The sequence below is a fragment of the Delphinus delphis genome, chromosome 16 (genome assembly GCF_949987515.2).
Source record: "Delphinus delphis chromosome 16, mDelDel1.2, whole genome shotgun sequence".
Taxonomy (NCBI): domain Eukaryota; kingdom Metazoa; phylum Chordata; class Mammalia; order Artiodactyla; family Delphinidae; genus Delphinus; species Delphinus delphis.
In genome coordinates, this window is record NC_082698.1 from 21,406,031 (window position 1) to 22,412,882 (window position 1,006,852).

The following is a 1,006,852-nucleotide window of genomic DNA, read 5'->3' on the forward strand; positions in this document are numbered from 1 at the left end:
TGTCAATAGAAATATCCAAAACTGAAATGCAAACAGATAAAAGAATGACAAAGATGGAACAGAATATATAAGAACTCTGGGATAATTACAGTAGGTGTAGTATATGTGCAGTGGTAATACCAGAAGGAGAAGAAACAGAAAGAACAGAGGAAGAAGGAGCAAGGCAGCTAATACAGCAGTGTATAGAGCATGCTAGAGATAAGTCCTAACTCTGAAGCCAGAGAGACGTGGGTTCACATCTCAGTACTGCTGCTTCTCTCTTGATCTTTATTTCTCTCTATATAAAATTGGGGAAAATAATACTATCTTATAGACTTGTATTGAGGAATAAAGGAGGTACTGCATATGAAAAATTTGGCATAATATTTGAAGTATAGAACTTGTTTAATAGAGTTTAGCTAATATCCATGTTTTGAGGGCATATTCTGTCATAGATACTAGACTAGGCCTGTTCATACGTTAATATATTTGGTCCAGATATCATAATTTTCTTACGCCCATATTACAGACAAGAACACTGAATAAACAGAGAATTAAACAACTTGGTCAGGTCATGTACTGAATAAAGAGCAGAACTTGGATTAAATTTTAGATCTGTCTTATTTCAGCATGCATTCATTCTCTCCCCCACTCCACCAATTTGTGTCATTCTGCATGCAATTTAAAATACATACATCTACGTTATACAATAGTTACTCAAATTTGCCTGCTTCCAAATTAAAAGTGAATAAAAACAGGAAGAACGAGGCAGGGTTGTTAGGACTGGATTATTTAAATATGACCATCTTCAAATGCCATATATAGAATACTAAATTCAGGGTATGTAAACTCTTTAAAAGATTTGATTGGTAAAATGTGCCGTGTTCCACTCTTTAGCAATCAGAGAGATCCTGAGGATTCTCTGCTTAGTTTTTTACCTTTGGACAAATGCCCATCTAAATCATTTGGAACAGTTGCCCTGTCCTTTCCTTAGGACTGTATTTGTCCAGATCTGGACCTTTTGTCTTTTAATGCAAGTATTAGAGCCTGGACTGTACTTTTCCATCTTTGAGTTTCATAATTTAGCACAGTTTCTAGCATATAGAAGATTCCATTATGAATTTGCTGAATGTGTGCTAGAAAAAAGCTATATGTGGGTCTGAACATTTCTGCAGTCCCAGAAGATTTTTTCTGTCATTTTTATAATCAGGATGATTCTCTCCCTCCTTCTCTCTCTCTTTCTGTCTCCCTCCCTCCATCCCTTCCTCCCTCTCTTTCTGGCTTTTCCTCCTTTAATTTCTAAAAGGCCACTCATATGTTGGCTGATGTTAAAGATGGCTCACTACTTCATTCCTAGTGCTTCTTTTCTCTGATGTTAACTTCTTATAACTAGCTTGGCGGCTTTATGAAACCTCCTTGGAAAATCATTTCAGTATTTGTTTATTCTATATGTTGCTCTTTCTCATCTCTGTTTCACAACTCTGCTGCATTGTTTTGGTTCTAGGTAGTTTTCTTTTAATTCATGTATGTTTTATAATATTTTGTTTTATTGCAAAATTTATTTTCTTCCCTTCTACTTCTTTCCCAAGTTTGGAGGTTAATGCAGTCTCTTCCTTCCCAAGGCTTCTGTTATGTAGGTCTGCACCATCATGGGAACATTCTTAAAAAGTTAGGGAGGGAAAACTATGTTGGCCTCAAAACAACAAGTTGAAATATACAAAAGTGGTTGATTATCTTGGCTTTTGCCACACTTGTGGAATATTTTACTTACACATAAAAGATTCTCTCTCTCTTTAATACCTAAGATATGCTATGCTCCCTATTTTGTAGAAAATATCACATGAAGAACTTATATCTGAGAATAGAAAAAAATAGATCAAATTATCTTGGCCAAAATTCCCATTCTTTTTTTTTTTTGGTAGTAATATCATTTTAATTCAGAAATTTAAATATACACATTCATAGCCAACTATTTTGTTTTAAAGTGGCATTTCCAAAAAAGGAGGTAGCCAAAAGCAATAGCAAAATTACATGATTACAGTAGGCTGAATCTGCACATAGTATCCCTTAAACATCAGAAAGTAAAATAATTACACACACACACGTCGTCAATTTATTTCAAAAAATCTAATATTGGTACTCTAATGAACAAAAGTATAATCATCTCTTTGTGAACAACTGCTCAGAAAAGCATAAACACTGCTTTCATTTCCTCAGCATCCTTTCCCCGGCACTGTTCTTTAGCTCTTACAGCAATTACTTTGTTGGGTCACTTTAAGAAAAGTCTAAAAAGTAAGGCTTTATATGACTGGCCACTGGTTATTGATATAAGCTCTTTGTTGTACTAGATAAGCTTTTCTAATATTCAATGAAGTGAGGTTTTTAAAAAAAAATGTATCATGTAATTCTTCCTCCTGTTTTCATTCATTTCTGTCATTCATCGTGTTCCTTATAGGAAATTTCTGTATGTGAACATGGGTTGCCCCTTTTCTCCAAATTGCCCAGAGGTAGACATGAATGAAAATATTGACAACAATATGGAAGTGACTTTGAAAAGCTGTTTTGACATTCGGAATACACAAGAGTTCATGTGAATTATAAAGATTTGCTAAAGTTCATGTATTTCTGCAATGGTTTCTGCCCATTTTTTAAAAATCAGAATATTTTAAGCTGGATAGAATGATATAAGGATCTTGAAAGGCCATGAAGATGAACCGCCTTTAAGGGAAATGAACAAATTCCTTTTGAGTTAATATTCAAAGACAAGTACATTAATAATATGTAAAGGTAACCCTTAATTTCACTCAAAGCTAGACTTTCGATGGTGGATTGTTAAAAAAATACAGGTCTTAATTTATAATGAAAACTACCATTAAAAGATTAGAGTTAGCAGATTGATATTGATCCATTTAATGGGTAGTAACAGACTTATTTATTTTCATCAGGTTTGCATTTGCACATTTATCTGTTTCAGAGGCCAATCCAATAAAGCCTCTTATTTGACATTACTTTCCTGTATCCTGAAGTATTTGCTTTAGTTGAATTAAACCCTGATTGTTGCTACAGTTTCCTGAGGGCATATACTTGCCATTGCAGAATGATTTCTTTCACAAGACCTTTTTCTTTGTCCCTTGAGGCTGGTATCCTTTCCACTGTGAAATGACCTGGGTTTGCAAGCAGGGAGATAACCATGGTATCTGACTGTACCACCACCCGATAACACCTGCTATGCTTAAATAACTTTCCAATTATGTGACCCTATTCAATATTATGATGAGAGACCTGAATGACATTTTCTCAGTTATTTTATCCACTTCTAAGTAGAAGTTCTAATTTTGAATGAATAGCAAAATGAATCTTTTGCTAACACAAACACTGAAGCCCCAAATTTTGAAAAGGATGATACTGAGCTTTGGAAAGGACAAAGACTCCCAACTTCCAATTATAGGTGATAAATCGTTAAAAATGAAACCATTATGTATAGGCCTGTGCATTTATAATTGCCTAGGCTTTAGTGAATTTGCAACCATAAATTTGCCTGTTTTCTAAAATAAACGTTTGGAAATCTTTTGCATAAGCAGAATGAAATAGAACAATGAAACAGCTTAATGCGTCCATGTCTTGACTTTCCTTTGCTCCATTCTGCCTGGTCAGCTTCGACACTGTTGGACCTATAGTACACATTTGAGAGGCAGCATAGCATGGAAGTTCATAATATAGACCATTGACGCAGATAATCTGTATTCAGATCCCAAATCTGCCTCTAAGTACTCTCTGTGTCACACTGACCTTAAATGTAAAATATGCATAAAGGCAGTACTTGCTTATAAGATTATTGTTAGGGTTAAATGAAATAAAAATATGTGAAAGGCTTACTCAAACATGTGTCAGTTATTATTAATATCCTGCCATTACCATATTTGGTAGCCATCGGATGTTTTGCCCACAAACATCCCGCCTCCCTTCTTGGTGATAATTCTTTTAATTTCCTTGGGAAACTCCTCCTTAATGCGATTTTGTGAAATCTGTGCTCAAGGTACTCTGTCTTACCCAAGCCAAAGGATGAGCATGAGACCCTCCTAGGCCAATCAAATCTTCATTCCAAATAATTTAAAAGCAAACAGAGAAACATGTTCATTGATGACTTATTCATATGCAATAGAGGACACAAATATTAAGAGTCCAGACAGGTGAGCTTTCACACTCTTATAAACCCATGAAACCACACAAAGATAAAGATAAAAAATATTTCCTATTCCACAGGAGCCTGCTTCATGCCCATTCCTAGTGACTGGTGATAAGGTCATCAGTATTCTGACTTCTATTAGCATAGGGTTTTGTATATTTTTGAAGTACTTTGAGTGTGATCATAAAATATGTGCTCTTTATGTTGTTTTGTTGTTGTTGGTTTTTTTTGGCAGCCATGTGTCTGAGGGACAACCATATTGTATGTAGTATTATTTTTCATTGCTGTGTACTACCTGATTTTAGGAATATACCATACTTTATCCATCCTGCTATTGGTGAACATTCAGATTTGCTAATTTTAAATAAAGCTGTATGAGTGCTGTGGTACATATCTTTTGATGAGACAATGTATTCATCCCCACTAGTGTATAAGTAGGAGTTGAAGCACTAGATCGTAGACCATTGTGTGTAGAAAATTATCTTTAATAAATACTTCCAAAGAGTTTTCCAATTAAAATTGTTCCGTATCCCTGCCAATACTTGGTATCGTTAGTCTTTTTAATTGTTGCGTATGAGTGCAAATTAGTGATAGCTTATGATTTTACTTTGTTATTTTCCTGAAGACTTCTTATGTTGAGTTACTTTTCATAATATTATTTTTTTGCCATTTGGATATCTTCCTTTATGAAGTATCTGTTCAAGTATTTTCTGCAGTTTTTATTGCATTGTCAACCATTGTCAGTAATTTCTCGGAATTCTTTATATAGTCCAGAAGTGAATCCATTGCTGAAGCATTCATTGCAATTATTCTTCCCAAATTGTGGTTGCATTTTCACTCTTTCATTGATGTCTTTTGAAGAACAGAAGTTCTCAATTTTAATAACATCCATTTTATCTTTTTTCACTAATATTTTGTGTTCTGTATAAGAAATTCCCAAAGTCATGAAAGTAATTTATTATGCTGACTTCTAGAAGATTTATTGTTTTACTCTCACATTTATATCTATGATCAATCTCAAATTATATTTTTTGTATACTGTGTAACCCAGTATCTTTTATTAAAAAGATACCTTTTCCCTATTAAATTACAGTGGCACCTCTGTCACAAATCAAGTGATCTCATATATTGATTCTGTTTATCGACTTGCAAAATCAAGTGATCTCATATATTGATTCTGTTTATCAACTTGCAAAAATTATATTAAATTGGGCTACTCTTCTATCCTTAGTCCAACATTTACACCAACTTAATTATTGTAACTTTATAATTTATCTTATTATTCAATAGTTTAAAACCCATAATATTGATTTCTTTTTAAGAATGTCTTGGCTCTTCTAGTTTGTTTGTATTTTCATAGAGAATTTAATATCAATCTCTCAATTTCCATAAAAATAAAATGCTGGGACTTTGGAACATTTTTTAGAAAACTCTACAGACTAATAGAGAGGAATTGACGTAACAAAATATTGAGTCTTGCACACTGTAAACATGGTATATCCCTCTTCTTAGTTACCTCTTCTTTATTTTCTCTCTGTATTTTGTAGTTTTCAGTAAAGCAGTCTTGCATATATTTTTCTGGATTTATTAATAGTTATATGGTAGTATTTTAAATGGTAGTTTATCTTTAATTTTCTATGGTTTATTGCTGCTATATAAAATACTACTGATCTTTGTATAATGAGTTTATAGAGCAAATAAATCTTTTAGATTTTCTATGTGTATATTTTTTAAAATTTACAATATTCATACCATTCCCCCTTATATCACATTATAGTGGCTGGCATATTTAAGAAAATATCAATTAAAACAGGTGTGAGTAAATATACTTGCTGTGTTACTAACCTCAAGAAGAAAGTAAAAATTTCTTTTTACTTCTAATTTGCTGAAAAGTTTCATCACGTAGAGTATTAACTGTTAGTAAACGTTTTTTGGCAACTATTCAGATTGTCATATGTTTTTTCTTCTTCATTTCTTTAATGTGTTTTTCAATTAATTTACCTGGTTCACCTAAATTATCAAAATGATTAGAATAAAATTATTAATCATACATCTTCCTTGTATATTTTGATGTCTATAGATTTGAGACATATCTTCTTTTCTATTCCTGATATTAATAATTTGTATTTTTCCTCTTTTTTAAATTATTCCAACTGAGGGTTTAATAAGTAGAAGAACAAGAACAAATTTTGTCTGTGTTGATTTTCCTTATTTCATGTTTGTTTTCTCTTTCAATAATATTTTTAATCCTTTTATTATTATTTAATCCCTCTATTCCCTTGAGTTTAATTTATTGTTCTTTTTATATCTTCTTGAGATGGAATCTTAGATACTTAATTTTCAGGCTAATATAATTCTAAACATGTCCCTCTAAACACACCTTTAGCTATATCCAGTGGATTTTGATGGCATACTTTTATTTTTATTTTGTTAAGAATACTTTCTAATTTTCATTGTTTTGTCCTCTTTGACCCATGCATTATTTAGAAGCATGTTTCTTAATTTGCAAGCAGTGATTTGAGGAATTTTCATCTTGAAAAGAATACCACAGGAAAATGGTCAAAAGTGATCAGACTAAGTATTGTGGCCTGATGAGGCTGTTTTTGAGTCTCTGCCACCAATATCTTCACAGCTGCCTGACCCTGTTCATTTCTCCCTTGATTTAATGAATTACTCCTTATCCATCCAATCAATTTTTTTTTTTGCTTGTTACCCAGAGTTGCTTTCTATTTCTTTTAATTAAGAACTTGACTGACACTCTGTTTACAAAATACTCAGTTCTGCAATTCTTTGTTACCCTTCTGTTCAAATTTTGCCCAATAGCCAAGGTCCAATTTAAGTTATACTTCATTTGAGAAAAGTATACAACCTCTATACTTTTGCAAACTAATAACACTGTTTTTTTCCAAATTTATTCATTATCAGCCAAAATTGAATTCAGAACAAAACATATCACCAGGGATTGAGGGGGGGTGTATCAAAAAAATAATAAAATGTTGAAGTCAACAAGAGGATATAGCAATCCTAAATGGGTATGCACCTAACACCAAAGCTTCAAAATGTATAAAGCAAAAGTAGATAAAATGGAAAGGAAAAAGAGGCAGATACAAAATTATAGTTGGAATCTTTTACACCCTTCAGCCCTACATATTCAGTAATTAATAGAACCAGTAAATAGAAAATTAGTAGAATATAGAAGACTTAAATGTCACCATCAGTGCATGTGAACTAATTGATATTTATAAAACACTTCATCCAATAACAGAAAACTACCCATTTTTTTTTCAAGTGCACATGGAACATTCACCAAGATGCACCATATTCTGAGCCAGCAGTCAGCAACCTTTTCCTATAAAGAGCAAAATAATAAATATTTTAGGCTTTGTGAGCCATATAATCTCTCTCACCACAACTCATCTTTGCTGTTGTCATGTGAAAGCACCTCTAAACAATACAGAAAGAGCTTGATAATTTTTTATGAAGTCAAACATACACTTACTATTCATCGCAGTAATCTCGCTCCTCTCTAGATATTTACCCATGTGAAATAAAAATGTATGTTCATACACAAATCTGTACTCAGTTGTTTTACTGGCTTTATTTATAATCACCAAAACCTGGAAACAATCCAAATGTCCCACAACTAGAGAACAGGTTAACAAACTGTGGTACATCGCACAATGGAAGAGTACTCAGCTCCACAAAGGAACGAATGGCTGTTATGTGCAACTGCATGGATGCATCTCAAATGCTGTATGCTAAAATGAAGGATGCCAGTTTAAAAAATTCTATATACTGTATGATTCCATTTATATAACATCTTGAAAAGACAACACTCTAGGGACTGTTGGCATATCAATGATTGCCAAGGGCTGGGTTTTGGGGAAAGGTTAACTACAAAGTACTAAGGAGAACATTTGGGCAGTAGTGGAACTGTTCCATATCTTTATTGTGACAGTGATTATGTTGATTAATGGTTTTTTACAACTCATAAAAACTATTTATCAGTAAACTCTACTATCTGTCAATGCTATGTTGTATTCTAGAGAGTCCCTGAAAAGGACATAAGGGCTGACACTGTGAGTGAGGAAATTGTGAAGGGTCCCGCCATTCACCTTAAATACATCTTAATTCAACTTCAATTTCAAAGAGAAACTCCCTTTGCATCTGTTTTATGAATTAGAGTTCTTAAAAAATAGTTAACTTGAATGACAGAGTATACTCTGTTATGTACTAGATTCTTTTTTATAAGAAAGAAAACAGCTTACCATATAGTTCCTGGATCTTACTACCCTTAAAGGTTCAGAGAGTTTTCAGATAATTTTCCCTAAGAAGCTGTTCCTGCTGGATCTTTGTCACTTCTTGGATGGACTATTACATGACCTCTTCCTTCCTTGCATCTCTCAATGCTAGCTCCTTTAAATCTATCCCACGTAAATGATAGTATAATATTTAAAATATTTAAAACAGTAAAATATTTAAAGCCTGGTCGTGTCATTGAAAGCACCTCACTAGCTCCCTGTATTCCAAAGTATGCATTTTGAGGATTTTCTCAAGGTGTCTTAGGGGCTGCCACTTGGAGTGAGCATAAGGGGAATAGTGGTCCCTCCCTTTTTCCAAATGCACTAATTTCAACAGAGAAACTCCTTTTATATTTGCTTTGTGAATTAAAATTCTTCCTCAGGTTATACAAATAAAATAGTCTACCTTTAGAAATAGTTTAAAACCACAAACTCTCCTGATAAAGGATGTTTTCTTAACATGACAAATACCTCTGCGGTGGTTTATTCTTTCCTCTCCAGCACATTTACCACTCCTGCTGTACTCTTCCTGTATCACCACTGAGTTTGCTCATTGTACTTCTGTCATCTGGGAATGACCTTCATCCTTTCCTTTCCTTGGTTAACTTTTAGGAATATATTTAGACTCACTTAAAGAGATATCTGTATGGAACTTCCTTGATACCTCAAACCGGGTTAGTTATTCCTTTTCATAATTCCATTTTATATATTGCTTTGAGCACATTTTCACATTTTATTGATTGCTTCTTAAGTGAGTCAGGTCTAAGCCTTTGGGTCTCTTTTGGTCTGTTCTCTTTCTATCTACACCCACTCCCTTGGTGATATCATTCACTTCCATGCCTTTTTATATCATCTATATGCTGATGATTCACCAAATTATCTCCAGTTTTGACATCTCCACTGAAATAAAGACTTGTATAATGAATTTCTTACTTAAAATTTCCAGTTGTATGCATAATAGGTATTTCAATCTTGTTCAAACTGAACTCTTTACACCCGCACTATAAATCTTTTCTCTACAAAATATTTCATTTTTAATCTAATAGCAATAGCGTTAGCCCAGTTGTCAGGCCAAAATGCACACATTCATCTCTGACCCCTTTCTCTTTAACAATCAATATCTGGTATATAATATAATCCCTTTACCTTTATTATCAAAATATACTAATACAGTTCCAGTTCTAATATTTCAGTGTAATCCCCTTAAAGACAAGCCCTCCAGCTAGTTACAAGTATAACTCTGGACAAAATTCAAAAGAAAAAGTAACTACCTGAAAACTAAGTACAGCAAACAAAACTAGGCAGATTGTTAGAGGGAATTTAAAATGTGGAGAAGTAATCAGCATGGTGTCAAATCGAGTTTATTACTTTCCCCTACTTGTAACTTCATTACAAGGGTATTCCCCAATAATGGAGCAGAGCAGTATGGCTAAAACTCCATTAGCAACCAAGCCATCTTTATGGCTAAAACAAGCATACAAAGAAGATGATGTAAGCCACAGGGTGAGGAGAAACTGCAGGTGGGGGGAGCCAGAGAAGATGACACCTAATTCTATGTGTGGATCTATACAATTTCAGTCTAATCACTGAAACTTGCAAATAAAGGTAGCCTCAAATAAGTGCGTCAAAGGCTTTGAAAACTGAAGTGAGATTTATACCACTCTGCCCTGTCTGAACCTAACTAATTTGATTGTCTTCTAAGACAAAAACATCAACATCCTCTAGAGGGTTATAATAAAATCCAGAGTTTGTACAATATATCGTTTACAACGTCTGACTTATTTCACTTAGGTTAATGCCCTAAAGGTACATCCATGTTGTGGCAGATGACCCAATTTCCTTTTTTATGGCTGAATTTTATGTATATCTGTATATATATATATATCCCGTCGTATCTATCCACTCATCTATTGATGGACACTTAGGTTGTTTCCATGTCTTATCTATTATAAATAATGCTGCAATAAACATGAGAGTACAGATATTTCTTCGAGATAGTGATTTCATCTTTGGATATACATCCAGAAGTGGAGTTGCTGGATTATCTGATAGTTCTTTTTTTAATTTTTTTGGAGACATTCCAAACTACTTCCCATAGTTCTTGTACCAATTTACATTCCCACCAAAGTGCACAAGGATTCCCTTTTCTCCATATCCTAACCAACATTTGTTATTGCTTGTATTTTTGTTGATAACCTTTCTAAGAGCTGTAAGGTGATATTTCATTGTGGTTTTGATCTGCATTTCCCTAATAATTAGTGATGTTGAGTACAGTTTCATGTACCCATCTGATATTGATTTCACTTTTGTTGTTCATTTTATTCCTGATATTGTTGATTTTGTCTTCTCTCATTCTCTTTCCTTTGTTAAGTCTTCCTAGAAGTGTGTCACTTTTTTGAATTTTCCAAAAGAAGCTTATTGTTTCATGTCCATTTATTTGTTGATGGACACTTAGGTTCTTCCATATCTTGGCTGTTATGAGTAGTGCTGCTATGAACATTGGTGTGCATGTACCTTTTCATATTAGAGTTTTCATCTTTTCTGGGTATATGCCCAGGAGTGGGATTGCTGGATCATATGGTAACTCTATTTTTAGTGTTTTTTTTTTTTTTGCGGTATGCGGGCCTTTCACTGCTGTGGCCTCTCCTGTTGCGGAGCACAGGCTCTGGACGCGGAGGCTCAGTGACCATGGCTCACGGGCCCAGCCGCTCTGCGGCATGTGGGATCCTCCTGGACCGGGGCACGAACCCATGTCCCCAGCACCGGCAGGCAGACCCCCAACCACTGCGCCACCAGGGAAGCCCTATTATTAGTTTTTTAAGGAAGCTCCTTATACTGTTTCCTATAGTATCTGCACCAATTTACATTACCACCAACACCGTGCAGGAGGATTCTCAACAGGTGATTCTTATATTAACTGAATGTACTTAAAGAAAAATTATTAACGTGTACTCTTTCATACATTTTACTTTGAAATTATCTCATAGGTTCTTGGTCATCATTTAGCACTTTATTCTCTCTGTGACTTAGTTTGGACATTTTCTCTTTCTGTGTCTTTAAGTTCACTAATCTGTTCTTACAGAAGTGCTGAATTTGCTTTAAAGCCCATCCTGTGTATGTTGGTATTTTTCAGCCTTCAAAATTTCATTTGTATATCTACCATGTCTTTCTTTATTTAATCATGTTTTCCTTTAATTTCTTGCACATATTAATAATGCCTCCTTTAAAGTTCTTTCTTTGCTAGCGCCATTATTTCTGTTCTTTGTGATTCCTTTAAAACTTTTTTTCTACTAGTCATAGGGTTTTTTTTATTGCATGCTGGATATTGTGACTACTGTTTTTAAATGGATTTTATTGTCTTTCTTTAAAGAGTGTTAGTTCTTTTGGCTAGCAGTTAAATTTCATGCTAATCAGTGTGATTTTTAAAAGCTCTTAAAAGCTTTTTGTCTGGACTAACCTTTACTCTAAGGTTAATTTATCTACGCTAAAAATGTTCGAAACTTCTGGAGTCTCTTCTGAAACTCAAGGGAGTTTTATGGGTTGTTTCCGACCTGGCAGGTAGGACCTTGAAGTTCTCCCAGATCCTTGTTATATCTTCTTAAGTGCACAGGTCCCTTGTTGTTCTTTTTCCAGAAATTGTCCTGTATGCAGTCAGAAAAGTAACTTCTAGAAAAACGTTAGGGATAATTGCAGGATTCAGCTCATTTGCCCCTCATTTATTACCCTCAGGGGATCGTTCCTGAGGTTCCTGTTGTGTGATAGCTATATGAGTTGTTTTGCATATTTTGTCCTGTTTTATTTATAACAAGAAAGCAAGTTCAGATTCAGTTATTTTGACATCTCTGGAAATGGATTTTTCCTGTATCTGCACTTCAATATACTATGTATTTTTCTTATTTTATTTATTCGCTTTTCCTATGACAATTTGAGCTCTATGAGGACAGGTATATTTTTGTTTTGTTTTCTCTTCTGCTAGAAAAGTTCTTAGCACAGAGGAGTCATACAATAAAATATTTGTTGTTGACTAAGCTGCTTACTCTTGGAGGGGACAGCACTGTCAGCTGTTTACCTAAAAATTCCCTATGATTACACTCAAACCTTATGGGCTAGTATCCTTTTTGAGTGAGTGGTGTCCAAACCCTTCGGCTGTTAAATACTTTAACTCTTATTCCTGATTATTTTCTCTGGAATGGGAAAAATAAAATTTTCAACATTCTGAAGATAAATCACAAATACTAATTACCATTTGGTACATTTTTCTTACATTTTAAACTCATTAAAAAAAAAAATCCTGCTGCTACCTCATCATCAGAATGACTCATTTTCCTGGGCCATGCTTAAATATAACTGAAACCCTCATCACTTGGTAAAGTCATCTGCAGCCTTTCAACTTCTAACAGCTATTTTCAGTTATACCTAACTGCCACCTTCATCCTCAACACACACACAAAATTCTCTGCTAAAACACTTCATCTGTCACTCTTGGTTATGAAGCAGCAGCTTCTACCAGCCTATATCCCTAAGCTTATTCCTTCCACAGATACAATAACAAAGGGAAATTAATGAATGTGTTTCTATATTTATCATTATTCTTTTCTTGATTGCCCTGGGAACAAAAGCAGAGAATACCAAGACTTATTTTGATTTGGGAACTTTTGTTGAAGAGAGAAGGAGGAGACAATGAAGCAGGCCTGGGCTGAACCAGGGAGTGGGTGTGTGGGAGGTGCGGGGGGCGGGAGGAGCTTCATTTTTACTAACTGTGCTTCAGATTAGAACCGCATAGCACAAGTCACCCATGATTACTTTTTTCAGGCTGTAAGTCTATCAGAATTTGTGACTGGGTGGCCATCAATTCATTCAGTAGCCTCATTCATTTAGCTATAATTTATGCACCTCTAGGCAAAGTAGAACTGAAATATATGGATCAGTAATTTGTGATATCACATTCTTTATGTGTCTGTTCAGCTATGTTTTATGGAGAGAGATGGAGTGCTGTGTGGGCAAGCATGTAGAATGAGGATGTAACCTAGGGATCAGCCACCCCTCTCCATTATTCTGAACAGTTCAGCTCTGTCCCAAATGTGCATTACCTTCTCAGTAAGAGAAAAAACAAACAAACAAAGAAACAACCACAACAGCAGTCCTGCAGACATACCCTCTGTAGATGGCAGTTGAGTGGCTCTCTGTTGTTAACATGAATAGGCTTCCTGGGAATCTCAGGCCTCACCTGAAAATTCAATAAACTTAAAAAAGGTCTCTACATATATTTTTTAAACTATTCCCAGTCCTCTCCTTGAGCTAAATAAATAAGTAAATAAATAAAATAAAATCAGTTTTATTTACTTTGTTGCCTTTTAATGATATTTTTAACACCCAGGTAATATAAAGGTCCTTACATACAAATACTTCGGAAAACTGCCTGGCTTTGTTTTCATGACTGACTTCAACCTCAAGGTATCTATATTGATGACAAATCACATTTATTGAATTATTATTTTTTGTTCTTTTCTTTGATTTCAAGAGATTCTTCTGTTCTTTCAGATACGCAGTTTTTAGCCTGAATGCCATAAACATTACTGAGTTGGTGATTTTTACCCAAATAGCTGTTAGCAAATGGAAACAATTACTCTAGTTTCTGTGGCTGAATCTCATTGTAGGGATGTGTACACATCTGATATACATTTAACATTTAATCTCTCATTCATCCATTAATACCTAATGTAGAATTCTAACTTTGCACTAATTACTATGGTTGGTATGGGGATACTAAGAAAGATGGCAGGATCTTTGCTGTCAAAGAGCTTACTGTCTAGTAACAAAGATGTATATTTGTATGTTCCCAGTACGGCAAACTTCGAAGACAAAAAATATCATATTAATATTTTATCTTGAAATTTCAGTGATGGCCAGCCCCCACCAACTTTCTAGTCATACTACAGGCTCTCTTGCTTAAAAATCACCTTCATTAATTTTAGAAACCCTTGTCGGTGTTCATCACATGTGCCATTAAAATATTTCTATATACACTTTCCACTACATCGTAGCACAATTCAAACACTTTAAAGGATGTATTCAGAGATTTTAAGTTCAGAATTTCAAAATGAAACTTGTAAATGGTGATTTCTTCTCATGGTGGATGTTGTCTACATTGGTTGTACGAGAAGATCAGTGATTCCTGATGCCTCTACACAGATTTCTCTCATCCCCTTTTTTCCTCCCTTCCTCTGTGTCCTCTTCCACACAGTGGAGGCCAAAGATCTCTCAGCTTATCTGGTGGTGTTCACTGGGGTTGTGAGAAAGTGGGAGTTTAAAATCAGCTGAAGTTTATGGAAACAATTGAACTAAGTTATTCTGTTCTGGAAGTAGTGCCAGCAAGTACTAAATGAGGTAAGGAAATATTCACAGAAGGTGCCGTGACCATGACTGGCATTTAAAAAGTCTTGCTAGAAGACATTATGTCAAGCTCTGATATTTTTCCATAGTACTTTCTGGGTTTTTATTTTCCCAATGATTTAATTTCCAAGGCAGAGTAATTATGACTAACTTATGGCAGTGAATCTAAGTCACAATATGTGGAAGCCACAGTGGAGAACTTGATAGCAATTCCATTTCCTTCTCAAAGAGAAGTGGTCTTTTCCACAGGTAAGCCTCATGGACAGGTACACATCACTTGGCATCACTTTAATGTCAAGGACCTTTCACATAGACCATACAAGCCACTTCTCAGGTTCCTCAGGTTTCCCCTTATTGTCTCACCTCCACTTTTAAATGCCTGTTCCACTGGACAGCACTAAGATGGAATAACAAAAGCATTTGTGCTACCTCAGGTATTGCCATACTATAGCTAGGACCTGCGCACCATTTTTCCTTCATTCTTAGTTTCCTAAAATACTGCTTTCCTTTCACTTTTTAGTGAGAGAGAAAGGTTTGGTACAGTAGTCATTATTACAGTAGTTCCCCCTTACCCATGGTTTTGCTTTCCACAGTTCGTTACCCACAGTCAACTGTGGTCCAAAAATATTAAATACAAAATTACAGAAACAAGCAAATAATACATTTTAAGCTGCCTGCTCTTCTGAGTATCATGACGAACTCTCTCACTGAACTTCTCCCTTCTGCCTTGGACAGCAGTGAAGGTGGTGGTTATTTGATCTACTGTCATGGTGTCACAGTCCTTGTGCTCAACTAACACTTGTTTTACTTAATAAAGTACAAGAGTAGTAACACTGGCAATTCGGATATGCCAAAGAGAAGTCATAAAGTGCTTCCTTTAAGTGAAGAGGTGAAAGTTCTCCACTTAATAAGAGAAAAAAAATCACATGCTGAGGTTGCTAAGATCTACAGTTTAGAACAAATCTTTTATCCGTGAAATTGTGAAGAAGGAAAAATAAATCTGTGCTAGTTTTGCTATCACCCCTCAAACTGCAAAATTATGGCCACACTGTGGTAAGTGCTTAGTTAAGATGGAAAAGGCATTAAATTTGTACAATAAGATAATTTAATAGAGAGAGAAAGCACATTCACATAAATTTTATTACAGTATACTGTTATAAGTTTTCTATTTTATTTTGAGTTGTTTTTATCTCTTACTGTGCTGATTTATAAATTAAACTTTATCGTAGAGGTATACGTCTGTATATTAATAAAAACAGTATATATAAGGTTCAGTACTATCTATAGCTTCAGGCATCCACTGGGTGTCTTGGAACGTATCCCCCCATGAATTAAGGGGTAGGGGTGGGAGGCTATGGTACTATTAGGAAACAGATTTTCAAGTTAAAAATAATAAGGCCGTGAGATCTGGGAGTCTTACCAGTCGGGGCAATGTCTTACAGATATTACTGAAGAGAACAGTTCCACATTACGTCAAGGGCTGAATCAATCCTTTTTCCCCTGTGCTCACTCCTGAGATCCTATTATGACGGAAATGGGATGCGAATGAATTCCAGTTGCATTCAAACTTCAAAAGCTATTTCACAACTTCTTTTAATCTGACTATTTAAAAGTATTATAACCTCCAGATAAGATTCTCAATCTATCTTCCTTTTAGAAATAGAAATTATTAATAAGAAAAAGGCATTATTCCCACATTCCCCTTATCATATGGATTTATGAAATTATGCTTCTTTTGGGTGTTTAAGGTAGAGGGTGCATGTCACCATAATTAAAAACACACCCCTACCTCTCTTATTCATGCTGAAAAAATCAATCCAGAAGTTGCTTATTGATGGCTTACAATTAAATGTGCAAATAATATGCTTAGAGAACATTAAAACAGGTCTAATAGGGTGCTAATCATTTATTTTTCAATATATATGAAAAGAAACCTTAATAGTGGCTGCCTTTAATGTATTCACCAAAGAATGAAAGTCCACACTAATGTAATTTTAAAATCTAGTGTTGCCTGCAGATTTCAGAGGAAGGATTAAAAAGAGCAAAGGCTTGTGTACCAGAGACCCAGGGCAGTGCTTTTCCCAAATACACAGACTAGATTATCAGCTCCTGCTATACATTTTTTTTTCTCTTGCCGGTGATGCATGCTTCTTCTCCTTTGTTGAATCCAATATAAAATATTGCTGTAAAACCAGTAAGGTTTGTGTTTGTTCTTGTGTGCTAGTTGTCAACCAGCTGAGACCATTGATGGGTTTGTGGGACCCAATTTTGAAGACAGCCTTCGCTCTGCCTCTGTGGGTGACTGTTTCAAAGCTCCAGTGATGTAGTGATGTGTTAGGCTAAGTATTGGATTATCTGAGGTCCTCAAGGCAATAGACCTAGCTTTTTCTCTTTCTCACCTGAACTTGGTCTTGCAGAGTCTGCAACATCCAAATTGCCCCTAGTACTAAGCAACACAGAGTTCTCTCTCTTTGGAAGGAAATTAAGGGTTAATATTTTATAGCACAGTGAGGACAGGGAAAATTGGCAAAGAACCATTTATTGGGTAACAACAAAAAAGTAAATCTTGAAGAGGTCTACTCTTTAAAATGTAGCTTGAATACCTCCACCGGCTTTTTTTTTTTTTTTTTTTTTTTTTTGGTCAAGTCTTGTTGCATTGCGGAATATTATTGCTATAATGGAAAAAATAAATTTTTTTATTTAAAAAATATTTCCCAGTTTTTAATATTTATTAATTTATTTTTAAAATTTGTAAATAAAAATAGTGTATATGGAGGTGTACAATATGGTGTTTTGATATACATACACGTGAAATGATTACTACAGTCAAGCTAATTAACATATACATCTCATCACGTACTTTTTTTGTGGGATAATGAGCTTTTTTTTTTTTTTTTTTTTTTTTTTTTTTTTTTGCGGTACACGGGCCTCTCACTGTTGTGGCCTGTCCCGTTGCGGAGCACAGGCTCCGGACGCGCAGGCTCAGCGGCCACGGCTCACGGGCCCAGCCGCTCCGCAGCATGTGGGATCTTCCCAGACCGGGGCACGAACCCGCGTCCCCTGCATCGGCAGGCGGACTCACAACCACTGCGCCACCAGGGAAGCCCATAATGAGCTTTTAAAATGAAAAATGCTAAATTAGGAAATCATCCTACCTTTCATTAAAAAATCATCAATGCTCAGGCTTCTGCCATGGTAATTAAAGACTAATACGGAATATTCATGATAGTTATAATTCCTTCATTACCTTTGCCAATGAGTCTGTGAGTGGCTATTGATATCCAAGGATTGGCTTCCACTTAATTATTATCATCTTCCCATTAATACATTTTTTTATCCCCAAAGCCTGCACAATATAACTATTCATGAGTCATTTCCCCTCTATTTGAGATGTAGCCCAAGATGAATGACTTTCAGTTTCATTTTATCAAGGGCTTAATTTTAATGATCACCTGCTGTACAAATAAATAATGAAGCTCTCATTATTCATAAAAGTCACATGTGTTTTTGATACAAGTTATATTTAGCTACTCTCCTTGAAATTTTCTGTACATTTTGGATGAGCTAGCTAGCATGGGGTAGGACAAAATCACAAAGACTACGTAAGATGTAATTAAGAGCACACTGATATATTTGAATTGTAGTGTCTTGTTTTAAATTGTTTACAGTGGTTTTATTATTGCCCTTCTGTTATTTAATATTCATGTGCCTAGTTGTATAACTAGTTAGTAGTATTCTTGAAGGCATTTTGTAGGATGTCTCAGTGTCCAAAACCTAGTATGAACTCAAAACCAACTCGTTCCTAACATAAAGTTTAGGGAATGGGCCAATAAAATGGGTTAAGACAGGTAGGCTGAGACAAAATGTTTTTCAAAAAAAGAGAATGTTCAGGAGTGTTTAAAGAATTAGACAGGAATTAAACATGAGGACCTACCAGAACATCCGACCTTAAACATTTTGGATTTCTGGTTAAACATAAAGGAGCATAAAGGGCCACTTACTTTGTAGCCCTGAGTAAATAATTTATTTCAAAGTTAAGTATGCATGTAGTGTTTACCTCACTTATTTCAACTGACTGCCTCATGTTCCAAAATCTATAGTAGTACTGGTAAGCATAATAAACGATGCTTAATGGATAAATGTCAGATGTTAGTTGGTAGCAAAGGGGAGATTTTCCATTGCATGCAAAATAATATTGCTTTAAATAAAAACAGAGGAAACAGTGAGTCTTACAGGATGATATACAATTATTCTAGCAATATTAAAAGCAAAATTCTTTTGGGACCAATGCATGGTGGATGAAGGTGACGGTTTAAAGATTTGATTCTTCGTCATTTCTTGTTTCACAAATATTTTATGACACCTGAATTTCATGGCAGCAAGAATTAAGCCTCTTGTTGGACTTCCCAGAATTGGTGACCTGGGAATGCATGTCTGTCACCCTGTAAGATAAGAATAAAATTAATGAAAATAAGACATAGACTTTCAGATTCTGTAAGACTGTACTGTCACCTGAAGTTTCTTGCTAAGGATGGAATTGAATTTCCCTGATGATGCACAGGATGATAAGAGGAGAGAGTTCTGCTGACTTTGTGGTTCTTTCTAATTGTCTATGATAACCCTGAGATTAACCCTGAGGTTTCCAATTAGTATAGAGAAATTGGAGAACATGAAGTGCCCCATTAATTACTAATAAAATATGGAGATATAGTTCTAGGACACAGAATGGGTGGGGCACCTTTTGCCATCCTTCTTACTTGAACACATCATTGTAGGACTTTACCGCTGAGGCACCCTGAGACTTGTTATCTGGATTTCAATCTTTGTAAATAGCTAAGGAAAAGGGTGTGGTAAAAGGAGGAATGCTGTTGTAGTTGTAGCTCAAGAAAAGAAAACATCTCCATCTTTGCCATCATCATCTCTCAAATAAGACTGAGCCAAAACTCCCAAAGTAGTAGAAGCTAGATTCTGGTGGCTATATGCTTGGCTATAATTACAGTTTCTGACATCTGTTGTTTTGACCACTCTCCAAAAATTAATGAGACCTGATTTTGTGCCAGGAGTTGTGCTATGTCTTGGGATTATAGGAGAAAACAAATCAATCTAGTGTTTAAGAGCTCTGGAAACAGGCAAACCTTTTAAAACACCTAAGTCACTAAGAAGAGTAGTGAATATGAACAAATTATTGTATTTTCTGTATCTCATTTTTCTTACTTAAAAACGTGAGTAAGAATAGTATGTTAGCAGAATGCAGTGAGTATAAATAATGAACATAAAGCACTTAGAAAAGTATGATTAATGTTCATATGTTGTCCAATGTCATTATATTGATATTATTGTTTCAACAAGTGTTAACTCTGTGTCAGGCACTATACTAAGTGCTGGATTATAAAGTACATGCATCTGGTCTTTGTTTGTTATATGGGACAGAATCCAGGATCAAAAATGCTACTCTGTAGAATGAGCTCCTCCTTGCTAGGTCCCACCTGTAGGACCTTCCTCTGGTGACAAGCATCTGAGTCCTAAAGGGTCTCACTGGTAAGACCAACACTGGGTATCTTGGGCCGAGAGATCCTCCTAGCTATCTAGGCACTTTCAGAATGCCTGCCTTCATGGAGAGCTTTGTCTGCTAAGTAAATGAAGGATTCTGCCACTTACTCAACAACTCTATTGGCCAGACAATCAGGAGAGTCCTATATCCATTGTGAGATTCCTTCCCTCTAAGATGTGGTATCTGATTTCAAGATGCTTCAAGTGGGTCAGGTAGACTCATAAATTAAAAGAACGCAATGAAGAAAGAGGGAAAAGCTAGATGAGGATAAATGTGTAGTATGAAATTATTTACCCTCCTCATGACTCAACTGTGAATTAGTGTTAAGGGATGGGGTTTAAAAATCCATCTGTTTTCTTAGATCCCTGCTCTGCCATTTATAAGCTGTTTGGTGTAGGTAATTTACTGCTCTTAACCTAGGTTTCCTCATCAGTGCAATGAAGATGATCATAGCACCTCCACCTAAGGTTATTATGAGGTGATGTACCACATCTAGTATCTAGCACAGTGCTGACAAATAATAGGCTCTCATAAATGAAAGCAATTAGAACACAAACTGAATAGGTTAGGGACTTTTAAGGGTGTTTTTCCCCCTTCCCAAAGGGGATGTTAAAATCATACAGCACAGTGTCCAGGTACTTGTAGGATGAGTCTCATTAAGTGTCCAGATTGTTGGTGGTTCCCTATTTAACAAATTTCATGAAGCAACTACCTCTATTAAGGATCACTGGCTTTTACAGCTCAAATCTGTTTTCTTTCTTTCCTTTCCTTTCATTTTGATTCTTTAATTGAAACAAATTCTAAAGATAAGGACTTTTTGTTTTTTCAATGATTCAATTTTTGTCATATAATAAATAATAAATATATAGATAAATACATATATAGATGATAGATAGATGTGACTTTATCATGGGAAGAGATTAAATTCTCCAATGCTTTATGCCATCTTTATCTTGTGATAAAACAGTGAGAGCACAAAATGGAATTAGTAGTAAGAGCAAAACTGTACCAAAATTGTTTTAAGCTCAGGATGGCATATAGTGCACTTATTCAAAAGTTTATATTGTTTATAAAAGTAGAGACAATTAAATGAAAAAAATTGTTTGTTTCTCCACAGAAAGTCTCTTATGGTTGTTGAAATGTTAAATTCTCTCAAGCCTTATGAAGTGACTATTCTATGATAAAGAAGCCAGGATTACAGGAGACTAATTACATTGTTGGTTTCCGTCCAACAATGACTTATTTGTGCAAGTTACTAGTGTGTTTAAGGCTTGCTAAGTCAAGAATTTATTAAAATAATCTGTGTTTTCCTTAGTTTTGCCAAAGCATCAGTGTTATAAAGGAAACTACATAAGGGTATAAAATGTTAAATAGAAGATCATAAGCTTGTGTTTCTAGCTGAAGTCAAACTAATTTCATTTAATACTAGAAGTGCTTTAGCTTCACACTTGGCATTCTTAGCAAAATCATGCACTTTATGCCGGAAGTTCACACTTCGATAAGAAATTTTGTCTTGAACTGGGGTGAAAAGACAGGGAATTTAGGGAAATCATCTACTGCCAACATGGAATAGAAAGTGGTGAGTTTCTTTTATATACCCCTGGCTTCTAAATGGCAGGTAATGTTTGCATCATTTGCCTGGGAACCATTCTCTTAATTCTCATGGGATTCCCATTTAAAGCTGCTTTTCACATTAGATGAAATTTATCACTGGTGATGAGAACCCACCAGTAGAATCAGGATCAGTGAAAATTATTTGTAATATGGAACTGTCATTTCCTCCCTTGGAACAACCACCTCTCCCTCTAAGCAATTTCTGTTAGTATTTTAAGAGTCAGCTCTATTGCTTACCCTTGTGAATTTTTCCCATGGCTATTCTCATTCCCAGTGAATTTCTATGGTAAACTCTGTTCTAACAAATTAAGTCTTTGGTTTTGTGTTAACCACAGTTCTTGCTTGAAATCTCATGGTAACAAACTGAAAACTTTACTTTACAAAAGTAAACTGAAAACTGCTCAGCAGCAGAGTAAGCCATGTCACATGATGAGTAAACCTGGCCTCAATTGAAGATCAGGAATCATTGGAAGGTTTGAAGAACACTCTATTTTCTATAAATGGTATCTGAATAAGAAATGTGACCCAGTCTGTGGGCCATGGTCAGACCAGGCAGCTGAACTGAAGATGTTTGCTTCATTGGTGCCCCACATAGTAACCAAGTTAACTAGCCTTAGGTTTAAAATAACAAAGTTAGGGTTTACATAGGAAACAATGATAAGGGAAATGTAGCACTTGGTGAGTAGGTAGTAGGGAAGCAGGTGTGCTGGAAGATGGTGGGCGGTGGCGTGGGTGAGAGATTGGAGGGAAGAGCAAGTGAGAATTACCTCTGGGTTAGAGTCATATGTGCCTCCCAACCTATGGCAGGGACTGCCAACATCTGTTACCATGAAGGCTTCAGAGGTTCCTTGGAGAGATCTGCAGGAAAGGGGGGATAATTCTATGTAGAGTACGGTGCCCATCACTTGGCTGTGTTCCTGGTCTACCCCCCACACAGCTTATCTCTAAATTGAATGTGAAACAAAGGTTTTCAAGTTAAAAACAACAATAGCAAAAACAAAATAAAACAAAGCAGAAGGCATTATTGTACTGAAATCTCTGAAACACTTTGGGGCATAAGCAGCATTTCCTGAGAGCCCGTCTCACAAAATATGGCCCAAGAGGAGAGAGGAAATATTTCCCTTCTCAGGGTAATACGCCCTACAGTTTCAGCTGTGCAAGAGACAGATTTGGGTCTTCTTAGGGGAAACAGCAGCACCTGGTGGGCAAGTGCTAACTCACCAGGGTCCTATAGGCACTTAGGAATTCCATGGAGCAGTAGCAGTGGGAGCCAGCAGAAAATGGCTTGTTTGTGAATACAAGTTTTTCATCTCCTTGGAGATACCAGATATGTTTGTCTGGGGAGGGGAAAGGACTTTCTGGAGGATTAGAAATCAGTCAATGAAAGTTGCTTTATTATTATTACTGTAATTCCACAGGTACCACAGTCTATTAAAGCATGAATAATTTTCAATTTCGGGCAAATCTTTCAAACTTTAGAAAAAGAATCAGAGTAAATGATATAAAACTCTTCTCTGAAGTATAGTTATTTATAACTTTTGAGTATGAAGTCAGTAAGAACTTGATTAACTCAGGCTCTTATTATAGAAATTAACAATCTTCCAGATATGCCAGCAGTCATTAAAATGACATAATAATTCTTAGACATTTTATTTCATTTTTAATTTTTATTGGAGTATAGTTGATTTACAATGTTGTGTTAGCTTCTGCTGTACAAAAAAATGAATCAGTTATACATATATCCACTCTTTTTTAGATTCTTTTCCCATATAGGTCATTACAGAGTATTGAGAAGAGTTCCCTGTGCTATACAGTAAGTCCTTATTAGTTATCTATTTTATATATATTAGTGTGTATATGTCAATCCTGATTATTTTAAACATTTATAGTACTCAGACAATCAGTTTGGGGTGTGTGATAAATATAGTGGGACTTTTTTTTTACATTTAGTAAGGCAAACATCTTTTGGACAAAGAAGGAGAGTGAAACTAAAGAATGTAAGTACTTATGGAAAATACTCTTGCTTTTTAAGTGTGAAATTTTAGACCAGATACAGAATTTTGGTAAATTTCCCATTATACTCGGAGATTAAACTCTAAGATTTTTAGGAGGAACAGAATTTATTTTGAGCAGACACTGCAAAGAAACGAACAGAGATATGAATGAACTCTTATAGATGCTCCTAGGAAGCCTGCATGATCATGACTTCTTAAAGGCAACCATCTCTTTCCATAATACCTCTGGGCAGAAAATGCCGACTGAGAGATCTAGAAGCCTGGCTTCTATTTAGCCAACCATAATCATAACCATAATCACAAAATATGGCCCAAGAGGAGAGAGGAAATATTTCCCTTCTCAGGGTAATACGCCCTACAGTTTCAGCTGTGCAAGAGACAGATGTTTGGCAAGGAAGTGCATGAAAAGGTACTCAACAGCGTTTTCATGATCATTAGTGTCATGAACATTTAATTGAGTACTTAGCATGTGCCAGGCACTATAATAACTGATCTATTTATTCATTTATTTGAGTCTCTAAACAACCCAGTGAATAAAGTATTTTTAATCCCACTTTTCAGATGAGAAAATTGCAAATAAGTAACATGTACAAGTTCACAGATATGATAAGTGGCAGAGCAAGGATCTGATCTCAGGTAGTCTGACCACAGAAACTACCTTATTAATGGTGGAATTCAGCCTTCTTGTTCTATATTTGCCTAAATAAGGGATTCTGCTGTCTCTCAAAGAGAGTTGTAGCCGAGCTGTTCGTGGACTTGCTTCAAGTGAGAAAAAACAGTGATCAGTCAAAAACAGTTTGTCTCAATTTGCAAAATGATCAAACACATACTTCCGTATAACTGCAAAACTAGGATGCTTTCTGTTTGGGGCAGGATATCAACTCCTTTCATCTTCAGAATGAAGATCAGTATCCCGGTTTTTAAAAATGGTCTTTCCCATCCTGTTATTATTCACCAATTTGAAGGAAAATCTCTTACTTCCTCAATGACCATCATAATCTTCTCCCACCCTCACATTACCAGCCATCATTATTTTTGAGAATCTAGCAGCCATATTAGTTTGGTGAACTAAACTACAATTCTACCTTAGGAACAACTTACTTAAGTTTTTTCATCACAATCTCAAATGCAGACTCACCCATATGCAACTTTCTTCCCTTTCTGCCTCATTCCCTCTCCACATACTTCCTTTCATCCTTTCTTACTCCCTTCCTTCTGAAAGGAAAATATGTGCCAGAAACTGGGATTTTCATAAAAAGAAATACATATTTTGCATCTGACAACATAATAGGAAAAGATCAATGTGGAGATCCATTATTAGAGTAAAGCATAGAAACTGTGCAACGGAAGCTCAGAAAAGGTAGAAGCAGTGGAATCTTGGTGAACCAGATCTCAGAGGAAAAAAAAGAAAAACAATATGTGATGTTTACCAATTTCCAGGTTGTGAACACCCCCACTCTGGAAGACAGCAGGCTCCCAAAATCACATCACTGAATGTGAAGTTGGAAAGAGATATATATCTTTTGCTCTCATAAGTGGGTATAAGCCACCTACAGCACTGTATTCGCTATAAGTGATTAACCATGCACAGATTTGGAGGAAGTCATCACGTTGGAATTGACATTTGATTTGTTTCTCGTGTCTTCTGAACTCTTAACTCCTTGATATGTGTCTTTACATCCTTTTATCCCCACCCCACTCATGTTTATTATAAACATATGATAAGTTCATTAGTTCAGTACAGACGGATAGATAATTACATATCACTAGGCTAAACTAGAAAACATACATAAATGTGGAAGGATAGAGAGATAGATATAGGGATTTGGATATAGATATGGATATTAATACAAATATATATTCCCAAGGGGCAAAATAACTAAAAGCATACCTAAACTACTATCTTGCTAATGAAATCATAAAACTTTTTGATACCTACTTGTGAGTTCTTATTAATTCACTTTATTTGGCCTCTCATTGCTGCTCTGCCATCCTTTTGTTCATCCCTTCTTAACCTTCCATTTCTTTATAATTGCTATTACAAATGTTTCCCACTATTCTGCAGTCATCAGTTCCACTTTTGAGCCCTTTATTCGCACAAAATAACCCCAATTCCTTCTCTTCTGGGATCAAGTTCAAACGACATGAAGCTCTTCTTCCTTTTCTTGTGCTGCTTCTGCGTCATTAACTACCTGCTAAACTTTCTCATATATGATCCTAGTCTTGTTTATTTCTGACTTCTTTGAAACCTTTTTCCAGCATTTGTCAATATCATGTCCTATATCTTCATAGCTCCATTTTATTAGCTATTTCCCCACACCTAGAAACAAATTTGTCTTTTTTTCTCCTATAAGAGATTTTCTTCAATTTCATATAATTTCAAGCTGTACTTTTAGCTTTCTTCTTTCCTGCAATGTATATTTTTCAGGAGAATTTCTAAGCTATTTTCCTCTCATTGTCCTTTTAACATTAACATTAATCTCTTAGTTACTTTCACTTTAGCTTTTCTCCCCACTCCTCTGTGATAATTCATATCTTGAAGGTCACACTATGTGCCTAACGAGAAACTTCCAAGACTTTTTTTTTATCAGGGTACATATTGATTGGTCTCTTTGCCCCTGGTTTTCTTGAGATTTGCTCTATGCTACCATTTTGCTCTGTGCTTCTCCTTCTCTGACCACTTTTCTGTCTCATTGTTGTGGCTTCCTTCCCAATGCCAACTCCATAAGCCTTTTCTCCTTTGGCTCCTTTTTGTATCTACTCGATAATTCCAGCTAAGATAGCTAGATAATTTACATCCTTTTGAATACTTGGTATTAGACATTTAACTGTAATCATTCTAGTGTGTGTGCAGCAGAATCACGTTGTGTTTCCACTGATGACTAATGATGTTGAGTACCTTTTCATGCACTTCCTTGCCAATTTTATGTAGGAATATATAAATATTCCTCTTTAAATTGTCTTTTCGCGTTTTCTTCCATCTTTAATTCTGTGGTTTGTTTTTCTTTATTGATGTATAGAAGTGCTTTACATATGTCCTGGATGACAGCTTTTTGACAGATGTATATCTTCCTTTCTAGTGCCTTGCCTATTCATATTTAATAGTGTTATTTGAAAAGCTGATGTTTTAATTTTGAAGTCCAATTTTATTTAAATTTATGATGGTTCTGACAGTGTCTTATTAAATAAACATATCCCATCTCAGTGTTGTAAAATTAGCTTCCTATATTATTTTCTGGATGTTTGAAAACGTTAGTATTTATATTTACGTCTATTATGCACCACATGTTTTTTAAAAATACATGCCAATGTTGTTTTTTTGTTTGTTTTTATTTTTGGCTGCGTTGGGTCTTCGTTGCTGCGTGTGGACATCCTCTAGTTACAGCAAGTGGGGGGCTACTCGTTGCGGTGCGTGGGCTTCTCATTGCAGTGGCTTCTCTTTGTTGCAGAGCATGGGCTCTAGGGCACGCAGGCTTCAGTAGTGGCGGCACGTGGGCTTCAGTAGTGGTGGCACGCAGGCTTCAGTAGTTGTGGCTCGTGGGCTCTAGAGCGCAGGCTCAGTGGTTGTGGTGCACGGGCTTAGCTGCTCTGTGGCATGTGGGATCTTCCCGGACCAGGGCTTGAACCCGTGTCCCCTGCATTGGCAGGTGGATTCTTAACCACTGCGTCACCAGGGAAGTCCAGTGATGCACCACATGTTAATTTTGTATGAAATGTGAGGTAGTGGTTGAGGTTTACTCAATTATTCTGGAACCACATGTTAAAAATACTTTCCTCTGAATTGTTGTTGGAAGAGATCGAAGTGACCACCGGTTGACCCAAGAGCTTGACCCAGGCAACTGGAGGCCCCTCACGCCCTCCCCTGTCCTTGTAATGTACATTCTGACTACTCTTCTCACAATGGGAGCCATTTTTAAGGACTTAGCCTTGAGAGAGTAAGGTGTTGTTGCAACCCTCTGAATACTTGACTGAACCCAGGTGAGGCCTCTGTAGCATCCTTGGATTCAACAAACTGCTGGTTGTAAACACTTTTTTTAAAATTCCAGAAAGTTTCAGAAAGCAAAACTTCAGTTGCTGCGTGTTGATAACCATTTACACAGTATTTACATTGTATTTACAACTATTTACATAGTATTTACATTATATTACATGTTATAGGCAATGTAGAGATGATTCAAAGTATACAGAAGGTTATGCATAGGTTATGTGACAATACTGTGCCATTTTACGTAAGGGACTTAAGCATCCTCGGATTTTGGTGTCTGCAAGAGGTCCTGGAACCAATCGCCTGTGGATACCGAGGGACAAATGTATAAACTTTTAAGATTCTTGTGGGCAGGGGCAGAGATCTTCTCTTGCGACCACCCAAGACAAACCTTGCAAGTTAAGTTCCCTTGCTTATAAATCTGCCACCTATCAATCTGGAGTAGCCTGTCTCTTTCTGTGGTCTACCCTTGCCCTTGGTGTATGGGAGCCAGTTTGCCAACCGACAATTGTTTGGCATCTTTTTAAAAATCAAATGACAGTGGGTTTATTCCCAGTGTTCCACTGATCGATTTTTGCAATACTTGCAAAAATACTTGCAATACTAACAAATTATTTTGATTACTGTAGCATTACAGGAATCTTAGATACTGTAACTTCTCCAACTTTGTGCTTCTTTTTCAAGGTTAATTTGGGAGTTCTAGGTCCTTTATATTTCTCTCTCTCTCTCTCTCTCTCCCTCTCTCTCTCTCTCTCTCTCTCTCTCTCTCTCTCTCTCTCTCTCTCTCTATATATATATATATATATATATATATATTAGAACAAACTTGTCAGTTTCTGACAAAAAAATGCCTGCTGGGGTCAAGATGGCAGAGTAGGAAGATTCTGAGCTCACATCCTCCCACAGACACACCAAAACCACAACTACATATAGAACAACTATCTCTGAGAACAAACTTGAAGACTAGTAAAACAGATTTTCGACAACTAAGGATATAAAGAAAAGGTCACATTGAGAGGGAATATAGGCAGAGATGCAGTCCAGTCAGACCCACACCCCCGAGTGGATGACCTAGAATGGAAGAGATACCACAACCACAGAGGAACCCCTCTGAGGAGCAAGGGGTCTGAACATTGGGATCCCCTGCCCAGGATACCTGCAGCAGGAAGATGAGTCCCCATAATGTGTGGCTTTGAAAACCATCAAGGCTTATATCTGGAGGACCATAGGAAGCAGAGACTCCACTCTTGAAAGACACACACACAAACTCACTTAATTCCAGTCCCAGCACAGAGATAGCAGCTTGAAAACAACTGGGTCATAGGAGGAAATTTACTGACATTTATTAGGGTGTGTTCTAGAGGAGCAGTGATCTGGTGAAACTTTCTTCAGGGACGAAAGCACTGGTGGGTGCCATTTGTTTTTTACTCTCCATCCACCCAGCTAGACTGGCAGTCATGGGCACCATTTCTTTCACTCTTAATCAACCTAGGTAACACTGTGCACCCCTCTAAGTGGTCCCCACCCCACCCGACAGGAAGCCACAGCTGGTACCAGTGCCCTTTCAAAGTGGCTCTTGCTTCAAGGGGTCAGTCCTGTACACCATCATTCCCATAATAGTCATGGCCATATCTCACAGCCAGATGCACCAGGGGCCAGCCCTGTACATCAGGGCACCCACAGCAGTTACAGCCAGGTCTTATAAACAGCCAGGCCAGGGACCAGCCCTACCCATCAGGATATCTGAAGCGATCGAGACCAAACTACAACAGGAAAGTGCTCACACAGGGGATACCCCTAGAGCACCTGGCTTTGGTAACCAGGGGAGATTGTGCCACTGGACCCCACAGGACACCTTCTACATAAGGCCACTCTTCTAGGACCAGGATATATAGCTGAATACCTAATACATAGAAACAAACACAGAGAGTTATGCAAAATGAGAAGAGAAAGAATACCTTCCATGAAAGGAACAAGAGAAAACCTCAGAAAAAGAACTGAAAAATTGGAGATAAGAAATTTACTAGAAAAAGAGTTCAAAGTAATAGTCATAAATATGGTCACCAAACTCAGGAGAAGTATGAATGAACACAGTGAGAACTTCAATGAAAAGATAAAAAAGATGTTTAAAAAATATATCTGAAGAATAAAAAACTGAAATGAATCAACAGCAGATTAGAGGATACAAAATAATGGATCAGTGATTTGGAAGACACTGAGAAGTGGAAATAGAAGAGCAAAAAGAAAACAAATTAATTTTAAATTGAAGGTAGTTTAAGGGACCTCTGGTACAAAATCAAGCATACTAATATTCACATTATAGGGGTCCCAGAAGGAGAAGAGAAAGAGAAAGGGAGAGAAAATGAATTTGAAGAAATAATGGCTGAAAACTTCCCTAACCTGGTGAAGGAAACAGCATCAAATCCAGGAATCACAGTATCTCAAACAAGATGAACGCAATGAGACCCACACCAAGAGACATTATAATTAAAATGTCAGAAGTTAGGGCTTCCCTGATGGCGCAGTGGTTGAGAGTCCGCCTTCCGATGCAGGGGACAAGGGTTTGTGCCCCGGTCCAGGAAGATCCCACATGCCGCGGAGCGGCTAGGCGCATGAGCCATGGCCGCTGAGCCTGCGCGTCCGGAGCCTGTGCTCCGCAATGGGAGAGGCCACAACAGTGAGAGGCCCGTGTACCGCAAAAAAAAAAAAAAAAAAAAAAAAAGTCAAAAGTTAAAGAGAGAATTTTAAAAGTGTCAAGAGACAAACAACTAGTTACATATAAGGGAGCCCCCATAAGACTATCATCTAATTTTCAACAGAAACTTTACAGGCTGGAAGGGACTGGCACCAAATATTCAAAGTGCTGAAAGGGGAAAAACAACAACAACAACAAGAAACAAACAAACCCAAACAACCTTACCACGAAGAATACACTGCCTAGTAAAGTTATCATTCATAATTGAAGGAGAGATAGACTAGCCGTAAAAGAAATGTTAAGGGAAAGAATTGATGTCTTAACAAATAGAATCTTCCATTGCATTAATATGGATTATCTTTCCTTTTATTCTGTCTACTTTAGTTTTGTTCATCAGTGTTTTCTTTTTTCTCCAGTGCATAATACCTGCACATTTTTACTACAATTATCCCTAAGTACTTAATTTTTTCTAAATGATGGCAAATCATGTATTTTGATTTAATATCCCAATTATTTACTAGTCTACTAATCTATAAAGATAAATTTATATTGATTAATGATTTTGTTTCTTGTTCCTTTACTAAATTCACTTATTAAGTTGAGGATTTTTTTGTACTTTCCATAAGATTTTACACATACATAACTGTATTTGAAAAAAATACATTTTACTTGTGTTTTTGCAATCTGTATGCTTTATATTTACTTATCTTGTTATAGATAAACCTTTTGTACAGCGTTCAAAGACACGATGAAAGTGAACATGCTTGCTGGGTCCCCAATCATTTTTTTTTTACCATTAAGCATGATGGTGGCTTTAGGTCTTGCATATGTGTGCTTTATTATATGGAGGAAGTTTCTTTTTATTCCAGTTTGCAGATTTTTTTAAAATTAAAATACTATGTGTTGTTGAGAATGTAGAGAAACTGGAATCCTCAAGACAAAAAATAATATGTGTTGGTGAGGATGTAGAGAAATTGGAATCCTCAAAAAATGATCCAATTGCTTTGGAAAACAATCTAGCAGTTCTTCAAAAGATTAAACATAGGTGTTACCATATAAACCAGCAATTCCACTCCTAAATATATATCCAAGAGAAATGAAAACCTACATCCACACAAAACTTACAGACAAATGTTCATAGCAGCATTATTTGTAATAGCCCAAAGGGGAAATAACCCAAATTTATTTATTCATTCATCAGTCCATCAAATGATGAATGGGTAAATAAAGTGTTGTCTAGTCCATACAACAGAATATTATTTGTCAATAAGAAGGAAGGATGTACTGATACATACTTCAGTCTGAATGACCTTTGAAAACATGCTAAATGAAAGAAGCCAGTCACAAAAGACCACATATTATGAGATTCCATTTATATGAAATGTCTGAAATAGACAAATCTGTAGAGATAGGAAGTAGGTTAGTGGTTGCCCAGGGCTGGTGGGAGGGATTGAGGGAAATGGGAAGTGACTGCTAATCTGTACACTGTTTCTTCTGGGGGCAGGGGTGATGAAAATGTTCTAAAATTGATTGTGGTAATGGCGTGCACAATTCAATGAATATATTAAAAACCACTGAGTTGGATACTTTAAATGGGTGAATTTTGTGTTATATGAGTTATATTTCAATAAAGCGGTTATGTTTAAAAAAATAAATGAAATAAAATTATAAATGTGTGTTGACATTGTCAAGTCTTTTTCTGCTTCTACTGAGCTGGTTATATTTTTATGTAGCCTTTATTCTATTAATATGGTAAACTATATTTATCTAATTATAAATATTAACTCAACTTTGCATTCCTGGTTTGAACTTTCCCTGGTTTTTTTTTTCATTTTTATATAATGTTAATTTGATTTGTTACTATTTTGTTAAGTATTCTTCATTTAAATTCACAATGAATATTGGTTTGTAATTTTATTTTTTGTAATGTTCTTGGTTCTGATTGTGGTATCAGAATTATTTGATTATTCTGGCCTCATAAAATAAGTTAGAAATGCTGCCTCTATCTTCTGAAATAGTTTATGTTTAACTGGTATTATTTCTTCTTTAAAAGTTTAATACAAAATTCTGGTGATGCCATCCAAGCAGGAAATTATAATTGTGGGAAGCTTTTGAATACAAACTCGATTTCTTTAATAAGTATTAAGCTATTCGGATTGTGTTTTTGTCAGTTTTGAAATTAAGGCATAGAGAGTATAACTGAGTTTTTCAAAACTTTACAATTAACAAAAAAAAACCCTCAATTTTGAGATGAACAAAATTTGTACATTTTGCAAATGAAGACAATTTTGAGATGTATTTAGAGATTCTTTATTGTGCCAGATAGAGGTGAACACAGATAATGCCAAATTTCCCGAGGGTAGAGAAGTATATATAAAATGTAAAACTCCCCAGGGTTCCCAGAGGTAATCAGTCATTGACAGGCTGCCGACTTTGGACCAACCTCGATATGATTGTCAAGAAGCATCCAAGTTGTCTGTTGAGGCTTTAGCTGAGGCTGACAAACGCACATCCATATGGTTGAGACCCAGTCAAGTATCAGCATAGTTAAACAACAGAGAATGGAAAGGAAAATATGATGCACCTACTGCTTCTTTCAAAACCCAAATCACTGTACCAAATCATTGTAGCCTACTTGTGACTATTCACCTCAACATGAAGTCACTCTCCAACCACTAAGATCATCTGACAGCAGCACCTAAATATTTTTTTAACATCTTTATTGGAGTATAATTGCTTTAACCTAAATATTTTTTAAGTTTATTTACACACTTAAAAAAATTCAACTTTAATGCATACATGATTATTGGAAATAATTTGGAAGATGCAAAAAAGGAAAACAAAAACACCTCAGGAGCCTACTTTCAGAGTTAACCCCAGAATATTTACTTAATAAAAGTATGTTTTTATAATTCATAATTAGTATCATACTATATATTTATCATATAAAATATATATTTATATAAATCATATACAATGTAGTATTTATCAAATATAAATGTTATTTATTTGTATTAGTATGTTATCATGTTCCCATTCAAGTTATACTTTTAAAAATTTTTTTATAGTAAAGCCATCCTGTAGCTTCACTTGAATTTGTTTAGCCATTACTTGTTTTGATTTGCATAAAACCTATTTATTTCTTTGGTAGATTTTCTCATTGTTTGGGTACATTCTATAAGATGAAATAATGAGTCAAATGGTAGAGACTTTCATAAGGCTATTGATATTATATTCCTAATTTGTTTCTTATAGACCAATAGGAATATTTAAATTCACAGGATGGATGAATGAAAATGTCATTTGCTTGCATACTTGCAAACACCGGGTTTTTAAAAAATCTTTGAACATTTGCTAGATAAGTATTTTATTGTTTTGTTAATTTTAATTTCTTTAAAAATTCATAAAATTAAACATTTTAAATAAATTTTATTTGTAAATACCTTTTTCTATAAATCACATTATTCCCTTTTCCTACTTACCTTTTGGGATTTTAGTATAATTCCTGTTAACATGTAAGCTCTTCAGAGAATAATATTAATTTTTTTCTGTAATATTTCACAGATATTCTCCTTGGCTTTGTTTGCCTTTTAATTTGGTTTACATGTTTTGATATATAAAGAACTTGATTTGCATTTAAGTTTTTCAATTCCTTTCTGGTTTATTTAATTGCATGTATTTTTAGAAAATCTCTTTTCACATTTATGAAAACTATTCACTATATGTTTGTGAGTGTCTTACAGTTTTTTATGCTCAAAATTTAATCCATCTCAAATTTATTTTGGTGTCCTAAGCCTTACTGTGAAGGAATCTACCTTTTCATTCTCGTTATTAAGTTTAAACCTTGCTAGATAATGAAGCAGAACTTAATAGGTAATGAAGTTGGCCAGTGTATCTTATGTTCATACTTTCATTACTCCAAAAATATCATTTGTATTTTCCTGTATGTTAGAAAGGCACACATCTCCAGGCCTTCAACAGTGCATGGCAATTAGTGGCTATGCATATTTCTGTTGTACAAGATAAAGAAGACATGTTTCCACAGGGTGAGCTGAAGAATAATCATAGAAGAGGGAGAGAAAGAACAGTATTTGAGCTAATGAGGGAATAGTAGAAAGTTTATTTTCAGAAGTGGCCTTTGAACTGCTTTTCTAGAATGTTTAGAGCATTCCCCCAAACACATATAATGTGTGATTATCTGAATCTCAAAATTATGAAATTGTCAGCAAATCAAGTATGTGGAATAATTTTTAGGAGAACTGACCTGGAGTCACAAAGGATTCAATATTTTGAGAAATATAGGTTGGTGGAGGATCTAGTTTAAATTGTGAAGACTAAAAGGACATAACAGCCAAAATAATTGCATGAATTTTTACTAGATCCTGCCTTTAAAAGGAAATCATAAGTATGCTTTTCAGACAACTGGAGATTGAAAATGGAAGGAATATTGTAGGATAGAGTTGAATTAATGTTGTATGATAGTAGTGTTGTGGTTGTGTAGGGGAACGTCTTTGACACTGAGAAATGGATTCTTCACTGTTCTTGTTCTTGAGATACACATGTGGAAGTATTGCTACGGATGCACCCTATCTTCAAATGGTTTGGCATCCTGAGCCTGTGTGTGGGGAGAGAATGAAGCAGTTAGTGAAGGTGGGAGTGTTTACTGTAATTATTTTCTAACTTTTTTTTTTAATTGGTCTGAAAAATTTCTGAATATATGCTTGCAAACATGCATATGACCATAAGGATAATAGTAGTTTCTACATCATAGGCTTTTTATTAGCACTAAATGTGCTAGTCAATGTAAAGGAGTTATTACTCTGTTTGATAAATTATTACTATTTAATCCATGTTAGTTAATATTAAGTCACAGAGAACTTTGGTACAAGAATACTGAGAATACACTTTCTAATGAATCATCATAATGATGGTATGATGATATTAATAATAATTTAGCCCAATCCTCCATGCAATGCCTATCTCTTTCTAAAGTAACCTTGTCACATGGTTTCTCCATTCATGCTTGAATACCTCAAATAAAAGTACCTTACTATTTAAAAAATTTTATTCTTGCACAAACCCATTCTTCATGTCATTTTAAATACCTTTTCTTTCATGTTTATCAAGAGCATTCTTTTCAGTTGTGATTATCTTTTTTTTTCTTAATTACAAATTAACTTATTGTTTATATTACTGCTCTGGGCATTTAGATGTGCACCTCTTGTTTTCCCTGCCTCTGACTACTCTAAAATACTTCACAGAATTCAGTATAGTACCAATTTGTAGTATGAATCCAAATACAGTTTTAGAGCATAAAAAATATAGTTTAAGATAAAAGGAATAATTTATCCTATGGCAGGAGTTGGTGTTTAAGATTATGCCCAATTGTAGAAGTAGTTTTCCTAAAAAGTCTGAAATTTAAAGTGAGAAAAATCGTATTTCTTTAAAGATTCCCATGATTGCATTATACAAGCTGCAGTACAAAGAAGGACTAGATTATTCTATGGACTCGGAATTCTAGCATTCCCTTTTTATTTCCTAAATGCACAGATATTATCTGTAATAAAAATTGGCCCCCGAATAGGATTAATTTAGATGAGACTCCCTCAAGCACCATACCAACAGTGATCCCTTCAATTTCACTTTGTACTTCCATGGGCTTTGCAAGGAAAGAAATTTAATTATTCCTGAAGACAAATGTATTAATATTTAATAAAAACAAAGTCAGATGACAGTGTTAGCAAAAAATAAGAAATGCACATAAAGCTTTTCTATATCTGAATAAGATGACTGAATTAAGCAGCATTAACCCCTAGACATGAAATAAGATGTGAGTGAGAAGAAAAATTTCAGGCAGAAAGAAGTGTTTGGTTATCAAGCTAAAATGTTGAACAGATTATATATGGAAATAGACCACACAGCTTTATTCTCAGAAAGATTGTCCTTTCAGATACTGGTAGATATGGATGTGATTACTAATGGTCTAGTTAATTAGCAACTATGTTTATTATGAGTTACCTACCATAAGACAAAGACTGTAGAATACATAGTGGACATAGTTTTTTTCCCATCTCTGTTCCTTTGCATGACCATTTGGATTATTCTGAACTCTTGCATAGTACTTATTTCAGAGATTAGCATGTAAGACAATTTAGTCCACCAAGATTTATCTCTGAGACTTGCATAAATCAGGTATTGTATTAATCAGGATAGGTTAGGGTATGCTGCAGTAACAAATTAACCCTGGCATTTCAGCAACTTAACAAAATAAAAATCTATTTATAGGTCAAGGAAAATCCAGTTTGGTTTGGGCCATACTCTTGCTTGTGACTTCACCATATGAAACATGTGGCTGTCAAGGTCACTGCACCAGAGAAATGAGGCTGGACGACACAGAAAAAATATGTCTAAGAGCCAAACCTGAAAGGACTTAGACCTTTTCCTCCTACAACTCACTGGCAAGAGCTCAGTCACATGGCTCCAGCAATGTGGAGATGAGGCTAGACAGTGGGTCCTCCTGTGTGCCTAGGAGGAAGAATTGGCATGGTAACTTGGTATCCATCTCAGTGCTCTTTTTGTAGAGGCTAATGAGTCCATAACATACAAGCCCTGAGTAATGGTGTCCACTTTTTTACCCAATATGGAAAAAACGTCTTCATAAGAATGAAAGTAGACAGGCGTTGTCCTGATTACATCTTTTGAGCGTTTGCATGTGACTTCATAAGTGTTCCCCTCCTTTTTTCTAAGTATACTTTAAGCTGGACTTCTCCTTCTTACAATCAATAGTCATCACTAATTAAAAGCTTTTAGACTGTCTAGCCCAATGCTTCCTAAAATTGGCCTCATTAATCAATTACTCAGTCAATCAAAATCCACAGTAAATAATTTATTGATTAAAAATTGTATCCTTAACACTATAGTGCACCTGGCAAACTTCTACTCATCTATCAAACTTTGTTCTAGTGTCACCTGCTCAATGAAGTGTCTTCATCACATTCTGTACACAGCTCCATCAATTCACATAATTCTCATTGGCAGCATAACATGGAAGATAAAAGCACAGGCACTGAAGTTAGACTCCCTAACTTAGATGTAAATGCTGGCCCTTCCAGTTATCAGCTTTGCAGCATTGGGCACTGTGTTTCATCTCTTTGTGCCTCAGCTTCCACAACTGTAAAATGGGTTGATATAAAGTTATTTTAAAAAACAAAGGAATTAATATATAAAGATATCATACAACAGTGGCACACTTCAGGCAAAGTTCAATAGATGTTAGTTATTTTATTACTATAATTATTATTTTATTTTTAATAGACTGTGAACTCTTCAAGAACAAAGGCAGTGCTTATTAACTGAATTTTTCTACAGTGCTCAAGAACATGCTTAGTACCTAGTGAGTACTCATTAAATTCTAGTTGAAAGGATTACATTAGTAGAAATATACTAGTAGTAGTAATTATAATGACAACTAGCATTATTAAGCATTTATTATGTGCCAAGCATGGTTCTAAGTGTTGAGCATGTATTAACTTGTATAATGAATAAATAGAGAAAGCAGTATATCACTCAGGGTAATTAACTTGCTATTGTAATAAAAAAACCAGTTATTTTAAAATGTGAGTTTATTTTTTTTTTTAACATCTTTTTTGGAGTATAATTGCTTTACAACGTTGTGTTAGTTTCTGCTTTATAACAAAGTGAATCAGTTACACATATACATATGTTCCCATATCTCTTCCCTCTTGCGTCTCCTTCCCTCTCACCCTCCCTATCCCACCCCTCTAGGTGGTCACAAACCACTGAGCTGATCTCCCTGTGCTATGCGGCTGCTTCCCACTAGCTGTCTATTTTACGTTTGGTAGTGTATATATGTCCATGCCACTACACAGACCTACTAGAGAATGGACTTGAGGATATGGGGAGGGGAAGGGTAAGCTGTGACAAAGTGAGAGAGTTTATTTTTCATTGACACAAAATTTAACTTTGATGTTGCTGGTTGGAGAGGTCTCCTAGGCAGCACTTCTAAAAGTACTGATGAGGGCTCCAGTCTTTGAACTTGGTACTACATATTCTTTACAAGGGCTTCCAATGTCACCGTGGAATGGAATAGATAAAAGAATCATAAATAGGATTTTGTTTTATCTTTTAATTAGGAACATGTCTAGAAATGTGCCTATTACTTTCATGCCCATTCTGTCATTCTGTTGGCCAAACTTACAACATGATTATACTGTAATGAAAAAAAAAACACAAAACTCCAGCTTCCTTTGTGATCATTAGTGTAATTAAAACACAAACAGGAAATTTTAAAAATCTGTTTGGGGGGAGGCAAGATTAACTCTCAAACACTTGACAAATAAAGATGCTTACCATTGGAGGAAACTCCACTAAAGAAGAACTTGAATGTGCCCTGAAGGATGAGAAAAAGTTGGATGGTTGGAAAAAAGGTTAAGTTATTCCAGGTGAGGTGACTAACACACCCAAAGGTGTGGAGGAAGACTCAACAGGAACAGTTACTATTAGAGAGCTGTCAGGTGCGAAAGCCCCAGACTCAATGCAAATAAATCCAGCAACAGACACAGCACATGGTCACTACAATCATGTAGCAATTAATGCAGGCATCCTTCTTTCTAGAGAACCTTTTTGACATAGAACTAAGCATATTGCTGATTGCAGATTGAGATTGACTTTACTGAACCTGGTTGTCAGATAAATAGATTCTTTATATGTGAATTCACTCTTTTTTTTTCAAACTACTATATTCCACATAAGATGATCTTAAGATGATGGCAGTGTTTTCTGACAATTTCAACCTATTGCACCAGTTCTGACTCCCATTTGTTTTCATCCAGTATAGTCTTGCCTCCTCAACCTGACTATACTCCACTTGAAAATAGAGTATTCCGTGTTCTAAGCACAGTGCAGAAAGCACAATAGTTGTTGTAAAAACACTTCTTTATCTCTCCTTCACTAGATATTTTTGTAGATATCTGGCACAACAATTCTTTTTTACTGTCTGTACACAGGCAACAACATAATCCCCAAATCCTATCTATCTATCTATCTATCTAGTTTTTCTTTTTTTTTTCTTTTTCTCTACTGGACAGTGAACGAACAAAAAGCTAAGTTGTGACATTTTGAGTCGTGGGCCCGTCTTGGTTCCTGCAATCCATCTTGTGAGATATGGGTCACAGCTGGCCATTAGTAAATGATGGATACTTCCTACCTTGCCTTGTTTACGCAACCACCAGTAACCCATATTCTGTTGAATACGGTGTTCTCTGATATATTATTCTTTCACTCTTCTGCCATATTTGAAGGTTGGGTACCATGTCAGCTTGTGTGGGTATCCAAGCTTGGCTTAAAACTCTAGTGCCTTCTCTCTTTCAAGTTCTAAGGCATTTGGGGGAAGTGTAAGTGCTTCCTGGGAATGCCTCTGCCAAGTGAGGAGATTAAATAAGCAAAGAAATAGAAATGACATATCGTGTAAAGCCCAATTCAGGTCCAACTGGGGTGTCTCCAAGAAGCAACCTTTAAAAATAAGTTTCTAATACATATTAAATTTGTATTTTAAAGTAAATGGTTATGGAGATAAATGGTTCTCTGTATGTGAGAAAATAATTTACATAAACTAACTGTTAATCTGAAACATGTTTTCTCTAAAGTTCAAAATACTTTGGTTCACAGTGTTCTACCCTTCAAAGAATTGCATATTTAGGCTTCTGGATAAAATATATATATATATATATATGTAAAATATGTATGTTCTATGTTGAGTCAGTGAGGTCTGGCTCAAGATACCTGAATTGAATTTTGAGGCCAGGGGTTAAAAATTTGTGTTGTAACAGAGGCTGTGTTTTGTCTTCACTAATGCAGGAAATAAACTGTCCCAAGGAGGAGATAACAAATTGGCAAAATGAGACAGCTTTGTTGTTCCAAGAAATAAGATTTGACTACCACCCTAAGTAGGTGGGACTGAGAAGCCTAATAATGCAGGGCTTCTTGTAGGAGCCAGGAGATATGATTGTATTAATTGTCTTTATTACATCAGGGTTCAAAGATCTATGAGTTCAAAGATTCTAATCCTAACAAGAGCAGGATTAGAATAAAGTCTTGTTAAGGAAAAAGGGAAATGAAGTAAGGGGTTACTGAAGCTGGGCTTCTCTTTCTCTCTCTCTCTCTTTCTCTCTTTCTCTCACTGTGTGTATGTGTGTATATCTATTTACAGTATTTATGGTTTCTTTCAACCTTCAACTCAACCTAGTCCAGCTATTTGTGAATAGAGCAGGAGGGTTAGTTTCATTCACTCAGTACATGCAGAAATAATAAGTCTCAACCACCTAGTCAGGAATAAACATGTCAAGGATGCTTTTCTCATACAACAAGTCCTCCACTTTTGTATATAAACTGTATAAAACTCAGAACTGAAGACTGAGGATCAATGATGAGGGTGCTGACCAATCAGTCGATAGATAGATAATACTGCTGTGATGACTGTGATGGTAATCAGCATGATAATGGTAATGGGAGTGATCATTAATATTCAGATTTTATTTTCTCTCTCTCAGACTCTGTTTTAAGTAAATGGCATATAACTCATTTAATCGTCACAGTAACACTTTGAAATAAATACTGTTATTATCCCATATTTTACAGAAATAACAAGAAGCCAAATAAATGTTAAATATTTTTTCTTAATTCACAGAGCTGATAGATATCAAGGAAGACTTAGTAGTGATGAAACCAAAACACAGCTCTAAATTGAAATAGCTGAGATTCTGTGGAAGAAAATAGCACCAACAAGCCTTGTGCATTTCTGTAGGGTTTTTTCCCCCCGGAGTAGCACAGATCTTCCCAGTGAATCTCTTTTAGAAGACATCCCTAACAAAGGGATGGAGTTTTCTGGAATCCCAGTATCTAAGATTATAATGCTAGAACCTGACTAATTCTGATTTTTCTTCTTGGTATCCTTTACCATTCAGTACAGAATGTAATTCTCACTAATTACAAAAGGATGTTGGTGGTTAAAGGATTCTGTTCTCTTTCAACTAGATTAGATATGTATCTAAATCCCAGTAATCAAGGTTGGATGGCTTAGACACTCTGCTGAACTACCTCGTTCCATTTTTTCACTCTCTCATTTGATAATCCTGCAGTAAAGACTGAGTGCAGGCACTGAGAGAAGTTATAAGTTTTACACCTTATTTGTGGTCGCTGTTCCTTCAAGACCACAGGGGATAAACTGCCAAGAAGCAGCACTCCTCAGGTTACTGATTCCTGCAAAGTGGGATTCCAAAATAATATGTAAATTACTGTTTTCAACATCTATCCTTTCCTGCTATTTTCTTGCTCCTGTAGATTGGCATGTTAGAGGTTAGGATTTATCTCAACTCTAAATATAACATCCTGACATTAATATAAATTATATGTCACTATGAAATCTGGCAAGAATGGTGCAATCCAATAAATCTGATGAGAAGAGTTAAATTTCTTTCCATGTAACAACATTGGCAATTAGGTTTGATTGAAAAATAAGTTGTTCTCACTTGCACTAGTAGCAGCAGATCTCAAGTATTCATACATTAATAAATAGCTAATAACAGGCATATATTAGCTATTATATTAGCTATTATATAAATAGCTAATAACAGGCAATATATGATATTGCATATATCATTAAATTACCATAACAATTATTCTTCTTCAGTAGGACTGGAGTACCTTGTGTACTGCAGCTGAGTAAATCATTGCATTTGATGGTTTCCTATTTCACTCTAAAAAACAAAGACTGTAAATAATGTAAGCTGTTAGCTGTCACACAACTCATATCATTAGTAGAAGGAATATTTATAGAATGCTAAGCAAACCTAATATGACAGAAAAAGGAAGAAAGGAAGAGAGCAAAGGCACGGATAGAAATATTAGTAGAAGTAGCAAGTAATACAGTAGATGAAATATAATAATATTCAAACTGATTTTGCAAAAGCATTCTTCCAATCAACTAATGTGTTGATGCCTGGAAGTTCATTTATACTTGGTCAGATGTTTTGGTGGAAAAACATGTCCTGAGTTTCAGTATTATCGGTTGTTGGCTGATGTACAAAAGTCTCTTTATATCAGAATAAGAATAACATGTTTAATTAAGTATTAATAGTTCTTTGAAATTGTATTCAGATATAACTTTCACTCAACTGTTCATAGCAGTGTATGGAAATAATAGTAACCTTAAGAGTATGGAAGAGAAGAGCCAGAAACATAGACTCACATTCATTGGAAATCCAGTCTTCTTATGATTTTCTTTCCTTCAATTCATATCACATATCATCTATCTTTAAGGTGCCTTATGTTTCAAAATGATTTCTTGAACTGTGGAAATCTTGCCTGTGTACTAGGCAGCATAAAGGAGTAGGGCAAAGGGGATGACTCATTATGTTTTGGGGGAACACTGTTCAACCTACTGCAATCATCAACCAGATTCAGGGAAAAACCTCACTTATATGTTGCTTACAGTAGATTCATCTTAAGTGTAAAGTTGACAGAAAAGGAATTTAAAATAATAATATCATACAAACACTAAGCAAAAAAAAGCTATAGCAAATTTATATCAGAGAATTCAGATTTTAAGATAAGAATTATTATTAAAGATAAACAGTGGTAATTTCAAAATGATCAAAGAGTTCATTCACCAGGAAAATATAATAATTCTAAATACAAATGTATCTAATGATACTGTATAAAAATTTACAAAGCAAAAGTATACAGAAATGAATAGCAAAATAGATATCTCGATGATTCCGTTAGAAAACTTTAACATAGCTTTCTCTTTAAGTGATAGAACAGTCCAGTAAATTTAGTGAAATATGGAAAATGTGAAAAATGAATGAGTCTACTTGATATACCTGGACAAACTTGATGATACTGAACCCAAGAATTTAAAAACACATACTGTTTTCAAATGCACATAGTATTTTTAACAAAATGGACTGCGTTAAGCTATTGTTCAATTCTTAACAAATGTCAGATAGTTGAGATACAAAAGAGTAAGTTCTAGGACTATTTTAGAATTAAGCTAGAAGGCAATAACATGTAATTGCCAAAAATTTAGAAATTAAGCAATATGTGTCTAAATAACTCTTAGGTCAAACAAGATATCACAATCAAATTAAAAGTTACTTTTAATTGAAGACAATGAATATTATCATTAGAACCGAAAACACATTCAGTAATTAAGGAATGCAGGTAATGCTGTGAATAGAGGAAGTTTATAGTCTTAAACACCTACATTAGAAAGTAAATAAGCCTGAGAATAAATTAAGTATTCATTCTAAAAATTTTAGAAAGTGACATGAAATAAATGCTCCCGAAAGAGGAAGGAAATAATAATAATAGAAGCAGAAATTGACAAATGAAAGAATCAATAATTATCAAAAATCCCAAAGTTTGTTTCTTAACAAGGCTAATAATATGATGAATCCAAGGTAAAACTGAAAAGGAGACAGAGAGAGAGGTTATGAGAGGAGCCTCTTGGGTGCCAGGTGATGGGCAAGCAGGTAGGGATTAGCTCTGAGGTGTCCATTTCTGGACTCTTCCTTCCACTCCAGGCTGATTGCTTATATCCATAGATAGTTGTCGTTTTCTTGCTGTTGATATGCCTCTAAGAGTCAGACTGGTTTCATAATGTTGGCCCAAGCTGTTAATTTTTAATATTGAGATAAAAAAGCAAAAGTATCCAAAGCAAAAATAATCTAAGTGAAAATGATACTTCTTTTAGATTTCTCAGATCTGAATAAGTTTCAGTAGCAGAATCTGTGTTTCTGCTGCAGATACTTGGGACAATTATAGTTAGGAGGGGAAAATAAGGTTTATTAGAGATTTTTAGGACTGAATAGTCTAAATACAGGGGCAGAGGGAAAAAATGGGCTGAAAGAAACTGTTGGTATAGTGGATGTTGGGAATCCTGCAGGTCACATCTCCAGGTCAAATCTGTTAAACTGCGTTTATCCAGAGCTTACATTCTTTCTCTCTCAACAATTTCCTGAGTTTTAATGGCCAAAGCAATCCTAACTAGATCATGAGGACCACGTGGAATATGGGATAAAATATTGGTTTCATTCTAAATGTCAGGGAAAGTCATTGGAAGGGATTTTTTGTAAAAGATCACTTTGGCTGTTGTGTGGAGAATGGATTTCATTAACATGAATGGAAGCACAGAGACTAGTCATGTAGCTGTAGCTACATGCACCCAGCCAACAACTGGGAGATAATTGTGGTTGGAACTAGTGGGTCTAAATGACTCTGATCCATGGGTATGTCAGATATGGGGTTACTTCCTCAAGCTGTGTTAATTAACCATCCTCTTGCCTAATTAAGTTGGGGCAATCATTTTTCCTTTAGCAGGGAGGAAGCTGAAAATCAAAAGTCTTCTGTTTATGGCCAAAAGTAATGTGAGAGACACTAGAAATCTTTCAGCTATAAAAATAATTACCCCAAATCAAAGACATGAAAGTGCCATCTGGCTTTTATAACTATGTTTTAGGTCATGTAAGTCATGTTAAAAGTTGCAATTTGGGCTTCCCTGGTGGCGCAGTGGTTGAGAGTCCGTCTGCCGATGCAGGGGACACGGGTTCGTGCCCCGGTCTGGGAAGATCCCACGTGCCGCGGAGCGGCTGGGCCCGTGAGCCATGGCCGCTGAGCTTGCGCGTCCGGAGCCTGTGCTGCGCAATGGGAGAGGCCACAACAGTGAGACGCCTGCATACCGGAAAAAAAAAAAAAAAGTTACAATTAGAGATGGATTTTTCCCCCCATTTCACACAATTTTCAGCTGCAGAAATGTCCTTTCTCTTTTGAGGTCTAGGCACCCATCCTTGCAAACTGTAATTTGTTCTCCTGTACTACATGTGAGAATTGTTGACAAGGTCAATGTCTTAGAGATATAAAATGTAGGAAGAATCACCTCTTGTGCCTGATATGTATTTTTCTGTTAGGAATATTAGGCTGAAATAGTTGAACAGCAGATATTATGGAACTGATTCTGTATCTCCTTTCTGATTTCTAGAAAGTTGGTAACTCTCATCCATCAAAAATTATTTTCTAACAATTTTTTCTCCAATTCTGCTGTAGGGCTTTTAAGATTTTTTTAAGAAGCATCTTTCCTTCTACATTCATTATAGGATGTGAAAGAACAACCTACATTTTTTTGTCTGGAGTTCGTGGTCATTCTTTATTGTAAGCTTTTGGGTTATATTTTATTTGTGAAGTAAACTCTAAAGCAACTTTCAACAACCTCTAAGAAACATTCAGTTTTAGGACCTAGAAAGACCTTTTCCATATTCTTATTTTACAGACTTCTGATTTATCCATTATCAGTGCAATATTTTGTGAGCATGACTTTCATCCAGTCATTAATAAACACTGAACAACATTTATGCAGCAGGCACTGTGTTAAGTTCTAGGCATGCAATAGCCCACAAAACTGATGGGATTCTTGCTCCCAAGGAGCCTTCAGTCTAGTATGAACAAAAGTCCATTCATCCAAGTTCCCTCGCTCTGCTGAGCCTCCAGTAAGATGTAGAGAAAACACCAGGTTCTGCACTTAAGAGTTTCTACTTTATTTTGAAGATGAAAGTCTGATATTTTCCTCTGTGGCTTTAGACTTGCATGTGCATTGCTGGGTGTCAAGGTTGTGTCTATGAGACATTGGCATCTAAATGGTTTTAAAAGATTTTTAAAAGTAAGACCCACAGATTTTGACTTTCAGTTCCTGTTTTGCCAGTGTCAGGCATTTTAGCGTGTGTGTACCGATGCACATGTGTGTGTATATTTGATTACACCCTTTGTGCCTGTTCAGTGACCCCAAAAAGCAGATCAGCATGATCCGTTTACAAATGTGGGAGGTATTTTGAGTATACAAGACGTAACCTCAGAATGAATTTATTCTTTCTTAAAGCAGAACTCTCTGCTCATTTCCCTTCTCTGGGGACACCGTGAATAATGTGTGAAAGTGAAGGAGTAATTAGAATAATGGCAGTGTCAACCTTAGGACAAGTGGTAAATCTTAGTGTGTTTATGACTTAGAAACTTTATTAATGTTTAGTCAAAAGGCTACTTCTGAGTTGTAGCTAAAATATGCTAGAGTGATTCTTTAACTTCAGAAATGGAGAAAGACTTTCAAAATATGCTCAAAAATTTCCTCCCAGGAAGCATGAAGTAAACTTTGATATTCCACAAATTATTTTAGAGCATGTGCAATTTCTAGGCTTTTCTACAATATTTCACTTACATTTAAATATGCATATGTCCTGGGGGCCTACTGTCTGCACTGAAGTTGCAGTTCTTACTCTAGGTATCCATGGGGAGCTGGGGCAAAGACACTAAAACATAAATAATTACAAAAATGTGATCAGTACAAAAATAATAATGTTCTATACAAAGTGCTGTGGAGTTACAAAAGTTGTGATGCCAAATTGGTCCTTCCAAGAAAGGAAATGCGGTGCCCTCAGCCCTAGAGCATTTAATTTAACTGTCCTGTTGTGAGGCCCAGCTTAGGTATTTGTTTTGAAGTTTCAATGATTCTATGTGCAGCCAAGATTGGGAACCACCACCCAACAGGATATGTCTTGCTGAGCTTCCTTGCTCTTGGCAGTAGGAGCTTTAAGATCTCTCCCAGAGAAAAGGCAATGGAAAAAAAAAATTTTTTTTAACATCTTTATTGGAGTATAATTGCTTTACAATGGTGTGTTAGTTTCTGCTGTGTAACAAAGTGAATCAGCTATACATATACATAGATCCCCATATCCCCTCCCTCTTAACGTCTCCCTCCCACCCTCCCTATCCCACCCCTCTAGGTGGTCACAAAGCACCGAGCTGATCTCCCTGTGCTATGCGGCTGCTTCCCACTAGCTATCTATTTTACATTTGGTAGTGTATATATATTCTTTTTTATATTCAAACTTTGGGATTCATCATGATAGAACACTAGGTTCAGTACCCCCTTGTTCCTTGCATCTGCACAAAGCTACCCATTTGGCAGAAGGAGGGAAGGGGGCTAAAACTGGCCAAATATATTTAGAAACCAGGACTTTATCTTTCTGAATCTCAGTTCCTCACTCTAAGTTGAGAGAATTGAGCACTGCTTACCTATAAAATTAACAAGTACAGACAATGCTGGAGAGAAGAAGGCTGGACAATGGTTTTAAACTTAGATGGGTATAAGAATCATCTGGAGGGCTTGTTATAATGCGTAGTCCTGGGCACCTTCCCCAAGGACCTTGATCAGTATGTCTACAATGGGGCATAGAAATGTATATTTTTAATAAGCTATTTCTGTGATTTTTCTGTAGGGGATCTAAGAACATACTTTGAAAAAAAAATCTCAAATAGTGCCAATTAAAGAGTTTCCTGGATTTTAGATATTTCTAAGAAGATAAAGAGGAGATGAACAGAAGAGGAGAAGTCTTTAGGAGTAATAGAAGAGAGATTTTGTACATGTGCTAAAGCACATCTTGGTTTCAAAACAGTGCTTTAGTGTTGGAAAAAGGATTCCAAGGTGATTTGGTCCAATTAAATGTATTGATATCACTTATGATATCACAAGTGAATGGCCCTGTAACCTTGGCTGAAATTCTCTCTGGGAGTTTCTTATATCTCTGTCCATTTGAGGATAACACCAGCTGTTCACTTAAGCTGACTATATGTACCAGTATATACCTTCTGCCCTTTTGCTTTTAGCAATAGCAAACAAGCCAGCTTCTTTGTCCCTATGGCACCCTATATATATTTAATTACTGTCTTGTTAATGTCCTGTCATCCCTCTCTTGTCCCTGAAGAGCCCTCTTCCTCCAATACTCTTCTTTCAGCAGTTTCCAGACCACTCACGATCTTGGTCACAGTATTTTGAAATCTGTAAGCCTGAGGAAGTGTCTTCTTAAACGCTCCCAGGAGAGCAGGATTACTGATATTTTATGCCCACATCTGCTGCCCCCTTCCGTGAGTACACTTCCTGAGAGCACTTCCTATTACTTACTTTAGTGTATTTACAGAATACTAGCAAATGAACCTGAATTAGAACCATGCTTTTTTCAGTTTCAGTTTGAGTGTTTTGGGATTTTTTTTGTTGATAATCCACTTAACTTCTCTCCACTTCAAAGATTTTCATATATATGGTACCCTGACTTAAACACTTTTCTCTACCCTATATGGCATGTGGATAACTCCTATTTATTTTTTAGTTTTAAATGTAAATGTCACCTTCTTGGAAGAGCCTTTCATGAGTCTCCATTCTAAGGTTAATATTTCTCTCTCATACATATTACACTCCCCTTTACTCCTCTATTGCACTATCAAGAAAGGGTTTCTTTTTTAAAAAAGTAAATTCCCAATATAAACAAAAGAGGAAATACTGTAGTATAATATACCCCCATATACTCATCATCCAGATTCAAAAATTGCCAACTCATGGCCAATTTTGTTTCATCTATACCTATATCCCCCCTCCCTCACCTCACTTTGATTATTTTGAAATAAATTCTACAAACATTGCAATATGTATCTTTAAAAGATCCTTACCTTATGCCATTGATCACATATAAAAATCTACAGTATTTTCCAGTATTTTCATAGCATTATGAAATACCTAGTCATTATTTCTATGTCTCTGGCCTCTCTCTCTCACTTATACCAGTTTGTTTATTTGAATCAGAATTCAAATCATGAACCAGAGAACAAGAACACATTACAAGAACAAGAACAATTACAACGGATTGGTGTCTCTCTTAAGTATGTATTTTTTTTTGCGGTACGCGGGCCTCTCACTGTTGTGGCCTCTCCCGTTGCGCAGCACAGGCTCCGGACGCGCAGGCTCAGCAGCCATGGCTCACGGGCCCATCCGCTCCGCGGCATGTGGGATCTTCCCGGACCGGGGCACGAACCCGTGTCCCTGCATCGGCAGGCGGACCCTCAACCACTGCGTCACCAGGGAAGCCCTTAAATATGTTTTTATACATGATTCTTTTATTTTGTTATTTGTTTTGCCGTTTATTTTTTGAAAAGTCATGAGTTATTTGCCCTGTTAATTGCTCTGTGGATTTTTTTTTTTTATTGTACCCTTATGATGACACTTAACATATTTCTCTCTCTTTGTTTTTGATATTTTGGGAAAACTGTGGCCTAGGTGGTCTCATGTGCCTTCATCAGGAGGTACATTATTTTGTTTTACCTTTTTTGTGAGCTCAATTTTCATTGATTTCTGCAACCGTTACCCTAGGCTATTTTTCCATGTATTGTATATTCCACAGGGGCAGAAAATATTCTCATCCTGTGCCTGGTAGAATACCTGTCATTAATAATGTGTTCAGTGTATCCTTAATTGACTGAGTGAATGAGAATATATAGCCTGCTCTTTTAATTTATTGCGTTATCATGTAGTGTTTGCCTCCATATGGATTTTGGGTTGCTACAGTGACAGACCCTTTTAGGTTACTTCCTGGGCTGGACTGAAATTTTTGTCACATTATACATCAGTGAACAATTGAACAGATGCTTTCAGTCAATCATACAATTTCAGATTCTATAGAGAACTGTCAGCTGATGAAGGATCTCAAAGCATATAAACCTCCACAATTTGATCACTGTAAATCTGAGAATGTTGGTCAAGAAAGTGACTGACTCCATACATTTTTCAGCTGTAGCATTTTTCATCCAAACTGCTCCTAGTTAAACCATGCTGCCGTTGTGGCCTCTGAATCTAAACTGACCGGAACCACTTGGAACTAAGTTTATGACGTGAGATGTCACTTTGTCAACCCTAGTGGTGCTTTTTTCTTTCTTCAGTAGACATAAAGAACTTCCATGATTGAAGATAAAGGTAAACTTTGTGTGTCTTTATTGCTTCTGTTGTCTGATCCATATGCTGCCAACTGAACACAAACATAATACTTTTTCAACCTCTTCTTAGGTATGTCTTATTTTCTACCTTTCTCCTCTTTGTCTACAAAGACAGGACCAAGTGCAAAAGAAGCCTACTACTCTGCTGTTTTAGTCCCATTTCACATTAAGTTGATAAATCATGTGAGCAGAATTCATTTGTCAAAAATACATTTATTGGAACCAGAATTACTTTATGTGCAGAGACTGCTGGATCATTTTGCCAAGTCTTACTAAATAATTCATCAAATCTTGATTTGCTAGAAATATAATGCAAAGGGAATACATTATAAAATTAAACAAAGTTCTTCTATCTTCATAGTACTTTGAAGGATATGTAATTACACCACATTGCCATACCAGAAATACCATTATGTTGAATTCAGTAGTCAAATATGCACAGACATATTTCAAAATAGACGTAATAATCAGTGGTTATATATATATTTTTAATTTTTTTTGATGTGGACCATTTTTAAAGGCTTTATTGAATTTGTTACAATATTGTTTTGGTTTTTTGGCCACGAGGCATGTGGGATCTTAGCTCCCTGACCAGGGATCAAACCTACACCCCCTGCATTGGAAGGCGAAGTCTTAACCGCTGGACCCCCAGGGAAGTCCCAATCAGTAGTTATATTTTATGACTACTCTTTATTTCAAAATAGTGAGTGTTTTCAATCAAACCCATAACCCCTTCCCGTGTCTCTCTCCTTCTGATGAAGACAAAATAATAAAAATAATCCTCTTTGATAAAGACAGAACCTTTGTTTGTCTCCTAATTGAACTCCAGGTATTGAGGAACCATGTTTTGCTTACCTCTGAAATGCTGCATTAAGCAATATTTTATTCTGTGTTTCTGTAAAAAACCACTGGGATCTCCTTCTAACCCAACCCTTGAAATTAAAATTCATTAGTCTCCGTGAAAATTAAAGAAGAAAAAGTAAAGCGCTTTAAAAAATTATTATAATTCCTGCCACTGAGGAACATAATAACAAACCTTTCTGTTAATAAATTTGTTACATTAATTTAAGAAATAGTGATGAGCACATCCACTTTGTAAAAACTCATTGGGGAATTTTCTTGCAGCTTCCCTTATGAGACCTACTTCTAAATCTCTTAAATGTTGTTCAACTTGTGAATTCTATAATTCACAAGCTAATCATATTTTCTCTTTTCTTTGGTTATTAGGCAAATTTAAAGTCAAGTTGTAGCCCATCTAGTATTTGAGCATGATTTTTCACCTATCTTTTGAATATTTACCACCACCCTTAACTTGGACTTGGATTTAGTTTCCTATATTTATGTTTGTTTGTTTTAAACATCTAATATCCTTTAGTGTTACTTACGAAAATTAGAAATGTAAATCCCAAGATGTCTTATCTTATTGTACATAGTCACTGTCTTTGAACTAGTTATGAGTATTATATTTTTATTCTATGTTCCATTTCAATATATTCTATCAAGTCTCTTTTTTTAGAAATTTATTTTTCTATTTATCGAGTTTGATATTTCAGTTTTGCGATTTGTATTTTCCTTATTGCTTGGTAATTCTTAGTGCTTTTTGTTCGTTTGTTCATTTGTTTTGTTTTTAAAATCACTTCCAGAGTAGTCTCTTGCATAATTTCTTTAGTTGTTTTTCTGTAGATCTCATTTCTTATGCTGTCTTACTTTCAGAATTGCCTTAATTTTTTTACGCTTTTGGCAGCCATGATTTTCATTGTTTGTCTTGCATGTTTTCTATAATTGCATAAATTAATGTAATTTCATGGATGAGAAGGACATATCAGCTCAGTTTTCCATCTTAATTCAGTTTCTCTCAATCATCACTTTTTATTCTGTTGGAGGAGGGGGTTTTTCATTTGAGGATGTGTATGGATCTATCTCTAGACTATCTATTCTCTTCCATTAGTCTTTGTGTTTATTCTTTCACTAATACCACACTCTATGATTGCTTTAGGTTTATAGTAAATCTTGAAATTGAGTAATGTCTGTCCTTCAACATTGTTATTCTTCTTCCAGGTATTTTGTTTGTTAGTTTACTTTGTTTTTTTTCCTTTCCATACAAATTTTAGTAACAGTTTCTTGACATCTACAAAAGACCTTGATGGGATGTTCATTGTGATTGAATTGAAGCCATAGATCAAGGTGGGAATAATTGAAATCTTGACAACACTGAGTGTTACAATCAATGAATATGGAATATCTCTCCATTTATTTAGCTCTTCTTTGATTTCTTCACCAGAGTTTTATGGTTTCCTACATACTGATCCTAAACATAGGTGTGTTAAATTTATACCTAAATATTTCATTTTGGATACTAATGTAAATGATATTATGTGTTTTAATTTCAAGTTCCAATTAGTGTTTGCTGATAAAAAGCAATAGACTTTTTGATAGTAATTGTGTGTCCTCTAGCCTTGCTATAAACTTTTATTAATTTCAGGAATTATTCCTTGATTCTCTGGGATTTTCAACATAGACAATCATGCCATCTGCAAACAAAAAACAGTTGAATTTGTTCATTTGCAATTTGTATATTGTTTATTTCCTTTTCTTTTCTTAGTGAAATAGCTAGGACTTCCACCTACAATGTTCGTCACAAGTCATAAAAGAGTACATTCTTACCTTGTCCCTGGTCTTAGGGAGAAAGCATTCAGTTTATCACCATTAAGCATAATATTAGCTGAATGTTTCTATAGATGTTACTTAGAAATTGAGGAGATTCCCCTCTATTGCTACTTTGTTGAGAGTTTTTATCATGAATGGCTGTTGGACTTTGTCAAACTATTTTCCTGCATCACATAACATCAGTACCATTTTTTCTTCTTCAGCCTGTTGAAGTGTTGGATTTTGAACCAGTCTTGTATACCTGGAATAAATCACACTTGATCATAATGTGTAATTATTATAATACATTATTAGATGCAATTTAACAATATTTTGTTGAGATTTTGGCATCTATGTTTAAGAGATATTGGTATATAATTTTTTATTCTTATAATGCCTTTATCAGTTTTGGTATTAGAATAATGCTGGCATCATAGAATGAGTTAGGAAATATTCCTTTCTGCTTATATTTTTTGGAAGAAACTGTAGAGAATTTCTTTCTTTTTTTTTTTTTCACACACACACTGTATTTTATTTTTACAAGAGATAGACTGATATCAAGCATTGTAAATGGATGACCACAACAAAAGCAACAATGATTGCAATTAAACACGAAACACACTCATACTATGTCATAATATTGACATTCAGTCCAGTAATCCTCCACTATAAAAGCTCCTTTACTTTGCAGTGAAAATTGATTTGTATATTTTTTGCCTCTGAGTCCTTGTGGGTTTTTTGTTTTTATACAAACAGAAAGTCACAAAAAATTATAATCATCCTCATCAGTTCACTCAGTCCCATGTAATTAATTTTTTTTTCATCTTGATCTTTTACTAGCACTTTTATGAGTTCATCAGTTTTCCATTAGAGTTCTGAAAAGGCTTATTCATTCAGTTCAGCAGTATAGTCAGTTACCAGAAACCTGTACTTGTCAGAGTCTTTTCCAAGAATTCCTTGAAGATGAAACCCTTTTATAGGAACATATTTTCAGAAGCATCAGAGTACACCCGGAACTGTCTGTAAATGACAAAAGACTTTAAAATGACCACGGCTAAAGGTTTCATGAAAGTTCATAATAATGCAGTTGACAAGGGAAATTTAATTATTTCTGAGATATACATTTTAAATTAATAACTAGAATTATGATTTATAACATAATACCACAACATATAAGATTTTTACAAATTTCATGTAATGTCTGAAACATTTATATTAACATATTTCCATACAAATAACCCAAAGAAAGTTTAGTATTAATTGTTTCATTTGTTTGTTTATATTGCAGGTTCTTAGTACTCATCAATTTTATACACATCAGTGTATACATGTCAATCCCAATCGCCCAATTCAGCACACCACCATCCCCACCCCACCGCGGTTTTCCCCCTTGGTGTCCATATGTCTAATCTCTACATCTGTGTCTTAAGTTCTGCCTTGCAAACCAGCTCATCTGTACCATTCTTCTAGGTTCCACATACATGCGTTAATATACGATATTTGTTTTTCTCTTTCCGACTTACTTCACTCTGTATGACAGTCTCTAGATCTGTCCACGTCTCAACAAATGACTCAATTTCGTTCCCTTTTATGGCTGAGTAATATTCCACTGTATATATGTACCACATCTTCTTTATCCATTCATCTGTCGATGGGCATTTAGGTTGCTTCCATGACCTGGCTATTGTAAATAGTGCTGCAATGAACATTGCGGGGGCATGTGTCTTTTTGAATTATGGTTTTCTCTGGGTATATTCCCAGTAGTGGGTGCTGGATCATATGGTAATTCGATTTTTAGATTTTAAGGAACCTCCATACTGTTCTCCATAGTGGCTGTATCAATTTACATTCCCACCAACAGTGCAAGAGGGTTCCCTTTTCTCTGCACCCTGTCCAGCATTTGTTGTTTGTAGATTTTCTGATGATGCCCGTTCTAACTGGTGTGAGGTGATACATCATTGTAGTTTTGATTTGCATTTCTCTAATAATTAGTGATGTTGAGCAGCTTTTCATGTGCTTCTTGGCCATCTGTATATCTTCTTTGGAGAAATGTCTATTTAGGTCTTCTGCCCATTTTTGGATTGGGTTGTTTGTTTCTTTAATATTGAGCTGCATGAGGTGCTTATATATTTTGCAGATTAATCCTTTGTCCATTGATTCGTTTGCAAGTATTTTCGCCCATTGTGAGGGTTGTCTTTTCGTCTTGTTTATGGTTTCCTTTGCTGTGCAAAAGCTTTGAACTTTCATTATGTCCCATTTGTTTATTTTTATTTTTATTTCCATTACTCTAGAAGGTGGATCAAAAAAGATCTTGGGGGCTTCCCTGGTGGCGCAAGTGGTTGGGGGTCCGCCTGCCGATGCAGGGGACACGGGTTCGTGCCCCGGTCTGGGAGGATCCCACGTGCCGCGGAGCGGCTGGGCCCGTGAGCCATGGCTGCTGGGCCTGCGCGTCCGGAGCTTGTGCTCCGCAACGGGAGAGGCCACAACAGTGAGAGGCCCGCATACCCCAAAAAAAAAAAAAAAGATCTTGCTGTGATTTATGTCAAAGAGTGTTCTTCCTATGTTTTCCTCTAAGAGTTTTATAGTGTCCAGTCTTACATTTAGGTCTCGAATCCATTTTCAGTTTATTTTTGTGTATGGTGTTAGGGAGTGTTCTAATTTCATTCTTTTATATGCAGCTGTACAGTTTTCCCAGCACTACTTTTCTTTTTTAACATCTTTATTGGAGTATAATTGCTTTACAATGGTGTGTTAGTTTCTGCTGTATAACAAAGTGAATCAGTTATACATATACATATGTTCCCACATCTCTTCCCTCTTGCGTCTCCCTCTCTCCCACCCTCCCTATCCCACCTCTCTAGGTGGTCATAAACCACCAAGCTGATCTCCCTGTGCTATGCAGCTACTTCCCACTAGCTATCTATTTTACGTTTGGTAGTGTATATATGTCCATGCCACTCTCTCACTTTGTCAGAGCTTACCCTTCCCCCTCCCCATATCCGCAAGTCCATGCTCTAGTAGGTCTGTGTCTTTATTCCTGTCTTACCCGTAGGTTCTTCATGACCTTTTTTTTTCCCCCTTAGATTCCATATATATGTGTTAGCATATGGTATTTGATTTTCTCTTTCTGACTTACTTCACTCTGTATGACAGACTCTAGGTCCATCAACCTCACTACAAATAACTCAATTTCGTTTCTTTTTATGGCTGAGTATATTCCATTGTATATATTCCATATGTATATATGTATATATATATATGTATATATATGGCTGAGTATATTCCATTGTATATATATGTATATTCCATTGTATATTCCAATATACTCAGCCATATATGTATATGGCTGAGTATATTCCATTGTATATATGAGTATATATATATATTCCATATATATATTCCATTGTATATATTTCTTTTTATGGCTGAGTATATTCCATTGTATATATGTGCAACATCTTCTTTATCCATTCATCTGTTGATGGATACTTAGGTTGGTTCCGTGTCCTGGCTATTGTAAATAGAGCTGCAGTGAACATTGTGGTACATGACTCTTTTTGAATTTCGGTTTTCTCAGGGTATATGCCCAGTAGTGGGATTGCTGGGTCATATGGTAGTTCTATTTGTAGTTTTTTAAGGAACCTCCATACTGTTCTCCATAGTGGCTGAACCAATTCACATTCCCACCAGCAGTGCAAGAGGGTTCCCTTTTCTCCACACCCTCTCCAGCATTTATTGTTTCTAGATTCTTTGATGATGGTCATTCTGACCAGTGTGAGATGATATCTCATTGTAGTTTAGATTTGCATTTCTCTAATGATTAATGATGTTGAGTATTCTTCCATGTGTTTGTTGGCAATCTGTATATCTTCTTTGGAGAAATGTCTATTTAGGTCTTCTGCCCATTTTTGGATTGGGTTGTTTGTTTTTTGGTTACTGAGCTGCATGAGCTGCTTGTAAATTTTGGAGATAAATCCTTTGTCCGTCGCTTCATTTGCAAATATTTTCTCCCATTGTGAGGGTTGTCTTTTGGTCTTGTTTATGGTTTCCTTTGCTGTGCAAAAGCTTTTAAGTTTCATTAGGTCCCATTTGTTTATTTATTTTTTATTTCCATATCTCTAGGAGGTGGGTCAAAAAGGATCATGCTGTGATTTATGTCATAGAGTGTTCTGCCTGTGTTTTCCTCTAAGAGTTTGATAGTGTCTGGCCTTACATTTAGGTTTTTAATCCATTTTGAGATTATTATTGTGTATGGTGTTAGGGAGTGTTCTAATTTCATTCTTTTACATGTAGCTGTCCAGTTTTCCCAGAACCACTTATTGAAGAGGCTGTCTTTTCTCCACTGTATATTCTTGCCTACTTTATCAAAGATAAGGTGACCATATGTGCGTGGGTTTATCTTTGGGCTTTCTATCGTGTTCCATTGATCTGTATTTCTGTTTTTGTGCCAGTATCATACTGTCTTGATTACTGTACCTATGTAGTATAGTCTGAAGTCAGGGAGTCTGATTCCTCCAGCTCCATTTTTCGTTCTCAAGATTGCTTTGGCTATTCGGGGTCTTTTGTGTTTCCATACAAACTGTGAAATTTTTTGTTCTAGTTCTGTGAAAAATGCCAATGGTAGTTTGATAGGGATTGCATTGAATCTGTAGATTGCTTTGGGTAGTATAGTCATTTTCACAGTGTTGATTCTTCCAATCCAAGAACATGGTATATCTCTCCATTGATTTGTATCATCTTTAATTTCTTTCATCAGTGTCTTATAATTTTCTGCATACAGGTCTTTTGTCTCCTTAGGTAGGTTTATTCCTAGATATTTTATTCTTTTTGTTGCAATGGTTTTTTTTTTTTTTTTTTTTTATTAACATCTTTATTGGGGTATAATTACTTTACAATGGTGTGTTAGTTTCTGCTTTATAACAAAGTGAATCAGTTATACATATACATATGTTCCCATATCTCTTCCCTCTTGCGTCTCCCTCCCTCCCACCCTCCCTATCCCACCCCTCCAGGCTGTCACAGAGCACCGAGCCAATATCCCCGTGCCATGCGGCTGCTTCCCTCTAGCTATCTACCTTACTATGTTTGTTAGTGTGTATATGTCCATGACTCTCTCTCGCCCCGTCACAGCTCACCCTTCCCCCTCCCCATAACCTCAAGTCCGTTCTCTAGGAGGTCTGCGTCTTTATTCCTGCCTTACCCCTAGGTTCTTCATGACATTTTTTTTTTTTCTTAAATTCCATATATATGTGTTAGCATACTGTATTTGTCTTTTTCGTTCTGACTTACTTCACTGTGTATGACAGACTCTAGGTCTATCCACCTCATTACAAATAGCTCAATTTCGTTTCTTTTTATGGCTGAGTAATATTCCATTGTATATATGTGCCACATCTTCTTTATCCATTCATCCGATGATGGGCACTTAGGTTGTTTCCATCTCCGGGCTATTGTAAATAGAGCTGCGATGAACATTTTGGTACATGACTCTTTTTGAATTTCGGTTTTCTCAGGGTATATGCCCAGTAGTGGGATTGCTGGGTCATATGGTAGTTCTATTTGTAGTTTTTTAAGGAACCTCCATACTGTTCTCCATAGTGGCTGAACCAATTCACATTCCCACCAGCAGTGCAAGAGGGTTCCCTTTTCTCCACACCCTCTCCAGCATTTATTGTTTCTAGATTTATTGATGATGGCCATTCTGACTGGTGTGAGATGATATCTCATTGTAGTTTTGATTTGCATTTCTCTAATGATTAATGATGTTGAGCATTCTTTCATGTGTTTGTTGGCAGTCTGTATATCTTCTTTGGAGAAATGTCTATTTAGGTCTTCTGCCCATTTTTGGATTGGGTTGTTTGTTTTTTTGTTGTTGAGCTGCATGAGCTGCTTGTAAATTTTGGAGATTAATCGTTTGTCAGTTGCTTCATTTGCAAATATTTTCTCCCATTCTGAGGGTTGTCTTTTGGTCTTGTTTATGGTTTCCTTTGCTGTGCAAAAGCTTTGAAGTTTCATTAGGTCCCATTTGTTTATTTTTGTTTTTATTTCCATTACTCTAGGGGGTGGGTCAGAAAGAATCTTGCTGTGATTTATGTCATAGAGTGTTCTGCCTATGTTTTCCTCTAATAGTTTGATAGTTTCTGGCCTTATATTTAGGTCTTTAATCCATTTTGAGCTTATTTTTGTGTATGGTGTTAGGGAGTGTTCTAATTTCATTCTTTTACATGTACCTGTCCAGTTTTCCCAGCACCATTTATTGAAGAGGCTGTCCTTTTTCCACTGTACATTCCTGCCACCTTTATCAAAGATAAGGTGTCCATATGTGCATGGGTTTATCTCTGGGCTTTCTATCCTGTTCCATTGATCTATCTTTCTGTTTTTGTGCCAGTACCATACTGTCTTGATAACTGTAGCTTTGTAGTATAGTCTGAAGTCAGGGAGCCTGATTCCTCCAGTTCCTTTTTTTGTTCTCAAGATTGCTTTGGCTATTCGGGGTCTTTTGTGTTTCCATACAAATTGCGAAATTTTTTGTTCTAGTTCTGTGAAAAATGCCAGTGGTAGTTTGATAGGGATTGCATTGAATCTATAGATTGCTTTGGGTAGTAGAGTCATTTTCACAATGTTGATTCTTCCAATCCAAGAACATGGTATATGTCTCCATCTATTTGTATCATCTTTAATTTCTTTCATCAGTGTCTTATAGTTTTCTGCATACAGGTCTTTTGTCTCCTTAGGTAGGTTTATTCCTAGATATTTTATTCTTTTTGTTGCAATGGTAAATGGGAGTGTTTTCTTAATTTCACTTTCAGAGTTTTCATCACTAGTGTATATGAATGCCAGAGATTTCTGTGCATTAATTTTGTATCTTGCTACTTTAACAAATTCATTGATTAGCTCTAGTAGTTTTCTGGTAGCATCTTTAGGATTCTCTATGTATAGTATCATGTCATCTGCAAACAGTGACAGCTTTACTTCTTCTTTTCCAATTTGGGTTCCTTTTATTTCTTTTTCTTCTCTGATTGCTGTGGCTAAAACTTCCAAAACTATGTTGAATAATAGTGCTGAGAGTGGACAACCTTGTCTTGTTCCTGATCAGCACCACTTATTGAAGAGGCTGTCTTTTCTCCATTGTATGTCCTTGCCTCCTTTCTCATAGATTAGTTGACCATAGGTGCGTGGGTTTACCTCTGGGCTTTCAATGTTGTTCCATTGATCTATGTTTCTGTTTTTGTGCCAGTACCATATTGTCTTGATTACTGTAGCTTTGTAGTATAGTCTGAAGTCAGGGAGTCTGATTCCTCCAGCTCTGTTTTTTTCCCTCAAGAGTGCTTTGGCTATTCGGGGTCTTTTGTGTCTCCATACAGATTTTAAGACGATTTGTTCTAGTTCTGTAAAAACTGCCATTGGTAATTTGATATGGATTGCATTGAATCTGTAGATTGCTTTGGGTAGTATAGTCATTTTCACAGTATTGATTCTTCCAATCCAATAACATGGTATATCTCTCCATTTGTTGGCATCATCTTTAATTTCTTTCATCTGTGTCTTGTAGTTTTCTGCATACAGGTCTTTTGTCTCCTTAGGTAGGTTTATTCCTAGATATTTTATTCTTTTTGTTGCAGTGGTAAATGGGAGTGTTTCCTTAATTTCTCTTTCAGATTTTTCATCATTAGGGTATAGGAATGCAAGAGATTTCTGTGCATTAATTTTGTATCCTGCAACTTTTCCAAATTCATTGATTAGCTCTAGTAGTTTTCTGGTGGCATTTTTAGGATTCTCTATGTATAGTATCATGTCATCTGCAAACAGTGACAGTTTTACTTCTTCTTTTCCAATGTGTATTCCTTTTATTTCTTTTTCTTCTCTGATTGCCATGGATGGGACTTCCAAAACTATGTTGAATCATAGTGGTGAGAGTGGACATCCCTGTCTCGTTCCTGATCTTAGAGCAAATGCTTTCAGTTTTTCACCATTAAAAATGATGTTTGCTGTGGGTGTGTCGTATATGGCCTTTATTATGTTGAGGTAGGTTCCCCCTATGCCCACTTTCTGGGGAGTTTTTATTATAAATGGGTGTTGAATTTTGTCCTAAGCTTTTTCTTCATCTATTGAGATGATCATATGGTTTTTATTCTTCAATTTGTTAATATGGTATATCACATTGATAGATTTGCAAATATTGAAGAATCCTCACATCCCTGGGATATATCCCACTTGATCGTGGTATATGATCCTTTTAATGTGTTGTTGGATTGTTTGCTAGTATTTTGTTGAGGATTTTTGCATGTATATTTATCAGTGATATTGGTGTATAATTTTCTTTTTTTGTAGTATCTTTGTCTGGTTTTGGTATCTGGGTGATGGTGGCCTCATATATGAGTTTGGGAGTGTTCCTCCCTCTGCAATATTTTGGAAGAGTTTGAGAAGGATGGGTGTTAGCTCTTCTCTAAATGTTTGATAGAATTCACCTGTGAAGCCATCTGGTCCTGGACTTTTGTTTGTTGGAAGATTTTTAATCACAGTTTCAATTTCATTACTTGCGATTGGTCTGTTCATATTTTCTGTTTCTTCCTGGTTCAGTCTTGGAAGGTTATACCTTTCTAAGAATTTTTCCATTTCTTCCAGGTTGTCCATTTTATTGCCATAGAGTTGCTTGTAGTAGTCTCTTACAATGCTTTGTATTTCTTTGGTGTCTGTTGTAACTTGGCCTTTTTCATTTCTAATTTTATTTATTTGATCCTCTCCCTCTTTTTCTTGATGAGTCTGGCTAATGGTTTATCAATTTTGTTTATCTTCTCAAAAACCAGCCTTTAGTTTTATTGATCTTTGCTATTGTTTTCTTTGTTTCTATTTCATTTATTTCTACTCTGATCTTTCTGATTTCTTTCCTTCTGCTAATTTTGGGTTTTCTTTGTTGTTCTTTCTGTAGTTCCTTTAGGTGTAAGTTTAGATTGTTTACTTGCGATTTTTCCTGTTTCTGGATCGTCGTGTTTTCCTTGTCATTTGTCTAGGTATTTTTTGATTTCCTCTTTGATTTCTTCAGTGATCTCTTGGTTATTTAGTAACGTATTGTTTAGCTTCCATGTGTTTGTGTTTTTTATGTTTTTTTTCCCTGTAATTCATTTCTAATCTCATAGCGTTGTGGTCAGAAAAGATGCTTGGTATGATTTCAATTTTGTTAAATTTACTGAGGCTTGATTTGTGACCCAACATGTGATCTATCCGGGAGAATGTTCCGTATGCACTTGAGAAGAAAGTGTAATCTTCTGTTTTTGGATGGAATGTCCTATAAATATCAATTAAATCTATCTGGTCTGTTGTGTCATTTAAAGCTTCTCTTTCCTTATTTATTTTCATTTTGGATGATCTGTCCATTGGTATAAGTGAGGTGTTAAAGTCCCCCACTATTATTGTGTTATTGTCGATTTCCTCTTTGATAGCTGTTAGCAGTTGCCTTATGTGTTGAGGTGCTCCTATATTGGGTGCATATATATTTATAATTGTTATATCTTCTTCTTGGATTGATCCCTTGATCATTATGTAGTGTCCTTCCTTGTCTCTTGCAACATTCTTTATTTTAAAGTCTATTTTATCTGATATGAGTATAGCTACTCCAGCTTTCTTTTGATTTCCATTTGCATGGAATATCTTTTTCCATCCCCTCACTTTCAGTCTGTATGTGTCCCTAGGTCTGAAGTGAGTCTCTTGTAGACAGCATATATATGGGTCTTGTTTTTGTATCCATTTAGCAAGCCTGTCTTTTGGTTGGAACATTTAATCCATTCACGTTTAAGGTAATTATTGATATGTATGTCCCTATGGCCATTTTCTGAATTGTTTTGGGTTTGTTTTTGTAGGTCCTTTTCTTCTCTTGTGTTTCCCACTTAGAGAAGATCCTTTAGCATTTGTTGTAGAGCTGGTTTGGTGGTGCTGAATTCTCATAGCTTTTTCCTGTCTGTAAAGCTTTTGATTTCTCTGTCGAATCTGAATGAGATCCTAGCCAGGTAGAGTAATCTTTGTTGTAGGTTCTTCCCTTTCATCACTTTAAGTATATCATGCCACTCCCTTCTGGCTTGTAGAGTTTCTGCTGAGAAATCAGCTGTTAACCTTATGGGAGTTCCCTTGTATGTTATTTGTCTTTTTTCCCTTGCTGCTTTCAATAATTTTTCTTTGTCTTTAATTTTTGCCAATTTGATTACTATGTGTCTCGGCGTGTTTCTCCTTGGATTTATCCTGTATGGGACTTGCTGCATTTCCTGGACTTGGGTGGCTATTTCCTTTCCCATGTTAGGGAAGTTTTTGACTATAATCTCTTCAAATATTTTCTGTGGTCCTTTCTCTCTCTCTTCTCCTTCTGGGACCCCTATAATGAAAATATTGTTGCATTTAATATTGTCCCAGAGGACTCTTAGGCTGTCTTCATTTCTTTTCATTCTTTTTTCTTTAGTCTGTTCCTCAGCAGTGAATTCTACCATTCTGTCTTCCAGGTCACTTATCCGTTCTTCTGCCTCAGTTATTCTGCTATTGATTCCTTCTACTGTAGTTTTCATTTCAGTTATTTTATTGTTCATCTCTGATTGTTTGTTCTTTAATTCGTCTAAGTCTTTTTTAAACATTTCTTGCATCTTCTCGATCTTTGCCTCCGTTCATTTTCCGAGGACCTGGATCATCTTCACTATCATTATTCTGAATTCTTTTTCTGGAAGGTTGCCTATCTCCACTTCATTTAGTTGTTTTTCTGGGGTTTTATCTTGTTCCTCCATCTGGTACATAGCCCTTTGCCTTTTCATCTTGTCTGTGTTTCTGTGAATGTGGCTGTTGTTCCACAGGCTGCAGGACTGTAGTTCTTCTTGCTTCTGCTGTCTGCCCTCTGGTGGATGAGGCTATCTATGAGGCTTGATGGGAGGGACTGGTGGTGGGTAGAGCTGACTGTTGCTGTGGTGGGCAGAGCTCAGTAAAACTTTAATCCACTTGACTGTTGATGGTTGGGGCTGGGTTCCCTCCCTGTTGGTTGTTTGGCCTGAGGCTGCGTTCCCTCCCTGTTGGTTGTTTGGCCTGAGGCAACCCAACACTGGAGCCTACCTGGGCTCTTTGGTGGGGCCAGTGACAGACTCTGGGAGGGCTCATGCCAAGAAGCACCTCCTAGAACCTCCTCCGCCAGCATCCCTGTCCCCACGGTGAAACAGAGCCACCTCCTGCCTCTGCAGGAGACCCTCCAACACCAGCCGGTAGGTCTGGTTCAGTCTCCCCTGGGCTCACTGCTCTTTCCCCTGGGTTCCGATTCGCACACTACTTTGTGTGTGCCCTCCAAGGGTGGAGTCTCTGTTTCCCCCAGTCCTGTCGAAGTCCTGCAGTCAATTCCCACTAGGCTTCAAAGTCTGATTCTCTAGGAATTCCTCCTCCCATTGCCGGACCCCCAGATTCGGAAGCCTGATGTGGGGCTCAGAACTTTCACTCCAGTGGGTAGACTTCTGTGATATAAGTGTTCGCCAGTCTGTGAGTCACCCACCCACCAGTTAGGGGATTTGATTTTACTGTGATTGTGCCCCCCTACTGTCTCGTTGTGGATTCTCCTTTGTCTTTGGATGTGGGGTATCTTTTTTGGTGAGTTCCAGTGTCTTCCTGTCGATGATTGTCCAGCAGCTAGTTGTGATTCTGGTGTTCTTGCAAGAGGGAGTGAGAGCACGTCCTTCTACTCCGCCATCTTGGTTCCTCCAATATTAGAATTTCTTAAATGTTTCTTATTTAACGTTTGGTAGAATTCACCAGTGAAATCATTTGTGCCTGGTACTTTCTTTTATGAGAGATTATTATTTATCAATTAAGTTTATTTAATAGTTGGAGACTTATTCAGATTATCAGTTTTTCCTTTTGTTGAGTTTTATTTTTTTTCTTTCAAGGAACAAATTTATTTCATCTGTTATCAAATTTGTGGGCATTGAGTTGTTCGTATTCTTTTCATGGCCATGGGGTACATATTTTTATTTGGCATTCGATTATAAAGACACACTGTCCTTTCTCCATTATTTATTTTTTGTTTGTTTATTCTTGAAAATTCTTTTTCCCACTTGTGATCTTTCAACAACCAGTTTTTTTCCCAGAGGCAACCACTTTTATCGGTTTCTTTTGTATCTTTTCAGAAACATTTTGTAAATAAACCAAAACTAGACATATATTATTTTCTCTCTTTTGCACAAGTAAACATTGCTTTGCACTTCTTTTTCATTTAACAGTAAATCTTGGAGATTATTCCATATCAGTTCATGGAGTGATTACCCATTCTTCTTACGCCTTTTCTATTTTTAAATTTAACATCATTTGTTTAATCAGTCCACTATGGATTGACATTTGATTTTAGTCAAGCTTTTTTACAAATGGCAATACAGTAAATAGTCTTCCGCTGATATCATTTAGAAGGAGTCTCTAGGCTAAACTCACAGAAGTGAATTTGCTACCTAAAATAGTATGAGCATTTTAATTTTGTTGCATGTTTGGTTGTATAACATACTGTATAGAATTATACAGATATATACTTCTACCAGCAATGTAAAAGATTATCCATTTCACCTGAGCCTTGACAATACAGCATGACTTTTTTTTAAGTTTGACAATCTTATATGTGAACAATAGTTATAGTATAATTTTATTTTGCATGTATTTTATATTGTGTGAAATTAAGTATTTTTCACATGTTTAGTCTTTCCAATTCCTATTCTGATGAACTTTAATTATAATATTTAATTGAAATATTTTAAATATATTTTTTATTATTAATAAAATGTTTGGTATTTTTCTTATAAAGGTTCTTTCCATGTTGGGGAAATTGGCTGTTTGCTTGATATATGAGTTTTAATTTTGTTTCCAATTTGTCATTCATCCTTTTCTTTGTCTATGGTAGTTTCTGACATTCAAACTTATTATTATTTTTATGTTAGAATTAAACAGACTTTTCTAAATGTGACAGAAAATTCAGAAGTCCAAAATTTTTTTATAAATCTGAGATTAAAAAATAATTTTAATTATCCTCTCATCTTTTTTTTTTACTAGTAATAACTAGGCTTCATTGTTTATTTAAACCTTGGATCATTTGAAGATTCATTCTGGTATGACACATAAATCCAGATTTATTTGATTTTAAATAGGCATCCAGTTACTCCAACCCCAGTTCACTATTAAAAAAAAAAATCCTCCCTACGCTACAGCTCACTCTTTACTTAAATATTATGATTGATTTGGATCTGTATAGAATTCTTCTTTCTGAAATTCTGGCCACTATACTTTCCTAATTTATAATTCTACCTAGAATCGGAGGGAATCTAGAACAAACTGGATATATTTAGAAGCCTTCTGAACTCTTGCTTCTTGGGCTTGTCATGTTGATTTTAATCCATCATTTAGTAAAATTTAGTATTTATTGGACACTGGAACATATTGAATGTTATTGTACTTCAATGATTTCCGTATTCATTAAACTCTGTTTGGAATGCAGCTATTTATTCCTACTTTTAAATTCAGTCAATTCTACAAGAATATCTATATCTACTATGAGCAAGGCACTCTGCTTGACATTGTATGACATACAAAAATATTTAACACCAACCGCAGCCTTCAAGGAACTTAGAGACAAGCATAGAGATAAAATAGTATGTCAATACTTATAATAAAATCAAGAGAAAATATTTTTCTTAGTAATACACAGAGTGCTAATGTTATGGGAGTACAAAAGAAGGAATGATCTCATATGTTTGTGAGAGAGGCAGGAAAGGATTCATGAAAAGAGGAATATTTGAGGTGGTTCCTAGTAGGTTGGGAGGTCCTATATAAAGGTCATTCTAGGATACAAAAATCTGGGGAAAAATAATTAAAAGGTGGAGTCGTCAGAAAACTGTTCCCACACAGGGTGAAGTCTAGTTTAACTGGGAGCAAGGGGAAGTGAATTTGGAAAGGTACATTGGCATCAAATTAACAATGGCATTTCCTCAGAATTTCCAGGTAGTAGGGAACCATTAAAAGTTTGAAGAGGTAGAAGGTAACATAATCTCTGCTTCAGAAAAATTAACCAAGTAGCCAGATAAGGGTATTAACACAGTTTTAGTTTATTCATGAAGCATTTAAGAAGCAGTCATTATTCCTGCTGTAGGAAATCAATTCCCTTGCCCTTAGGAGCTTCTAACCTTGAATTTTATCAGCGTGTGGTGAATGGAGGTGGGTTATGACGCTGAATATGGGGATCCCTCCTAAAACCTGGGAGATACTCGGAGTAAAATAATCAATAAATGGTAGCTTTGGCGTTTCCTCTTTGATTTCATACCTCACATAACAAGAAAAGACTTTGAAGTTTCTGTTACTCTATGGGGCAGTTTAGGCAAGTGAAGGTGCTTGAGGTGAAAGTCTTCATCTGTGTTGAATGTGCTTTAGGGACTGGCAGAAAATCATATAATGTCTTCAGGTGAAAACAGGAAGAGTATGCTGGGATACTTTGTATGTTTGCCTAGCTTTTTTCTGAAACTTCCTGGAAGATTTCTAGCCACTAATGCATTAAAAAAAATCTGTCATGTAAATTTAATTTGCTAAAAAGCTTATGAATAAATAACCAAACCACATTCTAATCAGTATTTTAAACTGGCATGATTATGTGATGCTAGCTTGAAGAGGAAGGTGGAGAGTTGGACCTGAATGTCTTTGACATCCTGCCCTGCACCCGTCCACACACCTTCCTCCATTCCGTGAGGCTTCAATTTATAAAAATGTTTTCTTTACCTGTGAGGGCTGAAAGACCTTTGAAGGCTCTGACCTCCAAAGGTCAGGGTTGACATTTTAATTTAGCACCTGCATGTCCATATTCATTTCTTTTCATTTGATATCACCAGAATAGCTTTCCTGGGGAAGCAGGATTTCTAATAGCTAAGCCCTTTGAGTAACAGATGGTATCTAGGGTTCTTTTAGAGTGACGTAGCTGGGGCTTCTATTTCTACCCCAGTCCATGAGGGAGAAAGCCATATTTCATATTTCACCCTGCTGGAGATTACAATAGACAAGTGAAAGAGAGAGAGAGAGAAGTAAGAGAGATCACTGAATAATGATAGATATGAAGGAAAGGGAGTTTGAAAGCAAATGCAGGAGTTGTAAAAAGAAGAGACACCAGGAATATAAGAAGTCAGATTGACAAGGAAATGGGGGAGGGTGCCCAAGATAGCAGCCCTTATCATATCTCAAACTGCAGAATTTCTTCTGCCATTGATTTGGTAACTGCCTTCAGTCAAAGACCAAAGACATTTCCTTGTTCCCTCAGCAGTAACAGGTAGCTGTTCAACAAGAACATACATATCCACTGCCATTGTTTACTAAGTACATGGTAAGTGCCAGGATCTCAGGATTTCTATAAATTACTTTATAAGCACATGATTTAACCCTCACTATGATCCTATATATTGATAGGATCATGAACCTGTGATCCTATCATGATTACCATGGTACTATTATCAGTCTAGTTGAAAGAAAGGAAACTGAGCCTTAGAATTTAACCACAAATGTCTATTAGTGGCAGTGTTTGAATCCAGATCTATATTAACAGAACTGTCTTACTCCTTATTTTTATCGGAGTATAGTTGCTTTACAATGTCATGTTAGTTTCTGCTGTACAACAAAGTGAATAAGCTATACATATACATATATACCCTCTTTTTTGGATATCTTTCCCATTTAGGTCACCACAGAACATTGAGTAGAGTTCCCTGTGCTATACAGTAGGTTCTCATTAGTTACCTGTTTTATACATAGTAGTGTATATATGTCAATCCCAATCTCCCAGTTCATCCCACCCCCCTTCCCACCCTTGGTATCCAAACATTTGTTCTCTACATCTGTATCTCTACTTCTTGGGCTGTATAAATAAGATCTTGTTATTATTGGGCTACTTTTGAGACAATTGGAACCAAAGAAGTACTTTCTTATAATTAGAGTGAGTGCCTTCTGTGGAAGAGAGAGGGGGTAAGCATTCCAGGGTTATATTTTATCCTGTCAAGGAGAGCCTTTGGCTTCCCATCAAGTGTAAGTACCCTACAATTAACTGAGCATTATTGAAGTCAACTCTGGCTTGGAAACTCAGAAATATGCTTTTGAAAGTAGTTGTAGGAAAGAAAGTTTAAAAAAAGTCAGCATTTTTGAAGCAGAAATAAAAAGGTTTATAAAGAAAACTCTATTCAAGTCATCAACTTTCCCTTGCTTAAGGTCAAAAATGTACTGTATGCTGGAATACTATAATATATCAGATGAGTTCCAACAATCATCTATTTTCTTGATCTTGTCAGATCTCTGCCTGGGGTCTTTCTATTTGATCACTGTTGTGTTAATAACTGTGAACCAATGAATAAGCTATGATACATACAAATAGTGAGGAGGGAGAGGAAATATGTGGTTGGATACTGTTTTACATCATGGAAATCAATCTGATATAGAAACTATTGATCTATAGTTGAAGGCAAAGAAACTTGTCAGGAAAGTAAACACAAGCACATTAACCCTTCTTGAAGGGCAAAAGACTCAAAGAAATGAGCATGTGGGACAAGCCCCTCTCCAGTATGTGTTTGGCCACATCACTGAGATCAGAGTTCTGTTTCCAGAAGATTATTCTTCAAGACAAATTAGCCTCTGTCATTTCCATTAATGCATCAAGGTCGGAAAATAACTTTTTAAACCACTTAGTGAAACAAACACATGGCTAGAATTTGAATCTCATCAAAAATAGAGACTTCAGCCAGAATATGGGTGCTTAATTCAAGACAGGTATGTATGGCATATTTTTGAACTTCCCTAGGGTGAGTACACACAGAGCAAGCATTTAATAACTGTATAAATACATGAAAGAATAGAAAGAAAAGAAGGGAAGGTGGTGGGAAATGAACAGTCAAGTGTCAGGATTTATAAGCATGTTCTATAACTCTAGAGCAATCATCATGTATCAGAATTTTGATCTGTGAAATGATAATAGCTTGGGGTGGCATCATCCTTGGGTCTGTGGGGTTAGTTCTATACAGGATTTCAGTAATCACCTACTCTGATATTTACAGTAAGAAATCTGAGGATCAGAGAAATGTAATAATTAACTAAAGTTTTAACTCTGGTCAATGCCCAAGCTAAAATTAAAATACAGATTTCCTGATATTCTCTTTGGTGAACATTTGGACTGTCTATTATTTTGAACCCAGGGTCAAGGTCAATAAAGTTTTCATTTTATTTACATTTTCTCCTGTTCTACTTGCATTATGTATTATCTGTTAGTGTTCACTTTTGTCATATATATATTGAGTACCTTTTGAATGCCAAGTACTCTGCTCCGGACTAGGATTCAGCAATGAATAAAGCAAGTGTAGTCTCTGATCTCATTGAGTGTCCAGTCTAATGGAAGCCAGATGTTAAACAAGTATTTATAAGTGTAAATGGTGTTGGAAACATGGAGCCTAGTAGGATCCTTGTCAGAGCAGTCTTCATTATTTCTACTTTGCAAATGGGGAAATAAAACTCTCCAGACTCTAATACACAGCTCAACCCAAAAGAAGACAAGATGGGGCTGAGGACAGTGAACTTTCGTGCATACTTGAGTCCACTTAAGGACATTAGTCCTTTCAATCACCTTCAGGAGAATTCCTCTGCTTCCTACTTTGTACTACCAGGCAGAGCTGATTGTTCTCCCATAGCAACCCCAGGCCTCCAATTAGGCTTTGACAGCAGTGAGATGGGAGAGCTCAAGACTAAAATGTCATTATGATGATGGACTGTTCCCCATGCCCAGCCCTCCTTGTGGAAAGGAGATGATCCACTGTCACCTAGTTCTCAGAGCTCAATGGTCACCTGACTACAGCCTCAAAACACTCCCCCTTCATTATGTTCTAACAAGATGTATATCCTCTGATACAGAATAATCAGGACAGTGTTGGGTAGCACTTTCAATGTGTTCTATTCAGGTGCAGTAAAGTGAGACAGTTCCATAGAAACGTCTTCCATTTGCTTGGGTGAGTCTACCCAAAACCCTGGGCGATAACTCTTTATCTATTTCCAGGTATTGTTCCAATTCTTTTAAAGTATTTTGCCAATCAATTTTAGTCACTTATTTAACAAGTTCCCCAAATGTGATTTGGAGCCCAATACATGACTTAAGGGCTTTATTTTTCCAGATACCCAAAATTTATTCAGTCCCTAAAAGAGGCAGTATAATAAATACATTTTTTTAGATCTTTACATTTAATATTCCCAGAAACTCTATGATGGAAGTACTGTTATTATCCCTATTTTAAAGAAGAAGAAGTCATGGCTCAGAAAATGTAAATGCTCATCCCAAAGTCACACAGCGAATCATTGGGAGCAGTGGGATTCAGCCGTGGGCAGCATCCTTCCAGAGCCCAAGTTCTTATCCACTGATTCTTTGATGCCTCTATGAAAGTTCTAAGCATTTAGGGGCTTATATTAGTGTTTTTAAATTGCTGCTGTAAAAAATTACTAAAAACATAGTGGCTTTTAAAAACACAAATTTATTAGCTTGCAATTTTAAAGGTCAGAATCCAAAATTGGTCTTACTGGGCTAAAGTCAAGGTGTTGGCAGGACTGTGTTCCCTGTGGAGGCTTTGGTGGAGAGTTCATTTCTCTAAGTTTTCCAGTTTCTAGAGGCTGCTTACATTCCCTGGCTTGTGGCCCCTTTGATTTTCAAAGCCAGCAGTGGGCAGCCCATTCTTTGTCACATCACATCTTTCTGACACTTTTGCCTCCCTTTCCCACATTTTTTTCAACCTGTCAACCCATACAGTTATTGCTGTGCATGAGCATGTGAGTGGTGAGAATATTTAAGGAATCACCTGGGATGCTTATTTTTAAAAGAAGTTTCTGAGGCTCTAACTCAGACTGATCTTGAGCAGGAGAAGAAGAACAGGAATTAACCTTGAAAAAAATTCTCCAAGTGATTTTTATGCAGATGAGCCACAGGACTCACTTTGAGAAACATAGAGAGACACTCTCAACCTTCTCCACATTTAAGGACCCATGTGATTATGTTCAGTCCACATGGATACTCTGAGATAATGTCCCCATCTGACATTCAGCTAATTAGTGACCTTAATCCATTTGCAACCTTAATTTCTCTTTGCCAGAGAATTTAACACGTTCACAGGTTGAAGGGACTATGACACGAACACCTTAGGCACGTTGTTATTCTGTCCACTTGTAGGCTCAAGACCTAGAGATACTGTAGTGATCAGTTCTGACCTCGTGGGAAACCCCTGGTTCTGAAGACACAGAACATAGAAAAGCTTTTCCTGGGGCAAGTGTTGGTGCCCTTTGAATTATTTAAAGTAACTGGCCCCTAAAATACAATGAGGTAGCACTCCTTTTTCCGTAAAGTGAAAATAGTTCAGGGAGAAACAAGTACAATGTAAGAATAAATAAAGAAAAATAAAGTGGAAGGTGGCAGAGGGGATTTATCCCTCTCCTCTTCATTCCTGAGGTTTGGATCATCTGAACTGAGAATTGAATACAAGAAGGCATGATGTATAGACATGTGTTACAACACAAGTGCCCTTCTCACAGCAGATGTCCTGCCCTAGGCACTGTTTGCTGCATATTCGTGGATGCAAATCAAGTCCCAGGGCTACAAGTTTTCTGCAAATTCTACGGATTATATTTACCTGGAGGAGGATGGCAAACAAACAGTGAGCCCTGGGGAAACCAATCTTCCTTCCTTTTAGAGAGATGGATATTTCTGTGTAGTACTTCCCACACTTAGACCTTTTTGACATGAGGCAGTATAAAGCTTGAAAAGTGCAAAAGCATCCTGCACCACAAACTCCTACAGAGTTGCTATCTCCACTAGACAATAAGAGCTGTGAGGATCAGAATGCCCATTTCGCTCTAAGATCGGCATAATGCCATCTTAGGGATGCCCTGTCCACTTAGCCCTGTTCATCACAGGAAGCATGCCAGTGCTTTTCATGACTTCCTCTAATCTTGAGAATTTACCATTTTGTATCTATATCTATGTCTATATCTATATCTATATCTATATATATATGACTAGAGAGAGAGAGAGAAACAAAGAGACACAGAGACAGAAAGTATCTTAAGATATGTCAGACTCTGTGCTACAGTCTTTTTCTAGGGAGTCTCACTTAATATTCATAATAATTCTATGAGGTGTGTTGTACTAGTATCCCCATTTTAAAGATATGGAAACTGAGGCTCCAGAAATACAGATAACTTGGCCAGTGTCACAGAGTTATGATGCATACAGCTGTGTCCATACATTTGCTTTTTTGTTCCTGCTGCCTAATTTGGGCAAAATACTTCAATACAGAAAGTGACTTAATGGTAGAGCTACCATAATTTATTACATTTGAAAGTTAAGTAGGTGACTTTTATTAATTATGCTTGGACAAGAGGAATAAACTGGAACTGTCCCAGGCAAAAGAGGACATGTTGTCATTGTACTTAGAGGTCACTCTTTTAACCATACTCTGCATTAATGTCAGGCTTTATGAGCTGTAAAACTTTTCTCATGTAGTCTCTCTTTTCACCTTCCCACCAACCTTCTGAGGAAGAAGCAGCACTAGGCTCAAAATGCTCAAGAGACGTTCAGGCTGTTGCAGGCCCAGACAAGGACTGAGTCCCTTACTCTGAGTGGAATGCTCTGCCAGCTGCATCAGACTACCTCTCTGAAGCAACATGCTTGGAGGGACATTTCCCCCATCAGTAACCAAAGGTGGAAAATCAGACCTTGAAGTAGCTTTGTATAGGAGACACTGGGGGCAGGGGAACATCTTTGGTACTCCTTCAGTGGCAGCACCAAGGCTACCTGCCTCCTTCTAGCTAAAGGGAGACCTCTCTTTAATCTAAGTCATAGTGAATGAACTGGAGTCATGTCAGAATGGGATTGGGTCTGCAGCATTGCAGGACCCTGGAGATTTGGGGAATAGGAGCTCATCTTACTGTGATGAAGAAGTATTTATTTGAAATTTAAAATTTCCTTCAATTTCACAATAGTTTCTTTTTATCTGATAAGTAAAGCTTTATATACATACGTTATGTATATAAATATATATGCGTGTATATATAAATACGTCTTTGTGTATCGTTAATTATATATAATTAAAAATAACTGTGCTATGTGATCCTACTGTCATAAAATTATTCACTCTATGTACACATCCATTCATTCATCTATCCATTTATTCATTCTGAGCAAAGTGATGGCTAGAATAATTTTCATCAAACTAAAATACTAATATTTTCCCCCTGGTTGGGAAAACCTATTTTGAGTACATTTTTCTGTTTATTTTTTTACTTTTCTACGTAGCTTAAAAGTTCCTAATGAGCATATGAACTTTTGTTTCTTTTGGCCATGCTGTGTGGCTTGTGGGATCTTAGTCTCCCCAACCAGGGATTGAACCCCAGCCTTTGGCAGTGAAAGCACGGAGTCCTAAGCACTGGACTGCCAGGGAGTTCCCTTAACATTTTTAAAGATGTAAAATTTTTAAAAGACAAGACTTAAGGTTGTTTTCAAAGGCAAAAGGTTAATTAATGAAGGGTCCATACCCTGCTCCCTCTGTGGGTTTCCAGTATGAAACCTTAACCAAATTCATTCCCCGCTTCAGCCATGGTAAGTTGGGGTTACCATAAGTTTCTCTTTGCCAAGAGCAGTATTAGTTTGTCTGTTGTCACAGCAAAATTATTAACAGCATGCTTCCCCTCTAAAGTGTCCTTGTTTGGAAAATAAATATGTGGTTGCTGTAGTGGGTTGGGTTCTTCTGGAGATGAACTCTGATAAAAGGTTTAGTGTACGAGGTATTTATATGGAAGTGCCCTTGAAATCACCACCTGTGGAAAAAGAGAGGAAGGAAGCAGGACTAGGCAGAAACTGAGCTGGGATAGACTTGGCTGGTCCCACGGAGAGCTCTGGAGTTAGAATGACCTTTGGAGTCGTCCAAGGGGCTGAGATGCACTGACCAGTCCTCAGATATGAACCATCTTGAAAGGGGCGTGACTTGAGTGGGGCAGCTATCTCCTGCTGAAGGAATTACTGAAGGGTCCCTCTGCTGACAGCGCTCATAGCAGTTGAGCAACACAATCTTAATTAAAGGGAGATCTGGGTGGCATCTTAGAGTTTTTCTACCCTCACTGAAATGTAGTTTTATGAGGTCCAAGCATCTCTCTGGGGACCAAACTAGTTGTCACCTTTCACTTCAATGGAGAGAAGAGCTGCTTCTAAAAGTAGCTACCTAATGAGAAGGGATCCCAGCAGACCAAGGTTGGAGTAAGATACTTTTCCTAATGGTTCTCAAGATATGCGTTCTCATAGTGGTTAATAAAGGTCACTTAAGTTGCATTAGGCTCCTTTGTTGTAAATTCCTCAGTAATTATGCCTTGCATAATTAATCTGCAAGTTACTTAATTAATATGCAGGTTACTTAACATATTAAGTAACCTGCCCAAAGGTTATGCACCCTGAGATGAAGCTGTGTTCAAACCAGGGCTTTCTGGCTCCCGGGCTCATTGCCTTCACCATTAAGATACATTCTGTTCTGTGATGAAAGAGTCACAATTTTTTTTTTTTTACCATCTTTATTGGAGTATAATTGCTTTACAATGGTGTGTTACTTTCTGCTGTATAACACAGTGAATCAGCTATACATATACATATATCCCCATATCTCCTCCCTCTTGCATCTGCCTTCCACCCTCTGTATCCCACCCCTCTAGGTGGTCACAAAGCACCAAGCTGATCTCCCTATGCTATGCAACTGCTTCCCAGTAGCTATCTGTTTTGCATTTGGTAGTGTATATATGTCAATGCCACTCTCTCACTTCATCCCAGCTTACCTTCCCCCTCCCCAAGTCACAATTTTAAAAATGGGCAACCTCGCAGAGTAGAAGCTCTCCCTCCTTATCTTGCTTCGTTGACACTTGGAAAATAGCTGATTCAGCTTGTAAAGAGTGATTGAAACGTGAATACTTTAGAGGAGGCTTTTGAAGGATCCAGGTTCATTCTGGGTAGTGGCAATGTGTGGGTCATCCAACTGAAAATAATTGATCGTCGTGGTAATAATCAGTTCTTTTCAGGGTGGATTGTGCAGTGGTTAAAATAGGGTTCAGGGAAATATGTGTTATTTAGCAAAAGATCATTAGAGCTTTAGAGAAAAATGAACCATCATTTGTCTTTAATTTCAGTTTTTTTCCTCTGGCTCCTAATTTGGACACAGGGTTTCCTCATTAATGGTACAAATGGGATTAATGACTTCATACCAGCAGAGAACATAAGGTACTTAAGAACTCCAGCCACATGACACATTATTGTAGTAGCAAATGGTGAGGTATTTAGCATTTATTTAGTACTTTATTTGCAGTGTGCCTATTCTGATCGCATATTCACACACATTATAACCCTAATGATCACTTTGTGCTTTTCTATTTGTTATACTTGTATGTATTTGCAGCCATTTAAAATGTGTAATATTAAGCAAAATTAATGCTCATGAAAGCCTGCAGCTGCCTGCCCTGTGTGGCCTGATGATTCATTTATCATAGAGCCTTTGCCTCCCCTGCTGAGGATTTTAACCCAAGTCTCCCAACTGGCTGGGTGGGCAGTTTGGGATTAGGGACTCTATATCAGTCATATTCTGTTGATGGAGACTTGAATGATGCCCTAGGGTTATTTGGTTCACTGAGGGGTCTCTATGTTTGGCAGCAAATTCCATAGCCTGCAATCTCTTTAAATAGACTTTTCTTGGGTGCCCAAGTTCTAATTGACCAACTCCCAGATGACAGCTATCTAGGAAAATGCTTTATGGTGCTTTTTCACACCTTTCCATTGAAGACCATTCAGGGCTCTTCCAGTTTCTGCGTTTAAGTGGTGATGATGATGATATAATAATAATATTAACAGCAGTAATAGCAATAGAATAATAAATATGACTCAGGCAGCTGGGTGCGTACTCTAGATATACTGTCTTATTAACTCCTCAGAAAGCCTTTTGGGTTCATTACTAATATTATTTCAGTGTTAGCGAGGAGGAAGCAGAAACTTGGAGAGTTCAGTTGACTTGCCTGTGGTTCCATGTCTAGGAAGTCCTATTCTAGTATTCAGACCCAGGCAAAATGGACTCCAAAACAGCTAACTATGGACCTTTAATTCCACCTCAAATCACTTGAATCTCAATCAAGAAGAGGCTTTCATCGCCGGTCATTGAAAACAGGCAGTACCATCTCTGATGCACTTTGTGCACTCAAATTGTTCTGACGCTTACAGTAAAAAGTCAAGAAATTACACTTAGGGATACATTTCTCTCTGTCTCTGCATTTCTTCCCCCACCCCTCATTTTTTTCCTTTTAAGAGTGATTACCACTTTCTCATCATTGTGCTTTTCCTGCTCAGTTTAGAATTTAGAATTTAGAATTCATCTCTTTCTACCCCATATTTTAATAGGATTTGTGTCTTGGGAGTGTTGCCGTGTAATGACATATTTGCGATAACGTACTATCTGACAAGCGCCCTCATATTTTTCTATAAAGAATGTGAATTGACATTTGGGAAATCGCCACCTCTTGTTTGTCTTTCCTCTACCCTCTTACCTCTGGCTATTCTAGCTCTCCTAAGAAACTCTTCTGTTGTCGGAAGGTGATCTGGGGTATAGATTCATACCTGGTGTGGTAACTTAGAGGGGTAACTCTGTCAGGGGAATTGGCACTGATATGACTGCATGTAGGTGGAGGGAGGATGGTGCTTGAATTAAAGACATGTTTCTCTAGCGGTAGAGTTTTAAGTAAAAGTAGTAATATCTTTTTTTTTTTTAATGTGCTTACTCGTTTTCAGACAAGATAATAAACTCTCTCCACAGTATCTCAAACTCTGATCTGTTTGCTTCTACCTACTGCACCTAGGACCTAACCAGCGAAATCTACCTGTGTAGAAAGCCACGTTGACAGGAATGGCTCCCATGCCATGGTCAGCCAGAGGTACCACACCCTCTGCCTGCAGGCAAAGGTGACTCAGGGAGAATTGACCCCTCACTCTCAGGGTAACGTTTCCTCCCATTGAGGTGAGAATTTACCTGGCTTCTAGAGATGAGGTGGCAGAAGGGGAGGGAGATTCCTAAACCCTAGCTATTGCTGAGGGAGCAGTTTTCTGTCACAGACTCAGGGAATATGCTGGTGCAGCTTCTCTTTGGGCAGAAGTAACTTTTTCCTTCTTCATTTCTAATAGAAGACCAGTGTGTCCTTTGTGAGGAAGGAGGGAAGACCCCTTTGTGAGCACTTACTGTGTACTAGGCACTTTTAGACCTATGAAAAACCCATTACTTTTTTCTTGCGTAGTGGGTGCTGAAACACTGCTTTATGAGGCAGACAGATGAAAAGAAACCCTAGAGAACTGACTTTGCAGAAACATTGCCATTCTTGGCTTTCTCATGGCTTTCATTGCCCAAGGGCAGGTTTTAGATGGAAGCCTCCTGAACCTCTTCACTCTAGAATACTTCCACACACACAGCTGGGGGTTGCCAACTCTAGAATAAAGATGTTGCCCTGGCTTTTTCTCCCAAATGATATTTCTAAATTCTCACCATGGACTTGGAGCTCTCATTTTATTAATTACTGTCCCTTTTGACCTGGAGGTGAGAGGATCTCATGGCTCTGAATTCTTTTTACTATCACCCCCAGCCCATGAAAAAATCAAAAGGGAACACAGTGTGGCTGAGCAATGTCCTCAGTGTCTGTGGTTTGTGTCATGCGCCTGTTTTATAGTGTTGACCCCTGTAAATGCCATATGGAAAAGTCTGTGTCACTTTTAGAGCTGCTGCAACTCAGTCTCAGACAGCTACCATTTGTAGCATCAAATCAGAGTGAATAAGTTCCTCAGATTTAAAGTCTGTTGAGACCCAGAGAAAGATCATCCAAAGGGCCTGAAGATTAACCAACCTTCCTGTCTCAGTAGGAAATGAGTAAAAATGTCAGTGAGTGAAAGTTGTCAGCATGTTGAATTTCATAAATCTGTCAGCAACCTTAACTCTGCATGAACATAACAGAAAACAAACTGTTTTTTCCTCTGATTTTAATTTGAAGTATATACTCTGCACTATAGATAAACTACTTCCCAGCTGGTAGCCACACTGATAGAAGACATGGATGTGTTTTATTTTAATTTTAACCTGCTTCTGATTTAGTGGTTCAGGTGACAAGTGGCCAAGCATCAGGTTAGGAAAATAACCTGTAATAGGTGAGTGCAAACCACTTTTGATTATGCCCAATGAGACATAATTGGTGATATTGACACCTTGAATTGCACTGATTTTCCAATCCAGCTGAAAACCTTGATGACACTTTTATTTTCACCTGTGCTATTCCTCTTTTTTTTATGAAACAATTTGTACAGTGAAAAAAACACTAGTTACATACAAGTTCCACACATGTATCCATGCTGTTTTCCTGAAGGAAATACACTTGGATATATGCCATCTGCAAAGGCATCAGAATAGTGGTCAGCTAACGATTACTGGCTACACAGGGCCTCCATATACTGTTGTGCAGCTTGTGCATCACACAAGTGCACCCAGTCAAGGAGAAAAATAACATCTGGAATCCTGCCCATACTCTGTTCGCCAACTTGGCCACCCAAAGGAAGGGGCTTCTTTTTCTAGTTTACACAAAAATACCACTGTGTGAGCAAACAAAAGTCAGCTACCATGTGCCAGGAAGAGACTAGATGCTCCATAGACTGGCTGTATTATGTTTAATGTGTGCAAAGCTCATACAAGATAGTTACTCATTTACTCGTACCAGCGATATGGGAAGTGAAGCTCAGAGAAGTGGAACAGCTACCTGGAGCCACATGGCTAGTAGGTGGACGTGTTGGACTTCACTTCCTGGTCTATTGCACTGCAGAGCTCTGGACTTATGCCAGTGGGTTCTGAGGCCTCCACTGACCTCAGAAATGGTTTCCTAGGGAAAGATGCTGTGTCATGCCTGAGATGAAGTGGATAAAAGGTAGTTTCTCTGTGACTGCCCCAGCCAGTTATAGATTTTTTTTTCTTATTTCTCCATATCACTCTCATAGCATCAACCACTGTGCATTGGCTCTTCAAATTAAAAAAAAAAAAAAAAAGTTTACTGCTCAAACTCTGCTTTCAGAATGAACAAAGGGCTACTCTTCTAGTCAGGAATCATTTTGTGCCAAGAAAGACAAAGAAATTCAGATGCAGAGAAGGGACCACAATGATGTCTCAAGGGAACACAAGGAAAGCTGAATATCAAGCCTCAGGAAGATTAAGACTTGAATTTCTTTTCTTCTTATGACTTCTATGGATGTCTTCCCTCACATGTTCCATTCTGTTTTCCTCATCTGCTTCCTCTTGTCTCTAGTCCTTCATAAATATATGTGCACTTGTTCTGATACTGGGAGCCCGGTCTTGACTTTGCAGCCACCCTGCCATCCACCGTTTGAAACTTGAGTGCCCTGATTCAAATTCCCAACCTTGGGGATCCCCTTGACTTACTTTTCTTTCTATCTTTCCAACCTTCTAACGTGTCTTCTCCTATTATATTTGGATGGACCTGGTGTCTGTAGAGATATGGTTGGGGACGGGATTTAGGATTGGGGTTCATGATAAAACACACACTTCAAGGTGTCAAGAGTTGGGAGCCCACATTAGTGGGCATAGACTGGCAGTTTCCTAAAATAAACTTAATGTACTTTCCAGATTCTCAAGCTGATATTACTCTTAGGAAGGGTCATTAACAGATCCAATCCATGGCAAAGGCTACAACAGCTAAAGTCGTATTCCAGTGATAATGTTTGACAAGGTAAAAGAATAAATAAGTCTTAGGGTACAGAGGAAGAGAATGGAGAGGCTGTTAGATGTGGGGGGAGAATTTGGCCGTCTGTCTTTGTTTTTGGTGCCCATACTAATACCACCCTTTTAAATACGATCAGTGGCTGGGGACCAATAGTGCCTTCAGTCACCTGCATATCAGATCTTATATGATGCTAAACTCTGGTTCCAACCCTCTGCTTAAAACCTCCCTTGATATCTGGTTCCCTTAGTTACAGATGTCTCCAGCTTCACTGGAGTAACCCATTTAAATTTTACTTCTTGATTGGACATCAATTTTCAGATGATCTTCTTGGCACACCCTTAAGATGCAGCTTCTCATTTGGATCCTTGAGCTCCATCTAGTCATACCCAGGCTTACCATTTTACCTTTCTTTATCTAACATGTTATCCCACATTTACTTAATTCAGCCACTGTCTAGTTCTTCTCTTGCACTAGCTCATTTTATCTTTAAAAAGACCCCCTGTGGTGGCTAATATCATTATCCCTATTTTACAGAGAGTAAAATAAAGTTTTGGAGAGCTATAATATTCAAGATAACCCAGAAACTGGAAGGCTTACATGAGATTTAAATCCAAACTCTGGAACCTATACTCTGATGCACCACACTACCTTGGTCAGTGGCAAAATACCAGATGAGGGCCCCTAACACTGAATCTCCTGTATGTGAGGAACACACTTGTTCCTCCAGTTGTTACATGTCTAAGAGTTGTCTACCTTCTTAGACTTATTCCTTGTGAGCTTAGGCTATTTGGAGACACAAATCAAGTTTTCAAATTCTTGTCTGATGGGAGATGTCAGCTTTCATCACCATCAAAGGAAAGCTGTTACTGTAATGAGTGTGTGTGTGTGTGTGTGTGTGTGTGGTATATGTATATGTTCGTATATGTGTTTTCTACTTAGCTTCAAGTCTCTTTTCCTAGGAGAAGGAGACTTGGAGTTGTTTCTCTGTGCTTTAGACTAACTGTAAATGATTGGACTCCCCCAAAGCCTAGCTTTTATTCTGAAGCAATTAGCACTTTTACAAGTTAAGTGTGATTGATTTCTTCTGATGATTTATCTAATGAAGGCATTTGATGCTGATGATCACGATAATGACAATTTGGTGTTGATAATACTACATTATTTTTATTATTTGACCCTGACAAAAATCTCTAAATTCCTGCTCCCATATAAATGGAGCTCTGTGTAGTGAAAAACCTGGCATCTGTCACTTGCATCATAAAAACTGATCATTTTAAGCCATTTAATTCAAAAGCAGATGTTAATAACATGTTTTTTTTTTTTGTCACTGATGGGTGATTTAAAACAAAAACAAAAAAGGAAGGCAAACTTCTTTGCTGCTGCCTAACCCCCTGAAAACTACTCAGGCCATTCTGGACTATATTGGCCAAGATGCATGAGAAGAGGAAACCAAGGAACGCTCTGTGCCACATTCTAAAAACAAAATGATGGCATATCCCCAGCTCCTTTAAGCCAGTTTCTGTGACTGAGATGAAAGCATCAGGATTACCTGTACCTCTGTATCCCAACACTCACACACGTGCACATGCACGCATACACACACACACACGTTCCAGGTATCTATTGCTGCTACTCAGAAATTGAGTAGCTTGAAATGACAACCACATAATTATAGGTCACACTTTTGTAGACCATGAAATCAGGCAGCACTTGGCTAGGTGATTCTTCTGTACCATCAGTGGAAATCACTTCTGGTATATAGCTGGCAGACAGTCTGGTCTAGTGAGTTCATAATGGTTTAACTCACATGTCTGGCACCTTAGAAAGGTGGCTGGAATGTTGAGCTTGGTGGAACTGCAGCCTGGAGAGCCCACATGTGGTCTTTCCAGATGGTGATGTCAGGGTAGTCAGATTTATGTATCTCAGGGTATCTCAGGGCTCTGAGAGGGATTTTGTCAATGAACAAGAAAGACATTGTACAGTCTTGTGTGACCTAGACATGGAAGTCATATAATGTCACTTCTGCCCACTCAATTGGTTGAAGCAGTTACAAGTCTATCCATATTTCAGGACATAGACCTCACCTCCTAATGGGAGGAATATCAAAGAATGTGTGGCTGTGTTTTGAAATTATCACAATTATATAGACACATTCTTTTATTTCCCCAATCCCAAGATCTAGATATAAACAGGAAAAGTGTCCCAGGCATAAAGGCATCAAAGTTCACATCTTTCTCCAATTTCTTGCTTTCAGAGTTGACTTCTATCTGCTACAAGTTAAAAAAAAAAACATTTATAGGTAAATATCCAGTCTGGACCTGGCTCTGCTAGTTTTGGATTATGCAACAAAATATGAGACATTTACTGTGCTCATAGAAAGGAAAGGAAAATACCCACCCTTCTTGTCTCACATGTTTTTCTAGGAACAGAATGGGATTACATATGTCAAAATGCTCAGCTCAGCAGCTACACAGATACTACTGTGTTTACTGTTGTTGTATTTATTAGTTATAAATTATATGAATAGTATGCATGGACTTTAAAAGCAATTTAAGGTGGAAGAGAGGTGGCTTTCACTTTAATCAACTAAGACAAATCTTGACTTTCTGGAAACTGAAGAAGTAACAAACCTGCCCTTTCCACATTTGCATTTCACTTAATGCTATGAGTTATGCACTTTCCCTTCCTCAGTGCTGTTTTGCCTATTTCAGACTTGTTAGGTAGTACGTGATATCAGGGAACAGTCCAAAGAAGCAGTTCACCTCTGTTGATGGTTAAATGAGTCATCTCTCTCTTTTTCTCACTATTTCTTCATGCCCATACTCATCACAGGTTGAATTTGAACACGGTCTTCCATGGCAACTCAAAGGGATCTTGGGCCTATAGAAAACATGTAGGATAGATTTAAGACCAAGGGAAATGTTGATATTTCTCCAAATCTTATTAGTAACTAGCTGCTGATTATTTTGTGTATGGGACAGGGTCCCAAACAGCAAAGAGACTGGTTTATCTGGAAATGGTTCAACTATATTCCATTAATGTGGGTTAGTAGATCAGGGAACTAGCAGGCTTTCACACAATGTTAAGATCATGGACTTTCGAATAAGAAAAACCTGGGCTTAAATTCGGGTCCCACCAATTACTAGTCATATTGCCCTGCATGGTCACTAATTTTCTAAGTTTCAATTTCTTTATCCAAACAAATGATAGTGGAATAATATCCTTCTCACAAGACAGTTGTAGGATTAAGTGAAATCACTTAGTGCAGTGCCTGGCACTAAGGACTTACCCTCCAAATCACAGCTAATACAATAATATTACTCTCCTCAGAAGATAGAATTAGTAATATTGTTTACATTATAATAGTTAAAGATCTTTCTCTGTCCAAAACACCCAACTAACTCCCATCTTTCATTTAGCTCCATATGAGCTTTGTCTTATTTAGTTTCTGTCACCCAGTTTCCCCAGGGACTTCCTGAAGGTCATGACTGGACTTGTAGGGAGCTGTCCTCCTCAGTGAGTCAGGCTGAGCTGGGGATATTGTGATTGCATTAGATCGGTGCCTGGATCAGCAAAGTCAAATCTGATCATCGGCTAACTCAGAAAGTCTATTCCTTCAGAGCCATAACCTGGCTGATCTCTGCCACCACAGGACCCATCTTGTTTTTTCCAAACAACAGCTTATTCATAATTGATAAGATACAAGGACATCTCCATCATCTACCACCCTAATTTAACGAAATATATTGTTACCTAAAACAATAGTGCTTGAAATGGCTATTGATTCCAACTTTCATCTGGGGACAAACTAATTTCCTTTGAATGGGGATTTTACTGACAAAATGAGATGAACATCCAACTATCTGTCTTCCTGGTTCATCTGAAGCATGATGTCACAATTGCTTAAAGCAACCAGACATTGATAACTTAAGCACTAGCCAATCAAGAAAATATTCCTTATGAGACTTCTTTCTGCAAAGGGGAAAATGGGCAGATACTCAGTCCTGTGGTTCCTAGTTGGAACCAACATCCTCCTACCATTGTCAGACTTAATGTGTTGCTGAGGAAGAAAGGAGAGGGACTGAGTTTATCTAATTGCTTCTCAAGTATCATTAGAAAAAACATTTTTTTGGTAGACCTGGGGAGAAGCAAAATGTAACTTCAGTGGGCACTTAGCCAAGAAACCAGTGTGTTAATCTGTTGCTGTGTAACAAATTACCATAAATTTAGCAACTTAAAATAAGATTCATTTATTAGCTCACAGTTCTGAAGGTCAGACATTCAGACACAGTGTAACTAGTTTCTCTGTTCAGGCTGAAATCAAGGTGTCAGGCTGCGTTCTGATCTGGAGGCACTTCCCATTCACACAGGTTGTTGGCAGAATTCAGTTCTCTGCAGCTGTAAGACTGAGGTGCTGGTTTCCTTGTTGGCTGTCAGCAGGGATCCACTCTTAGCTCCTAGAGGTCACCCATATTCCTTGACACATAGCACTCTCCATCTTCAAAATCAGCAGAAGAATTTCTCATGTGTTAAAATCCCTCTTTACTTCTAATTTCTGACTTCTTTTGTCTCTGACTTCCAGACTTAGATTTAAGGGGCTCATGTGATTTTGTCAGGCTCACCTAGATAATTTTCCTATCTTGAAGTCAACTGATTGAGGGCCATAATTACATCTATCAAATCTCTTTATGTCATTCCCTATATTAGTGTTTGGCTGGATATCTGGGAAAAGATGTGTACACCAGGTATTGGGAATCTTAGAATCCTGCCTGCCACACCAGGACTAAGGGTTACATGAATGCCAGGGTTAGAAGGCCTCTTATGTCATCTGAGCTAGGGAAAAGAACTTTTGAAGAAGGTTAGCAGACATTTGGTCTTGTTCAAAATGTCCATAAGACATTTGGTTCATGAGACATAAGATATTTAATCCATCCCAAAATGTCCTGGATATTTGAACCTGTCCAAAAGCATTTGTCATGGACCAAATATGCTTGTGGATGTTTTAGACAGGACTGGATTTCATGAACATTTTGGTGTTTATTATGGATGTTTCCGACAGGACCAAATACCCTGTGAAGCTTGCAGAAGTATCAGCTGCAGACTTTTGGCAAATGTTTCCAGTAACCACTACTTCAGAAGTTAAATGAATGCTTTTTAGTTCATTTGAATGGTCACGAAACACTCTGTATATTGAATATATGACTTAGACATTTTTGAACCAAAGGAAGGCAAGAGAATTTCCTTCAAAAGCATAATTACTTTGTGAGCTAGAATGTAAGCAGTATCACAATTCAATGAACTAATAACAACAGTAGCTATAATAAATAACTATGTAATTATATATTTCATTTTCCATTACCTTATTAGGTCTTCCTTCAAAAAAAGATATCTGAAATCAGCAACATGAGGTGGTTTATGGTCTCTAAAAATGTGGTCCAAAAGCCAATAATAATAGATGACTCAAGGTTAGTGAGGGAGGTGAATGTTAAAAATATAAATTCATGAGCTATATCCCAGAATCTACTGAATGAGAATCTCTGTGGGTTTGGCTTACAAACCCTTTTAAACAAGCTTCAAAAGTGATTTTTTTGCGTTGAGGATGGCTGATATTTCTTTCCCTATGATAAGAACTCAGTGTAATTTTTGAACTCTATTTCCCTGCCCATTTACTCCCTCTATCACAAGGCATATATAATAATATGTCTTTCGGGTAAGTTGTAAAGTTACAGAGAATAAACTAGGCAGGCTTAGCTTACCTCATTTTCTTCTTTTTGGGAGAACCTGCCTGTAGGGAGGAGGTGTCTTCTGCTGTTCTGGTGCAGGCTCTTTCTCCATGCCCCATATAAACATTGAGGCCACCCTGTTCCAAAGTGACTGGATTATAAGTCTCCCTAATTCTTTTATTTATGTGGTTATTTGTCCTAATCGTTAGGTTCCTATATCAAGCTATATCCTCTTATTTAGCCTGTTTTATAATGAAGATAATATTTTGAGCTCTTATCTTCCTTGCTATTTTCCTTCATTGCTCAATTCTTTCAGAACCCAGGTAGGGCAGAAGGCCGTTTTTTATTGAACCTCCCGAAATCCCTAACACCTTTTATTGGCCCTTCCTACCATCACCAAGTTCACTCATCATAAAAAAGCATTCCTCAAAAACATGTTTTATTTGATGTATTTACCTCCACCCATTCACTCTGCTTGGAAAAAAACCCTACTTTATTAGATACTGATAACTTTCTTTTTCCCCCAGAGAAAGAGTAAACTGGCATATTTTCCTATAACTCATAAACTCTCTTTCCTCTGCCGAATCTCCCTTCCCAGCCTAGACCCCTCAAAATTCTTCTTTTTTTTGGATTCTAGTATAGAATGCGTTCTTCAAGCAAAAGATGATTTTTCTTCTCCTTCAGTCTTATTTTAAATCAGGAATGCCTTCATTTATTTATGTCAAAGTAGAAGACATAAACTTTCATAAAGTTTGTACACTATTCAAAGATCAGCTCCCCAGCTGACCCTACCATAGGGGACGTGGCAGCCAGGAGTTCATCCTTTAAGGCTCTGAACACATAGAATTTCTTCCATGGAGTATTACTGTTTCTTTGACCAGTCAACAGCTTCCACTCACCTCCCAGAACATGCTACATGAAAATTTTTTTGAAAATTAAGATTTTGTTTTTAATCATCAAATTGTGAATTCCTTAAAGGCAAGAAACATGTTTTTCCCTTTAATCTTTTGAGAATCTAGCAGAATGCCAGGGAAAGAGTAGTTGTGTAATAAATGTATATTTACCATGAAATCACTTGGGATCTCTTACTATTATTTGCAATAATTCAAACAATACATACGAGTGTAGAAAATATCGAAATATGAAAATAAAAATAATATACCATATTTGCTGTTGTATTTTAACACATTTAAAAATAAGTTAGATAACACTACTATATATAAAATAGATAACCAACAAGGACCTACTGTATAGCACAGAGAACTATACTCAATATTTTATAATAACCTATAAGGTAAAAGAATCTGAAAAAGAAAAAATTATATATATATATATATATATATATATATATATACACACACACACACACACACACATATATATATATAGAAACTGAATCACTTTGCTGTACACATGAAAGTAACAACATTGTAAATCAGTTATACTTCAATTTTTTAAGTTATATAAGTACAATTTTATAGTTAAATAAAACATAATTTGAACATTTCTTAATGTTATTAAAAACAAAAAGTAAAAATGTTAATATTTGAATTACATTCCAGTAGATTTACTAATAAATATTTTATCACTTCCAATCTAACTATAGACTGCCCTGAACATCTTTATGTATAATAGCTTTTTGAAGTTTACAGAAAACATTTCCGTAGGATTTACTCCCATACCAGAGTTACTGGTTTAACATTACTACTAACCTTATAATTATTTTTTATAAGCTTTTACCACAATGTTTGCGGCCACTTCCTTTCCTTGCTCTTTGATGAGGGTTTCATCACATTTGAGCATGGATATCTATCAGTAATCTTTGTAAGTGTATAGATTATATAAATCTTCGCAAATTTGTAGGACAGCTTTTATAAAGCTTTTCTTTGAGATCAGTGCTATTCTGCACAGTTTCATAAAGTTTGTACACTATTCAAAGGCTCCTGGGTGAGGGAGTAAGTAGGGTTTACCGTCTAGTGTTGCACTCACCAAGCTCTTCACTCTGGGCTGTTTCTGCTCAGTGGTGTTCCTTTTTCTAATTTGTACAGGGGCATCCCATCCTCGCCAAGCCATTTGCCCATCTGCAGATGGTAGTTTTTCTAATTAGCACCACACTTCTTGTAGGGCAGAGGGACCCTGACCTAGATTTTTAAGGCTAGTGGGTCCAATTTTGTACATTGGGTTTTGCTGGTAATGTTACTTTCTGAAAGAAAGGGTGATCAACCTGTGGAGTTTAGCCTTGGGCAGGGTGCCAGGTATACACTGTGAAGAGCTTGGATTACAAGAATATCTAAGTTTTGTCATTTTGTTTTTCAGCATGGCAGTTGAAGTATTCCACCGGAGATCTGTCCAGCTTTTTGTTTCATTCTGATACATAGGGGAATGTCACTCACACTAAATCATGTTGCTACTGTCTTTATGCTGATTTTTCTCACTCTGCTGTCCTCATTTCCTTCCCTTTGTTTATATAAGTCTGTCTCATCTTTTAAGACTCAGTTGACTCTATACCTGGCTTATTAGGAGGCAGTTCTCTGAAGGTCTCTTGTGTTTCTGCTTGCCTTGTGAGCAGAGTTATTGATTGCCTTTTTTTCCTGGACTATATTTTCAAAGATTCTTTATAATGAACAGTTTTGGAAAATACAAATAGCAGAGAAAGGTTTACTTACAGCTTTGGAAGACAAAGATACTATCTCCCACTGAAGCAAAAGGGCTGGTTTGCTTACTACCCATTATAAAAGATTTGCATTCCCCACACTTAAGGTTCCCCTTCTGTACTGTGCTTCTGTATGCCTATAAATATTGGGGATTGAAGAACCAATGTAAATGCTGATTGCTGCAATGAACTGTCCATTGTCTCTGACCCAGAAGTTTCATATCCTCTACCAGTGCCCATTAACTCTGGCTGGACACCTCATTAGCCTCCAAGTAGGGTAAAATCTCAGATCCTTTACGTTTTTTAACATTTCTGTTAAACTTTTTTAGTCACTACAATTCTTAAAGATCAGTGACCTTTTCCTCCTTTGAATCCAAAACATCTATGTTTTTGACAATTATATTATGTAGCAGTTAGTGTGCAGGCTCTGGAAGCAGATTACCTTATTTAGAAAACAGGCTCCATTGCTTATACTCTGAGAGGCCTTGGGGAAATTTCTTAAATTCTTCATACCTCAGTTTCATTATCTATAAAATGGTAATGACAATAGTACCTATTGCCTGGGTTTACAGTGAGGAGAAACACATTCATATGATTACCACCGCTGAGTGATTGGCAAGTAATTTTGCTGTTTTGTGTGTATAAACCTTGTTTTGTCCAACGAACTCTAAGTTATCAGGGGCAGAATTTTCTTTACCTCTCTTTCTCTCTTTCTCTCTCTCCCTCTCATGCACATGCACATGTGTGTTTTAACACTCTCTTTTAATTCTTATAGATCTCTGCACAGGCCAGACACTGTTTAAAAAAAATTTTTTTTAATACAAATGGACAAGAAGTGATTTGACAGAACTACAGGTTATATTCTGTTTCTTTCTTCCTCCCTCCCTCCCTCTCTCCTTCCTTCCCTTCCATTCTTCCTTCCTTCAATGAATTAAAGTTTATTGAACACCCAGTGTATTATTCCAACATCTGGGGATATAAGAGAATTATGATACAAACCACAGAAGCCCACATGACCAGACCCATGAGCAGATGATTGGGATGTGGTGAGAACAGTGATATAAAGCTATACACAGAAGGATTTTTAGTGCATAGAAGGGAGACAACTGACCTGGATGAAACCAGGAGAGGTTTACACATAGCTAGAACCATGGGGCCAGTTGTATGTGATTCTTGACTGTAGAGTGACATTTACACTGTTAAGGAATAGATGATAGATGAAACTGAATAACTTGGAAGCAACCTCTTGGAGAGAGGTTGTCAGCATTGACAATGTTTCTTCCGTGAAAGAGGGCCCAGCCCAGGTTGACCAACTTGTTCTAATAATGCTTTCTCCAGGCAGATGCATATCCTAAAAGAAAAAAAAAAAAAAGGTAATTCTTTTGCAAATAATTAATATTCCCACCAGTTTCCACCCTAATGAAAGAAAAAGTTTGGAGATATATTCACAAACATTTTAGCTGAGTCAAATACTTTTGTTTGGTTCCTTTTCAGACAAGAACCAGGCAGCAAGCTACTTGTGGCTTAATTACTAGATCATATGAAAACAAGGAGATTTAATTGCAATTAGTGTTAGAATAATTTATTTATAAAATGCCAGTATATGTATTTATTTCCTATAGTCCATTACTTTCAACGTGCTACTATGTGTACTCCATTAGATTATCAAGTACAAGGTCATTAACCTACAATTCTGCTTGCCATGATGTTTTTAGATTGCATTCCGTTTTCTCTTTGGTTGGGATTAAATTGTTAACCCTCCTAGGTTATTTATCTTTAGCTATTTAATTACTCTATGATCATCTAAAGGCTCTGATTATTGCTAATTAAACAATTAGCAATAGAAGGTGCGGCCTTCTCAGAAAACAGTTGGCTTTCCTGGAACACCTGGTAGGGATCCAAAATCTAGTCAGCTCTCTTCAGCTTCCATTGTTCCTCATAATTTACTCCCATCGTTAGTGATTCTAAAATTGTAATACATGTCTGCATGTTCTAGATTAGTAAAGTTTTGGTGGCCTTAATGAAGATCATGTGGCACATGGAGAAGTGTACACATGTAGGCTCTTTTTTTTTTTTTTTTTTTCTGAGTCCAAGCTAGGACTTACCTTTGTTTGGTCAGGGGTGATCAGCTGAGCAGCCAGATGGTGAATCTGGAGTTGTGGAGGGAGGGTTCCCAGGCAAATAGTTTCACACAGAGAAAACAACAAACAAACAAACAAACTTATTTCACCAGCACAGGATGCTTGCACCCCTAGTCAAAACGAGTCTTCTACGTTCTTTCTGAGTATACTTGTTTGACAGGGAGTAGATAGTTCAATCCAAACCCACTCACGCTATTGGCAGATTGACTGCTTGTTGGTAGGAGCAGGGGGAGAAATCCAATTTATTAAGTCCCTCCTGCCGAAGTAGCAGGGAATGTGGAGATAGAGATTTTTCAGATCCACGGCCCCAGGCAAATTTTCTAACTCTCTAAGAGAAGTACTACTGCAAACACCATCTGGTATAGAGGGAGAAACTGATACCTAGAGATACGGTTACTTGCCCAATATATCTGGCATGGAATTCAAACCTAGGTTTCCAAGATTCCGAGGCTCAATATATAATAACATACCACATTCTATTTTTTCTTTAGCATTACCGTGTATAGAACAATCAGTATTTCAGGAACTAGTTAAACTGTTTAAGAATTAACCACATTTTGGATTTTTTTTTTTTTCTTTCTATTCCACATTCTTGCTGCCCTCTGCTAAGCATGAGATTTCCGGAGAAGTAGGGAAGAAAAATGTAAGGTGGTCTATTTTGCATACTGCTGGGGTGTCACTGAGGTCACCCCTTCAGGCCAAGGATATTCACTTTCCCAGCTTCAGGGAATGTTGCTGCTGATGTACCTCAGCCGAGTTTATCCCCAGAAAATGCTCTTGGCAAAAGGAAGCTGCTTCACCCAGGTTTAAACCCCCTTTCTACAGCACCCCTCATCTAAAAGCAGATTGATGTAGAGAAATAAAGGACTGGCCCTTGCCTCAATTAAGGATATCTCTAGCTATTCTAAATACAGAGCTTCCTGTGTAATTAGCTGAGGCTTCTATTGCAACTGAATCACAATTCAACTTCTTCCTTTGTCTCTGCATGCATCCCTCACTCCCATATAGGTGTTCTTGTTAAAATGCAATCCCAAATAAAACATCAGCATGCCAGTCTACATCTCAAACCCTATTTTCTTTTCTTTTTTTTTTTTTCAATCCACAAGCATTTATTTACAATTCTGAAAACTTCCACATAATTACAAATGGGACAATAGTAGTAAATTACTATTTGGATAAAGAAAAGATACAAGTTAGCACAACATAGTTTACAAACTTACAATTAGGCACATTCAATTTGGTGCTAAGTCATAAAATATTCTTTTGCAGTTTATGAAAAATATCCAATAGGCATGTAATGGCCAAAATGTACACAGGATACAAATATCTATAGACATGACAATGTACAAATTGTGACATAAATCTATCAGAAACTAGAAAATCTATGTTGGTCTTATAGTTCCAGCTTGCTAAAAGATACAGGCTTTGGGTGGGAACACAAAAAAATCCAGACCTGGCCATAACAGGGTTTCTAGAAAGTATGGGAACTAGCAAAGAGTAGGCCTCTGGACGAGAGTGGGTCCAACGTGAGATGAAACAATGCCTTAATGGGTATGTAGTATGCTGGGATGGAAAATATAGGAGCAAGGGATATTTGGAGAATCAGACAGCTAAGTATTTGACACTAACAAAATCTACCAGTATCCCATAGGGCCTCAGGTACCATGCAAGGGTTTGAGGGATTCCAGTTCAAACCCTATTTTCTGACTTTGATACTTGAAGTAAAAGGAGTCAGAAGTGATCCTAGGGAACATTCTAAAATGGTGTTTTGGGGGACTTCCCTGGTGGTCCAGTGGTTAAGACTTCACCTTCCAATGAAGGGGGTGCGGGTTTGATCCCTGGTCAGGGAGCTAGGATCCCACATACCTCAGGGCCAAAAAACCAAAACTTAAAACAGAAGCAACGTTGTAACAAATTCAATAAAGAGTTTAAAAATGGTCCACATAAAAAAAAAATCTTAAAATAAATAAAATGGTGTTTTGGAACAGGTATACCACCAGCAGGCAGTGAGAACTCCATCACTGGTGGAAGGTGGAATGTTGATAGTCTCTTTGCTGCCTTTGCAGTGCATGTATTTAACATTCACCAGTGGTGAAATGGGATGGGGTAATTGTGACAGGGAATGCACTGGCAGGTTAAATACCTTTGGTGTTTGAGAAATACAAAGTAGTTACTGTAGGAACAATGAGACAGGATGGTTATGGCTAGGGCTGATCAATGTATTGTAGAAAGACAGTGAAATGAAATGCCATGGGCAATTAATCACCGGTTTGAAGATAAGGATGATTGGTTTTTCAATTAGAGGACGGAAAAAAACTAAGGATCAAGTCTGCTACTCAATTATAAGGGAAACAGAAGTTTCCAGAGAAGGTTGAATTCTCAAAAATATCAAGTCTGCTACGCTGGGGCAAAGCCCTGACTACAAAAGATTGGTGAGACTCTGAGTCTTAGGTTTGGGTTATCTGGATACGTAAACTCACAAACCTGGATCCACACAAGTACCTAAACTACAGAAGTAGAACACCTTTCTCTGGTAAAAGCCAGTGCACCCCATCATTTAAAAGCAAAGATGAGTCCTCTGCCTTAGAAGACAATATAAATACCCTCTGAGAACTGAACTTCACCACCCTTAATGGCCACAGGACCAATGTGTAGTGTTAATCACAACACACACTAGTCAGGGAAGTCTGAGCTAAAAGTAGGAAAAGTACTTTACCCCATTGAGCTTCAGGAGTTGCACAACCAAGTCAGCTCAAACTGGCAGTAGCCAGGAAATTATATGAGGGACTAGAACCTGAGGATTCTTCATCTAGGGACAGAAACACATAGTTGGACAGGAATGTTTTACTGAACAATGAGCACCATCCCAGATACAGGATTTAACACCCTAACAAGGACTCTGGGAGACAGTGCTCATGTGCTGCTAGGATGGCTCTTGAAAGTTTTAAGAATGTAATAACTCATAATAATGGAAGTAGAAATGTCAGGGCTGCTGAGGTAGATGTTGGAAAAGAAGATTAAAAGGTTCAGAGATGTGGAAATACTAGAGTGTATATACTGTGAAAGGCCACCATAAAAAAAAAAAAAAAGCAGCTGGCTTTGTTCTGTCAGAGGGCTAGAGGATGTTGTGTTCCAAAGAGATAAGGAAGGTGCTGGTGAAAGGAGCCCTGGCATCACTGAAAAGTTCATACCAGCTGTCATCTGTTGGTTGAAGCTACGATAGGAGACACTATTATAGAACTGACCTGCCTAATAGCAATGGAATTATAGTATATCAAAATCACAAGGGTCAGGTTGATGCAGTGCTGAAACATTAGAAAGGTAGATACAATGATCATAATGAGTTATAAGGTCTGAATGACAGCCAGCGCAGCCTAACTCATAGAGAGGTATGGAAGAAGTTAATAAAAAACAGTATTTTGGGGGTGAGAGGATTAGGCAGGATAAAAGAGTAATGCCCAACCTATACAATCGAGAGAGATCAAAGACAATCAAGGGGCTAAGGGAAGACACCCTAATAATAAAACCTCAATTATTTGCCCAGTTTATGAAACTGAGTCATTTTCAGTTATATTACACATTGGTGAAGAGGTTGAGTCCTCAGGAAGAAGGATCATGTAACATCACAAATATATACAGTAATGGGAGTCCCTTGTTCTCAAAGAGACTTAAGATCATAAATTTGGAAAACTTTTCATATGGAAATGGGAATTCTAAGGCTTTTTGAGGAGTGTTAGATGCAGGATCTGCTTTGACATTAAAGCCCAAGGATCAAAAATGTCATTATGGTACCCCTGGTAGAGTAGGGTATGACCCATTCCCACTGACCATTCCCCAATCCTCAAATATATGGATGGAATGAACAATGTGGTTGTTGGCAGGACCTTCTATTGGTTTATTAGCCTGTGGCGTAAGGCCAAGTAGACCAAGATTTTAAATTAAAAATAATATTGTGTTCCAAGTTGGGCCAGGACTAGGGTGAAGCAAATAAAGCACTTAGGGAACAAAATTTAAGAAAACACTCACTTTCAAGATTGTGCACCCTAGCCCTGACCATGATCCTGAGTAGCAAAGATTAGTGGCATAATTAAAGAACGAAAGAATGCAGGGGAGATGGTCCCAATGTTATCCATATTTAATGACCCCATCAAAAATCAGGTGGATAAGAAAAGATGGCAGTGAGTTATTCCAACTCCACAAAGTAATAGGTCCAATTGCAGATGCTATGCCAGAATAGGTACCTTTGCTGAAGCAGGTTGACAAAGTCTCAGATACATAGTATGAGGTCATTGATCTGGAAAATGCACTCTTCCCCATCCCTGCCAAGAAGCAGTGTCAGAAACATTTTGCATTCATGCAGGGTAAATAACAGTATACATTTACCTTTATCCCTTAGGGCTACATTCATTCTCTTGTCCTTTGGTATAAACGATCTTCACTGTCTGGATATTCTACAGAACATCATGTTGTTCTACTATATTAATAACATTATGCTAACCATATCAGATGAACAAGAGGTAGCAAAAATGTTGGAAACTTTGGTAGACACATGCACTCCAAACTAGGTAAGGTTTATAAGAGTTTACGGACCATGACACAAAATTAGAGTTTTTAGGGGTTTAGTGTTCTGGACATGACAGGATATCTGCTCCAAAATAAAGTACAAAAAATTGCTTCTTGCACCTCCCACCACTAAGAAAGACTCACAACCTGATAATACTCTTCAGGTACTGCAGGAAGCATATTTCACACTTAAAATTATTTCAGTGCATTTACCAAGTGACATAAAACTACAGTGGGTCCTAGAGTGTACAAAGGCTCTGAATAAAATTCAGGATGTGGTGTAAGTTCTACCATATGACCTATCCTATCTTTTGGTATTACATTTATCTGCGATAGGAAAAGATGCCGTGTGGATTTTATAGTCAGATTCAGTAAAAGAACCAGAATGTAGATCCCCTATGTTTCTTGAGTCCTCAGGCCATGACATTACATGACCATGTGGTCATAACTACTGGTCATTAGCTGATTTCCCTCCCATCCAGCAATTCACAAGCCTGGGCATCATTAGATAGAAGTGGTATATCCAAGATCAGGCAGGAGTAAGGCACAAGTAAGCAGATCAATCAGGTTTCCCAGACACCCATGTTATCTACCACTTTTGCTGTAGTATCTCACTCTCTGCTAATACCTATGGTGACCAGCCAACAAATAAAGTACTGAGCTTTATCCACAGTGAATTAACTCAGTATATTGAGGCATACTGAAATGCTTGGTAAATACATTACAGATTAACAACAGTGAACTTGAAAGACATAAGTGAGGGGGAATTATTCCTGCGGGCAAAGTTTCAAGAGGTATACCTTAGAATCCAGTTTTTTAAATTAAAACTTCATATTTTTTGGAGTAGTTTTAGGTTCCAGCAAAATCGAGAGGAAGGCACAGAGATTTTCCATATAGCCCTGCCCCCCACATACACAGCCTCCCTATCACAACATCCCCACCAGAGTAGTGTGTTTCTTAAAGTTGATGAACCCGCAGTGACACATTATAATCACCTGAAGTCTATAGTTTACATTATGGTTTACTCTTAGTGTTATACATTCTAAGAGTTTGTTCAAATGTATAATGACATTTATCCATTATTATGGTATCATATAGAGTATTTTCACTGCCCTAAAAATCCTCTGTGTTCTACCTATTTATCCCTCCCCATGCCCCCAACACCTAGCAACCACTGATCATTTTACTTTATCATTTGTCCATAGTTTTGCCTTGTCCAAAATGTCATTTAGTTGGAATTATGTAGTATGTAGCCATTTTGGATTGGCTCCTTTCACTTAGTAATAATGCGTTTAAAGGTTCATCCATGTCTTTTCATGGCTTGATAGTTCGTTTCTTTTTATCATGAATAACATTTCATTGTCTGGATGTACCAGTTATCCATTCACCTACTAAAGAACATCTTGGCTGTTTGCAAGTTTTGGAAATTATGAATAAAGTTACTATAAACATCCATGTGCAGGTTTTTGTGTGCACATATGTTTTTAACTCCTTTGGGTAAATTCCAAAGACCACAATTGCTAGATCATTTGGTAAGCGTATATTTTGTTCTGTAAGAAACCACCAAACTGTCTCTCAAAGTGGCTGCACCATTTTGAATTTCCACCAGCAATGAGGGAGTTTCCTGTTACTCCACATCTTTGCCAGCATTTGGTGTTAGCATTCCAGATTTTGGCCATTGTAATAGGTGTGTAGTGTCATAATACACCTTTGGTGAAAAGATGTGGCCTGAGATGTGGTTGTATGAACTCATGGACCAAATGGTTGGTCAGGGACCTAGAAGGAGAAAGAGTGGAGAATTAGAGAGAAAGAAATCTGGGGAAGAGGTCTGTGGATAGACCTTGTAAGATGGTAAATAAATGTGCATCTGTTGCAATGCACCCATCATAGAAAACTCACTAAACAATCAAGTGGACAAAATAACTCAGCTGGTTGATCACACTGTTGCGGGCATAAAGGCTACATGAGTTGAGTGGTTATAATGACAGAAATGAAGACTACACAGGCCCAACTGCATGGGCTTGTACTCACCAAATCCCATCTAGCTATTGCCACTGCAACAGATGTCCAGCTTGCAACAGAAACAAATGCCTAGCTCCAATATCATACCATCCCTCAAGGGTATAAGTCATTCAGTTGGTGGCAATTTGAATACATTGAGTTCCTTCCATCTTGGAGAGTGCATCAGTTCATTGTGATGAATTGAATACACAGTCTGGGTATGGTTTGTCGCTCCTTGCCTACAGAACCTTAGCAAGCACAGCTATCCAAAAGTCTTACAGAGCAATGACCATCATATGGTGCGATGTCTCCTAAATGCTGAACATAAAAATCTAGGAATCAAGGGGGATGTAAGAGTGGCCTTGTGATACATGAGTCCCAGTGGCCCACTTGGGGAATTTGCACTTCCCATCTCTGTAACACTATGTCTGTAGATCTAGATGTCCCTAATAATCCCACTAACCTTACATTGTTGCTGTGAGCACACAAATGACTGAGATAATTTCTAAAAAGTGATTTTCACGGTGTTCAAAATATAGTGAACACTTCATGCAATGTTATTTATCATTTAGACATTTGACTAAGCAGAAATAAAATTTCTATTTGTCACGGTCTTAGGTTAAGCAGAGATAAAATCTTTTTCACAGCTAAATGCAAATTATCATTTAAAAGGCAAAACTTCATTCACTTAAATTTGTATTTAAGAAAAACATTTATATTTAAGTACTTAAATTTATTTGAATAAAATTCACACTAAGATGAAGATGACTAAAAGCTGCATTTGATGACATCCTCATACTTCGTTAATGATCCAATGTAAAAGAAGAAAACTAGTATATGGGCTGAATTGTGCCCCCCTAAAAAGTTATGTTGAAGTCCTAACTCCCAGTAACTCACAATGTGACTTTATTTGGAGATGGGGTGTTTATAGAGGTTATTAGATTAAAGTGAGGTCATCAGGATGGCCCCTAATTCAAAATGATTTTTGTCCTTACAAGAAGAGAAAATTTGGGCACAGACATACACAGAGGGAAGATGATGTGAAGGCACAGGGAAAAGACACTTGTCTACATGCCAAGGAGAGAAGCCTGGAACAGGTCCTTCCTTCCCTCATGGCCTCAGAAAGAACCATCTTGATCATGGACTTTTAACCTCCGGAACCCTTAGGCAAATTTCTGTCTTTTAAGTCACCCAGTCTGGGATACTTTGTTATAGCAGCCCTAGCCAACTTAGACAATTAGGGAGGCATTTCATCTATTGGGCTTGCTCTTTCCTGCTTTTCTGATAAGAACCATTTTTCATTTTGCCTTGTGAAGGGAACTAGGGTCATTGGATTCCTATTAGCTGTACTTTAAGGAATTAAAGTCAGGACTCATAAGGATCACACTTTTGGAGGCACAACAAAGATCTCTCCTGGGATGGTCAGAATTAAGTATTGGACCAAGCAGGAAAATAAGGAAGAAAAAATGTTTCCTCAGCAGAGAAAGGCACTATCTTTCATCAAGTGACAGATCCATTGATCTTTATTTATTTATTTGTTGTTGTTGTTTTGTTTTTGCGGTACGCGGGCCTCTCACTGTTGTGGCCTGTCCCATTGCGGAGCACAGGCTCCGGACGCGCAGGCTCAGCGGCCATGGCTCACGAGCCCAGCCGCTCCGCGGCATGTGGGATCTTCCCGGACCAGGGCACGAACCCGTGTCCCCTGCATCGGCAGGCGGACTCTCAACCACTGCGCCACCAGAGAAGCCCGATCCATTGATCTTTTGATATATTTATGTTTCTGTTGATGTTTACACAATATTAAAGTGGTCTATTTTCAGTGTAAAATTTTGGTTTAAAAAATGTTTTCACTTGCTATTACTTATTTACCATAATCTTAGGTACTTTGGTGATATTTCAATTAAGCAACATAATCACAGAATGTAAAGGAACCAATCTGTTGTTTCGTTTTGCTTTGCTTTCTTCCAAATTGGCTTTGCTGTCTTTTGACTTAGGATATGAGTAGGAAAACAAAAGATTTATCTGCCCCATGTGTCGAACTAGTCTGCTCACTTCACTTATAATTTAGACAAATGAAGCAGGTGTCATTATAACCATTTTAAAAATGAGAAAATAAAAGTTCAGAGATATTTGAAAGTTTCCAATGGCCTGTAGGTAGTAAATGATAGAGACCACTGGATTCCAAGTTGTGGTTTCCCTCCTGTCTGCTCTCAGTGTAAACTAGATGCTGTTGCTCCCGTTATAACAGCAGGAGGGCTTCAAGCTCCTACACTACCCAAACTTATTTCATTTATTTAGGCAAATAAGCAAATAAATTACTTGTTGCATTGGGAGGAAGCCATTTTTCTGCAAGTTTTTGCTTTTTTCTCAAGCAAGGGGAAAAAAAGTATCAATATTTTATATTTCTGCACAGGATCTTTTTCTTCTCATCATCAATAAGCAGACATAGTTTTTCTCATACATGCGAGTAATCCAGTTTTGTGTTTTGCTTTTTCCCATTAATATTGCATTATCAGTGTTTATTCTTTCTTTCACCTGCTCATCCCTTTTGAGAACTTACTATAGGCCAGCTCTCTGCTAGTTCTTCGAGATGTAGAGGAAGATTAAACATACTCTTTGCCCTTGCAAATCTCACATTCTATATATAGGGTAAAGAGATATGGAGACCAAAAATGACAATATGGGGAGACAAATGTTACAAGTGATACCTCTGTCAGCTTAAGTCAAGGAGAATTAGGATACAATGAAGGAATGTCTCCTTCGCAAAAGTGGGAAGGAGTATGGGACAGCAATTCTAAGTGGCTGGAATATAATGTGGGGGAGGGATGCCAGGTGGCACAATTCGAGAGGAAAACAAGGATTAGATCATTAAGTTGAACATCAAGGAATTTGAATTTAAACAGTAAGCAAGAATTCTTGCTTAATATCTCCATAATTGGCAGTCAGTGAAAGTAGCCATCTTTCCACATTGCCCTGTTCTGACATGGGGAGGAAAGTCATACCACCACAGGGGGCAATAGAATGATTTACCAGATGTGTAGGAATTTGATGATCTGTTTTCAGAACAATTCTGGATTAATGTTTGACCACAAGCCAGCATATTTTAAATTAAAATAATTAGAGGAAATCTAGGATAATTTACTACCTCTTAATGTTTTCTAGGGAGAGTGAATTGGATTATTCTTTCCTTGTCTTTCTGTCCAGCAGATTCTGTTCCATTCAAGTAATTTGAATCTGCATTTATTTGGCCCTAAAGTCTGAGTGCTTCATAATATTGCTGCAATTCTGACATGGTTTCTAGGTCTAATATTATATGGTTCTGTAGGGTTATTCTTTCCTGGCCTCTCCATTCACAAAGTATGCGTTTTCATCACCACAGTGCTTGACAAATGACCTCCCTGGGGCTTGTCTACAATTTTGGCTGGACATCAGAATCACCTGGCAGTGCTTAAAAGCCCTGACACTCAAGCCAAAACCCATGACAAATTAAATCAGAATATCTGATATCTGGAGCTGTGATCAAGGTGTGTGTGTGTGTGTGTGTGTGTGTGTGTGTGTGTGTGTGTAATTTTTCAGGTTATTCTAATGGATAGTTAAGGTTAAGAATGACTTCTGTGTGGTCATCAGCATGAATCATTTATATTGCTTTAAATTTACATGCTAGATATTCACTGTGTACCTGCTAGCAGAGTGTTAAGCAATGATTGGAACAACAAAAGGGATAATACAGGGTCTTTGTTCTCTAGGAGGTGACATTTTAGATTGAGGCCCAAGTCATGCATATGTGAAATGGTTAATCAAAAATCAAGAGATCATAGAAATAAGTTGGCACACATATATGTCCGTATATATGTGCTCTTTTCTATGGAAAGTGGTGACCATACATTTAAGTTTGTCCAGAGACAATAATGGTTTACCCTTGTTTCCATGGAGTAATTATTAATAACACCTCATGCACTGTCAAGCTTCCTAGTTTAGCTAATGAATTATATGATTACCCTAAATGTTAAATAATGAAGCTTTGGGAAATCATGGGATGGACCCATGGAAGAGGCAAACGTGATGGACAGATGTAGAGGAATTGGCCAGGAGAGAAAGAGAAAAAGATAGAGGGACTCACATGAGCAAGAAAATACTCAGATTAGAATCACTTTTTATATTCACAGCAATAAAAATTCATTTTGCACAAATGCAATGGCAGCTTTGGCCTCTGCTTTGATTTTTTTTCCTCTTCCTGCAATAACTGTCTTGTGATGAGACTGTCACTTCCCTCAGTGCCCACAGCCTACTCTGAATTTGTTTTGGTTTGCTCAGCATTGATTGGCCCACCAAGGCTTTTAGAGGATTTTTCTGTAATATGATTGTCAACCCCCAAATAATGTGATTTGTTGAGAGATTTTTCAGCTCTTACCACTGACGATAAAATGGCCACATTTGTAATATGGTGACATCAAGCAGTATTGTGGATAACGTTGGTAGAGAGGAACAAAGTATCTACACATAACAATTTTTTCAGGGTCAGTACCTCTCCCTTATAGAGTCAAAGCCACCACAGGAAGTTAATACAACCTATAATTATTAAATACCAATAGAGTGCTCAGCTATGTGCTCAATCCTAAGCACCCAGCATGGACCCCTAATTCCTGTTGAACTTCGTGGTCTATCAGCCTCATAATCTGCACAGAGGCCTACATGGAGTTGTTAAATAAATTATGAAACTAAGATAAGTATTTCCTACTCCGTACCATAGCATACTGTCTTCACTGGCCCCAGGATCAGCACTCCATCTGATACGAAGCAGCTAAGAGATGCTACACCCATAGCGCTGGAGCTATATTCTATTTATAAACAGAAATCCATTCCTCCGTGACTTTTGCAGCCCATGAAAATGTGGAGCTCTGTGTTCAAGGACTAGCTCTATGTTAACATGTCCAAGGAAGCTTACTGAAATCATTGACTTCAATCTGAAATTTCCCTAGGAGTTTGAGAAGCTAGCTGGCTGAAAGACTCTGTAACTAGGTAAAAGAAAAATACTGGTTGTCTTACTTGTCACAGAACCTCTTACTTGTCACAGAACCTCTTCCTCAGGAAAGGATTGTCCCTGGGGTGGGCTAGGTGGGTGTCTTAGAAGATAATTTAGCTGAATTCCTCCAAGCCAGTGAGTAATTTATCACAAACATGTGTGTGCTCCAGTGTTACATTTAGATGGCAGAGTCAGCTCAATCTTTTAGCTTCTTTTTGAATTATTTTTCCTTCCTTCCTTCCTCCCTTCCTTTCTTTCTTTCTCTTTCTCCTTGTAAGCCTCTCGTCATCTCTCTAACTTTACTTTTGTTTGCATTTTTAACCAAACTATCAGCTGAACATATAATTGGTGGGCAAGCGATTATTGTGCATTGACGGTATAGATTCACTTGAAACCCAAGGCAGAGAAAAGCAGAAATAATATTAGGCAGAGCATGAAGTCGTTTACTTCTTGGATATTCTTCCCTACCACTAACTTTTTTTAAACCTTTTTGGTGTGGAGTGGGGCTTAATGGCCAGGCTTACACTCTACCTAACAATCACATCAATAGCAATTTCTTTTCTGTTAACACCTATTGAAATGAATAGCAGTATGGGATAGAGCGTGCGAAGAACCCCAGTCGATTAGAAATTACAGGAGCAATAAAGCAGTAAAAGCATAATTTATTCATATGCGTTGTGCCTTCTGTATTTTGGGCAGCTACCTAGACTGGGGGATACAAGGATGTGTGACACAGCATCCTGTGTACTCCAGGAGCTCACAGACCTCTGGTTTGTGTTCACCTCACAGACCAGAGGTGAGCACAAACACACCATTACAAAAGACATAAGTGGGAATGTGACCTCACCTAAGGAAATTAGAGAAGATTTCTAGGAAGAGGAGACCTTGGAGCTCAGATTGGAAGGAAGTATGATGAAGACTGAGAGGCACCAAGGGGTGAGTAAGAGAAAGTGTTCTTGGTAGAAGTGTAAAACACAATGGGAAGCTTTAAGTAGCTCAGTGTGGCAGGAGCATAGAGTTTAAGAGGGACAAGGGAGAGACATAGCTAGAGATGTCTGCAAGGCCAGATGATACAGACCACAAGAGGGGCCTCTCTACGCTTACTTATGGAGAGCCACAACACCTTCAGAGGCTCATGGCAGTCAATACGGACTTTCCCACAGAGAGAATTATCAGCATATATATTATAAACAGCAATACCCATTGTCCACTTTTCTCAGCCAGCAAGTATGCAGAAAAGGAGGTGAGGGTTGCAAAGGTCAAGGCTGAAGCAAGGGTGTCTTTTAGCCAAAGCTGTGCAGTTTCAGAGCATGTAAATAAACAAAAACTAAGCAGAGAGTGGATCAAGTCTGGCAAGAGAGGAGAGTCTGTATGAGTCATCAAAGTCAGATGGAAGTTAGAAGTACATATCATAAAATGAAATTCCTAAGCAGGGAATCATATAGAAAGAAGTAGTAGACAGAATCAATAGTTTAGGGGACACATCTGGGCAATTCCTGACTCATGGGTTAATGCCTGTGGTTGATAGCCATGTGCCTTCTGCTTTGGAATGCTTGCTAATGTCAAAAGTTCAAGAGTGGAGGTGACAATTGAACCCCTTGATATTACTTAGTTACATTCTAGGCCAGATTCTTCAATACTGTTTCACTTTGGACCCAGCCTGCTTTATGACTTGCAGAATTCCAGGAGCTCCAGGATTGCAGCATATCACATATCAGCTGCAGAGGCTGGCAGGAGAGGCCATGTGGTCTATGCCTTGAGCTACCAGGGGGACAGAATTATATTCTTTAAAGGTTCTGGAAGCTGTAGACCCAGTGCACAATATTGTCCTTGTGAGGAGAAGAGGTGTTTAGGTACTCAAGCACCTTCCTAGGTAGTAAAGAACGAAATGAAAGACCTGTTGTGGCAGAATTTGTTCAAGGGCCTGTGAGGCCCCTGCTGGGAATTTCAAGATACAAATGAATGAAACTTGGAGAGGAACTGACATTTTTGTCTATGTCAATGAGTGGGGACGAGAGCCAATGAAATCCTACTGATTGCTGTGTTTATCTTATTTTTAACCCCATCCTTGTATGATCTGGAGAAACAGAGTTTGGATCAAAACTACTGAATCCCTAAAATAATCACAGACATTAAAAAAAAAGAAAGAATCTCATACAAGATCTTCAGATAGAATTTAAATTAGAAAAATGGTTCTGTTTCTCTATATCTATTTTGAAAGGATAAACTTGCTTCTCCAAGTCACATTTTTCTAAGGCCCATATGTAAACATATTCATTCATAAAAACACAAAAAGTGAGTTATATATGAAAAGTTTTCTTAGGTGTGGGGTATGGTTTTGGCGTTAGTACCCCACTAACCCCTTGGCTTGGGGATCCCTTAATTTGTGAAAGAATCAAATGTTCCTCCCTAAATATCTAGCACCTCAAGCTGTGGTAAACTGTTCATTCAAAATCACAAATAATATCAAAGCCATCTTCAAATTCTAGAAAGACAAATATATTCTTAATGATTGAGAAGTATCTGCTATGACACCATCAGGCTTAAAAATGCTTCTCCTTTTGTTCTTCTTCCTCAAATTCCTCCTATATCATACATTTGATGGTGCCCCCAGAACTACTGTCTCTCGAAGGTTTCTTTATGGCTCCCTCTTGAATGTCAAGAGATCTCTATCATGTATTGCATTTTATGATGCATTCAGAATTGATTTATGGGTTTAAATTTCTGATAAGTCTGTCTGTGTCTAGGGACATGAAAGTGGGTAATACTATGAAATTATGAAGTTTGTTTATTCCTTTATTAAGAAAGTACTATTGAGGGCTAAGTAGGGCCCACGTACTATGGTAGATACAAGGGATACGTAGGAGAATAAGCATGGTTTACATTCTTAATATCCTAAAATATAGGAGGATAAAGAGAGTTGTTACAATGGTGGTGGGGCATTGACCAAACTGTTATAATGTAGATTTAGTGACTTGATGGATTATAAATACAGCCAATTGTTTAGTGAACATAGTAATGCACTAAGTAGGGGAAATATCACAGTTTAGTGTAAAGAAAACCATTTGGGATACTGGATTTTTCCTATGCTTGGAGAATCTCATAGTATGTTAGGATTCAAAGGCATATAAAATGTTATCCAGCTTTACTCTATCTTGTCATTTGTTCTGGGACATGTTTAACAGTATTTTTTAATTTTTTTAGCTGTTATAGTTTCTGCTTGGGGAAGATTTCCATTTTTTTTTGTTTCTTTAGATTAAGATTAATTTTTATCTGAGAAATAGAGTCCTATGATATTAGTTAAATAGATTCAGGCATGCCTGACAAATCTACTTTCTGTCTAAGCATTGTAGATGAAAATTTGATCTGAAACAGAATGTCCTCATAGAATCAAAAATATCTTCCCACAAATTGTTTATTTTAAATAAAATGCAGGAAAATAAGACCTTTCAAATGGGAAAAAAAGTTGTGAAAACCATCTGAACCAATGTAATATCACCAAAAATCGTATCAGATACCTCCTGATATGGTGCACTGAAAAGGACAATCATTACCAACATGTTTTTTTTGTCAAAAATGCATAATAGGGATCTATTTGAGTGGAACATCAAACTCAAGTTAACAGATATTCTACAAAATAACTACACTATTCTCTTCAAATAAAAGTCAAGTTTGGGACTTCCCTGGTGGCACAGTGGTTAAGAATCCGCCTGCCAATACAGGGGACACGGGTTTAAGCCCGGTCCAGAAAGATCCCACATGCCACGGAGCAACTAAGCCCACGTGTGCCACACTACTGAGCCTGCATGCCACAACTACTGAAGCCCCTGCGCCTAGAGGCCATGCTCCGCAGCCAAGAGTAGCCCCTGCTGCCGCAACTAGAGAAAGCCTGTGCGCAGCAACAAAGACCCAACACAGCCCCCCCCCAAAAATAAGTCAAGTTTATGAAAGACAAGAGTAGAGCGAAGAATTTTGCAGAATGATGGAGACTGAAGAGCCATGTCAACTAAATGCTGTTTGTGATCATGGCTTATATGCTGGACCAGGAAACAAGCATATAGACAAAGTTACAAAGAAAATATTGTAAAAGTTGAAGATATTTGAATATGGGCTGAATTTGCATAATATAATATTATATAATAATACATTTCATTATTGTGCTAATTGTGCTTTGGTTATGTGATAGAATGTCCCTCTTTTAAGAAATTGATATATTCTGATGCATTTAAAGGTAAAAGGAAATATCTCTGAATTCCTGTAAAGTACTTCAGAAAAAAAATTGTGCCTGTATGTGCATATGTGAGAGAGGGAAAGAGAGATTGAGAAAGACTGACAGACATTGCTCTCCTCTGATTTCTATGCCTTTGTTACGTTTATGATCCAAAAATAAGACTTGATAGTATGAAGAAACCCATATTTTGATGAGGATATGAAATTATAACTAAGCCACTGAAGGTCACGCCACTAGTAAGTATCAAAGTCAGGCTACAAATCCAGGTTATGTTATTCCCAAATCCACTCTCTTAATCACTAAACTATTTGATATTAAGATGTAGACCTTGATATTTTAACCTTAAAGACAGCTCCCAGCTTCTTTGGCCTGACAACGATGCCACATGGCAAACAGGGAAAAAGCACCAGTCTTTTGCATTGATTTTGGATATGAAATGATCCCACTGCCCTACTCTTCCATGTTGGTAGTATCAAGGGCTTTGAACCTCACAAGATGTTGGCCATAGACTCACACCATTTCACCATACACAGAGATGACTGGCCGTCCTGAATGCCCAAGTCCTCAGGTCCCTCCGAGTTGTAAGAACTGGAAGGTAACTTGATGCATCTCCCCTCCCAGGTCACCTGCCATGCACTTGAGTTAACAGGGAGGACACCTGCAATGTTATGGTCAGCTTTATTCTATGTCTTTTCCTAGGGATATGGTCTTTGTGTAAGTGGTTTCCTTTTCTAAACTCAAGAAATCTATTCTCATCTCTCTACCTTCTTGGTCTCACTTTTCATCAACTATTTAACTGACTATGTAGATCAGCTTCCTTCTTATGGTTGTTTGTGTTCGTGTTTTGTGACTAGAAGTGTTAGCTGCTGGCAAAATATGGTAAAGGGAAGCCAGGACACAGTAGAAGTGAGGTGAAACCCTGGTGAGGACCTCCAGAACCTGATTGGTCCTGACTCTGGCACCGATAATCCAGGCATCCCCAGGCCTCAGACTGCACATTAGTAATAAAGCAGGAGACCATACTCCTTGTTGGCTCAGGACAGTCCTTTTTATGCCTGTTTTCCCAGAATAGTTATTCATAGTGCTCAGTTTCACTCTCAAAAACTGTCCCCATTTGACTGACAAATTATACACTCAACCAAATATTAGAGAGAAAAAATGTGTTGATATGAGGCTCAAATGGAATAATGCAACATGGGGTGGAGATTACCAGCACAGACCCTGAACCCAGATTGTTGAGGTTTGAATACAGACTTGGCCACTTATTAGCTATGTGACCATGGACAAGTAACATGGTAAGTTTGGCCTCCCCATCCAGGAACTTCATGTGTATCATGAAGTGATACACATATATAAAGCAATGTACTTTCTGAGATGGTCCTTTTAATGAACATTCCTCTTGAACCTGTAGGAGTCAGGTATTAGGTTATCTTGACACTCATTAATACATAAACTCTTGGGATTAATACAACTAAACCAATTCCTGGTGTTGACTGAAAAAAAAAAAAAGTACAACGTGAGAGTTGCAAGTTAAGTTTTATTTAGCGCAAAATGAGGACTATAGCCAGGGAGACAGAACTTCGGATACCTCTGTGTAACTGCTCTGAAGAGGTAGGGGGAAAGGTCAGTATATATGTGATTTTGGTGAAGGGAGGTATGTGCAATTAAACACACATTTTGCAAAAGGTTACTGCTGGTCATGAGAAGAAGATGACTCCTTCTTCTAAGAATTGATTGTAGTGCTTTTCTAGATATGAGGAGATGCAAGAATCGGGCACATAAAATCTTCTCCTGAAAATATCTAGCTATCTGAAGACTTGTTCTGCCAGTTTTTCCCAGAGTACAGAGCACCTCATTCTTGATATCCACCCTGAATTCCTTTCAGGGTGTGTTGAAGGTCAGTAGCTGCAGTGGCTTAATCCTTGTAGAAGCAGATACAAGTGTCAATTTTTAGTTGGCATTGGAAAAGTTCATGTAACCACCATTTCTACTTTCAGGGCAGTACATATCAATACATACATAGTCTTGACGAGCTCTGGGGAAAACGCCTACCGACGTTTTGTTTATTAAAAAGAGGATGCCGGGCTTCCCTGGTGGCGCAGTGGTTGAGAGTCCGCCTGCCGCTGCAGGGGCCACGGGTTCGTGCCCCTGTCCGGGAGGTTCCCACATGCCGCGGAGCGGCCGGGCCCGTGAGCCATAGCTGCTGAGCCTGCGCATCTGGAACCTGTGCTCCGCAATGGGAGAGGCCACAACAGTGAGAGGCCTGCGTACCGTAAAAAAAAAAAAAAAAGAGGATGACAAGGTCCCACTGGCAGTAGAACTTTCCTTTGAAGATTTCCCCTAATAGTATGGATGGGATTTCTCTGAATAATCTGTACTGTCTAGACTATGTTTCTCTGTCAGAGAGCTGAGTAGGACACTAACTGTACAGACTGTGTTTATTCCCAAAACTGATCCCATTGCCCCAAGACTGACCCTGTTGATACCTCTTGTGGTCCTGAGAGATGTGGCATGTCCCCCTCTCTTGGAAACTGTGTGCAACAAACTTTCTTTCTTTCTTTTTTTTTCCGGTATGCGGGCCTCTCACTACTGTGGCCCCTCCCATTGCGGAGCACAGGCTCCGGACGCGCAGGCTCAGCAGCCATGGCTCACTGGCCTAGCTGCTCCGCAGCATGTGGGATATTCCCAGACCGGGGCACGAACCAGTGTCCCCTGCATTGGCAGGCGGACTCTCAACCACTGTGCCACCAGGGAAGCCCTAGGTTACTTTCTTAATCATTCATTTCCATTTGTGTTTTCTCTTTAATTCCTTGAGTATATTATAATAGATAGGGCAAATCCTTCTTTACATGTCCCATTCATATATCTCATTCTCAGTTGATTTCTAATGATTGGTTTTTCTCCTTGTTATGAGTAACATTTTTTATTTCTTCTCATGTCTAGTCATTTTTAAATTAATTTCTTATTGAAGTATTGTTGATTTACAATATCATGTTAGTTTCAGGTATACAGCACTGCCCAACAATTCAATTATATATCTATAACTTCTTCAGATTCTTTTCCCCTATATGTTATTACAAAATAATGAGTATAGTTCCCTGTGCTATACAGTCAGTCCTTGTTGGTTATCTATTTTGTATATAGTAGTATATATATGTTAATAGAACATTGGGATGTCTAGTCATTTTTGATTAGTTGTTGTGTAGCATGAGTTTTCTGAAATTTTGTGTTTGATTTTATTTTCTATCAATGTTTACATGTTTTTGGACTTTGACCTAGAAGCCAATTAAACTACTTGTGGTACAACAATATATTCAAGATTAATTTTTAAGTTTTATTAAGATAAGTTTAGGGTAACCTGTATTTTCGTGCTAGTTTGACACTTAATACGCTTCTTGGGTTTCTATTATAATGTGCTAGATATTTAACAATGACTTCTCTCTCTGGCTGATTAGAACTGGAAAGCATCCAGCCCTGTGTGCAAGCTAGGAATTGTTCAGGCTGTGGCTGTTTAATAGTTCTTTGCCCAGTATTATGGAGTTTCACATATGTTTCTTAGCATTTAATCCAAAGCTCAAAGGGACTTGAATGTAGATTTCTGATATTATTTGTCTAGAAAGAAATCTCTCAAGCATTCAACTCCTCAAATTCTATTTGCCTCAACTACCCTGAATTCTAAACTCTATCTCACAGTTCAACACTGCAACGCTGCCATGTATCATGCTCAAACGGTGATCCACAGAATATTTCTGGCCAGGACAATTGTAGAACTGACATTGTTATTTTCCCTTCTATCAGAGATCATAGTTTTGCACTGCCTGTTGGTCAATATCTGAAAACAGTTATTTCACAGGTTTTGTTCTGCTTTTTCATTAGTAAAAGTAAGAGTGTAAGTGCAGTTCCAGCTACAGAATCAAGGTTGGAATCAGAAGGTCCCATCCCTCCTAGCTGATTTTTAATTCCTTGGTATTTTTTTCCAAAAATACTTCATGTAATTAGCAATTTTAAAATACACTGAAAGATTTATTAACAGCAATAATAGCAAAAGCATCAGTATCTTGCTTAATCCTCCCCCCTCTCCTATCAAGCCTACCAAAAACAATTACTTTTCTCTCTTTTATCTGTTTCTTAAAACAGATTAGCTATCAGTTCCCTGGACTTTCCTTCCAGTGTAGACACTGATTTGTTACTTTCGGTTAAGAAAATTTCTTCTGTGCATTAATAAGCAAATCTTACTGTCTATACATTAATGCTATTATATTCAAGGAAAAAACATGAAGCTAATTAATCACTTTAGCATGTATGACGGAAGCCCTCTGCATCAAAGATTTCAGAAATTCTTTCAGATAAGCAGTGGCATAGAATAATGGTTAAAGATCCAGGCTCTAGATTTAGAAAGACAGCTCCATCTCTGGCATTTGCCAACATTTTAGCCTTCTGCAAGTTGCAGAGCTCTGTAATTTTCATTTGTATAATGGCTATAGTAGGCTGTAGTAATGCTTACTTCATTGTAATTTTTCTGAGACGTAAATGAGATAATATCAGTAAAGTGCTTAGCCTAGTATATGCTGTATCTAGTATATGGTGCACACTTACATTTTATCACTGTTAGAGAAGTAGAAGGAGGAGATGGGGGAAAGAGGAGTAGGAAGAGAAAGAATAGCAAGGAAAAGAAGGGGAAGGGAAGAAGACATGAAGTACTAAAAACTATCAAGAAGTATTATATGAAGCCTTAAGTGGGATCTTGAAAACTTAATTTTTAAAAAAAATTTATTTATTTTTGGCTGCGTTGGGTCTTCACCGCTGCCCGCGGGCTTTCTCTAGTTACAGCGAGTGGGAGCTACTCTTCGCTGCGGTGCATGGGCTTCTCATTGCGGTGGCTTCTCCCATTGCGGAGCACGGGATCTAGGCGCACGGGCTTCAGTAGTTGTGGCTCGCGGGCTCTAGATCGCAGGCTCAGCAGCTGTGGCACACAGGCCCAGCCACTCCGTGGCATGTGGGATCTTCCCAGACCAGGGCTCAAACTCGTGTCCCCTGAATTGGTAGCCAGATTCCTAACCACTGCACCACCAAGAAAATACCCTTAATTTTTAATAAGAGAGTTACCCTCTGCCATTGCAATGGACATTTATTCAGCCCAATGCTATTGAGCTGTATAACTTCACTTCTCCACCAGAGGAAAAATTTAATCTGTTAATTACATTAGTTAAATACCTTGAAAGGTGGTACGAGTAACTCACTGGGGGTAGTATCAACCACACTATTCTGACATATTTGTGTGGTTAGAGTTAATAATAGCTTCCTTAAAAATTTAGTCACATGTAAATATATACTGTGGCCTCTGGGACTCCAACCAAAATTAAACCACAGGAAAATGACAGTACAAAAAATAAAGGAGATGAATGCTTTCAGTAGCTCCTTTAAAAGTAATCTTCCGGGAGTACAATCAGAAAGTTTTCCAAACCAGACTGATTATGAGGGTAGATACATATCATTAACTTTAGATGCACTAGTGATTTTCTTCCTCTATCTTCAGGCCCCTCTTCTTTCCTTAAGGGTGTTGTTACAGGCATAATGTATGACACAGAGTCACCTGCTCCCAGAGCTCAGATATTCTGTGGCCATGGTATGTGTACCCCACAACCCAGCTCACAGGTAAATTATAGCCAAAGATAGTTACGCAGCTACACTATTTCTGGGGCTCCCAGAAAATTTCCAGATAATTCTTCAAACTTCTCCTGACAAAGAGTCAGATACAGAACCTCTCCTGTTCCCAAAGACACCTTGGCCCCTGAGTATATGCTGTATTTAGTATACAATATACATACCGAGTAATAGAATCAAGGCATCAAACTGGAGGACAACTATAAAATAACTATAAGCATAGCAATTGCTGGCAACTCCGAGAAGCGTTTCAGCTCTTAACACACAGTAGATATTCAACATATGAATGTTGAACTGAACTAAATAATCTGTAAAAAAATATAATGACCAGGCTTATTCCACCAACACCCAACATAGTCCTGGTCAAACACCATAGCACAATTTGATGTCCTAGAAATAGTGGTTCCTTTCACAATAGCTGGGATAAAATTTACTTAGGAAAACAACCTGCTATAAATAAAAATATAAAGCCATGTAGCGATGATATTATAATTTATCTATTTCTTTGTATTTCCTTCTGAGCAAAATTGGGCTGCTGCATTACACCTGTCCAATTTAGAGTTAATTACTTACACAAAATCAGCATGATACCTTTGGGACCATTATCATAACCAAATAATTTACTTTGGTTTTGAAATCACACACATTTATATGCATATATGTGTGCATGTATATATACGACTATATGTATGTGTATATGTGTTTATGTATATATTGTATATATGTGTATATAAATATATAATATTTAAATACACATATATATGTATACACACTTAGGCACAGTAAAATACAGCATAAACAAAACACTAGACAGAAGCCCAATTTTATTTGGAACAAGTGTGTTATTAACCACATGTGTATAACTTCTACATGATATTCAGATAATAAGGCAATGCTTACTCCAGACAGGACATCTTTTTTTTAAAAAATAGATCTTTATTGGAGTATAATTGCTTCACAATACTGTGATAGTTTCTGTTGTACACCAAAGTGAATCAGCCATATGCATACATATGTCCCTGTATCCCCTCCCTCATAAGCCTCACTCCCGTCCTTCCTATCCCACCCCTCTAAGTGGTCACAAAGCACCAAGCTGATCTCCCCGTGTGATGCAGCTGCTTCCCACTAGCTAGCTATTTTACATTCAGTGGTGTATATATGTCGATGCTACTCTCACTTCGCCCCAGCCTCCCCCTCCTACCCCGTGTCCTCAAGTCTGTTCTCTAGGTCTACATCTTTATTCTGGCCCTACAACTAGGTTCATTAGTACCGTTTTTTTTTTTTTTTTTTAGATTCCATATATATGTATTAGCATACGGTATTTGTTTTTCTCTTTCTGACTTACTTCACTCTGTTTGACAGACTCTAGGTCCATCCACCTCACTACAAATAACTCAATTTCATTTCCTTTTATGACTGAGTAATAGTCCATTGTATATATGTGCCACATCTTTATCCATTCATATGTCGATGGACATTTAGTTTGGTTCCATGTCCTGGCTATTGTAAATAGTGCTGCGATGAACATTGGGGTGCATGTGTCTTTTGGAATTACGGTTTTCTCTAGGTATATGCCCAGTAGTGGGATTGCTGGGTCATATGGTAGCTCTATTTTTAGATTTTTAAGGAACCTCTATACTCTTCTCCATAATGCTGTATCAATTTACATTCCCACCAACAGTGCAGGAGGGTTCCCTTTTCACCATGCTCTTTCCAGCATTTATAGTTTCTAGATATTTTGATAATGGCCATTCTGACTGGCGTGAGGTGATACCTCATTGTAGTTTTGATTTGCATTTCTCTAATAATTAGTAATGTTGAGTATCTTTTCATGTGCCTCTTGGCCATCTCTATGTCTTTCTTAGTAAAATGCCTATTTGGGTCTTCTGCCCATTTTTTAATTGGATTGTTTGTTTTTTTGATACTGAGCACCATGAGCTGTTGGTATATTTTGGAGATTAATCCTTTGTCTGTTGTTTCATTTGAAAATATTTTCTCGCATTCTGAGGGCTGTCTTTTTGTCTTGCTTATGGTTTCCTTTGCTGTGCAAAACCTTTTAAGTTTAATTAAGTCCCATTTGTTTATTTTTGTTTTTATTTCTGTTACTCTAGGAGGTGAGTCAAAAAAGATCTTGCTGTGGTTTATGTCAAAGAGTGTTTTTCCTATGTTCTCCTCTAAGAGTTTTATAGTGTCTGGTCTTACATTTAGATCTTTAATCCATTTTGAGTTTATTATTGTGTATGGTGTTAGGGAGTGTTCTAATTTCATTCTTTTACATGTAGCTGTCCAGTTTTCCCAGCACCACTTATTGAAGAGGCTGTCTTTTCTCCATTGTATGTTCTTGCCTCCTTTGTCATATATTAGGTGACCATGTATGCGTGGGTTTATCTCTGGGCATTCTATCCTGTACCATTGATCTATATTTCTGTTTTTGTGCCAGTACCATACTGTCTTGATACTGTAGCTTTGTGGTATAGTTTGAAGTCAGGGAGCCTCATTCCTCCAACTCTGTTTTTCTTAAGGTTGCTTTGGCTATTTGAGGTCTTTTGTGTTTCCATAAGGATTGTAATTTTTTTTGTTCTAATTCTGTGAAGAATGCCACTGGTAGTTTGATAAGGATTGCATTGAATCTGTAGATTGCTTTGGGTAGTATAGTCATTTTCACAATATTGGTTCTTCCAATCCAGGAACATGGTATATTTCTCCATCTCTTTATGTCATCTTTGATTTCTTTCATCAGTATCTTATAGTTTTCTGCATACAGGTCTTTTGCCTCCTTAGGTAGGTTTATTTCTTGGTATTTTATTCTTTTTTGTTGCAATGGTAAATGGGATTGTTTCCTTAATTTCTCTTTCTGATTTTTCATAGTTGGTGCATAGGAATGCCAGAGATTTCTGTGCATTAATTTTGAATCCTGCAACCTTAACAAATTCATTGATTAGTTCTAGTAGTTTTCTGGTGGCATCTTTAGGATTTTTTTTTTTTTTTTTGTGGTACACGGGCCTCTCACTCTTTTGGCCTCTCCTATTGAGGAGCAACAGGCTCCGGACGCGCAGGCTCAGCAGCCATAGCTCACGGGCCCAGCCGCTCCGCGGCATGTGGAATCCTCCTGGACAAGGGCATGAACCCGTGTCCCCTGCATTGGCAGGCGGACTCCCAACCACTGCGCCACCAGGGAAGCCCTAGGATTTTTTATGTATAGTATCATGTCATCTGCAAACAGTGATAGCTTTACTTCTTCTTTTCCAGTTTGTGTTCCTTTTATTTCTTTTTCTTCTCTGATTGCTGTGGCTAGGACTTCCAAAACTATGTTGAATAATAGTGGCAGGAGTGGACATCCTTGTCTTGTTCCTCATCTAGTGGAAATGCTTTCAGTTTTTCACCATTGAGTATGATGCTTGCTGTGGGTTTGTTATATATGGCCTTTATTATGTTGAGGTATGTTCGCTCTATGCTCATTTTCTTGAGAGTTTTTATCATAAATGGGTGTTGAATTTTGTCAAAAGCTTTTTCTACATCTATTGAGATGATCATATGGTTTTTATTCCTTAACTTGTTAATGTGGTGTATCACATTGATTGATTTACATATGTTGAAGAATTCTTGAATCCCTGGGATAAATCCCAGTTGATTATGTTGTATGATCCTTTTAACGTGTTGTTGAATTCTGTTTGCTAGTATTTTGTTCAGGATTTTTGCATCTATGTTCCTCAGTGTTATAATTTTCTTTTTTTGTAGTATCTTTGTCTGGTTTTGGTATCAGGGTGATGGTGGCTTCACAGTATGAGTTTGGGAGTGTTTCTCCCTCTGCAACTGTTTTGAAGAGTTTGAGAAGGATCAGTGTTAACTCTTCTCTAAATGTTTCATAGAATTTGCTTGTGAAGCCATCTGGTCCTGGACTTTTGTTTGTTGGAAGATTTTTAATTACAGTTTCAATTTCATTACTTCTGATAGGTCTGTTTATATTTTCTAATTCTTCCTTGTTCAGTATTGGAAAATTGTACCTTTCCAAGAATTTGTCCATTTCTTCATGGTTGTCCATTTCATTGGCATATAGTTGTTTGTAGTAGACTCTTATAATATTTTGTATTTCTGTGGTGTCTGTTGTGATTTCTCCTTTTTCATTTCTATTTTTATTGATTTGCATCCTCTCCCTTTTTTTCTTGATAAGTCTGGCTAAGGGTTTATCAATTTTGTTTTTTTTCCTAAAGAACTATCTTTTAGTTTTATTGATCTTCGCTATTGTTTTCTTCATTTCTATTTCATTTATTTCTGCTCTGATGTTTATGATTTCTTTCTTTCTACTGACTTTGGGTTTTCTTTGTTCTTTCTCTAGTTGTTTTAAGTGTAGGGTTAGATTGTTTATTTGCTATTTTTCTTGTTTCTTGAGGTGAGATTGAATTGCTATAAAATTCTGCTTAGAACTGCTTTTTGCTGCGTCCCGTAGGTTTTGGGTCATCATGTTTTCATTGTCATTTGTTTCTATGTATTTTTTTTTATTTCTTCTTTGATTTCTTTGGTGATCTCTTGGTTATTTAGTAGTGCACTGTTTAGCTTCCGTGTATTTGTGCTTTTTACTGTTGTTTTCCTGTAATGTATTTCTAGTCTCATAACGTTGTGGTCAGAAAAGATGCTTGATACGATATCAATTTTTAAAAATTTTCCGAGGCTTGATTTGTGACTGAAGATGTGATCTCTCCTGGAGAATGTTCTGTGTGCACTTGAGAAGAAAGTGTATTCTGCCACGTTTGGGTGGAATGTTCTATAAATATCGATTAAATCTGTCTGGTCTATTGTGTCATTTAAAGCTTGTTTCCATATTTATTTTCTGTTTGGATTATCTGTCCATTGGTGTATGTGCGGTGTTAAAGTCCCCTACTATTATTGTGTTACTGTTGATTTTTCCTTTCATGGTTGTTAGCACTTGCCTTATGTGTTGAGGTGCTCCTATGTTGGGTGCATAAACATTTATAATTGTTATATCTTCTTCATGGATTGATCCTTTGATCATTATGTAGTCTCCCTCCTTATCTCTTGTAACATTCTTTATCTTAAAGTCTATTTTATTTGATATGAGTATTGCTACTCCAGCTTTCTTTTTATTTCCATTTGCATGGAATATCTTTTTCCATCCCCTCACTTTCAGTCTGTATGTGTCCCTGGGTCTGAAGTGGGTCTCATTTAGACAGCATATATATGGGTCTTGTTATTGTATCCATTCAGCCAGTCTTTGTCTTTTGGTTGGGGCATTTAATCCATTTAAATTCAAGGTTATTATTGATATGTATGTTCCTATTGCCATTTTATTAATTGTTTTGGGTTTGCTTTTTGTGGGTGTTTTTCTTCTCTTGTTTCCTGCCTAGAGAAGTTTCTTTAGCATCTGTGGTAAAGCTGGTTTGGTGGTGCTGAATTCTCTCAGTTTTTGCTTGTCTGAAAAGCTTTTGATTTCTCCATCAAATCTGTATGAGGGCTTCCCTGGTGGCACAGTGGTTGAGAATACGCCTGCCGATACAGGGGACACGGGTTTGTGCCCCGGTCCGGGAAGATCCCACATGCCGCGGAGCGGCTAGGCCCGTGAGCCATGGCCGCTGAGCCTGCGCGTCCGGAGCCTGCGCTCTGCAACGGGAGAGGCCACAACAGTGAGAGGCCTGTGTACCACAAAATAAATAAATAAATAAAAATTAACCGTATGAGATGCTTGCTGCGTAGAGTAATCTTGGTTGTAGGTTTTTCCTCTTTCATCACTTTAAGTATATCCTGCCACTCCCTTCTGGCCTGCAGAGTTTCTGCTGAAAATCATCTGATAACATTATGGGGATTCCTTTGTATATTATTTTTTGTTCTTCCCCTACTGCTTTTAATATTTTTTCTTTGAATTTAATTTTTGTTAGTTTGATTAATATGTGTCTTGGTGTGCTTTTCCTAGGGCTTATCCTGTATGGGACTGTCTGTGCTTCCTGGACTTGGGTGGCTATTTCCTTTCCCATGTTAGGGCAGTTTTCAACTATAATCTCTTCAAATATTTTCTCAGACCTTTCTTTTTCTCTTCTTCTTCTGGGACGCCTGTAATTTGAATGTTGGTATGTTTAGTGTTGTCCTATAAGTTTCTGAGTTTGTCTTCAATTCTTTTCATTCTTTTTTCTTTATTCTGCTCTTTGGCAGTTATTTCCACCATTTTGTCTTTGAGCTCATTTGTTCTTCTGCCTCAGTTATTGTTATTGATTCCTTCTAGTGCATTTTTAATTTCAGTCATTGTGTTGTTCATCTTTGTTTGTTCTTTAGTTCTTCTAGATATTTGTTAAACATTTCTTTTATTTTTCAATCCATGCCTCCAGTCTATTTCCAAGATTCTGGATAACCTTTACTATCATTACTCTGAATTGTTTTTCAGGTAGATTGCCTATTTTCTCTTCATTTATTTGGTTTTGTAAGTTTTTACCTTGCTTCTTCATCTGTGACATAATTTTTGCCATCTCATTTTTTTTTTTTTTTTTTTTTTTTTTATGAGTGGGGATTGTGTTCCTGTCTTGCTGGTTGTTTGGCCTGAGGCTTCCAACACTGGAGTTTGTAGGCTGTTGTGTAGATCTGGGTCTTTCTGCTAAGATGAGGACCTCCATGAGACCTCACTCTGATGAACATTCCCTGGGGTCTGAGGTTCTCTGTTAGTCCAGTGGTTCAGACTTGGCGCTCCCACCGCAGGAGCTTTGGCCTGACCCCTGGCTCGTGAACCATGATCCTGCAAGCTGTGTGGGGTGGCAAAAAAAAAAAAAAGAGAGAAAACAATAAAAGAGTAAAAAATAAAATTAGACTAGGATATTAACAGATATGTTAGAAAGAATATAAAAATAAAAATATAGATGAATCAACAACCAGAAGGTACAACAGTACCACAATAGTAAAAAAGAGGAGGAGGGAAAAGAAAAAAAAAGGGGTGGGGGAAGGCCTTGCCTGAGGAGGGCGGGGCCTAAGCAAGGGTGAGGTTTGAATGGTGGGCGGGGCCTATGCTCAGGACTCACAGGGCTGGAAAAGGGGGTGGAACTTAGGCTTAACACAACAGAAGGGGCCTGCATGTGCCCCCATCCCTGGCCTCAGAGGGCGGGGTACCTCACCCAGGAGCCCAGCAGGCATCCTGGCCTCAGGTGGGTGGGGCAAATGCCTCCCTCTTATGCCCCCAGGACCCATGTGGCCTGGAGGGAGCTTTGGAGGGGGGGGTACTGGCCTGGGAGCTCAGCAGGCTCCCTGTGCCCAAGTGGGTTTGACAAACGCCCTTTGCTCCTCTCCTGCTCCTTCCAGAGGGCCCCCCCACCTGCCTCTCCTGATCTCCCCAACCTCATGGGCGCTGATCCTGTCTAGCTTCCACTTATCCTCCCCCTTCAGTCCCCCTATGTCCTACCGGTTCACTTGGGGGTTCCTCCTGTCTCCTTGGGCATCAGGGTTCCCCACCAGCAGCCAGCAGTCACCCTAATTGTGGGGAGATGCTAACTCAGCTTCTTCCCACACCACCATCTTTGTAGCTTGCTTCAGACAGTACATCTTAAAACTGCATCTATTCTATAATTTTCTTTTTTTGTAGTACTTTGTCTGGTTTTGGTATCAGGGTGATGGTGGCCTCATAAATGAGTTTGGGAGTGTTCCTTCCTCTTTAATTTTTTGGAAGAGTTTGAGAAGGATGGGTGTTAGCTCTTCTCTAAATGTTTGATGGAATTCACCTGTGAAGCCATCTGGTCCTGGACTTTTGTTTGTTGGAAGATTTTTAATCACAGTTTCAATTTCATTACTTGTGATTGGGCTGTTTATATTTTTTATTTCTTCCTGGTTCAGTCTTGGAAGGTTATACCTTTCTAAAAATTTGTCCATTTCTTCCAGGTTATCCATTTTATTGGCATAGAGTTGCTCGTAGTAGTCTCTTACGATGCTTTGTATTTCTGCAGTGTCTGTTGTAACTTCTCATTTTCATTTCTAATTTTATTGATTTGAGTCTTCTCCCTCTTTTTCTTGATGAGTCTTGCTAAAGGTTTATCAATTTTGTTTTTCTCAAAGAACCAGCTTTTAGTATTATTGATGTTTGCTGTCATTTCCTTCATTTCTTTTTCATTTACTTATGATATGATCTTTATGATTTCTTTCCTTCTGCTAACTTTGGGGTGTTTTTGTTCTTCTTCTCTAGTTTCTTTAGGTGTAAGGTTAGATTGTTTATTGAGATTTTTCTTGTTTCTTGAGGTAGGCTTGTATAGCTATAAACTTACCTCTTAGAACTGCTTTTGCTGCATCCCATAGGTTTTGGATCGTCTTGTTTTCATTGTCATTTGTCTGTAGGTATTTTTTGATTTCCTCTTTGATTTCTTCAGTGATCTCTTGGTTATTTAGTAACGTACTGTTTAGCCTCCATGTGTTTGTGTTTTTTAGGTTTTTTTCCTGTAATTCATTTCTAATCTCATAGCGTTGTGGTCAGAAAAGATGCTTGATATGATTTCAATTTTCTTAAATTTACTGAGGCTTGATTTGTGATCCAAGATGTGATCTATCCTTGAGAATGTTCCGTGCACAATTGAGAAGAAAGTGTAATCTACTGTTTTTGGATGGAATGTCCTATAAATATCAAATAAATCTATCTGGTCTATTGTGTCATTTAAAGCTTCTGTTTCCTTATTTATTTTCATTTTGGATGATCTGTCTATTGGTGTGAGGTGTTAAAGTCCCCCTCCATTATTGTGTTACTGTCGATTTCCTCTTTTATAGCTGTTAACAGTTGCCCTATTGAGGTGCTCCTATGTTGGGTGCATATATATTTATGATTGTTATATCTTCTTCTTGGATTGATCTCTTGATCAGTATGTAGTGTCCTTCCTTGTCTCTTGTAACGTTCTTTATTTTAAAGTCTATTTTATCTGATATGAGTATTGCTACTCCAGCTTTCTTTTGATTTCCATTTGTATGGAATTCTTTATCCATCCCCTCACTTTCAGTCTGTATGTGTCCCTAGGTCTGAAGTGGGTCTTTTGTAGACAGCATGTATATGGGTCTTGTTTTTGTATCCATTCAGCGAGCCTGTGTGTTTTGGTTGGAGCATTTAATCCATTCATGTTTAAGGTAATTATCAATATGCATGTTCCTCTGACCATTTTCTTAATTGTTATGGGTTTGTTTTTGTAGGTCCTTTACTTCTCTTGTGTTTCCCATGTAGAGAAGTTCCTTTAGCGTTTGTTGTAGAGCTGGTTTGGTGGTGCTGAATTATCTTAGCTTTTGCTTGTCTGTAAAGCTTTTGATTTCTCCATCGAATATGAATGAGATCCTTGCCAGGTAGAGTAATCTTGGTTGTAGGTTCTTCCCTTTCATCACTTTAAGTATATCATGCCACTCCCTTCTGTCTTTAGAGTTTCTGCTAAGAAATCAGCTGTTAACCTTATGGGACTTCCCTTGTGTGTTATTTGTCATTTTTCCCTTGCTGCTTTCAATAATTTTTCTTTGTCTTTAATGTTTGCAATTTTATTACTATGTGTCTTATTACTATGTGTTTCTCCTTGGGTTTATCCTGCCTGGGACTCTCTGTGCTTCCTGGACTTGGATGGCTATTTCCTTTCCCATGTTAGGGAAGTTTTCAACTATAATCTCTTCAAATATTTTCTCTGGTCCTTTCTCTCTCTCTTCTCCTTCTGGGACCCCTATAATGTGAATGTTGTTGCATATGTTATCCCAGAGGTCTCTTAGGCGCTCTTCATTTCTTTTCATTCTTTTTTCTTTATTCTGTTCCACAGCAGTGAATTCCACCATTCTGTGTTCCAGGTCACTTATCCATTCTTCTGCCTCAGTTATTCTGCTATTGATTCCTTCTAGTGTAGTTTTCATTTCAGTTATTGTATTGTTCATCTCTGTTTGTTTGTCCTTTAATTCTTCTAGGTCTTTGTTAAACATTTCTTGCATTTTCTCGGTCTTTGCCTCCATTCTTTTTCCGAGGTCCTGGATCATCTTCACTCTCATTATTCTGAATTCTTTTTCTTGAAAGTTGCCTACTTCCACTACATTTAGGTTTTTTTCTGGGGTTTTATCTTGTTCCTTCATCTGGTACATAGCCCTCTGCCTTTTCATCTTGTCTCCTGCATATATTCTAATACCATAAAAGACAACATCCCTTGAGGAATGTATATATTTTCTTTCAGTAAATCTCTGTTGTCAGCATATGCCTCACTGACATCACCAACACTAAAAGATACTTATGAAGAATTACATTTAAAACATGTGCTTAGGCAGACTTCCCTGGTGGTCCAGTGGTATAAAGAATCTGCCTTCCAGTGCAGGGGACATCAGTTCAATCTCTGGGCAGGGAACAAAGATCCCACATGCCACAGGGCAACTAAGCCTGTGTACCACAACTACTGAGCTCGTGTGCCTCAACTAGAGAGCCCACGTGCTGCAAACTAAAGAGCCCATTTGCCCTGGAGCCCTCGAACCACAACACGGAGAGAAAACCCGCATGCCACAACTAGAGAGAAGCCCGAGCACCACAGCGAAGAGACCGTGCTCTGTAATGAAAGATCCCATGCCTCAACAAAGATCCTGTGTGCTGCAACTAAGACCTGACACAGCGAAAAAAATAAGGAAAATTTAAAAATAAATAAATAAAAGCTATGTGTATAAAAAAATATATGTGCTTGGAGCACAGTTGCTGAATTGAGAGAGAGCTGGGATCTGTTTATTGATTGTTTGTGCCTGGAATTTTACATTTATTCTTTTTTTTTTTTTTTTTGCGGTACGCGGGCCTCTCACTGTTGTGGCCTCTCCCGTTGCGGAGCACAGGCTCCGGATGCGCAGGCTCAGCAGCCATGGCTCATGTGTCCAGCTGCTCCATGGCACGTGGGATCTTCCTGGACCAGGGCACGAACCCGTGTCCCCTGCATCGGCAGGCGGACTCTCAACCACTGCGCCACCAGGGAAGCCCTACATTTATTCTTATAAAAACACTGGAAGGTAGTTCATTTTATGAGTTAAGCGAGGAAATCTCAGACATCAGTCTAAGAATACACAGCTTATGTATTACACAGCAGAGATTCCCACCAGTTCAATATTCAATGTTCTTCCATTTTCTGTTGCATCAAGCTACAAATAGAAAGAAGAGAGGTATGCAGGCATATCTTTATTGTATAAATCAAAGCAAAACATGCACTTGACAATATTAAACAAGCAAGAAAGATTTTATTCAAGGCTATTGCAATAGAGAAAATGGCCAAAACTGAGTCAGAATTCAACTCCACTGAAACACAAAAACAGTGGGGCTTTAAGAGCTGAGCAGAGGAGGAGATCTCAGGTATCTGTGTTTGCTAGCTGCCTTTTACAAAGGAAAAGTAAGCTTTCTTATATTTTCATGACAAGAGGTGTTTACTACTTAGGGCAAGGAGCCCCCAGGGGAAGTTAGGCTCCTACCTTCCCACAGAAACTGGGAGATAGGGACACTCCCTTCCTTGATGATGACATTTCAAAGGCATGGCTCCCAGGTCCTTGAGAAAGACATTCATAGATTGTAAAATTGGCAAAATCATTTCTAACATACTTACATCTCAAAGGGCCATAGAATGGATTTGTACTTACAGGTCTTCAGTAGGAAATGCTCTAAGGAAAGGGAAATTAAGAACCTATAGGCAGGAAAAAAATCCTGTGCAAAATATAGTCAGGCTGAGGGGAACTCTAAGGTACTCTTGGCCAATGTGAATATTTCTGCACCTAGTTTCTTGCCTCTTCTACTTTGCCTATTGTACCTTTGACTTTCTCCCTAGTTTCTGTCTTTGCATACCTCTCTATCATCTCACCATTGGTAAAGGATACTATAAAAGATAAATATGACTTTCATGCACATATGAACACTTGTAAGAGCTCACTGTTTTTGCCTACCAATGATGGCACTAGTGCCCATGAAGGCTTTCTCTCCAGGCATCTCCTCCTGTCTTACACCTCCTATAACTGTTCCTTTCAGTGGCTTCTCATGTCCTCCAAGGCATGAGTTGTCTAAAGAATATGTTGTTGTTGTCTTTGTTACTCTTCTTTTATCTTTAGATTTGCTATTGGTCCATTTCATTGTCTTTTATTCCAGTGTTCACAGAGTTAGATTTTAAAGCATGTGTGCTGGGCCTGGATGTATTTTTAGGTATGCATCTTGTTTCCTTAACTGGACAGTTGTGGTAAAAATGAAACAGCAGCTTGGTAAAATGAAGGTCTTAAGAGTGTTCTACAGGCATTCGTTTTCACCAGGGGAGCTTCTCTCGTTTTCCTCATCTCTCGCTCTCTTTTTCTTTATAGCTCCAAACTCTGGTACAGCTTGTCTGAGTTCTTTGTCAGGTCATAGTGAACTCACAGAGAGATTTTACATGAAAGAAGGTAAAATAGAAGCTGACTAAGGTGAGCCGGCTGTAGCATTTGAAACACCACACTGTTTCCACTAATCAAATAATTCCTCTGGGTAAATGCTATTCTCCTGGAAACATAATCTTAGAAGATGGATATTTGAAAAATGAGCATAGTCTAAGGATGTGATCAATGAAATGAACTTTAGATATAACAGAAAATTAGAAGGAAGAATAGACATGTCAGTAGCAGAGGACCCTAGGTTGCTATCTATCAAGGGATAGTGTTTCTATCCTAGTACATTAATCAGGAATGTAAATACTGAAATATTCATGAAAAGGATGGAAACAGGGAAGCTGACTTACAACCTAGAGCTCCAGTTTGATGAATGCTATGCTGCCAAGATAAAGCAAGAGGAAGAAATGGTCATGAACAATGGCAGAGGTCCATCTTCATTTTTTTCCCTTTTACTTTGTATAGCACTAACAAAATGAGAATATCAGAAAATATAAATAAAAAACACATGCCGTGTATTGTTAAAAACAAAAATTCAACCATGGAAATTTTAAACATCTAATTGGCTTTATTGAACTATTCATGAATCAGGCAGCATCCCAGAAAGTAGAGAGGAGCTCCAAAGGGCTACAGAAAGGGTGTCTGATGACATTGATTCTTCGTGCATACCTGGCAGCCAGGGTTCAATGATCAAACTGCACTTAGACAATATTTCCCCTGTGGAATGAAGGCAGATGAGACACTTAACTCACACAAGATGAGCCAACAAGACCAGGGCCAAAGACTGGTGCAGATTAGTTTATAGGGTCCACAGGAATGAGGCCTTTGCTTATCAATATCTCAGTGACCCTCTGCATTTTTACTACTGCTAACACTCAACTAAAAAGATTAACTCTTCTCCTTTCCCTTAAAATGCATTTCTAGAAAGCAAGCTGAGGAAATAGTGACTATATAGGAAATAATGAATACCTTGATTAAATTTCCGAGAAAACCAGCCAACAATACTGTTGAATGCTTTATTATAAAGATATATGTAAAAGGCAACAAGTTCTGCTTGAGAATATAAATTGCCTGGAGTGCTAAAAATGCTAGTTGAGCACTTATTTAATAAATGTATAGAAAACAGGCAAGCTGTTTTCCATTAGATATATTTTGTTTTTGTATTCTAATACAGGAAATTTTGAATAACCTTCAACAACTTTTATTCAATAATAGATAATCCAGTTCATATATATTTTGATGATACAAAGTATTGAAGCTTAAGATAAAACTCTGTCGAGTACTTATGGTCAAAAACAGTCAGTAAATAGATGAATTAGGGTAAAAAGGAACATTCAGCCAATTAATGAAGTAGGGGTCTGCTTATACTTCTAGTGTAAAAGGTAATTCATTTTTCATTTTCTCAGAGTTAATCATAAAAATAGAACTTAAGGGAAGTCCTAGAGTAAACTAGTAAAATATATGAAGTTAAAACAGAAGTGAGAAAAGAAAAACATCTTAATGTCTACTAATGACTTAATCAGGATAGACCATCACTCTGTTAACAAATTATTACCCTTGATGGATAGAAGTGTGCCTAATGGATTTGGCCATTATTTTTCTCAGTTCCATACTTGAGATAGTTATTGATCTCTGCCTATGACACATATTTACGATGCATTTGTCACCAGTCTTTATGTAGCTTAAGAGGCTGGTGGGTCTTGACTTACTCTTTCTATGCTGATCTTATGTAACTATCCTTCAAAAGTGCTATTTGGGAGTTTGTGGTTTTAGCTGACTTGATGCATGGGTTCCTGTTTGGCTGAAAGCACTTGCTCAGGATCAACTGCCCTTTGTCTCTTAATTTCATATTAAACTTGTCTGCCTATTGCTACATTTTCTCACTTGTCTCTTGCTCTGTTTCTACTTTGTCATGCAGACATCAGGATGTATGTAAAGTGTTCCACTCTTTTTGCCCACACTGCAGCTCTTTGTCTCTAGATGGACTGAGACTTCAAAACATAGTACCTTATACTACTGGGAATTACGGAGATCACTAATTTTTCTCACTATACTTACTACAAGGAATATCAGAGAATAACTTTTATGCCACCACTTACAAGCATGCAGAACTTCAGTCCCTTCTGGGATAATATTTTTATTTAAGGAAAGCAAGAAAAGAAAAGAGATGAAGGATGAATGGAGGAAGGAGGAAGGAAGGAAAGAAGAGGTTTATGTTTTTCTATTCCTTATGCCTCCTAGCACAATTAATAAGCAATATGCCCTCCCCACATCACTCCCAACTCACCAACCAATCCAAAAAGGATAAAAAGGGTAAATATAACTCTTGTGATTTATTTACTCTGGAGAAAGTCCTTATTTTAAGGTTGAAATTAGAAAACAGATCATTTTAATGGTTGAGTACAGGTGTACTTGCTGCTTTTCAAGATTTCTGGGAAAGCTACTGATGTCCCAGCTGTGGCTGAGAAGCAAGAAATCTGCCCCTTCACTCTTTACCCACAATTCATAATAGCTGTGACTTCCCTTGATCATTTTCCTTGATTTTATGAGCTGTTGGTTTTCCGTGAGGACATGCATGATTCCCCTCAAGAGCTCTGTGTTCTGGCATTGTTTGCTGGCCTTGCTCCTAATAGTGTAGCAAAAAAAGATTCAGCGTGAGAGGGTAGCATAGATAGAGTGACATATACAAAGGTAGCCGATATGATTTTTTATGGGGATTTAATGCTGATCACTATGGTATATCTGATTGCTGAACAAACTTTATAAAAGAGGTTCTCATCTATATTCTGTGCTTCTCATTGGTAGCCATAAGGAGCTATTATAAGCAAGGAAGTTACCTTCCCTTTGGAACAATAAAACAGTTGCCTCTGTTGACTAAAAACAAATAGAGTGCTAGATATTTCTCCAGAAAAATTGGGTTTACCTGGGATCAATAGAGAATTGCAATTCAGGGTCTGCAACCATGGTGAGCCATGTGCAAGTGTCCACACAGCAAGAGAAGGAGAATGCTTTTACAGAGGGGGAAAGAAAGTCAGGAGGGCTATAGTCAACAAAAAGTCCATGGCTTTTCACTGTCTGAGTCCTTGCCAGGAAAGAAGAGGTGTCTTTTTTCTTCCTGTTGGACTCTTCTATTGTCACAGGGTGTGAGAACTCCCCCTTCTTCTCTCTCAACTTTATTTTATTAGGATCCTTGTTATTAATTTGTTAATTTTCCCCCTTTTGATCAAGATCTTTCTCTGAAAACATCACTGATCAAGAGTCAGGTTTTCTAGTTTCAGGGGCTTTTTGTCCCTCAGTGCCAGAAAGGACCTTTCCCTGGTGTATGTCTCACTTCAAAGAGAAAGTGTACAGTTTAGAAATCTATTGAGGTCACATGCAAGGAAAAAGGAGAGGTAAGAGGGAGAACTCTCAGGCACCTTTTAATCTAAAGTCCATATGTTATCAAGATCACAGATATTGGATATCATCTGAAGCATTGTCATCATTAATGGTTTGGTAAAAATTTTCCAACAGGCCTGGTCCAGATACCTTGGGAAAGTTTTCTCATCTGGTATTAACTGCTTCAATGCAAGGAAATTTTTACTTTCAGGTCACCAGATAATGTGCGGGTCAAGTCAGGGTTCTGCACTTTATTTAGATGGGTCACATGAATCCAAGAGTCTCTTCCTTGGAGTTTAGTAGCACAAGAATTGGTTAGCAGTACCTGATAGGCACCTTTCCAGTGAGGTTGAAGAGAGCTCTTCTGGAGTAATCTTCCCCAATAGATGAAATCTCCATCTGACGTAAGTGAGAGAAACCAGGTTGATAAGTTTGAATGACTATATTAAATTCCTCAGCTAATCTGTGAGGATCTTCAGTTATTTTGGAAAAATCTTTGACTGTGGCTCACAGTTCAGCTTTAGTCCAGGGAGTATAAGATATTAAGGATTAAATCTTTGGATCCTAAGAAGGTTTAATTTTAAAGGGATAGATTCTGATAAATTCAGTGGAAAAGGGAGTGGAGAGAGTTTCAGAGAAAAAAGGAAGTACCAAGAGAGAATTAGCATGGGGGAACTGTGGGTAAGTAGGAAGTGTAAGTATACAAAAGGGAAGGAGGAAGATGACACCAGAGGTAGAGTCTGACCACGAGGATCTGAAGGAGAAAAACAAGCTGATTCTAGAGGCAGTCTGAGACAGAGAAGCCAAGGAAGAAGAGCCTGAGACTCCCGGAGCCATTTTATCTATCTTTAATTTTTTATTTCTCTAGGTTAATCTTAAAATCTTACTTTGCAGAGAGGCGATTTTAGACTACTGGTAATGAAGAGAAGCCTCAAAATATCAATCAAAATAGGCATTCCATTCAGTTCTAGAATTTTTTGAGCTATTGTAATCCAATTTGGTTTTAAGAAAATTAAATTTGGGTATTTCAGGTTCCTCATAATGACCATTGATAATCTAAATTGCCTTTGGTCAGGTCAGTCCATTTAGTTAAAACTATAGGTGAGGAAGGACCACAGTTTTTAAACAGAAAATAGGCTGGAGTCTCTATGCACAGGAAGGGGGCACCTTCAAAATATCTAGATAACTGGGATCTATTTCTCAAAGATTGTTTTTCTAGAGTAAAGGAACAATTTTTAAACAGCTTACAGCTCAAACAGCTCAATTCAAACAACTTGCTACAGAAACAGTCTGAAGGTCTAACACCAGCCAGTTCTAAGGAAACAGCTTGGTCCCAGAGGGGCCAAGCCAAAGGCTTCTCACCTGGTTTCCATAGAACATCCCCTATTCCAAAGTAATGGGCTGACAGATGAATTGGCACAGTTTCAGTGAAGCAGCCCCTGCTCCTGAAGGAATAGGCTGAAAGCATCTCAGCCAGTTTTGTTTGAAACAATCTGTTCTCAAAATCAGACCAAAGTGCCAAATGAGTACTTGCACAGAGAACAAGGCCTTGACCAGAAAGAACAAAACCTTAAAATAGATCCCAGATAAAGCCTGGAGAGTTTCAAATGCAAAGGGGTGTGAGTGCAAATGCAGGAGAAACACTCAAATTCCAAAGTCAGTGAGAAAAGCAGTGAGTTCAGTGGGCTCAATTGTGGGCACCACATCTGTTTGCTCACCAGCCCTGGAGGCTTTGGGCAGTCTTCTCTGGTCCCTGTACAAGCCATCAAAATGTCGATCTAAAACAAATAGACTATAATATATTTCTCTGGCAAAGATGGGTTTATTCAGCAGAGAATTGCAATTCAGGCTCGGAAACCATGGCAAACCACGTGGAAGTCCATGTACAGTGAGAGAAAGAGAACACTTTTATAGAGAAGAAAAGGAAATTGGGAAGGTTACAGTAAACAAAGAATCCACGGTTTTTCACTGGCTGAGTTCTTGAAGGAAAGAAGAGGGAGGAGGTGTCTTTCTTCTTCCTTTTGGGCTCTGCTATCAATTCAGCTTCCCCTTCTGGTCTCCTGACTTTATGTAATTAAGCTTTCCGCTTATTAATTTTCTATAACCCAAACTCATTGCTCTCTTCTATAAATCATCATTAATCCAAAATCCAAGATTCTAAAGAAAGTGAGATTCCAATTAGAGGAGATTTCCTGATGTGAACAGGGCACTTATTAAAAATTGTTTTACAGCCTTCAAAACCTGATAGTTCAGAAAAATATAATTTCTTCATTTGTCTGTCATTTCTCCCATCTCTTCTCTGCACTGTGTCCCTCTTCTTCTTATTCTAAATCTCCTGTGATCTTTCCTAATTTCCTGTAATCAGCACCACCCCTCTCCATGCTTTATCTCTGCTGTGAAGTATATACCACTGCTATTAGGAGAAGTTGACTGCTTTGGGTCTTAAAAGAGCATCTCTACTTGGTATTTCTAACAATCTCCTTTTCCTCTTCAGCAGACAGTTCATTCACTTCTGGAATCAACATGCCCTATCCAGAACTCCTCTTCTTCAAACAGTCTCCTCCTTCAATATTCATCATCCCAGTAACTGGTATCACTATCTGATTTGCCATCCAAGCATAGATGTTTTTCCCATTTTTTTCCTTTCTCAAATCGCGCATCTAATTGTCACCAATAGTTGTTGACTTTGCATTCAGTGTTATTTCCCAAGCCTTCCAATGCCTTGTCAACAGAAGTTCCCCATATATTTTTTCCAACTGAATTACTGCAAGGTTCACAAAGCTGTTAACTCTAGTCTTGTCCCTTATCATCCATATCCCCACTGTCACTAGTACAATTTTACTAATATGCAAATGGGATGTTTCTTCCTTGTTTAAAATCCCATGGTGGCTTCCTACATCTCAGAGTACAAAGCTCAAACTCCTTAGAATTACATACCAGGCTCTTCATGACCTGTCAGCTTTCTCTTATTATATGCTAGTCTTTCCCCCTCATACCCTTTTGTTCTATGTACATTTAAAGTGTCATGCTTCCAAATGACTCTGCATCAGTGCACACACTCTGTCTTCTTAAAATACTTCACTCACCCTTCTTTCCCTAGAAAATCAATGCTGAGACCTCAAAACAAGGTTCAAATATCACCTTGTTCCCTTCCCAAGTTATGAACTAATATTTTAATTTTTACTCTTTAGTCTTACATTATTTTCTAATCCAGTATTTTCTGATATTTCTACAGAACTGTGACCTTAGAATGGCAGGGACTATATAGAATTGATGAAGTCAATTCAAAAATAAAAAGGCATACTTTCACTTCTAGCCAAGAAGATGTCACCAGGGCCAGATTTACCTTACTGCACAAAATAACTAAAAAACTGGAAAATAAAATATATGAAACAACTGTTTTCAAGACATTGGGCACCAGAGGAGAGTGATCCCTGAAAATAAGAAAACGAACAAGGTTAACTATGATTAACAGCTTACTGCCTGGAGAGCACACTTGAGTCATGGCACGGTGAAGGGGACCCTCAGGGAGAGCCTGGTGGTCTCCCTGAATTGAGGAGATAAAGGGGATTCAGGGGAGACTAAGGTAACTAGAGTTCATAGGGCAGAGCACAGAGAGGAGAAACTGGCACAGAGGAGAATGATCCATTAGGTTTGTTTTGTCTTTTAGTGAGTTGTTATAAAATTGTTCTCTCTATCCCTGATAATATTATTTGTTTTGAAATTTAGTTTTATAATATTTATATAGCCTCTTCAGCTTCAGATTTTTTTTAAAAAATTGGTGTTAGGGTGATATATTGTTTTCCATCTTTCTGCTTTTAACCCATGTCCGGGTTAAACACTTTATATTTCAAATGTTTTGTTTTTTTTTTCCAGCACTACTGAGATAACATTGACATATTACCTTGTGTAAGTTGAGTACAGAATAGGTTTTCAAGTTCCCATTCTTTTCTTTTCTTCTTCCTATGTTATTAATCATTATCAGCTCTTGGGAATTGCTATTGCTTCTAAATCCTAGAACATATAGGATGATTTTCTGACATGTTTCCTACTGCAATTAGGGACCCTCTAGAGGAAGTTTTCTCCCAAACTCTTGATGGAGTTACATCGATTGACATAAAGAGAAATGTGCTGAATGGCACCTAACAATTACTGAGCACTTACAGTGTGCAAGAACTGGTGTTTAGCGCTTCACGTATCATGTCACTCTGGATTCTCACAACAACTTTTGAAATTGTGATAGATAGATATACACACACACATATATATGCATATACATATATTTATATGTACACATATACACACATATATGCATATATATGCGTATACATTTATGTGTACATATATACATATGCATACATATAAACCAATTATATAAAGATGCATTCCTAAAATTCTAGGACTTTCATTAGCTATTTTGCTCTTTATTTCCCATATGTACCCCTTAAATTTTACCCCCTTCAAGAGAATTTATCATTCTGGCAGCACTGGAGACATATAATACAAATTCATTAAATTCACAGTACCCCCGATGTCTAAGTCAAAAGCGAAAAACAGGCATCTTCAGGACTCACACCTTATCTTATATCTCACACCTTATATAATAGATTCTTATGTCTATTTGCATCATGCTTACTAAAGCGTTTCTCAAAATGGGAGAGTATGTGTGGAGAGAGAGAAAGAGGAGGACTAATAATAAATAGATTACGGACTTTCATTACAAAATGAAAGGAGAGGGCCCATAAACTAAGTATTCAAGATATCCTCTAAAGTATGGACACATAGGCAGATACACATCATGTCATTGATTATACCTTCAATGTTAACAATTAATAATTATCATATTATTATCTATGTTTCCAGACTAAATGTATAACTGAAATGCTGGTGGGGAACTCAGCTTGCTCCCTTAATGAATTCCTATTATTTCTGCTTCTAAAGTTCACGTACAAGAGAATAATTTTTACAAGAATGTTTCATTGAGATTTTTTCTGGACACGCTTGACAACACTATATGTGCAACAATCAGTCAACAAAATGCAATCATTAGATCCAGAGTTTATGACTTTAAAAAACATCAACTAAGAGCCCTGGCCACTATGATTCATAAAATATGCAATAACATGTTTTGAGAAAAAATGAAAAACAGGAAAGAAACAATGTGTGCTCCCAGCAGGCAAAATATTGCTGGCATTGTAAAAAATAACAAAACCTGATAACTCAATCCATTTCACATGTCAAAGAATAGACAATTTGTTTAGGTTACTTGGTTAAGTGTTCTGTTTCTTATGGAATAAGTTCAAGAGTATTAAGTAAAGTAAATGTCTAGTGACTGTGGAGAGGCAAGTGACTGATAGTTGACTTTTACAATCAGACTGAAAAGATATTTTTGCAACAAGTGACTTTTCCTTTGCTTCACCAATATAGTTTTGTTTTACTTTCAGAAGAAATAAAAGAAAATCAACTATTAGTCAACTTACATTAATACGATCTATGTCCCTATGGCTGGGGGAAAAAATATGATGATCCATAGCATCTGGTGGCAACAAAAAGTAAATTGGTGCTTTGGTTAAAAGAAAGGGTGGGTCTGTGTCAGAATGACAAAACTGCATCAATATGAATAAAATAAATTAAAGCAGTATTGGGATACAACACATGGATTAAATAAATACAAGTCCATGTTGATATAAATAAATGATTGAATATATAAATAATGGCAGAGAAGGGATAAATCTTCCTTATATAATAATTCCAAATAATAAATGTAGAAAAATGAGGGAAATAAAAAATCACCATTAGAGCACCTCAGTAATAACAGCTGCAGCTAAGATTCTCTGAAGAATGCTAAAATTAGTGGGCAAAGAAATAGGACATTTGCATAGTCTGAAAGTGTCTCTGATTAAACATTTATTAATTAACGTGGTGGCTTTAACTTATGTCCATAAATTATTTGATATTCCTGTCTCAAGAAAGTGGAGCTTAATTCCTTTCCCCTTGAGTGTGGGCCAGACTTAGTGACTGACTTCTGTCAAATATAATATGGAAATGGGAAAATATTATAAGGAAGTCTCTGAAGAAACTATGAAGAAATTGGGGGAATTCCCTGGTGGTTCAGTGGTTAGGACTTGGCGCTTTCACTGCTAAGGGCCCAGGGGTTCAATCCTGGTCAGGGAACTAAGCGGCCAAAAATAATAAAATAAAATAAAAAGAAATTGGCAGACATCACCTTAACCAAGCAATCAAATTTAATGGCACCAGTAATAAATCAGGCTCGTATAATGTCAGGACACAGAAGCCAACCAGAAATAACTTTCAATGGCCATAGTTAGAACAATATAAACAACAAAATTAATTATCTATCTATCTATCTGTATGATGCAATATGAAGAGCACTTCATTTCTGTGGTATTTTTTCCAAATATCTATAACTCCAATCTAATTATGAGATCTATTCAGCCAAACCTACATTGAGACACTCCACAAAATACCTGACCATCACTCTTACAAAGTGTGAAGGTCATGAAAGACAAGGAAAGCCTTAGAAATCATCACAGATTGTAGGAGATTATGTAGACATGATAACTAAATGCAATGAGGAATCTTGGATTGGATTTTAAAATAAAGAAAGGACATTAGTAAAGAAACTCTAGAAATCCAAATAGTCTGAAGTTAAATTAATAGTGTTGCATCAATGTTAATTTCTTCATTTTGGTACGTGTACTGTGGTTACAGAGGATGTCAACGGTAAGGGAAGCTGGGTGAAAGATACGTAGAAATTTTGTGTGCTGTCTGTGAAATATTCTGTAAATCTAAAATGATTGAAATAAAATTTAAAAATGAAAGCTAACCCCCCAAAAAACTCTTTCGTAAATGTTTAATCTTTCATGTGGGTCCTGGACTCTAAACACTCACTCTAAAGGAGTTTTATTTAACAAAAATGATCGACGTGTATTTTTGAAAGTGTAGCACTACTTCTTATGAAGTTAATTGAGGGTTTCTTCTGAAGTCTAAAACTCTGAATAAGGGGTATATTGTGGCTCAAATAAACTTGCCTGTACTTCCCCTCTACTAACAACATATATATATGTGTGTGCATTCATGCAGTTGTGTTGTGGCTGTGTGTTCACACAAATGTTAAGAATTCTACAGAAACGCAGGCACCCAAACTCCAGATTGTCATATTTAAAACAGAATGTGTTTAGTAATTAAGAGGTTAAATCTATTAATTAATTAATTGAAAGTAATTGAGTTCATGTCTCCATAGTTGTCAGAAATAAATCAGAGCCTGAGACAAGACTATATAAGGTACAAGTGAATTCTGAGAGTGAGCAACTTACCTAGGTTGATTGATACTTCTTTCTGAGATAAGTAAATTTTAAAGCAAATATATGTCAACCTTAAGCATATCTTCAACTGATGTTGACTATCTGATGATTGGTGTCAGCTGGGAATGCCTTGGTAAACAAAACCACCAGAGCCTGGCCTGCCCTTACAGAGCATATATTCTAGCTGGGTGTAGGGTTGAATGGAAATGAAATAATAAATTAAACAGTATACATGTATAAATTCATGTACTTGCTGGTTTCTGTTGTGAAAGAGGTGCATTTAATGCCAGGTCTTATCCCACATAAGCCTGAGGACATCCCTAGAAGAACATGCTAGAATCATTCCCACTGTGCAGGTGGGGAGACAGACAGGCCTTGAGAGATACAATGTCTTACCCAGGATGGAGAACAAGAAACCCTAGAGTAAGAGGCTTCTCACATGCTGTAGACATTGGTTCAACCCTTAACTCAGCACAACTGGTCATTTACCAGGAGGTTACTTAAGTAAAAACTGGTGTGAGGAAAATAAGACAAGATTATGTAAGAAAGAATTACCATGTATATCTTTTGAGATTAAGTGTCCAAAGAAGACCTCTCTGAGGAGGCTGCTGCTTTAAACTAGTGTCTTGCTGCTTTGAACCCACCCTTCCATACCCTTTTCATGATATTGAAGCTGGAACCCTGCCAAACATGTATTTACTTCGTCCACTGCTTCTTATCAAAATTTGCCAGTAAGGGGGACAAAAAGAAGTCTGAATATCTCCAGAATTGAAGAGACATACTTCTTTCTGTTGCTGTCAGCATAATCCCAGCCAAAGTTTTTGTTACCGCAGTAGTGGGAGTTCATCCTACCAGCAGCAGTTCATTCTAGAATACAACAATTTACCTTATTCCCAACTCTCCCTGATCACATCCCAATAAGAAGCCAGCACCAGCTGTCCAGAGCCCATTCTCCAGAGGATCATATTCTAGCTCCTCTGAACCCCACTTTTAAACCCTGAGACACTAGTACCAGCTAAGCAGCAAGCTCATCCCATATTTATAAATGCAAAATCTTCTAAGATCTTGCATTTTAATTATTCGAATTGATTTTCATTTCCCCCCAGCACCCCAAGTCGCTAGCTGCTTACTTCACTTAATGATATGAACTCTGCCCATTTGGCACCTTCAGTTCTCTGAGACCAGTTGACCAATTTTCTGTTAGACTACCCTGTGTGGTTTCATTGTCAACCAGAAGATTCCTAATCTCACACTCATCTAACTCCAACCCTGGTTTAAGAAACGGCAATGCGGAAACATTCAGGAAAGGAATAATGATGTACTTTAAAAAAATTATTACATGTTTTTTTAAAAAAAAAAAACAAACAGTAGCTGGACTACGATACTACGATACCCACTTGGAAGTAATGAGACACCCCTCTTATCCAAGCTAAGATGGGGTCAAGGAGACATAGTGGAGAGTCAGGACTTTGACCACCGGCCAGTAGGAAGGCAGATGAAATGTAAGAGGAGGCCACGTGTGGAGCAGTAACAAGGCACTCTTACCCATCCCAGGGAAGGTAGTATCAGCAGATACTACTGGCGGAAGTCAAACCTCCCACCCCCACCAGGCAGTAATGGGGACTCCACCACACTCAGGAATCCATGGACGCAGAGTAGAGAATGTGGACTTCTACCCCCACCTGGCCGTAATAAAGCTGTACACTCCTGTTCCCTTGCTGAAACATTGTCAGAGGAAGCCAGCTCATATAGAGGATGTAAATAAGATCTAGGTTCTTATAAAATAGTAACAAAAGGCTAAGTTTCAATTGAAAATCACTGATCATGCCAGAACCAGGAAGATCTTAAACCGAATGGAAAAAGTCAGTCAATTAGTCGATTGATGCCAATATCAGAATGACAGAGAGAGAAAGAAGAGAACTAAGGCAGAATATTCCCCCTGCCCTCTGGGTGTATTTTCAAAGATTTTTACAGTGTATGATACTCCGGGTAGAGAAGAGGCAGCAAAAATGCATTATGATTTTGGTTTCCTAACAGAGATGGAGACCTCTAAATCTAGGCTTGAATAACAAACCTGAGGTTCGGCCAGCATCAGAGAGGTGGGTAGGTAGCTTGATGAGGTCATTGTTGAGAGGGTTTTCCTCGTGCTTGCAAGCTTAATGTCTGCAATAGCATCTCAGGAAAATGAAGAGGTCTCGTACAGAATAAATTGCACCTTAACGCTTTATCTTCAAAAGAAGTAGGATAAAGAATAAAGTTCCAGGCTTCCCTGGTGGTGCAGTTGTTGAGAATCTGCCTGCTAATGCAGGGGATACGGGTTCGATCCCTGGTCTGGGAAGATCCCACATGCCGCGGAGCAACTAGGCCCGTGAGCCACAACTACTGAGCCTGCGTGTCTGGAACCTGTTCTCCGCAACAAGAGAGGCCGCGATAGTGACAGGCCCGCGCACCGCAATGAAGAGTGGCTCCCGCTTGCCACAACTAGAGAAAGCCCTCGCACAGAAACTAAGACCCAACACAGCCAAAAATAAATAAATAAATTAAGGAGCCAGATTAAAAATAATAATAATAAAGTTCCATCAGTTTTTAGTAAAGTGGATAGGCTATATAAAGTGAGTGTTTGAAGGAAACATCCTTTTGACAGAGGCTACAGTAAATATTCATTATTGGAAAAATGTGTTGCACCGTATTTTATCAATTAAACCTCATCACAAAGATATTTTTCTGTATTTTCAGGTATTATATGTAGTTCTGGTAAAGGAAGATATATAAACCTGGTGTATTTTATATAACTCATTATCTTAGTAGGTTAATGACAAGTGGAATAGATAGACATATGATTCCATACCCAGAATATAAATTCCTCAAAGAAGAGCTTATGCTACATACCTTTTAATGTGAATCAGGGTTTCTTAACTTTAGCACTATTGACATCTTAGGACTGATAATTCTTGGTTGTGGGATGCTGTCCTATGCATTATAGTATGTTTAGCAGCATTCTTGGCTTCCTAACAGTAGATGCTAGTAGCATCTCTCCTCCACCACTATGACAACCAAAAATTGTCTCCAGACATTGCCAAATACCCTGCGGGGGGGCAAAATTGTCCCTAGGCTAAGAAACACTAATGTAAATAAACTTTTAATATAGTGCTGTGGTCAGTATTTCAAACAGAAAATGGAGAGATATTTGGATGAGTGTTCTTCCACCTAGAGCAATGGTATATGCAAGAATGGTTGGCAGGACAGCTTGAAGGAGGAAATTGTGTCTATGTTCTGATGGAGTTCAGGATATGACATCTTGCCGTATTGAATATTTTAAACTGTAGTAGTTAGAGAAAACGGCAGAAGCAAGGAGGTCTTTCTGACCTTTCTCTCTGCCATTCTCCCCTGAAGCAGGTCATAAGACCCTCATGTGACAGGTGCCCTCCCCATACTAGGAGGAAAAAAACATCCTTATCTCCAAGACTGATGGACACTGAGAAGAACCCACAGAACAGACCTTGTTAAGTTCCTCCCACTGTACAATACTTAGTTCATACTCTTTGTCCTATCATATTTCTCCACAACTGTCCACTCTTCATCAAACTGAGCATAAAACCACTCCACTTTAACCATTTCTTCAGGTCTTTATTTCCTTATGAAGGCTCCCTTGTCACAGAAAATTTATATTACATAAATGTATATGCTTTTTTCCTATTAGTCTGTCTTCTTCAGTTTAATTTTCAGACACAGCCAGAAACCTTAAGAGGGTCAAGGAATATTTTTCACTCCCCTACATTTCTTATCTGTTGTATCCCCAGGGTCCAAAATGCCCACACACTAAAGATCAGAAATTGACTTATGGATTAATGAATAAAGAAGTGAATGTCAATGAAAAATTTTAACTTACAAGTGGGACTTACTAGTTGTCTTCAATTCCTTACTTATATGCTCAATGGGGGAAAAATTGTGTTTATTGTGTTTGATGTTAAGAGTGTTATCCCAGAGCAGTGAGTGTAATTTGAGTCAGGAGAGTACAGTTCCAAATAAGGAAACATGCTGTGTTATCTCTCAATATATTCCTGCTTCTCTAGGGTAGGAATTACATATCCCTTGATCACTATTATGTTTCCCTTGCTAGCTGAGTGACTGCTAAATAGTAGACATTTGTTTTTAAAATTACACACACTCATAAGTGGAAAAGTTTAGCACTTTTAAAATATAAAATCAGAGAGTTCCCCAATCATTGGAGTTATTTGGCACTCCCCAAATGATTACACAATGTGGATCTTATAACAAGAAGGCAGGCATCAGGTAGGGGTGGAACTACATGATAGATAAGACTATTTGCCTATTCTGACCATGATATTGTAGAGTTCCATTAAATTTATGCACATAATTTGACTACTTTTTACATGACTATTAGGAAAATCTGTCCCACCATCTGTAAAGCATTCCTCAAAAGATGAAACTCCTTGTTCGTGTGAGATGAGAGAGCTGGACCTCTTAACATGGGGTCATGAGATGGTTTAAAAACACTTAAAAAGCCCTTCTTTTTCTTATTCTTCCAGATCATCTCACCCTGTTACATAAATTTCAGAATTTTTAGGTTTCCCAGAACTGTGGTAGGAGGCCCCCTTGCTAGAGGCTAACTAAATAAAATTTTCTTCCTAAACAGTGGCTGATTATGGGATTTCTGTCAGGGAATACACCATGGAAGCCAAGCTATAGTCAACAAAACTTATGTTGTTAAATGTTCTTGAAGTGCTGCTCCAAAGTGTCATACAAATATTACATATTGTGATGTGTATGCATTCCCTTCCTTGTGGATGCATTAACAGAGTTAAACAGAGAGCAGTAACTGCAGGGTCCTTACGGCCCCCTAGCTCCTGGAGTACCTTTTCTCTGGGGACAAAGTCACATTGGTTGAAATTCCTTTTCTGCTGGAAATATTCTTTATTGGAAGATATCCCCAGAGCAACACTGTCTGGTGCCACAGAAGAGCATCTTAGTTTTAAAAATAGCACCTGCTGAGGTTTTCTTAATCTGCCTGGAAATGATTGTGTGCCATTTGGGCATTTGCCTGCTTATTTCATCTCTTGTGCACATATTGCCCAACAAAAACATAATTTAATGTTTTCATTTTTCCTTAATTTAAAAATAGCTTCAGCATTTGAGAGCCAATAGAAATAATAATTAGTAATAAATAGTGGTTTCAAAATGCTGAAAAATCTGCAAAAGAGACTGTAGTAGATTATAAAATGGTCACAATACTTTGCAATACCTCTGAGTTAAAGATAGGGTTTGAATCCCCAACCCGGTCTGCTGTGCTGTGGTATTTTGACTTGCCTATGGCAAAGGTTACCTTGTGCAGGTTTCTGGCCAAGGCTTCAGGATGCCTTGCAGCTCCAGCTGTTGCTGCTTTTGGATTCCTGCACTCTTGTGTGAAGAAACTGAATTCAACCCTACCTCCCAATTCAACCCTACCCCCCTTTTCCCTTTTGGTAGCCATAACTTTGTTTTCTATGTCCGTGAATCTATTTCTGTATTGTAAATAGTTCATTAGTATCATTTTTCAAGATTCCACGTGTAAGTGATATCATATAATATTTGTCTTTCTCTGTCTGATTTACTTTACTTAGTATGATAACCTCTAGGTCCATCCATGTTGCTGCAAATGGCATTATTTCATTTTTTTTATGGTTGAGTAGTGTGCCATAGTGTGATATATATCACATCTTCTTTATCCATTCATCTGTCAATGGACATTTAGGTTGCTTCCATGTCTTGACTATTGTAAATAATGCTGCTGTGAACATTGGGGTGCCTGTATCTTTTTGAATTAGAGTTTTATCCAGATATATGCCCAAGAGTGGGATTGCTGGATCATATGGTAGCTCTGTTTTTAGTTTGTTAAGGACCCTCTATACTGTTATCCATAGTGGCTGTACCAATTTACATTCCCGCCAACAGTGTTGCAGGGTTCCCTTTTCTCCACACTCTCTCCAGCATTTGTTATTTGTAGACTTTTTGATGATGGCCATTCTAACCAGTATGAGGTGATACTTCATTGTAGTTTTGATTTGCATTTCTCTAATAATTAGTGATGTTGAGCATTTTTTCATGTGCCTGTTGGCCATTCGTATGTCATCTTTGGAGAAATGTCTATTTAGGTCTTCTGCCTATTTTTTGATTGAGTTTATACTGAGTTGTATGGGCTGTTTGTATATTTTGTAAATTAATCCATTGTCAGTAGCATTGTTGCAAATATTTTCTCCCATTCCACAGGTTGTCTTCTCATTTTGTTTATGGGTTCCTTTGCTATGCAAAAGTTTTTAAGTTTAATTAGGTCAAATTTGTTTGTTTTTATTTACATTACTCTAGGAGACAGGTCCAAAAAGATCTTGCTGCAATTTATGTCAGAGTGTTCTGCCTATGTCTTCCTCTAGGAGTTTTATAGTATCCAGTCTTACATTTAGGTGTTTAATCCATTTTTAGTTTATTTTTGTATATAGTGTTAGAGAATGTCCTAATTTCATTTTTTTGCATATAGCTGCCCAGTTTTCCCAGCACTTATTGAGAAGACTGTCTTTTCTTCATTGTATATTCTTGCCTCCTTTGTAGTACCTTAATTAACCATAAGTGCATAGGTTTATTTCTGGGCTTTCTATCCTGTTCCATTGATCTTTGTGTCTGTTTTTGTGTCAGTACCATACTGCTTTGATTACTGTAGCTTTTTAGTATAATCTGAAGTCAGGGAGCCTCATTCCTCCAGCTCTGTTCTTCTTTCTCAATATTGTTTTGGCTATTTAGGGACTTTTGTGTTTCCACACAAATTCAAAAATTTTTTGTTCCACTTCTGTGAAAAATGCCATTGGTAGTTTGATGGGGATTTCATTGAATCTGTAGATTGCCTTGGGTAGTATGGCCATTTTAACAATATTGATTCTTCTAATCCAAGAACATGGTATATCTTTCCATCTGTTTGTGTCATCTTCGACTTCTTTCATCAGTGTCTTATAGTTTTCAGAGTACAGCTCTTTTGCCTCCTTGCATGGGTTTATTCCTAGGTATTTTATTCGTTTTGATGAAATGGTAAATGTGATTGTTTTCTTAGACTACAAACTTATAGTAAGTCCAGCTGAAATCAACCAGAGAACTCCCAACTGACTCCCATTATTGTGAGCTAAAAAAAGGTCGTTGTTTTAAGCTAGCAAATTTTAGTATAGTTGGTTACATAGCAAAAAATAACTGATTCAGAAATTGCTTCATAAAAATGAGGTAATGTGGTAACAAATTTAGATCATGTGCCTGTTTTTAATTCTTCTTCTAGAATGCAAACTTATCAAAGCAGTAAGCTCATCTTTCTTGCTTGTGTCTGTATGGTCAGTAACTAGAACAATACATGAGGAAGAGTTAATGAATTCAATTTAGTGGCAAATACTTTCAGTGTGACACTGTCTTAATTTTATAAGATTCTGTCCTCCCTTTAAATTCTAAGAAAACTTCTATCAAGGGGTAACCTCGGCCAAGATCAAACCAGAAGATCTCACTCATGGGTGTAGTTTGAATTTTCCTCTCATCCTGAAATACAACATCACACAAAGAATGGTAGCAAGCAGTCAGTCAGTCTCTCTCTCTCTCTCTCTCTCTCTCTCTCTCTCTCTCTCTCTCGCTCTCTCTCTCTCTCTTCCCATCCCTCCTCTTTGTCTATAAAGTAGAATTTAACATACAACATGCCTTGCCCCAGTAGTCCAATAGTTAATCAGCCACAGGCCACTGGTTACAGCTGGTTTTAGAGTTAGGTTGATGTCAACCATAATATCTAAAGATGCTTGTCTTTGGAGAAAATAGCTTTCCCTAAGACGAGACTGTGATAGTGACATAAGAGACACAGCTCTCAGGTGTGGTTTAAAATAACTCTGTTTGCAGACAAGAATAATATCATGCCCACTTCAGGGGATAAACTTCTCTTGACTGGACTGCGGTTTGGGAGAAGAGAAGAGCTAGGGATTATATTTCCCTAATTAGGTATGGAAGACAGCAAAATATTGTCCTGACACATTCACAGAAGGCAACAGCAATCTTATAAATTCTATAAACACAGACAAACCTGAAAAGTTGCAAGCTAACATCAGATGGCTAATGTCAATGTGTACTCAGGGCAAACAAATGAACAAACAAAATCGAAAACTACGTCTCAGTCAGTAGGGGAAAGAGTCAAATGTTATAACTTAGATTGTAATAAAATGCTGAATTTCATATTTGATTGTTATTAATTGCAGGGCACAGTTCATTGCTTCATATTATAAATATGTTTATGTAAAAGAAATGAATACATATTTACATAAAAGAAAGGAACTATCATGTTTATGTTTTATTTAGTTAATAAATAAATTGATGTGGGGAAATAACTTGACGGGATTGATCAGTTAACTTCTATCAGTTTCCTACAAAACAATTTGAATTTCAAAATGTTACTAGTAATTGGTTAATATACTGATTAGTAAGTGCTACCCCTACACGCCACCCCCTGTAAAAGTGGATCCTTAGATCAGCAGCCACTAGGGAAGAAGGATTTAAAATCAAAACTTATTATTTTACTACTGCAGCAAAGGCATATATAGACAGGTTTAGAAACAGATAATCACTTTTTTAGCCTGTTCCTTTAGCACTCATTTAATGAGTGATGCCATTTAATCATGGTGAGGATGGCAGGAGTGAGGTAGAACAGCTAAGGAAGCAGAATAAGGAAGCTTAACTTAATTCCTCCTTCCCTTTTCTGTGTGTTGTTCAACCCTAGAAACACTAGCTGGCATTTAAGTATAGGTTTATATATATACACACACATATATATATAAATTCAGTTCTGTAGTTGCACTAGCCACATTTCAAGGGCTTGGTACCCACATGTGACTACTGCTTGCCATTTTAGACAAGAGAAGTATAGAACATTTTCATCATCTCACAAAATTCTATTGACCAGCACTGTTCTAGAGTATGGTTTCATCCTTCTAAAATCCCACTCAAAAACTATATACCATAGCCAAGTATGGGTGCAATTTTGTTTTAGATGAAAAGTTTTATTCATATTATTTTTTAAGTTGAAGTATAGTTGATTTACAATATTGTGTTAGTTTCAGGTGTACAGCAAAGTGATTCAGTTTTATATACATTTTTTTCAGATTCTTCTCCATTATAGATTATTATAAGATACTGAATATAGTTCCCCGTGCTAGACAGAAAATCCTTTTTGTTTATCTATTTTATATATAATGGTGTGTATCTGCTAAGCCCATACTCCTAATTTATCCCCGCCACCCCCCCACCTTGGGGAATCATGAATTTGTTTTTCATGTCTGTGAGTCTGCTTCTGTTTTGTAAATAAGTTCATTTGTGTTATTAATAGTTTCCAGGTTCCCTCTAAGTTAAAAATGCATGTAGCAAGACTTCTCATTGAATTTAAAGTGTTTGTGCTCATGATGGCTCTTCAAGAAAAAAGTGTAATATATGCATTGATTCCTAAAATTATTTAGCCTAAGAAACCTATTTTTAAAGTTTTTCACTGGGCTGTTCTTAATAAGAACTCATAGTTCTGTTGGCAACATTCAGTTTGCTTTATCAAAAAGTACCAGCTAGCAATACATAAATTCCAGCAACCCTCCTCAAAAGGCCACAGATTTTCTCTGCACCAAGGAAAGTTGCCCATCCAAGGAAAATTGTGTTTATATTAATGGCAGAGCCTGCGTATTCTCTCAAATTCTCTCTTATCCTATAGATTTAGTAGGTTATTAAAACTAAACTTCATAGCAATAGGCTAGATTTCTTCAGTCGTTCTAAAATAAGTAAGGGTAAGGTGAGTCACTAAGATTCACTATTGTGATTTATCAATCACCAAAGCATTTACATTGGTCCTTAAGTCTCATGAGGTAGAGAAAAAGTGATGGAAATTCAAATAACAAGATAGGACTCATCATTCCCCTTTCAGTAAGCAACTAATGCTCAAGTATTTTAAATGTTTCTCTAACTTATAGAACTGGTAAGTGGTGGAGTTGAGATAGAAGAACAGGGCTTCTGATTCCAAAAAAACCTTTTTCCCCTTCTTCAGCCACAGCTCTGACCAATGCAACTGGCCCTTCTTGATGGGAGGAAAAAGAATTTTAGACTCATTCAAATAATAAGAGCTGAAATAGAGCATCCTGTTAAAAAAGAGTGCAATAAGAGGCAAAGAGCAGTCATTGGACCATAGTCCCTGCCTGAGCTGAGAACATGATGTTTGTTCCTTGATTAGGGTTCACTTCTGCCACCTGAGAATCATTCTCTGCAACTCTTGGGTCTACCTTCACATCCCCAGTTCCATTCTCTGAATCATTTTTTTTCTTAATTGCAATTCTCTTAAAATCTTCATGGGGTTCTTCTTAATGTCTTGGTGTTCAGTTTATTAGAAGAAGTCACACCTGCAAATCTTTTCAAGACGGGTTCCTTTCTGCTTGGGCTGAGAGCCAGAATGTGGAAGACAACACTCTTAAGATGCTTACAAGCCTCTTTATCTTGTTAAGAGGTCTATGAAGCATGGTTTTAAGTTCTTTTGAAATCTTAACAAAAGGCTTTGGTTTTAAACCTTTTAAATGTTATTTATCCTCATGACATTTTTTACTTTGAGAGAGGAATTTGGCTTTTGGATAGGCTGGTAATGAAAAATAGTTTTATTTGTGAATCCAGAAAATCCTGGCTCATTTATATTTCATATAAATGTTGCCTGCAATCAGAATAGTTCTTTGTCTATATTCAAGATCGAAAGATAGATAGATAGATAGATAGATAGATAGATAGATAGATAGATATACATATCTTATCATCGGTCACTGAAAGAGACCAGATGGCACTGTCAGTGATTTGCCTAGAGATCTTCTTAGCCAAACCACCAGTTCATTATGTACATTTTATATTTTCCATTTTACCCAGGTGACAATGTTTTTGCCAAACTTTCTGCCACCCCACCACATTACAGGGATGATTTTTATCCACACTCCAGTACTAATTTCTTCCCTGTCCTTCCAGCCTCCATCATCAGTCTGCCTGAGCTTTTTTCAACTTGTCTACCACCCAGTCCAGTATCATTGCCACATTACATAAAATTTTGTTACAGCAGCACCCCGGTTCTAGGTACCAAATTCTATTCCAATAAGCTATTGCTGTGTAACAAACTACTCCAACACATAATTGCTTAAATTGTAAATATTGTAGTTCAGGGCTTTTGGCAAGGCTTGGGCTATGTAATACTTCTATTCTCATAGAATTAATGTAGTCAATGGATTGTATTCATCTGCAGAATGAGTTGTTCTGGAGGGTCGAAAATGGCTTCATTCACATCCTTTGTACCTGGATGTGGATGGCTGGAATTCTGGGCTCACATGGGAATCTCAAGCTAAGCATTTGTATGTTGCTTCCTCATTATGGAGGTTTCAGGTTTGAATTTCTTACTTGCTGGCTCAACACTCTTAGGAGTTTTTTAAGAGACATACATGGAAGGTACAAGGCTTCTAATGACCTAGCATCAGATACCTCAGACTATTACTTCTCCATATACATTTGGTCAAGCAAGTCACTAATACCAGATTCAACAGGATGGCATTAGATTATACCTTCTAGGTAGTAGGAAAAGTAGCAAATTCTTTTTCATCTATCTCTAATCATCAAAGAGTTTTCTTCTAGATGGTTTTTCATAGGAATGTGAAGTGTGGGCTCACACTAGATAAAAATATAAATTGCAGATACCTTTTTGTTCTCCAGAGATTTTTTTCTTCTCTAACCAGTTTTCACTGAAACCTCAGTGTTTTCCCAGCTTTATACATTTGTTCAATAATCAATTAGATCCTTTGTTATAAATGACTTAAAATCTGACTAAAACCAGATTTTCAGATACAAAAATTTAAAAAAAATCTTGGTCCAAAGAACAATTTTTCTGACCCAAGTAATGGAAGAGACTATTGTGGCTAGCTTCAGATGATGTTTAAACTAGGGGATCAAAGGATGCCATCAGGTCTCAATTTCTCCATTTTATGACTCTAGATTGAGTCAAGTCTCAGGTTTATGCATGGCAGAAATTCTGTAAGATTTTTTAGACCTCTGTATTTCCATGTTCAAATCTAGTGGCAAAGAAGCATACATTTTCAGGATTAGTTCTGATTGGACCTGAGCCAACCATTATGGAGAGGATAATATAAACTATGGGCCTAGATCACATGCCTGGGTTTGCATACACTCCTGGAGCAAGGCTGTGTGTGAAGTCATATGGATTTAAAAAGCATGAAAGTAGGACAGGTGCTTCCACAGAAAAAATTGGGTTATTTTTACTAAGGAAATAAAGACCTAGATTGGTTCCAGATGGCAGAGTACAAGGACCTGCACTCACTCCCTCTTGCAAGAGGACTGGAATCACAACTAACTGCTGAAGAATCATTGACAGGAAGACACTGGAACTCACCAAAAAAGATACCCCACATCCAAAGAAAAAGGAGAAGCCTCAGTGAGACAGTAGGAGGGGCGCAATCACAATAAAATCAAATCCCATAACCACTGGGTGGGTGACTCACAAACTGGAGAAAAATTATACCACAGAAGTCCACCCTCTGGAGTACAGGTTCTGAGCCCCACGTCAGGCTTCCCAACCTGGGGGTCTGGCAATGGGAGGAGGAATTCCCAGAGAATCAGACTTGGAAGGCTAGAGGGATTTGATTGCAGAACTTCGACAGGACTGGGGGAAACAGAGACTCCACTCTTGGAGGGCATACACATAGTGTGCATTAGGACCCAGAGGGAAGGAGCAGTGACCCCATAGGAGACTGAACCAGACCTACCGGCTAGTGTTGCAGGGTCTCTTGCAGAGGCAGGGAGTGGCTGTGGCTCACCACAGGGACAAGGATACTGGCAGCAGAAGTTCTGGGAAGTACTCCTTGGCGTGAGCCCTCCCAGAGACTGTCATTAGCCCCACCAAGGAGCCTCTGGGCTCTGGTGCTGGGCTGCTTCAGGCCAAACAACCAAGAGGGAGGGAACTCAGCCCCACCCATCAGCAGACAAATGAATTAAAGTTTTACTGAGCTCTGCTCAACAGAGAAACACCCAACTCTACCCACAACCAGTCCCTCCCATCAGGAAGCTTGAAGAAGCCCCTTAGATAGCCTTATCCACCAGAGGACAGACAGCAGAAGCAAGAAGAACTACAATCCTGCAGACTCTGGAACGAAAACCACATTCAAAGAAAGATAGACAAAATGAAAAGGCAGAGGACTATGTGCCAGATGAAGGAACAAGATAAAACCCCAGAAAAAACAAGTAAATGAAGTGGACATAGGCAACCTTCCAGAAAAAGAATTCAGAATAATGATAGTGAAGATAACCCAGGACCTCGGAAAAAGAATGGAGGCAAAGATCAAGGAGATGCAAGAAGTGTTTAACAAAGACCTAAGAGAATTAAAGAACACCTAGAAGACTTACAGAACAAACAAACAGAGATGAACAATACAATAACTGAAATGAAAAATACACTAGAAGGATTCAGTAGCAGAATAACTGAGGCAGAAAAACGGATAAGTGACCTGGAAGACAGAATGGTGGAATTCACTACCTCAGAACACAATAAAGAAAAAAGAATGAAAAGAAATGAAGACAGACTAAGAGACTTCTGAGACAACATTAAACACAACAATATTCTCATTATAGGGGTCCCAGAAGAAGAGAGAGAGAAAGGACCAGAGAAAATATTTGAAAAGATTATAGTCAAAAAGTTCCCTAACATGTGAAAGGAAATAGCCACCCAAGTCCAGGAAGTGCAGAGAGTCCAGGCAGGATAAACCCAAGGAGAAAGACGCTGAGACACATAGTAATCAAATTGACAAAAATTAAACACAAAGAAAAATTATTAAAAGCAACAACGGAGAAACGACAAATAACATACAAGGGAACTCCCATAAGGTTAACAGCTGATTTCTCAGCAGAAACTCTACAAGCCAGAAGGGAGTGGCACGATATATTTGAAGTGATGAAAGGGAAGAAACTACAACCAAGATTACTCTACCCAGCAAGGATCTCATTCAGATTTGACAAAGACATCAAAAGCTTTACAGACAAACAAAAGTTAACAGAACTTCTCTAAGTGGGAAACACAAGAGAAGAAAAGGACCTACAAAAACAAACCCAAAACAATTAAGAAAATGGTAATAGGAACATACATATTGATAATTACCTGAAATGTGAATGCATTAAATGCTCCAAACAAAAGACATGGGCTTGCTGAATGGATACAAAAACAAGACCCATATATATGCTGTCTGAACGAGACCCACTTCAGACCTAGGGACACATACAGACTGAAAGAGAGGGGATGGAAAAAGATATTCCATGCAAATGGAAATCAAAAGAAAGCTGGAGTAGCAATACTCATATCAGATAAAATGGACTTTAAAATAAAGAATGTTACAAGAGACAAGGAGGACACCACATAATGATCAAGGGATCAGTCCAAGAAGAAAATATAACAATTATAAATATATACACACCCAACATAGGAGCACCTCAATACATAAGGCAAATGATAACAGCCATAAAGAGGAAATCAACAGTAACACAATAATAGTTGGGGATTTTAACACCCCACTTTCACCAATGGACAGATCACTCAGACAGAAAATAAATAAGGAAAGAGAAGCTTTAAATGACACAATAGACCAGATAGATTTAATTGATATTTATAGGACATTCCATCCGAAAACAGCAGAATACACTTTCTTCTCAAGTGCACATGGATCATTCTACAGGACAGATCACATCTTGGGTCACAAATCAAGCCTCAGTAAATTTAAGAAAATTGAAATCATATCAAGCATCTTTTCCAACAACAACACTATGAAATTAGAAATAAATTACATGGAAAAAAACCATAAAATACACAAACACATGGAGGGTAAACAATACCTTACTAAATAACCAAGAGATCACTGAAGAAATCAAAGAGGAAATCAAAAAATACCTAGAGACAAATTACAACGAAAACACGATGATACAAAACCTATGGGATGCAGCAAAAGCAGTTCTAAGAGGGAGGTTTATAACAACACAATCCAACCTCAAGAAACAAGAAAAATCTCAAATAAACAATCTAACCTTATACCTAAAGGAACTAGAGAAAGAAGAACAAACAAAACCCAAATTTAGTAGAAGGAGAGAAATCATAAATATCAGAGCATAAATAAATGAAATAGAAACAAAGAAAACAATAGCAAAGGTCAATAAGACTAAAATCTGGTTCTTTGAGAAGATAAACAAAATTGATAAGCCTTTAGGCAGACTCATCAAGAAGAAGAGGGAGAGGACTCAAATCAATAAAATTAGAATTGAAAAAGGAGAAGTAACAACGGACACCACAGAAATACAAAGCATCATAAGAGACTACTACAAGCAACTCTATGCCAATAAAATGGACAATCTGGAAGAAGTGGACAAATTCTTAGAAAGGTATAACTTTCCAAGACCAAACCAGGAAGAAATAGAAAATATGTACAGACCAATCACAAGCACTGAATTTGAAACTGTGATTAAAAATCTTCCAACAAACAAAAATTCCAGGACCAGATTACTTCACAGGTGAATTCTATCAAACATTTAGAGAAGAGCTAACACCCATCCTTCTCAAACTCTTCCAAAAAATTGCAGAGGAAGGAACACCCCCAAACTCATTCTATGAGGCCCCCATCACCCTGATACCAAAAACAGACAAAGATGTCAAAAATAAGAAAACTACAGACTAACATAACTGATGAAACTAGGTGCAAAAATCCTCAACAAAATACTAGCAAACAGAATCCAACAACACATTAAAAGGATCATACAGCATTATCAAGTGGGGTTTATCCCAGGAATACAAGGATTCTTCAATATATGCAAATCAATCAATGTGATACACCATATTAACAAATTGAAGAAGAAAAACCACGTGATCCTCTCAATAGATGCAGATAAAGCTTTTGACAAAATTCAACACACATTTATGGTAAAAAACTGTCCAAAAAGTAGGCATAGAGGGAACTTACCTCAACATAATAAAGGCCATATATGACAAACCCAGAGTCAACATCGTTCTCAATGGTGAAAATCTGAAACCATTTCCTCTAAGATCAGAAACAAGACAAGGATGCCCACTCTCACCACTGTTATTCAATGTAGTTTGGGAGGTGTTAGCCACAGCAATCAGAGAAGAAAAAGAAATAAAAGGAACCCAAATTGGAAAAGAAGAAGTAAAGCTGTCACTGTTTGCAGATGACATGGTACTATACACAGAGAATCCTAAAGATGCTACCAGAAAACTACTAGAGCTAATCAATGAATTTGGTAAAGTAGCAGGATACAAAATTAATGCACAGAAATCTCTGGCATTCCTATACACTAATGATGAAAAATCTGAAAGAGAAATTAAGGAAACACTCCCATTTACCATTGCAAGAAAAAGAATAAAATACCTAAGAATAAACCTACCTAAGGAGATAAAAGACCTGTATGCAGAAAACTATAAGACACTGATGAAAGAAATTAAAGATGATACAAACAGATGGGGAGATATACCATGTTCTTAGATTGGAAGAATCAACATTGTGAAAATGACTATACTACCCAAGCAATCTACAGATTCAGTGGAATCCCTATGAAACTACTAGTGACATTATTCACAGACCTAGAACAAAAAATTTCACAATTTGTATGGAAACACAGAAGACCCCAAATAGCCAAAGCAATCTTAAGAAAGAAAAACAGAGCTGGAGGAATCAGGCTTCCTGACTTCAGGCTATACTACAGAGCTACAGTAATCAAGACAGTATGGTACTGGCACAAAAACAGAAATATAGATCAATGGAACAGAATAGGAAGCCCAGAGATAAGCCCACACAGGTATGGTCACCTTATCTTTGATAACAGATGCAAAAGTATACAATGGAGAAAAGACAGCCTCTTCCATAAGTGATGCTGGGAGAACTGCAGGTACATGTAAAAGAACGAAATTAGAACACCTCCTAACACCATACACAAAAATAAACTCAAAATGGATTAAAGACATAAATGTAAGGCCAGACATTATCAAACTCTTAGAGGAAAACATAGGCAGAACACTATGACATAAATCACAGCAAGATCCTTTTTGACCCACCTCCTAGTGAAATGGAAATAAAAACAAATGGGACCTAATGAAACTTAAAAGGTTTTCACAGCAAAGGACATCATAAACAAGACAAAAAGACAACCCTCAAAATGGGAGAAAATATTTGCAAACGAAGCAACTGACAATGGATTAATCTCCAAAATATATAAGCAGCCCATGCAGCTCAATATCAAAAAAACAAACAACCCAATCCAAAAATGGGCAGATCTAAATAGACATTTCTTCAAAGAAGATATACAGATTGTCAACTAACATATGGAAGGATGCTCAACATCACTAATCATTAGAGAAATGCAAATCAAAACTGCCATGTGGTATCACCTCACACCAGTCATAATGGCTACCATCAAAAAATCTACAAACAATAAATTCTGTAGAGGGTGTGGAGAAAAGGAAATCCTCTTGCACTGTTGGTGGGAATGTGAATTGATGCAACCACTATGAAGAACAGTATGGAGGTTCCTTAAAAAGCTAAAAATAGAACTTCCATATGACCCAGGAATCCCACTACTGGCCATATACCCTGAGAAAACCATAATTCAAAAAGAGTCATGTACCCCAATGTTCATTGCAGCACTATTTACAATAGCCAGGACATGGAAGCAACTAAGTGTCCAATCGACAGATGAATGGATAAAGAAGATGTGGCACATATATGTAATGGAATATTACTCAGCCATAAAAAGAAATGAAATTGAGTTATTTGTAGTGAGGTGGATGGACCTAGAATCTGTCATACACAGTGAAGTAAGTCACAAAGAGAAAAACAAATACCATATGCTAACACATATATAGAATCAAAAAAAAAAAGTTCAGGTGAACCTAGGGAAAGGACAGGAATAAAGACACAGCCGTAGAGAATGGACTTTAGGATATGGGGAAGGGGAAGGTTAAACTGGGACGAAGTGAGAGAGTAGCATTTACATGTGTACACTACCAAATGTAAAATTTATAGCTAGTGGGAAGCAGCTACATCACACAGGGTGATCAGCTCAGTACTTTATGACCACCTAGAGGGGTGGGATAGGGAGGGTGGAAGGGAGACGCAAGAGGGAGGGGATACACGGATATATGTATACATATAGCTGATTCACTTTGTTATACAGCAGAAATTAACACAACATTGTAAAGCAATTATACTGCAATAAAGATGTTAAAAAAATTGTATATTACTGCATATATGTCGAATCTATAAAAATGGTACAGCTGAACCGGTTTGCAGTGCAGAAATACATACACAGATGTAGAGAACAAACGTGTGGGCACCAAGCAGGGAAAGCGGAGAGGGGGTGATGGAGGCGGGATGAATTGGGAGGTTGGGATTGACATATGTAAATTAATATGTATAAAACAGATAAGTAATAAGAACCTGATGTATAAAAAATAGATAAATAAAATTAAAAAGAAAATAAAGACCTGATGCCATGAGGCAGATGCAGTAACTTTATATCACACTTACGCTCTTCATTCACATGAAGAACTGGCCCTCATCATCTCCAGCTATTGAATCCTACCCAAGCTTGCAGGTCTGTCTACAATGCCAGTTCTTCTATGAAATCTGCCTTGACTCATTCACACATTCTCTTACCTGCACTGGATATTCTCCACGATTTAGGTCAAATTAAATGTTAACTTTCTCACCTGGATTTATATAATGAACCTATCTTATAGCTGTTCTTGCACTTGTCTTAGATTCTCCACAATTGTGTACAATTCTTAGGATTAGAAACTGCATTTTAGTCATCTTTGATACTTTTGAAAATCTAGATCAATAACCTATACTTAGCAGATATATTGTACAGATTTGTTGAATTAGATGAGCTCAGTGACCCCATGATTGTAAGATAGAATTATGGTTTCATTATATATTTTTAAATTTTATAAAATACTTTTAATTTCTTTTTTCTCTTTTTTCTTTTATTTTCTCCTGTGATTAGTTTAAGGGTATCCTATTTTTATTTTGAAATATGATCAGGTCTAGTCTTAGAAATTGACATGACTTGAACTTAAGAGTTCAGAGTTTCCATGTGGATGAATGAGGAACATCTCATAAATTATAAAGCAGAAGCTGTTCCTTGTAACTCTTTCCAACTTGCCATCTTAGCATGGCGATTGTTTTGTGTGGGTATGCCCTGAACAGATATTTAAATCAGGAAGCAGAGAAGAGAGTGGGGAGAGACACATCATTGGACAACAATAACGTTTCTTTGTGCAAATTTTGGCTCCTTAGAGCTGAGGTGTGTTTCATAAACATGGCACAGAAGCTATTGTCACATTTTCCTAGAGAGTTGTGGTACCATTAGAAGAAAACAAAATGAAAAACTAGTCAGTGTCTTCTCATCTGTCATGATTTATTTTTCCTGTTTTATAAATTAAGCACCACAGTAAAATCCACCCTGAACTCTAATTGATGGGCAGATGAAACTGAATTATAATTTAACTTCCACAGTTTTAAAATGTATTTTATTTCCTAGGGAGAAAATATAGCTCTGAAATTGGTATTTTCTTTTTTTCTTATGAACTGATTGATTAAGACCTTTTCAAATGACATGATTTAATAGATATCCTTTTATTGTTTGTGTTGTGTTTACAGTGAATTTATTCATTAAATATTTATTGAACACATATGATGTGCTAGTCATCCTACTGGATAGTGCATTTGTTTCCTATCACTACTGTAACAAATTGCCACAAACTTAAAACAGCACATTTTTTTTCTTACACTTTTGGAGGTCAAAAGTCTGAAATGAGTTTTACAGGACTAAAATCAAGGTGTCAACAGAGCTGGCTCTTCTGGAGGCTCCAAGAGAAAATCTGTGTCTTGCCTCTTCCCCTTCTAGAGGCTGCTGGCATTCCTTCATTCATTACTACATTACTCCAGTCTGTCATTTCTGTCATCAGTCTCCTATTACTCACTCTGACCTCCTGCATCCGATTTGTAAGGATTCTTGTGGTTAAATCAGACCCATATGGATAATCCAGTATAATCTCTGCATCTCAAGATCTTTAACTTAATTACATCTGCAAAATCCATTTTTCCATATAAGGTAACACCCATAGCTTTAGGAAGTCAAACTCTTTTTGGGGGGGGGGCGTGAGGGTACTTTTCAATAAGCCACAGATGGAAAAACGGAGATAGCTTGCTTCTTGAGAATGGTATAATCTAGCAAGGGAAAGTAATAATTTAATTACAATGCTTTATACAAATAAACACTAAGAGAAATCCTTGGGAAGTGTGAGGTCAGAAGAGAGAATATTTATATCCAGCTGAGGGCACAGGAAAGGTTTTCTAAAGGAGATGGGTAAGCTGGAATTTGAAGTATGGGGATATTTGGGGCTGGAATGATGATAACTGACATGTTTTGAATACTTTCTAAGAGAGAGGGCACTTTGGTAAGTGCTTTATGAATCCCTTCATTTGTTATAAGTGTCTCATAAGGTAGGGGCTACTATTATTCCATTATAACAAATGGCTAACAGGAGATAGGGAAAGGTTAAGCTATTTGCCCCAAGTCATACAGTTCATGAGTGGGAAAACTCTGCTGCAGGAGATCCAGGCTGAGGTTAAAGGAACTGTAAGGGCAAGGACATAGGGGCAAATGGAAAGTGGCTTTACTTCCTGCATCACCTACACCCACCACAATGGCCCCATGTCATAGACACACGTCTCAAGACCCTAGTTGGGCAGGGAAGTTGCCTTGTGCAACAACAAGAAATCTAGAGACTGGAGACATGGGAAAACTAATGTATCTCAAACTCTTAGAAAGAGCTCTGCTTTTAGGGTTTTTTTTTCAGTTTAAAAAAATAGTATCTTCTAGAAGATATTCATCTTGCATAACAGAATCTTTGTACTGCAGTGTGACTTTAGTTGACAATATTGTATTACATATTTGAAATTTGATTAAGAGGGTAATGTGTTCTCATAAGAAAGGAAAGAAGGAAGGAAGGAAGGAAGAGAAAAAGAAAGAAAGGGAGGAAGGGAGGGAGGAAGGAAGGAAAGAAAGAAAGAAGAAAGAAAGAGAAAGGAAGAAAGAAGGAAAGAAAAAGAAAAAGGAAAATGGTGACTATGATGTGATGGATATCTTAATTAGCTTGATTATGGTGATTATTTCACAATGTGTATATATATCAAAATCTAATTATATACCTCAAACATATATAATTTTTATTTGTCAATTATAACTCAGTAAAGCTGGGAAAAAGTGACTTCTAACATTGGGTAGGAGAATTCCTGTCTCTGAGCCATGAAGCCTCTAACACGTGGGTCAGAATTGTCCTCATTTTAGAGGGAAGTCCCATACCAGTGCTCCCACTAGATGATGGGAGAACAATCAGAAGAAAACTGACCCAAACACACTGGCTATACCCACAGAGCTATACAGCAATGGAAAGATGGCAACATAACTTGTATCTATGCAACGATTAAAATTATGATGTGAATCTATAGACCTGGAAAGATGCACTATCTTGTTAATTGGAAAAAAATAGGTTATAGTCTCACAGAACTTCAATTCTGTTTAAAAATATCGGTACAATGCATTGGATAAATTCTGAGAGAACAAACAAGGTATTAGCTGTGATTGTATTTGCTTGTTGAGAGTGTAGATGATTTCTATTTTGTTTTCTTTTGGTTTCCTTTGGTTCTATCCTTACCACACTCTTTTATAACACTGAACACGAATTTTATTCGTAGTAAAAAAAGAAAATGTTGTCAATAAAGAACTTTTGAAAGAGAACTTCATATTCCTATTCCCCTCTGTGTCACCCCACATGTTGCAAAAATTTTATAGGATTATCTCTGGGATGTCCCTGAGGCCTCAAGAAAACAAAGGTTCCAGAGCAGAGAAACATGAATATGAAAATGCTTGAGAAAAAAAGTAGGTTTTGCTGCTTTTCCCCCAATAACTTTTTTCTCAGTGGGATGACTACAACAACAGTAGGAAGAAAAATAATACAATTATACTTAATTATTTCCAGTGGCTGTTGGTTATTTTAGCCCTCAGTTATGAATATTATTAGCAGGCATATCGAATCTTGTGTTGTAACCTATATAAAACAGGTTTTTTGTTCACTTGCTTATTTTGTTTTTATTCCTTGTTTGTTTACTTTCCTTTTCCTTGGCAAGTACTACCAGAGTAATAGATTAAATTACTGTTAAACCTATTATATGAGATACTATTTTAGCAGTGCCTATAAGACAATAATAAAGAGAAAATTCAATAGTATTGGCATGATAAAGTGAAAACTATTAATAAGGAGAAAGAGTTCATCATAGTCATTAGATTCGAGTGTTGGAAAGAAGCTCGGTATGTTAGAGGTTGGCAAAATTGCATTACAAAGTCATTTAATTTCTATATGGATTTTTTTTAGTGAGTAATTAGTATAAATAGTTCTGACTGGTTTTAAAAACCATGGATACTGACAAAAATAAAGGAGTAGATAATGGGAAGCAGATGGATCATTTAATTTATTTCTCAATTACAGTTGACACATCAGGCATAGAAATCTGCAAGTCATCTATTTCTTTATGGTCCATTTTGCAGCTGTGTTTACTGTCATAACAAATAAATACATTATCTCATTAATGGAACACTGAATATTTTTTATTCCAAAAAACACATTCACATACAATGCTTCTTCTCCAAAGACAGCACAAAATAGGGAGAATATTTGTCTGACTGAATGCAGCAGAAGAGTATGGCCCGTGTGGAGTGAAGGCTTTAGAAAATAAGATGTGGTCACAGCAGAGTGTAACCTGTTATCTTTCAGACATGATCTACTAGTCATTGGGACAGTTTCCTTCTCAGAGAGCCATACTATCAAGTGGAGTCACACTTGTAAATCTTTATGCTTTTCCTAGTTAATGTGTATTGCATCTGAGATGCAGATGGATAATGAACTTTACTGCAGTCCATTTTAGGATCTCTTTTCAACTAGAAGTGCCAGAAAGACCGGAGGAAATATCAGAGCCTACCTCTGGTGCTGTATTTAAAGCTGTAAAAGCAACACACATTGGATTAGGAACAAATAGATGCTTTATTCTCAAGTGAACAGATGGATTGTTACATTCTAACAGCTTCTGCATTAGAGGAGTGCAGCTGGTGGTGGGGTTGTGTTTGGGGTGGTTGCTAAAGATTGGGTCTAAGGATCAAAAAGTATATAAATTTTGATTACTTACTATTTTTTCACTTTGGATTAGGAACTCATCTGGTCTATGAGTATTCAATGTTGGTAAGGATTATAGAAATGGAAGTGCTATTATTGAAAACGTACTCCTTGGCTTTATTTGAACCTATAACCCATTTATTGACCCCATTCATTAATTCTCTTGATTATTATATCCTTTGTTATCTGACCAAATGGGCCACCTTTATTCAATAGTTGTATGCATTAAAAATCCATGCAAACCAAATCTTAGGAATATTACGTTTAGTGTACATATTCATAGAGATCTGTATACAAATCTCAGTTTTTCACATTCTACCTTTTTAACCTTAGATTATTGATCTAATATCTCTGGACCTCAGTTTCTTAATCTGAAACATAGGGGTGATAAGAGTACCTATTTCGGGCTTCCCTGGTGGCGCAGTGGTTGACAGTCCACCTGCCGATGCAGGGGACACGGGTTCATGCCCTGGTCCGGGAACATCCCACGTGCCCCAGAGCAGCTGGGCTGGTGAGCCGTGGCCACTGAGCCTGCGTGTCCGGAGCCTGTGCTCCGCAACGGGAAAGGCCACAACAGTGAGAGGCCCACGTACCAAAAAAAAAAAAAAAAGAGTACCTATTTCATTGGATTGTGACATTATGTAATTCCTGTGAAAGATAAGAAAAATGCCTAGAACAGAGTAGGTGCTAAAATTACTGTTTTAATATAAGATTTATGACTACATTATTACATGTTCATATCACATATTGTTATAATCTTTAATATATAATGAAAAACATAAAATACTCCACTAAAGAGGAGAAATTTATTACATGTGTTATGTATCAGCTTCCTCAGGATGTAAGTTTGGAGACTTGAGTTGGATATATTCTTAAAGCAGTATAGCAGTTTAGGATATAGAAAAATGACTCATGTTCTAATAACGCATGCTAACCCAGTAAGACATAACTTCAAATACTTTGTATCTCCATATAATGCTAAGGTACAAGCATAATGTACAAACCCTTAAGCTTCAGAAGGATTGCTAGTGATTAGACTAGTGTTAAGACTTTGGTCTGATGATAGATTTGATGCCATTCAAGAGGTAAAAGTCAATCTAGGAAAAGTGGTTTGGATGCCAGCATAATAGAATAGCTGGTGCCTTTTTTTACTATATTTTCTAAGACTCACAGATTACCATGAATGGAAAGATCCTCACTAATACACCTATCATACACACACACACACACACACACACACACACACACACACACACATCCAGGATTTTGGGGTCTGTGCATTTCTGGAGATCTGGTGATGCTTGGCTATAGTGTTCTCATCCCAAAATACTTCCTGGTGGCATATGTATCTCATGGTGAGTCTATAACAGAGAGAAAGGTTGATGAGAGAAGAGAAGGAGAAATTAGCAGAAGAGAGAGGGTTGGGTCTGACTCTGAGTTGCAGGGTGCTAAAAAGGACTTCAGGAGGAAAAATATCTCATGAACACTAACAGATCGGTTACTATATGGCTTGCAATGTGATTGATACCTTCTTCATGACCTCTAAGTCTTTTTTTTTCCTTAATAACCTCTAAGTCTTCGGTGAAGTAAAAGTTAGTGAATTAAGTGTGTGGTTATGGCACTGATGGGGAAAGCATTGAAAGATTAAGTGTTAAATCTGGATTAGGCTATACAAGAAGCAATAAGTATACCAGCTCCAAGAAGCAGAAAAGGTCAAGGAAACTGAGGCCCAAATGAAATTCACAGAAATATTTTGGGGAGGTGTGGACTCCCACAAGCCATGGAATTGTGTGTATCCTATACTTCAAGCAATTTTGTCAAGATCTTTAGGGTCAGAAGCTCCAGCAACCATCTGAATTACAGTTATAATTTACAAGGCATTTACCACTGAGAGATTGTCCCCTAGATATGCCACGTGAGTAAAAGCATAGGCTCTCTAGACAGTGATGGGGAGGAAGGATGGCCACTGCAGCTACTGCCTTTAAGGAGTCATCTTCACAGAGGATGTTTTTATCTTTCACCAAATGATGAGCAAAGAGAATGCAGTTCATTCCAATTTTTCTCAGAAGTACAGTCTGTAAAACTCTGGGCTGTCTCTCTTTGTGAAGCTCAATTTTCCTGAGTTTACAGCTCAACTTACTCATGAGCAAGCTCAGATAATCACTTTCTTGATCCCTGCCTAGTGGGGGTGTTGCGCGAATAATGGTGACAGCTAAAGACAAGCAGTCCTGGGGAACAATTGTGAGAAAGCAGGGGTGGTTGGCAGTGGTTTTCCGGAGTGTGAAAGGATGTGTGGGTTCCTTTAAGATGCCAATTCCATGAGTCTCAGTAGGCAGAAGTTGGAAGGATAAATGGGGAAACAGAGTGGTTTTAATTTCAGACTTAGGTCACAATTGCAGTAGAAAATAAGTGACAGGTGGTGGCTGCTTCCATACAGTGATTTTAAACTCATTTAAAAATTATATAACTTGGCCATCAAGTGGCAAAAAATTAAGGCTGGAACAGACTACTTCCAGTTTTTAGTCCAGTGTTGCTTCTTCCACACATCACCTCTGTCTCAAGTTAGAGCAAGGATTAGACATGAATGTGTGCATATTTAAAAGCAAAAATCTTGGAGAGAGTATTAGAAGTATCTGGCAGAGTAGTGCATAGGCGTGCCTGCATTTTAGAACTTCACACAAATGATAGTTTCATCCCAGCAAAGTGCACACAAAATTTATAATTTCTTCCTAGAAATGGATCCTGAGTCCTGTGGTAATTAAGCTTTGGAACCAAAATAGAAAACTTCTGTTCAAAATAGAACTTTCGGGCTTCCCTGGTGGCGCAGTGGTTGAGAGTCCACCTGCCGATGCAGGGGACACGGGTTTGTGCCCTGGTCCGGGAAGATCCCACATGCCGCGGAGCGGCTGGGCCTGTGAGCTATGGCCGCTGAGCCTGCGCGTCCGGAGCCTGTGCTCCGCAATGGGAGAGGCCACAACAGTGAGAGGACCGCGTACCGCAAAAATAAATAAATTAATTAATTAAAAATATAACTTTCTGTTCACTACCATGGTTATACACCTATTCATTTGTTCTGTCTAAATCAATTAGTTCAAGTAATCTTTTGGATACTGTTAGTTATGGATTTTATTAGACTGTACATAACAGAAATCCTATTATAATGGCTTAGCCAAATGGAGATTATTGATTCTCATCATGTAACAGGAATTCAGGGTTGGGCAATCCTGGGCTTCTGCAGCTGCTCTAGAAACCAGGGTCCTTCTATTTTCCTGTACTTTCGCCTGTCGCTTTCTCTCTCAACTTGCAAAAAGCCTTCTCCTCCTCCTGCCTCAGTCAGTGTTCCAGGTAGAAGAAAAGAAAGAAGTAACAAGAAATGGTAATGCTTGCATTAGAAAAACAAAATCTTTCCAGAAATTACCAGTAGATGTTTGCTTACACTTTCTTGGAAACTACTATATCATTTGCCCTCTCTTACATTCAAGAAAAACTGGGAAATTTAATATTTTAGTTAGGCACATCACTAACCAAAAAAGTTTATATAAAAGAATAAAAGTAGAAGGGATATCAGGAAGACAATGAGCCATGTCTGTTCCTATGATGGTCACATTCAGATGAGCTTCGGCTGTGGAGGAATCTAAGCCATGAAGCAAATGTTATTAATTCATTAATATACTCATTTAGTTGTTAAGCAAATGTTGAGTGTGTTATTATAATAATGGAGCTGATGGTACAAAGATTAGATACAATTCATCCTTTGAAGCATATAATGGTCCAGTGCGGGAAACAGACCCCTGAATGATCGCACTGCAATGCGGTCCCTGCTGTGAGAGGAGAACCACAGTGCAGCCAAGGAAGCACAAGGCAAGGGTAGCTGAGCCCCCAGGAAGACAGTGAGTGAAAACTTTCCAGATGAGGTGCTCTCTAAAGAAACACTTAACTTTACATTTCAAAGGGACGGTGTTGAACATCATGTCAATTAAGAGGTAGAAAATTTCAGAGCAGATATGCTACATATTAACTATGTGATCTCGGTCAAATTGCTTAATCTTTCTGATCATCAGTTTTATGAAGATCATAGGGCTAATAGAAAGATTAGATGAGCTAATAGGAAATAAAATTAACTTGCACTGGTAACTACTAAATCAATGTTGATTGAACACAAGAGTGAGTGCAGATTCTACCACAATCTCCAATTCATAGCTAAGGACAATATGGTTCCGAAAAGTTGTGTACCTTTTTAACAGTCTCACAACAAACAGGCAAAAGAGCTGAGGCCCCTAACCCAAAAAATTTGACTCTAAAACTCACCTGCTCCACACCTTCCTCACCTCCACCTTGGCATTAAAAAACATCCAAAAGCATAATACAGATTATACTATGGATTGCATTTATGCAACGACCATGAAGAAAATGTGTTGGTTCTGTGAAGTCATCAAGTTAAGGCATTCTGGCCTTTCTCTCCCATCACTTCACATCTAAGCGGCCTGATTCAAACAACAGTAATAGAATATAGTTCCTTTGTTGAAAGCACTGTAAAAGACACAAAGAATGCATTACGTATGATAGCATATGTAACAGAACTCTTTAATGGAACTTTGATTTATATGTGAAAGTGTTCTTGCTTTCTGTGAATGTCTAGTGTATTTATACATATTAGCTCTTCTTTCCTCAAGAGCTTTCAAAAAATGCTTGAAGTAGTGTTTAATGAAATGTACAAATAGCAGGGCGTAACTCACTAACCCCAAATTCCAAAACAACAACAAAGCTCAAATAAACCTAAATATAACCACCAAAGGAAAGAGAAGAATTAAGAAATGAGTAATAATGACAAGGATGAAATCAGAAGATCTAAATTTAAGAACTGTTAAGTTCATGAGATATAAAACTCGGTAATAATCTTCCTGAGAACCAAAGGAAAACTGAAATAGGATGTATGACAGAGTTCTTATTGCATGATAAAAAGAAGTGCTTCTTCTTACATAATACAAGGAATGGAAGCCAAATTTTAATTTGTTTTTGAACAATTTTGAAATCACAGGAGTTTGTCATTTGACTCTTTATGAAAGAGGCACTTAATAGCCTAATTTATAAGATTGTTAGGTTCTGAGTATTTTATTTTATTTTATTTATTTTTTTGCGGTACACGGGCCCCTCACTGCTATGGCCTCTCCCGCTGCGAAGCACAAGCTCCGGAAGCGCAGGCTCATCGGCCATGGCCCAAGGGCCCAGTCGCTCCGCGGCACATGGGATCCTCACGGACTGGGGCACGAACCCGTGTCCCCTGCATCGGCAGGCAGACTCTCAACCACTGCGCCACCAGGGAAGCCCTCTGAGTATTTTAAAATACAGATGACCTATTTATCAATTTTCTCAAAGAACTATTTTAAAATAGGTAATATGTCCATAGACGTGCCTAAGACCTAAAGTGGTTTGATGCTAAGATACAGAGTAGACAGGGAGCTTTTTTTTTTGGTGGTACGCGGGCCTCTCAGTGTTGTGGCGTCTCCCGTTGCGGAGCACAGGCTTCGGACGCGCAGGCTCAGCGGCCATGGCTCATGGGCCCTGCCACTCCGCGGCATGTGAGATCTTCCCAGACCGGGGCACGAACCCGTGTCCCCTGCATAGGCAGGCGGACCCTCAACCACTGCGCCGCCAGGGAAACCCAGACAGGGAGCTTTTTGAGGAGCACATGTGTTCTGTTGCTCTGGACAAGTAGGGATCTGTGTAACTGGGTTAATTCTGTAACATCAACTAGGCTCTAACACTAGTTGAAACTTTGCAGACAGCTGTCTGCAGAGAATAAACCAATTACATCTCGGAGAAAGGGTCTGGACCCTTCAGCCTTGCTTTTAATTGGCATAATATTGTTTCCAAACATCTTTTCCCAACGTCCTCTAAGTATTTGAGAAACAAATCTTGTTTTATGCTAATTTCAGTGACATAAAGCAAGAAGAGAAATACAGATACCTCTGATATATAATCAGTTCAGAATTGTTTTCAAATGGTACTTAATTTTACTCTTTTCATCTGCACATTCCTATCATTTTAAAGTTCATCTTATTAATTTTATTCTAATCTGTATGTGGGTGACTGCCAAGTGCAATGTCTCCAAGGGAGAATTATTTTATAGGAAGAAAACCAGAGAATGCTGAGATGTGTTTGTAAGTATACAGCTTCTGTGTTTTCTTAATGAAGCATTGGAATATCATCCCAATAAAGCAGAAATGGAAATGGAATCCTTTTTTGTGTGCGTAATTGGAGAACTGGATATTGGAGAGACTTGGAAGGGATCACATTTGTCAATCAATGGCTGGGAGGGGTAGTTAAAGTCCATGCATTTGTTAAAATCACTGAACAGAAATCTCAGCTTCATATGAATAGACATAGTATTTTTCCTATTTCATTTTTAATATATTTATGAGGGAAAAATTTCACTTCATCACTGACAGTTCCATCAGAGCACTTTGACTTAAAATTGGCATGCAAGTGCCTGGTAAATTGTTCTGCAGATTCATCACTATTCAGAGCAGAGGGACATTCTCAAGGGAAACAGAGCAGAATCACTGACCTGCACCTTATTAAACCCACATAATCCAGAGCTAGAAAATGCCTTGAAATGAAAGATCAGGTGAGGAGGGTGGGGAGAGAGTATATTCTTTGCCGTTGATGTGGAAGTTATGACCCAGGGGCAAACCTTGGCTCTGTTTTTGGTTTCTACGTGTCCAGATCTGCCCCTCAGCCTCTTGTCAGCTCTACGTCTTACCCAAAAGTTTCTCTAACTCTATTTCAATTTTATAATAATGAATTATAGTCTCCTGAAGAATAAATTCTTGTTGTTTCATACCCATACCATTCCTTCTTTCACCACTGTACACATAGATCGGACAAGCAGATAGCTAGTCATACCAGTTACAGTAAATTCAGATTATACTACTCATATAAACTCAGCTCATATAAACTCAGGCAATCTCCACTACATTTATTTGAATGTGGCTATACCATATTGCATCTCCATCAGTTTTTAACATCCTGAGTGGAACCAGAACTCTATATAATGCTCATAAGCTTATTCTATGAGATATTTAAGGTTTATACATGTAACAACCATTCAAATGTCGATCAAGAAATACTAATGGTCTCTTCTAAGAGGAAGACATAGTGTTAATCTCCAAAAGACTTAAAAATAGCATCTCTGTCATCATGGAGCTTGCAGAATACAAGGGGTAACAGGACAGTCATAACAAACTAGTTCAACTAGATGGGGCATTAGGAAGTAAGAGCTCACAGTACCTATTCAAATACTGATTCAATCAACATGAATGATTACCCTGACCTGGCCGTTGTGCTAGGTTCTGCAACTACATTAATAAATAAAACCCACAAGTCTTTGCCTTCCTTAAACTGCCAGTGTAATGAAGGGACAAACATTAAATAAGCAATCAAAAATAATGCAGTATCAAATTATTTTGAAGGAATAGTCCAGACTACTATAAAAGAGAAAAACACGGAGACTTAATTTATACTGGACTCTCAAGACATCCTCTCTGAGAATGTGGATTTTATTCTGAACAGTGGAAATAAATGAAGCGAGGTGGAGAGAATGGAATTCAAGATACAGTTTGAACACAAGGAAGACGTGATCTTGTTCCATTTAAAAAACAGAAAGAAGACAGCTGTGGCTAGAGTATCCTCCAAAAGATGGTAAATACGGTTAGAATTAAGGAGGTAGGCAGGGGTGTTATGGAAGAGATGGAGCTTCAGTCTTGATGGACTACGATGGAAAAGTATTCTTCCTGTGATGGGGTGAACAAGCTTGAGCTGCTTTATCCAACAGTGCTCTGTGGTCCCAACAAATTTCAGCAGTTATCATCCACACTGAAGAAATTTCCAAAGCCCCTTGGAAAAGCACAATGTGAAATAGATTAAATCAAAATATGTCTTGGAGAAGATCAGCTATTTGCTTCCAAATCTTCCTTTGCTTCCCACAGGAAAGGATGTGGTTTCCGAGGATCCTTTAACGCACAGTTTTCCAGATGATGCACCAAATGACACATTTTGGCATTTGGCCCCTGGCTAATTCATGGATGTTCATTGATAAAATTGGGTTATGGGAAAAGCCTTTTTACAAAAATCCCTCCATGTCTTCCCCATACTGCATTTCTATCTCTTCCCCAACCCATGTTCCATCCACTTCAGTATATGTATACCATCTTCTAGAGAGACTGCAGGTATTTGAGTGGTTAAAGTTCAGAGATGGTATCATTTGAACTGAACTGAGTCATGGCTTTTGATTCCCTCTGTGTTCTCTTTATTGCTTATAAAGGCTGAAAATTCAGATAATATACTTGATTTCCCAGCTTACTTTGAGATTAACTGGTACCTAAAGTAGGTCAGTGGGACATAGAAGAGGTAAGAGAGTATACACCAAGAGAGATCAAGTGTGGCAAAGGTAAGATGGGAGAGGTAGGCAATGAATTTATGGAAGAGGTGCATGAGAATGTATTTCCCTTGCTCCCACCAATCATGGACATGTGGGAGCATGCCTGTAGCAGAGACAACCAGCTTAGGTTCTAGAGGGCACAGACCTGAGGGCTGAAGCCAACAAGCTGAAGATGGCTAAGGAGAAAGATGGAAGCACTTGGGTTATTGATGATGCCAGTGTGACGCTTAATAAATAAACCCTAGGAGGACCCTCTATACCTTCTTAGTGACAAAATAAATATACATATTCTAAGCCGATTTTAATTGGATTGTTCCGTTAATTACAGCCGAAATCTTTGAGTCAAGTCCGTTATATACTTTGTGGGTTTCTTCACCCCACTGTCTTTTGTACCATGCTTTAATTCCCTGCCATGCCAGAAGGAAGGCGATACATTCTCCTTAATTTCTAAGGGATAGAGGAAATTTTAGATGTAATAAATGAAGTTGAACTGTGAAAAGTACATGGAATGACTAAATTTTGAAGTGTGTAAGAATTATTTATTCTGAAATTGTATAAAACATGTAATTTTGATTAAGGTAGATATCAATGAAAATGTGAGCACTAGAAAGGGTTGGACAGGAAACTGCGTGCCCTCCAGGTTATAAGCATACTCTGTTACACAATAATAGTCTAGAACCAACCCAAGGCTCATTCAACTCTTGACATTTGAGAAAGGCAGGCTATAACACCTATAAAGTTGGTTCTCTGGGTGGGCTGAGGATAATATAAACATGGCTGAATCAGGAAGCACTATTCATTGTCTCCTGACTCTTGTCAGCCGCATTCAAAGGTCTAGGGAACATCATTAAAGCAATAATAACCACATATCTAAATTGTGGCTTTCGTCTTGGTTTAGTTACCTGTTTACCTCCAAGTCATCCCTTGCAAATAGTATTGAGATTCACTGAAAAATGATAGTTGCTTTCCCCAGTATCCTGTAATAAACAGATGTCTTCCTCAGGGTGAATTCATGCGCAACTCCAGTAATACTTGAGAATCTGGGGAATTTAAAGATGGCACATCTGCTATCACTTGTTGATGCTTTGTTTACTAGAGAACATTTTTAACTTGTTTAATTATTTTTAAAGCTGGCTTTTGCCTCACACTTACTGACCTCTGGGAATCTTACTGTGATCTATCTATTGGCTGTGGCTGACCATGTTGAATATACTGCTTTAGATTATTAGTTTGATACTTTTAAAAAGTAGAGACAGTTTCATTATTGAAATAAAATTTAAAAGTGCATTTTATTTCTGAGGACACAGGCTGGTTAAATGGAAATTAGGGGAGTACAGTTAGTGAATTGGTCTCCGCAAGTGCCCTGTGTCCCCAGGGCTGGGCTGCTGTTCTTGGTGTCAGGCCTCATTGCTTAATTGCTTTCATCAGCATGTCAGGCTGAGGTGGAAAAACAAACAACATGTTTCACAGTGTCTTCTCTTTTAATTAATTATAACAGAGTAATTTGCTTCAATCTTAAACCAACTCAGAGCTTGACAATATTTTTTTCTTAAAATGTTAAGAACAAGTTAATAAAGGCATGGAATAAAAGTATGTGTCCCTGCAAATTTTTTTTAAATGAGATGGCCAAATGATTTTTGCAATTTTGCTGAACTCACTGTTATAAATACTAACTTTTTAAACTGACATAATCTTATACTCTCATTAGTGAACTAAAGAAAATGAGGTCTAGATGCTGAAATCATTTGGCAATTATTCAAATAGTTGGAGTGTCTTCTCCCAGGAAGAATTATGAAAAGTGAAGTGTCATTGTTGGATGGGAACATATTTTATACTTTCATCAGTAATTGGGTAATCAGTGGAGTTACTTCTGATATTGGGACTGCTGAGAATTCTTTACATAGAATATCGACTAAGACTTCAACTCAACAAATGTTTATTAGAACTTTACTGTGTTTTGGGGAATCATCCCTCCTACCTCACACACACCCAGCCAATCAGTTACAAAACTGAGATTACAGATAGTTTCCTACTCAAGAATAAAAACACCTGCAATTTACAGAGGAGAAATAGGTTCAGTGCTTAACATCTGTGATACTCAATGCACACGCCTCTGCGCATGTGTGGGCACCCACACGCACACACACACGTGCATATATGTAGGGCTGATGCTAACTGCAGTGAAGGAATGGAGAAAGAATTTACTAATTGGGTAAATTAATAACAGTCAAAGCCAATGGATCCATTAACCTTCTCCTACAGTACTGTGAAAGGATTTGGTGACTGTCACAAAGAACAATTGTAGGACATGACTGTAGGCTCCAACTTGAAAGCATGAAAGCAAAGTTTTGAAGGACTTCCTGTGCCCAGATCGAGATGCACTAGAAACTAACTGAAGAAATCCAGTACAGACAGGACCAGAGCATAATCCTATTAATATTTGTGTTGAAATACTTGCTTTGTAAATGTAGAAAATTATTTTAGATACAAACTTTATAGTATGCACTTATATACTTATATCCCAATGAATTTTTAGAATGAATATGGTTAGCAGGAAATACATCGTGCTTAACTTAAGAATTTTTAAAACTCAAACATCTAGAACAATACAATCATATTTTCATTTTTAAAATAGTATTAAAAGATTCTATAAAGCCAGTTTGGGAGAGGAGTAAATTGAAAAGGACAATTGTGAAAGTAAACATGAGAGTAAAAATAAACAGCACCTAGCACATAGTAGGTGCTAACTAAATATTTGACAGCTAAATAAACGGCAATAACAATGTAATAAACTATTGCTTTTGTAGTATGTAAATATTTACTATGATGCAAAATTTCACTGAGCATTGGCAAAATGTCAATATCTTGAAATTTTATTAAATAATATCTGAAAAGATGTTTCTTTCAGGTTAAATCAGAAAGAAAAACATCCTGAATTTGGATCATATACAAAAATAATAATTATTGTAAATAAGATAAAAATATTCCCAGTGGCTTGTATCGTTTTAGATTAAGACTTTGAACAAATAATCAACATGAAATTCTTAAAAAATAGTGAGCATTGCCTGTACCTCAAGGAGGATATACATGAGTACAGAGAAATGCTTCCCTTTTTTTCAAAATGATTTTTAATTTTATAAAATTATTTTTGAAAAAATTCCTTTCTTTTACTTCTATATTCCAAACATTAAGGTAGTTTTTTAGGCGTCTAAAGCTCTCTTGGTGAAAAGTAATATTAAATTAAATTTGCAAGACTGTGGGTTTTTTTGTTTTTTTTTTCCGGTACGCGGGCCTCTCACTGTTGTGGCCTCTCCCGTTGCGGAGCACAGGCTCCGGACGCGCAGGCTCAGCGGCCATGGCTCACGGGCCCAGCCACTCCGCGGCATGTGGGATCCTCCCGGATCGGGGCACGAACCCGTGTCCCCTGCATCGGCAGGCAGACTCTCAACCACTGCGCCACCAGGGAAGACCCCTGTGTTTTTTTTAATACTGATTTTCAAAATATAAAAACAAGGAGAGGTAGCTTGAGACAGATTCAGAATCAATCTTATTTTAGTGATGACTGATCAGTGACTTGCCTAAAATAATTAGTCTTGTTTAGAACAACAGGAAGCACATAACAGAAAGTACAGTTAAGATTAATTTTAAAGTAAGACAACATGATTGCCTATCTGGCAGAATAACAGAAGAAAATATTCAGCTCATCTTTGTTAAATTATTAATCCGGTGCCTTTTTGCAACACCATCAAAGTTTGAGGCAGAAAATGGAAATGGACATCCAAGTCTAACTTCTCTAGCAGCACCCTAGTCAAAGAATGAAATTACTTTGGTTTAAATGTATTATATATGCATTGGGCTTATTGTAGTCCAAATAAAAGATTTATTTCTCGCTGTTAAGAATAAAGTTTGGTATGAAATACATGACAAAAATTTACTTAACTTTTGCTTGATTTTGTACTATTCTCAAATCTGCAGGGTCTTGCTTTTTTTTTTTTTTTGGATGATTCATAATAAGCTAATGAATCTAATCCATTCCATTTGCATCAATGTTAACAACAGATGTTTGATGGAGCACTGATTATATGCAAGGCACCATGTGTGTTAGGAATTGGAGCTAGGGGCTGCTGACCTACTGAACAAGAGTAATTTGAAAAGTACAGTTATTTTCCAAGTCAAGCAAAAACAAAACTCTTTGGCTTCTGCTCCAGGAAACTGGGGCTTGTTCACGGTGACAGAATTGGCACTCTTCTTAGACCCCCTTAGAAGCCTTTCACCCAAATTATTGTATTAGGGAAATTATTACACCCCTTGCCCTTGAGTATTTATTTTTCAAATTATTCTCTGAAGGTCATTTTGGTATCATAGACTATTTTTCTGTAATAGAACCTTGATATTTTTTCCTGGCTTTTTCCCTCAGGAGCACATAAGGCAGGTTTAGTGCACACCCCATATAGTGCATGTCTGTGTTAGTGTATGCCCCATGTCAGCACACATCTGATAACAGTCCATGTTATCATATATCAGCCCACCTCAGGGTAAGTCATGTTCCATTTTAGTGCATGTCCCATGATAGCCCATGTTAATGCATACCTCAAATTTGCACATGTACCATGTTACTGCATATCCATGTCAGTGCATGCCCCATGTTAGCTTACATATCAAGTTAGCACACACCCCACATAAACACACATCCTACGTTAGCACACTTCCCATATTAGTGCATGCCCAATATTAGCACATGTCCCATATCAGTGTACGTTCTTGTTAGTACACAGCTACATTAGTGCAAATCTCATATTAGCACACATCCTGTATTTCCACACATTTAAGAGTTGAGGTACAGGGAATCCAGAACTGGTGTAACTTCTAAGTGATGACATTTGAGGTATAGATTTCTTCTGTCTTTTCTCCTGCTTTCCTTGGTGAATTTTTCTTCGTGACTCTCGCCTCATGATCTGTCAAAGGCTTCTGTGCTCCAGACCTCAGATCAGCATTCTGGCAGAAAGGGAGATGATGGCGAAGGTGTGGAAACAATAAACTTCTTTGTGTCTTTTTGACTAGCATTGTGTTTTATGGCCTATCTCTAACTACAGGAGAGCCAAGGGATCTAACATTTTACAGACTCTACAATAGGAAGAGATAAGGGAAAAAGTGGATGAAAATGGAAATAGTGTCACCAATGTAGTGTCTGGTAGCGATGAGAATGTGTAAATAAAGTTGACCCTTGAGCACCAGGCATGCGGCAGATGGTTAGGGATGCCAGCACTCTGCAGAGTCTAAAATCCACGTTAAACAGGCAATCTGTATGTGTACCCCATTCCTCCCCATCCTCAGATCTGCATCTGATTCAACCAGTCATGGATCATGTAGTCTGCATTATTTACTATTGAAAAAAATCCACATATAAGTGGACCCATGTAGTTCTAACCCATGTTGTTCAAGGACCATCTGCACTCCCACATTTTATATGAACATTAGTAAGAGTTATCGCTAAAAGGTCTGTGAAAGTTCTTTACAAGTTGAGGATTTTTTTTTTTTTTTTGCGGTACGTGGGCCTCTCACTGTTGTGGCCTCTCCCGCTGTGGAGCACAGGCTCCGGACGCGCAGGCTCAGTGGCCATGGCTCGCGGGCCCAGCCGCTCCGCAGCATGTGGGATCTTCCCGGACTGGGGCACGAACCCATGTCCCCTGTATCGGCAGGCGGACTCTCAACCACTGCGCCACCAGGGAAGCCCTCTCTCTCTCTTTTAATTTCTCTCTTTTAATTTCTCTCTTTACTTTGTTGTCGGAAGACTTCAGGTATATAAATTGCATAGTAACTAATGATGATAATGTTGATAATAATCATAATAGGTTAGAACTTTAGTTTTATAAAGAATCTAATATTGTTTCAATCACTTTCCCTTGATAGCTTCTTCTACCACTTCATCTCCCATTTCATCTCCCAAATAAACTATACAAGTTCTTTTCAATTTTCCCAAGGAAAAATGTTACACCATTGCAAATTACTAGGAGATTTCTTGGAGGAGAAGACAAAAGTTTTTTGAATGCTTTAAAAAAATTAAATTTAGGGTGCTTCCCAGGTGCCGCAGTGGTTGAGAGTCCGCCTGCTGATGCAGGGGACACGGATTCGTGACCTGGTCCGGGAGGATCCCACATGCCGCGGAGAGGCTGGGCCTGTGAGCCGTGGCCACTGAGCCTGCACGTCCGGAGCCTGTGCTCCACGACAGGAGAGGCCACAGCAGTGAGAGGCCCATGTACCGCAAAAAAAAAAAAAATTAAATTTAGAAAATTAAGCCTTTACTTTCTCATGGTGTCTGAAGTAAAAGCAGGATCCAATGAAAAGGAGCATAAATCAATTTCAGTGTTCTCACTGAGCTGCACACTTTGTTTTTGTCCCTCTAGCACAATATAGATGCTACAAACCATATCTAAGTAGGCAGAAATAAAGCTACTTCCATTAGATATTTTCACTTGGATGAGACTTTTTAGGTTTCTCCGTTCTACCTTATAGGTGCATTTTAATTTAAATGTATTCTTAATCTAGCTTAAGAAAACTCATCTCACAAAATAACCAAAGTGCATTAATTTATATGTAATGACATATTTTAAAAATTCATCCAAATTATTCTTAGTCTAGGTCTTAAATATTCTACTTGTATTATTTTTAAATGTATTCAGTTGCACTGTAATTATTTAGAGCATTTTAGTAGTGGAACACATGATGTGATTGCAAAATTTCCAGCTTCCATTTCCAAGCACATTATCAGAAGAATCCACGAAATAACAGAGACTTTGCAAAAACAGAGACTTTCAGGAAGCCACCAGATAAAGATCTAGGAGGTAAGGCAATCAAAGGCAAATTTAATCAGATACAGGAAGTGGGGTTGTGAGATTGGGAATAAAAGATATTCTAATTTACATACAGTGCTTTGGAGGATATATGATCTGCTAAGGTAAAATGCCAACTTCCTTATTTTCAAATTCATGGAAAATGTTCACTTTCAATGCTTTCATTTCAAAGGAGTCTGCCAGGGATGAGGAAGGGGGTTAATTTTGGTATATGAGTGATAAAAATGAAATGTCAGATTTCTGGACATATCCTACTAAGGGCAAACTGATTGATTCCCCCAAGACAGTGTGCTCACACCGTTTCACTGAGATGTCCACTCTCCTTTGAATCTAAGTGAACAGATGACTTGTGTGTAATCAGTAAAGTACAGCAGAAGGGACACTGCATGACTCTTAGGTCAAGTACAACTTCTACCTGATTCACTGGAACACCTGTTTTGGTACCTTGAGCTACCATGTAAAAAGTTTACCTACCCTGAAGCATCCATGCTTTGAAGAAGCCAAGCCAAATAAAATTATCACATGTAAACTTTAAGGTTGGCAGTACTAACCTTTGAGTCATTTCAGTCATTTCTGCCATGTGAATGCATGTGAATTATCCCTTTGATGATTCTAGCCTCCAGCTATAGGGTCACCTCCAGTCTCTGAGACTACCCACCTGAGGCCCCAGATATCGAGAAAAAGAGATAAGGTAGCCCACTGAACAATAACCAAATTCCCAACTTGCAGAATCCACAAGAATAATAAAATGGGTATTTTAAGCAAATGAGTTGAGGGGGTGTTAATTTGCTGCACCGCAATTTGAACCAAAAAAGAAATTTGTGATTTGCAATTTGGGACATATAAAAATATATATATGTACCACCAGTGGACAAAGAATACAATAATTTGAGTGAAACAGGTATGGTTTCTTATTTGCTTTCTAATTTAATGGGGGGGGGGGGTTGGTTGGAGATAGAGAATATAAGTAATAAACCTAGAAATATTTGTTCAAACCAATATGTACTTTGAGCAGAGTTTCACTTTATGTACTATTTCAAAAGAGGTTATGCAAATACCTTCTTTGATACCATTTCTCTTTATATTCATTCCTCTTAGCAGATTTTGCCATATTGAGCCTTAATTAAAAACCCAGTACTCAAGATTTTGTTCCACTTTCCAGAGTGTCACAAAGAATGCTAGGGTACAGAACTACTGTTAGACATTTTGAGCATCACAGGCTTACTACTAACAATGAATGCCACCCTTTGGAGATGTCCTCAGAAGAATTAAGTTTCCAAATTGTGGTGTTTATGAGTTTTATGTTGTCTTTTGTCAGGAGACAGGGGCTGTAATTAAACCTTGAACTTTTACAGTAATGTGTTCTGTACAGCCTGAACCTTGATCTGCCACTGATCTGCTCTATTCCATTTTACTCCGTGTCAGTGAACAGGTTGCAGAGTTCTTTTCTACTTTTTTAGAAGCATGTTCCTTTTGAATTTGGAATGGATGCTTCAAAGTAAGTGTGACACTGGCATTTTTCTTATTTTTCTGAAGCATTTAGCCTTGGAAATATAGCTGCTTTTCCAAGGTTTAACAGCTAGTTAGTAACTCATTCAGGACTAGAACCCACACAGAAGAATTTAAGAGTTAATTTAACAAACTTATTATTTATTGAGAACCTCTCCAGCGCCAAGTTTTGGGTTAATAAGACAAAACTCATAAGTCATTTTCCTTGTTCATGAGGACTGAAAGCTTGCTCCAGAAAAGAGACCTTGCAGTCAGCATGGTAAAAACTGAGGTCTGAACCAAGTACAATGAGATTACAGAGGAAGAAGAAAATAATTTTGAGCCAAAAGGAAAAGCTGGTGTGTTTCAAGCTAAGTCATTGAGGAGGAAAATAATAGTATAGTATTGGCTATGAGCCAGAGGGGAGCAGAGGGGCATTTAAATGTGTTCCAGTCTCAGGGAAGAGAATAGGCAAGTCGAAGTGCTGGCCTGTTGACGGGGCAGGAGGGCACTCAGTGTAACTGGAAAGGAGTCCAAAGAATGCAGGTAGGGATACGAGCAAGCCAATATCTAGCTGTCCCTTTAGACCATTATAAATAAATAGATATCGGTATAAATACACACATACACACACACATACACTAGCAAATATTCATTTATTTTTAAAAGTGTGCCTTGCCTCCTTTGTCATATGACAAAGACCTAAATAGACATTTCACCAAAGAAGACATACAGATGGCCAACAAACACATGAAAAGATGCTCAACATCACTAATTATTAGAGAAATGCAAATCAAAACTACAATAAGGTATCACCTCACACAAGTCAGAATGGCCATCATCAAAAAATCTACAAACAGTAAATGCTGGAGAGGGTGTAGAGAAAAGGGAATCCCCATGCACTGTTGGTGGGAATATAAATTACTCCCATACATACAGCCACTATGGAAAATACAGTCACTATGGAAAACAGTATGGAGGTTCCTTAAAAAACTAAAAGTAGAACTACCACGTGACCCAGCAATCCCACAACTGGGCATATACCCTGAGAAAACCATAATTCAAAAAGATACATGCATCCCCAATGTTCATAGTGGCACTATTTATAATAGCCAGGACATGGAAGCAACCTAAATGTCCATCAACAGAGGAATGGATAAAGAAGATGTGGTACATATATTCAATGGAATATTACTCAGCCATAAAAAGGAACGAAATTGGGTCATTTGGAAAGATGTGGATAAACCTAGAAATTGTCATACAGAGTGAAGTAAATCAGAAAGAGAAAAAAATATATCATATATTAACACATATATGTGGAAACTAGAAAAATGGTATAGATGATCCTATTTGCAAAGCAGAAATAGAGACACAGATGGAGAGAACAAATGTACGATACCACGGGGGAAAGGGGGGTGGTAGGAGGAATTGGGAGATTGGGATTGACACATATACACTATTGATACTATGTATAAAATAGATAACTAATGAGAACCTACTGTATAGCACAGGGAACTCTACTTAATGCACTGTGATGACCTGAATGGGAAGGAAGTCCATAAGGGAGGGGATATATGTATATGTATGGCTGATTCATTTTGCTGTACAGTCAAAACTAACACACAACATTGCGAAGCAATACTCCGATAAAAATTAATTTTTTAAAAAAAGTGTGGCTTACTGTCAGCTGGGATAAAGACTAAGGAAAAGGACTATTGAGAAACTGTCTGGTTTCTAGTATAGTGAGAAGCTCACCTCTACCCTAACTTCACCTCTAGCCAAACTTTCCTTCACTAAATTACACTTGTCTTAGATGGAATTGTAGTGACCAGATGATGAAATTCAGGCTTGCATTTCGGATGTCTCACTATGAGCCCAAAATAACCCAGCAAAATATTACTTATAACCATTGTAAAGTTATCCCCAAATGAAATGTAGTCAGTGAAATGTTTTCCTTATTGTAACAATTTGAGCCCTATCTTAGTGCTGTTTATAGATTAGTGTTCTGGGCAACTGGCTTCCCAGCAGGGAGGTCCCTTTGTGCTGAAGCATAGGGGGAAAAACAGAAGTGACAGAGGACGAGGCTGATGGTGAATGATCTTGCATGTCTGGTTACAACATTGGGACTAAATTCTTCAGCCCATTGAAAGGGAGAGGGGAGCTCTGAGTGAGTGTGTGTGTGTATGTGTGTGTGTGTGTGTGTGTGTGTGTGTGTACGTGTGTACGCGTGCGCACGCAGAGCAGGACCTCCTCTGGATCTGGAATTAGTTCTTAATGCCAGGTGAACGATCTCACTGGTTTTAGTTAGTCTTAACTTAAGAGATAGTTTTAGCCAGGAAATCGCTTTACAGCCTATTTAAAACGTTTATGCCATAAGTTAATTGGTTTCCATTTTCTTTCAGCTTCATTCTTAATTTTAGTTACACCTTAGTTCTTCCTTCCTATTTCTACCTCAAAAATCCTAGTCTCCCTATTCTAAACCCAACACTCTTTTTATAATACTCCACAGATTCTAACTTTATTTTGTAATATGAAGACAAAAGAGTCTTTCCCTCATTAAGTCAATAAGCAAGCCAAATATTGTACCGTCTCAAAACACTTCTTGTGGAAGGAATGACCTGAGCGACCTCAAGTCATCGTATCACAAGTTGCTGATGATCTCAGGAGATAAAGTACACAGAGAACCTAGCAGAGTCCACATGCAACGGATGTTCCATGATAGATGCTAATGATTAAGTCTCAGAGGATGAGACCAGGCAGCGGTGCATCTCAGTATAGTTCTGTTCCCATTGTGACTAAGGGGGCTTAAGTTCTTCATCAGCGGGAGACTTCAATGAACAATGTAGCCCTATTAGATTTATTGATTTGTTTTCTTCTGAAATTGTTTTCTCCTGTAAGAAAAATACGTAGTGTCATTTCATTCTAAAAAAAAACAAAACAAAAATTGGGGCACACAATTTCAGGAGTCATCTGTAAATCTGAGGACAGAGAATAACTCATGGATTTTGACCTCAGTTACTTCCTGAGCCTAGACCCCAACATGGTGCCCACCAATGGCATGGTGCATTTGAGCGATATAACGTGCATATGTGAAGGCCATGATTATGTGGAACTTGTTCCATGATTTTAACAAGGCCAGGTATTACCTTGGTGCCGAATATCATGTGTAGCCATTCCATTTAAGTCAGCTAAAAGGGTAATAAAGTTTCAGTGAACAAAACTATTGCTTTGGAGGATCAGAAAGTATTTTCTTCTCCCATAGTGCATTATTATGCAATTTTCTGAGATATTGTTCAGTCTGGGGACAAGATTGCAACATTACACAAGGCTGCTTTCAAATCCAAATAGGTCACACCTAAGACTTCAGGAAACCTGGGAAGTGTCTCTTTAGTCTCTCTAGTCGCTGTCTGGAAAAGAACTTTGAAATTACTTATTTTCATGACTGCCAACCTTATTTTAGCTGCTGACATTTTTTTCTCTCTAAATCAATCTTGGACAATTAATTCAACACAAATAGGACATAGAAGCCAAGTGCTCTGATTAGAGGTACAAACTTTCAGCTTAGCATCTCCAGTTCCTAAATATGTGAAATTTTTTAAATGTGAAAAATCACTTAACTTTTCTGTGCCTCACTTATTTTTAATCTTAGAATGGAAATAATAGTACCTGTGTTAGTTCACAGAGTGGTTGTAAAAATCAAAGAGGTAATTTGTGCGAAATACCTTTAAAATGTTATATGTATCTAAGATATTATTAGGGCATGAAAATGAAAACACACAAGTTAGCACACCTTAAAATTAATAAATTGTGTTGTAAACCAGGAGTATTCTAAAAATGGAAAGAATGAAATATTCTAAGTAATTTATGTAATGACCCTATTCTGGATGTTCCTTGCTAAATCCAGGAATTAGGATTTGTGTCTCTGGGGCTCGGAGACAAGAGTACGTACTTTTTGCCATGTGTGGGAGAGGGGAGTGCTGTGCATTTGCCACCTCTGTCTTAGATTTTATTCTTTCCTCTCACTTCTTTTTACTAAGTTCTCCATTCTTGTTTCTTGGTGTTAGGACCCATACTGTTTCTCAGAACACATAGGGCACATTGCTCACAATTGCCTGGTACGGCTGAGAATCACACACTCAGGATTTCATTAGAACAATCTGTATCTCAGGAGTCATAGCCTTGCTGTTGTGAATTCTGACCCCTCTGGCTGCTGTTCAGTGTCTTTTCTCCATAGTACATTCTCTTTAAACTACACCACTGTAAATGATCACCTAAAGTGATGAAATTCCATTGGGATCCGTATCCCAGGAGACTGAAAATTTTACTAACATTGTAAATGCCTCTTCTCTCTTTCTTGCACATCTTAAATGGAAACCGAGAGCTCTGTGTAGGGAGAGGGAGAGTATCCTGACTTTGTTCAGGGGACTGTGAAATAAGAACATAGATGGGGCGCACCTGTGAACGGTGGCTGTAAATTCCTATGCTAAGACGTGTTTATCTGTTTTCAAACCCGGCGCACCTTCTTGGCCATTGAGAGATGGAACAGGAGGATGAGATGCACAACCCCACAGGCTTCTCGTAGATGTGATGAGAAAGCACATTCCTTGTGCTCCAGAAGCAGACCCGGTGCCTCCTGATGCCTCATATCTATGTACTGCCTCAAAACTCCAGGGTCTCTTATATGTGTGCAAACATCCTGCTGCTCACAGCAATAATCCACATTATATGCCAAGAAAGAGGTGGTGACAACAGCATTTCTATATCTCGGTCTTACCCCTCTAATTGTGATGGCTTATGAAGATACTGGCCTTCAGTCTATCTTTGGAATCAGCAGAAAACAACCGTTTTTCCATTCTGAAGCAGGCATGATGACTGACTGGAGTAGGTATAAAAATCACTTTCTGCTTTATGTTGTGTAGATTAATGAAAGTATTAAACCATTATAATGATAGATAAGGAACTTATTTCCACTCTAGCTGAAAGAAATAAAACTGTTCCAACTTAAATTAAGGAGGTCTAAAACTTTGCAATCTCATCAAAAGTGCATGGGCAACAAAGAGGTACAAGTTTATAACCCATTCTAGAGTACCTTAATTTCTTAACATCCATCATTTTTCTGCTTCATTACTGTTGGTGTGCTTCTCAAAAGCTTCTGGGAAAACTAACGTTTGCAGAAAAAATAAATACATATGGGTCAAGGTAATATCTTTTTTTAATAGGGAATACAGGGATTCTTCCCCCTTCCATTTTATTAGTATGATGCACTGTTAATTTTATTTCATTGACACTGTTGCCTTTGTAACAACTGGTTCCTAAGCTTGAATGGCATGATCTACTTACTACTCAAAGAATAAATCTGAACTTGGACAAAATCCAAGCAGTTTCATTCTTGAGAATGTCACAGTTTGCCTGCATACCCCTTCAAATTGGTGAGATTTGGTCAAGTTTTGTTTGTAGAGTCAGCATAGGCTTGTAGAAAATAGGGATATAAAAAGTGATGTCGGATATATGTATCAGGCATCTCCTGTGCAACACTTTTTCCTCCCAGTCCTTCATCAGATTTCAGGAAGAGTTTTGGTTCCCAGTTTACTACAGACTTTGACCTGCTTTGCTCAAATTCAGCTTCAGATCCTGGGCCACCTACACTTTGCTTAATGAGGTTGTGGCTTGGGAAACTGATAGGAAGTTATTTGACATTCATGCATGCACAGTGGGAAAATTCAGTCAATTAAGGACGATGGAGGTGGCTTAACCACTGGGCGAGGGGTTAGACATACATGCTTTCACCTTTTATTCCCTGGGCAAGAAATTTAGAGAGCCACTTCAGATCTTCTCAGAAGGCATCCTGGGATCAATCACCCTTAACTGTGGCCAAGTCAATAACTTGTCCTTGTACTGGCTTCACTTCATTCCCCCTGTACCTCATACCTGCTCTTTGAGGTTACGTGAAAAAATAAACTACCTTCTCAGAAGCTTTTATCTCATGCTCAGCTTTAAGGGGAACCCATACTAAGGCAACATTTCTCTGACTTTTCTTCAAAGACGTTAATTATAGGTCACACGTGCTGTTCTCTGTCTCCTCCCTTTCCACCACTAGTGAATCATGGAATTCTTCTGCACTCAGCCAAGGAAGGGCCTTACAAACCCTTTCAGCCTAAAGTCCAGATTTACCGCTTGTTTTAACATGGCACATAGTAACCTTCCTTACCTTATGTCCCCTTCCTTTATACCCCCTTCAGCCTATGTTCCCAGAGGCGATCCAGGGTCAACATTGCCTCTGCCTCTCTTTCTGTGATCAGTTGTCTTCTGTAAGTTCATGAGAAACTAAGTCCTCCATCTCTCTCTCTCGTGGTTGCTGGGCAGCAATCTAGGCTACTCTTTAGCTCAGTTCCCTTTCTTACATGTCACTTAGTGGAACTTAGGATTCAATTTTCTGTCTCACCAAGTATCAATCACTGTTGGAATTTCAGAGCCATTGATCATAGTCAAAACTTCAAATGTCAACTCTGAAAATAACATGTTTCTACCATTTAAAACCATTGCCCAAGACCATTTGTTCCCTGACCTAGAATAAGGTCGACCTCTGCACTTACATTCTCCCAAAGAAACTGAATATTTTAGTTCAAGACTCTTTTTATCTTCGAGACTTATAATTTTTCGCCAACTTACTAACTTAATATCCCAAAGTTTTCCATCCCTGTTTTACCAAATTAGACCTCTGAGATGCTAAACCATGTCTTGATTTCTTGACTCCAATTTTTTTTCTTATTTCATCTCTGAAACCCTGAAATAGTATCCTTTGAACTAAAGGATGTAAAACTTGCTTCCAGAACTAAGAATGAGAAAACATTATGGAGGTTCTGATACCTATTTTTTCCCAATTATTTCAAAGCAATGTGAAGGTGAAGTGTGTCTCTGGATAATTACTATGTCCTCCTCAACATCATTACACATTAAAGGTTTACCATATGTAATTGTTGAAAGAAATTATTAATGGATAAATTGATATTGGCTGGAGAAAAGCCAATAATCTTGAAGAATATCTTGACAAAGTGAAATGAAGAATTTCAGGCAATGGAGAAGAGAGTTGTTCCTTGATCTCGCATCCTGTAGGCAATTGTAAGTTTCTGAAACAGGCCCTGAAAGTTTCATTTAAAAAGAACTGAAAGGGAAAAGCATTTGTCCCAATGCTCTACACATGATACGTGCATGGGTGGGAATGCTTTATGGCAGTGGTCCTTTGGCACCAGAGACCGGTTTCGTGGAAGACAGTTTTTCCACGGACAGAGTTGGGGGGATGGTTCACGCGGTAATATGAGCGGTGGGGAGCGGCAGATGAAGCTTCACTCAGTCGTCTGCCGCTCACCTCTTGCTGTGCAGCCTAGGGGTTGGGGATCCCTGCATCGGATATTACTTTTATCCAAACTCACCACTTCTCAGTCCATATTTTATTCTAGTTATTGCTGCATCCACAGGTGCAGACAGGTGTAAGCTGAGCTGCTTGTTGCTATCCCAAACATTTCCACTGACTCTGAGTTGGATACCTGTAGAAACCCACTCAGCCATTTTGATGCATGTACGAACCCAGGCATGGAAGATATTTAACACCCCAGTGAAAATCCTGCCATCAATGGGGAAGGAAACTAGTAGGTAATACATAGTCCCTCTCTGTCCCTTTGATGGAAAATCCTTATCTTTATTCTACATGGTACCTCAGGAGATGCACAGTGAGGTTCAGTCAGAGTTATGATAAAATCAGTAAGTCGTCCTCGAATTAGTGTTGTTTCCTTCCATTGTTAACTCTTGGAAGACCCAATCTACCATTCCTTAGGGTCACTTCCAAAGACAACTAGACAGCATGCAAGTCTTTATCTTAGGCTTTCAGTGGGACATAATTTAAGATGGTTTGAATGAGAGCGGCCTGGAAAGCAGACCTTCAAGACAGGATTCTGAAACTGGACCACTTACAGTTCAGTGACAAAAAGTTCCCAGTGCTGACGATAAGTGGATTGGTGACAACACCTTAGCATTTGAAAACATCATGATAACCAGGATTGTCATTAGTGGTGGATTAGAATTAGATGACATAAGAAGGTAAAGTATTATCATATTGAAAGGTGATATTTAAACGATGTGTGAACCATTAAATTATAAATGTTTTAGAGTCCATTGGCAGCTTTAGAAACCTTGAAAAATGAATACAACATGTTCAGAGTTAACCAGCTATCAACTCAAGACATACTATGAGAGTTAGAGTGACTCTGTGGTACTGTTTAAATAGATCCCTAACTCTAGCAGTAGCTGGATGAGGGTGCTGGATATTAAGCTCAGGATTTAACTGTAAAACTAGAAGAGCTACAAAGTAGAGTGAGTGTAAAGCCTCAGTAAGTTTGATATGATACAAACAAGATTATGGGAGGAAACTGAGATCTGTGAAAAGGACATTTAATAGATCAGCATAAGTAACGTGAATGCCTATATTCCCCTAAATACGTATGGACAGAAGAAGCAGCAATATTCTCTAGTTAAGAAGTGGACTTGAGATATGGCCAGTAGCTCCCCTGAGTCAACTGCATAAAAAAAAAATTGATGTCTGCTTTTCTTAATATAGGCCTCACCTTCCCCTACTGTATTCACACTAATAACTATGATTGCATTTCAACACAGTCCAAATAGAGAAATACAGTGAATATGGTAGGAAAACAATAGTTTATATCCCCCCCACTAATGCAATATCTGGCCATTGTTTACTGGAAGAAAACAAGAGGACCGTGTGTTAGGATGAACCTTGAGGATGTTGGACCAGTGAGGCTGAAGAAAATGCTGGGCAGAAGACCTGGTGAAAAGGAGGCTAACTGCAGGCACCGCAATGAAAACTTATGCTGTCACTGAGCTTTCGAAAGAAAGACAGTTCCCACTGACTGAAAGGAATGCCGTGGCCCCTTTAGGAAGGACTGCAATGCCATTGCTTGTACATATGATATATAATAGTCTGTTATTTTCTCATAGGGACTTGTAGTCATCTACAGGAAACCTGTACTCTAAAGAAAGAGTCATGCCCATCATTACCAATGGCTGTTGGTAAAAGGTCTAAATTAATACTGAAATTAGTGCTCTGGTAAAACCACAGTAGAATCCAAGATAGAGTGTGGACTTGCAGAAGTCAGATCACAAATGTTATGATAGGTTTAGTGGATTTAACAACATGCCCTAGAACCTGCACACATAACTGGCAAGTAGCCCTTGTCACGACCCTGCCATTGGCTTGTTAGTAGAATAAGTCCCAGTCCCCCACACCTACTCCATGGGATGACTTCCCAAAGTAAACTACCCACACGAAAGCTCTCCTTTTAGGCTATGCTTTTCGAGGGGAATCTAGTCTATGACCAGTGCCTCAAGGCATAAGTCAGAACTCCTTTCTAGATCTTCTGTTGGAAACTGTGGGGACAGAGAACATCACTTACTGCTAAACTTGGCACTATTTGCTCTACCCCTGTAGCTGGAAAGGACCACCATGCAGGGGAACCTGCTCCAAAATGAAGCCATCACAGCATAAAAGCAGAACAGAAATATGGAAATAAACCAATTACTGATACAACTACTTGACCATGGGTCCAGACTTGTTTAGATATTGACTTGTGGTCTTAAGCCAATTTGAGTTATATTTCAGTCACTTACAAGCAACCCAGACATTTATTCCTGAGTGGTCTGGGCCCATGTTGACATGTACTTATCAAGCCATGGTTGCTGAAATTGCCTATTTACAGTTAAACCTGGGCGTGGAAGTAACAGTAGATGTCCCAGGATATTAATGGGAGTGTCAAACAGTCTTCCTGTCCGCTAATGAAGTAGCACTCTATCTTTTGATGATCAGGGTAAATTAATAATGCCTATAAGAAAATTTTTTCTCTTTTCCTGCTGAGGAGGCAGAAGTGACCAAGTGCAGCTTCAGCTTTTAACGTTAGTGGAACTCATATTATGTTACTTGGTTAGGGTGACCTACCGCCCCACTCTGTCTGTGACTGATGAGGATTTTGGGAGGTGGGACTTTCAGCTTGAAACCTGGATAGTCCCAGGCAAGCAAGAACAAGTTGGTCACCCTACCCTAGGTCAAGGTATTCCCTGATTAGGAAATAAGAGCCTCTATATCCATAGGGACATTATGCAAAAATGCCCCAAGTGGTTCACTAGGAGGGTTGGAAGCAGGCCACTCTTATCTTTACCCCATAAATCCCAGAACTGTATATTCTACTTATATGGGTAACACCATGTAACGACTGTTGGTTTAAGTATAAAAGATATTGCCTAATACAGAATGTCAGCGCAATCTGGTGCCTCAGCTGTGCCTTCAAGGGGCAACTATTAGTTTGTTCCACTAACCCTGGTGTATTAGGTCTTTTGAAGAGATTAATGATTTGTCATAACTTAAGAGCCTTTTTATGAATTGGACTTAATGTAAATGCTAGCTGATCTGAGCAACCCAAAGGATGGACTATATCAGGAACTTCCTGTGCCCTGCTTAATGAAACACCTGCAGGACCAACTTAGCCATTTCTAATACTTGTGCAAGTCTGGAAATAGAAAGAAGTTAAAACCCCACGAGGCAATCTGCGATCCAGGAGGATAGAAGCCAAGGGTAAATATTCTCCTTTCTTATCCTTTCACATAAAATACTGAGGCTCAATCTACGTGCAGTCTCACAAAATCCCCTGTGGGATCCAGCCCCATTTGTTCCTAGTGGTGACACGCTTGACCACACTCTGTTGGATTTGCCTCTCCTCCTTCGCTGTTTCACCTCTGTTCCTTGGGTATAATTAGCAGAATAAACTAGCTGCACACAGCCTTGTTTCAGACTGATCTATAGGGTTTAGGGATGAGGTTCAGGGATTATTAGCCTAAAACAAATACGTTAATATTTTGTGTAAGGCAGAATTCTTGCTTGCAAGTGACAGAACTCTAACCCAAACTGGTTTAAACACACAACGTGACTCATTAGCCAAATGATTTGTTAACTCTAGCAAGTCTGGATCCAGGGGCTCAGATCATTTAATTAGTAGTTGACCCTTTTGCATTTTTCTGCTCTGCTTGTTTTCTCTGGTAGCTTCATTTTGAACCAGGTTCCCATGCATAGTGGCCCTATGTAGCTACAGACATAGAGCAAAATAGATTCAAGGTCGGCAGAAAGAGATGTTTTCTTTCCCATCAATTCCAACAAAAGCCTTGAAATTGAATCTCATATCATTGCCTTTGATAGGCTTGGGATTTATCATAACCTGAAATGATGTGATGCTCTGATTGACTGCTCTTGAGTTATATTTCAATCCTTGGGGCTTCAGGGAGCGAAGACACCACATCTCTAGCTCAACAACATGGTTTGAGGATAGGAAAGGGGAAGTTTGCCAGAGGCAATGAGGCAGCAATGACCACTAAAGGGGAAGTGGATGTTGGGCAGGCAAAGTCCACAAGGGTCCACTATACACTGCAACCCTCTCGTTCTGACTCCCCAGCTCCTTTTCACACGGGAAACTTGGGAGCTTGTGTTTTCCCTCCAACCGTAACCTCTATCCCTAGACAAAACACGCAGCCCCCCTGCTAGGACCCCCACTTCTCTTCCACTGCTCTTCCTGGTAAACATGCATCCCTTTATAAACCCTCCATTAGTTTTTATATTGGCCTCTGTGCTTGGGTGTGCTGAGCAGCTCCTCTAAGGTCTGCTGACACATCTCCAGTGCCCTCTGTGAGATTCTGCATTTCTTTACAGGACCATCACTCAGGGAAAGTCACTCACTCATCAGTATCCTTTAACACTGTTTGCTTTTGTGAGTGTGAGAGCATTCAAGCAGCAAGGGAGGCCTGCCGCGGTCATCAGAACTTCACTGATGCATTTTGTCAAGTACCAGGGAGTCTCCATAATAAACAGAGAAAGAATCTGAGACATTTTGACTGCTCAATCCATCATGGAACTAACAGGACATATGAGGTGGGCCGATGGAGAAAATACCGAGGGGATAAGAGAGAGACATATTGCTAAAAAATGTCTAGCAGAGCCTCTTATTTTTTTATGTTTACTGCACAAGGTTAGCACTTGAAAATGGATCAGTTTTTCAAGAACTCATGCAACAGTTCTATCTTGAATCTCAAGGAAACGTGCTGTCTCTCCTCTCCCTGATACTTGTCAGCTGTATGGTGGGGAAAACAGAGCTATCCTTGATTGGATCAGGTACTTCTCCACCTACTCATGTCAAAGGGATTAAAAATTATTGCCTATTGCAACTATTAAGTTATCCATGGTTGGTGCCCAGTGCAGTCTATAGTGAAGGATTCAGTTCCCGGGTGTCCTAGTTAACTTTAATGCCGGTCCTTCAGTTGCAACTAAATCTTACTAGTCATTTCATAAAGTGGCATTATTTTGTCACAATATGAATGAAAGGAGAGAGTATGTTTAGATCAGTGCATGAAGCTTAACCCTACTGAAAAGGGGAATCAACGTGTATGACTTATTCATGATGAGTTCAGGAATGTCATCTTCAAGATAAAGAATACCTATAGCAATTAGAGCATGACTTGGGCTGGTGGATGAGGTGGTCTAGAGCCTTTGCCAGAACCCCCACCCCTTCTTAAAGCTACAGAAAGAAAATGGATTCCTAAAAGTCTTAAAATAGTATATCTTAGTTTTCTCTCTAGTTCGATTTAGGATCTTCATTAAGTGGCTCTATCAGAAGCATTATGCCACTATTTTTCAGAGTTCCAAAGAATTTCTGTATATCTGGGAACACTTACTCTTCCTAAACAAGATTATGTGCTCCCTGACATCACATTTAAATATCACACACGGTATCTCCACCATGATTCAACATTTAATCTTGGCTTTGCATTCCATATAAATTACATTCCAAATTCTTGCCACGTCATGTTAAAATTTTCAGCATTTTGTCCCAACCTGACATTCCAACCATAGCTACAATCACACTTTGGCCATTTCCTAAATATACCATGTTCATTGATGCCACACTGATGTTACAAATGTTTTTAGTTCAGTATGAAATAACTTTCTCTGACTGGTGATATCCTATATCCAACCAAGATATTACCTTTCTGAGAAACCTTTCCTAATCCTTCAGCAGATGTTAGCCCCTCCATCCTTTGTGCCTCTCAAGAAATGGGGCCTCTTTTTGATTCATTATTATTATTTTTTTTGCTACCAGACTTAGCTTTTGTCACTGTGCTTCATATAAATGATTTTCAGTAAATTTGTCCTTCCTTCCTGTTTGTTTTTTTCCCTTCCTTTCTTCCTCCCTTCTTAAGCAATTATTTTTGATCTCTAATTTAATAGAAGTACACTCTTACTCTATGTAAAACTAACTATATGTGCAATACTGAAAAAAATAATGAAATCCCTGACCTCAAAGTATTTTCCTTTTAGTGGCATGAGACCCTGTGCCTCATGGTGTACGCTGATATAGACCATGGTATTTATGACAGGAGGTAGTTTCACAACTTGGAGGAAGGCCCTCATGGCCGTTAGGCTCCTACCCCCAGAGACTGTGAGATGGAGGACTCTCTCTTCCTTAGTGATTACATTTCAAAGAAATGGCTCCCAGATCCTTGAGAAAGACATATAAAACTAGCAAGAGGCTTTTAAAAAACCTTTGTGTCTCAAACAGACAGACTAGGAATTTGCAATTACAAATTTTCTAAAGAATATACTCTAAGAAAAGGGAGGCCAGGGGCCTTGAGTCAGGAAGAAGCCTGTCTAACGTTTAGGCTAGCTGAGGGTAATATTAAGGTCCTCTTGGTGTGGGACAGCTGGCTAGGATAGTCTTGGATGAGACAGCTTTGCTCTGCCCTAAGTAGTGCCTCATCCTCCAGCAAAGTAGCTCAGGCTTGTTCCCATGCCAGATTCAGAGGTCAGACAGTCAGAATAGAATCAAAAACGCCCACTTGGGGCTTAGGCTCAGACCTGACACACTGTCACATACTGCATTCTTTGACCAAATTACAAAGGGATTTTGTAATAAGGCCTAAAACTGTGGCGATAAATTCCACCTTTAAAGGTGTGGAAATATGCAAGTCACTTTGCAAAATGCTATAGGTTGGAAAATTGGGGCATTTGGGCACTGAATTAATCAATCAAGTGATTCTCCTTGCAGGACTCTTATCATTACCAGCAAAAATACATATATTATTTTCAATCTTGTCTGAAAACCAAGACTTACTTCTCTATAATCAGGAAGATGGATTCTTTTAAAGGCACATTCTGAAATTTTCTCATAACTGCTAGTGTAGAAAACACTTAGTAATCCATGAAATATATTTCAGCAGTCACATACTTATTAACTTAGCTTAAATTTCCAAGAATGAATGTATTCCTTATGCTCAGAGCCAGCATGTGCAGCTGAGTATTCAACTCGGTTTGCACAGTGCAGAGAGACTTTCTCCCTGCGGTTTCTGTCTGTACTGTCTCCACCTGTGTTGTCACAGGTTCAACACTATTGAATAGATCTCTTAGAGGGTTTGGGCTGAAGGTGGAAACTTGTGGAGATTTGTAATGTGATGCAATTCACAGGACTGATTGTCTAGGGTCATGCATGCTGTTAACTAAGTTATTGATAATCAATTTGAAAACCTGTAAAGACGTTGGATTTGGCTTTTTCCAGTTTTAGCATTGTTTTACCCCCTTGGGATTTAGTACCTATATGCAATTTGTCATGAAACTTTTTTGATGGAAAGTTTCAGAGAATTTTTTAAGTTCTTTAAAAAAATCTTTGTGGTGTGTGATATTGTAAGTGCAATATCTGGAATTATCATTGTCATTATTGCTGTCTTTAACTGAATGCTTTTGATGTGTCAGGCATACATTGCCTTATTTACTCCTCTCTTCAGATAATCCAGTAAGAGATATACTATTATTCTCATTTTACAACTGACATTAAAACAAAACAAAATAAAGAAAAAGCTCTGAAACTTGAAGGGAGCTTGCCCAAGTTCCCATAACTAGGAAATTACAAAATCTTTATTAGGTTTGGGTCTGTGTGATTCAAAGATCATGTTCTCTTCCAGTCAGCTCTCTGTTCCTCCTCACGTGCCAAGTAACAGCAAGCAATGATTGGACCTTTTCAGGATTCTTTACAAGGTCCAGAAATATTAGAAGGACAGGTTTTCCCATTCTTGATCACTCCTACCCCAACCAATATACACCCACTGTGTTTTCTTTAAAACCAATCTTCTATATCTTACCCCATCCAATGAAAATAGTCTCAGGGACCTGATAATATTAAGTTTTCAATATTTATAGTTTTAAAATATTACCTTTACATGTTTTTCAGTTTTAAATCTTTTTCACTAAGAAGCTATTGGCTGTGACCTTAATTTCTGTGCTAGAAATTTCCATATATATGTATTCTGAATTCTGAATATACCATATATTTATTCCGATTCTGGATTTTCTAAATATGAATACATTTAGTCACAGTAATCCATAAATTAAAAGCCAAAATTCAGAGTGACCAGTGTACTGATATTCTCAACCTCCAAACAGACAGTGGAATAAGACCCACAAACATTTTTTCCCTTGCACTGAACCATTGAAAGTGGACATTAGTCATACTTACTTCTTAGTTGCATTTCTTTACAAAAAATTGGAGCTGGTCATTTCCTTAGAGGCACCACTAAAAGATGAGGAAAGCAAATAGTTCCACAGACAACTGCATAGTAATCTTAAATTACTCTCCAAAGACTGGAACCAGAGGGAGAACTGCTGGAAAGAATTTGCATATATTGCTTGCCTATGTTTATTTAATGTACACCAAAATGTTTTCCTATGACCTTGACTTATATATTCAAAAATCAAATAAAATTTGGATACTTCTGCTTGTTTTGAGGAATGAAATTCAGAAAAGGTATAATTATAGTGGCAATCATTCTGTATGTTATCACCGTGAGGGATATGGTAAAAGCAGCAGAACCTATGTGTCAGAATCAAGCAGTCATATACATATACTGAGTGCCCGATGGATGCCACCTCTTAAAAGCTGTTCTTGAGTAATTTGTCAAACAATTATGGATGCATATGTGTATGATTTATTAGTTGTATACATACTAAATAGTAAGTGTTTAGAGACATCATCACACCAGCCCTATCAGGTTAGTATTATTATCTCCATCTGGTGGGTAACTAAATGATTGATTCAAAATGTACAGCCTTTAAACATCTATGTATACAGCGTGTTAGGTGCAGTGGATGATAAAGACAAAATTTTTGAGCTCTTTGGGAAACTAACTGTGACATGAAATGTCAGTAAATAACACAAAATATCCTGTTTTAAGCACAAAGTTGGGTATTCACAGCTATAAAAGAGTTTCTAAACAAAGGGAGTTCTTTTAGGGGAGGTCTAGTGGAAATAGGGTAAGGGAAGAGCTTTTCCAGCAGAAGCAACAGCAAAAGCAAAGACATTCAGGTGGAGAAATTAATAACGGCATTGTGAGTTCAATGTTTTACATTATCTATCACATACTAATATTAGGAAGGAGGGACTAGACTTAAGGGAAGGATGGTTAATCTGGAAGAATTCTTCAGAAAACGATGTATCATGGACTGTTAGTCTTTTGTGACCTTTCCCCTCCCCTCCCTGTGATTCTTCTCTGGCTGCTAATCAAGGAGTGCTCCATATTTCTTCCCTAGGAAATGTTTGCCCCAGCTCAGCCAATCACATCCCTTTTGAAGAGTGAAGTGAATGGACCATCTCTGTGCTCATGAGCATTAAGGGCCACTTAGGAGTGCAGCTGCTGGACGTCAGGGTGCTGCCACCATGGGACAGAATCTGCCTACGTGAGAACCCAAGCAGCGGCCTAAGTGCCAAGAGCCAGAGACAGAATTCTGATGATGTAATGGAACCACCAAACACAGTCCTCCCCACAGGTATGATTTCAATTCCTTTTTTTGTTTTTTGTGTTTTCTTTTTTAACCATGAAGGAGAATCTGATAGCTTTACCCACAAGGAGCAAAAAGACTTCGGGATCTGTAAACGAAAGGTAAGTCAGGAGAATGCTAATGTTTATTGCAAAACATCCACAATGAGTGTTGTTCCACTTTGTCTTATTTAGAAATATTCAAGTATGTTAGAAACTGGAAAGAGATGCATTTTTCAATCACCAAACATCATTTATTTAACTTGTGTGCTGGCTTCTCATTTCTTTTATGGGAGTAACTTCACATACTGCTGCTTCGAGAGAGCGCTACCTCCCCTTTCTCCACTCCTCCCATACTTCTGTTCCTTCAACCGTCCATCAGTCTGTATATATGACTGTTGTTCTTTATTACTTCACTTCCTCATCACTTTGCATCTCGGAAAGAGGATCTTCTAACTCCAAACAGGGTAAGTGATAAGAAACCTAGAAAATTATCTTCTTAATGGGATTGAATTATTTTCATTTATCCACTGAAGGACATTTTCTATTCCTTGTCCCACACCAAAACAAAAAGTGGTGACTTGCCTGCCTTCACATCTTAAATGGAAGTAAGCTTTATTCATTATCTCTGGTTTCTTATGGTCATAACTTATACTAATGAAAGTTGATGTAATGGGTAGGAAAGATGTAAATTTGAGTTTATAATGAGGATATACCTTTATTGTTCCCAACAGATCTTGTGCTCTGGGTAGGCAGTAATTAAGTAAGCATCTCAGGGTTCATAAAAACATAAATAAGTTTTCTAGGAACAGATTGAAGTTAGGTTTGGATTAAGCTTAGAATAACTATGTAGGCTTTCTTGACAAGGAGCTGTCTCATAAATCATCCAGGTGGGGAAGAGATTGTGTCAAGTATGTTGAGGTTCCAGTTGACGGCCAGCTCTGTCTCAAGTGTCCTCAGAAATGTAGCTTATGGGGGCTATCACAGCTATTAAAAAGGGCAAAATAGATCTCTGAGAAAAGCTTCAGATTGAATGTGAATTGCTCTTATGTAGGATAAAATGTTCAGTCCCTAAACAAAAAATACTGATCTCTAAGCAAGAGGGGATGAGCTGGCCTTGCACTTAGAAGAAGTTAGGCTAGGCAGTATTAAAATCTTCTGACCAGGGAGATGGAGAGAGCTTAGAATGGAGGCCAAAAGGTAGTGATTCAAGCTACATCTCTCCAGGTCTGGACAGGACAGATTCTCACTTGTAGTAAAAAGCCCCACAATGTTCTCACAAGATTACTTCTTCTTACAGAAATAAATGTTTAGGCATGAGTTTGAGAAGAAGGCATAAGAAGAAATAGATTAGTTCCTCCTCTTCCTGTCTCTAATTCGTAGCACAGAGGAGGAGAGAGCACAGAGGAGAAAGAGAGAGCAGAGAAGAGAATGAGGGGGGTGGTGGAGAAAATGAGTGAAAATGCATGAACATGGAGGAGACATGACAAGAAGCAAAGAATAGGGAAGGCAGGAAGCAAGCTTGCACTACATGCATCAGTCATTCAGCAACCTGCAGGACAGGTGTAATCAGGTTGAAATGAATATCAACTGTATCCAAGGAATAAGAATAGGAAACTGTGCTACAAGTGGAAAGTTTCAGCTTGGGAGCTGGAGTGTATGACAGCCAGGAGAGGGATGTTACTGCAAAGTCAGCCATCCTAGTTCTTTCTTGGTATCAGGGCATGGCTTAGACCTAGGAGTTTCTTGTTAACTGCATGAGTCCTTGATTCCTTTTGTAATCTGTTGATAGTAGCACCTTTCTCTTCCTCCCTCTCCCTCCCTTCTCCTTTCTGTTTCTCTAAATTACTGCATTAAATCATCTGATCTTGAGACAAGCACGAGGTTGGTTCAAATGTCCCAGTTTGACACATGCTAATTATGGCTGAAAATAAAGAAAGGAGGAAAGATCTGAAGTAAATGATATAAATTTGGAGAGCAGGCAGACAGACCTGGATGGGATGTCTTATATTATACTCTATAAATGCTACAGCTTTACCAAGTTTTTTAATCTTTCTGAGACTCAGTTTCTTCATCTTTAAAATACGAATAAATGCAGTCATCTTGTGATTGTAATGAAGAATGAAATACAGAAGTGCTTAGCATGGTTCTTGGTGTTGAACACTACAAAATCCCATAGGAATGAGGTAAACAGTCCAAGATTAAATTCTTGATACTGAGGAAGAGCAAGAGGCTCCTAGGGTCCTAGAGGGTCCTAGAAAAAGCTTTGGCTTAGGACATAGCTCTTTGATGTACCAGCGCTTTTCATTAGATAGGCCATTTTAGTTTTCTGAGCTTCAGTTTGCACATCTGCAAATGGAAATGATCTACCTTGTGGCTTCCGTAAGGATTATTCATAATGCTCAGGAAATAACAACTCAATCATAAAAAGGGATAATTTAGGGGAAGAGGTTATGGAAAGTGTATGTGTCCTTCTTAGGCTACCTCTTGAATTAGGCTACAAGGATTGGAGTAATAATGAGTAGTTCAGGTAAAGATTATCAATTCCTGAATAGAAGATGCAGAAATTGCTTTGCCATGTTATTTGAAGCTTGAGGAACATCTCTCACTGGCAATGGAATTAGTGTCTAATGGTTGGAAATGGTGAAAAAAAGCAGGGTCAACTGGTGAGCATCCAAAGCTGACAACTACTGAAATGATTGTCCTGTAAAAAAAAAAAAGGCAAAGCAAACATAATAAATAAAGCTATCAAATAATCACCTTAAGAAGCAGTGTTTGCCTCTGTCAGATTCATTCTGACCTGTCTTCCTGACTAAACATGTAGCCAGATTTCCAGGAGTTTACAAATCCCAGAAAATTAACTTCTAGGAACCCAGGACATGGCTATTAACCTTCTCTATATTCCTCATAACTACTTCTCCCTGTTTCTTTCTCTCTCCTTCTCTCTCTCCTCTTTACAGAGCCCTTTTCTCTGCTCTGTAGAAGCCATATGCTGATAGAACATACCTTCCCTCAACTCTAAAATGTGCATATTGTAATTCCACACATGAGCAACAATTTGCTCTGTCCAAATCATCTCCAAGTCTGCATTTAAAACACCTATTAGAGAGAAGGTAATATTTACTCAACTTGTATCAAAGATCAATGGGTTGTTCAGTCAACTGCTCCAGAGGGTCAAGATCATTCTGTGGTCAAGGAAAACAGTATGAGTTGGTGCAAAATGTAAATAAGTAAGAGTTGCCTAAAGGGATAGGGCCACAGTTTCCCACTTTACAAAGAGCACTTAGTGAGAGGTTGCTTTTCTCACTCACTGGCTTTGTTCAGGTGAAATGATGGGAGGCAGACATCAGGAAGAGAGGAAACGCTCAACTGGACCAAGTCAGAAGGGAGAAATTTGGTGTTGTTTTCCTCTGCCAGTCAGAAGAATAGAACAAGCCAGACTTCTCTACCACTCTTTCCATATTTCAGTTTCCCATTAGAAAACATTTATTGCTTACTTCAGGCTAAGGATTTTCTTGGGGAGTCAGAGTGAGGGAAGTTTCTCATCACATCCTGTTCAAATAACGGAACCTAGCTAGAGAGAATGCAGCAAATCCCATTCACTTAAAGTGAGGTGGATGGACCTAGAGTCTATCATACAGAGTGAAGTAAGTCAGAAAGAGAAAAACAAATACCGTATGCTAACACACACACACACACACACACACACACACACACACACACACATATATGGAATCTAAAATAAAAAATGGTTCTGATGAACCTAGGGCAGGACAGGAATAATGGCACAGACATAGAGAATGGACTTGAGGACATGGGGAGGGGGAAGGGTAAGCTGGGAAGAAGTTAAGAGGGGCATGGACATATATACACTACCAAATGTAAAATAGATAGCTAGTGGGAAGCAGCTGCATAGCACAGGGAGATCAGCTCGGTCCTTTGTGACCGCCTTAGAGGGGTGGGATAAGGAGGGTGGGAGGGAGACACAAGAGGGAGGGGACATGGGGATATACATATGCATATAGCTGATTCACTTTGTTATACAGCAGAAACTAACACAACATTGTAAAGCAGTTATACTCCAATAAAGATGTTAAAAAAAAAAGAATAAAAAAAGTAAACCCAGCATTTATCCAGTAATTATCTGCCTTGACGGTTAATCAACCTTCCAGTAAGTGAAAGAATAAATTTCATGGTATTTCCCCACTCATTAAGGATAACTGCCAGATGACATTATCTGCATTTTCCCTCCTCCACACCCCAACTTGCACAGATAAATTCTACTGTCATTTTTATGGAAGTCTCTGTATGAATCTGAAACTTTTATTATGTTAGTTTTTGCATTGATAAATTTCCCAAACTAGCTAATTTTAAGGTCTTGTAAATCACCATAGTGGGTTATTGAAGAATGACAAGGGAAGGAGTTGCGCAGAAGCTACAGGGGATATCAATCTTTGTCCTCTTTCTGACCACCTTAGCCAGTCCCCACTCCTTCCTGCAGCTCAACTCTCTATCTGAGCTGCAATTCAGAATGATTTCGGCATAAGATTGGAAAATTGGTTATATCTCAGGTACTGGGATGGATTGATAATGCTTTCTAGAATATATGTTGTAAAGGATTCTGTGGTTTTGTCTAGATATAATTTGGAGGGAAAGCAGGGATTGATGCTGTTGACTCAGAGTAGAAGAGACTACCTACAGGTGTGCATTCAATACACACTGCCGCGTTTATCAAAAGGAGCCTGGAGTCTGGGAAAGTGCTGTTGTTGCCGTACTGACATTAAATCATTTAGAATATAATTGACACTTAACATATGTAACTATGCTCAACACAATATCTCTCTCTCTCTCTCTCTCTCTCTCTCTCTCTCTTTCTCTCTCTCTCTCTCTCTTTACTAACTACCATTTCAAGTAGGTACTATTATCCTTACAGACCAGGAATCTGAGGGAGTGGTGGAATTGAGAGTCTACGCCAGACAGTCTGAGCCCAGTACTCTTAAGCCCTGTGCTTATATGGGCTCCAGAGTGTAGAGAATTAACACTGACTGAGTGTGGGACAGTCAGGTAGAGATTGTGAGAGCTCCCTAATGTGCTCCTTCACACCCCCCAGCCTCATGGCTCACTTGATTCAGATCCCTCCTTGTCTCTTTGACTTCCACAATATCCCTAGGGGATAGCTGTAATTACTCTTAAATATGCACCTTTAGAATGGTTTGCAAACACTCAAGACAGTGACCATTATAACCCTAAATAAGAAGGAGAGCTCCAAGTATATTTTGCTCACTAGTTAAGACATTGGGATTTGGAGAAGTGTTCAGTAGAACCATAAATGCAAACACATTTGCACGGCCCTATTAAGTCTCAACAATGATATATTTCAGTGAAAAAAAATTAAAGGGACAAGTTAAAAAAAGAATTCTAGTTGCAGTGGAGAGCTGTGTTTGTGTATATTTATTGTCAAATAGTATCAGATCCACTTCACTGAAGGTAAATATTTTGTGAACTCATTTGTGTTTATAATTCATTGTGGATCTCATTTCTCATCTGTCAATTATTTATGCTTTATTTTAAAAGACAACAATTTCATGAAAATTACAGTATTAGCAAAACCTTCCATCAGCCACTTATCCTTCCTCTAAATAATTTGTGTCTAGAGAATGTGTTTCAGGTTGATTTATTTTTATCAAACCTTTGCTTGGAAAAGTCTCTTTTCTGCTTATGACCAGTGCCGATAAACCTTATTCTCCTCTTTCCCAATCCATTGCCTAGGCAACACACACAGATGGTCAATAGTTCACAAAACTAGGCAACAGACCACGTAAATGGTCTTCACATTATTACCAGCACATCTTGGTAATAAAGCCAAAATTCTGCATAAGAGCTGATTGCATGTGCACACCTGCATATCAATCCCCTTGGGAAAGGCAACAGCTAGGCTTTCTAATACTATGTGATTTCAACCTATCATTAGCATGGCTGCTTCTCCACATAGTGAAATCAGAGAAAGAGCCTCAGTTGGTGAAAAGGCGTTCATTTTCTGTACCATTGTTTTAGAGTCAGGAAGAAATGAGAAATAAGAAATGAAAGAAAAGGGGATCTGTCAGTGTGCCAAATGGAAAGCTGGAACTGTGCTCACCAACCACACAGAAGACAGGGAACACGTCCCCCATGACACAGTGGAATAATCAAGGGCTATTACACATACAGAGCCAGGATCAATCCTCTTTCGATCATTTACCTTCTGTGAGACCCTCAATCAGGTTACTTAGCATTGTGAAGACTATTTCTTCATTTGTGAAGCAGAGATAATGATAGCCCAGATTGTCGTGCTGATTAAATGAGGTAGTGTCCACAGCTCTCTGGCTAAATGTCTTCATCAGTGTAGTTGTTCAGCAAAAGCTGGTTCCCTGACTAGTACTGTCCAGTGCCTCCCAACAGAAACTGAGATTTAATTTGAATCCCAAATCCATCATCTCAGCAAAGACCTTTGGTTAATTGCCAAATGAACACCTCTACAGGAGAAAGATGGCTTCTCTTTCATTGAATTCTAATGATATCACGGCTGGTATTTCTCCTCCTTTTCGTGTGTGTGTGTGTGTGTGTGTGTGTGTGTGTGTCTGTGTGTGTGTGTGTGTTATGTTGTGTGTTTTGAGTAGGGTTGTCCGATAATTTCAAGGTCATTCTGCCTTCAATCCATTTAGCTCCCTCTAATTGTTTAACTTGCCCTTTCCTCTGGGTAATTGTACCCTGCACTCCCCTCCGACATACATTTGAGAAATCATCTCTTTCTCATTCTCTGTTCATTCAGGTTGGGTAAATAATACATCCTGGTTCTAGGGGTAAGCACATAACTCAGGCCCTGGCCAGTTAATGCTTTCATTGATCTTTTTGTTACAGCAGGTTCAAAGGAGGCCATCTTTTCCTTCAGAGATTGTGGGCCAAGATCAAATGTACAAAGAACGTTTCTCCAGAATGTGTCTGGAGACATTCTGGAAAATGGGGGGGAAAAAAAGATTTTGTTGGCATGATTTGAGACCTTAGATCCTATGTATGAAGAATGAGGCTTCTGATATAAGCACAAGGTGCTAAAGGGTGAGAGACTTCTTTTCCAGACTGAGTTCAGAAAGCCAGAGATGTCTTCCCTGAGAGGAGTGTTTGGTCAGGGTTAGCCAAGAAAAGAATATAGGTAACGTGAGCCTTGAAAAAGAACCACAAGTGCACTGCTGTGTTAATATGGAAGAAGATAGAGGTCCTGGCAATGGGAAGAAATTAAGAAAGGCTGGAGGTGTGGTTTGATGGGGCAGGTATGTGGTGAAACATTTTTGTTGTTGGCTCTTTCATGTTTTTCTTCTTTTTTTTTAACATCTTTATTGGAGTATAATTGCTTTACAATGGTGTGTTAGTTTCTGCTTTATATCAAAGTGAATCAGCTATACATATACATATATCCCCATATGTCTTCCCTCTTGAGTCTCCCTCCATCCCACCCTCCCTATCCCACCCCTCTAGGTGATCACAAAGCACCGAGCTGATCTCCCTGTGCTATGCGGCTGCTTCCCACTAGCTATCGGTTTTACACTTGGCAGTGTAGAGTGTGGCATGTACATGTTTTTCTTTTTACCTCATCTCCCCTTAACTACAAAATTGAATGATGGAAAAACTCCCAATAATTAGTGCAAATAATCAAGACTACATGTTTCTGAGGAAGGAACACTGAATTACCTGGATGATAAGGCAGTTCAAAGAAATAGGCAGAACCAAATATCAATGGGAAACAAATGAGAATAGTATTTACTACCAGCAGAGTGGTTTGAAATTCCCAGTAGAGACAGAGAGGCATATGTTCCTTCATATAATCTGTGCTTAAACTGGATTTTCATGCGTTATGTAAAATATTTTCTCCTTCTATGCCATATCTGTTCTCCTTTTTTTTTTTTTTTTTTTTTTTTTTTTTGTGGTACGCGGGCCTCTCACTGCTGTGGCCTCTCCTGCTGCGGAGCGCAGGCTCAGCGGCCATGGCTCACAGACCCAGCCGCTCCGTGGCATGTGGGATCTTCCCAGACCGGGGCACAAACCCGTGTGCCCTGCATCGGCAGGCAGACTCTCAACCTCTGCGCCACCAGGGAAGCCCCTGTTCTCCTTTTAATTTGTTCCTTTCTACCTCTTCTGGAAAACCCCAGCAAATTCTTCCCAGTAAATATTTATAAACATAGAGCGCAGTGGAAAGAACATATGTTTTGGAAACAGTAGATCCTAAGTTCAAATCAGATCTCTACCACTGATAATCTATGACTTTTACTTCTCTAAACCTCACAATTCTCCTCTTAAATATGGGGTAACAATACGTACCTCATGGTGGGTATTGAAATAATGAATGCTGATAGCCTGTCTGTGTGTAAGTTAGGGGATAAGGAATAAAGACCTTAAAATGTTTAAGATTCTAAGACTCCAAGATTCAGAAATCAAATTTGAATAAAATTCACTGTTTAACAAAGATTGATCTGTTCTGTCATAATCCTAACTATGACTGTATCTGTCTTTATTTGGTTCTTTGTTAGTGAGAGAAGACTGTACTCGTTTCAGAATCAAGACCAAGACCTGACAACCTCCCCACCACCTAGAATCCAGTCCTTGGTCCAGGACCACCTGCTGCTTTGCACTGGATCACACAGTCATGGTGGAACTGTTCTCTATGGATGGATGACAGGATGTCTTAGGTATGCCCCAAATCAGAGAGCTGTTTCTGGAGTTAGGATGTTTTGTCCTGAGATTCTTTAATCACTCAGCATCCTCTCTTCACAGATTTAACTTTCTTCCAAGTGACCTAATGTTGCACATATATGCTTCCTGTAGTCTGGGAATTCATAATGGGCAGTAATTCATTACAGATAAAGAAAAGAAAATAGGAAATAAGGTAGCAGTTTTAAAGTTCTGAACAAAGAGAGTCAACGGTTGGACCTAAACTAATTGGCTTCCTGATGAAGTTTTCTTCCAGGAGCCCTGGGAGACCTTCTATTTTAATGAGTATTTGCCATGATTAGAGGCTTTTCTAAGCTACTGCCACCCAGTTATCATGGAAAAAAAAATGCTGAAGAGTCTAAACTCTGTAACAGAGTCCAAGATTTGCTGGATTCAAAAGGATATTATACCAAAAATTACACTGCAGTTTGGGATATTTAATTTGCCTTTCTCCAAGTTGCCACCCAGGGGATCTTATCTGAATGTTATGATTGTGTAGAGTTGTGACTTGGAGTGGATGAGATTTGCTCTGTCAAAAATTTCTAAATTAGGGGCTTCCCTGGTGGCGCAGTGGTTGAGAGTCCGCCTGCCGATGCAGAGGACACGGGTTCGTGCCCCGGTCTGGGAGGATCCCACATGCCGCGGAGTGGCTGGGCCCGTGAGCCATGGCCGCTGAGCCTGCGCGTCCGGAGCCTGTGCTCCGCAACGGGAGAGGCCACAACAGTGAGAGGCCCACGTACTGCAAAAAAAAAAAAAAGTTTCTAAATTAAAGCTGAGGCTTCTGGATCCTCAAATCTGTTCCTCTACTACAGCCTGACTCAGCAAGGGAATTAAGAAATTTCTGTGTTTTTATCATTATGGAGAGACTTCTGTTTCTATTATTGGTATCATAAGTGACCCTTAGATATTCTGAATCACTGAATTAGGCATTCAAAGATGGTCTTCTCTGTTAAGGCCTCACTATATCTTTCTAGTTAAAGAGGAAAGACATGCACATGAAAGATGATACCTTGTACTGCATGCTGTATAAAGAATTGAAGAAAGTAGCTCTGATATCACCAGTGGCTACTGTGATAAGTGAAGATTTCCCAGAAGAAGTGGCAGTTAACCAATATTAAAATAAATAGAACTTAGATGGGTGGGAAAAAATTAGGTAGTCCTGGGAAATAATATCTCTATTAATGCAGAATAAAACATTAATAGAATATTAATGTCCTAATATTCTATTAAATATTTTGAAAGCACAAAATATTTGTTTGGTGGTATAACACTTTTACATGTCTACAATTAGGAGTTCGTGTCTAATTCTATACCCCTGGAGTATATCCTGGCCTTGGTGACTTGCTTATAATAAATAGAATGTGGCAGAACAATGCCTCATGACTTCCTCCAAGGCTAGATCATAAAAGGTGTTAAAGCCTCAGCCTGGCTTTCTCTTTTGTAACCCAAAATTGCCATGTAAGAAATCTGGTTGCACTGAAGCTGCCATGCTGGGGAGACTGCATGGATAAACTACTAGAGAAAGATGGAGATGCCTGAGGAGATCCAGCTGATTCATCCCCCAGGTCTTTGAGTCTTCCCAGTTCATGCACCAGACTTGTGGAGAAAGAAGCCTTCGAGACAGCTTCAACCCCAGCTGCTGTCTGTCTTCAACTGCATGAGAAACCCAAGCAAAGAATGCCTAGCTGAGTTCAGACAACCCCAAGAGCCATGAGAGACAACAATAGTAAAGTCTTGTTGGTCTTATCTCTAAGTTTGGGGTTGATTATTACATAACAATAAATAACTGAAACAGGAAAATAGTGACAGGAGCAGTATGGCTGGAGAAAAACATATCACGCTGGGGATAAGAGTAAAATAAAACTGGAAAGCATGGTTAAACCAGACTAAGGGAACCTTGAATGTTGGACTGAAAAGTTCAACTTTTTCTCTTTAACAAAAGTAAAATATTTGGCATCTTCAGAAGATAATTTTGGCAGGAGGGTACAGACCATCACTTGGAAAGAGGTGATCGAGTCTGGGCAAGATAATTATTGGAAAGCTCTAAGTAGCACCATGAAAGCCCTAAAAGAGGGAGGTGGTGGAAATGGAGATAAAGAGACTGATTCTAAATTTATTTTTTAAAAACTCCTATTTTAACTGGTGGCAGATCAAATGTTCCTGCCTTATTCTTGTTTTATTGTCACTCTAGTGCCCTAAACATGCTGAGCACATAGGCCCACAACACATATTCATGGGCAAGAAAGCAATCAAAGCTTAATAAAAATACTTTGGGATTAATAGAGGAAGAATGGGCTTCCCTGGTGGCGCAGTGGTTGAGAATCCGCCTGCCAACGCAGGAAACATGGGTTCAATCCCTGATCCAGGAAGATCCCACATGCCGCGGAGCAACCAAGCCCATGTGCCACACTACTGAGTCCACGTACTACAACTCCTGAAACCCACGTGCCTAGAGCCCGTGCTCCACAGCAAGAGAAGCCACTGCAATGAGAAGCCTGCACACTGCAACGAAGAGTAGCCCCTGCTTGCCGCAACTAGAGAAAGCCCGCGTGCAGCAACGAAGACCCAACACAGCCAAAAATAAATAAATAAAATAAATTTATTTTAAAAAATAGAGGAAGAACTTGGTTTGATTATTGGCTTCACAACTTACCTATCATGTAAAAATTAAGTAAACTCCATGGGACTAGTTTTCTTCTATTGAAAATGCAATAATATTATCTGCCTCATAGGCTTACTGCAAGCAACTACTCTCCCTTTTAAACCTCCCCTTGCCAATTATATTAATAGCTATAGCTTCTTCTATCTTGTATATACAGACCCTTCCAAACATAAATCTCTAACCCCATTCTATCCCCCTAATCCAGGCCAATATATCCACCTGACATCTTCATCTAGGGGCCTACAGATAATTCAGAATAAACATCAAAAATAAAATTGATCATCTCCTTATTTCAAATCCCGCACTACCACCACGGTCTAAAATATGCTCTTTCAAAGAAGCCATGACTTAATCAAAAAGTAAATTTCAATGACAAAATGTGACCCCAGTGAGAGACTATTAGGAGAAAAATGTTTGATTTGGGAAACTGTCTGGCACTACTTACATTTCTTACCTCATAACCAGCTATCTCTTCTAATCAAATTTAGGTATACCCAAGTTACTTCTTGTGCTTGCACTTATTGTTTATTAAATATGAATGAATTAATGAACGGGAAGTGTGATGTACAGTGTATACACAGGTAACTGATAGATTTAAAAGTCATATGCCCACATTCACATACTTCAGTTCACATACAACTAAATCAGCTATGGCCCAAAACAAACAACAAAAAGTTAAATTAAATAAATAACCAGGAAGCCTAATGATGCCATAGACTGTGTAGGTATCTGTGATTATATACTCAATTCCTATTGTCTCCAGAATATCTCAGTTACCTTTACTTAGAAAACTCGAAGCATCTACAGTGACTCTGAGGGTTCTCTGGAATCATAGGATGAAAACTCAAGTCATAGCTGACACATGGGATTCTGAACGATATTAATTTGGACTTCCAAATTTGAAAGGAATCAGGTGACACGGTTTAGTCCATATTTTGGAACCAAAGTGTATATGGATTCTAAACAAAAATAAGGAAATAAAGCTATGATTATTTCCCCCTGCTGATGAAATTTGGAAAGGGATTCTGGACCCCACCAAGTCCTTGTACCTCTGGACCTTACTCTGTGATATCTCTTGTCAAGGAAAACTCTTAGCTAGATTTCAAGTCAACCTTAATTAAGATTACAGCTGAGATAAGAACTTTCCTTCTAGTCTGAATAATTGAACTTTTACTCAGTGCAGGCTTGATGCATTCTTTTATGTAATAAGGGAGGTGGAAGAAATTATAGTTGCTCATCCTAGAAGCTTCTTATAAGTCAGTGGGATGGAGAGTTTTTTTTTTTTTTTTTTTTTTTTTTGCGGTACGCGGGCCTCTCACTGCTGTGGCCTCTCCCGTTGTGGAGCACAGGCTCCGGATGCGCAGGCTCAGCGGCCGTGGCCCACGGGCCCAGCCGCTCCACGGCATGTGGGATCCTCCCGGACCGGGGCACGAACCCGCGTCCCCCGCATCGGCAGGCGGACTCTCAACCACCGCGCCACCAGGGAAGCCCGGGATGGAGAGTTTTGAAGAGTTTCTTCTGCTCATTTTCATAGTGGCTGCTATTTCTTTCTTTTCTTCCTTTTCTTCCTTTCTTTGTTTCTTCCTTTTCTTTCTTTCTTTCTCTCTCTCTCTCTTTCTTTCTCTCTCTCTCTCTTTCTTTCTCTTTCTCTCTCTCTCTCTTTCTTTCTTTCTTTCTCTCTTCCTCTCTTCCTCTCTCTCTCTTTTCTTTCTTTCTTTCTTTCTTTTCTTTCTCTCTTCCTCTCTTCCTCTCTCTCTCTCTTTTCTTTCTTTCTTTCTTTCTCTCTTCCTCTCTTCCTCTCTCTCTCTTTTCTTTCTTTCTTTCTTTTTCTTTCTTTCTTTCTTTCTTTTTCTCTCTCTCTCTCTCTTTCTTTCCTTTCTTTCTTCAGCCGACTTACATTTGGCAGGTTTGGAGGCAGCTGGGGCAGAGCCCAGGTTTACTGAGGGTGACTGAAGAAGCACAAGATGAACTCTAATCTGTGTAAAAGGTGGCCAGGTTGACACTACCAAAGATGCCACCTGTTTTCTGGGCACCCAAGCTGGTTTCTGTCTTGCTTTTCAGATTATCATCTACATGCAGATTCAGCTGTCACTGATTCCGAGGAATAAGTCATGAATACAGGATAATGTCAGCTACTTCTGCACCCAGGATATACTACAAGTGAAGTCATTACTCCCCTCAAAATCCTTGAAGTCATTCTTCAGGAAATGGTTAAAAGGACCCTAGATCATAATAAAATATATGAATTTCTTTTTCTAGTGGTAGGTAGGAAAAACTGATACTTATATAAACTAAACTCATTATGACAAAAATATTTTAGTGCAATTAGAGGCAATGCTTACCAAAGAGCCATTTAATAACTATATTTGGAAAGTTTTATGCATCCAAAATACTAAACATAAGCTATGGTCTCACCTACTCTAAATCACCAGAAATGCAAAAGATAATTTTTGGGGTTTTTTTCTGGTACGCGGGCCTCTCACTGTTGTGGCCTCTCGCGTTGTGGAGCACAGGCGCCGGACGCGCAGGCTCAGTGGCCATGGCTCACGGGCCCAGCCGCTCCGTGGCATGTGGGATCTTCCCGGACCGGGGCACAAACCTGTGTCCCCTGCATCGGCAGGCGGACTCTCAACCACTGCACCACCAGGGAAGCCCAAAAGATAATATTTTTAAAAGCATAATATTTCTTGAGTACAATAAAGAGAAAGCTCAGTAGATGAGAAACTTCCTAATAATGTTAGAGATTGAAAGGGAATGGGTTGATTCCAGTTTCAGTAACTCCAGAGTGTCTTGTATTATATTAACCCCCCTTAAATAAAAATTTAAAACTTTGGAAAAAAATCGTAAAAATACTGTTTGCAAGTACTATAAAATGGCAAAAAAGCAGGCAAAACCACGAGGCTAATTGAGCTTTGAATGAAGGAAAAGACTGTGACGTATTTGTTTTACAGATTTTATCCTTGGAGGGCACTCCACATTATTATGGTATACAACTGTTTTAGAAAACCGCAAGCTTGTAGGTGTGATGTGATAGAGGACAGAGACTGCAGCTGCCATAGGGGCTGGAAATAGAGACAAAAACTCAGAAAAAGAAAGAGCAGCCCCAGCATTTACATATGAACTACCCTCAAATCCATAGCTGCCCCCTGAATTTCACATTACAGGAGAACCTCCAGAAACCCAACACAAAACAATCACTGCAAAACTGAAAGTGCTGAGTAGAAATTTTAGCTACTCACCACAACAGGGGAAAATGAATAAAGAGTTTGGAGTTTGAATCCTACAAAATTAAATAGGTGTGGTAAAAACCGTTGGGATTTCCATTGAAACACCAGAGGGGCTAAGCCTTAGAAATAAAGACTTGGTCCCAGGACTAAGAATTCACCAAAAGATTAAGGGCAAATCTAAAAAAAAAAAAAAACTTACAAAGTATAAGCAATGTACAATTTCAATGTGATTAATAGTTTAATTGTTTACAAGAGTAAAAATGAACACTTTAGAGGAAGACAGCAGAAGCAAGAGTCTACAATGTACCATTTAAAATGTCCAATATACAGTCAAAACTTTCTAGAAATGTGAAGAAACAGAACAATTTTAGCTAGGGCTGAGAGAAAAAGCAGTCAATAGAAAAAGGTGTCACTATGACGCAGGTGTTAAGTTAGCAGAAAAGAAGAGATATCAAGGTGAAAATCAACACAGAAATTAATTACTTGAAAAAGAAGAAAATGGAAATTCTAGGATCTCAAAGTGAAATATATGAATTGGCAAATGCACTGATGGTCTTAATAGCCAATTGCAGCAGCAAAAGAAAATAGGGTCAGGGATAATGAAAACAGATCAATAGAAATTACTCAATCTGAAAAGAGTAAAAAATAGATGAACGAAGCCTCAGTAACCTATGAGACAATTACCAGTGACTTATATATAATAGGACTGCTAGCAGAAGAGGAGAGAAAAAGTAGTGGATTGCTTATTAAGAGTTATGATAATTATCATTTATTAAGCACTTACCATGTTCTAGGCATTATGCTAAGCCCTTTCATATAGAACATCACATTTAGTTCTCTTATCAACTCCATTATTAGGTATTAGTACATTCCAATTTTATAGATGTGTAAAATGAGACTCAGAGAAGTTAAGCGGCTTTCCCAAGTTCCTACAGTGACAGAGAAGCCTAAATGCTTAAGAGCTTAAGTCTCTCTGACCCCATGCTTGTGCATCTAACACGTACTACCTTCCATTAATACAAGTTTTATGAAATATTTCAAGTATGCTAAATCTACTCCTACTACAGTTTTAGTGGGTATATTATTTTTCATCCTCTACTGACAAGCGAAGGAGGAAGTGTTCCAGGAATCATCTTGTCATAGCAACATTTTACAGATTGAAAAAAGAGTGTAATATTTGAGAGCTGGTTCTTATGAGCTTGCAGGAGCCAATTATACATATCTCTTTCCAGGTCTATGTTCAGTCACATCAGGCTGGTAGCTTGAAACTGGCACGGTAGAACATTTACACTACAGAGGTTGGCAAACATTATAAACTGGAGATTTATTTCCACCCCAACTCCACTTCCTCTCCCTCCCTGCAGAGCCAGCTATAAACATTTGCCAGCATACCACTGACACTTAGCAATATACCTTTGAGTCCTATCTTAATGGCTTGAAATAAAACTGTTTTTTTCATAAACATACACATGCACACACACACAAAATCAAAGATAACATTTATCTTCATGTGTTGTATACATCGAGGCATATATTAGCAATTTATTTTCTCCCTATATGTGGGCCCCACTTTCTTCTTTGCATTGACCCCATTCTCAGACAGACTCTTACTTTGTGATGGGAGATGGCTAGAGAAATTCTAGGAGAAACAAACAAATATGTCCCTCTCTTGCTCATCCCAAATACATCCTAAGATTAGTTTTATCGGTTCTAAGTTGGTTCCCTAACTACCTGTGCATCAAATTTTGTGGCTAAGGGAGAGGTTTATCCTAACTCACATGCCTCTCTCTGGAGCTGGAAGTGGGGTCAGCTTCTCCCAAGCACAGCACTTGAGATAATAGGAGCTACAGTTCCTCAGAGGGGAGTGAGGGCATTTTTACAAAAGAAGGGGTATTTTAAGTTGCATGGCTAAAATAATAACAGACATCCACTACAGAGCACAGCAAGTGCGTGAATATTCTATTTTAAACTGCAGTGTAGAATAGGAATCACCCTGTCATTCCTAGGCCAAGGCATGAAATAAGGCTAATAGTACCTTTCTACGATTATGGAGACTTTTGGCCTTTCTACAACACATGGGTCTTTTATGCCCACTGGAGTCTTCTCTAACACAACATCTTCCTTGCCACTGAAGTATTTGAATCTCAACCAAATTTCTTAGCTGCTGAATTTTGTCCACGTCGTGCCTTATATGCTGTCTGGCCACCTAGCACAGTCGCAGAGCAGTGTGGATGAATGACACTGACCTGGGTAAAGGATGAAAAAAAAAAAAAAAGGAAAGGCAAAAACTTTATTTTTCTAATGTTACAAGAGTATAAAAAAAGAACATGTGTTTAATCTTCTGTGGGTTTTTCAAGCAATCTGGGATTTAGCATAAGAAATATTAAATGCAATCTGAAACCTGGAAAAAGAATGTGAATCTATGTTTTAGTCTTATTTAAAATGAATGAGGCTGCCAGTTCCCATTTCAGCAACAATATTTTATAAAACTATTCTTTGTAGATTGATCCAGCTGCACACATGGATTACTAGAGAGGTACTGTCTGGGTTTGCAGAGCAAGGAGTGGTCCTTTGAGACACAGCTAAAGAGACAAGAAGAGGCAGGTAAATCTCTGGCTTTCAACTTATTTTTCCCTTTTTCACATCCCCTTGCTCTTTGAATAGGGTCACGTTGCTGTCACAAATGCTTCCTTCTGCCTTGGATATGTTTACCAACTCCTTTTGCCCAAAATGAAGCTGGTCCACCTATTTCCAGACCAGAGTCTTGGGTGGGGACAAGGGACTCTACTGGTCAAATGTGTGGTCAGATTTCACTATTACAGAAAGGTGTATACATTCTCTATGCTGGATCAAGAGACCACCTTTTCTCGAAAATACAGCAATGCCGTTTGAAATTGCTGGATCTCAGACCTTGTCATTATGACTTTTGGAAGCACTCACACAACTGTGTATAATCTTTATTGTCAATACATACTCTCAACTTTCCATTAATCTAAACCTTATATTGATTACAACTTCACATTTATCCTTACCATTCCTTCCCTCGCTACAGTATCTATTTTCTCTGTCATCCATCCAATCAAAATCCTGATCACATTTTAAGACCTGCCTCACATTAAATCCCCTCCTTCCCAAACCATGAGCATCTATGATGATGATGACTGATACCCTATAGGACTTGTCATCAGTATAATTCATTTTAATACTTAACCATGAAATTTTTTCTTATGTATTTCTTATGCTTTTTTGTTTTGTTTTTTACAATTTTAGAGCCAAGGCCACCTCCACACACCTGAATAGCTTGGCCCCCAACTTTGTATTCCTTATTATAATAACATTTGTTGCTGTAGCGAACCCAATTATTTCCTCATACATTATCACATTTCTCTAACTACCAGTTTCTTAATTCTCAAATTTGGTGTATTTCAGTATTATCCAGGGGAATTGAAAAAAAAAGATAAAGACACATTCCTGAGATTTATTCCCGAGCTTTCAGTTCAGAAGATCTTGGATAGATTCAGAAACTGTGCTTTCCTTTTCATAAAATTAACTCAAATTATTCTGAGGCACGTGAGGCAACACTGAACTCTGAAACAATGTGTATGTGAAACTTTTAACTGATTCTTTCCAGAGCATCCCTGAGTCATTAGTAAATGTTGTCTTTAAAAAAAAAAAGAAAAAGGGAATATCCTGCTCTCTGCACAGCCACACAGCCACCAGAGTTCCAAGGCTTAAAAAAAAATCTAAGCCTGAAAGTAGAAGATCGCTGTTGTAAATGTGAAACTTATCTGGGCCTGGAGATGCTGAGTGGCCCAGGTTCCTCTCATGTGTGAATTTTCGTGATGGATGATTCCATAAACAAGAGCCATATACTTGGATGGCCAATCAGTTGCACAACACTATCAGAATTTGCAAAGATTATCAGCTGGAATACCAGGCTATCATTTGCCTAAGTAATCATGTAATTTGATTCTCTCATTTTTGATTCCCTATGAGTTGTTACTAAATGGTCATAAGAGAACCCAACCCTATTCACAATCAATTTGTTTTATGTGATGAGGGGAGTGTCATCTCACAGGTAGAGGTTTCTTTATATTTACCTTATAAGAAGTGTTGGGGGTCAAGTAGGAAGTTGAGATGTTTCAGTGGCTCATCTAGTGCCCACTAACAGCTCCAGTGAGGTTTTCACTTGTGAAGCTCTAGAGGGTGTGGACCAGGAAGGCACAGCAGAAAGGTAGCAGAATGGTACAATAGCAATAGCCCCATGCTCATTCCAGGAGACATGGGTCCTAGTTCCCAGTCTGTATAAAATAATGATAGCTAACCGTATTAGACCCTTTGCTAAAAGTTTTCATTCATTTTCTCATTTGAGTTTCTCAACAAAATTACATGGTCCATTTTGCAGCAGAAGAAGCCATGTTACAGAAGATTAAATGATTTGCCTAATAGTGCAGAGCTTGTAAGTGGTAAACTGGAGATTTGAAGCAGGCAGGCTGATTTGGAAACTACTCCAAACTACTAAAATACTGTATCACTACTTCACATGTTAGGTACCTCAGATAACTTAATCTATATACGTCTATTATATATATGTACCTATGTGCCAGGTCTAGGTATTGCATAGGATTAACCTACTGTTCAAGTCAAAATAAGTGCATGCAAGAGAGGCATGATAAAATTGAATGTCGGCGAGGTCAGTTTGGTGCTTTGTGATCTTCTAGAGGGTTGGGATAGGGAGGGTGGGAGGAAGATGCAAGAGGGAGGAGATATGGGGATATATGTATATGTATAGCTGATTCACTTTGTTATAAAGCAGAAACTAACTCACCATTGTAAAGCAATTATACTCCAATAAAGATGTTAAAAAAAAAATGTCTACAATGTCCTGACAGGTAAAGTGGAGGATATAATTCCAATTCAAATGGGTAAGAAGCACTTACCTCCAACACACTATGACTGTGTGGAAATGCTGATCTAAAATTGCAAGACGGCTCAACGTTTTTTTCTAGAGAAGTATGTGAAATATTTGACTTCAAAAAATTAGCTAAAAAGACTATGATAAGTTTTTAAAAAATTCCTCTAGAATGCTAGCCTGAGTTCTATGCATTATACAAATGCAGTCTTATTCATAGAAGTAGCTTTTTTACTAGAAGACAGGAGGAAATCTCTTAGCCTACCAGGATCTCTGCTGTCTTATCCCTGCAATGGATCTGAGTGTGGGAATTTGCACCATATATTTTCTTAATGCCTTCAACTATAACCCATTCTAAATCTTCAGATTCTGTTTGATAAATCATATTCTTGATCTTGAGCAACTTATATTATGATTGAGGTATGGAAATCACATAGATAAAAGCTGATCTGAAATTTCTTTTGCAAAAGGTTACAGAAAAACATACTCTCCATCTGTTAGAAGAAGTAACTGGAAATAAGATATTAAAAAATAAAACCTTCAAAGGGATAAATTATAAGAGAACTGTAAGGATAAGGCCACTGAAACTCTAGTAGTGGGAATATATTTGGCAAAATTTGGTAAAAAAGAAGCTAGGATTCTGGGAAATGGGTTTTGTCAGGATGCATAGCCCTCTGGGAGAGAAGACTCAGGAAGTTAAATGTTTTCAAATAACTATAGAGTATTTAAATGGGAGGGAAAGGGTTAAATTTTGCCTTCATAGATCTAAGAGTTAGAGTCAGTATCAATTCAAAGGCACCTTTTGTTTTGGTAAAGGGTAGCACTTCTCAAAACAATCACAAGTAGATAAGTCTATGCCAAGAAATAGTGAGTTTCTTGTCACTGAAAACATCTAAAGCAAAGCTAGAGAAACAAATAGTGGGGCTTCTGAAAGAGGGATTTGAGCATTAAAAGGTGGAGTGAGGGCTTCCCTGGTGGGGCAGTGGTTGAGAATCCGCCTGCCGATGCAGGGGACACGGGTTCATGCCCCAGTCCGGGAAGATCCCACATGCCGCGGAGCGGCTGGGCTCGTGAGCCACGGCCGCTGAGCCTGTGCGTCCGGAGCCTGTGCTCCGCAACAGGACAGGCCACAACAGTGAGAGGCCCGCGTACCGCAAAAAAAAAAAAAAAAAAAAAAAAAGTGGGGTGAATGTAGTACCAGTTCACAAACCTGACTGCTCATCAAAATCATCATGATTTTGAAACATGCAAACATAAGGGAATCTTATTTAACATGCAAACATAGGGGAATCTGATTTAACAGGTCTAGGGGGAGCCCGAGAACTTGTGTTTAGGGCAGGCAATGCTCAGGTAATCTGTTGTAACCACTTGCCATGGGAACCAATGGACTAAGTTCACCAAAAGACCTCCTTTAGATTTAGAATTCTCTAAAATAGCTTTAAAAATATTTACCTTTTGTGAGCCATGACTCCTGTAAAGTCTTCTACATCATACAGAGCAATTGTGATTGCCAGTCCCCCGACCCACCCTGGAGCACTAAGAGCCTTCTATGTAAGAGCCTATGAATGAAAGTAATTCAAGGGACAAGAATCATGAAGAAGGAAGGTGCAAAAGGAGAATCTAGGGGGAAAAAAAGGATTTTCGAAATGCAATGATATTTATCTGACTAATGCCTTGGCTGCCTGCCCATATCTGCACTGAGAGGCACACAGAATTTTCTCAAAAGGAGCTGATTGAGCAGGAATGTGGTGAACAGGTAAAGCACACTCAATAACACAAAGACAGTCAGGGTGACCAGTTTCAGAGGAGGGGAAATGCCCATGGTATTACAAATTTCCATTTCTGATGCTCCTTAGCTGCAGAAAGGCAACAAGGGCACCTTATGTTGATCAGATGGCTCTGTGTACCTCTATTGTTTATTTTTCCCTCCATGATAGGACAATAGAAATAAAGTCAATTTTTTCAATCCAAAGGGAACAAATTTTGCTAAATTAAAATGATTCTGGATAAGTAGAGGTCAATCAGGTCTTGGGGATCTTTCTTCATTAGCAAAAATCAACATCCAGTGTTGTTGCTTTGAGCTCTTGTTTTATCAAATGGAGATGCTGGCAGATGGCATCAGCAGGGCCCCGTGAGGCATGCGTTATATTACTGGAATCATAAGTGGCCAAGGCAAGAGCCAATTATTATATATATATATATATATATATATATATATATATATATATATATATATGTTCATATAATAGCATTATAACTATATATTTCAATGTTTTAAATAATACTATTTACACTAGAGATAATGACCTTTCTGGAAACAACAGTGTGGCAATTGTACTGTATAATTCTTCTTACTTAGGTTCTATGTTCTTCAGAAATAAGACTGCAACAACAAAGGAAGTCAGATGGCCTCTGAGACATGGTGACAGTTCTCTTTAGCCATGAATTGGACTATGTTGGCATAATCTTTGTAGCACAGAATATCTGTGAGATATTAAGAGAAACTATCTTCAAATCTTGTCAATGAATACAATCTGGATGGTGTAGAAAAAGATTAGACAGAAGACCAAGTAGGAGGGTTTTTATAATGAGACAGTAACAGTATTGTTGAAAAACAAACTGAGGCATATTAAAATTTTTAAGAGTTTATTTGAGCAAAAATCAGTCTGGATTGGGCAGTCCCAAACCAGAAGTGGTTAGAGGTGCCCCATTGACAGGAGCTAGGGGAAAGACCCTATATGTCCTAGAGAAGAGGCAGAAGCAAATCAAGGAAATTATTTTATTGGCTGTAGCTTAAGCAATTGCCTTTTTTGGGAAAGCCTAGTTGGCTGTCTGTGATTGGTTGTCCTTAGATTTTCATTTCTTCACCTTGAGGCATTACAGACAGGTTTTGGTTTGCTTATGTAGGCTGCCTAAGGCATCAAACAACCTCAGTCTGATGGTCTCCTTGTTTAATTAATTTAACAGTATATAGTGGTAGGTACCTATGAAACTTGCTTCAGAGATAAGATTTGTGCCTTTTACCATGGCAGGTAAATAGCATGTATTCAATAAATGTTTGTTGGACTGATTTGAATTTGGAATTCGATTGGTCATAGACGTTAAAAATGATTATCAGATATAGTGCCTATATCAGAGGTAGGAAAACTACTTCCCAGGGGCCAGCTGCCTGTTTTTGTAAATTAAATTTTATTGGAACATAACCATGCCCCTTTGTTTAGATATTGTCCATAGCTGCTTTTGTGCTACAATGGCAGTTTGAGTAGTTGTAACAGAGACCACGTGGCCTTCAGGTCTACAAGTCTATTGAGTTTAATTTGATTAGTTGGCTTTGAAAGTAACTGCCATTGCTGCAAGAAAAAATATAGAAAAGAGAACATAAAAGAATATCATTAGTTGTCAGTATTATATCAAAAGATTGTCTTTATATTTAAGAAATATGACATTTTTATATTGTTTAACATACTAGACTCTTTAGTAAAGTGTGATCTGTAATGTGGTCTGGAAATAAGGGATAAATAATATCCAGACATTAGGAAGGAAATGAATAATTATTATTATCACTTTTTCTCACATCTTGATACTGTTTTATGAAGAATAAAAAAGGGATCTATCAGAATTGTGTATTAGTCAGCATGCTATCAGGAAATTAAAACTCCACTACCTGTTTCAACAGTGTGAATTTATTACAGTGTGTTCAGACAGAGAAAGAGCAGGTTAGCCTCCTTTGATATTGGAAGGCAGGATGTTTATGAAGAGACTCAGAGACTAAGAAAGACTCAAAGTTTCAAAATTCTTAGCCTCACCCAAATCCATCCACTATTCCCACCAATTTTCAGAACCCCATTTCATCTGTATCAATGCCTTGATTATCACATAACGGACTCATCAAATCTGTGAATTCAACTCACATTGTAATTCTGCAACTCAAATAAATGTATTTTCAGTGTAATTATCAGTAGGGTCATCCTTGTGTATATAAGGGATTAGAAAATCTTTCAGGAGCAACAAAGATGCACCCTAATCCCTTGATAATAATTTAAGCTAGAGGTTTAAAAGTCAGAACTTGTTATTTTCTGTTTGTGATCTCTCCAGTACAGTCACAAATAGCCACACTGCTCCTACAGTCCTTATAGCTACTATTACAACCATAGCAGTGAAGTATTTTGCTGACTAGGTCCTTCAAAGCACCTACTTGGGAAGCACATCATTGCATTCAAGCTTACCCTGAACCTCAGTAGACCCAACTACATTCTGCCACAATTATTTTACTGTATATACTTTACCATTTATCATGTCAAAAATCCATAACTTTATCCATCTTATTGTTAATTGCATACATTATTACACTTCACCTTAAATATTTACTAACCACAGTGTTAAGTGGAGATGTACTGAATTTTTACTCAAACCTGTGTAAATATTTTGTTTGTTTCATTGTTTACATGCATGCTATAAAATACTATTGATTTTTACATATTAGTATTACCTTGTGGTCTTGCTAAATGAATTGTCTTGTTCTAGGAGTTGTTTTGCAGGTTTCATAAAACTGTTCATGAAAATTATTTTTATTCATTTTATTTCCTTTACTTCGATGATTTTCTTTGTGTCAGTGATTTTTATTTTTATTTCTTTGTGCCAATGATTAGGACTTCTAGTATAATGCTGAAAAGAAGAAGAGAGCAGGATCATATATGCTTGGTTCTCAATCTTAAAGAGAAAGTATTCAGTATTTCATAATTCAGTATATGATGTTACCTGTGGGTTTTTCATAGATGCTTTTTATTATGTTGAGGAAATTCCCTTCTATTCTCTAATAGTTTTTTATAATGGGTAAAAGTTGAGCCTTTCAAATGTACTTGTGCAAATATTGAAATGATCATATGGTTGAATAAATTCCTGCAGTATGTCTTATTGTTAAGTTATTCTGGCATTTAATTCTCTTATGTCTGTTTGTTTGAAAAAATCTTCACTTGACTTATTTTTGAACGATATTTTTTATAATTATAGAACTCCGACCGGGTAGTTTTTTGTTCTTTGCTTTATCCCCCCTTTCAGTATTTTAAAACTTTAAAGATGTTTGTTTTTTACTAGTTTGCCCAGGCTCTGAAAAGAGATCTATGGCAATGCATATATTTTTTTCTTCTGTATTTTATGTTTCTTTTCTCTGGCTACATTCAACGTTATTCCTTTATCTTTATATTTCAGAAGTTTGACTATGATACGCCTATGTGTGTGTGTCTGTTTCTTTTAGTTTGGTCTGGTTTGTTTATTTCTTTTTCAAATTCTGAATAAGGATTTCTGAGCTTCATGGATCTATGGTTTGTTTTCATTTATTAATTTTGGAAAATTATTGACCATTAGCACATCAAATAGTTCTTGAGCAAACGTTTTTCCTTCCCCTCCATTTGGGATTCCGATTACATATATATTTGATGTAAAATATTGTCCCATGACTGTTTGCTACTTTCTTCACATTTTTTCTCCTTTTGTTTTATTTTAATAATTTATATTGACCTATTTTCAAATTTGCTGATTCTTCCTGTGTTATGATCATGTCATTGAAAAGATTTTTGAAAACACTATATGTATATATAATAACTATATTCATACAAGCACCCCTTAATTTACAAAGCTTCAATCATTCATACACATATTAGTGGAATCCACAGTGTTCAAGTACCTTAAATATAATGTATCATACTGACCAAAGTAAAGCAAGTACAAAAAATATGCATATGAAGTTGTTCACATGTAGGTCCTAGATAACCAGCTTCTGTGCTAAAAAAGAAAATAAAGAAAATAGGTTTATTAACTAGCATTTGAAACTAATCTTGTGCTTGGGTTAAAACCCCCCTCACACCTAAATTTAGTGTGTATATATATCATATTATAATATATACCATATTTTATATATATGGGGTGTTTTTGTGTGTATGTGTATGTGTGTATGATTTCTAGCATTTTTATTTCAGTCTTCTTTTGATTCCTTTTGTGGTAGGCGGAATAATAGCCCCCCCCCCAAGTATGTAAACAATCAGGCTGTCAGAACTGGTGAAAATGTTATATTTCATGGTGAAAGAAACCCTTGAAGATGTGATTGAAGTTAGGGCCTCAAGATAGAAGTATTCTAGATTACCTAGATAGGCCTAATCTAATCACACTAGGCCTTAAAAATCAGATAACTGTCTGGAGGCAGAAGAGGTGCAGCAGAGGTGAAGTCAAACAGGCTGGAAGCAAGAGAAAAGGGCTCGACATATCAAGGTTTGTTTGAAAGTAAGAGCAGGTAATGTGATGATGAATTCTGCCAACAAACTAAAATTGTATAGCCCTCTATTTATTTAAGCCTTCCTCATTTATTTTATTAGTATTTTGTTTTTCAGTATTCAGATTGCAGATATTTTACAAGATAATAATGAATCCTTTCTTAAACTATTTTAAATGGTATTTTTAAAATAATGAAGGTTCTTAAAAATGTATTTAGAGGTTGCTGTACAGTTAATGCATTGAACACATTTAATTTATAAGATTTTCAAGTACTCTTATACCACTTCACTTGTAGAGGACTGCCAAAAATGAATTTTCTCAGTGGTTGTATGTGTAAGAAAGTCATTTCTCCTTCATTTTTGAAACATACTTTCTTTAGGCATAGACTTCTGGATTGATATATTGTTGTTTGTGTTGTTTTTCAATTCATCACTTTAAAGATGACGTTTTCTTTCCTACTTTGCATTGTTTCATACAAGAAGTCTTCTGTCATTCTTATATTTGTTACTCTGTATGCTATGTGTCTTTTTTTCCCTTGGCTGCTTTCAAGCTTTCCTATTTGACTTTTGTTTCTAGCAGTTTGAACATGATATGCCTAGATGTACTGTTCTTGGTATTTATTCTGCTTGGAGTTCTCTGAGGTTCTCAGATCTATAGTTTGAGGTCTGTCATTAGTTTGGGAATGTTTTCAGCTATCATTTCTTCAAATATTCCTTCACTCCTATTTTTTTTCACTTTTCTTTCTGTGATTCTAATTACACATATGTTAGACCATTTGATATTGTTCAATACATGTCATGATGTTTTGTTTTGTTCCCCCTTTCTCGCTGCTTTTTTATTTCAGTTTGATCATTTCTATTGACAAATCTTCAAGTTTGTTGAATCTTTCCTCCTCTGTGTCCAGTCTACTGATGAGACAGCGAAAGGCACTGCTCATTTCTGTTTCTAGCACTGCCTTTTGATCACTTCTTATTAGTCCCCATCTCTCTGTTGAAACCTCCTATCTGATCTTATGTGTTTACAACATTTTCATCAGAATCTTTATAATATTAAGCATAGTTCTTATAAATTCTGTCAAATAATCATAACTTTTGTGCTATTCATGAGCCTGGTCCTGACGATTAGTTTGTTTCTTGATAGTGTTTGGTTTCTTCTTGCATTTTACATTCCTTAATATGTTTAGTTCTTAAAAGCTAGATATTTTGTGCAGGATAGTAAAGACTGAGATAAACAGCTTTTATAACTGGAAATGGGCACACCTTTCTTTTTTTCTATGTGGTCTTTAGTGATGAGTTTTGATTTAATGTAATTAGAAATTCCACTGATATTGAGGGGGTTTTTTGTTGCTATGGTTACTGTCAGTGCATTACATTCTTCAGATCTCAATAGCTATACCTCTTATTTAAAGAGGTAGCTGATTTCCAGAGGTTTTGTTTTGTTTTGCCTTTTGCCTTCAGTTCTGTTCCACCTTTAGCTGCACTGGCACTGTGTCTTTGGGGCATATCCTGCACTATGGTCCTGCTTGTATCCTGGCTGTAGTTCTGAGCCTGGTACACATTTCTCCCTCCCTCCCCTCTAGGAGAGGAACTCTTTTTTTCTGTTCTCTTTCCTCAGTTGCAATGGGTTTTCACAAATGCCCTAAGCACAGCAGTGTTTTTTTCCCTTTCCCACAGATATTAAGACTTTTGTTCCCTAGAGGATAAAGAGGAAGGTGTTACTGAGTCCAAGCTCATACCGCTCACTGCACAACAGGCCAATAAATCAAGAGGAGGTGTTGGGGCAAGGAACAATGACTTTATTTGGAAAGCCAGCAGAACAAGATGGTGGACAAGTGTTCCAAAGAACCATCTTGCTCAGGTTTGGATGCTAGTTTCTTTTAGAGAGCAAAGAGTGGGAGGTAAGGAGGTAAAGTAAAAAAAGACAAGAAGTTGTTGCAGATTTTTCCTGGTTCTGGCCAGACCCGAGGAGATGTGTTAATTTCTTCTTTCCTGCTGCCATTTACAGGTGGGCCTGGTCAGGGTGTTTCCTGTGAGATTAAACAAAGGTATTTTAGTTTAACACTCAGGCATGCGAGGCAGGGTTCCTGGAGATGGGCCATTATGTATACTTTAAGCTATAAGCAACACCCTTTTAGTGATTAACTTATAGCAAAATCAATAGAATGCAAAAATTAAAGTAAAAGAAACGGATCCAACATGGAGTCAGATTTGTTCTTCCCTGTTACAAAAGGAGTTTCTCCACTGCTTGGAATCCTATTCTCCACACACAGTTCTGTATCATAAAGAACACTTTCTCCAACTTTTTTCCATCTTTTATATAAGCACCCTGTGGAGTTCAAGGAGAAAAAACAATTCAAGAAAACCCATAAAATTTCATTTTTTCTGGGTTATATTTTGTTGTAAGAATAAGGATTCTGCTCTTTCTCTCCCTAAGGATCTCAATTAATTTTGGAGTATCAAACCCACATCAAATTCCTGGGATACACTATTAATAAATTGTAACAAAAATGCCTGTGAAGAATTACTAGTATCCAGTTTAACATTTGTAACGAATTCAATTCTTTGTTCAAGGGCAAGGTTATGGCCAAAATCATCCAGGATCCCTAACTTTGAGTATCTGTTCTCTAGGACCACTACTGATTTTATATATATATATATATATATATATATATAACTAATAAGAAAAGTGAGAGTCACACTAGATAACTCAACAGTGAGCATTTAACTTAGAGTATTGTCACACAGGTATGGAATGATGAAAAAGCAGAAATGGGATTATGGTAACATAGAAGTAATAACTTCAAAAAGTAACTCTTACCCATAAGACTTGAAGGGAACAAATGGAAGAAGATAAAGTTATGAAAATCTAGAATTTCAGAGGAAGGGGTTTGCAGGGATGAAATCATACCAATGAGGAGGGTTGACCCTTGGTTGCTCCTGGTATTACAAGAGCTTAGAGAAGAGACCCCTTGAAAAGGGGGATGAGATTTCTGTGGAGTGAGTATTGCTCAGCTACTGCTCAAACACAAGCAATCATAAGAGGGGTCCTGTGGATCAGGGCTCAGATTTCCAGGAGAGAGGACTGCTGAGCGTAGCTAGTGCTAGTGCCCGTGAGGGGAGGTGAACTAGTTCTAAGACTGCTGAAAGAAGTTGGAAGCTAGAGTCATTTGCTGCTACTGGGTTAAATTCCTTTGTCAGAGGGATACTGATAGGCATAGCAAATAAAAGAGTAACCATGTACTTTCTTTCCTCTCCCTTTGGAGTCTCACTTCTAATGGTGGCACCTAAAAGGAAGCCATCTAACAGTGGTGAAATATGCTTTTCTTAATTTATTTCTAACATAACACAGAGTAAATAAAAGTAGGAAATTAACAGCAATAATAGCATGATAATTTCCAATATACATGGGCTTTAAAAAAAGACTTAATGTCACATTTGACCATATTTTGTATAAAATTTGGGGGAAATATATAAATTCAAAGAAAAGGAAAGAGTCAATGGGTTGTAGTTTGTGGGAGAGGAGAGAGAATAAACATAAATATAGTCATATATTATGTTTATATACAGTATGGAGGTAAAATATGTGTCAGTGTGGTTTCAGTATTCTGTGATCTTAGTTAAGAAAAACTCGATACATATGTGTGAGGGGAAGAGTCCAGGTATATACATGTATTTGTGTTTCCGTGTTTTCATCCATTTCATAGTATTTGAGCTTAAACAGCAAGTTTAATTTGTACAGATATTTACTCCAAATAAAGTCAGTTCTTATTCATTTTGTAATAAAATTATTTTATTATGTATAACAAAGCAATACAATAAATAATTACATAAGAAGATCAAATAAGCATAAAACATAAAACTATTAGGTAACAAGAGCTTTTTGAAATTACCTTATAAGACATCTTCTTTTTCTAAATGGTTTGTCTTTCATGAAGAAACAGTACATGGGAACACAAATGCAATACAATTTGTCTGTTCAGTCATGAAAGAGTAGAACCATTCAAAATTTCTCACTCTAGTTCGCATTATTCTTCCTGTATAGCCCTCAGAAATATACTTAAGATGGTGAAATATTACTCCCTCTACAGGAGTCAGAAGTGTTTTCACAGTAGTTAAATATTAAATATAAACCATGTTCTTTGGAATAAAGACAAATAGAGGAAATGAGTTGGACTGGAAAGTTTTTAAGAGAGATAAATAAGAAGGAAAGCAAAGGGCTAGATTTAGAAAATCAAACTACAAATTGGCAGACAGAAATTCTGGACTTCTCTCAAGTTCCTTTGTCTACAAATAATCATACCATTAATTGCCAGATAACCCAGAGCAAACAGGAGGAAGAGTCACAGAAATAATTTGGACTCAAAAGCAAGGATTTATTTATGAAAATGAGACTTCTCAGGCTGAAAAATCCTGCTAGGAAATTTGGAGGTTGAACGTATTGTTAAAATTATGCCCCTCTAGTGCATTTCCTGATCGATGAGCAAGTTCAGGGGATTTGAATAAGAAATAAAAGATAGGGGGAAACAATCTCCTCTACAAATTGTAGATACTGTCTCAAGGTTAAAAAGCATATTGTTAACACCAAAAATAGTGATATTTCTAGAAAGAGCAAAGTAATCAAACTAATAAAGGGCTGCTTTGAAAGCCTGCATGATTAAAATGGGAAATGGACCTCATTCTCATGCTTATTGCTCTTGGAAATTTAGAAAAACTGGCAGATTCAACAAAATGTGTACATCACATTTCCATCAGATGTTGATGATGATTACTTCCCAAAATTTCAATTTCTCAATTTTGATATTTTTCATAATAAATCAACCTATACAGGATTCCTTGACTGACCCTGGGTTTGGAATCAATTGAATGGTTTAGAATCAAAGTCAGCTGTCTTTGTCTTGAGCCAAGGTTTTGCTGGTTCACAGTTGTTGTGATACAAGGCTCTTGAGGCATGACTGAGTTGCGAGCTGTTACGCTGGTCAGTACTCAGCTGCCAGAATATGACCTAGAAGCTGACTGAGTAAATAACTCCACTGAACTAAAAAAAATTCTGTCCCTTAACAATCTCTTCATCTATGACTACACATACTTATTGCCACTGAAGCTGGACCCTGATGTTCTTTAACTTCACAAGGAAAGTTCATATTCATTGCAGTGAACCAGTCATTGGTATGAGGGACTCAAAGCTAAATGAGGCACCGTCCCTTCCCTCAGGATGTTTACAGTTTTCTGAGGGGTTAGAAAGTTCTATGCTGTGTAATAAATATTGTAATAAAGGTATGCCCAGGGTTTGATGGAAACCCACTGGAGGAATGAGAATGGGTTATGATAGTGTAATTCCAGTCCAAAATGGGTCCACAAAGATGTATGGATTGGGTCTGAAAACACGAATAAAGCCTTCAGAGATAGAAAAATGAGGAGATAGAAATATTAGTATCAACACTTAACATTGTGGAATGCTTGTGCCAGTAACTGTGTTAACCTATTCGCATGAATAATTACATTTAATACCCTAAACAACCCTATGAAGTATATGTCATTACTGTTCTCATTTCATAAATAAGAAAAGGGTAATTCAATGAGATTAAATGGGAACTCAACGTCCAGAATCAGGGTATCTAACTCTAAATACTTGCTCTTAAGTACCATAAGCTCTGCCTTCCATATTACAATAGAGGGAAGAGCACTGCGGGCAGATAGAAGCACCCATGATAATAGGGAGCTGGGCAAGAACACAGAAAAGAGGGAAAATGACAATATACTGGAGGGACAGGAAAGCATAAAATCAGAAAAGACATTGATGCCATAGTAAGGAGCCTGAGTTTTCAAGTGGAAAGCAATTGAAGTCCATTGGTATCTAGCTAGAGGGATGCCATGGTCAGATTCGCATTTTAGTAAATGTATTCCAGGAGAATTGTGAATAATTGAATTAGAGACAGGTGAGACCAGGGCCAGGGAGACAAGTCCAAAAGTTGACGTATAATTTAGGTTAAAAATACATAGAACCTTAAATAAAGCAGGGAGAATGGAAAGTAGAGGTTAAACAAGAATTAAAGTCATTTTAAGGTAGAGCTATAGGACTTGTGGAACAATTGTGTACAGAAGGCAAATGAGAGTACGAATCTTAGATGCTTTCATGGTATTAGGATTAGGCAACTGGTTAACTGTGTCATTCACTGAAATATGGAGCATAGGAAGAAGAGGGACAGCTTTAGGAGGAAATAATGTTTACATTTTATGCAGGTCAATTGGAATTACTAGGTCATCTATGTAGAGATATTTATACGAATATATGGGTCTAGGATTCAGTTGAAAAAGGATTCAGGATATATTGAGATTCTTACCTTTGGAGAGATTGCCGTAGTAGAGATGTAGAGAAGGCATTTAATCATCAGATGGGTGTTTAGGTTTATTGCCACACATATTGACTGATTACGTTCTAGAAGCTAAGTTGCAGTACTGGAATATTTACTAATATATCTGCTTACATGTATACCTAATAATGATGATAATATGCACTTACCTAATAATGGTGATAACATACACAGGATTTTAAAATATGGCTCCAACTGTCCCACTCCTCTCAGCATTCACATCTTTGATAGGTGTGAGTCCCTTTACATCTCCTCCCATCATCACAAACAGTAGGAGTATATTTCCCCAATCCTTAAGTCTGGGCTAACCTTTGACTTACTTTGGATAATAGAAGACATTAGAAGTTCTGAGCCGAAGTTTCAAGAGGTCTTGCATACTTCCACTCTCTGTCTCTTGGAGCATGACCACTCTCTCTCATGATAAGAAGTCACAGTGAATCTGTTGGAGCATGAAAAGTGACATGAATTAAAGTCTCAATTGATCCAGCCAAGCCCATTCCAGAGCAACTAGCCAGCAGCTGACACACCAACTGCAGCACAACTGAGCCCTGTGGAACTTCCCACTGACCTGTAGACTCATCAGCAATAGCATATGCTTGTTGTTTCAATCCACTGATTTTTTAAATATTTTGCTGACTGCTAAAACGTCTTTGAATGTTTAAATCATCTATGGAGTTTTCTGTAGGAATTCAGAAAAAAAATAATGAGAAAATAAACTCTAAAAAGATTTCAGTGATATTAGACATTCAATTATATGAAAAATCGGCTTTTGTGTTCTGTGATGCATATAGATATGTGTGCATGACATAGTCGTTTATTTATGTGGTTTGACCCATGTAGAACACAAATACCACTAACCTAAAGGGAACTTTTTCCTGGTATCTGAATCACCTGTCATTCAGAAAGAGATAATCATTCAGACCTTTGAAAGAAGTAGATCCAAGGCTAAATTCCATTCTACACACTCATTATTATCGTGGCCCAGAGCAGAACCCCTTTGCTCTGTATTTCTTGTGTATTTTTTTTCCTATTTTTTGTAAGCTCATGTGATGATTTCTTCTTATATTAGTGGGCAACTTACTCCTTAAATAAAAACAAATATATTCAGATGAATTTATATCCAAATAGTCATAAAAGGATACTGCTCTGCCACCTCTATCTCCAATACCTTCAACATTTCTTTTAAAAAAAATGATTTTTAATTAAAAAGGGATTCTGATAAAACTTGTTACATTGACCACATGTTAGTGACCAGGAGCCCATGAGAGTAGGACTATGGATTGTCCTTGTACAGCTTCCACATGCTCTGTTGTAGATCCATTTGAGCACATCTGGTTGACTGGATAGAAGATATTTTTCAGTAGAAGATTTTCAGTCCCAAATCAATCTACCAGCCCATTCTCTCTTGGCCCAGCCTTCTACTATGTGTTTGAACTGGACTGGGCCCTAAATATCACAACCCTCCTGCAAAACCTGCACTATTCTAAGGCACCAGGCAGCCGGAGGTTCAGAGAGTAGACCAGGTTCCTATAGCCACATAAGGCCTTCCCGCCTGAGGCCGGCTCTGATGGGCCCAGCTTGTAGTGTTGGTCAAGCCTCTTTACTGAGGACATAGGAATTTGCTTTGCTCTGACATGACTGTGTTTCTCTTGGGTTCCCAGATTCCACTGCCTCTTTTTGATTGTTTTGCTCTTTTTCCAAATCTTCCTTAACAGTCCCAGTTCTGTTCAACAGATGAATCCACAAAGATGAATGAAAATAGGCAGGGTCCCTAAAATGCATGGATCTTGTTCTTGTTTTTAAAGTGGGGTCAATTTTCAGTTGTGACTTCCTGTGTCCTGAAGGGGAGTGGAAGCCTTCCACAGATGCCAACCTAAAGGAGGGCATTTCTTCAAGCAAACGTGACCGCAAATTGAAACTATTACTTATTCCACCCCACCCTGTACATGAGCACGGCTGACCTGATAGAAAGTTCAGGAGGCACTCTGACTTCAATGTGAAAATCTAAACTTGCAGAAGCAAATCCACATATTTTTGATGTCATTCCTCATCAGAATACAAAAATATTAAAAAGACAGGTAGCAAGTGTTAGCAAGAATGTGGAGAAATTGGAAACCTCATACACTGCTGGTGGGAATGTAAAGTGGTGTAGCTGCTTTGGAAAATAGTCCATAACTTTCTCAAATAGTTAAACATAGAGTTATCATATAAATCAGCAATTTCTCTACAAGGTATATACCCAAGAGAATTAAGATCATATGTCCACCCAAAAACTTGTACATAAATGTTCATAGCATAATTTATAATAGCCAAAATCTTTTATACAGTTCAAATGTCCATCAGTTGATGAATGGATAAATAAAATGTGGTATAACCACTGATGGAATATTATTTGGTAATAAAAAATGTATGAAGTGCTAATACATGCTACAACAAGGATGAACCTTGAAAACATGCTAAGTGAAAGAGGCCAGACACAGAAAAGCACATATTTTACAATCGCATTTATTTAAAATGTCCAGAACAGACAGATCTATAGACACAGAAATAGATGAGTAAGAAGGGCTGAGGAGATTTGATTGAAGGCTGAGCAGTGTAGCATTTCTTCTGGGGACAATGAAAATGTTCTAAAATTAATTGTGGTGATGGATGCTCATTTGTGTGATTATACTGAAAGCCATTGGATTATATACTTTAAAAGGGGAAGTATGGTATATGAATAATATCTCAGGAAACTGTTTAAAAATAAACAAAACAAGGCTTTAAATGTTCAGAATATTCACTGCAGTTTTCCCTCAAATATTGAATTGTGCTAGTGAATTACCATGTTGGATAAAATGCGATTCAGTTTTTAAAGCCTATTACTGTGGTATAAAGTAAGGCCCTGAGGTGTGAGAATTGAGAGGATATTGCCGCCTGTGGCCAAGTAAAGTCTCTTTTCTAAGCGGAGGAGCCTCATAAATCTGTCAGCCTGATTTTTCCCCTACAGGACTTACTGGTGTGAATCAAATGTACAGCCCCAGAAATGTTTCTTACAATTACCTCCCTGAGAGTCAGCTTTTTAGCTGTGGATCCAACTTTAATTGCGCTTGACATAGGTGAAATTAGGGAACCCAACGAAAATAATCAAGGATGATTCCCCACTCTAGGAAGGCCCCACCATCAGCAAGATTTTACTGTCTGAGGATTTTAGTGCTTTTTAAAAATATATGTATATTTGGTTGCTGTACCCTAAAGGATGGTGGCCCTCCCTTATCAAAAATTGTGCAACCTTAAAATCAAGCTATTACCCTCAGGAAAGACACTGTGTGATCCTCCTGGGGGAGCCAGAGTGAGACAAGAGGTTGGGGGTAAGGGAGGTGTTATTACAATCCAGTCCACTCTGCTTATGGAGGGTTAAACCTGTACAACTGACAATCATTTTTATCCCTATTACAGTGAATAGATCTTTTATTTTGTGTTTCCAAGGAAAGTTTGACTTCACTTAATATTGGGTTTAAAATAGCAAATCTTGGCTTTGGTGCTTTGTTGGAAATCTCTCCGATTTCTTTAATACCACCTTTATTTGGGGCTGCCATGTGCTGAGGATATAGAACCCTTGGTGTTCAGGAAACTCTGTTTTCATCCCAGCTACAGTTAAGTCTGTGGACCCAGATCTACCCGACCAGCTCTAAGTAGACCGTCTCTGCCCTAGAGTCAGAGCTAGGTAGAGCTTCTGTCTGTCGATGTCTCTTCTCTGATACTAGGCACTTGTCCCAGTTTTAAACCTGTCATTTACACTAGGCTAAGACCACCAGCCTTGTCCTAGAATCTGACCTGTTATGGAATCATTGGATACTATTCCTGTACCTTAGGAGGGTATATAGTCTGTGGAGAGAGAGAGAGAGAGAGGATATATTAGGGAGTTAGGAAAAACAAAGTTGTTTTAAAATGTAGTAATAAAACTCACTGGGTTTAGAATCAGAAACCTGACCTTATAATCGTCTTAGTCAGGGGTGATACAGAATAAGCCACTGGCTTCTCTAAATCTCATTTTCCTAATCTGAAAAATGGGCAGAAACAGGGAACCAATTACAGCCTTGTCCTGAAGATAAAATGTGATAAGATACATGAAATCACTGTTAATATAGGGCAGTCTTTGACAACAACAATTTATGTGACCCCCTGGTTCACATGGTAAGTACTATTAAAGGTTCAGAAGAGGGAGATAGTAGTGTTTAATATTGTGTGGGTCCTAACCAGAGGTTTGCTTCCTTGCTTATGAGTGTGGTGTCCTATCTTTTGATTATTTTCCTATGCGGAACTAAAGTCTCCCTTCCAGCTGTTTCAAATCTTGGAGCAACCAGGGTAGGCTCTGAGCATCCCACAGTGTGAATTGGCCAAGCACTTTCTCTTCTTTCTGCATTCTCAATAGGATGCAGGCAGCTGACCCTCTCAGAACAGGCACCAGCTATAAAGCTCAGTTATGTGAAATATGCACCCTGGGGCACTTGCAGCTGCCAATTGAGGGAATTTGGGAAATTAGATTGAAGTAGTAAGGGCTGCCAATTTGCATTTTCCAAAGCTTCTAGAGACTAAGACTACCACTTAAAGGATTAATCGGTAAATGTGTTGGTTCCCTTGCAAGACTTGTGCTACTATTAAATAAATTACTTAACTAGGGACCAGTCCCTTTCATGAAAGTAGTATTGCACTGGCCTGAATGCATGTAAACAACCCATAGCCTTGCCCAAATATGACCCTAAATGAAGCAGAAGCAGAAACCCGTTACACATTGCTTTAAGGTTTTGCTACTTGAACAAAGTATCTACCTTTTGCCTGAGGCGAGAATATGCTACAAAGATGTGCCTTAGTCCAGGATCGTTATTGCTAAAGTGGATCTTAAGATGTGAATGGAGATTTCTACTATGGACACCCTGCTATATTTTAAAACCAGCAGATGATTTGTTTGAGATCTTGAGGCACATTTTTCAGATTTCTTCTTCCTGACCATCAGTGATGGTCTTTCCATCAATCAAAAAACAATATCCTTCAACTGTTTTTCTTTTCTCACTTTAGCTCTCCCATTCCCATCATCCTTACCCCTCCTCCTAATTGAAATAACACCACATATACATACAAGCCTACACACATATACATGTATACGAATACGCATATACAATCAAAACATCTATAACTATTTTTTATCTATATTAAAATCATAAGTTCATACTGATAACACCAATTCCAATCAAATACTGAAGAGTTCATAATGTCCTTCTACCTTTCAATGTTTATAACTTCCTTTTATGACAATGAGAAACCTGGCTCCCATGTGCTACAATATTGTTGCTTATTTGCTTAGACTCAGAATACACAGAAAGTTGTTTTCAGAATTCTTAATCCATCATTTTGTGAAGAAGAAATTTAACCAGAGTCCAACGTATTTTAAGATTAATTTTGTCTTTAGCCTGAGGCATATAATCTAAATACTGAAAAGTTACCTGATTTAGTTTTTTTTTTCACTGTCCAGTGTGGTTGCATTATTTCTCCAGTATAGCTTACAAAATGTGCTTCTAGTTGTACTGTGTTTTAGTAATCCCCTCATACACTTTTATTTTTTTGTTGTTTTTGAGAATTTGAAACATTAACATTGCTGTAAAATTCAGTGTTCAAAATGGTATGCTCAGAGAAGCATCATTCCCCATCCTATACTTCTGTACTTTCCATCTTTCTCACTCCTGCCATATAAGTGACCGATTTCATTAATCTATTGTTTATATGTCCTGTGTTTTTGATATGCATAATTAAAAGATACAGGCACATTTTCTCACTTCCCCATCTTTTTTACACAAAGAACAGCATACTTTATACAACTGTCTGTATTTTAGCTTTTTCACTTAATTATACATCCTGAAAATTACTCCATATCATAGAGATCTTTCTCATCCCCATACTTTTACTCTGGCTATATTTTACTCCATTATGTGAATATACCACCATTTACTGAACTTATTTTCTCTGTATTAGCATACAGGTTGTTGCCAATATTTTGCATTTTTAATCAACGTTGCAATGAATATCCCCTTACATATGAATCTTCCTATTTTGGGAGATATATCTTCAGGGTAAGTTCCTGGAAATTGGATTGTTAGGCTACAATGTGAACATACATGTATTTTTGTTGAAAATGAAAAATTCTCCTCCATAAGTTTATAATCAAAGTTTATTTCAAATAGCATCCCATGAGTAGTAGAGTGACTGTTTCTCTACATCTCCACCAACAAGGTATGGCACCATATTTTTTATTCTTGCCAATCTGATATATGAGAAAAAGTAACCCAGTATAGTTTTATTTTCTGTTTTGCCTTTATGAGAGATTAAATATATTTTCATATCTTTATCCATTTCCTGTGAATTATCTGTGACTGTCTTTTGCCCCTTTTCTGTCATACTTTTGGCAATTTTTCACTCATATTCAGAGTTCTTTGCATTTCAGAATATTAATTCTTCATTTATGATATATATTGCAAATATTGTGACTTTTCAGTTGAGTCTTGAATTTGGATATAGGAAAATTTTTGCCATGCAATTATTATCTTTCTGTCACATTTATTACTATTCTATGTACATCTAGACATGAAAAGACTTTAGATATTATGGCTAACCCTATTAAACAGATGAGAAAATTGAGCTTCAAATAGACTGAATTGTCCAAAGTCAATATATATATGTATATATACACATATTATATATTGAGTATATATTAGGTAAACTCAGCCATATATATAGCCATATATATATATATATATTTTAGCCATATAGTTTTAAAGTTGCTTTTATTTTTAACCCGCGGCCCACGCCCAGGCTCTGCCTGCACCCTGAGATACAGTGATGGGGTCTGGGGAGCCGGACCCCCTTTCCCCCCGCTCCTCCAGGCCACGGCCCCCCAGCGACTTCTGCTTCCACTTGCTGAGGAGCTGCTGGCAGCACGAGACACATCGTGGGTCACGTGGCCGGTCACGTGGTGGCGGCGGGGTCGCCCAGCGAGGGCCTGCCGACGCCCGGGCAGCGTGCGGCTGAACGTCGCCATATTCTCCTCCCTGGGGAGCTGCCAGGGGCCGGTAGGCCCACCTCCACACTGGTCTGCTTCAGGCTGCCCAGTGAGGTCTTGCCTTGGGCCACGGACCAGGGCACACCCTGCAGCCGCCTGGGCGGCCCAGCTCGTCCCTGGTCACGGGCTTGTTCTGCTGCTCCACAGGTCGTGGCCCCGCCGGTCGGTGCATGCAGCGTGTCCTTGGCAGGGCGGGGCCGCAGCTGTGTCTGCAGGCAGGGCCTGGAAGTCACCCACCCAGTGGCAGGCCAGGTTGGCAGCGATTAGATTATATATTAGATAATTGGAGCCATATATGTTCATATTTAAACTTATGAAGCTGGTTGCTTCTGAGGCTACAGTGCTGAGAATAATCAGATATTTTAACTCTAATGAACTTGTGCTCTGGGAAATGCATTTTAAAGAGGATTACAAATACTAATAAAATATAGATAAATATAGTTAATTATAATTTAATTTGGGTAATATTAGAGCATATAATAGAAATGATTGACCTTGTCAGGAAAGTTACTGTGACTATTTCTAATGGAGTAAGAAATGAGCAGTGACTTAAAGTATGTGTTAATTAGGAGGTGATTGAAGGGGAGTAGAATTGTGGACCAAAAAGAAGACACTATCTGCAGGGAGGATGGTGATTGTGAGGAGCATAAAGCAAACTGGCGGTTGTCCCAGTGAGAAGAAGGGCAGAGTGGGGGTGTGTGATGGGCCTGCAGAGAGACAGAGTGGCTAACTGATGTGGTTCCTAAAGCAAAAACGTTTAAATCATTTCAAGTAAGGAAAGGGAGATGACATGATCTCATTTTGCTCTGTAAGCATCCAGATTATTGGTAAAATAAAGAATTGTTAGAGTGGGGCTGATTTTTTAAAACTTTATTGAAGTATAGTTGATTTACAGTGTTGTTTTAATTTCTGCTGTACAGCAAAGTGATTCAGTTATACATGTGTTTATATTCTTTTTCATATTCTTTTCAATCATGGTTTATCATAGAATATTGAATATAATTCCCTGTGCTCTACAGTAGGACCTTGTTGTTTATCCATTCTATATAAAATAGTTTGTATCTGCTGTTGTTCTGGTCTGTTCTCCATGACTGTGAGCCTATTTTTGTTTCGTAGATAAGTTCATTTGTGTCATATTTTAGATTCTACATATAAGTGATATCATATGGAATTTGTCTTTCTCTTTCTGACCTACTTCACTTAGTATGATAATCTCTAGGTCCATCCATGTTACTGCAAATGGTATTACTTCATTCTTCTTTATGGCTGAGTAGTATTCCATTGTATATATGTACCACACCTTCTTTATCCATTCGTATTTCAATGGACATTTAGGTTGTTTCCATGTCTTGGCTATTGTCAGTAGTGCTGCTATGAGCATAGGGGTACATGTATCTTTTTGAATTACAGTTTTGTCCGATACATGTCCACAAGTGGAATTGCTGGATCACGTGGCAACTCTGTTTTTAGTTTTTTGAGGAAACTCCATATTGTTTTCCACAGTGGCTGCACCACTTTACATTCATAGTGGGGCAGATTTGAATTGAGGTGACCAATTCAGAAGCTCTTGCCCAAGGCCAGGCTTTTACTGGTGTAAAAGGCCTGGAAGTATAGAAAGACGTAGATAGCTATAAAAAATATTTAAGAGCTGTAATATACAGTACATCTTCATAGATTGAACATGAAGTGTAAGGAGGCTATTTTTAGGATGACACTCAAGTTTCTGGCTTGTGAAAAACAAAACATATAGTGGTTTTGAAGGAAACCTATATTTGGGGAGGAAATTCAGGCATTTGGACTAGGCATTTTGAGAATTTGCAAAGATATTGAGACAGCTTTTGGGAGATGTCAAACATTCACCTGGTCAAATGAATCCAGAGCACAGGGAGATATATGCGTCAGAGATGCAGGCCAGTTTGTGAGTTGCCTACAAATAGATAGCACTGAAAGGTGTCGGCGGAGATGAGATCCTCTAGGAAGAGTGAATAGAAGGAGGAAAAGAGCTGAGCTTGTACTGAGCCTTGAGAGGCAGCATCATGTAATGACTGGGTGGAGGGGAATTAACTTGGCAAGAGATATAAGAGGAAAGCTAGAATAGCATGGTGCCATGGAAACTAATTGGCTGTAGTTTTGAAAGAAGCAGGAATGTATTGATAGTGTCAAATACTTCTCATAAATCAAGTAAAAGAAAACCAAAACTATTCATTTGATTTAGTGACACAGATCCCATTCTTGACCTCAGTGAAAGCTGGGGAGTGAGGGAGAGGTGAGGGAGTGGAAGAGAATGGGGACGTTTTTGGCTGAAAAGAGAAAAAGGGAGATTAAAAGCTGGATAACTTTTTCAATGAAACCATACAAGTTTTCTCTGGGTCTGAGATTCTAAATTTTTCTCTCCCTTTAATTCCATACTTTATCAAACCAGCCAGATGCGGATCTTCGGTTTTCATAGGTGGTAACCCCAGAGATCATTTAAGAGAACCCATCCAGGTTCTGAAATACACATGAAGATCCCACACTAAGCAAATCATCTCAGAGAATAAATGCCTAGGTTGCTGTTGGAAGGGTTCCCAGGATGGGAAGATAACATTTAACAACCAACATAAGGGTTTTATCTTCATTAACCAAAGTGCAGCTCTGGGGAACATCTCAATTTGAATAAATGATGTGTTTGCTAATGCACCCAGCATTCAAAAGTAACAAATTTATAGCTTTGTATGGCAAGCAATAATGACAGTTCTGTTTTCCTAAATAATCTATCTCATTAACTGAAGTTGTGTATTTTCTTAGCATTAACTCACTCAGTGCTGCCACTTGTATAAACACAAACTGCTTGAAACTGATAGATATTCTTTATGATCCCCCAAACTCTGCATCTCTGTGAGTTTTGTTTTTATTGAGTGAGTTTTATTGTGGCAAAGATGTTGCTAACTAAGACTTGTCACTTTCTGGTGGCAGTAATTTAGCATCTAATGAGCAAAACTCATAAGCCCTAGAGAAGCGCAGTAGCTCAGGAGCTGATGCTGGGGACACCAATGGGTTTGACTTTAAAAGGCAGTGAATGTGACTCAGAAATGGAAGTCAAACTGACAAAGCATTCTCCAGTGTGTATGTGAGAAGGAACAAAAAGGAAATGCTGAATTCTGATGATTGGGAGATGTTAAACCAGCTAAGGAAGGGCAGCTGATATCCTCTAGTAAAGTTAATAAAATAATAATCATAATATTGACAATAGCCCTCATTTATCAAGTGCTATAAACTAAGGTGTCGTACACTGCACCACAGGCTTTGCAAGCTCAACTTGTTTCATCATTCCCTTATGAATTGTGCAAATGTCTTAACTTCTTGAAAGTCCAGTTATAAATCTGAAAGACAAATAAACATAAGGACTGAAGTCACGAAGCAAGCTTCAGGTCATGGAGATAGATTTTAAATTTGGGTTCATTGTTCAAACTCTTAACCATCACATCCATCATTAAACTTGTAATAAGGATCCTTCCACACACGGCTACAAATCAACTATGTGATTCAGTAAGGGAGAGGCTAAGTGAAAGGTTTACATATGAGTTTTGCCTGATATGTAAAATAAGGAGATTGAACTAGTAAATTCTCTGATCTTATTCAGAGTGAACTATCCTTCCTATTGCTAGAAATTTCTGCAGAAAGGCTGTGTCTTAAATCCCTACTATCACCACTAGAGAAAACAAAAAGAGTCCTTCACAGCCAAGGACCTGGATACATAAATAAAAGATTAAATAGGTGAATGAATGAATGATCAAAGATCTATGTTCATGGCACTATTTTAAGTGCTGTGGACATATAAAGCTATGTGAGGCTCAGAGTCAGCTCCAGCTCTCTCTAACATCCCTGGCATGGGATGTTTTCTTATGTAAGAACTCTTAGGCTGGGTGGAATACTCAGATGTCATCAACAGGATCTGTCCCTCATTCTTGGTGCAATGAATCTCTTTATTTTTTTTTTCCGTTTTGGTTTTCCAATATGCAGTGTCCGTGGAGTGTACAATGTACTTTCCTATAGATATGGCAATAAAAATTTCTTTTGCTGGGAAGCTAGGTTTTCATTGGTCCTAGATGAGTTTTGTCTTAATACCTCAAACAGAAATTTCAAACTCATGCAGCTCTTTAAAATGTGAGTCACAAGCCATCTGTGGTTCAGGCCTAGGTAGTGATTTCTCAAAGTTTTTTTTTTTTAATTTTTTTTTTTTATTTTAAATCTCCTTATGTCCAAATACTATCCCAAGTACCGGTTGTTTCAGCAGCTAGTAGGGCAGGGATTATCTCATCAATTTAGCAAAGAGAGATGAATGTCAGAAGTAATAACCAAGACTATTCATAATCTGAAAACAGAAATTAAAAGCTTAGTCTTATATTTATGGTTTTCAGTTACTTCATGTTTTTACGTATCTATGTATGAACTCATGCCATAAGTTAAAGCTCTAAAATTAGCATATGGTAAAAAAAGGAAATAAAAAAGTATTAATTAGCTGAAATTTTAATTAAAATGTATGTTTTGTACTTTCTGATCCAATAATTCTACCTAGGAATTTATCCTAAGAGTATAATTGGAGAAGTGTGTAAAGAAATATATGAATATGAATATATATGTATATGAATGTTCATCACAGCGTTGTTGTTTGTATTGGAAAATCTGCAGCAATGTACAGTCTAATTATAAGTAATTGGTTAAATTATGACATCAATACAATGGACTATGATCAAGCTATTAAAATGATGCTATATAAGTATATTTATTGAGGTAGAAATATGTTCATATTTAGTTGCTTTTAAAAGTTACAAGATATTAGAAGTCCATTTTTAAAAGAAAAATTAGAGAGAAAAATATGTAGAGGCTTACATACCAAAATTTACAGGGATTAATTTTAGATGGTGGGTTTAAGAATAATTTTTGTTTTCTTCTTCATGCTTCAGTATTTTAAAATTTTCATTCAATGCATACATAATTTTTATGCAAAGTACATATCGATGAAGATTTTGATCACTTAAATTATTTTTCTTTAGTTAGGTTTTGCTGGAATTATTGCTTGCAATTGGCTAATAAACATGAAACCTAGGATCTTGCAGTTCTTTTTTTTCCAGCTGAGAGCCAATTAGTCAAGCTAATTTTAGAATTAAAATGTGATCATCTGAATAATTCGTAAATTGGTTTTTCATGCTTCCTGCTGGAGTCATGGTACCCACCCATGGGCTGTCCAAAATTAGAGAGAAAACAATGCATTCTCTTGAATGGAAGCTGCAATAGAGATGCCACGTTCATTTTCATCATGAGTCATTCTGCACCCACTCACACCTCTTTCCTGATACAGTGCAAACGCTTAAGGATTCCTTCTGTGACATTCTGACTTCAAAAATTATTCTCCTTTACGTCTGTTCTTCTATCAAATAAGACCTGGTTACATGGAAGAAATATGACTCTCTAAGCATCTTATCTCCCAGAGAAAATTTCCTTGCCAGAATGGAGGCAGTGTGGCCTCAGGGCCCTGTAGATAGCTCTGCTTCACTTTTGTCACTATGAATAAAGACCTAAGTGGGAGTCATAGCTCAGCTTATACTAACTGACCTGAGAATGCTAACTGTGAAATGCTGAATAGGTGATATAAATTATGCATCATGACAGCATTAATAGAAAATTATTTCATTTGATCAAATTGTACTAAATTGTTTGTATTGGATTGTGTTGAATTGAACTGATCTGAAAATGCTCAATGCCATGAATGCCAGTAGATTAACTGTAAAGTGAATTATTCTATAATGATGAGAAGACTGGAACCTTAATATTCTTTCTCCTTACTCCCAGTCTCCCTTTATTACTTTTTGTTTTATAATTTTCCCACATTCAAATTAAACAATATGTGTGTTAGGGCATTTATTTTTCCCTGTGTCTGCACTTTTACTTATGCCATTTATTCTACTTTGAATGCCTTCTCTTTCCATATTGCTTATGTAGATCGTATCCTATCAAATATTGCCTCCTAGAAAATTGATTACCTTGCCTTCAATATGTAAGCAAGAGTCTTTTTTTTTTCAGATGAGTAGTATGTCTTAGTGCATATCATATATATCCAATGTAAGGTGGGACCTAATTGTTGCTAGTTGCATTAATGAGTCAATGGTCAGAGTCTGATATATAACGCATAAGATACATCATATATCTACACATAGATATATAGATACAGCACATTTTTTATGTCTGTGTTTATTGGGGGCACACATTTTCTTCCTTTTTGGATGCTAAGTCATTTTAGACCAGGGATTATATCATTGGTATTTCTGTACTTTGCTTCCTTTATTGAAACCGTGACAGTCACACAGATTAGGAATTCAATACAAATTGATTAAATGCACGATTTTATATATAAATGAATAAACTTATTGCCATCATGCATGTTTTATACCATTCATAGTGCAATATTCTCATGTTACCGTGTATTATTTGTAAGCCTTTTCCTTTTTATTGAATGAATCAATTGAAGAAAGAACTTACATCTCATGAACATTTATATGTACTTTACCTTTTTCCACTTTCTGTGTCTGAAGCTGAAGAACTCACATCATCCACTCATTGTGTTTTTGTTGAATAAATGAATGTTTGCACAAAGGCACTTTCACATCCTTCCAGTCATTCCTTTATTCACTCCTTTATTCTTGTTATTTGAGGCACCTCATCTGTGCCAGACATTACCTTACTCACTGCATGTTCCAAGTACCCAGCACAGCCCTGCTCACAATCAACTGTGTGTGTGTGTGTGTGTGTGTGTGTGTGTGTGTCTGTCTGTCTGTCTGTCTGTCTGTACACTCATAGAAGAGCTCATTGTTTGGAGATGGGGTGGAAAAGGTAGGTGTCATGCTTAGATTTAAGAGGAAAGAGCACTAATAGTCTACCTTCCTACAGTGATGACAATAATGATTGAATGTGTACAGAGGGCATGACTAGAAGTTGAGTTTATAGCAGGAAGGGCTAGGGTGCTCTGAACATAGACCTATATTTTGGGTTCTGAGGACACACCCAGATGAAGGGATTGAGAGATCAGCCTTAAGGTCTCAAAAAAGCTAGAGAACTTGAAGACTATGGTCCAGGCAAGATGTCTATTTGGGAAGTTTTGTCAGCAGAAAGGAATCAAGGATTGGCACTACTCAGAAGTGAAAGGAGTCAGGCATTTGGCAAATGGAAAACTTTCTGGAACATGATTAATGCTTTCATTTTAAGGAGGTAGAGTAAAAGAACAGGAAATCACACTCAAAGAATATAAGAAGGAAATCATGGACCTATCATGTTATAAAACATTAACAATCAGTTGATAAAATAAATAATAAGAAGTAGATTCTTTGATAACAAGAATAATATAACAATCCACATCAACATCTAGACAAAAATAATAGAAAAAAGCTATTAATATCAAGAATAAAAAATAGCAGATCATTTATATTTATCCAGATATTAAAAATAAGAGTAGATAATATGAGCAAAAATCATTATCAGTGGTGAAATATTAAATAATTTCCCACAGAGAAATGAAAAAATAAAAATATGCCCTCAGGAATCATTTTGATTTAACATCGTACATAGTGAAGATTTTAACTATTTCAATAGGTAAGCAAAAATAAATAAGAAGCATAAGTTTGGAAAAGTTTTTTTGAAAAGTACCCTGTCAATTTTATCAAATGGTGAATATGCCTTTGGAATAGCTAAAAGAAATCTACAGAAAAAGATTCAATTAATAAATAAATTTAGCAAGACAGGTCTAGATGTAGAAGTCAATTTTATTCCCATATGTCAGCAATAGAGAAATATAAGAAGAAGTTTTAAAAATAAATCCCATTTTAACTAGCAACAAATAACATCAAGATACTTGGGAATAAGTCTTTTTAAAATGTCCAAAGCTCTACACAGAAAACCACAAATGTTATTGATATAATATGTTTAAAGTTATATAAATGTACATATTTATCTTTTACATGAATTGGAAAAATTAATAATGTGAAGAAACCAGTTTTTCTCAAAATTTTCTGTAAATTCAATACAATCACATGATTAGTCCCATCAGGGTATTTTGAAATTATAACCTGATTCTATAATATATTTGGAAATTCAAAATGAAAGGAAAAAATAACAGCCAAGACAAACTTGAAGAAGAAACCTGAATAACTTACACTACCAGATCAAAGTACTTGTCAATAAGCTACAATAATAGAGACAGTCTGGTTCTGGCACAAAGACTGATAAATCATCCATCGGAACACAGTAGAAAACTTAACAGACCCACAATTAAATGGGCTTTTTATTATGTAAAAGATAATGCTGTAGTGTAAATGTAAAAGGATAAATATTTCAATAAATGATACTACTGAATGGAATATTCATATTGAAAAAAATACATATATATAGTACTCTACCTTCCAGAATTAAAAAAATCATTTCCAGATAGATTGCAAATTTAAGTTTCAAATAAAAAATAATTCATTTATATCATAGGAGAATATCTTTGTGACCTTGAGGTTGGCAAATACTTTTTCAAAAATAAAGAAACTATTGCTAAACTGAACTACATTAAAATTAATAATATTTTAACTTAAAGACATTTAACGAGTGAGTGAGAGTCTTTAATCAATGTCACTGGGTCAATTTTCCATATCTATATCTACATAACTATATTGACAGATGTATAGATATGGATAGATATAGACAAAACCTTGGCCACTCTTTTTACCATACATTAAAAAATTTATTTGAAATGGATTATAAATTAAATATTTAGAAAACATATCTTCTAAAATATAGAGAAATATGATCTTGGGGAAGGCAAAGATTCCCTAAATATAAAACAAGAAGGACAAACCACAAAATAAAATACTAATAATATAGGCATTGTAATTAAGAATTTTTATTCATTCAACATTATTAAGAGAATGTAAATGAAAACCACAGAGAGAAAAAAATTTTCAGTATATTTATTAAGAGACTCACTACCAGAATACACAAATAACTCCTTCAAAATAATGATTGAGAGGCTAATACCCAATAGAAAATGGATAAAATAATTGAAGCACCTCTTCACAGAATGAGATAAGGCAAATTACCACATAAAAGGGTGTTCAGATTCATAAGTCATTGTGACATGTAAATTAAAACTGTCATGAAATATCTGTACACGTACTAAACAAAATTACTAAAATGATAAGGACAGATGATAGTAAGCCTAGGTGATGATGAATCTTGAAATTCACTGCTGGTGTGAGTATAAATCAGTTAAAACACCATTTAAAACACTTTGCATCAAGCAAAGCTGGATATATGAATATTTTATAATGCAATGATCCTATTCCTAGGTATCTACCCATTAGAAATTCAGAATCTTCAAAAGGTCTGCTCAAGAATTTCCAATAATAGTTAAATAAATAGTGGTATATTTTTACCTTGAGATGCTAAACATCAGTGAGAATGAGTGAACTATAACTGCACACAGCAATATGGGTGAATCTCACAGTCAATACTGAGCAAAAGAACACATACTATGTGATTACAGACAACAGTAATCTATAATGCTAGAAGTTAATGTAATAATTACTCTTCTTGGCTGTAGGGATGGGGCAGGCAGTGGATATATAGACAAAGAACATAAGACTTTTGTTATTATGAAAATTTTATAAATTTGATTTTGGTGCTGGATTCTTAGGTTTACTTTACAAAAATTCATTTTGCTCTATGTTATGATTTCCCTTTTTTTGTGTGAATATAAAAATTAACATCTGAAGCATCTAAAAGCTGATTTGTCATTTTCTTCATCCATGTCTTTTTCTTTTATTCTTTTCCCCTCAATCTCTCTGTATTATTTTCTTATTCTCCTCTTCTATTTTTCTTTACTTTCATCTGTTCTCTCTGTTTTCTTGATCTGCTCCATCAAATACCTTTGTCAGTTGAAGCTCGTGGACTACACGGTTCCTGATTGAGCCCAGCCTTTAGGTGTCTCTATGCTTCTCTCCTTGCTGAGAGTGCCCTCTGCCCTTGTCTCTGTTTCTTTGGTGATACTCAGACTTCATGGATCAGCTGATCCCCATTTCCACCATGAATCCTTTCCTCAGATCTCCAGTTGACATAGACCCCTCCCTCTTCTGATAATCTGTTTTTACCCACTTGCCACTTACCCACCATTGCACAAATGGCATATGTACCTCAATTTGTGGAGACATATATGCCCAGCAAAGAGTAGGTGCTCGTACAATGCTTGCTGATCAACTCAATGATGGCTGGTGAGAAAGAGAAAATGGGAAAACAGAGACATGTACTTACACAGGCTTCTTATTTGATCCATCTCTTATTTCCTTCAATAATCTTTTCTCTGCACATTTTCTGTTATGACTTGTCCTTTATTGTTTCTTGGCTCTCTATTTTATTTTTTTACCTGTTTTATTCTCTCACTTCCCTTATCCTTTGACAGGAGGTCACATACTTTTTCTCCTATTCCTTCTTTGAAAGATTTCCAAGGCTGTGCAACTTCCCTTCCCCCATCCCCACTTCTTTCTCACCCTCGTCTTCTGTTCACCCATCCACAAACTCTAAGTAATTCAGGTTTTATTTAGAATGAGTAAAAATAAAATTGCTTCAGGGCTCAAACCATGTAGGCCAATATTTGTCTGGAGACAATATTTACAACTGAGTGATAAATTGGGATTGTTATCAAGGGGTTGACAGCCTGCTAACTAAAGCAAGGCTGGAAATATTGTCATAAGAATTGCTGAATATGAGAGAGTAAATACTTGGTGGCTCCTGCAATAAAAATAATTTCATAAACATCACCCAAGGCAATAAGAATTACCGTAGTCATAGTCAGTTTGGGGATAGAGTTGTGATAAGGGTGGGCCTGTCAGAACAGACTCATGTAGCCTGAAGACATGACCTCCAGGATAAGACAAGGGTTGGTTGGGAATCTAGGCTGACAGTTTGCAGTATGGGGGTCTAAGAGCTAGTCCCTGGACAAGTAGGAGCTGAGGGAATCTTTCTAAAACTACAGAGTTTTCTGTCTCAAAGTACTGGAACTATAATAAAGACTGTGACTCAGAAACAGAGAACAAGGCAAGAAGCTCTTTTTTCAGACTGGATCACAGTTGTTTTTTTTTTCTGGGAACCCAGAAGAAATAACTTGTTAGATTCAGTGAATGAAATCCAAGTTCCTTCTGTGCTCAGGAAGAACTATGTTTATCAGTTCCCCTTGCAGTTAGATTTAGCTATGTTCCTAAGTTGTGACCAGTAAACTGTGGGGGGAAGTCATATATGACCCTCCAGGCTTGCCCCCTGATACTGTCCCATGCACACTCACATCCTTCCTACCTTGCTCTAGCTGTGGCTGGTTGGAGAAAACTGAAATGGTGAGTCTCAAGATAGAAGAAGCCTGGAACCTTGAGTTACTCCTGAAGGAGAGTCATTCAGAAAAAAAAGAAGAAGGTTAAGCACAAACAGACACATGTCCAGTCACAAGCACCAAGAAAACCTTGGTAAGCCTGTAGATTGCATAAGAAATCAACATTCATTTCATGAAGAAATTAAAAATGGACAGAAATTAGTCTACCATGACAAATACAGGATCATAGAAAAGTTGGTAATAAGGCTGAACAGGATGAACATGGGTTGATTGTGATCTTCCAGTTTTTGCCATTCCCCATTGCTTTTTGTTTGTTTTTGTTTTGCTGTTTTGTTTGTTGATTGGTTTCAAGCAATTCCTAATCTCAGTCCATGTGGTTTGGATTGATTGACCCTCCACCCCACATCCTCCATATTCAGAGGTGGTATATGACTCAGGCCTGAATAGCCAGCGTATTCAATCTCTCAGCCTCCTAGTTATATACGGATTCATAAAAAAAACCAAAAGGTCCAGGCAAAATGATTCTTGAGACTTGCAAGAGTCAACAGGAAAGAAGTCTCCCTTTCCGATGACTATGTAGTTACTAGAATGTCAGTCTGGATCTTCAGGGGGTCTCCATGAGGGAAAAGCCTCTTGAGAATGAAGCTAACATAATAGAAAGAAAAACTGAGATATAGAGATAGCTTCCTAATAACGTTGTTTGAACACACAAAGCCAACTATTCCTGAAGTGAGGTGGCTTTGAACTTTTTATTTATGTAGGCAGTAAATCCACTTTTCCTTCAAGAAAGTCTAAATGGACTTTCTGAGAATCAGAATAAAAATAATTGATTTGAACCCTTTTACCTGACTTCCTATCCAGGTTGGGTAAAGTAGTCCCAGATAAAGTTAAAAATGGGAAGAGAAAGTGTGTAGAGCAGGACATCTTCGTGTCGTTCAAAGGGACATATAATACTGAGCTTATTACATAGAGAACACTCAATAGATGTTTTTGATGAATCAGGTACATATCTCACACCATGTAAATAATATCTGACTGTAGTTATTTGATTTCTTCTACAATCTTAATGATAAACCTTCCTTGACTAGTATGACAATATGATTTATCATCAGAACTGAAATCCTTTTGAGAGTGAAAGAAAGTTATTAATAAACACACTGAGTAACATGCATAAACTGGGACTTTGCTGGGCAAAGTTGGGCATATATTTTCCCTACATGTAAGTAAAGGTTTTTGATATAAACTTAGGCAGAAACCTATTTATTCAAATCCCAGTGATAATACCCAATTCTGATTTTGTCTCTTTAGAATATAGACAACAATAAAGCGAAGTATGAGTACGAAAATAAAAACATATGTATTATCCAGTGTAAATACATGAGTATTTATCCTCCTATGACAAAAAAAATTTGTGAATATATATGTATATATAAAATGGTGAATTTTTATGAGGACAGCGACCATAAGAAGCTCTGCAGTCGCTGTGATCTTCTTCTAGGAAATAATTCTTGCTCAATTCACAAATTCTTAACAGGCTATTCTAAAACTCTTTCTTTCTTTTTTCTTTCTGTCTTTCTGTCTTTTGTTTTTTAATTCATCTATTGATTAAGGATATATTTATTAAATCTTAATGTTTCATTCACTGTGCTGAGACATAGACCAGTAATAGGCATTTAAAGAGAAAGGGGGAAAAACTGAGAAAACCAAGAAGGGGTTCATGTAAAGGAAACAAAAGGATGTGTCACATTTGAAGAAGAATTAAATGTTGCATGAAGGTAGAGAGGATTTAACAAAAAGAAGAATGAGTCCAGACATTGAAAGGCCAAAACTTTGGAATTTTGCCTTCATATTTGTAGTCAAGTCAGCAGGAAGGCTTTTAAGTATGTGAGTGATGTGGTTCTGAAGATTGTATGGTGTCTGGGATACCATAAGGCTGTAGTGCATGATGAAAATAATAATAATGATCTTGAACATTTACTGGGCTTCTACTATTGTCTGGGTACTTTTACAGGTGCTTCACATGTTTTAAGTCATATAATCATCATACAATCCTGTAAGTTAGTTATTCTTACTCCATTTTATATCAGAGGAAAACAAAATATTAAAATATCAAGACACTGTTCAAGGTCACAAAGATGGCAAGTGTTGCTGAGATTCAAATCCATACTCTTTTTCTTCAAACCCTACATGGAATCACTAAATTAGAAGACCTCCTGAAATGAATAGGCCTCAGCTGAGGAGAATAACCTTAGGAAGAATGTGAAGAAGCAAGATATAGGGTATAACTTCGGAGTGGCAAGTTTTGATTTTCTAATCATATGGCAAGATCCAGGAAGAGGAAAGAATTGGGGATCATTTTAAGTTTAGAACTTGGACTATTGAATGGATTGTATCAGAGAAGAACCCCAACCTCATAAAGCAAGAAGGAGTAAGAACATGGATAAGCCAGCAAACAGGCTGGCCTGCAATAGCTCCATGCGTACAAAAAAGTAGACAATGGGACTCAATGGATCAGAATATGACAGGTCTTTACTCACTGCACAGCACAGTAAATAGCCGGACTATGAGCATGGTAGCACCAGTCCCCTACCCTTAAGGCCCACAGAGTGATGTGATGGACCCAGATGACAGTTACATGCTCAGTGGGTTGCACTGCAGCTGGAGAACCCAGGGCCAAGGGCAAGCTGTAAATAGGACAGTCCCCAGTCTCCAGGGAGTAAGTGGTAGAACTGTAGTCATGCTGCCTCAGTCTTGGCCAACTTAATTGCCTACACGACTAGCAGGAGAAATGGCTCAGGGTCAGAGGACAATTAGGCCTTGAGGTTTGTCATACCCAGCAAGAATGGGCAAGGACATCAGGGACATGACAGGCAGCCTCTCCAAATAGGTAGTGATGAACTTATTCAAGATAAGAACTATACATAGTGCCCATTTTTAAGAAAAGATAATAATCTCAGTATATATGAGAATGTGTTGAATTTGAGATACCGTTAGGATATCCAGAAAGAACTACTTTCCTAGAGCCAGTGAGAGGATTTCGGGGTGAAGGCAAACGTACAAGAATTATCAGTAAGTAGTTAAAGCCACAGCTAAGGAAAAAATAAATGAAATTATTTTTTTTCTCTTTACTTACTTAAAAACATGGAGAAATGAATCCCAATTTCTCTTCCTTCTCTGTATTTCCTATTTCTCCTTCAAAGCCCAACTCAAACACGACCTCTAGCACAGTTTTTAGGACAATATTGCCATTCACTAATATTAGGGATTGGCAGACTAACTGGCAGATTGATAGACTAAATAAAACAAAACATGATTTTTTGTGAAATGTTTTCCAAGATCATTCCTTTCCCTCATCCCTCATATATAAGTTCCTATAGCACTTGCTATCTTGACCATTTATTAGGCCCCATGTGTATAAAAACCTTTTGCAACTCATTTTTTCCTACTTTTGTTTCACTGGCTTGGAAGATATTTAAGGACAAGGGCTACTAAGTAAACATCTTTGTATTCCCCACAGCTTCCAGCAAACTGCCTTGTCCAAGATTAGCACTAAATAAAGGCCTTCATTTTGACCCAAGCAAGCAGAAGCACAACACATATTTTTTGTTTGTATCTGTGTTCCCCAAAGAGGAAAATGTCAAAGAAATAGCTTTCATACTTGAACATTAAGTATGTGTCCATCACAATACTCCTCTCATTACCTACATTTTCTCATTTAATAACATTTAATCACAGCAGACCAGGAAGGCTAGCATTATTATCCCCTTTAAACAGATGATAAAATTGGGACTCAGAGACAATAAGTCATTTGTCTAGAAATATAAAGACAATGAATAAGAACTGGGTTTTATGCCCCATATATCCAATTCTAGACCCCATGTTAAACACAAGTGTAACCTGTTTACCTTTTATGCTGCTCTTTCTTTTAGAAAGGCATAGCTCTTACCGTCATTATTTCTAGAATCTGGATTTTAGGAATTAGCCTATCCCTTTGCAGACCAGCAGGTTTCCAGACCACAACCAATGAGTAAGCCTGGGGTGCAGCCAAAAATCAAGGAACTAGGCACTGCAGGTGTTGGAGAAGTTCCAAATTCTTGGTCTGCCCAGCTCACCCTACACAGCAAGACACTGCTTCATCTGCTCTCCCAAGGGTGAAGGGGCTGAGGCTGATGAAGGCAGACCCACTGTGCTCCCTCCTCTTGACAGTAGGAACAGCAGGGACCTGCCCAACTCATGCTCCTATCAAGACAACATTATTAGTAGTAGTCAGTGGTCTTCTATGCACCAAGTCTTCTTAAACCCCCATCATTCAATGGAAGTTTTCATCTCAGGCAATTGACCTTTTTTTGTAGCCTGCTCAGACTGTGGAGCATAACCATTTAGGCCGGGTTACTCCATGTTTATACAGGCTTGTTTGGCAGCTTGCAAAAGGCCCCCAGTAGCCTGAAGTCCATTCAACAAATCTCACTCATCTCTAACCTTTGTGTATACTTACTTGCATTTTATACTTTATTTCCTACCAATAAGCAATTATGGTAAATATTAGAATGATTTATAAATAAGTTCTAAGCCAACACCCTAATTAACCTTCACAGAAATCCTGTGGGAAGCCCTTTGCCCCCATTTTTCAGATTAGAAAACTGAAGCTCAGGGACTTGAAATGACATGTGCAAACTCACTCTGACAGTAAGTGGCATCACTTAGGATGCGAATTCAGTTCCTGTTAATCTGATTGCTTCTCTGCAGCAAAGCTGCCTGTCAAATAACAGCACTTTCCATTTGCTCAGTGCTGTACAATTTAAAATTTCTCTCCATATAAATGATCTGACCTCATCTTCACAGTAGCCCTGATGAATAAGGAAGGCAGGCAATGTTCTCTTCTTTTATAGATGAAGAAACTGAGGCCCAAAGAGTTTAAGATATCTGCCTGAGGGAACTTAGCAAGTGAGTGCCTGACTCAAAACTGAAAGCTGCTCTCAAGAGAGTCCCATCATTGCTCCTTCCCGTGCCACACTACATGGCCATTTATTACAGAACGTTCCATTTTATAACGGTGTCTTTCCTGTCAATGGAAAGAGGACATGGTTAAGTTTCCAAAGGAACACGCAGTTGACCGAGAAGAGAGAGAAAAGAATATTTGGGTGGCACAAAGATAAAGTAGGTGGAAGGAAGATAGCCACGGTAGAGAGCCCTGGGCACCCTGAAGCCAGGTCTCAAGGAGCAGCATGTGGGCAGCAGGCCCCTGGCTGCAAGGTCTCTTGGTGCAGCCATAGAAGTCGTGTAGCAAAACTGTGTAGCCAGACTGGCATTCAACAGAGCTGGACTAGTTTCAAGGCCATCTCATCAAGGACTGTGACCTTGGGCTCTTTACATGCCTTACCTCAGTACCACTTTCTTCATCTGGGAAATGAGGTAAAAATAATGCCTACTTCATCGAGAATTTGGGGGGCGGAGGAGGTAAATATACATGTCCTTTACTTACATAGCATTTTGCCACTAAAGAGAAGGAGAATGAAGTGAGGGCTCACATACAAATGGAGGTGATGATGTGTGTGAGCTGGAATGGAAAGGAAGTATCAGTATATGGGAGGTTGAAGTCTGGCTTTGTCTACTGCCTTGTTCCCAGAACTTACTGTGAGTTTAAAATATCAAATTTATTCTCCTTCTCTCAATCTTACACTGACACTCTCCATGACAATTTGGAAGGCAATTTCATAGAAATTAATTTCTAGAAGTTAATCTTCACAGCCATCGAAGTGCGAGAGATACTAGAGGGGGAAAACTTCCCCTACACTGCCCATGTTGTATGCTCTGTGTATGCCCCACTAGACACGGAGGGGAACATACCCATGCAACGAATGAGAGGGAGAGCTCAGAAATTAATTTCTTTTAGACCTATATACCCATTTTGGTGAGACTTACACAGCAAAGCCACAGAATCTGAGCCTGAGAAAAGTGTTGGAAGTCATCCATCCATCTTCCATGCAACTCAGGACTTCCCTGTTATGACTTTGGTGTTGTTGATCCCCCCATAATCTTAAGCAGCTCTTTCCTTTGATGAAATTCTTCTTTGCCTGTGCTCAAACATGCCTCCAGGCCCAAATTCCAGCATTTACCATAAGGCTGACTTATTCTCTCTTCATCTAAGCAAGAGCAATCTCTACCCAATAGCATTTACTCGCTGACAGTTAAACAAACCTGCATTTCCAAATGCCATATCCTGCTTAATTCATTCCTGGGTGTGGAATGTCCTTTCCCTCCCTTTCATCCAGGCCAAATGTAGTCATCCTGTAAGGAGTAATTTACATTTTCCCCATATGTGATCCCTCCCTAGCTCACACCAATCTCTCCTTTGAATGTTAAGCCCAAATTTTTATGCAGTTTGTTTGGCGGTTGATCATAAATAGAGTTGCTTGTGATTCATTAACATATTCATGCCTTACTGTCCTAACCATATTGCCTCCTCCTTAAAATGAAGGTCATTTTTATTTTTTGTCACCCACATTGTATAGACTGCCACCTAGCACATATTAAGATTTTGATAAATATATGTTGAATAATATCTTTAAATTAAAAAGGAGAATAACCTTTCTTGGCACTGTGATTGACTTAGCACAGAATTAGTGTCTCATGTGCTTAATAATGATAGTGCCCATTTATTGGGCCTTCATTATGTGGCAATCACTGTTCTACATGTTCTGCAAGGATTATCTGGTCTTATAATTGCAATAACTCAACCTATGACAAAACAGAGGAAGAGAGAAGTTAAGGTGCCTGAAGTACTCATCTAGGAAGATGGCGGAATTGAGCGTTTCCCAGGCGGTCTGACTTCACAGCCCACATTTTTAACTACTTCTGTATATTTCTGCTTAGTCCTTGGTTGACCCTGGGATTCTTCTACATGCAGTAGGTACTTGTAAATGAATTTTGTTGCCGGTCATAGTGTTGACTGGCAAGATGCCATGGAGGAAAGCTATTCTTACCTCAGATCTCTGGAAAATAATTGTATCTGAATAGAGGACTTCTAATCCAGTTTGCTTCTGTCATACCTACAGTGAAAGGAAAAGTGAATCAGACACATCTACTTTTACATCTGCTCCCACCATTTCGCCCCAAATCCCCTTTCCATAATTATCCATATGTGTTCCTTGCAAAACGTGCAGTACCCAAATATCCTGAGTGGAATTTCATTTTCTATCATAGTTCCCTTCTAGCCATAATAGGCCAACTGGCACATGTCTCCAGAACATGGCTAAAACATATATTGCTATCTGTACAGTTATAGAAATGTCACTTGTCCTATTATCCCCTTAAGCAGCAGGAGAGAAAAAGAGAAAGTGCACATGAGAGAGAGAAAGAGAGAGAGAGAGAGAGAGATCTGTTCAGTATGATTCTGCTTTTAAAATGCATGGTACTTCTCTCTCTTCAAGTAAATGTTTCAATCTCTAAAAAGTTTTTGGGTTCTGTGCCCAAGATTTTTTTGTAATCACTTGCAAGTTTCTCTGTAGTCTTGGCTTATTTGGAATTCAGAGTCCTATTTTTAAAAATAAAGGAAAATAAAGAAATACACTTTTTTTAAAAAATGTTTTTCTCTGAAAGGTCAAAAGCCATTCCTCCCATTAATTAGCATAGGTCTGCAGGACCCCAGCGGAGCAGTCTCGTAATCCAGCTCCTCAGTGGATGCAGCCCTGGAAAGGAGAGGTCCACACACTTACTCAGGGCCCCCACAGCCAGACTCTAGGAAGAGCTGTCCCATGTCCATGTCCTCTGTGTCAGCCCAGTGTGACAGCTCACAGCCTTGGAATCGAGAACTGAGGAAATCTTTTTGACTCTAACAGAGTGAGGGAAAAGGAAGGAGCAAAGAGAGCTGGACTTCTGTGCAGTCACTCTAGTACATGTCACTGCCTTGGCTGCTTTGTCCCCTGGTCTCTGAAACAGTCAATTTCCTGTGTCCTTCTCTTGGTCCTGATTCTCACTGAAAGTTGGTTTCAGAAAGGCCACCTGTTACCATCCTTATTTCCTGGGAGACATCTCCTCACCCTCCATATCTCAGCCCATTCATTCACTCATCCTAGCTTTTGCTACTTCTGAGTCAGTTACTATCCTAGGCACGGTGGATAGAGCAGGGAACAGAACCAAGTGTCATCTCATGGAGCTTACATTGTATTCTAGGAGAAGGAAGTCAATATTCAAATATGCAAATGCATAGGTACTATTTCCAGGATTCAGAAGTGCCGCAGAAAAGAAGCAAGCACAAAAAGGCAACAGATAAGGACAGGAGAGGAGGGGTGCTCCTTTACTGAGGTTGCTCAGGAAACGTTTTTTTAATAAGGTGACATTAGAGCTGAGACCTGCAGAAAGTGAGGCATGAGACAGGCCAGTGTTTGAGAGAAAAGTGTTCTGGGCAGAGGGACAACAGCCTGTATGGTGGTCTTGAGACTACAGGGAGGAGAATGGAGCTGGTGGGGAGGGTGTGATGAAGAGATGTGTGAAATTAGTCGTCGGGCCAGATTATAAAGAGACCTGTAGGTCGTGATAAGGATTTTGGATTTTATTCTGAGAAGGGATGCCATTGCTAGTTTATGAGGAGAGATGTGATATAATGTGACCAATGGTTGAATGGGATACTGTGTGGCAAATAGGCTGACGATGGAGTGGGTAGGTAGAAGGAAATCAGTGTGACAGTAGTGCAATACTGTAAGGTGAGAGAGGATAATTTAATCAAGAGTAGTAGATGTTATGAAATAATTGCAATTTGTGATATATATTTTGAGACTGGTCTCTGTGATAATCATGATTTACACACGATGTGAGAAAAGGGGGAGCACTAAGAGTGACTTTAAAGTTTTGAGCCTGAGAAAATTAAAAATGGAAAACTGAAATTGCCATTCAGTGTATGAAAGAATATCAGCAGAGATGATTTGGGATAAAAAAATAAAATTTTTCCTTTTGAAAACTATTAAGTTTGAGATGCCTATAAAATACCAACTTGAGAATATCCCCTTGATTTCTCTACTATTAAGTATTTTCATGTAAAAACAAGTTTGGGGCAAATGATACCTCCTTGTGACTTTCAAACCCCATAGTCTTTTCTAGAGGTTTCCAAACCTGACTGCTCATAAGACACAGAAGGCATTTTTATATTTCTTTGTCAACAATTGTGTCACTCCTTGTGGAACCACTTCTGACACTTTCAGCAGCCTCATAACCAAAAATACTGTGCTTCTCTATAAGGACTCAAAGGACTCAGCATATAGTTTACTCATGGCCAAGATTTATTGCATGACAGAAAACACAACCAGATCAATAAGGGAAAGAAGACATATCAGTGTCTAGTGTCTAAATCCATGTGTAGACTTCTTTTGCTCTCCCTAAAGAGGCCACGTAAGCACCTCTCCCTCCAGCCCTGAAATGCAGTAACAAGTATGCACCAGCTCTTCTGCCCAGGGAAGCCCATTTGAAACTCAGAGCCCAGGATTTTTACTAGGGACTGGTCACGTAGGCACAATAGCCAGCCGTAACTGTCAGACTCCAGACTCCTAGAAGAAAATTGGGTGATGGTGACTGGGGCACCTGGTAGGCAAAATAGTCTTATCACATAGAGAACATTACAAAATCCAAGTAACCAGACAACTGTCAAAGGCCAGTCGTGCAAGCAGATCCTTCTAAAGATTAGGCTTGCTGTATTAACTCTTTCCTGCCTAATCACAGATTTCAGGACATGGACGCTAGCATAGATTGAGGTATCACAATGTATGGAATGGGATTTGGCAATCTGCAGGTTTGGTTTTTTTGAGCGTGTTTACATGCTGAGGGGAAATAGCCGGTATAGACGTAGAGTTTGTGAACACATGAGATAGTGACATAAGTGATAGTGGGGACCCATGAAAAAGCAGGAGAAGATGGGATCCAGAGCACAGGCAAGATTAGCCTTGGGCAGGAGGGTCTCCAGTTCCAACACTAGAGGGAAAGAGAATGGTAGCCAGAGTATGAGGAACAATTCTTTTCTCTGGGCAGGATGAGATGAACATTCAAGGCAAACAGATAAAGTTTAAAATCACCACCACGGAGAGAGGAGTGTGTTGAGAAAAGAAAACTTTAAACAGGAGGGGAGTGATGTTGAGAGCCCAGTTGTGTTTTATAACCCTGAAATTTATGAAAGTGCCACATTTTATGGTTTTGAGTAATTTCGTATTCCCAGAAGCATTCCAGGCACATGAGGAAGGCAGAGTCACATCAACTCTTCTGCCATATTTTCAACTTCCCTTTGTTTTTTAAAGGTTTATAACGAAGTCTGATGATCACCCAGGTTTGGGAACCATTAATTTATGCCACTTGAATTTCATCACAGCCCAGTCACCTGAAGCAACATTTCCAATGAATAAACAGCAAGGTATTGGGGAAGGGCTTGGGACCTTCTCTGTCAACAACTAGCTGAGGTTCTAGGCAAATCACCTCACCACTCTGTTTCTTCATCAGTAAAAGAATGGAGGGTGGATTAGATGATCCCCAAAGTCCTTTCCCCTCTAATATTCTTCGATCGAGCTCAGAGAAAGCAGTATGAGATGAAAAGATAGCAGTATCTTGGCCAATACCCTTCCTCACTCCCTCCCCCACTCTCTTTGAAATCCAGAAAACAAAGCCCATACTCTCCCCCTTTATCTCTGTTTGCACTTGAGGGATGCCTGAGCAGAGGCATGCTGCAAGATCAAGAGAAGCAAAGACTGCCTTTAACAGATTTCCTCTCTACATTAATGTCACAAGTGACAAGACAATTTTACAGGGGAAAGAGGAAATGTACTTGTTTTGTGAGAATGCAAGTAAGAGATTAAAACTTGAAGAGCCACAAGGGCCTTTTGGGGAATTTTAAAGACAATTCTACCCTAAGAAAACTCCACTGATAAATCTTAGATTTCCAGAAGAGCTCTTTAGCCTGTTTTCTGTCTGTAATCTTTTATGATCTTTATGAGAAAACTGGCTGTGTGTTACTCATAGTAACCAAGATGAAGAAAGAAACTAAAGTTGGTAGCTCTGTCATAGATTTAAGAGATCTTGATGCCAAGCCTCTTCCTTAATAGTTAGGAGTTATTGAGGGGTTGACTGGGTCTAAGTCCCCCAGCCACTAAGGTATACATCGGGACTAATAAAAATGATAACATGTATCAATATTACATGTATTAAAGCCCTGTTAATAGAACAGATAGCCAATACTAATATAATATAAAGGCAAGTTTCTCTTAAAATTCTAAAATTAAGAAAAACACCTCTCCATTTATCTTCCCTCTCTTTTGCTATCTCAAATTCTTGTCTCCTAAACCTTATCAGTATACAAGCATATGTTAGTATCCCCAATCTTTAAATATTCTCTCTTGGATTAAGTTTCATTACTAATTCATTTCTCTGTTATTCTTTTTTTTTTTTTTTTTTTTTTTTTTTGCGGTGTGCGGGCCTCTCACTGCTGTGGCCTCTCCCGTTGCAGAGCACAGGCTCCGGACGCGCAGGCTCAGCGGCCATGGCTCACGGGCCCAGCCGCTCCGCGGCATGTGGGATCTTCCCAGACCGGGGAACGAACCCGTGTCCCCTGCATCGGCAGGCGGACTCTCAACCACTGCACCACCAGGGAAGCCCTTCTCTGTTATTCTTAATAGACAAAGTTTTCCAAAGAGTCTTTTAAACATGATAGCATCTCAAATTTCTCACCTCTTATTCACCATTACATGTATTAGAAAATGGGAATTCTTGCTACTATTTCCAAAAAAACTTCAGGCTCTCATGAAGTATATCAATGACCTCCATATTGCTAGATCCAATATGAACTACAGTTTGCATGTTACTCAATCTTTTTACCACATTCAACACACATAGTAGACCATTATTACCTCTAGATTCTGTGCTACTGTACTTACCCAATTTTTTTATAACTCACGGACCATTCCCTCTTAGTGCACACGTGCACACAGACGTGTATAAGGAGTGAGAAAAACATGCATATGAGTAAATACTTAGGATTTCCACTCAGTGAATTTTTGCATATGCACACAGTTGTGTAATGACCATCCAAACAAAGATACAGAATACTTTCAGAAGTCTCTCTCATGCCACTTCCAAGTCAATACACTTCTACTCAAAGAAATAAATACTATTCTGACTTCTGTAAACATATACTGCAGGGCTCCCAGTAGCAGCAAGAGATGGCAAGGCCCATTGGGAAGTAGTCTGCATGCCTCTGTGTGAGACACATTTTTCTGATATTTCACTGGCCAAATCAAGTAACATAGGCAAGCCTAGATTAACAGTGGAGTAAGAGACGCCACTTCTTATTGAGAGGAACTGCAAAGGTACATTACAAAGGGATGTTTCCACTTGTGCTAAATAGAGAGAGAAAGGAAGATAGATGCGTCTGTATATTGTCTCCTTGTTTACCAACACTTCTATTGTAACATTATACCATGACAGGGACCAAGCCTACTGTGTTTTCCAGTTGGTCTTTAGTGCCTAGTCCACTGACTCTAACATAGATAGTAATAAATATTTTGTTGAAGGAATAGATGATTAATGGTTGATATGTATTTAGGTTCAAATTTCATAACTGTCATTTATTTGATGCTTAGAGAATGGCCTTCGGACAGGGCTTTGTATATTTGCAGAAGAAAAAACCTAGGGTAGTGTGCAGGTTACAAATAAGGGTGAATATTACAAACAGATTAAGCTAAGGTGACAATCTTCTCCCAAATCTCTACATTCCAAACCAAGAAAAGATCCGTATTCCTTTTGTTCTATGTTCCAAGCCAAGAAAAGACCTGTATTCCTTTGCTTTCTTAAAGCACGTTGCTTCTGTTTTGTCTGCTTGGGGTTTTTTTGTTTGTTTGTTTTGTTTTCTTTTTGCTGGAGAAATTGTTTAGAGTTCCTTCTGCTTTTAATTACATTCAATAAAAATGGCAATGATAATAACAGCTGATATCTGTTGAGTGCTTTCAGTGTGGTAGACACTGGGCTACGTACCTTTACTTATTACATTTAATACTCAAGACCTTTCTATGTGGTAATATTGTTGTCATTCCCATTTCATAGGCTAGGATACTGAGACTCAGAGAAATTAAGTAACTTTTTTAAGGTATTGAAGAAAATATGTGGTGGAACTGGGACCCAAACACAAGACTATCTGATTCAAAGCTTATTATCTTCAGTACTGTGCTATCCTGGGATCTCATGATTATATTTATTTGGAACTTTTCGAGTTAAAAATTTAGTGGAATTTAACTGCAAAAATAGGTTCTTGGGATTGTGCACAACTTTAAATGTCCTCTAGTTCAACATCCAAAGTTTGAAACTTTTCTCCAGTGTACTTGACAAGCACTTACCTGGTTATTTTTGTAACCTCTTCAGTAATAAGGGAGCTAACAACTTTGCTAGAAATCCCATAACATTTCTAGTGTAGAAAATATATCTTATAATCATAATGAGGTTGAAACCCAACAGATCCTCTTGAGTTTTAGGTGTGCTAATCTTACAATCACCCATCTCAGTGACTGATTGGTAGCAAACAATCAAAAACAAGCATCTAATGGAGATTGAGATGCACTTATTTTATTACTGGAAAACCATTTATGGCTTCCCACTTCAGAACTTAATTTAGATTTACCTGTCAGATCATAAGTGAATGAAGAGACTGGGAACGGGAGATTTACTACATTGTGGGGAGGAGGACAAAAGTTCAAAAGGATCTGGTCATAATGCTTTGTAATTTGGGGCAGGTGCTCAACACTCAAGACAGAGAAAGAAAAGAGTCAAGTAGGTGGACCCCTACTCCCAAGATTCCAGTTCAGTACACATTCCTTCCTGTTTGAAATAACCCTGTTGATTTTAGATTCTCCCTAATATCTCTTCTTAAATTAGGAAATTCTTTTTTTCAGGAGGATCAGAAAGTGAGAGAATTGGCAAATGAAATAAAAGTATTCTCTCAGAAATGCAAAATTTGGAGTGTATTGTGTTTTTGAGTGTGTACATGTGTGCACATGAGTGTGGATTGGGGAAGCTGAAACAAAAACCTCCTCAGGGAATCATGAAGCATGAGAAGTGCCCCACCCCTACCTTAACAGGAACTCACACATCATCATTTGCGAAGGAGTGAGACTCTTCTCGCAGCAAAATTGAAGTAAAGGATAGTAAATATAGGGGGAGAGGAGGCTGTTATTCCTTTAGATAAATGCTGTTCCAGATCCATTTCATAGAACATTTTCCCTGGAATTGGTCCCTGAAGAAAATATTGTATCCTCCCCCTGCCACCTCATCCTTTGGACCTAGAAATCTGGGGAATGCAGTTATCCTCCTGTTTGGAAATCTATAAAACCCATTAGTTTATTAAAGGAGGATGGCAAGTATAACAACTGAAACAAAGCACACTAGTTAAACATAGCTATCTGTCACCCATTTCCCCATATAAAAGTTTTTAGTAGGCTATGGAAATAGTGTCTGAGAAAACACAAGCTACCACTTACTGTTGTTCAAGTTGTACACTGCACAAGGTCAGAGGATGACTTTCACCTTTCTGTTCTTCTAGATTTGTGTAGCTATTATTCCAATTTTCTGGCAGATGACAATAAGGTTTCTTAAGGAAGGGATGCCTTTTTTTCCCTAATTCACCTAAATTCATCCTTTACAGATGCTATGAAAATGTTACCACTCATCTCAGAACCATGCTCTTCACTGGCACTGGAAGAAATTCTGCAAGCCAAGACATGGTTCTTTTAAGGTTAAGCTGAGTTGTATTCCTTGAGGGTTTTTTAAAGACATAAAATTGGTGTTCCCGGAAACATGAAATTCAGTTGCCTTCACATACACCAATACCTTCAACTGGAGACACATTTTTTTTTCTTTCTCTCCTTTAGAATCTTCACAAAGCCAGTTAGCAAACAAATGGGTTTCATCTCTGATCTGGGACAATGAGCCATGCCAAACATCAGAGTTCTTTGTCCCAAGGCAGTGGGATTCATAGACTTCGTTAATTTTAAGAGTCCGTTTACCTGTAGATTTATAGAAGTCACCTGGTGCAGGGATTGGACAATGAGCTAGTATCTTGGTTCTAATTCTGTCTTTGTGATGCATATGATTTTGGCATATCAATGACCTTCTATTTACCCCAATTTTCTCATGTGGAAAATTGAGATGATCATAGCTACCATTCCTGTCTTTCATAATTGTGGAGTTGAAATGCACTACATTGACCAAAAAAAATTGTGGAAGGACATTATAGACCATAATATACTACATAAAATATAAAGGTTTTGAAAATACCATTTCAGTTTCATCTTTAAGGCAAAGGTCACAAGGTCTAGTCTTTGAAGGACCAGTTGTACCAGCTATTAAGCTATTGATTCTCAACTTCCAGCCCACCTTTCTTTATACTATTTTGTAACGGTAGGGTCTGAAAACCACATTTTGGCTTAGCAAACCACTGTAAATTCTGCCTACAGAAGCACTAGAGGAGGCTAGAGGAGGGTGAAAGACTTTACTCTCTTCAGTTTGCTTCCTTTTCCTCTTTTATTTAAATTCCTGTTTTCCTTCTGTTCCTACCTCTGCATTTCTGTTTTTATCACTGTCAGCATAACATTTCTCCACCTCAGTAACCTCAGCACATCCCAGAAGTAGCAGTTAATTCCCGTTTTCAGATTGTCAAACCTTTGCAGATTGTCTCATCATACCTCCTCAAGACACCCACACAAGCCAGTGCCCTTTTCTGCAAAAGTCCAGGTTGCAGCCTCAGAGGGCTCCTTCGCAGAGGTTGATGTCATCTCTGCAGGGGCCCTCCCACAGACCTTGGAATTTAACAATACAATCTCTTCCCTGTTTTTCTCCCAGCCCCAGGGGTGGCAACTGCTTCCTATAGTTGTATAATTTCCAGTTCCTCACTGGCTCCTGATTAATACAGAAATATAAATTAGTGAAGTAGGCTTGGTATAATTGTTAGTCTCACATATTTACACTTGATTTGCATAGTAAACATGCAGTGGTCTTTATTTCCATAGATTTACTTGACCTTCCTCTTTTTATTGCCCACTCTTGCTTTCCCTTTTTAATTGAAGCATGTAACTCTCTCACACTAGCTCAATTTACCCACATCTGCTAAGCACGTGTCCAATGAATATATCACTTTTCTGTTAACATTAGTGGAAAAATTAAGCACAGCTGCAACAAAAAAGACAATTATCACTGGAAGTCAGTACTGAGGGGAAATAGGGAGAGACAGAGAGAGTGACAAACTGGAGAGTACATGCTAAAGGTAATGACTGACTCAGTTCCTGCTGATTGTTACCAGGGAGATGTGAGCTCAATGTCCCTGTATCCCCACATTTTTCATGAGAAGCCAGAAGTCCAGAGTTTTCTATCCCAATTTACAATGCGTATAAGTTACTGGAAAACAATTTAAAATATTGTGCTGGCTAACGTTATGTAGATCAAACAATAGCCATCTGTGGTCAGATCTTGCCCAGTACTTGTCAGATTAGCTTTGTAACAGCATCCGATCCTGTTTCTATAAACCAAACTGTCATGCACATACTCATACTTTCAGATAATCACATTACAGCAGAAGAACAAATACCCTGTAGCCAAGAAGAAAAGCCCAGTAATTAAGGGAAATCATTGATCACATAACCATGATTTCAGAAAGACCTATTAAGAAGTAAGTTATCTTTATCTTTATAACTGAACCGATTTAGGGAAAAGTTGCTGTTGAAAGATTCTGAGGAATAGAAGCTAGATTGGAAAGAAAATCCTCTAAATCACCTTTTTAAAATCACTTGACTATAATTGGCATTTCCTTCTAAAATATAAACCTCAGAATAGTAATAGCAAATTCCAGACCCATGAATAGTATAGCAATTACTTGTACAGAGAAACTGCTGATCACTAGGGGACTTCTGGTAAGTTTTGGAAGATGCTGATGGTGGGTTACCACTTTTCAGTAGTGTATGATTTTAGAACTTCTTAATGGTAGGGAATTGAAACAAATTTGGAGTAAGAGACATTCCTGCATATGATGGTGGGTTGTGAGCATAGTATTTACAATTGGAAGATTCCTGTTTTAGTTTAGAGTCAATTAATTTGTCAACAAATCACTCATCTAATAGGACTACCTGCTAGTTGGCTTAGAAACTGTGAGGAATGCTTTTCTCTTTCCTCTTCATTCTGCTCAACCTGTTTCAGTTACCTAGATTCTCTCCCTATCTTATTCCATTTCCACCTTTCAGGACAATACTGAATTTTCACTGCTCACCTAGGTAGATAATCTTTTTTAAAAAGACTTTATTTTTTAAAGCAGTTTTAGGTTCACAGCAACATTGAAAAGGAGGTATAGAGATTTACCAGAAATTGATGAACTAACAGTGACACATCATAATCACCTAAAGTTCGGAATTTACATTATGGCTCACTCTTGGTGTTGTATATTTTGTGGGTTTACACTAATGTGAATGATATGTGTCCATCATTGTAGTATCATACAGAGTGTTTTCACAGCCTTAAAAGTCCTCTGGGCTCTCCCTATTAATACTTCCCCCCACCTCCAACCTGTACTTACCTTTCTTGCCTTTTCCAGAGTTCCATTTAGTTGGAATAGTACAGTAAATAGCCTTTTTAGATTGGCCTCTTTTAATTATTAATATGCATTTAAGTTTTCTCCATGTCTTTCATGGCTTGATAGTTTGTTTCTTTTTAGCACTGAGTAATATTTCATTGTTAGGATGTTTCACAGTTTATTTAGCCATTCATCTACTGAAGGACATGTTGGTTGCTTCCAAGTTTGGGCAATTATGAATAAAGCTGCTATAAACATCTATTTGTTGGTTTTTAAGTGGATATAAGTTTTCAGCTCCTTTAAGTAAATACCAAAGAGTGTAATTGCTGGATAATATGGTAAGAATATATTCCTGTTGCTTCATGTCCTTGTCAGCATTTGGTGTTGTCAGGGTTCTGGATTTGGGTCATTGTAATAGATATGTAGTGGTATCCCATTATTGTTTTAACTTGCATTTCCCTGATGACATATGATATGGAGCATCTTTAAATATGCTTATTTGCCATTTTCATATCTTCTTGGATAAAGTGTCTGTTGAGATTTTTAGTCCATATTTTATTAGATTGTTTTCTTCTTGTTGACTTTTTAGGATTTTTTGTATAATTTGGATAACAGTCTTCATCACATGTGTCTTTTGCAAATATTTTCTCTTAGTGTGTGACTTGTCATCTCTTGATATTGTCTTCCACAGGGCAGACGTCCAGCTTATCAGTTATATCTTTCATAAATGTTGCCTTTGGCATTGTATTGAAAAAGTCATCTCTAAACCCAAGATCATCTAGGTTTTCTTCAATGTATCTTCTAAAAGGTTTATAGTTTTATGTTTTACATTCATGTCTATGATTCATTTAGAGTTCATTTTTGTGAAGCCTATAAGATCTGTGTCTAAGTGTTTTTTTGTTTGTTTTTTTTTTTGTTTTTGCATGGGGATATCCAGTTTTTCCAGCACCATTTGTTGTAAAGACTATATTTGCTGTGCTTTGCTTTGGCTTGTTTGTCAAAGGTCAGTTGACTATATTTTTGTGGGTTTATTTCTGACCTCTGTTCCATTGATCTGTGTATTCTTTCACCAATACCACATAGTCTTCAATACTGTAGCTTTATAGTAATTCTTGATGTCAGGTAGTTTCAGTCCTCCAACGTGTTGTCCTTCAATATTGTGTTGGCTATTTTGCATTTTTATCTCTCCGTATAATATATAGCTTTTTAAATTACCTTCATTGATTTCTCTAACTTATTTTTTTCTTCTCCTCTCTTGGTAGGCTCTTTCTATAGTTGGCTTCCATGATTCCATATTTTATCTTCCAATAACCCTAGAAGTGAGACTTTTCCATTGTATCTCCTTAAACATTTTATTTTTGAGGTTCAGTCTTCAGTTCATTTCCTTCTTTCTCAATACCCATATGCTGAGCAATTTTATTACATTTTCACTTCAATTAAAGTCTATGTTCTGAGAGATCCTAAAGTTAGAGATTGAGTTCCATCCTCTTTCCTTGATTTCAGACAGATCACTCTGCCTGAGTGTTGGGCATCTCCAAATGGCTGTCAATTAGGCATCTCCACCTTGTAATCATCACAACAGCACTTGCCTTTTTACAACAAACTTACCCTTTGTCCACTGATTTCTACCATCTCTCTTGGAGTTGAAGCCATTAAGCCTGAGCATTTACCTTGACTTTTCCCTCTCTTTTATCTCTCACAGCTAATCAGTCACCAGACTAACTCTTTTCCTCCCTCTCAGTATTTATCAAGTCTCTCTGACCTATCCCCCTTCCCACAACTGCTATCATCTCAGTTGAGGCCTTAATTCCTCTCTTACCTATATTCCTGCTACAAACTGTGAACAAGTCTTGCAGGCTCAAATCCTGCCAATCCATTCTCCACATCATGGCCAAAGAAATTTTACCAAAGCTCAATTACAAGCCACTTTCCAGCTTACAAAATATGCATTGACTTGTTTTATAAATATTTTGTCATCTAGCCTGTGATTAACTTTACAGCTTTCTGTATGTTTCCCTTTGCACCCTTTACTCCTGTGTTCATGTAGGATCATTTCCATTTCACTGAACTTGCCTTGATCTTGAATTTCATATTGCAGCTGCTTGGAAAGCCATTTTCAACCTCTTCCTTCCTTCTACTATGTATTAAGTATTCTCTTCCATCCTTCCTTCCTTTTATTATGTTGAATTTACATATTTGCTTGCTGGTTTCTCCAGTAAGACAAGGAACAATATAAAGATTATAACCTGCATATCAAATCCAATTAGTTGGTGGATATTGTATGAAGCTCTGTGCTGAAAAAATTTCTGAAGATTGACTGGACCCGCTAAAGAAAAGAATAGCATGATTGTTTTTTTTTAACTTTTTGTTTTATTTTGGAGTATTGTTGATTAACAATGTTGTGTTAGTTTCAGGTGTACAGCAAAGTGATTCAGTTATACACATACATGTATTTATTATTTTTCAAATTCTTTTCCCATTTAGGTTGTTATATAATATTGAGCAGAGTTCCCTGTGCTATACAGTAGGTCCTTGTTGGTTATCCATCTTAAATACAGCAGTGTGTACATGTCAATCCCAAACTCCCTAACTATCCCTTCTCCCCACACTTCCCCCTGGTAACCGTTAGTTCATTCTCTAGGTCTGTGAGTCTGTTTCTGTTTTGAAAATAAGTTCATTTGTATCATTTTTTTAGATTCTGCATATAAGCAATATCATACGATATTTCACTTTCTCTGTCTGATTTACTTCACTCGCCTAGAGATTATGACAATCTCTAGGTCCATCCATGTTGCTGCAAATGGCATTATTTCATTTTTTTTAATGGCTGAGTAATACTCCATTGTATATATGTACCACATCTTCTTTATCCATTCCTCTGTTGATGGACATTTAGGTTACTTCCATGTCTTGGCTATTGTAAACAGTGCTGCAGTGAAAGTTGGGGTGCATGTATCCTTTCAGACCATGTTTTTCTCCAGAGGATATATGCCCAGGAGAGGGATTGCAGGATCATATGGTAGCTTTATTTTTAGTTTTTTAAGGAACCTCCATACTGTTCTCCATAGTGGCTGTACCAATTTACATTCCCACCAACAGTGTAAGAGGGTTCCCTTCTTTCCACATCCTCTCCAGTATTTATTGTTTGTGGATTTTTTTGATGATAGCCATCCTGACTGGTGTGAGGTGATATCTCAATGTAGTTTTGATTTGCATTTCTCTAATAATTAGCAATGTTGAACATCTTTTTCATGTGCCTCTTGGCCATCTGTATGTCTTCTTTGGAGAAATGTCTATTTAGGTCTTCTGCTCAATTTTTGATTGGTTTGTTTTTATGATATTAAGCTGCATGAGCTGTTTGTAAATTTTGGAGACTAATCCCTTGTTGGTTACATCATTTGAAAATATCTCTCACATTCTGTGGGTTGTCTTTTTGTTTAACATGATTGATTATTAATGTCTGCTCCATACAAGAGAGTGACAGACACATTTTTGCATTCCTTGTACTAGAAGGCATGGCTGAATCATATTTATCTGAGCACCTGCTATCTGTAAGGCACTGTGTTAGAACCATTATGCCTATTATTTTACTCTTGCAGTCATTGTCTGTGAAGCATAATGCCATTTTTTCAAATGAGATTACTAAATTAGCTTCTTATATAAGAACACACAATAAATGGCAAAGGCAAGATTAACCTCATACTATACCCAATGTTTTTAGAATTGAACAGATTGATAGGAGTATATGATACCCATCCAGCCCTGCGCCAGGTACTGTAAGAAGGACATAAAAGAAGGCATTATCCTTGCCCTCAAGGAGCTCATGTGAATGTGACAGAAAATATGAAGTAATTGGCAAAAAAAAAAAAGAAGGGCTAGACCCTACTCTACATCTTTGATTGTTTGAGAAAAGCAAATGAGAGAAATGAAGAGGAGGTGTTTTATAGTTGGGAGACTATAATGATGGTGGTATAAATTCAGATGCTGTGAAATCTTTCTTGGAGAGTTAATTTCCCCTTATTAAGACAGATCACATTCTCTTTTAGAAAAACAGACTACCTTATGTTCTAATTAGGCCTTGCTATTTTTGGCATGAGTTCGCCTTCTTGAGAAAAGTTAGAATGGACAATAACCTTGTTATTGAAGCTGCAGTTCGGCAGTGAGAATTATCTTTCCCATGCACAAAAGGCCATGTAAGATACTGGAAAGAACCTTGATTCAAAGTCATCCGAGGACAGATAGAAATTCTTATTCTACACTTAGTAACTTTATAATTTTGTGTAAGAGCATATTCTCTGCATCATCCATAAAATGAAGATGATGATACCTACTTCCCAGAATTTTTGTGAAGATTAAGTGAAATAATGCATGCAGAGGTGCTTATGAAATGGAAAGAGCCTTGATGGTGGAAGCAATGATAATGATGGTGCCAATGGCAACAATGACAAGAGAATAATGATGATGTTATCATTGACTTTGGTCAGGATGCAGACTTGGGACCTTCTAGTTCTATATTCCAAATATAGCACTGAAACCTGGCCAGTCTCTCCAGGCTTCTTTGGCCTCCACTCTCCCTAACCTCCTCAAGCAGGTAACATCTGCATCACAAAATTCATTTCAGAAACACATTCGTCTTGAAGAGTTAACTTCTGCTTCATGTATTTTCATACTCAGAGGTAATAATCATGCTTTGAATTTTGCTATAATATTTGGTAGTTCACAGATATTTTTCTTATTAAGTCAATTAATATATGCAACACACTTGAAATAAATCCTGCTACATAGTAAGTCCTATATAAATCTTAGCTGCTATTTGTATTAATGCTATTATCAATATTACATGTTAGTTCATTTAATTCTTAAAACAACACACTGTGAAATAAGTAGAGTGGATTTTTAAATTCCCAATGAACAGATTGAGATGGCAGACCTCACAAAAGTCTAGTGATTGTTAGCATTTAGCTCTTTGCTCAAGGACAGGGAACTTTTATGTTTAAGATGACTTCTCTCAGTACCTGGTGCTTGGCTGGCTGCTCACAGAGCAGGTGCTTGGTCAATATTGTTAAATGTTTATGTAACTGATTTATGAAGGCCGTAGGAAAACCTTGGTTCAGATACCCAGTTAGGTAGAAGGCAAGGATAACATCCACATTAAAGTAAAAAATAAGAATGAATAACTTGATTCAAACATTTATATACAGATAAAACAAGGACAAACCAAAAATAGATGCTGTATAAGCTGCATGAAAGCTTTGCTTGAAATCACAAGGTCATGAATGATTTTAATTTACTTGCTTTTGTTCCTTTTAAGGAAAGTCTGAAAAGGGCTAGTGATCAATACAGTACTTAGAGAGTTGGACAAAAGAAGTAAATGTCCAGGCTCTTGACTGGGGCAAGAATGATTGAGGTGATCTCAGTGATTATCTGTTGAGATAAGGTTCGCTTATGAGCAGACCTTGGTATTCCCCTTTGTAGGATGTGGTAAAAGAGGCAGAGACCTGGAAACTAGCAACTGCCATACTCACAACAGCAACTTGTTATAGAAATATATTTAACTGAGGTCAAGAAAAACAAGTGCTCTAAAGTAACTTGATTCCAATGGCGAGGGAGCATTTGCATTTGCAAAAGTCCACCAACCTTAGACAGGCTTTGCACCAGTGTAGGTGGGGGAGAGGGTGTTTGTGCTACACAAGTAATTCAGAGAACTATTTTTTTACAACAACAATGTTCATCACTCAATGTCTAGTATTATTCGGACAGATGTACCGTGATAAGTTAAGATGATAACTGGCAAAGGAGTATACAGGTTTCTCTTTGTATTATTTTGACAACTCTTCTGTAAATCTAAAATTATTCAAAAATAAAATGTTTATTTTAAAGTGTCTGTTAAGCTTCCTGTTAGTGGAGCAAGGGTACAAAGATTGACTGGGATAGTCAGGGAATGTTTTCAAGAGAAGGTGGTTGTTAAAGTTCTTTCCTTTAAATGAGTAGTGGTAAATAAGTTGGATCAGGGGTAGGGAAGTACTTTTTAATAACCTAATCTTTTTGTCAAATAATATTTCACAACATCTTGCTATGACAGTTACTGAACTACATCATTTTTATTGGATTCATAGTAGTTTCTGGAATAGATGTACACTAAATTAATTATTTCATTATGAATATTTAGGATATTAACATTTTTCTTTCTTTTATAACCAAATCTGTAGGAAACTGATTATTTCCACTTATATTTTAAGTGCCTGCTTAATTTTCTCCCAGTAAACTGTAATCTTTCTGAGGACAGCAGCTGTGTTTATCTTGTTCACTCATTCATCCCCAAAATATGGTGTGATACTCAATAAAACTTTATTGAATAAATGAAGATGTAGTGTATGCAAAGCTATGAAGAGGAAAAAAACCCAGCAAGGCATGTAAGAAACTTGCAAGTAGTTTTGTATAGTTGGAGTGAAGGATGCTCATTGTGGAATTTGGGGAGGCAGGGTTGACATTCACTCTTTAATACAGCCAACAAAATGTTTATTTTGGACTCAGACTGTGTCATGCATTGTAACTACAAAGATAAGGAAGACATATTTGCTCACCCATGGAGCTTATAGGATTGCAGGAACTACAATATGAAGGGCTTTTCTTTCTCTTTGTCATAAAAATTATAAGAAGCTTTTGAAGTATTTTAAATAGGAATCTTAGATCTTTGCATCAGCTGTAGTTCTGCAGAAGGAAACAGAGAGATTCAATATTAGGAAACAGAAGCTCAGTTAGAAGTTTGTTGCAATAGTCTGAGTAGAAATGATGAGTGCTTCCACTAAATTAGTTGTATAGAGACTGCAAAGGAGGGGCTGGAGGGGTAGCTGAGATTAGGAGGAAGTGACGTGGTGGCAACTCTGAGAGATTTAAGAGGAAGAAGCTGGATTAAGATCAACCAGGAGGCAGCATCAGCTGTCATCTATGACTTGATTTGTTGTGGAGAAAGAAGAGCAAAGAAATGGAATATGAATCTCAATTTGATGGCTTGCATCACTGGATGGGTGGAAATAGCACATACTAAGGAAGGTAAGATCGAAGACAGTGCAGTCTGTTATGGGTATGGGATGGGCTTTTGCAACATGTTGAGTTAGATTTAACTGTGAAACTCCTAGGTGAAGATGCCCAGTAGGTAATTGAGTAACGTGGTTTCTAGGAAGAAAGCTCTGGGCTGAAGATATGGATGTGTGTACATATTGATTTGAAAGGCCATATCTCTAGTCCTTCCTTTATATAATCATTATAAATGAGTTTACGCATTTGTAAACTTATGAGTTTACTTGAGACTAAGTAGACAAGAAGGAAAAATAATCTAGAATGGACTCTGGAGAACACCAGTGTTTAAGATGAAAAAAGAGGAGCTTAAGAAAGAAACATATTTGGAAGTCATGGTCAGAGTGGTGGGAGGGGTAATAGGTGAGAATGATGTAGGAGAGTGCATTAAAATGTGGTTCAGGAAGTAGGGACAATTCCACACTACCAGGTGTGAATGAGGGGGTCAAATGATGATGCTCCTGTGAGTGATAGGACGTACAGTTAGGAAGCCATCCATAGTCTTAATTAGAGCAATGCCAGGCACCGTGCTGATTTCTTTACAGGGAAAATTGCATTTAATTTATACAACAATTTATGAGGCAGGTAATATAATCCTAATTTTACAGATGGAGAAACATTAGCTTAACTGCCTTACAGCCACACAACTAGTTAGAGGTAAAACACATAATCACACCTAGGAAAGCTGATTCTGAAAACTGCACTTTGAGTAACTAAGCTCTACTGTGCCACCCACTGACACATCTAATTAATTTCAATTTAGCACTGGACAGTTTAGAGTTTTATCTTGTCCTTCAATTTTTCATAAACACATACTAATTCTCCAGTGCTATTCTGAAAGCATTCTTCCGAATGAGACATACCATATGCCTCCATGTGTTGCCCCAAGTTTTTAGCCCCAAGCAAGTTACCCATAGGTGTCCCGTAAATTCCATTCAACAAATTAGATAGAAAAGAAATGAGCATTTAAGGTGTCAGAGTAAAGACAGAGAAGCCAAAGTGTCCTCCAGTGAAGCAAGTGGCAGATTGAAAGGGCAATGCAACTACTATTGACTATGATCCCTAGTTCTAAGCATTAAATCATTATACTTCTCTAATGATTTATGTGTGGAATTTCCAAGGTTATAAGACGAGGCTACACACAGACCTTTAATACAACTGTAATGGGTTAATAATGCATATTCTATACTTAATGCATGAGAAAGTAAACTGCAGGAATTGCGCAAAAGAGGTCAAACTTCGCTGGTAGGCAGGTCCTTTGAGCTTAGAGTCTGGAACAAAGTATTGTAGAAGGAGAATACCTCTCCTCTTCCAGCTAATAAATAAATCACCAGTTGTTTTATATTTTAAAACAACTGAACAGCACTCCAGGGCTCTGTAACAGTTTTATTCTCTAGATCCGTTGGCACACAAGCCATTGTCTTAATTGTGTGCATAATCATCTGCTTAAGAGACACCATGTATTTTGCATCCTTCTGAAAAGTGGGAACCATGGATATCTTTTGCATAAAACTGGCTGCCATGATACAATAGGGGAGAAATATATCTTACCATCTTGATGACAGCCTGTGAAACCGAAACTGGGCAATACAGATGACTTTGAGCAAATGGAATCTTGTATTCTTTGACAGTGTAATTATTACTCTCTGTCAGCTTATTCTACTTTTTCATAAAAATCACTTAATAATTCACAAAGATATTACTTTTGCCATCAAATATCACTTTTGGAAACGTTATTGATTTAGGAACTCCTATATTAAAAATGGCTAATTACTAAATGCACGCGGTGCCATAACCTGAGAGTCTTCCCATCTTGAAAGTTTTGTTTGAATAGTTCAGTCCCAATGTAGGACATTGGGGAGACCTAGAGGGCTGCATTAAGTATCTACTGTTGGGTATTGGGAACCCAGAGAGTCAACAACTCAATTGCAAAGAATTTAGGAAAGTAATGCTACTATTTTTACAAGAGAGACTTTTTCTAATAACAGACATAGGTTATTATAAGCTCATTTTTAAACTTATATTTAAAGCCTTGTCTTTAAAGACTTCTGTTTGAGCTAAAGTACACTGGAAATGGGTGCTTTTTGCTTTTTTTTTTTAGATTATTTTTAGAATTTATTTACATGAAGTAAAATTCACTGTTTTGGGTATAGACTAACATGAATTTTTACCAACATATTCATTCCTGTATCCACCACCACAATCAAAATACAGAGCAATTCTGTCACTCCTTCCAGATTCCTTTTTTTTGCCCTTTTATATTCAATCTGCTCCACCCTCCCTCAGTCCCTGGCAACCACTGAGCTGTTTTTTGTCCCTATAGTTTTGCTTTCCACTGTTGTATGAATAAAATTATACAGTAAGCAACATTTTGAGTCTGGATTCTTTCACTTAGAATAATGCATTTGAGATTCATTCATACTGTGTGTATCAATATTTTTTATTGATGAATCCTACTCCATTGTATAGAATACCATAACTTGTTTAGCCTGAAAAAATGCATTTGTAATGCCATGATGGCAGTGATAATGACACATGGCATTGTGCAAATGCATATTGTGTGTCAGACATTGTTTTAGCTCTGTCCACATACTACCTGTTGGGGAAGGTCATCGAGAAGACATGACCAATGGTTTGACCTGCCAGTTGGACCTGGAGAACTGGGGGCTCCTCACCCTCTTTCCTGTCCTTAGAATGTGCCTTCCATTTGCCTTCCCCACTCCCAGAAGCTGCCCCAAGGATACAGCCTTGAGGTAATAATGTGGTAATGAGACTCTCTGGACTACTCTGCAGCCAGTTAAGGCCTTTATATAAACTTTTAAGATTCTGGGGTAAGGGAAGTGCAGAAATCTAGTCACCTTGGGGCCACCCAAGATAAGCCTTGTAGGTCAGTCCCCTTGCTTATTAAGCCGGCCACCTATCGACCTGAAGTGGTCTGCCCCTTTCTTTGGTCTCTCCCTGCCCTCTGCCTAACGGAGAGAGTCTGTTTCAGATTATACCCCGTAATTTCCTAAGGAGGTTCATGAATCAATAATGCCTCATTTAATTTCGTCATCATATGAGCCAAGCAAATCACTATTCAACTTCATAGAAAAGAACATGGAGGCAAGAATGTTAAGTAACCTCCCTAGGATCACACCATTTATAAATGCCATAGCCTGCATTTGAATCTGGGCAAGCTAACTTCAGAACCTATCATTGGAACCACCATTATAAACTGCTTCCCAGTAATAGCTAACAAGTATTGAGCTTTTGCCCTTGGACCATTGTAAGCATCTCCTCAATTCATTTCCACATGAATAAAGGTAGATTGAGAAAAATGAGGCTTACAGAGATTATGCAACTTGCCCCAAATCACACTGATAATATTACCTAATTTTCAACCAAATTGTGAAAACTAGGTCTCAGTACCTTTAGAGGTATTTAGTTTTGATCACTTTCTGGGTTTCAATTTTTTTATTGTTTCCTCTTATGACATTGCATTTCCAATTCATCTCAGCATGCACAGAGCCTTTTGCAGTTGGAATAACTTGTTGGGCATTGATATAAATCATCTTCCAGCCTTTAAGATTAGATAATAAAATATATATGGCACAAAAGAGACCTAGTCTCTGTCTTGATTTATCTCTGTCTGTGGGGAATTGAACAATTTTTTTTAAAATCTACTATCCTGATTCAAACTACATGGAGTTGACACGTGAAAAAAAATGTTATATTCATTTTAACTTAGGTTGTTCCTAAAGAGGTTAAATCTTTATTCCAGAGTAAAGATAATAATAAAATTTGTTCCTAGAATGCATATGCTATCACCTTAGCATGAGCACTGCAGAATTGAAAGCAACCATCTTCAGTAGAAATGACTAAAGGGAGGATGTGATTTTATTTTTCAACTGTATTTACAGTAATTATAATGTAATTGGCTCACATCTTTAAGAAAAAAGGTCTTGAAGTACTTTACATATTTTAATTAGTACTCACTGTACTAAGGACATAGATATTATGTCAATTTTATTGAGGCATAGGACATAGAAAGCAAATTTGAAGTCTTAGGGTTGAAGTCATGGCCTGCTGGTAATACTGTTTCCTGGTGGAAACAGATCTGTTAAATGAAAGACTAGGAAACAACAACCAGCAAACTCTGTGGTCTAACATTTCAGCAAAAAGGCACCCTGCACATCCCAGCAGTCCTTCAGATTATTAATTTCCCACTAACTTGCTATGTAAGAAACATATCCTGAATACTCTTTCCTACCCTCCTTTCTGGATTCATTTATAATATATTATTGTGGAAAAGGGAGGAATGTGGTAAGTACGGGCGGGGGTGTGTATCTCTTTTCTGAACAACCTTAAACATTCTGGTCAACTATCTCACCCACGATTTTGATTTCCACATACATTTGGGTTACTACAGGATCTTTGTCATGGAACAGAAGATGTGTTCTGATGTGAGATTAGGACAGGACCAACCTTGATATGGGGCAGGGATTATGGTACTGTTTCTCATTCTTCATATGAGTGGTAGTTATCAGCTTCTTGCAAATTTCAGCTCAATATAAGGTGATTATTTTTTTAGATAATTGGAGTTGTCCAGAATGGACTAGTTTGTCTTTGAAGGCAATGAATTATAGAGAAAAGATTACTGCATTTAGTGGGTAGTTTGACTAGATGCAGAGCAAGGCTTCATCCAGTTCTAAGAAACTGACTGGAAAATTAGTTTAAACTTTTAACAATAAATTTATTGAAGTATAATTTACATATAATATAAACTGTACCTGCTTAAATATATAATTTGATAAGTTTATTTTGCCATCTTACACATTTTTAAGCATACAGTTCAGTAGTGTTGTCAATTCACACTGTTGTGCAACAGATCTACAGAACATTTTCATCCTGCAAAACTGAAACTCTATATCCAATAAGTAACAACTCTCCACCCCCTTCTTCTGCCCAGGTCCTGTAATCACCATTCTGTTTTTTGTTTCTATAAATTTGACAACTTTAAATGCCTCATGTAAGTGGAATCCTACATATTTGTCTTTCTGTAATTGGTTAATTTTACTTAGTGTAGTGTCTTCAAGGTTCATCCATGTTGTAGCATGTGACAGGATTTCCTTCCTTGTTGAGACTGAATAGTATTCCGTTGTTTATATATACAACATTGTGTCTATCCATTCATTCATTGATGGGCATTTGGGTTGCTTCTAACTCTTGGCTATTGTCAATATGCTGCTGTGAACATGGGCATGCAAATATCTCTTTGAAATCCTGCTTTCAGTTATTTTGCATATATACTCAGAAGTGGGATTTCTGGATCATTTGGTAATTCTATTTTAATTTTTTTTGAGGAACTGCTACACTGTTTTCCATAGTGGCTGCACCATTTGACATTTCCACTAACAGAGCACATGGTTCCAGATCCTCCACATCCTCACCAGCACTTATTTTGTTTTTTATTAAAGTAGCCGTCCTAATGGGTGTGAGGTTTAGTTCAAACTTTTACAACTATACCATTCATGAATCAGGGCTTCCCTGGTGGCGCAGTGGTTGAGAGTACGCCTGCCGATGCAGGGGACACGGGTTCGTGCCCCGGTCCGGGAAGATCCCACATGCCGCGGAGCGGCTGGGCCCGTGAGCCATGGCCGCTGAGCCTGCGCGTCCGGAGCCTGTGCTCCGCAACCGGAGAGGCCACAACAGTGAGAGGCCCGCGTACCGCAAAAAAAAAAAAAAAAAAAAAAAAAAATCATGAATCAAAAACCACAAAATTTTCCTGGTTCAGATAATTTTAATTGTTATTAATTATAAATGACTTTGTATATGCCCCTTCACCTCTCCTTGCAATTTTTCTAAGACATTAGATGAGAATAAGAATAATAATAATACACATCCTAAAAACAGAGTTTTGGATATTATATGTGATATATAGATACAGATATATAGATATATATCTATAAGCATAGTATGTAGAAAAATATAGTTATAAATATAGTTGATTATATGTGATGGATCGTTATACATGATTGAATCCTTGTATACAATAAGATACAGCAAACAGAGATATGGTAAACTTCCTTGGCAAATTTCCTTATATAGCTGCCTTCCATTCTCTGTCTCACGCCCCACTTCCCTGGGATCACCTCCCAAATTAACTGCTTGCCTAGAGTCCTTGTTTCAGGGTTTGCTCCTAGGGAAACCAGACTAATACAAATACCTAATCCTTCTTAATCATGAAAATATAATATTTATTTAAAGTTTGAATTAGGAGGAGTATATTTAATGGACCTAGCACAGTTCCTGGCAATTATCTTTATTTCTGGTGTTCTGTTTTGATTGCTATACTCATCTTATAGTGTGAAGAATGATTCATAATCCTTTAACACCCCCCCCCCATCTCTTCCCCTAGAGGGAGAATGATAACTCTCTATAGAGCACTACACAATCAGAGGTTGAGAATCTCAGACCTGAGCAAGACCGACAGCAGCACAAGGGCCATTTTCTCCATGTCTGTTAACAAATATAAGGGTTGTGTTTGACGGTGTCATTTGTCCCTCTGCATTTTCTCTTCTGATCATCGGAAGATAAGCAGTGATGAAAAATAAGAGGAGTAGAAATAGGAATAATTCTGTGCAGATTTAAAGACTGTTTGACCTAACTGAGGCTGATTCCTGGAAAGAAGTGTGTAGAGGGTGGATTTTTCTGTTCTGGTGAGGCCCACATGAAACGCTCCGCTCTTCTGAAATGGTAGGTGTGTAAATGAGTAGCAGTCAAAATGCACCATGGGCATGAGGATGCAGCCTCCAATTTTCTTATGAAATCCTTCCTCTTACTGATTTCTGCCTGCTCTAATCTATCTCAATAATCATCTGGATCCTCTGGAGGTAGGATCAAAAATGAAAAAAAAAAGTGTGTTCCATATTTGTCTGACAGCAACATCTGCACAACTCAAATTCTAAATCAAAGCATCTTCACTAAGCCCTTGCTACAATTCACGCATTCCCAGGTCAATATTTTTTCTTCTCTTCCCTGGTTTCCATTGTGTTCTATACTGTCTTCGTGACTGTCATTTTGTATTAAACTCCGTTTACTCTCACCCTGGATTGAATGTGAGCTCCTAGGGGATAGGAACCAAACTTCTTTCTTCTCTCCTTCTCTGGGATCCAGCATAATGTTTGGCATATATTTATAGATAAAAATTTCAGTATCTAGCATTAAATCTATAAACTTTTATTTCAGTGACTCGGGAGCAGCGGGCATTACTGACCACCTACTCTGTGCTAGGCACTGTGCTAACTGCTTTATAAATTCATTTAATCTCACAAACACACTATCCTTTATATGTGGCTGCAAAACAAGCCATCTTAAATTTAGTTGCTTGAAACAAAAGCCACTAAGCCTCTGAGGTTGATCTTCAGAGGGCACTGCCCTGGGCATGTGCAAGGTCACCCTGGGATGACAGTGGTTGTAGCAGATCTCTCTCTGTCTCTCTCCCTATTTTCTTTGTTAAATTCTCTCTCTTTTAGTATGACACCTACCTGTTAGTCTCTACTCTTTGCTGGATGCTTGCTCAATTGATATTGACAGTGCTACAATTGAAATTGCTCAACTGACATTGCCACACAGCCTGAGCTAATTAAATTTGCCGTCTTGTACTGAGATAGTTTTTGATGCCAATCTCTGAGGTTTGTTCTGACCTGGGGGCGAGCTTTTCTTAGTTGTCTCCTTCCTTGGTTCTCTCTGGTAAACTAGCTGGCCTGTGGTTTAGCTTCTTGTTCTCATGAAGCTACATGCCTCCTCTTATTTGCCATCAAAATATCCATTTTGAGGAGGGAAGTAGAGTTCCCTTAGGTTTGAACTGCTTTATTTGAGGACAGCTTCAGGGCTCTCTGCTCTTATGGACTACCTCCACCCCTGCAGAAATTCTTAAAGTCACTGATCTGGAGCTGGAGGCTCAGGAACAGTGGTCTGCTTTTCTTGTAGACACACACGCTTTATGAGAAGGAAGCTGTGTGGGAGCAGTAGATTCTGGTCTTCTCTACTTGCCTCTCTCAGTACGGAACCCCTGTCCTATGGGTGAGCTGCAGGAGGGCAATTGGGGCCCTATTATTCTCAACCTCTATGCCTAGTGTAGAGCCTCTGCTCTGTTTGTGGGAGGAGAAAGGGACACACCCTTGGCCACATGCCAGGAATTTAGCTTCTGCAATTCATAGGTGGAGGAGGGGGTGGATGTGAAATATTTACCCCTCTTCCAGAGAAAAAATGGCCAAAGTCATGCCACATGTCCCGTGGTGATACCACAGTGCTCAGGAACTTCACAGTGAGCTGAACTGTCATCACTGCTGCCACTCCTGCTTCTGAACCCTGAATGTAGCGCTTCCTGCTGCTGTCCTCACCAAAATTGACTCTAAAATGTTCTTGTGTTCTTGATATTTTGCCTCACTAACATTAGAGTCAAAGTTGAGTGTGTAGGTGCAATTGATTTGCAGAACCGATGGCACAACCCTGCATCCTAGCCGTAAGAGAAGTTGGGAGAGAGCATCTAGCATTTTCATTCTGATAGTGAGAAGTGAAACTTGTCTTCTATCAATAATTATGAAGTTGGAAATTCCTCATAGATAGAAAAGGGAGTGCAGATGCTTGTTATACATGTCTTTAGAAAGCATATTGAATTAATGAATAACAGAACTGGGAATAATTACTCAAAGAGGTTATACTTAACTGTTAAAAGTGGATTTCCCTCAGGTCTCTTTTAAAGACCAAGAGGAGGATGACAATGAGCCAATCCTCATAAGAAGCCAGTGAGGGGACTAGCCTGAGTTTCGTTCTTTCCATAGTTCTTTATTGAATGCCTTCTCTGTGCCTGTCATTGTGTTAGGTAAATGGGATTCAGTGGTGAGGACAAAAAGACATGTGCCTGCATTGATGGAGATTATAGTCTTTAAGAGGAGAAGCATGTTAATTTTTAAAAATGTACCCGCGTGAGTATAAGTATAAAGAGAGTGTGTAATCGGGATATGACCTAGGCAGAGGATTCAGCAAAAGCTTTACCTGGGAAAAGAATGAACAAAGATCTGAAGGATAAAAGAAAATGACTATAAAAAGGGAAAATGGAGATGGTAAATGAAGAGTATTCCTCATGACAGGAAAAACACTTGCAAAGGTCATGTGGAGGCTGGAGCAAGGTCCCTCTGAGACACTGAAAAAGAGCAGTTATTGGATGCAGAGGATTTTGTGCAATTTCAGGATGCAAATGGACACAGGGATAAAACAATATTGAGTTTTGGAGAGTTTATTAAGGATAAGGACATTTTTTTCATTTTTATTGGAGTATAGTTGCTTTACAATATTGTGTTAATTTATACTGTACAGCAAAGTGAATCAGCTATATGTGTATATATATCCCCTCTTTTTTGGATTTCCTTCTCATTTAGGTCACCACAGAGCACTGAGTAGAGTTCCCTGTGCTATACAGTAGGTTCTCATTAGTTATCTATTTTATACATAGTATCAATAGCATATATATGTCAATCCCAACCTCCCAATTCATCCCATCCCCCCACCCCCTTTGTATCCATACGTTTGTTCTCTACCTCTGTGTCTATATTTCTGCTTTGTAAATAAGATCGTCTGTACCAATTTTTTCAGATTCCACATATATCCGTTAATATATGATATTTGTTTTTCTCTTTTTGACTTACTTCGTTCTGTCTCTAGGTCTATCCATGTCTCTACAAATGACCCAGTTTTGTTCCTTTTTATGCCTGACTAATATTCCATTGCATATATTTACCACATCTTCTTTATCCATTCCTCTGTTGACGGACATTAAGGTTGGTTCCATGTCCTGACTATTGTAAATAGTGCAGCAATGAACACTGGTTTGCAGGTGTCTTTTTCTTTTCTTTCTTTTGTTATACAGCAAGTTCTTATTAGTCATCAGTTTTATACACAGCAGTGTATACATGTCAATCCCAATTGCCAAATTCATCACAGCACCTCCACCACCACCCCGCCGCTTTCTGCCCTTGGTGTCCATACATTTGCTCTCTGCATCTGGCTCTCAATTTCTGCCCTGCAAACCAGTTCACCTGTACCATTTTTCTAGGTTCCATATATACGCGTTAATATACGATATTTATTTTTCTCTTTCTGACTTACTTCACTCTGTATGACAGTCTCTAGATCCATCCATGTCTCAATGAACGACCCAATTTCGTTACTTTTTATGGCTGAGTAATATTCCATTGTATGTATGTACCGCATCTTCTTTATCCATTCGTAGGTCGATGGGCATTTAGGTTGCTTCCATGACCTGGCTATTGTAAAGAGTGCTGCAATGAACATTGGGGTGCATGTGTCTTTTTGAATTATGGTTTTCTCTAGGTATATGCCCGGTAGTGGGATTGCTGGGTCATAAGGTAATTTTATTTTTAGTTTTTTAAGGAACGTCCATACTGTTCTCCATAGTGGCTGTACCAATTTACATTCCCACCAACAGTGCAAGAGGGTTCCCTTTTCTCCACACCCTCTCTAGCATTTGTTGTTTGTAGATTTTCTGATGACGCCCATTCTAACTGGTTTGAGGTGGTTCCTCATTGTAGTTTTTATTTGCATTTCTCTAATAATTAGTGATGTTGAGCAGCTTTTCACATGCTTCTTGGCCATCTGTATGTCTTCTTTGGAGAAATGTCTATTTAGGTCTTCTGCCCATTTTTGGATAAGGTAGTTTTTTTTAATATTGAGCTGCATGGACTGTTTATATATTTTGGAGATTAATCCTTTGTCTGTTGATTCATTTGCAAATATTTTCTCCCATTCTGAGGGTTGTCTTTTCGTCTTGTTTAAGGTTTCCTTTGCTGTGCAAAAGCTTTGAAGTTTCATTAGGTCCAATTTGCTTATTTTTGTTTTTATTTCCATTACTCTAGGAGGTGGATCAAAAAAGATCTTGCTGTAATTTATGTCAAAGAGTGTTCTTCCTATGTTTTCCTCTAAGAGTTTTATAGTGTCTGGTCTTACATTTAGGTCTCTAATCCATTTTTAGTTTATTTTTGTGTATGGTGTTAGGGAGTGTTCTAATTTCATTCTTTTACATGTAGCTGTCCCAGTTTTCCCAGCACCACTTATTGAAGAGACTGTCTTTTCTCCATTATATATCCTTGCCTCCTTTGTCATAGATTAGTTGACCATAGGTGTGTGGGTTTACCTCTGGGCTTTCTATCTTGTTCCATTGATCTGTGTTTCTGTTTTTGTGCCAGTACCATATTGTCTTGATTACTGTAGCTTTGTAGTATAGTCTGAAGACAGGGAGTCTGATTCCTCCAGCTCCGTATTTTTCCCTCAAGACTGCTTTGGATATTCAGGGTCTTTTGTGTCTCCATACAAATTTTAAGGTTTTTTGTTCTAGTTCTGTAAAAAATGCCATTGGTAATTTGATAGGGATTGCATTGAATCTGTAGATTGCTTTGGATAGTATAGTCATTTTCTCAATGTTGATTCTTCCAATCCAAGAACATGGTATATCTCTCCATCTCTTGGTATCATCTTTAATTTCTTTCATCAATGTCTTCTACTTTTCTGCATGCAGGTCTTTTGTCTCGCTAGGTAAGTTTAATCCTAGGTATTTTATTCTTTTTGTTGCAATGGTAAATGGGGGTGTTTCCTTAATTTCTCTTTCAGATTTTTCATTATTAGGGTATAGGAATGCAAGAGATTTCTGTGCATTAATTTTGTATTCTGAAACTTTACCAAATTCATGATTAGCTCTAGTAGTTTTCTGGTGGCATCTTTAGGATTCTCTATGTATTGTATCATGTGATCTGCAAACAGTGACAGTTTTACTTCTTCTTTTCCAATTTGTATTCCTTGTATTTCTTTTTCTTCTCTGATTGCCGTTGCTAGGACTTCCAAAACAATGTTGAATAATAGTGGTGAGAGTGGACATCCTTGTCTTGTTCCTGATCTTAGAAGAAATGCTTTCAGTTTTTCCCAATTGAGAATTATGTTTGCTGTGGGTTTGTCATATATGGCCTTTATTATGTTGAGGTAGGTTCCCTCTATGCCCACTTTCTGGAGAGATTTTTCATAAATGGGTGTTGAATTTTGTCAAAAGCTTTTTCTGCATCTATTGAAATGATCATATGGTTTTTATTATTCAATTTGTTAATATGGTGTATCACATTGATTGATTTGTGTATATTGAAGAATCCTTGCATCCCTGACATAAACCCAATTGATCATGGTGTATGATCCTTTTAATGTGTTATTGGATTCTGTTTGCTAGTATTTTGTTGAGGATTTTCGCATCTATATTCATCAATGTTATTGGTCGTAATTTTCTTTTTTTGTAGTATCTTTGTCTGGTTTTGGTATTAGGGTGATGGTGGCCTCATAGAATGAGTTTGGGAGTGTTCCTTCCTCTGCAATTTTTTGGAAGAGTTTGAGAAGGATGGGTGTTAGCTCTTCTCTAAATGTTTGATAGGATTCACCTGTGAAACCGTCTGGTCCCAGACTTTTGTTTGTTGGAAGATTTTTAAGAACAGTTTCAATTTCATTACTTGTGATTGGTCTGTTCATATTTTCTGTTTCTTCCTGGTTCAGTCTTGGAAAGTTATACCTTTCTAAGAATTTGTCCATTTCTTCCAGTCTGTCCATTTTATTGGCATAGAGTTGCTTGTAGTATTCTCTTAGGATGCTTTTATTTCTGCAGTGTCTGTTGTAACTTCTCCTTTTTAATTTCTAATTTTATTGATTTGAGTCCTCTCCCTCTTTTTCTTGATGAGTCTGGCTAATGGTTTATCAATTTTGTTTATCTTCTCAAAGAACCAGCTTTTAGTTTTATTGATGTTTGCTATTGTTTTCTTTGTTCTTACTTCATTTATTTCTGCTCTGATCTTTTTGATTTCTTTCCTTCTACCAACTTTGGGTTTTCTTTGTTCTTCTTTCTCTAGTTCATTTAGTTGTAAGGTTAGATTGTTTATTTGAGATGTTTCTTGTTTCTTGAGGTAGGCTTGTATTGCTATAAACTTCCCTCTTAGAACTGCTTTTGCTGCATCCCATAGGTTTTGGATCGTTGTGTTTTCATTGTCATTTGTCTCTAGGTATTTTTTGATTTCCTCTTTGATTTCTTCAGTGATCTCTTGGTTATTTAGTAACGTATAGTTTAGCCTCCATGTGTTTGTGTTTTTTACGTTTTTTTCCCTGTAATTCATTTCTAATCTCATAGCTCTGTGGTCAGAAAAGATGCTTGATATGATTTCAATTTTCTTAAATTTACTGAGGCTTGATTTGTGACCCAAGAAGTGATCTATCCTGGACAATGTTTCGTGTGCACTTGAGAAGAAAGTGTAATCTGCTGTTTTTGGATGGAATGTCCTGTAAATATCAATTAAATCTATCTGATCTATTGTGTCATTTAAAGCTTCTCTTTCCTTATTTATTTTCATTTTAGATGATCTGTCCATTGGTGTAAGTGAGGTGCTAAAGTTCCCCTCCATTACTGTGTTATTGTCGATTTCCTCTTTTATAGCTGTTAGCAGTTACCCTATGTATTGAGGTGCTCCTATGTTGGGTGCATATATATTTATAATTATTATATCTTCTTGGATTGATCCCTTGATCATTATGTAGTGTTCTTCCTTGCCTCTTGTAACCTTCTTTATTTTAAAGTCTATTTTATCTGATATGAGTATTGCTACTCCAGCTTTCTTTTGATTTCCATTTGCATGGAATATCTTTTTCCATCCCCTCATTTTCAGTCTGTATGTGTCCCTAGGTCTGAAGTGGGTCTCTTGTAGACAGCATATAGATGGGTCTTATTTTTGTATCCATTCAGCAGACCTGTGTCTTTTGGTTGGAGCATTTAATCCATTCATGTTTAAGGTAATTATCGATATACATGTTCCTATGACCATTTTCTTAATTATTTTGGGTTTGTTTTTGTAGGTCCTTTTCTTCTCTTGTATTTCCCATTTAGAGAAGTTCCTTTAGCATTTGTTGTAGAGCTGGTTTGGTGGTGCTGAATTCTCTTAGCTTTTGCTTGTCTGTAAAGCTTTTGATTTCTCCATCGAATCTGAATGAGATTCTTGCCGGGTAGAGTAATCTTGGTTGTAGGTTCTTACCTTTCATCACTGTAAGTATATCATGCCACTCCTTTCTGGCTTGTAGAGTTTCTGCTGAGAAATCCACTGTTAACCTCATGGGAGTTCCCTTGTATGTTATTTGTCATTTTTCCCTTGCTGCTTTCAATAATTTTTCTTTGTCTTTAATTTTTGCCATTTTGATTACTGTGTGTCTCGTCATGTTTCTCCTTGGCTTTACCCTGTATGGGACTCTCTGTGCTTCCTGGAATGGGTGGCTATTTCCTTTCCCATGTTAGGGAAGTTTTTGACTATAATCTCTTCAAATATTTTGTCTGGTCCTTTCTCTCTTCTTCTTCTGGGACCCATATAATGTGAATGTTGTTGCCTTTAATGTTGTCCCAGAGGTCTCTTAGGCTGTCTTCATTTCATTTCTTTTTTCTTTGTTCTGTTCCACAGCAGTGAATTCCACCATTCTCTCTTCCAGGTCACTTATCCGTTCTTCTGCCTCAGTTATTCTGCTATTGATTCCTTCTAGTGTAGTTTTCATTTCAGTTATTGTATTGTTCATCTCTGCTTGTTTGTTCTTTAATTCTTCTAGGTCTTTGTTAAACATTTCTTGCATCGTCTCGATCTTTGCCTCCATTCTTTTTCTGAGGTCCAGGATCATCTTCACTATCATTATTCTGAATTCTTTTTCTGGAAGGTTGGCCTATCTCTACTTCATTCAGTTGTTTTTCTGGCGTTTTATCTTGTTCCCTCATCTGGTACATAAAGCTCTGCCTTTTCATCTTGTCTATCTTTCTGTGAATGTGGTTTTTGTTCCACAGGCTGCAGGATTGTAGTTCTTCTTGCTTCTGCGTCTGCCCTCTGGTGGATGTGGCTATCTAAGAGGCTTGTGCAAGTTTCCTGATGGTTGCATGTGTCTGTTTGAATTATGGTTTTCTCGGGGTATATGCTCAGTAGTGGGATTTTTAGGTTATATGCTAGTTCTATTTTTAGTTCGTTAAGGAGTCTCCACACTGTTCTTGATAGTGCCTCTGTCAATTTGCATCCCCACCAACAATGCATGAGTATTCCTTTTTCTCCACATCCTCTCCAGTATTTATTGTTTGTAGGTTTTTTGATGATGGCCATTCTGACCAGTGTGAGGTGATACCTCATTGTAGTTTTGATTTGCATTTCTCTAATAATTAGTGTTGTTGAGTATCGTTTCATGTGTTTGTTGGCCATCTGTATGGGTTATTTGAAGAAATGTCTGTTTAGGTCCTCTCCTCATTTTTTGATTGTGTTGTTTGCTTTTTTAAATATTGAGCTGCTTGAGCTGTTTGTATATTTTGGAGATTAATGCTTTGTCAGTTGCTTCATTTGCAAATATTTTTTTCCCATTCGGAGGGTCCTTTTTGTCTTGTTTATGTTTTCCTTTGCTGTGCAAAAGCTTTGAAGTTTCATTAGGTCCCATTTGCTTATTTTTGTTTTTATTTCCATTTCTCTAGGAGGTGGGTCAAAAAGGGTCTTGCTGTGATTTATGTCATAGAGTGTTCTGCCTGTGTTTTCCTCTAAGAGTTTTATAGTGTCCAGCCTTACATTTAGGTCTTTACTCCATTTTGAGTTTATTTTTGTGCATGGTGTTAGGGAGTTTCTAATTTCATTCTTTTACATGTAGCTGTCCAGTTTTCCCAGCACCACTTATTGAAGAGGCTGTCTTTTCTCCATTGTATATTCTTGCCTCCTTTATCAAAGATAAGGTGACCATATGTGTGTGGGTTTATCTCTGGGCTTTCTATCCTGTTCCATTGATCTGTATTTCTGTTTTTGTGCCAGTACCATACTGTCTTGACTTCTGTAGCTTTGTAGTATAGTCTGAAGTCAGGGAGCCTGATTCCTCCAGATCTGTTTTTCTTTCTCAAGATTGCTTTGGCTGTTCAGGGTCTTTTTTGTTTCCATACAAATTGTGAATTTTTTTCTTCTAGTTCTGTGAAGAATGTCATTGGGAATTTGATAGGGATTGCACTGAATCTGTAGACTGCTTTCAGTAGTATAGTCATTTTCTCAATGTTGATTCTTCCAATCCAAGAACATGGTATATCTCTAAACCGTTAGCCAGACTCATCGAGGAAAAAAGGGAGAGGACTCAAATCAGTAAAATTAGAAATGTAAAAGGAGAAGTTACAACTGACACTGCAGAAATATAAAGAATCATAAAAGACTACCACAAGCAACTATATGCCAATAGACAACCTGGAAGAAATGGACAAATTCTTAGAAAGGTACAACCTTCCAAGACTGAACCAGGAAGAAGTAGAAGATATGAACAGACCAATTGCAAGTAATGATGTTGACACTGTTCTTAAAAATCTTCCAACAAACAAAAGTCGAGGACCAGATGGCTTCACAGGCAAATTCTATGAAATACTTAGAGAAGATCTAACACTTATCCTTCTCAAACTCTTCCAAAAAATTGCAGAGGTAGGATCACTCTCATACTCATTCTACATGGTCACCATCACCCTGATACCAAAACCAGTGAAAGATACTACAAAAAAAAAAAGAAAGAAAGAAAGAAAGAAAACTACAGCCCAATATCGCTGATGAACATAGACGCAAAAATCCTCAACAAAATACTAGCAAACAGAATCCAACAACACATTAAAAGGATCATACACCATGGAACTTCCATGGTGGCACAGTCATTAGGGACCTGCCTGCCGGTGCAGCAGACACGGGTTTGATCCCTTGTCCGGGAGGATCCCACATGCCACAGAGCAACTAAGCCTGTGTGCCACAGCTACTGAGCCTGCACTCTAGAGCCCGCAAGCCACAACTACTGAAGCCTGTGCACCTAGAACCCGTGCTCTGCAACAAGAGAATCCACCACAATGAGATGCCTGTGCACCGCAATGAAGAGTAGCCTCCACTTACCGCAACTAGAGAAAGCCCGCGTGCAGCAACAAAGACCCAATGCAGCCAAAAATAAATTTATTTAAAATAAAGGGCCGTAAACCATGATCAACTGGGATTTATCCCAGGGATGCAAGGATTCTTCAATATACACAAATCAATCAATGTGATACACAATATTAACAAATTGAAGAATAAAAACCATATGATCATCTCAATAGCTGCAGAAAAAGCTTTCGACAAAATTCAACACCCATTTATGATAAAAAAAAACTCTCCAGAAAGTGGGCATAGATGACCATATGATCATCTCAATAGCTGCAGAAAAAGCTTTCGACAAAATTCAACACCCATTTATGATAAAAAAAAACTCTTCAGAAAGTGGGAACCTACCACAACATAATAAAGGCCATATATGACAAACCCACAGCAAACATTATTCTCCATGGTGAAAAACTGACAGCATTTCCTCTAAGATCAGGAACAAGACAAGGGTGCCCACTCTTGCCAGTGTTATTCAACATAGTTTTGGAAGTCCTAGTGACAGCAACCAGAGAAGAAAAATAAAAGGAATACAGATTTGAAAAGAAGTAAAACTGTCACTGTTTGCAGGTGCCATTGTACTATACATAGAGAATCCTAAAGATGCCACCAGAAAACCACTAGAGCCAATCAATGAATTTAGCAAAGTTGCAGGATACAAAATTAATACACAGAAATCTCTTGCATTCCTATACCCTAACAATGAAAGATCAGAAAGAGAAATCAAGGAAACAATCCCATTTACCATTGCAACAAAAGAGTAAAATACCTAGAAATAAACCTTCCTAAGGAGGCAAAAGACCTGTATGCAGAAAACTATAAGATACTGATGAAAGAAATCAAAGATGACACAAACAGATGGAGAGGTATACCATGTTCTTGGATTGGAAAAATCAATATTGTGAAAATGACTGTACTACCCAAAGCAATCTACAGATTCAATGTAATCCCTATCAAATTACCAATGACATTTTTTACAGAACTAGAACAAAAAATCTTAAAATTTTTATGGGCACACAAAATAGCCAAAGCAGTCTTGAGGGAAAAGAACGGAGCTGGAGGAATCATACTCCCTAGGTTTAGACTATACTACAAATCTACATTAATCAAGACAGTATGGTACTGGCACAAAGACAGAAATATAGATCAATGAAACAGGATAGAAAGTCCAGAGATAAACCCACACATATATGGTCACCTTATCTTTGATAAAGGAGGCAAGAATATACAATGGAGAAAAGACAGCCTCTTCAATAAGTGGTGCTGGGAAAACTGGACAGCTACATGTAAAAGAATGAAATAAGAAAAGGGACTTTTATCCTAAGAACTGTGGGAAGTCATGGAGGAATTTTATAGAAAACTCTTCCTCTTATAATGATATTTGTGTTTGGAAAAGGTAACTCTAGTGCCAATGAGGAGAATGGATTAGAGAGTGCATGAGTGGTTACAGGACACCAGCTAGGAGGCTTCTGGACTAGCCTAGTTAAGAGGGGATGGTGGCTTTGCCTGGGGGGGCAGCAATTAAGATAGAAATAAAAATAACCATTCTAGACTGAAGCTGAGAGGGATACTGAAGAAGCAGGGGGCAAAGGAAGACAGACACCAGCTTTGCATTCACTGAAACCGAAGTTAAAGCTGTACAAGGGATGGTGGTCAGAGTCCAGCCAGATCAGATTTTTCCCCAAATTCATTATTTGCTGCTATTTAAAATAAACTTTTGTCATATGAAACAAAATATACTTAGGTTTTCTTTATTCTTCTCTAGTAAAATTTGAAATATCAAGTTGATCCTGTAAAATTCCTAATAACTTATTTTATCTCTCTATTAAAAAGCCATCTTTTAAATATTTTAGGAAAAATATTTATTTACTAGAGATAGTATTTTCCTAATCCACAACTATTTCATTAAATATCAATGGTTTTAAAATGCTCAAAAATCTAAGATCTGACAAATAATATACTTTATTTAATAAGTGTACTAATTTCCTTTCAAATTATTAAGGTTGGGGGAGAAATTTTAGTTAGGCTGAGAAGCTCTGGGTTTATTTTTAGATGTGATCTCCTCTGGCTCAAGTCAGACAGAATTGATCTGTCATCAAGATATGAGGCAGGATGGATTATGTGCCTTGTTTCCTGTGTAGTGTGAATGTGTGTGAACATGTCTGTATGTTTTAATTTGTGTGCGTGTGTGTGTTGTATATGTGAGCATATAGAGTGTGGCTTGTCATAAAAGAAAATTGTGTTTCACCAACAGGTAGCCTAATGTTGAGTACGCATGTACGTCTCAGTGACCAGGAGTTGTAATAAGTGATTGTCTTTGTGGCATGAGTATTTTCCCACCCTGACCCCATGCCACCTAATATCCCTCTTCAGTCTCTATCTCAGTACCAGAAATGTCTTTGTGTTAAATAGAAATACAGCTGAGTCTTGAACAACATGGGTTTGAACTGTACTTTAACATGGTCCACTTATATGCAGATTTTTTTAAACACGTGTTACCATATTTACAGTCTGCAGTTGGTTGAATCCACGGACACAGAACAGCGGGTAAGGAGAGCCTACTATGAAGGTATAGGCAGATTTTTAATTGTGCGGGGCTGGTTCCCCTAACCCCTGCGTTGTTCAGGGGTCAACAGTACTCCTTAGAGTGGTGTCCCAGGAATTTGGGAAAGCTCTTAAATGCTCAATGGGATCGTATTACAGGATCTTCTGTACTTGCCATTGGTGGGGACTAAATCACAGGAACCATGAAAGTTTTGAGGTTTCATGTCAAAATCATAAATTTGGGACCCATGGTACTTCTGAGAACTACATTGAATAAATACAGGGAAGTGGACATTTCTGAGTGGATAATGATTGTGGGAATAGATAACCCAGAATAAACTTAGGTAATTTCACAAAATTGCTGGGGCCACCCTGCCACCTATCTCGATAGTCTTCCCACAACTTATCATGACTCACCCTTTTAGAAACAGATCTGTGATCCTTCAGAGGGTAGTGGTTCTCACAGTATGGTCTCCAGCAGCATAAGCATCACAAGGGAACAATATTCACCCCCCACATTTATAAGCAAAATATACTTTACTGGATATTTTAAGGAAATTAGAGGAAGAGGTCTGAGTGCACACTCAGTCTACCGTCTCTGGAAGTTCTATGCTACTATTGCTTTCCTTGTCTCCTCCCTCTAGGGCTGTCCTAGGAGTTTCAAGTCCTCTTCCTTTATGAGTTAAATGTTACCCTCACTTGGCATCAGGCACTCAGAGTTTCACTATCTACACTTAACCCCTAACAAAAATGATCCAGTAAGAGGGAAGCTGTGATTGTAGATGCCTGTGTCAGGGAAGCTGTGATTGTAGATGCCTGTGTCAGAAAATAGAAGGCAAAGGAATTTGGGTCCATACCTAGAAGTAATATGGAGCCACTATAGGCCCTTGAGCAGAAGAGTGACACGACATTAACTCTGGGTAATTCTTATGAATTACATCCTATATAGCAGACATTTTCATGTACACAGTTTGTACCCCCTGTGGGTGAGAGCTTAACTGTGTTTTGAAGATACGAGAACTGAGGCTCAGAGGGGCTGAGTCATGACTTTCCCAGGGTCATAAAGTAGTGAATGATAGAACTAAGATCCATGCCAGATCCCCACATCCAAGGCCAGTGTCCTTTAAGGAAAAATCAATTAGGCAGTCGTGTGTGAAGAGGCATCATTTTCAGAAAAGAAAGTTATTGGTCTTGAGGTGCCCCTCTCTTTTATGGAAGGTGGGAGAAAATTGTGGGGGGGTTGGGGTAAAACTCTCAGTAGATGAAGACTCCACACAGCAAACACTCAGAAATACTCCAGGCTCCCATCTACTCTGAATCAACTGAGCACTGAGAGGTACCCAAAGCAGAGAGCAGTCTGTGAGTCTTTCTAAACTTTCACAGCATCACCCTTCTCTGGGCTGTGAATTGTGTCCCAGAGAAATCACAGCAGGGGAAGGCATGGTGGGAAATGGATATTTCCTGCCTGAATGGGAGCCAATGCTGCCTTGTCACTCCAGTCAGTTCCTATTGACTTTCTCGGCTGAGTTTATGTCCACTTTGAGGTTTCTTGATTTCCTGCTGGGCCTCTAATGGACATGTGAACCCAGAGTGCAATTGTGAAGCCAGGGAAGGGTGAGACAAGGGAAACAAACTGAAAAAGAAGGAGGAAAGGAAAGGAGTCCATACACAAACTCTGTAACTGTTCAGTAACCTGATCCAGGAGTTTATAGGGTCACACAGCAGGGAGCCATCTCTGGCAGGCAGACATTTCTGTGGGACTCTGCAGGCCCCACATCAATATGATTACAAGAAAGTGTTGGCAGCCCCATCAGGTCAGGCTGCCATTTTGATTCTGTGAAGGTAGGAACTACTCAAAGAGGATGTTGGGCACCGTCTTTGTATGCTCTCTAGTCAAGCATTGGTTTTGTTGACAGTTCCATGAAGGTTCTTTTCTTCAGTGTTCGCAGAGGCACTGCACACTCATCATTCCTTGTTTACATGGAATAGATTACCTTTTCTGTCAGCTGAGTCTCTCTGCTGGAGATGAGAAATGGCCCTTGACGCTTATACTGTCTTACATGAGACAGGTGCTAAGAATGGAGAATATTAGATCCTATTTGAGTTTCAAGAATAGAATTAGGATATTCATAGAAGCAATACAAATAACTGTATTCACATGATTAGTTTTAGACATATTTCTCATTTACCAATGCATTTTTATGAGCCGGGCACTGGAATAAATTATTTTTATGTATTATCATTAATCCTAACCGTGTACTTTTAAGTAAATGTTATGTTCTCCAGTAAAAGAATTTGAGAATTAGAGAGCTGAGGTTACTTGTCTAAGATCATACAGTTCACACATTGTAAAATTGGGATTAGGATTCTAGTTTATCTGTCTCTGAAATGTTAACACTATCTACTGCACCACTGTACACTGAAATCTCAATCAACAAAATATTCAGAGGTTGGTGTCACAGTGAGGGCTTTACTTGGAGCCAGAAAAACTGAATGTATGCTATATGCTCCCAATAATAAATCGAAGCTTTGCTTTTGTTTTTGTTTTTCCATAATTGACATGTCTGATTCTTTGTCCTCAGAAAAGGCATACGTAACAAAACACTATATAGTATTCTTATAATATGAATTAATAAAAATTATAATCAGGTTATATTTTTCCATATTTTACTCCTTATCCATAAAGTACAAAAAGCTCTATCAATCCTTCTCAGAAGGATAGTTTCTTTCTAAGAGAGGTGCCAGGCAAGGAAGTAATACAACATGAGTGGAAATGGGATGGTCTTGGCCTCCATAGTATAGAAGCAAAATGGCGTCATTTCAAGGATTAGAGCATTTCTTGTTACATTTCAGTGGAAGAGAAGGTCATAAGAGTGATATGGGACACAACAAATTGGAAACACACAGGGCATCAAGAGGCCAGCGATCTAGCCCTAAATCTTCTACTATCTCATGGAGGGACCCAGTGAGGAAGGTTTCTTCCCTTTGGGTCTCAGTGGAGTCACATGTAGAAGGAATAGTTTATTTTATTCACATTTACATCTACTTAAATTTCAGACAAATTACTAGCAAACTTAAAACCTTATTTGAAAAAGGATAAGTATAATTACATAGGAAAATAAATATAAAACAAAAATTATTCAAACCCTCTATGAATTCTCATTTTGTTTGTAGGGATTACCAGTTGGTATAGGAATTCTGGGAACAAAATTAATAGTAAAGAAAGAAATAATATTAATACCCTCAGCTCTGAAACGGAATGGGCTACTTCAGGCAGTAAATTCTTAAATGATCAGTTAACATATGTTTCCCTTTGAAATATAGCCTGACTACTACAGAGTTCAAATTGTTTTAATAAACTTTATTCTGAACACCAGAATACTAATAAAGATAAGAGGCACTAAGTTGAAACCCAGTTAATTACAATGACCACAGAATTTTAACAGAAGTGTTATTACTTGGGATGCTATGATCCCACAACATAATAAAACCAGATATTAAGGGTGTCAGACATCAGGAAAACCAGGAGAATATGAACTGGATCCCACAAAGTTCTGTTAAGACAGATAATATTTAGATAAACACGACTATTTTTATCTTAAAGGCAAAAATCAATTATATTATCAGCTGTGTATAAAACAAAAACTCTTTGAATAGTTGAAGATTAAGAGAAACAAATTCTTACACCCCAGACACTCAGTAACCATGGTAGTCTCAGACCATGCAGCTCTAGTGGAAGAATAGGAATCGTTTTGGATTAAGTTAGGACAAAGCCTCTATTCTTGAACAGACACCAAAGTTTTATTAAGGGCATTGAGGCACAGCACTTGGGCAAGATTAGCAGCAAAATATATCCACTCATAGAAGTCAGTGCCCAAAGTTACAAGACGTGGTGTTAGAAAACTAAAATTTGTAATACGAGGATTGATAGATAGCAAATTGTGCAACACTTTTCAAGGGTTACCTCATAGTCCTTTGAAAAGTTGAGGATAAGAAAACCTGTGATGGGACTTCTGTGGTGGCGCAGTGGTTAAGAATCTGCCTGCCAATGTAGGGGACACGGGTTGGAGCCCTGGTCCCACATGCCGCAGAGCAACTATGCCCATGCGTCGCAACTACTGACGCCTGCGCTGTAGGACCCGCATGCCACAACTACTGAGCCTGCGTGCTGCATCTACTGAAGCCCGCATGCCTAGAGACCGTGCTCTGCAACAAAAGAAGCCACCACAATGAGAAGCCCACGCACTGCAACAAAGAGTAGCCCCCACTCACTGCAACTAGAGAAAGCCTGTGTGCAGCAACAAAGACCCAATGCAGCCAAAAATAAATTTAAAAAAAAACAAACTTGTGAACTGGCAGTTACATTTTGGGGGTATCCCTAGAGAAACTTCCTCGCATTTGCACACAAAGACATCTATAAGAAAGTTCAATATTTTTTTTAAAAAATGCAGCAATCTAGATTCTAATCAATGGTAGAATGGATAAATCAATTGTATTATGGTCAGACACTGGAACACTATTCAGAAGCAAAAACAAGTAAAGAAGAAGAGCACTGTCTAAGGTTGAATTCCCTAGAAAATAGACTCCAAGTCACACATTTCACACCGGAAGTTTAGTGGGGATTTCTCTTGGGAACAACATCCGTTAGGGAATAAATGAAGCAGAACTGAGCAGAAAATGTTTCTGCTGTGTTACAGTCATAACAAAGACTTCAGTTAATGACATGTGGAGCTCTGACATGGGGACAATTTTCAAAGTCATCCAAAATCCAGGTAAGGGGGCCAGGCCTTTGTACCTTAATTGATTAATTATTGGGTAGTTGCTCCTGGGGAACTGTAATCCGGGGCAAGGCAGATATGTTTGGCTAAGGTCAATTCCTGGAGAAGGCAATCCCTGGAGAAGGTCTCTCAACTGAGAGCAACTGAAGGAATGAATGGCTCAATTCTGAGACTTCTGAAAGAAAATCTAAGAAGCATACCAGAGCATCCAGAATAGACATGCATCAACACGATTTTATTTCCTAACATAATGAAGCAAAAAGCAAGTTGCATAAGAATACAGAAAAACACAATAACTGTATAACATTTTAAAGCATGAAAAAACAATGATGTATGTTATTAGACATCCATAAATGAGAAATAAACATATAAAAATATGAATAGTAATGAGAACATCAAGTTCAATATAATAGTTACTTCTGAGTACAAACGGAGTTGTATGTAGATTTTCACTATCTAGGTGTCTAGATGTATTTAGTAACATACTATTCTTTACAAATATTTATACCTTTGACATATTGGGAAATACTAAAAGCTTATTCTGAAAAAATAAAATTATGATTTCTCATAAACTCATTTTCTCATCCACTCGTGTGTGTGTGTGTGTGTGTGTGTGTGTGTGTGTATAAAAAACACCTTTTTTAAACAGGGCTTAAAGTCTAAAATCAGCCTCTTAAATGCTAAGAGAAACAAGAGAAGTACAGGTATGGCCCTTGCTCTCAAAGGTCTTTCTCTAGTTGGGAATACAAGACCCACAGGAAAATTAAGATAATAATGTAAGATTTATGTAGCGGAACATGTATATAAAGTGAAGATGTACCTTTAAACAGTAGCACATAATATAGGCTGTCTCTCAAGGACCCGGATAAAGATAAAAGAAAGCATGAGTGAGAAGCTAGAACATAGGAAGAATAAAACCGTCACTGAGTCCTTCACTTTCCTTTCCAGGATGCAGAGGAATCTATTAACTTGACAAGTGCTGCTATTTGAGACTGTTTTTTCAAATGTTTCTTACAAGAGCATAAAATCCTACACCAAGAGTGATTTCTATTATAGTGTGTCCTTTGTTTAAGTATCACAACTCTTTTAGAGGCGTATCAGTGTTAGGAGCTGTATTAATCAGTCATTATGATATCTTGTGTTAGGTAATACTTGTAGCTGTCTTTCTACCTTGAGAACTTTTTCTTTAAGAGCATATGGAGTATACCAGAAAACATCTTCCTTGCTAGAGGAGAACCAAGTGATTTACTATAGGAGGGTTCTGAGTCCTTGACAACCATTTCTGAATGATTGTATAGACAGGATTTACTTCCCACTTAAGGGAATGGCTAGAACACCAGAGAGGACCTATCAGTACGGATATCCCTTAGCATCAACTCTCAGAAGTGAGGGCTGCATTATAATGTCTCTGGCCGCCTTTAAAAATCGTTGTGTCATTGTCCTCCATGAGTCTCCCTAAGCCCTGTGATTCCTTGTAGTTATCGTTTCATTGTTTATGTAGGATATGCATTGGATACTTTTAGAGGTAACAGTCTCCAAAATGACTTCCATTCATGTGAAGGTGATGGGAGGGCTTATTTTTTCCTCTGTCTGCAAATAATGTAGTTTGAAATTCAAAGGAGAATTCAATGTTATGATATTTCAGCGTTCTAGTAATTCTCTGAAAAATGATGCCACTGAACACATCTGAAGTTATCTCATCAAGCCTTCCATATTTGTGATAGCTTCAAACCCAGCTATTCACTCTGTTTTCATTTTTACTTCATGAGAAGCTATTTAATTTTGAGTTATATTTCACATGTTTTTACATTTTTATTTTATGACATCCTCATAAATTAGTGATGTTTCTTAAGGAAACTGAGGTCTAGAGAGATTGCCTCAGGTCACATGGTGGCCATCGAAAACTAAATTCAGAACCAGAAAGCCTCATTTGAAACCCTCTTTACCAGGTTTTTAATCTACCTAGTGACCAGTCATTCAGTATTACATTGAAATATGAACCAAGAGGTGATGTCAGCAAGATGGAGGAATGTGAGCTATCATCATCTCCCAACGGAAGCCTCAATTTTGACAACCCGTGAACAAGAAGAGTACTTTTGTGGGAGTCTGGTAGTCCAGCAGGGAAGTTCCAGCACACCATTGGAGCAAAAAAAAAAAAAAAAAAAAATTGAGAATACATGCATCAAAGAGGGTAAGAAGAAGAGTTTTACTTTACCTGTCACTCCTTCTCCAAGGTGGCACAAAGAAGTGCCTAGAGAGGACTTCTCAGCCTGTAACTTCTCCCACAAGGGAAAGAGAGAGCATAGGGTGAGTGAGTACCTGGCTGCCCCAGCCATTCCAGACACTGTCCAAGATGCCACTTGTTTCTTACCTCACCCAGATTACTGAGGAGATCAGCACAGCTGAGTCATTGGGAGAGTCTGAGACCATGGAAGAGAAGATGCACACCCTCACAATCACACTATGGACTCCAGTGGGAAGCCTGCCCATGAGCTGCTTGGGATATCTCGATTGTGGACCCCTCCCAAATGATGCATGGGCATGTCAAATGCCTTGTTTGCCTCACCTTCTCTCTTCCCAAGGCTGGATCCCAAGCACACCCCTGCAGAGAGTGAGAACAGGTGTCTTAGACAGCTTGCCTCTGTGGGACTGGGAAAAGGTACACAAACTTAAGCATATCACAGCACCACCCTAGAAAAAGAAATAAGATATTCTAAGCACACATCCTTCTTGCTTTGCAGGATAGAGAGAAGGTATACAATCTTAAGAAAAAAATCCCTCACGAGATGTGGAATGAGCACATTGATAGAAAGATTTATGAGAGCCTCAGATCCCTATCCAGTCTGCTGGTGAAGGTGTTTCTTTCCCAAAACTAATTCGTAGAGACTGAAAGAGATGACTGCTTCTTCAACTGCAAAGGCAGCAATTCAAGACTTCAAGGAACATGAAAAGTCAAAGAACCATGACACACAAGGAACGAAATGTTGTTCCTGTAACCAATCTGAAAAAATGGAGCTCTGCAATTTGCCTAAAAAAGAATTCAAAATAATTGTTTTAAGGAAGCTCAGAGAGCTACAAGAGAACACAGATAGAAACTCAACAAAATCAAAGAAGCAATACATGAACAAAATGAGAAGTTCAATAAAAAGATAGAAATCATAAAAAAATCAGAAATTCTGGAGCTTAGAATACAATGGATAAAATTAAAAATGCAATAGAGAGAACATTAACAGTAGATTGGATCAAGAGAAAGAATCTGTGAACTCAAAGGTGAGTCATTTGAAATTATACACATGTAGGAGAAAAAAAAAGGAATGAAGAGGTCCTAGGGGATTTATGAGACCCCTTCAACAGAGCTAACATTCTTTTTATGGTAGTCGCCGGAAGACAAGTGAGAGAAAGAGGCAGAAAGCCTGTTTAAAGAAATAATGGCTTACCCTTCCCGCTCCCTGTGTCCTCAAGTCCATTCTCTAGTAGCTAAGCTGGGACAAAGTGAGAGAGTGGCATGGACATATATACACCACCAAATGTAAAATAGATATCTAGTGGGAAGCAGCCGCATAGCACAGGGAGATCAGCTCAGTGCTTTGTGACCACCTAGAAGGGTGGGATAGGGAGGGTGGGAGGGAGACACAAGAGGGAGGAGATATGGGGATATATGTATACATATAGCTGATTCACTTTGTTATACAGCAGAAACTAACACACCATTGTAAAGCAATTATACTCCAATAAAGATGTTAAAAAAAAAAAAAGAGAAATAACTACTGGGAATTCCCTGGCAGTCCAGTGGTTAGGACTCCGACCTTTCACTGCTGAGGGCCTGGGTTCAATCTCTGGTTGGGGAACTAAGATCCCAAAAGCCATGCGGTACAGCAAAAAAAAAAAAAAAAAAAGGAAAATTTCCCAAATCTGGTGAGATACATGTACAACCTGGTCCATGAAGATCGAAAGTCTACAAAGAGGTTCAACCCAAAAAAGACTTCACCTAGACGTATTAAAATCAAACTGTCGAAAATGAAAGACCAAAAAAAAAGATTTTTGAAAACAGCAAGAGAAACATTTCCAAACTCAGTTTATGAGGCAACCATTACCCAAAAAGCTGGACAAGGGCACTACAAGAAAACTGCAGGCAAATATCTCTGATGAACATAAATGCAAAAGAAATCAAACAAAGCACAGGCAACAAAGGCAAAAATAAACCAGTAGGACTTCATCAAACTAAAAGAAATTACGGTAAGGGAAACAATAAAATGAAAAGTCAACCTACAAAATGGGAAAAATATGTGCAAACCATGTATTTGATAAAGTGTTAATATCCAAAATATATAAAGAACTCATACTACTCAATAGCAAAAACACACAAATAATTAAATGATCAGAAAAAGTTTAGAGTAAGAGATCCCTAAGGTCCCATTCTCCTTTCACAACCTATGAACATGGGAAGCATAATTTATCAGCAACACACATATTGTTAAATAATGTATATGGGAGAGGATAATCATGTTAGCAGTGCTAAGCTGTTCCTATGTATCCCAGATGTCTAACAGGTATTTAACAAAAAAACTAGTGTTATTGTTGCCATAATCTCTTTTAATTTTCCTGTCTGCTGTTTAGTGAAGATGGACATCTTTAAAAATATGAAAAATGTCATATGTATTGCACATTACTCTCTATTTGGTTTTAATGCATGAGTATATTTTATCATTAGCATTACACAGACTTAAAAAAATGGCTGCATGCTTTTCAGATATATTTGGGTAAATGTTGTTCAATAAGTGCTCTCCTTCTTTCTCTGCTCTCTGGCGTCATTCACTAATCAACTGAATGACCTTGGATAAATCACTCCATTTCTCTATGCTTAAATTTCCCATTTTACATATTAATAGGGTTGGCTTAGGCAAGTGTTTTCCAATATATGTTTGTCAAGATACACATCTATTAAAGAGTCTATTAGATCAGTTTATCTGAGGGCCGTTATTAATGGCTGTCAGCCAAAGATAAAGGATTCCCTAAACAAATAAGCCTGGGATAAGCTCAGTGAAATAATGTGAAGTACATGTCTGTTGAGCCAGAAAATAAGGACTGTGGCTTTCCTTACTGGGGGTAAGCTCCTTACTGCATGCAGGATTTATCAGCTACAAATTTCTGTTAAGAAATATTTCCATATAGATCTTGCTTACCCCCTTTCTAGGGAAATAATAGCCCTTTTTTCTCATCTCTAAATGTCATCTGTGCTGCATTTAGTCATTCTGATTTTTGACTAGAGGAGAAAGAGTGTTCCTCCTCAAGCACTTGAGCATTTATTTCGGGGCAGGTTTGTGTCATAATGAAAGCTCATACTGTAAAAGGAAGAACTACACTAACTACATTAGCTTCACGATAACAGATTGCAGCTGCTTTATGACTGTGCATTTTACACTTAGGGAAAACCAGGTAATACAGTCCAGCATGTATTGGATTTACCTTACAAAAGATTAACTCTTTCTCCTAGAGCTTAGAAAGTTAAATTGTGTATATGTGTATATACTCTTATGACATATATCAATACATCAGACATGTAATGAAGATCCAGACACCTGCATGCACATGTAAGTGCAGAGCTCATGGATTTTTCCCAAACTGAACACACCCATGCAATCAGCACCCAGGTTAAGAAACAGACCTTCACCAGCACCAGCATCCTTTCCCTTGTGTTATTTTCCACAGTGGTCCCTATTGGATAAATACTAACCTCATTGCTGACAACATGGATTAATTTTGACTGCTTTTGAAATTTACATGAGTACAGTTATGCAGTATGTGCTCTTTTGTGCGATTTCTTTTGTTCAACTGTTTGTTCGTGCAGTTCATCAGTATTGTTGTGTGTATGTCTCTACTTACACATTCAACCATGGATTAGCAATTGGGGAGTTTCCATTTTGGGGCTATTACAAGTAATGCTGCTATGTACATTCTAGCATTCCATATATTACCTTAAATTGTAATTGGTCACATTTGTCATTTTCTCTTTCCAGTGTTTCAGTGGTGCTCAGCTGTAATCACCCAATTCTAAGACCCTTATAATTACTATTTTCCCCATACCTGTCAAATCCTGGAGGTACTGTACAACTCCTCCCATCAGTATCCTGCCCTAGTTCAGCAGAGATAAATTTTAATGCTACTGCATGCCAATGGTTACGAACATTCCACTTTCCACTAGTAAGGGGTTCCTTGTTTCCAGCTAGCCAATAAGTGCTCCAAATCCAGAATCCTTTTCTTAGAAGTACCAGCTGTCTTAGGTCAGACTTTCTAAAAGGAGCTTCCAAATTTAGAGTGCATATTGAAGTGGTTTATTAAGTAAACATTCCCAGTCGAAACTAGTAAGTGAGTGGGGAAAGTACATTAATGAAAGAGAAGCCAGGCTAGAACTCAGTTTCAGTTGAAGCCCCATCCTCCATCTGATTTCATGAGAAGCATTAGAATCTAAACAACTCAGAATTTGTCCTACACTGGTAAAAGAAGGTTGAGCTTTTGTATTATTTACCAAGTATTTACTGGCTGTGAGCTGCTGTGGAACAGGGTGAGTGGTATGACTCATAGAAATCTCTAGAACTTCAGAAAAACTAAGTGCCCCTGGTAGCCTAGAGGCATACTCTAGAGAAAGTTGTTGGTGGAAGCCCTTAACAGGAAAGCTAATAGAAGCTGGAATATGGTTGCAGAGGAGCAGTAAAGGGGATCGAAGTGAACCTGGGAAGAGAACCAACAGCATCTGCTATACTTCTGTAGTTTTTCTGGCACCCAGAGAGCACTATAGTACCATAGTATCATGTTAATACTAATGCCTGGGAATTTGCCTGGCATTAAATATATTTTACATCCATTGTCTTCTACATTTACAATATCTAAGTAGGATAGGCAGAAGAGAGATTATCTCTTCTGATTGATGAAGAAACAGTTACAAGGTCATTATATTAGTTAAGTGCCACAGGTAGGGCAAAGCCAAATTGTCTGACTCCTTGCCCAAGTCTCTGGTTCTCCCATTAACAGATGCACCTTATTATATTGTTGAGCATCCCCCAAACTTGTTGTTCACCTGTCCAAAGCAGCTTTCTTATGTGTGTCATTTTTGCCACCATAAGTCAATTTTCAACAGAATCAATATTCTGTAGTGCATAAAATATCAAATATTAGTGCGATCAACAATATAAGAAGACACAGGTGACACAGAAGAGGACAAGAGCAACTTCTTTGTCTATAATGGGCTTATGATCTGTTATGTGTTAAATTGTGTCCCTAAAAATGATACGTTAAGATCTAACCCCCATTACCTGTGAATGTGACCTTATTTGGAAATAGAGTCTTTGTAGATTTAATCAAGTTAAGATAAGGTCATTACGGAGGGTCTTCATCCAATATGACTGGTGTCCCTATAAGAAGACAGCTATGAAGAGACACAGACACAGGGAGAATTCCATGTGATGACACAGGCAGAGAGATTGAAGAGTCGCAGCTGTAAGTCAAGGAGCAACAAGACGGGTGTCCTCCACTAGAAGGCAGGAAGAAACAAGGAAGTATGCTCCCTCTACAGGACTGAGGGAGCATGGCCCTGCTGTCACCTTGATTTCACACTCGTAGCCACCAGAAATTTGAGATGATAAATGTCTATTGTTCTAAACCTCTCACATTGTGGCTTTTTGTTTTGGCAGCCGTAGGAAACTAACACATGATCTATGTGGAAAGACAAGAATACCAGGCATGATAAGACTCAGCATATGGCTGATAAATGTAAAGAGACAACATTGAAAGATTTACTTTAGAATCTTGAATCTGGGAGGTCTAGGTTTTAACTTTGTATAAAATCATTTGACCTCCCTGAATCTTATGCTGTCTTGTTCCTTCCTCAGACCTAGCACCAAATCAAGTAAAGGAGCAGTGAGGCAATGAACAGTGAACAGTACTACCTGTCTAATTTCTGTTTTAACTTGAGGGGAGAGGTTTACATTATTACTTTTTAATGCTGGTGTAAGAGCGAGAGTCTCCTGCAACGGGAGAGGCCACAACAGTGAGAGGCCCACGTACTGCAAAAAAAAAAAAAAAAAAAAAAAAAAAAAATTTCAAAAGCAGTCAAAGATACAAAAAGCTCTCTGGAGTTGGGCTGTATTTAACTTCTCTGCAAATTTCCGGGGACTTACAGGCATTTGGTTTGTTTGGGTTCCTTGTTTAACTGACAAACATTCATATACCTGTGCCATATCGAAGAGAACACAGAGATAAAATGACGGGGATATTGTTATGTTATTTGGACGATGGCAACTCCTCAGCAAAAAGCCACACCATGTAAGGAGATTAAAACCTCTGCAGAATTGTTGGAAATCCCTTAACCTCACTGAAATACTGCACCAAGTTACTGTGCATAAAAGAGAGATGTTTGGAACACAAGCCCTCCCAGACAGTGAAAAGTTCTAAATATTTCACAGCTGTCTCCCCTGAGGGTTAGTTTTTGCTCTAGGGCCAGTTTGAGAGTCTTATTTCAAATAAAAGCTTTTACTCAGTCTGTAATTAATTGAGATTCCAGCAGGTAGAACTAATTGAGTGAAATTGCTTCCTGCGATAATATATGATTCATTCATTTATATCTCTGAGATATTTAGAGAATATTATCCATGGGCTTGTATCATTAGTTTAAAAGCTGCTGCAGTTGTTTTCTGTTTGTTTTCATCAGTGTAACTTTAAATCATGTTAGAGTATTCGTGGGAAAATATTTTTTCAATGCATCTTTTTCCGTATTGCTGAAATTGGGACATCAGAGATTTATTTTTCATTTGTAGCCAATTGCATGGATAAGCTTGAGAAGAGAGCATTCTCCTACAAATATAATAAGCTGTAATTCCCCCTTGTTAAGCCCTTTATTAGAAAGACTTCGTGTGATCTGTGTATAGTGAGAGTGAAAAAGGTACCAAGTTCCATTCTTGAAAGCTGATCTATAATTGGTCACTTGGTTTTATAAACTAAGGTTTGAGTTTCCTGTGGAATTTGATCTACCATTCTAAATTCCAGATGGAACTCAAATTATCCTCTGAGTTGCATATGAAATTGTTTTTGCTAATAGAACAAAAATAGAAAATCATATTCATGAAGGAAACATTAAAACACTGGGGAAATAAGAGATGGGGACTTTATGCCTTCATAGCACGTCATATGGGTTTTCCTGTTGAGAGAATTTTAAATGTCTAAAAGAAGCAAGTAAATAAATGTCTAAATAAATAAATACCCCAAAGAAGTGAGTGGATGAACTTTGAAAGAAAACTTAGTTGGAGCTTATTAGGTAAGCTTTTGCTTCAGATAAACAAAAGCATTTTTAGTTTATATTGTTTGTTTGCTTTGTTTTGTTTTGCTTTTCCTTTAAGAGATGAATGATTGTTGGTCTGCATGGGGGAACGTGGAGTTTTTCTTCCATAGGTTATTGCTATAACATTAAACATACAACGTTTGTCTATGGTAAGCAGTATATAGTTGATTTTTGCTTTTAAGTAGTGTGAAAATCTAAAAACTTTCACCTGGAATAATTCACCCAATTACAATTAATGTTATTAATGATATAGTAGGTTTGTAGCTCTCATCTTTATTTTCCATTTGTCTTATGTTTTCTGATCCTCTTTTTGTTACTTTCTTTTCTTCATTTGAATTAATCTATTTGAATTAATCTGCTTTATTAATGTGTTAATTAAACTTTTATACATTTTATTGGCTATATTAGAAATGACAGAATGCATCCTAGCATCCTAGACTGATTACAACCTAATGAAAATCATTACTTTTACCATTTGTTCTTCCCATTAAACTTTAAAATTTTAAAACAGTAAGTACCTCCTCCTCCTTTTTAAATTGTTTTTCACTCTGTTTCTAAGTTAGAAATGATTTTCTTTCACTACTGTTTTTTTACTATTTTCTTATCCTGACTATATGTATTTGGAAATTAACTCAGTTGTATTTTTGTTCCTTGGATATTTATGTTGCTTTCAAATTTGCCTATTATGAATAAAGATATTATGAACATTTATGCATGAGACCTTGCATGGACATATATTTTTATCCTGCTTAAGACAATAACTCGGTAGAATGTCTGGGTCATTTGGTAGAATATGTAACTCTTTTCTCAACTTTACTGAAGTGTGATTGACAAATAAAATTGTAATATATTTAAAGCGTGATGATTTGATACAGGTATACGTTGTGAAAGTATTCCCACAGTCAAGTTAATTGACATATTCATCACCTCACCTCACATATTTACTCAGTGTTTTTGGTGAGAATATTTAAGTTTTACTCTCTTAGCAAACTTTGGTTATATAATACAGTATTATGAATTATATCACCTTGTTATACATTAGATCCTCAGACCTTATTCATCTTAAAACTGAGAGTTTTTACCCTTTTACCATCCTCTCCCACTTACCCAACCCCCCCAGCCCCTGGCAACTACCATTCTACTCTTTGTTTCTATAAATTTGACTTCTTTTTTAGATTCCACATATATGCAATATCATGCAATAATTGTCTTTCTTTGTCTGACTTATTTTATTAGCATAATGCCCCATAGTTTCACCCCTGTTGTCACAAGTGGCAGAATTTCCTTCTTTTTTAAGGCTGAATAATATTTAATTGTGTGTCTGTGTATGTATGTGTATGTATAATTTTTTAAAGAAATTGTCAATTGTTTCCAACATGGTTGTACTATTTGACATTTCATTTTCAATGTATGAGAGTTTCAGTTGTTCCACATTCTCATCAACACTTGGTATGGTGAGTCTTCTTAATTTAATGCATTCTTATGTTGTGTTATTACATTATTATTTTGATTTATAATGAATAATTATGCTAACATATTTTCATATACTTATTCACCACCCATATATCTTCTATAGTCTTAAAACATTTGTAACTATTGTTAACTGAATTGTTTTATTATTATTGTATTTTTAGAGTTCTTTTTATATTCTGGATACAAGCCATTTACCAGATTTGCAAATATTTTATCCCAGTTTGTGGCTTATATTTTCATTTCCCTAATAGTATCTTTTGAGGTACAATTAATCAATATTTCCTTTTAATGGATCTTGCTTATTGGTACCATATCCAGGAAAATTTTGCCTGAAACAAATATTTGTTTATATGTTTTCCTCTAGAATTGTTATAGTTTTAGGTTTTACACTTAGGTCTTTCATCCATTTAGAGATAATTTTTATATAATATTAGTTATAGGTATAGTTTCTGTTTTTGTTTTTTGCACATACATATGCAGTTGTTCTAGGACCATTTATTAAAGGACTATTCTTTCCCTTCTGAATTGCTTTTGTCCATGTATCGAAAATCAGTTGAATCTGTGAGTGTGAATCAATTCCTAAGCTCTACTTTGTTTCTACTTTGTTTTATTTATCAATTTGTCTACATTTAGTCTAATATTTGGAGGGGGGAATCATGTTACAAATGGAAGAAGTGACATCAACATACTGAGGATGGAAAAGTAGACAGAACCTAGGTTCTTTATGATATTGTTGTGATACCATATCATGCCTATAAGTGTCTAACTTTAAAATTTCAAACTTAACTATAAATGCCATTGTTATTTTTGTTAGTGTGTTTGTATTGTTGTTGCAGTCTAAAGTCCCCTAGATTTTTTAGGCACTGTATCTGTGGAGAACATATTATTTTATGGGATAGTAATGTGTTCAACTTTTCTGAAGCAGTGATATGTGATATTGAAGGAACTATTGAATGTCCCTGGGAAGGAAGTCCAATTGATCATAGATGCAAGAATCTTTAATTTGAAAATGCTATGAGTCATATAGGAAAAAATAAACTAGATGTTGAAACTCAAATTACTCTCAGAAAAGACATCTGAGCCTTTCCTATCCTTGAAACCTCTTGTAGCAATCTACAATGATAGTTCATACACTGAAAGACATCTAGAAAGTTTGGAGACATTTCTAGTAGTTCAGAATACTACTTAAGAGTGATTTCTATAAGATATTTAAAGTAACAATGATTATAAAATATGACTATGTTATCAAACTTAGCAAAACTCCCAGAAGCCATTCTGAAGCTTCATTATTCTGTTTGTTGCTGACAGTGAGGAAATTTAGTTTTCTAAGTGTGGTGGCATTCTTAGAAATTTATGTCTGGCTTCTTACAGCTTCTTTGGTCATGAATCAGGAAACATCATCACTGTTTCTGCCTTTGCCCAAATTGATAATGCTGCCATTATAATTTAGGTTCAAGTCACCTGCCCATCTTTCTGCATATGAGAATAGAGTTGAAAAGACAGTGTAATTCAGCATCTGTTTCTCTTCATACAAGATAAGTTTTTAGACCTCATTTTGATGGAAAACTAGGATGGCAAGGGATAGATACAAGTGCTCATTTTACGACTCTAAAGTGAGAAGTAAATTCTAATAGAGAGTCAGAGAGTGGGATAAAGTGAAAGGAGGGCCAGAAATCACTAAACAGCTGCATTTTTCAGAACGATGGTATAGGGATTGGGTAGGTCAAATTGGGGGCTTATAAAATCTGGTGAGAAGCATTAGGTTCTATTTCAACTCAACATTTGTTGATTAAATTTAAAATTAACCTTAATGGAAGGGAGAATTACACAGTCTTTTGAATCAATGCATATTTTATTTTCTTTCCTAAAACAGTTTTTGTAAAGTTACACAAAGGAAAGAAAACAGGAGAGAAAGGCACATGCATACAGTGCAATGAGGAGCAGGCTCCTATTTCTACACGTCCCAGAGGAGGTGACCTCATGGGCTCTTCTGATCATTATAGGCCAGCCAGCACGGCGTGATAAACCTGGACATATCGCTTCTGTTTTTTCTCACTTTACCATTGTGTGAGATACCATCAGAAGGGGTGTTTGATTTCATAGCTTATACACACAAATACAGAGCAAGGGGCCCTAATGATTTGAATATTAGGGACAGGAACTGGCACTCATTCCACAGAATTCCCCTGATTCACCTGTGAAAACAGACTTTCAAATCAACCATACAGACAACCAAATCTCAGTTTGGTGCCTACACCAGTAATTCTGTACAAATAAGCTGATTTCTCAGAGACATATAGTCACCATCTATAAATCTGAGTTAATACTAACTAATACTAAAGTTTTGTGAACTAAGTAGGATATGTATAAAATGACATGTGAAATATTTACACAGTGTTGGGGCTGTATGATTAAATGTATGGGAAAAAATCTTTATAAGGAGGAGAAGAAGAAAGAGAGCATCCCATACTAGTTAGGTTTTTAATTCGCTTTTATTTACGTTTTTCAATTTAAGAGAAAAATGACTCCCAAGATTCTAATACAAATTGTTACATAATTAAACAACATATTTCCAGACTAATTTTTAAAAGGACAATTTAATGGTTTACTTTTATAAATATGTGAGAATACAATGTAATTGTTTGGTATCTGTTAGATCTGTTCAGGGATAATTACTGGCAAATATTTAAGATTGAAGGGCGAAGTATTATAGCAGTTTATATGACACAGCAGAGTGGCAGATTCTACCATTTTCTTGATGTTAGGAAAGAACATGACTGTGGCAGGAAGAAGGCAAATCAAACAGAAACAAAATGTTTGAAAGGAACCGGAAAGTCATTTTTCCACACCTGCTCAAATGCATGCATGCGCACCCGTGCACGCACGCGCGCACACACACACACACACACACACTCTCACACACATACACAAAGCAGTTCTCTACAGCTTTTTTCTCTGGGCTCTGGACTTTTCTTCCGCCTCTAAGTCATCCTTCCTTTTCCATGAGGGATGGCCAGTGTTGCAGCTGGGTAGCCTGTTCCTCCTTGCAGAAGATTGGGAATTCAGAAGACCCTTTTCTTTTTGAACTGTCTCTGTACCTTTAAAAGTTTCAGTAAAATATTGTGGGTTTTATAAGCATCAAATTTTAATCTCTTATATAAAAGTTACATTCAGTAATATCCTGGAGACTGGCCCCTCTCTAATTTGGGTTGTCAGTGTGCGCGTTGTATTACTGGTAGCCCTCTAATTGTCTACCTGAGAGTGTGCACACAAGCAGCAGTATAAACCTTTCTGAAGTCTTAACAAGGGTTGTTACAACCATGCACTTAATATACCTCTACCCTAAGACTTGAGTTTTACATGCAATAATCAATATTTTATCTTCCCTCTAGGGCCATTTGTTACCTTGAGACCCTTTTCCGAGCTGGAAGTGTTAAAACTTCTAGTTCGATTCATCCCCACACAATTCTTCCTTGCTCTCCTCCATTCCATATTTGTATCCATTTTTATCCATAGTGAGAACTCGGGGTCTCACCAGTATCAGCACTTTTGCTCATTTGTACAATCTTACAGTACACTAAAATAATTTCAGAATTCCTTCATCCATACCACTTAAAGAAACAAACTCAAGACAAAGAGTTCAGTTAACTTTCTCCCATCCCAAATGAGCATGTATCGTTAAATTACTCAAATTCTGTACATAAAAATTCGCTTGAATTAGTTATTTTGTTTTATTTTGTTCATTTTTCCTTGAATGTGGCTATAATGTCTATTTGAGATTGAATTGGGTACACTTGTTTTGATATGATTTGTTTTAGTTCTTTCCCCTTAATGGATTTAGTGGGATTTGTTTATTTTGTTCTGTTCTAGAACATCAACATATTTCCATAAATCAAAAAAGATACCATGGCATCTCTTTATATAAGTGTATCCCTTTTGGATTGTATAATGTCACTCATTTCTTTATTTCTCCCACACATCCCCTGAACTCCTTACAAGTATTAGCTTCAACATTTTCTGCTTTATCCTCCCTCTTTTTTGTAAATAAAAAATTATAAATATATAATTATAAAATTATATATATATTACATTATATATATAATTATATGTATATAATTATTTCCATTAATTTCTTACATACTATGTATAATCTTCTGTATTTTGCTTTCTTCATACCAAAAATCACACCTTTTTAGTTCATAATTTTCTTTATTCTCAATTACAACTTCATAGTACTTCATTTGGTAAATATACCGTAGTTTATTCAGCTGGACTTCTCTGTCTAAATATTTAGGCCTGCAATATTTGGCAGTTACAAATAATGCTGAAATCTTCCCACATGATTTTTTTTATTGGTAAGGATCTTTCTTCAGAGTGAATTCCTAGAAGAGTCATTTCTGAGAGAAAATGTAAATGCATATATAGCTTTGTTAGATATTGCTGAATTTTCTTCCCCAAGCTGCACTAACATTCAGATGTTTTGCCAGGATGATAGATAGTTGAGAAATGGTATCTCAATTTAGTTTTAATTTGCATTTGTACATCTCATAAATTTAAACTCCACTTTATATATTTCTGGTAAATTAGCTGTTCACATCTGTTGCCAACTTTTTGAGTCTACTGTCCTTTTTCTACAAGATTTTTGGTATTTTTCCTCAATTTATAAAACTTCTTTTTATGTTAGGGATAGTAACATTTATTTTTGACATATGTTGCAAATATTTTATTCTAATTTTTAATTTCTCTTTTATCTTTGGTTATAAAGATTTTCTCACGAAAAAGTTATTTTTATTTTCTATAGTCAAATTTATCCATGTTTACTTTTATTTAGTATAGATTTAGAGTCGTAGAGAGCTCTTCCTTACATTTAAATTATAAAGAATTTGATTTTCTTATAGTATCGTATAGATTGATATTTTTATTTCTCTATAATGAAAGAACTGTAACTAATTTTGTGCATTTTAAAATAGTTATGCCATTTTTTATTTATAAGTCTATCCTTGATTCATTAATTTTAGATACAATCTTTATCACATACTAGATTTCCAAAGGCAATTGGGTCTACTTCTCAAATTTCTACTCTATTCCATTTTATACATTTCCCTGCCAGTTCATTTGCCAGTATCATAGTGTTTACACAGAGAGGCTTTGTACCATGCTTTAATAGCTCTTAGAGTAATTCTCTTTCCTGGTTCTTTTCCAGTATTTTCTTAACTATTCTTGTATGTTTATTTTTCTTTGCATCATTTAAAGTCAACTTTCTAGCTCCATAAAATCTTTGTTGATATTCCCTTTGGGATCACACAGAATTTATAAGTTGATCAGGGAAAACTAAACTTTTGATGGTTTTGAGTGCAGAACAAAACAAAATCAGTGCCTTTACACTTTTTTAATTTACCATTTTGTCTATAAGGGGCATATGCATAGTTTTCCAAACAGACATTTTCAACAGGATAGTGTTATCATAACAGCTGATACTTGAGATTCTCTTGAAGCAAAAATTGCCTTTTATTTGGAAAAGAGTATCTTGATAATTGTGTTGGATAGAAGGGAATAGTGGGTGAAAAAGTGTTAAGGTATCAGATAGAGAAGAAATTGCACTAGAGACAGAGAATTCTGAATTTGGGGAATTATCCAGAACAAAGTGGAAAGAAAGATAAAATTGGCAGAAGAGAGAAGAACCAAAAAAGTGGTGGAAAGTTGTACAAGACAAAATGTCAACTGTGTCCCTTTCAAGTCCTCTCTGGAAATCAAAAAATCTTCCAAAAGTCACAAGAAGGCACTGAGTTTCCTGTCAAGTTTATAGGTCTTAGGGAGAGGGAGTTCACACAGAGAAGCAGAAATGTAACGATTCACAATGCACAACCAGCAGTAACTCAGAAACGAAGTCACATGGTGCTTGGTTGAAATCTTAGAAAAGAACACATATATCCAATTGGTTGGGGTTTAAATTAACTTAAATTACTTCTAAATTATCATTGCCTTGGATACTTAGTGACAGTGAGGCCCTCATTGACCATCTGAATTACAACAATAAATAAGAAATTAAGAACATCCTATATAAGTACTTTGACACACTAACTTAAAAAGGGGCTAAAGAATAGTATCATCCCATCATCCAGCAAGTATGAGGCCCTTAGGGATGTGTATGTCAAAATATGTAGGATAAAAGGGAGCTCTCTAAATTGAAGACAGCCAACTATTCAATACCATAATTGGCAATGGTATAATAATAGCTAATAATTTTTGAGTCATATGTGTGTATATATATATATATATATATATATATAAACACACATATATGTATGTATATATGTGTGTGTGTGTGTATATATATTCACAATAATCATTTGAAATAACTACTATGGATCTGCCAATCTTACATATCAGGAAATTAAAGTTCACAAGGACAAAGTTACTTCCCTGAGGTCACACACCTAGTAAACAGCAGTGCCAGTGTTTAAAATAATGAAGTTTGATTCCAGAGTGCAAGTGACTAACGACTATGATAGTGCATCTCAATCTGTTACTACATCTGGTTAGATGGAAGCTCACAAACTTCAGGAGAGAAAGCATGATAAATAGAGGGGTATTTGGAGAAGGACTATGCAGATCAAAAAGAAAGGTCAAGGGTGACCTGAAAAAGCCATTCAGTGCTTCTCTTGTTCTGCCAAAAAATATATATATATATATCAGCCAAGAAATAAATCACATGTGTAAGTGACATTTGGTGTAATAGCCCTTTGAACAACTTCTGTGTCCTAGAAGGTCATCGGTTCCTGACTTTTCTCTTGTCCAGGATGAGAGTTGCTCTCTTTAGAAGAACTGAAAGAAATGCATGAAAAAAAAAAAGAAAAAGAAAATTTGGAAAATATTTATAATATCTGTATCTGTTTTGGAGGAGGAAAAAGGCAGGTAATTTTTAATTTTTTTTTTCAAATTTTGCCCCCGTCGGTCACTGTTAGCTCTAAAGGCACAGCCGCAGCCACAGGATCTTTTAATACTGTGGTAATTAATCCATGCTGTATAATGTCTCATTACTTCGATGTATGCTTATTGTGTATTGCCAAGATGCAATAAAAGAAAATTAAAATAACCAAGGAGGCATAATTTATGGCATTTTTTTCCTAAAGCATGATTTTAAATAGCATTCAGTCTGAGCAGCGTCATCCAAGGCATTTGGGGATTGCACATTGTACTATTAATAAATAGTTTGGGGAGGATGAATTGTGTTAGTAGTGACAATGCAAGTTAGATGTATATTTCATAGTGTGAAGAAATGGCTTCCTAGGGGAGGGTGTGAAACATCCTTCATTTGTCACTGCATGAACCCAAGTAGATTATGGGAAAGAGGTATTAGGAAAGAGGTATTGGGAAGGTGTCAGAAGATCTGGGAAGATAAGGATCAGGGGCCACCCTGCCCTCAAATTCAAGCATTTTTTTTAACATCTTTATTGGACTATAATTGCTTTACGATGGTGTGTTAGCTTCTGCTTTATAACAAAGTGAATCATCTATACATATACATATATCCCCATATCTCCTCCCTCTTTCGTCTCCCTCCCTCCCAGTCTCCCTCCCTCCCAGTCTCCCTCCCTCCCACCCTCCCTATCCCACCCCTCTAGGTGGCCACAAAGCACTGAGCTGAGCTGATCTCCCTGTGCTATGCGGCTGCTTCCCATTACCTATCTATTTTACATTTGGTAGTGTATATATGTCCATGCCACTCTCTCACTTTGTCCCAGCTTACCCTTCCCCCTCCCCGTGTCCTCAAGTCCATTCTCTAGTAGGTCTGTGTCTTTATTCCTGTCCTGCCCCTAGGTTCTTCATCACCATTTTTTTTTTTTTAGATTCCATATATATGTATTAGCATACGGTATTTGTTTTTCTCTTTCTGACTTACTTCACTCTGAAGACCTAAATAGACATTTCTGCAAAGAAGATATACAGATTGCCAACAAACACATGAAAGGATGCTCAACATCACTAATCATTAGAGAAATGCAAATCAAAGCTACAATGAGGTATCACCTCACACCAGTCAGAATGGCCATCATCAAAAAATCTACAAACAATAAATGCTGGAGAGGGTGTGGAGAAAAGGGAACCCTCTTGCACTGTTGGTGGGGATGTAAATTGATACAGCCACTATGGAGAACAGTATGGAGGTTCCTTAAAAAACTAAAAAAAAAAAAAAAAGAATTCGAACATTTTTTGACTGAAGAGGGAAGGATGACTGTACCAGACTGTGTGGGAGGGGGTGGTAAAGCCAACTTCCACTTCCCTCCTGCTCTCTGCAGAGTCATGGTCATGAAGTTCCTGTGGTGGATAAATTCATTCTCTGTCTCCAGCATGATTCTTATGGCTGGAGGGTCCCTTATAAACATAATGGCTTCATTTAAAGTCATGTCTGGATATCTGTTATGTGCAAACCGTATTTCCCCACATAGAAGGGAACAGTGCAGAGAACAGGAGAGTGGTGTGATATGTGGGTAAGAAAAAAATAACAGGAACCAGAGAGAATACATTTTCTTTCCAGATTTGCAAAGCTAAGAAAGATAAGGCACCTGAGACACAGGAAAGAAAACTCAGAAGACCAGTACTATGGAAAAGAAGGCACAAACCCCTCAGAGGACAGACAGTAGTGCGGAATAGTGGCTGGCGGTGGGAGGGGAGCAGTCAATAGACTTAATGTAGCAGGAGCTGAGAGTAGCTGTAAACAGGGAGTGCACAACTGTGAGAAATATGCTCAGCTTGAGTAGATATTGCCAGTTTTCAAAGTAGTTATACTGATACCCTCCAAGTATAAGTATTTGAGAATTTTGATCAAATATTCTAATAATAACTTGGTATTTTCCATCTTTAACATTTTGACATTTCTAATGATTCTTTAGTACTATTTTATTATTGTTTTAATTTGCATTTCTCTGGTGATAAATAAAGCTGAGCACTTTTCATAGTTTCACTGGCCATTTGGGTATCTTACTTTCTGATGTGTCTAATCATCTCTTCTATTTTTTCTACTGAACTATCTCTGTATTTTTTTTATTGAATTTTAGGAGTTAATAATAAACATGATTACTCTGTCCAAAATACCTCCCAAATCTTCTTACTCCATGCAGGGTGCATTTTCTCTCTTTTAATCTGAGTCTTTTAGTTAACCAATATTCTGAATTTTAGCATAGAAGAATTTATTATTTCCTTATTATTCTTTGTTTATCCTGTTTAAGAAAATCTAGTCAACCACAAAATAGTAAAGTTTCTCTCTGGTGCTTTCCTTTAAAGCTTCTATTTTTCCTTCTTAATGTAGGTTTGCAACTAACCTAGCAATTACTTTTTTATATGGTATGAGGTAGGAATCCAGATTCATTTTAGTCTAATATGAATATCTAATATTCATAGATAGATTCATGCAGAGATAGCATCAGTATGCAAAATACCATCCTTTCTCGCTTTTGTTATAAGTTAGGTTACAAGTAACTGTGGGTGAGTTTCCAGAAACTTTACTTCATTCCACTATTTATTTTATCTATCCTGTACCAAGACCATGATGTATTACTATAGATTTTTAAAAGTCTTGATATCTGCAGTGTAAGTCCATCAGCTTTGTTCTTCTTCTTCAGGACTATCTTGACAATACTTGGCCTTTTACACTTCCATATAAATTTTTTAAAGAGCTTATTAATTTCTGGGAAAAGTACTAGAATTTTTATTGTAATTATATTGTATTTATAGGTTAATTTTGGAAGAACTGACATCTTTCCAATACGTAGTCTGCCCATCTATGAACAGGAACTATTTCTCGTTTTATTTTGGTCTTCTTTAATTTGTCTCATTTATGTTTCATAGTTTTCAGGGTAAATATCTTGCACAAGTATTAGGAGAGTTGTTCCTAAGTGACTGATTTTTAATACTAAAATAAAGTTGAAACTGGAATCAAACAAAATGACTTTCAATAGGAGAATAGATAAGCTTTGCTACATTCATACATAAAACCTAAACAGAAAAGTCTACATACTGTATGATAACAATTATATGACATCCTGAGAAAGGCAAAATTACAGCTATGCAAAAAGATCAGTGAGCTTTAGGGGCCTGTGCAACGGGGAGCAGGAGGAAAGGTTAAATAGATGAGTCACAGGGGAATTTTTAGGGTGGTGAAACTATTCTTTATAATTCTGTAATAGCAGATATATGACACTATATATTTGTCAATACCCATAGAATATTATAGCACAAAGATTAAACCTTAATGTATGCCAATATTAAATAGTCATTTCAGAAGTTGGGGATCCCATGACATAATAAAGAATGTGATATAAACTTCCCTCTTAAAATTGCTTTTGCTGCATCCCATAGGTTTTGGATCATCATGTTTTCATTTTCATTTGTCTCTAGGTGTGATAAAACAATGTAACTTTACTACACATGTGTGAACACCTTCACTGAAGAGTTTGGGGGGAAAGATGCTGATCTAAGTAACTTTTGAAATTAGTGGTATCTGTAACACTAAAAGCAAAAGAAACAGTATATAAGCACCATACTCTGGTTGAAAAAGCTGTTTCCCATGGGAGTATGATTCACAATTTGATACCACTATATATGTTTACTGGAATTAAAAAATTAATGAAATGGGTCGTGCATTTCTCACCAACAGTGAGAACCAAATTTCTAACTGTTGGAGTGGAAGTTGAAAGATAAGCAAGGTGGAGAAGCTAGAATGATCCACGTGGTAATGGATTTGTGTTGGAGAGCTCAGTATAAAGTCATGTTTAGATTAACATCAATACAAATGGTTGCATACAGAAATATCTATAGATGTGGGGTATATGAATGGGTTAGGATATACATATATTTCCTTGCTCTGTCAGCTGGGAGGGCTTAGAAACAACAAGCCCACAAAGCACCCCTTACTTGATTTCTGCTGCCATTCTCCAGTAAAAATAACCAGAACTCTTAAGAGAAAAGGCTTATTCTGGGACTGGGTAGGAAATATAAAGATCGCCTGGAGCATCTTTATAGTATCAGAAAGTGTAAAACCTATCAAAAACACACAATGATAGTAGTATGTCAAAAGGACACAGAAGCCAACTGAAAAAACTGTTCAATGGCCAAAGCTGAAACAATTGGGCAAAAAGATAAAGTAGTTCTGGATTATAAGATTATAACCCCAAGTATAAAATAAATATCATGAGTCCATCCTGACATAAATGATTGAATAAATAAATAAATAGAAGAGAAGCAAATCTCCCAAGCAGAAGAATTCCAAATAATTTATATACATACTCTGTCCTCTCAAGAGGTGAGATACCTTTCTACTCTTTAAGTGTGGGCTGCACATAGTGACCTTCTTCCAAAATGTCCAGTATGGAAAGGAGGGAGGAGGAGGGGAGAACAACTTTACAGTGGAGAAACTGAAAAGACCTCAGCTAGGTGATCAAGGTCAACATCAACCATGATAGTCACGTTAATCATTGATATAATTTGTTGAAAATGACCCGTTATTTCCGTGTTCTTCTTTCTGCCCCCAACCCATAATCCCAGTCTAATCATGAGAAAAATATCATGCAATTTCCATTTGAGAGACATTCTACCTGACCAGAACTCCTCAAAATTGCTCAGGTCATAAAAACAAGGAAAGTGCAAGAAGTCTCACAGTTCAGAGAAACCTAAGAAGAAATGATAATTAAATGTAATGCAATGTCATGTCCTGGATGGGATTCTAAAACAGAAAAAGCACATTAGGTTAAAAAGGAAACCTGAATAAGGTGTAGACTTTAGATAGCCATATCACTTAAGAATTGGCTCATTAATTGTAACAAATGTACTATACTAATGTAAGATGTTAAAAATAATAAGGGAAACTGGGTGTGGGATTTAGGAGAACTCTCTGTGCTATCTTCATAGTTGTTCGTTTTTTTGTTTGTTTTTGGTCTATCCAAAACTATTCTAAATTAAAAGTTTTCTTACGGGAAATTGAGGATTTTTTTATTTTTCTCATTATTCTTTGTTTTTAGACTGTTGAATAAAATACATATTTTCTATAATGACCTTGAATCCATTGACCTCATTAATTCACTTATTAAACTTAATCTTTTTTTAGATTTGGATTTTCTTGGTACAAAAATCAAGTCATTTGAGAATAATGACAGTTTTATTTTCTCCATTTTTAAACCATGTGCTCTCCTTTCATTTGTTTGTCCTGTGACATTGGTTAGGACTTTCATTATAGTCTGCAATTTCCTGTCTTGTAATGTCCTTGTCAGATTTTGGAATCAAAGTTATCCTGGCCTCAGAAAAGGACAGTTAAGAATTTTCCCTGCATTTTTTTTTCTTTTTGGAAATGTCTGTTCAAGATTGATGATATCCTTTTCTTAAGTATTTTTTTTTAATTACCAATGAATTCATATGAATTTATAGTGTCTTTTTCAGTGGAGGTGTATTTTTTAAATAACACTCTCAAATTCAGTAGATTTAAGAATCTTCAGTTCTATTCATTTTACTATAAGGTTTGGTCAATTTCATTTTTTGAGTATTTTTTTGTATCAATTTATTAATATATTGCATAAATTTTTCATAATATAAAGGTTTTTATTTTCTTTTTAATGCCTGTAGGATTAGAAGTGATGTTCCCTTTGGGGGAGCTGGAAGGATGAAAAGGTAGTAAAGAATGAACATTGGCAATATAATGATAAATATAAAATTTGATTGAATATCAAAAACAACAAAAATGGCAAAATCTTGAGGGGACTATAACAGCATAAGCATGAGTAGCGTATACTCTGACCATTGTAAACAGCAGCTTTTGCTACATGAGCAAAAAACCGGAAGACTTTGGATACATCCACATATAATGCTAGGTGTTATGACCAAACACAATGTAGAATAAATCTCAAGTATTTAATAATATTTATAATCATAACATGTAATGGCAACTAGGTGCTAGTCATAAAATTTTAGTAATAGTAGGAGCCTTAGTAATCAGTCTTATGCCTCTTACAGTTGTAGTCAAAACTAAAATCAGGAAAGGAAATAGAAAAACCTAAAGTCACATTTCAACACTTCATAATGTTCCTCTTGAATAGCCCAGCTAGTTTGACTTTATTCAGTTCCCAAGAGAAAATCTTGAACTACTGTTATCTAGTAGCTAATTACTCCCTTTGGGAGCACATACATCTTCCTTATTTTGCCTGACTCCCAGCACTGATAGTGTATGCCCAGTGGGGGAGATTAAGAATGAAAGAACAGTCCAATTGTGATTTTCTTTTTCCTATAGATTCTTGCTTCTTTTCCATTTAGAGAAGACCTTTCAGATACACACTACTATATAAAAAATAGCTAACAAGGTCCTACTGTATAGCACAGGGAACTATATTCAATATTCGGTAATAAACCATAACGGAAAAGAAAAAAAAAAAGATTGAAGAAACAAAGGGAAGGAGGAAGAAAGGATGGAAATAATGTTATTAGACAAATATAGAAAAATGTGAATAGTAAAATCTGAACGTGAGTGAGATGATATTCACTGCAAAAATGTTTGATCATCACTGTGTGTTTCCAAATAATTAAAGTGTTGTGAATGTTATTAGAGTGACTGGAAGAGATGTTTATAGTCAAAATTCAAATTTTATAAAAGAAAAAAATTTGAATATCAAAGATCTCAGCTTCCAGTTGTGGAAGAGAGCTAAAAATTAGCAAATTGAAATCAAAGAAAGTATAAAAATTGAAATGGAAATAAATAAAGTAGATACAACAGATATAATGAAATAGTGTATTTAAAAAAAAAAACTCAGTAGATAAATCAACAAAGCCAAAAGTTGGTTCTTAACAGATATTAAAGCAATAATAAAGCCCTAGAAACTCTGAGAAAGAGAGAGAAATGGAGAGAGTAACAGACAGAGACAGAGAAACAGAGACAGAGAAAATTAACAATAAATAGCAGATAACACAGAAGATTCTGCAGAAATTGCAAATAAAATGAAAAACTATGTGCAAATAACTTTTAAAACGCAGATTAAATGTACAGATTTATTTTGAAAAACACAAAAAGTGACAAGAAGAAATGGGAAATCTGAATAGTACTTTACTTGTTTAGAAATGTAAACCCATTGTATATTGTTGCCCCCTTTATCAAAGATAAGGTGACCATATGTGTGTGGGTTTATCTCTGGGCTTTTTATCCTGTTCCATTGATCTATACTTCTGTTTTTGTGCCAGTACCATACAGTCTTGATTACTGTAGCTTTGTAATATAGTCTGAAGTCAGGGTGTCTGATTCCTCCAGCTCCATTTTTCTTTCTCAAGATTGCTTTGGCTATTCGGGGTATTTTGTGTTTCCATACAAATTGTGGAATTTTTTGTTCTAGTTCTGTGAAAAATGCCATTGGTAGTTTGATAGGGATGGCACTGAATCTGTAAATTGCTTTGGGTAGTATAGTCATTTTCACAATGTTGATTCTTCCAATCCAAGAACATGGTATATCTCTCCATCTGTTTGTATCATCTTTAATTTCTTTCATCAGTGTCTTATAGTTTTCTGCATACAGGTCTTTTGTCTCCTTAGGTAGGTTTATTCCTAGGAATAAAATAGGAAAATTCCTATGTTATTCTTTTTGTTGAGTGGTAAGTGGGAGTGTTTCCTTAATTTCTCTTTCAGATATTTCCTCGTTAGTGTATAGGAATGCAACAGATTTCTGTGCATTAATTTTGTATCCTGCTACTTTACCAAATTCATTGATTAGCTCTAGTATTTTTCTAGTAGCATCTTTAGGATTCTGTATATACAGTTTCATGTCATCTGCAAACAGTGACAGTTTTACTTCTTCTTTACCGATATGGATTCCTTTTATAGATTTTTCTTCTCTAATTGCCATAGCTAAAACTTCAAAAACTATGTTGAATAATAATGGTGAGAGTGGGCAACCTTATCTTGTTCCTGATCTTAGAGAAAATGGTTTCAATTTTTCACCATTGAGAGCGATGCTGGCCATGGGTTTGTCATATACAGCCTTTATTATGTTGAGGTAGGCTCCCTCTATACCTGCTTTCTGGAGAGCTTTTATAAATGAATGTTGAATTTTGTTGAAAGCTTTTTCTGCATCTACTGAGATTATCATATGGTTTTTATCCTTCAGTTTGTTAGTATGGTGCATCACATGTACAATGGAGAAAAGACAGCCTCTTCAATAAGTGGTGCTGGGAAAACTGGACAGCTACATGTAGAAGGGTGAAATTGGAACAGTTCCTAACACCGTACACAAAAATAAACTCAAAATGGATTAAAGACCTAAATGTAAGGCCAGACACTATAAAACTCTTAGAGGAAAACATAGGCAGAACACTCTATGACATAAATCACAGCAAGATCCTTTTTGACCCACCTCCTAGAGAAATGGAAATAAAAACAAAAATAACAAATGGGACCTAATGAAACTTAAAAGCTTTTGCACAGCAAAGGAAACCATAATCAAGATTTAAAGGCAGCCCTCAGAATGGGAGAAAATATTTGCAAATGAAGCAACTGACAAAGGATTAATCTCCAAAATATTAAAGCAGCTCATGCAGCTCAATATCAAAAAAACAAGCAACCCAATCCAAAAATGGGCAGAAGACCTAAATAGACATTTCTCCAAAGAAGATACACAGATTGCCAACAAGCACATGAACGGATGCTCAACATCACTAATCATTAGAGAAATACAAATCAAAACTACAGTGAGGAATCACCTCACACTGGTTAGAATGGCCATCATCAAAAAATCTAGAAACAGTAAATGCTAGAGAGGATGTGGAGAAAAGCAAGCCCTCCTGCACTGTTGGTGGGAATGTAAATTGATACAGCCACTATGGAGAACAGTATGGAGGAAATTTACTCATGAGTAACTGAGTAAATATGAACTATGTACATAAGATACTTTACTGTGCATCTTCACTTAAATGAATGAAAGAAGGAAGTAGGAATGTATAAACAAATGAATGAGTGAATGAAGCATGTGCTATGCTACCTCATCTTGTATGTACTAAGCATTTGACCAGAACCTGTCAAGAATGCATGATAGGAGCTCTCCATAATGTGCTGAGTATCATAATGTCCATTTTACTGTGAAGGAGGTGAACAAAACGCAAATGACCACGGGATCCACTCATTCTACCATATACTACCTCTCAGACATCCCCTGCTAATGGAGTATTGAAATAACCTTATTAAAGTTTATCTAAGGCACCAGATGAGGATGACCCTCTGAGGGGTTGAGGTGTTGTTCTTTAAAATTTGTTTTATACTTTGAAACAACAGTCATTTTGTGGGGTAGTTCCCCAAATAGGTAAAAAATGTGAGTGAGAAAATCAGAAGGTGGATTTAGTAATGGATCCACCTACCATCACTCTCAAAGATACATCTGGGGACCCTGTTCTCCATTGTATTAGTTCGGCTTTCCAAGATGAGGATGCTTCTGCTAAGAAACAAAACAAAAGTTCTATTAAACCTGAGAATATAGATGCTCTTGGTCATTTGGTCTCTTACTGTGTTATATAAGCAGGAGAAGAAAGAAGTTGCTATTCTGGTAGTGGTAATCTTCTCAATTATGAGATCTGGTTGCTGCTAGATAATGGATAGGAAGAGATGTCTGTAATTTAGGGTAGTTACTGGGATATATTTTGGTACTTCTATCCCCAGTAATAGCCCAGAATGGGCAATTACAACCAGAGCTTAACAAGGGCATGATAAATAGATCAGACCTTGCAGGGATACACATCTGGTTTATGCCACAGGATACTAAATCTAGAGCAGCCAAAGTGCAGGACAAGTTTGAAGGGGATTTTAGAATGTTTGGTAGAGGAGGGAGTGTTGAATAGCAGTGGGTTCCCTAGCAACAAGTGCAGCAGCAGAAACTATATTCTCTGTCTCTGTTTCCATCTCTGTCTCTCTCTCTCAAATGTAATAGGCCATACATCATTAAAGTATCAATGACAAGATGAGCCAAATTGAATATGCTGCTGAGCGGATGCATGGTGCAGAAGAGCAGACACTGTGCTGCCCAGCATCTATGCTGCTTGAACCATGCTCTCCTCCAGCTACCCTCATACACAACTCTGTGCTTGAAAGTATTCTCTGGTCACTTCTGCCAGCTCTGCCTACATGTCAAGTATGCTGAACATTCCAGAGAGTCAGTACCACCTGGGAGCAACCTTCAACAAATGAGGAATGGATAGTAAGATACAAATGCTCTCTCATTCGTTGGGTGTGATAACTCTGAGACACATGTATTACACTGGCTTCAGGAGTTGTCCAGAAGTTAAGACTTGTACACCCAATGGTACCTTGCTTGACATGGCCTCTTCTATTAACTGCCTCCACTTACCTATAGCTTATCCCCACTTACCTACCACTGTGTCTTAGGATCACCTCTCAAATAAAATCCCTACGTCAAAGTTGGCTTCTGGAAGGACACTAAACAGAGTTCTACGTACAATATTGCCTGACATTTTTAAACACAAGAAAAGAGTATATGTCGTTAAACATGTTTATCTTGCCTTTGGGGGCAACTGTTGATTAAAAAAAAAAAGGCGCAAAGCACTGAATTTAGAAGATAGGGAATATAGGGAATAAAGCCCCAGCTTTAGTTACAGAGTGATCTTGAAAAATTCATATAACATCTCTGGATATCATTTCCTTCCACTATGAAATGAACTCTTGATGCAAAACTGGTATTCTATAATTCAGTTCTTTTCATCATTCTACTGAAATCTTACGGTTTTTTGTTGTTGTTTCCACACTCTTTCCTCTGTTTCTCTCAGGCATGGCCTCTGCACCACATCATTTTCAAATACATTATACAAATTGTATTTTTGTCTGGTTACTATGGTGATCAGTGCAACTCAAATCCTCAGATAGAAGTGCTGAATTTTGTTCTCATCAAAAATAATACTTATTGTTCCTGTTGTATCTTGTAGGGAGTGGAGAAACCTATGAACTGGCGGCAGCTGGTACTTGAGCATCTGAACATATGCTGAAACCCCCTGCAGTAAGAGGAGAGGCAGAGAAGAAAGAGTACAGGTTAGTAGTACCCTTAATAATTGGAAAATAAGGTTGTACAAAGGATCAGTGATTTTCTGTAACTCTGGGGGAATCTACCTCTTTACTTAATTTTAGCAATGGACCAATTAACTCGATGGTGAGTTTGGACTACTGGAAGATAAAAGGTCGTTTGAAAGCTGCAATTAAATTTCAGACTAGTCAATTTTTCATAGGCATAATACTTTAAGTGGCAAATGATAGGCACACATGAATTTTCCTCTATCAGTATCTCTGACTCCAACCTGAAATGCTTTCCCCTAATTTTTCACAATGTAAATGGAACCGCTATACTTCCTAAAAAAGAGAGGTGTTAGTCTTCTGAGGTTACAAAGTGGCTGCCCTCAGGCTGGATATAGGCCATATATGGGTTTTTTAATTAGGGTGACCAAGAGTTCCAGTTTTCCCTGGATGCAGGACTTTCAGTTTTAAAACTGGGACTGTCCAGGCAAATCAGGATGAGTTGGTCACTCTATTTGTTTTTCTTTGAACTACACAGTATTTTAAAAAATATATCTTGAATCAATATCCCACATATAAAAACTGAGAAATTCTACATAGTTATTTAGAATTTGAATTTCTCTTGTAAAACCATACCTGGCAACATTGGGTCTTCAAAGCCTCGTATCAACGAGTATTTGAATAGCAGCTGTTGTTTTCATAGGTGAGGCTTAAGCTCTCCAGTTTGTCACTATCCCCACCTCTCCCTATTATCTCCCACCAATGTGGCCAGGACATTATCTTTTCTCTGCTGTTATTTTTCTTATCCTTGCCTAACTTTACCTATTTATATTACCTGCCTTGCCCCTAGGTGTTTTTAAGATCACAACCCATGTTTTTCAAAGTCTTTTTTCTTTTTTCTTTTTTTTTTTTGCCATAAAGGCCCATCCTCCAGCTGCATTCAAAGAACACATTCTTATCTTTAAAGACAATTCAACCATGCTTTGACGTACTCTAAAATTTGAATCAATTATTTCCTTTTCTACCTTTCCTCTCTGCACATCAATAGAGCATTCATCGCATGATTGTTCATTTATTTATAAGTGTTTCTATTCCTTAGGAGACCGTGACACAGAGAAAGAGACAGAGACAGAAAGACAAAGAGAGACAGAGATAGAGTGAGAAATAAACATTTACTGTATCATCAGTTTAAGTATAAAATTTGCAAACTGTGAGTTGAAGTAGGGAGGTTATGTGGAGTAAGCATTGAAGAATGAAAAGAACTCATTTAGAAAGGTTCTGCTGATGAGAATTTAAATTTGTAACAACACTTGGGAAAGCAGAGTAAGGAAGAAAAGTCTATGCTCCTAATGACCCATCAATTTCACTTCTCAACATCTACCTTAGAGAAACGCAACTGCGACTCAAAAGGCATGCACGGTGATGTTCCTTTTAGCATTTATTCAAATTGTGAAGATTTGGAATAGTTAAATAAATTGTGGTGTTTCTATTATGAAATATTATACAGAATTCAAAGAATAAGATAGATATTTACCTTCTTTTTAAAATCTTCAAAACTCAGCAATTTAAAAAAGCAGAACAAAATATGCAGCACCAAAATATTACATATACACAAATAAACCTGAAACCATATGTGTAAGTACGTTAGGACATGTATTCAAAAAGAGTCTGGAAGGAAACACACCAAGCTGGTAACAATGAGTATGTCTGGGACGGGACAAAGGTTTTAATGTCATGAGGGGGCTTAGGGTATTATCTTTTTTTTAAGAGGGAGAATTCAAAATGTAGAAAATATAGAAAAAAAGGAAATAGCAAGCATTCATATTACTATCACTGATAATCACCCACAGTTAACTGTTGCTTTTTACTTCCACTTTATCGTTCGTAAAAATAATGCATGTTTATTATAAAGATCTCAAACAGTGTGGAACACCACAAATAAGTGAAAATAGCATCCCATAGCACACAACTCAGAAAATAAGTATATTTTATATTAGGTGGACATCATTCCAAAAAGTTTTCTTAAGAGTATAGAGACACCTAGATATATATACAGAATTATTTTCTAAGTATGTCCCCATAATGTAAATTGATGCTCTTTTTAATAAAAAGTGCTAATATCAATTTAATTTAAATTAACAGGGGAGAGTAAACTAAAACAGGTCTTGAATTTATAGCATGTGATGCATTACCACAGAGATATCATTTCCTAAATTGTAGCTTAAAGTCTAAGGAATAAAAGATTAAGAAAAAAATGAGGATAAAAACATAATGTGTTTCTTTAACTTTGTGTTTGTTTAATGTAATATCCATTCACTCCTACTGTGAGAGATGAGGATAATAGACTACTCATCTTCCCTTTTTACCTTCCGATGTTTTAAGTTGCACTATTACTTTACACTGTCAATTTTGTCTGTTCTGTAAGTATAATTTGATATAGTTTTACATATAAATTTATTAACTACCCACCATCAGTCTTTTTGCACAGTTTATCCATTCCTGAGAGATTTTTAAAACATCTTAAATCATAAGATTTGATCATTAGAAATTTTTTAATTCAGGAAGGATTTATGGGTGTTTTATTCCCTGAGATATTTCATGTTTGAGAATACCTGCCTATTGACTTTGTATTTGAATGTCCTTGGATTACACTTTCTTATCTTCAGAACATTGTTGCTGTAGAGAAATCTGAAGCCCATCTGAATATATTTTTTTTTAACCTGTGAATGTTGTTGTTTTTTTTCTTCTTTTGATGCCTGAAGTGTCTTTCTTTATTCTTGATGCTCAATAGCTTACTGGTAGCTTGAATGTTTTGTATCAAATTTTCATGGACTGTTTCACAGTCTTTCAATATTTGGATACACCATATGCAATATTTGGATACAGTTTTCATTCAGCAGTGATATGTTTTATTAAATAGTTAAATGAATTTTCTGTTTTATATTTACTCAAATACTCCAGTTATTCTTGCACTGGAATGTGTTTATCAATTATCAGTTTATCAGTGATCAGTTCTTGTTTTAATGAGTTAAAATCATTTTTATGTAGTAACATAAAATGAAAAATATATTAATAATTTTCCTTTGTTCCTTGAAATACATTTTTCTGTTTAGATCTGCATGTCCTTTTCTTCTTTCTTTTTCTTTCAGTTAGGTTGCTTGATATAGGGAATCCTTGGAAATTATATCAGTTCCGCATTTCACTGTATCACCCTGAAGTCTCACCATTTGTCAGAGACAGCCTATTTGTTCCCTTTTTCACCAGTTAGCAATTCTCTTAAGTCAAAAAAAGGTGAAACTTATAAATATTTAATTGTGCTTCTTTCCCAATTGGGTGTACTAGTAAGAATTCTCAGAATTTTGTTGACACACTAAGAATGTTTGTGATGGTGGGGATCCAAGTAAGAATCAAAGTCTTGCTGTAGCGCTCTGCTTTTTTTTTTTTTTTCCACATCTTTATTGGAGTATAATTGCTTTACAATGGTGTGTTAGTTTCTGCTTTATAACAAAGTGAATCAGTTATACATACACATATGTTCCCATATCTCTTCCCTCTTGCGTCTCCCTCCCTCCCACCCTCCCTATCCCACCCCTCAAGGCCGTCACAAAGCACCGAGCTGATCTCCCTGTGCTATGCAGCTGCTTCCCACTAGCTATCTGCCTTACGTTTGGTAGTGTATGAAGACTGTCAATTTCAGTTCTAAAACCTAGATTCATGAGACTCATTTGGGACTTTATTTTTTTAATGCAAATACCTAGGTCTGAGCTCTCAGAAATTGGATCTGGGGTGAGATGTGAGCATCCTCATTTTTTTACTTAAGAAATTCTAATAAGCAGACAAGTTTTAGAACTACTACATCATTCTCTGCTTCTCTCTTTGTTTGACTGCTATTAATAATTACTTTTTAGGGAGTGGAGTTCATTTTTTCTCAGTTAATTAAGGGTAAGAATCTGAGAGACAGTATCAATTCACTCTCTCAACATTGAAACAGACCGCATTTTGCAGAATAGGCTATCTCTGTATCAGTCGATCCCCAATCTCGGAGTCCTATGACCAATAGTTTTTTTTGTTTTTTTTTTAACATCCTACATGAAACATCCAACACAGATGTTCCTGACTGTGTAACTCTCCTGAGCAGTCAGAGACCACAGCTAGCCAGGTTATGGTTCTCCCATGTTCACCACACGGTTTGGAAATTATGCCGTCATCACCCAGCTGGCAGATGGGGGAGCAAAGAGGTGACAGAGAAAGCAAACCGCTCCTCACTGCCACTGCCTGGAAGAGATCTTATGTGAAGTGAATAAGATGCACAGCAATGGCCCATGAAGACGACCAGCCGGTCCCGACCACATAGGCTCACTAATATTTGTGTAGTTTTCCGTAGCAAATATGCATGTATTATTTGCTACAACTATATTCAGTTTCCAAAATAAGGAGGAAATTAAATAATTTTGACAAAGAGATCTGGCAACGAAAAGATCAGGCTGCTTAGAGAAGAGAGAGTTTTCTGAATGGTGGATTCTTTCCAAAAGAATGGTGGATTGGGGAGAATAAACAAACCCCCCAAAAAGAGAATGCAGACTTCCAGGCAGAGGAGCTTAGACTGGGAAGGACTGGCAGCAACGGCCGCAGAGTTTCCTGGCCGGGGGCGGAGGCACTACACATGGAACCGACGCGAGTCAACGTGCAGGTGGTTAGACAAGATCCTTGCCAAATTCCCCAAAGATACCCGAAACTCGTATATAGTTAGATGCCGTAGCTCTTCTTGTCCCAGTTTGTTCATGACTTCCCATCAGAACAGATAAGTTGAAACTGTTTTCTGTGCTCCCAAATCATTTCTTTGACCTTCAGGTACAAAATTAGGGAGACAAGAATGTTTACAGGAAAATAAAAAAGCATCAAGAAAGCAAACCCCATATCCTGACAACAGTCTCCATTTTTTTTTTTTTTTTTGGTGGAAAAAGTGATAATAAAACTAGATAAATGGGGTCTACAGAATCTGGGAGGGAAGAATGGCTTTGCTTCCTGCAGATGTTTAGAATAAAACTGTCTGCTAAAACAGAGCGCCACTGACTTCTCTCCCCCACAAATTCCCAGAGCCCCCATCTAATAGGAAACTGGTGAGGTTGCAGTCTGCAGCTGAATAACCTCGCAATCCCTGTTCTCATTCCTCCCTGCCCTGTACTAATCTTTCAGAAACACTAGGTGGGATGGTTCCCTGAAGTGTGGTACTGTGTCTGTAGGCTGGGCTCCAGCTCTGAGCACAAATTCTAGCACCATTCTTGGTACATAGTAGGGGTTAGTGATATGAATAAATGCATGTTCACCTACTTTGCCTTCTGGTAAATATTCTAAAAAGACTGTATAATAGAAATGCCTTGGAGTCCAGAGAACTGAGTCCTAATTTCTATTCTGCCTCTAACTTATAATGTGACCTGGAATTACTCTGAGAGTTTTGCAACGTGAAGAAACAGCTGGTCTCCAAGTTTCCTAGAAACCTAACATTTTGTTGTTGTTTGTTTGCCAGTCTTCTAATTAGTCTGTGTCGGGGTTTATAGATGAAAAAAAGAAGAAAATTAGAAAAAAAAATAGTCAGATTTTACTAATGGAACTGATAAAAATAAAATGGTTTTAACCAGTGCCTTTATATTACATGAACTTCCAGTAGTCATGTAATGAAAAAACGAAAAATGTCCCATCCCACCTTCTCTATGAAATTGAGCATACAGAGCACACATTCCCATTAACTGGGATGCCAAGTGTGAAATTAATTCATGTTGCCCACATAAGTCAAGGAAAAGAGAAAGAAAAGCTAATGCCTCAATATTTGTTAGCTTGTAAACACCAGAAGACACTATTATAATTTCATGGAGTGGCCACATTAATTCGTCCATGCATTGTCCTCCAAAATTATTATTCCTGCCAAAAGGTTCATCAAGATAGGAATACTGGGGCTTCCCTGGTGGCGCAGTGGCTAAGAATCCTCCTGCCAAGGCAGGGGACACGGGTTCGAGCCCTGGTCTGGGAAGATCCCACATGCCGCGGAGCAACTAAGCCCGTGAGCCACAACTACTGAGCCTGCGCTCCAGAGCCCACGAGCCACAACTCCTGAAGCCCGGGCGCCTAGAGCGTGTGCTCTGCAACAAGAGAAGCCACTGCAATGAGAAGCCTGCGCACTGCAACGAAGAGTAGCCCCCGCTCACTGCAACTAGAGAAAGCCCATGAGCATCAATGAAGACCCAACACAGCCAAAAATAAATAAATAAAATAAATTTTTTTAAAAAAGATAGGAATACTAATATTTTTCAGGAAATATGTGACAGTGTTAATCTGGAAAATAAAGTGCCAATTGGCCTTAATTGCGTGTATAATCTCAAAATGATCAGTGCATATAAATTCCTAAAACAAAATGTCTGAGCAACACCTGATAGTCAAAAATATTTAGTGAAATGATTCACCACTTGAGATTACAAAATCTTCTCTGAAAAGGACAGCTCAATATGTTTCAATGAGGTAAATTGACCTTCCTACATTCATGGTAGTTTTCTTTTCCTATTTGAGTAATGTTTAATGTCTGCAATACTGACTTTAGCTTATTTCCATTATCACTATTATAAACAACCTTGAAATATTCATGTTTTGTACTCAGTTGCAGTTAAGTATCACAAACTGGGAATGGAATACTAGGGGGTGATGTGCTATCTCCTGGGTACCCTGCCACCAAAAGTAGCCAATATATTAACAATATTATGATGAATACCTTGAGAATTATTAATAATCAGATTAGCTACTTGTTTGATTGTTATGACAGATGTGTTTAGTATCCAGGTACAGAAGTAACTAAATGTGGGTTGCTGCTTAGAAAAATACAAAAATCATAGCAGCTGAAGTTGTTATTCTTAATATCATGTGATCCTTTCGGTCTACTTTTTATCCTAGAGTCAGATGCCAGTGAAATTAGGAAGGAGATAAGGTTATCAGCATTTCCCAAATTCTCCTTTCAAAGCTGCTCCATGTGCTATCACGTTCAGACACGTCACAGCCAAATCTTACCTTCATGTTGTGTTTTGGACAGCCAGAGAGGACCCACATACAGTCCAGGCCTCTGCAGTTGGTATCCACGTACAGGACCTCACACATTCCTCCACATCTGCTCTTTGTGCCTTTGGTTCTGTGTACACTCATTGCCATCTTCTCTTCGATGGAGGTCAATGGAAAAGAGCTGGTGGATTTCATGGAGAGTGTTAGCTATCCCGCTCTTTCATTTCCAATGATGAGAAAAAAGGTAGTGAAAATGTCTTTCACTTCCTCCATGACTCCACACTTCACTCTATTTTTCTACAGGAGAGTGACTTATCTGCCTGGGAAAATTCAATCACCTGACCTTTAATTCCCTGCCTGAAGGGAACAAAACGCTTCTCTACAGCACCGAGGAAAACCGTCCTTTCATGACTCTACACAGACTTTTGTCTTCTAAACTCCACATTGACACTACTTGGACCACAGACTGCTGGGGCTCCCATTAAAATAGCTTCCTCACCGTCCCTCTTAACCAGTCTCTCCTCAGGGACCAAAACTGACTGACTGGACAAGGGTATGCATCCTCCTCTTTTTCTCCATCCCTCCTGTATCAGCTAACAATCAAGTATCTTCCTGCCCAAATCAAAACTTAATGAAACAAAATCTGTGCATTTCCGTTTATGCAGTTGGGTACCCTCAGGAGTCATTTCTCCACAGTTTGTTTTTTTTCAAGCAGCACAACTCTGGATCCCATTCCAGGTCACTCAAGAGTCCCTGCTAAATGAGAACTAAGGGAGATAAAGCTGATGGAGTTTGCTGGCCCTGTCCAAAGTCCTCCCTGCTGTGACTTTAGCAAATAAACTTTTGCTTTTTAGGAAGTCATCACCTTGGCAGAGGGTAGCCCTGTATTTCTCTGTGACTTAAGCAATGCCATTACTGCCTAGAGAATGGAGAGAGAGGGGATTTACTGCTCAGAAGATTTCTTAATGAGTCATTGGCCTCAGCAGAGGTGCTTTTCCTTAATTTATAGAGGAAGCGATCAATCACAAGGAAATACATCCTGCTCATTCCAGTGAGCCATTGGCCTCCTGCCAGCTCATCCCACTGAACTACAGGGTCTGGGACAAGGGTGTGAGGGACAGTCTTTCTCTGCCAGTGGTTTTCAGGGCACAGTTAGGAGTTTTGTCATTGCATCAGAGGCCCCAAAGCGTGTAACGAAACTGAGACTTGGAAAACAGTTGTGTGGGATGATATATGAGGGGAGAAGAGGTTTATATTACATGTGGTTACTGAAAGAAGGAAGCTTCTAGCTCTTCCTGAAAGCATAAATGACCTTTATGACAGGGATCATCTGTAAGACTTGGAAACCTGAGGCTGATGGTCAAACTAAGAGATGTACAACGATGTACAATGAGCATTGAGTTATCAAACACCTGAGCCTTTCATTTTCAGAATAAGGGGAAAGGGCAGGAGGAAGGTGGGAGGAAACAGGAAAGCAAGAGGAAGGACGGGAGGAATGAAAGAAAAAAGAAATTGAACACTTCAAATCAGGGAACCCAAAGAGACAGAGGAAGTTGAAATCAAGAGTCATAATGTGTCTAAATTGCTCAGCAGTCTGGCAAACTTGGCTCAAAGCTAATGTCATTCTTTTTTTTTTTTAATATTTATTTATTTTTTTGGCTGCGTTGGGTCTTAGTTGTGGCACACGGGCTCCTCTCTAGCTGTGGCCGCATGGGTTTTCTCTCTGTAGTTGTGGTGCGCGGGCTCCAGGGCACATGAACTCTGTAGTTTGCTGCACGTGCGATCTCTCGTTGAGATGCACAAGCTCAGTTGTTGTGGCACGTGGGCTTAGTTGCCCCGTAGCATGTGGGATCTTAGTTTCCCGACCAGGGATCGAACCCATGTCCGCTGCATTGGAAGGCGGATTCTTTACCACTGGACCACCAGGGAAGTCCCTCTAATGTCATTCTTATTTTCAAATGTGCAGTATCGTTAAGAGATAGCCGTTCCTCTCTCTGTCATTTGTAGAAATGAAAAAAATCCCAGACATCAGGGCAGCCTAGCAGACATTCCATATCACACTGTCCTGAGCTCCATCTGATTCTTTGGACCACACAGAGGCAGCTTTCGGGTCGCTGCTTCCTGACCCACAGGTCCTATCAATGAGCTCCTTGCCCTCTGGAGAGAAGGAAGCCTTTGGCCAGTAGGAGCAAATGAGAGCGATTTTGCTCTACTGCTTTTTACCAAGGCATTAGTATAAGGGCCTCTGTAGCTCAACTTATGAAATAACCCACCCTCCCCATGTAGTTTTGTTTCTTTCACTCAAGGCTCACGTACGTGAATCCATCTATCTCTCTCCCAATGCAATCTGCACTCAGTGACATCATTTACACTGAGATGTCAGTGGATTATCCCTTCATCTGTGTTTAAACCCTAAGTCTAAAAGCATTAATTGCTAAAAGTGGAATTTAGTTTCAATCTAGCCTTTTGAGGAGTCTGTAGTCATCTGGAATCCAGGGAAATCACCCTTGGTGTGGTCTCTAAGATCCTAATTGATCTTGCCTCTTCCCAGGTCTCTGACCTATATTCTACTACTATGATGTTTCTTTCTCCTCTCTAACCATCATTCCATCGGCACAGGGTCTTTTTACATGTTCTTCTTTCATCTGGAACTCTCTTCTGCTGCTCTTCACATAGTAAAATCCAGCGTAGCCTTTACGTCTCAGCTCAAATGTCACTCCTTCATGGAAGACTTCCTTGCCTCCCCAGACTGGGTCATGCCTCCCTACTATTGGTGCTCAAATCACCGTGCACCACTCCCCTATAGCATTTATCATTTGTTTCTTATTGGTATCGTTCCATCAATGGACATCTTTTCCCCTGCACTGTAAATAAAAAGTCTGGAAGTTTGTATGCATTTTTTAATATTGTTTTCTCAGTACTAAATGAAAATCTAAGGGGATGATATTCAAGACAGAAAGGAAAGCTTTATAAAGCTATATATATATATATATATATATATATATATATATATATATATATATATATATTTGTTTTGTTTTACTTTTAATTTGCAAAAATACTATCGATTTCCTGTATACCTTTAAAGCAGCTTTCCATAATGAAAACAGCTTTACAAGTACATTATTAAAATCAAGAAATCAACATTGATATAGTACCACTAACTAAACTACTGACTGGATTTCATCAGTTTACATGCAGTGTGTGTGCATGTCTGTCTGTCTATGTAGTACTATGAAATCACATCACATGTATAGATTTATATAACTAGCACCACAGTTAGGATATAGAACAATTCCATCACCACAAAGAAACTACCTCGTGTTACCCTTTTATAGTCCCAATTACTGATCTTATATCTATCACTATAATTTTGTCATGTCTGGAGTGTTATATAAATGGAGTCATATACCATGTCACTTGTGCAATTGGCTATTTTTGTTCAGCATAATGCCTTTGTTTATAGTCGTCTTGCAGAGGTGAAACAGACACCCAATGCAACATTTGGTTTGAATGTCAAACTTTGATTTGGATGCTACACATTCACCAAGAGTGTATGGACGTGTTTATTACTCGCATAATGAGGCTTTCTGGTGAGAGCAGAATATTCTCCCAATCAGGTACCAAAATGTCTACAGAAAAAAGAGGAGGGGCAACTATCTTTGTCTTTTGTTGTGATCAGGGAGTGGCACTGTGGTGAGGGTTTTACATGCCCAACTGTGTTCTGTCTGGATGCAGAATTGTATCGATATGATAGTCCCAAAAAACACAGATATCTGGACATCTACTCTGTGCCAAGGACTGTCCTTGATGTTGGAGACTAGAGATGATGGAGATGCTAAACTTGCTCTTAGTGAGCAGACAGATTTGTATGCTCAAATTTGGGCATTATAAGCAGCTTAAATGAAATAACTAACTAGACATATGTTATAAAATAGTTTTCTCTGTGCTGTGAGGATATTTGACTGAGTCCCAATCAACTCTGCACCCCCCAAAGTGCCTGAAACTTAATCTGTTTTTTGTTAAAATAAACATTTTGTTGGGAGGACAAAGCAAAAATACTTGAAAAACTTGAACAATACTATGAAGATACAATAAAAATGCAGTCCTTAATTCAGAACTGATAACAAATATTCATTTACCTGAATTCCATTTTTGAAGGCAATATAAGAAATAGAATTCCTATTTCCCTTTTTTTCTTTTTACAGACCTTGCAACTTTATGGGAAGGCACCAAAAACAAGTACTGAAAACATTCTAGAACATTTAGAAAGAACATACGAATACACAGGAAGACAAAGTGCATGTGGTGGGAAGGTTAGGGGATGCAGAATGCTCTTTCTTCAGTATTTTGCAGTAGTTTAACTTATTCTTTGGGAAGCAAGCAACCCTGGATTATGGCTGGTAAGGGGAAACGGTGTGGTTGTGGTTAGGCTACAGACAGTGAGATCCAAAAAGCAACAGGTGTTTGCTTTGAATGTATTTACGTTATTAAACAGCCATGATTTTTGGCCTACTGGAACGTTTTGAAAAGATTCTGCTCCTGCCATTAATAATCATAACATCTCACTGGCCATCAGAAAGCCATTCCTCTCTTGCTTCAACCCTTCAGTTAAAATGGATAGTTTTTGCCTTCAGATTTCTATCTTGGAATACTTAGTGGTTTTAAACATTTCGTTAGCTATCCTCTATAAAATATATTTTTCTTCTAAATCTTAAAAAAAAAGTTTTCTATTTTAGTTCATGATAACTGCTAGGAGGGACAATTGGAGTCATTTGGATAGTGTGTTCTGCTCTACTGTCCACTTTAAAACGTCCCTAGTGTCCCTAGATAGTGTTCCTAGATAGTAAATTATCAGTTTTCTCTTCTATGGATTTTAGCGTTTCTCCATCAAGTAATTTTATTACTAATTCCAACCACATATTTAGGGTCTAATGGCCCTATTTTGTTTCCTGCTAGTTCCCAAATAATCCCCTTGGCTTACAATTCTATCTTCTGTGCCTCTAACCATCTCTCATATCCAACAAGCAAAGCTATAGTCCAACCTGTGAGACTCTGGGACGCAGACGATAGTCATCTAGCTTTCTTTTTCCATGAAACTGCCCACCTTACCTTGGGGAAAGTTTGGGCAGCCTGGCAGTAGAGAAGGGAAAGCAGGGGTACATCCTCACTGCATTTTCAGATTCCTGTCAGTCATTATAGGATGGAATATATATAAGTAAGAGGAGGGAAGGGTTGAATTCAGGTTTTAGGGAGCCTGAGCCAACAAACTTTCATAAACTCTTTTAAGAAAAAATATCCAAAATTACCAATAACAATTAGATACAAAAGTAATTATTTATTAGAATGAGAACATAGAGAGCTTTGTCTTATTGCCGGTTTGGCAAGGTCTTCAGTTCTGGGTGTTTTACAGACATAAAATGTATGGGGATGGGGAATGTAATGTAGTGGATTGAGAGAAACGTTATTCACCAAAAATTTTCTTACAGGTGTGACGTCTGGCTCAAGTACATACATATAGTTGCTTGACTTTTTATCAAGGAAGAACATGTGTGGCTCCTGACAGAGATGGTAGATGAGAATGAACAGAAAAACAAGAAATGAAGGGGCACACTAGAATATTCTAGTGTTCCCCTGGTGGTGCAGTGGTCAAAAATATCTTCAGGAGAATATTTCTAATAGGTGGGTTTTAGCTTGGCTTGCTGGAAATGTACAATATGAAATACCCTCACTGCTCTCGGCCCATCCTTATAACCCCCACGAGGTCTTCAGTATAGGCTTTTTTGTTCAGCCATATACTAGAGAAGAACTAGAGGCAGTACCTTGTTTGGCATCCAGAAAGTTAACATCAATAGACACAGACCAAACATAGCTACATCTGATGCTTTACAACCAGAGTAAATGTGAGGGTCCTGGTGGAAATGAAGCAGTCAAAGGGAAAAAATCTTTTTTTTTTTTATGTTTGCTAAATGCAAAGGCATTTTTGTTTCACCTCTCATTATTCCCCACTTTACAGCTGAAGAAGCAAAATGAAAACCTAAGATACTGCGTGCTTCTTATGGGTTAGATTATGTTTATCCAAGAGTACAAGTTCTTTGACTCCAAGTCTAGCTTTCTACATGAGGACCAAACCACTCTACTTTGACTGACTTAGATAATCCTTTTTCTTTCCTCTTGGAGATAAAAGCTGTATCCATAACCTGCACTAAGATCTGAGCATTAACATCTGCTAGGTGTCATAGAGAGAGCCAGCAAAAGCTCCTATTGACCTAAAATAAATAGACGGCCAGTTATTTCTACAGCAAAAAAAAAAAAAAAGTTTATTCAGGATCAGCAGATGATTGCAATTTGGGGTCTGCAACCACAGCGAGCCACTTGCAAGTCCCTGCACAGCAAGGAAAGGAGAACTCTCTTATAGAGAGGAAAAGGAAGTTGGAACGGCTATACTAAACAAAGAATATGTGTCTTTGCATTGGCTGAGCTGCCAGGAAAGAAGAGGAATACTTCTTTTTCCTGGTGGCTCTGCTAATCACTGGGTGTGAGAGCTCCCCCTCCTGGTTTTCCGACTCTACGTAATTGAAGTTTCTGTTTAAGTTTTTACTTCCCAGATCATTGTACTTCAAAGTTTGCATGTCACATCAGTGGAGCCTTGGTATGAAGACACAGAAGCATCCTGTTTGGCTATTATTTGTACTCAAATTTTTGTGTTCTCCAAGGCAGGCTTTTATCAAGTGGGGAATTGACTTGGAAGCATTACTCATTGATGAGACCCTTCTCAATAATGCTTTGTTTTGCATTTTGTTGGCCAGAACTCATCATTATTTAAACATCTCTCTAGATATTCTGATGATTTTTATGAACACAATAAAATGCTGAGATTTTGTCTCCTCTGTCTTAGAGCCATCTCCTTCTTAGAAGCTTGTGTGTAGCTCGCCCCAGCTGTTCTCTTTCTCAGTCTTCTAATATATTTAGGCATAAGAGAAAGACACTTCAGGAAAGATGTGGATTCTGACTGGATATTGTGGCCCAGGACAAGAACTTCAGCTGTGCCTGTCAGTTTCCCAGGTCAGAAAAACTCAAGTCAAACTTGGAGATGGAAGCAGGGCTGGGAAAAATTGGTGGGCAAATACTCAATAGATCTCACATGAAATGCTTTGGCCAATTGCAATTTTGAGATGCCAGGTTTTTTTATCTGTATATAAAGAATTTAAAGTCTACAATTACCCTAAATGTGTATTGTTGAGTTCCAGGGTACATGAAATGCCAAAAAGCCACATTCACAATTCACTTCTGACATGTCTCACTCTGTCTGTAGAATCTAGACTTAAGGAAACTTTGAGTTTATCAGGCTTCCATGAGGTCATGCCCTTAATACTTCTGAGAATCCATTTGCCCTGCTGAAAAAATAGAGTTGTATCACCTTAATCCTTTCAGAGGTTCTTAACAAAGAAGGTGACAACCACATTCTACATTTCTTTGCACTTAGGTGTGTCTTAATGGCAGTGTCCAGAATTTGGGCTTTGTCCTAAAGTTTTATTTGAATGGACAACATTTGAAATGATTGAAAAAGTTTACTGTTTTCCTGCAAATCTTGGAATGTGTGGGCTGTATATATTCCCTCTCAATTATATTTGCAAATCTTTTTTCTGAACTCATCAAATTCACCTAGTAGCCACCAGCTCACAGTTTCAGTATTACGACTCAAAACCATTTAGCTGAAGGTTCAAGTTTATTAATAACATCCTGTCTTCCAAGTTACCACAGGTCATAGCTATGCCAAATATGTTGCCACTACATAACATGGGTTGCCACTTTTCCAGCATCCTCTGGTTTCTCACTGCTCGTTACCAGTCCCAAAGACAATAATATTTTAAACTTCTGTTATGGTAATGTACCACTTTCAATACCAATTTCTGTATCAGTCAGCTAATGCACAATAATATTGCATAATAAATCTTCCCAAGTATCAACAGCTTACAACAACCAGTACTTGTTCTTATTTTATGAGTCTGTGCATTGCCTAGAGTTTGACTTATCTAGACTGGCTTAGCTCCAGGCTGTAGGTTCAGTTTATGTCTGCTCCATATATGTTTATTCTGAGGTCCAAACTGAAGGAACCTAACAGAACCAAACTGAAGCTATTCAGAGCATGCTCTTCTAATAGATCACTGAAGCATAGAAGGACAAGCTTCTGAGAACAAAGCTTCTGCTTCTATCATATCAATTTAAATCCCATCGGCCAAAGCATATTACATGCCAAAGCCCAAGGAATAGCCTCTGCTCACCATGAAGCCATCACAAGGGTGTGAACGTTATTATTCTTCTCTAGAGAAATAACAAATTAGGAACAACAATCTAATCTACCATAGAATCCAACACATGCTAGGCCAATCAGATAACTTTTATTGACATTGAACAGTTACTTTTGATCTAAAGAACCAAAGGACAGTCCTTTCTACCATGTAATTGAATTTGGGGGTAGAGGAAAGCTAGTCTAAGGAGAAAGAGCAGAAGGAAGCAGAATGACCACTGCATAAAGCAAAATGTGAACGGCACAGAGGACTCCCGTGATTCCTGACACCTTTCCCTTTCCTGCTTTTAGTTCCTTCCTGAGACTCAGAAGTTTTCTTCTGCTTCTTTAAGACCCTTTCCTTAACCTTAAAATATATTTCAATTTTATTCTTAAACTACATATGTGCATTTGGTCTTCATCCCCATTTCTGGCAGAGTTCCTAAAACATTTGGAATTTCCTAATTGAGGAGAGCAAGAAAGGTATCTTATTCTGTTAATGAGGTGACTTTTGGAAAGTCCTAGGCAACCACAGAGGGCTGATAGAGGGCTGATTGCCAGAGAAGTTAACCATTTGATTAAGAGTCGGAACTTTCAGTCCCACCCCCAACCTCCAAGGAGGGAAGAAGGGCTGGAAATTGAGTTCAGTCGCCAATGACCAATGATTTATCAAGCATGCCTTGTAATGAAGCCTCCATAAAACCCCAAAAGGCCAGGGTTTTGCAAGCTTCAAGTGGGTGAACAGCATGGAGGTTCAGAGAGAGCAGCATGCAAGGAGAGGGCATGGAAGCTCTGAAGCCTTTCCCACGCACCTTGCCCTGTGCATCTCTTCCGTAGGGCTGTTCCTGAGCTATTTCCTTTTATCATAAACTGGTGATCTAGTAAGTAAAATGTTTCTCTGAGTTCTTGAGCCACTCTAACAAATTAAACAAACCCAAGGAGGGGGTCATTGAAACCTCCAGTCTGTAGCTAGTCGGTCAGAAGCACTGGTGATGACCTGCGTTTGCAACTGGCCTCTGAAGTGGGGGTTGGGGGGAGTCTTGTAGGACTGAGCCCTTAACTTGTGAGATCTGATGCAGGTAGCAGTGTCAAAATTCAGCTGAATTACAGGACACGCAGCTGATGTCAGAGACTTGCTTGGTGGTGTGGGAAAACTCTCCTTCTGTGTTGAAAATTGGTCCCAGAACTTTTACTATACCAAGATATTTTCCTGTATTTTGAAATTAAGCATTACCAAAGAATACAGAAGGATGCTAATGAGGGCAAAGTTCTGTATTAGGTCCCCACTGGGTTCAACATCCTAGCCCTGACCAGTATGAAATTAGACTAGATAGCTGGTCCCTCGGGTCACTTCTTGCTTAGAAGCTCTAGAGGAGGTTCTTTTTAGTGAAATGGCTGTCCTGAAGAATCCATGCTTTTGTCACACTAGCAGGAGTTGCCAGTATCAGTGAAGACCACCCAAAAGTGAGAGGACAACTCAGCATACGTCCATGCCACACAAACAAGTCAAAGTGTGTGTACCCTTCTGGCAGAGCATAATGATTAGCTAGGCATCAGCTACCTTCTTTTAGGGTCCAGAATAAGCACATTAACTCCAGATTTATTGTCTTTTTTTTTTTTTAATGTGAGAAAAAAAAAAAAAAGGAATGATAAGCCAAAGAATGAATAGGAAGCAAAATGAGTTTATTTTATACATGTTATCTGCGAAGACTGAACTATGTGTACAAGCTGCTTGGGGGTGAAATTACTTTTTTTCTGGACATAGGCCTATTTATCCTATCACTTTAACCTGCTCTCCACTTCCTCAGAAAACTGGATGGCACGTTGAAGAATCGTGTCCTTGGGGATCGTGTTGGCAGAGATGCTGTCTCGGGAAGGGACGAGCAGAGCAGTTCTCCATCTTGCATATACTTGACATGAATCAGATTTCTTTTCTTATTTAGTTGAAGCTGCACTGTTGACAGGAACATGTGAATTCCGGATTTCTTCACTCACTGAAGAACAAAACCTCCTACAGTCTTTCCTGAGATGGTTGGCCTGTGTAGTTCCCCAGTGTATATCCGCGTATTAAACCCAGCAACTTGGTAAAGAATATGGTTTGGTACCAGGATTCTTCCCTTTTGGGTTGGCAGTGTTATTTACTTCAAGAAGATTTGGATCGTAATACAATATACATAATTTGTTAGTGATCCGACATTAAACAAATTGCCTGACTTCTCTAAGGCTCATCTGTAAGGTAGAGATAATAGTGCCTACTTCATAGAGGCATTGTATTATAAGAAGACAGTACGTACAAAGGGGTCAGCATAGTGTCTGGCAAATAGTCAGATTTGTTTTTATCTCCCCTGCTATTTTCTCTTAGCTTATCTTGCCTTATTGCACTCACATTATATACGGATGGATACACTATGGATGATACACCTTTTTTAGGGGAAAATGAAGGCATTACCTCCTGACATTTTAGTATCTATTGATCTTGTCTTATCCAGGTATTCACTGGACTAAAACAGTTCTGTGCCTCTCCAGGGCTTTCTGGCTTCTGTGCTATGTCTTCATAGAATATTAGAACCAGAAAAAACCTTAGAGTTATTCGTTTTCCAGATGAAGAAACAGACAACTGGGAAGACGAGGCGGCTTGCTCAAGGTCATTCAGCTAGTAGCAGCAGGGCCGAGGTTACACTCTTTTCTACCCCATGTTTCATGTTGCCATCCAAACTAGCGTCTGAAAATGAAGAACTGACAAGTTTCTCTGGTTAGTTTCCTGATAATTTCTTAGTGAAAACCACAACAAAGATAATAACAAAATGGAAAATGGTCTATTTTTCCAGCTTCTCTTATCTCCAGATGATGTGCTTATATATTAAATCTAAAGTTTCGTAATCAGGAGACAGAAACGCAAATGACTGTGGGCAGATTTTAGAAATCAGTATGAACTAAACAAGTTCACAGAGCCCAAATATCTCTAAAATCCAGTAATCTTTGAAGGGTCCACCACAGGATCCAATAAGAGAGTAGAAGGGCCCTCCCAGAACCCCCGCAAAGCTTAGGACCCAGGAATACTCAGCAGGACACCAACAGTATGATCCAGAAACAAGCTTAATTAAAGCACACAGCAGTGTACAATGGTAGACCCCTTGCATTGCTGAGACCTGGCATTTGTTCAAAACAGATAGAATAGAAGAGAAAAACTTCAGTGCTTTGGTTAGCTCCAAGAGAGGTATGTTGTGTTTGCTTTAATATCGCATGAGAGGGTGTATGCATGAAGTAGCCAGGCCTGAAAGTGTACAGCTGTACAGTTGGGAGTTCAGATTTAAGACCAAAACATGTAGTGAGTTGGAGGATGTGCCTGGTGATTGCTAGCACTGTAGGTGGGAATGATGCTTGTGACTTAGACACAGAGAATGGCTGTTTTCAAACCTGAGACATCTGTAGGCACCATGTTTTGTGTCATGCACAGAGGCAGCAAAGAGAATGGCTGGAGATGCTGCATGTGAAGATACTTATTACCAGAAGCATCAAAACCTCAATGGTTTGTGAGAAAAATAAGCAGTGAGTGCATCAGAGTTTCAGCCCAAAGAGACCACTAGGACCGAGGAGTTGAAGGAGGGCTTCCCAGGCCCTACAAATCTGGGCTGAGCTCTGCACTCCCTTTCTGGTCATCTTTTATTGGGTCTTTGTGTCCTGACCTTGGAAGTTCACCAAGGTTGTTCTGGTATCATCCTTGCTAAACACTTAATTCCAATTCAGAAGTTTTCTAAAAATTGTGACTCTAAGACCCTATTTCTGAGATTGCCTCATTATATTTTCAGTTGTCAGTATTAGTCTATGTGGAATACTCTTTACCAACCCAGACTTAGCGCATTGATTGTTTTTATGCTTCTACTGACATAATTTTCGAGCTCCTGTGTCTTCCTAACAAAGACCATCAAACATTATTATTTATTCCTATTTTTACAAATATCCACGTTTTTTTTACCCCAGCAATAACTCTGAAATAGATTTCTTTCTCCCAGATTATAGCATCACTCCTTTTTTACACTGACACCTGCAAATGCTGGATTTTAAACCTACCCGTTATTCATATCATTGAGTGATTCAGCTTCTGAATGAGTGAGGAATTGTTCCTACCTATAATAGGAAATCTCTTCATTCTTCTAAGCCAGTCGTTATATCTACATGAATTTGAATATCACAGTTAGCCATATCACAGTTAGTGATCCACTAACTGGAAACTGCTCTGAGAGCCTCTTAATTTTTTCAAAATATAGTCAATTGTTGTTATCTTTAACTAGTAAATAGTATTATAACCAGTTTTTTGCTGGTAAATATTTAACAATCAACTCTCCAGGGAAAACAGTGGTGATTTCTACTACTTACTGATTTCCATGGTGTAAATACTCCCACCATGTCTGACTTAAAGCTACATATTTTACATGACTGAACACAGAATTGGGAAGAGAAGCTCACAATCAGCTCTTTTGAGCCAATATGAGCTGGCTTCAACAACACCAGTGGATAAGTGTTATTTAACAATGTGCTTCTTGCTGTAACAGAATAAAGATGTCATTACTTTTCAGTGGGTTTACAGTTTGAATGAGGAAAAAAGAGCATGCATACGCAAACGTGCATATACTCATATATAATGTAATAAGTTGCAAAGCATAAGGGGAATTGTTTCAGAGTCCACAGTGGACAGGTAATTATTAGTATGGATATTTTAGTATATGGAGAGTAGTGTTTATAAAAAAAAACAGAAATCTATTACAAGGTATTTGCACATTCTTAGAATATTGCTTTGATGAGTTAAAAAGGCAGCAATTAAATTTCCATGTTGAAAATACTTTTTTTATTCAGTTCAACTATTTTGAACAGCCATCCACAGGTCTCTGAATTTGGACGGTTACTCTCCGTTCATTCTCAGGGTTGTAATGTACAAAGTCATTTATCCAACAAAAATCTGTATACTATGTACCAGGTACTGCACAAAAAAACAGTGGTAAAATAGAGAATGAAATAGGCTAGGTCCCTGTCCTTGAGGAGCTTGCTGTCAGTGGGGAAAAAAGATACATCTGCATATTTACCTATTCACTTGTGTGATTATATCTGCTATGAAAGGAATGTGCAGGGTATTATGAGAGCTCATAACAGGGAAATTTGATGTAGTATGGAAGTAGGAGTGGTCAGAAAACTTTTCTCTGAAGATGTGATAATTAAACAATAATACAAAAAGTGAACACAGTTTAATTAGAGAAAGAGGAAAGTATTGGAAGGTGTAATAAAAGCCAAGGTAACTGTAGCAGGAGGAAACCTCCAAGGCATTGAGGGGTGACGCATTTTAGAAAGTTGATCGTTGTGGACAGGTTGCAGGGAAGATGGCCAGAGATGAAGCTGGAGAGACAAGGAAAAGCCAGATCAGGCAGCATCTGGGGGATGGTGTTCAGGAATTTGAATTTTATGCCAAGAAGTAGGATAGTCATTGGGATGGAGATTGGAAGGGAGGTGAACAGAAGACTGTTATGATTAGAGGTCTCCTGAGGACCTAGAAAATATGGCATTAAATGTATATAACATGAAGCAGGCCTTGATTCCATTTAGAGCATTTCTGCTTTGGGGTGATATAAAGAAATACTTCTTTGAGCATCACTCCTATTTCTGGGCATCTTTTTACCAAAAAAAAAAAACAAACCCCAAGAATATCATCAGATGCATTTACCTTTATGGTACCCATCTGGAAACAACTCTAGACTACCCTGACAGATGGGTGGGGGGAAATCTGATGCTTTTTGTCTCTGGGGACAGTGGAGACTTTCTGAGTGCTACCTGCCAGCCTCTTGTTGTTAGTTGCAGAAATTCAGTACTTTGAGAATGCAGAGTTCCAAAATTGATGGACAGGAAGATGTTTTGGGAGTGGGGAATGGGAGGGGAGTTGTCGGTGGACAAAACAGCAGATATGTTCCAGTTTTAGAATTTGAGGAGAGTTAAGCTAGCTCCTCACCGGGATTTCCTAAACCCTCCAGCACAGATGTTCAAACTTTTGTTGTGTGGGTTAACCTGGATAGGAATGGATTTTTAAGTGGTTAAATATCAATTCTAAGTTAACAACCTGAGACTTGACCAAGTCCATAAAAATGATCTACATCAGTAACTTGAGGTTCATTTCACACAGAGAGTGAGAGGAATTAGAAGATTTGCTATTGATTCGTGGCTGCTGCTGCCTCCTCAGATCCATTATGGGGGACATGTTTTATTTTTGTCTCCTCTCAACTCCTTTCTTACAATGTGTCCTGGTACTACCTGCCTCCTCTCTGCTCCCTCCCATCAAAACACAAAGCAAGCAAAGACACTTCCTCACCTCACTAGATGCCACCACTGCTTTTTCTCTTGCTTTTTTATTTTTAGTCTTATTGATTTCTTTATGGTGGTAAAATTGAGTAAAGGGAAATTTCTCCAGAATTAACACAAGAATATCATATCATGAACTCCCTAACAGTCCGCTCCATTATATCGTAGAATAAGATCCCAGGAGGTAGAGTAAGAGGGCAGTCATCTGCGTTACTTAACACTCAACTGGACAAAGTCATGGAAAATGTGCTGCCAGGAATGTCAGAGCTTCAGCCAAATGAGAATGAAGAAAATGAACATAAAAGATTTAGCTTCTATCCTCAGTTCAGTTTTTCTCTAGGCTGAATTCTGGAGCTCCTGCTAAAATCGGCTATATCTGCAGACAGAAAATTCCTTGTTTCTCTGCTACCACATTCCTTACAGTATGGGAAAAGAAAAACAAAAGATTCCTCCTTCAATGATCAAGAAGGAGCACGCAGACATAGAGAATGAACTTGAGGACACGGGGAGGGGGAAGGGTAAGCTGGGAAGAAGTGAGAGAGTGGCATGGACATATATACACTGCCAAACGTAAAATAGATAGCTAGTGGGAAGCAGCCGCATAGCACAGGGAGATCAGCTCTGTGCTTTGTGATCACCTAGGGGGGTGGGATAGGGAGGGTGGGAGGGAGATGCAAGAGGGAGGAGATATGGGGATATATGTATATGTATAGCTGATTCACTTTGTTATACAGCAGAAACTAACACACCATTCTAAAGCAATTATACTCCAATAAAGATGTTTAAAAAAGAAAAAAAAAAAAAAAAGAAGCAGCACAGACGCTCAGGTAAAAATTTTCAGATCCAAGTTGTAATTCCATGCCTGTTCCCAATTCTATAGCAATTCTATCGAAATTATATGGGAAAAGCTCAGTAGGTAACGCTTCTACAAATGTGCCTACTTATATTACACATCACTTCCTGCAATTTCTAAGTGTCATTTTTATCCACAAATGAGTAATGCTTTCATCCCACAAGAAAGCACCTATTTTCTGATCGCCAGGTATTACAGCAATTATTCTGAGTCTATTTATATAGTTCTTTCTTTGTTTTTTAATATATCCCAGCTGAGGAGTCTGGCTCCAGACCAAAATCTTATGTGATCTTTCAGCCTGGCCGTTGGCAATTCCAGGGCTTTGCTTGGCAGGTCCTGCGGGGGACAGCCGTCCTCCCCACCCCACACTCAGTGCTCTGTCAGGGCATTGCCATCAAGGACTGGAGCAGGCTGCAGTCAAGGACTCGGGCTCAGGCACCTGCATTCAGAGGACTCCTTGTTGGAAGTCTCTGCTGAGGCACCTCCCAGGAGCTTTTGCCGACACCTCCTCATCGGGGGCATTAGCTTACGTACTTTTCCTCACTCTGACTCAGTTTTTCTTCACTCCTAGCTCTTCCCTTCCTCTGATCCCAGGGCTCATAAAAAGGCAGGAACCTCTTCTGCAGAGCTCCTCAGCAGTAAGATGACTCCCTCCTCTGTGCTACATATCATCTGACCCAAACCGAAGCCTGTTCTGTGGGGTAAATGGAGCCCTGTGGAGCTGGTACCTTTTACTTTTGCCTCTTACCTCTACTGTCTTAGAAGGGAAGAAAGGCTTGATTGTTGATTTCCGGTTTGACTTACTGTCTCCTCACCTGGCAGTTCCGCACCAGTATAACATGATGGTACAGAAAACTTTTTGACCCCAATTATGTTAACTACACGCATCAACGTGTGGAGGTAAATCAATGTCCCTATTGCCTAGCGCTCTAGGTCCAAGGAAAGGTGAAGTGGTTTTCTGTGACAACAATGAAAGCCAGGTAAATATAGCCCTCATCCCTCCCAAAAATTTCAATAAAAAATCACCATGTTCTGATAAGCGAATGGTACCGTATGCATAGCTCTCATAGTTTATGGAGCTCTGTGGAAGACAGAATAATGTTTCCTCCAGAGATGTCCACATCTTAATCCTGAATCCTGTGGCTATGTTGTTATACTACATGGCAAAAAGGACTCTGCAGGTGTGATTAAACTAAGGACACTGGGATAGGAAGATTATTCTGGATTATCCAGGTGGGCCCAATGTAATCACAAGAGTTCTTAAACATGGAAGAGAGAGACAGAAGAGGAAGTCAAAACTATGCAACAAAAGCTTTGACCCACCATTCCTGGCTCTGAAGGTGGAAGAAGGGGCCATGAATTAAGGAATGCCGAGGGCCTCTAGGAGCTGAAAAGGGCAAGGAAATGCATTTTTCCCTAGAACATTTAGAAAGTAATGCAGCCTTGCTAACACCTTGATTTTAGTCCATTGAGACCTGTGTTGGACATCTGCTCTACAGAATTGTAAGATAATAAATATGTGCTGTTTTAACTCACCAAGTATACAGTAATTTTTTTTTTTTTACAGCAGCAATGGTAAACTAATACAGGCTATTTCACAGGCATCCTTTCACTTGGATAACAAAACAGCTTCATGATGTAGATAGTAGTATTATTATTATTATCTCTACCTGAAAAATTATTTCCTATTTATAAGCTTTAGGTTGTCCATTTGGGGAAAATAATTTGCTTAATCTTGCACATCTGGTAAGAGGCAGAGCTAGAACTCAAATATAGACATATGAATCAAATCCATGCTCTTCCCAAGTTTCTTTGGGACCTCAGGCTTCAGAAGTATTCAGATGAGATTTATTGCTAATACTCACTGCCTCGTACCCTAATCCTCTATCTATGCCTGGCCAAATAACCACACATATAAATACAATGTTTTAACCAGTACCCCAGAAGCCATTACTGCTTGTCTACTTGCAATCAATTTTAACGCACAGGAAAACTCTCCTGCAAATTCTTTTGAGTTTTATGCCACTGGGATGAAGAAATTAAGTCTGTACTTGATCATCATCATGATCACTTTGCAGGACTCTCTGTCCCTGTCTCCTTGATCAAATCAAACTCCACTACCACCATATCACAGCACTTGAAGGCTTTCCCATGTGCTCTGAGAAAGCAACATGTGTGGGTAGGAACAACTTACCGCTGATTAGAGTTAACAGAAGGTCCAAGCAATGTCTACCATCCCACTGTCATAAGCAAGAGCATGCTGTCTCCTCAGCTGATTGGTTCCTTCTGCCAAGTATAGATAACCATCAAAAACCGCATAGCCCTGGCCTAGAGGATGACAAGTGTAAAAGTAGCAAACTGGTGGACGTGGAATTAATACTCTGAATACCGTGAATACTGCTTAGGAAGGGTGTGCCTCAATAGAGAAGTTAATCAGACCCCCACTCAGTCATCCTTCAAGGTTGAACTGCTCTACATTCACTCTTCATGACTCCCCAACAGGAGGGTTCTGCCGTGGTCGCCTGCCCACATAGCTTTGTGTCTTTAACCTACTGTATGTCTCTTTTTTCCATTCAGCAATTTCTGTATTATTGGCCCAGCCTTTTGATTTTTAACAAAGATTCATCTCAGAAAAAAAAAAAAAAATTACTTCTCTCAATTTCTGTCTGTGGTTCCATGCTCTCATGGTTCCCTAAGAAAAGGCTTGCCTTGCTAGGAATAATAAGAATATTAATTCACATTCTCACTTAATCATCACATCAACCCCAGCAGACATGTATGAATATTCACAACTTTTTCAGATGAAAAAAACTGAGCTTAAAGAAGTATATTTCTGAGATTATATGCACACAGACCTGGGTCTAATTCATAAGCAAGTACGTTCTACTGCTGCTGGGCAGAGTGAGAAGTCAAAACTGGCTTTCACAGTTGGTGACTTCTTTGAGCCATATATGTCCGATTCCTTCCCATCTCATAACCACTTTATGATGAGTGGGGACTGGGCTCAGGGAAAATGGATGGAGATCCATGGTCAAAATGAGAAGGAGCCCAGTGAAAAGGCCAGGCAGACTGTTAAACTGAAAGCAGTCTAAATGGTTTAGACAGAAAGAATCTGGATTCAAAGCTAATGATATAAAAATCAGCCTACAGAGGTAAAAGCCAAGGTTGGGGCAGAAGTTTAGTGGTAAAGCCTGGATTAATTCCCCAAGCTGACTGGCACCAGGATGGTATCTATTATAGTGAAACCATGTCTCTAGCACTTAAGAAGACAGATTAAAATCGATAAATAAAATAAAATAAAAAATTAACTAAGACTGGCTTATGCTCCGTATGGACAGTGTAGGTTGGTGACTTGCAGGATAATTCAGGTAATACAGAGAAAGATTTTTTTAAATAATTTTTTCATGAATACTAGGAAAAAGTCAAGCTTAAATAGTGTGTTTAACTCATAATTTCATATTTTCAATGAGGCTAAGTTTGGGGGTAGAGAGAGAGAGAAAGAAAGAATTTAAAGCCAGTGTCAGGAAGTACCACTAAGTAAATAAAGTGTAGGATAAAGTTATAACAAATTGGATAAAGCAAAAATTATTAAGCTCTTATGAGATTATTATTTTAAAAAAGGAAAATCCTTTATTAATCAATATAATTACAGCATTTCCAACTAAAAGAGACTGATGACTCAATACTGCTATAATTGAGCAGTATTTCTTGTGATTCTCTTATAAGCTCACCAATGTGCTGGTTCCTTTAGTGTTTGACAAGACAGGGGAAAGATAAAGTACCTACTACCTGTCCTCATGAAACAGATAGTCTATTGTGAAGGCAAGATAAAACCTATAGAAAATTTGGCCAAAACAAATTGAGTGTGAATCTGAGAAGACCAGGTGGTAAATCAGAGACAGGAGGAAAAAGGCAGCATGGAGTGGCCAGAGAGGTTTCATGGAATGGAGGAAGTATAGTCTGGCCCTTGAAGGATATGTTGAATTTGCCTAAGAGTGGAGGAAAGGAACAATATATGAGGCTAAACAGTGTTATTCAAGGTAGAATGAGTAGGTTGCATTTTTTAGAGATGTACTGGTGAGGTGGGTAAAAAGTAGGTGTTAAAGAGGTACACTGATATTGGGAAAAGTAATCTAACCAAAATTAGTGTGTCCAAGTAATTCAACCAACATAGAGGCTTGGGATTAGTGTCAGCTGGGAGATTCTCTAGATTGATAGTGACAGAGATTTCCCCTCTCACCAGCTTATCCCTTCATGAATAATATGGCTCAAAAACTCACCTCTTTCAAACAGTCTCTCTGAATATGAAGTCTATAGTGATGGAGGCAAAAATATTTATTCATAAAACCACTGAGGCATAGTATAGCATATGCTATATGTCAGGCACTATACTAGCAGAGCCTGAGGATATTGAAATGTACAAAATTCCCTCTGAACCAAAAACTCATAATCTAGGAAGGAAAACAGACAAATAAATGTCTGATTATAATGTATGATGAAAATGGTATGGGGACAGTTAAGGACAACATTTCAAGGTATCATATGCAAGAATTAACCAATTCACCATGGTGGGGAAAAAAGAGACAGTTAAAGATGTGTGAGTAGTAACTGGAAAGACAAGTGAACGTTGACAAAGTCAATTAAAGACAAAGTCAAAGAGAAAGGCATCAAGGAAAAAGGGAATACCATATGTAAAAACAGGGAAATAAGAAAGAGCAATGTTCAGAGACTAGTAAATATTTAAGTATACTGATGTATAGGCTGCATTAAAGTAGAAATTAAAAAATGAAGTTATCAAGAGAGGCAGAGATACAGCTAAACAAAGTGTGATTGGATTAACCTTCCCATAGATACACATAAACACACACACAAATATATACAGATATAATATGTATGGTTAGACATTTGTATTGAAGAGCAACCAACTTAAGTAGTACCTGAGGGGCCATGGTACTTGAGATAAGAGTAATACACAAGGTGAAGGACACTTTAACCTTGAGTTTTTTCCGAGTACATTTTCTGGTTGGCAGTGCAGGGAATAGAGCTCCAAGCAGTAAGTGTCAGTTTTAGTGAACTAAACAGTCTGAAGAGTCAGAGACCAAACCTCAGGCCAACAACAGCATAAATGTGAGGGTCAAGGATTTGGAGCAGAGGGAATCACAGAGGAACAAGTCTCAAAATCTGCATACAAATATCCTCAAGTCATTGAATGACCCCCAGATTCTTCACGCAACAGGAAAACTTCATGAAACCCAGCACAAAACTTTAGTAAGTGAAAGACCAGAGCACAGATTTATGCTGTCACTCAGAGCCGGGAGGTGAGGGGTGGAGTTCAAACACTGAGGCCTTGGCAAGCTCCCAGGGATTTCTGCTGAGACCCCAGAAGGACTTGGCCTTAGAAATAAGGATCATTCCCTAGGATTGAACATAAAACTAAAATAAATCAATAAAGCCTAAAACCATCCTTGAAAGGATAAAGCTTATTTACTGTAATACTACCTGCCTGACAAGAAAGTGTAAGCATCTTCACAGAAAGAAAGTATCATCAAGCTTCCCTGGGCTTCCCTGGTGACGCAGTGGTTGAGAGTCCGCCTGCCAATGCAGGGGACACGGGTTCGTGCCCCAGGCTGGGAAGATACCACATGCCGCAGAGCGACTGGGCCTGTGAGCCATGGCTGCTGAGCCTGTGTGTCCGGAGCCTGTGCTCTGCAACGGGAGAGCCCACAACAGTGAGAGGCCCGCCGCGTACCGCAAAAAAAAAAAAAAAAAGATTCCCTATTTTTTTCACTCATAAGTCCAGGATCCAATCAATAAATTATGATACATGGCAAAAATAAAGATGAAGTGACATCAAATCAATAGGAAAAAAAAAGATAAAAAAACAAAAGAAATCAGAATTTTCAGAAAAGAACTTTAAAATAATTTTAATTAATACATTAAAAATGAAGAAAGGAGAGAGTTGTGAGCAAAGACTTAAAGCATGAAAATTTATCAAACTAAAAATTATAGAAATGAAAAATTCAATCACTAAAATTAAGTATTGAGTATAATATCAGATTAGAAACATCAGAAAACATGTAGAAAATATCCAAATTAAAGGCAGAGACCAAACATAATAGAAAATACAAAAAGAAGACTGTGAAAAAACACAGGATATATGTTAAAAAGATATATAAAACATGGAATCAGAGCATCAGGTGAAGAAAAATGTGGAGAAATACTAGCCATTTTTTTACCTGACAAAATTCAGGAAACTCCAAGAATTCTAAGGAGAAAAAAATACAAAAAAAGCTCCATCTAAAAAAATGATACACAAACAATTAAAAACCAAAGGCAAGGAGCAAGTTAAAAGCATTCAGACGGGAGGGAAAAAGATGGATTACCTTCAAGAAAACAATAATAAACTGATGGCTGCTTTGATCATGACTGATTAAAAACAGAAGCCAATTAAATGATGTATCTAGTATTGAAAGGAAAGAAAAATAGAATGTGCCACCTTAGAATTCTATCCCAGGGAGAACATGTCCCATAATAGCAGCAATATAGAGACACTTTCAGATTAACGAATCTGGAAGACTCTTGTTGCCCATATACTTGCCTGTAAAATATACCAAAAGCTGAAAAATAATTATCACAGATATTATAAATATGGAACTACAGAAAAAAAGAGAAAATGAAGCGCATAGGAAAGGTAAAAATGAGGATGTTACAGGTTAGTTCTTTTAGAAAGTTTGCTGTTTTGTGCTCTCCCCAACACTTCTGGGGAGTAAAAGAAGCAAGACTGGGTAGAGGGATTTGGCGGCCATACGTAAGTAACAACAAAGTTCTCAGCTAATCCTCCAGTCCCTTCTACTCTCTTATCTTCCATTCATGGGATGAAGTCTGCCCCAGGAAGTGGGGGTGATCTTGGACAAGATGGCCCTGTTCAACCAAGGGCAAATGGTGTTGAAATGGAGCAGGACCCTATGGTCCTTCCCTGCCATGTTCTCTGCCTGCCTTTTGTCTGTAGAAAAACTTCAGCCAAACAATAAGTTAATCAGAGAAGTGAGAAAATGCAGAAGCAAAGGAAAGCAGTTAAACAGGACAAAATAATAATAGTTTATTCATTAAGCAAAGTCAAGGACCTTAGGTTCCTCCTCAAGGGGTATAGATAATATTCTGAGCCGTAACCTTTGAGCTGTATTGTAGATACTAAAAAGCCCACCAGGTGGAAGAAGTTCACTACACGATGACCAGGCTATAGCCATGACATAAGCTGCCAAAATTCTGAGAATTGGCCTCAAGGAAATGGGAACAAACCGACCCTGGAACTGAAGATTAACTGTACTTAGGACAGTCAAGGTGACGCTGATCAGAACACCTCATGACCAATTTCAAGATGACTGTTAGAGCTGATTGTGCTGTTTCTGCATGTAGCCCCTTCCCTCCGCCTATACACCCCTGAAACTACCCTTTAAAAGCTCTTACCCACTAGTTGTCAGCCAAGAGGGAGTCTGCCTTTGGACATGAGTCTGCCGTCCTTCCTGGTTGCCGGTCTTCGAAATAAAGCAAACTTTCCTTTCCACCGACCTTGCTGATTATTGGCTTTTGAGTGGTGAGCAGCCGGACCCCACTTTCGGTAACAGTATGAAGAGAAACTGAGTTTTGTGCTGTTGGCTATTAATACTACCAGCAGTTTGAGTGGATGAGTGTTTCAGTCCTAAAGAGGTTAGATCTAGTCAGTGCAACACCACGTCTATTACAGTCCGCCTCTTGGGCACTTGGATCTATAGGCATACCCCGGAGGTATGTGGGTTCAGTACCAGACCACCTCAATAAAGCGAATACTGCAATAAAGCAACTCACATGAACTCTTTGGTTTCCCAGTGCATAGAAGGTTATGTTTACACTGTACTGTAGTCTGTTAAGTGTGAAATAGCATTATGTCTAAAAAACCAATGTAAATATCTTAATTAAAAAATACTCTATTGCTAAAAAGTGCTAATCTTCATCTGAACCTTCAGGGAGTCATAATCTTCTTAGAATAGTAACATCAAAGGTCACTGATCACAAATCACCAGAACAATTATAATAATAATGAAAAAGCTCAAAATATTGCTAGAATTACCAAAATGTGACACAGAGATACAAAGTGAGCAAATGCTATTGGAAAAATGGCACCAATAGACTAGCTCTATGCAGGGTTGCCACAAACCTTCAATTTGTAAAAACACAGTATCTTTGAAGTGCAGTAAAGCAATTCACTATAAAATGAGGTATGCCTGTACTTGCATTTTATAAGTTCTGGGACCAGCTTCTGAAGGATTCTGGTAGGCATTTTTTTTTTTTTTCCTGGATGAATTGTATAAGGAGAGTATTTATGGTATTAATTAAAGTTTAACTATTCAGCTGCTTTCTAGGCCAAAATTTATCATCTTCTTTATCTACCATTGATTCCAGATTCCCCTCATCCTAGGGTCTCTCCGGGTATAGGTGAATTGCCTGGTGGGGTGACAGCCCCTCATTCCTGGCTGAGTCACCAAGGCTTTCGTCTCTGGATCAGGTTGCTATGTTTGTTCATTTGCCATCAAAGCCAGCCAACAAATTCCCATGTGGATCATTTAAATGTCAAACATGTTTCCCTGCCCCATTTTATAACAGTAGTCTGAGCTCCTCCTGAAGGTCAGAGCCAGGACACATGTCATGACAGTGACTCCTTTCCTTGCCTGATAGTCTGAGAAGCTCAGAAAGAATGGGTGACTGTTGCTGAGTGCAATTCAGTAGTACTGTTTCTGTCTGGAAGTCAGGACCTCTGAACTTACAGATTCCAGGATTGGTTGTTCTTGGCAGGAACTGGGCTTCTGGGCCTGAGATCATGACAAAGGGGTACCTGAGGATTCATACTCTCCAGAAGCATCCTCCATCTGCCACATAGTAATGAAAGTACCTGCTCCAGGCTCCTCACAGGAAGAGGATGAACAAGCTTCCTTACTCCTCTCATCTAACTGTGACTATTAGAACTATAGAACTACAGGCAGGAAGCTGTGGTACCTAGCAGTACTTGAAAGAATGCCAGAATACGTTACCTTCTCTGACCTAAAGAGCTGCCATGAGGGAACTATGGATGTAAGATGTTTGCCACACTAACAGCCTCCTCTTCAGGGCTTTAGTTTTCCTCAGTGTTGCTAGGTTCCAGCTTGGCTCTCAGGACATGATTTGCTATTTACTGATGTGCATCATGACTGAAGTGAAAAGAAAAATCAATAAGCTGTCCATCCAACATCTGATGCTAATGATACTTGCCTTTGGGTTCACCCACCTTCTCCATTCTGCAGGCTCCTGCTGCCTTGCTGCCAACTCGTATTACATCCTCGATGCTCTTCTCGGTATGCGGTGAGGAAAGTCAGGGATGCCACCGGGATTGCTTGTTTTCTCTGATTCACTGTGCATTCTCATCCTCCCTAGATTTTGTATCTAGCATAATCCTGTAATTATGGAATTATGGAATGTGAATTGCCTTTCTTCCCTTTGAAGTCCCAAAGCACTATCCCCAACATCCTATTTTGTCTTTAGCTAAAGATGGTATTTAAGGTGGGGGTTTCAGTCATTTTGGAGAGCTACTCAATTTTCCTGGGTCTTTCCCCTGTATACATGCTATTAAACTTTTGTTTGATTTTATCCTGTTAATCTGTCTCATACCAACTTATTTCTTAGACCAGCCAGAAGAACCTAAAAGCGTAGGAAAAATTTCTTCCTCCCTGACAATATATTTAAGTATGTATGTATGTATATACATACATTTACATGTATTATATATATGTGTGTATATATATAGCTATAGTTATTTTTAATATGATCCCAGCTTGTAATTGGAAGCAAATAACTCCAATTTTGGTTATACTCTTCACATGTTTATCATAAAAGAATTAATTTCTGATTCAAATTCATAAATAAAGTTTAAATTTCTAGTTTTAAATATAACCAAGAAGTTGTCATCACCCTCCTTCAGTTCAATTTTAGACATAGTGCTCTAGATTTATAGAAGTCCAGGAATAATTGGTGCCCATCTCATGATTCTACTTACTTTCAGTCAGCTCAAGCAAAAAATGTTGATTCTAAGAAGTCATTCCATTCAGCAAAGGAGAGTCTATTCATGTAGCTGGAAATACTGGCTCAGTAATGATTCATAAATATGGATTACTGCTTGCTATAGACTGAATGTTTGTGTCCCTCCCAAAATTCATATGTTGAAAACTAAACCTTGAAGATGGGGGCCTTGGGAGGCGATTTGGTCATGACGAGAGAGACATCATGGTGGGAGTAGTGCTCTTACAAAAGAGATCACAAAAAACTCTCTTGCCCTTCCTACCATGTGAGGACACAGCACAAAGATAGCTATCTGTGAACCAGGAAGCAGCTCTTCACCAGACACCAAATCTGCCAGCACCTGGACTAAATTTCCCAGAACTATGAGAAATACATTTCTGTTGTTTATAAGCCACCCAATCTATGGTGTTTTGCTATAGCAGTGGTTATTATTGCAGTAAGATACTATTACTTGAGAAATAAGTAGGCTTTGGGGGATTGTCTCCATATGGGTAATTATGGCATGCAAATGTAAATGCAAAGGATAGCACTACGTTTTCCCCTTGAGATTAATTCCCATTTCTCATGTGGAAATGTTTCTCGCAGCAGACCACATACTGATGATTTGTTTTTCTGGAGCTGAAACATTATTTTCTGTGGCATACATTTGTCACCTGTGATAACTAAGAGATGTGTCCTTGAGATGGTCCTTCAAACTGAGAATTGTGTTCTTGCTTTTAACAATTTTTAAGCAAATTCACACAGGTGCCTGGGAGTAGCACTCCTCCCTTCTTGTCCCAAGTGGTAGATTTAGCTTTCTGATTTAAGATAGCATTTAAGACAGCATTCTGATTTAAGGCCTCTGTAGTATCTTTGTCCTCGTTTTGGAAGTGTTCTTCCAAGAAGTGCAACCTAGGGAGAATTTCTTTTTGGTCGCTAGTAGGTTTTTGCTGAGTGTGAGAGGACAGAAGGAGGGAAGTTGGCAAAGTGTTCCCAGCAACTTTAGAAGTAGAAGGCATTATTTTGCTACACAATCCTGGCACTCGTTATCATTTGTTAATCTCAGGCATTCTTCTTAAGTGGAAAACACAGTCGTTTGCCAGTGTTGGAGCAAGTCTTGCAATTATGAATCTAATTACTAAGATTAAAAAAACACGAAATAATTAAGAAGTTGTCATCACCCTCCTTCAGTTCAATTTTAGACATAGTGCTCTAGATATATAGAAGTCCAGGAATAATTGGTGCCCATCTCATGATTTTACTTACTTTCAGTCAGCTCAAGCAAAAAATGTTGATTCTAAGAGGTCATTCCATTGAAATAATAAATAAAAGTTTTAAATGAGATTTTTAACAGCTCATTGTCAGCAAGCAAGCGACCTAATTGTCATGAACACAAAGGAATGATCATAGCATCATTTTTTTTTTAAACTGGAGAAGCGTCTTACTGAATGATGTCTACCTAATTTAATCACAGATTTTGAGATGCAGGATGACCAGAAAGGTACGATATCATTAATCAGTAAAGAAACTTATTAAGTATCTACTGAAGAAACATATGTTAAGTTTGCTGGTCCATAAGTTACAAATCAAAGAACAATTTTCAGGCCAAAAAGTCACGGGACAGAAGAGAACTAATCGCTGGTCTGTGTTTTGTGTTGGGGGGAAGGGGGGTGGGGACAATGGAAAGAGTCATCTACTCCAGCTTGAGACCTTGGAGATGTTCGGACTCTGAGCTCACCAACATCCAGTTTATGTGGTGACAATGCAGGGGACGTGACAAGGTTAAACATAGCTCAGCTTCCAGGGTGCTTTCTATGCCCATAGAAGCCTTTGTAAATAAACATTTTATATTAAAACATAAAGAAGTGCTATAAATTCAAATGAGCAATTTGCATGAGTTTGAAAAATATGTCAAAATTGCAAGAAATTTTACTGATTGTTGTTAAGTTGCTTGGGTTGTGCCCCATGCTTCACTTCCTTCTGCCATCAGGAAATGGCAGGAAAGCAGAGTTAAGCTGCCTTTTTACCAATTTTGAGATTATGAAAAAGGGGATTAAGAAAACTAAAGTGAGTTATCCAGACCACACAGTGTCTGTGGTCAGAGCTGGAGCTAGGTCCCCCTTTCTCCTCCTCCAGGACCCTTTCCCTGACCCACACAGGAATAGAGAGGCAGCACAAATGTCTGCTGGGCAGATCCAGGCTGGCTGACTCCACTTGATCCCTCTTGCTCCAGTCTGGATCTCTGGATAAAGGCAGATTCAGTGGATGTTCTTTCAGAGGAGAAATCAGTCCCTAGGCTATTGGTACCCTGTCCTCTGTAGGAGCAACATCTCATTCCTTCCATACCGTCTCCACTCTCCTGCAATACCTTCCTGCTAAACAGAGCTAAGTTCCCTTCTCTCTACATGAATTGTTTGAAAGATAATTTATCCATTCATTTCCTCACTTATTCATTTTTATATAACAGTTATAAACTATTGTATGCCACATGCCACTCCACCCCTAAATAAATAACCACGAAAGATTGGTACATATGACCACATTTTTTAAAAGACATGTGAATAATGTTTATAACAGTTCTATTAATAATAGCACAGGGCTTCCGTGGTGGCGCAGTGGTTGAGAGTCCGCCTGCCGATGCAGGGGACGCGGGTTCGTGCCCCGGTCCGGGAAGATCCCACGTGCCGCGGAGCGGCTGGGCCCGTGAGCCATGGCCGCTGAGCCTGTGCGTCCGGAGCCTGTGCTCCATTACGGGAGAGGCCACGACAGTGAGAGGCCCGCGTACCGCAAAAATAATAATAGCACAAATTGAAAACAGCCAAAAATGGCTCCCATGAAAAGAACGTGCATGTTAATAGCGACACAGAGCGAAGTGAGCCAGCCATCATCTCTTCTCTCTGTGGGCACACAGTCTACCAGAGCAGGAAAGTAGAATGAATCTGTCTACTTCACACACACATCCTTTATGAGCCCCATCCCCCAACAGGAGTTTTACTTTCCTTGGCTTTGTTACACTTTTCATTGAGGAATTACATACATGGCAGAAGGTGCCCAGATCTTAAATGGACAGCTCAATAATTTTTCATATCTGTGTAGAACATTTCCAGTATCCTTAAGGCTTTCCCATGCCCTTTCCCAACTCAAAACACACCATGAATTAACCACTATTTTGACTTCCAACACCACATATTACTTTTGCCTATTCTTTTTTAAAAATTTTATTATAATTGATTTACAATGTTGCATTAGTTTCTGTGGTACAGCAAAGTGTATCAGTTATACATATGCATATATCCACTCTTTTTTGGATTCTTTTCCCATATAGGTTATTACAGAGTATTGAGAAGAGTTCCCTGTGCTATATGGACGGACCTAGAGACTGTCTTACTGAGTGAAGTAAGTCAGACAGAGACAGACAATGTCATATGATATCGGTTATATGTGGAATCTATAAAAGTACAAATGAACTTATTTATAAAACAGAAATAGAGTCACAGAAGTAGAAAACAAACTTATGGTTACCAGGGGGAAAAGTGGGGGTAGGGGTGGGGAAGGATAAACTGGGAGACTGGGATTGACAAATACACACTACTATATATAAAATAAGTAACTAATAAGGACCTGCTGTATAGTACTTTGCCTATTCTTTAACTTCATTTAGGTAGAATCATAAAGTGTATTTTCTTTTAAGGCAGTGGCTGCTTTTCTTAATATCACATCCGTGTGAGTCACTCAAGTTATCGTGTTAGTTTATTTTGTTGTGTAGCATGTCATTGCATATAGAGATCGTAATTTACTTTTTCATTCATTTCGGGTAGACATTGAGGCTGATGCACATTCTCAGACATCACGGTGAAGGAGCAAGTTCTTGTAGTCATTCTCTCTTCTATTGAGTCCTTCAGAGTCAGGAAAAGACCCTGAATTTCAGAGTCAAACCTGTTCGGCAAAGTGCAAGTTGCAGAAAAAACATATGTAAATAAATATGTAATGAAAAATTTTATTCAGAATATCTCATCATCTTGCCACATCCCACATCTCTCCACACTCTGCATCTTCCTTATAAAAACCGTATATGGACACATTTTCCACCTTTTAACTCAGGATATGTTAGATTTTTATATACTTGTTGAGCAGTTGAAGTAATGAGCGTGGCTTCCCATCATACCTAGATCCCAGTTGTATTAATGAGCATCTTTGCAATTTCTCATATGGATTATATTGGCCTAGTTGGGAGATCATCGTAACTTCTGATATGTGTAGAGTATATTTTAATTGACACTGAATTTTTATACAGATCATTTCATTTGATTCTTGCAACAACTCTCTAAGATGGAAAGCAGAGACACCATTATCCTCATTTTACAGAGATAGAAGCTTTTCAATTAATATTTATTAAATGTCTACTCTATGGCATCACTGTTCTGAATGCTGCAAATATAAAGTCGAGCAAAGCACATTTCCCCCCTTAAGAAATTAATATTCTGTTGCGGAAGATAGATAAACTAAATTAAAATACAAAATGGCATAGGAACGCTAAAATACCATAGCATTTTACATGCATGAAAATAATAAATGTTATATTGTTATTATTATTCAAGAATTGTTTTGTTTGTTTGTTTTGTTTTGTTTTTGGTTTTGGTTTTTTTTTGCGGTATGCGGGCCTCTCACTGTTGTGGCCTCTCCCATTGAGGAGCACAGGCCCCAGACGCGCAGGCTAAGCGGCCATGGCTCACGGGCCCAACCGCTCCGCGGCATGTGGGATCTTCCCGGACCGGGGCACGAACCCGTGTCCTCTGCATCGGCAGGCCGACTCTCAACCACTGCGCCACCAGGGAAGCCCCAAGAATTTTTGATAATCAATTCCACATGGGGAAATCAGATGTAATGCATATTAGATATGAAACGTGAAGAAAGAGAAAGAATTCATCAAGAAGACCTTGGGGAAAAGGAAGGGAGGCATTCTGAATAGAGATAACACCTGTGCAAAGGCCTGGTGGCATTATATAGTTGGCAGCATCAGCCCAAGGTCATGCAAATATTTAAAGACAAAGCTTAGGTTCAAATTCAGTGCTATTTCTACAGGATCTTTCCTCCCAGTTACAAGTGTTTAAACTCTGACCAACACTGCCTTGAGCTTTCTGAATGAAATACTGTTTGACCAATGGCCTCTAAAATGAGTGCACACAGCAAATCATCAGCATTTTTTATTTCAAGTCATATTACATCTGGGAAGAAATTGCTCTGTACTGACAAATCGCAACAGTTATGAACATAGTAATAACATAACAAGAATAATCAAATGCAATTGAAATGAAAATGCGTCAATTCAAGCTGGGTTTCAGCTCTTGTAATGTTCATTCAAGTTTAATGTCCTTTATGATTTTCTGGAAGCTATGGTAGACTGCTTCTGCAATTTGATTTTGTTTGGGAATTTGTGTTCCCAACCACAGCCTCAAATTTTTATGAGGAAAACTAACCCACATTCTGTCATCTGGTCATAGGAATATACAAACTAAGCTAGGGCTAGGGTAATTAAGGTTGGGTAATATATATTCATGCTCAATCTATTATCATCATCAGGCTCAAATTGAACTAGTGTAAGAAGATGTATAAATAACCTTTGAGAATCAATTTGCTCAAAATTTGGTTATTTTATTACTTCTTTTATTACTTCTCTGAGGCTGATCAGAGATGGTAGAGTCTTGTCCAGTGTTGATGGTCGCATTCTGGCTGCCCTGGCCGTTATTCTTGGTTGGTTACAGTTTTTGTCATTGATTTTCTATTTTTTAAAAAGGTAGGTGGTATCTGCTAGGAAGTGAGTGGGTGCTACCGGACTTGTTTTGAAGCTGCATTTTTTAACTGAGATTAAAAGGCTGGAGGAAAAGATGAGGGTGTTTGGTGGCACAGCTAGAGATCTCGACCCATATCGCTCCTCAGTGCCACTAATTTTAGAGTTCAGGTTTCCCTTTTCTCCCTTGTAAATGGGCTGAGCCTCTCCCACTGGTTGATTGTATGTTGTAGTTAAATCTGCTGTGGACACATTCTGTAAGTAACAATGAAAGAAGACATTTTGGGTATGTGACAACTCATATCAGCAAAGATTTTAACATTATCCTCCCTGGCTTCTCTTTCATTATTTTTCTGTGCAGAGAAAACAGCAAAACCTTTCTACGCTCTCTGATAGACTAAAATTGTAAGCCCACTGCAGTAACTGATTTTCTAACCAACCATCTTCTCAACAAAGAAACACAACGTGAAAGCACTAGGTTGATAAGCTGCTAAAAGTTTGTTATCAAATCCATTTAGTTTGACTACATGTCCTAGGAATGTACTTCTCGTTAGCCTCTGTGCCAAGCATGTAGTCCAGGTATAACTAGGTGATTCTGTGAGGAGATAGGATGGTCTCTAGAGCCTCCCTCCCCCCGCCCCCACCCCCGCCCCATCTGGTTCTTAGTGGAAATAATAATGAATCCACTCTCATTCACTTATACTACTGTGACATCAGATACTCTTCGCAAACTATAGCCTGGGACCAAATCCAGCCAAGTGGCTCTTCTATTTTGTGTGTGTGTGTGTGTGTGTGTGTGTGTGTGTGTGTGTGTATTGTTTGTTTATTTTTTAAGTGCACATATAGCATTTATTACAAAGATACAGTGGTGTCTCATGAATGCTGGATAGAAGACAAGCCTTTAAAAGGCACTCAAATTATCACTCAATGGTAAACTTCACTAACTCAATGTTTTCCTCCGGTTTTGCTTCCTTCAGGTCACTGCCTGTTTTTGGAAATAAAGTTTTATTGGAACACAGTCACACCCATTCATTTTATGGCCCAATGGCAGAGTTGAATGAATATGACAGAGGCCATAGTTTGCCTGCAAAACCTAAAATATTTACCATTAGCCCTTTACAGGAAAAATTTGCCAACTCCTCTATTCTAAGGAGCTTCAGGCATAATGATCTTACTCCCTTAACATTATTTACAGAAATAAAATATTCATTTCTGGGAGTTTAAATATTATATTTTTTTTCCTTGCAGTTCAAACCTACCAAAGAAATAGGTGAAAGTTAGCCCACTAAATTAACCAGAAGTCCACAGTCATAAGAAATAGAAACGGATTATTTGTTTTACTCTTACTATTACTGTTATTATTATTAGCATGCATTAGCTATGTGAATGTCACTGTGCAGAACACCTTTAAAATATCTCTTGTAGTCCCCCCATCAACCTTATGAGACAGGTAATGCTATCAGGCCCAGTTTATAGATGAGGAAATTGAAACTCAACAATGCCACATAATTTGCCCACAAAACACACTTCCCCAAGTACATGATAGCCAAAAACCAGAGTCTAAGCCTTTTTGACCCCAAAGCTTATGATTTTAACTACAAAGCTAAGCAGCCAAATGAAATGTGTTCCATAGAGTTTCATTCAGTAACTTTAACTTCATTTGATCACAGTGAATCCAACATTTATTTGAACTCCCCACTTACTCAAGGCACCATGGTAAATACCAAACGATACAGGACCATTAATATGACACAGGTATGTTTTTAGGGAGCTCGGTTTTGGTTAACATGTGCTCCCCTTTAAACAGTAAATACTCCATAAATAATAAAACTTCATTCTTACCTCCAGCTGAGTCTCTTTTATTAGTTTGCTCTCTTCTAACCCTTAGCTAAATAAACTGGTTTCAGTGGAGTTGTTCCTGATGTATAGCTGTAGCACTTTTTGAACATCCTTTCTTAGAGAATGTAAATTTGGCTATTAGGAGAGTAAAGGGTTATATTTTTGAATTATAAGGCATCACAATATTAGAGTGCTAGGTAGGAAGAAATTTTACTCTACCCTTCCAGGTTCTTCTGGCTGGTCTAAGAATTAAATTGATGAGACAGATTAACAGGAGAAAATTTTTTTTTAAAGTTTGATAACATGTATATATGGGAGAAACTCAGGAAAACTAAGTAACTCACCAAAATGACCTGAACCCTCACCTTAAATACCACCTTCAGCTAAAGATAAAAGAGGATGTTGGGGGTAGTGGTTTGGGACTTCAAAGGGGAGAAAGGCAATTCACATGGAGATGGAAAAGGAGATGTTTGGTCAGTGTTTGGTCAGATGTTTGCTGGGCTTTGCAGAGACAATGGGACAAAGTCAATTCTGATATCTCTGTGTTTCCTTTACCACACCTAAGCCATATTCTTTGCAGATATCTCTGGTGATAACTCTTCTCCAGGAAGAGGCCTTTTATCTAAATTATTTGAGGCAATTAAGGGGGAGGTGGCAAGAAACACCTCCTGAGGCTTCTGTTTCTTAAAAATAATCAGCCTAAATTAATCCTCATGTCAAATTTGAGATAGTGGAATTTTGCTCTCCTACAAGAGGGAAAACTGAATATGGGTCGGGGTGGCCTTATAGAAAGTGGCATGAGTGCCCTGAGTGTCTGGATAACTAAAAAGATGAGAGGTAAGAGAAAAACCAAGAAATGGAACCAGGTGGCCCTCAATAGCAAACTTGCTTATTGAGTGATTTAATCAAAATCAAGCTGAATGGGATATTTGGTGAGAAGTTGAGTGAGTGCAGTGGCAGTTTCAAATATTTCTAGTCTGTGTTGCTGTTTGTGGAAGGTCCAGTTGATTAGAAGGCTACGTCAGGTCCTGAATCAATGAAGCACACTGTGTGATGTAACTCAGGAAGCTGAAACAATAAGAAGGGTGACACAATGTCACCTCCAGGGTTGCCCCTGGTAGAACATTTCAGGGAGGTGACCACGTGGGTGATTGGTCTTATTTTGCCAGCTCCTCTGCCACTCTGGTATGATGATCCATCATCTCTAGTCTATTCGATATTATCTTGGGGCCCAGTCACCCCTATTCCACATCCCATCTCAGCAACAACGAGGCCATTTCTGGGCCGGGGACTCTCTCAAATTTCTTAATGAGAGAATGTCAAGTCAGTAAAGGGGAAAAATGCTTTCTTCTGCTTTTATGCTACCAACCTTCATTTGTCCTGATGTCATTGTCTTCAGTATTCTGGATCTCATCTGAAGATGCCAAACTGAAAATAAGGGCTTTGAATCCACCAAGACTCTCTTTAAAGTTAATGTTTAAAAAAAACGTAGCCTCTTAGTCAGAAATGGGTACAGTACTAAAGCCATCAGGAGAAATGAAGACTGACAGTTTAATTTCACTAAATACTGTAAGAGAAAGGATGTCAGCCACAATGACTGGTGGGCCTGCCCTGGGTGATAGTGATGGACTGTGCAGGAGAAAATTGATAGTTACTTTTTAAAAATCTTTTCAAGACTTTCCATGGAAGAACCTGGAGTGACTCCTCTGGGTGAGGACTTCAGGCTATATTTTGCTTCTTTCCCCCTGATTTCATTTTACCTCGTAGGCTAAATTGGACTTATTTATTTATAAATGCACAAAACAAAATTCCAAAATGCCTTTTTGTGTTCATCTTGCCTGGGCAGCACGCCCTCTGTGCATCCTCAGCTCATACCATCTTTGAGGATGATGCCTCGGCAGTGACAAGTTCATTTACAAGGCTCCGGTCTTCTCCATTCAGATGCTTCTCAATTTAGAATCCATCAGACACATCAGGTGCAAGAGGTTTGACGTTACTGAAATAGGCAAATAACACATACCGTGTTCTGACTTTTGCGTGGAGACAGGGACTGCAACCTTGGAATTAATCGCGGAGGGCAAGTTTACTCAACTGAAAAAGCATGACCAGTACCACATATGGAAAACAAAGACTCCACACTGTGGGAAGGCAATAACAAAAATAGGAATTTCAGACAATTTAACCTGCATGTAAGTAAATTAGAGCATAATTAGAAGAGTGAGTTTTAAGGTGGGGATTGTATGTGGAGAGAATCTGTCAAAGGACAGGGCGTCCAGGAAGCAGACTCTACAGGAAATGTTTAAAGGAACACTATTAGTCAACAGCTGTGGAAGAAGTGAAGGAAGAATTTTCAAGGAAATATGGGGTTGCCATGCAACCATAATAGAGGACTCAGCTGATCTTATGGGAAACCCTGGACTGAGATGACCCTGCAGAGTTCTTCCAGTTTGGGATAAGAACGTGCTGGGCTTTTATACCCCCATCTCTACCCTCAGGGTAAAGGATGTGACATTAGGAATGGTGTTTCTATCCAGCCTATGGTGTGATCTTGTGGATACTCAGCTGTAAAATCTTAGTCTCCAAAACTGCTGGCAGCTGGAGCAATGAGGGCTTCGGTCCTGAAGTGGGGGAATTAGAAGGTGCAATGCAGCATCTGTGGCAGCTTTCCCCATGAGTCACCCAGATTCACTTTCTTCATTTAAGTACGGGAAGCTACTCCTTCAAGATTCTGGTGGCTGCTTTCCCCAAGGTAAGCTCACAAGAAGGATAGTAGGACCAATGACCCCTACCACTGCAGCTTTTCTTCAGGTCACAAATACACTTGTCACCTCCCTCTTCTGTTATCCATTCTAGATTTCCCTTTGCTTGTCCAGGTGACTTACTTAGTAGGGTAACCCAGATCCTTATTCCTTAGAGCTTTTGAGACACTTCTCTCAGGCTGTGGCTATGGTGCTTGTCTATTAATTACCGACATTGGTATCAAAAGACAACTATGTGGATCAGTAGGGTGAATACATCATATCTCTGCCTGCCTCCAAGATAGAAAACTATCTCGACTTCCTCCCAGTGAACAGGGTCATTACCACTGTCATGGTGGTGACTCTTTCCCTTGCTTGCTGGCCTCTCAAGGGGCCCAAAGTGACTGGGTATCAGCCAAGAGCTATTGTTTTTAAAGATTAATACATTACTGCAAATTATAAAGTCTAGCTCCAGAACCCAAGGGTGATACATTGTGAATCTTCTATTTATGCTTACCAGAATATCCTGAGCATCTTCCCTTACCGCAATCACTTCTAAGACACAGGGCCTGGCATGTCCTATAGACCAGGCAGCAGGGCTGCCTGCACCAAAGCCTGGTCCTGCTACAGGGCCCTTTCCTGATGCCTTTGATGTGACTGTGGGTCAGTGCAGTATTCCCAGAGGCAGAAGATGCTGCCTCCAGAACCCAAAGAAGTCTATCAGACACTGTGCTTCCTTCTTCGTGATTAGCACTGTGAGATGCGATAGCTTGTCCTTTACTTTGGAGGCGATGTCCTGGCATGCCTCACTGGATCCCAAAATAATTCACTGATATGGCAAGTTCCAGAATATTCATGGCCTTTATCTCTTGCTCTTTGAAGTGTATGTCTTTTACCAAGTCCCCAAGTGAACTTGTCACTTCTTCCTTATCTGGTCTGATTAGCCTGATGTCATGAATAAACTCATCCTTGTGATGCTCTGTGGGGTGTCCAGATGGCCTGGGTCTCCTCAGACTATGTAATAACATGGGGTAGGAGAGAGTAATGACCTTTGAGCTTCTCAGTGGGGCTAGGTCCCAGCTCAACAGTACATTCTTTATTGCTTTGGTAAATGAATTGTCTTTCAAGTCTTTCCAAGCAATAATATTCATCTGGTGGATTTTCAGGACTTATATGGCATAGAACTCTAACAAATCTACTTCTCTCAGTCTTTTGAGTCCTTCATCTACCTTCTCCCACAAAAATTCTGGCATTCTACACACAGACAGGGATCATTGCTAACTCCACCTTCTCAGAGAGTACTCCCATATCAATAAACTCCCCAAAATCCAACCCCGTATTCTGCCACCCGTGATCCAGCACCTCAGAATTCTGTTCCATTATGTACTGTCCCAATTTCTGCCTATATATGTTTAGTAGATCATGCAGCTCTTTTTAAAATAGTTTCTTTCCTCCCTTAATAATCTCAGCATTCCCTGGCTGGTTTATGTCATGCACTAACCCTAGTTATTGATCTAGTAGCCAAGTGTGGAGCTTCTGATTAGCACAGCAAAGTCTTCTACATAATCTTCAAGTAAGAGTTGGGGCGGGGATAACAGTGAGAAGTGATACACTTCTTGTAGGCACAGATAATTTGAATGAATCTAAGGAATCAACAATTTTTTTTTTTTTTTTAGTTCATTAATCCAATCCCATTTCTCAGGATCCTATTCCTTTCCAAATAAGATCCTGACCTTGGCTTAGCCAAACTGTCAGGCCTGAGACCCCACCCTTTATGAAGCTACTGGTCTTATGAGTAAGTCCTGGGAATTGTCCTCATCTTTTTCAGCCCTCCAGCAGCAGGAGATATGAATCTGTTTAAATGCTATCTAGAAGGTCCTCTGGCTTTCATTCTTAGCTTTTAATTGCTGGTCACTTGCCCCTTAGCCTTTCATTATCTTTCTTCAAAGCATCTATTGCATTGAGGAACAGTGTCCTTCTAGCTCCCATTTCCCAGTATTTCTCAAATGATTTATATATTGTACCTGCTAGTGCATTTATTTTTACAGGAGCATCTCAGTTCATCACGAGTAAAGTTTTAAAGTTGTGCTGCTACCTTGCTCCAGGGCCTGTCGATGCTCCACCTCACACCAGGGATGTGGTCCTCATTGTCACCCTGCTAATGGGCACTTCAGCTCCAAAAACTCTCGTTGGAGGACCTGCTCTCTCAGACCACTCCTGGACACAACTGTCACAGGTTTTGTTCCTGGGAGTCAGATTCTGAGATGGAGATTGAGGTGCAGGAAATGTATAGGGGAGTACTCTTGGAACCATCTCCTGTGGGGGACGTGAAGGAAGTAAGACTGGAGAGAGGGAGAATTTGGGCTGTGAGGCAGTCACAGAAAAAGGCCTGAGAAAATCCTCCAGGAAACTCTGATGGTCATTTAGAGTTTTCCCAAATTGGGGGAAGGGGACTGGGCCTTTATATCACACATCTACCAGTCATTATATGTGGATGCCCCTGGTAAGGCCAATGTGATCTACAATTAGTGAAGGATAGTTTCTAAAGAGGTCCCAGTGATAAGCTGCTAGTAGCTCTCAGCCTCTGAGAAAATGGTTGCTCCAGCCCTTATCAGGAGAACATACACACAGCACAACATCCAACATCAGAACAGAAACAACTATATGATAATGAGAATGTGTTCAGCACTGGGACCAGGGTGAGGCCAGTGAGGACTCATGAGCGAAACTTAAGGGGGCACCAAAAAAGTGAATAACCGAAAGAAATAATTTTCTAATCCAATAATGTTTTAATCAAAATTAATGAAAAAACATTGATGAACAAGATATCAAATTTTGTTTGTTTGTTTGTTTGTTTTGTTTTTTTAGTTTTTTGGTGATACGCGGGCCTCTCACTGTTGTGGCTTCTCCCGTTGCGGAGCACAGGCTCCGGACGCGCAGGCTCAGCGGCCATGGCTCACGGGCCCAGCCACTCCGTGGCATGTGGGATCTTCCCGGACCGGGGCACGGACCCGTGTCCCCTGCATTGGCAGGCAGACTCTCAACCACTGCGCCACCAGGGAAGCCCAAGATATCAAATTTTTATCAAAAGACAGGACGAGTATGACTGGTTTGTCTTTTGTCTCAGGTTCTCATATGGCTTGGCACTGCACTGATGTGCGTGATTGGCTTTGTTTTATTTGTTGATAATAACTCCTTCAAATATAATTAACTGTTCATTAACTCTGGAAATGGTGAACATAATAATGAAATCACAGCTGAGGATTTGCTGAGGATCATTTATACAAGGGATTGATCTAGAGACTTCAGTAAAGCACAAGCTCCAGTATTTGCAAGACAGGTCTTATATTCCCTGTTTTACAGAGAAAGCAGAGATGATCCAAGAGATTAACAATTTTTATGAACAGGAAATATCCATTTTTACACAAATCATGGTTGATGTTTTAAAATAAATCAATGTCATTATTTTACAGTCAGACTGCAAATTCAGGAAATGACTCAGAAACTTTGATAAAACTTCACACCAGCTACTACAAAATATCAGGTGTAAATGAGAAAACGTTTTTACTTGACCTGTGATGTGTGACAACCAGAGCTCTGGAGGCCCTTACCAGCCCTGCTCTTGGGAAAAAAAATACTTTGGGATTCCAGGTCCATATTAAATTCCATATTCTTAAGAATCCCCTAGGCAGCCCACACTGACTACCATTTCTCCATTGTTACAGTCACCATGAAACTTTTCACATTCTTCAGAACACTTTTCACAGAGTGCTGGGAGTTAGAATTACCTCAGATTATGTATCTTTTCTCCACTACATCATGAACTCTCAGAAGGTAGCCTGATTCATTTATCTTTGTCTCAAGTACAAGGTAAAGGGTCAATGAATATATGTTGAAAATCATTGAAATAATAGATGTACTATGTTTGCCCCTCTCTGACTGTCTCTCTCCAGTCTTCCTCTCCTTCTATGTCTCTCTCTATCTCTGTATGTATGTAGACACACATCCACACTTTTGGTCTGTGTTCTCTTTAGAGAAAATTAAATTAATTCTGAACGTTCTATCTGTATTAACTTTCTAGTTGTGATCTATTCAAAAAGAATACTAGAAAGAGACAGAAAAAGAGGAACTGTCTTTAAGTCTTTTTTTAACTAAATTGGATTTTTAAAACACATAATAGACACACTGTACACATCTCACTGACAACATTAATTAAAGATGTGTGAAAAATGAAAATAGATTGTGTGTGTGTGTTTCTTAGATTGGATTCCCCAGAAACAGTTCCTGAGAGGAAGAGTTGTGTGCAAGTGATTTATTAAGGACATGATCCCTGGAGAAATTAGGCAGAGAGTGGAGGATAATAGCAAGACAGAGTAGGAGAGAAAGCCAGAAAAATCATGATTATCGGCCATGACGTGGCATCAGCCTGATTGCATAGGGCCCTCTGGAACACAGATTTACAACTCAGTTTGCCCCATTTCCAGGCAAGGAAGTTATGATTCCTAGTCCTGTCAGTCAACAAGGGCTACTAGTGAGCTAACAGCTTCCAAGCGTTTCTGGTTTTCTGCACCTACAGATGAAGAGACTCCGGTAGCCCAAAGTCTGTAGAAAATCACAGGGTAAGCGATTAGAAGCAAAGCACATAGAAGCTGGGGGAGGGCACACAAAACAGTAAAATAAATACAAGAGAACAGAAACAAGACACCACCAGCACCCAGTTTAGTCTACCACCTAACACCATTAAAATCCACCCCTTTCTTACATTACATTAACTCTGTCCTGTGATACATCTTCAAGATTGTGGTTGGTCACCATTTTTGAAGGAAAATTTCAAAAGGAAGTTTAGCAAGATGAAATTCAGCCCCCGACGCTGCAGTTAATCTCCAGGATGTAACTGGAATTCATACTCTCTGGCCCCCCAAGTTAGCTGACCTATTCCACATTCCATTTACCCTTTGCTTGTACTTCTGTTGGTCTAGGTAACTGATCACATGGCACCATACAGACCTTAACTACTGAGGCATCTAAACCCCAGGTTACTGTTTGCTTTTAGACTATGTCCACTGTAATTACCCATTCAGGAAGAAACCTGGTTAAGAAATCATCAGGAGACCCTAGATGGATCATCTGAATAACTTATTCCTCCTACCACCTTCTTGTAGCAGCAACTTTATCTCCTCATGAGAATGAGGGTCCATTACTCCCATTAGGATGGTACCTCCCTTCTGTGCCTTCTCTGGTCTGTGGTCATGAGGAGACCAAACTGATCAGGTAGCCGTGATTGCTTTAAATTTAGTGAGACTCATGATGTGTCTCCTGCTGTTAAGTTCCCTACTCATGGAATCAGGACCTCTCCTACACTGTCCAATATGGTAACCCCTAGCCACACGTGGCTACTGAGCCTTTGAAATGTGGTTAGTGCAACTGAGAAATACAATTTAAACTTTACTTAATTTCATTAAGTTTAAAATTAAATTTAAAAACAGTGTAAATTTTTTTGGGTGTGAAACACAAATGGGGTGGTAGCATTTCACTTTAGGAGTGAAACACGTAAGATATTATTGCTTTGTTATAGTGCTCATTTAAGCTTTGTGTGTAATTTCCAGCATTATACATAAACGCATTAACAATCTAGGTGGTATCAACAGATTAATTTAATTAGAAGTATTTTTTCCTACACATTGATGGAACATTTTGATGTGCTTATTTGAATATGTCATGCAGAAGGCATGAATTAAGAGATACCTGTGTGAATTATAACTGGTAATTAAATTCAAGTACCTATTATTTTATTGCAATATAGTTAAATTATCTGTTATGTTTAAAAATAAATATGAAGGAAATTTTGCATTTAAAATGTAGGTATATGAGAATACAGTGGGGGGCAGAACTACAATGGCAGTTGGTTGATTCTGCAGATGCAGAACTTGCAGATAACAAGGGCCACTGTATATTTATTGGGGAAAAAAAAATCCATGTATAAGTGGACCCATGCAGTTTAAATCCATGTGGTTCAAGGGTCAACTGTACTTCTTCAACTTTAAATTTTATAAAATTTAAATCCAGATCAGATATCTCTGATGAAAATTTAGTATCCAAATTGAGATGTGCTTTAGAAATAAAATACATACCAGATTTTGAAGGTTTAGTGTGGAAAAAAGGAATGTAAAATATGTTGTTAGGAACTCAATATATAATTATAAAATGTTTATGTAATATGTTGAATATGTTTGTTTAAGTAAAATTTACTACTAAGCTTAATTTCACAGATTTCTTTTTATTTTTAAAATATGGTTACTGGATAATTTTAAATTATTTATAAATATTGCATTATATTTCTGTTGGAAAGTACTACTCAGATATGGGAAGCACAAATGCATTGAATAATGCACTAGAAGTGATGGTGAATAGGTCCATTTCTACTTTCACCCTTGGTTCCCATTCCCATGTATTCTAATTATTGAGGAGACACTGTTTAAAATATATAGTTCATCCTAAAAGACACAACCCTACCTTATAAGACATCATCTACAAGTTGTTGCTTTAGCTGCTACTTTAAAAGTTCATTCCAAACCTCTGTTAAGCCAAGAGTATATTATAGGACCATGGATTTCATGGTTGGTGCCTACGTCTATTTGTTCTTGCCTACTTCTGTTCTTTCCTTGATTTGAGGTGGTACTATCCACTGTCTGATATTGTTGATTCAAACAATGCATTGTGGTCAGGGAACATACTTTGAGTGCTCTCAGTCTCGTTAAGTTCATTGAGGCTTATTTTATGGCCCAGAATATAGTCTATCTTGGTGAATGTTCTGTGAGCACATGAAAGTAGTATGTCTTTTGTTGTTTGTGGCTTGAATGTTCTCTTAATCACGCAGGTTGACTTTCCTATTGAAGATATCTATAAACTTGCTGGTTTTCTTTCTACTTGTTCTACCATTAACTGAGATAAAAGTATTTAAATCTCCAGCAATAATTTTGTATCTGTCTATTGCAATTTTTAGTTTGTTAGCACTGGTTTTGTGTTTTATGAAGCTCTGTTATTGCATATATGCACATTTAGACTTGTTATATCTTTTTGTTGAATTGACTCATTTATTATTATACCATATTTATTCCCAATAATATCTCTTGTCCCGAAGTATACTTATCTGATAATAATATAACTACAGTACATAAGAAAGGTACTGTGTTTTCAAATTATATTATTATTATTTTTTTAATTTATTTATTTATTTATGGCTGTGTTGGCTCTTCATTTCTGTGCGAGGCTTTCTCCAGTTGTGGCAAGTGGGGGCCACTCCTCATCGCGGTGCGCGGGCCTCTCACTATCGCGGCCTCTCTTGTTGCAGAGCACAGGCTCCAGACGTGCAGGCTCAGTAATTATGGCTCACGGGGCTAGTTGCTCCACGGTATGTGGGATCTTCCCAGACCAGGGCTCGAACCCGTGTCCCCTGAATTGGCAGGCAGATTCTCAACCACTGCGCCACCAGGGAAGCCCTCAAATTATATTATTTTAGAGCCTTTTTTTATTTAAGCCTCCTATCAGTGTCTTCATATATAAAATGCTTCTTAAAAAGAGTACTGTGCATAGTTGGTTCTTGTTTTTGTTATCAGGATAATACTATCTATCTTGTAATTAATGTGTTTAGAACATTTATATTTAATGTAATTATCAATATAGTTGGATTTCAATCTACTCTCTTCTATTTGTTTAACTACATCTAGATTTTTTTTCTTTCCCTAGTTTCTTTTGGATTGATTATATTGTTCAGTATTTCACTTTAACTTCAATATTGGTTTATCAGCTGTACAGCTTTTGTCTTTTTAATTTTAATAGCTGTTGCACTACGTTTTCTAATACGCACGATTAACAATCTTCAAACGATATTATACTATTTCATGTATATTTTGAGAACCATCAAATGCTCAATTCCATGACTTCATTTTGGGGTTATTGATATAAATTTTACTTTTACATATTTTATAAATCATAAATAGTAATCGTTTTTGCTCTCAGTAGTCAATATTTTTAAAATTTTTTAAAAGGGAATACAGTGTTTTTTTTACACTTACCCACATATTCATCATTTTTATTGCCCTCCCATTCATTTGTGTAAATCCACTTTTCCATCTGGTATCATTTTCCTTCCTCTAGAAAAATTCTTTTAATTATTTATTTTAATTTAAGTCTACTGGTGACAAATTATATCATCTATTTTCAAATTCAAAATAATTACTACTTTGCCTTCGTTACTGAGGAATACTTTTGCTGCATAAAATTCTGTATTATATAGAATTTTTTTGTTTCAGGGTTTCTGGCTTGCTGTGTATCTGACAAGTAGTTGGCAGTAATTCTTATCTATTTTCTTCTACACCTAATATACCTTTTTAAAAAAATTTTTCCTTGAAATGTTCTGTTTATCACTGACTTTCAGAAGTGTGATTATAATTTAGCCTGCAGTGGGTTTCTTTGTGTTCATCTTACTTAGAATTTGTTGAGTTTCTTAAATTTGTGCCTTTATGCTTTTCATCAAATTTAAATTTTTTTCTGACATTTCCTCACATTTTTTTCTGTACCATATCCAACTTCTGGGATGCTCCAAAATCACATGCAAGGGCATGCTCATTGGGTTACATCAGGAGTGGACACCTGAGTCAACAGGGTCCAATAAGAATTTCTCTCCTCAAAACTGTAATTCCTATGAGTTTCCTTTAAGCACTTGAACTGGAGAGACATAAGAAATGAGAGGGTCCTGACTGGGATATGTGCATGGAATAGCTCAGAAAACCTGTCTGTATACAGCATAAGGACAATATGCATAGGAAAATAGACAGGAAAAGCAAGAGGAAAAAGGAGAGCGACAGAGTAGCAGCTTTGGTTCCTAAGGCTTCCAGATCTGATTGAAGACCTTCACTAAGCCCAGGTGCAACATCAACACTTGGGTTCAAAAAGATATCCTTGAGACCTTCCAATACGTTCCCCTCATTTGCTAAGCTAGAGGAGCTATAGAGTTGGAAAGTCATTGTTTTGCAACCATCATAGTAAAGATTGGATCAGGCAAGAATCATCAATGAATGCTAAGCCTATGGGAAAATTTTGATGAGAACCAAGATATTTGCATCAACTTACAGAGGCTCCCCACCGAATGTTTATTACTTGCAATGAGGAAAAGAAATATACACACATAGTGCAAATATCAGACAATACTATGACTGAGTAATCAAAACTTATCAGCGAGGGAGATATGGACATGATGTGCCTCAGGAAGTGATACCCTGAGAAAAACACAACCTCTCCTATATAGTTTTACAGTATCCTAATCAAATCATGAGCAAACCTCAGGCAAAGACAAAAGGAGCAATAGTTTATTTAATAAAGGGAGATGATGACTGCATTTTTTCCAAAATGTTAATGTTATTTAAGAAAACAGGCTGTGGAAATGTTCCAGATTAAAAGAGGCTAAAAAAATATATAACAGCTTGATGCGATACTTGACTATAGACTGGATTCTAGTTTGCAGGGGAAATAATGCTCTAAAGCACATATTGGGTCAACTGATGAACTTGGAATACAAACAGTATTAGATGAAAATATGGTACTAATGTTAAATTTACTGATGCTGATAATTGTATTACAGTTATGTTAAAAATTATAATGATCATTAGTAGCAGAATAGTTATTCTTATTGTGATCATTACTATTTATTGAACATACACTGTACTAAAAGCTTTATGTACATTGTCCTTTTCGATCTTCACAAAACCCAGAGAGGAAGACAATTGAGTAAAGTTTTGTCCTTGTAAAGATTTTCCAATGTGGGTATCTCTGGGATTACAGCCAGCTGATTATTGAATCTGGACAAGTGAAAACATCTCTGTTATGAAATGTAGTTTAATTCTGCTGGAAAAGAAATTCTGTCCCTCAAACCTAAGCACATCAGGATGGAATTAATGTAACCAGGATGAGAGGTTTAGGAGGGTGTACTTGCTGTCATGTGAAGTGGGGATTTGGGAGGGGGTTCAGAAAGCATTAACTTGTTACTTGGTAAAAAGAGGAAAAAGGCAGTACAAGTTGGTCATGTTCAGAAGGGCAATATAAACCCTGAGATGTGCCTGCTTCCAGAGCCAACTCTGGCACTAATCAGATTTGTTGTATGTCCCCTTGAGTAGGTTGCTTGACTCTCAAGGACTGACTTTCTTTACTTGTAATTGATAGTGTGAGAAGGTTTCATCAGATGTGTGGTTCTTAACACTGGCTGCAGAGTCAAATCACCAGGGAAGCTTGACAAAGTAAAACAGCACTAGGCCCAATGCAAGGCAGCCCAATTAAATCATTCTCTGGAGGGTGGAGTCTGGAGATATTTATATCCCCAAGTGATTTTTGTTCCTGTTGTTGAGGTATTACTTACATGCAATAAAGTGAACAAATCTTAAGTGTACAGTTCAATGAAGTTTTACCATGTATACGCCTGCGTAATTACCTCCTGGATCAAAAATAGAGTAGAACAATTCCACACTCTGAAAGACTCAAGTTCTCTCCTAGTCAATACTCCCCACCAAGGTAACCACCATGCTGATTTCCAACTCCATAGATCAGTTTTACTAGTTTTTAAACTTAATATAACTGGAGTTAAACAGTATGTCTTTTTTTTCCGTCTGGTTTCTTTCACTCAGTATTAAGCATGTACAATGTATCCATAATGTTCTGTGTAATTTGTTCATTTATTATTGCTCCACAGCATTCCACTATATAAATATCCCACAAGGTTTTAATCCATGTTATGGTTGATAGATATTTGAGTTGTTTCCAAAATCTTACATATTATAAATAGTACTGCTGTGAACCTTCTTGTGCAAGTCATTTGGAAGATAATGGGTATGTACCTAGTAGGGGAACTGTTGGAGCACAGGGTAGCTCTATATCTACCTTTAGTAGGTGCCGCCAAAACATTTTTCCAAGTAGCTGAGCCAGTGCACTCCCATCAGCAGTGTATGACTTAACCAGTTTTCCCATCTCTTTATAAATATTTGGTATTGTCTGTCTTTGTCATCTTAGGCCTTCAGGTGAGTGTGTCGTTGTATTACATTGTTTTGTTATTTGGAGTTTTTGGTTTGTTTGTAATCTCACTAGTGACTGGAGAATTGAGCACCTTTAACCTTATTACACTATATGTATATCCTATTTGTAAAGGACTTTGTCGAGTTCTTTCTCCATTTTTAATATAATTGTCATCTTCTTATGGATTTGTAGTTCTTCATCTATTCTGGATGAAAGACAGTTTTCAGATATGTGTTGCAAATATCTTCACCAGGCAGTGGCTTGCCATTGTACCCTCTTAACAGCATCTTTTGATAAACGGAAGTTCTTAATTTGAATGACTGCTAACACTGTTTGGGCTCTCCAGACAGCAGGCTCTGAGAAAGTCTAGTTGTTTATATACTATCTTTAGACCAACACCATGGGAAGGAGGGGAGAATGAGAGATGTCGATTAATAATGCATACCCTATGGTCTCCACCAACCACGGGGAGCTCTGGAGCATATGTTACCTCTTAGAGTTGTCCGGTGTTGGGCCAAAATGGCAGAAGTTTTATACCTCTGTCTGGATAAGTCATTGATTGTTAGTGCACCCTGGAAGAGCATGACCTTGGGCAAGGTGGCTCTCTATACTTGAGGCTGTCCCTAAAGTGAATTGCAGCTGAACACTGTCCATTGACAACCCACCCAGTAACTGGTGCAACAAGTCCTTCCTTGAAGGGGAATCTGGATGTCACATCCCTATGTCCACTTCAATGTCCAAATCATAACTCTTTTATAGTTAGTACCTTTTGGGTTATATTTAAGAAATTTTTGCCTATTTCAATATTATGAAGGTTTTCTGCTATGTTTTCTTCTTGAAGCTTTTAAATTGATTTTGCATATTTAGGCCTCATGATATGTCTGATTTTTGTATATGGTATGGGTTGAGTCAAAGTTGCTTTCTTTTGACGTAGATATCTAATTGGACCAGCACATATAAAAGACCGTTGTTTTACCACTGCATTTCAGTAGTGTCTTTTTTATTTTAACCTGCGTCCAGAGTTGTGAATTGATTCTAGAGATGAATTTTAAGCTCTTTTTCAGGTCTAAAGTTCTAGGTACTTGATAATGGGTATTAGGGTATGAATGAAAGGAAGTTATACCTTTAGTTAACCTGAAAATGGTTAATAACAAGGTATGTAACAAATAGAAGTTGTGGCAACTAATAAATTTATAGAAATGTTTTTGAGGCCAAACCAAACCTGATGAAATCATATGTGAGTTTGGAGAAAGAAAATTGAATTGGTAATGGAAGATTTGTCGGTTACGCGCAAGTTATGAAATAACAGCTGAAACACATATAAAATAGGTTAATACTGGCAAAGTCCTTCGAGATTTATTTAGAGACAATTAGATGCACAATAGGGACATTAATAAATTTTTCCTGTGGGCATCAGAAAATGCTTCTTAGAATGGATAGCATTTTAATTAAGTATTTTAATAAAGAGTGGAAAATGGAGAATATGTACAAGAGGAACTCAGGATTGAAGTTTCAAGACTGTTTGAGACAGGAGGAATTCTGTAAGCAAAGCTTTTCATTCTACCCAGCAGCACTGAAATCTGAGTGGTGCTCCGTCTCCTCCTGGTTATTTCAACTCTATCATTAATCTTTTAAGAGTCATCTGAACGTAACGTCTTCTAGGAAGTCATCTCTTATTAGTCGGCCTTCCTAACCCATCACTGCTTGCCCCCATTATTTTACCGTATCAAACCCTCACCTAGGCTGTGAGCTTTACAAAGGAAAAGACCATGAGTTATACATTCCTTTATTGTCTTGTTCCCAGTGCCTGTCACATGGCCTGGATCAAAATAGGCTAACACTACATTTTGTTATTTTGGACTATAATTTAATAAAGATACATCAATGGAGTCATTTCCCAACTCAAAAGCCTAAAATAGGGCTTGTCACACAGTAGGCTCACAATATTTCTCTAGTTAAGAAAAGTGAATCCTGCTCATGACATTTTTGTTTTAACACCATGGCGGTAATCGCTTTGCATTATATAAGTGTATAAAGTCATACATTGTACACCTTAAACTTACACAGTGGTATATGTCAATTACATGTCGTTAAAGTTGGAAAAACTAAAATAAGTATTTTTTTAAGTTTTAGAACAATTTAAAAAGAAAAGTGAAAGTGTGTAGGAATGATAATTTAATTCATCATGTTTGTGAATCAGAGAAGTGAGAGAAAAAGTCAAGTTTGAGTGGTACCAAATCATAGGGGTGCAGGGGGGTTACCTTAAAATATCAGATCCCTACATTTGCTATTTGTCTCTGTGAGCAAAAATAATGGCCCGACAGATGAAGTGAGATAGAGTCCTATATAGTTGTGTAACTGACTTACTTTCCAAAAGCCCATATTTCACAAAAATTATGTCTTTCTGACAAAATCCCTCCTGATTTTGAGGAATGGGTTATCTGTGGCTATGCATTTTAGCTTTCCAAGTCTCCAGTGCATAAACAAGCTAGGTGATTTTAAAACAACACCTTGACATTTAAGCCACATACTCAGAAGCTTTCACTCTCTTTAAAAAAGAGAAAATATACTTGTAACCTAGAGAAAGTAGTAAGTGTATCCTTCCTTGTCACATAATCAATAAAGAAATTAAGACCATAACAAAAATGGTTGCTCTTGGGGATATTTTCAATTGTTATTTTTATTTTTGCCCTCATAATTACTAATTATTGAATATAACATTTTTCAGTAGTCACCAAGTAAAATTTCCTAGAATTGAAGGTAACAAGATATAGAAAAGATATTGCCTTTGCCTGAGTTTTATGAAGCTGATATCAATCTTTTGTTTCATAAACTTCAGGCTGGTTACTACCCTGAATGCAGACCTTGGTGCATTAAAAGTGACATTGACAGGAATACAAATGAGAGCATTCCCAATGACACTAACCAGTGGGACTGCAGAATGATAGACTTCCCTCCCATGCCTGGAGAATGGAATTCAGGAAAGGTCACAGAGTAGCCAGACTTTGGAGATAAAGTTGACTTCAACTGACTCAATGAATGACTCAGAGGGACAGTTTTCACTGTTGTTTGTTTTCCAGTAAGAGGAGAAAGGACAAAGATTTCATTGAGCCTCAGGACATAAACTGAGGGCAGTGCAGTTGAAAGTGCCCAGGCCCAAAGTCGGAAGATCTGGAGGGTTTTGGACTCAGACCTTATCTAAGAGTCATGTGACCTTGAACAAATCAATCATTCAGCTCCTCAGGCCTCAGAGATTTTTTGGTTTGGTTGTGTTCCATTCAGTTGTGTGTTTTTTTTTCCCTAATATGTGAAATGACAGCTCTGAATAAACAGTTTATAAAAGCCATTAAAAATGTTCTTATATCTGTAATTCTTAATACTTGTGAAATACCTAACCACACCACTTGACCACTCACAACCTTGAGAAGAATTAAAAGTAGATATCATTATCCTAAGTTTACAGTTGAGTAAACTGAAGCTAGCCCAGGAAAAAGACCCAACTGGTTGAAAGTTGATGGATCTGGTTCTATACTTCATAACTTCTCATCATGTGCCTTTTCTACTCTCCCAAACTTGTTTTAATTGAACATTCAAATAAAACTGAGAAATAGTTCACTTAGTCTCCTGGCAATACCCAAGTACAAGGGAGACAGGGAAACAAAGTCTTTAGTGAAATGGCCCTGTGTTGGACTAAAACTATTTTTATCCAAGAGGGGGAGGATGGATAATTAGGGGTCAACAAAAAAAAAAATCAGTGGAAAATGGATAATTAGGGGTCAACAACAAATCAGCCACAGGGTACTATCAAAGACTTCTAAGCAAAGATTAAATTATGGGAGGAAGGAATGTATATTATGTATATTTATATAATCATCTAAGACATTTCAAAATACATTATATTAACTACTTAAACTTTACCTTCTTCAAAATGAGTTGAAGCTAGAAATAGTATATATAAAAAGTAAATGTTACTAAGTAAAATATATAATTCAAGCAATAAATGCTTTGGGCAGTCAGGAAGCAGGGAGATCTGTAAGAAGACGATCACCTAAGGCTTCTTGGAGCAGGTGGGACTGGAGCATGATGGGAGGGATTGGGCGGGTAGATCAGAATGGTGAGAGCTTCTTCACTAACAAGTGGCTTGATTGCTTCCTTTAAAAAAAGAGGGCAAGCTTAGAAGTATCCAGGTAGCAGATTTCAAATATAATGTAGTCTGAGTTAGTCTTAAAAAAGAGTAATTGGTTGCATTGTGACGGGCGATGAAAAGTGGATACTGCACAATAATGTGGAACAGAAGAGATTGTGGGGCAAGCAAAATGAGCCACCACCAACCACACCAAAGGCCAGGTGATGTTGTGCATATGGTGGGATTGGAAGGGAGTCCTCTATTTTGAGCTCCTTCTGAAACAGGCAGGGCACAACCTTTGAAAGAATGACATAGCCCGAGGACATGACATAACCGGATTAGAACCAAATGGGTCCAAGATGGTGGACAAGTCAACTTCCACTACACCTTGAGCCTCAGTATACGCTCCCTGTAACACATCAGCAAGCTAAATGACACACCTGCAGCCGCCATGACAGTTCCAAGACTGACCATAAGGATCAAAAAGTGGGCGGTGGCCCAATTCCTAGAAATCCCCGCCCCTTCCTGAAATAGCTGGAATACTCCTCCCACTCATTAGCCTATAAAATTACCCACCCGTATAAAAACTGACAACCCCATACCCTGGTGCCTTTCTCACTTTCTGAGATGACCCACACTCTGTCTGTGGAGTGTGTTTATCCCAAGGCCCTTTCTCACCTTCTGAGACGGCCCACACTCTGTCTGTGGAGTGTGTTTCTCTCTAAATAAATCCACTTCTTACCTATCACTTTGTCTTTCACTGAATTCTTTCTGCAATGAGACATCAAGAACCTGAGCTTCATTAAGTCCTGAAACCAGGTGTGTGACCTCAGTTGGAAGACTGTGGGTTTTGGCTGGGTTTGAGTCCCAGCCACGTGGGTTCAGTCCAGTCAGGGTTTTGGCCAGGCTTGAGTCCTGGCACATGAGTTCAAGTCCCAATCTGAGGTGCATGGTTTCACTTACGTGAAATTAAATTCCAATAAGTAGTGTTCCCAGTTAGACCAACTGAAAGCAGCACTCGACGAAAAGCATCCAGAATTAGTCAACAGAAAACACATAATCCTCCATCAGGATAACACAAGACCACATGTTTCTTGGATGACCAGGCAAAAACTGTTACAGATTGGCTGGGAAGATCTGATTCATCTGCTGTATTCACCAGACATTGAATCTTCGGATTTCCATTTATTTAGGTCTTTACAAAATTCTCTTAATGGAAAAAAATTCAATTCCCTGGAAGACTGTAAAAGGCACCTGGAATAGTTCTTTGCTCAAAGAGATGAAAAGTTTTGGGAAGATGGAATTGTGAAGTTGCCTGAAAAACAGCAGAAGGTAGTGGAACAAAATGGTGAATATGTTGTTCAATAAAGTTCTTGGTGAAAATGAAAAATGTGTCATTTATTTTTACTTAAAAACTGAAGGCACTTTTTGGCTAACTCAATACTATGTAGGAGACATCATGCTAGATGCTTCAATTCCACAATTTTGTTCTGTTGGCATAATGTCAGTCCTGTATTATAGATGAAGACATACTAGTTGATAAAAGTGAAATTAATTGTCTTAGGGTACCCACTAGTAAGTGATTTAACCCCAGACCTCTGAGACCTCAAATGCCTTGTTCAGCAGAAGATACAAGGAAGTTCTAGTTTGAAATGACAACCATTACCTTATTCTCTGTATCATAGACGCCCAGGTGATTATCAAATACAAGTCCACATCTCCTTCTTGGGAAGCTCTGCCGTATTCAGCATGTAGCTTTCCAGGTTGTTGTGGTTTTGTGGGTCTCATCCAGCCAGAGGGAAAATAAAGCTGATGTAGGAATAGGCATGTGAATTTCTTCTTTGGGCTCTTTCTGGAAATAGTTTGATCACTTTGTTTACATTCCATGACTAAAACTCAGTCTCTTGGCTACATCTAATGGCAAACTGTGTGTCACACTCACACCAGCCCACACTCTTCTTCACCATGGTCTTCTACTTTCTGTCAAGGGTGGAGTAAGACATGAAGCACTGAAGAATTATGTTTATCTCTTTAGGTCTTCATTTTTACAAGGAAGTCAATTCATTTCTCACAACCCCAAGCATGCATGTAACTTCTCAGTTACAGAGCTGACAATTCTCTGCTGCCATAGGTTCTTCCAAATTGTGAGATGTTGGGAAGATCACTTGGAAACAGGCTTGTTTTCTCTCCTTTACAGCTTCCTCAAGGAAACAGAAGTGCTTATTTGAGCATTAGTGTAAGGGGACAAGGAAAAGATTTGTATGTGACATGACTTTGGGGAATTTCTCCATTGCCCACAGAATAAAAAATAAAATCCTGAACTTGTCTTTTCAGGGTCTTCAATTTTTTTTTCCCAGTCTTGTGCTCAAAACTACAATTTTTCTCTGTTTTTGCTCCATGATTTCCTAATGTCACATTTTTACTCAAACTATTTCCTTTGTCTCTAGTTGTCTTCAACTTTACAACTGCTATCTTTCCAAGAATCAGTTCCTGGTTTTCCTAATTGGGCACTAGTGCTCTCTCTCTGTCTTTCTCTCTCTCTCTGAATCACCTACATATTTGTATCCATATTACTTCTTTCCTGCATTATAATCTTTTCTGAACCTGCCTTATCACCCCTATTAAATACTATATTTGTTCATGGCCAGAGGGTATTGGACTTCTATAGCACATGGAATTAGGTGTACAAGGCAAATTTACCTATATTTATACAGTCCCAGAAGGCCAAGTGACTACTGATTAAACATGTATGTTTGACTACTAAGAAGACTGTAAGATAATATGTTCAAAAATATTTATTGAGTTTTTTTTGTTTGAATGATTGATTTTGAAGCTACTTTAACATTAAAATTATTTCACTCATTATTAATGGACTAATAAAAACACTGATTACCAAATCATACCATTTATTACTGTATCAGTGTCCTATTACTGTTGTCACTAATTAGTACAAACAGTAGCTTAGCACAAAACAAACTTAATATCCTATGATTCTGGTGGTCAAGTGTCTCAAATAATTCTCCATGGACTAAAATCAAGGTGCTGGCAGGACTGGATTCCTTCTACAGGCTCTCAAGGAGAATCCCTTTCATGACTTTTCTGGTTTCTGGAGGCTGCCTGCATTTGTTATCTTGTGTCTTCTCCCTCCATTTTCAGGCCAGCATCGTATCATCTTCCAACTTCTCTCTCTGATTATGACCCCTGTTTCCATCATCAAATGCCATCTCGAGATTCCTTTTTTGTGTGTGTGAAGAATTAATTATTTAGTGCTAAAATATACAGAACATAACATTCACCCTCTTAACCAATTTTAAGTGTCCAGTTCAGTGGCATTAAGTACATTCACATTATTATTCAGCCATCCCCACCTTCCAATGCCAGAACATTTTCATCTTCCCAAACTGCATCTCTATACCCACTGCATCTCGAGACTCTTAATTTAATCACATCTGCAAAGTCTTTTTGGCATGTCAGGTAATATAACCACAGGTCCAGGGATTGGGATGTGGACCTCTCTGGGAGACCTTATTCTGTCTGCCATAGGTATCAAAACAAATGTGTGACCTCGTTGAGAATCTGTAATCAGAATTTTTACAGCATTTCCTCCTAAAATAGGGGAGAACTGTGGATCATGACTCCAGGACTATTTCCCTTTCTGGTATCATCAGGAGAACTTTAGGTTTGGTCCTAATACATAAAAAATAAAATAAATTTTGTGTAATATATTTTCAAAGCTCCAGATAAAGACAAAAAAATAAACTTTTTTATTTTGATTCTGTAAAACATTTTCAGTTGACCACTAAAACACACTTAATCATCATACATTTATAAAACCACGAAATATTTACAATCCCATGCCTAAGGCAGACGTCCTGTAGTATAGTTGTTCCACAGTTCAGCAAATTATGAATACAAACACTCAAATTGATGCTTTCAAGCATGTAAGTGAAAACAAACCTTTCCTTAAAAGGTTTTACTTGGAATTTTAAAATTTTTTGTTCTAAATCATACTGTTTTCTAGACACTTCCAAAATGACATATTGATAAATAAGCCTAGCTTGTAAGGTTCTTTTTTAGCTAATATTCAGTCTTTTGGCTTTATTATTTCTCTATAGATAAGATGATATAGCTGTTCTTTACCAGCTATGGTATGGCTATGACATGGCACATAATTTAAGTAGACACCTTTCAAATATGTATATCTATTGCTCTATAGTTCTATATAGAGAGATACAGATATAATTATTTTCCCTAAGTTGATTTTCCTAGAATGCTAAACAACTCCCCACTACTGTTTTGGTGTCTCAAAAGTAGTTCTGGCTACATAACTGGGTTTGTAGTCCCTGGGAAACTAGAATTTTATAACAATAGGCCAAAAAGTGAGTCATACAGGGAAACTTTCCTTTGTAGAAGACTGAAACTTTTATTAACTTTTATCTTGCATACATTTACCTTTTCCTATTATACTGATTATTATTATTTCTTTTCTCTTTTTCATTTAACCAGTTGTCACAAATTTAGTTACATGGTGCTCAATAAATATTTATGTAATGGATAGAACGTTATTTATGAAACCTACCACATACCAAGTACTGTACCAGGTTCTGGGGTATAATATTGAGAAAAATGGCAGTGCCCTTGCCCTCATGGAGCTTATAGCCTAGTAGGGAAGACAGGTATCAGTCAAATTATCACAGAAGTAGAGACTTACAATTTTGATGAGTTCTAAGGAGAGGCAGGTGATAATATGAGGGTTTATGATAGCTGGTAAGGAAGGTCAGGCAGAGCTTCCCTGAGAAAATGTGCTTTAGCTGAGACCTGAAGGATAAATGGGGGTAGCCAGGTGGGGAAGAGAGGAGCTAAGTGGTCCAAGGGTAGAGAAGGCCACACTCTCAGGCCTGTGTGGAAAGCTGCCAGTGGCTGAGAGAATGGCTGTGGAACTGGTTCAATATGACGACCATATATAGAGGAAGGGTGACATCAGATTATAGAGGCCCTAACTCCATGTTACAGGATCTTTATTTTAAGAGCTATGGGAAGCCACTAAAGGATACTAAGGAGAGGGACATATGATCAGTTCAGATTTCAAAATCAATGTGGACATTTTTGAAGACCATGGTATACAAGAAGATAGAAGGAACTTCATGGTCGTAAGAGGGAAATATTAAGTAAAGGAGGATAATAATATTCATACAGTCTCATTTATTTGTCTTTTACTGTGTGCCAGCCATTTCATTAAGTTGTCATATCTGATCCTAAAAGAAAAATCCAGTTCAGATCAATTCCAAGTTATCCTTGGCAGCCTAACCTTGTACTGGCCTTTTGGCCTTCAGAGGCATTATCTTTTCAGTGAAAATAACAAAGAAAAAGATAATGGAGGAAAGGTCATCATTATTTGACCAGATATTTAAAAGTATGAGGCTTATGTCAGCAGCCATTAATTATTTCATTCAGCATGAGCTGGATACTAGAGGTCAGAGGCCAGCTGGTGGGCAATCCCATGGCCTCACGGGTTAACCAGTTTCTGTTAAGTTCCAGACTCCCTCCTATGATGACCATGATGTGAATGTGGGTCTTTGTTATAAGAGGACCAGATGGCAAAGTGCCACAAGTCCTGAAGACTCTCAGACCATATGACTTATTGAGCATAGGTCAATGGAATTATTTTTATAAAGAATGAATTGTTCATTTGCTTACCATCTAGGACATTACTGCCAATGACACCCAATGGAATTCTGAGCTTCTAGTTCATACCACAGAACTATCTATTATGTTATACAACTTAATAAGTAAAAAGCTTACCTCCTCATGATTTTAATCACTTTTTCATGGTTTATGAGGTGTATGTTTGGATTATAATTAGTTATGAGTACTCTCTGTGTACCAAAGGCATTCTAATTAAGTATTTGAGTCTATTACTCTTAATCTCTGTCTTTCTAATTAAACTGAACAGACTGTCTCCTGAGGATGGAGTCTCATTATTTGCCAGCTCTACCATATTCCTGAATCCAAACACAACTCATTATCTTTTCTTTGTCTGGTTTTTCTTAATTAATTAATTTATTTTTGGCCATTTTGGGTCTTGGTTGCTGTGCGAGGGCTTTCTCTAGTTGTGGCGAGCAGAGGCTACTCTTTGTTGCAGTGTGTGGGCCTCTCACTGCGGTTGCTTCTCTTGTTGCAGAGCACGGGCTCTAGGTGTGCGGGCTCAGCAGTTGTGGCATGTGGGCTCAGTAGTTGCGGCCTGCAGGCTCAGTAGTGGTGGTGCACGGGCTTAGTTGCTCCGAGGCATGTGGGATCTTCCCAGACCAGGGCTTGAACCCATGTCCCCTGCATTGGCAGGTTGATTCTTAACCACTGTGCCACCTGGGGAGTCCTGTCCTTTTTTTCAGTTGAAATTCGACCCAAACTTCAAGGTCATGCCAGTAACAATACCATATCCTTTGAGTGTTTGTTGAATATTGGTCTTAAGGTGGCTCTGATGGCTGTCTCCTCTGAATTCTCAAATCTTTCTCTGTCTCATTTGAATTATGTCACATGTTACCTTCTATATTACCTTCTATAAAACCATTCATACATTTTCATTGTTAAGTTAGTTAAAAGCAGAGGTTTTCCCCCAAAATTACTTAGTGCAGCACATTGTAGATGCTCAGTATATTGAGTTTAACAGATTTCAGGAGAGTCCCTGACATCCCTAACTTGAGGCAATGTCCTCCCACATTGCCTTGACTCTGCGTGAAAATATGCTTCTCATGTTAAAGCTGGGCCAGGACTCATTGCTGCCAAGCTAATAATAAACATGAATCTAGGCTTCTCAACTGAAAGAAGCTTTTTAGCTGAAATGATTCCAATCCCAAGTGTTAAAATGTGTGAAATTAGCCCAAAATAACAAGGAATGTAAATCACTGTGTATAAGGGATTTTTTTTTTCATTTCTACTTTTTAAGAGGCTAGTTTTTTGTTCTTCTTATAGAAACACACTATGAGAAGAGCAAGGCTCGCTTTTGTTGGTTGATTGGTTGGTTGTTGGTTGGTTGTTGGTTGGTTTGTTTCATTACCTACATAAGAAAATCTTTTTCTGTAGTAGTTGATATAAAGAGCTTTTCATATGATGTGATATGTGTTAGTTTTGATCAGTAGAAGTGTGAGTTTTATCAGGAGACACAAAATGCCAGGAGATTACAGGAGAGGTTTAACACAAAGAATTATTAACTGTGGTAAAGGAGTAACTATAAGATGTAAGGAAAATCTGTCTGGTACTCTAGAGCTGAGGGAGAGTACTTATGAAAGTATAAACTTAGAAGGAGTTCAGATTTCATTGAAGATGTGTTTCAACCCAACGGAGAGCAGAGAAGGTTCCTGGTTTGGCTAGGCTGAGATGGTTTAGATTTGCGGGGTAAATAGACCAGAGAGCTGTCAGAGATAGGAGGTCATCAAAGCATTCAGGCTGAATGGGGGCTTGCAGACCTGTGGGGTCACGTAGGTCACAGGTAGGCAGCTTGAAGATGGCACCATGGATGGTTTGGCTTCCATTTCTAGAAGTCTGTAGAACAGTTGTCACAAAGCTTAGGCTGCAGTGTTTCAGAGGGATTACATTCTGGCTCATGCTGGGGTAGATTCTACTAGATATCTGTGTGTGTGTGTGTGTGTGTGCATGCACAGACACACACATATGTGTACATCTATGTGTATATACATATATTTATACAAACATATCTGTTATATTAATATGTATATATATATATTCATATTGATGTTTCAAATTCCAATCCAAAATAATATAGTCCATTGAAGTATTTTCTTCCATGTTTGTAACTCCCTTCTCCAACAGTGAGCCATGGCTCCCCATTACATTCTATATATTTACTTATTTGTGAAATCCTAGAATACATGAAGGAGTCTCACAATAGCAAACACATCATCGATAAAAATAAACCTACTAGAGTTCTCTACTTGTGATTCTTTTTTCCCCCTTTTTGGTAAAACATAGTTATTCAATGAAATTCACACATATTAAGTGTGAAATTCAATACTTTTTTAAATGCTTACATTTTTATCATGCCAGAAAATTCACTTGTGCCCCTTATCACTCAATCATGCCCCCACCCACACAAAATATTTCTTTATATATTTTTTGCCTGTTTTAGGATGCCATGTAAATAAAATAATATTGCATGTACTTTCTTGTGTCTGGATTCTTTTGCTTAATATGATGTTTTAAGATTTATCATGTTGTTGTGCAGACAGTATGAATACTTTTTTATTGCTGAGTATCATTCCATTATTTGAATGCACCAGAATTTGTTTATATACTCTTTTGTTGATGTGCACCTGGGTTGTTCCCAAGTCCCTAGTTGAATAAGACCACTATAAATATCCTTGCACAACCTTTTTGTGTATATTAATTTTCATTTATCTCGGCCAAGTACGTTTACCTTTATAAAAAACTTTCAAATATGTCTGCATTTTCACTACTACAACCAATGAGCAAGGATACCAGTTGCACCACCTCAAAGCTAATACCTGGTGTTGTCAGACACTTTTTGTTTGTTTTTGCCATCCCAGTCAGTATGACATGCTATATCTTTGAGGGTTCTGTTTGCATTTACCTACAAATGTGATATTCAGTATTGTTTCATGAGTTTACTGTTCACTGGGATACTGTTATGGACTGAATGTGTCACCCCAAAATTCCTATTCATAACCCTCATATGACTGTATTTGGAGAGGGGCCTCTAAGGAAGTAATTAAGGTTAAATGAGGTCATAAAAGTGAAGCCCTGATAGGGTAAGATTAGTGTCCTTATAAGAAAAGACACCAAAGAGCTGTCTTGTGATCTCTCTCACTCTCTCTCTCCCTCACTCACTGCATAGGCAGGTACTGAGGAAAGATCGTGTGAGCACACAGCGAGATGATGTCTAACTGCAACCCAAGGGGAGAGCCCTCATCAGACACCAACCCTGCTGGCACCTTGGTCTCAAACTTCCTGGCTCTTAAGCAGTGTGAGAAACATTTCTGTTGTTTCAGCCATCTAATCTGTGGGGTTTTTTGTTTGTTTTTGTTTGTTTGTTTGTGTTTGCTTTTGTTTTGTTTGACAGATAACTTTTTGTGTGAAATATCTGTTCAGTTTGTTTCTTCCATGTGTTTTGTTTGGGTTGTTTGCCTTCTTATTATTGATTTATAGAAATGTCATCATATTTATATCTCAGGTAAGTGATATGGGATCAGTAACGGCTGCTGTACTTGAGTATTTAACACATGCTGGATACTGAACTATGTGCTTTCTGTACTTTACCTCATTTAAGCATCAGAACAATCCCATGAGGGAAAGTGATGTTATAATGTCATAAGATCTTACACAAGGTTCTACGGTACCCAGTTGGATTAATCCCTTCTCTGAATTTCGCTAACCAAAGTTATACTGATTAGTAAAGAGACCATTTTATCTTTCTATATTTTTAAAAATTTTTGGAACTTTTCATAATTTGCCTCTTATTACATATTAACTGGTCAGTATGTAGAAATGCGTGTGTGCATTTGTGTGGATGTGTGTTCAAGGCATTTAATAGGACATATAATTTCCATCACGTTTCTTTTGTGTTTCACTTCTCTATGGCTGTATAACAAACCACCCCATAACTTAGTTAATTAAAACAACAATGATTTCTTTTTATTCCCTATTCTGTTGACCTCACTTGTAGATCACTGAGCTCACTGGGGCAGTTGAAGTCAGACATGGCCTGAAAGGCTGGATAGTCTAAACTGACCTCCCTCACTCACTCATCTGTCACAGTGTTGCCTCTCGGCTGGGATGCCTCAGTTCTTCTCTACCAAGTGTCTCATTGTTCTAGGATAGATCAGCTTCCATTTAGCATCTTGGGGCAGCCTAACAACGGGGAAAGAGCCAATATGGCCAAGCCTGAGTACTTATCTAAGAGGACTTGAGTGCACCTATTAATGAAAGGTGTGGATGTCTCAAAGTGGACCTGTGAGATTTTAATTTATAGAGGTGACTGAATGATGAGTTGGAGAGGCCAGTGCCATTGAAAGACAAATGTAATGTGACTCACAGTTCCGCTAGAAATGAGAGGCAAGGCACACTACAAAGGGTACAGAAGGAAAAACCAGTCAGTCAGGGGGCGCAAAGTTTCAAGAAAAAGGTATAGGCCACAACCTTATTGAGGTTTCTGTGAGTAAGGCAAGGCAGGCAGGGTAAACGCTTTAGGACTGGCTAGTTTGAATAATTCAGGTGGGCTTTGGGGTGTAGGACCAGTCCCTAATTCCTTGCATCTGTCCCTGTGTTGATTTAGGGCAGGGAAAAATATTGGCTTTGAGTGTGAATGTGAGATAAAAGAGGTGGTTGGGGGTATGGACTCAGGAATGCTTGGTTTGTATATGAAAAATAGGCTGATCTGTAAGCTGTTTACCATCTCTAAGAATTAGCTAGAGGGGCAATCTCTCCCCAGCCAGCAAGGGAACCCCCCACTAAAGGTCAAAAGATATAGTAATCATAAGATATAGAAAAATTAAAAATATGATTAATCCAGTGGTTAAGATTTTGTGCCCACTGTTAGTCTGGGGACCCCAAGCATCAGTGCTCTCTGTGGCCCATGTCAGACAAGGGTTAGGCAAATCTCTTTCTCTACAAATAATAATAGGGATAGTTGATGTTTATTGAGCTCTTACTATGTGCCAGGCATGACACTATTAGTACATCATGAATTAAAAAATGATCACCATAATTCTCACATAAATCTTGTAACATCAGCACTAGTACAATCTCCACTTTCCAGATAAGTAAACCAGAGTTATAACAATAGGATTTGTTTCTTTTTGGATCTCAGGAGCAGAAAGTTGACTTAACCATTCTCATATTATCAGAGTTGACCTGTTCAATAAAAATAAGTTTGTATGTAAGGGGAATCCCCTAATCTTGGGGCAGGACAGGGTTTCCTCTAACATCTTCTTATCAGCATCTTAACAGTCATCATAACAAAATATAACATTGATGAAAATATTGAATAGGCACCATGCTTGGAGCATTTGTACTGAAATTCTGGCCTTTGTCTGTCTGACTCTAAAGCTGAAATATTTAACCACTGAATTCCATTTTCCTAAATAATAAGCTGTGGAGAACATTCCCCATCATTGCCCACTCTTGTGTATTATCTCCTGTATTAGAGAAGGTGCATATTTCCATAGTTTAAGTAACTCCAATTTAACTTCAAACTTAACTCCCTTTGCTTTTCTTTATTGTGCTAAATCGGCCAAAGCATCTCAGTCACAGACACTTCCAACAAATTGAATGAAAAAATAAGTGTGCGTGAAAAGTACATAAAATGATTCTACTAGACCATTTAGTTATCTGTCTCCCTGTCTCCATCTGGATTCCTCTGTAACTCTTTCCTTTTTTTTTTTTTTTTTGGAAAGTAACATTTCCACACTTTACAAAATCATTTTCCTTATTCTTTTAAGTGCAAATAATCTGGGGGGTATTTCTGAGTATCTGAGACTTATTTTTAAGGAAACTATGTGTCTCATTTCACACTTTTCCCTTTAAAATGTTAATTCCATGAAGCAGGTGATCCCCAGTGTCATAATTATAGTTCCTGGATTTTCTGGGTGCACTTCTAGGAATTACTGCCAGCAATTTTATTTTAGTGAAGGGAAAGAGAAATGAACAGAATTGTGTCCTCATCATAGAGGCCCGGGTCTACAAGAAAAATTTGGGAAATGCTACATCTCTGCTGATTTCATACCTTTCAATGGGCAGTATCATCTTTCCATGAGAACAAGGCAAGAGAATCTTGGTGGAAAAAAAAGAAAGTTGAAAGCTAGGAAATTAGGTGTATCCTCATATTTTTTTGATCGTAGTATTGAGAGCACTAAACAAACAATAATTCTAAAATATTATACTACACAGATATGCCAAATCCAATCTGGAATGAATTACGTTTTTGTTGTTTTTACCAATGAAAAATCACCATCATTAACTCCCAAAATCTGAAACATCTTGAGATTAGATCAAGCCTAAGACCTTCTGAGAGATGGTCTAATCCATAAAAGAAAATGCATTCACTATTATACTTTATTTTTGTAGCCTGGAAGCTACAAGGGGACAATTAAAATGATGAAAGTATTATTGTTTATTGGCTCAAAGAATTTAAATCACAGATACAAGGAAGAAAGGACCCAGTTGTGTCAAAATTCTGGAGAAGAAGTATTTAGATTTTTAAACTTAGGGATGGTTTAAAGGGACTTTATAGCGAAAGATAGGCTCAAAGAAAAATGTAAATGAATTAGCTGAGCCATTGTGGGGTTATGAAATTTTACATATACATCATTGAAGATGTTAGGTGAGAACATTTTATACATACAATATCATTATTAGTTGGTCTGGGTTTTTTAACACTTCTCCCACTTTGCTCTTTGCAAACATTTTCCTACTTTGGTTTCTGAGTAGGAAAAGGTCAAGAAACCATTTAGCAAAGTTAAGTTGACAAACATAATCTATTTAAAAATCAGTCAAGTTCTAGTAAGAAGGAGTAAGAAGGCAGGAACATGACCTATTTTACCAGAACAAATTTAATATAATATAATTTTAGAGAACTGAATAAAGCAAAGAGAAATCTGAGGTATGAAAGGCTGTGATTGAGGAAACAACTACCACCCCTAGTATTGGGTGAACAAACGGAAGAAGCTGGGATTATTAAATGTGCAGGTTTGGAGAAGTGGCTGCCGGAAGCTGGATCTCAGGTCTTTGAAGAGGACCTACTGTTTGGCTACTACTTGTACCTTAAAGCTCAAATCAGGTCCCTGTAGAGGTGGAACTGAGACCATTGATGAGTGGTTGTGTTACCCAGAAAACTGGTCACTTCTTGGTGTGTGTCTAGTCAAGAGAAGGACGTATTTATTACTTGGAGCAAGTAATGGGAACACTGGGCATCTTTCCCAAAGCAGTATCTCCCAGAACAGCAAAATGGGACAAGTTTTAAGCTAAGGGTACATGCATACTCATGAAGGGACTTGGGCAGTCGACAGAGTCCAAGCTGTATTTGATTGAAACCACAAGAGTCAGAAAAGGTCATCATCATCCATTAGGTTCCAGTTGATCTGGTGGTTGAGCCCTCTAGGCTAATCTTTACCATTGAAATAGAACCAGGAGTGTTTACAACTGATATCTTTGCTATTGTTAACTTCTTTTGCCTGATAACAGTTGTTTGTTTCTGCATTATTTTGTCCCCTTAAGATCATTAATTACTGAGACTTGTTCAAGGGCAAGAATTATGGCCAGGCTTAGATCACAAAATGGCTTTAGGCCAAAATGGCTTCTCTTATGTCAAGAAAGCCATGCCTGGTTTTCTTTCTCTGGAGACTCTCTACCTTATCTGCTTACAGTTGCTTCTAGACTAGTCATAGCAAAAGAACTTGGAGGTCAACTCCCCTGGAGCTGAAACTCAAACCACCAAGGAGTAGGCGCTGGACAGCTGATGTCTCTCTGCCTCACTGTATTACAGAGAACAAACCTGACTCCATATTGGATCTATTCCTTTAGCGCTAACCTTTGTTTTCAGTTGCCTGTGCTTAGTCATGCTGGCTCTGAACCTTTGTAAAGAAATGTTGCCTATAGCCTGAAATATATACAATAGCCCTTTCTCAAGACACTGCCTCCCAGGCTTGACCTTTAAAGGTATAACAACTTTTCATTCATGCAGAGATAAAAAGTTGCAGAAGAGAAAATAGCATTTGTCTTATTGAAGGTTTACAGGAACATTGTGACTAGACCAGACAGCTGCAAGAACAAAGGACTGTCACATCCCCTCCCAGGTCTGGCCAGTACCAAGAGGTCTGCAACAACCAGCCACATCCCCTAATCTTTTTTTTTTTTTTTTTTTTTTTTGTGGTACGCGGGCCTCTCACTGTTGTGGCCTCTCCCGTTGCGGAGCACAGGCTCCGGACGCGCAGGCTCAGCGGCCATGGCTCACAGGCCCAGCCGCTCCGCGGCATGTGGGATCCTCCCGGACCGGGGCACGAACCCGTGTCCCCTGCATGGGCAGGCGGACTCTCAACCACTGTGCCACCAGGGAAGTGCCCTCCCCCCAGTCTTTTAGTATAAAAGGAGCCTGAATTCTAACTCAGGTAAGATGGTTCTCTGGGACACTAGTCTGCCATCTTCTCAGTCTGCTGGCTTTCCAAATAAAGTCACTATTACTTGCCCCAGCACCTCCTCTCTTGATTTATTGGCCTGTCCTGCAGTGAGCAGTATGAGCTTAGACTTGGTAGCAGTAGGCTTCTCAGTGAAAGACTCAGAGTGGCACACTAAAATATGTGTACGTTGCCTGCAAGACACAAAGGCTCTCACTGTGCCTCCTATTTAATATCAATTCATGATGAAGCAACATGCCTCTTACCTTGGATATCTCAACATGCTTCAGACCATCGGAAATTGAGATATTCCACAAAGATGTCCCTGAACATTCATAAAGTTAATCTCCCAACATCTGGCTTACATGTGTCCTATCAAAGCAAATGAAGTAATTGCTATTTCCTGTTCCTCTGGTCTGATTGACACAATGTCATCAGTGTAGTGGACGTTGTTAAGACATTCAGGAGACCTGCAGAATATGAGTGACAGTAAGAGAACTGACGTTGCAGTGAGGCAAGTTTATGAAATAAATTGTGGGGTAAAATCAAGCTGCCTTTGATGGAAGAATTTTGCAAACTGGTATAGAGGGGGGAAAAAGCATTTGCTAGGTACATGGCTGCATTCTAGGTACCAGAAGATGTGTTGATTTGCTCCTAAATTTATCTTTTCACATCTGAAATAACAGCACCATTTGGAGTTCTCACCTAATTAAGTTTATGATAATCACAGTTGTTCTTGGAGATCCTTCTCCCTTAGCATACATAGGCTAATTAGAAAAACAATGGGATACGATAGGTATCAGCACTCATGAACATTTCGAGTTCGGGATGGTGCTATTGAACTATGCAGTTTTCCTGGGGATGTGGTATGGTTTTTCTTTTATTAATCTAGTAAAGGAAAAGAAATTCCTGGTACTTCCATTTAGTTCTTACTTTCACAATAGCCTTCAGTCAATAGGTCAGAGGGATAGTATGTGGATTCTGACATTTGCTATATCTGTCTATTACAATTATACATTCAAAAAGTGAGGAAAGGGACTTCCCTGGAGGTGCAGTGGTTGGGAATCTGCCTGCCAATGCAGGGGACACAGGTTCAAGCCATGGTCCAGGAAGATCCCACATGCCGCGGAGCAACTAAGCCCATGCACCATAAGTACTGAGCCTGCGCTCTAGAGCCTGCAAGCCACAACTACTGAGCCCACGTACCACAACCACTGAAGCCCGAGCACCTAGAGCCAGTGCTCCGCAACAAGAGAAGCCACCGCAATGAGAAGCCCGCACACGACAACGAGGAGTAGTCCCCACTTGCCACAACTAGAGAAAGCCCACGCGCAGCAACAAGACCCAACGCAGCCAAAAATAAATTAATTAATTTTTTTAAAAGTCTGCATTTTTAAAAGAAGTGAGGAAATATTCATTGAATTTATTGATAAAACGATTGAGCCTGCTTTGATTCAAACATGGGCCAAGACTCCATTTATTGCCTAAATTCCACTGGCCCCTAATTAACTGATAGACCACTGTCACATTCAGGATTCCCAGAAATTATTGTCAGATCAAATACAATGTCTACTGATTTTGGTAAGTGCTAAGTATTTCCATTTCCCTTTATTAAAGTGTCTCCTGTCCATCTGGAGAAGGTGTGCAGTCATATTTACACATATACTTGTGGCAGTATGGCAGGACCCATTCTTGAGGAGAAGAGATTTCCCCATTCATCAGTGAAGGTTTGTGAACTGGCTGTGATCTGAAAACTAGGTGAATGGCTGTGATTCTCCATGATGGTGCATTGAAAAATCACCAGAACTGGAGTTTAAACTTTTTAAAAAATGTGGCTCAATTAATAATTAGGCCAACCACCTATTTTATTACTAGAAGCATAATAATTTGTTAGAAACCTCAAAAGATCACTACAGGTCCAAATAGTCCAATTTCTACTGCATCCTTGCTGTTTGTTATGGTAAATATCCTCATGTTGTCCATGGTGATAATATGCTGTCCATTATCCTTTGTTCTTCTTGGATCTTGTCATCTCCTTTGAAATCAGGGAGTTATTTCCCATCCTTATATACAACCTAGATAATGAAGCTACTACAGAGCCTACCGAGGATACTGACACTCTCATTATTAATGTATTTCTCAGTGCCTTAGTGAAACTCTTGTCTTCTGAGCACTCTTGACAATGTAGTGGGGAAATGATGAAATGCGAGCCTTGAATGTTAACTCCATTTCACAGTTCTATCTCCCTGAACCTTTGTATTCCTTCCTTTACATTATTCCATGGAAGTTCTGGCATCTCAATCACATTAACTGAGGGAGAACGTTAAGTTCAAGTTTTAGTCAACCATTAGAACTGTTATAAACTCTTTTAGATTGGTATACGTTTAATCCGGAATTTCTGGTAAATGCATGCATATCAACATATTTAGCCTAATCAGGATATATATATATATAGATAGATATAGATATAGATATAGATACAGATATAGAGATAGATATATGCTGCTTTATCTTTAAGAGACTACCATAGGGCTTCCCTGGTGGCGCAGTGGTTGAGAGTCCGCCTGCCGATGCAGGGGACGTGGGTTTGTGCCCCGGTTCGGGAGGATCCCACATGCCACGGAGTGGCTGGGCCCGTGAGCCATGGCCGCTGAGCCTGCGCGTCTGGAGCCTGTGCTCCGCAACGGGAGAGGCCACAACAGTGAGAGGCCCACGTACCTCAAAAAAAAAAAGAGACTACCATAGAAGCTATTAGAATCCATTCTCATATATATTCCCTGGGTTTCTACTTGTAGAAAAAATCTTTTTAAAAATTTAAAGCATTAACTATTTTCTGCTGGGTCTGATGTTGAGCTTGTTCTAGAAGATTCTAAGATATGACCCTAGGATTCTAATTCGTGACTACAGTGTCAATAATAGGTAAGTATATGGTAGAACTTCAAGATAATAGGCATCCCCCAATATGGCAACTCTCCAGATGAAATTATAGGGTCTTCACGTAAGAGGCAGCTTGACTCCTCAGACACAAGAGGGTAGGCTGTTTCCGTTGGAAAAAGAGACTCAAAATAACTTGAGAATGAAGTTACTTAACCTCACCTGAGTTCACTCAAATATTCCCATTCCAGATGTTCGGGCTTCAAAGCAGATAGTCTCTGACTTAGGAGGCTTCAACTTTACCATGGTGTGATAGCAACACACATTCAATAAAAACCACACTTTGAACTTTAAATGTTGATCTTTTCCCAGGCTAGCCACATGCAGTACAAAACTTTCTCATGATTCTGGATGGCAGCAGCAGTGAGCCATAGCTCCTTGTCAGCCTCTCGATCACGAAGGTAACAACCACGACACTTACAATCACTCTGTACCCATACAAACCTTCTGTTTTTCACTTTCAGTATAGTATTCAATAAATTCCATGAACTATTCAACATTATAAAATAGGCTTTGTGTTAGATGATTTTGCCCAACTGGAGGCTAATGTAAGTATTCTGAGTATGTTTAAAGTAGGCTAGGTTAAGCTATGATTTTGTTAGGTTAGGTGTATTAAATGCATTTTTGACTTACAATATTTTCAAATTACAATGGGTTTATCAAGGCATAAGTTCCACCATAAGTGGAGGAAGATCTATACTTATCAATAAATGTCCTAACTTTCGCATATCTCATCTGGCAACCAAATGAATCCAACTTAAGTTGTGAATCCAACCTAAGTTGTAATTCTGCAACTTGCACAATTAATGTTTGTGTCTGGATTTATGGAGCTTAATCCTGTGACTACAAGAATAAGACATTCTTCCATCAATGGATCAATGGGTAAAGAGGATGTGAGATATATATAATGGAATACTACTCAGCCACTTTTTTCATCAAAAAAGATGAAACCTTGCCATTTGTGACAACATGGATGGACCTCCAGGGTATTATGCTAAGTGAAATAAGTCAGATGGAGAAAGACAAGTACTGTATAATTTCACTCACATGTGGAATATAAAAAAACATATAAATAAAAAAAGTAAACAACTAAACCAAACCAAACAAAAATAAACATGCAGATACAGAGAACAGAGCAGTGATTACCAGAGGGGAAGGAGTAAGGGAAGGGCAAAATGGGTAAAAGGGGATCGACTGCATAGTGATGGATGGAAACTACATTTTTAGTGGTGAGCACACTCTAGTGTGTACAGAAGTTGGAATATAAGGTTGTACACATGAAACTTATATAATGTTATAAACCAATGTTATCCCAATTTTAAAAAATGTTTTAAAAAGAATAAGGGACAAACAGAGATGTCCTTTGGTTCTTCAATTGTGTTCTCAGCTTGTCCTTTCTTTTTTTAAATGCTCTACAAAACTCAGAAGCAGTTATACCACACCAAAACCCATGTTATCATCACCATCACAATCAAGTGAAACAGCATTTCATCTCTCAAAGCCCTTACTTCAGAGGTCATTTTATCACAAACAACCATCGGTGATGATTCAATGAATTACCATGTCACTAAGTGCCACGGATTACTGACATCCCATTCCCATCTTAAGGAGTACAACGGTACATTCAAGCCCGAAGAGATAGACAAACCAATCCCAAATTCCCATCTTCCAGGATTTGTTCCCTGAAACCACTCATTACCAATTTCTGTATCATTCAGGTTCCAGTCAGGATATAGAACAACTCAGATAACTGAAAAGGCAAAAGGAGATCTCTGAAGTATCACTGAAGTAGTAGCTTCAGTAAGCAGATACCACCCCTAGGACCTGGGAAAGCAAAAATAAGAAGATGGCGGAAAAGGGACCCCACAGAGCTGAGACTCAGCCCTCTGAGGAGCGGGTAGACCAGACCAGAACTGGTGTCAGAATCTCACCGAAGCACTCCCTTCAAGATGAAACTCAAACCTCCAAGGGAGGTGTCCTGTGATATTTTTGAAGGGGCTCTTGGGGCATAATTTTGTAGTGTGGGGAAAGAAGCAGCAAACTGGAAGTAACTAACCACTGATATCAAAACCAGCTACAACAGTGAGGATGAACAATTTCTGTGGTGACACAAATAGCAAGTAGCAAGTTCATCTGTCATTCTCCTCTCACAGATTCCATTAGCTCCCCATGTTGGTCGAGCCTAACAGCCAGCAGGCAAAAGAGAAATGTAATTTGCACAGCCCCAGATTCAGCATCATAGAATATAAAAGGGAAGGTTTTAAAGGGAGAAGTACTACCTTGATAATCACGAATTATTTTTATAATGATGTCATATATCATAACTGTCAACATTTAAAATTACCAAGCCCAGTCCTCTATAACACAGATGAGGAAATGGAAGCCTAAAGAATTAGTGCCTTATTCTATATCACATGGTAAGGAGTGATAGACCAAGTACTTCAGGAAAGTACCAGAAACAAAAGCAAAAGTTCTATATTTATTACACCACTTTGCCCCTACAAAATTGCTTCATATCTTTATAAACTATTTTAAACATAAAATTCACAGTCAACATTCATTTGGGCATCTCGGCATGCGTCCACATGTGGACTTGCTGTAGAATAGGCTTCACATGCACAGAACTGGCTCAGTCCTGGTTTTTTAGAATTTTTGGACTTGAACCAAATTGCTTAAGGCTCAATCTGTGTGTAACCAGTATGTTGAGCAAGCACGACTCCTGACATAATCAAAACACAACTTTATTTTTGTCTCTCACCATCCTTCTAAAATGTGTTCAGTTGTGATAATGTTTTTCTGCCTTTGGGTGAAAACTTCAAGTCCATGGTATTTTTGCTTGTTTCTTTCAGTTAAAATATCCTGGAGCCACTTTAAGAAACAAAGTGACCCTATTTCAGAAATCAGAATGTCCAGTTCAAGATATTAATGCAAACTTTGGATCTGACTTATCATTAAAATGCTCTCACCTTCCCAGCCTGCAGAAGCTGGCATCTCCTGGAAGCCTGCAGTGGAAAAGAAGGGCAAGGTTGATTTCTCTTGCATTTCCTTACCCTGTGCTTTCGCTGCCCTCACCCCACCTTGCTAGATAGTTTCTGACTCCTACACAGTTGGAGCAGAGTGAGGGTGGAGTGAAAAAGAAAAGTGAAATCTTTTGTTTAAATGGTAGTTTCATAAGCTGGTTTTCTGCTCTCTGGGCTTGACAGCTGTTTAGAGCTGATCCTTTCTCTTTGGATGCTGTTAGAGACTTGTTAGAGTTTCTTTACTGGGTCCCTCTGTCTATAGATCTCTTACCCTGGGCATCATATTGTGGGTGGGGGCTTGCCCTAATTTCAGTAACCCCTAGATATCCAGGGTTACCCCTTAGTTTTTGGCTACTGGGATTTCAAACTCTTATTTCTGAACTGTCTTGGTGGCACTACTAAACTGGACCCAAGATGACTCCAGGCTGGATAATATTCTCCCACATGACCCACCTCTGGCCCAAAAGAAAGATCTTTGTACTGACCTATTCTTGGGGTGCAGGTTAACTGAAAGAAAACCACAAAACCGTTCTTCCAGGACCATCTAGATTTCACTGATGAGAGTTATACTGTAATCTTTGATCACAGAAGTCATGTATTAGGCTTCCTATATTCTCAAGAATACATACACACACATATGTATATATTATCTAGTTGAAAGTTTCAAGAGTTGCAGAACTAGTTTAAAGACTTTCTTTTAAACATTTGCATATATCAATTTGGAAAGGTACTTTGGAATTTTCCATCTGTTTACCTTGGTGCTTAGTTGAAATATCACCTTTAATTAGCTCTTCCGTGTGATTCATTGCCAACTTATTAAAATCCATATCCTAGAGCAGTGGTTCTCAAAGTTTTGTGTGCATTGGAATCCTCTGTAAATTTTGTAAACTTTCTGTTTCTGTTTCAGTGAGTCTCAGGTGGGAACAAATAATTTACACTTATAAAAGTTCCCAGGTGATGCTGATGCTGCTGTTTCTGGGGACCACACACTGAGAACCACTCTCTGCTGTAGGACAACAGGATGCCAAGGTATCTCTGCTCTGGTACTGTTTTGGAGTTAACATTTGAGAGATATAGAAAATTCACAAGCGTGAAATTTCTGTATAAGATTTAATAAGCGTAACCCTTCCTACCATCCTTTCTGATCCTAGTGTTATATTTGAAGTTGGGAACTTTGTTTCCAAATTGCAAGTGAATCTATACAGCAGCATGATTGATTTTGTTCATCAATCTGCTATTTATTCAACTATGCAGTAAGTATCTATTGATCCTCTATATGTGCCAGGTATTATGTCTCTGGAACAGTGTTTATCAAAGTGTGGCCTTTGGGCCACCAGCATGAGCAATGGTTCTTTTGCATGAATCAGAATCACCTGGAGAGTTTGTTAAAGGCAGATGGCTAAGCACCACCCCCAGAGTTTCTAATCTAGTAGGTCAAGGGTGAGGCCTGAAAATTTACATCTCCAACAAATTCCCAGTTGTTGCTGAACAAATGTCAGTAGACATTTCTAAATTGTCTTGAAATGTTAGGCATTTCTGTTTGCTCTTTTCCAGTTTTCAAAAATAAGGAAAAACAATATCCCTTTTAAAAAGTGAAAGTCTCCATGTAAATCAGTTTGAAATTATTTGCCAACTAAAGAAAAAAGCTTATTTTAGCAGCACAGAACATACCATCTTTAATGATGAAAAGCTACAAATATAGTTCCCAGGTCATTATACTTGCAGTGTTTGCTTTTTTCTCATTATTCTCTTTCTTCCAATTAGCTCTTTGAAAATCAAGTTAAGGGCTATAGCTGACAGTGATGGGCAAGAATTTCTCTTATCTGGTCAATAAAAATAAATCCCCCACATAAAAATGTCATATTCATGTTGGCAATGACTAAAATCCAGTGGTGTATTTAAAAGGGTCCAGTGGACACACAGAAACACACAGATCACTATGGTATCTTAGACTTCTGACTGTAGCCAAGGTATAAGAGCTTGAATCAGAATAATCCCCCTGTTGAAAATAACTGTAAAACTTAGGAAATAACATAAAATTACTATTTTAAAAAGCCTTAGAAATAAACTATGGCTAGAAGACCAAGAGGCTGTAACTCACACAATGAGTTGAGCTCCATATTCCCAAGATTTTATTCTGGAGTCCATTTGCCAATTCATGCTTGGGGAATACTTTCCTAAAATAAGTCACATTGAACCAAGGAGACAGATGCTTGAGTTTAGGGTGGACAAAGAAACTAGGACATTAAAGGAAGATACTACACATAAAGGATACACATAAAGTGAGTAAAAAATATGCATGTAATCTCCTCTTGAGCAATTCATGATTTGCACATTGCAGGGTAAAACTTCAGGAAAATCAGCAGAAGGATGCAGCAGCTTAGAGATTAAAAAGCTGAGCTGCACAGTGATTTCAGCCATCATAGAGTTCTAGGGAAACAAAAGTTAAAGTTCAAGGGCCATCAAGGTGGAGTGGTCCTTTCCACAGCTTTGTTTGAGATCCCAGGACTACCTCTCCTAGTAAGTAAAAATTAAGTAGAAAAAAAAAATCAAAGATCATGGAATATTTGAAAAACATGGTTAATAAATTTGACGTAATGAACATATATAAAACACCAAATGTAAATATTGTAGAACACATCCCTTCAAGTGTGCTTGGAACATTTATCATTGTTGATCATAGGATAGGCCAGTAAGCAATTTGTGACAAATTTTAAATAATTGAAATTACATACAATATTTTTTCTGATCACAATGGAAGCAAACTAAGAATAAAAACAAAATAGTAATTAGAAAAACACGAATACTTTAAAATTAAAAATAATACTTGTTAAAAGCTCATTAATCAAAAAAGAAAATGAAAATCAGAACATATTAAACTGAATAATAATGAATGGGTCACATTAAAACTTGTGGGAACCAGTTTGCCGAGCAGAAATTGAGACACAGAAGTAGAGAAAAAATGTATGGGCACCAAGGGGGGAAAGTGGCAGGGAGTGGTGGTGGTGATGTGATGAATTGGGAGATTGGGATTGACGTGTATTCACTGATGTGTATAAAATGGATGACTAATAAGAAAAAAAAAAAAAACTTGTGGGATGCAGCTAAAGCAGTGATTAGAGGGGAAATATTTTTAAGTGTGTGTGTGTGTGTATGTGCACATGAACACACGTGTATGAAAAAGTTTGGAAAAATAATATAAACTTCTCCATCAAAAGAAGAGAAAAATAATAGGAAATTAAGCCCAAGGTGAGAAAAGGAGGAAAATAATTAGATAAAAGTAGCAATAAAGTAAAATATACAAAATTGGTGTAGCAAAAAGCTGTTTTTAACAATTCATAAAATTGATAAACGTAAGATGGATCAATAAAAATGAAAGAATACAAAAATCACCAATATCAGGAATCAAAAGGAGGATATTAATATAAATCTAATATATAAAACAATAAGAGTAGTGTAGTTGGTAATAGAAACAAATTTATGCAGATAGACTGAAAATTCAGATTCACTGTATAAATTATTTGAAAAACACAATGTACCAAAATGAATGCAAAAATAAATTATATATATATATACACATATATGTGTATATGTGTGTGTGTGTATATATATATATATATATATACACATACATACATACATACAAGAAATTGTGTATGTAAATAAAATTTTCCCATGAAGTAAACTCCAGGCCCAGATTACTTCAATGGTTATTTCACCTAAATACATAAGGAAAAAATAAAACCAATCTTGTTCAAATTCCCCCAGAATATAGAGAAAGTGGGAACACTTACCAATTTATTTTCTGAAACCAACATATTTTTGATTCCAAAATCTGGCACAGACATTACACAAAATGAAAATTAAAGAACAAGAAATCTCATGAATATAATTGTAAAAATCCTAAACAAAATATAAACTGATGAGAATCACCAATAAAATACAATAATAGATTATGTTAAAGTGGAGTTTGTTCCAGGCATGCCAGATTAGTTAAACATTCTATAATCAACTTACATCATCAGAACAAAGGAGGAAAATATGTAACCATTTCATACAGATACAAATGTTTTGATATATGTAGATGTTAAGTCTCTTGACTTTATTCAAGGTACTGAATAGCATTAAATTCACTATTTTACTTTCCTGTTTTACTTGTGAAAAGAATAATGCCCTAAGGGGCTTCCCCGGTGGCACAGTGGTTGAGAGTCCGCCTGCCGATGCAGGGGACACGAGTTCGTGCCCCGGTCCGGGAAGATCCCACATGCCGCGGAGCGGCTGGGGCCGTGAGCCATGGCCGCTGAGCCTGTGCGTCCGGAGCCTGTGCTCCGCAGCGGAGAGGCCACGGCAGTAACAGGCCCGCGTACCGCAAAAAAATAAATTAATTAATTAATTTAAAAAAAGAATAATGCACTAAGGATAGATAGAAGGTCTATTTGCATTTGCCAATTGTGATAGAAGGCTTTTGTAAGTATGTATTGTAAAATCGATGCATATTTATTTTTAGCATTGTGTTATTGCCTCTGCTGCTAATAAACAAACAAATGACTGCCTGGAGGAGCAGCTAAAACACTTGCTTATTTTCAGAATACTAGAGCTATATTTTTATTTATAATTGCATAGACTATATTAATTAACTTTACAGACCAGTGTGATTGTATAACTTATAGCCTTTGTATTTTTATAATTTACATCATTTGCAAATGTTAAGTGTAGTTAAAAGGTATTTCATTGATTGCACTCCATAATTCTTTACTTTCTAAAAAATACATGAAAAATTTTGAATCGACTAAGCAATAATATACCAGGTGCATTATAACTAGAAAATGTAAATATATGCATTATTCACCATGTTAAAGAAAAGATGCATAAAAAGCATGTAATAAAATTCAAAACCCATTCATGATTTTTAAAAACTCAGCCAATTGAGAATAAAAAACATTTATTTAATGTGATAATGTCATCTGCAAAACAATCCCCAGTAAATAATGTACTTCATAGTGATTTCTGAGCCCACTTATTTTCTGACCCACTGCCACCATTTCTAGTCATCATCATAATTCTCTTCCTACCAAAGCAATAAGCAATACATAAATTGATAAGCATATGGTAGAAATATTTGAAGGAAAGGAATGAAGTTTAATTTACACATGATATCATTAGGCACACAGAAATTCTAAAAGAACCAAAAAATTATTAGAATTAATAAGAAAAATTAACAAGGCCACTAGATAGAAAATTAATGTAAGAATTAATTCTGTTTCAATATACTAGAAATAATTAGTTGAAAATTAAGACAAAGAATTAATATTCACAATGCCACCAAATACCTCCAATACCTGGGACTAAATTTATTGAAAGATGTTCAGGATTCTACCCTGAAAACTAATAAATATTGCTGAGAGGACTCAAAGAATATCTAAATAAATGAAGAGAAATAATATATTCATGGATTGGAAGACTTAATATTTTTAAGATGTTAATTTTTCCCGAATTGATCTATAGACACAATGCAGTCCCATTAAAAAGTCCAGCATTTTTTTAAATTGACAAGGCCATTCTAATACAATATGGAAGAACTAAGTAGGGGACTTCACACCCAATATCAAAATTTATTATAAAAAGTTATAGTAATTAAGAAATGTTTTTATTAGCACAGAGTTTGATGAACTGATCAATTAAGCAGAATAGAAAATTCAGAAACACAAATACACAAATACAGTCACCTGATGTACAATAAATGTCACAACAGTGAAGTGGGGAAAGGATGGTCTTTTAAATTAATGTCAGTGGGTTAATTGGTATCCATATAAAACAATATGAACTTTCAGCCTTACCTCATACCATACACACAAAATTAATCACACATGGATTATAGAAATAAAAGTGATAAAGAAAACAATACCGCTTATAGAAAAAAATAGGAGAATACATTCATGAACATGGGGTAAGAAAAGATTTATTAAACAGAAAATAAAAAGCATTAGCCATAAAGAAAAGTTTTGAAATAATTGATAAATTGTATTACATAAATATTAAGCACTTCTATTTATCAAAAATTATCATATTAAAACCCCAAAATTTGGAACGTTAATGTAAAGTTATTACTATTGTCTATAAAAATATATGTGGAAAAGGATTTGTATTTAGTCTACATAAAAACTCCTACAAATCAATAGGAAAAAGACTGACCACCCAATATTTTTAAAACTGACCAAAAGCCTGGGACAAGTGCTTCAGAAAATAGAATATTCAAAGGCCAGTAAATATTTTAAAAAGTACTCAGCATCCTTATTCTTCAGGAAAATACAAATTAAATGACTATGAGATACCTCTATACTCTCACCAGAATGGATAAAATTTAAAAAAAAAAAGGGTTGGTGAAGATGTGAAATAACTGAAAGTCTCATACATTGCTGTTTGGAACAAACACTGAAAAACTACCATCGTATAGCAAAAGTAAACATGTCCCTTCCTTAGAACTCATTGATTCCAGGCCCCAGAATATATCCTAGAGCAAGTCTAGCTTACGTCAACCAAATGACATTCACAATGATGCAGCTGTATTCCTAATAGCCAAAAATAGACACTACCTATATGTCTATCAACGGTATAATGAAGAAGTAAATGGTTGTATGTTCACGTTGTGGAATACTACATGGGAATAAAATGGACCGATTGCTAGTACCCTCTACATGGTTAATGAATCTCACAAATATAATACTGAATGATAACAGCTAGACAGGGTACATACTGATTGATTTTGCTAAATATATTCAAAAAGAGCAAAATTAATCTATGGTTATAGATGTCAGAATAGGCATTCTTTGTCAGAGTGTACCTGCCTTGGTGCTACTGACTGACAGGGTACAGGGAGCCTTTGGGAGGCTGGAGAAGATTTCTCTCTTCATCTGTGTGGTTGTGTGTGTGTGTATAAAAATAAAATCACTAAGCAATTTAGTTACGACTTGGACACTCTCATGGATATAGGTTAAATTTCAAAATAATTTTAAAAAAGTATTTTAAATGCTAAAAAGCATTGTTATTGAGCAGTGTTCTCTTCAAACAAGCTGCAACTAATAGCAATAGGTTGAAAAACATGAACTTTTTCAGTTCATGTTTTGTTTTAAATTGCTTTATTCATTGATTCAGCTTTTGTTGTTGGTGTCAGTGTGGCTTTATGTGACACTGCTGGTGGGTGTCTATGATTCATGCTAGTGATGATTATCTGATGATATTAAGAAATGCTATCAAACAAATGAGAACACCAGCTTGTCATTCATTCATTCAACAAACATTTACCAACTGTCTATTCTGTGCCTGCATTGGTTTAGATACTAAGGCAAAGAGATAAATATATAAGACACACAGGACCTGTAACCTACAGGAGTTTGCAGTCTAATGGGGGAGATAAAAGGGTAAGACAGATGATCATAATAATGAAAGTACAATGTCAGAATAGATCCCAGTGGCCAAGAGAATATAGAAAAGAGGTAGTGGTTACCTACTTAGCACTAAAACAACAGCGCTGAAAATTTTATTATAAGATAATTTCCATAATAAGAATGCTTAAAAGGCTATGGATACATTTCAAATGTTCTCTAATGAAATGATAAGATCTAGGATGCGATGACATAGGATATCCACGCAGGGATCAAGAATTAGGCTACAAAGGATGGCTGGTAGGCACCATGAGGTCATCAATTCAGGGAACCAAAATCTAGAAAAAGCAAGGAGCTGGACTAGGAGATGGAGGAATGGAATAACCGATTTTGGCGTAGGGCCTCTGCAGAAATCCAGCATTTGGAGAGCAGGCATAAAGCAGCTTAACAATGTACCCAATGCCTTCTTAGATAGGGGCTCATTAGACTGCCACTGCTGGGACCACAGCTGGCTTTAGAAAATGGACAGACCTCATCCCACAATGTGACTCACATAATCATACCTGGTGATACTGAGCAGGTAAAGGTAGCTGAGCTTCCTAATAACAGTTTTTCATGGCAAACACTCATGAATCTTCATTTGGGCATTTATCTAAGCTTGTTCATGAGTTCAGACTTTGTAGTATCTCTTCATGATAAATGGCATGCATTTACTCCATGACATACTCAATAAGGGATTCCTTTGACCTTTTTTTTTTTAACATCTTTATTGGAGTATAATTGCTTTACAATGTTGTGTTAGTTTCTTCTTTATAACAAAGTGAATCAGTCATACATATACATATGTCCCCATATCTCTTCCCTCTTGAGTCTCCCTCCCTCCCACCCTCCCTATCCCACCCCTCTAGCTGGTCACAAACCACCGAGCTGATCTCCCTGTGCCATGCGGCCGCTTCCCACTCTAAAGTTAAATTTTCACGTTGCAAAGAATAATTCAAGTACACGGCCAAAAGTTCAGTCTACCACCCAATTTACTGCTGACCTCCTAGAAGCTTGTGAAACTCAGGTGCAGATTCCTTATACCACGATTCACATGGAAGATAGGTTTGGCAAGAACCAACAAGGCAGTAGTTTATTCCATCCATTCAATTTGCCTCCAAAGCAACACTTCTGAGTTTCAATCTCTGTTGTCTACCCCCTTATTATATCTTACAGGGTATGGTGGTCTTTAATTTTTGTTTTATATTCAGCAGGAAATAGATTTATTTTTTTCAGTAGACTGGATTTTAACTTTCTTCCATCTAGGGAGCAGTGTCAAGTGGAAGTTGGTATTTGAAATGTGAAATAACTTTAAAAACAGCTAACAGGTATTGAGCATCTGCTCTGTGCCATATAGAACAGCCTCGCATGAGGGAAGTGATATAACTTCCATTTTACAGATTAGGCAACAGAGATTCAGAAATTCAAATGATAGTACACAGCTACGGCGTGGCATACATGGGATTTACGACTAGGATCTTGACTTCAAAGTATAGGATTTTAAGCCTCACACTGTCCTGTCTCCAAGCACCGGAGGCAGATAGACACAATAATTTCTGCTTTGATCACTTCTCTTGCCTTCCTCTTCAGTGTACTTCCGTGCTGCTACCAGAGAGTAGCATACTGTCAGGATGTCTGGACTCGTGAGGGCTGGAGTATGTCTATGCTTTGTCCAGATCAAACAAAGAAATGGGAAGCAGCACAAAGTAGTTAGTGTCTGCCCAATTGTGCTTATTCTTTGATTTGTTCCCTCCTTTTCTTTGCAAGCTATGCTTGTTCTCTGAGAGAAAAGTCCCAAAGATCTTATTTTTCAATGGCTACTGTACATTTTATAGAGTTGTATTCTGCTGGAATATTTTGCCCTAGAAATCTACTGAATTTGGCTTCAGTGATAACCTCATTCATCTTTGGATCAGTTCTTTGGAAAAGAGACAAAAATAACTGAAGACTTCTTCTTGTGATATAGGAAGCTTTTGGTTATCATCTCAGTGGCGCTTAAAGAATTTGAGGGACAGCTTTCCATTTCTCTCGTCTTCTCTTCTCTAGTTAGTACTCCCAAAGAAACAGAAGTGAAATGTAGCTCCAACTGAGTTCATATCTGTACTTTCTTTTTTTTAAAATTTAATTTAATTTATTTTTTATAAAGCAGGCTCTTATTACATATTTCTACTTTCAAGGCGACTGGAATAGAAAAAGTATTATGAAGTTGGTTTTGTGATTTACTATGTCAAAGCCTTTTTATGTTGCACTAACAGGCTAGAGGACAGAAGAGAGAGAGAAATGATAGAAGTTACAATTTCTAGATCATTTTAAGACTATAATGAACTTTTAAAATACATTCTAAGACTTTTTGGTAAAGGTATATTTTTATCTTATTATTTTTTTAATTAATTTATTTCATTTTTGGCTGTGTTGGGTCTTCGTTGCTGCGCATGGGCTTTCTCTAGTTGCAGCGAGCGGGGGCTACTCTTTGTTGTGGTGCACGGGCTTCTCATTGTGATGGCTTCTCCTGTTGCAGAGCACAGACTCTAGGCGTGTGGGCTTCAGTAGCTGTGGTGTGCGGGCTCAGTAGTTGTGGCACATGGGCTTAGTTGCTCCGTGGCATGTGGGATCTTCCTGGACCAGGGCTCAAACCCGTGTCCCCTGCATTGGCAGGTGGATTCTTAACCACTGCACCACCAGGGAAGCCCCAAAGGTATACTTTTAAAAGTCTAATAATACCTCTCTAAATAAACTTACTTAGTCATAGTGCACATTTTCTCTATTTCACATTAAGTTTGACTATTTAAATGGGAAAAATATATATGCCTATGAGTTTACACAATGACAGTGATATTATTTCATGCTTCTCTCTTCCTGTTTAACTATACAAGCTATCTTTTGAAACCTGAAATGATTGTGTAAGAAATGCACATAACCGCTAAACAAAAACAGTATAGAATTTTAATTCATGTATATACAAACTGGGGGAGGATTTGGACTAAAGGGAGAGAAAAAGGATAACAAAATTTAGTTCTAAATTTTTTCTCTAACTCTGTGACCTTGGATAAATCTCTTTATATTCTGTGAGATGCAGGCAAAACCTGCCCCCTACCTAACTTTTGGAGCTGCTGCAAGATTTATTAAACTAGGAGGAAAAAACCCAAAAACTGTTTAGAGGTCTGATGAGATAAGAGTTATATAAATACAAGGCAGTATTGTTATCTCTAAGAGGTGTATGAAGTTGAATTAAATTTTACAACACCTTATGAGTCAAGTAGATAATCTCAGACCCATTTTTACAGATAAGAGGGCTTAAGTTCTCCTGTTCAGGCCACTTAGACTGGGTGTATGCGAAGAGATACCATTACTGAATTCAGAGCTAGGCCAGTATTTGTTGATACCTGAATATATTTTAAAGGGCAGTTTAAAACATCCCATCATCCCCTTGGCAAGCAATGAGGAGAGTCTGCATATTATTCTCCCCAGTTTTCTTTCTGTGGTTCTTCGTGAAATTGATCTGAAATGCAAGACACCTTGTGTCAATGGTATCCAAGGGGAGCCAAGTATTTTGAGAGCTATTAAAAGACATTGTTCTAATGATGAGACATAAAATGTGATTTAGTGCAGCTGAAGCCAAGATATCCATCAGACACAGAGACCTAGGAAAAGGGGAAGAAGAAAAACCAATGTGACAGTTAATGCAGTCGGTGCAGTAAGGTTCTGTTAGTAGTGAACACACCACTATATTCATATAAGGTGTATGTGGCTATAACCACATATAACATTACCCCCAACGCTTAAATGAATAAAAGCCAATATAAATTGGAGAATACACATCTTCCCTTCAGCCTAAATAAACTCGCTCACTTGTTTCCAAAAGTAATTGTTCCACATTACTAAAAAATGATTCAAAGAGCTAATTAGAGTGCCTGGCACATAGCAAATTGTCAATAAAGTTACCTGTAATTATTTGGATTTGGAGTAGCAACAGTATTGCAAAAAGTCAAGAACATATTAGGAATAAGATGCCTGGGTTCAAGCCTTGCCTCTTGCACAAAATTGCCATGTGACTCTGCATAGCTGTTTAACGTAATCTTTAAAATGGGGACAATGATAGTACTCAGCTGAGATAAATTTTGTAAAAAACCAAATGATCGGGCACATGTATAATCCTTAGCATGGTTTCCAGCACACGGACACATCTGACCTACAGAATGTTAACTTCTAGCAGCTGTGCAGCTAGGGCTGGTACACTAGTGTTGCTCTGCTAGCCAGTTACTTACTGAGCACTTCCATGAGCCAGGCACTGAAGGAGATGCTGGGGAAAGGAAAGATGAACAGGGGAGACATGGTCCTTATCCACATGTTGCTTGGGGGGGGGTATTAAAAAAATTCAAATAAAATAATTGAAGCCTGTAACATGCTAAGAAGGAACTAAGAAAGGACTGATGCAAAAACTGTGGAAGATATTTCTTCTTAGTTAGGGAGTCAGGGAAAGTCTGTCTAAGGAAGTACATTTAAAGTGAAGGTTTCAAAGGAAAGGAGTCCACCATGTGAATGGGGATGATGGTGGGCGTTCCACGTAGGTGGAACAGCATATGCAAAGGTCACGAGTTGGACAAAACTTGGCACATGGGAGGAAGGGATCGTCCAGAGTGACTGAAGCATATGGGTGAGGAGGGTGAGTGCTGCCAAATGTGACTGAGGAATGGACAGGACCCAGCGCACGCAGGCCTGGTGGGTCGTGGTAAGGAGTGTAGGTATTCTGTTTTGTTTTTGTTTTTGCGGTACGCGGGCCTCTTACTGTTGTGGCCTCTCCCGTTGCGGAGCACAGGCTCCGGTCGCGCAGGCTCAGCGGCCATGGCTCATGGGCCCAGCCGCTCCGCGGCATGTGGGATCTTCCCGGACCGGGGCACGAACCCGCATCCCCTGCATCGGCAGGCGGACTCTCAACCACTGCGCCACCAGGGAAGCCCTAGGTATTCTGTTTGCAAAGGTAAGTTACTGAAGTTTTAAACAGTGGCAAGGAATGGTATTTTTTATACTTTTGAAAGACCACTTTTGCTGCTTTGTAGGGCAAGGCGTCTAAACCGTTTTGATCATGTACACCCAGCAGCATGTGACTCCAAAATGTTTATATGTTCATATTCTCTCTCTCTCCCTCGATAGATACATAGATATGTATAGATAGATAGATATAGATATATAAATAACATATATATGTTAATCAGTAATTGAATACTAGCTAGTCTATTTCCTGCACACAAATGTATCACCTTGTGATACCATTTTGGCACTTGTACCCCACTTTGGAGATGACTATTGTAGAGAAAGGATGGAGCAAAGCAATCTTGGAAGTAGGGAGAGTAGTATGGAGACTGTTGAGCTAGTCCAGGTAAGAAATGATGGTGACTTACATTAGGTGGCGGCATATTTTTCATGTGCATAATGAAAAAGACTCCTAATTGGAATTATAGATCTACGCTCTCTAGTGGCCTTTCATATCAACTATTTTGCTAACAAATGACCCATTCCTAATGGATCATATTAATAAAACCCATTGGGTTGCTTATTGGGTTGTTGGGTTGCAAACACCATGAAATAGACTAGCCCACTTTCCCCCATGATTAGCCTATTTCTTGAAGTCCTCTGGAAAAAGATGATGGTTTAGGGAATTACTGGTACTTTCTGCTTGTTGACAAAAGTTCATGGGGACCAGAGCCGTAAGAAATAAAATGAATTTATTTAAAAAAAATAGTTGGAGTCAATTTCTTCTACATCTGTGTAACCTTTTTCACAAATGGATAATTAAAATCAGGCATTAAAAAAGTGCCTGCCTCTACGAATTCTCAGCAAATGGACTGAAAATGCTTTCACTAAAAGGGATTACTGTAGTAGGTGTTTGAAAAGATGGGCACTGTAAACTCCTTGAGGAGGAAATGTCAGCTCTACTTTCCCAAATCTTCAGGAAGAACTTCCTTTTGAAACCAAAGCAATCTAAATTTTGGTAGGGTAATGATAGACTAAGACCAGAAAATGTGAATTTACTAATTTCTTTTCCATTTTGCTTTTTCCAGTCCTATATTTGGATGGGAGTTCATTTGGGTTCTGAGTCTTTAATCTAATCTGGTTTTCCTCTCTTGGAGGAAATCTCACAGAGTGGAAAGGAGGTTAGCAGGGCATAGAAAGAAGGCATTAAGCAAAGGATCCTGCAAAGCTTTGAAAACTTTTCTGAGGAGAGGAAAACAGCTCTCCTGGGCTTTGACAAAGAGCACTTGCAATTTGGGAGGAAGGAGGTGATAACCTCTGGCTCACCTCTCCTCCATCTAGAAGCCACAACCTGCCAGTGGTCCTTTTTTAGGAGGATTCAGGCTTGGGTAGTAATGGTACTTTTGGAAGAACAGTCTGTGTCTCCTTTAATGACGAACAGGACACTCTTTTGTGCTTTTAAGTATCCAAGTTTTATGGCTGAGAAGCCTGTGCTCTTTGCATTGGCACATTTCTTGGATCGATCATGAGAACAATCATTTTAAATTTTTTTGTAACACACCTCTGGCTTGGAATAAGAGAAACTCCTCTTGTACAGCAGTAAAAAGAGTATTATTCATTAAAGAATAATGATCATGCTGTTACTTGCAAGTTGGTCCCATCACAAACTCAGGATTCAGATTTTTCAGTGAGGTTACCTTTGCAAGTGTGAGAATGAACAAACGTGTAATTAGAAACTGGGAATTGTACTATTCTGTGGTGGGATTCATTTATTCGATCAATAAAAATTCACAGAATAATTTAACAGCTACCATGTGATAAGAAAGTGTTATCTGGCTCATGAAGACTACAAAGACATGTGAAGGTATTTCAGCCCTTAGAAGCAACTTTCTATTTGAAAAAGGCTTGGATTTTGAGAAATGCTTTGTACTTTTCAAAGCCCATTCACCTACTATAAATCTTAATCTGAACTTTTGAATAGTAGCAGGGGAGCTAGGCTGGGCAGACGTTATGATCATACAATTATAGAATTTTAGGAGTGAAAGGGATTTTAAAGGTCATCTAATGCAACAACTTAGTTTTAAACCTAGGAAGCTGATAGATTGCTACTTGTCATAGATTCCACAGCAAACTAATGGCAGAGCGTCCAGCACCCACGTGAAGTTTCCTATTGAGTCTTAAGGCATGTGTTAGTAGCTCTGGGCTCGGCACGAATGCCACAGGATAGATGGAGCACCATGCCTCCTTTCCTGTATGTATTTGCACACAGAAATATAATAATAGGCTTACAATAAATATTTATGAATTAATGACTGACAGATTTCCTACCATGTAGGGCACTGTGTCCAAGTACTAAGGATAAAATGGCAAACAGAATGAACTGGTTACTTCTTCCAAGTTGCTCACAACGTAGCCTTCCCGTCCTCAATGAGTGTGCAGTCCCTTAGGGAAGCCAAGACACGCCCACAAAATGCAGTAAGATTGGGTTCAAATACAGTGAGTGCTTTATTTAGGAGGTCAAGGAAGGAATCTAAGCGTCATAATTGATGGGAAAATCCCCCAGAGCGCGCGCGCGCGCACACACACACACACACACACACACACACACACCTGCGATCTTTTAATTACATCATTCTCTGCTGATGCTGGGACACACAGACTCTTCCCAAGGTAAGGTCAAGGTGCCAACTCACTGAGACTAAGAATGGAAAGAGCAGAAGCCCATTCATCCCTATTTTCTAAACTGAAAATGACTAGGGAGGAAGAAAAAGAAAAGAAAAAAGAAACAGCTACAGAGACTGATAGAAACAAACAGGAATAGGAAGTCCCCAGCACAGTAACCACTCCGCCAGGTCCGGGCTGGCCGCCCCCACGGGAGGGGCACTCGGGCTCTGCGCGGACGCCGGCGGCCGCGGGGGCGCACAGCGCGGCGGCGAGGAGCGGGCGGCGGCGGCGCAGGCGAGCCCAGGGGGAGGGTCGGCGGCGCCTCCAGTCCCCGCAGCCAACCGCGCGCAGCGCAGCTCGGGAGCGGGACGCGGCGCTCGAAGCCCCGGCAGCGCCCGCCCTCTCTTCCGTGTTGCCTGCCCGCGCGCCAGCGCCCGCTCCGCCCGTGACTTCACTTCGGCTCCACCCCCGCGTGGCGGCGGCTCGCTCCGTCCGAACCCGCGCTCGGCACCAGCCCAGCCCGGGCAAGCGGCCGCCACCTGCCCCGAACCGCCTCTGCCCGCCCCCACCGCGGCCCAACTTGGATGGAGTTGGGGTCCTGAGCTCCTGCTCCTCGTAGCCGGCCAGCGGAGAGCCCCGCGCCGCCACCTCCGGTCCGGGACCCCCTCTCAGCTCCTCTCCGCTCCCGCAATGGGAAAAGTTGGCGCCGGCGGCGGCTCCCCAGCCGGGCTGAGCGCGCTCCTCGCCGGCGCGGGGCTCTTAGTCCTCTGCGCCCCGGGCGCCTGCGGCGGCGGCTCCTGCGGTCCCCCGCTGCACCCCAGCTCGGCCCCAGGCTGGGCTCCGACCCGAGGGGGGCTTACTCACCTGCGGCCGCGAGGCAGGGCTCCTGCCACGCCCCTGCTCGGACGCCCACTGTTTGCAGTGGCCGCCGGAGACCGAGCGCTGTCCCTGGAGCGGGCCCCGGGCACTGGGGCGTCGGTGGCGATTGCTCCACGCTCTGACCGGAGGAGACGGAGTGGAGAGGATCAAGAGAAGGCAGAACGGGGAGAGGGCACGAGAAGACGCCCCCGGGGAGTGCTAAGGGACAGAGGGCAGCAGGAGCCTGGGACTCTGGAGCGGGACCCGGACAAAGCCACTCGCTTCCGGCTGGAGGAGCTGAAACTGACCAGCACTACGTTCGCGCTGACAGGAGACTCAGCACACAACCAAGCCATGGTCCACTGGTCTGGCCACAACAGCAGCGTGAGTATAATGGGACTGAGGGCAAAGGGGTGGAAAATGGAAAGGGTTAAAGTCGGCTGTGTGATCTGATTGAGAATTTGGGGAAATGGGGTTTCTGGACTTGAAACATTGTGCAAACTAAAGTCTTCCCTGCCCGCCTCCCCAAGGATTTAATGTCACCAACTAGGAGACCACCCCTTTCCCACCAACACCGGAGTCCTCTCCAAACCTCTAACAAAGCTTTATACAGGGCAGGCAGATCCCTCTTTCCCGTTTCTTTGGTCTCCTTTGTGTAGGATGGATCCGAAGACCAGGCAAACAGAGCGGGTTAAAGTATTCTGAATGCAGAGGTGAAAGGGTTAAAATTCCAGGCAGTCTGGTGTTCCCTCAAGTGACTTTCTCTTTAACTTGCTAGACTTATGGATGAGAGCACGTAAGATCAAAAAGTCTTTATTCGTAGCCTTTTAATTTTATTTTTGTACGAAGCTCCTAACCCCCTCTTCCCGGCACGGAAGAGAAATTCAGTGGATGGTAAGGAGCCCTTAATGTATTCTGTTTCTGGGGACCAAGTGGATGCAAGTTTCAGGACGGGAACTCTCCAGCATCTTCTAACAGCACCAGCCAGTGTGTTTTGAGAGCTGGGGCTTTCCAGCCTGTGAATGAGTGGTTGTTCTCTGGCTTGATCTGTCCCAGGAAGATCAGATATATCCCTGTGACAACAACTCCGTGTTCTCCCCCATTGCCTGACCTCCTCTAGTGAAGAGCACAGATAAAGACGTAGTTCTCCCTTTATTAAGGGGGGAGAGGGATTGCTGGATTTCCAGGAGGCTGTCACTGGGGAGCGTGGGTGCAAGTCCATGAGCTGTGTCCAAGATCAGGGAAGGTTTTAGATGTTTGGAAAAGCCTGCATGTCTGGAATTTGAGGGAGCTATTCCAGTTTAAACTGCACCTGGAAACTTCAAAGAGCTGAAATAGTAAAGAAAGAGCTTTGGTGGTGATAACTGCAGGTGATTTAGAAGTATGGAAACTTCACCAGGCTGTATTGAAGCAGACAAGAAAATGAAAACCAACGATGGGTAAACTGAAAAAAAAAAAATCAAAGTTTCAGCTTCTATCAGGTTACTGAGATTGTAGTATTTGTATGCACAGTCTGTGCATCCTGGTACATTTCAAAATGTTTTCAATTGTGATGTTATTGCCAGAAACCTTCCCAGGGAAGTGCCACTTGAGTGAATTGTGCTCACTGTCAGCTTTTTTAATGAAAGTTGTGAACATTTTAAAATAAGAGGCTGTCATTATGGATTCCTTGGGTACATAGATATAAAGTGTATTAAGGCAAATTGTGATAAGTAGTATTTTGTATTGTGTCTCTGTCCTGAGAGCCTCAGCACGGTTTTCCCTACAATTCAGCCTTCATGACCAAGGCTATGGTTTTATATGGTTCTCCGGACTGGTTTAATCAAATAACTGAAGCTGAAATTCTTTTCATTCAAGTTCCGGAGACCCTTGCCCTCATTCCTTACCTTAACTGTCCTATCTTTCATATCATAACCACTGAAATTAATCCCCCAATTTGAACCTGAATCTTCTTAAACTAATCAGATAACTTTCGCACTGCTTTAGATGATTAACTCAAAGCTTCTAGCTTTAAGGGGCAATTTTAAACACATCAAACATATTAAATCTTGTATCAAGAAGTAAAGGACTTTGGACTCAAAATATTTCTGGCTTTTAATATAATTCAAGCCATAAAATATCACTCACCCATTAGACCTCTAGTTCACCTATTGAAAGATCTTGGAAAGAGCAAGAAAGGGAGAGTACATCTTTGGCAAGTTTTAAACTCCATTTAAGAAATGGTGCCAAGCACTGCCAGCCTTTTTTTTTTTTTTTTTTTTTTTAATAGTGCTTATAAACCCAGCCAGGCTTCTTAGGGTCAGGGCTTGAAGGGGTGACATGTAAGGAAGTCTGCGATAATGTAGGAAATAATCAAGGTGTTAAAAGTTGGAGCACTCAAATCGTGTAAACGAATGAGACTTCTATCCTATTAAGTCTCTCATTCTATAAGGACATAGCCTCCATCCGCACCCACTTACATACAAATTGTTGTTGTTTTTCTTCAGTGTATATGTATAAGTAGTAGAGGAAGAGAAATAGTCTTGTATCAGTATCCTCCACAAAGTAGTCCCAGATTCATAGGAGAGATAAAGTTTAAAATATATTTTGAAGGTAAGGGAGGCAGAAAGAAACTTTTCTAGACAACTTTGTGATGTGAAAAGCAGAGTGGAGACCTGAGTTCTGGTTCTGCCTATTTGTGGTTTGATCTTGGCAAGCTGATTGCCTGAGTGTGAATTTCCTCATCTCTAAAACAGGAGGGGAGGATGCCTGTCAGATTCATCACTGAGAATTACAGGCCAGGATATAGTTAAGAGAGTGTTGTGACTGGAAAGTACTGTATACCTCTTTGTAACTCTCATCTCATTGCACTTCACATTCCCCCCAGAGCAAGAAATCCACTAACCTAACACTGAGGACAGCAGTGGGTGGGAGCTCTCATTTTCTTCTCATTTAGCTGCTGTCCCCCATAAATCCACCCCCAGCCCATTCAGGGCCACTGGCAGTACACCTCCTCTGGACCTATCTCACCTTTAGCTAAAAGCCTTTGCTAAGTAGGGCTTCTGATGACAATAACACCTGCATTAAAGGTGTAAATGTATGGTAATTATAGGCTGCCTATCAAACCTGTGAAGAACTCTGGATCCTTCTCTCACCTCCTTCCCTTCTCCTTCCTGCCCCCTCCGCTGTTGGACTTGTGCAGTTGTGTAAGGATATGACTGTTTTGCCTTGTCCGTGGGTGTGATGTGATTCCTCTGTACTGCAGTCTAGCTTGATGGAAAGTGTTGATGGAGTTGGTGGAACACCTGGGGGGATCTTTTGGCATGAAAAGCGCTGGGTATGAATCATTTGTCATGAGCTTGGTATCGTAAGCAAGAACATATTGTTCCTACCCTACTCATCCACGGCATGCTGTGCCCTGATCTAAATTTATAGAGTAATTCTTAGTTTGTTAAAATATATATTTGTCTATACCTATGTACGATGGGGATGCGTTTATCCCTTATTTCCAAGGAATTTCAAAGTGCTACACTCGTTAATCCTTACAATATCCCTGTTAGGTAATAGACAGGTGTCAAGTGTTAATATCTCTTTTTCATATTTTTATGCTGGAGTCAATTTGAATATTTCAGTTCACTGTCTTGTCCCTTTCTCACTAGAAATAGTGTTACAAATTGTTAACAGAGGCTTTTACTTGACATATTTTGCTGTTATGACATCTTTAATACTGCATTTATTGTAGTGAATGACGATCTGGTTGGTTTTCATGTAATTCTTTGCCTTTTGTTATTCTGGGACTTGACATTTACCATCCACCCTTAGTGAGTAAACTGAGTCCCAGTGAGTCAGGTTTTTGAGTAGATGTCTTACATTCATCGTTTCACTTAATTTTCACAAAAATGTTATGAGTAGTTATTATTATCCCCATTATATTAATGAGGAAACTGAGGCTCCAGAAGGCTAAATGACTTGCCAAGAAGATATAACGGTTCAGTGGCAAAGCAGAGGCTGGCACCCAGGGTGATCTGACTTCAAAACCCCACAGAAGGGCTTGTCTTAGAGACTTTAAGGTAGGACAGAAAAACTCAGACCTTTGGGGATCTGTATTTTAAATAATCCTGTTTCGGGTAGATTTCAGATGGTGGTGAAGGAAGACATAGTCTTAGCTGGAAGCTCTATCTCTTTGTAGAAAAGCAAGGACTATATAACATGTGCCTGTCACATTGCACCCTTTACCTTAAAGTAGTGATTTGGCTGTTCTCTTATCCACCCACATCTTCATCTTTACTGAGACATGGAATCTGTACCTGATGATTCATTGAGCACGAGGTAATGTGCCATCATTCAGCTTTCAGATCTGGCGTTCTTCAGGCATAGACTCCTCTTCTAAGTTAATTACAAATATGATTTTATAAAGAGTTGCCTATGAACACTTGATTTGGCTATACATTTTGACATAAGTTTTTTTACCTTTTTTTCCAAAGTAAACTGATGAAGGATTTTAGATTTCTCTAGCAAGCCACATAATACCTTCTCCGATCAGTGTTTTATGCTATTAATGGGTGTTAACATGGTATGACATGGAAGGCAGTGGGTTTGGAAGCAGATTTGAGTTTGAATGTTAGCTCTCCTGCTTCCCAGAATTTTGCTTTGAGCAAGACACTTAAATTCTTTGAGTTTCTGTTTTCTCAACTAAAATATGGGGAGGGCACGTCTTTTTCTGTTTTTTTTTTTTTTTTTTCCCCCAGAAGATTTGACATCACATATACAAACTGGCTGGTACATAGTAAGTGCTCAATAAATGCTACTTCTTATTTTTGTAGAAGAAGTACTTCTCTACTGGGTTTTTAAGACTCCTGGGTTATAGTCCTGGCTGTACACAAAAATTAGATATGTAGTGACAGCCTGTAAAAATTCTGTGGCCTCAATTTTATCCTCTGTAAAATGACACAAATAGGCCAGAGCATCAGTGAAATCCCTTACAGGTTGAAATTCATTAAAAATTTTTGTCAACCTGTAGGTATTGTGCACCTACTACATCTAAATAAAGTCCACTGGGAGTGTTCAGGATGCAGAAATGACACAATGACCTATACCCTTGACCTGTAAGTGAGCAAGCCTTTCATTTCACAAGATTCTTCCTCTTTCCATGGTTTATATGCACATCTGTTAATAGGAAATTAAGGCATTTGAGACCCAAGCAGGCATTCATTTCAATGTAGAGTTGCAGCAAAATATAGTTTATTAGGTTTATTGTATCATATCTTCAGGTTAAGGCACTTGGTATCTTTGAACAAAAAAAGTGCTTAATGTGAAATTGGAAAGTAAAGATCTCTTAAGATATTTTAATGGGATTTTCTAGACTCATCAGCGTTGACTCTGGGAACTATGTCCACATCCTTTTTTTTTTTTTTTTTTTTTTTGCGGTACGCGGGCCTCTCAGTGTTGTGGCCTCCCCCGTTGCGGAGCACAGGCTCCGGACGCTCAGACTCAGCGGCCATGGCTCACGGGCCCAGCCACTCTGCGGCATGTGGGATCTTCCCAGACCGGTGCACGAACCCGCGTCCCCTGCATCAGCAGGCGGACTCTCAACCACTGTGCCACCAGGGAAGCCCCTGTCCACATCCTTTTAAAGAAGGACTCCAGAAACTCATAAACTAGGGTAGAGAAGCTGGTGCAATTGTCTAATTTATTTAAGAGAATAATAATTGCTCACATTTAAGGTGAGATTGTCATATGGCAGCATTATGCTAAGAAGCTTACACAGATTATCATATTTACTTTTAATTCTATGAATGGGTATTGAGTCCTAATATTTGTCAGGCATTGATAGTAGGGACATATGTGGAGTGATGTGCAAAGATGAAAAGAAATGATACGTGCCCTCAGAGAGCTTTCAGTCTGCTGCCCAAACAATGCTCTGAAGAGGTAGCAGAAGGTAAGTGTCCTCTGAGGGTGTCACATGCTATAGGAGTTCAGAGGAGGGATGGGCAGGCATCTTCTGGCTGGGGTGGTCTCCAAACTTCATTGCAAAGCAGGTGTTTCAACTGAACCTTGAAATGTAGAGAAATTTTTAATTAAAAGATGGAGATTATTACAAGGATATTTTGAGCTGAGTGGATGGTGTGAGTAAAGGTCGAGCGTAGAGATGTAAAGCTTCCTATCTATATCAAGGAAGTTAACTACATTAAATGTAAACTATGTTTAACTAAGGTCTTAACCTTAGAAATAGTTTTTAAAATATGATTTAAGCAAAAACATATACACACCCATCTCCTAGTGAGCTTGGCTGTATTCCAGGCCCCCAAAGAAACTAAAAACCTCTATGGTCACTTGAAGGCATAACTGCCCTTATTTGCACATTAAATTTCAGCTGGAGTCATCATTGTTTCATTTTTACCTTGACATTTTTCACACGCAGTTTTCACAGACGGACTTTCTTTTGTTTAACTTCTTGATTAGAAATATCAGTAGCTGGGCTGCCCGGAGGGTAGATTAATTTGGCTCCCTGACAACTTCTGTTAACTAAACGTATGTAATATGTTTGTCCTGTCTTTATGTATGTCTCAGTTACTGTCCTTTATCTCTGGCCGGAAAGGGTGGAGAATACATCTGTGTGTCCTAGAGGGGAAACTAGCCAGTGTCCCTACAGTGGCCAACAGGGTGGCAGAGAAGAGGCGTGGTCAACGTGATGTGGAACCAGGCTCCAGGAAAGGGCAGTGGTTACTCCTGAGGAGTGCACCTCCTTCTCCCTTGGGATGGATGGAACAATCAGATGGTTGGCAAGAAACAAAGCTGGACTCTTACTGTGCGCAGTTTATAAGGAAGACGAGAGCCTATTCTAAAATGTAGGTAGGGGGATAAAAAGGACGTGAATGCTCTGCAGGAAATCCTACAGGAAATTTTACACGTGTATAAAAGATATTGTGTCTATTTCTATAGCACTCCTGAATGTCCTTATACCACTTTAGATCGGTTATAGCCCTTTTCTTTTGCAAAATGCTTCAGTTTTCAAAGATGGGAACATCACTTCCATGACTTCAGTTTTATTTTCACCACCGTCCTAGGAGATAGGAAAGACAGATATCATCCGCGTTTCTCAAAGAGGGAAAGCAGGGCGTTGGTATTAAGCAAGTCCGTTAGTGGAAGGACAGGGTCAAACACGTTTTGTCATACTGTATGACTGATTCTCGGTTTGGAACACCGCTGGCTTTCCACAGCCAGGAGATGGGACGCAGCTGCATCCTAGCCTCACAGTTTGCCTCAAGCCTATGCACCTGTGTGTCCATAATGGTTGCCATTGAGGGATGAAGTATGGAGGTTGGCCATGGAGCTCCTGAGTTCCAGGCTCAGCTATTCAAGTTATTTATCCTGGGCTTCAGAGCAAGGACAAAAGTCATGTACTTGGCATTGTTTAAATCCTTAAAAAGGGACCCTGAGGAGAGGAGATGGGACTTTTCACAGGTGAGGGGTCTCCGGCAGTAAATAACCCATCTGTCATGTATGTTCCACTGCTAATGGTCTTTGGAGATGAGATTGCTTATCACTGGGCTTATTGCAGCAGGGGGTTGGGGAGAAGAGGGGGAGAGTCACGTCCTCCCCTCTTCAATTGTCTTATGCCTATGAAATCTAGTTGAAAATAATATTAAGTATGGTCTTCGTCAAAGGAAAGTAGAGCTTCAACTTTGGGGAGCAGCATTAGTCAAACTGAAGGAGTGCCTTGTTGACGCTAATGGATTTTATTTGCTCAAGGATTATAATAGCGATCCCAGCTGTTGCCTTCTCTACTTCCTCTAACTTTTGGGTGCGGGGTGGGATAGGTGGGGGAAGGGAGCAAAGGAGAGTTTGCACACTAGGGATAGCTCTCTGCAGCCAGATGAGCTACATTGATTATAAGAGAAATCGCTCTTAATGATAATAATATAAATAGCCATCAATTTAGTGACCAGATTCCCTGGAAGTACATTCTAGGGCATCACCACATTATTCACTTCATCCTCACACCACCCTTACAAACTAGATGTCATTATCCTCATTCGAAAGCCGAGGAAGTCAAGGCTTAAAGATCTTGCAAAGGAAACCATAAACAAGACCAAAAGACAACCCTCAGAATGGGAGAAAATACTTGCAAATGAAGCAACTGACAAAGGATTAATCTCCAAAATTTATAAGCAGCTCATGCAGCTCAATAACAAAAAAAACAAACAACCCAATCCAAAAATGGGCAGAAGACCTAAATAGACATTTCTCCAAAGAAGATATACAGATTGCCAACAAACACATGGAAGGATGCTCAACATCACTAATCATTAGAGAAATGCAAATCAAAACTGCAATGAGATATCATCTCACACCGGTCAGAATGGCCATCATCAAAAAATCTAGAAACAATAAATGCTGGAGAGGGTGTGGAGAAAAGGGAACACTCTTGCACTGCTGGTGGGAATGTGAATTGGTACAGCCACTATGGAGAACAGCATAGAGGTTCCTTAAAAAACTACAAATAGAACTACTATATGACCCAGCAATTCCACTACTGGGCATATACCCTGAGAAAACCATAATTCAAAAAGAGTCATATACCAAAATGTTCATTGCAGCTCTATTTACAATAGCCTGGAGATGGAAACAACCTAAGTGTCCATCATCGGATGAATGGATAAAGAAGATGTGGCACATATATACAATGGAATATTACTCAGCCATAAAAAGAAACAAAATTGAGCTATTTGTAATGAGGTGGATGGACCTAGAGTCTGTCATACAGAGTGAAGTAAGTCAGAAAGAGAAAGACAAATACCGTATGCTAACACATATATATGGAATCTAAAAAAAAAAATTGTTCTGAAAATCCTAGGGGCAGGACACAACTAAAGATGCAGACGTAGAGAATGGACTTGAGGACATGGGGAGGGGGAAGGGTAAGCTGGCACAAAGTGAGAGAGTGGCATGGACATATATACACTACCAAACGTAAAATAGATAGCTAGTGGGAAGCAGCCGCATCGCACGGGGAGATCAGCTCAGCTCAGTGCTTTGTGGCCACCTAGAGGGGTGGGATAGGGAAGGTGGGAGGGAGGGAGACGCAAGAGGGAAGAGACATGGGAACATATTTATATGTATAACTGATTCACTTTGTTTTAAAGCAGAAACTAACACACCATTGTAAAGCAATTATACTCCAATAAAGATGTAAAAAAAAAACCAAAAAAACAAAGATCTTGCCTGAGGTCACCGAGCTCGAAGGTGGTGGGGGCAGACATAGAATTTGATTTTTCCCCTTTCTGGGTCCAGAGCTTTTTCTATTTGATCATGCTCTCCCTTCGTCGGCGTTTATCTCTGAATTTCTTTAGAGAGAACTTGACAAGTCAGTGCGCAGGGGTGGTGGGAGAACTCTTGGCAAGAGCACCCCATCTCGGGGCGCTCCCTTTCACAACACCCCCATCTCAGGTCCCTGACCTGATACACTTTACGAGGTAATAAGCTGCTATGTGATGGAGCTTGATCAAAGCCCTCACCTCCCCCGTCCTCTCCCCAAGAGTGGATCATCTAGGGTTATGAGTGTGTGTCATCTTGTTATCCTGGGAGGATGTGTAGGATGTGCCGATTGGTTTCTCCCTGCTGGCTAATGACCCTAGAATGACAGTGTGGACAACTTGTTCACTCTGTAAAGGAGGTACTAATAAGAATCATGTTATCAGGCAACTTATCATGTTGTGCCCCGAAGCCAAAGGATTGATGCCTCTAGTGGTCTTCCTCTAATCAGAGTTGCAGGGGCTATTGAGACACAAAACTGTGGGCCGTGGATCCAGGGCCTATGGAGGGAGGTTAAAAGTAAAAGGTCTTTCCCTATCTCAATACTTCCCAAAGTGCACTCTTGATTAGAATCATTAAAGGGGAAAAAAAGCTCTTTTAGGCATGGTTGTGACCCTGCTTAGAAACCTGTCTGCAGCACTCTTTACCCTGCCTTGCATTTTTCTGAGTTGGTGGAGGAATTCTTACCTGAGCAGGTGTGGACTCTCTCCTTGGGCACTTAGGGCAGCGTTTCCCAGAGTTTGTCATCATGGAACCTGCTTTTGAATCTGCTGATGGGGAGTGGGAATCTTTATGTTTTTCAAACTCCCTTAGGAACACTAAAGGTTGAAAATAATTTTCCTAAAATCTATGTGTGAGTTTTGGGGTCCCTGAACCCCTTCCATTGTCTGTACAATCTTATGTCAATATGCTTTACTTTTCCCCAAGGAGAGCTGAAGCCCAAAGCTTTTATCAGCTTCTCAATGAAAATTATGACCCCAATGGTGACGACCCGGTAGAAGGTTCTCTAAGAGAAGGAGAGATGATTACATGGCACAGCACTGGTGCCCCAGGCAGAGGAAGATGGTACCTTTCTGCAAGATGGTGCTGTTTCTACACTGAATATATTCTATGCAGTTATCTTTCCTGGATGTCCATATGACCATGGGCAGAACAAGTGGCTAAAAGAGTACATTATTTTAAATATAACATAATGTTTAGTGATTGGTTTGAATTCCCACTCCTAGGTATGCTAACTTGAGCAATAAGCTTTGTAATTCTGTACCTTAGTTGCCTCATCTGCTTAATGGAAATAATAGTGGTATACTTTCTATATGGTTTCTTGATGGTTGAAAGAGACAATAGATATAAAAACGCTGGAAGTGGCATCTGCCATAGAGTAAGCAATCAGTAAACATTAGCTATTATTATTACTGTGTTAGTACTAGTACTAATAGTACTAGTGTTAGTACTAGTACTAATAATGCTCGAGTATGATGTACTAAAAGATGTTTGTAGTATGTTGCTCATTGCTTCTGTTTCTGTATTTATGTTTTTTCATTCCAGTTCCATTTTCTTATAAGGAGGCCAGGACTCTCTTCTGCTCTTTTTTTGGGCGTGCCTTTCAGCATCTCCAGCTATTTGCACATGATGGTTGTAATAGGGTTCTGGACCCAATTTCCAGTGTGTGGGTTGGGGGCTGATAGGTTCCACAGCGACAATCAATTCTCTGACACCAGCTGGGTGTCCAACAATTTAACTCAATTCTGACACTGTCTACACAGAGGTCACATCAGATTTCACAGGTTAAGGACTCAGTCCCACAAGACTGTCCCCCCCACCTCCCATTTCCAAGGCCAGCCCCAAGTCCAGGTTATCACCTGTGCTTCTGAGCGACAGGCTATAGATTGGAAGGTTCAACGACTCCCTTCTTGGGTTTGATTAATTGGCTAGAGTTGCTGGCTCACAGAACTCAGAGAAACGTTTCACCTACTAGATTACCAGTTTATTTTTAAGGATGTAACTCAGAGACAGCAGATGGAAGAGATGCCTAGGGCAAGGTATGGAGAAAGAGCGTGGAGCCTCCCTTTGCTCTCTGAGTGCACCATTCTTCCTGAATCTCCACCTGTTCACCAACCTGGAAGCTCTTGGAACCCTGTCTTTTTGGGTTTTTATGGAGGTTTCATTACATCAGCACAGTTGAATAAATCATTGGCCGTTGGCCGTTGATTCAAACTCCAGCACCTATCGCCTCCCCAGAGGCCAAGGGGGCTGGACTCAAAGTTTTAACCCTCTGATCACATGGTTGGTGTTTTGGCAACTGGCCCACATCCTTAACTGTGCTCCGAAGTCAGGTAATTAAACTCTCATCACAGGAAAACCCAGGGGTTTGAGGGGCTCTGTGCCAGAAATGGGCACTAAGACAAAACGTATATTTCTTATTATAAATCACAATATCACAACTAGCTTACTAAATATTCTGCCGTTTTATTTGCTGTATCCTTGGGGAAAACTGGCTTTCATGTAAAATAAATGACCCATGACCTTCCATATGAGTGTTGTAGAATATTCAGCCATTAAAAGATTGCTTATATGTTTTTATATATATATAAATTATATTTATATTTATAAATTATTTACATTTATAAATATATCTATATATATTTATTTTGGGAAAGCTTCCACAAAATACCAGAAAGAGGAAATAAAATAATACATAAATAATAAAATATAAAATAGTACAGATGTAAGCCCCACAAAGTAAGGATTTCTTTTTTTTTTTTTTTAACTGGGTTGTTGCCTTGTATATCCCAAGTCCCTAGACTTAGAAGTGGCTCAATATATGTATATATATTTTGGGAATTTTTGAATTTTATTTTTTTATACAGCAGGTTCTTATTAGTTATCCATTTTATACATATTAGTGTCTACATGTCAATCCCAATCTCCCAGTTCAGTGCCCCCCCGCACCCCCCCAAACTTTACCCCCTTGGTGTCCATACGTTTGTTCTCTACATCTGTGTCTCAATTTCTGCCCTGCAAACTGGTTCATCTCTACCATTTTTCTAGGTTCCACATATGCGTTAATATACGATATTTGTTTTTCTCTTTCTGACTTACTTCACTCTGTATGACAGTGTCTAGATCCATCCGCATCTCTACAAGTGACCCAATTTTGTTCCTTTTTATGGCTGAGTAATATTCCATTGTATATATTTACCACATCTTCTTTATCCATTCGTCTGTAGATGGGCATTTAGGTTGCTTCCATGACCTGGCTATTGTAAATAGTGCTGCAATGAACATTGGGGTACATGTGTCTTTTAGAATTATGGTTTTCTCTGGGTATATGCCCAGTAGTGGGATTGCTGGGTCATATGGTAATTCTACTTTTAGTTTTTTAAGGAACCTCCGTACTCTTCTCCATAGTGGCTGTATCAATTTACATTCCCACCAACAGTGCAAGAGGGTTCCCTTTCTTCCACACCCTCTCCAGCATTTGTTGTTTGTAGATTTTCTGATGACGCCCATTCTAACTGGTGTGAGGTGATACCTCATTGTAGTTTTGATTTGCATTTCTCTAATAATTAGTGATGTTGAGTAGCTTTTCATGTGCTTCTTGGCCCCGTATGTCTTCTTTGGAGAAATGTCTATTTAGGTCTTCTGCCCATTTTTGGATTGGGTTGTTTGCTTTTTTAATATTGAGCTGCATGGACTGTTTATATATTTTGGAGATTAATCCTTTGCCTGTTGATTCGTTTGCAAATATCTTCTCCCATTCTGAGGGTTGTCTTTTCATCTTGTTTGTAGTTTCCTTTGCTTTGCAAAAGCCTTTAAGTTTCATTAGGTCCCATTTGTTTATTTCTGTTTTTATTTCCATTACTCTAGCAGTCCCTCAAGACTGCTTTGGCTATTAGGGGTCTTTTGTGTCTCCATACAAATTGTAAGATTTTTTGTTCTAGTTCTGTAAAAAATGTAACTGGTAATTTGATAGGGATTGCATTGAATCTGTAGATTGCTTTGGGTAGTATAGTCATTTTCACAATATTGATTCTTCCAATCCAAGAACACAGTATATACCTCTCCATCTGTTTGTGTCATCTTTAATTTCTTTCATCAGCGTCTTATAGTTTTCTGAGTACAGGTCTTTTACCTCCTTAGGTAGGTTTATTCCTGGTATTTTATTCTTTTTGTTGCAATGGTGAATGGGATTGTTTCCTTAATTTCTCTTTCTGATCTTTCATTGTTAGTGTATAGGAATGCAAGAGATTTCTGTGCATTAATTTTGTATCCTGCAACTTTACCAGATTCATTGAGTAGCTCTAGTAGTTTTCTGGTAGCATCTTTAGGATTCTCTATGTATAGTATCATGTCATCTGCAGTGACAACTTTACTTCTTCTTTTCTGATTTGGATTCCTTTTATTTCTTATTCTTCTTTGATTGCCCTGGCTAGGACTTCCAAAACTCTGTGGAATAATAGTGGTGAGAGTGGATATCCTTGTCTTATTCCTGATCTTAGAGGAAATGCTTTCAGTTTTTCAACATTGAGAATGATGTTTGCTGTGGGTTTGTTGTATATGGACTTTATTATGTTGAGGTAGGTTCCCTCTATGTCCACTTTCGGTGTTGAATTTTGTTGAAAGCTTTTGCTGCATCTATTGAGATGATCACATAGATTTTATTCTTCAATTTGTTAATATGGTGTATCACATTGATTGATTTGCATATATTGAAGAATCCTTGCATCCCTGAGATAAATCCCACTTGATCATGGTGTATGATCCTTATACTGTGTTGTTGGATTCTGTTTGCTAGTATTTTGTTGAGGATTTTTGCATCTATATTCATCAGTGTTATTGGTCTGTAGTTTTCTTTTTTTGTAGTATCTTTGTCTGGTTTTGGTATCAGGGTGATGGTGGCCTCATAGAATGAGTTTGGGAGTGTTCTTTCCACTGCAATTTTTTGGAAGAGTTTGAGGAAGATGGGTGTTAGCTCTTCTCTAAATGTTTGATAGAATTCACCTGTGAAGCCATGTGGTCCTGGACTTTTGTTTGTAGGAAGATTTTTAATCACAGTTTCAATTTCATTAGCTGTGATTGGCATGTTCATATTTTCTATTTCTTCTTGGTTCAGTCTTGGAAGTTTGTACCTTTCTAAGAATTTGTCCATTTATTCCAGGCTGTCCATTTTATTGGCATAGAGTTGCTTGTAGTATTCTCTTATGACTCTTTATATTTCTGTTGTGTCCGTTGTAAGTTCTCCTTTTTCATTTCTAATTTTATTGATTTGAGTCTTCTCCCTCTTTTTCTTGATGAGTCTGGCTAAAGTTTTATCAATTTTGTTTATCTTCTCAAAGAACCAGCTTTTAGTTTTATAGACCTTTACTATTGTTTTCTTTGTTTCTATTTCATTTATTTCTGCTCTGATCTTTATGATTTCTTTCCTTCTACTAACTATGGGTTTTGTTTGTTATTCTTTCTAAATTCCTTTAGGTGTATGGTTAGATTGTTTATTTGAGATTTTTCTTGTTTCTTGAGGTAGGATTGTATTGCTATAAAATTCCCTCTTAGAACTGCTTTTGCTGAACCCCATAGATTTTGGATCGTTGTGTTTTCATTGTCATTTTTCTCTAGTATTTTTTGATTTCCCCTTTGATTTCTTCAGTGATCTCTTGGTTATTTAGTAGCGTATTGTTTAGCCTCCATGTGTTTGTGTTTTTGCTTTTTTTTCCCTGTAATTGATTTCTAATCTCATAGCGTCGTGGTTGGAAAAGATGCTTGATATGATTTCAATTTTCTTAAATTTACCAAGGCTTGATTTGTGACCCAAGATGTGATCTATCCTGGAGAATGTTCTGTGCGCACTTGAGAAGAAAGTGTAATCTGCTGTTTTTGGATGGAATGTCCTATAAATATCAATTAAATCTATCTGGTCTATTGTGTCATTTAAAGCTTCTGTTTCTGTATTAATTTTCTGTCTGGATGATCTGTCCATTGGTGTAAGTGAGGTGTTAAAGTCCCCCATTATTATTGTTTTACTGTCGATTTCTTCTCTTATAGTTATTAGCAGTTGCCTTATGTATTGAGGTGCTCCTCAGATAGATGCATATCTATTTAGAATTGTTATATCTTCTTCTTGGATTGATCCCTTGATCATTATGTAGTGTCCTTCCTTGTCTCTTGTAACATTCTTTATCTTAAAGTCTATTTTATCTGATATGAGTATTGCTACTCCAGCTTTCTTTTGATTTCCATGTGTATGGAATATCTTTTTCCATCCCCTCACTTTCAGTCTGTATGTGTCCCTAGGTCTGAAGTGTGTTTCTTGTAGACAGCATATATATGGGTCTTGTTTTCATATCCATTCAGTGAACCTGTGTCTTTTGGTTGGAGCATTTAATCCATTCACACTTAAGGTAATTATTGGTATGTTTGTTCCTATTACCACTTTCTTAATTATTATGGGTTTGTTTTTGTAGGTCCTTTTCTTCTCTTGTGTTTCCCACTTAGAGAAGTTTCTGTAGCATTTGTTGTAGAGCTGGTTTGGTGGTGCTGAATTCTCTTAGCTTTTGCTTGTCTGTAAAGCTTTTGATTTCTCTGTCAAATTTGAATGAGATCCTTGCCGGATAGAATAACCTTGGTTGTAGGTTCTTCCCTTTCATCACTTTAAATATATCGTGCCACTTCCTCTGGCTTGTAGAGTTTCTGCTGAGAAATCAGCTGTTAACCTTATGGGAGTTCCCTTGTACGTTATTTGTCGTTTTTCCCTTGTTGCTTTTAATAATTTTTCTTTGTCTTTAATTTTTGTCAGTTTGATTACTACATGCCTCGGCGTGTTTCTCTTTGGGTTTATCCTCCCTGTGCTTGGGTTTATCCTGCCTTTGCTTCCTGGACTTGGGTGGCTATTTCCTTTCCCATATTAGGGAAGTTTTTGACTACAATCTCTTCAAATATTTTCTCAGGTCCTTTCTCTCTTTCTTCTCTTTTTGGGACCCCTATAATGCGAATGTTGTTGAATTTAATATTGTCCCAGAAGTCTCTTAGGCTGTCTTCATTTCTTTTCATTCTTTTTTCTTTATTCTCTTCTGTGGCAGTGAATTCCATCATTCTGTCTTCCAGGTCACTTATCTGTTCTTCTGCCTCAGTAATTCTGCTATTGATTCCTTCTAGTGTATTTTTCATTTCAGTTATTGTATTGTTCAACTCTGTTTGTTTGTTCTTCTAGGTCTTTGTTAAACATTTCTTGCATCTTCTTGATATTTGCCTCCATTCTTTTTCCTAGGTGCTGGATCATCTTCACTATCATTATTTTGAATTATTTTTCAGATCTCTACTCATGTAGTTGTTTTTCTACTCTCTACTTCATGTAGTTGTTTTTCTGGGGTTTAATCTTGTTCCTTCATCTGATAGAATGTCCTCTGCCTTTTCATTTTGTCTGTCTTTCTGTGAATGTGGTTTTCCACAGGCTGCAGACTTGTAGTCCTTCTTGCTTCTGCTGTCTGCCCTCTAGTGGATGAAGCTATATAAGAGGCTTGCGCAAGCTTCTTGATGGGAGGGACTGGTGGTGGGTAGAGCTGGGTGTTGCTCTGCTGGGCAGAGCTCAGTAAAACTTTAATCTGCTTGACTGCTGATGGGTGGGGTTGGGTTCCCTCCCTGTTGGTTGTTTGGCCTGAGGTGACCCAACACTGGAGCCTACCCGGCTCTTTGGTGGGGCTAATGGCAGACTCTGGGAGGGCTCACACCACGGAGTACTTCCCAGAACTTTTGCTGCCAGTGACCTTGTCCCCCCGGTGAGCCACAGCCACCCCCCACCTCTGCAGGAGACCCTCCAACACTAGCAGGTAGGTCTGGTTCAGTCTCCTATGGCATCACTGCTCCTTCCCCGGGTCCCGATGCGCACACTACTTTGTGTGTGCCCTCCAAGTGTAGAGTCTCTGTTTCCCCTAGTCCTGTCAAAATCTTGCAGTCAAATCCCTCTAGCTTCAAAGTCTGATTCTCTAGGAATTCCTCCTCCCATTGCCAGACCCCCAGGCTGGGAAGCCTGACGTGGGGCTCAGAGCCTTCACTCCAGTGGGTGGACTTCTGTGGTATAAGTGTTCTCCAGTTTGTGAGTCACCCACCCAGCAGTTATGGGATTTGATTTTATTGTGATTGCGCCCCTCCCAATGTCTCACTGTGGCTTCTCCTTTGTCTTTGGATGTGGGCTGTCTTTTTTGGTGAGTTCCAGTGTCTTCCTGTTGACGATTGTTCAGCAGTTAGTTGTGATTCCAGTGCTCTCACAAGAGGGAGTCTAAATGGCTTCTTAAGTTTACTTCTACCTTTGAAATTCTCTCAGTTTGTCCATAGTTTTGGTGTTGTTGTTTTTCCATAAGTGTGCATTGCTTGATTTATTTTTTAAAGTTATTTGAAAAGTGGGGGGGGGGGGAAGAAACAAACAAAACGGGAGAGAGTAAGCAAGTTTGTGAACTTGGACACATTAGAATTGCATTCCAGACAACTGAACTTGACAAAGAGCCCAAGTTTAAGTTTCCTGACTTGCTTTCAGTCCCTATTATTGGGAAGGAGCCGGTGCCCAGGGTTTTTGTGAAGCGGCAAGATCACTCTGCATCTCTCTTCCTTCTTTTTGTGGTGTGCAGCAGCAGGGGCTTCCAGGCCTTTTGTTTATTGTCCTCTTTGTTGATTACAGAGAGAGAGATCTGGAGGTAAATTCACCCACCTGACTACACCTGCTGAAAACTCTAGTAGCTTCCAGTCCCCGATAAAGAAGCATGCATTTTAATTTAAATCTCAGTCTCTTTCTTGATCTTGGACTCCATCTCTCCATCATATATGTGTATTTAAGTGAATACATCATAGATGTGGGCATCCCAGGCATCTCTGTACATTCAGAGCAACTTAACGCACTGATGTCTTTAAGTATCTGCTCTTAAAAGTGAAATACTAAATTTTGTTATATGTCCACAGTGAGGATGTTTACTGACTGTGAGAGCTGAATGGAAGATGATCTCCAGAATGAGGAGAGAGATAAAGAAACCAAGAGGAAGAGACTGAGAGACAATGGAAGCCAAGAGATGGAAAAAGAGAATGAATAAGGGGAGAAGAAGAGAGAGAGTATAGGATCATGACAGAGGCAGAGAGAGACAGAGAGCAATTCAGAGACAGGAGAAGTGGACTAAGAAAGAGGAGGATAAAGAGAAGGCGAGGGGCAATGAGCCAGTGATACTGTGGACTGGGAAGGGCAGATGGAGAGACAAAGGCAGCCTTGTAACAAACACGTGGAGACAGAGTAAGTCACAGAAAGAGAGTTTGAGAGGAAAACAAGAAAGGAAAAGTGTCAGTGAGTAGAGAGAACTTGTTATCAATTCATAAAATGTGCAGAGTAGAGCAAATTTCTACTTAGTCTGACCGTATTCTTTCCACTGTAGCAACAGCACATCTCTGGCCTTTGGCCCTGGGGGGTTTCACATCCAGCCAGTCTTGTTGCTGGCATCAGCCAGTCTTGCATGTGGGACAGCTCTGAGAGCCATATATGTTGGTGAGCTGGGTGTAGGGTGGAAGGGGTGCATGCAGTATTTATGCATTTTAAAGAATCCCTTAAATCCCTTCGGGAAGTAGGATTGATGGTCTGGAAGGTGGAAGGGCAACTTTTAACATTTCCTTTTATACTAGTCCATGCTATTTTGAATTTTTAATGGGAATGCATTTCTTTAATAATAAAAATCCTAAGATGTTTTAAGTGGCTGTTGAGTCAGCACAGTGCTGAGTGCTGGGAATACGAAGATAAATAACACCTGATCTTTACCCTTGACGGTGCATATTCTGGTGGAAATAGACAGACACATAAACAGATAAATAGCAATTTAGTGTGATAAACACATAATAGCTGTAACAGAGTTTTGTGCAAAGTGCTATGGGAGCAAAGATGAGTGGGGGACAACTAATTTTTTTTTTTTTTTTTTTCCTGAGAGTAGGAGGCAAGGCTTTAAAGGGAAGTGACATTTAAGACAGGTCTTTATACAAGGTTAGGAGTTTTGCAGACAGGATAGGGTTGGGCAGGAGGAAAGGCCACTCCTGCCCATTTTAAACTCCCCAGATCTTGGGTCAACAAGTGGTGACTGAAATGGTACTTTCTTTCTTCATCATCTCAGTGTCCAAGATATTTGGAATCAAGGCTCATAGTGTGTTTAAATATCAGATTAGACTCCCCAGTTTAAAATGTCCTGTTAAGTACTTGGCCTCAAACTGGCCAAAAAATCTGATTTTTCCAAAGGGAAAAGTTGTTCCCTTGAATCTTTACACACCCATGTGTGCTTGCACATGCATGCACCCAGATGCACAAACAATTTTAAAGTATTTCTATCTTCTCTATCCACAGTAGAATTTGATTAACTAAGCAATCATGGGATTTTTGTTGGCCATTCTGTATGTTTTAAAGAGTTAAAAGTGGGTGTTTATATCATTTTCTTGATCATGCTTCCCTAGTCAATATGGGAAACTGGGTGCATTAGGATGAGTTGGATTGTCACCACTTAGGATTGGAGTATGATTATTCAAGGCAGTAAGAGAATGCACTAGAGTCCACATCAGTGTTACCCAGACTTAAGTGGTTATGCCTTACAAGTAGAAGACAAAGCATACATAAAGTAAATACATAGGAAATTACCAAAGAATAAATTTGGCTTTTAACTGGTTGTCCCCTTTACCTCCTTCTTGTCTACAAAGAAGAAAAAAGATAAAGAAAAAAGAACAGAAGGGGGTAGCTGGTGAGGAAAGGCATGGCCAGAGTTAGGGGGAGCATGTGCACTTAGAACCCACTCACCAGCTCATGAGTGGGTGAAAAGATACTTCCCTGGCCTTTGAGTTCTTCCCTTTCCATCCTTATAACTTTCAAACAGACTGTGGCTTGAGATGATGTTACAATGTCCAGATCTACCTTTGAGGTATCCTGATTTAGGAATTTTTGCCTAGCATTTTGTGCTACTGTAGTAGATTAAATGACTCAGGAATTTTATCATTTTGAGACAGAAATGACTTGGGAATGACTTTTTCAGCTGTTAACAAATATGTCCTTAGATATATAAATGACTATCCCCAAAGAGTAGGATGAGGTCTACTATGATCTGAATGTTTGTGTCCTTCCCACAAGCCATATGTTGAAATCTAACCCCCAACCTGATGGTATTAGGAGGTAAGGCTTTCAGGAGGTAATTAGGTCATGAGGATGGAGCCCTTATGAATGAGATTAGTGCCCTTGTAAAAGTGACCTATGGAACTCCCTTGTCCTTTTTACCATGTAAGAACACGGCAAGAAGACACCATCTATGAACCAGGAAGTGGGCCCTCACCAGATACTGGATCTTATGACATTTTGACCTTAGGCTTCCTAGGCTAAAGAACTGTGAGAAATAAATGTCTGTTGTTTATAAACCACCTAGTCTATGGTATCTTCTTATAGCAGCCCAAACTGACTAAGACAAGCTCTCTTTCAGTCACCTAATTTGGTTTAATTTCCTATACAAGACTCTCCTTGATATTCATTTAACTTAAAGTCTTAGAGAAAGGAGAAGGAAAAAATTATATTTGCCTTAAAGCTCACCAACTTTAGAAGTACCTGAGTACCTCATATCAACCTAAATGTAGGTCTTGAAAATATTTGTGAAGAAGTAACAATGACATTTCCCATTAGAGGCATAGAAATTAACTTATCTTTCTTTTGCAGGTGGGATTTGAGGTAGTTTAAGGCAAGGGCTGGCAAACTACAGCCCATGGGCCAAATCTGTCCTACCACTGTTTTTGTATGACCCACAAGCTACGAATGTTTTATATATATATATATATATATACACACACATATATATGTATATATATATGTGTATATATATATACACACATATATATATATGTATATATATATTAACATCTTTATTGGAGTGTAATTGTTTTACATTGTTGTGTTAGTTTCTGCTATATAACAAAATGAATCAGCTATACGTATACTTATATCCCCATATCCCCTCCCTCTTGCATCTCTCTCCCACCCTCCCTATCCCACTCCTCTAGGTGATCACAAAGCACTGAGCTGATCTCCCTGTGCTATGTGGCTGCTTCCCACTAGGTATCTGTTTTACATTTCGTAGTGTATATATGTCAGTGCCACTCTCTCACTTCATCCCAGCTTACCCTTCCCCCTCCCCATGTCCTCAAATCCATTCTCTACGTCTGTGTCTTTATTCTTGTCCTGCCCCTCAGTTCTTCATGACCATTTTTTTTTTTTTAGATTCCATATATATGTGTTAGCATATGGAATTTGCTTCTCTGTTTCTGACTTACTTCACTCTGTATGACAGATTCTAGGTCCATCCACCTCACTAAAAATAACTCAATTTCATTTCTTTTTATGGCTAATATTCCATTGTATATATGTGCCACATCTTCTTTATCCATTCATCCGATGATGGACACTTAGGTTGCTTCCATGTCCTGGCTATTGTAAATAGTGCTGCAATGAACATTGGGGTACATGTGTCTTTTAGAATTATGGTTTTCTCAGGATATATGCCCAGTAGTGGGATTGCTGGGTCATATGGTAGTTCTATTTTTAGTTTTTTAAGGAACCTCCGTACTCTTCTCCATAGTGGCTGTATCAATTTACATTCCCACCAACAGTGCAAGAGGGTTCCCTTTCTTCCACACCCTCTCCAGCATTTGTTGTTTGTATATTTTCTGATGACGCCCATTCTAACTGGTGTGAGGTGATTCCTCATTGTAGTTTTGATTTGCATTTCTCTAATGATTAGTGATGTTGAGCATCTATTCATGTGTTTGTTGGCAACCTGTGTATCTTCTTTGGAGAAATGTCTATTTAGGTCTTCTGCCCATTTTTGGATTGGGTTGTTTGTTTTTTGATATTGAGCTGCATTAACTGCTTGTATATTTTGGAGATCAATCCTGTGTCGTTGCTTCATTTGCACATATTTTCTCTCATTCTGTCTTTACTCTCACTGTTGTCTTTTTGTCTTGTTAATGGTTTCCTTTTCTCTCATTCTGTCTTTACTCTCACTGTTGTCTTTTTGTCTTGTTAATGGTTTCCTTTGCTGTGCAAAAGCTTTTAAGTTTCATTAGGTCCGATTTGTTTATTTTTGTCTTTATTTCCATTTCTCTAGGAGGTGGGTCAAAAAGGATCTTGCTGTGATTTATGTCATAGAGTGTTCTGCTTATGTTTTCCTCTATGAGTTCGATAGTGTCTGGCCTTACATTTAAGTCTTTAATCCATTTTGAGTTTATTTTTGTGTGTGGTGTTAGGGAGTGTTCTAATTTCACTCTTTTACATGTAGCTGTCCAGTTTTCCCAGCAGCACTTATTGAAGAGGCTGTTTTTTTTCCATTGTATATTCTTGCCTCCTTTATCAAAGATAAGGTGAGCATATGTGCGTGGGTTTATCTCTGGGCTTTCTATCCTGTTCCATTGATCTATATTTCTGTTTTTGTGCCAGTAGCATACTGTCTTGATTACTGTAGCTTTGTAGTATAGTCTGAAGTCAGGGAGCCTGATTCCTTCAGCTCTGTGTTTCTTTCTCAAAATTTCTTTGGCTATTTGGGATCTTTTGTGCTTTCATACAAATTGTGAAATTTTTTGTTCTAGTTCTGTGAAAACTGCCATTGGTAGTTTGATAGGGATTTCACTGAATCTGTAGATCGCTTTGGGTAGTAGAGTCATTTTCACAGTGTTGATTCTTCCAATCCAAGAACATGGTATATCTCTCCATCTGTTTTTATCATCTTTAATTTCTTTCATCGGTGTCTTACAGTTCTCTGCATACAGGTCTTTAATGACTTAGAAAAATAAAAAGAAGAAAGATATGTTGTGATACCCTCAAATTTTTTGATGTAATTTTTTTTTGGAACACGGTCATTTTTTGTCTATGGCGACTTTTACTCAAAACTGATAAAATTGAGTAGTTGTGACAGAGACTGTGTAGCTCATAAAATCGCAAATATCTATCCTCTGATCCTTTAGGGGAAAAGTTTGCGGACTCCTGATTTGGGGGGTTGGAGAGAATGCAAGCAGCGAGGCACAATGAAGATACTGCAGTTGTCATCTGCATGCTAACTTGAGGGTGGTCTTTTGACCTTGGTTTTCTTACTTCAAAGGTATACATATTCATATCCATTGCAAATTCCCATCGTGACGCGGACCTTTCATTCTCTCTTCCTGTCCCGTTGCTCATACTACTTCTTGCCCAGTTAAATCTATTTCATGTTTTAAGTCCTCACTTAGACATTACCTCCTTTCTGAGAATTTATCCATTACTTCCAAAAAGAAGAGATACCTGATTCTTATGAACAGAGATCTTATGTGCCAGGACACTGTCTTTATGCCCTGTTCAAGCAGTAAGCAGTAGAATATAATGTCCAAGAGCTGAGATTTTTTTTAGATCACAACTGTCTGGATTTAAATCCCAATTCTATATCCTGCTATCCCTGTGATGTTTGTATTCCAACTAATGGTGAGCTCCTTGAGGGCAAGACTCCATTTCATTCATTTTTATATACCAATATTTGACACATAGGAGGTACTTAATAAGAATACTTTAAAAGATCAGAGCACTAAAGCAATTTAGGATTGTTTTATTGGCCTTTTCTTGGTCTGGAAGATACATGGTCAGCATATAGACGCCATGATGATGGTCTACCTGGATATTTCTCACTGTCCTGATTCATGAAGTATAAACTATATGGATTACTTCATTCAAATAGTTCTAGTAAAAAGGCCCCAAAGTAGAGAGAGAGACTGAGATTGAGATAGAGATAGATAGAGATAGAGAGAGAGAGAGAGAGAGGTGCAGAGTCGCAGCTTTCTCGTAGCAGAAGGGGTAGGGATACTTCGTAATGAAGTCTGATGATCCAGCTTTAAAAATGAGCTGGTGACAATAGCCAGGACATGGAAACAACCTAAGTGTCCATCATCGGATGAATGGATAAAGAAGATGTGGCACATATATACAATGGGATATTACTCAGCCATAAAAAGAAACGAAACTGAGATATTTGTAGTGAGGTGGGTGGACCTAGAGTCTGTCATACAGAGTGAAGTAAGTCAGAAAGAGAAAAACAAATACCGTATGCTAACACATATACATGGAATTTAAGAAAAAAAAAAAAAAAGGTCATGAAGAACCTAGGGGTAAGATGGGAATAAAGACACAGACCTACTAGAGAATGGACTTGAGGATATGGGGAGGGGGAAGGGTAAGCTGTGACAAAGCGAGAGAGAGGCATGGACATATCTACACCACCAAACGTAAGGTAGATAGCTAGTGGTAAACAGCTGCATAGCACAGGGAGATCAGCTCGGTGCTTTGTGACCGCCTAGAGGGGTGGGATAGGGAGGGTGGGAGGGAGGGAGACGCAAGAGGGAAGAGATATGGGAACATATGTATATGTATAACTGATTCACTTGGTTGTAAAGCAGAAACTAACACACCATTGTAAAGCAATTATACTCCAATAAAGATGTTTTAAAAAATGAGCTGGTGGCTGGTAGGGGCTTGCATTGCCTCAGGCCTGAGGGAGAAAACACCTTCATGCTCCTCATTTAAGGAGCTGCATTGAGAACCAGCCCCCACTATACAAAAGTCTCAGCAGGGCCAGAACATTTAAGAAAAGATGAGGGACTATTGCATTGTGAGAAATAAAATTGCATTTGTGGTAATGGACTGAACGAGAGCACAGTGACAATGAGAAAATAATTATGGGTTTAATCTGCATGTTCTTTTAGGCACATTTACCTGAAAGGGCAGCTTGAGAGTTGCTTTCTTTTCCAAGTGAGTTTGGACGTAGTAGAATTTACATTAAAGGTGGGTAAGGACTGCTGTTTATCGAAGGCTCAGGCGATAGTCAATATGATTATAACCAACACTTACGGGTGTTTGCAATGTGCCAGGCACTGTTCCTGGTAATACATGTATTAGCAACAGTAGGAAGTAGGTATTGCCATTATCCCCATTTTAGAAATAAAGGAACTGAAAAATGAGAGGTTAAGTAACTCACCCAACATCACAGGGATAGCAGGATATAGAATTGGGATTTAAATCCAGACAGTTGTGATCTAAAAAAAATCTCAGCTCTTGGACATTATATTCTACTGCATTTAGAACACTGTGGCATTTCATCTTCAAGTAGCTTCCAGTTTTTCATGTATACAACCATTAGTTATTGAATGCCTAATACCTGTCAAGCATGCCAGGCCCTAGGAGTTTATTGATGATCAAACCCAGTAATAGTCCATGAGCTTAGAGCTTGGTGGTCCATCCACTGACTCTCTGTAGGGTTTGAAAGGTTATGATCCAGGAGTCCTTTTGAGAAGTAGACTTTTCAGAACTCCCAAAGCTTACTCATTCCTTAGGGGTTAATTGAAAAAATGTGAAGGAAACATTTTTCTAAATAAGATGAACATTGTTAGGCAACAGGTAGCCTGCTGGTTGTCATGGTTAAAGTAATGCAAAAATGTATTCACATAAATCTATATCTAAAGACATATAAACACGTAGGCCTCTCTTTATCATGGACATTGGCAAATTAGTATTTGTGTGTGTGTGTGTGTGTGTGTGTGTGTGTGTGAAGGGTGTTTAAATATGCACACACATCTCTGCTTCTGCCTCTATATCTATATCATCAGGCTTATGATACTTACACCTATAGCTGGATAATCTCTTTCAATGCCTCTGCTGTGTTTTCAAATTTTGAGACAGGTTCTATTCAATAAGTATATAATAAAACGACGGGACTGCTTTTCTATGAAAACCAAAAGTTTGCCCTAGTCATATGATTAAGCAAACATTTTATGGGTAGATTAAAAAAATAGAGCTCGAGTGAAGTTATTTAGCAAATAATTTGGGGTCCTTTCTTCTTGCTATAGTTTCTTCTCTCACTTGGAAAATACCCCTTTCTATTTAAGAAGGAGCCCTTGGTTTATTTCTTCAAATCAACGATTGTTTAAGCTAGATTGTGTTGTGTGCAACCTGCTGTTTCAGCCTAATAGCTAAGTTGCCTTAATTCAATCAGAATAAATTTGAATGGTCTGACCTTGATTTATTATTTTATTATTAACTATAGCCAAGTTGTTCATGTTTTTAATGGACTTTCTTAGTATTTAGGTCCGCTTGCATTTTATTTATGCTAAATTGCTTGCAAAAGCATGGGCTTCTATTTAAGACCTATTATCTTTCTTTGTTAAAACATTTGCTGCATACTGGTTAATTTTCCTGCACAGTAATCTAGTGTTGGACAGAGTTTCTTAAAATGCAATATCGGTACTTCAATAGAGACAGAAATCCAGAATAGTAAATGGGTTTTTGCCTCCTTTTGACAAGACCATTTCTGCAATCAGGGATGACTGACAAAATGTTTCCTTCCCAGAAGTTCTTGGTCTCCGGCCTTCCTCCCGTCTACTGATTTTCTTCTTTAGGTGATTATTCAGTTCAGTCACTTTCTGGTAATTCAAATAACTTGTACCATCAGGAAATGCCTGATGTGTTTGCCCAAGATTTTCCTACCAAACAATCTGCTTTATTCATTGCTTGCCCATGTTTTAACACCACCTACCACCCACATCAGTATTTATCACATTGTTTGCTGATGGATATGAGCAGAGAATTTGGAATGCTTTTCACACCTCCCCCTTCATCCACAGGGAGACAGAGATTATCGCCACTTTGCAGAAGAGGGAGATAGATTAAATAATAGCACCATGTACCCCGATGGCTTAATTCTTTAAAAAAAAGCACTGCAGAAAGCCTTGGCATGTTGACAGAGCCATTCCTTTCTTTCCTTTTCAAGAGGTGGTGTGGATATTTGTCACAATACATTCTTATAATCCTGCACAAAATGCAGGCAAGTAACCGAACGCGAAATTCCTCTCTGTCTCCTCTGTGATACTATTATTTCTCAAAAATTGTGACCACTGCTACACAGGTCAGAAGAAAACTGTGCTAAAGGGGGAGAGGGATGTCGAGGAATTCGGCAGGTGGAGCTGTTCCCTGTGAGTCGGTGCTGAACCTGGCTGCTGCTTTGGGCTTCAGCCACTCACTGCTGAGAGCAAACTGGGCCAAGGCCATGGGCTCTTGCTTGTTTGGCAGAGACAAACTAGCTGCAGGAGTTCGCTCTGTCTTTAAACTGAGGCAGTGTTCCACTGCCTGAGTATGTCCTCTTATGCGATGAGATGGGGACGTTTGCCTAGCTCTGTGGGTGACCATTCTGGTACTCATCTAAAGTCAGTGAAGTCTTATTTGGAAGAAGGAGAGGGTAGTAGTTAAAGGTATGGATTGCAGGGCCCCATATTTGTTTTCTAGTTACTAACTCTGTGCCTTTTGTTGTCGCATGTAAATCTTACCATGTGCTTAACTTTCTGGTAGGGTTGAGAATACAGAACTAGGCCTCCTCTCAAGTGGCTTTCAGTCTAAGGGGAGAATACATAGTTAAAGTACAACTTGGTCAGGTGTTTACAGAGGAGAAGAATTTAGCCAGATGGGAGTGGGGTGAGGTGATGGATGATATTAGTAAAGACTTCCGAGAAGAGGTAACATATTATGTCCTTGGTAAATAAAAAGGATAAATAAGAATTTTCAGGTGAAAAGATGTAGAAAACATGCTCCCTATGGAAGGACTGATACATGTGACAACTTACAAGCATGAGAAGGAACAGCCCATGAAAGGCATAGGATGGAAGTCTGGGGAGGGAGATGAGGCCAGATAGCATAACATCATGAAAGGCTTTGCAAACCAGACTGAAAGGACGAGGGAGTGACATCAGCATTTCAGTTTGGAAGAATTGGATGAGTTGGATGGACAAAATATTAGAGAAAGAGAGACTGGTTAGAAAGCCATTTGGAGCGTTCATTCCTCCACTGGTCCCATTTGTGAGGCATTGTGTGAGCAGCTGAGTGCCTCACCGTGGACGCTGGTGGTGCTTTGTGATTTTCACATATACTTTTTCAAGATAACACTACAGAATGTGGGACCAACACACACAGTGTGTCACAAGATGTGTGTCATCAATAGTGATGTCTTTCGTCTGTTATACATTTCATCCTTTGCCTTTGGAATGCCAGAAGCTAGCTAGAGGGAGGCCTGTGCTGGAAGTCAGGATGCCTGGGTGTGGGCCCTGTCCCACCACAAGTTTCCTGTGTGCCTAACAAGAGTCATTTTAGTTCTCTGGGGTTATTTCCTCCATGATCCAGAGAATGAAAATGCCAGACTGGACAATAGCATAGGTCTCATCCATGTTATAAAACTTTAAATGTGATCCTACCTATGATCTGGTGATGAGAAGGATTTGAGCTGGCATTTAAGAAGAGCTTGGAGAAGAACCACAGGTGCAACTGGAATTTAGACTCAAGTACTAATGATTGAGAGGACTTTGTAGGGATAGAGTATGGATTTGAACCACACAAAGACATTTTCCTATAGATCACTATACAAATAGCATATAAATATAGGCTATGGGTAAATCTACTGAGTATACAATCAGTGTTTAATAAATATTCAAATTTTAAGCAGCTTTAAGGAACAGATGACATATATTTTTCCCTGGTCTCCATGCTTAACGCAGTGCCCTTCTCACACTAGCACTTGAGAAATGTCAGGTAACGAAGGTGCTTTAAAATGTCTTCTTCTGAGCATAGCTGAACATTTATGCAAGACCAGCACTTGTGGTTTCAGCTGCTTCTTGCAGTGCAGCTCTCTTTGCCACAAAATCTAAGTTCTCATCACAGTCTCCAGCGGGATTCATAAAGCCAGTCCACAATAGGAACTCTCCTAGAATTCTTGTCTCCCGGGCTCACATTTTAATATCTTTCCTCTTCCCAAACCTCTGCTGCATTTGGACACAAGAAAATGGAGAATGGCTCCTGGGAGGCAGCCAATGAGAGGGCTCACCCTGGTTGAATTGAGAGGGAAAGCTTTGGAAGACTAAAACAACTGAATGGGTTGGAAGCATACTACATGGTGCCCAATTCCTGGACCACCATTCTTTCCCACTCTTTACAATGAAGGAGCTTTAAATGTTGCGAGTCTTCAAGAACTGTTTTCCCCATGGTGTTCCAAGTCAGGGGGAAAGAATGGGGCTATTTTATAGGAAGGTGTGAACACTGGTGATTTTTGATTGTGTGGTATTCAGGGAAGGCAAGGGCTGGTGATGAAGACGGAAAAAGACACTGCTGCCTCAGCAGAGTTTCCTGAGTGCAGGACACACCACTGGGACTGTGCTGGGGGAAGTGTCTGTGTTCAGCAGGAAGCCTGGTGTCTAGGGAGTCATGATCAAAGGCGACAAATCCTCTTTGCTACAGCCAGCCTTTAAAATAGACCCAATTAGGCCCTTAACTCGGAACCCAAGGGATTCCTCTGCCCCGTGCCGGCTTCCATTCCCACTCTGCCATGGGACCTGTGCATGCACACAGGCAAGACACAGTGATAATAACTTTTATTGTATTACATGATGAAGGGCCAGGAACAATTTTGAGTCAATGATCTGAGCACTACCCCAAAGCAAGTTGTCATTACATAACTACCACCTTCTTGAAAACTAGTCTAATAATCCCCGTTGGGCACACTGCCTACTTTCTCAGCTTCTTCTGGCTTGGAGAATTGTAACAGTGCTAACAATTGGCCTGGGGAGGAAATGGTGAAGTTTGTGTTTTTACCTAGAAGAGAGAGTCATAATTTTCATTTGTTCTAATGTTAAATAATATGTGTGCCCTTCCCCTGCATGATGTCCATCTCTGCAAAAGTGACCAAGATAAAAAGGCATCCCTCTTGCCCATGGGCTGCTCAGTGCAGATTCTTATGGACTCAATTTGAGTTCACATGGGGATTTTGCTGGACACTTTCATTGCTTCTTTTCCCACCAGTCTGATCTTGGTAATTGAGTGTCGTTAACTGTTGGGTCCCTTACAAAACAGAAAGATCTCTGAGGTCAGTCCCTCCAGTGCTCTCATTTTACAGAGGAGGAATCTGAGGATTATGGAGACTGAACTAAACATGCTGTAAAAGACTTCAGAGTATAGATGCCCTTGACTTTTATAAAGGGTTCAAAACACTGGTGGTGTGTTGTGGTGGTGAAAGACTGGGTTTGGATTCTCGGTTCTTTCATTTACTAGTTGGGCAATATTGGACAGGTCATTTAATTTCTCCAAGATGGTTCATTCGCATATAAAAAGAAACTAATGTTGCATCCACCTAACAGGGTTAGACTGAGTACTACTAGAGATCATATATGTCAAGCATTTTGCACAATGCCCAGTGCAAATTAAGTACTATGCATGATAGATGTTGAGATAATGAAAGCCCTTCGGAGAAGATGTAATTATATATAACTTGAAAACAGTGAAATATGTATATACATATATATTTTTTTCCTTATCACAAAGGTTGATTAGTCAGCAAGCCTTCATAATACAAGAATTTTCTGCTAAAAGCAGACCATAGAATTCATTTCACTTAAAAAGCAACGCTATAGGCACTCACTGAGAACATTCAGAGTTTTCACTCAGTCTGTGACAACATGGTCCGGTAAGAAGAAATATGTGTTCATTTATTTGAAAACTCAACACTTAAAAGTCAACCACAGGGCTTCCCTGGTGGCACAGTGGATGGGAACCCGCCTGCCAGTGCAGGGGACAAGGGTTCGAGTCCTGGTCTGGAAAGATCCCACATGCCACGGAGCAACTAAGCCCGTTCACCACAGCTGCTGAGCCTGCGCTCTACAGTCTGCAAGCCACAGCTGCTGGGCCCGCATGCCACAGCTACTGAGGCCCACGCACTTAGAGCCAATGCTCCACAACGGGAGAGGCCACTGCAGTGAGAAGAAGCCCACGCACCGCAGCGAAGTGTAGCCCCCACTCGCCGCAACTAGAGAGGCCTGCGCACAGCAACAAAGACCCAATGCAACCAAAAGTGAATTTAAAAAAAAAAAAAAGTGAACCACAAAGAAACAAACCATAAAAATGATAGCGTGAAATTATTGCTGAGAGTAAAACTGCATGTGTCATGAAATTAGAAGCTTGAATTTTAACAGTTTCTAACAAAGCACACTTTTTCAAGGCTTCTTTGAAACCCTGTGTTGCTGGAATCTATATGCCTGAAGGAATTGTGGTGGTAGTGGTAGACTTAACTTCACAGATTTTGCAAGGAAATTTCGGTTGCCAAAGCTTGAGATACTTAGTGTGTGTTCAGATAAACACAGTTTTGCACTTATTTTCTTTTTCAGTGGTAGGCAAATGCAACTTATGAATGACTGTGGGATCAAGATTGGGATGGTTTTCTTACGGGATTTAATTTGAATGCTGCTTCAGCATTACCTTTGTTCAAATGGCGGAGGGGAATGGAATGGTTAAGAGGATCACTAGAGGCCCGCAAACCTGGGTGTGCATCTTGTCTCCACTTTTCGCCAGCCAGGTGTCTTTGCACGAATCCCTTAAATGCTCCAAATGTTTCTTCATTCTCCATTTCTTCCAATTCAGGATGGTATTGATAGTGGCAGCTCCACAGGAGTGTTGTGAGAGACAAATGAGAGAAGTTTTATGAAGCACTTGGTGTTTGGTTAGGTGCATGGAGGTTCTGAATACCTGCTGGTTAGCAGCTTTATGTCTGGGCTGTTATTATTATGTCTTGGTGACTCCAGGTTTCTCAGAAAGAGCTGTGTGATCACTAGAAATAGTTCAAGGAAGAGCCTGACAAAGACTAATTTACATGGGCTGGTCGTCTTTTGTCTTCAGGAATATGGATTATGTCAAAGCAGTCAGTTAGTGATGGAGCTGCCTAGAGGGTACATGCTTCACTAAGCTCTACATCTTGGTGTATGTGTAAGGACCTGACTGTACCGTTAAGGATCCACTTTCTCAGGACTTCCCTGGTGGCGCAGTGGTTAAGAATCCGCCTGCCAATGCGGGGGACACGAGTTCAAGCCATGGTCCAGGAAGATCCCACATGCCTCAGAGCAGCTAAGCCTGTGCGCCATAACTACTGAGCCTGCGCTCTAGAGCCCACGAGCCACAACTACTGAGCCCTCATGCCACAACTACTGAAGCCTGCACACCTAGAGCCCAAGCTCTGAGACAAGAGAGGCCACCACAATGAGAAGCCCGCGCACCGCAACAAAGAGTAGCCCCCGCTCGCCGCAACTAGAGAAAGCCTGCGTGCAGCAACGAAGACCCAATGCAGCCAAAAATAAATAAATTAAATTTAAAAATAAATAAATTAAAAAGAAAGGATCCACTTTCCCCTTTTTCCTCTGTCTTTCCATTTCTCTTTCCCTCTCTCTCTTTCTTGTCCCCCTCCTTTGGGTACCCTAGGATTTGCTAGGAGTTCACTGCTACGTCACCAATTGATTGCAGGGCCAGACCAAAGGGTCTAGGTGTCAGTGTCTTTATTTCATTTGGAAAGATCTTAGAAGGATAAACAAATAATGGAAATTGTGTTTTGTTTTGGCTTTTTTCCTCCCAGACTTTCCAAATTAGCTAGTCTTCCATCAGTAAGGCTAAGTGTACACCTCTGCCTGTTACCAGCTTAGTTTCTCATTTAAAAAAAATTTTTTCATATATATCTTTTCAAAGCCAGTGATTTCAATGCCCTCTTTTATACCTGGAATTTCTTTCTAAAGAAAGAAAGAAAATATCCAGATGATTTAAGCAAATGAGGATTTAATTCATCAGATATAATCTTATTTCTGCGCTTAGATTCATAGCTTTAATCTGTAAACAAGCACATCATTAGGGAGATAGGTAATTACACAAATTAGATTGGAGAAACTTTGCCAGAGGAGATGGATATTGTTTACCCTCATTTGTTTGGCACCAGAGGAATTTCTCCCACAAAGAGAACATCTTGCGTGCCTCGAGAAGGGGAAAATAGTGGAAAGTCTAGGAAAGGAATGCTTTTGTCCCTGGGACTGAATCTTGTAGCAATGGGCTCTTGTCCGGCCACTTCATGGGGGTCAGTCTGAGGTGAAGGACAGCAGAGAGCGTGGAGCAAATAGAGGCATTGAGGTGTCCATTTCCCAGGAACCTGACACATTTGTTGCTCAAAATATGTTCTTTGGCTTAAATGGAAAGTCTTTTAAATTTTAAGATGTGCTCTGCACATGTTGAAGTACACCCATGAAAAAATCAATCAAATTGCCTTGGGGATCTTTATTCTGACCAAGAATTTCTACGATTTCAAGGGGAGATGTCGATCTCAAAGCGAGAATAGTCTACATGAGAAGTAAAATGTAAATATGAATTGATGTCTCTGTCTATCCGCTCATCTTAAAAGGAGGGACTGGTAAGACTTGATGAGTGGTGTAGACCATCACCTTTGGAAGGACTTTACAGGCAGATATGATTGCTGAGTGTTGAGAAGGCAGGGAAGGAGAGGAGGGAGGAAACACATTCTCTTTGGAAAGATGGATCCTTATAGAGAATAATAATAAATTTGCAAAGACAGTTTGGCTCCTGGAATCCAAGTGTTGTCTTTCTCTTATCGGCATTAGGAAGCCAGTAAATACTGAAAGTAAAAAGTGACTTAAAGAAAATCACACTAAAATAAGAATGGTCTGGCATGAAGTTCAGAAAGGATTGGAGGGGTGGAGAGATCATTTAAAAAGTAAAGTGAAACAAAAAAAAGTAAAGTGTTCATTCATTCATTTATTTTTTTTAAAATTATAAATTGAGTACCTACTACATGCTAGACACCATACCAGGAACAGGAGATTCATCAGTAACAAATCGAATATGAATTTTGCTCTGAAAAATTTTAGAAATTGAGACCTGAGAGAGATTATTATATCTTTGATTATTTTGGTAATAATGAGATTAGAAAGGCAAAAAAATTAATGTTGCCTATTTTTGAACTTTATATAAATGGAACCATACTGTATATACTGTCTTGTCACTGACTTCTTTTGTGACATTTATATCAATCACTCTGAATAGTGGTCGTAGTTTGTTCATTCTTGTTGCTGTATGATATCCCATCCTATGAGTGTACCACAGTTTATCTATCCATTCTCCCGAAGATGTGTACCTGAGTACTTTCCAGTTTTTGGCCAAATACTACTGCTTTGAACATTCTTGTAAATAACAGTATTTACATTTGTAAATAACAGCAGTTGTGATACATTCTGTGAAAGTACTATCAGAGGGGTTTAACCTAACTGGGCAAGGCAGAAGAAACTTTTTGAGGAAGTGAAATTTGAATTAGGGGAAATGGAGTCCAGCCAGAAGGAATGGTGTTTGCTGACATCCAGGATAGGAAGGAGATTCAATCAAATAACTCTTCTAGAGCAAGAACGTCTAGAAATACGTGGCATCAATGCGGTGGGCCTCATTCAGAGTGTCCCCAGCACCTGTTGTCCATACAACTCCATCCTCTCTGCCATTCCCGCCTTCCAGCCTCCTCCTCCTGTGCCTGGCTCCCAGCTGGAGGATGGATGCCTGAGGCTCCAGGATGGTAACTACAGAATGCAGGGATTCCCTGTGGGAGACCACAGAGGAGGGGGACTCCGGAGAGCCCTGTGACCGGAAAGCCACAGATTCTTCTGTTGGTGAAATAATTATCTTCCAAAATGGACCCCTGGGCATGTTTGGTTTTGTTTTTAATTAGGAAAGGTGGCTAGACTATGGTCTTAGACCTGTCTGGTGGAGTGAGCCGAAGGGAATTTGTTCCCAAATAGAGTCGGATAGAACTGATTTATTCTCCCAAATTTGTTTGGCAAATGGAAAAGGGAAGTAGGGGAGCCTCGGTGGTGTGTAGGGAAGCAGTTGGTGTGCACTGGGCCAAGGGAAGTGTGCAAAGGCCAAGAGAATAATAGTATTTTATTAGAAACTTCACCTGGCATCTTCTTCTACTTGGGCATGGGATGAGGACAAATGGCTGAATGGCTTACAAGGCAGATTTCTGTTCCTGGGGAGCGGCAGTATTTCAAAGAGGCCAAGAAAATGAACCCTGAGATCAGATGGCCTGGACTTGAACCCTGACACCCCTGTTTACTAGCTGGGTAATCTCAAGTATGCTGTTCAACCTACCCATATCTCTATTACTTCATATTTAACATGGACATAATAATAAAGGTGGTTCTAAGGATTAAATGATTACATACGAGGCATTTAGAACAGCGCCTGTTGCATTTTGGCATCCTTGTAATTGTTAGATATTACTATTAATTGGGCCCCATCACTTTCCAGCTGTGACTTCAGATAAGACACAGTCCCTCTTTGAACCTCGATTTCTTCGCCTTCACCCACAATCTGAGGTCTCCAGGGCTCCTCCTGACATTTTACATTTGTGTACGTGTCCCATTTATGATTCTCCAAAGCTAAGGTGGTATAATCACATGGCCTGGTGCTGCAGGATGTTTTGTACGCCCCCGATGTTGACAACTACAGCCCCAAGTTTGTCTGGCAAAACCCCCTACTGTCAAGATGTGATGGAATGCAATCTGAACTTGATGCATTCTGTTTTCTTTGCAGGCTGTGTGGAACCCTAGTTTGGATCAGGAAATGAAGATTTATTGTTTGTGTTCTATTCTCTCATTCCCTTTGGTTGTTAAGATTTCAGTAGGTCCCTTGCATGAAGAGAAGCCACAATTCTTTGCCCTCCCCCTTGCATATGGGTTCACAAGCCACTCCTTGAAAAGTCTTAGCTGATGTCCCCATAAGTTTTGCATAAACATATTTCCAGCTTCCACCTTCTTGATTTCAAGTTATCTTTTCCTTTCAGCCCTTTTTTGGGTTCTTTTAAAATTTCCCCCTAGGACTTCAGGGTCTTCACTATTAAACAGTGACCACAGTTTACTATCATCTTGATGAACAACTTAAAAGAAAAACCAGAGGTTATTTGTATGAAAACAGGATCATGGTGAAGGGTAGGAAAAAATGAGAGAGAGCTCAGGAGACACCTTCAGTTGCTATAACAACCATATGTAATATCTGTATTTTCTTCCCTCTTTGCTTTTAGTAGCTATCTAATCTATCTTCTGATTTCTGATTCTAAAAATCACCTGGTATCATTTTACAAAAGGACATGTGAGTTTTTAACAATGCTTGAAAAAGAAGCACAAATGCAACAATGATTATCAAGTATTGTGGGTCTCCTACCTGCCAGGCACTTTATTGAATGTTTAATACATGTCATTTCATTGTAATTTTCTCTTTCTTCTAGAACACTGTGGAGAATATATTGTTTTCTGGAAATACAGTGGGGGTTTTTTTGTTTGTTTTTAACATCTTTACTGGAGTATAATTGCTTTGCAATGGTGTGTTAGTTTCTGCTTTATAACAAAGTGAATCATCTATACATATACATACATCCCCATATCTCTTCCCTTTTGCATCTCCCTCCCTCCCATACTCCCTGTCCCAAAGTGAGAGAGTGGCATGGACATATATACACTACCAAATGTAAAACCGATAGCTAGTGGGAAGCAGCCACATAGCACAGGGAGATCAGCTCGGTGCTTTGTGACCGCCTAGAGGGGTGGAAATACAGTGTTAATCTGATACATTTATAGCTGGAGCCATTAGGAAACTCCCAGTGCATGTTCTGGGTCTGAGCTTTAGAAGGAACAGCCTTATAGGACGGCAGGTTGTAGGTGGGAAGGGTAGTTTGATCAGTGCCCTTTCATGATTCATCCAGTGACTTCTGTTCATCATACAGTTAAAGTTGTGCTTGGTCATATAATTGTCTGCTTATCTTTCTTTGTTGAAGGGAATCCTTCTGCGTGTATGGGTCTGTGTGTATGACGCTGTTACCTCTTGCATGCTTAATTGGAAGAGAATATTGACCAATGTTACAGTTCAGTGCATCCATTTTGCACCTACTGTGTGCAAAGCACTGTGCTCAGTGCCAAGGGGGGTGAGTAGATACAGTCTTCAGCATTCTGGAATTTGTATTCCAATTGGAGAGAGAGTCACAAATACAAATAATGCAAAGAATCGTACAATTGTGATAAATCCTAGAACAGATATGCAATGATTAAAGGAAGCCAAAGACCTTACTTTCTTCAGAATAACTTTACCGTCACGAAGACTTACCTGTCATTGTATAATAGTTCTTTCTGACAGCACCCTTTTACTCAATTTGAATTCAGTTCACAAATATTCAGGGAGCACCTGTATGTGTGAGGCTCTCTGTTCCGCACAGAGGTTACAGGTAAATAGGATAGGGCCTTTCATCAAAGATATGTTGTACGTATGTGCATGTGAATTAGCGTGAGCATGACTTCCAAAGCAACTTCTCCTTTCTAAATTTCCATGGTGTTTTGTGTTCCTTATGTTAGGCAAAGCCATAGACATTCAACTAGTGGCCCAAGACATACAGCTGATCAGCCAGAGTTAGGTTTTTAAATATAAGTTGGATTTTGTTACTCCCCTTAAAACCTTACAGGCCTCCTTTTTTGTATATCTGGGCACCATAACAATCAGTCCTGTGCTGAGCTTTCCGTGGGCCACTGCACCCCACCCTTCACATTGTGGTCTAGCTACATCAATCTGCTGTGGAGTGATGGGATGTAAAGCCTAAATAAGCCATTCTAGAAAGAGGCGGAGGGAAGGAAGGCTGGTTAGTAGGAATTAATAGTATAAAGTTTAAAAGTTATAAGGAATTTTTAGCTAAATGATAGTTATTTCTCTATGCAGTGAACTGTACCTCCGTAATTTCCTTTCTTCCTTCCTTTCATCTATATCCCACCCCCACCCCCCAGCCCTCATTCCCTTAGAGTGAAAGTATGCCAGTTACTTTGCCCAGGGCCAGTAAGACCCTCTGACCCCTTTATTATTTTTAGTAGTAGTAGTTGAAGCAGCAGTATGTAGGGAGAAGAATCTCAATGACTCACACAGAAATTTCAGCAATTGGTGGCAAAGGTATTGGAATCTATAGCTCTGAATACATTTCCTTCTTTCAGCGGCCCTTTCTCATTTAGTGTGAAAAAGCACTGGAGTAAGCCGGTTGTGTTTGTTAACAAGATGGAAACAGACAGGAGAAGAACATGATTTAACTGGAATTGAAACCTGGGCATCCGTTTAGGATTTCTATTCCTTTTGAGATGTGGCTAGACCCTATTTTGGTTTGCAGATTCCTGGGGTTCTGATTATTAAAGATTTTCAAAAGTTGTGGTTGTATTCAAGTGCCAGTAGTTGTGAAAGAGACACAAAGGGAAGGATGTAAGAAAAGCATCAGAGCTGAGCTGAAGGGCTCTTCCCACAAAGTCCTTCCTGCCGCCTAGATTTCTAACTCCTTCAAAGACATCTTCTATTCCCAACAAGGGAAAATGAAAACAAACTGCTCTAAGACTCTTCCACAAGTGTGGCTGTTTTTTCAAAGCCAAGAAAAAGCCTTTGTGTCTGCTGAGGTAAGCTGTTCACGGGCTCATTTTCCTAGATTCTATTCTTAAGATATAGGGGACAGAGGAAATAATAGGAAACATGGTTATACACATGGAGTGCCAGCAGGGCTGGGGAAGATGGTAATCTTTGTGAATCTTGTTAATGCTTTAACAGACAGACAATACTCACAATCAGCACATTGATTCTTTGAATGGAAGCAGGCACGGAAGTGCTGCTTAAAATAGTGTGTTGATTTTCACATAAAAGTAGGCCAAACTCTCTCTGTTTACAGTATTAATTTGCTTAGCAAGCCCTTTATTTCATTGACAGTAAGGAGATAAGCTTCAGCCCAGCTGTGACTGAATTATCCATCAAGCAACAAGTGTTTGTTGTCTGCTGTCTGTGTGCTAGCGATTGCTGGGCACCGTGGTGTATGCATAAGATAAATGATATATCTCTCTAGGTTTTCAGGAGATTTAGTCTTGAACTAAGGAGACTAGGGTAGCTCATTTTAAAATGAAATGCTACCTCGTAGAAATAAACACATAGTCTAGGAAACAAAAAGGGGAGAGATTGGCACAGTGCTTTGTAGAACAAGGCGGGGTTCTCACTGGATGTTTAAGGCTAGGTAGGTTTGGGTAGGAAACATGTGAAGTTTTCCATAAAAAGGGAAAGGCTTGGATATAGGGATAAAAAAGTGGGATTTCCTGGAGTTTACAGAAACTTGACTTTGTGGTGAGGAGGTGTGGATGGAGGGTGGGGATGGAGAAAGGGAGGAGGTGGGTAGAGGGACAAAGGGAGAGGAAAAGGGGGCGGGGCGGTGTGTGTGAAGAGGTGGCGATGGAGCCTGAGGAGTGTGGAAGTCTTTAAATGCTAGGCAAAAGAGGATTCTCATCAATTCCAACTCATCTGAGTCTGAGAGGATTAATTGTCGAGGTTTTATTTTACTACTTCTTCTCATAGGAGAGAAGGAAACACTGAGGGAAGACAGATTTCCTGTTTTTTGGTCAACAGCTGTCGTTCATGCTGGAAGGAGGCCGGGGAGGGAGCAGACAAGGAAGATGAGGGATGTTCTCATCTTTGGTTGTGCCTCAGCTGCCCAGTCAGTAAAATGGATGGGAAATAACTCGGTCACAAATAATTGTCCTGGGAGTGTCCTTTGTGTAGTATAGCCTCTGACTAGAAATAGTCTGAATGGTGAAAGGGTGAAGTACCTTTTCCAAGGTACCACATCAGCCACGAGACGGGCTGAAGCACAGCCTTGTGGGTCAGTTTGAAGGAGTCTCTGCAGTTGGTAGATTAATTTTAGGAGAGGGAGGTGAGACTTGGAGGGGCTGGAATTGGTCAGAGCGTAAAGCAGAAATGTGATTTGAAAGATCTTGGTAAGAGACCCAGGGGAGGAGGACATGCCAGTAATAATGACCTTGCCAGCTGGTAGCCAGGCATTAAAAAAAAGCGCCCAAATGCAAGATATCTCAGAATTAGGAGGGGTAGTGTAAGGGGCAGGGGAGGGCACAGAGGACCTGGCGACCCATGTGTGGTGTCGGCAACAAGGAAGCGTTGGGAAGTGAGTTCAGCTTCTAGCCCTTTCCACTTATAAGAGGTTCCTAGAATAGGCAGATGCATGGAGACAAAAGAAAATCAGGGGTTACCAGTGTTTGGGAGAGGGGGCATCGGGGGTTATTGTTTTAGGGGCCAGAGTTTCTGTCCGGGATGACATTACCATTCTGGACATAATAGTGGTGACAGATAGACAACATTATGAATGTACGTAATGCCACCGAATTGCACACTTAAAAATGGTTCAGGGGCTTCCCTGGTGGCGCAGTGGTTGAGGGTCCGCCTGCCGATGCAGGGGACACGGGTTCGTGCCCCGGTCCGGGAAGATCCCACATGCCGCGGAGCGGCTGGGCCCGTGAGCCATGGCCGCTGAGCCTGCGCGTCCAGAGCCTGTGCTCTGTGGCGGGAGAGGCCACAACAGTGAGAGGACCACGTACCGTTAAAAAAAAAAAAAAAAAAAAAGGTTCAAATGGTAAATTTTATGTTATGTATATTTTGCCATAATAAAAAAAAATATTTCTTTCAAGATGAACAAAATAGCTACCTGTTTGGGAGGAACTCTGGTGTTCAAAGTCCACGAGGAAAACTGCTCAACTTTAACTTGTGTTAAGAACCAAAAGTAGGAGCAGCAGTTGATATCAGACAGGTCCTGAGTCTTCAGATCTTTGTACTTTAGTTCTCCTGTTGTTGCCTGTGTGCTGCACAAAAGCTCCTCTCTGCCATGAGAGGCCACCATTATGATGTTGAATTATTCTTGCAACTATAAGTAAATTGTTCCCAGCCTCTGCTCCTCTGGGTAGATTTTGGAAGGTTTTTGGTTAATTATTTAAAATACGATTTGCCTCTTAAAACTGTTTATCTTCTGTCACTGCTTGGAGAATATTTCCCATTTTCCATTTTAAAGATATTTGAGATACTGAGCTTCATCATAAGGAATGCTGCTTATTTGTTGCTAGGCAGTCTGTAACTCTATAGCAGAGTCAACTTCTTCCTTCTGCAAATAAAAGCGGCCGGAAGACAAAGAATCCCACTTCTTTGGAAAATTTTACTTTGCCCCTAAGTGCCCTTGAGTGGCTAGGTTTTCCAGATTTTCTCCCCATTGATGGTTCTGTTGAGAGGGTTTGGGTTCTCTTAACTCATAGTGAAGTCTCCCCTGCAGGACTGGAAAACAGTGATTCCTTCCTGTCGGACAGTCCTTTATTGCATGTGAAACTCATCCCTTCTTCTCTGATAGTTTGGTCTTTTTTCTCTAAAATATATAGAAAACTTGGCTATATCTGAAGACATTATTACGTCTGTTGTAGTTATAGGGGATGGAATCTCCTCTGTAATGCAGAACAACATAATTGCATCTCCACTAAATACACTGACACTGAGACCCCCAGGAACTCCCGCTTCAGCAGAGTAGCGCTTTTGTGAACTTCAGAGCGTGATCAATGGTCTCTCGTGTAGAACCCAACAATAGCAATAGTGCCAGTGACAGGGAAACTAAAATCAATAAAGAAAAGAGATTTCAGCCAAGGCATCAAAGAGGTTATTAGGGGACAGTGAGAAAGGAGAATTAAAAGAGCAGTTGGAAAAGGTCTTAAAAAATCTTCCTTTGAAGGGGTTTGTTCAGAGAAGTCTCTTGAATGTAAGATGACAAGTCCACACTCCCATATTCAAATTAAATGGCAAGTTGGGAAAAGAGGATAAAATATAAAAACTTAAGTCGTGCTCATGTGAAACATTTTCCTAATTAACGAGTTAATCCATCTCTACCTGGTTTCTCCCTAATGAACAAAGGCAATTGCGTTATTGTTCAGGCTCCTGTGGAGCCATTGATAACAACAGAGTTATTTGTATATCCCTCTTCCTCCCTCCTTTTTATGCCAGCGTGCAATTGAACCCAATCATTGTATTTCTCCAAAAGTTGAAGGAACGGCAGCTCTTGCCTGAGCCTGACTGATTTATTCCATGTTCTTTCGTCCCACGGCAACTAAATTCTAGTTACATTTATTTTTGAACAAAGGTAGTCAGCCTCCGAGAGAGATTCTCTTTTAAATGAATGACAGCAGACAGTTCCAAGACCATTCATTTGCTTATATCTATTTGCTGTATGTAGACGGCTATTATAATGCATGTGGTGCTTCAGAACAATTCTCCCCAGTCTGCTGTCAGTAGCAACCAGCTGAAGGAGCCTGCTTCAGCCAGACTTGTGCTTGGCATCTTGAATCTGAACCGCGACTTTCCATATCGCTTTGATATTTGGACTAGTTCGTGCTCAGAAACCGGTGCTGGGAAAGAGCCTCCTTACTGCAAATAATTGATTGGCTTAAAGGGACTATAAATGTATACTTGGTATGTTTCGCTAACCATCTTATAAACAAGTTTGCAGAAATGAAATGTGTTCCTCCCCAGAGCCTTGTCACTAGACCTAGTGACATCACCTAGGAGTAAAACCCAGGAAACCTTCTCAGGTACTGGGATAATAATAACTAAAGGGCAGGGAGGAGAAATGCCAGAGAACTAATGTTAACCAACATCATGGATCAGCATAATGAAGCAGGGAGAAGACTAGGGGAAATACTCCATCTCCCAGGTAAAGGGGTATTAGAATTCAGGAAGTCCCAGGTAGGAACAGGTGTCCTGGAAAAATAATGTTGGCAGTGATTCAGTAATCCCCCGTGTGATGGTGAGGGTTTCTGTATGTTTCCTTGTTTGTCTTTGTAAGCACATCACATAGATTTCTTCCTCACAAGGTTCTCTTCTTACTTCCATTTTACAGAAGAGAAAACTGAGGTTCCATGAGGCTTGGCAGCTTCTCCAAAGCCAAAGGGCTGGTAGATGGCAGAGATGGTGTCAAAGGCTCACAGGCCTGATGATTCCAAAATCTTAATTACAAAGCCCGTTTTGCCTTTCCCCCTTGCCCCTGCCAGCAAAAGTTCACGCTTGCATTTTTCAGGCTTCCCTAACTGTGAAAGGAGAATGGTACATACTGTCAGCCCTGTATCCTTTTCTCCCAAAGGACACTTTGGTCCTCTGGTTGCTTTTGTGTAAATTCTTTCTCATACAGGGCATGATCTAGGTTAATTTTATATTTATCTGGAAGAAGGGCTTAATACTCCAGAGCAGAAAAGTAAGTGCTGTGGAATTTGTTTCACGCCTACAGAGCTTTGTAAGGCCTTACGTTTACCTTGAAGAGCTTACAATTTAGTAGAAACTTTGGAAGGAAAGGAAAGTAACATGTGTTGAGAATCTCCCGAGTTCCAGTCACTTTGACTGTTTTTGAGAACTACTTGTATTCAATCCTTGAAACAGCTGAAGACACTATTAGTGTCTCCATTTCACATGAGACAAAGTTCCAAGATGATACGTTATGGCCCAAGATTACACAGCTGGTAGATGAGGCAAGGTTTAAACCCAGGTATGCCTGACTCCAAGCCATAGTCACCCAACTCCCTATTGTATAAGACAGGGTGCCGGGCTTCCCTGGTGGCGCAGTGGTTGAGAGTCCGCCTGCCAATGCAGGGGACACGGGTTCGAGCCCTGGTCTGGGAAGATCCCACATGCCGCGGAGCAACTAGGCCCGTGAGCCACAACTACTGAGCCTGCGCGTCTGGAGCCTGTGCTCCGCAACAAGAGAGGCCGCGACAGTGAGAGGCCCGCGCACCACGATGAAGAGTGGTCCCCGCTCGCCGCAACTAGAGAAAGCCCTCGCACAGAAACGAAGAACCAATACAGCCAAAAATAAATAAATTTATAAAAAAAAAAAAGACAGGGTGCCATCAGATTCAGAGATGAGGGTGAGCATGAGGGGAAGGGGGTGTGTGCTCCATGCAGGAAGGAAGCGTGAGTGAGGTGACACAGAATCAGAAGGGCATGGGGTGCGTACAGAAGACGTGATTAGAGCTTGTTCTATTGTTTAAGATCCTTTCTGGAAAATGATTCCATCTTCCTACTATCTTGGAACTTAATCAGACAGTAGGAAAGATTATGCCATGTGGGAAAGATACACAAAAAGGACATAGGAACACTTAAGAAAATGAACTAAAAGAAATGCCAGTTACATAGGAAGCCCGACAAACAGCATGTCTGCTAAGAAAATCAGAGTAATGGTGGAGTCAAAGCTCTGTGGATCAAGCAGATATATCCCGGAGAATTAGAATTAGAAGCACAGCACGAAAAGCAAAGAGAGCTGTGTGTAAGTGAAAATGCATCATTGGTCCAAGCAACATAAAAAGAAATGTCCTAAATGACAGCCTAAAATCCTGGACTAGTTAATTTCTCTTACCTGGCAAGATCGGGCTCATTATGCACAAGCTTCCTTGAAGAGCCAGTGTACCATGGGCATTTTTTGCAATTACTCGTCTCCTCTGAATAATCAGCCTGTCATTAACAGGATTTAGGTTGGCATCTCATTTGCTGCCGAAGTCACCAAAGATCTGTAAATCATGTTAACCACTGCTGGGCTCAAACGAGCAGGTTGGGGGGGTGGGGGGAAGAAAGGCTACTTGCCCATGGCGCTAAGTTGTACAGTCTTCCCTTGCTGTTGCTATTTATGGTAACTAGACTGCTTACAAGTAGTCTCCCAATTTGCTCATTAGTTCCTAACTCATCTTTTAGAGTCTTCTTTCTGTCATGGACAGACTGTGTCCCTTGTGCTTGGAACTGATTCATTAATACTATTATGTTGAGGTCACAGATCCTCCTTCGTAACTGGGATACAGGGAAATGCCCACAATTAAAGGAGGTAAGATCCACATCCATCAGAAGTGCAGAACTATTGTGTCCCCTCTCCTTGGCGTTTCATAATGAACCTAGAGATGTGGAGACAGTCTCTCTGCAGACACGCAGGGAGAGGGTCCTAAGGAAGATTTCTGAGTTCATCCCAGATGCTGAAGATGGTTTACGTCATATTACTGGAATGCAGAAGATACTGGGGCTTCTTCTCTTCAAGGTCAATAGGAAGTCACATTATGTTTGTTTCTCATTAAAATTTGATTCCAGTCTAGATTCTAAGAATTTTAAGGAAGTAGATACCTGTCTAAGATTTTTCTTGTGAACCATGGTATTCTGAGTGGTACAGGGAAATCTTCAAAGATGCTGACGATATGTCCTAGAAGTCCTCAGAATTCAGCTGTGTCTGGGCTGATAATCTAAGTGTTTAATTGCAGTTTTGAAACTTAGGAGCATACATTAGAGGGAGTTTTTGTTGTTCATTCGTTTGTTTTAGAAGGGATGAAGTAATTGTTGGCTTCCTTGGAAGAGGTCGGGCTGAGAGCAAAGCTAAAAGTGCAAAGGAATATTGTGACTCAAGGGACTCTTCTAAAGCAAAGACATATACCGGAAGGAAAGAAAAGGGACAAGTAGGTCGAAGAGGAGGTAATAAAGTCAAGCAGAGATAAATGTGACCTTAAGTAGGTATTTAATCACATCAAATCATGTTTAATCATGTATTATAGACAGTTACTGACATGTTAGTTTATTGGCAAGTCACCTTAGGGACGAAGGAAGGAAGAGCATTCCAATTTAGAAGCATTTGTAGCATTTCTTCTGGGACCCGAAGCATTCCCATAATGATGGTTTAATACAGTCTTGGTCAATTACCTTTCTGTGAGAGCTGGGGATGTGTGCCACCTTGCTGGTAATGTTAAAATCCCATTAAACTTCAGTTATTAGTAGCAGAGGAAAAAAAACAAACAAAAACCTGAATGATTCAATTAAGACACAAGCAACCAGATGTCTGTGGCACTGAATGAGTTTTCCTGTTATGACCAAGAAATACTGATTTTCAAGTTGGCTAAAAGCCTATTTCCCCCCATATTCATCATTAATATTGGCTTCCCAGCCTTCTAATGCTGCCCCAATTGCCAGATTTTCAGAGATTTAACCCATATCCGAACACATTAAGCAACTTATTCTGTGTACAAGGACGATATAGCCACTACCAGGAGGACAGGTGAGCAGTGACTAAGTATTCACAGCCCCTCCTTTGCTTTGTGTCTAGAGTATAGATGAGGAGATGTTGCTGGGGTTTGAGATATTGCTTCTTGGGACCAGGAAACTGGATGGAATTACCAGACTTATGTGTAGTAGCTACACTTTGTGTGTAGCTCACTAGCAATTTCTAAGAAACAAACAAATCATGTGTATCTTTAATCCTCTTGCAAAAGAAGCCACACAATGCAGGTTTATTGGGGAAGGGAGTAAATCACCTCCAAAGGATGCCGTTAGGTCCAGCTTTGCTGATATTCACTGGTGGGTAAAGTGCTTAACTCTTGAGAACACCTGTTGTTGTTTTCTTCCATAAATTAAGGAGAGGGTTCTACGTGATTTCTAAGGATCCTTCTAGCAACCATGCTGCATAATTTTGTGAAATGGTTCTACAAACACCAGGAAAGGCCGACACAAACCAATAAACAAACAAAAAATACACAAAACCCCTAGAATCTGCATATTAGATTCCACTGGATTTTCCCATAATGTTAATTTTTACATTGACTCTTGTGTCCTTGTGTGTGTGTGTGGGGGGGTGGTCCCTTAACTATTGATTCTGGAGGAAATCTAGCTTGATTTTAATCACGTTGTGATTCTCAGGGGCGTTGTGTGAATGGCTTTATTTTGGTTAGCTGCTAGTTTATAACTGATTAATATTGCATTGGTAACATAAAATCCGGCTGGTCTAGCAAGCTTGAATGAAGCTCAGTATCCATTGTCTGTGTTATTAATAAGAAGGATCCGGAGAGGCCCTTCTGGACTGACATTGCTAAGAAAGCCCTTCTAGTGAGAACAGCCGCAGACAGGTGGGATGCTTTAAGTTGGTCCTGACTTCCAATGGCACGGCCAAAGCAATTTTCCTGTTGAACTTGCCAAATATCACTATCATCCTTGTAAATTTTGGGTTGAACAAATGGGCAAAGCTTCCAGGCCTTTCTGGAAAAAAAGAAAATGGGCGTTTTTGTTTTGAGAAAGCTGGGAGGAGTGAGCATTGAGGGACAATTCAGCTCTCAACAATTGCATTCTGCTGACCAAAAGACTGACAGTTCCCTTGATCAGGTGGGAGAAATGCTGTATGCTTTGTGAGTTTTGTAAAGAGAAAATTACACATTTCCTACACAGCCTGGCTGGTTATTTACCAGGTTTGGATGTTTTTGTTCTTTCTTTTTTTTTTTTTTTTTTTGGGTATATTGCCCACCACTGGTAACTACACCACTGCTCGGGTCAAACTGGCTACCAATTCCCAGGAAAAAATAGAAAGGAAGGAGGTGACGCTATTCGCGATATATTTACCTTCATTTTCAACTTTCTGTGCTCAGTTATGAACACTTTGGAGCTAGTTTCAAGTCACTGGTTTGGGAGACCTAAATTTCAAAACTGACCAGTGTTGATTCTGTTTTACATCAGCTCTCGGACAGGTTTCCCATGACATACCTGGTCCAAACATTGGAATCAGACCTGCGGAGTGAGTAAGACTTAAATACGTTTAATGGAGGCTTGTCTCCACCGCTGTGGTCAAAATTGGGAACCCTAGTGCCGCATCATGCCATGCTGTTGAGGCCAGATGCTGCATCTCTCTGAGGCTCCTGCGCTCGAGAACAGTAACAACGCGTTCTATAAGCACACCAACACTAAAGCATGATGCAAAGGAGTTTTCATGCATTTTATTATTTAATCCTCCTTCTAATCTCCACAGGTGGGTTTTAGTTTTGTTTCCATTTTGCAGACGAGGAAACTGAGTCTTAGAAAAGGTAATGTGTTCAAGTCATCTCACTAATAAATAGTAGAGCACAGATTTAAACCCTTACTTGCTGTCTCCAGGACCTCCATATTTAAACACTAAGCTATATCCTGTAGGTAAAAGATGTTCACACTTTGAGTTAAATTAAACATTAAAAAATTAACCAGTGAAAATATCATCTTCAACACTGGATCAAAGTCAGAGTCTTTTTATAATCTTGACATTAATTTGTGGTACATTATATTTATTGAGTCTATCTCATGTGCTAGATTCTGGGCTAATTGTTGGAGCACAGAAATGAGTTTAGACTAACTTCATATTCCCTGCTTCGAAAGCGTTCTGCCTTTTCACTTTCCATCTATTCACGTCAAGGTTCTGTAGTTGAACTACTTTCAAGAATTAACATTCACATAGAGCTAGTCCATTTTAGTTTCTGTTTTCCTGTTTATTGAATGGTATAGTTATCTGGCATATTGCTTCATTACCGTATGCACATTATTTCATCCATTTTAAGCATTCAACATCATGTGTGGGCAAAACTGTGAATGCAAGGACCAATTATTTCATTTTTTTAGTGGGGAGATGCAACTTCATTTAGAATCTTTTCTCATGTACCCACTTCCAAGTTGGGAATTGCCGTGTCTCTTTAAACACTTCGACTTCCTTCAGTTTGCTTATTGCAGGGTTTTTGGGGTTTTTTTCTTTGTTTTGTTTTTGCCAGTTTGTCTCTGCTGCATAATGTTTAGAAGTTAGAAAAAAACTGAAAAAGAGGGAGGGGAAATCGTGGATGTAAAGGAATATATTTTTGCATCTTGAATGTGAGTGAAATCATCACTGGGAAAGCAGTGACAATGAACAGAAGGGCCTTGTCAAAGTGACTGAGATTGTCTCTGCATCTCTAACAATGTCTAGAGTGACACCAGCAACACTGAGGATTCTCTTATCATCATGCCAACTTGAGCATTCTTTCCCATTCCTGTTTGTGCCCAATCCATAGCTGATCTCCAGCTGCAAACTCAGGCTGTTAAGACAAGTACTAAATTGGTGCCTCACTTTGCACCGTGAAACAAGATTTCTCCCATTTTTGTTTTTAGCTCGTAAAGCGATGATAGCCATTTTATAATGACACTGAGGTTTCCCTGAAGCTGCCATCGTGCTATTGTGCCGCCAATATCAAAGCTAAAGACAATGAACTTGAAAGCTTTTTTATTCAATTAAAAATGACTAAATATCACACCTCTTCATTTATGAATCATTTAAATTGGGTGTCTTGTGTTCTTTCCTTCTTCAGATTCACACACACGTGCACACACAAAACACACAGTTCTATTTTTTTTTTTTTGTTTTGTTTTTTTTTTTTTTTTTTTGGCGGTATGCGGGCCTCTCACTGTTGTGGCCTCTCCCGTTGCGGAGCACAGGCTCCGGACGCACAGGCTCAGCGGCCATGGCTCACGGGCCCAGCCACTCCGCGGCATGTGGGATCCTCCCGGACCGGGGCACGAACCCGCGTCCCCTGCATCGGCAGGCGGACTCTCAACCACTGCGCCACCAGGGAAGCGCCACAGTTCTATTTTTATGTGTAATTAATTTGAGTAGCTTCTTCCCCACCTTTCCTGGTTTAAGCGATCAGAGAGGCAGAACCCTGACATTAGAGCAGAACTCCTGCTACTTTCTGCTCAGCAGTTCTCTTTCTGAATGGAAAAAAAAAAAGGAAGGAAACGAAAAACAGACTTCTGATGGTTTTACTTGAGGAAAACAAATGGAAGAAATAGCAAGGTTGACAAGGTCAGGAAAGGCAGGCACTCGGTTGTATTTGGCTTAGGGGTGAGAAGAGAGATGGAAATAAGGATGTAATTTGAAAGAATATCTCTTCTTATGAGGTGACCTCTTTGTGCCCCCTGGAATCGAGACCAGAACCAGGTTCCCTAGCATTTCTCAAGCCTGGCACTAAGTGCAGACCAGCCCATCTACATACATGGAGGCATCTAGTTGCTAATCTCTTCCCCCAGGACCTGCCCTATCCACCAGCCAATTTCTGCATGGAGATATGCTTGCCTTTGTTTCTTTTTCTCCTTTTTGTTTTTTGTTTGTTGTACAATTAATGCATGAGAAGATGATTGCTGTAGAAGATAAAAACAATTGATAAAATAGTGGTTTCCTTGGGTCCCTTCTCCCTGTGCCCAAGCCACGTTTCTCTGGCCAGAGTGAACTACTGTGCATCTTTTTCAGATAGTTTATATTTGTTATGCATGGAGATACATATACAAGGAAATAAAAAAAATGCTTGTTTTTTTGTTTTTAAAAGTAACTAGTTTCATACTGTCTATGCTATTATGCAAATTTTGTCTTTTCTCTAAATGATATTTCTTGGGCACTTGACATGATATTACTTAAAGAATACCATGTGATTTTTACCATAGAATAGTGTTTTCTAATGTGGTTAAATCACACTTAGCCACTTTACTATTAATGTGTTTAACAATAAGGTGATAATAGGCACCATCTAAGCCTTCTCTGTTGGGTTTTCTTGAAACAACTAAAAAGCTAGGTGGGATCGTCCCAAACCCACCATTGTATGAATTTTGCACTGGGAAAGCCTAATTCGTGGAGAGCAGGGAGAATGCTTAGGTGCTATGGTCAGCTCAGCTCTGAACTCCTGCTCTACTTACATCTGTTCATGTTATGGTTCTTCTCAACATTCCACACAGTTTTGTCTAATCAAAAATGTCTCTGAGGAGAGCCAGCAAGGAATTATATTTTTCTGAGCTCCTATGATATGCCAGGCACACTTGTGAATGACCTCATGTCATCCTATGGCAATTGAGAAACAGGTGATACTGTCCTTAGTTTATAAGGGAAAATGAAGCTCAGGGAAATGAAGTAACCTGCCTGAGATTACACACACTCAGTCAGTGGTGCGTTGTAAATTTAAATACTCTGGCTCCAAAGACATTTGTGATTTCCACTATGCCTTGTTACTGTCCAACTTGAACTTCATTTTCAAAGTGCTGGCTCTTTTGCTGTTTATCCTCTTCATTTCTCCCTGCAGACCCTAAGCAAAGCTATCGCATCCCCATCTTTCTCTGCTCCTCTGCATAGATCAGTACCTGCTGCCGTTTGCACCTGAGACTTGAAATACAGAACCTAGGGATTTTCTCACTGTGGTCTCCCCTACAAGGAGTATGTAAAAAGAAGGGATGTTCAGTGGAAATTAAATGGGTTTTCCTGAATGTGGTTAGCCTGCTTACCACATTCTCAGTTGTAGCAATTTGGTGCCACTGATGCATGGCTGGTTTAAGCAAGCGTGCTTTGCCTCTCAAGTTAGTCATCTCTGGTTTCATGGAAAGAATCCTCCCTTAGAGAAATAACAGGTGGGAAAGATCTATTAGGTTATCCTGTGCCTTATGAGATTGCTTACTGCTGTGAATTTGCCAGGTCTTCGCTTTATTCCTATTTCAAGTGACCCATGTGATAAGGCTTATGTCTCTTTCTATAAGCTAATACCGATTACTGTTGGGATTTGCTTGGTCTGAGTGTCCTCTTACTTATTTTGAATCTGCCAGTCTAAATCAAACTTGTACCATCAGAGAAAACAATAATATAGCACTATACAGTCATCTCTCCCAGGCACTTGGCTATAGGCAGGTAATTTTTTTATTAGTTTATTTCCTTATTCACGAATTTATTTATTCATTCAGCAAATACAAATTAAATGCCTGATCTGTGTATCTCTGTAAGAGACACCTTATGACCCGTCAATGGATTTTTTGATGTATGATGGATTCGATGATGTAGGATGTTGCAAGGTAGTTAACATCCAATACCTACCCTCCAAGAGTTTGGCTTCTCATTTTTTCCTGACACTAAATGTACTCACTTGCGAAGGTAATGCCAATGTGAAGTAGAATTAATAACAGTGATAATAGCATTGGAGATGTGTTCCAAAGCAGTCCATGATTAAAAGCCCAGTATTCATCCTTGATGGCATGTGCTTTGTGCTCTGAACAGGTGGATATCAGAAAGAATTGGAAAAGGCCATGAAAGCCTCTACTAAGTGGGTGACAGGTTTTGGAGGGCTGTGATCAGTTTGGCTCTAAATGAACAGTTCCATGCACGAAGACTCTCCAGCCTCCTTCATTTTCTACCATTGCATTGTCTTGATCAATACACATATTATTATATCTATCTGAAGATTATTTTGAGTTAATTTGTTATAGATCTGCTTGTTTGGTCTTCAGGAAATGTGAAAAATGCCCAGCACCTATGGGAATCATAAGACTTTTTTTCTTAGCTTTACTGACCAGCTCTGGGATGTGTTAACCTCTCTGGGGATTAAAGTTTCTCTTGCAAAAGAAAAAGGTTAAAGAGGATTCTAACAATTATTGAGCTTTTTTCCTTGGCCAAGGATTAGGGGATTATTTAATTTGATTGTCTCAACAATAACATAAGACAGTCATGATACTCTCCATTTTACTAATAAAACAAAAATCAAGGCCAAGCAAGGCAATATAAAATTTTCAAGTCCTCAGACATAGTAAGGTATTTCTGATTCCAAATCCCATGCTTTATAATTCCTTTGAAGGGTTAAATTGTATTACGCTAGCGACCTGTGAAATGCAAACCTTATATAAACCATATCCCTTCTTTAAAATCAAATGTATACCTCAACTAAGTGCATGAAATATACAAAGCAGCAAAATTCTGTAGATAAGCGATAACAGCACCTCGAATATTTCTTTACTGTATCTGAGTCCATCCTACTAACTTCTGTCATTCATCTCTGAACCCTTCCTAATTCTTTTGCACAATTGGGAAAGTATACTTCAAAATCCACAATGAAATTTTGATATTTTGCCTTCTTCTCTTGCTTCCTGTACTAGTGGATTTGGTTACTTTAGAGGTCTGTGTACTACCTTCATTCTACTGGCTCTATGCTGCATTTTATTAGGGTATATAGCAGTCAGGGTAGGTTACTTGATGCTGCAGTAGCAAACAACCCTAAGTTATCTGAGGATTAAAACAGGAAAAGTTTGTTTCTTATTTGTATGACCAGTGGGAGTCATTTATGGGGACTCTGATCTGCATAGTTTCACTCAGGGACCCAGGCATTAGAGTCCACTCTCTGTAACTTTGCTAATTGTTGGCACTGGAGGAGAGAGCCATGAAGGATCTCTCATTATAATTAAATGTTCTGATCTGGAAGTTATACATGTCACTTCTTATAACTGCCCATTGCCCATGTCTAGTCACATGTCCCGATGGTGCCTAGAAATAGATAGAACAATCAAGATGATGGTGTACTCAGTATATGGTTATTTTCACAAGAGAAAAATGTGGTTAATGTTGCAAGTATTCTCAAAAGCTAAAAGGAAGTAGAAGTAGACAAGAGCATAAAACCAGAATAGGTATTATTTACCTAGATATCAATTCATCTGTGTAGTCACCCATTGATCTGTTTATCCTTTTGTGTCATATAAATTTGTATAAAGTTTCTAACAACCTTATGGAATAGGAGAGGAATACTTTTTATTATTTTTAATTATTTTTTTTTGTGTGTGGTAAGCGGGCCTCTCACTGTTGTGCCCTCTCCTGTTGCGGAGCACAGGCTCCGGACACGCAGGCTCAGCGGCCATGGCTCACAGGCCCAGCCGCTCCGCGGCATGTGGGATCTTCGCGGACCGGGGCACGAACCCGTGTCCCCTGCATCGGCAGGTGGACTCTCAACCACTGCGCCACCTGGGAAGCCCAGGAATACTTTTTAAATCAGAGGACCTTGGATGTTAAGTAAGTCACTGGTGGAACGTAATAAAGTGCCAGGATAAATCTATCATGGCCATATGCATATGCTATGATCCTATTCAGTTCATGGATTAGTCCCTAAATTCACTATCGACTTTCTTAGCTTAATCAAAAAATGTATACACGTGCTTTATAAGATTAATAGTGTCTTTGATTAAAAAAAATTGTGGTTAAGGAGAAGAATCTTTATTCCTGGTACTGAGAGCTGACTGCATTTTTTTCTTCAGAACTCTGCAGAAGCCATACCCTCAAGAGATACAATAGCTTTTTCTTATCATGCCAATATTTAGACGGATGGCTTGTGGAAGAGTGCACTTCTTTGGGAGCTAAATAAATGCATAATAAATAGGTAGTTCTCAGGCATGTCTGGTATTTTCTCCCTGAGCTTCTTTGCAGCAAACATCTTTGCCACAAGCATTTTTGCTGCATTTTCTGCCACATAACTAATTGGCCGTAGGGCAATTTTGCCATGAAAGATGAAATAACTGGTTGGCAGTTTGGTTAGACAGTTTGGGTTCAACTGGTTGACAGTTTGGTTTAATTTCTCCATTGATGCAGTATTCCCATTTTTATATTACATAAATCTGAAAGAGGCCTAGGGCCTGGAAGGCTCCTAATTGAAACCACATTTCCCATAGAACTTTGGAATGTTTATCAACAGGCATGTGACAATATGCCAAGAAGAAACAACAGTGCAGAAGGCTTTCACAATGTGATGCAAAACTCAATTACAAATATGCATTCTAGTGTTTGGAAAGTAATACCTCTCTTAATGAAGGAAGAAATTTTAGCAGAAAAAAAAAGTTCCTAACAAGGAAATGAATCAACAAGCAAAAAAAAAAAAAAAATATATATATATATATATATATATATATAATACTTCAATAAAAAAATACTATGAATGAAAGACTTCAAAGATAAATGCTTAGATACCACCCATAAAATAGAATCAGTCATTTGCACAGTATTGCCATGAATCTACACACATTTTAAATGTATTCAAATATTTGGTGTTTGCAATAGTCTTTTTAATTTTGTTACAAAAAGTGAATTTCATTGAATGTCCCTCTTTTATTTTTGGTTATTGTATCTTTTATGGCAAAATTGCCCTATGGGCAATTAATTATGTGGTGAAAATATTTGCGGTGAAAGTGCTTGTGGTAAAGATGTTTATGGCAAAGAAACTTCAGGCAAAAAAATACCTAGAACCCTTCTCAGGTCTGGTTTCAGCTCAATAAAACACATTTAATACTTATCTGTCCATAACATCCTTTCAACTAACATTTTTTTGAGCTTGTGGTATGCTGGGCATTGTGCTGGATTTGGGGAATACCAAGATTAGGTGCTCAGTGTGTAGCTGGATTAACTGACCTATTGCATGATTATTATGGGCAGGGGAGCACCTTGTTCCTGTCAAATGGGGAGTGATGGTCCAGTATAAAATTATCTTAAGAGTGAGTCTCAGGCTTCCCTGGTGGCGCAAGTGGTTGAGAGTCCACCTGCCGATGCAGGGGACACGGGTTTGTGCCCCGGTCCGGGGAGATCCCACATGCCACGGAGCGGCTGGACCCGTGAGCCATGGCCGCTGAGCCTGCGCGTAAGAGTGAGTCTCATTTATGTCAACTGATTGTACACAGTAATAGGAGAGAAGGTTTAGTGAGGAGATCCTAATCCTAATTTCCCATCATCTGCACCCAACAGCTGAGGCATAACCATCTCTTGCTTTATTAGCCCTGGGGGTCTAAGGATGTCCAAATCTAGCACGGCTTGCTAATATTGTTTTTTTCTGCCCTTCTAACCTCTGGACCTTTTCTACTTTTCCCTCCTTTCTTTCTGTCCTTCTCATGTTGGTGCTTCAGCCATCAAGAAGTACTCTTTCCTTCCTGATCTCTACATCCTGAGCTACCACAAAGCCTTTGTCTACACTGTGTTTGCTTTCTAGACCAACTTCCCTCTACATTTTGCCTTTCCCATGTCCTGCAAATCTTAACTGAGGTGTCACCTCCTGTCCTAGAGATTCCTTGACTCTCCAAATAGTTAATTCAAGCCACTCCTGTGTTCAGCCCCAGAACTCAATTCCTCACTTAAGCGAGATATGCTAATCACAGCGATTGAGCCATAGTATTCACTCAGTACACGTTAACTGCTATTATTAGTATTATGATTATACTTTCAAAATATATGTTGATAATTGAGAAATAAAATCGGGCTTTCTGTCCAGCATTTCTTTTCCTTATTGCTTCCTCTGGATACACCACTGGCATCCAGGTGGTTTGCTGCTCTTATAGGTCTGCTCTTCTTGATTCTATTTCCCTCACAACTGAGGCTGCTTCACACTTGCCAGCTCCCTCTTTCTCAGGTCTGGCCACTAACTCCTGCAACCTAGACCCAGAGGTGACTCTTTAAAAGGTAAGTCATATCTGTGTATACAAATGGAACTTTCCTGCACCCCTTAGAGAATTTGGTGAAGGAGGGCTGAGCAAAGGAAAGGACTCTCTCATACTAGGATCAGAAGGTTAAGTACTTTTCCAAAATGCTGAATCCTGGAAAGTCTTCCGGGTTTCCTTTTTTGGAGTGGACATCTTTGGTTTCGGTCTATTAAACACGCTTTTCTTCTGGGAACATATGCTGATGTAAAACCCTTCCCCACGCTCAGTCCACGTGGTTACAGCAGAGTGGATCCCGCACTCCAGGTCCTGAGAGACACATGACTCTGGGCTGTCAGTGAAGGGATAGCATCCCCCTTGGCCAGAAACCTTGGCTCAAGAGAAGGAAGGTGACTAAAGCCAGTCTGTCCAAGCCACGGAGACTCAATTTCTAGACTGTTGTTGGAACTAATGGATAATAGGGACTTTTTTCAAATTAGGGTGGCTAAGCAGATGAGACATAAACCAAGTACAAGGTGATGACAACCGGGTGCTTAAGTATAATCCAGCAGCAAGGAAAGCCGAGCCAACAGGTGAGGAGCGGTTGATTCCTGCCAACATCCGAGCACCTGGAGGCAGTCATTCCTGAGGAGTTTACTCCTTGAACTTCTCAGATGCATGGACAGTGTGTCTTCCGTTATTTAAGCTTGATAGCGTTGGGTTTCTGTTATTTGTGCCTAAAAGTGTTCTGACTAACCCACCATCCATTAAAGCAGAGGAAAATCTACGTCTGCCATACTTTTTCCAAATAGAGGAGTGGATGGTGACTCAACTCACAATGAAATAATGGCCTGTTTAGAACTTGAGTTTGCTGTGCCCATGGTGGTGGCCACAGGTGGTCCAGAGGATTTGGTCTCTGAGTCATGCGGGAAGGAGCACAAAGGGGGGGCATTATAGGGCTAATGGATGCCTCTTTGGGATTCCCTCCTCTGCTTCCTCCTGGAATGTAAAAGCCCACACAATGCAGATGGCATGTTTCATTAATACAAACAGAGGTCCAGGCAACAGATGCTTTGGGGACTGAGGGGAAAGAAGATCTCTGTATTTCTCCAACAGCAACAACTTGGATGACAAATTTCTCCCACTGAGCATATTGAACCATGAGCAAAGAAACATGTTCAAGCCTTAGGCACTCTATGATACTTAAAGGTAGGAAGATCAAATTTAGTATTTTTGGACAAAGAGTGCTTATGTGGAGGAAGCTGTGGTGAAAAGGAATGAGCAGGAAAAGTGAGGCATCTTTGTTAATTTCTCAGGGCTTCAGGTTGGGCAGGACTTCTAGTGTTCTGTGTCTGTCTAGAGAGCATATATTAATAAACCTTCACCACTTCCCTCCGCAATGACAAAAGTCAAGCCAGGACAATCATTTGCACATCAAGGGCTGGGTTAGGATGGCTCCTGTTCCTTTGTTTCTTATGTTGTTTTGTGAAAAATGTAATGCAGAAATGATTAATTGCAGAGAAAATCCAGTCCTCTTTCTGATTGTGATCAGGTTACATCAAAATGCCCAAGTTTAAATTATGGAATTATGTCTAGGTATAGTGATTAAAGAATTATAACAATTATACAGTACTTTCTGCCCATATTCTCCTGAGTTCACTGTGACTTTGGACAACTGCCCAGGAAGGAGCGTGGAAAAGAGAGAGGTATGGAGATAGGAAGAATAAAATAGGCAGCAAATGCTTCTGCACCATTTTGGTGCTATTCCACTGAAGGGGGAAGATTGATACCAAGCATTTGACGGCACTATTATTTCAATTTTTATGGCTTCTCCGTAGGGTAGGCTTAATGCTAATAAAACATTGTGAATAGTGATCATAAGACATTTTCTGCTCACAAAATGTAAAGATTTCACATTTCACATTATATGTATGTGTGTGTGTGTGTGTGTGTGTACATTTCTTTAAAATCTTGCCTCTCCAATTGTGTGTGCATTTTTAGCCTATTCAGTTGTCAGAGTAGAAAGGGCTGAGTTAGGCTGAAGAATTATAATTCATAGCTTTGCATCTAATAGTTATGGTCTGACTCCTCTGGTTTTGCAAGGCTTTTTCTTTCTTTCTTTTTTTTTGTTAGTGCTGAAGTAAAACCTTGGTGAAATAACCACTGCGATATAGGAAGCAAAATAAAACACCTTTAACAAATCCCAGTTGGATTCTCTTTTCAGGTGTAACTCAAAAGAGGTGACACCATTAAAAGTATGAGCCACTTAACGATTCAATACTACCCTGCTGCTGGAAACCAGTCTTCACTTGGTAGGACTTGTTTGTTCCTACTGTCCTGGCCTAGATCCCTAACACCTTACCTTTTTGACTGTTTTCCCTGAATTCTGAGGTCTCCTCAAATCTAGTTCAGGAAGGTGAGACATGCAGCTTGCTTTACATGAGAAAAGCCACAAGTTTTTCTTTCTGTACTTTAAACATCATATACACAGTGCTTGAATGAATAGTAAAATAAAATAATGAGAAGTGCCTAAAATGCAATGATTATTATTAACCATTCATTCGTTCATGCTTTACTTATTGAGGCAACAAATACAAATTATGTGATGCATTATACTAGTCATTAGGAGAAAATGGTGAACAAGATAAATATAGTCTCTTAAGATATAGAAAGGAAAGCTCCCTTTCTGTTTTGTCTAATCCATGCTGAAAATGTACATTGAATATTCTATAGCAAGGAAAAAAAGGTAGCAAGTAGAGTCACTGTAAATCAAGAGTTTCATACTCAAAATACTAAAGGGACAAGGTAGACTACATATACGTACAAACTGGGTCAGCTGAGAATTGATAGGGCATAATGGAACTTGTAGATAACTGAAGAATGTCATGCTTAAAGGCATTCAAGTTATTTTTATCTTAAAGATTATTGAGTCAACTTTCTCCAAACATACACACATATTTAGTCCCTGGAAAACTTGTTTCTGGAAACATGTTATATAACATTCTCAAATTTGAGGTTATTGCTTTTCATTCAAGAACATATGTCCATTTTTTTCTCAGCAGAAAGAATTAGTATTTTCTTAAGGAGGGGGAATTTTGAAGTAACATTAAGAATGTTGGCAGATAAACATTTACTGTTAAATGAGCATTTTCTTGTTCTTTCTCCTGACTCCTCTGTAGGAGTGAGATTTTAAAACAATGTCAGGAGAGAATAATCAAGATCCAGCCCACTAACTACCAAAGCTGTAGGTTAGAACTGGTGCTGGCTCCTGTAGGTAATGTTCAGCTTGAATAGCTAAAGAGGACTGTTACCCCACCAACAAGGATGACTTAAACCAACCCAATCAGAGGCTGATTTTCAAGCTTTTTATGAGATTCTCACTAAATACTGTTTTTAGTGTTCCTAGACAACAGGATAGCTTTGACTCTACTGTAAAGCCTCCCTAAGAGACTATTGACTTAACTATTACAGTGTACAGAATGCACCCATGCTTGAAAAACTCTCATTTGAATCATATGAGGCAAAACCACTGAAATGCTTATTAATAAACTCACACCTCAAAAGCTTACAGAAGTTTCTCAAAGAAATTTTTCTTCAATTAGCAGAAATGGTTATGTGACTCTGAAAGAGTAAAATGTATCAGGGGACAAAAATGTCTGCTGCTTTTTGCATGTGCAAATGTAAGAGAGCTGTCATTGGTTGTTATGATTGCAACAAAATTAGAGGTAGGAGTAAATAATTACATTCTATTGCAATTACATATTTTATTGTATTTCATCTAGGTTTTAAGATGAATGAGGTCAGGAATCATGTCTGTTTTACTCATTATATCTCCTACTACAAGTACAATGCCTGGCACATAGTATACAGTTAATATATATTTACTAGATCCATACAGAACAAATAAATGAATGAATCTGAGTTACTTTCAGCTGTAATGGCATTTTGAAATTCTATTTTATGGTTTTATTATATTAACCCATGCTTCTTTGGTTCAACAATTTCAAGGAAAATGTATATTAAATATAAACGAACACTGTTCAATAGAACATTCTGTAATGATGGAAATCTTTTATACCTGCTCTGTTCAATATGGTAGCCACCAGCCACATGAGGCTATTAGCAGTTTAAATGTGACTGGCGTCATTGAGAAACTGAATTTTTAATTTAATTTTAGTTTTATTTAATTTAAATTTAATTAGACACGTGGCTAGTGGCTGCCATATTGCATAGTGCATAGACCATTCATGGATTTTAGGGAATAATTTTTTTCTATTGAATAGGGGCTCAGTGTTTAGATATGCTTATAGAAAGGATCACATTTTAGGAGATGGGCACATAAAAATCTTGTGTTTTTCAAAAACTTTCTTAATCAGATAGACATATAGATCAATGGAATGGAATTGAGTTTCTAGAAATAAACTCATGCATTTTTGGCCAACTGAAAAACAAAAAACTTTCTTAATCAAGAGTAGATAGGTCTTTATTCCTGCCCTGCCATATAGATTCATCAGTACCATTTTATTTTTCTAGATTCCACGGGGTGGGGGGAAGGGGGAAGCTGGGGTGAAGTGAGAGTAGCATCGACATATATTCACTACCGAATGTAAAATAGTTAGCTAGTGGGAAGCAGCAGCATAGAACAAGGAGATCAGCTCTGGTGCTTTGCAATGACCTAGAGACGTGGGATCGAGAGGGTGGGAGGGAGGCTCAAGAGGGAGGGGATATGGGGATATATGTGTGCATATGGCTGATTTCACTTCGTTGTACAACAGAAACTAACACAGTCTTGTGAAGCAATTATACTCCAATAAAGATCTATTAAAAAAAAAAAGAGTAGATAGGATTTGAGTCTGAGTTAAAATACAGAGAGACATCTTATGTAGCATGCAGTTAGTAGAGGAAGAAAACATCTTGTGCCAAGTTGCCTCTGAAGAACTGATATCTGCCAATCAAGACTGAACCCAACTGTTGCTCCTCTATGAGGTCTTCCTTCTCTGCTTCCTTTGGAGCTCCATGGAACTTTGTCAATACCTCTAACCCTGTAGATGGCTCTACTATAGATCATTTTCAAGGCAACTAAAACTTCCTTAATGAAATGGGCACTATATCTTTTTAAAAAATTTTTGTATAGAAGTTCATACCAGGCCTGATTCAGTACGTCACACATGGTTGGTCTTTCATGAATAGTTACTGAGTGAAAAAGAATGAAATTTGGGGTCAGGAAATTTGAGTTCTTGTCCAGTTCTGAGTCTCTGCCATTTATCAATACTTAGTGACCTGGGGTCTAACACTTAATACCACTAAGTTTCAGTTTTCTTATTTTTAAAACAGGAATACTAATACATGTTTCCCAAGGGTAACACATAAGGCTCACATGGAAGAAAGCATACCCTCGTAAAGATCATTAAAAGTAAATTCAACTGTTGTCAGTATGGCCTCAGATTGATATCTCCAAGGAACTGATTTCAATTCCAGGAAGAAGTGATACCAAAAGTGTTAGGAGTTATGACACAAGGCATTAGTTAAATTCCCTCATTCCTGGGCTTCCCTGGTGGCGCAGTGGTTGAGAGTCCACCTGCCGATGCAGGGGACATGGGTTCGTGCCCCGGTCTGGGAAGATCCCACATGCCGCGGAGTGGCTGGGCCCGTGAGCCATGGCCGCTGAGCCTGCGCATCTGGAGCCTGTGCCCCTCAACGGGAGAGACCACAACAGTGAAAGGCCCGTGTACCGCAAAAAAAAAGAAAAAAAAATTCCCTCATTCCTTATAAAATGGTGTCATCTCCAAGAGCAAGGTATTAGGTGAGCCCAAGCAGAGAATATTAAATTTTCTAATTTGACATACCTTCCTGCCATATGATACACACTCATATGCCAGGTCCTTTAATTTTACAGTCGGTGAAGTTAGCCTAAATCTTTCTCCCCATGGGGGAGCAAACCGAAACGTACAGTTATTGCTCTAGACCATAGCATCAGCTTACCAGACTGCCTTAGGAAAACTGACTAGCTCTTTTTTTTTTTTAACATCTTTATTGGGGTATAATTCCTTTACAATGATGTGTTACTTTCTTCTGTATAACAAAGTGAATCAGCTATATGTATACATATATCCCTTCCCTCTTATGTCTCCCTGCCACTCTTCCCATCCCACCCCTCTAGGTGGTCACAGAGCATGGAGCTGATCTCCCTGTGCTATGCGGCTGTGACTAGTTCTTTAGTATGGCAAGCAGCTCCTGGAAAACAGTGATTGATTCCGGGTCCCTTGTTTTCTGCTGAGTAACACTCTAGGTGTTCAGAGAAGAACCCCAGGGTTAAGGGGCTGGGATGGATTGACTTGGGAGGAAAGATTAAAGAACTAAATATAGATGCGTTGGCAAAGAAAGGTCTAATGGTAACTATCATAGCTGCCTGCCAGTAGTTGTCTAACATAATGAGAACAACCTGGATGGTACGCCAGAAAAAGAAAGGCATGTTACAAAACTTGGCCACTTTGCAGCTTACTTAAGGATTGTTTGCAGTCAACCAAGAGATGACCTGCACAGGAAAGAATCCTATCACAATGGTGCTTTGCAGAAAATGCTTGTTCATAGGGAGGATGTAACAGATATTCGTTGATCATCATACTGTGTAACAGGGACAGAATGGGGCATTTTCACGTATTTTGTCTCATAGCATTTTTACAATGTCTCAGTGATGGAGACTTTTGTATGAGTCTGTCCTGGCAGCAAAGAGACGGCACCCCCAAGTGGAAATAAAGGAGAGTTTAATGAAGGGCCTCTTCAAGGGCTCTTGTTGGAGTTAAAGGAAACCAGTGAGTGATGAGAAAGCACATAGACACTAGCAACAGCGTGCAGCCATCACCTCTAGTCCTGAAGAGACAAAGAGAGAACAGCATGGTGGGAGGGAGGGAGTAGGCAAGTTGCAGGCACAGACAGAGGAAGGTGGCCACTGCTAATCAGCAGAGAGGCAGATGGTAAAGGGTGATGGAGAACAGCTCTGGTCTCTCCCTCCAGTCTCGGAACTCTTGCCAGTTCCTCCTATTGACCCAACCAGAAGCCACAGGGCAAGGGGGCCCTGTTAATACAGCCCCAAATGTCAGCATCCTGTGGCCCATAGCGTGAGGAAGGAGGACAGGAAAGGATCTGGAAGGGCAAATGGGCAGTATCTAACCATTTATTTGCCTTTATTTTACAAAAAGGGAAAATGTGACCCAGAATAATAAATGATTTACTTAATGGCATGCAGCAGAGGACTCAAGCACAGATTTATGATTCCAGAGTGTTTGTTTCTTAAGTTCTCCATTTCTGATTCACTTGTTTAAATAAAGTGCAAATTGGACTAAGTTCCCAGATTCCATCGCCTGGGTACTGTTCCTTGACTGAAGACTGTGTCCTAACGCTGACCATCATTTTCCAGAACTTTACATTCATCACAAGTGGGTATGGTGAGAGTGAACGTGAGTTTCTCTGTGTTGCAGTGAAGATCTCAATACTGAGGGAGGTTATTCTCTTTAAAGTACATTAATTATTTTGATACAGAATGAGGGTTTGAGGAAAATTAGTGTTGGGATAGCATAGAAAAGTGAATGGGGAAAGTGAGATGGGAGATTTAACTAGGAATTGGGGTTGGGGGTGTGTGAGTTTCTGATTGGTTATGTTAGGAATTTGGCCTTTAAAAACATTGATAATGTTAGCAAACCTTTACTAAGTCTACATAATATGGTAAGCTGTGTGCTAAAGCTCCGTCTTTATGTACATAATCTGTGTTCCCAATAGTTAGCTATTTAACTACTTACAGGTGAGAAAATGGAGGCGTTAAAGTTGAAAGTCATACCAACAGTATGTAATCAGGATTTGACCCTCGTCATCCAGCTTACCTCATAGCCAGGCTTTTCAATCTTTTAATACCTATTAAAGCAAAGCACAAAGCCTTCAAGATCTTATTCCTCATTAATGTGGGTGAAAAATAACTTCATCTATCTCTTCCGCAGTACAACAATAACTTAGCCATATATTATCTGCCTTTAGGTTACTGCAACTACTGGATAAGATATAATTTGTCTATCAGCAAATATGAGTGATTGTGTCATTTTAGTATATTTTATAATGGAGACATAATTGTTTCTAGTTGAATGAAAATGGGGAATAGGCAGTGAGGGTTTCATAAATACAAAAGGAAAATTCTTGGGCAAGTTGTGAAGTGTATCTTTAATCTTGGGCTTTAATGCAAATTGAAGCCGACACACCATTTGTAAATACCTGTGTTGGGGTTATATAGTTTATTGTCAGCAGGGCACATACTATTTTCATATTTGGCTTTATAATATTTTTATCTGAATCACTTTTACCATGCTCCTTGGAAGAGAGGTAACTTCTTTTTTTTTTTTTTTTTAATTCCTCATGATTTCTGCCCTATACTTAGCCATTTGGTAACTTTCTAAAATTTTATTTTATTGTAAAACTCAGCACTGATAAATCACTGAGCTTCCACATAGAGTGGATTTAAAATTTATATGCTCTGACTCAGGTAGGTAGAAATATAGCTTTATTTCTCCATAACTGAATATTGCTTGCTCACCAGCACCCATTTCTGCTTAAGGAAGGAATACTTATATGCCACTTGAATTCATCTCACTCACTTCCCATTTAAGTCTATCACTTTTAGATGAAATCCAACTCTCTAGAGAAGATACTTACTCTTTCAGAGATTTTTCCTCACCCCTTCTCTTTCTCTTTCACCTGGGCCCAGTGGAACTGTGAGTTCAGGGTTACATGTAACATGAAGAAGTGGAGGAGAGGCAGGAGGTCACTCTGGTTCTTGCAGACTCCACTGAAGAATGTCACTCCTTGGTCTTTCATGTTGACTCTGATGCAGTTGTAGATGAGATCGGTTACCTTCTGTTTCCTTTTGTGTGTTATGCATTGAGATCACTCCCCTGGTGACTAGGCTCCCATCTTAATGCTTACGTGTGCAATTTTTTTTTCCCCCAAGTCCAGCTTTGGCTGCCATTTAATCTCCAACTTGGACCATGTACCCTAACCCCTTCTCTGTAGTTACCACCTCTTGCCTAATGACCAGCCGGTGCCTTTAGGAAAGATCTGTGTCTTATACTAGGCCAGGTGGAATTTCCACATCTTTACACCTTGGGTCTGCCCTATGTTGATGTGAGACACTCTGAAAGTCTTCTCCCATGTTCCAGAAAGAACGCACGTGAGCCTTTCCTTCCCACAGATCACCAAACCTATCTATGAGACTTCCGTTGTTACCTCAGCTGAAGATTTTCTCTCTGAACACTGTAGGGCTGGCTGTGTCAGGGACCATGCTGAGATATAACCGTGTTGTTCCCTGAATTCTCAGGGTTCCTCCCTCCAGGTCAGATGCTTCTCTCTCTCTCTCTCTCTCTCTCTCTCTCTCTCTCTCTCTCTCTCTCTCTCTCTCTCTCTCTCTCTCTCTCTCTCTTTGGTCTGGCAAACTGCTCCTGTATCCTTCCCTGAGTCAATGCTTATCCTACTGTCCAGTTCTACCAACCACTGATATATGGAAAGAGCGACGACAGAAAAATCAAAACAAAAGCCCCTTCTCTATTTCTTGTATCTAATTGCTGCCAATCAAAAGGTCTTGGGCTCTAAATCTCTTATTTGGGCTATGGCTTTGAAAAAAACCACTACTTTTGGAAGTTGCAGTTGAATGATGAATTTATTTCTCTAGGCTACATCTCCTGTTCCCTCCTTTGAACTCATATTGCCTCACCGTCCTGGTGTATTCTTCATGAAAAAGGACTGCTTAAGGGAAAAAATTACCAAGAAGGAGTAGAACTTGGGTAATATTTATAAATATTAACCAACTTTAGTAATAGATTAGAGCTGCTTTCATGTCATTTTGGAAGAATACTTAACAGATAGGATTTCCCAGTGAGTTAAGATTCTCTACATGATTGAGAGATGTCCCAACAGCAGTCCCCAACCGTTTTGGTACCAGGGACCGGTTTTGTGGAAGACAATTTTTCCACGGGGGTGGCGGGGGCGGGATGGGTCAGCGGCAGATGAAGCTTTGCTCACTCGCCTGCCTGTCACTTCCTGCTGTGCATCCGGGGGGTTGGAGACCCCTGCCTTCGAATGCTGAGATTATGTATCAAGCATTCTGCAACGAATATTTATTATGCACCCCTGTTTGAGGGCTGGGGACATAGCAGAGAATAAAAGAAACAAAATATCTGCCCTCATAGAGTTGCTATTCTAGAAAAGAAATAGAAAATATACAGGTAAGCAAAATACAAAGGACATTATATAGTCATCAGTGTTGTGGAGAAAATATAGTAAGGAAGAATGGTAGGAAGTCTGGAAGAAGCAAGGCTTTTTGCAGTTTTAAACAGTGTGATGAAAGTTGAAAAATCTCGAGGAGGTGAGGGAGCGAGCCATGTGGACGGATGGTGGTCCAGGCAGCGGGAACAGCAAGTGGAAAGTTTTTGAGGCAGGAATGACTTTGCTGTGTTCAAGAAAGAACAAGAAGACACAGTAGCTGAAGCAGAGTGAGGGAGGGAGAGAATAGACAGGGGTGAAGTCACAGGGGTCATGGAGGAAGAGATAGTGACAGGCAGGTTGTGTAAGGCCTCGCAGGCTATCATAGGGAATGTGGCTTTGATTCTGAGGGAGATGGGGATCCAGTGGAAGGGATCCAATGATCCGACCAATGGGTCAGATCAGGGATGTAGCACTGTTGGTTATGGAAAGTGTGCACATGTTGTATATATATGTGGAAATCACCCAGACATTTTGGGAGCCAGTCGTGCATTGTGGTTAAAACACATGGGCTGTCTGTGGTCAGGCTGCTTGGGTACAAGTTGTAGTTCAAGAACTTACTAGGAAATCTTAGAGAATTCCACTAAAGCCTAAAGTACATGGGGCTTTTATAAGGATTAAATGAGAAAATACATGAAAAGCAACAAAAACAGTGCCTAGCTCATAAAATTCAAACGGTTATCTGGCATTATTACTGTTAGGGTTTCTTTTATTGTTGAACTTGAAAAAAGCAAAGTTGGGATCATGAAGAACTTTGGGTTTTTTTGGTTTGTTTGTTTGGTTGGGTTTTTTTGTGGTACGCGGGCCTCTCACTGTTGTGGCCTCTCCCGTTGCGGAGCACAGGCTCCGGACGCGCAGGGTCAGCGGCCATGGCTCACAGGCCCAGCCGCTCCGCGGCATGTGGGATCCTCCCGGACCGGGGCACGAACCCGTGTCCCCTGCATCGGCAGGCGGACTCTCAACCACTGCGCCACCAGGGAAGCCCCGAACTTAGGGTTTTTTGGTTATGTTTTGCTTTTCTCCCCATGGTTTGCTTTTGGCCTGTGAATTTGGGAATTTTTTCCAAAAAAAACAAACAAAAAACTTTCATTGCTTTCAGGATTTGTCTGGCATAGGTGCTTAGACGTAAAATACAGAACCACCTGTTTCTTGAGTACTGAACTTGGTTCTCAAGTTGAAAGCCACACAAAGATACAGTTGGCACTTTATGGCTACCAAGAAAAGAGAGTATAAAAATAAAATGGTGATAGATCTCTCATATCAAGTTACTAAGTTGCCAAATCAGCTCTTTGCCGATAGGTACTACACGTGTGGCTCCTGAGTGGGGACTCAGTAGGAAGAGGAAAGGCTCCTAAGAGCTGTTTGACTGGCAGGTGTATTGGACTGCATCCTTATCATGCCTGAGGCAGGGAGAGTGATAACATTGAGAGTCAACACTAATAGCTGCCGTGCATTTAGCACTTAGTACGTGCCAAGTCCTGTGCTACGTCCATTAACTCTCATGCTGCAATACAGGTGATATTATTCCTGCTATCTAGATAAGTGAGGCTCCACACTACACAGTTTCCATAGACCTAAGTAGCAGTCTCCAGAAGAATTCTTGTCTCACATCCTTGTTTTTCATTGCAGAAGTAGCTCACCTCAATCTTGGGCAAAATTCACTCCTGGAGTGTCCTCAGCATCTTACAGTCTAACAGAGGATGCGTCTAACAGTCAGTGAGGCTCTCTCTTTTCTGAGCTCACATTTTTCAGTTGCACTTAGCATGGCTTCCAATCCTCCTACCTAGGAGAGTGTCCGAACCTCAGGTGTACGCATGTGCTCTCTTTACCGCATTTCCGTAGTTGGCTTAAGTGAGACATCTTCTTGTCTTGCTTTGTAAATCAACTTTCAATACCGTTAAATCACATTGGCAGCTCTTCTTGGAATTCTCTTGGAGTTTCTGGCATCTTCTGGTCCTGTAGGTACTCACATGTGCTCTGAGGTGCAGTGTTGTGCACTCCGATGGCGTTCCTGGGGGGCTCATTTGTGCACAAAGACGGGATCATCAGAAAGTGAGTGATGGGTCATGAACACATGTGGCAGCTACTTGGCTGTTGGGAGATACTAAGATGTTTCCATTTCACCACTCCATCTTCACCATGGAGCGAGTTGAAGAAAATGTATTGAAGCCGTGTGGACCATTTAGGCTTTGAGGGAGCAGGTTCCAGCTGTTAGAGGCAGGTGGGGGTCTCCAGTGGTTAGATATCCTCAGCATTCAAAAGCTTTTAGGCCAGGAGCTCAGAGGTAAGCATTACTGTAGAAGGTGATTGAGTCTCAATGACTTAATTTCCACCTGGTACCTTAATGTAGCAGCAGATGAACTCAGTCTCTGGAATTTCAAACCCATGCTTAAACTGTTAAAGATGACTTTAAATGAGACACTCCATTCATCTTCCTGAGTTTGGAGGACTGCCCGAAGACCGGAGGCACAGGTGAGAAACGTCAGAAGAATTGTCCTCCCAGAAATGGAAATGAATGCCCCATTCTAACTTGACGCCCGCCTCCTGTCTATATGAACCCGTTAAATGATGAAACGGTGGCTTGTCATCCTCAGAAGACTGATTCCATTTAAAGGGAGAGGAGCAGAGTTTACTTCAAATCCTAAGCCATCAGTCATCATTGATGTTGGGGACCCATAAACAAGTGGTGAGGATTAAGGGATTTATCAGAGAAGGCTCGAAAGGGGCCACTGGCCAGCTCCACTGCACAGACAAGAAGGGATTAGTAGAGGAGTTATGTCAGCAGCAGCTGCAGGACGAGGTTTGTGAAACATGTGGTAAAGGACAGCTGTATTAACTACTTGCGTTGATGTTTTCCCCGAGTTGCACCATAACAGAGGGCTTGAGTCTCTCTTGCTTCTTCCTCCAGAAACCCCATGGAAGGGGTAGTTTTTTTCCATATGATGGCTCTCCTTTAGGTCACTGACTATCTCTCCTTTCATCATTTTACTCAACAAATTGTGCGCGCACGCATGTGTGTGTGTGTGTGTGTGTACATTAGAATAGATTTCTGGCCGTGATGTTTTGGCCCATCAGTCCTAGATCCAGAATGTCTCTCCATATCATTTCAGCTGTGAGATATTGGTGTGGTGAAGGGCAAGAGAGTACAGAGTGGAAAGCCTGGCTTGTATGCCAGGCAGACTTGGGTTTTGTATCCCAGTTTTGCATCTTACTGGCCAACTTGCTGGAACCCTGCTCCATAAAAATAAAGGCTTTGGTCCAAATTAAGTGTGCAGTCGATGAGGCTATTATTATTTATCAATTTAGCATCTCTCCCAGCTCCAACTAAGCACCCAGGTTTAGTGTTGCTCCAACACAGTTGGAAAAGAATAACTAATAACTACCTACGGTTTTGAATTTTGTAATTTCATGTTCTCATTTAATATCTAAAAATACTGGAAGATATAAATTATTATAATTGTTATCAGTCATCATCATCATTACTCCTAAACATCATTTTACATATGAAAAAGGGAAGGTCAGCAAAGCAGTGATCCAGCCCAAATTACAAATTCAGACCACTCTGTGCTCTTGTCCTCTGGGGATGATGCTAAAAAAAGAGACTAGTCATACCAGGAAACACTTAATTTGTCCCCAACTCACGTGTTAACTGGAGGTTGCTGCCTCCCATTCCACTGTCTTCCCCTACTTTACTCCCTACCTTATGAACTCATTAGGCTCACGCTTCTGTAGGGTTCTCTCTAGGGATGGGTAGATTGTGACAGGTCACTGGTGGGAAGAGTACTCTTGGTGCTACTTATCTCCTTCCAAGGAATTGTGAACTAGAGGAAAGGAGATCAAGAAGCCTTACTCAGCCCAGAGAGAGGGCTGAGCCCCTCTGTGTGGAAGCCACCCAGCCTCCCCTCCTCTTTTCACTCTGTAATGCCAGTCTGTCATTGTTGCCTGAGTTATGAAGTGAAATAAACACAGACTTAAGGGATTTGGTGGGTCAATGGATAATTCTTTTTTCCTAGTGTTCTGTTCAGGATTTTATGTCTGAAAAGAGCTTCAGCGATTTTAGAGTCCTTTTAAACATTGTAAAGATGGATGGAATAAGTACTGCTAGACTTTGGGGGGTTTGTTCTAAGACTATAAGAACTAACAGTGAGTTGAATCTAGCTTCATGCCATTTTTCTGAGTTCAGTGCTTTGGGGGATAGAGATGGGGTTTGGGAAGGTATAGAGGTGACAGAGAGCACTGTATCCATTTTACGCTTGGGAGAACTGATTTGCCTTTGCTCTACAGCATTCAACTTGAATCTTGTTGTCTTTTTGTTGCATTATTTTACCTCTTTACTTCATTCATTTGCTCTTTCATTAATCATTTATAAATAACCAGTTTGGGGCTTCCCTCGTGGCGCAGTGGTTGAGAGTCCGCCTGCCGATGCAGAGGACGCGGGTTCGTGCCGCATGCCGCGGGGCGGCTGGGCCTGTGAGCCATGGCCACTGGGCCTGCGCGTCCAGAGCCTGTGCTCCGTAAGGGGAGAGGCCACAACGGTAAGAGGCCCGCGTACCGCAAAAAAAAAAAAAAAAACAATTTGAGTGCCTGCTCGAGGTTTGATTCTGTGCTTAGTGATGGGGACACAGCAGTGAGAATGACTACATTTTCCTACTCCTCAGAGACAGAGAGGCAGTACCTGTTAGATGATACTAAAGCACATGAGTAAGTTTTCGTTTCTGCGGATTTTTCAAGATTTTCAAAACTCTGCAGGGTTTTTTTCCCAGATTTTAGATTTTCATCTGCCTGGTTTAATTTAGACTGGTCTTTCCTGAAGCTCAGAGGAGTAGACTATGGACAGTACTAGTAGTAATTGGATGAAAATCACGTAAAGACTAGAAAATCTATGCCATTTTTTGTTTACTCCAAAAGCGTTCTTAGTTCATGTCAAGTAACATCAGCTTTACTATTTATTAGTTTATTCTGTGAAAACATTGGTTTTAGCTTTTATTTTATTTCAACAAAGATGCCAACAAAATAAAATTAACAATTAAAATGCTCAAAAAAGTTTTGTATGCTTTCATGAAAAATATAGGAATTTGATTTGGGGTGATTACTTATGTTTTAGAGGTTGGCCGTTGGTTAGTACATACTGTTTTTCAGGAGTGACTCATATATCATGAGATTCTGAGTCAGATTCTTATTGCAGTTGAGTTCGGAGGATAGCAGCAATTAAAATTAGTAATAGTGATAAATTATAGTCACATTAATAGTAATTTTTCAAAAAGCTTAGGTAAAGGGGACACTGATTGGAAAGGATGCAGGTCTCTCTCCTATAATCCAAGGAAAAACTGAACGTGAAGGTTCCAGGAAACCAGGGGTTATTGTACAAGTTGTTTATGAACTTTTATTCTAAGGCCCTGACATGGGTATAACTTAAACTCTGCATCTAAGTTACAAGTGACCAGAAGAGACACTCTTAATTGTTCTGGTTTGGTTCAACTGCCTATGAGCTGTGTCCAAAGAGATAGAGGCAAAAAGCTGCTGGTCACCAAGTAGTGACTGTGTGAGCTGACTTTCTGATAAAAGTTGAGTCAGACAGTTGACCAATATATCTGCTTCATTACACCTTCGAGCCTGCCCTGCTTATTTACACTGCTTCTCTCATATGTCAAAGACACCCTAGCTTACCAGTTGAGCTATCACACAGGCAGCAGAGTGCCAGTCATCCCCTACCCAACCGGGAGAGAAAACCAAGTCCCAACCAGAGGCTGTATCCAGAGGTAGTGCAACAAGCTGCTGTAAGAGCTGCTTGTCAGCCATTGGGTTTCCTAGGTGATGTGCTTGCCTCCCTAATGTTTAACTCGACCTTGTCTCACGTTTCTGAGATCTACAGATAAAATGGTAACTTTAACTATCACCAGTGCAATGTGTATACAGTCTTTGGGAAAAAGGGTGGGAACAAAAAAATTCAAACCATTTAAAAAATTTTTAAAAAAAAGCTTCAGTGAGATAATTTCTCAACCCACAGCAACTAAGAGACTCAAGGAACCAAAAGAAAAACAGGCAGAGGCTATAAGGAAGGTTTCTGGAGACAGGAGTCCTTTGCAAATATTTATCTTTTGCCTCTTCTACTCTTTATTCTAGCTTTTTTATGTCTCTGTGATGAATGCAATGTTTACTCCTCAAATGTTTGACCCTTGGTGGCCCTGCCTATATAAGGCTCTTATAATCTTCCAGTTAATCCTTGTTACTTGTCATCACCTTCATCATCACTACTACATAGTACTGAGCACATATCAGGTGCTAGGAGTTAGGCTTGGTGAGACCTACATATATGTTTATGTGTGTGTATGTATGTGTGTATATATATATAATTTATTCAGTCTTTCACACAATTCAAGAGATTATTACTATAGAGAGAGGAGTTCTTGGCTATTCAGCTACATTAAAATTTTGCCTAATATTACAGCTAGGAAGTCATAGAAGCTATCTACATCAGTCTTTCAGGATCTTTCCATTGTACTATGTTGCCTTTTTATTTATGAAATGAAAACCTTTTTCTCCAGGAAAACTGAACATATGGACTAAGGATAAAGCTGCTTAATAAAAACAGATTGGCTAGTGCCACTATGGAATGCCATGTTTTCCAGAAAAAAAATGAATCACCCTAAGCTGCTGATAATGCTTTAAATTTGAGGGGCCAGCCAGTCACATGGTGGCAGGTTAAATGCAGTGGGTTTCTTGAGTTTTATAGAGGACAGTTATTTATCCTTAGCAAGACCAAGACTGACTTAAAGTAAAAGACAGCAATCACAGAGGAGAAAAATTAAATACAGATTTTGTAACTCTCAGTCTAGTGTTCTTTCTATCACTGGTAATATTTCTAGGTGGAATTAAATCATGTGACTTAACAGAGCTTTCTGTTCCCAAACCATTCTGTTAAGTCACTTAATCCACCAAAGAACAATGATATATTGATACACGTTATTTCTGTAGCTTTTTTTTTTAACAGTGAGAAAGGAAAAAACCCAAGAGATTGGTTAGTTTACCTAAAGTCACACAGCTATAAGTGACAAAGTCAAAATGTTGAATCTAGACCTACCTGACTCCTAATTCATGGTCTTTTCACTCTGACATATTATTTATAGTTGGATAAATTTATTATTTGAAGAGATAAAAAATCTAGGATAAAAACTTCAGACTATCTTAACATTTTAAGCTGTTATATATTAACTTCTCTTATTTATTAAAAACTCTGGTCTCTTAATGAGTTTAGACATCCCCACTCACTCCCCCCAAAATAATCCATCAGTGTCATTAACTGCATCATTTACTCACATTGGAGGTTTGAGAGTGGATTAATTTTGCATCTGTATATTCACATCTTGGACTTTTTGTGGTCTTGGCTGGGTTTTACTATAATATACAGTGGATTAGGACTTCCATGTGAATTGTGAAACTATTAAATGATTATATGTCTCTAGAAAGCAATGAGCCCTCTAGGTATTGAGATTCCTCAGATGCTTCTCCAGTGCCTGAATTCTCTACACTGTGAAAGCAAGGTTTGAAAATCCCTATTTTGACAGCATCTGTGGAAGTGCTTTAAACTCCAAGTCACTTCCAGGCTTTGGAGCTCTTTATTCAGTCACATTCTCCTTTTGAACAATACAGCTTAGAAATTTGTTTGGTAATGGGGGAAAGGCCTCGGTTTGTTTTACTGTCAGATTCCAATTGCTTTGTGAGCGATTGTAAAATGTCGAGCTAGTGTCTGTAATGCAATTGCCTCCGCATAATACAAAATGCTCATTGTCGACTTCTCCTGAGAAAAACAGTGTATAGCTGTTAAAAAGGATTCTGCTTCTACTCCAGTGTTCAGCTGAGTAGGATCCATCTTCAAAATGTGACATACGTTTGGGTGTCACCAAACTTCTGTATTTTCTGAGCCGGGAAATGGAGCAGATGCTCTTGGGAACTTGATTTACTTGCCCTATTTCTCTTCAAAAGAGCCCCTGGCATTTTTTTCTCCCACATTTCCCCATGGTTACAGTGTGCTTCTCTTATTGTGGTCTCTAATTAGGATACTACTTGGTAGTAAATACATTATTTAAGAGTTTAATAAAACAGTGTGTGAGTTGTCCATAAAGGACAAACTATAAAGTGAGCTTTGATCATGTTTCTGTGTTTTGGAAGTATATTTCACATTTATTTGCAGAAGACCAACCATTAACCTCTACATAATACTTATTATTAAGTTGAGTCAGTTCAGTTATATGTTGATATTCTAGCCAGCTTTTGTTTGTTGTTGTGTTTAAATGGGATTACCCAAGGACGAATCGGTATTTCCTAAAAATCACACAATGTAGTTTTCAGAGTTTTTGAGATATGATGATTTAGAAAAGCCTAGTCAGAAGCCATGTGGAATGACATCTCTGTCTCTGTCTCTATCTCTCTCTGTCTCCCTATCTCTCTCTCTCTCTTCAAATGTGAATGGCTAAAGGACTTGCCTTTTGTGTCCCTAAGATTTTATGTACCTGGAACTTGAGTTCTCTTCAATAAAACAGAGGCTTTGGGGGTTTCATGCTGCTCTAACCTCTCATCAAGACCCAATATTGTTATTGGGGTATGAGCACACAGTTTTAGAAGCTGAGTTTTAGAAATTTTGCGTGCCCTTGAGTTTATGTCAGGTGGAGCATTAATGTTTTAATAAATTTGTAATCAGGGTCTCATGAACCATGATCCCGATCTTTCTCAGGAAGTGGAATAGATTATAGCCCCAAATAATTTGGAAGGTGTATTCTTTTTAGATAAATTCATAATATCTTTTGAATAGTTTGTATTTGTGGTTTTGTAGCATTTACTTTTAGTCTCATTATGGGGCAGGAAGTTAGTTGAGAAATACATCAAAGAATACATGACTGCACTACTATTTATCTTTCAAATGAAGAGGCCAAAGAGTGTATTTGATCAGCTTGCATTTGTAATTCTGTTGTGGACTATTTTTGACCGTTAATAGAGGAAATTACATTTCCATTTTCCAAGTTCTATTTTTTATACCAGAAAGTTCCATTCAGTATATTCATTCTCCCCACTCCTGTTTTTCTCTCTTCTCTCTCTGTCTCTCCCCGCTCTCTCTCACTAACACACACACGCACACTAACGTCTGTAGTCATTATGCAAACTGTGGCTTAAATAAACATTTGACTTCTAACAATAAGAAATAGTATATTCTTGTTCACTTGCAACCTTTTTTTCCCCTACTGTAGACATTCACATTAGCTTTAAGTATTATTCTTTACAGTGTTAGATGTGTACATTTTAAAAAGTTCTCTTAGCTACAGCGTGAGAGGGTATATCATATTCATCCAATCCTGGATGACTGTCTAACGCCTTTCCTTGTATTATGCACTTAAGAGCAGGGCAAAAGACCGCAAACTGGAGCTCTAGTATTGTGTCAAACCCAACATGATCCTTCACAGTCAGAATCTAAATAGAATGCCATGGGTTGCCCCATCCCCCACAAACGATTCATGTTTGAGTGCCCATATGCAACTCTGTTCAACCTCTTTCTTTTAAAGATGTGGATTCCTTGTGAAAAAGACAAGCTTCCACTGAGGATCATTCTGACTCATTTTGAAGCCTAGGGGAAGGCTGGGAATCTTCTGAAGATATGTCCCACTTCCTAGAATTGGGGAGGTAATTGATTTGGAGGATTACTTGAATTCACAAAATGGTTATAAACACTGCTAAGCGTTCTGAAGGTAAGGACACAAAAAGGATGACCTGTGACACTTAATGCTTTAAATGGTGTGTCTTAGGCATGAAGGGTATTAACTAGGAAGCATATGAAGTGGGGTTGGAAGAATAGTATGAGAAAAAATACAAACTGGCAATTGAAATAAAATCATTTAAAAGATGAATGACAAAACAAAACCAGGGTTCATTTTGAAGTATATGAGTTATAAGGTTGCCTGTCCTCCAGGATCTTACATCATAGGATGTTGCTTTAGACTTAAATATTCTCCTCTTCAAATGTGCTCACCAAAATTCCAAGTTCCCCTCAGTGATGGTGGGGATGAGCCTTTCCTGTAATAATACTAGACCCTTTCAAATATGCAAGCATCTGACTCTCACGGATCCCTTCTCATATCAGGAAATTCAGCTCTTGTATTTTGAAGATCTTATTTAATAAAAAGTAACAAACAAAAACTCTGTGTAGTAAAAAAAATAAAATAAATTATTCACCTTTGAATAAAACTGTATCTAAAATTTAAAAAATTTAAAGGAATATCTAAAAAACGTTTAAAAAGTAAAATAAATTTAAAAATTAAAATAAGCTCCTCTTAAAGAGAAGTGTGAAAGTAAAGTTCCAAAAATTTGAGGCTATTTCACTTCCACCTCAGAGCCCTTGAGGGCAGACAAGGCCCTGTTCTGACAGCTGGGAAACGATACTTTGATGACAGGCAAATCTTTGCACTGAGAGTCTGTGGAAGTGCAGGTGTAATTAAAAAACAAACAAACCCTGAAATTAAAATGAGGGAAAACTGTGCAATTCCACAACAAATTGTACAATTTAGAAGTGGCACTGTTGCTTCAAACATGCCAAATGGGAAAGCGCTGCTGTGTCTTTGGGGGAATCTCTTTTTATCAGTTTTAAACAGATTATTTCCTTCACAAGCATGAAGACACAACCAGGCATGCTATATTTGTGTGAGTTGAAAGATGACAAGAGGATTTTTCTAGCACTTTCCCATTGGCTCAGGTAGCTCACAGCAATGGTTTGTTTCGTGAATTCTTCTCTATGGTAGCCACAGATGGGACCATTGATCACGGAGTAGCTCTTGCTTTTTTGTTTGTTGTTGTTATTCATGTTACTCCTTTTTATTGTTTCTCTCCATCATACATTGTAGTTTTTTCTCTTTGTGCCTTTGTATATTTACCAGCGCTAAAAATCTGCTACATTACGAAATAGACTGTGACAACCATAAACAGGCAATATATAAAATATAATTAGCTTTTCTGAATATGACAGGATGCAGCTGTTATAGAATGCACCGAGGAGAAAGCAGTGCTGAAAGGAACTAGGTTCTCAAGTCTTTCACCCACAGGAGGCCCACTTGGGGTGCGGTAGTTGAGAATAGTTCTCAAAACGGCAGATCTCGTGGGTCGGTGACAGAATGGTTCAGTACAGTGGTCAGCATGTCCGGAATTCACACTTTGTTCACGTCGTATATAAAAGGCAATCAACTCAAATCTCTGTATTTCAATGAATTATAGAAAATTCCCTGTGAAGAAATGCATGATGATTTCCTCTTAGACAGTCTTATTTGGTGTCAGCCTGTGACTTGGTGACCTGAGACTTGTTTCAGGAGATGTTTTCTTACTTTAGCGTGATCCACTGAGTGGTCAAGTTATGATGAGTTTGGCCTCCTGGAACAAAACTATGATTCAAAAAGATACCTGCACCCCTGTGTTCATAGCAGCGCTATTCATAATAGCCAAGACATGGAAACAAGCTAAATCTAAATGCTCATCCGCAGATGAATGGATAAAGAAGATGTGGTACATATGTACAATGGAATTCTACTCAGCCATAAAAAGAATGAAATGATGCCGTTTGCAGCAACATGGGTGGACCTAGAGATTATCATACTGAGTGAAGTAAGTCAGACAGAGAAAGACAAGTATCATATGGTATCACTTATATGTGGAATCTAGAATATGACACAAATGAACTTATCTACGAAATGGAAACAGACTTACAGACATAGAGAACAGACTTGTGGTTGCCAAGGGGGAGGGGAGGTGGGGGTGGGATGGACTGAGAGTTTGGGATTAGCAGAGGCAAACTATTATACTGTATAGAGAATGGATAAACAACAAGGTTCTACTGTATAGCACAGGGAACTATATTCAATATCCTGTGACAAACCATAATGGGAAAAAACATAAAAAAAGAATATATATATATATATATATATATATATATGTATAACTGAATCACTTTGTTGTACAGCAGAAATTAACACAACATTGTAAAATCAACTACATTTCAATTATATATATAAAAAAAAAGATTGATCTCCTGTAGAACAGAGAGGAAAAGATAAAAGAGGTAGTTTAGGGGTGGTTAGGGCTGCAGGTTCTGGAATCAGGCAGACTTGAACTTGAACTGTGTCTACAGTACTGACTAGCTTTGTGACCAAGTTGACCAACCTCTCTGAACCTCTGTGGATTCACTTATAAAATGAGAATATCAATAATACTTCTTAATATTGTTGTGATACTTAAGTGAGGTGATAAGTGTAACGCACTTGACACCCTATCTCTTAAGGAGTGTATTAGCTATAATCATGAAAGACAGATGGGGGAATAAAGAGAAGATTCTAGTGTGGAATAGCACCCTGGGGATCAATAGTGCCTTTTGAATTTTCTAGAACATTTTATTTGAAATATGATTTTTGAAGCCATTCAAATAGGTTACAATTAATTTAGGAGATTGCGTATTACTTTTATTGTTTTAACAATTGAGTTTTAAAGGTGAACAAAGGGCAAAACTCGTTAAAATTTTCTTTTCTAATTATCAGTAGCAGTGGGGCAACTTTTAGCTCTTGCGTGCAAAGCGCTTCTGTTGGAAGTACAATACTATTAAATGTTTTGATTTCAGAAGGTCTTTCACATGCAAAGCTCTTTATAACATGATGCACTGCTTGACTACCAAGGAGCAGATCTTATCAACAAGTATGTTTTTACCAGACCACACAGGGACTTGGAGATGGGATTGCAGTTGTCAAAGAGTACATGATTTTTTTTTTTTTTTTAATTTAAGGAAGTAAGTTGCCTTTAAATTGGAGGCATGAGTGACACAGGTTCAACGGAGGTCATCTCATTTCACTGGTTGTCTGCAGATTGCAGAAGGTATCTCAGGGAGAGATTTAGTGTCGAGGAACTTAGCAGAAAGCTCTCATTTGGCAGTGGGATGACTACGCACTGAAAACAACATTATTGTTTCGTGTCAGCCACTCAGAAAAGGCACTGGGGATTTTGTCATTCGTTGGAAGACATGGAGGGTGCTAATAAAATACATTAGAGGCAGGTTGTTCAAAACGGTCTGAAAATGGAAAAGAATCCAAATGTTTATTGCAGCAATTTTATTGCCAGGAAACACAGGCTTTACGGTGACCAGAGTGTTTGTAGTATATTCAGTGGGGTCTCTGAGGAATTTCAGGCTGGTGAGAATTATTTGGATTGCATGAGCATAATTATGTTACAATTTGAGAGCTAAATCTCTCTTTGTTTTTATCATACATATTATTTTATTAATCTTTTAGATGGGAGCAGCTCATGAGGAAAACTGTACGCCAGCCAGAGGCAGGAGCTGGGGTCCATCCAAGACCCTCATTATTAGCCAGTAAATCCAGGTTTTGTGTCAGCTCAGAGTTCTCCCTTTGGCGATGTTTGAGTGGCATCTGTGCTGACTCCCACTGAGATGTCACTCTACCAAGGATGCTAGTCAGAGGCAATGAGTTTCTCACACAAGACCTTCCTGGTTTGCTTCTGGAGAATCTCTTGCCTCAAATTTTTGTTATCCACTTTACAGAATTTGGGGGAAAAGGTTTTTTTAGAGGGTTAATTAGTTGACATCCCAGCATCCAGCACACTTTCTCTTTCCTCGTTCTTGCCTTACACTGAAAGATGTAGCAACAAATCTTTGGTAATGGTGGTTACTGGAGCACATGGGGATTGTTCACTCTCTTGGTATCCTCTGCAGGAGCAAGTCTAAGATCAGGTGAAGCATCAAACAAAGCCAACCCCCCACTCTAGCCAACAATATAGAATATGGCCATTTAAAAGAGATATAGTTCTTAGTTGCTTAACGTCAGTGACCTGATTCCTAATAGGATCTGTGCTGGCACACCTGTGGAACGCTTCCAGAGAATGGTGACAATTCTATATTTAGCCAGAGGTGCTATCACCTTCAGAGCATTCCCTTATGATCTCACCACCATTTTTAATCAATTAAATTCTTCAGTGCCGTTTATGTATTTCCTGAGAGATAACGGTATCGTAAAATGTGGCAACTGGATTCAGTGAATTTAAGACTAGTTTCAGAGAGGACCTTACATAAAAAAACAATAAATGACTTTACAATTGCTCAGTGCTAGATTATGAGATATGGGATATTGTTGCTTTGGAAGTTCAGAAGACAGGGATGCTGGTTAGACCGCAGTGGTCCTAGAATGATCAGGTACAAAGGTTTCGGAAATTCAAAATGTGAAGAGTTTCTTAAACACAGATGGTGGAGAAAACTGCAAAGAGCAGCTTGTGCGAGAAAATTGGGTGCTGAGGGAGTGCTAGGGAACTGCGTTGAACGGGAGACCTGTGTCCAGACCAGGGGCATTCATTATTGTCAGAATTGTTTTCATCGCCAGAGAACACATCAGGCTGGGACCTGGGCGAGACTGTTATGCAGGAAGAATTGACATGCAAAGTCCCTACTCCATAATTCAGTGTCAGAGACAGGCTCCTCTCCCGTGGGTGATAAATTACCTTCTCCTTTCTAATCTTGGTTTTGTTTTGTTTTGTTTTGTTGCTGTACGCGGGCCTCTCACTGTTGGGGCCTCTCCCGCTGCGGAGCACAGGCTCCGGACGCGCAGGCTCAGTGGCCATGGCTCACGGGCCCAGCCGCTCCGCGGCATGTGGGATCCTCCCGGACCAGGGCACGAACCCGTGTCCCCTGCATCGGCAGGCGGACTCAACCACTGCGCCACCAGGGAAGCTCTCCTTTCTAATCTTGTTTTGAATTCTCTGCAAGCTGAGCTAGAACTCAGGTGAATTGAATTAGTATTTTTTATCCCAAACACTTCTGCTATTCCAGGGTGGAACCCCTATTTTTCTGGTTCTAAGTTATTTAACATTGTGACCTTCTTCTCAGAAAAGGTAACATTCTACAGTGGAAGGTTTTGTTGCTGAATTAATGAAAATAGAACCACTTTCCAAAAGCATTTTATGATAGTATTTAATGTACATCACATAGGAAAGACTAATATATTGGACTTCCTCTAAAATTTTCGAATCCCTTTTAACTCACATAACACTTTATATTGATTGTAAGTGATCAAAAAATATCAGTTCCATTTAACAGAAGGGAACCATGAGTTCCCCAGGCATTAAATGCTGATTTGGAATTGCAAAAATTAGTGAAAAGGGCTTATATGTTTTCCCAAATTCTCACCCCAATTCTCTTCCTAAATTCTCACCTAACTCTCTTCCTAAATATTCCCTTCTCCCCTAATTGCCATATTCTCATATAAATCTCTTCTTTTCACCTTGATACATGTAGTATGTGTAGAATAGATTGTCATTTTCTAGAATCAGCAAAGGGAAGCATAGTGTTTAAGAAGTGGGAAAGCTCTGGAGTCAGAGAGATCAGTTTGAGACCTGGCGCTGTGTTTCACATCTATGTGGCCTTGTTCCAGTTATTCAGCTCTTCTGTGTTTCATTTCTCTTAACTATAAAACAGATATAATGATGTTGCCTGCATAATACATTGCTGTGAGGATTTAATGAGATATGGTATGTGAAATGCTTAATACAAGGCTTGTTTTATAACAGTGAGCATCAGCAGTTACTAATGATGGTACGTTATGCTGGGTACAGCTAGTCTGTTCTTTATTGTGTGATGATCTTTGCTTTATGTTTTCCTAAGTTCATCTTGCACTTCTTTTCGTGTAAGCATCTAGAAAATACCATAGTAGAATCATGCCTGTTGATTTATATTTGACGGTAACTAGTGGTGGGCTAAGTAATAAGTTTATAAGAATGGTATAATTTTATAGTATGTATTTTTTAAACATTTTGAGATTGAGTTTAGAATTCATACAGCAGGTAACATTCATTATGTCACCTAATTGGAACTAAAAATGGTATTCAAAACAAGACGAAAAGACAACCCTCAGAATGGGAGAAAATGTTTGCAAATGGAGCAACTGACAAAGGATTAATCTCCAAAATATACAAGCAGCTCATGCAGCTCAATATCAAAAAAACAAACAACCCAATCCAAAAATGGGCAGAAGACCTAAATAGACATTTCTCCAAAGAAGATATACAGATTGCCAACAAACACATGAAAGGATGCTCAACATCACTAATCATTAGAGAAATGCAAATGAAAACTACAATGAGGTATCACCTTACACCAGTCAGAATGGCCACCATCAAAAAATCTACAAACAATAAATGCTGGAGAGCATGTGGAAAAAAGGGAACCCTCTTGCACTGTTGGTGAGAATGTAAATTGATATAGCCACTATGGAGAACAGTATAGAGGTTCCTTAAAAAACTAAAAATAGAATTACCATATGACCCAGCAATCCCACTACTGGGCATATACCCTGAGAAAACCATAATTCAAAAAGAGTCATGTACCACAATGTTCATTGCAGCTCTATTTACAGTAGCCAGGACATGGAAGCAACTTAAGTGTCCATCAACAGATGAATGGATAAAGAAGATGTGGCACATATATACAATGCAATATTACTCAGCCATAGAAAGAAACGAAATTGAGTTATTTATAGTGAGGTGGATGGACCTAGAGTCTGTCATACAGAGTGAAATAAGTCAGAAAGAGAAAAACAAATACCGTATGCTAACACATATATATGGAATCTAAAAAACAAAATTGTTCTGAAAATCCTAGGGGCAGGACACAACTAAAGATGCAGACGTAGAGAATGGACTTGAGGACATGGGGAGGGGGAAGGGTAAGCTGGCACAAAGTGAGAGAGTGGCATGGACATATATACACCACCAAATGTAAAATAGATAGCTAGTGGGAAGCAGCCGCATAGCACAGGGAGATCAGCTCAGTGCCTTGTGACCACCTAGAGGGGTGGGATAGGGAGGGTGGGAGGGAGACGCAAGAGGGAGGAGATATGGGGATATATGTATATGTATAGCTGATTCATTTTGTTATAATGCAGAAACTAACACACCATTGTAAAGCAATTATAGTCCAATAAAGATGTTTAAAAAAAAGGCAAAAAATAACCGGTATTCAATTTTGGGAATTTGATTACCTAATTAAATGTTTAAGTATGTTCAAGACAGGAAACATGGCTATACTACATACAAGACCTCAGAGACACATCACAGGACAAAAACTAACAAAACATCAGAAGGGAAAAATGAAAAAAAAATCATGAAACTCTATGTCAGTGGAGACAAAATATGAAGGAAGAGAAGAATGATTGGGAATGAAAAATAGGGCAGATCCCTCTGAGGTAGTCATTAGAAGTAACAGATGCACATAATGAACAAGCCGCTTTCATCTTGAAAAAGCATAACAGATAAAGGATGCATGTCAGATTTGAGTGGTGCAACAGAAGATTTTTCACAAAGGAGTTAAATATATTGAACAAACACAACTATTCTCATGATGAAAATGTTTCATTCATTCCGAAGTCCCAGACCCCTGCAATATTGTGAGAAATGGCTTTGGGGATATGAATGGAATAACAGCTACCACTAGAACAGTCAGAAAAATAGACTCCAGGGAACACCTAGAAGGGTCCACCTCACCATGATGTTTACCTAACTGGGAGCCAGAAAAAAATATGTACCTCTGTTTCCTCACAGAAAGTTGTATGTTGCTTCCTCAAAAGCTCCATCACTGGACTCATTAAGTGTTGACTCTGAGAACAGGAGAGTGAATTATGCTTAGACTGAACCACGTGAATAAACAGCATTTCTTTATATATTATTAATTGTCAGTAACTATTTGTTGGAAGAAGGAATTAAACTTTTTTCAAACGTTGCATGTTATGCTGGGCACAGACAGTTTTGTGATCGTTGGGGTGAAGGCGATATGTTTATTGTTTAGATGAGATGCTACAAGAAACAATATCCTATGCTACAGGATATTAATATGTGTTAAGAAGAATATTTAGAAAGCCTTCCATAGTCAAATATGTTTGAGCTATTCTGGCTAATGCAATATTAAATAAATTTCTTGACTGGGGGATTTCAGAGAGTTTAATATGCCAGTGTGCCCTGTGAATCGTCAAGAATGCTGTATTGCTAAGCTTATTTCACGACAGGCAAGTTTTTCAGAGTATCTCACAGTCCTGATGTTTTGCTAAACAAGGTCAAAAAACCTAGCAAGAGACTTTGATATTCACAACGTCATTAACTGGTGGGCGGCCCTCAGAAGCTGACGATCTGAGATAATGTGTGGTTTTGTCCAGCTTAGCATTTGGATTTCAGCTCCTGTACAGAAAGTCACTTCGTTCGTTAGTGAGTCCAGCTGTTTCCCACCCCCTCAGTTTTCCTTCCTGGTGGTGTCACCTGTTTAAAGTTATAAAGCTTTGTTTCTTTATGAAAAAAGGACATCAGAAGAAGGTCAGCTGATACGGCTGGTGACAATAATAAAGTGAATGTGAAGCCCTCTAAGAAAGTTTTAACCAGAAAATGGAAATTATAGAGATGTTAAGAAAGGAGCAATTGAATTCAGCTGTGGCTTTTTAAGTGGCAACACGTCCACCATGTGATTTGTATAAAAACAAGAGTGGTTCCAGAACAGACTTTACTAGTGCTCCAGCTAGTGTAAAAGTTGTTCTACGTGTAACAAATAGAACTTTACTGAAGGGTGGAGAGATAGACCATTTGTGTGTGAAACTATGCATGAGAAGTGCTTAGCTTTAGAGACATGAATAGAGAAATTCCAGACTCTGAAGAAGTGCTCTGTATTTGTGAATTTGGGGATTTCTGACCATCGTCATGATTTATCCCGTGAGGGTATTAATCTAGCTTCTGCTGGGTGGGAGTTTATCCAGTTCTCTGTGCCGTCTTCAGTGCCAAGAACATTTACTCTAAAGAAGGCATTGCCTCCACTTTGCAGATGAGGAAACTGAGGTCCAGAGAGATGAAGGCACTTACATCCCATCATACAGGACTGGGGATTCAAAGCAAAGCCTGCCTACTTCCAAACTCTCTCCACTGCACCATGCCCCTTTCTAATAAAAAAGTGACTTTCTTAAATTAAAATTAATTGAGGAGTCACCATTTCTGGCTGGTGATATCAGAACCTCAAACCCTCTATTCTAATGTATAAAATTCAGTACTGTATGATTAGTTATAAAATTTAACTGCCCAGTTTATAAAGTCCCCAGTAATTATTTTAAAGATTTCTTACCAGGGAATGTACTTAATAAGGCTGACTTCGGTAGATATATACCACCCCATTTTTAGATAGTTATGCCTTGAATAGCTGCTGCCTAACAAACAGTAAACATTTAATAAATGTGAGCTACCATTATCAATGGTAACAGTGACAGCAATTCTGTCATAGAATGCATCTTATTTAAAAGATATCCAAAGCCCACGTTGTGTTATCTTCTCCATGTAACCGTCTCTGGTCTCCCAAGTTAGAACATCTCTCTAGTCCTTAAGTGTACATAGTGCGATGTGGTATTTAGCATTTCTTTATTGTTATAACAAGAGTCAGCAAGGCCTAGGTAAGCACAGAGGATTTGGAGTCAGAATGCCTGGAATTAAATGCTGCCTCCACCATTTATTAGCTGTGTGACTTGGGCAGCGTAGCTTAAATGTTCTGTGCTTCAGTTTCCTTATCTGTAAGCTGGAGATGCGTACTAAGAATATCTGCCGTATAAACTGTTGTGAGTATTTAGTGAGTTAGTATATGTTAGGCACACTGAAGAGCGACTGGCAGGTGTTAATACTCAACAAATGGTGGTTGTTATTGAATTCAAGGCCCTCCCCTCAATTGGATTGTAAGCTCTTTAAGGAGAGTAGCCAAACCTGATTCATCTCTGCCTGGCAAGTTATAGGCTCTGGATAAATATGTTCATTTGGTATATGCATTGAATGAATGTCCGTGGAGATTTTCCCCACAATTTTGCTGTGTTTTTCATTGCATTTTTAAGGAACTGTAAACGTCAGGTGAATGCTCCTTAAAAATTAGTTGCACCTCTTTACCCTTTTATTCATGGCCTTTCCACCTTGGCTGATCTCATCTCTCCAAATCTTTCTCTCTGTTTAAAGTGGTATCCTTAGGGAGGAATTATATAAGAATATCTGTGCTACATGTAATTGAAGCAGTAGCTCATTGTAATTAAAAGTAATTGAGACCTTCCAGTGAATGGGTTTTAGCAGGAGCACAGCAGGCATCAACTAGAAAGAATGTCCTGGTGCCCTGGTGCTTTCCCAGCCCCGCTGAACCCCAGTAACCCTGCAGCGCTGGGGGACAATGAGCCTTTGTGTCAGTGTCACTGAACATCACTGAGCATCCTACTGGGGAAGTGGGCTTTTAGACAGAGACCTGGCGTGTCCCTTGCTGGCTTTGGATAGTAGTGTAGATAGAATACTTAAGAGACCCGGGTTGAGGGTCAGATCTTCATGTGGCTTCTGCAGCAATTATTTAAACTTCCCCAGTCTTGCTAGTTCCCTTTTTTATTGTTATTTTGTTTTGTGTTATTTTGTTTAGAAGTATTATACTCATCTCTAGAGTTGATCCAAATAATGCATGCACTTTCATTTCTCTTTCTTTATGCAATATTGTGCTCTCACTTTTTTCTCTTTCTCTCTCTATACATATATCTATATATGTATCCATATGTATATGTGTGTCTCTGTCTACACGCACACACACACACACACACACACACGCACACACAGAGGGAGACAGCAAGAGAGAGAAAGGGAGGGAAATCGTGTTATGGAGATTAAATGAAGTAGTGCAGATTAACTAAATCACCACACTCTCTAGCATGCAGCGAGTGTTCCACGCGTGTTCTTGGTTCGTTAGGTGTTCTAAGGCATCTGTATGGGTTAGGTAGACAGAAACTTGTTTAATTGCTGATTTGGCTTTTTTTTTTTTAATCTGGGGTCTCTTATTGAGAGTATTTGGCTTGCCAGTTATTAGAGCTCCAAACTCACTCCTCTGTACTTGGCTTTGCGAAGCTGAAGCTGGGCCTCCCTTTACTTGGGGCCTCCATGGTAGGCTCTGCCCATAGAGGACGCTAGAGAAAACCAGCAAGGTTGGAGGGGGAAGTAAGGACTCCTTCTTTGCTTGCTTTGGGCCCCCTGTCTTCCTGTTACTGTGAGCATTACCCGAGCAAAGCTTCTTCACCTGGGCAGCAGGAGTGCTTTCCTGCAGCAGCCAGTTGAATCCAGTTTGCAGTCTTTCCAACTCAAGAAACCAATCTCATCGTGCACTTCAGAGACGCCACAGAGGCCAAGGGCACCGCCTCAACACAGGTCTGCTTCTAAGCTTTGATAATTCCAACCTCTTCTCATTTATTCCCCTCAGCTTTCTGCAGTTATTACTTCCGTGATACCTTTAAGTTCTTTTTATACGCTCTCAGTTACCTAGTTAACAGGTTTCTACTTAGCTAACAATTCTTCATTTTAAACTCTGTCTGTCATAAGTGATGTGGTTTCTGTCTGGTGACTGGCCTGAGTGATACGTGTGTTGGGATCCGTCTCTGTTAATAGTGCCAAAGTGAGTTACCAGTTGGTAAAATGCTAATTGGGTGATGGCTTGCTAAGTACAGTTCTTAGAGCCAAGGAAGTGGATTAATCTGGAGGGACAATTTTTCCAGGGATATGGTGCCCTTAATGCTACTTTAAAAAATTATCACATTTATCATGTGAACCTTAACAACTGTAGAGGACGTTCTCTTCCAGGTAGCAAGTTTCATAGAGGTGAAATGACTCTCCCTAAGGCATATGTCCCTGAGCAAGTTCATTGGTTGCTTCCAGGTGGTTCACATAATCTCTCACACTTGTGTGCAAAAGTTGAGTGCATGGAAATTTTTTGAAGGAGAGGCTTTTCAGTAGTTTTTTTTTTTTCTCCCGTGGAACCTTGACCCATAAAGACTTAAGAAACGCTGTTGCAGTGGGGTTATTTGGGAAGAAAATATAGACGGATTTAAAAAAAAAAGCTCGAGAATTATTTTGGGAGTGAGCATAAATAAAAATAACTACATGAAAATCTACCAGGATATTTCCTGCCCTTGAGGCTGCTGTTAGGGAGAGCAACGCGTTTTCCCTGCCAAGGTCCGTGCTCCCTCTCTTGACAGCGTGGGTCTGAGCCAGATGGGCTGTGAATCTACTCCTGCTGGTCATTCCAGTGCGCCCGACCCCAGACTGGATAGAGCCAAAGCAAATGTTTACATTTTGCTTCTTGGGTTTTTAGTGTTAATGCTTAGTAAGTGCCAGATGAAAACTTCCTGGTCACTTGACTCAGGTCAGTAGCAAGCCTCATTTATGGAACATTTATTTTTTTTTGAGATATCTTGCCTTCTCTTGAAATGATCATTGGGAGATGTATATCACTCTCCTTATATAGCACATATATTCACAGTATAAATATATATTTTAATAAAATGTATATATTTAACCATAAACATATATATGAATTAGATTCTCTAATATTCAGTAATATAATCATGAAATAAGAATGATCATTTTTGTTTTGAGTATTTTCTGACAATCCATACAGTCATACAAATCATGTATGATTTTTCTGTATTACTTATGCCCTGTTAGAGTTGGTAGATTGAAAGAAAAAGACATTTTAAAAAAATGATGAGAGGAAAGTAAAGTATTTGTCTTTCTGGAACTTTGATTTTGCAGCTGCTGAATCTGAACACAGTAGGAAGCCTAGTAAAAGATGCTTTAAATGGAGGATAAGAGCTCGAAACGGAGGTTTTAAATTCTGCAATTCTGCTCTGTTATTTTTCATTAACTCTTACTCTCTCAGTGTGAGGAAGGAGGCAGTTATATGGGGCTGTAAAATGGTGCAGCTGCTGTGGAAAAGTTCAGCAGTTCCTCAAAAGGTTAAGCATAGAGTTGCCATATGACCCAGCAATTCTATTCCTAGGCATAGACTCAAAAGAATTGAAAACATATATTCACACACAAATAATTCTCCATGAATGTTCATAACAACATTATCCCTATTAGCCAAAATATGGAAACAACCAACAAGTGTCAACCAACTGGTAAATGAAAAAATAAAATGTAGTCTCTCCATATTATGGAATTTTATTCAGCCATGAAAAAGAATGAAGTTCTGATATATGCTGCAGCATGGATACATTTCAAAACATTATGCTAAGTGAAAGAAACCAGACAAAAAAGGTTACATGCTATGCAAATTAATTCACATGAAATCTCCAGAACAGGCAATTCCATAGCGAATAGAGACAGAAAATAAGTTAGTGGCTTGAGGATGGGGAGAATGGAGAGTGACTGATAAGTAGTATGGGATTCCTTTCGCAGAGAAGAAAACAGATAGGGATCATGGCTGCACAAGTCTGTGACTATATGTGAATTACATGCTTTAAAACAGTGAATTTTCGAGTGTGTGAATTATATCCCATTTTTTAAAAATTTGAAGAGTCAGTTGATAAAAATTAGTCCTTTGCATTGAAGGAGAGAATCATTGCCTAAGACATGGTTTGAATTCTGTATTCCTCTTTCAAACAAAGAGTATCCAATTCAAAAGAGATTTTCAGGGATAGACATGTGATTTTAAAAATTGAATCTGCAATAGAATGCTGGAAAATGAAAATGTTAGAGATGCAGGTGGGGTCAGCATGGGGTCTTACAGTTTTGTGAACACGTCCCCTTCCCCAGGTCAGATCCCTCCATGCTCACACTGGAGGATCCCCTCAGCTGGGGAATGCTGAGCTCATCCTGAGGTGCTTATACATTCAGTAGCTGTACTTACAACGTCAAACCAAATTCAAGACTCTCTTTAGATTGAGAACTTAGTTTCTAGTCAGAAAGGCATGACATGGACAATAACAAAATAGCAGGTATGTGCCTTAGGGACTACTGGGATCTGCTAGCGTTGTGTTTTCTCACCAGCTAGGTTTCATCTATAATTAATTGTCATTATACTTGGATGATACACCACCCCCCAAAGCTCATAGTGAGCTTTCTAAGGGGAAGAAAAAAAGCCAGGCTTTAGAATCAGACTGACTTATGCCTAAAGTAATGTTTGTTCAAATACATACTTGTTACATAACCTTTAGAAAAATACTAACCCCTTTTGTACCCAAATCTTGGTGATTTGTCATAAAATTGAACAGGTATAACTCTTGAGAGGTTCATCTGTCGTTCCTCTTCATTACCTTCTACTGCTTCACCTTCTGCTGCCTTGTTACCTTCAAGCAGGTGGTATGCTTCTTTGCTCAGTTGTCTCAGTGAGGAAATCAGTAGGAACAGTGTTAGATGTGGTTTACAAATCTTCCAGGCCTTTCTTTCTAAAAGCCCAATCCCAGAGTAGACTCAGGATTTGTGGTAATAAGCTTCCCTAGGACATATTAGAAAGAGATTCCTCCAAGCTAGGGAGGGGAGGATGACAGCAAAACCTAGGCAGCTCTTGCCTTGTTTCCTAGCAAAGTAGTGAAAGTAGTAAGACTTTGAAGAGGGAAAGAGAGGGGGGGGTCTTAAGAGGGCTAGCAAAGTTATTCTGTTCCAAGCTTGCCATGGAGGCAGCAGAGAGCTAGCTTTTCTCCTTTATTCTTCCTTCTTCCCTCTCTTGATGGCTTTGTGGGATAGGGGCTTAGAACTACAACCATCATGATCCTTCTCATCGTCCTTGTCATCATAGCCAATGCTTAAGATAGTGCTCTTAATGCACTGGGCATTTTCTAAGCACTTTACACATATTGCTTATTTAATTCTCACACCTATATGAAGTAGGTACTCTTTATTATCTCCATTTTACGAAGGAGGAAAATGAGTGAGGATCACAGAAGTGGAATGAGTTGTCCAGGGTAACACAGTGAATAATGGAGGCATTTGAACCCAGGCGGTCTGATTCCAGTTCCTTTTAGGCATCATGTTACAATGCCTTTCTTAATGATAAATTAAATCTTGTATAAAATAAGGAAACGGATAGTTCCTAAAAAACTGTATTTATGAACCAAATTTCACACCTGCTCTGCCTGAAATACCCACATTTCAAAAATCTTCTTAATATAGCTATATGCATACAAAAATTATACTAAGATGTTTTGGAGTGCTAGACTAATTGATACCCCATTCCAAAGGAAATGTTCGGGACCAGTGCCTTGCAGAAGGGACAAGTCTAGGAGGCCAATATGACCTTCTCCCAGACTACTGGGCAAGGATCAGAAGATGGTCATCCAAATGGGCATCCAGAGACTAGCCAACAACTTGTTGCCTGGGAAAAAAGTTGAACCAAGTAGCCACTTTTCTTCCTAGGTCTTGGATTTGGACCCAGTTAGTAGTAGGAGAGAAGACAGGCTACATTTAGAGAACAGATGAGTCCATGAATGGCAGAACCCAGGGAGAATGACCTCAGAATTCCACAGCTGAAATCCCTACAACGGTCTCATCTCCAGAATGATTTTAAGTACCAGTCCAGCCCCGAAGAAACCTTGCTACCCTATTATCTCTAGTTTTACCATAATTCCACCTATATTACCCATCTTAAAATTCTTGGATTGTTTGAAATTCTCAGCCTAGCAAAGAGGTGTGTATAATGCAGTAAGCGTTAGAACTTTTCTGTATTAACCCCACATTTTCAGTATTAAGGTTGGCTAATTAAGCAAGATTATGTCATAGAGGGCCCACCTATGGCAAGTAACAGTGTTTTTCATATCCCAACGGTGACAAATCAACATCTGTCATTTCTCCATTCCCTCCACTTATATGGTTGGGAGCACACTATTCTCCCTCCTTTTCTCTCTCTTAATGTTTAATAGAAGACCCAGTCTTGTTTTGGGCTTCTTACCTAGAAACATTTCAGCAGTATTGAGAAAATAATAATCAAAATGATTAAATTATGATAACAAAGTAGGTATTTTGCATCATATGAGGTAGGAGTCAAGGCTTAATCAGCATTAACTAAATGACTTTTGATCCTTGAACTTCATTTTTCCCTAGCCTTGGGTCTCCAGGCATCTAGGGCAGTAGATTCATTTGTGCAGCCTTGCAGCAGATGGCTGGCTTTTCACTTTCAGGTAGCTATTATCTTTGAAAAGGAAGACTGAAGATACTAAGTAATATTTACAGGTTTCCTTATGGTTTGCATAACATATTCTCATTTCAATCAAAAACGTTTTTGTTTGGTAAAGTGATTAAAGGATAATGAACATGGTAGGAACTCACAGAGTAGTTTTCTACCTGAAGGAATTTGAGGCTCTTTGGAACACAGGGTCCAGAGAGAACTCCAGAGTGAAATGTAGGAGCTATTTCATGGCTAAATGGCAATAGCAAATGCTCATGATGCTTGGAACCCCAGGGGTGGACAAATGCCCTCTCAGTTTCAGACAGAATGAGAAAAGGAATCATCTAGGTTGATTTGATGCAGTCTTAAGACTTGGGGAAAAAATCATTCAAATATTAATAACCGTTAACATTTCTACTTCTCTTCAAAGAAGCAGTTTCCGTAGGGGCTGATAACATCCTTTTTAAAGGTTGAGAAATATATTTTTATTATAATGAGAAAGTGGTGGCTAAGTTGTCCTAGAATCAAACAGGTTAGATTTGGATCCTGTCTCTGCAACTTATCAGGCTTGGGAGCTTTAAAAATGAGGGAAATTTATAAAATGAGGGAAATAATAGTACCCACACTTAGAATTTCTGTCAAAATTAAATAAGATTAGGTATGAGAATATTCGGTGTGGTATTAAAAGCCCGAAGCACTCACAAAATGTTAACACTGATCTTTTTGTTACTGTCTTTTGCCACATTCTCAGGGCTGAATCAAAACATACTAGTGAGGGATGCTGAATGTATGCAGAGCCCGTGAGGATTTGTGTATTGGTAGGGGGAGAGAATGCTCATTCAAATTAGAGGTATTTCTGGGATTTCAAAAGAAAGTCATGTTGCCTTTTTTTGGGTTCTATACTCTGCTCTGACACTGTTTAGATGGTGTCCTTATGCAAGAAACCTGAGACTCACTTTCTTCTGTTGGTTGGGAATCATAGTAAATGACACTTACTGGTTGTTCTGAAGATGGATAGAGATCATTGGAATGGAAGCTGTTTGCAAAAATAGCACTATAGAAATGCTATTTCCTTTAATCTGTACCCACACCACTGGGGCTTTATAATAGAGTCTGTGGAACGAATTTCCAGAGATGATGTAATTACACAAAAATATAACAGTGCATCGACAACCAAACATATTGCTGCTAACAAGAGGAAAGAATTCATGTCTGCTGAGGGATGGGTAGGATCAGATCAGGAAGGTCCACTTCTGGAGAGATTGTTGATAAATACACACCTTCAAAGGGAGTAAGCCTGAATGAAATTCCAGCATATAAAGTGCAGATCAGTGTGCAGCAAGCTGTTTACATAAAGTGTGCTTAATGGGAGGCAGGCTGGAGGGAAAGTTTCAGAGGGGAGTCACTTTACTGGCTATGGCTTCTTGTCCAAAGTACTGTTTCCTTGGGAGCAGCTGGTGACTGAGCCCGAGTGGATCTGCTGCTCCTTGCCCGTTCTCTCCCTCAGGTAGAAAATGGGTAACTTTGAGTGACAGGCTGTTGAAGACCTAGAATTAATCAAGCCAAATGTGTCGACGGGGGGCTGGGGAGACGGGGGAAGGACAGATAAGTCTATATAATGTCTCACGTCCCTTTCAGTTCAGAGTTTAGGATTCTAAGATGGTGGGCCCAGCTGCTGGTACCTTATTTAATCTTTTCTATTCTTAGCCAAGGTAATTGCATAAATGTTAAAATAGAAATGAGTTGAACTCCTGGGGAAAGCCACAGGTAGCTGCCTAAAAGAATTTTAAACATTGTGAACAAAAACTCCTAATTAGTGGAAGGAGTGGGGTGATGGAGTGGGGGGGGCAGTGAAGAGAGTTCTTACTGTCTTTCAATTCAGTGAAGTTTAGCAAGTATTGAATTTCCACTGAACATTTTAAGCCTATTCTTCATTTATTTAAAGTCTTTTAAAATTCACCCTGATTTCATTGTGACTAAAGAGTTACTGTTATGAACTTGTATGAGACCCCAGTGAGTTTCCATTTTTAATTGGGAATGTCGGAACTGAGGGAGCAGCTGCAAATTTATTCAGGTCCTTAACTGTGGTGTGAGGAAGCTAAGGATTTATCAGAATCTAACCGTCCATATTCATATGTTTATAATATGTGACTTGATAAACATACAGAGCTAAGTTCCTGTCATTAAGAATGCAAACATGGGGCTTCCCTGGTGGCGCAGTGGTTGAGAGTCCGCCTGCCGATGCAGGGGACACGGGTTCGTGCCTGGATCTGGGAGGATCCCACATGCCGCGGAGCGGCTGGGCCCGTGAGCCATGGCTGCTGAGCCTGCGCGTCCGGAGCCTGTGCTCCGCAACGGGAGAGGCCACAACAGTGAGAGGCCCGCGTACCGCAAAAAAAAAAAAAAAAAAAAAAAAAGAATGCAAACATGAAAACTCAAATAACCAGGCTTACTTAAGACACATGGTCAATGAGAATTTGTTATTATGACCACGAGGGACCATGAGATTTTGGATTGCCTTTCAAATCACCAAAAGGATATTACATCATGTTAAACATCTTTGAGGGTCACACATCCTAGTGTTTGAGAATTGATTTTCTGTATATGATACACATGGCTACTTTTTATTAACCAGAATTGAATAAGCCACAGCTTTTAAATGGTCTTAAATAGTTTGTTCTTGCAAAACTTTGTCGGCTGATCATAACGTTGGAGTGTTCCCCTCTCATAGAATTGCTAATATAAAAATGTTTAATATCCGGACTTCCTCCCCAGGTTTTTTATACAGTTTTATTATAAACTACTACCTCCTTATTTTAGAAAACATGAAATAGAGAATCATATAAAGAACACAGAAGCTTCCATTTTTCCACTAATAAGAAATACCTCCAGATATGTTGGTGCATTTCTTTATATAACCATACGCATTTACATACATACATATGTACATAAGCATATGTGAGAATAAACACACACATTCTATCCAAGTTTCTAGTGTCTAGCAGTCATTTCTTTGGTTCAAGGAAACATCATCTGCTTCCACTATCTGATTTTCTGGTTTTATGGAAGCATATTTATTCATGTACAGTTTGAAATAAGCAGTGTGGAATTTTTCCCTTCACAGAAAGAATTATTTGGGAAAAAAAAAATAGAGATCAAAAATGAAACACTACACTGAACCACAGTAAAACTCTTATGTCATCGCCCATACTTATCACTGACTTCACATTTCAAGATGCAATATCTCTGACCTTGTTGAATTTATGGGGACTGGAGGGAGAAGAGGTATTAACATAGGAGAAAGGAAGTGATAAAAGCATGACATAAATCCAGATGATTTGCAAATCAGTTCCCATGTACCTATGGAGTGGTTGCAATTCCTTTGGTGGCAGTCTCTCTGGTGTGTTTGAACATCTAACTTCCATTTTCTTGACCCTGAAATTCAGACCTTATGTCTCAGGCAAGGCTGTATTAGTTATTCTGAGTTAGGACAGGTAGGTTAGCAATAGTTTTAGCTCCCTAAGGTGTTCTAATCTTCCATCTCCTTATGTTTTCATGAGTATTTCAATAAAAAAAAAGTGCTTTTTGTTCATTGTAATTATAACCTAAACGTGCCCCACCCTGAATTAATTTCAACTGCCTCACTCATCTGTAATATTGTGACTGAAATAATAGAGAACAATACTATTGAGGTAGTAATAAATTTAAACATGTTAATATTAATAAAAAATGATGAAGGTGAGAGGAATGACATGATTTTCCTTCAACTTTGGAAATTAAATTCAATTTTCATTCATTTTATGAATATTATTATGAATATGAGCTCTTTTAAGTAAATAAAACTGCATTTAAATTTATATAGATGGAGCCTGCAAACTGTGTGGTTTTGGACAGATTACTTAGCATCTCTGGGCCTCAGTTCCTCATTGATAGATTAGGAAATGGAGACTGCTGATACTTATTTTAGAGAGTTGTTGTGGTCATTCATTGATATAATAAAATGTGAAGTACATTTAACAATGTCTGTTACAGAGTACAAACTGAATAAAGGTTAGCTACTAATATTATTACCCATTCAGATTAGCTTCTAATATTTGTTTCACATTTATTATTCACTTAACTTTATTCTGTTAATGTTTCTATATTGTAATGTAATCAGCGTATATGCAATTTTTAATTCATTCATACATTTATTATGTCCTACTTATTTCCAAAATAACTGTAAGATATTTTACATTATATGATACAGATAAAATGAAACCATAAGTTATATGAGTGAAATAAAACAACCAAGTTATTAAAGGAATGAAAGAATAATTATATCAGAACGTAGATTTGGACAGCTATTATATTGGAGCCCTGAATTTGGTACTGAACTGCCCACAAAAAGGCAAAAAGGAGAAGAGCAAATTATGGAGCTTTTACTGTCTTATACAGGGAAACATGTTGCTTCTCTAAGCATAGTTTTTTCTCTTGTACTGCTGTCTAAATGGAATGTATTGCATTGGCCTTTATGTAAGGGATGTTGAAAAACCTAATGGATGGTGTCTTTGTTAGCAGTTTTACTACAGAAAAAGATCACAAATGGCCTTAAAGACATGTTCTTTTCTTTGATTTTTATAAGCTGGAAATAAGGATTTTAATGAGATATGTAGAATTTTGTTATGATGTCAGAGTGATACTTGCTCGGGAATTTATTTACTCCCTTTGTTTTTCATGTGCTAAGCGTCCATTATGGATGTTTGTGAAAACATTATTATTTTTCTTTTATCCTTTGATTATTTGTATCCATTCTTCTCTAACATAGATTATAATAGCTAAGAATTGGAATTCGTAAGAACTCTTGTTGAGTACCATTAGATTACTTGGTAGAGAGTCTGAACTGGTTCATTTTTATGTCTAATTTTCCTTCAAGTTGTCTTTTGTTGATGAAATGCATCACTAGCGTAGCTCTGATATTTGCCAGGCAAGATTATTGTTAGTTTTTACTCATAGATGTATCTGGGTGGAATAGAGACAGATGGTAAATTTTCTTGAGTCAATCTGAAAAGAGAAAGAGAAGATATATTTGAAAATGTGAGTACTTGAGCATTTTTTAAAATAAATTTATTTATTTATTTTGGCTGCTTTGGGTTTTTTTTTTAACATTTTTACTGGAGTATAATTGCCTTACAATGGTGTGTTAGTTTCTGCTTTATAACGAAGTGAATCAGTTATACATATACATATATCCCAATATCTCTTCCCTATTGTGTTTCCCTCCCTCCCACCCTCCCTATCCCACCCTTCTAGCTGGTCACAAAGCACTGAGCTGATCTCCCTGTGCCATGCAACTGCTTCCCACTAGCTATCTGTTTTACATTTGGTAGTGTATATATGTCCATATATACACTACCACTCTCTCACTTTGTCCCAGCTTACCCTTCCCCCTCCCCGTGTCCTCAAGTCCATTCTCTAGTAGGTCTATGTTGTTATTCCCGTCTTGCCACTAGGTTCTTCATGACCATTTTTTTGTTTGTTGTTTTTTAAGATTCCATATATATGTGTTAGCATACGGTGTTTGTCTTTCTCTTTCTGACTTACTTCACTCTGTATGACAGACTCTAGGTAGGTCCATGCACCTCAGTACAAATAACTCAATTTCGTTTCTTTTTATGGCTCAGTAATATTCCATTGTATATATGTGCCACATCTTCTTTATCCATTCATCTGTCGATGGACACTTAGGTTGCTTCCAAGTCCTGGCTATTGTAAATAGAGCTGCAATGAACATTGTGGTACGTGACTCTTATTGAATTATGGTTTTCTCAGGGTATATGCCCAGTAGTGGGATTTCTGGATTATATGGTAGTTCTATTTTTAGTTTTTTAAGGAACCTCCGTACTGTTCTCCATAGTGGCTGTATCAATTTACATTTACACCAACAGTGTATGAGGGTTCCCTCTTCTCCACACCCTCTCCAGCATTTATTGTTTGTAGACTTTTTGATGATGGCCATTCTGACTGGTGTGAGGTGATACCTCATTGTAGTTTTGATTTGCATTTCTCTAATGATTAGTGATGTTGAGCATCCTTTCATGTGTTTGTTGGCAATCTGTATATCTTCTTTGGAGAAATGTCTATTTAGGTCTTCTGCCAATTTTTTGATTGGGTTGTTTGCTTTTTGATATTGAGCTGCATGAGCTGCTTGTAACTTTTTCTACAGTATCAATGCAATCCCTATCAAACTACCACTGGCATTTTTTATAGAACTAGAACAAAAAATTTCACAATTTGTGTGGAAACACAAAAGACCCCAAATAGCCAAAGCAATCTTGAGAAAGAAAAGTGGAGCTGGAGGAATCAGGCTCCCTGATTTCAGACTATACTACAAAGCTACAGTAATCAAGACAGTATGGTACTGGCACAAAAACAGAAAGATAGATCAATGGAACAGGATAGAAAGCCCAGAGATAAACCCACGCACATATGGTCCCTTATCTTTGATAAAGGAGGCAAGAATATACAATGGAGAAAAGACAGACTCTTCCATAAGTGCTGCTGGGAAAACTGGCCAGCTACATCTAAAAGAATGAAATTAGAATACTCCTTAACACCATACACAAAAATAAACTCAGAATGGATTAAAGACCTAAATATAAGGCCAGACACTATCAAACTCCTAGAGGAAAACATAGGCAGAACTCTCTATGACACAAATCACAGCAAGATCCCTTTTGACCCACCTCCTAGAGAAATGGAAATAAAAACAAAAATAAATAAATGGGACCTAATGAAACTTCAAAGCTTTTGCACAGCAAAGGAAACCATAAACAAGATGAAAAGACCACCCTCAGAATGGGAGAAAATATTTATTTGAGCATTTTTAGGTCATTGGTTTATGTGCTGGTAATGAAATAAAATTAACTGAAATATGATTATTTAAAAGCTCCTTAAAAATCTGGAGGAAAGGAAGGTAACCAAAACATGATAAGAGGCAATAAAGAGAATGCAAAAATGAGTTGGGTTCAATTTTTTTTTTTTTTTCTCATGTAAAAAGATATTGCCTAGGAAAAAACAACCAAGAAAAGGACCTGGACATGTTTCTTGCAAGATTCCTACAGCCCAAGATGTGGAATTCTTTCAAATGTACTAAATGCTCTTTAAAAATATTGTTTATAGAATTTATTTTACAGATTTGTTCCCCTGGTGTACAAAATGTCCCCTAAGTTATCTCTGAAAACTTAAATACATCTAATTTTTTTTATGGTCCGTAGTTGAACTTGTAAGATTTTTTTTTTTTTAAGTGTGACTGCAAAGTAAGGGGATGGATTTTCCTCCTGAGACTGTAAACTGGCTCTGTAGACAATTTCAAAAGGATAATTTATCAAAAGATTCTATCAGTGTCATCAGAATCAGAGAACAGTTTTTGAAGGTCATTTCATTAAGGGCTAACAATCATTTGCATGTATTAAGAGAAAAAGATATTGCCTAATATAGAGTGAACTTTGTGACCTGGGGGCATGTAGTCACAATCACCACAAAGTAGAGGAAAAGGGTTGTTGGCAAGGATATTGAATAGGGTGGCTCCCTTTCATGATCACAGGGGGTGCCCTTGATCAAAAGGAGGTGCTCAAGGGCTGAGGGCATGTTGGGGAAAATAATGACAGAACAATCCTGTGTGAGCAGAGGGCAGAGTAGGTCTGGCAGGGTCCATTTGCAGGTTTGGGACACTTACTAAGTACAGGACAATAAAAATTGTAGCCAAGAAAGTCACTTGGGTGTATACTTTGTTATCTTCATAGGCCTTCATGTCTGTTAATTAATTTTAACCTCGTAAGAACTCTCCTCAATCCCTTTATCCCAGTTTTGCAGATGAAAAAAAAAAAAAAGAGCTTGGATAGATGATAAATTATTGAGAATCAGGTAGATAAAAAACCCTGAAGATAGCAGTAGAATCCATATTTTCTGAATCCCTATTGCCATTTCCATCTTCCTCTCTGCATTTTAACACTGGGTGTACATATATGATTGGGTGTCTGTGTATGTGTGTGTACGACGTGATCTGGCAGGGGATTTGTTAGCTAAGGTAGAACTGTGTGCTGTCACCGATAAGGATTCTGTGTATGAGGACAAATGATAAATTAAGATCACTTTGTCTGTCAAAAGCATTCTTTGACCCTCATGATAATCAAATTTGATGTACTTTGGCATTCTGATGTACTTTGTAATTGAATGAGTAGAGTACCGAGGTTTTTTTCAATTTACTCTTTTTCAACGTCCCCAAAACATGAAGTAAAGTAGGATCTCCTCTGTCTGGGCTTGCAGAGCATAAGCCCGCTTGATGGCGGGAGGATGGGCCAGATGGACTTCTGAGGTCCCTTTCATTTTACAGAATTCGTTATTGTCTCATCTCCTATTGCTCCAAATGTCCTTTCATCATAAAGCTCATAGGCAAAGCACTAAACAGGCGCATCCTTTGTCCAGCATCCCCTGGATTCTTTACAGCAGCAGGACTGCAGGTCCTTGAATCTGACATCCACAGTGTTTCTGCGACGTTTTCTTTCGTTGTCAGTTATGACCTCACATGAAATCCAGGCTTCTTGTTTTACTGGGATTTTGAACATCTCTTCTGCCATCTGAGCAGTTCCCAGAGAGCCTTTGTCTCAACCAGAGATAATATGCCTTTAAACAGTGTGAAACGTAGCAAAGTAATTACTTTTGTTTTAAGGTCCTTATCTTGGCATAGAAAACATTGAAAAATAAGATTGGGTGGGAAACTATAGCCACTTCATGTCACAGTTTCAGCAAAACTAGACTGTTTGCATTTGTCACTTTTACTGAAAGAGTGTCTTTATAATGTGTGCGTGGGATTTGCTTTCGGCCTCATGGTAGGAGCCAGCTCTATGGAGTGAAGTCCCTTGTTCTGAGCTTCTTGGCTGGCCTTCCTGTAACCCTAGGCTCCAATAAGAAAACAACAAAGACAGGTTTTATGTTTTGTGTTAGAGATGATTTAGATTATTCAAAGGAATTTTTATACAGACAGTAGTCATAGGAAACATATTCAGATCAATGAAAACATAAAGATGGCTTATTGGTTTCCTGTCACAAGATGCATTACAGGGAAGAGTTTCAGCACATGAAAAAACCCAGGGCAGTACTATTAGCAATGTGCTTTTATAGTTAGTGATTTCCCTAGTTTTCTCTGAAAAGTCGAAAAATTCATATCAGACAGATTCAGATTTGCAATGCTTTCAGTCATAGTACTTGAAAATAAAATCTTAAACAATTGGAATCATAAATCATAATTCTCTGTCACTCAGTACTTTAGTGATAGTTAATAGTTGCAATATTTGTGAATGTTAACCTTTATTTTCTAGTTCCTATGTGCCAGACACGGTTCTACATATACTGATTCATCACCCTGTGTGGTCGTAGTATTATCATCCCCCATGTATTATCATTTCCATTTTAACCCATAAGGATTCTGAAGCATGGAGATGGTGAGCAGCTTACTTATTAGACCAAACAGATGAGGAAGAGGGCTGGGATTCAAACTCAGACATTCTGAGTTGGGAGTCTCTGCTCCCTGAGACAGTACAGCATATACCCTGGAACACTTTGTGAATCACTGAAGAAAATTATAGTCAAGGTAATTTTATTGTTAATAATGTAACACAGTCTATATATATATATATATATATATTTTTTTTTGCAGTACACAGGCCTCTCACTGTTGTGGCCTCTCCCATTGAGGAGCATAGGCTCCGGATGCGCAGGCTCAGCGGCCATGGCTTACGGGCCCAGCCGCTCCACAGCATGTGGGATCTTCCCGGACCGGGGCACGAACCCGTGTCCCCTGCATCAGCAGGCGGACTCTAAACCACTGTGCCACCAGGGAAGCCCCAGTCTATATTTTTGAATGACAATCTTTGTTGACTATTTAAATACATATATACAATGGAATATTACTCAGCCATAAAAAGGAACAAATTGGGTCATTTGTAGAGACGTGGATGGATCTAGAGACTGTCATACAGAGTGAAGTAAGTCAGAAAGAGAAAAACAAATATCATATTATTAATGCATATATGTGGAACCCAGAGAAATGGTACAGATGAACAGGTTTGCAAGGCAGAAATAGAGACACAGATGTAGAGAACAAACGTATGGACACCAAGGGGGGAAAGTGGTGGGGTGGTGGTGGTGGGATGAATTGGGGGATTGGGAATGACATATATATACTAATGTGTATAAAATAGATAACTAATAAGGACCTGCTGTATAAAAAAATAAATAAAATTCAAAAAAAAAACCTGTTATCCATCATATTTATTAACGAGAAATGCCTGTTTGTCTGTCATATTGGATAGAAGTTGATTTTAAGTGTCTCAAATATCTTCAAAATAGGGCTGATGGACACATTTCTGTTATAGGAAGGTTGTTAGTCTTGTTCTATAAGAGCTACATTGTAGGACTTCCCTGGTGGCACAGTGGTTGAGAGTCCACCTGCCGATGCAGGGGACACGGGTTCGTGCCCCGGTCTGGGAAGATCCCACATGCCGCAGAGCGGCTGGGCCTGTGAGCCATGGCCGCTGAAACTGCGTGTCCGGAGCCTGTGCTCCTCAACAGGAGAGGCCACAACAGTGAGAGACCCGCATACCGCAAAAAAAAAAAAAAAAACTACATTGTAAAGTTCTATGTATTCTTTCTCTTATCAACAGCAAAAATATTCTGCCAGTCAAATGTGTTTCCTTTCAGTTGAGGTGCTATAAACTGAATGTGTTTCCCCAAAAATCATACATTGAAACCTAACCCCCAAGGTGATGGTATTTGGAGGTGAGGCTTTTGGGAGGTGATTAGGTCATGAGGGTAGTAGATCCCTCACGGATAGGATTAATGAAAGCGGCTCCAGAGAGTTCCTTGCCCCTTCTGACATGGCTAGAAGATGGCTCTCTATGAACAAGGAAGTGGGCAGAAGAATTAGTACTAATGTGTTGATTGCAATATGCTTCTATTTCCATGTATCATTTAAGAATGTAATTTTCAAGTGAACTGACTATATAGAATTTGGAATTTCCAAGTTGAAAACAAGTCTTGTCTAAACTTTAATATTTTTTCTATTATTGCCCTTTGTTAAATGGTGGAATCTTTGGGTAAAATAAGATAGTGAGGCTCAGTTCTATTAGACATTTTGAGAACCTGGATTCAGAGAGGGAAGGAAGAAGAGAGGGAGGAAAGACTAGGAGAGACAGCCACAGGTAATGGGTAGAAACTCTGTACCTGAGTCTAGTTTAACATGAGAAAGAATTACTTTGTTCAGGTTCAGGAGTTGAATGCACTCGGAGGATGCAAATTGGGAAAGGTGAGCCCATGACTTGGGGCTATGACTCCTAAGAGAGAGACTGATAATGTTTTAAAATGCCTGTTACATAAAGGACAGGCCATTATCCTAATTGATTCCTTTTTCTAACAAACTTATTTATTGGGTTGTGTTTGTGTGTGTAGAAGAAAGAATACATTTACTGGCTTTATAATAATGATCACTGGAAACTGGTATTTGTGTTCAAGATACTCATTTTATGGGCAATTTTTTTTTTTCTGGGGGAAGCCTCTATTCCATAAAGTGGTTATGCACTGATTATTTGAGAATAAACAATGCTGATTTTATCCTTTCCTTGTCTTTTGAGCTCTGACGGTGTATTTTTCACTTCTCTGTGTGACCCAGTCACATTCTTTGGCGTTTTAATGATGACATTTAGAACAGAGAGAGGTCAGTGATAAAGCTGAGGATTTGGGACAGGGGAGGTTGGATGCTAGAGCTGATAAGGAAAGTTTCTGGGTATATGATGACAAGAAAACCACCCAGGGCATGGTGAAAGAGGGATAGACAGAAAAGACGAACAGAAAATAAAAATTAACTCAACTAAAAATGTTTCATTTGTGAACATATCAGTTAAGTGTGACCTTAGTGACGTGAGCCTCCCATATATGACTGGGCTGTGGATATTCACTATAAAACTATAGTAAGATCTGAGATAGAACCCCAGCTTTCTCTCTCTGCCCTAGAAGAAGTTTGGGTGAACAGAGAGTAAATTTCATCATTGCATCAGCCAATTGGATCAACTTATTTCCCTTTTTGCTCTTTGCCACTAATAAATGAGTTGAATGAAACAGACAAACATTATTTTGCTTCCTATAAAACTTTGAATTAGCTACAAGTGGGTGTGTGCTGATGACATGATGAGAGATGGTTTTCTCCCGTCCTCACGAGCAATCGCATTCTGCAAACGACAGCTTCTGTGCCACCAGAATACAGGGCACATTGTTCTATTTCCCAGTAATTGGCAGAGAACAATTAAAATTCAAAGAAAATCTCAGTGGTAGAGGAAGGACATTGTGTCTCGCAGACTGATGGCCCATAGCTCTCCCATTCTTCCCTGCACGATGGGACGGTGGCCGTGCCCCCTGCTCTCCCTATGTGGCGAGAGGGTGAGCAGGGGGTGGTAAGTGACTTGTTCTTCCAGTACATGGCTCTGGAGAATCCTAATAAGAATAAGTGACAATTATTAGGCATGTCCCAGTGACGGCTCAAGAATCGTGATCTCAATTAATCTTTACCTAGTATGCCTTAGAAGTAGACTCCACTATTCATTGCATTTTATAGATAAAAGAAAGAGATGCTAAATAATTTGCTCAAGTCAGAGAAGAAATTAGTGTCAGGACTGAGTTGGACAACACAGAACCCACTCTGGTCCGTGCATAGCCCCTGCCCTGTGGTTGCCGCTTGTCTATTGATTAATGACTGTCCAAAGGAGTAGAGTTCTCTGCACTTAGCCCGGCCATTTCACTCCCTGCCCCAGGCTGTCATGTTAGTCTTTCAGCAAGGCTCTAAATGTGACATTTCCCTGGTTAGCCGTGACTCCCAGTTAAAATCTCCCCTTCTGCGCTCTGTTCCAGCCAGACTTTCCTTCTTTCTGCCATGGAACATACCAAGCTGTCTTCTGTTGCACGGGTAACTTACATGCGCTGATCTCTGCCTGCAGTCCTGCCCTCTTCACCTGGTTCATTTCTTCTCCACCTTCCGATCTCAGCTGAAACTTCCTCATGAGATTTGCCTCCAAAACCCCTAATTGCATGCTCTCAGAGTACCATACAACTTTTCTTTTACAAAAGTTATTGCAGTAAGAATTCTACGTTGTCTCAGGCTGGTTTTGTTCATCACTGGGTCCCCAAGATTTATCACAGTGAAAATATTGAAGTTAAAAATATTTAAGATGCTGTTCTCTTTCTACTTGCATCTTACCTGTTGTGAAGGTTTCTACTTCCTGTTTCCCCTTTCTGCACCACAGCCCTTATCTTTCTCCAACCATTTGTTGTGGAGGCATTTCAAAATAAGTATCACCCAAATCAGAGGTCCTCAACACTTGATGAATATCAAAGTCATCTAGGGATCTCTTAAAAATTTGATAGCTGTTGAGCATTCTTTCATGTGTTTGTTGACAGTCTGTATATCTTCTTTGGAGAAATTCTATTTAGGTCTTCTGCCCATTTTTGGATTGGGTTGTTTGTTTTTCTGTTATTGAGCTGCATGAGCTGCTTGTAAATTTTGGAGATTAATCTTTGTCAGTTGCTTCATTTGCAAATATTTTCTCCCATTCTGAGGGTTGTCTTTTGGTCTTGTTTATGGTTTCCTTTGCTGTGCAAAAGCTTTGACGTTTCATTAGGTCCCATTTGTTTGTTTTTATTTCCATTTCTCTAGGAGGTGGGTCAGAAAGGATCTTGCTGTGATTTATGTCATAGAGTGTTCTGCCTATGTTTTCCTCTAAGAGTTTGATAGTTTCTGGCCTTACATTTAGGTCTTTAATCCATTTTGAGCTTATTTTTGTGTATGGTGTTAGGGAGTGATCTAATCTCATACTTTTACATGTACCTGTCCAGTTTTCCCAGCACCACTTATTGAAGAGGCTGTCTTTTCTCCACTGTACATTCCTGCCTCCTTTATCAAAGATAAGGTGACCATATGTGTGTGGGTTTATCTCTGGGCTTTCTATCCTGTTCCATTGATCTATCTTTCTGTTTTTGTGCCAGTACCATACTGTCTTGATTACTGTAGCTTTGTAGTATAGTCTGAAGTCAGGGAGCCTGATTCCTGCAGCTCCGTTTTTCGTTCTTAAGATTGCTTTGGCTATTTGGGGTCTTTTGTGTTTCCATACAAATTGTGAAATTTTTTGTTCTAGTTCTGTGAAAAATGCCAGTGGTAGTTTGATAGGAATTGCATTGAATCTGTAGATTGCTTTGGGTAGTAGAGTCATTTTCACAATATTGATTCTTCCAATCTAAGAACATGGTATATCTCTCCATCTATTTGTATCATCTTTAATTTCTTTCATCAGTGTCTTATAATTTTCTGCATACAGGTCTTTTGTCTCCTTAGGTAGGTTTATTCCTAGATATTTTATTCTTTTTGTTGCATTGTTAAATGGGAGTGTTTTCTTGATTTCACTTTCAGATTTTTCATCATTAGTGTATAAGGATGCCAGAGATTTCTGTGCATTAATTTTGTATGCTGCTACTTTACCAAATTCATTGATTAGCTCTAGTAGTTTTCTGGTAACATCTTTAGGATTCTCTATGTATAGTATCATGTCATCTGCAAACAGTGACAGCTTTACTTCTTCTTTTATGCAAATCAGAACTACAATGAGATATCATCTCACACCAGTCAGAATGGCCATCATCAAAAAATCTAGAAACAATAAATGCTGGAGAGCATGTGGAGAAAAGGGAACACTCTTGCACTGCTGGTGGGAATGTGAATTGGTACAGCCACTATGGAGAACAGTATGGAGATTCCTTAAAAATTACAAATAGAACTACCATATGACCCAGCCATCCCCCTACTGGGCATATACCCTGAGAAAACCATAATTCAAAAAGAGTCATGTACCAAAATGTTCATTGCAGCTTTATGTACAATAACCAGGCGATGGAAACAACCTAAGTGTCCATCATCATATGAATGGATAAAGAAGATTTGGCACATATATACAATGGAATATTACTCAGCCATAAAAAGAAACGAAATTGAGCTATTTGTAATGAGGTGGATGGACCTAGAGTCTGTTATACAGAGTGAAGTAAGTCAGAAAGAGAAGGACAAATACCGTATGCTAACACACATATATGGAATTTAAGAAAAAAAAATGTCGTGAAGAACCTAGGGGTAAGACAGGAATAAAGACACAGACCTACTAGAGAATGGACTTGAGGATATGGGGAGGGGGAAGGGTAAGCTGTGACAAAGCGAGAGAGAGGCATGGACATATATACACTACCAAACGTAAAATAGATAGCTAGTGGGAAGCAGCCACATAGCACAGGGAGATCAGCTCGGTGCTTTGTGACCACCTAGAGGGTTGGGATAGGGAGGGTGGGAGGGAGGGAGATGCAAGAGGGAGGAGATATGGGAACATATGTATATGTATACCTGATTCACTTTGTTATAAAGCAGAAACTAACACACCATTGTAAAGCAATTATACTCCAATAAAGATGTAAAAAAAAAAAAAAATTGATAGCTGTGCCCACTCCTGGTCAGTTACATCGGAATGCCAAACAGGTATGTGCATTTCGTAAATGTAGACAAGTTAACTGCAGCAGGAGGTGAACTTGTGTGATTGAAGGGACTCTTGCAAATTCCCAGCAGTGATGGGAAGAAACCAAAATCTTTATGAGAGATGAGGGTTTTTGCTTACTTGTGTTTTTAATGAAACCTTTTTGACTTTTGAATCATTTGATTTGCCTCTTCTTTTTTGCCCTAGGAAGATTTTTGCAAGCATTTTCAGTGAACTTGGCAGGAGGACTTTGTATTGTTGTCGATATGTATGTTTCAAATAATATATATATAATTCTTCAGAGTTGCAAACCAGCCTTCTTTTCCAGTTGGAGTCACTTTTTCAGTTGACTAAATAAGTTTTTCTGAGTCAAGAAAAAAATACACAAATGCTAAAGAAAAAATTTTCATATTTTTTCAAATTTTCATATCTGCAGTTCGTATTCGACTTTCTACTTAACCTTGGCCTGTCTGATTTCATTTACTGGTGGCAAAATATGACTTGTAATTTTTTTTTTTTTAGAAATAAAGATTTTAAGTACTTCGAGCAATGTCAGAAAGTCTTCTAAAAGCTGTTCTTATTTCAGTATAATAAATCATAAATGTATAAATTGGATTTCCCTGGAAGTATGCATTTTAAAACTTAAGGGAGGGGTGCATGTTTGGAGAGACTAATGCATTAGAACTCTACTAGTGGAAATCACAATTAAAGATTTTAAATAGAATTTGGCTTCGGACAGGGTTTCTTAAGCATTTGAGTGAATGATTGAGTGGCTTTTAAGTGAGGGAAAAGCAATGGGTTTTGCCTGTAGACTTTTTTTTTTTTTTTTAATTTTTTTTTAACATCTTTATTGGAGTATAATTGCTTTACAATGGTATGTTAGTTTCAGCTTCACAACAAAATGAATCAGTTATATATACACATATATTCCCATATCTCTTCCCGCTTGCGTCTCCCTCCCTCCCACCCTCCCTATCCCACCCCTCCAGGCGGTCACAAAGCACCGAGCTGATCTCCCTGTGCTATGCGACTTTTAATTTACCCATAAAAAATGTATTCCCAAGTGAGATATGTTACTGCCTCATGATTTTGCCACACCTAGAAAGTAGTTGATTCCTGCTTTGTCCTGTCCTTGAAGGAATAGTGAGCCACCTGGCTTTCAGTGAAAATGCTGAAATCAGAGAGAGGAGAGGCGCTTCCCTGGTGGTGCAGTGGTTGAGAGTCCGCCTGCCACTGCAGGGGACACGGGTTCATGCCCCGGTCTGGGAAGATCCCACATGCCGCGGAGCGGCTGGGCCCGTGAGCCATGGCCGCTGGGCCTGCGTGTCTGGAGCCTGTGCTCTGCAACGGGAGAGGCCACAACAGTGAGAGGCCCGCGTACCGCAAAAAAAAAAAAAAAAAACAGAGAGAGGAGAGTTCCTTTGCTACGAGTTTTCTGTAGAGTTCAATGGGGAAAAAAAGCATTTTCTGCAACTATTGATTTCAAGCCTTTTCCTATCACTAATGTTCTAAAAAGGGCCTATTCTGCTAGGATATAATCCATAAAATTTGATGAAAAAAATTCCCATTGTAGAATAGAAGTTGACAAGTAGCAGAAAAAGAATTCATGGGGACATGTGAAAAGAAGACAGACATTCATGGGAGACTCGGAACAGATATGGGATTTCTGTGATACTGTTGTTCTGAAAAGTGCTTCTGTGACTTTGGAGGCTGGAATTCAATTTATGTCTTTGCATTATCTTTTAAGGAGGTGGTATATAAAGATATATATACATATATTTATGTGTATATATATATATGTGTGTGTGTATATATGTATATATTTATTTATATACATTTATATCTGCCACATACTTGGTGCTCAGTAAATCTTACTTGAATCTGAAGATGCAGAAATCTAAGGTGACCATACATCCTGCCTTGCCCTGGATGGATTTCAGTTTATATCTGTTATCATGGGTAATTATTCATAGTGCCCATCTCACAAACATCTTGGTAAACTGATAATATATATGGTCGCTTTCCTTAGAAGCAATGTGTCCAACCTCTTGGGCTTGGTTAACTGAGGTGCAATCCCTTGGAGAAATCTTGAAATTTGAAAATGATCTTTGATTTGGGCTGAAATGTCATCCTCATGTCTGAGGTTGTCCTTAGATTCCCAGTGGCTGAGAAGTGATAAATGAGTCTCTCTGTAAGCAGCAGGCCTCCTCAGAGGTGGGTGAGGACCCGAGATATTTAACAGCTCCATTAACAACCCGGAAGAGCTTGATAAGCAGCTTTCTAATGAAACCTGCAGATGACACTAAATTGTGTAGGTGTTGGAAGTAACCGCCGAAGCATGAATAAAAAGGCTCCAAGCCCAGGCAGGGGCTAGAACACAAATGTCCATTTAGGCTAACTTTGTAAAGCAGTTCTGCGTCTCTGGGATTCTCAGTTCCTCTGTAAATATTAAATTAGTGACATCTCTGAAAATGCTTGGCGCAAACGTGCAACTCAGTATGAATCGGTTAAATCAGATTTTAAGAGCAGCATCGTAACACCCATTCTTTCTTCTACTATATCAAGAGTCCATCAGTGTCCAGTAAATATACTGATGGGTGTCAAGGGATCCATGACCCCCTTGAGGTAGCTTACCCAGCATTTGGTGTGTGCCTGTGATCACTGTGAGTGCATGGCTGTGGGTTTTTCTGGGGAGAGTGTCTATAGCTTTCATCATGCATTCAGTGGTGTTGACAGTGAGAAGTACATTAAGAATCTCTGTAGTGGTCTGTGAGTTTCCTTTAAGGTTTTTTATTTGTTGGTTTGTTTGTTTCCCACTGCTCTGCCCACACACTGAACTTTCTGTACGTTCAGCATGCCAAAACGGCTGTCTCAGCTCAGGGCCTGGGCGGTTGCTGTTACTTTGCCATCCCCCGGATATTTTCACAGCTATTAAAATTTCAGCTCTTTGGAAAGGTCTAAACTATTATCCCAACTTCAGGCACTCCCTATCACTATGCCTTCTTTTGTTATCCTCATAAGACAAGAGTAGCTATAGTATGACGGTTTCTTGTTTATTATTTCTATTCACTTGTGTGCTGCCATCCAGTGAACTGCCAGCTCCTTGAGAAGAGCGTCCTTGACTTTCTTGCTAACGGATCCATGATAGGTCCTCAGCGGTTATTTGTGGCAGGGAGGGAGGGAGGGAGGAAGGAAGGAAGTTTTATGCCACATAGAATCTGTCACATAGTGTATATTAAGTAGTTTAATGAATGAAGAACTGAAAGGATGTATGAATGAATAAGCACGTCTTCCTGAGCTTGTTGTAAGGGTGTGGAGGGAAGGATGAGGCCTGAGCAGTGGAAAAATTCACCCTGCTCTTCTTTGGCACAATAGAGATTTTTTTACTCTCCAGCCTGCAAAACCTTTTACATTAGCTGGTCCTTAAGTAGTTCTGGGTGGTGCTTCTGGTTCTGAAACGAAACTCCCCAGTCATATTTCCTGTGTCGTAAGGATACACACAGGAGCTTTGGTTCAACTGCTGACAAGATGAAGCGCTGGCATATTGAATTCTATCCAGAATTCAGTTTTGAGGAGAGGTCCACTAAAAGTGTTTTGTGTCTACTTTCATTCAGCGGGACTGGAATTTTCCAGGAATAAAGGCTAAATGGGGTGGCATTTTTATCACTGGGGCTTCTGCTCTACAATCAAAATACATCCTTCAAAATCAGAAAGCAGTGTCATAAATTCTCCTCCTCACAGGAATGAACCTCTTCTGATTGTGGAAAAGGATTTTTTTTCCTTTTGGCTGAAGCCTATTGTCCTGTTCTTATTTGATTGATTCATATCTCACATCTGATTTTCCCTGTCAGGTGTTTAAAAGTGACCATTTTCTCTGAAAGCCTGTCAGCCCTGGATACTAAGTTGCAGAATAAAATAAAATATCTGATCTTTATATGTAAGCATCAGCTATTAAGCATCAGCTATTAAGTCATATCTAGCAACATCTACGATTCAGAATGATTAACTAACAAATGTATTTGTTTTGGCTAAATCTCTCCCTTAGGCTAGTTTTTAAAAGTTAAGAATTTTGGTTGATGAGACCTCTTCCCACAGGAGCCTGTGCTAGTGGGCTCGGTTCCTTGAAACTCTTGGGAGAAGATGGTGAACTTGTGGAACAACAAACCCAATTTCATACACTATTATCCTTTATTAAATGGGCTTGAAGCCAGAATTTGAAACTGAGGCACATGGCATTTGTTTACTGTTAATTCTCTCTTCATACAAGCCGTTAGCCAGAGCTAGCATTCTAACAGCATCATGTCTATGCCAAAAGTACTGGAAACATTTTTCCCCCTAAAATCCCAGATTCATTTCTAGACTCTTGTAATTTTTACTGCATAATTAACAGTAATGTTTGACACTGTCATCCTCTTGACAGACTCTAACATGGAACATCTGGTGTTATTTAGCCAAGGGCCTGGTTCTATTCTCCCAGTACAAAAGGGTTCTGATTAATTAATCATTGCCCAACCTGAATAATACATTAAAGATAAACTTCAATGCTTAGGAAGAAACAAAGGGGAAAGTTTTCTTATGTTATAGAAGATGGAGTTTCCTATGAATAGAAATGTAAAAATGAGTAAGTTTTAGCACTTACCCCAGTTCCTTAGCTGGAAGTGAAAGAGACAGAGTGTCTTCTTAGATGGCCATGGTTTGGGGTTCAACCAACAGAGCTTACCACCTGCCCTGGGGTGTTTATCTCCTGCTCCTGTCTAGGCAGCCCCTCTTGACTTTAATGCCTTTGTCTCAGATCCTAATGCATTCTGTTGTCTGTGTGCCAAGAAGTACTCAAAGAGAGGACAGTTCACTGAGCGCCTATGTGGTGAATTTTGCATGGACTTTATCGGTTTCTTTCTTTATTGTGTACCCAGTGCCTGTCGGAGCTGCTGACACCAGCAGACACTCAGTAGGTGTTTGTTCAGTTTACAAATGGGAATCCTTTTGCCGTGCCAACTAGGTTCCCAAGTTACCATTGCTCTCTTCTTACCAAAGGCTAGAAGTTGGTGTAGTTGATCTTTCCATCTGTTTTTCTCTGTATGAATGTCGCTCTGTGACTCACAGACTTTATATCCAGAAACTTATAAAATGCCTAAAGTGTGTGATCTTCATTGCGTTAAATAAGATAATAACCTATTTATGATTTGTGCTGCTTTTTCTCTCTTTTTAAGAGTCCTTTACAAGGGTTTTTCAAACACAAAATCTCTGTTACTGGCTTTAAACATGGCCCTGCTGTGTGGCTTTGTCAAAGTACCTCCTCCATAAAAGCCATCCTTTGGTTTGCTAGTTGTGCGCCTTCCGTGGCCTTTCCTTTAGGCCTAATACAGATTATTTTCTATTCCATCCCCAAAGTTATCTCACCTACAACCTGAATGGGTGTGAAAAGTTGCACGTAACTAAACATATTTAGCTGTAAGACATTAGTTGAGATAGCTCAACTCTAAAGGTCAAGGGATGTTTTCCATCTTCACATGCCCCATAATGTATTTATTAATAAGTAGTTATCAGTTCAAATATATTTACTTTGCAAATACTATATCCAAGGCAGGGTCCTAGGCACTGGAGATACAGCAGTGAATAAAAGGGCAGGTTCCTGCTTTCATGGAGTTTACATCCTAATTGGAAGACGAATTCACAAATTAATGTAGGGTATGCTATTTCAAGTGGTGTTAAGTGCTACGAAGAAAAGTAAGGCAGAGTAAGTAGAAAGACGGTGAGGTGCTATTCTAAGCTTCTTTGTGTTCTTTCCAAGGAGCTCACTGGGCACTACTGAGCACCAATTATGTGCAACGCTTTGTGCTAAAAGCCCATTCCCTGTAATGTACTTTCAGTCTAATGATGGAGATAGGAAATGCATAAAAATAGCTAAAACATAGTGTTGAAAATAATCGAGCCAGTAAGAGAGGTACATAATAGTATCAAGGAGCTTGAAAAACTGAAAGGGCCCCCCTGAGTAGCCATAAGTGTAAAGGCTTCTCAGAAGAGGGGTGTGGGAGATGGGCCCAGGTGAGGATGGGGCTCCATTCACAGGAACAACTTGAGCAAGGACATGACATTAGGAAAATACTGGCAATACCCTGAGGTAACACATGGTCCATTTTGGCTAGAGTGCAGGGAGAGAGCCGGATCCTATGGAGAGAGCAGTGTAAAGTTCCCTTGTCGCCAAACTTTGAAGGGCTTCAAATGCCAAAGTGAGAAATTTGAATATAAGAGCCACTGCAAAAAATATGTATTTACATGTTTCCTGATTATCAGAGTAATTCACTTTCATCATGTAAAACGTAGGCAATTCCTAATAATAACATTTCAGGCAGAAAGGTGAGTTAAACAGAGCTATGGTAACAAAATAATAACCCATCAGTGGTGTCTAGACAATTTCTGAGTGGAAGGAGTTGCAGAATAATCATGTACGTTTATTGACGTCACCAACAGTAGTTTTGTTTTTAACTACTTGTTCTGCTGACATCTGGGTTCTGTCTAAAATAAAATGGAATGCCAGATGGGCCTTTTCCAGAAACCTTATGAAATTCAAATACACAGCCACCGTCATGGTTAAGGGGCCGTTTGAGAGGCATCAAGTTTTCTTTGCACACTGCTCTTGCTTGCACCCCTTTACGCTGAACGGTTGTCCGGCGTGTTGTGCCTCAAAGGATGTTGATCCTAATTAAAGATTGAATTGTCAGGGCTTCCCTGGTGGCGCAGTGGTTGAGAGTCCGCCTGCCGCTACAGGGGACACGGGTTCATGCCCCGGTCCGGGAAGATCCCACATGCCGCGGAGCGGCTGGGCCCGTGAGCCATGGCCGATGAGCCTGCGTGTCCGGAGACTGTGCTCCACAACGGGAGAGGCCACAGCAGTGGAGAGGCCCGCGTACCGGGAAAAAAAAAAAAAAAAAAAAAAAAAAGATTGAATTCTCTGGAAGGATTTTTAAATCCCAGCAATTAATACATGGATGTAGAAAGCCAAATGATCTCTTCCCTGGAATCAAAGTCCTTTCTCTTTTTCAGATTCTTTGCTAGAAAAATAAATTGCTTCTTTCACACACTCTGATATGCAAGAGACTCATGTCAGTGCCCAATGTAAAGAGTTTTGAATCCTTTTGCATTTTCTCACCCTCTGTTTCTTGGCTGCATGTTGACTTTTATGAGCTCTAGTTACGTTGCTTTTGGGGCCTCTTTCTCTATAAAAATATATTATGATTATATTTCATGACTGCATTGGTATAAAAACAAATATTGACATATAATGTTATTTACTTAAACATTGTCTTTGAGCTAAAATTTATATTTTTTTCTTTTGATTTTAAAATAAATGAAAACATTGCTCTGGTCCCCTAACACTGGTGTGAGCCTTAGGAGCTCTGCATGATACGCCTAAAGGGGACGTTGGTCCTTCTTCCTAACGGTGGAGAACTGATAATAAGCTGAATTAAGAACCAGTATGCATGGTGGGGCCCAAAGGTGTCCCCATAAGACTCTGCAGATACGGACTTTAGGGCAGATACTGGATACTTTGAAAATACCTCCCACTTGTACATGAGGAACATGGGGAAAGGTGAGATTCATTTTACTGACCTTTTCTTTCCCATCAGCAGTGGCAGCTGCAATCTTTTATTTGCAGTGAATTTAGGACAAATAGGGGCTTCAGTACTTACATGAGAGCCACCGGAGTCAGTTAGCAAGGTCCCTTTGAATGAATTTCAGTTTTCTAGGCCCCACTTAATGGAATCAGAATCTCAACTGTTTGAGGCACATAAATCTCACGCACGCTTAAGCTCGTAGCCACTGTTCTACTGAACATCTCTGTGGGTTTCTCTCCTCCAGTCGTTCTCCATTGCGGAATAAAGCCTGGCTCCTTAACCTGGCATTGACTGTCCTTCATAGTATGTTCCAACACCTCTCAGAGCCCGGTATCTCCTTCTCCAGCCCTGCTGAAGTACCAGAAACTTCAAATGTACAGTCTTCTCTTGGGGCCTAAAATCCACTTCTTTCCCAGGCTCTCAGTTTCGTATTCATTCCTAAGGACTCATAGTAAATGCTCTCCCCTCTCCAAAGCTCCTGTGGATCCTTTAGTATTTTTAAAATCGACCCCTCCTTTCTTTGTGCCGTACCCACATAGCTGATATACCACCTGGGGCACATTATTGCATTTCTTTAGTTGTGACTGTCAACTTGAAAAAAAACACACGATGTGAGAGCTGTGAGTTTCAGTTTTATCTGGGGACTTACTGAGGACTGCAGCCCAGGAGATAGCCTCTCAGGTACTGTGAGGTTCCTCTGAGGAACTGTGTCAAAAGAGGTAGAGGGAGAAGCAGGTATATATATATAATTTTGGCAAAGGGGTACGTGCAAATCAAGCATACATCTCAGTAGAAGGTTGCTGCTAGTCGCGAGGAACAGATACCTAATTGAATGGTTTTAGTGCTTTTCTAAGTCTGGGAAGATGCAAGAATCCGGGTTCGTAAAAATTTCTCCTTAAAGTATCTGACTGTCTGAAGGCCTTTTCTGCCAGTTTTCCCAGAGCACGGGGTTCCTTATTCTCAGTTTTCACCCTGAATTCTTTTCAGGGTATGCTGTAGGTCAGCAGTTGCAGTGACTAATGACTCAATTCTTGTAGAACTGGGTGGCAAGTGGCACTCCTTACTTGGCATGACTTTTCCCCTACAAGTTAGAATGCTCATTTCTTAAAAGCAGGGCTAATTTCTCATTTGTTTGTTCATTTTACAAATTACAATGCTTGTTTCTTACAGGCAGAGTACTTTTCTTAACTATATTTCCCTTTTGTGTATATGTGTATGTATATTTGCTTGTTTATATATTTATTAATTCTTAAGGCTAAACACAGGCAAGGGAGAAGGTGAACCTTTCAAATGGCAGTGTCTTTCAATACAAAACCCTCAGGATGAATAAAAACTTGTGACAGAAAAGACCTATTAAACTACCCATTACTAATACTAAGTCTTCCTCCCTGAGGACATGAATAAAGGCTTATTCCTTCTCCTTAGATATTTTCTAGCTCTTTGCCTGGATTAGATTTTAATGACCGAGGATCCGGAGGTCTCAGTAGTTCCCTGGAAGTATTTTGTGGCTATCAACTTGACTTGTAGAATTTTTATCTTTTTCTCCTGGGAAAGATTGCTATGCTTAATTGAATTGTCTGTTTGAAGGGTGACAGAAGATGAAGAGGAATTCATTAGATGCCTGGGGTCTTTGGAATAATATAATTTGGAACATCTAGCTCAAGTACTTGAACAAATAAATTTTATGTTGGAATAGCCTCAGAATCTCCAACATGGAGTTCCTGCCCATGAGGGCAGCACCAGTGTTCGTGGTCAGTCATCACTTCCCCACTGGCAAAGTGGAAGTTGGAGCTAAACTGGGGATTTCCTATACACAGCATGAGAGCTCCAACCCTACGTCCTCATGCCAAGGGCAGATATCGCTGTTCTTTCGAAACACATTCACACTGTGCTAGGATGGCCTCGGAAAAACATTCACTAAAACAAATTTGAGTTAGCATAAGAGAGAAAACGTATCCGCCAGCTTGGTTCTAGATGATCTCTATGGCTCTTTATAACTCTAGATGACACTCTGTTTGCTTAAGAGTTTGCTGTACTTCGGGGTTGATATCATGGTAAGTTTTGAAGACTATCATCTCTTCGCTTGAGATGCTCCATTTTAAAGTTAATGAATCTTTATTATGGACTCAGATTTGATACTGGAACAAGGATTTAAATTTTAAAAAGCTTTACATTTTCCCAAAGTGCCCTAAGAGCTGTTCTTTTCTTCTTTGAAAACCTAAAGTAGATAGGAAACATATTATTCCCATTTGTGGTGAAGAAATCGAGGTGGTAAATGTTTAATTGGTTTATCTAGTTAACCAATTTATCTAGTTAACCAATTGGTTTATCTAGTTAACCAGAGGAACACAGATATATCCTCTGAAATTCCTGTTTGAAACGTAGTGAGTGCCCCAGCCAAGCTGGCTCAGTCTCCTGAGGGCTGTGATCTCACTTTTCACTGCATAGTTGGATTTACATGCCAGCCTTTTACGTAAAGTTCTATCTGAATATAGGGCTAAAAATATTTTAAAAAAAAACATTGGTGGAGGGGAAGGAGAAATGAGCTGGAAGTTTGAGTGTATTTCATTTGCAAATAAAAAACACAAATGGGACGCAAACTGACTCCACGACAGAGGGAAATGACGGCTCCTGGAACTGTAATGTCAAGGGATAGCCCTACCTTCAAGCCCCCTCAGATCCCAGGGCTTTGGTCATCAGAGATCGCCCTTCCCAGCTTTCATCTCCACACTTCTCTAAATGCATTTCATCCTTGGCCAGAATCTTTCAGAAGGTGTCAGAGATAGCCAACAGTTGTGAAATGCTTAACGGCAGAAGGAGAGAGCCTCTTTCCCAATGGCATTAACCAGAGTCCTGGGTCTGCCTCTCATTGCTTTCAGTAGGGCCATGTGCTTTCCTGGATAAATAACCACGTAGGAATGTATGAGTAAAACATATTGTATTTTCATGGGTTCCCCCCCAAATACAAATTATATCATACTACACATCTGTTCTGAACTTGCATTTTTCCTCCCACCTAACAGCACATCTTAGAGGTATTTTTGTGGGTATCGATACATGTAGATCAGTCTTTTCAACTGTTGCATGACGTTACAATGAACAAATATAATATTGATTATTTAATAATTTTACCAAAAATGAGCATTTAAATAATTTGAGTTATCTTTGTTACAGCAAATTTGGCATTATATTAACAGCATTTTACATACCCCTTGGGCTGCATATGAGATTATTTCTGTAGCATAGATGCCAGGAGGTAGATCTGCTGGGTTAAAAGCTATAAGCTTTGTGGATGAGTGCCAATTGACTTGCAAAAAGTTTCACCAGCCTCGTGAGTTTTTCAGGTTGTTGCTGCTACTGCTGCTGCTGCTAGCAACTCCTTACTGAATACTCACTCTTGGCCAGGTACTGTGCTAAGTGTTTTCTCTTACTACAGCCCTAAGAGGGTTACCCTGTGAGATACCTGCTAATATCATCATTAAATATCGTTTTACAGAAGAGTGTGTCAAGGCTTAGAGAATTCTAGTCACTAGTCTAAATTTAGAAAGGTGTTTGTCTTGTTTTAATAAACTAAAGATGAACTTTATATTCTAAAGTTAGAGGGTATATTACTTGGACTATCCCATGTGCTCAGGGAGGAAATTTATCCCTGAGTCTTGGGCCAAATACATTAAGGAGAAAATCCACAGACGTTCCATCCCTGTGTCCAGTGTATGTGAATTGGATTCCATACAGTATTTCTGCAGTTATTATCTGGCATTATTAAATGTGGAGTGAAACAAAGTCAATAAAACAAAATTGCTGTTGACTTTCTTACTGATCTGAGCATTAGCCACCCAGACAAAGTTAACATGGCAAGGAGAAAACTGGAAAAAAAAAAGCAAAAAAACCAAAACGGACCATTAGATAAAAGCAACACACACATTGCATAGAGTAGGGCACGTTTCTCCGTGGAGTCATTGGCTGTTGTGTAACATGGTTCATGTGGTGATGACAGTGGCTTAGAATCCTTGCAAGATGTGTTATCACTGTGGCTGGCTTCCTGGACTCAGGTGGTATTAAGAAGCCTTACTTTACTTAATCCTGTGAGGAAATGTGTTTATTTAACCTTCAGTTGTGGTGATCAGATGTTTAGCTCTATTTAACGTAGATTGCACTGGTGGAAGGTTGTCTGGTCCCTTTAAAAAAATAGATCAGCTGCTGAGCTCTTAGAAGGTGGTTAATTGGTAGCTGCTGAGTGGAAAAGGCACCCCCCGCCCCCATGCCTCCCAGCTGAACCCAGAGGAGAGCCGGAGAGGAAAAAAGGCCACTTCCAATGACTCTGGAAAGAAAGGGCTGAGCTCAGTTATTCTGAGAACCAGGAAATAATCAGACCAGATAAATTTAAGATACTTTGGCTCATGCTAGAGAACGTTAAATATTCTCGGCACATTTCAATTTTAGAAGTTTCTGTAGAACAAATGAGAAAGCAGCGTTATATAGGGCCAGAATTTGCAGTCAGTTTATAAAGAGGTTTGATATACGTTTTATTCCATACTTTTTTGGATTACATCCATCCATATTGCTTAGCTTAATCGAGTTTGATAGTTTATTTATGTTTTGCTCTTGTAAACGAGTCCTCTTTATTTTGCCATAAACTCTTGTGGCAGCTTCTTTACCATATGTTAACATTCTGGACCTAAAGTCTATCATGTTTTTGACTTTGGTATTTTTTTCCTGCTGTGCTCAAAAGATGAACCAATCGCCGCTGACCTGTTGGCAGGATTAGAAGGTAGAGTGTATAATATTGAATATTAAAGATGTTAACTGATTCAGCCAATGGGAGGCCAACTCCCCTTCTGTAGATGGTGAATATTCAGAGTATATTAGTATCCATGTCATGCAAGTTTCTGTCCCATTTCTGACGGAAGTATTAACGTTTACAGCCTTTGTTGCACTTGGAATGTGTATCATGCACTGGGCCATCTTAAATGTGTGTTATTTCATTTAATTCACGCCACCCCACCGAGAGGGTCTACATTCACCCTCATCCCCATTTTACCAGTTAAAAGCAAATAGGATTTAATCTGCTCACCTAGAACCATAGTTATCAAGCAGCTGATTCAGAGCTACACCTCCCACCTGTCTGATTTCAGGCTTCATTATACTACCTTGCTGAGTGCTTGCTTTCCCCTCCCTGCCGTTTTCTTCCCCCCCCCCCACACACATGTCCTACAACTTTAGGAGTTTCTTTTGCTTTTTTCTGCTTTATTTTTCCATTGAGAAAAGCTTACAAAGTCTCAATTTAGTACCTTTAACGAATCTTTTTTCCCTCTATAGCTGTGTTTGGCGACCCCTGGCCATAAATAAGTGGAGAAATGAACAAATAAAGTGTCCTTCAAACAAAGCACATAGAAAGTTCCTTCTTTTAAAATTTTGTTTGGGACTCGGTTTCTCCTATTAGCCTCTCCAGCAGAAGCAGCTGGGACTAATGATCCTTTTCCGGTGTTCACCTCAAAGTGATGTCAAAAGAATTGGATGAGTTGTTTTGCAGGAATAACAACATAATATTCAGTATTTTGAGGATTGCACCAAGTCTCCCCATGATTTTCGCCTGGAAATGATTTCATCTGAGAAAAACACTGGGTTTCCCTACTCCCACAGCTCATTTATAAAATATGCCAATAGTTATTCAAGCTTCTTTGGATCCAGAAGCCAGATAGAAATGCAAACAGATGATGGTTGTTTAATTCTTATAGAGCTGCCACCAGGGCTGGCTGCCTGTAGACCTCTCCCCTCTCTCTAGGAGCTTGGATACAGTGTATGCCCCGAAGTTAGTTCTGTAACTAGTGTCTCCATGGGAGCACATTTCCATCACTGAATCTATTGGAAGGCCAGGTTCATTTCTTTAGTTCTAATTAAAAACGTAAATGAACAGATAGAATACTAGCAAAAATAGAACCTTCTTTAGAAATGGAACCCTGAGCAATAAGAGAGGATGATGAGAGTACTGCTTAGATATTTTAGAACTTGAGATTTTTTTCGCCATAATGAGAGTTGGGCGGTCTGAGTCTAGATATCTTACCAGGGGATATTCAGGAGATGCAGAAAAGGAGGAAGCATTACGTAAGGAGGTCCCTAAAGTCTTAGAGCTAAAGCTCTAATTCTAACCAATTCTTACATCTGTAGTTCTCACTTGTGTTGAAATCACCACTGTGAACATTTCCTGTGGAACCAGCTCAGAGAGAAACAATGACTGTCTGGGCCAAGCTACCTAAATAGCTTGATGAGGTCACCTACAGCCTTGCGGGACCAGAGAATTTAAGTTCACTTATGTAACTATCTGTAACTCCCTCCTCAACATATTATGTGTGTGTGTGCCTGTATGTATGAATGTTAAGTATACTTCAATGTGAAATATGCTTCAATGAGGCAGTGGTTCCTCATTTCTGCCTCTTAAATACTCCCTGTAATTGGAATCTAGAATGAAAGGACTTAAAATTTAGCTTTTTTTTTTTTTTTACTAAAATATCAAACACGTTCTCCTTCATACTGGCTAAACTAAACAAAAAAGATTGGCGTCCAGGACAGGCTATTAATGTCACTCTATCACTAGCAGGTATAACATCATGGCACAGTACAAACATGGAGGCTTAGGAATCACACTGTCTGGGTTCTAAGCCTGATTCTGCCATTTACAATAAATATGACTCTGAGATATAAAATGGGATAGTAATGATAATGTCGGTTTCATAGGAAGTTTGTGAGGATGAAGTGAAGCCATCCAGGTATAGCACTTCAGAGTGTCAGAATTTTAGAACTGTTAGCCCTTTAACTATTAGTCAATTCTAAAACACATTGGAGGTTTAATGATCTTCAGATGTGAAATAACTTAATTGAGATGAGCTTTACCATTGACGGGCAAAAACAATTTAGAGAAAAAGCCTAAATTATAGGTGACATTTGCAATCAATCAATGAACCCTGAACCTCATCTCTGGAAACCCTCATTGGCAGTGGAGCTCCAGATGATTAAATACTACATGTAGTTCATGATTAACTTTTAATGTGCAACTAATGATAAGTATGGTTTTCACTCCATTCTTCTACCAAAGCATGGTTCTGCTGGTATGGGGTTGGCTGAAGGGTGGGACTCTAGGTCACTGCATTAAGTTGAAGAGTTTTTTTTTTTTTAACTCATTGGGAAGAGACATTCTTAGCGGGAAGCAAAGCACCTGATACACTGTGCTCCTCCCCCACCCCCACCCCCAAGAAAGTAATCCTGCATAACGTTATGTGTGAAGGTTTTTTTCTGGAAGAAGTCACTGAAGCAAGATGCCCTAAGATACCTTACAGTAACACTGGAGCAAAATCTACGTCTCCACATCTACAAAGATGTAGGGAGCCTGGAGATGAGCTGCAGCAGTGTCTTCCGTCCCGTGTGGAGATTGGTAATCAATATCCAAAGCTCTTTTTTAAAATATTACAAATGTCCAGTTGTAACTGTACATACATTTGTGTTCTTCATTATACAGAAGAGCTAAATCATTTCGCTTTTAGCTGATACTCCTCTTTTAACGTGATGAGTATTACATTGGTTATCTCAAAGGGTCAGGTTAGCATTTTTGTGTATTTCGTTAATAAAAACAGGTAAAAGGATAACTCACCATATATTTATTAAAAAGAAAAGCGAATAAAACATGGTGTTTATCGGGAAACATTGTGAAAGGATTTCTGGTAGAAAAAAGGATAGGAGTCAATGTCCTAGTAACCCATCCCCATCAGAGAGACAGGTATTTCTTCTATTCTTCAGGTTCTAGATGAAAACTGAGAGAGGCTAAGTTTTCTCTGTTGGAATTGTTAGTGTTGTTTGAAGTTGAAGTATGAAGGAAGGACAGCTAGCAAGCTCCCACTTTCACCCACACTTCTTCAAGGAGCCCCTGGCCTCCTCCCTTCTGGCTCTTTTCTGATACTGGGAGCGTGGCCAACCGTATTGACTCAACATCCTTGAGCTCCCTCCCAACCCCACCTCACCATTTCTGTTTATGAGATCTTCTTTACTACACAATCTAATTAGGACTTAATCAGGGTGCTTCCAGATGTGACAAATAAGGGATTTTCCTGTTGAATTGGTCTGCCTGTCTCTGTCCTTCCCAAGCTGTCCTGTGCAAATCTCTTTCCAAATGTGTTCATGATGCTGATTAGTTTCCCCAACCAACTACCAATGAACTAGGGGATTAACTGGCTTATAATTGTATCTCACGTCCCCCAAAGCATCAGGAGTGATTAATGGACCACATGCAGCTGCCTTCCCTAACTCTGTATTTCATTATCCGGGAGGCCCACCAGCTCCAGGCTCCTTCACTCCACATGACGGAAAAGTTTTCCTGGAAGCAGAAAACCCACTTGTACTGTAAACAACAGAACTTGGAAAATAAGGGAATGGGGGCGAGGATTTAAGAAAAGCAGCAAAAACTTAATAAACTTCAAGGAAGTTAAACAACCAGCTAAAACTCTAGAAGCTTTCTTTGTACTGTTAATGGGAGTATTTAATCTTTCTCATCTGTAATTTCTTTTTCTGTATGTAAAATGGATTTCCTACCTTATTGAATTGTTATGTGATCCTTTACTGATTAATTGAAGTAAGAGCTTAGAGTAGTTCTTGGCACATAGAACTTAGTGTTTACTGTTAGATGTCAGTGCCTTTATACAAGGTCTTCATTATTGCCTGTTGGCTGTAGAGACCACACTTTGCACAGCCTGTGCTATGCTCCAGTCGGGAATCAAACCATTGCCATTTTGTAGCTGTGAGACTGAGGCCCAATAGGAAATAAGAATCAGGAAGGGTATAGTGCATGCTACTGGTTCTTGGAATTGTGCCTCCCTTTCAAAATAAAGATGAGTTTGTTCTACTGGCAGCTTGTGGGGTGGACAGGTGTGGTAGTGACTGGCAAAAAATCCTTCCAGTGGTCAAGTTTTGCTTCTAGATTGCTGGCTGCAGCAGTGAGTTTGAGGGTGCAATGCCATCTGAAGTGTGCTGAGTGAGGAGGGGACGGGAGGGAGCGCAAGTGTGTTGTTCCAGCCTCGTCTGATTGCCTCTGTCAGTGAACAGCTTCAGGTGACATCAGCTCCGTTGTCATTTTTCTTTGACATTAGACACTGTGGAGAGGCACCCAATTCACAAGACCCCTCTCTTCTGGATACATCTCTGCATATCTGGGGCAATGAGGGGAGGTTCCCAGTAGGCTTGTTTATAGTGACTTACTTCAAACTTACAGCTGATTGGAATAAATTAGATTTCCCATCCCAGGGATGGAATTCAGACTGAGGGAAAGTAATCGTTTATGTAGCTGCTGGAAACCCTATTTGTTTCGAGGAGGACATGTTCCACCCAGCATTTGGACTCAGAAGCAGGAGAGGGGAAAAGAAATGCAGATGAGCAAAGAGAAATCAAGAAAAGATACGGCTCAGGAGTACCCTTGGCATCTTCATGGTTTTCATACCTGATTTCAGCCCGAGGCTCTCAATCCATGCCAGGCCCCTTGTGCGTGTAGTAACTCTTTCTTGCTTAATCTAGTTCCAGCTGGTGTCTGTTAATTGTTGCAACCACAAGAGTCCTTACTGTCAGACGTATATCTGTGTGTCTTGTGTATATATATGTATCTGCAGTGGAGCCCTGGGGAACAGATCCACAGAGAGCAGTGAGGCTGTGCTCTTGTGTCTGTCAAAAGGTCACAGATGCTGCTGCCGAGGCCGACGTGCTCTCCTTTCTGCCGTTGGCACCACCAGATTGTGCATATGTCTGAGATTCTGAACATGATAGAATAACATATGGGGAACAGCAACATAGCAGAGTCGGTCCAGATTTCTGACATGGGAAAACAGAAACACAGGGTCCTCGTGCAGAAAAGTTGGGAAAGGGAATCAAGGGGAAGCAGAGAGGTACCAAGTTTAGTGTGGAGCACAAATATGCTTTCAAGTGTCAGAGGGAAGCCCAGAGAGGATGGCCTGTGAGCAGTTAAAACTAATGGCCAGAAAGCCAGGACTCAGTGAAGCTTGGGTATCATTCGCATTTTGAGGCTGTTAATGCAAAGTTCTTCTTTTCTACCAATGTCATGGAAACCTTCCCAAAAGTCAGTCATTTTTCAAAAGAATGGAACTCAAGTCTTTCAGGGCAGTTTTGCCAAGTGATGTTACTCTGTGTCTCCAAGCCCTAGACACTGATTCCTTAAAGGACTGTGGACATGATCAATTGCTTTCAGATCGCTAATTTGATGAGTATTATGGGCCCTGGCTAGGAAAAAAAAAAAACAAAAAAAAACCCATTAGAAATGGAAAACAAATCTGGCAGGGGTTGGAAAGGATCACTGCAAAGTTACTTTTTAATGGAACCCAATGAGGTAACTTAGCCATAAATGAAAGAAGAAACTATTGACATGCCTAATAGTTCTTATGATCTCCAGTTATTTCAAGGGTTAGGGAGAGAAGAGGTTGTTGTATCAATATTTTCACATAGAGGTGGGAAACGTCTGACTTTTGGTATGATTTCATCTTTCTAGATGTCTGCTTCAGGCTAGATGATAATGCCTTCCAGGTGGGCTAAGCTGCCCATTCAGACACTTGCCAGTTTCTGGGAAAAGAACAGTTTGAGAACTATGAGCCCTAGTTTTCCCTCCCGTTGTTTCTCTAAGGGCAGCGATGAGAGTGCCAAGGTTCTGAGATTCAGGTGAATTGCACACATGTTCTTAGAAGACTCAGGACCTCCTGTGTATCCATGCTGTATCACTTCTCACTCTTTGATGTCTCTCCTGTTCCCTTTGTGTGTTTGTGGTTTTGTGTCTTATTCCCTTAGTTCTTTTTTTTATTATTTAATTTATTTATTTTTGGCTGCGTTGGGTGTTCCTTGCTGCACACGGGCTTTCTCTGGTTGCGTAGAGCGGGGACTACTCTTTGTTGTGGTGCACCGGCTTTCCATTGCAGTGGCTTCTCGTTGCACAGCACGGGTTCTAGGCACGGAGGCTTTAGTAGTTGTGGCTTGTGGGCTCTAGAGCGCAGGCTCAGTCGTTGTGGTGCACGGGCTTAGTTGCTTCACGGCATGTGGGATCTTCCCAGACCAGGGCTCGAACCCGTGTCGCCTGCATTGGTAGGTGGATTCTTAACCACTGTGCTGCCAGGGAAGCCCTATTCCCTTCATTCTTTACCAGCTGATCTTTCTACTCTCTTGTATCATCTTTCCCCCCGTCCATTTCCCTTTCCCCATATTTTTGAAATCTTTTCAGTTTTAAACTCAGTATAATGCAAAAATGAGTTTTGCTCTTAAAAATATTGTATTCATTGAGCAAAGGCTTGTTGCTTTTCAAAATCAAGTGAGTTTGGCCACGAATAAGATTTTTTTGTGTGTGTGTGGTACGCGGGCCTCTCACTGTTGTGGCCTCTCCCGTTGCGGAACACAGGCTCCGGATGCGCAGGCTCAGCGGCCATGGCTAACGGGCCCAGCCTCTCCGTGGCACGTGGGATCTTCCCGGACCGGGGCACGAACCCACGTCCCCTGCATCGGCAGGCAGACTCTCAACCACTGCGCCACCAGGGAAGCCCACGAATAAGCTTTTACTCCAGCCGTTCACTCCCTCCAAACAAACCAACAAAAACCCACCAGTGAAATTTGCTCTTTAACTTCCGTGAAATTAGATTTAAATGTGTCTTATTAATATATGTCTACACCTGTTATATTTGTGATTTTCCTTTGCATAGCAAAGCTGTGGGTGTGGAAAACTTAGACATGTGAAGTAGGGCATAGGTAACTTTTGAATTGTACAGATTTTGGATTTAGATGTGGTTCAGTTACTTAGTAACAGCTGTATGACCTCAAGCAAGATATTTAACCCCATTTTCTTACCTGTCACTTAGGGATCAATATAATGCCTACCTCATGGTGTAGATAGGAGGATGAAGTACGATGTGATATTGGTAGAGTACTTAGCCCAGGCCTTTAAGCAGTCTCAATAAATGATTGCCACTATTATTAATGTTAGTATTAGAGTTGTCTGAAATCACCTGGTACTAAGTATTGAATGTGGGAACTGGCACTGGACCAACAAAAGAGGTGTTCTTATTACTAAAAGAAGTAACATACAGTTAACCACTTTTGATGTCTTTCATTTTCTCAGGTGGAAAATGGTTAAAATAATTTCAGAATCTGTGAGTTCTTATATGACATGGCAATCTGCTCTGGACCTGCATAGCCCTCCAAAGCTCATCTTTGGCACCTCTGCTTTCCTCTAACCTCACTCCAAATGCAAATCTATCAGCTCTTTATTGCCTATGATGTTCCTTTTTGCCTCAGAGATGTCCTCTCTGCCTTGAAGGTAGTTGACGTTTTTACACAGTTTCTGATACAAGAGTAACGAGCCTACCTACCAACCTAGAACTTGGATAAGAGTGGGATGGAGACAAAATGAATTTGTATGTATGTGTATACATACAACTGTGTGTGCTTATATTTGATTAACGTCTATTCCACACCCTTAATTGTAGTGTCTGTGAAATCAGGGACCGAATTTCTTTACTTCCTCCCATATCTGGAATACCTAGTTCTGGCCTGAACAAAATAAGAGTTCACCGCATATTCATTGGGTTAACTGAATGCTCTGTTGAGAATTTAGGCAACATGCTTACAATGGAGGGGCTCTCCTTTCAACCTTGGGGTTGTGTTGGGAATGAGCAAGCTAACATTTGCTGCGTATTGACTACATACCGTGGTTTGCGGGAATTGCAGGAAGAGGGACGTGAAGACTGATTTTTGCAGTAGAATGTTTGAATAAGTAGCTTATGGTCAGGCTGTGAGTAAGTAGATTTAGTGGGACTTTTCCTGACTCATGTGTTCCCAAACAAGTGAACCCATGCTCTTGACTAGTGGAAGGGAAGATTAACCAGAATACAAATGCTTTATAGTATTCACCCAGTGTTACAGAAAGATGCCAGTTTGCCAGTGAATGACCTAAACATCCCCTTAAGAAAACTAACATGAACTCAGCTTTGCCTTAGGGAACTGGCTTTTTGTTGAGGTTTAGCTATTGATTGAAATCCTATAGGAGAGCATCTAGCAGAGTGTCTGTACAACCTGTGGGCTTCATATATATTAGTCTTCCCATAAAAGCCAAGACCTCTTGATTTGTTATCTAGGAACTACGTGTGTTCATTTCCTAGAATCACAGATCGTTGAGCCAGAAAGACTTTAGAGATTATGTCATCCAACTGATTCATTTAAATGATGAGCGAAGAGAAGCCATGAGAGGTTAAGTGACTTGACACAGGTCACACAGCTGCTTCTTTGATTTAGAAGCAAACATTTGTAATCTGTTATGTCTTTGCAGTGAAAAGAAGGAGGGAGAGAAAATGAGAGTTCCTTGGCGATGAGAACCTTGGGGGTATACATAACTAGAGTTCACAGTCCTGTTTCCCATAGTTGATTGGTTGGTTGGTTGTTTTCTATAATGGTGCTTAGTTGAGTTGTAAAGGGTTTCCTGAGGATTTAGTTAACATAGCCAACCACTCACACAAATGGGGTATTGCTAATCTCTCTCAGGAAAATGAATGAACAGTGTTACCTTCCACTGAGTGAGCACCTGCCAAGTCCCAGGCAATATGTTAGAACCTTTACCCTCAGTATTTCAGTTGCACGTGGTCTCGAACAGTTTTACAGATAAGGAAACCGAGACTCCAAGGAAATGAACACGTTGTCAAAATTACAGAAATAGGAAGCGGTGCAGATGGGAGTCTAACACGGATCTGTCTGAATAGGAACCTTTTCCTGTTCCCTGTCTGCCAATTCGCGTGAAGAAAGGATGGGGAGTTCAACGTTTAAGGGTAGTCAGGTGAGAAGTGTTTAGTGCTGCCTTCCGAGGTAAAGTTGGCCCTCTGTGTCTGTGGATGTGGAGCCCATGGATACAGAGGGCCGACTGTAAGGGACTTGAGCATCCGAGGATTTTGTTACCCTCAGGACGCCCTGGAACCAGTCCCCTGCAGGTACCGAGGTGTAGCTGAATGTTAGCCTAAACCCTGAAAGTTCTTTAGAACTAGGTGAGTAGTTTTACCAGGTGAAAATACAGTGACCCTCGCTCTACCTGGCAGGAGTCAGTTGCTTTAGAAAGCACCCTCCTCCCCATCAATAACTGGTGAATTAGTTCAACTTGGGAGGGATAAAATTTTAAAGAGAAACAAATTCAACCCCAGTGTCTTGTTTTCTTTGGAAAAGTAACCATTATTTCAGTCACCAAAACTCATTTATTTATTCTTTTGTTCACTTACCAAGCATAGTTTGAGAACTTCTTTTGTATTAGACACCAGGTGGAGAACTGAGGTTTCAAATGAATAGATCTCTGTTCTTTCCATCAAAGCGTTCACATTCTCACTGGGGCATGACAGGCGGGCCAACAAATAATTGTGATGCAGTGAGCTGGATACCTTGACAGAAATCCTTTTGCCACCGAGCCAGCAGGTTGTGTTTGGGTCTCAGGTAATTCTGTATATGAGGACCTGCCAGGGGAGTTGAGGATGGGTACCTTTCCCTGCAGCAGTGGGTGATTGAAACTTCTGTGGTGCCCTTGCTGATCCTGCTGATAAATCAGGCTGGGTCCACCTTGTGGCTTTCCATGGCTGTCCTTGAGGAGAGGGGTCATACAGCTGCTCAGGGATGAGTGTAATGGTTTATGACTTCAGCACCTGAAGTCCTGTCACACAGCAAGTGCCCTGGAGATGGTGATCATACAGAACGAATATTGCGTAGCTGGTGATAATGTCACGCTGCCACGCTGAGTTACACAGATTGCCTGATCCCTGCGGCTAAAAAACTCCTGGCTGATTAATCCTGATGCCATGTAAATAGAGTCGGTGTCAAGGAGATCGTCAATGAGAAAATGCATGCTCAGATGGGGACACTAGTGAGGGATAGAGAGCCACCACCACCCCTCTCATCCCGCAGGCAACCCCTGACAACATCATTATCCAGGTGAGAGGAGGCGCATCACTCAGTCAGGTCCTGGAAGGCTTCCAAGTCTTCCTGCCCCAACCCCACCCCCAGCCCTATTTTAAACAGTTAATATTTTACAAATCATGTAACCAGGCTTTCTCTTGCTTGCCATGCCTCCAGGGAGGAGTAATGGGACCGCCCCTGTATAAGAAAACCTGATCCTCAGGCATCTTAATTACTAACCAGATAAATTGGGGCATAAGTTATTCATACTGTTAAAGGACTCATTAGAGAGTTCCTCTACCAAATGTAAAATAGAGAGCTAGTGGGAAGCCTCCGCATAGCACAGGGAGATCAGCTCCGTGCTTTGCGACCACCTAGAGGGGTGGGATAGGAAGGGTTGGAGGGAGGGAGACACAGGAGGGAGGAGATATGGGGATATATGTATATGTATAGCTGATTCACTTCGTTATAAAGCAGGAACTAACACACCATTGTAAAGCAATTATACACCAATAAAGATGTTAAAAAAAAAAAGATGCTCTCACATTTGACTTACAGAAATTTAATTGCTCATATAAGCTAGGTTTCAGGTCTGCTGACACTTTAATTGGTTTATAACCGAGACATGCATGTCCACCCACATCGATTATCTTGTGCTTGGTAACTTAACTGCCAGTGTGAAGGGTCATGGGGAGGTGTCACATCACACTGGGCACTGTCTCCAGCTGTCATGCTTCTGCTTGTCTTTTCTCCTTTTTCCTGGTCCTTCCCTTCCCTTCCCTTCCCTTCCCTTCCCTTCCCTTCCCTTCCCTTCCCTTCCCTTCCCTTCCCCCTTCCCCCTTCCCCCTTCCCCCTTCCCCCTTCCCAATAAATCCATCACTCTGTTCACCTGAAGAAATTCATATTGGTAAAGAAATTCAGACGAATAACATTTTTCTCCATCTCGTTAAACTTTTCAGAAACATTCCAGTATGTAAGTGAAGATAAACTCACTGTAGAGATTTGGAGTCATGTATCCCTTACCAGAAACGATGCTTAAGATTTCCTTCTAAGGTGGGAGGTCACATTCCTGTGGATGGTGGATTTTTAGGTTGGCTCCCATGGGGTCCTGGATGGGAGAGAGGAGAGCTTTTATGTTGTATGGAGAGAGGCTGATAGCACTCTCAAGGTTGACATTCAGTTGACCTACATCAGCCATTCCAGGGCTTATCTCTTCATGCCAGGATTATTTCCGCAATCCCTTCGCTGGTCCTCCCACTTCCAGGCTCTTGCTCTTGCTGCTGCTGTTGTCAGATGCACCTTCCTGAGGGGCTGTTTTTATCCCATCAAAGACTTTCCTGGCTTCCTGCTGCCTGGAATCAAGTTCCATCTCCTCATTGTGACACCTAGGGTCCTCCAGAAATTAACCTGCCCCTGACTGAATTTATCTTCCTGAAATGGGTCATGGTTTTCAGATTCCCCTTGGAGTACCCTTGAGACACAGAAATTAGCTATTTTGTTATACTGTATAATTGGTTTTGTTTGGGGTCTAGTTTCCAGTGTATCTGATTTTCTTTACCTTCTCTACATGCAAATATACTAAGCATTATGAAACTTAATACCATCACACCTCTCTCTCTCACCTTAACCCCCCAAATAGCTTCTGATAGTTTATTTCATCTTTAAGCGTCCACTGTAACTTCAGTAATCAATAGAGGGGCGTTATCCTTGAAAGCTTCCGAAGGTTACGAGTCTCCCAGGTCTTAGCCACGTATCTGGGGTCTGCTTGAGCCTCAAGAACTATTCATATCCATGCTGACATTTTAGGGGTTTGATCCCTTCTTTTTAGACAGACTTTGCCATGATGGTACTTCTAAATCTCTGTGTTTTAACTAGAATTTTCAAGTAGTGTGTTATACATTTAGTTTTCTTTATAGCCTAACTATTCACAGAGGGTTTTTTTTTTTTTTTTTAAAGTTTTAACGTTTTCAGTCTCTTTTTCTCCCTTGGCAAGCCATTTGTAGCAATGCACCTCTCACTTTTTCGGTTTCAGTTTTGTGACCCCTTATACAGTATCTGACAAAAGTCATTTGACATAATTAATATTATTAGTAACATACTGTGCTTTACATCAGGTAATTTTGTGGGCATTGTTCAGCTTCAAAACTCTTCAATACTGAGAAGACTAACCCTCAGCTCCAAGCAGGCTAGTTAAATCTCCACAGATTCTTCTAAAATAGAATATCCTTCTTCTTCCTATTCAAATCCTTCCAGAATATTTAATGATACTCAGGATTTATTATATTTTAAATGTGGTAAGTATCTTGCAGTTATTATTCTTTCTAAGAGACCATGTCTTTTAAAGATACACCCTGTGAAACAATTACCAATGAAATGCTATGACGTAGTGGATTTCCTTCAAAATCACCCAAAATTCAGGTGAGAAAGCGGGCAGAGGTACAGATAAAACAAGATGGACCATGCATTTGTCAACCTAAATAAACAGGTAAATGGAGGCAAGCCCACTTACCAGAAATTTAGTTTACTTAGGAAAAGCAGAGGAGTTACAATTCAGGAATCGCATGCTATAGCAAGCTACAGGCGAGTCCATGGAGGGTTTGGGGAGGCTGCACTCATAGGCCAGTGGTGCAAAGAGTAGGGAGTCCAGCTAAAGTCCAAGCAGTGAACTCATTGGCTTGAGGATGGCAAGGGATTCCTGGTGGATATTCATTGGTCAGGAGATAAGTCTTGGTCTTCTGTAAGGCAGGCATTTATGGAAATCAGTTTTAGAGTGAAATCCTTTCACAGTTGGTAATTGCTGAGACTGGATGATAGTACTATGTGCTAATAAGCACTAGTATAATACTACTACTACCTCTCAAACCTTCATGCACATCAGTCACTTGAAGATCTTTTTAAAATGCAGATTCTGATTAGAGAAATCTGGGGCTGGGCATGGACTCCTGTACAGTTGGCCCTTCTCCATATCTGTGGATTTTATATCCTCAGGATTCAACTAACTAAAGATCAAAAATATTCGAAAAAAAAATTCTAGGAACTTCCAAATTGCAAAGCTTGAATTTGGCATGTGCTGGTCATTACTTCCATAGCACTTACATTCTATTAGGTGTTACAAGTAACCTAGAGATGATTTAAAATATATGGAAGGCACTGCATAGGCTGTGTGCAAATACTACTCCATTTTATAAGGGACTTGAGAATCTGCAGATTTTGGTATCTGTAGGGGGAGGGGGGTCCTGGAACCAACCCCTACCCATCCCCCCTAGATACCAAGGGACAACTGTATTTCTAAGAAACCTCCAGGTGACAGTGATGTGGCTGATCCTCTGACCATACTTCTGAAAGCTTTGAGAAGCAAGGTATTATAATATTCTCTTTTCACTAGTAACTATTCAGTACTTTCCAAAACAACAACAAATTCCGTCTGTCCTTCTTTGCCTCACTCAGGTTCCATGGCTTCCTTCAGGTATTTTCCCCTAATTTCAAGACAAATTGATTTCTCCCTGTTTTAAGCTTCACTAGACCTTCTGGTCTCTACAGTATATTAATATATAACCAAATACTATCTTGAATTGTTAGTTTAAATTTGTGTATGATTATTTTTCTGAGACTACAAAAATTCTCATGTCACAAGCTCTGCCTTATGTCTTTTGTACCCCCAGCACATTTTTATGTAGGGTTTGATTTGACTCAAGGGAAGAAAAAAAAAAGAAGTACATATTGCCTAACTTCTGAAATGCTAAAATGAATCCAACCAATTAAAAACTCTAGAAAGATAGTTTGGGGACAGAGAGTGGCAAAAAATGAAAGAAAAGTTCATGTTAGCCTGAGAGGGAGAGCCCTTGATCATTGCAGTTTGAAGTAAGAACGTCAGCGTTTCCTGGAAACTGTGGCATGGGGGTGAAAGAGCCTTGTACTGGCAATCAGGAGACCTGGGGGTCATCCTGACTGCAGTAATGAGCTGTGAGGCTTCAGCTAATGGTAAAGCTCAGTAGATGGTGGCTAGAATTATATGCATACAACTCTCCGTAACACTCTAGGCAGTTATTATTACCTTTGTTTTCCCAAATGCATATTTCCCTATGAACCGGACAGCCCGCTTAACCTCTCTGCCACATCAGGGTTCAAAATCAGACCTCTGACTCTGGAACCCAAGCCCTTCATTACTAGGGTCTCACTCTATGGAAAAGTATCTCAAGTGTGGTCTGCTGAACTCAAGAGGGGACCACCTGGAGTGTTTCTGTTCTTCTCTCCCCACCCCCTAAGTCAAAACATTAGGGGCAGGACCTAGAAATGGGCATTTTATGAAGTTATTCAGGTGGGTTTGGGCACCCTTAAGTCTGAACCACTGCTGTGTTGTTCTGACTGGTTGTTACAGGCACACCTCGTATTAATCTAGACTGAAATTCTCTTGACTTTAGGCATGCCCTCTGGGTCTGTTTTCTATCTCTACGCTTCAATCACTGTGAGTTTTATGAGATTTTGTATACAAAATATCAGGTATACAATAGGTAGTCAATAAATATCAGGACTTTCTTTTAAAAATTGTTTCACTTTCCTTTTTAAATGGCGAAAGAAGAACGCTTAGTTACCCAAGTGAAATGTCCGCATCTTGTATGTACGTAGTATGTGTGTAGAGGGAGTTGAGTGGAGAGAGGTAAGGCGGATTTGGTTGAGAATTTAATTCCCCAGAAAAAAATTATCTTTTGCACAGGAAGTTTAGTCATTACTGCCCTGTGTTATTCAAAATTTCATAAACTCTTCGCTAAATCAACCACCTAATCAAAAGTGTGAGATTTTTCATAGCTTCCAAAATCCATTAGAAAGGGCTGTTTCTAAATGTGTGGGGAAGAGAAACATGACACACAAATTGAGAATGTTTGTTTTCCACACGGTCTGATGGTTTAGCTACAAAAATAAGTCCTGGAACTTATTTTAGTAAGAGTTCCCTTAAAGTGCCTTTTGAGGAACATCGATTCCATCAGAGTTAATAGATGACATTAATCACAAAAACATTTAGGAATGCCAGGTTTAAACAGGTTTCCTCACTGAAGAATTATTTTGGGTCTTTAATATGCTAACATCTATAGAGCAAAAGTTAAATTTCTCAAACATATGGATATCAGATATTTTCCCTCTCTCATCCCTTTTCTCTCCCCCAGGCACTGTAGAGAATAGATAATCCAGGGAAGATATCCAGGCATCAGTTTTGAACAAAATCGTCCAGGCCAAGTCATTTTGGGATTGTTTTCATTTCATACTACAGTTCAGTTACTGCGTGTAATTCTAACTAAAGGAGCTTTTTTTTTTTTTTTTTAAGCCCATTAGTGAAATCCTGAGATTAGAGGCTGTGTATTAGTTAGAGTAAAACGTAATGTCATTTGTCCTATTCGTATCTCCTTTTAGTCATTCTTATCTGGGCAGAGTGACTTGGATAATTTGAGGTAAAAGCACTCATCCCAAATTGACTTCAACTCCGTGGTCATCACTGTAGGGGACATCTCCCTAGGAAGAGGAGGCAGAATGGGCTTGGCTCATTGAATTTTAGGTCCATATTCTCAATGACTTCATTGCTTCTAAAAGGCCTTCTCGGATTTTCTGTAGTTTTCAATGATTGCTTCTTCTTGGAACCCCAGAGTACTCACTGTTTGCAGCTCTTGTTCTGCATTGGCTTTACTTGTCAGACCAACAGATTCCTGTGTTGGAGCTGCCTCCCCGAGTAGATCATAAGTTACAAAAGGGCAGAGTCATGCCCCAGTGGGCTCAGCACAGAGAACCACACGCAGTGCAAGTCTGACAGATACCTGCTGCTGGAATGGAATGCATAGCCCATCTGTACTTGCCCTTGGCATTTGAGAAATTCCAGGGTTATATTTTGATTGAATGGTACTCTCCCCCCTTGAATTGTTAGTACTTTAAAAAGGGATGGCTTCTAGAAGGAGCTTGCAGAGACTGAAGTATGTAGCACAGGGAAAGTAGAGTGAATGGGTTCCCTTTCCAGCAGACCCTGACCCCTTTGGTTCAGTCTAGAGCTTTTCAATGTAATTGCCTTTTCTGATTTAGGCAACTGTGAAAAAGTCTCAATAATAACATTTTTTTTTGTGGATCCCAAATTTATATTCCTGTAGTAACCAGTCTAGCAATAAAAATGGATGGGGGAGACGGTGGTGAGCCTGAGAATATATGGTCCATTGACAGAGGAGCAGTTACTTCTAAACTTAGTTGTTGCCGTCAGGAACTTAAGCCAAGGATTGTAAGATCTTCAAATGTTAATAATATAATAATAATACAAATTTTTAAAAATAATCTGAAATCATTGTTCATCATGACAGATCTCCTGATTTTTAAAAAGTTTGTTTATTGAAAGAAAGTTTACAATCTAAATCTACATTCCAAATGTACAATTTACCCACTAGTCAGCATCATTTATTTATTTATTTATTTATTTTTTGCGGTACGCGGGCCTCTCACTGCCGTGGCCTCTCCCGTTGCGGAGCACAGGCTCCGGACGCGCAGGCTCAGCGGCCATGGCTCACGGGCCCAGCCGCTCCTTGGCATGTGGGATCTTCCTGGACCGGGGCACAAACCCGTGTCCGCTGCATCGGCAGACGGACTCTCAACCACTGCGCCACCAGGGAAGCCCAGCATCATATATTTTTACGTTGCCTAAGAGTTTACAAAACAGTTTATAATTATCTCATTAAGTATTTACAATACCTTATGAGGTGGGCAGGAATCCCCTTCACATATGTAAAACCTGAGCTTCAGATTAGCGAAGCCTATATTTATTTTTTCTTTCAGTTTTTAAAATATATTTTCTTATAAAGTATAGCATATGCCCATAAAAATGCAAAAATCATGAATTCCCTGTTCAATGAACAAAGGGAATGTGCTTATAAAATAATCACCCCTTGAAGAGGCAGCACATTCCCAGCCTCCTCGGAACCCCTGTCACATCCCTGCCTTTCTCTTCAAGGCTAAACACTCTTCTGAATTCTAACTCAATAAACTTGAGTGTGTTAGATTTTGCCTGTTTTTGTCCTTTGTGTAAATAGAATTATACATTCTGTATTATTTCACATCTGGTTTCTTTTGCCCAGAATTGTAATTCTGCAATTTATTTATGTTTGCTCTTTCATGCAGCAGTAGTTTGCTCATTTCACTGCTTTGTAATATTTCATTGTATAAATATTCCACCCTTAGTTTATCAGTTTCACTGTTTATGGACATACTCATCGTTCCTAGTTTTTGATTGCTACAAATAATGCTGAAATGAATATTCTTACACTTTTAGCGCCCAAACATATATATTTTTGTTGGATATATATATAGAAGTGGAATTTCTGGGTTCTAGAGTAAGCACTATTTATTTTTAATAAACACTGCCGAAGAGTTTTCCAAAGTAATTAAACCAATAATCGTATTCCCACCAGCAGTATAGGAGAGTTCCAGGGGCTCCACATTTCATCAACACAGTGTTTTCATGTCTTTCTGATTTTAACTATTCTAGTGGGTATGTCCAGCTATATCATTATGGCTTTCATTTGCATTTTCCTGAAGACTAATTAAGTTAAGCATTTATTCAGTTGTTTATTGGCCACCTGCCTGTCCTCTTTTGTTAACTCCGTGTTCATGTCCTCTCTTTTTTTTCTGTTAGATAATCTTTTCTTTTGATCGAGGGGTTCTTTATATATTCTAGACATGAGTCCTTTATCAGTTATATGTATTGCAAATATCTTTTCACACTTGATGCCTTCTTTTTTCTCTCTATTAATTGTTTCTTTCCATGAGTAGAGCTTTCTCGTTTTGAAATAGTCTGTTTACCAGTCCTTGCATTTCTGGTTAGTACTTTGTGTGTCCTGTTTAATAAATTCCCTTGTTTACCCTAAGGTCACAAAGATATTCTTTTGTATTATCTTCCAGAAATTTTATCGTGTTGCCTTTCACATTTAGATCTATGATTCACCTAGAATTGATTTCTGCGTATGATACAAGTTAAGGGTCAGGATTTTTTTCCCCCTATGGATATATCCAGTTGACCCAGCACCATTAATTGAAAAGACCAGCTTTTCCCCACTGTTCTGCAGCACAACCTTGTTGTAAATCATATGTCTATCTCTATGAACCTTTTTCTGAATTATCTGTTCTTTCCAATGAATTTATCCTTTCATACTATCTTAATTATTGTAGATTTCTGGGAAATTCTAATATCTGATAGTGTAAGACCTCAAAATTTCCCTTCCTATTTATGATACCCTTGGATCTTAGCCAATTTTGTTTCCGTCCATATTAGTTTATAATCAACTGCTAATAGTATATTTTTGACTTAGGTATTTATTTTTTATTTTTTTTCTTTGTGGTATGCGGGCCTCTCATTGCTGTGGCCTCTCCCGTTGTGGAGCACAGGCTCCGGACGCGCAGGCTCAGCGGCCATGGCTCACGGGCCCAGCCGCTCCGCGGCATGTGGGATCTTCCCGGACCGGGGCATGAACCCGTGTCCCCTGCATCGGCAGGCACACTCTCAAACACTGCGCCACCAGGGAAGCCCTGACTTAGGTATTTTTTAGTTCAAAGTTGCTCCCTTAAGATCTTTACAAATTTGTTACCTTCAATCAGAAATGATAGAAATGAAACTCTCACTCCTAATTCATGCATATGCTCACAGGGAGATAATAGGGAAGATTTCATGCTAAACATACGTCTTTATTAAGACTATAGTTCAGACAGCCAGGGAGCCCCGTGTTAAATGTTACTATATTATTTTAGTTATTATTTTGAAATTATTTCAAAGTCCATATATTATATTCAAATATAGCATATCAGTTCTCAACATTTTGATTCCAGGAGAGCTGTCTTTGTCCAAGCCAGGGGTGCTTCTGCCTTCAACCCTTTGCACTGTCTGCACTCTAGGCCTAGAATGCCTTTCTTTCAGTTACTGGCATGCCCAAATCCCTCACCTTTCTCCAGACCATGCTTAAACATCACTTTCTCAATGAAACCTAATTCTGGTTAAAATTATAACTTCTAATCCCCTTGCCCTGGTCTATTTTTGTGTGTGTGATTACAGTAACTCACTTTGTAACACGCTATCTAATGCACTTCCTGATAAGGTTCCATTTAGTGTCTGTCTGTCTCTCCAAAGCTGTCTTGGCTTTGTTGGCTAATACATCCCAAGGGAAAAATAGCACCCTGCGTGTAGCACATGCTCAACAAATATTTGCAGAATGAATTGAATGAATGAAAGGTTTCCTTCTTAAACCTAGTGTGTCTCTACCTGTGATTATATGGGGCAGTCTGGTGATAGGGTGTGGCCTGGGGAAGTCAATCGGTGTGCCTGAGGGTCTGTGAGGCTTACTGGAAAGAACTCATTCTAATCCTAAGTGTGGCATTTCAATCCAATAATATGCGATTTGAGTGTTTCAGGGGAAGGGTGACTCTGACCACACTCTAACATTGGCTCTTCCCTCCTTTAGGAATTCACGTCTGCATCCTAGAGTGAGGGAAGATGCAGGTTAGAAAGAAAACAGGACTTATTTTTTCCTACAGAAATTCTGTATAATAGAGGTTCTCAAACCTGAGTGTCCATCAGAATCATTTGGAGGGCTGTTAAAACATGGACTGCTAGACTCTAACCCCAGTATTTCTTACTTTTTTAACATTTTGGCATGGGGTCAGATAGTTTATATTTCTACCAAGTCCCTAGGTCATGCAGATGCTGGGGATCCAGGCCCCACACTTTGAGAACCATTGCTCTAAGATATCAGAAAGCAAGGGAGGTGGCTTCAGTACCCCCTTGCGTGTGTGACCTTAAGGAGGAAAGGAAACGTTTTGGTATGCCCCAGTCTCCCACTTTGCTATAGAAAACTTTCCAAACTTTGACACTTTGAAGCTCTTAACAGCTCTGAAATATCCACTAAAATGGACAGTGGTGCCTGTAAGAGGCTGGTGCCCTGGAGCACCAAGCAAAGACCAAAGAAATGGTAGAAAAACGTGGTGGATGCCCCATGATGGAAGCTGTTTCTTTTCGCCTCACTCCCTCGTTTTTTTTCTTTCCTCCCTTCCTCCTTCCCTCCAGTCCTCCTTTCTTTCCTTTCTTTTTTTAATGAGCGCATTTGAGCCACCTCCAAGTATGCCCAGTTATGACTGAGTAGACCTTGTTCGTGGGGATCTAGAGATTCTGGATGAGCAGGAGTCAAGAGTTACAGGGGTTACACATTTTACAGACTTTTCAGTCCTGATAAGCTTGTTAGAAACGAAATCTTCAGCAACCTGGACCTACATCCTTGTAGCATAAGGAGGTCAGGCACACTGGCAGGAGGAGGCCCGGAGGGAATTTATAGTGTCATTGCAGAGTCAGTGTTTTATTTCATCCTGTCTTCTAACCACTGGCCAGAGGTAGCCTACGAGCTGAGGTGATTCTGCATTGTAATAAATATCCCTAAAGAGCTCTTCACCTAGGCTTAATTACAGTGTGTAAATACGCAGACAGCCCATTATTGGGCTAGTGTGGAAGGGAGAGGATGGCCATGGAATAAAGTATAGGTGGGTAATGGCCTCTTATTAGCTCATCCACAGTAAGAGTGAGTCTCCTGCTGGCTATCTGTGATTTGAGGTTACCTCAGAACTAATTACCTTCCTCTTGGTGTCAGGTTCTATCTCAGTGCTCTGTGGAGTTCCTGGCTAGATCTGAAACCTTTTCATGCCATTTACTTTAACTTCTGCCAGGCTTCTTGTTGAATTTCAATGAGGCCTGGGCTCTGGGTTAAATGCCATCTAAGTTACCCAACTTTTCCTAGAGTTTTGATTCCTCGTGCTTCTCCGAACCTACTTAAGGCAGATGCAGTTTAGTTTTGTGAAGGGAACCTACCAGGTGCTACAGGGTAGTAACTAGACTTTGTTTTGTTCATTAATTCATCATTAATTAGCTATCTGCTGTGTATCAGGTGCTCCTGTCAGGCCCTGGGGATACGGAAGTGGATGCTATTCTCCTGCTCTTCAGGAGCTCAGTCAAAGGAGGAAATTGGATACATTGACGTAATGGCAGTGACATGGACAGGTATTAAGGGATTACAGAAGAGCAACAAGCAACTCAGCCCAGAAGCGGCAGGTGCAAGCTTATTAGTGGAGATCATGACTTGAGATGCATCCTTAATATTTTGTAGGAGTTAGGGAAATGAGAGAGAGAGACATGCAGAATACAGGCAAAATGTTATAAATAAAAACATAAACATGATGAGTCATATGGTATCTGTGGGGAATTATAGTATTAAAGTGACAGAGGAGAAAGGATCACAGTGAGTTAACGGTCATTCTGTTAACAGTCATTCAGTTTTATGTGTATAATTATAGTATAATATAGTACAAAATAGTAATAGAGTATTGCCTGGGTTCAAATTCTGATTCTTTCACCAGCTAGCTCTGTGACCCTGGGCAAGTAACTTAACCTCTCTGTGTAGGTTGCTTACCCTCTTTGTGTCTTAGTCATTGCATGTAAAGTAGGGATAATGATACTGTCTTTCTCACAGAGTTATTGTGAAAGCAAAATAAGTTAATACATGGAAAGTGCTTAGTATAGTAAGAGATAAATAACTATTAGTAGCTATTATTATTATTTATTAATGTTACTGAACCAAACGTGGATCTTCTCACCTGCTGCACAGCAAAGCCAACCTACTGACACTGGGTTGTGGTGAAGGAAAATACAGCATTTATTTGCAGGGCACCAAGCAAGGAGAATGGGCAGCTCGTGCTCAAAACACCCAAACTCCCTGATGGCTTTCAGGGAAGGGTTTCTAAAGGCAACATCTGGGGTGAAGGTTGCAGTTCGTGGACTTTCTTCTGCTTGGTTGGTGGTGAGATAACAGGGTGATGTTTTGGGAATCTTAACCATCAACCTTCTGGTTCCAGCCAGTCTGGGGTCTACCTATTTGTGCTCAGCATGTAGTCCCCATCCTCTACCTGGGCAGGGGTCTTCATTTCTACAGAACAACTCAAAGGTATGCGTCAGATTGTTATCCATATCCCTTGAGGAGGAAGTAGAACTCTGTTTTACCACTGAACTGTTATGTAAGCTATCATTACTTTTCTGCTTGCCTGCTTTTCCTTTGTTTCTGCATTCACTCACTTCCCTAATGAGTAACTGATTGAGTCTGCTCTTAGGAGCTCAGGGAAGGTGCCTAGGAGGCTAAAGCCTTTTTCTACAAAAAAGAAATGGGGGACAGGGAGGGGCTTTTGTACCCAGGAGGGCCCTGTAGATCCTGCTCAGTTTTAATCCCCCCTTTATTTGATGCTCCTCAATCCTGAGGGGAACAGGGATGGGACAAGAAAGGGAATAAAGTTTTGGATAAAGAGGTTAATCATAAACTCAGAAGAGGAACTTGGTGTTAGGGGCACTTGGTTTCATTATTATTAAATACTTGTTATCAGTCATCTCCCGACAGCCCAATGAGCTGTAAGTATCTCTGCTTGGACTTTTTTTTGCCCAAGCCTGTCCAGCTGCAGGACTTTGGCTTTTAATCATTATACTACACTGCAGTTCCACAAATCTCTGTGGCATGCCTCATCTGTTTAGCCAAAAAATCAGGAAGGGAGCGTGTGAGACGAAGCTAGGTTGAAACTCAAGGCTGTTCTTTGAGGCCAAACCACAACTTGGATATGGAAGGCAGGTGTGAAACTGAAGCCAAGCAAATGTCTCCATTTCAGTTTTAGACAAAGTCGCATAGGAACTCCTGAGATCCAAACCCATTCCAGTAATGGGTCACTCTGCCTGTTTCCTGGACAGATTCACATGGCAGTCATGTCATCCTTGGACACTTGCTTCTGATGTTAAAAATTTCCACGAAAGAGGACGAAAGCATAAACATCTTTTATGGTTTATTTTAACTTTTAGAAATGAGAAGCTCGTTATCTGACACTGGTGATTGTAAAGATAAAATAGTGAAATCTCAAAGTTTGAACAGTTTCACCTTTTCAATCCAGTGCCTTCTAACCAAAAATACTGAATACACACACTGAAGGAGGCTGGAGAGAGAGAACCTCTCACACAGGCAATGACTTTTAGTGTTTAGGGAAGTCAAAACTAAGTGGGAGTTATGTAGGGAGAAGTGGGAACATTCTGTTGGGTTCTCTGTAGTATTCTGTTGTATTGTCTAAAAAATCTCTAACACCTCCTTGCATCAGGTTTACAGGAGGTGGGCACCTATCAGGATCTCCAGAGAGCTGGAATTCTGCAATAGGTCATGGATAGCTACAGGGTAAATCTTCTGGCTATAAAGAATGAATGAGGGCTTCCCTGGTGGCGCAGTGGTTGAGAGTCCGCCTGCCGTTACAGGGGACGCGGGTTCGTGCCCTGGTCCGGGAGGGTCCCACATGCCGCTGAGCAGCTGGGCCCGTGAGCCATGGCCGCTGGACCTGCACGTCCGGAGCCTGTGCTCCGCAACGGGAGAGGCCACAGCAGTGAGAGGCCCGCGTACCGCAAAAACAAAACAAAAAAAAAAAAAAAAGGAAAGAATGAATGAGAGTCCAGGTAGCATCTAAAGGAGTGATCAGCAGGTGGCTTGCAGGACAGAAGCAAAGACACAGCTTTTGTCAGAGAGAGAGAGCAATTGTTTGAGATTTGCATGGATTTCTATTGAGACCAGGACATGCTTTTCTCTTTTATGGGGGATGGTCTTGTTCCTTGTAATCTGCTCTTGGTTAGTTCGACCGCTTTATTTCCTCTCAGAGTTTCCAGTTAGCACATTCTTCCTGCAGGAGGTGGCATTTGAATAAGGAGTGAAAGTGGTTTGAGAAATATGAACTGGCACATTTTTCCCACTGTGGCTGATGCTCTGTGAAAGTGAGAGTGGAACAGACCCAAAAGGGGACTTCATTTCGTCCATGGCCAAAAGGTGGAGAGGTTGATCAAAGGAGCTGTTATTCATGGGGCACCCATCAGCATGACCCGGTGATTAGGGCAGAAGTATGTTTTCCTTTCCTCCTGAGGTTCCTCTGCTCAGCTCAGCACATGGAAATTGCCCCTGTCAGTGGAGGCAGATCTTACAGTGTGTCCAGAATAATAAGGCTTGGCTCCAGATGGTCCAGATGACTTGGGCATTTTTCTGGTGGGACATGCGAAAAATCATTGTGTTCCTGTCTCTGTTGGGGATATCTGATTTGAAAGCTCCAGTGTGAGAGAAGCTAAAATTATCTGCAGGATGTGTTCCACATAGTGGGAAAAAAAAGTGCAGGACAGCTCTGCCAATAGATGCTGCCATTGCCCACGATGGGCATTTAGAGCTTTGAGCTCTGCCTTAGAAAAGCGTTGCCAATGTATTTAGAGATGTGAGCCCACCCCAAAGGACCACAGCCCTAAGGTGAACTTTGTTATTCCCTCCATTCCTACTCAACTTTCTTGAGCTGGGCTGATTTCCCAAGTTTTGGGATTGGTGGCTGAGGGAAGCGCCTAACAGAAGCTGATGCCACAGTCCTTGACATCACAGAGCTGTGGATAAACACATCTGCAGGAGAGATGAGCTGAGTGATGAATGTTCCCCGACGCAGGATGTTTAACTGAATGCCAGTTTCTTTTCAGGAGTCATTCAGAGAAAACTGGAAAAGAAAATCCTCTGCCTTGTTAGCAAGTAACTAGGCTTCAGATCAGTGGAGCATGATCAAGTGGGGCTGGAGTTTCCTTTCATACCCTGTCCTGCAGAGCAACTGTTTGACAATGTTTCTGGCTCACTGGGTTTTCAAACTTACTTGTCTGAGAACCCATATTATAAATGAAACCTTTTATGAAATCTCCTTCGCTCCACCCTCCCCAAAAGGTTTAAACAGCATTTCATTGAACTAATTTATAAGTTCAGATTTCCATGCGTTTATCAAATCTCTGAGTTCAAACACTGATGTTATTTTGATGACCACAAATTTGAAAATAGGTTGCGATGGCTGACTGTTTCTGATTTTAGCTGTTTGTTTGGTGCCATGGTTGTTGATGCTAGTTTAGTTTTTCAGGAATGAGAATATACTGGCTCACATAGTTAAGTAGTAACCCATCGTAACAATTTTTTAACAACTTAAAGCTCAATCTCAAGTTTTCCTACCAGTCTTCTTTCCAAATTGAATCACTCCCATCATTTAATAATTATTTGCATTTTTCAATATGTGAAATCCCAATTTAAAGGAAGTTGAAAAACCGATTCCTCAGCAAGTTAAAAAATATTTTGGTTGTTAGAAAATACTTTTGTATATATTATGAGATTGTGATTTTTTTCAATCTTTTTTTTTTTTAATGTGTATATTTTGGTGTGTTTTTCAGTGACTCAATTAACATTTCAAAACAGGAAATTTTATTTTGCTTTGCATGCCAAGTGCAAACTTCAAATTTACATTTCATTCCAGTCACGCTGTCCATAGTTGTAAACATTATGCCCTGGATTGCCAGATTGAGCGGGTTCTGCTTACTAAAAACTTCAAGATTCATAAGAATCTTGTTACAATTATATTCTATTTTAGAGGGAAACAAACAAAATGTAGTGATTTCTTGTGTCATTTAAAATACTCATACTTGTACCTTGCATAGATCAGAATTGCTGAAGGGCTTCAGTGAAAAACTAAAAATTGTAACTCACTGCCCAAATAATTTTTAAATGTCTGATTTAGTGAACAGTATACAATGCATTATCCAGTGCAGTTTTGATAGAAGATAGCATCTTAAGAAGTGTTGCTAGTCCAGAAAATATGCAAAGACTGCTTGAACCTATGTGGGGAATAACTTTTATAAGGGCCGTGACATTTTACAGTTTTTCCTGTTGTTTTTGCAACATCAATACAGACGTAAGTACACGTTTGCCATACTGGATCATGTGTTAAAAAAACTTATCCAGATCCTTAAGGGTTTCTATTGTATAAATACAGAATAATTTAACCAAATAACAAATCCTCCTGAAAACTCCTTGAATGATCACAACTTACCAAAACAATCAGATGAGGAGAGCCACAGTAACCCTTTTAATGTACAGTTGCATTCTCTTGATCCCATATAACACAGACTTTAAGCAAATTCATCCAGCACGTGGAATTCACTTTCTTAGCTCCATCTCTCCACTGCATTATCAAATAATGTTTCTAATTGTACCATGACCTACTTATCAAACTACTTATTGCAATGTCAATGTCAGAGGCATTCATAAACTTTTTGTCTATTGTGGGCACATCTCCCTTACACATGATGAAATAATTTATATTGAGCAATGCTGCTGCTGAATTTTTATCAACATGTTTGAATTTTCTTTGTATACATTTCTTCAATAACATTTACATGTTTGATTTTCCCTGAGAGAAACTGGGATGTATGTTTGTATTTTGTATAAAAATGACCTTGTGACTTGGCTGGAACACTATTTTGCAAAACTGCACTATATAAATTACATTGACTTGGACTTATGTCATCTTAAAAAGTGAAAGCAATGATAAATGCTTATTGTGCTATATTTTCATGAGTGACTATGGAAAATATTGGGGACACTGCTATCTTAGGTATTATTGAAATTGCCCTTGGCACTCGTTAGAGAATCATATAATGTCAGTATAGTATAAATTGCTATCTCATTTTGAAGCTGATCAATGTCATCACAGTCATCCTAATTTTAAAAATCCATAAATGTAAAGATACATTTCATAATTACTTAACCTGCAATAAATAAAATGATATCAAAATTTGGATGGCGTACAAAAATCGTATAATCATTATTATGGCAAGACCTAAAACTTAAATATGCGCTGAAATGCTATAAGAACGTGTCATGTATTCATTTGTTACTACACATTTATCAAGCAGTCATGACAAGGGCCTGAGCCTTGCATGGCACTCAGTTGGGTGTGGCTCAGGCGCGCTGACGTGGTATATTCACTGCTAGCATACTCACATGAAATGGACAAGCACGGGTCTGATTTTTAAAATCTTTTTTAAAGACTCATGCAGAATGTTCCATTTATTTATTTCTGAGTTACCAACCACTCTAAAACGTTACGACCTAAAACCCCAACGTTTATTTATTTTGGTCATGAACTGAAATTTCGGCAGGGTTTGGAGTGGCATTGCCGTGCAGCGTCAACGGTGAGGCTTACGTGGAGCTGGAGGTTCCATTTTCAAGGTGGCTCATTCATGTGTCTGGCAAGATGGTGCTGGCTGTTGCGTGGGAGCTCAGCCAGGGCTGTCAGCCAGGGGTCTTCCTTATTCTCCACCTGGGCTTCTCTGTAGCGTTTCTTGGGCTTCCTCACAGCATGGAGACTGGGCTTCAGGAGAGAATGTTTTAAGAGACAGGAAGTGGAAACTGAAAATTTGTTAAGGCCTGGTCTGGAAGATGGCACAGTATCACTTCTGCTATCTTCTATTGTCGAAGCATTGATTCCCAGGAATGAGACAAAGACCCTCTTTCTTCTTGGGAGTGGTGTCAAAGAATTTGTGACCATTTTTAATCACAGAGTTACCACCTTGATAGCCAATAACTCTTCACGAGGAATTTCAAATAATTACACAGGGATTGCTGTTGAAGTTATAGACTGAGGGTAACACCAGAAAATGACTTAAACTGTAAGAAAAATGAACACTCTGTCTCTGGAGTGTTCGTATTTGCTGTAGAACACATTTGAGAACATAATTTTGTTTTTTTTTTTAAATTATAACCATTAAAAATAATGAAATATAATTTTAAAAGGAATGAGAGTATTAGGAGAATTTAGGGTTCTGTGGAACATAATTTGAAATTTACTATATTTATGCACTCTTCTTTCAAAGCCCAATGTCTTTTCTTCCCTCAAAGATATACTTTGGGGTTCCTACGGGTCCCCCTCCTGGGTTTCTTTAATTTCTCCATTATATTATACAGTGTATTCCTGTACTACATGTTCTTTTATTGCTCTGATTTAATATATCATCATTTATTCATTTACTTAACAAATGTTTATTGATACTTACTATGTCCTAATCACAGGGAAAACTGGGATATAGAGACACAAGAACATAGGTTGGAGTTTTCTATCTCTTTCCCCCCACTATTCTATCATCAGGACCTAGAGCAGGGCCTATATAATATGTTGTCAGTTGGTATGCGTTGAGTGAAGGAATGAAAGTTCCTGGTCTTCAATGAGCTGAACCCCTAATACGAGAGACAAAAGTAAATCAGTTATTAAAACTTGCTGTGATATGTATTGTAATAGATATGTAGGGTGTTATGGACATATAAAAAGGGGCTTCAAGATTACACATCCCAGCCAAAAACAAATTGCCACAAAATGAAGAACAGACGATTGATAATTTTTAATCGTAATAGTGTACCAGTGGATTATTGATTGACTCTAAGTAATTCTAGTTCAGATGGTTATCATTAGGTATCAACAGATGGGTAAAAAGGAGAACTATAGTCTCATTTAATTTTGATGCCAGAAGATATCTCAAGGTCTTATGCCTATTTTTGCTATTCATCTTTATTTTTATGATCCCACCTCTTTAAAAGAAATAAAATTTCCCTGTGATTACAACAGTGAAATATTCTTATTGTAGAAACCAGGTAAAGTACCAAAAAGTACAAAAAGGAAAATGAAATTGCCTATAATTCCGCCAAGAGAGAACTATGTTAACATACACATACACACACACACACACACACACACACGTGTGTGTGTGTGTGTGTGTGTGTGTGTGTATCGTATGTATATTTATATGGAAAAAACAGAAAATGCAATTTTGGGATCATAAGCTCATAATGCTTATGCAGCTTTTAAAATTCCTATGTGTTCCAGTTAAATTCTGTATTCTTTATTTTATGAAATACTTTTCAAAAAGTTATAATTTCTGCTATCTATATCATTCTATTATATAAAATTTCTGTAATTTAATCAACCTCTATTTTTAAAGTTTACAAGGTGTTCAGCTTCTTTTCCTATTACAAATAATGCTGTCATGAACTTTCTTATGCACGTATCTTTGACAGTGTCTCAATTATTTGTTTAGAATTGTTTGCTGTATCTGGGTTTTTTGGTAATGGCCATGAACATTCCAGGACTCTTTCTTTGTGCAGGTGTATTCTTTTTTAGAAGTTTGCATTAAAGTATCTGTGTAGGTAGTTATTTGATTGGTTGGCAACTGGAGAAAGTTTCTTCAGGACCAGGTGACTTGTTTTTGTTTTGCTAGGTTAGTGCTTTGGCTGTCTTTAGAAACTCACTTTCACACACACACACACACACACACACACACACACACAGGCATACATATGGAGATTTACCTATCTTTTTCTTTTACAAACATTTCCACGACGATGGAGGTGACATGCTCCACATTTTTACAGATATTCAGCTCACAACCCAAAGTATGGGCCTGTAGAAGAGAAGTCCAAGAGGGTCTTCTCAGAGGAGCAGAGATTTGAACTAAGTCGGGAAGAATAACTAGGAATTAAGCAGAGAAGGGAACTGAAGAATTGTTGTAGAAACCTGTTCAACAATCCAGATTTGTGTGTGGGGAGTTAGGACACACAGTGACAATAGGATGCTCTGCTTTAAAAAATGGATATGCCATGGATTGATTTTTATTTGTTCATTTATTTTTTGGAGGAAGTTTAAGAAACTCTTAACTTTTACTTTTTGTGCAGTGCTCTATAAAACGCACTTTTGATGGTATCACCAGAAAAGTCATTCAGTGGCATTTTTTTTTTTGAGTATGTAAAGACATTAAAGTTTACTCATACAGTAAAACACACTATGGGGATTATTATGGTGAAATACCTCTATGTATTTATAATGGACACTTATTGGAAAATTATACATTAAAATTAGAAAATAGAAGGCATAATTAAATCACATGTATTTTTTTGACCATTATAATTGTATATATTTAAAATGTAAAATGTGATGACTTGATAGCCATATGCATTATGGAATGATTGCCAAGATCAAGATAATTAACATATCCATCACCTCATAGTTAACTCTGTGTGTGTGTGTGTGTGCGTGTGCGTGTGTGTGTGTGGTGAGAATGCTTAAGATCTACTCTGAGCAACTTTCAAGTATACAAAACTGAATTATTATAGTCACGTGGATTGCTTTTTAATGGTGAAGTTCTATAGTCAATATCTCCCTTCTTTTCCTCCCTCCCTCTCTCATTTCCCCCTTCCTTCCTCCCAAATATTTAGGGCTGTATTAATTATATAATGAGACCACAGTGGTCCTGAGTGGGAGACAGGATCTTCCCTGGGACATGGGCTCCATCCCACACAGCTGCCCTCACAGCAGGCCAGAGACTCCTTCCAGAATTACACAGATCCTGCAGATAATGTCATCACCGTGAGGATTGCGGTGCAGTGTGCTGGCGCATTTTTACGCCTAGAATTTTAGATCTGGAAGAGATACCAGGAAAATATCAGACCTATTTTCCTCCCTTAGGCATTTATCTGAACGATTAGTATGCTTGTTTTATGAGACAGCTAAAGCAGGAAGTGAGTTTTCAAGATAGATGTAGATCTATAATAAAAGATATATACTTTAAACCTAAACATATAAACTTATAAGTTCTAATATTGTTACTCCATTAGAAGAATGCAAGGTGCAAATTATTTATGCAGCTGGGCACCTTTTGTAGAACAACTTTTTATCAATAGGAGTGAGCTTGAGTGATACAACCCTAAGCTGACTTTTGTCAGAATGTCAGTCCCCTCAGGGAGCCTCGGTAACAGCCGCCGGACTGACTGAGGCATGTCAGCAAATAGTGGGACAAAGGCATGGGGCACCTTTACACTTTTGTGTAAAAATAACCCATGCTCTTTCTTCTAGGATTTAAACTCAGAGGTAAGTTACGAAGAGACATAACTGTTCATAGTGGAACCTCGTGGTTGAGTTCTCGGTAGATACGTGAGATTCTCTGTGCTGAATGCAGCCTGGATTTGCTAGACATGATTATCTTAGGTCATTTGGAGGCAAGTCCAACATCCATACAATTCACGTGAGATAGCATATTCTGGAAAGTTATGCACTGTTTTCTTAAATTCTCCCAGGTTTTTGCAGCTGTAGAAATGAGGACTCATTAGCCACAGTTTCTGCTTCAGTATGTGCTATGTGGGCTGGAAGAAGTTGCACACAGCGAGAGAGACAGGGCATCTAACAGCCCCCAAAAGTGACTGTTTCTCGAGGCTTCCTAAATTAGTCCTCAGGTAGGAGCTTTCCCAGTGCCTGGTTCTGACAGAATAATTAAAGGAGAATAGGAAGATTCACTCGCTCCATAATTATTTTTTAGTTTCCATATATTCTGACCTTACAAATTCAGAATTATTGAGAGAGATATTAGTTTGGCTTAATGAGAAGCATGAAAAATGTAACATTTTAAATTGAAGCCGGGCTTTATTACTTGGGGCCATATTCAAAATCACAAACTAATAGCTTAACACCTTTTGTGGTGATGCTCGTGGGCCTGCTTTAATGATGAGATTAAGCTGATTTTTAATTCACTTAGGGCCATTCTTTTCCCTGATTCAGCTTACAAAGCCAGTGGTCTCTGCCGCATTCATTTACCATGTAACACTTTTTCTTGTTTAATTTATATATTCTTGGAAGTTTTTTTTCAAAATCATGAAAGTGACACATCACCAAAGGAAGATTAATTCTGTGAGGGAAAAGAGTTAATAAATTCCTTCCCTTCCAGCTCAAATCTCAGGTATAACCACTAATAACAGTTTGGCATGAATCCTTGCAGAGCCAAGTTTAACTGCCTTGGCCAGAGCACACAGGAGATACTCAATGAATCGTTGTTCAACTGACTTGAAGCAATCTCCTGTTTCTAAACAACCTAATTCTATCACTAACAGTGTCCCACTACTTTTCAGCCCTGTTACCCCAACCGCAGCTTGAACCTCCACGGCTTTGCTTTTAACTCGACCTCTGAACTGTCCTCTGCTGGGCTTCCCACTGACAGATTTGTCCCCATTCTGTTCTTCATATGACAGTGGAGTAATGGGTCTGAAGTGTGCCTTGTGCTGGCTTTCCCTGACCAAGAACCCTCCGACCACACTTCTCAATGAATAAAGAAAACAGTGCAATTCCAGTGTCTAACATAACCACAGTTTTCGTGTAGTTTTCTACCTTACATCTTAAATTCCAGACAACTAGACTTTTGACATTTCTTGTCCACACCTTGCTCCTTCCTGCATCTCTGCTTACGTTCATGCTAATCCTCAGCCTGCGATTCAATTAAATATTAATTTTAAGGAACTACTATGTTTAAGACATTGTGAAGATAAGAGAGTCTTACCATCCTTTAATTTAATATGGAAGATGTTGAGATAATTATACAAGAAGCTCTAATAAAATAATCTTTCCCCACCTCCCACTATTTGTGTCCATACCAGTAGCATCTTCTTCTAATGTTCTCTCAAAATAATCACTGACATCTTTCTTTGCTACTGTCTCTGAAACTGGCATTGATCCTTCTCCCCAATCCATGTTCCTACACTTCATATTCTGCCTCATATTATAATTATTTGTGTCTATATCTTATTTCCCCCACTAGACTGCAAACTCCTTGAGGACAGGGACTGTGCCATTCATTCACAGGTCCTTTGAAGCAAGCAAAGTACTGAGAATAATGTGTTAAAATATGAGTACTATTTATTAATTTGTATTGTTCAATGTTGCCTGTACCACCTAATTCAAACACTTACTTAGGATAAGCCACGTGTTAGCTTGAGGCTTACTGAAATTCAAGTTTAAGGTAAAATTGACTTTATAGTTAGTGACCTACCCAAGGTTTCTGTCAGTTCTTGGGAGCGGGGGATGGAGTACGTTCTCAGGACCACTTGGCATCCAGTTCCTGGGTGAGCACCACACACTGTGAAATACAAATCATTCTCTGGTTGCTATAGTAACAACTTTTGAAAAAGCCACTCATTTCTGATCTTTGTTAGTTTTGTAGATTTAATTGAAGATTTGGCAGGGAGTGGGGAGAAAAGGAGTGACACAGGAGCACAGGTTTCTACCATGACTCTTGTTGGATTTTTCTCTCTTTCCTCTCTACCACCCCTCTCTCTTCCTCACCTGCTCCTTTCTAGTTTGTTCCAGAAACTCCAAACTTTCTCTCCTGTGGCCCAGCAGGCATCTGCTGAGACATTTTTAAAAAAGGAAACAAATAGGACAAAACAAAACAAATAGGAACAAGCAAAACAAAACACACAAAAATAAAAACCCAAGATCCAGATCAATTTCCAAAGACAGTTTTTCTCCTGAGAGGAATTCTGGTGGCAATTTTTAAGATAATACAATTTTCCCTCTCTTGTTACACTTGAGAAATTCATCTTCAACATGCATAAGTAAAATTCCAAGCTCAGCCCTTGGTTGACTTTGTAAGGCCTGAATTAAGCAGGTGTAATCTTGAGGCTACTGCCTGATCTGGAAACGAGAATGGCTCAGGAGTCCCTGAAGCTAAGTTATTGTTTGAAAGAACTGAGCTTCTGCTGGTGCAAATGGCAACAGTTTGTCTTCGAAGTCAACTCGAAGTGATTTCTCTTCTGACAAAGTGAAGAGATGGGAGAATAAATATGAACCCTGAACTCTGGAATCCTGTTTGTGCTGTAATTTAAGGCCAGGGACTAAGCCCGTTTCCTTAAATGAAACAAACGGTGCTATAAATGGTAATAAAAACAATGAATCTTCACTGTTTTATGTGACTCTGATAAGCTCCTGTTAATGAAACAGGACACAGCAGATGCAAAACAATTAGAGTCAAAGACAGGAGATAGGATTTCATATAAAAAACAGACTCGAGTGTCTGGTGATCTGTTCTTAGAAAAGAAAAATGATCTTTGTCTGTCTGTGTGTATGTGGTGGTGTGTGTGTGTGTGACAGTGTATATGTGTATGATGTGTGTGTGTGTGTTTGTCAAGGTATGTGTGTGTGCTGGGACGTGTGTATGTTTGATGGGATGTGCGTGTACATGCATATTTAGTGGTCTGAAGGTGCTGGGCATCACATTTGGGTTTCCATTAAACCTGACTAGTGTGAGTCCATAGCTGTGGTTTGACTCAGGCTTTTAGGTAGGTATTTGAGGAACTGCCTTTATTTGGCCAAATATAATACTTTAAAATTTTTGTTGCTAGTTATTTCTTAAGATTTTACTTTGGGTCATTCTTTGCCAACCTCAGTTCTCAAGAATTACTCAGCACCGAAGTGCTATAGTCAGTGACAAATGGGAGAACTGAAAAATAGTACAGGGAGCTGCTTTTTAATTGCTCGTTTATTGTCTTCACCGTCTGATTCTACTCTAGAGGCTGTTAGCTTTGCTAACCACAGAAATTAATTTTTGCAAAGTCCAAAACTGTAGGAGCTCAATGTATCAGAGGGGTTATTTTTAGAAGAGATAAGGCCCTTCCGTTCGTTGTTTAAAATGAGGTAATGGTATGTGTATGTGGAGGGAGAGGGAGTTTGGAAACATTTAGTGCTAATGAATAATTCAATTTGATTTACTGGAGAAATGAAAGGGGATGGCATTCTGCCCTTCTCTTAATGAAAAAAGATAATGGCCGTTTCACTTTAAAGGTATATCAGAAAGTATCTAGTACAGCTTCTTTTTATTCCAGGTCAAATCATCAGCCTTTAAAAGTAGTTTAAGACTGGCTGTCAGATGAAAGTACACTCTTGAAAAGGAATCTGAGATGAAATTGTGCTCATTGCTCCTTTACCACACCCCTACCTAGGTCTCCTTATACAAAACAAAATGTGTCTGGTTATTTTTCAGTTTTGTTTCTGCTCTATATTAAAAAAAAAAAAATTATTGAAGTATAGTTGATTTACAATATTGTGTAAGTTTCAGGTGTACCGCACATTGATTCAGTTATACACACACACTCACACACACACACACATACACATATAAATTCTTTTTCAGATTCTTTTCCCTTATAGGTTATTATAGTCTCCTGTGCTATATAGTTGGTCCCTCTTGGTTATCAAAATGTGTTTCTTAATTGAACATTAAAGACATGAAAATAGCCAGAGGTTGGGAATTCTGATGACAAGAAAGGCAACACGAATGACGCCAGTAGCTCGGGAACCCCAGCAGCTTTATTCGTGCTGTTATGCCGACACTACAGAGGCATGGGTTTTCAGCAGCTGTGCTTCTTCCTGTAGCTGTTGTTTGGCACATAAAGTTCTATACCCCTTGACTCAGGCGCATTTTAATAGAAGACTAATAAGTCACATAAAGGCAATGGATATGACCATAAACATGTCTATTAGAAGGTGCTTATCAAATTTTGGGGCCTGACATCATCAATACCAGGAGGTCTTACAGGTTAGGCTTCTGTTTTTTCTTCTGTTTGCAAAGTGGCTCATCTGTTGCATTCAGTTGAAGTCTTGTAAATTAAAAGCAGACAGTGAAGTTATCTGCTGAATCCCTGAGAAATAACCAGAATAAATGGTCTCCAATACAAAGTCTGTCCTTTCTCTCTCCTCTCCCCACCCATGGAGCTGTGGACAGGGGAGGTGGGCGTCATCGGGGAAGGGGGTCTTGGGAGGCAGTGGAGAAAGAGTGCTGTTTAGTGTGATGCAGACAGGTAGTTCACCAAACAGAAGCATGGTTTTGAATTTACTGACAGTTATTTTTACTGAAAAAATGGTCAAATCATATTCTCACACTTTAAACCACATCACATATGCAGACTTTTAGGAAAAGCTTTTCAGAGAGCAGCACACATTTCTCTGACTTTTGATGCCCTTTGGGAGGTTTCCTGAATTAGGGAAATCTCTCTGTCATGGTTATAGTTTTTCTTCAGATGACTTGGAACATGCTCCCGATTTACGTGATTATAAAGTGCTTGGAAATGACATGAAGTGGGATAGTTATTTTGCTGCGGGCTGAGTTGGGGGATATTGTTCTGTGGCAGTATGTCCACGATAGGATAGTCTAGCCGTGGTCAAACAGAAAAACAGTGGGTCACATTCAGAGACTTTGTGCCAGCAGTGAGGTCCTAGGAGCCTGGAGAAGCTGCAGGCATGGGAAAGTGAGTCAGCAGTTCAGAAGCCGTGGCCATCGGGACCAGCGCTGGGAAGCAGGGCTGGCGGTGGGCGCACAGTGAGCGGCTCAGGATGAAAACTGAGACCAAGGGGAAGGCTGAGATCACCAGCCACTGATAACATACCTGCTGTGTACCAGGCACTGTGCTGAGGATAAAGACAAGTAACGTGTAGTTCTTGCTCTCATGGTAGTTAAAATTACTGGGAAAGAGAATATCAGAGGACTGTTTTATGTGGTTCCAGCTTTGTGGTCACAACACTACCTGACAACTTAAAGACAGCTTTATAAAGGAAAAAAAAGGATGTAAAAATAATTTTATGGGGCTTCCCTGGTGGCGCAGTGGTTGAGAGTTCGCCTGCCGATGCAGGGGACGCGGGTTTGTGCCCCAGTCCGGGAAGATCCCACGTGTCGCGGAGCGGCTGGGCCCGTGAGCCATGGCCGCTGAGCCTGCGCGTCCGGAGCCTGTGCTCCGCAGCGGGAGAGGCCACAACAGTGAGAGGCCCGCGTACCGCAAAAAAAAAATAATAATAATAATTTTATGCATTCCTCTTCCTCTTTCCTTTTCCCTAAATGAAGACCCCCCCCCCAAAAAAAAGCAATGGAAATGGAGTTCCATATGCTTATTTTGTGATTTTTAAACATATTTCCTTTCATTTTTAGAAAACATGATAGATATTCCTTTATAACTACCCTGTGGGCCCTGGGCAAGGTTCCCTGAGTGGTAGAGACAATGAGTTTAAGTTCTTTACAAACTGGACTTTGTAATTTCCCCAAAGAATATCCACACTAATCACATTATGTAGGTGACACACTCTGGTCAGATCCTCCAGAATGATCACCACGTTGCCTGTCTGCTACTATATCATTGAGATGCCTCATTTACAAATGGAAAAATTGCAGATCTGAAAACAACATGCTTCTGATTTCTTTGTAGAAAGAGAGGTGGGTGGGGGTGGGGAGAAGTGCCTGAGAGAAGTTATGCTTGTGACGTTAATGTGGAATTCAACCTGATTTCTAAGGATCCTGGGTTTCCAGTTTTAGCTCAAATATTTTCCTATTGTAGGGGAAAAAAATCTGTGCCTCAGTAGAAAACTATCTTTAGCACATGCTTCTGGTAGCTCTCTGATTCTGATTTCGTGAGAGCTAGTTTATAAGTCTCTAAATTGTATGTAGATAAATGATAACAATGCAAAATAATTTTTATTTACGGACAAATTCTGTCCTGACCTGTAGAGTCTCCACCAACTCTCCCAAGCCTCTGAAAGTAGTTTTGCCTCCTTTTGCATGTTCATTTCAGCACTCTTTTAATCTATATAAATTTGTGCTATTTTGGACTTCTTCTTTGACTGGTTGTAACATCTTACAGGTTCCCTCATTATGAGTAAAGAAAAAAAATATATATATATGCACACACACACACACATATATATATATATATATATATATATGTTTTACTGGTTGACTCACTTGGGCCTTATATGTAAATTGTGTTGTGAAAATTCTAGTGTTTATATTCAAATTCAAGCTTAAGATGTGTTAAACATTTTTCTAAGGGTGGTGAAAAAAAAGCCCCAATAAATGCCATTGTTATTTTTTAAAAAAACCCGGGTTCTTTTTATATCTATATGAGAGTCCTGATTTTACCAGTTTTTGACAATTACCTTTCAGCGCTATATTATTATCGTTGTTGCTACTGTTGTGACTATTACTGTTGCTACAACTACTGCTTGTACCATGACTGATATTCTGGGGACAATGTTTTAGTGCCCAACTTCCCATGTAGCCCTAACTTTGGAAGAAAAGACCAATATAATGCTCCAGAAAAGCAATACCTTTATTAACTTTTATTTAACTTTTAGTAACTTTTATTGGCCTACCTCAGCTGGCAAAGTGAAGCTAAAAATTCCCCATGACCACACAGACTTTCCCCCCATCCCTTCCCAATTTATAGGGTAACCTGGTGTTAGCTTCATCTGTAGTAATCCTCACCAGAATTCAGCCGAATATATACAACTTGATGAATGGATCCCCTTAGTTTTTCTGCCCACCCAGACAGATGTGTAGCTCCAAGATTCAGTATGTTTGTTTCAAATTTCTAATTCATTCCTAAAGCTGTTCTTTTTTTTCTCTCTTATTCTAATCTCACCTTTTAACCCCTAATATCCACATGTGTTTTATCCCTCCTTTCATTTATTACTAATAGTCTTTCTATTGACAAGATTTCCATTTGATTTTTTATGGGATAGACTGGTAAGGTTTACTTTGCCTTCTTTGCACAAAGGGTAGAAAGGAGGCCGAACATACTTTGGTGCCTGCCTCTAGGGTATGTGTCAATGCTTGGCCAGGTTGCTATCAATGAATTATTGCCTCTTCATCTTACCCTTCTCCTCAAAAATATTCAGCACCATTTCAGAGTGTTACATCCTGAGTTGTTAAACCTTCACCAGTATTTTCACACTCAATTAATGCTAAGTAGCATGTTTGCCAGCAAGATTTAAATTTAAGAATTATCTATTACTTTTACTTCAGGCCAAAAACAGCTCAGTGGCATATACTTCGGTCCAAAATAGTTTTAATCAGCTGTTAACGAAATCATCATTTAAATTGATAGCATTTTCAAGAATAATGGCTTAGAATCAATCCTTTCCGAAAGTGTCTGTTGACTTAAATGTGGGTCATATGGGTCAATTGCTATAACTGTATCTTTACAATCTTTATCTGATATTTATGCAATATAATCCTATTTTTTAATTCCCTGATTACTTAGAACTGAATTATATGCTGAAGAGTAACATACTAGTAGAGAAACAGATACCTGATTATATTCTTTTTCTCTGGCTCCTATTTTTAAGACATTCAGCTTATTTCCGAAGGATTTTGTCATGCTGTGGTCATTTTACATAAAGAGCTGACCTCAAAAGAGTCAGTTCTGTAGGTAGGAGAATTTCAGCATCACGCAGGTTCCCTGAGCTCATTAGAGTTTTAATGAGCCTATGCTAATAGCAAAGTGGATTTATTTTTCTTATCAGGATCATGAATTAAGAATATGTTTGTTCCTGATTTTCCCTTTCATATATCTATTTCTCCTCCTTCATGTCACATCCTTGGATGACTGAAACTTACTTGGTTGATTATTAACTTCCAAAAGATCATATATTCAAATATATATATATTCATATATATATATTCATATATATTCAAATAAAGTGCTAGTGGTTTCAACCATGAGCACTGGGGCATGACACTGTGTCAGATGGGCAGTGATACTTGTTACAGAATGAACAAAAATATTATCTTTTTAGCTTTAAGAAATTATTTGTTTGAAAAGGGAACTCCTGGGCACTCCTCTAGAATCAAACATTCTGATTCAATGTTCAGCCTCCATCATGTCCCCTATGTCCTTGATAGTCAAATCTTTTATTTCTTTGAGCTTTAATTTTCTCATCTGTGAAACGGAAATGATAAATAGTAACAGGGATGCTTTGAGAGTTATATTGAGTGCAGTTCGCATTCAAGTATAATCAAAACTACCAGTACAGCTTCATATAAAGTTGGTTTCACAAACTGAAGCAAGAGAGCACAGGCATGAAGACCATCCGAAAAGAGATGCACAGGAAGTTTCCAGCTCCACTTGGGGAACTGAAGAGGTGCTTATGACCTTGGCCCTGGAAATAGTATCTAGACCTGACATGAAAGCCCTATAAGAAATTAGCTGGATCTTAGAATTGACAAGAAATCCTAGTATTGGGGTCTGCGATATACATCATGAAAGCACTTTATAGTTTTCCCATTGCGGAAAAAGCTACAGGAAGTGCATGATATGTTTCACTCTATTATAATCCATTGCTATTAAGTCCAAAATCGGCCTCTATATTCCTGGCTTGAACCTATACAGAAGATCACTCCAGTTTCTCATTGTCATGACTAGGAGAGGAGGTCTGAGTACCGTAAATGTTGGGGAAGCATCTATAAAGCCAGGGGCTCCTTTGTCAATGCCAGTGCTTTTAAGCCCATGCGGACTCTAGCTCTCAAGAGATGTACTAAGAAGCAAATTACAAACAAGCATCCAACAGCCTATCCACTGTGATCCTGTGTTGATTGCTTAGGCCTCGCCTTTTTATTTCCTGTACCTCTCTTCATTCTAAGTTATTGAGACAGTATTCACACTGAGTCACATAGTATAACATGGGCTATTTAATTGCGTAAACTATTTCATCTCTTTCAGATCTGTCACCGGTAGAAGTGGAGGTAAAAAGACTGAAAAGAATAATTTACTTTTACCATCAGAATCAGATTCTAAATGTAGAAGTTAATGAGATGTTTGCATAGTTTTAAGATGAAGCTACAAGAGGAAAATGCAAAAATGATTTTGTACCGCCTCAACTTCATGCTTTTTCTTCTTCTTCTTCCTCTTCTTATCTCTCTTCTTTTTCTCCTTCTGTTCCCTTTCTCCCTATGTAGGTTTTCCTTTTCCCCCTTCTAGTGTTTTCTGTAACATACCTTGAAGTTAAAATCCAGCTCTGCTGCAGGGGTAATCGTTTAATCGAAAACAGATAATTATTAGTGATGTTCAAGGCTGAAAATCAAGTACTCATCTTTCTCTGGTTGTCTTTGTTCCAAAGGCATAACTACTTTTGTCAGTACATCTGGCAGGCATAAGTTGAGGACTCAAACATAGAAGATCTGTTCAGAAAAAAAATCAAATTCCAAGTTAGAACTGCCCACTACGATTAAGATTAGTGTACTTTCAAACATTTCAGCCCAGCTCACCAGTTAAATCTGGCTAAACATGTGTTCTCCTTCTTTTAGGTTTTTGTTCCATATAGTTGAGGAATGGAAAAGCCAGGATGAGGGTGTTATCTCCCATCCAGCTTGTCAAACACATCACTGTGGGGAAAATTATTGAGCTATTTGACTTCTGCAACCAGGACACCGGGAAGCTACAATAACACTCTCACTTCTGGACCACATGCTGAGTAGGCATTGGTTTGGGTGGAAAGCTCTCTTGTATCCCAAGGGCCTTACATGTCAAATATAAAGTGTAAGTCAAAGGCAACGGAACATAGAATTCTGTGCTGTGCCTGGTATTTGACAAATGGCTGAACAGAAGCATAAATCAGATTAGTTAGGCTCATAGAATACTGAACAGGTGAAAAAGTAACAGCTTTCATTCTGACATGATGTAGAATAACTGTGTTCCAGTAATCCATGGCTGTGGATGAGTCTTCCTCTAAGCAAACCTATTTTGTCAATGATTATAACTATGAAAAGCACAAAAGATCATCAGTCATTTCGCAAGAGGATAATCTGCCTCGATTAAAAGAAGTATCTATAAATCTCTTTAAATTATAAACTCTTTTAATGGAATTGCAATCTTTTTTGCATTTTCTATTGGTCATGTTTGTTTGCCTATTTTATTTTAGGAATCATTTTGCTCAGTGTCTTAAAAGTAGACCTTTTGGGCTTCCCTGGTGGCGCAGTGGTTGAGAGTCCACCTGCCGATGCAGGGGACGCGGGTTCGTGCCCCGGTCTGGGAGGATCCCACATGCCGCGGAGCGGCTGGACCCGTGAGCCATGGACGCTGAGCCTGTGCGTCCGGAGCCTGTTGCTCTGCGGCGGGAGAGGCCACAACAGTGAGAGGCCCGCGTACCGCAAAAAAAACAAAAACCCCAAAAAACGGTAAAAGTAGACCTTTTGCATTAGCTATATGTGTGCGTGCAAAATGAAGAGGATATAGGTAGAAATAGAAAGTGGAAGATGAAGGCTTAGATGCTCTCCAAGCTTCTTAAATCCTGTTATTCTTAATTGCAACCATTTGGTCTCCGTTTGCCCTTGTGATCTGTGCAGTCATACACCATGACATCAGTAGCAGCATTCTTTCAGATGAAAGAATAATTTACAACATGCAGTAGACTTCCAAAGCTGTGTAGACTGTGAGAAGAACTTGAGTTTTCAGAGTAGGATGAAAGTTTGGTTCATTCAGACCTGGACTGGATAAGATACATTGGTTTGAAGGGACCTAAAGAGACTATCTCCTCTTCCTTCTTGCCTCTGAGCAGATGATCTTAAAAAGAAAGCTGTGTACTATTTCAGAGGCATCTTCATTACAAGACTATTTTTTGCAATGTGACCGTTTCTGTACCTGTTCAGTAAATGACCTTTAATATTAACAGCAACATGGATGGAGCTGAATTAACGTAGTATGAGCACATAAAGAGAAATTCTGCTTTAGAATGGACAATGTCGATGAAGGCATACCCGGGACCAGTTGCTTCAACTTGGAAATCCTATGTGATAAGGGAGGGAGGATGGTGGTGGTGGATAATGAGAAGAGGCTCTGGTGGGGAAATCGCATTATGGGTCAGATTTATAAAGTGTCAGCAATGTCCTGATGAATGCAGACAAGGAATAGACCAGGCTTGCAGATGGATGGTAAAGCAAAGGAGTGAGAGAGAGTTAACTCCCCCATACATCAAGGTTACTGCTTACTATTAGTGAACTTGACAGAATGGGGATACTGAAGGGGTATCCCCATTCTGAAGGGGTGGGGGGTGAGAGTTTAGGGAAGGCACTTGCAATATTCTAACATCATTTAAGTTAGAGGAAAAAAGCCCCTCCTAGGGACATTTGATCCTTGTCTCGTCAGTACAAGATTGTGTTTCATAGAATAGTCTCCTCCACTTCTCTTAGTATACTCTAGGTTTACATGATGGGACTTTTGGCTGTTTCCCCTGGGAGATTATTACAAAGTCTAAAGATATTTCTCTGTTACAATTGTGTTAAAAAGGCACATTTTGAGACCTGATTTTATTTACTGTAGAGCATTGCATGCATTTATACTGCTATATGAGTGCTAAATATTAATGAATTTTTTTTTTTTTTTTTTTACTCATACCCAGGCATCAGTTAGTGCATAATTCTGGAAAAGCAGTAAAACGCTTCCTAGGAAATGCCCTACTTTACTTTAAAAGGCTGCCCTCTTGCAGAGAATTCTAAATAAAAAAATAAATAAATATCTACCCATTTTTCAACCCAGTGGCTCCCTAGAAATGGTGAGTTTCTCTCTAGAAGTAGACAGATTTTCTTGGATACTGAGAAATCGAGCTCAGGGACTGGCATAATTCTCAGCCCTCTGGCTCCAGGTTTTACTAAGCAGCCTCACCTTAGCCAGCGACAAGCAGAGAGAATGTATTTTTCATCCACCACCTGTGTCAGCTGAGATGTGGATGCTGCCCTTCCGCTGGTACCTCTCTGAGAAAACAGTAGTTTTAAACCCACCTCTATGTTAGATCTTGGGAGTTAGTAAATAGAACCCTTTTCCCTGTGTGAATGTGGGCATGGTGTAACTCACATTTTATAGGATAAAGGTGCTTTTCAAAGTTGACGTGTGAGGTAGAGTTCACTTCTGTCTTTCCTATTGCTTCTTTTGATGACTTAATTGGACCCGTTACAGGAAGTGCACCAGGCATGGGAAGAAAGGGCAGATTGATGGCTCCCCGTATTCTTCTGTAGTACAGTGAAAGGAAAGGAGGGCGAGTCTGGTGAAGTGGCCTTCCTCTAACAGTGTCAGTATATTTCTGTTTTTATCACTTTTTGTTAAAGTTGGTACTGAAGGAATCCACCTTGAACAAAATCAGAAAAGAATGAAAAGCATCCTAGATCAGTAAAAAAAAAAGTGATTTTGGGCTTCCCTAGTGGCGCAGTGGTTGAGAGTCCGCCTGCCGATGCAGGGGACATGGGTTCGTGCCCCGGTCCGGGAAGAACCCACATGCCGCGGAGCGGCTGGGCCCATGAGCCGTGGCCACTGAGCCTGTGTCCGGAGCCTGTGCTCCACAACAGGAGAGGCCACAACAGTGAGAGCCCCACCTACCGCAAAAAAAAAAAAAAACAACACTATTCATGTTTGAAAATTCATTTTAGACAAAGCTATTATCTAATATGGAGTTGATTCTTAAGAAAGTTTTAATTGTTACCTCATGATCACCAGTAGAGCATAAGGATGTGGAAGGAATATGCTGGATCTATGAGCAAAGAGACCAGGGTTTGAATTCTGACTCTGATGCTGAATGACTGAACCCTTGGAGAACGGGGCATTCTGTGTCACACTTCATTGTCTGTAAGGTTGCTGGTAAGGTTGCTGGTAAGCAACAGCTCCGCCTCATAGAGCTGTTGTGAAGCTTGACTGAGATTATAGTATATGCACAGACTTAACGGAATGCCACATAAGACATGCTCTGTAAATGCTCACTTCTTTTCTTTCTTCTTCCTAGGCATTTGGAGTGTCTTTGAATATAAATGATTCTGGTTCTTCTATGTGGTCTAAGACATAAGGGTGTATTTATGAAAAAGAAAAATCCACTTTCTAATTCTAAGTCAAAGGTCTGGTAATTTCAACCTGATTTTTAAAAGATTTCATGTTTCCACTTGTAAGGCTTTGGAAGACATGCATGGAAAACATAGAACTCTGAAAATTTGCATGTTTTTAAGCAACTCAGTGAGAAGGTAGTTCATGTTTGCTAGTGTTTTCATTGTATTTATGTGTCTGTGAGGTTTCAGGATTAAAAGCATCTCTGAAATATGTTCATAAGTATGTGCTTATAAAGACAAAAGTCACTTCCATATCTTTTAGTACTTCATGAACAATGGTCAGAATGGTAATTCTTATTATTAAGAATAGTGATCACTATTTCATTTCTGAAAAATTAAGTTGGTTTAGCTGTACCTACAGATTTGCAGGGAAATCTGAGAAATACTTGAGACATTGGTTAGACAATTTACATGTTAGTAAATAGGCATGTGTCACTGGAAATATTTCCAAGTTGGTTTAAAAGATAAACTAATCACTCTCACTTATAAATTAGTAGTCTATCCTATTGAAAACTCACCTTTTGATTATTGAAATAATACTTCAATGGGACTTCTTAGTTTTATGATTCTCTTTTATAATTGATTAAAATATATAGGCCTGTTTAAATATGTGGTCCCTTATTACACTCCAGTTCCTCTGTTATATAAAGTGCGTTGGTAATTTCCATTAACCCAGAAATTGGTAAAAGTCATTAGATCTTGCATTAAAATTTCTTAACAATTGGCCTTTAAAAAACTTTGTCAGTTTTCTTATTAACTTTTACCCTACGTATAAACACTAAGTGAGAGGTGACCTTTACAAATTGCCATTAGGGCCCTAGACAAGTTGGAGGTCACAAGAATTATGCCATTGGTTCCCCTACTGGAAAATTCATCACAGTTGCTGCTGTTTGGTGATTTTACTCTTGCTGTTTTGCATTAAGTTCTTCAATTCAGAATTTTGTGGTAAAGGCCGAGATGGCAGTGCACATTGTATAGATTTAAAGAAATGTTTATCAGCAGTTATTTATAAGAATGACTACTAATATGGGCACAGTCTGGTTTCAAAGATCATGGGCGTAGGGGAACTCTAGTAGTGATAAAAATGCAAATAAGTCCTTGGAAAGCAGGACACACTTTTTACTTGAATGGCTGACTGCGTTCAATTATTATGTCACAGAAAAAAAGCAATGCTGTTTTTGGTGGGGGGTCCCCATTGGCTTATAGAAAAAGAAGCACTAATTACTTATTTTAACTTACTATAGATTTTCTATAGTAAGTAGATATACAAATTTCTATGTACTATAGATTTTTGGAATTCTATACACTGGGTTGTCTCCTGCCTATGTGATAGATTATATAAGAAAATAACATCAGAATGCGACTGTACATATAATTATTCTGATTAGTGAGGCAATACACTGTATATTATTGCCAAAGTAAATATTTAAAAGCTAACACTAGTTTGAATGTCCTTTTTTTTTTTTTTTTTAGCACCTTTGGTATTTTATTCATTTGACCAACAGTTACAAATACCCCTGTGCCAGGAAGCTAAGCACTGGTCATATAAGATGAATATAATAAGGTCTCTGGTGTCTAAGAGCTTCCATAGTCTGTTTTCAGGACTAACAAAACGTTCTTTGTTTCTTTCCTGTCCTTAAAAAAATAAACACTGTGGTAAACAACATATTAATGGGTGAATTTTAACCAAACTATGGTAATATTCCAATAATATTAAAATGCATTAAAATGTGGTTCCAGTAAACTTACAACCAGCAAGCCAGACCTTTGTATTTTCTAGAATATTCAGCTGCCCTGGTTTTACCTTTTACCTGTGATATTGATTCCTTTATGGAACTGAGAGCAAAAGAAACAGAAACAGAAGGCAACAGAGATCTTATCTTAATAGCTGAGTGCCTTGAAAAGATATTTTTCTTAACTGTTGAGTTCAGATAGATTTCTGGAAATGGTAATAGCTTAATAGAAGGGTGCCCACCCTCCACCCCACCTTAAAATCTAAATTAGTTTTCTTATCTTTGAAACTGGGCACAGTTCTCTGTTTATATTTCCACATTCCACGGGCTAACATACTGTGAAAGCCTAGCTGTCTTGGTTAATGAATATCCGGTACATGGAAAAAGCATGATCCTTACCTTGGAAGGCAGAAACACAACTTTGTTAACAATCCTTCCTATCAATATTTATTTAGCTCTAGTTATGTATATTCCCCCTGTGTTTAATATATAGTAAGATGTACTAATCTGTATTCATATTATTCTTATTAGTCAGTACAGTGAGAATTATAGGCATTAAGTGTGGTTGAGTCTAAAGATTGTATTTTCTTTGATCAGATTTCAGTAATGGCCTTTCTTGCGGTTAAAGAATCCAATTCAGTCTCTTACATACAGTCTAATCCAAGACTGTGTTCTAACTCTTTTAATTATACCCGACCACTTCCAGGTACCAAAATCCTTACATAAATAATTACCATGGTTTGGCTAATGTAGTGATGTCTGATTCTTGGTGACCTGGGATCTGGAACTCTACAACAATGATGGAAGCCTATAGGTTTGATTGGGTTTGGGGGTCAGAAACTCAGGAACACTCAGTGAATGTTTGGTGCTTATAGGCTTTTCTGAGCTTCTCACAGGAGATCCCTGAGAGTTTCACATCCTAGGGAACACAGAAGAATCAAATAGCTGGGGGGGCATTTTCAGGGAAGGAGGTGATGGGAAGAACAAACAAACAACAAAGCAAATAGTCTGTTAAATGCCCCCTGGTACCGTGATGTGGAGCCCTGTCCTACCTGTCTTCTCTTTGGATAACTGGTTATTTTCCTGAGCACTGCCATTTTTTATGTGCCTCAGCCTGAAGTTGGAGATGGGGAAAAACATTCTCAAAGATGAAAAATCAGTTATTCTTTTGAATCCTCTGTGATTATAAGTACCTAGGAGAAGTGATTACATCGTCTGCCTCTATCCTCCATCTGATCTGAAAGCACATTGGTTGTAGGAGGAAGATCAGCTGCATCTCTATAACCAAAGTTCTTTACCCAGAGTTAAATAAATGAGCTTCTGAAGGTTGCCCCAGAATTTTGTTTACAGCCATTGTTCATGAGAAGTGGTATGTGTAGTGTCCATAGCTGTCATCAGATACTTGAAGAAGTTTATAACCCCCCCAAAACCCAGGTGCAACAAGTTCAGCACTTACAATCTCACTAGAATTTAATTATTTTCCCAGAAAAAGCATTTGGACAGACTCCGGGCAGTGCACAGTTACAGCAAATGCATTCTTTCAAATAGGCTGGAACTCCTTTAGCTTCCGGTATGTGGTGCATTTCAGCATCTTTTGACTCCTCTATTTATTTATTTGTTTGCTTGTTTTGGGTGTGTGTGTGCAGGAATGGGTGTTAAGCCTCATGGATACAGACAACATAAACACATTTCCTGCATTATTGGGTACCTGGAAAATAATCTTTATGAATCGCTCCTATCTGAACTGTGGTCTTGATTGGTTCAAATGCCTTGAAACTTGTTAAGGAATTAGCTATGGTGTACCACCCTGTTTTTTTTCCTTCCTCATAAACAAATGAAACCTTTAGTTCAAAGTTCAAGGAGTCATGCTTCAATGAAATATATTAAAGCTCTTAGGGAAATGAGTGTTGAAGGAAAAGAATGAAGAATTGATGACCTATTAACAGTCATTAATTCTCTACCTAGAGTTATTGACAGCATGTGACATTATAACCTTACAAATTGCAATGTGTAAACAGCTTAGCAAATTGTAATGCAAATGACCTTTGCATTACAATTGGTCTCACAAAGCCTTCAGCTTATTACAAACAGCTGCCACCAGCATATTTTCTTATAGGCTGCAGAAAAGAGGGGATGCATATAACCAGAGAACTGGGTGCTATTTAGACAGAGCTCAGCGAGGCCACTTACAGGCAGACGTGATGGATGGTGAGTGGCAGCAAACGTCTCAGCCAGGGTGAAAGTATTAGAAGTTTGCTTGTCATTGATTTACAGTCACCAAATAGAAAGAACTAATTAGCTGAAGTTGGTTGACTTAGCACTTTTTCTCCTCCACTTTTGAAACAGACAGGGACTTAGAATTCATAAACAGGAGAAAATCGCTCCAGGGTATTTTTGCCAGTCTTTCTACCTACACTTGTTCCCCAGGATAGGAGGCAAGTCACCAAGCTTTGATTTGAGATATGGCTTGGTTTTTACTCTATGTCACAAATGGTAGAATAAATGTTTAGAATTCGTTTACATGGCTTTGGCAGAGATGTAAGTTGCAGGCACATTATTATATGTTGGTTCTAATACGCTACATTTGGGTGTAACACCTGGAAATGGTCCAGCATATTGGCCCATCATTATATCTGACTTGTTCTTTTTTCCTTTTCTTCTTTGTTCAGTGCATACTTTTGTTAGATTTTTCCAAACATCCCCATTGCATTTGTGTTAGAACACTCTCAGAGTATTTGAAATCACACTGGCGTCATGAGAAATGAATTCTATTACTGGTTCTGCCACCAACTGACTGCTTGGACTTGGGCAATTCATGTAACTTCTCTGGGCTTCAGTTTCTCATAATGATAATAATCATGGTATCTAATATTTGAGTGACTACTGTGTGCCAGTGCTTTACATGCAGTATTTCAGTTAATCCTCATAATAATCCTATGAGGTAGGCGCTAACATTATTCCACACCTCATGATGGTGAAACTTACAGAAGTTAAGTTACCACTCAGGAAAGTGACAGCTAGGACACAATCCTGGTGGTCTGATTCCAAGGCCCAGACACTGAAATCAGGGCTCACAAACTGAGAAGCCCACCAGGACCACAGAAGGGCAGTCTGTAAGTGATGGCATGTTTTTTGCTCCAGCGGTTGGAGAGCCCATATCCTGTAAGCAGAAGCTAATGCCCCATCCTTTCAGCTAATTTTGCTGTGTGGCAATGTCACCTTAGTATTGACGGGTCTTCTAACTTTTTTTTTTTTTTCAAGAGAAGCAAGAATTCCAGCTTAGTATTTAAACTCCTGATTTTGAAATGCTTGTTTTTAAAACATATTGAAGAGCAATATTGTGTAGGGCCAAAAAAACGTGATTTGGGGCTACTGTGGTTTGACAGTCATCTGCTGATCTGTGATTTAAGCATCACCCACCCTGCTGTATTATAAAATGACAGATTTGGACTAAATAATCTTAAGTCCTCCCCAGCACCAAAATTCTCTAGAATTCTTTGATTACCTCAAGTTTCTGGTTTCCAAATGTGCATGTTTTCAAATTGCTTCCTTCCAGCCTTTTTAGGAGAGTTTTTTACATCTAACAAAGAAGACCCTGTCCCGTTAATGATGCTTCTATTCTTCTCGTCCTCATTTTTTCAAAACCTTAACAAGTTATCTTAGATTCTTCCTCATTCTCCCTATAGTATCCAGTTAGTTCCGTTTTCTTTCTTCCCCTGTTATCTCTCTTCTTTTTGTTCTTTTCTTTCCATTTGTACTCTGCCACCCTGGTACAAGCCTCCAAAATTTTACACCAGTACATTTAAATAGACTCTTAAATGTTGTCTTAACTTCCAGCCACTTGTTACTCTAATCCAGAAGTTGGCAAACTACAGCCTGAGGGTCAGATTTGGCCCATGGACTGCTTTTGTAAGTAAAGGGTTTTGGAACCCCATCTGCCGGCTTATAGTCATAGTGTCTATGGCTGCTTTCATGATCCAACTGTGGAAATGAGTAGTTGCAACAAATATTTTGTCGTCCACAAGCCTGAAATATTTACTATCTTGTGCTTTAAGAAAAAGCTTGATGATACCGGCTAATCCATTTCTTACATAGCTGTCAGATTCAAGTCTAACTTTGTATCTTCAGTATTGTGTGTATCACCTCTGTGTTCAAAATCTTTACTCACTGTCCTATTTCACCACATACACACAGCAAACTTCTCAAGATTTCTCAGCCTGGCATTAGAGATGGTTTAGAAATGACCCTAGTCTGTCTTTCCAGCCATATTTTTAAACATCACAGTGATCTCTGATTAGGCTGGTTTAAATGATGAACAACAAACACACCATACTCACCCTAATTCTGAACTTTTGAGAATGTGCTACAACCCAATGTGCAGTATAATTTGCCCATCATTCTTTGAACTATGATTTCAGTGGGCATTTATGATTATAATTAAGCTAATTATTATTGAGAACCTACTATGTATCAAGATGGCAGTAGGCTTGCACAATAAATAATTTCATTTGCCCTGAATTGACATTATTTTTTTAAACATACATGTCTGTACATCAAGTAGTTACTCATTGACCATGTACTTGGGGTTCGTTTATGTCAGTTCGTATCCCAGCACAAGAAATTATATTTAAAAATTTTTTTAACAACTAGATCACAATCTAATGAAAGAGACAGGTATACAAATAATAAAAATTATGTGCTTAGCCATAGTAGAAACATACAATACTAAAGAAGCACAGATGAAGCAACAAGCTCTATCCAGAGAGGTGGGGATGGCTTCATGGAGGGAAGTGGCATTGGAGCTGGGCGTTGGAAATTGAGGAAGCCCCAGAGACCTGAATATTTATGGTGGTTCAAAGAATAGCAAGGAGGTCAGGGTTGTAGCAGATTGCAAGGATAAATGGCAACAGATAAAACTAGAAAAGAGATGTGTGCTGTATAGAACAGTCCTTGGATGTCTTGTTGAAGAATAAGGAGTTAATCCTTTTGAGACAAGGGAACCCTGAGTGTTTCTGAACAGGAGAGTGACAGTCAGATTCTACCTAGATTGTAAATTCCTGGGTGGCAGAAATTACATTTAACATGTCTCTTTGTCTCCTGTGGATTCTACCGACTCTGCCTTGAACACAGTGAACATTTAATAGAGAGTTGTCCATTGATTAATTTCTTCCTGAGAGTGAAGTGTTTCTGGCTGACTGGTAGCCCACAACATTTTGAGTTATCTCTGAACTTGATAAAATGCTGACACCTAGTTGCTTTTTTTGTTTTTTTTTTTTAAGCAGCAAATATCATTAAGGTGATAAGAAGCATCAAATTCATGACATTTCCCTGCCTGTCACCTTCACTGCAGTAGCCAGAAGTGTTGTTTGCCGTGTTCAGCAAATTTTTGGCAAAGTTGAAACTATCCAAAAGAAGTTGCAAGTTCGTTCTTTCTTAAACCACGTAAAGTAGGGATGGGAAATACTGGTTCTCTAAACTCCTTGAGGATGACGTGCTTTTAAATACTATTATTTAAGCCAGAGGGAAATGAGATAATTCAGAAGCTTTTGATGCCATTGATAGAATGGAAAGATTTTGCTCTTCCTACAGTTGTATAAACACCAAGCCCTCAGCCTTCTGCGCTATAGGTGAGAGAAATGATCATCCTGTACTAATTGTCACAAGTTGCCAGGAGTAATGGAGGTCTGCAGGCATGGCAGCTTAGAAGTTCAGACCTCAGGTTTTATGATACTGACTTTTTTTTTTTAATTTAATTTTTATTTTTTGCGGTACGCGGGCCTCTAACTGCTGTGGCCTCTCCCGTTGCGGAGCAGAGGCTCCGGACGCGCAGGCTCAGCGGCCATGGCTCACGGGCCCAGCCGCTCCGCGGCATGTGGGATCTTCCCGGACCGGGGCACGAACCCGCGTCCCCTGCATTGGCAGGCGGACTCTCAACCACTGCACCACCAGGGAAGCCCGATACTGACTTTTAAGAAAGACAAAAAGACATTTCAGAATTTGTAATCTGAGATAGTTTAGCCCTGTGGGAACTGTTTTGTTTAGTTTGCCGGGAAAAACTAGGAATATGATTTCGCTCTGAGAACTTCATAAAGCTGGGACTATAGTGCAGTTCCACCTCTGATTTGACTGTGAGAAGAGTAGCAGGGTCATTCTGTCATTGACCTGAACCAGTTTCCCTTGCTGTGTTAGGTCTGGTGATCAGCAAGCCTGGTAAAGGGTAGCACCAGCGTCCTTGCCTTGCAGGCTGAAACTGGTTCCAGTTTCTGATCCCTAGAGCCAACTCACTAGGAGGCACAGTGTCTAGGGCCCACAGAGGCCATCCTGCATCCCTGCTGACCCCCCTTGAAGCCTGTTCCCCTGCCTCCCTCCTCTCGTTTCCTTCTCCACCCTCACTCTTTACCCAACGTCAGCATACGCCTTTCCCCCCAAATATCCCATGAGCTTCACACTTGCTGCCCTCTGGTCCCTTGCAGACTTCTGTAGTGAATGTTCTTCCCCTTTCTCTAGGCCCCTTGGCTAAACCGAGGTCTGGATACACTGACACCACCTCTGTGAAATCTTTCCAGATTCCCATCCTCCTACTAGGCAAGTCCTCATAGCATTTTGTATGATACGTATCACATTGTGTAACGTGGTCTGAAGCCCGTAGGATAGTGATCAATTCAAGGGCATAGAACTCACTGTTTTCTTTCAATAGTGTATCCAGGATGCTTAGCTGTGCTTGGCGCATAGTCATTGCAATAATAAAACAGTAATAATATAATATATATTGTATTTATTTGTATTTGTGTGGTATTTTATTGTATGTATTTATATATACAATACAAATAAATACAATGCATATAATACAATAATGAAATAGTAATAGTTATGATACAATCCGAAGTTACACTGTATTAGTCATAACATCAGATGCATTAGCTCAAGTAGGTGCTCATTTAAACCTTGTGCATACGGAAGAGGGTATGTTTCCTGAAACTCACTCAAACCTAGCCTCCTCCACATCCAGACAAAGTCCCTTTGTGCAGGAATATCGCCTTTATCTGTATCATGCCTGCCTCCCGCCAAGCACTGCCATTCAATAATTCTGGCACATGGTACCTTTTCCTCACGACAGAGTGCTGAACGGTGATTTATTGCTTGAATACACATTGCTTTCATGGAAGTGATTTGTTTAAAACAACAGTAAAGCGCTAAATAAATTATTCATTCCATGCTAATTCTTCACTTTTATGTGCTGTAGTAAACGTCAAAATAAGCAGCCTGTCAGACATTTTATTTTTGCCACATTAATCTTGGACAGTTTAAAGGGAAAAAAAAAAAAAAGGGAAATCTAAAGAAGAGGTTCCATTTTCAAGAAAATAGATTTCTTTTTCTTCCTACCACCTCGTGCAGCAGCCAGGCAGGGAGCTTTGGCTGAGGCGTCTCCTTCCCTCAGGGGCTCTGAGTCACTTGCTGAACTGGTCCCAGTGACCCCCTCGCATTCTGTTGCCTACTGGGAACAGTGTTGCTCCTTTTCTCTGCAGAGAGCCATTTGCAATGGCCCAGTCACACGGCAAGGAATCAGTCTTTCCTGGGAGATTTGCATTTCCTAGGGCACACTGGGTGTTGGGTTTCTAAATTTCACTGTGTGTCTTGATTTAGGATTAAAGGATTAAAAAGTAAGGGAGGTAACAGTGACTTACTTAACCATTTTTGCAACTGATTTCCCACGTGAAATAGAGATATCATTTGTTCCTAACCTTTTTTATCCTTCTTGACTGAAACCTCATTTCCTGTGTCGGAGTGAGGGACATTTGAGTGACTCAGTTTATGGAGTCCTTCATCAGCAGAGTAGCAGATGGATGGTCTTGTAGATTTGGGGGAAGTCATGCTCCTCTTTTCTGAGCATGAGGACTCCGTGTTTTATACCTGCTGGTGGGTAAGCAGAGCTGTGGTCCTCTGGCCTGTGGCATCCACAGAGGTCTCAGTGAGTGAGACGTAAAGATGACCCCTATGCTCAGGATGGTGGAAGAGTTAACTCAGCCCACCCTCAAGGCCCTGGCTGCAGATCGGAAGCCAAGAAGATTGAGGCTAGATTGAGTCCTGGCCCATCACATGTCCTGTGTGAGAATAACTAAAACCATCTCCCTACGATTATAAAGTGAGTTAAATGACATACTGTGTGTAAAGCACCTGGCTTGCTGTAAGAGCTTGGAAATGTCCCATTTACTTCTAATTAGAGATTGCTCCGTTTAGTTTCCAAAGCATTCAGTTCTGACCTGGAGGCTCTGTGAGTCTCTCCCCAGCTGTAATGTATAATGTGGGTGGGTATCTTTTCCCTCTTTTTGCATCCTGGATAGCACTTAGAACAAATATACATTGTGGCCAGTGTCCAGAAAAACAGTTGGATAAATGATATATATCTATAGATATAGATATATATAGATAAGATGAGGTGAGGTAAGATAAGATAGATAGGATAGATAAGACAGGAAGGCAGACAGACTGAGCTTAGCCTCAGGTTGATTGAAAGCAAGAAGTATAATCTTTGAAACTCTTTCAAGTTCTTTCTTTCCCTCTCTTTAAAGAGTTCTTTTTTTCCCTCAGGTAAAGCACCTGAGCTCTGGTTTCAGTTTATTTGGGTTTAAATCCCAGCTTTCCTAGCTGATGGTAGGCAAATTCCTCAAACTCTCTATAATCTGCCATCTGAAAATAGACCATCAAAAGAAAAGAAAAAAGAAAAAAAAAAGGAAGCAGCCAGCAGCATTGGTTTCATAAGATAAAGATGTATATAGATTATATTATTCAAAATGCTTAGCAGACTGACAAAAAAAATTTTTAAGTACTCAATAAAGTAAACTGGTGATAATAATTCAGTTAGAAAAGGGAATTGTAATTTTATTGATCCTATTTAATAGGAAAAAGGAAAAAAGTTAAACTAACTGGCTAAAATCACATAAGGAATTAAAATTGGCTCTATAACCAGAATCGAGTCTTCTCAACTTCTAACTTTAGGTCTCCACCCTGCCACCCTTACAGACTTTATTTGACTTTGTCCCCACTGTAGAGAGGAGGCAGTTTTGAGGGGCCCATAGGAATTTATTGAAAGAGCTGGCATTCAGACTTTGAAAGACTTACACCTATCCAGGGCTGTCCATTCCTAGATAGGAGAAACTCACAGAATGGGAAGTGGGCCTCTGCAGTGTCCTGGCCAACCTTCAGGTGTCTCACAGGTCTATGCATGAAAGCTAACACTTTTGGATGAAAGGACAGAAAAATCAATAAACCATTGGATTGGATCACAGACATGTTTTACAACTACTCAGCCCTCCCAAAAGAGATACACAGCTTTGAATTGTCTGTAGGTTTAATCCTTTAATCAGCCAGGACTTCTAAGAGGAAATCCAAAGTGTTTGGAATGTCATTCTTAAAATTGGAATTTCATTAAGTGGCAGTGCTCTTGTGTTGCAATTACTCAGGTTTTTTGAGCCCACTGTGTTCCAGATGCTTGCTACAATAATTGCTCATGTAACTGGAACATGCTGTTCATGCCTGGAAAAGTCCATCACCAATATAACTACAGTCAGTCAGTCACACCATCAACAGATATTGAAGTCCTTTAGGTTAGCAGGAGAACACTGTCTGAGTTCAAGGGAGCATTGGTATGACATTGATTTGAATGTGAATGTAGGAGCCATATCATACTTGGCCTGTAGGTCATACGGAATTTAAACATTAAGTTCAGTGCGAGGCCACAGAAAGGCTTTAAAGAGTGGGAAAAGATGACCAGATTGCTATTTTTTTTTCTTTTTTAAAATAAATTTATTTATTTATTTTTGGCTGTGTTGGGTCTTCGTTTCTGTGCGAGGGCTTTCTCTAGTTGCGGTGAGCAGGGGCCACTCTTCGTCGCGGTGCGCGGGCCTCTCACTGTCGCGGCCTCTTGTTGCAGAGCACAGGCTCCAGACGCGCAGGCTCAGTAGTTGTGACTCACAGGCTTAGTTGCTCTGCGGCGTGTGGGATCTTCCCAGACCAAGGCTCAAACCCGTGTCCCCTGCATGGGCAGGCAGATTCTTAACCACTGCGCCACCAGGGAAGCCCCAGATTGCTACTTTTAAAAAGATTATAATGGTAGCAGCAGAGAGCGTGGCTTGAGGGAAGCAAGATGAGATGGTGACAGAGATGTCAGAGGCACTGCCCTAGGCCAGACCAGGTTGATGTGAGGTTAGATAGGAGAGGTTTATAGGACTTAGTGATTGATTCGGTTTGGGGAGAAAAGAGAGGAATGGCATCAAGGAAGACTCAGAGCTCAAGCAATGGCAATAGCACTTACTAAGCCTGGTGACATTGAAGATCAGGGCATTGAATGATATTATAATGGGAAAAGATCTTACAAGTGTGTAGCATAACCATGGAGGAAACTGAAGCCCAAAGAGGTACGTTGGCTTCCTCAGTGTCACAGTGTGTCAGCAGCCGAGCTCAGACTTAAGTCTGTATCTCCTGATTAATAGCCCAGGACTGCTGAAATGGATAGCTCCATTGAAAAGTTTTAATGAGCAGCATCTAATGTGGAATCCTACTGAAAGGTGGATTTACAGTGAAGTTAATGAAGCTTAAGATTCAGAGCCTTCGTAGGCATGGACTCCTGTGAGTGCTAAGAGTTTTGGGGAGTTGTAGATTGTTTCAGGTGGACCGGGGAAGCTAGGTTGCAATCAGAAAACATTTGTGTTTCCTCATTTCTGCCAAACTGCCTAAAGGTGTCTCAGGAGAAAAATATGCAAATCTTTAAGGCACTGGTAATTCGTTGTGATCTAATTTGTCATTCTAATAAATTTTGACTGTTAAATCTCATTTTATTAATAGTTTTGTATTATTTTTCTTAATGTGAGGCCCGCAAATTGTATGGCTTTCATTCCCACAAGACCTGGGTCTATGCCTGGTCCTTCTGTTACCTCTTTAACTCTCCGGGCTCAGAACTGGCCCAATCCAGTCCTTCCTCCTGTACCTAGGAACTCCTGCTTCATACCCCAAATCAGCATGTGGTTTGTTAAGATTGTTCTTTATTCTCAAAACTCCTTATTCAAAAATTGATTCTTCTAAAAGTATAACCTACACCATTTGTCAAATGAGGTGGTTGAAGTTAGATAATCTTTCCAGTCCCTTCCAATTTTGTCCTAAGTTCCCTTTCAAAGAGTGGCAAAATGCTGATTTTTTTTATAAGCACCCACCAGCCATCTAGATGCAATTGTAGAGGATTAGAATTAGAATCATGTAGAAGCATTTTCGTTCCATGACTAAATGACAAGGAACATACAAAAATCACTTAACTTCTATAGGGTTTTTCCTCCAACACAAACCTTTATTATTTATTATTATATTTGACTTGGGATTTCGAGATGTTATTTGAATTTCACTTTTAAGCCAGCTTGTTTTAAGCTTTGAATTTCCTTTTAGGCAAATTGTGTCTCACCGCACTTTAGCACTCAGACAAGGCAAATACTAATAAAAGATCTGCTCCTAGAGATGTCAGTGACTATCGTTTATTTATTTCTCTTCTTTCTGGTCCACGTTAAGACTTTCCCAGAGTAAAGGAAAATATTTGAACTTAGCTTATTTGAACTATGTCTAGTGTTTCAGTGTGTTATTCTTGTTGCTTTCGTTAGTTGCACTGTTTGGTAAATGAGAAGAGAAAATGAAAAGAAATAGAACGCTTACATTCTTTTCATATTTTATTCAGGTGTCTTACTGAGGTTCATGTTCTGATGCTTGGATCACCATTATACGCATATCTTTATTTAGCTTTCTGTGTGTTGTGTTAACCTTGAAAACTAATATTTAAAAAAAATTTACTTGGGGCTTCCCTGGTGGCGCAGTGGTTGAGAGTCCGCCTGCCGATGCAGGGGACATGGGTTCGTGACCCGGTCCGGGAAGATTCCACGTGCCGCGGAGCGGCTGGGCCCGTGAGCCATGGCCGCTGAGCCTGCGCGTCCAGAGCCTGTGCTCCGCAACGGGAGAGACCACAACAGTGAGAGGACCCTGTACCGCAAAAAAAAAAAAAAAAAAAAATTGACTTATCCTCTTCAGACCCATGAATAACTGCATAAAGCCCAATATGGAGAAGTGGAAAGGGAAAGTCTTGCTTCATTTCTTTCTTTTGAAGCAAAATATAAGGAGACATATGAACAGAAGGGCCCCTCATCATTAACATGCTGTTTGCTGTTTAATGGTACGTTCACCTTGTGTGTGGGCTCTTGCCTAGGAAGAGTCTTAATACTTAGATAGCATCTATACTTGAGACAGTGATTTGAGAGCTTGCAGAGCTATTTCTCAGATCAGCGCCTCAAAGAAGTTGAAAGGAAGGGAATTTCTCCATTATTCACATGCCCTCTGTCTCCCTCCTGCCAGACTCAGTTTTGTACCCCTTTTACTTCAGCATATGGAAGGTTTCCTCTGTTTTGTTTTCCAGATTTCCAGAGAGAAGATACTGCAAGAAATATTTTTTTTTTTATTGTTTTGCAGCTCTGAATTAACAATTCTCTGCATTATTTGTGTTTCTTTCAGTAAGTACCAGGTGACCTAATTTGAATAGGGACTACCTCAAAGGGGAGGATGGTTGGGATATCATGTCCATTCCCTTCGAAGCACTAGGAGGGGAATGAGGACAACGTGGTGTAGAGTTTGTTTCTTTAATTATGAAATGATGGACTTGCAGAGGACACTTCCAATAGGTTCCTTGCCCTGTAGCACTGCGGACCACCCACTGAGCTGCTAGCCTCTCCCCCCCCCCCCCGCATGCTCTAGCCTCAGTTGCTTTCATATCTTGAAGCTTTGGCGTTGGATCTCCAGTTCTTTTTAATATTTCTATTTTACTATTGTTTTAATATTTTCTGTTTCCCTATATAGTGAGGTTTCATCTTGAATATGCATTTTCCTCATATTTTGTGCAATCATTTTATCTTGATACTCTTCTGGGATGACACTGGTGCCAATATCTTGCTCTTTTCTAGAAAAAAATATATCATTTAATTTCGCGTCTCCCTACTTCCTTTGCTGTAACACAGAAGATTGAAATGGAGTATAATTTAGGGCAGAGTAATTTACTTAAAGGAAGAAGCGTATGAAATGGTCAACATTATCCACTAGATATGGATCTATGTTTGGAAAATAATCCTCTTTTTTTTTTTTTTTTTTGCGGTACGCGGGCCTCTCACTGTTGTGGCCTCTCCCGTTGCGGAGCACAGGCTCCGGAAGCGCAAGCTCAGCGGCCATGGCTCACGGGCCCAGCCGCTCCGCGGCATGTGGGATCCTCCCGGACCGGGGCACGAACCCGTGTCCTCTGCATCGGCAGGCGGACTCTCAACCACTGCGCCACCAGGGAAGCCCAATAATCCTCTTTTTTATTATTCAGAAAAGAGGAGGAGGAGGAGAAGGAAAGAAAAAATACAGGAATGAAGTGTCATCAGTCAGTCTGTCTGGCTTGACATTGTAAGATAACTAGATTTTGGAGAGAGTACTTTTTATTTTTTTCTGAGTTGGTAGCATCCCTCACCTTGGGGAACTGAAGAGCAAGGTGATGATGAAAGGTTCTGTATTCAGGATTTGCATCCAAAAGCAACTTAGGTCTGGTGGGTTTGACAAGCTTGGATTTGTTTGCTAGATATAATGACTTGGCTCTAGGATTAGAGCGTAATAGCTTTTTATTTAAAGCATTTCTTTACTTGTTACTAACAAGAAAGAACTTGACTTTCAGCAGACAGGTGGCAAGAGATGTGCGTTGCTTCCAGTGAGAGCTACAGTTTTCCTCATGTGCAAACTGCTGGGACAGTGTCCCACAGCTCCTGGGCCAGCCTTATATATTAGCTGCAAATGACCTCTACAGGGAAACAGACTCAGAGGAAGGGCATAGCAAATTTTACTAAAAAACCTTCCACTTCCATAAAGGCTCTTCTATATGCTGCAGTTTGCCCTGTGTCTAGTGTTGATTAGGTTATCTGCATGCCCTGTTTGTGTCTCCGTCTCTGTTGACTGTCTTGTCTTTTAAGTTCCCTGGTGGTGGTGGCGGGGGGGGGGGCATCCAGTGGCTGTTTAACTCACACCATTTCAGTGTCATGCAGAGGATATCATATGAATAAACATTACATTAAATTATGTGCGGGCTTCTACAAAACATGAAGGTCATTTGGGGATTAAGGACTTTCCAGAGGCAAAAATCTACTAACTGCTTTCTAGCTGGCCCTGTACCCCAAATTCATCCCACTCTTTCTACTGTTGTTTTTTTTTTTTTTTTTTTTTTTGCGGTACGCGGGCCTCTCACTGTTGTGGCCTCTCCCATTGCGGAGCGCAGGCTCAGCGGCCATGGCTCACGGGCCCAGCCGCTCCGCGGCATGTGGGATCTTCCCGGACCGGGGCACGAACCTGTGTCCCCTGCATCGGCAGGCGGACTCTGAACCACTGAGCCTCCAGGGAAGCCCTCTACTGGTTTTTCATTTCAACTTGTGTTTGTATGTGCTGGATTACTTCCGTCTGATGACTTCAAGTGCACGTGTGGCTGCATCATATCAACCTTTCAGTTTCCCTCTGGGGCTTCTTAATCTAGTTTAGCAATTATTGATTTCTCTGCCCTTTGATAACTCAAATGGAGCACAATTATGCATTCACGTAAATCTCCTGAAAATGTTGATATAATAAAACAGTCTGTTGAAATTTGCAGTTAGATGTGTGTACATTCACTGTCAGGAACTCCTAATCCCGGGACAGCCAAATTCTGTTGTGAGTTAAGTAGAAGGATCAGCTCCTCAAAAAAGGATTTCACCAGGGTTCAACAATTTAAAAAAAAAATTTTTTTAAATGACAAATAAAAATGTCATTGATCTGAGGTCAGTATAAAGAGAAAACTCAAGTTTGTCCATTATAAGGAAAAAATATTCCAGGAATTTCTGGAAGAAGGCAGAAAAAGGGATGAGTTTGTGATCAGTACCTTGTTTGATAGGTAACAGGACTTCAATACTATTGAACTGAACGTAAAGTGAGGCTCCTTCTGTGGTTCTGCCTCGCCTCTAGCAACAATCATACCCATATTAAGCAGTATACCATGGGGAGAGTTAAGCACAGTGGATAAGAGTCTGTATCTAATGTGAGTTAAACTTGTCCCCCACTTACTAGCTGAGTACTTTAAGTTACTTAGCTTTGATTTTCTCATCAGGAAAAAAAAAAAATCATGTAAGTACTTGAAACGCCCTTAATGAAATTTGTCTGGCATACAAAGTAGGTATCCACGAAATGCTAGATGTTATTAATAATAGCAACTGCTTACATTTGCACAGTATTTTAACATTTACAGAGAGTTTTCCCACTTCCTACTGTGTTTGCTTCCCAAAACTCTACAAGATAAAAAAGAAAGATAACGTTATCTTCTCATTTTACCGATATTTATTTATTTATTTAAATGAGAGAAGTCAATTCAGTATTTAAGGGCTTTATTCAAGGTGAAGCAGTGGCAGATACTAACTGCAGTGGCCACTCCCCAGTTTTTCTGTGCTGGCAGAGCCCCCCTTGTTTTCTCAGTTTTTATTGCACGTGCTATGTGGGCATGTGGCTGAATCCTGGTCATTGAAACTGCAGAGATTTTGTAGGTAGGGCTTTTGGGAAAGGGTTTCCTTTCTAATTTTAAACAAAACAAAACAAAAGCATACATATACATTAGAGGCTCTTTTTTTCTTTGCTGGAAGTAGCTGTGTCTGCACGTGCTGCAAAGAAGTGTCACAGCCTCCTTGCTAACACGAGGGCAGGTAGCACCCTGTGTTGACATTGTCCGAGAGGATATATGTGTATCCCTTGGGTCCTTGATGACATTGTTAGCCTAACTTAGTCGTGGAACCCCATCAACTCTGGACCTCTTGTTACATGATAACACGTCCGTTATTGTTTGAGTCATTTTTAATACTCCATTTCTCATGCTAAAGACATACGAACAGATATGGTGGCTAAACCGAGAGTCAAAATCTGGTCTCCTGCTGATTGCAAAGCCTTTGTTCTTTTCAGCAAAGCACACTGCCATCCTAATATTAAGGCCCTTCACAGGAGAGCCAAATGTATCTCTCTATTCTGATATTTGTGTGTTTCTGCTGTTGCCGAAAACCCAGCCTCTGTTCACCGGTGCCGAACAGAAACGCGGAGACAGCTTTGGAGGAGCAGAAGAGAGTAGGTCTATTGCTTTGCCAGGCAAAGGGGGCCACAGCAGGCTAATGCCCTCAAGACTGTGTCCCTCTTCCTGGGAAATACGAAGGGGTCTTATAGTTTCAGGGTGGAAAATAGGGCTCCAGATAAGGCTCAGGGCTGATGCCTTGCATTCCTCTTTTCTCCTGGAGACATTGAGATCATTAGGGCTGGCGTCAGGTGGTTCCGGAACAGGTTCCAGTAGTCCTCGAGGTTATCGTTCTGTGACCTTCTTTCTGGAATGAAGAATTCTCACAAAGGAAAGGAATGTTAGGGAGTTTTGTCTTGGAGAAGTAAACGTCAGGTGTATAGTACAGCTTTAACTAGGGGGCAATCATTTTCAGAGTTCAATGAAGCAAGAAAGAGGAGGAAAAAACATCTGTAGGAGACCGGTTGAATGGGTGGAAAGAATAAGGGCTAACATAATGGGGGGGCCTCGACTAGTTCCTGCTACAGCACTGCCCATAATCTAAGCTTGAGCTCGATCTGGGGACCTGCTCTCTTTGTTGCTCTGTGAGCTTTCACATCTCTGGATGCCCTTAGAGTATCATCTCTATAGCCTCTCAGGTCCATCAGAGTCACACACATCCTTCGGGATTTATCTTGAACGCCTCCTTTTGTAAGAAGCTCTTGCTGAGGATGTTTTTCTTTCTTGCTCTCTACAAGATTATAAACACTTTTCTCCTGCCACATACCTTTTTCTTCCTTATTTTGTAACCATCTTTGTACAGCTCTGCCTCTCCACTAGACTGTGAGTGTCCAGGAACTGGTACTGAGTCTCATTTTCCCTTTGTGTCCTGATAGCACATATTTTTTTATTCCTGCTTCTTAAGAAGACATAATAAATGTTTATTGAATTAAGTGTGTGGAATTTTAGAGCTGAAAGTTCTTTCTTCTTAACAAAGCTTCCGTTTTCTGGGAATTACAGAAGGTTCTTATCCTTGGATTCATGACCCCCGTAGGATTCAGGAGATCAGTGAAATCATTAACATTATATTCATTGTTTTATGCTCACAACTTTTATTAGATCAGATTCTTAAAGAATTCATGGCTCCTTAAAAGAATGAGAACCTCTGTTTAAGTTGGAAAGTTGAATAAGGCTTTCTGAACCAAAGACCCAATCTGGAACATGCATATTATAGGGAAACCACTGTTGTGAGTTTTCTTCATTTCCCTAAAACTGGAGTGCAAAGAAAACAACCAAAAACAAAACACCTTTCTGGCTGTTGAATACCCCTCTTCTATCTTATCCAACCCTTTGATCCCCATGAAAGATTGTTCCATATCTCTTCAGGGCCCTTATTATTCTGTCTCCATATTCACTTCCATCCACATCTTTATAAACATCCAACCTAATGTCTCTGGCAAGCTGGTGCAGTGAGCAGAGAGGGGACACTCAAGACTGGGCAATGAGGGGACACCAGGGCCTTCAGGAAGCTGGTGGGGGGAGGATGTGGGTGGCCAGCTGCAGCCCCTGAACCTAACATCTTCCATGTGGTTATGCTAATGCTCGTGCAAGCTTGACTATGGCCCACTTCAGGAGAGAGGGCTTACAAGCACTGGCAGGGTTGAGTTCTGTGGAGCCACCCCGAGCTTTACGAGGATGGAACCACCTGCCCACGCTCCCCCTGAATCACTGATGACTGAGAGCATTACAAAAAAAAATGTCGTTTCATAGACTGGGACCCATGTCACCCTCTTCATTATTCAGGATTTGGAGCTATAGACCCTTAGGAATGAAAAGACTAGGATCTTGTAGCCAAAGTGATCACTGTTTAGAAGCCCAGGGCCACACTTTTGTTTCCCTCCACATTTGGGCACAGAGTGAGAAAAAAAAGAATGAAAATCGTTAATAATTGAAAAATGAGGAGACATGTCCTACTTTTCTAAGATTTCCCTGAGATGAAGGCGGGATGAGTTGAAGGCCAGTGGCCAGGCCAGATGTCCCAGTGGAACTCAGATCTCCCTGAATGTCCACTAGTTCTCCCAGAGCTACCCGAAATTCATAGTTTAAGAAGAATAGGAAGCTTGCTCTGCAAACTCCTTCAGAAAAGATTTTCATTAGTCCGCTACTACCAACCAGGTTGCTACTCACAAGCAAAGTAATTAGGAGAGGCCACTCCAGGGAGGATATGCACATTCCTTCTTAGGGGATGAAGGAAGGGGAACTGCATTGACTCCCCCACCCCACCTTCCATCCTCCTTCCTCTGGGGCGCATGCTTTAAGTTAGCAAAGGATGAAAACACTATGTTCTTTCCTTAGGAAAATAAATGGAGGATTCCTGTGCTACTACTTGGGAAGGATAGAGTAAACTTTGGTTTGTTGCAGTCTAGTAATCAATTTAGAGACATTTTTAAAGGTATACTGTGTAGAATCAGGTTTCTAGGAAGGTGTTTTAGGCGTTCCTTATATGTTTGGAGTTTGATTTCTAAATTATATTTTTATGTTAAAAAACCACCTGCTGTCACATTCTAAGGTGTAACCTGTCCCAATACTTGGCATAATGGCGACTTCTGATACGTGAACTTAGCCTGCTGCCTGCTGTATTCATTCATTCTAATCCAGACCCGGATATAAGGCTTGCCCTGCCATTTTGATACTCATTTTTACTGGTTTTTGCTATTTTACACTAAAATGACTGGTAGTCATCCATGTACAGTATCCCCTCCGTATCCATAGGTTCTGCATCCCTGAATTCAATCATCCACTGATCAAAAATATTTGGAAAAAAATCTAGAATTTTCCAAAAACAAATCTTGAATTTGCCACGTGGTGATGACTATTTACATAGCGCTTACATTGTGTTAGGTATCGTAAGTAATTTAGAGATGATTTAAAGTATATGAGAGGATGTTCATAGTTTATACACAAATACTATGCCATTTTGTATAAGGGACTTGAGCATCCATGGATTTTGGTATCCACAGGGGGTCCTGGAACCAATCCCCCGTGGGTACCAAGGACAGCTGTACTAGTGTCTCTGTCTCTATGCTTTTGCTGTGTAACTGAGAGCAGAAAGAAGTTGGGGTTAGCAGAGGGGAGGAGTGAACTGGCATCTTCCTTTCCCAGGGTCCATTGTGATTTTTTTCCCCCAACTTTGTTGAGGAATACTTGGCAAATCAAACTGAATGTATTTAGAGTGCACAACGAGATGCTTTAATATAAATATACATTGTGTAATGATTGCTAAGATCAAGATCTCTCTCTCTTTTTTGGTGAGAATGCTTAAGATCTACTCTCAGAAAGTTTTGAATATATAATATTGTACTGTTAACTATGGTCACCATGCCGTACAATAGATCCTCAGAACTTATAACTGGAGGTTTGTGCCCTCTGACCTACATCTCACTTCCCCCCTCCTTGCAGCCCCTAACCACCACCATTCTATTCTGTTTCTATGAGATCATTTTTCGTTTGTTTTAGATTCTGCATATAAATGATACAGTATTTATATTTCTTTATCTGGCTTATTTTGCCAACAAAATGCCCTCCAGGTTCATCTGTGTTGGCACAAATGGCAGGATTTCATTTTTTATGGCTGAATAATATTCCATTGTGTGGACTACTATACTACATTTTCCTTTTCTAAAAATTTATTTTATTGAAGGATAGTTGATTTACAATGTTGTTTTAATTTCTACTGTACAGCAAAGTGATTCAGTTATACACACCCCCCCCACACACACACACATACTGTATTTCTTTTTGATACTCTTTTCCCTTATGGTTTATCACAGGATATTGAATGTAGTTCCCTGTGCTATGCAGTAGGACCTTATTTATCCATTCTATATATAATAGTTTTCATCTACTACTCCTAAACTCCCAATCCGTCTCTCCCCACCCCTGCCTCCCCCTTGGCAGCCACAAGTTTGTTCTCTATGTCTGTGAGACTGTTTCTGTTTCATAGATAAGTTCATTTGTGTCATATGCTAGATTCCGGTTGTAAGTGATATCATAGGGTACTTGTCTTTCTGACTTACTTCACTTAGTATGATAATCTCTAGGCCATCCATGTTGCTGCAAATGGCACTAGAAATACTACATTTTCTTTATGTGATCGTTTCTTAATACCTATATACAGAGGGGCAGGTGAGAGGCTGGAATTGGTGGAATTATTCAGTGGGAGCTTTCGGAGACTCTGGAAAAAGAGGTGATAGTTTGTTGAGCTCATTGTTGAGGAGGAAGCCACAAAGGAAGCTTCATTCCCTTGAAGACCCTCATTTATCCCTGCACAGAGCCTGGCACAGTTTCTGGTGCCTTCTCATCCTCCAAGGAATGAGTGGTTTGAAAACAGCAGCTTGGTGGATAGGCTTCAACATCCTCTTTGTAAGTATGGAGAAAATGAAGTTCCTCCTCGCCCTCCCCGCCCACCCGCCCAGAAGCTTTATGAGCAGTGGATATGGCAGGAAGGAGCCCCAGCAGAAGAACAGGACTGATGACTTGCGGTGACAGCAGCTCCCAGACTGGTTGGGGGATCCTTAGTCATGTCACTGTGGAAGGTCCCAGAAATAAGTGGGCACTGAGGTACTGACACAATGTAGGTAGAGGTTGTCTAGTCATAGATATTTAGATTATAGCTATTTAAAGAAAGTATCCTAAGATTTAAAGAGGAACCTAAAAAAGGTATTACCATATGGTCACCACTTATTGTTTTGAATCAAGGATATTTTGGTACTATATCATGAGAACAAGATATAGGAAAAAAAGATGTTCACAGATATTCCATTTTGTGTGAAAGTATTTATCAGAACAGCCTTGTTCTCATTGATTGGATTTACAATTAAATGCTGTACACTTGGACTCGGAATTAAATCTATACGTGAAAATTGTTTACCAAATGAATGAAAATAAATGACGATTTATATATTTTTTAAGTACTTATAACATTTCACTTGATCAATAAGTTCCAGTGATTTTTTGTTTGTTTGTTTGAAAAATACACAAAAATGGTAGACAGTAGAACCAGACTAGGCAGACCATTGCGTTTACCTCTTTTTCTCATCTAATGGTGGTCGTTTTGGCTGTGGCCCTTTAACAGATGCTAATTCTGTAGAACAGTATTGCTAATTAACCAGAGCAGAAAAACAAACAACAGCAAATCTGACCTAATATAATGACGTGTCACCATCCCGAAGTAAGGTGGTAAATAATGCATATAGACAGGAAAGGGAAAAAAAGAAGGGAAACGCTTCAAATAATCGATTGAAAACATAACTAAAGGTCAGCAGTTCTCCCTTCTTTCTTGCTCTCTTTCTGAAAACAGAAAGATTAGATTGATCCAAGCAGATATGCCTTGAAATGCCATAAATGACACCTCATCTGGTGCAGTATTGACAAACTGCCTGAGGCTATCACTGGCATTTTCGTTTTACTAGCCCAGCAAGAAGAGTCAGGGAGTGGATTTGTACCTCCCTGCCCGCCTGCCTGTGAATTGCTTAAACACCTTCTGGGTGTGTGTGAGGGGTTCCACACCGTTACATGCTGGGTTAAAAAGTTTCGTTCTCTGGGGCTCCAGTGAATTCCCTCATCAGATGGATGGGAGGGGCAGTTTGTGACCAGCTGAACTTCATTATTTAGTTTACTTGTAGCAGGAGAGCAACTACCTAGAAATGCTTTATGCCCACACACCCATTTTCTTGGTGGGGGATTTATAGCCCTGTTCGGCAAAATCGTATCGAGGTGGAGCAGTGACATCACTCTGTGTCTTCAAACAGCCACCCCGCTGCAGCTGATCAGCATTCCTGGGATGGCGGTGATTGAAATTTAGCACTTCAAGCGACTTAATTGGCACACGGATCTGTTAAGCATATGCCCCCACCGCAGGCCTGCCATCTGACGTGCCCATGCGGTGCCCAGAGCCTCACACGTGCTTACGTTTTGCTAAAGAAGTAAGTTTTGAACAGATCCTTGAAGGAGGCCTGTGCAGCGGTTAAGGAGATGGGTGGCCTTAGAGCACAGGTCCTCAGATTTCTGCCTGTCTCGGGGTGACCGTGGTCCTTCGTTCCCTTGAACTTGGAGCAAACCTAAGGTCATGGAGTTCCAGTTTGCTTGCTGTGAAAGAAGGGATCAGAATCTGCTCTTCAGTAAAGCAAGCCCTGTGCTAGCAGGGTAGAACTTGGAAGGATTCAGCACTTCTTGGCATCTTGCTGCCTTGGAATTCGAGGTTAGACTGTTCTGTGCTCACTGTGGCTAGAACTGAGCCCTTGGCCTTCAGAGAAAATCCAGGAAGTTGATGTCACCATTTTTCTGCTGAGTTGGAAACAGCAGGACTGGGCCAAATGTTCTAGGTTATGAGTATGAGGAGAGAAATAGGAACCTCAGCAGAAAACAAAGCAGAGCTATTAGGTTCTTTTCATTATGTGAGGAGAGCAAATAAGGGCGGAGACCATCCATGGTTAGAAACACACTGCTCTGCTGTATTTTCCCAAGCGTCATGGCACTCTTGTGCTTCAGTTAACGCGGCGGAGCCAGGTCATGAGTTTCAGTGGATCCCAGACCACCAGGCCTCATCTGTAGGTATGTTCCCTTTGGGCATCAGGCAAAATCCTGGGCTCCTAGTAAATGGTTCATAGGAGTTGAATTCTAGAAGAATGGGCTAAATAGTTTAGCTTCCTCTGAGTGAGGTTGAAAAGAGCAACAGGTTAAACTCAGGGAAGATTTGCCGAGAAGTGAATGAAGCTTAGGTTTCCAAGTCCCTTAATTGCATAGCCCCCTTCCCAGGGTGTGGAGATTGGAACTCATACTTTGATATCTTGTTTCTTATGAAGGGCTCCCTAAATCCTGTAAGCTTCAGGACCCCGTAAGACAGAGATCTGTGCCTGTTAAAATGCTGTTGCTTTAGTCCTTGTTGCTTCAGTCCAGTGGCTTTCCCAGAAATTGGGAGATCAGAAGAAATAAAGCCAAACCCACAGAGGAGAAGAAAGAGAAAGAGCTAGCATTGAAGAACCCCATGCTAATTGAAGCGCAATTTGCATTTATGACCTAATTTAAGCCCTCACAGCCACCCTTTTTGAGAGAAAGCATGTTGCGGCTCAGAGAGGCTGTTACCTGCCCCGTCTGGTACAGCAAGGAGGGCTGGGACCTGTGTCATTGACCTTCCTCTCTCCCAGCCACCTGCTCAGTGGCTGCCTTGCAGGACACATATCTGACAGCTCTGCTAGCTTTCCTGAAAGTGTTAAGCCCACCAGGATAAGAAATGCCTGGATGGGCAGGTAAGTCTTGCTGCCGGCTGAGAGGGAGAAGGTTAGGGAGGGCATCAGGCTTGAGGCTTTTAAGGGAAGGCACAGGCAAACCCTTCCCCAATCTGTGTAAGGGGATGCTGCAACAACTCATTCAATTACGTGAAGTGCCCATTAAACGAATTCTAAGCCCTCGCTTGGGCCATTTCAGTTCTATGAGATTGTCATTGTTTGAAACTAACCAGGATTTCTTCTTTTGCCTTCAGGTGATTCTCATTTTGACAAAGCTCTATGACTATAACCTGGGGAGCATCACGGAGAGCTCGCTTTGGAGGTAGGGAAGCTGAGCTAATAATTACTGTGTTATTTAAACATGATGTCCTCGGCTGGCTGCTCACCCCCACCCCCGTTTCCTGGTGGGAAGGTTTCTGGTTCCTTGTACTCTTTCTTCCTCTGTTTGCTCTTCGTTTCCCTTAGCCATGGGTTGGGGTTTATTTCCAGGAAGGCTGGACCCTTCCTTTTTATAGACCTCTTCTTTTGGTCACATCCTTTTGCTAAACTGCTTATTAGGTTGTCTTTATGCGTTTTGGTTCCCATAGTTCTCACTGATCTGTGAGCTTACTGGGGCAGAAACGAAAGAATGAGGATATCTTTGCAGAGGGGATCAATGTAACCTCCAGGTCTGCAGAACGCAGGCAGGCTACCAGGGCAACATTCTTTCACAGCTTCCCTTCCGTGGTTCTGCAGCACAAAGGGGCACACACACACTTACACGCTTGCCTTTATTTCTGGGATTCACACTACTGCGTCACACATATAGAGTGGGCAATTAGTACTTTTTCAAATGAATGAACAAATTCTTCAAGGGCAGACTAACTTATTGGATTTAGCACAAAAGAAGGTCCTCAAATGCCCAGGCAGTTATTCTCTCCTCCTTTTTCCTTGGAAACGATACATTCTGTTGTTTCGTTTTGTTTCTTAAAAAAATACTGATTTATCTCACTCCTGATTGGCTCTTCTCCACCAGCCTGTGTCATGGGCCCATGCCTGAACCAATCCCTGAAGTCCAGGAGAGCACGTCCTCTAATTGGTCAGGCCTGGATCACATGATGATCCCTGACCTGGGAGAGGGTGGAGACAAACTCTGGAGATGATATTCACACACGCACAGACAGACTAAGTGAGAGTCGTTATACAGAAAGGTGGGAGTGGTCTGTGGGCAGACCAAAGCTAGTGAGTGTCGACCACATAAGATCAGTGGGGGGGGGTTCCATTACCTGTCAGTTCACATGACCGGGAGAGGCTGCCTCTTGGCTTTCAGTGTCAGTGCTGAGGTCTAGGGAGAAAGACTGCAGTCACCCTGTTTGTGTCAGGTGCAGTCAATAGTGGCTTGGGAGGGAAAGTTGATTTACATGGAAGCAATTTGGTTTCAGGGCCTGCTCCTTATTGGGGATTGCAGTGGTCATACAAGAGGAGGCTCATGGATTGGATAGACACCCCAGAGGAATCTACCAGCCCTCACAAGAAGATTGTTCATTAAATTTCATTTTCACCTGATGTCTATTTTCTATTAGGCTTGACGTTGTGTACAAGAAGCCCCAAATAAATTGTCCTGTGCCTTAGGAGAACCCTAGTAGACCAAAGAAAAGGCTAGATTCTGTTCTTTTGTTTGTTGTCAGGCATTTCAATTATTGAGCTCTTTCCCCAAGTAGGAGGTCAATTATGCAGAGTTTCTGTCCCAAGGTAATTTATGTAACTGATTTCAAGTGTGGGAAGTTTGGTAGGAGCCTCAAAAAGTACAGTTCTTTAATACATTAAGGGACTGACTCCTGCTGTATTGTTGAAATTCAGTACCTATTCATCAGCATCTCTGAGTAAGCTTATGCTTCCTTGGAAAGTTTCTCTAATGTATGTGCATAAATGAAAGTAAAAGCCAGCTTTTACTGTGCAGTGCATCTGCCATGTAAAGTGTCGTTGGCATATTAGAAAATTAAAAGATGTGCAGTTCTGTCTCAGTGGGACAGAGGCAGAGCAGCCGTAACTCCCAGCCTGAGTAGTCCTGGGAAGCGCATATTGGAGGGATGTGAGGAACAGCTTGTCCTGGATTGCTGGAGCTCACGCTCAGCGTGCTGCTTTCTCTCTGATGGGGCACTATTACTGATGCCTCAGTCCAGGAAGAATATTCTTTTCATATCTTAAGGGAGGGGCTTAGTGAAATAAAAATGGCATCACGTTCCAGTAGTACCAGACCTCCCTTCTGAGGGAGCAAACTCCATGGGCTTAAGCCTGGGAAAGCGTGGCAAGAATGACCTGCTGACTTTTCCATCTTAGAATCAATTTCACTGGAAGATATATACATACGTATACATATACACACATGCGCATATATACACATAATATACACATATGTACAAGTAATAGGTGTGTATATACCCATTTCTATTTGCTTTTCTAACATACCCACAATAATCACTTGCCATATGTGTGATGTTCTACATGTCATATGTGGCAAATGATTCCTGCGGGTGTTCTATGTTATTGCAACTGCTCGTTTTAATACTTTGATGGAAGAGTGCATGCCTGAAAAGACAATTTAGAAAAGAGGAAAGGAGAAAAGGGAATATTTAGAATACTTCACAATTGCTTTTCAGGGCTGCATTTTTTGAGTGGCTCATGGTGCCCATATTTGGTCTTTAGGGGACATTTTGGGGGTGTTAACGTAGAGGTGGAGAGGGACAGGCCTGGGTGGGTCAAGGATGGGACCAGGAAGAGAGGTCCTCATGATTCCACGTCATCTGGAAGGAGACTAGACTGCTAAGTGTTGACTCATTTTCTCCTGTACCAGCTTGTGCAATCTTCTCAGAAAACCTGCCTATGCCAGCCGTCGGGGGCTTCTTAGGGGCACAGGCCAGGTTTTAGAGATACTCAGGACACTCACAGCACTGAATGCAGGACTTAGCACATAGATAGTGCTCAGTAAGTATCTGGTTTTGCATAGACCAGTGAATACTACAATTTTGTCTCTACTGCATGGTCACTAACATATAACTCTCTTTCTCACTCATTTATTCAACAAACATGAATTGATTAACTCCTCTGGTCTTATATTGTTCTTATCTAGGGAAGGAAAGTTGGGTGAGTACATAGATCCATAGCATGTAGGTTCTGCCCTCCAGGACTTCATTGTTTAGAGAGACAAAGATCTTTGGACAGTTAAAGTGAGAGAGAACTGTACTTGCCTGTAACCTGCCTCATGTAATTGTATTGAGGGAGATATTTACGCAGCACCCAGAGCTGCCAGATCCCAGTAGTGTTGCTTCTTTACTTTGCTCATGTGTATATTTTCTCTTCTCAAGTAGACTTTACGTCCTTAAACCCAACACCTTGCTGGTTTCATGGTAACGGCAGCGATGCTGTTGCTCATGAAAATAATGACCAAAATAACAAAAATTAACTTTGATCGAGCACTCATGATGTGTCAGGCACAATGCTCAGTGCTTGACTTGCGTTATTGCATCCTCCCAAAACATTTTTACAGTGTGCCAAGGTCACGCGATTTGTCAATAATAGCCCACACACTTACAGGCATGTTAGGTATAAACTTCAGTCATTTCACTGCTTATTGATCGTCCAGAATCCCATCTGTCTTCTGCGGGATCTTGCTGTACATAAGTAAACAACATTTTAATCATATATATATGTATACATGTATGTATCTATATATATATAATATGATTGTTATATACATATATGTATATTAAAAATAGGGTTTTCAAAGTGCTACGACATTTCGAGCAGCATTTGCCCTATTCCAGAAAAATACTGGGCCACAGGGAAATGGCTTCTTGCCCAACAAATAGATACACGCGCTTTTGGATTGAGCGCACATTCTTTACAACTTTGACTGGCTAAATAGTCCAAAGGGGGCAAGTGGCAAACGTCTCTGGGGTCTCAGAATAGGAGAGAGGCCAAGAAGCAGCTGACCTTGCAGTGATGTTCTAGGGCTTTCAACCTCACGGAATCCACAAACCCTGGCTGACAGAGCGAGATGCCGCTTTACCAAATGAATGAGCTTTGGTTCCCAGTTGGTCTTGCCATTGATTACACCTTAATCCTGGAGCAAGTTGTTGATTTTGTTTTTGTTTTGTGTTGTCGTTCACTCAGAGAGTCAAACTAAGAGGAAAGGGGGATGATCTGACACAGGACAATTAACTACACCTCAGTATCTTCTCTACTTTCCAGTGGATTAAGCTGTGAGGTTTGGTAGAGCTGGCGATTTTACCATACTGAAGCAAGATAAGCTTAAAGGTTGAGATAAATAAAATGTCAAAATCTAGATACAGTATCTCTGAGAAGAAATTATCATCTTTTTTCCCTCTGTGCCAGGGTAATCAGCATTCTGCTGAGAGAGGCGTAGCTGGTGAGGAAGCCCTAGGCAATTCTGGAAGGACTAAAGGTGTACTCTCTTAAAGGGATACACAACCTGCAGTGTGTCTGTTGTAGAGCTTGCCTGGCCTGGCTGACTTCTCGAACTCCCTAGTGTCCTATTTTCTGATCCACATGAAACACAGGTTTCCGAACACATCTCCACAGTTATGTACTTCTCAAGCTGCAATACCTGCTTTTGTGGGATGCAGGAGCATATAGTTAAGGCGGAGAGAATGGGTTAGGCCATTTGATTCTGCACTGGGAGCCAGCCCTGTTTCCTTGTCACGGGAGTCACTTTGCTTCTCCTTGGATGTTACACACTGCGATTATCAAGAGATGTTTCCCAGTAGAGTCTTTGTGGAGAGAATGGCTGTAGAGTGCCTTGAAGCAGCATCCGTGTGGGGCTGGCTTCAGCCAGTACTTTCTGGAGAGCTCAAGGGATTCAGGCTGACAGAAGCTGACCTGAAGACGGTGACTCTCTGCCAACCCTGTGGGTGATTCCCATTAGCCGGAAGCTTCTCTCCCTTTCTACTCCTCATCCAGGGGAAAAGCATAGAGCGTCTTGGATAGATCATTAGTCTCAGCTTTGAAGGATGTTGTGCTACACAATCCAGCTTTCAGTCAGCCACAAATACAAGAATAGAGGATGGGGGTAGTCATCCTAAAAGAGAAAAAGAATAAAGCTAGAGTGTGAAATTTCCCTGCAGAAGGGCTCTTTGTGTTACACCAATCCAGTGATGCTCTTCATTCATCCCTGTGTTTGCAAATGTTTAGTGCCTTCCCAGTCTCCCCCAGGAGAGAGCCAAGCTCCCCGGCAGGAACAGGGGGTGCTTAGGATTCTGGATTCCTTTGAGCTTTGTAACTCCCACTCCCATCCCCATATTTGTGTCATGCAGAGCTGCTTGGGGGTCCTGGACTTATAAATTCATTTGATTAAATCTTATTTTCAAAAAATCAAGAAGAAAAGTATGTTCATTATAATGAACCAAACAGTGCAGAGGCAGACAAAAAGTGTTAGTAGTCTTTTACTGTCCACACTGATCCAGCTTCCCTGAGGTCGGTGATGGTTAAGAGTTTTGTGTGATTCTGTCCATATCGTTATGACCCAACTCAAAAATACCAACACATACATACGTATGTGGACCACTTTTTGTTTGTTTGAGAAAGTAGGAGTAACTGTTCATAGGACTCTGACAACCTGTTATTTTCACTTAACAATGAGTTATGGGTGTCTGTCCAGATGAATACACTAAGAAAAATGGGTCAGGTTTATAAGCATTAAATAGTATGGATGTTGTATATTGAATTTAACAACTGCATCCTTAATTAAGTTATGTAGTGCTTATTTTGAGCCAGGAAGTATTTTCAGTGCTTTTTATCCTCATAACAACCCTATAAAATAGGCACTACTAGTATCCCAGGTTTACATATGAGAGAAGTGAGGCTTAGAATTAAGGCTTAAAAATTAATGTGCCCGATGTTCATGTAGTCAGTAAGTGTCAGAGATGGATCCTGAGTGTGTTCTGTTAACTCCAAGCTACACTATTTCTCCATGACCTTTTTACTGGATTGTTATCTGATTTCTACAATATTTGCTATTACCTATAGTGCTTCAATAAACATGTTTGTAAACATGTTGTTACATTTTGGGTAATTTTCTCTTTGTAAAGTACTCTAGAGTCCTAAAGGGGATATTGCTGTATCAAAACCAAATGCATTTATAATGTTAATAGATACCTGAGATTACTTTCCAAGATGGTTAGGATAATTCATATACCCACAAGCAATAACAGACTGTGCATTTCCCAATGATTTCACTAGCACTGGGTATTTTCTTTCTTTTTTTTTTAACATCTTTATTGGAGTATAATTGCTTTACATTGTTGTGTTAGTTTCTGCTTTATAACAAGGTGAATCAGCTATACATATACATATATCCCCATATCTCCTCCCTCTTGCATCTCCCTCCCACCCTCCCTATCCCACCCCTCTGGGTGGTCACAAAGCACTGAGCTGATCTCCCTGTGCTATGCGGCTGCTTCCCACTAGCTATCTATTTTACATTTGGTAGTGTATATATGTCCATGCCACTCTCTCACTTCATCTCAGCTTACCCTTCCCCCTCGCCGTGTCCTCAAGTCCATTCTCTATGTCTTTATTCCTGTCCTGTCACTAGGTTCTTTAGAACCTTTTTTTTTTTTAGATTCCATATATATGTGTTAGCATATGATATTTGTTTTTCTCTTTCTGACTTACTTCACTCTATATGACAGTCTCTAGGTCCATCCACCTCACTAAAAATAACTCAATTTCATTTCTTTTTATGACTGAGTAATGTGGCAATGTATATATATGCCACATCTTCTTTATCTATTCATCTTTCGATGGACACCTAGGTTGCTTCCATGTCCTGGCTATTGTAAATAGAGCTTCAATGAACATGGTGGTACATGGCTCTTTTTGGTTTTCTCAGGGTATATGCCCAGTAGTGGGATTGCTGGGTCATATGGTAGTTTTATTTTTAATTTTTTAACAAACCTCGAAACTGTTCTCCATAGTGGCTGTATCAACTTGCATTCCCACCAACAGTGCAAGAGGGTTCCCTTTTCTCCACACCCTCTCCAGCATTTGTTGTTTGTAGCTTTTTTGATGATGGCCATTCTGACTGGTGTGAGGTGATACCTCATTGTAGTTTTGATTTGCATTTCTCTAATGATTAGTAATGTTGAGTATCCTTTCATGTGTTTGTTGGCAATCTGTATATCTTCTTTGGAGAAATGTCTATTTAAGTTTTCAGTCCATTTTTGGATTGGGTTGTTTGTGTTTTTGATACGGAGCTGCATGAGATGCTTGTAAATTTTGGAGATTAATCCTTTGTCAGTTGCTTCATTTGCAAATATTATCTCCTATTCCGAGGGTTGGCTTTTCGTCTTGTTTATGCTTTCCTTTGCTGTGCAAAAGCTTTTAAGTTTCATTAAGTCCCATTTGTTTATTTTTGTTTTTATTTCCATTTCTCTAGGAGGGGGGTCAGAAAGGATCTTGCTGTGATTTATGTCATAGAGTGCTCTGCATACGTTTTCCGCTAAGAGTTTTATAGTGTCTGGCCTTACATTTAGGTCTTTAATCCATTTTGAGTTTGTTTTTGTGTATGGTGTTAGGGAGTGTTCTCATTTCATTCTTTTACATGTAGCTGTCCAGTTTTCCCAGCACCACTTATTGAAGAGGCTGTCCTTTCTCCATTGTATATTCTTGCCTCCTTTATCAAAGATAAGGTGACCATATGTGCGTGGGTTTAATCTCTGGGCTTTCTGTCCTGTTCCATTGATCTATATTTCTCTTTTTGTGCCAGTACCATACTGTCTTGATTACTGTAGCTTTGTAGTATAGTCTGAAGCCAGGGAGCCTGTTTCCTCCAGCTCCGTTTTTATCAAGATTGCTTTAGCTATTTGGGGTCTTTTGTGTTTCCATACAAATTGTGAAGTTTTTTTGTTCTAGTTCTGTGAAAAATGCCAGTGGTAGTTTGATAGGGGTTGCATTGAATCTGTAGATTGCTTTGGGTAGTAGAGTCATTTTCACAATGTTGATTCTTCCAATCTAAGAACATGGTATATCTCTCCATCTATTTGTATCATCTTTAATTTCTTTCATCAGTGTCTTATAGTTTTCTGCATACAGGTCTTTTGTCTCCTTAGGTAGGTTTATTCCTAGATATTTTATTCTTTTTGTTGCAATGGTAAATGGGAGTGTTTTCTTAAGTTCACTTTCAGATTTTTCATCATTAGTGTATAGGAATGCAAGAGATTTCTGTGCATTCATTTTGTATCCTCCTACTTTACCAAATTCATTGATTAGCTCTAGTAGTTTTCTGGTAGCATCTTTAGGATTCTGTATGTATAGTATCATGTCATCTGCAAAGAGTAACAGCTTTACTTCTTCTTTTCCGATTTGGATTCTTTTTCTTTTTCTTCTCTGATTGCTGTGGCTAAAACTTCCAAAACTATGTTGAATAATGGTGGTGAGAGTGGGCAACCTTGTCTTGTTCCTGATCTTAGTGGAAATGGTTTCAGTTTTTCACCATTGAGGATGATGTTGGCTGTGGGTTTGTCATATATAGCCTTTATTATGTTGAGGAAAGTTTGCTCTTTGCCTATTTTCTGGAGGGTTTTTATCATAAATGTGTGTTGAACTTTGTCAAAAACTTTCTCTGCATCTATTGAGATGATCATATGGTTTTTCTCTTTCAATTTGTTAATATGGTGTATCACGTTGATTGATTTGCATATATTGAAGAATCCTTGCATTCCTGGGATAAACCCCACTTGATCATAGCGTATGATCCTTTTAATGTGTTGTTGGATTCTGTTTGCTAGTATTTTGTTGAGGATTTTTGCATCTGTGTTCATCAGTGATATTGGCCTGTAGTTTTCTTTCTTTGTGACATCTTTGTCTGGTTTTGGTATCAGAGTGATGGTGGCCTCGTAGAATGAGTTTGGGAGTGTTCCTCCCTCTGCTATATTTTGGAAGAGTTTGAGAAGGATAGGTGTTAGCTCTTCTCTAAATGTTTGATAGAATTCGCCTGTGAAGCCATCTGGTCCTGGGCTTTTGTTTGTTGGAAGATTTTTAATCACAGTTTCAATTTCAGTGTTTGTGATTGGTCTGTTTATATTTTCTATTTCTTCCTGATTTAGTCTCGGAAGTTTGAGCTTTTCTAAGAATTTGTCCATTTCTTCCAGGTTGTCCATTTTATTGGCATATAGTTGCTTGTAGTAATCTCTCATGATCCTTTGTATTTCTACAGTGTTAGTTGTTACTTCTTTTCCATTTCTAATTCTGTTGATTTGAGTCTTCTCCTTTTTTCTTGATGAGTCTGGCTAGTGGTTTATCAATTTTGTTTATCTTCTCAAAGAACCAGCCTTTAGTTGTGTCCATCTTTGCTGTTGTTTCCTTCATTTCTTTTTCATTTATTTCTGATCTGATCTTTATGATTTCTTTCCTTCTGCTAACTTTGGGGGTTTTTTTTGTTCTTCTTTCTCTAATTGCTTAAGGTGTAAGGTTAGGTTGTGTAAGTTTTTTCTTGTTTCTTGAGGTAGGATTGTATTGCTATAAACTTCCCTCTTAGAAGCTGCTTCTCAAAGATTTTGGGTCATCGTGTTTTCATTGTCATTTGTTTCTAAGTATTTTTTTATTTCCTCTTTGATTTCTTCAGTGAACTCTTGGTTATTTAGTAGTGTATTGTTTAACCTCCGTGTGTTTGTATTTTTAACAGTTTTTTTTTCCTGTAATGGATATCTAGTCTCATAGCATTGTGGTCAGAAAAGATACTTGATATGATTTCAATTTTCTTAACTTTACCAAAGCTTGCTTTGTGACCCAAGATATGTTCTATCCTGGAGAATGATCCATGAGAAAGAAAAAAATAAAGTAAAATAAAATAACGTTATTAAAATAAAAAAATAATTATTAAAAATAAAATATTAAAAGGTAATATAAAGAGGAAAGGAGGAAGATAGCAACCAAACCAAAAAAAAAAAAAAATCCACCAATGATAACAAGCACTAAAAGCTATACTAAGAAAAAAAAAAAAAAGACAGAAGAAACCTAGGACAAATGGTAAAAGCAAAGCTGTACAGACAAAATCACACAAAGAAGCATACACATACACACTCACAAAAAGAGAAAAAGGAAAAAAAAATATCTATATATAAAAAAAGGAAGAGAGTGACCAAATCAATAAACAAATTTACCAATGATAATAAACTCTAAATACTAAACTAAGATCAAACATAAAACCAGAAACAAATTAGATGCAGAAAGCAAACTCCAACTCTACAATTGCTCCCAAAGTCCACTGCCTCAATTTTGGGATGATTCGTTGTCTATGCAGGTATTCCACAGATGCAGGGTACATCAGGTTGATTGTGGAGATTTAATCTGCTGCTCCTGATGCTGCTGGGAGAAATTTCCCTTCTCTTTGTTCACACAGCTCCCGGGGTTCAGCTTTGGATTTGGCCCCGCCTCTGCATGTACGTCTCCTGAGGGTGTCTGTTCTTCTGAGGGCATCTGTTCTTCGCTCAGAAAGGATGGGGTTAAAGTAGCAGCTGATTAGGGGGCTCTGGCTCACTCAGGCTCGAGGGGAGGGAGTAGTACGGAATATGCGGTGAGCCTGCGGCCAGAGGCTGGAACGACGTTGCAACAGCCTGAGGTGCGCCGTGTGTTCTCCCGGGGAAGTTGTCCCTGGATCATGGGACACTGGCCGTGGCGGGCTGCACAGGCTCCTGTCAGGGGAGGTGTGGATAGTGACCTGTGCTTGCACACAAGCTTTTTGGTGGCTGCAGCAGCAGCGTTAGCGTTTCTTGCCCGTCTCTGGGGTCCGTGCTGATAGCCACGGCTCCCGCCTGTCTCTGGAGCTCGTTTAGGCAGTGCCCTGAATCCCCTTTCCTCGCACACCCCGAAACAATGGTCTCTTGCCTATTTGGCAGCTCCAGACTTTTTCCTGGACTCCCTCCCGGCTAGCTGTGGCTCACTAGCCCCCCTCAGGCTGTCTTCATGCAGCCAACCCCAGTCCTCTCTCTGGGGTCTGACCTCCGAAGCCCGAGCCTCAGCTCCCAGCCCCCACCTGCCCTGGCGGGCGAGCAGATCAGCACCGATCCTCTGTGTGGGAATCTCTCCGATTTGCCCTTCACATTCCTGTTGCTGTGCTGTCCTCCGTGGCTCCGAAGCTGCACCCCTCCGCCACCCGCAGTCTCCGCCCGCAAAGGGGCTTCCTAGTGTGTGGAAACCTTTCCTCCCTCACAGCTCCCTCCCACTGGTGCAGGTCCCGTCCCTGTTCTTTTGTCTCTGTTTTTTCTTTTTTCTTTTGCCCTACCCGGGTACGTGGGGAGTTTCTTGCCTTTTGGGAGGTCTGAGGTCTTCTGCCAGCATTCAGTAGGTGTTCTGTAGGAGTTGTTCCACATTTAGATGTATTTCTGATGTATTTGTGGGAAGGAAGGTGATCTCCACGTGTTACTCCTTCGCCATCTTGGAGGTCTCTGGTATTTTCAATGCTTAAAATTTTGCTAGTCTGTTGAGTGAAAATGATGTCTTGATCACAGTGTTTTAGGGGGTATTTCCTGACTACCAGTGATACTGAGCATCTTTTTATATGTTTATTGGTCCGTGGCAATGTTTAACCATTTTCTCCACCTCCCCTTTCCCACTAAGCAAAGGTAGTTGTTCCTTCCTCAGTAATCCTGTCGTGTATTATGTATCTTCGTCTTATAATAGTTGTCAGGTGTATATTTATTTGGTTCAGTTTAACAAATAACTACTTGTCCCCATCTCTGTGGTAGGCACTGTGCTGGGTAGACACTGGAAATATAGGTATAAGTAAGTAATTGCTCCTTCCCTACAAAAACCCAAAACCTAGTGAAGGGCAGACACTCAGTGGGTGACTATACAAGTGTGGCAAATGCAGTGTAAAAGTTATGCACAAGTTCTTGTCCATGTTCATCTATTTCCATACCAGCTTGGAAACTCAAAGACTGTGATTTTCTCTTAGTTATTTTTGTTTGCTTGGCACCTGAAATAGAACTTGGCACATATATTAAGTATCTTTTTTTTTTCTTTTTTTCTTAGAAACAGTATATTAAGTAATGGTTTAGGGTTTCTGAAAGCCAGGTCTGTTTCTTGTACTTTTTTAATCCTAAATTTTAACCTCAGGCCTTCCATATAGGAAATACTGTTTTGGATAATGTGCTACATGACCTTGTGAAATACTATTGTGTTGCACTCAAGAGTAGGAACACAGCCAGCACCAAGTGTGAAAAGCCCAGATTCAAGTCGAGGAACCCATTTATGTCCATAGGGTACTTGGCATGCATGTTGGGCCCCTTGATTTTGTCAAAATCTTCCTGCACACCACCACCACCACCATGAAGGCTGTTTCTACTAGAATCTGGCTGAGCTCTGCCTAAAGATGCTGCAAGCCTTCCTGAGATTTCTGTGAGGCTCTGGCCTCAGATTGCATCTTTACACTCCTCATTTGCCTCAGTGATTGGCTCCGTTGAGTTCTCTACTTCTCCTTTTAGCAAATAATGGATGAGATATACACAAAAGCTATCATTGCCCTGACAGTATAGTAAATTTATCAGTATGACCTCAGGAAACAATAAAGAAAATTTTACTAGAGAAAAAGCAGAACAACTGGCATTCCAACATCAAATCTGGTTATAGATTCGGTAAGAGTTTAGGATGTCAGTTTTGGTATTGCTGCTTTGCCATTGAACACTACATGGTGGAATCTTACATCCCTGGGGTCCCTTGAGATTTAGGTCACCACCATCCAATTCCAGTAGGAGCTCAAGGCTTCCATATCCTTATAACCCCTCAAAGGGATTTCCTCCTCACCTGATGCTTTGGTCCATCCTTTGAAGCCAAAACTTGAGCTTATTACTAGTAAGTAATTAAACCGTGGAGAGTAAATGCTCTTTGAGTATAGAGCTTTGTACCGGGCACAAAGAAGGTCAAAAGATACCCAGGACACAATTTAATTCTTACCTTCTACCAACATAGAGTCTCATTTTTCAGTCAACATGACTATCTCCTCCTCATTTTTTTAGGTCTCAGCCTGAATATCAGCTTATTTTTTAAAAAAACATTTATGTCCACCTTATTAAGAAGAGATCTCTTGTTTCTTTCTACCATAGGTCTTTGTTTATTTCATTCATTGCACATGTCATGATCCATAATGATTCTATTTATTACTTGTTTATTGACTGATGCCACCACTAGAATATAAGCTCCCTGAAGGTAGAGATATTATCTTATTTTCCACTGTATTTTGAATGCCCAATAAAGTGCCTGGCACATAGACCTTCAAGTGAGATATATCAGATTAATTGAATGTGTAAATAAATACATGCCTGGAATCATGATACATGGTGTGAATCCAGATATGAATAAGATTTGATTATTGCCCTTAAGGAATTCACAGTCTAGCGGGAGAGAGATAGATAAATGAGAAATTATATTTCTCAAGTGTCAAGCATCAAGTGTCATAATAGAGGTACTGTAATATGCCCTGGGTTGAAGAAGGGAAAGCTTCCTGGTTGAAAGGATATCTGATTTGAATCTTGAAGAACAAGTAGGAATCAGACAAGTAAAGGAGGCTAGTTGTTTATTTACTGAGTAGCTACTGTATTCTAGGCACCTTTAGGTGCTGATAGTGTGGCATATTGAGGAAACTGTAAAAGACGGCAGTACACCCTGTGTATGGACAGGGTATTTGGAGATGATTTTGGAAGAATAGAAATAGGACAGTTCATATTCTTCTGGGCTAAGTATTCTGATATTTATCCCAGGTGAAGTAATACACTTGGAGCAAGGGGGTACTTTATGAAATATGAATTTTAGGAAAATAAATGGATCTTGATGTCATGTTGAGTATTCGCGTGGAAAAGAGCAGAACTCGTGACCATGAGAACAGTAGTCAGTGAAATACGAGCTGAGAAGGGGCTGACTTATTTTAGGGCGTGAAGGAGTGGAGTATGGGATATGGGATGGGTGGTGGTGGTGATTTCAATAAACCTTATAAAGTAAAAATGAATAGGACCATTTGGATAAGGGAGAAGGTGAGAGGAAGAGACATTTCTTCAGTGATGTTCCTGCCTTTGTCTTGGATAATCCAGTGAGTGGCAAGGTTATTTACTGCATACGTCTGCTCTGTCGACATCTACCGAGCACTTACCCCTAGTGAATGAGAAAAAGGATATAGAGACAACTCTTTCAAGGAAGAAGCTGTGAAGAGACCTAAAGGAAGAAAGATGCTTTTGCATAAAAGAGGTCATTGGGGCTTCCCTGGTGGCACAGTGGTTGAGAGTCCGCCTGCCGATGCAGGGGACACGGGTTCGTGCCCCAGTCCAGGAGGATCCCACATGCTGCGGAGTGGCTGGACCCGTGAGCCATGGCTGCTGAGCCTGCGCGTCCGGAGCCTGTGCTCCGCAACGGGAGAGGCCGCAACAGTGAGAAGCCCGCATACCACCAAAAAAAAAAAAAAAAAAGTAAAAAAGAAAGAGGTCATAGACTAAAGGAATATTTTCCTTTCCTTAAGTGAGGACAACCCTGTTTTATGGGTGTTGAATCCATGGAAAGAGAATGAAAATGTAGAATTTAGGAGGGAATAAAACTGGTCAAGGATTGAGTGGCAGAGTGTGTATGGACTTGGAGCTTATATGGGGGGTGATCCAGCTATGGTCAATCAAGGTGGGTGACGGGTGGCCAAAAGGAGGAGTGTTGCATCTCTTTCACCAAGAAGGGAAGTCAGATGGTTTGGAGGAGCTGCTGAGGAGATACAAGGTGGGACTACTCAGGGAAGGCAGTGCTGGGCAATGAGGAGACACAAGGTGGGACTACTCAGGGAAGGCAGTGCTGGGCAATGAGGAGACACAAGGTGGGACTACTCAGGGAAGGCAGTGCTGGGCAGTGCTGAGACCCCAGCCCAGGTTACAGCCTGGAATCAGCATGGCTGTGCTTTCACTCCAGTGAGCCGTGGGTCATCCTCAAGAAAGCAGTTGGTTGTGTAGTTGCGGAGAGGTGTTGGAGAAGGACAAGAAAGCAAGGGGGGCTGGGGGGGGGGCGGTGAGTAGTAGATGAAGGGATCTGTGCCAAACAGAGAAGAAAGTGAAGCTGGGGGTTGGGGGAGGACGGAGAGTGAACCGCAGGATGCCCAATCCAAGCATGTGTGAAAGCCTGAAGAACACTGACGAAGTAATATCCGGAGGAGTGCGACTTTTTAAAATATTTAACTTAGACCATATGTAGCCCCCAGGGGACTCTGTGAAAAGGAACCGGTCAGAGCAGGTGGGGCTAACCAGAAACGCCTCTTCTGAAAGCTGCTGCTAAGGAATCCACTCAGCTCTGTAGGAGAAGGAGCTGCTCCCTTTCTGCACGTGTGTGGGGCATCTGGCTCTGCTTGTCAGGCCCCCACGTTTCTGAGCTATTCATGAGTGAGAACTCACCTCCACATCTTGGGGGGACACTAAGCAGCCTTCTCTGAAGGGGTTATGGTAGATTTTCTCCAGGTGGCTACTAACTCCAAGGCTAAGACTTGTGGACCACATCTGGTAGTCACTGATAGCTTTGTCAAGAGAGAGCGGCCAGCCCAGATGTCACATTGAAGTGATGTTGATTTCCTTTCTGGTCACTCTTTTCTTTTTATCACAGTTGCTCTGGAGCCCATGCCAATGATGTGCTTCTTTCATATTTAAAATTCTGTTTTTGGAATTTAATTTTCTGGACTCTCAATAGACCTTGCCTTTGGCTTCTCCTGTCTTTCTCCTGTTGGGTATTTATAGTACTTGACTTTGATCACTCCCCTTAGTATATTTCTCAATAAAGGAAGATCATTGTGTGTTCCAGCCATGGTGAACTACTTGTAGGTTCTGCCAAACAGCATGTGCCCTTGGAAGGCCGTTCCATAAACAGGGTCAGCACTTGGGCTTGGGCACTGGATGCCCGGGCATAAATCCAGACTCTGTCCACTTACTAGCTCTGAGATGGCAAGGAGGTTTCCTAATCTCTCTGCTTCATTTCCTCCTCATAAATGGGGCTGTAATAGTATTTATGTTATAGGTTTATAGTGACACATCTGAAACACACAGTAAATAATACAAAACAAACAAAACCCTTAGAGCTTGTACTTCTGTGGTCTTCTTTTCTTCTTTGCTTGAAATGCCTTTTCCGTTCCACGCTATTTGTCTAAGAAATGATAGCCATTTATACTGATGGTTTACTCTGTGCTAGACACTTCTCTAAGAGCTTTTTATGTATCAACCATAAAGTAATCTTCTCAGTACCCTCTGAGTTTGGTCCTACCATTATACCCTTTTTATAGATGAGGGTTCTTGTGCCCAGAGTCGTAGGATACTAGGCAGTAGAGAAGAGATCTGAGTGCAGACGGTCTTGATCCAGAGCCCAGGCTTTGAACGCCACAGAGATCATCTCTTGTGTGATCCCCTTCCTGACCACGACCTTCCACGTAGAGTAAATCACTGCTCACGTGCTCTTTCTGTTGTACATATTTTTCTTTTTGATGTACTGCTTTGAATCATTAGCACTTCCTGCGTATTTATCCCTTACAGGGACCATCTTGAAGGTTGCCTATTATCTTATTTACCTTTGTATCCCAGCACCAAGTACAGTTCTTGGCCCATAGTAGGTGTTCAGTAAAAGGAGTGTCAGGACAATAGATTGGGGAGAGAAGATTTAAAAAAAACAAATTATCTGTGTCATCTGTGGATTTAATTGATGCAAAGCTTGCCCCATACTGTATATCACAGGTGGTCTCAGGGTAACAGGAGGTAGTTTACTCAAATGTCAGGTCTTGCTGTCATTCGTTGTTGTTGCACATGAAGGAGGTGAAAAATATTTAATTTGATTTCAGCATGTAGATTGACACTGCCGTGCTGCACATCTGTAATGATGCTTCTGTGAGTGTTGGAAGCTGGTATGATGGTAAAGGGGAGATGAATTTATTCCTATTAGTATCCCCTAGTTTTTCCTTTGGCTAGCATTGGAAGGCTGTTTAAAAACAAATGTAATGTTGGACCCTTTTGAATTCCTAATCCTGAGCAATGCACACTGTGCTGTCACCAGAAAATTACCTTTACATAGGAGGGTAGGGGCCCCCATCACAGACCAGGCTCATCTCTGAGCAAAGGCCAGGGGAGCCATGCGTGTCAATGAAGCTGGCGCCTAGGGATGGGGGCTTTGCTCTGTGCGTCATAGGACACAGTGGATGAAAGCAGCACTACCTGGAGAGTTTTAGAGAACACGTTTTCTTATTTCAGGTGCAGTTTCCGAAATACCGTTCATCCATAAGTCAAGCTGGGGCATTTTGGGCTCTGTTCTTCTCTTTCCAAAGGGAAATGGTGTGCGTAAGACTTATTCCTCAGCACGGCTTGCTTTCTTTCTCCTGCTGGGATGTATTAGCAAGGTCATCACCTTTGGTTTATTGGCTTCAAACAATCTGTGATTGCAGAGGATTATGACTTCTTAGCTTGCAGAAGCAGGAGGTGCAATCGATTCATGAAAGGCACAGGACCTTTCTTTTTTTTTTTTTTTTTTCTTTTAAAAAATGTACATTTCTGCCCGCTTTTCTGGGGACCAAGACTTAAAAGAGCTTTTTGAAAAGAATTTATCATTGAATGTCCTGCTTCATTGTTTTTTTCAAATAAGAACATTGAATCAGGCCAGTGTGAACTTAGCTTGAACTCTTTGAGTTTGAAAGAAATAAGATGACTTTACAAAAGTCTGTCTTCTTCCCCTTCCCCAACTCTAAACCGAATTAATTGGGAAATGTATACCCATTGCAGTATTACAAACGGATACCCTTTGAAATAACTGGGGATTTGGATTAGCCATACCTACCGGTTGATGAATAAGTTCTCTTTGATAGGGCAATAATTTTTTTCTCTGAAAACTCTTAGAATTTGACTAGTATTTATTGCAGTATCAGTTTTCTGACTTATATTGACTGCATTTCCCAGCTTCCTGGATCACCCTTTCTCAACTTGTTGTTGCCTTCTTCCTAGCTGGGAATCCATTGCTTCTGACCTCAAAGAAGTGTCAGCATTGAAACTCCCCTCTCCCTTCTACATTGCATGGGATAGTTCCTCTTTGGGGGTTACAGAAAACAATTACAAAGACCTGTCTCTTGAGAACTGAACAAACAAATGTTTTGCCATGGAGACTGCACTTGTACCAGGCTGCAGGGGGTTCTGGTCTGCAGTAGCCTTGGCAAATAGAGCTTTGCCGACACCGAGTGCTTTGAGTTACTGCTGCACTCTTGGTAGAGGTCTGGCCTCTGAGTTCTCCTTCTTGGCATCTCTGCAGAGGTCAGCGGCTGATGCTCTGAGGCTGAGATGACACATGAATCTGTGGACTCTGCCTATAACCACCACTATTTTTGTTTGGGTCACTTTGACAGTATCTGCAAAGCTGGAAGACTCTTACTCAACAAAGACCCTACTTACTTATTCATTGGGCAGTCTAAGCTCATGATACAATGACTCCTCCAATCACCGGGAAGCATGTGGGACCAGGGAGGTGGGGGGACAGTGAAGTCAGCTACTGTCTGAACTCCAGGCCTTTGATCCATCTGTGTTCCTCATCTTCTCCAGATATAATTCTGAAAGATATATTCAAATGAAAATTAGGGCCATTTCTCTTATTCCAAAGACTCACTGTAGTAGGGCAAAGGTCAAGGTGCAGGTAGCATTCTAGTTTATAATGGTAAACGTCAAACTGATGGGTATGTGCTGTGTAAGCCCCTGAAACAGGACTTGCAGTCTAGATCAGAGCGAGACTGTGGATTTGGGTCCCTCTTCCCTCCACTTCCTAGGCCTGCTTTTGTCATTGATTTGACACTTTCTACTACCTGATAGTTCCCTATGCCCACTGGAAATAATGCTGCCCTTCCTTTTCATATGGATTCTTTATGGAAAAAATAGTTGAGATGGTTACTTAATCTATTGAAGCCTTAGTTAATACTACCCTTTCTGGTTTTTCTTTTCCTCATCTGATCAGTTGGGCTTTTAATAGTTCAGCATTTCAGACTCAAGAGAATATACATGCGCTATTTTAAGATTAATTAGACTAGGTTTCCGTTGCATTTAACCAAGGGCAGAAATTTATCAAAAACAGCGTGGACACAAAGAGCTGCTAGTGACTTTGTCTGTGTAGGACCATGCCCTGCCATGTCTGAGAAGTCTACTCTTTTGATTTTCCACAATACTTTTAAAGCTGAGCCTTGCATTATATTCAAGAACAATCTTTGCACTTGATGCTTCCTTTTGAGGGAATGCAGATGACATTTGCTTCTGGGGCTTATGTCAAACCTGTCATCATCAAGGCCACGTCTGATCTATGGAGGAAGTCAGAGTTCAGTAAATCCCCGAACAGTACCTCTGCTTCCAGCTTCCCAGAGTCCATGAAAACCTAATCCCCCCCACAAGTACATCTCGTGTAGGTTTATTGTGAGGAAAAATGTATTTGAAGCTCCAGATGCATAGTAGGGTCTCATTACATGTAAGTTCCCTCTATTAATAGCATTTTCCATACATTCTTCTTTGCCTGATGCCTGCTGTTATTAGTATAGATCCCTGGAATGATGTTCTGGGTCTGAGAGAGAGCTGGCTGTAAGATCCGTTAACCAAATGGAAGGTTCTGTCTTGGATTTGAGTGTCTCTTCACTACATTTCTTCGAAGATGTGTGCTGTTTGCTGGGCGTAGGATCTGGGGAAGTGAGTTACTTGCCGTCCTGTTGTTTTGCCTAAGACAATCATGTAACTAGTACCCACGAGATGCCGATCAGGTCCCATGTGAAAAGGAGAAGAAAAAAGCTCACTGAAGTGCCTGTGTCTCAACTCATGGCTTGGGGCCCAGGCAAAATTTAGAAAAGAAGGGAGTTGGCTGTTATGTATAAAATAGATAAGCTACAACACAGGGAATATAGCCAATAGTTTAGAGTAACTCTAGCTGGAGTATAACCTTTAAAAGTTGCAAATCACCGTGTTGTACACCTGTAACTTGTATAATATTGTACATCAACTATATTCTAATCTAAACAAATAAAGTCCCTATAAACAGGGATACCGAGGCCCAAAGCTTAATGACTTATACAAAGTCACACAGCTAGTAAGTGACAGAGCCAGCACCCTAACCCAGATCTCCTACATTCTCACACACACACATACACACACACAAAGGAATTGAGATTTTTCAACAATGAATCAGTTTTTAAGAATAGTTGGCTTCTTGCACCATCCTGCAAAGATCACTTTTGCAGATTTTCAGAAGGTAGTAAAAATGTGCTCCAATCAGATGGTGATAGGGATGTGTATTCAAAAGAACAGAGCATATGGGCTGCCGGTTCTTAAGTTTAATTCTGAGGTTTCAAAGTTTCTAATGTTAGAAATTCTAAATGAAAATTGAATGCGCTTCATCTCCTTGAATTTTCCTCAGACTTTTGCAAATATAATCAAAATTGTAAATCCATTAGAGAGATAACTACTTTGGTCCATCCTATGAAAAGTAAATAATATATCCTGCGCATGTTTGCAATTTGGTGTGAACATGCCCTGTGTGATCTTAGCACTGCCACTAATTGTGTGATCTTAGGCAATTTTTTTTTAATTTCATAGAGTCTTGGGCTCCTCGTTTAGAAGAAGAAAAGTTTGTACTACATGGACTCTGATTTTAACCTAGCTTTAACATTCATATCTCTAAGAATTGTCGCCCCAAATATTTGCCTTGTTCAAAGCCGATGTCCTCATATATTTTAGGCTGCTAATGAGAAAACGTTAGTACCCCTGTTTCTTCTAGGATTTGTTTTTTCCTTAAATGTGTCCATCGCAACTCATTACTAGCTGATCAGAGGCAGACAGACCAGTCAGCTCTCCAGGTTTTGCAGGTTGGAAGCCTCATATTTCATAGCTATTAAATTAGAGAACCCATACGCCAAATAAAATGATAGAAAAGAGAATTAATGACCTTAACTAAATTACCTTATGTCTTTGAACCTTAATTTCCATATCATATATTGAGGATAATAATGACTCCATCAGTCAGGTTACTGTGAAGAGTAAATATCTTTTTTAAAGAACTTGCCTGGCATGTTTTAAGTTATAAGTGGTAGAAACACCACTGAAACTTAGGTCTTCTGATTGTAAAGGAAAAGAGGAAAAAGAGTTAGTGATCATTTTCTGAAAAGCCTATGTGAGCCTCAGTTCCTTCAATGTAAAATGGGTATTTCAAAAATTCTTTCCTTAGCTAAGGTTGCTAGAAATATCTGGTAACTAGATATCATGATGGTCCACAGGCTCTGCAATTTATAAAGTGCTCTGTGGATGTTAGTTATCCCTAGTCAGGAGTGGGAGCAGGGAAAACTTGAACCTGTGCTTTCCTCCACTAGGGCAGAGGGCACCCTAGACGCAACTGTCCAAGTACCATTGTAATTCACTAGATATTGGACTCCTGGAAAGTAAGTATTTAGTTTGCAATTTTTTTTGCCTTGTAGCACTGAAGCAGAGAACAATGCTTGTCACATAGTGAGTCCTCAATAAGTATCTGGTTAATGAGTCTGTGAATTAATAAATCAGTGGTTTATTTTAGTTTCTATCCTATTGATCATATGCCTGGCAATATGCTGAGTACATTTCATACTCAGCAGCTCTTAATCCTGGGTACATTAGAACCTCCTGGGGAACTTTTAAAAATATTATATATGTGGTCCCACCCAGGACTAATTGAATAAGAATCTCTGGGAATGAGCCTGGAACATAAGTAGTTTCAAAGCTACCCAAGTGATTTTAATGAGAGAGAGACACATAGGATCAATGAACTCTTTGATCCATTGTTTTCCTGGGGTTTGCTTGACTGGGCTGCTTGCTAATGTTTCCAGTTACTTACTTCTGGGCATCTGAATTTCAGGGACCATGTTCTCCCATCTTGCCATTTGTCATGGCTAAAGTTTTCTACATTAACAAGGATGCAAATTTATTATCCACATTAAGCTTGTGATCTCTTTTGCATCTAGTTCTGAAACACAGATGTGCTGTCCATGCAAATCATAAACTTTAGATCCTTTTGTAGTGTGAAAGAAAACATGTCAATCAGGATGGAGAAAATTAACGTTGACTAAGATCACTGACATGTTGTGAATTGCAAGAGGCCTGGGTCTCAGACTGGTTTCAGAATAAAGCTATTGGTAATCTCTCTATAACATTATGAGATAAGGCAGTGCCTGGGAGGTGGTTTGATTTAGAGGCTAATACTTATTTAAGTGTTAATTTGCAACTGTATTGGCACAAACCCGCTAAATATTGCCATTGCCACTAGGGGGAGTACTTATCTTGAAGGTATTTTGGATTCTACAGAGGGCCGAGCAGACAGGCTCATTCTGCACTTTTGTTGAAGATGTCCTTAGAGTAAACCTTTGTCTGGCTTTATCATAATTATGTTACTTTGTTTTTCATGGTTGGTTAACATGATCACACTTTTTTCACTCTTAGTTCCACTAAAGTGTCATTTTGCCCAAGAAGCAAATAGTAAGTCACGCCATAGACAGGTGTACACACACATGATGAAGACTAGTAGGAAAGATCGCTATCACTCTGGGGCAACAACACATACCTTTGCTTTGTCGCCCAGTGACAAAATTAAGTAACAACTCAAGATTCCAGTAATAACACAGGGCGACAGGAGTGCTGTGAGGTGCTTCAGGGAAGAAGGATGATTAGATGCCAAATGGATGGTATCAGGGGAGCTATCTGCAGCCAAATGTGAAGTTATTTTTACTCAAGGCAGTGATTTCTACTCTGTTTTTTTAAAAACCTCAGGGTATCTCCAGGTATTTCAAAAAAATGTCATACAATTCTCAAAAATAATAATATACTTGTAGGGCATATTAATATCATAGTATGCTTTTAGCAGTAGGTGTTGAGGTGGGTGAAATTCACATAATGTCACTGCTCCAAAAATGAGGGATGGACAGCTGATCAGCTCAACACATCATTTATGCATAGGAACACCCCCAGAGTATAACTGTCAGTGTCCCCAAGTTCTGTGTGTCTTGAGCCTTCTGGAAGCATGCAAGTCTGTGATTATTCCTGCTGTTCTGAAAGAATCTGCATATTTTTCCCCAGACATTTTTCCTATTTCATTGGCATGCATGACCTGGATTTGCAGTGCATTTATCTCCTGTCACCCTTCGGTTTCTCTTTTTGCTCTTACCTTTGATTACAGAAATGTTTTTAAAATAATGGATGGTAGTTAATACACAGCATGGCAGGCAGGAAAAAAATGAACAATGGTGGGCTCATAGACTATGAGATAGACTATGCTGTCTGCGGATCAGTACTGACATATACAGCCCCATAAAAAGGACTTATCCCTGACCTTAAACCAAAATCATTCTTGAAAGTTTCCATTATTCATAAGGCACGATCCATGAAAACTGCAGGAGGCTGTCCCATGATGATGCCTCTGAGCTGATGGCTCTCCAGTTCAGGAGTTAGAAACAAGTAAACATCTGTATTTGTGCCCTTGGGGAGGTTGCCAACTTACAGAGAAAGAACCTTACACTGGAGTCCAGCATGGTGAAACTGAGTTTTCTGCCCTTATTACCAAGTATTTCCCCTACCCCCTTCCACTCTCTCCCCACGGAATTTTGAGACCCTTCTCTTGAAGCTACTTTTCACTCCATCCCATTGGATGTATTTCATCACTTTTCTGTCTTGCTTCTATTCTAAACTCTTTGATGATAGGACAACGTTTCTTTGTATGTCCCTTGCCTACTAGAGTGCCTGGCACATTCAGTAGGCTCATTAAAATTAATTAAATGAATGAATGAATAAAGATCCAAAAGAATATTTCTGGAATTCTCTAGGTAGGATCTAAGTGCAGTCTCTTCCCAAGTATTATTGAACCCTCAGAGTCTGCCAGGAGGGGAAGGGCAAGACAAGGATTTCCAAATCTTCTCAAAATTAGGAAAGAAATCAGACAGTCAGTATTTACTTTCCCAGGATTCTACTCCACAACATGTGGCTTTTCCAGAATCACACACCACAGTTTGGGGGAATCCCAAGGCCAATCCATCTGCATTAATGCACCTCACAGCCAGTTATACTGCAGTTTGACTCTAGGAAATCTTATTGCAAAGCTCCACTGGAATCTACTGAGACTGTCCTGTCTTTGAAAGTCAGATTCCGTCACATCTGTTCTTGGTTTACTAAGGCTTTTGATCAGATATGACTTGTGGAGGAGGTCATAGAAGCATTAGGCCACTAGGGTTCCTGGACTTTTGATAGAAATTTACCTGACTCACAGTGAGATTAAAACAAACAAAACGAAGAGTCCTGACTCCTGAGGACCACTATGTTTTCCCAGATTCTATTAAGAAAAAATAAAAAAAACACAAAACAAGATGCACCTGATCCAGGCACTTGGCACCTAGGGACAGCTCTCCTGTATTGATGCCGTGCCTGTGAGCTGACTATTTTCTTCAATAAGAAGACAATAGTTTATAATGAGGTGAACAAATGCACACGTGCATGCGTAAACCTACACGTGCTATAGCTTCTGCATATTCGCAGTGGCAGCACGAGGCAAGACTAGCGGAGTGTTCTACAAATAATTTGTATTCAGATATACAGCAGCCGGGCCACTTACTTTGCTGGGTAAGCTGATGGCTGTTTATTGTAAGTGTAATGACTCTGTTAGGAGTGACCTTTCCTGGTGATTTTCTAACCAATCAGCCTTAACCCTTTAATTGATTATTTTTCGTAAGCAAAAGGGGCCCTCGTGTCCCTTCTCTCTTAGCAATCATTCATTTTACACCATACTCAATTAGTTTCGGAATTTTAATGACCCCTCACCATTTATATTCATCTTTCTGGCAGGGATCTCAGCAAATGAGTGTTCTGATATATACTCTGTGTGTGTGTGTGTGTGTGTGTGTGTGTGTGTGTGTGGTCATTTGTTTGTTATAGAACTTTGCTGACTACTCTAAAATTCTGCCAAGAATAGCAACTTAAGTGACAGAGTTTGATTTTCTATACATTCAGGACACTAAAACAATGGAGGGAAAATGAACCAGAAAGCCTGCAAAACAGCCTTTCTTGAGTGATCTTTTCCAGAAGCTGATTAGGACTCTGATCTGTCTCGGTGTGGCTTCATTAGTAGAGAGAGGGAAAGAGGAAGGAAAAAGCCTTCTCTTTTATTTATTTATTTTTTATATTTAATATAATTTATTTTTTATACAGCAGGTTCTTATTAGTTATCCGTTTTATACATATTAGTGTATATATGTCAATCCCAATCTCCCAGTTCATCCCACCACCACCACCACCCCCAGCTCTCCCACCTTGGTGTCCATACATTTGTTTTCTACATCTGTGTCTCTATTTCTGCCTTGCAAACCAGTTCACCTGTACCATTTTTCTAGATTCCACATAATATGCGTTAATATACAATATTTGTTTTTCTCTTTCTGACTTACTTCACTCTGTATGACAGTCTCTAGATCCATCCACGTCTCTACAAATGACCCAGTTTTGTTCCTTTTTGTGGCTGAGTAATATTCCATTCTATATATGTACCATATCTTCTTTATCCATTTGTCTGTCAATGGGCATTTAGGTTGCTTCCAGGTCCTGGCTATTGTAAATAGTGCTGCAGTGAATATTGGGGTGCATGTGTCTTTTTGAATTATGGTTTTCTGTGAGTATATGCCCAGTAGTGGGATTGCTGGGTCATATGGTAATTCTATTTTTAGTTTTTTAAGGAACCTCCATACTGTTCTCCATAGTGGCTATATTGATTTACATTCCCACCAACAGTGTAGGAGGGTTCCCTTTTCTCCACACCCTCTCCAGCATTTGTTGTTTGTAGATTTTCTGATGATGCCACCATTTTGACTGGTGTGAGGTGATACCTCATTGTAGTTTTGATTTGCATTTCTCTAATCATTAGTGATATTGAGCAGCTTTTCATGTGCTTCCTGGCCATCTGTATGTCTTCTTTGGAGAAATGTCTATTTACATCTTCTGCCCATTTTTTGATTGGGTTGTTTGTTTTTTTAATATTGAGCTGCATGAGCTGTTTATATATTTTGGAGATTAATCCTTTGATTGTTGATTCATTTGCAAATATTTTCTCCCATTCTGAGGGTTGTCTTAGTCTTATTTATGTTTTCTTTGCTGTGCAAAAGCTTTGAAGTTTCATTAGGTCCCATTTGTTTATTTTTGTTTTTATTTCCATTACTCTACGACGTGGGTCAAAAAAGATCATGCTGTGATTTATGTCAAACAGTGCTCTTCCTAGGTTTTTCTCTAAGAGTTTTATAGTGTGCAGTCTTACATTTAGGTCTTTAATCCATTTTGAGTTTATTTTTCTGTATGGTGTTAGGGAATATTCTAATTTCATTCTTTTACATGTAGCTGTCCCGTTTTCCCAGCACCACTTATTGAAGAGACTGTCTTTTCTCCATTGTATAGCCTTGCCTCCTTTGTCATAGATTAGTTGACCATAGGTGCGTGGGTTTATCTCTGGGCTTTCTATCCTGTTCCATTGATCTATATTTCTGTTTTTGTGCCAGTACCATATTATCTTGATGACTGTAGCCTTGTAGTATAGTCTGACGTCAGGGAGTCTCATTCCTCCAGCTCCGTTTTTTTCCATCAAGATTGCTTTGACTATTTGGTGTCTTTTGTGTCTCCATAAAATTTTTAAGATTTTTTGTTCCAGTTCTGTAAAAAATGCCTTTGGTAATTTGATAGGGGTTGCATTGAATCTGTAGATTGCTTTGGATAGTATAGTAATTTTCACCATATTGATTCTTCCAATCTAAGAACATGATATATCTCTCTGTCTGTCTGTGTAATCTTTGATTTCTTTCATTAATGTCTTGTAGTTTTCTGAGTACAGGTCTTTTACCACCTTAGGTAGGTTTATTCCTAGGTATTTTATTCTTTTTGTTGCAGTGGTAAATGGGATTGTTTCCTTAATTTCTCTTTCTGATCGTTTGTTGTGAGTGTATAGGAATGCAAGAGATTTCTGTGCATTAATTTTGTATCCTGCAAGTTTACCAAATTCATTGATTAGCTCTAGTAGTTTTCTAGTGGCATCTTTAGGATTATCTGTGTATAGTATCATGTCATCTGCAAACAGTGTCAGTTTTACTTTTTCTTTTCCGATTTGGATTCCTTTTATTTCTTTTTCTTCTCTGGTTACCGTGGCTAGGATTTCTAAAACTATGTTGAATAATAGTGGTGAGAGTGGGCATACTTGTCTTGTTCCTGATTTTAGAGGAAATGGCTTCAGTTTTTCAACATTGAGAACGATGTTGACAGTGGGTTTGTCGTATATGTCCGTTTTTATGTTGAGGTGAGTTCCCTCTATGCTCACTTTTTGGAGAGTTTTTTTTTATCATAAATGGGTGTTGGATTTTGTCAAAAGCTTTTTCTGCCTCTATTGAGATGATCATATGATTTTTACTCTCCAGTTTGTTAATATGGTGTATCACATTGATTGCTTTGCATATATTGAAGAATCCTCACATTCCTGGGATAAATCCCACTTGATCATAGTGTATGATCCTTCTAACGTGTTGTTGAATTCTGTTTGCTAGTATTTTGTTGGGGATTTTTGCATCTATATTCATCAGTGATATTGGTCTGTTATTTTCTTTATTTGTAGTATCTTTGTCTGATTTTGGGATCAGGGTGATAGTGGCCTTGTAGAATGAGTTTGGGAGTGTTCCTTCCTCTGAAATGTTTTGGAAGAGCTTGAGAAGGATGGGTTGTTAGCTTTTCTCTACATGTTTGATAGAATTCACCTGTGAAGCCATCTGGTCCTGGGCTTTTTGTTGGAAGATTTTTAATCACAGTTTGAATTTCATTAGTTGTGATTGGTATGTTCATATTTTTTATTTCTTCCTGGTTCAGTGTTGGAAGGTTATACCTTTCTAAGAATTTGTCCATTTCTTCCAGGTTGTCCATTTTATTGGCATATAGTTGCTTGTAGTATTCTCTTACGATGCTTTGCATTTCTGCTGTGTCCATTGTAACTTCTCCTTTTTCCTTTCTCATTTTATTGATTTGCGGCCGTTCCCTCTTTTTCTTGATGAGTCTGGCTAGTGGTTTATCAATTTTGTTTATCTTCTCAAAGAACCAGCTTATAGTTTTATTGATCTTTGCTATTGTTTTCTTTGTTTCTATTTCATTTATTTCTGCTCTGATCTTTATGATTTCTTTCCTTCTACTAACTTTGGGTTTTGTTTGTTCTTTCTGTAGTTCTTTTAGGTGTAAGGTTACATTGATTATTTGAGATTTTTCTTTTTTCTTGAGGTAGGATTGTATTACTATAAACTTCCCTTTTAGACTGCTTTTGCTGCATCCTGTAGGTTTTGCATCATTGTGTTTTTGTTGTCATTTGTCTCTAGGTATTTTTTGATTTCCTCTTTGATTTCTTCAGTGATCTCTCGGTTATTTAGTAGCGTATTGTTTAGCCTCCATGTGTTTGTGTTTTTTACTTTTTTTTCTCCTGTAAATTACTTCTAATCTCATAGTGTTGTGGTTGCAAAAGACGCCTGATATGATTTTAATTTTCTTAAATTTACCAAGGCTTGATTTGTGACCCAAGATGTGATCTATCCTGGAGAATGTTCTATGTGCACTTGAGAAGAAAGTGTAATCTGCAGTTTTCTGGTAGAATGTCCTATAAATATCAATTAAATCTATCTGGTCTATTGTGCCATTTAAAGCTTGTGTTTCATTATGAATTTTCTGTCTGTCCATTGGTGTAAGTGAGGTGTTAAGGTCCCCCACTATTATTGTGTTACTGTCAGCTTCCTCCTTTATAGCTGTTAGCATTTTCCTTATGTCTTGGGGTGCTTCTATGTTGGGTGCATATATATTTATAATTGTTATATCTTCTTGGATTGATCCAGTGTTCATTATGTAGTGTCTTTCCTTGTTTCTTGTAACATTCTTTATTTTAAAGTCTGTTTTATCTGATACGAGTGTTGCTATTCCAGCTTTCTTTTGATTTCCACTTGCATGAAATATCTTTTTCCATCCCCTCACTTTCAGTCTGTATGTTTCCTTAGGTCTGAAGTGAGTCTCTTGTAGACAGCATATATATGTGTCTTGTTTTTGTATCCATTTAGTGAGTCTGAGTCTTTTGGTTGGAGCATTTAATCCATTCACATTTAAGGTAATTATTGATATGTATGTTCCTATTACCATTTCTTAATTGTTTTGTGTTTGTTTTTGTAGGTCCTTTTCTTCTCTTGTGTTCCCCACTTAGCAAAGTTCTTTTAGTATTTGTTATAGAGCTGGTTTAGTGGTGCTAAATTCTCTTAGCTTTTGTTTGTCTGTAAAGCTTTTGATTTCTCTGTCAAATCTGAATGAGATCCTTGCCGGGTAGAGTAATCTTTGTTGTAGGTTCTTCCTTTTCATCGCTTTAAATATATTGTGCCACTCCCTTCTGGCTTGTAGAGTTTTTGCTGAGAAATCAGCTGTTAACCTCATGGGAGTTCTCTTGTATGTTATTTGTCGTTTTTCCCTTGTTGCTTTTTTTTTGTTTGTTTTTTGCGGTATGTGGGCCTCTCACTGTTGTGGCCTCTCCCGTTTGCGGAGCACAGGCTCCAGACGCGCAGGCCCAAGGGCCATGGCTCACGGGCCCAGCTGCTCCACGGCACATGGGATCCTCCCAGACCGGGGCACGAACCCGTGTCCCCTACATTGACAGGCGGACCCCCAACCACTGCACCACCAGGGAAGCCCCCCTTGTTGCTTTTAATAATTTTTCTTTGTCTTTAATTTTTGTCAGTTTGATTACTGTGTGTCTACGTGTGTTTCTTCTTGGGTTTATCCTGCCTGGGACTCTCTGCACTTCCTGCACTTGGGTGGCTATTTGCTTTTCCATGTTAGGGAAGTTTTTGACTGTAATCTCTTCAAATATTTTCTTGGTTCCTTTCTTTTTCTCGTCTCCTTCTGGGACCCCTATGATGCAAATGTTGGTGCATTTAATGTTGTCCCAGAGGTCTCTTAGGTTGTCTTCATTTCTTTTAATTCTTTTTTCTTTATTCTGTTCCATGGCAGTGAATTCCACCATTCTGTCCTCCAGGTCACTTATCTGTTCTTCTGCCTCAGTTATTCTAGTATTGATTCCTTCTTGTATTTTTTTTTTAACATCTTTATTGGAGTATAATTGCTTTACAATGCTGTGTTAGTTTCTGCTGTATAACAAAGTGAATCAGCTATACGTACACATATATTCCCATATCTCTTCCCTCTTGCATCTCCCTCCCTCCCACCCTCCCTATCCCACCCCTCTAGGTGGACACAAAGCACTGAGCTGATCTCCCTGTGCTATGCAGCTGCTTCCCACTAGCTATCTACTTTACGTTTGATAGTGTATATGTTAGTATATTTTTCATTTCAGTTATTGTATTGTTCATCTGTGTTTCTTCTCTAATTCTTCTAGGTGTTTTGTTCTTTAATTCTTCTAGGTCTTTGTTGAACATTTCTTGCATCTTCTCGAACTTTGCCTCCATTCTTTTTCTGAGGTCCTGGATCATCTTCACTATCATTTTTCTGATTTCTTTTTCTGGAAGGTTGCCTATCTCCACTTCATTTAGTTGTTTCTCTGGGGTTTTATCTTGTTCCTTCATCTGGTACATAGTCCTCTGCCTTTTCAATTTGTTTATCTTTCTGTGAATGTGGTTTTTGTTCCACAGGCTGCAGGATTATAGTTCTTCTTGCTTCTGCTGAAAAAGCCTTTTCTTTTAGAAAAGCCCATTTCAATACAGGGGGAAAGTAAACACAAGTCATATCTCGGTGGAACTCAGTTATCTCTAATGGGCCAATTCACATCTTTTTATATTCTCATATCTCAAATGTTTTTTCTTTTTTTTTTTAATATGATTTGAGTTTTTCTGTTAACTGCTACAGAGAGGGCTACATGTAATGCATGGCGGAAAGGAGATGGAAAATGGATGAACAATTTTAGAAGAATTTAGAAATCTTTTTTTCTGGAAAAATTCATTATCTTCTGAACTTCAATATAATCCTCTTCTAGTTCCCTCCTCTAAGGCTAAGCCACCCTTGAACATGAAGCATATCTTAACCATTTGAAGCATATTCAGGTAGACAGAGTGACACAGAAGAAGCCATTGACTTCTCACTTGTGAGAGTCATGTCTTTCCTGTGGATGTTTTAATGTGTCTGATTATCAGTATACTTTAACAGTATTCTTTAATTCGATATAACTGCAAGGAAAGAAAACATTTTTTCCTGTAAAATCACCTACACGCATGCACCCAATTTAGAAAAACATTTAAAATATGGAAAGTTTATTTGCTAAGAAAAAAGGCAAAAGTGAGAAAAAGTAGACATAGGGGGTAGGTGGGTGGAAGCTGTCATCCCCTTCCCCCCCTTTGTGGGGCAGCCTTCCTCGCCCTTACTGCTCTTTGCCTCCTCCCAGGAGAATGGAATAGCTCCACCCATCGTCCCTCGAAATGCCAGAACAATTGCTCAGATGCGGCTCCTGCTTTGGTGGGCCCAGACCAGGCCAGGACAGGATGCTGTACTCTCCTCTCCTCATTCCTCTCTCTTCCAACTACATACTTAGCTTGGAAGAACCATGGCTATAACCTTGTACTGTACATTATTTTTCATTTTTGTTCTACTCCTAGTAACTGGATAGATAAACTCTGTTACAACAGACCCAGGCACTAGTCATTGTCTCTTGGGTATATATATCTCCCTTAGAAATATTTTGCGAAGAATGGTTATGGTTTAAGACCCTTGATCTAATATCATAATACTACTAAATTATTTAATAATTCTCTTGCATCAGAATTAACTGTTAGAGTTGTGTCTATTTATTCTTCTGGATGAGATTTTATAGTGTATTTTTGTATCCTACCTTCCTTCCTAATATTATATTAGTTTTAGCCATATGAGATTCCCAATTTTAACCATTTTTTAAAATTGAAGTACAGTTGATTGACAATATTGTGTTAGTTTCAAATGTACAGCAAAGTGATTCAGTTATACATATATACATATAGCTACTCTTTCAGATTCTATTCCGTTATAGGTTTATACGGTGTTGAATTTAGTTCCCTGTATTACAAAGTAAATCCATGTTGCTTATCTATTTTATGTATAGTAGTTTGTATCTGTTAATCCCATACTCCTAATTTATCCCTCCCCTCCTCACTTTCCCCTTTTTGAGCTACAAGATGGCTCTGTTACCAACCCTCTCATGTTGGGTAGACGCCAGCTGGGTCCTTCCCTTGTCTGGCAGCATTTGTACCAATTAAAAGAGTACAGGTTCCATAAAGCAGTGCAGAAACTTTATTCATTGATCAAGGAATGGAGAAGAGAGAGCTCATGCTCTAAAGACAGCTTCTCTGTAAAAGGAGGAAAGTGGGGGTAAAAGGTAATTTTACCTTTTAGGGGTAAAAGGCATTTGGGTCTTCAAATTGGGGAAAAGGGTGGAGATTTCTAGGAGCAGCTAGGCCATGTGCAGTCCCTGAGGCTCCCTTGCACATGGTACTAATTGTGTCCGGTAAAGTACAAGTCACCCCCTCTGGGCGGAGATCTTAGCATAGTAACAAAGCAAAGGCAACTTGTGGACACTTCTAGGTTTCCTCTGCTTGGGCTGAACTGGTTCAGGGCAGTTGACTGTCATGTTTCCTTTGACGTGTAACTGATAAACATCTTTGACAAACATCAGGTGTTTGGGACAAGAATAGAAATAGATGAAAACAGAGATCTTCCAGATCCCTGGGCTATGTATGGGTGACAGTTGAATCTGACGATTATAGTGAGTGCTTGATAAAAGGTAACTTTGTCGTTTGCTAAGCATTTCACACAGATCATCTCATTTAGTTCTCTGAACAGTCCTCTCAGGTAATCACAGTTGACCCTTAACACGGGCATTAAGAGTGACCCTGCACACACTCAGAAATCCACAATAACTTATATTCAGCCCTTTGTATACAGAGTTCCTCTGTGTCTGTGGTTTCTCTGTGTCTGCAATTCTGTATCCGAGAATTCAGCCAACCATGGATCATACTGTAATTTTTGCTATTGAAAAAAAATCTGCATATAAGTGGACGAGCACAGTTCACACCTGTGTTGCTCAGGGGCCAGCTGCACATTTTTATTCTCCACTTTTCAGATGAGACCATTGAGGCTCAGAAAGGCACAATGACTAATTCAGTATTAAATGACTGGTAAGGAGGCAAGCCAGTATTAAAACTCAGTTCTCTTTGACGATAGTGGGTTTTTTTTGTGTGTGTGTGTAGTACATGGGCCTCTCACTGTTGTGGCCTCTACTGTTGCGGAGCACAGGCTTCGGACACGCAGGCTCAGTGGCCATGGCTCACGGGCCCAGCCGCTCCACGGCACGTGGGATCTTCCCGGACCGGGGCACGAACCCGTGTCCCGTGCATTGGCAGGCGGACTCTCATCCACTGCGCCACCAGGGAAGCCCAATAGTGGCTTTTTTTAAAGGCACACATTATTTTAAACATGCATATTCTTAATGGCTGCATCATAGCTCTTGTATGGATCTAGTTCAGTATTTTTATCTTAAAGATATTAAGTCTCTTGATCAACATTTACATTGTTTCTATTTTCCATTACTATAAAGGATGCTATGACAACATAACTCCTCGTATATATATAACTATATGCTTTAGCTGGGATTAAATGAATTTTCTGTCTCTAGGCCTACGCCTGTGTTCTCCAAAGATGGATAATATCCAATATGAGCCTCAAGATTTACCAGTAATGAAGTTATTATCTTTTTTTTTAAGGAGTCATGTTTTATTTTCAAGGTGTCTTATTTTAGAATCTTTTTTAATAATAGCAGAGCCCTGGTAATGTGTTTATGTAAAACACTGGTTTTGTGCACAGACTTCCAGGCGCACCACTCTTTCAGAAAGTCTGACATAATTGTCACGGCAACAGCCGCTCCTTTCCATCAAGGAAATCTTAACAAAATCATTGGTTTCACTTTGCCACCAAACGTACTATTGTGTTGTTTTGCTGGGAAGGAAAAATTTCATGATAAAAACACAGATATAGACTTGAAGCAATTATACACAAAATGATGCATGAACAAATTTCAGGTTATCTACACATAAAAGGAAAAACTAATTGTCTGGGCTGAAACATTCTTATTTCTTCTCTCAAGCAGTTGTTCAGTGGAGGGGACAGCGAGGGGAGGAATTGCTATTCAGGGTTGGAGAGACTCTGGCTCTTGACCTGGACGGTTCAAGCGGGTACATACCAGTGAGCAAGCTCTAGGCTAGGCGATCAAGAGAGGCCGCTTAAGAGCATGTGTATTTCAAGCCAATTTCATGCTAAGTAGGGAGCCGGTGTAATTTGGGTGTTAAGCTTCCGATACAGGGACAGCCAGTTAAGTGTTGTAGTGGGTCCCATCCTGGAGTCCAAAGGCATAAAGTGAATGCCTTGCCTTGTGGAAACTAATCATGCAGAGGGCACAGCAAGAACCATGGCCGGCCAGCAATCAGCCTGGGGCTGAATCTGAGGCTGCTCTGGCTGCAGAGGAAGATAGAATAGGGGAAGTGGCCTTTGTGCTACACTACAGAAAACGATATAGAAGACAATCATTTATCCAGGATCTTGACGCTTTGCCTACTCCAAATTAGCAATACTGCCAGAGTTTCGCTATATTAATTTGCAAGGACTTACTGATTAAAAAAGGATATTTTTAGTGTGTACTGTGTGATGCACACAGGATCCAAGAGTAAAAGGATAATTTTAAAAATAATATTTTAGGTAGATATGTTTTAGAAAGTATGTATGTTTGTTTAGTATAAATATGTCTTGCAAGTGAGCAAAAAGAATTATCGTTTTGCATAAATCAGAACATCTGAAATTTGTTGAAAGCAGAACAAAGATTAATAAAACCCTAGATATTTATGAAAGTTACACAAGGAATACATTTTTCTTGTCCTTGCAGAATAAAAAAGAATTCACACTACAGTCGTGTTACTTTAAAATGCAAAAACAAAACACACCAAAATGTAGTTAAGTGTGAAACATTTTTTAAATGAGTAGGGAATTCCTATTTATCTGTCTCTCAGGGGATATCCAGCAGCAGCATTAACACCTGCAGAAATAGAAAGAGAGGATGATGGGCAACTCTTTTTACAAGGTCCTTATAAAATATAAAATAATGTATATACAATAGTGAGATTTGTGGGATTTTCATAATATTAACAAATGTCATAATTTTGTTAATTTTTTATTTTGTTTGGCTTTGTTTTATTTTTTACCGGGTTGGGGAGTTTTATCACATTCCATAGACTAAAAGATTCCTTTAAATAATTGAGCAGTTTATCAGACACCATCATCATGCATTTCTCACTAGAACAAATTGTTTTTAATGAAAAAGTAGATCATCATTTAAAAAGCCTTTGTCAAAAGAATGAGAAGCCACAGACTGAGAGAAAATAGTTGCAAAAAAATCTGACAGAGAAGTGTTATCCAAAATATACGAAGCAAATATAAAACTCAACAGTAAGAAACCAACGCACTTTAAAAAATGGGCAAAAAGTATGAACAGACACCTCACTAAAGTAGGTGTGCAGAGGGCAAATAAGCCTATGAAAAAATGTCCGTAATCATGTTATAAGGGAATTGCAAATTAAAACAATATTTCACTACACGGTTTTTTTACAATGGCTAAAATCCAAAACGCTGACAAAACCAAATGCTTAGGGAAGATGTGGGGTAATAGGGGCTCTCATTCATTGCTGTTGGGGATACAAAATGGCACAGCACTTTGGAAGACAGTTCGGCAGTTTTGTTTACAAAACTAAACATAATTTTATCATATGACTCAGTAATCTTGCTCCTTGGTATTTACCCAAATAACTTGAAAATTTATGTCCATCCAAAACCCTGCACATGAATATTTATAGCAGCTTCATATATAATTGCAAAAACTTGGATGCAACCAGGATGTCCTTTGTGGGTGAATGGATGAATAAACTGTGGTGCGTCCAGACAATGAGTTATGAATCACTGCTGAAAAAAGATGAGCTGTCACACCATGAAAAGATACGGAGGATCCTTACGTGCACATTACAAAGTGAAAGCAGCCAATCTGAAAAGGCTACATGATTCCAACTATATGACATTCTGGAAGGTATTGATACTATAGAGACTATAAAAGGATCAGTGGTTGCCAGGATCTTGGGAAGGAGAGAGAGGTGCATAGGTGGAATATAGGGTAGGGGGTATATTCAGGTCAGTGAAACTATTCTGTAAGATACTACAATGGTGGATACATGCCATTATATACATTTGTCAAAACCTGTACAATAAACACCAAGGGTGAATGCTAATGTAAGCTATGGGCTTTGAGTGATGATGCTGTGTTAGTGTAGGTTCTTCCATGACAACCAACTTACCACTCTGGTGCAAATGTTGATAATGAAGAAGACTGTGCGTGTTTTAAAGCCAAGGGCATTTGGGAACTGTCTGTACTTTCCACTTAATTTTGCAGTGAATCTAAAACTCATCTAATTGAACCCGTTTGCAGGGCAGAAGTTGAGAGACAGGTGTAGAGAACAAATGTATGGGCACCAAGGGGCGGAAACCACAGTGTGGTGGGGATGGTGGTCTGCTGAATTGGGCGATTGGGATTGACATGTATACTCTGATGTGTATAAAATTGATGACTAATAAGAACCTCCAGTATAAACGAACAAACAAACAAAAACAACTAATACTAAACTTTCTTTGGGTTATTTGTATGGAAATATGTTAATATAAATGTTTCAGATATTACATGAAATTTCTAAAAATCTTATATGTTCTGGTATCATGTTATAAGTCATAATTCTAGTTATTACTTTAAAGTGTATACCTCGGAAATAACTAAATTTCCTTGTCAATTGCATCATTATGAACTTTCATCAAACCTTTAACCGTGGTCATTTTGGGCCTCTCACTGTTGTGGCCTCTCCCATTGCGGAGCACAGGCTCCGGACGCGCAGGCTCAGCGGCCATGGCTCACGTGACCAGCCGCTGCGCGGCACGTGGGATCTTCCCGGACTGAGGCACGAACCCATGTCCCCTGCATCGGCAGGCGGACTCTCAACCACTGTGCCACCAGGGAAGCCCAACCGTGGTCATTTTTAAGTCTTTTGTCATTTACAGACAGTTCTGGGTGTACTCTGATGCTTTTGCAAAAATGTTCCTATAAAAGGGTTTCATCTTCAAGGAATTCATGCAAAAGACTCTGACAAGTACAGGTTTCTGGTAACTGACTATACTGCTGAACTGAATGCATAAGCATTTCCAGAACTCTAATGGAAAACTGATGAATTCATAAAAGTGCTAACAAAAGATCAAGATGAAAAAAAATTAATTACATGGGACTGAGTGAACTGATGAGGATGATTATAATTTTTGTGACTTTCTGTTTGAATAAAAAAAAATCCCACAAGAAGATCCTATATTAAAACTGATCTAATTTATATTAAACATTTGATTCATCTAAAACAAAAAACTCATCTAAGAAAGCCTGTTAAAAAAAGAACTTAAAAAGCCTTTGAACAGTTCTAGTATTTGATGGTCTCGATGCTTTGACTTTCTGATCAACAGTTTTTTCTGTTTTTGTTGTGTATTTACTCTTATGAGCCCTTCAAAGGGGAACTGGGGATTTGGGCAGGTGTCAGAACCTGCTGGAGTCTTCATGTTGAGCTGAAGCTAAGTAGTCTCACCCCCCGTGTCTCTCATGAGGCAGCCCCATAATTTATTCCTCTGTTAAGGTTCTACATTAGCGCTCAGTGATGGTTGTATGTTGAGTACATGACCCATGAAACCTGCCCCAAGGAAATCAAAACTTTGTTCTTGGTGCAAAATGAAAGAGCCCTAAGTAGCTTATCCCTCTCATTATTTCTTTTTAAAAAAATATTTTTAAAAATTTATTTATTTTTGGCTGTGTTCGGTCTTTGTTGCTGCATGCGGGCTTTTTCTAGTTTTGGCGAGTGGGGGGCTACTCTTGGTTACGGTGCATGGGCTTCTCACTGCGGTGGCTTCTCTGTTGCGGAGCGTGAGCTCTAAGTGTGCGGGCTTCAGTAGTTGCAGCACGCGGGCTCAGTAGTTGTGGCGCATGGGCTTAGTTGCTCCGTGGCATGTGAGATCTTCCTGGACCAGGGCTTGAACCTGTGTCCCCTGATTTGGCAGGTGGATTCTTAACCACTGTGTCACCAGGAAAGTCCCCTTCTCATTCTTTCTCAAGTCTTAATGTTCACCAACTGTCTACTCAGTAAAACTGGCCATTCACAAGTGGCATTTTCAGATTCTGGACCTTTTTTATATATTTCTTAAGTGTTATCCACTTCTGGGACTTCAAAAGTTCAGCAGATCAGAGGGGATTTCTCAACTTGGTATAAGATACAGCACACAGAAAGCAATTTCTTAGATTTCCCTGGTGGCAGTAAGGTGCTTGGACTGTAGGAAGTAGGACCCTAGGGAGAGCTTTTCTGGAAACCCAGGCAACATGGAAAGAAATAAGCACTGTTCAGGTTGAATTTGTAATGGGCAGAGGAGGGCTGTTAGCTTGCTTAGCTGGTTTTGCCTTCCTGGGCACCAGTCCCTTGATGTTAATACTCACAGAGGGTTATAGATACTTATAGCTTCTACCGAGTCCCTATAGTTTCTACTGAGGTGCCAACACGATAGATTCCAAGGTTAAGTGTGAGATGGACACTCCTCTCCCTCCTCAACCCCTGCCTCCTGTGTACTGATTTACTAGGCAAATTATTGTTGTAACCTGTCTTGTGACATTCACACCCTTTAGTCAAATAGAGGATATACAAACAGGTCAGGAGGGTGAGAATTTTGTAAGGTGGGTATCCTTACAAAGAGATTCAGAGAAAGTTATGCTCTGAACCCCATCTTTCTTGTTTCAGGAGGTTGGTGCCTATCATCCAGTTGAGCCTGGTAAAGGTCAGGGAGGCAGAAACATCCAGCAGGGCTTGCATGTGACGAGTTGCGTGAAGAGGATTTCTTGAGAAAGAGTTGTTAGAGTACTGGGCTATTTCCTGTCCTCATCATGTTGTGGTGAAGGAGTGGACTTCAAGAGACCTTCACCTGTACCTCCTCACCCCAAATTTGGTGATACAAAAACTGGCACCTGACTCGTGACTGATGCAATTTAAGTGGTTTGAGGATTGGGGTCTGACTCCTGCCTGGGAAATCTAGAGGGAGAGGCAAGAGCTGACCACCTGCTAGATGGTGGGTCAAAGAGTGTGGGGTACTTTGGTGCATTGGGTCTGGGGAAGCAGGAGTGTTTAGAGAGGACCATGAAGGAGACAGAGTCTCTGGGGTCCTCTCAAGTCTTTTTCAGCAGGACTGTCTGAAGGGACCAGGAAACCTCACAGTGGAAAGCATTGGAGTTGGGCTTCCAGGTGACCACCAGCTGGGGAGAGGGTCTCCAGTCATTACTAGGGTTACTAGGATTGGGGACTCAGGGGAAGGGACCCAGCTAGGAGCTCTGAAGACCTCACCAAAGAAGAAGTTATTTTCACCATCTGCTATGCCCAGAGTGCTAGAAACCACCCAGCGGTAAGAAAGGCCCTTACTCCTTGCCCTTCCTCCCTGTCCTACTCTCTTGGAGCAAGGCAGCAGATAGAGAGTTGGGGAAGCTTGACTACATTGCTCAGAGTTCCACAGTGCAGGTGGTAGCCTGAAAGGGGTCAGGGAGTTCAGGGTGGGAGGTGTGAGAAGGGGGAGAGAAAAGGAAGAGGATTTAACACCGTCAAATGCACCTTTTTGATTACTGTCTTCAACTGGACATTTTATTTATGGAATTAAGACCGTGCATGTGACGTAAAGTGACTTTGGGGTTATTACGTATTACATTAAAATAAACACAGAACCCAGGGACCTGCCAGAGATTTTATCCATGAGTAGGGGAAGTTTGATCCCAAAGAATAAAATTTAAGAGAAGACAGAAACAAAACTGTGTTTTAAGTCACCAGTCATATTTGTTTAGCACCTGCTTATAGATGTAAGTGTGAACTTGGATGTTGGCCCTGGGTCCCAGCAGGTGCGCTGTGGCCCCCTGCACCTCGTGCTCAGGGTATGCTTTACTCTCTGCAGTGGCCTTTGTTCCCTGGCACTCTGTGGTGATGGGTGTCACAGTGGTGGGAGTATAAAGCTCCTTTTTTGAGAAACCATAGTGTGACCTCCAACGAGGGGGGAGGATTTCGTTGCCCACCCCTTAAAACCTGTCTAGTATCATGAACAACCTCTGGGAGGAAACATAACCATTTTCAATGTGATTATACCTTAAACATGAAAATACACTAAACCAGTCAGGCACAATGTGAAACTGTGCTAAACTGTATTTAGCGTGACTGTATTACTTAGCTTCCAAATTGAGACCCTTTAGAGAAGGGGACACTAGGACTAATCATGTTGAAACAACAGGAGTAATTTGGGATTGTCTTGAGCAAACCAGGACATATATGGTCATTCTACCCATAATCTGTTCCTCCTAATATGTAGAAAAAAATAGTTTTTTCCTCTGTCTTTTTGTTTGTTTGTTTGTTAGTTTTTTGCTGGAGGTGAGAGCCAAAATTATATCCTGCTTTTGTGCGGCTCCGTGCCAATTACTATGTAATACGATTAAGCATCCCCTGAACCGAGTAGCTCAGGGAATTCACTGTTTATTCACTTCATGCATGATGGTATTGTGGGTCACACACAGCCCTGTCAGAAACCAGACAAGGCACTTGAATCGAGGTATCAGATTATGAAGCAATGCATATCTCCTAGGAATCCTTACATGCTCCTGGTCTGAGGTCCCAGCAGATATTCTTTTCCCAGGGAGAGACCATGCTCAAGAGTAAGAAAGAAAATGACCACAACCGGCAGGAGAAAAGATGGGGAGCCAGTAAAATTAGGTGTGTTCCTTATGAGAGTCAGTGGGGTCGGGGGGGAAAGTATATAAGATTTAAAATCAGGAGACTGGAATTTAAGTAAGTCACCCTAGTATTTAATGGGTGAGATTTAGCAAATATTTAATTTTCCCAATGAAAAGGGCATTGCTATCAAACCATTCCCTCTTTATAAAGAGATGTTTAAGTGATCAGTATTATAGAGGACATTAAAATAAATCTATTCTATATTATACAACTTTCAAGGCAGTCATTTTGAAAGTTCCTGTTCTTCTCATTTAACACTAAAAATGAGTATTGAAGTTTTTCAGCCTTGCCTCTTCCTCTCTCTGCCTCTGAGCCCAGATGTTGAAACTTCTGGTAAGGAGATAACTACTTGTTTTTCAGTCCTCGTCACAGATTTTAGACCACTGAATACGCTACTCAATCCATCTTCCATTTCTCTCTCTCTCCCCCCCCGCCCCCCCCCCTTTCACTGTTCGATGAAATAATGTATGTGCACAGCAAATGGCAAAGTTCAGCCAGATATTCCTTATTAAGAAGCCACTATGCTCAGGTCCTCTTGTGTATGGCAGAAGGTACTGCAATGAAACAGGTACAGATTCTCACCCCTCAGGAGGATGTGGCAGAGGGAAAAATTAAAAAAAAAAAAAAAAAAGTTACAATGATGAAAACTTAATTGGTGAGTTCAGGGAATAGTAAACAAGGTATAAATTCACTTAGTGTCCCAAGGATGTTCCAATGAGTTGCAGCTATTGAGAAAACAATTACTAAGGCAGAAGTCATTTAGGCTCCTGGCCAGTTTGGCTCCAGTTTCCAGCACTTGAAGTGTGCACCACTCATAGGAGCTGTCAGGTATTTTTAGATATTTATTCTATTCCTTGGCTCTACTGGAGCAATTCCAGCAAGAGCTGGAGGTATTCCATGGAACCCAGAGATTGCCAAGCCGGTTTGCAATCCATTAATCAATATCGATTAAATTAAGCATTTAACCCAGTGGTTCTCAGCAGATTGCTGCGGGTGGATTTTGCTCTCAGAGGGTATTTGGCAATGCCTGGGCATGTTTTTGGTTGTTATGACTGAGGGTGGGTGTTTGCCACTGGTCCCTAGTGGGCAGAGGCCAGGGATGCAGCTGAGCATCCTACAGTACATAGGGCAGCCCCATAGAGCAAACAGTTATTGGACCCAAAAGTCAGTAGTGCCAGAGCTGACAAACCCTGACCTAACCTAACTGTGGGTGTAGCACTGTGGGGGATACAAAGCAAGCAAGACACATGATATCAGCCCTCGAGCAATCTAGAGCCCTAATCCAGAGGACGGCCAATACACCCATCCATTAGTTGAAGTAATTCCACATCCAGAAATATTTACTGAGCACTTACTGTATGCCAGGGACTCTGCAAGATTTTAGGATGATTTGTAGTTTCGGTAGGACCTTTTTTCAAGGGGTTTAAATTTACTGAGGAGGACACATATGGAAAAGAAGACACACGAAATTCACTGTGTAGTGGGAGAAATCATATTTGGAAGGGAAAAATCAGTGTTGCCCTGAGAAGGAATGACAGGAAGCATTTCTTTAGGTTTGGTGGTCAGGGGAAACCTCTCTGAGAACATGATAGTCAAGCTGTGAAAGTGACGGAAGAGAAAGGCAAGCAGAGGCAGCCACGTGCCCCAGGACCTGAGGCAGGAAAAAGCTTTTGATTTAGAGTGTTCTGTGTGTGTGGGCAGGGGGCGGGCAGTGTGCCTGTATACGTAGACAGGGTATAGTCAAGCCAACAAGCCTGGTGCGAATTCACAGAAGGGAGAAATAAATAGGGATAAGAGTCACCAGGGAAAATCTAGAGGAGGACATAGGGGATTGGCTGAGCTGGGGGTGCACAGGCAACAATTTGGTGAGAGAAGTAAGCATGCCTTGTTTATAAAGGGAAATAGAAGAATCTGGACTGGCTGGGTTAAAACAGGACAAGAGAGTCATAAACTTTGATTTTCACCAGAGCGCTTTTAAAATGGGCCCTTTCTATGGTGACACTGTATGTGAGTGACCAAAGAAAAGGAAATTTTTGGAAAAGTAGACCCTTCTTCTTTGTAAAGGGATTGGTGTGGGCAACTTTGTGTTAGGCAGGGAAAAATCATACACTTAGAAGCAAAGACTTGGACTCAGAATGGCCGATGGTGCTATGGAAAAAAATAAAGCTTACTGCTATCAGCAACTGTCCACTTCATTCACTCAATAAATATGTTTGAGTGTCTTTGATGTTCTAGACCTTGGAAACGTATGGGTGAGCAAAGTCAGAAATGGTTTCAGCTCTCAGGAAGGTTACAGTTTAGTGGGAGAGACACCACTGAAATAAAAAACAAAAGTAAGTATTCATATAGAGTTAAGTACTGAGAAGAATGCATATTTGTCCTTATAAAAGCCTATGATTAGGGCTTCCCTGGTGGCGCAGTGGTTGAGAGTCCGCCTGTCGATGCAGGGGACACCGGTTCGTGCCCCGGTCTGGGAAGATCCTACATGCCGTGGAGCGGCTGGGCCCGTGAGCCATGGCTGCTGAGCCTGCACGTCCGGAGCCTGTGCTCCGCAACGGGAGAGGCCACAACAGTGAGAGGCCCGCGTACCACAAAAGAAAAAAAAAAAGGGGGGGGGGGAGCACCTATGATTAGAGGATTCTAGCTTGATAGTAGTGACAGGAAAGACTTTTCAGAGAAAGTGTTGAGCAAGAGGCATGTAGAAATTGCCGTGAAGTGGGGTGAAAAGGAAGAATGCAAAGACTTCTGCAGAGGTATTGGCATGTGGAGGATAGAACCATGGCAAGAAAGAAGGGAAGGAACTCCAGTGTGACTGGAATGGAGAGGGCTCATGGGAAGTACGGTATGAAACGAAAACGCACTGGTAGGAAAGAGTAGGAACGAGGAAGGTAAGATGGCAAGTGGAGTTGGGGGGAGGCACAGAGAGAAGGGGGCAGGTATGCATTTTGGAAGATCCAAGAGAAAATACTGCCAAATCATGTAGGAAAACACTGCAAAAAATCAGGAGAGGGATAGTACATGGGTTAAGGTCATATTGATGGGAATGCATTAGTTTGTTCATATTCAAGAAATGCTCAGGGGGGGTAAAAAAAATAAACTTGGGGCTAAACCAGTAAAAGAGGATGGTGGCATCAAGGATAAAAGCTAGATGCCTGGCGCGCCAACGGGATAGATAATCATAAATTCACCGAGAGAGGGAACTCTGCAGCGGGACCCATTTTGGGGAAGAAGATCACAAGTTCAGTTTCAGGAAAGTTGACTTTGACGTGTGTTTGAGACGTCCAAGGGGAGCTTTCAAATGCGGGTCTGGAACTCAGAGAAGTGTCTGGGCCGCTGATAAGCAGCCACCATGCTACTGCTTCATTAAATGCTGACACCCTTCCCTCTGCAGAGGCTAATGCCTTGCCTCCATCACGGTTCTGTCTCTGTTAATCTGCAGGGTTGAAAATGGGTGCAGCCCAGCCCTGCCAGCTCACAGCGCTGCTGATCTGAGCTAAGCAAGGAGGCAAGAGAGTTTAAATCCAAGATCAATGTTGAGCATGTCTTGAGGGGAGAAAGAAAGTGATGGGTGAGAAATCGGATTTGCCAGTGTGAGGGCGGGGACACTTCCAGGGCACCTAGTTTGGAGGGAAGAGCATTGTGGGCAAGGGGGTCTCACATTAGCCATTCACATAAGCCCTGAAGTAGCTGATTAACGCTATGCTGTCAGTGAGCTAATTGGATGATAGGATTATATTTTGGAAAGGGATCTTCAAAGTTATCTAGATCAATCCATGCCTGTTACTGTGGAAGAAACTGAGGTCTGGAGGGGATAAATGACTTACCTAAGTTTACCCCACTTACTAGTGGCTACCGTCTATCCCAGTTTACTTCACTGTTCAGCTTGGCTCTGTCCCCCAGAATTTTGGTTGTGAAGGGAGTGACCTGCAGCATTATTTCACTATCTTGCACTTTGAGTATAGATGTTGATCTAACACACAGCCCTGGGCCCCTTTAGTAACGGAGAACGTGTTTTGTGGCTTTTTGCCAGCACACGCTTATAATCACCCCACTGAAATTCACAATGGCTTGGATAACGATATGAACCTTAACTACGAATTTAGCACTCTGTTACGACATCCAACAATTATGCTTTATCACTGTCCTACGGGGAGAAAAGGGGGGAAATCCAGTACAAGAAACAAGCTAATAAATTTGTTTTTAAAACCCAGCCTCCTCTTCTCTCCCCCCCCCCAGCAAACGTTGTAAATTCTGGGTTTATACTTTGCTGGAGGAAGCAAGCTCAATGTCAAAAGTATTTTAATAGCCTTTGATATACTTTTCAAGTGCCTATTAGGATGATTGATGTGACAGTGCTTTTGAAGCCGATCGCAGATTTGGGAGAGACAGGAATTCATTGCTGTCTTCCCCCTGACTGGCTGTGTGTGAGGGTTGGTTTGGTTTGGGCTGGACTTAGAAGCAGCACGAGGGCTCAACCTGCATTTCCTTTTCTCTTTGAGTGGCAGGTGGCTCTTATTTTTCCCTTTTGTCACCTAAAAGAATGTGGGGTTTGCCACAAGGACATTTCTTAGGCTTCTGTCCCTCAAATATCCAGTTCCATAGCCACCCTGCTGAATGGGAATAGCGCGGCTTGCTCTGGGGGCTTCACTCTGCCTTCAGGATTTACAGGAAAAATTATCCTTCTATGTTAAGTCATGAACTCACACCGGAACTGGGACTCCACCTCACACGCCTCAAAGCCCAAAAGCAGACCAGGCGGTTGAAGCAGTAATTGGCTTGGGTTTCCATTTGTTCAGGCCATAATAACTGCTGTACCACGCATAGCACCCAGCAGGTGAGCTGTGAAACCCGTCTCTCCTTAACGGACAGAATTAAATTTATTTCACCCTGTGCTCATTCTCCGAATCCCCAATGGCCAGCATCACTGACAAGGCAGAAGTGGGCTTTTGAGATGTAAATACTGTCACCAGCTACATGAAAATCCATGAAGTCAGTTCCTGAGTCTTTACAAGACATTTAGATGAAGAAACATTGTATTTCAGTTCCAGCCGCATTTTTCTTCCCTCTGAATCCAGCCACAGTGTTCATCAATTTGTTTAATAATGCCTGGGGAGCCTTTGGCTCAGGCACTGAATAATGAACATTTGGAGTGCCCACTGCTTTAAATACTTTCTAAATATGTGTTCCCTTCTGTGCAAAAGGCAAATTGACAGGAAGGAGACTTTCTTGTTCTCATTCTAAAGAACAGTGGCATAGAGGAGCTTGTTTTGGTAATGACACCTGACCAAAGAAAAGTTACTTTAGAAATACAGCTCCTGCATATTTTTTTTCTTTTTTACCACACAGTGGCATTGCCTTTATAGTGGAGGCTCACAATCTGACTATCAAAATCCTACATGAACCTTTAAAAGAATTCAGCAATGCAGGTCCTGCACCTGGATGCCGGAATCCAGGTGTGTATTTTTAAATCTCATATAGTTCAGTTCTTAAGCAACCAGAGTGGAGAACCCCAAAAAGGATTACACTGTCAAAAAAAAGGAGTATGCAGCTCTCTAATTAATGTAATCACGTGAAGAACAGTGGTCCTAAACTTTTGTGGACTTCGATGCTCTGGGGAGCCTGTTAAAATGCAAATTCAAATCAGAGACTCTGATTCTTGTAAGTCAGGGTGAGGACGGGAGTCTACAATTTAACAAGATCTTGTACAAGAAATAAAAAGATCATCTAATGAGAAAAAGTGGCACAGGCCGACTGTCAGTAGTTGTTGTTACTGTGTTTTGCTTGGTTTTCTTTAGTTTCTTATTTAATTATTGTGCCTTATAGGATTTGGTCAAATTAAGCATATTAAGTGGATTTTATCCCTACTTCTTTCCAGATTAAGTAGGGGTTACTGTCTGGCCATGGTTAGCCTTAAGTGGTAGTTCCCACGCAGGCTTCGTATCTGAGGAGCTTTTAATATAACCTGATGTCTGAGTGCCTGCCTCCACCAATGATTCTAATTAAATTGGTTTGGGATGGGGCTCAGACTGACATTTTAAAAACTATCCCCATCCGACTCTAATGTGCAACCAGGATTGAGGACCACTGGCCTAGAGAAAGGTGTGAAGCCACAGAATTTCTCGAACTGGCACAGAAATGCAAAATGCTGTGCTGTCTGCAGCACTGGCAGTGCTAGATGGGTCAGGTCTTCAGTCTGGAGGGATTGCACTACCTGATACTGAGTTCAGGATCCTACTCTGGTACTGACAGCACGAAGCTCATCTGTTGATTGAATAGGCCTGAGCCTGTGTGACTGAAAGAAAAAAAAATAGTCAAGGGAAGGAAAAAAGACATCTGCAGGTCTTGTTCTCATTACTGGGCTCTCAGGGTGTTGTGGAGAATCTGTGCCACTACAGTGGGACATCCTAGTATGGTGCTGGCTGGGGTGTGCTCCCTTGTGGAGTCCTGAGTGACACATCAGCCGGGGACCTTGTGGATGAAGGAAACTCTCCTCCTTTTGAAAAGTCAGCTGTTCAGTTGTTGAAGCTAAATCTACAGATATCTTCAACTGCAACAATAGTTCTTGGACATCTACTGAAAACTGGTGCCGTCCGCTTTCACAGTTCTTTACAGCTTATGAAACACTTTCACACACATTTCCTTCCTTAACCTTTACGAGACTGTGAACTGGACCAAACGGGACAAATGGGGCTTAGAGAGTTTAAATGACTTTCCAAGGGCAGACATCAGTAATATGTTGGATGATATTGCGGGGCAATAATTCAAGTCTTATTATTCCTCATCCAAATGCAGGAGCTATTATCATAGTTGGAACATGGACAAACATATTAAAATGTTAGTTTTCACCACTTATTTTATGCATACTATGTAATGATTAACAGCACGTGAGACCTATAATTTATTGTTATTATCTTAGATCAGGCCTAAGAAAAATACTTGCAAAGTAAGTAACAGCATATGTTGTGGTCCAGAGATCAGGTAGAATCCTGGTAGTGGCACACAAATGACCACAGTTGTAGCAGTACGGCTCCAGTCATGCCATCATTGTGTGTGTATGTATATGTTCAATAGATAATAATCATTTGATAGGTTAAATGGAGAAAAACTGTGCAGTGTAAAAACAACTTACTAGAGCTTTGTTTACCTTCCGTGGGAGACATTTGTATTGACTGATGTCATTGGTAATAACATATCCGCATACTACACACTTCTTGTAGTGACTGATGGGAAAGAAAGATGGGATTAGAACTCGTGTGTGATTCTCTGAGCTGAACACCAAAGAGGGTTTACCCTGTGCCAGGTAACTGACGATCACCTTTCCTGGTCTTCTCATTTACCCCTCATACAACCCCTTGATTCAATATTGTCATCAGCTGCATTTTATATATGAAGAGTCTAAGGCACGGGGTTGTGAAGTAGCTTACCCCAAATGTCACACTTGTAGAAAGTCAAGCTCCTCATATCAAGATCCCAGTTTCACCTACTTTCCTCCACTTCTGCCATATTAGAGACCTTCTCCAAATGCAGAGAGGAGCAGAATCAGATTTCAATTTGGAGGTAGGGGCTATGGAGAACAGAATTGTTCAGCATAATCAATTTAGAGAAGTTGTTTTGCTTTGCTAGAGTGGAGTGGTATGGCTAAAAGAAAAAAAAAAATTCCACTCAGTAGGTGGGAGTGAGTGGAAATTGCTAGAGAACTTTTAAAGTCATTTTCCCTTCTGTGATATAAACGTGGAGTCCTTCCCACGGTGCCAAGCTCTGGACACTTGAAGAGCACGATGCCAAGCTCTCCCCACAAATCAACAACTACATCACAGCAATACCTGCAAATACACTGTGTGGCTAGGTATTTTTGGGTATCTGTGTGTGGATGTGTGTGTGTATGCGGAGATATCAAGGGAAGGAGACTGAATTTCATGGCTTAGAGGGAAAGAAATAGCCACTGGATGTAATAAGAGAGATGGGGAAACCAGCTTGGAGCTGGATTAATTTTGAAAATTAATTATTCTGAGAGGGACTTCCCTGGTGGCCAGTGGTTAAGAATCCGCCTGCCAATGCAGGCAACACGGGTTCGAGCCCTGGTCCGGGAAGATCCCACATGCTGCAGAGCAACTAAGCCCGTGCACCACAACTACTGAGCCTGCGCTCTAGAGCCCGCGCTCCACAACAAGAGAAGCCACCGCAGTGAAAAGCCCGCGCATCACAACGAAGAGTAGTCCCCACTCGCTGAAACTAGAAAAAGCCCACACATAGCAACGAAGACCAACGCAGCCAAAAATAAATAAATTTATTTTAAAAATAAAAAAAATAAACATTCTGAAAATGCGTAAAAGTCTCAGGAAGGATGTGGGCTAGAGAAGGGAAACTGTTAACTGGGGTAGATAAGCACCCCCTCCACCCTCTTGTACGGTACCACGCAGTAACTAGAAAAGGCATATCTCTGTGCTGTTTGGCAGAGGTGAAATGGGGAATGTGTATGTGGATTTCAGAGTGGCTATGATGCCATGGTCAGGGGGTAAAGGATCCCTCTCTGTGACTATGTGTGTGTGAGAGTCTGCATTTCTCTGTCTCATTTTCTATTCCTGAGTATATTGTCTCTCCTCTTCTCTGGCTATCATTTTGTATTCTCCTGCTCTATACCTATAGCCACTTTGCAAGGGAAAAATGGTGACTTCTGACAAAAGCAAATGCATTCTTTTCACCCCAGTGAAATCAGCAAGGGTCCTCAGCATGAGAGCAATGGGTTGAGGGCAAGCAAGGCAGCCAGACAGCCAGCATATATATATATATATATTTTTAAGTTACAACATTAATATAATACAAATTATTTTGAATTGGTCATCTAGAGGTTGTTTCCTTTTTCCTCAAAGGCTATCCCTCTGAGCCAGCATAAAATTGAATACAGTCCTCAAAGACCATGTGTTCTGTGAATTTTCAAAAGGCTGTGTCAGAGCCTCCCTCCCAAACACCACGGGAGCTAGGATCCTACACCCAGGGAAGGAAGGAGGTGGTGAGGGCAAGCTACTGCATGCTTAGTGGCTGTTGTGTGGTTAGTCCAGGTGCACATCTCAAGGAAAAGCTGATTCTGGAAGACAGGCATACTTTTCATTCAAAGCATCTGGAGGAGCAAGGAAGACAGGGAGGATACAAGTACCATGAAGAAGTCATCAGTGAACCACCTGGGAGCTGATGGAGAAGCAGAGCCTTGCAGCCTGCCTACCTAGGATGGCCTCAAAGGGAACAGTTCTGTTGTGAGGTCCCTCCAGTGTTCAGGGTGTGCTGTGTGTAAGGGCCCTTGGAAAAGAGTGGACAGTGCATCCCACTGAAGATGCATCTGGCTCTGCCTTGCAGGGGACAAGCTCACCCCACACAGTGCAGCTGATGCACTCCCCATGTCATCCATGCCGGCTTGGAGAAGGGGGAAGATTGGTCATTGGAATAAAAGAGGATCAATGCTAAGGGCTCCTGGAAGCTCTCAGTATTGACAGGCAAGTTCCATTAGCTTCAGATTTTTTTTTTTAACATCTTTGAGTAAAATTGCTTTACAGTGTCGTGTTAGTTTCTGCTGTAGAGCAAAGTGAATCAGCTACATGTATACATATATCCCCATATCCCCTCCCTCTTGCGTCTCCCTCCCACCCTCCCTATCCTACCCCTAGGTGGTCACACAGCACCGAGCTGACCTCCCTGTTCAGCTTTGGATTTGACACTTAAATTCTCCATAATTCATGAAATGAAATGTCTTAGTACAACTCAGTGGTTAAAAACGCCTATCCTATCTATTAGACATTTCCGAGACTGTTGGGAAGTTAGGACAAGGGGCCCTGGTGTATGCCCACAAGTCATAACCCAGGGAACTGTTAGATGACAATACTGGGAAAAAATGCAAAAACTTGGGTGTGACTATATATATACACACACACATATATATATATATTTATATACACACACATTATATATATACATATATATATGTGTGTATATATATAAAAGCAGTATATATATATATATATATATAAGCAGTATATATATAAATAAGCTATATATAAAAGTATATCTATAAATGCTGGGGGTGGGGGAGGAAGGGTAGAGGTACAAATATATGAGACATATAAATATATGCTTATAAATCATGGATTTCTGACCACTAAAGGGAGACCTACATGCAGAGAAAGTGGTTGAGTAAGAACTCAAGGCAGCGTAGGCTGAGAGTCAAATGATGGATACATTCAAGACTTCAGAGGAATGACAATGGTCTGTGGCTAATTCAGCTTTCCTGGGAAATTTGGAACCAGGACAGTCCTTACAGTATGGGTAGCGTTTCTATATACGTGGCATAATCTTTTTTGACTTTATTCATGGATACTCTTATTTTATTTTTAGGAAAATAGGAATACCTTTATCACTGCAGATTATCAGAGTAACATTTACTTTTTAAATATTAGAAAAATGAAAGCATATAAAATCCGCTGTAATCCCAGTACCCTAAGATAAGAACTTTTAACATTTGTATATATATTCTTCTTTATTTCTATATGTGTAGACACTAATAGTTTAATCATAGTATATTTGATCTATATCCTTTGTTTTTTCTCAGATCAGTGTATACTAATCACATTTCCATGTCAAGAAAAATCAATCTACGTCATTATTTTAATATGTGATGATATTTATTTAATGGATATAGCAAACAATATTTACCAATATTGGATGTTAGGTTCCTCCTGATGTGTTACTATTGTGTGTAATACTGAGATAAAATCCTTTGACCTGGCCGTTACACCACTAGGGAATAATGAGGAAATCTTGTAAAGTTTCCCTCAGAATGGTGTGAACTGTTGCTCTCTGGAATAGATGCACTGAATATACACTTACAGCAAGTTATTCAGGTGCCTGTTTCCCCGCACACCTGGCAGAAATGGGTATTACCATTCTTCTCCAATCTTTGTCAGTCCGCTGGCTTGGAAATAAGGCATGGGGGGTCTATATGACCTTTGTAGTGTCAGGAGGCTGATTCTTTTCTAGTATGGCAAGTGGGTCATGTGGCATATCCCTTAGTCACATTCAGCCCCTTCCCCAGGGGTTACAGTGGAACATTGTGCACTCTGTTAATTAGAGATCCTTTGGGACCCAAGCAGAACATTGAATTTCTGTGCTCTGGCCTCTCAGGTATGTATTTAAACCAGACTCACCTGTTATTATAACTTAAAGTTATTGAACCTAAATATTTCCCCAAAGGAGGGAAAGGTGCTGATGCGAGATAGTTGAGATTGGGCCTATAAGAGGATAGAAATTGACTTAGGGCTAACCTCAGTTAGTGCAAAGAGTTTGCAGTAGATTATGGGAGGGACTGATAATAAATTGTGAGATTGTCTTAAAGCATTCTAGAGCTTCTTAACTCTAAAATTCAGTGTTTTCAGAGTTGTTGTAGACTTGGCTGACATTTGAAATAATTCAGTCTTTTGACACACACATTCATGCACACATGCACTGATGCTTATATTACAGAGGGAGAAACTGAGAATCATAGAAGTGGAGTAATTTGACCAAAGTTACAGAATGAATTAGAATGAATTCAGAGCCCTGAAACCCTAGGCTTATTTGCTCTTTGTTCTGTTTTCCTTGATACCTGACCATTTTAATTGTCAAATTACTTGGAGTGAAAATAATATACATATTTTTAAATCACCTGCAAATTAGCCTTAAACTATTGTAATAACTTTTGGGGAGAGAGGGGGAGATCAGGAAGAAGGACTAATAGTTTGTTAACTTTTAATAATCTTGCCCCATAATACTGGTAAGGTTTTAAGGTTTATCTTTATTATATTTTGCTAGTATCTATTTTCTTAGAAATATTTGTCCTGGACTTTCAAGTATTTCACTGTCAAATTGAATAGAAGGATTTATATATATTGTTTAAACACTATGTATTTATCTTTTCCTTCTCTAATTTTATTTATTTTTCTATTAATAAATTCACCAGATTCATATATTAATGCTTAATATTAATATGTTTCCCTAAGAAGCAACTCCTGGATATATTGAACAATTTTAATCTTTTTCTTTTTTTCTCTTCTCTAAGTCTTCTTTTGTCTTTATTGTTTTGTTTCCTCCTGCTTTTGTAAGGATTATGTTTATTTTTCTGCTTTCTTAGATTTAATACTTATTTTTTTACTTTCATTTTAACTAATTGTTAAAGCAGTTTTAAGGTAAACATTTATTTTATCTGCTCAGTAGAGCTGTGTTATATCCCATGTTTTGATAGTGTTTGCATTTTCATATTAGTCTCTAATTGTCATTTTTATTTCCTCTTTCACTCAGTTCTTTTTGGAGAGTGTTCTTGATTTCTTAGTGTAACATTGCTCTAATTTAAAAATTTGTTTAATTTTACTTTTTGAAGTTAGCAAATAATGTGGCTCAGTACAGAAGTCATGGGTCCCAGCTTTCTGCCCTATTTAGAACAGACGGCTGTATATCATTACAAGTTGGCCTCCAGGGGTCTATCAAGTGGACCCATCTCCCATCTATGGGACGTTTAGGAAGGATTTCTCGAAACTTGTCATTGTTTAGCAGTAATCTTTCCTACCTCTGAGGCTTTTCATCTTTCTTTGATTTTGTGGGTTTGTCCAAGGGAGGGGGGGGAAGATCTAGATGCCATTGAAACCCTAAAGTTGTATCAAGAACAGTTAATGATATATATTTCAAGTCTCAGCGTAAGTACCCAGGGTACATGCCCTCCACTTTCCTCACCAGCCCAGGGGTGTTTGTCTCACCATTAATCCCATGGTCCTTCGATGCATTCTTCTCTTGGCACTTTGTACTTTTCTTCTTCCTGGGACTGAAATTTTAATATGTGGATCCCCTCTCCTCCATTAGAAGGTAAGCTTCTAGAAGGCTGTCTGAGTTCTTGTATATCTTGATATCGACCTGAACATATGCCATGCACACAAAAAGCACTGAATAAAAGTTTTTCTTAAATTGAAGTATAGTTGATTTACAATATTGTGTTAGTTTCAGGTGTCCAGAAAAGTGATTCAGTTACATATTTTTTTTTCAGATTATTTTCCATTATAGGTTATTACAAGATATTTGAGTAAATGATGAGACAAAGTTTAAATTTTAAACTTGATGCAAATCTGCTTGATTTGGAGAATTTCATGACCGCCTATGATACAGGTGGGAATAGGCAGAGATATATCTCTACTCTATGGAAGATTTCCCTGGTGTCAACTATTGGAACTATTGCAGAATTTTAAAGGAGTTGGTTGATATCCATGATTCCAGTAGCAAATATGTGATGTTAGGCAATGTCAATTCTCTCTAAACCAAAAGAAACCATGTTTTCCTAGAGCTAAGTGTCCTGATCTCTAGACTCTGAGTCAGGGCTGGGGGAAGAAGGGTGATTTTTCTAAGTTATTACAAGGCAAATAATGGGAATGATACAAAGCCCATCACTTGTCTCAGACCACAGTAAACAGGCAAATGAAACTATCTAGCCCTATGTGTATAACCATGGACATAAATTATTAGAATTGCAGATATCTCCAGTCCGGTCCCTAAAACAAAATCGAATAAAGGAAGAAAGGAAGCCTTTACCCAAGCTAATGAGAAATCTCATAGTAAGTAGGATTTGATTTCTTTGTCCCACTGAGAATGTTATTATTGATGTAATTTAAAGGTAATTAAAAATGCATTTGGTTTACTTGTTATTTTCCCTTCAAAGTCTTTACTCTTTCTTGTCTCCGGGACAGTTCTGCTGAGTCAGTTTGATCTTCCAAAATAAACAGTGTTCATTAACTTACAGAATTTTAAGCAAAATTGTTAAGAGACAATGGTGTGAGAAGTCAACACAGAGGCAAGTCACGACAGGATTGTCTTAGATAGTATTTTTTTTTTTTTTATGAAACACTTTGCCTTTTCTTTTTTTTTTTTTACATCTTTATTGGAGTATAATTGCTTTACAATGGTGTGTTAGTTTCTGCTTTATAACAAAGTGAATCAGCTATACACATACATATGTCCCCATATGTCCTCTCTCTTGCGTCTCCCTCCCACCCTCCTTATCCCACCCCTCTAGGTGGTCACAAAGCACCGAGCTGATCTCCCTGTGCTGTGCGGCTGCTTCCCACTAGCTATCTGTTTTACGTTTGGTAGTATATATATGTCCATGCCATTCTCTCACTTTGTCACAGCTTACCCTTCCCCCTCCCCATATCCTCAAGTCCATTCTCTAGTAGGTCTGTGTCTTTATTCCTGTCTTACCCCTAAGTTCTTCATAACATTTTTTTCCTTAAATTCCATATATATGTGTTACCATACGGTATTTGATAGTATTTTTTATTTTCTAACAGTTATTCTGCTGCAACTCCTAGAGATGACAAGGAGCAGCTGGGGCTCATAGTGGACCTAGTTTTTCTCAATGCAGTAAAGCAGTTCATTACCAGACGTATGGCCTTGGCTTTGCTGCTTCTTATTTTTGTCAATTGCCACCCTAACTGAAATTGCAGAAACAATGAGCCCTTAGAATTAGCACATGCCCAGTAACCACAAGACTCTCCAATGGTGGACGTTATGACTGAAAACATTAACATGGAAGAGGAAAGGGGCACGCATCACCCAGATATGGAGGATAAATTAGTATTTTTATTTCACCTACTAGTATTTATTCTTGATTCAATGCTTGGTATTCCATTAGGCAGGAATAGCCACCCGTAGGTTCACTTCCCAGGCATAACCAATCTATATTTTTAAATAACTTCATATAAATATAAAAATTATGTGTATGTATTGCAGAAAGTTTGGAAATTTCATAAATGTAAATAATAAAATAAGTCACTCATAATCCCATTACAAATTATGAATCACTTGATATTTTCTTCCTGTCTTTTCTGTAGGTTTATTAACATTAAAAAATAAGTTCATACCATATATAAAATTATAAAGCCTACATCTTTTTAACTTTTATATATATATTTTGCATGTCATTTTTGTAGTTTTCAAAACCTCAAATTTTAATGTTTAAGTATTCAAACATATGGTTGAATAACAATTTTTTTTCTTTTTCTTTTCTTGGTTGGCATTTAGGTGATTTTTTTAAATTGGCTATTATAAATAATATTGTGGTGATTTTCAGGACATATTTTTGTTGTATGTCCATATATGTGGGTGTTATATGCTTAAGGTAAATCTGTAAGGGAAGAAAAATACTGGATTAACAGTTAGGGACTATTTTAAATATTACCACATCAAATTGTAGGGTCTATATTAAGGCTTCTACTATAAAATGACAAATGAATTTTAAAATATGTTCTACCAATTTATTCTCCCACTGACATTATACCAAGTGCCTATTTAACTAGAGTTACACAAGCATTGCACATTATCTTTTTTCAGTCTTTGCTTATTTTGTAATAGAACAGAAAAGTCTCATTTTTAAAACTTTGTGTATCTGTGATTGCTTAGGAAGTTGAACATTTTAATGTCTTCTCCTTGTTGTGGATACATTTCTGTCTCTTACATACCTTTCTACTTTGATTTTCGTTAAACAATCTATAGAAACGTATTCTGCCTTGTGTGTTGCATTGGGCCGCTCTCTAGTTATTGTGGATGAATCCCTTGTGTACTGGGTGATCACTGTTATGGCAACACTGTTCCTGAGAGTCTCTCAGGTGATCTCGGTGTTTGGCCCTATTGTTCTCTTAAGGAGAATTTAGCTTTCAACTTACTGAGTTGCTAGCTCAGCCATTTTAGGTGCTGGGCTGTAGACCTCTCCATGGGTCAGCCTTTTGGATGGAGGGCACCCTCAGCAACTGATGTGTGAGCTTTTTAATTAAAGATGCTCAAGGACCAGCAAAATAACTGAGCAGGTGGGAAGAAACCCCAGGCAGCGCTACTCAAAGTAGACCATCCCTTCGATGGCATGCACCGAGCGTAATGGAAGCTTAACCTCTCTGTACCTGTTTCCTCATGTGTATAATAAGGGCAATATTAACTTCCACTTCATAGAGTTATAAAACTGTTTTTAAACTTAAAAAAAAAATAGTGTAAGATACTGTCTTAGTTGAGTTCCCCCGGAAACAGATACTGATAGTAGAATTCTAGCACAAGTCATTTATTTGCAGATGATTCCTGGAAACAAAATTTGCAGAGTAGGGAAGTGAGTCAGGTATAGAAAGTCATCCAATAAAGGGTACGTTACAAAGCCAGTCAGCACTGTGGGTGAATGAAGCTTAATCTCATCGGGGAAGCCTAGGCGTCAGTGTAGAACTGACACCCCTGAGTTGTTCTATATAAGGTGTGAGGGAATTAGATTATTTATATACCAAGTCTTATCAGTCATTGATTGAAGGCTGCTGCAGGGAGGGTTCATCCTCTGGCACCTCCTGCCTGCCTCTGCAATCACTGGTGGTGGGGTAGGGTCCTGCCACCAGAGCAAAGCCACAGGCAGCTGGAGCTAGGGCCATTAATACATTATAGTGCTGAGACCAAGGAGACATGGGGAGAGGACTGGTAGCTTTGCTACTGTTCCAGTCCCAGAGAGACTAAAGAGCTCTAGGAAGTCTATAATCTGAACGTTGCTGTGATCATCATGCCCTACCTCAAAAACAAGCAGTGTAACTTCTGATTTCAGCTCTAGCATTCAACATTGTTGCCAGACACAGTGAAAGCCACTGAGAATATAATGACTAAGACATGTTTCTGAGCTCAAGTCACTCACAGTCTTGTCATTAGAAACAAAGGAGTAAGCCAACAAACAGTATGATGTATGCACACTGTTTCAAATGGAAAAACAAGGTGCAGTGAAAACTCATAGGCAGGTCAACCGTGAGAACTCATGAGGGCAAGCCGTGACTCTTGACTGTGTGGTTTGGGGGAGTGCGGAGTCCTTCCAGTAGAGGTGATTTTTAAGTTTCTTTTTGAGATATGAGTAGGTTATAGCCTTGCAAAGAGGGAAGGGATGGACAACCCAGGGAGAAAAATCTATATAATATAATGAGCCAGAACATGGAATAGTGAATTAAGATGGCTTAACCTGGGATTTAAAGTAGGCCTGTATACCTGGAAGGAAGGATTCACTTGGTCAAGAGGTAATTGTTGGGTCTAGAGAGCCATGCTGGTGCCAGCTCGTGGAAGACCTTGTGAAGGAAGCTGTGGGAACCTTGTGAAAGCCCTGGGAAAGGCTTTATTACACAGAGGGCTCTTTGGAAGGTACTTCCGATGTAGAAATGTGACCTTGGAAACAAGGAGACCAATTCAGGGCAACTGTAGAAAGTTTAGCAAAAAAAGGTAGTAAACCCTGGTGGCAGAATGGATTTAAATAACAGTAGAGAGGTAGAATCAAAAGGGTGTGAGGTAGGCCTTGAAAGTTGGCAGTGAGATGAGTGGAATGGAGCAGCCCTGGACGATTTTCAGAATTGCAGCCTAGGCAACTGACTGCATGGCTATGCCACTCATCGTGTGGATCTTGGAAAAAGAGATTGACAGTCTAGGGGTGGGAGAACTGGATGATGTAATAGGGCAGGATGTTACTTGTCTTTCTTTGGCCTCCACCATTCCTTCCCTCCCTCTTTGCCCATTAGTGCCTAGTTGAATCCTCACTCCCAACAGAGAATATTTCACTTTTCTTACCAAACCCATAGTGTTAAATACCAGGGGCTCAGTGTGAAATCCATACAGGAAACTTCATGGCTGCCTGCCTCTTGGGTGTCGACTGAGAAGAAGAGCAAACGGGTTGGGATAGGGTTGGTTTTTAACTACGACAGAAAAGCAGACAAGCAAACAAACATGGTTAGGTCCTGGATTCTCATCCCAGCAGTACCACTACCTACCAGTAGGACTTTGGACGGGGCCCTTCACCACCCAGAAAGATTGTTGTGAGAATTGAATGACAAGGAGTAAAGAGCTGTCTGGTGAACACTTAAGGACTGTGCAGTTATAAAGGCAAGTAATTCATGAATTAAGGCAAAGAAATTAAGTAAAAAGCCAGCATTGTTCTGACAAGAGGAGTCAAGACCATACAGTGGGTCCCTTACTTATGAACTAGGGACAGAGTAGAAATAATTGTGCTTTAAGATTTGTGGGAAAAATAATAATAAAAATAAAGGTAGAAATGGGTGGCTTAGAATAGAGCAAAAAGCCATCAGCATGATAAATAAAATCAGAAGCCATTTCATAGGGAGAAAATGAGGAAGGGAAAACAGAAGAAGAAGAATGATGTAATCAGGCTAGCAGCCTCCTGTGTCTTTCACTCCCCCACAAGTCTGCCTGTGGCTCTTGTCAACCACACCACCGACATCGCAGCAGTGTAACCTAGATCTGCACCCTGAGAACCCACTCCCCAAACACATGCAGAGAATTTTATCTTCTGATCAGTGAGAGTGGCCACTTGCTTGACAGTGGGACAGCAGCTTTTTGTGCCAAAGGGATTTTGGAATGGTTGGTCTCTCCTGAATAAACAGAGCGAGAAGATCGTGAATGTGGGCAGTTAACTAGTTTCTCATCTACCTGTGAAATGCCTGCATAGAAAGCCCAGCAGAAGGACAGAAATCCTGCTGAAGGAATTGGCTGTCAGACATCTAATTAGGTGGGAGGATGATTAGCAGGCTCAGTGCTGTAGCTGGGCTTATTTTAATAGCGTTTGGGACGTCGTTGGGCAGAATAGCACCTGCTCAGCATGGATTAAAAGAAATCTGAAGAGCAGAATGACAACGCTAGAAGCAGAAACATGGAGACACTTTCAGAATCTTTCCATTAAAGAACCTAGGGGAAGAGAGGCTTTCACAGTGCTCTAGGAACTTGAGATGGCAGCCACAGCATTGCTCTTTTAAAGTCACCTGTGTGTGTGGTCAGGCTACCCAAGATGGCTATTCTCTTGCTCTCTGTACATCCCCTGCTCTACCAGTGCCCGTTGCACCTACACCCTACTCACATGACTGACCTCCATACATACTTTTCCCAGGCCCCAGCTAGTGATTATTCCTGTCAAAGGGATGTTGAGGGGGCATGCCCTCTGCTAGTTTCCCTGGTAAACGATGAGCCATCCTGACGTCAACTCCCCCCATAACTGGCAATCCCCGCCCCCCCACACCCCTGGAGCAACGACTGCCACCATGTCCTGCCTGCTGTCCACTGAACACAGTGGGGTGTTGCTCTAGGACCTTGCGTTTGACGTGTAAGATTCCCCCATGCATTAAACCGTTGATTCTCTGTTGCTGACTGGGCTTTCTTCGATGTTGAAGCTGGGCAAGTACAGACCTTGCAGGCCTGTGGGCTGCAGCCCAACAGTGTTCAAATAAACATTGTCAGCTAGTGTTTTCTATTTGCAAACAACAGGAACTAACTTGGGCTAATTTCATTGAAGGAGAGTTAATATTATTCTATCATAGAATCAGTAGGGTTGAAGTCCCAGCCTAGGAAAAGGTGGTGGCCAAGCCAGTACCAGAGAGCTGGAAGCAGGAAATCTAGTGACCAAAAGGTCAGGATACTGATAGCAAATGAACAAACTGCAAATGTTTCTTCTATTCTTATGTTTCTTACTTAAAGTTCAAAATTCTGGGCTAGTGTGTCCCATTGTCTGAGCTTTGGGTACTAGGTTCCTTCTGTGGCTCTACAGAGTGGAGGGAAAAGGATCCTGAGCCCTTTGAATTCTACAAAGAGAAGTAGACACCTGTTTTAAGCACCCAACCCAGGACTCTTCTCAGTTGTGGAGAGGTAATTCCCTATAAGGGGATTAGCATGTTGGGAAGGAGGAGTGGATTTTGACTCACATACACACACACGCACACACACGTACGCACGTGCACACACAACACACACACACACACACACACACGAACCAAATTTCCTGTGTGGAAGTGGTACGGAGATGGTAGAAAAGTCCAATCACAAAATTTATTTTTGTATGATGGGATTGTCAAATATTAAGATTTCAGGCCAGGGGGTAAATGAATAGAAAAGGTGCATCCCTTTTTTTGCAGGACATAGCTTAAGGGTAAAGTGAAAGAAGGTCGAGAAAAGCAACAGCAGATCATTTATGAGCAATCCAATATCCTCGGAACCTTCTGACATTTCTGGGCTCAGGCATATAAATAAAACACTATTTGGGGGCTTCCCTGGTGGCACAGTGTTTAAGAATCCGCCTGCCAAGGCAAGGGACACGGGTTCAAGCCCTGGTCCGGGAAGATCCCATATGCCGCGGAGCAACTAAGCCTGTGTGCCACAACTACTGAGCCTGTGCTCTAGAGCCCGTGAGCCACAACTACTGAAATCCGCGCACCTAGAGCCGATACTCCAGAACAAGAGAAGCCACCACAATGAGAAGCCCGCGCACCACAATGAAGGGTAGCCCCCGCTCGCTGCAACTAGGGGATGCCCGCGCGCAGAAAGAAGACCCAACGCAGCCAAAAAAAAAATAAAACAAAAGAAAACAGTATTTGGGCATGAACGATGGAAATGAAGTGGATAGGGTCTAAGCTTGTGACCTTGAGTCATTTCACCTCTTTCCATGAACTCAAGAACACAGGTGCAGCTCTAGGATCTATTACGGGTGGGTCCTTTGGTTGGGAAAGTTTCCAGATAATGTAGCTATAATATGTCTTCAAAGTTCATTTTTATCTTTCTTTAAACATTGTGGTAAAAAAATACATAATATAAAATTTACCACCTTAACCATTCCTAAGTGTGTAGTTTATTAGTGTTAGATATATTCACATTGCTATAAAGCAGATTTCTAGAACTTTTTCATCTTGCATATCTGAAACTCTATACCCATTAAATGACGACAACTCTTTTCTCCTCACAACCTCTGGTAACCACCCACCCCACTTTCTGTTTCTATGAATTTGACTACTTCAGATTCCTCAAATAAATGGAATCATATAGTAGCTGTAGTTTTCTGACTAGCTTATTTCACTTAGGGAAATGTCCTCAAGATCCATGTTGTCACATATGACAGAATTTCCTTCTGTTTTCACTGAATATGTGTCTCACATTTGTTTATGCATTTATCCATTGATGGACATTTGGGTTGCTTTCCCCTCTTAGCTGCTGTGAATAGTGCTGTTACAGACATGGGTGTGCAAATATCTCTTTGAGACTCTGCTTTCAATTATGTTGGATATATACCCAGAAGTGGGAGTGCAAGATCATTGTAGTCATCAATCATGACAGTTTATATAATTCTCTTTAAATCATCATGGTGATTCTATTTTTAATATTTTGAGGAACCACCATACTGTTTTCCATAGTGGTTGTACCATTTTATAACCCCACCAACAGTGCACGAGAGTTGCAATTTCTTCACTTCTTTGCCAGCTTCATTTTTATCTTTTAAAGAAAAACTACTGCCTAACAGTCACAGACAGTGTTTGGAAGAATTAATATCTGGAGTAGGTGGGATCCCTAAAATGCTGTTTTCAGTCATTTCTTGGGAGCTCCCAGAGGTTTCAAAACCCCTGCTGCGAAGGGAAGGGACAGAGAAAGCCCAAGAGGGACTTGAGGGAGGTAAGCAAGAAACCATCTAACTTTGGGGTCTTAACTGAACTGAACTGACAATGAATTAAGGTGGGTACAGTCTAAAAGCTTGACTAGACCAAGTTTACCTGGGTATCCCTGTCAGGAATGCTCCCACTTGACATCTGGGAGCATCTATTATGAGAAAAGCTAATATGTTGGAGTACTTACAAAACAAGACTCATATAGTCCTGCTCGTAGCCATATGAAACACATACTCTGATTATCCCATTCTGTGGGGTGAGAGAGCTGAGGTTTGTGGGAAAACAACTTGCCCAAAATTACACTAAGTGTTTCTGAATCCAGCCAGAGCTCTTGGCTCTTCTTCCAGAGTTTGGGATTCTTTATAATGTCAGTAATGTGATACAATAATGAGTCACTATGTGTTTAATCTGTTTAGAAAGCTTTGTTTTGCTGGTATTGCACATATCAAAACTCGGTATAGCTATGTTTGAAACTGATGAACAGCTCTTTTTCTTGGTGGAAAAGGTCGAATTGACAGCTCCCTCAATTCCTATCCTTCCTTCATAGGCTGCAGAGGTTTATTCCACACGATCTTTGTAATATCACCTTGGAGATCTCATAAGCAGTGCTGCTGTGAGTCATGGGTTGTTTTTTTTTTTCTATTGAAGTATCGTTGATTTACAATGTTGTGTTAATTTCTGTTGTACAGCAAAGCTATTCAGATATATAGATATATATTCTTTTTTATGTCCTTTTCCATTGTGGTTTATCACAGGATATTGAATACAGTTCCCTGTGCTATGCAGTAGTTTATCAGTCGTGGGGTTATTTTTTTTTTTTTTCCGTACGCGGGCCTCTCACTGTTGTGGCCTCTCCCGTAGCGGAGCACAGGCTCCGGACGCACAGGCTCAGCGGCCATGGCTCACGGGCCCAGATGCTCCACGGCATGTGGGATCTTCCCGGACCGGGGCACGAACCTGTGTCCCCTGCATTGGCAGGTGGACTCTCAACCACTGCGCCACCAGGGAAGCCCCGTGGGGTTATTTTTGGAAGTCCATTCCTTTAAGGACGTGGTTGAAGATAACCACGTCTTATATAATGAAGGTGGTCTCTCCCTCCCATATGATGGCTTTACAGTTCTCAACACGGATTGGAACTAGTGACTTAAAAGAAAGGTCTCCTGCACAGGACGTAGAACAGCAACCTTCTTCTTTCCCCACCTTCACCACATAAGCCTTCTCAATCTCTCTACACACACACACTGCACATGTACACATACACACGCTCCCCTAACTCCCCACATGCTGGCAGATTTTCCCAATTTTCTATTCATTAAGTTATATTAACTGTGAAAATAAAATATGTCACATGATCAAATTTTGTTAGATAAAAATGAATTTACCACCTGCTGCTTCACACCTGCCTTTCTGGAAAATAAAAGGAATTGAATTTGCTGAGAAATTCCTCTGACTTGTATTTTTTCCCTTTTAAAAGCGCCATATGGCAGGGAGCCACAGCTGCAGTATGTAGTTGAAAGTCCATCTCTGTTATTAATGAAGAATTTCTCTGCAAATAAAAGCTCCATTTTATAAGATAAACTTGCTGTGTACTTGCAAACTCATGTTTTATAGCAGAACTGATGATGTATTCAGCCTCATGCTACTGGCCTGAAGAGCTGGGGAGATCATTATGCATTTTTGAAGACTGTGAAGTGTTGAATAAAAATGTTTAGTCTGTCACTTGAGTTAAACTCTCCCTTCACTCTTCCTTTTCTTATTCTTTTCCACTCACAGTTTTTTCTCGGTAAATCTTCTAGGGACAAAAAAAGCCCTGGCCCTTTGAAATTATCTGCAGTCATTTTCTACTTATTTTTCACCAGACTAGATGTAGCATGTGATAACCAGCACCTTTTAATTTTAAGGTTGTTTGGGGATGTTTGCAACTTTGAATGTGAAAGATTATATTGTATTAATTTATTTCATTCGTTAATTTATTTCATTCATTCTATAAATAATTATTGAGTGTAGTATGTGCTAGGTGCAGACAATAAATTAATGATCAGAAGTATACGTATTCTTTGCCCTCATGGAGCTTTTAGGCAAATAGAGGAGAAAAAAATATAGATAAGTAGCTTAAAATGAATGTGGCATTATTAAAATCTGAGTAATAAACTAAGTGTTTTAGATCAAAAGAAGGGTTTTTCATTCATTCTGTTGACTTTATATGTTATAATTTTTTAAAGTATTTATTGCATATGACCAAATTTGGTATCTGATGACAAAAGCTTTATTTATCCTTTGAACTAGACTCTGGGGAAAAGGAATAAAAAGCTCCCTCCTTAGGTGAGGGGAGGGGAATGGCCGTTGATAAAGTTTTAAAATGTGGTTGTTTTTTTTCCCCTGTGATTCTGTTGAGAGAGTTTTAGAAATAATTTTTTATTATTTTTAAGACACCCAAAATATTCATTTAAAACATGGAGTTTGTATATATGGGGTTTAATTTATCTAAAGACCTTTAGAATGTTAATACTATACACTATGAACTCTAGAAGGGTATGAAGTATCCTTGTTTATATCTGCATCGTGCCTGAAGGAGTCTCTGTGAAAGACTGTGGAATAATTGGAATGGATGTACGTATAAATGAATGAGTAAATGGATGGATGAATCATGGGCTTTGATAAAGTTCCAGCATATGTGCCTACATCCTTTCTTATTCAAGTTTAAAGGCTTTGAACCATGAGAACACTTTGGTAAATGCTGGCACTGAATAGTGGAATGTGCTAGGTGTTCTATAGAACATAGGAATGATAGGGTCCCTGAGCTCTCCCAGTTAATACGGAGAAACCTTTGTGTCAAGCATGTTCAGGGTCACATGAAAATGTCCTCTGGCATAGAATGCTAGATTTGGAGTGAATTGGTCAGAATTAAGGCAGCGTTGATGCTTACCAAACTGGGAACACAGCAGTGGAAGGAATAGTTTATCTACTGCCTGAAAGGAAGTGAAAGAATAATATATCTCTTAAGAAAGTTAAGCATGGAAGCAGACTGTCAAATAAAGCTAGGGGTCTTTTAATTCTTCTTTATGTCTTTGAAAAAGGATGGATGGATGGATGGGTATGTTTAGGTGAAGCCCTAAATTAAGACAAAAGCCTGTGATGTTGATTCTTTTTTCATCTGTTTTAATCTGTTATCCTGTGTAATTGTCAAAGAGGAAATCGTTATATACAATTTAAAGAAGATCCAAATTGAAACTTCTGATTATTTCAGTGTAATGATATAGGCAAAGGAAACTCTAAACTCACATCTGTTCACTCGTTCATATATTTGGCACCTACTGCACACAGGCATTATTGTTCATTCTGATCCGTCTATCAGCTTTATGCTAGCTTGTTTATTTCTCATCCAAAAATATGTTTTCCTTAAATTTCAAAGGGACCACTGGTTAATTGCACAATTTACCAGGTGCACTGTAAAAACAGCTACCTACCCCCTCCAGACCAATCATCAGCTTGATTAATTAATTTAATCAAACACTCCAGTGTGATAGTTCATCCTAATTAGCTAATAATATCCTATTTCTCAGCACTCTTGGGACCCAGATATTTTTGTTGTATAAAATAACACAGTCACCATATTGCATTTCTGTTCTTGACGGCCTGGGGACTGCCCAAGTGTGGGATAAATTCAGAAGACGTGTTCCACTGAGAGTGAGTCAGAGAAGGAAGTGGATCATAAATAATACTAAAAGAATAATCCTTGAATCTGGAATACATGCTAAGTGCTGGCCTTGGTTGCTAGGATGTGGCATTGATGCTCTGAATTCTGTTCCATAGGACAATTTATTCAGTCCCCATTGAGATCTGGACCCAAAATTCTATTTTAAGCGTAGTTATCCAGAAAAGAAAAGAAAAAAAAATCACTCATATAACCACAGATGGTGCCAGTAACTGGCATTCTATTTGGGTTCATAGTGCCACATATGGGGCCAGGAACTGTGTTCCCACCTCAAACCAAGAGTGGATTTTGTTAATGTCAAAGCTACTGGTGAGGGAGGGGGACCTTCAAGATGGTGGAGTAGTAAGACATGGAGATCACCTTCCTCCCCACAAATACATCAAAAATACATCTGCATGTGGAACAACTCCTACAAAACACCTACTGAACGCTGGCAGAAGACCTCAGACTTCCCAAAAGGCAAGAAAATTCCCACATACCTGGGTAGGGCAAAGAAAAGAAAAAAACAGAGACAAAAGAATAGGGACAGGACCTACACCTCTGGGAGGGAGCTGTGAAGGAGGAAAAGTTTCCTCACACTAGGAAGCCCCTTCCCTGGCAGAGACAGGGGGTGGTGGTGGTGGGGAGCTTCGGAACCACGGAGGAGAGTGCAGCAGCAGGGGTGTGGAGGGCAAAAAGGAGAGATTCCCGCACAGAGGATTGGTGCCGACCAGCACTCACCAGCCAGAGAGGCTCATCTGCTCACCGGCCAGGGCAGGGAGTGCTGAGAGCTGAGGCTCAGGCTTCAGAGGTCAGATCCCAGGGAGAGGAGGCAAGGGAGGCAAGGAGGCAAGGGACCTAAGAGGCAAGGGACCATTGTTTCAGGGTGCGCAAGGAGAGGGGCTTCCTTCCCCATGTGCCCACAGAAGGCAGAGCACTGCCTAAGCGAGCTGCAGAGACGGGCCTGAGCCATGGCTATCAGCTCAGACCCCAGAGATGGGCATGAAACGCTAGCACTGCTGCTGCTGCTGCAGCCACCAAGAATCCCGTGTGCAAGCACAGGTCACTATCCACACCCCCCTGGGAGCCTGTGCATCCCGCCACTGCCAGGGTCCCGTGATCCAGGGACAATTTCCCTGGGAGAACACATGGCGCACCTCAGGCTGTTGCAATGTTATGGCGGCCATTGCCGCCACAGGCTTGCTCCGCATTCCAATTATGACTACTGTAACCCTCCCTCCCTCCAGCCTGAGTGAGCAAGAGAGCCCTAATCAGCCGCTGCTTTAACCCCCTCCTGTCTGGGCGGGGAACAGATAACTGAGGGCAACCTACATGCAGAGGAGGGTCCAAAACCAAAGCTGAACCCCAGGAGCTGTGCAAAGAAGAGAAAGGGAAATTTCTTCATGCAGCCTCCAGAGCAGTGGATGAAGTCCCCACAGTCAACCTGATGTACGCTGCATCTGTGGAATACCTGAATAGACAATGAATTGTCCCAAAATTGAGGTGGTCGACTTTGGGAGCAAATGTAGACTTGGGGTTTGCTGTCTGCAACTGATTTATTTCTGATTTTAATGTTTATCTTAGTTTAGTTTTTAGTGCTTGTTATCATTGGTGGATTTCTTTACTGGTTTAGTTGCTCTCTTCTTTTTTTAAATTATTTTTTATTTTAATAATTAGTTTATTTTTCTTTCTTTCTTATTTTCTCCCTTTTCTTCTGAGCTGTGGGGCTGACAGGGGCTTGGTGCTCCGGCCTTGTGTCAGGCCTGAGTCTCTGAGGTGGGAGAGCCGAGTTCAGGACACTGGACAACCACAGACCTCCTGGCCCCAAATAATATCAATTGGTGAGAGCTCTCCCAGAGATCTCCATCTCAACACTAAAACCCAGCTCTACCCAATGGCCAGCAAGTTCCAGTGCTGGACGCCCCATACCAAACAATAAGCAGGACAGGAACACAACGCCACCCATTAGCAGAGAGGCTGCCTAAAATCATACTAAGTTCACAGAAACCCCAGAACACAGACTGGATGTGGCCCTGCCCACCAGAAAGACAAGATCCAGCCCCACTCACCAGGACACAAGCATCAGTCCCCTCCCCTAGGAAGCTTAAACAAGCTACTGAACCAACCTCCCCCACTGGGGGCAGACACCTAAAGCATTGGAAACTATGAACCTGCAGCCTGCGAAAAGGAGAACCCAAACACAATAAGTTAAACAAAATGAGAAGACAGAGATATATGCAACAAATGAAGGAGCAAAGTAAAAATGCACCAGACCAAACAAATGAAGAGGAAATAGGCAGTCTACCTGAAAAAGAATTCAGAGTAATGAGGGTAAAGATGATCTAAAATCTTGGAAACAGAATGGAGAAAATAAAAGAAACGTTTAACAAGAACCTAGAAGAACTAAAGAACAAACAATGATGAACAACACAATAAATGAAATTGAAAATTGTCAAGAAGGAATGAATAGCAAAATAGCTGAGGCAGAAGAACAGATAAGCGCCCTGGAAGATAAAATAGTAAAAATAACTACCACAGAGCAGAATAAAGAAAAAAGAATGAAAAGAACTGAGGACAGTCTCAGAGACCTCTGCAACAACATTAAAGGCACCAACATTCCAATTATAGGGGTCCCAGAAGAAGAAGAGAAAAAGAAGGGGACTGAGAAAATAGTTGAAGAGATTATAGTTGAAAACTTCCCTAACATGGGAAAGGAAATAGTCAGTCAAGTCCAGGGAGCGCAGAGAGTCGCATACAGAATAAATCCAAGGACAAATATGCCAAGACACATTATTAATCAAACTATCAAAAATTAAATAGAAAGCAAAAATATTAAAAATAGCAACGGAAAAGCAACAAATAACATACAAGGGAATCCCCATAAGGTTAACAGCTGATCTTTCAGCAGAAACTCTGCAAGCCATAAGGGAGTGGCACAATATATTTAAAGTGATGAAAGGGAAGAACGTACAACCAAGATTACTCTACCTGGAAAGGATCTCATTCAGATTCGATGGAGAAATTAAAAGCTTTACAGACAATCAAAAGTTAAGAGATTTCAGCACCACCAAACGAGCTTTACAACAAATGCTAAAGGAACTTCTCTAGACAGGAAACACAAGAGAAGGAAAAGACCTACAATAACAAACCCAAAACAATTAAGAAAATGGTAATAGGAACATACATATTAATAATTACCTTAAATGGAAATGGATTAAATGCTCCAACCAAAAGACATAGACTGGCTGCATGGATACAAAAACAAGACCCGTATATATGCTGTCTACAAGAGAACCACTTCAGACCTAGGGACACATACAAACAGAAAGTGAGAGGATGGAAAAAGATATTCCATGCAAACGGAAATCAAAAGAAAGCTGGAGTAGCAAATCTCATATGAGACACAATAGACTTTAAAATAAAGACTATTACAAGAGACAAAGAAGGACACTACATAATGATCAAGGGATCAACCAAGAAGAAGATACAACAATTGTAAATATTTATGTACCCAACATAGGAGCACATCAATACCTAAGGAAAATTCTAACAGCCATAAAAGGGAAAATCAACAGTAACACAGTAATAGTAGGGGACTTTAATACCCCACTTTCACCAGTGGACAGATAATCCAAAATGAAAATAAATAAGAAAACACAAGCTTTAAATGACAGGTTAATCAACATAGACTTAATTGATATTTATAGGACATTCCATGCAAAAACAACAGGATACACTTTCTTCTCAACTGCTCATGGAACATTCTCCAGGATAGATCATATTTTGGATCACAAAACAAACCTTGGTAAATTTAAGAAAATTGAAATCGTATCAAGGATCTTTTCTGACCACAACGCTATGAGAATAGATATCAATTACAGGAAAAAAAACTGTAAAAAATACAAACACATGGAGGCTAAACAATATGCTACTAAATAACCAAGAGATCACTGAATAAATCAAAGAGGAAATTAAAAAATACCTAGAAACAAATGACAATGAAATCACAATGACCCAAAACCTCTGGGATGCAGCAAAAGCAGTTCTAAGAGGGAAGTTTATAGCAATACAATCCTACCTCAAGAAACAAGAAACATAACTTTACACCTAACCTAACCTTACACCTAAAGCAATTAGAGAAAGAAGAACAACAACAACAAAAAAAAAAACAAGGTTAGCAGAAGAAATGGAGGAAACAATAGCAAAGATCAATAAAACTAAAAGCTGCTTCTTTGAGAAGATAAACAAAATTGATAAACCACTAGCCAGACTCATCAAGGAAAAAAAGGGAGAAGACTGAACTCAACAGAATTAGAAATGAAAAAGGAGTAGTAACAACTGACACTTCACAAATACAAAGAATCATGAGAGATTACTACAAGCAACTATGTACCGATAAAATGGATAACCTGGAAGAAATGGACTCATTCTTAGAAAAGCACAACCTTCTGAGACTGAACCAGGAAGAAATAGAAAATATGAACAGACAAATTGCAAGCCCTGATATTGAAACTGTGATTAAAAATCGTCCAACAAACAAAAGCCCAGGACCAGATGGCTTCACAGGTGAATTCTATCAAACATTTAGAGAAGTGCTAACACCTATCCTTCTCAAACTCTTCCAAAATATAGCAGAGGGAGGAACACTCCCAAACTCATTCTGCAAGGCCACCATCACCCTGATACTAAAACCAGACAAAGATGTCACAAAGAAAGAAAACTACAGGCCAATATCACTGATGAACATAGATGCAAAAATCCTCAACAAAATACTAGCAGACAGATTCCAACAGCACATTAAAAGGATCATACACCATGATCAAGTGGGGTTTATCCCAGGGATGCAAGGATTCTTCAATATACACAAATCAATCAATGTGATACTCCATATTAAAAAATTGAAGTACAAAAACCATATGATAATCTCAATAGATGCAGGAAAAGCTTTTGACAAAATTCAACACCCATTTATGATAAAAAAAAAAAAAAAAAAAAAAAAAAAAAAAACTCTCCAGAAAGTAGGCATAGAGGGAACTTACCTCAATATAATAAAGGCCACATATGACAAACCCACAGCCAACATCATTCTCAATAGTGACAAACTCTGAGATCAAGAGTTTCCTCTGAGATCAAGAAAGAGACAAGGCTGCCACTATTATTCAACATAGTTTTGGAAGTTTTAGCCATAGCAGTCAGAGAAGAGAAAGAAATAAAAGGAATCTAGATCAAAAAAGAAGAACTAAAGCATCACTGTTTGCAGATGATATGATACTATACATAGAGAATCCTAAAGGTAGTACCAGAAAACTGCTAGAGCTAATCAATGAATTTAGTAAAGTAGCAGGATACAAAATTAATGCACAGGAATCTCTTGCATTCCTATACACTAATGAGGAAGAATCTGAAAGAGAAATGGAGGAAACACTCCCACTTACCATTGCAACAAAAGAAATAAAATACCTAGGAATAAACCTACCTAAGGAGACAAAAGACCTGTATGCAGAAAATTATAAGACACGGATGAAAGAAATTAAAGATGATACAAACAGATGGAGAGATATACCATGTTCTTGTGTTGGAAGAATCAATATTATGAAAATGACTATACTACCAAAGCAATCTACAGATTCAGTGCAATTTCTATCAAACTACCAATGGCATTTTTCACAGAACTAGAACAAAAAATTTCACAATTTGTATGGAAACACAAAAGACCCTGAATAGCAATCTTGAGAACGAAAAACGGAGCTGGAGGAATCAGGCTTCCTGACTTCAGACTATACTGCAAAGCTACAGTAATCAAGACAGTATGGTACTGGCACAAAAACAGAAATATAGGTCAATGGAACAGGATAAAAAGCCCAGACATAAACTCATGCACGTGTGGTCACCTTACCTTTGATAAAGGAGGCAAGTGTATATAATGGAGAAAAGGCAGCCCCTTCAATAAGCGGTGTTGGGAAAACTGCACAGCTACATGTAAATGAGAGAAATTATAACATTCCCTAACACCATACACAAAAATAAACTCAAAATGGATTAAAGACCTAAATGTAAGGCCAGACACTATAAAACTCTTAGAGGAAAACATACGAAGAACACTCTATGACAGAAATCACAGCAAGATCCTTTTTGACCCATCTCCTAGAGAAACGGAAATAAAAACAAAAATAAACAAATGGGACCTAATGAAACTTTAAAGCTTTTTCGCAAGACAGGAAACCATAAACAAGACAAAAAGACAACCCTAGGAATGGGAGAAGATATTTGCAAATGAAGCAACTGACACAGGATTAATCTCCAAAATATACAAGCAGCTCATGTAGCTAAATATCAAATAAACAAACAACCCAATCCAAAAATGGGCAGAAGACCTAAAAAGATATTTCAAAAAGAAGATATACCGATTGCCAACAAACACATGAAAGGATGTTCAGCATCACCAGTCATTAGAGAAATGCAAATCACAACTACAATGAGGTAGAATGGCCATCATCAAAAAATCTACAAACAATAAATGCTGCAGAGGGTGTGGAGAAAAGGGAACCCTCTTGCACTGTTGGTGGGAATGTAAATTGATACAGCCACTATGGAGAGTAGTATGGAGGTTCCTTAAAAAACTAAAAATAGAATTACCATATGACCCAGCAATTCCACTACTGGGCACATACCCTGAGAAAACCATAATTCAAAAAGTGACATGGGGCTTCCCTGGTGGCGCAGTGGTTGAGAATCTGCCTGCTAATGCAGGGGACACGGATTTGAGTCCTGGTCTGGGAGGATCCCACATGCCGTGGAGCAACTAGGCCCGTGAGCCACAACTACTGAGCCTGCGCATCTGGAGCCTGTGCTCTGCAACAAGAGAGGCCGTGATAGTGAGAGGCCCGTGCACTGCGATGAAGAGTGGCCCCCGCTTGCCACAACTAGAGAAAGCCCTCATACAGAAATAAAGATACCACACAGCAAAAATAAATAAATTAATTAATAAACTCCTACCCCCAACATCTTAAAAAAAAAAAGAGAGAGACATGTACCACAATGTTTATTGCAGCACTATTTACAATAGCCAGGACATGAAAGCAACCTAAGTGTCTATCAACAGATGAATGGATAAAGAATATGTGGCACAAATATACAATAGAATATTACTCAGCCATAAAAAGAAAGGAAATTGAGTTATTTGTGGTGAAGCGGGTGGACCTAGAGTCTGTCATACAGAGTGAAGTAAGTCAGAAAGAGAAAAACAAATACCTTATACTAACACATATATATGGAATATAAAAAATAATAATAATAAGGTTCTGATGAACCTAGGGGCAGGACAGAAATAAAGATGCAGACGTAGATTATGGACTTGAGGTCATGGACAGGGGGAAGGGTAAGCTGGGATGAAGTGAGAGAGTGGCATGGACATATATACACTACCAAATGTAAAATAGATAGCTAGTGGGAAGCAGTCACATAGCACAGGTATGTCAGTTCGGTGCTTTGTGACCACCTAGAGGGGTGGGATAGGGAGGGTGGGAGGGAGATGCCAGAGGAGGGGCGATATGGGGATATATGTATAACTGATTCACTTCATTATACAGCAGAAACTAACACAGCATTGTTAAGCAGTTATACCCAATAAAGATGTTAAAAAAAAATTTAAAAAGCTACTGGTGAGTACAATTGAGAAAAGTCTCTTCCATTTCTGTTCAGCATTCTCCCCTAGTAGCTCACTGATTTATTTGACCATCTTGTGTTCCTATCCTTCCTAAAATGCCATTTAGAAAAGTTTTCCCATCACTAATGTGTCTCGGGGTTCATTTTAGGTACTCATCACCAGCGATCACATTTTAATTACATGGGCCTTTGTTTTGTTTTCTCTTTTTTAATAAAGCCCCACTGAGGAAATCTTCCCCTCTCTGGGCCTAATCAGGATGTCAGATCAGTTAAGGTAATTGACAGCAGCTTTCTCACTTTTCCTTAATCAAGAGTGTAGCCATTTTATTAAAGCAATCCCCAGATGATTTCGAGATAGGAAAAATAGGTTCAATCTGTATAAATAGAGGGAAAAAGAAAGTCAACCTTAAATGTCAGAGTTCTGAATCAGAGAGGGAGATGGAAGGGAAAGAGAGCCAAGGGTCTTCAGAGCTAGCCTCCATCAAAGAATAGTGCAGTGGTCCCCAGAATTGAGTGTGCATCAGAATCACCTGGAGGGATTATTTAAAAATTCACATTGTGGCTCCCCACACCAATAACTTCAGTAGGCATTTGGTAGAGCTCGGAAGTCTGTATTTTTACAAAGACCCCAGGTGATTCACCCCAGAAGGTAGTTCTTTGCACAGTGTACATTGAGAAGAAGCATTAGTGCAGAGCCACACAGTTTGTGGCTTTTTCTACTAGCCACTCCTTCTTCAGGTGTGGTGTATCTGTATGTGAGAGAAATAACACAGAAACACTGGGTGTTCAATAAATTGCCAACACTTTAGGAAACAATACATTTGTAATGAAAATTATAGTCATTTAAACATTACAGAGTGTAGCGTAAGAAAGTAAATCTCTGAAGCGTTCAATCCTAGATCCTATGTCTCTTTTAGAGCAATTCTGTAACTCACATAGGAGAGTATTTTGTAAGCCAATTATTTGTCCTACTACTAATAATTACCACTTATTGAAAGCCTACTCTGTGCTAAGAACTTGGTATCTGCTTCTTTATTGGGAGGTTATATTTTAATCTAGAGTCTCATGACTGTGCCACAGTAATGACATTTTTCACTTTCCTGTAACCCTTTAATCCATCTAAGATTATTGAATGTCTGGTGTGATTTTGCCATATTAATCTCTATTCTTTTTAGCCCAAAATTACTGTAAAGGCATAGTGTGAATTATTGCTGAAATGAAATAATGTTACCACAAAATAGTGTAAATCAACACATCCTGATTTAATTTTCATCTTATCACCAGTTCTATAGTTTTAACAATATATTTAATTTTCTTGAATTTATTGAAATACTTCAATCATAATCAGTTCTTAATATTAATTTATATCAATATTATAGGCATTAATACATTAATGGTCTCTTATGTGACTGATATGTGTATCCATTGGTAATCTGTCTGTAAGTTGTTGTAACTGATCTTTCTATTTCATTTCAGAAGCCTTTGACCTTTTGATCTATGCAGATCTCTATGTTTTCAAGGTCATAGGCCTTTCCTATGTCCCTGGTCATCTCTTTCTAAACATTCTCTGTTTTGTGCCTAGCATAGCCCTGGACACATGATAGCTTAATAAATAACTACAGGGTACTGAAGCCAACCACCCCAGTCCTGACTTTGCTCAGTTTGTATCGTCTAATAAAGTTGAGCTTCCATATCCCACTTTGACAGCAGGTGCTCCCACTTAAACCTGTCTGTACTTCTGCACATTAGAGGTCCTGAGTTCTGGCAAGGGAATGGATCTGCTACATAATCTCTCTATATGCTTGGAAGTCAGTACATTTAGTTTACTTCTAATGAATGATACCTCCAGAGCAGCTCCTCAGCCTCTTTAATAACATCCATCCTTCTTTCATGACCAGCCTGGTAAGGTTGAGTTGCAACGAGCTGAACAGATCGATAGTAATCACAGGGTGCTTGGAAAAGACAGCCTCCTCTATAATCTTGGGACAACTTAGTTAGTGTTGCCGCTCTGCCCAAGGTGAGTGTGTTGTATTTGATTTTGATGATTTCTAAGAAAATAATCCCCCACAGCTCCACTGCCTCATCTTCCTTATTAGAAGATAAGCGTGTAAATGAGGCAATGAGCATCTCTGCTTCTCCTCCTCTGAGGCTGCCCTTCCCTTCTTTCCCCTGGCAGTGCTCAGAGATAGCTGTATTAGTTGCTCAGGTGTGCGAGACAATGAATGCCATGCAATCTTTTTGTAAGACCTGCCAAATCTCGCTCCTTTGCTGCTGACCTCATGGTCAAAAAACATCTTTAGATGTCTGGCCATGAGTCTTTTTCTTTGGAGTAAATTATGAACCATTTAATAATTGAAGGCCAAAAAGCAGAACATCCAGTCCTGTTGGGTCTGAAACTGACCTGAGGAAATTTAAAAATATACTTTTTTCTCTCTTTTCTCTTAGCTGGCTCTCAAAAATTTTTATTATCTTTTTAAACAAAATAATTCATGTATGATGTACAAAATCAGTAGACATAGAGAAGCAAAAGGAAAAACACCCATAATGTGATCACTGTCTAAATTGACTATTTACGATATTCATTCTGTTTCATAAAGCTTTCCCCAGAAATCCAAAACAACATAGATTTTCTCCTACCCAAAATGTAAATTGTCTTCAGCATAACATGGGGATCGTGATTTTATCAAATGCTATCCTTGATGATGATTACTTGTTAATTTCCAATTGTTCAAAGGTGTTTTGTATCCCCAGAAAGATTTATAAGCTTCAGTATGGGCTTAATATCTCCCTCTACTACTTTCCTCAATAATACATGTTCAACTGCTTGTGGCATTGAACTGATTTTAATTATCCAGTAAGATAATGTTTTATTTTGTTTTCCATTACCGTCTTGAGATAGCTTTTTTTTAAATTTAATTTTAATTATTTTTTTTACAGCAGGTTCTTATTAGTTATCCATTTTATACATATTAGTGTATACATGTCAATCCCAGTCTCCCAATTCATCACACTACCACCACCCCCGCCACTTTCCCTCCTTGGTGACCATACGTTTGTTCTCTACATCTGTGTCTCAATTTCTTCCCTGCAAACAGGTTCATCTGTACCATTTTTCTAGGTTCCACATATATGCGTTAATATACGATATTTGTTTTTCTGTTTCTGACTTACTTCACTCAGTATGACAGTCTCTGGATCCAACCACATCTCTACAAATGACCCAATATCGTTCCTTTTTATGGCTGAGTAATATTCCATTGTATATATGTACCACATCTTCTTATCCATATGTCTGTCGATGGGCATTTACATTGCTTCCATGTCCTGGCTATTGTAAATAGTGCTGCAATGAACATTGGGGTGCATGTGTCTTTTTGAATTATGGTTTTCTGTGGGTATATGCCCAGTAGTGGGATTGCTGGGTCATATGGTAATTCTATTTTTAGTTTTTTAAGGAACCTCTATACTGTTCTCCATAGGGGCTGTATCAATTTACATTCCCACCAACAGTGCAAGAGGGTTCCCTTTTCTCCACACCCTCTCCAGCATTTGTTGTTTGTAGATTTTCTGATGATGCCCATTCTAACTGGTGTGAGGTGATACCTCATTGTAGTTTTGACTTGCATTTCTCTAATAATTGGTGATGTTGAGCAGCTTTTCATGCTTCTTGGCCATCTGTATGTCTTCTTTGGAGAAATGTCTATTTAGGTCTTCTGCCCATTTTTTAATTAGGTTGTTTGTTTTTTTAATATTGAGCTGCTTGTGCTGTTTACATATTTTGGAGGTTAATCCTTTGTCTGTTGATTTGTTTGCAAATATTTTCTCCCATTCTGAGGGTTGTCTTTTCATCTTGTTTATGGTTTCCTTTGCTGTGCAAAAGCTTTGAAGTTTCATTAGGTCCCATTTGTTTATTTTTGTTTTTATTTCCATTACTCTAGGAGGTGGATCAAAAAAGACCTTGCTGTGATTTATGTCAAAAAGTGTTCTTCCTATGTTTTCCTCTAAGAGTTTGATAGTGTCTGGTCTTACATTTAGGTCTCTAATCCATTCTGAATTTATTTTTGTGTATGGTGTTAGGGAGTGTTCTAATTCCATTCTTTTACATGTAGCTGTCGAGTTTTCCCACCACCACTTATTGAAGAGACTGTCTTTTCTCCATTGTATATCCTTGCCTCCTTTGTCATAGATTAGTTAACCATAGGTGTGTGGGTTTATCTCTGGGCTTTCTATCCTGTTCCATTGATCTATATTTCTGTTTTTGTGCTACTGCCATTACTGCCCTGATGACTGTAGCTTAGTAGTATAGTCTGAAGTCAGGGAGTTTGATTCTTCCAGCTCCGTTTTTTTTTTTTTTTTTTCTTTTAAGACTGCTTTGGCTATTTGGGGTCTTTTGTGTCTCCATAGAAATTTTAAGATTTTTTGTTCTAGTTCAGTAAAAAATGCCATTGTTAATATGGTAGGGATTGCATTGAATGTGTAGATTGCTTTGGGTAGTAGAGTCATTTTCACAATGTTGATTCTTCCAATCCAAGAACATGGTATATTTCTCCATCTGTTTGTATCATCTTTAATTTCTTTCATCAGTGTCTTATAGTTTTCTGCATACAGGTCTTTTGTCTCCCTAGGTAGGTTTATTCCTCGGTATTTTATTCTTTTTGTTGCAGTGGTAAATGGGAGTGTTTCCTTAATTCCTCTTTCAGATTTTTCATCATTAGTGTCTAGGAATACAAGAGATTTCTGTGCATTAATTTTGTATCCTGAAACTTTACCAAATTCATTGATTAGCTCTTGTAGTTTTCTGGTGGCATCTTTAGGATTCTGTATGCATAGGATCATGTCAACTGCAAACAGTGACAGTTTAACTTCTTCTTTTCCAATTTGTATTCCTTTTATTTCTTTTTCTTCTCTGATTGCCATGGCTAGGAATTCCAAAACTATGTTGAGTAATAATGATGAGAGTGAACATCCTTGTCTTGTTCCTGATCTTAGAGGAAATGCTTTCAGTTTTTCACCATTGAGAATGATGTTTGCTGTGGGTTTGTCATATATGGCCTTTATTATGCTGAGGTAGGTTCCCTCTATGCCCACGTTCTGGGGAGTTTTTTTTATCATAAATGGGTGTTGAATTTTGTCAGAAGCTTTTTCTGCATCTATTGAGATGATCATATGGTTTTTCTTCTTCAATTTGTTAATATGGTGTATCACATTGATTGATTTGTGTATATTGAAGAATGCTTTCATCCCTGGGATATATCCCACTTCATCACGGTGTATGATCCTTTTAAAGTGTTGTTGTATTCTGTTTGCTAGTATTATGTTGAGGATTTTTGCGTCTATATTCATCAGTGATATTGGTCTGTAATTTTTTTTTTTTTTTTAATTTGTAGTATCTTTGTCTGGTTTTGGTTTCAGGGTGATGGTGGCCTCACAGAATGAGTTTGGAAGTGTTCCTTCCTCTGAAATTTTTTAGAAGAGTTTGAGAAGGATGGGTGTTAGCTCTTCTCTAAGTGTTTGATAGAATTCACCTGTGAAGCCATCTGGTCCTGGACTTTTGTTTGTAGGAAGATTTTTAATCACAGTTTCAATTTCATTACTTGTGATTGGTCTCTTCATATTTTCTATTTCTTCCTGCTTCAGTCTTGGAAGGTGATACCTTTCTAAGAATTTGTCCATTTCTTCCAGGTTGTCCATTTTATTGGCATAGAGTTGCTTATAGTAGTCTCTCAGGATGCTTTGTATTTCTGCAGTGTCTGTTGTAACTTCTCCTTGTTCATTTCTAATTTTATTGATTTGAATCCTCTCCCTCTCTTTCTTGATGAGTCTGGCTAATGGTTTATCAATTTTGTTTATCTTCTCAAATAACCAGCTTTTAGTTTCATTGATCTTTGCTATTGTTTTCTTTGTTTCTATTTCATTTATTTCTGCTCTGATCTTTATGATTTCTTTCCTTCTGGTAACTTTGGGTTTTGTTTGTTCTTCTTTCTCTAGTTCCTTTAGGTGTAAGGTTAGATTGTTTGAGATTTTTCTTCTTTCTTGAGGTAGGCTTGTACCTTGTATGGCTATACACTTCCCTCTTAGAACTGCTTTTGCTGCATCCCTTAGTCTTTGGATCATCGTGTTTTCATTGTCATTTATCTCTAGATATTTTTTGATTTCCTCTTTGATTCCTTCAGTGATCTCTTGGTTATTTAGTAACGTATTGCTTAGGCTCCATGTGTTTGTGTTTTTTACGTTTGTTTCCCTGTAATTGATTTCTAATCTCATAGCATTGTGGTCAGAAGAGATGCTTGATATGATTTCAATTTTCTTAAATTTACTGAGGCTTGATTTGTGACCCAGGATATGATCTATTCTGGAGAATGTTCTGTGTGCACTTGAGAAGAAAGTGTAATCTGCTGTTTTTGGATGGAATATCCTATAAATATCCATTAAATCTATCTGGTCTATTGTGTCATTTAAAGCTTGTGTTTCCTTATTAATTTTCTCTTTGGTGATCTGTCCATAGGTGTAAGTGAGGTTTTAAAGTCCCCCACTATTATTGTGTTACTGTTCATTTCCTCTTTTATAGCTGTTAGCAGTTGCCTTATGTATTGATGTGCTCCTATGTTGGGTGTATGTATATTTATAATTGTTGTATCTTCTCCTTGGAATAATCCCTTGATCATTCTTTATTTTAAAGTCTATTTTATCTGATATGAGTATTGCTACTTCAGCTTTCTTTTGATTTCCATTTGCATGGAATATCTTTTTCCATCCCCTCACTTTCTGTCTGTATGTGTCCCTAGGTCTGAAGTGTGTCTCATGTAGACAGCATATATATGGGTCTTGTTTTTGTATCCATTCAGCACGCTTGTGTCTTTTGATTGGAGCATTTAATCCATTCACGTTTAAGGTAATTATCAATATGTATGTTCCTATTATCATTTTCTTAATTGTCTTGGGTTTGTTTTTGTAGGTTCTTCTCTTGTGTTTCCCACTTGGAGAAGTTCCTTTAGCATTTGTTGTAGAGCTGGTTTGGTGTTGCTGAATTCTTTTAGCTTTTGCTTGTCTGTAAAGCTTTTGATTTCTCCACTGAATCTGAATGAGATCCTTGCTGGGTAGAGTAATCTTGGTTGTAGGTTCTTCCCTTTCATCACTTTAAAGATGCCGTGCCCCTCCCTTCTGGCTTGTAGAGTTTCTGCTGAGAAATCAGCTGTTAATCTTATGGAAGTTACCTTGTATGTTATTTTTCTTCTTCCCTTGCTGCTTTCAATAATTTTTCTTTGTCTTTAATTTTTGTCAATTTGATTACTATGTGTCTCGGTGTGTTTCTCCTTGGGTTTATCCTGCCTGGGACTCTCCGCTGCCTGGACTTGGGTGGCTATTTCCTTTCCCGTGTTTAGGGAAATTTTCAACTATAATCCCTTCAAATATTTTCTCGGGTCCTTTCTCTCTCTCTTCTCCTTCTGGGACCCCTATAATCTGGTAATAGCCCTCTGCCTTTTCATCATGTCTATCTTTCTGTGAATGTGGTTTTTGTTTCACAGGCTGCAAGATTGTCGTTCTTCTTGCTTCTGCTGTCTGCCCTCTGGTGGATGAGGCTATCTAAGAGGCTTGTGCAAGTTTCTTGATGGGAGGGACTAGTGGTGGGTAGAGCTGGCTGTTGATCTGGTGGGCAGAGCTCAGTAAAACTTCCATCTGCTTGTTTGCTGATGGGTGGGGCTGGGTTCCCTCCCTGTTGGTTGTTTGGCCTGAGGCGACCCAGCACTTGCGCCTCCCCAGGCTCTTTGGTGGGGCTAATGGTGTACTGTAGCAAGGCTCTCGCCAAGGAGTACTTCCCAGAATTTCTGCTGCCAGTGTACTTGTCCCCATGGTGAGGCACAGCCACCCACTGCCTCTGTAGGAGACCTTCCAACAGTAGCAGGTAGGTCTGGTTCAGTCTCCTACAGGGTCAGTGCTCCTTCCCCTGGGTCCTGATGCACACACTACGTTGTGTGTGCTCTCCAAGAGTGTAGTCTCTGCTTACCCCAGTCCTGTCGAAGTCCTGCAATCAAATCCTGCTAGCCTTCAAAGTCTGATTCTCTAGGAATTCCTCCTCCCATTGCCAGACCCTCAGGTTGGGAAGCGTGATGTGGGGCTCAGAACCTTCACTCCAGTGGGTGGACTTCTGTGGTTTAAGTGTTCTCCAGTTTGTGAGTCACCCACCCAGCAGTTATGGGATTTGATTCTATTGTGATTGCTCCCCTCCTACCGTCTCATTGTGGCTTCTCCTCTGTCTCTGGTTGTGGGGTATCTTTTTTTGTGAGTTCCAGCGTCTTCCTGTCGATGACTGTTCAGCATTTAGGTGTGATTCCAGTGGTTTTGCAAGAGGGAGTGAGAGCACGTCCTTCTACTCCGCCATCTTGAACCATTCTCCTCTTGAGATAGCTTTTTAGTGTGAAAAAAAATCCAGGTCTTCTTAAAAAAATATTCTCAGTCTCTTGTTGTTTTGGGTTGTTTTCCTAATTGATAGCCAGTGGTGATATTCAGCATTGAAAGTGTTTGTGCTCCAGACAAGAGGAGGAAAATTTAATTTGTCTGGTATGGGCTTTAACTGACAAATGTCAGAAATTGACCTTTTCAACAGAAATTTACTCAGAAGTCCTAAGTGAAGCTCCACTTTAAGCTAAATTTGTCACCAGGCCATGATTAAATTCTCTTAAATGTAGGTCAATTGCACATATTATTAATGGGAATTGAAATCTCCCTAAATGGTAGCCGTAAATTTAAAAGAGGGGTAGAAAAAGAATGTGAAGGTTAAGCTGCCTCATTCGCCAAGTGGATCATCTTATATTATCATGGAACTCTATTTGAGGCAATGAAAGTTGTTCATTCCACAGTAGGCTGTGTCTAGACTCTTCAGAATCTGGTATAAGGAGATGAAATGTTAAGGTTTTCATATCACTGGAATCCAAGAGCCCCATATCTCATAGCACACAGTAGGAAGGCCATAAATGTGTTTAGAATGAGAGAAAGAAAGAAGAGAGGGAGATAAAGCATGAGGAAGCTAAGATCCCGCAAGCTGCGCTGTGTGGCCAAAAAAAACCCCCAAGCAACAGATGTAGAAAACAAACTTATGGGTACCAGGGGGGAAATAGTTGAGGGATAAATTGGGAAATTGCATTGACATATAAAGGCTAGTATCTATAAAATAGATAACTAATAAGGACCTACTGTATAGCACAGGGAACTCTTCTCAATAGTCTGGAATGACCTATATGGGAAAAGTATCTAAAAAAGAGTGGATATATGTATATGTATAGCTGATTCACTTTGGTGTACACCTGAAACTAACACAACATTTTAAATCAACTATACTCCAACAAAAATTTTAAAAAAAGAATAATTTCACTGGAAAAAAAAAAGAATGAGGAAGGAAGAAGTTACGTTTTGGTAGCTTCCCTACATGCTAAGTAGCTACAGAATTAAGGAGAGGAAGAAACAATATAGCGATGTGGTCTGAGAAATGACTGATGTTCTCAGTGGGGAAAATAACAGTGTATTGGCTCAGAACTCCAGCTACACGTGTATTATGAAGTTGAGTGAGGCTTTGTGCCTTGATTAAAGATGCCAACATATAAAAACAGTGAACAAACCAGGTTCTTCCTGCCGTGACACTGTGTAAAGGGTCAACTTACCTGTGCAAGTTCTGAAACATCATAATTTTCTTTACCCTGGTGAGTCAGAGAAGCTTAAGTCAAAGATATGAATAGAGCTGGCAACCAGGATGCGACCAGCACCATTGATTACTAATTATTTTTTATGCACATTCGCCTCTATGTTCCCCGTTTAATCTTTGAACATGACATAGAATCTGCAAGACAAAAGAGAAACGAAAACTTGAAGGGAAAAGAAAGAAATGTGAAGGTGTTATAGAATCTGCAAGACAAAAGAGAAATGAAAACTTGAAGGGAAAAGAAAAAAAATGTGAAGGTGTTATTGACAACGCTGATAATATATTCTAAACTCGTGAATCTCACCTATCATTCAGAGGTACTCTTAGGGCTTATAACATGCTTATGGAGGTCAGGCACATATCTTAGGTTGCTGGCAAGTGGCTCTTCTAAAATCGAGTCAGATTGAAAGACATCTGCTTACTCTGAAATGTCAGTGACTTTCTACAAATGGCAAGGGAAGCAGGCTGGGTGCATAGCTCCCAAGTAAGCTTGGGACACCTTATGTCAAATCTCTTTTGAGCCTTTCAGCAATTATTTTTGCAGATCATCTGGCTTTTGTAGGCAGTGATATAAATTCTAATGTATATGTGGTAACAGTTGTCCAGTATAGTCAGATTGGGACTTGAGTCCATGAAGGTTTTGCTGTGTTTTTGTTTTTAAATTTAGTTATTCAACCTCAACAGCCATCAAAGGGTCATTTAGTACAGAGCTTCAAATCCAGCCCTGGGCTACAATCTCCGGACTATATAATTTCATGTTTATCGCATTCTTACTAAAATTCTTTAGGAAAACCCTCTGTCAGGAAAACTACTGCTTATTTGTTTTTTGTTTGTTTGTTTTGCTATCCACCCCCTCCCCCCCCAATTTAGGCTCTGCGCGCGTGCATGTGTGTGTGTGTGTGTAATCTCAGGATAAAAAGCAAAGGGTCGGCAACTAGGAATTCTGGTCTAAAGAATCTAGAATCTAGAACAGTGTCAGCAAGCTATGGCCAGAATCTGCTTACCACCTGTTTTCATGAATAAAGATCTGTTGGAACACGGCCACACCACACCCATCTGTTTACGTACTGTCTGTGACTGCTTTTCTGCTACAACCACAGAGTTGAATAATTGCACGAGAGACCCTTTATTTAGTGCCTCATGTTTAGTGTCTAGCCACTTACAGAAAAAAAGTTGTCAAACTCTGATCTAGACTATATTCCCAGTCGTTCCTCCAGGTTGGTAAAACCAGGTGAATTACAAGCCATTCTCCAGGTATCTTGTTAAAGATGAGAATTATACAGAGACAACCCAGGAGCAACCACAGTAAATCCAGAGGCAGAGAATTTAAGAATTTACTGCCTTCATGGTGCATCTGAAAGAGATAGTAACTTAGATTTTACTTGAAATGAACTTGCCCTAGTGATCCCAGATGAAGTGGACCAATTCGTATTCATTTATGTGTTCAAGGAATGTTTAGGACCTATGGCATACAATTAAATGTTCAGTACATGTTGGTTGAATGAATACAGGCATATCAAAGGGCAGTTGGTACCATAAGCATTACCAATCCACGGGGGATTAATAGGATACCAGGTAAGAAATCTGTTCTAAGAATGGTGAGTTAGAGTGGCAACAAATTTTCATCTTCTCAGCTCTTGCTGTTAAGCCTGTTGATCTTTAACTAACTCAGCTGTCTTGCTTTAAGTTTTGTTCTTCTCCATAAGTACATGTTGGGTTAGATAATAGGCCTGAGTTTTTTTAGGTGGGATTTGAGGAATGCACTCTTGGTATAAATCATATTACTGGAACAAATGACTAAGAGATGTTAATGAATTTCCTTTTCTGGCCTTGAAAAAATGATGGGATGCCAGCTCTTCTCTCTGAAAAGGTTAAAGACCAGGGAAGGGGATTATTCAAGTTAGAATCTATTTATCACCCTTGGAATTTTTGTTTCTAACAGGGAACAGACAGAAGAATAGATATTTATTAAATAGCTACAGTATCCCAAAATCATCATAGTTCTTTTAATCTTCACCACAACCCTAAGCATTAGGTACTATTGTTGTTCTTTTGCAGAGAAAGAAACTCAAACTTAGAGAAGATGGAAAAATTACCTGTAGTCACCTTGTGAGTGAACCAGTCAGGACATGAATGAAGGTCTAGCTGTCTTCTCCCAAGCCCAAGCTCTTTCTATTGGACCATTGTAGCCTTTCTGCTCAAAAGTACTTTTGTCCTTTTTGAAGGCATTTACTCTGCTTTTGAAAGTAGGGCTACTGACTAGTTCTGAAGGTAGTAACTGATTCTGGCTACAAAGAGAAATTCTAACATTTTTTCCACTTTCTTCTACTTTTTTGTTTTTGTTTGTTAGCCTACTCTTTGTTCATCTCATATAGTTTCAAACACTATAAACCTTTTCTCAAAATAGGTTGTTCTAATTCTAGGAAGGTTATTAAGTTGTAGATTCCCGAGCACTTCTAGGACCTGTTGGATTAGAAGGTCTGGGGAAGAGACCCAGGAATCTGAATTTTTACGGGTTCCCTTCCTCCACCCTCCATCATAAATGTGAGGCAGACTGTCCTAGAGAGTTGTTGTTTTTTTTTTTTTTTTTTTTTTTTTTTTTTTGCAGTACACGGGCCTCTCACTGTTGTGGCCTCTCCCGTTGCGGAGCACAGGCTCCGGATGTGCAGCCTCAGCGGCCATGGCTCACGGGCCCAGCCACTCCACGGCATGTGGGATCCTCCCGGACCGGGACACGAACCCGTGTCCCCTGCATCGGCAGGCGGACTCTCAACCACTGCGCCACCAGGGAGGCCCCGAGAGTTGGTTTTTTAATGCCCTTCAAAGATGTAAGATTCAGGAAAGCCTCAATTTAGAAATATTTTCCTAATTATGTTTTTAGATATATATTTTTTCTTTTTTATTAAACACAAAAAGATTATTTTGTAGCTCTTTAGTTCCAAGGCTAGTCTTTGGCTCATAATATTTTTAACAATATAGCTGAGGTGCAATAACTCTTTTCATGGCTCACTGTCAGGAAGAACAAAGCACTCTTGTATAACAAGTGAAATGAAGCTTTTGTACACAAAGACTTCACTTTAGACTATCATTAGAGCCTGATCAATATGTGTCCTAGGTTCCAAATAAGGACAGTGACTACACTTTGCATTCTAACCACCTTAGCTCCCAAATGCCTAGTGTTGTCATTATCAATCTTATCAGAACTAACCTCTCACATGAAGCTGTATTATATCTGTATTGCTGTCTAACAACTTACTATAAATTTAGCTGCCAAAAAAGCATATGTATATAAAACCTCACAGTTCTGTAGATCAGAAGTTCAGATGAATTCTGCTGGTTTGCTGCTCAGGGTTTCACATGGATCAAATTCAGGTATCCACTGGCTGGGCTCCCATCTGGGGGCTTGGGAGAAGCATTCTCTTCCATGCTTCTGAGGCTGTAGGCCTGAGGTCACTGTTTCTTTGCTGACTGTCATCTGGGCCTGTTCTCTGCTCCTGGAGACCACCTACATCGGTTCTCACATGACCTCTCCATCTTCAACCCAGCAGTGGCACCTGGAGTCAGTCTTTCTCACGCTTACTCTCTGACTTACTCTTCTGTTTATTTTTTTCTGTCTTTAAGAGCACATATGGGGCTTCCCTGGTGGTGCAGTGGTTGAGAGTCCGCCTGCCGATGCAGGGGACACGGGTTCGTGCCCAGTCTGGGAAGATCCCACATGCCGCGGAGCGGCTGGGCCCGTGAGCCATGGCTGCTGGGCCTGCGTGTCCAGAGCCTGTGCTCCGCAACGGGAGAGGCCACGGCAGTGAGAGGCCCGCATACAGCAAAAAAAAAAAAAAAGAAGAAGAAGAGCACATATGATGTTGGGTCTACCCAGATAATTCGGGATAATCTCCCTATTTGACTGATTAGTAATTAGTAATCTCAGTTATAAATGCAGAGTCCCTTTTGTCATGTAATCTAATATATCCATTAGGAGAGGGCATCTTTGAAGGGGGAGGCAATATTCTGCCTACTACAGACATCATTACACCTACACACATCATTACAAATAAATAAATTTCCTAACTGTAATATAGAGATAAAAGAAGTATAATGAATGCATTTTTAAAATTTATTTTATTCAAGTTTAGTTGATTTGCAATGTTGTGTTCATTTCTGCTGTACAGCAAAGTGATTCAGTTATATATATACATTCTTTCTCATATTCTTTTCCATTATGGTTTATCACAGGATATTGAATACAGTTCCCTGTGGTATACAGTAGGATCTTGTTGTTTATCCATTCTGTATATGATAGTTTGTCTCTGCTAATCCCAAACTCCCAATCCATCCCTTCCCTAACCCTCTCCCCTTTGGCAACCACAAGTCTGTTCTCTATGTCTGTGAGTCTATTTCATAGATAAGTTTATTTGTGTCATATTTTAGATTCCACATATAAGTGATATCATACGGTATTTGTCTTTGTCTTCCTGACTTACTTCACTTAATGTGATTATCTCTAGGTCCATCCATGTTGCCACAAACAGCATTATTTTATTCTTTTTTATGGCTGAGTGGTATTCTATTGTATATATGTACCACATCTTCCTTAACCATTCATCTGTCAGTAGACATTTAGGTTGTTTCCATGTCTTGGCTATTGTGAATAGTGCTGCTATGAACATAAGGGTGCATGTATCTTTTCGAATTATAGTTTTGTCTGGATATATGTCTAGGAGTGGGATTGCTGGGTCATATGGCAACTCTATTTTTAATTTTTTGAGGAACCTTCATACTGTTCTCCATAGTGGCTGCACCAGTTTACGTTCCCACCAACAGTGTAGGAGAGTTCCCTTTGATCCACACCCTCTTCAGCATGTGTTATTTATAGACTTTTTAATGATGACCATTCTGACTGTCATGAGGTGATACCTCAGTGTAGATTTGATTTGCAATGAATGCATTTTCAAATGTATTTTATTTTATTAAGTACAAGATCTTTTATTAATTATGAAAAGCTATGGAATAAAAATAAAATGGTTTCAGAATCACTCTTAAAAATAATTATTTTTAAACAAGTAATTCACAAACATGAAATTAAAAAACAAAACTCAATACAGTATTTTAACGGGTTGATATAAAATTTGTATAAAAAGCATAATACACAGGTTGACAGAAGAAACACCAAATGTTGGTTTTTAAATTTTGAGGTTTGTTATTTGTAGTTATTCTATAATAAAAATAGATTACTTCTTAGTTGTATTATCTCTATTTAAAATAATTGTGTAACTCTAAAATGTATTTTAATATGTTAGTGTTTAGACAATACACTGTTAGAAGTAAAATTGTCAGAAAGAAGAGCTGCTATGAAGGCGTATACAAGTGAGTAGGGTTGGCAGCCCAAATTCCCCGAACAGCATGGCCATTAGTTACGTGATTTTCAGAAATGGTGAACATCTCTTGGTAAAGTTCTCAGTTTAAAAAAAAAAGAATGCACTCTTCCCTCCAGTTACAGTGGAGTCAGATTTTGTAAAATTTAATATGTTATTAATGGGAAAAGTTATATTCATTTGTAAAATGGAGTTTGGTTCTAGAGATATTTTTCTAGCTGTATGAAAACCTAGTGGGACATTTGAAAATTATGTGTGATGACATCTAGCATCTCCAGGCCCCCTGCCCTCAATCATTATGACAGTATTAAAACATCCCACACATTTACAGAGGGTTTCCTAGGGGATGATAGCACCCCGGCTGAAAAGCACTGAGATAGTGAGAAGGGAATTTTTTCAGCTCAGACATATTGATTAGTTGTATCTGGACCTTTAAAGAAGCCGTGATTGTTCTTGGGCTGCTCATTAAGGTTTAATAACTCCCCAAAACTAATTCCTTCCTTAGGTCACATATGATCTGGCCATGTCTACCATAGGGCCATAAATAGGTAAGGAGTGAGAACTGGGGAGACCTAAAATCTTCAGTTCATTCTTGGGCAGTGTGTTGGGAAGATAGTCTAAGATAGAAGTTATGAGTATGGGCATAGGAGTCAGAAGGACTGACATTTGAAACCAGGTTTTGCCTGTTACAGGTTGCATGAGCATGGCCAAGTTCCCGAGGTTCTTGGATCCTTGCTTTCACCATCTATTATAAAGTACCAAAGTCTGTCTGTAAGAATACCTTGCCAGGGACTGTAGAAGAAATCCCTGCCTTTTTCAGTCACGCCCCTCCCATCACATCTCTTCTCTGCACCACTGTGTCAGAGCAAGGTTCTGTGTAGGGTAGTCGATTCATCTTTCGTGCCGATTCTTGTTGAATCTGCATGGCAGCGTTGGTTTCCCAGACTAGACTCTCCCAGAATCTGCCAATTCCCAGGTCCTTCTCCAGAATTCTAATCCAGCAGGTCCTAGAAGTCTGTCATAATGAGTAGATCAAATATTTATTTTATTTTCCACTGTTCACAAAACTTTTTTGCCAAGGGTTGTGCCCATTTTTTTGAATAGAATTCTACCTCTTCAAAAGTAAACTGACACTTGAATTTTCTCCTAACGCCCATGAAGCAGTCTGAGTTTTTGTTCCCTGAATTTTAGGAAGATTGGTTATTATTAATAATTTGTATAAAAACCCAGCTGTGGGGACTTCCCTGGTGGTGCAGCGGTTTAGAATCCTCCTGCCAACGCAGGGGACACGGGTTCGATCCCTGGTCCAGGAAGATCCCACATGGCCGCGGAGCAAGTAAGCCTGTGCACCACAACTACTGAAGCCCGCGCGCCTAAAGGCCGTGCTCAAAAAGAGAACAAGAGAAGCCACCACAATGAGAAGCTCGCACACCGCAATGAAGAGAAGAGTAGCCCCTGCTATCTGCAACTAGAGAAAGCCCGTGTGCAGCAATGAAGACCCAATGCAGCCAAAAATAAATAAATAGAATACATAAATTAAAAAAAAAAAAAACCCAGCTGTGGCAAAAAGAAAAGTTCTCTCTCAGGATTTTCAAGCACATTTTAAAGCAAACAAGGGTTGAAATGCCTTTGGAGATATGAAAATAGTAACTGATTCTCATTAGCCTCATAACTGTCAAAAACATTTGGTACATGCCTAATTACTTAAGGCCTTATGCTAGGCACTGTACAAAGGAAACTGTCTCTACCCACGGAAAGCTTCTTCTAGAAAAAGCCTCTTAACAATACGAAAATACCACATCTTCAGGTACCAGGATGGAAAGACTGATTAGGTTGCTGTTCACAGTGGTGGTTATTTGCAAGAGACACAAGACGTTACATGGTGATGTGGGAGGGACGTTTAGCTCCCAGCTAACCACATAAATGATGCTCGATACATAGCTGAGGATTGAGTGACCTAAGTAAGGCCTCCTGGAGACTCCTTTCCTAAGGCAATCTCTGAACAGGATTTTGGGTGATCATACTTCATTTTGAGAAAATTAGGCTCATGCATCCTGATGTGGAAATGCCAGGGCATGCTGCCTGTCATTCCTCTGCCACCCCTCAGTGTAGCTGTGACACACAATCTACATTACTGACCACCTTCCTTCTGGGAAGCAGCCAGAGAGTGTGTTCTCTTGAGCACTTGTGCTGGCGTTAATCTCCAGCTATGTGCTTTCATCTCACTTCCTGTAAAAATCCGTCTAGAGATCCTGTGCTTCACCTAAGGTTAGATGTCGGGGGACCAAAATACTGATTCTTATTTTGAATCACAATTGTTACTATAAACAGGAAACTTTATAACCTGGTAGATTCCTTGGATGCAAAGTGATGGATGAGCTTCTGGTGATTAAAAAACAAAGTCCATAACTCTCAAACTATAGCTCAAGTTGAAGTGAACAATAATCGTAAAGCATAACTAATAAATACACTACTGAATTATTCATGTTGACTATAAAAGAAAAACACCCTTATGTCAAAGAAGCCACACTCCTTACAGTGTATCTGTAACCAGAATGTCTCAGGAACTGTCTGGGCCTAAGTGAAAAGGAAGGATCAGGCACTGAATCCGAACTGTGCTGAGGAAGAGTGTGAGTTGAAGAAATTATGATGTTATACCCAGAAAACATTATGCATAATGAATAGAAATTATTACAAAATGTTCATAGAAATAATTATAGATGACTATGTTTTGGTGCAAATGATAACTTGACTATAGCCTACAGGTATTTCTCACTGAAAAGTCAAGCCCAGGAATGACTCCTGGCCTGAATCCCTCATCTGGGCCATCCTTCTCACTGAACTAGACTCTTTGCTTTCTCTACTTCTTCCATTTTCTTGTTCATTCTTCACACAGTAGCCAAAATGATCCCTTAAAAATGTTGTCAATTTCTGACTTAGGTTTGACCAAACCTCCCCTATGCCTTAATGATCTCACACAGGAGAAAATCTAAACTCCTTACCCTATACTCCAAGGCAGGCCTTACGTGATCTAGCCCTTGTCTGTTTCTCTGTATTCATCACCCTCTAAGCTATCAGCGCGCAGTGTTCTTGTGGTTTCTTGAAAACACCTTAAAACCTTTGCTTTTGTAGCTTCTTCTGCTTCCAGTGCACACTTAGGTCATCTGCTCAGAGAGGTCTTCCAAGGCTGTCTAATCTACAGTACCATGCTGTGGCTTCTTACAGCAAGACCCTCTTTTGTTTTCTTCTGAGTACTTATGTAAACAAGAAAATATCAAATAGTTTTATTGGTGGGATTGATTGTCTCTTAAGCTAAAATGCAGGGTCCTTGAGAATAGGATCCTTGCTTGTTTTGTTGAATATTTTATGTCCAGTATCCAGAACAGTGTCTGTAATATCAATATATCGTCCTCTATTCACCTGGTTTGTTGAGTGACAAACTCAGTTGTACAGACACTTTATTATAAAAATGTTATATATACTTTTTTTTCCCTGCCTAGTAGGTGACTAAAACTTCACTGATCTGATTCATTCCCCTGTCTTAGGATACAAAACTTAAACCACCCCAGAATGCTGGTAACCTTAAATTTTAAGAGAAAAGAACCATTTCAGGCACCATGTTGACTGTTATTCTGGGGTCCAGAAAGGGTTTTCTGTGATGATGCAAATCTTTTGGCTCTCAGATGTGGTGAGCTCATTTTATATTAGTAAATATTTATAAAGCTCTCTATATTGACTGTTTCCCAATCAGTTTGATTAGTGATTCCTCCCAAAAACCTTGTAAGGTCAGTCAGCATTATTAAAGAACAGCCCAGAGAGGTTGGGCAACTTGCCCAAGGTCACTCAGCAGGTCATTGGCAAAGCCTGCATTGGCAACGTCAGAGCCCATTACTGTGACAAGTCCTGGCGTTGACCCCTCTTAGAAGGGTGACCCCTAATTGCTTTTCTTGTAAGGTAGGCATATAAACACTAAATGTTCTGAAGTGAGAGAAGTGTGAAGGCCTTGAGTTGAAGCAGTTATTGGTACAATTAGAAATGGGAGCCAGATATTGAAAATTGAAAATGCTGCTTAATGGAGGTGAATCGGAGGACATATTATTTTTGAGAGAATGAGAGAAATGTAGTTTGAAAAATAGGACTGTAAAAATCAGGGAAGTATGTAGAAAATCAATTTGGGTGGCTTTGGGAGATGAAAAATAATAAGTTATAGGGCCAAAACCTTTTAGAAGAGTCTGGGTCATGGTATTGGAAATAAGTTCCATTCAGACATAAGTTTAGTTTTGTAAAATAATATGCCACTGGCTCACCTCCATCAAGCAATGTTTCCTGATGTTTTTGTGAGGATGAAATCTAGTTTTCAAGTACATAGTATTTCAGCCCTTCAAGCCCAACATACAAATTCCACGGGTGCCACAGTTATCAACATATCCTACTAAATATCCTGTAGGAGTACATAATCAAGGAAAATTATCTCAGTTTTAAGAAATCATGCTGCATCTCCCTTTCCATTATTTATCCATGTTTTTTTTCTTCCTTTAGGATTTAAGATAAGTAGTTCTTAAATAAATAGAGCTACGTACTAAAACTTAAAAAAAAAAGATAAGTAGTTCTAAATTGGTGATCTGTTTCATCGTATATAATTTTGGTCCTTTGAGCCCTCAGCTTATATCTCCTAACTCTGTTCATTGTAAGCCACTTCTCTTGAACTAATCATCAACCACAGTAATAACTGCTTACACTGATACATGCTTACTACTTGCCAAGAATTTTCTAGGGAGCATCTCATTTAACCCTTCTAACAATCCTATGAGACCGATACCATTTTTTTCTCCCATTTTACAGACAGGGAAACTAAGCTCCCATGTGTAAATCCTAGAACCTTCACTATTAAAACCTTAGTGAGATAAAGCTCACCCCCGTCTCAGAAACTTCCAAAGGCTTAGCATGGCCTGCAGAGCTCAATGTGGTCGAGGTGCTTTTATCTTGGTGAGAGACCAAGTTTGATCCTCCTTGTTAGCAGCCTTTGCTCCAGGCATGCTCACCTCCTGGCCATAAGTCAGACACCCTGAGCTTGGACCTGACTCAGTGTCCTTGCACTTGCTTTTCCCTCTGCCTGTAACACTCTTTGTCAACATGTGCACCTCCCCACTTACATCACTCAGATTTATCCTCAAATGCCTTATCAGCGAGGCCCTGTCTGATTATGCTGTGTAATGTAACATGTCCCATTCTTAGTCTCCATCCTCCTTACTCTGTTTCCCTTTACTTTTGTAGTATTTGCTGTCACCTGAAAAATTATCTATACATTTGTTTATGTGTTTATAATGTCTTCCCACTAGAATGTAAGCTCCAAAGGAACAGCAATTTTGTATTGATTTCTTCTTTCTCTGTTTTATTTCCAGTGCCAGGAACAAGGCCTGGAATATAGGAGACAGAACAAATAATTGTTGAATGAATGAATGAATGAATGGACCATTACACTATCAATACACTGTATTTCTAACAATTAGATTAACCTCACATTGTGCCTGATCACGAAGAATCAGAGTCTTAGACTTCTGGTGGACATTTTACAGCACCTGTTACCAAGTATTCTGGTTCCACCAGTGCCAAAAAAAGATGCAGGCCAAGAAGGGTCTGAGTGTTTTAGTTTATATTGTTTTCATCTCGATGCATTTAAGAATGCAGGGGGGGCTTCCCTGGTGGCGCAGTGGTGGAGAGTCCGCCTGCCGATGCAGGGGACACGGGTTCGTGCCGCGGTCCGGGAGGATCCCACATGCCGCGGAGCGGCTGGGCCCGTGAGCCATGGCCGCTGAGCCTGCGCGTCCGGAGCCTGGGCTCCGCAACGGGAGAGGCCACAGCAGTGAGAGGCCCACGTACCGCGAAAAAAAGAAAAAAAAGAATGCAGGGAAGGGACGATGGTAGGATTATGGATGGAACTGCCAGTTTTTCCTGGATTACTTTGCTTTTTGAATAAAATTGGAAGAGCTGAGGGAAGTAGGACCTGGCATTTCTCCTGGGGACTTGTGGACAAGTGTCAGTGTGGCCTAGAGTGATGGTGTCGGTTAGAGCTCCAGCTCCAGGTGGCTGGACCATCAGATTTTGTGAAAGGGATATTTCCTGTGGGTAGGTTAGATATCACTGCATGCAGACTGGCTGGAATAAAGATCAATGACAAGTATTTTTGGGCTTTTCTTTTAAATCTCATTCCATGAGGGATGCTGGAATACATTCTCTGTAAGCATTATATATCATTTGTGATTTTTACTATCCTCTTTGATTGACTATCATCCCTCATCCTGGTCCCTTTCCTGAATGTAAACACTATTTTCAGTTTGATGTGCTTCCAAAGTGTGATTACACATAGGTTCTTATACATCTATGCCTCTGATTTTTTTATTTGCTTGCTTTGTTTTTAGTTTTGGAGGAGAATTAACTTTCATATATGGAATCATGTTTCTTTCTTACAGTATGAATTAATTCCAAGTTGGCTAAGCTTTATAATTTTTTTCTCTGACGAGATGAAGGTACTTTTGCATATTTGATATCCTGTAATTCTGAGAAATGCCTTAGCACACGAATCAGAAAACCTGGGTTTTCTTCATGACTTGGGTCTCAACTAAATGCTTATCTGCAGAATCATAAGGTCAGAGTTATTCTGTTGTGTGGAAACTGTACTTTATTGATTTCAAGAGGTCATGTGAAAGTGTTAAAGAGTTACTAAAAGAGGTTAACTAGGGTGTCTGGGGGGTCTGTTGGGGTGGATGACAGGGGTTTCAATGCATCTAACTCCTTATGCGTCTACTACGTAATTAGAGGAGGGCTTAAACGCCCCACTGCTTTAATAAAAGAATGTAAACCATTGAACAGAGATAATGAGATTATCTCTCAGACCCTACTGAAGAGCTAACATTTTAGAATTTTTAGCTTTTCTCACAGTAATAGGTAGGGATCCCCCCACAATAAATGGTGATTATTTAAGACATTGCAGTGCTGCGCAATAGCGAACAAACCATGTTTCCCAACCAGACACAATCATTTCATCCGTAAAGAAGCTAAATAGAAAACTGACAACAGACAACAGACAAAGAGGATGTACCCCTGTCTTGACACTCCAACCCCGGGTTGTCTCCTGCAATTCTGGGATGATATTTATCTCCAAGCCTAACTCTAGGCTTCACTATGGATCTAGAGTTCCCCAAAACTCCTGCTATAGGAATTCTTACATGTTACAGTCATGGCTAGAGATCAGATGGTCCAGTCCTCTCCAGTTGCCACTTCACGTAACTTTTAGAAAACTAAAGGTAGCAAAAGCTCAGTTACACACCATCATGTGAGTTTGAGGTTCCTACCATTTATAGAAAAAAAAAAAAAAACCTAACAAGATAACCTGATATCGGACTTCCCTGGTGGCGCAGTGATTAAGAATCCACCTGCCAGTGCAGGGGACACGGGTTTGATCCCTGGTCCGGGAAGATCGCTCATGCCACGGAGCAACTAAGCCCGTGTGCCACAACTACTGAGCCTGTGCTCTAGAGCCCTCCTAGATCCCGTACTCCGCAACAAGAGAAGCCACCGCAATGAGAAGCCCGTGCACCACAACGAAGAGTAGCCCCCGCTCACTGCAGTTAGAGAAAGCCCGCATGCAGCAACGAAGACCCAACGCAGCCAAAAATAAATAAATAAAATAAATTTTTTTAAAAAAGAGAGACACTGGAGGCAGACAGTCCTGTGTATGCGTGTGTGTGTGTGTCAGAAGGAACTCATGGGCATCACTTCGTTAGGAAAATTACTCTTCTCTGTACCTGTTCCCCAAAAAGCTGAACAGGAGACCGCTGCCTAAATTAATTTGTCCTCCCTTTCTTAAGCAACATAGTCAGAGATCTGGGTATCAGTGCCAATTCTGGTTATTTTTATACTCAAAACATGAATTGGAAGATAGTTCAGAGGTAAGGGTAACCCCTTTCTTTAACGTTAACTGTAATATAGATCAGTTTACTTACTGCAGAAATGTCTGTGGGTGGCAACGTCTTGTATTCTCTATCGCCGCTTTCCCACGGAGCAATATCCATACACTTACAATCAAATATATTCAAGTTTCTTATCTCAGCTGCCCTGCGTGACTAGAAGCATCAAGAACACAGTGTGATGCAGGGAACTACATTCAATATCCTGTGATAAACCATAATGGAAAAGAATATGAAAAATATATATCTATGTGTAACTGAATCACTTCGCTGTATAGCAGAAATTAACACAACATTGTAAATCGACTATACTTCAATTGAAGAAAAGCACAGTATGAGGATACAAGGAAAGGAAGAATGATAGCAAAGAAAGACCAGAAAGATGAGAGAGGACTTTCACAGCTTATTAACACATAGGTACTGTCCCTTACATTTAGAAAATAAACAGTTTTTTTTTTTTTTTTTTTTTTTGCGGTACGCGGGCCTCTCACTGTTGTGGCCTCTCCCGTTGCGGAGCACAGGCTCCGGACGCGCAGGCTCAGCAGCCATGGCTCACGGGCCCAGCCGCTCCGCGGCGTGTGGGATCTTCCCGGACCGGGACATGAACCCGTGTCCCCTGCATCTGCAGGCGGACTCTCAACCACTGCACCACCAGGGAAGCCCAAACAGTTTTTTATTACAAATTAAATTACATTGCAAGTACTGTGGCACATGGCAGAGTGGAAGCATCTGTATAGCACGTTGACATGCCTCCCCCGGATCCTGCTCGTGAACCCCCGTTGCTCTGATTCTGCAGGTTGATCTGAAAAGCTCAGTGTATCCAAGCAATGGAGGGAAGCTTGTTCAGCTCTGGATTCACCATAATGTCTCAGCAGCACATTTAAATTATATGTTTAGGCTGACAGGCAAACGTATTTCAGGGCAGAATCCTTAGGAAGCAGGAGACAGTTTCCTTCAGCCCCACGTCATCATTTGATGTAGACTGCCTATTCTCGAGGTATTATGAAAAATGGATTGGGACATATTTTCTTGACAGTGGGTAGACTAATGGAATCTGGTGACTGTGCTTTAAATGTGCAGAGGTTTGTTATAACATGGTAATAGAAATATCAGTTGCACTGACAAGTTAAAAAAATCCGTCAGTGAATGATAATGAAGTTATTTAAATGTCGACTCACTCGCAAACATTTTCCAAACCCTAAATTATTCTCACTGCTTTAACCTCATGCATCCTGAGTTACGCAGGAGCGGAGTCTGCGATGCAGCCAGTGAACCTTTGCCTTTGGAAGCTATTTTTATGCCTCCAAATGCACCAGGAACAATGGAGGTGGCTGCTCTTAATGATTTTAGGAAAGAAACAAAACACAGAAGCCGCAGCCCCTTGATTTAGAGGTAAAGGCTGTTCTGCTTTCAGGACATCTCATTTGAGCTGATTTCAGTGATGCCTTGATGCTTCCTGTCTCCAGGCTTCCCTCTACAGCCTGAGTCTTGGTTTTGTGACCTTGGCAATATGGCACGGTGTCTGGGAGAGAGTATCTCCCCTCTCTGGGGCCTGGAGGTGGAGAAGGAGGGGGTCAGGTTATTTGGATACTTTCTAAAGCCTTTTTGAAGAAGTAGCCTGGCTCATCCTTGGTTCAGAGAGTGTGTCCATCAGGCTTCATGTATTCATTCAGCCTCGGTATGCAGAAGGCACCTGTTATGTGCCAGCCTCATCCTGGAGACTAGGGACTTGGGGATGAGCAAAGATGTGCGCCGTCCTTATGGTACTTAGAGTAGTAAGGAAAGAGGCGCCAGGCAGAGGTTTCTCCATTAAAAAGTAGAGGAGCATAGAACACGCTCACTGCCCTAGTCCGGCTTCATCCTGCACAGCTGATTGTATCTGCACACGGCAGGGACTGCAGTGGTTTTTGCCAGACTAAGTGAGCCTCTTAATTTTGCATTAGCAGAAATCCAGTGGGCCACACAAGAAGAGCAAACATCTGTGAAGTCAGCCACTCAGCCAAAAACAATTGGGTTTCACAAGTGTCTGGGGGACTCTTCTGAGAGCTAGGAAGACAGCTGTGCACAAAACAGACATCTTTCCTACTCTCATGGAGCTTACATTCTGGTGGAAGATGACAGATAATAAAAAAAAAACTAAAAATCTATCAGAGGGGGGTAAATACTATGAAAATAAAAGAGGCTAAGGAGGTGCAGTGCGCTGGGAGAGTGAGGGGGGGTCACTATTTCATACAGCACGAATGGTGTCCAGAAAGAACTGAGGGGCCATCTGTCAGGGTATTTGGGGAAAGAGCTTTCTAGATACAGAGAATAACAAGGCTGGAGTTGGCAGGGGTAGGCAGGAGAGGGGCAAAGGAGAGGGATTGAGGAATGCGCATCTCAGAATTATATCGCAAACCTATTAGATATAAAAGTAAATGTGACTTTTCTACAGCAAGTCTGGAGTTTGTTATGGAGACCAGTACACTGACTGCTTGGTTACTCAGATAGTGAGCTCCTGAGCCCAGTTCTGTTCGACTTCAAGTCGTTGCTTGTGCTGTTAGGCTGTGACGTCCTGGTAATCTTCATGAGCCATCATCTAATCATGAACAGTTTGACCCACTCACTCTGTGCATATTTCTTGGCTCCCAGGAGCCAAGGTGGACCAGATCAAAGACATACTTTCTTTACCTCGTACATCATTGTGAGAGTTTCTGGTTATGCTTTTCTGTTTTTTTTTTTTTTTTAATTTATTTATTTTATTTATTTTTGGCTGTGTTGGGTCTTCGTTGCTGCGCGCGGGCTTTCTCTAGTTGCGGCGAGCGGGGGCTACTCTTTGTTGCAGTGCACGGGCTTCTCATTGCTGTGGCTTCTCTTGCTGCAGAGCACTGGCCCTAGGCACACGGGCTTCAGTAGTTGTGGCACGTGGGTCAGTAGTTGTGGCTCATGGGCTCTAGAGCACAGGCTCAGTAGTTGTGGCGCACGGGCTTAGTTGCTCTGTGGCATGTGGGATCTTCCCGGACCAGGGCTTGAACCCTGGTCCCCTGCATTGGCAGGCAGATTCTCAACCACTGCGCCACTGGGGAAGCCCTGGTTATGCTTTTCTTAATATCGATTCTCCCTGGCAGGGCCTCTGTATTTTTACTAAGTATGAAGAGAAGCGAAGTTTTGGCCTATACCACAAGGGACTTCTAATGATTTCAGTTCATATTCCTTTTACTAAGAAATACAAAGCTAGATTTTGTAAGTGTATTTCCTTTTCCTCTTGTAACTTTGGAGAGAGCCAGTGCAGCATGGGGTTAAGGGTACAGCCCAGAATGAGGGCTGTACCCCCAAGTTCTGTGGCCTTAGTTAAGCAGCTTACTTAGACATCTGAGCCTTCCTTATCTGTAGCATGTGACCATCAGTGTGCATCTCATGGGATTCTATATGAGCTGAAGAGCTTAGATCACATTGTAAGCACCCAATAAATGTTCATTTTTATTTTCTGTTAGGTTTCTTAAGCATAGCAGTCTCTTCAGCAATGGGATCCTGGCACAATTATTACAGAAGCAGAGTGCAAAATCTTTAGCTATCAAATTCCAGTTCTTACCCTTATCTTTCTGATCCAAGACCCACACAAAGGTATTAGCACATATCCTTTAAAATATGATAGGTTAAATGTGGTTACATTTTAAAATGGTAATAGCTTGATGAAATAGTCTTATCTTCTAAGCAAACTAACTCTAACTCATTTTCAGTGATTCAGATTTTCCTTGAGGGTTCATGTGATGGGTTTTAGTTAAGTGTTGGGCAAAGAATATGAAAAATCAAGAAAAAAAGATGAGTGATAAAATGTACAACAAAAGCTATCATTTGTAGATTGTTTATTACATACCAGCTATTGTGCTCAGCACTTTTTATGGATTAATTTAGTTTACAAATGATTCTGTTCTTATTTATTATCTCATTTGATGTTATAAAATTATAGTAGAGGAAATCCAATCACACATTTTATTTCTGCCACTCCTTGTGGAAACTAGCCATGCCGTGTATTCATCCCTTCAACTGGGGGACTTTTTGTCTTTTCAAAGAGATCGTAAGTTCTTGGAAGGCAGGTGCCATGCCTTGAATATGGTTTCTCTGCCCCTTAGAGAAGCTCATCTTAGTTCTATGCATATAGTAAATACTTAAATAAAGACATCTTTGAAATGTTCTAAAAGTCACTATTTAAGATACATTCATAGAAAGGGTAGAATAAGGATTAAGGATCAAAAGGAAGAACCTGCAATCCTTGATTTAATCATTTGCTATTTATCAAGGCTGCTTATATTGTGTCTTAAATATGTCTGTGTATGATACATATTTTTTAAGATTACTTCCCTTTATTGCCTTTACAACAGCAGTCACTGTGGTTAGCATAACTGGCATTTCTCTTTGCCGATTTGATTTGTTTTAAATATTTAAATATTCTCCTTTTCTTATGAAACCAAGATCCATAATCTTTTTTTGGCTTTTTTGTTGTTATTGTTCTTCATATTGTTTCCCAAAGTATGTTGTTCAGAACACTAATCTCATTAGATATCTCTCAAGAATGGATCCTATAATCTAATGTGCTTTGAAAATGCTGCATGCAGTAGGCATGTAAGAGGTTCACAGTGTATATTAGAATAATAAAATTTAGGCATGTATGTAAGAATAATAAAATTTCTAAGTTCTGAAGTGAAGAAACATTACATTTTGCCTTAACAAGTGTTTCCTAACATTTTTTGATCTTAGGTCACACTCCTCTCCCCCATATCTAGAAATGATACTTAAAATATTTAACAGCTAGTGCACTGGCTCAACAGCCAGCCTGCTGCTCAACTGTCTGTCTTTCTCCTGCTCTTTTGGAGCCCACATACCTAGGAGACTGAATTTCCCGCATTTGACCATGCAGGCATAACTAGAAGCATGTGTTAGCTGTGCAGGGGAGTTTGCAGATGGGCACTGGGAATTGCCTCCCAGGGTGCAGTGCCTCCTCCAAGGTCACTGTCTCCTCCACTGGGGCTCAGGCTGACTGGAGTAGGCAGTGGCCATTCAGAACAGGTGCTGGAGCAAGTTTCTTGGGGACCTCTGCTGTGCCAGCCCTCAATCTTTCGGTTGCTGGGACTGTGAGTTCTCCCAGAAGAGACCATGGTGGTGAAGCTGGTGGAAGTAGCTATTCTGTGAACTCGGTGCAGTAACTGTTTGCCAACTGGTTTGCCAATATTGAGTATTTTCACTCCTGTGTCATTGTACCAGTGTATCCCAGCTGTCTGTTAGTTTTACCTATGATACTTGTCAACACTCTAATTCTAGTTCTGTGGGACAACCATGGAGAATTGCCAGTCTATGCCATTTGGGGTGTGTCGAAATACATCATTTTTTTTTCTTCTTTCTATCTATCAATTATTATAATACCATAATGCTTAAACATTTAGTTCTGCTGGAATTGAGAATTAACAAATTTCGATTCACTTTTTGAGCTTTGGAAAATCAAGGGGCAAAAAATGGCACAGAAAGTAATGGAAGATACCTGAAGTATCTGGATTGGTGACGTTATAACAAGAGAAAAATGCCCAATAACATATTGTAAGCTATCTGAAAAAGTTGTTAATGTAAATCTGAAATAGTCACTCCATTATCATCTTGTCACATTGGGATTTCAGTTAAATACACACACACACACACACACACACACACACACACACACACACACAGGGTTTGCCCTTGTAGTATGTTTTTTGTTTGTTTGTTTGTTTTTTTGTGGTACGCGGGCCTCTCACTGTTGTGGCCTTTCCCGTTCCCTCTCACTGTTGTGGCCTTTCCCGTTTTTTGTGGTACGAGGGCCTCTCACTGTTGTGGCCTTTCTCACTGTTGTGGCACAGGCTCCGGAAGCCAGGCTCAGCGGCCATGGCTCACGGGCCCAGCCGCTCCGCGGCACGTGGGATCTTCCCGGACCAGGGCACGAACCCGTGTCCCCCACATCGGCAGGCGGACTCTCAACCACTGCGCCACCAGGGAAGCCCTGTAGTATGTTTTTTGAATGTAAAAATATTCATTGAGTAGCTCAGAGATCAAGTTGATAGAAATTATAAGAAACTAATTATCATGCTTTTATAGACTGATTCCTACCTCTCTGGCCTCCTTTCCATTATCCCACTAGAAAAATTGAACCGTTCTCTCATCTCCAACATAGTCCTATTGATTTCCACCTATCACTAGGCAAAATTTATTAATGTAGAGGTATTTGTACATTTCATCCTCCTCTCATCACTGCCCCCCATAAATTTTGAATCTGGGTTTTTTGTCCTTGAACTTGTGAGTATTGTTCAGAATACTAAATAGAAAAAGTTATCCAATAAAAGGAGTTAGAGAAAGACTAGTGAAATTTTGGAGACAAGCAAGTCTTAATAAGAAGAGAAAGTAGACCCAGTAAGGCCAGGGTAAGAGTGGGGAAAAAATAGTCAAACACCAAGATTAGACTGAGTAAGGGAAGAAGTCTCAGATATTTCTTAGAAAGTAGAAGGGATTTTCACATCAAGATGAGTTTGAGGAGAAAAAAGTAAATATGGAAGGAGAATTTAAAGAAGTTTGTTGTGGTTCATGGATAAGATCTTCTGTGAAGAGTTTGGGATTATTCTTCAAATATTCTTGGCTATCAAGCCAGCGTTTGTTCAGTTTGGCTAGAGCACAGACTGGTCCTGAGGAAATCCAGTTATGTATTTGGATTACACAAGGTACTTCTAGTTTTTGATGCCCTGACTACAGCTGGCCCTTGAACAGCACAGGTTTGAACTGTGTGCATCCACTAATACATGGATATCTTTCAGTAGTAAATACTATAGTACTACACAGTCTGTGGTTGTTTGAATCCTTGAATGCAGAACCACAGATGCGGAGAAACCACATATATATATATATATATATATATATATATATATATATATATAGGGCTGACTGTAAGTTATAGGCTGATTTTTGACTACAGGAATATTTAGTTGGTGCCCCTAACTCCCCTGTTGTTCAAGGGTCAACTCTACATCCCTTTTCTAAAGCCCTACCGATTTTCCATTTTCAAGGTCCATAGTCCTTCCAAGAAACTTTTCATATCACTCCAATCTTCAGTGATTTGGAGTATAATCTAAATTTTATAACGTACTGACTATTTATATTTATTTACTTATAATTTATATATATAATATATATTATAATAATATAATGTCATTTATAATATTTATGTATTTTATATATATATGTATATATAAATTTTTAGGGTAAAGAGATCCCTGGGTCCCCAGCCACAATAATTCTTAATTCCTTAATTCCAGGAACTTACATTTTGTAGCTTTCTGTCTCCAGTGCCTGGTCCAGAGTAGGCTCTTAATATATGGTGTTGAGGTTGTTAACAGAAAATTCTTCTATTTAGTCTTTATGGTCTATGGGAATATGCAACTTCTATCAATATCAGAAATAAATTAAAATAATTACATTTTTGTGGTTTTCTAATTAAACCAACTTTATTTTCTGAGTCTTGTTAATTTTTATCTCTTTCATTACACATAACACATTACAACTTTTTTTCTGCCTCTCAAAGCTGTTAGATTCTTGGGACTTCCCTGGTGGCACAATGGTTAAGAATCCACCTGTCAACGCAGGGGACACGAGTTTGAGCCCTGGTCTGGGAAGATTCCACATGCCGCAGAGCAACTAAGCCCATGCACCACAACTGCTGAGCCTGTGCTCTAGAGCCCGCGAGCCACAACTTCTGAAGCCCATGCGCCTAGAGCGCACGCTCTGCAACAAGAGAAGCCACTGCAATGAGAAGCCCGCGTACCACAACGAAGAGTAGCCCCTGCTCGCTGCAACTAGAAAAAGCCCACGTGCAGCAACAAAGACCCATGCAGCCAAAAATAAATAAATAAAATAAAATAAAATAAAAAGCTGTTAGATTCTTGAGAGTAGGGGCATGTGTTGTATCCTGCTACATAGCACAGGTCCTGGTCCATTTTAGAGGCTCTACAAATGTAAAGGAATGAATGAATGAATTTTCATTGGGAATCTCCTATATGTATAAAGAAGGCTGACAAGAGATTTTATATGTTTCCTTTAAATTAAAAAACAAAAAACAAACAGAGCTATGGTATAATGTACACAACACAGGGCTTAGGGCCATGATACCTAGAGTCAAATTCTAACTGGCTTTGAATAGGTCACTTAAGTTCTCTGAACCACTTTCTTCAAATACAGATAATATTTCCTACTGTACATGGTTGCAGTGTTGATCTAATAAGATGTACAATTCTGAAATATGTAATAGACTTACATAGAAGAGGTGATTAAGGCCTATTTATTCAGTCTGAATTAATAAGTTACTGACCAGCATCAAGAAGAGAGGAGAGAATCTCCAAAAAAGATAGAGTCAGTACCAAGAAGTGATATTCTCCCAACTCCAGGTGGCTTAACGCTGGAAAAGGCCACCAACTAGAATTGTGAAATTTCACTTATTATCAAGACATTTTCTTATTCTTAAATAATAGGAAAAGACTGAATGACCTTTGGAGGGACTGACCCACCATATATTCTATGGCTCATGAGAGAAAACACAGCTTGTAGATAAATCAGGAGAACCTGCTTTTCCACTTGCCAAAGATTAAGCAGAAGTTTGGAAATGTCAAATCTAAGTAAAAGGTTTTTATTTCTTTGGTTAATTCAAGGGACACCCTCATTCTCAATCTTTGAAAATTAAACACTTTCTTTATGCAATGCACGTACCTTAAGGAGCAGTGAGAGATGGAGTTTTAATTTTTACCAATTCAATTTAAATGCAAATGTTAACCACTCACATGATGCTACTGTGTACGTAATTAAGCATCATTATGTACTACATGAATCATTTAGAAACCTCTGGAGAGCCATTCTACTATGTAAAACATACATTATACTGACAAGCAGACAAATGACGTATATACTTCTGTCCTCATGAATGCTCCTTTTGAATTATAGGTCAACCGATTACGGGACAACCTATGAGAAGCTGAATGATAAAGTTGGGTTGAAAACAATTTTAAGCTATCTCTACGTGTGTCCTACCAACAAGCGTAAGGTAAGAGATGTATATTCAGAATGCTATTTATTCATGATGTGACTTCTGTCTTGGCTGGCTAACCTCTCTAAACCACCTAAAAATCCAATACAGTTAAGCTTTAAGAGATATAAAGATGAGCTGATGGATGTTAAGGTGGTAAAATGTCTGACACATCATCATTTTCAGATCAGCAGCTGTGAATGTAGGAGGGAGATGGGGTAGGTATATCATTACCATTTCCAAGAGACAGCTACAGGGAATGTCTTGTTGAGTGGATGTTCAGACTCTTGTTAAGAGCTCTGACCAATCAGTGACGAGAATCAGAATGAGCCTTGACAAAACAGAAGGAGAGATGGGATTTTCATGTGATGTCCCCCTGTTTTCCCTTGACATGGAGTAAATAGATTGGCTAGAGTTGAAGTAAATGCATTGTCCTACAGCAGGTTGGAAGTTTCATTTCAAAAGTTTATTCAGCCTGCACACAAATGTCAGAATGGAGGCAATGCTGGGAAACCTTGGTGATCATCATACACCACATGCTAATTTTACAGATGAGAAAACTAAGGTTCAAAGAAAGGAAATGACCTGCCCCCATCACAGAGTTATGGGCACAGTTGGGACAAGATTCAGGTTTCTTGCTTGGCAGTCATACCGTTTCCACTGTATAATACTACTCTTATGAAGAGGGTTTATTTACTCTTCAGAGAAAGATGTTATTTTCTTAGGAAGAAAATGTCTGCTTTTAAAAGAGAAAGACCTATTTGTCTCAAGAGGAGAGTGGTGTTACATTCATTGTTTGGTTTTAAAAATTTGCACTATCCAATTCTGAATTCTGACATGTAATTTCTAAGTATTATGTGAGTTATATGAATAGAGATGAGTATCCATCAGGAAGCAGAAAAAGGTTTTTCATTCATGTGTCCTAAGCCATATTCTGTTATGATGGCAGCCCTGATACCTAGGTTCTCATTTCAGATCTGTCAGTGGGTACTGTTAGTGACCTTGGGTAGGTAGGTGCCGCATTTTGTCATCTGGACTGTGGAAGGTAGATTAGTACATCTCTAAACAGTCATCCTCAACTCTGGCTGTACATTCAGAGCACTAGGCTTCCCCACATACGCAAGCCTTAGCCCCACTCCTGTTGCTCTGGGTTAGGCCTCAGGGAACTGTATCTCGTGCAAGCTCCCCAGGTGCTTCTGGTACATATCTGGGATTAAGAACCACCTAGGTAGGGAATAATGTTTCTTCTGGCTGTAAACATTTCAAGTTTTTATTTTGGAGCAGCATAATTTCCCATTGTGCATAGACTCTGGAGTCAGATGGCTTGAGTAAAAACCCAGCTAAGCCACTTAACAAGTATATACCTATGGTGATTTACTTAATCTCTCCAAGCACAGTGTCATCAAATTGAAAATGGGGATAATTATAGTACCTACCTCATGGGGAAAGTTGTAAGAATTATATGAACTAAGTCATGTCAGGTGTTTAGCACAGAATAGTTAAGGCTTAATCATGTTTTCTTTTCACTTTATTCTCCTTTTCTCATCTTCCTTCTCCTTCTTCATATAATTATTGGAAGTGAAAGTAGTGATCATCCTCTATAAGTAGCTGTGTTCAGTAGAACTTTCTACAATGATAGAAATGTTCCTCTAAGCTATCCAATACTATAGACACTAACCACTTGGGGCTATTATTTGAGGTATGGCTAGTGTGACTGAGGAACCAGATTTTACATTTCATTTCGTTTTAATTAATTTGAATGCAAGTAGCCACATGTAGCTGATGGCCACAGTATTGGACAGCACAGTTCAATAATGTCAACCTCACAAATTTAGAGATTTCCCTTGAACACTCCTATCTTCCCCTTCCTGGCTGATGACTGGTCCATCATCAACAATTACATCTAAACAATTTTGATCTGCTGTATACAGTCCTAAATTAAGGAGCCGAATTTATATCCTTTATTTTTTATAATGAGATTGAGTTATGTTTGTTGGCTTTGAATTGATTCTGGTAACCCCTATTGATTTTTCCTCTAGTTCACATTTTTAGTACATGTCATTTAGCAATCAACAATCTGTAGGCAGTATAGGATACAGAAAGAAATAAGCCAGCTTTCTACCCTCAAAGATCCCGTATTCTAGTAGTAAATGCACTATGACTTTCTGTAGTTGAGAAGTCTCTGGCTCTGCTTCCACCTAGCAGGTTACTTTGGGTGAGCCATTTACATTTTCCTGTTTGTAAAGTGATACAGGTGAAAACAAAGGAATTTACAGCTGGAAGAGACTTAGAATTGTTCTCATCTAGGGACAGTCTCTGTTTTATTAATGCCATTAGAAAGGAATATGATTTTTAAAAATAGGATGTCAAATATTGAAGGTAGGCATAGGCTTTTCTGTAGCAGCAGAGTATGTGGTAGTGACCTGAAGACTACAACACTGTTAACAGGAGCAGGACCTGAAGAGTGGGATCTCAAGTCCAGATGTAGCTCCTAAGACTAGAAGGAAAGCTTAGATGTGATACAGAATGGAGCCCTGCCACTGAATCTATTTATGTTAATACATCAATATCAATCAAGCTGCATACTTAATCTGTAGTTACCTGCAGGGCTTTCAAAAAAGATATTTGGGGCTTCCCTGGTGGCGCAGTGGTTGAGAGGCCGCCTGCCGATGCAGGGACACGGGTTCGTGCCCTGGTCTGGGAAGATTCCACATGCCGCGGAGCGGCTGGGCCCGTGAGCCATGGCCGCTGCGCCTGCGCGTCCGGAGCCTGTGCTCCGCAACGGGAGAGGCCACAACAGTGAGAGGCCCGTGTACCGCAAAAAAAAAAAAAGAAAAGAAAAGACATTTGGCCATGGGCATTTAGCTAAAATTAAGACTTGGCTGATCCTTTTTCCAGAGAAGAAGTAGCCATTGCCCGTGACTCTGAGAACAGCTTTCTCTCTGCAGGTCAACTTCCAGAAGCAGAGGCAGGCCTGAGCTGTTTAAATCACAATGTTTATGGGTGAACCTAGGAGGAGGGATCTTTTCCTCTACAGATAAATGAGGCCTTCAGGGTGACTTTCTGAGATGCTGATAGATTTAAGAAATATTGGAGGACGATGAAGGTCTTTACAATGTGCAAAAATCAATAAAGTTGACATAGCAGTATATTTGTGTTCAGTTTTTCTACTTATGAGGTGAATTTATCACCATGAAATATGGACTTTCCCCCACAAAGGGACATACTTGAACCAAAGAGATGGTACCTGCCCAACATTTTAAAGTGTGAATATATTTCTCCCAATCAATGAGAGTTTATGTTATAAAAAAAGAAGAAGAAGAAGAAAAGAAATATCAGGCTGTATTAATTATGCAGGACAAAGGCATTGAGGTTTGCTCTAATTCTCCTAGGACTTCTGCGTCCTCCAGTGAAAAGGCAGGCTCCTTGAAAGGGTTGTATTCATTCTTTTAGGTCTCTGGGGTGCTGTCTAACAAGTTAACATCTTTTGTACCAGATACTTCTCTCTCCTCTTCACATCAGTGAGAGCAACTGGAATAAAACTGACAACGGAGTAACTGTCTTCCATTCCCAGAAACCTGTTTTGCCTTTGCGTTCTTCTGGCTATTTTTAGCTGCTTATGCGGACAAGCACAGTTCTTCAATCAATATATCTTCAACAGCAGGCATCAGGCCCTGGCTTTGCAGGCAGCTTGTTAGGGGTATTACTGGGATCAGCAGCCGGGACGAAACAGGCCCTTATTTGCAGTTTAAATTGATGATCATTCATTGGCTATTTCTTTGCAAGCCTGCTGTAAATTACTGCAGCTTTCCTTGGATGTGTCTGTTACACTAAAAACTGTAATCTCATCATAGGTCAGTCTAGGAAATCTTGACTAAGAGACATAGAAATCGGGCTCCCAGGTATTATCCTAGCTCAAGCATCCTCTCTTTCGAAGGAACTCAGCACCTGGCCTCTGATAGATGAGGTAGGCTCAAAAGTACAAGGATGAGTGAGTCCTAGTGCCAGAGGAGAGGCAGGCTACCTATTCGTCACCATGCCTCCGAGGGAAAGTACTCCCCCACCCCCAGTTCATGATAAATCCCAAGTCTTGTTGGTTTCAGCAGTAGTTTATTGGCTTCCTACATATAATATTCTATGAGAAAAGATGACTTAACCTGCCGCAGAAATGAACATCTGGGTTGTAGATGGTGATGGGGAGAGCTAATACAAATGTATCAAAGAGAAAAAAATCAATGCTGAAATTTCAGTCTTACTCTTAAATTCTCACTGAGTTTATTTGTTTTCTGCCTAAAAAAGAAAACTTCTTTATACTCAATGTGCGTCTATCCGCAGTACCTTTCCTATCGCCCCCAACCAACCTTAGCTATGCTCCCTTCATGCGGTATTGTATAACATCTTTAAGGATTACAGAATACAGAATCCCAAGTGGAATTCATTGGGTGAGAAAAGAAGAAAAAAAGTGTTTTTTTTTTAAAACTCAGAACAGCCAATTCATTTAGTTGTTATAACCTTGTACTGTCTGTACAGTGTGTTCCCAGCAAAGAAAAAACCTAGAGACTATTTGTTCTTTATATTTCCTGTGCCCCACCCACCCACCCCCACCCACCCCCGCATATCCCAGTTCTTTCTCCTTTCTGTGTCATCACCACTTAATTAATATCTTTCCTGCTGAGAGAGCCTTCCAAGACTTGTATCCTATAAATAGGACCCTGGTTCCTCAGAGCACATTGACCATTCTTGCCGGTCTCTTGGTACATGCCAACATTAGACACTGTTTACATTTTCTCCAGATGTTTAGGTTTTAATTACCGTACTGTATGTGGCACTTTCTAAATAAGTGTATGATTATTGACTTCTTGCCTCTTCTCTTTATATCCTGGGCATGCTTAATTCCTCTTGTCATTTGCTTGGGTGGTCTATATCATATACGTGACCTTTGGGGACAGGAAAGAGGTGTGGTTGATAGTGTCCTCCAACTTCTCTTAGGAAAAATGATGGAATCGTTGAATCAGAGCCTAAAAGATTTTGGAAATTTTAAGATTCTGCTTTTGCATTTAACAGACATGGAAACTGAGTCCCAAGAGTTTAGAGTCTTGCCTGAGGCAGCATGCAACTGGTGAATAAAAGAGCAAAGATCATTAGACCTTTAAAGCAGCGGTCCCCAACCTTTTTGGTACCAGGGACCGGTTTCTTGGAACACAATTTTTCCACGGAGTGGTGGGGGGTTGGGGGGGATGGGTCAGGCGGTAACGCGAGAGATGGGGCGCTATGGGGAGCGACAGATGAAGCTTCGCTTGCTCAACCGCCGCTCACCTCCTGCTGTGCGGCCTGGTTCCTGACAGGCCGTGGACCGGCACTGGTCCACCTGTTCCCGCCACCAATTCCATAAAATCGAATCAATTCCACTAATGAGATTTTCTCACTCCCCCTGACCTCCCAGGCATCTGCTTCTGTTTTCCTGCACTTCTCTCTTCTGATTATAGTTGTTTTTGACCCTGTATACTTGCCCCTTTAGAACGCAGGGTCCTGGATGGGATAAGTGCCTTGATTCACTCTGTTGTCTCTAACATGCGGAGCACAGGGTCTTGGGGTTCAGTCATGTCCAACACATGGCTGAGGATTTGTATTGAACTTAGGTTGGGTTTTGGACTCCTAGGCTGGAACTTGAAAAGAAAAATACAGTGTGAAACCAGCTGTGACATATTTATTTTCTCTAATAAAATTAATTATTTCAAGTGAATAAACAAGAACAGTTAAAAAAGAAAAGAAAAAAATCCCTGTAGGCTTTAGTAATTTCTAAGCCATATTGTATAATTTTATGTTTTCTAGCCAAGAAGAGCATGATTAATATTTAAAATGCCAGGACTCTGCATAGCACTCACTCAACATTATCCGGCGAGGCCGAGGGGAAGGAGTGTATTGTATAATACATCAAAGGGGGTGCATGACATTTCCCTTAGCAGACAGGCAACACTTGCTCATTCTACCCTGACTCTTTTATCTGTCCCTTTGTATACAAGATCATGCGTTTGCCTCTAATCTTTTAAAAAATCATGTATGTTTCATTCATAAACACGTGCAATGCATGAACTTAGGGACAGAGTGGAAGTGGCATTTTCCAAACTTCAGTAGAAGTGACTTTTTTTGGCAACGAATGCTTGCTCGTCTGCACTTAACCTGAAAAATGATGGCTAAAGGGAGAGATAATCTCCTTTGATCCTTCCTGGGTACAGCTGAGTGTTTGTACTTCTTTAGTCCATCACGCATTGTTCCGTTCTTTTTTTGAGTGTTCAAAAATCAGATCAAGGGCTTCCCTGGTGGCGCAGTGGTTCAGAGTCTGCCTGCCGATGCAGGGGACGCGAGTTCGTGCCCCGTTCCGGGAAGATCCCACATGCCGCGGAGCAGCTAGGCCCGTGAGCCATGGCCGCTGAGCCTGCGCGTCCGGAGCCTGTGCTCCGCAACGGGAGAGGCCACAGAGGTGAGAGGCCCGTGTACCGCCAAAAAAAAAAAAAAAATCCGATCAAATCCAAGAAAGCATGCCACATCTACATTTTTTTTTTTCCTCTGGGTGATGCTCCAACAGTGATCCAAGCCCCTGAGTTTCAAACAAGCTACAGAATAATAAGTGCAAAGTTCTCTGTTTGAAACAGGGGCAGACTGCCAGGAGCAGTCCCCACGAACGAACTCCCTCATCACCCCAAGTTGGCCCCGGGGAGCCCTCTGGTAACTCCTGGGCTCCACAGAACACAGTTGTAAAAAAACAAAAATGAAAACACTGATCTAAGCCATTCTCCCTCTGTACATGGAACTACACTTGAAACAGCCATGTACTTTGTACTATTTTATATAAATCAAAGCACCTATGATAACATTCATAGATTAAAAAAGCTAATCAAACCACGGTCTTTTCAATTTTAGCACAGTATATTACAGAGTAGGTACGCAGTTGAGTTTTATTGACTCTTATCTGTGCCTCTCTAACACTAATGTTAAAAAAAGAAAAGAAAGGCAGATTCAGAATGTGCCTGATTTCTCTGAACTTATCAGGTTAACTAGTGATTCACTGTTGTATTTCATGCAGCTTTAAGTAGCACTAAGTATCATTTTATTGTTGTTAGAAAGAAGCTTCTTGCATAATTAACATCACATATTTGTTATTCCTCATTTTTAAGATGTTGTATCTATCACACATAATAAGCAACTGATACATTAAATATTAATCATGAATTGCTGAACTAAAAACAACTAAGTTATATCTGTATAAGGATCAAGTTTATATGATGTTGATGTTATAATTCAGAGTTTTATTAGCCACATTTATGTTAAAAAACATACAGGTAGCTAGCTAAATTTTAAACAGGTAGAATGGTGATATGATAAATATATCCACAGATCAACCTCTTCTAAGTTTAGATAATGCCTTCTAGTTGACTTCAGGTGGTATTTCTTTCCCAAAGGGGGAAAATAGAACTCTGTCTTTTGGTGTTACTCCTTTTTAACAAATGTAATTAATCAGGGTAGAGGTAGCCTGAATTAGTCTAGAAATATTATGAAGTAAGATTGATCTGAAAACTGCATGTTTCTTACACCACTGAGTGGGTCTCAGAAGGTAGGTTGCCTCTGTGAACAGAAGTTCTCAAAAATGAAAGGAAACCTGTATCAGAGGCTGATCATTCTACAAATATGCATAATAGACTATCTGCTTAACCTTCTTTGGGGAGATCTTTTATATTTAGTTATCTACCTCCTTATTCATTTATTTTTGTCTCATCATCTGTCCCTGTTAGAATTTGTTCTCTGAAGTTCTGGCTGACCTAATGTTAAATGCCCATCCATTACCCTTTTATGAAGGTCAGATGCATTATTTCAGGTTGGTTCCAAGTTATGCTCTGCTGTGGAAAGTGGTCAGAGGTCTTTTCAGCATTCTGGTCTGTTTGCTTCCAGCATACTCCCTGTGGCTTCTCAGAGGTTTCCATCATTCAGTGTTTGACACACTGTATCTAGAACATTTGTTTCTAGTGAATAGCCGTGCCTCTCTCATGATGGATGGAGATGAATGCCCGCTGCTACAGGAAATGTGCCGTATTTACTAGGGCGGGAACGTTTCACTCCAATATATCAGATCTGCCCCAAGCTTTCTCCCAGTGCTGTCAGGAAAAACAGAGTTGATGTCGATGAATCTTTAATAAAATCACTTTTTTCTTCCCTGGAGAAATTAAGAGAATACCTCAGGAGAATAGCTGAATAGAAATTAAGAGAATAGCTCAGCCTCAGGCGCTAAATTGTTTCCATTTAAACATTCCTTTTTCTGACCTGACCTTCCCCTTGACCAAATCTTCTTTTGATGGTTTTTCCCTCTGTTCCTCTAGGCATCCACCTCCCATTGTACTGGGTTCCCAACTGATAACATGTTTCTCATTCCATAACCCTCCAAGTCAACTGCTTAAAATAAGTTTCGCAGGACAAAATACCATAGCTTGTAGGTACAAGATGGGCTTAGATCTTCATAGGTAAAAAGGCCCGTAGTATGGGATGTACAATTTGATGCCTGGGACAGAGCAGTTTCTTCTTCTTTGCCTGCTTGGGGCTGTGTGTGCTTGTTTGGGGACTAGAATACCAAGTGTCTCCACGATTGATGGCATCTGCCAACCAGGAAATGAGCACACCTGTAGTGGAAAAAAGGACTGTGCGATGAATCCAAAAAATACAGAATGGGGAAAAGTAAAACAGCCTGAGTACACAGTCTCTCACAGATAAGAGAAGAAAGGGTATAGGAGGAAAGACACAGATGTTAAGCTAAGAGGGATGATGGCAGAGATTAGTGCAAAGCATTTGAAGTAACAAAATGGTGATGAGAGAAAGCTAGTATAAAGCACAGTGAAGACATAAAGTTGAAGAAAAAGAAACAATAAAATCATAAATATTTTCAGCAGTAGATTAAGGATCTCTTGAGATCTCTCAGAGAGAGGAGGGCTGGCTAACTCACCAGGAACTTACTAAGGCTTTCAGATGGAGTACCATTTACCTTTATCTCTCTGTTCTTCCTGAGTGCTTTCACAGGGGGAAAAGATGTCGATGGCTGTGGCCGAAATTGGTTTTGCCAGGAAGGAAGACACAATTATGACTCAGGTGTGGAGGAGTGGCAGGCCTAGATCCAGGCTCCCCAGTGGCAGGTTCAGATATCACTGCCGCTGCCTGTGCTTAATGAACTTCTGTCCTTTTAAAGCTGTCTCCCTTGGCTGCTCTCCGTGCCTCTATGGAACGGCCTCTTCTATTTATGTGTACATCCGGTAGTTTCTGCACTTGTCAGATGCACCAACTCAGCCTCTATTAGCAGTCATGGTGGAGCTACACTTTGTCATTTGAAGGTGGTCATTGTGAATTTTTGCCTGGTGGGGTCATTAGTCGTGTCATGGTTAATCTGATGGACCCTGGAGCCAGGCTGCCTGGCTTTCAATTCCAGCTAAGCCACATACTAGGCGTGTACGCTTAGACAAGGTTTTATGTGTTGGTTTGTTATTAACCTCTCCGCGATACAGTTTCCTCATCTCTAAAATAAAATATAACGATTGTGTCCGTATCAAGAAGTTGTGAAAAGAGTTATAACAAGCAGAGGAACGGTGCCTGGCACACAGCAAGTATTCGATAAATGTTAGTCTCATTGTTACCATTTTTATCTGTTTCAACTTATATGGCCATGCCTTATGCTATCATTTGTCAACTCAACTGAAATTGTTAAATGCCTATGTTGTGCCAGGTCTTTTTTAAGGACTAGGAAGCAGAATAGAAATAGAAGACATTGTCTGCTCTTAAGGATCATACAGTCTGGCAGAGGAGATGAATATATAAACAGTCAACTACAAGTATAGAAGTTATGTATCATAATAGCTATGTACATAGAACGCTATTTTGGGGGACTCAAGGAAGGCTTCACAGAGAAGCAGATATTTGTCAGAGGAGAAGGGAAAAAGCAGATGAAGAGTGTCTTTCAGTGTATATGTTGTGAGGAACCAGTGTTCACAGATCACAGTGCATACACAGCATTGACTGATTTGCAAATATTAAATAAATAAGCCGTGCCTATTTTGACTATTTGTGGCTATGTTAACATGCTAATTTCCATTTATACCTGACTATACTGACTAATCAAACCAAAATAAAAGTCCCCGTGACCCAACTGAATTATAATTCTAACACAGTAACATAAAGTTTTTCAATTATTATAAATTTTCCCTGTCTTTATAAAATGAATAAATAGGCAATGATGACATTATTAAAATTGAATTAATAAAACTAAATTTTACCTTACTGTAAATGAGATACATTCAGCATTTATCTTAAGTAACTATTGGTCAGACAGAACTATTGATGAGATTTGGAGGTGCAATTTTAAGAAATCAATTGACACATATTTTATGGAACACCCTGGCTTGGACCCAGTTCTTTGCAAGCATATTGGTGAATATTAAAAAAAAAAAAAAAAAAGTGCGAACCTTGCATTGCCCTTATGGAGTTTACATCCCCTCTGTGAGGATGCAATTAAAGAATAGTGCAAGACAGAAGATGATGGATTTCATGGGACAGATGACAAAGACTCTTAAGAGTGTGGAGAGGACTGTAGTCTGGGATAGGCAGGAAAACGGCCTTAGAAGGCTTAGAATGATCAGTGAAGCGGACCCGTACAACACAGGGTCATGACATTCACAACAAAAAATATATAATTTAGTTGAACCAACATTTATTGAGTGCTAGGCAGGAGAGATACAAACATTCATATAACAGGGGGCCCTGTGTGCAAAGACAGGGAGATTGAAGGGGGAGGATGCAAGTAGAGATGAGCATGGGATTAACATTGGTACAGATACTGTACCTTTCATTTCCTGAAATCCCAATAATCTGAGAATATATATTATATGGTCCTACTCTTTTGCATCTTAAAAGTGCTCTTCACAACGCTCCTTTGACACACTGTTTAACCTAATAGTTGATTTAGAAAATATGGACCCACTTACTGAACACTTAGGAGAGCACCCAGATCAGGGCAGTATTACTGAATGTTGAGGATGATGGGGAAGTGAGAAGAAGGGAGTGAAACATGGCCATAAGAGAAGCAGTCGAAGCAGTCAGGGGGGCTCTGTCAGGTCCTCCTGATTTGCGGGATCAGTGGGCACTTCTGGTGTTCCAACGACTAGTCGTTCACCTTTGCCCCACTATTTTCTAAAAGGGGCCCAAATACACTTGAAAGGACAGCTACGACTTAATAAACGCTGACGCTTTCCCCTTCAGTAAAATTTCACGAGGAGGACAGTAGCTTTAGGAGCCAAACCACGCATCCAGTTTGACTCCAATAATTATAGCGTTTGAATTCCAGAGGGATCCAGAGCTGAACTTCTGCTGGGGAAAAAGACGTTGGCTCTCAGGAAGGCACTTGTGTGATATTGGAAGCAGTCCGATTCCTTTTGAATTTAAGTTATGTGGTGTGTTTGTGTGTGCCCACCTCTTATGCTTTATGAATGTGTTATTTAACCAACAGATTTAGTATTTTCTCCACTGGCTAAAGCTGGTTTTGTTTTGTGGGCCCAAGCCCTTTGTGCTTCTGTTTGGAAGTGCATTACTGACATTTACAAACTCCCACAGAGGACTCAGTCAATTACCACCATAGATGCCCATTGTTCCAAGAGAGCTGACCTTTACCCCTAGGCATCAATTAAAATCTATTGCTTCCTACCGCTGCCTGTGCTTGCTGTAATTCTGGCTCAGTGCCTGGTATGACTGGTGGGACGCATTCTTCTTAGTCCTTAGTCCTGATACTGGAGAGTGACCTGCGAATGGAAACTGTATGTTTTCTCTGGAAGAAAAAGAGGCAGACCACAAGAGTTGACAAGTTTTCAGTTCAATCACCTTTTGTGTCAACACAAATGAAGACCCTAAATAAATAATTAGGCAAAAATGCGGACATTGCCTGTAGGTTTATCCCAGATCCACATATCAGCAGTGCTGCCAGTTACTTCAGGATGATGATCTGTTGCTAACTGCAGGGCCGTTCTGCCCTAGGTATAGCTGGCCTGCTCCATGGCAGGCTGACAGAGAGACTGAAGCCCCAGAGAGCAGAGGTCAGGCACGGAGCCCTCTGCATGTCAAATTAAGTGTTACTAGCACACTGCTAGGATGGTAGCATTTTAGGTAACGTTAAAGTCCTTTCTTTAATGGAGTGTGAGATCAGGGCATTCAGAGCCAGTAGCAGTTTGTCTGAGATCACAGATGTTCATCATAAGAAGATTGGTAACTCTGGCCGACCAGTAGCCTTAAAACATTCTTATTTGGGGAAATAAACTTGATGATGTGTTCAGAGGTGTAACATCTCTTTTGTAATTCTTTCCACTCTTTTTTTTTTTTTTTAATCTTTGTATCTAACGTGACTTTTTTAAAATAAATTTTATTAGAGTGCAGTTGATTTTACAATGTTGTGTTAGTCTCAGGTGTACAGCAAAGTGAATCAGTTATACATATACATATATCCACTCTTTTTTAGATTCTTTTCACTCTTGACTTCTATTTCCCCCACCTTCTATTGTGACAGAGGTACGATGCTGCTGACATTTTAATGAGGTTTGAAGCCAAATTCTACCAACCCAGTTATTTTGGTAGAAATGGCCGTCCGTAAACACAGTGACCCAGGAACAAGTCTCTCTATACTCACATCGAGACAAGAAGTCCCCATTTGCTAAAAGTGAATGGAGCTTGAAATTTGCCTTTCCCTGCTTAGTTTAAAGTTCCAGATCTAAGCAGGTTGAAGTTGGACAGAAAGCACCATCCTCTTCCTGTAGAAATAGCCTCTTCCTCCCACCTTCTCCCTGCACCATTAGTGAGAACAACCAGACTGAGATAATGCAATTAATTCTTTGATCTGCAGAGAGAACGGTTCCTGCAGTTTTATTAGCCTCCCCCATTGTCCCGTCTTTACTAGTTGAAATTTTATAGACGCATGAAGATTATACTTGTATGAGGGCTTAAAATTTCCCAGGAGCCACAACGCTTCGTTCTTCCCCACCCCACAGGTCTTTGTAGAGCCTGAGAGTGTAGCGTGGTGAGTGGGAATCATCTGGCTACCTGGAGGTCCATGTCAGCATCCCATTTCCCAGCAACCAATGGGAACTGGTTAAGCTCATATGATAAAGCCCAGAAGATTATCCAACCCAAACCATTTGGCTCCATTTATTACAAATACAAAGATTCGCCCGTGGTTCGTTATGTTCCTCCCATACAAACCCAACTCAGGGGAATTACAAAGAACTCGGAAATAAATGTGGGAGAGAGCAGTGTGCAAACTGGGTATTACCTGGCTACAACTGCTTAGTTTGTTTCTTCTTCTTCCCATCCCTTCTTCTCTCCCTCCTTCCTTTCTTCCCTTCTTTCCTTCCATCTTTCTTTCCTTCCTTCCCTCCCAAAGCTCATTTATATGAAAGAGGGAGTAACGAGACCACCTTATATATTTAAAACAGAACGTGTTTTCAAAATGTTTACATAAATGTGTGTGTGTGTGTGTAATCATCTCATCCTTACAAAACTCTGTAAAGTGGGTAGGAGAGTTTGTGGTATTTTCTACCTGAGACCTAGTTAGTGGCTAGTGGTCTTTAACTAGAAGCCAGTCTTTGCATATCGGGTCTATGTTTCTTCTCTCTTAGTTTACCGTTTTTCAGACATTGCTCCAATTTTCTTGTCTGGGAGGGTTACTTTTTACTAGTGTTCTTGAGGCTAAGTGCTGATTCCTCTATAGACCTTAAATAAATTTCATGTTTTAAATATGAATTATATAATCTCAGATAAAAGGTAAAGCACAGAGAAAATGTAAAGGCAAACCACATGTCACATTTTTAATTTTTTTTTTTTTTTTTTTTTTTTTTTTTTTTTTTTGCTATACGCGGGCCTCTCACTGTTGTGGCCTCTCCTGTTGCGGAGCGCAGGCTCCAGACGCGCAGGCTCAGCAGCCATGGCTCACGGGCCCAGCCGCTCCGTGGCACGTGGGATCTTCCCGGACCGGGGCACGAACCCGTGTCCCCTGCATCGGCAGGCAGACTCTCAACCACTGCGCCACCAGGGAAGCCCCACATGTCACATTTTAAGTCAGCTTGTATAAAATCATCCAGCCTCCTGCTTATCATTTCTTGATAACAGCCTTGACAGCTTTACAGGATAAGCCTGGTGTCTTTAAAAATCTGAAAAAGATTCCATATAGAGAGTCCCAAGGAAACCTCATTGTATTTTATTTATTTATTTCTTTGCGGTACGCGGGCCTCTCACTGTTGTGGCCTCTCCCATTGCGGAGCACAGGCTCTGGACACGCAGGCTCAGCGGCCATGGCTCACGGGCCCAGCCGCTCCGCGGCATGTGGGATCTTCCCGGACCGGGGCACGAACCCGCGTCCCCTGCATCGGCAGGCGGACCCCCAACCACTGCGCCACCAGGGAAGCCCGGAAACCTCATTTTAACTCCAGGTTCCAGTACTGGATCCCAGGAAGAACTCAGTCAATACTTGCTAAAAAAAAATAATAATAATAAATTAATTAATGGGTAAATGAATAAGTAAAAGGAAGTTCAGGAATATTTTTCTTCCTCAATATTGCTAAGATTAGAGCTGCCAACAATAATTAGGATAGATTTGCTGTGGCAGGAGGATGGGCAGTGAGCCTCATAGTACTTTCCACCTTTGTCATCACATTCCTATAACGGACACTATCCCTCACCCGGGCTCTGAGCTTCCCTGGGGACCCAGTAGGCCATCTGTATTTACTCGCAGTATGTATTTGAATACTCTGGGTTGTTATTTTCCACTAAAGGGAACGCAGATCAGAAATACACCTATCCCTGGGATTTCCCTGGTGGCACAGTGGTTAAGAATCCGCCTGCCAATGCAGGGGACACGGGTTCAAGCCCTGGTCCGGGAAGATCCCACATGCCGCGGAGCAACTAAGCCCGTGCGCCACAACTACTGAGCCTGCGCACCACAAGGAAGAGTAGCCCGCACTCACTGCAACTAGAGAGAGCCCACACGCAGCAACGAAGACCCAACGCAGCTAAAAATAAATAAATAAATGTATATAAAAAAAAGAAATACACCCTATCCCACCATCACACCTGTGACCAGTGACAGGGAGAACAAGATAATCGTTCAGTGTTTGGTACAGGACCTGCTTAGAGGTAGATTCCGTTGTCCTGAGCGATGCTCCTTGGAGAAATCACCACTGAGAAATTGTCCTCCTGTCACTGCATGTACACGCTGTCATGGGTGTGTTCTTCCCCTTGCACAGCTTTATTCATGAGCTCTGAGTAGACCTTGTGACTCCATCATTGCCTTTCATCTCTGAGATACTGTACCGTCATTGAATCTCTAGACACCCACTTTTTCTGCAGGAGCCACTGCTTCCTCTCAATTTCTTAGAAAAGAGCTCCTTTTCTTCCAAGCAATTTCCTCTGCAGTATCAGTGGAAAAATATTATTTATTCTTCTAAGACTGGACACGTGGGCCCTCATGAATAAACTTCTTGCACCCCTCCCCAATTTTTTCTTTCTACATCAAATGTATAAAGGAAATAATTAAAACTAGGAGAGAGAGAGATTTAAAAGGATGTATTAGAAAGGACATTGTTTAAATTAGACCTAAATTAGAATGAGAAACCTCCCTTAAGCCTCTTAAGTGGTGTCTGAAGTAACGCAGACTCACACTTTTCAAAGAAGTAGTAGAACAACAATGGTTCATGCTTCTCAAGTCAATGATTGTAATAAACTGTAAGCTGTAAGATATACATGTGTGAAATGTACTAAGAACATTTTCATGCATAATGATAGCTGATGCAGAAAGGAAACAAAACAAAACTCTGAAATCAGGGTAAGTACCATAAGTGCCATTTTAATGTTGAGAAAACTAAGGCTCAGAGAGGGGGTTGTCCAGTTAGTGTAGCTGGTACATGCACGAGGACTCGGCAACATGGAAGTTTTCCTAAGTTTCTTGGTTAACATTCACCTTCCCTACCTATTAACTGAAGAGTATAATCTCCCTACGGCCACAGTTATTTCTTCTAATGGTGCATGTGACATACTCACTTCTGCTCAATGAAGCAAGCAGTAAGAGTGACTCTGTTTTTTAGCCATTTATAGAAGAGTGTTGTAACTTGAATGTTCTGATATATTTGGATTTCTCTCTATATATGAAAATACTGAAGGATATATCTACCTGCCTTTCAGAGATTCGTGGAATGAAGTGACCAAATTAGTACTGAGACTCCTAAACCTTGGCATATGTAAGAATCATCTAGAGAGTTTGTAAAAATGTAGATTCTGAGGGCCCGTTTCTCAGAAAATCTGGGTCAGAAGCTCTGAGAATCTGCATTTTAACAAGCAGGTACCACCTCCCCATCCTCCCATAATTCTGTTGCATATGGACCTAGGGCCACACTTTACTGAACAAGAGATGAGCTGTCCTAATAGTAAGGTATCATTTTTCCAGGAATCTCTTGGTTTCATTTTTCTTTATAAAAATAAGTAGGTAAAACTCTTGGTGTTGGTGACAGAGTATAAAATACGTGTTATGTGTTTGGAGCCAGCTGCCCTCTACTGGACAATGGAAAATTTGATGTGAAATTAGACTGTTTCTCTCCCTTTGTACCTTTGACATTAAAACTGTGTTCATGTTTCCCGTCTCAGAAGGACAGTGGTGTTATGCATTTGACCACTGGATGGGATAAAGTTCCGGAACACGCAGACACGTTCAGGGCATCTTTGAGATTTAAGAAAGTGGTGAAGCCCAGTCTTTAGGAGTGGATTAGGAAAGCATGAGGTGCAGGCTGCAGGGTGCCCTCTACTCTTCCACCTGGGAATGAAGGAGGGGCTAGAACAGGTAATTCCGAGAGCTGCTTCCCAGCCATGTAACTTTGCAGAGGTGTGGGAGGCTGCTTTTACAGTGTTTTCAAAGATATTTGATCAACTCAGGGAGGGGGGCTTCTTGAAATTTTATTTTTTGAGAGTTCTACTCCGTTATTCCAGGGTTCTAGTTTCATTCCTTTGCACAGCAAGTAGCTCTGTCTTGGCATGAAACGCAGGCAGCCCACACAGCCCTATTAGATACAAATTGCTATTCAAAGATCCCATGAGAGAGGAACATGAAAAAAAAATGCAGGTGTTTTTTGAAAAACAGATTTGGAAATAAGTTCTAATGTGTCAGGGTCTGTAAGATGAGCGAAGAGAGGAGTTATCACTGCTTTGAGGCTGGACCAAGGAAAGGGTAATTTTAAGTAAGCATGTATGTGTGAACTTTCATCTATCACTGAATTTGAACCTTCGCCACCTTCCAAAAGAAAGAAGGATGGTAGTGAACATTGGTACTTTTTATTTCATGTCTATGAGACCTCCCCTTCCACACCCACAAACTCTGGATAAGTGAAATTTTAAGAAAACAAGAGGAGAAAATGACTCCTGTTTGGAAAGAGACAGACATGAATGCACAGAGAGGGTTCTTTCACTTTCATCCAGGGCCAGGTGCTCAGATCTACCTACCAGATTCTGGAGATTTTGTTTACAGTGAAGGAGAGTTTATGAACGCTGTAAAATGAGTGGCAGAATAAATGGATCGGATACCACCAGCTGCTCCTTTTCTAGCCCCTTCCTTTGTACTCAACGACTCAGCCTTCTTCTGTCCCAGCATCGCCAAAGTGTGGCTGTCACTCATCTCCGTTTTGTGGTTTGGCTGTCATGTCTTTCAAATTCCTGCAGTGACAAGTGGAATTGAACAGGGCTGGCCGGGGGATCCTGGCAAGAGAAGAGAGCCTTCCTGGGAGACCGGTGCAGAGCCAATCCCGCTGTATTCTCAAAAGGGCACCCTGGCTGCAGAGCCTCTCAGCCAGGAGAAGAGTGAGTTCTTCCATCCCTGGCACCTTCTGTCCCCGCGCCAAGGCCAAAGTCAGGCTTCATTTCTGATGTCCAGGAACTTGCCTTTTAGTCTGGGACGTTTTTTCTTTTGTTTTTGTGGGGGGTTTTTGTTTTTGACTAAATAGCCCCTCCCTCAAAAAAAAAAAAAAAAAAGAAAGAAAGAAAGGAAGGAAGAAAGTGTGCCTCGGCTAGAAGAAAAGCATGTAAAGAAGGAATCTGAGTCTGATGACTTGGCTCGAATCCCACATCTTGTTTTTGTTACAACTGGCCGTAAAATGGACGACTGCTTCAGAACCTCTCAGCTTTTCTCTGAACAAGTTCAATATCCTTTTTATTTCCTTTTGCTCTTGTGGCTTAGCTCGAAAGTTTTGTAAGGAAACAAGAAGAAGCAGTGTGACTACTGTATGTGGCAGCAGGAAAGGGGCTGAAAACATCAGGGAGTGTTGTAGCTTCATCCTCCCTGCATTTAGGTGAATGCTGAAGAGTGAGGCTCCAGAAGCAGCCAAACTTCACCCAAGTCCCAGCCTCAGTGGCACTGGTGTGTGTGCTTGAGGATGTCTTCCTCTGTGCAGTGGGGAAGATAACGTGGATGGGGGGGTGGTGAACACGAAATGAACACTGTACACCTGAAACTAATATAATATTATAAATCAACTATACTTCAATAAAAAGGAAACAACACACACAAAGCACATGGTGAATAGCCTTGAGTACTATGTGTTAGACACAAATTTTCTTTCAAGGTACCAGGTTTTTGCCTTTTGTGAACTCAGAATCCATTGGACATTTCGATTCTGATGTGCCCTTTGTGGGCAAACTCAAAGAACAATTGCAAAATGAGAGATTCTTTTTCCCCCTATGGGAGATCATCTATACCTGCTGTTGCAGGGAGCTTTTGCTGCAAGGGGCAGATGGTCCTATTTTAGGCAAGTATGAGTAGCGGGACCAGTCTTGGAGAGAGTGAAGCCCAGAGGGGTTTGAGCCATTTGTTCTGAGATGCATAGCAGGTGGTTTTATTTCAGAACCAGTAGTAGAATCCCAAACATTTTATTCCATCTGGAAAATGGAGAAAGTATTCATTCTCCTGCCTCTGAGGATTATTAAGAGAAAAATGTAATCATATATGAAAAGATATTTCGATTTGAAAAATCAGGTTCAGGTATACAAGGTCAATGTTTTTATAGTTATTTCCAAGACAACTTTTTGGAAAAATGTGACCATGGGGAAGGAGGGTGTGCTTTATATGGAAGAGGCATTAGTTGAGGTATGGACAAACGAATGTGTATGGGGGAAAAAAAAGAAGTAGGAAGCAGATTTCTGAAGAATTACACCTTTCAGTCATTTTGGGGGGGAGGTGGGGGCTTGGTTTTTGCAAAATTATAAAAGGGAAGTGCCACCTACAGTGCAGAGGGAATTTCAGAAAGAAAACAAAGATCCCTAACTAGGATGAAGATGGCAGTCTCCTGATTTTAATTACCACCCTCTTTATCGAAAGGCATCATTCATCACTTGGCCTTAAATATACTCTCCTCTGATGTACACAGAAAGCCACACAGTTTTAGGTACCAGTATTTCTTCATCTGTGAGTAGGGATAATGACACGTGTCCTGTTAGCTCATCGTATGGTGGCAAGGACCAGGAAATCACAAACACAAAGGTGATGCCTATTTATGGAGCTGAATTACATATTCTAAAGCTGCATTAACACCACGATGAGGAAACTTGAGAGAGTGTGTGATTAATTCCTACAGGACAGGCTTTTGAAGGACTCTTTGAAAGAGAAAAGTTTGGAGCTGGACCTTGGAAAATGGGAAGGCTTCAAGAATGCCTTGACATTGTAAGCTAATGGGGGAATCATTGCCGACGGCAAAGGAGGCTGTGGTGACTGGGCTCGCTGTGCATGTTCTGCAAATGACTTAGCTCCAGAAACTCTGTTTTAACCCCAAAGTAGTTGGAGCTCAGCAGCCTGTATCTTCCCGGCAAAAGAACCCAAGAAGACGGCATGGGAAAAAGGCTTTTGTCACAGACTGCCTGGTGGAATTCAGTTGCTTGGAATGGAATCTGGCCAGGGCAATTGCTGCTAATATCACTACCCTGGCAGAACGTTTCCAGGGAAGCTTTATGCCTTTGCAGGGTCAGGACCTCCTTTTACGTCTCAGTGAAAAGCCTGCAAACCCACAGCCGGAAGTCAGCAGTCGAGAGAAACCACTCTTCTTGTTGAGATCTGCAAACTCAACATCTGAGCCCAGAGGGGAAGGGCAGGCAATAGGACCTTAGGGCTTTTGAGGTAGAGATGGCAACCAGAGTCTCAGTGCTTAGTCAGTGAAACAGTTTAGTATATCATCATGCCTTAAGTGCCATTCAAACAAGTTTACATTTGCAAAAGGGCCAGCTCCTTATTCAATGTTGTGGTTTGGTCTCTATCCAGACACAAACGTTAGGAGGAGAAAGGTTTTTTTTTTTATATATATATATCCAGCCCTGCGTCCTCCTAACTGATGGAATCCCTGTCTCCCTTGCCTTTTTCTTTCCTTCCTTCTTTTTCCAAAGCAGATGGTCATGTTAGCAACAAACCTCTGATAGTGTCATTGACCTACATTACAGTACAAGCTAAGCAGCTACAGAAGTAATCTAAAGATGAGAAAAAAAGGGAAAGCTTGTTGGGTTCCCCTGAGTTAATCTCATTGTGTTCAATTTCCAAGAGAAGGATGGTAAACATATGTGCTTTTCTCCCATGCCTTTATTGATATTCTGTTCAGGACTGTGAAAATTAAAATACAGTGCCTCAGTTCCACTTATAGCATGATACTAAGTGAGTGGGACAGGATGTTGAAAACAGCCAAGCAATTATGCATTTGTCATGGGTAATAGGGAAGGTGGAGTTTCCTTCTTTATTTAAAAGGCTTCCTCTCCCATCATATGGGTTCTTGTCCCACAGGACTTTGCTTGCGGTATAATTTGTAGTTTCACTATTTTTCTGAATACCCTGTTTTCTCTATTTCCTGTAGATTATTGTGCTATGCAAAATATATATTGTACTAATAAAATAAAATAAAATGAAAACTAATAAATGCCATACCCAAATGCCACATGGGCACATAAATCAGTTCTCTGATGGCGATTCACTGTTGGGAACTCTGAATGACAAACCAGTCAGCAGGCTGGATGGCCTTGGGCAACTTGTCTAATGTTCCTGGCATGTGGGAATAAAATAGCTCATAGGATTTTTTTTTTTTTAATGAGTTAAATGGATAGTAACCTTAAGATCTCATGTAAATGCCATGGAGTCTTTACTAATTAACATACTCTAGTTTCTTTGATGCCTACTGCAATCTGCTCTCTTTACCTGACCTTTACTTTGTAACACTAAGTAGTAATTTGCAGCTGCTGGCTTTCTGCATGGAGGCCCTGAAGGTAATAGATTCCAAGATCTATAACCTCTTCAAGGAGTAAATTAATCCTTTAAAATCTCCACAGTTAGTTTCTTAGCATCCTTATCAGGCTTTCTGATACTTGTTGGATAACATACTTTAATCTAACCAATTGATTTGTTATCTCTAAACACCATTTTCATCTAATTTGCAGCTCTGATGTCCATTAGCAAGTGATTACAGTGAATGAACTTAAAAGCTGTATGTTGAGATAAAATGCCTTTTCGGGTCCTTTGGAAGTCCTGGGAGTGATAAATCTATAGTGTGTAGGAAGGCTTAAAAGGTCATGACAATTGGATCCTAAGGTTGATACAAATGGTTCTGCAGTTCGATTTCTCATATTTATAGTTTGCACGTAATCTTAGGGCATCAGTGAAAGGTCATTCTGGAAATACGAAATAACCAGGAACTAGTTTGCAAAAGTAGATATAAATGAATACCCTTTTCTTAGAGCACTTATATCCCATATAATGGGTTATCTATCTTTAGAAATAGTGGTATTTTTTCCCAGAATATCTGCTTTAATTCTGAGTATACTTCTGTGTTGTGGGGTTGCTGCCATATAATGTATTCATTAAGAGATCCACATATTTCAGTGTTGTTTTGTAGGTGCACCATGCTAGGAGATTTTAGTGCTCTATTTAAGTGAATTTTCTAGATAACCGAAGCTTATCTTTGGCAGACAATAGTGTCTTCCCTCCTTTTATTTTACTTCAAAAGATTTCAAAATGATATCTTCACCTTCCTTAAACAAAGTATTCTATATTTGTTATTTCCTTTATTATGTGAAGTTTAAATGTTATTATTCTTTGCAGTGGTTGTGGTATATAAGTGATATCTGTCTTCTTTACTTTATTGATTGAATTAATTTAAAAAAATGTATTGTCGGTAACCTGCTTTTCTTGCTTCTGCTTATCACATAGAAGAATTTGTCCTTGGATAAATACTTTCTCAAAGCTATATTCTTAAGGTTTTCATTTTGCTACTTTAAAAGGAATTTCAAATCTGAAACAGGAAAAAAATGAAAGTTTTATAAAGACTTAAATTGAAATAATTATATTTTGATTAGGCATTATTAAAGTGAAGAACTCTCTGAACTAGTGCATTTCATACTAACCTGTAGCATCTCTCTGAGAAAGAGGCTCATTCTTTCTAACTGCTATTAATTTTCCCTGCTGGCTTCCAATTCCCATCCTGTAATACTTTCAGATGGTGGCATTTGCTTATCACTAACGTGTCACCGTGAAACTCCAGCTTGATTCTCTCACACTTCTAGGGTGCAGCTTTGCTGGAGTGATAGCTGTATTTGAAGTTCTGTATAGGCTCTTCAGAGTACAGTCACCCAGTGTATCTGAAGCAGAGAAGAAATGGGAACCTTCTGAGTGAAAAACAAAAAGAACCAGGAACCATCTTCTGCACCTGCTTCCATCCTCCCTTTCACCTCCAGAATGGATGACAGAGCTCTACAGAAATGGGCCCAGTTTCTATCAGTATGACATTCCTAGGTTGAGTAAGAGCCTTCTGTTTAAGAAGGAACACAGCCCAGAGTCCCACCATATGCCTCCATTAATGACACTGGGCTGGATGACTTGACATGGTTCCCACTCTGGGATGGGGTTGTTAATGCCGGGCTTGGAAGAGCAATGTAAAATATAGCTGAAGAAGGGAGACACATCCTATCACGAGTTTTCAAATTGCTTACAGGCCACTCAACTTGTTTGTCAAGGTTTTATGGTCCGTGCCAAGCTTCTGGCTGTGTCACAGACAAGGCCATGCTCTTTAATTGATTCAGCCATCACTTATCAACCATCTACTATATGTGAGGTAGTAATCTAGGTATGGAATAAGATGGGCAGGATACACCTTCTCCATAGTTGGCAATCTAGTAAAAAATGCATATTATATCATATAGTAAAAACTTAATTTCTAATTATGTCACACTGAAGGCAGGGTTCCTGAAATAAAAGCTCACGGAAAGAGAACTTGACCCAGATGTAAGGTAGGCAGAGGGTTAGGAAAGGCATTCCAAGGGAGGTGATATCTAAGCAGGATTAGGAAAATAAAGAGGGATCAGTTAACTCTTAGTGGAGGGGATAAGAAAATACATCTGCCTGAACAAACAGTGGTGACAGAGAGTATTCACGGGCTCGCAGACAGCTCCTGAGAGTCACTTAGAGTGTGGATGGGGAAATGGAGTTATGTGAGCCAGGAGTCAGATCATGAAAGGTTTTGTGTACCATGGTAAAGAAGTTAAATAATGTGCTGAAAGGTCCAGGATTACATTGGAAATTGTAGACAGAAGATGGGTATTGTCAGATATCCATTTTGGAGAGTCAGAGAGGGGCAGGAGTGCAGACAGGGCAAGGATTTAGCAGCATGAGACCAACCTCTGAAAGAGATGATACATTTCTATCCTCCAGGCAACTGACTTTGAGAGAAACCGCATAGCAAATGGAAACACCGAGTCTGTATTATCGACCGTGGACGAGACAGGAAGAAGTACCTGTAATAGACTGGAATCAGGGAGTTGATTAAAGAATAGAGATCCAAGCATACTGAGATACGAAAATTTGAGATTTGGGGAAACCAGGAATAAAATTACCTTTATAGCCGCAAAGTCCTGGTGTAAAAGGCTCAGAGGCAGGTGGAGTGTTCACCCAGAAGAATTTCAAGAATTCCCTCATTCATCCATTGCCCTTCAGAGATACTGAGATGAAAACCCCTTTCCCACTGCTAAAAACTCTTTATACTTACTTAACATTTACTCAGAGACTTCTGTGGAAGGATTTGATTTTGGTGATTTAAACACAAAAGTCCTCTGAATCTGGGAATAGTGTTACCTGACCTTAGATTTCAGAATGATTTCAGGGATATCTGAAGATGTTTTGCTTTCCTAGAATAGGGTTTTTAGGTCTGTGTGTGTAGCTAGTGCACTTTCCTTCATGTCTTGTCTCAGGTGACATCCAAGAAGCATGCAGGCTGGATCCATGACATCACTGAACTAGACGTTTCTCCTTCTCAAGCATTGTTTCCAGATGTCCAAATTCCTAAACATAATCCCCTTGTCTGTTCTAAAAAACAACATTTCACTATACATTTTCCCCCAGAGCATGAGATTATTTCCGTAAACACAGCTGTTAATTATGTACCCAAACGGCGACCAATGTGGCAACTTGCTGAATGAGTCCCTGGGCACACTGTCTCCTTTTTGGAATAAGAAGAGATTTTCTTTGATGCGGCAATTATAACAAGTACTTTTCCACCCTCTCTCTCCCATCAATTTGTTTGAATAACCTGCGCCTTGCCCAACCTTCTCTTTCTAACGAAACCCCTTGTTCCTAAATGCCCTCATTTTTTGACACCATTCCCCACAAATTGGCCCCATATCCTCCTCAAATTTAACCTGTAAGATACGCGGATTGTTAAATGGTTGCATGTCAGTTTCACTCACAGGAATCTTTCGTACAGTAGATGTTTGGAGATTTTGATATGAAAAATGTCCTTGTAGAAATCAACTGTAATAGGAAACTTTCTCCAGTAATTCTCTGCTGCAAGCCTAGATTGGTAGCCAGGGAGAAGATGCACAGTAATCTATCTCATTGTATCCCTCAACTGTTACAATTCCAACAGATACCGCATTCAGAACCTCTTTTATCAGTGCTTCATAACTTTCAGAGAATGTTCTACTCTTCCTACCTTATTCGCATCAATCAATAAACAATATACTACCTGAAGAGAAGCCAAGATGTGTCATTGCGATAATGAGGCCTAAAGAGCTGATAGATGTTGGGGAAGAGATACTGAGCATTACCAGTACCAGAATAGCTTGGATTCTAACAACCTTCAGCCATTGCTATCAAGAAGGCAGAATCTGGGCTTCCCTGGTGGCGCAGTGGTTGAGAGTCCGCCTGCCGATGCAGGGGACACGGGTTCGTGCCCCGGTCCGGGAAGATCCCACATGCCGCGGAGCGGCTGGGCCCGTGAGCCATGGCCTCTGAGCCTGCGCGTCCGGAGCCTGTGCTCCTCAACGGGAGAGGCCACAACAGTGAGAGGCCCGCGTACCGCAAAAAAAAAAAAAAAAAAAAGAAGGCAGAATCTAATCGCTCAAACACACAAAGTATTGTGAGAGTGAAAGTCTGGCGGAAGACTGTGTTTCTGCATGTGCATGCGTAGGTGAATGCTTATAGCCTGTTGTAATAAATACATTAAGAAGTGTAGATAGGTGCCCCAGTTTTGCATATTTCCCCACTACTCAATATTTTCCAAATAAATACGTGCTCCTTTTATAATATAAAATATACTTCTTTGTAAAGGCATGGTGTTTACAGGAATGATAGTGTCTTCATAAATCTGTTTCATCAAGAATATGACTCTTCTTCTAGACCCATGAGTTTTACCTCTTGGCATGTTGGTTAATTGTCTCCTTTTAAATCTGCAAGCAAGGTGATTTGGCTTTGGTGAGCAGAGGTCTGGGCCTGAGGTCTGTATACAGGCCATCACGTGTGATCAGGTGAAAAGAGAGATGACCCAGTCTTCCTAATCAGAAGGGACAAGATCATCCCTGAGTGAAGGATAGTTCTTTCCTTCCTGTGCCATCTGCTTTTACACCAGCATTTCCTGCATTTTTTTTTAAATTGTATAAAGTCAAGTTTTGCCGAGCACCTATTTCATTGCCTGCTTTTCTCTACAGACAAATCCTCCCTGAAGCCAGCTTACCTTATCTCCTCATACTTTATATGACTGCCCAATCTGAAAATATGTTTTCTAACCCTGAACTTCAGTTTCTACTTCTACTTCTATCCTGTCTGGAATTTGTCTTTACTCTCAGGATGCTTACTTTCTATTTTAGAAGTTACAACCTGTACTTAGTAAAGGAACTGACAATATAAGGCATTACGAGTCAGTGGCTTAGACATATATATCCCTCATGTGCCTGAGTGACTTGGAATTTGAATGTCCTCAATAAATGCTTATAAATTCAGCATAAGGCTGTATAGCATAAGGGGTGAAAGTGTTGACACTGGCCACTTATTATCTGTGTGATCTTGAGCTGGTCACTTAATCTCTCTGTGTCTCAGTATAATAATCTGTAAAATGGTAATACTAATAGTAGCTGACGGATAGAATTATAGCCTTACATGAGTTAATATGTGTAAAGTCCTTAGAACGGGTCCTAGCATATGGTAAGCACTCTTAAATATGATGTTATGTGAATTAGTAAAAAATCAAAATTATAGTTTAATTATAAAGAACATACAGGAATTTAATTTAATGCCCCAAACAGTACTCTTTAGAGACTTTCTCCCTCCCTTCTTCTTTCCTTTCTTCCCTACTCTCTTTCCTTCCTTATTTTTCTCTTTCCTTTTCTTTCTTTGTCCTGACTGCTCTCCTTAGAATTATGAACTGTGACACATATGTAATATAATCATATTTGGATATTTAGTGTTCATCTAAATACTTGATGAGTTAATTGATGGGTAAATTGTCCTAAAATTTTAAAAAGTTATGTTTCTATCCATTTTACTACCAAATAGTGATTAACAACTTACTATGTAGAAGACAGTAGAGGAAGATGAAAGATTCCATATCTGGTATCGATACTCCAATCTGGTAGAGGAGACAAACAAATAAACAATAAGAACAGCAGCAACAACACTGAGTAATTGGTTTGGGGAGATAGCATTTCACCCAGTGTGCTTTGGAAGGACAGAGGAAAGTCACCCTACCCAGCCTGCTGGGGCAGGGGAGACTTCCTGTTTCTTCACAGGATGGACCCATAACCTATTTACTTTTTGGCCCCTCAGTCTGTGGTGTTGGTGGTTAATTGGTGAACTACAACATGTAGACACAGTAACCCCTCATTTATGGTTTTGTTTACAATCCTAGAAATGTTCTAGAAGACAAGATATCAATACCAACCTTTAGGAAGTCTTGCATTCATATGCTGGCTTTATGTAAGTATTGTTTAGGGAATACTTATTTTCAAAATGATTCATGGAGGTGAACAGTTACTTCAATGGCATGTAAGTCCCACTTGTGCATTTAATTATTTAGTAATAGGCTGTCATTTCTTGCTTGAGAGATTGACGCCATAGCTTAGAGCTGAAGTGCTAGAAGATACTACTCACTATAGGTCGATTACAGATGAGACAGCATATCTAGTTGCAATAGTGCATCAAAATCAGAAGCTCAGGGCTTCCCTGGTGGCACAGTGGTTGAGAATCTGCCTGCCGATGCAGGGGACACGGGTTCGTGCCCCGGTCCGGGAAGATCCCACATGCCACAGAGCGGCTGGGCCCGTGAGCCATGGCCGCTGAGCCTGCGCGTCCGGAGCCTGTGCTCCTCAACGGGAGAGGCCACAACAGTGAGAGGCCCGCGTACCGCAAAAAAAAAAAAAAAAATCAGAAGCTCAGTCTGTCTAAGTTGCAGCAAAATAAGGCAGGCAGACAATTTTGATTCCTTGTAATAGGGCCTGATTTATTCCTTAGGCCAAATGCTGTGTTTGTGGAAATGCATGTAATAGTTCTGCCTTCAGTCATAGAGCTCTTTGCCTGAATCTAAGGCTCCTAGGCTTCCTTGCAGGACGTGGAAGAATAAAGTGACAGAAGGCAGTTCCCCTTTCAGGACCTTTAAGAAATGGTACCTCATATTTCAAAGAAAGTTAAAGTAAACTTTTTGTGTCAGATAGGTTTATTTCTTGGCCAGTCTTTGCCTACTGTTCAATTATATACATAGTTTGTCTTTTGTTTTTGGAGTATTGTGTGCTTCATTTTAGTTTCTACATCCTTGTGCCACTCAGGGGATGTGCCGTTCCCTTCATGTCCAGACTGCTCTCTCAGAGCCCCAGCCTGCAAAAGCCATCAACTAGGAGTGGCTGCTGCATGGACTTGACGGTGGTAAAAGCACATTGGCCATCTGTCTGGGGTTGGTACAGAAGCTTAACAGAGATGATTCTGGATAATAGATTGATGTTTTACCCCAAGGGTGCTTAGGGGGGCTTTGTTTTGCATGTTTTTCAGTAGACCTGGTTTAAAAATTCATGGCTGCGCCTGGTTGGTTGTTCCTGTCCTCTGTTTTTCAAATATTCTGGCACAGCCAAAAACCCTCCTCAGCAAGAGACTAAATTGGAAAAGGGTTATGTTCAGAGCTTAGGAGAAAAACTGTGCGGTTTTCAGGAAACTCGCCTAAGTATAGGTGCCATGAACTGAAAAGATGGGGTGTTTTTCAGGTCAAGATTTCTGAAAGTTAGCAGCATCGTGTAGCTTGCTTTTCAATTAGTCTTAAAGCAAAACACCCTTTAGCTCAGTGATATATTTGAAAAATGGAAATTTGGGTTGAATCCTATCGCCTACGAATTCCAAAATGCTCAGAGGTGTTTGATGGACTAGATGCAGACAAAAAGAGCCAGAGAAACGTGGCACTGTTTTTCTCAGTAGATAATCTTACCGAATGTCTTAAAGATGATAGATCAGTGAGAAAAACAGTTGTTATTTGATCAGAGAAAGGTGCTATCTCTTTTATGTAAGATTTATTCTTGTTTGGAAGTGAAAACTCTGGTTCAGCTATGGATGAGCCAAATTCAATTTGGTGAGGATCCAGGGAACTCAGCTTCAGATCAATTAATCTGTAATAGTTTCTATTTCCCAGACTTCTCTTTCTCTCTACCCTTTTCTCCAGGAAAAAGTGATGAAAGATATTTGCTCAAGGCTGAACTTTAATATATAAAGTGACCTTTACATTCTAGCTCAAAAAAGTAAATATCATCTCATAGGTTTCATTGGCAACTGAGCCTGGATGGGGTGGGACTTACGCTTATAATGCAGCACTAGAAGAATTTACCTTCAGGGAAAAAGCAGATTTGATAAAGGGACTGGTGAGAAACACTGTATGTCAAGAAGATCTACATCTTCTTAAAAATTGGCAGTCTTAGATTGAGAAGCATGATGAAGTTTCTGTGATTTAAAGCTTCCACTTAGCACAAGCTTACTTTCAGCTGTCCTTACCATAGGTTTACCTATGGTAAATTTCTGATTTCAGAAAACCTGAACTGCCAATATGTAAATTAAGAAATTATTCCCTTGACACAAAGAAACAGCACAGACTTCTTTTAAACAGGTATTCCTTGCACATTCTGCTAAATAAGGACAAAACTTAAGACTCACATGCCAAGAAAAGATCAATTGAAGATGAAATCTTTGGAAAAGGTAATATTATTTATAGGTATAAAGGATTTGATCCAATAAAATTTGATTTGCCTACCTCATTAGAATATATCTTTCACCCCAGAATAGTTGTAAAATGTTTGAACCGAAAGAGACACTAGAAACTAACTTTCTCTTCCAACCCAGTATTTTAAGATGATGACATTTGGGCTCAGAGAGGTTTAAGCGACTTTCCTAATGTCCCAGAACCAGCCAGCAGCAGAAGTGAACCATACTTCCTATTTCCCTACACACTTCCTTCCCCCTTGACTGTCAAGTGGTTCACCCACTTTACAGACCATTCCCCTTTGGAACACTGGACTTCACTCATAGTCCTGTAATTGTGGAACGTTTTTTAACTTAATCATGTTGGATAACTTGAGTACGTGAAGCAAGTGTCTTGTTCCCCCATAAACGCCAAAGATAACAGAAAAGACCATTATTCTAAAGGTTCAGAATCGATGTGGTTTTGGTCATCTTTCCCAGCAAGAAGGGTCATCAGAGCCAGAGCTTCTTTCCAGCCCTATAATCAGCGCAACATCACCTATCTCTTCCTCAGTGCTCCCATCCTTATTCTTTTGTATCTTGTTCTCACAGATAAATTTCAGAGTAATGAGATTCATCTAAAGCCACAGAAAGCCTAGAGCCAGTTACAAGAGTGAACTAACAACTGTTACATGTCTTCTGTGAGCCAGCAAAGTAGACAGTTGATTGGTAGTCCCTAAAGTCTGTTCCTCAGAGCCCTAGTTCTCTAGAAGCTCCATGAACAAAAACAGATTTTGTCTTCAAATACATTCAGCAAATGTTAAAAAGTATCTCCCTTTTTGCCTCCAAATGTGCTTTTCAGAGACATTAGTAAATCAAATAAACCTTAAAAATTTTTTCTTTATTCTACTATTCCTCAAATTTGCATGACTGTTGAATCTTTATGATATTGCAACTATGAATTTTGCTTAGAAAATTCTGTGCTTTGGATCCATTTAATCGTAGTAAACACCTACTCTGTGAAATGGACATTTTTAGCTCCATTTCATAGCCATGGCAATAAAGAATCAGATAATAAGTGATTTCTTAAGGTCACATAACTAGTAATAAGAACTGAGAATCGAGTTCAAGTCTGTGCTCTTAGCTCCTGGAGGAGTCTCAATTCAAATACCTATCGCTTGAACAGGCAACTGGAGATGTGACTAAGGATTCATTGGGCACGGGTGTTCTATTTCAAAGAAAAAAAGTGAGATAGCCTATGAATTGGGGGAAGTGAGGAATATCCCCAGTGTCTAATGTAATCTCCACCCTCTCAGTTTGTTGTTTGATGTCCCGTTTTGAATAGCAACAAGGACGCAGTACTTATTTTTTATTTAAGGTCTGAAGTTATGCTGCATTTTTTTTCTCTTATTAATGACAAGAGCGAACAGATCCAGCTTTTAGTACTGAGAAGGCAGCAGAGGGTAATGCGGATTGTGATAAACTAGAGATCATATGACCTGACCTCTCTCTATAGGAGATAGCAGCTCTAAAGCTCTTGTTGGTTATGACCATATGGGAATATGGTCCTGATCAATCTGGACCTTGTTGGAAAATTGGCTGATCAACAGTGCTCTTTGGGCCAACATTATTTACATCAAGCAGAACTTGGAAACGGGTCAGAGTCAGCCTGTGCACCATGGAGTTTTAAACTCTGTATTTCACTGTGCTACTTGCCAAGGAAAAAAGTCTTTCACGGAAATGATTCCTTGTAGCCTTATGGTTTTCTTTGTGGCAGTTCCACATTCTGTGGCTTGGAAAATTTGTTGAACATTAAATAGGCACATGTGCTCATTTACATTGGCAAGTGTGAAATTGGGGAGACATGTTTTCTTTGTTCTTCTCTCCTGTTAGATCCTTGAAGAGCGTTGGTTGTCAGACTCAACTGTCTTTTCCCAAGGGGTGTGCTTCTGAAAAATCTTTTTTGGAATCTCCAGTACTTATAAATTTGGCTGGAAATAACTATAAAGTATGATTGGCATTCTGGTGGATTGGATTCCTCATGGTAAAGGCTTAACTGCCCAGCTTCAGGGATACTGGTATTTGGTCTAAGATTGCGTGTGTTCCTGACACTTCTCTTTTTTTTTTTTTTTTTTTTTTTGTGGTACGCGGGCCTCTCACTGCTGTGGCCTCTCCCGTTGCGGAGCACAGGCTCCGGACGCGCAGGCTCAGTGGCCATGGCTCACGGGCCCAGCCGCTCCGCGGCATGTGGGATCTTCCCGGACCGGGGCACGAACCCGTGTCCCCTGCATCGGCAGGTGAACTCTCAACCACTGCGCCACCAGGGAAGACCCCTGACACTTCTCTTAGCTGAACTATTGCAACAACCTCTTAAGTGAGCTTCCTGCCTCCAACTTCTCTTTAATCCAACTTCTGTATCACCTCCAAAGTGGTCCTTCCACGTGAGCTGTAGTCTTTTTATTTCCCGCTTTAAAATCTTGAATTGGTGTGTATGGCTCAGAATAAATAAACTCCCTTTGGCTATTTAAGTCAGGACCCCTTTGCATGGCTAGTAAAGCTCTTTTAACTTGGCTGTAGACTGCTTTACCTAACTTCTGGCATACTGCGGAACTTGCTATTGTTACCCAGTCCAAGCTGCACTGCTCGCTGCACGACAGACAGGCCAATAAATCGGAGACGAGGTGTTGAGGCAAGGAAGACGACTTTATTTGGAAAGGCGGCAGACTGAGAAGATGGCAGACTAAAGTCTCAAAATAACCATCTTATCGGGGTTTGGATGCCAGTTTCTTTTATAGAACAGAGAGGGGGAGGAGATGAGGAAGTAAAGTAAAAAGCCCGTAAGATTTGCAAATGTCCCCTGGAATGGCCAGCCTCGGGGAAGGGATGTGTTAATATCTTCTTTCTTGCAGCCATCCACAGGTGGACAGGGTCTGCATGTTTCCGGGAACAAAGGCACTTTGGTTTAACATTCAGGCAGAGGGGCAGGGTTCCCCGAGGCAGGCCATTATGTAGAGACAGTATCCTTTTAGTGAACAAAAGCAGCGGAAAGCAAAGGTTAAAGTAAAAGAAGCAGATCCAACATGTAGTCAGGTTTGGCTCTTCCCTGTTACACTATTACCTGAGCATGCAGTGTGTGTTCACACTTCTCTGTCTTTGTAGAGGTTGACTCCTCCGCCGTGAAATCCTTCCCGCCCCTTCTATCAAATACCTACACATTCCTTCAAAACCCATTGTAGAATCCAGTGCACAATGGCTCCTTCCCTCATTCCAACAACAGGAAAAAAATTACGTTTTTGTATTCTCACAATACTTCGTATGTGTTACTACCTGTACGACTGCATTTTCCCCTGACTTTTACCTCTTATTTCTGTGGCAGAGCCAGTTGTAGAAGAATTCACAGTGTAGTGAGGCGTTTCAGTGTCTCATTTATAATCCCCAGTCTTAAGTACAATAGCTATCACTTGGTGCCTAAAACTTACTTAAATAAATGAGAAGAAAAAAGGAGAGAAAGAGAGAAGAAAGAAATGGTTGAATGGTGAACATCTGGCCTAGAGTGGAGTGAAAACATTTTTCTCAAAAAATCCTTTATATTTCAAAAGTCATGGTTTTCTATTCGTTCTTGAAATACCTGAAGGCCGAATCTAAGAATCTCGTTGAGGGTATTTCTGTATTTTTGTTAAAATATCCTGTAGATAAGACAGATTTTATAAGGTTCCATTTAGTGCCTCAATTATGAATTCAATGTAAATTGTATCAAAGAGGGAATATTCAGTTTAGTTGACAGTTTCTCATGTGTTTTAGACACATTTGCACATGTTGGTTAATAACCACTCTGAGCTCATACTCACTGGTTAGAAGACCTGCTTATTTGGTGGTCTCATGTTTAGAAGGCAGACCTGGGAACCAGGTTCTTGGGTGTTAGCCATACAAATGCCAAAAATGCTCTGAAATTGTCTTGGAGAAATTATCATGTCCCTCACTGCCTAATTTCACTCCCTGTGGTTTGCTTCAATTTCCAGTTGGAATATCTTAATTAGCATTCGTAAAGGGCTGTGTAAAGTTTAAATGAAAATGTCATGTATGTATAAAATCTTCTTAAATAGTAGCTTAACTTGCAGGGTTTTTTTGTGAAGTATTTTTTTAACATCTTACAATTTATGATAAATGGGTTACAGGAAAGGTTTGCCTATGAATTGATGATAGAGTCAAAATGGAGAAATCATGTTTTCTGTGGCTCCTTTATTCAGGGAACACAATTACTGAAGTGCCTGTGTGATTTAGAGTTTTTAATCTCTTAATTGCCTTCAAACTTGAAATGCTTATCAGGGGTCTTCTATGTCTACTCCTGTATAATATGTGCAGAATGATACTTTCTTGCTTTTTTCTAGAAACTTAGATGAAGATTGAAAATGTGCATAGATAGACTGTTACAAATAGACTATGAAGTAAGAATGGCAATATATATATAAATCAATAAGAAAGAGTAACAATCATGATTTAAAATGGAGAAAAACAGTGAACTGGCAGTCTACCAAATGAGGGTATTCAAATGACTAAACACACATGGCAAAAGGAAGAAAAGGAGCGGGGGAGGGAAGAAAAATTCACTATCATTAGTAATGTGTCTTGACACAAAATATACCTTTTTCCCTGGTCAGCTTAGAAAACATTATAAAGAGAGAGGAGAAAAAAAAAAAAAAAAAAGGTAGTGTTCGTGATAGGTACTTCCCATGTCCCTGATAGGGAACCATGAATTAGTATTCTCTTTTTCTGAGAGACATTTGATAATATGTATCCAAAGAGGTAACAAACTTTCTATTCTTTGAAACATAAATTCTACTTTAAGGAAATTACTTGAAGAAATAATAGTTGATGTACAGAAGTGTTAATGTACATTAGGTCATAAGAGTATATCAGTGAAATTTAAAAACCTTCTAATAAGGGATTAATAGCATAGTGGTGTTTCCATCAATCAAATTCAGTAGAATTTGAATTGGCTATAATAGTAGCCAATAAAAAATGATAATACTAAAGAATATTTAATAGCCTGGAAAATGTTTGCAATGTAGTTTTAAGGTGGAAAAAGCAGGTTAAAAAGCAGAAAGTATCACTTGGAACTCTCTCTTGCTATGTAAACCAATCTTTCTCTCTTTCCTCTCCTCCCCGTGTGTGTGTGTGTGTGTGTGTGTGTGTGTGTGTGTGTGTATGTATGTGTGTGTGTGTGTCTTTCTCTGTCTCCCTCCCATTTATGTATGTGTGTGTATCTAATATGCATGGAAACAAAGATTGTAAAAGCAAACTTCAAAATGTTAGTGACAATTATGTCTTCTGCATAGTGATGTTTGAGTGATTTTTCTTATTTCTGAGTACTTTTGAGGTGGCATTTTTCACACTCTTCTGCAATGAACACATGTTAATTCTTACTCAAACTTGAAAAAAATACTAAATTTTAAAGCAAATAAAATGAATAATTTAAAAGAAACAAAGTTATTGTATCATTGGTACATTGATATTTATCAAAAACTGGACACCTGCCAGCTAACTTAAAGCCTACACCCCTATCATTAGGAGCGCTCTTTTCTTCTTCCTTTTACTCCGAATTGAAGGAATTAGATTCAGTACCAGCTGTTTGTGAACTGAGAAGGGGCCAGGTTTGAGAGGCTCCCCAGTGACAAGACTAAGCTGCAGCCTGACACAGTTCACATGTGATCTTCAGAGGAAAACATGATGATCAATGTGGGCTCCAAAGAAGAGCCTGCCAGGTTTATAGGCTGGTCCACACAACTGAAATTCTAGAATGTCTAAGAACAGGCAAGTGGCCATCAGTGTTATACAGGCAAGGCTTCATTTGGTGATCAAGATATTTGAGTGAGGGTTCTAGAAAAAACATAAATTGATTTTAGAACAGGGTTTACTTTGAGAATGTGTTCTTAATTTAATAAAATATGTCATCAGAAGAATTATTTAGATTGAAGGTGGAAAAGAGGTTTCTATTATATTAGTAGGAGCCTGTCTGACAGTGGAAAAGTATGGAATTAATGGGTGGAGTATGGGGAATTATTTGAACCTAGAAAACTATTTCATGTTCAGCGGAGAGCTCAGCACACTTCAGTAGTTCCAGAAAGCATTGCTATATTATAGTCAAATGAATTAACTGAGTTGTATTTTCATGACCCTGGATTTCAGGGAATGGTAAATGATATATGGTATATTCTGTCAAGGAAGGTGTGGTCTATCCATGAGTTTGTAGGACCTCATGTATATAACATACATGTCATTTTCATTTAAACGTTACATAGCACTTTCTTCTTTAATTAGACATGGTCACTGTTTTTTAAAAGTTGCTCAGTTACTGGGAAAATTCACTTTTGGGAAGAATTCTCTGAGGGTTTCAGATAAAGAAATCTTCCACTCTGTAGGATGACCATATAATTTATAGTCCAAACCATATATTTCTGAGTGTCAGTAATAATATTTATGATGGTACAGTAGGAGGAAACCAGGACTCTACAGGGCAAAATATCACATATATTCACCTCATCTCTGATCCATTCGGAGAAAACCAAACTGCCTGTGAACAGGCAGCTGCCTGTCAATGCAGTGGACACGGGTTTGTGCCCCAGTCCGGGAAGCTGCTGGTCAAAGCAGCTCTTAAATCAAGATCAGTCAACTTTGTAAATGATGGTATCTTTATGGGCATATTCAACCCATCACAAACATGAATCTCAATAGGAAAATGCTTTTACATAGTCACAAAATAGAATGGAACTTCTATAATTAGACTGTATGATAGCACCTTGATTAGGTATCATTCTGATTATTAAGGATGCTAACTTCTGAGCAACTATGGTGACTAGATACATAAAAGATATTAGCCCAGATACATAAAGATCATGTGTTTGCAAAGGTTCTATGAAGGCAAAATTTTTGTTCTTTTTGAACCCTTTTTGGGGATCCTTTTTATTCCCTTTGAATCGTGGGGCTGAAAAATGCCACTGAAGTCAAGAGGGCTGGTTTTGTAGATATTTTCTTAAAGTGTGGATTCCCCGTTGGTAGTAACTTGGAGCAGATGAGTGTTTTGTAGGGTTGGCCTAGTAGCCATAGGAATTGAGCTACACAGCAGGATGCATATAAAATAAAAAACATAAAATGAAAATTGTAGATGGTTTTATACCAGCCTGTGCACAATGAAAATTAAACTTGCTGTATGTTTCTGGGACACATTTACCATTCAGCCATTCACAAATGGCCTTTTGTTGTTTTGGTCCAAGGCTACCTAAAAAGTCAGTCAGTTTATTTTAAGACCCAAGAGAACAGTAAATATTCCGTTTTTTTGCTAGATTGTGTCGTAATTGATATTGGTGGTTCTGTTGTGAACATAAAGGGACAAGAACTGGTTTTGCTCTTAAGAAACTCATTTTTTATAGCATGAGATCCTTAATTAAATGATGGGATTGAAACGCCTAGATATGGGCTCTCTTACTGAATAGTAAATTATGAACATTTTAATGAATATTTAATGGATATATTCTTCTATAATTTAATCTGGGAAGTTTATGTATCCTGAAAATCCACAGACTAGAATTTCTTTTTTTTTTTTAAGTGAATGGTGTTTTTCTTTTTTTTAATTTATTTATTTTATTTTTGGCTGCATTGGGTCTTCATTGCTGCGCACGGGCTTTTCCCCAGTTGCGGCGAGCGGGGGCTACTCTTTGTTGCCGTGCGCAGGCTTGTCATTGCGGTGTCTTCTCTTGTTGCGGAGCACAGGCCCTAGGTGTGCGGACTTCAGTAGTAGTGGCACGTGGGCTCAGTAGTTGTGGCTTGCGGACTCTAGAGCTCAGGCTCAGTAGTTGTGACGTGTGGGCTTTATTAATCCGTGACATGTGGGATCTTCCCGGACTGGGGCACAAACCCGTGTCCACTGCATTGACAGGCAGACTCTCAACCACTGCGCCACCAGGGAAGCTGCATAACATAAACTTTTTTGAGAACAAGCTTGTATGGAAATGTTTGTTTCCTTACCTGTACTGTCATTAGGTCAGAGCTTTTTTGACCATTTCTATCATTTTTTTCTCACCCCTACTTATGATAAAGAATAAAACCGGTTTTATGGAGGAGCGAAGGTAGAAGAATAAGGAAGAGGAGGCCAACACCGTTGTGAAAAATCTGAGTGTGAACCAGGACTGGGTACTTTGCTTCCATAGATTTATATTTAAAGCCCCCTCCCAAAATTATCTATATTTCTTCAAGAATATCTTACCAATCATCTTGTTATTGAATCTCCATTATTTAACTCCTAGTCCCTGATTGCCTCCCCACTTCTTCCCATCTAGGCAATATTTTTATGAGATATTTGTAAAACAAGATTTATCTCTTTCTTTTTTAGAACTCAACTATCACATTTTATCAGAACGTACAGTACTAATGTGACATTCTTTGTGAAGTAATAATGGTATCATTGGCACAAAGCTTAACGTTGCTTTCACACAGATGATCTTATTTGATCCCATAGATATCTTTACCCCTGATCAGCAGTGTGACCTTAAGCAAATCACCTCATTCCTCAAAGCCTCATTTCCTCTTCTGTCACATGGACGTAATATCGATCTGAAGTATTTTAACAGTTTAATGAGGTAATATAGTTTAAAGGTTTAGTGGAGTGCCTGGTACATAGCAGATGCTCAATACATATGAGCTTTTTTATAGTATCACTACCCTCAATGATGAAACGGAGGCTCAAAAAAAGATTAAGTGAGCTGTGAGATCTTCAAATTGGCATCAGAGACATGGCAGAAATGAAACCCAAATCCATCTTTGGAGTTAGGCCCCATGGGATACTGTGATTATAGTATATATTTATGGTTTGTTTTTCCTTCTTCTCATGGCATGAGTGGGATTCACTAAACTCACTTTCTTCCTCTTTTCTGAGGAAGTACACACACCCACAACATTGACAAAGGTCAGGTTTAGGATTCGGTCATGGCTCTTCTTGTGGAAAACAAGCATGTGGTTCAGTATCCCCACACTCAGCCCAGCATATCAACCTGTCCACATGCATGCAGAGGACCACAGTAATGGGAACAGAGTCTCACAGCGAAATGGTGTTTTTTAGTTTGAGATTCTCTAAGTTAACTCGAAAGAGAGGGTTGTGTTCCATAGTCCCAAATCGGAAGCAATCTTCCATAAACTTTCTTTCTTGAACTGTCTTCCAAGGAGTGTAACCGATATGTAACCCATATGTTATCATTTCTGGTGAGTGTTACTATTCTGTACCTTACAGGGTTTGGCAAAAAGAGTATTGACTGAATTATCATTATTATTACATAATAGGTAATAGGTTGGGTCTTCTAAGGCTATTAAGAGAAGTATGAAGGACTGAAATTGTTTGATACACTTCTTGAAAACTCTTTTTTTCCCCCTGAAAATTCAAAAGCTTTGAGTCCTCATAAAAAAAAAAAAGTTCAGAAGTAAACTTACAGAATACAGTGCAAAAGTTTCTCTCCAATTTCATTGAATCAATATTCAGGTCACAAGAAGATGGTCTACTGTTTCTCTCCAATTTCATTGAATCAATATTCAGGTCACAAGAAGATGATCTCTTAGTATTGAATGACCCTCCTTCGTGTTAATGAACATGGGTGGGTTACTTAACATTAGGTGAGCTTCACTGAGTTTGAGGGAGAGGGTGAGAGTGGGACTTAGGACAAGTGATTGCTCACTGGGTACGTCTTTCTACAGACTCTTTTCTATCCGTGTTTACTTGATTGAACCTTTTTCTTTTTAATAACTTTCCTCTCCTTTTCTCACTGTTGTTCATACTTCAGTGACTTCCTTTTCATGGGTCATTCTGGGAGCCTGTGTAACTTTCCCTAATACTGTCCTCCAAACAGTTGCCCATTGCTAAGCACTTGTTGCTTTCACCCTCAGCTCATCTGGGAAGGGTAAATGCCCACCTCACATTCGGAATAGGCAGCTCTTCCATCCACATGGGTCAGCCAATTATTTACTTGCTCTGATTATATTTTGGAGCCAGAGTTTTGCAGATAGCCTCTTATACTATAAGAGCAGCCAGAGTTTTGCAGATAGCCTCTTATACTATTTTTTTTTTTTTTGGAGCCAGAGTTTTGCAGATAGCCTCTTATACTATTGGAGCCAGAGTTTTGCAGATAGCCTCTTATACTATTTATAGATAGATTTTTGTTTGAATGGAGTGGCTAGATAACTAGAGTGCCCAATTGCTGCTACTGTTATTTTCTTTGTCATTGTGATTATCACTATGGAAATTACTTATTATGCACCTGTGATATGGGCATCTGGGTCTGAGTTAAGCCTTGAGCAAAGCAAGAGAGATATCCCTAGTATATTACCTCTTCTTGATTCCAGTCCGTGAATGACAAGGAGTAGACAAATGAGCAAACAAATAATAAACAACACATAAAGTAAATACTCTTTGCTCTAGGACCAAAGAAATGGTGGGAAAAAAATGTATGCCTTGGGGTGGTGAAGCTGCCTCTTATTAATAACTCCACCCTGCCTAAATAGGTAGATAATGGAATACCAAGAACAACACACCTAGGAAAAGAATCTGGAAGACTAAATGGTAGGAGCGCTCTTCTGGGAGGAATGTTCTGAGTAGACACCTGGAAGGATCAGGAAGCTGTCAAGCAGCGTTTTGTAGAATTACATCATTTAACCCTATTTTGAACCTGGAGCAAGTCAAAGAGAGTGGAGATGCATTTGATGTTTGATGACGCTGAGCTTTCAGAAGGACTAATATCCAAAAAAAAGGTAGAAGTGACATATTTGAAATCTATAAATTGCATTTCACGTTCATTTATCACCTCTAGGAAGAGCAAATAAAGTTTTTCCCTTCCCCTGAAGTGGATGATGAACGATTGCTTAGAATTGGGTGGTGGGAGCCGGTGTCACCATTATTGACTTTCTATGGAAAACAGTTCACCTGTAGATGCAGTGAGTGCAGCACACCCTGCAGGACAGGACTAAACTGGTTCTAATCACTCATGGGCTGATCTGAACAGAGAATAATTACTTTCCCGTTAAGGGCAGACTCTTCCCATTGTCTCTACCCACCCCACTTACTTCCAAGTAGCACAGCAGAGATTTGTTTCAGAGGACTCAGAACTCTCAATGTCACAGGGATCCATGAACTGCATTTGGCAGAAGCAGGGACGAGGAGGACTCATTGCTTTATTCCTTCATTTGTTCATTTACAAAGATGTATGGACCTACTGTGGAACAAGCTTTATGCTAGGCAAACAAGCCCTCTTTTTAGAGAGCTCACTTCAGGAATCCTGCAGAGTTTGGAGTCATGCCTTTTATAAAGGTCTTTTAAAGTTCTGTCATTCAGATTGTATTCCAGAATGCAGAGGATTAAACACAGCAAAACACCATTTATTCAGAGTCACATGAAAAGCCAAAAGAAGGGAGCTTCCCTGGTGGAGCGGTGGTTAAGAATCTGCCTATGCAGGGGACATGGGTTCGAGTCCTGGTCTGGGAAGATCCCACATGCCATTTAGCAACTAGGCCCATGTGCCACAACTACTGAGCCTGTGCTCTAGAGCCTGTGGGCCACAACTACTGAGTCCGCATGCCACAGCTACTGAAGCCCACACGCCTATAGCCCATGCTCCACAACAAGAGAAGCCACCACAATGAGAAGCCCGTGCACCACAACGAAGAGTAACCCCTGCTCGCCACAGCTAGAGAAAGCCCATGTGCAACAACGAAGACCCAATACAGCCAAAAATAAATTAATTAATTAAAAAAGGAGAAAAAAGAAAGCCAAAAGAAGATAGCCAATGTAAATCAACAAAAACAGGGATCACTGAATATATTTAAGGAATGTAATCTGTTATTTTTTGAGGAATATTCACTAATTTGAAGTTTCTATTTCGATAATATTTCCTAGTAGAATACCATCTTGAGAAGATAGAACTTTATTATTATTTTTTTTTAAATAAATTTATTTATTTATTTTTGGCTGTGTTGGGTCTTCGTTTCTGCGCGAGGGCTTTCTCCAGTTGCAGCAAGCGGGGGCCACTCTTCATCACGGTACGTGGGCCTCTCACTGTCGCGGCCTCTCTTGTTGCGGAGCACAGGCTCCAGACGCGCAGGCTCAGTAGTTGTGGCTCACGGGCCCAGTTTCTCCACGGCATGTGGGATCCTCCCAGACCAGGGCTTGAACCCATGTCCCCTGCATTGGCAGGCAGATTCTCAACCACTGCGCCACCAAGGAAGCCCATATTGATGGCTTAGAACTTTATTTATAAAGGGCATCATTTTCGTCTAAAGATTGGATCACACTTATTATTTACACTGTATCTTTTTTCTCAAATGGGTTAAACATTTTCTATTTAGGTCTTAAATTCTTTATTTGCTTACTAACATATTTACTTTTCATAAACTACAACATGACAGAACAAACTTTAACTCATTTGAAATATAATTACTAAAAGATTCTAATTTGAAGACTGAAATAATAAGATTCCACTAATCCATAGTTCATTAAGCACTTACTGTGGTTCAACCACTGAACCAGTTGTAACCTAACTGTGTTGGAGCTTGTGATTAAGCAATTGAAATACATTGTATACAGTGGTGTGTATTAATGTGTGTGTATGCATTTGTGTGTTTACAGTTCAGGTGGAAATGAATATAGGCCATAATATTAAATGAAAAAATAAAACAAGCAAAAACTCAATCCATGATATGATATGTAGCTGCGGATAAAGGAGTAGAAGGGGGCACAGACATGGTTTCACTTGTTGATGGGATAGGGTCAATTTATTTTTCTTTGTAAGTTTGTTTATTTATGGCTGCATTGGGTCTTCATTGCTGCGCACAGGCTTTCTCTAGTTGCGGTGAGCAGGGCGACTCTTCATTGTGGTGCGTGGGCTTCTCATTACGGTGGCTTCTCTTGTTGTGGAGCACGAGCTCTAAGTGCGTGGGCTTCAGTAGTTGTGGCTTGTGGGCTCAGTAGTTGTGGCACGCAGGCTCAGAAGTTGTGGCACACGGGCTTAGTTGCTCCGCAGCATGTGGGATCTTCCCGGACCAGGGGTCATGGCATGTCCCCTGCATTGGCAGGCGGATTCTTAACCACTGTGCCACCAGGGAAGTCCCTATTTTTCTTTTATTTTGAATTCTACTGGCAGTCTTACAAAGTTGTTTTTGCAATAAAAAATGGCTAAACAAAAATGGATCCAGACTGACCTGTTTGTTTTGAGTGGATTGGAGCAGAGATTTGAAAGAGGAACCACTGGAAGGTTTGTCTAATACAGATACATCTGTAAATCTTACAGGGGGGAATATCCTGACATCTTCTATAATTTCCAAAATGTCAAATTCCCAAATAGAAGGTTTTAGGTGAAGACTGTAAAGAAATGGTGAGATTTTGGTCTACATATGTTTAGTACCCAGAAGAAAAGACTGAGGAAGCCAGGAGTTTTATTTACTTAATGTTAAATAACCATATGTTTGAAAATATTTGTATTATTCTACCTCCCCCATCCAATAGTACTTAGATGCAGAATATCTCATACAGTTTGTTGCCTCAGAGTATAAATGAGTATCAGAAGTATTTTAAATAAATGATAAATAATCAACTTGATTTGATGAGATTCTGTAGGCCCAGGGTTTTTATTTTGATGAAGTAGTCTGCCAGGAGAAGCAGGTGGTGAGATCCGCACTTGTGGGAAGAGAGTAAACATATTCTGGTTTACAGGGAAATAGGAAAGCAGGGGAGTGGGGAAAATCACCTTGCCTGAGATAATAGATGCTTTATAAAATTGAGCCTCTTCATATTATCATAGAAATTACTTGCTGGCAGTAGTGCAAAAGGCTGTTATATATTATTGTTAATTGTGGTTGGAGACACAAAGCAATATGATCATTTGATGACTTATTTGTTTTTGGAAAATGACAGCTTTTGTGTGCCAGTAAATATGAAATCCCCTGGAAATATTCTTGTGAATTTAGGAGCCATCTGATCGTCCTTAGTACATACAGTAGACTTTACTGATGACACGGAAGTTTGTACTCAGCAGATTACCTGATGGTTCTGCATCAGTTATCCGGAAAGGGAACACTGTCTGCTTGGTGACTACAAGGCAGAGAGACCTATTACTTTGTCAGAATTTATGGTCGATGGACAGTGGCTTCACCAGAACATGGGAGGGGAGGCAATTAGTCTCCAGTATTGTGTGTGCTCTTCGTCTTGTCCGGAACAGAGCTGACAGCCACAGCGTTCCACTCACTCCACTTCATCCGTCCCTTTCTCCTCTTCGAGAAGGGCAGGGTGAAAGAACAGCGAGGAACCTGAAATTCATCCTGGGTAACATAAACACAGTTCAGGCTGAGCGTGTCTGGTGTGAGATCGTTGTGTGCCATTGGCCGTGATCGGACACCACTTTGGAATATGACACCAACTATCCTGAGGTTTTAATACGATTGCCTCCAAATGCCTGAGAAAGCCCTGTGCGTTTGCCTGGCACTCTGTTCTCTTACGACAGGGCTCTAGTTTTGTTTTGTTTTTTTTTCTTCCTTTCTCTCTCTCTCTCCTTTTCCTGGAACCGCCACATCCTTAGCTGGTAATCTTTAAACCCTGGGCTGCAGTGATCTCTCTTCATACGGCCACACATTAAGCACATCTTTCATGCTTCTCCAAACCAAACTCAGAAAGTGCCAATGAATAAGCTGTTGGGGAAGAAGTCAGTGGGCAGCATTAAGGCCACCTGACTGGAGGCATAAGGTGTGCACTTTGACTGAGTGAAAGGCAACCTGCAGAGTCGGGAATGAGGTGCTTTATCACATATTCCTAGAGACGTGAAACAAGAGAGTAAAAAGCTGTTTTCAGAGCAGCTCCTCTGTCTTGCTCCTGTTGTGGATTGTTCACACTGCTGTGGCCAAGGTGAACCCTCAAAAGGAGAAAGTCCCAAGCCTCTGGAGCTGTGAATTTTTACACGAGTATAGCATATTCTTTTGTCAATAGGCCAAAGATGGAGAAGGGCATCCAATGACTTTTTCCATGGAACTTACATTCATATCTGCTCAAATTACTCTGGGCATCTTTCTAGATCTATGTGACTACTCTGAAAAACTTTCCATTCATTCCTTTAACTTTCGTTCATTCATGTCAAATATTTATTGAATATATAATATATGCTGGACCCCATTCTAGCTGCTGGGAAGGCACTTGTGGGGATAAAAATAGAGAAATATCACTATTCTCATGGGTTTGTGTTCTAGAGAGAATATATAGACAATAAAGAAAATAAATAAGTAAACTATTAATATGTTAGCAGGTGGTAAAGGAGCCTTTGGACAATACCCAGAGCAGGCTTTCGAATGCACAGTCTTTGACTCAAGACTCAGAAAATCAGACGAAAGGCAGGATGACATGGGATATCGTTGATGTGAACGGGAGGGTTTGCGATGGAGAGAAAAACCAGTGGACTCCATCCTCTTTCTACTTCATTCCACCTTTCTCACAAAAGACTGTGACAAGTTTCATCCCCCCAAAATGGAGACTAGACAAGGCTCAGCAGGAAGGAGGGCTGGGGTTAGGGGAACAATGGGAAATATTTCAGATTAAGGAAATAACCTTGGGGAAAAAAACCAAGGAGCCCTACAGGAGGGAAGAAAATGCACTCCTACATTTCCTCCTCCTTCCTTTCAGTCTGTCCCGCCTCTTGTGAAAACAGTTTCATGGCCTTGGTCCAAGGTAGGAGAGCAAACCTGACAGTCAAGGTCCTTGTTTGGCCAAGCGTTCTTTGCCTGTTCCTTTTCCCTCCCTTGTCAAACATTTAGCTCATTTTTAAGCCTCGTAAATTTGCACACTTAACTTTCTGTTCTTTTCTTCCCTGAACAATTCTCTGCCGCAGATTATGTTGCTCACAGACCCGGAGATTGAGAGCAGTTTACTGATCAGCTCGGACGAAGGGGCAACCTATCAAAAGTACCGGCTGAACTTTTACATCCAGAGCTTACTTTTCCACCCCAAGCAAGAGGACTGGATTCTGGCTTACAGCCAAGACCAAAAGGTGAGCGTGGTCCCCTTGTTCGAGACTGTGGTGCACGGTTGTCCTAGGGAAAGACAACTACTTAGTCATCGCTACGTTTCTTCTCAGCTGTCAGGTTTGTTGTGTGCAGCAGCTTGAACGCTGTGCCGGTGGGGCGAGGGGCAGCAATGTGGATCTCAGGTTGCTTGTTTGAGCTGTGTAAGCATCTGAAACAGCACACAAAGGAAAAGCTAGACCCTAAGGAAGACATTGTGGAGGAGCAGTTCTTACCTGGAAGCTTCAGGCCATCAGGAAACCCCCGTGGAATTTGAGACAGTGCTTTGTGTATGTGAGATGTGATCATTTTTTTTGGAATTAAGAACCCATAGCTTTTCTCAGAGCCTTAAAGGGAAGGATGACCCTGAAAGAGTGAAGAACATTAGCTAGTGATATGCTAAAATAGTGAGAGAAATGTACGTAGATAACATTCAGAATCAGGCAATCTCAGGACTTTTCTTCTCTTGGTGGCTAGGCTGAAGGATAGGTCTACGTTTTAGGAAGGCATTGAATGAAGTTATGCTATCATATGTTTCTCTGTGTGTATATGTGTGTGTGCGTGCACACGCAATATGTATATGTATTTTATGGGATAAATGCTATAAAATATATCATGTACTCTGTACTGCAGATACATTATAAAATACATGTAGCTCCAGCTTTTAAGGAACTTACATTTTCAGGTAGAATATAAGGCTAGCAACAGTAAATACAATCAGATTAGAATTAGAGGCAAAAAGTATACAAAGGCAAATGTGAGAGAGGCTGTAGCCATAAAAGGCAAAAGGGAAATAGGTAAAATGTTCGAATGCTCTTTGTGAAATGCATGGTTCAGTGAGGTCATCCTGAGAATTACCCTCAGAGGAATTATATGTTACAAACTACATACATTTAAAGAACAACTAGACTTGCCTGAGTGAGGAGAATATTCTAGGGTTAAAACCGTCTGAGCTGGTATAGACGTATGGGGTTCTTCCTGAAGGGAGGGGAATAGTATAAACAACTTTTCAGGGTCTCTACTGACATGAGCATTTTTGAGGAAGCAAATTAAAATTCTCAGGATTGGAGTTTTATTCGCACCTGCCCTTACTGCCAAATAAAATGCACATTAGCCTAAAAATAGGAAAGACTTACAATTAGTATTTTTTTCCTCTCGAGCAGCCTGGCTCCCCTTTCAGCAGAATGTACAATTTCATTCCTGGAGTCAAGCCACAGTGCATCTAGTCCAGGATGGTGCAGTTACCAGAGGCAAAGCTGAGCAGCTCAGGACGTAAGAGTATTAGTCATTTAATCCACTGGGTTTTTGTATTTTATTTGACAGTTGGTTAATTTTCCCCCTGATGCCAGAGGCACACTGAGGGCCAGATTTACCTGGCTAAATGAAAACTATGCACCTTTGCAGTTGTGTCAGAGGAGATGCCCCAAAATTTAACCCTTCATGTGCCAGTACTTCAGACAGTGATGCCATGAGCACTGTGGCAGAGTGGACAACTCTGGAGGAGTTGGGACATGTGGCTCCGACTCAGCCACGTATGGGAATTGGTACTTGGGGTTGGCTTTCTTTGCCTTAAAATGTGTTTGTGTGGATAGTTATAATTGCAGGTGCAGTTCCAATGAGATTGAAAAGAACAAAAAAACCCCACAAATATTAGACTCCATGTCTGTTTATGTGCTCAGCATGATGCACTGTTGGTATAAAATAACTATGTTGAGGAGTATTCATTCCATCTAGGGAAAGAATATAAATGCATGTGAGTTCAGTAGTCTAAGAGGGACTAAAAAGGCAGATAGAGTCTTCATTCACACATGGTAGATACCCAGTCAGAGTAGCTGGATGGATTATATGAAATTGGCAGCCCAAGTTTAGGAGGTGGAAATCTTATAAAATGATTTCACCTGGACTTTAATGACTGTCGTATCTCTGTGGGGGGTGGAGGGGGGCGCGTTTTGCACAAGAGGGTTGTCATAAACAATAATATAAATTTGTAAAGTTAGAAAACTCATGTAAACAAGATTGTGAATGTGTCTATTTGGCTGAAACTGAAATTTGGGCAAGTTAATTATACATGTATTCCTGGAACCTAATCTTAATTTTTTTTGGACCACTTTGACTGTTGGGCAAAATAATTTTTGTTTTCCCAGTTAGGAGCCTTTTGAACATTTTGGTCAGTGGAATTATGTGTTCAGAGCTATAGATTACAAAGATTAATCTGGTAGTAATATTAGAATGAACTATGGTGCTGTGAGGTCAAAACCAAGAAGACCAGTTAGGATGGTATCACAGTGGGCTTGGTCAGGACCAAAAAGTATCTTTTGTGACCATAGGCCAAATGAATTCTATCATTTTAGAGGTAGAAGAAGCCTTAACAGTCTTTGCTCTGTATGTAGCTAACAAACCAAAAATCTTAGACGTTAATGAATTTTCCCAAAGGGGAAAACCACTCATTGGTGTCACATGTCTAAGTTCAGCAATTGGAATTTGAATATGATATTTAGTAGGGTTCACTACTAAATGGATGGGGATATCGGGAGATGAGCAAAGGGGCAGAAGCCAGCCTTTCTGCTAAGCTCTCTGTTTCTCCAGAAGAGAATGAAGGAGAAATCATCCTGGGAAAAAAGAATTATAGATCACCTGCTAATATGAGTAGGGGTTGGGGAAGGGCTCCATGTATCAGGGCTTGAATCACAGCATGAGGAGTGGGGCATTAGCGGGGAGTGGAGTGGGCTGCAGCCATCCAATGAGCCACTAGCTGGTGGTGTTGGCCCGAAGTCAAGTGGAGAAGGTCTGTGGCCACTCAAGCAGGTCAGTGGTATGGAAATAATAGCTGGCAATCACCCACGAATCACGGAGCTTTGAACCCGGATGAGATGAAGCAGTGGGCCCTAAGGAGGGCCCTGTGCTAGTGTTGACAGGCCAGTGACTTTTGGAAGTGGGAACACTTATTTTTTCATGTAAGTGTTGTTCATCAATATGTCTGTGACAGTTGCTACTGTTGCAGAACTCTCAACAAAGATGGTAGGTAGCTTTGGTGCTAGGATTCCCTTTGCCAGATGCTGTTTTCAACCAGCCTGTGGTGAACAGAATCCTCAGATAGACAGCGCCGTCTGTTAGAAGTTATTGCATTGAGGTGGCAGCTGCGTCAGCACTCACCTGTGCACTGTCCTCCTCTCCTCTCTTCCCTTGTTTGCTGTCAGTCTTTTGAGGCATACACTCCCCTTTTGAATACATAGCCACCTTTACTTTTCCCTTAGTTCCCTGCCACTGCTTTCTCTCACCTTTAGTGAATGAGACTCTGAGGGCCCTGAAGACAAAGTCTGGATCCCTGGCTTGCAGGAAAGAGCCCATGTGGTCCATGGCGTTCTGCTCCAGCTGCGTTTCATTTCGAGTGTCTGGACTCTCAGTAGAGGCTTTTTGATGTGAGCATTTTAAGGGACTCAAAAGAGTTTGGTTGAACAGATTGTGCTTTCTGGCCCAAGACAGAGTTTTACTGGCCGTCATTCCATAGGAAGCCAGATTAAAAACAAAAAAAAAATGCTTTTAATCAGGGAGAAATGTGTATGACCAAATGCTCTCAAAATTCATGAGATTAGGTTATTTTGATATTTTAGCCTTTTTTCTTATTTTTTCTTAGAGAAATCTACCCGTGATATTAAAGATGTAGGTGATTGCCAAGAGGTAAAATTTTTTTGAATGAGCATGTGACTCTCCAGCCACCACTAGAATGACTGAAGAGATTTGGAACCTTTTTCCCTTTGAAGCTCTAAAAGAAGTAGCTTGACTTCTTAAAAAGCCCTGTTGGGGGACTTCCATGGTATAGACACAGGCGATAGACTCCTTGGCCTCTGAAGGGTCTATGTGAGGATGTGCCTTTGGAAAGCCCTGGAATTTTCAGAAAAAGAAGCATTATAGACACTATGGAAACTTCATGCCAAATGGGCAGAGGGATACCTGTTATGTACAGTCACACCTTTTAAGCTTCTTACAAAACAGCAGTGAACCACTGTGGGTGCCGTGAAGAATTCCGCAGCATTTATACCAGGACCCCCAACATCTCACTCTCCATTATTTAGTTTTGTTATTTCTGTAATTAAGCAGTTGGCAAACCAAACATTCTGCTCCTTCCTTTTGTTTCTTGGCATTTGGAAACCAAGCAGCCAGGAGAACAGAGGTACAGAGCTTCCGCTTCCTTCCTTGTTTTTCCCCCACATTGTTGCCTCAGTACAGGAAACCACCCAAGGAAGGCTTAGCAGCAGGCCAAGTGTGCCAGATTACATCTTTATTTTAATTTGGCAATAAACTAGTGTACAAACTGTGCTATGAAACATTGCCTCCAGTGGCATCTCTCAGTCTGTCTCAAACACGTCACTAAACATGGTGTGTTGGGAGACAGTGGAAATGAGTGAAAACAAAACACAGATGTGACTGAAAGAAAAACACAGGAGAAATGTGTAAGAATAAGCATCTGCCTCAGCTCTGCTGACCATCCTGGGGCTCTGGGCTTGGGGCCTCTCTGTTAGGGGTTACACTGCGGAGCGAATTGTATAGGGGCGAGTCTGCAATGTTGTGAAGCCAACGTGAACGCTCCTGGGACTCAGAGTGCCTCACAGCTGGGGAGGAGAGACCCCCTTGCTCGGCTTATCCAGGCGTCAAGGCCTCTCCTACAGATGTACCTGCTGCCCCTGACCATAAGCAGGAGGGTCCACGTTTCTCCAGTCCTCCACAGTGAGCTTTTTCTCCCCACTCTGGGTGCCCAAGTCCTTCTAGACCGTGGACTCGGTTCCTACACAGATAAGCAAGCAACTAACTGAACACGGCGGCTGGGTCTGGGTTGTGGGAAACTGGAGAGGAGGTGTTCATTCAGGAGGGTGGGGTGTGGTGGGGGGTCTTCGTGAGCTCCAGCCTGCTGTTCTTGCCACCGAGGATGGCTCATTCAATGTCACCAGACTTTTCAGAGTTTTTCGAGAGAAGTAATCCTGCTTTGTTTGAGATATGACATTTTAAAAACTTAAAACAGAAAGCCGTGCAGGGCAAGTCAACCTCATCTGCTGCCTTGTCTTAGTACCCAGGTCACCTTTTTGCTGATTTCTCTGTCTTTCCCATTATCTTTGTTTTTCTCCTGTTCATGGATCTTCCTGTCAGTTTTATTTCAGGAAAAGTTACATTGTTTTGTGAAGTAAAAAAAAAATGCATGCAAATGAGTGATTAATTCTGTGGAGGGAGGACAAAACCCTTAGGACAGTTTGGTGGGTCACCCTTCATTCTGCGGCAGTTCTAGAATATTCATGAGTTTGTGTTGTCTCACTTGTTCTGGAGCACTAGGAGTCAGCAGTCCAAGTAATACCATGTGGGAGCTTGTAGGAGCTCTGTTCTCCTCTATATTCCAAAGTACCAAAGTTTATGAAAGAAATAAGAAATCCTAAGGCTTGCACGGTGGCCTCACCTTCAGTATTTTGGTAAATATGTGTAAGATACACTTAAAACCAAAACATGGCTTTAAAGGAGGAAAGCACGTTTTCATAAGGAAACCCTATTCACAAATAATTGAAACCCTAAATATTAACAGCGGCATTCTCTGTATAAATGAAGGCAGAGTTTGAGTTAAAATCATATATTGATAGAAAAGGAAAATTATACTGCCAGTGTGTTTGAGCGCATACAATAGAATTTTAGTAACTTGCATAAAAGTAAATTTTTATAAGAAGAGCTGCTTTTAGCTTTCTCCCTTCTTTCTTTCTACCAGTCCTGCAATTTTACTTAAACAGTTTCATATACATTTCTTTAACAAAAAAGAAAAAAAGAACACAACTTTCTTTTTAATCTTTCCTACTTTTCCTGACTGAGCACTAAAAGATGGCCATTGTTTATCACGACAGCTTTGAATGCCAGGAATTCTCTGGGAAATAATGACTGCTTGATATAAGGGAAGAGATGTCAGCATTTTCCAAAACTGAGTCATATTGGTTTCTCACCAGCAATAGACAGCGCAGCAAGTGAGGCAGGAACATCAGCTCTCTGTCAGGCCCTCCAAATGGCCATGTGACCTTCAGCAGGTCATTTAACTTTTAGAGTTTCGCCAGCTGTGAAGTGGAAGCAATAACAGTACCTGGCTCACAGGACTGTTTGAGGATGCTGTGATAATGTATGTAAAACACTCAACACAGAACCTGGCACATGGCTAGCACCACGTGAATGCCAGCCAATGTATTATTCAAAGACCTAGGAGAGAGCCACCAGGTGTGGCATAACTAGGTTTAGACGCAAGGCTTCCTTAGCCGTAATCCGGTGTCTTTCCCATACGTGACGTTATACGTATTTAGCCAATGTTGAATATCCTCTTAGACAATCACTAAAAGGTACCACTGAACCAGAATGAACAGAGCAAGCAAGAACCAATATATGGTACTCAGAAATATTATTGATTATAATAACAATAAGCCATTACATATTAAAGTATTTGCCTTTACAGCAACTCTGTTTGTTTTTGAGTAGACCTAGCATCCCCTTAATGTCAAAAGGGCAAGATTGAAATAAAAGATAAATGGATCCTTCAAATTCAACCCCCTGGGGATATTCAAATGATTTCTGCACAAGCACAAACACTTAGGAAGCTGATACCTACCTAATGCCATCACGTTTCCCAAGGCACTACATTAAAAGGCACTCAGTTATTCATAAGAAATATGTGGAACGGTATATACCATGCTTTGGCAAGATTTCCATGTGCTTGAAATTTCCCAATGTCAGAGCTGATTTCTAATCTCATGAATATGTAAATAATTTAAGTATTCAAGTACAAAACTGGCAATTAGAGTGGAAACCAGGGAGCTTGCTGAACGTCAACCCCAATGCTTGTTTATAAAACAAATTCTCCAGCTGAAATGCCATCTTATGCAAATGAGGAAGGCCTGTGTTCACTTTAGCTAACTTGTTTAACCAGGTTGTATCATTATTTTTCAATTGCTACCTGAAGCAGTTTGATCTACCTGTTCCCAAATTTGAACGAAATGAGCTACAAGAATAAGGAGAAATGGACATTTTTGAATGAGTGATTGGGGTTAAGGTTTGGACAGATAGAATTATGCTTTTTGGTAGCTATTTAAACTTTGAAGTAAATTACATTTTTGCTTGTGCAATTTTTTAGCCAGTTATTTTGATCTATTCTACCCACCGACACTTGTCTAAATGGATTAAGATGCCTCCTTAATCCAGGCACCAGTCTGGGAAGGTTTGAAGGACACTTGACATCCTAAGAGGGCATGGACCTCTTTCTTAACTGAGCTCGAGGGATATCCAGAAAAAAACTATCTCTGAGTGTGGCCCTTTAGAATCTAGTAATGGTAACATTTTCATGTATCCTGCCTTGTCAAGCATGGCTGCTGCCAGCAGTGTTGCCAAGGAGGGGAGTGGTTTGAGAAGGAGGGAGTCTTGTCCTTGTAAATAGACATATTTTGTGAAGTTATGACTCTGTAGGTTTCATACTAAAAATTTTTTTTAAATGTTATCTTTTCCAACTTCCTCTCTTCAGTACAATAGGATATTGTAAGTTCAGATTACACATGGCACATGAGGTATTCCAAGAGATCCAGAGGCCCAGCCAGGATCTCATAGCTGGCAAGAGGAAGAGAAACCAGAAGTCAGCTACCCTTCTAAAATGACCAGGTCCCTTTACTGAGCTAGACCCTTAATATAAAATACTATGAGAGGGCTTTCCCAGGACTTCCAGATGGGAGAATTACCCTCCTCACCTCCCTTTCCCACACCCATCCTCGCTTGCTCTTTGGCCCCTTTCCACACCTCCTTTTCCCTTCAAGTGAGAAAAGCCTAGTTCCCGAGCCGGTGGAGTGGGTTCCCTCGCCCCTGCTGCTCCCACCCGAGTCCCCCCTCCAGCCATCGCTACTGCCACCACCTCGGTTCCGTTCAATCGATTTTTGCTGCATGTCAACACTTATTACCAAAGAAGTGATACATTGCCTCACCACCCTCCTGTTCTCTTTGTGAACAACAACATGCATTTTCCAAGAAGTTAAGTGTGGCCACTGAACAGAGCGAAGGGTTGGGTCCTCTAATCTTCATGAGCAACAAGGACATTTTAATCATAATGAATGGTTCAAGTACTAATATCCCACTACTAATATCCCACTTAAGAAGAACATAGGCCTCAATTCAGTATTTATCGATATAAAGGATTCTTGCCAGAATGGTGAGTTCAGTCAGTGTATTAACATTTTTGGATTGCAAAGTATAATCTGACTATGAATAGCAGGTGATTAATATACCAGAATAATACTATCAGAATCAGAGTGGATAAGAATGGTTTTTTGGGCCTGCATGCCTGCCCTCTTGCTGTGCTCCTGATTAAAGAAATTAGTCCTTCTTTTCCAACTTAGTCCCTGGAAAGAAGTTTCAGCCTGAGAGCTTGTGGGATCTTAGTTCCCAGGGCAGAGGTTGGGCCCAAGCTTCTGCAGTGGGAGCTCTGAGTCCAAACCACTGGACTAACAGAGAACCTCACACACCAGGGAACATCAATCGGAGTGAGGCCTCCCAGAGGTCTTCATCTCATCACCAAGACCCAGCTCTATCCAACTGCCTACAAACTCCAGTGCTGGACATCTCAGGCCAAACAACCAGTAAGACAGGAAAGCAGCACCAACCATCAGAAAAAAAAAAAAAAAGAAATGACAAAAAAATTTGTTGCAGAGGAAGGAGCAAGGTAAAAACCTACAAGACCAAATAAATGAAGATGAAATAGGCAACCTACCTGAAAAAGAATTCAGAATAATGATAGTAGGGGTGATCAAAACTCTCAGAAACAATGGGGAAAATATAAGAAACATTTAACAAGGATCTAGAAGAACTAAAGAGCAAACAAACAGTGATGAACAACACAATGACTGAAATTAAAAATACTCTACAAGGAATCAATAACAGAATAACTGAGGTAGAAGAAGGCATAAGTGAGCTGGAAGATAAAATGGTGGAAATAACTGCCAGGGAGCAGAATAAAGAAAAAAGAACCAGAGGAGATGAGGACAGTCACAGAGACCTCTGGGACAACATTAAATGCACCAACATTCAAATTATAGGCATCCTAGAAGAAGAAGAAAAAAAGAAAGGGTCTGAGAAAATATTTGAAGAGATTATAGTCGAAAACTTCCCTAACATGGGAAAGGAAATAGTCAGTCAAGTCCAGGAAGCGCAGAGAGTCCCAACAGGATAAACCCAAAGAGAAACATGCCGAGACACATATTAATCAAACTATCAAAAATTAAATACAAAGAAAAAATATTTAAAGCGTCAAGGGAAAAGCAACAAACAACATACAAGGAAATCCCTGTAAGGTTAACAGCTGATCTTTCAGCAGACACTCTGCAAGCCAGAATGGAGTGGCAAGATGTATTGAAAGTGATGAAAGGGAAAAACCTACACCAAGATTATTCTACCCAGCAAGGATCTCATTCAGATTCGACAGAGAAATTAAAACCTTTACAAGAAGCAAAAGTTAAGAGAATTCAGCACCACCAAACCAGCTTTACAACAAGTGCTAAAGGAACTTCTCTAGGCAGGAAATACAGGAGAAGGAAAAGACTCACAATAAAAAATCCGAAACAATTAAGAAAATGGTAATAGGAACATACATATCGATAATTACCTTAAATGTAAATGGATTAAATGCTCCAACCAAGAGACATAGACTGGCTGAATGGATACAAAAACAAGACCCATATATATGCTGTCTACAGCAGACCCACTTCAGACCTACGGACACAAACAGACAGAAAGTGAGGGGATGGAAAAAGATATTCCATGCAAATGGAAATCAAAAGAAAGCTGGAGTAGCAATTCTCATATCAGACAAAATAGACTTTAAAATAAAGACTATTACAAGAGACAAAGAAGGACACTACAGAATGATCAAGGGATCAACCAAGAAGAAGATACAACAATTGTAAATATTTATGCCCCCAACATAGGTGCACCTCAATACATAAGGCACATGCTAGCAGCCATAAAAGGGAAAATCAACAGTAACACATTCATAGCAGGGGACTTTAATACCCCACTTTTACCAGTGGACAGATCATCCAAAATGAAAATAAATAAGGAAACACAAGCTTTAAATGATACATTAAACAAGATGGAAATAATTGATATTTATAGGACATTCCATCCAAAAACAACAGGATACACTTTATTCTCAAGTGCTCATGGAACATTCTCCAGGATAAATCATATCTTGGATCACAAATCAAACGTTGGTGTATTTAAGAAATTGAAATCATATCAAGTATCTTTTCTGACCACAACGCTATGAGAATAGATATCAGTTACAGGAAAAAAACTAAAAAATACAAACACATGGAGGCTAAACAATATGCTACTAAATAACCAAGAGATCGCTGAAGAAATCAAAGACGAAATCAAAAAATGCCTGGAAACAAATGACAATGAAAACACGATGACCCAAAACCTGTGGGATGCAGCAAAAGCAGTTCTAAGAGGCAAGTTTATAGCAATACAATCCTACCTCAAGAAACAAGAAACATCTCAAATAAACAACCTAACCTTACACATAAAGCAATTAGAGAAAGAAGAACAAAAAAAACCCCAAAGTTAGCAGAAGGAAAGAAATCATAAAGATCAGATCAGAAATAAATGAAAAAGAAACAAAAGAAATAATAGCAAAGATCAATAAAACTAAAAGCTGGTTCTTTGAGAAGATAAACAAGATTGATAAACCATTAGCCAGACTTATCAAGAAAAAAAAGGGAGAAGACTCAAATCAACAGAATTAGAAATGAAACAGGAGAAGTAACAACTGACACTGCAGAAATACAAAGGATCATGAGTGATTACTACAAGCAGCTGTATGCCAATAAAATGGACAACCTGGAAGAAATGGACAAATTCTTAGAAAAGCACAACCTTCCGTGACTGAACCAGGAAGAAATACAAAATATAAACAGACGAGTCACAAGCACTGAAATTGAAACTGTGATTAAAAATCTTCCAACAAACAAAGACCCAGGACCAGGCGGCTTCACAGGTGAATTCTACCAAACATTTAGAGAAGAACTAACACCTATCCTTCTCAAACTCTTCCAAAATAGAGCAGAGGGAGGAATACTCCCAAACTCATTCTATGAGGCCACCATCACCCTGATACCAAAACCAAAGATGTCACAAAAAAAACTACAGGTGCATATCACTGATGAACATAGATGCAAAAATTCTCAACAAAATACTAGCAAACAGAATACAACAGCACATTAAAAGGTTCATACACCATGATCAAGTGGAGTTTATCCCAGGATGCAAGGACTCTTCGGTATATGCAAATCAATCAATGTGATACTCCATATTAACAAATTGAAGGCTAAAAAACATATGATAATCTCAATAGATGCATAAAAAGCTTTTGACAAAATTCAACACCATTTATGATAAAAACTCTCCAGAAGGTGGGCATAGAGGGAAATCACCTCAATATAATAAAGGCCATATATGAGAAACCCACAGCCAACATCATTCTCAATGGTGAAAAACTGAAACCATTTCCACTAAGATCAGGAACAAGACAAGGTTGCCCACTCTCACCACTATTATTCAACATAGTTTTGGAAGTTTTAGCCATGGCAGTCAGAGAAGAAAAAGAAATAAAAGGAATCCAAATCAGAAAAGAAGTAAAGCTGTCACTGTTTGCAGATGACATGATACTATACATAGAGAATCCTAAAGATGCTACCAGAAAACTACTAGAGCTAATCAATGAATTTGGTAAAGTAGCAGGATACAAAATTAATGCACAGAAATCTCTTGCATTCCTATACACTAATGATGAAAATTCTGAAAGAGAAATTAAGGAAACACTCCCGTTTACCACTGCAATAAAACGAATAAAATACCTAGGAATAAAGCTACCTAAGGAGACAAAAGACCTGTATGCAGAAAACTATAAGACACTGATGAAAGAAATTAAAGATGACAGAAACAGATGGAGAGATGTTCCATGTTCTTGGATTGGAAGAATCAACATTGTGAAAATTACTATACTACTCAGAGCGATCTACAGATTCAGTGCAATTCCTATCAAACTACCAATGGCATTTTTCCCAGAACTAAAACAAAAAGTTGCACAATTTGTATGGAAACACAAAAGACCCTGAATAGCCAAAACAATCTCGAGAAAGAAAAACAGAGCTGGAGGAATCAGGCTCCTGGACTTCAGACTATACTACAAAGCTGCAGTAATCAAGACAGTGTAGTTCTGGCAGCAGAACAGAAATATAGATCAATGGAACAGGATAGAAAGACCAGAGATAAACCCACGCACAATATGGTCACCTTATCTTTGATAAAGGAGATGAGAGTATACAATGGAGAAAAGACAGCCTCTTCAATAAGTGGTGCTGGGAAAACTGGACAGCTACATGTAAAAGAATGAAATTAGACCACTCCCTAAAACCATACACAAAAATAAACCCAAAATGGATTAAAGACCTAAATGTAAGGCCAGACACTATCAAACTCTTAAAGGAAAACCTAGCCAGAACACTCTATGGCATAAATCACAGCAACATCCTTTTTGACCCATCTCCTAGAGAAATGGAAATAAAAACAAAAATAAACAAATGGGACCTAATGAAACTTCAAAGCTTTTGCACAGCAAAGGAAACCATAAACAAGACGAAAAGACAACCCTCAGAATGGGAGAAAATATTTGCAAATGAAGCAACTGAGAAATGATTAATCTCCAAAATATACTAGCCTGTCATGCAGCTCCATACCAAAAAAAAAAAAAAAAAAAAAAACCCAATCCAAAAATAGGCAGAAGACCTAAATAGTCGTTTCTCCAAAGAAGACATACAGATTGCCAACAAACACATGAAAAGATGCTCAACATCACTAATCATTAGAAAGATGCAAATCAAAACTACTATGATGTGTCACTTCACACCAGTCAGAATGGCCATCATCAAAAAATCTACAAACAATAAATGCTGGAGAGGGTGTGGAGAAAAGGGAACCCTTTTGCACTGTTGGTGGGAATGTAAATTGATGCAGCCACTATAGAGAACAGTATGGAAGTTCCTTAAAAAACTAAAAATAGAACTACCATACGACCGAGCAATCCCACTACTGGGCATAAACCCTGAGAAAATCGTAATTCAAAAAGAATCATGTACCACAATGTTCATTGCAGCACTATTTACAATAGCCAGGACATGGAAGCAACCTAAGTGTCCACTGACAGATGAATGGATAAAGATGTGGCACATATATACAATGGAATGTTACTCAGCCATAAAAAGAAATGAAATTGAGTTATTTGTAGTGAGGTGGATGGACCTAGAATCTGTCATACAGAGCGAAGTAAGTCAGAAAGAGAAAAACAAATACCATATGCTAACAAATATATATGGAATCTAAAAAGAAAAATTGGTTCTAAATGAACCTTGGGGCAGGACAGGAATAAAGGCACAGATGTAGAGAATGGACTTGAGGACATGGGGAGGGGCAAGGGTAAGCTGGGACAAAGGGAGAGAGTAGCATTGACGTATATACACTAGCAAATGTAAAATAGCTAGCTAGTGGGAAGCAGCTGCATGGCACAGGGAGATTAGCTTGGTGCTTTGTGACCACCTAGAGGGGTGGGATAAGGAGGGTGGGAGGAAGCCGCAAGAGGGAAGGGATATGGGGATATACGTATGCATATAGCTGATTCACTTTGTTATACAGTAGAAACTAACGCAACACTGTAAAGCAATTATACTCCAATAAAGATGTTAAGAAAAAATTCTATGAGATAGAGTCACAAATTCTGATCTGAAAGGCTCTCACTCTCTTGACTTGCTTAACTCCAATGCCTGCCTGGCTGATCTAAGTATAGTCATGATGAGAAAATGTCCCAGAACAAGAAGACTTGTGATCCAAAGCCGAACAGCCTCAGCTACTCCAGGAAAGGCCATGCTAAGCAGTATCCAACCTCAGAGGCTGGGTACGTGGATGCATTGTTTAGGGTCCTTCCTTGGCTTCCTGAAAGTCAGGAGGAAAAAAACAATAACAAGTTCTTCTCCTTGCCATTCCTCCTTTCCTCAGGGCCTGTGGACAGCTCGGGCTAGAGGCAATAATCAGCAGAAAGGGGAGAGCGTGAGAGCTAGTATTGACCTTTTACTCTGTGGGAAGCTTTATGCCAGACTTTTCACACTGATACCTCAACTCTATTCTTACATGAAACATCAGATGTATCATTATGCCAGTTAGAATTGGGGGAATCTGAGGCTCTGAAAGGTTAAGAAAAGTCCCAAGGTGGTTGGTAGAGCCAGGAGTCTTATCCAGGTTTGACCCTCTTCACTCAGTCCTCGCTGCACCAAAATGCTTGCCTCCCTACAAAAGCCATTGCGATCCTTTTCTTTTTTTCCTTTTCTTTAATTGCCAATTTTTTTTTCTATTTTTATGTAACCATCTTTCCACTCTCCAACCTACCGTGAGACCTGTTCCCTCTGACAGATGCACTAGTACACATTTCAAGAGCTGAGTTTCACAGCAGAGAGAAAACTGTTGTTTGAAGATCACACAGCAGAGGAAGGGAGAGGGAGGGACCGGCAAGTCAGAGGGTCATTGCCCCTGGCTGCTTCCCAGGCAGACAGCAGTCCCTTGTGAACCCTCAGACCAGCTTGTGACTGAAACACTGTGACCCCTGCTCATCTCTTCCAACCTTGCACCAGCTCTGGCCCCAGGGGTCTGTATGTAGAATCTCACCCTGCCCAGGTAAAATGACTGGAGCTTTCAGAAGTGACCCTCTCTGTAAGCTGGTGCAGTCACTATGGAAAACAGTCTGGAGATTCATTAAAAAACTAAAAATAGAGCTACCATATGATCCAGCAATCCCACTCCTGAGCATTTATCCAGAAAAGATGAAAACTCTCATTCAAAAAGATAAATGTGCCCCAGTGTTCATAGCAGCACTATTTACGACAGCCAAGACATGGAAGCAACCTAAATGTCCATTGACGAATGGATGAAGAAGATGTGGTATACACATACACACATGCACACACAATGGACTGTTTATTACTCAGCCATGAGAAAGAATGAAATAATGTCATTTGCAGCAACATGGATGGACCTAGAGGTTATCATACTAAGAGAAGTAAGTCTGACAGAGAAAGACAAATATCATATGATATTACTTATATGTGGAATCTAAAAAAATGATACAAATGAAGTTATTTACAAAACAGAAACAGACTCACAGGCATAGAAAACAAACTTATGGTTACCAAAGGGGAAAAGGGGAGTGGGGGGAAGGATAAATTAGGAGTTTGGGATTAACAGATACACACTACTATATATATAAAATTGATAAGCAACAAGGTCCTACTATACATCACAGGGAACTATATTCAATGTCTTGTAATAACCTATAATGGAAAAGAATATGAAAAGGAATACATATATGTAAAAAGAATATGTATATGAAAAAGAATATATATATGCATATATATAACTGAACAACTTTGCTGTACACCAAAAACTAACACAACATTGTAAATCAACTATACTTCAATAATAAGTTAATTAAAAAGCAAAAATAAATAAATAAAAAAAAAATAAATCAGTAGTCCTTGGAATGATTAGATTAAATATCTGGATATTCCAGAAAAGCATCTAAAGCCCATCATTCAAATTTAAGACAAAATTTATAGTTCCCTGTGTGTATATAGCACAGGGAACTGTATTCAACATCTTGCAATAACCTATAATAGAAAAGAATCTGAAAAAGAGTATATATATATACACATTCACATATATATATATATATATATATATATGAATCACTTTGCTGTACACCTGAAACTAACACAGCATTGTAAATCAACTATATTTCAATTTAAAAAAAATGTGACCCTCTCTTACGCTCTACTTCTAGTCAGATTTTTTTTCCTTTTAAAATTTTGTTTATTATTATTCTTGTTATTGTTGTTGTTATTGCCTTTCCTTCTTCCCACACCCAGGGGCCCTGACTCACCCAGGCACCCATCTCTTCCCTGCCCTGATACAGTCACCTTCTAACTGATCTCTCTCCTCTGTTCCATCTTCACACGGCTAATGGATCCATCTTAACAGAGGCACACTTCCAGTTATGTCCCAAGTGACAGTTTTCTCCTCCTGCTTATTTTTGTCTCTCAAAACCTGCTGAGCTTCATCATATATTCATTTAAATAATGGGATGATTACATGGTTATTGAGGGCTATTCATTTTTTCCCATCAGTGTCTTGATATTGGGGATCTGTGATACAGATCCTTACTAGCTTCTAATTATTTTACTTATCTTCCATTTATTTCCATATCTATATTATAGGAGCTTTAAGGCCGAGAGTCCATTTGACATTTCCCTAAGTACCTCCAGACGTGGGAGCACAGGAAGAGTCCGTGAACTGAACTGGTCCACAGCCACATACTGACCCTTGTGGCCCAGCCAGCCCCAGTTCCATATGTCGAATCCCCCAAGCCTGCCTCAAAGTGCCAAACACAACTATGGGGTATGTGACAGACTTCGGTGACAGCTGGGGAATGGCCAGTGACAGATTTGATAAATCCAGCCTTCAGAGAGACTGATGGAGCCGGTGACATGTCATCATTCCTGCTCTCTCTTCATCAGCAAAGCCTGAGCGCTCAGCCTTGGTGCCCTTGTATTTTGACCTTTGGGAACAGTCTCCGTTAGCTCCCCGCAAGTTATGGTAGGATTGCATTCATCCAGTCTGCTCCCAGGCCATGTTTATAGCCTCTACTCCCACTTCACTTCCCTTTACGCACCTCCACCAAACTGGGTCTCTTGCAGTTGACAAAAGAAGAACAAAGATACCGCCCTAACCTTGGCTGCTCTGTTTATTTGCTCAGACTGACCCACTTGCCCTGGAACACTCTTTTCTCACATCTTCAAATTAAGAACTTTTTACTGTATTCCTAGTCCCACCTTGAAAGCTTTGGCAGATCCCCAGCTTCTTCCTGTCTTACATAAGCCACCATAACACTCTGGACAAAATATAACAACACTTACGATACTTTGTGTGTGATATCCCCTGAGAAGCTAGCTTTTTCTCTGGGGAACTTACATCTCTCGGGGTTTGGGGGAGCTGGTCTGGGATGGGTCATCATGGTTCTCTATCTCTCCCTGTACCCACCGGCCAAGGAGAAGGCTTGTGTCAGTGCTGGGTGGAGTTTTAGGTCCTTTATAATGTGATTTCCCCTAAGAGTGGGTGCTGGCTTCCTGTGCTGTGCAACTAGAGCAGCAGAGCTCATCTCTGAAGACCATGGATTTCTCTGGACTGATTTTCTTCCTATTGAGGCTGGGGGAGGAAGGGCTTGATATTTGCAATGCCTTGGGGGCTGGCATTAGAAATGTATTTGAAGTCCTCAAGGTCCCATCTCTTTCTTGCTAAAGAATGCAGTAACAGCAGTGAGAACTGGAGAGGCATGAGGTGGAAGAGTGCTTTGCACCCAGGCCATCCGCAGGGCGATATTAGGATGAAGCAAATCAAATAGAACTGGCAGGGTTTTCTGTCAGCCTTTCCAGGAAGGGCAGTTTGCAAGCCTCCTGCCTCTAAAATGTTAAGGGCAGAGAAGGAAAGGGGAGGGAGCAGGCAACCTTGAAAAGAACCAACTGCAAGAAGTGTTCCTCCAACAAGGAAACTTCTGCAGGAGCCCACGTGGGGGAGACCTAGGGACCTGCCTCCTGATGGGAAAGTCACCGTGGGGACCTTTGTGGTGAAAGCATCCAATCCCATCAACCAAAGACTGAAACATGCTGTCACTCTTACCTTCTATCAAATGGTGTCCTTGCACCAATTTCCTAGCTGCAAAAGAAAATTCCTAATGTGTACCTATCTAACAATCTAAAATGAGGGGCTGCACTGATCTGATTTAGAACTGTTGAGAAGACTTTTTGGAGACAGTGGTGCTTGCAAGCTTTTGCATTAACACAAGGAAGTGGAATTTCTATTCAAAGAAAGATGCCACTCTGCTAGGGATTCAACCAAAATGTGAATGGTAAGAAGATGGAAAATGAAAGTTGGAAACAGCTGCTCTCATACCCCACTTCTTTCAGCCCATCTTAATCTGCTATAGTTTAGGTATCCTGAGCAAAGTCAATGAATCTCACTTTTGCCCACCTCCAAGCTATTTGTCCTGCTGTGGCCTCTCTCTTTATTCTCCCTTGGAACCTGTGCCCCTCAGCCAACTTGCAGCCCTCTGGAGCATGACAACAGAGATGACTGTACAATTGGTTAAAAGCTCCTAATAAAACCAACCCTTGAAATTGAATCCTTTGCAATTAACTGTATTTTTATCTGCACTCTTCTTATAGCAGACAAAGGCAGATGGCAAGAAAACAAGTCAATGTAAGTGATGTCAAAAAAAAAATAGGAGAAGGAAGGAAGAAAGGAAGGAAGGAAAAAAGAAAGGGAGGGAGGAAGGGAGGAAGGATGGGCTAAATCTTCAGAGGAGGAGCATGGCAAGAAGTGTTGACAGCCCCAGACCAGCATAATAAGGAAGTAGAGGGTTGGGCCCTGAGGCTGCTAATAGGTCTTGAGCATAGATGAACAATGGGTTTGTGCCCATTAAGTTGTATCTACTGAGATGGGGAAGTGGTCTCAGCTAGTTTAGAGTGATTCTAAACAGGAAGGATTGTCTGCCCTGCATTCTTAGTTAACCAGAATCCTTCCTCCCTCCTTTTCTAAAATGTCTATTCCGTTTTTTCCCAATATTTTGTACCAGTGTTAGGAAAACAAAACAAAACTAAACCCCTCCAAGAATGGCCTTTGGGGGTTCATGACAGAGGGTTAGTAGATGAGCAGCGCTCTCCTAAAACTAGTAGAAATATTCTCTTCCTCCCCCTGATCTTTCTACCTCATTCGTTCTCTAGGCTTGGCACTGCTGGAGAAAGCGGCCGATGTCTTCTCTGATGTGACAGATAGTAATGATATTTCTTAGTTCTGTGTTCTGACAGAACTGAGAAACCTTGGCGCTGGAGAGAGACAGGGAGGGAAATAAATCTTACTTAGGTGCTGCCAACACTATGAATTTTATTAAAGGACATTGACTCGTTCTACACGGAAAGCCTTCCACTGGTGGCTGAGACAGTCATTGGGTAAAAAAGGCTTTGATCGCAGTTTTTAGTGGAGCAAAACTTTGCTGCCAGACTCTGCAGGTTTAATTAGCCCATTATCTTGGATGGCTGTGAGTTGTTTTCTTCTTTTCTTGGTATAACATCAGGCTGGACAATTATCTTCTTAGGGAGAAAAGGTTTGAAACAGTAGGTGAAGTGTATAGAGCAGCTCTGTCTAGGGGTGAATATTCAAGACCCTGCCTGCAAGTCTTTGCAAGTTTCAAATGTACTGATATTTATAGTTTTGTTTGTTGGTTTTAGGTACAGACCTCTAGCTATGGATCCATGGAAGTAAAACATATTCCTCTGCTAAATTACCTTTGTCTGTCCTTTGGGAAACCTGAGTGTTTTACTAGGTAGATCCATTGCTAGGTAATTTGCATGATGTAAAGTCAATAGTTTTTTTTTTCTACCTGCATCATCTGTTATGTGCTAGGCGCTCTATAGACACAGAAGGATGGGATTCCAGGCGCCTAAAAACTTTGTGATCTCATCAAAGAGGCAGTGAGTGATCTCAGCTATTTTAGAGTGATTTTAGATAGGAAGGAATTTCTGCCTTGCATTAATAAAAGGCTCTCTTGAAAGGCCACTAAGAAAGTTAAATATAAATATGTGGGCTACAGTTTGATAGCATTCCTTGTGCCGTAATTCTTTGGAAATGAGGCCACTGGGAAATCTCGGTGTGTAGGAGAGGGTTCATAGAAAAGATGTCCTCTGATCTGGACTGAAAAAGAAGACTGGCATTGAGGTAGGCAAGTCTTGAAGCCACCTCTGCCAGAGTGGGTAGCACCAGTGAAGGCATGGCAGCGGGCATGTGCCCATGTGTGAATGGAAAGGTGAGAAAGGGAGTCCACTGACACTAAAGGGTACCTTTTGAGATAGGAAACTATAAAAGATGTCACTGAGCTAATAAGAGAGGCTTGGTTTATTGGATTGTGTGGTGTACCCACTGCTTGAGGGGCCTCTGGACGCTCACAAATAACAAAGCATCCCCTTGAAGAGGATAAAAACAAATATCATGGGACATGCCTGACTGGTCCACAGGTTCTGAATCCAAGCCTAGGGGGATCAATTAAAAAAGACATAGAAGAAAAACGATATATACACACAGATGCTGGAACCCAACAGTTCCTCACAGAGATGAATTCTGTGTAAAGGCAGAGATGGCAATCCCTTGGTGTAGCCTTAGGAGAGCTCAGAGTTTATATATGATTTTCAGAATATATGTGGCGAGTCTAGCCTTCACAGAGAATTATTATTATTTCAAACCACCCTGATTCTCTTACATTTGCATAAATCTTTGTATATAAATATAGGTATTAACATACATTTATAAATAGATATAGGCACACACAGTGGTGTGATCTCTGTTTCCTTTAAACTTGTAGAAAGCAGTGCAGCTCTGGGTTTCAATTAAAAAAGATGGTGCAAGGGGAGAGGAAGTATCAGACACTCCGGATCAAGTGCTTGCTGTTGTAATCCAAGTCTGAATATTAAAATGCAAGTGTTCAGGACATGCTGGGAAACAAGAAGCAGGACGTGCACCCTCTGGCTGCTTGGGTTCTGAATCAAGAGGGAGGATGTTGTCTTATCTTCTGTCATCTCTAGGAGGGGAGCTGTCTCCGCATTTCTCCTTGGTGCTCTGAAAATGAATCAAGCATGAAATGTACCCAGGAAACCTTTCTCCCTCAAGCATGACGGGGCAGAGAAAAATAATAAGACTTGAAAGAAGAAGCCACAGATTCTTCTTGGCCGGATGCCCAAATACTCTGTAGTTGGGGCCAAGTGAGCTGCTCGCTTTGGTAGCCAAATATTTCAGCCTGTTTTTGACTTCAGGATGTGTTCTGATCCAGTGGATACAATGTCGTAGTAGCAAGCTCTTCCAAGGGTCAGTAAGTACCCACTTGAGCTGACTTATTTCTTGGACACGGCTGGTCCATCTGCAGCCTTGGTGAGTCACTTGGTGACTCATTTGACCCTTCACTGAGTGCTGGGGATGGAGAGGGAGGAAAGTCATAGTACTCAGTGCAGAGTGACTCACCATCCATTCACTGTGGGATTTGGCAAATGCAGTGGTGGACGACTGCGATGTGAGTGGGTTACAGACCAGGCACATAGGAAGGAGATGTTCCAAATGATACTTTTCGAATCAGCAGCCAAACGTCCATGGGAACCAGAATACCTGGAGTAATAGGAATCTCTGGGCTGCCATCAGAGGACACTTCTAGAGGCAGAAAAGGTTCCATGGTGCTCTAAAAATTACTGGAGAAGAGCAGGGGTACGGAGCAAGCCAGCAATGAAGAACGAGATGTAGGAGAAGAAAGACCTTTGGAGGGGAAGGAGTATTTGGAGGGTTAGACCCTGTCTCTTGAGAAGTGTTTCCTTGCAGTTGCCCTTGGAAAGCACTGAAGCAGTGTAGCTACTGGACTTGAAATCTTCAATAACCATCAGTAACATGGCCATAATACTGGGAGTGATGGTGTGCGGATTAAATGAGGGAATGCAGGAGAAGCACTTGGATCATAGTAAGACCTTAGTCCATGTGAGCTGCTGTTAGAGCCTGCTTCCTTTTTAAAAAAACAACACTGGCTCCTCTTCCCTGCAGGATCGATTCTGGTCTCCCTAACTTGGCCTTCAAAACCTTTTTCAAGTTACCCTCAACATTTTCATCTAAATTTATTTAGATAAGCCAGGCTTATTCATATACCGTCCCTGCATTTCTCACCTTTGACCCACGTTGTTCCCTTTGTGAGTAATGCCCGTCCCATTTTTGTCAGTTTGAATTCTGCCATTCACTCAGATCCCAGTTGACTCCCCACATATCTCGGAAGCATCCCTCATTGACTTCTGAGTCTCCTTCCTTTGCATTCCTTTATCACTGGTGGCATGCTCATTATTTCAGTCAGGTTTTGGCTATACTGTTGGCTTTCTGAGAGCCAGGTCTAGATTTTGGACTTCTTTGTATTCCAGACAACAGTCTGCCTATGCTGGGGCCAGCGGTACAGCTCACCAGGCAAAACGGGGCATGAATCCCAGTTCACTCTAATATTTAGTGGCATGTGATTTCCAACAAATCACTTAATCTTTGTGAGCTTCAGTTTGCTCAACTGTAAAATGGGCATATTAATGTCTGCCTTGCAGAATGTACGTGGGGAGTAGAACTGATATGCAGAGCACTCATCTGGCATAGAATGGGTGCTAAATAAATGGTAGATATTATTCTTGTTAATAATAATAATCCAGTGAACTGATGTTTGTGCATGCAGTGTACCGTAAAGTCGTGGTGTTGAATACTTTCTGTTGTCCACAGTTATACAGTTCTGCTGAATTTGGGAGAAGGTGGCAGCTTATCCAGGAAGGGGTCATACCGAACAGGTTCTACTGGTAAGTCTCACTCTATTTTCTAGCACATTTAGGATATCACCTGTGAAAATGAGCATTGGAATCTTTTCCTCACCCAGAACTCTCACGTGAATTCTGTTCTTATTGGGTTACGCACACAGCCCCTAGGGCAGAAGGTGACATTGGGGTGGTAAACATCTTAAGGGAATGTTAAAGCAGTGTCATAAATCACTTCACAAACCCAACATAGATAACTGAGATTAATGGACAACAGGGGCTTTGTTGTTTTGTTATATTTTGATGAGACTTTGAGACAGACACTTAAGAACATTTTAATAGTGACTTTCATTACTAAAAGCATGATGTACACGTATGCGGCATGTTCATATAAAGGTTTTCAGTGTAAATAAGTAGATCTTATTTAGTCTAAAAGCAGATCCTCTTCCCGTTCCTGCTTTCAAGTCTTCTAGACATTCTCATCATCATATGGGACGCAACCATTGTTTTTAACTTCTTACTTATCCTTCCATAAATGTTCTCTGAATTACTAAACACGTGTAAATATAAATATACATATTAGTAATTGTTTTTTCTTAGTCAGCTTTGACTGCTATAACAAAGTACCATAGACTGGGTGGCTTGAACAACACAGAAAAGAAGGAGGGAAAGAAAGTAATATTCTCTTTTTTTTTTAACCTTCTGAGCCCGTCCCCCTGGTTAAATTAGAGGTGGCCTCCCTCCCTGGGTTACTACAATTGAAAACAAGGGGTAATACAAGTTCTTTTTAGCTTCTGAGTTTCCAAGGGCCTAGATCCCAGCAAAATAAGAACAAAGTACAAAGTATTCTAGTGTAATGTTGACATTACTTATCAATCCCTTTTGAATTTACAACCTAAACCCTATGAAAGACGTGATTCTGCCTTATCCTAATTTATCTACTCTGCCTATGGAAAAGGCATCTAGGTTGTTTCCAGACTTCTGCTAGTATAAACAGTGCCCTGCAGAACTAGCTCAGACAAGAGTTTAAATATCCCTTGTTCACATCATTGAGAATCATTGGCGCAATGACCTTTTAGGAGCCAATGAGCTTCCTGCAGCTAGGACAGTAAAAGTTGTCTCCCCTTTACTCCTCCTGAAATCACACTGCCTCTCACCATGCCTTGGGACTTCCACGTACCTAATAGCTTCCCCCACCACTCCAATTCTCTCACTTCTAAGAGGAATGCATTTTTATCTTTCTTATTTTCAAACACTGCCCTAAGACCCTGTGGGATTTGAAAGCCAGAGAACAGATAAATCTCTTAAAACACTAGTGAAACTGCCTGAAAAAGTAAAAGACAAGTCATTTGCAAACAAACTGGCTCAAAGCTAACACACAGAGACTTCTATATGGAAAGATACTTTCTCTTCCCGCATCACAGAGACATTAATAACTAAATAGGGTTTCTGTTGCTCAGAACTTATTCACCTCTTCCCTGCTGCTCCCACTCAGGAATGGCTGAAGCTTTGTTTTTGGCATCTAAGTTGGATGCCCTTCTCCAGGAATTCAGTTGTAGCTGTCACTGCGTCTCCCTTCTCTGATCAGCATTTCTTCTCTTCCTCACTTCCTCATTCTGTCCCTTATTCATGAGATACCTTGCATCTCCATGTGTTTTGCCTGTAAATTATAAAGTCACTTTTTGGAAAGCAGGTCCATATTTTTTTCTCTTTTACTGGGTGTTATACGTTCATAGAAAGGCCTCAGAGAATAAATAAATAAAAGACCAAACTAAATTAATGTGGTTCTCCTGGTTTAACCTGGAAATGAAGTTGATGCTTTGCCAGTGAGAAGGTATGAGGGACCAATCATTCCTTAAGTCCTGCTTCCAAGTGACTGAATATATCTGCATGTGGACCCAGCAATTGAAGGCAGAAAGTTGCAGTTCTCAAATGACTGGAGAGAAGTTTGTTCCAACCAATAGAAACAAAGAAAAACATTGACCAAAACAAACAAACAAACAAAAAACGGATGAGAGAATTTCCCATGTTAAGCGGTACATGGTACACAGTATCTTCTAGCTCACCTAAGGGCTTATTTACACACAGCTTTGGGAGGTGAACAAATCCATCATTGCTTTGGCTGGTAGTAATTGAACCCATTCTTATCTGTTCTTGGAATGGGGTCCTTCTATCTGTAAGCCTGATTAGCAAAGCCCTTGTAACCAAATGTTATATCATTATCTTTATAAGAACTATACACACGATCATATATAAATTCTAATTAATCTGTCTGTTGAGTGAAATGAATGATACCCCTTCTCTGCCTCTGGGAATGGAGTCTCTCCATTCAAGTCCTGATATTGTGATAGGCATTATTCACACTTAAGCAATTTAATCCTCAGAACGATTCTATGAAGTAAGCGTTGCATTCTCATCCCTGACAGATCGGGAACTTTTGGCATGGAGAGGTCAAGTAATTTAGCCAAGGTCACACAGCCAGAAAGCAGCAGAGCCAGGATTCAAATGCAGGCAGAATGGCTTCAAAGCCCCTGAGCTACTGAATTAGTGGACTCTACTGCCTAGGCCTCTTGGAATGTTTTTTCTGGGCTGCAGCTGTGAGCCCTAGAAATCTAGCCCATTCAGGCAGATGAGCAGAGGAAATCCAAAGCTCTTTTGGCCGCCATGCCTGTGTGTGTCTCTCTCCAGCTGGGCTTGGCAAATGGCCTCCTTGCGTTCTTTAAGCTAGGTTGTTTTTTCCAGAGAAAGCATGAGACCTTGTAAATTGCACAGTGCACATTGGCTGTTGATGAAATCTCTTGGTCTCTGGCCACATGGTCTGTATTTTCTGACTCTGAGCAACTTCCTAAGGCTGGCAGAAAAGGTGTCATTCAAAGCAGTATTTATTAGACTCCTGGAAATCAGTTGCTTCAAATTACATAAGAACTCTAGGGCTATCTAGGATTATTCAGTGAGCTTAATTGAAAGAAGCTCTCATTAATCATTTCTGCTTGAAGCCTGGCTGTGGGAGTGTGGAGGTGACTAAGGGGAACTTTTCTAGTGCTAAATTGAATTGACGAGTGACCCTGGGTAATAATATAGCATTTCCCATGGAGAAACATGAAGATGAATTCATATCTTTTCCTCATCACCTAGTACACTTAAGAAGTATCTTTATGTTGGGTGGCAGTAGTAATGCCACCCCTGGAAGTAATCAATGGCAACTGTGAACCAGTTATGGAGTTTACCAGTTTATCCTTATATTCACGGTGGTTGTTGGTAGTACTATCATACTGACATACATATGAACTTTCTTCCAAGGAGTTTAAATTGCTTCCCAAACTGATTTACATGTTTAGGGCATCTTATAAAACATATTTGAGCACAATACTGCCCTTAATAGAATAGGTGTCTTTCTATTCAACTAACTGCTATAGCAGTCTTGTTCTTTACTATGTCAGAAATCAATCATACTGGGAGGCAGTACAGCCTGGAGGTTAAGGGGCTCAGAGATACTGAGGTGTGGCTTCTAGCTTTGCCATTTACTAAGTAAGGGGTCATGGGGAAGTTAAGTTCTGTGTGCCTCAGTTTTTTTCCCTGTAAAGTGAAGATAATTAATACCTACTTAATCAAATGAGATGTTTCTTGTGAATTGGTTATATGCCTGGCATCTAAGAGTTGTATTAAGTTCCCACTGGCTAATAGTAGTGTTATTAATAGTAGCTGACTTTTTTTTTTTTTTTTTTTTTTTTTTTTTGCGGTACGCGGGCCTCTCACTGTTGTGGCCTCTCCCGCTGCGGAGCACAGGCTCCGGACGCGCAGGCTCAGCAGCCATGGCTCACGGGCCCAGCCGCTCCGCGGCATGTGGGATCTTCCCGGACCGGGGCACAAACCCGTGTCCCCTGCATCGGCAGGCGGACCTTCAACCACTGCGCCACCAGGGAAGCCCAGCAGCTGACTTTTTACATCTCTTAGTTTTGTTTCTCCCCCATGCTGGCTTCATCCTCAGGTCACTTTCCCCATTCATAGCAATGATGGACATCATCAGCTTTGGTCTTACAACCTAACAGTTTGGAAGCTCCATCAAACCAGCCTGCCTCTCTCCTCATGTTTCCAGGGATTGAATCCCAGTAGTCTGCATTACTCATGTAGGTCAGACACATATCTTCCCTGGGAACTGAAATAAGAGATGGTGTTGAGTCCCAGTTAAACTGCATGGTTCAAAGTTGGAGGAGAGAGGATTTCTAAAAAGGAAAAAAAAGAGAAAAAAGATTCTGTTATCATAAAATAGACGGATAGATTTTCATTACGGAAAAAATACAGATGGGAGAACTGAGTGCCAGCAAGATACTGTTCCATGAAAGGGATTCGTATTTGTTAATTCACTATATACAATGGTCTGGGCACATGATAAATCGTGCCCTTTGATCCTCATAACAGGACTGTGAGGTAGGGATTTTTACTCTCGTTTTGATGAAATAGAAAAGTGATGTAGTTTACCCAACATAAAATGTAATACAGCCGGGTTTTGAAACTTGGTCTCTCTGGGTCCATGGCTCTTGCTTGCGATAGTAAAGATCAGCTCAAAACTCAAGACTTATTTTCCACCTGTATCCCCCATAATAACTGTTAGTTTAACAGTTGGATAGATAAGAGCCAACGTGCTGCATTTGACACTGAAGAAGAACAAGAAACGGAGGACCAATGTTAGCCAAATGCCTTGAATAAGTGCAGCTTTTGCCAGAAGCCAAGTTTACTATTAGAGGTTGATGAACGTGGTTTGTTGGCATCTGATTCGAGTTTAGGACAAAGCAATGGCAGGCAGTTTTCGTTAGAAACCACTCAGTGATCTTTATCTATGCAAAAGACAAAGCAATCTTAGAACTGTTTCACTTAATTAAAAATACATTCAGATGTACCTTATTGATTATGTCGTTCTGACGTATAGGGGGCTGGCTGGAAACAGGGACAGCTGAATGGCGATGACATGTTTTCTGTGACAAATTCACACATGGAAAATTAAGAGTCGGCTCGACAATGAACCTGTTGTTATTCTGGAATGCCATCTTGTTTCAGTGGTATCCCTCAGGGGGCATAAGACAGCTGTATTATATAGCAGAGGGATGTAGGGATACTTCCGGCTCCATCCTCAGTGTGTTTGAGCAAGTTTCCACATTCTCATTCATCCCCATTGTTCAATGCCAGTCAGTATGAATGACTTCCCATTGCACATCTTTGGCAACAAGTCCCATTTCTTGAGCACTTACTGTGTGCCAAGCTCTGTGCTGAGTGCTTTGCATATGTTGTTTTAAACAATCCTCAAATCAATGATGTGAAATGATTTATTGATCAAAACTCCGTCAAGACCTGTGATAGAAAAATGCAACCTCTTTTAAGAAAAAAAAAGTTTAAAGCAGTATTGGCTCATGGATCTGATAAATCAGGTCTAACTTTTTCTAGACTCTACTTGATCCAGAGGCTCATTGAAGTCATCAGCTCTTTTTTCTTTCTTTTCTTTTGTTTCCAAAGGCATTTGTTTTTTTATTGAAGTATAATTGATTTACAGTGTTGTGTTGGTTTCAGGTGTACAGCAAAGTTATACATGAAGTCATCACTTCCTACCCAAGGTCCTCTCATCTAACCTCAGGCATAAGAGGCAGATCCATACACTTTTGTTAATATATCTGGCTATAGTCAGAAAACACTCTGGGACTTAAAAAAGTTTCTCTCTGTGCTGATTCATGGCACTGCTGCTCATCATCTAGTCCTTGTTGAATATTGCTGCCAAGCCAATTTCAGCATTTTATTTACCTTGTTGCTTGATAGCTTGTTTTATATTCACCAGGTCACCATGACCCTTCCTCTTCTTCCTTCAGATATGCTGGCATTCAACACAGCATCTTCAAGACTTCTAAGCCACTCACACCAAAGGGGCTTGGAGGGGATATGGCATGAGATGACTCTTGTCTCTTTCCCCAGATGGGTTTAATGGATTCAGTAACAAGAGAATTCTCTCGACTTTTCCTTTCTCAGGTTTTGCAAACTGGAAATGGGGTGAAGTCTAATGATGTTACAAAAAAAAAAAACAAATATATATATGTACGTATACATATATATGTAAAATGTAATGTATAAAGTAAAACTCTGTGCTGTCAAAATAACTAGAAAATGTGATACTGTAGTTGATAGTATTGGATTAGATAGGGTATAAGGCTATTTTTTAAAGATAGTCTGTCTCATCCTTCACCCACATCTATGAAACTAGTCATTTTCTGCAGAGAACTTCTTAAAAAACACCATCGCTCGCTTTCAATTTTATGTGAGCTGGCAGTGGAACATCCCGCCACTCAAAATCAGCTTTTTCTAGAGCTTCCATATTTCCGTATTCCCTATATCCCAGCCTCAGTGCCTTAGAGTCATATTCAACTCTGTTCTCTTACTCACTCTTTTTTTTTTTTAATAAATTTATTTATTTATTTTTGGCTGTGTTGGGTCTTTGTTGCTGCTTGCGGGCTTTCTCTAGTTGTGGTGAGCGGGGGCTACTCTTCGTTGTGGTGTGCGGGCTTCTCATTGCAGTGGCTTGTCTTGTTGCAGAGCACGAGCTCTAGGCATGCGGACTTCAGTAGTTGTGGTGCACAGGCTTAGTTGCTCTGTGGCATGTGGGATCTTCCCGGACCAGGGCTCGAACGTGCGTCCCCTGAATTGGCAGGCGGATTCTTAATCACTGTGCCACCAGGGAAGTCCTCTTACTCACTCTTAAATCTTTGGGTTTCCAAGTCCCATTGGTTCTACTTCAGGGAAGTTATATCTGTCCACCTCCTCTTCCACCCTCCCTAGCATTACACTGGTTCAGCATCCCCCCCACTAGGAATAGTGAAAAGGCCCCTCCATCCATCCCCTCATATCGTAACTACTGCCAAAGGAATCGTGTAAGCATTTCCCTGATCGAGTGTTTGCCCCATTCCTCATTGCCTACAACATAAAATTAAAAAGAGTAAGAATGTAACCAGGTTCTTGCAAACCTGGGTTCAGATGTATATTTTCTGAGCCAGCCGCCATGCTCCTAGTTCTTTGTGCTACATTCCAGGAGGCCAGATAAAAGTCTAAGCACTGGTTAGTCTATGGAGCAGTCTATATCTCTCATCTCTATGGTTTTATACAACTCCTACCTGGGGATAAACTGTCCTTTTTTGTTTTTGCAGTGATTAATTTTAGCACCTCCTATGTATCAGGACAGTTTGGGTCTTTGAATGCAAAGATAATGTATGAGGGTATTTGTCATTATTAGGATCACAGTATCAGACCTTTATGGCCTTATGTTGATGGCTGTGTCTACCACGTAGCCTTCTTTGGTTCTTGCTTCTTGTTTTTCTAGGCAAGAAGAATCTCTCTCTTTGAATTTCAATGTGATTATGTCATAAATAAAACATAATGTGTCATAGCATGCGTTGTATTACAGGTGTGCGTGTGGGATTGGTTGAAAGAGTACAGGCTTAGAGCCAGCGTATGAAGCTTCCAATCTTAGCTTCACTATCTACTTACTACCTGGGTGATCTTGAGAAACTCCTTCACCTGCCCGAGCTTCAGTTTCCTTATTCGAAGGCTTATTTTGAGAATCAAAAATGGCATATTATCATAATTATTATTAAATAACTTAGCACTTAGTATGTGCTCTATCTTTTTATTTCCTCATTTCCATCTCCTGATGGAGGATAAGTTCCTTAAGGACCAAGAGTGTCATTAACGTATTTCTATCTTGTGTACAACAATAAAAGGAATAGCAGAAACTGTAGTGCACGTGTGCACACACACACACACACACACACACACACACACAGAAATTCATCAAGTACACGTATATATATATGTATATGCACAAACATAAACCTCCAGTTGAAACTCATCTTGAATGGACTTGATCAGGGAACCATAATAGATGACCTGTTTTTCTTCCAGCCTGAACAGGTTAGACTTCTAAGCCATTGACGCCATCAAAGTGTATATTGAAAAGTGGGGAGGATTCTAGATCAGTAAAAGGAACAGTTTTCTATGCAGTAGGTTGTTTACTAACTCGACAGGCTGTCCTAAGGAGTCATGAGATCCATGTTAGCAGAGGAATTTAAACAAAAACAGAGTGGCTGCCTCCTGGACTGCTCTCACAGGGAGCTGTGCCGTAGAATATTGACAGATCCTCTACACACTTCAGAATATGGAATTCAGGTGAGGAACTCAGAACCCTCCGTCCTTTGGAGCATGGACTTTATTCTGTCTTCTCTGGAAGTCTCTTCTGGTTCTGAGACTCTGAGCTGAACCATGTGCGTGGCTTGGGTAAGGAGCAGAGAGAAGTAGCAGGAAATCATTCCTGAGATCACATACCAAGAGCTCCAATGGGGCATTTCTGGCACCTATACTAGGCGTGCTGGATAAGAGGATTTTCATTATCCTCGAGAGGACTGGTGTTTTATCTTTTTTTTTTTTTTCCTGTTAATGAGCTCCACTTGAGTGCTATTTCCCTCTCCACTTGCACCTTCCTCCACTTCTTAAATCTCTTCCTGTGATTAGCAAGTTTTCCCTACAAATTAAGTTAAATTTCCCCTGCTACACTGTGAGCCCATCACTTTTCTCGTGACCTGCATTCACTAATGGCCATTATTGATTCCTGTCCTCCTTGATGACTTCTTGGCTCCATGGACTGTAATTCCTCTATCTCTGAGCAACTGAGATTCAGTCATTTCTCTAGATTTCCACTAAGAACTCTTATGATGGCAGAGTACAAGAGACGGCAGTGAAAGAGTGAAAGAGAGAGAAATCCTCATAATTATGGCTTCCTAATTTATACTAATATTAAAAAAATTTGACTTATGCCCTAGTGATCAGACTTCATTTAGCCTTCGAGTTCAAGACCCTGTGGGTGTGTCCAGTGTCTGTGTCTGTGGTTTCCCTTTTGCTCAGTTAATCATTCTCCACCTTTGTGTGTTCCACTTAGCCAATGAGAGATGCTGTTTGGTGTTTCAGAGTGAGGGATCTGGAGTCAGAATGCTTGTGGTATCAACAGAATCCTGTTTTCAAGGGGTGTGACGATGAGCTATTTAGTTACCGTGTCTTCATTTGTATCATAGTCATCATAATAGTGTCTTCCTCATATACTTGTTGTCAGGATGAAAATGAGATTCCAGGTTACACTCTAAACACATAATACATGGTGAATAAATATAACCTATTACTTAAAAGAGGGATAGGACAAGGTGGGTATTAATGAGTTTCTGCAATGTGGCCATCTCACTCTGATACTGATTTAATAATTTATATTTCCAGTGAGCATTTTTAATGTGTGTATGAGTTTTGTTTTTGTTGCCCCAGAATTAAGAACAATGGATAGAAAATCAGCTTACTGTTTTATTTTGTAGCTTCTCAGATAGGTGAAAACTCCTATCATACAATTCATTTAATTTACATCAGTTGAGGCATTTTCAGAGCTAACTCCTGGCCATAAAGATAGAGGAAACAGCCCCTGCCCTCAAGGGGGCCTTCAGCTGCTGAGGTGGGGTTGCAAAGGGAGCCCCTAGAGAAGTCTGTGGAAGGATATTGCCCCTGCATAGCTGCCCCTCTGAGTTTGCAGCCAAGCATTTGGCTTGACGCCTAAGGTCATAAGACTGGAAGTTTGGAAGAAAAGCTGGACTTGTAATTGTGAAGGGAAGAGCAAGGACAAACTAGATAGAAACTACCAGTCCTTCTGCAGTGCCTCCCACCACCTCTAGCCAAAGGGACCTTCAGAGTGAAATAGCTACTACTTCCCTCCTGCCTTGCAGATGTCACACATATTTCCTTTCAGTCCATTATAACTGGAAACCATACAGAGACTCTGGAAAACACAGTCACATCTTCGCCAGGTTGATCCAGTGCAAAATCACCAGAGTCCACCCCTTGGAAACTTGGCACCTGTGCACATCATTTTAAATCGTTTATGACTTCCAAATGAAAACAAAAACAAAATTATGCATCTACCTAGCATGAGAGAACCCCCCATACAACTTAAAACATGATAAATATCTTCCTAAAAAGATGAAAAAACAATTGTCCGTGTCGGGAATATCCTTGGGTGATACTCTTCTTCTAGGGAGTCATACTTTCCCTTTCTGTATTCCATAAGTGAAATACCAACATGTAAGCTCAGCCACCTTAACACATTTTATGTCAAAACAGAGGAATGGGAAAGAGGAAAAAGAAAGGAAAAGATTTACACACACACACACACACACACACACACACACACACACACACAAATATATTTATATTAAATTAGATGAGGATGGGTCTCTAAGGAATGGCTCCTAAGGAAAGGAATTTTTCTGTTAATAGGCCAAAGAAGAGAAGAAATTGACCCAAAATCTAGGATAGGGCTTCCCTGGTGGCGCAGTGGTTGAGAGTCCGCCTGCCGATGCAGAGGACACGGGTTCGTGCCCCGGTATGGGAAGATCCCACATGCCGCGGAGCGGCTGGGCCCCTGAGCCATGGCCGCTGAGCCTGCGCGTCCGGAGCCTGTGCCCCGCAACGGGAGAGGCCACAGCAGTGAGAGGCCCGCATACCGCAAAAAAAAAAAAAAAGACACCTACTAATTTAAGAGACGTTAAAATTTAAAAAAAAAATAGCGTTTTGGAATTGATGAGATGGGTGCACAATAAATATTTGTTGAATGATTGAAAGGTGAGGAGTGGATACTGGAGATGAGACAACCATAGATATTTATTTTTCAAACCAAAGGTTAGATAGGGTTGTCTAAATAGATAACTAATGAGATATGGAATGGTGAATTCTACACAGGAGGGTAGTGGAGACCCAGAACCTGGATCATTTGACTGGGTAGGAATGAAATGCAGAGTCGGCTGAGGAAGATCTTAAAAGCAACAGTAAGATGCTGAATCCTTGTAGATGACTAGCCCTGATGTGTTTATGCATCAGAATCTCAGGATTCTTAAAAAACTTAGGGCTCGTCATATCTGGCTTCTGACTTGCAGGAATCCCTTCTACAAAATTCTAAGTAAGTGGCTGAAAACAGCCCTTTGGATTAAGAATGGAATTTTGTCTGTCTGTCAGGATCTGTCTTCCTCTGAAGACAATAACTAGAGGAAATACACTAGTCCCACTGTTTTTTCATTGTTGGCTCTCTGGCACTTAAAACATGAACACCTCTAAGCAGAGCAATTCTATAATTTAGAGAAAGCTGTCAAGGTTTTCACAGGCATGGCGAGATGTGCCCGGGGGTGGGGTGGGGGGAATGGAATTTGCTGCAGCATTTATGAGATTTATGGTAAAGGTTTTTACACAAGTGTTGAAGTTTAAGGCAGATAAATCCCAGAAGACAAATGCCACCAGTAATTGAATTTCAAAGCCATTATCATGTGCTGAGCAGAGCAACTTTATGACTCTGTTGTGACAAGATGAAACTTGTTAGAATATTTATGTGCCTGGGATAGCTTGTGCATCACCAACCCCAACCCAGAGAACAAACTAGCTCTTCCGTGTGCCTCCTATGAGCAGTTAGCCTTCCTGAGTAATTCAGTAGCCAAGGAAAACGAGATGCTTGAGAGGAATCTGAAACAGCCACAGTGTACAGCCAAACCTCACATCTGACCTCGAATTTCAACAGCTCCTGGGCCCAACATATTTATGTTGTCAGCTGAAATCAGGCTTTTCCCATGGTAACCAGGGCAGCCCTAGAATCAGTAGACTCTGGCTCTCCACACTGTTTCCTATTTCTAAACAAATGGAGAGTAAAAACATCCCAGTAATAAGAGCCATTTCTCTGATCTTAACATTTCTTTAAAAAATCGAATAACTTCATCTTTTGTGATTGTTGTAATCTATGAATCATACACTCTTGACAGTGGAAATGAAACAGTTATTTTACCTGCTTTACAGGATGAAATGACAACAGGACCAATCCACTCCTCGTGATAACAATGATTTAGTTACAACAGATAGTGTTCCAGCTTATAGTAGCTTTGCTATAATAGAGTCTATCCTTGTGAGATGTGGGTAGTTTTCTCTCCCTAATTTTTTATTTTGAAATAATTTTAGAATTGCAGAAGAATTTCAAAGAATAAGAGAGTTCCCATAAACTTACCTCATGCTAACATCTTATATAACCATGGTGTGATACTCATAACTTGGAAATTAACCTTGATTTAATACTATCAGTTAACTGGAGACTTTATTTGGATCTCTCCAGGTTTTCTACTAATGTCCTTTTTTTTATTCCCATCTAGGATCCAAATAAGAATCCTACATTGCATTTATTTGTCATGTCTTTTTTCGTCTCCTCAAATCTCCCACTTTCCTTGTCTTTGATGACCTGGACAGTTTTGAGGCGTGCTAGTCAGGTGTTTTGTAGAATGTTCCTCAGATTGGGTTAGTCTGATATTTTTTCATGATTACAGTGTTATATATGGTTGGGAAGAAAATCACAGAAATGGTGTGACCTTCTCATGACATCACATCAAAGAGTGCAAGATATCAATATGTCCTACTACTGATGATGGTAACCTTGATCACTTGATTGAGGTGGTATCTGCCAGGTTTCTCCATTGCAGAGGTACTGTTTTCTCTGCTCCAACCTCTATTTGTTGGAAGCAAGTCCCTGAGTCCAGTTCCCATGCCAGGGAAGGAGAATCAAGCTCCAACTCTTGGTAGAAGGAGTATTAAAAACTGTGTGAATATATGTCAAAATCACCATGATCTGGGGCTTCCCTGGTGACGCAGTGGTTGGGAGTCCGCCTGCTGATGCAGGGGACACGGGTTCGTGCCCCGGTCCGGGAGGATCCCACGTGCCGTGGAGCGGCTGGGCCCGTGAGCCGTGGCCGGTGAGCCTGCATGTCCGGAGCCTGCGCTCCGCAACGGGAGAGGCCACAGCAGTGAGAGGCCCGCATACGGCAAAAAAAAAAAAAAAAAAAAAATCACCATGATCATTAAATATGTTGAGAGAGATATTTTGAGGCTGTGTGTTTTGCTCGCTAATTTTAGGACTCTTCAGTCAGTCCTGCCTGCAACAGTTATGACCGTGGTATTCTAATGGAAATTTGCCATATTGATAATCTCATATATGTATTCATTGGAATTCTTCTGAAGGAATAATTGCTGCATTTGACAATTTATTTATTTGTAGCATTATTTAATTGCTCAGCCAATGAGGTGGCCAGAAAAGACAGTGAATAAGCCCATTTCTGGATTACGTTTTGTTATTTCTTCTTCACCTCAGGAATCTCTTTCTTTGGTGCTGAGCCTATGGTCAGATAATCCCCGTTAGGCATTAAGGTGCCATTAATGTGCCCCCTGCTAATTCAGGGCAAGACCTCTCTGCCTAATAAAGTCCTTCTTAAAGGAACATTTTAAAGTCTGACCTGGGATGAAGAACTCAGAAGGGAATACCTTTTCCCAGTGACACTTTTGCCTTAGTGGCTGTGGAGGTGGGGATTCCACCAGGAGTTCCGGGGTCTCCCCTCTGTTCAGTTGGGCATCTCACAACATCTTCACCCTAAGGAGGGTGACTTGGGGGTACGTGTGAACGCACGCACACACACACACACATGCACACTTTTTCCCCTTTCCCCATCTCTCTTCTTTCCTAGGCATGGAAAAATGCAGGCTTCAGGCTTCTCTCCAAAACAAAACAAACCTCTATAAAGTATACGGACCTCTGTTGCTCAACCATGATTTTAATTCCCAAGACAAAGAATGCAGGTTCCAAATTGACCAATTGAAAAATATATGAAAAATGCAGTATAGGAAATGGGTAGGTATTCTGAACAGTTAAGCACTCTTATAAATGAAAAACCTGAATGAAAAAAAACATGTATATAGATGTAAGGACCAAGAACAGGAAGAGACAATTGATGAAAGGAAAGAAAATGGCAGTTAACATAAAAATATTGCATCTCACATGCAGATATTTACCTACAGAGATAATCAGTACAGTGTCATGTACAGACCTAACAGTACCCCATGGTCAGAATGTTAGTTAAGGAAACAGACTATTGTACAGTTGGCAGAACAGTGCATTCCAATATTCTGTTACGTTATGTCAGTGCTATGATGCAGAAGTCATTTTAAAAAAAGGAATGCCTACACAAACATAGAAAAAGCACGAAAGGATCAACAACAAAAGGTTAAGGTGGTTATTTCTAAGTGTTTAATTTTCCTTTATATATTTTGGTGTACTTTTCAGTATACTTTAACTGAACACATATTACTTCTACAATTAGATTTTTTAAAGCAGTGTTATTTAAATAAATTATACCAATAATAATAACAATAAAGCAGTCAAGCATATTTCCCAAGGGTTGGGGACGGTGGGAGACAACCAACAGAGAGACGCTGTGAGCACGGCAGGATAGTCCCAGAGAAAGCAATCTCTTCTCTCCTCCTCATGCGTCCACCTCTTTCATATACTCTTCTTTTTCTCCCCATCTTCTCTCCCCCACCTCCTCTTTCACTCCCTTTTCTGCCTGTTCTCCCTTCCCTCTCCCCCACCTCCCCTCCTTTCTGATTTCCTTTCCCCTTCTCTCCTTCTCTCCTCTCCCTTTCTCCTCTCTTCTTTTTCTATCACTCTGAAATGTTTCCATCCATAGTGGGGTACTCATTTTTTTAAGGCAAATTAAAAGGTGTATATCATTTTCCACCATCATGTTGGTTTCCTTGGCCAAGCAATTAATAAGAGTTCAAAGGCCAGCTGACACAGCGTTCAAAGTATTTTCACAGGATATCATCTCTGTATTTGCCCAGTTTCAAATCTCTTCATACCTTGTATTCAAAACTCCAGAAATGCTTTGTGAATAAACAAAATACTAAGGAGAATAGCTGCCATTTGACACCCCAGGAATTTGTCTCTGTGGTGAAGATAAATCTAATTTCCTCCTGTATCTAACCCTCTTTTACCCTTGTTCCCCACCCAAGTTCTACTGACCAGATCACTTTCCCTTTTCCACTGAGGGCCTTGTAAGCAGTAGCCTCTCGGGGTACTTTTTCAGAAGTACCAATACCCAGCAACAAAGCAAGAGCATGTTTTTGTGTAATCATAAGCTGAAAAAGTATAGAGAAGCTACTCAAGGATGGTTAAATCAACCTTATGTGTGGACCAGGGACGTGGCAGCCCAGTGTGGAGACTGATACTGTGTTTCTCAGAAAGGTCAAAATTTATTAGTCATTTTGCAAGTAACTACAGAGAAGCCACCTTCAAGCTGAAGCCCTGATACTTGAGTGTCTAAATTAATTTTTTTTTTCTGTTTCTTTTTTTTTTATTGGGATTTAGTTACTTTACAATATTTTGTTAGTTTATACTGTACAGCAAAGTGAATCAGCTATACGTATACATATATCCCCTCTTTTTTGGAGTTCCTTCTCATTCAGGTCACCACAGAGCATTGAGTAGAGTTCCCTGTGCTATACAGTAGGCTCTCATTAGTTATCTATTTTATACATAGAATCAATAGTGTATTTATGTCAATCCCAATCTCTCAATTCACCCCAGCCCCCTTTTCCCCCTTGGTATCCATACATTTATTCTCTACGTCTGTGTCTCTATTTCTGCTTTGTAAATAAGATCGTCTATACCAGTTTTTTTAGATTCCACATATATGCGTTAATATACGATATTTTTCTCTTTCTTACTTCACTCTGTATGACAGTCTCTAGGTCCATCCATGTCTCTACAAATGACCCAGTTTCGTTCCTTTTTATGGCTGAGTAATGTTCCATTGTAGATATGGACCACATCTTCTTTATCTATTCCTCTGTTGATGGGCATTTAGGTTGCTCCCATGTCCTGGCTATTGTCAATAGTGCTGCAATGAACATTGGAGTGCATTAAACTAAACTTAATATCCACTCTGTTTCTAATCTCTAGGACATGGAACCCTCTTGAATATGCCTTGGCCCATGCAACCGTACTCCCCAGTACGTTTGTCTTAGTGCATTTGGACTGCTCTAACAAAATACTACATACTGGATGGTTTATGAACAACAGAAATTATCTCTCATAGGTTTGAAGTCTGGAAGTCTGGCATTAGGGTACTGGCATGGTACGGTTTTGATGAAGGCCCTCTTCCAGATTGTAGGCAGCTACCTTCTCGCTGTGTCCACATATGGTGGAAGCTGCAAGGGAGCTTCTCTGTCCTCTTTTATAAAGGAACTGATCCCATTCATGAGGGCTCCACCCTCGTGACCTCATCACCCCTAAAGGCCCCACCTCCTAATACCATCACCTTGGAGTTTAGGTTTAAACATGTGAATTTTGGAGAGACACATTCAGACCATAGGAACACTTAATCCTTGCAGGATTTCAGAATGTCTGAAGTTTTCCCATTATTTCTCTTTATCTTTTTAGTATAGGACACACACATTGCCTTCTGAGTTAATCCTGCCTTTTCTGAGACACAAAGGGGTGAAAAGAAAAGGGATTTTTTTTTTTTTTTTTTTTTCAAGAGAAGGATCATGAGTGAGTCAAGAGCCTGGGTTAGTAGTTCCAACCTGACACTCTCTGAGTGGTGTGACCTTGGGCAAGGTATTTACTCTCTTGAAGCCTTGGTTTCCTTAATTGTGACATGCGGTGTTTGGACTAGTTCCTCTCTAACAGTCTTTTCATCTCTAAAGAATCCCTTAATTCATACTATTGGCAATAGTGGTAGCTGTGTGTACTCTTTCTTTTACTCTTTAAAACACTATTATTATTAAGTATTATTATTGTCAACCTTTCTACAGGTGGTACATGGAGTTGTAGAGAAATTAGAAAGCCTAGGTTCCAGTCTGATTGTATCATTTATTAGCCCTGTGACTTTAGGCAAGCAAATTGCTTTCAGGGCTAACATACCCTTTCTCTTCTCTCATCATTATTTTTCTGAATTTGTGTCATATGTGAATTTCCTAGGCACACGATATGTATTCTTATCCAAGTTGTTGACTCTTGTTGAGCAGGACACTAACAAGCGCACAGCCTTGGAGGCCCTATGTGACATCCATCCCACAGTTAACAGATGGACACCAGCCATTGATCAACACCATCTGACAATAGTTTTTTTTGATATAGTTTAAGTCCCTTATATATATTTTTTTTCCTACATAGCTTTCAAGAAATGATACATTGTATATAATATACACCTGATACGCATTTATAGTTATACACTCCCTGTCTTCTCTATTGACATGTAAACTTCATGAGGGGCAGGGATTTTCCTCTCTGTTATTCACGGCTAAACCCTCAGCACCTAGAACTACCACTGGCACATTGTTGGTATTCAGTAACTATTTGTTGAACTCATTCATTCATTCATTAAAAAATTTAATTGAGGATCCGCTGTCTGCCCTGCTGTGTGTTAAGGATGTCCCAGGAATCCTCAGTCTAGAGCAACGGTCTCCATGGTGAGTTACCTGCAACAGCACCCCAGGGTGCTGGGAGGTTTGATGATTCATGGAGACGTGGGGAGAAAATATTAGAATTTCTGACTTTTTGCTTGCTTATATTTTGATTTCTATTGTGTGTATACTTTTTAAAGTTAATATATAAATACTCTAGTGCATTTCCACAGCCTATTACTAACAACTCATATATGGGTGCGTGCTCATGTTTTTCTCTTGCTTGTTGTGTTCAAACAAAAATTTTGGAGATTGCTGCCCTTGGAATTCTCTTATGGAATATAATTTCTCTGGGTCAGATTGTCTCCAGCAGTAAAATACTCAGGTTTCCATTCCTTTATGCTCCTATGTGTTCTACCTGCTAGTCTGAAGTTCTTTGTCCTTAACAGATATGGAAAGAAAGGGGAATTGAAGTTCTCTCCTCTCCTTGTCTTCTGTTAATATGGCCCCTCCAGTCCCAAGCAAGACCTTCAGACCTTCCTCCTCTCACTCTGAATTTAAGATCAGCACAAACACATACCTCCTGGTATCCCTGGCATTTTTTTTTCCTGTCACAGCCTAAGCCTTGCAAGCACTCTCTACTAAGGTGGTACCCGAGTTGTCAGTATTCTGAAGCTTAAGGAAATTCCGTATCTCCTCCTCATACAAACATCACTCATCTCTCCTCTCTATCCCTTTGTCATTTGCACACATCGATTACACCTACCTTAGTCTTTGTTTTCCTGACTGTAGAAATTTTCCTGTTTATATTAATAGTACAGGTTTATTAATATTAAAAGTAATGCATAAATACATCCTCTTTGTATTAAAAGATTACTGATAAGTGTAATGATCCCATTGACTATTACCCCACCATTCTAAAACCTCCCAGAGGTGACTACCATTATGAATTTTGAATGTGCATTTCCAGTAGCATTTTTTTCCTTTTATATACATTTTTGCTTTGGGTTAATCAATAGACAATAGTTAGATAAATTGGGTATTTTCATTTAGTAGATTGCAATAAAGTCGTTAGAGATCTCTCTCATTAATGTTATGTTCTGGCATGGAACAGCCTCCAAGATATATTATTGAGTAAAATTAACAAGTTGCTAAAAATACATAAGGTATGATACCACTACAGTTTTAAAAGATAACAAGAAACCTTAAAAAAACATTGTGAGCTCCTCTTTTACCTCAATCCCACACTCTTTGATCATTTAAAGTATATTTCTCTATATCTCATTGGCACCGTTGTTTCTGTCTGGGGATCAGGCTCGTGATCTGGTCAGGTTCCCTGGTGTCTCTCTAGAATTCCTCATCTGTATTCAGGAAACAACAAAGACAAAGATGGGGAGGGGCTATAAAAGTGGGGAAATAAGAGGGAAACAGGAAATGCAACCAGTGGTATATGAAGCAAAATCATTACATTAGAACAAGGGAAAATGGGAAAGGATAGGGAAGCACTGTAGAAGAATGGTTTGCCTCGAACGATATAGAAGAATGGTTGATAACTGGAGAGACATGCTGCTTACTTCTAAGCACTTTCATTTCTCTTTCGACTTTCAGCTTTATTTCTATGCAGAACGTCATGCAACAAACCTCACCTCCCATAACCATCCTGAGCTTTATGTATTCCTTCACTCTAGGTCAGACACCCCATTCCTTGCTTTGCTCTCCTACACACACTTTCTCTTTGTCTGTCTTTCTGTCTGTCTGTCTCTCTCTGCTCTGCCTTTTGTTGTAAGTGTCATAACTTAACAGTCAGGCTTCTGGTTTGGGGAGTCAAAATGAAAAAATGCAGAATTTAAGGAGCTTAAGGATGTTGGCCATGCTGCTTCTCTGTAGCCATTATGCATTAAAAAAAAAACTAAGCATCATTTTTATTTGTCCGTCTATTTGTTATTTGTAGTAGCCTCCTTTATTTCCGGGAAACCAGTGTAACCGTGTAGAGACCAGAAGAAAGCAAGCAAGCACGTTTCTTAGGCTTACAGGGGAGGTTAAAATGCCACCTTTAGGCTACTTTTTATTTTTATTTTTCTAGCTCATTTCCCCCACATGGGCAGGAGATGAGACCTCAGGCTAAGCTGCTTTGTTCAGGAGTAAAAGTTGCAGCATCAGCCAGGACCTTCCTGACGATGTTCGTCTTGGGAGCCTAACTGTAGCATTAGGTGCAGAGGAAACCCTTGACCACAGAAGAGGAAATCAGGGTATCCAGCCGCTAATACAGGTGGGCACTTCGCTGCTTCTCTCTGTAGCAGACAGAACCACTTGCTTCTATGAGCTTTATTTACGAAGAGCCTGCAGGAACATGAATGCTCCATCTAAAACAAAAAAGGAGGAGTGCAGGTGTCTCCAACTCCCCAGCCTCTGCTCCTCTGCAGATCTCTCCGCATTCCTCCCTTGGTCATTAGCTGCAAATCTAAATCTGAATAAATAGGTGCTCTCCCGTCACGGTGTTTACTTTCTAATACTTGCTCTGCAGTTATCTGTATCAGGACATTTTGTGGCTCCTCAGCATTTATTGAGCAGTATATTAAGTTGGTATAAACTCAGACAAAATGCCAGAGAATGGTAAACTAGTGACATTTTTGAGTTTCTCTGTGGAAAGCGTCTACAAAGGCTGCATTTGGCTGATTGTATTTCAGAAGGCCGATGTTGCACTCCTCACTTCACGGCGCTATATCAGAGTGAGTGTTTATTTGCATTCTTGACTATGATAATCCTTAGATTTTATTCCCAAACAGCTCCTAAATGTCAGCACCAACTTAAGATGCTGGAAGCGGAGATGCACGAGGCTGGCTTTGTCTTGTTTGTATCAACAGAGCTGAGTCAAGTATGTCCTAGAGGACCTTCACCTTACGCTTTCCTTGGGCAGGGAGACCTACACACAGATAGGGGCACAAGTTCTTCTTTTCAGCCATTTGCAAACTTATGTGCATAACTTTCTTCAGTGACATCATGTGGCTTTTAGGATCACATACAACACCTTAGCGTGAGGTACACAGGGCCTAAATTTTCATTTTATCTGCTACTGCTCTACTGTGAAAACATTTGATCCACCATGTTGACTTACTAGTAGACACCTCTATGGATCAACCTGTCTCTGACCTGGGACCTTTTTACTTGATCCTTATCTCTAAGGAGAATGTTCTTCCACTCCCACTATCCATTGATCATATCATTCCATATCCTTGAAGATTCAATCCATTTACTGTAAAGACTTACAGGACATTCATTCTCCTCCGGACATTTCTCCTATGTCTTCAAATACCAATTTGAATATCAGAACTCTTGTTTCATTGGATTACTGTCTCTCCCATAGCTCTAAAGCTTGTAAAGCCAGGGAATCTGTAGCCCTTGTTCTTACCACATAATAGAGCATTAGAGTGTTTCACTAAATAAATAAATGATTTTATTTATTCATATAGTTGATCTCTGGGCTATTGACTCTTTTATTTTGTCTGTTGATTTACGATGATACATCATTTTTGCTAACGGGCTACCCCTGATATCCCAAGAAGCTTTTATTACCAACACAAATTTTAATTTTCATATGAGGATTAATTTTCACATCAGGATTAATATTCCCCATCTGTCTACACACCCTTGCTGTGTGCCAGGAATCTGGTTGGTGCTTTAAGATGTATATTCTAGGAGAACTTATTTTAGTCTCATTTTATCATTAAAAAATAAAAGCACAGAGATTGTTAAGTAACTGACCAAATGTCACACACACAGAAAAACTGATGAACGCTGATATGGCTGGTTATGTACTTCTCCTTTGTCCAAAAGCATTCAGTAAACATTGATTGAATATCTCTATATAGCATGCATGGTACCTGGCACAGAACAACAGAAAGGTTTGAGCTTGTCTGTCAATAAGGACAGACAAATGAGCCACCACCTGAAACATGGCCTAATTTGTGCTGTGCAGAAGTCTGTGCACAGTTCTGGAAGTCTGAGAAGGGATAACCAACTTAGCTTAAGTGGCACCCCCACTGGGGAGACTGTTTTCAACTTCACTCATCTGCAGCTGAACCACAGACCACAGGAGTTAAGAAGGCAGAAGAAGGGTAAGAAGTTATTCCAGGCAGAGGCACCAGCACGTGAAAGCATGGTGTTCCTTCCCTTCCATGAAATTCAGCTCAAGAAGGGAATTCATTTTCCCAGTTAGACATAAAGGCAATATAAAGATGTACAAGATACAGCCACCTATTGTCTTTTTATATAATTAAAGGATCCTGAACCGAATTTTTTCATCTCATTTTTACAGAGAGATTCTTTCTGAGTCCCAGACTTGAACAGCCCAATATATCAGGTATTATAGTAAATATTGACCAGTGTAAACATGTCTATATGTCTCTTGAGGAAACATTCTTCCCTATGCTCCGGTAAACACAGAGAACACAGTGACAAAAAACAGAGCACCTGCCTTGTGGGAGCTCAGTGAAGTAAGAGAAGCATTTATGCAAAGAGATCCGGCACATCATTATGAACCATGACAGGGATGTGTACAGGACAGTCTAGAAGCATAAAGCAAAGGTGTCCAAGCCTTTGTGCTTAATACCTGAAGTCAGAGTTACTTACGTGATTGGATAGAGATTCTTGAAGCCATTCTTGAGATCTCCCTCCAAAAATGAGATCGTCAAGAGAATATTTTGCATTAAATTTTATGTTTAAGCTGGTTTTCTTTGATTTCTTACTTTTTGGCTTTGTTGAAGCATACCTGACAAATAGGAACGTGATATACTTCGTGTACAGCGTGATGATTTGATGTCCATACACATTGTGAAAGGATTTCCATAATCGAGTTAGCACATTCATTACCTCACAAATACCTTTCTACTGTCTCAGCAAACTGCAATTATATGATACAGCATTTTCAATTATAGTCACCATGTTATACATTAGATCCTCAGACCTTATTCATCTTATAACTGAAAGTTTGTACACTCTTACCATTCTCTCCCCATTTCTCCATCCCCACCCCACAAGCCTCTGGCACCTACTCATCATCATCATCATCATCATTAATCACAACAATTGGTCTTCAAAACATGCAGAAAACCGTTAAACTCTACGGTCCCAACTAAAATGCATAAATGGGCTAGAAAATGATACGTTGCAGGTCATCTGCAGTGGTGTGTTTCCACAAGGTGTCTGATCAATGACAGCACCATTAAAACCAGCACATCTGTGAACATTTAACATTGTTTGGCTTCACCTCTTGAGAACTCACCAGTGCCACAAAGTAAAAGCAGCCGTAATTCTTTATAATGCGTGACTGCAGATCTAGAGGCACCCTTAGGCCTTCAGGAAAAAGGGCGAGCACATCTGCAGATAAAAACTGTTGGAAACCCCATGGCCTGACTTTAAAGTTTTATTTTGTTGTTGCAGTTGTTTTACTAGACATGGAAAAACATTTAGGCGGAGTAAGGGAGTTGCCACAGTAGACTTTGGAAAGACAAAGGATTCTGTTTTGTCCCTGTCTCTTTACATTAGTTGATAAGAGGGACATGTCACTTGAAACAACAGCTCCTGCCTTTAGAGATAATAAAAGATCTTAAGAGATTACTGCTATTATTGATTTGTCGTCATATGTACATGGAAAGATGCAACTGGATGCAGGAGGATCATTTGCCTCACGTTGACCCGAAGCACAAGCCAAGCAGGTTAGGTTTGCGTGATAGTTGCAACCCTGTGTTTCTGGGATGCCAGCGTCATAGGTACTGGTCGTTTCAAGGAAGAAACTTGCATCAGGTAAGGTGGGAGGTGAAGAACATGTTACTACCCAATAATAATTGACAAAAACCAGTTACCTGCTGAGCTTTCTAGTTTGAGGGTTGTCAGAAGGGGAGCTTGTCTCTTTTTTTTTTTTTTTTTTTTTTTTGTTCATAACTTTGGCCTTGTCAGTAGAGGTCACCTATGGATGCAATCAATGCTTCACTATGGGAAGTGCAGAGCTACCATCTCTGTCTGAACAAGCAGTCACTCGAGGACGTGACTGAAATGATGGTGAAAGTATCACCATCCACCTCTGTACGGATTCTAACCAGGGGAAGTGTCCAAGGGCACACTCCCTGTCTCTTTGGGGAAAATTATAAAACCCTTGTTAGGACATTTCTGCTTCCTGGGAGAAGAAGAAAGCAGAGTTCAGTGTTTCAAACATAGGCTCTGAATTTCAGGCCATGTATCAATCAAAGAAAAGTTACTGGCAGTGATAGTAGGGCCTTAAGGAGACTTCTTAAGATAAAGAAAGACTAAGCTAGCTAGGCTTCAGACTCTGAGTTGGGAAATGAGTTCAAATAAGAAGAGTTCTGGGAATGCCCTTAGGACTATAATTCATTTACTTATTTCAAAGAACTCATAGACCATTAAACACTCTCCCTCCCTTTCTCCCTCTCCCCTCCTTCCTCCCTCCCTCCCTCCCTCCCTCCCTTACTTCCTCCCTTCCTCCCTTCTTTCTTTCAACATTTGACTGTCTGTTACAGCTCAGGCATTATTTTATTCATATATACATGTGAATATAAAGTGTTTAAAACAAAGCTACTCCAGGGGCTCTCAGTTTGGTGTGCGTGTGTGCAGGCTGGTGGGATGCTGCTTTTATATAGGGAAAGACATAAAATAATTATTTGTAGCAAACTTTTCAAAATTTGTATTAAAAAAGAAATACTTAGGAAGAGAGCAGTTTTCCTGGTATAACTGGGAAATAGTTAATGGAGGAAGTGACCTTTCAGATGTGTCTCAAAATGAGTCAAAGAAGACATGGTGAAACTGGAGAAGGGCCTTTCAAGCTGGAGAGGCTCCCAGAGGGCAGAGGAAAGGAATGAGGCACTTTGAGGAGTGGCAGATCGTCCTGTGTGGTAGGACATGGGGCAGAAAAAGTGAAATGGGTCTTGGCGGCCACACTGAGTCCTGAATGTAATGAGCATTTTTAACATCTTCATATTCTCGTATGGATTTGATGGTGGGGCTGATGGCCTCCGGTGAGGCAGAGGAAGACCAGTTTTAAGGCATGTTACTATTCTACACATGGAAATGGAACAGATTAAATGGATGTCTGCAAATCCTGATGAAAAAAATTATAGATAGTCCCAAGTTTAGTTAATCTTGCTGAATGAAAGTCTTAAAGTATGATGGCCCATATTGCTTATATAACAGAATACTTATTTTCGATTTAATTTGGCTCACTGCAAGATAAGACTAAATAATATGTGCCTCTGGGCATTTTATTTTGTATTATTTTTTAATACATTTATTGGAGTATAATTGCTTTACATTGTTGTGTTACTTTCTGCTGTATAAGAAAGTGAATCAGCTATACATATACTTATATCCCTATATCCCCTCCCTCTTGTGTCTCCCTCCCACCCTCCCTATCCCACCCCTCTAGGTGGTCACAAAGCACCCAGCTGATCTCCATGTGCTATTAGGCTGCTTCCCACTAGCTAGCTATTTTACATTCGGTAGTGTATATATGTCCATGCCACTCTCTCACTCCGTCCTAGCTTACCCTTCCCCCTCCCCAAGTCCTCAAGTCCATTCTCTACGTCTGCCTCTTTATTCCTGTCCTGCCTCTAGGTTCATGAGAACCATTTTTTTTTTTTTTTTAGATTCCATATATATGTGTTAGCATATGGTATTTTTCTCTTTCTGACTTACTTCACTCTGTTTGACAGATTCTAGGTCCATCCACCTCACTAAAAATAACTCAATTTTGTTTACTTTTATGGCTGAGTAATATTCCATTGTATATATGTGTCACATCTTCTTTATCCATTCTTCTGTTGATGGACGTTTAGGTTGCTTCCATGTCCTGGCTATTGTAAATAGTGCTGCAATGAACCTTGTGGTACATGACTCTTTTTGAATTATGATTTTCTCAGGGTATATGCCCAGTAGTGGGATAGCTGGGTTGTATGGTAGTTCTATTTTTAGTTCTTTAAGGAACCTCCATACTGTTCTCTATAGTGGCTGTATGAATTTACATTCCCATCAATAGTGCAAGAGGTTTCCCTTTTCTCCATACCCTCTCCAGTATTTATTGTTTGTAGATTTTTTGATGATGACCATTCTGCCTGGTGTGAGATGATATCTCATTGTAGTTTTGATTTGCATTTCTCTAATGATTAGTGATGTTGAGCATCCTTTCATGTGTTTGTTGGCAATCTGTATATCTTCTTCGGAGAAATGTCTATTTAGGTCTTCTGCCCATTTTTGGATTGGGTTGTTTGTGTTTTTGATACGGAGCTGCATGAGATGCTTGTTTATTTTGGAGATTAATCCTGTGAGTGTTGCTTTTTAGCAAATATTTTCTCCCATTCTGAGGGTTGTCTTTTCATCTGTTTATGGTTTCCTTTGCTGTGCAAAAGCTTTTAAGTTTCATTAGGTCCCATTTTTTTATTTTTATTTCCACTTCTCTAGGAGGTAGGTCAAAAAGGATCTTGTTGTGATTTATGTCATAGAGTGTTCTGCCTATGTTTTCCTCAGAGTTTGATAGTGTCTGGCCTTACATTTAGGTCTTTAATCCATTTTGAGTTTGTTTTTGTGTATGGTTTTAGGGAGTGGTCTAATTTCATTCTTTTACATGTAGCTATCCAGTTTTCCCAGCACCACTTATTGAAGAGGCTGTCTTTTCTCCATTGTATATTCTTGCCTCCTTTATCAAAGATAAGGTGACCATATGTGTGTGGGTTTAATCTCTGGGCTTTCTATCCTGTTCCATTGATCTGTATTTCTGTTTTTGTGCCACTACCATACTGTCTTGATTGCTGTAGCCTTGTAGTATAGTCTGAAGTCAGGGAGCCTGGTTCCTCCAGCTCCATTTTTCTTTCTCAAGATTGCTTTGGCTATTCGGGGTCTTTTGTGTTTCCATACAAACTGTGAAATTTTTTGTTCTAGTTCTTTGAAAAATGCCATTGGTAGTTTGATAGGGATTGCATTGAATCTGTATATTGCTTTAGGTAGTATGGTCATTTTCACAATGTGGATTCTTCCAATCCAAGAACATGGTACATCTCTCCATCTGTTTGTATCATCTTTAATTTCTTTCATCAGTGTCTTATAGTTTTTTGCATACAGGTCTTTTGTCTCCTTAGGTAGGTTTATTCCTAGGTATTTTATTCTTTTTGTTGCAGTGGTAAACGGGAGTGTTTCCTTAATTTCTATTTCGGATTTCTCATCATTAGTGGACAGGAATGCAGGAGATTTCTGTGCATTCATTTTGTGTCCTGCTACTCTACCAAACTCATTGGTTAGCTCTAGTAGTTTTTTGGTAGAATCTTTTGGATTCTCTAAGTGTAGTATCATGTCAGTTGAAAACAGTGACAGCTTTACTTCTTCTTTTCCAAGTTGGATTCCTTTTTATTTGACTTTCTTCTCTGATTTCTGTGGCTAAAATTTTCAAAATATGTTGAATAGTGGTGAGAGTGGGCAACCTTGTCTTGTTCCTGATCTTAGTGGAAATGGTTTCAGTTTTTCACCATTGAGAACGATGTTGGCTGTGGGTTTGTCATATATGGCCTTTATTATGTTGAGGTAAGTTCCCTCTATGCCCACTTTCTGGAGAGTTTTTTATCATAAATGGGTATTTAATTTTGTCGAAAGCTTTTTCTGCATCTATTGAGATTTTCGTATGGCTTTTGTACTTCAATTTGTTAATATGGTGTATCACATTGATTGATTTGCGTATATTGAAGAATCCTTGCATTCCTGGGATAAACCCCACTTGATCATGGTGTGTGATCCTTTTAATGTGTTGTTGGATTCTGTTTGCTAGTATTTTGCTGTGGATTTTTGCATCTATGTTCATCAGTGATATTGGCCTGTAGTTTTCTTTTTCTGTGACATCTTTGTCTGGTTTTGGCATCAGGGTGATGGCGGCCTTGTAGAATGAGTTGGGGAGTGTTCCTCCCTCTGCTATATTTTGGAAGAGTTTGAGAAGGATAGGTGTTAGTTCTCGCTAAAAGTTTGATAGAATTCACCTGTGAAGCCATCTGGTCCTGGGCTTTTGTTTCTTGCAAGATTTTTAATCACAGTTTCAATTTCAGTGCTTGTGACTCGTCTGTTTATATTTTCTGTTTCTTCCTGGTTCAGTCTCAGAAGGCTGTGCTTTTCTAAGAATTTGACCATTTCTTCCAGGCTGTCCATTTTATTGGCATATAGTTGCTTGTAGTAATCTCTTATGATCCTTTGTTTTTCTGCAGTGTCAGTTGTTACTTCTCCTTTTTCATTTCTAATTCTATTGATTTGCGTCTTCTCCCTTTTTTCTTGTTGAATGTGGCTAATGGTTTATCAATCTTGTTTATCTTCTCGAACACAATTTTAGTTTTATTGATCTTTGCTATTGTTTCTTTCATTTCTTTTTCATTTATTTCTGATCTGATCTTTATGATTTCTTTCCTTCTGCTAACTTTGGGGTTTTTTTGTTCTTCTTTCTCTAATTGCTTTAGGTGTAAGGTTAGGTTGTTTATTTGAGATGTTTCTTGTTTCTTGAGGTAGGATTGTATTGCTATAAACTTCCCTCTGAGAACAACTGCTGCTGCTGTATCCCATAGGTTTTGGGCCATCGTGTTTTCATTGTCATTTGTTTCTAGGTATTTTTGATTTCCTCTTTGATTTCTTCAGTGATCACTTCGTTATTAAGTAGTGTATGGTTTAGCCTCCATGTGTTTGTATTTTTACAGATCTTTTACTGTAATTGATATCTAGTCTCATAGCGTTGTGGTCAGAAAAGATACTTGAAACAATTTTAATTTTCTTAAATTTACCAAGGCTTGACTTGTGACCCAAGATATGATCTATCCTGGAGAATGTTCCATGAGCACTTGAGAAAAATGTGCATTCTGTTGTTTTGTCATGGAATGTCCTATAAATATCAATTAAGTCCATCTTGTTTAATGTATCATTTAAAGCCTGTGTTTCCTTATTTATTTTCATTTTGGATGATCTCTCCATTGGTGAAAGTGGAGTGTTAAAGTTCTCTACTATGAATGTGTTATTGTCGATTTCCCCTTTCACGGCTGTTAGTATTTGCCTTATGTATTGAGGTGCTCTTATGTTGGGTGCATAAATATTTACAATTTTTATATCTTCTTCTTTGATCGATCCCTTGTTCATTATGTAGTGTCCTTCTTTGTCTCTTCTAATAGTCTTTATTTTAAAGTCTATTTTGTCTGATATGAGAATTGCTACTGCAGCTTTCTTTTGGTTTCCATTTGCATGAAATACCTTTTTCCATCCCCTTACTTTCAGTCTGTATGTGTCTCTAGGTCTGAAGTGGGTCTCTTGTAGACAGCAAATATATGGGTCTTGTTTTTGTATCCCTTCAGCCAATCTGTGTCTTTTGGTGGGAGCCTTTAGTCCATTTACATTTAAGCTAATTATCAATATGTATGTTCCTATTCCCGTTTTGTTAATTGTTTTGGGTTCGTTATTGTAGGTCTTTTCCTTCTCTTGTGTTTCTTGCCTAGAGAAGTTCCTTTACCAGTTGTTGTAAAGCTGCTTTGGTTTTGCTGAACTCTCTCAGCTTTTGCTTGTCTGTAAAGGTTTTAATTTCTCCATCAAATCTGAATGAGATCCTGGCTGAGTAGAGTAATCTTTGTTGCAGGTTTTTCTCCTTCATCACTTTAAATATGTACTGCCAGTCCCTTCTGGCTTGCAGAGTTTCTGCTGAAAGATCAGCTGTTAACCTTATGGTGATTCCCTTGTGTGCTATTTGTTGTTTTTCCCTTGCTGCTTTTAATATGTTTTCTTTGTACTTAATTTTTTGACAGTTTGATTAATATGTGTCTTGGCGTATTTCTCCTTGGATTTATCCTGTATGGGACTCTCTGTGCTTCCTTGACTTGATTAACTATTTCCTTTCCCATATTAGGGAAGTTTTCAACTAAAATCTCTTCAAATATTTTCTCACTCACTTTCTTTTTCTCTTCTTTTTCTGGAACCCCTATAATTCGAATGTTGGGTCATTTAATGTTGTCCCATAGGTCTCTGAGACTGTCCTCAGTTCTTTTCATTCTTTTTTCTTTATTCTGCTCTGCAGTGGTTATTTCCACTATTTTATCTTCCAGGTCACTTATCCATTCTTCTGCCACAGTTATTCTGCTATTGATCCCATCTAGAGTATTTTTAATTTCATTTATTGTGTTGTTCATCGTTGTTTGTTTCATCTTTAGTTCTTCTAGGTCCTTGTTAAATGTTTCTTGCATTTTGTCCATTCTATTTCCAAGATTTTGGATTATCTTTACTATCATTACTCTGAATTCTTTTTCAGGTAGACTGCCTATTTCCTCTTCATTTGTTAGGTCTGGCGGGTTTTTATCTTGCTCCTTCATCTGCTGTGTGTTTTTCTGTCTTCTCATTTTGCTTATCTTACTGTGTTTGGGGTCTCCTTTTTGCAGGCTGCAGGTTCGTAGTTCCCGTTGTGTTTGGTGTCTGTCCCCAGTGGCTAAGGTTGGTTCAGTGGGTTGTGTAGGCTTCCTGGTGGAGGGGACTAGTGCCTTTGTTCTGGTGGATGAGGCTGGATCTTGTCTTTCTGGTGGGCAGGTCCACGTCTGGTGGTGTGTTTTGGGGTGTCTGTGGACTTATGATTTTAGGCAGCCTCTCTGCTAATGGGTGGGGTTGTGTTCCTGTTTTTATAGTTGTTTGGCACAGGATGTCCAGCACTGTAGCTTGCTGGTCGTTGGGTGAAGCTGGGTGTTTGTGTTGAGATGGAGGTCTCTGGGAGATTTTCGGCATTTGATATTATGTGGAGCTGGGAGGTCTCTTGTGGACCAGTGTCCTGAAGTTGGCTCTCCCACCTCAGAGGCACAGCCCTGACTCCTGGCTGCAGCACCAAGAGCCTTTCATCCACACGGCTCAGAATAAAAGGGAGAAAAAGTAGAAAGAAAGAATTAGTACAAGTAGAAAGAAAGAAAGAAAGAAAGGAGGGAGGGAGGGAGGAAGGGAGGAAGGAATGAGGGAAGGAAGGAAAGAAAGAAAGAAGATAAATTAAAATAAAATAAAGTAAGATAAAATATAATAAAGTTATTAAAATAAAAAAAATTAAGAAAAAAATATTTTAAAAAAAACAAAACAGACAGATAGAACCCTAGGACAAATGGTGGAAGCAAAGCTATACAGACAAAATCTCACACAGAAGCATACACATACACACTCACAAAAAGAGGAAAAGGGGAAAAAATCATAAATCTTGCTCTCAAAGTCCACCTCCTCAATTTGGGATGATTCGTTGTCTAAAGGAGGGAGGGAAGGAAGGAAGGAAGGAAGGAAAGAAAGAAAGAAAGAAAGAAGGAAAGAAAGAAAGAAAGAAAGAAAGAAAGAAAGAAAGAAAGAAAGAAAGAAAGAAAGAAAGAAAGAAAGAGAAAGAAAGAAAGAAAGAAGATAAAGTAAAATAAAATAATGTTATTAAAATAAAAAATAATTATTAAGAAAAAAAATAAAAAAATAAAAGGAAGGATAGAACCCTAGGACAAATGGTGGAAGCAAAGCTATACAGACAAAATCTCACACAGAAGCATACACATACACACTCAAAAAAACAGGAAAAGGGTTAAAAATCATAAATCTTGCTCTCAAAGTCCACCTCCTCAATTTGGGATGATTCGTTGTCTATTCATGTATTCCACAGATGCAGGGTACGTCGAGTTGATTGTGGAGCTTTAATTCGCTGCTACTGAGGCTGCTGGGAGAGATTTCCCTTTCTCTTCTTTGTTCTCACAGCTCACAGGGGCTCAGCTTTGGATTTGGCCCCGCCTCTGCGTGTAGGTCGCCGGAGGGCGTCTGTTCTTCGCTCAGACAGAACGGGGTTAAAGGAGCCGCTGATTCGGGGGCTCTGGCTCACTCAGGCCGGGGGGGGGGGGGAGGGAGGGGCATGGTGTGCGGGGCGAGCCTGCGGCGTCAGAGGCGGCGTGACGTTGCACCAGCCTGAGGCACGCTGTGCGTTCTCCTGGGGGAGTTGTCCCTGGATCCCGGGACCCTGGCAGTGGTGGGCTGCACAGGCTCCCCGGAAGGGGGCTGTGGGTAGTGACCTGTGCTCGCACACAGGCTTTTTAGTGGCGGCAGCAGCAGCCTTAGCATCTCATGCCCGTCTCTAGGGTCCGCACTTTTAGCCGCGGCTCGCGCCCGTCTCTGGAGCTCCTCTAAGCAGCACTCTTAATCCCCTCTCCTCGAGCACCAGGAAACAAAGAGGGAAGAAAAAGTCTCTTGCCTCTTAGGCAGGTCCAGACTTTTCCCCAGACTCCTTCCCGGCTAGCGTGGCACACTAACCCCCTGCAGGCTGTTTTCACGCCGCCAACCCCAGTCCTCTCCCGGTGCTCCGACCGAAGCCCGAGCCTCAGCTCGCAGCTCCCACCTGCCCCAGAGGGTGAGCAGACAAGCCTCTAGGGCTCGTGAGTGTCGGTCGGCACCGATCCTCTGTGCGGGAAGCTCTCCGCTTTGCCCTCCGCACCCCTGTTGCTGCGCTCTCCTCTGTGGCTCCGAAGCTTCCCCCCTCTGCCACCCGCAGTCTCCGTCCGCGAAGGGGCTTCCCAGTGTGTGGAAACCTTTCCTCCTTCACAGCTCCCTCCCCCGGTGCAGGTGCCATCCCTATTATTTTGTCTCTGTTTTTTTTTTTTTTTCTTTTACCCTATACAGGCACGTGGGGAGTTTCTTGCCTTTGGGGAAGTCTGAGGTCTTCTGCCAGCGTTCAGTAGGCGTTCTGTAGGAGTTGTTCCACATGTAGATGTATTTCTGATGTATTTGTAGGGAGGAAGGTGATCTCCACGTCTTACTTCTCCGCCATCTTGAGGGTCCTCTCCAAGGCATTTTATTTGTTTGTTTATTTATTTATTTATTTTTGCGATACGCGGGCCTCTCACTGTTGTGGTCTCTCCCGTTGAGGAGCACAGGCTCCGGACGCACAGGCTCAGCGGCCATGGCTCATGGGCCAGCCGCTCCGTGGCACGTGGGATATTCCTGGACCGGGACACGAACCTGTGTCCCCTGCATTGGCAGGCGGACTCTCAACCACTGCGCCACCAGGGAAGCCCTCCAAGGCATTTTAAATAGACTTGTATTTTACTTACACTTGTGATTTCTGGCACATATCATAATATGGGTGCATCTGTGTTTCCCACTCACACAGGTTCAACAATACAGAGAATGGTCACTCTAGGCTGTTCTGGCCACTACGTTGGTTGGGTCATGTGGTCTGTTCATAGGATAGTAGTAGGTAGTTCTGCAAATTTCAAATGAAAACATTAACTAGATCAGTTTGCTGTGTGTAAATCACTGCTCAAGTCACCCAGGTAAAGCAGCTTGCCTGTCATCTGCCTGACAACTCTTGAAAGTTTAATATACTGTCAGTGAGACTGTTACATATGACATGCATGGGACTCATTTGCAAGTCGGAGTTAATAACACACAGTATCCTTGCCACAGTCAAGCCTGGCCTTCATCAAATAAAGGATTTTTTGTACTGTCAGGCTATATCAATAAATACAGTAGATGTATCCTAAGGATTGTGGCTTTAGAATCCCGTGAACATTAGTAGTTTATGGGCTCAGCTGAGTTTCCCTGAGGCACATGGGAATTCATTAATGTTGATGTTTCTCCATCGTTTAGGTCTGTGATGGGGTCGAACAAGGAACCAGATCTTGTGCATCTCGAGGCCAGAACTGTGGATGGTCGTAAGTAAAGCAACTTTTCCACGAAGTTAATAGTAATTAATTTTATCGATCTGCCATGAATCGCATCTGTGTTAAAGGAAATCACAGTGGTGATAATCAATAATCTGAGTTGTTTGGACCTGAGGACTTTTTTTTTGGCCTTAGTTACCTAGAGTTGTCTTAATAATTCTCTGCAACTCTCATCCAATCAAGGGGTTTTTCTTTGCAGGAGATGATAAAATTCCAAAATTTCTTATTTTTTAAGTAAACACTTGTTATTATTGCATTATTGCTGCTCTTTTGATTTGTTTTGCCAGTTTCCTTATTTTATCAGATATCATCCAGGCAATGCCTCACTGTCTAGTGGGAGATTGACAAAACACTTGGAAAGGGCTTGTAGAAGAGCATCATCCTGTCTGTCCCCCATCGTAAGCGGCAGGAGGCAAACGTCAGTTGGTGGTTCTGAACATCCCTAGTTAGGTTGGCTACAGTGGAAGACTGTGTTTCCTATGGACGTTTTGGCTTTAGCACACGATGGAGAGCAAAGCTGAAGGTCCACAATCCAAAGCCATGTCTGCCTGACTCACAAGTTCACTGACTCACTGTGTGACCTTGAAAAAGTTCCTTCAACTCTTTATGCCTCCATTTCTTCACTGTAAGTTAAAGAAGTTAATAATAACGATTCCTATAGTGGCTAATATTTACTAAGCACTTGCCCTGTACCCAGAATCATGCTAAGGGCTTTCTATACTTTATCACAATTAATCTTCACTACAGTTCATAGGTGGTGGTTCCCATTTTACAGATGAAGAAACCAAGGCCTAGAGAGTTTAACGACAACAACATGGATTTCCTTCCCCTTCTTTGTTCCTGAGGTTCTCCAGGAGGGCTAAGCATTGCAGGGGGTACTACTAGGGAACTACAGGTGAAAGGGAAAAAGGAAAAAGAGAAAAGGGGGAAATGCATAGAAGGAAAATAGATGAGGGGAGAAAACCCAGGTGAAAAGAAAGAGGTCTCAAGTGCAGAGAAAAGGAAGAGAATGGACTCTCCAGTTACCACAGTGCCAAGAGCCTGGTCGAAGTTGTTCAGCACTGAGCCAGAGGGTGATCATCTAATTTTTGAGACCTTCTCTGTTTTAAAAATATCCCTCACAATTCACACACTTCATCATCACTGACACTGAGCCTGTCTGCTTGCCCTCCACTTTTCTGATGCAAAGGCAAATGATACCCATGGTTTACCAGCTCACAGCTCAAAGAAGCTCGTCACCCCTGCCATCCAGACTCTCCAGAAACCACACCTACTCCATTACTATGTGCTCACAGGGAGATATTTTTATCTCCAGAGGTTTCTTTCCCCCTTTGGGGAATGAATATATTCTTTGGCAGAATCAGTGTGGGGATAGATCAGGGTCCAAGCTGACCATCTCCTTTCTCCTTTATAAACTCAGGCAGAGCTCTGATATGTAATGTGCCCAGATTGTACCTGACAGAATAATCTCAACAGTTTAGAGCTGCTTTCCCACCTCTTTTGTTTGTTTGTTTGTTTGTTTGCGGTACGCGGGACTCTCACTGCTATGGCCTCTTCCGCTGCGGAGCACAGGCTCCGGACGCGCAGGCTCAGCGGCCATGGCTCACAGGCCCAGCCGCTCCGCGGCACGTGGGATCCTCCCGGACCAGGGCACGAACTCGCGTCCCCTGCATCGGCAGGCGGACCCTCAACCACTGCGCCACCAGGGAAGCCCCCCACTTCCTTATAAAGTGGGCTCTCTCTGGTGGTGACCAGAGCTGATAATGTTATCTTGGATTCCATGGTTCAGTTCTCAGTACCCAGTAGCCAGAGCTGTCTTAAGTCAAAAGTTGCCATGCCGTCTGTTTAGAGCTTTGTTTTAGTTCCCATTGCTCTAGTAATAAAGAACACAGTTCTCACCTTTACCTGTAGCTGCAGCATAATCTCCCGCCTGCCCATTTCCTCAGCCTCATCTCACTCTGTGCCCTCCTCGGTCATCACCTGCAGGCCTTTGGGTTTGCTTTCAATTCTTAGAAACTACAAAGTTCTGTGTCTCCATAACAAGACTCTAATACCTACTCTTTCCTCTGCTTGGAATACCTTTCTTTGTTCCCCCTTCCCTGACCAATTCAGTGTAATGTATTACTGAAGATGGTTCAGATTAAGATTAAGCATCATTTCTAATTTTTTTAACTTTTGGATAATTTTAGGCTCACAAAGAAGTTGCAAAATAATAGTATGGAGTTCCCCTGAACCCTTCACCCAGCTTCCCCCAATGATAACATCCAGAATAACCATAGAACTATATCAAATCCAGGGAGAGCATCCATTTCTTAAGGAAGTCTTTCTTGAAGTCCTAATCTAAACCAGTTTATTTTGTTTGCTTTCATCCACTCTATTATTTTTCTTTATTGTATTCTTCTTAGTTTGAAATTACACATTCCATTTGATCACAGGTTTTCCTCTCCACCAGCCTATTAAGTTCTATGTGTGCAGGAGCCAAGTATACCTTTGCTCAGTATTGCATCTCCAGCACATTCTACAGTGTCTACATGTAGGTGGGGCTTAATAAATATGTATTGAATGAATGAACACAGAGTTGACCAGTTGTCAGGATTACCAGCTGGCTACCTAACCTCACTTACCAGGTTGTCTGATAAATTTACAGCATTGCATCTCAAACTTGAACGTGCATACGACCCACCGAGGGATCTTGTTAGAATGTGGATTCTGATTCAGTAAGGGCCCAAGAGTCTGCAGGTGAAGCCGATGCCTCTGGTCTGTGGGACACGCTTATAGTAACAAAGTCCCACAACGAAAGACTAATGAAAGAGCTTTAGGGTCTGTCTCCCATGACTACACCCCTTGTTTAGAAGGCTCTGGGTGGAATTGGTAGCATCCCAGGTTGATTTTATTTTCAAGCTTTGGGGGATAATGCTGCTTTCTGGCTTGTGGCATTTAATGCACGTTACCCCGTATCCTGAAAACAACACGGCTGTCACTTTCCCTGATCGGCACGTTTTCTCTCACCCAACATTATTCCTGTGCTCCCTGCAGGCACGGAGGTTGATAATGCCAAACTGTCATCTCAGGCTCAGCTTTCACAAGGCATGAAATATATCCATTCTAATTTTATTTATTTTATTTTACTTTTCTGCAAAGACAGCATCTTCAGAAACTATCCAAGAGTGAAAATTCAATAAAGGGATTTAATTTGAAAAGTTACCCCTGTCAAAACAAAACAAAACAAAACCTACCAATTGAAATAAAGGATCTAAGCATAACTCCTGACCTGACTAAATATAAAAATCAATGAGATTTTCTCAGTATCGTATTCTCTCTGTGTATCTGTCTGTCTGTCTGTCGTTCTCCAAGAGAGTCAGTAAACATGGCTTCAGGTCAAAGAAACAGGAGGAGAAAGGAAAGAACATGGAGAGGTCAGAGTAGCAAGCTATTAGCAAATATAACTGAGAGTGTATTTATCAAAATCAGACTCCAGGGCTTTCCTGGTGGCACAGTGGTTGAGAGTCCACCTGCCGATGAAGGTGACACGGGTTCGTGCCCCGGTCCAGGAAGATCCCACATGCCGCGGACCGGCTGGGTCCGTGAGCCATGGCTGCTGAGCCTGTGCATCCGGAGCCTGTGCTCTGCAACGGGAGAGGCCACAACAGTGAGAGGCCCGCATACCGCAAAAAAAAAAAAAAAAAATCAGACTCCAGGCTGGTCATTTGCTCCAAGAAATCCAGTATCTCTATGTTATCTCTCTCCCCATTCCAGAATTGGGATCCCTCTTTTTTCTCCATCCTTTCATTACTGTTTAGTATATGAAACCCATTGTTTATATTCTAGGTCATACATCTGGTAGGGTGTATGCCAAAATAATATGATTTTTTTTTTTTACTTTGTAACAAGTATTTTTTTTCTGATTTTAATGGGTTTAGGAATTTTGTAGACAATGCACTGAGACACGTGACACAGAAAAAAATCCCTCCTCGCTTATTTTGCTTATCGCCATGGGGTGAGTGGCAAATGCTTATGTGGGCTTGTTATTCGAAGTTTAGTTTTAGTGTCGTTTCAAATCTCCCTAGATTACATTTTATAATTAATTTCTGTTTCCATTGAAGTCTCCATATTTGAGGGCAGGTGAGCTCTGGAAAGCGTTTGCTCTACGAAGGTCTGTGACCTACACAAACATTTCTTGCCAGCTGTGCTCTGAAATCTGGATGCTTTGTAGTTAACAACCACGACAAGGATGTTATTCTCTCTTGTACTACCTCTCTGCCTTGGGAAGCAAGCTGAAGAGAGTAGCCTAAATTACAATCAGTCACAGGAAGTATTATTGGAATATTTTTAACGTGTTTATTGGATGTGGCATTTGTTATTGGCCCCTGTGTTCAACCGAGGACAAATTGACAGGTCTTCATCCAGTAAACAAAGATTTTACTGTTTAAATACCCTGTGTGTGTGTGTGCACGTAATACACTAAAACTGCTACCCAGTACATTATAATAATAAAAAGGAAACCTACATTCTATTGATTTACCTAATACAGGTACAGGTGTGTGTGTGTGTGTATGTATGTATGTATGTAATCTATGTAGTTAGAGAGAAAACGTTGACCCAACTCTTGGATTGAAATCTTTGTGAAAAACTGTATCTTATTTAATCTTGGTTCCATTCACAAAACATAGCTCAGAGCCTGGCACATTGATGTGTGTTGACTTAATAAATATCTGTGTGTGTCACCATTGGGCACGTCTTCTTACAGAAGGGCCTTTAACTACAGGGTGTGTAGAGTCCCTTAGGGCTAATGGATGAGCATGAGAAACTCATGACTCCCTGAAATTGTATGCCAGTATGTATATGTAATTTGGAGGAAAAGAATATAACTTTTTTGTGTGTGGTACGCGGGCCTCTCACTGTTGTGGCCTCTCCCGTTGCGGAGCACAGGCTCCGGACGCGCAGGCTCAGCGGCCATGGCTCACGGGCCCAGCCGCTCCGCAGCATGTGGGATCTTCCCGGACCGGGGCACGAACCCGTGTCCCCTGCATCGGCAGGTGGACTCTGAACCACTGCGCCACCAGGGAAGCCCCAAGAATATAAATTTTATCAGAATTCTTTGCGTGGTAATTACACATGGGTCTATAGTTTTATATTTATGCTCATCTATATACATCATCTTGTAAGAGAACCTGCAGTACCAAGTTTGAGCTTTATTGCTTCTCCCTTTTACTTCTGAAATGAAAGACCTGGCCAGTGACCTGAATTTTTTCTGTACTTGTAGTGATCCGTGCCAGCAGGGACAGGGGACAATTACTGGTCTCCATGTCTATATGCTTGAGTGACTAACCTTGTAACAACTTGCCATAAGACTAATCTCTTTCACTGGGGAAAAACAACCTTGGCCCTTTAACCAGCTATGAAAAAGACTGCCCCCAAACTCTTTCTGAAACGAAACTCAAGCCAGCATTTTATAAGCTGAGATAAAAATCAAAGGAAAATCACAACCTTGTATAGCCACCATCTCACTAATTCTTGTTGTGGGTAAGAACTGGACATCTCATTTCTGCTTTTCACTTTCCACCCCTCCAATCGAATTTCCATATTGAACGGCATGCATATCAATATCTGGATAAGGCGAGCACTGCTGAGATACTGCGGGAAGGCGATAGAGACCTCAGTTCTCACCAGTCCCCAGGGTATTAGCAATGAAATGGTTTGAGTTTACACTATAAGCATTAATTACTTTTATACCACCAGAAGTAGCAACGATGACAATAAAAAGATAAGTAGTATTCCAGTGTATCAAGGGAGAAGTAGATCCACTTCCTGATCTTCATTCTCATTCCCCAAAGTTGGCAATTTTATTTATTTTTTAAAAAATATTTATTTATTTATTTAGGCTGCACCGGGTCTTAGTTGCGGCATGTGGGATCTTTACTTGCAGCGTGCGGACTCTTAGTTGTGGCACGCATGCAGGATCTAGTTCCCTGACCAGGGATCGAACCCGGGCCCCCTGCGTTGGGAGCACGGAGTCTTACCCCCGAACCACCAGGGAAGTCCCCAAAGTTGGTATTTTTTTTAAAAATATGTCTTCTGTATTATTCCAGAAATTGTTCAGGCTTACACTGATAAATATGTATGTGTGTACACATACGTATACACTCACAAATATTCATGTTGTAAAACTGTTATGGCAGATTCAGTGTGGGTGAATGCAATAGCAAGTTAAAAATCCTTCTATGTCAGTATATGTAAATTTAGCCACTTCATGGCTAATAACTACATAGGAACCCCGTTATGCAGCCAACTATAATTTTGTTAATCACATCTCATTAATAGATATATAGATGTTTGGCTATTTCAAAGAGTGTTGATACATACATGTACGCACATATTACCTATTTGGTTAATAAGCATTCAGACGTGTTTAGGGAGCAAGCACTGCTCAAAGAAAAATACTGACGGGAAATCCCTGGGATTTCCCTGGGAAATCCAAGAATGTGTACATTTTTAATTTTTATAGGCATCGTCACATTTCCCTCTGAAATAGATACGTCATTGCATACTCTCTAAATATGAGAATGCCTGTGTTTACGTACCCTCAATAGTCCAGGTTGTTATGAGAATTTTTTTAAACATAGCCTGTCTGATGAGCAAAAATGTGGCATATCCTTATTGTTTTAATTTGTATTTATTTACTTAGGAGTGAGGTTAAGAATTTGTATTTATTTTTCTCGGTTATTTGTATTTCCTCTTCAATGACCCTTCAAAAGCTATCAAATCTCTTTAATGTTCTAGAGAAGAATGTTATGCATTATTTGCATTTTTATGCAAATCTAAAACATATCAAACTTGCCACTCCAGCTCTAGTACACCAATTGGCATTATTAGACCCCATGTTTCATAGCCTTCTTTTACCTTCTTTTTCAATCAGTTAATATATTAATCACTTCTAGGGTGGGGCCCGGGAAGAGGTTAGAAGTTTCCACTTCTGGTCAGTTTCAGATTCTGATAGCTCCCCGCCACTGAAGCCGAATCTGGCCTCTGTACCCCAACACCGAATTAAATCTTGGAGACAGAGTTTTGGGTGAAGTAGAAAAGAATAGTTTTATTGCTTTGCCAGGCAAAAGGGGCCACAGCAGGCTAATGCCCTCAGAACTGTGTGTCCCGACCTGTAGTGGGTAGTGAGGAGTTTATAGCAATGGTTCAAAGAGGAGGGTGTGATCAGCTCATGGACATTCTTCTGACTGGTTGGTAGGAAGGTAAGTGGGAATTAGCATCATCAACCTTCTGGTTCCAGCAGGTCTGGGGTCTGAGTGCTTGTGGGCAGCATATCATTAACTTTTCCCACCTGGTGGGGATTTCAGTATCTGAAAAACAGCTCAAAGATACTGTTATGTATATCTCTTGAGGGGGGAACCAGGACCCTGCCCCAAGGCTGCACTATTGTTTCTTGACTGGTCCTCCCTTGTCTCTGCATCCCCTCCCTTCCCTAATGAGCAACCATTTGAACCTGCCTGTTGGAACTCAGGGAAGGTCTTGGAGGCTGAATGAAGCCTATTTCCTGTAATCAAGAAATGGGGCCACAGAAAGGCTTTTGCGTCCAGGAGCCCCACAGGGTCCTGCTTGTTTTTTTCACTTCCCAACACATTTACCAAATGCCTTCTCACCTCTCCTCCCCTATGCCTAAATCAAGCTTCCAGACTTAGAGAGTCCAGTGGCACCTACTGATCTTGGAGAGGCAGCAGTGAGTGGTGGTGTGAAGCAATATCTTAATTCCCTGCCCAGGAATTGAACCTGGGTAGCTTGGATGAAAACCAGGAATCCTAACCACCACACCCCCTGGCTCTTGCCCCCAGTGAAAAATGCATTTCTCACAGAGGCAAAAAACTGTAAAAACACGTACAAAGTTTATTATTAGAGACATAGCACAACAAGTGGGAGAGCACACAGAGAAACAGTTTGTTAAGACAGAAGTAAGGCAGAGATGCACACCCAGAGAGAAAGGATTTGGGCGTCCTCCCTTAGTGAGGAGTGCAGTTAGTCAGAAACTAGGCAGAGATACACACCCAGAGAAGAGTGTGGGCTCACGGGCCCAGCCACACCGTGGCATGTGGGATCTTCCCAGACCGGGGCACGAACCCGTGTCCCCTGCATTGGCAGGCGGACTCTCAACCATTGCGCCACCAGGGAAGCCCTGAAGAGGTGATTTAAATCACTTATTAGGACAGTCCTTCTGGGTCTTTGTTTATATTTGGCCAATTGTCTTGTTTCTTTTTTCACACCTGAGTGGTCCTAGGAGGCTCCCCAACATGCATGTGCAACTATTTGCTAAGATGGATCCCACCACAGAGGCCTGTGGGTACATGTCCACACATATTATGGGGTGATGCCCGCTCCCTTTTTGACCCCCAAGGAGCCTTCCTGCACATGTGCAGATAGGGAAGTTTTCCTTGACCTTAGGAGTGGTCATCTTATCTCTTTACTTCAGCAGAGCTCAGCTTCTGCCACTAGCTTTGTCCTTGGAGTGTCTGGGTGAGAACAAAGCTTCAGTTTTACTCCACTTGACAAACACCAGCTGTCCAGTGCAGGGGCCCATCTATCTCCTACCTCACCTTCCCCCTGAGAGACATGAACCCCAAGAAATCTTTGCTGGGAGCATGAGGGACGATGGGCTGGCTTCTGTCGCTTCTTCAGGCTGGCAAGGGACTCATAGACCGTATCTAGTTGGGGTCATGGAGCTCTCGCCCTGTCTCATTAAGGGACCCCAGGGTGACTTACGCTGGTGTTCTGGCAGGATCTGTTCTGAGGAGTGGCTGAAATCTCTGCATCACTCGTTATCCTGATGTGAAACTGTTGCAGTCTGAAAGAGACAAACTTACCGAGTTTGCAAATATTGTAAATATCAGTAAAAGAATTATTGTAACCAGTGGCCAAAGCAGGAGTAAGAACCAAGTTATATTTGGTAACAATTTTTGATCCTGGTCCAGACAGAGTCAGGGCTTGGGTTACCCTGTCCAAAGGAATGGAGCCTTTTGGTGTGGTCATATTTTTTTTGATGTCTTTTTTTAATTAGCCTAGTGTTATTGATGTAGATATAACAGATTCAGAAGTAGTTGGAGGAGTGACAACCTGAACATTAATAGACAAAATAGATCTTTTTTTTTTTTTTTTTTCAGGAAGATAAGCCTGAATCCTAGTCTAGACCTGGCACTTTGAGGAGACCTGTAGTCAGGTAGCCAGTTGTCTAGTTTTATCCAAGTAGGTTTTAACCTTTGATGTGCTATTAACACATAAACCAAAGCAGTTGTCACTGTTAATGATTTTAGAGTTTTTCTAGGTATGAGAAAGGTGAGAATTTGGGCTCATAAAAATCCTTACCTGAAAATATCTAACCATCTGAAGGCCTGTTTGGTCAGGTTTTTCCCAGAGCACACAATGCCTCATTCCTGATCTCCACCCTGAACTCCTTTCAGGGGGTATTGAAGGTCAGCAGCTGCAGCAGCTTCAGATTTAATCTTTGTAGAGGCAGACAGCACGTGCCAGTTTCCTGTTGGCAGGGCCCCTTCATGGTCCTAAACTTGACCATGGTTGGGGGGCATTTTATGACTATTTTGTCCCACAGAGCTAGGAATGCTCAGTGTGCCATTACTGGACTAGGCCTTGTGAGTAGCCAAAAGTCTTTGGACCTCCTGCTTTACTAGTCTCTTACGGTCTAGGAAAATATTCCCTCTTGGTGCGTCTTCCTGTATCTCCAGTTTCACTCTTCCAGTCATTGATCTCCTATGGGACTATATACCATCATTTTATCGAAGGCCCAGTCACACATTTGGTAATGTAAGAAACAACAATTTTGTAAAACAGGCAAAAATAGAAACAATACAGCTAGCAGTATTAGTAAGGTCATAAGTAAGAATTTAAGTGAAGAAATTTTCATTAGGTATGGCCTAGTACAGCCCCAGCTTGTCTGGCTTCGTCTGTCTTTCACCAGGCCTTATCTTTAAGGGAAGTTGTATACATGGGCATTGTCCATAAGGCATTTAGCCCAATTTCCTAGTGTTACCAGGCTCCTTATCCTTAGCATAGTCTAATTGTTTCTTTAAACTTGAATGACTGTAGCCTGCTGTTAATCTCCTGGTTGTAGATCATGGAGCATCTGATCTTTATCCAAAGATTGATTACAAAGTTAGGCTTCAGAAACAAACTTAGAGTGTCCCTTTAATAACTCAATTAAAACTTGTAACTATCACATAACAGCAAGGGACTATCTGGGAAGTGAGTCTTAGTAAACACAGAACTTAACTAATGAAACTACGATAATATTTAGTGAAACATAATTTTTTCTAATTACCCCCATTTTTATTAAACACACCCAAGGGCTTCCCTTGTGGTGTGGTGGTTAAGAATCTGCCTGCCAATGCAGGGGACATGGGTTCGAGCCCTGGTCTGGGAACAGCACATGTCTTCCCATAGTGCTGACTGTTTAATCTACAGCTATTGTTGATCCATTTTAAATTCCCTGATTTAGGAGTAGACCATTGCCATGCTACAGGGCATCAGGGTGGCAGAAGTCTGACAATGGGGGGGTTAATCTCGTAGAAGCAGAATGAACTTTCTCTACGTGTGCTATAATCTTCATAGATCATTGTCAAATAATACTTAACCAAAGTAACAAAAGATTTCAAAAGCAAATATAAATCACTTAAAGGCAAAGAAATTTACACAGTCTGTTATCAAAAGCAGCATTTCTCTTAATATAGAGAGAGAACCAAATTTCAGTCTGGTACCAGCTTACTGTTAATAGCAAAATTTATTTACCTAATTAATTTCAATTTAGTCTTAATCAGTCTTAACAACGTACCAATTTTTTTTCATAGTTCCTTTTCCACAAAACTTTTATCACTTCCTGGATCCGTATTATCAATAACTTGCCCATTTTTTTTCATCTATAAACAACTAACTGTAGGACAAATTTATTATCATCACTTTCCCCAACAAAAATATCTCCGGTCTTTATATCTTCTCTGGCCAACAACATATATCCTACTTGCTTTACGCACTGAAATGCTTCTCTCGTCACTTCGGTAGCTTTGATTACATATTATAATTTTTAACCCTTAAAAACCCATGACCTCTAGTGAAAACCAAGAAGAAACCAGGTGTAACTGTCATACTGGCGTTTTCTGATTAGCAAACTCAAGATCACATTCCATAACCTCTAAAAACATGTATTTTTCCAAAGCACATTTTTTTTTCTCAATGTGGTACAAGGCGTGTGTCAAATAAACCCAAACATCTTTAGTTTCTGTCTTGTATTTAGAATTGTTTGATTAGTGAGCACTTACTTTTCTTTTAAGCCAGTTAAATAGAGCTCATTTACAGATTAACTTCAGCAATATTATGCGAAGACAAAGACACATACTGAGACATACATATATCCAGACAGAGATCTCATAGTTTCCCTCTTGAGGCTTACATTGTCTCTTTGCCTTTTTTTTTTTTTTTTGACTTGAAGTTTCACTAAGCAACCCAAGGCCGAAGTCTCAGGCAAAGTGGGCTGTGTTTGTTTCCCCAGGACATGATAAGAGTTAACCTCAAGCTTTCTCCTAGGCATATTTTTATTCTCTCAGGGTCAGAATTTTGAAAATAAACCAAAAAGCATTTTAACAAGCTAGATTTCTCTAATTGCACATGCAAAAAGAACCGGTTTTACAACTTCAAAAAAAGCTTTATTTTAACCAGTTTTCTCCAGAGTCTAAAGAATATTGTGGCCATATTGTCAAAAAAAAATCATCTTTCCTTTCTGTAGTCATAGTTTCACAGCTAAAATATGACCGAATAGTGCTAAAACTGGCCCTAATAACAGGGGCAGACTGGCTGATAAGATGTTGTCCAAGCAGGGATTGTTTCTCTGGGGAGGTGGGGTCTCAGTTTGATCAGAAGAATCTCTGAAGGAGTGAGGGAGCTTGCAAGAGTGGGGGAAACTTGGTTCCCCGCTGAGAGTTGGGAGAAGTCAGAGGGGACCATTTCGAATGTTAGGAGGGATCTTCTGTTTCCGCAGGCTTTTGATGATGGAGCCACATAGAGCAGGATGATGATAAAAGGCCATGAAAACTTGAACAAAGGGAACCTTAGTCCATTTTCCCATCCTGTGGCAATAAAGATCCAATTGCAAGATACCCATTTTCAGGCCATTTTCCATCCCCCAATTTATATAAAGGCCAGGCACTCTGACAGTAAAATTTAAGTTTCCAGTTCTTAAGGATATACTCCAGAGGTGTTTCTTCTGGCTTAGAAAGGGATCCTCCCATGTTGAGTAACCTGCAACTGAGAATAGAGAGTGATCCTAGAAATGTAACCCAACGTCCTAGATACATTTAGGAGGCACCTGAAGGGACTTCAGAGCATCCCCTGAATTCCCTTCGACCTTATTGCTTGATGGGGTTTTGAGTGTCCTTTACGCCCCCACCGATTTCTAACCAGACGTCTCCAGTTTTTCTTGGTACCGTGCGCACAGTGTCCTCCTTTCATACCTGGAGAGGACATTCAGACCAGTGTAGAACGGTTGCCAGGTTTCTCCTTGAGCTTTATAGGCAACAGATAAAGCCTGGGATGCCGGCTGCTTGGAAGTGGCCAGCCCAATAAGTAGTCCTTGGGCTGCCAAGGCCTGGAGGGAAGGAGGAACTCCTGGAGGAATTGGAGTTGGCCACAATGGAAAATGCCCCGGGGGTCAGGACCTGAGGATTTTACTTGACACTGAAAACAATGGGCTGGGCAGCAGAGAGGGTACACTTAGTCCTTCCCCCAGAGGGTGTTAAAGTATCAGGTAAAAAGAAACCTTGCTGTGCAAGTAAGGTGGGAAAGAAAATCACAGAAGCGTGGGAGAGAGAGTGAAAGTCAGGAGTCTCCAGCCAGCAGTTTGGGCGTGACCTCTACTTTACCTTGAGCTCCCAGGCTTTGGCACCACTACCACTTTGTCTTCCTAGCAGTGTCCTTCTGACCCCATTTTTCCTATTGCAAAAGTCTCTTAATTTCAAAGACTATTGATTTCAATTTGGCCTCTGACTTAGCAGCCTAAAGACGACCCAGAAAACCAACCAGAAAAGCATAAAATAAGATAACACGAGCCTCCCCACACAGCAATGAAAAACCTGACAGTGACAGTGCAGTAACAGGCTCAGCTGGGCAGCTTTCAAATTAGGTCCTTTGTATCCATTATGTGCTACTACTTCCCCTGCCTCCTGTGTGCTCACCTATCTGTGAGGAGGTCTGTGTCCTTACCTCCCATCCCGAGGGGGAGAACACAGAGGTGCAGGAGAGAAATTTGTCTTCTCCAGATCTTTCCTGTGTGTGTATGTGTGTGTGTTCTGAGAAAACTTTACTAATGGACCCTGAAGTTTGAATTTCACGTAATTTTCACAGGTTGTGAAATGTTACCCTTCTTAGGACTTTTTTCAACCATTAAAAAATGTGAAAGTCATTCATAGTTCATGGGTCACACAAAAACAGATGACAGGCTGGGTTTGGATGGACCAGAGTCTGTGTCAACCTCTGAATTACATTGTTGCAAACACAGTTGAAGCCCACAGTACCTTTTCCCAAATTGCATCTTCCGATTACCGCCACTAACCATTCTTCTGAAATGGGTGTCAATCATTCCTGTTCATACCATTACCTTCTGTTGTTTGTGTCTGTATCCCTAAACAGTGTATAATATTGATTTGCATACTTTGAACTTCATAGAAATGGTATCATACTTTGGGTTCCCTTCTGCCTTGTCGCCCAGTACTTTGCGTGGCACTCTGTCCATGGTGCTGAGTGGAGCTCCAGTGCAGCCTTTTTCACTGCTGTATCGTTTTACACTGTGTGACGACTCTGCCTATGTCATTCGTTCCTGTGCTAGTGAATGGGCACTTAGGTTGCTGCCTGCTAAAGTCCTTTCTTGACATGTCTCATCTCTTTTCACCTTCACCATGACCTTGTTAGATGTCCAGATCTTAACTCTAGGACAGAGGACTGGGTTTCTCCTGGGTCTTCAGGCTCCCCCAGGACTCAACAGCAACAGTCCATGTAACATGCATGTGTGGCAATTTCTAAGGGTTGGAAAAATTCCTGTTTCTAACTCCTGCTTTAAAACAAGAACAAAAGGTAGCGTAAAGATCTTGCCACTTACTCATACCTCCCCCTCCTTTGCCCCATGTGTTCTCAAGCAACACAGATGCTAGGATCGTGCATTATATTCCTATTATTTGGCTGGTGCTGCTGCACTACTTAACAACAACTCTTGGAGGTAGGACGTATGATTATTTTCCTCACGTTAATTATGAGGAAAATGAGGCTTACAGTGGCTAAATATTTTTGCCATTGCCGCAGGCTAAAATTTGAAGCCAGGTCTGGTTCACTGCAGACCTATTTATTATCCATTCATTTGAAAAGCATTGTTGGACATCTGTGCTAGGCCAGCTGCCCTTCTAGGCATGAACGAAGGATAGTAAGGGATGTTGCAAAGGCCTGACTCTCATAGAGCTTAACCTTCTGGTTAGGGGAGACAGGTTATAAACAGATGCATAGTGCCAGGTGATGGTATGTTCTAGGAAGCAAAACAAAGCAGAGTCTAGATGAAAAGTGACGGGGCGGGGCAGGTGCTGCTGTCACAGAATCTCTGATAAGGTGGCATTTGGTGTTTCAGCCAAGTCCTTATGGAAGTAAGGGAAAGAGCTGGGTCTGCTGGGTGGAAGAGCACTGCAGACAGATGGAACATCACATGTGAAGGATACGGAGTATGGGCATGTTTGGCATGGCTGAGGTGTAGCTGGAATATAGAGAAGACAGACAAACGTGTCATCTCCTTCTGTTTATTTCACTATGGAAGGCAAGGATCATGTCTTATTGATCTTTATTGAGTATTTATCATGTTCCAAATATGATATTCAGTATCGAGTGTGATGAAAATAGAAAGTTAGTAAGTGAAGAAATAGTGGTTTAGATATACCCACGTGTCTCAGAGGCTGTCCCTTGAACTGACCCTCTGTCCTGGCGTTCATCATATAACACATGAACACATCTAAGTAAATAGCATACGTCCCTCTCCCACAGAAAGCCCTGGAGAATACATGCTGTGTATTTTCTCCCCCATGCACAAAACTGCTTTCATTTCTTCCTCCCTTCCTTCCCTCCCTCCCTTCTTTCCACTTGGATTCCTATTTTCTTTCTTTCCTACTATTTGTCCTTTTCCCTGTCTCTGTCTCTCCGTCTCCCACTCCTTTCTTTGTAAACTCAATTTGGAAAGTTATTGGAACAAACATGCTTCTCGGTTTTTCATGGCTGGGTGTGACCTTGCAGATAACTTCGTGTCTTTTCTTGGCATAAACTGGAGTTCTAGTGTGACTTTCTCACAGAAGAGGTGACTGACATTCCCCAAGCCTGTCTCCCATCCTCTCTCGTGCCCCCGTGCTCTGGCCCGGTGCTCTTGCTTTCTGGAATGATGTGTCCCGCTTGTCACTGCTCCAAGCAGCTTCCAGGCTTTTCTCAGCTCTTCCACGCAGCCTTCCCTGGGTGTCCCCACCCTCAGCCCTGCACAGGTAACTGTCCCTCTGTGAGTTAGAGTCAATAGTAAAATAGTCTCTATATTCAGGTGTTCTGTAGGCCATGAGGGCACAACGGGTCTACAACTCCCTTTGATGCAAAGTAAAATAAATGCAGAGTCGCAGGATAAGTCCTGACACAGAGTAAACCATCCGTGGAGAGATTTGAAGGTCAGATGCCCCTCACCTGGGGACCCACAGAACCTGCACTCCTCCTAGGATACACTCACCCCACTGCATCATCCTTGGTGAAGGACTTTCTGTATTTCTACTAAATTATTTTGCCCTCCTGTCCTCTCTCATGTCCCCAATTCCTAGCCCCATGCTTGGCAAAAAATGTGTAATTCCAGAACTTGCCCTGTAGTAATCATGGCCTCCTGAGTGTCCAAAGGCTATCAATACAAGACAACACTTAGAAAGTTATACTGGGCCAAAATCAAGAGATTGCCTCGAAGAAAGCAATGCCACAAGCTTATCATGCCAAAGGAGGACATTTGATCTAAGTTTATAATTTTCACAGAAACTTCTTGTCCTCAATATAGTCTTTCAGGGGTCAAGGCTGGAGTCTCACTTTTGAAGATCTCAGTTTCTAACTGGTACGTGCCACAGAGTGCTCTAGACCCCTGATGGGAATGAAGTTTCTGTGAGCACAAGCTTGTTGATACATGTGTACACACACGTGTGTGTGTGTGAGTGAGTGTGTGTTGGGTGCAAATATGTAGTAGGAATGTTCCAAACCAAATAATAGGACAGTAGAAAGAACAAGATAAAAATTTATATACAGATTATGGGCTTTAGAAACTGTTCTGCTTCAAAGTTGAAAATTAACGGGGGATGGGAGAGAGCTTTCAAGTGTTCATGCTTGCCAGCGTAGCTTATGGTTTTATTTAAAATTCAGCTTTTACAATGTTCAAGTATCATCCCTAAGTCTGGAGTTCTTTACCTGTAAAAAATACCTTATTCTGGATTTTCTCCAAAGTTTAGAAGAGAAAAAGCATGGGGTCCATTCAGCACAGTTCCTGACTCAGAGGAGAGGTTGCTCTGGTTGTTTTGGAGGTTAATGCTGCTGTCGCTATCAATGGAGCCATTGTGGGAAGGGAGAGGTCTGCCCAAGCCTCAGGAAAAACTCCACAGAAGGGCCCAGGAAGTATTTGGATAGGATCACAGGAAAGGAAAAGGCAGTTCAAACCAGGGGAGCTCTCTGAATGAACACAGGGTGTCAGCCAGGAATGCACGTGCTGTTTAAAAAGAGCGGAAGCCCCAGAGACACAGACTTCCCAGCAACATCACAGAGCTTTGTTCCCTTGGGCGAGAGTGAGAGGGAAGAGGTTTCAGTGGGTAAAGGATGGTAAAGACCTTCAGATCTGAAAGTCAGTAGTCTGATTTTAACATCCTCCTTTGATCCTAAAATTCTAATAACCCACGTTTTATAGAGAAAAAGTCTGAAGCCTAGTTTGGTAAATGACCTTCTCAGAGTCACGTAACACAAGAGAGAAAGAGCTCGGACCTAGCCCTTCACTCCAACAGGAGGGAGACCCTGCACAACAATCTGGCTGCAGGCGGGCTGCCCTGTGTGCTGGGCACCAAGGTGACTTCTGTGTCATCTCACAGCCCTAGTTAGTTTCCAGTTCTGCCCCAACCACTACCTCACACTGCCTGCATAGAATATTTATTAGCTATTAATTACACTGGGAGAATACTTTTCATGGTGTTTTAAAAAATTACTTAAAAAAATTAACCCAAACCAAAGCATGAATATAAAGGAAGCCTATTGTCTCAGGTAGAAATGTCTGTAGTGCTTCCCGGTTGGTTCCCTTGAGACACAGTGAGCAGTACTGGTGATGAAAGAGGGGGTGCTTCGATCACAGCCACAGCTCCCACTACGTGAGCACAGTCCAGCCAGACACAGGACTGAACACATTTCCCGACCGAGGTTTTAAGTCCTCATAACCGCTGGCAGGATGGCTCCTGTTTATTCCCATTTTACAGATTTGAGAAGTAAAGTGACTTGCTTAGGTTTACCAAGCTAAGCCTGCATTTAAACCCTTGTTCCCCTGCTCCAAGCCTGGCCTTTAAAAAGCAGCTTCCCTTCCTTAGAGCAGCGCAGGGGGCATGGGAATTGCATTGTTCCAAGCAGCAGCTGTTGCAGAGAGCGAGATGCTTAAAAAGAGCCGCACAGTGTCCTAATTACCTGTGGCAAGGAAAACATCTGTGTGGGAAAAGTAATGAAATTAATTCTAAAGTCTAGCAGTTGCCTACATTAATTGATGTTAATTAATGCCAAATTACAAGATACTTCCTATGAAATTGCATCATAAACTCACCCGAATTGAATATGGAAAGAGTTCATCATGCTTAATGTTGTTACAGCAAGCCCCAAGGGGAATAAGAATGATTGGTCCCTCAATGTGAAGTGCTGGCGCCAGTTTCTTTCTGTTTCCATTAGGAGGGGAAGGAGAACAAACCAGGAGCAGTTTACCACAGGCAGGCCACTGGGAATTGATCAGTTCCCCTTCAGCTTGCAAATTTCACTTTGAACCTCTCCAGGAAAGACATGGTTTCAAGACCTCTTCCTGGGGCTTTTCTTGGGTCCATCGGTTGTACATTTTGTAATTCTCAGCTCAAGAATGGCTCATTGCACAGCTCTGCCTCAGTATGTGGCACGGGGAGTGAAGAGAGAGAGAACAAGCAAAGGAATTAGAGACAGTTCTCTAATTCTTGCAAGCAGGATCCCACAAGCCCACCATGACCCCTGGCCCCTTTCCCCGGCTGAGAGGTGCTGACCAAAGATTTGACACTGGTTGTCTGCCTCTCTCACATCACTGCCTCTACGCAAGTGTTGACATCACATATATAACTTTTATTCATTTTCCCCATGTAAACATACATATGTAGACATCTATATATATACCACTTGCACAAAATCGTGTCCATATGCACATATTTTGGTAACCTACTTTTTAAAAACTTTTATTTTGGAATAAATTTAGATAAACAGAGAAGTTACCAAGATAGTGCAGCTTTACCCGGCTTCTCCTAATGTTAACGTCTTATACAACCATGTTCTCTTTCTCAAAGCTAAGAAATTAACATTGATAAAGCATTATTAATTGGTAAGCTATTTTTATGATATAAAATGCATTAAGCATTTCTGTAATTCCTCATATATAGTCTAAAGGCAGAATTTTAATAGCAAACTATGCATGTGCCACAGTCTATTTAGTTGTTCCTCAATTGTTGGCCTTTTTGTTTTCTCTTATTTTTTTAAATTATAAACAACACTATGATGAATATCAAAGTAGATAAATCTTGGCATAGATCATTAATTATTTCTTCAAGTCGAATTCTCAGAAATGAACCCGAAAAGATGTTGATCCGTATTGCCAAATGACCCTGCACAAAAATACAAACGGACAGGCTTTTTTTTTTTTTTTTAATCTAGGTATATCCATTTATACTTGGAAGCCAAAAAACATGCTTAACAAAAATTGGCCCCAACCAATTGGTTGCATTATTTCCACTATGCAACATAGTGGAAATAAACCAGACTTGGAGGCCAACCAACCCCATTTGAAACCGCGTACTATACGATTATACGGTACTATATGTACTAACCGCCGTTTCTATAATCTCTTGGAGTTTCATTCTCTTTATCTGCAAAGTCAGTTGATAAATTATACTCTATAGTATTGTGAAGATTAAATGTACCAAATAAGTGTGAACGTGCTTTAGAGTACTTGGCACATAGATGTTCAACAAATATTAGTTTCCCTGTTCTTTTAATTTCTCCCCAGATCCCTCAGATTCATAATTTTTGTATAGTTGCGTTATAAATGTGAAAAGTTTATATTTTCCATCTTATTCTTGCTCAGGGACCTTTGAAGGGGAAGTTGAGGTCTGAAGAAAGAAACTATTAGACACCATTATAGATAAAACAAGCACTGTGTATTCATCAAGAAGTCCTCATGGGGTGGCAGTCTGAGAAATTCTAACTGGAAGTTGTATTCATAAATTGAAGCCTGAGACTTCCTAATTCTGAACCCTTGGTTCAAATTGTTTTCATTCATTATCTCACATAACAAGAAGCACAGAAACAGGGCAACCCTGGGTTCAGTATAATCAGTACCTCAATGATGTCATCAGGGAACAGGTCCCTTCCACCTCTTCATCATACTCATTGTGTAAGTTTAACTCTAAGACTCCTCCACGCACAAGAAGGCTAGAGCAGTCCCACGCGTCACGTTGACTCAGTGTTGTAGGGTAGCAGAAGAAGGTCTTCTGTGCTGTGCCTCCCTGTAGCCCCTTAAAAGATCTCTTTCACTTCTTATTTACTAGAACTGGTTTAAATGGCTTTCCCTAAAGCAAATGATGGCAAGTAGAGCGGGCATAGACTCAAGAGGATTATTCCCTGCACATCAGAGCTTCTGATTCATGTGGAAGAAAGATGAGCCACCAGGTCCAGTACTGGCTTTTCTGGCAAAGAGGCAGGGAGGAATGAGCATTGGATAGGTCACTGATAGTACCTGATAGTGAAATGTAAGTGTAATACTCAAATTCAGTTTCCTTAAGGACAAACTGTGTGCCCCAAACTGATCTAATCACTGTGAAAAGAAGCAAAAGAGAAAATAGGAACATTATAGTTGATAGTAACAACTGACATTTGTACAACTTTGAGTTTCAAAGCATTTAGCATATATATATTATTTCAGTAAATCCTTAGAGCCAAACTACAAGATAGTTGACATTGGCATCCTCATTTAATAGATGAAGGTAGCAAGACTCGGGAAGATAATTTCCTTTGAATTATGCAGCTATGACCACACCAGAACTCAAGCCCAGGTCTCACAGATGCCAATCTCCATTTCTATGACCCTGAGTTGCCTTTTGAAAAACAGAAGTCAGCTAAAGCTGTAGAAGGGTCTGATGGAGTGTGACATTGTGAGGTGCACGTTTTGTGTGGCATGGGGAGAACTGTTCTGTGAAGGGATGAGTCCCAGAAATTCTCTTCAGGGAGAAAGATCATGAGTTATGCCCTAAAATGAAACTATAAGAATGTCTAAGAAAGGAGATAGGGAAGGGAGTGTAAAAGGCTTTTTTTTTTTTTTTTTTTTCCGGTACGCTGGCCTCTCACCGTTGCGGCCTCTCCCGTTGCGGAGCGCAGGCTCAGCGGCCATGGCTTACTGGCCCAGCCGCTCCGCTGCATGCGGGATCCTCCCAGACTGGGGCACGAACCCGTGTCCCCTGCATTGGCAGGCGGACTCCCAACCACTGCGCCACCAGGGAAGCCTGAAAGGCTTTTCTTTAGTTTCTCTTTGGAGGACTAGATGGGTTAAAATACTTGAGAGCTATCCCTATCACCACACATGGCAGCGGGATAAAGGAAGATTGTAGATAAAGCTCTCCTTCCCTCTCCTTAGAGCTTATCAGCAGCTACGTCAGCCATTGGTCATTTGGAGCAAATATGCATGCCGCCCCCTAGCGGCACTCCTTGTAGAATACAGGTTTACCCAAGTTCTTCAGTAAAAGTAGTGCTAGAGATTTCCTTCAGGGAAGTCAATTAGTGAATCCTAATATCCAACTCAACATACGATTGCCTACCCCCCATTTCATGTAAATAATCATGTCCTGATTTCTTCATTTGGAAGAGTGGATTTCTTCATACATCTTTGATGTCCTAAAATTAAACTTACCCACTCATTAAGCACCAAAAAAAAGGTAAAATAACTTCCTTTTTCATTCAAAAAGATATATTCCAGTAAAGTGGTATGTTCCAAGGAATATTTATTTATTACGTACTATGTGCCTGGAACAGTATGAGAATCTGGAGGTCTAGGAGGGAACAACAAAGACAAAAGAGGTCTCTGTCTTCATGGAGCTTATATTCTAACAGGGAGAGGGGCAGAAATAAATCATGCGCAAGGTGACTTTAGATTGTGATAAATTCCATGAAGGGAATTAACAGGATGGAGTGTTATGGAAAGTAATCATGGAAAACCCTCAGAAGTAACAGTAAGCTGAAATCTAGACCTTCTTTGGGGAACATCCTGGGGAGAAGCAGTTTAGGCAGAGAGAATACAAACGTAAAGCCTCTTTAGTGGTAGAAAGTTTGGCTAAATTCCTGAACATATTGCAGTTTAGAGTAGAAGAGTCACAGGGAGAGAAGAGACTAGCATGAGGGGCAGTTGAAGCAGTGGTGGTAGAGGGTTTGAATTTATTCTCAGTGCAAGGAGGCAAAGGGACTTTTAAGTGACATCTGATTCATAGAGAGGGCAGAACAGTTGTGGTTGAAAAACAGTGACAGCCTCCCTCATACAATATGCTTCCAGCAACAGGGATCAAATCTGTTGTTATTACTGATATGTTTATCACCTGCTATAGTCTCAGGTGAGATGCAGGGTCTTAGTTTACTCACCTATAAAATGAGGGCAAAGTTTTTGAGTTGGGAATCTCCTCTCAATTCTGTTTTATTTCCAATTAGTAATAGAAGAAAAACCTTCATCTTCACATAGCACCTTATTGTTTATAACAACAGCACTTCTAGCGTGAGGTGATTGATGATTGCACATATGTGTGTGTTTCCCAGTTTACCAAAGGTCGAAGTGTGGAGGTGAAGCCTATAAATGAGAAAAAATAACTAAGAAGGCACAAGTATTATTGCCAGCTTTTGAAAATATTTTCATTTGGGTTTGGAAGGAAAAAATTTAATTAACAGGAATTTAATATTCTAGGATGACAAGAGTTGGTGGAGGCACTGGGAAATAGTGATGGTGGTGTTGACAGCAAGTGAGTAAAATAATACTGATAATACTTTTAACGACAATAGTAACAATAATGTAGTGAATAGAGAATGTGAGGTTTGTGGAAAGGCTTGAAGACAGCAAGAAAGGTAGAAGATGTCCGCTCTGACTCTAACATGCTGTGTGTATATCACCTCACCCTCGTTTATTTCAGATTCACAATACCTAACCTGCGGAATGCAGAACTGCACAGAGGCCAGCAGAAACAAACCTTTCCCAGGCTACATTGACCCAGACTCTTTGATTGTCCAGGATGATTATGTGTTTGTTCAGGTATGAAAGATCCACTTCCATTGATTGTGTCAAAGACATTTCCCTTCCCTGCTTCTGTCCCTAATGCAGCCCCTTTGCCTGCTTACACTCTCTGAAAAGCAATAAAGAAAGAAAAAAAAAGCATTATTATTATTATTTTTTAACATCTTTATTGGAGTATAATTGCTTTACAATGGTGTGTTAGTTTCTGCTGTATAACAAAGTGAATCAGCTATATGTGTACATATATCCCCGTATCTCCCCCATCTTGCATCTCCCTCCCTCCCACCCTCCCTATTTCGCCCCTCTAGGTGGTCACAAAGCACCGAGCTGATCTCCCTGTGCTATGCGGCTGCTTCCCACTAGCTCTCGATTTTACATTTGGTGGTGTATATATGTCCATGCCACTCTCTCACTTCGTCCCAGCTTACCCTTTCCCCCCCACCACCAAGGCATTATTTTTTTAACAAAAGGAACATTACCAATTTGAAGCTTCTATACTAACAGAATAGTAATTCCTTCCTTGGGGTGGTGTCTGGAGGACTTGTCAATGTGGGGTGCCTGGAGGTGGTGAGAGGCAGAGCCGATAGCACGATCAGCCTCTGTTGTTTACAGGCAGGACTGAGATCAGGGTCAAGAGAATTTAGATGAGATGCATTCAGACGGGTTTCTCACCTCTGCAAGAGTGAGAAACAGCTTGAGAAGCTGAGGGTTCAGGAGTGGTTAGAAGAGAGAAGGAGCAAGAATGCTTTGTTTCTTTCCACACTTAAGGACAAATTTAGGCTTGTTTGGACAAAACATTTAAAAATTCCTTTACTGCTTTCCATGTTAAAATTGACAAAGGTACAATAGCTAAATAGTTTATATATATAAATAAATCTACAATTTCACTGTGATTGAGACATTCTAGATACTAGTATGTTTACTTGGACAAGAAATCATAATTTAGAATATTTAATCCCATGTATTGGGAAGTAAATGTTCAAATTCCTTACTATCAGCCTATGTACTTTTAAAGTAGTTCACAGTTACACACACACACACACACACACACACACACACTTCCTTTTCCTCTAGGAAAATGAATAATGAGCACTCTGATAACTTCAGCATCAAATTATCAAGTGACATTAAAATGGGAAATGGTTACCCATATTGGTTCTATGTAGAAATCGTTTCTCTATCAGTGTTGCTTCCAGGGACCTTTCCTGTTTTCTAGTAACAGTTTATAATCCACATATATGACTCACAAATGAAAATCAATTGTGCATTTAGAGTTTTATATATTTTCTACCCAGGCCACTATGCACATATAACCCGACACTAGGACCAAGAGGTGGTCTGGCCACGTCATGGTGAATATAACTTTCTAGTCACATTTTTACGTGTCTGGTGAAAATTCACCCAGAGCATTTGTTGACATTCTGAGTATGCAAACTCCAGATGACTTCAAAGTCCAGATGTTTACATGGGTTAAGAGTAGCAACAGGAATTCATAGAAACTGAGAGTAAAAAGGTGGTTTTCAGGGACTGGGGGCTAGGGATATGGGGAGATGCCGGTCAAAGGGGGTACATGTCCAGCTATATGATGTATAAGTAATAAACAGCATAGTGGCTATACTGTATTATATACTTGAAAGTTGTTATGAGAATAGATCTGAAATTTTATCACACACATAGACACAAAATCTTAATTAAGTAAAAGGATGGAGGTGTTAACTAACCTTATATGAGGTAATCATTTCAGAATATATGCATATCAAATCATCATATTGTATACTTTAAACTTGCATGTGCTATATGTCAATGATATCTCAATAAAGCTGGGGATAAAAGAGTGGCTCCAAAGGAGAAAGAGAGTGGCAGTGCACCGCTCACAGCCTGCACCTCGTGGTGCTCAGCTGAGTTGGAGACCACAGCGCTTCTCACCCTCCCTCAGACTCACAGCGTTCTTTGGGCTGTACATTCTGGGCAGACCTGGGGGAGGTAGCTCACCATTTGTTCTCTTCTGGGAGGTTGAGGTCTAGAATGATTTTTGAACCACGATCCTGGCTTCGATTTTCGTCTAACACATCAGCAGCACTGCTGTGTGTGGGACATGCTCACAGCCAGCAGTGTGACTGCACAGAACTGGAATTCAGTGCCGAGATGAGCACTCCCGTTCTGCCACCTTGTGACCTGGACCATTCCCTTCTCATCTGGCACAGGGACCTGTTTGTGTGGTCAAAGGCTTGGGGCTAGATGGCTGGGCTGCTGAGGGACACAGATCCAATATACCCTGAGGCTTGTATTATTTAACAAAAAAAATTGCTAAAAATGTCTCCTGACTTCTGCACCGCAGGGCAAATTGAAGAATTGTATTTTTGTGCAGTGGGTTCACTTTGGGCCTCTGAAATCACATACACTGTCTAAGTTGTTTTTGAACTGAATGCCAATTCTTTACACTGGCCCACAATACTCACTTAAGCTGTTGTGTTGGCAGCTACCCGCTTCCATTCAGGGGCTGTCCTTCTGTGACCTGTAACTGTCGTAGTAGCTCTTCTTACACTCTTTATGTTTACGCTCCAGCTGACATCAGGAGGACGGCCACACTACTACGTTTCCTACCGAAGGAATGCGTTTGCCCAAATGAAGCTGCCCAAATATGCTTTGCCCAAGGTATGGCCTGAATCAATTTCTCTATTTCAGTGTCTACTCTTTTTCCCAAGGACTCTTTCAGTCTCTCGTAGTTATTTATTTCTTTTCACCCCCCATCTCTGTTTCTCAAGTTCACTTCTTTATTTTCCTTTTTGCCAACCTCCTTATCCTTCTTTCTCTCTCAGTGGTCCATCCCTCCCTCCCCCACCTCTCTCTTTCTCTCTCTAATTCTTTGGAATTCTTGCTGTAGGAGCATCTGAGTAAATTGATAACTGACGTGCTTTTGCTTTTCAAGTGGGATGTATTGGTTTTCTAGTAGGACAGAAACTATGCTTTGGATACACAGTATCTCAGTGCAACAGGTATGATACATATCTATATACCATTTTGTTGTTATTAATCATGGAGAGGTGATGCAGCGATGTAGCGTCCGACATTTGCTTTCTTTCCCAGTGGAACTTACGAGACTGGTTCTTTAGGGTTCGGAGACACAGCTAATTTTTTAGACTTTCCCAAAGACACACTCCTTTAAAAAGAGTGGCAGAAAAAAGTTAAAGACTCCCAACCGCTAACATCCCCAGACTCTCTCTCCACAAACACTGAAGAACTGCGTTAATATGGAGCGCCACCTAGTGGAAGTGAAACTGACTTGGGAGCTCAAAGCTGTGGATTTGAGGTCTTGCTGCCACTGTGATGTATTTTAAGTAGCCAGAAATTGTTAATGTATTGTGCCTTTTTTTTCTAGCAACAACCACTGACATGTGAGTGTTTTTATTTTTAAATTTTTTATTGAAGTATAGTTGATTTACAGTATTACATTAGCTTCAGGTATACAACATAGTGAGTCAATATTTTTATAGATTACAAAATAGTGGTTATATTTTCCTGTGCTGTGCAATATATCCTTGTTACTTATTTATTTTATACATAATAGTTTATATCTCTTAATCCCATACCTCTATCTAGCTGCTCCACCCTTCCCTTTGCCCACAGGTAACCACTAGTTTGTTCTCTATATCTGTGAGTCTGTTTTTTTTTTTTTAATATACACTCATTTGTTTTACTTTTTAGATTCCACATATAAGCTATAACATAGAGGATTTGTCTTTCTCTTTCTGACTTATTTCACTAAGCATAATACTCCCTAGGTCCATCCATGTTGTCACAAAAGGCAAGATTTCATTCTTTTTTATGGCTAATATTCCATCACACACACACACACACACACACACACACACACACACACACACACATCTTCTTTATCCATTCATCTGCTAAAGGCACTTTGGTTGCCTCCATATCTTGGCAATTGTAAATAATACTGCTATGAACATTCAGATGCATTTATCTTTTTGAATTAGTGTTTTTGTTTTCTTTGGCTATATACCCAGCAGTGGAATTGCTGGATCATATAGTAGTTCTATGTTTAGTTATTTGAGGAAATGCCATACTGTTTTCAACAGTGACTGCACCAATTTACATTCCCACCAACAGTGTAGGAGGCTTCTCTTTTCTCTATATCCTCCCAAACATTTGTTATTTGTAGACTTTTTGATGATGGCCATTCTGACAGGTGTGCCTTGATCAATAGAACAAGGGAGATGTGTGTGGCTGTAAGAAGGGGACTGTGTAGGTTTAAACATAGCTCAGCTTTGAAACCTTTGGTTGAACAAAGAACATAAATAACTGCTTTTTCAATTGTGTTTTCATGACTCTTCGTCTTGTATTTTTATCCATGACTTTGTAGTTTGCTGTCTTGGACCAACATCAGCTACCTGCCCAGGGAATCAGTGATAGATATAGCACAAGGGCGCTGCAGGTCTCCTCTCCCAGGAGAGACAGTGGCTTCTCCAGGCAGAATTCTCATCCTTGGCCATCACTCTGCCCCTAACCCTAGCATAGTGAAAAGTGAGCTGTAAACCTCAGCCCATTAGAGATAATAACACACATTAAATTACACTATTAACTGCAAAGAACTATTTCCATATTAGTAGTTATTTTTTTCAGCTGCTAAGAGATTGATGACAGTGGTAATTGCCCAGAACTATATGCCTACGCCTGTGTGTGTTTAAATGCTCCTTGCTCTTGATTTGGCCTAAAACATTTTCCAAAAAGACAAACACAGCATTGGAGTTGTGCCTTAGATGAGAATTGGGTAAAGTCAGTATGTAAAAGAAAAATTGAGTGTTGTTAAAATTACCCTTGATAATCTTTCAGGGAGGTCCATGAGGGAGATGATCATGTTACCTTGGTAAGTCCAACAGAGCTGGTGGTTGTTTTGCTTTGTTTTGTTTTTGTTGTTTTGTTTTTTTTCACTTGAGCACTGAAATAAATTGCTGTCTTTGACCAATAAATGAAGGAGTTGGCTTGCAAGATTTTCACCTTTAAAGAAAAGGACATACTCAATGCAGTGAGATGCTCCTGTTCAAGAGACATGTGGGAATTGGGACCACATCAGGAAACAGCAGTTTCAAGCCACTCATCTCATGCTCACTTACTCTTGGGAATATACTTTTTGAGTGGAATAAGTTTCAGCCAAACCAGATGCTTCTTGCTGCAGATTTGAGGCTAGAACTTGAGTCTCCTGACTCCCAAACTGGCATTCGTTGTATTACATTTTTCTACTCTCTAAATAAATTAATAGATTCTATTACTAAAAGGGAGCAGCACCCACCCCCCAAATTTTTATATACTGAGGAGCATCCAGAGAAAAAGTCCCATTGATCTGTGCAGCCTCAGAATGGTATTTTAAAACAAAGAAACCACTTGGCCCCTTGGCTGGAGTGTTGGGAAACACATACTGTGCGTTGCTTGTTCATAGCCATCACGCCAATCACTGTTGACAGCTGCCCCCAGTGGCATCTTGCCAATCTGGAAGGAAGAGTTTTAGTCTGAGCCTGAATTGGCTGTCTGGCCCCTCCCACACTCTCCCAGATGAGCAGGTTCCATTAGTCAGCCTCATCTGAGGTCCAAGGGTAGAATGGGGTGATTAATTTAGCTTGTCCCCAGAAAAATTGGAACCACTACAGCGAATGAATGTACTGTTTGGTCCAAGTGGGTGTTTATTATTTAAGGCAATGAGATGCCTCATTACAATCCCATTACACCTTCAAAGAGAAGCCCCAGCTTGGGTGGAGTGATCCATGGCAAAGATGCATTATTTCAGGACCCTCTATCAAAGCAGGGCTGCTGCAGCTGGAAAGGAACAAAGCTTCGTGCTCACCAAAGGAACTGAGACAAACCTGCACTTACATGCTCAAATTTTCTTTAATCATCCCCTGCCATTGTTTGAACTCTTGAAAGACTGAGGTTACCCTGAGCTGTATTAAAAAAAAATTAATATAATGGTAAAGATGACCAGAGAGGGAGGTGGGGAGATTTTAGTATTGCTGTTACCATTAAGAGTGTGAGGCCCTCCAGACAGGGAGACCTAGTGACAGTTTTCCTCCCTTACCATACTTGGAACTCATTCTGAGCTACTCAAGTGAGATAAATGAGGCAACACATATGAAAGTGCTTTGAGCATTTTGGAGGACAGATACACTATAAAAGGAAGGTAATATTAGTATGGATCTAGTTGTCTGTGTTGGAGAAGATCGATGTGAACTGGGGTGTGGGTTGATGAAAAGGCTGCTTGATTCACAGCGAGAGACCCTAATTCCAGACCTAGATCTGTCATTCCCCTGCTTTGAACCTTGGGCTGGTTTGTCAATTTCTTTTTTTTTTTTTTACATTTTTAAAATACAGAGCTTAGATTCACAATAATAGTTTCTCAAACTCATTACTCAATAAAATGCCCTTAGAGATGCTTCACAAAAATTTGGTTCTATGATCGTGAGTTTAAAAAAAGAAATAAACTCCATTCCATGCTCCTTGCCTAGAGACTAACAGAAGCTCGCTGATACGTTAAAGGCTCTAGGATGTCCTGTGAGCAAGAAAGCTGTATAGTTAGCATTACTCAAAACGTTTTACAAAAGGATCCATTCAAAAACAATCTATTAAAATCGAACAATAGTGGTGTCCTATGGAACAGATGTTGGGAAGTGCTTTAGAACATCTCAGAGTTCACTTCTTGGTCTAAAATTTTGTATCTCAGTATAAGCTTTCACCATAAAGTGCCATTTTGGGTGAAATAACATATTTTCCTGATACAGGCGCGTGTAGGCACGAAGAGAAAGGAAAGATGGCATTTAAATATGTCAGACGTTTCAGTTACAGTATTTAAGACCAACGTAGTTTAAAAATTTTTTTTTTTTACATCTTTATTGGAGTATAATTGCTTTACAATGGTGTGTCAGTTTCTGCTTTATAACAAAGTGAATCAGTTATACATATGTTTCCATGTCTCTTCCCTCTTGCGTCTCCCTCCCTCCCACCCTCCCTATCCCACCCCTCCAGGCGGTCACAAAGCACCCAGCTGACCTCCCTGTGCTATGCGCTGCTTCCCACTAGCGATCTACCTTACGTTTGGTAGTGTATATATGTCCATGCCTCTCTCTCGCTTTGTCACAGCTTACCCTTCCCCCTCCCCGTATCCTCAAGGTTTTTAAACAGTCTCTTCAGTGTAATTAGATTATATATAGAGAGAGATCTGCCCTTGGCCCTTATCTAGCCATGGCCATTTAATCTGTTTTTGCTCTGTTATTTGTTCTCTAAGTGACGTAAGTACTTGATGCATCTGTGTTTTGCATTCTACACCAACCAAGGAAAAGTTTGAGTGGGCTGCGGTAGTATGGATGGATGGTTTACTCTGGCCCCTAGGATTATTTAATGCGTCCAAAGGCACAGTTATGCAGGGACCAGGTTACTGAAATAGTTAAACTTGAATTCAGGGATGAAGCTACATCCTGCTAACAAGGAAGGAAACATGAATTGAGAGTAGTTGTTTAAGGGTTCTAAATGGTAGGGTAAGGACTTTGATCTTTGTCCTATAGGAAATGGGGGGCCATAGAAGGTTTGGCCCTCAGTGGATGAATGGCCTTTGGACTAGTTTCCACAGTTAATTCCCTTGATTAGAAAGAAACAAAACATTTGGATGAACCACTTTTTGTTAAGTGTATTAGTTAGCACCCTAATATTTGCAATGAACAGAAAGGCCAAATCAACCTTGCTTAATCAACAAAGGGGATTTAGGGTTTGCTTAACAGAAAATAGCTAGCATGTATGGAGCAGATGCTAACACCAGGCACTGTGGTTAAATGCTTAACACTTACTAACTGATTTAATCCTCACAACTCCACGAAGGGCATACTATTATATCTGGTTTGCAGGTGGAAATCCTGAGGCACAAAGTTCCGTTCGCACAGCTGAATGACAGAGCCGGGATTTGAACTCAAGTAGTTTTCTTTCAAAGACCATTCTTTTCATCATTTTGCTCTACTGTCCTCTCTAACTAAACAAGTTTACGGGTGGGCAGGCTCCTTAGATATCCACATTCAGAGACCCAAAGACTATCATAGAATTTGGACCATCTCTCTCCACCTTTTGAGCCTATTTTTCCGAGATTGGCTTATCCTCTGCCTCCAAACTATGTCTCCATCAGATCTAGACTTTATTTTTATTCCAACTGCTTACAAACGAACAGTAGAAAATAACTTTTTTCTCTCTAATAATTCCACAGTCATTCTCGCATCATGTCTTACTGATTTTGCCATCACTGATCCAATCACTGTCATCAGGAAAATGGAATTTTCTGAATGCTAGGCCTACAAGATCACTTCTGGTGCCGAGGGTGGGAGAAAGTAGCAAAGACTGAGCACAGGGAGGAAATTTGTCTGAGAAACATGAGGATGTTTTTTCGAAGAACATCAAGCTACAGTTGCCAGAAGAAATGTACATAGGCGTTGGGCTGATATAAGATGTGGCCAACTTTTATACCAAACCTTAGTTTGCGTTATCAACCAAATTGAATTCACGGGCAGGATTCATTTTTGGCCTCCCCACTTTCTCTATAAAAACGTTATCAAACTCTAGAGTATGGCAGTAAGGCCTGAGAAGGTGTCAGGAATACAAAACCCTTTGGATAAGGACTTCTTCCTTCCGGAATCATATGAGTTCACTGTGGTCAGTTTTCAAGAGGAATGAGAGACTTGCTCCTCTAAGTCTAAAGCAGGGTTGAAGCTGAATTGCTGATTGATTGAGAGAACGTGGGCATATATTACAATGGGAAATTTTGAAGTTAGGTAGAATTTTCCGGCCCTGGAGTTGTTGCCTAGGAAGATTGACAGACCTCCTGAACCTTTTCAAGGAGAGTGGATGATCCCTCTGGGAGGATCTGAGCCCTGAGCTACACAAAGGCCAAGAACCTTTCCAGGTTGTTCTTTTACCTTTAGCCTTATACATAATTCTGTTTTTGTTTTGCTTTTTGGTTTTTGAATGTGATACCAATGTGTACCACCTTGGGCGAAGGGGGAAGGCTGCCGAGAGCAATGAGCGGGATCTCCTGAAGGAGACAGCAGGCCTTGGTCTGAGACATCAAGCCTTGGTCTATGCCAGCCTCTCCCTGAACACCCACTCCTCTGGAGTTCTGAATGGGGAGAGAAGGGATTTGGAATCCCCAACCCAGGGACATCTGCTCACTGCCTCCACATTATGTCTGCCTTGTTTCTATCTTCCGGGACAACCGGAGTCTGAAAACGTCATCATTTACACAGACTGTTTTTCCCTGTTTTATTTAAGATTTCCTGGGGGACTTCTCAGGGTACAGGTTTTGATAAGCTAAGTCCTTGGACACTCATTAACCTGCAGATTAGTGCTCTGGGGGTCTCCTCCGGAACCTCTAGGGGTTGCTGAGCCTTAGGGAAGTGCTTCTTAAACGTTAATGTGCATATTGATCATCCACGGGTCTTATTAAAATACAGATTTCTATTCGATAGGTGAGGCCTGAGGTTCTAACAAACTTCCAGGTGATTCCATGCTGCTGGTCCCTGGACCACAGTGAGAGATGCAAAGCTGGTCTGTTTTCTCTCTGCCCCTCGTATTTGCCCCAGATATGCCTTCTGAACATGTACTGTGTTTGTGCTTGGCAAATTTATCAGGATGCCTGATTCTCCAAACTCATACATATTTGAGAAATTATCCTTCAGATTATCTAATGAGGTAATTAAATTGTAACTGAGCTACCAAGCATCTCCCTGTCCTATTTTCTGATGACCTTACTGCCTAACCTCATGAATGACAAAGGAAATATGTGACCAACACTTAACTATTATGTCACAAATATGCTATAGGAAAATCTCTGTCCTCCCTCACAGTACCTATGAGCCTATTCTGGTATTCTTCATCAGATTCCACTCTGTGGACGCGTGCCAGGTGCACTTATAAAACTCTTTTTCCTGTTTCCTTCCCTGCGTCTTTCCTCAGGACATGCATGTCATCAGCACTGATGAGAACCAAGTGTTCGCAGCGGTCCAAGAATGGAACCAAAACGACACATACAACCTCTACATCTCAGACACCCGTGGTGTCTACTTCACTCTGGCCTTGGAGAATGTCCAGAGCAGCAGAGGCCCTGAGGGCAACGTCATGATCGACCTCTATGAGGTATGTCACGAGGCACGTGTGGTCCTGAGCCACTGCAGCCCTGGGACTGACAGTTGAAGTCCCCAAGTTGGCCGTTTCCTCGATCATTTTAATAACTAGTTCCTTATGTGGCCTCATTCCATGTGGGAGAGGGAGGCGGGGTTGCAGAACATTTTTATTGGTTAATTTGGAATCCACGAAACAGCTCTGGGAGGGATTCTTTTTTTTTTTTTATTTTTTAAAAATTTAAAAAAAAAATATTTTTTAACATCTTTATTGGAGTATAATTGCTTTACAATGGTGTGTTAGTTTCTGCTGTATAACAAAGTGAATCAGTTATACATATACATATGTTCCCATCTCTCTTCCCTCTTGCGTCTCCCTCCCTCCCACCCTCCCTATCCCACCCCTCTAGGTGGTCACAAGGCACTGAGCTGAGCTGATCTCCCTGTGCTATGCAGCTGCTTCCCACTAGCTATCGGTTTTACATTTGGTAGTGTATATACGTCCATGCCACTCTCTCACTTTGTCCCAGCTTACCTTTCCCCGTCCCCATAAAACAAATACCGTATGTTAACACATATATATGGAATCTAAGAAAAAAAAAAAAAGGTCATGAAGACCCTAGGGGTAAGATGGGAATAAAGACACAGACCTACTAGAGAATGGGAGGGATTCTTTGTTGACCAAGTCCACAGGCCATGAAGCCCCAGAGGGCTTGGAAAGTATCTAGGGAAGCAGTCAAACAATTAAAGGGTTTGAATAAGAGTGAGCCTAGTGTGAAATTTGAAACTACTCTTGAGGGGCTAATAGGGTGTCAGGGGTGGAGCAAAGAGGCATGGCAGTGCTCCCTTACATCTCTCTGAAGAAAGAACTAAGAGGATGTCTTTGCATTGCATCAGAAGACACTCCCTTGTCAAATTCTTTTCCCATTTAGGTCATTACAGAATACTGAGAGAGTTCCCTGTGCTATACAGTAGGTCCTCGTTGGTTATCCATTTTAAAGATAGCAGTTTGCACATGTCAATCCCAAACTCCCAATCTATCCCTCTTATATGTATAACTGAATCACTTTGCTGTACGCCTGAAATTAACATAACATTGTTAATCAACTATACTCCAATATAAAATAAAATTTAAAAAAATGATTACAGCCAAATATTGAAGAAAAAAAAAAGAAGACACTCCCTTGTACTTGACGACCTTTCTGATGCATAACCTCTATTAGCTAATTGCCATCCTCTCAGAGGGCCGATGCGTGAGATAAGATCAATACGTCTTTCTTTTCCTAAAGAGGGGTGAAGAGGAGAAACAAAAAGCAGAGTTTACCAGATTTCCCTAAGGGAACTCTGACCCTTTGTTTCTCAGAATGACCAGCTTCAAAATAAAATCATATGTTGGATCAGTTAGCTTTTATGACAAACACCAACACTTTAACGGCCATTTAAAGCACAGTCAGGTGAAAAGAAAGCTGCTATCTGGGGATGGATTTTAGCCATTTGTCGGTCTTGTGCTATGAAGGATTTATAATAGGATATAATGAGCCATTATGAAACATATTCAGAATTTGGGAAGTGCAATCATACACTTATATTCTATCTGAAAAAGAATTATAAAACTTATTCAAATACGTTCAGTCATAATGATGTCATCATTTGGTGAAGGATAAGTTCAGAGAGTAGAGGTTGTTTGTGTAATGAGAAGTAAGGGAATCATATCCAGTATGTCAAAGAAAGAAACCAATTTCACTTAAGAAATTTAAACCTATTATTAGAATTCCTTTTAATGCTATCTATATACCTTCATCTTTAGGAGTTCTTGGGAATTTTCTTCTAGTATCTAAACTTCTTTGTGTGTATAAAGGCATGTTAACAAACTATATGCCCATTTCGGAGCTCAAGTATTTGTGATGGAAATTATGGTAGACTAGCATAGGACGTACTTTTTGTGTATATATTTAGAAAAATACCCTGCAAATTTTTTATACATTCACAAGTTTCTTCCACTTCATTTCCTGCCCATGTTCCAGATAAATATAGTATCATATATCTCAGCCTCAAACTGAACATGTATTCTGGAAAACATTTACATATTCTGGTGATTTACCTTCAAATTCATGTAGGGTAAAATTCTGATTTAGGGTGTAAATTTTAGAATCAGGCTGGCTGGGTTTAAATCCTGGCCATGCCACGTGTATATATATTCTTGAGATAAATCCAACAACTTCTGAGCCTCAGTTTTCTTGTTTAAAACAAGAGAATAAACATGGTACCTCCTTGATAGGATTTCTCTGAAGATGAAATAAGCTAATCTTCTTAAAGTACCATGAGCAGTGCCTGAAATACAATACTCAACAAATTATAGATAGTATAATTGATATTATGTTCCAGTGAGTTTAAGCCCCAGAACAATGTTCTGGTCTTAAAATCTACCCACATTGTTTAAATGTCCAAAGTATTTCCACCATTTTGGATCTCTGCTTCTTTCCATATTGTAATTAGCAGGGCCATATGACATCCTTTATCACCAAAGCTGTCTTCTTATAAACAAATGTAAATTGCAACATTTCTTTCCTCTTTTGTAAATGTGTTATAAACATTTAAACTTTACGCGTGTTTTTTTGAAATACCATATGTTTTCTTGCCTTGATCCAGCATTTACAGTGGAAATATCTTGCTCTGAGAGTATGAAGTCTAATCAGCTGTCCCACATTAATCACCCAGTTTGCTTCCCTGGTCTCGGCTCTGTCCCTGCTCTCCTGAAAACATTTGATTTTCAGGTTGCATTTTTCCTTCCTGATTATCTTCTCCCCTCTTTTCAAGTCAGTGTGGAATAATTTCTCTGGATAATTTTTTTTTCTGCCAAAATAGAGACCATTTAAATTAGTCCCTTGATTATGGAAAAGATGACAAATTTGAACAAGAATGACTTTGTCATTTCCTGTTATTTGCAACTGTTTTCATGAATGGTTTTCTGAAATCAAAAATAGCTAACAGGTAGGGAGTGAGAAGAGGAAATAGAATGACCTCTGGACACGACAAACCATTTTTTGGTAATCTTTATGTTTTCCCTTTGTGTGTCTCTTGAGGTTGACTATCTGTTGGGAAACTGCTGGCTCTTATTATCATCACTTTGAACAGCGGTGTAACTACATTATGTAAAGGTGTCCTGCATCCTGGGGCCGGGGAAGAAGAGTCTTTGTTGTATTAGCCTGGCAGTTCACAGCAACTTGAATTGAAATTGATGTGATCAGAATGGCAGTGCCATATCTGCTGATTACCTAGGTGGAAAGAATATTGGCTGACACAGAACCTGGCCCAAATGTTCCTTAAATCTGATTGTTCTGCCTAGCAGGAAGCTGAAAGCCATCCAGCCTGAATTTCCCAGTAGAATTGCAATGAATGATGAGTGGTTAGAGATAAATGAAAAGTAAGAAAATCTATAGATGAATTAATAAGGAGGAGAGATGAGCAATACGCAAGGTGAGGGTGACAGAGTATACACAGAGTTCACATCTGCTCACATATGGGGGTGACTGAGAAGGATGGCATTTATCCTTTGCTTCCACATGCCAACTGCCTGCTGTTCTTATGTGCTCTTTGTACTGTGTTAGCAGAGGCGAACCGTCTAATGTGTGACTGTATGAGTCTGTGTATCGAGCATGTGTATTGTTGGTGAGCCTTTGTGGGAAATGCAGAGGGAAACACAGTTCTCATTAAAATCAATCATCTTATTCACTCACTCCTTGCAACCTTACGACAAATGTGGTTGTCTGTACGTTAGAACTGTATGTGTCTATGTGATGAGGTAGGGAAATGTTGGGGACAAAGTGTTGGAGGCCCATCTTACATGATTTAGTTATTGAAATACCAGAATTTCCCCTCAGTGTGAGTTGACCATTGGCCATGGACCCCATTCAAAAGAGTCGAGACACGTGAGCCAGGAAAGTAGGCTGCAGAGAAAAAAATACTAGAGAGTGATTTTTGTTGCTGCGAGATCATACTAAGTAGATGATATTTGGGGTACCATTATGTGCCAGGCACTTTATAAAGAACCTTCCATAATTATCTCATTCAGTCTGTATGTTCACTTTATGACACAGGGACTATAATCACGCCCATTTATAGGAAAATGGAGTCAGAGAGAATGCGATCATTTTTATAAGATTACAGAGCTAGTAAGTGGCAGAATTAGGATCTGAACCCTAATATGCAAACTCTTAGCTAGAAACCATTATGTGTGTCCAGAAAGATCAGTATTTAGGCTTGTATTTGATTGTGGCCGAGTAATAACCCTAAGATAGAAGCACACTAAAGAGCGGGATAAATAGTATTAGACTTGACCTAGCTATAGAGGAAACCAGACCGGAAGAAGGAAATGGTCTGAGGAAAAGCCGGCATAAACAGGATCAGCAGATGATTGCTGTGGACCTCTTTGCCATCTTCTGAACCAAGTCCTGAGCCTGCAGTTATAGGTGAATTCAGGCTGTGTTATCCTGTGGCTCCCAATTTTGTCTGGTGGATATATTTGTGCAAGAGAATCCTAGAAATGAGTGTCCCCAAATTCTGTCATTCCTGAATAGCATAAATTCTCCAGTGGCACCATGTGGGATGGGTCACAGAAGACAGCGTGCCTGATGGTGGCCGGAGCAAAAGAGATGTGCTGAGAGTGTCTGAGATGTGTGATTCCTAGTGTATTCCTCTGGTGTGGTGATGAGAGTGGATCTGACAGCTTTGGACAATATCCTCCCTCCTCTTGGAAGGAGGTATCAATTAATGATGATGAAGAGCCCTTTGGCTTAATGGACAACGACAGTTCACCCCAGCCAAGCGAAAGGGTTGTGTTGGGAATGAAGTCACCTGGCTGACAAATTCAGAAGGCACAGAATGTATGAGTGAGGCACAGTGAGCTGCATGAAAGATGCCACCAATGACTGATGCGTGTTCTGTTACACACATAATGTCTTCTGTGCATTATGAATACCTTCTCTTTAAAAGAGAAGGCTCCCCATGGAGCTGATGATGTAGCTTACACCTTGATTCCTGGGAAAAGACTACCTCTTACAATCCAGCATAAGAGATAGGGAGGAAAAATGCTCTCCCACCCAGGACATAGTTATTACAGGACATAGAATATACCATCTAATTATTCAAGGCTACTCTTCCCCTGGGTAGGTGATGCTGCCTGACCAAGGCCACAGGGAAGGAAAGAACACTTAGACATTTTTGGCAATGGGTTCCCTGATGTCAGAGGCACCCCTGACCCCTGATGAGTATGTATCTCTCCTGGCTGGGATCCTCTCTTTAGAACAGAAAAATATCCTATCTCCAAAGCCCAAAGAAATCATCGTGGTGAATATGTTCTCTTTCTTGCCATTGTTGTTGATTCATATTTTTATTCTCTTCAAATTTTGACACTTCAGATTTGTGATTAAAGTCTGAGACAGAGAGGGTGGGAGGCATCAGCTCCCAATCAGCATCGGAGGCAGAAATAAGCAAAAACCCCTGTGTAAGATCTTCCCAACTTAACCTCTGTGCAGAACATATGGAAGATCAGGACTGGAGAGTACCCTCTAGAGGTGAATATTAAAAAACAAAGAACATATCTGGGGTTCATTCTTTAAATCACCAAAGAAATCCAAGTCTCAGCACCTAGCACATTCTGACTCTTAAAAAAAAACCCTGCTGCATGACTGTAAAGTTACTTAGACATTCTAGGTGCTGTATTTCCAGTGCTTAGAATGCATGATAAGTGATAGATATTCAAAAAAATATTAATTGAACAACTATTGAGTACATGTACTAAAGAATGAATGAAAGGCAACTTCCTATAATGGCCACATATGATATTTCTCTCAGGAAGCTCTAGGATGAGAAAGAAGTTTGAAGAACTAGTACTGCCAAAGGGTTAAGTGCTTGGGCTCTGAGATAGACAGACTGGTGTGGAGTCCATTGCTAAGGTTCTCCAGGGAATGACCTTAGGCAAGGGACTGACGCCATCCAGACTTTGGTTCTTGCATGTGTGAAATGAGGATGTATCGAGTCTACCACTTAGATTGATGTGCTTAGGCTTGCAAAGCCTTTCATGTAGTGTCTGACATTTCTTAAATACTCACTAAGTTTGGGGCACTATTAATGTTGTTCGGTCTTCTAATGCAGAATTCTACCTATTCCATTAAAAACGAAGAAAAAGGACTTCTTGTACAAAGTGACTTTTCAGTTATTAATTTTAATGAGGGAATATGGTGGATTGAATGATAAATCAAAAGTTATACTCAAGTGGGAGACAGTGATGTGAGAGATGACAAGAGAATCTATGAAGAATTAACATGTGGTAAGGAGTGTTAGGAGTGCAAGAGACGTTTCCAGGAAGACTGATGCCCTCGAGAAGCTTACCTGGTTGTTGAGAGCAAAGATGTAGGTACCATCTATACAAATTGGAGGACAGAGAAGAAGAGCTGGGGACAGTCAGGATGAAAAAGAGGTCCTGGTTTCTGGAGAAAGACTTACTGAGCTGGGCCTTGAAGGATAGACAGGGAGAGGCATGTTGGGATGCTGTCTAAGAGAGTGGGAAACATGATCAAAGAAAGTAAGAGGAGAGAAGGGAAGGTAGCATTTTGAGGCTGTCACCCTGGGGAATGGTCAGTGTACTGTTGTACTTTATGTTGGCTTGAGGTTTGAGCTGTAACACTTCATATTTAAAAATCTAATTAAAATGTTATTTTGGCTTATATGATATTAGAGAATAAGAAATAATTACTAATACCTTTGAAACTTCTGGTATCAAATTCCCCTGTATGAGAGGCAAAGAAAGAAAAGTGGCTTCTTAACACACTCGGCATCTTTGTGCAGAATTCAGAAAGGTAGAAAAGCTAATAACAGCTCTTTCCCTGAAGGGAGACAAACTCCCAACAGTGAGATGTATCATCCTCATAGGAATATTCCTTAGAACTCTGTGTCTATGTGAAGGCATGTCTTCCAGTAGGAATAGTAGTTTTCCTCCCACCCCCCGCCCCATCCCACCACGGTCCCACCCCAGTCTACATGCTGTGGACGCAGAGGGAGGTTGTCTGGCCACAGAAACATGTCCCTCATCCTCAGCAGAAGCCCAGACCTTACACACACAGACACACACACACACACACATATATGCATACATGTACACACAAGTACACACACATTCCACATTTTGGGCACTGATACTGCTCCCTTGGTATGCAAAGTTCTACAGTAAGAGGGTAGAGGTTCTAGAGACATATGATGAGACCTCACAATAGGCAAGCACCGAGACACATAGATAGACTCCTCAGGCTCAGGGAGAAGGAACCTTGAATGGCACAAAGCCCTAAGAGCAAGCAGGGGTGACCGTCTTTGCAGACCAGGCCAAAGAAGCCAAAACAAATAAGTAACAGATAGATAGATAGATAGATAGATAGATAGATAGATAGATAGATAGACAGACACCCCAAGTGGGATTTTCACAGGTTAAGTGCCTTGGCAACAAGAGGAAAATAAGAAGACACTCTCTAGGTCTCTACCCTATTGTGACACATTCCCTCAGCTTTGCCAAGTTTCTATTCCTCAAGATAAACCTGAAGCCCAGGCTGCCAGCGATGAATTACAAAGCACAGGCTGTCTGCTCAAGTGGCATTTGATAATGCCATGCAGTCGGGGGCCAATAAATTCACCGCTTCTGCAGATCAAATGCACCAGCTTCCTTTTTTAAAAAAAAATAAATTTATTTATTTATTTTTGGTTGAGTTGGGTCTTCATTGCTGCATGTGGGCTTTCTCTAGTTGCGGCGAGCGGGGGCTACTCTTCGTTGCAGTGCACAGTTTTCTCACTGCGGTGGCTTCTCTTGTTGTGGAGCACAGACTGTAGGCATGCCGGCTTCAGTAGTTGTGGCACGCAGGCTTCACTAGTTGTGGCATGAGGGCTCAGTAGTTGTGGCTCGTGGGCTCTAGAGCGCAGGCTCAGTAGTTGTGGCGCATGGGCTTAGTTGCTTCGTAGCTTGTGGGATCTTCCTGGACCAGGGATCGAACCCGTGTTCCCTGCATTGGCAGGTGGATTCTTAACCACTGTGCCACCAGGGAAGTCCCAAATGCACCAGCTCCTAAACACACACAGCCCTGCTCTGACACCCGTGCCAAAAGAGAGACAGGGCAGGGAGGGAAATGGGGAAGGGAACTACCGGGATGGGTAATATTTTTATCCATTCTCTATGTCTTGTAAACTTCTAGAGTGTTGCATGGTTATGACAGTGTCATATCTCTTGTTTGGGACTGCTGTGGAGGGAAGACAGGTATGACTGCAGGAAAATTCTGATTTATGAAATTGAATCTTTAAAGAATTGGCAGTTTAGTCATTTAAATATGTAACAGCCTCTCGAACATATGCGAAACCAGCATGAGCTTCCCTGGTGCGTAGTCCTTATGGAGCCGAAATAGTGAATAACTATCAATAAATATTATTTGTAATTAACATATCGTTATTGGGAGGTAGAGTACTTCTGGAAATTTACATCTTCCACATTCACGGGGGATCCACAATGCGTAAGAAAGTGTTCTGGCTACTGTTACTGGCCCCAAATGAGGCTTGTTTTCCTAAGTAGTTCACAGTATTCTGCCCAGAAACTCGTTTATACCATTTATTTGCTTAACAGATTTGTTGTTCCAAAGGAGTACAAAGTTGGCTCAACTCTAAATGATCCCAGATGCCAAAACAGCAGGTACAAACTAATGAGGTTTGTGTCAAAAGCAAAGGCAAAATGTGCATGTTCTATTGAAGCCTCTTTGAATTGACAGTCAGAGCTGTACTTGTTGAAAGACTGTTGGAAGTCCCACAGATTTGGGTGTGAACTCCAACTCTCTGTTATCTTAAGCAATTAAAATTTCCTTATGCCTTGGTTTCCTCATCTATAGAATCGGGATAATAGCTGTTACGCATGTTTATAGTGAATATTGGAGGTTTTCCATATAAAGTACTAGGTATAGTGGTTCATATGTGACAAGGACTGATACCATGGTTTCATCCTTCTGCTTAAAAATTTTCATATTATAATATAAAGGGGCTGAGTTAAGTTAAATGGGTTCAAATATGCTTGCTAGCTTATTCACTTACTCCGTCTGTGCTCCAGAAAGACACTTAATCTAAGTTTCCGTTCCCTCATCCTCAAATGAGGCTGGTGGTAACTATATCTCCTGGCTTTTGTGAGCATTAAATAGGATAACCTTTGCATAGTGTTGAAATGCACTTGTCAACACATTTCAGACCCTTTTTTCACTGCCCTCAAGTTTTCCTGGGTTGTCATAATTTCAAGCAGAGACAAATATATATAAATATGTTTCTTAAGTTCTAAAACGCATGAAAAACATGACACAATTAATGATTTGCTACTGCACAGTTTGGCAACTTCTCAGTTGTTACCTCTTTCCTAAGGTATAAACAAGAGAGAAGGCAATCATATTTTCAGAGCCAAATAATTAATAAGGACTGTTTATAGTAGGAACAATAGTGTTATAGAAGTGGAGGAGGGATTATTTGACAATTTAGGGAAACCACTGCTTCTTTAAGTTTAGAAGCTGTTCTCTTTTGCTCAATGTATTTTGGTAGCTTAATAGAGAGATCTTTTACAGAAAAAGAAGAGGAACAGTAATTGGATCCTGAGTTTTAACTGACCTCTTTTAATTGCCCAAGGCTGTAGATAGTGCAGTGATTTAGTCATTAAGGGCAGGGGCTGTGAAGCCACAGAGCTCTGGGTTAAAATCTCTGATGCACCACTTACTATCTGTATAACACTAGGCATTGTGACCTTGGGCAAGTCACTTTACCTGAGTGAGCCTTAGTTTCCTCATTTGTGAAACAGAGTAAGTGAGACTTATCCAGAAGGACCATTATAAGAATTAAGTGAGATAGAGTATTTAAGACTATGAGTGCTATGCCTAAAATAAAAGTAACCCCTATTTATTTATCATTTGTCAAGCACAGAACCAACAGCATTAGAGTTTATCTGTAGGCAACAGTAAGCTACTACCAACCTACCTTAGGGGAGATAAGAAGCCTCTATCAAATTTGCATTAAGACCCTCATACCACAAGGGGCACGGGTCTGTTGTCTTCTCTCCCAGGAGGTCATTATACACAAGCATGACCCTCACCCTCTTTCCTCCAAGACAAGTGCTCACAGCTGAATTTGACAGTCTTTTTTTTTTTTTAAGTAAAACAAATAGATTTCTTCTTAAATTGAGGTATTTTTCAGCCATGTCGATTTTTCCCAGGTAGCAGGGATAAAGGGAATGTTCTTGGCTAACAAGAAGATTGACAACCAAGTGAAGACTTTCATCACGTACAACAAAGGCAGAGACTGGCATTTGCTGCAGGCCCCAGACACGGACCTAAGGGGGGACCCTGTGCACTGCTTGCTGGTGAGTCTCCGTATTGGGGCAAAATGTCCCACACGGTGAGGGCTGGAGATGGAGGTTCAACAAGCAGAGGAACATATTTCCAGGGCTTCTTGCTCAGCTGATGAACAGAAGGGGACAGGGAAGGGTGTGAAGGCAGTGTGTAGAAAAGAAGCATAGCTCTGCCTCTTGTGATTGGACCAAAGTGATAAGAGAACATGAGTAAGTTTCTTGCTCATTTTAAGGATGTTCAGTTGATGCCCAATTTCTGATGAGAACCTCATATTGTAGTTTAAGGGAGAGTATGATAGTTTCCATCTATGCTGGGGAAACGTACCCTTACCTTCCTGGGAATAACCTGTTTTGGATCTAATGATACATAAATTCAGGTGTAGAATTGATGAACTGAATGCAGAATTGTGTAGGTGTATTTTCCAGTGGAGAGGTTTATTCATATTTTCAGAGGAATTTATGCCTCAAACCAAGGTGAGAACCACTGATTTAAATCCTTAATCAGTACTCTTTATAATATGTTCCATTCATTTATGTCATTGTATAAAGTTGGTGTTGGTAAACCATGGCCTGTGGGGCAAATCTGGCCCACTGCTTGTTTCTTTAAATAAAGTTTTATTGGAACGTAGTCATGCTTATTCATTTATATATTGTCTATGGCTGCTTTTGCTCTACAATGGCAGACTTGAGTAGTCATGACAGAAACTGTACGGTCCACCAATAAGATATTTATTATCTGGCCCTTAAAAACAAAAGTTTGTTGACCCCTGCTTTGAAGTATGGCTTTTTAAAAATTGTCTAACATTTGGGCAATAGGTAGATCAGATCAATGTATTTGTGTATTTGATTATATGATGGTATCCAAGAGAGGGATCAAAAATGGGTCTTGCCTTCAAGGAGTTTGCTGTCTCCCTGAGGGGGAATAGATTAATGAGTGAAAGATTATAAGGTCACATCTCACTCCTCTTAGTAGTTCTGGGGCCTGCCCTGTACTTGACACATGAATAGTTACGAGTGAATGAAGAAGGAGGGGAAGAAGAGATTACTTGTAAAACAAAGCATCATTAAATGCTAATTTCTAGAAAACAATTCCAAAGTTGTATTTAAATGCCTGAAAAGGAGAGACCAGTCTGTAAAGCTAGAGGAGACACCTCTTAGTTTCAGTAAGAAGGGCTTGATTTATATCAATATTCCCACCCGTCATACAATCTCAACTTTAATGTTTTGCACACTCAGCGTGCTTCCTTCTGTCCCGTGAAGTCTGAGCAGTCACTTTGCAGGTGCATCTCCTACAGCTGTAGGCGGGTCACCCTCCCAGTCGAGAAGATGCCAGCAGCCATAGCTTGACCTTATTAGTTGCAGAGGATATCGCAGTTGTCACCATGCATCAGGGGAAGCAGTTTGAAATTCAGCCTCCCACTCAGCTTCTATCCTTATTACTGGCAACTTACGGAGGTGGAGTGTGGGGGAAAGCCATTTGTTAGAGTAAGTACACAAATCCAGTTGCAGAGTAAGTAAATGTAACAGTCACCTACTGAATGCCTACTCTATACAAGACATGCTTCAGTAGCCTTTTAAAGACATGCCCACCTTCCTCCTTCAGCAGTTCCACACTGGAGCGATGTGGTATTTTAGCCAAAGATGCACGAGATGCACCAGTGTATTAACGTGGTCCTCCATCCCATCATGTGTTTTGGTGATTGAACGTCCGTGAGCGAGAATTAACCATATCACCTGAAGAGGCTTTCCTGGGTGCTCTGGCATCATAAATGGACCATTAGAAATGCCTCTTACGCAGAGCACTTTGGGAGGTGTTCTTGGCTCCACCCCCAGCCCAGCATTAGGAAGTCTTGCTGCTGTGCCTCTGAATTATAAATGCAGTATCAGCTCACATCCCCATCTCTGCTGGGACCATCCTAATATAAGCCACCATCATTCTTCCCTTCCCCTTTCCTTCATGGGAACAGTGACAGGCTGTTCCTCCTGTCTCTACCTGGCAATCTCGTCTCTCCATAGCAGCCAATGCAACCTTTTTTTTAATCCAACTTTACTGAGTTGAAACATGCATACCTAAAAAGTACGCATTTTTAAGAGTTCAGTGATAAATCTTGACAAATGTATAGACCCGTTACCACAGTCAAGACAGAACATTTTCATCACCTAAAACATTGCTTTGTGCCTCTTCACAGGCACTACCCTTGGCCCCCAGACAGCCTCTGATCTGCTTTCTTTCATGAGAGATTAGATTGCTCTTTTCTAAAATTTTATGTAAATGGTATCAACCTGAGCTTTAAAACTCAGAGCATGTCCCTCCTACACTTAACCTTCTAATGACTTTCTAATTCAGGTGGAATGAAATTCAGATACTTAACATGGCCTGCAAGATTACACAAGGTCTGGCCCCTGTCTGTTTCTCCTGCCTGGTCTCCAGACTTTCCTTCCTTCCTTCCGTATAGGCCACGGTGGGGGAGAAGGGCGCACCTTTCCATACCATTAGCTCACCGCCCTCGTTTGTGTCCCAGGCTCTGCATTTGCTGTTATATCTCTTAAAATGCCCCTCTCCTAGTGTGGTTTTTTCTTGGCATTCAGACCTTTGCTTGATTACCTTCATCTCGGAGAGCTTCCTCGAGCATTCTCTGAAGTTGCACTTGGTCCAGTCTTTTTTATTCGTGACCTTCCTCACTCTCTTAAATCAGCACATGCATTTGGTGACTTGCTTGTCCACCTTCCCCCACGCACTGTGAGCTCCATGAGCATAGGGACTGTGGCTGTCTTTTTGGTCATTCCAAAGAACTAGCTCAAGAATCATACTTGACACATGGTAGGTGCTCAACACATCTGTTGTTGAGGGTGTTGTCTTTGAAGCAGACGCGCCAGGGATAATAGACGTTTGAGTTTCATATTTGGACTTTAGTGGGAGCCTTTCCTTGCCATTAATAGTCACACTGAAAGATTGGTCATAATATCCACCTTCTGAAGCTCATGGGCATCAGTTGACCCCAAAGTTGACCAAATCAGTAGAGTCTTGTTAAGATTGAGGAAAGAGGAATTAATGAGACATGGACGTATGGTACCCAAGAGTCTTTTGACCTTCCTCCCCCATTAACCCTGTTGTTTAATGTAGTTTTAATCTGAGCTTTAGAAAACAGCAGTAGGGTGAGGAGAGGAAAATGAAAAAAGGAAGGGGAAACCACAATAATTTTATAAAACTCTGCCAAGGCACACAATAGGAAAGAAAATCTTTGAGCTCCAGGAGACCCAGACTGTTAAAACCTTCCTCAGGCTTGGGAGCTGGTAGCAGAGAGGAGACAAAAAGTGATTTTTAGATTGTGAATACTTGGAAAGTGACAGTGTCACCGAAAGCACAGCCTAGTGATTAGAAAAGAGATTTTTTTTTTCCAGCAGGGCTATTACAAATGTGGAACAAGTTCAGAATTGCAGCCCCAAATGGAATGTTCCTGGTAAAATGTATTCTATAGAAATAAGACATCCAGGGTAATTTGAGGCTGTATTTTTAGGACTTTTAGAGTGATTGCCTGGAGGGTTCAGCAGGGATTTCTTTCCTCTGAAGACTACATTGTACAATTAGATGGAGTGTTACAGGCCATGGTCCACCTGACTCCAGAACCTCAGGCTTGGGCTCCCAAGAGGCGAGATGTGAGCTGAGCCTGTGACAAATCCTCAGGCCCTGAGGGGAAGCATCGTGTTTCATGGAGAGAGGCCGTGACTTCTTCGTGCGTTCATTTAGTAGTTTCCTACTGGAGCTAAGCAGCCAGCTACCCCAGGAAACTCTCGATTCTGCTCCCCCCGCCTTTGTACTGGCTGTGACTCTCCACGTTCTGCTGAATTGGAGCAGTGCTGAATGCCCCACACCCAGCCAACTGGCCCAGAGACCTCCCTCTACTTTGCCATTGACTCCTTACTAAAAATCAAATGGATTCCATGCTCCAACTCAGGATCAGAAACTGCACAAATGCGTGTGTAGGATGTGGATTCGAGGAATACTTTTTGGGAGCCTATCTGCTGCCTTATTTGTGAAAGCTCTAAGCTGGCTTTTCAGTACAGTATTCAGATGAGGAGCCTTCGGGTTAAAGGTACCATGAGATGAGATGTAAAGGCTATTAATTCAGAGATTAGGGGTAAAGAGGAAGTGAAATGAGAAGCTGGTTGACTCTCAGATACGGAACGGTGTTTTAGGTTGATTGATTTCATGGCGGGGGAATGTCTTGCATCATTTAGTGCTTCTCCACTGGCCACTCACAGTGCTAGGAAGACAGCAGCTCAGCTCGTTCATGGATCAGTTGAATTCAACAGGCACTTACTGAACACTTGCAAGAGCCAGAAGATTTTGTTGGTTAAAATAAGAAATAAAAGAATAAGGCAGAAGAAAGGTCATTGGAGCCTAGAGGTCCACGATGGGCTTTGAGAGTTTGTGAACTCCCTGAATTTGAATGCAAAGCTCTGTGTGTGTGCTTCCTTTGTGTGCTTTTTCTTGGGAAAGAGTTCTCAATTTGCATCAGATTCTCAAACTCTGTATTTGACCCCGAAAAGATTAAACACTAAGGATCTAGTTGCTCCGAGTATTGACCAGCTGATGATAATCCCATGCCCCTTGACTATGCGTGAGTCAGGACAGCAGGCAGCTTCCAAACATGTACGCTGGTCCCTCCATTCTTGGGAGGTCAGCTATTAGGTCTTGGTGGTTTCAGTGTACAGTTCTGTATGTTTTTAATATGAAAAGTCAAGGGAAATAGAGAAAGGTCTTTGGGATAAGCTGTGTTTTAACTCATACTGAATTGGAGATAACTCTGGAAAGATGTTCAGATATTCAGTATATGTTCGCTAATGGGAGAGAAGGTGGCAGGAAGGCAGAGGTGGACAGAGTGCCTCCTGCCTGGGAAAGATGTGCCTAAGAATTGGAGAACCTTGTCTTGTGTTTTCCAGGAGTTTGCTATGGCCTGATAGCCATTATAACAACCCCTGTATTAATCTTCGGTGACTTAATTTTGGTAAATGTCTCAAGCTGTTCAAGTATAAAAGTTTAAGTTAAAAGAAGTGAATGTGAATCACTTAACATTGTTTTTCTGTAAACACTGATGTGGACTGTATAACTTCCTTGAAAAAAATGGAAGAAAGGAGAAAAAAAAGCCACAGAATATTTTGCTTGTACCAGTTGGGGGCAATCCAGTACTACAAATGTGAGAGTGGAGAAAAAAAGTCCACGAAAAAGATCACTTCTGATGTTGTTGCTACTGCATGAACTGGTGTCTTTTCTTCCCAAATTAATTCATCTCAGGCCTCTGAAAGCCAGAGCAACAGAGCAGCGTTGAAATGGCTAATTGAAAATGTCCTCTTTCTCTTGTAATGGCAAGTGGCCTCTATCAAATAATCCTTGGGTCAGGTGGCAACTTAGGTTCACAGTCTTCCAGACCGCAGGGTGATGAAGTACGTGGCCAGTGGCTGGCTCAAGACTGCAGCCTGGGTGCTCCCTGGGCCAGGGATGTCCTGCTCTGTTGGGGGGTACAAAAGGCCCTCCACTAAGCCCGTATGTCTAGGTATAATCCCCAAGTAGTGATCACTGCTTTGAATGCCATGGAGATCCTCACATTATTCTGGTGATGTGGTTTATACGTGAGCCCATGTACTTCTGGCGTTGTTCTGAGTAAAACGGTAAAGTAAGGTCTTTCGTGTCCTAACTTGAAAGTGTTGCTTGATATTTCAAGTGTTCATTGACTGTCTTTTTTAGGTTCTATGTGAGGTTTTACAGAAGATGCAAAGTAGTACTTGATGTTTCCTCTTTATTTGTAGAGTATCTCTCTTAGGGGGATAAAACTGCATACCTCAGATAGATGATCCAGGATTGTATGGTAAAATCAACTGTGGTACATCCGAGAACGAGATCCTGACAGGCCACAGTTGTCAGGAAAATTTTCATGGAACAGTGGTTTGACACCTCTGCTTTATCCTTTCTCAGCATCTGCCTGAGTGTTGGTCAGCACTGCCCTGGGGCCTCTACAACATACAGAACCCGCTCTAGTCTTCCTCTCGGACAAAAGGAAGCCAAGTTTTTGGGTCTGATTGTTTCTTCTTATAGGGGTGGTCTTCTTACTCTTATGGAACATTGTAGAGTAAAAATTCCTTTTTTGAAAGCTTTACATGAAATTTTCATGCAAAACCAATAATCTATTATGATCATCATTTCTTTATTTCTTTATTTATTTTTTTGCGGTATGTGGGCCTCTCACTCTTGTGGCCTCTCCCGTTGCGGACGTGCAGGCTCAGCGGCCATGGCTCACGGGCCCAGCCGCTCCATGGCATATGGGATCTTCCCGGACTGGGGCACGAACCCATGTCCCCTGCATCGGCAGGCGGACTCTCAACCACTGCGCCACCAGGGAAGCCCCGATCATCATTCCTTGAGAGTTTACTCTCTGTGTTGGCAGTGAGGAAAAGACCCTATTATGAGCCACCGTTTTATTTCAGCGGTGTTTTGACTGCTTTTATTCCTGAGTTTCATTTTTAGTTTGTCATTTACTGTGTCCCATATACGTGTAATCATTGTATCTCTGTAGTGCTCTGAATACCTGCTGGCTGAGACTTACAGAGCCGAATGAAAGTAATAACAGAGATACATTGGCAAAACTCAAGTCTATAAGATTAGAAAATAATCTTCCTGAGAGTTGAAAAGAGATGTGGGTTCAGACACAAACTTGTAGTTTTTGACAACTCAGTACAAGAACTATTTTAAATGAAATTTGTATAAGATTTATTATCCCGTTTTGAAAAACTGTTGCATGTCTTAATCTGAGAAGTTGATCAAGATTTTTACACACAAACAAGTCCCTTAAATTTTTATTTAAGTTGTTATTACTAGTGCATTTTGTCTATAAGAATGACATTTATATCGAATAACACTGGGTCGGTTAATACCCTGACACAGACGCTATGTCAGTTGTCTGGTGGATGTCAGGACAGTTTCACGCGTCATACGGCTTCTTCTGTAGAAGTGAGACCAAGGTTTCAAATGTCTAAGAGATGCCAAGTGACTTCTTCAAAGCCCTCCCAGCCTGGCCAAACTTTCTTTCCAATGTCATATATCATTTCTCCTCATTGGTCTTACCTGACTATCTGTTGTATTACAGCTCAATTCTTCTGTTTCTTTTCCTTGTTATTGATCTTCCTTAGGCCTGAAATGTCCTTTATCCTCCTGAACATCTCATGTGCAGTTCATATCCTACCCACCTTTGCCTCAGGCACCATTTTTTCCTGGAAATTCCCTTCACCCAAAGTTGGACATAGGCTTGTCATCCTCTAGAATTTCATATTTTGTCTGTGCTGATCTCATGGCTATTAAAATATTCTCTTTTGATAATCAATAGAAGGATCTTAAATTATACACTCCTTAGGTGGCAGAGACCAAACTTCAGTCAATGTAACTCTTTCATAAGCTACACCGCGTGTTTTACAGATAAAGTGCTAAAATGTTTGTTGAATGGCCAAATGGCAATTCTATCAGTAGATTAGACTTCAAATGAAGGTGCTCTCTCCTTCACCAACTTGGCAGTTGTTTTATACTTAATGGCACCAGATATTTGTGGAATGAAAGATGGGTGGATGGATGGGTTCATAGATAGATGGATAGATGGGATGGTTGGATGAATGGCGGGTGCTCTGAATCTGAGCTTTAAACGAACATTTAAATGATGTGCTTTTATGACCCTCATTTCTCCTCTTCTCAGCCCTATTGCTCACTACACCTTCACCTTAAGGTCTCTGAGAATCCCTACACATCAGGGATCATTGCCAGCCGAGACACAGCTCCCAGCATCATAGTGGCTTCAGGTAAGAAGCTTGCCCGGTTTGCTCACTGCTGTACATTGTATTTATTTTAACAAGTTAGATATCTGAGCTTGGAACTTAATGAGCAAGTTAAAATTTTTTTGAAAGGCACCTAAGCCATTGACCCTGAGGCAAGTATGGTGAAAAACCCTGCTCAGATATAATGTTTGCAGTCTAAATCCATCTCGGGCAATGCACACTGCCAGCATAGCCCATTGTTAGCTTTTGCAAAAAGTTCCCTTCACTGATGGTGATGTGCTCTCTCCAGGTAACATAGGTTCTGAGCTGTCAGACAGCGACATCAGCATGTTTGTCTCTTCAGATGCAGGGAACACTTGGAGGCAGGTAAGAAAATATCCTGGGTCTGGTTACTGAAGTTTAAATGTTATAAAAATTCTCCAGCTTGGTTCAATTCTGGGAACTTATTCAGCCACACATAAATCCTAAAGCTTATCAATGTGTTTCTTTTCCTTTTTGTTTTATGAATGTCTTTCAAAATGTTTTGAGCTTAAGCAAACATTTATGAAATTTGATTTCTTTGTTTGATAAAAATGACCCTTTATCCCACCGTATATGTGAGAAAGTTTATAAGTGACAATGAAACCAAATTAGATATGACTGAATTTTTCCCATGAAATGAAAACTAAAATTCTGGGGAGTTTATTATGTAGGGAACGTGAAGCCTGGAAGAGAGATTATATGCCTAACACCGGGTTACCTCCATAAATTCCCCTTGCCTTGAAGTAAGAAACGAGGGGTATGCAGTGATATAGAAATAACCATTACCCAGGTGGTGTTCTGAGATGTTTAAAGCTCATGGGCAAAAGACAGAATAATAACCATCAGGGTGCATATGTTAGGGAAAGTAGAAATGGAATTACTTTCAACCAATGTGTTTAGCTTAAATGCTTCCTCTTTCTTCTGAATGAAAATTAGATACTCCCAGGTTATAAAACAGGCACTTAATGAGGTTTAGGAGTCATAAAAAGATATGTGCCTAATGCATGGTTGTTACACTTCAATAAATATGTGTTAATAAGCCACTGACATTTAATTATCATACGGTAACTAGCACCTTAAATTGAAATCTAATGCACAGGTAATCACACAGCAACAAGAACACTCTGCTTTAAATTTTAGATAGAGATATCCATGTTACGGTCTCGTTACCATTTCCTAGCTTCATAGATCTGTGCTGCAATTCACGTGCTTTAAGAAGAGTGGGGCAGGAAAGAAACTTGCTTAAGAAACTCCGGGGCTTTTGATCTTGGAGATATATAGGCGCTATATAATGGACTATTAAGCTTCCTATGGACAATAGTTAGAGAGCCAGGGTGTCTTTTTTTTTTTTTCCTTCTAACATCCCAAACAAAGCAAAGAAGCCTCTCCTATAGTCCTGGGAAACATCTTGGGTATAAGAAGTAAACAAAGGGGAAACAATGATGTCTATAGTGTAACCAAAGACAAGGCTATACTAACAGTGTGACTGTGAGAAAACAGTACGCATCTTGTATGGAGAGGACTTAGAAATTGTTTTCAGCCGGTCTCCATTTGACCTCAGGTTCATCTCTCCACATACGGGGAGAGACCCAATGACACACGTACCCAAAGATAGATTTCATTTTGATCAGACTTTATGACTACAACTACTTTATGACTACTGTTGAGTTGAACAAGAACATCTGCCCCCTGTAATACCTGGAAACTTTGAAATAATTACATCTGGAAAGGGCACTGTTACGCTGCAAGTCCCAGCGCCGTCAATTACCATCTACATGGTCTTAGGGAAGTCACCACTTCTCTCTAAACCTTACTTTTCTCGTCTGTAAAAATGATAATGTTGGAATAAAGTATCTCTTATGTTTCTTCCATCTGAAGATGTTATCCAATATGACAATTACCCAATATTTCAACATCACCATAAATGGGACTGAATAGAACTTACCACAAAAAGATGGGATTATAAATATGAATACATAACTCTTAGTTATTTAAGTTTCTCTTGTAGAGCACAAAAAATCATTTTATGTAACACCAGTGGTACATGGAGCCCACATTGGGAAACATTGTTCATAACTTGCATTTTCCCACAGCTTTGGGGGAACCCAGTTCTGTCAAGGAGAGAATTTTTTTCCTCAAATGAAGACTAATTCTCTGAACCCTGGGTGTGTGTGGCTGTGGGTGTGTGTCCCTGTTTGTGTGTTTTTCCTCTTCCAGATCTTTGAAGAAGAGCACAGTGTTTTGTATCTGGATCAAGGTGGAGTCCTGGTTGCTATGAAGCATACGTCTCTCCCGATTCGACATCTCTGGTAATGAGTCATGCACCTTGATGGCTCTGCACAGCTAAGACCAGTCTAAGTCAGGCTGTCAGACTGTGATCTTGCTTGTAGTAAATTGTCAAGGTCTGCTAGAATGTAACTTATACCTTTGCTTTACTGCAATAAGAAGGTGGAGGAAAGGAGAGAGAGGGAGAGGGGAAGAGAAAGGGAGCTTGATTCTGCCTTTTAGAGCGGAACCGTATTATGGTTTTCAAATGTGACAGCCCCCTGCCCTCGCCAGTACCTCCAGTACCTTATTCTTTCAGTACAGTCATGGGTAGAATGGTTAGCAAGGATAATCTCTGAATAGCTTAATTTCTTGCAACCAGCTTTCCCAAATAAGGTCTCCTGGAGTTTAATATTTGCATTCACTGTGTGCATTCTGCACAGAGATCAGCAGTTCATGACACTTCTGCTCTGATCTCATTTCTCCTGATCCTACTTCCTTAGCTTCCTTTTGGGGGCAGTGATATTCTGCAACTCTCCCTGTAGGTCTTCCACAGATGGACGGACATTCAAGGCTTAACTTCCAGAGGGGTTTCCAATAAACTCTTTCATCTGTGTTTTTGAAAATGGCTCTCTCCACAGGCGGGCTTGTTCAAAGTCAAAGGCTTGATTTTCCCTCCACTGTTGGTTACTTTGCTGACGAAAGGGAAAGTTGCAGAAATAAGAGAAATAGAGGCTTAGCTTGGGGGAAGACATCCTAGAGAAAGGCAGAGCAAAGGAAACATTCTGTGTGACCATCTGAGTTGCAGAGTTCTCTCTTACTTTCAAGAGTCTGTCCTTCTGCATCAGTTTACTCAGTGAGTCAACCAGGATTTGTAACAATGTAAGAAGGATACCACTAAGGGTTTGATCACATAGAGGTGGCTGGTTCAAGTCCGTCTCAGTGGGTCTCATAACGACCATTGTTCTCAGAATCACCTGTAAGACTTGCTGCTAAATTGTAACGAGGTTTTGGAGAGGGTCACATTGAGGTCTAAGGCCTAATAAAATATCCAAATTAAAAAAAAACATCCTATCAAAGACTTATTATCATTCCCGTTTCATGCAGCTCTCCCCTTATTGATGTTATAATACATCTGGGCCCCAAATCACTTGGCTAACGGTATATCTACCTTCTGATGTAATTAAGAACACTTATTCATATAAAAGGCTCACTTTGACAATGCCCCAGGTACTTCTAAAACGTATTCTCCCTGGTTGGTAGTATCCTTTCTTGGAAAGGATTTTTCTTTTGAGATCCGATGACTTATTTTTTCTGTCATTAGGTTAAGTTTTGATGAAGGGAGATCTTGGAGCAAATACAGTTTCACATCTATTCCACTTTTTGTGGATGGAGTTCTGGGTGAGCCTGGGGAAGAGACTCTAATCATGACGTAAGTGGAAACTATGATGTCTTCTAGTCTAAGTATAGAGCCAGAAACATGTTGTTTTTTAGATAAGCCTGTTCACATTGCTACTGTCAGGTTTGAAATTGCTAGCAAAGGCACTACATCTGACTTCATGATTCCACAGCAAAGAGGAAAGAATCATGTGGGCTTCCATTCTCTCGGCTCTTTGCTAGCAATTAGGAGACCCACACTGAGGGCTGGCAGCAAAATGGTACAGCCTATTTCTTCCTCTACTGAGCAAGCTTAGGGAAATTAGAAGTGATTATTTCAAGAGAAAATAAAGCTATCAATTAAAAACTTTAATAATAAACATGCTTGATATACAGAAAATGACAGGCATGTCAGAGTGATTTTCACTTTAAGGCAGAACGCAGAGCTTGGTGAAAACCCCACAAAGCGTGTTATTTTTCCCTGGCTCTTTACCTAACCCAATGGTGAGGCATATTAGGGAAACCACGAGAACAGTCTGTTCTTGGGGAAATTGCATTTATACTCATTCTTGTCTGGAAAGTGATGATCATTAATCTGTGAAAGACTTGATTAATGGCTTGCCTGCCTCTGGGTTTCAAAACATGAGCTTTGAATTTGAAATATGAAACTGTGATTTTTCCTTCTCCTGGAAAATTGGACATGAAAAACAGAGAGGGAAGATTTTAAAGCAGTTGATCCTGTCGGCAGTGAAAAATTTTAAATCAAAGTGAATAGCTGGTACATTTTCTAATTTTTTCTCCCTACTCCTTTTTTTTTTTAACAATAGAAAAGAGCAACAAAAATTTAATATGCCTAATAGCTACATTTTGCCCACGGTAAACATAGCTGGATTAGCAATTTATTCCATAATTTGTCTTCATTCAGTTTTCATGTTTGCAAGACACAGATGAAAAAAAGTTGATTGAAAAGGCTACTTTGTGGCTTTTATTTATATCGGCAATAGGTGATTAAAACACCTCATTAAATAGCTGAGTCTCTCTGAGTAAGGAGAATAGAATGCACAGAGTAGGAAGTAGTTATAACTCCTCAGCCTTGCTGCCCACTTTCCCTTGGGACTGGTGGGAAGGTAAAATAGCATGGAAACCGTGGGAATGATGTACTCTAGCAAGAGAACCTAGAGGTATAATCTTGGACCGCAAAGAAGGCAGTGTCTATGGTTTTCTCAATTTTTTTTTGGTTGTTTTTTTATTTTTGGTCAACCATTCTTGTTGTACAATATATAAAAGTGGGCTTTTAAGTCAAACACCCTGGGTTCTGACTGTACCAGTTCTTAGTGATTTGACTTTGGTTTTTGCATGTTAACAAAATTCGTTGAGCCTCAGGTTACCGACAAGTGATGTGGAGCCAATAGCAGCCCTCCTCAGAAATGTGTGTGGGGATCAAGTGATGTGTAATATCAATATTACAATATCAATATTACAGTATTGATATCAATATCAGCGGAGCGGCTGGGCCCGTGAGCCATGGCCGCTGGGCCTGCGCGTCTGGAGCCTGTTCTCCGCAACGGGAGAGACCACAACAGTGAGAGGCCCGCGTACCGCAAAAAAAAAAAAAAAAAAAAAAATGTAATATGCTTAGTGTTGTGCTAACCTCATAGCAAACATTCAGTAAATGACGTATAACTGTCAGCATTGCTGTTATTGTGATTATTTTTATCGTCATGAACTCTGCAGAGTGTTTGGACACTTCAGCCACCGCTCTGAATGGCAGCTGGTCAAAGTGGACTACAAGTCCATTTTCGATAGACGCTGTGCTGAGGAAGACTACAGACCCTGGCAGCTGCACAGCCAGGTAGGAGGGAGGGAGCTGAGGCTGAGTCCTGGGTGGGAGGCGTGGAGAGTACTGGGGGGAAGCAAGTCATTAAAGTGTAGGAATTGGGGTTCTCTGGGCAAAAATTGTCCATCTGGCGCTTTCTTAATGTGTTTTGTGTGCCACAGCAGTGAACAAACTCAACATTTATAGCTTGTTGTGAAGTGACTTCTGTTTTTATTGTACTAGGATATAATGAGATAAAATTCAAATGTGCTTGGCTAAGACTTACAACTCAAAATGAAATACCAACTCAGCACGGAGATCCAGGCATAATTTATCTGAGCGTGTCATCTGGCTGCAGGGTACGGGGGCAAGGGTGAGGAAAGGCTGTTCAGTTTTATCTGGCAATGCAAACAGTAACATGAAATAACAAAGTTATGCTGCGTGAGCGGTGCCAGTAAGATTCTTCCTCCCCAGTGCTATGCTTCCCTGGGATTAGGTAGCGCTTCTTGCCTCCTTCCAAGGTACTTGTGATATAAGGATGCAGAATGATTAATAGGAAAACTTCCTTCATCCTGGCCCCTCTGCTACCCTGCTCATATCAGAATGCTTGGCCGAAAGCATCTCTCCTTCGACTTCCCAAGGCAGAACTCATTCTGCCGGCCTCTCAAAGCACACGGTAGAGGCCCTTGCTTGCAAAGCCATCACCATATCCAGAGCGTGACACACATATACCCCAAACCTAGACTAAATCATGTAATTACATGTAGATGTGTAATGCAGCTGGTTAAAGTGAGTTTGCTCAAGAAAGACAGTGTAGACTAGCTTAGACAAAACGCCGTCTGATCCTTCAGACACACACACAGAGAGCTGGGTTTGACAGTGGGAGCTTCAGCTAGAATCACCCACTCTCCTCGGAGGCTCAACAATCAAAGGGTCACTCCTTTACGTGACTGACGTTTCCCCCTTTGGAGTGCACACGCATTGGGATATTCAAAGCTTTTATTTATCTTGTGGAGAAACACCGAATTTAGCGCTCTTGCTTATCTGGTAGGTGGATATAAAATCAGTGCTATAAAGTTGTGTGGGCAGAGGCATAATAAATCAAGGCACAATGGACCTCTATGTTTCTTAGCGATATTCTTCTTTCATGTGCTCATAAATGACCAGATGTATACATTTTTTATTACAGAAGAATTGAACTTAATTACTACAGATTTTTTGGCCATACATTGTTGCAGGTTGTCTTAGTTATCTGTGTGTCCCTCATAGCACTGTACTTAATACCTTGCCAAGTAAAGGTTTGCTGGATACATACAGTTCCGGACTTTCGGACACACCCTCAGTGCTTCTTAGGATTGCCTTTATCATCATGTTCTGTGATAGAGCTCTAGAATCGAAAAGGAAATGCTGTTAGTACAAAGCAGACTGCATATGTCTACATTACACTAAGGTTTGAGACCATCTCCCGGAACTGTCCTGATGTGGAGTAGGGAAGGTCCAAGCTATGTGCCCGACTGCATGAGATTCTTGTCTCCTTACAGGGGGAAGCATGCATCATGGGAGCGAAAAGGATATATAAGAAGAGAAAATCAGAGCGGAAATGTATGCAAGGGAAATATGCAGGAGCTATGGAGTCTGAACCCTGTGTCTGCACAGAGGCTGATTTTGACTGGTGAGCTTGTACTGTTATCCCATAGAGTCGTCTAGTATTTCAAACCCACGTGGGCCTTAATGAAAGCTTAGATATCAAATAATAGTAACATGCGTAGATCCAAGTGACAAGCCTACATTCATGTGAAATTACCACTTGGGGACATCATGGCTTACTAGCTATGTGCGTGTGTATATGGAAAAACCAGGGGTTTCTTTAGACTTAAGGAGGACTCAGAAGATGGCTGGTAATTATGTTCATATATTTGACAGATCTCAGGACAAAAAGAGAGACTAGATAGACCCTGAGTTTCTTCATACAGCAACACTGAAAACAATAAGTGGACGTTTCAGGGAGCAAACATATTTGTGCTCAAGATAAAAGTCTTTCTAGAATCTAGGGTTCCTGGTAGTGGAACAGTGATCGTGTAGGGCAGTAAATTGTCTATACCTGGATGTTTTCAATCAGTGGTTAGCTGACTATTGCTTGTGACACCCATGGAAGACTTTTCTGAATTCAGCGCAAGAATGGAATCACTAGTATTGCCCCGTCTGTGGCTTTGTGAACCCAGCGGTAAGAGAGACTTCTTCCTTTACCAGGATTAAGCTAGTTTAAACTGGAAAAGGACTAAGACATTGAGAAGTTAAATATACTCAGAGTGCCACAGTGTTCTTTCTGGAGCATTAGTTAAGCAGAAAGCTAGCTTGTGGGTCCAGCGATGCCCTTGCTTTGTTCTGGTTTTGACATTCAGATGAGGTTGAAATATGACTGAGGATGAGTAGGTGGTAACTCCCTTGATCATGTCCATCTCACTTTCTGTTCCTTTTTTTCCTTCTTCTTTATAAAATTTATTTATATGCTTTTGGTTTAGAGAAAGCATTTGCTAAATGTGTATATCAGTGTTAAATAATTGGAAGTTGGCCAACGTAAGAACCAAAGACATTCATGTAACAATATTAGCCGCGTAACGATCATCGGTCACGTATCTGATCATCAAAATATCAGTGACTGGGCTGAAATACTGTGTACGTACACATCACGTATCTTAGAAAAAGGAAGTCATCTGTCATGCTACCATGACAGGAGTGTTCTCTAAATCAATAGTACTGGTAGTCCCGGCAAACTGGCTGCCGGAACTCAGACCGATAACCCAAGGCTGTTCCTCTCCTGTTGGTAAAGAAGGCAAGCCAAGAGTCAGTTCTTTATCTCTCCGGGCTCAGCCAGAGGGAAGGCAGAGCTTCAGTTACATGGGGGCTCACAAGGAATTCTGGGAGGGCCTCCCCAGCCCTGGCTTCTGTTTCAGTCAGTGTAACATTGTTACAATGACAAAAATATTTTGTCTCTGTCCTACCTTTCAGGATTGACATCCTGAAACACATTCACAGGGAAAAGTTCCATGGAGAGTGTGTCATTCATCACATCCCTCTTTCTGAAACCTGACTGCTTCTCCTTCAGTCACTCTATTCAAGGAGGAACCGTATGGGGAGTTAACTTTTTATCTTAGTGGTTTGACTTTGGCCTTACCAAACAGTCATTCTTTGGCAGAGAGCAAATTTATTTTCACATAGAAAACCAAAGAGAAAAAGTAAGTCCCAATTCCCTGATTTCTTCTGGAAACCTTTGTTCCTTTGGGAATCTTTTCTGCAAGTTTCCAACATAAGCTAGTCTTTTGCTGTTGGCATTGTCCTGTGTTGTTTTCTTCTCAATTTTAAGCTTGACTAGGGTGAAAAGAACACAGGGTAAGAAAATCAATTAAGTTTCCCCCTCCCCCCATCTCTCACTCCCCTTAGTCTTGGCCCAATTCCTGCATTCGTGATTGGAATCTGCTGCTCATCCCACTAACTAAAATGTAATTGGAGAGGTGGGAAATGCATCATGAACGAGGCCATCATAAGGTTACCTGGTCAAATGGGATTTTTGTAACTGCATGATTTCTGAAAATATTTTGGAAGGATCGCCATGCTCTTATTGGTTTCTGCTAGTAGCTGGAGCTTCAGTGATACTTCTTGACTATAGCATAATGAAAGGTGGTTGTCACTGAATGTTCTCTCTTGGCTTGGCTCTCCCCTGGACAGCCCTCTACCAGATGACCTTGCCTGTTATTCTTCAGCGTTTGTAAAATAATTTCCTTAAATGAACACTGGGTGTCCTGTAGGCAGCGTTCCTGAAGTCTTCCTACGCGTGCTGTGTTGCATCAGCACCCAATCCAGCTGGGATGGGCAGAATTCTAGGTGCCAGCTGCCTGGTGACAGGCCCCTGAGCGAACCTAATTCTCCTTCCCCAACCGTCATGTGCCAGTATCTCACTTCCATTACACAGATGGGCCAATTCATACTAATGCTCACTGATGGCCACCTGCGAGCTACCTGTGCGTGTGAAGGTGCAGTTTGTTGCCATACTCTGCGCCCGGTTTCATCTTTCAGAAGCCAAGAATATCAGGCCACTCAGAGGCTCCTGGAGATAAGAATGCGAGGAGGCTGAGAAAAGTCTTTGACTATTTTCAAACTAGAGAGCAGATTTAAAGCAACTGGCAGCATTAACGGCATAGGACGGAGCTTTTCCTTGGGGGAATGCTTGCAGCAGTCCTGAAGGACATTTCCTTTCCTGCTATGACTTTGAAGCATATGGCTTTTGCACAGAGACCTGGCTCAGCTCTCCTTGGTAGATCCAGATGTCTTGGAAGAGCACCCCAAAGACATCACTAGTGATGAGGATTATGCCACGTGTGAATGCCTTAAACTCTTCAGTGAAACTTGACGCTGAGGACGACTTCCACCATCATAGCTTTCTCTGGGCCCAACCACAATCAGTACTGTGTCTCCCCCTAATGAGAACAACATCTACTCTCCCAGCTTAAAGGTGTTTAATGGGAATTATTGGGCATTGAGCTTTCTTCTCTACACATGCACCCCTGTGGCCTCCAAGCTAACATTTCTCAAAATGGCTTCTGTAGAATGTTTTCATGGGTAATTGATAGATATTCCATGGAAAAAAAAGATTCCATTTTTGGAAAGGCTTTGATTCAGTGAATGCCTGTTTTTTGACTAACTGACCAGGGTAGAAGCTGGCTGTGGACTGACGTGCAATTGTTGTCAGTAATGTTGCCATCTACTGAAAGGTTTCTCTTGGCTCTTTCCCCAACAGTGACTATGGTTATGAGCGACACAGCAATGGTCAGTGCCTGCCAGCCTTTTGGTTCAATCCATCTTCTCTGTCGAAGGACTGCAGCTTGGGACAGAGTTACCTCAATAGTACTGGGTGAGTGTCTGAAGCAGTGGCCTTTGGAGGTCAGCTTCTGCTGCTTTTCAGCCTGTGTTAAACTTACCGAATTACTTCTGATCAAACGCCAGGCCTATTTCATTACAGCACTGATTTACTTGCTTTTGTTCATTTTAATAATGCAGCACAAATTTGCATTAATAGGGCAAATTTCATCTGAGAATAAGACCCCAGTTGCAAACAAAGAAACAAAACAGGTTCCTTGGATGAAGGTGGTGATGATGATAATATATACATATCTTCATTTTTTGATACTTTATTTCAGAACTAGTTAATCACACGAGGCTACCTTTTACCTTCACAACATCCCTGTGTGGAAGGCCAAAGAAATATTTCCCATGTGCATTTCCTGTTTTATAGATGTGGAAACTTGAGGCAGAAAAGAAGCTCATTGACTTTTCAAGAGTATCCTAGTGTTAGTAGGAATGTGTTTCATTTTCTCTCTGTCCAGAGAGACATTGACACATTGAAGGTGTGCATTCTGATCTTTATAAATCTGGAATCAGAGTCTAAATTTTGTGTTCAGTGATCTGTGTTGTGGGGTCTATCCAATATTATTTAAGAAATACCATAAAAGGGAAACCATTCTGTGACTTTCCCACAACTGTAACTGATATTTATGGACTTAGAAAATAGTGTGTGGAACTTATTTGGATTCAAAAAAACTATTAAAAGACATTTTTGAGCCATATGGGGAAATGGACTGTGGTCTGGTGATTAGTGATATATTAATCAGGGTTTTCCAGAGATATGTTTTTCTATCTCCAATTGGAGATTATATATATATATATATATATATATATATATATATGTAAATATATATATAATTAAAGAGATTTGTTATAAGGAATGGGAGCATCCAGCAATGGAGGTGGGCAAGTCCAAATCCTGACATCGCAGGGTGAGAGTTGGCAAGCTGGGGACCCAGGAGAACAGATGGTTTGTTTCCATCCCAGTCTGAACTGTGATGCTGAGCCAGGAAAGCTGATGGTGTAGTTCCTGTCTGAAGGTCAGCAGGGTCAAAACCCAGGAAGAGCTGATGTTTCCATCTGAGTATGAAGGCAGGAAGAAAGCCACTGTCCAGTTTGAAGGCAGTCAGGCAGGACAAATTTTCTCTTATTCAGAAGAGGGTTAGCATTTTTGTTTCATTTAGGCCTTCAGCTGATTGGAAGAGGCCCACCCACATTAGGGAGGGCAATCTGTTTTACTCAGTCTACTGATTTAAATGTTAATCTCATCCAAAAACACCCTCAGAGAAACACCCAGAATAATGTTTGACCAAATATCTGGCCATCCTGAGGCCCATGCAAGTTGACACATAAAATTGACCACCACAGGTGATATCAGGTTATATCTAAATCTAAATATTTCTATTATATTAACTAAATATATTATATATTTAGGTGTCATAATGATATTTTGGTTAGGCTCAAAAAAGAAACCTTATCTTTTAGAGATACATGATGTATGGCATTTGTTTTAAAATATTAGAAAAAGGGATGGGTTTAGTAAATTTTGAAGATAAGTTAATGAGGGCATGGGTATTTATGATACTATTTTCTCTCATTTGTGCATATTTGAGAATTCTGATATTGAAAAGTTAAAAAGAGAGGAAAGGAAGGAAGGAAGGGAAGGAGGGAGGGAGGGGGAGGGAAGAAGGGGTGGAAGGAGGGAAAGAGGGAGGGAGGGAGAGAGTAAGTACCTCACCAATAGACCAGCATTACTTGACAATTGCCCTTCTCATTTCTCATGCGAGCTGCAATACAGAGGAGAGGATGTTCATGTTTCCATTTATGTACTTTTGTATTTGAAATTTTAAAAGTTTTTTTAATTTTAAGAAATTACCAAAATAATATATACTACTCTCAGAGCATCTCACCCTAAGGGATTTTTGTTGAGTTATCACATCTGCTGGTTTCATCCGTTCCATTCAAACTGTTTGCAGAAGGAGGGAAAAAACATAGACACATACGTCAAATATTCTTATCTCTGATTGAATAAAGAAATAAGCTGTGATTTATTTGAAGAGAAACACAAAATCTGAGAAAAATACAAATAACATTTTTACAGCAATGGGTCGGTGAGGTCTTCAGCATCTAGCATCATGGGAGAAATTGAAAAGAGCTGGTGAAATAACTAAACTTAATGGTGAAGAAATGCCAAAGACAGGACTTTTATCACTTGCATGTGCCGGCATGTTTAGACATTGTAAAGGGCATTAGGAGCCCCTGAAGCTAATTTCAGAATTGATTTTTATTCACTGTCAGTCAGGGGAGTTATACTATCGTCTCTTTGGTATTAATGAGAGGAGACTGAAGTACAGAGGGGTCTGATTGTTCCAGATGCTACTCAAATCACTGTAATAAGGCAGAAGAAAGGCTGATGACCCCTCACTTTTCAGTTTATTGAGAATATATATGTATCTTAATTTTATAATTATATACATATATTTACACACACACACACACACACACACACACACACACATTTTTCAGCTACTCCTAAATAGGTTTCACCATTCCTTTGGTGAACTCAGTATGTGAAACCCAAATAAATCCTAACCTATATAAAATAAAACATCAGAGATGAATAATTTATAATATTCTATTCAATGGGATTTTTCATCTAGCCCTATAAAACTAACATTTCAATTAAAAAAGTGGTTCGGCAGTATGTGTCCAGGTATATAAATGTTTGTCAATGCAGTTATGTTTATTCATCACAGATATTACTTCCTAGGGCTCCACCTCCGCTCTCAGAAGGTTGTTCCTCTCAGTGGGCATTACCTGAGAGCGTCTGACCCTAAGGGATTTTTCTTGAGTTACCACATCTGCTGGTTTCATCCATGCCGTTTAAACTTTCTGCAGAAAAGCATCAGCATCAGTGAGCAAGTTTGTGTAAAAGGAACATATGATTAATACCAGTTATCAGCAGATAGGATGAACGCCCTGCTCTCAAAAGTAAGGGGCTCGCAGGTGGAAGAGTGACCACCTGCATAGCGCCGTATGGGCTAAGGTCGGGGACAGGGGTATCAATCGTAACCCCACAGATCAACATACTGTCTAAACTACACATTTGCATCAGAAATAGGAAGACCATTAGCTGGGACAGGGGCCTGGAATCACCCTCAAGGAAGGCCCCAGTATCATCAAATTCCCATTTGCGGTGTCTGTAGCCAGCTCAAGAGTTGGCAAGAGAGAAAGTGTAGATGAAATTGAAAAAGGACTTTCTGCCCTTCTGAATACCACTCCAGTCCCTGACCCCAGATGTCACTTGGCTCTGTGTTGATTCAGTGGCATTTCATAAGCACAGATTCAGTCATCTGTTGTAGCTGCTACGATGCTGCCATTAAATATTTAGCTTTTCACTTACAGATGTTTAATTACAAAAAATATACATGTTTTCTCTGTTTAAAAAGCCAATTTAGATTATCACCCCAGTCCTGGCCCCCTTACCCACACAAGTGTGATCTAACACTTGTGCATGTTTGATATGCATGTTTCTAAACACTTCCCTTTGCATTTGTCAGTGAATAATTATGCCAAGAAAAAAATATACAAAATTAATTTTGTTGTTTTTATATGCAGTTTCCTGCTAGATATGTTGTTCTTCTAGTTCCCTTTTTCATTCAAAAACATAACTTAAACATCTTTCCAAGTCAGAGTATATAAGGCTACTCTCCATCTAATTTCTTTTTTTTTTTTTTTTTTTTTTGCGGTACGCGGGCCTCTCACTGCTGTGGCCTCTCCCGCTGCGGAGCACAGGCTCCGGACGCGCAGGCTCAGCGGCCATGGCTCACGGGCCCAGCCGCTCCGCGGCATGTGGGATCTTCCCAGACGGGGGCACGAACCCATGTCCCCTGCATCGGCAGGCGGACTCCCAACCACTGCCACCAGGGAAGCCCCATCTAATTTCTTTTAACTCCCTAGGATTCAAGCACCTGGGATTATGTAGTCATCCCTTTCATGGACATTTTGGTCATTTCCTGTTTTGTGCTGCTATAAACAATGCTGCAGTTAGCGTTCTTACAACATAATAATTGTTATTAAAACCCTACAACAATAATTAGAGTCTCTTTGGCAATTGAAGGTCTTTCTGGTAGCTCCTAAAGCAAATTCCACCCAGTCAGCTGATTACTTCTTAGAGTTGAGTATCCAGGCATTGCCAAATATCTCCCCCATTAAGGGTTGAAACACCAGCTTCCTGCCCACGCACTGCCTGTGAGTCCCACACATGGGAGATTCAGTTATATTAACTGCCATCCTCCTGTAAAACACGGACACCAATGGATTCTGTAAGGAAACACTGAGAGGAAGGGCAAGCAGGACTTACCAAGTTAAGAAGGTGTGAAGCAGGTTATTGTAGGCAAAGGAACAAGAGATGATCGAGGTGAAAAGGCCATGCCGTTAGTTTTCTCAAGGACAAGCCCTGACGTTTGTGCCTGGAAGTCTATAGAATTAAGGAGCCATTGGGCCCCGTTTTGAGTCCCTCCAATGCCTGTTTTAAGCCATCCACGAGCATCTCGGGTTGTCAGCACAGAATCTGTATTAGCTTCAGGCTGGGATGAAGTGCAGAGGAATCACAAGGGCAGGGTTGGTTTGAGAGTTCTTGCCTCCGTAGATTTCACTCACCAGGCACCTCACTTGCCTCACGCAGTCTCTTACGGCAGGGCACAGACTGCAGCCATGCAATCAGAGCTTGAGCTGAACAGGTCTACTAAACAATCCTCCCTTGTCAATCAAGCTTAACAAGCAAATCTGCCAGTAGCACCTTTCTGCGAGTTTACTTGAAAGCATGTAGGTAAACCTTCCTTTTTTTTTTTTTAAGGCCTCACTTTGTAAATGGTTATGGTTGCTCTCACAGTTAGTTTATTACCCTGGATATATAAACAGTGTTCTCAGGTTCACTCACTTCACTGTGATGGAAACATTCTAGCATTGGTTATTATTATTCCCAATAGAAATGCTATTTCAAGGAGATGCCGGAATTGTTAGCAGCTTCACTGTGTAGAAGTGAACAGGTGTGCAGTTTTTGTTTCAGTTCTTAGCAAAGTCTTAGAAAAGAGAGTTGGAATAAGTATTGAAATAGGTACAGAATGTCCCTCTAGGTGGCTGTAGCCACCAGTCCTTAGGGCTTGGTCCAGTGGTCTCAAGTGTCCAATGTCCACACCACAGGACAGCGTGTGAGCATGCTTCTAACCACGTTCTCCCTGCCTCTTTTCACCCTTTCCTTCATGCCTTCCACAAGCCATTCCATGGAAAGCAAGGAGACTGGTAATGGGGCCTCAGCCTGTTGTGGGTACAGAGTGAACTCAAAGGGGGAATGTGTTGTTTGGTGAAAAACAGAGTTATTTTGGAATGAAACAAATTAAGAGTCTTAATCCAATCTCTGCCATTTACCTTTAGCAAGTGACTTCCTTTCTTTGAGATTTAGTTTCGTAACCTATAACATTTTGCTGTTTGCTTTTGGAGGTTGATTAAATATGATACTGTATATGAAGCATAGTGCCTAGCAGATAGTAGTCACTTTACAAAATGCAGATGCCGTCACCAGCCTCTGGACTTTGGGAGTGAAGGGGTCCTCTGGAGTGAAGGTAAAAAGGGCGGGGAACCTTCCTTTTATTGTGTATCTATAGTCCAAACATTTACTTCATACTTAATAGTCATGACAGTACTGAGATCTAGGACACATTTAACCTAAGCCCTTGTTTGGTCATCGGTAAAACTGAAATAACAGCTTGTGTAGGCTCATAACGTCACATGATTAGTATCCACTGTACATCGAAACACACGTCGGCCCCCAGCACCACTCAAGGCAGATAACACGTGTACCTGATTAGTGAACGAGTCCCTTTTCTTCAAATAACATGAAATCAGTATTCATTTGTATATCCTCTGGCATTTAGTGCTGAAATAACCTCAAATTCATTCCCCTGTTTCTCCATCGATGACTATAAATATCTCAGTTTGCACATACAGAAGCCCAAGCTTATTTAGTTGTACTTATATATGGTTAAATCTTGTTGATGCTGTTTTGGATCCAGGGAACATGATACAAATTTAAGTTGCCAAATTAACTAGGATGTTGCTTGTTTCATGCCAACCGTAAAAGATTCTGTAAATATAAAATAAAGTAGACATTGGGCTGGTTTATTCTAAGAAGCCAAGATAATCTTCTCAAGGGACAGATTTCTTTTTGCTGTTAAGCCAGAGAGATTTCTAGATGTGTTTATAAAAAAGTGGGTATAGAAATTTTTGTCTGTGGAGTTTCTTTAGAGGAGCCATTAATCCCTCCCGAAAGAATGTGAATGTACAGTGACAGTTCTTATTGATCCTCAGGGTTAGTCTCTCAATATTCAATGGGAATATTTACTCATGAAGCTAAAAAAAAAGATTTTAAAATAGTATTAATTCAGTATCTATATAAAAATACTTAGTAGGTCCAGGAAAAAATATATACACATAAAGTATAGCAAAATAGCAATCCCCATACTGTCAACACACATTTAGAATGTTTTAAAAATGCTTTCTGTATAAAGCAGAAACTAACACACCATTGTAAAGCAATTATACTCTAATAAAGGTGTTAAAAAAACAAATAAATAAAAATGCTTTCTAGAAACATATTCTTTTCTACATCAGCCATGAAAACATTTAGACCTTGGTTATCCTGCCACTGCGCTCTGGGGTTGCTATTTCCAGGGTCTCTTGGGGGCTGTGGTCATTTCCCAAGTGATCCCATTTCTGATCCTGACAGGAATCTTGCTGTTCAGTCTGATTTATTCAGCAAGATTTGTCACTGTGCATCACACAGAATAACTGGTCCTAAAAGTGGTGCATGTGTTTCAAGTCCACAGGAAGGAAATCACTTGCATTGTTTATAGACCCAGCACTGCAAGGGCCCAAGTGACTGTTTTCTTGGAACTCACCCATGCAGTCTCACAGCAAATGCTCCATAACTGTGGCTACAAAGTTGATTTTTCAGACTATCTTTCTTAGATGCATTTTCCCATATTGTTATGGGATGGCATTAGGGTTGTAATGAAGAAGGTGTATGTGGAGATCTGGTTCCTCACGTCGCTGTCCTTGCCCACGTCAATGGTATTGACAATAGCAATCCTCATCCGCATGGTATGGCATTATGGCAGGAGAGTTCCAAACTCAGTCCCAAGGCCCATAACCACTACTTGCCCCCTGTGTGAGCTTGGCAAGCCCTCTAAACTGCATCTCTTTTTTTTCTTATGTGCAAACAGAGGGATTCTGTTGGATGGTCTTTGAGATCCCTTCAGGTTCTGACATGTTCATGACCAATTTGAAATGATTCAGTATTAGGATTCCTCGGACTGCAGATGCTTAAAAGTAGGGAAATTTTCCTTCTGTAAATTTGTTGTACAGCTAGTTGACTCTAGCAGTGGATTCCACGAGCCATTCTTGTGATTTTCGATGCTGTCATTTAGTTTAACGTGGCCATATGTCTCACTTCATCAAGTTGGCATTCAGAATGAAGTTACATTCTATTTACTGTTCAAATTAAATGACTTGTGCTTCCATCCTGCTTAATGCAAGAGAAGTTTTCTCCCCTCGACCTAGTCTTCTGTCTGAGTAGAGTCCCCTAATCCCAAGGCCTGCTTACTCAGTTTAAGGGGAACGTCCTGAGAGCTATTGCCTTGAGGAGAGAAACTTGGAGAACCTGCTTAGTCAGCCATGGAACCCTATTCTTTCTGAATGTTGGGGTTATGGCCGCTACGTAGGATTATTGTTGAAACATGAGCACATTGGATCTAGAAAGATTTTAAGTGCTAGCCATACACTGTCCCCAGAACCAGCTCCCTTCTCTGTCCCCAGGGCTTGCCCCATTTCCCGTTTCAAGTTAAGTGTCATTGTAACAAGGTGGTTTTCCCTTGAAAACAAAGACAGATAGTACAAGCCAAGATATTAAACTATTTAAATTTTTCTCGTGTGCACAAATGAAGGTCAACAGAGCTCAGTGGCAATAAGACCTACCTTGGCTATAAGAAAACCTAGAGTTCTAGCTCTTTCTTGGTCATTACATGTAACAACTACTGTGAAAAAAGAGGAGACATCATAGGAAAACATAATTTCTACACTGATTTTTTTGTTGTTGTTGTTGTTGTTGTTTGCGGTACGCGGGCCTCTCACTGTTGTGGCCTCTCCCGTTGCGGAGTACAGGCTCCGGACGCACAGGCTCAGCGGCCATGGCTCATGGGCCCAGCCACTCCGCGGCATGTGGGATCTTCCCGGACCGGGGCACGAACCCGCGTCCCCTGGGTTGGTCCCGCGTTGGCAGGTGGACTCTCAACCACTGCGCCACCAGGGAAGCCCTCTACACTGATTTTTAATGAATGAATAGAAGCTTGACAGAGTAAAGACCATCCCAGGCGGAATGAACAACACAGGCAGAAGAAGACATGTAGACTTCAGCCTGGCCTGAGCTCAGGAAGCATGTCAGGAAGTGGAAAGATCTAAAGCTGAAAAAAAAATGCATTGAGGACAGATCATGGAGCTCTCCTTTAAACCTGAACTTTACCCTTTATGGGTAAGCCATAGGCAGTTTTGAATGATTTTAAGGAAGGAATTGATGTGGTCTGATTTGATCTTAAGATAATCTTGGCAGTAAGAGCATGGCTTCTATTTTCAGGGAACTTGCTGTATAAGAGCAAGCTAATATTTAAAACCTTAAATACTGACTTTTTACTACCTTTTGATATTTTAACATTTATTAAGATCTTGCAATGTGCCAGATTCGATGCTAAGTCCTTTTGAATGCATTATCTCATTTAATCCTCCCAAGAATTTTAGGGAAAGATTCTGTAATTATCCCTATTTTACATGCAGAGAACCCAAACATTAGAGTCTGGGTAAATTGCCCAAGTGTATCTAATGAGTAAGAGCCTGCATTTAAACTCAGACTATTTGGTTCCACAACACTAGTTTGAACCACCAGGGCAGTGATCTTTAATCCTGGCTGCACACTAGAATCACCAGGGGAACTTAAAAACAAAACACACTGATGCCCAGAATTCTCAAGTAAACCATAATTTCTGGGGTCAGGGTCTTGACATCACATACAGGGTTGTGATTGACTAAACTAGACTATATTGTCAACTTAGCATACACTGAATAGTCATAAACATCTATATCAAACATCTGTACCATAAACATCTGTACAAAATCATAAATTAAAAAAAAGAACCGCTGAATAGCAAAATCACCGGATATGAAGACTTCCAATGTTTTTTCCAGTTTTACTCTGACAAAGAAAAACTATGGCCTTCCTCTTTTTTTTAAGACTGGCAGGCAGCCAGAAGGAGATCAAAGAGGGTAGGGGTAAAAAGGAAAAGGTGACAGAGGAGTATCAAGAAAGGAAGGAAGAGAGAAGCTGAAACTGGGGTTGTTGAAGTAACAAGACACTATCTACAGATGAACGGTCGGTAATATCAAAGGTATATTTGCAGAATGTTTCCTTTCAGTAATTGTACAAAGACTCCCTTGCCATTACAAAGCATTTTTATTCTTGGCAGATTGAAGAATGTTTTACTAACTAAATGCATCCCAGTAATATTCAGAGCTTAGGTCCAACATAATCATAAGTTGCCTTGTTATTACAGAGGTAAGCAGCCCCATTTAATAACATACTAAATGTATTATTCATTTATGTAACTCAGACCCAGGGATTGCTGCTGGGATGAAAATTGAACCATTCTGTAATGCAGATGTGTGCTTACTTGAGTAAATGAACTCTGTATTTCTGCACAATTTTCTTCTAAATTTCGGGGACTGGTGTGGTAGGGCTAATGTGATGCCATTTTCATCCAGGAAATAAAATGGTTTCAGAATGGTTTTTAATGAGCATTTTTTAAAAATTACCAACAGTCTTCTCTGTGGCAGAATCCCAGAGGGATGGATTCGTGCTTTGGGTTTAAGCAGGACTCCTGCTGCTGCAGGATTCAGGGAAGCCTGTGGCGATGATTTGTCAGAACAGCGACAAACAAAAGGAATGTTCTCTAGCTGATGATTCCACTGGTGATGGTGGGCCATGCCTTCATAGCTGCTCACCAAGATAGAGTCACAGGTGTGCTTGGATGCTAAGTGATTAAAAATTATAAGCTGCCTTTAATTTGCATAGTGCCTTGCCTCTGAAACACGCAGGGAGTTTCTGATGCACGTTTCTGATACACGCAGTGAGTTTAACTCACTGGGATGCCGTAATTACCGTGTGACATTGCTGGTCATTTTCTGCTACCATTGCTGGTAACAGAATGTCACCATTCTCCAGTGTCTGTACGGTATTTTTCTTCTTTCCTATCTGCGCTTATTTTCTTTCACATCAGCATACAGTCATAAGCATCTACAATGGACTTTTCAAAATACCAGATGGGGTGATGTTCAAGATGCTCAGATAGGACAATGACCTATCAGAATGAGTAGGGATCTTAGTGCGGGAGCAGGGTTTGGGAGGTTTCCTGGTGTTCTAGGTATTAACCCATTTGCTTCTGGATTGCCAGGAGAAGCAGGGACTCCAAGGATAGGGGTCAACATAGTTGGGTTGGTGGGTGAGATGCTTGAAGGGTTTCGGGCAGTGGTAAGACCCAACTGTTAGGCAGATATTTCCACATTTAACCTCGTACAGTCATCCCAGTGTCAACCTCCTGATTATCAGCCTTGCATGTCTGGGGCACAAGGATGCTCTCTAGGAGCTTAAAGTTCACAGTCACACAGGAAGAAAATCATAAAAGGCATAAATGACTCCTATCAAGTAAATCATAAGGATTCCTGTAAGAGCTTAGAGGACATATCTCACTCCAGTTAAAGAGGCAGTAGAGTGCAGTGGTAAAGAGTACATATATTCTAGAGACAAATTATCTAGGGTCCTAACTGTGTGGTCTTGAGAAAACTAGTTAAGTTCTATGAATGTTAATTTCATCTGTATATTGGGAATAATAATACCTTTGTTATTAGGGATATTCTGGAGGCAAATCATGTTAAGAACTTAGTACAATGACTAGAACATATTAAGCACTCTCTAAATATGAACTTCTTATGATTTTACTATCATAGTCAGGAAAAGACAGGAGGTAAGCTGCCACTTAAAGTGTGGATAAGGGAGATTGGTTCAAGCTGGCAGAGTAGAAGGACATGCTCTCACTCCCTCTTGTGAGAGCACCAGAATCACAACTAACTACTGACCAATCGTTGAAAGGAAGAGACTGGAACTCACCAAAAAAGATACCCCACATCCAAAGACAAAGGAGAAGCCACAGTGAGATGGTAGGAGGGGCACAATCACAATAAAATCAAATCCCATAACTGCTGGGTGGGTGACTCACAAACTGGAGAACACTTATACCACAGAAGTCCACCCACTGGAGTGAAGGTTCTGAGCCCCACGTCAGGCTTCCCAACCTGCACATCCGGCAATGGGAGGAGGAATTCCTAGAGAATCAGACTTTGAAGGCTAGCAGGATTTGATTGCAGGACTTCAACAGGACTGGGGGAAACAAAGACTCCACTCTTGGAGGGCACACACAAAGTAGTGTTCACATCGGGACCCAGGGGAAGGAGCAGTGACCCTATAGGAGAGTGAACTAGACCTACCTGCTAGTGTTGGAGGGTCTCCTGCAGAGGTGGGGGGTGGCTGTGTCTCACCGTGATGACAAGGGCACTGACAGCAGAAGTTCTGGGAAGTACGCCTTAGCTTGAGCCCTCCCAGAGTCCGCCATTAGCCCCATGAAAGAGCCCAGGTAGGCTCCAGTGTTGGGTAGCCTCAGGCCAAACAACAAACAGGGAGTGAACCCAGCCCCAACCATCAGCAGACAAGTGGATTAACGTTTTACTGAGCTCTGCCCACCAGAGCAACAGCCAGCTCTACCCAATACCAGTCCCTCCCATCAGGAAGCTTGCTCAAGCATCTTAGATAGCCTCATCCACCAGAGGACAGACAGCAGAAGCAAGAAAAACTACAATCCTGCAGCCTGTGGAACAAAAACCACATTCACAGAGAGATAGACAAGATGAAAAGGCAGAGGGCTATGTACCAGATAAAGGAACAAGATAAAGCCCCAGAAGAACAACTAAAACAAGTGGAGATAGGCAACCTTCCAGAAAAAGAATTCAGAAGAACAACTAAAAGAAGTGGAGTTAGGCAACCTTTCAGAAAAAGAATTCAGAATAATGATACTGAAGATGATCCAGGACCTCAGAAAAAAGAATGGAGGCAAAGACAGAGAAGATGCAAGAAATGTTTAACAACACCTAGAAGAATTAAAGAACAAACAAACAGATGAACAATACAATAACTGAAATGAAAAATACACTAGAAGGAATCAATGGCAGAATAACAGAGGCAGAAGAATGGATAAGTGACCTGGAAGACAGAATGGTAGAATTCGCTGCTGCGGAACAGAATAAAGAAAAAAGAATGAAAAGAAATGAAGACAGCCTAGTAGACCTCTGGGACAACGTTAAAGGCAACAGCATTCACATTATAGGGGGTCCCAGAAGGAGAAGAGAGAGAGAAAGGACCTGAAAAAATATTTGAAGAGATTATAGTCGAAAACTTCCCTAACATGGGAAAGGAAATAGCCACCCAAATCCAGGAAATGCACAGAGTCCCATACAGGATAAACCCAAGGAAAACACACCAAGACACTTAGTAATCAAATTGGAAAAAATTAAAGACAAAGAAAAATTATTGAAAGCAGCAAGGGAAATACGACAAATAACATACAAGGGAACTCCCATAAGGTTAACAGCTGATTTCTCAGCAGAAACTCTACAAGCCAGAAGGGAGTGGCATAACATATTTAAAGTGATGAAAGGGAAGAACCTACAACAACGATTACTCTACCTGGCAAGGATCTCATTCAGATTCAATAGAGAAAACCATTACAGACAAGCAAAAGCAAAGAGAATTCAGCACCACCAAACCAGCTCTACAACAAATGCTAAAGGAACTTCTCTAAGTAGGAAACACAAGAGAAGAACAGGACCTACAAAAACAAATCCAAAACAGTTAAGCAAATGATAATAGGGACATACATATCAATAATTATCTTAAACATGAATGGATTAAATGCTCCAACCAAAAGACACAGGCTCGCTGAATGGATACCAAAAAAACCCCCATATGTATGCTGTCTACAACAGACCCACTTCAGACCTATGGACACATACAGACTGAAAGTGAGGGGATAGAGAAAGATATTCCATGCAAATGGAAATCAAAAGAAAGCTGGAGGAGTGATACTCATATCAGATAAAATAGACTTTAAGATAAAGAATGTTGCAAAAGACAAGGAAGGACACTACATAATGATCAAGGGATCAGTCCAAGATCATATAACAATTCTAAATATATATGCACCCAACGTTGGAGCACCTCAATACATAAGGCAACTGCTAACACCTATAAAAGAGGAAATCAACAGTAACACAATAATAATGGGGAACTTTAACACCTCACTTACACCAATGGACAGATGATCCAAACAGAAAATTAATAAGGAAACACAAGCTTTAAATAACACAATAGACCAGATAGATTTAATTGATATTTATAGGACATTTGATCCAAAAAACAGCAGATTACACTTTCTTCTCAAGTGCACGTGGAACATTCTCTAGGATAGATCACATCTTGGGTCACAAATCAAGCCTAAGTAAATTTAAGAAAATTGAAATCATATCAGGCATCTCTTCTGACTACAACACTATGAGATTAGAAATCAGTTACAGGGAAAAAAACGTAAAAAACACAGACACATGGAGGCTAAACTATACATTACTAAATAGCCAAGAGATCACTGAAGAAATCAGAGAGGAAATCAAAAAATCCCTAGAGACAAATGACAATGAAAACACCATGATCCAAAACCTATGAGATGCAGCAAAAGCAGCTCTAAGAGGGAAGTTTATAGCAATACAAGCCTACCTCAAGAAACAAGAAACATCTCAAATAAACAATCTAACCTTACACCAAAAAACTAGAGAAAGAAGAACAAACAAAACCCAAAGTTAGCAGAAGGAAAGAAATCATAAAGATCAGAGCAGAAATAAATGAACTAGAAACAAAGAAAACAATAGCAAAGATCAATAAAACTAAAAGCTAGTTCTTTGAGAAGATAAACAAGGTAGATAAACCATTAGCCAGACTCATCAAGAAAAAAAGGGAGAAGACTCAAATCAATAGAATTAGAAATGAAAAAGGAGAAGTAACAACTGACACTGCAGAAATACAAAGGATCATGAAAGATTACTACAAGCAACTATATGCCAATAAAATGGGCAACCTGGAAGAAATGGACAAATTCTTAGAAAAGCGCAACCTTCCGAGACTGAACTAGGAAGAAATAGAAAATATAAACAGACCAATCGCAAGCACTGAAATTGATATGATTAAAAATCTTCCAACAAAGAAATGCCCAGGACCAGATGGCTTCACAGGCGAATTCTCTCAAACATTTAGAGAAGAATTAACACCTCTCCTTCTCAAACTCTTCCAAAATATAGCAGAGAGAGGAACACTCCCAGACTCATTCTACGAGGCCACCATCACCCTGATACCAAAGCCAGACAAAGATGTCACAAAGAAAGAAAACTACAGACCAATATCACTGATGAACATAGTTGCAAAAATCCTCAACAAAATGCTAGCAAACAGAATCCAACAACACATTAAAAGAATCATACCGCATGATCAAGTGAGATTTATCCCAGGGATGCAAGGATTCTTCAATATACACAAATCAATCAATGTGATACACCATATTAACAAACTGAAGAATAAAAACCATATGATCATCTCAATAGATGCAGAAAAAGCTTTCAACAAAATTCAACACCCACTTATGATACAAACTCTCCAGAAAATGGACATAGAGGGAACCTACCTCAACATAATAAAGGCCATATATGACAAACCCACAGCAAACATCATTCTCAATGGTGAAAAACTGAAAGCATTTCCTCTAAGATCAGGAACAAGACAAGGATGTCCACTCTCACCACTATTATTCAACGTAGTTCTGGAAGTCCTAGCCATGGTAATCAGAGAAGAAAAAGAAATTTAAAAATACAAATTGTAAAAGAAGAAGTAAACCTGTCACTGTTTGCAGATGACATGATACTATACATAGAGAATCCTAAAGATGCCACCAGAAAACTACTAGAGCTAACCAATGAATTTAATAAAGTTGCAGGATACAAAATTATTGCACAGAAGTCTCTTGCATTTCTATACACTAATGATGATAAATCTGAAAGAAATATTAAGGAAACACTCCCATTTACCATTGTAACCAAAAGAATAAAATACCTAAGAATAAACCTACCTAGGGAGACTAAAGAACTGTATGCAGAAAACTATAAGACACTGATGAAAGAAATTAAAGATGATACAAATAGATGGAGAGATATACCATGTTCTTGGATTGGAAGAATCAATATTGTGAAAATGACTCTACTACCCAAAGCAATCTACAGATTCATTGCAATCCCTATCAAATTATCAATGGCATTTTTTACACAACTAGAACAAAAAATCTTAAAATTTGTATGGAGACACAGAAGACACCGAATAGCCAAAGCAGTCTTGAGGGAAAAAAATAGAGCTGGAAGAATCAGACTCCCTGACTTCAGACTATACTACAAAGCTACAGTAATCAAGACAATATGGTCCTGGCATAAAAACAAATATAGCTCAATGGAACATGATAGAAAGCCCAGAGATAAACCCACGCACCTATGGTTAACTAGTCTATGACAAAGGAGGCAAGGGTATACAATGGAGAAAAGACAGTCTCTTCAATAAGTGGTGCTGGGAAAACTGGATAGCTACATGTAAAAGAATGAAATTAGAACACTCCCTAACACCATACACAAAAATAAACTCAAAATGGATTAGAGACCTAAATGTAAGACCGGACACTATAAAACTGTTAGAGGAAAACATAGGAAGAACACTCTTTGACATAAATCACAGCAAGATCTTTTTTGACCCACCTCCTAGAGTAATGATAATGAGAACAAAAATAAACAAATAGGACCTAATGAAACTTAAAAGCTTTTACACAGCAAAGGAAACTGCAAACAATATGAAAAGACAACCCTCAGAATGGGAGCAAATATTTGCAAATGAATCAGCAGACAAAGGATTAATCTCCCAAGTATATAAACAGCTCATGCAGCTCAATATTAAAAAAACAAGCAACCCAATCCAAAAATGGGCAGAAGACCTAAACAGACATTTCTCCAAAGAAGACATACAGATGACCAAGAAGCACATGAAAAGCTGCTCAACATCACTAATTATTAGAGAAATGCAAATCAAAACTACAATGAGGTATCACCTCACACCAGTTAGAATGGCCATCATCAGAAAATCTACAAACAACAAATGCTGGAGAGGGTGTGGGGAAAAGGGAACCCTCTTGCACTGTTGGTGGGAATGTAAATTGATACAGCCACTATGGAGAACAGTATGGAGGTTCCTTAAAAAACTAAAAATTGGGGCTTCCCTGGTGGCGCAGTGGTTGAGAGTCCGCCTGCCGATGCAGGGGACGCTGGTTCGTGCCCCTGTCTGGGAAGATCCCACATGCCGTGGAGCGGCTAGGCCTGTGAGCCATGGCCGCTGAGCCTGCGCGTCCCTAGCCTGTGCTCCGCAACGGGAGAGGCCACAACAGTGAGAGACCCGTGTACCCAAAAAAAAAAAAAAAAAACACCTAAAAATTGAATTACCATATGACCCAGCAATCCCACTACTGGGCATATACCCAGAGAAAACCATAATTCAAAAAGAGACATGCACCCCAATGTTCCTTGCAGCACTATTTACAATAGCCAGGTCATGGAAGCAACCTAAATGCCAATTGAAGGACGAATGGATAAAGAAGATGTGGTACATATATACAATGGAATATTACTCAGCCATAAAAAGGAACGAAATTGTGTCATTTGTAGAGACGTGGATGAATCTAGAGACTGTCATACAGAGTGAAGTAAGTCAGAAAGAGAAAAACAAATATCGTACATTAACGCATATATGTGGAACCTAGAAAAATGGTACAGATGAACCGGTTTGCAGGGCAGAAATTGAGACACAGATGTAGAGAGCAAACGTATGGACACCAAGGGGGAAAGCAGCAGGGGGAGTGAGTAGTGGTGTGATGAATTGGGAGATTGAGATTGACATATATACACTAATATATGTAAAATGGATAACTAATAAGAACCTGCTGTATAAAAAAATAAATAAAATTCAAAAAATAAAATAAAGTGTGGGTACGTTTTAGGCAGCTGATAAGGCATACAGGAGGACATGGAAGCAGAAAGAACAAAAGAAAGGAAGTACTTTCAAGAGGGTGGAAAAGAGAAGTTTGGCAGAATGAGCTAGTTGGGAAGAAAGAGTCCAGAAAAGTAAAACAAAGGCTTCTTTCGCAAGATCAGAGGATTTTTGACTTGTCCTAAAGAAAGTGGAATCCATGAAGGTTGTGAACAGGTAGGATAAATAATAATGTTAAATAAAAATAATTGACAGCATTTCATAAGCACTTGCTAATTGTCAGGGGTGTTTTAAGTGGTCTGTGTACATTAATCTATTTCATCCTTAGAACTGCCCTGTGAGGTGAGCTTCATATTAATAACTGGCCTCACAGTGATCCACAGTGTTCAAAGCACTTTCCCAGACAGTATTTAATTTTATTTTCTCAACCTTGCTTTTAGGTAGTCATTCTAGAGATTTAGGGACAGAGAAAGGACTTTGGCTAGATTTGAACGGGTTGGAAAATAATAGTCTGCAGGCCTGCACACTACCAGATTTTGTAAATAAAATTTTATTAGAATCCAGATGCAATCATTCTTTCGTGCACTATGTCCACTTTTGTTTTACAACCAAAGAGCTAAATACTTGTGATAAAAACTATATAACCTACAAAGCTAAAACATTTACTCCCTTTTATGTAAAAAGTTTTGTCAACTCCTGGTCTAGAAGAATGGAAAGACCTTGGACTTTGATTGCTTCCATTGTGAGCTCTACCAATAACTTCAAGCAGGTAGACTTGAGAAATCAAATACATGAATACACAAAGCTGTTGCTGTGGACTCCACACAAAAAAAGATCATGAATAGATAACACTGAACCTCAGAAGTCTTAAAGGATAGTTGTTTAAAACCCACAGATTCTAATTTACTCTGAATCTGATCAATTGTATAGGATAAATTTGTAGGATAATTCTTTTTCTTTTTTCTTCTTATTAAAGCTAAAACAAGAAGAAAAAAGCAAAACAGTTGGAAGAATTTACTTATCTGTTGACTGAAGTCTCCTTAATGTGAGGTTTCAACTGTTTCGGCAGTATAACTCCTCATGAGATATTGACTAAAAACTATCAAATTTAGCCAACTTTCTGCACTGTACCATTAGTACAGCATCTTGTATGGTATCTACTGTTGAGGCATATAATGCGTAAGAGTCTGTTCTTTCTCCGAACTACACATTCCTTTGCAATATCTATTACTCATTCTAACCCTTAATTATATAGCCTTTGAAGTATCTCCTAGATTATCCATGTATATCTTTTCAGCTAGATTATAAATTTATTGAGGGCAAGGAAGGACCATGTCTTCTACTGCTGCTATGCATTTCCCACAGCTCCAAAGTGAATTGATTTGATTCATCGATTAACTAAGTAAATAAAAGCAGAAAATTAAAATGTTAATAATAGATACAGTGTGTTCGTATGACGATTTGGCTCTCTGTTGGGTACTTTCTATGAATAAACTGTAATCTTCAGAGCAACAGGAAAGGTAGTTATTGATAGCCCTCAAGACTAAGCAGAAGGTTCAGCTTCAAAAGTTGGGAGTGGGGCTTCGCTGGTGGTACAGTGGTTGAGAATCTGCCTGCCAATGCAGAGGACACAGGTTCGAACCCTGGTCTGGGAAGATCCCACATGTCGCAGAGCACCTGGGCCCGTGAGCCACAACTGCTGAGCCTGCGCATCTGGAGCCTGTGCTCCGCAACAAGAGAGGCCACGATGGCGAGAGGCCCGCACACCGCAATGAAGAGTGGCCCCCGCTCGCCGCAACTAGAGAAAGCCCTCGCACAGAAACGAAGACCCAACACAGCCAAAAATAAATAAATAAAAATTTATTTAAAAAGTTGGGAGTGATCCAAATTATCATGAGCGGGATTACAATTTGACCTTCTTTTTTTCCATTTAGGTATAGAAAGGTGGTTTCCAATAACTGCACTGATGGGGTGAGAGAACAGTACACGGCCAAACCACAGAAGTGCCCAGGGAAGGCCCCGCGGGGGCTCCGGATCGTCACCGCTGATGGAAAGCTGACAGCGGAACAAGGGCACAATGTTACTCTCGTGGTGCAGCTGGAAGAGGTAGGACCGAGGCCCGTCTCCCCTCTACCTTCTAGAGGCAGTGATTTTTCCTAAGGAGTCATGGCTCCCTTTACATGTCTTTTTGTCTTGGTTTACATATATATATTTTTTTTTTTTTAATTTTAAATTTTGTTTAAAATTTTTATTCTACTTTTAGTTCCTTGGTTTATGTTGTTGTTATCATTTCACTTTCTCTGACACATTTCTTCAATTATTTTAATTTCATTGTAAGTTGTTCTTCTCTCACTGAATCTGTCACTTGCTGGGCATTCTCTTTGGATTTAACCTTGCCTTGTTGGCACTTTTAGCAAAATGTATTCTCAGAATACCTCAATGATATTCCTGTAATAACTTAACACACATACATACTGAACTAATCTAAAAGCTGCTAATGCTGTCTTCTCTTAACCTGAAGTCTTGGCTTTTCTTTCTAAAGGCAACATGCTGGTCATACATACAGCATCAAGGCCAATCAAACATAATTGAGTATAATTTCTTTGACAATTAATAGGTTTATTTTTTAATAACACCTCAGGGATATTATAAGCATCAGTTATTATTTGCCAAATTATGATTGTCTGAAATTTATGAGTATTTAGATGGTAGGATAAGATGACATTTATGTTATATATTTTAGAATGTACACAGGTGTGTTTGTCATCTTGTAAATGAGGAAGATGATCTCTAAAGGATAAACACTTTCATAAAATTATCTCAATTATTAAATCAGATATGCTACCTTCAACCATGTTTTCTGAATACCTAAAATATGGCCAACACTGTGCTAGGCCTTGTGAATACAATGGGATTTTAAAAGTTCATAATGACACCAGGATGAAGATATACAACACTGACTTACCCCATCCTCTTCTGATAGCCCAGTGGCTCTCAGCCTTTAATATGCATAGGAATTACCTGGTGGGCATGTTAAAACAGTTTCCTGGGCTCCATCGCCAAAGATTGATGCAGTAGGTTGAGGTAGGACCCAGGAGTATGCATTTCTAACAAGGTGATAGGTTACGTATCATGCTTCAAGAAAAGAAAAAAAAAAAAAAAGAAGGAAACAAGGGCAACATCAAGAGGGATAGACCAGTCTGAGAGGTTCTAGAGTGTGACTTGAAGGGGAAAAGATGAAGCAGTTAGGATTACATTGTCAGGTTTACTCAAAATACTTAGTATTTTAATTCCTGTAGAAAAAACTGTGAACTAAATGAGTTTGCAACCCTGGCTCTGATGATGCTGTTGCTTTTAGTTCAAGGACCACTTAGAAAACCACTACTCTAACCTAATACTCTTTTCTACTATCCCCTTAATAAGTGCCTTTTAACCATACTCAGTTTTCTAAATACTAATGGTCCCCAAAGTTCTTCAGTTGGAACTAGGAAGAGATGGGCCAATTTAGACCAATTGGAGTTGCTTGCATTTCACAGAAATAAATCTATGGGGACTTCTGCCTGAGGCTATGACAGACTAGCTTGCTGCAAACCAGATATTTATGTATTATTTAGAGCAAGAGTGAGAGAGAGAGTGGGAAAGAGAGAGGCAGGCATACACACAGAAGGAGAAAGAGGATTTGAGAAGCTACAGTTCTTTTCTTGAGAGATGGAAAATTCATTGTCATGAGTCTAACATTTTATGCTGTATTTCCCCTCAAGAACCTTGCCAATTCATACATCATACTGCATAAGAGGTCAGATTTTCAGATTCCAGATTTCAGAGATTCTCACCTTTCTTTCAGAAGGTGAGGTGAAAAGTGTTGGCTAAACATCTGTTGGTGGACTTACAAGCCTGGGAAGATAGAGGTTGGACTTCAGGGTTACCAAGTCAGCTGGGACTGATGATGTCAAAACACAGAGAGAAGGAAAGCATAGAGAAGTCATAGAATATTCTGTGTCTTTTGTTCCCTTGAGTTATTTGACAATATCTGAGGGATACAGACAAAATAGAAAGTAGTCAGTTAAGAGGATGTGAAGTCAAACATAGGTTTTAGAAGTATTACATTTGGGGGAGATAAAAAATGTGAGGTTAGGGACTATCAAGAGGAAAGCCCTGATGAACGATCCCAGACTAGGTTCTGGAGACTTCTGGAAAGCTCTATGCTAGGAGTAAGGACAAAACAGAATTAGACCAGACTCTCTACACCCTGAAATCACAACTGACATTTGAAGGGCTAGAGTGATTTCCCCCCATTTTAAATGTCTGTCAGAAGCTATAACAAATCCTCCTTAGGAAAATAACATACATCAGAGGCCTTCCTTGTTTTTTGCCTATAAAAGTTGGGGTGTTTAAATAATTACAGATATATCAAGAAACAGGACCAAGAACAGGAACAAAGCAACAGAGGAAAGAACAGTTGCCTGAGATATGATTAATAGGTTTATGAATATGGGATAAGATATAAAATTTAACCCCACAGCAGTCATCAATAGGAGGCAGTAAGCATTTGGAAGTTATAGAAAATAAAGATATCATTACTGATGTTGATCAACATCAGCATGAAGAAATGCCAGTTCACATATAAACTGGAATAGCATCCAACGATAAGCTACTGCTACACACAGAAATGTGAATGAATCTCACAGCTGATATTGAGCTAAAGAAATCAGACTGAAAAAAATGCATATTATGTGAGCCTACTTAATTAATCTGCAAAAAATAGGCAAAACTGATTGATGGTGATAGAAATGAGAATAATTATCACCTTTGAAGGGGGAGTGGAAGGGAGCATTTTGGTGGTATTAGCAATTTTCAATTTCTTGGTGATTAATAAATACATTCACTTTGTAAAATTCAAGTTGTGTATTTAACGATATGCATATTTTTATGTGTACTATATTCCACAAAAAGCTTACTTAAAAATCACTTTAGAAATTCAAATAAAACACTTAGTATTTAGGTCATTAAACAAGAAGGGAAAAGAAAACTGTTAGGGAGGGATTCATTTTCCAGGCCAATCCTATATCCTATGATGAAGGTGAAGGTACCTTTCCCAGAGACATAAGGAACCTCATTATGATACTCAGAAGAACATCATCTTTTGAAGCAGCAGATGCCAATGCTGGAGCAGGATTCAGAATTTAGATTTTTATTTCCTTTTGAAGAATACAGTAGAGCAAGATCTGAAACAAGAAATCAGGCCTGGTCAACTCCAACCGATAATGGCTCAGATGTCCACCATTGACTGAGCACTAACTATGGTCCAGTCTATGAGTGGTTCATGGCTTGTCTCATTTAGATCCCACTGCAGCCCTATGCGAGTAAGTATTGATATTATCATTATCATTTTATAGATGGCACAGCCGAAGCACAGAAAGGCAGAGTAACTCACCTAAGATCACACAGCTACTAAGTCATGGAGCCAGGAGTCAAATCCAGGATCTATGTTCTCCTGCCTTTCTACTGCTTCTCTATGGCGGAAACAACCATTTTCTGGCAAAGAACTTCATGTATTTCCTAAGACTCTCTAGAGACGCTTGGCAGGAGTAACAAAGATCACGGGTAGAAAGAACAGGCAAAATTACCTACGCCCAAGCCAGTCGGCGCTGTGGCTGCTGCTGTATTCTTAGACACTCATCAACATGTAAATCAAGAGTTTCCTCCTGGATTTTCTGAGAATATTCATGGCTTGAGATCAGCTTGTTGAAAACCATTTCAGCAAAGAGAGAGTCCAAATCCTTCTCTTTGCAATTTATTGAATGGCTACAGTGTATCTAGTGCTGTTTTATCCACTCTAAAGAATGTTGGAAAACATAGGATATGAACGCAGTACTCAAGGACTTTAACATCCATGTATACCAAACTCCTCCTGAGTCTTAGGTTATGAATTAGGTTATAATATTGCTAAATTAAATTTAAAACCCAAACAAACAGAAACTCCTGACATGTGCCACTGGTAATACATGGGTTCTCTACATCCTCCTTAAAATTTCTCTGAGTTCACGTCTCATTTGAATTTGTTGCTCCTGAATTTACTTTGAATAGAGTATCTGATTTACCCCCATACCTAGTGCCAGTTCCTTATAACTATAGGGATATTAATACCATGCTTCTGATTCCCCTAAAGCAGCAAGTCCTCCAGGTGCCAAAGGGACCAAGAAGTCCCTGCTACATTTTGATATGACACGGTAGTGTGATTAATGAGATGTGGGCAGAAGACTCTCCAAGCCAGTATAATATTTTATTATCCTGTGTCTCATGGTTTATTCCTCGTTCAGGTTTCTCCTCTAGACTTATCTTCTGTCTGCGAGGCTAGGTTGGACTGGGGACTGATGCAACCCCCCCGCCTTTCTTTGTCCCCAGTTATTTACATACAAACCCCTCCATGTAGGCTCCATCTCCTATGCGTATCAACTAAAGCATTAGAGACCTGAGGACTGAACCGTTCCACCAACTAGTTAGATATGTGTGTTTATTTGTTCTTCAACAAATATTTTACTGAGTTCCAATTTTATGTCATGTACTTTTCATTTATGAGTGGACATATTTCAGCTTGTGGAACTACATGTTTTTGGGTTAACTAGGACCTCTGCTGTATCAAGTTTTAAGTAAAAATCTAAACACACAAAATGGAAAATACTAAATATTTTGTATTCATTCAAAACAAAAAGAAAATTAATTTACTTAATTAAATTATAATAATGATCTACATTAGATTATCATAGATATCTATATTACTGATCTATAATAGCAGTCATCCTTTTTTGGCATCTCAATAAATGATCAATATTATTAAGATAGGAATCATATCCTGCCTGGTTGCAGCTCTAGCATCTCTGCTTACCATGCCTACAATAGTGATAGGAACTCAATAAATGTGTGTGGATTTGGATAGGCTTCCCCAAGGAGTGTAGAGATAAAGTCTAAACTTAAAAGGAAAAAGGCTCTTAAAATTTGAATAACATCCCAAACATGTTAAAGTCTTCATCTGAAATCCAGATCCCTTCCTTTAGTCTGTTCTAGTGCATGTCCTAATTCTGACATAAGAATATCAATGAAAACCTTGCTAAAACCAGAGCAAAGAAGAGAACTTCTTATTGACTGAAGATAATCAAAGGCTAAGTACACTGATGCCAACTTGTAACTCCATGTACGATAGGATGTGCGTGAGCCAAAATTTTGCAGATTTGACAAATGCAGGAAATGGAATCCCTTTTTGTAAATAGCATGTGAGCCCACCCCCACATCTAGGTGACACAATGACATCATAACACAAGTCCTTCAAAATCCTACAGCTTGGTTACTCAGAGAACCGCATAATTCTATTGAAGTTGATGAAAAGCTCCCGTGTTGGGAACCCCATCCCTACTGCTTTGAGGATTCTCTCCAAATTTACCATAATAAAAGAATCTTCATGAGAAGCAACAAGGCAAAGGAGCCAGTCTTGCTTCCATCCCAGACTCACTCATTATGGCAGATCCAAGAACACACACATATGCACACACACACTCACACTCACACTATGCATTTATACATCACTGTTTTCTTAAGGACAAAGAACATTGATCCAGGAACCAACCAAGAAGGGAGAGGAGGAATCCATGAAGTCGTGTTTAGGAAGCCGAACATTTTACATTTACGACACCTGAATTTTAGGAAACCAATTGACGGTGTTTTGCAGTGAGACCCCAGAAATGAGAGGTAGCATCTCTGTCTGAAGATTTGCTTAAGATGGATGTCCTCTGGACCACTAATGAGCACCTAGTGAGTCTGACTTTCAATGTGATAGCTCGGCTTTCTAGAGAAATCCACCGTGAGAACCTGAAGGCACAGGATGGATGGCAAAGGGCCTAATCAGTCTTAAGAACTCAACAAAACTGATTTGGAAGGCATTCATTTGAGAGGACTGCTAGGCAGAAGTAGTGTCTGCATGTTATGGGAAATAATTAAATCTGTTTTAAATAGCTGTAAGAATAAAGAGATGCAATTCGCTGCATAATTTAAGACTTTTAAATTAAATCTGAGGCAAGGGACTAAAATTAAAAACTTTGATCCGCATGTCATTGTTTTAATACTTCAATTTACATACAAAGACTGGAACTTAATAAGGAAAATTTATGATTATAACTTCTTCTGTGAGATTTAACTCTGAAACGTGAAGGCTGTGTCCTCATTAAATGGATTTCAATGAGCTGTAATTTCACATACATTGAAAGACTTATGGCCACATAAAAGTAACCACAATGTAATAGCACTTCATAAATACTGCAGGATGCTGCCAGCCATCGGATGATAGATAAGTTGACTTTTAATAATTTTTTTGTGTCTGCAAGACACTTATCTATTGAATTGATAAAGGAATCTGATCTACTTTTTCATCTGCAGAAAGAGTTGGCATAAAGAGTTAGCAGGAAGTGTTAAGTCCAGGCAGGTGTCACTTTCCAGCCCAGATCCAACTCAGAAGGTTCAGCTGTTTTCTTCTTCCACACAAAGGAATGGGAGCTGATTTCAGTGAGCCATGGAGATTTAAGAGCCTTTCTCATGCATATATAATTCCTTACTCTGTTCAGCTTTATTCTCTTTGACTCTAGCAAGGTAATTGAGCCCTTCATTTCTTCCCCCTTGTTGCTCTGGATTAAAAAGGAGGAAATGAGGCAGGCAATGTAGGTTGTCTTTAAGAGGGCTGATGCCTGAAGTTCAGGTTGTATTCAGGTTAGCAGCTCTCTCTAAGGCTCTACTGTTCTCTCTCCTCAATACTGGTCCACATGCGTTGGTGTATTTCTATTCTTTAGGGTTTCAGAGAATAGATGTTTGCAAAGAACTTCAGTCTGCCTTGACAAGCAAAGAGAGATACTTGGCTCGTTACTGAGAGATCCAGTACAGTGAATATCCCAAGGGCAGGAGTCATGAAATGGTCTTCAGTTTGGATTTTCAATCTTTCAACCTGTCTGCTTCAGGCCCTCCAACACTGGTGTCCACCACCCCTTGAATCAGGGCTTCACCAAACCACAGAGTCCTTGCCCAAGTGTGTAACTTCCTCAGGTTTCTGGCTTTGCACTTTGCCATTCATTATTCCATGGCTCTCTGTCTTACCAGCTCATTCCACTGTGTAACCCACATTTCATGTGCAATGGGAAGTCTCCATCACGTGACAACAGCACTTGGATAAGTTCTGCATCTTCGCCAAAGAGCGGAGATTATTTCAGCAGCCTGGAGGAATGTTGGAATATGTGTGGATGTCCAATAATGCCAATTACAAGAATAATAGAATTATGAAAACGACAGTTTACCTGGCCTAGAAATGACAACTAGGATCATCATCATCTGCCCATCTTGAGGTCCAATTGTAAAATGCATTTCAAGGGGCATTCAACCAGGTCTTCTAACTCTCAGGTCACCACCTGCCTTCTGTAGGGCACCTCTTCCACATATAGAGATGTGGATTTCTATAGATCTCTGTAAAGTCACTTACATCTCATAACAACTTAATAACTTGGAAAAGTGATGAAGTGACATCCAGGGCAAGAAATCAAATGTCCATTTCATAGACAGGATCTCATGACTCAATTAAGTCCACCAAGTGATGCTGGGTATAAAAGTTCTGAAAGCTATTTAAAATGTTGACAGCAGAGCATAAAACAGTGTAATAATTTCAGTATTGCCGTTGTTATTGTGTGTGTGTGTGTGTGTGTGTGTGCGCACGCGTGTGCACGCGCACACACGTTATCATTGGTTAATATGGTATTCACCAGTGTAGCAATGTGATCTCTGGTTGGTACGATTATGAGCAATTTGAATTTTCTTCTTCCAAATTTTATGCATGTTCTACAGTTTTCTCAAAGAATTCATCATGGCTTTTCTCTCTTTGTTTTTCTTTCTTCTAATAAGGCCAACATATTTCTATTACATATTTTAGTAATAGGAGAAACTCATTGTAGGTTTATTCCTAAAGGAATCTTCCTACTACTCTTTCTTTCAAAATGTAACTTGTTCTTATGACATACCTGAATGTTTACTTTTAGAGTGATTTTTTTTTTCAGTCATTCAAAAACATTTATACAATTTACGTCATTGGGCAGCCCCATAGTTTTCCTGCCAAAGGCTGCTGGGGTGATTCCTGAAGACACCATATAGCGGTAACAGTATAACAACGCCCTTTACCACCTAAAAAGGGTTTTGAAAGCACAATGGATCAAGGTTCTGACCTCTCGGTACCACAACATCCAGAAGGAGTAAGGAGGCCTTTGCTTATGGTCATTTGTCTACTTACACAAGCCAAGTGTTCCTCCTGACTCATGGTGTTCTGTTCCATGCTAAGCCAGACAAGTACAGAAGATATAAAAATGAAATTTGGAAATTTGCTGTTCATTTAAACACATGGTGCTACAGCTTATTTGCAAGTGAAGGATTAAACCATTTTGTGATGTTCTAATAGGAAATTCTTGGTCTGAGCATTAGATCCAGAAGTATTTGGATATTTAGTTAGGCAAGTTCCAAGGATCATAGTCCTCAAAGAAGGGTCAAGCCATCTGTATTTCATGAGCGTGAAGGCGAAATATGCATCCAATCAAATTATTTGGTGGGTCCATAGCCTGGTCTTCCTGGCATCACTGGCCTTGTCAGACCTGAGTTTTCTGGTGAAATCATAAAACCCCATTGACTACCCTCCTTACCGTTGTGATGTTCTCCCTTCAGGTCAAAGCATCCAAGTTTACTGTTGCCTTTGCTCCCAGAGAAGCCTGAGGTCTGCATATCTGGAGAGATGCCTGTGCTATTGAAAAGCATCTCTGAATAGGCAAGGGAAGGAGGTTGAGTCTATATTTTGCAATTGTGCCGATATCTAGATATCTTGGGATTATGTCCAGAGCACAGTTTTGAAACTGAATAGAAGCACATAGGGAATGCTTCAAACCAGACAGCCAGGAAACACTCCCAGCTGATCTGGTGCAGCAGCCTCAGCATTCAGCAATAGTAGTACCTCTTGGAAGGGATGCTAGGAGAGCTAGGAGCAGAAGATGGGGCATGTGCAACTGCCTTTTATCATAGACTGGTGTTGTCCTGTGCTGGAAGGACTCGGTTGACCACTATAAAATGGCAGTTCCAACATAGTGTCAGCAGTGGATTCCTGTTTACAGCCATCTCACTCTTTGTCAAACACTCATATCATCAGAGGTCTTCATAAATGCACTTTGTAGCTTCCATGGTGTTTTCTAGAGTGTGGAGTATTACACCGGCCTCCTCTCACATCACTATTTAATGAAGAATTTGATCTGTGCTGGCATTCCTCTAAAGGGTTTTAGTTACTGAGGCTTACAAACGCTCTCTGGTTTTACATATCAGTCAATCCATTCTTCAGCATCCATCTGGGAATGAGCACATGGAATACTTTGAGTGTCCTCTGAACAAGAGGTAGTAGTGATGAATGTGGAGTTAAGAAGAGCTTGGTTCAAACTAATCTTGTGACTCTAGGCAAATTTTAACAGTCTTTTAGGTCTGAGTCTTTTAGGGATGAAGATTCAATGAGGGAGAGACCTTCAAGATGGTGGAGGAGTAAGACGTGGAGATCACCTTCCTCCCCACAAATACATCAGAAATACATCTACATATGGAACAACTCCTACAGAACACCTACTGAATCCTGGCAGAAGACCTCAGACTTCCCAAAAGGCAAGAAACTCCCCATATACCTGGCCGTGTGACTGACAGGGTCTTGGTGCTCAGGCCAGGTGTCAGGTCTGTGCCTCTGAGGTGGGAGAGCTGAGTTCAGGACATTAGTTCACCAGAGACCTCCCGGCTCCATGTAATATCAAATGGTGAAAGTTCTCCCAAAGATCTCTATCTCAACACTAAGACCCAGCTCCACTCAATGACCAGCAAGCTACAGTGCTGGACACCGTATGCCAAACAACTAACAAGACAGGAACACAACCCCATCCATTAGCAGAGAGGCTGTCTAAAATCGTACTAAGTTCACAGACACCCCAAAACACACCACCAGATGTGGTCCTGCCCACCAGAAAGACAAGATCCAGCCTCATCCACCAGAACACAGGCACCAGTCCCCTCCACCAGGAAGCCTACACAACCCACTGAACCAACCTTAGCCACTGGGGACAGACACCAAAAACAACAGGAACTACAAAAATGCAGGCTGTGAAAAGGAGACCCCAAAAACAGTAAGTTAAGCAAAATGAGAAGACAGAGAAACACACAGCAGATGAAGGAGCAAGGTAAAAACCCACCAGACCAAACAAATGAAGAGGAAATAGGCAGTCTACCTGAAAAAGAAGTCAGAGTAATGATAGTAAAGATGATCCAAAGTCTTGGAAATGGAATGGAGAAAATACAAGAAATGTTTAAAAAGGACCTAGAAGAACTAAAGAGCAAACAAACAGTGATGAACAACACAATAAATGAAATTAAAAATTGGCTAGAAGGAATCAATAGCAGAATAACTGAGGCAGAAGAATGGATAAGTGACCTGGAAGATAAAATCGTGCAAATAACTACCACAGAGCAGAATAAAGAGAAAACAATGAAAAGAATTGAGGACAGTCTCAGAGACCTCTGGGACAACATTAAACACAGCAACATTCGAATTATAGGGGTCCCAGAAGAAGAAGAGAAAAAGAAAGGGAATGAGAAAATAGTTGAAGACATTATAGTTGAAAACTTCCCTAATATGGGACAGGGAATAGTCAGTCAAGTTCAGGAAGCACAGAGAGTCTCATACAGGATAAATCCAAGGAGAAACACGCCAAGGCACATATTGATCAAACTATCAAAAATTAAATACAAAGAAAAAATATTAAAAGCAGCAAAGGAAAAACAACAAATAACATACAAGGGAATCCCCATGAAGTTAACAGCTGATCTTTCAGCAGAAACTCTGCAAGCCAGAACGGAGTGGCAGGATATATTGAAAGTGATGAAAGGGAAAAACCTACAAACAAGATTACTCTACCCAGCAAGGATCTCGTTCAGATTCGATGGAGTAACTAAAACCTTTACAGAAAAACAAAAGCTAAGAGAATTCAGCACCACCAAACCAGCTTTACAAAAAATGCTGAAAGAACTTCCTAGGCAGGAAACACAAGAGAAGGAGAAGACCTACAATAAGAAACCCAAAACAGGGCTTCCCTGGTGGTGCAGTGGTTGAGAGTCCGCCTGCCGAAGCAGGGGACACGGGTTCGTGCCCCAGTCTGGGAAGATCCCAAATGCCATGGAGCGGCTGGGCCTGTGAGCCATGGCTGCTGAGCCTGCGCGTCTGGGGTCTGTGCTACGCAACGGGAGAGGCCACAACAGTGAGAGGCCCGCGTACCGCAAAAAAAAAAAAAAAAAAAAAAAATAGCACACCCAAAACAATTAAGAAAATGGTAATAGGAACATACATATCAATAACTACCTTAAATGTAAATGGATTAAATGCTCCAACCAAAAGACATAGACTGGCTGAATGGATACAAAAACAAAGCCCATATATATGCTGTCTACAGCAGACCCACTTCAGGCCTAGGGACACATACAGACTGAAAGTGAGGGGATGGAAAAGATATTCTATGCCAATGGAAGTCAAAAAAAGCTGCAGTAGCAATTCTCATATGAGACAAAATAGACTTTAAAATAAAGACTATTACAAGAGACAAAGAAGGACACTACATAATGATCAAGGGAACAATCCAAGAAGAAGATATAATAATTGTAAATATTTATGCATCCAACATAGGAGCACCTCAATACATACGGCAACTGCTAGAAGCCATAAAGGGGAAATCGACAGTAACACAATCATAGTAGGGGACTTTAACAACCCACTTTCACCAATGGACAGATCGTCTGAAATGAAAATAAATAAGGAAACACAAGCTTTAAATCATACATTAAACAAGACGGACTTAATTGATATTTATAGGACATTCCATCCAAAAACAACAGAATACACTTTCTTCACAAGTGCTCATGGAACATTCTCCAAGATAGATCATATCTCAGGTCACAACTCAAGCCTTGGTAAATTTAAGAAAATTGAAATTGCATCAAGTATCTTTTCCAACCACAACACTATGAGACTAGATATCACTTACAGGAAAAAAATCTATAAAAAATACAAACACATGGAGGCTAAACAATACACTACTAAATGACCAAGAGATCACTGAAGAAATCAAAGAGGAAATAAAAAATACCGAGAAACAAATGACAATGAAAACACAACGACCCAAAACCTATGGGATGCAGCAAAAGCAGTTCTACGAGGGAAGTTTGCAGCAGTACAATCCTACCTCAAGAAACATCTCTAAAAAACAACCTAACCTTACACCTAAAGCAATTAGAGAAAGAAGAACAAAAAAACCCCAAAGTTAGCAGAAGGAAAGAAATCATAAAGATCAGATCAGAAATAAATGAAAAAGAAATGAAAGAAACAACAGCAAAGATCAATAAAACTAAAAGCGGGTTCTTTGAGAAGATAAACAAGATAGATAAACCATTAGCCAGACTCATCAAGAAAAAAAGGGGGAAGACTCAATAGAATTAGAAATGAAAAAGGAGAAGTAACAACTGACACTGCAGAAATACAAAGGATCATGAGAGATTACTACAGGCAACTATATGCCAATAAAATGGACAACCTGGAAGAAATAGACAAATTCTAGGTAAAGCACAACCTTCCGAGACTGAACCAGGAAGAAATAGAAAATATAAACAGACCAATCACAAGCACTGAAATTGAGACTGTGATTAAAAATCTTCCAACAGACAAAAGCCCAGGACCAGATGGCTTCACAGGTGAATTCTATCGAACTTTTAGAGAAGAGCTAACACCTATCCTTCTCAAACTCTTCCAAAATATAGCAGAGGGAGGAACACTCCCAAACTCATTCTACAAGGCCACCATCACCCTGATACCAAAACCAGACAAAGATGTCACAAAGAAAGAAAACTACAGACCAATATCAGTAATGAACATAGGTGCAAAAATCCTCAACAGAACACTAGCAAACAGAACCTAACAGTGCATTAAAAGGATCATACACCATGATCAAGTGGGATTTATGCCAGGACTGCAAGGATTCTTCAGTATATGCAAATCAATCAATGTGATACACCATATCAACAAACTGAAGGAGAAAAAACATATGATCATCTCAATAGATGCAGAAAAAGCTTTTGACAAAATTCAACACCCATTTATGATAAAAACCCTGTAGAAAGTAGGCATACAGGGAACTTACCTGAACATAATAAAGGCCATATATGACAAACCCACAGCCAATATCGTTCTCAATCGTGAAAAACTGAAACCATTTCCTCTAAGATCAGGAACAAGACAAGGTTGTCCACAGTCACCACTATTATTGGAAGTTTTAGCCACAGCAGTCAGAGAAGAAAAAGAAATAAAAGGAATCCAAATCAGAAAAGAAGAAGTAAAGCTGTCACTGTTTGAAGATGACATGATACTATACATAGAGAATCCTAAAGATGTTACTGGAAAACTACTAGAGCTAATCAATGAATTTGGTAAAGTAGCAGGATACAAAATTAATGCACAGAAATCTCTTGCATCCCTATACATTAATGATGAAAAATCTGAAAGAGAAATTAAGGAAACACCCCCATTTACCACTGCAACAAAAAGAATAAAATACCTAGGAATAAGCCTACCTAGGAGACAAAAGACCTGTATGCAGAAAACTATAAGACACTGATGAAAGAAATTAAAGATGATACAAACAGATAGAGATACGATGTTCTTGGATTAGAAGAATCAACATTGTGAAAATGACTATACTTCCCAAAGCAATCTACAGATTCAGTGCAGTCCCTATCAAACTATCAATGGCATTTTTCACAGAACTAGAACAAAAAATTTTTACAATTTGTATGGAAACACAAAAGACCCCGAGTAGCCAAAGCAATCTTGAGAAAGAAAAACAGAGCTGGAGGAATCAGGCTCCCTGACTTCGGACTGTACTACAAAGCTACAGTAATCAAGACAGTACGGTACTGGCACAAAAACAGAAATATAGATCAATGGAACAGGATACAAAGCTCAGAGATAAATCCACACACATATGGTCATCTTAATTTGATAAATGAGGCAAGAATATACAATGGAGAAAAGACAGCCTCTTCAATAAGTGGTGCTGGGAAAACTAGACAGCTACATGTAAAACAATGAAGTTAGAACATTCCCTAACACCATACACAAAAATAAACTCAAAATGGATTAAAGACCTAAATGTAAGGCCAGGCGCTATAAAACTCTTAGGGGAAAACACAGGCAGGACAGTCTATGACATAAATCACAGCAAGATCCTTTTTGACCCATCTCCTAGAGAAATGGAAATTTAAAATAAATAAACAAATGAGACCTAATGTAACTTAAAAGCTTTTGCACAGCAAAGGAAACCATAAGCAAGACGAAAAGACAGCCCTCACAATGGGAGAAAATATTTGCAAATGAAGCAGCTGACAAAGGATTAATCTCCAAAATTTGTATGCAACTCATGCAGCTCAATATCAAGAAAACAAACCACCCAATCCAAAAATGGGCAGAAGACCTAAATAGACATTTCCCCAAAGAAGATATACAGATTGCCAACAAACACATGAAAGAATACTCAACATCATTAATCATTAGAGAAATGCAAGTCAAAACTACAAAGAGATATCATCTCACACCAGTCAGAACGGCCATCATCAAAAAATCTAGAAACAATAAATGCTGGAGAGGGTGTGGAGAAAAGGGAACACTCTTGCACTGTTGGTGGGAATGTAAATTGATACAGCCATTATGGAGAACAGTATGGAGGTTCCTTAAAAAACTACAAATAGAACTACCATATGACCCAGCAATCCCACTACTGGGCATATACCCTGAGAAAACCATAATTCAAAAAGAGACATGTACCACAGTGTTCACTGCAGCTCTATTTACAATAGCCAGGATATGGAAGCAACCTAAGTGTCCATCGAGAGATGAATGGATAAAGAAGATGTGGCACATATATACAATGGAATATTACTCAGCCATAAAAAGAAACGAAATTGTGTTATTTATAGTGAGGTGGATGGACCTAGAGACTGTCATACAGAGTGAAGTAAGTCAGAAAGAGGAAAACAAATACCGTATGCTAACACATATATATGGAATCTAAAAAGCAAAAAATAAAAAAAAAATGGTTCTGAAGAACCTAGGGGCAGGAAAGGAATAAAGACACAGATGTAGAGAATGGACTTGAGGACACGGGGAGGGGTAAAGGTAAACTGAGATGAAGTGAGAGAGTGATACGGACATATATACACTACCAAATGTAAAATATCTAGTCCGAAGCAGTCACATACCACAGGGCAATCAGACTGGTGCTTTGTGACCACCTAGAGGGGTGGGATAGGGAGGGTGGGAAGGAAACGCAAGAGGGAGGATATATGGGGATACATGTATATGTATAGCTGATTCACTTTGTTATAAAGCAGAAACTAACACACCATTGTAAAGCAATTATACTCCAATAAAGATGTTAAAAAAATAAAAAGCTATATATAACAAAAATAAAAAATTTTAGAAAAGATTCAATGAGAAACCATAGAGAGAAATGCTGTTATGATTTCTGGGGCAGAAAACTTTTGAGAAATGTTCTCTTTCTTTTTCCTTAGTGACCATCAGGGGTTGTTCTAGAACAATCTTAGCACAATTCACGTAATAAGTCACATGCCAGAGGTTGGTCTTATTGAATAAGCACAAGGGGGATAGTGCTTCTTTCCATGAACTCCTTTCCACCTGCTGACAAAATCTCTTCTTTTGGAGGCCAGAGCAATATTATACCGTAGTTATCTCCTTTTTTGTTTCTTCTTGAGACTCAGCCATAAAAAACCTTGCCAGTCTAAGTCTAAAGTTCCTAACCTGAGTTGCATACCCTGGAATAGGACATGCAAGGCAAAGGTGGATTATTTTTTGTTTTTCTAATTTATTTTATTGAAGTATAGTTGATTTATAGTTATGTTAATTTCTGATGTACAGCAAAATGATTCAGTTATACATGTATATACATTCTTTTTCATATTCTCTTTCATTATGGTTTATCACAGGATGTTAAATATAGTTCCCCGTACTATACAGTAGGACCTTATTGTTTATCCATTCAATATAATAGCTTGCATCTGCTATTCCCAAACTCCCCCAGCCCCCACCCCCTTGGCAACCGTAAGTCTGTTCTCTATGTCTGTGAGTCTGTTTCTGTTTCATAGATAAGTTCATCTGTGTCATATTTTAGATTCTACATATAACTGACATATGGTATTTATCTTTCTCTTTCTGACTTACTTCACTTAGTATGATAATCTCTAGGTCCATCCATGTGGCTGCAAATGGTATTATTTCGTTCTTTTTTATGGCTGAGTAGTATTCCATTGTATATATGTACCACATCTTCTTTATCCATTCCTCTGTCGATGGACATTTAAGTTGTTTCCATGTCTTGGCTATTGTGAATAGTGCTGCTCTGAACGTAGGGGTGCATGTGTCTTGAATTATAGCTTTGTCCACATATATGCCCAGGAGTAGGATTGCTGCATCATATGGCAGCTCTATTTTAGTTTGTTGAACCTCTATACTGTTTTCCATAGTGGCTGCACCGATTTACCTTCCCAAAATGTGGATTATTTTGATTTCACACTCCCCATCCTGCCCAGGTGCCTTTAGCCATAAGAAGAAAGACTGAAATGTCTGATTTTTGTTTCTGGCATTTAATGCCCCTAGTGATACCTTTGTTCAAATACTGGGGTCAGAAAACATTAAAATAATAATAGAAATCCAAGACCAAAGTCGGCTGTATCTCATGATCAATCTAACCAATGTCTGTGTTACCTCCTGGTTATTTCCTATATACTTAATATTTAAATGTTTATAGTAACAGTAGGGATAAAGTGTTGTGTTTTGTGATGTTTCTTATGTTATCCCCTACTCCACCGCTTCTTTTAAATTTGGTGAAATCTTTGTTGCCCCTCCTTTACTCCTCTCTTTTAACCCTGCTGATCTTCCTCTGCCCCTCACTTCACTTCACCCCTGGGGTAATCAGTGTTAACAGGCTGGGTTGTTTTAACCAGCACATTTATGCTCATGCAAACACATACAGACTTACAGTACTTGCGTTATTTTATGCATTTAAAACTAGGTTATACTATAGGTGTTTCACTTCAATGTAGTTTTTGCTGCATAAACTGTAAGGCATCTTCCAGGAGTGAATTTCAGTAAAACCTGAGTCAGGCCCACCCTCGAGCTTTGCAAGAACCAGCCTCTGACAAACGAGTCCAGTTTCTATCTGCATTGGGTCCCTAATGCCTTCAGGTGGGTCGTGGAGTCTCATTTCTGGACTGAGGCTGTCAGTGTTGAGTTACTGTAGCATTTGTTTCCCCATTTTTCTCTGAAGCCCTGTTACAGGACCTGATAGGTTAGGTTCACACACCTTTCATTTCTCAGGCTACATTTCTTGGCTTCATTGTGGCCATTTGATATATTTGTTTCTCTATTACAGAAGCCAGTGCTGCCCTTGGAGAATCCCTGTGTAGATTTCACGTGCTTTTGTGCCTTTCTTGGGCACTTCTGAGCTAGTACTCTCGGTTCTGTGTCTATATTAGGGCATGTGGCTAAATGGCATTAGGTCTAAAGAATTGTATGCGACAGTCTAGATATTTCCCAGCGTAGGTTGTGTTTCGGGAATGACTTGTCATTAGGTTGAAGTACCTCTTGATACACAAGATTTTCCTGATTACTGAGTATGAGTGCCTATCATTTCCCATATTCTCTAACTTATGTATGGCTTGAACATGACACTGCTTCACCAGAGGGAAGACATTAGGGTAGTGTATGGAGTTCACAACAACCCATCTTTCCACTTACAAGCAAAAATATTGTCAGGGGCGGGGAAACGGTCAAAGCCAGGAATAGAGTCTAAACAAGAAAAGAAAGTGAGGCTTGCCTTTGTTATCACCTTTCTCTCACTCTAAAAGGCATTGCAAGTGAATTCCAGTGAAAGGAACTCAACAAGGACTGAGCTGCAAGGATAAAGCGAAACCACAAATCATCTTAGACTGTTTTTAAGCCTCTCACCCGCTATGGGACTTTTGGCATCTTGTTTAACCTGTTTGTGCTCCAGTTCTCCTGGTATAGCAAATAGAAATAACATCTTCCCTTGGTGTCTCCCAAAGGTCCTAACAGCCAGATGAGATAATATATAAGAAAGCACTTTAATGAACAAGCATGGTAGAAATGCACAACATTCAAAATTTATTTTTTCTTTCTTAAATTTTCAAAATGTATTGAACAGAAAAGAATCATCTGCAAGCACTGTGTTAGGTACTGAAGATGCAGGCCTTAAGGGTACATCTCAGCCCTGTATACAAACTACCTTCATATTATCCAGCAACTCGTTTTCCTAGAGAACTGGCCTTGACCGAGTGTGTCGTGGAACTTTTGTGATTGTGCACCAGCCACTAACAGTGAGCTTAGTTCTTCCATTCCTGGCTCTATTCATACATCCTTAGCACTTAGAATCCTAAAGCATCCTGGGAAAACTTTCACCATTGTGCCAAGGTGGAATAGGAATGGCATCAGCTTGTGTTGTACTGTATTCATCTTTAGATGAGTTCGGTCACAAGAAAACCTAACGTTCGACAGTCTGAACCAGTGGCCCTCAACCTTTGGTGCAGCCCAGCATCAGCTGTGGACCTTCTTCAGGCCACAGCAGGACCAAGCATCCTCCCCAGAGGTCCCGAACCAGGAGGTGGGTCTTGGATGATAACTGGACATCAGCTTTTTTTTTTCTTTTAGTTTCTATAAGAGATTTTGATATCAAAGGCTGAGATTCATTGATTTCAAAACCAATAAACTATGGGAATTAATTTAGCAGGAAGGTGAATGTAATTTCCTGTTGCAACTCATATATCAATCTACCTATCATCTATCCTGAACTATCGCCTAATTGGCTTCCCAGAATATTTGGGCCTCCTTCCAGTGCATCCTCCATATTGTAGCCAGAGTGATCTTTTTGAATTAAAAATATTATCATGCCATCTTCCCCCACACCCCTGCTTCAAACACCGATGTCTTCCCATAGCTCTTAGGAGAAAGATCGAAGTCAGAAACTTGGCCGCCAAATCCTAAAATGTCATCGTTTCCCCTCCAGTCTAATTTCACATGTTCCTACTGTGCCTGTATTGTTAGCTTCCTTTAACTGTATCACCCCCTTCTGCCACAGGGCCCTTGCACGCCTGGTTCCTGTTGTCCTCATTGCCTGAACTCCTCACCTCCATCTCTTTTGCTCATGTCCTTTGTTTGGTTAAATTCTTTCCTTCAGGCCTTCTCAGCTCAGATATCACGTCTTCCTGAAGCCTTTCTTTCTTTTTTTTTTTTTTAAATTTGTTTTATTTATTTATTTTTGGCTGCGTTGGGTCTTCGTTGCTGTGTGCAGGCTTTCTCTAGTTGCGGCAAGCTACTCTTCATTGCAGTGCACGGGCTTCTCACTGTGGTGGCTTCTCTTGTTGCAGAGCATGGTCTCTAGGTGCACTGGCTCAGTAGTTGTGGCTCACGGCCACAGCAGTTGTGGTGCACGGGCTTAGTTGCTCCGTCGCATGTGGGATCTTCCCGGACTAGGGCTTGAACCCATCCGTGCCCCCTGCATTGGCAGGTGGATTCTTAACCACTGCACCACCAGGGAAGCCCCTGGAAGCCTTTCTTGAAGTTCTCAATCGGGTTAGATTTTCAGCTCTCTACTTCTCCCTGCTGTGCAAGCTTACAATGCCATGGACCTCTGACATCATCCCCTAGAATAGATTTTTATTTATTTTTGTGATTATTAAAGTCCATCTGTCTCACCAGTAGTTTTTTTGCTCAAGAAAGCCCAGACCACATCTGTTTTGTTTGGTTGGTTATAATTTACTGAACAGCATTTTCTCCATTTAGTACCTGACAGAAGATAGACACCTAATAAATATCTGTCATTGGTTGAATTAATGAATGACCAGAAGAAAGAAAGAATGACCCCGTTAAAGCGGGGCAGGCATACCTAATCAAATGGTGACCTAGGACTTAGGAATTCTTCCCTTTGTCCTGTTTCTTATTCTGTAAAAGAGTTGGTATCCCTGCCTGAGATGGTAATTGCAGCCCAAGGAAGTCAGAGGTTGATGTAGGTGAGCCCCAAAGTGATGCAGCTACAACTGTGTTAGGTTTTTCAAGCACCTGAGAGCCCCTGATGGCAAAGCCACGAGATCCAGTGTGTTCCACTTGAGTGGGCAAAGCTGCAACAAGCAGGGGTGAATCTGCCGCCTTCAGCTGTCAGATACTTGGCCCCTGGTGCTCTCTTCTCCTGTGCAGAACACCAAGCCCAGAGGCCTGCGCCCACATCAGGAGGCCTTGGGGATCTCACATTTGATTGGGGGATTCCATGCCTTCACCCACTGGGGCGCTCAGATGTGTGGTAAACCTAATATACATATATCTGTATATCTATATCTCCCTCCCTGTACCTGAGCTAATATTCTAAAAGTCTGGCTCCTCCACTCTATTGGCAGCCCTACTGATGCACTAGTCCAAATGCCGTGAGGCTCCCTCCTTTCACCTGTGATGTACACAGAGAACAATGTCCACCGTGGAGAATTAGGAATGCTATCAGGCCAACAGACAGTGGACATCCAGACAGAACTTGGGAGGAGTTTCAAGTAACTGACAAGAGGTCTAAGTCCAGGGCCACACAAGGAGAGTGGTGAATACCAGACAGAAAGAGCAACGCAAGGTAGACTCAAGCAGTGGCAGCCAAAGCTGTACTTTCCCCAGTCACGGGCGTAGTAGCTGCTCTCTCTCTGTGGAGGCCGGAGTAGAATCAGCTGAGAGGCTAATCTCCCTTCTTTCTTCTTGCAAAGGGTGACCCTACCTGATGTCCACTCTGTCTCCACAAAGAACCCTATACCTCTCTTTCCCTCTCTGTCTGTCTCTCAACCTGTTTCTCAGAAACTATGTTGCTTGTTTCATTCCATAGATAACCTGGTTGAGCCTAGCTACTCCTGGTATTTCCCTGAGACACTTGTCCCAAATAACGTGAATAGATTTTAAGATGGGTTCTTCCTCCATGCCCAAACCCAGGATTCTCTGGCAGCAACTCTGTTGAAAATACAGAAAACATGGCAGGAAACTGACCAAAAACAGAAGGAGAAATTGATCAGTCCAGTTTGGTTGTCCAAATGAAGGACAAGTCAGCAAGAATGGCTGACACGTATATTTACTAGTAAAGGGAATTCAAGTAATTGCACAATGTCAGGGCTTGTGGATGTTTGTTTCAGAATTTTGAATGGAGTTTCTTTTTCCCACCCTAGGGGAGAATTTTTGCCCAAGTCCTTACTGAAGGTTAGCTGCTGTGTACCCCCTCACACAATGCTTGGCTGGGCACAGATCAGAAGAGTAGGTCACATAGATTCATAAGACTTGAATTGCTTTTCCTTTCCCTATGAATTAATCTTTTAAATGTCAGCATTTTAAACTTGCCCTTTTCACAAAATATGATACCATATGAACCTTACTTAGTTGAAAATACATTTCTATTTCAAAGGTTTTTGTTTTCTTTCCCACGCCCAAAATGGGAAAAGCTAACAAAACAAGCAAAGAAACTTGTTAAAGGATGGGCTGTCTGTGAGGGATGCTGGGTTTTGTCAGTTTTTCTAAGAAACTTTATGCCTTAAGAATCTCAACTAATTCCACAGGCTATTTTTTTTTTTTACAGGTTTGGGATTTTATAAAGCAGACTTTATCTTCTCCTGCTCACTAGTGGGAAATTTAGAATCATATGATTCCAGTCAAGCTTTAAAAGGGATATAGCAAGTCCTTTACAGCTGCTTTGTTTTTACAGTCATTCATTTTGGTATCGAATTTTACTGATTACTCACATGTCTTCTATAACAACCTTTGAGTTAAGATGGTAAGATATTAATATGCCCATTTCACAGATTAGGTAACTGAGACCAAAGGAGACTGAATGACTTGCATGAAGTTATCCAGCCGGTTAATGGGACAACAGGATTAGAGCTGGGAGGAGCTGTCAATGCTTTACCCACCTATAATGAATGAAACCCAAGTCCAGAGCGATGAGTTCAAATCCCAAGACTGCTGCTAACTAGCTGTGGTAACCCTGAGCAAATGGTTAAAACTTTCTTCACTTCAGCTTCCTCATCTGTAAAATGAACAAACATTGCCCACTTTTCTCTAGACTGAGATTCTGTGAAGAAGAAAATGAGACCATTTTGATAGTACAAAATGCTGAAATGTAAACAAAATAACCATCATTGTCTTAAACAATAATAGGGCTGAGTCCAATGTCATATCATGTGTAAGGCAAGGTGTCTCCTGTCCTTTCTCCAGCACAGTTAGGGAACCAGATATAGAGAAGGGGATTTGGGGGTCCAGGACACATGGGAAGTGGTCCTTGATTATGTCAGGGAGGCTGAAGGTTTTAAACTGTGTGTGTAAGTCTTTTATTCATGTGGATGATCAGACTGTAAACAGAGCCTTCAGAGAAACTGAATATCAAATTGGAGCTGATAATCAAACACTTAATTTTCCAAATCTTGAAGCTTTTGGGAGTTGGTGCCCTTCAGATTTGGAGAGCATCCATCTTAGTAAACTCCTGTCTGCCAAGGAATGTCACAGGGATCCTGTCACACAGACAGATGCTCCCAGCTCTAGGAGGGAACCAGGGCTGCCTTTTGAGCCCGGGGCTCAGACAAGCCCCAACCCCTGGAGAAGCAGCAGCGAAGCACCTCCGACTCCCCTTCCTCTGATGTTGTCTTTCAGGGTGACGTCCAGAGGACATTCATCCAAGTGGACTTCGGGGATGGCATCGCAGTGTCTTATGTCAACCTCAGCTCCATGGAAGATGGGATCAAACACGTCTATCACAATGTGGGCATTTTCCGAGTGACCGTGCAGGTGGACAACAGCCTGGGGTCTGACAGCGCCGTCCTGTACTTACATGTAACTTGTATGTTATTACTGTTGTTGGTTTATGACATGTTTTAGATATTGTGTCCTTTTAAAGATATAATCCAAAATTCCTTATCTAGAAGAAGCTCGCTAGTCACCTTTTAGCGGGAGGGGAAAGGAGAGTGAGAGAACCAAGTGGGGAGAAAGCAAGAAGAAACCAGGGTTTAGTTTTGAGTGACCTGGACTCTGGTTTGCTTCACATTGTTCTCTTGCACTGACTCTGCCTCTTCCAGATGCTTCTGAGAGACGATACCTGTGTCTGTGCTGGGCCTGAGCAGCTTGCTGGGCTGGTTGATTGAATATGAATTTGTTGGTGGGGGGGGGTGTTCTTTTTTTTTCGGTCGGAAATGTTTGAGAACAATCCCCATTAGCACAAGTAATGGAATTTCTCCCCATCTGATTTTTTTTTCTCTTCCCATGTTATATCTCATTATTAATAATTCTTTTAGACTTTTGTTCCTTTTTTTAAAAAAGAATATGTTTCCTGGACTTTGTGATGATTTGGTCCTAGAAGGTGGCATAGAGGGAAAGAGGGTAAACAATGTTAAGGAAGCTACATTTAGAAATAGTTTCAAAAAGTATTAAAGCTTTTCCCCCATTGAGGAGTTCAAAGGTGTCCTAATGAGACAATGATATCTCCTAAGCTGTGTTTGGTAAAAATGTTTGCCATGAATGCCTCTTATGCTTGGTGTATGGGTGTCCCCAGACAGGCATAGGACTTGTTTAGATTGCTGGATAAATGGCTTACTTTTAAATGAAAGTTAGCCCCTTTATAGGAATGGTCACATTCAGATTCCAAGTTCTAGGCCAGGAGTATTAAGGCTAGGCAGTATTCCATGCCTCTCACCTGACTTTTGTGCATTGAACCAAACTGAGCACAGAAAGTACCAAGTAGAATCTCTTTTGTTAAGCTGCTGTGATCCAGTGGGTGGATAAGACTATTTAGGGGTCCCCAAGAGATTGTTCCTTACTGAGGTTTCCTGCCCTGTCAGTCATTCTTGATCCTTATCTCCTGTACACTCAGGACCCAAGTGCTTCAAAGAAACACACCCATCCTTCTTTGAGTTTAAAGAGAGTTCTGCAAGATTCCCACTATGCCAACCCCACATCCCCCTTTTCAGCTAACGTTTGTTAAGCTCTTACTGTGTGCCAGGCTTTGTGCTAAACATGTTCTTTATGTATATGATCTTCCTTTTCAAAACAACCCTATGAAGTAGGCACTATTAGAAACACTACCTTACAAAGAACAGTGAGGTTCAGAAAGCTTAAATCACCCATTTGAAGTTGCAGACCTGGCAGAGCCAGGCTTCAGACTCAGGTCTCCCTGCCTCCAGAATCCCAGCACTTGGCCACTAGGTTATTATCGGTGCCTGTGCTGGCTTGGGGTTAGAGGATCCAAGTCTCCATCAGCCCTTACTCACCTCCACATCTTTGCACATCATCCCAAAGGAATGTGAACATTTAGGTTAGAGGCAGTGTACTGGCTGTACAGCTACATGGGTTCCAGACGCATTTCCCAGGCTCTCTTCCGGCTGACTGCCGCTTTTCGGCTGTCCTAGATAGACTTCCTGGAGTTGCCTCTTACTAAAAGATAATCCCTCCCTATATATCACTATGTACAAGGACAAAAGTGATAATATCCTAAGACTAATCCTAAAATATTTGAAAACTACATCACAAACCTTGGTTATTAGTAACAGAAATAAATGGCAACATAAATGGCAGTACATTTGCTGAGAATGGCTGGCAGCTTATCATTCTGCACAGCTTATTCTATAAGGCGGATATCTGTTAAAGATCTACTCTCCTGAAGAATTACAGTTATTATATTCCACATCCCATATATGTGTTAAACATCCCTGGACTCTAAGCATGTGTCAATACTGATTTAAAATTCAGCAGCAGCTTTTCGTCTCCATTTCTCAGGGTTTCCCATAGAGTCATCCGTAGTTCCCCCTCCTGGTTGCCCTGTGGACTCTTCTTCACCTTACATATAATCATATCCCATGAGGGAAACTTGCGTATCCTGGTTCTCTCGTGGGCTTACTGAATCCTGGGAAGGAAAACAGCACAGAGTTTGCCCCTGCTTCAGATTAAGGGTCACTGAAGCCATGACTTCTGAAAGAAATGAGCTGCTTTGTACACTTGCAATTTTTTCCATCTCATTAGCCTGATTGAACGGCTTAAGTGATTTGACCTTGACCTCAGTAGCAGGTGATTTGTAATGGAAAGTTTTGTGTTCTGATTTTAATTTTGTCAGACTCCTCTTGGGTTAAGCGTTTGGATAAGCAGGCCTCATATCATGGGACCCCTTGCTAAGCCTGGTCTTGGGGACGAGAATTAGCTTTTTATACTAACTATATGAAAGCAGGATTATTTTTAAAGTTTTCATTAATTCACGTACATATAAAGGCCTTGGCATGAGCACTGCCAGCAGGTTCTGACATGCTCGCTAGGGCTTCTCTCCTGAAGGGCCCATCGTGCTTTACCGTGCATATGAACTTCTTTGCTTATTCTCACACCTCTACCATGATGGGCAACATTTGGCCTTCCTTTCATATGGGGAAAGCAAGGATTAGAGAAGTACTATGATTTGACACTATTTTACACTAAGAGGAAGTCATGGTAAAATCATAACTGACTTCCGTTCCCCCTGCTCTCAAATACGGAGAGTAACATGGCAGTTTTTAGTGCCATGGTGGCAGGATAGTGAAGGGATATATGGCTTTGTAGGAAAAACAAAAACGAGCACTGGACTGAGTTGGGAGTTGTTAGGTCCAGATGCTGGCCTGAACTCCTAGCTGAGTTACTGCATTTTTCTGAAACTAGTTTTTCTCCTCCATCATGTGAGGCATGCATGTCTTGTTTCTCAAAGGTTCTATCAAGCAACTCATGCTGTGCCCTGTCAACTGGCCAAGCGTGATTTTCCATCATCACGATGCAGCCTCTGCATTTGTATTTAGTGGGTTCTGAGTAGCAACTCAGCTCAAGCTCAACTTACCAAAGCCTGCCCTCTGCCCCTCTCATCCAACCCCCCTCCCCCTACCCAGGGCTCTTCCAGAAAACCCCACGGCCTGTCTTGAACACATACTTCCTCCACTTTCCAGTTCAAAAAGGTGCTTTGATTCTAAATCAGAAGTTCTTAAATACTGGTTCACAAAGGTCATCAGAAGCAAATGGAGATGATGTTCCTGCTGTAATGTTTCCAGGATGGGGAGGCTCTCTCGGGGCAGCTGAGTAATCTCTTGTAGCCTGACAGTTGAGAATTCCTTGAGGAATATTCACTGTGCTCTGCTAGTTTGCAAACTAATTAGACACGGGGTGCAGCCAGGGTTGCCTTTAAGTGGATGGAGCAGAGAATTTAAAGGACATGCAGATTTCTGCTCAGAAATCTGCCCTATCTCAGCCAGTCTTGCAGGAAGAAGAAGAAAAAAAATCACTGAAGATTGTGCAAACTTGCAGAATAGGAGGTGATAAAAAAGATGAGGTGGATTTTCCGATACTTCCTGAACCTCTCTTCTCAACTACCCCATTACATAGGAGCCCTTTGCAGATGTCTTTCTGTCCCCATCTTAGGGTAAGGTGATCAGTGTCTTGAAAACCTGTGTAGCTTTGTAACTATTCACACGATGATTATATTGGCCAGTGAATGTCAGACCTGGGTTTTGTAAAATGTGGTTAATGAGCCACCTGCCCCAGAATTACATGGTAAAAATACAGTGTCCTGGGCCCCTTTCCAGACCTATTGAATTAGAATTTCTGGCAGTGTGACATCATAATCTGCCTTGAACAGATGAGTGTGATTCTCATGCCCACTGAAGTTTGAGGGACTCTGTTGTAGGATCTCATCTTCACACTTTGAATTTCTTTTATTTCTTCTGGTAGATTTTTTTTTAACCTTTCAGACAAACAGCAATATGGTACATGCACAATATTTAATTAGATGGTCAGAGGAGGTCTTCCGAGCAAATGCCAGAGGCAGGTCACTGATCAACATGCACAGAGACACACACAGACACACACACAGACACACACACAGACACACACACACACACACACACACACACACACAGTGTTCAGTCACACAAACAGCACTTGTTCCCTGCAGCCCAGGAAGACCAAGCAAGAGAAGGGGAACAATTCACACAAGTAATTTCTCCCCTTCTCTCAGCCGCCTTGTGAAGATTCATAAAGAGTAATGCAGCGCCACCTGCTGTCCGTTTTGCTCATTAAAGGCACCTGTCCGAAGAAGCAGTACCTGCAAGCTTGTTCCACTCTCATCTGAGTGCGGCCAGCCAGCTAGGGGCCTCCAGGGTCTGGAGTTTCACTTCGAAGGCTCTATTAGGGCAGATCACACCCTCTGTGCAGAAAAGCAAGGCTTGAAAGATAGGCTTTGGGGCAACAGGAACCAGGTATATTGAACACATAAAAAGTAAATGAGCCCAAGAGGACTTGGCAATCTGAAAGCGAAATTCCACACGTTTGTATGAGTGGATGGTATATATGCATGCAAGAAGGAACTTATATAAACACACACGGACATTCTTCAGGGCCTATAGTGATCTGCTGAGTGTCCTGAACAATATATATTGTCCTGAACAATATATATATATTGGCTATATATATTGGCAATATATATATATATATATATTGGCTTCGGCTCCTTCCCTCCATCTCTTTACTGCTGCTATTCCCTGCCATCCTGGCACCTGACAAGGCACCTCCTCCTCAAGGTCTTTGCCCCACACTCACCCTGGAGCTTGCCCAGTAGATACACGGTGCACTTCTGCCCGTTATTCAGGTCGCTGCTCAAATGTCCTTGCTTCCAAGAGCCTTTGCTTGACCACCCTATCAAAAAGAGCAGGCTCTCACCCACCCCCTCTCCTTGCAGGGCTGCCTCTCAATGATACCTAAGCTCCACCAAGGGCCAGGTGTCCCAGCACCGAGAATCATGCCCAACACGTAATAGCACTCAAAACCCACTGGGTGAAGGAGCGGCCATACTTCAGGAGCAAGACTCAACTTTTGTCATTAACAGGACACACAGACATCATCCTTTGACCTCTGGACTTTAAAAGAAAGATTGTTGGATGCTCGTATGTGAGAGACCAAGATGAACCCTTTTAGGATGGAACTGGCATGTCTTCCAGAGCTTATCTAGTTCTTGCATCCTAGCTGATCCATGTAACTCTAACTGCGGAGTCAGGAGGAGTGTCACAGAGGAGGGGGCCCTGGAACTGAGATTTGGAGATGACAGGTGCCATAAGAAAGGTGTGTAAGCAGAGTCCTCGGGTGGGACAGGGCACCTGCTGGAGCACATCACGTGATGGGGGAGGGACAGCAAGAGCCACGCAGTAAACAAGAGCCTGTGTAGCGAGCGTTGCCCAATGCCTGCAACATATCTGAGTCATCAGGAAGTAGTGACTCTTAATAGCTGTTTTGTTAACATGAGTCTTCTCGAGCGTTTGTCAGCTGGCCCAGGCTCTAAACTTGAACTGCTTTGGTTCACACCCTGGAATTGAGGATGGTCACCTTCCTCTGTTCATCTCTGCATGGAGCTAACAGTAGTGCCTACTTCACAAGGTTGTTGTGAAGATTAAATGAGAATAAGAAGTCATTCACAGAATATGTGGCACACGGTCATTGGTCCATAAATGATGCCCTTTTATTATCTCATTGAACCATTCTGACTTAAGATCAACTACTTCTTATCATATGGCTTATAAACCAGAAAATCAATTCTACTCTGTTTGCTGGTCACCAAGCCTCTAATCTATAAAGAAAGAAAAACATGGACAAAAGCAGAAATAGGAAAGTATATGTTTCTGTTCACTTACACAGCCAATGTTCCAGTACCTGCTACGTCTCAAGAACTGTGCACATCCTTACACGTAAAGATAAATATGAAGGACTCTCGCCCTCCAAAAGTTTGCAGCCTGTGTTCTCTGTATCACAAATTTTAGATCTGTACATGTTAGCTCTCATTATTATTATAATTACGTAATGGGAATTTTCATCTTGATCAAGTGAGTAGCATGGCTTTCTAGAAAAATCACTCTCACAACAATTTGAAGGGTAAGAAGGTACATAGTCATCGCTATACATTGTATGAATGTATATATATATATATATATATATATACACATTATACAGAATGAAGTTATGCAAACACACATATACATATTTCAGGGCCAACAAGGCCAACATGCTCTATGTCCTGAATACCCCTGAGATCGCATCTGCTTCCACTCTTTTTCTCCATTTATTTCTCTATTTCTTGCTATTCTTTAAACATGGAGAGCCACCTCCTCCTCAAGGTCTTTGTACTTGCTCTGCCCTCGCCCTGGAGCATATCTAAGCGATGGGGCCACCTGGCACTTGGTCCAACTTATGTATTATGGAGGGAGGCAGGCGTTGAATGCATAGAGCAGGAGGACAGATTAGAGTGGGGAAAGGTTAGAGGCTGGAAAACCTGTAGGAGAGTTTGTACCAGTCCACGTGAGACAGGTGTTTAGTGTATGAACCAGGGCAGGGTGAGAAGAGCTCTACCTGAGAGAGAATTTATGAAACCAAATCAATGGTTTCCTCAATGGATATGGATGGCAGAGAAATAAGGAATTGGGATTGACTGTCTGCTTCTGGGTTCCCCTGGATAAACATTGGTCATTGATCAAGATTGGAGAATACAGATTGGGGGGAAACAGTGGATTTCTAGGGAACCTTTGGCTGCTAATTGAGTCTGGAGTCAAGAAGGTGGTTTTGGAGCCCTAAGCATATAGTTCACAGTTTAAGGTCAGGGTGTGGATGGTATTACTCAGCAGAAGAGTAGATGGAGGGAGAGAAAGGCCGAAGACAGTACCCTAGGAGACACATTAAATGGTCAAGCAGAAGAGGAGGAAGTAATTAAACCAGGTGCAAAGGCCTGAGGTACCACATCCTTCTCCACCTCATGGGATAAAGATGGGGATGATGGATTTTTGTCATGTTCACCTCAAAAGAAAATGCATTTTGTCTGGTAAAAGTAACTCAAAGAGAAGGTCAGGGGTCATAGGATAGGTCTCTAGGGAGGGGATATTTGTATCTTTGTGGGTTTGTACATCTGATGAAGGTTTCTGGTCTAATGGGCCTCCATAGGTAGAATCATCCTCTTTTTCAGCTGAGCGCATCCTGAGAACCTGAGGACCACAGAACTCTCTCTGCCCCCTCATGCCTGCCTTTGTCCTGGACAAGCTCAACTCAACACCACGCTTACCTAACTGGGTGGCTTTACACACACTCACACAAACACACACTCACAGTTACATACAAACATGCACATTTACAGACACTCACACACACATTTAAAATCCAGTAAAGAATAAAGAATAATTACATGTAGAATGGTTTGGGGATTCGTATAAGAACCACCACCAACCCCTAACCCCCATCCCATGTGGATTCTCGGAGGTTTTCACAATCCTGGTTTACCTCCGAGAATATAACTTCCTGGAAACACTTTGCATCTCCCTGTGAAATCTCATGTTACGCCTGTTCCTTTAAGGACTTCGTCAATTACTTGTAAGTTTTTAAACTTTTACACGTAAATAACTCAAGTTTTAGGCCTGGAAGAAAGATTGGTAAATGGAAAATGTTGAGACACAACTGTTCACAACATATCCTTTTCCCCAGAGTAGGGACAGCACCCGAGCACTTCCTTCAGGGAACCCTACTGATGGTTGGGAGGCTTCCAGAAGGAATGCGTATTCTCTTCATATCAGGGAAGGCAGGTGAAGCAGAGAGAGCTCTTCCCTCTCCAAGCCTCCCCTCTCTTCTTGTGCCTCAGGTCCCCTGGAGCATGTACACCTGTCTCTTCCCTTCGTCACCACGAAGAACAAAGAGGTCAACGCGACTGCGGTGTTGTGGCCCAGCCAAGTGGGCACGCTCACTTACGTGTGGTGGTACGGAAATAACACCGAGGTGGGTCGGCCTTCCACGCGGGCTTTGTGCGGCTCCACGCAAACTGGCCAAAGTGCAAAAGGGAAAGAAAGTCATGGCTTATGTGACTCAAGAGACTAGAGGTTGTCGCAGCTCCGGGGACGGTGGGCTCCGAGTGCCCCAGTCATCTCGTCAGTCTCTGTCTCTCTCACCACTGTGCCCCTACCTCTTTTTTTTTTTTTAATTTCTATCAGAGTATAGTGGATTTACAATGTTGTATTAGTTTCAGGTGTACAGCAAAGTGAGTCAGTTATACGTACGTCCACTCTTTTTTAGATTCTTTTCCCATATAGGCCATTACAGAGTATCGAATAGAATTCCCTGTGCTATACAGTAGGTCCTTACTAGTTATGTTTTATATATAGTACTGTGCGTGCGTTGCCTCTGCCTTCCTTTGAGTTAGCCTTCTCCTCCAGCTGGGCTTTGCTCTGCAGTGACCCTTAGCAGGAGCCTGAGCTTTCAGAGAAAACAAGCCGTCTTTCCCCAAAGTTCTAACAGAAGTCCCAGAACGGAGTAATGTCGGCCAGGCCCTGACCACGGTGCTGGGGATAGAAACAGAGCTGCTGAAGTCAGCCTCCCTAGATCCATCTAGACCAAGAGAAGGGAGGGAATGGCCCTCGAAAGGAAAAGAGGCCAGTGGACACCAGACAGGCAAGAGCCACAGATGTCTGTGCAACCCAGCTCCCCGCCATGACCCCCTCACCCTGGATCAGACACAGCCCCTTCTTTAGCTCAGCTTTCTGTTTCCCCCAAATATTCCCTGTGATCCAAAGTGGGCAGCAGTTTCAACACCAGTAGAAACCTTAGACCTCATTTACTCTGTCCTTCATTTTACAGATGAGAAAGTGAGGACAGGTGAAGTAGCTTCCTCCAGTTTCATTCAGCTGCTTCACGCAGATCCAAGACCTTCTCGGGCCTGCCTGGGTTTTTCTTCCCCTCACACCAGGCTTCATGCTCTGTTTCAGTTTGGAATTCACTCCATTCTCAGAAATTAAAATTTGCTTGCAAATGTTAGTTAAAGGCAGTAGAACTCAGGCCCCGAAGCCTCCCTTCCCAGAGGGCCCTGGGACCAACTACTCTGGACTGGAAAGCGTCATCTCCTTCCAGCAGAGTTGCTTTCGCTTGTGACTTTGCTCTTCAAACGCAATGCATCTTATGTGAATACAAATCTTCTACTTCAGAGCTGAGTGTTGGCTTTAACTGGAGCCATACTTTTGCACAAGCCTAGAGAGGAAACCTCTCCTGACACCCGACCTGCTGCATGCCTGACAGTCAAAGGAATCTCTCACCTCTACTGCTGACATAAATCAACTGAAAAGAAACCCTTTTTTATTTCTTATGAAACCATGCATGTAAATTGGGCCCAATAGAAGAGAAATCTATTTATTTGCCTGAAAGCTAGTACTAGAAGTTGACAGTACTAAACAACTTCTTTTTTTTTTTTTTTTTCTTAAGCTTTTAGAAGAAAACCAAATTCTCAACAGATTATGTTCAGTAGGCTTCTTTTTTTCAATTTTTTAAACATCTTTATTGGAGTATAATTGCTTTTCATTGTTGTGATACTTGCTGCTGTATTTACAAAGTGAATCAGCTATACATATACATATATCCCCATATCCCCTCCCTCTCGCGTCTCCCTCCCACCCTCCCTATCCCACCCCTCTAGGTGGTCACAAAGCACCGAGCTGATCTCCCTGTGCTATGCAGCTGCTTCCCACTAGCTATTTTACATTTGATGATGTATATATGTCAATGTCACTCTCTCACTTCGTCTCCGCTTACCCTTCCCCCTCCCTGTGTCCTCAAATCCATTCTCTACGTCTGCGTCTTCATTCCTGTCCTGCCTCTAGGTTCTTCAGAACCACTTTGTTTTTTTTGTTTAGATTCCATGTATATGAGTTAGCATACGGTATTTGTTTTTCTCTTTCTGACTTACTTCACACTGTATGACAGTCTCTAGGTCCATCCACCTCACTACAGATAACTCAATTTCGTCTCTTTTTATGGCTGAGTAATATTCCATTGTATATATGTGCCACTTCTTCTTTATCCATTCATCTGTTGATGGACACTTAGGTTGCGTCCATGTCCTGGCTATTGTAAATAGAGCTGCAATGAACACTGTGGTACATGACTCTTTTCGAATTATGGTTTTCTCAGGGTATATGCCCAGTAGTGGGATTGCTGGGTCATATGGTAGTTCTATTTGTAGTTTTTTAAGGAACCTCCATACTGTTCTCCATAGTGGCTGTATCAATTTACATTCCCACCAACAGTGCAAGAGGGTTCCCTTTTCTCCACACCCTCTCCAGCATTTATTGTTTGTAGATTTTTTGATGATGGCCATTCTAACTGGTGTGAGATGATACACATTGTAGTTTTGATTTGCATTTCTCTAATGATTAATGTTGTTGAGCATCCTTTCATGTGTTTGTTGGCAATCTGTATATCTTCTTTGGAGAAATGTCTATTTAGGTCTTCTGCCCATTCTTAGATTGTTTTTTTTTTTTTTTGCGGTACACGGGCCTCTCACTGTTGTGGCCTCTCCCGTTGCGGAGCACAGGCTCCGGACGCGCAGGCTCAGCGGCCATGGCTCATGGGCCCAGCTGCTCTGTGGCATGTGGGATCCTCCTGGACCGGGGCACGAACCCGTGTCCCCTGCATCGGCAGGCGGACTCTCAACCACTGCGCCACCAGGGAAGCCCTGGGTTTGTTTTTTTGAGCTGCATGAGCTGCTTGTAAATTTTGGAGATTAATCCTTTGTCAGTTGCTTCATTTGCAAATATTTTCTCCCATTCTGAGAGCTGTCTTTTCATCTTGTTTATGGTTTCCTTTGCTGTGCAAAAGCTTTCAAATTTCATTAGGTCCCATTTGTTTATTTTTGTTTTTATTTCCATTTCTCTAGGAGGTGGGTCTAAAAGTATCTTGCTGTGATTTATGTCATAGAGCGTTCTGCCTATGTTTTCCTCTGAGAGTTTTATAGTGTCTGGCCTTACATTTAGGTCTTTAATCCATTTTGAGTTTATTTTTGTGTATGGTGTTAGGGAATGTTCTAATTTCATTCTTTAACATGTAGCTGTCCGGTTTTCCCAGCACCACTTATTTGAAGAGGCTGTCTTTTCTTCATTGTATATTCTTGCCTCCTTTATCAAAGATAAGGTGACCATATGTGTGTGCGTTTATCTTTGAGCTTTCTATCCTGTTCCATTGATCTATCTTTCTGTTTTTGTGCCAATACCATACTGTCTTGATTACTATACTATAGTATAGTCTGAAGTCAGGGAGTCTGATTCCTCCAGCTTCATTTTTTAAAATTTTTTATTTATTTATTTTTATTTTTGTCTGTGTTGGGTCTTCATTTCTGTGCGAGGGCTTTCTCTAGTTGCGGCAAGCGGGGCCACTCTTCATCGTGGTGTGCGGACCTCTCACTATCGTGGCCTCTCTTGTTGTGGAGCATAGGCTCCAGACGCACAGGCTCAGTAGTTGTGGCTAACGGGCCTAGTTGATCCGCGGCATGTGGGATCTTCCCAGGCCAGCGTTCGCACCCGTGTCCCCTGCATTGGCAGGCAGATTCTCAACCACTGCACCACTAGGGAAGACCCTCCAGCTTCATTTTTCTTTCTCAAGATTGCTTTGATTATTCGGGCTCTTTTGTGTTTCCATACAAATTGTGAAATTTTTTGCTCTAGTTCTGTGAAGAATGCCATTGGCAGTTTGATAGGGATTGCATTGAACCTATAGATTGCTTTGGGAAGTATAGTCATTTTCACAATGTTGATTCTTCCAATCCAAGAACATGGTACATCTCTCCATCTGTTCTGTCATCTGTAATTTCTTTCATCAGTGTCTTATAGTTTTCTGCATACAGGTCTTCGTCTCCTTAGGTAGGTTTATTCCTAGGTATTTTATTCTTTTTGTTGCAGTGGTAAATGGGAGTGTTTCCTTAATTTGTCTTTCAGATTTCTCATCATTAGTGTACAGGAATGCAAGAGATTTCTGTGCATTCATTTTGTATCCTGCTACTTTACCAAATTCATTGATTAGCTCTAGTAGTTTTCTGGTAGCATCTTTAGGATTCTCTATGTATAGTACCATGTCATCTGCAAACAGTGACAGTTTTATGTCTTCTTTTCTGATTTGGATTCCTTTTATTTATTTTTCTTCTCTGATTGCTGTTGAATGATAGTGGTGAGAGTGGGCAGCCTTGTCTTGTTCCTCGTCTTAGTGGAAATGGTTTCAGCTTTTCACCATTGAGAATGATGTTGGCTGTGGGTTTGTAATATATGGCCTCTATTATGTTGAGATAAGTTCCCTCTATGCTTACTTTCTGGAGAGTTTTTATCATAAATTGGTGATGAATTTTGTCAAAAGCTTTTTCTGCATCTGTTGAGATTATCATATGGTTTTTATCCTTCAATTTGTTAATATAGGGTATCATATTGATTGATTTCCATATATCAAAGATTCCTTGCATTCCTGAGATAAACCCCACTTGATCATGGTGTATGATCCTTTTAATGTGCTCTTGGATTCTGTTTGCTAGTATTTTGTTGAGGATTTTTACATCTACGTTCATCAGTGATATTGACCTCTATTTTTCTTTTTTTGTAACATCTTTGTTTGGTTTTGGCATCAGGGTGATGGTGGCCTTGTACAGTGAGTTTGGGAGTGTTCCTCCCTCTACTATATTTTGGAAGATTTTGAGAAGGATAGGTTTTAGCTCTTCTCTAAATGTTAGATAGAATTTGCCTGTGAATCCATCTGGTCCCTGGCTTTTGTTTTTTGGGCGATTTTTAATCACAGTTTCAATTTCAGTGCTTGTGATTGGTCTGTTTATATTTTCTATTTCTTCCTGGTTCAGTCTCAGAAGATTATACTTTTCTAAGAATTTGTCCATTTCTTCCAGGTTGTCCATTTTATTGGCATATAGTTGCCTGTAGTAATCTCTCATGATCCTTCGTATTTCTGCAGTGTCAGTTGTTACTTCTCCTTTTTCATTTCTAATTCTATTGACTTGAGTCTTGTCCCTTTTTTTCTTGATGAGTCTGGCTAATGGTTTATTGATTTTATCTTCTCAAAGAACCAGCTTTTAGTTTAATTGATCCTTGCTATCATTTCCTTCATTTATTTTTCATTTATTTCTGATCTGATATTTATGACTTCTTTCCTTCTGCTAACTTTGGGGTATTTTTGTTCTCCTTTCTCTAATTGCTTTAGGTGTAAGGTTAGGTTGTTTATTAGAAATGTTTCTTGTTTCTTGAGGTAGGATTGTACTGCTACAAACTTCTCTCTTAGAACTGCTTTTGCTGCATGCCATAGGTTTTGGGTCGTCATGTTTTCATTGTCATTTGTTTCTAGGTATTTTTTGATTTCCTCTTTGATTTCTTCAGTGATCTCTTGGTTATTTAGTAGTTTATTGTTTAGCCTCCATGTGTTTGTATTTTTTACAGATATATTCCTGTAATTGATATCTAGTCTCATAATGTTGTGGTCGGAAAAGATACTTGATGCAATTTCAGTTTTCTTAATTTATCAAGACTTGATTTGTGACCCGAGATATGATATATCCTGGAGAATTTTCCATGAGCATTTGAGAATAAAGTGTATTCTGTTGTTTTTGGATGGAATGTCCTATAAATATCAGTTAAGTCCATCTTGTTTAATGTATGATTTAAAGCTTGTGTTTCCTTATTTATTTTCATTTGGATGATCTGTCCATTGGTGAAAGTGGGGTGTTAAAGTCCCCTACTATTATTGTGTTACTCGATTTCCCCTTTTATGGCTCTTAGCATTTGCCTTATATACTGAGGTGCTCATGTTGGGTGCATAAATATTTACAATTGTTATATCTTCTTCTTGGATTGATCCCTTGATCATTATGTAGTGTCCTTCTTTGTCTCTTGTAATAGTCTTTATTTTAAAGTCTATTTTGTCTGATATGAGAATTGCTACTCCAGCTTTCTTTTGATTTCCATTTACATGGAATATCTTTTTCCATCCCCTCACTTTCAGTCTGTATGTTTCCCTAGGTTTGAAGTGGGTCTGTTGTGGACAGCATATATATGTGTTTTGTTTTTGTATCCATTCAGCCAGTCTGTGTCTTTTGGTTGGAGCATTTAAACCATTTACATGTTAGGTAATTATCGATATGTATGTTCCTATTATCATTTTCTTAATTGTTTTGGGTTTGTTATTATAGGTCTTTTCCTTCTCTTGTGTTTCCTTCCCAGAGAAGTTCCTTTAGCATTTGTTGTAAAGCTGGTTTGTTGGTGCTGAATTCTCTTAGCTTTTGCTTGTCTGTAAAGGTTTTAATTTCTCTCTCGAATCTGAATGACATCCTTACTGGGTAGAGTAATGTTGTTTGTAGGTTTTTACCTTTCATCACTTTAAATATGTCCTGCCACTCCCTTCTGGCTTGCAGAGTTTCTGCTGAAAGGTCAGCTGTTAACCTTATGGTGATTCCCTTGTATGTTTTATGTTGCTCTTCCCTTGCTGCTTTCAGTATTTTTCCTTTGTATTTAATTTTTGATAGTTTGATTAATATGTGTCTTGGCGTGTTTCTCCTTGGATTTATTCTATATAGGACTCTCTGTACTTCTGGAGTTGATCGACTATTTTCTTTCCCATATTAGGGACGTTTTCGACTATAATCTCTTCAAATACTTTCTCATACCCTTTTTTTTCTCTTCTTCTTCTGGAACCCCTATAATTCGAATGTTGGTGCATTTAGTGTTGTCCCAGAGGTCTCTGAGACTGTCCTCAATCTTTTCATTCTTTTTCTTTATTCTGCTCCGCAGTAGTTATTTCCACGATTTTATCCTCCAGGTCACTTATCTGTTCTGCCTCAGTTATTCTGCTATTGATTCCTTCTAGACAATTTTTAATTTCATTTATTGTGTTATTCATCATTGTTCGTTTGCTCTTTAGTTCTTCTTGGTCCTTGTTAAACGTTTCTTTTATTTTCTCCATTCTTTTCCAAGATTTTGGATCATGTTTACTATCATTACTCTGACTTCTTTTTCAGGTAGACTGCCTATTTCCTCTTCATTTGTTTGTTCTAGTGGGTTTTTACTTTGCTCCTTTATCTGCTGCGTTTTTCTGTTTATTCATTTTGCGTAACTTACTGTGTTTGGGGTCTCCTTTTCTCGGGCTTCAGGTTCATATTTCCCGTTGTTTTTGGTGTCTGCCCCCAGTGGCTAAGCTTGGTTCAGTGGGTTGTGTAGGCTTCCTGGTGGAGGGGACTGGTGCCTGTGTTCTGATGGATGAGGCTGGATCTTGTCTTTCTGGTGGGCAGGACTGCATCTGGTGGTGTGTTTTGCGGTGTCTGTGAACTTAGTATGATTTTAGACAGCCTCTCTGCTAATGGATGGGGTTGTGTTCCTGTCTAGCTAGTTGTTTAGTATGAGATGTCCAGCACTGGAGCTTGCTGGTCATTGAGTGGAGCTGGGTCTTAGCAGTGAGACAGAGATCTCTTGGAGAGCTCTCACCAATTGATGTTACGTGGAGCCAGGAGGTCTCTGGTGGTCCAGTGTCCTGAGCTCGGCTCTCCCACCTCCGAGGCTCAGGCCTGACACCCGGCCAGAGCACCAAGACCCTGTAAGCCACATGGCTCAGATTTCTAAGGGTTTTCCTTTCCTCAGACAGAAGTTTCCAACTTCTTTCAGCCATATACACGGCCCCTTGAGTCACTGCTTTTTCACCGCCTCTGAAGGTGGTGGGTAAGTTCACTCCAATCTCCCACGCATAGCTTGCATGTTAAGAACTTCCAGACTTTGAGCTTGTGTTTTCCCCCTTGCCTGGGTTCTGAAACTGCCTGTAGTTGGGTTGCATTGGATATAGAGCCCAGACTCAAGTAGAATTTTTATGCTGGGCTTTAGTCTACCCTCTGCTACACAGGGAGTTAAATGAATTTTGATTTGTAAATTAATTAAGGAAAGACAGGAATGAAATGTTTGTGGGGAGTTAGTCGAGGGAGGTCAGTAGGCTAATAATCTTTTTCCTCTAGGACCCCGGTATCTAATTGCATTACAGGCACTGCTCCAAGTCTTTCTTTTTCTTTTTTGAGTCCTCAAACCACTGTCCAATTAGTACATGTTTCCATAGCAGCTCCTTCCAGGAAACTGCTGATACGGCTTCTCAGAGGAAGCCGAGCCGCACAAGGCCACATCTGTCTAACTAGTGTAGTTTGGTGTCTGTAGTTGCTGTGTTCCACTGTAATTTTATATACATAGTACACCCTTTAGAGGAGCACTGGCACCTTGTAGACTTTCAGTGACTACTGCTTAAATCTGGATTAATATGAACCCCCTCTTTAATATTGCCTCAGATTGAGGGATTTGCTTGATACAAGTAGGTTATCAACAAAGAGAGATATGTCCCACCAGCAAGTAAGACCTATGGATCTCCCCAGCCCTGAATCAGGATGATAGCAGAAAGGAGGTGTCAAATTCACAAAGAATGAGTAGAGTTTCTTGGCATCATGTCTCTAATAGTCCCTTTCTGGCCTGAACTTGAGGTGATGGGGAGGCATAGGTGGAGTTAGTCACATGGAATGCCCCAGAAAGAGCTTCCGCTGATTTAAAGAGCTTGTCAGTGGCTCAGAGCTGGTGCCTATCTCATCTGTAATTGAACAGCTGTCCCTTCACTCTGTGGCCTCATTTGTTTTAGCCCCTGATCACCTTGGAGGGAAGCATATCATTCAAGTTTACTTCTGAAGGGATGAACACCATCACAGTGCAAGTCTCAGCTGGGAATGCCATCCTGCAGGACACGAAGACCATCGCAGTGTACGGTGAGTGGTCTGTCTGCTGATCCATCACTGCCCTCATCCATCCCTCAGATGAGGTGCTTTGGTACCTTGGTGCCGGAAGCCATCCTCGCTATGAATCTTCCCAAGGAACAGAGGGTAGTGGTTGAGAAAGAGCTGAGTCAAGGCTCATCTCCTCCTCTGGGGAAGATACGGTTCACCAGCAACATAGTGGTCACAAAACCGCAAGAGGGTTTATTGCTTTTTTTTTCAAACTGGCTTTGGTGCCCATTGAACGACTGTACGCCCACCTCCCTTAGGTAGAGAAGAGTGAGTTTCATTATGTGTAAGGCTGATTCATTCCATTTGGTATTTTGGTGGTATTCAAAGAGCTAAAACCTATTATAAAAAAAAGAGGTTAATATTGAGGCTTTTATTTTTAAAGTTCAACTTCAAGAGTCTTGATCATTAAGAAGAATCTGCCAATGTCTAAATGCTCTGAAAAGCTCTTCTGCAAATATGTATCCTTTATAAAACACTCTGCTAGTCTAAAAGTGAAGAAAGGGTCATAACAAGCACATGTGCATCATTGTAGACTAGATATTACTTTGAACAAACAGCTGTACAGAACAATGTGGTAACCAATTGGGGAAATTGAATGTGGTCAAGGTGTTACATGGAGTGAAAATTTACTGAAATGGAAAAGGTGGAAACCTTGGTGGAAAACAGTTTATACAAATTGATCTCATTTTGCTAATTTTTTTCTGCATAGAAAGATAGTCAGATGGATCTGCACTAGGTGCTTTAGTAGATGGTAAAAATATGAACTTTTTGTTAATATGAAAGCGGTACTAATGCATCCCGGAAAATTAAAATTTAAAAAGCAGGAATTTAAAAGGAGATAGATGGGGAAATAAATGCTGTGCAGAGAGAGGGCAAGACAGAGGCTCAGGGGAGGGAGGGAGGGAATGTGAGACAGAGGTTGAGAGGGATGGAGAGACAGAGACAGAGACACACACTAGCTCGTGGTCCAAACAATATCAATTGTTCCAGTTCCAGAGTTAATTGATTCTGATGCAGGTTCTGTTTTTCGTTTCTCATCTTGCTAACTTGACCTTCAAATTCAGAAAGTAATTTGTAAGCAACTTTGAATGTGTCTGAGGACACTCTTCCTCTTGCATGGCTGCCTGTTAGATTACGTAATGTTTCCTCCCTCTCCCCTTCCTGAAGAGACTTGATAAGCCCCAACAGTAAGTGAAAGTAAACCAGGGCTGTGGTTTTCCTACAAGGTCCCATCAGTGAGGCGACCTCTTAGCCAGGTGGCCCTAATGGAGGAGAGCTTTTGTTTCTCTTTCCTCTCCATCTCCTTTCTACGCTCTGGAAATGCATTTAATTCTCATAACAATCGTAGTGCAGGGTAGCCAATATTATTACTCTCATTTTTTTCAGAGAGGTAAATAACTTGCCCCAGCTAGTAAGTGGTGGAGCTGAGCTTCCAGCCCACCCCTTCTAGACCCAGGGCCCATGCTCCGAAATTACCCTACATGTTTGGCTCTCATGTCTTTTCCATCGGATGCTCTCTTTCGTCTCTCCCTCCTGGATTTCACCACTGTCACTAATGGACACTGACCCATTAGTCCAACAGCTATCTCCTCATTCGAACCACAGACAGAACTTTAAATCTAGAAGGTCGTTGGACTTACCTAGTCCAATCCATTATTTCACAGTTAGGAAATTGTGGCCCCAAAATGGGAAACTACTGGCTTAAAGTCATTCTGCTATTCAGTAACAGATCTAATGATAATAATAATGATGATGATGGTAGTGGTAGAAATTAATGTTGATGGATCCTTTATCAGCATCTGTTCTAAGCATTTGATATATATGATCTGTTTTATTGAATCCTCTGAACAGACTTATGAGAAATATGCTATGATTACCCCTGTTATACAAGTGACAAAATATGGGGATAAATATAATCTGAATAATCTGGTAAGTATAACTCTGAATCTAGTTTCATGGAAACCTTCTATCCCTTGCTGTGCTTAGTTCTTCCTCTTCCTAAAATCCTTCTAAAGGCATCATCGAGAGTGGGTCATTCTCCATCATATGGGTTCTCTTCATTAAAAAGCATTTCTTAACTAAAAGTTTGAGCAGGGAGAGTGGTCTCTCCCTCCTCTAACCAAATTCCTGAGCCATCCAACATCCTTAATTCATCTTCAGTCAGGTGGGTTGTCCAGAGTTTCATATATATAACTAGAAAATTCTAAGGACAGGCATGACCTATTAAAGGAAAATTGCATCACAGGGTGTTAAACAGGCAAGATTGAATTCAACAGAAACAAATGGCAGGAATAGTTTTAAACTCTGGGATAAGCTAAAGTACTCTGCGGGGAGGGGATTATCAGTGTGGTTAAGCCACAGGTGTTTGCTAATTGGTGCTTAGGGAACTTAGGCTCCTACCCTCCCAGAGGCAGGGGTGCCTTTATATATATATCTATATATATATATATATATATATATAAATCTTTATTGGAATATAATTACTTTACAATGTTGTGTTAGTTTCTGTAGTACAACAAAGTGAATCAGCTATATGTATACATAGATCCCCATATCCCCTCCCTCTTACGTGTCCCTCCCACCCTCCCTATCCCACCCCTCTAGGTGGTCACAAAGCATCGAGCTGATCTCCCTGTGCTATGCAGCAGCTTCCCACTGGCCATCCATTTTGTATTTGGTAGTGTATATAGATGTCAATGCTACTCTCTCACTTCGTCCCAGCTTCCCCTTCCCACCCTGTGTCCTCAAGTCCATTCTCTACATCTGCATCTTTATTCCTGCCCTGTAGGAATAAAGGTTCATTAGTACCGTATTTATAGATTCCACATATGTGCAGTAGCATCTGGTATTTGTTTTTCTCTTTCTGACTCTTCACTCGGTATGACAGACTCTAGGTCCATCCACCTCATTACAAATAACTGAATTTCATTCCTTTTTATGGCTGAGTAATATTCCACATCTTCTTTGTTGGTTCATCTGTCGATGGACATTTAGGTTTCTTCCACGTCCTGGCGATTGTAAATAGTGCTGCAATGAACATTGTGGTACATGTATCTTTTTTTTTTTTTTTGCGGTACGCGGGCCTGTCACTGTTGTGGCCTCTCCCGTTGCGGAGCACAGGCTCCGGACGCGCACACTCAGCCTCCATGGCTCACAGGCCCAGCCGCTCCACAGCATGTGGGATCTTCCTGGACCGGGCACGAACCCGTGTCCCCTGCATCGGCAGACGGACTCTCAACCACTGCGCCACCAGGGAAGCCCCTATCTTTTAGAGTTATAGTTTTCTCAGGGTATATACCCAGTAGTGGGATTGCTGGCTTGTATGGTAGTTCTATTTTTAGTTTTTTAAGGAACCTCCTTACTGTTCTCCATAGTGGCTGTATTAATTTACATTCCCACCAACAGTGCAGGAGGGCTCCCTTTTCTCCATACCCTCTGCAGCATTTATTGTTTGTAGATTTTTTGATGGTGGTCATTCTGACCAGTGTGAGGTGATACCTCATTGTGGTTTTGATTTGCATTTCTCTGTTAATTAGTGATGTTGAGCATCTTTTCATGTGTTTGTTGGCAATCTGTATGTCATTTCAGAGATGGCTTCCAGGTCCTTGAGAAAGGCATTCCTGGATTGCAGAAGATTTACATCTCAAAGGTGCAGAGGAAGAATTTACAATTGCAAGTTTCTAAAGTAGATGCCCTAAGAAAAGGGAGGTCAGAGCCTGAAGTCCCGAAGAAACCTGTCTAAAGTTTAATTAAGCTGAGGGGAAAGTTAAGACCATTATGGTCAGACTGAAGGAGGTATCATATTTGGGAAGTCGACAGAGGAAAGATTGTCTGCCCAAAGCCACACAAGAGACTGGAGACAAGAAAATTTAGTTTGCATGGTTTTCCTTAATTTGCTTCAGGGCTCAGGTTTGCCTTTAAATATAAAAAATAAAATGTAAGTGTACAGACTTCATCTCTCAGCAGCTGCAAAAAATACATATATTACTGGCGTTACCCTTTTCAGTCCTCCCATACGCATCCCCTATTCGTTGAATAAACTTAGGCCTAACATGTCTCTGCACTGCTGTTTAGCATGCTAAGGAATTACAAAGGGAGCTGCACCATTTTTCTCATTTGTGTCTTTTTATTAAGATAAATATCTTCTTTTGAGGTGAAGTCTCCACAGTTTGGTTAAGAGGCTTGGGGAAAGTGAAAATGACATACACATACATCTTCAAAGTGAAAAGTTAGGACTCAGTGGGTGATTCCTTGGGCTGCCATTTACCGTACTACTAATTAGTACGCGTTTCGTTCTTCTCCATCAGAACTGAAATGGGGATATTCACCTAGGTGGCCAGTGACTCATAAAATAGTCAAACTTTGAAAAGTACATGTTTGGAGTAAGCTGACTGCCATAAGCACAGGCCTGATCATGTAAGAGTCTTCAGTGCCTGCGCCTAATAAATCTTTAGCAGTGTTAGGAAACGCACGAGTGGGTTTTTGTGTTTCCTGGACGTGTCATCGGCATTGCCGATGTTGCTAAACCCCTCGTGAAACACCAGAACGTGCCTAAAACAGGAAAGAAATGTTTGTTGAATAATAAAATGCATAAATGACAGAGAGCCTCCACTGATATTTATGCATTTATTTATTCAACAAACTTATTAATTAAATGACTCCTAGTCATTGAAGATCTAACATGAACTGGGCACTGTCCCAAAGGGCCAGGAACACAGTGCCCCCGTCCTCATTGAACTAATATTCTTTTGTGGGAGACAGACAGTAAAAAAACCAAATTATTTATTTATTTGTATTTTTATTGGAGTATAGTTGATTTACAGTGTTGTGTTAGTTTCAGGTGTACAGCAAAGTGAATCAGAGATATATATATATATATATATATATATATATATATATATATATATCTCCACTCTTTTTTAGATTCTTTTCCCTATAGGTCATTACAGAATATTGAGTAAAGTTCCCTGTGCCAGACAGTAGGTCCTTATTAGTTATCTATTGTATATATAGTAGTTTGTGTAGGTCAATCCCAGTCTCCCAATTTGTCCCTCCCCCGCTTACCCCCCAAAACAAAATAATTTTAAAGGCAAGAAGAATAAAGAAGACAAATAGGGTCATATGGTGAAAGGTGTTAGAGTTGGTGAAAGGGAGGATACCTGAGGTTGCTGGTGGGAGGGGTTTCTCCCAGGAGAGACTGAAGGCTGAAAAGGAGCTGAGAAGGCTGTTATCTGGGACTTGGAGGTGTGCTAACGTGGGAAGGAACACGGCATATTGAGGAACACAGGGAAGGACGGGGTCGTGGAGTGCAGGGCAGCCTAAGGGACATAAGACAGGAGGGAAGGTCGGCACTGGATTGTGTGAGACTATGAAGGCCATGATATGAATCGGAATCTTATTCAAAATGCAATGTGGAGCCTCCAGCAGATCTCAGGGGAGCGATGTGGTCTGAGTATACCCTGTGCTAAGACCCCCCAGGGCTGTGCTCTGAAACTCATCATCGTGCTAGGGCCAAGGCCATGCCAGCCAGCCAGTGACTGAGTGCGGCAGGAATACTAGGGCGAACCCACTCCTGGGACGTGGGGCTCCTCTGGCTGACCTTGGCTCGTGGACTTCCCATCAGCCTCGCTGAACCTTCCTCCCGCTCTTGCACTAAGTGTTATGTATGCATCACGGTCTGGCGGTGCTTCCAGCTCCTCTGACTTCCTCCCCATATTCCCTTACAGACAAGAGAATTCTTTTATTTCTGCACAAAATCCTTGCTTTTATAATTCCATCTACTTCCTGGATGCCCAAGGTTAACTCAGGGGCTACTGTGCCAACTAACAAAACCCTTGAATTAAAGACCTGAAAATTCCTTTAAATGAAACTTCCATACAAACAGAATTTAGCAGTAGAATGACTACAATGATGACTATAATTATATAATCATATAATAATTATTATGATGTAATGATAATGAAGGTATGTGCCCAACACAGTTGTACCAGAAGAAAGAAAATCAAAATATGGTGGGGGAGATTATTCAGTCAGTAAATGCTTGAACTAGAGCTTGAATGTTGTGTGCATAGAAGGTGAGAAGGATGGGGCATTCTAGGCAAGGGGCAGCGTGTGCAAAAAGGCCCAGAGACATAAACCTGCGATGCTGTGAGGGCACTTCAGGTGTGCACAATTAGTGTCCAGGAGTGCAGGGGCTAGAACTGGGAACAATGCACAAGGCTGTGGAGCTAAGCATGGACCACAGACCAGGGCTTTGGTCTGGAAAAGTTGCTGAGAGGTAAGAGGGATGGGATATTGAACTTGCCTTGTAGTAAGGTCTCTCTGTTGAGTATGAAGGAAAAGGACCCTCCATTAGGGCTTTGCATAAAATATAAAGTACAACAGACTTCTTGAGAGACCTATCTGACTTATAGTAATCCCCCTACTGTTGTATTTCCAGAGGAATTCCGATCTCTTCGCCTGTCCTTTTCTCCAAACCTGGACGACTACAACCCGGACATCCCTGAGTGGAGGAGAGACATCAGCCGAGTCATCAAAAAGTCCCTGGTGGAGGTGAGTGCAAACAACACCTCTGGCCCAGACCCTTTTCCTCTCTGTCTTTACCGAGCTTCATGGAGAGGGGACCCTTGCTCAAATAAATGGCAGGAAAGAGCCGGAGGCCAGGGGAAGTGGGTATCATCTGTCTGATACCTGCAAAGCTGAGCCCCATGTGTGCAGACACATCACAGGTGCTATGGGGGGAAATGAAATTGAGTAATCAGGGGGTCCTTACCCCTTGTGAAACGCTTGTTCTGCTTAGAGACGACGACGCTGGAAATATGTGACCGTCACGTGGCAGGGTTCATGATTAGCCATTGGTACATGTAAAAATCAGCTCCTGTGCATCGTACTGGCATAGCATGGATACAATTGGTAAGAGCAGCCTGGGTTCCAGCTTCACGAATGTCCAGCACAACAGCACAGTGAACCCTCAGCACAGGAGGGTAGTCATCTTACTATGTCCCAGTTCTTTTAATGGCATTTCTCTCCCACGACAGCCCCAAGAGGAAAGTATTATTGGGAGTTCCCTGGTGGTCTAATGGTTAGGATTCAGCTCTTTCACTTACATGGCCCAGGTTCGTTTCCTGGTTGGGGAACTGAGATCCTGCAAGCCATGTAGCATGGCCAAAAAAAAAAAGGGGGGGGGACCTAAAAGATGCTTAAAAAAAGAGAAAGTATTATTGTCTTCATTTGCAGAATAGGCAGTTGAGGTTCAGAGAAGTTAAATAACTTGTCTAAAGCCTCACAGCTAATAAGTGACAGAGCTACAAAACTGAAGTGAAGGATCTGAATCCCGTGTCTGGGTTTTCACATGTGAAGCGTAGCCTCATCCGGTTCCTGGGAGAGTAACAAGGTGGTGTGGTTCATCCCTCTCTGAGCAAAGGTCACCTACAATCTGACCAGACACCCTCCTAGGCACATTGCCCCCCGCATACTCCACTTCCACGAACAGTCAGAGGAATGGGATGTCTGCGCGCGGAGCTGCTTCGATTTATTGCACAAACCCAGAAAATCAGAGATGACTTTTCCCTAAAGTCTATTCTTAGCACGAAAGAAAAGTCAATTTAGGATTAGTTATACATTCTTTCCTGCACCCAACACATGGTGTCTCCTGACCCAAAGGGATAAGGAGAGACAAAGGCATTCAGGTAACCCCTGCTCAGAAAACAGATCTCGCATCCAGCCTTTTGGCAAAGAGCTGGCCTTCTCCGTATTCATACCATTATCTTTGTTGATATTTATTTAGCACTTACAATATTCCAGAAACTCTCCTCAGTGTTTTGCATTTTTAAACACATTTAATCACAAAACCCCTAGCTTATGATGTAGATAGAATAATTATTCCCACTTTACAAGTGAGAAAACTGAATTTAGAGGCAGATAACTTGCCCGATGCTGTATAGTTTAAAATCAGGCTCTGGAGTCAGACCATCAAGGTTTGAATCTTGATTACCGCTCCACTCTGCTGCTATCCTTTGTCTTGTTACTTAGAGAGACAGGAATAAGTGGAATAGTGGGGTGGAGAAGAGTTGTCTTCTGTGCCTCTGGGTAAATGCCATCTCACCTTTATCTTTCTTAATGACTCAGCATCCATGACGTTATTGGTGGCTAAACATTATGGCCACCAGGGGCTGCAGCTACCAGACCACAGGCCCAACTGGAACAGGCCCTTTTTCCTTTGGAGCTGTTTGTCCCTGGTGTGACAACTGGTTTCTCTCCTCTGCTGGCCGAGAGAGATGACTTACACCCTTCAGTGAACCCACAGCTCACCTCCTTCAGTCTGCGGCATTCTAGAGGTCCATGTCCCTGTAGATCTCCGAGGCAGCTATCCAACATCCCCAGGTGCTTTATCAACCAGGCATTAGCTCAGCAGTGATGTTTTCCAGGCTGATTTCTCTTCCCATTAATTGTCTAGGGATCAGATGCCCTGGGCCTCCACCTTTCCACCAGCTGTCCAGTAGGCTAGAAATGACTGCTCATTAATATTTCTAGGCCACTGCATAGCATAATCAGCTAAATGGAGAACAAACAGGTTGGCTCAACATCCCTCAGGATAAGGGGTGATGGGGTGGAGGGAGCTTTAAAGGCTCCTTTGTTACCCACTCCTAAGAGGCAGCTGAGCCAGCCCTGGTTCCCAGCGCCCCACCCTATCTTTGAGATCAGTAATTACACTTGGCCACTTCTTTAAGTTCTGAAGTACCCTATTGCCAAGTGTCCCCTAATAAGCTCTATAAGAGGTACAGCCTGCAGTCAACTTATTTATAGTTTTCTTCCTATTCATTCTGTAACAGAATTTGATATAAAATCGACTGCATTTTCCTCATCGGTTGGGATTTTTCTTTTGACATTTTGCAATGGAATCTTTAATTGAATGTCATTCAGTAAACAGTTTTGTTGATAACGAGGATGGTTTAGACATAAGCTTTGAGTTTAAAATCTAGGATGGGGCTTCCCTGGTGGCGCAGTGGTTGAGAGTCCGCTTGCCGATGCAGGAGACACGGGTTCGTGCCCCGGTCCGGGAAGATCCCACATGCCGCGGAGTGGCTGGACCCGTGAGCCATGGCCACTGAGCCTGTGCTCCACAACGGGAGAGGCCACAACAGTGAGAGGCCCGCGTAACACACACACACACACAAAAAAAAAAAAAATCTAGGACGGCCGTAAAACAGTATGGTATCAGCCGGGATAGGAGCTGCTTTGTGATAAGTGTCAGGAGAAGGAAGGCAGGAGAGCGCTGGTTCAGGACAGAGGCATTATGGTCCGACCAAGGTTTCAAACTAAGTGTCACCACTCACTACCTAGATGACCCTGAGCCAGTGTTGAACTTTCCTCCATCTACTGTCTGTCCTGTAGCAGAAATAGGGATGCCGCTCCCAGATCCCCATTCAGGGAAAGACTGTTATCGTAGCTGCTGGGAGTGCTGTGGGCAGAGGCTTCAGCGGCCTTCCCCATGTCATGTCCCTTTTGGAGTGGCTCATGTCCAATGACGCGGATGTATAAAGGCCTGGCCACTCAGCTCAACCTCAGACAAACCTGAAGGGCCATTCTCACTCCTTACAGGATCTTCTGAGGCTGTTGTTGGCCTTTTTCACAGCTCAGCTTCTCCCTCTGTCCATTCCTGCTTCCTGGCCTTCACTCCCATAGATGTTGATTCCAAGAATGTCCCCTAATAAACACCCTACGCACTAAACTCAGAGCCAGCTTCCTGAAGACTCCCAACCCGTGATCTGTCTTCACCTCTACAGAGAGGCATAATAACACTTGCTCCAAAGAGTCGCTGTGGGGTGTCGCATTACATTATATTAAGAAGTTGCTTAGCACAATGCCAGACACATGGTAAGGACCCAATAAATGGAATTTCCTGCTACTTTGAAAAAAATATAAATGTAGATTTCAGAAACCAACAATCATCTAATTGGGAAATCATGAAAAATACTCTGAAATAAGTGAACTTTACGAGGGCTCATGAAGGAGAAGTAATGTTCTAGCAGCAAATGTATAGAAAAGACATTCTGGGGGAGATGGCATGCACAAAAACATTTGCAAGAAAAGGCTGGAATACTGAGAAATTGTACGTGAGTCTATTTGGCTAAGCGTAAGATGACATTATGAGTTGTGGGTAATTAGTGTAGGAAGGAAAGGTGGGACCATATTGCAGGCTTTGAATAGATATTTAACCCAGTTGGCAGTGGAAATTTGTGCATGAATTTGGACATGGAAACACAATCTGCTTTGGACTGTAGGAAGATAAATCTGGAAGTAGTAGCCTGTCTCCTGGAGATGCGAAGGCTGTTGTAAAACTTGAAGGGAGAAAGTGTAAAGGCTGAATTATATTAACGGGGAGGCATTTAAACAGGAAGGAACCAGTAGGATCGTTCGTGTGGAGGGTGACTTGTCAAGGTCTCATAGACTGATTAGATAGGACATGGAAAGGAGAGTGTGGTGCTGGACACGAGATAAGGCTCCCAGCTAGGGTATCTGGGAAAGGAGTGGCTCCGGTCATCCACGTGCAGAATGAAGATTTCCGGGGTGAATATGAGAAGTTCTCATAAAACAACCAAATGACGTTCTGACTTGGCCCCTGGAGAGAGAAGCCGGGATTTTAGCCGTGGATTCTAGAACCATCTAGAGAGTGGGCTCAGGAAAGAGGAAGTTCTTGAGTGAGTGATATCTATGATTTTAATAGAAGATTCCGTGCAGCAGAGTGAAGGGCTGAGAGTGCTTCCTGGAACGGGATGGTCATCAGGGTCTGACGCTGTGGAGAACTCAGCAGACGCCTGGGGGCTGTGGTCTGGGGTTAGGTTAGGTGATGGAGGTATGCCTGGTCAGTCTGGAGAATAACTCTAATGCTTTGCGGAAGAAGGAAGCTAGGTTAGAAAGTGTTAAGGCATGAGGGGCAGAAGATAAAGCTCGGTAAGTGACGGCCTTCTCACTGGCAAGGTCCACTTACTTATACAAGACAGGTACTGCTATTATTCCCACTTTTTAACTTGAGGAGATGCAAAGTGTTTCAGGTCTCACGGGGATGGAGCTAGGACCAGACCTCAGAGTCTGACTTGTACCCAGTGGTGTCTCTCACATCCCTCCCCAACTGGTGCACCCGGGACCCTACTTTCCCACCCTACCTCCACACCTTTGTGTCTTCTTCCCCCCGCCAACTCTCTGCTGAACACTTGGTCCCTTCTCATCAGCTTTCCTGCAGGACTCACATGCGCCTCTGTGTCTCTCCCTCAGGCCACCGCGGTTCCGGGCCAGCACATCTTGGTGGCGGTGCTCCCTGGCTTACCCACCGCTGCCGAGCTCTTTGTCTTGCCCTATCAGGATCCCACAGGAGAAAACAAAAGGTCAGCCGAGGACCTGGAGCAGGTGAGTCCTCAGGTGACATTTCAGCTTCTCCCAGCAGTCTGAGCCACAACCCTGCTAGTGTCTGACCACGACAGCAGTTCTGGGGAATCTCCACGTGGGAGCGAGGGTGCCAGCTGTTTGTGGAGTCTTCCACTTTCCTGTCCTCTGCTGAGGAACATAATCTGGTGATTTAACTACAGCTTCACCAAAAAATATGTGCAAGAGTGTGTATTGTCATCAGTGGCTAAATCACTCAGAGTCTATCCCACGCTGTGGGATACTCTACAGTGTCTACGATGAATGAGATAAATCTTTGTGTACTGATGTGACAAACTGGCCAAGATATTAGGTGGGGGGAAAAAGCAAGAGGCTACACAAGACATAGAAGTCAAATCCATTTATATCTTACCTCACACACTTACATCATAGGAGTACCATCAGAATCAAATGATGTATCTTTTTAAAAAGGTACAACTTTCATACAAATCATGAATCCCCACCATACTAAGATGACCTGATTTGAGCTTATAATAAATGAGTGATATTGGCTCCAAGCACCTCTCCTGGCTACGTGGGGTCTACTCTCTCCTCATCTCCACCACCTCTGAAGTATTAGGGTGTCTGTGTGTGTGTGTGTGTTTGTGTGTGTGTGTGTGTCTGTTTCTCTCTCTTCTGCTCCCTTAGGTCTTTTTTCCTCCCTTCCTTCCTTTTAACTTCAAAAGATTATCCAATGTCTATAGTGAAGATTATTACTATGATGATGTTATTGTTGTTCTTATTCTTCACCCATTCAGTTAAAATGATCAGTCTTGGTCTGGTTCTCCTGTTAAAAACTACATGATTTTGGTTTCTCAATTCTTTCTGGCAGATAGATTAAAAATAGGATTCCTGGGGCTTCCCTGGTGGCACAGTGGTTAAGAGTCCACCTGCCGATGCAGGGGACATGGGTTCATGCCCCGGTCTGGGAAAATCCCACATGCCGTGGAGCGGCTGGACCCGTGAGCCATGGCCGCCGAGCCTGCGCGTCCGGAGCCTGTGCTCCACAACGGGAGAGGCCACAACAGTGAGAGGCCTGCGTACCGCCACAAAAAAAAAAAAAAAATAGGATTCCTCTCAGACACTAAGTAAATATTGGCTTTCTCCCTTCCAGTACTTAGAGCTTTTCAATTTACTTAGAATAAATCTATGATCTAGTCCCATGATCTCTAGTCTCCAAGATGGTTTGAGAACCTCCTATAATAGCCTTATTAACAACCCCAAATTATAGGCTGGCCTACCTGTGGGCACACCCGCCTTTTAACTGCTGCTTTTTCACTTGGCAAAAGACTCACCTCTCTATTGTTTTCCATGTGCAAGTAATTGAATAACTGGGCTGTCAAGGAAAGCCCCACTGAACCCCATCTCCTAGTGAACTGTAGTTAGGGGTCGGGCAGCAGGGAACCCATCAGACCTACATCTGACTTTGCTCAGCCCTAGCTCTAGACTTCCCACTGTATTTGACAAATTATTCTCTGCACCTGCAATTCAGTGGGAGGAAGAATGGATTATTTCTTATCACCACACTGCTCATGAGACCTAGAGGGGAGGTAGATCGCTGTCCAAGGCATGTAGGTAGGGACGCTTATAATTATTCCTCCTCTGGAAATCTTACGGATTGTGCATGAAATCCAGAATATAGTCTCCTCGATATAGAAGAGTCCAGTTTTAAAGCCAGCTAATTTCCCAGTTACCACATCATCTGTGCATCCCTATTTCTCATACTTTTCATTTTTTCTCTAAAATACATTTTCTAGATGTTTCCTTGAGAGGAAATGTGGGAAGAAGAGGGGTGTGTTCTCTGAAACTTGGTTTACTTGTGTATCTTGCTTTGACTGTCTATTTTCCCTAGAGTTCTTCTTTCTCTTTATTCGGTCTTGTCTGAATGGCTCCTCCAGGGACACTCTCGGAGACCTGAGTAATTGTCCCTGAGGCAGCCTGGTATCAGGTATTGAGGAGCCATTTAATTGGAGATCTAAAGGCAGCTGGCTTGGCTTGTGTGAAAGCTGTGGGACTTAACATTTGGTACACATGTAGGGAGTGCAGACATTTTATTAGAAAGACCACAGGTTTGGAGAAACATAAACCAGGTTTCTAGCTTCAGCTCTTGTATTCATTGTGTATATCCTATAGAGGACAAATATTCAGAAAAGTTAAGTAAATCAGCCCAAATCACATAATCTATAATACCCATCTCAGAAGGTGTTTGAGAGGTCATTAAAGAAATGATACAGCAAAGCCCTTGACCTATAGTAGATACTCAGTAAGTGTTAAATAGATGTTGGTTACATTTATGGACATTTTGTGATAGGAGGAGAGTATATGAGAAATGCAAAAGAAAGAAAAGTAAGAGTATTAAAGACTAGTATTGTCCAGGACATGTATTGGAAGAAAGAGGATGGTGACAATAAGGAGAAAAAGATTAATGAATGAAATTGCACAAGAGAACAAGGACAACAGGAAACAGAAAGAACATGCATGAATGAGTAAACTGGAGGGAGGATGACTCATCTAAGTTATCATGCCGATGGATGGCATTAAGGGAAAACAGAGTACCAAGTGAGAGATTGTAACTCTGGTTAAGGGAATTGCCAGTGTAGCAGCCTTACCCAGAACTCAAACTAAATACAGTGACCAAACAAATGCCAAACCAAGTACATAAGAAATCAGTGTCTTGTGGAGTGTATCACTACCCCGATTAATAAGTGCAGTTATGAAATCAACATACAAATTAAGCCTTGTGTCGAGAACCAACAAAATAGGGGCTGCCCACAGGAATCCTACAGGTTTTGTCCTAAGAGGGGTCGTTTACTCTTTCTCTCTGACTCAGTCACTCTAAAATGAAGAACTTCAGGCCCCAACAGGGAGCTGTGAATTGCCTGAGGAGACACAACTCTTCAAGGAAAATGAGTTTCTGGTTCTGTTTCTGCAACTAACTCTCAAGCCTAGAGTCCCCTTGCTCTGCCATGCTGCAGAGGTGTCTTTGGGTACCACTTGACTTCTGCGGGCCCCCCAAGATACCAAGCCTGTTGTACCCGGAAATGAACAAGAGATGTTTTGCTTTCGGTTTTTTTCCTGATGCAGTGAACATATATTCTATTCAAACAAATTTAAGGGGAAAAGGTGAAGTCATGAGCTTCTTTAGTTGGGAAGTCCAAGGATATAGTTCAGGCGTGGATGAACTCAGAGAGGAAGCGTCACCAGATTACTCCCCTGTCTTCCTCTCTCCCTCTTTCTCCATCTCTTTTCGTTGCTACCACATGGGAAGTCCGCCTGAGAATGAAGCCAACACATAGGAAGACAAGAATGGCCACAGGAAGCCCCAGTCTTTTATTTAGTCATCTTATCAGCCCCATTCAAAAGACATTGCCTCTCCCCTGAGTGCACCCCAAGAGCCCAGGGTGATAATTCTCACTGACTCAACTTGGCTGAAGTGGGCATGTCTTAACTAGCCTGGTAATCAGAAGACTAGAGCTCCATTAGTGACAACTCAATGTTTTATACCCTCCCTGGATCAGGAGTTTAGGGAGCCCTTCCTAAACCAAATGGGCAAAGAATAAATAAGGATATGGTTCCTTAAAGAAAAATGTGGGGGAAGGAGAAGGAACGGGAGGCAGGCAAAAGCAACTGACTTCCTCTGTCATAAATTACATAGAAATTTCAACTGAATGCAAAATAAAACCAAACAACAGAAAGGACCCCACTCCTTTAAAGGCTGCACTCTGAATCCCAGATGGAACTTGGGAAGAGCTGACTTTATCTCCCCTGTTAATACTCTGGCCCCTTTCTTGTAAAGATACTGCACAGAACTCCCAGCACGGGAATGAGTGGGACCCTGACCAGATGGACCCTGAAGACTGTGAGGGCAGGGCCCCAGCAAAGGGCTCTGGGCTCTCCTCCCTCAGCTTCCTCTAATAATGTTCCCAGGGGAGGAGAGATGCTGGCTTAGTTGGAGCCAGCTTGTCTGTGAAATAAATTGAAAATTCCTCACAGTGAGAAGTACTTGACCTTGTTATCCGGATAACATTGGGCTGGGTTAATCAAGTGACCTCTGTCTGGGAGGGTTCCACCGCTCTTTACTTCACATCTCCAGAGAGTGAGAAAAGTCTCACTTGCCCTTAGCTGGCCTCATCAGGGATAGGGCTACCCTGAAGCCAGCTGCGCAGGTGTGGAGCAAACCATACCCCCTCCGCCACTGTACTCCCAGGCATCTCTCTGAGTCCTCAGATTTGTATCTACCTCTCCTGCAAGGAGGAAGGACCTTCCGTCATGCTCTGGGTGTGGTGCTGTGCTGGGGAGATAGGGAGCCTACGTGGTGTTGTCTTGCTGAATCCTTAAAGGGCATGAGCGCATTTAAAAGGAACAAAAAGACTAAGGACAAAATGTCAACCACCAACAAGGAATTTCCTCTTCAGTTGTTTGTGTTACCATGTACATTTGACAGATGCAGAATCCAAAAGACAGGAAAAGGAAAGGTGCCTCTGGAAATGGAGCAGTCTATTGGCAACATTTTTAGAAATTAAAGATTCATTATGAAATGTAATAAATCATCTCAGACTATTTTCTTTATACTCAGTCTGCCCTGTTCAGATTTTTTAAAGCGAGGAATTGAAGAAATATTTTGGAGTTCACAAGGAAGGTCACTAAAACAGGAAACTGTAATTGAAAGAGTAAGTAAGAGTTGAGCCAAAGGAATATGGCAAAAGGAGAAAAAGAGAAGCTTAGAGCTGGTGTTGGAGAGTCCAGGGGAAAGGAGTGAATATGGACGAATTATTTCTTCATTATGTCATCCAGGAAAAACTTCTTAGGCACTTTAATCAAACTGATTCTGTCGTGCTAACAAAACAGAGAATTTTTAAATAGAATTCATGTTTGGCTCCATTGCTTACTCCAAGTTTTATTCCAGAAGTCATGCTATATGAATTGAGAAAGATCTTTCTCTGTTGACTCCAAAAGTAATATCATTCAACTACTCTTTGAGGGGGCCTTCGTAACTTAACATGATCAGGACTGACTGACTGGGTCAGTTGCAAGGTCATCCCAAGCAAGTCTCCCTCTAAACATGGCACCAGAATGCTATTTATGTTCAGTAGGGTTTGCATCCCTCCTCCCAACTTCAGAGATAAGCATTAGTTGTTTGGCCCAGTGTAGCTTTGCCGTGGATAAATCTGCCAAAGCCCATTTTGAATCTGTAGTTTCACTTTGTACCACTTCTTTGGGTTTCATGTTTCATAAATTACCAACTGCTGTGTTGTCCTTAAACGTCTCTTTCTTTGTGTTTCAATGTTTGACACTCCATTCTAATGATCTGAGAGTCTGTTTTCCTCTACTGGTCTCATTAAACATTGTTTAGATGTTGAATGTGTTCTTTGCATGGTAACCATCCCTTCTGTTGACTAAACGTCTCTAGCTCACCACTTCTGGGTACCAGTAGGGTTGTACCCATGAGTCTCTTCTGTAGACAGAACCATGTGACTAATTCTGGCCAATGAGGTGGGAGCAGAAGTGATAAGTGTCACTTCCAAGCTGAAGTATTCAAATGCCAGTTACAGAACCTTAAGAATGCTTTTTCCCTCCTACGGTGTTGTGTACATTTGAGGGGGCTGATCTACCAGCCTTTGTCTCTGTGTGACTATAATGAGCCCAGCATCATTGCCTACCTGCAGTGGATATGGAGTGTAAGCAAGAAATATACTTCCTTTGTTTCAAGTCCCCAAACTTCTAGCATTGTTACCTCAGCCTGACCTAACCTATTCTGATTACCACACTTAAACATCATACTTCGTGAAGAAGATGAGGAAGAGAATTGGTATTTTCCCTCTACCAGGTCCCTTCCACTACACCCTTTTGATGGTGTCTTTCCAAGTATTTTTATTGAGTTCCCACTGTCTTTTTAAGTGGTAGTTTAAACGAAGAGTGGGTTGCATTTGAATCATAGGCATATTCCACCAAATAGGCAGATACTAAGAATAATATGTTGTTTCTTTGGTCATGATTAGAGAACAAAAAATGGAGAGCAGCAGAAGAGGGTTGCTAGTACAAAGGATAAATGAAATTTGCTAAGACTACACACTTTGGACAGAAAAAGAAAAATGAATAGATTCAACTTGCTTTAGGAGGACCGATCTCCCAGCAATTACACGTTATTTCACTTGAGTCTTTATCATGCAAACTTGCGTGCTTTCCATTTAGGCTGTCACCACACTGTTCTATAGTCGCAGTTTATTCTGCTCCTTTCATAGCCAAACACTCTCCTAAACATTATAAATTGTATTAACTGGTGAACAGAGTGTGGCAATCCTGAGGCTGAGGTTAGGAATTGCCTGTAGCTCATATTGGTCAACTGACACGGGACTGGTGTTTTAGGTTGTGCGCTTCACAGTTGGATGAGAGATAGAAGCATAATTAATGAAATGCTGCAATTTTTTATCTCCTAAATCTGCTCAGCTGGACCTCCTTCCAAATATCTTTTGCGTCTTTGTCAGCTGGCTCAAGGAAAATGTTTTTCATGGAAATGTCCTAAGATTAGAAGTCGAGCAAAACTGAATTCTCATCTCAATTCTTCGAATATTAACTGGGTAAACGTAGCAATGTCCTCTAAGCTCCATGTTCCTTTCAGTGGAGATAGCAACACTAACACCTGAGATACGTTGTGTTAGAAAAAAATAGTAAGAAATATGCAACTTTGCCCATACAAAGTGTTCAATGCATAGATAATGTATGTACAAACGCATATAACAACTCATGAACTGATGAAAACAATACAGAATAAACATTTCTGCAGATGGGGTGGAAAACATTTAAAGTAATGTCAAAATCTGTCAACAGTTTCATACTCATTTGAGTAGAGAAATATATGGTTCTAGCTGAGATTATTCTTGTAAGCAGTGTAAATTTTATTTAGTTTTGTTTCTGTGCATAAGTTCTTTCCCACAAAGTATTGAAGAAACATCCTCAGGGAGAAGAAAGAAATATCACTTCAGCTGGTTGAAAGAAAGAAGCCTTTCTCATGCAAATACATAGTCCCCTTTTGTCTACGTGATGGACTCTGCAAACCAGGATAGTTCCTTAATTACTTCTGCTAAGTTTTTCCTATTTGAGTTAAAATATTTTTTTCTCCAAATATAAGTATGTATGTATGTGCACACATGTATGCGTATGTATATAAGCATATGAATTTCATGCATACTTAATTATATATATTTCACACATATATACACACATTTCTGTATGCATTATGTTTATTTCATAGCCAAAACCTTTCTGATAACCTCTACTAAAAAATCCACTGTCGGGCTTCCCTGGTGGCGCAGTGGTTGAGAGTCCGCCTGCCGATGCAGGGGACGCGGGTTCGTGCCCCGGTCCGGGAAGATCCCACATGCCGTGGAGCGGCTGGGCCCGTGAGCCATGGCCGCTGAGCCTGCGCGTCCGGAGCCTGTGCTCCGCAACGGGAGAGGCCACAACAGTGAGAGGCCCGCGTACCGCAAAAAAAAAAAAAAAAAAAAAAAAAAAAAATCCACTGTCAGATCCTTAGAAAGGCCTTGCCAATTGAATGATAAGAATAAGATAGAATAGGAACTTGTACATTGTAATACTTTACAGGACACAAAGGAAAACCATTCTACACAGTCCGTGTTAGAAATCCACTCTTCCTGTAAACCTGGAACATTTTGGAAGCTTCTCAGTACCCAGGAGAAAGAGTAGCTTATAGAGAGAGAATAAAGTTGTTTTCAACATAAGTTTATCACAACCTTGTTCTTCTGTGTGGTTTGCCAAGTGGAAACATTTGAGAGGCTGAACTTGAACTGGATCCCAGGTGCTCATCCATGGGTCACTGACAGACATCCAAGTTCCTGTTAAGCAAAGAAGTTCATCTGCAGGGCAGTTCGGTTCCAATACTGGACAGGGGCCTCTGCAGGAGACTCTGTGCTTGGAAACAAAGCCATCAGGCCCTGCTTAATTGATTAAAGGACCAAAGCTGTCATTTTGGCAACTCAGTAGACTAAGTGAAACTTAATAAATATAAAAGGAAAAATAATTTAAGAATTTAACTAGATGTTCAGAAAGCATCTAACCAGACTTAAATTGCATATGAATAAAATACTACACTGTAATTAGAATGTTAAAAATGAGGCAAGGAGACCAGATAATAGGAGTGTGGTTTTGTCTGATAGCTTTCCACAAATGACTCGAAAGGGTGAATGAAACAGAGCAAATTGAGCTGGTTTTCTGCTTTAAACACGTGAACAGCGTTTTACCTTGTCTAGAAAACCTTACCTTGTGCTGTTACTACCCAAAACAAGGTCCTTTGTCCCTTGTTGGGGTTATTTCATGGCCCAGAATTCCATCCGTCTACCCAGTACACATGTGTCAGCCTAAGGAGTGGTTTTAGGTTCATAAGCACGAAACAAGAGTCAGCCAATGCATTAAGTTGTGATTTACACTTTGTTGCAAATGTATAATTTACTATTTTAGCAGAACAATATTTATCATCAATAAATATCCGTGAAATATCCATTCTGGGAAAGCCACAGGGTATGTTTTGTGGAAGAGAAGGGAAACAAAGAAAGGAATAAGGTAGAGGCCACTATCAAGGAGGAAAATAAAGGGATATGAATCTCACCAGAATTTGTAAATTGTATATATTTACTTCTTTTAAATCCTTGTGTATAACAAATGCCCTCTCAGAAAACCAGGGGTGATTTCTCCAAGCTGGTAACAGGATAATTTTATAAGAGTAGAAATATCTGATTTACTAATAGTTTGTCCTATTTTGTAACAATTCGGATGTAAAGTCAAGTCATGCTTAGAAAATAATTCTGTCAGCAAATTGTGGACTAAAAACTCAAAATCATATAAACTCATATCATTCACATATCATATTGGGATGCCTTGGCCAGTGCAGTGAATATTGCTCAGCACGCTTGTGTATAGTTGGTGTGACACTTTTGGTAGCACTCACTCTGACACTTCTTCTTTCAGATATCAGAACTGCTGATTCACAAGCTCAACCTGAACTCCGTGCACTTTGAGTTGAAGCCTGGAGTCCAAGTCCTTGTCCACGCGGCTCACTTAACAGCAGGTCAGTGTTCCTGTCCCTGGGTTCTGGCTAGTGGCTCTAGCAGAGGGGGATCCCAATTTGTTGTTTCAGCAAAACAAGTTTAAATGGTGCCACTGCTAATCAGAAATAGGGCATCAGTCTTTGGAGGTTCCCTTGCCGGGCATTTTTGCCTTAATGGGGACCCAAAAGGCAACAGAATAAGGGGATTTTCCCACTTAGTCCCTGGCAAAAACCATCAGTGAATCACTAAAAGACCCCTCAAATGATAGCATACTTCATCTTACAGAAATCTTGAAAATAAAGTTAACCTTACAAGTAACTTTTTTCTGGTCTTTCTGCAAAACTTTATTTTTAAATCATTCATGTTACAAAGAATTTTCTTGCTTTCAGTCTTGGGATAAAATCGTACAATAGAAATAGCTGGGACTTAGGAGCTGTCCAGGATCATAGCCAGAAGCTGAACCCCACGTTGGTCAGGATCTTAAAAATGAATTAATATCATTGAACTTCTGTCTCTTCACCTGTAAAAGATGATGGGGAAAACCTTCTTCCTAAGGCTATATAGAAGTGTCAATAATAATTCAGGTTATCCCAAGTGTATAGAAATAGATGTTATTGTTTTATATTAATAATAAATTAACACTATTTATTGAGTACTTATTTTTGCAGAGTACTGTATTGACGCTGCACAAAGGCCAGTAGGAGATGGTCTTTGCCCTCAAAAAATGTATCATCTGGTTGTAGTGTTTCAAAGTTTGGTGGTAGCAGTGGTGGCAGTACTGTGGGGTGGGGGAAGTGGGCAATGCTGGGATCTCTGAACAAGTAAAATGCATAACTGCCTTTATAGAGAGACAATAGAACGTTTCTAAGCTCTTGGACTTTGCAGTTGTGTAGCCAGACTATTGGTTTCAGTCTTGCTCCATCACTTGCTTACTATATGGACTTTGAGAGGAGACTTAACTAACTTCTCTGTCGCATCTATGACAATGGGATTGCGTGAGGATTGAGTTAATTTAGGTAATGCACTTAGAGAAGTGCCTGGTGCATAGTAAGGTATTATTTTTCTTTTTATTCTTTTTATTCCTAACAATCAGAGTTTTATAAGAAATTTAAAGCAGGGGTAAATTTTACCCAGTCAAAATGACCCAGGGAAGCTTCATGGAGGAAGTAATCTTTGGGAAGGATCTTGAAAGATAGAAAGGACTGAACTCAAGAGATTATTCCAAGTACTGAAGCACCAAGGAAGGAACATGAAAGCCTTGAGGGCTTTGGGATGCTGAATAAGTGGGAACAAAGATCAGGTGTTTCCAAGTCCATTCTCTGGTTTCCTGGAGGTGTGCCTAGGTCTAGAGGATGGCCAAACAGGTTGGCCATTGGCCTCTTTTCTGCTTGGATTCCATCTTTTTTCTTTATTAGGGTTTCATAAAATGTTTTTTCTTTAAAAAAAAATAAGCACTGCTTAAAAAAAACCAGATATTTGAAAGTCAGTGTCCTGAGCATAGGATACGGAGGTGGGAGGGTGGAAATATGCCAGGCTGAGCCGTTTGTACTTCCTTTGGTGGGCTCTGGGAAGCCGTGGAGACCTAGGAGCAGAGGTGTGATGGATTCAGTGTCACCTGAGAAAGGTGACTCTTAAGAGAAAGGATTGAGTAGGGCCGACTAGCTATTCTGCAGCTTGTCCTCCTAATTCATCTGTCGAACAGACATTTACCGAGTTCCTGGCTACTCTGAGCCAAGAAGTGTTCTCAGCATGGGATAAAGTCTCTGCCTTCATGACGCTTCCATCACTGGGGAAAGCCAGGGAGGAAGTGCGTTAACAAATGCCACCTTCCGAATGATGAAAAGGTCCTGAAGAAAATAAGAAAGTGTAAGAGAAAAGCAAACTATGAAGCATCTAGCATCCCTTAAGCCCGAGACCTGAACGAAGGCTGCCAACTTATCTCAGAGCATTTGATGATCAAGACTGGCTTTTTCCTACCAAGAAGGTTGGCCTTTGGTCTTCGGTGAATGGTGGTGACACGTGGCAGTTACACATTAGCTGGTTGAACTGGAAAACAAAGTCCAGAAACATCCCTTGTAGTCATGCTGATGGCCAAGCCACTGACAGATGTTGTCAAATGAACAGAAAGTAACTACTTGAAATTGGTTGAAATAAGTTTACTGATTATTTCATCGAACTACACAGTCCTGCCTGTTAGTTGGCATCCTTAACTTCATCATCTTCTCCTACGACAGCTAAAGTGACTTGTTTCCTTTGAATTTAGAGGTTAAAAACAGCTATGCCTGATACTCCATACTGAACTCTGGGTTTGAAGGGATGTGGCCAACTAGTTCATCCCTTTATAGCATACTCTGCTTCTAAAGGAATGCTATCTTCAGGCAGCATATTTTACTGTAGTGTAGCCTGATTTATTAGAAAACACTCCCCAGGGACTTTGTTAGAAAGGGGAGCATCATAGACCAAGATAGCCAGAGAACTAACCCCACTCTCAAATTCTGGAGGCAACTTGCATTTCATACCTTTTCTTCCCCATACCTCGCTCTCTTCCAACAGTTATTTAATATGCCTGGTTTTTATTTAACTGATTGTCACATCACACGCCAAAGGTGGTTCAGATTAGCTTCCTGAATTTGAATCTTATTTTAAGTGGTACTTAAGGATGCCTTCCTGTGATGACATCTGGTTTAGAGCTGGGATCCAGCTGAAAAATAAGGTTAAAAAAAGTGGCTAATTAGCTGAAACTGATTTGGCCAGAGGCTTGGTCAGGGAAACTTATATAGCAAAGGCATCCATGAATCCGTAGTTCCATGTGGGAAAGAAAGGCCATTCCTGATAACCACAAAAAATTAATCCCACCAGTGTAAGTTCCAGGTGGCAAGGACAAATGCAAAGTTGGGAAGATCTGGAAAATTTATCCAATTAATGTTCATACTTCATTTCACAGCTGGGAATTTGGGGAGCAGTACGCAGATCCCTGGGAGGAAGGGCTGGCAAAAGGGAGTGTGTTCTGGGAACACACTGAGATTTGAAGGAGAGACCTCTGCAGCATAGATAGATACTATGCAAAGTTACCAAGGGAACAAAACAAAACTGCAGTTTGAGGCAAAAGCCCAGACTTAGACTGGGCCAATTTGGAGAGAGTGAGAAAATTCTTTGGCTCCCAACCATTCGGGCTGTCCCTGATTCTTCCCTGTTAGATCTGATAGTATCTCTCCTACATCTTTTGGCAGTGTAATTCGAAACCTGATCACCTGGCATTATTGAGCTTCCTAGGATGCCTGGCTAGGTGACTGGAGTAAATGTAGACTTACATGTGGATAATCAACTCCAGTTGGAAGAGTAAAGGAAGAGAATGCCAAGGGCTGACACAATAACTGAGCCTTGGAAACTTTCTCTGTATTGATTTTAGCCATATTTGTCATAATAGTGTTAGGACTGGCAGAATCTAAGGGTACAAAGTCACTGTCAGCCAGACTTTCATATGCAAGAGGCAAGGCTTGTGTTAAGGCTGGCACTCTTCAATGACTGTGATGAGGAGTAAAATATAGGAGGGATCAGTTTCCCATTGGTGATTGTTCCTAGGTTATAGCTCTAACTGCCCAATTTTTTTTTTTTTTTAACTATTAGGACAGGGTGGTAGACTATGAGGGAATTCTCCTTTCACTCATAGAAAACTTGGCACATTGGGTAGGGGATCAGTTGGATTGAGACAATTGCTGCAGTTTCTTTGATTAAGTTGAAATTAACACATTCATATTGGGATGGCTAGAAGAGAAGGAGAAAGATACCTGGGGGAAAAAAGACACAGTGAGGAAGAGAATTTGATGCAGAACTTCCACCTCAGCTTCCTTTCCCTTCCTCTCAACCCCCCTGGCAGAAAATAAAAATAAACTACAGTTTAAAAAAGGAAAAAAGGACCACTGCTTGCAACATTTCATGTCTCATAAGCAGGATTGCTAATACCTTTCCAGGGACCATTCCAGCACACTGCTGCATTCCATTAATTGCTTAGCAGATGTTCAGCAGCCTTCTTTTAAAAATATTTGAGCCAGAGTATGTTGCTGGTGGGAGAGGCAATGCATAATTTGGTTCATCTCCAAGGAAAAATAACTGTCTCCTTTCAGGAATTTACTAGCCTTCTTTTGTTTTTCAAACTCAGTTCCCTGTTTGCTTTTATGGGAACACAAGGTAAGCATTTCCAGGTACCTGGATGGCATTAGAGACTGGATTTCATTTGTTTCCCCCACGTGTTCTATTAGGGAATTCATTAACTTGGTGCCTACGTGGAGCTAAACATTGAACGCAGTCCTTGTTTTGTTTTTAGCTATTCCTTTGCTTCTCAGTTTCTGTGCAATTCGTCTTGAGGGCCTAATCACTCCTGACAGCTAGGTTTCTAAAACTCTCTTGTAGAAAGGAAAGATTTCAGACTGTATGGGAATAAGGAGAGGACGAAGAGCTGTTATCAAGAAATTTGAGGGAGGGCCATACCCTGAGTGGCTCTCTTTGGCTTTTAGGACCTCGTGGCAGCTGGCGCTATGTTGAGCAGACAAAGGGAGAAGCGCTCAATCAAGCTGGGGGCTGGACTGGAAATGCTGGTGTTTTGACTGAAGTGTACCTTTGCTCGTGGTATTCCCAATTGGAATATTTCTCCCCCTTCTCTACTTTTCTCCATCTCTTGTGTCTCTGTATTTAAGGCTCAGCTCAGTGCCAACATTTGCATATAGCATCTTTCTGGAGATCTTTGCCTGGATACCATCTATCCCTTGTCAGAACTCACGTGGACTTTTTTAAGCTGTATCTGTCTGATCATCATCATCACCTCTCCTATTTAATTTCCCGAGGATACAGTTCACCATATCTTTATAGCGTCTCCGTCATTGTACCTAGAAGAGAACTTGCCCATAGCATGTGCTCAATAAATACTGCTTTCATAAATATATAATTAATTTATAACCTGTAGAGATGCATTAAAAATTCCATCCCCCCCCCCCCCGCCGGTTAACCTTTGGAGTCAGTGTGTTCAACTGTGAACCTGTCTCCATGTCATGTTACTTCTTACCGTGAGTGAGTGGAGCCTTGCACTCATTTATCCAGTAAGCATACAAGGAAAACCCATCTCTGTGCTTTCTTTATGTCAGGTATCCTCTTAAGATTTAGGATAGTCGTTGATATACACATTGTGGGAAATGGGTGGGTGGAAGGAAAATTAGAACTCTGTGTCCCAGAACGAGAGGTCCTAAGGACAATGGGAGACGGACTGGCAAGAGGAATGTTCCTGAAAGAGAGGGAAGCAAGTTTAACTTATTGGCCCTTATTTCACTTCTCTGATCTCTGATACCGTTTCCAGAGCAGCCTCACTTCATAACAGAGCTCAGGGTCTCACGCCTTAGATTACACTATGCTTTACCTGATCAAACAAACCAGACCTTCTTCACATCATTTGTAACGTCTCCCTTGAGTTCTGTCTTATGCATGCTTTTACCCTGGCCTGCCTTTATTTATTTATTTATTTATTTTCTCCTGTATTTTAAGAGCTGTGATATAGGGATGACTTAGGGAGAGTTTTTCCTGCAAGGCTCACAGGAAGGTTCAGAATCTCTTTGCAGAGCATTTGATCTGTGTAGGTACTTACAGCAGAACAAACCTGAGCCCTTAAGAAAATATCCCTAAAATGCCACTAGTTTTCTCATTGCCCCGGTAACCTGGAATTTACTCAAGGGCACAGTCCATTTCACATGTATCATCTTACTTCTCACGTGACTCTGTGCCTCATTTTGCAGTGATTCCTTTAAAGCTATGGTTTGTCCAGGGATATGAAATGAACTAGGACCCTCATTCAGTGCACACTGGCTAGACCTGAGGCCCCTAGTGGCCCCAATTCTAAATGAAGAGGATGAAAAACATTCCATGCAGAAAGTTCAATAAATGAACTATTCATATTGAATAGGAATTCACCCAAATGAGAGGAAATAAGGCTGCCAGGTTGAGGGGCGGTGCTGAGCAGAAGCACAGCAAAGTGATATCGTATGGTTTATACTTGGTTTGGGCATCTAGACACATACCCTAAAATATTCCTAATTGGTATATTAACTGAAAGTAAAATTATGAGCAGAGTAAAGAGAGAAGGATAAAATTCAGGGAAATCAAATATGCCATTACTTGATATGTCATTTATATCATGCACTTTGTCCCTCATCCGTGCATGATGTGAGAAAACTCTCATTAATGCATGTTTAATATTGCAAAGTAGGATACACATGGAAAAGGAAAGAAGGGGCAGACGAAAGGATTTTCAAAGACAATAGGTTTGGACAACAGTCAGTAATCCTTTCTCTTTTCACAAAGTATTTACTCATTTTATAAGAATTTTTCAACCCAGGTAACAAGAGATGGTAATTTATTTGATAGAGTTGGAATCCCAGGAGGTGGAATCTCTTTTTTAGTTGCCAAAGAAGCTAAGTTTCATGGCCATGTCGGGTTGGGTGCCGTAAAACATACAAGTGAAAAACCTTAAGAGGAAGCTGGGAATAGGGGATTGACACTCAGGTGAGGAGACCAGGACGCCAGACTGCTTTAAACTGCGAGCTTTATTTTATCATCTTTTAGTAGATTGCCAGGTGAAGGGAATCTGCTGACAGGTAATAAATTAAAGACCTAATTGCTGAAACAAATCTTTCAAGCTACATCAAACTCTGTATCTTTGTTCCTATGAACACGCATGATCAGGAGTAAATTCAGTGATTATACTTTGGAGTGGGGGTGTGGGGACAGGGGGAAGGGGGCTGGGGAGGAAGCAGCTTAAAAAATGTGTTGATTCAGGCTCCCCTGGTGGCGCAGTGGTTGCAGGTCCGCCTGCCGATGCAGGGGACACGGGTTCGTTCCCCGGTCCGGGAAGATCCCAGATGCCGCGGAGCGGCCGGGCCCGTGAGCCATGGCCACTGAGCCTGCGTGTCCTGAGCCTGTGCTCCGCAACGGGAGAGGCCGCAACAGTGAGAGGCCCGCGTACCACACACACACACAAAAATGTGTTGATTCTTCTTTGGTAGAATAGATGATGGCAATAAGAATAGAAATTAAAGACTGAGCAAGCAAGGGACAACACTACATCTTATTTGAGGACACAGACGCTACCTAGATGGATTCATACTAAATGACAAACAACAGCACTTCGAGATTTTTTGCATTTTTCAGGGCTTATTTATTGGGTAAATCAACCAAAACTTGGCTGCTGAGACTTCTACACAGAGACTGGAAGAGCTGGTGCTGACTGGTTCCCTCAAAATATTTGGGATAAATGTCAGCCTGTTCTGTGGTTGGAAAATCTCTTTATAACCCAGGGTACGCAATCCCTGCTATAAAGCAGTTGTTCTTAAATTTGACTGTACATCAAATTACCGAGGAAACTTCATAAAAGTAGAGATTCTTCAGGCCTCACTGCACATCCCTGGAATCAGAATCCCAGGGAGAGATATCCACGAATCTGTGTTTGTAACAAGTTCCCCAAGGGATGCTTATGCAGCCAGGCCTTTCACCAGTCTCAACCACTGCTCTTAAAGAGCATTCCACAGACAGAAATCCATCTGCATAACAAGGAAAGGTGCTGAGCTATCTCCAGCAATAAATCTGATTTACAACTCAGGGCATCCACTAAAACAGAGACATGCACTAAAAGGGAAGAACCCTTGATACTTAGTGTAGGAGGAAATTAGTAATAAACATTAAAATCTAATTCCTCCGATATTTGGAGCTTACTTAATTGGCAGAATGGGTGGATGACAGTGGGCGTAGGGAGAAAATGAAGCCTGTCTCTGAATGTGGGATATACTGTATCCATAATCGAGATGAATGGCAAAGGCCAGCCAAGAGCTGTGGCCGTGAAGCAGTTGAAAAATGATTAAAGTGTGAACCAGAATGTTAGTGGCAGATGTAATTGAATAGCCATGAGTTCTATGGAAGTTAAACAAATGATATTATCTCGATGTTATTAATGTGCTACAGTGAGCAGAAAATGATACATCCGCATCTCACTGTTATTTCTGCACATATTAGAGAATCGGGGTGTTCTTCTACTCTTAGCTTTCCAGTGGGGTCACTGCTCTTCTGGAGTTTTGGATACTGATGATAAAAAATTTGAAAGGTTAATACTTCTCAAAGGAAGAGCCTCAAATCTCAGGTTGAATTTAAAAAATTTTTAACACCCAGTAACTGCTCTGAACCCCTCGTGTGTGTCTAGCAGTTGCCTTGTTTAAGCTATTATGTTTAGGAAAACTGTCCTTTGTCGAGGGTATGTGTGGGTTTTTAATAAAACCGTTATCTTGTATTATCTTGGCCTCCGTGGTTGCTGCTGGCTGGTTCAATTTCTTTTTCAGGTGTACTAAAAAGATATTATCACAGACATATTAGAGAATTAATATTTCCCAGCTTCAGTTGCTGCCTCTGGATATGTTATGAGTCAACGTGAGAGGGGATAAGGTACTCAGAATTTCAGTCTAGGTCAAGATACGTCACGAATTCTGCCCGACAGTTTACATTGAGAAACCCCTTCCACTTGAAGGCAGAATTAGCATGAGTCCACAAGCTTTAGAAAATTCACTATAATCTAAGCCACATCATTATAGATGCAGATGCCAAACCGTAGAGTTGTGGAGCTTGGAACTGTAAAGTAAAATAAATTGTTGCGATAACATTTGCCATTTAGGGATGAAATTAGTACTAGTGGAATTCTTCCACAGCCAAATACATTTTTCTGTCTCTTTAGTCTCTGGTTGCCTTATTACCTACACAGTTATCAGTCACAAGTCTTTTGCGAGTAAAGTCATGCTAGTAATATTTTTCCTTCCTTCTGTTTTTCCCCCCAGATCATTTTTTTCCTCTACAAATAATTAAGCTGTTTCACAGACACGTGTACCCAGTGGTTTTTAACAGTTATTAAGCTTTTATGGTATTATGATAACTAATAACAGGTGCTGAGATGTTAAACGTGACATCCAATGTGACTAAACCAAATGTGATACTTTCATAAATATATCAGCAATGAAGTTGCTCTTTATATTCTAAAGATTCTTTCTTCACCATTTTTTTCTAAGATTTCCTGGGCCCATAAAAAGGCATGAAATGACTATAGGGTAATTGGCCTGAGGATGCACCTAGAATCTCTTGGGCAGAGAATGGTCAGGAAAGAGTGATCAGATGAACAGTTCAGAAACGGGGTACAAGCATGCATCAGATTGGAAAGAAGCAGTAGTTAGGATGCAGGAGGTACCGTTCCCCATGGGAAAGGCAAGGCAGATAGTCCAGAGAAATTGGCAGGAGAAAATGAAGGCAGGAGAACACATACATAATACAGAGAAGATACCAGAATCTAGGACAAGCTACCTTTTAGACACCAAGTTTCTTACACCTACAGTGACCAAGACGGTCAGGCCATATCTGTTGTGTCTACATCAGTTTTCATAGCATTTCCTTTCATTCTTAAAGTGTCCTGGTTTGGAAAAGAACGTTTATGGTCATGTTACTTACGCCCTGGCACCCTGCCAGTGGGGACAGACGTCCATACCAAGAATTTGATAATATAGAGCCCAACAGTAAGAATTACTAATTGGATGTTTAATCAGTTGGAAGAGAAGAGTTTTGAAGAGAGAAGATGTTAATAAGCTATTGCTATGTAACAAACCACCCCGAAATTCAGTGGCTTCACAGTAAGCCTTTATTATTGTGTATGAGTCTGTGGATCAGCTCAGTGGTTCTTCTGGATTTATCTGTGCTCCTTGTGTGTCTGCAGTCAGCCGTGGATTCTTGGGTAGGGAGCTCTGCTGATCTCGACTGAGCTGTCCCCGTGTTGGGGGTCAGCTGGCTGTAGGCTGGCTCTAGAACAGCCTCCGTTGGTATAGTTAAGCTCTGCTCCACATGGTCTCTCATCTCCTTCAGTGGGCTTCCCTGGGCTTGCTCACACATGGCCATGATAGGATTCCAAGAGAGAGAGCAAAGGTGCACAAGGCCTTGAAGCTCACAACTGGAGCACCGTCCCTTGTGTGCATGCCATCGCCAAATCAAGTCGCCGTGCTAGCCCAGATTCAGGGGGGTGAGGAAACAGATTTCACCTCTTGGTAGGAGAAGCTTCAAATTCAAGGTGCTCGAGGCATGGGCGCAGAAAGAAGTAGAGAATTGATCCAGTAACGCAATTAATCTAGATGGGGCTGAGCGGTCTCTTAGGGGAGATTTGAGATGCCTTTTAGGTAGTTTAGAAAATTCTCCTGAAGTCGTAATGGGATTGAAGTACTATTAGCAATCAAGGGATGTGTTGTTTTGTTTTGTTTTGTTTTGTTTTGTTTTGTTTTAGTGACCCAGGGTGTATAAAGGTCAGGCACACTCTAAAGATAAGAACTGGGTGTTTTATGAGTGACAGTTGGAGGGGCTTACCACACAGTACTCTCAAGCTGGTATGCATAATAATGACCTGTGTAGCTTGTTCCACACGTAGATTTCTGGGACTCACTCTCAGAGACTGATATATTTTTTCTCAAGTGAAGCTTAGGAAACTGCATTTTCACAAGTTCTCCAGGTGATTCTGATTCACGTGGTCAGGAAATTATACTTTGAGAAACGCTTTACGTAGTAAACAGGATACCTCACTGACTTGCCACCCTTGGAAACCAAAAGGCATCCTTCTCTTCCTGTCAATTACAGTGATAAGCTTGGTCTTTGAGGTATCCACGGTTGTCATTATTTGGCCAAGTGACCTCAACCTGAGGTGACTAGGTGTTCCTGAAGACTCATCTTCAGTTTAAAACTAGTAGCCATGCTTCACTAGCCATTAGAGCCTTCCCTGGGAATTCCCATCCAGTCTGACCTGCAAGATCATGGCTTTATGATCAAGAGGCTATAGCAATCCTTAAGACTGTTATGATTGGGTTTGGACTTGAACTGGAAGGAAGGGCTATGAGACAAGTGAGGGCGCTCTGTCATAAAGGCCTGTCAACCCTTTCTATGATCTAGATAAACGTTCTCCGTGCCATTCCCATATAACCTTAATTTCTGAAGAAGAGATTTCAGCCACATGGATTTTATGATATTCAAGGCATGTAAGTAAAGGCTGGCTTGGGTCTGCTTTGGAGACAGGAGAGGAAAAATAAAAGCAAGTTATGACAAAGTTGAACTTGCTTTTGTAACTTCTTGACAGCACTAAGTTCTGGAATAGAAATGCAGTACGAGTTCAAAGTTCCAAGGTCATAGAGCAGGTAGAAGTCCTCCAAGAAAGTCCCTTTGATAGAATGAGAGTCAATACAGACAGCAGTAAGGGTATTTGTGGGGCTTCACCAGGTGATGCTCCCATATTGTTGACTTTAAAACTTAGAAATAACCCAAAGGGGCAAGGCTGCAGCAAAAGGGCTTAGTGATGCTCCAGGTGAGGCATTTCCTTAAGTGTGTTGTGTGGGACCTAAGTCTGTAAAGGGTCTGTACTCTAATGACTTTGTGAAACTCTATAGTGGAGTCTTACCATAGAGTTTCTTTCCTGAAAGACTGCTATCAGCTTTCATATACTGAATCTTCAAGATGGGGAATGCCACATATACCATTTCCCAAAATTATCTGACCATGGACTCTAGTCATTTTTCAGGGCTTGTTCTCTGTAGAATACACTTTCAGAAATATGATAACAATGATACGACAGTTTTAAAACTACTGGGCGTGTGCCAGACACCCTGTCACTGCTTTATAAATTTCATCTTATTTTATCCTCACAACTTGCTAAAACAGGCACTAATTTTATCTCCATTCTGCAGACGAGAAAACTGAGGTTCAGTTTAAGTCATTTAGCTTGTCAGCAAGCGGCCAGGTAAGAATCTGATTTCAAAAAGGGACCATATCAGTTACCTCACCCCAAACATGGCGTTTTAAGTTCACTCTTCTCTCATACACGTTAGCTGTGCCCTTGTATTTAGCACTCACTGTGTATCGATCACTTTTCACAAGAAGACTTGTTATTCCTGTAAGCAGCACTATTATTATAATCAATCTGGGTCCTCTTGAATAGAATATAATAACGCAGTGCATTTCTGCAGGATTGTAGAAACGACGTGTGCCAGCCCCAGACTTAGAATCGCTAAGTCACGTGCTGTACCCCATGACCGTGCTTTACTGTGTTTGTGAACAGTGGCAAATAAACCACTCAGCACTTGCCCCTTCTACCTTGTTTAGGCTGCAGTTGGAGAGGGATTAATTTATGCTTATTGCACACAGCAAGCTAAAACCCATTTATCACAAGTTTTCATTCCCCAGCAAAACACACACAAACCCACCTACTAGTGCTAGGCAAATTAAGCCATGCATCTGAGGCTGTGTGGAGCAATGGCAGTCCGGTGTATACTCAGGCACAGATCAGCCAGCAGAAGCCACCCCCGGGACCCAGAGGCCAGTGCTACTCAACTTCTCACCGCTGCTGCCTGCTTGCCTGCTTCTTGCCGCTAAGCAGTGACTAAGTGATGCAGAGATAGGGGTGGGGCTGGGAGCGGAGAGCACACATGTTAGAACTCAGGATACAGAAGCTCATTTTCCCAAAGTAATATGCTAATTATTTAACACTGTTAACGCCACCTGTTTATGAATGATGATTTGAGTGGGAGTGGTTTAGAATTGAAAGAGCTCAGCTTGTGATGGGTAGAGACAGGAGGGGGAAGGGAAGAGAAGGGAAATAGTGTCCATTTGCGTGTTTGCTTTCTGTGTCAGTGAGAGCCTGGCTAGAGCAATTTCCTCCCTTTAGTTTTCCGTTCATTTCAAATGCCAACCCTTTCAAGCAGCCTCGGTGTTCTTCCTGGTTGCTCCGTAACACTGATATTCTTCTGCGTCTTCTGCAAGAGTGTTTGGCTGGGAATCAGAAGCTCAGCTAATCAAGCTAACCTGCCTCTAACCGTCCTTACAGTCTGGAGCTCCTCCCTGAGCCTCCCTTTGTTCCCTGTCACATTAGGGGTTTGCATTAGAAGATGACCTTTAAAATAGCTTTCCAGTATTATTTCCATAAGTATGATGACGGTATTGTGATAATGTCCAGAGAAAGAGAGTGAGAGAGACCTTATCTTTTAGACTTACAGGTGAAATTGTACGATCACTGAGATTTGCTTCAACATAATCCAGTGTTGGGGTTTGTGGGCACTGGACGCGGGTAGAAATAACATTATCTGTGGGTTGATGGTTGTTGAAGGGTGGTGGGTGCATGAGGCTCCATTTCTCTATGCACAACTACCACCCATAAATACACACATATGCATATAGATGTGCGTATTCATGTCATCCATGTTGAAAAGTGAATGACCTAGGATTCTAATTGGTCCTTTGAAAACTTAATCATATTTTGACTTTGTCACTTGTTAAGTTGCTTCTTGTGCTCTGCTTTTGCCCTTCATCCCCATTCTCAGAAATATCTTTTTAAATTTCAGGTATCTCCTGCTGAAATTAGCCCAGGATTGAAGTATATAGAAAATTGTGTGTATGTGTGTGTGTGTGTGTGTGTGTGTGTATGTGTGTGTGTGTGTGTGTGTGTGTGTGTGTGTGAGAGAGAGAGAGAGAGAGAGAGAGAGACTTGGTTTAAGTCATAGTTCTTCCATTCACTATTTCTGAGTCCTTTGGAATGACACTAACCAGTGAGGCCCTCACTCTTCGTGTCTGCTCAGTGACGATCACCACCCCACCTTCCATTGGTGAAAGTCAGTTGCAATAATGTCTGATAAATGGAAGGTGTTCTTTCCCTCCTGACTTCCTGCCAATAGTGGTATGAGTTCTGAAGCATTTCTGGACTCCTTTGCACTGTGTTTGCCTAAGTAAATGAAAGAGACCTTAATTTTTCGATTTCGAGCTGGAAGCACATTTGCCTTGGGTGTTCCATTCAGTGAACCACTCCTGTCTCGTCACACACTCATACCTCACAGCTTAAGCTCTGCTTGACTCACAGAGGAGAGAGAATCACAGAGGTTGCTTCATTTTAGTGCTTCCTAAAAGCTGATTCGACTATAATAACTAAGCCCGTGTTCTGAGAAAAAGGGCTTCACTTGTGTTTTTCACCCAAACTGGTACATGGGATAGGCTTCCCAGTAGTGGTTACTGCATGGCTGGGAAGTAAGTCTTCAACAACCAGACAGAGCAGAAGCAGTCTCGGGTCTTGTCTGAAATCATCAACATTACAGTCACCTATTCTTGAATTTTTTACCTGGGTGACCAGAATGTTGCGCTCTTGGCTTTCAACAGAGAAAAGCCACGGAAAATGGTGCTTAAAGGTCACCTGAATTTCTGGGTATCAGGCTTTGCTTAGATTGATGGAAGGTAAAGGTCCGCATCCAGGCTTCTAAGGGGTACGTGTGGCTTTGCCTTTTATGCTGGAGCTATGCTACGTTTGCAAAATATCACTTTTCTAGAGGGTAAAAATTAATTGCAAACAAAGTCATTAAAGTAGAGGAGGCTTGACCCTGAGATAGAGGAGCAGGGTTTGGAGGCAGAGAGACGTGTTCCCCAGAGCTGCACGCTACAAGCAGAGTTAAGGAGGGAGAATCTTCTATGGCTGCCAAGGCATCTGTTTGGCCCAAGTGGAGAACTCACTGCCTCTGAGAGGCTGCCACCTCCTGGCGCGAGCTGTCAGGACTTGGGCAAGTTATGGAGACGACCCTGGACTGCACATTCCTCCTCCAGCATCAGAGCAGCTGCCCTTGTACAATAGTCACTTAGCCATCAGTTTCCAAGTGCAAAAAATGTAAGCAACCAGTCCTTTCTCTCATATGGCAGTTGCCGGGATAGGCGTTAGAGGGGTTGGATCATTCATAAAAATATTCCTGTTGATGTTTTTTTCTGGTTTTCTGCATTGCTTAGTGGGAAAAGCTTTCATTCAGAGTGTAGGAAAATTTAATACTTATATTATTATAAATATTGATTCAAAGTAATAATAGCAGTAGCAATAAAAGCTAAGATTTATATAAAGGTCTTACTATGTGCCTAGCACCGTGGCCAGTGCTTTACATACATCAATTCATTTGATCCTCACAAACACCTAATGAGATATGCACTTTTATTCTCATGTCACCCTATCAGCCACATGAAGGTGAAGTAATTTGCCCAGGAGCTCACAGCCAGCACATGATAGAGCAGGCCTTGAATCCAAGCAGTCTGGCTCCAGAGTCTGTGCTTTAAATTTTCCACTGCGCTTCTTGAACAGGCCTGCTGGAGCCTTCTGGGGGCTGGGACAGGCTCAGATGCATCTGCATGTCAAGCCGTGTGACATGCGTCTTGTGTGTACGTCCCACGTGGTTTTCCGGGACTCACCGTACCTCTGTGTGAACAGTGCAAGCCTGTCGCAGAGTCACGCCCACCCACCTGCCTGCTCGTGACCATGACCATGCCTTGCTTTCTCCCCTAGCCCCGCTGGTGGACCTCACTCCAACCCATAGTGGCTCCGCCATGCTGATGCTGCTGTCCGTGGTGTTTGTGGGGCTGGCGGTGTTCGTCATCTACAAGTTCAAAAGGTGCGTGTCCCTCCGTCCGTGTCTCCCCCCTTCCCCCTTCTCCCATGACAGGTTCAGAAGCATTTGTCGCAGCGATGTCCGTGTCCCGTGCACAGCAGTGATGGTTTCTGTTAATGTTTTAGGAAGATCCCGGGGATTAATGTTTATGCCCAGATGCAGAATGAGAAAGAACAAGAGATGGTCAGTCAAGTCAGTCACCCTGAAAGCAGGCCCTGTATCCCTCAGACCGAGCTCAGGCGGCCTGGCCAGCTGATAGATGAGAAGGTGGAGTCCCAACTCATAGGTAAATGATTCCTGGCAGCCCTCAGCTGTTCGGCCTGAGTAGTCAATGGCTGGCTCTCTCTCTAACCCCTTCCTGGCTTGACGTAACCACTTTTTCTGCTCTAACACCCCTGAGAGAAACAGCTAAGATGCCTCTTTCCCTGCTTCTTTCCATTAGAAAGAGAAAAAAAAAAACCTTTCTTGCTCCTATGTTTTTTTTTTTCTCTTATGAGTTTATTCCTCTTTTTTTCAAAAACCCTTGCTGAAACATTGGGCTTCAAGTGTTCATGGTCAAAGAGCAAAGTGTTTGTTCTAACAATATACAAGAAGGGCAGGCCTCAGAGGCTGGACCTGCTGGTCTGGAGGGCTGGGCATGGTCTGAGGGTGTCTAACGACCAGAGCGAGCTGTGGCAGCCCCACCTGGAGACAGCTCTAAGGAGGGCACACGGCTCCAGAACATGCGTGGAAGAAAGACAGACCGATCACCCTGGGATTGTTTTAAATCTAGCAGTAATCAAAAACTGCCCCCCGGGAAACACGGAACCTGAGAATTCAAGAGCCATGAAGTTGGCAGAACTTATCTCAGGAGTGGGGTTTCCTGAGAGAGAGTGCTGGAGGGTTAGACTGTCACAGAGCAGATGGGCAGATTTCTTCCTCCTTTTCACCTGTGCCCTACCAGGAGTCTTAAAACTGGATTTCAGCGTAATTCAGTAGGGCTCACTCTCTGTCTGGGGAGGAAGCATGGGAAGCCAACAGCTAGGTATAGAGAGTCTCAGGGTCATTGCTAAGTTCTGCTGTTTATTGTGGAGGGCATTTCCCAGGAACTTAGATAAACCCATGGGACCACCATTGTGATCCATTTCTCTCCTTGTCTCCTCCTGTCTGATGACCCTAGGACTTGAAGCTGTAAATGTTCCCATCTAGACCCTGCATTGCTGACTCTGATGGATAAATTATTATATAAGCATTCATGCTTCACTCTGATGTGATAATGCCAAATCACCTAGAACGTCCTATGACTGTTAATCTGGTACCTGGGGGAAAAATGAGTTCTTAAAGGGAGACAGAGCCCTCTCTTTAAATGAACATGGGAACGTTCTGTGGCTGTATTAAGGCGAAATTTAAATGTGCTGCCAGGCTCATATCAGAGGTAATAATAACAATAGCCCCGCATCTGGTGTCCAGTTTTCACAGTGTGCTTCCTCTTATTTGGGGAGACGGTGAGAAATGCGTAATTGCTTTGGGTTAAAAAGAAAAAGGCTTTTCTGTCTCCAAGTCCAGAGAAGCGTTTACCCTATTTACTTCTAAAGCTTCTAAGTGCATTTTTGTGGGTCATTTGGTTTTCAGTCCCATTTCCATGGGGTATGAAGTGCAGCTGCTGTTTGCTTTATTAAAGTAGCAATCCCTCCTTCGCCAGGAAGAGCTCCCAGCACGTTACACCGTCTCTGACACCTTTCCATTGCCAGTGTCATTAAATGAGTAAGTGTTACACGTTTTCTCTTAGGAGAGTAGCTTTACCCTCCCCTTCCTCCCCTTCTACTCAACCTGGTGACTCATCTCTCCGATTGCAAAGAGCAAGACACGCCACTCCACCTTCAACGCCAAAGCGGGGATCTGCTGGGGCTCAATTTGCCATTTAAGGAAAACCCCCAAAGGCTACAGGCGACCTGCTGATCAGGAAAGAATTTCGCTCTTGTCAAGTGCATCCTTCTCCATGACCACTAACTTTGTGTTTTTTTTCTTTGTTGTTCTGTTTCCTATTTTGCCAGGAAGTATTTCCATAGTTGCTGAGAATCAAAGCACAAAAGAAATCCCTACCTATGTAAATGTTTGACTGGAGGACGCCAGTAAAAACAAAAACAAACAAATAAAATAAAAACAATCAAAATCTAAACAAACAAACAAACAAACACTCACTGCATCGGGACTTTTTAATTCTTCAGACACAGACAACAAGGGTTTTTAGCTTTAAGCCTGTGCATGTGGACAGTACCTTGAGAACATGCTTGGAGGGGCAGTGTACAGGTGCTCTATTTTAATGGAAAAAACACTCCCCTCCCCCTTTCTTCTCCTCTCTCCTTTTTCTGATTGGTTGTGTTTGTAGAAAATTCCTAACATATACAGGCCAAGGAAATCTGCATGTATTTTTGGAAATATTCTTGGCTCTAGACTTAACAGCTATTTTAGCTCTACAGGCTGATGGGTAGATTAGCTACCCCAGCCCTTTTCACAAGACACAAAGACATGCACAGGAGTTTGAAACCCTGGGCTGTTTCTCTGTTCCACTTTACTTGTTGCCATTTTCCCCTTCTAAGTTATCTTCGGGAGCTCTGTTGGCCGGCAGGGGCCACAGGTTGCCTTCTCCATTCTGTACGGCCACAGGGACAAAGAAGCAAGTTCAAGTTCCATGGATGCAGGCAGAATAGGGAAAGAAGGAAGGCAGTCGGGCAGGAGTGTCAAAAGTGGACCTGTGTTTCCTGTTCCCCCCTTCCCATCACGACAGCTTCCCCTTGTAGCTTTTCCTACTCCTGCCCTGTGTAGAAAACAGAATCCCAGTTACCCGCATTCTTACCTTCCCATTTGTTTGCTCTCCACGTGTGGTCGTGATCTGTCAATGTCTTTGTGTCTCTTCCTTCCAGTCCCCAAGTTATCCTTCAACTGCTCCTGCCTTTTCTTCCCAAACATGTTGCCAGATTCTGGGCATTCATCCTGATGTTCTTTAAATACTAGCCTCGCCTCTGGCAACCCTGCCTCCACCACCCAAAGCTAATGATCTCTCTGTCAACTTTGCACACGCCCATGCATGCAGCCTACATACACACTGACCAAGCAGCATCCTGCCCTGCAGGGTTTAGCTTCATGTATTTTTTTTTTTGTATCCTCCTGTAGACCTGCCTCTTCCAAATATCCTTGCCCTTCCCCCCTGGAAACATATAATGTGTGTGAAAGAGTTGAGATATGCAAAGCAATTCAAACCTGGCCCATGTACCTTAGAAAAGAAAACATACAGATGAATAGTGGTTTTGTCACACCTTAACAAAAATCTCCTGCAGTCAGATTCCAGAAGATTCTTGTGAGAAATGTTTTGAACGTGTTACTATGTGGCAGGGCAATTTCCTCCTGTGATGGTTGCTATTACCCAGTATTTCCCCTCTCACAGTAGAGTGAAAATATTTGTAAAATGAAACCAATGTTAAGCAGAAGAAGAAGCAGGTTAATGGATTTGATGTTTGAGTGTCAAAAAGTCTTGAGATTATACGGAGGTCTTGTCTTATATTAGGATGGGATTGTGATTATTGTAAGATGACCCTAGACTTCTTACATGTGTGTTTTCTGATCTCTGAGCATAGTATCAGCAAAGGAAAATTTAATAAGCATAAAGAGGAGGAGTTATCAGACTCAAGCAGGTGGGCTCAAAGCATGAAGAAATCCCAGTTCTCCCAGGGCCATCATGAAAGAAGGTCCAGAGAAAGAGGGAAACAAAAGTATGTGAAGCAGGAGCCCTTGGAGTATTATGGATTGGATAAAGCCCACTCTAAAATGTAGGAGAAAGTGGTTTCAAAAGACCTCTCAGAGTGTAGCCTCCTACTTGGCCATGTCCCCAGGCCAGCGTCAGGGTATCGCAGGGCCCTGGGGACAATGGGGGTGCCCTAAAGGTCCTGACAACCACTGCCCTTGTGTAGCTCAAGTAGGGGAAGAGTGGCAACACTTCAGTCAGAAGTTAATCAAGCAGAAGATTTTATGGCTGGAGATGCTCGGTATGAATCTGGGAGACGGATTCTGCCTAAGGCAGCCATCTCTTTGTAGAACTCAAATGATCCTCAACCTGCCAGGCTTCCTATCCCATGGGAAACATCCTCATTGAATCTCTTCAGTTGGAGCCTCCCAAATTTTATCTGGAAAACAGAGTGTTTGGAAACCAAAAGAGGCTCATTCACAACAGTACAGGGAGTCCTCAGAGTTGCAGTTCAATCATTTTCATTGTTAAACTATGAAAAAGGGAATAACACTCAATCTAACACAGTGCCTTGCCTAGAGTAGGTATTAAGAAAGTTGTTTGTTGAAAGAAGAAATGAATGAATACATGAGAAGACACAGCGAAGAAGGGCTTGTAAGTCCTAACCTAAAATAGAGGTGGACATGAGATGCCTGGCGTTTTGGAAGGTGATCAGAGATGGCTGGTTCTACATTCAGCATCTCCAGGGTCCTCATGTGCCTCTCCTCAGAGCTCCCTCCCACCTGTAGGAGACTAGTGAGGCCAAGTACTGCTCAGAGGGGACCTTATTATTCTTATGATCTAGCTCGTTTCTCAAAGCGTGGTACCCAGACCAGCAGTATCAGCATCACCTCGGACTTGTTAGAAACACAGATTTTGGGTCCCACTGACCCCAGACCTACTGAATTAGAAACTCCAGGGTTGGGGCCCAGCAATCTGTTTTTACAAGCTCTTTGGGTGATTGTGAAATACACTAAAGTTTGAGAACCACTGTACTAGGCCATGCCAGCTCAATCCTGAAGAGAAGGTAGTAATGAGGAGCTGCCAGTGGGAGGGACCCAAGTGCCTACCTACTCAACAACAGCAGGTGCAGACACAATGAGGAGTTTGGTAGGCTTGAGGCCAGAGGAATGGGTGGGGAGGGATGGATGGGGAAGGTAAGATTCAGGGCAAGCTACAAATCTGATATTGCAATGTTTTCCAAAATCCCAGAAGGCAAACTGCGTGCTCTACCCTGAACGACCCAACCAACGTTTTCTCCTTTGCCTTATTTTTGATTGGATTCACTGTCCAAAATGCAGAGGTTTGCTTTGCTTTTTTTCAGAAGTTCCAAACAGCAACTTTGAGAGGAATGGGGTGCTTGGCAGCTGTGTTTTCCAGGATTCCAACTGAGCATTGAAATTCCCCCATTTGCCAACTTATTTTTATAGGAAGCCAATTTAAAAAAAAAAAAAAAAGAAAGTTTTCTTATAGTATTGAACTACTTCTAATTTTAAAATGACTTTTTTGATGTATTTTTTGTTAAATACTATGTAGTGTAATGTATAATTGCTCTTGTTTATTGCTTTTACAGTCATATTTATTAAACAGATAATGTCTCTGAAGTCTATGCCTCAAGGTGTTTATTTTATTCCAAACTTCGGTGTTCAGTCCAGATATAGAAGCGATGCATCTATAGGGTTTCATAAAGACTAATTGCATGAGAATTTAGTAAACGCTACAGGTTTGAGGGGTTTGGTTTTTGGGGAGTTTTGGGTTTTTTGTTATCAACGTAGGATATATATTCTACTACCTAAATTCTAACCTGCATTTCAGGTGACTGTATAATATCTGTTGCTTTACTGTTACTTTATTCTATAATATTTAAAAAAATCACTCCAAGCTGTTTACATTGGAATGAGTAACATTCTCACTGTTGTTCATTCAAAATGAGAAATTATTGATATGGAACAAACACATTCAAATTTGTTCAGAAGCTTGTAGTTACTGAAGGACCAAACCTGCATGTAATGAACTGAAACTTGGGGAGTGGAAAGAGCTCAAGTGCTAGAGTGATAATGGCTTTGATACTGGAATCAGGACACTGGAGTTCTCCTTCCAGCTCTACCAGCTGTGTGACCTTGAGCAAAGCTTTAGTGTCCTCATGCATACAATTATAAGGAAAAGGACACCTTCCAGCTCTGGTATTCTGAGTGGGTGAGTCATTCCCAAGAGTCCCAAATAGCTGATTTAAACTTGGTGGAAAATAAAGAGGTGGACTGGATCCAAATCCTTTTGGCCTTGTGGTATCTTTTCTTGGTCAACATTTTGTCCTTGTATTTGGCTGAAACGTTCGTGCAGGCACAAAACCCTCCTTAACCTTTTCAAAGACCTGCCAGGCTTGGAATGGCATTGCCTCATTAGGACGGTCTCAGCACGCAATTGGAATTTCTGTTGTTTTTTAGGTGGCCTTTCACCTTTCCTTTCCCACAGACTAAGTCTTCCTTCCAACGCATCATTATTTTCCAGGCCAGAGCCTATATTGCTTTTCTCCATCAAGAGCAGCTTATCTCCTGGGTCACTGACGGTACAGGCAGTCAAACAAAAGTCATTCCTAGGGATTTCAGACAGAGGGGATTTAATTCAGGCAATTTGTTGCTTGAGTAACTGAAGAGCCAAGATGCCAAATAGGGGAAGGTGAAGTGACTCCAAGATGAGCATCAAGAGGAAGGCTCTATCTTCCCTGGGCTGGAAGGACAAAGGGATCCCTAGAGCCCAGGACTCAGGACCACCAGATGGAAGCTGAAGACAGGGAGGATGTTTCTGGCAGAAGCTGGAGCCACAGAGGAGACATGGCCATTGCCAGCAGTGCTGCCCAAGCAGAGAAGAGGGGGAAGGGGAGCTTGCTCCAGGCCTCCCATCTCCAGCCAATGTTTCCCAGCCCAAGCCAGTGGGCAGTGGAGCCTGGGAAATGTAGTTTTCTGAATTACTAAGTAGAACAAGGAGGAGTGGGAGAGGAGTGGGAAGTGGACTTGAGAACACAGACGGGTGACTGGCACAGCACCTCTCTCAAGGTCTGCCCACGTCAAGCCCAACAAATCTCCTTCAACCCAAAGGCACTTATTAAATAGTCGGCGTTCCTTTCTTGGTGCCATTCTTTCACGTATCCCCCTTTAAACAACGCATATTTAAAATGGGGCATTAAATGTAAAATAGATAGCTAGTGGGAAGCAGCCGCATAGCACAGGGAGATCAGCTCGATGCTTTGTGACCACCCAGAGGGGTAGGATAGGGAGGGTGGGAGGGAGGGAGATGCAAGAGGGAAGAGATATGGGGACATATGTATATGTATAGCTGATTCACTTTGTTATAAAGCAGAAACTAACACAGCATTGTAAAGCAATTATACTCCAATAAAGATGTTAAAAAATAAATAAAATGTGGCATTACGTTTACGTATGTCCTTTTACACCTTTCTCACCGAATTCTATGCTCTTCTGTTTTTCATTTCACTCCTTCAGCCTCCAGCTGACAGCACTGGACATCACCATTAGGAGGCACTAGATAAATGTTTGCTGAAACTCAGCCCTTTTCAGTTTAGTGTGATTTTCAATTTAGTGTGGTGAGCAAGTCCACTTCATTTAGCAAAGACCTCTGAGGTGGCCTCTTGGTCCGACTCCCCTTACCTAGCTAGCACCTCTAATTACATGTTCAGTTGGTCGTTTGTCAAGAATCAGCATGTCCTTGCCCTTCCTCTCTGTTGCCACTCAAGCTGCTGTATTCAGGGAGCTATTCTTAGATATTAATTTAAGTGAAATAATTGCAGTTTAGAAAAAAATAAAACTGGCTAGCAAGTAGCATGAAAAACAAAGGCCTAAGTTTGGTTTCTGAATCATGATGTAATTTGTTTTCCTATTTCTTAGAGGTTAAGAGTATTTTGAAAATGCATGTTAGGCTCACACTTTCAGAATGGGGGAATCCCAAATTAATTCCAGATGGACATATATAAAGAAATAACGGTTATAGTTTCCATGTTAAATACATGAGAAGGGATCTTTGGTTTATAAAATACAAATAATTATTAATCCATATGTGGTACAAACATTTTAGGTGATGATAATACAACGGTGAACAAGGCTGATATCTGCCTTCATGGGCATATATTCTAATAGGGGCAAATAATAAAATTTAAGATAACATATACAATGGTATCCTACTTAAATAAATATTTTAGGATATTTACAGGTTAAAAAAAAAAAAAAAGACATAATAGGGAGCAGAGTAACTGGGGATGGGACAGGGGAGAGTTGGTCCCTGGCTTCTCTGAGCTCTGAAAATGTTACCGAACCAAACTTGGGTCCACTTGCCCGCGTGCAGTAAAGCTAATCTACTGACACCAGCTTGTGAAGGAAGGTGCAGTGTTTATTGCAGGGCTCTAAGCAAGGAGTCCAGGCAGCTAGTGCCTAAAAGGCCTGAACTCCCTGAAGGCTTTCAGGTAAATGTTTTTAAAAACAGGGTGAGGGAGGGTGGTTGTGGGGTATGTGATCAGCTCGTGGACATTCTTCTGATTGGTTGGTGGTGAGGTAATCGGGAGTCAACATCAACTTTCTGGTTGATGGGTCTGGGGTCTACGTGCTTGTGGGCAGCATACAGTTAAATTCTTCCACCTGGTGGAGGTTTCATTATCTGCGAAACAGCTCAAAGGACGTGGCTCAGAATATCTATAGCCCTTGAGAAGGCACTAAAAGTCCTTGACTTTGTTTAATGGCTGAACTGTTACTATTTTGTCTTGCTTCACAGTTTCCCTTTCTTTCTGCATTTTCTCACGTCTCTGACGTGAGAAATTAAACTTATTCTTTGACTAAAGTTTTTCTACACACAAAGGCAAGTAGAAGACATGGGAAGAGGGGGTCTATTCTGGGAAAGCCCCATAGGGTCCTGCTGGGTTGCAAAAGCTGAAAAGGAACCAGCCATTCAGAGACATATACACTGTTCATTGGTTAAGAAATACACAAATAAAATACTTATCTTGAAGAGGACCTGACATTTTCTTGTGAAAGTGAGCCCTGACTACTTACAGCTTGTGGTTATTTTAAAGGGGTAGAAGGAGTGATCTGAAATCTGGCAGAAGGTTGTGCTACTAACTGGATGGTGTGGCTCTTAACACAGAGGCAAATGGAGATCACTGGTGGATGTTTGCGTGGTGTGTGTGTGTGTGTGTGTGTGCGTGCGTGTTCTGTGTATTTTTACACAGCTAAATTCATTTGGGTATAGTTTTCTGTGTTCACCTAATGTTTCTCATTGGCAAAATCACACATAAGCAAACACAAAATTTGCATTATCCTGAAATCTTTTCCTAATATATCAATCACATTAGAAAAAATATTTACATCTTGAAAAAAAGTTTTATAGCAGAACTGACAGTAATTCAAATGTTAGTTTAAAAGTACTTTGAGGGCTTCCCTGCTGGCGCAGTGGTTGAGAGTCCGCCTGCCGATGCAGGGGACATGGGTTCGTGCCCCGGTCCGGGAGGATCCCACATGCCGCGGAGCGGCTGGGCCCGTGAGCCCAAGTAGTTTGGATATACTGGTAGAAGAAAGAAGTCTCACTTGATAGCAGAGATAAAAGATAAGAAAATAGTACCAATCCTCCCCTTCCTCACCATCATGATTAGCCTGAGGACTTCTGCAGCAGAGACTGGCAGCCGCCTCACTCTACAAACCTTAGAGCATCATTCAATTTCCATCAACCACACCAATGACATTTAGAAATACGACTTTGGCCCAAAGAATGTTCAACTGTGGCCAAAACTCTTTGTTAAAGAAGATGACAGTATGAAAAGGTATGAAAGGTATTTATAAGGTATTCCATGAAAAGTGAACCAGTAAAGAAAGCTTTAAAATATTTAAAATAAGCTTAAGTTATCTAGATAATGAAGCCACTCTATGAACAATACTAAGATATTTCAATAGATGCATGTATAGATATCTTGATAAAAGCTTCTTGCCAATGTAAACATTGAAAAGAATTCAGTAAACAGTATTTATAAATTTATTAATAAATCATAATATATCTATATTTATCTATGTGATAAAGTAGAATGCTTCCGGTAAAACTATTTTTCTAAGGAATATTTAATGGCCTGAGAAAAGTCTCATGTGATGCCAAGAGAAAGCAGAATTTAAGACTTCACATGGTATGAAAATAACTCGTACAGAAAATAAATAGGGACGGACTGAGAGATTAAAATATAGTAGCACTGGTTATTTCTAGCTTGTAAAATGTCAGGTTTTTAAAAATTCTCATATCTTTGGATATTTTCTATATTTTTTCTAAAATGAACATATATGGTCAGAAAAAATGCTATTTTAAATAAAACTTACAAGAAATATGGAGTAAATCTAAAATATATTTGTTTATTATGCTAATTATATAATTATGAATAGTTCTATGTTTAATATAATATGTAAAGTTCATAGAAAAGTTCAAAATTGTTGATGGTATATACTTAAATATCTTTAGTAAATTAAAGATAGCTTTTCTAGAGCAAGACAATTTTCATCTCATTTTTATCAATTTATATTTATATTGAGATGAAAACATTTTGCTATTATGGTACCTGCAATTTAATTCACGAAATTTCAAATGTTTAAAATTTTTAAACTGTATAACTTTGCTAACTGTGTTTATATGTATTGTACAAGTATATACACATACACATACACATGAACATGATTAATAAAATTTTACAGTATAAATATAATATAAATATGTGCATTATTCAGATGTGTGCACATAGGTAACTACTGAAATCTTTTTTTTTTTTTTTTTTAATATGGCAGAGAAACAATCAGAACGTAATTTGGTCTACCTACTATAGCATTCCCAATTGCTAGATGTATTTTCAAATGTATTGTAAGTATTGTTTCTTCTTTTTAGCCTCTTAATTGTATGCAACATGTTATAAGGGAGTTCGGGCTGTAGGATAAGAGGATGGGAAGCATTTGATACAAGTAGGGGACAGTGAGCTACAAAAGCAGAGGAGACACAGGTGGTGATGGATGGTACATTTGCTGTGTTATAAGGAATAAATGATTTAAAACATGTAAATACTTCAAGGTAGCATGTTCATTTAAATCATGCAGAAACCTTGGTCTGGGAAGGTTAAGTCCCATGACCGAGGTCACATAGCCAGTAGGGTAGTAAAGTCAGAATTCCAACCCAGGACTCCTAATGGATATGACCACTCCTCTTTCCACTCTACCACCCTCCCCTCCAGCCCTCCTCCAGGTAAGCCACAAATAGGAGATGGTTTAAAACAGAAAAATTGCACGTTCCTGCAGTTCCCTACTGCAAATATAGTTGTGGGAAAGAGTTTACACAAGGAAAAGAGTTATTCTTTTGAAAGCACACAACAAATCCTGCTTCAGCCCTTACTACTGAGTTACACAAATAGTGTAACCTACTATTTTCACCGTACTTGACGTGGTACATGGGGAAGTTAGGCCACCTAAGCCCTCCCAGAGGAAAGAACTGATATTTGCTACTAACTTTGTTAAACAAGTGGATATAGAGGAAGTGTTTTCCAAATACCAGCACGGAGTAATCTGAAACCCAGCAGCTCATACAGCACCCAGAGGGCTGCAGGAAAACTGTAGATACAGACATGGCTCAGCCCATTGGAGATTAGCTTCCTTACTGATTCTCATGCCTCTGAATGAAGTTTCTTCCCAGTGCCCTCGTTGCAGGGCAAGATCTTCCATCCTCACTTTGGCCCGTGGTGTGAAAAGTAATAACACGGAATGAAGCCTTGTGGTTCTGTTATATACGAGCACACTTGACCAAGCGTGTTTTTGTTTTTGTTTTTAACTGATGAGAGTCCACAGTATTATTGCAAATAGGAAAAAACTGCTTGGTTTGGGATGTCCCGCTCAGTCATGATGCATCATGAGACTTAAGTGGGAAGGAAGAAGAAAGCAAGCCTGGAAAGGACTGGTGAGGCAGGACTGACACAGGTGAGTGGCTGCTTCTTGAATTTAATGTAGTATCTAAAGAGGCATAAAAAATCTAGATTGTGTTTGGTCCAATCCCATAGGTGAAATGTGTAACCTAAAGATTCCAATCAGTGATTATATCACAAGTCAGTCTTTTTATTGTTTTTAATTATAAATGCTTTATTTATTTATTTTTTCACAGAGGAAGCTTGGTGGTGGATATGTAGCTATTTGATGCTTTTATGACTAAGAGTTAAAGTTCAGGCTCTCTTTCTTATAGAATGTAAATGTGTACCAACACGTGTATATGTAATTGTTATAAAAATTAAGCTTAGTCACTAAAAGAAGATTCGCTGTCTGAACTTTCTTCTGTATTTTTTTCACCTTCTACATCAGGCACTGGGGCATCTGGCCTCTCAGGAAGATCTGGGTCTAGTCCTTCCGATATCATTTTGTTTCTTATTGCCATCACTGGAACACCCACTTGAACCATTTTGAGATATCTGGTGTATCTTATGTCCTTGGCTACAGTTAAGATATTTTTCTGGTGTTACTTCACTTTCCCGTGGTCCAGAGTCTTGTAAACTGTTCTGTGATTGCTCTGAAGTGGTTTCAGAATGTGTTTCATTTGTGATCCTAGTGACACTTATAGGCGACACTTCAAATATGACATCATCTAACCCAGGGATAGATGACAACTTTGCATCTAAAATATTGAGAGTTGTTTCAATTTGCTGGATACGAAGAGAAAGGTCTGCAGTTTCTCCTCACAAACTGTAGAAAAGGGGTTGAGGAACTGTACAGTGTACACCAATAATTGGTTTAGAAATGCCACCATTCTTTTCTGTTGAATAGTTGGCCACTTAGTCAGGTCTATGTCTGACCCCGTGAGAGGAAGCCCATCCTCATCCATCTCCTCAGCGGGCGGGGGTCCCAAGGCTCACCCAAAAACCTCTCCCCGACCGGGCCCGCCCAACCCGGTAATAGCATCCTAGTGCTTTTTTTTTTTTTTTTTAAACATCTTTATTGGAGTATAATTACTTTACAATGGTGTGTTAGTTTCTGCTTTATAACAAAGTGAATCAGTTATACATTTACGTATGTTCCCAAATCTCTTCCCTCTTGTGTCTCCCTCTCTCACCCTCCCTATCCCACCCCGCTAGGTGGTCAAAAACCACCGAGCTGATCTCCCTGTGCTATGCGGCTGCTTCCCACTACCTATCTGTTTTACGTTAGGTAGTGTATATATGTCCATGCCACTCTCTCACTTTGTCCCAGCTTACCCTTCCCCCTCCGCATATCCTCAAGTCCATTCTCTAGTAAGTCTGTGTCTTTATTCCCATCTTACCCATAGATTCTTCATGATCTTTTTTTTTTTCTTCTTAGATTCCATATATATGTGTTGGCATACAGTATTTGTTTTTCTCTTTCTGACTTACTTCACTCTGTATGACAGACTCTAGGTCCATCCACCTCACTACAAATATCTCAATTTTGTTTCTTTTTATGGCTGAGTAACATTCCATTTTATATATGTGCCACATCTTCTTTATCCATTCATCCGATGATGGACACTTAGGTTGCTTCCATGTCCGGGCTATGGTAAATAGACCTGCAATGAACATTTTGGTACATGACTCTTTTTGAATTATGGTTTTATCAGGGTATATGCCCAGTAGTGGGATTGCTGGGTTGTATGGTAGTTCTATTTGTAGTTTTTTAAGGAACCTCCATACTGTTCTCCATAGTGGCTGTATCAATTTACATTCCCACCAACAGTACAAGAGGGTTCCCTTTTCTCCACACCCTCTCCAGCATTTATTGTTTCAAGATTTTTTGATGATGGCCATTCTGACTGGTGTGAGATGATACCTCATTGTAGTTTTGATTTGCATTTCTCTAATGATTAATGATGTTGAGCATTCTTTCATGTGTTTGTTGGCAATCTGTATATCTTCTTTGGAGAAATGTCTATTCAGGTCTTCTGCCCATTTTTGGATTAGGTTGTTTGTTTTTTTGTTATTGAGCTGCATGAGCTGCTTGTAAATCTTGGAGATTAATCCTTTGTCAGTTGCTTCATTTGCAAATATTTTCTCCCATTCTGAGGGTTGTCTTTTGGTCTTGTTTATGGTTTCCTTTGCTGTGCAAAAGCTTTTACGTTTCATTAGGTCCTATTTGTTTATTTTTGTTTTTATTTCCCTTTCTCTGGCAGGTGGGTCAAAAATCTTGCTGTGATTTATGTCATAGAGGGTTCTGCCTATGTTTTCCTCCACTTATTGAAGAGGCTGTTTTTTCTCCATTGTATATTCTTTCCTCCTTTATCAAAGATAAGGTGACCATATGTGCATGAGATTATCTCTGGGCTTTCTATCCTGTTCCATTGATCTATATTTCTGTTTTTGTGCCAGTACCATACTGTCTTGATTACTGTAGCTTTGTAGTATAGTCTGAAGTCAGGGAGCCTGATTCCTCCAGCTCCATTTTTCGTTCTCAAGATTGCTTTGGCTGTTCAGGATATTTTGTGTTTCCATACAAATTGTGAAATTTTTTGTTCTAGTTCTGTGAAATATGCCAGTAGTAGTTTGATAGGGATTGCATTGAATCTGTAGATTGCTTTGGATAGTAGAGTCATTTTCACAATCTTGATTCTTCCAATCCAAGAACATGGTATATCTCTCCATCTATTTGTATCATCTTTAATTTCTTTCATCAGTGTCTTATAATTTTCTGGCATACAGGTCTTTTGTCTCCTTAGGTAGGTTTATTCCTAGATATTTTATTCTTTTTGTTGCAGTGGTAAATGGGAGTGTTCGCTTAATTTCATTTTCAGATTTTTCATCATTACTGTATAGGAATGCCAGAGATTGCTGTGCATTAATTTTGTATCCTGCTACTTTACCAAATTCATTGATTAGCTCTAGTAGTTTTCTGGTAGCATCTTTAGGATTCTCTATGTATAGTATCATGTCATCTGCAAACAGTGACAGCTTTACTTCTTTTCTGATTTCGATTCCTTTTATTTCTTTTTCTTCTCTGATTGCTGTGGCTAAAACTTCCAAAACTATGTTTAATAGTGGTGAGAGAGAGCAACCTTGTCTCGTTCCTGATCTTAGTGGAAATGGTTTCAGTTTTTCACCATTGAGTATGATGTTGGCTTTGGGTTTGTCATATATGGCCTTTATTATGTTGAGGAAAGTTCCCTCTATGCCTACTTTCTGCAGGGTTTTTATCATAAGTGGGTGTTGAATTTTGTCGAAAGCTTTCTCTGCATCTATTGAGATGATCATATGGTTTTTCTCCTTCAATTTGTTAATATAGTGTATCACACTGATTGATTTGCGTATATCGAAGAATCCTTGCATTCCTGGGATAAACCCCACTTGATCATGGTGTATGATCCTTGTAATGTGCTGTTGGATTCTGTTTGCTAGTATTTTGTTGAGGATTTTTGCATCTATGTTCATCAGTGATATTGGCCTGTAGTTTTCTTTCTTTGTGACATCTTTGTCTGGTTTTGGTATCAGGGTGATGGTGACCTCGTAGAATGAGTTTGGAAGTGTTCCTCCCTCTGCTATATTTTGGAAGAGTTTGAGAAGGATAGGTGTTAGCTCTTCTCTAAATGTTTGATAGAATTCACCTGTGAAACCATCTGGTCCTGGGCTTTTGTTTGTTGGAAGATTTTTAATCACAGTTTCAATTTCAGTGCTTGTGATTGGTCTGTTCATATTTTCTATTTCTTCCTGGTTCAGTCTCGGCAGGTGGTGCATTTCTAAGAATTTGTCCATTTCTTCCAGGTTGTCCATTTTATTGGCATAGAGTTGCTTGTAGTAATCTCTCATGATCCTTTGTATTTCTGCAGTGTCAGTTGTTACTTCTCCTTTTTCATTTCTAATTCTATTGATTTGAGTCTTCTCCCTTTTTTCTTGATGAGTCTGGCTAATGGTTTATCAATTTTATCTTCTCAAAGAACCAGCTTTTAGTTTTATTGATCTTTGCTATTGTTTCCTTCATTTCTTTTTCATTTATTTCTGATCTGATCTTTATGATTTCTTTCCTTCTGCTAACTTAGGGTTTTTTTTTTTGTTCTTCTTTCTCTGATTGCTTTAGGTGCAAGGTTAGGTTGTTTATTTGAGATGTTTCCTGTTTCTTAAGGTAGGATTGTATTGCTATAATTTTCCCTCTTAGAACTGTTTTTGCTGCATCCCATAGGTTTTGGGTTGTCGTGTCTCCATTGTCATCGTTTCTCGGTATTTTTTGATTTCCTCTTTGATTTCTTCAGTGATCACTTCGTAATTAAGTAGTGTATTGTTTAGCCTCCATGTGTTTGTATTTTTTACAGATCTTTTCCTGTAATTGATATCTAGTCTCATGGCATTGTGGTCAGAAAAGATACTTGATACGATTTCAATTTTCTTAAATTTACCAAGGCCTGATTTGTGACCCAAGATATGATCTATCCTGGAGAATGTTCCATGAACACTTGAGAAAAATGTGTATTCTGTTGTTTTTGGATAGAATGTCCTATAAATGTCAATTAAGTCCATCTTACTTAATGTAACATTTAAAGCTTGTGTTTCCTTATTTATTTTCATTTTGGATGATCTGTCCATTGGTGAAAGTGGGGTGTTAAAGTCCCCTACTATGATTGTGCTACTGTCGATTTCCCCTTTTATGGTTGTTAGTATTTGCCTTATGTATTTAGGTGCTCCTATGTTGCGTGCATAAATATTTACTATTGTTATATCTTCTTCTTGGATTGATCCCTTGATCATTATGTAGTGTCCTTTTTGTCTCTTGCTATTCCAGCTTTCTTTTGATTTCCATTTGCATGGAATATCTTTTTCCATCCCCTCACTTTCAATCTGTATGTGTCCCAAGGTCTGAAGTGGGTCTCTTGTAGACAGCATGTATATGGGTCTTCTTTTTGTATTCATTGAGCCAGTCTGTGTCTTTTGGTGGGAGCATTTAATCCATTTACATTTAAGGTAATTATCAATATGTATGTTCCTATTCCCATTTTCTTAATTGTTTTGGGTTTGTTATTGTAGTTCTTTTCCTTCTTTTGTGTTTCTTGCCTAGAGAAGTTCCTTTACCAGTTGTTGTAAAGCTGGTTTGGTGGTGCTGAACTCTCTCAGTTTTTGGTTGTCTGTAAACGTTTTAATTTCTCCATCAAATCTGAATGAGATCCTTGCTGGGTAGAGTAATCTTGGTTGTAGGTTTTTCTCCTTCATCACTTTAAATATGTCCTGCCACCCCCTTCTGGCTTGCAGAGTTTCTGTTGAAAGATCAGCTGTTAACCTTATCGGGATTCCCTTGTGTGTTATTTGTTGTTTTTCCCTTGCTGCTTTTAATATGTTTTCTTTGTATTTAATTTTTGATAGTTTGATTAATATGTGTCTTGCTGTGTTTCTCCTTGGATTTACCCTGTATGGGACTCTCTGTGCTTCCTGGACTTGATTAACTATTTCCTTTCCCATATTAGGGAAGTTTTCAACTATAATCTCTTCAAATATTTTCTCAGTCCCTTTCTTTATCTCTTCTTCTTCTGGGACCCCTATAATTCGAATGTTGTTGCATTTAATGTTCTCACAGAGGTCTCTGAGACTGTCCTCAGTTCTTTTCATTTTTTTTTCTTTATTCTGCTCTGCAGTAGTTATTTCCACTATTTTATCTTCCATGTCACTTATCCATTCTTCTGCCTCAGTTATTCTGGTATTGATCCCTTGTAGAGTGTTTTTAATTTATTGTGTTGTTCATTGTTTCTTGTTTCCTCTTTAGTTCTTCTAGGTCCTTGTTAAATGTTTCTTGCATTTTGTCTATTCTATTTTCAAGATTTTGGATCATCTTTACTATCATTATTCTGAATTCTTTTTCAGGTAGACTGCCTCTTTCCTCTTCATTTGTTAGGTCTGGTGGGTTTTTACCTTGCTCCTTCATCTGCTGTGTTTTTCTGTCTTCTCATTTTGCTTATCTTACTGTGTTTGGGGTCTCCTTTCTGCAGGCTGCAGGTTCGTAGTTCCCGTTGTTTTTGGTGTCTGTCCGCAGTGGCTAAGGTTGGTTCAGTGGGTTGTGTAGGCTTCCTGGTGGATGGGACTAGTGCCTGTGTTCTGGTGGATGAGGCTGTATCTTGTCTTTCTGGTGGGCAGGTCCACGTCTGGTGGTGTGTTTCGGGGTGTCTGTGGCCTTATTATGATTTTAGGCAGCCTCTCTGCTAATGGATGTGTTGTGTTCCTGTCTTGCTAGTTGTTTGGCATAGGGTGTCCAGCACTGTAACTTGCTGGTCGTTGAGTGAAGCTGGATCTTGGTGTTGAGATGGAGATCTCTGGGAGATTTTTGCCATTTGATATTATGTGGAGCTGGGAGGTCTCGTGTGGACCAGTGTCCTGAACTTAGCTCTCCCACCTCAGAGGCACAGCACTGACTCCTGGCTGGAGCACCAAGAGCCTTTCATCCACACGGCTCAGAATAAAAGGGAGAAAAAATAGAAAGAACGAAAGAGGATAAAAGAAAATAAAATAAAGTAAGATAAAATAAAGTTATTCAAATAAAAGATAAAAAATAATTAAGAAAAAAAATTTTTTTAAGTTAAAAAAAAAAATACGGACGTACAGAACCCTAGGACAAATGGTGAAAGCAAAGCTATACAGACGAAATCTCACACAGAAGCATACACACTCACAAAAACAGGAAAAGGGGAAAAAATAATCTATCTTGCTCCCAAAGTCCACGTCCTCAATTTGGGATGATTCGTTGTCTATTCAGGTATTCCACAGATGCAGGGTACATCAAGTTGATTGTGGAGATTTAATCCGCTGCTCCTGAGGCTGCTGAGAGAAATTTCCTTTTTTCTTCTTTGTTCGCACAGCTCCGGGGGTTCAGCTTTGGATTTTGACCCGCCTCTGCGTGTAGGTCGCCTGAGGGCGTCTGTTCTTCGCTCAGACAGGACGGGGTTAAAGGAGCTGCTGCTTCGGAGGCTCTGGCTCAGTCAGGCAGGGGGGGAGGGAGGGGCACGGAGCGCGGGGCGGGCCTGCGTCAGAGGCGGCGTGACGTTGCACCAGCCTGAGGCGCGCTGTACGTTCTTCCGGTGGAGTTGTCTCTGGATCCCAGGACCCTGGAAGTGGCGGGCTGCACAGGCTCCCGGGAGGGGAGGTGTGGATAGTGACCTGTGCTCGCACACAGGCTTCTTGGTAGCGGCAGCAGCAGCCTTAGCGCCTTATGCCTGTCTCTGGGGTCCGCGCTTTTAGCCGCGGCTTGCGCCCGTCTCTGGAGCTCCTTTAAGCAGCGTTCTTAATCTCCTTTCCTCGTGCACCAGGAAACAAAGAGGAAAGAAAAAGTCTCTTGCCTCTTCGGCAGCTCCAGACTTTTTTCCGGACTCCCTCCCGGCCAGCCGTGGTGCACTAACCCTTTCAGGCTGTGTTCATGCCGCCAGTCCTCTCCCTGCGCTCCGACCGACCGAAGCCCAAGCCTCAGCTCGCAGCCCCGCCCGCCCCGGCGGGTGAGCAGACAAGCCTCTCGGGCCGGTGAGTGCTGGTCGGCACCGACCCTCTGTGCGGGAATCTCTCCGCTTTGCCCTCCGCACCCCTGTTGCTGTGCTCCCCTCCGCGTCCACGAAGCTTTCCCCCTCCGCCACCCGCAATCTCCGCCCGCGAAGGGGCTTCCTAGTGTGTGGAAACGTTTCCTCCTGTGCAGCTCCCTGGTGTACAGGTGCAGGTCCCGTCCCTATTCTTTTGTCTGTGTTTTTTCTTTTTTCTTTTGCCCTACCCAGGTAGGTGGGGAGTTTCTTGCCTTTTGGAAGGTCTGAGGTCTTCTGCCAATGTTCAGTGGGTGCTCTATAGGAGCAGTTCCACGTATTAGATGTATTTCTGATGTAGCTGTGGGGAGGAAGATAATCTCCGCATCTTACTCTTCCGCCATCTTCCTCAGCTCCCCCAGAAGTCAGTCTTGTGTCCATAATCCAGGCAGCCCCTGGATGTCCTCAATCATCAGTATCAGTTTCTTATGAATAAGACTCTCGTGAGGCTCCTGGGGTTGGGAGGTCAGCAAGGGCGGACCCTGCAGGACAGGGGATGGCGGAAACAAATCAGGGCATCTGGCTTCAGTTTAAGTGGATTGTTAGCAGAACAGAGTAGCGGTCTGGAATCCATGCAAAAAACTGAAGAAAAGGCCAGACACCTAGGTCTGAGCCATATGATGGAGAGAAGAGAATAACTGGGACTTAGTACAATACTCCCAAGCACATTGGACCCACAATTAAAAGCATCCCAACTTCTCCCAGACTGAGGAAGTGAGCTGGTGACTCCTAATATAGTCTTCAATCCTGGAAACACTGGTTCTAGGACAATGTGGGTTCCACATCCCATTCCTCTGGGAATGGATTATCTGATCATCTCAGAGCTTCTTGGACAGTCTCTTAGAAAGTGACAGGAAGAAAGAGCCAATTGAGAGTAACTGCCCATTAGTTATCGGACTCAAATAGATTTTGTCTGCACTTTCTTTCACCCCGCTTTCTCCACACTATTTCTGTTCCTTTGGCATCAGCACTGATACAGGTCCCAGCTCTGTATAGTTTTAGGAGGCAACAAATAAAGCCAGTGTACATGTAACCAACTCACCTTGACCTCTTTTGCAGGGAAAACTTTTCAGTGAACAAGCAGGTTTGTGTGCTCTGTATATATGCAGACGCACTCTTTTTGGTATAATGTGTGGTAGGCAGTTTCTGGGAAAAACAAAAGCAATGCCAGATGGTTTATTAGGTATATTATAGTGGTCCACTCTGCATGATTTTATAGGCATTAAAAATGGGACTGCCACCCATCCTCTCGAGGGAAGCAGAGGCAGAAAGTATCTCGGCCTGAGTCCAAATTTTCTGTGCTCAGGGGATGTCTCTATTAAGAATCAAATCTGCCAAAACTGCTTTCCTAGAATTATAGACTCAGAATTTTAAAACTGAGGGTGTTTGGGGGGGGGGAATAAGAAATCATTCTGAGTATTTCTTAAGCGCTGATTAGGTACTGGGCCTCATTCTAGAGTGTTGACTTAGCCAATCACCTCCTTTGACTGAGGTATTTTCTCATGGACACCTAGTAAGTTAGAGCAGAGCAAAGACTTCTGCATCCAGATTAAATCCTCTTTTCTGTACCACATTGTTAGCCTCTGTTCTTTTATCTGTGATAACTTCCCTCATCCGCACCCTTGAAGAACACAGACAAGACCCTTGAAATGAATAAAAAAGAATGTAGGAGAAGTGAGAAAAATGACTGCCACAAACCCAAGATTTGAGGGTATAGAATGGACCTCAATCCATGAAAAAGCATGTGTTTAGTCATTTACTCAGTCATTTATTCAACAAACACAATCTGAATAGCTACCACGTCACAGGACAGTCTCTGAGGTGGGTAACTTTGAAGAAGCAGTCTAGTCATCAACTAGTAATTAAAAAAAAAAAGAAATTCTAGCCTTTATTTTCATTTTTCAAAGAATATTATTGGGCATGTGAATTGTAATCCTAGCAACCCTTCTTACATGTCCCAATTTTTCTTACAGCCACTAGCAACTCTTTTACTTTTTCTTTATTCTCCATTCCTGCAGGTACCCAACACCCAGGGGTCTTTATTATGAAAATCAACTTAGATTGAAGCTTAAATCCAATCTCTGACCACATCTCTGTCCCTTCACTTGATTCTGCATTCCACAATATCTCATTTAAAAGACAGTTTAGAGAAAGGGAGGAGAACACTTACACTTGAATAAATCTTGTCTGAGAATTATGTGTATTAGTAAGTCACCTAAGAATTCATAGGAGGAAGTAGATTCAATCTAATTCTGCAATAAGTTAAACATGAGAAACAAGAGATAAAGAGAAGTTAAACATTAGTATGAAGTTTAGGGCCTGAATGCTATTTGAAAAAGAGGGTCTTGGCAAAGATAATGATTTCAGATTTAGATACCTTGCATACAAGAGGCAATAAAGACCCACTGAAGGCAGTGGTGAGGGGTCCCAGCAGATGGTATAAGGAAATTGAAACATTATAAGAAGTAGACAAGAATATAAAATCCCAGACATCCAGTTCTCTTTAGTGCAGGAAAAAAAAAATGCTTCATCCATCACTAGGTCTGGAAGGTGTTTCTATGAACAAAAAGGTATGGTAGTAATGGTCATCCTATGTCAGAAGATGCCTTTGAGTTACGTTCAGTCTCTTTTTTGAGGGAAGGGGGTGGCAAATGTAGTATATTTTAGAAAAATTCATTGATAATTATTTTAAAAGAATTTGGCATTTAAAGAGGTATGGTTCTCTTACTTTAAAATGAAAATAAGAAAACCTCACTTATGTGTATTCCTAATGCCCAATGATGCCATATAAATAAACTAAATGGAGTGTAAACCTTCTATATTTCAATTATTCTAAAGAAACCGGCAAATCTGGAGGTTTATTTATAGATTGTCTTTTGATAATGACTGATCATCATTAGTTTTTAAGTTCAGGTTTAACCCATTTCTCAGCAGGGTCAGCTACTTAGAAACTGCCCTAGTAATGCTGGTGAATAGGATTACTAAACTGTATTTCTGTTGGTGAACTTGGAGCCCCTAATACCAGAGCCTCAATTCACAAGTTACTAGTGGATTTTCCTGTACTTAAGATCAGTGTACTGGTATGAATGTGAGTTTTGGAGCTAGATCTGGGTCAATGTCCTGGATTTTCCTCTTACTGATTGTGTGGGCATGGACAAGTGTTAACCTTTCTTTCCTTGCTTTCCCACTCCTCTATTTTCTTTACCCTTTTTCTCCTTAAATCCAGCTGCATAAAATAAAATATACAGCAACATCACATGGTTAATGTATAGCTTAAAACCATGATCTATGGAAAATACTTAGTGCAGAGTCTGATGTGTACTAAGAACTCAGTAAATGCTAGCCAGGAATTCTAGCAGCAGTTAGAAATACTAGTACAGTACAATGGTACAAATGTTCCTGTATCTGGTTATTTAAGGTATCAGCTGATAAGCATGGCTTAATTGCAGTATCATCACATATTAGTTAAGGTTCCAGAGAAACAGAACAAATAGGATAGATTCATAGATTTACTTTAAATGACTCATGGTAATGGCAGCTGGCAAGTCTGAAATCCACAGAACAGACCAGCAGGCTGGAAATTCTCATGAGTAGATGTTACAATCTTGATTCATAAGGCAATCTGGAGGCACAATTCCTTCCTTCACTGGGAAGCTCAATCTCTTTTCTAAATGCTTTCGATTTATCAGATGAAGAGCACCCACATTATGGCATTATAATCTGCTGTACTCACAGTCTGCCGATTTAAATATTCATCACATCTAAAAAATATTTTCACAGAGACTTTGAGACTGTGTTTGGCCAAACAACTGGGCACTATAGCCAAACGGACAGTCATTAATTACTACTTGGCATCAGTGTAACTCCCCAGAATATGCGGTAGTCTGACTGTTAGCTTACTGTCCTGTCCCTTTGATTCTTCTTTCTCTCTTAGTGTCCTGGTGACAGTTAGGTTACTGACCTGTCCCTTTGATTCTTCTTTCTCTCTTAGTGTCCTGGTCAAGTCATTTATTTCTTTGAGACTCAGATTTATCCTGTAGAAGATATTGTCCTTCCAATTTCTCATATCCCTTTCTAGATGGCCAGTGGGACATCTCCATGTAAGAATGTTGGTAGATGGTCACTGTCTGTCTAAGAAATATATGACAAATATATGACAGTCTTGAAGAAGCAAATGTGACCTTTTTTTTTCGTTCTTCCAGATATAAAACTAGTGCAATTTAGCACCTAAGGAGGTTAGAAGTATTTACAAGTCACTGCCCACTTTAAGGGCATATCAGATGGCTGACTCATGCCTGACAACTCTGTTCTCATGGCACAGTTGAGCAAAAATAGACTTTAATTCATTCATATAAATAAATTAAGATAATTTAAATGGACAGTGTGCATCAGGACTTGAGATACCCCCATTGTGAACTCAGAGGCATCAGGCAGGAGAAATCAAAAGTCTGCCCTTCCTATAGCAGCTGCTGATACATGAGGACTGAACTAGAGTTTGTTTGTTTTTTTTCACTAAAATTTAAAAGATTGACCGTTTTCACACAAGCACATTATCCACAGGGTGAAAGCATGAAGAATAGCACTTAAGTGTAGAGAAAAGGAACAGACAGAGAATAAAGATGACAAAATTGAAAGGAAGAACAAGGAAAAAGAGAAGAAAAGAGAAAGAAAAGGAGTAGAGAGAAATTTTTCTGGGCACATGATGCATGAAATCATCCTGTCATCAACTCCACAAAGGTATAGCTCCACATATGGTAAGAAACATTCAGAGGGCTGGAGGGGCCACCCACTACTGCTTCATGGACCTCCAGACAGGGTGGAGATGGCTGGGAGACCCTCTGAGAAGGAGGGGGGTGTGTGTTCGGTATTTTGCTTTCTAAGAAACCAAGATGCTGAAATGAATTTAATTATAAGGTTAAGTGGAGGAACCATAGAATTAGAAAATGGCTAACTGAAGACAAAAGATACTCATATCTATGATCAAACTGGGAATAGAGCAATTCTCTAATATTAAGGAGATTGGAATAAATGTCATGAGCTAGCAGGAGGCAGAGGGGTAAAAATTCAGACAGGGAGCTCCAGAAAGCAGCAATCCTGCAGGGACTGGGCCCAAGCCAAAGGCAACAGAGGCTAAGAGCAGAGAAAAGAGGACAGAGTCACACCCCTGACCAAACAAAACCGTCTTTAACTGCAGAAAAACCAGGTGACCTGAAGTATATTCTAATCCTCATCTTCCTTCTGCTATACTTAAGAGAAGCATTAATGTCTGGATTTCTTTAAGGAAGAGGGTTTGAAAAGATGGTGAAGCTAAAAGTCTCTGTGCTCACCATAACAAAGCCACAACATTCCTTTCTAAGAATAGGAATGGGATAGAAAGCACAGCATATTATACAGAGAATGGATAACATTCTCAACTGGCTCAACATAAACTGCACATAAACTGTAATAGATAGTGTTCTGGGGTATAAAGCTGAAGTGGTGCCTGGTGATATATTGTAGAGTGCCTTGAATACCAGACTAAAAAGACAGGACTTTATCTAGTGGAGAGTTTATTTCCAAAGCCTTTGGAAATTTTTAGCACGGACATGGCATCATCAGAACTCTCCCTTTAAAGCTGACCTTGGAGCAAGGTGAAAGATGGTATATTGGTTATCTGTTGCTGCCTAAGACATGACCCCAAAACTTACCAGTTTAAAACAATGAACATTTTAAATTTTATTTATTTATTTATTTATTTATTTATTTTGCGGTATGCAGGCCTCTCACTGTTGTGGCCTCTCCCACCGCGGAGCACAGGCTCCAGACGCACAGGCCCAGCGGCCATGGCTCACGGGCCCAGCTGCTCCGCGGCATGTGGGATCTTCCTGGACCGGGGCACGAACCCGTGTCCCCTGCATCAGCAGGCGGACTCTCAACCACTGCGCCACCAGGGAAGCCCTGAACATTTTTTATCACACAGTTTCCAAGGGGCAAGTATCCAGGAGTAAGTTAGCGAGATGATTCTGATTCAGGGTTCCGTAGCGGGTGGCGGTCAAGCCGTTGACCAGGTCTGTAATCACAGGAGTGGGCTGGAGGACCCACGAAGATAGCTCGGTCTCATGGCACTCACAGAAATCCTTAGATTCTCAGCACATATTCGTCTCTACGGGGCTGCCTGACATCCTCATGGCATCGCGGCTGGCTTCCCCTGGAGTGAATGATCCAAAGGCAAGGGAGAGAGGAGGAAGCCTGGTGCTTTTAATGACTTAGCTTCTGAAGGCTCACACTGTCACTTCTGCTCTATTCTATTTATTAGAATTGGGTCAGCTAAGTCCAGCCTACACTCAAGGGGAGGGTAATTAGTCTCCACTTCTTGAAGGGAGAGATGGCAAAGAATTTAAGTAAAACCAACCTAGATTAGCATCTGAACGTTTTTGGGATTTTCTGCTTTTCACCTGGTACCTCCCATATCAATAGGTATTTGGTACAACAAATTAGAAGTCTAGTGCAATGGTGAAGAGGATCAAACAAGCAGATTTTAGCTAAAGCGGTGTGATGAAAAGATGACTCTTAGGGGCAACATATGTGAGATACATTAGGAAGAAATATTTTAGGAAGATGTGCTGTAAACTAGAAGTAAACAATAAGGAAGGAAAAACAAAGATTCTTTTAAAATTTCTTATTTATAAATTCCCTGTGATCATCAGACGGGGTAGAGAGAACTGTTCTAATGATGTCACTGGCAAACATAAGGAAGTCAGAGCAAGAGCTGAGGAAAGATGGAGAGATAATGAGTTTGCTTTTGGAAAGGATGAGTTTATGATACTATGGGGCCTACCACGTGCTAACACTAGCAGGCTGGTAAAATACTAACCTGGAACTGAACCATGAGTCTGGGAAGTAGGGGTTGGCATGGCCCTCGTCTGCACTGCACAGTATGATAAAGCAGACAGTGAATGGGTTGGCCGAGGGAGAAAGAGTGAAGAAGGCTCAGTTCCAACTCAGGAGAAATAGTGACATTGAGGGAAGGAGGGAAGAAACAGAACTGTTGAAACTGACCTAGAAGAGAGTTTGAAATCTCCTGGGACCCATGAGATAGCAGTATTGTGGGAGGAAAGGGAAGGTGGACTCCACTGACACTGTCAAATGCTGAGAGGTCAGGAAGAATGTGGATTGTGGGGATAACTGTATTTGGAAACGATGCCATCTGTGACCTCTAATGGTAATAAGTGGGATGGAAAGTGAAGCAAAAATCACATGGTATGGTGTTGAGTAGTGAGTAGAAAACTTCAGTGGTGTGCTGAAAAAGGTTTAAAACCTGGCTGTCTGGGGTGGGGACTGATTTGTAGCATTGCTGCATTTCGTGGTGTAAATACTTTCATCATAGCCATTTACAAACTATCAGTGATTTAACAGTTGCCCCCAACATTCCTAAAAATTTAATAATTTGTTCTCATGAGTCTGTATGCGCTGGTTGCAGGACATCACTGGAGGGACTGAAAGATGAATAGGTATATAAGGCATTTTTTGGAACATTTTTGGAAACAGGCATGGTAACTTACACTTATGCTCCACAAACGTAGGAAGGGAAGACATCCTCTCAGAAAGCTTTCAGAAATCCTCATCGTATCCAGAGGCCAGAGGAAATCTTCTTTGGCTTCACCCTTTGTGCCACATTCCGTGAGTGTTCCATGGGCACCTGGAGTGCACAGGGCCACCTGGAGTTCACTTTCCCTTAGTCTTCTCCCTCCTTCCTCATCCTCTAGGACCTCACAGCAGCTACATTTTTCCATTACAAATCTTTTGCCTTTAACACTCACATCTTCATGGATGAAGTACATAAAAATATAAGCAAACTTCTTATTTTCTAACATCTGTCACCTCTTGTAGTAGAATTTTGGTATGTCCTGCTTAAAGCCATCTTCCACACCAGGGATAAGCCCAGTGAGGAATAAAGGGACAAAGGAAGGAGGAGAATCAGGTCCTCCCACACTTAGCATATGTAAAATGAGACTTCAGAGTAAAATACTAGCTAACCACTACCTCCCTCTGCCAGAACCCTCGTATCTCTCACTATCATTGTGATTTGGGTCAGCAGTGCCCTTGATCCTGAGCTGCCACCCCTCCAGCGAAAAACACCAACAAAGACAATACAAGGTCTCTCTTCTAATCTGTAAGCATTTCTTCTGTGCCAGAGGATAATGTGCTTACTGGAGAGTTTTGAAGAAACTCAGTGCCAACATTTATTCACAATGTATGTTCTTCCGAGCCTAAAGTTACCAGATTTGAAAGCTGTGTGATTTTAAAGCAAATTGATCAAGACCACAAATGTTAATAAGATGCATGACTACAGTCTGTATATTAACTATGATCTTGGAGGAAATACTCTTGGGAATCCTATACCAGTGTTTTGCATTTGAGCTTAGAATTCTCATTTTTAAATGAAACTTTATTGTGATTATTAACCTGCAGAAATTTTAATTACCCTTTCAATGCTTGAAGGTTCGTAATGGAGAGGTGCCAGAAAAATCCCACTGCTAATTAAATCCAACTGAATATTTCCTTCACCTGACGATACAGAAGTACTTCTTGTTTGTCAAATCCCTTTCAGCCAAATAACCACTTAACTAATCTCAAATTGAATATCTTGCTTAAGATCCTTTCTCTCCAGGGAGCTGCTGTTGAATATTATAAAAGCATCATCCAGGGAAATATCTCTTAGCTTCCTGACTGGAGGAAAGGGAAAAAAAACATGTTTCCTTATATCACTGAGTAGATTGAAATCTGGGAGAATGAATAAGCTGACATTCTGAAGCAAAAGCATTAGTAGAAGGTGGGAATGGCTTCTGTCACTGCAGGACAAATCCTAGTCCTGAGTTCACAAGAAAGACAAGAGGAATTGGATCTTTTCATCTTTGGATTAATGTGACTCTTCTTTCTGAGAAGGCTAAATTGTGGCTTCAATAATCATGACTCTAAATCACCAAATAGTGACCTGGAGACCCTGTAGGCCATAGGAAGGGCAGAGTGACCTGGAGGTCAGCATATCACATGAGGGAAAAGAGAGTCAGATCTGGCTCTGTCACTTGCCCGCTTTGTGACTTTCAATCATTCACTTAAATGCTTTGAACTCCAGTTCAAATGACATCTGAGACATGTCTGAAATAGTGCCTGCCTTTCTACCATTTAGGCCTATTGAATCGAAATAGTATCAATAAAAGCATATTCTAAAATTAGCTCATGTTATTCCTCTGCTCGTACCATGGAATGGCTGCTGTGTCATCCAGCTTAAAACCCCATGTGCCCATGTGCCTTCAATGGTCTGCATCTGACTTTGCGTTGCTGCTCTGGCCTCAGCTCCTGCTCCTCTTTCCTCTGCCCTTGCTGCCCCAGCCACGCTGGTCTCCCCTGTTCCTTAGAGAAATACTCTCCTAACCATAGCCCTCTGTACTCACCACTTTCTCTTCTTGGAATGTTCTTCCCCTAGTATTCTACAGGACTTGTCCTTTCACTTAAATCTCAATGGAGTCTTCTGAAGTTTTGACACTTCACTACTGCTAGCCCTTGCTGTGTCTCTGGTAAACATCTGTGATGATTAATTTTATGTGTTAATTTGGAGGGTGTTTTGGGAGGAGATTAACATTGAAATTGCTGAATTCTGAATAAGCAGATTACTCTCCATAATATGGGTGGGCCACTTCCAGTAAGCTGAAGGCCTGAGTAGAATAAAAAGATTGATGAAAAGACAACCTACTGAATGGGAGAAAATATCTGCAAATGATAAGACCGATAAGGGATTAATATCCAACATATATAAAGAGCTCATGCAACTCAACATCAAAAAACACAGAACCCAATTTAAAAATGGGCAGAAGAACTGAACAGATATTTTTCCAAAGAGGACATGCAGATAGCCAATAGGCACATGAAAAGATGCTCAACATCGCTAATCATCAGGGAAATGCAAATCAAAACCACAATGAGATATCACGTCCCACCTGTCAGAATGGCTATAATCGAAAAGAATACAAATAGCAAATGTTGGTGAGGATGTGGAGAAAAGGGAACCCTCCTACACTGTTGGTGGGACTGTAAATTGATGCTGCCACTGTGGAAAACAATATGGAGATTTCTCAGAAAACTAAAAGTAGAACTACCATATAACCCACCAAGTCCACTCCTGGGTAAATATCTGAAAAAAAAACCCAAAAACACTAATTTAAGAAGATACACATACTCCAATGTTCATAGCAGCATTATTTACAATTGCCAAGATGTGGAAACCACCTAAGTGTCCATCAACAGATGAATGAATAAAGAGTGGTGTATATATATATATATATATATATATGTAAAATGGAAAACTACTCATCCATAAAAAAGAATAAAATTTTGCCATTTGCCGCAACATGGATGGACTTGGAGGGCACTATGCTAAGTGAAAAAAGTCAGACAGAGAAAGAAAAATACCATATGATATCACTTATATGTGGAATCTAAAAAATACAACAAACTAGTGAGTAAAACAAAAAAGAAGCAGACTCACAGATATAGAGAACAGACTAGTAGTTACCGGTTTAGGGTGGGGGACAATATGTGGGGGGGAATGGGAGGTACAAACTATTGGGTATAAGATAGGCTCAAGGATGTATTATACAACACTGGGAATTTAGCCAATATTTTGTAATAACTATAAATGTAAAGTAACCTTTAATAATTGTATAAACACACACACACACACACACACACACACACAAAGGCAAAAATACAACTAAGCAAGAGAGACTTCTCCAGCAGACTGCCTTTGGAGAGAAATTGCATCACCAACTTTCCTGGGTCTCCAAGCTGCCTTTGTTCAGACTGGAATTGAACCATCAGCTCTCCTTAGATCTCCAGCCAGCTGGCCCACACTTCAGATTTTACACTTCCAAGTTCAAGTCAAGGTGTTTTTAATCCAATGTAAAAACCTCTAAATACCTGGCCACTATAGTAGCAACAGTAGAGTTTGCATTTTTGGTTCTGCAGACCTAGTTCTCTCAGACTGATGGCTAAACTATAACTTCATTCTTGGAGCCCCTACTATAGTCCAAATTCCTTTTTTTCCCCCAGTATCCCACTCAACAGAGCTCTGAAACAAGGTTGGATTTGATGTATTCATTGATGAGAAGATCTAACAATGAAGCCAAAAGAATGGAAACATTGTTATAAGATCAGGAAGAGACCTCCATTTTTGCTTACTATTTCAACTGCCTTTGTTACATGCATCTATTGTCATTTAAAAAAATTTTTGTGAAAAACATATAATGTTTACATCTTAACTATTTTTAAGGGTACAGTATAGCAGTATAACTGTTCTCAAAACCTTTTTCATCTTGCAAAAGTGAAACTCTATAAACATTGAACAACAACTCCCCTTTTCCCCCTTCCCCCAGGCTCTGGAAACCACCATTCTACTTTCTTGTGTCTTTTCTTATAAGGGAACTAATCCCTAATCATATGAGAAATAATTGAGGGACCAGGAATGCTTAATTTAGGATAGGGTATGCCTAGGGGACTTGAGAGATGTTCTTATGCATCAAACATTTGACATGCATGTCTTCTGAATAGACTGCCTCAAATCTGATTTGGAAGCAGGTGGGATATGAATGATTTAAAAAAATAAATAAATTCTGGATTATTCCTCCTCTCAGTGGCTGGCATATGAATCAGATATTGGAAAGTACAAGAAGAAAGAATTTAGGCCAACATAAGAAGGTTTTTTGTAACAGAACTGTCTTATCATGGGATAAGATTCCTTTGGGAGGACAGAGTTCCACACTGCTACAGACGTTCAAATATAAGCTGTTAATAAAACAAAAGAATTTCATCAAAGGTCATCAGGCACCATACAAGGATTAACTGAAATGTCCCCTTTATTCTCTTCTAAGGATGAAATTTCTGTGTGGCTTTGGGAAAGAGAAAGACTATAGGTTATTAGCTATCTGACATGACATAAATGCAAAATTCAGTGTTTTATATGAGATCTAGAAAGTTGAAAATTCAAACTGTCTCGTGAACATATTCAACCATAGTATACTTTACCAAAATTTAAAATACAGGGAATTCTCTGGCAGTCCTGTGGTTAGAACTCAGTGCTTTCACGCCAGGGCCCAGGTTCAACCCCTGGTCAGGAAACTAAGATCCCGCAAAGCCACGTGGCATGGCCAAGAAAAAAGGGTGGGGGGAGCTAAGGGGCTTTATTCCATTCCTGGCCATAACACAGTATAAAGATCCACCATAAACAACTATACAGCTAGGCAAAAATATTAACAGACTGTATTCATACATTGAACACTAGGAAATCCTGGAATGTGATACATGAGAGAAGGGAAATAAATGAAATAAGTGCTACAACTTCCTTGGCTAAATGCATAGGGACAGTTTTTGAACTATGGGTGCAGGGAAGGGCAAATAAACAGGGCCTAGTGATCTTGCTGAATGGAGGAGGTAGAGACCAAAATTCAAGGAGACAGAGGCATCTGGAAGTGCATGTAGAACTCTGGAAAAGAGAGCAATGTAGAGAAATAAAAGTCTAGAAATCTGCATAAGTACGCTCTGGAGTTATCGCTGAGTAATAAGCAACCCTTATATAGGGTGAAACTACAAGGATGAACAAATAAGAATCACAGGTGAAGTAGACTCAAATCTCACAGTGGGTAAAGAGACGTTCAAGCTTCAACCAGCTAGAATGGATACTTCATTTTGATGCCCCAAATTTCATACTGTAGAAGCAAGGCTGAACAATCCTAGAAAGAAGGCTATTCTAGCTCTGTACTCTCTTAAAAAAATGTTTAAATCACACCATGAAGGGATCATATGAATCCACAAACAATCTAACTGCCTGACAGAACAAAGCTCTTTAATGGAAGACAAGCCAATCTAGACACTCTTCAATGTAACATTCACAAAATCAAATTATAACTAGACATGCCAAAGACAGATAAATGCATTCCATAACTAGGAGAAAGATCAGTCACTAAAAACAGATCCATCAACAAAGAACTAAATAAATGGAGAGATATTCCATGTTCATGGATAAGAAGACTCATTATTATCAAGATGTCAGTTCTTCTCAACTTGATCTATAGATTCAAAGCAATCCCAATAAAAATCTCATCAAGTTATTTAGTGGATACTGACAAAATTATTCTAAAGTTTGTATGTAGAGGCAAAAGACCCAAAATAGCCAACATAATATTGAAGGAGAAGGAAAAAGTTGGAGCACTGACACTACCTGACTTCAAGACTTACCGTAAAGCTATAATAATCAAGCCAGTGTGATATTGGTAAAAGAATTGGCAGATAGATCAATGGAACAGAATAGAGAGCTAAAAAGAACATTGCCTCAGTGACCTATGGAATAATACCAATGTACAAGATACATATAGTTTGTGTCATAGAAGAAAAAGGCAAGGGGCAGAAAACTATTTGAAGAAATAATGGCCAAATTTTTCCAAATGTGATGAAAACTATAAATCCACGGATTATAGAAAACCACATCAAGGGACATCATAATTAAATGGATTAAAAATAACAGGGACAAAGGAAAAATAATGTAAAAGGACCAGGAGATTAAAAGATACGAAATACTGAGGAACAAAGATTAGCATTACCACAGAGAAAAAGGACACATCAAACGCAAAACAAGAATAAGAATTATTGAAGACGTCTTATCATAAATTATGCAAGTCAGAAGATAATGGAGCATAATTGTAAAGTAGTTGTGAGGAAAATCTGATAACCTAGAATTCTATATCCAGCAAAAAAAATTCTTCAAAAATTAAGGTGAGATGAAAAATTTTCAGACAACAAATGCTGAAAGAATTTTATGCCAGCAGATTAATACTATGGGGAATGTTTAAAAAGTTAACACAGAGGGACACCTAGATTTACATAAATAAATGAAGATCATCACGAATGATAAATTTTCCCACAATTTTAAGTGTCTTTAAAAGAAACTTAACTGTTTAAAACAATATCAATTTATTATGGGGTTTATTAATACATAGAGAATAATATACAACAAAAATAGCATGAAGGACAAATGAAAGGAGGAAAATGAAAGAACACTATTGTCAGGCTTATACATTTTTACATCGAGGAGGCATATTGCAAACACTAAGCAACCACTAACCCCATAGATGAGATCAAATAGAATAAATTAACCCAATAAAATTCAAGTTAAAAGGGGGAAAAAAGCAAGCACAGATATGGTAAATAGGAAAAAACAAAACTGGAGCTTTAAACCTATTCATATTTGAAGATCATGAATTTCAATGATGTAGATATCCCAGTTAAAAGTCAGAGATTTTTCCAGACTGGAAGAAAGGCAATACCAACTGTATACTGTCTACAAGAAAACCATTTAAAATAGAACTACACAGATAAGTTTTCATAGGGAGAGGAACCTGGTGTGATTGATACATTTTTGATACTGATTGTGATGTTAGTTTCACAAGTATATACCTTGTGAAAGTATAAATGGGTGCAAGTACAAAATGGGTGCATTTCATTGCATGTAATTTACGTTACAGTATGTATATTACATTATAATATATATGATATATTTCATTAAATTTTAAATAGTAAAGTTGATTTTTAAAAATCAAAACAAAACAAAATCCAGATTAAAAAAAGAAGTTATGTTCAAAGATATTCTGCTTCCATGCAGCCAAAGCTCATCCAAGTCTTTGCAGTAAAATTGGGGTCATATGGCTTAGTGGTCTCTAGTACTTATAAGATTTTTCTGTTTCCTCTCTGATCCTAGAGAAAGAGTACTGACTTTTCCCAGGCTTAAAGCTAAATTGAACTGAACCATCTATTCCCCCTCTGCTCTGCTTACGGCATAGAGTTCCCATTTACATAGGGCTAGTTATGACATGGGCTGATGGAGCCTGATCAAGCTACTCACCTGCCTGTCCAGGACTTTGGTCTCCCTCCAAGGTCAGTACAATTAGCAGGGTAAATGGCTAGAGTTCAGGAGCTCCTAGAGACCTAGAGAGCCAGAGTACCCAAAGCATGATACCCAAGTATAACGTCAGGCCTTGATCCTTTCCACTGAAGCTTTAACTCTGAACAAGATCTGTACCAGTAAGCCAAGCCTTTTCCACCGTGAAAAATCGAAGTGAAAGTGATGCAGTTAATGAAATGAAGTCAATATCGTGTGGTTTAGAAAGTCCATCACAGCCCAATTTTGGTCCAAGACTTGTTTGCAACACTGTTGTTAACTTTCAGTCTCTCTCTCCCAAAGGGAAAAGAACTTCCACTGAGCTAAATTCTCTTAATATTCTAAAACCATTCATTGATAACATTGCCCTGTGTTGGTATATTGCCTTTGCGATTGTAAAGTATTTTCTTTCCAGTTAACTAATGTACACTAGTTATGTTGCCGAAATCTGGCCTTGGTACATCAGCGCCGGATTAAATCTGGGAGATAGAGTTTGGGGTGAAGTACAAAGAAAGAGCTTTATTGCTTTGCTAGGCAAACAGGGCCACAGCAGACTAATGCCCTCAAGACTGTGTGTCTGGCCCTGGAGGGGGTAGCGAGGAGTCTTATAGTGTTCAAGGAGCAGGGTGTGGTCATGGACATTCTTCTGACTGGGTGGTAGGGTAATCAGGAGTCAGCATCATCAACCTTCTGGTTCCAACCAGTCTGGAGTCTACGTGCTGGTGAGCAGCATACAGTTACCTTCTTCCACCTGGTGGGGATTTCAGTATCTGCAAAACAGCTCAAAGGACATGGCTCAGAATATTATCTATAGTCCTTGAGGAAGAATGAAAGATCCTTGACTTCGTTTAATGGCTAAATTATTATTATTTCGTCTTGCTTGACCCTTTTCCTTTCTTTCTGCATTTTCTCACTTCTCTGATTAAATTTATTCTTTGACTAAAGTTTTTCTACACACAAAAGGCAGGTGGAAGACGTGGGTGGGAGCCTATTCTGGGAAGGGTCCTGCTCCGTTACAGTTGTCTCATGTATTAATGTATTTCCCAGCTGGATTTTAAGTTCCCGGAGGCCCCTTGCAAGTCTGAATTCTGCAGCATATCCCCCAGCAGAGCTCCATTCGGTCTTAGAAGCATAATAGGCAAAAACTTTCTCATCAAGAACTTAGCTTTTTCATACTAGTTCTCTGACCCTTAATATCGCTGATGGTGAATCTTCCACAGCAATTTTCCAAGGTGTACACAGCGTATTTACCAATGATGAATGCACAGTATCAGATGTTACATAGATCACTTTTTAAAACCTTCATAGTTCTGTATTTATTTTAGTGGGCATTATAATATATATAAGCAGAACATAAATCTTATATTTTCACAGGTGATATTTGTAAAGACAAGGCTTGAGATGGATACCGGTTGAAAATAGAGGTGTAAGTAAAATTTTTAATTAATATATGGGGAATACAGATATAGCAAAAGTCATCAAGGTGATATGGAAATGCTTGGATTTTGTGGGTGGGAGAAACTACTTTCAGACACACACTGGGATGATTGATTACCCTGACTTAAGCACTCTGATTTTTAGAGTTATATTACTTAGCCATCCTCTGTACCTCCATCCACCCCTCCCCCTTACAAACACAAACAACCCCCAGCGCATTGGCTAAGACCACAGACACGCACACACATCCATTTCTAATGGTAGATCTTCCAGCTAGCCAGTGTTTTAATGACTGAAACGACTTACACCTGAACCTAATGGGCTCCACTCCTGGAGCCCAGATCTCGCAGCTGATCCCCTGACCTCTTCTAGGTACCAAACTCTGCGGCCTATCAAGAGGAGGCCCCAGGAAATGGGTTTCAGGGTGTTTGGGGTGATTTATGAGCTTACAAACTAGGTCATGAGTAGGAAATAAGTGCAATTTATCAGCTCTTTGGAGTCAGTGGCAGAGCTGGAGGAAGAGCGGGCTCCGAGGCCTATTAAGGAAATAGCTCTCACCTACCTAGGAGGGACGGGGATCGCAGCTCACCTATGGCCAGAAGCGGGGGGCTTCATCTTATTTCGCACCAAGTACTCCTCTTGCCAGGTAATGTTTCAGTTCCAGTTGGAAATCTTAACAGAAAAAGAACATGTCAAAATTAATGTTGAGAATTGATGTTCTGAATAAAAAAATTGTACCAAATTAGCATTTCAGATTTAGTTTGATGCGTAGCACGCTGCCCAGGAAGTTGGACCATTTGCAGGTTGTTGGGAAATAGTTCCAAGTGGCAAACAGCTTCCTTCGCCACCCTCTCCTCCTCTCCTCCTCCCTCCCCTCTACCATCTCCTCTGGGAGGTATGGGTCCTGATCTGTGTGTGGGTTGGAGGAGGTGGGGATGATGATACATACTAATAGGGCCTGGGGTGACTGTAGGAAATTGTTCGATTGTTTGTAATTTGCATGTCACATGAAGGATTCTTGGGTCCCAGATTTTAAACAATAGGAACTGCTTAAACTCGGATCCCTATGTTTGAATTCACATTCCTTGGGACAGAAACAATTTTTAAAAAGTCAGCCTGTCTTCATAACCTCCTCTATCCAAGAACATGTAAGAACAACATGGCACAGTGTTTCTCTCAGTTAAAATTTTTTTTTAACTCTTTAAACTTTAAAAAAAAAAATCAAGAAATAAGTTAACTTTTGCTTTTCGTTTATGTTGAGCACTATTCTGAAATCGGCTGATTTGTGTCACTTCTTTTCCTCTGTCCCCCACATTCTGACGCCAAATCAAATGTTTGTTTGATGTCAAATCTGGACTGAATTGTATAAACTTGATCCATCAAAATGAGGCTTTTATTTTTCTACAGTGGGTGTCAAAATACTTCTATTTTTAACCATCCCCTTCATGCAGAACTGGTTCATTTTGCTATGCACTATTATATGTATTGTTCATTTTCTGTTCACATAAGTGTACATTTTGGAAGAATCTGAGGGGGCATTGGTCTACCCCCTTTTGTCTGAGGTTCACAGAGAAGTCGTTTCCCCAAGTTCACATACACAGTGACTGTTAGGAATTCTGGTTCTTCCTGGTTTCGCTCTCAGGCCGGGCTATTTTCCATGACACTCCTATCTCCTATAGCAGGGATGGGGTCTGCATTCCA

The 1,006,852-nt window shown here is 39.6% G+C and overlaps 1 protein-coding gene and 1 pseudogene across 4 annotated transcripts; one reads left to right on the top strand and one right to left on the bottom strand.

The window, feature by feature from the left end:
• The first annotated feature begins 415,619 nt into the window (after positions 1-415,619).
• SORCS1 (sortilin related VPS10 domain containing receptor 1) lies at positions 415,620-974,802 on the top strand. 4 transcript variants are annotated; one of them, XM_060034102.1, is made up of 27 exons: positions 415,632-416,183; positions 606,098-606,165; positions 711,657-711,756; positions 757,180-757,338; positions 779,834-779,907; positions 812,830-812,894; positions 835,421-835,539; positions 838,087-838,176; positions 845,518-845,697; positions 855,952-856,098; positions 863,826-863,928; positions 864,194-864,270; positions 866,143-866,234; positions 867,515-867,622; positions 869,302-869,419; positions 870,925-871,055; positions 874,179-874,292; positions 893,546-893,717; positions 916,492-916,678; positions 924,503-924,636; positions 933,322-933,445; positions 939,903-940,015; positions 944,738-944,869; positions 953,867-953,966; positions 969,344-969,449; positions 969,572-969,732; positions 974,531-974,802. In XM_060034102.1, exons 1-27 carry the CDS (start codon positions 415,632-415,634, stop codon positions 974,596-974,598), a joined length of 3,594 nt encoding a protein of 1,197 aa, XP_059890085.1. In that variant the 3' UTR covers positions 974,599-974,802. The 4 variants fall into 4 exon arrangements, with proteins under 4 accessions (XP_059890088.1, XP_059890085.1, XP_059890086.1 ...); XM_060034103.1 differs by lacking the exon at positions 974,531-974,802 and adding an exon at positions 971,480-971,786; XM_060034105.1 differs by lacking the exons at positions 969,572-969,732; positions 974,531-974,802 and adding an exon at positions 971,215-971,552 and having other exon boundaries at positions 415,620-416,183.
• Positions 974,803-981,510: 6,708 nt separating this feature from the next.
• Positions 981,511-982,092, bottom strand: LOC132439298 (WASH complex subunit 3 pseudogene; annotated as a pseudogene).
• Between the last annotated feature and the right edge of the window lie 24,760 nt (positions 982,093-1,006,852).

Coding starts and splice junctions, on each gene's coding strand:
- SORCS1 (XM_060034102.1), top strand. CDS start 415,632: ATGGGAAAAGTTGGCGCCGGCGGCGGCTCCCCAGCCGGGCTGAGCGCG. Junction 845,698..855,951: donor TCATGATCGACCTCTATGAG/GTATGTCACGAG, acceptor GATTTTTCCCAG/GTAGCAGGGATAAAGGGAAT. Junction 866,235..867,514: donor CTCCCGATTCGACATCTCTG/GTAATGAGTCAT, acceptor TTCTGTCATTAG/GTTAAGTTTTGATGAAGGGA.